General features: G+C 41.1%; 120 protein-coding genes, 12 long non-coding RNA genes and 3 other non-coding genes across 254 annotated transcripts; 64 read left to right on the forward strand and 71 right to left on the reverse strand.

Annotated features, from left to right (window-relative positions):
* Positions 1-8,513: 8,513 nt before the first annotated feature.
* LOC139783849 (uncharacterized) lies at positions 8,514-12,122 on the forward strand. The gene is made up of 5 exons (XM_071723006.1): positions 8,514-8,795; positions 8,875-9,136; positions 9,303-11,090; positions 11,162-11,502; positions 11,646-12,122. The coding sequence occupies exons 1-5, from the start codon at positions 8,514-8,516 to the stop codon at positions 11,880-11,882; spliced, it is 2,910 nt and encodes a 969-aa protein (XP_071579107.1). The 3' UTR covers positions 11,883-12,122.
* A 70-nt stretch (positions 12,123-12,192) lies between these two features.
* On the reverse strand, positions 12,193-35,567 carry Gbeta13f (guanine nucleotide-binding protein subunit beta-1). 3 transcript variants are annotated; one of them, XM_071722985.1, is made up of 7 exons: positions 34,957-35,567; positions 24,024-24,568; positions 22,188-22,333; positions 21,627-21,920; positions 21,004-21,205; positions 20,649-20,865; positions 12,193-20,475 (listed from the first exon to the last, which is right to left on the reverse strand). In XM_071722985.1, exons 2-7 carry the CDS (start codon positions 24,078-24,080, stop codon positions 20,369-20,371), a joined length of 1,023 nt encoding a protein of 340 aa, XP_071579086.1. In that variant the 5' UTR covers positions 24,081-24,568; positions 34,957-35,567; the 3' UTR covers positions 12,193-20,368. The 3 variants fall into 3 exon arrangements, with proteins under 3 accessions (XP_071579086.1, XP_071579092.1, XP_071579097.1); XM_071722991.1 differs by lacking the exon at positions 34,957-35,567 and adding an exon at positions 33,535-33,735; XM_071722996.1 differs by lacking the exon at positions 34,957-35,567 and adding an exon at positions 27,793-28,404.
* Positions 35,568-35,742: 175 nt separating this feature from the next.
* On the forward strand, positions 35,743-134,667 carry Sei (potassium voltage-gated channel seizure). 11 transcript variants are annotated; one of them, XM_071722956.1, is made up of 24 exons: positions 35,743-35,988; positions 52,958-53,188; positions 67,783-67,941; positions 71,731-71,881; positions 83,610-83,808; positions 84,987-85,155; positions 87,110-87,178; positions 89,208-89,332; positions 89,530-89,610; positions 117,377-117,620; positions 118,308-118,489; positions 119,830-119,850; positions 123,310-123,464; positions 123,742-123,862; positions 123,969-124,089; positions 124,402-124,711; positions 124,871-125,207; positions 125,477-125,661; positions 125,848-125,972; positions 126,686-126,781; positions 127,054-127,194; positions 127,430-127,751; positions 129,101-129,340; positions 129,649-134,667. In XM_071722956.1, exons 2-24 carry the CDS (start codon positions 53,059-53,061, stop codon positions 130,001-130,003), a joined length of 4,038 nt encoding a protein of 1,345 aa, XP_071579057.1. In that variant the 5' UTR covers positions 35,743-35,988; positions 52,958-53,058; the 3' UTR covers positions 130,004-134,667. The 11 variants fall into 11 exon arrangements, with proteins under 11 accessions (XP_071579057.1, XP_071579002.1, XP_071579014.1 ...); XM_071722901.1 differs by lacking the exon at positions 35,743-35,988 and adding an exon at positions 39,168-40,523; XM_071722913.1 differs by lacking the exon at positions 35,743-35,988 and adding an exon at positions 39,168-40,523 and having other exon boundaries at positions 129,664-134,667.
* On the reverse strand, positions 55,655-57,196 carry LOC139783861 (uncharacterized). The gene is made up of 2 exons (XR_011721405.1): positions 56,723-57,196; positions 55,655-56,624 (listed from the first exon to the last, which is right to left on the reverse strand). It is a non-coding gene; the product is annotated as an uncharacterized lncRNA (long non-coding RNA).
* Positions 134,668-135,295: 628 nt separating the features above from the next.
* Positions 135,296-144,890, forward strand: LOC139783802 (uncharacterized). Of its 3 annotated transcripts, XM_071722967.1 has the most exons (6): positions 135,296-137,540; positions 139,537-140,076; positions 140,691-140,955; positions 141,535-141,633; positions 142,820-143,701; positions 144,242-144,890. In XM_071722967.1, exons 1-5 carry the CDS (start codon positions 137,535-137,537, stop codon positions 143,692-143,694), a joined length of 1,785 nt encoding a protein of 594 aa, XP_071579068.1. In that variant the 5' UTR covers positions 135,296-137,534; the 3' UTR covers positions 143,695-143,701; positions 144,242-144,890. The 3 variants fall into 3 exon arrangements, with proteins under 3 accessions (XP_071579068.1, XP_071579073.1, XP_071579064.1); XM_071722972.1 differs by having other exon boundaries at positions 135,296-139,234; positions 142,820-144,890; XM_071722963.1 differs by having other exon boundaries at positions 142,820-144,890.
* Positions 144,891-145,526: 636 nt separating this feature from the next.
* Positions 145,527-146,724, reverse strand: LOC139783856 (uncharacterized). The gene is made up of 3 exons (XR_011721403.1): positions 146,563-146,724; positions 146,176-146,287; positions 145,527-145,747 (listed from the first exon to the last, which is right to left on the reverse strand). It is a non-coding gene; the product is annotated as an uncharacterized lncRNA (long non-coding RNA).
* Positions 146,725-146,751: 27 nt separating this feature from the next.
* Positions 146,752-150,744, reverse strand: LOC139783819 (BBSome complex member BBS7-like). Its single transcript, XM_071722977.1, has 11 exons — positions 150,590-150,744; positions 150,161-150,237; positions 149,841-150,093; positions 149,497-149,762; positions 149,229-149,418; positions 149,046-149,126; positions 148,834-148,974; positions 148,636-148,757; positions 148,467-148,576; positions 148,116-148,395; positions 146,752-148,059 (listed from the first exon to the last, which is right to left on the reverse strand). Exons 1-11 carry the CDS (start codon positions 150,668-150,670, stop codon positions 147,945-147,947), a joined length of 1,716 nt encoding a protein of 571 aa, XP_071579078.1. The 5' UTR covers positions 150,671-150,744; the 3' UTR covers positions 146,752-147,944.
* A 650-nt stretch (positions 150,745-151,394) lies between these two features.
* LOC139782665 (probable ATP-dependent RNA helicase DDX49) lies at positions 151,395-155,297 on the reverse strand (the record flags this gene model as incomplete). Its single annotated transcript, XM_071721688.1, has 6 exons — positions 151,395-151,810; positions 151,896-152,251; positions 152,351-152,523; positions 152,597-152,941; positions 153,310-153,503; positions 155,240-155,297. Coding segments are annotated over 6 exons (1,404 nt in total), but the record flags the coding sequence as incomplete, so codon positions are not given.
* Positions 155,298-155,982: 685 nt separating this feature from the next.
* Positions 155,983-157,031, reverse strand: LOC139783853 (uncharacterized). Its single transcript, XR_011721394.1, has 3 exons — positions 156,667-157,031; positions 156,325-156,447; positions 155,983-156,105 (listed from the first exon to the last, which is right to left on the reverse strand). It is a non-coding gene; the product is annotated as an uncharacterized lncRNA (long non-coding RNA).
* A 3,998-nt stretch (positions 157,032-161,029) lies between these two features.
* On the forward strand, positions 161,030-163,853 carry LOC139783868 (pre-mRNA-splicing factor 38-like). Its single transcript, XM_071723026.1, has 3 exons — positions 161,030-161,234; positions 161,573-161,940; positions 162,023-163,853. The coding sequence occupies exons 1-3, from the start codon at positions 161,071-161,073 to the stop codon at positions 162,406-162,408; spliced, it is 918 nt and encodes a 305-aa protein (XP_071579127.1). The 5' UTR covers positions 161,030-161,070; the 3' UTR covers positions 162,409-163,853.
* Positions 163,854-171,632: 7,779 nt separating this feature from the next.
* Positions 171,633-173,500, forward strand: LOC139783889 (coiled-coil domain-containing protein 130 homolog). Of its 2 annotated transcripts, none has more exons than XM_071723048.1 (5): positions 171,633-171,760; positions 171,933-172,248; positions 172,324-172,584; positions 172,687-172,834; positions 172,898-173,500. In XM_071723048.1, the coding sequence occupies exons 2-5, from the start codon at positions 171,937-171,939 to the stop codon at positions 173,107-173,109; spliced, it is 933 nt and encodes a 310-aa protein (XP_071579149.1). In that variant the 5' UTR covers positions 171,633-171,760; positions 171,933-171,936; the 3' UTR covers positions 173,110-173,500. The 2 variants fall into 2 exon arrangements, with proteins under 2 accessions (XP_071579149.1, XP_071579157.1); XM_071723056.1 differs by having other exon boundaries at positions 172,687-172,819.
* On the reverse strand, positions 173,360-174,265 carry Lamtor4 (Late endosomal/lysosomal adaptor, MAPK and MTOR activator 4). Its single transcript, XM_071723061.1, has 3 exons — positions 174,090-174,265; positions 173,830-173,904; positions 173,360-173,758 (listed from the first exon to the last, which is right to left on the reverse strand). Exons 1-3 carry the CDS (start codon positions 174,123-174,125, stop codon positions 173,516-173,518), a joined length of 354 nt encoding a protein of 117 aa, XP_071579162.1. The 5' UTR covers positions 174,126-174,265; the 3' UTR covers positions 173,360-173,515.
* A 126-nt stretch (positions 174,266-174,391) lies between these two features.
* On the forward strand, positions 174,392-247,414 carry L (zinc finger protein Lobe). 2 transcript variants are annotated; one of them, XM_071723032.1, is made up of 10 exons: positions 174,392-176,167; positions 184,274-184,354; positions 184,706-184,768; positions 198,388-198,459; positions 233,804-234,042; positions 236,135-236,277; positions 241,622-243,440; positions 243,692-244,774; positions 245,094-245,318; positions 245,711-247,414. In XM_071723032.1, exons 1-10 carry the CDS (start codon positions 176,128-176,130, stop codon positions 246,071-246,073), a joined length of 4,128 nt encoding a protein of 1,375 aa, XP_071579133.1. In that variant the 5' UTR covers positions 174,392-176,127; the 3' UTR covers positions 246,074-247,414. The 2 variants fall into 2 exon arrangements, with proteins under 2 accessions (XP_071579133.1, XP_071579136.1); XM_071723035.1 differs by lacking the exons at positions 174,392-176,167; positions 184,274-184,354; positions 184,706-184,768; positions 198,388-198,459 and adding an exon at positions 228,716-230,134.
* A 325-nt stretch (positions 247,415-247,739) lies between these two features.
* On the forward strand, positions 247,740-251,758 carry LOC139783905 (regulation of nuclear pre-mRNA domain-containing protein 1B). The gene is made up of 5 exons (XM_071723068.1): positions 247,740-248,058; positions 248,731-249,035; positions 249,283-249,417; positions 249,957-250,232; positions 250,319-251,758. Exons 1-5 carry the CDS (start codon positions 247,908-247,910, stop codon positions 250,466-250,468), a joined length of 1,017 nt encoding a protein of 338 aa, XP_071579169.1. The 5' UTR covers positions 247,740-247,907; the 3' UTR covers positions 250,469-251,758.
* On the reverse strand, positions 250,764-253,342 carry Cnep1r2 (CTD nuclear envelope phosphatase 1 regulatory subunit 2). The gene is made up of 4 exons (XM_071723083.1): positions 253,178-253,342; positions 252,862-252,933; positions 252,487-252,621; positions 250,764-252,409 (listed from the first exon to the last, which is right to left on the reverse strand). Exons 1-4 carry the CDS (start codon positions 253,203-253,205, stop codon positions 252,252-252,254), a joined length of 393 nt encoding a protein of 130 aa, XP_071579184.1. The 5' UTR covers positions 253,206-253,342; the 3' UTR covers positions 250,764-252,251.
* A 1,883-nt stretch (positions 253,343-255,225) lies between these two features.
* LOC139783918 (uncharacterized) lies at positions 255,226-261,760 on the forward strand. Its single transcript, XM_071723093.1, has 12 exons — positions 255,226-255,344; positions 255,735-255,807; positions 256,016-256,295; positions 257,793-257,997; positions 258,263-258,489; positions 258,615-258,907; positions 259,000-259,833; positions 260,294-260,392; positions 260,495-260,596; positions 260,829-261,111; positions 261,364-261,501; positions 261,603-261,760. Exons 1-11 carry the CDS (start codon positions 255,287-255,289, stop codon positions 261,436-261,438), a joined length of 2,529 nt encoding a protein of 842 aa, XP_071579194.1. The 5' UTR covers positions 255,226-255,286; the 3' UTR covers positions 261,439-261,501; positions 261,603-261,760.
* Positions 261,612-262,818, forward strand: LOC139784046 (uncharacterized). Its single transcript, XM_071723215.1, has 3 exons — positions 261,612-261,758; positions 261,930-262,151; positions 262,247-262,818. The coding sequence occupies exons 1-3, from the start codon at positions 261,612-261,614 to the stop codon at positions 262,730-262,732; spliced, it is 855 nt and encodes a 284-aa protein (XP_071579316.1). The 3' UTR covers positions 262,733-262,818.
* A 371-nt stretch (positions 262,819-263,189) lies between these two features.
* LOC139784024 (uncharacterized) lies at positions 263,190-270,346 on the reverse strand. Its single transcript, XM_071723192.1, has 5 exons — positions 269,901-270,346; positions 268,906-269,179; positions 268,542-268,819; positions 268,240-268,474; positions 263,190-268,160 (listed from the first exon to the last, which is right to left on the reverse strand). The coding sequence occupies exons 1-5, from the start codon at positions 270,093-270,095 to the stop codon at positions 268,099-268,101; spliced, it is 1,044 nt and encodes a 347-aa protein (XP_071579293.1). The 5' UTR covers positions 270,096-270,346; the 3' UTR covers positions 263,190-268,098.
* A 386-nt stretch (positions 270,347-270,732) lies between these two features.
* Positions 270,733-272,595, forward strand: Nubp2 (NUBP iron-sulfur cluster assembly factor 2). Its single transcript, XM_071723220.1, has 5 exons — positions 270,733-271,152; positions 271,408-271,496; positions 271,566-271,787; positions 271,899-272,052; positions 272,131-272,595. The coding sequence occupies exons 1-5, from the start codon at positions 271,042-271,044 to the stop codon at positions 272,335-272,337; spliced, it is 783 nt and encodes a 260-aa protein (XP_071579321.1). The 5' UTR covers positions 270,733-271,041; the 3' UTR covers positions 272,338-272,595.
* Positions 272,596-272,597: 2 nt separating this feature from the next.
* Srp68 (signal recognition particle 68) lies at positions 272,598-275,021 on the reverse strand. Its single transcript, XM_071723123.1, has 3 exons — positions 274,827-275,021; positions 274,227-274,564; positions 272,598-274,083 (listed from the first exon to the last, which is right to left on the reverse strand). Exons 1-3 carry the CDS (start codon positions 274,915-274,917, stop codon positions 272,794-272,796), a joined length of 1,719 nt encoding a protein of 572 aa, XP_071579224.1. The 5' UTR covers positions 274,918-275,021; the 3' UTR covers positions 272,598-272,793.
* Positions 275,022-275,712: 691 nt separating this feature from the next.
* Positions 275,713-281,454, reverse strand: Hacl (2-hydroxyacyl-CoA lyase). Its single transcript, XM_071723129.1, has 12 exons — positions 281,057-281,454; positions 279,505-279,646; positions 279,171-279,255; positions 278,413-278,594; positions 278,056-278,232; positions 277,728-277,969; positions 277,280-277,465; positions 277,124-277,199; positions 276,644-276,881; positions 276,459-276,566; positions 276,168-276,291; positions 275,713-276,100 (listed from the first exon to the last, which is right to left on the reverse strand). Exons 1-12 carry the CDS (start codon positions 281,099-281,101, stop codon positions 276,005-276,007), a joined length of 1,701 nt encoding a protein of 566 aa, XP_071579230.1. The 5' UTR covers positions 281,102-281,454; the 3' UTR covers positions 275,713-276,004.
* Positions 280,035-289,508, forward strand: LOC139783972 (sialin). Of its 2 annotated transcripts, none has more exons than XM_071723139.1 (5): positions 280,035-280,175; positions 286,315-287,155; positions 287,227-287,546; positions 287,766-288,010; positions 288,735-289,508. In XM_071723139.1, exons 1-5 carry the CDS (start codon positions 280,124-280,126, stop codon positions 288,927-288,929), a joined length of 1,653 nt encoding a protein of 550 aa, XP_071579240.1. In that variant the 5' UTR covers positions 280,035-280,123; the 3' UTR covers positions 288,930-289,508. The 2 variants fall into 2 exon arrangements, with proteins under 2 accessions (XP_071579240.1, XP_071579249.1); XM_071723148.1 differs by lacking the exon at positions 280,035-280,175 and adding an exon at positions 283,518-283,790.
* A 98-nt stretch (positions 289,509-289,606) lies between these two features.
* Ate1 (arginyltransferase 1) lies at positions 289,607-293,342 on the reverse strand. 3 transcript variants are annotated; one of them, XM_071723177.1, is made up of 9 exons: positions 293,209-293,342; positions 292,907-293,033; positions 292,664-292,794; positions 292,174-292,586; positions 291,577-291,738; positions 291,062-291,217; positions 290,633-290,805; positions 290,268-290,529; positions 289,607-290,102 (listed from the first exon to the last, which is right to left on the reverse strand). In XM_071723177.1, the coding sequence occupies exons 1-9, from the start codon at positions 293,306-293,308 to the stop codon at positions 289,938-289,940; spliced, it is 1,689 nt and encodes a 562-aa protein (XP_071579278.1). In that variant the 5' UTR covers positions 293,309-293,342; the 3' UTR covers positions 289,607-289,937. The 3 variants fall into 3 exon arrangements, with proteins under 3 accessions (XP_071579278.1, XP_071579276.1, XP_071579272.1); XM_071723175.1 differs by lacking the exon at positions 291,577-291,738; XM_071723171.1 differs by lacking the exon at positions 291,062-291,217.
* A 275-nt stretch (positions 293,343-293,617) lies between these two features.
* LOC139784099 (ARL14 effector protein) lies at positions 293,618-294,686 on the forward strand. 2 transcript variants are annotated; one of them, XM_071723264.1, is made up of 4 exons: positions 293,618-293,758; positions 293,840-294,004; positions 294,094-294,356; positions 294,439-294,686. In XM_071723264.1, exons 2-4 carry the CDS (start codon positions 293,948-293,950, stop codon positions 294,530-294,532), a joined length of 414 nt encoding a protein of 137 aa, XP_071579365.1. In that variant the 5' UTR covers positions 293,618-293,758; positions 293,840-293,947; the 3' UTR covers positions 294,533-294,686. The 2 variants fall into 2 exon arrangements, with proteins under 2 accessions (XP_071579365.1, XP_071579373.1); XM_071723272.1 differs by having other exon boundaries at positions 293,624-293,758; positions 293,843-294,004.
* Positions 294,687-295,306: 620 nt separating this feature from the next.
* LOC139784077 (GTP-binding protein Di-Ras2) lies at positions 295,307-310,161 on the forward strand. 2 transcript variants are annotated; one of them, XM_071723242.1, is made up of 4 exons: positions 295,307-295,659; positions 298,101-298,426; positions 300,372-300,590; positions 301,282-310,161. In XM_071723242.1, exons 2-4 carry the CDS (start codon positions 298,289-298,291, stop codon positions 301,513-301,515), a joined length of 591 nt encoding a protein of 196 aa, XP_071579343.1. In that variant the 5' UTR covers positions 295,307-295,659; positions 298,101-298,288; the 3' UTR covers positions 301,516-310,161. The 2 variants fall into 2 exon arrangements, with proteins under 2 accessions (XP_071579343.1, XP_071579350.1); XM_071723249.1 differs by lacking the exon at positions 295,307-295,659 and adding an exon at positions 295,672-297,205.
* Positions 310,162-310,496: 335 nt separating this feature from the next.
* LOC139784009 (doublesex- and mab-3-related transcription factor A2) lies at positions 310,497-315,502 on the forward strand. Of its 2 annotated transcripts, none has more exons than XM_071723185.1 (3): positions 310,497-311,650; positions 314,330-314,593; positions 314,703-315,502. In XM_071723185.1, exons 1-3 carry the CDS (start codon positions 311,441-311,443, stop codon positions 315,381-315,383), a joined length of 1,155 nt encoding a protein of 384 aa, XP_071579286.1. In that variant the 5' UTR covers positions 310,497-311,440; the 3' UTR covers positions 315,384-315,502. The 2 variants fall into 2 exon arrangements, with proteins under 2 accessions (XP_071579286.1, XP_071579289.1); XM_071723188.1 differs by having other exon boundaries at positions 311,423-311,650; positions 314,330-314,584.
* A 781-nt stretch (positions 315,503-316,283) lies between these two features.
* On the reverse strand, positions 316,284-319,578 carry Hyx (cell division cycle 73 hyrax). Its single transcript, XM_071723161.1, has 4 exons — positions 319,387-319,578; positions 317,257-318,527; positions 316,839-316,980; positions 316,284-316,585 (listed from the first exon to the last, which is right to left on the reverse strand). Exons 1-4 carry the CDS (start codon positions 319,515-319,517, stop codon positions 316,549-316,551), a joined length of 1,581 nt encoding a protein of 526 aa, XP_071579262.1. The 5' UTR covers positions 319,518-319,578; the 3' UTR covers positions 316,284-316,548.
* A 181-nt stretch (positions 319,579-319,759) lies between these two features.
* Positions 319,760-322,527, forward strand: Vha26 (V-type proton ATPase subunit Vha26). The gene is made up of 5 exons (XM_071723232.1): positions 319,760-319,948; positions 320,535-320,710; positions 320,875-321,043; positions 321,148-321,331; positions 321,546-322,527. Exons 1-5 carry the CDS (start codon positions 319,916-319,918, stop codon positions 321,662-321,664), a joined length of 681 nt encoding a protein of 226 aa, XP_071579333.1. The 5' UTR covers positions 319,760-319,915; the 3' UTR covers positions 321,665-322,527.
* Positions 322,528-322,776: 249 nt separating this feature from the next.
* On the reverse strand, positions 322,777-324,944 carry Rad60 (DNA repair protein Rad60). 2 transcript variants are annotated; one of them, XM_071723203.1, is made up of 7 exons: positions 324,768-324,944; positions 324,399-324,504; positions 324,205-324,250; positions 323,864-324,095; positions 323,483-323,668; positions 323,228-323,372; positions 322,777-323,166 (listed from the first exon to the last, which is right to left on the reverse strand). In XM_071723203.1, the coding sequence occupies exons 2-7, from the start codon at positions 324,469-324,471 to the stop codon at positions 322,877-322,879; spliced, it is 972 nt and encodes a 323-aa protein (XP_071579304.1). In that variant the 5' UTR covers positions 324,472-324,504; positions 324,768-324,944; the 3' UTR covers positions 322,777-322,876. The 2 variants fall into 2 exon arrangements, with proteins under 2 accessions (XP_071579304.1, XP_071579309.1); XM_071723208.1 differs by having other exon boundaries at positions 323,927-324,095; positions 324,768-324,943.
* Positions 324,945-325,308: 364 nt separating this feature from the next.
* Positions 325,309-328,603, forward strand: Dus3 (Dihydrouridine synthase 3). The gene is made up of 6 exons (XM_071723117.1): positions 325,309-325,394; positions 325,487-325,610; positions 326,070-327,387; positions 327,688-328,055; positions 328,143-328,271; positions 328,351-328,603. The coding sequence occupies exons 2-6, from the start codon at positions 325,528-325,530 to the stop codon at positions 328,421-328,423; spliced, it is 1,971 nt and encodes a 656-aa protein (XP_071579218.1). The 5' UTR covers positions 325,309-325,394; positions 325,487-325,527; the 3' UTR covers positions 328,424-328,603.
* LOC139784092 (uncharacterized) lies at positions 328,547-337,596 on the reverse strand. Its single transcript, XM_071723259.1, has 4 exons — positions 337,103-337,596; positions 329,492-329,716; positions 329,090-329,239; positions 328,547-328,868 (listed from the first exon to the last, which is right to left on the reverse strand). The coding sequence occupies exons 1-4, from the start codon at positions 337,127-337,129 to the stop codon at positions 328,701-328,703; spliced, it is 570 nt and encodes a 189-aa protein (XP_071579360.1). The 5' UTR covers positions 337,130-337,596; the 3' UTR covers positions 328,547-328,700.
* On the forward strand, positions 329,710-345,635 carry LOC139783923 (serine/threonine-protein kinase OSR1). 5 transcript variants are annotated; one of them, XM_071723096.1, is made up of 14 exons: positions 329,710-330,168; positions 330,723-330,942; positions 331,058-331,313; positions 331,564-331,874; positions 336,446-336,583; positions 338,491-338,918; positions 340,311-340,423; positions 340,796-341,046; positions 341,251-341,423; positions 342,280-342,517; positions 342,780-342,894; positions 343,027-343,292; positions 343,435-343,621; positions 343,777-345,635. In XM_071723096.1, exons 4-14 carry the CDS (start codon positions 331,825-331,827, stop codon positions 343,852-343,854), a joined length of 2,037 nt encoding a protein of 678 aa, XP_071579197.1. In that variant the 5' UTR covers positions 329,710-330,168; positions 330,723-330,942; positions 331,058-331,313; positions 331,564-331,824; the 3' UTR covers positions 343,855-345,635. The 5 variants fall into 5 exon arrangements, with proteins under 5 accessions (XP_071579197.1, XP_071579205.1, XP_071579201.1 ...); XM_071723104.1 differs by having other exon boundaries at positions 341,251-341,416; positions 342,282-342,517; XM_071723100.1 differs by having other exon boundaries at positions 331,062-331,313.
* A 1,132-nt stretch (positions 345,636-346,767) lies between these two features.
* Positions 346,768-348,924, forward strand: Beta3galtii (beta-1,3-galactosyltransferase 6). The gene is made up of 3 exons (XM_071723198.1): positions 346,768-346,983; positions 347,089-347,911; positions 348,086-348,924. Exons 2-3 carry the CDS (start codon positions 347,187-347,189, stop codon positions 348,369-348,371), a joined length of 1,011 nt encoding a protein of 336 aa, XP_071579299.1. The 5' UTR covers positions 346,768-346,983; positions 347,089-347,186; the 3' UTR covers positions 348,372-348,924.
* Positions 348,780-351,500, reverse strand: Ing5 (inhibitor of growth protein 5). Its single transcript, XM_071723226.1, has 4 exons — positions 351,287-351,500; positions 350,239-350,688; positions 349,962-350,140; positions 348,780-349,780 (listed from the first exon to the last, which is right to left on the reverse strand). Exons 1-4 carry the CDS (start codon positions 351,321-351,323, stop codon positions 349,679-349,681), a joined length of 768 nt encoding a protein of 255 aa, XP_071579327.1. The 5' UTR covers positions 351,324-351,500; the 3' UTR covers positions 348,780-349,678.
* A 561-nt stretch (positions 351,501-352,061) lies between these two features.
* Marf1 (meiosis regulator and mRNA stability factor 1-like protein) lies at positions 352,062-364,566 on the forward strand. Of its 6 annotated transcripts, none has more exons than XM_071723279.1 (25): positions 352,062-352,325; positions 352,703-353,056; positions 353,131-353,274; positions 353,355-353,639; positions 354,155-354,321; positions 355,247-355,344; positions 355,410-355,623; positions 355,857-356,019; positions 356,158-356,356; positions 356,436-356,518; positions 356,606-356,737; positions 356,838-356,990; positions 357,085-357,483; positions 357,721-357,896; positions 357,978-358,150; positions 358,233-358,444; positions 358,522-358,672; positions 358,753-358,928; positions 359,004-359,387; positions 359,474-359,677; positions 360,483-360,753; positions 360,829-361,208; positions 361,285-361,386; positions 361,467-361,803; positions 361,941-364,566. In XM_071723279.1, the coding sequence occupies exons 2-25, from the start codon at positions 352,742-352,744 to the stop codon at positions 361,991-361,993; spliced, it is 4,971 nt and encodes a 1,656-aa protein (XP_071579380.1). In that variant the 5' UTR covers positions 352,062-352,325; positions 352,703-352,741; the 3' UTR covers positions 361,994-364,566. The 6 variants fall into 6 exon arrangements, with proteins under 6 accessions (XP_071579380.1, XP_071579387.1, XP_071579394.1 ...); XM_071723283.1 differs by lacking the exon at positions 352,062-352,325 and adding an exon at positions 352,337-352,563; XM_071723286.1 differs by lacking the exon at positions 357,085-357,483.
* Nd-pdsw (NADH dehydrogenase (ubiquinone) PDSW subunit) lies at positions 364,545-365,823 on the reverse strand. The gene is made up of 4 exons (XM_071723308.1): positions 365,622-365,823; positions 365,412-365,547; positions 365,144-365,283; positions 364,545-364,803 (listed from the first exon to the last, which is right to left on the reverse strand). Exons 1-4 carry the CDS (start codon positions 365,701-365,703, stop codon positions 364,685-364,687), a joined length of 477 nt encoding a protein of 158 aa, XP_071579409.1. The 5' UTR covers positions 365,704-365,823; the 3' UTR covers positions 364,545-364,684.
* A 371-nt stretch (positions 365,824-366,194) lies between these two features.
* On the reverse strand, positions 366,195-369,982 carry Rpl3 (ribosomal protein L3). The gene is made up of 8 exons (XM_071723315.1): positions 369,854-369,982; positions 369,269-369,461; positions 368,678-368,846; positions 367,858-367,993; positions 367,580-367,766; positions 367,062-367,264; positions 366,635-366,790; positions 366,195-366,451 (listed from the first exon to the last, which is right to left on the reverse strand). Exons 1-8 carry the CDS (start codon positions 369,854-369,856, stop codon positions 366,254-366,256), a joined length of 1,245 nt encoding a protein of 414 aa, XP_071579416.1. The 5' UTR covers positions 369,857-369,982; the 3' UTR covers positions 366,195-366,253.
* Positions 369,534-369,609, reverse strand: LOC139785969 (small nucleolar RNA U43). Its single transcript, XR_011722139.1, has one exon. It is a non-coding gene; the product is annotated as a small nucleolar RNA U43 (small nucleolar RNA).
* A 659-nt stretch (positions 369,983-370,641) lies between the features above and the next one.
* Positions 370,642-377,790, forward strand: Nude (Nuclear distribution protein nudE). 3 transcript variants are annotated; one of them, XR_011721491.1, is made up of 9 exons: positions 370,642-371,028; positions 371,306-371,539; positions 371,837-372,127; positions 372,202-372,338; positions 372,402-372,587; positions 373,083-373,204; positions 373,626-373,834; positions 374,118-374,185; positions 376,038-377,790. XR_011721491.1 is itself a non-coding variant. In XM_071723326.1 (8 exons), exons 2-7 carry the CDS (start codon positions 371,454-371,456, stop codon positions 373,791-373,793), a joined length of 990 nt encoding a protein of 329 aa, XP_071579427.1. In that variant the 5' UTR covers positions 370,642-371,028; positions 371,306-371,453; the 3' UTR covers positions 373,794-373,834; positions 374,118-377,790. The 3 variants fall into 3 exon arrangements, 2 of the variants coding, with proteins under 2 accessions (XP_071579427.1, XP_071579432.1); XM_071723326.1 differs by having other exon boundaries at positions 374,118-377,790; XM_071723331.1 differs by lacking the exon at positions 373,626-373,834 and having other exon boundaries at positions 370,643-371,028.
* A 91-nt stretch (positions 377,791-377,881) lies between these two features.
* Positions 377,882-381,585, reverse strand: LOC139784178 (histone H3.3A). 2 transcript variants are annotated; one of them, XM_071723347.1, is made up of 3 exons: positions 381,387-381,585; positions 378,938-379,073; positions 377,882-378,844 (listed from the first exon to the last, which is right to left on the reverse strand). In XM_071723347.1, the coding sequence occupies exons 2-3, from the start codon at positions 379,063-379,065 to the stop codon at positions 378,562-378,564; spliced, it is 411 nt and encodes a 136-aa protein (XP_071579448.1). In that variant the 5' UTR covers positions 379,066-379,073; positions 381,387-381,585; the 3' UTR covers positions 377,882-378,561. The 2 variants fall into 2 exon arrangements, with proteins under 2 accessions (XP_071579448.1, XP_071579441.1); XM_071723340.1 differs by lacking the exon at positions 381,387-381,585 and adding an exon at positions 380,022-380,179.
* A 444-nt stretch (positions 381,586-382,029) lies between these two features.
* LOC139784193 (histone H3.3A) lies at positions 382,030-384,667 on the reverse strand. The gene is made up of 3 exons (XM_071723359.1): positions 384,509-384,667; positions 383,731-383,913; positions 382,030-383,427 (listed from the first exon to the last, which is right to left on the reverse strand). Exons 2-3 carry the CDS (start codon positions 383,856-383,858, stop codon positions 383,145-383,147), a joined length of 411 nt encoding a protein of 136 aa, XP_071579460.1. The 5' UTR covers positions 383,859-383,913; positions 384,509-384,667; the 3' UTR covers positions 382,030-383,144.
* A 2,974-nt stretch (positions 384,668-387,641) lies between these two features.
* Unk (RING finger protein unk) lies at positions 387,642-403,790 on the reverse strand. Of its 15 annotated transcripts, none has more exons than XM_071723411.1 (12): positions 403,418-403,790; positions 402,456-402,665; positions 399,048-399,470; positions 398,774-398,976; positions 398,336-398,463; positions 398,034-398,237; positions 397,555-397,747; positions 397,147-397,415; positions 396,852-397,064; positions 396,605-396,760; positions 396,365-396,535; positions 387,642-396,239 (listed from the first exon to the last, which is right to left on the reverse strand). In XM_071723411.1, exons 1-12 carry the CDS (start codon positions 403,474-403,476, stop codon positions 396,084-396,086), a joined length of 2,385 nt encoding a protein of 794 aa, XP_071579512.1. In that variant the 5' UTR covers positions 403,477-403,790; the 3' UTR covers positions 387,642-396,083. The 15 variants fall into 15 exon arrangements, with proteins under 15 accessions (XP_071579512.1, XP_071579505.1, XP_071579492.1 ...); XM_071723404.1 differs by having other exon boundaries at positions 398,336-398,466; XM_071723391.1 differs by having other exon boundaries at positions 398,336-398,478.
* Positions 403,791-405,275: 1,485 nt separating this feature from the next.
* Positions 405,276-419,896, reverse strand: LOC139784287 (uncharacterized). Of its 6 annotated transcripts, XM_071723457.1 has the most exons (17): positions 414,312-415,084; positions 413,797-414,157; positions 412,852-413,068; positions 412,235-412,539; positions 411,771-411,842; positions 410,851-411,074; positions 410,619-410,716; positions 410,215-410,526; positions 409,689-410,075; positions 409,380-409,618; positions 409,031-409,311; positions 408,768-408,924; positions 408,483-408,685; positions 408,262-408,410; positions 407,871-408,182; positions 407,347-407,756; positions 405,276-407,275 (listed from the first exon to the last, which is right to left on the reverse strand). In XM_071723457.1, the coding sequence occupies exons 3-17, from the start codon at positions 412,963-412,965 to the stop codon at positions 406,699-406,701; spliced, it is 3,840 nt and encodes a 1,279-aa protein (XP_071579558.1). In that variant the 5' UTR covers positions 412,966-413,068; positions 413,797-414,157; positions 414,312-415,084; the 3' UTR covers positions 405,276-406,698. The 6 variants fall into 6 exon arrangements, with proteins under 6 accessions (XP_071579558.1, XP_071579554.1, XP_071579562.1 ...); XM_071723453.1 differs by lacking the exons at positions 413,797-414,157; positions 414,312-415,084 and adding an exon at positions 419,709-419,896; XM_071723461.1 differs by lacking the exons at positions 413,797-414,157; positions 414,312-415,084 and adding an exon at positions 418,235-418,361.
* LOC139784526 (uncharacterized) lies at positions 418,413-420,738 on the forward strand. Its single transcript, XR_011721598.1, has 2 exons — positions 418,413-418,541; positions 420,609-420,738. It is a non-coding gene; the product is annotated as an uncharacterized lncRNA (long non-coding RNA).
* On the reverse strand, positions 420,462-424,972 carry LOC139784454 (diphthine methyltransferase). The gene is made up of 4 exons (XM_071723640.1): positions 424,674-424,972; positions 421,631-422,263; positions 421,252-421,387; positions 420,462-421,007 (listed from the first exon to the last, which is right to left on the reverse strand). Exons 2-4 carry the CDS (start codon positions 422,244-422,246, stop codon positions 420,626-420,628), a joined length of 1,134 nt encoding a protein of 377 aa, XP_071579741.1. The 5' UTR covers positions 422,247-422,263; positions 424,674-424,972; the 3' UTR covers positions 420,462-420,625.
* Positions 424,973-425,701: 729 nt separating this feature from the next.
* Positions 425,702-428,628, reverse strand: LOC139784432 (uncharacterized). 3 transcript variants are annotated; one of them, XM_071723625.1, is made up of 2 exons: positions 428,432-428,628; positions 425,702-427,758 (listed from the first exon to the last, which is right to left on the reverse strand). In XM_071723625.1, exon 2 carries the CDS (start codon positions 427,472-427,474, stop codon positions 426,275-426,277), a length of 1,200 nt encoding a protein of 399 aa, XP_071579726.1. In that variant the 5' UTR covers positions 427,475-427,758; positions 428,432-428,628; the 3' UTR covers positions 425,702-426,274. The 3 variants fall into 3 exon arrangements, with proteins under 3 accessions (XP_071579726.1, XP_071579732.1, XP_071579727.1); XM_071723631.1 differs by having other exon boundaries at positions 428,550-428,624; XM_071723626.1 differs by lacking the exon at positions 428,432-428,628 and adding an exon at positions 428,081-428,371.
* A 934-nt stretch (positions 428,629-429,562) lies between these two features.
* Clc-b (chloride channel protein 7) lies at positions 429,563-433,911 on the reverse strand. The gene is made up of 12 exons (XM_071723504.1): positions 433,541-433,911; positions 433,271-433,393; positions 432,913-433,111; positions 432,574-432,827; positions 432,324-432,501; positions 431,643-432,167; positions 431,396-431,565; positions 431,133-431,312; positions 430,842-431,051; positions 430,523-430,768; positions 430,371-430,451; positions 429,563-430,297 (listed from the first exon to the last, which is right to left on the reverse strand). Exons 1-12 carry the CDS (start codon positions 433,697-433,699, stop codon positions 430,196-430,198), a joined length of 2,427 nt encoding a protein of 808 aa, XP_071579605.1. The 5' UTR covers positions 433,700-433,911; the 3' UTR covers positions 429,563-430,195.
* A 319-nt stretch (positions 433,912-434,230) lies between these two features.
* Positions 434,231-435,242, forward strand: LOC139784499 (uncharacterized). The gene is made up of 2 exons (XR_011721584.1): positions 434,231-434,360; positions 434,527-435,242. It is a non-coding gene; the product is annotated as an uncharacterized lncRNA (long non-coding RNA).
* Ift46 (intraflagellar transport 46) lies at positions 434,329-440,718 on the reverse strand. Of its 3 annotated transcripts, XM_071723605.1 has the most exons (6): positions 440,577-440,712; positions 438,154-438,365; positions 437,842-438,011; positions 435,611-437,526; positions 435,257-435,451; positions 434,329-435,070 (listed from the first exon to the last, which is right to left on the reverse strand). In XM_071723605.1, exons 4-6 carry the CDS (start codon positions 436,075-436,077, stop codon positions 434,488-434,490), a joined length of 1,245 nt encoding a protein of 414 aa, XP_071579706.1. In that variant the 5' UTR covers positions 436,078-437,526; positions 437,842-438,011; positions 438,154-438,365; positions 440,577-440,712; the 3' UTR covers positions 434,329-434,487. The 3 variants fall into 3 exon arrangements, with proteins under 3 accessions (XP_071579706.1, XP_071579697.1, XP_071579716.1); XM_071723596.1 differs by having other exon boundaries at positions 435,611-438,011; XM_071723615.1 differs by lacking the exons at positions 437,842-438,011; positions 438,154-438,365 and having other exon boundaries at positions 435,611-436,098; positions 440,577-440,718.
* Positions 440,719-441,224: 506 nt separating this feature from the next.
* LOC139784349 (sodium-dependent nutrient amino acid transporter 1-like) lies at positions 441,225-444,766 on the forward strand. The gene is made up of 9 exons (XM_071723527.1): positions 441,225-441,365; positions 441,448-441,570; positions 441,655-441,907; positions 442,312-442,534; positions 442,703-443,077; positions 443,166-443,532; positions 443,918-444,194; positions 444,337-444,431; positions 444,525-444,766. The coding sequence occupies exons 1-9, from the start codon at positions 441,333-441,335 to the stop codon at positions 444,660-444,662; spliced, it is 1,884 nt and encodes a 627-aa protein (XP_071579628.1). The 5' UTR covers positions 441,225-441,332; the 3' UTR covers positions 444,663-444,766.
* LOC139784505 (uncharacterized) lies at positions 443,425-449,253 on the reverse strand. Of its 4 annotated transcripts, none has more exons than XR_011721586.1 (5): positions 448,874-449,253; positions 448,407-448,734; positions 446,900-447,029; positions 443,897-445,736; positions 443,425-443,561 (listed from the first exon to the last, which is right to left on the reverse strand). It is a non-coding gene; the product is annotated as an uncharacterized lncRNA (long non-coding RNA). The 4 variants fall into 4 exon arrangements; XR_011721589.1 differs by having other exon boundaries at positions 446,834-447,029; XR_011721591.1 differs by having other exon boundaries at positions 448,869-449,253.
* On the forward strand, positions 446,058-452,285 carry LOC139784360 (sodium-dependent nutrient amino acid transporter 1). The gene is made up of 10 exons (XM_071723537.1): positions 446,058-446,287; positions 448,240-448,326; positions 448,414-448,693; positions 449,546-449,762; positions 450,227-450,598; positions 450,715-451,081; positions 451,351-451,450; positions 451,513-451,689; positions 451,922-452,016; positions 452,112-452,285. Exons 1-10 carry the CDS (start codon positions 446,267-446,269, stop codon positions 452,250-452,252), a joined length of 1,857 nt encoding a protein of 618 aa, XP_071579638.1. The 5' UTR covers positions 446,058-446,266; the 3' UTR covers positions 452,253-452,285.
* On the reverse strand, positions 452,016-457,416 carry LOC139784340 (sodium-dependent nutrient amino acid transporter 1). The gene is made up of 9 exons (XM_071723518.1): positions 457,275-457,416; positions 456,034-456,409; positions 455,322-455,589; positions 454,594-454,968; positions 454,054-454,243; positions 453,668-453,844; positions 453,487-453,586; positions 453,075-453,346; positions 452,016-452,962 (listed from the first exon to the last, which is right to left on the reverse strand). The coding sequence occupies exons 1-9, from the start codon at positions 457,284-457,286 to the stop codon at positions 452,795-452,797; spliced, it is 1,938 nt and encodes a 645-aa protein (XP_071579619.1). The 5' UTR covers positions 457,287-457,416; the 3' UTR covers positions 452,016-452,794.
* Positions 455,583-456,178, forward strand: LOC139784518 (uncharacterized). The gene is made up of 3 exons (XR_011721594.1): positions 455,583-455,716; positions 455,798-455,882; positions 455,991-456,178. It is a non-coding gene; the product is annotated as an uncharacterized lncRNA (long non-coding RNA).
* Positions 456,879-463,517, reverse strand: LOC139784371 (sodium-dependent nutrient amino acid transporter 1-like). 2 transcript variants are annotated; one of them, XM_071723551.1, is made up of 10 exons: positions 462,864-463,517; positions 462,325-462,429; positions 461,726-461,981; positions 461,346-461,568; positions 460,637-461,011; positions 459,888-460,254; positions 459,713-459,812; positions 459,448-459,624; positions 459,117-459,211; positions 456,879-459,017 (listed from the first exon to the last, which is right to left on the reverse strand). In XM_071723551.1, exons 3-10 carry the CDS (start codon positions 461,916-461,918, stop codon positions 458,910-458,912), a joined length of 1,638 nt encoding a protein of 545 aa, XP_071579652.1. In that variant the 5' UTR covers positions 461,919-461,981; positions 462,325-462,429; positions 462,864-463,517; the 3' UTR covers positions 456,879-458,909. The 2 variants fall into 2 exon arrangements, with proteins under 2 accessions (XP_071579652.1, XP_071579647.1); XM_071723546.1 differs by having other exon boundaries at positions 462,791-463,517.
* An 18-nt stretch (positions 463,518-463,535) lies between these two features.
* LOC139784384 (kinesin-like protein KIF23) lies at positions 463,536-467,349 on the forward strand. Of its 2 annotated transcripts, XM_071723561.1 has the most exons (8): positions 463,536-464,832; positions 464,920-465,050; positions 465,137-465,219; positions 465,318-465,422; positions 465,495-465,641; positions 465,751-466,392; positions 466,507-466,740; positions 466,810-467,349. In XM_071723561.1, the coding sequence occupies exons 1-8, from the start codon at positions 464,825-464,827 to the stop codon at positions 466,918-466,920; spliced, it is 1,461 nt and encodes a 486-aa protein (XP_071579662.1). In that variant the 5' UTR covers positions 463,536-464,824; the 3' UTR covers positions 466,921-467,349. The 2 variants fall into 2 exon arrangements, with proteins under 2 accessions (XP_071579662.1, XP_071579657.1); XM_071723556.1 differs by having other exon boundaries at positions 463,536-465,050.
* A 7-nt stretch (positions 467,350-467,356) lies between these two features.
* Pip4k (phosphatidylinositol 5-phosphate 4-kinase) lies at positions 467,357-473,643 on the reverse strand. Of its 4 annotated transcripts, none has more exons than XM_071723575.1 (10): positions 473,523-473,643; positions 472,834-473,449; positions 472,272-472,369; positions 471,785-471,895; positions 471,380-471,577; positions 470,555-470,693; positions 470,194-470,493; positions 469,861-470,036; positions 469,623-469,777; positions 467,357-469,530 (listed from the first exon to the last, which is right to left on the reverse strand). In XM_071723575.1, exons 2-10 carry the CDS (start codon positions 472,969-472,971, stop codon positions 469,343-469,345), a joined length of 1,503 nt encoding a protein of 500 aa, XP_071579676.1. In that variant the 5' UTR covers positions 472,972-473,449; positions 473,523-473,643; the 3' UTR covers positions 467,357-469,342. The 4 variants fall into 4 exon arrangements, with proteins under 4 accessions (XP_071579676.1, XP_071579672.1, XP_071579689.1 ...); XM_071723571.1 differs by having other exon boundaries at positions 470,555-470,720; XM_071723588.1 differs by lacking the exon at positions 471,380-471,577.
* Positions 473,644-474,306: 663 nt separating this feature from the next.
* Positions 474,307-477,576, forward strand: LOC139784447 (carnosine N-methyltransferase). The gene is made up of 7 exons (XM_071723634.1): positions 474,307-474,981; positions 475,278-475,485; positions 475,675-475,832; positions 476,109-476,249; positions 476,322-476,484; positions 476,563-476,796; positions 476,870-477,576. Exons 1-7 carry the CDS (start codon positions 474,872-474,874, stop codon positions 477,038-477,040), a joined length of 1,185 nt encoding a protein of 394 aa, XP_071579735.1. The 5' UTR covers positions 474,307-474,871; the 3' UTR covers positions 477,041-477,576.
* Positions 477,573-479,413, reverse strand: LOC139784478 (protein KTI12 homolog). The gene is made up of 6 exons (XM_071723664.1): positions 479,288-479,413; positions 478,736-478,922; positions 478,350-478,611; positions 478,131-478,269; positions 477,982-478,044; positions 477,573-477,780 (listed from the first exon to the last, which is right to left on the reverse strand). Exons 2-6 carry the CDS (start codon positions 478,905-478,907, stop codon positions 477,580-477,582), a joined length of 837 nt encoding a protein of 278 aa, XP_071579765.1. The 5' UTR covers positions 478,908-478,922; positions 479,288-479,413; the 3' UTR covers positions 477,573-477,579.
* Positions 479,414-479,477: 64 nt separating this feature from the next.
* Vps8 (vacuolar protein sorting 8) lies at positions 479,478-485,710 on the forward strand. The gene is made up of 13 exons (XM_071723445.1): positions 479,478-479,618; positions 479,835-480,113; positions 480,251-480,544; positions 480,627-480,845; positions 480,917-481,096; positions 481,185-481,430; positions 481,501-481,641; positions 481,704-482,162; positions 482,286-483,031; positions 483,120-484,064; positions 484,343-484,559; positions 484,646-484,791; positions 485,576-485,710. Exons 1-12 carry the CDS (start codon positions 479,544-479,546, stop codon positions 484,745-484,747), a joined length of 3,903 nt encoding a protein of 1,300 aa, XP_071579546.1. The 5' UTR covers positions 479,478-479,543; the 3' UTR covers positions 484,748-484,791; positions 485,576-485,710.
* Positions 485,004-486,161, reverse strand: LOC139784497 (uncharacterized). The gene is made up of 3 exons (XM_071723675.1): positions 486,042-486,161; positions 485,426-485,923; positions 485,004-485,291 (listed from the first exon to the last, which is right to left on the reverse strand). The coding sequence occupies exons 1-3, from the start codon at positions 486,159-486,161 to the stop codon at positions 485,004-485,006; spliced, it is 906 nt and encodes a 301-aa protein (XP_071579776.1).
* Positions 486,162-486,218: 57 nt separating this feature from the next.
* Positions 486,219-492,171, reverse strand: Scny (ubiquitin specific peptidase 36). 3 transcript variants are annotated; one of them, XM_071723492.1, is made up of 7 exons: positions 492,034-492,171; positions 490,398-490,943; positions 490,170-490,283; positions 489,864-490,090; positions 488,462-489,768; positions 488,273-488,382; positions 486,219-488,171 (listed from the first exon to the last, which is right to left on the reverse strand). In XM_071723492.1, the coding sequence occupies exons 2-7, from the start codon at positions 490,888-490,890 to the stop codon at positions 487,846-487,848; spliced, it is 2,577 nt and encodes an 858-aa protein (XP_071579593.1). In that variant the 5' UTR covers positions 490,891-490,943; positions 492,034-492,171; the 3' UTR covers positions 486,219-487,845. The 3 variants fall into 3 exon arrangements, with proteins under 3 accessions (XP_071579593.1, XP_071579598.1, XP_071579589.1); XM_071723497.1 differs by lacking the exon at positions 492,034-492,171 and adding an exon at positions 491,278-491,974 and having other exon boundaries at positions 490,170-490,277; XM_071723488.1 differs by lacking the exon at positions 492,034-492,171 and adding an exon at positions 491,278-491,974.
* LOC139784463 (putative E3 ubiquitin-protein ligase UBR7) lies at positions 491,974-549,686 on the forward strand. Of its 2 annotated transcripts, XM_071723652.1 has the most exons (10): positions 491,974-492,114; positions 492,378-492,584; positions 546,378-546,560; positions 546,950-547,827; positions 547,931-548,119; positions 548,198-548,344; positions 548,412-548,523; positions 548,611-548,789; positions 548,893-549,052; positions 549,166-549,686. In XM_071723652.1, exons 4-10 carry the CDS (start codon positions 547,687-547,689, stop codon positions 549,315-549,317), a joined length of 1,080 nt encoding a protein of 359 aa, XP_071579753.1. In that variant the 5' UTR covers positions 491,974-492,114; positions 492,378-492,584; positions 546,378-546,560; positions 546,950-547,686; the 3' UTR covers positions 549,318-549,686. The 2 variants fall into 2 exon arrangements, with proteins under 2 accessions (XP_071579753.1, XP_071579758.1); XM_071723657.1 differs by lacking the exon at positions 491,974-492,114 and having other exon boundaries at positions 492,257-492,584; positions 548,614-548,789.
* LOC139782532 (uncharacterized) lies at positions 492,803-493,562 on the reverse strand. The gene is made up of 2 exons (XR_011720914.1): positions 493,343-493,562; positions 492,803-493,016 (listed from the first exon to the last, which is right to left on the reverse strand). It is a non-coding gene; the product is annotated as an uncharacterized lncRNA (long non-coding RNA).
* LOC139782536 (odorant receptor 82a-like) lies at positions 493,743-497,467 on the reverse strand. Its single transcript, XM_071721565.1, has 6 exons — positions 497,383-497,467; positions 496,460-496,762; positions 495,141-495,749; positions 494,636-494,743; positions 494,389-494,541; positions 493,743-493,908 (listed from the first exon to the last, which is right to left on the reverse strand). Exons 2-6 carry the CDS (start codon positions 496,709-496,711, stop codon positions 493,846-493,848), a joined length of 1,185 nt encoding a protein of 394 aa, XP_071577666.1. The 5' UTR covers positions 496,712-496,762; positions 497,383-497,467; the 3' UTR covers positions 493,743-493,845.
* On the reverse strand, positions 498,334-501,324 carry LOC139782568 (uncharacterized). The gene is made up of 5 exons (XM_071721589.1): positions 501,041-501,324; positions 499,745-500,353; positions 499,231-499,338; positions 498,985-499,137; positions 498,334-498,499 (listed from the first exon to the last, which is right to left on the reverse strand). The coding sequence occupies exons 1-5, from the start codon at positions 501,290-501,292 to the stop codon at positions 498,437-498,439; spliced, it is 1,185 nt and encodes a 394-aa protein (XP_071577690.1). The 5' UTR covers positions 501,293-501,324; the 3' UTR covers positions 498,334-498,436.
* LOC139782546 (uncharacterized) lies at positions 502,864-503,956 on the reverse strand. The gene is made up of 3 exons (XR_011720919.1): positions 503,760-503,956; positions 503,513-503,665; positions 502,864-503,014 (listed from the first exon to the last, which is right to left on the reverse strand). It is a non-coding gene; the product is annotated as an uncharacterized lncRNA (long non-coding RNA).
* On the reverse strand, positions 507,422-509,986 carry LOC139782552 (odorant receptor 45b-like). Its single transcript, XM_071721574.1, has 5 exons — positions 509,735-509,986; positions 508,574-509,182; positions 508,357-508,464; positions 508,110-508,262; positions 507,422-507,615 (listed from the first exon to the last, which is right to left on the reverse strand). The coding sequence occupies exons 1-5, from the start codon at positions 509,984-509,986 to the stop codon at positions 507,553-507,555; spliced, it is 1,185 nt and encodes a 394-aa protein (XP_071577675.1). The 3' UTR covers positions 507,422-507,552.
* On the reverse strand, positions 511,492-515,376 carry LOC139782561 (uncharacterized). The gene is made up of 5 exons (XM_071721580.1): positions 515,091-515,376; positions 513,399-514,007; positions 512,721-512,828; positions 512,142-512,294; positions 511,492-511,641 (listed from the first exon to the last, which is right to left on the reverse strand). The coding sequence occupies exons 1-5, from the start codon at positions 515,340-515,342 to the stop codon at positions 511,579-511,581; spliced, it is 1,185 nt and encodes a 394-aa protein (XP_071577681.1). The 5' UTR covers positions 515,343-515,376; the 3' UTR covers positions 511,492-511,578.
* On the reverse strand, positions 516,803-520,260 carry LOC139782577 (odorant receptor 49a-like). The gene is made up of 5 exons (XM_071721600.1): positions 519,964-520,260; positions 518,265-518,873; positions 518,048-518,155; positions 517,807-517,959; positions 516,803-517,323 (listed from the first exon to the last, which is right to left on the reverse strand). The coding sequence occupies exons 1-5, from the start codon at positions 520,213-520,215 to the stop codon at positions 517,261-517,263; spliced, it is 1,185 nt and encodes a 394-aa protein (XP_071577701.1). The 5' UTR covers positions 520,216-520,260; the 3' UTR covers positions 516,803-517,260.
* Positions 521,603-525,973, reverse strand: LOC139782584 (odorant receptor 49a-like). Its single transcript, XM_071721607.1, has 7 exons — positions 525,828-525,973; positions 525,494-525,744; positions 524,569-524,877; positions 523,071-523,679; positions 522,559-522,666; positions 522,317-522,469; positions 521,603-521,838 (listed from the first exon to the last, which is right to left on the reverse strand). The coding sequence occupies exons 3-7, from the start codon at positions 524,818-524,820 to the stop codon at positions 521,776-521,778; spliced, it is 1,185 nt and encodes a 394-aa protein (XP_071577708.1). The 5' UTR covers positions 524,821-524,877; positions 525,494-525,744; positions 525,828-525,973; the 3' UTR covers positions 521,603-521,775.
* On the reverse strand, positions 526,431-529,282 carry LOC139782593 (uncharacterized). Its single transcript, XM_071721615.1, has 5 exons — positions 529,031-529,282; positions 527,524-528,132; positions 527,307-527,414; positions 527,066-527,218; positions 526,431-526,577 (listed from the first exon to the last, which is right to left on the reverse strand). Exons 1-5 carry the CDS (start codon positions 529,280-529,282, stop codon positions 526,515-526,517), a joined length of 1,185 nt encoding a protein of 394 aa, XP_071577716.1. The 3' UTR covers positions 526,431-526,514.
* On the reverse strand, positions 531,263-533,534 carry LOC139782601 (uncharacterized). The gene is made up of 5 exons (XM_071721623.1): positions 533,283-533,534; positions 532,397-533,005; positions 531,900-532,007; positions 531,613-531,765; positions 531,263-531,428 (listed from the first exon to the last, which is right to left on the reverse strand). The coding sequence occupies exons 1-5, from the start codon at positions 533,532-533,534 to the stop codon at positions 531,366-531,368; spliced, it is 1,185 nt and encodes a 394-aa protein (XP_071577724.1). The 3' UTR covers positions 531,263-531,365.
* Positions 536,072-538,801, reverse strand: LOC139782611 (odorant receptor 13a-like). Its single transcript, XM_071721629.1, has 5 exons — positions 538,616-538,801; positions 537,343-537,951; positions 536,846-536,953; positions 536,616-536,768; positions 536,072-536,323 (listed from the first exon to the last, which is right to left on the reverse strand). The coding sequence occupies exons 1-5, from the start codon at positions 538,784-538,786 to the stop codon at positions 536,261-536,263; spliced, it is 1,104 nt and encodes a 367-aa protein (XP_071577730.1). The 5' UTR covers positions 538,787-538,801; the 3' UTR covers positions 536,072-536,260.
* On the reverse strand, positions 540,529-543,117 carry LOC139782670 (uncharacterized). Its single transcript, XM_071721702.1, has 5 exons — positions 542,887-543,117; positions 541,611-542,219; positions 541,117-541,224; positions 540,887-541,039; positions 540,529-540,594 (listed from the first exon to the last, which is right to left on the reverse strand). Exons 1-5 carry the CDS (start codon positions 543,055-543,057, stop codon positions 540,529-540,531), a joined length of 1,107 nt encoding a protein of 368 aa, XP_071577803.1. The 5' UTR covers positions 543,058-543,117.
* A 257-nt stretch (positions 549,687-549,943) lies between the features above and the next one.
* LOC139784486 (uncharacterized) lies at positions 549,944-558,501 on the reverse strand. The gene is made up of 4 exons (XM_071723669.1): positions 558,209-558,501; positions 555,038-555,197; positions 554,691-554,950; positions 549,944-554,257 (listed from the first exon to the last, which is right to left on the reverse strand). Exons 2-4 carry the CDS (start codon positions 555,194-555,196, stop codon positions 554,155-554,157), a joined length of 522 nt encoding a protein of 173 aa, XP_071579770.1. The 5' UTR covers position 555,197; positions 558,209-558,501; the 3' UTR covers positions 549,944-554,154.
* Positions 558,502-559,683: 1,182 nt separating this feature from the next.
* On the reverse strand, positions 559,684-578,942 carry LOC139784592 (uncharacterized). 2 transcript variants are annotated; one of them, XM_071723788.1, is made up of 4 exons: positions 578,351-578,927; positions 566,694-566,874; positions 565,859-566,003; positions 559,684-565,295 (listed from the first exon to the last, which is right to left on the reverse strand). In XM_071723788.1, exons 2-4 carry the CDS (start codon positions 566,871-566,873, stop codon positions 565,018-565,020), a joined length of 603 nt encoding a protein of 200 aa, XP_071579889.1. In that variant the 5' UTR covers position 566,874; positions 578,351-578,927; the 3' UTR covers positions 559,684-565,017. The 2 variants fall into 2 exon arrangements, with proteins under 2 accessions (XP_071579889.1, XP_071579883.1); XM_071723782.1 differs by lacking the exons at positions 559,684-565,295; positions 565,859-566,003; positions 566,694-566,874 and adding an exon at positions 568,154-573,360 and having other exon boundaries at positions 578,351-578,942.
* Positions 578,943-579,184: 242 nt separating this feature from the next.
* LOC139784532 (uncharacterized) lies at positions 579,185-582,931 on the reverse strand. The gene is made up of 6 exons (XM_071723716.1): positions 582,534-582,931; positions 580,709-582,454; positions 580,441-580,626; positions 580,157-580,341; positions 579,958-580,067; positions 579,185-579,872 (listed from the first exon to the last, which is right to left on the reverse strand). The coding sequence occupies exons 1-6, from the start codon at positions 582,594-582,596 to the stop codon at positions 579,817-579,819; spliced, it is 2,346 nt and encodes a 781-aa protein (XP_071579817.1). The 5' UTR covers positions 582,597-582,931; the 3' UTR covers positions 579,185-579,816.
* Positions 582,932-583,228: 297 nt separating this feature from the next.
* LOC139784548 (RNA-binding region-containing protein 3) lies at positions 583,229-586,931 on the forward strand. Its single transcript, XM_071723735.1, has 5 exons — positions 583,229-583,382; positions 583,518-583,997; positions 584,082-584,184; positions 584,265-584,880; positions 584,964-586,931. Exons 1-5 carry the CDS (start codon positions 583,374-583,376, stop codon positions 585,121-585,123), a joined length of 1,368 nt encoding a protein of 455 aa, XP_071579836.1. The 5' UTR covers positions 583,229-583,373; the 3' UTR covers positions 585,124-586,931.
* On the reverse strand, positions 585,231-588,163 carry Ak1 (Adenylate kinase 1). 4 transcript variants are annotated; one of them, XM_071723800.1, is made up of 6 exons: positions 587,988-588,163; positions 587,397-587,852; positions 586,246-586,472; positions 585,835-585,960; positions 585,576-585,761; positions 585,231-585,492 (listed from the first exon to the last, which is right to left on the reverse strand). In XM_071723800.1, the coding sequence occupies exons 3-6, from the start codon at positions 586,429-586,431 to the stop codon at positions 585,421-585,423; spliced, it is 570 nt and encodes a 189-aa protein (XP_071579901.1). In that variant the 5' UTR covers positions 586,432-586,472; positions 587,397-587,852; positions 587,988-588,163; the 3' UTR covers positions 585,231-585,420. The 4 variants fall into 4 exon arrangements, with proteins under 4 accessions (XP_071579901.1, XP_071579911.1, XP_071579918.1 ...); XM_071723810.1 differs by having other exon boundaries at positions 586,246-586,496; XM_071723817.1 differs by lacking the exon at positions 587,397-587,852 and having other exon boundaries at positions 586,246-586,496.
* A 560-nt stretch (positions 588,164-588,723) lies between these two features.
* Cct7 (chaperonin containing TCP1 subunit 7) lies at positions 588,724-591,962 on the forward strand. The gene is made up of 6 exons (XM_071723723.1): positions 588,724-588,877; positions 589,438-589,698; positions 589,952-590,281; positions 590,357-590,829; positions 590,926-591,195; positions 591,448-591,962. Exons 1-6 carry the CDS (start codon positions 588,875-588,877, stop codon positions 591,734-591,736), a joined length of 1,626 nt encoding a protein of 541 aa, XP_071579824.1. The 5' UTR covers positions 588,724-588,874; the 3' UTR covers positions 591,737-591,962.
* A 229-nt stretch (positions 591,963-592,191) lies between these two features.
* Positions 592,192-595,360, forward strand: LOC139784557 (dolichyldiphosphatase 1). The gene is made up of 5 exons (XM_071723747.1): positions 592,192-592,573; positions 593,108-593,208; positions 593,279-593,457; positions 593,537-593,758; positions 593,831-595,360. Exons 1-5 carry the CDS (start codon positions 592,465-592,467, stop codon positions 593,961-593,963), a joined length of 744 nt encoding a protein of 247 aa, XP_071579848.1. The 5' UTR covers positions 592,192-592,464; the 3' UTR covers positions 593,964-595,360.
* A 306-nt stretch (positions 595,361-595,666) lies between these two features.
* Endob (SH3 domain containing GRB2 like, endophilin-B) lies at positions 595,667-602,123 on the forward strand. 5 transcript variants are annotated; one of them, XM_071723765.1, is made up of 9 exons: positions 595,667-595,825; positions 596,306-596,447; positions 596,587-596,715; positions 596,790-596,952; positions 597,028-597,091; positions 597,180-597,215; positions 597,604-597,794; positions 599,615-599,771; positions 601,056-602,123. In XM_071723765.1, the coding sequence occupies exons 1-8, from the start codon at positions 595,763-595,765 to the stop codon at positions 599,769-599,771; spliced, it is 945 nt and encodes a 314-aa protein (XP_071579866.1). In that variant the 5' UTR covers positions 595,667-595,762; the 3' UTR covers positions 601,056-602,123. The 5 variants fall into 5 exon arrangements, with proteins under 5 accessions (XP_071579866.1, XP_071579857.1, XP_071579861.1 ...); XM_071723756.1 differs by having other exon boundaries at positions 599,615-599,750; XM_071723760.1 differs by lacking the exon at positions 597,180-597,215 and having other exon boundaries at positions 599,615-599,750.
* On the reverse strand, positions 601,471-603,043 carry Rps18 (ribosomal protein S18). The gene is made up of 4 exons (XM_071723791.1): positions 602,879-603,043; positions 602,319-602,504; positions 602,157-602,258; positions 601,471-601,689 (listed from the first exon to the last, which is right to left on the reverse strand). The coding sequence occupies exons 1-4, from the start codon at positions 603,026-603,028 to the stop codon at positions 601,522-601,524; spliced, it is 606 nt and encodes a 201-aa protein (XP_071579892.1). The 5' UTR covers positions 603,029-603,043; the 3' UTR covers positions 601,471-601,521.
* Positions 603,044-603,744: 701 nt separating this feature from the next.
* LOC139784720 (uncharacterized) lies at positions 603,745-617,027 on the reverse strand. Of its 3 annotated transcripts, XR_011721659.1 has the most exons (6): positions 617,013-617,027; positions 616,690-616,740; positions 609,887-609,992; positions 609,663-609,787; positions 607,489-609,410; positions 603,745-607,196 (listed from the first exon to the last, which is right to left on the reverse strand). It is a non-coding gene; the product is annotated as an uncharacterized lncRNA (long non-coding RNA). The 3 variants fall into 3 exon arrangements; XR_011721656.1 differs by lacking the exons at positions 616,690-616,740; positions 617,013-617,027 and adding an exon at positions 610,134-610,255; XR_011721650.1 differs by lacking the exons at positions 616,690-616,740; positions 617,013-617,027 and having other exon boundaries at positions 609,887-610,252.
* LOC139784674 (cytochrome P450 6k1-like) lies at positions 605,714-609,165 on the forward strand. 3 transcript variants are annotated; one of them, XM_071723875.1, is made up of 6 exons: positions 605,714-606,230; positions 606,476-606,898; positions 607,080-607,273; positions 607,507-607,807; positions 607,924-608,060; positions 608,299-609,165. In XM_071723875.1, the coding sequence occupies exons 1-6, from the start codon at positions 605,714-605,716 to the stop codon at positions 608,335-608,337; spliced, it is 1,611 nt and encodes a 536-aa protein (XP_071579976.1). In that variant the 3' UTR covers positions 608,338-609,165. The 3 variants fall into 3 exon arrangements, with proteins under 3 accessions (XP_071579976.1, XP_071579970.1, XP_071579981.1); XM_071723869.1 differs by having other exon boundaries at positions 607,924-609,165; XM_071723880.1 differs by lacking the exon at positions 608,299-609,165 and having other exon boundaries at positions 607,874-608,136.
* Positions 616,964-678,602, forward strand: LOC139784730 (uncharacterized). 7 transcript variants are annotated; one of them, XR_011721664.1, is made up of 9 exons: positions 616,964-618,512; positions 618,685-618,782; positions 620,608-620,894; positions 623,010-623,246; positions 672,649-672,809; positions 672,920-673,059; positions 673,211-674,458; positions 676,100-676,208; positions 677,699-678,602. It is a non-coding gene; the product is annotated as an uncharacterized lncRNA (long non-coding RNA). The 7 variants fall into 7 exon arrangements; XR_011721663.1 differs by lacking the exon at positions 616,964-618,512 and adding an exon at positions 651,851-651,981 and having other exon boundaries at positions 618,530-618,782; XR_011721670.1 differs by lacking the exon at positions 616,964-618,512 and having other exon boundaries at positions 618,530-618,782; positions 623,007-623,246.
* LOC139784640 (segmentation protein even-skipped) lies at positions 635,893-644,715 on the reverse strand. The gene is made up of 4 exons (XM_071723831.1): positions 644,209-644,715; positions 643,182-643,288; positions 640,730-641,031; positions 635,893-638,659 (listed from the first exon to the last, which is right to left on the reverse strand). The coding sequence occupies exons 2-4, from the start codon at positions 643,279-643,281 to the stop codon at positions 637,772-637,774; spliced, it is 1,290 nt and encodes a 429-aa protein (XP_071579932.1). The 5' UTR covers positions 643,282-643,288; positions 644,209-644,715; the 3' UTR covers positions 635,893-637,771.
* On the reverse strand, positions 662,332-663,700 carry Zetacop (COPI coat complex subunit zeta). Of its 2 annotated transcripts, none has more exons than XM_071723901.1 (5): positions 663,605-663,700; positions 662,954-663,199; positions 662,742-662,875; positions 662,585-662,675; positions 662,332-662,495 (listed from the first exon to the last, which is right to left on the reverse strand). In XM_071723901.1, the coding sequence occupies exons 1-5, from the start codon at positions 663,620-663,622 to the stop codon at positions 662,448-662,450; spliced, it is 537 nt and encodes a 178-aa protein (XP_071580002.1). In that variant the 5' UTR covers positions 663,623-663,700; the 3' UTR covers positions 662,332-662,447. The 2 variants fall into 2 exon arrangements, with proteins under 2 accessions (XP_071580002.1, XP_071580008.1); XM_071723907.1 differs by lacking the exon at positions 663,605-663,700 and adding an exon at positions 663,419-663,569.
* Sqor (Sulfide quinone oxidoreductase) lies at positions 663,815-666,951 on the reverse strand. Of its 2 annotated transcripts, none has more exons than XM_071723892.1 (9): positions 666,681-666,951; positions 665,887-666,025; positions 665,698-665,806; positions 665,403-665,627; positions 665,120-665,320; positions 664,831-665,040; positions 664,542-664,728; positions 664,215-664,461; positions 663,815-664,126 (listed from the first exon to the last, which is right to left on the reverse strand). In XM_071723892.1, exons 2-9 carry the CDS (start codon positions 665,970-665,972, stop codon positions 664,066-664,068), a joined length of 1,326 nt encoding a protein of 441 aa, XP_071579993.1. In that variant the 5' UTR covers positions 665,973-666,025; positions 666,681-666,951; the 3' UTR covers positions 663,815-664,065. The 2 variants fall into 2 exon arrangements, with proteins under 2 accessions (XP_071579993.1, XP_071579988.1); XM_071723887.1 differs by having other exon boundaries at positions 666,658-666,951.
* On the reverse strand, positions 667,759-689,722 carry LOC139784647 (uncharacterized). 5 transcript variants are annotated; one of them, XM_071723862.1, is made up of 8 exons: positions 688,588-689,720; positions 685,502-685,712; positions 685,242-685,371; positions 685,101-685,146; positions 684,577-684,721; positions 684,220-684,417; positions 680,742-683,957; positions 667,759-673,350 (listed from the first exon to the last, which is right to left on the reverse strand). In XM_071723862.1, the coding sequence occupies exons 1-8, from the start codon at positions 688,731-688,733 to the stop codon at positions 673,276-673,278; spliced, it is 4,167 nt and encodes a 1,388-aa protein (XP_071579963.1). In that variant the 5' UTR covers positions 688,734-689,720; the 3' UTR covers positions 667,759-673,275. The 5 variants fall into 5 exon arrangements, with proteins under 5 accessions (XP_071579963.1, XP_071579945.1, XP_071579939.1 ...); XM_071723844.1 differs by lacking the exon at positions 667,759-673,350 and having other exon boundaries at positions 674,464-683,957; positions 685,248-685,371; positions 688,588-689,722; XM_071723838.1 differs by lacking the exon at positions 667,759-673,350 and having other exon boundaries at positions 674,464-683,957; positions 688,588-689,722.
* A 2,081-nt stretch (positions 689,723-691,803) lies between these two features.
* On the forward strand, positions 691,804-694,976 carry Dgt1 (dim gamma-tubulin 1). Of its 2 annotated transcripts, none has more exons than XM_071724062.1 (9): positions 691,804-691,963; positions 692,214-692,475; positions 692,556-692,737; positions 692,979-693,147; positions 693,572-693,750; positions 693,813-693,949; positions 694,034-694,153; positions 694,252-694,392; positions 694,465-694,976. In XM_071724062.1, exons 2-9 carry the CDS (start codon positions 692,225-692,227, stop codon positions 694,714-694,716), a joined length of 1,431 nt encoding a protein of 476 aa, XP_071580163.1. In that variant the 5' UTR covers positions 691,804-691,963; positions 692,214-692,224; the 3' UTR covers positions 694,717-694,976. The 2 variants fall into 2 exon arrangements, with proteins under 2 accessions (XP_071580163.1, XP_071580166.1); XM_071724065.1 differs by having other exon boundaries at positions 693,587-693,750.
* Positions 694,977-695,125: 149 nt separating this feature from the next.
* Positions 695,126-703,520, reverse strand: LOC139784777 (zinc transporter foi). 7 transcript variants are annotated; one of them, XM_071723988.1, is made up of 12 exons: positions 703,386-703,520; positions 701,790-702,285; positions 699,921-700,621; positions 699,768-699,829; positions 699,411-699,654; positions 699,128-699,297; positions 698,820-699,035; positions 698,612-698,741; positions 698,189-698,458; positions 697,935-698,111; positions 697,660-697,847; positions 695,126-697,586 (listed from the first exon to the last, which is right to left on the reverse strand). In XM_071723988.1, exons 3-12 carry the CDS (start codon positions 700,609-700,611, stop codon positions 697,440-697,442), a joined length of 2,295 nt encoding a protein of 764 aa, XP_071580089.1. In that variant the 5' UTR covers positions 700,612-700,621; positions 701,790-702,285; positions 703,386-703,520; the 3' UTR covers positions 695,126-697,439. The 7 variants fall into 7 exon arrangements, with proteins under 7 accessions (XP_071580089.1, XP_071580096.1, XP_071580086.1 ...); XM_071723995.1 differs by lacking the exon at positions 703,386-703,520 and adding an exon at positions 702,350-702,489 and having other exon boundaries at positions 701,852-702,285; XM_071723985.1 differs by lacking the exon at positions 703,386-703,520 and adding an exon at positions 702,350-702,489.
* Positions 703,521-706,304: 2,784 nt separating this feature from the next.
* On the forward strand, positions 706,305-709,008 carry LOC139784943 (metaxin-2). Of its 2 annotated transcripts, none has more exons than XM_071724114.1 (4): positions 706,305-706,475; positions 706,839-707,418; positions 707,906-708,043; positions 708,455-709,008. In XM_071724114.1, the coding sequence occupies exons 1-4, from the start codon at positions 706,430-706,432 to the stop codon at positions 708,513-708,515; spliced, it is 825 nt and encodes a 274-aa protein (XP_071580215.1). In that variant the 5' UTR covers positions 706,305-706,429; the 3' UTR covers positions 708,516-709,008. The 2 variants fall into 2 exon arrangements, with proteins under 2 accessions (XP_071580215.1, XP_071580220.1); XM_071724119.1 differs by lacking the exon at positions 706,305-706,475 and adding an exon at positions 706,532-706,762.
* A 369-nt stretch (positions 709,009-709,377) lies between these two features.
* LOC139784850 (uncharacterized) lies at positions 709,378-714,242 on the reverse strand. 3 transcript variants are annotated; one of them, XM_071724039.1, is made up of 9 exons: positions 713,903-714,242; positions 713,081-713,113; positions 712,726-712,954; positions 712,436-712,576; positions 712,110-712,359; positions 711,432-712,015; positions 710,824-711,180; positions 710,639-710,734; positions 709,378-710,555 (listed from the first exon to the last, which is right to left on the reverse strand). In XM_071724039.1, exons 3-9 carry the CDS (start codon positions 712,930-712,932, stop codon positions 710,490-710,492), a joined length of 1,701 nt encoding a protein of 566 aa, XP_071580140.1. In that variant the 5' UTR covers positions 712,933-712,954; positions 713,081-713,113; positions 713,903-714,242; the 3' UTR covers positions 709,378-710,489. The 3 variants fall into 3 exon arrangements, with proteins under 3 accessions (XP_071580140.1, XP_071580135.1, XP_071580131.1); XM_071724034.1 differs by lacking the exon at positions 713,081-713,113 and having other exon boundaries at positions 712,726-713,004; XM_071724030.1 differs by lacking the exon at positions 713,081-713,113 and having other exon boundaries at positions 713,903-714,241.
* A 2,151-nt stretch (positions 714,243-716,393) lies between these two features.
* On the forward strand, positions 716,394-721,801 carry Uhrf1 (ubiquitin-like with PHD and ring finger domains 1). 2 transcript variants are annotated; one of them, XM_071724008.1, is made up of 10 exons: positions 716,394-716,519; positions 716,897-717,091; positions 717,260-717,453; positions 718,787-719,382; positions 719,603-719,954; positions 720,026-720,178; positions 720,259-720,415; positions 720,538-720,733; positions 720,822-721,238; positions 721,332-721,801. In XM_071724008.1, exons 2-10 carry the CDS (start codon positions 716,962-716,964, stop codon positions 721,546-721,548), a joined length of 2,412 nt encoding a protein of 803 aa, XP_071580109.1. In that variant the 5' UTR covers positions 716,394-716,519; positions 716,897-716,961; the 3' UTR covers positions 721,549-721,801. The 2 variants fall into 2 exon arrangements, with proteins under 2 accessions (XP_071580109.1, XP_071580113.1); XM_071724012.1 differs by lacking the exon at positions 716,394-716,519 and having other exon boundaries at positions 716,994-717,148.
* A 1,536-nt stretch (positions 721,802-723,337) lies between these two features.
* On the reverse strand, positions 723,338-725,541 carry Cuta (cutA divalent cation tolerance homolog). Its single transcript, XM_071724165.1, has 6 exons — positions 724,479-725,541; positions 724,338-724,397; positions 724,203-724,248; positions 724,058-724,107; positions 723,936-723,978; positions 723,338-723,726 (listed from the first exon to the last, which is right to left on the reverse strand). Exons 1-6 carry the CDS (start codon positions 724,637-724,639, stop codon positions 723,655-723,657), a joined length of 432 nt encoding a protein of 143 aa, XP_071580266.1. The 5' UTR covers positions 724,640-725,541; the 3' UTR covers positions 723,338-723,654.
* Positions 725,542-725,700: 159 nt separating this feature from the next.
* Positions 725,701-730,526, forward strand: Miro (mitochondrial Rho GTPase). 2 transcript variants are annotated; one of them, XM_071724020.1, is made up of 13 exons: positions 725,701-726,382; positions 726,572-726,777; positions 726,857-726,907; positions 726,986-727,087; positions 727,162-727,203; positions 727,289-727,454; positions 727,536-727,656; positions 727,732-727,924; positions 728,100-728,366; positions 728,451-728,663; positions 728,750-728,946; positions 729,287-729,325; positions 730,046-730,526. In XM_071724020.1, exons 1-13 carry the CDS (start codon positions 726,184-726,186, stop codon positions 730,170-730,172), a joined length of 1,923 nt encoding a protein of 640 aa, XP_071580121.1. In that variant the 5' UTR covers positions 725,701-726,183; the 3' UTR covers positions 730,173-730,526. The 2 variants fall into 2 exon arrangements, with proteins under 2 accessions (XP_071580121.1, XP_071580126.1); XM_071724025.1 differs by lacking the exon at positions 729,287-729,325.
* Positions 730,527-730,761: 235 nt separating this feature from the next.
* Positions 730,762-731,824, reverse strand: LOC139784988 (coiled-coil-helix-coiled-coil-helix domain-containing protein 2-like). Its single transcript, XM_071724160.1, has 3 exons — positions 731,635-731,824; positions 731,069-731,457; positions 730,762-730,952 (listed from the first exon to the last, which is right to left on the reverse strand). The coding sequence occupies exons 1-3, from the start codon at positions 731,673-731,675 to the stop codon at positions 730,942-730,944; spliced, it is 441 nt and encodes a 146-aa protein (XP_071580261.1). The 5' UTR covers positions 731,676-731,824; the 3' UTR covers positions 730,762-730,941.
* Positions 731,825-731,992: 168 nt separating this feature from the next.
* Lamtor2 (Late endosomal/lysosomal adaptor, MAPK and MTOR activator 2) lies at positions 731,993-733,630 on the forward strand. The gene is made up of 3 exons (XM_071724170.1): positions 731,993-732,441; positions 733,101-733,263; positions 733,337-733,630. Exons 1-3 carry the CDS (start codon positions 732,374-732,376, stop codon positions 733,484-733,486), a joined length of 381 nt encoding a protein of 126 aa, XP_071580271.1. The 5' UTR covers positions 731,993-732,373; the 3' UTR covers positions 733,487-733,630.
* A 132-nt stretch (positions 733,631-733,762) lies between these two features.
* On the reverse strand, positions 733,763-739,043 carry Inc (BTB/POZ domain-containing protein inc). 2 transcript variants are annotated; one of them, XM_071724139.1, is made up of 4 exons: positions 738,813-739,030; positions 738,331-738,627; positions 738,069-738,197; positions 733,763-736,539 (listed from the first exon to the last, which is right to left on the reverse strand). In XM_071724139.1, the coding sequence occupies exons 1-4, from the start codon at positions 739,026-739,028 to the stop codon at positions 736,510-736,512; spliced, it is 672 nt and encodes a 223-aa protein (XP_071580240.1). In that variant the 5' UTR covers positions 739,029-739,030; the 3' UTR covers positions 733,763-736,509. The 2 variants fall into 2 exon arrangements, with proteins under 2 accessions (XP_071580240.1, XP_071580233.1); XM_071724132.1 differs by lacking the exon at positions 733,763-736,539 and having other exon boundaries at positions 736,968-738,197; positions 738,813-739,043.
* A 592-nt stretch (positions 739,044-739,635) lies between these two features.
* On the forward strand, positions 739,636-743,615 carry LOC139784971 (glucose-induced degradation protein 4 homolog). The gene is made up of 4 exons (XM_071724146.1): positions 739,636-740,236; positions 740,583-740,750; positions 740,840-741,072; positions 741,237-743,615. The coding sequence occupies exons 1-4, from the start codon at positions 740,090-740,092 to the stop codon at positions 741,298-741,300; spliced, it is 612 nt and encodes a 203-aa protein (XP_071580247.1). The 5' UTR covers positions 739,636-740,089; the 3' UTR covers positions 741,301-743,615.
* Rab40 (RAS oncogene family member Rab40) lies at positions 743,072-746,987 on the reverse strand. Of its 2 annotated transcripts, none has more exons than XM_071724106.1 (4): positions 746,285-746,987; positions 745,904-746,097; positions 745,607-745,829; positions 743,072-745,404 (listed from the first exon to the last, which is right to left on the reverse strand). In XM_071724106.1, exons 1-4 carry the CDS (start codon positions 746,442-746,444, stop codon positions 745,094-745,096), a joined length of 888 nt encoding a protein of 295 aa, XP_071580207.1. In that variant the 5' UTR covers positions 746,445-746,987; the 3' UTR covers positions 743,072-745,093. The 2 variants fall into 2 exon arrangements, with proteins under 2 accessions (XP_071580207.1, XP_071580198.1); XM_071724097.1 differs by having other exon boundaries at positions 746,240-746,987.
* On the forward strand, positions 746,984-747,916 carry LOC139785017 (uncharacterized). The gene is made up of 3 exons (XR_011721774.1): positions 746,984-747,269; positions 747,374-747,450; positions 747,723-747,916. It is a non-coding gene; the product is annotated as an uncharacterized lncRNA (long non-coding RNA).
* A 404-nt stretch (positions 747,917-748,320) lies between these two features.
* Foxk (forkhead box K) lies at positions 748,321-753,652 on the forward strand. Of its 2 annotated transcripts, none has more exons than XM_071724054.1 (5): positions 748,321-749,435; positions 749,948-750,742; positions 750,826-751,042; positions 751,138-751,268; positions 751,385-753,652. In XM_071724054.1, exons 1-5 carry the CDS (start codon positions 749,077-749,079, stop codon positions 751,560-751,562), a joined length of 1,680 nt encoding a protein of 559 aa, XP_071580155.1. In that variant the 5' UTR covers positions 748,321-749,076; the 3' UTR covers positions 751,563-753,652. The 2 variants fall into 2 exon arrangements, with proteins under 2 accessions (XP_071580155.1, XP_071580150.1); XM_071724049.1 differs by having other exon boundaries at positions 748,323-749,435; positions 750,826-751,082; positions 751,166-751,268.
* A 141-nt stretch (positions 753,653-753,793) lies between these two features.
* Grip163 (uncharacterized) lies at positions 753,794-760,550 on the forward strand. Its single transcript, XM_071723948.1, has 15 exons — positions 753,794-754,216; positions 754,315-754,529; positions 754,611-754,849; positions 754,928-755,027; positions 755,102-755,452; positions 755,513-755,623; positions 755,701-755,871; positions 755,943-756,232; positions 756,319-756,538; positions 756,619-756,850; positions 756,938-757,130; positions 757,222-758,911; positions 758,984-759,193; positions 759,272-759,444; positions 759,514-760,550. Exons 1-15 carry the CDS (start codon positions 754,024-754,026, stop codon positions 759,812-759,814), a joined length of 4,689 nt encoding a protein of 1,562 aa, XP_071580049.1. The 5' UTR covers positions 753,794-754,023; the 3' UTR covers positions 759,815-760,550.
* On the reverse strand, positions 759,942-764,308 carry Ilers-m (Isoleucyl-tRNA synthetase, mitochondrial). The gene is made up of 15 exons (XM_071723955.1): positions 764,000-764,308; positions 763,591-763,713; positions 763,364-763,511; positions 763,092-763,296; positions 762,703-763,010; positions 762,454-762,620; positions 762,125-762,361; positions 761,872-762,044; positions 761,651-761,789; positions 761,416-761,573; positions 761,200-761,343; positions 760,903-761,116; positions 760,584-760,836; positions 760,340-760,521; positions 759,942-760,239 (listed from the first exon to the last, which is right to left on the reverse strand). Exons 1-15 carry the CDS (start codon positions 764,210-764,212, stop codon positions 760,006-760,008), a joined length of 2,898 nt encoding a protein of 965 aa, XP_071580056.1. The 5' UTR covers positions 764,213-764,308; the 3' UTR covers positions 759,942-760,005.
* Positions 764,309-764,596: 288 nt separating this feature from the next.
* Positions 764,597-767,063, forward strand: LOC139784902 (mevalonate kinase-like). Of its 2 annotated transcripts, XM_071724085.1 has the most exons (3): positions 764,600-765,011; positions 765,536-765,826; positions 765,944-767,063. In XM_071724085.1, the coding sequence occupies exons 2-3, from the start codon at positions 765,542-765,544 to the stop codon at positions 766,295-766,297; spliced, it is 639 nt and encodes a 212-aa protein (XP_071580186.1). In that variant the 5' UTR covers positions 764,600-765,011; positions 765,536-765,541; the 3' UTR covers positions 766,298-767,063. The 2 variants fall into 2 exon arrangements, with proteins under 2 accessions (XP_071580179.1, XP_071580186.1); XM_071724078.1 differs by having other exon boundaries at positions 764,597-765,826.
* Positions 767,064-768,336: 1,273 nt separating this feature from the next.
* LOC139784916 (mevalonate kinase-like) lies at positions 768,337-772,211 on the forward strand. Its single transcript, XM_071724090.1, has 3 exons — positions 768,337-769,517; positions 769,654-770,963; positions 771,079-772,211. The coding sequence occupies exons 2-3, from the start codon at positions 770,001-770,003 to the stop codon at positions 771,349-771,351; spliced, it is 1,236 nt and encodes a 411-aa protein (XP_071580191.1). The 5' UTR covers positions 768,337-769,517; positions 769,654-770,000; the 3' UTR covers positions 771,352-772,211.
* Positions 772,212-773,772: 1,561 nt separating this feature from the next.
* On the forward strand, positions 773,773-788,462 carry LOC139784763 (cubilin). 2 transcript variants are annotated; one of them, XM_071723961.1, is made up of 4 exons: positions 773,773-778,165; positions 779,766-779,949; positions 781,464-781,678; positions 783,654-788,462. In XM_071723961.1, the coding sequence occupies exons 1-4, from the start codon at positions 778,157-778,159 to the stop codon at positions 786,060-786,062; spliced, it is 2,817 nt and encodes a 938-aa protein (XP_071580062.1). In that variant the 5' UTR covers positions 773,773-778,156; the 3' UTR covers positions 786,063-788,462. The 2 variants fall into 2 exon arrangements, with proteins under 2 accessions (XP_071580062.1, XP_071580065.1); XM_071723964.1 differs by having other exon boundaries at positions 773,774-778,165; positions 779,762-779,949.
* Positions 788,463-788,534: 72 nt separating this feature from the next.
* Positions 788,535-792,204, forward strand: LOC139785007 (innexin inx2-like). Its single transcript, XM_071724179.1, has 5 exons — positions 788,535-789,161; positions 789,366-789,517; positions 790,657-790,899; positions 791,304-791,599; positions 791,838-792,204. Exons 1-5 carry the CDS (start codon positions 788,981-788,983, stop codon positions 792,058-792,060), a joined length of 1,095 nt encoding a protein of 364 aa, XP_071580280.1. The 5' UTR covers positions 788,535-788,980; the 3' UTR covers positions 792,061-792,204.
* A 187-nt stretch (positions 792,205-792,391) lies between these two features.
* LOC139784893 (tubulin beta-4B chain) lies at positions 792,392-798,348 on the forward strand. The gene is made up of 5 exons (XM_071724071.1): positions 792,392-792,901; positions 793,126-793,590; positions 794,081-794,385; positions 794,659-794,956; positions 795,152-798,348. The coding sequence occupies exons 1-5, from the start codon at positions 792,845-792,847 to the stop codon at positions 795,368-795,370; spliced, it is 1,344 nt and encodes a 447-aa protein (XP_071580172.1). The 5' UTR covers positions 792,392-792,844; the 3' UTR covers positions 795,371-798,348.
* Positions 798,349-799,266: 918 nt separating this feature from the next.
* On the forward strand, positions 799,267-802,146 carry LOC139784978 (uncharacterized). Its single transcript, XM_071724157.1, has 3 exons — positions 799,267-800,087; positions 801,151-801,369; positions 801,725-802,146. Exons 1-3 carry the CDS (start codon positions 800,076-800,078, stop codon positions 801,998-802,000), a joined length of 507 nt encoding a protein of 168 aa, XP_071580258.1. The 5' UTR covers positions 799,267-800,075; the 3' UTR covers positions 802,001-802,146.
* A 5,876-nt stretch (positions 802,147-808,022) lies between these two features.
* LOC139785035 (uncharacterized) lies at positions 808,023-809,218 on the forward strand. Its single transcript, XM_071724215.1, has one exon. The coding sequence runs from the start codon at positions 808,643-808,645 to the stop codon at positions 808,952-808,954; it is 312 nt and encodes a 103-aa protein (XP_071580316.1). The 5' UTR covers positions 808,023-808,642; the 3' UTR covers positions 808,955-809,218.
* Positions 809,219-811,062: 1,844 nt separating this feature from the next.
* Positions 811,063-812,646, forward strand: LOC139785021 (uncharacterized). Its single transcript, XM_071724196.1, has 2 exons — positions 811,063-811,114; positions 811,615-812,646. Exons 1-2 carry the CDS (start codon positions 811,103-811,105, stop codon positions 812,071-812,073), a joined length of 471 nt encoding a protein of 156 aa, XP_071580297.1. The 5' UTR covers positions 811,063-811,102; the 3' UTR covers positions 812,074-812,646.
* A 1,289-nt stretch (positions 812,647-813,935) lies between these two features.
* On the forward strand, positions 813,936-815,151 carry LOC139785028 (uncharacterized). The gene is made up of 3 exons (XM_071724202.1): positions 813,936-814,049; positions 814,406-814,603; positions 814,913-815,151. Exons 1-3 carry the CDS (start codon positions 814,038-814,040, stop codon positions 815,000-815,002), a joined length of 300 nt encoding a protein of 99 aa, XP_071580303.1. The 5' UTR covers positions 813,936-814,037; the 3' UTR covers positions 815,003-815,151.
* A 4,990-nt stretch (positions 815,152-820,141) lies between these two features.
* Positions 820,142-826,212, forward strand: LOC139782618 (uncharacterized). Its single transcript, XM_071721637.1, has 7 exons — positions 820,142-820,417; positions 820,590-820,760; positions 821,065-822,165; positions 822,726-823,508; positions 823,784-823,949; positions 824,436-824,793; positions 825,366-826,212. Exons 1-7 carry the CDS (start codon positions 820,142-820,144, stop codon positions 825,721-825,723), a joined length of 3,213 nt encoding a protein of 1,070 aa, XP_071577738.1. The 3' UTR covers positions 825,724-826,212.
* A 654-nt stretch (positions 826,213-826,866) lies between these two features.
* Mrps34 (mitochondrial ribosomal protein S34) lies at positions 826,867-827,833 on the forward strand. Its single transcript, XM_071724275.1, has 2 exons — positions 826,867-827,298; positions 827,372-827,833. Exons 1-2 carry the CDS (start codon positions 827,113-827,115, stop codon positions 827,774-827,776), a joined length of 591 nt encoding a protein of 196 aa, XP_071580376.1. The 5' UTR covers positions 826,867-827,112; the 3' UTR covers positions 827,777-827,833.
* Positions 827,834-827,892: 59 nt separating this feature from the next.
* On the reverse strand, positions 827,893-828,563 carry LOC139782678 (IQ domain-containing protein K). Its single transcript, XM_071721713.1, has 4 exons — positions 828,434-828,563; positions 828,213-828,349; positions 828,024-828,153; positions 827,893-827,964 (listed from the first exon to the last, which is right to left on the reverse strand). The coding sequence occupies exons 1-4, from the start codon at positions 828,542-828,544 to the stop codon at positions 827,893-827,895; spliced, it is 450 nt and encodes a 149-aa protein (XP_071577814.1). The 5' UTR covers positions 828,545-828,563.
* Positions 827,983-834,417, forward strand: LOC139785068 (uncharacterized). 2 transcript variants are annotated; one of them, XM_071724240.1, is made up of 3 exons: positions 827,983-830,034; positions 830,110-830,484; positions 830,632-834,417. In XM_071724240.1, the coding sequence occupies exons 1-3, from the start codon at positions 828,981-828,983 to the stop codon at positions 830,862-830,864; spliced, it is 1,662 nt and encodes a 553-aa protein (XP_071580341.1). In that variant the 5' UTR covers positions 827,983-828,980; the 3' UTR covers positions 830,865-834,417. The 2 variants fall into 2 exon arrangements, with proteins under 2 accessions (XP_071580341.1, XP_071580339.1); XM_071724238.1 differs by having other exon boundaries at positions 830,110-834,417.
* On the reverse strand, positions 830,925-833,375 carry LOC139782685 (uncharacterized). The gene is made up of 5 exons (XM_071721725.1): positions 833,328-833,375; positions 832,736-833,250; positions 832,167-832,466; positions 831,893-832,074; positions 830,925-831,524 (listed from the first exon to the last, which is right to left on the reverse strand). The coding sequence occupies exons 1-5, from the start codon at positions 833,373-833,375 to the stop codon at positions 831,007-831,009; spliced, it is 1,563 nt and encodes a 520-aa protein (XP_071577826.1). The 3' UTR covers positions 830,925-831,006.
* On the reverse strand, positions 834,418-834,509 carry Trnai-uau (transfer RNA isoleucine (anticodon UAU)). Its single transcript is given in 2 exon segments — positions 834,418-834,453; positions 834,472-834,509. It is a non-coding gene; the product is annotated as a tRNA-Ile (tRNA).
* A 413-nt stretch (positions 834,510-834,922) lies between these two features.
* On the forward strand, positions 834,923-841,234 carry Tmf (uncharacterized). The gene is made up of 11 exons (XM_071724219.1): positions 834,923-835,655; positions 835,830-837,841; positions 837,913-838,014; positions 838,083-838,361; positions 838,436-838,774; positions 838,873-839,085; positions 839,160-839,306; positions 839,386-839,778; positions 839,857-840,097; positions 840,170-840,296; positions 840,383-841,234. The coding sequence occupies exons 2-11, from the start codon at positions 835,839-835,841 to the stop codon at positions 840,667-840,669; spliced, it is 4,131 nt and encodes a 1,376-aa protein (XP_071580320.1). The 5' UTR covers positions 834,923-835,655; positions 835,830-835,838; the 3' UTR covers positions 840,670-841,234.
* A 121-nt stretch (positions 841,235-841,355) lies between these two features.
* LOC139785085 (cytokine receptor-like factor 3) lies at positions 841,356-845,913 on the forward strand. 4 transcript variants are annotated; one of them, XM_071724252.1, is made up of 8 exons: positions 841,356-841,622; positions 842,063-842,339; positions 842,480-843,741; positions 843,852-844,258; positions 844,327-844,616; positions 844,690-845,102; positions 845,284-845,414; positions 845,483-845,913. In XM_071724252.1, the coding sequence occupies exons 4-8, from the start codon at positions 843,854-843,856 to the stop codon at positions 845,816-845,818; spliced, it is 1,575 nt and encodes a 524-aa protein (XP_071580353.1). In that variant the 5' UTR covers positions 841,356-841,622; positions 842,063-842,339; positions 842,480-843,741; positions 843,852-843,853; the 3' UTR covers positions 845,819-845,913. The 4 variants fall into 4 exon arrangements, with proteins under 4 accessions (XP_071580353.1, XP_071580355.1, XP_071580350.1 ...); XM_071724254.1 differs by lacking the exon at positions 842,480-843,741; XM_071724249.1 differs by lacking the exons at positions 842,063-842,339; positions 842,480-843,741.
* Positions 845,226-846,761, reverse strand: L(1)10bb (BUD31-like protein). Its single transcript, XM_071724290.1, has 4 exons — positions 846,532-846,761; positions 846,237-846,359; positions 845,913-846,148; positions 845,226-845,717 (listed from the first exon to the last, which is right to left on the reverse strand). The coding sequence occupies exons 1-3, from the start codon at positions 846,623-846,625 to the stop codon at positions 845,931-845,933; spliced, it is 435 nt and encodes a 144-aa protein (XP_071580391.1). The 5' UTR covers positions 846,626-846,761; the 3' UTR covers positions 845,226-845,717; positions 845,913-845,930.
* Positions 846,762-846,848: 87 nt separating this feature from the next.
* Ifc (delta4-sphingolipid-FADS-like protein ifc) lies at positions 846,849-850,550 on the forward strand. Its single transcript, XM_071724270.1, has 8 exons — positions 846,849-846,989; positions 847,075-847,244; positions 847,365-847,754; positions 848,327-848,503; positions 848,591-848,730; positions 848,823-849,036; positions 849,127-849,338; positions 849,417-850,550. Exons 3-8 carry the CDS (start codon positions 847,673-847,675, stop codon positions 849,555-849,557), a joined length of 966 nt encoding a protein of 321 aa, XP_071580371.1. The 5' UTR covers positions 846,849-846,989; positions 847,075-847,244; positions 847,365-847,672; the 3' UTR covers positions 849,558-850,550.
* Positions 850,551-850,727: 177 nt separating this feature from the next.
* On the forward strand, positions 850,728-854,196 carry Noc1 (Nucleolar complex protein 1). Of its 2 annotated transcripts, none has more exons than XM_071724226.1 (5): positions 850,728-850,962; positions 851,110-852,255; positions 852,332-852,935; positions 853,007-853,429; positions 853,591-854,196. In XM_071724226.1, exons 2-5 carry the CDS (start codon positions 851,128-851,130, stop codon positions 854,166-854,168), a joined length of 2,733 nt encoding a protein of 910 aa, XP_071580327.1. In that variant the 5' UTR covers positions 850,728-850,962; positions 851,110-851,127; the 3' UTR covers positions 854,169-854,196. The 2 variants fall into 2 exon arrangements, with proteins under 2 accessions (XP_071580327.1, XP_071580325.1); XM_071724224.1 differs by having other exon boundaries at positions 850,729-850,962; positions 851,125-852,255.
* LOC139785134 (chromobox protein homolog 5) lies at positions 854,170-856,985 on the reverse strand. The gene is made up of 4 exons (XM_071724281.1): positions 856,830-856,985; positions 856,073-856,190; positions 855,738-855,975; positions 854,170-855,575 (listed from the first exon to the last, which is right to left on the reverse strand). Exons 2-4 carry the CDS (start codon positions 856,166-856,168, stop codon positions 855,352-855,354), a joined length of 558 nt encoding a protein of 185 aa, XP_071580382.1. The 5' UTR covers positions 856,169-856,190; positions 856,830-856,985; the 3' UTR covers positions 854,170-855,351.
* Positions 856,986-857,631: 646 nt separating this feature from the next.
* On the forward strand, positions 857,632-860,364 carry Idh3g (Isocitrate dehydrogenase (NAD(+)) 3 non-catalytic subunit gamma). The gene is made up of 3 exons (XM_071724261.1): positions 857,632-857,782; positions 857,866-858,098; positions 858,746-860,364. Exons 2-3 carry the CDS (start codon positions 857,883-857,885, stop codon positions 859,682-859,684), a joined length of 1,155 nt encoding a protein of 384 aa, XP_071580362.1. The 5' UTR covers positions 857,632-857,782; positions 857,866-857,882; the 3' UTR covers positions 859,685-860,364.
* Positions 860,220-863,929, reverse strand: LOC139785061 (probable ATP-dependent RNA helicase DDX10). The gene is made up of 12 exons (XM_071724232.1): positions 863,709-863,929; positions 863,443-863,634; positions 863,101-863,373; positions 862,891-863,012; positions 862,615-862,816; positions 862,380-862,542; positions 862,043-862,226; positions 861,790-861,966; positions 861,464-861,696; positions 861,165-861,358; positions 860,595-860,989; positions 860,220-860,513 (listed from the first exon to the last, which is right to left on the reverse strand). Exons 1-12 carry the CDS (start codon positions 863,805-863,807, stop codon positions 860,390-860,392), a joined length of 2,358 nt encoding a protein of 785 aa, XP_071580333.1. The 5' UTR covers positions 863,808-863,929; the 3' UTR covers positions 860,220-860,389.
* A 294-nt stretch (positions 863,930-864,223) lies between these two features.
* On the forward strand, positions 864,224-875,553 carry LOC139785153 (uncharacterized). Its single transcript, XM_071724299.1, has 19 exons — positions 864,224-864,423; positions 865,493-866,184; positions 867,196-867,420; positions 867,743-868,050; positions 868,239-868,475; positions 868,821-869,307; positions 869,560-869,801; positions 870,055-870,252; positions 870,331-870,798; positions 870,890-870,934; positions 871,105-871,563; positions 871,664-871,825; positions 872,019-872,180; positions 872,264-872,641; positions 872,713-872,982; positions 873,160-873,788; positions 873,966-874,126; positions 874,471-874,655; positions 874,867-875,553. The coding sequence occupies exons 2-19, from the start codon at positions 866,040-866,042 to the stop codon at positions 875,224-875,226; spliced, it is 5,121 nt and encodes a 1,706-aa protein (XP_071580400.1). The 5' UTR covers positions 864,224-864,423; positions 865,493-866,039; the 3' UTR covers positions 875,227-875,553.
* Positions 875,554-875,854: 301 nt separating this feature from the next.
* Positions 875,855-875,927, forward strand: Trnav-uac (transfer RNA valine (anticodon UAC)). Its single transcript has one exon. It is a non-coding gene; the product is annotated as a tRNA-Val (tRNA).
* A 3,330-nt stretch (positions 875,928-879,257) lies between these two features.
* Positions 879,258-892,368, forward strand: LOC139785183 (nuclear receptor subfamily 2 group E member 1). The gene is made up of 8 exons (XM_071724344.1): positions 879,258-879,599; positions 886,829-886,970; positions 887,150-887,265; positions 888,731-888,916; positions 888,993-889,106; positions 889,248-889,414; positions 889,617-889,863; positions 890,169-892,368. The coding sequence occupies exons 1-8, from the start codon at positions 879,491-879,493 to the stop codon at positions 890,396-890,398; spliced, it is 1,311 nt and encodes a 436-aa protein (XP_071580445.1). The 5' UTR covers positions 879,258-879,490; the 3' UTR covers positions 890,399-892,368.
* Positions 892,369-901,780: 9,412 nt separating this feature from the next.
* Positions 901,781-957,694, reverse strand: Imp (IGF-II mRNA-binding protein). Of its 5 annotated transcripts, none has more exons than XM_071724318.1 (7): positions 956,222-957,694; positions 916,020-916,193; positions 915,236-915,619; positions 914,663-914,915; positions 913,885-914,241; positions 913,058-913,309; positions 901,781-912,766 (listed from the first exon to the last, which is right to left on the reverse strand). In XM_071724318.1, the coding sequence occupies exons 1-7, from the start codon at positions 956,308-956,310 to the stop codon at positions 912,521-912,523; spliced, it is 1,755 nt and encodes a 584-aa protein (XP_071580419.1). In that variant the 5' UTR covers positions 956,311-957,694; the 3' UTR covers positions 901,781-912,520. The 5 variants fall into 5 exon arrangements, with proteins under 5 accessions (XP_071580419.1, XP_071580412.1, XP_071580433.1 ...); XM_071724311.1 differs by having other exon boundaries at positions 916,020-916,196; XM_071724332.1 differs by lacking the exon at positions 956,222-957,694 and adding an exon at positions 929,930-930,254.
* Positions 957,695-973,522: 15,828 nt separating this feature from the next.
* On the reverse strand, positions 973,523-995,340 carry LOC139785190 (insulin-like growth factor 2 mRNA-binding protein 3-A). The gene is made up of 2 exons (XM_071724354.1): positions 994,561-995,340; positions 973,523-973,769 (listed from the first exon to the last, which is right to left on the reverse strand). Exons 1-2 carry the CDS (start codon positions 994,733-994,735, stop codon positions 973,702-973,704), a joined length of 243 nt encoding a protein of 80 aa, XP_071580455.1. The 5' UTR covers positions 994,736-995,340; the 3' UTR covers positions 973,523-973,701.
* Between the last annotated feature and the right edge of the window lie 14,935 nt (positions 995,341-1,010,275).

Raw genomic sequence — 1,010,275 nt, forward strand, 5'->3', positions numbered from 1 at the left:
ATTTTTATAATTTGAATACTTGTTAATAATCTAGAGGAATTTATAACTTTACGTTACCCGTTATAAATTGAAGCGATTTACACATGCGGCTTAAAGCTCGTTCGAGGATACCGTCTAGTCATCATTCCTCGCCTCGGTTTCTTTTTCGTCGGTACCAGCTTCCCTTGTTCCGATACATGATTACAGGATAATAGACGCTTTTCTTGCAGTACAGACACGTTTTTCCGCCACGCATGGAATGTCGACACAACTCTACATCCTATTACAAACTCTCCGAATGGAGCGTAGAATGTTTAAAACGATGTTTCAATAAATCATTTTGATTTGATTTTATGGCCCATACAATGTATTCTTTTAATTATTCGTATTCTTCAGGTGGCAATAAGAAAACACTAATTATTTTTCCAATATCCTCATATCAAGCAGTGTTATATAGATCATTATATATCTTTTAAATATGTATATTATATTATTTTCCATTTTATAGATTACTGTTTGATTTATTTATATCTTTTTATATAACGAATTGTTGTTATAATTATTAAACAAATTTATCTAACTTTATTTCGATTATATCAAAAGGTTTTCTGAAAACCATGAAATACCTTAATCTATGTATTGTACGAATCTCTCGTGAAGAATTTCCTTGGCCCGTAGGTGAAGTTCAGCGAGTCAAGCACATTGTCTTAGGCCATCCTATTCAATTGTACTTGGTAATGCTCTTCACTTCGTCTCTGTAATTTTTCAGAGACCATGAAATTAGAGATCACATTTACAAATCATTTCGTAACGGATTAGGTTGTCTTAGGTTATATACTTTAGACCAAAAAAAGATTATTCGACAAAGAGACGAAGAATTCAAAATTTTTATACATTATATATATATATAATAAAATTTTAAAAATTATTTTTTATATTATTGTCAAAAAGATGTACGTTAAATCGACCACACTTATGAGTTGTATTTTGATTAATATATAATATATATAAAAATGCGGAAACCTTTTTCTAAATATAACTATTTGTAAGAGCTTACTCGAGAATCAATAAAAATATAATATATAAGAATCTAAAAAAACTTATAAAGAAATATTCCATAGAAAATACATATATATAAGAAAATCACGATTTCATCTTTTTGTAACATTTGCTATGATTGTTAATTCGTGACAAAAATGTTATTCTAGTATAAAGTATAGCGTGACAAATTCTTTTTATCAGCGATAATTAAAAAATGTGGAGTATCGATTACGTTGACAGTTGAGCGGTAATCAGCTGATGTGGGCGATTACACTTTATAATTCTTTGACCATAGTCTTCCCGCTTCGGCGGTCTTTAAATCGACGAATTTCCTGCGTGACGTCCAGACACAATCACGGCCGATCATCAATTCAAAGCGTATTCAAATACGATTCCGCCTCCTCCACCCTTTGACGTGTGATCCTGCATTCGTAAGAGGAAGGAGATGGCCACCCACGGCTACTTTGCTTTTTAAAAAGCCGGGAGAAGCTTCCTTACCCAGGATCGCCGTCAATTACATAATACATTCGAATCGCGATCCCGGAGCGTATCACGAGACACACTCATCTCAATATAAGGGGTGTCATATGGACATGTGTAAAATTTATCATTAAACTTCTACTTGATTTCAAATCAAAATTCTCTAAAAAAAACATGATCTCTAGAAGATTTCTTCAGGCTAAGATTTTTTTTAATATTCGTGTATTTCTAATTTCATGAAGAAAGGTTACTGTGCAAAATAATTTTTACTGTATAAAATGTATAAAAATGTATATTATAAGAAAATTTTTAGTAAAATAAAATTAAATTCTCTAAGCTCAATCTTCTCTCATAATCAAAATCGTAATCAAAATCGAATTTAATTTAATAGCTTGTATCAATAACCTGTGAAATTCACTCTCGCAAGCTCAAAGATTTTAGTACACCCCGTACATAATCATACGTCCGCTACCGTACTTGCCGCTGTGAAGGATCCTCGAGGTCACGGTCATGAAGCATCTCGCGAGAAGCAAAATGCTCACTCGATGCCAAAAATTCATATCTGTCCCTACGATCTTCGATCGCGTCACGATTCGATTGCATTACGGGGTGTATTTTTAGCTGACAATGAAAGTCGGAGAAGTAAATCTTCGTAGAGTCGACAGATCGACGATCGGCCGCGTAATTTCGTATATAGGTAAGGTATGTATCGCGCTTTTAAGAATCAAATAAACGGGACGATTTGGCGTAATAATTAAACGCTATAAGAAAAGTTAGTTATTGATATATAATTGTCCGATTATTAATAATGCGTTCTACCGTATTCTTTAAAAAAATCGATATAGTATAAAAATAAAATTACAAGAATAATCAAAGAAGTAGGATCGCGATTAAAATTGCAGATACCGGATTGCTTTCTGCGCACATTACAGCAATTTGCCGTTCAATCGGTTAAATAACATTAACGTTGGAAAATAGTGGTATGCCAAACGTCATTCGCGTGTGGCAATCGTTGAAACCGGCGAGATCGTATTACGCGGTGTCAAGTACACGTGTAACTTCCGTGTAAGCTTCTCGCATTTCTGTATCAACGATTAGAATTATACTGCTTACGTGATGCCACATAACGACCCAACGACTGAACTTACGAAAATCGAAGCTTTCTTCAGGCGCCAGGAATATCGCTTTGGAATTCTATGAGTGACTATTATTATATGGCCTTAAACCTTTATAATTGGAGCAAGGACTGGAATTTTTCATCGTAACTATCTAACGGTTTGAAATATGCGTCTATCTTGACGCAATAATGTGCGAAAGCCTTGCAAGTGAAACCGGACCGTTCACCGTTGCACCGAGTCGACCCGCGAAAAAGTGCCACCGTGACGTAAGACGCGCGTTATTGTACCGATCGCGTGATCGCTCAAGAAACATCGAGAAAGCGTAACTATAGGATCAAAGCAGTGACAACGATTATGCGCGCGACCCAGATTTAAAGACTGTTAATTCTTTCAAAATCTGCGTACACGCTATAAATAAGATTATAATCTAAAAATGATTAATAGTATCAAGTATGATATTGCTACAATCCAGTCCTAAAAGAATTAATTAATCGCGGATATCGATGCAATCGAACCGGTTGCATCAACATCGGCTGCCCGGTTAGTATTGACTAACTACGAAGTCGATTACATTCTCATGCTTTCTTTTTCCTTTCTTATATATATTTGAATTGCACTCTTTATGATTGTACCGTTTAGATACCATTAAGATTATAGAAATTCATAGAGATCAGAGGAAACATCCGCGAACGCTTCCTCGCGAAATACGATCGCACGAGAAAATACAGAATGCTGTGCGAACCAAATTTTCTGTTATTACGACAGTGGGAACGCATGGAGTCGCAGTTACTGCGTAGAGAGACGCGTCTGGCAAAGTAGACGACAGTGCGTCGTGCCTCGAGAAGGAGAAAATAAAAAAAGGAGGATCTATGCACGACGAAGAAGGACTTGCACCATATATGTGGCGCGTCGCGATTTCCTGCTATCATGATCTTCAGAGACCATGAGAGCGCACGGCATTTGCGAATCGCCACCGCGCGTCTTTTCCGCTGGATTATGTTGATAGCATCATTCGCGAACATCATCGTCGACCGCGCGACGTAGAGTCGACGACGACGACGACGACGACGACGACGACGACGACGACGACGACGACGACGACGACGACGACGACGACGACGACGAAGGCAACGGCGACGGACGACGGAGAGTCGTCGAGGGGCGAGCGCGGAATCTGAAATCGAGAGGAAAAACAAGCGGCACTCATATGTGTTGCGCATCCAGACACAACGAAGAAAACAAAGCGAGAGGAGATCGCTGACGAATAGATATCGTGGACGACTGACGAGACAACCCCGTAACCGTTAACGTTATGCATACCGCTTGCGTACCGCCGTGTGCGATCGATCATCTATGCCAATCTGCTCCGTGTTTTCTCGAAGAGAACTGCATTTAAGATGCGATGCAGTTTCCACGGCGAGAAAAGCGCGAGAAAAGCGCGATGACCGGCCTGATGGTAGATTGCACGCGCGAATTGCAGACGCAGATCGGATCGAAGAGTTCGAAGATTCCGCGTTTAGTCTTTGGGAATCCCATTCGCCGTAGACAAAGCGAACTAAACGTAAAATCTAAATCGACTAAAGAATGTCTGACAAATTGAAAAATAATATGTATTCACGCTTCACGATGCGGCGTATGCCTTGAAGAGTGCAGGGATGGCCGACCCTATCGACTAAACAACTTAGAATTGACGGTGACCATGGCGCCGTGCTCTTGTTTTCAATGATCGGTCACGTCAGTTCTATCTGGAGTTCACGATCCGCGTTTTCATATAGATTCTAAGAAAGATTCAATTACAAAAGCGCTCTTAATCATGAGCGCGTTTAAACTCGACGATAATAAAACGCTGAACGACCCACGCGATCTCTCGTTCAGTTCCCTAGCAGAGGACAGCAGTCAAAGTTCTATATCATCTGTTACTCATATGACTACATCTTCTGTATCCGATCACAAGGTAAATTCAACTGCAAAGACATTCTTTTTATCTTATTACATAACGCTTTAATGTAATACTCCATACTTTTCCTCATGTTTTGCACGATATTTGTAACGCTGATTACGTTTCTATGCCTCTTGCCTCGCTTTATTTCGCGAAATTGTGTTTGTAAACGAAATAAATTGATCAATTCGTATTTGCGAAAAGGTTGTCGAGGATAGTCCAGCAGAGCATGGGGTTCTAAACAGTACCGTGAAGGCCCAATCTGAGGTGGAAAAATGTGAAAATTTATGCGGAAGTGAGAAAATAGAAACAACAAACGACGTCGATGAATACGATGCTCCGCCAGTTTCCCTAAATTACGATAAAATATTCGTTTTAAATCACGAAAATCCATCTTACTTTAATTCTAATATAAGCGATTGTGATGTTTCTACGCACGGCGATTGTGATGTTTCTATATACGATAATTTCGATTACGACAAAACAATCCAGGAAGAAGATTCCAAAGATAGTGATAGAACGATTCAAGATGAATTTCTGACGAATGATCAATGCGTGAATTTTTTTAACAGTTTAACAGAATTGCGAGAAAGTTTGGTTAGCATTGATTCGGAGTATGAAAAAATATATCAAAGATATAGTGAAGAAAAATTTGTCGATTCAGGAATTTCCTTGACTAGTGAACTAAACGTAGAAAATGATAGCAAAATTTTGCGACAAGCTATTGATAATTGTGATAATTATGATTTGCAGAATATTTCTGAAAAAAGCAATATCGTCGCTTGTAAAATTGTTGAAGAAGACATAAAAAATAAAAAGATGGAGCTTGCAGAGAATGTTACATATATAAATATCGAAGATTCTCTTCAAGAAAAACTAGATATAAATAACATATCAGTTTCAACGATAGAATCTAGTGATTGTTTTATAAGTAATAATGAGAGTTATTTTAAAGCCGACCTGGATTTACCGAGACATATGGAAGAGAACGCGAAGCATATGTTAAGCACCGAAGAAGACAGTATCGAAAAAACGATTACCAAAATACAAAAAATGGATAAGATAATCAAGAATCTCTGCATCAGTGACGATGAACATCACGATTCGGCGGAAGAACGAATGATAGAAGGCTTATCCGCGAAAATGGAGAATGATTACGATGACGTAATGAGGAAAATTATCGAAAGTTGCTCCGACGTTTCTGCAGATTTTCAGCAACATTCACCGATCCGCGAAATCCCGAGTACAGATCTCATACGATCGAGGAGCGAATGTGTAATTAAGAAGTTTCGAGGAGATGAATTTTTTCCACGTCGTCGCGTCGTTTCCGAGACTGCCATAGCTAAAGAAGATATATTAAGAACTATCAAGGAAGCGGAGAAAATACTAACTGACGGTCCGTGTTGGGACACGTTGGAAACAAATGCTAATCAGACAACAGAGAATTATCGCAAAGACAATTCGTCGGAAAAATCTATGGAAAAGATAAAAGGTAATAAAGGGCATGAGAATGCAAATGAAACAGTAAATCAAAAAGAAATTGATTTCGTTGAGAATGATGATACTAAAATAAATTCAGCAAATACGATAATTGAAGAGATGGCAATCCCGGAGTCTGACATTGTTGAAAGTAATTTGCAAAAATTAGCTGAAATTACATGTCCTGATCGTCCCAGATCGCATATCGAGATTCGGGAAACTTTGGAAAAGATAGCTGAAGAAAAGAGAAAAATAGAAGATCGGAAGAAAGAATCGCTAGAGAAATTATCCAAGAAATTCGAAGAAATCGATAAGCTCGTTGCCGATCACAATTATCCTTTTTATGTATCTGATTCTTGTGAGCTCAAAACTCCAGACGATGTCGCCGTCGAGTCTGACAGTCTCGATGAATTTCAGGTTCGGATTGATCCGGAGAATTTCGAAGTTCCTCTAACAAAATCCGAAATAACTGAGAATTTGAAAATCGAAGAGTTAGAAAAAGAACTCGCGGATGAGATGGAAGAGCACAAGAAACTTATGGATGAATATCAGAAAATTATTACTACGGATTTAGAGAAAATTCAGTTGACTTTGGAGTCAGGATCGACACAAGTTTGTAATGACGTAAATATCGATGAAGAAGCCAAAAATAAATCTAAAGATGACGAAAAAATAAATGAGGAATTTTCAAATGAAACGTATGAAATAATGAATGATACAACGGCGATTAAAATCGATTCGGAATCCGACGATTCTTTCATGGAAGAGTTTAAAGAACCAGAAAAGACGTACATCAAAGGAAAGATTTATGATTTTGACGAGAAAAAGCACGGTGTTAGGTGAGTTCTCGAAATAATTATTTAACGTACTGATTATTAACACCGATTAAAAACGGATAATAATTTCAGAATGACAGAAGAACTAATCAGAAAGCACTGCAAGGAACACAAACTCTATGAGACTCCGTATTTGAACGACGTTTTGTATTTGCACTATAAAGGCATGTACAATGTTCGATTGTATCAATTATATTGATGTAATGATGTATCAACGAAGAATTTACACTTTTTAGGATTTTCCTTCATCGAGAATCTCGAAAAATACACAGGTCTGAAATGTTTGTGGCTAGAAAGTAACGGTATACGCGAGATTGCTAATTTGGAAAATCAGAGCAAACTCAAATGCCTGTATCTGCACCACAACCTTATCAGTAAGATCGAGAATCTCGATTGCCTAACGAACCTCGACACCCTGAACCTCTCGCACAACACGATACAGAGGATCGAGAATCTCGGTAACTCGGAGTCGCGAAGCGGGTATTATCCCAGATGACCTTGACCTTGACGTGCTTCTGCTTTTCAGACAGCCTCAAGTTCCTGAACAACCTGAACCTGTCGCACAACTATCTACGAGAAACCGCTGACATCGAGCATCTCCGTCTACTGCACGCGCTCTCAATCTTGGATATCTCTCACAACAAGATCGACACCTGCGACGTCGTTGACGTAAGTCAGTAATTACGCACAACCGGACTATATTTCCGAAATGACAGGTGATGTTACGGCAAAAACGCGATTAAACGAATATCAAATAATACTTGATTGCAAATCAACATTATCTTCACTACTTACTTAAAATTTTTTTAGTGATAATTATTAATTGCATTATAAATAAAAGCTTAATAGTTTCTACCTTCGAAATGTCTCATTTGCTGAAACTGCTTGCAAGAGTTGAATTGTTTAGATTCTGGGAGATATGAAGTCGCTGCGCGTTGTAACGTTGACCGGCAATCCAGTGCTCAAGCAGATAAAGATGTACCGCAAGACAATGATTCTTAAATGCAAGAATCTTCAGTATCTAGACGATCGACCGGTATTCCCACGCGATCGTGCCTGCGCCGAGGCCTGGTAAATTTAAGAACGACCTGTAAAAAGAAAGTAATTGCTCGTTATTCTTAAAATATCTTTAAATCGCAGGATGCGCGGCGGCATCGACGAGGAGGTGGCCGAGAGGAATCGATGGATCCAGGCGGAGCAGAAGAAAATTAACGACAGTGTCATGGGTAAGTTAAAAGATTCGTTACTTAAAGCGGGCTCGAAATGGCCACCCTTATTCCTTTTGACTCCTTTCACCTGTTCTGTTCCTCGGATGTCGGTCTTTGTTTATCTGTCGAACATCGCGTCCGCCCTCGAAAGCCCTGATAAACAAAAGGAAGCTGTGCAAACCGGTCGGGGCGTCCGAAAAGGAGGCGATGGATAAGAAGAAGAAAGAGAAGGAGGAGAAGGAGGAGGAGAACGAAGAAGTCGCCACGAAATCAAACGTGCGCGCCACAACGAGGAGCAGCGGACTGGTAAGAACTAGTTTCGTCAAGGTCTGGTACAGAATTCGTGCTTTGAATAATATCACCATCATCGGTCCCGTCGGCTATTTGATCATTCACGACGTAAAACCCGCACACCTCCCGATCTCCTGCACCCATGATACCGGCTACGATGAACACGCTAAAGCTCGATTTGGAAAGGAAGAAAAAATCCAAAGACCGATCCTTCCTCGGTTCCTACAACTCTCCATCGTCGTCGTCGTCGTCGTCGTCGTCGTCGTCATCGTCGGAAGACGAACAGCTCGCAAGCGACGAAGAAAACGAACGCAGGCGGCAAAAAGGAGGCGAGGAAAGTGACGGAAGGAGGCCAATGGCGGAGCAAGAGAGAAAAGTTTCCAATGGAAACAACGGGGAACTTCTGCTGCCTTGGAAAGTCGAGGTATACGATCCTTATCTTTTTATAACGAATGAGAATTTAAGGAGAGATAAAAAGTTGTTCACCTATTCCTCGTTGCTAGATTCAAGATAAAATTCAGCCGCCAACACTGATTGAAGAAATATCTGAATCCAATAATCAACAATATATTGCTGACGACGCAGAAAGGAAATCGCACGAGACACAAATTTTGGATAATTATAAAAGTATACATAATCCACTCGGTGATCGTATCATCGATACGGAAACTGCTGCTTATAGGAAAGTAGTATTGGAGTCACATATAGAAAAAGAACAGACAGCAGATCTGCAAAAATCGATCGATGACAATAATGAAGCAAATGGTGAGCGGATTATGTACTAAAAAATTAATTTTTTGGCGACACCTTTAAACAGATAATTTTATCAACAAGAAATTGTGCACTCGTCACATGCCATCATAGAAACATTTCTACATTATCTATAATTATTCTGATCTTAATTAAACTTGGCAATTAAAATTTTTTGCAGGTCGTAAAAACGAGAGAACATCTACCTGTTCAGTATCGTGTGACACATCGGATCTAAAACAGATATTAGAAGAAAATGCAAATGCAGTCACCAATATGAAAGACGATCCATCGAGTAAAAATAACAAGAGCTATCAAAGAAAAAGCAAAGAATATCCGTTCGGTTCTAAACTTAGCAGCATCCGAGAAGAGATAAGAGAATTCTGCGACAGTATGGATAGGTTTGTTGACGAAAACAAGATAGTGTTCAAGAACGGCAAGGTGGAAGGATTCTGGGGCGAGAGAAAGATGGTGGACGAGAATTTGCAGACTGATTTTGTTGATGATAGCAAGATCCAAGAAACTGGGACCAAGGTTTCCGCGAGCGAGGAAGATAAACTGCGATGGTGGAGTACCAAGGAAAGAAAACCGAAGGTCAAGGAGATCCTAAAGAAACGAGAGGACGAAGCAAAGAGAAACAAAGTGGAGGCAGAAGATGCCGAAATAAATGAAAAATTCGATAGCTGTTCGTCCGAGGATAAAAACCAACCGATTGATATTACAAATAATTTTCAGGATATCTACGACTTGATGACACTGAAAACTTGTCCGTCAAGTGCCCTCCCAGATTCGACGGAAATATATTCCATAAAAGACGAGGAAAATTATGACTGCGAGCAATCTGCAAAGATACAGCAAGAAGAATCGCGCGGAGTGTTCAGCAGCCTCTTTGCTGAATTGAGAAATCGGGATTGCGCACAAAAAATACACGAACCGGAAGTTTCAACTGAATTAATGGTTCTAGAGGAAAGATTGGATTGTGAATCAGCCACTAATATGAAGAAAGATCTTGTTGATTACAATGAAAAGTGCGAAAATATTGTAGAGGATAATTCTGTAAAAATCGAAATTTTGGAAGACAAAGTTAACGATCTTTCACTTGAATCTTCGGAAGGGAAGAAAAACATCGATGAATCCGATGACGATTCTTTTAAGACAGCAACATCCGTTCAAGAAGACTCACAAATTTCGGGAGGCAATTATGAATCATCGGGAGTTTTAAGATTGACTAATACGGAAAATAATTTTGGCAAAATTACCGATTCAATTAAAAGTAAAAATATTAATCAGTTGGTAGATAATCATTGGAAGGAAATAATTTCAAATAAAGAACATAACGACGCGATTTGTGAGAATAAGAAAATCAATGATAAATCAGAAAAATCTGATAAAATCGAGATATCAAAGACAGAGCGAGAATTTTCAACGGAAATCGAAAAATCTAATTCTCAAAGGGAATCGCTCGTTCGAACGATAAATCGTTTATCCCTAGAAAGACCGAGTCACTCTTCAAAACTAACGGGTAAAAGAATTCGCGAAGCGGAAGATATCGAGGTCAGCAACAAGAAATCTTTCCTTATTGAGGAAATAAAACCCGGAAGAAAACCGGAGGAACGCAAGTCTCGTAGCCAAATTTCTGAGAGATGCAGACAGCTTCTGATACAAGACACGAAGAAATTCGCGAGAAAAGTATCACCGTTGATCGACAAATGCATAACAAATCTGATAAAAGAAACGGAAGGTACAGACGAAAAATCGCAACGTTATAAATCTAATCGAAGTCTCGGAGAATATCTGTCATCCGGTTGCATCTCGAAAATGGATCTTAATAAACCCGCAGGCGATTTTGGAGAACGAAACAATTGTCGCGATAAGTCTAACGATGTAACAAGTACATGTTCTGAAAAACAAGAATTGATGACGGAACAAACGATCAATTCGCAATCCGGCGCGTCAGCTAATCATTCTGGTAAGATCAGTACATAAATATAAATACTTCAAAATTAAAAAATAATTAACAACTATATTTATCTGTTTTAGATATTCAATCGCTTGCCAATCTTTTACAACAACCCAAAAACTATAAGTCAGAGTCTCTCGCGGTAAATGCATCATTTTACAAAGAATTTTGCGATCATCTGCATGAATTAGAGAGCAGAAAGAAATTGTTGATTAAGCCAGATTTTACAATAGACAATCAAGAATCAAAAGAAATATTATCTGATAATAAATTACAGAAAACAGAATTTTTGATAAAGAAATCAGTTGAACCGCTGATCGAAGAGATTTCTAAATGTCCTACAACGTCTAAAGAACAAACTTTCGAGCAAAAAGAAATTAAACAACAATCACAAACTATTTCCCATTGTCAACAAACAGATGTTAGTATAATATATATTAAAAACTAGTGTGTTTATATATCTACAAAAATTATTTAATACATAAAGCTATTTTTGCATTTAGTTTATATAAATTTTTCATTATAATTAACTAAATGTAATATTAATTTGTACATTACCTTTAGGTTGCCTTCAGAAAGTCCGAAGAGACAGTTGAGATTCCTGATGATTTTCAATACCACATTAATCAAGAAAGCGCAGATAACTTGAAAGAAGAAATAAAAGTTGAAACATTTTCAACATCATGTACAGTAGAAAACGCAGAATGCAAGGAAAAATGTGTATTGCCAAACGAGGAACGCAAAATCGTCACGACAAATATAAAAAAGAGTATAGAAATGCAAGTTGCACAGGAGAATTAGAAGGAATCAAAGTTTTACTATATTATTCTTAAATAAACAATCGCAGTTACTTAATGCACGTTAATGTACTTGATCGAGGGCAAATTGTAAAACTAAGAATGAATTTGACTTTTGAGGGAATAGGTTTTCGCGCGATCGGAGAATTTGTTATAGGTGACATATAACGTTCGTTAGTTTAAGTTCATAGAATGTTCAATATTTTTCTTGCTTTTCTATTTGAAATAAATGTGTTACCTTCAAGACTCGCTTTAAATGCGGGAACTTTGAAACTTTGTTCGAAAGAAACGGCAGGTGATGGAATGGGTCGACCTTCTACTACGTACACTTTATTTTTGTGTCCACACTCACATCAATTATATAATAATAATAATCATAATAATGACGATGGCGGTGATGTCGATGAACCATAATTAATAATAGTAATAATAATTAATCCGTAATTATGTGCAATGATAACCGGTCGCACGCGAAAGAAATGGTAATCTCTGTCACGTTATTAAATATATTATATCTTTACCGTCGCCTCTCTCTCTCTCTCTCTCTCTCTCTCTCTCTCTCTCTCTCTCTCTCTCTCTCTCTCTCTCTCTTGTCAGCCTATGGCTTCCAAACAGATCCCAGATGGGTCTCGGATCGCTTATTCCTGCAGAAGCTATCACCTTGTCACTTGGCAAGAAGCTCTTGATATTATAATATATTCGTATAGAATGATACCGCGTGTAACGAAACTGTTCCCCCTTCGTCGTCAAACTTCTTTCGTTTTTATCACTTCCCGTCTTCACGTACTCCATTTCGTTTTTTATTTATGCAGGGGATATATACGAATGTATAGTATACCCCTCCTTCGTCCCAAACAAACGTAAGGATTACATTTCCGCTAGGATCGTTTATAGTAATAGATTTATAAATATGCACGTATATATCACCTCGCTCCTTCGCACAGGCACGCAAAAATCAAATTTGGTATCTTGTTTGTTTTTTTCTTCTTTTTTTGTATCTTTGTTTTCTTCTCCTCACACTCACCCTTATGCAGTATTATGAGTTCTCGTGCGCTTCTTCTCTCTCGCTCGCACTCTCGTTTGCTCCCTATAATTGTAAATTATTCTTCAGAACGTATCGAGTGTCAACCAAGAGCGGATCAATGATCGAGAATGAGAGAATCGCGACGATTCAAGGATTAGGTTTCTGTTTGTGCGAATGTGTGACTCTTGTCGTCATTCATCGATCGGCTCTTTATCGACACTTGCACGCCTCTTTGGGTTTATCTCCTCGTACTATCGTATCGTTATCGCGATCATATTTATGGTTGTTAACCGTCGTGGTTAATGATTATTTAATGCGTTACAGTTCTTACACCTTACGACTTATGGTTTACATTACAGAGCTTGTTACAGAGAGTATCTTACGTACTAAGTTTCTCTTTCCAAAAATTGGAAAGTTTTTACTGATTTTATTCTTTCTTTTGTCCCTTATTGTAGGGTCGTCGTCAACTTCATCGTCGAATACGTACAGTTTCGTCGATATCAAAATCGAACGGCGCCTTTATGGGAAAACATGCTTCTTATTACCCGCTTTGTTTCTCAAACGAGAATATAAAAGAAGCAATTGTCCTCGATGCAGTACCAGACTTGATGTCGGTTACCCTAATTTGCAATCACGAAGTAAAAGCAACAAAACTTTGTCACACCTGTCGCATTTCCATTTTTTTTATTTTGCAACTTGATTTTTATTACAAGAGATTGCTTATTACTTTGACACTGAAAAACGCGTCAGTCTTTTGCTCTGATGCAATAAAAATAAATCCTCCCTCGCTCTCCTTTCTTCCTTCATACTTTTTTCATACTTGTTCCCGGTTCGGACGAAGCTTCGTCGTAACTTAATAATTAAAAGCGATGCATTTTTATTTCATAAAAGAGCGCGATTTATAAGTTTTCGCGGATAAATTCTGGCAAACTTTGTACTTTGATTTATAATTGTTTTATAAGTAAGATTGTGATTGTAACATCGCGAAAAACTGGAGATGGAAAAAAGGTAAATAAAGCAATAGGGATAAACAGTACAGTTGTTGGCCACTCTACTGAATGATTGGCCACATTTTAAAAAATTAAAGATTATAAAGAAATACAATTAAAATGTTTTTAATTATAAATACAAAAATATTTAAAAAAGAGTATTAAATATTTTTGTATTTATAATTAAAAACATTTTAATAGTATTTCTTTATAATCTTTAATTTTTTAAGATGTGGCCAATCATTCAGTAGAGTGGCCAACAACTGTACTGTTTACCCCTAGTAATTTTATATGAAGAAAAAATGCAGAAACAATATTTTTAGTCCAAGGATATGTTCCGAATATCGTTGATGAATGACATTAACTATCTTGTTAAAATATATCTTTTTTATCTTCAATAGGATTATATACCGTCTCGTCAATATTTAATTACGTTAAAAAAGAAGCGTGAAAAAATTAAAGTGCACAAAAATACAGCAAGTTCGCCAATTCCTCGCTTTTCTCCTTCATGATTGCAGATCGAATGCACCAGACTTTCATAACACTAGATTTACAATAAAATCACGTAAAAATCGTTAGACGATTTAAGGCGTGTCTAAAGGAAACTTTACAAAACCATAACGTCTCAGTGATGAAGCTCATAAAAATTTCATTCTCTCATTAGAATTTCGAATCACGCGAATATGTTAATGAGAAACGCTGTGAAGGGGAATCGAGTTCACGCTATTAATATATGAAGTAACAAAAGCTCATGTTCTCAAATTCGCTTAGAAGAATTTGCGTTTGCACATCCTCTTAGGTATATTTACGTATCTGCGTTTAAAAAAACTCGCCGATAACTATAACGACTTAGGACATTGAAATTGAAATATATTATCGAACACTATGCAAACGTGGCCCTCGTATACTCGTCGTCTTCTTGACACGGGCTTGCGATGATGTTTCTCTGAGCATATTAATCGAGCGCTCGAATGTAATAAATTACTTACAACAAAACGCAAATAACAAATAAATCTTTAAAACATTTATTTACTTGCAACGATATTCTCGTGAAAACAATTTATCGCGGTTTCCTTTTATTATAGAAACGTTGAGACATGTTCGAATTTATACCGTTGTAACCGTGATCTTAAATTGCACAGAGAAAAACGCACAAGAGAGAGGGCCAAGCGATTTTCACGTACTCGTTCATGTATGTACAAATTACGCAATTTTTCGAAATAAAATAATCAATCAAACGCCCCTATTCGTCCGGCGCGATTTTCATTTCATGTCATTTTAGAAGCCGCAAGACAGGAGAAATAGATACAATCACATTCTGAGGTAACTTCTAATGATTCCTAATTGTACGCGAAACTGCATCCTTTCAATCATATTCAATAATAAACGGGTTACATCGCTCCATTTTCTACGTCTGATCTATTTGATGATCAATGAACGTGAGTAGATGACTTCTATATGCTCGAAAAAATCATCTCTAGGTTGTTCCTCGCGTGAGATTGTTTCACTATTGCGGAATGTTATCTTGAATATCATATTACTTTGGTAAATTTTCCGGCGAAAGTTTAAGTAAATAGATGCGATATTGAAAGCCAACGTAGCTTGATTACAGCATAAAAATGTAATTATGTGTATGTGTGTGTGTAAAAAGATACCTTTATTTTATTTTCTATCTGAACGATCTAGCCAATGGCCAATCAAGCGGGCAGATAACTTTTGTGCTCGAAATAATTAGTTCTGGATTAATTTTCGCGCAAGCTTTTCTACTGCAGAGTATTATTGGACAATACGTTACGATGAAAGTTCAAATAAAGATGTAATATCGAAAGACAACATAATTATTCATTACAACAGAAATAAATGTAATTGTATGTATGTGTACAGACACCTCTCTTCATATTTAAAACATTTAGATGGAATGGAATGATTTGATAATAGGGTAAAAAAAAATTTTGAAATTTATCCCTGATTCAAATATAATGATTATCCATCGCTATAACTCGACGAAATTCGTCTTTCCTCAACAGATCTCTTCCGAAACAATTCTTCCTATCATACGAATGATGATGAATTCTGCGACAGGGACATCCACGAGATATAACGTAATTATGTCGTAAACAAGAAGCGATTTATCAACGAAGAAAATCAATACTTCGAATATTCACGTGCCTCGTGGTAATGTCCTCTGTGGCGAAGTGACTATAGGCGAATGACCTAGGCTAACCGTCAATAGTGATTAATTATCATTATTTATATACGTATATATATTTTTTATATATAAAAAAGTGATGAAATATTTGTAACTATCTACCATTTAACAGTAAAGACGTGTCTCGCTCTCAATATTCAGTTGTTGAGTGAATGTACATTCCTATCGAATAATGTTCACCGATATAATCTTCACTCGATCTTCATCGATACACTTTTCACTCCACGTCTTACAATTAGTTGTTTCACACGGCCACGTCCTCTTGCGTATTTCTTTTTTTAAACTTTAACATTGGCTTGCACGTTATTTAATGTGTATTTTATGTATAATACATGGATTATATATCGTAATGTATTCTTTTTTTTTTGTGCAATAACTTGAAAGAGGCAGTATTCCCGACGGCTTCTCGTCGTCCATCGTAAAACAAGTCACGAAAGTGTCGTCGGCACATTCTTCACGTTTCTTCCCTTTCTTTCCTCCTTTCCCCCTTTTTTTAACTACATGTACGCGTATACACTAGTGACGTGGTTATTCTATAATTGAAATAGGACCCAATATCGGACGCCATAATCTTGTAAACCTCGTCTTAGCAGGGCACTGTTTTACGATATTAACGAATACGTAGCGAAAGAAAAGAAGGTTCCTCGTGTTCAAGACCAAAACGCAAAAAAATGTCAGGATAACGAAATCATAAGACACGCGAATGTGTCACTTACGAAGGGAGGAAACAGAAAGCGGGGGAAGCGGTAAAAAAAAAATAACGGAAAAATAACGCCACGTTTGATTCTTTCCAAATATTTTTATTTTCTTTATATTCTTAAAAGCTCGAAAAAGAGAGGAAAAGAAAAAGCTGATTTCATCAGAGCTGTTTTTATGCCGTGATTTTTCCTCCTGCGCCGCAATTTATCTACCATGTGTGCCATATTTTCGAAAAGGAAAAATAAATTAAACAGTTAAAGTCAACATACGCAAGCTTATTTGCGCGAACAAGGACACGTTTAAAAAAACTATTTCTGCTTACAGTTTTACCTGCTGGTCTTCTTTCATTTTTTTACGCGCATATCATTAATATGACTAGAAGCTTGATAATTTGTCAATTTTACGTTACTCGCCGGATAATAAGACTTTTTTCATATTTGTACCAAAAATAAGAAACCATATCGTTTCAGGATTCAAGGTACAAAAAGGAGAAAGAGCCCCCATGGGGAAGCCACGGAATCGCGAAATGCAAAAAGCACAGATCTGTTTCCATTAGTCTGCTCACTAAAGTTTCCTATTCCTTCGTAATTCTCTGCTCTAAGATTATTCCTTCTTTCGTTTCAAAGTTATATTGAAAGTATCGAAGAGCGGGCGCTTTACTCGCGTTTCTATCTCGCATTTTTAAGGTAGCGCCCGATCTCGCATCGAACTTGGGAAGAATTCTTAATAATACAAAGAATCGAAGGAACAAGGATCTTCTCTTTCGAGACGGAGAAAGATCTTTTGCCCGTTTGATATCTAACAAGTATAAAGCACGTAAGCGAGATTAGTTTTTATATATAGGTCTAAAAAAAAACCGATTTCACGAAATTCGAATGTTCAAAGTTTGCAACATCTCTCGAAAATCGTCGGAGATTAATGCTCGCTTGCTCCATAGCCAGATTACATTTTTTTTTATTTCACTGGGAAAGAAATTTTTCGATAGTCGCTTTCCGGAATCCACGTCTTTCTCTCAATTTTCCCGATTTTAGCAACCGACGCATCCCATAATTTTTATCGTGATACACAACTTTTCGTATATACAAATTATATATTTTATTCATAATTAAAACAAAGATTCATGGAACTCCTATCGAATTAAGGTATTCCGTTTACCACAAATAAAAAGCGCATCACGCAATTAACTACATATATTTGTGTGTGTGTGTGTGTGTGTGTGGTGAATGTACAAAATTCTTAAAAAAAGAAAATTTAAAAAAAACACTGCTGGAACGTGGTTGCCGGAAGGCGATTGGACCATATAATCCTGCAATGTTAAGAAAAACCATCGATCTTATGTACTTATATATTAAATATTAATAATTATAAATTACGATCATCGTTAATATTAATATTATAATTATTATCATTAATATTATTATTTTAAATGCATACACAGTTTCAACATTTATTTCTGACAAAAAAAGGACAGAACAGGTAGGAGATGAAAGGAAGGGAAGAGAAGTAGTGACAGCGCGGAAGAGGGATATAGGTGAAAGTTATAAAAAAAGCTATCGAAAAAAATACGTACTTACATGTTTATGAAAAAGACCGTGACAAACAAAATGCGATAAACAAAAAGTATCAAAAAAGATAATAATGACAAGGGGAGGAGAGAAAGCTTAGTCTTGCGGTCCTTTCTATTAGCCTGGGATTCTTTGGGTCCTATTTCAAAGGTACTTTTAGCACGACTCTTTCGATCGAGAGCACGTGCCCGCCTCGTGCACGAGGATTGATTGGCGTTCAATCGACAGTGGGGAAGAGATATCGCCGAGACGACAGCCGGGGATCAATTCTTCTTCACCTTCTCGCCATAATCAGAGATAATTGGATAGAGGACGGGGAGAGAAGGTTCAGGTATAGACGCTATGAACTAAATGATTACACATTACATTAAACGTACTCGACACTTTACGCTGGCCAGTCATTTCATACGATTTTAACGCGTTCGCGCTGCAAAAGCAGACAAAACTATTGTTTTCTCCCGAACTCTAATATATCGCTCCTCGAATTCTCGTACTTCTCTCGTGGACGTCAACGTCCCGATGAATCGAATTATTTATCGAAGGAGCAACTATGTTCTATATTCAGCATTTGTTTCATTTATCCACGCATTTCGTGTCTCGTTTTCTTTTTTTGATTGACAATTGGCCGCGCGTCTCTCGCTCTCACTTTCACGTTCTCACAGCTCTCTCGTTCGATCTCTTTTACAACATGCTCAGTCGCTCTTGCACTCGCAAAAAACGTAGACGCGGAGCGGCCTATGGCAGAGGTCTATACAAAATAAATAACGATATATCTACGAAATCAATCGAGAGGGTTGTGGTGCTAGTAATAGTAATAATAGTAAGTGGTGCGAAGTCGGCGTATTTTATGGTAAGAAAAGTGATCATCTCATCTCATTTCATATATATATGTATATATAGCGCTCTTTTCTGCTCGATCACTCGGTGCTCGTGCACGAGGGCAAAGCTCGCGTGACGAGTATATGCGAATTAAATGTATCTCGAGGCTGCTGAACGATCCGCGCCGTTCCTCCGTTTCCGCGTGCAGGTGTATGCAATTCGCGTCGTGAATCTCCATCGATACACATGTGCGTTCAATGTGCGCCATATAAACTCAAACGCATCATTACGGGACTATTGTGAGCTTGGCTGTGCTCATCTCTCTCATCTTTGAGTCGCGACGCAATATTACGATTACGTATCGTATCATGCTCGATAAAATCTCGTTTCGCGTATGGGAGAAATAATCTGTAGCTAACCGCCGGAGCAACCGTTGACAGCGTTTCCTCGGCAGTGAACGCTTGAACCTTGGTTCGAGATGGAAATCTCTTGACGATCGTCGGCGCGAGAATGTCGTCCTTCGAACTTCGAAATCCTCGACTGGGAGTACCCCCGTGGGAAAAGAACTATCAAGTGAAAAACAGCACGTGCCTCTCGAAGGTTCGCGAAGAAAGTCCTTGAGAAAGGGGAGGATAAAAAGAAAGTGCGCGCCCAATGCCGCAGAGTTCTTAACTGTCGGCCTTGTTGTCGGCGCTCATTCTCCATTCTTACATCTCGTCCTTTGCTGCGCGATCTTTTGCCGCAATGTGTCTTCGTATTCGACCCAACTCGAGCCAATTCTTCCTAGAAGCGTTGATATTCGTGGTCCTTATCGCCGACTTTACCACGTCGCCAAGTCAAGTCAACTACGATGCGCTTGCCGCGGGAATCTTTTTTACCACCACAATCCAAAACGTTCTTGAAATCGCCGCCGTTGCTGTTGTCGCTGCTATCATGGGTCTTCATACGATCGTAATTGTTATTGTTGCTGCTACTGCTGCCATTGCTGCTGCTACTGCTGCTAATCCGGCATCCAAAGTTTCTGATCAGCGTCAACTCCGGTGAACCTGGCGGATTTTTTGCCAGCGTCGTGGCTGCTGGCACGTCAACTTGCTCGGTAGTCAGATGGTGGTACTTGATTCTTATGCTGTAAATTGGTTGACTGTAGTTGGTTCTTTGAAGGAACGTCCTGGGGAGAGCCCCAAGTTAGTTCCAAATGCGTAGGAACGAATCCCAGGAGCCTGTCGCTACCGCCATGCCGTCTTCCGTAACGCCAAGACAAGACACGCGATTGTCATGCCCAGCAAGAATTCCTAGGAAACAATCATGGCAAATATTTTTTAAAAATAGTAAAAACAACATCATCTTTTATTCCAACGGTCAAAATCGTTAGAAAGAGCAAACATGAAAATAATTATTGAGAGAAGGGCCTCGAATAAAATTTCTCTTCTCTCTTGAGGAGACTCGTGAAATACCGTCAACCTACCAGCTCGCTCCGTCTTCATAGAATCCCAAACGTTACAGTTAAAATCGTCGTAGCCCGCCAGCAATAATCTACCGCTCTTGCTGAAAGCTACACTGGTGATACCGCAAATGATATTGTCGTGACTGTACATCGCGAGTTCCTGGTCCGCCCTAATGTCGAAAAGTCTGCAGGTCGCGTCGTCCGATCCCGTCGCGAAAGCGTATCCATTCGGGAAGAACTGTGAATAATACGTCCAAATTAATAAGTTAATCCTTAACTAAAATCTTTAACTAAACTTTTCTCGAAAATGCACTGATACTACCGTTACGAAACGATAGTTCTTCTAGTTTTTTAACGTAATATCTTAACGTCTCACCGTGACGGCGTTTATGTCACTCTCGTGACCCGGGAAGGTCTGCTTACAGGAGCCTTCACGAATGTCCCACAGCTTCGCGCTGGCGTCGCACGCACCAGACACGAAGGTGCGTGTATCGTGTGCCAACGACAGGGACATCACATCGCCAGTGTGCCCGATAAACGAGGTGCACTGCTGGCCTGTTTCGATGTCCCATAAAGCACTGTATCAGAACAATTCAGCGTTCTAGTTCGCTCCATAATCTTCAGGAGTCTTCATCAGGATCAATGATGGAAAAGATTTGGGAGTAGGAAGAGGAGAAGGAAATTAAATTTTTGTCACTTTCAATATATTTTTATTGAATTTTATTAAATTTGCTAAACACAATGATTTGCGTTTCATAAAACGTACTCAAAAGTACGTCGATTACGTAAACGTATTTGTGATACTTTAATTCTTCTGAATTAGAAAATATAAGAGACGAATAAAGCGAGAGAGAGATTAAAATTTTCATATATTTTATATATTTATATTTTATTTCGTCTTGCAAAGACGGTTTAGAATATAGAGGATGTAGGAGTTTTTCTGTTACACATAAAGTAATTTCCCCGGTCGTCTGTCATAAATCTCTAGGTAATACTTACCAAGACATGTCGCCGGAACTGGTGACGATTTGGTTGTCGTCATAGAATCGACAGCAGGACAAGTACCCAGTGTGACCCGGAAGTTCTCTGCTCACTCGCACATTCCCTTCCCTAGTTTTAAGACTATAGATGGAACAGATATTGTCCAATCCACCGCACGCCACATAACTACCCGAGGGAGCGTACGCACAAGTCATTACCCATGATGACCGTAATGGGATCGCGTGAACCTTATTGGTAGTATAACTATCCCAAACGATCAGTTTGCCATCTTGCGATGCGGAGACTAGGTTCCTACGCATAAGAAATAAAATGTACACTGATAAAAACTCAACGCAATGAAAAGAAATTTCCTCCATTTGAATAATTTTGTATGGCTATCATATTTTAGAATATCGTAAAATAAAGATCTATTTCTATCTATAAATATGTACTTTTCTATTTTCTTAAATCCTCCTCCATCTCAAAATTCACTACTACTGTTACTAAAATTTCACGTTAAAATGACCAACAGTTTTGCTAATCGTCATCGAATCATCGTGTTTGCATTTAACGTCATACCTCGAGTCACTTCCCCAGTGCATCGCATAAATTTTAGCTAAGTGACCGCGAAGCGTACGTCTCGTTCGCATTTGTATGCGACCGATAGGTTCCATGCCCGATGTGGCCTGGGCCAAGGACGTGTCGCATGCTGCTTTCCTGGCATCCTGCGGCATGAGATCATAGACAAATTTGTAAATTTGCGTCGGGATCTGTTTTTCGCGTTTAATCCCTAACACACGCGATAAAGCTTACGATAAGAAAGCTCGTGATAAGAAAGAGACCGTCGTATCGCATGTAATTATTCGTTATTGTTAGCTGCGTAAGTAAAGTATGACGAGGAAATCTTATCTGTACACCGCCATGTTATTCAATGATAATTAAAGTTTCGAGATTTCACGTTGAAGCAGCATCTTAATTGGAACACACACATCCGTAGTGAATACACATTGTCGCGAAAATTTAATAAATTCCACGTGAAAACTTCGTTTAATGTCATGCCCGCGTATACACGAGTTCAGCACAAAAGGTCAAACGACGATCACGACCGAACATGTTGTTGAATTAAATAAAATGCTGAAAATTTTCATGAAATTCAAGGAATTAGAAAAAGGAAATACGGGGACGAGGAAGAAAATTTCGTTGAATTGTCAATGGTGCTCGCGTGTCTTTACTCCGATATTATGCCGTACTGCCTTTGGACTGACCTTTAAAATTGGATTATAATACAGTAGTACTTAAAGTGACTTAATACTAGAGTATATTGGATATAACTCTTTGCCTTTAGTGCTAAAGATATACTAAAGATGTATATACAAGACCATTGTTAAATGATTTCTAAAATAAGACCGCGCTACTCCGCAATTCGTTTTATAATAAATTTTTATCGTAACTTACCGTATATTTAATCGATGTTGATATTTATTTCTCGATAAAATAATTTCAAATAAATTAATTGTATGATACTGATAAAAAAATATCAAAAGTATAATTTATTATCAATCAATTGATATCAAAAAATCGTTATACACAAAAAAATATTTTAGATATGCATTCACGGCATACATATCCGTTACGCATATTGGTTATTTTATTTAATAAGCCATGATCCAAAAACAATCGTACGCGTCATAAACAATTAGCAAACAAGGTCGATAGCGTTATTTTCTTTCATCGGTAAGCGCATATTTCCGCGCATACCGTGCGAGCGCGTGCATTTTATACATGTATAAAAGGGGAGGGCAGGAAAAAGGGGGAGCAGAGAAGAAAGAGAGACGAATACATCGAGAGAAGAAACAAGACATGGAGTGAGGGAGAGAGGGATGGTGGCGTATTGATCAGAGAAGCGACGGTTATGCCGCGCCCTACCACCCCACCACACTACTACCACCACTGGCCGGCTCCATATTCTCACAACTATACGGAAAGTCATTCGCCATAGAAAAATATCTCTCTATCGTTAAAATTTACGATAGCCACTTTAACGTCCGGAGCAAAGAAAGCCCGAAAAGAGTTACGTAAAATTGCAAAATCTGGTGTAAAAGAGGAATTAGCCGATTCGATCAAATTTGTTGGAAAAGATCCAATTATGTTGATTTCTCTCTTAAGAAGTCTTTACTTTATTACAGGGTTAAAATGTTTAGCGTGTTGCATTACTAATGGATTATATATTTGACATATAATTGCAAATAATTTAATAAATTTTTATTTCAATAAACGCAAATATATATAGCAATAAAGTAGTTAACAAATTATTCGTAATGTTTTCAAATTAAAAATATTTTTAAAATGTACACACTTTTTAATGGGTTAAAGAGGAAGAAACAATGACCTCGAAGCAAGGAAGCGGGTACTTACCCGAATGGCATTCTTCAGCGTCTCCGCTTCTTGACGAAGGCTTTCGAGCTCGTTCATGATGTCTGGCAGATGACGCGCGTGCCTTATGAGCACCCGTTAACGGGTCCGAGATACTAGACGTCGCGCGTGCGAGAGGAGTTGTCGGGAAGGGCTCAGAACGCAATTTCTACGATGATGACGGATGGCGATAACTCCTGTCTACGATGCCTACTCTCTGTGGGAGGAAGGCTGAATGCGGGGCCGGTGTCACGCCGTCGATAGCGTTTTTGATGGCCGGTGGCGAACGCCCCCGAACTTATCACTCCCGTAAGGCAAGGTGAGAGGTAAAAGAAAAGGAGATAAATGAAAATGGGGACAAGGATAAAATTTGCGTCTCCTAAATAAATCGGGACTACCACCAGCCTCACCCGGCCCCACCTCCTCGCCCCCTGCCTTCGTTACTGCAGCGGCTTCCGCTTCCGCCGCTACCACCAGAGCCAGACCACAGCTGACTTCTCCGCCCCTCGCGCCAACTTCGATACTTCCCGACGAAACCGTTGCCACTTCTGAAACACAAAATATCAAGTCGGTCAGTCACACTCACAACTGATTAACAAACAGAGCCTAAAAAGTATTTCTATTCATATAATATCGCTCGTATCTTTGATTCGCAAAAAAATACTTAAATCCTTTTAATAATGTTGTCAAGTCATATAAAATAATTATAAATGTCATCGTTGCTTCACCACGACGTTAAGATTTATCCCGTGAAGAAGGTAAAGGTGTTGAATTAGCGGCCATGCTATATATATAATCCATATATCATGATACCGCAGATGATGAACGGAACGTTATGTTTCATGCGGATGACGCGCAATTTTAAAGCATTTGATGGTTCAAGTAAAACGAACAGGCGGCATGCCTAAGCCGTCTTCCGCAAACGTCTTCCGAGAATTACAGCGGTTTCTTAATGACAGTAATAGATAATCGCGTTGATTTTGCACGCGGTACAAAATAGGGCCTTATGCATGCGTGTCGCAAAAATCTACGCCTGAAGAAAGTCTAAAGAGTCAGATAACATGAGAATATTACTGAAACTATTAAATATTTATACATATATTATACTTATATATATACTAATAATGATAAATTGGAGTTTCTAACTTAAATATGCTTGCTGTATCATAGTTTGGCTTGTATGGCTCACTAATTGGCACGCGTGCCGCTTTCAAATGTAACACACCAGTAAAAATAAATAGTTATTTCCAGATACGCGTAATGATTCGTATCGCTCACGTATTGAAGAAGGTACTATGTTTACCGCGAGAGAAGCAAAAATATATTAAATCAGAAGCTCTGCTGCATTAATGATTGCAACATTTCATTTTAAAACTTGTACATCGCATAGAAAAGAATTATAATTAGAAAAAATAATATAATTGATAAATTGGAGTATCTTATCATTGAAGGAAAAGATTCATAGATTGTACTATCGATGTACAGATAATACACTGATGAATGATAAATCACGTTAAAATAGATCCAAATCAAGCTAGGACGAACAAATACGAACGAACATTTACGACAAACACGAGTATAACGAGCTTTTCTCTTTCATGTACCAAAAAGAGGTGAAATGTATTCCATCGCACTTCGCACTCATCAAAGCAAGCTTGTTCATTCGCTTGTTCGCTTGGTTGGATCCGGTCTTAGACGACTTTAATTAAAATGATCGGAGAAAAATAATGGAAGAGCGCTTCTCTTATCATGCATACACGCATGTCGAATACATAAAATATATATATATATATATATATATATATATATATATGTATATAATTATCGCCTCGCTAAAAATATTTTGGTTGTATGGCGCACATTGATATTTTTATCGCGACTTCTCTCCCCTTCGAGTTCTCGCGACTCCGGAGATTCGAGTTCTCGTCAGTGCGTATTTTTCCTCGAGAAAAACGTCATCCGTGCGACGTGCATCACCGTCACGGCGACGAGCGATCGGATGACGCTGGTGCGACTAGTTACTGCAACGTAATATCGATAAACTCGGAAAACCGATAATTGACTGAAAAGTACTGACACGTGTGTGTTTGCCACTTTCATTTCAGATAAGTTACACGATTTTCGCCATCCAGTTTCGTTGGAAAAATAAATGTCGAGCTTTTCCATTACTATGGAAAAAATTTATATAACATCGATATTTGGAGAATAATTTTATGCATCGATATTTTTCATTATTTAAAAGAATCTCTGTATTCAGAATTCCATGGAATTCTTTTTCTATTATATTCTAATATTTCATTAATATTCAAAATATTTTATTAATTTTGTTGAGAATAACAAAATAATGGAAAAAATGTCCCTATTAAAAAATATTTTTAAATCAGAATTACAATGCTTATTACGATTTTTGCAAATAGAGAGATGTGAAAATTACATTTAAAAAATGCGGAATATTACATTTACTAACACACGATAGAATAAATGGTAAAATAATAATCGATTACTTTCGCCCCAACCAATTTTTTTTTAGATGCAGATAAACAGATCTTTCGAATTTATCGACGCGACGCCACAAATGTTAAAATTTTTCCCCCGCGAGAGAAAAGCGGACATTTCTCAAATACTACGTAATCCTGGTTGTAAGAGTTCTCTCCCTATCATGCCATTCACAAATTACCGTAACCGATCGTGTTCGAACAATCACGGATACGGAGATCCGCGGCGCGTCCTTCACCTCCGCGAGATCTTGTGACCCGGGGAAACCGAGGGTTGTCGATCTAACGCGAGGTGTTCTCATTTTCCGAATGGAGCTGGCAGCGAATGCGAACTTGGACGCACGCGCAAATGAGACTGGAAAACAAGCACTTTTCTGAAAACTAGGATACACAACGCGAATTAACTTGACCATGCTAATTTTAATGCTTAAGAAAAAATCTGGCAAGCAGCTAAGGAAAGAAGAACAAAATCGTGGGAATTATTTTCGCGCTATATCACAAATTCTTATCACAAGTTATCTCATGTCTTATATTACGAGTTCTCACAGAAAAAACAAATTGGATGATCGCGAGTCAGAAAAATTTAAATTTTTTTATTGAATTCACAGTAAAATAGACTGTCATAAAAACTTGATGAGATTAGCGCTCATCAATAAAAGAAAAGAAATAACAATAGGACAAAAGTCATGTACTGGCTTTCAATAAATCGATGTATAAATCGAAAGAAGGAAAAGGTCAATTGATAAAACTGAGTAGTGAGATCGGCATTTTCATGCAGCTTCACAGATAAAATAATAATTCGGGGAGTTAATTTACGTTTTATTCATTTTTGCTTGAAGATATTTATTCGAAAACGAAGAAATTAGAAACGTGCACGTTAGATAAAGTGCAGTTCTATCGTTTAGATTGTTTAGAACGGTATTGCAACCCGCATAAGAACGTCATCGATGAATAATCGACGGTCGCCTCACGCGACGGAATCCCGGGACCAAAATACAAAGGTCGGCGGAAACCTCGGGGCTTTTGCGCGTTATCGATAACGAGAAAGGGTGCTATTGACAACAGGGTAGAACAACGTCACGTAGTATCGTTCTTCCGCTTTTCTCTGACGACGCGCGCCATTGTCCCGGCTAACTAATAGCGAGCAACAAGAATTCCGCGGCGGCTTCGATCGGGTAGGGAGGAAAAAAAGAGGAGAAAAAAAAGAGACGACGACGTCCTCGCTCACGAGGGCGTCAAGGTGGAAAGAGAGGTTTATACGCATCGATGGAACTCACTCGGTCCGTCCCACCGTCACCGCCACTGCTGTCAGAGGAGCGTCATCGAGGCCGCAGCGACATAACCTCTCGTGAAAAAGTCACCACTACCGCCACCGTCGCTACCACCACCACCACCACCACCAGGTCGAAGCAGACGACGTACAACTCCGTTAGAAGCCTTGTCGCTCGTTACCGCCAGGTTGCGCCCGTCGACACGCGAATCGCGCGAACAAAACTCTTCTCCGACGATGGAGAACCTTGGAGGGGCTGGCGCCGCGGTTTTATTTCCGGTTCCTTTCCCGGTACCAGGTACCACTCGGAATCGCGAATCGCGGGGTTTTGCGGGGCACTGCGGAGGAACACGTACGCACGCACGTACGTCAGCGAGAGGGGCACCCGCTTTTTCCGTCGCGTTTCGCACGCAACCGTGAAAGCGCAACGCGAATCGATGAACGTCGCCGTTGCAGCTCGCCCCACTCGCCGCTGCCGTCAATCTTTCTCTCTTCTATCCGCACACCCTTTGCACTCGTTCGACTCGCCCGCTCTCGTCCTTGTTCCTGCGACGAGCGCGTGATTCACGGACGCGGGAGGACAATCGCGGACCGCGCACCGCGCACCGCGCACCGCGCACCGCCGGCGTTAGGACGAGGGGAACCCGGTTAGCCGCGTGAAAAGCAAGTCCGGCGACTCGTCGACGGAAAGGACGACGTCTCGACGATCTCGAACCACACCCAAGGAAGGACGTGGTTTCAAGAGAAGGCCGGCCGGGAGGACGAGTCGCCGGGAAGTGGGAGAGACGACGCTGGCGCCGTACCGACCGTCCGACCCGGCGCGGCGCGGCGTCAAGAGGACGCCGTCGTCGCTGCCGACGATGACAGGTTGCTGCACGAGCTGCTGCTGTTGCTGTCGTCAGCAACAACAATCAACAATCCAATAATCGAAAACAGTCGCCGGCCAATCATCGCAACGCAAAAGAAGACGACGCACGATTATCGTGACCGGGAAATACTTCTAATCTATTTCATTACACCGCCCAAGTTAATGACAATGACAAGTAAATGAAACAAGATTGAAGATAAAACATAGCCCATCGTTCTAAAGAGATGTTGATATTGGCAGAGATGATTGATATGACGCATGTTGTCGATTAGGGATGCGATAACAATCGGAGTTCAGATCAGAAACGCAGATTAGCCTTGAATCGACGTTGGTCAACCACCGTATCGAAAAGTGAAGCTGGTTCAAATCGATACTACCATTCAAAATAGCTCGTTGTATCGTAGCTGACAGATGGCAACGTGCCAAGCATTAGCCGGCGACAGTCAATGCCGGATCAAACTCGATCTTTGAATGACGAAAGGATTACTTTCACAACAAAAAGGATATAAAATATACCACTTTCTTTCTTTACAAAATGCCTTTGTAATAACTTAATGTACGAATTTCTCGGCGAAAAAATAATTTCTAAAATTTCATTCAAATAGAATTGTAAAAAGTTTTTGAGGCAAAGCAACGTTTCAAGTTTAATACACTCGACATACTTCACGTTTCATTATCGTGTAGCTCGATCTCGAGACTGAACACTTATTAACAACTTTTTACTGTCCTTTTTACTAAATCTACGCACCCGAACCAAGGTTTTGTCCGCTTGAGAGAATCGGAATTCGCTCTTGACATCTCCGATAAAAAGGCAGCGTTGAGCGCGAGAAATGACTCGCAATGCGCCACGAATTTCATTAGTATAGCCCGTTCTCCGGGCTAAGTTCGCGCGACAAACACTCGAGCCCGGCGGAAGAACTCGTCCATTATCAAATCTTCCCTAGGTCGTCTCCCTTCGGCGGACTCCCGGATGCGCGAATGGGAGCAACAGTTGAGCCACGCGGGTCAACGTCCAATGCAACGATCTCGCTCTTTCGCTCTCCGGCCTCTCCTCCGTTGCGTCTCGGCCCGACCGTACACAACCGCGGGGCTGCCAAGTACTCAACCCCACGCCGAATACTCGTCGCCGATGCCTTTGGCAAACGACTGCTCTTTGGAGCACCGGGGTAAAAGGGGAGTTGGGCAGTAACGCGCGCGGAGCGACAGTTGGTCGACAGACCGGCAGGTTCACCGACGTTGCACCTGCCGTCCAATGTTTCTGGTTACTTGGCTAATCGCTTTATGATTTATCATCCTTATGTACGGTAAGCCGACATTGTCGAACCTTTGTGCCGTAATTTTCTACCTGACCCGATACAAGCTACGATCTGATTTACGGTCGCCCGACTTTCATGGTCGCTCGATTGAGTTTCGCCCCCGGACTTCACATCCCGATTCGGTCTGATCAAAGTACGTATATATTTGTCTTGACGGAAGTAAATTAATAATGGAGAGAGAGACTGCCGCTCACCTTTCTCCGAAATTAAATCTTCCAAGTTACAGTTCATTAGTTTGAACTCACGCTAGTCCATAGAGAGCTAATGTCTCACTTTGGCACGGAATCATCGACGTCTTAAAATACGCCGTGACGCAAGTGCATCGATCGATCGATCAAAGCTCGCCCGAGCTGCGACTCGCACTCGTTTGCTTTTTTGAGCGTACATATTTTTTTTTTTTTAGTAACATTCGTCTCGTTATTTCATCGAAGTAGCGAGACAGAAGTAGCAAGTGCGATACACGTTTAGGTCATCGAATCCTAGGTGGGGGAGATGCAGCACATCTCCCGAGACGCGACGCGACGAGGTGAGAGGTAGATACAGGTGAATGACGTCAAGAGGTAGGCGGTGACGTCAGAAAGTAACCTGGAGTAGCAGGCCGCGTGGCGTTGCAGACTGCCCGCTAATTTCTATGATGCCGAGGGAGACGAACGCGTCCTCGTTTCTATATTAGGACCTAATGCAATATCCAACGGGACGTTCCTTTTTTTTCTTTTTTTAAACGTGTCATCGCGTGGGAGCTGCGCGAAAAAAGGCGGACGATAAAGCGTATTTGATTTTATTAAAAAAAAAAAAAAAACACCGTCCGGTCGAAGATAGATAAATGCCCGTCTAAATGCGCATGTGACTCTCGATTGGTCGCATGCGAGGCAACTGGACCGTGTAAATTACATTCAATACGCGGCCTGGTGTACAATATTGATCGTGCAGCATCGACATCAATGAACGGCATTTATACCGCGAACGTGGTTCTGTGCTAGAAAATGAAATCGCCGGTGCTACTTTTATGAATGAAAATAGTGCCACACGAGAAGAAAGTCCGAGCCCGATGACTTTCGCGACGATCCAGATTCCCACCAGGAAAGCTCCGTGAATCGAGTTTACCGAAATTTGCGAGAGACTAAATCCAACGATAATCGCATCCTGGCGATTTTATCGCGACCAAATACGCTGCAGCAGAACTTGCAGCGTTAAACCCTGTCCTAGTTTAATGCAGTCGCATGACGTCATTAGGCGTGCCAAGAAGAATCGTTTAACCGCATAAAACGCATCTGTGAGATTTTTTCCAAGTGTCAGCAGTGTCCCAGTTTTGCTTAAGATAATTCGCGTAACGTAATGACCACTGTATAAAACTTCGAGATAAGCGACAATATTTCGTTCGCAATATAAAATTCCGCGGAAGAACAAAAGCAATTTACACAATTTAAATTGAGTCTCAGTGCACGAGGAAAATTATTATTAAGACAATTATTAAACTAACAAACTATTTCTGTCCTTTTTCACCACTGCTTATTTTTCTCACGTCCAAATAACTGTCTCTCTACAAAAAGGGCCGATATCTCGACGGCTGGCAGGGAGGGAACAGAAGGGCATGATAAAACAGGACGTGAGCCCATAGGAGAGGAGGGCCGGCGACAGAGTGACTAAAGAGGGGTTTAACTACGAGACACATCATCCAGCTCGAATACGTTGACCCTTTCGCATTCGATAAGTAGTGCGACCTACTAACCGTCCTGTAAGCCGCGATCGCTATTAAGGGACCCGTCGGGTGTTTTCTATCGGAGAGAAGCATCTGCACAAAGCTTATCGTCGCCACCGCCGTTCGGCGCACGTGACGTTATCCGCCGCAATGATGATGAAATTATACACGGAACCACACGCGAATAGAGTAACAGCGGCCCTGGATGGGTCTAAGCCTCCTACGCAAACATCGCGCAACCGAGAACAATGTTCGATTTGCAATACAAAGTGAAAGGGATAGCAGCAGAGACGCCTTCGTTAAATAGAAATCCAATGCTACCGGAATTAATCTAATTCGCTGGAATAAATTTTGCGAAACTTCCCGGAAGATACATCTCGAGACTAAAGACTCCAGAACTAAGAATCGATTTACGTCAAGACAGACTTTACGGAATAATTCAGGGTTTCCTATAAATAGTCCTATAAATAGAACTAAAGGAATGTAACTGAATGATACGAGATGCGTTACTAGTTACTATACGCTAATATATACGGAAAAATTCGCGAAACTTGTTTCTTATCGTACGCGCATTGCGGTTCCGATGAAATCTCGTGGAAATTGCGGAAAGATGAGCGATTTATCGCGACACGCAATTGATTCCTAGCTCAGCTCCATCGGGAGTGCCGATAACGCCGATATCATCGCCGACGCGTCTCAAGTGGAACGCTGTCAATTGAACTCAAGACGCCACTTGTCTTCAGCGCTCGCGCGCGCGCGCGCGCGCGACGACGGCTTTATATTCCGAAGCAATTAAAACCGATTAAGACAGCTGCGGCCGGCAATTGGCCGGCCAATTACAAGACGGAATGTGACGCGTCGCGAGAAACTTTTTTCTCCCGTTGCCCCACCAAGATCGGAACGTCGCCGAACATTTCTCCTCGTCTGTCGCGCCAAGCTCGAGTCCCAGCGATCTCAACGTTGATACCTGCTACGACGGGCAACAACGGCTCGCCCGCCTACTATCGATTGTCTATCTTTCCTTATTCTCGACTTATTGCGATCATTAACCCACGACCTGTCGTTTAACCTGTTCGTTTACGCCTTTCTTCGCTGTTGGGCGTCATTTTCCCTGTCAGACGATCGTAAGTGAGATGGTTGAGAATCCGCGATAAACACTTTGGCGATAAATACGGTAAAAAGAAAGAAAGGAGAGAATGAGATCTGTCTGATGATAAAGCTAATTATCGCGTGATGGAATGCTTCCAGGAAATCCCGTGGACGTCAGAATTTTCGCGCTTCTAAAAACGGCGACAAAACAATTTTGCGGTATTTAAAGAAGGTTTATTGAAGTATCGAATAATGGAAGAGAATGCAGAATTGAAATATATTAAACTACTAAGCTGAAGATAAAGTCGATCGTGCCACAAGGCCCGTAAGAAAATATATATTACCTTGTGATAAATGCGAAAAATGCGAATTCAGCAAGGTATACATTTAACGCTAACAGAAGTCGAACATAATCGCCACTTGTTATGTAAGAAAATTCAGAGACCTCGCGTTGCATCACGCTTTCCGTTCTCAGAACGAATATCTCGCAAAAGGTTCAGTGGAAAAACTACCAGTTACCAGTTAAGAGAGTTAATCTTAGCAGGAGCAAGAAATACTCAATCAGTCACGTTATTCAACCACTTTTTATCACTCCTATTTATGATTTCTATATAATAAAACTTGTTCGTGACATTTCCATTAAATTTAGCGGTTCTATTTTTAACAGATGAGCAACGTGTGATTGCCACATCGTTCAATCCATTCTCAAATAAGAAAATGCCATAATTTCATAATTAACGATCGTTTCCTCAATTATTACACCGAGCTTAGTCCTACCTGATTAAATTGAACAGCGTCACAATCGCCAAATCTCACCGCAAAGTTTCGTCGACGGCAGGCACGTTTTCCCTCTTCGTTTCCCACGGAAAACAAGCGGACGGTTTTCCCCGTCGGCCTACGCGTTTCTTACACCGCGAAAATCCAACTCTCGCTAGTTACTCCGCGAAGAGACGAACTTTGTTTTCGCGGGAACATCATATATTATGCAAAGCGACTCGCGTTGTGCGCCGCGAGATAACCCGAGTCGTCGTCAAACAAACGTCATAGGCGTCGCTCCGCCGAAGCAAAACCGGTGTGCCCGAGACGGTGCGACACGCAAACATTCCTCAAGATGAGAACGTCGAAAATTACCGCCGCGTAATTTCACGGCTCATCAAGGCAATCCACCTTCTTTGCGAATATATTACATTACGTTTTTCCTTAACGACAGACTTTTACTCGATGTAAAAAATTTAGAATAATGCTGTGATTCGTTTTAAAAAACTTACAAGGATTATATGAATAAGTACTATAACATAAATAAATCAATAAATAATTATTAATAAATAAAAATAATAAATTAGCTCAATTTTACTAATGATAGCGTCGATACCGATTAAAGGATCCAACAATTTCGCACGAAAGCACGAATTAACAAAGTGACAGATTTCACTGACGTTTCGCGAATGCTCTCACAAATATCCTACGAGCTACGACGAGGAAAGTCACCGGGCACGCAGGAAGAGTCTCGTTATCGCCGACTCGTGACTCATCGCGATTAGAGTACACTTTTTCAAATCTCTAAAACGCATACAACCGCGAGTCTCCGCGCTAATCTCGTGGAAATCCGCTCCAATCAATGATCCCATCGATAATGCATCCAGACCCACGTAATCGCGACGCTCAATCTATTTCCGGACACGGTCGCCGACGGTTTCGCGCAGCCGACAGCCGACGGCGCGGCGGCAAGACCGATCCCCTCGCGGATGAGCGTCGTAAATGTAGCGCTACGACCGCGACGTCGCGCGACAAACGAGGTGAAACCGAAGGAGAGACGTTTAACGGGCGAGAGTCGTGGACCCAGGAACGGCTTTCACAGAGCGTAAAAAGAAAACGGATCTCTCGCAGGCTCGCACGGGGCGCGAAAGGCTTCATTCGGATTCGGAGAGTTTCGTCGGGGAATTCCGCGAGAATTTACGAGGCTGATCTCTGCTGTCGCGATCTCCGGGATCGGCGTCACGTCGTCGTCGGGGCGGACGAGCGATCGAAATAACGGCGAACGGCGAACGGCGAGATTTTGACAGAGAGCGTAGGCCTAGGCGGCCGCCATGATGGCTCGCGGCGGTTATCGAGTCGCGCGAAAGGGCCGGCCGGGAAGAGCGGCGCATCCGGAAGTCCGCGAGGAGCCCGGAACGCCGAGCTAGCAAAAATGTTACATACCTGGAGCTCCCTGACGGAGCCGCGGTCGTCGGAATTCCCGGCTTGCGACGCTTCGGCCTGTCCGCTGTCCCTCTCTCTCGCTCTCTCGCTCTCTCGCTCTCCCCTTTCGCACTCGCTCCCTCTGCTCTTCCTCGTCGTTCTCGGCTGCTCGGCTCTCACATCGATGACTACGCACTTTCCTCGTCGCACCTCCTCGCCTCGAGTATCGGCGACTCGAGTTTACTCGTCGTACCTCCTCGGAGGGGAAACACCACCACTGCACCCGTCGCTCTCTTTAAGGTTAATCGTCGCGGTACACGACGCGACGATGACGGCCACGACGGCGAGAACGACGACGGCGACCGACGGCAGCCGTAACCGCTAACCGCTACGCGTTATCGCGACAGCGCGGGGCCGAGCCGAGGCAGTACGCGATTGCGGGAGACGCGCAGCTTGAAACGTCTCTCGAGAGTCTCGAGTCTCGAGTCTCGAGACGCACGACGGCCGAACGTCGGCGATTGTTTTCATTCGACAACACCGGACACACGGAAACTCAAACTCGAACGAGGCAAGCGGAGCTGCTGCTGCTGCTGCTGCTGCTGCTCCTTCACGGATCTGGCGGGTGGCAGGCGGCAGGCGGCAGGCAGGGCGGGGCTCCGTGCTTCGACTCTCGTGAACCCCGTGCGGCCGCGAGCCGCAGCGCCGGCAACCGACGATTCCCGAGCGCCGCCGAACTCGCCCGACGCCGGCCGGCTTCGCTATTCGCCATTCGCGGATTCATTACTTTTCAAACGCAACCGAACCGGCGTCGCCGCGGCGCGGACGGCCGCGGGCCGCGGGCCGACGCCGACGGCCGACAGGCGTTTCAGTTTGTTTCGCGGTCGCGTTCTTCTTCGAGTTTCGTATTTCGTGTGAATTACGCGGGTGTCGAAACAAGAGAGAGAGACGATCGTCCGTAGAAGCCTGTTCCGCTCCGACACGGCGTGACAGCCGAGAGGCCCGCGCCCGTGGTCATCCGGCGTCGACAGGTGCGACAGTCCGACAGTTCGAAAGGTAAGTGCTCGATTACTGGCACTGGCGATACGTGACCGTCATACCTTGTGATTCGCTCGAACGGCGGATATTTTGTGCGAAACTGAAACCTTCCTTCACGCGAGTTCGACGCAATCTTACCGTTTCTGAAATGTTTCTGTATATCGATATTATACGCATTACGCGATAGTTTTTAATGTGAGATGCTATTCATTTTCGAGCAATGCGACGCGAATACGTCGCACGTACGTTTTTTCGTGAGATACGTGATAATGGCGTACGTTGAAAGGCGAGGAAACGTCATTAAAAAGGAGAAAATTTTACTCCAGTGAAGTGAATCTCTCTCGTCTCGCTACGCTGGTAAAGTCGTGAATTCTCGGTATCTTGGCCGTGATAGCCAATTCCTGTAGGTATCCGCGATTCTCTTTGTCGTACCGACGATTTCACAATGGCTCTAAAGTTCTCCGACAGAGACCGCGATGGCCGCGAAGTAACGCCGGGATCGCCGGGATCGCCGGGATGCACGACATCGATATTCCCTCGTTTCATCAAAATTCCGTTTATTGTAAAAATTTTCTCACGCCGGCAGATATGCGCTTCTGATTTGACAATAGCGTAGATCAATACCAAAGAAAAATGTTTTGAATTATGCATCTAAATATACGAATCGTATTTGCGTCTAATTACTTATAACTTTATAAAAAAAAAGCATTTAAAACTTCTTTATTTACATTCGCATAATGAGAATGTAAACTTTTCTATCGTATCGCGCACAAGTCAGATATTCATTTTATTTTATCTCGAGTATAATATGCCAAGGTAAGTGATCATGTGGAAGGCGAATAGAAGGAACAATTAATCGTTCAGTATATGCCTGTTTATATAACATTTTTTATATAAAAATATATGTATAAATTTATATAAAATATGTCCATATATGTTTTCCCTCTTTCATATAGTCTCTATCAGTATATCGGAAAAATAATAAGATTAATTAAAAAGATAATTTTAAAAATAATTTTTGCATTGTTTTTTTTTACAAAAAGTAGAATTGAAATTGAATTCTACAATATTCTATATACATATAATCAAACTTTATATACGATTGTTACATTTCTATATGATTAATATGGACAATTTGTTCTCATTTCCTCAAACTTCACTTTTTATAAAAAATACAATGCGATTATTTATTCTTTTCATTACTTTTTAATTTTTATTATTTTTCCGGTATGTACGTATGTACTAACAGAAATTATAATTATACAAGAAAAAGAAAACATGTATGAACATATTTTATGTATATATAATTATATATATTTATGGTATAAGTTTTTATATGAAAACTTCTTTACCGAGACATCATGCTCAGTAGTCTCAGTATCTCTCTTTCGCATGTACATATAAGCGAGTATCATAACATCCCCAACAATCTGAAGCCGCTTTTTCTTAAGATGTCGACATTTCTCAAACTACTTATAACTCGCGGGAGTCGCGGGGACCTGCATGGCGTCGAGCGGACGCGGACGGGTCGTCGCGTTACAATGGAATAAACCGAGAAATAGAGCCTGGGAATACAATGCGTGACGTTGTTACGTTCTCGTAGATTACATACGCGGCGACCCCGAAGCTCGTCACCACCGGTGCGAAAGACAGAGGGGCGCCGACGAGGAGGGTGGCCGGCGCGCGGGTTTCGCGGAGCCTTATCAATATTATCAGCGGACGTCGCGCGCGGTATGCAGCGGGGAAGGTGCGAGAGAGAAAAAGCCGTCGAACGGGAGCACAGCGGGACGATCGGGGTGATCGCGGTGGATGATTTCAAGTGGGGATACGCAGGCGCCGTGCACGATCGGACTCCCCCTCCTCCCCCCCGTTACGTACCAACGTCGCCGGCGTCGTCGTCGCCGTCGCCACCGCCGCCGCCGCCGCCGCCGCCGCCACCGCCACCGAGAGAGAAAGAGAGAAAGAGTGAGAGGTCGACCCGTCTCGCGCCTCACGTCCTCCTCTCGCGTTTTCAGTTCTCCGACCGAACACACGACGGCGACTCGCCAAAAACCACGCGAGACTCGGATCGAACCGACGAGGGTATCGTGTCCGCGATATTGCGCGACGCCGTTATCGGCAAAACTCGAAAGGAGCCTACGAAGGGACGTCTCGAGAAAAAACACCTCGTGTGCGTTACGACACAGCGACCCAGGGGTGAGGGAAGCTACGAGCACGCGGCGGAGCAACAGTGTTCGGCGACCTTCCTTTGGAGTGCGTCGGCCGGAGACAGTGCAGGGGGCGAACCGAGTGTCACCACCGACTGATCGAGGACCCCGAGAGGGTCGAGGAGCCAGCGAGAGGTCAGCGAGAGGGCATCGTATCTCCGCGATTCGGTCTACCGAGCCGCGAAAGGCGTGGTGAGTGCGTCGTTCGCGTGCGTTTATCTCATTGCGCGGTGATTGTACAGCTACGAAACCACGTAAAGCACGAGACTGATAGTGAAATGTGAACCAAAGTATCAATAAAATAGCGTGACGATAAAATCGGGAACGGACGAAGGGGAAAGAGTGCACGGAGAGAAACGCAACTTCGTTCCGCGGATTATGCGTTGCCTGAAAACCTTGACCGATCTCTCGAGAGCGTTCTCTGCGGTAACGATCTGATCGTCATGCTCGTTCGTCGGTGACTCGTCGGGAAGCGCGGTCAGAGGATTTTACGTGGCTCGACCTGGCTGCATGAACCGAGGGGTGTCCCGAGAGAAATCGCGACAACGGCGGTAGTCGGGCATGATCGCGGAGGATGAGGAAGAAGTACAAAAATAGCTGTCCCCGTGGTTGACCGGAGATGCACAGCTGACCAGCCACGTCGGAGAGGAAGAGAGAGAGAGAGAGAGAGAGAGAGAGAGAGAGAGTGAGGAAGAAAGGAAAAGAAAGAGTGAGACAAGAGGAGAGGGAGCGAGTGCCGGACGTTCGATTAGCGCTGGCGAGCGCCGCGACTCGCGTCGGGACGCAAGCAGACGAGGAATCGATCCGATCGCGGCATTCCACGTAAACTCGACTGCAAACACACCACGTGCCTTTACCGTCGTTGTAACCGTTGGACGCCTCTCATCCTGGGCCTTTTCCCCTTCGCACGGCCGTCGACTCGTCGAGCGAAATCGAGCCGTCCCGCACGACGAAGGTTCCTCGTTCGCGAGCACGAGCAATTGAACGACGACATCGGTGGAGAGATGTCCGAGCCATGCGCCTCTCCGAGATTACCGCATTCCGCGACCTCGGCTACCGTGAAGCCTGACCTCGATCCCACGAGGTCGAACGAAGTTGGCGAATATTACGTAGGAGTGCCTGTGGTCAGAAACGTCAACTCCCTGAGGATCGAAGCCTCGAGGCTGTTGACCCGCATCGCGACGCCACCGCGTTGGTGTTGTTACCCGACCGTATTAGGGTGCTCGATCGCAAATTAAACGCGCGAAATAAATCGGCGCGCGCGTCGAACGGCTATCGGAGCGATATGAGACGTTGCCGACGAGAGAGAGGACAAGTCGCTTCGAGGACGGACGCTGCCGGCGAGCGACCAAGGCATTGTCGTAGCTTCTTCTAAATCAACGACGACACCGCGGAAAATCCGCGGAGCTGCCCGATCGCCAGCCGCGTCCTGGAAGCCGTAGGAACGCCGCGCCGGTCGATCCGTATCCTCGCTATAAATAGGTGTTTCCTCACGCCACCTGAGAGAGACACACGCACATCGGAAGTGACAACGCGTGCACGTGCTGGCATACGTATGCCGGCCGTTCGACAAGGTGGGACCGACCTTTCCCGCGTCCTTGGCTCGACGGCAGGAGGAATCGTCGCGACGCGACGCCCCGCGCCGACGATCTTAGACGTATATCTAGATAGACGAGAACTCCGGGTCCAAACGAACGTCGGCGAGTAGGAGACACATCGAAGTCATTCGCGTGCGAACGCGCAGAAACGCAGCCGCGCTCTCTGACAATCCATACGGGATATCGATACCGCGAGAGAACGAGCGAGACCAAAAACAACGACTGCATCCCTCGGTATTCCTGTAGCGCGCGAGATAGACACGGAATAGAATCACCTGGACGACGACTCTCTCTCTCTCTCTCTCTCTCTCTCTCTCCTCTTCGCTTAGTCCTGCGTCGCCCTTTCGTATCTACCAAGAAGCAGACGGAGGAAGGAAGTAAACGGATGTACCGCTGATCCGCGTGTTGATCCGACCGCAGCAACGAATCTTTCCTTTTCCTCGCGAGTTAAGTCGCGTTACGTTACTCTATCTTATACGGCTGATCACTATGCTCAACTCGTGCTGTGCTTTTTTCTACCGTGCTCGTGCATTATACGCGAGTGTTTTCCTAGTGCTTTAGTGTTTACTGCGCGATTTATTAATTAAAAAAGAGATCGGGCCCGGTGCGCCCATCGCACGATCGAACGCGGAAGTCTCGGCTGCCCAGGTACCTGGGAATCCTGTTCCTGAGATGCCTGTTAGACGGGGTCACGTGGCGCCCAGAACTACGATCATCGAAACTATCATCAGGAAGTTTGATACGCACGGTGAGTTAGTCGAGAGGAATAGAAATAACGAGGGCGAGAATAATCGACGGAAGAATTAATCGTCATGTTTTTGAGGATAAAATGGCTGCGTAAATAATCGTATTTGCGATAATTGCGTTTCACGTGACCAACTAGTTTGCGGGTGAATAAAACTATAATTCTACTGCGGCGCAAGGTAATCCGCGAATTGTTTTATGCGACAATATCGATGTCATTGCGTAGTATTATGTTAATCAAATAAATTATGATAATGACATTTCTGTTTGCATGCCGATTAATTCAGCAGTTTTACTGACTGCGCTACGTGGTGATAGTTAACCTGACAAAGCAGCTGAAGTTATTAATGAACTACTAGGTAACTAGAGTGAACACAAAATGTTTTATTTGATTATTATTCATAATACATCGACGTTTTATTGTCGTGCTGCGTTAGTATTCAAGATCGTACTGCAATATCTAAGCTAGGAATTAATATGAATATATTTTATATTAATTCGAAAAAATTCGGTATATCCTTGTATAGGTCAACAAGTGACGCGAACATTTACATGTACACGCTCGGTTTGCTCCGTTTGCTCCGTTTCGTTATCCGCGATCGGTTTACTTCGAAGGTCAAGACTAAAAATATATGCTCACTCATCTCGTCTGAGAGACATGGAAAACGTAATCGATGTACTAGGGAATATTGAGGCTGCGATATGCGGAACGTGCAGGCATTGAGCCCGAGGTTCATTTTCAATATTATGTAAAACATCCATTCCGACTGTGGTGCAGAGTGGGTATGGAAGGGTTCGGTTAAATGGAGGAAAGGGGTAGCTCTATGTCACAATATGGGACAATGCATGTCACTGGCAATATCACTCCAGAAATGCTTCGAGTCCTTGCGAGAGGAGAAACGGGGCGCGGAGAAGGCTCGAATTGATTGCGAAAAGGAAGAGAGATAGAGAGGAGAAGGGAACACTGACGATTTCTTTTGCATTGTCGCGATTTACTGACAAGAATTCTCCTTGACGGGATTGCTTGTTTAGATAAGAATTTTGTGCATTTTACTACGCTATAAAGAAGCATACTTTGTATCATAAAGTGAAAGGTATATTTCATGTTTACTGATAGCAAAAAGAAAGAAATACGAGTGGCTATTTTTTATTTATATACATATAAAAATTATAAACAAAATTGATTTATACTACAGCTATAGAAAGATTTTTAAGTATGTTAGCGGTATATGATATCAGTATTTTATAATTTATGTGAATAATTATATTTACTCATATAATACCTACTTATAGAATACTACATTGTAGTTCAAGGTTAACTGATTGAATTAGGTGGTAAGAAAATTATTTCATATTTATGGTACGATATTATCGTATGACTGACGAAAACGCGATACATGGCACAATGAAATTCATTGCCACAACGAGATGCTAATATATGCATTCGCGCGTTGATATCGAATTCTTTTGAATTTGCAAAGAAATTTGCGTTCCCAGTTAATATGGAATATTGCAAATATACGCTAAAGGAAGCAACTTAAAAAAATTGTTTTTACGCGTTTTAATACTTCTAAATATTACACGTTTTGTTTTAATATTACATTTTTTAACCAATATATCTTGATTATACTACTGCGAGATGTACAAGCAGCAGTTTAAATACGATTCTGCAGATTATATCCTCTTACTAGCTTTCTCTCTCTCTCTCTCTCTCTCTCTCTCTCTCTCTCTCTCTCTCTCTCTCTCTCTCTCTCTCTCTCTCTCTCTCTCTCTCTCTTTCTTTCTTTCTCTCTTTTTCCTCGGGGACCAACTGGAATTAAATCCTTCAGAAACACTGCAGAATTCTTTGAATGGAGGATTATAGTTTACACCGAAGGCTGTGTACTGCTTTTGCTTCTATCTCTGTATTTCTTATTTTTTGTCCACATAATCCATTCTCTGGGAAAAATACAGAAATAAATATATCAAATTATATAAATATGTAAATTTAGATAATATGTATTTTAAACAACCAATCTTTAAGAAAATTCCTTATTACTTATTTTTTTAATTATTACAAATGGACCTGTAACGAATCGTGTTTATTAACACGGGGAAAATTCCGCAAAATTAAATACTGCAAATACTACACTGACCACAATACAGTTAAAAGGATAGTAATGTAATTAGATAACCTCAGACTGCAAGTATTTCCGTTTATTTTCGCGACAAGATTTTTCTGTTACGGCCAAAAATTGCAAATCTATTCGTGAAACTGCTCTCACCACAGATTGGAGAAAAATTCTCGGTGCAGTGCTTAATTTAATAAACGACGCCTGTAATAAGTAACGTCGCGGCAATTAAAGCGAATGAAATTAGTCTCTAGTTTAATCGTTAAATGAATGACCGTAATTCAATAAGATTACATTTAACGGAGGTGTCAAGTTTACTGGCACACGATAGAAAAGTCAGGCTCGTAATGTGATTGGATAACGATTCCACGTATTGGATTTCTATCGGTTCAACAACTTTTGCAGGATTGCGACGGCCGATTTCTTCGCGGCAAGACTAACTTTATCCTCAATGCTCACAGTCTTTTTCTAATACAACATATTAAGCTTTTTTCACACTGCACTACAAATTATATTTTTATCTTATTGCAAATCGAGAGTTAGACGTGATACGATTAATTATCGCAATAATTCAGTCGAAACGTTAACTGGCAAATTTTTGCTAAGAAAAGATCGGTTTCCATGTGCTTTCGCGTGCAAAATATTACGGAAATGGTTTGAGAAATTGACGTTTATCGTGGCAGTATGTCTCGTACAATTCTTCGATCTCTTATATTCTTCAGAAAGCACTTTGTGTCAACGCGCCGATAATATCCGATGAGTCTTCAAGCTCATTCATTTTTCAGCCTTTTCCATGCGATTCGCCGACATTCATGGGAAAAGTTTGTGCGACGAAATCACGCTTGACAAGTTCACCTGCGGTAAGCGCGAGGAAGAGTGCGTGGTAATAGGCATTAACGCGATAACTTCTCTCCCGGGGGAAGACCTTCGTGCGCCAATTTATGTAATAAAAAATATGTATGTGTGCCAGTCAAGCCGTGGCTTCTAATCTGACGTCTCCTCTACAGCAACGAATGTCCGTCCCCGGCGCGTTTACCCTTTTCTTTTTCTTTCCTACCTCTCTCGCCGCGTACCACCGCCACGACCTAACGACCCTTATACGACAGATCGCTCCACGTGTACTCGATATTCTTCACCTGTCCTCTTGAACGGTAATCGAATACGACGTCGCCGAACCGATCCATCTCCCGCCGCGATGGGTCATATCGTAATGCTACATCGCAAAAAATTGAACAATATGAAGGATACATAGGAAAATCAACGTGAACTTTTGCCAGTCGTTGACAGATTCTTTTTCCCTCGCAATCTAATCGGTTGATCTTCAAAACGGCCCAACTTGGATCTGTGCTGCCTTTCATCTTACATTCCGTACCGAAATGTATATTTGACACCTTTTTCTTACAATAATAGGATTTTCTACGAACTCCTGTAATTTGTGAAAGTTGAAGATGGAACTGTATCTCTGTAACCTTTATATGTTAAAAAAGGCATCACACTTCACTGTAAATATCTCGACATTGATATAAAAGTCTAACCTGTTTTATTACTGCTAACTATGCGCTATCTTTCATATACAAGGAACGATTAAAATCGAGAAAAACAAGATAGATGATTATTAAGCGTTTTAAAAATATATAATATCGTTAACATTTATTATTAACAAAATACAAGATATAATGTTTATCGATGTCGTACTTCACGTTCGCGAGATTAAATGATATTAAATTGCGATTTTCTCAGGAACCATCTAAATTATAAAATCGATAAAATATTACTTGCAAATGGCAATTAAATTACGGTATTATAGAATGTCGTGTCTATCGCTCGGTGGATACCGATCGCGTTCGAATGCTATGCGTGTCAAGGACACGCTAGGTTCGTTCCGGCAAATATCCCGGAACGCATGCAGGACAAACGGAAGAGAATAGAAAACGAAACCGATAACGTGTGATACCGGGAACCTGGCACGAGTTTCTCTTTTCGTGTACGAAGCTATTAAAAGTCGACAATTGTGACTGCGGCGCTTAGATAGAGTTCTCTTTCCGTTTTGCCGATAGTGAGCTTCACCGCTATTCTTTATCACGAAGCCACTTAATCTCGCGGAACAATAAATGGCAATCTGTCATTCTGATTCATCGACAGAGGCAATAGACACGCTGTCACTCACGAGAATTGCGTTCACGTGTTCATGGTCAATTCGAGCGGTACGTGATTTATTTCAATGCTGTGCGTTGTGCGAATACATTAAGACATATAGATATGTATATTAGCGAAAGTTTATCAAGAATTATATTATATTTGTTAAGTGCTTTAACGAATTTGAATTGATGATAACTTATCTTTCCTTAGATTATAATATTATAAACGTAAACGAAAATTAGATTTTACAGTTGGTTGCTCAAAGGATAGAATAATTGACTTCAAGTGAGATTCTTTATTTAGACACTTGAAAGTCCTCTGATATTTATACGAGTGTGAATGCTTGAAAAATTATCGTTACGACAGATCAATCAGCCATTTACGCTTCATCGTTTTAAATCCCTTTAAACTCTTCAACATTTCGCCTCTCACGACACTTTTTTACACATCAGATGATTACGCTGCACAACGTACAACTCGAAAATTTCTATTACAAATTTTGATATTGATTTAACATGATCGGAAACTTCGAGGACATTTATCCACTTCTTCGCGTAATATGAAAATTGTGACAAACCTCTCGCAATTTGTCGTGTAACATATAAATGATTGCTGACATCGAAATGATGAAAAAGTATATAAAATTAGTGTGCCTAAAATTATGTAACGTATACTGTATATAGCGTTAATATTTTCGGCAATTTATATTTAGAGCATTTCTTACGTAATGCATATGTAATCGCTCATTTTTCTGTACTACTTGTTTTTCGTTACTACTTGCTGTTACAATGGGCATTTGTCTATTTTTTATCTTCGACGACTACAAACAGATATTGTACCACGTTTCGCAAAAGACAGCGGGCTGATTCATCAGAATGAGTGGATCAGGGTCGATTAGAAATCGCGAGACCTCGACAGTCTGACGACTGACCCACTTTTGCATTATGTATCTTAAAAATCACCACGTGCAAGAAGACAACAGCTACGTCACTAAACATACGGAGAGATAGATTTCTACTAGTGACAATGACTTCGGCGAGTTGGCGGAAATCACGATGAATCGTCGGTGAATTCACACGATCTCGTTCACGTCCGTCGCTCGCGTGACGCGACCTACGTACACGATGCACGCGCACGCGTTCACACCCGTGGGTGTAAATTCGTTCACAAAATTTTGGACATCCGCCAGGATGGATATTTAAAATTCTCCACGGTCCTCAAGCATCCGCCAGATTCTTTTTTCTGCAGATAGCGGTGGTTCGCGACGACAAACCTTCCGTGAGTTATATTGCGACGGCTATATTTGTGAGTTAAAAACTGATAGGATATATTCTAACAAGAGTCCACTAGCAATTTTTTGCTAAGAAATCCCACATCATTCTTCATTTAGTTCTCTATGTTAAACAAATTCGTTTATTCGTTAATTTGTTCATATTTAATTTGTTCTCAACGATCTAACTTGACATTAATAAATATCGGCATTAATAATCATGTTGTACCAAATCGAAAAGTACACCGATTCACGATTTCGGAATCAAGGTTGGCAAAAAATAGATCAAACAGCCAATGATCGTCAAGCATACGCGGACCGCAAGTTGACGTCGCGGCGCCAAACGTCGCATTTTTATCGAAAGTATCTTCCAGCGAGAAAAATAAAAGTTATCATCTTACGGGCTGTAAATTGCAAAAATATTATGTCATCATGTGGACCTATTTTTAATCTTGGTTAAGTACTTGTGGGATTATTTCGTCCACGTGACAATCATGCGTGCGTCGCTTCTCGACGACAGACTTTGAACAACAGATAAATCGCCGTCGGAATGGTCCGCATATTTTCGCAAGTGAGACCTTTTCTACTCTAGCAAAATAAGTTCACGTGGACTCACGGACGGCACGCGCGTATTAAAGAATAAAGTTCAGTCAAACACGTCAATTTCCTAGTCTTCAAATACACGTCCGCACGTCAAATCGTTTACTCTGAGTTTGAGAAAAATTCGGAGCGTAGCGAAGGAAGGATATTTCTGCATTAAAAATAAACTTGAAGATAAGTGAGAACTTTCAGATTTGTTAAGTGTTAAAAAGATGTTTCACTAAGATAGTATCCGAAATATTTGCCTTGCATCGCAATATGCTTTTTGTGATCCGTACTATTATCATCGTCTTATGGCATAATTAACCGATGTTTAATTTGGCACTTGATATGCTCGAGATTTTGTCCCAAAATTTTTGTCGTGTCCTCAAGTGTCACGCGCAAGGAGTCAAGCAAAAATATGTCTTGCAGACGGCGCAGCAAATAGATCGTTGGACCTGTGCTGATAATTTTTATTTCTCTTATGCACCGTCTCGCTGCCACCAGATGGATCAGTAGTTTATTTTACTCGATCGTACGAAAGGCTTGGAAGAGATCATTAATTTCGGTATGTTTCCCTTTGCCAGCAGGTTCCAACAGCTTTGAAGATTGCGTTAGTGCAGGACGAATGCGCCTGCAGCGTCCAGCAGCGTAGCAATAATTACATTTCTGCATGCAATTTCCTTTGTAAAAGTTAAAAATCGCGATGTTTATTCTTTAATGCATATTATTATTTATCTTGAAAGATCATCATTTGAGACATATCGTTATATATCAAGTATTTCATCAAAATTGAAAAAATTATTATTCGTCGCTGATGCCGATAAAACTTTATACGTACTTATGTGAAAGGAATGTCGAATATATGAAATTTTTATTTACAAAGAAATTTTGGAAACGTCATCCATATTTCATTCGTACATCTCAGAAATACGTGCAAAGATTTCCGATTTATCTCGTAAATCAGTTTGCGTACGCTGCTGCACTTACCAGAAACGCTGCGATTCGTCTTCACGAGCAGCTTTAATGTCATCGAATCATCTTTGACGAATTCTAATTATTGCACTCTTCTCGATTCGCTCGCAATTTCGAATTCGCATGTAATATTCAAGATTGCACGGTCAGGTTTATTATTTCACACCATGATGTCCTTCGACTCACTTTGTACGAGCCCAGACCTTGGATTGCACTTCGGCAATCGCTAATAAAAATCGTTTCACACGAGACGCGAGACGCATCTGCGTTTTTATCAGAAACGCCAAACGGCCTGCCGGCTTATTTTCCTTCGACGAAAGTCGGCGGTTTAATATCGAGTTATCGTTATGTCTCGATGGTATTCGCGATTCTCCGCGGGATCAAAATAAACCGGTTTCCACGTAAAACGAAATCACACATTCGATACAAATCTTGAATCGATTTCATGCACATGCCTGTGAAATATTGACGATAAAGGCGCCAATTTTCGCGTTAAAATACGGTGATTGACGCACCACCGTTGTTTACAACGAAATCGTTACAATTTTACTGGGCAAAAACGCAAACATAAACATACACAGCATTGATACCTAGTCCCTTCGTTAGGCTTCATGATAATTTTATATTTCTTGCCTAATGACGTAAACGCCCAAAATATTCCAATGCCTGAGTTACATCTCGCGGATCTTAAAGTTGTCGTTCTTTCGCAGAACTTCTATTTTCTTCTGTACCACGAGCATATAACGCAAAATGCGTTCTTGGCACCGTATGCGAACTGCATTCTTCGTCGATGTCCCTCGTTGAACAAAACAATTTGACACAACGTAACGATGAGTAATGTCGTGTAAGAAAAATGAGTGGCAAACAATTGAAAGCATCCATCGACCTTTTGTTCGATTTTTTAAACTTTACGATTGTAGCTTTAGAAATACTTATTTTCATAGTTTTAGTTTTACTTTATCAGTAGAATTAACAATATCTTTCTGGTTAATTCAAATTTTTTTAATTTGAACTTGAATTAGAGCTTGAATTTAAGCAAAAAAAAAAAAAAAAATTATTTTATTATATTTGTTATAATTGCTCTAAATTGCTCTTAATTTGTTAGAATCTTCTTTAATCGCTAATTACATAAAAGAACAATCAACTTTAAGTTAACTAAAGAATCCATTACTAAAAATTTAATGCGATGAGAGAAAGATATAATGCATAAATCGTTCCTGATTAAGTTAGCGATTCAAAGAGACGAGCGGTCAGTATGTCGAAAGAGTGCCGTCTATGAAGCAGCTCTTGCAGCTAAGAGACATCCTTGGCAAAGGGCCACAATAGCCCTGTCGTCGATGCGAAGTCGGCGAATTCTATTTCTAATCTACAGCTGATAAACTTACCACGATGGACCACATAAAAAGATGTCTTACGCCTAGGTGGTCCCCGTTTATGTTACTACTTTTGTATTTCTTCATCGCTCGTTTTTGCTCTGGAATTTCTTTTTAAAATCGAGTCATTCAAAGACGATTCTTGCAAGAATGTTCACGGGGTTATCGCGAGGGTTTCACTACGCCGTGGATTTTCCTCGCAATCCCTTTATAGGCGAGAAACCCCGGTAAAGGTCGAAGGAAAGATATTGTTATTTCAGTTGGAGATAGAATTGCAGTTGCGTGCTCGGAAAAACTAAACGGAGGAACGATACACTAGTGTATCGCATTAATGATAACGTGAAGTTCCGATTACATTTGTAATAGCGAGAACGTAATTTATTCTCGCAAAGTGCTCTTCTAGTTATATCCACGCATATTTGAAAGTGGCTGTCTGTATACTCGGTATTATACGTGTCGAAATATATATGCGCGAATGATAATGAGAAAGACACGATATACTCAACGAAATAAAGCGGATTGCTGCATTCAGATTTTTTTGGAACAAGCCTTGTTAAACGTGACTATATTATCTTGTTTTTTAACATTTTTTTCGCTAACTTAATTCGCGAATGTAAATTATAAAACTAAAAAAAAAGAAGTATAACGATAGGAGTTATATAATAGGAATTACTTTTATTTGTTTTCATCACAAAGGCATAAAAAATGAAAACTAGTAGTACAGTAAGATAATATCTTAAAGCTTAAAAGTTCAGATATCTTTTTTGATAAAATGCCAATTTATGGTCACCTCTGCATGCAGTTTTGCGTTATGTAGGTAAAAAAATACGAGTGATCAATCTCGCTTACATGACAGCGAACAATGCTTCTCCGTTAGTTGCGGATGAAGCACGGGAAATAGTATTAATCACGATTAAAATGCTGCTCGTGTCTCTTGAAATCATGTTCCTGAGCAATGTTTCTCTCGGTAGTCATAAACTCTTTATCCAAATCATTCGGCGGGGACTATTCAGCCGCACCTGGCACTCTCGTTTTAAACTGATTGAGAAAATGAGAAATAGTACTGTTATAAAATTATTCAACATAAAATTAGAGATATATTACAGTGCCGGCGATCATGTTTGCGTAAAATTGACACAATAGTAGAGGATATCGTGACAATATTAAAAATCAATTTGCCTAAATAGATGTTAACTATTAAGAGGTGTTAATAATGTATAATTGTCAAGGAATTTCTTGAGTAGCATGAAATCAAAACTACACGTCGAGTAGCATTGTGATGTAACGTAATACCGTGTCGTATCTCTCAAGCATCGACTAAGAGAGCCTAGTCACGCAATATTCAAAATGATCGCATTCCAAACGCGCTTTGTAATATTAATTAACCTTATCGTGCGCTATACTGCGATCGTTTCTATGGAAGAACCAGACAATCGACGTGAAAGAGAAACGCGACAGCGTGTAATAATTAATCCGTTTGGATATCTTTAATCGCAAACGACCTAGCGAAAACTGCAGCCCTGCAATCGATAAATCGCGTCTGTCGTTAGAAAGTATATCATATTTCGACTTGATTATTAATACTTGATAAGATATTCTATTAAGTTCGCCTTTCCACGTGATGAAAATTGCAAGATAAAAGATAAACGAGAGATTCATATAACGAATTTTAATTCTATATTACACGTGCGATCCTCTCTAGAGTTATTTCATTATTATGAACATATTTTATTAAATGCTATTTCCCCTTGCGATGTACCATGCCTTTTTGGATAATGGAAAATATTACTGTAATGGTACTGTTCTAATGTCATGACGATATAACGAAGCTTACTTAATTAGGATTAAAAATTTAACTGCTTTCGCAGTAATTAATTACTTGGTGTTAACAGCCGCATATCTCCCATGTATATTCGACATTGTTGAAGTAAAAAAGTCGTAAAAGTGTAGAGTTTGACTTTTTGGCTAATTCAATAAGACATAATCCGTAGCCGCAAACCACAATACTGCGAAGGAAGTTCAGTCACGCTGTCACGCAACGCGCAAAGTGACCGTTATTCCAAGCACAAAGCATCGTTGATTAACCTTATGCTGCTCACACCACGTGCGCGTTCCGTTGTATTTTCAATTTCAACTTCATTAAACCCGATTGTCCTTCCCAGAATGCTCAGGTACGTAACGCGGTGGAATACGAGGGCACACCGGTCGGCGCGGCGACGCCTGTGGCATGCAAAGCAGTTCGACGCTCGGCACGACTGACATTTCTGCCGGATTCTGGTGCGCCGTAACGCCCAGAACTTGAGATGCACTTGAAAGTGGTCGCGTGTATTAATATCCCGATATCGCGCCCTAAGCTCGCCGAGATATTCCGAAATATCCGTAAACGCGGTTAGGTTAAATTAATTCACGAAAAAGATACGCGTTTGCGATACTTGGATGATTCCGCGGAATACGCAAGAAATTTCCGCGTGATACAAAAATATGTTTGTCTCGTTAAAAATAGAATTCGCTGAAAGAATTTTGCATCGGGCTTGTGTGTACCTGTGAGTCATTATTTCTCGCGTTCGTAGCTCGACCGTCCTGAAAGCGCCTTTCTATCTAGGACGTTACCATTCATTCTCGTCTCGTTTTAATTAATCTTTCTATTCCCATCCCTTTCAATTAGGACTTATAAGAATTTCTTTTCGTTAGCGAGCTTCACATTAGGAAAGAAATTGATAAAGAAAAATATATATAATTTTTCAACATGCAAGAAAGAAATTTAGAATCTGAAGGACTTATATATACTTTAAGATCACAATCTTTCTTTATTCGAACTTTATCCGTAATCTACGCGATTTCTCGCATTATTGACCAACGAAGCCCGAGAGTCTTGAAAGCGTTATTTCTACATGGAACGTCATTTGCAAAGCTTCGCATAACTGCTTGAATGAGTCACATGCATTCGATATAAATTCTCAGAATGACTGCGACGTCGGCGTCAGCCTCGGTTGCGGCTGCGACGTCGCCAGTTGACGTACAGCACTCCGGTTTGTCAACAGGAAATAAAGTCGATCGTTCCGCCCTCCGAGGAAGGGTTGAAAGATGCGACGGTCTTTAACCACCCTCGGCTGGTGTTGAACGTCAGGTCAACGTCAATTCGACGTCTTTTTCGACGTCTTTTTCGACGAAACACGTAGAAGAGTAGGTGACGGCGACCCGCGCCGTCTCGAAAAGCCGACGCCTTACGGCCCACAGTTGCGCGGTAGACGGCCTTAATGGCTGCGGCACGAGAATATTTTATGGTGTGCACTTTCAGACTGTCGCCGGATTTAGGACGAAGGTCATCGCGCGGACGCTCTTTGAGCGGATCCGGCGATTTCGCCATCCGCACCGTCCGTTGCTATGACGATCGATCTCCGTCGATCGTGAATCTTCGACAAGTGTCTAGATTCTATCGCTGAATTTATATTGTGTTATGATGCGAGCAGCGAGAAATAACGCGTAAATTTTTCGTACGATAGATTTATTATTCACGTTCAATAGAACGGATTCCAAATAAGAGAAGTTACTTGTCAGAAAGATGCGAAGTAACAAAATACGTTTCTCATAATAGTTGGTTGCATATAACTGTAGCAGCTATATATGTATAGGCAGAATAGTCATTTGCGTTAATTTGCACCGAGCGCGAGCGATAAATATAAATGCCAGGGCGCTCCCGGATTATTGTTAACGAGAGAAGCGTCCATCTTGTATAGACTTACGGCGAATGTGTTAAATTTAGATACCCCGAGAATACACTACGTATTTTAATGAGCTATTGAAGTCTCGGTAGATTTAACGAAGCTGCGTGACCATCACTATTATTAGGAATGAAATACTTCATATCTAATTTCACTCACAAGTCAAATCAAAAGAGTCCACTTCGAGTCCATCATTGTCTGTCGAGAATGATGAAGCGTACTTCGTAGAAGGATCGTTTGTTTAACGGTATCTCTGACATCTGTTGCAGATCGAAGCTTTTTAGTGGCCAACGCGCAGCAGGGACTATGCCACATTATCTATTGCTCGGACGGTTTCTGCCGGCTGACGGGCTTCTCAAGGGCCGAAGTGATGCAGCGACCGGCGGTCTGCGACTTCCTTCATGGACCAATGACATCACCGCACGCGGTCGCGGCCCTGCGAGATGCCCTTGCCGCTGGCGTCGAAAAGCACTTCGAGATTCTTTACTACAGGAAGGACGGTGAGTATTATCTTGCTCGCTAATAGATTTTTTGTCCGATTCAATTCATCGTTATGCGCCAAATAACGACGGACATCTCATAGCTACAGTAATATGAAATCTTAAATATTATGTAAAACAACAACAGCGTGGTTCAAAGCAAAAGCGTAGCGCAAGTAAAACAGAGTAAAGTCAATATATGCGTAAAGTTTTACGATATATTGTGTGAAAAAAATAAAATAAGCAATACAATCTATTATGTAACATAAGGTACATGGATATACAGATAAAAATTTCTTGGAGCATTTTTCAATTCTCTAATTGCCTACAATTTAGATACGTGTCATACGTACGATACGAGGTCAAAGTGATATTGTCCTTGTACGTGTCTACACGTATGTAGAAAAAGACGGACGAGAAGTGAGCGTCATTCCAAACTAAAACTTAGTTCTACAGAAAAAATAAATCGTTTCTGTGAAACGAAACTATGAATATTCTCAATTTGTTGTCGTTTTAAGAAAACTTTTAACAACGCAGGAAACATTTTTCCCGTCTACCGAATAACATCGCGAGAACATCTTGCCATTTCCGTCGTAACAGCCGAGATAAACATCTGCACGAAGTGTCGCGCTAACTTTACGGTTATTGCTGGCGGAAATAAATCAATATAACGCGTTGTCGCACCTAAAGATTTATCGGTCGCTATAGCAAGAAAGTCGCAAACCTAGTACGCATCTTTCATCCCGCCATCTTCCGTCCTGAATCCTTCTTCTAAAATAGATATTAGAGATTTATACGGAGATAAAGATAAGATTGAATTAAGCGCAAATTGCTAGTTTGATAAAACAATATATCTCTTTATTTCTAGATTGATATAAGTCTTTATGCGAGTCTCCCAAAATGCTGCAGTTCTTAATTTTATATCAATTGTTCAGTTACATCAAATCGAAGTATTCGTGTGGTTTGTTCCTTCGCAGTAAATTAGCGACCAAGTTTTTTGAGATGCAAGATCAATGTAACAAGAGTCCCTATTTGGAGCAAGAAGATTGAATTTGTTCGCTGACCAGTGGTTACTTCTCGAACTCGATTTTGCCGTAGCGTCTGACCTTAGCCGCGGTGAAATCAATAGTCACCACTGTATAATTTATCATAGTCATAGTGCAGAACCTCCCACCTGGGTGGCTTCATGTAGGTTTAATAGTTAGTTTAACTCCCCCCGGGTTTGAATAACGCTTTCTTTTATAAAAAAGTAAATCTATACTTTAGTCTATAAACCCAACTCACAAACAATACCGACAGCTTTTCATCGTAAAAAATATAAACGGATATGCGACGATTAGTAAAGATAACAATTATAATTGTACATAGATAATACAATTACGTATATATGTAATTGTCAACAATTAGCTAACGAAGCACGTAATCGCTGCTGTTAATCAAGTTAATAGCTGCTACGGCAGCGCAACTTGCACAAATACATTCTCATTCTGTTTTCATCTCCTTTCGTACTCCTCAGAATCGTGCTGATGCTGTAACTGTGTAACAGAACAAAAAAAAGCTCATCTTATACTTTTCCCCGCTTCTCTCATGCATAAGATAGACGGGCGCTCTGCTCCATTGCGAAACGCGTCAATTAAGGAACTTAATTAAACCTTGCTACGCAAGAGCGAATCAATGGAGCGAAAAGCGCGAGAAGCTACTACTAAGAAAACCTGCGGCCACTTTTCGTGGTAAAACACCGCGAATGTTAGCATAGCAGATTCATGGATAGTGCGCCACAGTGATTCTACCCTTTGTTGAAATAACAAACTCACGCTCTTTTCGGAACGCCGCGCATCACGTAATGTTGACGGCCGAAGGAAAGCACACTCGATAGTCTCTTAAGAGCCACTACAAAGGTGAACTGAAGCATACATCATCCATATAGACAATTTTCCACGGATAATTCGATGTCATTGAACCATTTCGATTCACAGTTTTCAATGTTTTTTGTTACTTACATTGCTTTCTATATTACGTTATAGATAACACGAATGCTCGTCTTTCCACTATTTTTTTCTTCTCAAGACTCTTTTACGATTAGATAAAGTTAACTGCATAGTGGATTGATTGTCGTTGAATTGCTATTGCTTGTTGCATCGATCGTTTCGCATTGGCTCGCCGAGAGAATCGATTTATGAAACATAGAAAGCGCGTGTCTTTGTGAGAATTAACGCAACGGGAGCTTTCTAACGCGCGGCCTTGCATAAGGCTCTACCTATGTTGGTACAGTTACAAGCATGGAAAATTAATCAATGGACTGCCAAGTTTCGAACTACGATTGCGACGTGCATTTGATACAGCTGCAATTTGCTAATTACGCGAAACTTTCAACAATCGAAATATAGCGTTGACAATGACGAAATACAAGGCTTTGAAGAATAAATCGGTGGTAATTTTAGAAGAAAAGTAATTTAAAGAAATATAATAAATTAAAATATTAACAAGTTTCATACGCTGGACGTTTGACATAAAACTTTATTATTATAAATAAGAATTATAAATTCATGAAGGCATTGCCATAATATCGTGACATCACTCTATTTTTTCCAACAATAATAAAAAACGAAATGTAAAATAATGACATAGTACGCGAACAGATAAATTGTCATTGTAACAAATCTGTGACGAAAATATAATTGGTAGTTGTCGGCCGACTTGCTTTTACGTGAATAACGTTACAAGCTCTCAGGGGAAAAAAATTATAATCTAAATTGAAAGGACGATTAATGGACTCGGGCTGTGAAAATTGCAGATAGGTAAGAGTGAGCGTGTATCAATTATCCTGTCACAGATATGATAACGCTCGTTCATTAACGCTAACCCTTTCGCGTTTAATGGAACGAACTTGTCAGGAATGAAGAGACACTCCCGACAAATCGATTTTACTTTAGCAAGAGAACTTACTGATAGACAAGTATCGATTATAGAATTGGCTTATAGAATGAAAACTATCAGTTTAATGTATTACGTTTTTTAAAATCATTCTCGTGTATCACTTATAATACGAAACTATCTCAGTATCTCGAAATTTTTCTTAAGAAAGAATTAACTACAAATTAACTGAAGATTTTGTTACAATTTGTCCCATTTGTTCGAACTATATATACAAAAACAGAAAGACAGATTTAAAAACATTTAAATATAATTGGAATCGATTTTCACGCACATCGAAAGCTCGATATTACATTCTTACGGTTTAATTAAGCGTTTTAATTACATGAAATCTATCCGTCGATTTCTCTCCGTTCTCTTTCTCTCCTCTTCTGCGATGGCCATTTCGCGAACGCCTCCTTCAGAAAAGCTCTCCCACGTAGTTACGCAACGCGGTCGCGAGGACAGTGTTTTGAGACGTCCAAGAATAGCCCCGTGCTCATATTCCAACCCCTTCTCTCGTTTCTAAAACACCTGCCCTCTCCTACCCCTTTTCGTGTATCCGTTCTTCTCTTTCTCTCTCTCTCACACATGCACGACATCGTTTAGTCAATGACATCACGGAACGGCACACGAACTCACCCCTTCCACGTGTATTTGGACCACCGGTGGCGTCTACCACGTGTGACGTCATGACACCCACCGCTCCCATCTGTCCTCCTCTCCTCCCACTCTACGCCATCAGCAGCGGCGATGGCTGCAAGCTCGGTACGGGCCACAAAGCTCTCTGTGGCGTCACAGGACAACGACCCGGCGACTGGCGTTCGCGCCATGGCCGGTCGATCGGCTCTGGTCGGACCGAGGCCGCAAACTCACGGCTCGATTTCGAAAGCTCCGCCGTAAGCTCGCCGGGGAAAACGGCCGGCAAGCACGGCAATCCCTGAGATGCGAGCTTGCAGTCTCCGCGGTGGCAGCGAGCCGAGCTTTTGCGTGTGCGTTTGATCGCGAGAGAAGGGGATCTTCGCCGTGGCGCGGTTGGCAAACGAGCTTTTGGCGCGTTAGCAATCCTGTTGATCGAGCTTGCAGCTTTCGGTGCGTCGAGAGAAAAATTCGCGCAGTTTTGTTTGCGTAAAATGGTGGATTTGATGCTAGCGACAAAGCGATAATCGAACGCTGCACCGAACGGTGTACAGAATGATGTTGCGATGACCGAGTTTTATAGTTATAAATGTTAGTTATACTAAAAAAGCAGAATCCATTAGGTTACGTAAGATGCAAATTACAATGGTGAAGAATGACCTAGTTGTCATTGTGGTGCAAGTATATAAGTAATGAATTTTCACAACTTTTCCTTCAACTAATATAACTTGCAGTTTTCAGAAAATGTTAAGAAAACAGTGCCCAAATACGGTAACTTTAACGTCCTCAATTGTCCTTCATAAGTCGTAAAAAGCGATATTATAAAGTTTTATTAAAAAATTAAATTAGTCTGCAACGTAAAATTGAAAATCGAATTATTGCATATAGCGACAACGATATCAGTTACCTAAAATAAGAACAGTGTGAGATTTTATTTATATTGTATTGTACAGTTTTAGTTCTTCACGAAATTTTGCAGACGGTTGAGTAGAGAATTATATTTTTCGCGCTCTAAATTTTATCATCATTTCGAAGAACCACATTTTACCAAAAGGCGTCGATGTTATTGATCATGTGAGTATGCAATTTCACGGGTGCTGCCGTTATCTGTCTTGTTTGATGAATAAATTCCGTTTCACGAACAATTTCCGATATTAGCATCATCGTTGAATAAAATTCGTGCGTCATGTACTGTATGGCCGATCTGTGACGCAAACTGTAAAATTTTAACCTTTGTCTTTTTGTAACTATCGCTGCACTATTGTTGTCTGAGCCATTGTTGATTTTACTACTGCATCTGAAATCTATCGACATATTTAATTACAACTGGAGAGCTATCGCGATGACGAACAGACTGTAATTTTATGATACGAGAAATTAAATAACTCCTATTTAAAACAAAATATGCCTATTATAATTGGGCCACACATCTTTGTATGCAACTGCTACAATAAAGATTCTTCCACAGTGAGGATATTACCTGTTGAATTTTCACGCACGTTGCGTAACCGCAATTCCTATAACATCTCGAGGGAACGACGCGATGCGAATAGCACACGATCCACTTGTGAATCTTTTATATCACGGCGAAAAGAGAGAGAGAGAGAGAGAGAGAGAGAGAGAGAGAGAGAGAGAGAGAGAGAGAGAGAGAGAGAGAGAGAGAGAGAGAGGAGAGAGAGAGAGAGAGAGAGCCGTAAGCTCGATCGCGTTCCCGCGACAAAAGACTCATTCGTTCTTGGACCACTATAGAAATTCCGCCGTTCTCACAAAATCGAATTTTGACTTGTTCATGCGAGACTTCGCTGAATTACGGGTGGGAATTGATGCGAATAAGGGCGAGAGATGAGCTGCAACGCGGAGAATCCGGAAGAAGAACAAGAAGTCATCCCCGCGAAATTATAGGTTTAATTTACTTACTTTTATAATTAAATTTATATCTCCCTACCCATATTCTAGAATTACTATTTCCGTCACGTTTTCTCTCGCGTCGGCTATTACCCTGTGAAAATAAAATACATTCTTTTGTAAGATTTCGCTTATCGAATTCTAACAACGATTCAGAGAAGTAACTTTGTTATTTAATCTCCGTGTTCCTTCTCAATTAGATCAGATTATTTAAATCACTGTAATTCCTTCAAGCACTCTACGTGCGATTATAATAGCAATAAAACGCATATAATATCGCATGGGGAATAGTCAAAATAAACCATTTACATTCTCTCTCACTGATTTTGTAAGCCAATTCCAAATCTATTGGCTTTCTGACATTCTAGGTTTTCTTAGCGCCCACAGACTTTCTGTATTTATACATCAATGTATTTAGTGAGAAGGTCAAGGCTACTTCTCTTTAACGTATATTTTTAACGTTTAGAGAAACGTAATTAATATTCTACATCGAGCGTCTCGAAAATATCGCTCGACCTCGGCGGAAAGTCCCAGTTTCTCAGACCTCGTCATTCGTGGGATTCTCGAAAATACACGCGTTAGAATAAATTTTTCTTAAAATCGAGTTTTTACATCGTCCTTGTGATTTATGGAATCTCTTGACGAAAGCTTTCGAGGAAGCGAGCTTCATGAGATTCGCGCGATCTTTGAGTTGACAGAATTCCGATATTATTCCCTAAATTTTTTCGTACAGAATATCGAAAGAGAACCCTGAAGATCCTATTGACGATTTTTCTCCTCTTAATACCGAATCGACTGCCTGAAAAATTCTACGCGCGTTTCTCTTTAATTCAAATTGATGAAAGGCGCGTGAGAAATAGTTAGCATTTTGCCATTTATAAGAAAATGACAACGAATTTAAAATAGCTTGCTTTCTAATATGACGAATAGCATTTTCGTTCAGCATTTTTATTAGATTTCACTTGAAGTATAATAACTTTGTTATTATCTCATTATATGGATGATGTTCTCTGAAAATACATTAATACCACATTCAAAACTATCGCAGAAAATTCCGCACAATCCATTGATGCATGAGATAGATATATAATAATATCTCATATATTTTTCATCATATACCTATTAATATAATCGATTGGAGGTAATATATATGAAATGTATTTAAAATGTTAAAAGCCTCATTTAATATTACCCGACTTGTAACATTATCCGACCGGGAATCGAACATCCGATAGTGTTTGAATATTTCACGAGCAACTGCTAAAGCTAGCCAGGAAAATATCGAACTCATATTTCCTACTGTGTCACCTTCGTCAGTCCCGAAATGTTGCATTTAGTTCCACCATTGCGCTCGAACTCCACCGTATCTTTCACAAGCGAAAAAAATTACTGTTTCTCGCTGGGTACTGCTAGTTTGTGAGCTAGGAAGAAGCTCATTCGCGCTCTGACAATCACCTAAAGACGTTATTTCTGAGGTGACCGGACGCCTACCTTTCATTCGAGTGAAAAGAGGCCACGCGCGCGCGCCTCCAAAAGCATCAGCAAAATTAGTATCTTACCAATAGCATTCGTCCGCTACTTCCAAGATACTCCTGCAAGTAGCCGACGACGCTGCCGGCAGGACTAATTCTCAATAAGGTCGAAGTTAACGAGAAAATAGAGAACTTGAATGGCGAACCATATTCCTGTTTTGCAGGAATAATCGGTTCGTCAACAAGAGACGGAAGTTTAATAGGAGATTTGTTTGACCACTAGATGATTTAACTCTAGTTCGATCCTCGGGAGACCGACTACGAGTCGCATTAATAATTTTATAGAGCAAACAAACGATCGAATATTGTTCTTTATTTACTTGCAAGTGGACATTTACCTTCGCTCACCAACATAAGACATTAGAAATGACAAAATTGTCGATAGAGACAAATATGTATTTATAAATATATGTGTTCTTATATACATACTAGAGAAATTGCTCAATTGTTGGCATATCCGAACCAATCTAACGCGAGTACATCAAGTCAATGACCGCATTCCATCGTTTACAATGCTATTCTATTACACCAATGTACCCTACATGAGCGTTTCGGCGTGAATGCAGGTCAAGCGGAATCATACTGAACATTCGCGTTATATCCGACCTCTAAGGCTTGTACTCCAAAATTGTTGCATTCCTGGGATATGATTAGATCGTCTAAGTTCTAACCCTGGCCGCAGGTGGGACGGAAATATCTTTCCGGCGAAATGCGCGAGAGGTTCGTAATTACAGCGTGTAATTAGGATCGATTAATGAAAGAGAGAGAAAGAGAGGGAGAGAGCGAGCGAGATAGAGAGCCAGGACTACTGATTACCGAATTTTATTTATCCTATACGATGATCCTGGTAGGGTCGCTGGTCAGGCGGCCATTTCTGGCAAGTGTATTTGATCTTGCGTGAAAGCACAGTGAAAAGGGAACGAACATGAGGAAGAGGGCGGAAGCTAAAATGAGAACAAGATAGTGGGTAAAAAGGGGAGATAAACTGGGGAGGAGAGAGGTAAACCAAGAAATACGAGCTAGACGGGGTAAAATCGAGAAAGAGGGAAAGAGACCACGTGTTATTTCTGTGCACCGCTTGGCCTGCACCGCACGATACCACGTCACAAGGGCATTGCACTCCCCGTGACGTCACGGTGGCAACAGCGTCATCGACCAATTGGAGCTAGCTGTTAACCTATTAACCACTCGCTTGTACTGCGGTATTATGACCCGACTGACTATCCACCAACCAGCACGGTTGTCACGAGACGCATGGTAACTACGCTGGCTAGAATCTTCCTTTTTCTTGCTCATCCAGTAGAAAAAGTTGTCTGTCATTCGTAGTACAACATAACGTTACGTATAAGGACCAGAGAAAAATTTAAAGATTAACTATAAGAGGTTTATGCAACCTGTTTATTCCTGAAATCGTTAATAGAAAGAAATGTGTTTTGCGCTTATCTGTAAATAATTTGAAACACGAATAGATGTAATGCAACAGAGCTTCTTAAAATTCATAGCTGTTTTTTTTTTAAATCGCGAGTTTATATGATGAAATTGGAATGCTCGTGAGAGATTGATAGCGTGTGGTTATAACCGGATAGCATGTCGAGTCACCGAACGATTAAGGAAGGATCGATAGATCAGGGATCACCTGTTCGGCGATTTGGGTGGTCGCAAGGTCAGCGTGCGAGCTCGAGAAACGGCTGGATCAGGAAGGGCCATGTGTAAATTAGTCTTGCGGATTAAGCGTGGACTCGGACTTATTTTTAGAGCGCGGTAGCGGTCCCGATAGAGGAGGGATCGGGGATGCTTATTTATAGCGACCGCGGTCGGTTTTGCCGCGTCGCAAATTTAGAAACTCATTTCGCTATCTTCGCCTCTCGGCGTATTATCAAATTCCGGCTGTTTCTTCCTACACCGCGCACCAGGACCGGCCGAGAACGCCGGAGATACGTTTGGCCGTCAGCCAGGACTATTGTTCCGCAGACTTGTCTATTTTACGCGCTCGCTGATAACCATAAATATCCGTCTCTCCACGCGTTCCTTTGTCACGGCCTCTGTATTTCCTTGTTTTCGCTCAATAGCTGCTTCCTGGATGGGCAACTAATTTAAAGCATATCGGTGCTAGAATCTAGAATAGACCTTTTTTGATGAAATCCGCTTATGTTGTTTCATAATATTACAAATGAAAGAACGGCCAAATTCTAAATTAATTATTAGATCTAGAACAAATTGAATATGATGTAAAGAATTTTGAAGAATATCTGTAAAGTTGAGAATGTAGGTTTTATTTTATTACACTGAACGCAATAGGGAAGTAATCACCAACATATGGCTATTGCAATCTCTCGATCGACGAAAGACGTAATAATTCTACGAAACGAGTATCGCTTATAGCCGATTCGAGTCGAAAGGGGGTCTCCTTTATTAGGCGTCGTAAAATGACAATACTATCTACCGCAACGAGAATGCCGATGAAAACGGTGTACACAAGTATCAACGGGAGTTTATTACTGTCTACATGAGGTGCTCTCGAAATAGGCGCAGACTACTGGACTCTTCTCTTTCTGCTCGAAGCCCGTGGATATCGCGAAACTGTTACAGTCATGCGCGCCCGTACCGTCACTCTAATATTAGTCGCCGTGTGCTTCTCTAGGGCGTGCTGTAAATTATCAGTGGCGCGGGCATGCTGGTAATTTACAGCACGCCCTAGAGAATTAGTCGGCGTTCACGGAAATAAATCGATGCGCATCGCGACAGCTCGACGCTACGCAAGAAATTTGTCCGCTTCTTTGAGATAATGCGCCGCGCGAACTCCGCTCGAACGTTTCGCTACCACCGGCCGGCTATTTCAAACAGCGTGAAACACGAACGCGCGACGCGCATAAATCAATCCGCAATTTCCTTGCCGCGAAGAAGAGAAAACGGCTCGAAATAATCCCTCAACGGCGGTGTGGCTTTGTAAAATTTCGTGTCTGTTAATAAAATCCTTTCTTCGTGTCCTTTCCTGCTTGAATAGAAGGTCGCATCTGTGGTTTCCCGTGGTTTCCCCGTAATTTCGATCGGAGACACCTTTGTGAGATTGAACGCGTAATTCTTTCTTTACCCAACAGGTTCGATGAACGAAAGTTTGAAAATTATTTCGCAGCCAACCGTCGATCCTTCTTGCCGATCGATAGACGACGATGTTTTATCGGGTGGATTAACGGATTTTCGAGGAACAAGTTGAAGACGGGGATCCTCTTTATCTCTTCGCCATTCGATATCACTCCCATCCCCTTTTTCCCCGACGATGCTGAATAGGTCGTGAGTGCGTTCACCTTCGATGGCGCATCCCTCCTTGCGCCTTCCTCTCCGTATTCTCTAAATTCTCTTGCTTAACTGTCGTCGGCGGTTCCACGACGGATTCTTCTTTTTGTCGGCCTGAAAGTTGTACCACAAGGGCTTAACGAGACGCGATTACTCGAACGGAACAAAGCGAGTGTTCTTCGATGTTTATCCATCCCACGACTGCGACGCACGCGGTCTCAGAAATTGCACCCCCGGACTCTTATCCGACAACGAGAAACTACCTTTCTTCATTCTCTCCGTGGGTTGCCTCGCGTATCTCGACGAAAATTCCCTCAAAATCCACGCTACGTCCGCGTCTTTGTTCTCTCGCTTTTCGTTGTCCTCCCACCGACTGCTCCTCTCGCACTTCTCGCACATTTATATCGATTCGAGATAAAACTTTAGATTTCCGCTAAAACTTTATGCAGTATCTCTATATAAGTTGAGATCTTTGTAAGTTCCGATAATATATAATAAAATCGTTACAATCAGATCGAAGAAAATTTTATAAACTGTAAAAACGCATTCTCTGTTTCTCAATATTTAAATCACCGTTTGTCTTGAATGTTTTATTAACACGAGAAGGAAAGCTGTGAGAGCTGTTTTCATAAATGAGGGGGATCGATGCGTAATTGAACTTTGTGATATGCTCGCTATTTTGCAAACAATTATTATACAACCGTCCGTAATTTCCGCTCACGTATCGACACGTTACGTCGTGCCGGAACACACATTAATCCGTCAATGGCAATTTGCTAGGGATGGCTTTTATGATCGCCCCGAGAATTATGTCATGCCATATATTAATCCTGTCGAATTTACGATAGTGACCGATAATGCATATTTCATGTTTAAACGGATACACAGTTACATCTTTAGAGTGTGTCTTATTAGAGTGTTATAATACGCAATCTTATATATCTAAACTTTCATAAACGTAATTATATCTTCGAAGATATTTAAAATTTATCATATACCTCTGCAAATTTATTTATTATTATATTTATAATTTTTATATAAAGATATCCAAATTAGTAACAAATTTTCTCTTATCATTTTTTTACGTCGTGAGAATTATTCTAATAGTCTCAGAGAAACTTTAATGAGTTCTCTGGGAGCATGAAATTTTTCTGTGTCTGGATTAGCAGCTAGAAGTAATGTATAGAAAAATTCACGCGCTCTGTTTTACAAAAATTTACTCCGCATAGGGGACGTGTGCCCGCAATAAAACGGCCGCTTTTACTGCCGGTTTTATGGGCGCGCGTGTTTTCAAAATACCGTCCCTATAAAATGAACTGCTGCAGTATCTCCGCTGTGCTTATAGCGTTTTTCTTTTGTTCTTTTTTCTCTTTTCGCACTTTTGAATCTTTGATGCTCGCCGTAGTGACCATTCGGGCCGGAACCACACGGAGATAGAACATCCGTTTTTGGCCTTATCAGACGCGCTGAAGTGGGAAACGCTGTTCCCAGTGATATCATTTAACCTTTTCGGTGGTATCATTCGGCTGAAAAACTTCACACTTTCCAGCACATTAACTCTTATTCTACTCCCGCATTTTCTTCTAACTAGAAAAACGTAATCCACGCAGGAGTGATCTTCAGCGACAAAAACTTTCGAGTAACAATATCCAAAACTAAACTTAAAGCAAAATGGCGTTAGTAAACGCCCCCTTAGCGACATAACGATGTAAATCCGATAACTTTCCTTTTTTTCTACGAAAAAATTGAATTATTCAGAGCCCCCGGTCGTTCACATAAAGATAAAGCCGCTTTTTAGTATTGTTCGTGGACGAAATAAAAACACAGTACATTGAAACGTTGTCGAAACGGTACGCCTTTGTTATTTCTATGTTAACAAACATGAAATAACAATACTACAAACGGCAGGTGTAATCCTTTGTTAATTGGCTTTGTGTCTTCTAATTGAATGCGCAAGGTCTTTGTTGAGATCACTTCTTTTTAATGAAACAGAATCTACAAATACCATTAGAAAGCAAGGACAAATAACAATAGAACAAAGAAAATACAAACTTTTATTTTAACATTATATTACGGAGAGAATGACATAAAGAGAAAGAAATGGCTTAATCTAGTTTTATAACTTATTTGTAAACTTCATGTGATTGTATTTTCTTTTCTAAGGATATAAAATCATTATCCCTGGAAGAGATATATGGGAGTAGCACGTGCTTCTTCTTGCTTCGTGCTTGGAATTCACGAGTCGCGCGCATTCGGAAACGATTCGCTTGCATTTCAACCGGACTTGAAAAACCAACTATGCGTAACCAGTGGTGACGTGCGTGATTCTACCCAGACAGAGACAAAGAGAAACCGAGAGCAAGAAAGAAACGCCAGCAGATCGATAGAACAGCTTATCGTGACGTTGCTGCTGAAGAAACCACACGTATTGGCTGTTTTAAGCGTTAATAAAGTAAGGCGCGAACTGCGAAATTAACGGCACGACTGGGGCTTGCGAGAAAACTGGGAATGTCTTAGCTAATTTAATTAGAGAGATCCGGATTGGATTATAGAAGTATGGGAGTAAAGATGTGTGTGTTCTTGCGGAAAATAATTGTGTTTTATTATTTACATGATTCTTTCGTCATTCTGCAAAAGTTTAAAAGTAATTTTAGTTCTTCTCACGTTGCTTAAGACAAAATATAATGGTATGCAGAGAGTAAAAATATGTTAGCGCATCAGCCTTGGCCGTGACATCGATCGAGATGTGAGAAACGATCGTTTGATCACGGCGAGAAATATGCGTTCTATTGTGGTACCACAAAGTCAAACCGACGTCTTGTGTAATCCGATAGGACATGTGGATCTTATCAGAGATGTTGATGCTACACGTGGAATGATGTTCATTATGGAATGTCCAGGTGGCAATCTTGGCTCGGTTTCTGGCTGAGCGCATTTTCGCACGGGACATACTTTTCTTTCGTCGATGCCCTCTGAATCTCGTTCAAGGTGCCCCGACACGTTGTCGTTAATTAGTTTGCGAACTACTTTGAATAAATCTCGTTAGCGTTTTATGTGTGAAATTATATTTCTACCGCACTAAGGCTGCCGACTTCTTTAACTGAAACTCAACTCCTAAGAAAAGCTTACATTTTTCTGATATCTTATCTGTCTGATTCTTAACGATTGTCACGGCCACGTTGACTTTTACAATTAGTCAAGGTGAGCGAGCCTGCCTCGTGGAAACGCTGACGGAAAATGGAAATGATAAAATTCCAACCTTGATAATTTTTTGATTTAATTACACAGCAGGAAACCGAGTTGACGCTTGTAGGAAGTCTGTATCGCGTGTTTATATTCCTCATGTGGCTAATGTCAAAGATAAAATATACCATTTTTTTCCCTTTTTTTACGAGACTGCCGCGAGCAGTATTTGCAACATAAGCAGGCCGCGATAAACTCCGCGTTACATCCACATTGGCACGATCTGATGCAACGAAGTTGTTATAGCGGGCTTATATCGGGCAACTTAACACTTTTATGTCACTGTAGCAACAATCTAGGCTTTACGAGGATATTAGCGTTGCTAGGGCGGGACAACTATTTGGGCGCGATCCAGAGACTTTTATGGCAAGTTTCGAAATTTTACTATCGGCTCTTTTGTCTTCTCGCGCGCCTATTCGTAAATGAAATATCGTCAGCGATGCGCGGTTTGCACGTCGGTGTCTAAGAGACATCCAGTAAACGTCAATCTGGAATATTTATTGCGTCGCACAGAGTCGCACGCCGCGCGAATAGGTTGCGGCGCTTTGTACGTGTCCCGGCATGAATTTCCTCGGCGGTCTCTACTTCTGATTCACTACTCAATATTTCCAAATTTTACGGCTGCATCGTGATAGTCCTTGACACGCATCAAAGTGCCTATCAACGTGATTTCGACGTGCCGTCGGGAGCTTGAGTTATCGAGTGCAGATGGAACTTGCGTGTATAGCACTTCAATACTTGAAATTTAAATGAATCTAATTGAAAGATCTAAGAAATAAGTCTAATCTAAGTAAGATGCTTATACGTCAGTTTATGTCAGGAGAATATATATACTAAAAATTTATTTATTTAAAATACTATCGCTTGAACATGTCGATCCTCATATTTTTAAGATTTTCAAGGTTTGTGAGTACCTATTAAAGGTCTTTAAATCAGCTGAAAACCTTGTATTCGCGGATTACTTTACAAGTAAATTAAGCTTTGTACGGCAGATCGCTCGAGTATTCACTCGTATATATACATTTATGATGAGAACTCGAAGGACGCGCGTCGGATACGGATATCTGACTTGCTAATTTCCTGTTTTAGGAACCAAGTTCCTCTGCAGCGAGGTGATAGCGCTAATAAGGAGCGAGGTGGACGACATTTGCCTGCAAATCATAAACTTCGAGGATCTGAGCTCACAGCCGCCACCGCAGCCCGCGATCCCGCCGCCGACTCAGGCCAACAACAGACTCGCGACACGCTGTATGTTCCAATTTTATTCGTTCTACTTCGACTCGTCTCAGTGCACGCGCGTACTCAGATTTTCGCACGAGAGTTTACCGTAAAATCCGCGCGAGTGGACTTCGAAATTCGATAGCACGTCCAAAATTTCACGAAAGTTCCGCTGCACTCAATCGCTGTTAATAAATAATATGGTAGAGATACTCAAGATATACTCAAGAATAACCAAAGAAAGAAAGAATACACATGTTCGATTTTGGGGAAAATTTCAAAAGTTGAACAAAACTGTCTCGAAAAAATGTTTTTAAATCAGCTGCCGTTACAGCATGTGGCTTGTGTCTCGATTAGATCGATTCCAAAAAACCCGACTGTACTTATTGTGCAGCTCAAACGGTATCTCTCCGGCCTAACGTTTACACACGATATCCTGCCAAGACATTTCGTGCTTCCCACACATATAACTTCTTGCGGCTTTTAAACGCGGCTATCATTATTTCCTGCTGCACCGTCCGTTATAAGACATCGTCGCGCTGACATTCGGGGCCGCCTCGTTCACAAGTGGGACGTGGTGTGGCACACGTAGGCTACTCCTCATTGTGACGATCATTATTACGATCATAGATTCAGGTCAGGTGTATCCGCATAATGAGCCGCGTTACAATCCTGCAGAATTTCGGACGCGAGTTCTTTCGTGTGCGTAATTGCATCGCGTATATGCCGTTATTGTCATTCCTGCGCATGATATACATGTATGTTTCTTTCCTTTTATTTTTTTTGTCTCCTGTCAGAACATGTGGATTATCTTTACTCCCATGTGTTAACGTATATACAATATTTTTATGTGAACGCGACATGCGTCTTTGTAATTAGACTTTGCCTTTGCCACTGCGAATGCAGCGTAAAGTACAAACAAAAAAGTTTGCGCTTTCAGTGCTGCTGTTCTGCATAATATCTACCGAAATCTTTACCGATGAAATTTCTACTTTTTTATGTCGACTTATTTATTAATGCAATCCGCTGGCGCAGCCTAAGTTTCGCATAAGCTTCTTGCCGTTTTTCCGAACGAATTTAGAGAACATACGCATATATGCTTTTACGCGTACGCATATTATACGCATATGCATATATGCGTACGAGGGACGGGACACGTGGTCGCGTTTTATATCTGGAGTGCTCGCGAAACTATTTTTAGAGTGACGCTGCAGAGCGCTGGACGTGTGTGGCGCGCCTAACGGTTAACCCTGACCCGATAATAAATGTTATGCCCTCGAATAGCTATAGGTATCTTACCTCCTGGTTGATAATCCGCCCCCTAAGCAGCTCAGCTGATGGTTAGAGACTTGTAACAGAAATCGATCGTAGCGGAAAGTCGCGTAGCGTTAAGAGCGTGCTCGAGGAAATGCCTTTTTCACGAGTGTCACGCATGAAAGTATCAATGGACGCGATTACATTTCCTCCTTTATTCACTCTTATTTTAGACATTATTACGCGTTTTTTTCGATTAAAAAAAAGTTTGCTTATCGAACAAATTGCGATAATGCACATATGATTCATGGAGATAATCATGAATGGAGAGAAATATAATTTTAAAGAAATTCGAGAAATTTTATTATGACAATTTTTTGATACGTTTTGATTTGTAATATATTTGATAAATAGAGAGTAGCTGCTCTAAATATAATTAATTATGAATATAAGATACAAGGAACGTGCCATTGCTATACACATACGAATCTTTGCTACTACTTCAACTTACTTAAGATATAAATAAAGCTGAATGCGTAGGAATTCTGAAAAGCCGATATAATCCGCAATCAATAGTTCATACAAAGTTTGAGATTGTCTCTCTATAAGGAGCTTAGGCTATTCAGCAGCCTTAGCCTCATCAAAATGCAATCAATAACGGATATTTGATGGAGTAATCCATCATCTAAACAAATCGGTCGTCTAGTGCACGATTATTGCAATTAATATATAATCATTAAATAATTACCAAGTATAATTATATCTCGGAACTCTGTACCTTGTCTGCATAATTAAGATAAGCCTTTAAAACTTAATCTTACATAAAGTTATTAATTGTTCGCCTGCAATTATCTCTATTTTTGAAGCCTTTACTTTATCTTTATTTTAGGTAATTTACTTTGATTTGTCATTTTTCAATTTGTGAATCCATATTTGCTTTTATCCATTTTCTTCTTATTATCGAGTCAGCGTGATATTGGCTTAAGTCGATATCACGTAGGCAAACAACTCGGAAACGGTCCAATCAATCCGCATTCTAATGACACATTATTCCGGCGGACATTCGCGGAGAACAGGATTCTTCCCGTTTTATAACAATCGATAAATGCATGTAGTGCACACTCGAGAAGATTGTGGACGTCGTATCTGATCGTCGATGTTCTTTCCCCCAAGCTTCTCTTTATCACTCTTTATCACCACTCATTTTTCTTCGACTGCACTGACGATGAGCGAATGCAGCTGTAATTTTGTCACTCGGCCTGCATCCGAATACGAATATGATTACATTAGAGTTTCTTTGTCCCGTTTTACCGTGGTGCTTTAATCGCGCGCATTTGCATATTGAAATTAAATGTAACGAGCAAATAACGCGCGTATTTTCGCCGATAATCGCGTTTTTTTCAGCGCGCTTCGATGCAAAGAACGTGCGCCAGACACGTCATTTCCCGATTAATAAATGATGAATATTAACGATACTCGTGGAAAATTAGTACCTCGGGTTAGATTTTTAAAGAACTTTAAATCTACACGAAGAGACACATAAAAAATGATTCACGTTTCTTGTTTCGAGCAATTCTTCGTAAAACTTAACGCGATCGATATGTACGCGTCATTTTTCGGTTGGAGACTGACGAATTTTGGCGGCGTTCGGTTCCAAGTGAACGTAGGTTCCAAGACAGACATAATATTTTAACGAAAGTTCAACGGCCACGGCTGGCTCGAAATCAAACAGCGCAGAGCAGAAATGGGGATTGCACATTCTGTCATCTGTGTGCCAGACGTCGCGAACCGCGATGTCGGACGGCGAATTAAAAGTACGACGTTGACTGACTTATCTTTGTAAAGTATCCTTTCCGAGCGGTGTGGCAAATGGATTTTCCAGTCCTTGACAAGTGACAAGTTCGATGGGGCGAGCGCGACGATGCGAAGTCAACCAAGTTAAATCCATCGTTAACTTTTGACGACGCGCGTGTCATTAATATTTCAACGGAGATATTAAACGGCAATTATCGTTTAATATTAAATATGTAAATTACACAATCGTTATTATAAAACAATTCTGAAGTGTCCATATAATTTAAAATTATATTATTTCTTCAAAGAAAGAAGTAGAAGTAGAGGAATCGTTACAAACGAAAACCTCGTGCATTGAGTTGAAAAACAAACAAAATAATAATATTATAATGGATCAGTATCAAATAATACATATTTTTTATCGTGAATTGTTTAGCGGGTTTAACGCGAGCTTACATTGTTTAATTGAGCTTAAGCATATATACGCATGTTATTTTGTGAGACCTGTCGTGCCAGGTATTATGCAACACTTGCATTCTACACGTCCAGCATGCTTATCCTACATGGTTTTGCGTACATTAGCCAAGTGTCGAGGATGTAGATAATAAAAAAGCTGGCCGGTCATCGCGTATCGACCGTCGTAGATACGTAATTGCCGGCTCTTGCGGCGGTAATTTATGCAAAAGCGCTGCGCTCTTTACACGCCGTCGCGCTCTAACACCAACTACTAACAGTATAACTAATGAGACTCAATGACGTTGACTCGAGCAGTCGACAGGGCAAGGGCGTCCTTCCGGGCTGGGCTGTCGAGAACCGGTGTCGTTGGTCCGCCGAGGGTCCGGAATCGACCGCGCACGACGTCTAATTTGCCTCACCGACTTGCTGACGGGACCATCCTCGACGAGGACGCTTCTGAGAACTGGTGAGTCACTTTTGTCAATACTAAGAACCTTTTGAAGCGCGGATTTTGTTGCCTTTAACTTTAACGCGTTTCAATTTTTATAATACGATAGAATTACCTCTCAAACTGTCTAGTATTTACAGGATATCAATTTTTTAATCAATCCTAGTAAAATAAAATTTCTCTTCTTATTTATTGTACGTTAACGATATTTTTTAAACAATTTGAATTTGCTTCGCAAAAATTTCTTTTATATCTAGCTAATTAATAGTTAGAAATAAATGGGGATTTTTTTTTTAGATAAGATATACGCTTATATCTCAGCGATTAATCATATTTACCGTAATGAGTGGAAAAGCTATAATTAAGATGCGTGATTACCCTGTTAGAATTTCTCAAGTAACATTACTCCCGTCTGTCAGCGTGTAGGGAATAACTAGCCATGTTACAGAACGTATACCATCTGGGAATACAGAATCTGATTAAACAGCACTACACGGCAATCAGAGTAACGAAGCGAAGCTCTCGCTTTCTCGCCCTGCTAACGATATTGCGCAGTATCGCGATACGTCAGTGATATCACGACGATGCTATGATTCGAGCAATCAGCGGGCCAACGGATGGCCTTTTCGGTCGCTCGTTACCCAATCGTTTACCGCGCAAAGTACCTAAAAAGACATTAACATTGCGAACAACGACTAACCTACATACTCGGTGCCAATTATTTTAAAACTTTAGTCACGGTTCGGAACTATAACGAGATTGAGGCGTCAAGCGCTAGTCTGTCTAAGTCTTCCTTCGTATTTTGGTCTTTTGTATTCCCAGCGTTCGCGTCCTTAAACGAATTCGATTATCGAATTACCTCATGCGCAGAATACTCCAGACTTCTCATACCTTCTTTTCTTCTCTCTTAGTCGGACGCTTTAAACAGTGCTTCAAAATTTATTTTAACTGTTCGGAAAGAGAAAGAGCACAACTCGAGTGTTGTGCGATCTCGTTGGCGGTACTCGTATTATCCAAATTACATTTTCGGGACAAGATCAGCTTTTGATTATGACTGGACTTTGTCGAACGCTCTTGAGTAAACAGCCATGTATAATAGAGAAATGTCAGATTGACGGGAAGATCGACAAACAACCATCGAGCCGTCGGTCGGCTGCATCGAGTCTCTCCCGTTCGATGTGCTTTTTATGTCCGTATTTATAGCCGCGTTTCTGCTGAAGAACTCAGCTGAAATCAATCTTGAGACACGATACGGTTTAGATAGATCTTATGAATTAATTTGATATTTGTTACATCATATTTGCAATCACGATTCAATTGAGGAAGTTTGTCTTAGGACACAGTCTGAATTTTGTTTCTCACGGTTTAATAATTAATTTTTGAGGTTATTAGTTTTTTAATCTTTTAATGAATTAGTTGAACGAAACTATTCGTTATCTTAGGCAATGCTAATGAGCGCAAGTTTGTTATTGAAATTAACTTAAAATGCAAGATAAAATATTCAATGTACACATTTATATTACGCACGTTGATATTTTATAGTACGTTAATTATTTTGTGGCTTTGGTGTTCTTTATGTTACGTGCACATTGCGAATGTACACAAAAAAGAAACTGCTGAGCGCTGTGTTATCATTCGTGTAACGATAATCAAGCTGGCAGGTAGTGGTGAGAGTGTCTCTTTCCGTTACTCCTTACTTATCAACATACTCAATTGTATGTTGATAATTTATTTTAAACAGAATAAATTTACACTTGCGAGAGTTAATTAATTGCGCAAGCTGATAGTAATTAATTGTTTGTAGGAAATAACTCCACGCGTTGCGTATAATTAACCCTGGGAGTGCAATTATTTTGTTCTAGTGATTAGTAGAAGGGAACGTAATTAATCGTGTTTTTACGAATGTATGTTATCTATATTTCTATATATATTTATCTTAAGGAATTAAACGTTGCTATATATTTAAACCGTTTACCGTATTTTTCATTTATCGCCAAAACCGAGTGATATCGCATTTCAAAGCCATGTTTTACGGAAATTTTGTTCGAAAAAGAGACATACGTATCCCGTACCTCTGGAAAAATATCTCGTGTCGAAAGATCGGAATTGATATCGCGCTGCACCCGTTGGCATTTCCCGATTCGAGTTCACCCGAACACACGGTGCAGTATCTGGTGGCCAGCGCTGCGAAATCTATCTACGATCGCGAACACGCTCGAGTAAACAACCGGGTGTTGCGGAAACGACGACAGCGTACGCAATGCGATGAAAGAATAGGTAAACAGCGATCGTCCTCGTTGTCATCGGAGATCGATTCCGCTTGTTCGACTTACTCTTCGTTGAAGTTCCAATTAAAAAATTGGGATCGATCATTGTCGCCAATTTACGAGCGTCGGAACACTCATTAAGAGAACGAAATTTCTATATAAATCCACTTTCGCGGATTCTTTTTATTCTCGAAGCATGATGCCGCGCTTTTCTGAGCTTATTTCCGTGTCCTGATGGGAGCGGCCGATCGATCGATATATATTCTTCGCCGGGAGCAATTTCGGCCATGGCGATTGTACCATACAATTCTAAATACGAAATACGAATACAACGAATAAAAAATCTTGGAAATCCCAACGGTGCTATTTTCTCGAGTTGCTTTTAATACGCATGGCGTTGCTTATTCTACATCTTTAACTAGTTATTAATAGATTAATTATTTATAGATCTGATTTTAAAACTTCATTATTCTTTTTATAAATACATATAAAAAATAAGCTTAAAAGATACAGGAAGAAATTCGCGTTATTCTTTTCTCACTCGTTTATCAAAATGAGATCGAAATAGTTTTATTATCATCTTTATTTTTAGATTTAGAGAAAAGAATATAGGGCAGTATTGGCGTATATTAATTACGTGATATAGGAAAGATATCATGATCTTACGATATGTATTGGCTTGATAAGACCGAGGAATTTAATTTCATCTTCCATTTGTCTTCCAATGATAACTACGAAATTTTCCACATTGCTGGATTTAGCTCGCTGAAAGTTTCGTATATATTGCAGCTTCTGCCGTAGTAAAAAGACGGAAAAATATGTTTTCGCCAGAAAATTTTCAATAAAAGACACCTGAGGTGACAGACACATTTTTCCTCAAAGCCGTTTATGCTCGAAGACAAATGTGATTTGTGCTTGAAAATATAACTATAGGCGAAGAAATATAACGTAAATAGATCGAAACTAGATACCTATATATATAGATACTCTGTTTCACTACAAATCAGTAAAGAAACTTTGCTTAGTTTTTTCCTTGCCTTTAATGAATAATATAAGTCACCGCGAGTACGATTTAGCAGAGAAATCAAATTTACTCCGAGCTCTCTCGCCGCAATTTCCACGAGTTTTAATAAAGAATGTTGGAAACATCCGCTATAATCTGTTTAAAATATTATATCAACATTACTTCGTTAAACCGGATCTAGACCAAGTAAACGATTGCGAACAAACACGAATAAACAATTCGTGACGCTGTTTGTATTTAATGAAACAAGTTTTTTATTCGTATTTGTTCGCGTTCATTTTCTTGGTCAAGATCCAGTTTTGTCGCTTTTCAGAACATTTTTTAAATGATTTTATCTACTTTTTTATACGCAGATAGAATTTTTTATTTAACAAATTGGAGATTGTTCAAATTATACTTAATATTTACGAATTAACTCTTACTGATCCACTGTACCTTATATTGTAGATTATTAAATTTTGTGGCGTCTCGACATTCGGACTTTGCACTTTTGATTGTCACAGGGATACATATATTTAAGAACAACGGGGTAGTAACTTCGGAGGGCAATCGTGGCAGTTCGGCTTCAGGGTTGCAAGCTCGTGCACGCAACGCGGCTTAGACGCGGTATAAACCACGTTGAGGACCGAGAAGCACGAAAAACGACAGAGAATAATGCGATCGCGCTTGCGACCTTGAGGCAGACAGAAACGAACGGAGAGACAGGGTCGCGTCGGGTGCAGGGTGCAGGGTGCAGGGTGCAGGGCGGTCCTGTCTTCAAGGTGAGCCTGCCACGTCGTCGCGAGCGAGCGTTGCACGCGACGACGTGTTAGAATCGAAAAGTCAGTCCTAATCGAGTCGCGAACACAATGCGCAACGAAGATAAATGCCATGGAAAATGCGAGCTTGTCGAGTTTGTACACGATCGCGATCTACGAGCATAACAAATTCGAAATAAACTGAAACCGAGCAATTTTCCATCGATGTCGTAGTATCAGTGCGATAATATGTATATTTAAATTACGTTTTTCCTTTATTATCGCAAGAATATCACAAGAAATAAGCTAGGAGCGCGTGATTGGCTGTGATTTATGTGATATGATATTGTGATATTTCCCATTACGTAATGTTGCAAAGTCGACGCTAAATGCAAATTAAAACGAACGCCTTGCATATCACTACGTTGGAAACACTCCAAATTATATTTGATTTGAGTTATTTTCTAATCTTATGAATGAATCAGCTTTCTATCGCATAAAAGTAGCTATTGAAGAAATGGCAAAAAAGACTTCTTCAGTTATTTTTACACATCATCAAAGTAAATGATCTTAGTCGCCGCTAATGCAAACAAATGAGTAAGAAAATTTATTGAAAGAGAAAGCCAATCGTGGGAGAGTTAATGCATTCCGCACGACACGCTTTTATATTCAAGCGGTTTGAGAGAACAAACATATCGGATGCAACGAGAGATCTCGCGGTAATGTGAAACGGTATGAAAAATGGTAATCAAATGGCGGATCGTTGCGACAAAGAAGTTTTCTTCTCCAAAAAGTTTGCGGTGAGAAAATCTTTCGAGCGGCGCGGTGTGGTGAAATTCTGTTTTTTCTCATTATAAAACCACACACATGGCGTTTCATTGCTGAATAATCCGAAAGCTCCATTAAAGCGACGGTGACGGTGACAAAGAGGAATATCCCCTCAGTCTCGCTGCGCATTTCAAGGCGAGTCACGCAAGCACGCAATGCCGCGACGTAAAGTTTGAAGAGCCGTTTCTGCGATCACTGTATGGCCATGCGGAACAGAATGGAAACGAGTTTCCGTTTTTTGTACCTGGGCCGCAGCTTTATGTGTTCACCCGAGTCCCTGTGCGTGTCGCTTTCTTTATCCATGATAGACGACAGATAACTTTCACCGCACGCTAAGGCCAGTCTGGATTAATTTTGATTGCTGTGACAAGGATAGTAAAATGCGCGTATATTTACCTTGAGAAGGGATTAGTAGCAAGTACTATAAAAAGATACATTGACTTTCCTATCTTTTATTAAAGATAATATTTGAAAAATCGCATTGTTACTGTTACATCATATTATATTAAATTAGACGAGTGCTTAATGAATGAAGTCGAGCATGCGATTGAATGAATGAACGCGTTTGTTTGCGCTGGAAGATCTTATCTCACATAAAAGAGTGTGCGTGACCATGAAGTGACTTAAGGAGCACGTTAAGGCACGTGGAATGTAGATATGGAGAAAGGCGCTTTATCTACTTCAGGTGGATGATACCAACCCGGAAATAGCGGCTGGTCGTACTGGGTCAATGCACGTTTTAAGAGCAATTCTCGTTAGCACGCAACGCCATGATATAACGAGGGGAATAAATGAGAGTAGTTACGTAGTACACGAAGCTACTATGAGCCAGTTCGACAAATTTTCTAATTTATTTATAATCCGAGATTCAAATAAAGTTTAGAGAGTTTAAATAGATGTTTCATACATAGTTCAAAGATACCCGTTGTACTCTTCGTCAATCGTTAATCTCGCAATTATATCGATAATGCTAGCTCGCGATGTCAAAATTTCAACTTTAAAATCACGGTTATTAACCACTTCGCGTGTTATTCGAAGGTTATTTTAAGAAATGTAATCTGTTTAAAGAGAGAGAAAGTATCGAGGAGGCACTTTTTGGAATGCAATTATAAGCTGATAGCGCGACACAGTTTTCCGGCGCGCAAAGCATGAATATAAAGCGTAGTTTGATAATACCAACTTTGTCGGAGTAAGCTAATTTCAGCCTTCACCCATCCGGGTAAAAGCGAGCCGGATAATCCTCCTCCCTACGACTCAGGCGTCATTTTGTTCCGGAAAGTTTGCGGCTAGAAGGGATTTAGAATGGTCCCAGCTCTATCGACCCGTGTTAAGATTCATTTCGTAGTTTTCCGGTTTAGGTAGGCGAGAAATTAGCAGGTAATCGTGCAGTCCGAGAGAATAATACACCAACTAAAAATTGGCCGATCGAAGATATTCGGGCAAGAAGTTGGAACTTTTAAGTTACATCCTAAGAGACCATGAGGATTTCAAAGCTCGACGATGACGTTGACAAATGTATCAGCTTTGCTATCTTCCGCGATGATTATGAGGTTACACTTCCGCTTGTTTTCCGAGGCGTCGCGTATGATCACCACGAGTGATTTACAGTTGCCATTAAGCTCGATCCTATCCGGGGCACATTGCACAATGTCCGGCATAGTTCTAAAGCTGTTGTTTCCGGAGTCAACATCAAGGTGACTTGTCGATGCATAACAACCTCATCGTCCGCATTGGCTCTTATTGGTAGCAAGTTTCTTCGAAAATTTCATTTAAATCTTTGCGTCGATGACGATATAACTATATGATTCATTTTTTAACTACTGAAACTACTGACGGCCAGTTTGTGCAATTTTCTTATGGTAATTCAGAAAAGTTATCTCGCTCGTAGCAGACTTGAAACAGCATTACGGGATTACGTTGACAGTGAGAAATGTACTCACTCGTAAGGTATGTCTCACCGCCATGCAGCGAGATAGCGAATGTGTGCGAAGATCGGAAGAGGGGCAATACCGCACTCCTCAGCAGTGAATTTCAAGGCGACGCGAGGCGTATTTCAGGGTAAACCGTGGCTTGCACGCAACCGCCATGACGTGCGCAAAGCACTGTCATTTCGGGCACGAATGCCGAATGACAATGGGATTTTTCGACGACCCTTACTCGTCGAAACGCCACGGGAAATGTAAAAAGCGACAGCAAGCAACACAAGAGTTAGTAGGATTGTTAAGAATGGTGATAATTTGTCACTTATTTATTAGTTTAATAGGTACGCCTGTCAGTTTAAACACATTGTTTCATCACACATGTTTCTTAATACAAGAAATATTGCTCTAAAATCTCCGTTTTCTGGTTCCATTATATTATGTGAAAGCTCGCATTTATAATACCAACTATTCGTCATTCTGAAATTAATTGAACAATCACGTAATGTTATTTAAAACATTTCTTCAAGAGAACTGATAGTTAATCTAACTACTTATTATACTTAATTATGTCATTATTATGTAGCTGAATTACATTCATGTAACGTTTTATTAAATCGAAGACAAATTTATGTGTTGCACAAATAGCCACATTCCTCACAAATCTAGTTAGTATAGAATAATATATTACATTGCAGAGCTGAATTCGCAAAAGGGAAATTGCATGCTAACTTGAGATTTAAGATATCCGTAGAATTACCGCGAAGATTTCTCCAAATTAGAGGTCGCCAACGATTTTTGGCCGAGTGAAATATACTAATCTAACGACGAAATATGATGTTATGCACGCTCCCAGAGACCTTCGCGTGAGAATACGCATTAGTTGATTACATGGATGAAGCAAGTTCGCTTTAAAGTTAATTAACGTAAGAAAATCGTAAAAAATAACTGCTTTTGAGGTCACACCGATTTGCAATACTATAATCGGGGATATCATGAGATAATTACACGAAAAAGCTAAACAACTATAATTAATCTTAACAAAATTAATTCCTGGCAAAAGGTCTATTCGTGGAAAAACCGAGTGTTTGATCAAACGACACGATAACATAATGATATGTAGGTTAAACCTTTGGAAGAATTAGAAACTCGAATTGCAATTTAAATATTGCGTAATTCGATTAACAGCACCGTACACGTGCAATTATCAAACATCGTGCTGAAACGTTCAAATCATTTTCAAATCATGATGGTGACTATACCATCATGAATCTGATTTAAACAGTAAACATGCGAATATAATTTCCCGCTCCAATTTCTCGTACGCATTCAGCAGTAGCGTGCACGAGTATGAGAAGGTGAGAGCATAGAAAAACTATGTAATTAATAGATTTGTTATAACGCAATATATTTACGCACTACAATTTAATTGGAATTTTCGTATTGCAGTCAATCAAATAAAAAATTAATGAGGTCGTCGTCAAAGCTCTGTCTGAAAATATATTTTACTTGGCGCTTTGATAAAAAAATGTTAGCATTTTCTTGACATCGAAAAGTTCTTTTCTTTATACGAAATGTGTATAAGATGGCGACGATAGAAGTTACTTTCAAGCAAGCAATCTCCTTGAAAGAGTTCAACTAGAAAAAGAGTATTAGTCTATTTGCGTTTCCATCACAATATACTAGAAAGGTCAATAATTTGGAATAATGTCGACGTGGTTTTATCGAATATATAGATGAGTATCAAGCTTTGGTAATTGCGCGGTTATCTCGTTCAAAAACAAATTATCGTCACTGCAGACGCGTCGTTTCCGCTGAAAATGTCAGCGGCGCGCTAACGACACACCAGCGTGGAAATTATTGACATGCGAACGAATAAATGCATTCTGATATTTTTCTGTCCGAGAAAATTGCACAAATGGCTTTCTTTGTCTGGCTGCCGAGTGTATCAAATTACGAAAGAAATTACGGGTTTCGATTAATTTGAATCGAATTTAATTTGTCAGTTGGCTTTATCTCTTAAAAAGGGATAAAGAAATACCAGAGGGCTGATTCTGTAATTCTTAACGACAGTTTCGTTATCGTTATATTTGCGTTGCACATTGCAGATATTATATGTAGTAAAAAAGCTGCGCAATGACAATATAACGATAACGAAACTGTCGTTAAAAGTTACAGAATAGGGCTACAGAAAACGTAATTTTAAAACAGGGAAATTTAGACACATGCATCATACATGTTAGAAGATAATGCCAGATATTCTTTTATATACGCGTTTTTAACAAAGATCGACCTGAAAACAGTTAAACTTTATTTTATATACATACGAGGAAAGAAACAGCACTATTACGTGCATCTATTTGTATTACGAAATCACTCTGTCAACACACCCGCCGCGGGAATCGATGTCAGGGTTACCTCGATGCTGTAAACGTCGATAAATCCACCGCGCGCGCGAGTCGGCTGATCGCATCCGGCGATAAAATTCAGCCCCTTGCGACACGCGGAACGCGAAATACCTGCGATAAATATCGGTGCAAGATTCATCGATCTTACTGGCGGTAATCAACTGTTTTCGTGGCCCACAATTCTGTTCGCCGCTAATAATTTCGTCTTTGAGAAGCTAACGATCGATCCTTCGAAAATGTCATTACATGCCTACTTTGAATAATTGACGCCCAGTTAAACTGAGATTTTTCTACGCTATGTAGAAACCAAAGGTTATGCATCTGAATTTACATTTTTTTATAACTGCTATTGGTTCAGGATTACTTGTTTTAATCCCTTAAATAAAAAGTTGTTTTATCCGATTGTCTGAAAAATCAGCAACTTTGAAATCTCAAAATCATAGAGATACAGGTATTCATCGTCACGTAATATATCGTATCTTCATTTACTGAATGATGAACTTGACCCATTCGCGTTGCAACTTCGCTCATGCATACAAATCGCGGAGGCCTGGAGGGTAAACGGAGCCTGGGCGGTAAACGGCGAACGTTTTCGAACGAGAGCTCGAGAAAGGGGGTTGGACAAAGGAGAGTCTCTCTTTGTGTATCGACGAGTTGCTCGTTGGCTTATGAGAGTGCCCCGCCAACGATTCCCCACTTTCGAACATCGTTGGACATTTTCCAAACGGATATCATCCACGTTCTCGTCCTTAACACTGTCAGTACGGAAGTCCTGAAAAGATCGGTGGCCATCTCGCCATTATAAGATTCTTGCAGATTCAGCTGGGCGTTTTGGCGACCTATCGACCGCGTAAATTTTTCTGCAAATTAAATGGCCTTCTCTCCTCGACTCTTCCGTATTTGTTACCCTCACCGAGTTTTTACGTCCAATTAGCAGACAGACGGCGGGAATCAATTTTATCGAGCGCCGGACTAATCTCGTGTTATATTCTCAACACATTGAGCGCGGAATTAATTAATTAAATCCGAATGACGGTAATTAAACGCCGCGCTCGCGACGTCTCGGGCAAAACTGCGGGCAAACCGCATCGTGGATAAACACGTCAAGTGAAGCTGTTAAGAGAACGCGACATCCCGTCGTTCTACAACTTCTAATTGTGTCATCCAACGTCCTGTCGTTATTTCTAATGCAAATTTCGTGCGAGTGTCTAGCTAGTCGTTATTACGCAAATGTTTGCATTTGAACCGGCCGTAATTTTATCTAAGGGTTATCAAGTTTTTATAATTAGAACTATACTTGAAAGTTTAACAGGTCATAACGAGCTCTGTAATACTTAAAATTTATATTTATACATATCTAACAATAGAGGAAACAGTTAGTATAATGAAGTGACTGAATAGTTGTTAGTTGTGGACGCGCACGAATGGCTTCTGCGGGTGCCGCGCCGCATAGAAGGCCATTGCATTATGCGGCGCACGGTATCTATATAATTGGCTGTTTGTACATTCGCTTAACCAAACGTACTGCCGTACGTTTTTGTTCCCCTACGTAATTCCCTTCCGATCGAATCTAATCGCGTTACAAATGCACCAACTGCGAATTGAAAGCGATACAAAGGACGATGCGGCTGTCTGTCCGTGGATGCTATAACGCGCATACAGACATGACGGTAAATGATGATTGTTTAACGAAACAACACCAGCGGCGACCAACGCGGACTGCGCCACCGAATGCGGGTCGTAAGTTAACGCGCGACGCATGCACGCATTCGCTCACGCGCACGCACGCATGCATACACGTACGCACAAGCACGCGTCGCGCCGCGGGCTGAGGTTGTTTATCGATTGGCAAGTCTGACCTAACACTGACACACTTCACTCGCGAGGTCTGACCTCCGTTCCGTATCGCGGTATCGACCACCCCCATAGCCTTAGAATTTATACAATAAATTTCTCTCCGCCGGTTCGCCACCCCGCCCCGCGACGTGGCCATTTACGGGCTCGAACTACGCGCGCGAACCATCTTCCGGATTAACGTCATTTCCCGCATAAGGGGAGGGAGGGTTATTAGATACGGTCGGCCATTGCCAGCCACAATTTCCTGGCCGGGTTAATGGAAGGCACCTGTTTCGCTTTTTTTTTTATCACTCGTGCCAGGGGTTTGCGTTCCGGAAATAAATATTGTATCGCGGATTTTCTCGTAATAACCATTGTTTATCTGTATAATCGCTTTTGTTGCTTGAATCTTTCATGAAGATAGGGATAACTTAGGTCCCATTGAGTATCAAAATTCACGAACACAATTTGCTATTAATGAGGTCTTCTGGTACAATTTTAATGCTTTTCAAAAGGAATAAAATTTGTGCGACTATTATGTAGTAAATCTTCAAAGGAAGCAGTCCCTTTAATTATTTTATATAGCTTTACAGGATAAAATAATTTCTGAGCCAATCCAAAAATCATAAATATTTGAAAATTAAAATAGCACGGTAAATATGATTGATCACAATGTGCAACTCTAACGAACTTTGATTGATTAATCAAACTTATGTGATGTGTTTAGCCCGTTAACATGTGGCTCGCCCACAATGATGGAATCTTGGGGCCCTGGGAGGACCGGCACACCCCCGCCGGGTCTACCACCGCCGCCGTCGGGCGGCAGCAACAACAATGGTGGCGCAACAACGTCGGCAACTACTCCGAGTATAATACCACAGCCCGGCACCACTGCTCCCATCGCGAGTCCCGAGGGAGTGAGCGATGTAAGTAGAAAAAGTGCATCCAGCAGCGTGAGCAATTCGTTATGCGAGCACGCGATCCGCCAACATTGCGATCAGTTAACCGGCAGTAATTAAGCAGCGTCATTAGTAATGCATACGTATGAGCGAGACTGCAATAGACAGAGCTTATTTAATTTTCACACGCAAACTGAGTGTGAAAAAATTTACTACGTTCTCAATCATTCGTGGAAAGCGAGTATAAATTTTCAGGCTGTTAATACGGCAGACTGTAAGAGAAGAGAGAATAGAAAGGAAATATAATTATTAAATATTTTATCTGATGGGATTTCGCATTACGCTCTGCACGAAACAATTGACAATGATACAGGTACAAGACACTTGCGAAATAAATAGTATCTCTGCCGGAAAGAGAAAAGAGACGTCGGTGAAATCGTCCGCGTCGAATTTTGATGAAACACCTATTTTAATCGCGTTTTCCAAACGTAACGTCTGTAACGAGCGCTAAACGCGCGTTTAGCATGCACGTGGCGGCGATAGCCCGAAATTCCGGGACAAAGTTTCGCCGTCGGCCACGATACGCGACTGACACGTAGGTAGCTGCAGAACGGGCAAAGGTTATCGCACGACCGTACACGAGTTAATAGCGCATGCATGAGCTGCTACCATACAATCCGAACATATGTTGGAGCTCTCGTACACACGGTGTGTAAGAGCGAAACTATCTCTCGCACCTCCCTATCTACCAAGCCCTTCTATCCGTTTCAATTTCACGAGCATGCCCGACGGCTGGACGTAATAGACGCCGGTCGTGCTATCGAACCGAGCTAATAGGATCAGCCGTACGTGCCCGAAACGTTGCCTCGGCGAGATTCCTCGAATTTTAAGGATTAGAGCTGCCGCATTGCCGACGTGGAAGAATTTTTTTTTTTAGATGCAAGAAAAAACTTTAGGTTCTCGCTGAAATGTCAGTAAGAGAAATTGCGGAAGAAGGCGCAGTCGTGCGTTAATTAATTTTACATTACATCGCAAATTCTTTCGCAAATTGTAGATAACTAGCTATCCATTTCTGAAATGGATAGCTGGTTATCTACAATTATCATATATTATACTTGTCTAATAATTAATAGGAATTACCTTAATAAATATTTCTAAAAATATGAAAAAATTAATCAACCGACGTGATTGCTTTGTGCTTTCAGGTCTCGCAAAAGTCGGGAATCTGGGAGGGCGGAAACTCGTCTTCGGGGGGTGTCGCGGAGGGCCCTTCGCGGAGTGTCTCTCACGCGGCGAGTCTGGATGCTATCTCGAAGCGAGCCGTGAAAGCAGAAACGGCGAGAGCACCTTGTCGCAGTCTCACCTGCAGCGTTTGTAAGTACACGATAACCTCCACTGCGTACATTTATTTCTGTTCCATTCTTCGTGTCCCGCGAGTTGCCTGATCTGGCATTAGCGCTTTCTGTGGAGCGGTGTTTTGTTTTACGACCGACAATATATATGTACGTTCCCCTAGTTGCGTTGCGTTTCAATTCTAGTTAGCGGAACATTTACTTTTCTAAAGGTCACAACTGATAGAAACCTTCGGATTTCATCGATCATTTTGTGAACAATTGAAACGAATAGCTTAGCTATACACAAGTTAAGGAAATATCGTAATTATTCTGTTTGAAAGCTAATATGATTGAATAGCGTTTACTTTATCGTTCCGCCATCCATAACGTCTGCAAAGATTTTATTTGACTCTAATTGAGAAAACGGGGAAATATTTCAAAGTCGTGATTGTAGTTTGGTTGAAAAAGTTTTATTCGCATTTATAATTGCAATATATGATCCGCATGCATGACCATTTATATGTATCGCGGTTAAATAATAATTTGTGGTAACGCGAATAATAATAATATCGTTGCATGCGATGTTTCATGCCGCGAATGTTGACAGATAGTGACCATCTGGCCTTCCATGCCATACATCGCGAGCAAAGAGCACTCTATACTCTATAACGTCGCGAACTGTACATCGATATATGTAGCTTATAGGAGCGGGAGGTCTTGCATGTTTGCAGATAGAAACTGATAGATAAATGTCTCTTCCACTTGCTTTGTCTCTCCCACTTACGTTGATTACAGAGAAAAAAAAATTATGCGGAAAGATATTTTTTGCCGAGCAGAGGGCGATTTATTCTTTATTCTAACAAAGAATTAAGTACATTCTTTCTTATGAGTGTCCATGATCAATTTTTAATATTTAATAGTGTGTCTTTAATATTTATCTTAACGTATGTCAAAGATGACTTGAGTATCAATATTCCGTTACCGTATGTTCTTGATAGACTTTTATTCTCTCAGTAAGTAAAGTTTACGTTGGAAATATATATATATATAAACGGACTTTGAACAAAGCTTGAAGCTAAAAAGATGTCCAGCGGTTTTAAGACGCTTTTTGACAGTCATGACTTCATCGTAACTGCCGTTGGTCACCACTTGAAATGCAATAAGCATCCAACAGTTGCTACGTGATCTGGTAGCAGCTTTGCCAAGAGTATGAAGTTTATCTAGAGCACGGAAACAATGCGAAAGCGTTCGGTTCACCATCTCCGTCTATAAGAGCGTCCGACTGTTCTTAACGTCGTCCGATAATACATAGACGACAGTTCTTGAATGTTGGGGAAAAAGGAGTAGAAGTCACGAGAACGAGTTTTAAGGCACAGAGACGGCAACAAAGGATCGGGGAGAGATGCCAGATCCTGCCAGAGTCCGCGCGTCTATTTTTAATACAGTTAGGTCGCGTAGGAAGGCACCCTCTTTGTGGAGGATATGTATTCCAAAATAACTAACACTACGCTGCGCACGTAAATATGTTCGCACAGCCAATCAGCACTAATCAAGTTTCATAAAAGTATAAATAACTTATGCGCAAGTATAAATAGTTCTTTCGAACTTTATCTTTCTCTCTCGTGAATTTCAATCAAGAATTATGCCACCTCGGCTAAAGGAATTGTCTTGTACCTAAATATATAGCTAAACTTATAATGGACGTCAGGACATGCTTATCTGATTTGATCATAATTTTTTATTTTATTTCATTTTATTTATAGTGAAAGAAAAGATAGTTGTATTTTATATTAAATATCTAGCGAAACGAAGACTGTAACGTCTCTGTGCTTTATATTCTTCTTCTTTAGCAAACAGAAAATTATATGATAGCTTTCCCAATCCTTTCCCCCCTTATTTTATGCATTACGTTATCGCCTTCGTCAGCTTGATGGCGATCCCTTCTCTCTTCACTACCTGTCAATCCAAAGTCAAACCTCAGTAAACTATTTTAGTAGCGGGCCGAGGGAGCGAACACGTCACCCTCGAGCGACGACCAGCGACAGTCGATAATCTGGCCGAAGGTAAAACAGGAGGGAGCAAACCCTGCTCTTTTGGTTTTCCTTTAACCGACCGCGAGTCAACCGGCGAGCTTGCACCCCTTTACAACTTACCAAGCGCTTGCAGCTTTCTTGTTATCATGAGCTTTCGAGATCTGACTTCGTACTACTTGTGTCCGATTGAGCTTTCATAGGCCTGTTTCTACTACTCACCACTTATACTATTGTTACTGTATATTTATACTGTTTTACTACTACTACTTACTACTTGTACCATTTTGACTTATACAATATGCTAACATTTAAATTCCACCGTTTGTAAAAACCGTTTTGAAGAAATATCATCATTTTATACCTCTGCCATACGATTATCAGACCGGCACTCGCTCGATCAGCCATTTTATACTCGCAAATCTGAGGACGTCCAGATGTACGTCTAGATATCTTTAACTGTACTTTATGTGAAGCAATCCGGTTTCTTCAATAATGCTGTAACAATTTGAACTTTATTTATTCATTAAATTTAACCGAGGAAAAACTGTCTGACGAGAGATCTGCATATTTCTAAAAAAAAAAAATCCGGATCACTTTTGAGTCATATGACGTATTTTATTTGCAAAAATTTTAGTTTTACGTTTTGCCTTTTTCTGAAATGTAATATGTTATTTCTCTAGAATAATGAATATTCCGTATTCATTTCGTATCTTGAAAATATCTTTATTCAAGTTATTGATATTGATTTATTCTAATCTTGACTTTCGCTCTCTCAAACCGAATACAAATTGGAAACAAACGAGCGCGAGCAAACACAAATGAACTGCTTCAATGCTGTTAGCACACATCGAAGCAAATTTTTCACTCGTATTTATTCATGCTTGTTTGTTTGATCTGAATCCGACATCTAAACTCTCATCGATCAACTGACTCTTCGAAAGTAGTAAAGATCAAAGATTCCACTCGGGTACATTTGGCTGATTGAAGATCAAATTCCCATGCTTTATTTTACAACGAGACAAGAATGATTAAGCATTCACAGCTTCTTTTACTCAAACACATATGCAAATATCACGGTGCATATTTGGGTATTTGCCATTATGTACGTACTGATCCAGCCATGTGAACCGCGCTTAATCGTGGGGCCGCGATCAACAACAATCGCCATATATCATTGTATAAAAATCATCAGCAAGACGATCCTCCCATTATATACATATATTACATATAGTATCCGATGTATCATCTAATTAACGCATCGTCACGCGATGTATAACGTCTCGCGCGACTTTTACGAACAATAAAACAATCTCTCTTTCACAGGTATGCAGCTTCTAGTGCGGATTAACTAACTTGTTTTATTAACACACTTCTGAACGCTTCTAGAGAGATATAGGCTCGGTTATTTATTCATTCGTCAAGCTATTCGTGGACATCGAAGCGATCACGATCTTCGATCTTCGATTAATATTAGATTGCTTGCAAAATATACAGTTAAAAAGGAATACAATTAAGAAAAGGATAAAAATATTATAGTTTTTAAATACATTTTCTATCAATGCATTCTTCAACAGATATTTTTACATAATGCAACATTTAAATTAGTTATAAAACATTGCCATTTCTTTAAAACAGAAGAATAATGCGGAATTTATATAGATGTAGTATGATCGTTTCGTTGTACTATTGTATTTATATTAGATTAGTGTATGCTGGGAAGGATATTATAAAACCAGAAGAATTATGTTGTATAAGACACGTATTACTATATACACACGTGCCTGTATTCGTACTAGGTTATCACACTATCAGCTTTTTTATAATCGTTTAAATATATCGATTAGCGATGTATATAAACGATTGATTTTGTGACTTAGCTCATTAGACTCGCTGCCGTCAGTTTCAAAAATTCATTGAGATTCGAATAGATTCGATTTGATCGAGCCTGTATTTCACGCCTATAGATTTTGGATTAATGATAATGATAACAATGATACCACTTTGCCTTTCGCGTAGCATAATTATGAAAAGACTTATATCTACTATTCGTTTTTTGTAGCTGCGAAACATTCGAAAATCTTTCCTGGCGTCGCTTCCGAAAGCGATTTGCAGAAATGGCGAACGTCCAGGGACAGGAAGTCGCCGTCTCTGAGTCAGATGGGACCGGACTCCATCAAACACAAAGTAAGTTGCCATGCTCAAAATTACGAAGATCACTCATGCATTTAGTTCCTATTCCTTAACTTAGATTACTTTTTAATTAATTAAACATGGAATTATTAAAGTAATAAATATATTAAAAATGGATGGATATATTTTTTGAAAATATTTTATTATTTTCAACATAATACTTTGTTAATGCGTACTTTTTATCATTATAGTTTTCCTTACAAGACAATGGATCTGCGAAGTATTTTCAAGGAGCAATGCACACACCAAACATGGGAGAAAAAGTTGCTCAGGTAAGTGAAATATCATAATTAATGAACGCGACGTTAGGGTCTGAAAATTGTGAGGAAAACAGGTAGAAAATCTCAAAATTTCGCAACGTTAAAATATATATGTATTTCTATTAATTATTACGTGGGATTATCTACAGAAATAAATTCTTTCTTGTGTGTGTAACATAAAACTCGTTGTATGATCATATAGAAAGAGGAGTTTTCTTGTCATACAGAGAATCGTGATATCTCATTTCGGGAGATGGCAGGAAATTAAAAGCCTCACGGCGACGTATTTATCCGATTAATTGAAATTGGCGTAAAACTGTTTTCCGGAAATGAAAGCATCAGCCATTCCTTGGTGGGTCAAAGATACCTTCGCCCACTTGGAGCAATCTAATTTCGTGAATTAAAGATAGAATTCGTAGAGAAGTTAAATCTCATTTGCTGATACCAACCAAATAAAACGTGCTTTCGTCGCGAAATACTCTCACTAAATTAATTTCTGATGCCTCTAGAACACTTTGGGGCGAATTTTATGTCTTCTTCTACAAGAAACAAATTACGTAATTAACGTAATAAGCAACTGTATTTGATTAATTTTTGCGTAGTTTATTTCCATTGTTTCGATTAATTAAATGTTAAAGAATAGTAAATCTAATAACACTTACGAGAGTAACAATGTTAATAGAATAGCATATATATAATTAATTGTGACGATTTGCTGTCAAATTACTATGCGAAAATTCCCTTTCTTTTTTTAAACAATTGCAGACTTTGCTTATTAAATAAACTTTTATCAGTTCTTGTTAATCAAGTTAATTTGTGTTTTTTTTTATCGCAGATGATAAATAACTCTTGCTTTTTTAAATAAAATAAAATCTCGTTTCACATTTAGCACATGACTGTAGGTGATGTATGAGAAATGCGACGGAACTTGTGAGCTTTCAAATATTTAGTAAAACAGCAATGCATAGGGGAAGAGTAGAGAAAGGAGGTTGTTTGCATATGGGTGTACTTTTAACACACTGCCTTACATTAATACAGCCCTGACTGGCGCCAATCCGACTGCGCCGCAGTCTCGTAGGCGGAAATCTCCCGCAGCATAGGACTCTCGCAAAATGACGTTTTATAACGAATATCAACGCGGTATAAAAAGCCGCGGGGTAAAAAGTCTGGGGTTTGAGAAAGATACGAGGCCGTTGGGATCTATCAAATTAATATTATCGGCGAAGCGTGAAATTAGAAAGCGTCTCGTTTAATGAATCCGTAATAGCCACATGATGAAATAGTAACGTTACAATACCATCTATTTATGTTAACGTCAACATGCGAAAAAGAAAATTAAATTGCATCGCGATATGAATGCGAGGCAAAAAATAGAATGGAGCGAAAAACAATCGTATGACATATTTAAAATTAACTCGATATTTGACTTTACATCGATCAATAAAAATTACTTTATTTCTCAAATACTTGACATACCATACGGTAAATTGTACTCTTTCACATATATTGCTGTTTTGTTACGTATAAGCGTAACACAACGCGACATTTTATGTGCAGAAAACAATTTTCCTAAGTTCGTGATCGATTGTTTCGCATTACTCCAATGTTTTCTGAAGATACTATTGGTCTGTGGTGACAAGTATGCAAAGACTTTCAGGTCAATCAAGTTTCTCAGAATTTTATCGGAACTAGAAGACACTCTGTATACACGTGTATACACGTGTAATCACGAAACCTTACTCTTGCATGCATGAAACAATTAAGATTAGATTAAGCGTTTATTTCCCTTAACGTTGTAACTGTCTCTTGAAACATTCTGCACTTTGTAATATGCAAATCCAATCTGCTCGACAAAGTCGTGCAAAGCTCATGGGCTTCCAAGAAGTCGTAACATATATATTTATGTGTCGCTTTGGTATTGTCGTAACTTTGATCATTACTTCGTGGTCGCGTTATTCCGAACAAACGTCTGAATTATAGATGCTATTCCTCCAAGTTGCAGGCTGCATTTCAGCAAGCGCACCCATCATTTGGCGGTGAGGCTTAACGGGAGAGGAGTTCTCATCGCGCGTGCTCAGTTATTTATATAAACCAGAATAGCCACCGAATTTCCAATATATTGATAACCGATACTGCAACATTGCAGAGATTTTTATCATGTACTCAGGTGTTGTTGCAATAATTATATCAACGCCAATAAATCAATTTCCCTGGTTTATAACAGCGCCGACGTTTTTCATCAGGAGGTTCCTTTTAAAGCTGCGCAGAAACTTTTTCTTTATTTTGCGAAAGCATCCTATAATCCGCTAGCTTTAACATTATGACAAAATATTGTTACATTCATTGACATAGATATCCATAAATTTGTCACAGAAAATTCTCTCGAAATTTCAACGCAATATCTAAGATATTCGTTTTAATATTTAAATCAATCTATTGAGAACTGTGACTAGTAAAACTTTGATGCAGCTGCGTTTATGCCATTTTCGTTGCACATGGCAATGCGTAAAAACGCGCGAGATTCAGTGCCGAAAATAGTATCATGCGAGCTCGTTTAGCGATCATCAAGCTTTCGCAATGTTCCGAGAACCTGCTTTGAAGAAGGAAGCAGCCGCCAGTAAGAGAATAATTAATAGCACGTGAACATCGAATAGCTGACATTCCGTACTTATTTCCTGGCGCGGAAGATCCTCGATATCTTTTACGATTAGGCAACTTGAGTCCCGGTATTTTTCATTTTAACTTACAACTAGTCAGAGTTGCGTAACCAACTGCGAGAGAAATTACCGGGGGAAGACGAGAGGCCACAATTAACGTGAGAATGATTAATTAATAACGGTAACTAATGGATCGTGCAAGACATCGAGGCGATACATGACATCTCTGCAATAAATGCACGTCCTATAAATTTAAATGGATCGTAACGATGAAATAGTATTAGAATAAACAGCACACTCGAATACTCGAATAATTGATTATCTAATTAATTATCTATTTAAACCGTAATGTCAATTAATCCCCTTCTTTTGAAGTTCAGTCCTCAATTAAATGAGAACTAATACCTTTTCTAGGACGATCGATCTTTAAAATTTAAAAACAACAGACTTGCTGTTTTAATACATTTTTTCCATCGATCGAAAAATAAACTCTTTTAGCGATACGACTAATTGAAATCCACTAAAAATCTTTTGTCAGTGGGGAGGTTTTCTAGAAACCTGGGTACTCAGTAAATTCGGTCATCTACGCATTTATCGCGAATTAAAAAAAAACAAGACAAGGGGTAAGATCGCATCCCCAGTCTTCTGCGAGTGGCGGGATAAAGGCGTACCGGAAGTACGGATACACACGTCAATCGCGACGCGGAGGAAGAGGCAAATCCGCTGGCTGGCGGATTGCCCGCCGTGGCAGCAAGAGGAGGAAGGAAGAACGACTTATCGGGGCGCACGCGTGCCGGAATGAGAGGGAAAGAGAGGGCTATGAGAGGGCTCGAGAAATGCATGGGCTTTCCGTTACACGGCGCCCTGATCAGTGTCGCAGTGTCCCCCGTTCTGCCTGGCAGGTAGCTCCGTCACTCGCCACTCCGTCCACGTTCTCGGCGAAGGAAGATCGCACATGCGAACGGTGATAAGACGTCCTTCTTACAGTCGCGGGTTCTGCAAGGGCGAGAACCTGCTGATCAATTCATTCGACGTCGCGCCCAGTCCGTGATCGTCGCCCGTCCTCGAGACCCGCGCGAACCTAATTGGACGGCGGCGCGCGTTCTCCCTTCGCGTCACGTTCTCACGCAAGATCATGACAGAACATCAAGTGGTACCGACCAGTAGTACCCATGTCAACTTAGCCGCGAGTGATCGGGATCGTTTGCCAACGTTCGCGAACCATAGTTTCGAAAATTGAGACTGTCATTCGCGAGAAAACTTTTCGTCTGTCGGTCCGCGGTTGGTCACCAATGATCGCGAGGACCTCGAGGATCGGTGTTTTTGCGATTTCTCGGGACATCCGATACCGAGTCCAGGGCGGGTCTCGTAAGATAGGTCGCGGTTCATGACCGTGCGAATTTGCGAGAGTCAAAAGGCGTGAGATCGCCGATCGATCGTGGCCCTGAAAGAAAAAGGGGAAGAATCGTGCGCCGACAACGACAACGACGAAGGGGTTGGTTGCAACCAATGGCGACAGTGAACGCCGAGCCGCGAACGATGTGAGCGTGTGCTTTAAACGAAGCTTCTCTAATCACAACAAGTTGAAAGTACAAATAAAAATATAAAATAGTCAGGTACATAATGAACGAAGAAGTTGCTGCGTTTCGCATGTCATCGAATAACATACAAAATATCACAGTGATCACGTATTATAAAATGTATTGGAAATACATATAGAAAAAAATATTGTAGATAAATGCAACTCCATCTAGAAACACTATATATTCGAAACATTCAATTTTGTTTGAAATTATTTAGTATGTAATAAATTAAAGCTAAAAAATAATTATGATTGTATAAAATTTATTATCAGTTTATAAATTTCACAATATTATTGTAAATTTTCTTATTTTTCCATATCTGTAATAATTTTTTATATCATTGGGTCATTTTACATAAAATTCCATCTATTGATATACGCAGTTTTGAAACTGCGAATTTCAGTAAACTTAACAGAATTAATTTTTAATAAATGAATGAGTTTAATAAACGAATCCATTGATGATTCTGCTTTACCAAGCGATAAACTGCTCCTCATTTATTAAGATTAATCACGGTCGGTACTTTCATGCAAGCTGTGCCAAATAATTTTGTCCATCTCTTCTTGGCACCATTCATCATCTTTGCAGAGTGTCTCAGATTCGTTGCATCCCTATACAGTTACAGATTATAGACCTAAAGATTGCGTGACAATCAAATCTTTATTAAGAAAAAGTTTGCTCCAAAAATTTATTATTTCAGAAAATAAATTTTTACGTTATGAAAATGAACTTGACACGCCCTGTGTATCATTCTCTAGATATTCTTTAGATTTGCGTAATCATTCTCTAGATTCACATAATTCTTCTATTCGTCGCGGCTTTCTGTTGCACAAATTCACGATATGCAACGGATTCTGTTCGAGACTGGTTACGACATGAACAATCTAGTTTGCAAAAGGAGCGCCACATACGCGCCCATCCACGTGTTCCTCTACACTTTCGCGTTACACGTTGTGTAGTTGCTTTCGTGTTACGTTACGAGCTACGGTACCCTAAGGACCTCCAAAATGGCGACAGCTTTATTGAATCGGTTTCTTACGTACCAAACCGTTGGTGTTTTCTTTCTGCCCCTAAGGAATAATTTTTTGAAAACCGCATAACATACTTTATTCAAGCTTTCCAGCATTTTATTTTAATGCAAGCTTTTTTGAAAATAGAACATATTTTATTCAAGCTTTCCAGCATTTTATTTCAATGCAAGCTTTTTCACTATCATCTATCATATTTTTATGTTTCGTATTCATTAAACTAATTCTTGATATGATATATGATAATTTACATTAAGTGCCACCATCTCATTATTGAAGCTATCGCAAACTTTTGTTTTATTCATATGTTCGAACTTCTCTAATACAATTAAATAGTGCATTATCTAAACTGTTCCCACATTGTTGCTTAAAATTGACATCAATTTCAGATTTTTCTTGTCATTTTCATACGCTTATCATGAGCAATTAAGTTCGTGGAAATTATATCTTTGCAGAAATGCTAAGTTTATAAAATTTATGTTTTGTCGTATTAAATTAATATAAATTTTTTACTCAGCTTTAACGACATAAATTCTCGCAAAGAAAAATTAAGCTGAAAACAAAAGATTCTACAATATAAACATATACGTCTCTTTGATTGCGATTAAAAATGGACGCACCCAAGAGATCTCGCGAATGTAGAAATCCTAAGCTTCCTTGAAAGCCGGGAATTCGTGCTCAATCTGGTTTCAAATTATTATGCTGAATCTCGCTCGTGAGAACACGATAATGGCACGAGGCTCAAAATTAATTCTCTGCAAATTCAGCAGATTCAAGTTAAGGTTAAAGCAGAAGGGTCCATTTTCCCTTTATCGGCAAAATCGATAACGTCCTCTAGAAGGATATGAAGCAGCTACCAAAATATTTATTATTTTCTAACTAGAACGTACACATTGACAAAGCCGCGATAAAAGACTCACTAAAAAAACCTTTGCGAAGTATCCTGGATTTAAATTCTTCCCATCGGCATTACTTAACAGTTTTTTTAAAATATGTATTTTTATAACATTATTCTAAGGGAAAAAATATTATCGATCTTTGAATTACAATAGATTAATCATTGCTTCTTTTATAACGTCTTTGAATTATTTATTTAGAAATATTTAATCACTTGGTACTAAATTTGTAAGAATAACGGAACACACCTACGATAATTTGATTTCCACGAATTCACTTGTCTGCATATAACATTGATTTCCGGAGAAAATCGTTAAGAAAACCTTTACACGGCTCCGGTCATGTAACTTCGACGTCGGAAATCAATCAGCTTTTCTTGTAACTTGAAACAGACGATTCGGGCCATCATTTTCGACGTGAGATTAATTGCTAATCGTATCGAACTGATGTCGGGAGGCAACCGAGAAATATTCTCCCCAGGGGATTAATTTATCTTTTACCCTCACCGAAGGCGGTATTTTCGCGGCAACGACACGCGGCCACGTTACCACAATGCAACTGGCGAAGGTCATAGCCACCAGGTGATCAATGACTGGCGTCCTTGCGTCGCGATGCTAACACCACCCACATTTGTAGGCGCTCACGTATATATGCGCGTGTGTCCTTTGTGTGCAAATGCATATGCAGGTGCCGATAGGCACGAAAACGCACGATCCACTTGCCTCACCGTAGTAATATACCCCACCGCTCCTTCGACTTTTACATTATTTCGCAGCCGACTTAAGTCCCACTTTTATTATCGATGCCGAGAAGGATCGAAGTAGACAATGGCTAGTTGGACACGCGACGATCGTGAATTCGTAAAAAAGATGATTGTGTTGTTCAGTGTCGAATGCATTCGGCTCCAGGAACATCTTGCGCAGACATTTTGTCCATCGCTCATTTTATACTAGTTGCACATTTCGTTCGCGATGTTCATCACAAAGGCACATTTCGTTCGCTACAATAATGGCTTCCGGAAGCTTTTAACTTTGATGTTATCAACAACCGTTTAGCATAAATTATAAAGATCGTAAAATTACAGCGATGTAAATCACATCGTTGCATGATGGACTCTCCGCCATCGTGTGGCCTTTATCAAGAATGCAAAATGACTATTATATCATGCAGAAAGCTGCTTGCATGATGTTTGCTAACGTGCAAGATTCATCTTTATCCTTCATCCTTCATCCTTCATTTCAATGTTACGCATAGCTCGATAGCACAATTTAATTTTTACAAAGTATTAATTATTTTTTTCTTAAAAATGAAAAATATTTTTTAAATATATTATAATATTGTTAATATATATAATATTAACGAAAAATTTAACGAAACTTAATATTTTTATTTCATTTTAGTAACTTAATGTTATGTTAAACATTATGTTTAACTATATAGAACATTGTGATAGTAACATGCAATCATCGTTATCTATAATCGTTTCCAAAAACCACATTTCGAGAAAGAGACTGTTCATTTTCTTAAATGTCAAACGAGCAAACTTCCCTCCACACGTTGCATTACTTTGCAAAAGTCTCAAGTTCCGAACCGGCACTAGGTAAAATTTAACTACGCAACGAACAAGTTGATGCACGCAAACACGATATAACGCGACAACGTTTTCGTTCATAGAAGTTTCCCTTCCGTAATTACTTTGTTGCAAAATATACATGTTAACAAAAAAAGTTATACTTTTAAGTTGGAAACTGGACAAGAAGCTTTTGGTAAATTTCTAGAGAGATAGAAACAATTATTTATCTAAATTTCATGTTTCTATGAAACTTTTGCATATATTATCAAGTTAAAGAATTATAATTTTGTAGAATTTAAAATAAGCAATTAAGAGCATAAATTTCTTATTTTCGTAAATAAAATTTGGAAATTCGAGACCTGATAAAGAAATCGACTTGTTTAGTTTCTCACTTAAGGGATAACTTTTTAATTCTTACGACAATTAATAACAATTGATTAAAAATTTTAAATAGAAACAGAGATACATCGCGTATCAGCAAACGAACGAAAGTATAATACAAATTAAGATGCACATAAGGACTTCTCTGACTCATTCGTGAACCGTGAAACTGCAAACACTGCTTAATTCGACAATAAAGGCATTTCGTGCTACTCGTCAGTTTTAAAAGCAAACACTCGAGAATTGCTGTGTTTTTACATACTACAAGGAAGAATAAGGAACAACGCGCGTCAAGGGAATCATCATACTGTCTTAAGAATAAGAGTTACTAGTTTTTTTCGCTACAGTCAATTAAATCGGCAACTAAATCACTCGGAGTATCAGTTATCACTGTGCCAATGAGCCGAGAAATTGTCCGAGACAAATTGTATTCTGAAGAAAGCAAAAAAGCGTCTCGCGTGTCGGATCATTTATCAAATAAAGAAGAAAAAGCGTCCTTCAGCGAGGTCTTGAATAATTAACCTCCCATCGGCCGGTGTTTCTCCTACATCGGACGAGGGTCAAGAACTCCGCGAAGAACTGGGATCTCTCGGGGGACGCCAAGTCCGAATTTCTCCCGAAGCCGCCTGAATGCTATAAATGAGCGATGACGACAGAAGGGTAACCGACGGTGACTGGGAGTGGACCCTGGTTAAGGGTTGTTGGGACAGCGACAGCGAGAGGAGCGCAGCAGAGGGAGAGAAGGAGGAGGAGGAGGAAGAGGAGGAGGAGGAGGCTGTTGACTCGTGTGAACTGGCGCCCCATAGTGCGATGAGCGTGGGGGCTGGTAGGGTCGATTCCCCCAGCCCCCAGGACATCAGACTGCTCCATGACCTCGTTGAAGATCTCAGCAAGGAGCAGGATGAAAATAAGCCGCGGGCGGAACAGGTGAGCCATATCGTTACCTTCCGGAAGTAGAGCGAATATTACGCGGGATCGCTGCGTACGGGTCGGCAACCTCTGCAACGTTCGCTATCGAAATCCGATAACTCCTTGATTCGTGTTGCGCGGCGGACAATCGCGCATTTACCGCTTCACCCTCGGATCGTTTCCATCGCCGAGATTATATTCTTGGAAGTTCTTACTCGAGTTTCCAATTTCTAACAATAATCCATATACGACGGCGTGAAACTTTTTCGCAAAGTAGGTTGGTATAAGCGGCTTCATGAATCAGACAACGCTAAAAGCGGTGTATAGAGCACTCTATGATATTTCTAATAATGTTATAAAAACTTTGTATGCAATTGTCTATTATTTTTAAACCGATGAGATTTTATATTCTTTTTACACAACGTACATCGGTCGCATAATACTCAGAATTTGATATGTGTTGTTTTAATGAAATGGAAGACACAATTTCTAATACATATTACTGGCTTGCATTACGATCTGTTTGCCGACTTCAAATCTAGAACACATGGCACACATATGTACTCCGAGTTTTACAGAATTTGGGAAACTTTGCGACGAAGCTTTCCAGAAGGAAGAAGAGACTTCGCTTGTTGTGAGGCTATAATTTAATTTCTATAATTTAAAAGCAATCCGAGGTCTTGGATGCTTTACAAACCACGCGCGAAATGAAATGTCGCGTTCTTCGTTTTTTTCCCCGAGTCGCAATGAACAAGCGCGAATGTGAGAACTAGGTTGGCGCTTATCGATGGCTCTAGAGCGCTTTTCAGTGGCGTTAGCTGGCTGATGGACCAGCTGTAGTGACCCAAATCTAGGTGGAATGATTTAGAGATGTTTTAAAAGGAATGGCCACGCGTTATGATCAATGAAGCGTGCCAGCGCGAGGGCGCTTTATCTTAATTTTTTAAATTAATTCTTCTGGCGCTCTTGCAAGTGATAAATCCTCCCCCGTACCTTTTGCGTATAGAAATAGCGACTAAAGTTTCTCACATTATAACTTTAAACTTGTCGACCAGCGGAAAATATTGCCTATTGGGTGTTTCGAGAAAACGAGAGCGCTGGGGATTAGAACTTATCTTCATGAATCTTACATCCTTCCAGCAAGCCAGAACCGGAGAGACAATAAAGCACTGACGGGATTAGCAATATCTTCTTTTAAGAGTATATTAAATTTCTCGTTAGTCCGCTGGAAAAAGTAGGAACATTCTTTTGAAGAGAGGATTTGTATCATATTTGACAAAGGAGGAGATTATTCCCTTTGTGTGACATGTCAGGAATAAAATCCTCATAATATTCCTGTTATGAAGGGATGATAATACAGAGATGATAATACGGTTAATGGAGAATATAAATTCTATATTCTCGCATTATTATTACCTTGTAACGATATTAGTGATAATAGCAAGCCGTTTTGCAAATGTTTAGAAAAAAATGGATACTAAATTAAGATATTCAACTGAACTGAATTAATATAATAACTAATTGAAATGATGAATTAACTTTTATCTGTCTACGTGCGATGTAAAGAATTGCATTTATGATGATACCATTACAAATCTTTTATCTGAAGTTTTTATTAGGAGAAAGTGTATGAGAGGGTAGATCGTTATCTAAGTTGCGGCCAATTTCCGAGGCGGCAAAAAAGCAGTAGTATCGTATGATTACAAGCGCGCCATCAAAAATGATGTAATTCCGTAATAGGTAGCAATGGTATAAAATAAAATGGAATGGCTCGTTACGACAAGAGAGAGAAATTTGATCGCACGACTGCGTCAAGAAAGTTCGTTTTGCGGAAGATGAAGGGCGAAAAATAAAAAGGGGAAAACAAATAGGTCTACAAGTACAAGGTTTTTTTTCATGATTTTAGTTGCGCGCTGTTCCTCCGCTTTGCGCGTTTTTTTTGTTGACGAAAATAAAACTATCGTAGTTGCCACGTTGCACGGAAGAAGCACTGACCGTTCAATACATGGATCGTTCAAAGGCTTACGGTCGGTGGAAAATATCGTTGAAATTTATAGCACGTTCGATGAAGGGAGATCAGGATTCCAATATATCCAATGGGGATGAAATAAATTGCAATCGGAAACGAAGGTACATAACTTTCTCCCCTGTGGCAAGAATGCATTAGCAAATGCGAGATCTGATAACATCGCGCGTTTGCATATATTTGGACCACATTTGCATATGTTTGCACCGTGTTATAAATTGCTAAGAGTGAAACTCATGATATCGTATTATATTATAGATATCGTTTGTACGAAATAAACTCATACACATATTTATTCTAGTACGAGGCCTAATAGATATGTTTAAGTAACACTTTTATTTGAAATAAAGTATACATTATTTCCATTAATAAAATGTATATATAAATTATAAAAGAAGATGGAACATTTTTTCTCAGCCAACATATAATTTCGTATTTACCGACATAAATCTTGAACATATATCACGACAAGGGTGCAGAAAGAAATCTTGCGACATAATCACGGATGCTTTCTTTCCATTTTTATTTCGATATCTTGAGAGGGGAAGCAGAAGCAATGATCAGACCCCGTTATCTACGTGACCCTTTGCACGAGACTACGTGACGTTTTAACAATCGTATCTGGTAAGGAAGCATTCTGTAGTCTCATAATGCTCGGTGTTCCACAATGGTCCGCATGACGTCGACCAGCGTTAGCTGGCGTCCCGCGCTGCTTCGCCTGGCGTTGCGCCGCGCGGCGTCGCGCATTCTCCTCTCGACGGGGGTGATCCTCGCGGACCCGAGTCTGCGTAGAGACACCCGTTGCGCGCGCGAGCGAGGCTCGGCCGCCAATCAATAAGACCGGAGTACAGGTGGGTCGTCGTCAACGGCAGCGAGGACGGCGACGACAACGAAGCCAGCGCAGCGCGCATATCGAAAACGAAGCTAACGTGACGCGACGTGACACTGAGAACGTAGAAAAGTCGACTGCCTCCGACATTGACACGACCGAGGGTGAGAGACGAAGGAGAGAGAAGGGATGGTGCCGCGCGCGAAAGAGTTAGCCGCCAAGGGCGGAAGATTGCTGCGATCCGACTCTCTCTCCTCTCTATCTCTATCTATCTAGCTGTCTAGTTCTCTCCCTCTTTCTCTCCCTCTCCCGGAAACGAGAAGTTGAAATGTCGGCTGGAACAACGATCGCGACCCTCTGAAGCGCGCGACGCGCCTCCACTCGAACGTCCCTCTCACGTTAGTCGCTCGGCCGCAGTGTGCTCGTACGGGGGTCGACCCGGACACGTCGCTGGGATGATGAGGAGACGCGTCGGTTGTAGTCGACAGTGCTCGCGGAACTATCACGACGTGCTACGTATGCTGGAGATCGGTGCGTCATCAGGGCTCGTCGTCGCTGCGCAGCTGTGAGTCAAGTCGGACAATTCAGATAATGTTTTATGTGCGATATATCTCTGGTGATGATTGGACGTCGCGGACGCATATACCTTGCCGGAATTGTATAAGCGTGTTTACGGTTAGAGACATTGTCCTCGATTCTACTACTGGCAACTGGCAGCTGTAGCATGCCGAGTATGGACTCGTCGGTAGTCGACCGTAAGCACTCCGTCCTGTCGATCAGTCAAGCGAATCCGAACGACTGCGAAAGGAAGAGCTGTAACGCAACAGATGCACAATTTTAAGAAGGGGAGAAAAAGACCTTTGCGTATACGATACTCGTGACATGCGTAAATCCAACGAAATGCAAGTGATAGTTATAGAGCTCTGGGCTCACCCCGAAATTAAGGAAACTGTTTTATTTGAAGTTTTGTAAAAACGCGCGAAACAACCACGCTGACAGATCATCCTGCCGTGTTGTGATAAATCTGAGAAGTCAGTCTATCCTAAGTTCATCCTCTCATCGATACATCTCGCCGTTAAATCAGAAGAAAGCACATAGAGCCGTGTTCAGGATAAGATTCCTTCGATATCCGGATCTACGATTTACACGTATCGAATCAAGAAAGAGGATTTTATCACGAGGATCGATCACGCTCGACGACCGGTTTGATATCCCGTCGAGGGTATCCTTCTGTTCGGCTAAACTGATTATTAAGGAAATTCACGAGGTGCTATACATCTTCGTTGACAGGAAATTGGAAAGTTCTTGTCGTTAGACAGTATATCGCCTTGCGCATTCGTGGAGAATTCCCCAGTATTAGCCCGTGCCAAATCCATTAAAGACATCGACGAAAGTGGATCATTTTCGCAAAACTATTGTGTTTCGTCGTTCAAAGGGCTTACACGAACATTTGTATCCGCACTGAATTTCTAATTGCCAATTATTCACTGCGTCCTCGTTACTGCATCTTACTGAGACGCGCTGGATATTTGTTACGTTTTACTATTCGAAACGCAGGAGTATCGAAGTGCTGAGCGAGGAGAATTTCTTTACATTCCGTTGTGATTTCGATTTTGCTGAATAATATTTTCGCGGGCTTTGGGATAAACGAGAGTGAGGAAGAAGAGGAGGTGGAGGAGGACGCTAATTGAGACTGATATAATACTGAGAAAGTTATCTTTTCCGCACTGAGACTGTCGTCACGTTCCATCCATTACTTGTTGCTAATTAATTATTAAACGAAGTTTACTGTGTCGCGATCTCCACGAAGCGCCGACGGGGAAAGTTAAGTTTAAGCCAATCATACACACGCATACTTACATAATCATTCTTTTACATTTTATACCGGTGTTTTGAAGTTAAGAGAAAACAATTTTTTAATTAATTAAAAGAAGAACTGCAGAAGAAAGATTGTCCATCGCGAGAGAGGATGTGAATTGCGATACTTAAGAAGTTTTGTTTCTATGTTGTTACGGACCGTGTAAGAAACTAAGAATAATTATTGATAGTAGTAATTCGTCTACCGATTGCAGAGAGAGGAACGAATTGACTAACAATAAGTGATTTTACGGATGTAACACGTCCTAATAACAATGCACAACATTTAATGTTAATAAGCACAAAGGAAAGTTTGCTTCGTTATTCGACAAATTCGCTTTTTACTTGAAGCATAAGGAGGAAATATATCAGCAAGCATAAAGAGGAAATATATCAGCAAGAAGACATATGAAAAGCGTAACGAAACGTTAACCCAACAGTCTTTCAAAGCGTCGAACTTTTTAATCAATGCTCTTTTTTGCATTGCCTTGTCTTTTGCATTGCGAGAAAATATCAGATAACAGAACATACCGATAATAATTACTTCGATTAAATTTAATTGCCTTACTTATCGTGAACGATTAGTCCACGAATCTTCAAAGATTCGTCGAAATACGACGCCTGAAAGCGCCGTGAATAAATAACGCGAAGGCAATCGACAGCGAGACCGTAATAATCACTTCGCCAAGATTCAGCTATTCAAGGAAAAACTGTCGAAGTCCCAGCCCCCGGGTTCGTCCCAACCGCGGGACGAACGCATAGCGTTGCGCTCGGTGAAGAATCAATCGATCGATCTACCAACGATCGTCAACGTGGCCACTCGGCCGCCACCGGTGGTGATAAGGAGGAAACAGATCCCGCCGATCGAGGCGAAACAGCAGGACTCGAGCGTCGCGGACTCCAGCGTCTCCGACGAGGGGCCTCGATCCAGCCGTGAAGAGCTCAACGACGTCAGGGGGAGGAAGAGGAGAGATCGAGGACACTCCCGTCGCAACGAATCGAGACTCGAGGAGGAGAACGCTTGTGGTGGATTCGAGTTTTCTCCGGAGAACGACGAGACTTGTGCGTGGTCGGGGGTCGGGAGTCACTCACGCAGAAAGCGAAACTTCTTGCCGAGATCCACGTCGACGAACGGCACGGCGAGAAGGCTGGTATCCGCAGAGATCGGTGGCGGTGGTGGTGGTACAACGTCGACGACCAGTTCGTCATCGTACGAGCGCGACCTGCAGAGCTATCTGCACGGTCAGCCGCGCGAAAACATCACCGGCTCCAAGCGCCGCAGGGGGGCTGGAACTTCGGTTGGTACCAGTGGACGCTTCGCCATCAAGATCAGCGGTAGTACCTCCTCGGATCTTCAAGAGGAAAGCGAGCTGTCGTCCGAAGAGAGAGACACTCTGATCGAGAACATTAGAACGACGTCGAGCGTCTACCGTAACAGGATACCCAAGTTCGGCGCCAGAAGGAGGGTCGTAACTGCCTCCGGATCTTCCGTAGTCAAGCATTATTATCCTAGAGCGGCGGAAGATCGACTTCTGGGCTTTAATGAGGATTCCTGTTGCACTGCAACGACGTCACTTACCCTGAGACAGCATAACGTCCACGTGATCAACGAAAACGTCCACGTGATCAACGAGACGGACACCTTCCTCGACGACCTTCCCAGCTCATCTCAGAAACCGAACTCGGCACCGAACACCCTGTCCCTTGGTAGGAAACTCTCGTCTTGGAAGAAGGAAGGCAAGGATTTACTGGTCAAGTCCGTCTCTTCAGCAAACACGCTCGCCCCAACGACGATGACCTGCATAAAGTCCCCACGAGCGATGTCGGAACATCTTTTAGGGCAACTCGAGGTTCCAGTCCCGCCTGCGAGCGCGGTTCTCAGTGCCCTCCGAGTTAAGGGCGGCTCGTTGCGAGAGGGCGATCGCAGCGAGAGAGTGACGGACGTGCCGCGACAGAGATGGAGCAGCGTCAGGGTCAAGGGTGGCAGTACCAAGAGCCTATTGCTGGAGAACGGGGGTCCGCAACAACAGCCGTTGAAGGACGCTCTTAGAAAAGAGGTATTCCATGGCGTTCAAGTAAACGTCAACCGTAATAATTAACTCAATAATTAATTCAATAAATTAGTCACGACCTTGTCGAGTTGCTCTTTGCGAATTCACGATGGCGACACACGAATTATTTAATGTATTTTATTCTATAAAAGGGATACACTGTCATAGATTAATCGATACCACATAGTTAAATTATCGAAATACGATATGATACGAATAAGCAATTTTTTAGACTCGAAACCGTTGAATAAATGCCGATCACACAATAGGTAGCGTCTGACATTTTTGTACGACCCTACGATAGCATTAATACGTTAAAATGGTCACGAGTTATTTTCGGTAACGCATTGATCGTAACACACACCTACACGACGTGGCTCTAACGTGACGGGAGATTTCAACCGCGATTCCAGTTGGTATCGTGTGTCTTATTGACGTAGATAAGCATAATACATACCTTGTTTCGATACTGTACATCTGTTCTCACTTGCGGGCTTTACTCTCAACGACTAATTACGTAATTGCTATCAGTTTGGTGAGGAAGAATGTTATCGTACGAGCTTTGATACCGACAAATTAAAAAAAAAGCATCGGAGAACCACTGATGGACTGATAGATTCACATTAATCATTAAACGTGGATCGATCCATAGATGGACAGAGCTTTTCTAGGTAGTCACTCGGCTATCCCTTAATGCATTATTTGATACATTAATAATAGCTATGCTCTCTTCTCTTCCATATATCATATTTCTCGATTAATAATATCTTCTCCGCATTTTTAGTAGGAAAAAATATTTTACTACTAAGAGAAGATTTTATAAGAATATTTTATATTTTTGCCTGGCAAAACAGGATGTCGAGCTTATTATCTTTGTAATAGAATAGTAGTTTAATTTTAAAAAAGGTTTGCGGGAAGTAAATATACGATATGCGCTGAAAAGGAGAAAGAAATATGTCGAACAGGAAATTGAAGCTGTATATTTGTAGCCAGTTCTCTTGAATCGGTCATTTGGCAAGGTCTGAATGTTGCCCCGTTGAGTTCCATCGATTAACTCGGCCAATACCATTTTCATTAGAGAAGACGCATTGTTTTCAATGAAAACACCGTTGACGACTTCATACTACAGGCTAGTTATGGCGAAGAGGATAAACATCGCATTACCATGCCTATCCCTCAGTGGTAAACGCGTTACTGCTATTTTCAGACTACACATATGTACACATGGTGCATTCTGGTAGGCTACTGTCTCGTTGAAAAACATCGATCGTTCCTTCCCCCCCCCTTTAAACTCACAGTTAAATATCCCAAATAAAATCATATTAATAATTTATAATAATAACAAGGATAATTTATAATAATAGGAGAATAATTTATAATAATAACGAGAATTGTTATGTAAAGATGTCCAACGCAATGGCGAATTGATTGAAGTTTCACATTTTAATGGCTGCTTGTATTATATTATACTTATTTTTATTGATATCATGACATATCATGACATATATCATTAAAAATGAAATTTTATACTGCAAGTATAAAATTTCATTTTTAATGATATATGTCATGATACTTCAAGTATAAAATTTCATTTTTAATGATATATCGAATTGCGCACGTTATAATTTTTGCGTAGCCTTTTTGCCTTGCCTTTAAGGAGGTTCTACAGGTACTCTCTAGTCAGTCGAGAGATGAAGAGAAAATCTTCAAATTCATCAATTCTAAGTATTTATAAAATATTTTCATGAATTTTGATGATGTTAGAGCTTATATCATACCCGTATTAGTCGAAGCGAGGAATAATTAAAAATATCGTGTAAGTGCTCCTTTGACTCCGGCTTCTTATACATGCGAGAAAATGTGATAACGTCACGAACTTGAGTCTCGCTGTTCTGCTCATATGAGCGTGGTCCTTTTCTAGTCAGTGACTGCGTTTACTTTTATAAATTTACAATGACTCCTCCAAGCCCGACCAATTCATGGAGAAATAAGGATAGAGTCTTACGTGGTGTCAAAAGAGGAAAATTCGCTAAAAAGAAAGGTGTTCTTCGAATGGAAAATGCCCAAAAATCATTGACAGATAAAAGGTTATGTGAGGTGCAGTCGCTGCGACGTTGTTAAATCTCCCTTGTTATTCGAAGCACGCTACGTGAACTGTGATATGGCCTGTTTCAATAGCCAATATCACAAAATTTTACACGATAACCCTTGTTTTTCTCGATATTTCTGAAAAGCTTAGATTAAGATCTATAAGAGCTCCGTTTTTTGAATCTCTGGTAGGCCGCCTTCATATAATTAATATCTTGTTTCCTGTCTCCGGGAACCTTTTTGCCATAAGAGTTCATGTTAAAACTGTGATTTCAAAATTCATTTTTGCAAATTTTTACACGATAACCGATGCTAAAATTTTTTGAGCACTTTTCTCGCATCTCACTTTATACGTCCATAAAGTTTTTTTCCAATTTTTAGATACATCCATTATCTGTAGAACCTCCTTAACAAGTTCGTAAGGGCCAGCGCACGAACATTGCCGTAGCGTCTTACGCCTTACGTGAGACTCTTGCGTTACGCGACATGACACGCAAGCCAATCTTACGGCAACGCACGACGAAAAGCGTAATGTAACGTACGTAACATAAGACTAATTACGTTACGTTCTTCTTTGTGCGTTGCCGTAAGATTGGCTTGCGTGTCGCGTAACGCAATATTCTCACGTAAGGCGTAAGACGCTACGGAAATGTTCGTGCGCTGGCCCTTACGCTAGATTATAACTTTATGCTTTATATTCTGCCAAGGTTTTACAAATAAAAGTGGAAATTACGTGGTATAATTTGCTAGAAGGGTCCCTCGGGATGTTATTGAGCAAATGCGCCTTTATGCGACTCATTATGAAATATGTCGATCTGGAAAGCCAATAATTAGTGCATTCCTGCAATTAGACTTGATAATCGGAATATCAGTACATCCCTATCTTATACATATATAAGATTAAATTAATTGATTGGATGTACATTTCGACGCATGAGAATCCTCACGAGAGCAGCGTGCAAATTAATTGCTGCGAGTATGGCACAGGCATGGGTCTTGTATAGTGATAAACTAAAGATAAATTAAACTCCCCGAGGACCGAGGACACAAACACGATTGTAGTAAAAGCGTCTGATAATGTTTCATGTCGCGCGCAACTGTGTGGCCTTTATCAGATCAATACGTAACTGTCTCTTCGCGAACAAAGGAAGATGATACACGTAGGGAAGTGAAAATAGAGAGAATGAGCATTATTTTAGAGATGTATATTTAAGCTCCTTAGAAATATATAAAATATAGTTATAAAGAGAGATTATTTTTAATTTATTATATATATATATATATACAATTGTAAACGTATAGTGAATTAAAAATTTATCAAATTCGTTATAATGTATTCCGATCGAGATTCTACTAATTAAGATCTAGTCAATTAGGACAAGGTCTTATTAATTATTGCAGTTAGATGAAGCTATAGAACACTGTAAAGACATACCGAGTGATTTTTCTTAATTAACGGTAAGGAAGTGGCGGTAATACCTGGCAGTTGCCTTTATAATGATTGCGAGTGGATTACGCTTGTTTATAAGTTAAACCCCCTGCCTTCTGCCCGTAAAACAGCACACGATGTTCGATTTACAATCCGGATGCCTGAAAACACATTCGCGTTTGCTTGGTTATACTTTCAGTAATTACGTTTTACGATGAACGTGCACAATATTGCATCATCTTTGAGGAAATAACAGCAGTTTATTACAGCAGAAATAAGAAATAATTGTTAATATTACTAAAAATCCAAGTTATAAAACATGGAATAGTAATTAATCAGTTAAATTAGGAAATTTAATTAATTTAAAGTAAAAATTTCCATTGAACAATTTATATTCTGCTTAATAGTTTTAATAGTTTCGCATATTATTCAAAAATGCAGATGAAAACAAGCATCTGACACTTTTTGTACAAATTATTAAAATCTTTATCTAGTCGTCCTTCCAAGATATTAAAATTTTTAATTGAAAGGATTTATGAAATTATGACGAGAAAATGCAATTGCCACCATAATTCTGAGTAATGAAAATGATATTATATAACAGCTTTAATAACAACGAAGGGTTCCACTTCGCTTATTAATTACGCTAATTAAACGAGAATTGAAATCCGAAGATAAGCGGATTATAGGAAGAAAAATAAACCGTTCCATTGTTGCTGGGCGGACGATCTCAATTGCAATTGCTGCGAACGTTAATTAGAAATGTTACGCGACTTTTCTGTCCTCCATTGCATCACGTGTTTTTAATATAACGAGGTACCATGCGTTTCTTCTTAGCCGTATCGCCGCGCGGTTAAAATGGTTCATCGAACACGCTCGTAAAATGTCAGTCGCCGCCACTTAACACGACCTTTCCGAGTGCACTTTAGCACATGGTCGATGCATTATTAAATCAATGTCATATAATCACACAAAACGAATTCAAGTGAAAGTTTCGCGCGCTCCTGTCCATATTAACTTATAATGCGTAATACAATTATTGTTGGCATATGGCATTGTCTTGTTGATCTTCAATCTAGATGGTGCGTCTCATAAATGTCGCTCTGTTTATTACATTTATTGTTCCTAATTGAGTTCCAAAATTGTGAGTTGATTTAAATGCAAATTTCTCGCTGTTTAAAGCTCGAGCGAAGACGAGCAATTATGAAAATTTGAATTATGTAAAATTTGAGCTGAACTATATACAATTCTGATATCGTTCAGATGAATCAGCCGCGGCGAATATCGACGAATGCCTTGACACTTTTATTATCCCGTCCTATTTCGGATTTTTACGGTCGCTTTATTACGACTCGCGCCCGATATTGGGACAAAGCTGTTCACGATTTTATTATCTCCGTCGCGGCTGCAATATCGCGTAAACTCGCTCAGTCGGGAATGTTCTCTCCTTTCCGACGTGAAGAAAGAGTTTTCTCGGATTCTTTATTCGAATATATAAAGAATATTTTAAATTGTCGAATTATTTTTTTTTTCTAATAAAATATCTATTTATATTATTCATATTATTTATAAATAAAATAATTAACAAGCACGAGTATAAATGTTGCTGTTATAGGTAACAGTAGTTTATGTTAAAGTATAGCGTTCGAATTTTATATGAAACTCGAACATGTGCGCTTTATCTAGGCAAATTCGAGATTAACTTATCAGTTCTACAGATTATGATTGATCACGCTTCTCGCAGCCAATATTTTAGATATTAATATGACGATATTTACACTTCATATTTTGCGTTATTAACTGTCATTAATTTATGTCTGACATGTGAATCTAGAAACACATAATCCATTGATTAATAAATTTATTTTTCTTTATTGAAGATTGATAGCTTGCACAAAGTTAATCACAATAGGATATAATTATTGACACGACGGAATAACAAATTAACTTTCATGCATTGCAAGTATTATTACAAATACATCGTCGAAAACGGGAGTGTGTTCTTCGATTAACCGAGTCTCACAGACTTCGATTGTGCCTTAACATATCTGCTTCTCCTGATTCTCTATTTTTTAGCCTCATTTCGAATTTTTACGATCCGCTTTTACTACCCCTACGTACCAAAACCTCGGCCTGCCACATTTACCGGGCCATGAAATCAGGCGGGCGAATTCAGGCGAGCCGGAGGCGAATGTTTTCTGAAAGCACTCCTCGGCGCCGTTGCGCTGGCTGGCCGAAACAGATCTCTCCGCTTAGTTTTGCCGCGCGTACGCGACCGTGCGGCCGCGGAATTGTGACGAGAACGCGGAGAGTCGGCCGAAATTAGATCACTTCGCGAAGTCCGCTGGAATTCGTTCGGCGTCCCCGAAAGGCACTTGACTGGAACATGTAGATCTTCCGCAACACGCAACGAAATAGCATCGACAATTGTCGTTATATTACCGTAATTCGATTTTCCTATGGAAAACGAATGGTGGTTCAGCCGAGGAATAGTGCGAGGAGGATTCCGTGAAATTTCTCAAAAATGCCTTAATTGAACTTGACTGAAAGCCGAACTTTCTTTTGATTTTAAAAATTGCAATTAACATCGGCAGTAAAAAATTTTATGTCACAGATCCATAAGAGAATTCAATATAGTCTTAAAAATCTCCCTTGTGAAATTCATCGAAAATCAATGGACTGAAATTTTTAAACTCAAAAGTCTCTTTTAATATTATTTTAATGAACGTCACCGTCGCCCATTTTAAATCGACCTTTCTGCGGGAGCTAAAACCACAAGATGTGAGTACAGGAGACTTTTATGAAATTTTGCTGGATTTCGCTCAACGTCCCTGAAGGCTATTCAACTGGAATCAGCAAACATTCAAGATTTCATTTTAACACTACAGTCGCAAATATTATTGTCGGTACTTCGAGGTATATCGAAAAATTCTCATCCCAAGAGATTTCTCAGAATTACATAGAAACCCCCCGGAGACTCTTCGCTTGCAGTACACAAATAAATCAAGAAATTGAAAACGATTTAAACTTTGATTCTCCTAGCATATTGAATGGATCAATTTTATGTTAAAAAAGATCTCTTGATTATTCACTTGAAATATCGTGACAAAAAATTGAGTAAATGTCAGTGCTTGCTATCTTGATTAAACATTTGGAAATCGGAAATGATAATATAAATTGAGTGTAAAAGTGCTACTACGACGAGTAGTTCTACTGAATAATTCGATGATAATGTTTATGACAGAGTCAACGAGGTGTTAAATTTTTGCGATCAACAGGTCAAGGAGGTTGTTTGAACACTTCAATACTTCTTCAGTTCAATAGTTCTTCAGTTCTGCTATGCCTCAAAAGTTTCAATTTAAAGATTATTTCAACCGGTGATGAGATCTTTTGTACGGAACGCAGAATCCAGACAAAAGCCACAAACTCACTTTGGCGAATCGATCGAGCTTCCTATAAAGACGACGTAAAACTCCCCCTTTGTCCTTGTACATTGAAGAAACACTTAAGAAGCTTTCCAACGTTCAACGGATCGATGTTGTTTGAGCAAGAAATACGATCGTCTACCTCGTATTTGACATATAGAAATACACATGAAAATTTTTACATTTAATTTTGACAGACAGCTCAGACATGTTAAATCTACGGAAGTGTTAAGTTTTTCCCCGAACTTTTCATTCTTGAACGGATACTTTAAATAAACGATCACTGTATCAAAAATGGGAAACTGACGAGAGTTTGTGCTGTATCCTACATGTTTACCCTTTCGAAATATAAACCAGATGTGCGTGAAGGATTACTCATTGAGGATAACATCTAGTTTATCACTAACATTTGTTATCAACCGCAAATACTTTGCAACTTTGAAAATCTCAATCTGCGGGCAAGTTCCACTCATGATATGAATTTTATTTCACGCACTACACATCTCAGAGAAATATTGGAAATCGCTTAGCGAGAAAGTTTGAAAAAACACAGCAGTGGAACAGGTGGTTTTCCCAACGTTGTTTATTTTCATTTTCGCGCGCATGCTAAAAGCGCCAAGATATCGTCAGCAGTGGCAGCGTTTGAACGAGGTTCGCCACGGTTGAGAATGACACTGGAATTTTTCGTGAGAGTGTCAGGAACCATGATGCGCTCGTATTTCATGAAGGGAAAGAAGCAGAAGTTTGGCTCGACCCTGTCGACGGTAATCGATGTTTTTATTACTTGCAATACTATTTTAATAGAATTAGAAAAATACGGTTTATATTACCTTCCACACACATACAAATTTATTATCAAATTATATAAAGCCACAAACGTATTTCAGTTCAATTTTAAGCATTTACTAATTAAAATTTATTATTCCATCAAAATCTGACATTATGATTGTAATTATGTGAATTCTTCGTGCAAATCTGTATATTTAATCATTATTGTTTAAAATATTACAATGACAATCGGATAATTGTTTCAACTACGCAACTCATATTTCGAGTTTACTTTCGCGATATCTGTGCTCCTCTCTTTCTCTTTCTCTCTCTCTCTCTTTCTCTTACATATCATCTTAATCTAGTTACATTGTTTATTCACGTTTATCAGGGCTATCAAGCGGCGAACGTGCTCATCCAATTTGCGATGGAATGGCGCGTACATTCCGCGTGGTATCGATCGTAATATTGCGTAGCCCGATGGAAATCCGCAGACAGACGCATTCATCGAGCTGACCCGTTATGCATTACGAGGCCGTATATCTCAGGAGCGTTAACAGGAGCTTTCTTCCCATTAAAACGGATTATAATTCCGCGTTGTCGCCGACGCGACCTCATTTTCAAGGCAGCGCTTCGAAATGCGCCGCTCACGTTGCGAAAATACGTCCAATTGCGTTTGAATGGAATGGCCATATGGAAAACATTATTGTCTCAGCGGCGCTTGGTCAAATTAGTTTAGGACAAATCTCGTCTAATTTTAGGTGACTTATGACACTTGTCGAACGCCATGTTCACGAAACGCTTAGTATAAAATTAGCACGATGAGTAACTGTCGTTTTATTCTCGTCAATTGCAATGTAAGGCGAGCTTAAATGCGATGCCTAAATTTCCTCCTTTACTACTGACGCTATATTTACTACACGAGGTCGTTATTACATGATTCAAAGAATATTTCCGAGCTTTATGCACGAGGGTTCCAGAAGCTTCTTTAAAAGCGTTCTTATCGCCACAGAAGCTGCAGATACATATTTTACTTGTACATATTTACGAGGGAAATGGTTCCGCTGTGAGTCTGCAAATATTAAATCCGTCTACGGAGAAGTCGGGCGATCGTAAAAGAATGCGTAATCGCGAATTGTAAATGGCTATTGTATGGCTTTCAGTATAAATACTCCAAAGTGTATACTTCATCTTTTTGTTGGCATCGCACAAAGTTTTAAACGCTTCTCTTCAATTTTACATTAAAGTTTATTTTATCTTCACGAATCCCTTTTGCAATGCAACAGTTCGGACGACAGAATTTCTGAAAGAATATAAACTCGTGCCATTACGCTCGTGATATTTTTCGCGCGACTTATTTCCGGGCTATTCTTCTTGGTTCGTTAAGCTGGTTGATTATGATCACGTAATGCGGGAATTATTCGATAATTCCAGGTAACTAGCCAATACTATCCTCTTTCGCGTATTCGATTACTTCATCTCCATTACATCCAGATGGAGCGTCTTACAGTTAGATCGAGGAGAAATTCCACAAAAGCATATCTCCATTAAATGAAAAAATTAATTGACAGTTTATTGCGACAAGCTGCAATTATTACACTATAGAGGTCCCTTTCTGACTCTTTCGCCATTTAATAAATTAATAGGTTGGGGAAAAAGTAATCCATTATTTTTTCGTTTATTTCAAGGCTAAAATAATGGATTACTTTTACCCCAACCTAATATTTGTTAACAAATTATTTATTTAACTTTATACTTGGAACTTATTCCAGTATTTAGAGAAGATAATTGACAGAATTTAAAGAAAGACAAACACAAAGATGAACAAAAAGAAAGTATTAGTTTTGAACAGAAACTTGATACTATTTATGATGCATTTATTAATCCGGATAGCGTGTTTTCGGATGTTTTATCTTAAGGCAAAAAATGTCTCTTGTAGTTAAGGGACGGCACAAACTATTGCAATAACTTCGGGTCATTGGAATGAGGTCGTTCTAGCGATCCTTCTCACCTAACATCGGGCGCATGAATAAAACATGACCTACCTGAATTTACATTCTCGTGGCTGTCTCTGACGAGCCAACCAGCGAGTTTCTTCACCCCCTCTGACCCGCCTGACTATACGCTTTCCACCAGATGGAAGCTGATAATAAAAAATCGATAAAGAAGCTAAGGAAGAAACTAGCGAACTATCCTGAGTCTTTTCCCTTTAAAAACATTTTAGCGAGACGGATTTAGATACTTATTGGATATTCGATAAATCGGATGAGATACAATCGCGCTGCTCCAGATCAAAATTTAATGATAATCGCGTATTAATCAACAAAAATGTCAGATTTAATAATCTAGAAAAATATAATTTTCAAAAAAGATACGACAATATATTAATATTTAAAAGTAAGAAAATTAAAATAATAAATTTAAGAATAAAATTGAAATAGATTATGCAATTTAAAGGTTGATTCAAATATGGAAGTGTAGAATATTAATAAAGTTAGTAAAGTAGTAGTAGTGTAGTAATGTTAGTAAATACTCGGAACCACCATGAGATATGCAACGTGATGGTGAATAATGATGGTGGTATCCGCATCAGCAATATCCCAGTTTCCATTTTTATCCGCTTATCGGTCGCCTTATCGGCGGGGGGTTGATAATAATAAATTGACGGCACAGGGAGACGAAGAAAGAGGGAGCGAACTGCGACTTTACCCGGGATAGGATCGTCAGTTCATATTACGAGTCTCTTGCGCGCGGGTTATCGTTATCGAACTCCGGGCTAATTCTCGTTAGACTTAGACTCTTAGACGACCGAAGACTCTCGGCGGCTCAATGTTGTACCTCCGACACTTCACGGACCGAAATGTGTTGGCTGAGGGTGTGACGATGGTGCTACCCTAACTCGCACACCGCTTCTCGTGAGCGGACAGCTAACCAGCCAACCCCGAGCCAATCGAACGAACGCCTCCCTTCGTCGGGCCGCATTGCATCAGTGTTAAACTAGCGCTCGGACGGCACTCTTCCGGTTCTTCCCACGTTCCCGCGCGCCATAAACAAGCGTCCCCGTTTCCGAGCGCCATATGCGGGATCGATAACTCGAAATATCGCCCGTGTTTCTGGAGAGCTCCAGAGCTCTACCGATCCGTTCTACTTCGCGACGCCGAATCCGCGAAGTTTCGCGCTCGAAACTTTTATCCGGCGATCAATAGTGGTTGCTCCCGAAGGGATATTGATGTTTCCGGCGTTTCTTGGTGCCGCGTGCTAGAGGTGCTAGGTGAATTCCACGCGCGAATCGAAGCCGTTATTTTTACGACCTAGTAACGAGGCGCCGTTTCAACGACGCTCACCGTCGTTCGGTATTATGACGAAATCGAGCACGAAGCTTTGAAGGAATCGCGGATTACGACGACGAACAAGTGGTTAAGCTCTAACTCGACCACGAAGCCAGGTGTTTTAAATCCGTTCGCCAAGCATTTGTGACGGTAATCCCTTGCGCGAACACTCTCAAACATCATCGGATTGCCCGGGAAACGATATAGCGGATAACAGCTCAGGGAAGGAGAGTTTACCAAGTTACTGTTTGAAGGCGATGCTCTCGGAGATGTGGAGCAGCGTGATTCGAAAGATCTACTTTCATCCACCAGCGGGATCGGGTTGACGCAATGGATGTACGGGAAGTTTTGGCGTAAAACTATTCCCTCGGGGAGATCTCGCGGCTCCTGTCATCGATTCACGTTCTCGCCGATCGATTCCCGGTGAACCGCGCGCGTCTTAAATGGCAGAGAGTACAATAAGTAACTCGAAACACTTCTGCGCTAGACAGATCAGCAAATAGTCTTGCTCGCAGTTGCTTCCGCGCTGTCCCTCCCGTGTATCTTGTAAGCGATGTGAAACGCCGCTCGTGTACATCGTGTTTCTCACGCGGCGCCCTACAAGTGTATTTTATTCGCGATGCAATTTAACGCGAACGATGTTAAGCTGGTGTCGCTACATCACGTAATAATGTTTCGACGATGTTACCGGAACGTCACCGCGAAGTATAAACGACGTGCTGATGGAAAACCATTTCGCGTTATCTCTCTGAAACGTGACGTATTTTTTTAAACACACGTAGAACACTCTGCTCGGACCGGCGTTGAATTTATGTAATACGACAGTCGGCAGACCTTTTCGCCGAACAAGAAGTATTTTATTCTACGTGACGATTTGAAGCGAGAAAACGTGAGAAAATAGAAATAAAGCGGACCTCAGTCTCAAAATTTCAATATTGTCTGTCGCAGGTGTTGTCCCTCGGAGCAGACGTTCTCCCAGAGTACAAATTACAGTCCCCCAGAATCCATAAGTGGACCATACTACACTACTCGCCGTTCAAGGCGGTTTGGGATTGGATTATATTGCTGCTCGTGATGTACACCGCCATATTTACGCCGTACGTTGCCGCATTTGTTCTATCGGATCCGGATTACAACAGCAGAAAGAACAAGAAGTACAGTGACGATCCCATCGTTATTATAGACTTTATAGGTGAGCCAAAGTTTATCACTATATTTTATTCTTAGCGCAAAATTGTGCGATTAACAATATACAAAAATAATTAAGATATTGATTAATATTACAAGTGCAATAATAATAATAATAATAGTAATAACAATTTTTATGTCGGTTAATTTTAATAGTTAGATGGTTTAATAGTTGCCATAGTTTAAGTTTCCGAGACTATAATAAAATTCTATAATGGAAATAAATTTTAAGTAAAGTAAGATATTAAACAAAGCTATCTGACAGTGAGAGATAAAACTGGCTCTTAGAGTATTAAATTCTAAATTTGATATCGACGCTCAGAGCAGCACTGTATAACGTTTCAAACAATGTAGGATAACACGTGTCATGACTGTCTGAAACAATAGAACGGATAAAGAGACAATAGTACTCGAATAGAACGAGCGGAAAAGAAATCGGAGAAACGTCCAAATGAACAGTTCTGGAGATGCTATCTCACATTATTTTGCTTTAAAAAGTCGATTTTTGTTGAAACTGAAGGACGCAACTGTATAACTCAATATTGTCGAGATGTAGAAATAAAATAAAGATTAATGCGGTTGATTTTGATATAATGAGAAATTTACTATAATAGACTATACTTGATAATTAAAGAAATATTAGAAAATTATCGATTTTTTTAGAATACAGCAATGTATTTTTATCTTTCAGTCGACGTCACATTCATCGTGGACATCATTATAAATTTTCGCACGACATTCGTCAACAGCAACGATGAAGTGGTCTCCCATCCTGGAAAGATAGCCGTCCATTACCTGAAGGGTTGGTTTATCATCGACCTGGTAGCTGCCATTCCCTTCGACCTCCTACTCGTCGGCTCGGACACTGACGAGGTAAGTTCCGTCGCACGCTTTGCATTACCTTAGGTTATTTTTCTTCCAAGTCGGATCTGGTGTTCAAGCGACCACATTTTATGCCAATGATACTAAAACTGTCGTTTATGAATTTTTTAAAGTTATAAAAATTCGTATTTTTTTTTATGGCTCGCGTTAATTAATGTATTTTTAGATATAAACGAAATAAAACAGAAACAACGGGGATAATTGTAAAAAGTAAGAAAGAGGTTCTTGCGAACGCCAGATCGCCAGACAGAATTTTCTAGAATGTCGGTGTTAGCTGGTAAATATGATTAGGATGACATGCCGAGCCTAAGTTACGTGCCCATAGATGTGACTTTACCGGACTGGTGCTTAGTTCGTTTCTCCCTATTTTCGACCATTTCTCTCGGTGTTGAATGATTTCGTTTTCCTTTGTCGAGAGTTAGTCGAGTCGTCGTGTTAATGTGCACACAATGTATACGTACGGGCGAGCGAGAGCCGCTCTAATGGCTTCTCGCTGTCTGGAACGATTTTACACAACGTTTAACGTGTGCTACACGTGCGTCGAGGATCAATCACACAACGAAGCCCGATTTTCCATTTCCACATCCAGATTCGCGTTTACGTCGAGTTAACAGACAGAATTATAGCTGAACGCACCAACAAGTAACTATACGATGTTCAGTGTCAGTTATGTCAATCACGAAGTTATGTATTACGCGAGGCGACATGTGTAACTTAACGGATATAGATGAACAATCCCTTTGTCTCGAGCTTGACTCGTACCTGTACGCACACGTATGCATACACTCTTCATAAATATGTAAGTAAATATATAGTCTGTCGCTGTAAAAATTTCTGCTCTGATTGTCAAAATATTAGACTATACATATATCAGGTTTTCGTCAAGATTCTCTTCTATTTTTTTTTATTCTATTCTCTCATGAGTTCTTTATGAGATTTCTCTCACGAGATCTTTATTTATCTTTCTCTCTTTCTCCTCCCTCGATTTGTGTGAACGATACCGGTGGCTAATAAAGATAATCTATGTAGGGAAAAAAAACGGATGAACATAAATAACTCTTCCTGTAATTAATTTAATTTATCGCGCTTCTGTAAGAGAAGCCAGAATATCATTTGCATCCCCAATCAACCAGTTTCCGTAGCGAAGTAATTAATGAAGTCATCCATCTCTCGGCAATTTGTTGAAAGTGAACCGAGTCTAGAATGCATACGAATTTTTTATTCCTATTTTAAGCGAACGCTCAATCTGAATTGATCTGGAAAATGAAATTATAAATCATCCTCATAATGTGAAGAGAATAAATTTTAACCTCAGTTTAACGTTTTCGTAGCTCGGCTTGGACAAGGACGAGGTTAGTTAACACATAATATACACAAGAGATCCTCACTGACGTGTCTTTTCTTTCATTATTACTTAATGAGGATTACAATCCACATCGTTTTTACACACCAAACGATTAAAATCACCACCGCAACCACGAGTTTTCTCTACTCTAACTTCTTCTTTCTCTCTCTCTCTCTCTCCCTTCCTCCCCCCTCCCCCTATCCCCTTTTCTTCTTTCTCTCGTGTACAAACCGCTTAAACACATATTACACATCTTAAATACTTTCAGCACCGTCTCTCTTGCAATATGAACCATCCCCTCTCGGCGATACCATCTCGACGACCAAGAGTCTTCACGCGACTCACCACACGTACCAAACACCTCATTCAATCATTGCAACCCCATCGTGCCGAGGAAGTTTGAATAAAGTTGATGGCAAATCGTCGTTGTTCGGGTGTCCTTCGATAAATTCTTACTTTCTTCAGTTTGCAAAGATACAATAAACTGTAATACGAGAAGGCAGAATTTTCATCAACTCTATTCTCACATGTACGATATACCAAATTACCAAAATGCATGCTTCTTTTTTCTTTTTTTTTTTTAATTAGGTATTGTATGAGATCATAACAATTCGCTTCAACCCGTTCGTGCAAGATTTAGAGTAAAGTTTATACCGTTTACAAAGCGCATTGCGGCTTGTACGTTTGCATCGTTGCGCGTCCTCGCAAAATCGGTTCGTTTGCGTGCTACAAGAATAATTATTAGAATTTGGATTTTACTACAGCTGGCAAGTGGACGTACATTTGCGCCAATGCAAATTTTCGAAATTTGCATAATATTGAACATAAAAGAATAAATTAATATTCAGTTATGTAAATTTGGACTTCTGATTTCTCACGTATTGGCACAGATGCGTGTTTAATTTTCAGTTGTAGCGAAAAATTTGAATTCTAACAATCGAAAATTTTTACTGCCGATAGTTCTCTTCAATGATTTATCGTATGTGATAAATGTAATTTATGTTATCAATATCTGGTGAGAATTACAGTTAGCTCTGTTATTTTTGTAATTAGATATTTTCTTACCAGATATCAAACTTCGAATCATATTTATATTGATCGCACGATTAAGAATTCTTCTTGCATCCAGCTTTGTCGAATTGATTTCTAGCAAGTAAATCAACTTTAGGCTCGTCTTATTCCCTCGAGTCTCGCGCGATTCGTTTTTTTTTTTTATAGTTGCAGGACGAATATGACTGCTTATGATTGCCTCGATCATATTTCGCAAAATTGTGCTTTTATCAGATCCACAGGCAAGCACTTGAGCATCACACGATATTTACACTTTCGTTAATTCATCAATCTTGAACCAGTATTCTTTTTATCACGATTTCACAAAATATCGATGGATTTCGAAAGATATAATCGAGAACGTTTTCAGAAGTGGGAAAATAAATCAAACCATTTGGGACTGAAATAAAATTCCATTAAATATGAATTGATCACACATACAGATATAAACACACACACACACACACATACACATGTGTATACACGCACAAACCGAACTGTATACGAGCAGATGTGTATCAATCATGAATAGTAACCAATATCAACATATAACGAGAACACTTCGATTGATAGTATCTCATCGCGATTTTATCAGTAACTGCGCGTACGCTTCAGCTATTTTTTTTCTCGATTCTGTTTCAATACTATGTTGGTCCTACCATTCTGTTCTCGAGCTTCTTTTGTATCTTTTTATTACGTCTCTGTTGCAAGCTATACAAAATCGTGATTGTACTTGATCTAAAAAACGAGAGGTTTCCTGACCGATGGACTTTTCCCGGTTTAACGTGTGTGTATGTGCGTATGTGTCCGTGTGGATGTTTCATTTTTGACAAAAATTTGCTTAACAAAATTTTACGTTCCATATTTGTGACGATTGAAAGAGCAAGCGAATAATGGAAGTTTGATATCTCTTTATGTAAGTATTCGTTTCTCGCGAAAGTCAACTTTCTTCATAAATTGATTTTCCTCCATTTCGAATTTTAATTAAAATTTTTATATTGGATTTTTCTATATAGATTTATGAACATACTTTCATATAACTGATTATCTTCTTCGTACACTTGCTCCTTCAATTGTTATATTGCAAATTGCCTAAGAACTCTTGTATATATGTGATGCGTGTTTTCTATCGCTTATGCGCTTTGTCTCTCTTGTAATAAACGTGCAATGAGTCGCGTGTATATCAAAAAACTTTACGACCGAAAAATAATATTTTTATTCGTCTCAAATTATTATATCGCCTTCAGAGTTTCGCTTCAAACGCACACGCAATATATGACATTGATTCGAATTGTTTCGATTGGAACACAACGCATGATAGTTGTAAAAATATCGAGCTCGATCTCTTTCTCTTTGAAAGCGTTCGATCGAATGTAGACTTGTACTTATTACTGTTTGCATGTTTAGAAGTGATTTTTTTTAACCGCGAATTTTTGAATTCTCGGCAGGTAAGAACAAAGAGGAAGCATGAACAGTCCATTCATGCCCAACAATTTCCTCGAAGCTGATATAATCGCAGATCATATCTTTATTTCGACGATTGTGCTTGTCAGTCAATTTGTATTATGTAATTGTATTATTCTTCATTCAAGTTAAATACGCTCAAGAGTGCTCGCACTACACTTTAATGTATTTTGTGAAAGTCATTTTGAATTTCTGTCTTTCTTAAAATTATGCAAATTTGAAAAGACGTAAGTGACTCGAATCAAAACTCGAGCTTACTTGCGACAGCTAATTCCGCAACAAGGAGGTCGTCACTTTGCTGTTTACTCGAAAGGCACCTCCATCGAATACGGTGCCTTAACGATGTCGAATTAATTCTCGCTGCAAATTATTGAAAGATCGGTCCTTGAACGCAGATTTAGATCGATGCTAAGGAGTGGCACGCCGCGAAGACGATGCTTTCAACTTTGGTATTTGAAATTCAACGAAATGTCGTGTGCATATTATATTGTGATATTCCGTCGAGTGACGTTCTCCGCTTCAGCGATTGATGTGCAACCAGAGTGACGACTTCCGGCGAGAGTGACACTTCCAACACGGAAATGGCCTTTACGTAGACGTCGGATGGTTTGATTTCAGATAAATGTCCGTTTATCAAGTTTAATGGAAATGACAGACCTGTCGCATACCTACCAGCAAATCTTTTTATATAAGAGTAACCATATCTTTAAAAACAAAAAAATTATTACTCGAGAATTCCCGAAATTTTTTATATTTATGCAAATACGTCCTGCTGCAAAGGCACGATTCATCTTTGCATGAGCAACTTCAGATTCACGAAACAATAAAAGACATCGATTATTTAAGTAGTAACAGACGGCGTTGAGTAAGGCCGATTTCTGTACAGCGAGATTAATGTTTCGCGGGCTCGCATATTCGAGAGATATAAAAAAAAATGATCAATCGTTTTCAGACGACGACCTTGATCGGACTTTTGAAGACGGCTCGTCTGCTGCGTCTTGTCAGGGTGGCCAGGAAGATCGACAGATACAGCGAATATGGCGCTGCCGTTTTGTTACTTTTAATGGCCACTTTTGCCCTTATTGCTCATTGGATGGCGTGTATATGGTGAGTGATACAGTCTATATATCTTTGGACATACTCAGAAATATAACGTCTTTAATTTGTATAATGCATTGAGTATTAATAAATCATATCATAACTATTTCTTCAACTGTTACTGCTTTAACCGAGTTGAAGATTTTTCCTTAAAGAAAATCCATCTTTTTCTTATTGCAAATGTTTAATCGGTTAAAGGTTTAAATCATATAACGATTGTTACGTAACATTTTGAGACATTGCTCTGAATGCAATAAATTACTCCGGTATTTCGCTCTTTTTAAAGGTACGCCATAGGAAACGCCGAGAGACCGACGCTGAAAAGCAAGGTTGGTTGGCTCGACATTTTAGCCAACGACACTCATCAGTTTTACTTTCACAATAACACCGGCGGGCCGAGCATAAAAGTAAGCCATCCGCGCGAATACCTCTCGAGTACGCTCTATTTGAAATCGCACTTAATGGCGATACGCGAACCCTTTTGCTCAACGTGTAACGCTGTAATTTTTCCAGAGTCGTTATATCACGGCGCTTTATTTCACCTTCAGCAGCCTCACGTCCGTAGGCTTCGGGAACGTAGCGCCCAATACCGACGCTGAGAAAATCTTTACAATAATCGTCATGCTGATCGGATGTGAGTCGATAAATAATGACGGATCTTATCGCGGCACACGCGTGTTTAGTCTTTTTATTAAAAATAGCAATGCTATCAGAAATATAATAACTACATAATAATTAAATTATAATAAAAGTAAATAAAATATAAATATAACGAATACTTTACTGACAAAAGTATTAGTAATATATCAGACACATTTTTGAATATTCTAGACATTCAGATATTAATAGCATCTTGAATAAACAATGGCGAAATTTGTGCCTGAAACCGCTAAAATATCTTAATCCCTCGGGTTCGCGGTTTGTTTCACGACACGATCAATTTTAGCCCTGATGTACGCCAGTATCTTCGGTAATGTATCGGCGATCATCCAGAGGCTATACAGCGGCACAGCCCGGTATCACACACAGATGCTCCGAGTCAGGGAATTCATAAGATTTCACCAGATCCCGAATCCGCTCCGCCAACGATTAGAGGAGTACTTTCAACACGCGTGGACCTATACGAACGGGATTGATATGAACAGTGTTCTGAAAGGGTTCCCCGAGTGCCTTCAGGCCGACATCTGTCTTCATCTCAATAGGAATCTTTTAAACAATTGCCGAGCCTTCGAGGGAGCCAGTCCAGGCTGTTTAAGGTACTTGCCCCCTAACTTGTTTCGAAAATCTGATTATTTTTAAACTCGTGCAAAACAATATTTTATTTTTATTACTTTTCATAAATAGAGATGTGATTATCTTTTACGCATAATAAGTTCATGATGACAAGAAAGCCCTCGTTTCTTTTTGCAAAACAGGGCATTATCCTTAAAGTTTAAGACCACGCACGCGCCTCCGGGTGATACTTTAGTCCATCGAGGGGACGTGCTGACTTCCCTGTATTTTATATCCCGCGGGAGTATCGAGATCCTGAAGGACGATATCGTAATGGCTATTTTGGGCAAGGACGACATATTTGGCGAGAATCCGTGCATTTATCCGACGGTTGGAAAATCGTCTTGTAACGTTCGCGCCCTTACGTATTGCGACCTTCACAAAATCCACCGGGACGACCTGCTCGACGTCTTGGCACTTTATCCGGAATTCTACAACCACTTCAGCCAGAATCTTGAGATCACTTTTAACATGCGAGATGTGAGTGCTATTTCCGGCTTTCTTTACGCGCAATTTTACGATTTAATATAATTCCGTTCTCTCCCTTGTTCCACATTTTATTATTACTTATGATGAAATTTATAAAGGAACATTTTTATATTTGCATTACATTTTATAATTTTGAAATTTTCATTGTTATTATATTTTTGCTCTATGATTATCACTTAAACTAACTGCGTGTAGCAATTTACATGCTCATCGAATTGATATACGATCCGACTCGCGAGTAACCGCCGTTTCATCTTTAGGAGGAACAGGCTGGGGTCGATCCAATATCAGCAAGGTTTCCTGTCAGTACTCCAACCGACGTCGACGTCGACGCTAGGAGGTTTGCTTTCCGTCCACCAAGATACCGTCGAGGACCCGGTGGTCCTGGCACAAATCTTATTCCTACAGGTCGACAAGACTCCTTGCAAGACGACCAGGATGACTAGTAAGATTATCTCTTCTCATTGTATCAATTTTCTCAATCTATCATTAAAAGAAAGATCAATGTTTGACTAATAAGATTATTGTAATAAACATTTTATAGATATTAGAGAAAACATGAAAGCACAGCGTATTATGTTTGCTGAAGATGATAGATTGATCGATCAGCTTCTTTTTTTATCTGTTGCAGTGACAAAGGTAGCGGTCATGGTATCTTAGAGTTCAGCACGGATAAGGCTGGTCAAGACGTGACACCATTGAATCTGGAATTCGATGAGCCCAAACAGAGAAGCTCGACCTTGAACTCGATAACTGGTGAGCGGTTATTATTTCTTTCGTTCGGCCTCCTCACTTCGGGGAAACAATGTTCCAGTTTTTCTCATGTTTGCTCTTAATATTCTGTTTGAGGAATGTTACTCATTGCACGACGATATAAATCCTCTATACAGCAGGGTACTTCTTTTTAATACGTTTAATTCAAGATACGTTTAATTCAGTTCGGATGTTTTCGATCTTTGTTCAATAACTAATAGCAAGATTCCTTGTATAAAGATTGACTGCGCTTGCATTGACGTCTCGCACTTAGCGCTAAATATATCCGTAAATCCAAACTTTAACGCTAAATCCATTTGATTAAAAATTTTATTTAGGATTTAATAAGAAAATTTTAATGATTAGAAATAGAAAGAAGATTAGAAAGAAAGAAAAAAATGATTAGAAATTTATATAATCACATTTGGCGCTAAATGCGCAACGTAATTTTTTAGAATCAACTACTTAGATCCGCTTACAATTTGTAACAATGTTAAAAGCGTTTTATCTTAAATCTTAAGCTTCCTAAAATGTATTTTGCCTTCAGTTTGGTGTAGCTCGTGTATCAATTATTTCGATTTATTTAGCGTTATTACGGCAGTTTTCCTCTTCTATCCCGTTTAGCTCTTTCTCTCTTTTCTTTCTCTCCTCCTCTAAGCGTATTGCTTTTTGTTTGAGTCCCAAGTTCGATAACACCTTGAAACCTGGTTGTTCAGGCATGCTAACCCATCTCAAGCGCAGCATACCGGATCTACGTCAACACAAGATTCACCTGCAGCCGCTTACCAGTCACGATTACCTCGCGAAACAAAGTAAGTACCCCGTATATTCCGAACACCCCGAAATAGATTGGCCCGACCTCGTTGCACCTAAAAATCATCCCTGACCTGCCGAATTTTGCACCGCTCGCCAGAACCCTGAAGACGTACGACTGTCGTTTCATCTAGATTCTTAATCGCGACGCACGCCGTAGTAGAGAATATCTCGCAGCGCGATTGCATCTATATGCAATATATATAAGTAGCACTCAATTTATATATTCCTCCCGTACTCGTGGTACTCACCGGTGGCGTTTAAAACCTAGTGACCACGCCGCTGACGAAAGCAGCGCGCCGGAGTTCCGCCGCTGGCGAGAGTTGCCTCAGTCAAAACGTCGTTCATCCCACTTCGACAACGTCGAGCCACTACACCACACCATCGCCCCCGCAGCATCCTCATTCCCATGGTAGGGGCCTCATTTCTCTTAATCTTAGTAGTTTCCGCGACTTCCGTCATTTTTCGCTTTCGTTTCACTCACGTCGATATAAAATTCCGTCACCTGTACTATCATCGTATATCCATCATCAAAAATCGCCTAACGTAATCACGCTGATTTCGACGAGATGCGACGTGAACTGTGTTCGAATTTTGATCGCGATCGAGATCGAATTGCCGCGAGATGAAGACGTTTGCCCTTCCAGGCGACTTTCAGAGTGGCCCGGGTCGGCCCGTGGAGGAGATTAATGCCAGGATCGATCAGCTGTCGCGGCAAGTGTCCTCGTTGGAGCACTCGATGGCCAACGACATCAGATTGATCCTGAGCTTGCTCCAGCAGACGCTCAATTCATCGAAGGAGAGCTCCAGCATCGAGATGATGCCGGGAACCGCGCCAACCGGCACGAGGCAGAGCAGCCGTGCGCCCGCGTTGGTCCAGAGATCGGCGAGCGAGCCGCAGCCGCCGACGGCACCGGCGGGCAACGGAAACGGGAAGATTCAACCCAGCACGTCGCACGGTTTGTTCAGGTAAGAACGGAACGAAAATAAACGAGATTCCGCGCGTTAAATTTCCAGCGGTTCTAATTAGTCGGATCGCGTACCTCTCTCGCGCGTCGAGACTTAACGTTAGATCCAGTTTCGCGTGCGAAACTGTTTTGCGTACCAGCAATGCTCGTTCGGATGCGGTAGAGAGGGTTTGCGATTTTCCACGACGCCGTAGACTCCGAAACTGAAACTTGAATCGCAAGAAGTAATCGATATTTTGTTATTCTTGAAAAGCCTTCTTTCGAAATCCCTGGATCAGTTGCATTTGATTTCGGCGTCTTTTATTTTGGAAAAGTTGGACAAGTTCCGAAGGTGATCACCATCACGTATTCTTCTTTGAACTCTTTGCGAGCAGTGTCACGAAGATCGAGTCCAAGCGAACGGCACGTGGCGTTAACATATCCATCACGAAGATTCTAAATTTTCCCTTTGATCATAAGCATAATCATAATCTGCCTAAAAATCATAATTGGATCGCGTTAATAATAACTGCAATTTTGTATAAAGCAATTAGTTTAAAACAGAGGCGATGTGCCACTACTCTGGAATTTTACAGCCTTTAGAACCGTAGTATCGTACTTTTGGTACTCTTTTTCTGTAGATTATCATCTCTAACGTCGCACGCCTCGAAAGCTTTGACACTTGCAAATCACGTAGTCCATCCAGTATTTAGAAAGAGTATATCTAGAAATGCAAGAAAAGTAAGAAGCATTGCGTTAAGATAAAAGTAATCTTTCATTAGAAGATATTCTCTCTAATTTGCACGTACTTCTTTCTTTCTTCTGTTTCGCTGATAAATAATTTTCTTCACATGTCTAATTAGCCTCCAATTAACTCGACTAGTCTTTACTTCCGAATCTATTGAAGAAAATTCCTTGTTCTTTGCAGTTTCGCCAATCTCAGTTGATTTTAATCTTGATTGATTCTTTTATCTTTCTTGGAGTTCAATCAATCGAACTCTGATTGAAGTTGACTGACGTTGATGGAACCGATTTCTTGGTAAGGTAAATCATCCTTCATGCACGTTTAGATAGATCATTCTCATCGTCGTTTTTTATTCGTAATCTTGATCGATTATAGCCGACGCGAATGGTCGATGTCGGTCCCATTGCGCGGCCGGTAGTCCCAAGCGCGCGGGGCCCGTGACACTGCTCGGGATTAAACTTTAGAGGATTAGAGGCCTGTGTTGTCGAATATCCCACTGTACATAATCACGTACGCTTCAAGTATATATCTCGCTCGGCTATCTTTAGCGATTTTCTTATGAAAAAAAAAAGCTGAACATTCGCGCGTCGATTCGCTGATACGAGCTTCGTTCCCCTCTGCAACAGACCCCCCATGAGGGAGCCTACCTCCACGTCGTCGGGAACGTCGCGGTTGACCGTCGCGTCGGATACGTCCGCGCTCGCAACGGCGTTGCAGACGGCGCTAAACGGCCGGACCGGGCCCACGAGGTCGCAAAGTCAACCGGTCGACCTGGCAGTGCCGACTAGCACACAGCAGCAAGTCCATCAGGGTCACGCCTGGCATAGCCAACCCGCTGCTTTCAGGAGGGGCGAATACCGGACTGGGTAGGTAGTTTGATAAAGACATTATAGAGATTCTTAATGCGAAAACCTGGACGATTTTAATCTATCATGTATATCGGAGATTAGACAGCAAAACTACGTTGGCAGTGGCGCGTGTCCGCTATTTCAAATTAACGACTCGGTCTCGTCGCTTGTTCCAACTTTGTTTTAAAATCATGGGCCGAAAAAGTATGCCACTGCTGACGTCGGCTGCTAAACGTGGACGCCGATTCTCGATCTCTCGTCCCGTCCACGTTTAGTGGCCGCGCTCAATCCCGAACAGGATGCCGCTATCACGCCGTTAACAAAAGCGTGCCTTGCGCTAGATACAGCTCGTTCAATAAGCGATCGGAGCCGGAGGGTGAAGATCCCTGGAGCTGCGTGGTGCCAGAGGATCGAGGAGGCGCCCAACGTCCACGTAGCGGGGACTCGCGTAAGGACTCGTCGAATCATCGCGGCGGCAACGGTACGGAATCTACATCGGGACAGCAGGGTCGGTCGGAGAGCAGACATGAGGGTGGTACCAGGGGACAGGCGAGCGGACCTCGGCAACAAGACTCCTCGAGACAGACCAGCGAGGACACGATGTGGGAGTTCACGATAAACGAAGCACCGATCGCGAGGCTCGAATCGCTGGACGAGCTCGATCAGGATCACGGTAGTTAAGGGAAAACACGCACGAGGGAGGTCGTCCTATATTAGTTAGGAGCCATGACATCGCCGTGAGGATCAGCTTGTCCCGATCGACAAAACGTGGAAAGCTGCGACGCGCGAGAGAGACGGGAGAGTGCGACCGAGACTGTTCGATCCCTCCGTAGAAAATCTTATTCTTAATCCGATCGCTATCGGAGCCAAGACTCGAAGTCAAATCTCGCAGCCGAATTACAAGGAATGTAACACGATATTCATAGGACAACTTAGGAGCGCGTACTATTGAAGGAAGCATCGAGGTCCAAAAACGTCAATCTGGTGTAATCAATGTAATCTTGCTAATAACCCATTTATTGAGATTGAAAGAATTAAGGAGCGACACGGTGAGTTGAGTCATAATAAAAGCATACATCAAAATAATTTTTTAAACTATTTATCCGAATTACGAAGAAAAAATGTCAAATACTTGTATTAATAATTTTGGAAATACGAGTTTACGAGGACAATCTAACAAAAAAATTCCGTATAGTTATATGATTAAATATCAACTCGAAAAAATTGGGCATTTTTTTGAAAACTAAATAAAATATGTTTCCTCCAATCGCACATGCTCTGAAAGGCAAACTTATTCTGCTAATTCGGATTAAACAAGTGCTTGTTAAAAATCGCCATGCGATTTAGGCTCTTCAAATGTTCGGCTTCGGATCGAACGCTCGTCTCTTTCGAATTCCCGACATTGCGGTTCAAACAATCTGACATTCGTTCCTTCAGATCGATTTTTTACGCGTCGAAGAGCAGCAAACACGGAAGAAGTATACCGTATCTCGCCAATTAGACGCCAATTATTTTACTCACCGGATCGCAAATAATTATTTATATATATTTACATGTTAAGAGAGACACCTTATGCGCTGTATATCATAAGAGGGACATGATAAAAACAAAAGAAGCGCATTGAAAGTACACAATACGTCGCGCAATAAAATTACAGAAATTTTAATGGACGATGGTCGCGAAAAATCGAGGACAAAATCACGAATAGAATATCTGAGTTGGGGAGAGGGAGTTGCCAAAGAATATTCTTACGGCAAATGACATTATAAGAGTGTTAAGAAAAACATTCGTTTTTGTTGATTTATCGTACGAATATTTGGGCAATCTTTGATTCGCGATTCCCCGCTGGCATCTCGGCGTTAAGTGAGATGGAAATGCGAGATTTTACGATTGATTTGTTCACTACAGAGTTTTTTACTTTAAGAACTTCTCGAGCGTGGACAATTTCGATTTTTGTCGGATTAATTAAGACGACTGTGAAAGCATCTTCTTTTTTATTCTTGCTTATAGACGACGTTAGATCACAGTATTAAGGTAACGGTACTTACAAAAGAAATTTCGCGCTATTATCACGTAGCAATCTAAACAGGAACATGAAGAAAGCGATTTTTCTCGGTTCAGCCACCGTATAAAGTAGTCATGTCCTTTATACAGACAGAATGCAACAGCGAAAGTGTGTCGCGCTGGCGACATTAGACAATTATCAAAGTTCGTATTCTTATGATTGTTATGATTGTAATTATTATTATTACTATTATTAGTATTATTAGTACTCTTATTATGATTATTATTGTTATTGTTATCATCATTACTATCGTATAACAATGGGAGAAACGCAAGCGCGACGAGAAGGAAACGAAGAAAATAACACCGACGACATAATGCCTACGCAATAATATATACTTCTACATATATATACATATACAGAAAAAAGATAGATGTATATATATTCTATAAATTTTTTACGAAGCATTTCAAGTCGCTACTGCTCCTAAACGCGTATAAACGTTGATCTCTCTTTCTCTCTTTTCGTTTCTCCGCGACGTTTCTATTTCCGCCATTAGTGTCGCGAATCGATTAAGAAGGCTGGAAAACAGTGATCGACTACCCTGAAAAGCTTACTCCGGCCACACGAGACTTTACATTGGATTTTTACATTACATACTCGATAGGAAGGAAAAGGAGGAGAGAGAGAGAGAGGGAGAGAGGATTCGAATTCACGGGAATGGCGCTTCGAGATATCATTCATGGATCACTGATCGCTGATGTATTCGTTCTTTGCTCAGTATTCTAGGCTGTAACCGATACCGAATACTTTCGATGTAACGATTAAACACACACGATTTGTAGTTAATTCTCTGCGACGAAACGATAGTGCAGCGGCGCAGCGCTGATACGGGGAAATCGCAGCTTTTCAATTTTGCAGGTAGCGCGGTTTTTTGATCGTTAAATTATCAGTAGTACACACATACACATACAACGCAGCACACGTGGATTCTCGCACTTAGGTACACGGCAGGTGTTGTGCGTACGGTTAGACGATTCTTTTTAGAAAAAAGGAAGAGAGCCCGGCGTGGTCCCGGCCGAGGGCGGCCACGTTCGCCGCGCAAATCTCGTCTCGAATCACTGATATGTGTACTGTGTGACGAAAATACATATCGCCGCCTGGCCTTTCGTCGCCGGCCATATCTCCTCGGAGTTTCGCATTAAAAGAAATTATTCTTAACGTATGTGTGGGCTGGTTCCTCGAATACTTGACGCGCAGTCTTCAGAAAGATATATTGTTCCTTGACTGGTGTGGCATTCTTTTCTCTGGTTTTTTTTCCACTATCAATTGCCGAATGCCGTTGCTAATACCGAAGGGTTTTTACTTATTTATTATACTAGTTGTAGCAATAAATATCCACAGTTTGCCTTGTTTTTTAACTTCAAATGTAAACTGGGACTGTATTAAGTATTCCTGCTGTGCCATTTAAGGATTATCTACTTTTGGCGTTGGTTTAAGTAACTAAATATGGTCACTATTTTTATAGTCGGATAAAAGATGTGCGTAGAAGCAATGTTCGTAATTTTATCTTATTCAGATGTTAAATAATGATACTAAATAATTACGGCAAATCAAGAAAATATTCTTCGTGCATTTTGTTTACGTTTGCTCAAGTTTACGTCTCTCATTCTAACGTATAGGATTATATAGGAAAGATATTGAAGTTTTTTTCTTATTTTTTTAACAAGATGTTTTCGAAAATTAGTATAGTATTGAGGACATGCAAAAGAACTTTATATAAATTTTCTTTGAATATATATAATCTGGAAATAACGTGAGAATGAGAGAACGAAGCTCGTGTGAAAAACTGAAAAACTACGGCTGGCCAAATGTGGCCGCCCTCAATCGCGTAGACAGACGCAGCTGGCGAAGACACTGAGCATACGCGCAAAACGGGAAGGATACGTGATCAAGTTATCTCCCTTGCGCCGAAATTGCGAGTCGCACTCGGGCGACACCGATTGCATCGCGAATTTTATGACAACGACGACTCCGACTTCCCTCGCGAGCAAGCGGTTTACGAGTAGACGCTACATTTAAAAGGTATTTTAAACACGTTACATTTTTCGCGGGAAAAAACGTATGTAGCATTTTATACATAGTGTCTGTGCCCAATTATAAATTCATGCTGTGCAAGACAAGTCCGTCGCTCTTTCAATCCCGAAGCAGGAGGCCAGCGAGAGAGGACGTTCCGAGGGAAATGGATCACGATTAAAAAGTCGCCATAGTAGAACTCTCTCTTTCTCGAGGTTCCACGGGGAAAATTAACGTCCTGGAAATATCATGGATGTCTTGAGAAATATCCCGCTTTCGTTATTAATATTCTGGTAGCTATATAGATAGAAAGAGAAGCTAAAGAGAGCCCGTTGAAATTATTTTGACACCTCGACGAAAGCAAACGCGTCGCCGTTTTCGCATGCCGCTAGTTTTTCCAACGCGACAAATAGTGGACGAATGACGAATGCAATCCAAGAGTTCGGTTCTAATTATGTCGACTTCTTAACCACGTCACTATACCAAACGCGATAATTGGTACGATCCGTTCGCGCGTCTGTGTGTCCCTTTCTACAATTCCGAGGAGCGCAATATCGCGGAGAGTTTCGGCAATCTCGAAATTGTTTAAAAGAGGATACTGAGCACAAGTCCATCGTCGAGAAAGGATCGCCCGAGATCCTTCCATCGGAGCTTCGCGACTTCTTCGCCTGGCGCATACTTTCGTCCTTCGTCTTTCAACTATTGAGTGGCTTACGCACGAGTAATATGTATCATCGAGTACCTTGATCCCTCAGATTTTCAATCTCTATCGCCTGCTCGCCGATGAAAATAAAATCCTGCGATCTCTCATCGAAGCCGCCTCTCGCTTTTTCTCTACCGCGATTGGGGTTGGTTTGGTCATTCGCGTGTGTGGATATAATTCTGAATTTTTCAATTCCAGAGTCGAGACACATTTCCCATGCGAAAAATGGGAGTTTAATGAAATTCGAAGTTGATTTCGTATCGAGAGCTGAATCGAGGCGAAATTGGATCCGAGTTTCAACAATGTTTTCTCGCGCGATCGCGAAAAAAACGTCGGAAATTTGCGTGCAAAATTGAAGAGACGCGGAGTGCGAGAAAAGCGGACGGAAGAAAAAAAGTCCCAATCGCGGTAGACGAATCTAATTACGCGTTCTTTATCCAGATTCAGCGATTTAAGAGATTGTTCTGTATATAATATATGATATAATCTTGGATTGTACGATTGTACGTCGAGCGCACTGATTTGTAACACTTGTAACATGGAGATTAGTTCGAAAGTGAATGCGACAAAGGAGAGACTTTTTGCACCGCCCCCGCCCCGCTCCTGCCCTCCAGCTAACATCCCCGATCGCAGGGCGAGATGGTCCTGAGAGCATCAACATCTCCCCGATCCGCCCTCCCAAGGGCGGGACAGCTCAAGTAGCTGATCTTCAGTAGGAAATCAAAATTAATTTATCATCATTTTAATTTTATTCATTTTGTATTCTCTGTTTTTCATAAAACTGTAAATTATAATCGTAATAATTTAACATTATTTAGGTTTCAAGAAATGACAAAATTGGTCAAAGTACTCTGTCACACTGTTTTAAATATTGAGTTATACTTGCGGATCAAGTGTTATTCTATTAACGTCGTATCTGTATTATTGTGTAAGTTGTGAATTTGCAGATTTGATCAAATGAAAACGATTGTTGATTAGCGGTGGAGCAGGCGCTGGGAGTGGCGGTGATACCGGTGGTGACGAAGCTGTGTTGTGTATCTATAAGTTTTCATATATATTGCATAAAATATGTTTATTACATATTTTCACTATGCCAATATGCATTTTATTTATATTTGCCTCATTATGTCCGGCTTCCCCGTACTGCCCTTACAATTTCTTTTTTCTTTCTTACTATCAGCAATTTGTTTAACGATATCGCTAACAACAGATCATAAAAACTATATACATATAATGTTTAGAACAGAACTCTAGATCAAAAAGATTATTCTTCATTTTTGTTACTTTAATGGTAATTATACATGTTTATTATTTTTGTCATTGTTCTATCATTGATTTTTTTATATTACACTCAAATGATAGAAGAGAGATTCAAGGGATAATAAGATCGAAATTTTATGCACGTTACATTCGAGAGGAAAGTATGATGTAGAGGTAAAGGGAAAATTATGACGGATTGATTGGAGTGTTTGTTCCTCTGATAGCAATTTGCTATTACAGAACTAATTATCGGTTCACGAAGAGCTATCGTTGTCAAGTTTGAACGAAACGACTAGGTAAGTGGCAACACTTCTCGCAATGAATATTACGACAGACCAGAAAAAACCTTTAAATCTAGCATGTTATATGAGTGAATGTCTTATGTTATCAACTTTCGAGTTACTTGATTAAGAATCTCATTTTTATTGTTACTGTTATAATTTACTATTTTCTACGAATTAAAAAGTGTAAACAGAAATTAAAAAATTAAAGAAAGAAGTTGCAATCATCCCAAATCTAATTAACAAAAATTATGATAAATTTATTATTCTATATTATTAATACGAAACTGGTCTTGAAATGAACATTATTTTATGCATTTTCAGATATAAATATCAATTGAAACACGATCGCAACTTATATAATAATTGAGCTTGAGCAGCAAAATTGATTATTCGTGATTGCGAATTCAACGTCTAGAAAGAGTCAGGAAACGCGAGTGAAGCTCCGTCAGTCGTTACAGTTGCACAGATCACAATTGATGGTAATCATCTTGTTATTACGCGGGACATAAAATACAACTCATAAATTATATCTGCGGTTAATCGACTCCTCCCGCGTCCCTCGCGAATTACAATCGAGATATAAATCGACGTACGTTAACGACATACTTTCTACTCGATATCGTCGGAAAGACAATAGAGGCAAAGGGACCATCACGCTGTAATGGTTTTGGTTTCATTCAGTGGACGATATACGACCAAAGGTAAGAGTTATGTATCAAATTTACATGTAATTATTAAATAATTAATTTACAATTGAAATAAATATGAAAAATGTAGATACCATGTCGCCTTGATTATTGCCTATATAGTTTTTAGTTATGTACAACAAATACTTGTATACTCGTTGCTAATTTGTTACAATCTGTATACGTGTCTATGACAAACGCGAAGAAACGAAGACGAGCGTGTTACTTAATGAGCAAGATCGATATTCTAAAGAGACAACGCGGGTTTCATCCGGAGACTTTCGTTCGCGTGATTCGACTCACGAATTTCGTCAAAAACGATATCCCGAATTCTTCCTTTTCCGCCTTTCTACGACGCATCTGATCGCAGTGTGCACCCGACGCGTAATTGCATTCAGCGTCGCGAATTTCGGTCTGCATTCGTGACAGGTTTAAGTTAACGCGATGGAAATCGAAGAAAGTAAATGAGCGGTTCCACGATGCAACACTTGACAATGCGACACGATAAAAAGCTAACGGATATCCGTATCATTTTATCGTATCGTTGCATGTTCAGCTTACGACATATTTTTAAAACGCATGCATTGTTACGTTCAGAGAGTTATGTGATTTTATTTGTCGTTGCTACTTGATCATACTTATTAAAAATACTAACACATTAATATATAAAAATTCTAAAATATATTATAATGATCGAAATCACATATTTTAATGAGACACTCTGCATTTGGTCACCAAACAACAAAAAATTTGAAATGCAGAATACTTTCGCTATTATTCTACAAAATATACTTATAGTTTTAACTTTTTCGAATTCTATTTGTATGACAGTGTGGACAAGCTTGCGATCTAATGAAAAATTAAATTGATAATATAAAAAAAATATTGAGTTAAAATCGGAGCATTATGATTTTATATCAAAATTTCCTTTAATTATTTATTTAATGATGTCGATTATACATACGAAGTGAAATAAAATTCTGCTTCATTGTCATTCGTAAAGCAATCTCACGCGTTGCAACGTAACCGCACGAATTTTGGCAGACGCAACCCGGCAAGGTGAATGCCACTGACGCCACTTTCTTGATCATCGGCAAAGTGGGAGTCAGTATAAAGAGAGGATATATTTCATAGCGATGGTTAGTGGGTTTAGTGAGAGTGCTGTGATCATTTCACCGTTATACTGTGAAAGTCAAGTATGAAGGTACGCGCTTCACAGTTCGCATGCATCGTTCTGTTCGTCTATCTTTATTTGTGTGGACACGTGTGAAGTGTTTTAATACTTAAGCGTCAACTGAAAGGAGCTTCGGCATTCGCAACTTTTAATATTATATTAATTCACGCGATGATAGTTGTTTGCTAATCTTTCGCGATTTACTTTTCTCGTTATAGCAAAGACTGCAAATCTTGCAGCAAGCAACTGAAAAGTGCCATGATCTTTGAATTATTAATGAGATCTTGCACTTCTTCTTCTTTTTCTTCTTCTCTGACCATTAATTGTTTGTTATCAGCGAATTTCACGCCAATTAATAGCAAGGCGCCTTGCTTCTCATCCACGTGAAAGTTCTATAAAGTCTGACCGTAACCTTTCTTCTAGTGCATTCGCGAGTTTCACACTTGTAACAATGAAGAAATTTATGCGGAATGGTTCTATAGCCTTCGGCTACGAAAGTTGCAAACCGTGAAGGAATAATTACTGCAGCGTTAAGATGTTTATTGAAATCCACTTTTTTGTTACTTTCTACAAGATGGCAAACTTTACGCAATATATTACGCAAGTTATTTTGTTTATTATAATTCGCAATGTTGATCCTAAGCACATTGCATATATATCTATTGCTTGTATTCCATCTATCTGATTTCTCTCTGATTGTTCGTTAAACAAATCTCAACATCTCAACATGTGTGCTTAATCTTTCTAGCTCCAAGCCTTTATTTGCGAAGAGAAAGATTAAAATTTTCCACGAAAATTTTTTTATACACTTCGGAAATGCCTTAGAAATTTATAAATACATTACGAAAGTACTGGAAAGTTTTCGCACTTATGGCTGCTTTCATATCTTCTTCTGTGATTTATTTTCTAATTAGATCACTTTCCAGTTGTTATGCATATCCGACACAGGACGGAAGGTAAAAAAGTTGACAAATGAATGATATAATCCAAGCGAGTCGAGTGGCAAAATTTCACACGTGACTACAAAAACTTTGCACCGAAAATTTGTCTTATTTCATCTTTCTATTTTATGAAAATAGCTGTCATTCGAAAGGCTCAATTTTGGCCTACGGAAGTAAGAAATATTTATTAGCGACCGCATTTGCTATACCGTTTTTTTAGAAATCGCCAAGAAATACGCGCAGCAAACGATCGTAGGCGAACTAGGTCAGCGATGATTCTACACATGCAAGATCAAGGTTACGATGGCGATGATCACTCTCGCTCGTTCAAGTGAAACGATTCTCTGCGACGAAACCGCAGATTATTCAATTTCGTCAATTCTATTATGTTTGTCTGCCTTATAATTCGGAATTGTTCTCGTTTTTGTTCCATTTGCTCTAATAGATTAACGATCTCATTCACGAGAGAAACGCGATGCTAAAACCCGGAAGACACAACATTGTTCCGTCAAGAGAGACAGATTGCGCAACTTCAATCTAATCGCTAATTAGCAATAGTTTAGTTTGAGTTGTCTCGCGGTATCTGCGTGAAATCATCGGTATTCGCGAGATAGCTGTTGTTGCCTCAAGTCATGTATGGCGAGCCGCGTGGTGAAGCGCACTTCGAATTGCCGGTAGTCGCGTGACTTTCACCCAACATCGCTCTACTTGTTACGCTCGCGTCGATGCGCTCTACGCTCGAGCAATTCGGAAATCAACACTCGATCCTCAAAATGCACCGTGGTAAAAAGTTAACGACGCTTAACGAATCAGACAGACTTCCCTAAACCACAATATTATATATTTATGAACTCAGCGGAATTCGATCGTTAGTCTGATATCGTCATACTCTGTCAGAATTAATAATAATAAAAAAATGTTCGGTTATTGGCCCTTCTTATCTCAATAATAAAAAAGCTTGTACAAAATAATGGATTTGTTTAACAATTTTTTCTTGTATTTAATATAACAAAAAATCTCGATACCCGAAGAATTTACGGATCGATTGTAATTCCCTGCACTTATCGTTTTATCGTGCGTTTCAGCTATCAGAATTCTTGATGGTAACGTGGTGCTCGATAATCGTGGCTCGATCAGAAATTACGGAGAGCGATCAGGAGACGTTGCTGAAGAGTGCCGCGGAACAGCTAGAGCGATTAGCACCGTATCGAAGAACCGCGGAAGATCGAGAATCCGAATTCTTAAGTTTGTTGGAGACATGGAAGTCTTCCGTGGATCATAATCAGTTAGATGGGACGAAGAGCGATGCAGATCAGAATGTGTCTTGGGAGATATCTGAGGCTCTGCCTGAACAAACGGAACCGGACGCGACAAAGCGGACTGACGACGATAAACTGATAATCGACGTTATTGCCGATCCGAGATACGCCGCGCTGATGCAGGACAGGATAAAGAGAGGTTTCGATCTCGGATCCGCCGGTCTTTTAACCAGCATAGCAGGCGGAGTGTTATCTGGAGTCGCGAGTGCATCAAGTGGATCCGCGGCGAAAGCATCAGCGGGTAGCAGCGAATCGGCGTACAAACCGGTATACGGTGCACCTACGGTGGAACATCACGCTTATTCGGTAATCGATACTTTTATTCACGTACAAGGCGGATGTCGCGTACCTTGCGTTCTCGTTTATTTGAATGGAATTATTTAAATTTTATTGCGAATAGAAACGTTATAAAAAATAGAAAAATAGTAACATAGAGAAATATAGATTTTTACGTTAAATTTAGAAGAAAGAGACAAACTGATTAATTAATATTCTCTGCAGTTGCAAAAAGGAAAAGTTGTTTATGCTGGAAACATGATGTAGGTCATCCACATTGCCGCAAAGGAGCGAAATTCTAACTGGTTCCGTCTACTGTTTACCTTTTCATTATCTGCGCTCTTAATTGCTTTATGATCATCGTTAAGATTTTTCTCTTTATCGCGATATATTCCGCGCAGCAATTAAAGTAAATGACTCTGCGAGATGAAAATCGCGGCATCTCGCGTTAAACAAGCTATTATGCTGAGTAACGAGCAGTTTAATACGACGTTAATTAGAAAATAAGTGGGAAAATGTCGGTGTAGGAAGAAGTGAAAAAGATATATCATTTCCGCTATTTCAAAGTAAAGTTATTTTCTTACGCAATAAATTACAATCTAATTTTGTAATATAATTTAACATTGATCTCGTTATTTCTTCAGTACGAGGAGAAGCCACTCAGCACGTGGGACTTCAAAAAGGCGATTTTTAGCACGTTGTTCCAAGCTCTCAAGGCAATAAGTGGCGGTGTGTTGGCTCTCAAAGGACAACTAGTAAAAGGAGGTGGCTACCTACTATCGGGCAAAGGCAAAGTTGTCGCTAAAGCAGGGGATGCTATCACGTCCTTCGGTAAACACTTGGTGGCCAGCACGCAATCGAAACCTTATCCAGAACCTTACTATGGTCATCCACCGGTTCAACATATAGGTAAAATATAATCTTCACCGAGCAGAATTTGTCAAATTTTTCGATGCTATTATTACGATATGATCGATTAGTCGATTAGAAAGCTATTAAAAAACTGAGTTGCATACACACGCAAATTACAAATGTTACACATGCTACAAACTTGACGCATTTACTTTCTATTGTACGCTCACCTGCGTGTACGCCATATTCAACCGATTAGACGTGGAAATCGATCAAAGATGTAATTTTATATCGAGAAATAGCAGCCTATAGAAAGTCATTTTAGTATTTACGAACCGACTGATTAACCGTGAAGCCGGATATTCACGGTAATCACGCATCCGAGACCTAACCGAGTATTATTCGCTTTTCTCGAATTCGTTCGAGAAGCGATAACAATCTAATGTTATAATATTATAATGTTATAACCGATAAAAGAGATTCGAAATAGATCGGCGTCGTGTACGATGAAGTTTTTCAGCGCGCACACATTACATTTGATTACTGTTGATGTATAGTTATCAGATTAATCTCATTAGAAGTAAGATCTCTATTTCTTCTCAGGGTTTTATCAATTGCTTTCTTTCGAAATTACAGGGCATGAACACAGTTATTCAGGGGCACCGCCAAGTGATTTTTCTGAAGTGTCCGCTGACTTTTCTGCACACGGAACCTACGGATTGCCGCCATCAGACGGTAGGTTTCACATTTATACATGTAATTATAACGTTGCAAAGTACCTTGGGTTATATTCCGTTCCTGTATCTTCGTGCTTTTCTAAGATACCAGCAATTAACTCACAGTAATTATTACGCGTTGATGAAGACTTGATGAGTATAACCGCTTTCATCTAATATTTCCGACATTGCATTAATTAAGCAATTATTTGAGGAAAGAGAACAGCTTCGATATGGAGCAAAAGGAAAATTATTTTAAAAAGTATTTAGTTTCTCTTCGAATTTTCGAAACGATTAAACTACGGAAGGTATTATATTTCTTAATTCATTAAAAGAATGACGCACGAATATCACTTTCACGAATAAATTTTACTGTCGAATGTCGATGTAATCTGACAACAGTTATAATATAAAGGATCTTTTATCGAATACCGACGCTTTCGATTTTTCTTGAAACATGTTGATGTGATTCGCTTAATGACATTAACGCCCGAATTTCCCTTTTCGTATCGCACGTCATCATCGTTAAATGACGCAGTGAATGTGAATGTTCTTCGTTCTCTTCCCGGAAGAACTCGTTTCACGATCCACCAATGTTTTCCCATGAATGTATCAGCATGCGACCTTTCACTTTCCCCGAAAGTTGGCGAGAGGCAGCAGGCTACGGTAAAGCCTGTTTCCTGACATACTTCTTCAGTTTCTGTTAATTTTATACGTATATGTGCCTGCGTAAAATATCGTTGAAAAATATATCGAAATCATCAGCGTATTACTTGGTAAAACAGTGTACGGTGATTATATCGAATATTTGGGATACTTTGTAATAAAAAAATAAAGAGATTGTTCCACGTTGTCACTGTACGACATCCAAAATTCACTTGTCTAGAATTTAGCGTAACACAAACGCACTACACCGTATTGTGAATTGTGACAATTAAACCCTGTGATAGTCCCCTGCAAATATGTGTAAGTGTATCCATCCGTGTATTGAACGTGCGAAACTAGAACTAGGACTTGTCGTGTTGTTCACACTTGGCACTTGCTCAACGGACACGTTACAGTACACTCGGCACATACGCAACACCGTGCTAATCGATCTCGACAGTACCTGCTTTTATGCTCCAACTCGACTAACGAACTTGTACCTAATACTTTAAAGCACCGAATAAATTTGTCGACGAGACTGACTGACGTCACGTTCACAGACAATGGTCAGGGCGGCCTGCTGATCGTGACGAAATCTGACCTGGACAAGCACAACGATCAACATACGAACGTGGCAGTGCAGGAGGGACCGGCGGAGAGTTTCATTGAACCCACTAAGAGCTCCGTCATCAAGAATCTCTTAAATAGCGTGCCGAAAGGTAGCATCGGCTCGAAGGATCAAACCGTGGCTGGCCAGGACAGCCTCAATAACAACCACAACCACGTGGGCTCTCACCCTCCCGCCCAGCATCCGACTTACAATATACCTGGTCACTATCCCGCGAACCACAACAATCCGACGCATAATTACGAGCAGAATTATCCTGCCGCTCAAGACGGCGCTTACCAACGGCCCGAACTACCGCAGACCACGTCGCATCATCACTTCTCAAATCTAGGTCTGGACCAAACCCTGTCGATCCAGCCGAACGTGGAGTACCCGCCGCTGCAGCAGATTCAATATCCGAATCCGCATAGTTCTCTGCTGGACCCGCCCAAGCTGCCACACGACGACGACGGCGGTACGTCGGTATACGCGAGTCTGTCCGTGGATACCGAACCGCAAATCGCGCCCTTGAAAATATCCCTCCTGGGCGATTCAGATGCCTTCAATCTGCCCAAGTTGCAGCCACACTTGGACTTTCGCGGGCAACATCAATTCACGGACCACCTTCACGGCAGCTTGGGCGGCCCGCTGAAAGTGCCGCTTTTGAACCCGATGCCGTCGGCTTACTATTGGCAGAGCCAAGGATCATTGGTACCGACCTCGGCTCTCAACACGTTGGAACATTTCCGTAAGAGGAACGTCCAGAGGCGGGCGTTCGCCAAACGACTCGCGCGATACGCGTCGTTGCAGAGGCTCCATCGGCTATAAGGTCGAGGCAAGTAACGACGTCGGCGATGAATATAATAGGCGTGTGAATACTTTCTAAAAGTTTCTTGTCGAATACAACGAATATTTTTCAAAAGAATACGTCTATCTCCCAAATACTAGAATGGAAAGTGCATAAACCAATGTATTTCAATCCCGAATGTGTAAAAAAATTAAATATCTACTTTCCTGATAATTATACATAATATGGTATATGAAACATGTAATTTCACAGAAAGATAGGCAAACAGAATAAATAGGGTAAATATTGTCACAGGCTTTCTCCGAAATCACATCGCAATTATTCGCAATCAAAAAACAAAAGTTACTTTGAAGCGACACTTGCAGGCTTATAGCTATACTTTAAGACCTAACTTAACTTCTTCATTCTAATAAAATAATTTATTTTTGATAGGTTGAAAAGAATTGGTTTATATTCCCGTGAAAATCTCACGATAGATTAATGTATCTATCACGTGTGTTAATAAAAAAAAGTGTGTCATTGTATATTTTTATATTTTATTGCATGCAACCGTGCTCTCTGTTGCAGTGGTCTACGCGTTCGCGTATTATCCACGTCCGGCCAGATACAGGTACAAATGGTCATATCCTTATCCTTATGGACGATAAGAACTTTCGTCACCGGCGGTCATACGGGAGCCGAGGGAAAGGAATCGGCGAAAGCGGATCTACGGAATACATTTCCGAGCCAATACAAAGGCACACTCACATCCGCTGGAGGATACGTGTACCATTGAAACGCACCGAGTTCACGACACCGAAGTGTGTCGTACGGTTATACTGCGTGTCTCGAAGGATTTCTATTGAACGAAGCGAAGATTAGAAGTTATCTTTTGAGACCCTCCGTATATATCTCGGTCTGTCGACAGAAACGATTTACGCGGTTTCTGTGGGCAAACCAGAAAACCTGAACTCAGATATTAATGAAATAGCTCTCTAATTTTAATATAACAACCATTGCGATTAATCTTATTTAATTTGTGATAAAGACTTTCTAAGTTCCATCCGTTCGCCATTTGCAATTGTGGCGGATTTGGAAATACGTAAGTCCCAAAAGGACACCAGAATAATGGAGCCCATATAGGAGACTTACAGCCATGAAAAAAAATGGTCTTATATTGTTAATATCTTATGTACATGTTAATTTCTTGAAATAAATAAATGTAAAACCTCTTTTATATTAAACGTCTATTTGAATTTTATATAGTGTAAGATGTTTGCGCTAGAAGATCCGATTATAAATTACATTTTTAATAAATAATCAATATATTATGCTTTTCAGGTATAATATACTGAAAATTAACATATCGGGTATATTTGATACAGCTGCGATTTATTTATTTAAATTTTATGTTCACAACTTAATATTAATTTTTCAAAATTACAAATTTTTACAAAAAATTACAAAAAATAAAGATATTCCAAAGTTTCTTATTTTTTGCTTTTATCATGGAATAATACACGCTGTAGTTTAAGGCTGGTCTACAATGAGTTGTATCGTAAGTCGTAAATAAGTGAATCGACCAATCAACGTAGAGTGTAAGTAAGATGACAACTCAGCAGTCGTTCTACTGAACGCGACCGTGGTCACAACCGCGTCGTATCCCTGTCGTAAGTCGGTGTCATAAATATTGGCATTTGGCCTACTGCTGAGTTGTCATCTTACCAACACTCTACGTTGATTGGTCGATTCACTTATGACTTACGACTTACGATACAACTCCTTGTAGACCAGCCTTTATACATATAATACCACTTAATACATATAATATTAAGTTATACATATAATAACTATATTATTAAATTACTCCTTATAAGATTAAATTACTCTTTTTCTTCTAACTATTATTTTCAAATCAAATGGTGAAATAAAGAGGCTCAAGAATAAACAAAAAAAAATACTCTTACACAAAATAAAAAATAAAATTTTATTTACCACAAAGTTGTTCCCCTGGCGTCCGATGCCTCTCCCAGGCCTCCTCCTCCTCTCAGGCTGTCCTCTCGGGTTGTGCGACACTTTGCGCGTCGTTATCTCCTGAAGCATATAAATAAATAATTTGATATTAAATAATTCTTACGCGCATCAAACTTCTTATTCATCATTCAATTTATTTCAATAATTATACATTTTTCGAAAAAAATCTTTAGAAAAATAAACTCTTATAAAATTTTTAATTACTTCTTTCTTTCTAATTATTATTTTAAAATTATGATAAAATAAAACGACTTAGGTATAAGAAAAAAAATAAAAACACTTATTTTATAAACCGACCCCAAGCTATCGATCAAGCCTACTTAGAACTTAATCCGTTCACTCGTTATTGAGATCTCAAAATCTCGGATACTCGTGCGTTCGCGTAAAAGAGTCACGGTGCAGTCTCGCTTCGCGCGTACTTGGCGTGAGACACTACCGTGTCTCTTGAAAATAAAATTACCTTACACAAAATAAAAAATAATATTTACCACAATGTTGTTTCGCTGGCGCCCGATGCCTCTCCCAGGCCTCCTCCTCCTCTCAGGCTGTCCTCTAAGATTATCAGCTCCCTCGATGCGACACTTTCCACGTCGTTATCTCCTGAAGCATTTAAATACATAATTTGATATTAAATAATTTTGACGCGCATCAAACTTTTTATTTGTCACACAATTAGATATTTATTTAAATAATTATGCGTGCTCCGAAAAAGCTCTTTACAAGAATAAATTTTTATAAAATTTTAAGTTACCCTTCTTTCTCTTTAATTCTTCTTTAATTATTATATATCTAAATCATGGTGAAAAATAAAACAATTACTCAAGAACATACAGAAAAGAAGATTACTTTTATATACATTAAAAAATAATATTTACCACATAGTTGTTTCATCGCGCCCGATGCCTCTCCTAGGCCTCCTCCTCCTCTCAGGCTGTCCTCGGGAGTCAGGTTGGATTGACGCTTTCCGCATTATTTTCTGAAACATTTAATTAAGCGATTTGATTAAAAGGAAATAATCGAAGTTTTCGTATGTAACATAATATATAAAAATCAATTATACTCACCACTTTTTCTCAAACTGTTCCGGTTGTTAATTCCGTAGAACTCCTCCGAGAATCGCGTGGTGGTATTTCTAAAAACCTGTCGTCTTCGAATGGCACTCCCGAAAATGCGACGTTTCTTTTCCTTTTCCTCGATCCTCCTTCAATAAACTTCTCTTTCCCTTGTACTTTATTTTCCTTCTTTAGTCTTCGTTCTTCTATCGCTGCATTGTCTCCTCTATCGCGATGTTTCGTCGAGATATTTCCCTTTATTCCTTTTTAACAATATTCTCGGATAATCCTCTTTCTCCGTCGTTATTTCAATTTTTCCTCGATAAACATTTTGTAATGTTTCCACTGCAATTTCCATCGTCGATATTCCTTTCAATTTGGTTCTCCGTTTATCCTTTTCACATTGCCGTTTGTTCTCTTTTTCCTCGATCTTCCTGGGATAAACTTCTCTATCTTCTTATTCCACTCCTTTCTTTGGTCTTCGTTCTTCAATCGTTGCATTGTCCTCTTTATCACGATATCTCCCCGAAAGATTCGTCTTGATTCTTTTTTTAACGTCTTTTCACGATCCTTCTTCTTCCGGATCGTTATATATTCTCTCTGCCATCTTCGATTTTTCCTGGACAAAGTTCTCATAATTTCTTTACCGCAATTTCCATCTTTAATACTTCCTTTATCTTGGTCCTCCGTTTATCCTTTTTATATGACCATTTCTTCTGTTCTTTCTTGATCATCTTTCGATAAAATCGCTCTTTCCTTTTCGCTCCATTTTTTCTTCCGTCCTCGTTTTTCTATCATTACATTGTCCCTTCTATCGCGATGCTTCGTCGAAATATTCCATGTCTTCCTTTTTAACGATGTCCTCCTCCTGTTATCCTCTTTCTCCGCCGTTATCTTTTTAATTCTTCTTCGGGAAATTTTTCGTAAGTCCTCCTTCCTTGATTTTCCTTCGATAAGCTTTTCTTTCTTCTTGTTCTATTCCTTTCTTCGGTCTTCGTTCTTCTATCATTACATTGTCTCTTTTCTATCGCGATATTCCACTTCATTCCTTTTTATTGATATCCTCTTGTAATCCTCTTTCTCCGTCGTTATTTTTCCAATTCTTATTCGGTGTCTTCGGTAAACTTTTCGTAAATCCTCCGCTGCAATTTCTATCTTCAATATCTATAATTCTATCTTCTTTCCACCTTGATTTTTTCGTTTATTCATTTCACATGGCCGTTTACGTCGGCTTTACCGATGAAAATTTGCAAGATGGTAGCCAAATCCCTGGATTCGAGGGCATCTTTTAACTTCGCCGTAGCCTCAATGCTACTAATCCTATTACACGAAACGTATTGTTAGAATTAGGCCACGATAAAAAGTCCCATCTTTACCTTCGAGATCGCTTTGCTCGTTCCCAATCTACGTATAAGTCGGTAATGATAGCGTGCAGTCTGTTCAGGATTTCAGTGTCCTTCGCCATAAGCGATCTAATCTCCGTCTCCTTCTCCAACAGCTCTTGGTACTCGGAACATAAGTTCTCCCTCGGATTGGATTGGAGTTCCCATTCTCCGAGAGCGTCCAGAATTTTTATCTTCTGAATTAAATCGTAGGCCGCGTTCAGTCGCGGGAGAATTAACTCCAAGACTCTAGATACACTTCCCTCTGCTACTTCTGCGGAAAGATTTACGTTTGCGATCGTTTTGCGTCTTCGAAGAGAAATGCAATAATCATCGATAAATTACCGCAGAACACGTCTAGCTTTATCTTTCGTTTCGTCGCTTCCTTAGTCAAGATATCTCTGAGAATTATGATGGTGGATATATTCTCGCCGAGAAAAAGCGCGCTCCCTTTCCTGCAGTTTAGCAAAAGATTAATGACGAATGCAGGTCTGATTTTACGTTATAAACTTACTTGTATTTGCATTTGAGGACCGTTCCGATGAAGGACGAGATATACACTAAAACAGCTTCACCCTCGTGGATATGAGGTCTCTCGGGCACATCGGGTAACGCTAAAGAGAGCCACGCGTTCATCTAGAGAGAAGATCCATGGAAAGAACATGGAAAACCGTTTCTCTCATAACAAGATTAACAGGACAAAGAAACGTACCTCGGCAATAGTGAAATTGCCGTTTAGTTTCAATTCATTAAACGGACCACTGGACGCGGTGTCATCATCATCGTGTTGCCTGACGTGCAGAGATAAGGCGTAAATAGGAACTGAGATTTTACGGCAACGCTTCGGCTGTATCTGAGAATTATTATAGACGTTAACAACGTGAATACACCTACATAGGATGCGAAAAGCGACGTGTAAAATACCTGAGACGTTACGTAGATCTGCAAGGTACCCGCCTGACCCTCGATGGATCTCAGTCGCATTTCCAGACGATTCGTATTGATCTATTTGTAAATTATATTTCGTAAAAAGCTCGTACTCTTAGAGATATTATTAAAATTCAAAAAGATTCTGTATCGTTTCAGAGAATCGCGTATATTGTATACTTGGCATCGATAAGTGGCAAGAACAAAATTGCCCTCTCTAGGATCGCAAGCGGACAAGCTGACCACTGCGCTATTGCTCTCCGTCTCCAACAGGTCGACGGGCGTATCGGATTGTATTAGAATATTGTCGATTGACGCGTCTAGTTCTACGGACAGGCAATACGAAGCGTCTTCTTTGTGCAGCACCATTCTGTGAATTGGTTTCAGTTGCAACTTCAATCCCGATTAATCAGTTTTATATTTGTAGAAATAATTTTGCTACAGTTACTTATGATTCACTGCTAATATCAAAGGTGCCAGAGGGTCCGGCATGAAATTGGACGACTCCTTCTCCTCATTGAGCTTCTCCTGCAGTTGTTGTATCTCCAACTTCAGCCTGGCCAATCCGACGTCGCTCTGTCCCGCTTCTAGCAGACCAGGAGGACTGGTGGTCAATCCGAATACTCGGCCCGAGTAAGTCGTGACGAGAACCTCAGGGTAATTGGCGATGCCGATTATTCCGCCCACGACTGTACTAATGCTTTCACCGGCGTTCTGTAATGATAGATATCTTCTAAACTTATAGCATGATTTAATTCGGTGAAAACTATGAATGCGGCTATCGTTACTCACGTAGTGATAACGCAGAGTGGACGATACGTCCTCGTCGGGAAACATGTACACCTCGACGACTTCGTCTTGTCGACCAATGAGGATATCTATACCGTCTTGTAACTGATGAGTATCCAACGAAGTGATTTCCGAGCCCGTCGAAGTCAGTAGCCAGGTGACTCGGAGGGTCTTGTTGCCCTGGAGGATCAGTAGTCCGACTCTACCGTCCGCGGTACCGACCAAAACGCGGTCCCTCGAGTATATCTCTCCCTCTCTGAATTATGGGATGAATAACACAAAATAATTCACTCGAAATGCAATGGGTAAAAGATTAATAATACCTGTATATGGAAAGCACCGTAGGAGCGCTCGGCAATCTTAGGACTGTTGGACTACTTGTGCCATGCAAAACGCGCACCTGGAAAGCAGAGCTGCATTGAATGAATCAGCTACAAAAAAGACGCATTTCTGAAAAATAACAACTCCATCCTCGAATCTCCGTGAATTTCTGTTCAGAAGTGAAATAAAAGACTTAAATTGCAGACACTTTGCAAGAATGAAAAGATATTCCAGGTAAAATTATGAAAATATTAAAGATACACGTAATTTTTAAGAATAGAAACGGAATCAAGTAATCGACCGTTGTTTTCTCAAAGATACAGCTTCTTCAGCTGAGACTACTGCACTTCTTGACTGGAGTCTGAAAGATGCTTTCCGGACGGATCCTCGAATCCTGCATGCTCTATATAAAATCTATCGCGATGTCTTACCGCACAATCCGCACAGGCTAGAACAGCGTACAGAGTAGAAAAGCGACACAGTATTACATTCGATCCAGTCAGATATTTCATACCACCAGTGTACGCGTGCCAGCATTACTATTCATGAGCAAAACCGATCCTGTTGGAGCTGTAAACAGCAATTTGTCTGTGCGCGATATCTGGGAATCTTTAGGAATAAAGGTAACGCCTCACGTTTGCTGGCTCATGAGAGAATCACGTAAGAGACGTATGCATTTATATGTTGCAGACGTACATGAAGATATTCGAGGAGACGCCGCACGTTGCCCACTTCTACACGTATCCTAAGGAATACGTTGCCGAGCTCTACGCCTTCTTACAAAAATTAAACTTAATACAGAACGAAGAAAAGATTAGAGCGCGCCTCTAAATATCTTAAAAGCGCGTTATTCTCTTCACACGTAGCCGCGTATGATATTTTTTTAAATATAAAGTTGCCTTTTCAATTACATTTTATTCCATACATTTGTAATATCCAGGACTTGTCACACAGACATAATATACATAGATGTAGATGACATCAGTAGATGATTTTATAAATATTTAAATTTACAAGATATTTATATAAAACTTTGCGAGTAGTTAATACCAAGTTTGACGAAACAAAAATAAAACGTTAAAAACGTCTTTAAAAACAATAAAAAAAAAACATCTTAGTCACATATTTTTATACATTTATCTTTGAAGTAATTATGCACTTAGTACAATGTGCATTATTACTTATTATTATTTAAATATAAATTATAATGTGGTGCAATTTGGGTGCGACATAACGTATTTTTACTTTTTTTTTCTTTAATGAATTAATACAACTATGGTAAAAAGATAACAGTAGTATTACTTATCATTGTATCACAAGTTATACGAACAGGCATAATGTATGTTGTACATTTGGTGTTTTTTATTACATATATTATATATTAGGTTGTGTGTGTTTTAACACAAACCGTTGTGTCTCAAGAAACTTAAAATTTTTGTTTCTTCGCTCTTTTCTCTTCCTACGTTCCTCTCTCTCCTCCTTCCAGGTATCTACCTCATCCGGAAGTTGCATTCCTCCTTCGAATTCTTCTAAAATTAACTTTTTTTGTTTATAGATCATTTTCTTTTCGTAAAAATCAGTTTCATCCAATTTGATTTCCGCTTCCCGTTTTGCCACCGATATTTGCGTCAAGATTGTAACGATTTCCTTGTCTAACATCAATTAAGGGATCAGATGTGATTTTGAGCCATCTTTATTGAAAAAAAAAAAGAAACGCAAAATAGGACATGTACTCACCGTCTACTTTGTATTCCGTTAATTTAGTACCTATGGCATCTTCGATCGCGTGCAATAATTTGATATCGTGTGGAGTTATCAAGCTTATCGCCATACCGTTTTTACCTGCGCGAGCTGTTCTACCGACTCTATGAATGTATTCCTTCGGTACATTCGGTATTGTATGATTAATGACTAATTCCACCGTGGGAATATCGAGGCCTCTCGCCGCGACATTGGTAGCAATTAATATCTGTACGTGGTTTGACTTGAACTTGTTTAGCGCTGCTAAAGGTTCCTTTTGCTTAACCATCGCGTGAAGAGCCACGTTCGTAAATCCAACATCATTCAACGTCATTGATAATAATTGACAGTGTCTAAATACAACACAAAATAATAATATATAAATTAGATCTAGATACGTAATCTTTGAAAGATCTTTTATGTTACGTGACAAGAGCAATTGTATTCTTTACTTGCAAGTATCCGTGAATATCATGATGGAACCATTTTTATCGGTGGCGCGAAATGTCCTAATTACTTCTATCAGATACGAATCAAGCACATCCTTAGGACACAACACGTAACGTTGATCCAATTCCTTTACTGTGGCAATACCAGCGTCATCTTCCTCTTGCCACGTAAAAACCTAGAAAAGTTGTCATTTTTATTCCTGCTAGCCGTAATGTAACATAACATACAGTTGTTTTATCGAGATATACCTTATCAGAAGCTATTTGCTGCATTTTGTCAAGAGCGTCTGTCATTGTAGCGCTAAAGAACAATACTTGTTTCTGCTTGGGTAATGCAGCAAACATTTTCTTAAGTTGTTCATCAAAATGGCCACCGAGCAGTCTATCAGCCTCGTCCAACACTAAAAATTTGATCTTCTGCAGGGAGAACGTATCGCAACTGTCCAAATGATCTGCTAGTCGACCAGGTGTAGCTACAACTATATGTGGCTGTTTCGACAATTCCAATCCTTGTGCCACCATATCCATGCCGCCAACAATCACACATTTTTTCAGGTTGATAGCCTTGCCAATAGCAGCAAACTGATCAGCAATCTAAAATAATTCCATTAAATATAATAAGATTTATTATAATTAACCGCAAGCATGGCTGTTTTGTACAAATATCAGATCGTTCCAAGAGTAATACAATTAATTTAAATAAACATAATAGAACTACTAAAAGTTCTGATAAATTAGATATTTGTTATTTCTTTCTCTCTTCCTTTCCATCTTTCTAGTAAATTTTCTATCCTTTGCTTACGATACCATACATGTACAATGCAGTACACAATCAAAATTATTCTCTATTATTTTTAAGTATGTAAAATTACTACGTTACTTATTAGATGATCTGACAAATCTCACAAATATAAAACAATTTATATTGCAAGTAACGACAATAAGAAAGTAAAATTTATCACCTGAAAAGCTAGTTCCCTCGCTGGCGTTAACACAAGAGCAAATATACCATATGGATCCTCGCATAATTTTTGCAAAACAGGCAGGGCAAATGCTAGAGTTTTGCCACTACCGGTCTTGGCGCAGCCTATGCAATCTTTGCCCGTCAGTATTTGAGGAATGCAATTCTGCTGAATCGGCGTTGGCTTTTTTAAACCTATTAGAGAGGGAAACAAACAAATAGCTGTATAGTTTCGTCAATTTCGCAAAGTTTAACGTCCTGAATATTATTCGATATGATCATTCCTTGTAACTCTTTATAACCATTGAACATTTTCTGGAAAAACATGTTTCTTCGTAAATTATTTTTGTAGAAAATTACTGAAAAGTAACGAAAATAATTGTCGAAGTAAACATATAACTAACTACTAGATTTGGCTTCGGATTGGAGCCATGTTGTACTTGATTTAGAATCCGACATTCTGTGAATATTTTAATTTATTAAATTGTTCGTCACCCTAATGAAATGAACTGAAATGTTCACGAAACGTACGATTCTAAACCAAAAAGAACATGGCTCTAATCCGAAAGTCAAACCTAGTGATACAGTATATTCACCGCGATGAAACATCGCAAAAGCCAGAAATATCAGACATAACTAATTTTTGGAAAACAGCAAATAATAAGAAATAATTTATTTTGAACGGATTATTACACGAGAGAAATAAATACATAGCGATACATGAGAAATAAATTGTATTTTAACTCTGTTGTTTTCAGTAAATTACTTATGTATTGTGTATGCTGTGTAATTTTCAAACTATTTTCACTGACAATATCATTTAAAATATTATATTACGTGAAATATGAATGCTTTATTAAATGTAAGTAATCGCGCGCGACACTCTCACTGCGCGCGCATAACTTTTCCTTTTCAATGTATTAGGTATACACTATTAGGAAATATAAACATGCAGTTGTTTGTTTAATATTGTGATAATATTAATACCTACTTGTGTATATTCCTATGCACTATATAATTGCAATATGCTTTACAATTGTGTAAAACGTTATTTTTGAATTATAATTTTTTATTAATTGTCGAATTGTCAAATTAACAAGTGTTTAAATTTTTTTCATAACGGAAGAGATTACCGTTTTTCATTTAGAAAATGAAAAACAGAATTATTATTGTAAAAATAATATTTTTCCTATATAATTTTACTATATTTATTTGCTATTATCAGAGTAAAAAGTAGACAAATATACTCTAAATATACTAATATATATACTAACAGAATATTTTTTAATTTTCTATTTGGGACAAATAATTTAATTTTTAATTCAATTTTTCTTGTATTAATTACAAGTTATTTTTCTTAATTCCTAACGAAACTTCGAAGAAAGAGGTAGACATATGTTGGCAAAGAGTGTATTTCTATTATTCGTTTATCATTTACGCTTCTTCTATTCTTTATTTCTTTAATTATTTTACATCTTTTTATGTATAACAGAATGTATTTCCATTTACAGATTTATTTACAGGTACGAAAAGAAACATACGAGCGGCGAGTACGATTCTCGCGGCTGGCGGCATTAGCTATAGCTATAGCGAGAAAGAAAGAGACAGCAGAATGTATGTCTGCATTCTTCTACCGCCGAAGCTGGTAGAAATCGGTCCGAGTTTCGGTTTAAGCCAATCAACTTGCAGCTCTTACAGAAAAGCAGCAGTTTCATTGGCTTAAACCGAAACTCGGACCGATTTCTAGTATCGTGTACACAAGGCTTTAGTGAGGTACCACAGAGTGAGGTACTTTCGCTCGGACTTCGGAGTTATGCTAAATGCTGCGTTCCCGAGATTATTTACACGCTTAACTTTATAAGCGTGATGTCATTTATAGACAAGATTTTTTACACGCTTATTTCCCCACGCATCCCTACGTTAAAACTCACCGACACCGATGCGCAGAAGCGGAGCTGTATCTGCAACGTTGCTACGATGATTCTGTAACAATCAAACATATAGGTAATCCAGATTAGAGCAGGGAAGAAAAGAGACAGTCTTTATTTCGAAAAATAATTACCGAAGGTAAAACACGGAATTCTGTATTTCTTTTAATTAAATAAATTTAATAAAAAAACACGTTTAATTTCTTGAAAGTATACTCTATTTACTGAACACAAGAATTCAAAATAGAATTTAAAAAATTAAACTCTTTTTTAATTTCTACTCTCTGACTATCTTTACTATTCGATTGAAAAACCGATTGGTTAAACTTTCCGCGAAAGACACAATATGTATAAACCAATTATATTTACCGCATGTTGTTCGGCCGGCGCCTGATGCCTCTTCCAGGCCTCCACCTCCTCTCAGGCTGCTCGGGATGTCACTCGTGTTCCCTCGATGCGAAGATGATGCTCCTTCCCGCGCGGATATTTTCTGTAACATAAAAATAATCGAATCGATTAAATACGTGTCACGCGCATCGAACATCTTATTCGTTATTCAGATTAATATTATATTTTAAATTACTTCTTCGAAAAAGGTTTCTACGTTAGAATCAACTTGAATCAAATTTTTCAAAATATTTTTTTTTATTAATTTAAATTCCGAAACACGGTTTAATGTAGGAACTGAATAAGCACAAAGAGGGATTCTATAATATCTTTAAAAAAAAATGAAAAGTAACACTTACCAGAAGTGTTGGTACGCCGATGCCCGATGCCTATCCTAGGCCTCCACCTCCTCTCAGGCTGCTCGGGATGTCACTCGTGTTCCCTCGATGCGAAGATGATGCTCCTTCCCGCGCGGATATTTTCTGTAACATAAAAATAATCGAATCGATTAAATACGTGTCACGCGCATCGAACATCTTATTCGTTATTCAGATTAATATTATATTTTAAATTACTTCTTCGAAAAAGGTTTCTACGTTAGAATCAACTTGAATCAAATTTTTCAAAATATTTTTTTTTACTAATTTAAATTCCGAAACACGGTTTAATGTAGGAATTAATGTAGTTTATGAGTTTTTTACCAGAAGTGTTGGTACGCCGATGCCCGATGCCTATCCTAGGCCTCCACCTCCTCTCAGGCTGCTCGGGATGTCACTCGTGTTCCCTCGATGCGAAGATGATGCTCCTTCCCGCGCGGATATTTTCTGTAACATAAAAATAATCGAATCGATTAAATACGTGTCACGCGCATCGAACATCTTATTCGTTATTCAGATTAATATTATATTTTAAATTACTTCTTCGAAAAAGGTTTCTACGTTAGAATCAACTTGAATCAAATTTTTCAAAATATTTTTTTTTACTAATTTAAATTCCGAAACACGGTTTAATGTAGGAATTAATGTAGTTTATGAGTTTTTTACCAGAAGTGTTGGTACGCCGATGCCCGATGCCTATCCTAGGCCTCCTCCTCCTCTCAGGCTGCTCGGAATGTCAGCTTCGCAGGATTCCCTCGCTGCTCCGACGTTATCTTCTGCGTCGTTATTTTCTGAAACAAATGAACGATTCGATTAAAGGTGCGTTCGGGGAGACGCTATTAGCGCTGACAACGTCATTCTATCTCTGTTACTTACTGAAAGTTGAACAAAGACAGAGCACGCTTATAGCGCTAAAAGCGCGCTCCCCGTAAGTAACTTTGTAAGCGTGGTGTCGTTCCGCAGACACGACGCGACGCGATTACTTAAACGGCTAACTAACTTTCGCGGCCCGTGGGTGTCGCTAAGCAGACACGACGCGACGCGATTACTTAAACGGCTAACTAACTTTCGCGGCCCGTGGGTGTCGCTAAGCAGACACGACGCGACGCGATTACTTAAACGGCTAACTAACTTTCGCGGCCCGTGGGTGTCGCTAAGCAGACACGACGCGACGCGATTACTTAAACGGCTAACTAACTTTCGCGGCCCGTGGGTGTCGCTAAGCAGACACGACGCGACGCGATTACTTAAACGGCTAACTAACTTTCGCGGCCCGTGGGTGTCGCTAAGCAGACACGACGCGACGCGATTACTTAAACGGCTAACTAACTTTCGCGGCCCGTGGGTGTCGCTAAGCAGACACGACGCGACGCGATTACTTAAACGGCTAACTAACTTTCGCGGCCCGTGGGTGTCGCTAAGCAGACACGACGCGACGCGATTACTTAAACGGCTAACTAACTTTCGCGGCCCGTGGGTGTCGCTAAGCAGACACGACGCGACGCGATTACTTAAACGGCTAACTAACTTTCGCGGCCCGTGGGTGTCGCTAAGCAGACACGACGCGACGCGATTACTTAAACGGCTAACTAACTTTCGCGGCCCGTGGGTGTCGCTAAGCAGACACGACGCGACGCGATTACTTAAACGGCTAACTAACTTTCGCGGCCCGTGGGTGTCGCTAAGCAGACACGACGCGACGCGATTACTTAAACGGCTAACTAACTTTCGCGGCCCGTGGGTGTCGCTAAGCAGACACGACGCGACGCGATTACTTAAACGGCTAACTAACTTTCGCGGCCCGTGGGTGTCGCTAAGCAGACACGACGCGACGCGATTACTTAAACGGCTAACTAACTTTCGCGGCCCGTGGGTGTCGCTAAGCAGACACGACGCGACGCGATTACTTAAACGGCTAACTAACTTTCGCGGCCCGTGGGTGTCGCTAAGCAGACACGACGCGACGCGATTACTTAAACGGCTAACTAACTTTCGCGGCCCGTGGGTGTCGCTAAGCAGACACGACGCGACGCGATTACTTAAACGGCTAACTAACTTTCGCGGCCCGTGGGTGTCGCTAAGCAGACACGACGCGACGCGATTACTTAAACGGCTAACTAACTTTCGCGGCCCGTGGGTGTCGCTAAGCAGACACGACGCGACGCGATTACTTAAACGGCTAACTAACTTTCGCGGCCCGTGGGTGTCGCTAAGCAGACACGACGCGACGCGATTACTTAAACGGCTAACTAACTTTCGCGGCCCGTGGGTGTCGCTAAGCAGACACGACGCGACGCGATTACTTAAACGGCTAACTAACTTTCGCGGCCCGTGGGTGTCGCTAAGCAGACACGACGCGACGCGATTACTTAAACGGCTAACTAACTTTCGCGGCCCGTGGGTGTCGCTAAGCAGACACGACGCGACGCGATTACTTAAACGGCTAACTAACTTTCGCGGCCCGTGGGTGTCGCTAAGCAGACACGACGCGACGCGATTACTTAAACGGCTAACTAACTTTCGCGGCCCGTGGGTGTCGCTAAGCAGACACGACGCGACGCGATTACTTAAACGGCTAACTAACTTTCGCGGCCCGTGGGTGTCGCTAAGCAGACACGACGCGACGCGATTACTTAAACGGCTAACTAACTTTCGCGGCCCGTGGGTGTCGCTAAGCAGACACGACGCGACGCGATTACTTAAACGGCTAACTAACTTTCGCGGCCCGTGGGTGTCGCTAAGCAGACACGACGCGACGCGATTACTTAAACGGCTAACTAACTTTCGCGGCCCGTGGGTGTCGCTAAGCAGACACGACGCGACGCGATTACTTAAACGGCTAACTAACTTTCGCGGCCCGTGGGTGTCGCTAAGCAGACACGACGCGACGCGATTACTTAAACGGCTAACTAACTTTCGCGGCCCGTGGGTGTCGCTAAGCAGACACGACGCGACGCGATTACTTAAACGGCTAACTAACTTTCGCGGCCCGTGGGTGTCGCTAAGCAGACACGACGCGACGCGATTACTTAAACGGCTAACTAACTTTCGCGGCCCGTGGGTGTCGCTAAGCAGACACGACGCGACGCGATTACTTAAACGGCTAACTAACTTTCGCGGCCCGTGGGTGTCGCTAAGCAGACACGACGCGACGCGATTACTTAAACGGCTAACTAACTTTCGCGGCCCGTGGGTGTCGCTAAGCAGACACGACGCGACGCGATTACTTAAACGGCTAACTAACTTTCGCGGCCCGTGGGTGTCGCTAAGCAGACACGACGCGACGCGATTACTTAAACGGCTAACTAACTTTCGCGGCCCGTGGGTGTCGCTAAGCAGACACGACGCGACGCGATTACTTAAACGGCTAACTAACTTTCGCGGCCCGTGGGTGTCGCTAAGCAGACACGACGCGACGCGATTACTTAAACGGCTAACTAACTTTCGCGGCCCGTGGGTGTCGCTAAGCAGACACGACGCGACGCGATTACTTAAACGGCTAACTAACTTTCGCGGCCCGTGGGTGTCGCTAAGCAGACACGACGCGACGCGATTACTTAAACGGCTAACTAACTTTCGCGGCCCGTGGGTGTCGCTAAGCAGACACGACGCGACGCGATTACTTAAACGGCTAACTAACTTTCGCGGCCCGTGGGTGTCGCTAAGCAGACACGACGCGACGCGATTACTTAAACGGCTAACTAACTTTCGCGGCCCGTGGGTGTCGCTAAGCAGACACGACGCGACGCGATTACTTAAACGGCTAACTAACTTTCGCGGCCCGTGGGTGTCGCTAAGCAGACACGACGCGACGCGATTACTTAAACGGCTAACTAACTTTCGCGGCCCGTGGGTGTCGCTAAGCAGACACGACGCGACGCGATTACTTAAACGGCTAACTAACTTTCGCGGCCCGTGGGTGTCGCTAAGCAGACACGACGCGACGCGATTACTTAAACGGCTAACTAACTTTCGCGGCCCGTGGGTGTCGCTAAGCAGACACGACGCGACGCGATTACTTAAACGCCTAACTAACTTTCGCGGCCGGGGGTGTCGCTACGCAGACAACGCGACGGGAGCGCCGGACCCCATTGTACCCTTCACTCCCAGCGAACTGGGAGGAGGGTACGGTGTGCTCTTAGACCCTGTACCTCCCCACCGGACCCTCCCTTCGGTAAAGCCGAAGGTACTGCCCCAGTGGATCGTTGATACAGGGAGCCCTCTCACCACTGCAAAGTGGCACACCACGAGAGGGAGATTTTTTACACGCTTAACTTTATAAGCGTCATGTCATTTATAGACAAGATTTTTTACACGCTTAACTTTATAAGCGTGATGTCTTTTGCAGACAAGATTTTTTACACGCTTAACTTTATAAGCGCTTATAAAGTTAAGCGTGTAAAAAATCTTGTCTGCAAAAGACATCACGCTTATAAAGTTAAGCGTGTAAAAAATCTTGTCTATAAATGACATCACGCTTATAAAGTTAAGCGTGTAATACACGCTTAATGTAAGATATAAAATTAAAATAGTATAAAATTATATATGTATAATTCTATATGTATACATACATAAGGTATTATACATATATAATTTCTTTTTATATTAATAAAAGACTAATATAATATCGATAAAATCAATAAAAAATAAAATAATTATATATATTATTTTTTAATTTGTATATTATAATAATCTTATTAACAGTCTTTTCTAATAGTTTGAAAAAGTTCTCAAAGACATCAATATTATATTTTTTTTAAATAAAAAATCAATATCTTTCTCCTAAAATTCTATGTATAAAATTATATGTAGAATACCTATATATAAAATCTTAATTCTGATTACGTTAGATATTAATAAAAATAAATTTCTTAAATAATTACTGCGAAATGTGCGCGTATTATCAACAAATGAGTTTGAAACAAAGTTTTATCGATCGCGCAAAGTATATTTTCGGCGAATCGGCGTCCTCTGGTGACTACCGATTGAAGATTCGTGACAATCTGGCTGCTGGCAATTCGTAGCAGATGGTAGATGGTAGCAGAACAATAGCGGAATAGAATTCGAAAAATGGCAAACCGCACGGTGAAAGATGCTAGGTCTATTCGCGGGACAAATCAGCAATATTTGGTCGAGAAGATCATCAGATCCCGGATATACGATTCTAAATACTGGAAGGAAGAATGTTTCGCTTTGACCGCCGAACTGTTGGTCGACAAAGCAATGGAGTTAAGGTTAGTAAAAGCAAAATATAACCTCTACAAATACAGGATGAATGTAAAATCTTAGTACAAGCGAGAACAAGGTAATTTCTAGAATAATTTTTTTTGTACGAGGCTTCGTTTTTTAGATAGGCTTCGGTTTTGAAAATCTATCAAGTACACTTGACATCGTCACTGATTATGTCAAGTGTACTTGATAGATTTTCTAAGGCTTAGAATAAAACGTTATTTTACAATTTCGACTTATTTTGGCACGAGGAATCACCTTGTTCTTGCTGGTACTACGATTTTGTACCCATATATATGAGTGAGAAGTTTTTCTCTAGTCTCACTTATATTTATTCTTTCAGATTTATTGGAGGGGTATACGGCGGCAATGTGAAGCCTACGCCATTTCTCTGTCTTATATTGAAAATGCTTCAAATACAGCCTGAGAAAGACATCATAGTCGAATTTATAAAGAACGAGGAGTATAAGTACGTTTGGGCTTTGGGCGCATTGTATATGAGACTGACTGGTTCTTCCCAGGACTGTTACAAATACCTTGAACCATTATTCAACGATAGCAGAAAGCTCAGAATGCAGAACAAGCAAGGCGTATTCGAGCTCATATACATGGACGAATTCATCGACACCCTTCTCAGAGAAGAGAGGTCTTGCGACGTTATTTTACCGAGAATTCAAAAAATACACGTTTTAGAAGAAAATAATGAACTAGGTACGTTATTTGAGTATATTTTCTTGAGTATATTACTTTTATTTAGCCAAACTTCTGTTATATGTTTACTTATGTTACACAGAAGCGAAGATATCGTTATTGGAAGACGATATGGATGATGGCATCGAATCGTCAGAGGAAGAAGAGATTGCACCAATTAAAGAACTGCCACGCAAGAAGCCGGATGATCACGAACGAGACAGAGACCGTCACAGAGACAGGGACAAGAGGCATTCCCGATCCGAGAAGAAATCCGAGAAGGAAAAGCCAAGATCGAGAAGTAGGGAAAGGGATAGAGACAGGAGAGAACGTAAACGCAGCAAATCGCCGAAATCTCACTCGTCGTCGCACAAAGATAAGGACAGGGACAGAGATCGCCATAGAAGAGACGATAGAGAGAGGGAGAGAGAACGAGAGAGAGAAAGGGATCGAGATCGTAGAAGAGAACGCGACAGAGCTAGACATTAATCGCTTCGATTTCGTGTAATCCAGTTTACATAAATTAGATATAGACAATTCAGGTAGATTATACTTATACAATTTTATGCAATTAATTTTATACAACTTTCGCAGACAGAATATATCGTTTTGTACATAAAACACTGCGAAAGAAAATTAGGGTCTTTTCACTTTTTGTCAGTAAAAATTGCCCATTTTTAAACTGTAATTACTCAGTGAATAATTAAAAAAGTTTAAAAAAAGGTCTTACAGAGCAAACTCTCTACTATAAGATGCTTTTGTTCAATTTTCACTCAGGTTAATACTCAAAGGCGTGGTCAGCTTTGAATAAGGACGTATTTGAGATATCCAAAATTTTGAAATCTGTAGTCTTCCACCGCCTAACAAAAAATTGGCGAACATAATCATTAATACCATCTCAAAGTACGAACTTTGCCCTTTCAAATAAAAAAAAAAACTTTGTCCTACGCCGATTATTTAGCAAGATATCGCAATTTAAAGTAATCCCTGTTTTTTTATGATTTCAGCACGATATCGTCAGCATTTGCGTAACCTGATGTGCACCACGGGGAGGTTGCTCGATCGGATTTTGCACATCATGTATGTATGTGTATATGGAGTGTACATGTGTACATGTAGAGGTTCTTTTTTAGTAAGAAGTGTTGTCACTCTTTGCCGTATTACCTCGCGCAATCTTGATCTCATATTGATGCATTTTTTTTACATCAGATTGAAAAATTTTATTCAAAATTTAACGCAGTGCCTCTTTAATCTGATGTAAAAAAATGCATCAATATGAAATCAAGATTGCGCGATGCGCGTGCCTATGGCAAAAAAATGGCAACACTTCTTACTAAAAAAAACCGCTACATGTACACACGTACACATGTACACTCCATATACACATACATACATGATGTGCAAAATTTTACTGAGCAACATGCCCGTGGTGCACATCAGGTTATACGCAAATGCCGGCGGTATCGTGCTAAAATCGTAAAAAAACAGGGGTTATTTTAAATTGCGATATCTCGCTAAATAATCGGCGTAGGACAGTTTTTTTTTTCATTTAAAAGGGCAAAGTCCGTACTTTGAGATGGAATTATTGATTATGTTCGCCAATTATTTTGTTAGGCGGTGGAAGACTGTAAGTTTCAAGAGTTTGAATATCTCAAATATGTCCTTATTTAAAACTGACCACGCCTTTGAGTATGAACCTGAGTGATTGAACAAAAGCACCTTATAATAGAGAGTTTGCCCTGTAAAACCTTTTTTTTAACTTGTTTTTACGTTAATTATTCGCTGAGTAATTACAGTTTATAAATCGGCAAAAATTTACTGACAAAAAGTGATCCCCTAATTTTTTTGAGCAGTGTATTTTTAACCTTTTATTATTAGATATATCTTTATACAAATAAATTTGAATTTTTTTAAATTATAAAGAAAATTATAAATTTCTTTTTATTGTTAAATCACCCCCTTCCCCCCGATTCCTACCTACCCGTATCCCTACCTACTTGTATGCTTACTTATTCATTCCCTACCTAGATTTCTCAAAATTATAATTAACTAAGTTTCCTTCTATTGTTGAAAACCACACCCCTATATACCTACCCGATTTTTATCTAATTTTTATCCGTATTCCTACCTACCCGTATCTTTATCTAGTATACCTTATCTAGTATATTAGTTACCCGAAATTGTGCGCGAATTTAATATTAAATCAGGACCGTTTAGGAGTTTTAGTGTAAGTTTAAATTACGTGGGCTAGGGATTTTTAATTCGAGACGGCATCTTTCCGTCTCTGATTATATGCAATCGCACGTAAGAAAACCTTATAGGTTTACCTTTATATAAGTATTTTTTATACTTTGATTGGTGATGTGCACACCAACCTACCTTGTAAAATCCTCTTCGTTTTCTTTTTTCTGGCCAGAATAGACTCACCTTTTGTAGAACCTGGCCATATCCTGGCTTTATACAGCCAGAAATCGACAAGAAGGAGAAATACTCCTGTTGCCGGCAATAAGCGTAAGATTTTACGCTTTTGTATGTACGATGCGCGAAACATGAACGCGTCGCGAAGGGGCCATCACATTAATTAACTCAATTAAATATGGAATTAACCAATTAACAATAATAATAATAACTCAATTGTATATACAAATTAATTGCGCATTTATTGTTTACACGCGTTATTTATTCGTATTAAAATATATCCAGTAATTAAAATACATATTTGATTGAAAACAAATCTGAATTTGAAAAAAAATTTATATGTCGACAGCGTTTTGATTTAAAGAGATTCGATCGCAATTATGAAATTTATAATATTAACTTTATAATATAAACAATAAAACTAATTTGAAAATAAACAGATCCGCCATTTGATAAAATCTAAAGCCCATAATATACGTATTTTCATCGATTCGAACGATTTAATATTGCTGAATCTCATCAAGAAACATGCAAAGATGAGAAATTCAGATGAATGACGTAAGATCCGAAAAGGATAATAAAAATCCCACACACACGATTAGAATTGATAATAATAATCACTTTGTACTTTGCAAATTATTAAGATTACTTTTTATATAATATATTGTTTCAAAATTATTTTTAAGCGAGATGAAACTGATTGATTCTATTATACATAAGATAATTATTTAAAAAATCTTTTATTTCATAATAAAATAGATATCGGATCTCACGTCACTTTACTACTTTAACTGGTATAAAATCCAGTTATCAATCACTACATATGAATAAGCTACAACAGATTAGGCTAAAGTCAATGCATCAAAAAAGTAATAATAATGAATAACTGAAAGCATGTCTTTTATATGAAAAAAGCGAGATCAATAAATTATATGAAAAGTTACGTGATATATGTATATATGTATATATATATATATATATATATATATGTATACATATATGTATTGCTTCCTTGCACTAACTTATATAAAGTTTAATCTTGGATAAATATTTAATAGGATATAATAGAAAAGAGGTAGATGAGAAAAGGAATAATACAATATTACACTTTTCTAATACAATATTTGTAATAAATATTTTTCAATATTATGATCACCTACAATATTGTTTACTTTAATTATTTTTTATTTTATTTTATTTTTTCATTTTTCTTATTGCATATATAAAACAATATAAATATTTTATTCTTTCTATTTGTTGATCCCGAGATATGAATATCATGAGTAAACTTAAATAAGAGCATTAAATTAAAAAGATTTTAATTGTTAAACTTTTATTTGTCTTCTACTTTGTTTTCTTTATTTTTTATATTTGTAAAAAATTATGTTATGTGCATATACATATAATTAAAAATTATGTTATTTGATTCTAAATATTAACCAAATAACATCATCAATTAATATAATTATCAATAAATAATATTTTGTCCTCATGGTATTCTCAATTTTCCGAAAAATTCTGTTTTTATACACAGTGTGTGCATACGAGTATCTACATTCTCGTATACACACCCTAAATTAATCAATATATAAATATAATAATAAAAAGACATCCAAGATTAAACTTATCCTAATCTGTTTTAACTGATTCATTTTAAGGCAACAGATGTATGGAATGCTATAAACTTATGTCATTATCAAATTGCATACGTTTATCTAGATATGTGGTATACATTTTTCGCGGTATATATTTTATAGGTTGCCACACATCCGTTACCTAAAAAAATATGTTAATTCATTACTCACCAACCCCGATGCGCAACAGCGGAATTATATCTGCCACGTAGCTACGTTGAATCTGTAATATACAAACATAAAATTCACATTAAGATGATGTTCAAAAAACCTAATGTTTTAAAACATAATTCCTATGGCATCAAACCTTTTATTTATCATTCAATTAGATATTTATTTAAATAATTATTTTCCTAAAATGATCTTTACAATAATGAGCTTTTATAAAACTTCAAATTACCACTTTCTTTCTAATTATTATTTCTAAATTATTGTGAAATAAAACGATTCAAGAATAAACAGGAAAAAAGTTGCTTTTACACAAATAAATAATATTTACCGCAAAGTTGTTCCGCTGGCGCCCGATGCCTCTCCCAGGCCTCCTCCTCCTCTCAGGCTGTCCTCTCGGGTTGTTAGCTCCCTCGATGCTCGACACAACTCCACCGGCATCACACGTATACGCGGATAACTATAATCGCGCAATATTTAATACGTTACTCCCGAAAACGTTACGTAACGACCGAGTTTGTTCGTGGAAAAATCGCCCGCGATAACCGCGTTATCTCGACGCGTTCAGAGCCGGACAACTGACTCGATTTGCCCGATTAAGGACTTAGCCCCGCGTGGCCAGTTGAATAGTGTTCGACAGAGAGAAGAGAGATCCTCGAAAAGTAGAAAGCGAGCTCTCTACAATGAGGATCATCTCCCCTCGCCACCGACACGTCTGGTAGCACCCTTCCACGCACAGTGAAGTCAAATGATCTGGGCAGTTCTTGTTATGCGGTCCAGGCCCATACCACACAAGACCACGCACGAGACCAGCCGTCACGTTTGAGAACGTGGAAATTAACGCGGTTATATGCTAATTGTTAAAATCGCGCGACGGAATCCGATGACTTCGAACGGCACTCCCGAAAATGCGACGATTTTAATTGTCTGATTCAAAAATGCAACTATTTCGAGCGGCACTCCCGAAAATGCGACGTAACGAACCGTTTATACAATCGGCGGCAATTGCGTTTAGTTGCCCTATTCTTCGGTGAAAACGGAATAGCCTGTAAAAGATAAGATTACGCGTACGTTTAGGTCGGTACACTAGGTTGAGATAGATAGGAATACAAGTGTGCAAAAATAGAAATATGTAAGAATAATGCTATTGTTAAAAGGATTATAGAAAGAATTTTTTTAGTATATGCGACGTAAAATTATATTATTTTTAGAAAACGAATTGAAAGAAGAAATCAGGGTAGAATTATCACATGTTTTATTTATATAATTTTAAGTATCAAATTTTTTTTCAAAACTACTTTTTTAGGAGCATATTAATGAGTACGGGAGTTAGCCTTTCCAATATACATAAGCCAATGTCTAAAAATGTGATCAAACAAGCTTATTTATATTTTCAGCTCATTAGAATAAGATGGCCTGAAAGTATAAATAAAGAGAAACTTATATTTATATTTTAATATACGTATTTGGTAAATATACTTTAATTTGCGGCAATAATTAGAGAATTTTCTAAGTTTAGAAAAAAATCATAATTGATACATGACTGTTGGGACATCTATGAGTTATCAACGTACAGAAAAACCTCATAGTGAAGAGAACTTATTAAATATGCTCTGTTTCTGTTAGGCTTCGTAAAAGTAATTTATGGAAAGTAATTAAGCGTCCCGTCGAAAGTCGAGAGACCCGCTGCAGGAAGGAACGAATCCCGGATTGCCCCCGATAACAGTAATTTCGGCAATAAATTAATCAACGACTGTCACCGTTTCCACTTATCATTGCATAATTTTTCTGTATAATCTTGGTCGATTGATCGTTATTTGAATCTCATTTCAAACGCATATACAGTGAGAAATTCAGAAATAATAATGTGAGATCTAAAAGTGGTAATAAATTTTAATGGCAGTTAATATAGCTATTAAATTTCATGATAACATTTTCATTTTATCGTACAATATACCTATGCTCTTACGGTTTTGTGTGCCAAGGTATGTATTTTTTTATTACATATTGTTCATGTATTATAAAAGTTATTTATAATTAAATGTCTATATTGACAGGAACATTTTAATATAAACATTGATAATTATATTTAAAAAATCCCTTTGTTCCGTAACAAATAGTTTGTAAGATCTCACATTTCATTATTTTTATTTTACGAAATCAGTTTTTCAATTGATGGATATAAAACATTATGTATAAATTGGCGCTTTACAAAATTGTTTTAATTATACATTGCATGATATTGTTATATATATATATATATATATATATATATATATATATTTACATAATAAAAATGCAATATATTGCGTTACGGAAATATATATTTCTTGTTTTATGAAAAGGATAATACTTTTATTTTATATGCAAATATTTTAAAAGATATTTAGATATACACATTTGCTCCAATTTATAAAATATTTAATCTCGGACGAATATTTAGGGAAGCGATTAAAAGAAACACGTGCCTAATTCATTTAATAACTTATTCCTTTATCTAAAGACAAGTCTTTATTTCTATCTTACATATACATATAAATATCCTATATTAATTCTCTTTGTAAAAAAGAAATCTGTGAAAAAGCTAGCTTTATATTTTAAAAATGTCAATATTTTATTTCCAATACGACTTTATTTTTTCTTATTCCTTCTTTATTTATTTCAACAACTTTAATGTAATCAAGAATGAACTATTTCTCTCCACATACTTTTCTGATATCCACTATTTATCTTTATTAGATACAACTCTAAATATAAGTATTTTTTTCTGATTTTCATTATCTGACAATGAGTTCTATTGTCTAGGAAAAAAACTTTACATTCTTTTAAGTTGAAAGATTCAATATATTTTTTTAAATATATTTGCAACAAGTACAGTTCAATAACTTTAAAACGTATTCGCGAGTTCTCATTCTAATTCTATTAATATTTTTATAGTTAAATAACTATTAATTTTTATTTATTGTATTTCTCTGTGTACCTGTGCGAGTGTAGTCCTAAGCATATTAGCACACTAAATTAATATATAATGCAAAACGAGTCCGAAATTGAATATCTGTCACAATTTTTAAGAGTCCATCCATTTTAAGATAACGGATCCATGAGAGAGAGAGAGAGAGAGAGAAAGAGAGAGAGAGAGGTTCTGTATTTATTTTTAATACAATTATAATGATATCTCATTCAAATATATATCTCATTCAATTTTCAACAAATCCGTTACCTCATTAATAATACACTTTTTGTCACTCACCGATCAACAGTGGAGTTATCAGTCACGTATCAGCTACGATGATTCTGTAATATACAAACATAAGAATCAAATTAAAAACGGCGCTCAAAATAATCAATAATTCAAAAGATAATTCTGAAATATGTGTATTATACTAAGTAAATGAGCTATTGGCAGCAATCTAAATAAATATGTTCTTTGATCTAAATATTTTTTTCTCATCAGTGTGTGATAACATTTCCATTTTATCACACAATATATTTGTGCTTTTACGTGTCGATTATGTATTTCCTTATTACATTGTTCATGATATTATAAGTTATTTACAACAATATATTTATTTAAAAATATATACAGAAATACATATATATTAATTTAAAATTAAATACCTTTATTGACAGGAAAATTAATATAAACACACACAATGATAATTATATTTAATCTAAATAAATAGCAATTTAGATAAATATTTTTTTAGTGCAATATTTATGTGCAATATTCTAAGTATAACTACTTACCAATTAAATAAGTAGCGACGTCACTCGTTCTACAGCCGATCCGTCTATATAGCGCCCGTCGCGATCTAGAAATAAAAAGGGGAGCGTAATTAACATATGGCAAAGGCACTTCGTCTCCCGCGCGCTCAACTTTTCGCACCAAAAACGTCGCGATGTCATTTTCGCGATTATCCACGCGACGCGTCTTTGGCCGAACAAGTATCGCGAAATACATATTTTTTAGAAATATATCTACACCCGAGCGCTGAATCGATACTACTCGATAAATACTGTAGTAAATAATGCATGCATAGATTAATAAAGGTTACACTTACCAATTAAACAACTCTCGCGACGCCACTCGTTCCGCAGCCGATCCGTCTCGTGCGGCTCGTGCCCTGTCGCGATCTGGAAATGAAAGGGTAGCGTAATTAACATGAGCAACATAGCGGAGGTGCTTCGATCGTCTCTCGCGCGATCAACTTCTCGCACCGAAAATCTCGCCGCGGCGTCACTACGCATCCCGCTCTTAACTTCGCGATTATACAATTTCTGTACTTTGAGCAAATACTGCATGCGCTCGCCTTTTAGTGATTGCCACTATTTACATTCTAACGAATAAGCGTATTAATGCTCTTGGTAAATATCCGCGATATTCGCGACAGATGGAAAATACGATCGCCCGCGATTGTCCGCGCGACGCGCCTGCGACCAAACAAGTACCGCGAAATACTTATTTTTGAGAAATATTCGTTACACGTTACATCCGAGCGCTGAAATCGATACTACGCGATAGGTGCTGCGTTAAATAATTCATGCAAGATTAATAATGCTTACTCTTACCAATTAAACAACTCCCGCGACACCACTCGTTCCGGAGCCGGTCCTTTCCGCGTCCGTTGCGATCTGGAAATGAAGGAGAACGTCTGACGTCATCAATATGGCGGAGCGCGTCATCCCCCGAGCGCGAAACTTCTCGCGCCAAACCGAGCGAAGAGTGCAATGGCGTCGCTACTCGCCCCGCTCTCACAACTTCGCGATCACGAATTTTTCGAATTTCGAAAACCGAATACTATACGCTCGCTTATGATCACGATCGTTTTCTTGCATTCTAGCGAATAGGCGTACTAATAATAGTTTTGACAAATATCCGCGATATTCACGACATTGGAAAATACGACGCGATCGTCACTTTCGCGATTGCCAGAGCGACGCGCTTTCGACCGAATAATAGTACCGTACTGAAATGCGTATATTTGCAAATCGTTAATACCCGAGCGCTGACTCTATCCTACGCGACAGGTGCTGCGTTAAATAATGCATGCAAGACAAAATAAAGCTTACTCTTACCAATTAAACAACTCGCGACGCGCCACTCGTTCGGGGACCGATCCGCTCCGTGTCCGCCCGCCGTCGCGACGCGTTTGCGCATTCTGGGAAAATGGAAGGTGACGTCATCAATATGGCGGAGGTGCTTGATCTTCCGCGCGGATAATTTGAAATTTCTCGCGTTCTAACGAATAGGCGTATTAATATTCTGGAATAGATATCCGCGACACACACACATTTGCGGACATTCAAATAGACGATTGTATTCTTATATCTATATTCCGCTCTCAGGTTTCTCTCTGCTTACAATTTATAGCGGAGACTTGCATTCGATTTAGTGGAGACTCGAACCCGATTTAGCGGAGACTCGAACCCTCTTGATGGAGATTTATCAATCGATTGACAACGACCAGCGACTCTGAGTTGTCTGCTATTTATTGTGTTCTAACCTATAAAAAAAACGTCAACGTCAGAGTGTCAGACGAGTCTATACAGTTCACCAGAGAGATCATCTCAAGAAAAAGTTACTTTTTATTTTTCCTTTCAAGCTTTGAAAAAGAATTAAGGTACAATGATAGCTTTATTGTAATAATAATTGTTACAGTGCACACACAAATAGATACGTTCAAACTACAGTGAAAACAAATTTGACAATTGTCATAATATCCGTAATTATTTATAATCAACGTTGCTAAATGTTCCCGTTCCTAATCGATCTTATGTATAAATAAATTACAGCACAATGGGAGAACGAAAGGGAACGAATTTGTACTATCCACCGGATTATGATCCCCGTGCAGGTGGTCTCAACAAGTTCTTGGGCACTCACGCACTGCGTGAACGAGCCCGCAAGCTCCACATGGGCATCTTGATCATACGATTCGAGATGCCCTACAATATATGGTGCGACGGATGCGGGAATCATATCGGCATGGGTGTGAGATATAACGCGGAGAAGAAGAAGATCGGGATGTACTATAGCACCCCACTCTATCAATTTCGCATGAAGTGTCATCTCTGTGACAATCACTTTGAAATAAAAACTGATCCTGCTGTAAGTTATGATTGAAAAAGCATATAAATGGCTGTGTTTGCAATATTTGTTAATTATTTCCTGTTTTCCTTTTAGAATCTGGATTATGTCATAGTGAGTGGTGCGAGACGTCAAGAAAATCGATGGGATCCTACACAGAATGAACAAGTAGTACCAGAAACGAAGGAAGTGTCATGTCGATTATATGACGATGCGATGTACAAGTTAGAGCATGGTGTGGAAGATAAGAAAGTAGCGAAATCTCGAGATTCAGCCCTGGAAGGTGCAATAGCCTTAAAGGAGAGTATCTGGAAAGACGATTACAGCTCAAACTGTGCAGTGAGAGCATTATTTCGGGTATGGCCGTCATTTTTATCATTTGTCTTTGCGAAATATATTTAATTCTGTTAATAATAAATTGGAATTTTTACTGACTGGCTCATGCATTTCATATTGCAGGAAAGGAAAAATGAGCTCAAGAAGAAACAAGCTGGAGATCATGCATTACTAAAAAAGACTGGACTCGATATTGACTTGGTGAACGAACATGAGGATGACATCAAACTGGCCAAATTACTCACTCACAAGAAAGGTGTTTATTCAGCACGTAAGCGAATTAAAATGCACATTTCTTATTATGCTTATACTTTCACGAATGCTTTCTTTTCAGATGCAAAGAAAAAAGGAAGCACTGAATTGAAACGGCTAATTTCGATTGTGCGGTCTAAAAATAGAAAAAAAATATCCTCTTCGAATGACCGACTGAAACTACAAAGCAAGGAATCGCCAAAAGTACAGGAAGTAGCTACCACCTCCAAAGCCAGTAACTTGAGCACGTCTCTGGTCAATTATGACAGTTCCAGTACCGATAGTGATACTTAATACTTCATATATCTATTTCGAGAAACGATATATAATATATTTGTAAATAAAAACTATGAAAATAATTCTTCGATTTGCACAAGATGCACTAATATTAGGAGCGAGATTTAGCACGATTACAAAAATATTTTAATAAAAAATATATTTCGAGATTAATCATAGCTATAATTCTCAGGTTACACATTGTGGAAGAATATTTTACTAGAAAGATCAAAAGAAGCTATCATATAAAGGAGGCTTTTCCTAAAACTACATTGCACTAACTTTATTCTTAGAATACATTATTCTTATAGATACATAACAGTGAATAAAGATCTCTCACAGTTATCGAAGTAATTGAACTTGTGTCAGATATCAAAGTTTACAAAGAATAAATTTATTGTTTTATGAATACGTTTATTTGTATTTAAACATCGACGGTAGGCTGCTGCTCGACTATTGCCGTAGTCGGAGATGGCAGCTTCCTCTTCACCACGTAAATCTTCTTATTGGAGAGACATACGACGTAGCAATGATCCTTATATTTGATCGATATCTTTTCAAAGGGATCGTGCAAGGGAAACGCTTTGGAATCAACTTTACTCGTCAGCGTGACCAAACTGGTGATAATATTTGCCACTCTCTCATCATTTTCCAAATCTCCTCCAGACTGCAATACAAACACAAAAGATTCTATCTGCTGTTACAAAGAAAAGAGCATCGTCAGAAGCTGCTTCTTACTGTTAACACAGCACCGTCCTCGGTTAATACCAAGTATCCGGTTTGATCAGGTATGCGCTCCAAAGCCAGCATTTTCTGCAAACGAGAGATGACTTATTTTATTCGTTACCTACGGTAACCGACATAAAATTAAAGAGGAAATAAACTGAAGAAACAAATGTGAAATAAGAATACGTATCTCTGAACCATATATGTGGAGCTTATCCTAACCTATCCTAACGGAGATAGACAATGAAAAATGAAAGAACTAGCAAGCTTACGTGTGATGACAGCGTCAATGAGCGACGAAATGTCATGCATACGAAAGATTAAGATAAACACGCGTCTTGGCACTGACGAGTGACGAGATAATATATTCAAGACGTCGACGTAGCGAAAATTCGCAGGGTTAGTAGTTAGTAGGGTATCGCCAGAGAGAAGCAGAGAAGTGCTGGTATCGCCGTGCACTAACGCCCTCTCTGGGAGCCTCGATACATCGAGAATCGATAGATTTCAAATGGCGGTCAGTCAGCGAAACGTCATTGTCAGTCAGTCACTTCGGCCGGGAGACGGGACGCATTCGGATCGTATCGCGTTCCTCGTCCGTAAAAGCGAGTTTGTTTACGCGAGATCTTGTCGCGAGTGTCCCGCGAGGTGTCGGATGTTCGCCACAATGCATTCAACGTCGTGCACGATTGCCGGTGGACGTCAGCGTCGCGATGTCGGTTGACTTTTTGGGCGCCCGGAGTGAACCGAAATCCCGTCCGCGTACTTGCACGCCGAAGCAACGGATTCTGGCACTCGGAGATCCTTAGACCTGAAAGTTCCTCGATCCTGGAGCTCTAGAGGCGCATCCAGTGCAGTTAAACAGAAAACCTGATGACTCTCGATATGGTACGCACATCATTTTGATAGCAAAGATGCGACAGTTTTATCAGGTACACTCCGTGCGATCGTAGCGTCACTGGACGTTACATATAGCCGTCAATGGCGCGTATGGATTTTTCAATTGATTACGGTAGCGATCAGCAGCGATCGCTGCATTTTTCATGTTAGTTACGATCGCAAGTTCTCCATACCGATTAGAATATTTGCATATGTATTTTAGAATGTGTCGTCAGTGACGGATTTTTTCGTTCTAAAAATACGAGACGATTTGGGAATTGTTATACGTTACATTTGGAGAATTGAAACAGTAAAACGCGCTCGTCGAGGAGTAATTAGAAGAATTTCATGTATCCTTGTCCCATTCGCTCCGTCGATGCGTTATCATATCCCGTTACCTTTCCAGTCACGATAAAGTAGAAATCTATGCTAGGTCGTATGGCGCGTACGACGCGTAACTTAGCGCGTAGCGACGATAACTTTCGAGTCTCGTATTTTTTTTTTTTTTTTTTTTTTTTTTTTGCGTGGAAGAGGGGAAATACCTCGCGTATCATCCCGGGCCCCGGCCACCCGGGGTATGTGGGGCTTGCACCCACTAAAACCCCTCTCCCTAAACATACAAGACTAAGGACCATAGTCACGACACGCGGGAGACACGAGGTATTACTTCACGTGAGCGAGTCTCGTATTATTCATATACCATTTTTATATTTTGTACAATTATATAAGATACGAAATTGTGTTTTATATAATTATTAACGAGTTAACGAGAGAGACCACGCGTAAAGAATATTCACGTAGGTTTTTGGAGCAGTCTCTTTACAGTAAGTCTATATATGTATAAACAACCCGTTGTACGCGTCTACGAGCGCTATCCATGGAAAAGTCGCACAGAAAGAAAGATCGCGATCGTATGTTTACTTCGTTCCATTGTCGAAAATATCGAATTAAAAAGCGTGGCGAGTGTCGCGCAGGGTCGTGCAGGGCCGCGCAGGGCGGCCGCGCGGATCGCACGCTTGCGCAACGCTCGCGCCAGTGGTTCTCCGTTCTCCGCGGGCGCGACACGACCACGTCATTCGTCGCGCGTCCTCCGAGCGCGGCTGTCCGCCGGTCCGCACGCGAGGCGCGCCCGTTCGTACGCCCTTCGTGGGCCGCAGACCACGTGGTTAACGCGCGCCGTTTCGATTCCCGATCGCGCGGCGCGCGCGAACCTTCGAAAGCCGACCGCGTGCACCCCCTTCAAGTTTCGCGTTCGCGACTACGCCGTTCCTCGCGGGAGTCGCGGGGGTAAAATCGTCGACGGGCGAGGGAAGTAGTAGTAAACCTGGCGAAATTCGAGTTCTCGACGAGCGCGAGTGACATGCCGGCGAGGAGCGGCTATTGATCCCCCGTGTCCCCCCGTCCACGTTCGCAAGTGCGTGCCAGTGCGGTGATATGTCCAGGAGGAAGCAGGCGAAGCCTCGATCTCTCAAACGTAAGTCACCATTATCGTCATTATATTTGTTTAGTACAAATATTCGATATTATTGGTCACTCCGAATATATCATTGATAATACATAGAAAGCGATAGAAGTATTAATGACCGAACATGCGATGTAAACAGATTACTGCACGTAACAGCTATTACTAGTTTTATCTATCGCGTTGCCAGAAAAAACATTATAATAACAAATTCAACATATTTAGAAATTGATCAATGTAAATTTCACGCAGTTTTGAAATATACAGCATTAATTATTATTTTTATCTTTAGAAAATAAGTACTTGCGCGTTTATAAATCTTGACCATAAAACTTACAAATCGAAATGAATTAAAATACGTCGTGTGCGTACTGTAATGCTTTGAAATAACGGATAGTTCTAATTCAATGATAATACTAGAAACCTTTTCGATTCATCGCACGAAGGAAAGGAAAAAAAAGGAAAGAGGGAAGTTTTCGCGCGGTAAATATAAACGGGGGAAAAAAACAAGATAAAACAAACGTGAGGATCTGCCGTCCCTGGGTGACGGCGGCTTTACGAAATTAACGTTCATGAGCTCTCACATTTGTGTCACAAAGATACGCGAATAATAGCAAAGTTCGTCGCAAGGTGCTTGTCCGTGTGAAAGCGTCGTTGTGTGGAGGACGAAAAAGAAGTCTTGGCTAAAAGGGTGCTTGGTGAAACTTCCAGACACGTGCAACTGTGCCCCGACATAAAAGTAACGTACGATACGAGTGCCAAAAGCCACTATTGTTGCAGAAAGTCTACCGTAACGCTGTAGTAATTACAAAAACGGCCGAATTATCCAAGTAGCTTTAGAACTTGAAAATTCTACTGTTTTTAACGAATTATGTACATTTGCATTCCACGACCGTGCACTGTAATATTATATTTTATTTTGGCGCAACACAGGATGAAGCGCGGTTTGTAGTATAATTAAAAAAGACGACGAGTACTTAAACGATCTAGAAAAAAAGATTTTTTTGTACGAGGCATTGATTAATAATCTTAATTAATTTTTTTAATCATGGCTCTTAAAATTAAAAAACATACAATTGCTCGCTTCGCGAAAAGTTTATTTTTGCCAATTGTTCACCTAACAGTATCAATTATCGAGTAACGCGGTATCTGTCAATTCGTCACGGTGAATAGCGAAAAACGGAGACAAATAGAACGGTGAAAACCGCCAAACTTCTGCTCCAGCATCACGCGAGAATGTTGGATTGTTGGAACAGGTCGAGAGCATATGTGCAACCGAATAACTGAAATACAGTTGTCATAAAAAGTGAAAGATAAAGGAGAGAAATTGGTGAGACAAAGAGAACGATGAGAAGGAGGCGAATCATAAATGCAGGATAAAGACCGGGAGAAATGCAAAAAGTGAGATAAATAGATGTGGAAAGAGAAACGACGAGAGGAAGGAAACGTGTGTTCGAGGGGGAAAGAGAGAGAGAGTTGAGGGTTGATCAAACGCGGAGGGTAAAAGGAGGACGGAGCGTCTCACTATAAAGGATAGAAAGAGAAAGGAGTGAGGGTAGAAAGAGAAAGGAAAAAGAGAGGAAGAGACAGAGCAGGACATCAGCAGACGTGAACGGTTGCAGAAGCAGAAAGAGAGGCAATAGGTACACGGGGTAGATAGAGAGGATGATAGAGGGAGAGGAGAGTCAGTAGTCAGCCAGGATGGAATTAGGTGGAAGCCCGCGGGAGACCGGCGCTCGTCCCCGGGGAATCCCCGGCCTCTGTAATCACCAGTTCGCCTATCCTATCCAATTCTGGTCGCACTCCTCTCGTCCTCCTCGTCCTGCATCTCCTTTCGCGCGCTCATCTCGCTCCTCCAGCTTTTCGACCTCTCTCTCTCTCTCTCTCTCTCTCTCTATCTCTCCTCTCTCTCTCTGTCTCTTTCTCCCTCTATCTGTACCATTTCCACTTCCACCAGCGATTTCTCTCCTCTCCTTTGAGCCTGCCGTTTCTTCGAGTCTTTTTCCGTTTCTACTCCGCGCGCAACAGTTCCTCATTCGTCTCATCTTTATTTTACAATTTCTCTCTTCGTATGTAGTCGTCTTTTTTTTTCAAGTCCTTATTGTCAAAAGAAATTGTTCAATTCTTGGACAAGGAATAAGAAAAGTAGAGTACATAAGTTCAGTTGTCGACATGATTTCATATTTAAAGTGGATCTTACGAATTATAGACTCGGTCAGTTCTAGCTGTGAACGCTTCAAAAATGCGATTTACGACCACGAAGATCTCACAGGCTCGCGATGGCTATATGCAGGATCGTGTATATGGTACAGCGCGGCCCTTTTTCCACCGAAATTGCGACCGCGCCGCGATACTCGTATCATTTCTCGTTCGTTGGCAGAATTGACGATTGAGCGGAAACGAAAGTTTTCACATTGCTCGTTTCGAGCCAGCCACCGCTCGGTAGCCACATCCGGATTCCAATAGCGGACGTAAAAGGCACTCAACTCCCGAAATATTGGCGCTGATTGATGAGCAAAGAGTGTCGTTTCACGAATCACGATTTAGATAGGATTAAACAACCGTCTACTAATCTTTATTTCGTTAGATACATTAGCTGCTTCTTACCCGTCAACCGTAATATTTACTATAATTTACTATATTTGAAATTTCCTAAGTTAAACAAAAAAAAATTTTTTTAAGCAATATCAAAACTACATTTATACGCAATAAGATGGATCTTTATTTCTTTTATTTTAATATAAATATCGTAACAATAAAAGCTTTAATTCATTGTGTCAACTACGTTTATCTGAACCTGGTACTGGCATTGTTAGGTTTATGGCTAGACATCCGTTAGTGATAGCGGATTTAAATCGGTAGCAAAAATATCCAACACGTAAAATATTGTACGCCTTTGCTTGTTTGCTGCGGTAAATAAACCGTCGTCTTTTATCGGATCAAGCCGACTGCCATCGCGTGGTCAGGATGTCACGAGCCAGTGGTTAGCCACGAAATAGCAAGCCGGACCGATAGTATTGCCAGTGATATAGGGTGTTGCTAATTAATGCACGATAATGAACCTGCGCGAGACCGAAGCCATATTAATGGATTCCAATGCCCTCGTCATAACGTGGACAACCGGTAGGTAGCAGTTGAACGGAGGATAATTGCGTTAATGGGAATATATCGGCTTGCATCGACAGGCCTCGGGTTATTCCGACTTGCATTTCAAATATTTTTCGAAAATCATAAATAAAGCGGACAGACGCGTTAGCCGAATTTTTCTTTTAGGTTGAGATAAAGTTTTAATAAAATTATATGTTTTTTTTTTTCTAAGAATTTGATCAATGTCGAATATTGTACTAAATAAATATTAAAATTAATTATTTTTGTCACGTGCTATTGTGTTAGCTAGGTGAGAAAAAAGATGCATTGCTTAAAAAAAAATGAAGAGAATCACGCATATGCATTTATAAAGTAAAATTCTTCTTGTTGATACTTTGGTACGTGGACGAACACATTGTGGTAACTGTGAAATACAGCACTGCCCATATTGTTGGAGAAATCTTAATTTATCAATCTGTACAATGCGTTATTAGAGCTACATTATATATCATATGTAAATCCGCTTGCCAGTGTGCATATGCATTTCTAACGGCAAGTATGAAGGAACGCCTAAATATACTTGGTATATAAGCGCATTATAATTGGTGAGTAGGACGCAATGACCTGAATCATGTGCATTATGCCTCAGGAACGTGATTATAATTTGTGCGTACTCGCATAAATGCATAATTATCGTCCCGGAATTAATTTACACGCGCAGAAATGATTAACGATCCGTAGCCGGAGCGGCGCTTGCTTATCGATGATTATTATTTCCCTCCCTTTTCCTACGTTAAACATTAGAGCCAAAACGCGATTGGTTAATGCATTGAAGACAAGTAATTAAAATGAAAATAGTTTATTAAATTGCATTTGCGAACGAAATTGCTTGTAAATAAAATATTATGTAAAAAGCTTACGTCAGAAAAACAATTATGTAGTATAATAATTGCGATAACTATGACAACATAATATAACTAATTGATAACATATAATTAATTGGTAATCGTTTTATATAAATATACTTAAGATAAGTAATGTACGATATATTACTATCGATGTTACATACAAAACACTTGCTTAAGTCTTTATTTTCTTCGGGTCGCGGTAGCGGACTATCAGAACAGACAGGAGGCGGCCTTGCTATACCGGTACAATGTAAATTTCCGGCTTAGCGTTTTAAGCCGTTTAATCGTAGCTCCTCTAAAACTTAAGCCGCTATTAGTTTTTGCAGTGACAGCACTAAGTCCTTACCGGCGGTCATAATCATTATAACGCGTCCGCTAACTCGGATTAAGTTATCGGCCTCTCGTTAAATTATTGTCTATGAAGAGCGCCCAGCTTCTACGTCACGCGACTTCCAATTATATCCATTTCTTGTTTCTCATTACACCTCGATAAATAATTTTCCGTCAAAAATGTATATTAAACACATTACTTTTATTTTTATTATTTATTCACAATTACTCCAAAAGAGATTTTCGCGTATTTTCTCTAATTATTTCTAATTTCTTTGAAATTATTTTGTAATAATAGGAACAACAAAAAACTACGCTTTAGAAAAAGTAATACCTCAGTAAGTCATAACGCATATGTTAAATAAATGATTTTTGCAAGATTTGGAAGAGCATGCGATGTTGCAGCAAACTGCAACGATCGTGACAAAGTTAAATTGTCCGTACGGAATTAGAAGACGGGAGATGAAGTTGGCGAACTTCGGGACGGGCATCCGCGTGTGCGTGCTTCTTAATAGCGGGCGGTATGCGGAAGACTGCGTACCCCGTAGGAAGGAAAGCGCACGTTACAAAAGACATACTCGAGGACGCATTCCCGCGACGCGGCGGTATTCCTTTGAGAAGCGGCCACCCGTTGACAAGTCCGCAAACTTGGCGTCGCTTTTGTGGCGATGCACGTCGCGCAACGGCAACGTCGATTTAAGAGATTCTCTTTCGGTACCTCCTGCAGGGAGTCCCGCTCGCTCCAAACTGCGCTCACTTAGTAAACAATCGAAATTCGCTTACGAATAACTCTGAAAATGATTGTAAGCTTGTCCGAGATTATTATTATCGACATCGACTAAAAATGAATTACAAGAGAAAATAGAATTATTTTACACTTTACAGGATATTGTGACGTGGTCAAATGACGACGATATCTCTTTCTTTTCCCCTCCGGAACTGAAAATTACATTACTTTGAAGTCAGGCTGACAAACGCGCGCAGAATCGGCATGACAGGTACCAAAGGTCCTCCGCAATATTCCCAAGTCCTTCAGGAGGCAGGTGCCTCGCTGACGGCGCCGGAGGGGGCTCGGCGCGGCGGCGCCGTCGGCGTCGCCGGCGGATGCTCGCGTCCCTCGGGAGTCTGAGTCCGCGTCAGAGCTACCCTGGGTACGCGGTCCCTCGGGATCTCCCTCGACTTTCCTTCCGACAACCCTCCCTACTCTCTCGCTACATCTACCCATCGTAGCAGCAGCAGCAGCAGCAGCGGCGGCGACGCAGGCGGCCCTTCCGAATGGCGGCGGCTGTCTGCCTGCCTGCCTGCCTGGCTGCTTACTTGCCTGCCTGTCACGGACTCCAAGACGTACGGCGGTTGCAACGCGGATAGAGATATCGTGCGCGCCCCCGGATATAATCCGCAGGGCGCTCCTTTATTCGCGTCGTATCGATTAATGACTCGCGGACCTTTGCCGACTTCCACGAGGATCGACGCGCCCCGCGGGACGCGCCCCGATGCAACCGGAAGGATTTACCGGAGAGGTCAGCTCGCGGACTTGATGCGGAACGAGAGGCGATGTCATCATAAAATTATCAGAACATTGCGCTAACTTCTAGTCTAGCTTCGGGAAATTGTTTGTCCTAGATCTAGATCATGAAAAGATCGAAGAAATTTCATCTTTTATCTTATTGTTAGACATTGATGTGGATAGATAGAAACTTTCATTTATCGTAATCATCTATTAAATGCCACAAATGTTATCTTGGTTTAAAAGATTAGTAATTTCATCTTTTGCATCTACGTTGTCTGCTAACTTTCCGAAACATCGAGTTTGCATAAAGCTTCTTTTTTCTTTTGTACTCTTAATGTTTAAATACATTTATATAACGCGATACATAACAATCTAAATCAGCAGATTGAGGCATTAGAAAATTCGTATCGACAAAGACGGAGGCAGGGAGATCGCCAGGAAATTCTGGAAATTTTTAGGAATCAAGATAAAGCGTTATTATTTGGAAGATGCGATATACTTCCACCGCGGGAGGCATTATCAAGAGACGGGGGCATCGTGACTCGAATGATCCTCCTAGAAGGGGTTAAGCCGCAATATGCAGTTATCTTGCCCGGCGTGCATGTCGAAGCCATAATAACACATCCGTTTAACGTTAGCCACGGAGCTCGAGCCGAGATTGCAACCTGTATTTTCGTGAGTTTACCTCCCTCCTCTCCCTCGCGCGGCCACCTTCGCCAACCTTCTCCCGGACCATCTTGAGAATAGCGTCATCTAGGCTAGGCCGTATTACATTGGCTTGTTGCGAAACGACGTATGCGCGTTATAGGTACGGTGTACGTGCGGAAAGGGTGCCCTCGAGCCGATACCACCGATCCCACCCTCTACCTTTACGATTATTGTCATAAAGGCTCAGCCCGTCTCGTCAAATTGTTTGCGACGTTTTATGGTAAATTGAATACGTCGACGTGAGTAACGATCGTTTCACTGGAAATAATATTTGTGTGCACTGTTAAATCTCTATTTTATAAAAATGTCAGGAGAAAGTGGGAAGAATTTTTTCCTTGGAAAATATATTTTTCACGATTATAAATGATGGCTTTTGCATCTAAAAGAACTCGGGTGGTAATCTACGGGCGCGCATCTCGCCTTGATCCAGGGACAATTAACGAATCGACCGAAACTCGCCGAAAGTCCTCGGTTACACGATGATGGATGAACCATTAACCACCGTGATATCGCACCGGTAAAGCGAGCCGCGTTTTGGCGCGAGACACGCCTGACAGCTGACAGGGTTCGTAGGGCGCCGAGGTGCACGATCGAAGGACGCAGTACCTTCGCGTCGTGTCTTCTAGAATATTTAAGCCCCACCGCCCCGTCTGTAAATTTGACGTTGCTCCTCGTCTGACGTTTAACTCCGCGGTTAAAGCAACGTTTGGGTCGCGATTAGATCAAAATTAATTTGCGCATGTATTTCTTTTATTACATTCATTCTCTTTGAATTTTTCAAATATTTTGATAGTTTTAGCATACACGCGAGAAACGTTATCATGATGGAGCTTACTTTTATTTAACTTGTCGTTACTTCGATGAATTTGCAATTATTTAGGACGATTGATAAATATCTTTATTCATCTTCATAAACGCAGTTTTCCGCGTAATTTGCATTCGAACAAATCACTCAACAATTAGCAGGGACCATTCGTATAGCTTGTTAGCTTAATCAGTTGTTAACAATGACAAATGTTCGAATGAAAACTCGATAGCGCGACGGTACACTCCGGTTTTGAGGCCTTTCGAAAACTCGACGTAATTGAAGCTCAATTGTCAGAGTGGCAAGTTTATGGCGTAAACACGCTCCCTGCGACGATGAAAAAGCGAATCACCACGAGAGACGGTGACGGTAGGTCGGATACCATGCAAAATAACACACGACCTGTTGGCCATGCGGACGAGGGTGTAATTTTTAAGTTTAATTCTGCTGTCCCACGTGACAAACGGGTGATGGTGCCGCCACCGCCCTGTGTGCCATCGACCGAATATATTTTACGGCGAAAAACAACGGCCCCGTTGTTTCGTTTTTGATGATGTACGGCGAATGATTTTTCCGACCAGATAGCTTTGTTTACCAAGAGCTTAAAAACGATTATTACGCAGCGACAGATTCGAAAACTTTCTGCAACGAAATTTAAAACGGGAATCTTGCGTTTGTGTCGTATGTACTTCGCGGCAGCTGCGGATTTCGCTCTTTACCGGTGATATGCAAATGTAATAGAATTAACGGTGGCTTCTCCCTCTGTGCAGGGGACGAAGAGTGGGACGACGGTAACGAGCAGAATGTCCTGGAGGCGGCCGAACAGGATAACGAAACGACGGCGATTAAGCGTGAGTGTTATTTGTTAGACTGCCAGCTCTCATGGACTTTTCTTTAGTATTTACGTACAACAGGTGGCAACGTTTGCACAAGTGAATCATGCAGGATAAATAGAACATGTTTTCCAGACTTTATAAAATAAAAATTGGGAAAGTCGTGACACAGAAAGCTCGACCTAAATTAAATCATTTGCGGCGGATTGCGGATTGCGATTTATTTATCTTTTATTTGACGAGCGAATATTAATAAACATTGATATTAAACAAAATTTCATTTATCAGATATATGTATATTAATTGATATTAAATAAATTAAAATATATTTCTTCGAACGAAAAATAATCGTACGGTCATATGTTTCAGAGGATGATGAGGAGGAAGAGGAAGAGGAGGAGCTGCAACGAGCGTTTAGTCGTCAGTCAGAAGGTAAGAAATACTTAGAAAGATACAAATAATGAAATATCACTGCTTCTTGCTATTTGAGTCGTAATATCTATTGTTGCAAGAAGTTAGATAGTTTTTCAAGTACCCGATTTCAAGATTTCAAGTTTATAATATTTCCCAAACGTCTCGTGTAACCTACGATCTTTCTCTATCAAAATTCGCAGTAAAATCGATCGCTTTGCGAAATGAGAACCGCCCCGCATGCACAAAACCGGCCTCCTTTGCGTAACAATGCGAAGAAATTGCGAGAGAAAGAGAAGGAGCGAGAGAAAGTCGCTCGGTGCATTCTGGTGCATTACTCGAATTGCCCTACGGGCACGCAACAATGCGTCGCGATGCATTGTCATTGTTGTTCGAAGGTGTTCAAGAAGCGCGATCCCGCCATAAATCTCATGAATATGGGATTCCTTGGTCCCTTGGGGGACGCGCGGCACGTACCTATCCCAAGCATGAGTGCATGTGCATCGAACAATGCCGACATCGCGCATTTTTCGCCTCTTTCCCGCGCGCGGATGATGAGGCGCGCGTCGGCTTTTTGTCGACAGAATGACAGGTTTTTAACCCCCTCGTTGGTCACGCGGTTATACGCGAATATGCATGTTCGATTATTTTATCGTGAAGTATTTTACCGGTATTCGAGATCAATGAAAAATGCGGAAAATATATTTCGCAACAGCATACATTTTTCGCTCTCTTGAATTATTACAAATGTCTTTTTTTAACAGAGTTAAATGTTAGGCGTCCATCATTCGAAATTCCCGCTATTAATCCGCTTCGTAACTTCCGCTTAATTTTATTAAGAATAATAGGCAGGTACCCATATAATTGAATTTTATTTTCCGCGATCATTTAATTTTCTACCGTAAATAAATTTTTCGTTTTCACCTGCAAGATAGCGAAACGGCCAACGAAACGGCCAACAGATTAACCGGACAGTATCTCTCTCGCGACGTCTACTTTTCGTTTCTTCCGCAGTCTCCCGACAGTTTCTATCCGAACTATTTTTGCGCTAAGTAAAATTTCCGCGTCCCCTGTGTGCGCGCGGCGTGTGCCCTACGGTACCGCCCTTGTTACGTAACTAGCGAAACTGTCTCGAAAGATTCGTACCTTTCCCAAGTATCCAGCAGTTTTCCTCCCCGAGGAGGCCAGGAAGATCAAACCTTTATCCGCTCCCCCGTACGTACGGCACGATTATTATTTCAGGTTACCTTTCGCAAAGTGTACTTGCGCGCGCGCTTTATACTCGGAGGTAAAACCGGCTTGGAGGAGCTCGCGGAGAACGAGGTTGCCTCCCGCAGGAGGCGGCCCGCACTCCCACGGGAGATGCCTCGTCCGTCTGCTTACCTGAAAACATCGGGCTTCCTTCGCTTCTTTAATGCCCCGTGTACCCACGCCGCTCATTAAACCATTGGGACATCGTTATTTTCCCTCCTTTTTTCCTTCGTTTTTCAACCCAGCGAACACACTAATGCCTCCGTTCGCAATGATCGGTGAACGTTTTTTGAAGCTAGCTTTTGTGACTTGTTTCTTTAAGCCTTTCGTATTTAGGACTCCATAAACATTTTTAAAATAAGCCTTTCTTATGGATGTCTCTCTATGTTTCTTCGAACTCTTGTCCGTGAATGCCTATCCTTGAACATCCTAGAAAGATAAATGTGTTTGACGGTAAGAATCTCTCTTTCTTTCTCTCTACTTGAAAGAAATTTGAAATCCTTTACGTTTAATTTACGTTATTTTAGTATGACAAAATTATAACGCCGCCTTAAACTAAATACACTATGAGAATACGGGTCAAAGTGACTGCTAAGATATTAGTGCTGGAGTTATGTTTCACTTTCGAATCCTCAAAGTTTGTCGTTCAACTCGGCGGAACGTAACTGACGTGACATACACTTTCGCATCTGCTTTTTCATCAAAAACTGTTACGTTCAAAGTTAGGCGTTTTGATAACATTTGAAGAACAGTATCCATTTGTCTATCTACGAAATAATAGCGCGTATTTGTGTACGAAGCAACGAAGCTCTAGTTTAAAGAGTTCTAAATTATTTTATTCATAGTCCACAACATTTATTTTCGACATTCTCTAGACATGTGTATTATGTATTACTTTATTAGTCCAATAACTGGTTTTGGCAAACCGCGAGACGCAATAACGCATTTACTACCCTAATTTATTTAAGGCAAGGTGATAATTGATGCGCGACACATCATACACCCTGCTACGACAAGAATTTCTAACGCTTGTGACATGCTATCTAACCATGCGATTATTCCGCCGAGACTTACCTTAGAGATGCACAAACGCATCGATTCCTTCGAAATATTGACTTAATCACAAATAATATACATATGTCTATAAACAAAATTACAAGAAAGTGTAAAATATTGGAGAATATTTTAATAAGAAATATGTATAGGGTGCAGAGAGAACTTTTCTTATATTTTACATTTTTGTACATATTTGTTTTAAAGAACTGTTTTTAAACGGCGTAATTTATTACATTACCGTAGGTAATGTAATTATAACTAGCAAGTTATTATACTAGGTTATATATCATCTTGGTGAGAATTGATGATGTCAAAGCGTTACTTTGGGAGCATATCGTCGAACGATATAAGACTGTAATAGGATTTCAGTTATGGGATATATCGACATAATATGCAGTGCTGAATCACCTTTGCCACCTGCGCCACCCTATCGTCTTTTCGGAAAAAATTGACTCGTGTAGCTTTTCATTCTATTAAGGGTGATATGAAGTCCCCTCAGCAATATCTTAAGACAAGACATGTCAAATTAGCCACCACACACATCTCTCTCGATATTCTTTTTCTCTTTGAAACCAAGTTGAGATAATAAATTGAGAAAGAAATTATCTCCGTAATGAACCGCGTTCTTAAATATAATTGTCTACAAAAAAATACAAAGATTCCTACATTATACGATACAAGTGAATAAAACGTAAATGCATATATTATTTGCGAACTGACAAATAATATGCGTTTGCTTCTAAAGGTATAAATGCGAACTTCGTACATGATATCTTGACTCACGCGGGATTGCTAATGACTTCACAACGAGCTCCCGGCAACACAACGAAGACAAATGTTTACACATCATCGCGTCTGTATATTATTATCATCATTCGGGGAATATCCAAGGGCTTGCTTTCTCCATAACGGTACGTTGAGGTACAAGGAAAAGAACAGCGGAAAAGAAAGAATGCGAGAGAAGTGGGCTAACGCCTTATTACAACCACTAGCTGAGGAAAAGAAAAGACGATAGAGACAAAGACGGATAGAAAGACAGAAGGGGGGAGAGAGAAATCGACCTTCGAAAATCTCTTTGAAAAGCCCTTCGAAAAGTCACCCCCCGGCGAGACTCGGTTATTCAACTGATCGAATTATGTGATCTTTCGTTTCCCTCTTTTCTCATTTTCTTGTTATTGCTTGCGAAATCAGTCGATCATCGATATTCTTAATGCTGGAATCCTAAGTTATTTTTTCCTGGTATCAAAATAAATATCAATATAAAAATTTTTCCCCTAAAACCTAACATAACTTCTGCCTTATATTTGACTGATGATCGACTTGCGTATAGGTCTCTTATCTAGAAAATGTTTTCTTTCTCTACCGCACTGACGAATCACCGGCGAAAAGTAATGCGAGCTAAATTGCACGGTGCGCAAAACTTTGGCGGTGCCCGCCGTGGAAATTGTCGGACGGATAAGCGAAAAGTTGCCGAGCCGCTCTCGTGACAGATTGAAATCTCTGACATTAAGAAAATGGGGGATCTCGAATTCCAATGGGGAAAGCCGGCAACTCCTCGAGCCCGATGGTGGGTGACGGCGCGGTGGCCGGGGCCGACGGCGGTCGGCAGGGAAGATTGTAACATCACTCGAAATATCCTTCTCTCTCGTGGATTGTTTCGTAGGGTATTGTAATAATTACCATGACAGAGATTCGAGTAGCTAGAAAAGAGAGGGATATAGGAAGAAAAACATTTTGTTCACTTGTAATTGAAGTAAGTTACATTTATTGCGCAGAAAGTATTTTTAATATAATTATGTATGCATAATTTTATTTATATAAGAGAGAAAGAGAAAATTGCTTATTTTAAGAAGCATATATAGATGCAGTCGAGTTGCTTGATCAAGGAAAGATAAAATACGAAATATAAAAAAAAGAAGCAGTTCAAGTAAAGTGATTCAATGCATTTCGTGCCTCTGCGCGTTTCTGATTTATAATAACAAGGTACACAATGTAAAATAATCAACGTAAAATAATCGCATCGAGCGGTCTTGATCTTGACTCCCCTCTGGGAAGCTGGAAAGTCCTGTAGAGCCGGTCGGTACAGCTGCGACCAAGCGGTGGCTGCGGAGGAGGTAAAGAGGGGCTCGGGAGGATGTACTCCGAGGGTGCGGCGGGGGATTAGGGGAGAAGAGGGTATATTATGGGGAATGCCAGGGGAATCCCGGGGGACCCTAAGAGCAGCCCCGTGCGCATGCGTCGAGCTGATTAGTTCTCCCCTTCCCTCCTCTCTGCTCTCCGCTACCGTCCTCTTCCTCTTTCGCGTTCCCGAGTGCTGGCAGCACCAGAGGAGAGCACGAAGTCCCTCGGGACCTGGCCCCACTGCCTCTTCGCGCCCACCTACCCTCTTCTCCTCATCGCGCTGCGTCTCTTCCTCTGCCTCTGTCGTTCTCTCTCTCTTCCTCCTTATCTCGCCCTCTTGCGATTCCGCCTCCCTCCGTTATATCTTCCAGTTTCTCCTCTCTTCGTGGTACCTCCGCCTTTTTACGTTGTTGCGTCTTATATTCCCGATACCGGCACCCACTAATAAAACTCTCTCACTCTTCCCTCCCCTTCTCCCGTATCTGTCTTCATCTCGCTCCATAGCCTCATCTCTGTCCCGTTTATCTTTTTCCTCGCTTTATCCTCTTTTTCTCTGGCACGTTCCTCCTTCTCTTCATTGGGCTTTCCACGTTTTACGTCTTACGTCTTACGTCTTATATTCCCCCCGATACAGCATCCACTAATAAAGCTGTATTTCGCAAGCTCCTATGGGTTCCCTTGAAACATTTTGAGAAATCGCGGTTCTATCGCGCGATCACATAAGGCCGCAATTGTATGTTTCGTCAGGTCAATGATGAGTAATTCATGAGGCATGAATTAATAAAATACAGAATAATTTCCCGCTTCTTAATACGTTTTCTCGCGAAAAACATCCGTTCAAAAATACTTCGAAGAGAAATCTTTAAAGAGAAAAGAATGACTATGCGTCAAAGTTCATAACTTCTCAATATCTGACACAAAAAAAAATTAGTTGGCGGAATTTACAAAATATAAAAATTTGTATAATTTAATATTATTTGCGATATTTAAATATATAGATATGTAAATACAAATCTCTAGTGAATATTTGGGACACATCAACTTTTATTTTGTCAATATAAGGATAATTACATAGTTGTGTTCAGCTAGTCTAACAACAAGTTCAAAACGGTCGATCACTTGATATATACGGTTCGATCATCGGTTTCTTTCTTATCCTCCGGACATTCACGGCGTAGCGAATCTTCATGACAAGCAGGCAGAAGTCACGAGTCTCAACTGACTCCTGATCCAGAAGCAAGGAGAAGCAAGGAGCAAACTGGCTCTACGTACAATGGCGTTTTCTCGACACGACTGTACTTGGCGATATAAGGGTGTCCCAGGTGACGAGCTGCCTCGGGCCGTGGCGCAGCTCCTACGTATCCCTCGGGACCGACTCCAAGTCCCTCTATCTCTCTCTCTCTCTCCCCCTCCCGCTCCGCTCGTTCCCGTTGTTACCCTTCATCCCCGTCCTCCGCTCATCCTACCCTCCTGCAAACCTATACGATGAATCCTTGGCGTACCTGTATCCTACCTACCTACCTACACTCATACACGCGCCTCTCCTCGTGTGCATCGCTCGAATGCGGCGTATACACGCGCATCGCGAATACGGCCGAAGGTGCTCGAACACACGCGGGTAATCCGTCTTCTTTTCCCGGTTGCATCCTGCGGTATTGTGCGCGTGGAACCGGGAACGTATTTTCGCAGACGCGCCAACTGTACCAGTCGACGCTCGGCGATGCCGGCAAACACGGAAAATATGACACGGTCTCATTATAAACTCGCTCTCTCGGCGCTGCCACTTTCCGCTCCGTACGTAATACGATTGCATCACCGCACAGTAAACCCCTACAGTCGCTCCCGCGATCGCGAGCATTCGGATCGGCCTATACGGCACGTTTATGTGCGATGACTGTATTTTCCTGAATCAACTTGCAGGGAGAAACTCTCGGGAGATTTTGTCAATTAAAGCAAAAATTTTGAAATTACTAAAAATTTTATTGTATTTAGAATTTCGATCTTCCAGATTGAGAAAAAAATCAGCAAAAAAAGTACTTTGTCTTGTTATAATTTATAAATTCAAATTTTAAGACGTCTGTTTTAAGATGTGCAATCCATAATTATGCACTTTCCGCAGTTCTTTCCAGTTCTTTGACAGAACTCGGCTCGACTCGGAAAGGTACACGAACGGATTTTCTTTGCAGAACGTTACTTTTCTGATAAATCGCTTTCACTGCGCAAAGAGGCTTTCCGAGAAGCGTTCCCAAGTGAAACGGTATTACAAAGTGACACTTCGGTCGCGCTTTAAATTGAACAATCCGCAACGCCGCAGTCTAAGCGACCGGAATGACGAACTCTTCTTTCGAGCGCGAGATTAGCGCGACGTCCCGGAGATTAGTTCGGCGACTGCAATCGCGGCTTCTCTCTGGTGATGGATAACCGACAAAGGACCGCGGAAATACTACCTATTATTTCTTTCGCGCGAGAACGAAGGTAGAGTAGGACCGCGGAAAGGAACTCGCCTATTAACTGCTCGACTAATAATTCGTGGCACTCGTCGCGAGGCCACTCTCTTCAGTTCTTCCCCGATAAAACTTAGTAACTCGAGGAGATAAAAGGCATCAGTATTCCGAAACCATACTAACGATCCTTCTCCTACAGCCTTCTCCTGTACATTTATGATATCTTCATGGCGCTCTTTTCTGACCAAAAACTCATCGCAGAATAGTGTTCTCAAAATGTTCTCGTCACTTGTCATTCCACGACTCATCTCGCGATCTAAAATTTAACTTGAAATAGAAATTGTGCATGAAGATAGGAATAATTTCGTTATATTACGAACTTATAATCGGTACTCGGCGTCAATGAATGTTGATGTTCGTAAAAATATCACGGTTAATTGCCATTAGCGAGATCAACCGTCACGCTTAAATTCGCGGAACACCGAGGCGACGAACTTTTCCGCGCGCGGCCGTGGAACGCATCGAGATGCAACGCGCAGGAAGGGATTTTGTTTCCTCTCGGTCGACGATGACACTCCAGGAATACACCGGTGAGCTCTCGCGTCGAAATATGACGGAAGCAGTCGTACCCGGAGTGTCTGGGGACCCGAGGGCCAGCGCGTCGCAACCCAACTTAACTTTTGCGCGAACATACGGTATCGGGTACCGTGCTAACTTTATGCTAATCTTTCCTCCTTAGGCTGTATACCGGTACTTCGCACAATGAAAACCTGCGTCACAGAGAAACTCACTTGCACGGTTATTCGTACTTTTCGCAGCTTCGAATTCCGAATCGAGAATTTTGAGAAGATATGGAATTCTCGCAAACACGAAAATCTGTTATCTTTGCCATCCGCGCAATTGAAATATGTCATTAACTTAAACTCTTTCCGTCAGCTAACGATATCTCGTGTTAGGCGACGCAATAATCTTTTATTAATTTTTTATCTTAAAGCGAATGTACATATAATATGAAAAAACTATAAATTCAATTTATTTTTATATTATACAAAGTTATAATGTCTTAAGCTTGTCTCTTTGACAGACAGCTTAGCGACATAACTTCGAGATAACGTTTTTATAGGTTGAAATTTTGCCACGACACCCCCACGGAGTTCATACCATGGCCCACGGGATGGACCGTAAAGGGGTGCACACACCTGCGTGTCGTAAACGCGAACGTTACGAGGTCGTAAGCTCTCGCAGAACCAGTTAACCGGGGAATTAGCGCCGGTGAACTCGAAATTACGGCGCGTACGCGGCTTTTGACATGGCCCGGAAAGGGTGGACCGTGGCGACCCTTGACAAACGCGGCTGCGTTTGTTGCTGAGGGGGCTGCGTATAAATTTCGCCGGGTGGCACGCTTCATTTAAGTGCGCCGGACAGCGGTCGACATTAAACCTGCTTGAACTTTCAACTTAATTCGAGACGTATACTGAAGTCTCAATGGTAGGTGGGTATATGTACGTGGCGATCAAAGAAAAAGAATAAAGGATTACGCGAAATTAAAGCAAATTTTATAAAACAGAATTCTATATTTTGTATGACTAACGTTTTACTTTTATTATGCATTACTTGTCTTACATTTGTAAGAAATCGCTGTCTCGGTATTTAAATTTTACACAATTTTGGTGTACCTTTCTTCGTACGTTTATAGAAGCAAATACTTTAAATATAAACAAATATTTTTTAATTATACATATTTTTTAATACGAGTCTTTAAATGTACAACAGAATATATTTTTATTAAAACGCATAGTTATTCTTCGAAAAAGGAAGCTACGAATGACGTCGACGAAGAATATACGTAGTAGACGTACCCCAGTATATAGAAATATCGTGCCAAATTAATTCCTACGTAGTTGATGTCACGTATGTACGTACATGCGTACGCACGCGTACATGTGTAGCACATTTGCAATGTGTACGTATATACATATATACACTAGAATATAGGGCTGATAGTCCTGCAACGGCGAAGTACAAGGAACAGCCATCTTTCTCAGAAAGAAATTAAAGTTTTCCCCGAGGTATAGTCTTCTTCTCCGTCCCCCTCCGCCCCCATTCGTCTTTCTCTCTCTCCTCTTCTCGTCGCTATCTTAGCCACCGAGTCCCGGTGTTAGGGCTGGGAAGGTCGAAGGATACTGTCGTAGGGTGGTCGTAGGGTGGCACCGGCTAGCCCATTGCTATTGTTTGTGACGCTCCCCGGGGACGGACCTGCCCTTAACAGTGGCATGTGCCGATGACACTGTACCGGGTGTCCGCGATACCACTTACCTCCGTCGCCCTCAATCATTAGGCGATCCAAACAGGAATTCTACTGATTGTAAGTGATCGATGTATATAATCGTTTGCGTAAAATCTTGCAGCCGATTTGTCTACAACGATCGATTTCACGATTAGAACAGTAATATTCTTTTTTTTAACGCAATCGTATATGTTTACATCTATTTTTTAACGGGGGCACTTTGTGCGTCTTCATCGCGTGTACATTTTGGACCAGGTAGTCACGAATTATGAAAGCTCATTTCACGCGCGGTCATTATACCACACCAATGGTCGAAATTAGCTTACGGATACGAGTACGCCGACGGTGTCTATTATTTCCGGCTGAATTAGCCGATTCAAAAGTCGGCGGCGATGCGGCAACTGCAATTCCATTTTCCAGCGAGAAGGGACCGCACACTCGCGTTTTATTCCGTCGGCGGTTTCGGTGGTGGCGTCGATGATATCGGGCCGAGACGGCCAATTAAAAACGTATCAGCCATCCGGGCGCTTCGAATTTGAGTACCGGCCGAATTGAAGCGCCCCGAAAAATATAGATTTTGATTCGTCGTCTTCCAGTCGCGCCCAGCCAGATAAAGGCCAATTTTAATGACAAACATTCCAAATACGGATATCTGAATCTTGATATTTTTGCCCAAATAAGCCATGTAAAAATTATGTACCTTCTTTTTAAATTATATGTTATATTTTTATATTTTATTTTTATCATATCTCGATTTATAACTTATCATTTTTTAAATAAAAAATTTAGTGACTATAATAATACTTCCATACATTTTTCATAAAGCGGACAGTCTCAAATTTTAAGTTAATCATATCATCGGTTATTTACATTCTCTATTACATTTGTATGATCTATCGTGAAAAGAGATCTTAACGAGGAAAATAGTAACAATATATGATAAGGCGTATTCATGATTCACGCGATGATAGAATTAAGCATATCTCATTAATGAGGCAAATATAAATTATAGGGTCAGCTTACCATAATAATTTGCATTGTCACGTGACGCTTTTGCTCTCCCAATCTAGGGGTCGGCGGCGCTTAATTGGGCTGTCATTATAACGCCTTATGGGACGCGGGGCTCGATTTAAATTACGTAAAACGATAACGCAGCGTTAATGATAAAACGACGACACACCTAACAAATTATTTTTACTTTTATTTTCTATACAATTTGAATCTAGGGTATTACAAAATCGCGAAGCACAGATTCAAAAATAGCTCTCGATGGATATGTTTGCTTTCGAAGCATATACTATCCGAAATCGGAATGTCGAAAACAGAATCACTACTCGAGTAACGATCCATCGCCGTTAGTATCTCTAAGTATTTTTAGTATTTTATTTTTTACGCTAGCTATATGTACAGAATACATTCGAATATACTCCATTCAAGCGTCACAAGCATCTTTTTCCCTCGCTGTCCTCCGAGCGGGATCCAATTCCGATGAAATGAGAACCGCGACCGTGAGAGCCACTGGCGCGATCCCGCGGGACCACTGGGAGCAGTGGGAAGCCTCTGTACCCGTGCTGGGGCTATACCGGGCTACGCCGTGGAGAGGGCGCTCCCCAAGGAGGTAATTACCCTCCCTGCCGCCGCCCGACCACCCACAAGCCATCGCAACTTCAACTCCTGCCGGAGTTACATGCTAATACAAAACCAAAACCGGTTCCCAACAGCTTTGCTCGCCGTCCGTCGAATTCCCAAAATTCATATACATACGCATATATGTGTACGTATGTATGTACACGCTCGTATGTACACAATGACGACAGCCGTGCGCGAGCGCGTGAAAAATGATGCTGGACGTCGCGGTGCACAATCGATCTCCAGTATTTACGCGTAATATCTGACCGACGGCGCGTTTAATGTATGTCGCATCGTACATAGAAATTGCGGTCGCATTTTTTTTTACAAATTAAATTATTGCCTCCCGCGAAGAGAATCACGTTGAAAAGCCCGTTACCCATGTTAAAAGAATTTTTATATTCCGCGCACAGTGTTGGTGTATCACAACACATACGCGCATACGCTTCCGCACAACGGGAATTCGCGAAAAACGCAAAAATGCATACGTTGCTTTAAACATAAAAGCGGTAGGATTAATTTTGCATCTAAGGATAATAAAATAATAAATACGTGACAACTAGAAATTAGCGTGCAACGCAGTTACCCTGCATTTTCACGTTTTCACCCTTTTCCTGAAAAAGAGAATAACGACAATGATTATTTCTCGCTGAAGGAAAATCTCCGTGTATTTTTTTCCCAATTTCCCGTGTCCCGTTTCACGTAGAGCGGAGTCTCGCGAAGAGTTTGTTTTTCCACAAAAAAACTTTTATACCCCACCTGAAATTTTTATTTTATATTTCGTGCCGCGTCGGGCCACGTCGTCGCGCGGCGAATTCGTTTTTTAATTGGCAAATTTATTTGTTGCGTCCTGTACACGCGCCAACTGAAACGTCGCGCGACAATGATACAAGAATATTACGATTTTACGTCCGCAACACGCGTGTCACTCGATAACATTCTCGCCGCGTGGAATGCCGGAGGTAATGGTTCGATTTTAGGTATCGGATGACGGTGATACCAGAACAATTTTGGGAACGGGAGAGCCCAACGCGCGGTTTCCCGTGTGGTTCGCGGTGCGAATTAAATATTCGATGTACAATCTAGGACGCCGCAAAAATTCGCGATTGTATGCCTAAAAGTGAATGGAGAGAGAGAGAGAGAGAGAGAGAGAGAGAGAGAGAGAGAGAGAGAGAGAGAGAGGAGGTGGAGGAGGAGGCTTCTTTTTTCCTCTTTTTCATTTTCTCTCTTTTTCTGACTCGCTCAGTGCATTTCGGTAACAACGACGAACTGATTACCAACGCGGCGTCCCAAGCGTGCAGCCTTGGAACTCCCAAAAGTCATACTCGTAAAAAAAAGGGACTATTGTGCACCGCGGACTTCCGGGTTATTTATACGAGTTATCTCGTCCCCGAAGCGCCGCGAACCGCGCGCGCCGCTGCGCCGCAGTTGCAGCTGCAATGTTCGCGCCGTGACTTACGAGCGATGATAATTCCAGCAGCTTGAGTGCCGCGGCTTTTCGTTCCACTGCGGTCTTAACGTTTTATTCCGCCGCGGTTCCTCGGTATCGTCTTATCAGTGAGGTATTCGCGTTGCCGGAAACAGTGCGAAAGAGGAATTAACTAAGGCTTGCGACTCGCAAGTGTCTTTAGGAGATTCAGCTGTTGAAAGCTGTTGACTCTCAACGCGATATAACTGTGTCTCTCACTGATGAGAAAAATACGTGCGGTTGTTTCTCTCCGCTGTCTACATTTTCTGTAACTATAATTTTTTTCTTTATTCGAATAGTCAAGGAATATAATCTTGAGACCAGGGTCCATGACGCTTAAATTCTCACAACGATTATATACAACATATGATACTCTGAACTAAAATCTCATATTGACATCGGAAAAGTTTTTTGTAGAATTTTTTACAATCTCCCACAATCAGCTTGTGTCAAGCTCACCCAACATTACGGAGTGTAAATAAAAAATGATTTTCCGATATACAAAAAACGTAGAAAAGCCGTGAATACGCGAATATTTTATCTCACGCACGTTAATAAACCATGTCGATTGGCTGGTAAGCCACCTCGCTATCATCGGCGGTATCGTGAAGACACGCGGAGTAATTTTTTTCCATTGTATTGAGGCGGAAGCCGTAAAGTTCGATTATCGATGCGAACCCGCGCGCTTTGACCGCCGCGGTTGTTTCCCCGCAAGTTGTGCTTAAAGTCGCGCGTATCCCGATGGGAAATTTGAATTTTGGCCGGTCTTCCTCCCATGTACCTATGTGTGTTTGTGTGTGCTCGCACGTGTGGATATGTTGGTCCAAGGCGGTTCGGTCTCCTATGCACAGGAATGGGCTGTGGGAGCCAATATCACCGGGGTATGGCTCCCGTGAGATCACCGCGCGCCGCTCTTTTCCACCCTTTCCCGTATTATTCGCGTCCGCGCGCAAGCGGCATCATCTGCGGCGCAGGCATAGGCCGCGCGCGGCGTATCTCCGAGCTCGTTCCGCTCGATCGCCTGAAATCCCATGAAATTTCAATGCGGAATCCCTATTAAGGGCCCGGCGAGTTACTGCCGCGCGGATCTCGGCGCCGCGCCGCGGCCGGGCTAGACGGGACTGGCGATACGCAGCGAGAATGATGTAACCGCCCGCGAAGACACCTACGTCAAATCCGAATCTTAATTCTTAAACGCGAGTTCCCTGGAGATTTGAAACTTCTCAAATCGAGGACGTCGTGGTTTCTCAAAAACAGAATTTGATAGATCTCCAAGGCAATTTTTTTCCATCATATACATAATTTTTTGTAATTTAAATTAATTAAGGTTGGATATAATAATAAAAAAGATCTTGTACTAATCGTAACGTGTTTTTTGTTTCAGATTATCTGCAGGATGGCAGGTCAACTTCCGTCCAAGGTCCAGATCTAGAAAATCAGAACAGTCTCGACAGCGGTGAGTCATATATGTACTCAATGTCTCGAACAGATCACATACGTGTTGTGTCATATTTTGACAAGCAAGACTTTTATAATTCGACACTCATCCTAATTGGAACTTCCAATTTTAATTATCTTTCCGTTTTAAAACGATTGATCGCGTTTTAGGGTCGCCTAGATCCGTATAAAGACGATACTCGGTGATCCGTAGACCCTAATAGGCGTCCTATCATGCGATAAAAAGGGGTTGCTACCCTTCGCGTTAGAGATTGCTCGTTTTGACTGGCAGGAAATTCGTAAAGGTGGATAAGGTTCTCAAACGGCACAGTAGGTTTGAGACGGAAGGATTTAAGGAGACTTTACGAGAAACTTTGAATTACGGTGTTCGAACGATGTCTCGAACGGAGGAGGTTTCCGCTTCGACGTCGAAGGGATAAGTACAAAGTAGAATTGACCTCAGAGGGGAACCATCGCTTTTATGCTCGAAGGGCCCGAGAGTTGCCTCGAAACAACGTCGATGCATTTAGGTCGAAGTGTTTTCAGTATATCCAATTCTCTTTGCGAATATTTCAAGCAAGATTGAAAGCTTCGACGATGGCTTGACCCTATTTTATAACGATTTGAGAAAGTTAATGCGAATTTAGTTTTCTCTCGAATCGTCGGAAATGTTTATTAGACCCTTTGTTTATCGCATGTTTTGTATATATAGTATTTTCAATGCAAAACGTAGATGATGTGCTAATGCGAAATTCTGGATGAGAGAAATCGGGTTTCCTCGCAGCTTAGTGGCGAATAGATAATGCTCTCATACCTTCTCGGCGCGTGAGTCACGGATACAATGGTTCCCATGCATTCGACATATGCTCTCTGTAATTCGATTACCTTGTAACAGCCAAAGCTTTGGTAAGGGACGGAGGGATTGAGCCGACTTAAGTTGACTAATCTCTCGTCGGCTCCATAGCGTAGACTAGTTCTCAGTAGATAAATCCGTGAGGACCACAGACACACTAGGAGATCTTTTGCTAAATTCAAAAGCGATCATCATTGAGTAATTACGATATTTTTTATCAATTACGAAGGAAACGGATTAAGGATAATGCATACATACTTCTCTCTTACAAAATTTACATAAACATAAATTAAAACTTGGAATAATTACAATTAATGCAGGAATAACTTTTTATTCTGTTTTAAATATTTTACTTTGCAAATTCTGATAATAGTGTGAACTCATGCAACAATATGTGATATATTTGTAGAATCATATCGCGTGAAAGTTTCATCATCCTATATATTTTTTATTTTAACTATCAGAGATAGGTGTATCTTCCAAGCTAATATCATCAGGGAACATACGATCTGTCAGCGAGAAAATTTCGCGGAAACGCCGATCATTACTTCGCCGGAAATTCGCGAGACTTCTCGACGTCCGGCTCACCCAACCGTCCAGCTCCCCGATGACTGCACAATAATTGGTGGATTACCGCTTTCCTAATGGTTAACAGAGTTTCCGCGAATTCGACATACGCTTATATACGCGGTGATTCGATTAGCACGGACTAACAGAGGGATCGAGCTTGAGTTTGAGACGAATTGGCGAGGTTGACCGGCCCTGGTTGACGTCGGGCTTGGCGAAAGGGAGGCCGCCGACGGGGGTTGGGGTCGGTTGGTCGGTCGGCCAGCTTGGTCGACGGCTAGCCAGCTAGCTAACGCACTCCTGGGAAGACGTAAATGTGTCCCTTTAGTGCCAGCTTCCGTTCTGCGATACGTCCACCAAAGAGCTTGGCCGCTCCTCTCCCCTCTCTCTCTCTCTCCCTATCTCTATTTCTCTATCTCTCTGTGACATCAAGCATGTTTCAGGATCTATTGATGCACCAACGTTCATTTTGCCACAGAATTCGTGCGATCGTTCGCTTCCTCGAAACTGATTGAAGCGTCGCAGCTTTCATCGGAAAACTTCATCCGATAAAGCTCGTTGACTGTAAACGCTAGTGAAAGGACTCGCGTGTGCTACTGTGCGACACTACTCGAGAATTTGTAAAACATGAACGATTTATACAATGTGTGCCTAATTATTTCTATTATTCTAGTTTAATTAATATGATGACAGATTGATTTGTTTGCAAGAACTGTACAGGTGATACCATACATTCGTTTTCTGAAACGGACCTCGCGTCCGTCTTTTCTCAGCGTTTATCACAGGCAGTGAGGAAGTAATATAAATAATACGCTAATTCGCGAGCCCACCCAAGACTAACGGCAAATTAGATGTAAGCACTACTTACAAAGTAATTCTTGCAAATTGTTGCGGCCGCGTATTACCTTTTTCCTCTTCATGGCGCTTTCTCTTACATTGGAGGTTTAAATCAGGATAAGTTCGCACAGCACACAAAGGGAATGTATAGCAGGCGCTGCTGTATGCAGTATGAAAGGACTAGATTTAATGGCGGTTACCAGACGCTGCCGTTCGTTCGTGTGGCAGTAGTAGTTTGTACTTAGAGATGCGCAAGCCGAGCTTGTCGGACGAGCAAACACTTAATTAACCCTTCAAGTTAGCTCTCTATTCTCTTTCTCCTTCATCTTCCACTACATCTGAAATGAAAATAGTACTTCACCAACGACAGTAACGGCTGCCAAGACTCGTTGAGAACTACTAGCTTACAGCAGTCGCTGAACATGCTTTAAAAAATGCAAAATAGCACAAGAAAATAATTTATCGGCTCACTAGTTTCTGAAAAGTCGCAAGTCGCGCATGAAAGTTTTATATGGTTTATTTAATTATGTCAAAATGAGAGAAATACCGATTTTTGCAATATGCTTAATTTGCTGCTTTAATTCGATTTAGTTACAAGTAATTACAGAAATAAGAACTTCATTATCTTGATATGTTTATCAATATAAAATTATAAAGTTATATATTAAACACTCCAATTTTGATATTATATATATATATATATACGGCAACCCGCGAATTGAAAGCCCAATGGAAGAAGTAATAAAGCTGCTTCGTAAAGAGGATAATCTTACAAAGTCAAAACTCGCGCAGGATCGTCTTGAATTAAAACGAAGTCGTTTCAACCCTTCGCGGCCGCACTTCTAAGGACTGCTTATCACGACGAGAAGAGAAAGAGAGAGAGAGAGAGAGAGAGAGAGAGAGAGAGAGAGAGAGAGAGAGAGAGAGAGAGAGAGAGAGAGAGAGAGAGAGAGAGAGAGAGAGAGAGAGAGAGAGAGAGAGAGAGAGAGAGTCACCCAACATCAGTAAGAGGCCGTCGTGGACAAGTTCGGGCTCTCTGTCCCGACGGGCATTCTCGGATTCACAGAGATCCCAATCTCTTAGGCGGGTCGCATCTCTTTTCGGTTCCAGTCAGTCAGTCACTCGATCCTACTCATCCCACCCTTCTCCTACGCCCATCTCCGTAACCCACCCTCCCACCCTCTATACTCTGGAGACCCATTGCAACTTTAAGCGCCTCGCATTACGGGCGTTCGACTCGTTTCTCTCGTTTCGGGCTTCGCCCGAGGCCACACCTCCCTTCTTTCCTGTGTGCTCTTAATTTAGCCATCTACAACCCTCCCGATCGCCGGCTTGCCACCCCCGCGACCTCCCGAATTCATTTCAGATGTTTATCTCCAGCGGAAGAGAATCGGCTCGAAAACGGATTAAGCTCGGACAATCGCACGAGTTTCGTTTATTGAGATCGAGTATCATCTGCCACCGTCGCTTTATCTGTATGCGATACCAGGATATTCTAAATGAAAAATCTTCAAGAAAATCTTTTTCGGATTTAATGTTGACGAATAACTACATATCTAAAATTTTTACATCAAACTTCCAATAGAAATGAGTAATGGATATATTAAGTAGATAAAGATAATTAGAACAGACATATTTCATCAATAAAGAGAATCTGGTAGATGTACACATGTTTCATTAATGGCAATGATGTCTTTATAATGTATATAATCAACGTTGCTCAAATTAAGCTGGGTATTATTTTAATAACAGCAACCGGACAAATAATTGCGATTTTACTTGTTTTGTTAGCCGATCAATTATTGAAAGTCCGAAATGAGATAAATAATTAATAATTCAATTGAGTAAATGAATTACACAACGAATCGATTAATGGGACTGCATACTTTAAATTGCAATTAGTCAATCGTAATTAATTCGTAATCAGTCAATGGAGCCCTTTTTAATCATGCGGGATTTTGGAACGATAGCACTTGCGTAACGCAAATGAATATCATAATTTCTCTTGCGTTTTCGCATTAATCGAGGTTGCGCCGAGGTTGAGTGCTTTCGCTGGCACTCGCCAACATCAACCTCGGATCGTAACAGCCTCAGTTGACATGTTGAAAATTTAACCCGCGTCCGTCTTTCGACCCCAAGGAAGCTCCAAAGTTCATCATCCATTATTCGGCAGGAGCATAGCCTATCTTTGGCTCGGTATCCTTAAGAAGTCGGAATAAGTGATGAGAGCTGCAATTTCATCATTCTTGTAATTTAACGATTGTAATATATAATTAGTGATCGTAATTACAATATTCCAAGTTACATTTGGCTATTTAGTTTTGACGAATTTAAGAGAGAATTTTAACTTTATGCCTTCACCAAAACTTAATTGAATATTGTTATTTAATTACTTTCGAATTTACAACATTAAATATGTTGACAATTATATCTCTCCCCATCCTCCCGAGACAAAATTTTCTTAAAGTAAAATTCATCTAATTGTAAGATTTACTGATTGGATTGCTAGTCAAATTAAGATATAATTATCGAACACGAATATTTCGGTATTATTATATGAGTGCTCCAAATCCTCCACGACTTTTGTGTCTGGTGTGTGGGGCGACTGTGTGTGAGTGACTTGCTGTCGCTTGAAAATGGTCTCGTACGAAAATGTATGAAAATAACAAATCGGCGACGTCGATGAATCGCGGTGTGCGCCTTGCCGAATCCGTGGTACGGCTCCGCTAATTGACAGCGTCGCAGGACGGAAATTGTGTCAGTCGCGCGGGCGCGAACGGATATAATATCGATCGATGCATATCGCGCGCGGCGATGATCGCGCCGGTTAATTTCGTCCGCTCGTCCAGAGACGAGATTCGCGATTCGCCGCCTGTCCACCGGCGTGATGCCCGGTGCTCGGTGGTCGGTGCGACGGTTAGGTAATTAGCACGGACGGACGTGGACACGGACGGGCACTTTAAATGTCTGCCTCTACGGGCAACGCCGCGTCGGCTTAACTCGCTTATTATTTAATAAACTTTGGAAGTTTCACACGCGCGCGTATACATAGCCGCGCCGGCGATCGGCCGAATCTAAAATGCGACCCAGGTCGTCGCCCCCGACGGGCATATCACATTTAAACGTTCCACTTGAACTTCCGCGAGCATTTTTAACCGAGATACTCACGATCCTTTTAATATCAGCTTTTTTCTTGTCAAGAAATTTTGAACTTTCTAACCAGCTGCTCTTGCATAATTATAAATGCTGCCAGTATCTGCTGTTGGGCATCAGTCTTGACAGTCTTAAATATTTGAGTTAGACGTTGAGAGACGTCGTATTTATTTTTAGGAAAGGATTTAAGAAACAAGCAGGGAAAATATAATTAAATAATATGTTTGTCGTTAATTTAAAATTTTAATGGCAATTGTTTCTATGTGTTCTCCATCTCTACCTGCATTTTGCACGACATATTTTAAATATTATGTTCTTTTCGATGCTTTTCATATACTAATTGTTATTTCATATACAATTATTATTTCTATCATAATTTATAAATAAAATAATAGTTACCCTCAGATTTCTAAAGCTTTATCGACTGATGGTAGAATCGATTTCTCTTCGCAGTGTAAGACATCACCACTGCAGCGTTACCTGTCCGACGAACATGCTTTTGAGAAATACAAAGGAGAAATATTTTATATCTTCTGTTATATAGAAGAATAATTGCTGTAACAAATTTATTTTCTATTTTTAAATAAGATCTACGAACTATTTTTTTTATAATTTTGGTTACAATTTTACTTTCGCTTTACACGCTACACAACTTCCATATAAAACATTACTATTGGCATGAAAAAATTATTTAAATTAAAATGATAGTTAAAAACATAATAATTAACAAATTGCCAATGTTTCTCATCGAACCCTTCGCTCATGCTTCGTCGTTCGAAGAGAAAGGGTCATTAGACACACTCATTGCACCTCTTAGAGAATTAACACTTGTGCTTCACGCCCTCTTCCTTCCGCTCAGGCCTTCGGTCTTTCATAGCTTCCGCGCTCGATGCTAATAAAATAATAAATACACGTTGTTGGGAAGACGAAGAGAGGAGGGAAGCGTTAAGAGGATTCGGGAGGGCGGAAAGAGGCGACGCGTATTTTGCACCTGGAAGACCGACGCCCTCTTCTACTTCTTTTCTTCTTTTTCTTCTTCTTCTTCCTCTTCCTCCTCCTCTTTTGCGTCTCACTTTCCTTCTTTTCCCCACCAGGTCCGCCTTTTACACCCCCTTACAATGCCTCGGCGTGCATTACATACAACTCGGTTATTTCTCCAGGGAGTTTTCTCACCTGAATGCCGCGAGAGCACGCACATTTGCGCGCACGTCGACACCAAGTTCGCGCCTGTGTGCGACCGTGTTCGCGCACACCGATTCACACGGGATCTCGGTGGGTCGCGGGGCGGAAGGGTGCGAGCTGGAAAAGGAAACCTACAGGAATCTCGCGCAGAAATTTCGCTCGCCACCGCGGGATTAGCTTTTGGGAATTATTAATTTTCGAGGGGAGCCGCGACGCATTCTTGTCAGAAATGCGCGATAAAAAAAAGATTAATGGGGTAATGCGAGCACACAGGCGGGCGCAAATTGCTGATATCATCGCAGATTCGCGCCGGTACTTGAAATGCGCTCGCTGAATTATAAGAGCGCGATTCTCGCGGTAATGTAAGTCGAAAATATAGATGCTGCGGGGAAGAATCACCCGATTGCAACGTGATAAATATGAATTTACATTTAATTGAACGGTTAAATGAACCTATTGAAATTATTATGTTTTTTCAGAGGTGATAAGTATATAAATAAAGACTTGTATATAAGAATTTATATAAAAAATTATATAAAAGATCTTAGTTCTTTTAGCAATATAAATTAGGTTTATATCCGTAAACTCTGCCATTGCTTTAATCTCAAAATTAATCTTTTCTTGCGTCTCTTTAAAATATAAGTCTTAAAATTCCTTCTTTATAATTTCAAAGTCTTCAATTATACCCTCCACTGTGTGTGGCACTGTTTAATCTAAATTCCATTATTCTTCGACACCGATGTATCGATATTCCTCATTCGAATTTCGCAGCGGAGGTATCCCCCATGTGCCACGGCGTCCATGTTATCGGGGTGTGTTAGTAGCGACGGTTCCTTACGGAGGAACGGGGATGACAGGGCGGCAAGCGGTGGTTGCAGAACAATGTGGCGATCCCTCCACCTCCCTTTTTGCTCTCTCCTTCGCACAAACACACACACACACACGACACCCGCGGGAATTTAGGCGAAAACTTTTGCCGGGCCGCCCGAAGGTGGCGGAATTCTTACGACGGTGGAAAAGTTTGAGCCGGGCAACTCAGCAACGTACTTTACCGCTCGGCGATTCCGCGTTATCGCCCGGCTTCGACGACGCTTATCGTTCCGTTGCTTCGCCGAGAGAATGCTAGAAACCAGGTGGGTCGAGCAAGCACGACGTTGATGCAGTTTGCTTATTCCCTTTAATTTCGAATCAGTAATATAAAGTATAATGCGACAGAGTGTGACCCAGCTTCTTTGTGGCATTATTCAAATCAGAACAAAAGTAACAGTATTAATCCCCGATATTCTTTGATCTTAACAACAGAATTTTTTTTTTTTTCACAACAAGATATAAAATAATCTTGAACTTTCAATGCAAGCAAACTAAAGCCGATGTTTCTATAAATAACAAGAATACATCAAAGAGATAGATATAATTTGAGAAAATTGACAAACAATTTTGAGAGGACATATTTTTCTAATTATTATTTTATATTGTATATTTGATAGCCTTTAGTTCCGTTTATTCTTATGTATATCCGAAATGTGTCGCGATGATAAGCGATGTCGCATAGTGCACGCGCCGAAAGCAAGCGAAGAGGAACGCTTCGCTCATCGGGTCTCTTAACGCATCGCGGCTCGAATTGGAAAGCGGCACGGAGGCCTAATGAACGGCAGCGTTTCGGACTCGCATGCCGAGCTGCCGTGCGTGGCAGGACAACGAGCACAGCGCTGTTAAATTAATCCGGGCGAAGCTGAGTGCCCAGTAATCATCATTACCCCAACCCGGGCGTCCGGATTATTATGTTTTCCGGCCTCCATTTTCGACAACGTTTCGTTCACTGACACTCGTTACGCCTTCGATGTGTCCATGTAGGACAATCGTAAGAACGCAATACCTACACGCGAAACTAGTCCGTTCGAAAATCAATCTTAATTCTACAATAATGACATTATTCATGTAATATACTTCACGGAATCTTCTTGATAAGACGTATTCGAAGAAACGACGCCTCCATCGTTCAGCGTAACAAATTTAAGCGGAAGATTCCGCCGCGTTGTAAGATCGAGGAGGTAACCGGTTTCGCGACAGAACGTAGATATTTTTCAAGTGTTAGCGACTCTACCGCACGGAATCGCGTCAGTAATCTTGTACTTCTAACTTTCGGCAATCAATCTGACTAATCTATTATTTTATTTTTTGAATTTTTAATTATATTAAAACTGAATAACATGAAATAATGTGCAAATTATTGTATAATAATCATGTCAGCAGATCATGAAAGTTGAAATAAAAATCAGCAATTAAACATCTTAACAACTGTCACTGACCAGATTCTTGGATCGTCTCTACTGCTATTATATGTATAATCATGCAAAGAAATTCCTCGGAGGAAATAGAAATATGGCAAAATTTATCGCACTATAATTAATTAAACATAATTATGACAGAAGAAGAATACGAGTACGAACTCGCATAATCATAGGCGACCTCGCCCTGACAGTCTCGCCGGTGCATACACCGCGGAAAGCGAAATACAAAACGGAGTTAAGGACAGATGGACAGACGGACGTACGGACGTACCGCGCACAAGAATGTCCTGTGCGATAAAATCTGCCGACTTGCACCTCCGGCTCCTTGGCAGAAAAAGGACGCCGACCGCGCCGCGTTCCTGCCGCGGCCAGGCAGCCGCGTTCCTCCGTATTGAAACAAATACACGAGAGAACGATTGCTCTCGATCGCGCGCCGATGGACCGTAGATTAATGCGAGCGATAAGGAGTTAAATCGGAACACTTAGTTCCGGCGCTACCGCGCCGGCTATAATTAAACCCGCACGTCGCTCGATGTCCTCGCGATGAAAACCCGAATGGTGAACGCGAGATGACCATGCCGAATATCTCTGCTAGGCAACATAATTTATATGTTCATCTTTCATGCATGTATAGGGACGACAGACTGCAATAAGGAACCTTAAATCTTTGTAGACTTAGGAACTTTAATCGATGCAGGTTTAATCAATACGTTTAATATCATCAAGTGAATATATAAAATGTATATCCTTAGACTATGATGTTTGATAAGTATCAAAGATTTTCGTTCGGCAAAGAAGATAATTTTTTAACTCTTAGCATCAAGTATTATTGACATGCTGTAGCACAAGTTAAATTTTGTGTAAAAAGTTTTATTACAAATTTGTGAAACGAAAGACAGATATCAAAGGATCAATACGAGTTGATCGTACGAGTTGCCCATCTCGATGGACCCCTGCCGACAGCAGGCTGAGCGGCGAACACACAGACACGCGTTACCTCGCGTGCCCGAAAGCATATGTCCACGCGACCGTACTTTGCACACCGTCTAACGAGCGATCTGTCGCGATCAATCCTCTCGTCTCAATCAGTATTTCCCATCAATTGAAATACATAATATCAAAAGGGTTTTGGATCTTGAAATCAAATCAAAATGAGAAAAAGTTAATAATTATTACAAAATCTGTACGCTATAAAGATACACGTAATTATCTTGAAAAGTTAAAGAAATGTAGAAAAGTTGTGTTCGAAACTTTAGACAAAATGTAATCACGCGTCCACGCGATCAAAACGCCTTCGCGATTAAGATTGCCAAATGTTAACGGATCTCTAATTGTAAGAGACGCGATTTAACGACGGCGGGCGCGCGGAATGTACGTCGGTCAGTCTCGTGGCAAGGATTTCAAATGAAAATTCCACAGAGTTAATGCGCTCGGCGCTTCTCAGCGCGACCGGCGTTTAGGGGCCTAGACCGTATAGGTGCAATATAACTTTCAAGTACTCCGCATAGCGTTAGGTATATCCTTTTACTATTCTCGCGAAACCAACCGCAAATCTCGCCTCGGCGGCAATCCTCCTCTCTTTCTCCTCCGCGAGAACAGAATTGCAAAGTGCAAAGACAACGTCCCCCTTTCTCGCTTCTGTCCCTGGACCGGCCAGCGTGCACTTCCGTGCCATTACACCGCCGTATTATTTTTCCGCCGGTTATTTTGCCTGTTTTTCTAGCTCGCACAAGTCCGCAATGGTACATTTTTTCTTTTTTAACCTTTTATAACTCTTTTTTTAAGCGCTTTACTCACTCGCAATGTTTAAACGCTATGTATCCGAAAGCATACGCACGAACATATACACAATTCAAGTCTGAAATTAATTTAGTTTTCTATTCTTGCCATGTGAAATGAGGGTTATCCACATTTAAAGACCGCGACGCTACATAAACAATACGACTTACAAAAGTCCCCGAAGAAGTCGCATTCAACTCGTAACCGTACTTTGCGCTAAGCTTTTGTATCCTGAACAACAATTTTCACCCAACAATAATGCGAACTTTCAAGGCACGTCCTGAGCATTAATTATGACGAGAGTGTATAAGAGCTTGCACATTCTTATTGTCTTATTATAAAAGTACCTTTGCAATATAAGAAACTTATGTAAATCGACTCTACTATTCTAATTTCTAAATAAATAACTTAATATATATATATGTTTTTTTCAATTAATATTAACTTTAATATTATATGTATATATAGGATATGATAGAAACATAATGCATAATCAAATATAGAAATATTTTTTAAATGAAATGGCTACTTTATAGGTAAAAGACAGTCACCTTAAATAATTTTGCTTCTAAAATTACAAAAATAAAATATCTGTCTGGAATAAGGGCGGGTGGATTAATTTTTCGAAACGATTCTGCGCCTATGGGCGCATACCCAAATGGTTGCGGTTGGCTGAAGGAGGGTCGAGATGGTTGGCGCCCATCCGATCGACTGGCCGGAGTAACCGGAGGATAGCAGAGACGGCGGTAGAATGTCACGTGTAAAGCACGCCACGTGAGCTACTGTGGGAGCTGGCCGCATCGCGGGGTATAAATAAAGCCGTGTCCAATTAGTATTTGGGCGGTGGGCCGACCCAGATAGAATCTACCACGTTCATCGCGTGTTCGATGATCTCATCGGTCGTGATTCTACGCTATGTATTCTCCCCGTAGATCTATTACCCGTGGTTCTCGCCTTCTTCTGCGTGCACCTCGAGAATTCCTCTCAATTTCTAAGCGACGACTGTATTCGCGTTGGCAATATTTTTCAGCGTTTTCTTCATGTTCTTAAGATTTCTGCGAATTCCACATATCTATTTGTAACAAAACATCTTGAATTTTGAACAAAAAGGTTGAGATGCCGGAAGAGTAGAGGCAGATAAAGGCCTGTTCTGCATTTTTCCCGAATTAGATTTACTCGAGAATGAAATTTCTCTTTTCTTCTTTTTTACATGTTAGTTTTGTTAGGTTGAAAGTGCGAGTTCCTATATCCTTATCCGCGTTTGAATGCACGACGCAACTCGGGTGTGAGTCTCGTCCCGTCACGTCTCACCGTGCCGCGCGCCGTTTAATTGTCGGGTCTTGGGCAATTGCGGTTTCAGGGCAGTTGAGACAAGGATCGAAGCAATTTGCCCTTTCGGTCGCGGGGCATGGGGCGAGGAGGATGAGGCCTGAAAAAGAAAGACGATGCCACGGGATCGCGCGTTGCGCAGTAACTGGAGATGCATGCATCCTCCTCGCAATGCACCGCGCGCATGCATGCCGGCGTTATGCGCGCTCGCCCACGTGTCGACCGCAGAGAAACGCTTACGGTTAATTGAATTCGCGTTACCCGACGAGAAAACTTTGGCGGAACGACGCGGCTGCCTCGAAATCGGCAGTAAACCAGTCTCGGAACGCATGCGACCGGATGCGCATAGACCGGATTGCTGATGCGGCGATCCGACGTTAGCATCGACTTGTACAAACGTCTAGCTTGCCGTAATTGCAAGCAATTGTAAATTGTAAATTGAATGTGAAACTTCGCAGGATAGCGCGTTAATCTCTTACAGGGCGGCAAACCAATACAAATTTATTTGGTCGTTCGAAAAGTACATTAAGCATATGTAACGTATCGTGATAGAAATGCAATTTGCAATCTTTGTTGCCAAAGAAGTGACTTGATACTAAAATATTAATAATATTATATACTTTGCATTACTGAACTGTTATAATATATGTCAAAAATATTGTTAAAATTCCGTTATTAATCTTCTCGCATCAGCCACGTGGAATGACAAAATAAGCGCGATGACAAAACCGCATGCTCGACTACAATCTCCTGGGTGATGCTGCACCCTGCCAGCTCGGTATCCTGACGTCGCGACGTCATTAATATTTCCTGATCTTATCGTTCACTCTGTCCGCGTAATTGTCCGCTCCGGAGCATGTCTCGCGTCCCGCGTGTGGCGTTCCATTCCTGTCAGCCGCCTGATCGTTTTCCGCCCTCGTTGCGACGCGAAACGCGGAAAGGGGCGCCCACCGAGAAAGAAATTCTACATGTGCATTAGCGCACGCGGATCGTCCTATAATTATCCGCTCGTAAAGCAGTAACGGACAACTTGTAACGGAGGGAAGAGGAAGCGCGCGTTATTAAAACTTCGCCTCGCATACATATTCTGTACCTTTCTTCCTCCATCTCCCCTCCCTCCCTCCCTGCCTCCTTCTCTTGCTTGATGTTTCTTCCTGAGGGCGGCAACGAATTCGATATAAGAGACCGCGACGACTTGCGAAACACGCGGAGATGGGCGAGCACGAGAGATAATCTCGGCACTGTTGAAACTCGTGAGAAAACTGGGTGCAATGACGTGGTTCATAAGAAGAACGAAAAGAAAATTTATTAATCAAAAATATAATATTTATTTGTCACAGCTACAAGTAACATTTCAATTTTTTTAAATAATATTTTTAGCATCCCAATTAATTAAATAACTCAGATCGATAATCCTGTAACCAAATTTTTACGCTATATTTAATTCGATATAAAGTGTTTCGACGAGACAAATTCTCATTTCAAAAATTTGACGTAGATTCTATCACAATAGAAATGTATTAATTTTGTTTTTAATTCAGAGACTTGTGTTCGTTGACGCGTGACTCTCCGCTTAAAAATGAGAAAGACAAGAAGCGGCGATCGCGATCAACGAGCTAAATATGGCACGGCGTCAGTGTCTTCGTTTAATCACGGTTGACGAAACTACCGTTTCATCTTCTCGATCATCTTCATCTTCGCGACTTCTCCTTTTGCGATGCTTCGCTTACGTCTCCGTCGCTTCGGTGCATCGCTCTTCTTTTCCTCTTCTTCCTTTCTCCTTCTGCCAGTTCTCTCTCTCACTCGCTGCATCGCGTTCCTCGCGCGATGTCCTTAATATTCTGTTCTCCCTTCCTGACTCTCTTTTTTTTTCAGAATCCTCCTGATCTCGTTTCACTTCGTTCTCCGCGCTCAGTACATTCCTTTTTCTCTTCGACGCTGTCTCCTCGCCTCTTCTTCCTCCTTCTGTATCCCCGTCGTCCTCTCCGCTTCACTCGGCTCCCGATCCTTCTTCCTCGGACTCCCTGCCTCATCGTGGTTCTTTTCTTTTGTTATCACACACGGGCAATACGCGAGTACGAAGGCCGCTGCGCGCCGCGCCGGTCTGGACTCAACGTTCCGCATCGTAATTGAAAGAGAACATGATAGATAAGGGCTCGCTTCTCGAACGAGAACACGAAAGAAAGGGGTTACAAAAAGCGTGTATTCTTTAAGTCTCATGCACATCGCGGATTTCACATTTGAAGAGAAAATTGTTAATAAAGGCAATTAAAATCTACTTATATTATATTTGGATTTTCACTATAAAAAGCTAAACGAATAACTTTCTTTATAAATTATATTTGAAAATGTAATAATATATAAACGTGTAAAATTTTTAGTATAACGGTATTAGCGTACACGTAAAGATAAGAATATTATCGTATCTTATTGATAAAGACCAATTATAATGAAATTATTTTCAATTTTCTTTTCCGAAGCGAGTTTCAGAAATTTGTTTTAGTATAATATCCTCTTTTCTACATTTTTATCTATCTGTGAAAACAATTGTGCGTTCCAAAATATAATTGTATCGCTTTTCTTCCTTTCTTAAATCTAATTTTTTTTACTTTAAATCTGCGCTTATTTTGCCACTGTGTGAACACCTTAAAGTGGATTTAATCATGACGACAAGATACGAAGCAGAATGTTGCACAGTTGTCACGCATGCTTGCTACGCTCGAGGATGCGATACGTTTATTTTTTCGTTAACGCGGATTGATCGATCACCGGCCGATACTTTTGTTTGTTACATCGAAACATTTAAGGCTCGGAAAGCCGGCGCGGACTTTGTATCAAACTTCCACACCGTAGGTTCTATATAACAAGAAAATACGTCTCTCGAGACTTATCGCAGTTTTAAATCATTATCGGAATCTGTCTCTGCATCTTGTCGATTCAGAATTACATTTCGATTTTCCCAATTTAATATCTCGTGTGTTTAAAACTGTATCATCAATAAAATTTAAATGGAACACGAAAAGAATTGCACGATAGTTAAGAATAATTCTCTTTACTAGCAAAAAGTGAGTTTTAACTCGAAATTTTTTAATATTCTGTTGCAGAAATTATATTTTCAAAGAAAAGAGAGAATATGGTTTCTCTTTTACCGCGATTCTCACCTATTCTTACTTCTCTCACCTGAATCTATCCCAACCGATTTACCTTCCGGAGTGTATATATTTTTCCCAGGATCCCCTACCATCGCCCGACCATTCCTCACCGTGTAAGAACATCCACAGTAGGTTGCGAAACGTTATGGGAATCACATGGTCCACGGTAGGAGGACCATCGCGTTAGGTGGCGGTATGGCTGGTTGAAGGGGTGGAAAGTAGATTGGGAAGGTCCAGAGGGGTGGGAGGGCAATGGGGTGGTCGGTTACATATAAAGCATAGGTCTCGAAACGAGACCTCGGGGTGCCGTGCCGCGGACCCGAGGGGTCCATGCTGGAAAAACTCAGCTGTTAACTGCTCCAGCCGAGAGGCAACCATCGACCTCCACCCTCACCTTGTCCTCCCTATCTCCACCTTATACGTGTGTAGCTACGTATTTGCGGGCACGCATTCTCAAAATAATGGAACAGAAAGATTTACGGGCGACAATTTAAATTAATGACACATAGGAGCCGGATGGCGGTCCTACGTAAGACTGAAGTTTGAAAAATTTAACACTGAACACTATTTGAATTTTATACTTATGATTTTATAATGTATGTTCCGGTTATATTTCAATAAGTATTCAAAGCTGAAGATGTTACCAAAATTTTTAATGAAATTTAACGACCTATTCTTATGGAGGCGAGATCGTGATTGTCGTTACCTTTGATTTGACGAATTCGCTCACGGATCGGAATTACCATTAGGTCACGGGCGAATTCGTAAGGGGCCGGAAATAAGTAACGAGATCGAGCAGCGAGGAGGAGAGGGGCGAGACGAAAGGCCAGGGGACCAACAATCGGAAAACAGCGTTGTTGGTGGTCGGCTGTAGCCAACTGGCAGCAGCAGGAGCCGGCGACGCGAAAGTGCCGTTCGAGGATTCCTATTTCCCAGGATCCCACGGCTGCCATACGCGTCCGCCCGCAATACTCCGTCTTTCTCTGCACTGCGGTAATCATAATTACACCTGCGGGTGTCTTCTTATCGCCGCTCGCTCTCGTCCGATCCCTCTCTGGCCCACCGCCGCCATCCTTCGAGGATCCTCGTCCTCCTTCCGTGCGACTGTCCGTCGTTCCGACTTTATCCGAGGCAAGAAACCTCGGTCTAAGACAAGAACGATCTTCAACGATTCCGATTAGAGATGTAAAGGATAAATCGTCAAAGTTTTAATCGCATTTGATCGATGTAAGGTTATTATATGTATCAATGAATTATTACATATTATTACACATTATTATACATATGGAAATTTATTTCTGTATGTATATTACACATACCATTTCGTATGAAATAAGCTGAGGCATTTCGCAACAAATTGCAAGCATTTTTACAAGAATTTTAAACTGTACTCTTAGTGGAAACCGCCCGTATCTTATTAATATTCTACTGTTCCCTTAAGCGTTGAAAAAAGGACACACAAAAATAGAAATTTACGCTATATCGTACATACAGAATAATCGGAACCGACTACACAATTCTGCTTCTCTCCGGCTATCGCCGCAATTCTGATTAATCGTGTGCGCACCCTCGCTGGGAAAGAGTCACTTTTCCCGTCGTCCGCAGTCAACCGCCGAGACAGATTTCGCGGATCGGATTCCGGAGGGTCGAGATGAAGTGCGAGATAGAAGAGATCGAAATCCAGCACCGAAGGGAGCGGATCGATGCGCGTTTCGCGGGGAGTGCGGGGAGCGTTTCTCTGGTTAGCCAAACGACGGGTATATCCAGGGATCGAGGGGGCGGAGAAGGGGGCGGGGGTGTAGATATAATGCATTGAATTAGACACAAATGCACCCTGGGCGCCAATTGGCCGGGCTTCCCGCGCTTCGTGCACCATCTCTCCCTCGAGAGGGCCACCGCCTCCTTCCCGAGTATACCGCGGGATGATGCCCGGGCGCGATACCACGGACACAAGAGAAGAGAGCCCTGCTCTCTCTGTCGTGGCGCCGAATAAACGCCGACAAATCTCGGGTATTACGCTAACACGCTCGTCAACAAAGCCGAACGATATAGTCTTTGCATCCTATTTCCGATATCCGCCTCGTTTCTTCAAGGTATTTCTGACAAGCGCAAGTTCCGTGAAAAAGATATTGATACATTTTAACATGCTAAATATTTTTAAAAAATTTTATTTCTATATTTTACAATTCGTATCGTATCATGTCTGTATGTTCCATCGGGTGAATTCTTGTATTTGAAAAGAATAGAGACTCTACTCGGATGAAATCCGTCTGATGTGATTGTACTTGCATGCTCCCGTCCAGACCATGAAATATCATCGCTTCCTTGTCTAGGAACGACGATTGCGGCAGAAAAGAAATCGACATGGTTCGCGATGTTTTTTCGACGTTTAACCCACGGCGCTTATTCACTTGCGGGAGCAGAAACCAGATACTCCAATCATCTTGTCACGGTTTATAGAATTGTGTACAAAGGGTGGACCACAATAAACCGCCCTCGTAAGACACTCGCATCCATAATCCGAGAACTGCGCTCGTGTAGTGGCACACGTAAGTATTCGTTCTCTCACGAAATTTACGATACTTCGTCTTTTCTTACTATAGATCAAAATTATTTTATACGTCGAAATAGAAATCTGCCTTGTTATAGGAAAAGTCGAATTTTAAGTAGTTAGAATATCATACACTTATAGATTCTTCAGAAATGTTTTGATTTCTGCAATTAAATAAGTTTTTTTTCCTTCGGTGACAAGGTGCTATATGAGTTATCATCAATTATAATCCGAGTTCCAATTATAATATCCAAATCGTTCGAATTATAATCGTCGTGATTTAATTCTACATTCTACAATCCGGCAAAGTCATTCGTCGATTTTTTCGAACGCTCGCAGGCATCTCGTGGGAGGACCGCTATACGCGCCCTTAAGGATCCCACCATCGTCGTGAAGGGTTCGCCCTTCACAGCGTTCATACTTTGTTTTAAACCCTCTCGCTAGCGAACATATCGAGTTACACGCGCCACCTAATACCGGGCATATAAAGGGGACAACACAGACCGCGGGCTCCATCGGTTCTCCTTGGACAGGATATCCATTCTATATTATACTAAATCGTCATCTCTCTCTCTCTCTCTCTTTCCCTCTTCCCTTCCTTTCTCCTTCGTTTTTCGTCTTGCTCCTCTGTCAATCCTAACTGCGGTGGTCTCCTCGCAGAGGGGAATCATCCGGCGAAAAGGGGTGGCGGGCCCTAAGAAAGGGCGGCGCTGATTTTCGTCCTCGTGCGTGCCTTTGTGAGCGCCCGCTCGCGGGACATCCGATACCGCCCTGCCGAATGGCAGGCATTAACCGCCGCGAAATGGAGCGAAACGGCCCGATTCGAGGATCCACAGGCGTTCCTTCGTCCCCAGGAAACTTTAGAACATCCGCCGGAATTATCGATTCGCTTGCCGACCCGCGTATCTTGGTCGCGCTTAATTACCTTAATTGCATCCACCGCGCAAGAGCTGCAATTTCGAATTGACGGGTTTCATGATTAACGTCATTTATTACAATCCATCGAAATCAAGATAAATATTCTATTTCTGAATTCGCAAATGCTACACGTGAATTTTAGATGCTAAAAATTATTCTCGAATTAACTCAGGACAGTTTATTGTCGTATGAAACACGCGTTGCTTTCGATTATAAATACTGCTCGCCATAGCAACTCCGGATTAACGATTGTCGTTTCATCGTGATTATAAATTATCACTCGTGTATACGAGTACGATACGGTCCCACGCGGACAGCGGCAGTTTCAGTTTTGGACAGTTCGCGAGCTTCGATCTTCCGAGTCATCGGTCAGTGCTCGATCGTCTGGATTGGTCTGAGATGAATGTTTCTGTGAGGAGCTCGCGTCAGGAGATACCTACGGATAATCCACCGGGAGACGATGAAACGCCGACCGTCGTAGACGAGCCGAGAGAGAGGCGTATGCGGGAGGGTGCAGAACGGCGTATCCCGGGTCCCGCGGGGCCCGCGTCGAGTAAGATTGGCTTCGGGGCTGCGGCCCCGCGGGATCGAGACTCAATTAAACTTTAAGATGATATGCGCCACCCCGCGCTGCCTCCCCTCCGTCCCTCGCCAACGTCGTTTCCGTCGTCGCCGCTCCGCCTCGATCTGTCTCATCGAAATCCTACAACCACGGCTTCGTCGACGACGACGTCGAAAATGGGAATGAAGATCCATGCAGCCGGCATAATTGACGCTGTCAATTTCTTAATTCAACTTTCGCGGCACGACAGTGATAAATATAGATTTGACCGTATCATTCATTGTGTGTGAAAGTTATATCGGAGATCTGACCCAATTTTTAACTATAAACGTTAGAAATAGCAGTCTTTAAAATGTTATCGTTTTGGTAATTAATTTATTAATTACTAATAATTATTTCAATTTTCTACTCCATTTATCTTAATATTTTCTATTGATATTTATAAAGCTAAGTAATCATATATAAGGTTAAGTAAGCCGCAGTTGTTTGAAAATTTATATTACTCTTCTTTCTTCCATATCAGTATAGCATAAGTTACAGCTTTATTCTATTATTATTAATAGAGAATCTGCTGATTAATTATTTCCATAGCATATGTTAAAATTACCAAGATTATTACAAGATGGTCTAGCACCGTAAAATAGTCATTCATACATTAAAACGGTTTCTGGAGACACCGAGGTTGATGACGATTTTTACGATTTAATGCGGTTTCCCGAGCCATAAGTAAAACATGGATAATAAAGTCACTTTTACCGAAGTGTTTTACCTCAATCGGGCTATAAATAAAACGAGCGGCGTTACACTCTCTTCTGTTTCACAAAGAATTGTGAAGAGAGACGCGGCTATCGGTTAAAGAGCGCGGAGCGGAGTCGAGCTTCCCACACTCCAGCCGCGACCGACCTCAGCCCGCGGAACTTTTCTTGTGTTCTTTGTCTTGTCACCTGATTCTCCTCGCTTTGCTCCCACGGAAAACGTGACGTCGTCGTCGGTGCCTCAACACTCGGGACTCGGGACTCGATTCCTCATTCTAGATACCGCTTCTCCCTCTGCAATGCGACGTATTATTCTCGTCTTGGATGATTAATTGTTGCGACAAGACTTACTAATAGGACTCTGTATCAATATTCGTCAAAAACCCGGTTCAAGAAAAATCTCTAAAACTTTATTTCATTTGAATTTACGTAAAACATTTTTGATCGCGTAATATCAAGAGTGAAAGCATGTGAAGACATGTCGCGTAAAAGATGAAAGTACTCGTGATCTCATTTACATTTTACCCTATACGTATTATTCGCATTTTTATATTTTTATCACCTTGTATTATTATATTAGCTCCTCGTTTGTATTTTACTCTATCTAGATTATTATTTTATTTTCGGTCATACACGCAAAGATTCCTGTCAGCGAACGCGTTCGGGATTACGTAACTATAAGTGAAATCTAGTTGGTGCGTGATGCTCGAGCTACATACAGCGATCGTGCGTGACTAAGTACGGAGGAAGTGCGTCTGTTTCTTTGTGCGTGTATACGACGGCCTCCAAATAAATGTCTGCGCGGTGTGGCTCGTGACAATGACACGACAGTTAGCATGGTACCATCGGTCAGCGGGAGACCCCGTAGCTCCTGCGGGGGTCCAGCACGAAGCGGGTCCTAGTGCCGCGCCGTCGACTCTCACGCATACCCATGCCCTTCTCTCCGCTCTCCCTTTATGTCCCTCTCTGTCTTAGGACTCTCTGATAAAGTTCAAGAATCAAGGACCTCCTGTCGAGCGACACGGGAGACGGTGTCGCCCCGTTATTGCTCTTGACACCCACACCGTCTTCTCCTGCCCCCTGCTCGATTAAAATACCTATTTTCTTCTAATTCGGCATAGGCGTAATTCGGCTCCAAATTAACGACCGTCGTAAATTTTTATAACTTGTTTTTTATTTTATTAATTACGTAGCTTTTTATATATATTAATTGTTTTATTTGGTTGCCGAAAAAGTATCATGTTTTATACATAAAAAATGATGTGTACTTTATAACTTTCTTATTTATAAATAATCTGATAAATTGAATTCATTTTACTTTAACAAAACTGTCAAGTGGTATTTCTTAGTCTCAAGGGATATAAACGATAAAATATTCTAGGAATATTTGAGTAAGATCCTGTAAAATATAAAGTACTTAAATATATTTAAACTCAATTTTATAAGATTTTCTTAGTTTTTCAGTTATCTATACTTGACCAATCTAATTTGAAAAATAACCTCGCAGCTGGAGAGATTTCTCGTAGGCACAATGTTAAAGATCAAAGTAAGAGAGAAAGGAGAGGAAAAGGATAGGTATGAAGAGAGTGGTATAAAAGAAAAGAGAGGGCGGAGACACGAAGCGTAAGGAATGGAAAGAGACGCGGTGAGAAAGACGCGAATAGCAGGTCCGGGGAGATTAAGATGTCACGCGTATACCCAGGGACAAATACGCCGAGCCGGGGAATACGTGCTGTGTGCAGGAACCGAGGAACCTGAAGAACCTGCTGCGCTCGTGCCACCTCCGGTTCATGCCGCGAGGCTCCAAGATTCGAGAGGAAAACCCTCCGCAAGGCCCTATTGGGATCTCACATTCCTGCTCGTCGACTCGCGCGTAGATAAGCTCTTAACCGCAGATAAACCATTCCCTTCTTCGCAGCTTCGACAAACCACGATCTCCGACAATCGAAGCGAATTCGTTGAGTCGAGTCCGTGGATGTCAATCGATATCTTTATCCCAGATTTAACGTAGATGTAGTCATCTGATTTTCAAGAATCGTTTGCTTAGTATGAAACCCAAGTTGCGAAGTTTTCATATTCATACTCTGTGACATTTATTTATGTAGAGCGTATAAATTGTTTCGGGCCTAAAAAATCTGGACGTGTTTTCATCTAAAAGTTCCTCGATCAATTTGTAGTCGATCTTTTCTCAATGAAATATGATAGTATATTACACACGGTGTCTTTCTCCTCGACGAAAATCATCTAAAATCCTTTCTAGCTTCCTCTGTTCTTCTCGTTCTGACAACTGTATATTACCTTCTTTTTTTTCTTCCTCGCTTTGCCGCCTTCTTTTCGCCTTCTACCCCTCGCCGCTTCCCCATTTATTTTTACACGGTCTTCCTCGTTCTGCCTACCGCTGCTCTCTTCGTCTCGTCTCCGTTTTGTAAGCGTATGCACGCGCACGCGTTGCTCGAGGACCGAGGGGCTCTTAATCTTGGCACCATTCCCCTGGGGAGATTGTAATCTGAGATCCAGGTACGCGCGACGCCTCGGGCACCCACGAGGAGGCACCTATCTACCCACCATTCTCGCGAGTGTGCCTAACGAGATCCATCTTTATTCTACCACGAATCGCGCGCTCTCCCGACAGCCGATCGTTGCGCAATTGCCTGATTCTAGCCAGACTTAATGGAGTTTATTTGTAAAAGCGAGGGATAATTTATTCGTACATGACGCTTAATTTTTCATATGTTTGGCGTTTACTAAACTCCTCTTGTTCGTTCATTTTTTTCAGTAAGCCGCATTTTATAGAATCTTTATTTTACGTCAATTTTATAGAAAATAGTGTAATTTTCTTTTACGCACATGCATATTATCTCCTACATTACTACGAATATTGATTTTATTTTTATATATATTCTTGTGATTTAAATTAACAATTTTGACACAAATTTAATTATAATAATTGAAAAAATACGATTTATAACCTGAGGTATATGTTGCAAAATTGTTATACTGACCTACGCGATTTCAAATTGTCGCGACGTTTGCAGGAAGGGTGCGAACAGATTTTTTTTCTTTATTCGAGGCAAGGCATCAGCGGTTGTGTTACTCCGTTGCGCTATATGTATCTCGAAGCAACAAGTAGTATCGTTCTAACATACCTACGGCACATTTAAGTCGACATAATCGTCTCATTAACCTTTGACTTTCGCATGTTTCTGTTGAACTCTCATTTCTCTTCAGCAAACGTAAAAATCCAGAAACATAAGGAATAATACGTAATTTTGTGTTCATAAAGGTAATCGATATTATCAGAATTATACAGAATTATCTCAATAAACTCCGTATCGGTTTCACTGGATTTCGAGGACAATTTTTCCAATGCGAATGGGATTTGTGGCTTCTATTTAATTACAAAGCAGAAAAAGAGAGGTGAAATTTACGAAGAAAATTTTTAGGACCGAAGATTCTTAATTAAGTTCCACCGATATTAATTTAGTGGCAAATAACGCGAGAGCAGCGGTTTTATTGTCGGTTTAATCGGTCGCTCGCTCGAATTTTTTTATTATCGTAATCCGTAGAAGAAGTAAAAAGCTAAGGATCTCGCGGTTTAGCACTTTCCCGAGTCAGATGAAAGTCTCCTCGCCGTGGCAGTCTGCCGAAACTTTCTTTGCGAAACTTCGATTTCGATATCACGGCGGATATCGCTTTATGACGTCCAATCAGAAACAGGCGCGAACAATATCGAGTGAAAACAATTGTCTATCCATTTAGTCCCTTGTCTATCCAACGTTCACCTTCATTTCTCCGATCTTGATCTCTTTGATTGATACATCAAGAAAAGAAATCTTCAGATTAAATTTTCTCACGACATGGAATCCGAATTTCTCGTCGTGAAAAATTTTGCTTGATGAAATTATCAAATTATATCGATTAATCAAACGTTAAATTTTCTTTATCAAATTCTTAGAATTTTTTAATTTTATATGATAAAAAATGAATATAGTTTTTTTATTTTCGCGGTGATGCGTGATTCATATATCTGCTACATTCGTTGTGATTTTTATGAACTTCGTTGATAACAAACCACAAAAATTAATGCTAATCTTAATTGCATCAGAAATAAAATTGTCGAGAAGTCGAGAGTGGTGGTACTATTGACGAAAACTTCGGTCCAGCGATCACGAGGACCAGTGGCTGCAGGTGCTACTTACTCGTGAAATAGATCGTGCGGCTTTGTCAGGTGTCTTCTTACCTGCAGTTTCTTTTTTGCTTTTTTTTCTGCTTGCTTATACACGCGCACTCCACTCTCGAGGGGACAGGTGAGTCCCAGCCTTGATGTACTTCGATGATCCCCACAATCGATGCGTGACTGAAGGGCACGCGCCGTGATGGACCTACCCTTTATTTATAGTATACGAGACTAAATAATGTTATGCATCACTGGGTTATACAAATCGATTTCAAATCGATCAGTAATCAAACCTCTTTAGTAGCAAATATTACATGTTTTTAATCATCCAAAGGTGTCTCGCGTGCATATTATATATGTATCAACTTAAATAAAAAGAATACGTAACAACTTAAATGAAAAAGAAATAAACAATTTATAATTATTTTGGACGCAGGTAGATCTAGAAATAATTGTTGAAAGCAAATACCAACTCGAAAGTGACTGATTAATGCTTTAATTTGGCGTTGAGATGTGCCAGGTGTAACCGGTGAAATCAAAATTACGACACGCCCGTGCAGTTCAGGTAATATCGTAGGTGGTTACGGGCGGTGCCAAGCGTTTGTTTTTCAGCGACGCGTCTGCAGGCCCGTTGCTGGAAATAAACGGTCCAGTGGGCCTTAATGACGAACGGTGGTCGCGTCGAATCCCTCGGGACGGATCCTCAAAGCGGTAGGCTTTGATATTGGGTAGGCCCCCAACAACGTATTAAGAGCTCACCTGCCCGACCATCTTCGTGGTCGACAATACCATACGCTTTCGTTCCGTTCGTTCCGTTCGTTCGGCGAAAAAGAAGTTAGGGGTCCCTTAGGGCTGAGATATCGGAAAGATGCGTACATTCGAACGGGGTGCCAGTGAGTCTTAGCAGGAGTAAAGAAACGTTTGGAAAAAATAAATGAGTTTGTATCACGTACCACCGTACGGTCAAATTTATGAACCACGAAGAGGATGCTGAAAGGCTCAATTTTCTAGAAGTAGTGTGGATTAGTTCTGCCACAAAAACGTATAGGTCGGAATTTTTAATGTATAAATAATTTAAAGACGAGTATTCGTCTCGATGAAGTAATATAAAAATTTGGTTAGCGTTTTCGATTCTTTAAAAATTTAGAATGCGCTATCTTAAATTGATGCAAATTATATTATTTTAATTGAAAAATTGTGTAACATTACGAATAGGGACTTGGACCGAACCGGAATCGAAAATGAAAACCGTTCCATAACCCTTTTTTTTTTAGTTGAATCGAAACCGTAATTAGTACCAAATTTTACAAAGTTTATAACACTAAAATCTCATAAACCAAACCAATAAAATTATATGTTTATTACTTTTATTATTTTAAATATTTTATCTATTTACATTATTTCTTCTATTTTTTTTTAAAGAAAGAATACCCATGATTTTTCGTCGTCAAATAATATAATTTTTTAATTTTTATTTCTCTCTCTCCACGTACATACATACACAGTTTAATAGAATAAATGTAGAAAAAAATCGTTTTAAACCCCTTTCCCTCCGTGCAAATAACTATATAATAGGAAAAGACCGTAATTTTTACGATTTCGGTTTTCTTTACTGGTCAAAAAACCGAAACAGTTATTTTTAAGTTTAATTAAACCATAACCGAAACCGAACTGAAATATTTTTTCGGCTCGAGTCCCTGATGTTTATAGAACATTTTGATCCTTTAATACTAATCTTTTATATTACTTTCGTTACTAGCTGTGAGGGACCCAGAACTCAAGGTTCTTTCTTGCAAATCTTCAATGCAGAGAAAGTTCACCCTAGGAGGTAATCAATAAATCATTAGGGAATTTTGCGGTAGGTGCGTTGATAGACAATATGGGCGGTCCATCTGCTCGCTACTGGAGTTTCCCAAGTTGGGACTGAAAATCATTTACTCAACATCGTGTAAATCCTCCATTAGATACGCCACACAGGGGGTTTCCAAAATATACCAGTCATTCTTAAAATATCTTTGAAAAAGCCGTCCCAAAGGACCATGGCGATATTATAGTCCTTGATGAATTCTTGAAGTAAAATCCGTTCTGCCATCTAATACATTTAGCATCATTCTCTAAATATTGTACGTACACTACATACACCTGCTAACGCAAGAAAGAAACATAACTTAATAATAATTTAATATACATATAATAGCTGCGTATATATAACTATATATTAACAATTATTGTGATATTAGATTATCCTAACAATTTAATTGTTACATGTCTACGTTGTGTGGATATTAGGAAATAACACGTTTTTTACATTTGTATAATTATTACTAGTTTTTTATATTTATGCAAAACATTTACGCAAAATTACACTAACGGTATAATACACTTCATTGTTAGTCCTAAGAAGACGTTTTTCCTAAGATAGCACGCCACTTATCTTTTGTTATCGGACTTTCGTTCTCGACACACAATTGTAGATAATTCTAAACTTTCCTCGACGAGTTACCACGTAGTGTCCGGTGTTAATTAGCACACCGGAAGACAAGAGCTTCCCGTCTTCTGCCACTAATCCAAAGTCTTACAGCCCGGCTGGTTAAGACCCGGCGACTTAAGACTTAAGAACGGGGTGTCTCGCCTATTCTCCACCAAGATAAACGGTCAAGGGTGCATCGTCTAACAGAGTAGAGGCACTTCCGGTCAGCTCGCTTCCTGCCAGCCGTGTAACTTACTTCACTGTCGGAAGTTATTTCAATGAAACGGCTCCATTCAGGTTTAATTTATCGTTTCTACCCCAATTACCTTGGCCACCAAGGGAGCGAGGATAGTTAATGAGTCACGCGCGCGCGGGGAAAAAGTCCAAGGACAACTTTCAATAATTATAATGAGAAATAGGGCGAAGAAATAGAAATCTCATTACATATTTATATTTATAATAATTATATTTTTATTTCATTTTTTACATAACTTTATATACACCGTGAAACTAAAAAAAATAAATATTGTATATATATCTTAGCCTGCAAAAACAAAGAGCGCATCTCGCGATATTCGTTTCTGAAATAAATAAATTATTTCGGTATTTCGTTCGACTCGTTCGAGAAAGTCATGAGAACGACGGAAACGATGCGCCACTTCCGCGTCCCGCGGATCTCCTCCGAGATGCTCGCGTGAGAAAGTCTCAATCTAATAAATTCATGAAGGAACGTCGTACGGTCTGGTCGCTCGCGTTCTCACAGGCCTTCGTGAATATCGAGGCGCGATTCCTACGGTTTCCGTGTGATCTGCCGACCGCAAATAGCGAAACGGTAATGCAGCGATGCGGCGGCCTTGCGTCTCCAAGATCAAGCCAAGGAGACGCGCCTTGTTGTGGAATAGCTTATCGCTCGCGCGATCAAAGACGTATCGAATAGATTTCGCATAAGGGATGGCGAAATTACTGGGAGCTGGGGGAGCCTCTCATCAATAAGGGTTCAACCGCAAACCGCAATCTTGAGCGAAACGGAGTCGCACCTCGGGAGAGAGTCTGACTCTTCACCAAAAATACGCTATCCCATAATAATTGAATTCGACATATTTTTTCCATAACTGATCATCCCGCTTGCCCTAAAAAAATTTTCGCATGCACAACGTGATTTTGACACTCATCGCACCAATGATTTCTGTTATTTTGAATTTTTCTACAAATCTACGATCGCACGACGAACTTCTTTGTGAATCGGCCCACGAACGAATCAACGATCACGGCTGATTCATTGACGAGTCTTTCGCGTGTGAGCGTCGCCTAACACGCGCACGGATCGCACCGTGGCTATGAATGAAATCGCGCGTGGCACATCCTCCGGTGGTGGGAGCCGACGAGCGTGCGTTGCGTAACGTGCACGTGTGGGTGGTAGCGCGCGTGTGGGAACGTGGTCGCGGCGGTAAGGAGAAAACGCGTGCATCACGAGTGAGCGAGAGACGCGGACGGAGCCGGGCGTAGGCGGAGTCGCTCGCAACATCGTCTTCGCTCGCACATGCGCCTTATTAAGGTGCCTCCCACAACGACTCGGTCGCTCGAATTACGGAGAATCCACGTCGCAGGTCACGATTACCGGCCGCCCTTATCGCGCATCCTCATTAACGAGTCTAACGATCCTTCTTCTTTTTTTTCTTGCACCGAGGCCGATCCCTTGACAAATTGCGATTCCTCTTTCTCTTCTCTTTCGCGTCGCGAATATTGCTCTTAACGGAACTCGAAGAGCATCGTCGTTAAGGGTAAAATCGTGAGAACACAGATGCAATCGTAGACAAAGGCATTATCGCAGTTTAAAACAACTCGTGCATGCTCGGACGTGCGTACCTAAGACGGCAATCTCTAAGTCCGATCTCTCTCTCTCTCTCTCTCTTTCTCTCTCTCTTTCTTTGCTTTTTTATTATTTCGATTTACAGTTTTGCCTCGGTGGGGCAGATTGCACGGTTTTCGTCTCGATCAGGATCGAGTGAACTCGTTTGCATGATCCGGTCCACTTCGGCGATAAATTGATCGAGCGATGACACCGCAAACTATAAAAGTCATTAGACTGTCGATGACAGATCTATCACGAAAACGTCGCAAAAAAAGATTATGAGTTAGCTAAAATAAATATGGTTAAAACGACTCTTAATTTTTGTGCAAACTGTTCATCATTTTTTAAAGTGGCAAGTGTAAGTAAGTGTATAAACTGTATTAGGAATAGCAAATAAGAATAAAAGACGTATAACAAATGTAAAAGAGGGAATTTCTGGGAAACTCTTATAAAGTATAAATATTAAAAAAAAAACCAAACGTTTTAAAGAATTCTTTAGCAAATCTAAAATCGATTTCAGCGAAAATATCAAGAGAGATTATTCATCGGCATTAAATATTTTTGTAACTGACAAGTCATAAACGGAAATTTCGTTAAAATAAACTTTATCTGGGAAATTGGGTGAAGACTTTCGTGATATTTCGTTATATTTAGAAATCTGAATAATTAGGAGGACTTGTCTGAAGAAATTATTGAATAGTCTCTCAACTTATTCTAATATTTGGCAGCGTGTATATAAATAATGAACACATCGCTGCAGGAATTATAAGCAGCGTATCGATCGAAGCGCTGGAGGTGGCGAAAAATAAAAGGGAAGAAAGGAAGAGAGGAAAGACGTCAGGGACCACCTAATGCCGCGATCGCAATGAGATAAATAATCGCGATGGGTGGGCGCTGGCGCCTTCCTGAGCACGGCTTACGAGTTACGGGCCGCGCACCTTATGGGTCCCCATAGGGTGCCGTGCTCTACGTCGTTGCATACCCCATAAGGTGGTACAGAGCTCCAGCCGCGTGTGAGAATTCATTCCGCGCGATTTCACAGGACTCGCGGGGGGCCCTTCACCACCGAAATTCGCCTTTTTTACCCCCGACTGTCTCCTTTCTTCTGCGTTCTGCTTCTTCGTCTTTTTGAAGTCTTCTTGAGAACCCTGTCGCGTAAACACGGGCCTCCCCGTGACGGCCGAGTGTTGTCAAAGCTATAAAAATTAGGCTGTGCAAAGCGTATCTTTATTCGGCGTCCAATAACACTGGAATTACGTAGAATAATAGTGGATGGAATTATTATATAATAATTATGATTATTTGGTTTTTTTGCAAAACCATTTGTAACAATATTTTAGAAGTCTGTCTATAAAATTGAATGGTTTCAATGCCGCTTTATGTGCTTCATTTTGTCTAACGCCATTCGCAAAACTTGATCAACAACGCGAGCGATTTTCTCTGTACAAAGCGGAGACTCATTTTCTACGGCGCTAACCGAACGGTAACGGCACTCTTTCGTGGTTGAATACCCCGTTGAAAGTTTCCTGATCGGCGCTTTTGTAGCATTAGCCGCGGGTAACGAGTCGCCTTGCGTACGAAATCGCCGTGAATTCGACAAGCGGAGAGTTTAATTGTTCGCGCGAATCGCAACACTGGGTGCGAAGAAGTGGGGTCGGAAAAAGCGATTGCACGCGATTTAGAGGTTCCAATGAGCGAGACGATCATTACACTCGTGATGCCATTTAAATAAATAGGAGACCTAACAATAAATAGGAGAAATTAATTAATAACTATATAATTAATTAATAGAAACATAGTCACACCACGGACGAATCGGCGTGAAGAACGGCACCGTTCATCTTCTTTTTATCCGGTTTTATCTTTTTTTCTTTATTTTTTCCTTTAAACAAACTATCTTCTTCATCAGAATTATTTTATTGAAGCTTCCTCGTGAAAGAGTCGTCGAAGAAGAAGGTCCGCAACCTCGTGGTTGCGCGTACATCGAGTCGGTCCTCTCGGTTCGCGCGCTAAGCGTCCTCTTCGGGGTCCGTGCGCGTGCGAGGTGGAGGATTAGGTGGAGGAGCCGGTTACGAGAAAGGTTAAATAGGTGCCGGGTGGCGGTGGTTCTCCGAAGGTGGGTGTACTCGTTAGTGTGTGAGCCCGCCTACCGTCCAATGCGGTGGCTGGTTTCCCAGAGGACTCCCTGGCCTCTCTCGCGCGGCTTTTCACGGTCCCCTCTCTTTCCTTCTTCCTGCCGTCGTTTTCTGCCGGCACCACTTCGTTGGAGAACTTCGACCGTGTGTACGTGTGCGTGCGTGCGTGCGTGCCTGTGTGCATGTATGTGTGTGCATGTATACGTGCGTCGCTTTGCATCGCGCGTGATAATAGTCAACGGGTGGGACCCCCTTGACGCGCGCTCGCCTCGAGATCGCCCGAGATACCGGGTCGACTACTGACGAGGCCCGCAGTTCTCAGAGCATCGCGATCGACGGTGGATCGATCGCCGACTCGCGCGATCCAGACCAATGGGATCCAACGGAGAAGATCGACGCGGAGACGATGATTATTGAGATACACCAAGTATCTGATTATTCGACGGAAATCACGAAACGGAGAACCGAGAAGTGATCGAGAGGCATTCCGATCTAACGCACGCACGTGGAGAACGAGTTGGATAAAATTGTGGCAATCAAGAATTTGAGAAATAGATTCGCCTGTGTCTTGAGATTTGACGTGTAGTGTGCGGTGAGAATTAAATTATTTAAAGAAAAAAACATTAAGAAACATATAGTGCCTTAAATCGGGATCATCGAAAGCTGTTTGTTAATTGACCTATGAAACGATTTAGTTTCATAACATTTTAATCGATACGCTTTAATGACACTTGGATTGGTATACTCATTATTACCAGCCAGTCTTAATATATTAGCAGAGATGTATTATTGATCTCGTATGTGTGACCTCGACTGATTCTTCAGACCACTGAGCCGCTTTCGTACCGATTTCAACTCGTCTTACTCCGAACAACAGCACCTACAATCTGGATATTGATAATGATTTATGATTTATATACGATATATGATTCTATATCGACACTTCAGTGACGATAGTTCAGTTTTTGATAATTCGTATCGAACACGTGGTAAACACCAGGTAAAGGTAAACACCAGGAAACGAAAAAGACAAGATGCTCTTCAAAGGCAATAGTTCACGGCTAGAATTGCTGATAGGAAAGATCCACGCGCACAAGGAACCGTCACAGGACGAGCAACACAAGTCTAAAGGTCTGGACATAATTGTTTTCTTTCTCTTTTTGTATCTCTCTCTCTCTCTCTCTCTCTCTCTCTTCCTTTTCCATTTTCTCATATCTTCTGTGTCCGTCTCATTTTCATCTACCTGAAATTCTGCTATTACACTTTTCCACGAAGTTTGACATTATACAGTCGCGCTTCTTCATCTGATTCCACAACTCTTCATTCGCCACCTGAACTTCAGCAGACTCATTAGAAATTTTCTACTCTACGAATTTGCAAAAATTTTAAATATTGTGAAAATATAGAAGAATACTATTGAAACTATAACAAGTCCCGATACGAAGGTATTTTCGCCTAAGTTCGAATTTAGAATTCAGTTTATATTGATTCGTGTGATTAGGGACAATTTGAAGCAAGTAACTCGCTATCTGGCTGTATTTACATTCCTTGAATTCTTGTACTTATTTGTTCCGCACAATAGAAGGAATTGCCTGGGTGTTGTCTCAGCCTAGCGCTATCGCTCCGATATGGCGATCAACGACAAACGAATATAATGTATTTATAATCGCGTCTCGTTTCATCACCCTTAGCATCGATACTTCTCGCGGTGGTCACTCTTTCTTCTTTCATTTCTTGTTTCTGGTCCCTCGCCTCGATCAGGAGTTGCTGACTAATCGCACTCAGTTAAAGCAGACACGTGGCGACGTTACACGTGCAGAATCCGAGCCCTTGAAACGCGACATGATACATCATTCTACTTAAGTACTTAATTTTAAATATAATTTAAGTAGTATAAATTATCTAAATTTAGATATAATTAATTTAATCATGCGTCAAGTCTGAGATATGATTCGATATCAGTCAGCGAATCCACGTGCTTGAAGCGAACTGAAAATTACCCTTTCGCTTCCTATTTCCCTTTCATTCCTCTCTGAGGATTTTTGGACTTTCGCTAAAGTCCTCAAATATCGCCCGTTGCGTGTAAATTGAGCCTGGCGAACCAAGTACGTGAAATATTATTATTCGCGCGAATATCCCCGTGATAAATGTTCATCCTTGGGCAATAAATAACCGATCTGTAGTCACATACACGCACACGTACTTACGCCTTTAAGCATGCTGCGATTGATGACGATCGCCAAGAACAAGTTGATACAAAATGGCTTTCTGACGAGCGCGCTATTAAACTCTGTCGCCGGTAACAGCGGCGATAATTTTACTCCATAATTGCGAGTGGACAGCGTGAATATTTACCGCGAGACGCTGCTTGGTGTCAAACACCAATGTCAATGCTTGAAACGATCATACGAAACTTGAGCTTCCTGTTAAATCAGTACAATGACCTCTCATTGATTTTTCAAAATCGTCACGCTTACGATTAGGAAGATATTCCCAAAACGACCTTAAAATCAAATTTGTAACCAAGAAGATATCTCCAATAATCTCGAATCTTATATATAATAAAATCCATTTATTTCGAGTGTATTAATGAAGTGGAATACGATAGAATCGCACGACAGAATCCAGAAAACGGAAATCTTTCGCTTTCTTTAGATTAGTCAAAAAGATGCTCACGGACGAGAATACTAATCTAAAAAAACGAAGGAGACAGTTTTCCCATTTGACGGTTCACGCGTTGCCGCGGATCCGCGCTACGCTACTGGCGCGAAAATCCGCGCGAGGCACGCGCGATCCGGCATAAGTCACAATTAACGAAGGCGTTAAGTCGGGCCCCTATTAATAAGCGTCGTCGAAGCGCTCCTATAAATAGTCCCGGGAACACGAGGCGACAACAGCATCACCGTCAGCGGGACGCGACGCGATGCGGCACAGGTCGCCAACGCGTGCATCGGCAGCTCGTGCCGCTAAATGCGCCTATTTTCGCCTCGATGACACATCGTCGCCGATCGGACACGATCTAAATAAGAGTTCTCTCGTACCAAGAGGTCTCTCTCCCTCGAGTCACCCCCGACATCTCGCGTGTCTTCATGTAGCGCGGACGGTACGTAGAGTGCCCAGCTGGTCAGCTGAGTGTTTTCGTCCTATGTCTAAGAATTCCTGAGAATCGGTCAATGTTAAATATGACGGTAGCACAATGGACAGCAAACACATTTTCTATTTATAGATTGATTTGCCAATATGCTTCTCTAGCTTTTGTTGCACGCGCAACGATCCTTCCTTCGGTCACGTTCCTTCGCACCTAGACAGTCTTTCTCCAACCTCTAGCTCTCGCAGCATTCACTCGAAGCGTCAACGGAACGCGTAAGTCAGTCGTAGTGCCAATTGGGCGAACGCCTCGATAGGTGCCCCGCATGTTGCGCAACGTGAAAAAAATAAGTCTCTTGTCTTTTGGAATATGGACCACAATTGTCTACCTACGCCATATAAATTGTTTCATCTTGAAAATTTTATTAATTTCATTCCCGATATAAAAACGGGTGTTTGAATTGTAAGAATATTCTATCTCGAAATTAAAAATGCGATTTCCAACGTATTCAAACCTCTTGCCTTTTGAGCCTTTTGATCGTCGTGATAATTCACGTGGAATCGAGGGGCCTGGACGACGTCCTTCTAAGAGAGGAAGCGACGAGCCTCACGAGGATGACGCGTGGGTGGAGGATGCGAGCCATTTACGCAGCATCCACGATCGTCGCTCGTATCTGCTGGGTGGCGGTCTTTGTCTTTCTCGCGCGCGTAGACTGGGATTCCGCAAAATCTCTTAAATCGACTCGTGGGTGTCGATCCATCGCCGAGGGCCGACGACAAATGAGGAAACGGCCAACTAGCCGAGTCATTTCCACCATTTACGCGCGGCGCGCCTCGCTTCGCCTCTATCACGGAGCGCTCGGTGATCTCTCTAGTCCTCATTCCCGGCAATTATAAATTATTTGTGATTAGCCGGCGTGACTGCGCCGGAAGTAGCGGCGCGACACGCTCTCCCTCGGCGACGAGGCGGAGGATAAGCCGGATTTTCTGTGACGGAGACGCGGGGGCCCCCACTTGACCCGGTTGCCCCGGAGTCATTTGACGTTTTGCGCCGGGGTCACTACTTCCGAATCGGGTATGAAAGGTGTTATGGTTACGATATGTAATTTCCGTCGAAATACCGAGGAATTATTTTACGTACGCTTTTATATGATACCAATCTTTTAATCAATTTTTTCGCGTGCAATATGCAAAATGATATATTTAATTAATGATATTATATGTCGATCATTAAAAATATTATATATTATTTAAGCAACTACATTGGTTTGTCTTGCAAAAGTTATTTAAAGAAAAGACCGAAACGAGGTGTCAGACCCTGAATTAACGAAGAAGGCGACAATCCCGCCAAGTGTCCCGCCTGTTGAATGTAGCCTAGCGCGATTTAGGATCGCGCGGGACCGCGATCTTTCCCGTGCCAGTCAAGGCTCGGGGGTTAATGGTACGAGTTTTACCGTCTCCGCTCGTTACGAGAACGATATAAAGGGACACGTAACAGGCGAGGTGAGACCGGCCAGATCCGCAATGTTGTTACGCATACATACAACGAGTTCGTAAGTCGTAGGTCGCCTTGAATATAGAAATGTCCTCTTCTTGCGACACTCGCGAAGAGACTTTGACGAGACATTTAGACCTTGATAAAAAAGAAAATTGATGAAAAAAATTTGATAATATATCGAGGCGTCATTGAGGTTCTTTTTTTATTGATTCCAGAGGCCCTAGGAACCGGAAGTTCCTCTTGGCACAGCGAGGATGGCGGGCCCAACTCGCGTCGCGGTGGCGAGACGCCGTCCTCCTGCGCGACACCGACATCGGCCAGCTTCCCGTCGGAGCCCGAGGTCGACGCTGACGTCGGCATCAATCCCGACGGCAACAACCCCGCTGCCCCGTACCCCTGCCAGTTCTGCGACAGGACGTTCCCGCGGCTCAGCTACCTGAAGAAACACGAACAGGTAAGGATGAGAGCAGCTTCTTCGATCACCAGATATTCCCTAGCTGTAATAGCTCGTTATTGTTGAAGACAAAAACGTACGTTTAAATTTAAAGATCTACAGATACGGAAATGAAGAGTCCGTACAGAAGAATCGAATGTTTCATTTCGTTATCACGATAACATAAAGCACAAGACCAATCTTCCATGTCGGTGCATTCTCGTAGATGCGCTTTTAACTTTATTAAAAATTGCTGTAACTTCAAGTATCGTACGCATCGATTTCCGACAGTGTAAGACGCAAGGTCAGTCATATGACAAAAAAAATAAAAAGTACGTAACCAAAAGGATCGACATTCGTCACGGGCATTAGTATGCGCGCCATGCCGCGCATGTCGCGAATAGAGCTCTCCTCTCTTGTCGCGCCGTGTGAGAAAAGGTCCGAGGTGTGATTCCGCGAGGTCGACGAGTCCCGTACGCGGCAGGTTAACGCGTTTCCGCGCGGCGAGTGTGTCCTGCCCGAAGGAGAGACGCGTGGCGAGTCCTCTCCTTTGGATTTTTCTGTTTTGCATGGCGGTGGCATTAGCCCGTTCTTCCGCGTCCGAGGCCGGCCGGCGCGGGTCATCATCGGGTCAGAATCTGTAGCGTTGTGCCCATAACAGGTTGTACCGGTTATCAGGTTATTCGTCCAGGTGGCGGCCGCCCCTTCGGCCTCCTCCTCGCTTCTTCCTTTCGCAACGCGAAAGCCCGCTGCTGAATATATATATATATATATATATATATATATATATCATACGCGAGCTGAATCGCGCGCAGATACAACTCCGATAATCAAGACCCCGAGTACCCGCGTCTAGGCAGATAGCTGTCTATTTATGCTACGCACAATGTTGGCCTTACTCTACCGACAATCGCGGCGAGTAATCTCAATCCTTCGCGAACCTGTCGTATCGCGAAGTTAACGTTGACAGATCCACAAACGTGGAATTTTAAAGATTCACAAGATATCACGGATTCTAAAATTAAACATCCAGAGACGAAAGAAGCAGCTTTGATAAGGTTTACTTAGACATTACATGCGTCAATCGATAACACACGATTTATCGATGACACCCTTTGACATCCTGATTACAATCACAAGGCCCGAATTCTGGCCAAGTGTTCATCCTTTAACATCTCTGGTTGTTGTCCGATTATCGAACTGCGCCGAGCACACGGGGTCTTCTCGTCGCCATCGGGGAGCCGTCCGGTGTCGGTGGTCCTCTCCGGCCGGCCGAGCGAGAGACCAAAGCGGCGATCGCTTCGCCCATCGTCTAGATTGTCTCTTCAAAGGAGCCGACGGCTCGAAAGTCGACCGACGCGGTCTCGTCGTACGTGCCAAGCTTACTTACCTTGTCGCGACCATTTCGTGGCCGGAGCGGTACGAGAAGCGCTTTAGTTCCGCGAGCGGGAGCACGGCACAAAGAAGGTGACCGTATGGGATCATATCGGCCACCGTGATCTGGGTGGGTGACGCGTCCCGCGGCCGACAGAGAGCCGACTTCTTCTTCTTGCTCCATGAAGCCTCCTCTTCCACCGACTCCTCTCCTCTCTCTTTCCTCGCGTGCTTGATAAAGTTTCTCGCGCAGAGTATTGAGACGTTAAGCATGAACCGGTTAAATATCTCTCCCAGATTTGGTTGAGACACGTTTTGTTTCGTAATGTCTGTTTTGAATTCTATATAAATTGAAACTAACAGTATTGGAGTGTATTACTAATGCACGACTCCTGCTTGGCGCGTGGTGTACATATTTAACGTTTCATTATATCATATAACATAACAAAACATCTTTATAAATTGCACGTCAACATATCCTAGAACTACGTGATTCTGTAACGAGGAAAACAATAATAAAGATTGCAACGTTTAAGCGGCGTACAGAATTTTCATGATTTTGGTCAAAGCTTCAAAGATAACGATAATGTTTCGGAAAATTTATTACTTTTCTAATTGTAATATCAATATAACTAGCATTTTTACAGCTACGGTTATTATACTTTTCTTAGTTTCTACGAACAAAATCATATAATCGAAGAGGTGGTGTAATGTAACACGACGACTGTATTGTTTGCAGAGCCACGGTGATCAGATGCCGTATCGATGCAGTTGGTGTAACAGACTATTCAAGCACAAACGCAGCCGAGATCGTCACGTGAAGCTGCACACCGGGGACAGGCGATACCGCTGCTCTAAATGCGAGGCCGCCTTCTCCAGGAGGTAAGCGCGAAATCTCCAAAGTACTTTACCATCAACCACCAAATTTATCAAACGATAATTTATAGGCGTCGTAAACCGCGAAACTCGAACTTCAAACCTTCTTTAAATGTTTCGAATTCTTTCCGACGTGTCAATCTATAAAAGATTCAATTGACACTTATGGATTATGTCATAAAATGCACATACGTACACATATACGTAATCAGTAAAGATCATCAAGGTGTAAAAGAAATAATCGCGCTGGCGCAACGATAAACGCAACAGATGGCTGAACGAGGCGCTGCCTCGACGGGGTGCTGCCGGTTGTCGGTGCGCGACGCGCGGGGCCCAACGGGGTCCCACTGGCCGATTCGAGGGGACCCCGATCCAACGGGTGACAAATGAGTAATGATCACACGACGACTGCGGTCCCGGGTGGCATTAGTCAAGCTTACTCTCTTACGTGGCTGTTTCTTTCTTCCTTCCCTCCCCGCACCCTTCTCATCGTCTAGCTTGTTTGTTTCCCTCTTTCTCACGCGTAGGATATACCCTCTCCCGCACGCACGCACGCACGCACGCACGCTCGGCATTGAATCGTCTTGCGCGCATTGAAATGCTAAGCTGGCTCCGCGCGCGAAGCACCTTTTTCTAACTTGACACATGTGTATGCACGCGTGTGCGCTCGCGTATACGCGAGCCCCCGCGGGGCCCGGGCGAGCGGACAGGTAGGACGCATAGGTGTTACGGGACAACAGGTAGAACATTAGTCAAGAGCCTCGTTGCCGCTCGTCCGCCTTCGCCGGCCGTTAAAGTCGCGCTCGCGACCGTCGAAACTGCGCGAATACCTTCGCAGTTCCGTTCGCCGTCGTCGTTAGTTGCCCTTCGCGAAGAAACGGATTTCAGAAATTTGCGATTGAATTAGCAATGAATTTATACTATAAATTAATTAATTTTAATTAAAATCGCCAACTTTTGAGATTTGACTATCCTACTTTTACATGTTACACATGATTGCGTTATTAATTAAAATACAACGTTGTATGAAACGTTATTGCTTCCTGGATACAGACTTTTAATATCTATTTATAGGCTCTTTTCTTTCATGAAGCTCTCTTGAAGTTCTAACAAGTCTTTGCTCCTCATCTGTCAACCGCTATTATAATCGCACCGCCAGATCTTTACGCCACGTCTCTATTCGTCCTCCCACCTTAGCAGTCGGCTTGGGTGACCCAACAAAAGGGTGAAAATCTCCGTGGTTCTCACGCTGAGAATCCAACGCGAGAGATCTGTCAGCCCTTAACCAAGACTTTCGCTTATGACAGATTGCGGACACGCAACAATGTAACGTTTCAGTTGTATCATCTCCCTACCAAGAGTATACCCTGTTGTCAATCCAAGAAACTAGTAAGACCAAAATATAGAAATCTATTCAACAGCTCATACAACTTATACAACTTGAGAATCAATATATAATCAGCAACATAACGGCAAGAAATTATCTGCCTTTGTTACAAATTTTTAACTTTAAAATTTTCCGAAAACCTCGAAAGAAAATATATGTTTGCGTTAGGATAGTCTTAAATCACGTAGAATGTCTTAACTTGTCAAAGTTAGATCCGGTTTGACCGAAACTAATCAAAGAATCTTACGTATCTTAACGAGCAACACCGTGTCTCTCACGGTAGTGTTTTTATTCTCACGGAATGCGGCAGCGAGATCATTTTATCGGCAGTTTCTCGCAATTCTCATGGTCCATGAACGCTGGAGTCACGATCCGACCTCCCGATGGACGAATGCCCTCCGCTTCTTTTGCCGACGTGTTTTTTCAGTTGACACCGCCTGTGTGTCACCTTTTTACTTCAATCTAATTTCGATAAATGAAGTTAAGACGTGCAATTTTTTTACACAATCGACTTGTCAAGTATCGACGCAGGTATTGCATGCAAATTGCAAATCGTGCATCTAGGCATAAATTAATAATTAATATTTATTTGAAATCAATAAATACGAGTCGAGACTAGATGATTACTTTTTATCGAACAAACAACTTTTCGTACTTGAATCTCTACGGAACAAATGAACGTTTCGAGATTGACGAGAGCACGCACCCACGAATCACCGCGATAGGGTGATTCCTTGGACCGGCGAGGGTGGAGTTTAACGGACCATTTATTTCCATTTCCTTTCAGCATCCCAAACGCGATCTTCTTCTTCTTGTATAATGGCTGCTCGCCATTACGCGCTTGAACTCTACAGTCTTGCAAGGATTAGACAGTTAAATCGTCACAAAAGCTCTAACTGCTTTTCTATTGCTAAATAGCTCTTTTGGCATTCCACCTACAAGTACTTATTTTCAGATTTATTCTTCTAAAGGTCGCGCCTTGAAGATAAAATATTTTTCTCGTGAATTAAACTTTAAAGACACAAGTCTTTATGGAACTTTATTTTTAAAATATAATTCCGATAGATACTGCAGAGTGTGTGTGTGTGTGTGTGTGTGTGTGTCTATTGGAAACGAACACTTGAAGCGCAGTATTAAATAATTCAGTCGCTGAGCTTCTTGATATCTTTCCAATCTTGGACAAGCCAAATGTGATTGTTTCAAATGAAAAAATAAAATCTGTTCGTCTTAGCTCCGCTTTTTGCATTTTCTAAACTGATGTGGATAGACAAAATGTAAAATACGCTGAATCGAAACATTACATTATCTCATACCATCCGCAATAACATTAAAAATATTTTTCATGCTAAGGATATTTTTTAGTATCTTTTATTAAAAGTATCGCGTGATATAATAGAAAAATAGTATGTTGATAGGCTATTGTAACCTCCGAGTATTCGGGCTAGACGAAATCAGTTTAATCCATTGCTGTTATTATCGCGAACGAAATTTTTTCGCTTAAGAATACCGCCAAGCATCGCTAACGGAATAACTCCACCGTCCGAATGTCATCTCTCATCGTCTCTCGTCGAAGGTGACACGTCGGCGAGACGCCGCGTAATAGCGGCGTCAAAACAGGAATACGCAAGTATATTTAATACCGGCTCGACCGGCGCGGACTCGTCGCCGGACCATTCTCTTCGTTAAGCGAGCGCGACGCTTTTGAGTCCGTCCTTTTTCGGCTCTCCTTTTTTTCTTTTTTTTTCCTTCCCATTTTTTTCGCCTCGCATCGTCATCGGTCGCGCTCGGTCGGCCGCGAAAAGATACGCTCGATAATAGGACAGCCGCGGTTCACCCGGGCGATAATCCTGGTGGCGCATGAATAATTCAGGCGCAAAGTGCAGGAGTAAATTCGCCGTCTGTCTTCGTTTCGGCGTGCCGAGACAGCTTCGCTTGACCGTCGCGCCTCGCCTCCTCACTCGGACCTCGTGGACCGATCTCGCCTTAAACGCCCGCGGATTCAGTTTTCCGCCGCGCCGACCTGGACCGACGTGTACACCGGGCGACCGGGCCGATGAATTATTCATCGGCCAGGTCCACCGCGAAAATCGCCGGAGTCGTTACCCGGGTTCGACCTGTCCGAAATCTCTGTATTCTCTCGATGTTATATTCAAACGCTCGTCGCTATAAATGTATCTTCGTATATCGCTCTCCTTGTTACAACAAGTAAAATAATCACGACTGAAATATCATTTTTTTAATCGCAGATTTAAGATGTTACCCCGATCCGCCCAATCCGCGCGAACCTCGAAAATAGTTATCTCGGGCTCGATATATCCAGACTCTTTGTTTATTCATGCCGGTGATCGAAAAACACATCTTTGATGCGCGTATCTTGGACAAAGTGAATCATAAATACGACGCGAAATAAATCCGTAGTTATCGTGAAAATTTCTCTATTTCATATTTGATCGAAACCTGCAAGAAATATGATAAACTCGCGACCGTATCATTAACTTCAGTTATTTGTTCTGCGTTATCGATTGGCGGTCGTCGGGTAAAAGACTGAGGTCGATTATTTAAGAAACAATACGAATATTATTTTTCTCATTTCTTCCACGAGGGATTACAAATGCGGCGATGCTTTCGTTTCATCTTGTTTTCTTGGTATCGAACTTCGTTTAATGTTAGAGAAAAAGTATATACAGAATTATTGGAAATAATTACTATTTAAATGTCGGATATTTAAAAGTTAACGCCATTATTTCATTATTTTAATGCAGAATAACGATTTCCTATGCAGCTCTTGCACATTTAAATACATAGAATCGATGGCGTTTAAAATTTATACTTTAATATAGCTTTTTGTCCGTATGGAAACGGTGATAGTACGGCGAAGAATGATTTTAGCTACATTCTCTTCTTAATAGGAGAAGAATTATTTATTTATTTTTTCAAACGGTCGAAATGTCATCGCGCGCTTAATGCGGTCGCCCTGGCGTCGATATCCCTCCAACCTAAGTAAATACATTCAGCGTTTCATTAGTGAGGTACTTAATTAGCGTCCGAGGAGGGAAAATATTTTCAAGCAAGTTGCGCCGAAGCTCCGTCCGTCCGTCTTCATTAAACATCCCGCGTTGCGCTCTTAATCGAATTGCCATCGTTTAATTCTTTTCCTCGGATTTAGACTTGTCGATCGCATCACCGATAAATCCAACATTAAACGATATTAAACGCGAGTACCTCACTTCGAATTGGCTGATGAAGTTACCGAATCGCCAATAAATTAGCATTATCGATCACATCCCGCGGTATTATTAAAGATCGCTGCGCTATCCGATAGTTCTATGTCCGACTTCCGCGGAAATTGAAATATCTCTACGAGGCGAATCTATTTTCAAGCACTTGATTGACACATGGTACTTTTGATAAGCCTTAATATACATGACTCGCCACGTATTACAGGAAATAGAATTTCCTGAACCAAATCCTCGATCTGTACAACGAAAACCAATTTAGCGTTTTAAAGATAAGTCGATCTTATAGCATCGATCATCTATTCCGAGAATGACGGTGATCGCAAGTGTCAGGGAAAACTCGTATAAAAACGGTCAATTTAAAAAAGAGGGACCGTTTGAAGCTAAATACTAGTTCATTGAGTAGTACATCATCTTTAAGTAAAAATATTATTTTAATCGCTATAATAAATTTTCAATATTCATAAAATTTTTTAAACGTATAAATACATATGGAAAATGTTATTTGAGGTAGTGTGTTATATCGAAAACCATTTCACTTTTTATCTTGTACGATTTGCACGTATCTTTTATTGGTCATTCCATTTAGCGTTTACATATGTGACCGAGTTAATAATTCAATTATTAACTCAATTTTATTGTCTATCACGTATCCCAATTTAAGCGCGACGCTTCGACCACGTTTGCCGCCACGAGCTTTCGACATATGAGTATTTCGTTTTTCCAGCGATCACCTGAAGATTCACTTGAAGACGCACGACACCCAGAGGCCTTATCAATGCACGACTTGCACGAGAGGCTACAGCTCAGCCGCGGCCTTAACGTCGCACATGCAATCCCACAAGAAGCATCCCCAATCATCGTCCTCTCAGTCGACCGGCAAGCTCCAGGACATTGACTACGGTAGAAGAAGCGTCTCCTCCCACAGTACGTCGTCACCGCCGGTGCCGTCGTCGCCGTCGCCGTCGTTGAACCTCACTCTGAACCCGAGGAACGCCCTGAAAACGTCGCAGGGTACCGGCAGCACGTCCACCACGCCGATTCTCAACTCGCCCTTGAAGCTCGCCTGCATGTACTGCACCCGGGACTCGTTCAGCTGCATGCAGCAGCTACAGATGCACGTGCGCACGATGCACCAGGCGATCCTCAGCGGCGCGGAGGGTCTGGCGCGGCCGCCGTCGCCGAGCAGAACATCGAACGAGCAGCAAGCGGTGTTTTGCTCGCGCGATAAGCCACCCGATCGCCAGGACAGCTCGAAGGACTCGCGTTCAGATCGGAAATACCCGCCTGAGGAGAGAGTCGACAGGCCTGCCGGCGAACGAGACCACTACGAGAACGCCTTCACCTGCGACCAATGCACCATGAAATTCTCCACTCTGGCCTGCCTGCGCGAGCATTCGCTGTCGATACATCGAGTGGACAGTGGTTTCAGCGCGACGATGGTGATATGCCCGTTGTGCGGCATTCCGTGCACCTCGACGGCAGCCTACGCCGAGCATTACGTTCTTCAGCACTGCGAGAATCGTCGACTGGCGCCGACAACCAGCATAGATTACAGCGAGACGAAACTGAACGGCGTTTACGACAGTACTCCATCGAGAGACTCCAGGGTACCGAGAAGCAGGGACGCCTCGGAGGCCGCCGATCTCACGAATAAACGTCCGACCAGGCCATCCGCGGACGCCGCTGGCGGCTACACCGCCGATACCCTGTTGTGCGGCCAGTGTAACGCCGCGCTGAAGGATTTCGAGTCCTTTCGCGAACACGTGGCCCGGCACCTGCAGGCCGACCACCACAATCAGGAGATATCCAGCAGGCAGCATCTGTGTCCCAAGTGCGAGACTGTTTTCCCGACCCGCGAGGACATGCTGGCCCACCTGACCAAGCACTATCTGGGCCAGGTCAGCAAGGAATTCGCGTGCGGCGCCTGCAAAAAGTTCTACCCGCATCCGGACCAGCTTCAGAGACACTTGTTGGACTCCCACGCCCATCATCTCTACCGTTGCGCTCTGTGCCGAGACACGTTCGACTCCAAGGTGGCGATACAAGTGCATTTCGCGGTCAAGCACAGCCAGGAGTGCCGGATCTACCGATGTAGCGTGTGCACTCTGTCCAACAACGAGAATTCGCCACCGGGAGGGAACGCGGGTTCCGGTGACGGTAGGAGCTTTTTCAGGAGCGAGGCCGAGATGGCGGCCCACGTGCGCAACGTACACGCCCCTCCTCCCGTCGTCCAGTCTTTAATAAATAACAGTCCTGTCGGAGCTGCAACAAGAAGTCCGGCCTCGACGCCCGGCATCGTCGGAACGCGCTGCGTCTTCTGTGGGACATGCTGCAGTTCGGAGCTCGAGCTTCAGCTTCACCTGGCCAGCCACTCGGCCAGTCTCTACAGGTGTCCCATCTGCAGAGAAGGCTTTGCGGTGGAATTTCTGTTGGATCGACACGTCGCCCAGGTTCACCATCAAGCAGTGCAGAATCATCAGGCGCCGTCAATCAGAAACAGGGAAAACGGACGTGTTCATCGACCTGCCAGAAATCAGGAAGACGTAAGTTTTGTTACAATTTTAAAAAATGAAGAAAAGATTAATTGCTATGCCAATGTAGGATAAACGTAGAAATATTTCAACAAATTTGGTCAAATATATATTCTTAAACATTTAGATTCCGTATTTTGTAGATAATAAAAAGAAATTCTTTCCTTCTCTCTCTCCCCAGTTACACTGTATTATATAGAGATATTCCATATAATATAATTAAGTGCGTGTAAGACTCGCAAAATGACTTTTCTAAATTCCAGGCGAAATCTCTGAAGAGGGGTCGTTCGCCAGCGTCAAGCAACAACAATTCTGTGAACCAGCGCGACAACAACAACAAACGTCCGAATTACGGTACTTCCGGTCAGCAATGCGAGCTCTGCGAGCGCGGTGAATTCGCGAACGAGGCCGAGCTGCAGGCACACAAGAAACTCGCCCACACACCCCCGAAGCTGTCCAAGTCTCTATCTACCTTGAGCATGACATGTGGCTATTGCGGCGAGGTCTGTCGCTCGCGAAGCGAGCTGGAATCTCACACGAGGATTCAGCACGCGTCCAACGAACCGGGTGGTCGTCACAAGTGCAATATCTGCGACGAGGTGTGCCCGTCCGGCGCGAGTCTGGCCGAGCACAAGCTCCAGAAGCACTGCAAGATCCAGCTGAGCGACACGTGCGTGGTGTGTCGCGGTTGTCTCACGTCGGAGAGCCAATTCCTAGACCACGTGCAAAGGCACAGTCTGGGGAACGTGGATCCGCAACAACGACTGGATAGTACGCTGCCTCATCTGCCCGCGCCATGCGTCGTCTGCCGACAGACGCTGATCAGCGATCTGGAATGTCGTCTGCACGCGCGGTATCATCTACGAACGTCCTCGGGATCGCGCAGCGCCGGCTCCAGCCCGACCAGTCCTGGTGGCGGCAAAAGCCAGAATCAAGGCTGCTGCCTATGCTTGCGCGATTTCGCAGCCGAGGACTTCGTCAATCTACCACCCAATCCTGCCAGTACAAGCGGACAGCTACTCAGAGTCTGCAAACCGTGCTACATGCGACACTCTCAGGGACTGCCTATTCTGAACTCGACAACCTACGAGCATCAGGCCAAATACGAGGCGGCCTGGCTCGCGAGCAAGGACGGCCAGTGGGACGAGGCCAAGGATAAGTGGGAACACGAAAGAGGAGTCAAGGTGGAGGATCGATCCAGGAACGAGGGAAACGCGAATAAAAAACGGTGCGAAGAGTGCGGGGTGAAGTTCGAAGATCCCGAAGAGGCTGAGAAGCACAGGATCGCCGAGCATGAAAAGACCGCCAGCGGTAACTTGAATACCTACACCTGCATACAGTGTCAAGTTAGTATGGAATATTTCACGTAATTTTAATAATAATTAGAGTAATGTAGGATAAAATATAAAAGACATTTGCCAATAAAAAAATCCAATTTTTACCTTGTTAAAATAATGATAGTGAAGAAATTAAACGTCGAAAAAATAGAAATTCATGAATATGTTGCGTTAAAAAGATAAAAATGTAGGATATTAAAATTTTGAAGATTTCCATAAAAAATTTATAGGTATTTTTCTTTTTTTCTTTCTTTTGAAAACGATACTATTTATAAATTTATATCGTTAAGTGAATATAGTTTTCAAGATAAAATATTAAAATTTCTAGATGTCGTTTCCAACTGAAGCGAAAATTCAGCAACACGTAAGGAAGGAACACTTGGAGGCATCGGGGAAAGGATCCTTGGAGGCTTTACGGTGCCACTTGTGCTTATTTGAGGCCGCCAGTCCTATGCAGCTGCAAATTCACTTAATAGAGCACACTTTTGCCGGTTGTGCCGCCCTTAGCTGTTACATCTGCCAGTCGCTCTTCACAACTCCCATTGGCCTTCAGGTAATTTAACCGTCTGCTAATATGTCTCAAACGTAAAATAACAGTTATTCACTCACATTTATGGTAACGACCGTAGATTGTCAGAGAAGAAAATGGTCGAATAAACAACTTCAAAAATCCGCGCAAAAATGGCAATTAAAACAAATTAATTCACTACTCTTTTAACGAAAATTTAACTTAATCGCTATTGATTCCCAAATATTTCGCGTGAATTTAAAACCTTTTCTTAGCTACAGACGAGATTGCATATTTTTCATTAGATTCGTCCTTTTCATGCTTTCGTTTAAATTTACGCCTCTTTTTCATATCAAATATATAAATATATTGAAACAAAAGTTTATTATTTCGTTCTTTCTATTTATTCGAATACGAAACAACGCGTTTGTTCGCAGAATCACATGCTACAAGAACACGGACTGGACGCGCGACCGTACGATTGCTCCAAGTGCACGCTCAAGTTCTTCTTCAGTGCGGAATTGGATCATCACGTACTGACCTTCCACCGTCCAGGGGAAGAGATCCACTCTTCGTCGACCGAGAACGCTCGCGAAAAGAATCGCGAGCCTGAGAAGCGCGATAGTGGTGTAACGGTGAAGGAGGAAGTGGTGCAAGGCGGTAAGGAAGAAGAGGAAGAGGAGGAGGAAGTAAATGTGGATGATCAAGTGGGACAGGGACAACACGAAGAAGTTGGACGAGAGGAGCAGAAGCTGAAGACGGAAGTAAACGGCGAGACATCCGGCAGAGTGGAATCGTGATTTTCTTCGGTCAGCATTACGTTTCGTTCCGTTCTAGGATTAATTGATTATTAGGAATTCGTTATTCATTTATTAAGTTTGCTACCGTCATTCTAACAATAAGCGGCGAATATTTTTTACGACGCAAACCGAAGTTTCTTAGATATCGCTTTGCGAACCGAGCAGATGAAGTTCGATACAGTATTAATTAAGAGTATTATCGAGGAAAATTGCCGTTCTTGTAATTATTCCATATGGTTAGTTTTTTACATATAGGTATAATAAAATTTCGAAATAAGGTTGCCTTTTTTACTCTCAGATCCTATCAATTTCAAGTTTATAGATGCCGAATATCCATGTTTTCAAGGAACATATGTTTACTTGTGTTAAGTTTAATGAGAAAGTAGTTGGCATTTATTTTATATCGTTTCAAGCAACCATATTTACTCTTATAGTTACTCCTTATGATTGTAGAAGTACAACGCATAGATTTTAATTGTTTTTCCTTTCTAAGTGCTTCGACGAATGACAGACATCTAGCTGCTTTAGCGAAACTCGACCGACTGCCAAAATTAAAGCAATCACGGTGTACATCTTAAATGTATGCGTATTTGTATACATATGTATATACCACCTGAACGTTGTTAAATTTACATTATACATCAATACCTAAACTTCGAGAACCTAAAGAAAAGAAAAAAAATCCAACGCGTGTGTCAAATCTCAGAAATTGGTGCACAAAATCGATTTTTATTTCTTTTCTTTATAAATGCGAAATATTTCGATTTACCTCGAAATTATTTCCATTTATAATCTTTCAGAAATACTTTCAGAAAGAATGTAATTCTCTTCAGATTCTATAGAAAAATTCTGAGAATTGAAGCTAGAAAAAAAGAAAATTAATTGAATACGTTAAATTCTCTAATTTTTATATAATATTATGTTTGCAATATTGAACGTTTAGTATTTTGTTAATTTCTAATTGCGTTCTATAAGTGCGAAACTACTTATTATAACGATTAATTACAATTTGGTTTGTTACAATCGGGTGCTGAACTCGATGAAATGATAATCTCTATCTTCGCGAATAAAATTTGTAAATATTATGCAAATAGCAAGAGATATGTTATAAATGTTCTAACGATTTATATTACTAATGCATAAGCGACGAAATTATTGATATTTAAGAGAAGACGCAATAACTGTCCATTATCACATAGCGCTAAAATAGTTGTGTACGAAGTAAGTTATTGTTTCGAAAATCGTACGTACTGTATATACAGTAATTTGTCCATTAGGCATATACATATAGCCGTTTCTAATAAGGCAATTATATACGAATAAATTATTGTTCTAAATCGGTTTAATCGTCTATCTCTTCCCGAGCTGTTTCATATCATCGGTTACGCCCATTTGATTGACAAATATTAAGCAGATCGAATAAGCGTAAAAAAAAAAGAAAATGGTGTATGGATTGTATAATTTTATTTTTACAAAAATAGAAGAAACTATTTTTCCTTCTGAAACTGAACGATGGCGCCATCTAGCGCGAAACTCGGGAAGCCACGAGGCATCTCGGTCGGCACAATCGAGTATCGCTTATCGAAAGGGGAGAGAGTTTGTGTAGATTCCGCGATTTGCCGCCGACGGCGTTGGCGGCGAAAGTATCTCGGTGCGCTTGCGCAAAGCGCGCGTCCCTCCGTGCCTCCGTCGTCGTGGTCGTCGTCGTACGTTTGCGCTTGGTTCAGCTGTTGTCTCCGGTCCGCACTCGTGTGTATACGCGTGCGTTCCGTAAACGCGACCTCGTCTCTGATCTGACCGAGAGACCCCGACGAGGACCCTCGCCGACGGCGCGATGACGGGGTTCACGGAGAACGCCCTGATCAAACGGCTGATGGACCTGAACCCGTCGCAGCAGAGCATCCAGACGCTCTCGCTCTGGCTGATACATCACAGAAAGCACCACCCGACCATCGTGAAGATCTGGTTCAAGGAGATGTGCAAAGGTACGGGCTAATTTTCGTCAACGATTGCGCTTGTCCTGTCCGCCGGATCGAAACGTTGTCCTGGGCTCGACGACGCGGAAGGACGTCCCGCGCGACGCTCGCCGTCCCGGGCGAGCGTCATCGAAGTTTCTAAATGACAAACCAATTAATTAAAGGCGATACAATTGCTGTGGAACACGTGGGGGGCCGTAAATCGTCGCAATTGTGGCTCGTTTCTGACACAGGGTTATGTAGTTTGGATAGATATCTGTTTTCGATGAACGTTCCTTGAAACAATTGTTAATCATTGATAAGGTATTTTTAAGGAGGGAGGATATGTTAAGAAAAGATACTTGTTGAATTCCCATTTATTTAAATATCAAATTTAAAACTACTGCTATCTTCTAGTCAAGTGAAGATAATAGCCAGAAGGTGACATGTTAATGCTTATTGGAAGTAAATAGCAATATTGGTGGCGATGATACTTGAATTTACTATGAGACAAATAGAATTTATTTAAGCATGAAAAACATTTTAAGGAATAAATACAGTTGAATAGCCATAATTGAAACGAATGGCCGTACTATAGCAACAGGAATCCTTGTCTGTACAATTGTAACTCTCCTGCGACTCCGATCCTTTATGCGAAAGATATTAGCGCAAGTTTAATATTTTCTACATACGTTTTTACAGTGAAGGACAATCGCAAGTTGATGTTTATGTATCTCGCAAACGACGTCATCCAAAATAGCAAGAAGAAGGGGCCAGAGTTTGGAAAGGAATTCGAGACAGTCTTGCCAAAAGCCTTCGAGCACATGAAGGGTTTTGATGCCAAGACGAGAGACCGGTTGAACAGGTTACTACAAATTTGGGAAGAGAGAGGGGTATATGACAAAGCACAGATAGCTGATTTTAAAGCGGCTTTTGCTCCGTCTGAAAAGGACTCTGCAGCACCACCACCAAAAAAGAAGGCAAAGATCGAAGTAGAAAAAACAAAGGTACTCTTAAATTATGTCGAGAACCCCTAATAATTAAAACTTTTAGTTTGAAAATAACGTAAGTACGTATTGAACGCATAGAGATACATGAAAATAACAGAGTTCATGTAATATCTATAGCACAACATACATATTTCGTAAATAATACAGCTCTTTTATATACCAAACAATTGTTTAATTTCTGAATTGTTTTCTGAATAAATCAATTGCGATAAATGAGATCTACATGCATCTGTTGCGCTTACAGAAGGAAAAGAAGGAGAAAAAGAAGTCGGAGACTGAAGTGGAGGTGGACGGCACCAAAGAGCTTCACGTAACGTTGAGCCCGAGGACCCCCGGCGGCGATCCACCGGAAACCGAGGAACTCATCAAGGCCTTAATGGTTAATATCAATTATACAAGCAACAATCATGATGCGGAATTTGTATCGTTAGCAATAAAATATTTTGTTCATATGAAAATACATGTTGAATCCATGAGGCATATCAGCAGACGCTATAACAACTCTGATATATCCACCCTATCGATTTCATGCTTTGTTTAGCTGTGTTGTCGCTTTCTTTCACTCCAAATAGAATTTACGTTTGCATATTCTCTTTTGGTTCCTCGAAAGCTTCACTTTTTGCGGAGTAAATCGAGCGGATGCTGGTTTTCTTTAGTGATTTATCAGTGCTTTGCTTCAGTACAAGGAATATTACCCTTGCTACTGCTCTCTCAATGCCAGAATCTTTTGATTGATCGATTTTTTTTTTTTTTTACTCATTGCGTTGCAGCAATATGTCATGTGTTTTGCTCTTCCTCGTACGGGCAAAGTACATTGTACTAAAGCGATGGTGAAGAATTCTGCGAGGCACGTGACGAATTTATTGGAAGATCCAGAACATCGTCGTGGATTAACAGAGCCTTCTCTGTGCTTTTCAGGATCTGGAAAACACCGCGTCCTCGGACGCTGGCGTTAGGGAACGTATCGCGTCCTTACCACCGGAGGTCTCGGAAGTTTCGCTGCTCGCGAATCTCGCTGATCGAACGGCTGCGGATCAGTTGAGTGCAGCGGTAAACGAAGCTGCCGCCCTTCTCGCCGACTACAACGGACGGTTGCAGGCTGAGATGGAGGACAGGAGAAGACTGCTGACGATGCTGCGAGATTACACTTTGGCGCAAAGGCAGCTACTTCAACAGGCTCAAAGCACTCTAGAGGTAGGATTGCTTTCTTTTCTTACTATTTAAACGATATCTAACATAAATCTGGTACATTTACTATAAAGAATTATTTTTTTTTTCAGGACTATAAAGAAAAGCTTAAGAAGGTGTGTGCAGTTCGGTCGGAGGTAAAGTCTCACATTTCGAATCTTCCCGATTTGACGCAATTGCCCGACGTGACTGGCGGCCTGGCACCTCTTCCTTCCGCCGGCGATCTGTTTTCCATGCACTAGTGTAAGATTGGGAACGCACTCGGGCAAGTGGCGTTTATATAGTTCATTCACTTCGGTTTACGCGGAAGTAGACGGAAACGCGTTGAGAGATCCATAGTACAAGAGATTTATACGACAAAGTCTGAAAGATTATAGTCGACGAACTTTGTACCGTGGAACATTTGATAAATTCGATATATATATATGTAATGAGAACCCTCGTGTATTACGTGCGTAAAGTACGAAACGGGAAAATACCGACAGACAGGACGAAAGTTGTTGAAGCTGTTGATACTGAAAGATGTTCGCAATCGTCTTCTTGGGGGAGTTTTTTATTTATACATGTACATATATATAAATAAGAAATTCTTACGACTACGTGGATACCATTCTTACGGCGAATACAAATGAATACGAGGGCATGAAGAAAACTATATTGTGTACCGTAATTCTCGGTTTTGTACTTTAAGTGACGAGTTGCCTAACTCATTTTTGAATCCTTTTTCGCGAAACAGCGTACAGTATCTAAGTAGGTTAACATAAATTCATTTTTATGAAATAAATTGTTACAGAAGAGAGGGTATCTTATGTATATCTTATATATATGTATATCCTAACGGCATGAAAGATAACGATGTTCCTGCAATGCAATGCGACGCAAATCTAAAAAACTTGAAATATCCCGTAAGATTTATTTTGTATCCTATCAGAAATCTATCTCGGATTATACAATATATACATGTAAACAGCGCGCATAATCAAATTTGTTGTGCGCTTGTTACGAAAACCGTAAAATGCTTAATCAAGAGTGAAATCCATTTTATAAACTCGGTTTGCAATTTATCTGGCAAAATTATCACGAAATTCAGAATTCATAGAATTGATAGGGGCTAGCCGAGGCTTTCTAAGCCGATAACGAGGTGTAGATGCATGTATACACATATTTTTAAAAAGTGACGGTGTTTACTTTGTGCATTGAACCTCTGTACAATTGTTAGACATCTTCCAAGATATTTTTCAAATACGCAATCACTGTCCATTGATTGGTATGTTGGAGATAGCAGAGATCCGAGGTTGCGTTACCATCACTTGTATATATTACATACTGTAGTCTAGTACGATTTCAGAACTGACAAGACACTCCTCATGAATATCTGACTGTGAACGAACGATAGAGTCCGCATAGATTATAATGTTGTACATGTGACTATTTTAAAAAGACAAATTGCGTGACTGTGCAGATTGAAATCGGAACAGAAGATTGTAATATGCGGAATATTACTGCGGAATAAATGTTTTGATCGTTATATACATTGCGGCTTTGGAATCGATTTTGGGAACTTTAGTTACTACCTCTTTAGTTTACTGTCTCTCGTCTAATTATGGATTTTCTTCGTCAATTTTCAAGTTTCAACTTATGCTCGAATCAAAAGGTAAATTTTCAGGAATTTTCGGAATTGTAACTCGTAGAATTTCAATGTCACCTCTTACTCAATATAGTCGTCCGATACTTTGTTAAGATATTAAGTCGTCAAAGTATTAGAAGAATATAATTTCTCAAGTAAGAGGTAGCATTAATTCAAATTCCGAAAAAGTTGCGATTCCAAGATTTATATACATACTCGGGCATATCCACGTGTGTAAATTTTTATATGCGCTATACAAGAGATCACATATATGCATAATTCACTAGAACTCATAAGGCTAAAAATATACAGTTTTAAATTCTCTGCTCGCCGTAATTTCGGAACAATCTTGTAGCGCACAAAATAATGAACACATAATTATTATCGTCGCAAACACTCTAAGTCTCGTGGGGATGAGGAGGTCTTGTGGGCTTCAGAATTAACTTTCCAGTATCATCACAACTCATGTTGAAATCACCAAGCACGCTCCTGGCTCGCTGGGTTATAATACTAGGTGCTATTACTCGTCTATGCACTCCCATCATAAACAATATCACTGCAAAACGATTTCCATCAAAGCAATTGTAATTTCAACTTAGGTAAAATACACAGGGAATGCTTCTTCATATCTACCTAACATTATACTAGCCATCGTGAAGAATGGATGATTATATAAACTCTGCGTGAAGGATACTGCTGACGTATTAGGATCTGTCAACCAATGCCAGGCACCGATGGCAGTGCAAATGGACATTAAACCCAGCAACACTGCAAGAACATTCAGACACTTATTGTTAGGGTAATCGGCAAGTCGAAGAACCGTAAGAAAGCAGGATGAGCTTCTAACAAGCAAAATAGTTCAGCGTACATAATCAGAATGATAAGATGTCTTAGAAAAATTGTGAGACAACTAGAAAGTTCACAGAATACTTGTTATATCATAGTATTTTATAAATGTATTATGAAAACACTGCAAACACGTGTATAAAAAGAATTTAAAGAACGTACTTCTCCATCGCGTGGTAGCCGGCTGTAGGCTGGCGATAACTTCAGTGAGTCGCCTTTCGAAAGCTTTCAGATCTGAAAGTGCGAGAAGCAGAAGATTCAGGTTGGAGGATAACCTCGAAATCGACGTCGTTTATTTCAGAACCAATCGAGTGTCATCAACGCTCAAGTCGACGAACAGTCTCTCTTGATCTTCGACTCGAGACAACAGTCAAGTTATCGAAGATAACTGATGCACACTGACAACAGATTGTTTACTTCTACACCGGTTTTAAATATAGCATGACATCTGTCACCTTTCTAACGTGCTTTCTTTTACCTTCGCATACTGTCTGATCCAGCGACATAATTTTCTACAGAATCAGGACGCACATCTGCCCCAGATTAGAGGAAATTGGAAGAAATCTATCTACGATGATTTGGACAGTTGCAGGTTGACAGCAGATGACGGATAAACAACACCGCGACCGCATCGCGTGGGAAGATAAAATTCGCGACAGCGCCGTGCGCCGTCATGAGTGAAAAGTGAAATTATGAAATAACTGAAGTAATCTCTCGCGAAATTTTCCGATAGATAATATACCGACGAAATATGTTCTTTTATCATTTGGTAATTATACAGTTCTCTGCAGAGCCACATAGGTATTATGTATACGCAGAATCACAGATAATTTTATGATAAGACGTCTAAAAGACACTTTTTATAGACGTTTTACGAAATGATGACTAAAATATTAAGACGTCTTTAAAACGTCTTATGTCTCGATTTTGGACATGGTGCTGTCTGGGTTGTTAATAGGCGAAAAATATATATATGTATCTCACGGCAAGGTGGCATTATCTCTAAAATTCCAAGAATTTTCCAAAGTTTTCAAAGTCTTTAATACATATCTTTTAGACTCTTAGACTATCATTTTTCGGTTATGCAGAATTGGTCTCCTTAACTTTTTTAAATCCAAGTGGTCCCCTTTTTGATCCTTTTATTTATTTATGAGAAATAGCTTCTCGTAATAGTCTTTATTGTACATCCGATGAATTTTTCTTTAATTCATCTTTCCGGTATCTTTTCTTTTTCATCCACTTGTCTTTCGCGGAAGAGATCCGTCGCGCTTCGACAAGACGGGGGAGGCTCGCCGGCGCGGCGCGAGAATGTGATCTCTGACCGCGAAAGTGGAGGTCATTATCCCTTATCGCGACACGGTCAATATTATCGACCCTGGAGGACACGGTGCAAGGGAGTGCGACTCGCGCGCGACAGTTCCTATGGAAACCCGCGATCGAATCCGCACCCCCGTCGCTCGAACTTCTTCAGCACCCGGAGGGGCTGTTGGGGGCTATCACGAGCGGTCCCCGGCACCCCCGGCAGTAGCACAAATATTGACGCGGCGAGAAGCCGCGGAATCCCGCGAGTCTGGAGAACGGCTGTCTTCCGGAAGACGAGATTTCACCATAGAAAGTCGAGTTCTGAATTATTGTCTTTCCTTCTTCGTTATTAACGGAGAATTCCGTTCTCGCGACTCTATTGGCAAAGCCTCCCTGGACGACGGAACGCTTCGCGTGGGCGGAAATCGGTTGACATCGAAACTAGGTCGCGATTCATCATCGGGATTTCCGACCGACCGGGGGATGCGCAAGAATTTTTCGGTTCGCGAAGTCCCCGATTTTATTCGATTCGGTAGTGACTAAAAAAATTAGTTGACGCGTTCGAAGTGCCGAGAAAGAGTGAAGGCTATCGGAATTTCCGGTGATTAAAGTTTGCATCATCCTAATCTTGAAGAACGATGTCCATAAAGTCCATAAGCTTAAAAAATCATCAGGGGGGTGGAATTAGGAAATTATTTACTAAAATATCGGTCAAATTGTAATTGATTTTAGATATATTCAGTAATAAAATTTCCGACAACGGAGTCCCAATGCCGGTAAATTTAATTAACAAGTGATAATCAATTATCTGACAATGAGGTCTTGATTGAAATTTTTCAAATTGTCACATTTCGACGCGATAAAATATGTTCTCTGGAGAAAAAAACCTATTTAAAAACTTGAGAATTCGCATGATACTTACGCCTTTTTACGGGTAGCTTTGATGTTGAGTTCTTCAGGTACAAAGATGCGCTTCGGAACACAATGTGATTTTGTGCTGAAGTCTCGCGATAAAGAATATCGGTTGCGGAAGTATGCGCGAGCGAATTTATAAAAACAGTTTTGTCGAACGAACGACACGAGGAGTTGGTCCCGAATGGTTTCGAGTATTGCTGATGGAAATTCCCACCGTTGCTGATCCCCGAATAGGTAGGCAGTCGAGATTATCAATGATTGCGGGTTTAGTTGAGGGGATTTAGTTAGGATCCTCTTTCGCCTTTTTCGATTGTCCATCGTCGCTGCCGCGCTTATTCGTTACGTCTTCCCGCGGGAATCGGGTGCGAGGATGACCGGAAGGACGTCACTGGTGGAACAGAAGAGACTCCAGTGGGCGAGGGAAAGGGGTAGGTGAACTAACGACCAGCAATTACTTAAGCAATTTAGTCTTTGCAAAGTTCCATAAAGTTTCCTAAATCGATAGAATTCTAGATAAATTTCCTAGAATTTTATAGTTGCAGCATAAAAAGTACATAAATATTTTGTGTTATGTATTATATTTTTATTTATTACAACAATATAATATTTTACCTTAATTTATTATTTAGTATGAAACAAGTAAAGATATCGATATACGTACAGATATATAGAGTTATTTCTTTTATATAGTAAGTGCTTTTATTGTAATTGAAAAACTTGTTATATTATTTTAATTTATTGCGCAATTACTTGCAATGATTAGACATTACTTAAAATAAAATGGTATCTAAACGAGAAGTATTTTTTTATCTATACAGAAGAAATGGCTCGTCTTGGCGTTAATTGGGGAACCCTGAAGTCTAATAGCAATTACAACCGCACCCATATCCGGTAGGTGCACTAAATCACTACAAAATATTATTATCATCATTAAACAGAACTTTACACGAGAACATTAATTAAATCTTAACTATTTTATTTCAGTTCTACAGCATATTTAGATTATTTACGTATTAATCAAAAGTTCTTAAAAATAATTCATTTTGTTAACATAAAATTGAAATTCTCCTGATAATAAAATGAGAAATCTCTGATACAGTACTTACTCGAACGAAGCCCGATTGTCTTTGGGGGAAATAAAGGATAGGCCTTCGGCGCAACCCTTCCGTACCGCCGGACATTACGGGAGCACCATCAGTCTGAAAAGTCTGGCAACAGAAAGTTCCGGGAATGGCAATAGCAACCTCAAGTGTCTTGACTATAGCGGCGGCAGTTTAATTAATCTTCGGGACCAGGTGGAGACTTCGCCAGTCAGACGCAGGAGCCCCAGTCTACCTCCGATTTTCAACAAGGAGCAACAGCAGTATTTCTGCCAGCTGGTACGTATTTTCTCATTTTATTGAATTATATTTAATAATCATAAATTATCATATAAGCCTAGCTCGAAAAATAAATTTGAAGAGATTTCGTGAAGACGAAAGAGTTTAATATTTGTCTTGTCTTAAATCATTCGAGTTTCCTATTTTCTATCTAAATTCATTTCGATATGAATTCTCAATAAAAATTTTGATTAGTTCGTTAATAACTTTGCTATGTTAGATCACGAATTGGTTTTTCTACAAATGAAAGCTCTGATGGAATATCGCGGGTATTATTATTACTTGAATAATTGATCGCTTACCGCAAACCTACTTGCGTGCGGCAATGTTCCGCGGATGTCACGTAGATAAAAAAAAATAATCGAATAATTAAGTAGCACAGATTTATATTTATAAATCAAGGATATTGAGAAAGATAGAGGATAAATCGAAAATTCTTTTTGTTATACATTAATTTTCATTATATATATAATTTTTATATCAAGATGTCATACTTGTGTGATTCTTTTCCTTTCAAACACTTTCTTCGAAGCAATGCGGCTTCAGTAGAAATAGATAGATAGAAATTATGATCCGGATAAGGGCACAATATATTCATTGTGTGCCTATCTGGGATTGTAGACCGAGCTCTCATTTAAAATTCAACGATCTATCAAATTAACGATTACGTCTAATCATAATTTCATAAACGGCGAATGACCCTCGATAGTACATTGCCCTTTCGAGGGGAAAGCAAAAGTAAGGCAGTCCGGCAAATCGATTCTTATCGCGCGATTGAAGTTCAACGACCTCAAGGCTATACACCTCGCTTTCAAACTTAAGAGCGGCGAGCGGACATTAAGCTCGACCCCGTTAGCCCCGCGATTGCTGGAACCGCTGATAGCACAAACCCGATTTTATCGCAGTCGTTGCTCCAAAAAATATTCTGCGTTTGGAATAACTAAATTACCCTGCGACTGGAAACCTTAACGTAGTAGTCCAACTTGTTTGTTCCTTTTTTTTTTAATTACAAAAATTTATTTAAACAATGAAGAAAACTAAATTTTTGATATCTTGACTTTTTTCTCTTTTTTTTTTTTAAATAAATGTTGGACTATTCGGTTATGCAAAGTTTTAAATGCAGGCATTTCTCAAATCAATCATTAAGCTTCTATATAGAAAGTGCATGTGATATAAGTAATGGATAATACATCAGTTATATAATACGCGTATTTATTCAGTTTTAAAGGAAAATATTGTCATGCAACCGACCGTGTCGGGCGCTCTCATTATATATGTAAGCGGGTAAAAATAAGAACCAGCTCGTGCATGATTTATGTATGCGTCCCGTCTCCGGCAGGTACGATAGTAATATTCAGTCACAATAGGTGCATAGAACGCGACGGAACACAGTTCCTTTCTTCACGAAAGCCGGAACCCTCGCACCCTATCACGCAAGCCCGCGCCTGCCTTTCGCTTCCCGAAGCCGCCTTATCATTATCGTCTCGCCTCGTATAGGAACAACAGCAGCGTGACTTCGGCGTGGAGGGATCGCGATACCAGTCACAGAAATCGCAAAAACTGGAACACCGTCGCCATCGATCCAACGAGCATCGCGAGAGCCAAAAAGAGGCACGACATTACGGCTCGCCGGGCGAGGAGCGCGAAGGCGAGACTTCCGGTTACGCCAGCGATTCCGTGGATGTGCCACAGGCAGGGCAAAGTGAGTCCTCCTGTACTTTAGTCCCTAAATTACGTATATGAATATCAAAAGTGATCCACTATTAACTGACAAAATTGAAGGAAATTTTTTATAATAGAAAACCTTGTTTGAGGAATATTCAGATAAATATAAACAAGAATATTAAATAAAAAGGATGTATAAAAGTTTCTACAGATGACGGTAATAGTTTAAAATACCCCGTATATTTTTTAATCGTTCTCTTTGTCAACAATAATAAAATTTACATTTTTCTTTTCGGTTTAAGGAGCTCTACCTGACAAAGCAGCAAGCAGGATGGAAATGACGGAGAAAACGTGGCAAAATCCTTACTGCACCACCCCTGAAAGTTCACTGCCACCATCGAGGAGGCTCTCGCCGGGCAGAATGGGTGAACTCAACAGGCCAAGGTGGGGCAGTGTTTGGGGTCAAGACGCAGCGAGAGGCGACCCACCGCCGCCCTCTTGGCTATCAAGATTAGGACAGTCGAGCCAAGTAATGATTACTAAGAACTTGTTGAGCATCTTTAAAGTCCTTGGCTTAAAAACTATTCGGGAGCATTTATTTCATCTATTCCACAATTTTCGTTATTTAATCAAAATGTTCATTTCTTGGTCAAGGTTCTGGTAATCAATCACGACAGCGCGAGCAGCCCGGACAGTTCAACGACTGGCTCGACCGGCTCTGACATCAATAAAGTATCTTACCTTCGGGGTCAGAATATTCCAGTGGACGCGCAGATTCTTCAGGAACGGGAAACGAGACGGCAGAAAGCGCTGGAGCTTCAGACCGCCATCAAGCAGCAGCTCGAGGAGAAGGACAGGCAGAGGAAAGAGGAGAAAGAGCGGCAGATGAGGGAGGAGAGGTTGGAAGAGGAACGAATTCGGCGAGAGAGAGAAAGAGACAGAGAAAGGTAAAATAAATATAAAATATTAAAAAAACAAAAACTTAAAGTCTCTGTTAAAGTTACAATAAATCACCTTCAATGGATTCACTCCGCTGTAGATTCGAGGAGGAGCAGCGGATGATACGCGAGAAGGAGGAGGCAAAGCTGAGGAAGGCGCAGGCGATGCGCGAGGTCTTGGAAGCTGCGGAGCGGCTGGCGAAAGAAGAACGAAAGAATCGGCGGAAGCGAGAGGAGACCACCGACGAGGACACCGACGTAGTGACGCGGTCTTCCAACGAATCGCACGCGATCGCGAATGTGAACGACAAACGCGAAGAACAGAATTGCTCGCAGGCACAGAAGCAAAGCGCGAACTTGACCAATTATCCCGAGGAACAGTCCGGCCCGAAGGACGCCAAGGAAGCCGACAATCGAGAAAGCGAGACCGACAAAGATCCGAGGGAAGTTTGTTCACGGATGAATTACGCGGACAAGTCGGAAGATACCACGCTGGACCTGAACCCGAGGTCCCTCCAGGTTCCCGTGAGCAAGGACGTGGCGATCGTGCTGAGCGGCCGACTGGAGGACCCAGAGATCCTGAGCAGGGCGAATCTGCAGCTGGTGAATTTGGTGATGACGCCAAGCCCGCGCAGATTCTCGGAGAACGCCGCGGATTATCTCTCGCTGGGGCTCAACGCGATCATGAGAAATACCGGAAGTCCTAGGAATCCGAGGAGGTCCTCGAGGGACACCTCGTCAGTCGTCGTAGAGAACAGACTGTTGACGCCGAGCAAGTACAGAACGCCGGCCGGCCGGGACTTCGGCACGCAGACAGATGTAGAATCCGATGTCCAGGAGCTGCGGGAGAAGCTGCAGGATCAATCGATCGGAGACCAAGGTACCACGAAGGACCGGAAGGACACGACGAACGCCAACCGAAGAAACGTTGACAAGTGAGTCGCCACCGCGATCTCGATGTCGCATTTTCGGGCTTCTTAGAGCCGAAACGACGACCGTGTCCTCCCCTGCATGCGGTAGTATCTGCCGGTAATTATCGTTTTTTATTTCATAATGTATAGTTCGATAATAAGCTTGATGATCGTAAAGACGCTTTGTCATGAAATGTCTGTCGATCCGCGCGAGGAAAGTACCCAGTAAGTTGAATGTTCTTGTTTCTCTTGAGAGAATGGAAAGCATATTTAGCTACACTTTGTTTTTTCTTCATTTCACACATTATTTGTGATATTATTTTTCTTAAAATTTTGTTCAAGTTTGCTGCTTCAAGTTTGAACGCATCTGCTGAAAACTTTTGGTAAAGCTTAAACCTGCTGTCGTTTTCGCCTGGCAGAAAATGCTTTAAAAAATTCATCAATAAAAATTGCGATACTTCAGTGTGTTTATAATTCTTTGAAGATCGAGTCCCGGTGAAGAAATCCCTATGAAAGCACTTCCGCGATCCAAATCGCAGCCCAGAACTACGATCGATAGCAGACCGCGATGGAACGCCAATCGGTAATCAAAGATACACTGCAGTAACATTTAAACATAGCTGTTCCTAAATCATTTGTTCGGCACAGATATTGCGAATGTGATAATGATTAAAGATACTCTTAGCCCAGGGACACGATATCGAACGCAAAGCGAAAAAGATCCGCACTATCAGAAACGATTGCGATTAAGAAGGCGACAAATCGAATCCAGCGACGAAGGGTCCAGGTATAAAGAAAAAATTTCCAAAACTGTTTAAAAGATGAAAATCGATACACATAGTTGCACATATATTCAGAAGCTAAAAGACATTATATTGTTTAAAGAAATAAGAATGATAAATAAATGAAGATATCCTCGTAACAAGAACTTTGGAACGGAGTTCTTTTAATCAATTATTGTAACGCACGGTTGCGTGCTACTTAATCATTTTAAAACTAAATTAATTTATCTTTACCAGATCTCCGTCCCCCGACCGGCGGAAATCAAGTAACGGAAAATCAAAGAGCCGAAACACCGTCAGGCGTAAAGCAAAACCCGAGAACTACGACGCCGACCTATCGATGGACAGTCTGAATTCCATTGTGCCGCTGCGGATCGATAAAGACGGGAAAATTAACATTGAGCGTGCCGAGAAATTACGGTCGAAAAACGATGCGAATCATGCAAAACGACCGGATGACGATAGCTCTAATGTCTGGTGCGGGCAAGAAATTTTGTCCAAACTATCGTCATTGAGAAGCGTACGTATAACAAGTAGATAAAACAATAATCACGATATTTATAGTCATCACACAGTTGTTAAAAAATAATTACTTTATAAAGATCACACAAAGTGATAGTTACAATTATTACAAAAGTTACATTTAATTTCTACATCGATATTTCGGATCAAAATAAAAGTTTGGATTAACTTTCAAGATTGAATTGTGAATTATTGATGGAAGAATTTCGTAAGAGTTTCAGTCCTCAAGATGCATTCGTTTCTTTTTCAGGGACTTCTGATGAAGCAGATCGAGTGGGATTCCGAGCGATGTCTGGTCTCACCCGCTGCATCCGAAATTTTTTAAGCGCCTGCAGAATTTCCTTGCCATCAGAACACCCTTTTGTTTTTCTTTTCTTTTGCGTAGAAAGTGAGGCCGAGTAGAATGCGAAAGGGATCTTGTCGGGGAATATTGTTTGTTTCTTCGAGCAAAACGACGAGACGAGCTCAAACTTCTTTCTCGCATTGCAGATTTAGATAATGGCCTTCCAATTAGACGATCTACTGAAGGACGACAAGAAAGACGCGAATTTGATACCCGATTTAAGTAAAGCAACTTGCAATTCTTACGAGGAATTCCGGCGACTCAAGGAGAACTGTCCGGAGTTTAAGATCAAACCGGAAAAGGTTCGCAACCATTCTAGTAATAATGCACTACAAATTTGTAGCATATGACAAAATATTACGTCCTATTCACTGCAATTATATTAAAATCTCTATTATACATTCTTATTTCGATTATCATTGCGCGTTCAATCATGAGGATCCTATGATCTAATCAGAAAAAATTGCACAAAGGTAAAAAGAGAGGACACGAAGGTTCGCGACAAAGAGTTTTCTTGGAAAGCGACCAAGAAAGAACTCAAAAATATCGGCAGGGAATGGGCCTACGGAGATCCAGTCCCACCAGATATGAGGGAATTGGATCTGCAGGAGCTGCAACAGGTCGCCATCGATTGGCGGATGCTGACTCCGATAAGACCGAAGCTTCGCCGAGACGAAGAAATGTTCTCGAGATTAGTAAGGATTTATATTAGGCAATAAATTTGTCAATGTTCTTAATGTCTCGATGCGAGAACAAAATGCTCACCTTTTTAATCTCTTTATTTTTCAAGGTGGAGATGGGCAAATTAGAGGCGAAGACCGTAATGAAAGAACGCCGTTCGCCAACGAGTCCTATTAGACGGAGTAAGAATCGCGCGGGGATAATCGAAAGCAGCGCGAAAACTTGCAGAGAATGCGGAGAGGAGTATTGCTTCGGCGAATTTTGTGGGGACGTCCTCTACGATTCCTTCACGAGGGTGACGATCACCACCCAGCAGTCGAAGATAAAAATATCCGCGGACGCCGAAGCCATAATCGCTAATATGGACCGTAAGAAAAAGAAGAGGAAAAAGGGGAAGAAAAGAGTTAAGAGCAAGAGCAGAACGTCCAGGAAGTCCGCCAGACTGTTGGTCAACAGCAAGGCGAGGAGATCGATAACGGATCTTGAAAGCAAAACTGTTAAAGCGAAGAATAGCGGGGGGCAAAGCGAGAAACCTGTGAAACAATTTAAGAGGAAATGTAGCAAATACACGAAGAAAGGCCTTTTACGCAAGTAACAATAATTACGATATTAAAATAAAAATAATTGGGAAAAACCTGTGTAGAAATTGCTTATCCTCTAAATACACATTATATATACACATACATGTGTATTTGTATAATATGTAATCCTTATCGCGTATAACAAATTTCTATGAATATAAAGAAAAATATTAATCTAATACAACTAAATGTATGCGGCATATAAATATTTGTTAATCCATTTATCCAAGTGTACTTGGATAAGATACGAATAAATTAAGTAGAGATAAGGATTGTACAAGTAAAATACCTATCTTTAATAATGTAAATTATCTTCAAGAAACAAATGAAAAATATTAATTCGCTCGACTAATAAAAAAAAAAAAATTAAAAATTCTTATATTATTACCTGTCTATCCGTGGCCTAATTTCTTCGAATTCCAAAATAAATGTGCACAAATCGGACAGGCGCAGTAAATGCTCCCTATTAAATGCTGAAAAAATATAACTTTTATTCAGTTTGTCTCTTCTCTTTCTCTCTCTCTCTCTCCTTCTCCTTCCGTCTTTCTCTAATTTGCCTTGAAACTCTTCCTGCTATTCGTACATTTTTCCATAAATATCACAACCGAAAACCATATTTTCGCGAGAAATGTTCTGTTCGCCGAGCAAGACAAATGCGAAAATATATATTTATATATATATCTTTGTAAACCAAGTCCACGTGGCTGTAGCTGAAGTTAATAAATATATATATCTTTTAGATCTCACACAAATATATATATAGAATATATCTCGATAATGTATATTCTAATTTCCAGAAGAGAGAGAAGCGCATAATCATGTGCGATTCAGAAACAGAATATTTCTCGTCGATATTATATCTCCTCCCATTGGTTTCGTACGCAAATATTTCGTTTGTGTCACATTTCCTTGGTTTTACCTTAGTGCTAACGCTCACATACATAAGCTAACGATAAGATTTAAGTTAATCGAAACACACGTATTTAACATAACGTATGTTTTTTTTTATATTGTATATATAATATTTATTATATATCATGGATTTATTATTAATTTGTCACATGCTGTTGTGGTCGCAGCAACTCCTCGGTGAATAAAATAAATTATATAGGTATGCGTAACTCTATGTCATATATATAATATATATTCGACACTATCGTGTCGCGCTTTTATTTACTCTTTCTCCCTCTTTTTCTCTGCTTATCTTATCTTTATGTTACAGTCGATATTTCGAATGCGATCAGAGTCCTCGTGTGTACCGTAGGCCGTCCAAAGTAGGCCATTGTAATAGCGCTATCGTTAGTTCGATGCACGAATTGGAGAGGTACATTTGCAGAATGCTACGTGGACCATACCGAGAGATCGTTTACCGGCCCTGTGAAAACATGCACGGCACACTATAGGATCTATAATAAGAGCATATTGTGCTGTTCATTTTGACAATGAGACGAGTTAAATCCGAGAATCTTTTTTACAAAATTATACAATTGTGCACCATGATTTTTCCGGCCTGTTCAAATCTATTGTGTGTCGTGAAATTTAACTCGTGCCATTTTCAGAATAAATAGATCATACACAGTATTGTCGGACGCTGATCGATTCTTTGGAAAAATATCCCTAAAATCAAGGATCCCTGCCGCCACAGAGACCGTATCGGTGAACCGTACAACGCAACATTGCACATATACATTTAATAAGAAGAACATTGCTCGTTAATATACACATATGTACAGTGGCAATATAATACTTCCTCGATTTTATAGTCAGTTCACCTCCCCCATCTCGCGCTCTCTCGTTTCTATTTAGTCGATTCTCATGCGAAAATCTTCGTCGTATCCTACCACGTGGGAAAGAGTATCGCTCGAGTCTCTATCGCAGGACCTCGCGATAACAGACGTTCCACACATCTGTCGCGAATACACGTCGAATGTGCACAAACGTGGTATTCGCGGAATACGCGGTACACGTCCGGCGCGTTTCGCCAAACTCGACTGCGACTCGTCGCGAATGCCGTGCGATGTAGACGATGTGGCGATTTGGAACAATACTTAGAAAAATATGCTAATTTCTTCCTCGCAATTCGAAAGCCGTCCCTCCAGACTCCACTTGTTCGGTTTTCTCTCCGCGTGAATGTAAGTACTCAGCTAACTAGCCCATTAAACTAATTGGTTGGATCATTACGAACAGTATTAATTGTAAGTCACTCTTGAAGCTTCACGAATACGCTAATTTTCCACAACTGTTAATTTTATGCTTCTCGTCATAAATTGTAACTTATTTTGTCATAAATTACTTATTTTATTATAAGTAGATGACTGATTGCGATTTACAATTATCGTTAAAGTATCAAATAATTTGATATTTTGGCTTTTTTTTAATACAAATCGATACTGCTCGTAATATCTTTATCTGTCGCTTCAACTCTCTGCGATACACGAAATCACGTGCATATTCAACTTTATTGCACACAAAGACTCGAAAAATAATTGTATAGCGGTTCCACAGAAAAGAACTTGATTTCTATTATGTAAATTATTTAGCTAATCGGTTAACTACTCAGACAATCGCTAATTACCGTTGAATTGACACTCTTCGATGAATTATAATGCCGCAAAGAGTCAAGCGATACACACGATGAGAAGAAGTTTATAAGCAGTCCTGTGACTATCGATCATGAAAGACTGAACGTATAAGGTGGCTATAAATAGCGTCGCTAATTCCTTTGATACCCACGAATTATTGTACGAAATTCAGCCTCGAACATGATCCAGAAGAGAGATAATGCTTACTTTTGGCACAGGACATATACAGTCGATATAAGCGATTTGATGTATGAATGACGATAGTTCTTGTTATAATTCAAGCTCGCTCAACATCTTCTATAAATAATTATAGACCCTTTTACTCCTTTCTATAAATTCCACGCGACGGTCACCACCAATGTGGATTTCTTTTGCCAAAATAACGCTAGAACTTCGTCTTGCACGGTGATCTCGTATGCGTGTACTTATGAGAATATATATTAATGTATGTACAGTATACAAAATATGAATGGCTATTCGATCAGGATAGGTACTTCTCCCCAAGATTCCCTTCCACACATAAAAGCTACGAGTGATTCAGCGTTAGTTTGCAACATTCAAGCAATGCTCAGGTATAATATTCTTATCACAATATTGCCATACATTTCAAATCGTCTCACTCTCTCCCTCTCTCACTCGATCTCTCTTTCTCTCTTTCTTCTTAAAATTATCGATACAATAATTTTACGCAATTTTTAACAGACAGCTCTTAATTCGTAAATTATTTAGAATAAAACGTCACGTACAACAACGATAATAATTTGCTCACTCATATCAAATCTCGTAATCTTTTATACATATACATACACGTACGTACATACATATATGTATATAGATCCTTTCACTGTTTCTGATAAAAGCTAGGACATTCTCTGAGAAAAATCTAGAGAGAATCAATTCTCCGATATCTCCAAGATGCACAACATTCTTGTGTAGCGCTCGCCTTACAAAGCCTAGCACCTAATAACGATAAAGGAATTATTGATAACATACTCTGATAGCAATGTTATTAAAGTATATGTGATAAAATCCTTTTGTAGATTACTTCTAATGTAATTAAGAAATTTCTCTACTATTCTTCCTGCATGGCATGAGAGATGAACGGCTGAGTTTGTTCATAAATGATAAATTGATGTGCATTTCATCGTCTCGGTTACTATTCGATTACACGCGCGACGATAAATGTTTAAAGAAATTGTTTGCAAAATAATATTTGAATACAAGAAAAATTTAGTTGTTATAAAAAATTATACAAAAATATCGTTGTGGTCGTTCTCGTTTTCTTTTCTACCTTCACGCTTTTTTTTATGAAACAGAAGTCGTGAGATTATGAGATCTATTAACTATAAGTAAAATAATTGTAAAATTATTATACTTAGTAATGTTTTGTCTATCTCAATTACAGTGAACTATAAAAACATGGTCAAATGCATGAAAGCACTATGAGCATTCGCCCTGCGATCATGTTTGCAAGTAAAATTATTAACTGTCATGATGTACGATGAAAATAAATTATATACTTTTTCTTTTGAAAGTATTCAACAAGAAATCAATATTTCTTCACAATATTATACCTAACAATACACATATAGATACAAATATATATGTTGTAAAAATATTGGGTCACTTTCCCTTGCTTTCTACCGAATAAATTTTCTTCTACTCGAAGTGTTATTAAATTTTCACTGGCATGAAGTACAACATTAAATAATTAACAAATCATTATCCACGAATTACTACAGGATATATCAACGTAGATTTTGTCTCTCAATTTCAACATGTATATATACGTATTCTGTTGCACAATGTGCATCAAAATATAAATCAAGATCTATTTAAGTTAATCATCATCGTTATCACATTTATATGACTAATTGCCATGAATTTACGTAACGTTATCCTTCCATAAAACTTATATTATTGATGTATCTAAATGGGAATGCATTAATTATTACAAGATAGATTTTCGAGCATTTGAAGCAGAAAATAATCAGTCACTAAGCGCGACTAATCGTGTAGAAAAATATAATTTTATTAAGACCCATTCTACACATCAACAATATAAGTTTGTCGCTTCCAAAGATTGTCCTGCATTATGAATATTACCGTGAGACGTACTTTCTATGTTTTTGCCTTTCAACCGTTCATACACATACAATGTAATGTGAGATGTCAATGAAAACCGGCGTTTAAGTAACAGCGATATACAATACACGCACCGAATTGTTATTCTTAATGTAGGAATAGTATGGAATAGTATACAAAATATTCTTCGTAAGATTATTAATCCATAAAGACACAAAATGTAAATGGCATAAGTACCATTCATAACTCTCTATTACAAAACTTTATGATACAAATCCACTATGCATATTCTAATTATACAAATGAAACAATATCCTATTATAGACATGTGTAAAGGTACCTAAGAAACCTAATGTATGTGTACAAGAATTGCCTGATAAATGTGAAAACTATGACTTATGCCACTCTTATTAAATGCAAAATAGTGGACTATAAGAAATGAAAAACATACGAAAAAAAATCTTCGTTCTACACGTGGCGTTCTCACGCGATCTCAAAGTCATGACAACTAAAAAATCATAATTGAACAACAACCTAAGTTTGATTGGTATTATGTACAAAGGGGAAGGAACGATTTGGTCAGGTGGCAATTAGCAAATCATTTGAAACACACCTGATTTGTCGCAAGCGACAAACGCCCTTTGGACCGAGCAGAAATTCTCACTCTTCCTTTTCGAAAGGAGGAATATCATTAGCGTTACACGTAATTGTCCTCAGTTATCTTTACGAGCCTTCTTTTTACTCTTCTTCTGAGGCTTTGCTTCTGTCCAGACATCTAGAACACAATTACAAATGATATATTGAACAATTCGTAAATAAAAGTATCTCGTAATTTCCTTGTTAATACAACAAACCTCCTAACTCGTCGAACACGGCGGTTTTCTCTTTACTTTCTACCGCTTCATTTTCCTCCACATCGTTGGCTATTTCTTCCGTATTGAACGGCTTTTTCTGCTCCTCTTCCGCAATAGGCTTATTATCTGTCTTTGGTGTAGATGGTACCGAAACGGGTGTACTGTCGCCTTCAACAGTTTTCTTATTCTTTTTCGATTTTCCAGATTTCTTCTCTTCCTTCTCGACCTTCTCAACCTGCGATCAAATATTTCATTTATAAATTGTTAGCTAGATTTTAATGCTATGTGAAATAAAGATATACCTTGCTCTGCTCTTCCTTCTGCGGCTCCTTGGCTTCAGCTATCTCCTCATCAGAGCTAGATGTAAGAATAACTTCTTTCTTCTCCTTCTCTTTGAGCTCCTTATTTTCGGTTTCCTTAGCTATCTTATCCTTGACCTCGGGTTTGTCTTGTTCTTTCTGCTTGGCTTCGTTTATTAAATCAGCCTTCTTAGAAGTCTTCTTATTTTTCTTCGAAGGAGATTCTTCCTCCTTTTTCTTGTTCTTCTTATCCTTGCGAGAATAAGCTTGCTCCCAATCTCCTGTTATCAATTATAGATAATAGCTTGAAACAAATTGTATGAAAAAATTAGTCTTATCTTATGCTAATATATGTAAATCAACTGACCATCGTCAAAGTCCACTGGTTTTTCCTGGAATAAATTCTTCAAATTCTTTTTGTTCTTTGCCTGCTCCACTTTGTTCTCTTTGCCAGCCTTAGTCGACAGCTGCTCCTTTTCTTTCTTAGTAGCGACAATCTTGTTGTCTTCTTGTTTACGCTCTTTTAACTTCCCGTCAACATCATCTCCTTTGGTAGCCTTCTTAGGAGCTTCGGCTTTCGCTGCTAATGTCTTTTTAGCTGGGCTTGTTTTCTCAGATGCAACTTGTCCATTAGCAGCTTTCTATAACATAATATATAAGAACGCTCGATAAATTTCCATATACCGTGTCTGATATTAAAATATAATTTATCTTTTTTCCAAACAATATTGAATGGAATGTATAAATAGTAATTTTTGTCACTTGTCAATAAAATTAAATTTAAATGTAAAATTAAAATTAAATTAAATGGAAATTCTGAATTAAATGGAAAATCTGAAATTTTTTTTCATCACACATGTTATATACCTAAGAATAAATACAATCTAATTATAAATTAATTACTTGATATGCAGATTTGGTATCAACATGAGATTGTACTTGAACCTTAAGAAGCAAGCGATTGGACTTCGAAAAGAGAAAGAGGACAAAAAGCGATTGTAAAAAGCGCCGATAAAAAGAGCAGATTTTCGCGCTGGACACGCGACAAGACTAATATCCCAGGAATGTGACGGGGGATGAGGTGAGCCACCTGGCAAAGAAAACAGACCCGGTCGCGGCGTTACGTCACGACGCGCGGGGAGAAGGAAAACAGCCACCCTCTCGGTCCGGAGGGACCAGCTGATTAGCGAACGTGTGTGCGTGTGTATCGACTCGCGCCCACAAGCGCACCACCATATGGCGGGCGGTCGCGACGTGTCCGCGGGGAAAAAGGACGCGGGAACGTTAAGAGAGATGAGAGGGAGCGGGAGGGAGGGACGCGCGGCCGGGTCGCGCGTAGCCGATGTCGTTTATGTCACTAACCTTCTCGCGGACCTTGCCGCGCTTCTTGCCGAGCTTCCGGTCCACGTCGGAGCTCGCGGAAAGCTGCGCGAACGGCGGCTGCTCCGCCTTCTTGAAGCCGAAGGCGAACACGAGAATGGCGCATACCAGCACGATACCCACGGGGATCGCGTATACATATTGCGAGTGCTGCAGCAGCAGGCCGATGTGATCCATGGCGGCGCGCGACGTTGCTCGCGGGGCGATGAGCGTGGCGACCGGGGCACCCTGTGCGCGTACCCGCGGGAACGATGCACGGACGATGACGGTGACAACGACGACGACGACGATGACGATGACGAATTGACGACAACACGTAGCGGTGAACCACAGACGGCTGACACGACGCGGCGGCGGCGCGCAAACAGATCGCGCTCAGCAACGCGGCATGAGCTACGCGCGCTCTGACGGACGCGCGGACAACTACTGCTCGCCAGGCGGGCGACCACCGAGCGCTGACGCGGCTGTGACGCGTATCGCGGCCGCCTTCAGAGCGCTGCGTGCGGCGACAACTTCACGCGGTTGCCGCGCGCGAGGAAAAAATGCGCGGGATTTTTCAAATACCAAGTTGCACATATCTATTCGACAATAAAACGAATGGATAATGAAATTTAAACACTGAAAGTTAAATGTCAAAATTCGAGCGTTAAATTTTCACCTAATTAAATAATTCAATGACATTTGCAATAAAAAGATAGATAGACAATTTGTTGCTGAATAAGTGCCAAGCAATGAACTTGACATCGAATTTGGCAAAAATCTACTTAAATTTTATATAGTTTCTATATTAAGAATTGTCATTCGATATTAAACTTAGTTTTTCCAAGAATTCTTTAGAATATATTTTATTCGGTAAAGTAGCGCTGCAAGTGCTGTCGCTTGAAACGTCACGTTGGGGTTATGTTTACAGTCCGATATGTGAAATACAATAACGCCGGGATTGTTCGTCATTTGACACTACGCATGGTCGAACATGATTGATTATCGTCGGTCATGTGAAAGCTTGACGTGACCTCATTTACGCTTTTGTGTTGCCGAACAACCGTCGTAACGTCAGTCCGCAATCGCTATATCGCCTGTTTCGAATTCGGCTCTCCGTCGTCCAATTATTAATTTTGCCACGATGTTGGAAGGAGTGAAGCACGTGCTGTTAGTACTTTCAGGAAAAGGTGGTGTCGGCAAATCGACAATCAGCACTCAGCTGGCACTTGCTTTGAAGGAATCAGGCTTTCGAGTGAGTGTCCACAAGCTCCAAAAGTTCTAAAAGATTTACGACGCTTCGTTCAATAATTATCTTCTCAATATACAGTTAAATAATTTTACAACTATCTTCTGATATCGCTAATGCAACAAAGAGCGAACGTTATAACGAACCACTTTACCAATTTTCATTTTTGAGCTAGATACTTTTGCGATACAGTTTAACCTTTATGGAAATTGATTAATTAGTTAATTAAAATTAAATGTAACAAAGTGTAAATTACGACAGGTCGGAATCTTGGATGTCGATCTTTGTGGTCCTAGTGTGCCTTACCTACTAAACTTGGAAGGAGAAGATGTTCACCAGTCCTCCGAGGGGTATGTCCTATTGAGCGATAATTCCTTATTAACAATTATCCACTGCCAACAAGTCACGTAAATCGACAGATGGATACCAGTGTTTGCCGATTCAGAGCAGAAACTGTCTGTCATGTCGATTGGTTTCCTCCTGAAAAGTCAGAACGATAGTGTGGTTTGGCGTGGACCCAAAAAGACTGGTATGATCAAACAGTTTCTAACAGATGTGGTTTGGCAGGACATCGATTATCTGATCATCGACACACCACCTGGCACTTCTGACGAACACATTACAGTCATGGAGAACTTAAGGTTAATTAGTAAATAATATACATATATATCTATATTTAATTATGGGTGAGATAAAATAGAGTTAACACATTTGTATGACTGCATTAAGACATCATCCAACTGAAATTACAGAAATGTAAAATGTGATGGTGCGATTATAGTAACTACTCCGCAAGCAGTTGCGGTGGATGATGTTCTACGAGAGGTGACATTTTGTAGAAAAACTGGCATTCATATAATTGGCATCATTGAAAATATGAGCGGTTTTGTCTGTCCTTCATGTACAGTAAGCACTCTTTCACATTCGCAATTGTAATTTCATATTACTATTCGATATAGTTTTGATAAATCTTACTTTTTACAGGAATGTACCAATATATTCTCCTCAGGCGGCGGGATAGCCCTTTCAGAGATGGTAAAGGTTCCATTTTTAGCTAAGGTACCTATAGACCCACAAGTCGGCCAGTTAGCGGATAAGGGACAAAGTGTTCTGGTAACATTACCTGACAGTCAAGTCGCACAGGTGTTTAGAAAATTAGTCGAAGAACTCACCAAAAGTAAGGAGGCTTGAAGACAGTTGCAGTGCGCGTGATTTTTAGCATTACTTGCACGTGATGCTCTACTGTCATCTTTACCTCAGACCAATTTATTTACAGAAAATTGTATATACAAATATCTTTGTGAGATAATTGTTTTTATACTACAGTATATGAAGTTGCAAAAAGAAAATTAAAAAATATTATTTTATCGTACAATACACTTGCATATATTGTAAGAGAGGAAAGGAGGATTACGAAAGGACAGGAAATAGATCCTGATCTATAACAGACATCCATTAAGTGTTCCATTTTATTTTTTCCCCTCAATAATATTAGTGTAAATTCAATTTGCATTAAAATAAAATGCTTGTTGGACCAATATGGTTGCTCTAGAAACAGTGTAGAAACAATATACAGCATCATAACAATACTGTCTGTACAATGTGTCTAAAATTCTTTCGCATATCAAACTTATGCTGTATATAATTTCATTTGTTTCCCCAACCCCAGAGACCCTTGACAAAGCCGGTGAGACCAGCCTGTCCCCTCTTAGCTTGATCGCCCATTTTATGCGACAGATCAGGAAACTCGACCATGTTAAAAGCCAGATCGAAGAACAAAGGTTTGCAAGGAATGCTACGCATCGGTGGTGGCAGTTTATAGACGTTCGGTTGCTTCGTGAGAAGTGTCGGATCCTCTCTGTACTCGTGCAAACGTTCGTACAGCGGTTTCTTGCTTTTGGCAAGCTTACTGGTTCCACTCTCTTCCTCCTGACCGTCCTCCAGAACGCTGTGGGCATGAGCAGCATACTGTGCAGACTCCACGGAGGTTTCCAAATTGCACAAGGCTTCCTTCAGCGCAGCTGGAAGAATCGCGTTATATTTAAGTGCATCTTTAACATGCTGCAGCGATCTCTGATATAAGGCCATAGCTTCGCGCCAACGATGCAGATTGGCGAGACTCTGGGCCATGTAGAAACATCTGAAGGCTCTGTAACATTTTGTTTTCGCCTCCTGCTCCTCCAAAAATTCTGGGTCGTCTTGCAACTGAGATATCTCCACAAGATTGTGCAACGCTGCCTCATACAAACGCACTATATCCTGTGGCTTGGCTTTCTCTGATTCCTCTGCCGCTTTCACCAACGTCAGATTGCGTTCCAATGTACGAGACAGCCGAATATACTGCAGATAATTGATCAGATGTTGCTGTGGCGACCACTTGTCATTCTCTTTCTTCAACTCGTTCTTGAAGTGGTCACGCACCGCCAATAGAGCATCCTTGCAGTCAATCAGATGCGCCTCCAGCAGATCAATCTTCGCTTGATTGGTGGCGGCTCTCTCCAGAGCTTGATTCAATCTGGAGTCTGCGATGATCAAACCAGCCGCTCGTGGTGGTACCGTACCGCAGGATTTCCCACGCCATGTCACCTCTTCGATATTAGCTTGCTTCTCCCGCGTCTGAGCTATCAGAGAGTCCAGGCTGGCCATCAGTTCACCACTCAATTGCCCGCGCATCTGCATGAGATCGTCCATAGCGCTGGTATCTCCAATGTTATAAGCGCAGTATCTCAGACTGGGTGCCAACTCCTCGACGCGCGCCTTGTACACGATCTGCTCCAGTTCTGGCAGCGCAGATGCCAGATTACCATATACCACCTGCGCCTTCTTCAAATTTTCCATGGCCTGTTTCCACAGTTGCAACTCAAACTGCAGGGAACCGTTCATCCAGGCTACGTATGCCTGAGCCTCGAGTTTCGTACGTGCGTCGCAATTTATATTCTAAACAGAACGTAACAAAACAATAAAATAATGTACAGTCTTCACAATTTTATGGAGCTAATTAATAAAACAAAGTAGTAAAATTAATAGGTATGTATAAAATTATAGACAAATTCAAAAGCGGTTCTTTTATAAAAACATACCTCTATTAAATCTTGCAACTGTAACGAGTATGCAGCTGCTTTCTTGAGCCTCGATATCAGATGAAACTTCTTCCTGGGCTCCGTGTTAGATTCCTGGCGCAGCTGCATCGCGTGGCTCCACGCGCGCTCGGCCATCATCAAGGGCACTTGCAGGAACTTGTCCTCGCTGACCATAGTCGCGGTGACATCTCTCCTCTTGAAATGACGCCTGTCACCCTGCGGCACTTTCAACACCTTCCTCAATCTCCTGAGCCTTCTCGAGCAGTAACCGCGATACCGCTGGTAATCGCCGTGTCTCAACCCATGCTGCTGTTGCGCTTCCTTGATTATCTTCAGGACTACACGTTTGTCAGGAATTGATAAGGGCAACAAAGATTGAAATTACAATAAATCAAACACGAGAGTGACAGAATCAATTTTTACGCCACATGTCAAATTAACAAATTTTACGCTATATTAATTGGCTGCATCGTTAATTTAAAATAAAGCTAGCAAAACGTTTAATAAATTTTCAATAACGCGATAGCGAGAGGTTACGGAAGAACATATGGCATTGACAGTGAACTCTGTCGGAGACCCGAGGATTTCACGAAAGGATACTCTCCAAGGAATACGTTCTCGGCTCCTTCGCCGTCACTCCATTCTGCGTCTGATTCTCCTTCGAAAGGTCCACCTTTTCTTCGACTACCATCCTTCCTCAATCACGTACTTGATCCTCATGAAAAAATGCTAAAATATACGTATTTCTCACGTCAGTCACGTCCCTTCGCAAGTGCCTCACAATTACTCGATTTACTCGCAACTCGCAATAAAGTAGAGCGCTAAGAGCGCGATACGTCGAAGTATCGAAAATCGACAACGAAACATCGATATTTCCTTGCAATTTTACAAATGGCAGCCTCCTATCGTACGCGCGGATCAAGTCAAAGTGGTTACGTTCTTATCGTTTCCGATTTTTGAAACTCTACGACGCCGGTAAATCTTGCCGAATATATTTGCGGAATACGGTTTACAGGTGACTCGCGATATGACTAATTAACGGATTAATAATCTTAATTACAGGTGTATGAATAACTTGTGTAAACACAACAATGAGGTCTGACAGGGATTCGGAAACTGACGTCGGGATAACAATCCAGAGAACATTAATTTCCATCAACGACGTTAGTCTGAAAATGTAAAACTTTTACAGTTACTTTTGTGATGGATTATGATCCGACGGTGATAGTTGGATTGCATTAATTTTGTACTTTCAGAAAGAAAGAGTTGGAGCTGATCAAGGAATTTGTGAAGGAAAATGGACACCTGCACGCGGTAGTCAACACAGCGAATCAAGCGTTGACCAAGCAGGTTCAAGAAATGGGAATGAACATAGAACAGATTATCAATGATAACGAGCGCAATGACAGGTTAGAGCCGAATTTGTTGGGTTCGATCACATCCACAACAGTTACAGAGAAATTGGACCAGATAAATGTCTGAAACATAATTTTTAGGCATGTATTGCACATTGTATATTTTTACACTTGATACCTTTTATCCCTTTGATGATATGTATATTTAATATATTTTTATAAACCATAGATATAAGTAACATATATAAAAAATAAGCTTTAAAAAAAATAATCTTTATCTCTACGACTCGTATTATTTTACTTTGGTGACATTAATTAATAGTCTATAAAACACGATTATATTAATTAAGGACCTGTAAAAAATACAGTTCTGAGAAAAGAACCATTGGGATAACAGCGTTTTGCTGCCTATGGCACATAAATCTATAATTTTGATTCTGTTAGCCAGTTAAATTGTTGCGTCTTTCGATCTGCTTGCGGATTAATCATGATATTTATTAAACTGGGACCATCAACGACCTGAAACATTTTATAATTTATGTATTTTCCATCGATTTTAAAAGAGCTAACTTAATAACGATCTTACCTTGAGAGACAATTTTAATGCCTGCTGAATGTCTGCCACAGTAGTGCAAAAATATCCTTTCTTGTCAAACATTTCCATTAGTTTCTCATAATGAATATTAGCTGTTAAAGAAAACGGAGGTGTCCTGAAAATGTAATTTTAATAACCGATGTAAAAGTTTGGATATGTGGAAGCAGCCAATACATGAGAAAAATTAATAAAGTCAAAAATATCTAATGTTAATATATATTTAATTATCTAAATATTTAAAATATAATTTTTTATGATAAAATTATGTAGAGAGATGCATACACTTGCGTAGGATCTCCAGACGCCTGTATCTGCTTGAAGGTTTCTTGATCGAAACCACCATATATACCGTTATTATTGACGATTATAATAATCACGGGTAGTTTGTAACTGCAGAGAAAGGAAGGTCGGTGTCATTACATTCTTCGTGAAACAGCAGTTTTTCTTGATAATTCTACTGGGATTACCGAAACATAGTTTCAATCTCCATGCCGGAGAATCCGAAGGCACTGTCTCCTTCCACGCAAATCACTCTCTTCTTTGGTGCGTTGTCTTTACAATAAAGGGCAGCTGCGATCGCAAATCCAAGCCCTACGCCCATAGTGCCGAACGTCCCAGCATCTAGTCTGTGGCGAGGCAGATTGTTCAAAAGAATAGTTCGTCCGATGTCCATCGTATTAGCTCCCTCGGAACAAATAATGCAGTCTGCGTGTGTGAAAAGAATGTAGATGTAGTATTATAAAGATATATAATATTCAACATGCCATTTTCCAAACTGATATTGCAAATCAATCAATAGGTAAGGGAGACATTTTTATTACCGATTCTCTTTTCTTAATTATTATTAATTGTTAATATAAAATAAAATGCGATATCTTGTGATGAAAAATAAATATAAATTCTACGAAATCTCTATAGAAGTATGTATCTGAATGATATGGGTTCACCTTTTGGTAAAACATCTTGAATATGCTTGAATACGGTATAATAATTCAGAGGCACACTGGTATCCATCGACATTTGCTGTAAATATACAAGGAAACTGTACAAATTAATCATACGGAAAGAGAATTTTTATTTCAGTCATAATTAAGACAGCTCACGTGAACTGATTGTTTATTCTGCTCGGCTTTCGCTACGAGCTCCTTCCACCACGGATGATTTCGGTTGACGTGCCATTTTCGACTTCTCAATGCATTTGCCAGATATTCCGTCGCGGGCGCAATGTCGGATTGTATAGCGACGGCAGACGGCACGGAATTGTGCAATTCTTCGGCACACAAATCGATCTACAGAGTTTTACATTAATATAAAAAATGCGTGCAGCAGTTTATCCAAAATAATCTTTCTCGATCTTCTCGTATAATAACTTTTAGATTTAAATATATTTTTAACATTGTCGTGCAATCTCGTAAAAAAATACATTTAGTTCAATTCAATTTCTATAAACAAGGAGATCGCGTAGAAATGAAGTTCCGTCAACGCCGCGTTTTTTAAAACGTTTTGACGCAATTCATTCTTAAGGGATTACATTAGGGACCACTGATTTACCTGTATGACTTTAATGTCGTTTTGAAATCTGGGTGGGCGCCCAAAGTGCAACATCCAATTTAATCTCGCGCCTAACAATAAAATGACATCGGAATGTTGCAAAGCATACGTTCGCGCGCTAGAGACGCAACGCTCGTCCGTATCCGGTACAACGCCTTTTCCCATCGGTGTTGGTAAAAAGGGTACATCTGTCGAATAGATAAGCTCTCTCACTTGATCTTCGGCTCGACCATAAGCAGCTCCTGTGTGTACAAAAGGCATAACGCAAAAAGGGAAAGAGAAAGGATGATCGGAATAATGCAAATTTTATGTAAATCCATGGGTTTACCTTTGCCGACTATCACCAAAGGTTTCTTCGCCTTTATCAGTAAATTTGCTGCCCGCTCGATTAATTTCGCATCGGGATATGATAGCGGTGCCGGTGGACAGGGTAAAACCTTAGCAATCTTACTTTCATCCACGTTTTGCTTCAATAATGTAGCAGATAAGTCGAGATATGCAGCGCCTGCAAATAATGTAACTAATAAAGGTGCGAAATAAAATAAAAAAAATTTATTTGGTTTCTTATTAGAATTTCGCTGTCGTGAAGTTTTCTTTCATCTCTTTCAGCCGACATCTAGAATTCATTGAACGTTCATGTTTCCCTAAGTTAATCTGAAAACTGTAGAAGCTTGGCCCTTCTCACCTGGTCTACCATAAGTGGCGAGTCGTACGGCCTTTTCGACATGTAATGGTATGAGTGCAGCTGACGACGGCCTTGCCGCGTATTTGCAGTATGGTCTACTTGCCTCGACCTGTGGCCATTCCTGAAACCCACCGATACCCTCGTGATCCTCCGGACAAGATCCTCCTAGTACGAGCACAGGCCTGCCGAAACAGGTGCTTGATCAAAACACTGATTTTGAATGTGTGTTCGCGGTTATTTCTTAACGCGTTGGAAAATCTAATTGTGAGTTATAAATTTTAGTTACAAAACGAGGTGAGATCAATTTCGTATAATTTTTATAGATAACAAAAAATGTACGTTGCATGTCCGAGCCCGATGTTTTCAGAAGGAAAAATCCACAGACCACAATGACGTAATTGTCTCGATGCATCGTTGTGATTTCAATGTAATCAGATCGTAATCATAAGTCAGACGGCAGTTGGATGAACAATTTCCACGACGATTTCCTAGGCACGCAATAAAAACAAAATTGCGTCGAAAATTGCCGCACGTGTCGATCTTTCCGTAAGATACGAAAAATAATTAATTAATTCACCTCCGTTCCATCGAGAATCTACTGTATATTACGTATTCTCACGTATTATACATATATAAGCTCTGATGTTTCATATTCTGATGCTTTATTTTCACGGTTATATTGCCAATGATATGTACTTCGTTTAACATGATTTCAGCAAGTTATCAAGATACTATGAATCGCATGATTCAATGCTCACCAACAATTTACTTGCGCGTTTGCCATACCGCCAATAACGTGCAGCAATCCCGGACCAGAGACACACAACACCACCGCAGGTTTCCCTAGATGAAAATTCTATATTTTATATAAGTTTATCTTTTTCATTTTATTTATTTTCCCGCTCTTATTTATTTCACTCGTTTCGTTAAACAGCGATCTAATCGCTGTTGTATACGTCTAATCGAGCGACAGAATTATCACGTTTTGTAACGGATTGTGACATTGTCACATAAAATATCCTTTTCCACACTTTCGAGCATACATATTAATATTAAAACGCATATACAATTCATATTAAAAAAACTACTTACTCGTTAAATATCCGTAAGCTTGCGCGGCGTAACAGGCGGCCTGCTCGTTTCTAAAACCCAGGTACTGCATACCAACGGATTGCATAGTTAAAGCCAAATCAATCACAGGGTGCCCCATGATACCGAAGACATAAGTCAAGCCCTGTACGCAATATATAATACAGCGTAAGAAAGCATTATCTCGGAGTAACACGGACAGAAATGAATATTTGTGTATAATTTTACATTATAATGCACATATAGATTTCCTTCTGTCTTTACATATTTCTCACGCTTAAATATGCATTAATAGGATTGATAAAAGCGTAAGTGAACGTATTTTGAAAGAAAATTTAAGCTATATAGGAAGTTTCCGTTTTCGTCTTTGTTTCACATTTACTCTAATCTCTTTTCCCCTTCACCTCATATCTCTTTATTTCCTCCAAAAAGATTAAACAAGAAATCGGTCTATGACCGCAATGTATATAAACGTTATATTTATCAGGGGATAGATAATGCACGGCCCCGATGAACTCGCACGAAATAGAAATGAAACGCAGACTTCGCGTTTGTTGTAGCTTCAGTAGCTCAGAAGCTTCAATGATATACAGTAAATAACAATCAGCGCACAATATTCGGCATGTATCAAGAGTACGACGAGCGTAGGCCGTTAATTGCACCGCCAAGAAAGCGTAAGTGTTAATTATACGATCGCGATAAGAACCGATTCGCATTCGCGTTGCATGAACGAATTTGACTTTGCGATAAGCGCGCGCGTGTCGCAAAATCGCTTATATTGCGCTACGGATACGACTCCAAGTTGCAATAAGTGCTCTGTAAAATTAGTCCTATCCTCGACTTGCACCGACATCCGTTGTCAACAATTGTTACATCAAATCATCATCGTATTATCATTTCGACTTTTCGAGCGTATCAAATCTCTCGTCTCTTGCTCGTGCAAGAAATGTAAATTATTATTCACTGATATGTTACGTATCTGCAGCTGGAAAATCTTATACGAAGTGTTAATTATTGCTTCTACCTCGTGTATTATGTGCCCTGTGGTTTATTTTTGTTACAAGTATAATATTATCAGAGAGGATACTACAGCATTTATTCGAAACAAAACAGTGTGATTTACAAAAATCACGTGACGATAATAATAAAAGATTAAAATCACGTAAATTTATTTAGTATTAAAAGAGCGTAAAAATGTAGTAAAGTCAAAAGTCGGTGGTTCGTTGAAAAACCAATACGATCTCGAGCCTCGCTATAGACTACATACAGAGAGCACAGAGCGAGATCGTGATAAACAAAAATGTAAATTTGATCACGTGACTCATGTGAAATGTGAACACGGTGATCATAACCTTCAAATCAGTTTTTTTCTGCGAAACAGTATTCGAGTCAAGATGCAAAATTGTTTAAACTGACGGTCTCAGGAGAGACCTTATGCAGGAGCTTCCTCAAAAAGTCCGTCACAGGATTCCACAGGAATCAAGGATACGCAGTTCGGAAGCTGATTATTAAATAGCGTCGGGATCCACCGTGCGGAAAAAAATACGGGCCGTACTTGCTCCTTCAGGGCCTCCGCTGTGATTAGATTTCCGTTCTTCATCCTGACACGGCACGTCCGATCCTTAATGGATACGCAATTAACCAGATGTATGTTGTCGTTCGCTGAATACGTAAATGTCAACTCGCTCCTCGTCGTTGGCAAGCCGCGACTAATCGTTGCGACCGTTGTACTCTCGTGCTCCGTAACACTTCGTAATGACAGTCAAGTTTAAACATTGATACGCAGCTGATTACTGTGCTCGACGTCATCGCGTGCTGAAAAACAAATTTATAAATTAATTTCAAAAGTTTTCATAATTATAATTTTAAGAGACACATTTCAAGTCGTCGCTAATCACTGTGTACATGTACAACGTTAATTATTATAATTTTAAGTTACTATCTATGTATAAAATGTGAATAAACCATAAAGAATATGAATAATAATAAATATGAAAAATATGAATTTAAAGTCGTAATGATAAATATATCTAATATTAAGATAAAGTATATTGTATTAAGTAAGATATATTTTGAACGATATATGAGAAATAAAAGAATTTATATAAAATCCTTACATCTCAAATCTATATGCATTACTCAAAAGAGTTTTATTTCTACCTTTTTTAATCCACCAATTAAATGCAGAATCCGAAATTTTACTTCATAATAATTTTAAAGGATATACATCTCTTTCCAAACAGTTACGGAATAAAATTTTGGCGACTAACATAATATGATAATTGATAATAAATTAGTTATGCCGGTCAACGAGTAGAAAGCCGGTAGAAAGTGCAATAGGAAATGGCTCGCAACGCGAATGTCGTTACAACGAAAATTGTGAAATGGCGAGTCATAATAGATTGCAATGTATCCTAAAAAAGTATAATATATTAATAGAATGTGCTCTATAGAAATCTCGTTTCTATTTCCATTTAAATCGATACATTAAATACCGGAAAGAAGAAAGTAAAGAGGAAAAAGGAATTTTGAGAAGTGACAAAATATCTATGAAAATATTAACTGCGCCTTTATACTAAAGACAAGTTACATTTTTACTATCATTGCACCCTATAAACAAAATCTAGATTAAATTGTGATAAGGTTTCTCCTCTGAAAAAATACTGTTGCAGCTGACCTTGTCTTGTTTATCAGTTACGTGTTAGCTGATTTATAGTAGACACGCACACACTTATATGCGTTATTTCCAAAGGTTCCAAAGCTAAAGATTTTCCGCATCTTGGACCTTTTAATCAAGAAAGGAATCTCCCACAAAAGAATCTCCCAGAAAACCTCCATTTATTACTTCCTGAAACAAAATATAAGTAAAAATTTTAGTGCATTATTTTTGTGAGAAAATTATTACTTTGCCAGAATATATAACAGAACATAAAATATAAAATAGAAGTTTGATGAACTCTATTTTTATATTGCCAATAATATTTTTCTAAGCAGAAATATGGAATATATTTCTGCCTTTTTAGAATATAACATTGATTAAAATTTAAATTTATATATTCGTCTACTAAACTAAAAGAATTTTTGCTATTAATAGCTTTTGTCGGAATTAAAAATTCGCTATGTCAGGTCAAGGTCTGCTTGGAATAGATTTAAATACATCACATTATAGTGAAGTTTAATAGAACGCACGTAAAGCGGCCTGCCATCCTCGCAGATAAAAGCTTAATGTTGCACGCACGATTTACGTTTGCATAATGGGTCGATAACATTAAAACGTGCTACGTGTCGTTCTTTGTCCTCGAACCGTTTTTTTATCTACATTATTTATAATAAAAACACAATTTTAGAAACTTTATATACATATAAAACTTATTTGCGTCTATTCATAGAAACTATGTAACAGCTTTTACTTTTTATCGTATAAATTTTTATAATTGTAATTTTATTATTTTGTTCTTCTTTAACATACTGTATTTTCAGTAGAGCAACTGTCGAAGTTTCACATTTAACACTATAAACAAAGCCGTCAGCAACTTTTCACGATACACGCAAATTTGATTTTAATTACATTTGATAGAATTTCTATATTTTAAAAAGATAATTCAATGACAAAGTCGTTACTATTATTTGTTCCGCAAAATGCACCTTCCGAAAGGATTCTTGTTGGAATTTTTAAAATTAAAAGATTTAACCCTAATCCCTCCAACCATGCCCTTTCCGTGTCCCACGCGTTTCTAACGTCGTTTGTTCCGGAAAACCAACGGCCGTGGGATAATCCCCCCACCCCTAAAAACAAGTTGTTACAGTAGGGAACATCAGGTAGAAATTTCAGAGCTAGGGGTCAGAGCCCTAGCTCTGAAATTTCTACCTGATGTTCCCTTTACTCTCGAAACGGCAAACAGTCAAAATCTCGTTGATTAAATGGCGGAAAAAACGTTGGAGGGATTAGGGTTAACGTTAATTTCTATTGCAAAAAAAAGAAGATTTCTAGATCATTTGCCGAACTTTAACAACAATTTTTTTTTCACTTCTCCAATCCTTCCTATACTTCTAAGAGTGGGCTCTCTTGCTCCCTGCGTGGGGGTATAAATAAGCTCCGTGTTCAATGACTGTTTTGCGGAGCTAGACGACGAACGACATTCAAACGGTGATGATCGACGTGCGAGAATCCCGAAAAATCGTTGAAAACATTTGTTTGTGAGAAAGTGTCTTTCTGTGTTTATTCCCGAATTAAAACTATAATATGAAGCTCCAAAGATTTCAACTGCGGCTCTATCAATCACTATCACGTGAGTCAAATTTTTCTCTGCTTATTTTCCTGTAGAATTTGTCCCACATTGCAATATTTTAGAATTAAAAGATTTAGCATTAATTTCCATTGCAAAGAGACTCAAAACTGAAATTCAGAAATCGTTCTGACAACCATTTAAATCTCAAGAATCTTTGCTGTCCCATAAATTGAATTTAAAGATATTACAATAGAGTTTTGCATAAAAACTCGCGGAATTGATATAACTCTAATTTTCTTATTATATTCGTTTGTGTTCAATTTGTTACAATTTATAATCTGTTCATCCTTTTCGAGCTCGAACTTCGCAATTTCCTTCACATATGCGTTTGTAAGTTTTCACTAAATTGTTATCCTAACAGTACAAAGAACACACTATCAAATGTTGACAGACTTCTTAGATATAACGATAATAATTGTTCGTGCAATGTACAATAAGTCTATAGCTATGAGACGTGAAGAAATGAAAAAGAAATAATTACACACGCAAGTAATGATGCGCCAATAAGGCTACTGTTACAATGCTTACTGATAACAAAAAAAAACAATAGTTAGACACACGTGCCAACAATTTCCGAAGTCTAACGACTTTCATTCTCCATATTTTGAAATAGCGATCTTTATGGATCGAGCGGCTTCAAAACTTCCCAGGTAGCACATATTAGTTTCATATACGTTTTTTGAACGTATACATAGTTTCATAACCGTAAAGAACCGTTAAGAAACGTTTGAATAAAAATATTTTTGAAACCATGATTTAAGAAACGTATTTTTTACGTTTCTACAGTTAACAATAATACCTAATATTTGTTAAATTTTTCCTTACAAAATTATAATTTGCTTTATCTATATATATATAATAGCTTTAATAGCCTTTTTTGAAACATTTAAATTTATATTGCACTAATTATTGTACAAAATAAATCATTTTAACCATGCACATATATCCATTTATTTACTTAAATTAATTTTGTCCTACCGGTCTTAATCTATTTGTCATCGGACAAATCTGAGCTTAGAAAACTTCCGACAGTTGCAAAATAAACGTTCTGCTGAACGTGGCCATTGAAAGAACATTATTTATACGTGTGTTCCGTTTTGAAGAACTTCCTGAACTGGTGCACATCAGTAATGCAATTAAGTTAAAGTGAGATAAATATATTTTGTTTCACTTTAACTTATTGCACGAATGTGCACCAGTTCAGGAATTTCTTCGAAAAAGAATAGACGTCATAGGTGGTATATGCATAATAAGCTTCTAGAACATTCTCACGCATGATGTCTCAAAGACGTCATAAACACGTTCAAAAGACGTACAAAGTAGGAATTTTAAATGTCTTTATCATTAAAACAAAACGTTTCTATAATAGTTTTTTAAACGTTATTTTATCGGAAAAGAAACGTTCCATCGAACGTTTTTCGAATGGACATTTTTACTCATGAGAAACGTTTCTAGAAATCGGTTATAAAACGTTTCGGAAAAACGCTTATAAAACATTTCTGAAACGTGTATGTGCTACCTGGGTTTGTATTAATTTGAACATGGATTGTCAACTCGAAACATTTGTAAAATACTTGGAATACTTTGAACAGATGCTTTGCATATTTTCGCGATGTGTGGTAAATATTTGCATAATGTACTTATATATATACCTCGTAGAGAGAACTCGAAATCGCGTAATTACAATTTCCTAAAATCTCTTCTTCACGTGCACGAGAGTGTGCGATGACACGATAACGATTTCACTGAACTGAACACATCGACAGAATTGTAAATGCAAATGATTCAAGATTTACAATGACATGTGAGAGAAACTGAATGCATTCACGAATCTAGTTGGCATGGTAATGCAACGCAATTCTGTCAATCGGCTGCGAATTTTTCCGCTTCTCCGAACATTCCTAAATGCAGGCATTACGCGAAAACGTACTCTCGATTCGCACTCCGACGTTTTTCTGGAAACTTTTACGTAAGTACGGATCGCGTTCGACGGAAGTAATCACGGCGAAACGTCAGGAGAGATATAGGCGATTGTTATTAGACTAGAGCAGGTTATTCTCTATTTTTTGCTCTTTTTTCAAGATAACATTCTCGAAGAACTCTCTCTCTAATATGTTTCTAATCTGAAACACGTTAAAGGGTAAAAGAGTGCCACAATACATATTAAAGGAAAAATAAGAAATATTTTTATTTTTATAATACTTATCTCTATAATCTATCTGCAAACATAGATTTTCTAACATCCTATTTCAGAAGTCGTAACTTTCCTACATCCTGCAAAGCTGAAATAATGTTAATATCATTAGAAACATATCTGCTTTGATTTGTCATCAATTTTTTTCTTTTATTTTAAGTTGATAGTCTTTTGAGAAAATATAAATATATATAAGCAAAAGTTTTTAGTGTTAAAAATATTTTAATTTCTCACACGAATTAAAACTCCTAAAATAAATTCTCCATTAAGGAATTAGACTGATCTTTGCGGAGCGGGAAAAATATCACTGGAGATTACTTTTTTCTGCAGGATGGATTCCGATACGCATTTGGATCTGCGTGATGATGTTCACCGCTTGCTGGACCAGCTACGCGTGCCGCTTGCAAATGCCGATTCTGGTGGTACCGATGATCGAGGAGCCGGCGATCAATCACACGGTCAGCGGTGTGTGCATGTTTGATGAGTCTCGACGACGCCGCGACATTGTCATCAATCCGCTCGACCCTGCCAGCTATCTGGACCAATATGTTCTGGATCTCGTCCAGGAAGAGCGGGATAGGAAACTGCTGCATTCGTTGCAACGTCGCCAAGCGCAACCAGTCGCGACCCGATCACCAGATACACCCCTCGCACTTTTTAGCGGCCTGCCGTTCGATTGGTCCCCGACGGTGCGGGGCCAACTGCTGGCCAGCTACGCTTACGGCAACGTACCCGGCAACTTCATCGGCGGCTGGTTGTCTCTGAGATACGGACCACGTCGGGCAGTTCTCTGGACATCGGTCCTGGCCGCGTTGGTCTCGCTAATCAGCCCGATTCTGGCACAGTATCATTGGGGCTTGTTACTGTTCTCCAGGATCATCATCGGCATCACTGGAGGTGTCACCTTTCCCGCGTGTCATACCATGGTAGCAAAGTGGGCACCACCGCACGAACGGGCGCGCTTCATCTGGTCTTTGCTGGGTGGCACGTTTGGTACGATACTGACCTATCCAATGATAGCTGGTATCGCGGAGACCCTGAACTGGGAATCCGGCTGGTACGTACCATCCCTGTTGATGCTAATGTGGGTCTGCGTGTGGGCACTGGTCGCCTATGACTCGCCAAGGGAACACCCGGGCATCACTGCCGAAGAGAAGGACTACATTTTAACGTGAGTCACGAGAGGGTATTAATTCTTGTTTTGCAATCAAATCGGTTTAATGACTGACGCGATTCTTGTAGCGCTCAAGCGGGAACGGTGCGCCCCGAGAAACCCCGCTGGAAACAGACCCCAATGCGGGAGATATTAACATCGGTGCCGTTTATCAGTTTAATCATATGCCATTTCGGGAATCTCTTCTTATTGTTCTTCTATCAAAACTCGCTCATGCTGTACTTGACGAAAGCGCTGGGATTTCAATTAACGAAAGGCGGCGCCGCGGCCGGCGCGCCGTGGGGCGCCAGGATGTTATTCGGGTTCTTCTTCAGCTGGGCGGGTGATACCATCAAGAGGAAGCAGCTCATCACCGTTACCCTCTTGCGCAAACTTGCGACTATATTCTGTAAGGATACCATGCAAAACGGCACAAATTGCGATAGAAGCCAAACTGTATTTTATTCAAACGCAAATGACACGAGTTCTTTCAATTGTGTGAATTACTAATATTCGCACTCTATTATCCGAATTATTAACATTCGTATCCCGAAATTATCGGACATCCAGATCGAGTATATTGAGAATTCGGATTAACGATTCAGTAATCAGAATTTTATTCTTCTAGCGCATCTTATACCGGGCGTCTTCCTGATATTAGTCGGCTACGTCGGATGTGACTTCGTACTAGCGAATGTCTTTCTGTTCCTGGCATTGGGCTTCAACGGCGCTGCCCTTATCTCCAATCTGTCGAACAATCAAGATCTCGCGCCGAACTTTGCTGGTTTCCTTTATGGTATCATGAATACAATCGGTAGCAGTTCCGGCATGATTATCCCGCCGATAGTCGAAGAAATAGCTGGCAAATACGGGGTAAGTCTGCTTCAAATCGATTTAATAAAAAAATATACTAACTTTTGTCAAAATTAAGTGGAAGTTATGATCCATTGATTCTAATCGATTGTCTTTCAATTTCAAATCTTTCACTTGTTAACTCTCCTTTGCAACTCGTGTCTTAAAAATCATCTACGGTACAATATTACCGTTATATTTATTTTATTATTTCTATCTGTGTAAACTGCTTACCTGCAGTCTAATTGTGTAACTCGCGTAATCACGTGATTAATTGTGATCATCAAGATCGTCTGCATCCCGAGCTGTCATTCCTTGTTTATGTGACGTTGCATAACAGCATGACAATACATGACATGAACAGCCAAATGCGACTGGCTCTCTTATCTACAGCTGAAACAGGTGTAGATAAGAATACCGAAGAATAAACATCGAACATCTCTTTAACAACTTTGACAATCTTGATCGTGCGGCTCGAGCGCGAGCCTCGACAGGATAATTCTCCGAATCCAAGAAGAAAAGAGACAGCGGACACATGCGACATTACGCAAGCGGAAACGCTTAGAGCGGGAAGTCCCCGGTTGTCCTCGCGATAAAAGGATTGCCTTCCTCTTTGATTTTTTTGGGCGCAAATTGTATTTCGGGTCACTTTCTTCTTCAATCTTTAAGCGCTGTTTGTTTCTTGCACTTACAATCCTTCTTGTATGAAGATTTTAACATAAATCAATTTTTTCCTTTGTACTAGAATCCGATCGACAGATGGCAGATACTCTTCTGGATAGGCGCCGCAGTGTGCATTGGGAGTATGGTTGTGTTCCTGTTCGGAGGTAGTGGTAATATACAAAAATGGAATGAACTTCGACCGCTTGAAGGACCAAAGGATAATGTGGAGGCTGGACAAACCAATTTGGAGCCTATCGATAATACTGCGCGAACTTAACCGACGGTTCTAGAGAATTCAAAATCTTTGTCTAGCCATGACGCGTCGTAAACGGCACGATAGAAAAGTTTAATTATTGACAAGGATGTTCCTTATAAGAGTCTAGGAAACATTTGATAAAGACTGAAAAATTAGGACGTTCTTAAGGAAGATTAGAAAAAATTGAACTGAAGATTGTTTGAAGACTTTTAAAAGATGTTTGAGACACTAAGCTATTCAAAGGATGCCCGAAATAGAAATAGAAATATTTAAAAAATGTCTACAAGATCAGAACACTTAAAAAATGTGCACAATATAATTATATCGCATAGTCCTTTGCATAACTTCGTGTTCGTTATTTATCTATCTTCACGTTTGATAATGTCGTTTCATTAAACTTCTTTATATATTTATATCGTAATCACTATAGTTAAATAAAAAATTATCATTTCATTTATTTCATTTTATCTTCGCAATCAACTGATGCACATATCAGATGGCCCGAAACTACTGCACCGAGACCATCTCGTGTATATGCAAGAATCGAATAATATCAAAGTGACAATAGCGTAGTAATAAATATAATAATTTTTACCTGAACTTTTTGTATCTTTATATAATTCAATAATCCGTTATAAAATGCCATGTCAAGGAAAAAAGGAGAAGAATAAGGAACTGTGAAAAAAAAGTTAGATTAATTAAGCAATAAATAATGATTATTAATATTCAAAATAATGATTATTAAGAAACTAAATTAGTTTTTTTTTAATGTTCCTTAACAAAGGACGGTGAGGCGTAATACACATAATCTATTACATATATCTTACATTATCTAATCATAGTATTCAATCGCTTGCATCACAGATTGTTATTCAACAACACATAATTAATAATCTTCTAAGAATAATGAATTCGATCATTTTTTTGTACACAAATATCAGCCAGTAATTTCTGAAGTAGCCACCAAAGTGTCCTTCCACGATGGTCCTTAAAACGTAATATCTTTACTCAGTTTTACACATAAAATAATCACTCTCTAGAATAGCGAAAGAGCAGCATTCCTCGCGCACATGGCATTCCAACAAGTCTGGCATATTCCTCCACCTCGCGTTTTTCCTCACGCGTCTGGTACGTTTTTAGCTGCGTTCTGTATTTTTTATATGGCATCGCAATATTCTCATATAGTACCAATACCTAAAGAGAAAATGTTTCAGTAGAATGACCAAAATTTTTTAATACTACAATAAAACTTAACAAATTTTACAGTTTAAATTTTAGAATGGTGAAAACAACACACACGTGATCGCACTTTTGCGATAAAGGCGTAATAATTGTTTGTAAAATTATCAGAAGGTATACCTCTTCAACGTCGACTACACCATTTTCGTCGATGGCGTTGATTTCGTCGTTCAGACGACTGTACTTTTCGTTGTTCAATTTAGCTAGGCAGGGGTCGATGTCGCACCATACATATGTCTCCGGGCATAGAAGCTTCGACGGCTGCATTCTCGCTTTGTATCGCATCTTCGGACATGTGTGAATGTAAAAACCCATGTAATAGTATTTCAGATTATTTGCGACTTTGTTGAGCTGTCTCGTTAGATAAATCTCTCGAAGAGAACTAGAAACAACACATTTATTCAGAATTGTAGCTAATCTGCGAATTTAATCACATGTATCGTGATTAAATATCTGTAAAAAAGTAAACTTTAAGGACTACAAACCTAAAAGTTCCGAGAGAGAGTTGACTATATGCCGGATCGTAAAAAAAGTATACGCTCGAAATGCACGACGGCAGAATGTCTATCACTCCCACCGCTATCAATTCGTTATCCAACCAATATTGCTCGTGAAAAGAGCCATATCCGTGAGGTGGTCCACTATCGGGTATCCATTGCTTTAAAATATTACATTATTTTAGGTCCTATTTCGCTTTATCTTTATAACGACTATCACAGACTAACAGTCAAAGTCTTGACCCAGTTTAAAGACATTATAGACTCTGCGCTTTCGCAAAGCACAAAATAATATTTACGTAACAATACTATGCATAAATGAGTATTTCTGTTCACGCTTAATGCATGAAAAGAAAGATTCTCAAAATTATTTTCTGTATTATTCATAAACACAAAGAGATTAGATACAAAGTGTACCTGCAAGGGACTCCTTACAAGGAAGCTGAAGAATGATTTTTTATCACATTGATCCGGTGTATCGCCGTGAATCGCCATTTGATATTTTTTATAAAGACTCGCGCTTGTATCGAGAGTGTTCACGAACTCGTCCGACATTACTCTCACCAATTTCATCTGACAAATTTATAAAAAATTTGCAATATCCAACAAATCAAGTAACATCTAATGTAGAAATTACTATTGTCATCGAACGCAATCATGAGTTCCCTGTTTGATTAAGAGGCGAGGTCCACTTTGCTCCAATCATGATATAGCTGTCTCCATACAGCATTCATTTTGTCATCGCGAAATCGCCAGTGTAACTTGCCATTAATGTATCGTGACATGATTGTATGACTTGGAGTAGAATTAATCAATTCCAATAACAGTAGAAAATAAAAAATTGAGTCGAAAGCGCAAAGCTTCTATCTATTACAACTTTTTGCACAGTTATTGTATAACGGGCTTGTCAACAATTAAAATCTAGAAATTACCTGCAGAGGGGACTTCACAAGAAATCTCGTGTACTGTTGCTCTGTGAGCTTCTCAGCCGGTACTCCGTGTATCGTGTTCTGATACTTTTTATAAAGCTCGTAAGACTCTTTTGAAGTCTTTAGATATTCGGAGCTTATCGGCGCAGTTCGAACCAGTCTCAACTTACAAAAGTAAATAACTTAAAAAACACAAATCTCTATCCAAACAAGGAAGCGAATAACGATCGCAATAAAATATATGTAAAGTCGTTGCGATTAGTTTATAATCAAATCGCAAGATCGGAAAGGTGAATGACGGAAAAATGACATGGATCAATGATTTCGTGGTGCAATGTAGCTTAATATGTACATAAATTAAATCTTCGAGATAGAGCCAGCATTAAAGTAGCACTATTAGCAAGTATTTACTGCCATTATTGGATTTTTGATTGTCATCTGTCTTTAATATGACAAAAATTGGAGAAAAGAGGACCATACCGACAAGGACGCGTATAATAAATAAGAAAGAATGCTATTTTTGTAAGTAATAAGTAATAAGAATTAAGATCTGATAAATTAAATAATGGTTTCAGAGTTTAATCGTTGATGTCGTATTACCTCCAACTTCTTCAATCCAGTGTGCACTTCTTCAAATAATTCCTCTATGCTCTTAGCACTATTCTGTCGTTTCTTTTCTTTCATGATGCTCTCGATCTCGCTCTGCGATTTACCTTGAGCCACCAGCTTATTTTTCTTACGTTCTATGCGTAAGAATTTCGCCTTTTTGCAAGGTACTGCATCGGCGATTTCATTTCTAACATGCAGGGTACCTTTGCTGTTGGAATTTGTTAGCTGTGCTTGACCGCTACTCGATACAGAAGTAGAATTTTTCTGAGTTTCTGTTTTTACCGAATTGATAGACAATCTTCCATTAACTTCATCATCGACAGATGAAACATTAATCTGGGACTTATCTTTTTGTGCTTTCATCAAGTGCTTAGGATAATTCAGTGCTTCTTCGTTGCTTATATCTATAAATATTATAAAACTAATAAGCAATCCGTGAATGTTATTACAAACAGATCCTTCAGAATTCTATAAATTTTACCTATATTATCTTGTTGATCCTCATCCATAGCTCCAGCACTGTCGTCCATCAATTCGTTTCTCAGAAACTTGGTCATACGCTTTAAAATCTTTTTCTGAGACTTTGATATTCTAAAATCTAGTACCTCACATCTAAAAATCATCGGTCACACATGTTGTTTAATGCATTGCTTCAATCTGTATCGCTCAAAGTTAAGCAAGACTTACTCCTGCTCGCAAAGCAGGAATCAAGAATGTTACTCACTTAATGGTATACTGTGGACAGCAGGTCTGATTCATCGTGGGTTTATAACAGTAGCAGCCGCTTCGCCTCCATCCCCTGTCTATCAAATTTTGATAATCTTGCACCGTCAACGAGTGCGCCCACATACCTGCGCAACGAACAAACGACTTGTCGATATAAAACTCAAACTTACGCCAGTGTTCCGGCTTGCTCTTTACAGTTTTCAACGAGAGAACGTAGCTTGTATATCAGAGCGATGTGAAAACATCCCGAGGCTCTGCGAGGCAAAGTGCCTCGACGAATGGCAAAATTTTCGCGCTCACCATGACTGAAGTTCGTGTTGGGGTTCTTGCAGTAGCCGCATCGGTAGCCCTCGTGTTCCGCGTAGTACTCCACGATGCTGTACGACTGCCTGCTGGCCATCTCGACGATTTTCCTATATCGTTGCTCGGATTCCTCTGCGAATTGCTAGACGAACGTTGTCGAAGGCCTCGCTCGCGTGAACGCGTCTGAAGTCAGGCACATCCGGATCGAACGGCTTCGTTACTCGTACAACACAGGCTGTAGGTTAATTCAAAGCTTATTTCTCTATCCGTCGATTTAATAATGTATAAATCGTCATTTACCTTCTAAAGTCACGCTTTTATCGCTCGCACCTCGTAAAACTGTCAAACGCAGCTCTGAGTCACGACGCACGATTATCTAGATACGACGCGCCTCGAGCCTCGACACTCGCTCGCCAGTGCCTAACTTCAGTTCAGGTAGAAACGATCCGGAGCGCAACCGAGCCCGACGTCCCTAACCTATCATCTCGGTTGACATCAAAAGAATTTAAAAGTTCATTTGATATTATACGCAAACTCATAAAATCCGGTAACAAAATTATTTAACGAATTAAAGCATTTAAATCCATGTTGTTAATTACTTCAAGTTAAAGATGTTTCTTATTTTTAGAAGACCTCCAGAAGAACAATTATTTGTATCAATGATATCAAGTAGGCATCGCAGAGGACAAGTGCGACGGGGCCTGTTTTCAAGTTCCTTTTAGAAAACTTATGCGGGATGGAGAGTTCCGGCGAAAGTGCGTCGAGCAATCAGGCACCTGCTCGCGGCGAAAGAGTAAGGGCTTCGTTCAATCGTTTACCTGAAAAACAAAATTGATTGCCAAGGAAAAGAGGGACGGTTAATCATTCCGACTTTGTTTGCAGAAGAGTACTCGGGGCTCGAGGCAAAGGGCCGTGGATAACTTGAGCAAGAAATTCTTGAGGAACTTCGATCCAGAGCACAGCGAACGAGAGAAGCGCAAGCTATATCGTCGATTGTATCAGAGCTACAGGAAGCACCTGTACAACGACGTAGGCATTTTCATACGGACGTCGGACGATCTTTGTGACTGCTTGAGCTTGGATTGTTCTGGATGCCATTTTCCGTGCCCTAAATGTTCTTCCCCGAAATGCGCCCACGACTGCAGGTAAAACTCTACTTTCCATATCTGGCAAAACGCCTAGTCCGTTCTGTCGCGAGGTAATCCATTCGAATTGTGACTTTGTCAGAAATAATCGCAAATGGACCTACGATACCATCTATTGCGAAGGAACCGATCTTGCGATAAAGAACCCACTGCTGAAAGAGCCTGAACCGAAGTGAGAGTGTAAAAACATGCAAATGCGTATCTCTGTAAGTACCTGTACATAAAATACCCTCAGGAATTACTGGATTCTTATATTGTTAGTTTTATATAAATTGTATTTGACAAGCGAAACTGAACTTAATAAATTCCTGAAACGCAAAGAAGAAGAAATGTGCTTTTGTACGATATACACGTCTCAGAACGAGTCTTCCAGGGCGTCGCAACGTACAAATTATTTTACGTTATTTAATCGAGCGACCGTAATTTCGCCAGATTCAATTTTCGGGGATAAAATCTCCGCGCGGAAACAGCGATCCCGCTGCAAATCGATTTCGCTGAAATTACGACGTCCCCCGTGATCCGTAATTCGCCCCCAGGGTGCACCCTCGCGCGGTCACGCCACTGACGCCGCATACACCCACTCACCCACACACACGTGGAAGCGCTATTGATTTTCCCGCGGCGCTTTCGGCGACGCGACGGTGCGTACACGTCACGTCGCGCGCGCACACCCGCACCACGTAGCGCGGAGGGCGCGCGCTTCGTTTTCATCCGTGAAATCGTCCAAGTCGCGCGATTTGGGAAAGGAAGGAAAATAAAGAAACGGGCAAGGTTATATACCGTTATGTCGATCGCGAGAGAGTCACGGGGCGCGAGTCCGTCGTCGATCGGGGCATAAAAGGAAAAAGCGACGCGGCCAAGCCCGAACGGATATCGTAGATATCGCACTCGTGCGCGCCCGCCTTTTCCGCGCGAAGGTAGCCGCGGGCCGCGGCCGCCGCGCGACGAGCGGGACGGACTTCAGGGGGGTTGACGTTCGGGAGGCCGCGCCGCGCAGCGCCTAGTTCGCCGCGTCGGTCCGTCGCGATTCCGTAACGGGCGTAACGTAACGTAAAATAACGCGGTGACGAGAGACGAGGAAGCGGCCGTTCTCCGTCCGTGTCATTCGCACGTTTGGCCGCCACGGTGGTGAACGCACGCACGCACGCACGCACGCACGCACGCGTACGCAGCGCGAGTGACACGACCCACGCTCTCCGCCGCGAGGAAGTCGTCGGATCGCCTGGCGAGCGCGGCCGAGCGTGGCCCGCCTGCGGAACCAAAGAGGGAAGCTCCGACGAGGATCCTCCGTTCGACCACAACGGCAGGTTTCCCCATCTTGATATAACTTCGTCCGCCCTTCGCCCTCCAACGAGATCCCTTGAATTCCGTCCTCGCTCCAGGCGACGCGACGTTGTCCGCGAATGCCCCCGTCGAGCGTCGAGCGTCGAGCGTCGAGCGCGACCAACGTCGCCGCTATCGTCATCGTCGATACCGACAACCGACGATCCGGGGGTTAAGTGTCGCCGCCTCGCTGGGTCTGTCTCTCCGGGTCCGTGACCGCGTTTCGCTTCAGCCTTTCCCGCAACTTCCAACGCTCGTGCCTGCTCCGATTTTGAAAGAATAGTGCATGCAAAAAGTGCGTCCCCGGGTACGCGCGCGAGTTCTCCAGTTGTCAGTTTGTCAGTGCCCCGACACCGTTCGCTGTCAATCCGGTAACGGTTATTTCCGCGGGGGGGGGGGGGGGGGGACGAATCCCAACGCGGTGTCGACGCGCGGCGAAACGTCGATCAGGGTCGAGGAACGATCCTCGTGCGGAGATTCGGTCAATCGAGGGCGCCCGGCGAGAGGGGTGCGCGACGACGGCGGCCGCGGCCACGGCGGTCAAATAAGTATTCCCGACCGGTCGGCTCTCCGGCGAAATGCGATTATCGCGTGAATCGCGTCGCGTATTAGCGAGCGACGTCGCGAGCTTGCGTGATTGCGAACGGTGACGAAAACTCCAGGGATAGAATCCGGCGAGGTCGATCGGGGTAATTGTGACACGGAGGACCGGTGGGAGGGGATGGCACGGCAACGATATTTTCCCACGGGTGACTAAGGACACCCTTCCACCTTCGCGCGATCGTTTATTAAAGACGAACAATTCGAGGATAACGATCGCGAGTTTTTCTCAAGTGAATATCTTCGGTGACCCCGATTGTGCTCCCGTAATTTCGGTAAATTCGTTTTCCGATGTCGCGCGACAGCGAACCCTTTAGTTCCTGCAAATACAAATACGAAGATTGGCAAAGTGTATTTAGTTTCCGTGCGGAGCGTCGAAATTGAAATTTTGTCGAAAGTATGCAAAGACCAGGAAAATTTTGATTGTCTCGCAAAAGTTCTTATATTCGAAACAGCGCTTTCTTTTATTTAAAACGATAAAATTTGCAGAATCACGAATTTTCTTCGATTAACGTGCGTTATGATCTCGGTTATGATGTTAGTTATACGCTAGTTCAAATTTTCAACGTCTCATCTACGAAAAAATCGCAAGTCAAATAGTACTCTCTCCTCCTCGTTTCTGCTATCAAAGTCTTGATTTTTTCAGATTAAACTACTCTCGGAGAGAAAAAATCCTGAGGTCAGTTGCATCCGTTGCATCTTCCGCGCTTCGTATCTTTTCTTCCTTTCGTCGTTTAATCTTAAATGCAGAAACCGCAAGAAACGACGACTAAACGATGGACCTGCTTTCGTCCTGCACCTCCAGATCTGTTCTTCTTAATAATTAGCTTTAGAAAAAGTACACTTTAAAACGAAGCAAGCGTATTCGGACCGTGTCGAGCGGAGAGAGGGAAGGAAAAGAGGACTTGCGGCGTGACGTAGATGAGGCAAGTGGAAAAAGCAGACTTTTCGCGGACGGCCGGTCGCGCCGCGCCGGTTGCGGAAGACGATATTTGTCTCTCTCTCTCTTTCTCTCGACATACGTAACGATGTAAACAGTAAGATTTGAAGCGAATCGATCAATCACAGCCGAGAGTTTCAAAATGGCAGTCCTACGTTCTCCAGAATTCTCGATTTCGATTACAACTCACTTTGCTGTTTTTTAACATCAGCATTTTTCTCCGCGGTTATTTTTGGAATAAAACAGATACGTTTGTATGCTCAGGATACACGCAAGCGTGAAATATATAAATCCGATTGTTCGGGTGATTGCGGGGTGGTGCAGGGGGAGGAGGGGCGCGGATAAACAAGACAGACCCGCATGAGGCTGCGCGAAGGGGTCGGGCGGGAACGGGGGACGCATACGGTCGTATCGTCGTATGCGGTTTCGTGGGTGTCGTCATCGGAGGAGTACACGTCACGAGATATGCGCGGACGGATGTAACCTTTCGTGGGTTCGGATTATTAGCCGCGTGGGCGAAGCGCGGCACGGAGACTGTGGCATGCGCGCTTATACATGGGGTGTCCCGTTACCACCGGATGTCCCCTTTCGCCGCGTGGACTGTCTTGGCCGACCTGGAGAGTCGATTCTCCCTCGAGAAAACTGTCAACGTACTCACGATTTCCGAACTGAGGTTCGGAAATTAGTCGCTGGATTTTACTTTCATGACCTTAATTCGAAAATTGCGTCACGAGAGCGCGCGATAAAGACCGGAAGGACGCGAGACTGCCGCTCGATATTTTCAACCGAGGAGAAGAATCGTCTCCGGATCGGCCGGTCACAGAGGGACATCGGGTAGTTTCGGGACATCCGGTATATAACTTGTGTATCGTGTGCGGCAGGTCGGGCGGTGTGATCGGGAGAGTTCGAGGAAGGTGATCGTCTCGTACATCCCCCACGGCACGCACACGCACGCTCTCTCTCTCTCTCTCATTCTCCCTCTCTCGTCTGATCTCAACCCCCGCGTCGTCTCTCTTTACGCGGACCCCGAGCGCCGGGGGTTTACGTCGCCGGGACGGCAGATGTCAGGATGCCGGAGCAGAGCAACGACTATCGCGTGGTCGTGTTCGGGGCGGGCGGCGTCGGCAAGAGTTCCCTCGTGCTGCGCTTCGTGAAGGGGTCCTTCCGCGAGTCCTACATCCCGACCATCGAGGACACCTACAGACAGGTAAGCGTGTGTGCAGTACCAACCCCTTCAAATACGCGATTTTCTTGACCCAATTTTTTTCCTTGAATGGGAATGCATGCTCGTGCACAGAAAAAAGGGAATATTTTTAAAAATATCTTTAGTTTCAACGTGGAAATTTTGAAATAAAGTTGCATATTGCGTTGAACAAAGAAAACTTGCTTGAACGAAGCAAGCATTTTACATAATCCAATAAAGAAAAAGATTGTCAAATTCTTATAAGAAGAAGATTGTTGCGTGTATGAGAAACAATTAACGCGTTATAATTTGAGTATATATACATATAATTGAGTACCTACGTTATAAGTTTTGATTTGACATTTTTTTTTTCTGTGTAGCCGCGAAGACCGCGACCGCGCATTTATCTCGATCCGTAACGCGTGTAATTGATTTCATTAATTGATCAGAGATAACGATCACTTCTCTCAATGAAGAAAGGTTAACTGAAATTTAGCCGATTCTCTCTCTCGCTCTCTCTCTCTCTCTCTCTCTCTTTCTCTTTTTGATGAAGAGAGATGAGACAAAGAATCAGATAATCGATTCGACCAAAGTAATTGCACGTTTTTTCTTCTTTGAACCTTTACGAATTGATTATATTGGACTGTATTAAAATAGAAATAATACAATTACGCTCGCAAAGTTATCGCGCGTTTATAATTGACTCTAGTTGAAGTTTCGTGAAACCGTAGCATCGCGACGCGTTTGACGCGGTCCTGTCTATACTTATCGATTTCGACTCGCGGAAAAATTAGTTAGAAACGCCCTCGCTCGCGCACGTGTAAGTACCGCACGAAATTTGGCAGATTTGACTCCTACGTCGCTAAATTATGGATCGCGCAAAGCGAACTTTAATACACGCGGCACGTCGCGGTCGGACGCAACACGTAGACGGTAATTTCCGCGGGAGCCGAGATTTCGCGATTAATCGGATATGTCCTACAGTATCCTCCCGCGCGCCACCGGGATTACGATAACTCTGCCATTCGCGAATTTAATATTCCCACTCCCGTGCACATCCGGCCGATAATACGGGAACTGACGTATGCGCGAGCAAAAACATTAAATTTGCAAACGACTCGCGCGGCCGCGGCATCGAGAATATCCGCGCAACGCGCGCCGGTAGCGAAGTAGAATTAGCGGTAATAATACACGCTAATCGGGAAAATACATGCCAGAGACACACATTGCGGATCGCGACTGTTTTACGTTTTGCCGTACCGCGCGAAAAAGAAGCATCGCGTGTATGCGCGCCGAGTTAATTACGCGCTACGACACATTGCGTCACAACACGTGGTCAGAGAGAATGACAGGTCGTTTAAATCGTCAAGTCCTGAACGCGGTAACGTTATTTAATTTATACGGAAAACCGAGATCTTCTCCGCGCAATCTATAGCACGGTTTTTACGACACCGATACACGCGTAAATTGCATATCGATTACTCGTCGATCTTGAATTAGGTACTCGTACAAGTGCAGGTCAAAGCAACGACATAATGACTCGATTATATGTCAGCCACCCGCCGCGCGTTGCGCAAAGGTTTTGTGTAACGATTTCGCGTGTGACAATTGATTGATATGACGTATAATAGATACGCGTACGCATACGTATATATCCACAAATTTTAACAGGCATGTATATATTTGTATGACAAAGACCCAATGACGATGCTGGTGGGACTCTCGCTGTGTGCGCGACGAGAAGTGTCACCGACGGTACCGCGCGGGCCGATCTCCGATTTAACTCGACTCGATCCGGTACTCCGCAACCTGCGCGCTGCGGTTCGATTCGACTCGGTGTGAGTCCGAGTCAAGTCGCATCGGAACTCACGGAGTCGCGGAAGTCACGAGTCGAGTCGAGTCGAGTCGGATCGGATCGAGGCCCAAAGTCGCGCGACCAAGTCAACGGATCGCATTAACGGTATTTCAGGTGATAAGTTGCGACAAAAACATATGCACACTTCAAATTACGGACACAACGGGGTCCCATCAGTTTCCCGCTATGCAGCGGCTCTCTATAAGCAAAGGTCACGCCTTCATCTTGGTGTACTCGGTGTGCTCACGGCAAAGCCTCGAGGAGCTACGACCGATCTGGGCCGTGATAAGGGAGCTCAAGGGCCAAGATATCTCGCAGATACCCATTATGTTGGTAAGGACTCGCCGCAACCTCTCCCATTTGTTTCAGCTTTCAGTTTCCGTTCTTTCCTCCCGCGATACGCCGCGAAGCCGGCAGTAAACGAACGAACGCTTCCGCGCTCGTTTATAAATACGTCGTCTGGCTTATCTTATCGAGTTTTCGCACCGTGAATAACCGTAAAAAATATCCCTAAATATCCCTACAGACGATATTTCGCGCGCATGTCGTCAACTCGATAAGAGATGTTCGTCATCAAGTACATAAACGAAAGATGATATGAATTCTCATGATGTCATGATTATCGCGATGTATCTGCATTGAATTTTGCTGTTCGGTCGCTCAGCATCGATATTCCTAGTAAATTTTTTAAAAAAAATCGTCTATTGGTGGCATACCAGTCCTTTCGTCGGTTCGAGGATAAAAAAGGAAGTAATTAAAAAGTTACCATTTCCTCATACCACCTTCGGATAAGATGGAGCGGAATTTGAGGAAGCTCTTAACGCCGTAAATCGACGTGTTCGGTTTCTTTCTTCTTGAAATTTGACTCTTTCGGAGATTGACTTTCGGTTTAACTTGGTTTCCACAAACGAGTGGATTTCCATTCCTGCATGAGACCCCCCCTGTTTCGTTCCGAGTTTCTTTTTCGTGCGTCGTTTTCTGCGCGACTCATTGTCAGCGGTTCCATCGTTGATTCATAACTCAGGTCGGGAACAAGTGCGACGAGAGCCCGTCGGTGCGTGAGGTGTCGATGAGCGAGGGCGCAGCCGAGGCGGCTAACTGGGGCTGCGGCTTCCTGGAGACCTCGGCCAAGACGAATCACAACGTGGACGCCCTGTTCCGGGACCTGCTCACTCTCGAGAAGAACCGCTCGGTCTCGTTACAGCCGGTGCAGAGCAACAACGCGATAAGACTTAAGGAGAAGTGTGCCATTATGTAAAAATTCGCCACGCTCCGACGACGACAACGACGACGACGACGACACGTGCGATCGCCGGTGAGGCCCCTCGCCTCCGGGGCGCAGCATCCCCGGATCCGTCGTCTCTCGAGATGGGGCCTCGCCGCCATATACCCGTCGAATGATATCCCAAGCCGGTTTCGCCAACGACGGACGACTTGTTCGCGACTTGAATCCCTCGCGGCTTCCGTCTCCGTCGAGATCCGTCAAAAGGTTTATAGCGTGTCGTACTTTGTTTCGTTCGTACGAACGCGGGCCTAGAGAATATCCGCGAGACTTCGAATTTTAAAGATAATTTTTTAAGGTTCCTAAGAGAAAGTTTTAGAATTTTCAATTTCGAGAACGAGTCTGGGCCTTGACGGATTAATCGGTGCGACCTGAGGAAGACCAGGAGGCATTTTAAGTCAACGAACACGAAGGAGTTGTACTCGAATTCGTTGTATCTGTTGCTCGTCGATGGCGAAGCCTTTTTAATTTAAGTTACAATACTTTACGCAATAGACCGCTCGACTGCGTATAATTTCTCTGTGCTCGATGATGACAAGTTACTCGAGTTCCCGCTCTTGTTTTTCTTGACTCCGTCATAGAATCGTCCGCGGTAATCTCGATCTGCGACGAGGGTCGGCAAAAGCAACGATACCAGTTTTATCACTGAAAACAGTCGCGCGTTTCTCAGCTGCGGATACGGAAAGTCTGGCGATAATAGTAACGAGTAACGTTACAAACTAATCATTATCTGCACGCAACATATCACGAGATATATGATATCGAAGTATCTGATATTTTTATTTAAAGACACGAGACAATTAATTTTTATAAGGTTTATTCTGCGTTATAAAGATCTGGTCACTTGTGATCACATTTGCAAAAATTTTTCCCATAAATATCATCATACTGTCTTATTTTAATAGTAATGATATAAATAAACGATAATATAATGCTAACGATATATAAAAGTCGTAATTAATTATAATTAATTCCTCGAGATAATAGCGGGACAAATCCGAGTTATCGCGATTGATGCAATCGCTTCTTGTCATAATTAACTCCAAGCTCTCCGTTTAATAATAGCGACGGATAATTAGTAATTTCTATAAAATCTCTTTTTTCGCAGGGCCGAAAAGACCTCCGACGATTATCGTCGTGTAAAACGATTACAAAATTAATCTCGAGCTTAGTTGAGCGATTATCAGGATAATCGTTCTAGCGGGACTGTCACTCTCTTTTTCAGTTTCCGCTGAAACATTTACACGTCAAAATCGTTCCTTTTGCATACGGATAAATAACGAATTGTCATGGAAGATCGACGAATACAAGGCGCGGTTTTGTCACTCGCAATCGAGACGGTCTACGAGGCGAAGGGCAGCCGTAAAAGCAGCCTTTTTTCCGTAGATCGATTTACTGAATCCCGTAACATAAAACGTATATCAATTCAGTAAATTTGTATCGAAAGTGAAAAATGTTGAAGATACGCGGATCCTGTGGAATGTGATCGAGCTCGGCGGGCATTAGAAAGATGTATGTAAATTTCGGAAAGTGACAACGTTAAAAGATCTAGCAAAATGTACCGAACGCGAAGATCGTTTGAAAAAAGAATGAATTATCGCCGAGCGCGTATCTAGACTCGAGGTAAAGTATGTTGAAAAATATGAACCTGAATGATGAGGGCTTTAAAAAGGGCTCGTGGGGCCATTCGGCGTGGCCTTTTTTCGCGGACCACCTCAATTTAGCTAACGTGCTGAATCGATAATAGCCGCGACCGGTGCCCTTCCATGAAAATTCCGCAATGCTCCGCAATCGGAGACTACCGCACGACGACTAGGGACTGGTGTAACGCGCGCGCGTGAAAGTTTTTCGTGAGGATGACAACAGAGAGAGCGAGAGAGAGAGAGAGAGAGAGAGAGAGAGAGAGAGAGAGAGAGAGTGCGAGATTAAATGAGAGAAAGAGAGGGAGAGAGAGAAAGAAATATGAAAGTGCGTGTGCAAACGACGAATAAACAAGTAGATAAAAGTTGTTACGAGATTGGTTTTTGTTGAATAGTTGTAAGAATTTTGTAATGACTACGCTAGCTAATTAGAATTACAAATGGGCAGCAAGACATAACACAAGTCCGCGTACACACAGCAACAAACATACACACGTATGCAGAGAAACATGCAAGTTGTATTAATTTATATCATTGAACGTGCAATACAGCACACACTCACACACAGACACACGCGTAGGCACAGATTTGTTGACAGGCGAATCGCGAGAGATTACGAGATTGTAACTGTACATGTGATTACGGCACACGTTTTCCATATCGATGCAGCGTTTTTAATGGTTTTTTTTTTCCTAGTAGGAAAGAGTTAAACCTGAGGCGTTTTTAGGCGTTCTCACGGGAAACCTCGGACGAACATAGCAGAACATAGACAATTAGTGGAATAATTATATCACGTTCTCTCACCTATTCCTCTCGTCCACCTCCCGCCTACCCCTCTTTTGCGGCACATCGTTGAACGTATCCGTAGCCGTAGTGTTCCTCGTGACGCGCGTTCTCGCGGCATCCCTTGTCATCCCATTTTACGGATATATCAGAGAAGACCGGAGGCCTCTTCTTCCTCCGCGATATATATGTTCCTCGGGCCAACGTCGCGACGCCGTCGCGTCCGCCGGGCGTCGATACGATCGATGTAACACACGTCGCGCTAACGATGATGTTGATAATGACGATGATGGTTCGCCGCCTGCACTTGAACGCGTCTCGACTACTGGGCTCCGTGTGAAGGGCCGTATTTATAGCCGTCGACACTCGAGATGGCTAGTGTCTCGAGAGTGTATCGAGTGATGTGCATACGCTCATCAAGGACCTAAATCGAGTCCTATCGAGCTAACATACATATCGCGTTCTCGCAATAATGTCCCTCGCGGAAAACTCGTCGAGTTACAATATTACAATATTCTAAAGCCGAGTATTGAAAAGTCGGATTTAAAAAAAAAATACTCCTTACATATATCGCGTCTCATCCCTGCCTCTCTGTACAGCTGCTCTCTCGACGCGTTCTCATTTAACTTTGAATAGGAACAAAGATAAGATCCTATTGAATCCTCAGACGCTCCGCTTACATTGCTTTACTTATTGTGTCTGAATAATTTAATTGCAATCCCGCTGTAAATACGTAAATACACGCTGTGAGAGATATCGCGGCAAGGCCGACGGACGCGTACGGCGGCGACACGAGGTAGAGCTGATCGGCAATCTGACTCGAAATTGGAGATCATCCTTTGAACAAGTCGACAATATGTCCCTAGCCAGGCCGGAGCGTCAGTTGCTGGCAACGTGAATGCCATTATAGCGATTATCGAGGCGAGCCGAGGCTAGAAATGGCCATTCGGAGAAGGTCACCAACGACGAATATTATTACAGATATTAAATAATGTCGTTCAGACTGAAAATTAATTAGAAAAATTAAGACTAATGCAGTTATATATATTTTTGACATATAAAAATACGATTTAGTGATCACGGAAGAAAGTTTCGAATTGCTCGGACGGCTTGTCTCGAGAAAGAGAATATCTAGGTTTGTAAGTCACTTTCGAAAGATGACATCGGAGAATAATAAAAACTGTCGACGTCGAAAAGAAGTTCAGAATGTCGATACCAGTAGCTGTCGCTGGCCATTCCTAGTGGCGGCCACGCTGCGCCGCGCCGTTTTCGTTGCTCTACATATCCGTCGAGGAGGTACTCGGGACTCTTATCCAACGAATTACACGTAAAATCATCCGACGATTCACCCCCGCGGCGCTCTCCGTGTCTCTCACTCACACACACGGGGAAGGGAAAAAAAGAGAGAGAGAAGAAGGCCGAATCGAGGGACGGGAATTTGTTCCGCGTGATATTACGAATTTTTCCGCGGGGAATCACTCTCTCGATCGGGCCCTTAAGTTCGAGCCGCTCGATCTCGCGGAAGTGAAATTCCCGCCGTGCTCGTTTTGACTCGTCTGATTTTCATTCCCCCGAACGATATCGCCCCGGCTGCGGCTGCGGCTGCTCGGCATTCCGGACTCCGCGCCGTGCCGCGCCGGTCCGGGTTCTCTCGGTGTTTCCGGCGGAGCAAAAGAAAAAGAAGAAAACGACGAAACAGCTTTAAGGGACGGATCCCATTCCCTTCTGTCGACCGATAGCTTAACGAACCGCGTACCGGATTGTCACGTCTCGTTGATATTACTGCGACGCGCGCTGAAACGAGGTCGGTCCTCGTGTGTATACGTTGTATACCCACTTGTACGTAGCTGTGTATTACTTGCTACACTACGATTGTTAGGCGTGCTTCACACTTCGCTTCATCATAGGTAATTATCGCCATTGTCGTCGTACAGAACGTCGTTTTTGCGCGACGACGTTAAGCCGAGCACGGTAAACGGTATATCCCACGTTCTGACGGTCTCCGCGAATACGCTAATCTCTCATATCTCGGGCTCTCACGTTATCGTTTATCACGCGACGCGTTTGGCGTTCGCCGTGCTCGGTGGGGCGCCATCGCCGAAATTTTCTAATTTTTGCGCGAGCAACGAGGGAAAGGGGAACGTCAGAGCGCTGACCCCCCCCCCCCTTCCCGACGACAGAAAGGAACGACAGTCCCTCGCGCCGACCTTCGGCGCCTTTTTTTACGAGGACCTTGTTTATTAAATCATAATATGCCGTATTTAAACGTAGCGCGTAACGTGTTTAATAATGATCGTTAATAATCCGAGGAAATTCCTAACTAAGTGTAAATTGTATATAAGGTTTTCTATATTCAGAGATATATCCCGATACCAAAGTGTATACATACGTACCTATAATTATTACAATTATTATTAGAGGATTATTAGTCAAAGGTGGTTTTTTGCGAGCGTTTGCTCTCTTGATTCCGACGAGGCACGTGGCGATGAAGAAAGAAAAGAAAGGAGAAGAGAGCATTCGCCGCTACTTTCTAAATCACTTGTTATCAAATTGGTCGATCGATTACGAACCACACGTAGTATTATCCCGTAATTATAGGGAGTACCAGTTAGTAGAATAGGATATATTATATATTAAATAAGGACACACACACACACACACGCAAACACACATGTACACGCGCGCACGAAGAGATACATATTGACATTAATTATGCAAAATGTATATCGCGCAGACTTCGTCATAAAGGTCTACGTACGTACCATCGTCTTTATATAGGGAAAGCGCGAAAAAGTGTCATTTTCTAATTGTTGCGTTTAGCTGTTGGAAATATTTTATTTGCCGGCTAAGGGAAATTAAAAACGTAGGCAAATCGCTAGCTCGAGATAGGAACGCGACGGTTTATCTTATCGATTCCAATACTTTCTTGCAGTTTTCTCGCGGTTTCAATATTGGAGGGAGAGAGAATGGGCCGATGTAGATTTTTGCGACTAATTAGGTAAATGATATGTGTATGCAGAGTGTTTTCTGTCTCGATTTTTGGACTATCGACTAACGTGAGGTCGATTTCTCTTTAACGAAGATGTCGCAGTACCGTACGCAAATTCGCGAGATCAACGAAAGTAAGAAATACGTGAGAAGATCGTGCGTTTGCACTTTCATTGAAAAAAAGAACAGAGGAGAAGGGAGTCGAATGTCGAATAAAATAAACTGCTCGGGCAATTGACTTTCGAATGGAACGTTGCCAGAAGACACAGTTGCCGATAGAATTTCTTTTAAAGACAAATCGACCGATGAACTCTTGCCGAAACATTCGTGGTCCAGCGTAAATCGTCAAGAACATAGTCTGTAGGTACACATAATAGATTCAGATTTAATAGAATCTTATCGAGAGCGAGATAGAGATATTACGAAGTCGAGCTTCGAAGACAGCAAGGAGAAAGGTAGGAAGAAATTCAGAGGGGAAGGGCAAGTTTGTGAGGAGCGGATGAACGTGTATACGTAAACTTATACGGACACGGTATCCTCTTAGTTTCTGGGGCCAATTGGTGTTACGGAGGGAGAGAATATACGTACGTGCGCATTGCCGGTTGTACCCACGTCACAATGGCTCTTCGCATTTTCGCCACACGAAATTATCAATTTGTGCGAGTACATAAAAATGAAATCGGTGATTTTTTTTAAATAATTTATTTTACAACCTATTGGAACTTTTATATTTTCGACGTCTCGCGCGTACGTCTTTTCGCAAATCAAACTGTATAATCGAGCCGAAAGTCAAGTTCTCTCACGCAAGAAGCGATCAAAGATCGAAACATTATAAAATGCCACGTAACGTATATCGAAATTTGAAATTTTGTTACTACGACGAGGATAATGACGAAGTGCGACGAGAGCAAGTTAAGCAAGTATAAACGTACGTATACACAATACACACACGTACACGTACATACGTCAGATGACAAAACGAAACACACAACGCATTGCAGTAGCCGAAATATAAGAGTATAAGGATCTCGAGTGATATTAAAGCGCTTTCGTTGACGCAATGCGATCTCAACGATATCGAATCTGATGCTGCGTTATCGGGGAGTTTTGCGGTACGGTATCTCGAATACGGTAAACGCCGAAGAAAAGCTGCGAGTCTCGTCGCAGCGACTTTTTTTTATCACCCCGTTCACATCATCGTCGTTAATTATATTATTATTATAAATGTCGACATGAGAAAATTATCGTTCTGTAAATAATAATTTCTGATCGTTGTATATACGTTAATTATTAATATTACACGTACATTAATTACCTTACCACTTAATTGGGTCATATTTATAGAAGCGGAGCGATTGCTCTTAGTAACGAGAGAGCAAAAGCAGAAGAGGGTCTTTCAATTTTTTGCTTTTACGAAACATTTGCTTTATGTCTCTTATATGTCAAAGTAAAAGATGATGTTAGCAAATTTATCAAAGAAAAAATTTTCTCCACTTTATTTGTATGATCTGACGTAGCCACCAGCGTTTAGCGTATTCCAAGCACAAATTGCAAAAGGTCTCCATTATCAGCGTGATAGTTAAATACGTACTTCCGAATGGAAAAAAAAAGAAAATCCGGCCCGAAGCGTCGTTCGACAAGTGCGTTGCGCATATTTTGCCGCCGTTTGTAGGCGCGGACTCCCCCTAAATCCTCTTCGCACAAATAACAGAGTAACGACGACAAAGTAGCGTAACTTACGACGGACCATATCAATGAATCATATCAACCAACAAAAAAATAAGAGAGAAAAATAAGAAGGCAAGGAGGATATCGTCGATTGTGAATCCGGGGCGTGCGAGGCGGTAAGTTTTTGACATGTGCTTTTAAATGCAACGAGCTCTCCTGTACAAAAGTATCGCCGATTTTGAGCGGTTCTTGCTGCTAACTTACGTTACGTTCGTCGAGGGAAATTCGTATTATTCGCGGATTTTTATCGACTGTATATTTCATATAAACGCGCCAAAGTTTTCGTGGACGAAGCCGTTTCGTTTTTTTTTTAATACAAATATTTATTCGATCGTACGAAGGCCTTTGAATTAAGATTTGTGTATTTTCGACATTAAACTTCCATCGTATCGCGACGTAGTCTCGCTTGTAAGATACGAATTCGCGCAACAATTTAGAAATATGCGAAATTACGAATTCGCCTCGACGCACATTTGTTTAGGCTTAAGCTTGCTGTAAGTGATTAATGATTTGTTAAAGCAACTTTTCTTGATCTCCGTTAATAGCGCGACGAAACGACATACAACGCTTTATCCGCAAATTGCTTGCCGCGAGCCTGTAAAACCGAGATGTGCGAATAAATGTATACGAAGGAGACACGAACGAGTAAAGAGGAAAGTGGAACGAATCTCGATGATTGTTAAGCAGGGATTACTCAATGAAACCTTTCGCACCTGGAACCTGCTGCTGAGCTGAATGATGCGATCGAGATAAAACTAATTTTAATCATTTCTATTGTATTTTATTTTGTATTCTATTTTGGAAAATCTATTGCCAAATCATCCGGTGCATTCTCAAAAATAAGAACGTGAAAGATAAAAATACTTACATTAGGCTAATACTTTATCGGAATCGCAATCGTGTAATTTTTTTTTGTGCAAGATGAGGAGAGGCCCAGATTTTATTGCATTCTTTCCCGTCAGACATTTATGTGATCCAGACGTATTTAATTATCGATCGAAATGTTTAATTATATATAAGGTTTCGAAGCGTCGGATTTATTTCAACGTTATTCTACTTTTGAGATCGTATTCATGGCGGCTCTTAATATTTTTCGTATCGATCTCCCGACATCATTCAGATCAGAATCTAAAAGTTCGGGAAGGTTTTTAGCTGCTGAACTGGAAACGGGCAGGCGTTCGGCGGGATGAAAAGTTCCTTCACGCGTTAAGGACACGTGAGAATGAGGCGAAGGAGGAAAAAACGCGCGTTCCCACTCTCTGTACACGTTAAATACACACGTTCCACACAATTATTGCGAGAGTGCACGTAGAGAATGGCGCAAAGGGTGTCTAATTATATCTATTTAAATAAGCGACCAATACACGCTGAGATAAATAGGCTTGTTATTGCGACAAATTTGCTCATTCATTATCAACCGAAGAATCGTTAATCAGCTACGAATCTGTACTCGTGAGAATTAAATGATCTTGATTCTTGGCAACCCGCTCGTTTCTCTCGAATTGTCCTCCTCACGTCCTCGTCACTTGACTCCTGCAAAAACGTCAAGTTTAACGTAACTGCAAAACCTTTGATACTTTTGCAATTTTTAGTTTCATCGAATGTAAGAATAAATTTTCGATTTTCAATCTCATCGAAGTTGAAGAGAATATTATTGTTCGAAGAAAATGGAGATGTCTTTTTAATTTTCTTAATGTAAATTTTGCTTGGAGAAATAGAAATTACCTTGACGTAATCAACCTTCGTGTAACAAATTTATCTATTAGTTCTTAGCCTTCGACTTGAAAGCTGCCTCATAAAAATAATTGTTGAGAAATTTAGTAATATAAAACACACATCGAGAAGCGAGAAACTTTTTTGATTTTTTTTTTTTTTCAAAATTGCTTGTATCTGCGTCTGCGACGATAACGTTTACTTGGCTTTTATTCACACGACTCATTAATCTCCCTTTTAAATCGCGGCGTCGCGTATCCTCGGCAATGTAACACGGAAAAATGAGACAAAATCGTATACCAGCGAATATATCCATGATACTCGGAGACTGCGATACCCTGCGACGCGAGATTCCTCGTCTCGCGGTAGGAGTGGCGACAAGAGCAAACACAACGGAACCAATCGCCGAGGAAGGGTGGTCCAGCCGCTGTTTGTCTTCTCGACCCTCCTCCGCTCCGGGGATGCCGCGGAATCGCGTGGAAGAGCCTAAACGTCCCGTACATCCGCACGTCCGCGGCCAATCGAACCGGACCGTCGCCAAAGCCGGAAGAAACGAGATCTCGCCGGCGATTAGATCGCTCCGGCTCTCTTTTCGCGCAGTTCCGAATTAACAATCGCCAAGAAGCCGCGCGCGCGGAAACGCCACGTGCAGCCAATCTTGATCTTCTTCTCCGCGCGATTCTCGAAAGCTTTAAACGTTTCCGCTTGAAAGCTCCATTAGCTTCGTCACACAATATCATAATAATTATACTGCCGATGTAATAAATATACATTTTTATAATTGGCATTCAACTGTCAGCTTTCAATACCGGGTCGCCGAAAGAAAACCCGTATTCGTACATTTCGAAAGGATTAAAAATCGTAAGACGTTCGCCGCTCGAGTTTTCCCCTCGGACGACCAGCAGAGACGTGCGCGCGAGTAAATAAACAAAATAATTGCTGGATCTTTTCTTGACGATTCTATAACGAGATCCGCGCGATGTGGACCGCCGAGTAAATAGAGAAAGGAAAACAATCGACTCTAATTTCGCGCGGCGTGGAACGCTACCATGCTTCGCGGTAAGGGCAGGAGCAGGTCGGAGAACAACGAAAACAACGAGGGAACGGACGGGAAGCAGCGGAGACCGAAGTGCGCCCGTTGCAGGAATCACGGCCTCATCTCGTGGCTGCGGGGCCACAAGCGGGAGTGCCGTTACCGGGAGTGCCTGTGCCCGAAATGTTCCCTGATCGCCGAACGGCAGCGAGTGATGGCCGCGCAGGTAAGCCGCGACACGCGGAGTTCTCCAATTTGGTCACTCTCTCGGCCCCCCTTTTCGGTCTTTCATCATCTTTCGTCCGATAACTCGCGGTACCCCTTACCGCGCGTTCTCCGAATTCTTGCTTTGTTTGTCTTTCCTTTGTAACTTTTACTGCGACGGTGCCGTTGTTATTTGTATCGTTTTACGCGTTTTATCTTTGCGCGCCGTTTAATATTAGAAAGCCACGAACGACGCGATCCAAAATGTCAAATCGTACGGTCATTCGCGAATGTAAATGTCACGGATCTCACCCCCTCCATTTACGCCGTCACTAATTTAGTACGCGCGAGCGTGTTATCGCCGCGGCTTTGAGCGGATGGATCGTGTAAGGGAAAATGTGAAAGAAAAATGTCAATTCGATGCACGCGCAGTTGAGCGTGATTAACGCGCTTCCGATATTTTATTTCGCACGGTTCACCGTTGGGTATTTAAAGAGACGCCCGATCGGAGCTCGTTACCGCGATCGCCCTGCCGCCGATCCTTCAATGAAAAGAGAATCGCGCGCTCAGAGTTTCTCTCCCTTTCGCAAAACGGAACAACGAATATACCATAAAAGTTCAAATCGGCAAGATAATTTACAGTTGAAATTCGATATTTATTCGGAGAAAGCTGATATACAAAATAAATGTGAAGAAAAAGAGATGGAAAAATTTCAAGCTCCGCTTTTAAGGGGATCCTATAGTGGTAGTAGCAGTTACGTTACACTGAGAAAAAAATGTTCTGGATTTTAGTAAATATTAGTTTGCATACAACTGTGACTCCATTTATTAAAATAAAGAAAATTTTCCTTTTTATTAGTATATTTTTTTCTCAGATAGTCAGACAAGGACGGATATAAATATATAACATAGAAAACAGGATTAGAAACGTTGACATCGAGGAAGTTCGGCCTTCGCTATAGGATCCCCTTAACTTATAAATTTGAATTCGTAATATAACAAACGTGGGGATTTCGTGCGTCATCATTTTTATTTACCGCTGACGATTTTAATTGTCTCCTCGCGCTCTTTCGATTATATCAGGAATTTATTTCCCCCTAACATCGCGATTAAACGCGAGCGTGTAATTGTCAGGCCGGACCCCTCGAATTCGGGCGCGATCGACATGCATGAAGCATCTCGCGCGGACGATTCCTCCTCGTCCTCGTCCTCGACCGAGAGGAGGGACAGGAACAGCAGGAGGGCGAGATAAATTAAATCCATTAACGCTCGGGGTATAGCGTTTCATTTCTGTTTGCATAGGCATTATGATACTCGATACTTTGTTTGCAGCGAGACTTTCGATGCGGTAAACGCGCGGGGGCGAGAGCGGACGAGCGACGTTTAAACGCTCGTGTCTACTCTACCCCTGTATCTTCGGAACGGAAATAGTCGGACAGAGCGAGAAACTCATACGGGTGGTTGCGGTCGAACAAAACATGCGTTCGTGACCGTCCATCCGGTAATAATCGCCGGTGCACCGCGTGTAACCGCGCGCGGTTTTATCGCGGGGAACTTTCGCGCCGCGCGCAAACTCGGTTAATCCGCGGTGATTAACGCTACCGGAAGTAATATCACTCGGAGAAATGTTATAGGAATTATTTATATACACATGTACGTACGCGTATGTATAATATGCTGGAATACGGCTTACTAAATTCTACTTAAACGATCGCCGCGAGAATTAAGAAATTGACATTTGAGTTTGTGGAATAAATTCTTTTTTAATTCTTTAATAAAATATCGAGTACGCGTGGCATTATCATTAATATAAATCCTAATATTAATTGCGCGCTGTTGAATTTCGAGTCGTATTTCCCTAAATAAGACTTTGTAGCGAACGCTTTTGTAACAAGCGGAGGAGAGAGGAACACATGGCGATATATTGACCCGCCCGAGTGAAATTGGATAGTTATCCCCTTTCGGACCTCGGTGATCGAACGGAGATCGACGAGAAAATGGGATGAAGAAGGCGACTGGCCTAGTAGATTCTCCCCGGCATCAGCGACGTGAAAGATTATTGCGGGTGGTCCAGCTTGGAATAACAGCGCGGTAAATGCGGCCCGTACATAAGCGACGGGTCCATTTATAAGTCGGGCGTATAGTCATGATCCATCACGATTCAATTGCTATGCGCCATGTATAAGGATCTTTATGCTCGACGTATATTTTGTCATTATTAATTATAGCATGGTACCGCGAATCGATATTACAGACCGTATTTTTACTCGTACTAGTCTCCGAGATTTTATGACTTTAAATTATTTACTTCTCCAACACCTAGAGAGAAATATTTTATATTGGGATATTTTCGGTTAGATTCACGTATTTTTTAAGTTTAGCCTTAGATATATACATTATTGATTATTCACATTAGTATTTAATATTTAATTAACTATTTTAGCATCTAGAAAGAAAGATTTTATATGTTACGATATTTCCTGTCATATTCACATATTTTTAAATTTTATCTATAGATATATATGTATATTCTCTAATATTATAATTTTCTTTTCTACGATTTGCATTCTTTTCTGTTTTTAAACATGCAAAATTCGCGAGATATTTTTCTTCGTTAAAATTTATAAAATTTAAGATAAGTAGGTTGGGAGAATTTAAATTTTTCCTTTGGAACCGAATAAAGACAGTTGTTTTCGGCAAGGTTGCTCTGAAAAGACAACAAGCAGCCGAAGACGCGATCGCTCTTAAAATGGCAAAGGTGGCCACCGGACAGAAACTCGATCGACTTCCGCCGGGCAAGATCTTCGGAATGTCCGTGACGGAGCCGAAAGCGACGGTGGATCCAAACGAGGATACGACCCCCGCTGCAAAGAAGCTCGACGGAGTTTCCGAGGATTCGAAAGATCCTCCACGTATGTCGTCGACCAACGATGCTTCACCCGCTCGTATCCAAAACGTATGTCCTGTACGTATGAAACAAGATCATAAGAAAAAAAGAAACAAAATGTAAAGGAATCAGTTCATTGTTAATTAAAGATCCTTCTACATCTACGTAATTCTCCTTTTGCTCTCAGGATAGTCTGGAGACCTCTTTGAGATCCAGAAGCCTCCTCTTCGACGCGAGTAAGCTGGAGGGCGCCAGAGAATCCACCCTGGTATCTCAGACCTCCGTGGAGACTCTAGCCCGCCTATTCCCGAACACCAAGCTGTCGGTCCTGCAATTGGTGCTGCAACGTTGTGGCCAGGATCTGCTCAAGGCGATCGAGTACTTTGCGAGCGACAGCCTGGGCCTCGCCGAGCCAGCGATGTCGACCAGTATCGGCCACGCGTCCTCGGCCTTCCGGCCCCCGCAGACGATCGTCGACAACAGCGCGGGGGAACAGCAGCAGCAATCGATTCCCGGCGCAATGCTGGCACCAATCTACACCAGCCTGTCCAGAAACGTCTACGGGGATGCGGGTTACTGCCTGCTGAACATCGTGCCGAGCGAGCAATTCGCCAAGGGCACCGATCTGCCGATCGCGAAAACCACGGCCGATCAGGAGACCGTGGCTCTTAATTTTCGCTACAACAATTACTTCACCACCGGCGTGCAACAGCAACTGCGGGACGTGCACATGTGCGCCCAAGTGGCGGCGGATCGGTTGTCGGCCGCCAGATCGGCGGGCATCCTGCATCATCTGCCTCCCGCCGTGCTGCCGAGCATCCCCTGTGTGCAGCCCAATTGCACGCAATGCAACTACAAGTTCACTTGAATATATTTCTCTGGAGGTACAGCGAGCTGTACAAATATTTATCGCGGTAGATCGCTGCAGAATAGTCTCTTAATATTAATTCTCCTAAATAAGAAAGTAATAAAATTGAAGAAAGTATATGTGCGGGTTGAAATATCTCATAATCTTCTTTATCTATATAGGAAATTTGTTTTAATTGAGAAGTATTACATTATTTACATGTCCCAGTTACATTATTACGGTTTTGTTAACTGATCGTCAGCTCATTGTGCAAAAGAAGGAGCGATGTTATTCAATTTTCCGCGCAAGAAAACATGACGGGGTAATTGAAAAGAAACGCGCAACGATTGTCGATCGCCTCTCCCGAGTGACGTTCGCTCAGGGGAGGCAAGGCGGGGCTTACAGCGAAGCTGTCGGGGAGGACGAGGTAAATCCGTCGTATTTGTCGAAGTAATAGGGCGTCGGTAATCTAGTTAGAAATATTCGATCCACCACCGTATAAACAACGCTGGCCGGTCAATCGTACCGCAGTCGAAGTCGCGCCGCAAGCGATTTACTTTGGCTTTGGTTTTAGGAGCAGAGAAAACAGACCGAATCTCCCCCCCCCCTCCGCGAAACCTCACCCCGTCTTTTCTCCCTCGGGAGGATCCGCGGCATCGCGTCTCGAATTACAAAGCACGCGCAAAGAAACTTAACACCGCTATCGATCGTCGAAATGTAATCCTCTTGCTCGTTTGCCTGAAAAATTGGACGAGGCAAACCCTCGTCGCGTTGGCACTTGAAATTTTTTTCTCGCGCTCGTATTCCGTTCGGTCCTCGAATAAAACTCGAAGGCCAAACGGTCACGTTTAAAGCTTTGAAAACGCAGTGTGAATTTGAAACTTAACACAGAATTAACTTTTCAATTGAAGAAGACGTATATAATGCATTGCAATTTTTTTGTGTTTTATTCGTGCAAGCAACAATAAAATGTAAACGCGTCTAACGTAGTGTGACAACGATCCTGTTATCACACACATCACATCGCTTATCATGGGTACTTTTACCCACGCACAATCAGCGTCGCAACACCAACGCCGGAAGGCCCCACGGCCCTGTATCTTCGCGTGAGAATTCCAACCTATGGGGACATAGGACGCCACGACCAGTATATTGCCATTTCTGCAATCTGAATCGCTCTAGAACTTCAGAAACGAAGATGTGGCTTATTCTTGATCATATGTCTGTAAACATACAATTTATCTTGATTATTATTGAAGGTACATACTGTGTGATTAACATATTATCGACTTTAAAAAATATATATATATATATATGTATTATTCATCAAACAATGAAAATTAAAAATTAGAGTCAGAGATTAAATTAAAAAATTAATTGATCAGCTTAAGTTCAGAAATAAGATTGTTATATTAGAAAGATACGTGTGTACGCGCGCGCGTACGTGATAATAAATTAAATTAATAAGATACTCACTTATCAAGATGTTCCCAAAATATCATTAACGCTGCTCTGTCCAAGTGCCTCTTTGTTCGACTCAACTCGATCACTGTGACGGCCCATCGCGCTACGTTCGTGTCCAGTCTCATCTCATCGTATTTCAAATGAAATGCGCATACTATGGAAGAAAGAACAAAATTGCTTACACATTCAAAATATAATACCAAGTCGCAAAACATAAATGAAATAACTGCGAGTTATATTTTCCTCTTTCCATGAGAAAGCTAAAGATTTACAACATTATTTAGTGTAATCACAATAAAATATTTGACTCAAGTTGATTACGACACATTATTTCCACAAAATGAGAAAAATCTGAAAGATTGTACAAAGTGTCAAAAATAATTGTAAGCGCGAAAATTGGTATTTTTATTTTAGAAAGATTTTTTCGTACTTTTCGAAAAGATTTCCACCGGGTTTCCATCAAACGGCCAACCCTTGAATTGCCATGCCGGTCCCATGACGAACACGGCAACGACTCTCTCCCAGTCGGCGTGGGTGAGCTTTTGTGGATTATCGACTACCCGATAAGGTACGGTCAGACCGCCTTCCTTGCGTCGTTGAAGAAGCACCTCATTCTCCCGCTTGCAACCCTGCGCCCGTTTGTCCTCATTGCTGATGTACTTCAAGTCCTGGAGGATGTCCTTGGAGTTATACATAGTGATAAGAGATGTGTTGGCGCTGGGAATGATGATAATGGGCGTTCGGCTGGGTCGCTTATTCTGTGCGGCTTGCTGAGGCGTTAGTTTAGCTGCGGAAGTCGGCAGTAAACCGGAGGTTGGCGTAGCGGACGGATTGGTCGGGGCTTTTCTCACGGCGGGATTCGTGCCCTCAGTCACGGACTTTAACGTCATGCCGTGGTACGTGCCCATAGTGTCGATCTTGAAGCCTTCCGTTTCCTCCTTCTGCCGGATGAAACGCTCCTGATCGTAACGATTGTAGACGGCCGGTTGTGGCAGGGGCCGCATGGGTGTCGACCGCGGTGTTACCATGGGCGTAGGCACAATAGGTCCCTTCTGTCTACCCTCCTCGCGCGCTTTAATGCTTTGCAGAATCGCAAAGATGTTCTTTGCGAAGATCTTGCCGCTGCTCTGCAATATGGTAGCGCGCGTTCGCCATTGGCGCTCGCGGGACACAATGTCCTTCGTATCGTCCACATCCATGTCGAGGATTACGCGTAGATCCGAGCCCATGCCGATGTCGTCGTTCTCCTTGATGGTGGTGCGCTTCTTCGCCAGACGTTTCGCTTTGATCGCGGCAATCTTTTCCACTGACATTGCCTCCGAGAGCGATTTGATATTGTCGACGGTGACCGACGCCTCTTTAGGAGCATCCAAACGCGCGGCGAGTTGCTCCTTCACCTTTTGTACGTGAGTCTCCTCGAAACGGGGTTTCTTCGACGATCCGCTTTCCAAACCATCCTCGGCAGCGCGTTTCACCTGAGTCGGGATCTCCAACGGCGCCGATTTGTCTATGGCGGCTGACGTGGCGGTCTCGCCGTTGAGATAGGCCAGCAAGTCTTTTCTGTCGGGCCGACGCACCACCGGGATATTCTCCGCGGCCGCTTGTCGCACGTACACTGGATGTGTAAGCTGAACATGTTTGAGCAGGAATAAAAGACACTCGAGTGTATAGTATTCCTTAGGTGTTCCCTCTTTTCCAGATCTAAAAACGAAAACAGAAAGAAATATAAGTATCTCTCTCGAAGAAATGTTTTATACTTTGTAGCGCTTATTATTATCAATACTTAATCAATCTTTATCTCTGTACCTCCTTAAATAAAACATATAACACATTTGCTTTGAATATAAATTGTTTCATACAATGTAGCTTTGATTTTGAATTAAACTGAGAAAAAGCAGAAGTAAAAGAAAATAACAATCTTATAATCTAACTCCAGAATAAGCATGGTCCTATAGATTTGCAAGTAAAGGAAAATGTGATATCTGAGACTTTGTCTGTGTGTTATACATTGAGTTTGATTTCCAGGCCACCTAATACCGGTATCAGGTTGCGCAAAACGTCAGAATCAAATAGATAATTCACGTGGCTCCAAACTGGAAACCAAACTAATGATGAAGAAACATGTGATGAAGAACCAGACACTGTGACACTATAGTTTAAGGGTCGATCTAAAGCTCACTGGGAAAGAAAATTAAATTTTGTTTAAGGATACAGAAGAGACACCGTAAAAAGATAAAACTTCTAAAAAGCTCTGGAGTCCCTCGGGGAAAGTCGAAGAACGTTTCGGGGAGGAGAATCACGAGGCACGCGGTGACAACACTTCTAACACGATTTCCAGCACTCTCCAGCTGTCACTCGCCCCGCGAAGGCGTTTAATCACATTTCGAAAACACTTGTTTATCATTTTCATTCCTCGTGCCTCGTAATATATACATCGTATCTCCCTCTCTCTTCCTTCTCTCTCGCCCGGCTCTCCTGCTCTCGCTTTAAACATGGCAGTCGAGCAGATTGCGACCGCGCGGAGCGGTACCGAGACGTGCCGTTCCCGACGTACGCTCACCCATAAGTCAGATAATTGGTCTTGACGTTCTTCGGCCAGGAGAACTCGCCGAATATGATCTGGTTCTCGCGTTCGATTATCTCCTTCTTGTTGACATTGTACTGTCGCAGCAGACTCAACGGGTCCGCCATGATCACGAAACACTACAGCAAAAGTATATACTGTGGGGCACAAAAGCAAACTAATCAGTACTCCCCCTCTGCCCCCCTCTCTCTCTCTCTCTCTCTCTCTGTTTCTCTCTTCTCCGACTTCCACCGGATACGCAAACGACCGCCTTCAGGGACCGACCGATCGTAAAGGCGCGCGCGCACGACGACGGGGCCGTCGCCACGTGCGTTTCAGTGCGTTTCGGGACGCCGCCTTCGGTCACACTTCTCGGGTCATATGACCGACGTTACGCCGAGCATCAGACGTGCTGTCGGCTGTCGTAGGCGTTGACTCGACGACTCCTCCACACCGCGTCTCGTGATCCCGAGCCCTTGCGAGCCCTCCGATTGTCTTCAGGAAAGGGAACGGACCGAACGGCACCATGGCTCTCAGCGACGCGGACGTGCAGAAGCAGGTGAGCGAGGAAAAGGGCATCCGCGCGATGCGTTTCTCCCTGCGAAACAGTCCTCCTGCCCTAGGCTCGCCTCCTCCGAGCAACTCTCGCGCTATTAATATCTTTTACGATTATTTATCGTCGCGCTGGAACGTTTACTAGCTTCGCCCGAGCACCCTCCTCGAGGAGGGTATTGCGCGCCGCGCGAATATCTCGGGTTTCGTTCTCGTAGCTGCTCGAAATCGTACCCTTGTACCAGCAGCCAAACGGAGCGAGAGACGTCCGCGTACGTCCAAATGTTAGGTAAAATCGAATAAATTAATGGTCAGTTGCGAAACTTGAAAATCGGGAAGAATTCTTTGATCGTTCATCTATATTCTATGGATATGTTGTTAATGCCAATGGGATATTTAAACATTTAAAACTTAAAGAGATAGTTGAGGCTCCTGGCTAAGACATGACTAGGAGAACACATATTTTTATGTAATTTATTATGCGTTCTTTAGAGGGAAAGAGATATATTGTTTAAAGGTAGATTTAAGTAGTTGATTGTCAAGTTTTGTCGTTATAAGAGGCTTTTCTGAGAAAAGAAATGGTACAATTATAGATCAAGCATATGATGGCCTTCATAGAACAAGAGGCCAATGAAAAGGCAGAAGAGATAGATGCCAAGGCGGAAGAAGAATTTAATATTGAGAAGGGACGTCTGGTGCAGCAACAGCGTCTCAAGATCATGGAGTATTATGAGAAAAAGGAAAAGCAAGTTGAACTGCAAAAGAAGATGTATGTATGAAAAATTATTATTTTTTTAATTATATACTTATAATATGTAGACTGTTAAAAATTTCCATGATAATCGTACAATTTCAAGATTTAATTTCTCAAATTTTTTAAAATTTAATAAAAAGGTCTAATACATGGTCGCATTTATAATTTTATTACTGTAGACAATCCTCAAACATGCTCAACCAAGCACGATTGAAGGCTCTAAAAGTACGTGAAGATCATGTACGCAACGTCCTTGACGAGGCTAGAAAGAGATTAGGTGAAGTAACTCAGAACTCTGCGCGATATAGAGAAATTCTTCAGCTGTTGATCATCCAAGGGCTTTATCAAGTAATATCTTTATAACTTTAATTACTTTATTATTATTGTATATTACGTGGTTCATCACTTTCTGACCCTATAAATGTTTCTATATGATTTATATTTTTTTACAGCTAACAGAGCCAAACATTACTCTTCGTGTTCGTCAAGTCGACGTACCTCTCGTAGAATCCCTCATTGACAGCATTCAGCAACAGTATAAGCAGAAAACTAAGAAGGATATTATCTTGAAGATCGATACCGATAATTTCTTATCTCCCGAAAGCTGTGGAGGTGTGGAATTATTAGCAGCCAGAGGTAATTATATCGTCGAAATCTTCTTTATTGGGTCAATCATGAAATTATTAATCGCTGCCTTGCAAAAATAATGAAAAGTATTTATAATATATCACACATAAATTTGTAGTGATCCGAATTACAACTTGGTTTGATTTTAGCGAAATAATTATGTGTTTTACATTATATTAATTGCTTAATTAATATTATATACAAAATAATTTTTGTTTCACAGGGCGCATAAAGATTAGCAATACTTTGGAGACCAGGTTAGAGCTGATAGCGCAACAATTGGTCCCCGAGATCCGTTCCGCACTGTTCGGACGCAATACAAATCGCAAATTTAACGATTAAGCTAATTTCCTCGACAATTGATTGACTCTCCAAAACATTCCTTTTAACAGCAAATTACAACCGCATTATCTTGTATTATATAGAATAAAATTAGCATACGACACGCCTTTTGTCGAGCCTAATATTTTCAATGAAAGTATCTGATGAATTGCCGTGCAATATTTATCGTTGAAAGAGTCGCAAGCAAATATGTACATTATTCTTCACGAATGCCCTTTTATTCTGTTGTCTTTTATTCTATCCTCTATCCTTCTGACAGGTGATAAAATCATGAACATAAAGTGTATAGTGATCGCAAATACTTCATATACTATTATACTAATATATTTGATGTCAACTTAAAATTGCCGTTAAAATTGGTGTTCATAAACGAGACAAAGTGTACTTTCTCAGGTTAGGAATGTTAACGCGGATGAAATGTATAATTAATAATTATTGTTCTTGACTGCTTATGTTGAAAAGAATAGCCATTGCAATTGAATGTAGTACAGTCAATATATTGTGCAGAATCGTAATAAACAGAAATATTGAAGTGGGCTTTATATGTATATAATACATTTATATACCTATAGAGCATATCAGTATGTTATGTACATTATGTATAATATAATAATGTATTACAATATATATAAATATATGATTCGTTGTTGTTGTAAAAATACCTTTTTGAGGAATTAAGTTCTAATACCATAATATATAACGTTGTATCGATAAATGTATTTTAAGGCACGCAACAATTATTGCTTGATTTAAACACGTTCTTGTAAGACTAATATATAACTATCAGTAACAAATACCACATTCCTGATTATACATAGAAACAAAGTTGCAGCATGAATAAAATGTTTTAAACTCTGTTTAAATCCATTGTTAATAATTCTATCATATAGTTTGATTTCGAAAGCCGACTTATATTCCTTATATTTATATTTTTCAGATTAAATACTTTTACAAACGATTTATTTATATGTAAATAACCTACTTATTAATTATTAATGATAACGATTTTTCAAAAATATTTAATCAGCAAGTTCTCTTATATATTTAACGATAAATAAGATTTGATAGCCATATACAGTTAATTAAAGATGTAATATATAAGACATGCAAAATAAAGTAAATAATAGTAATAATATATTTATAGTACATACAACAGTGAACACAATGTGTAAAAATGTATTCAAAAAATTCAGGTTATCTTTATATTACATATTACGTAGAGATATGAAGATCGACGCAAGCTTCTCCTTCGAGATCCAAAGATTCTGGAGTATCAGTCGGACTAATCTGTTCTCCATCAAAGTAAAATTTCAGATCTTCCTCCTTTACATTAAGTTGCTCAGCGCAATCAGCGAACAGCCTCTTAAATTGTTCATCCTTTTTAAGTGGAATAGTCAAGGATTGCTTTTTGTTTGCCGTTTGTACTTTAATGGTGCATATGTCCTCATCGTTGCTCTCATCCTGGGACAACGTGTTCATACCTGGATTCACTATCCCACCATCTACAAGTATAAAGTAAGCATTACATTATTGTCGTAAAATCATCGACTCATTTATACTAACCGAGTATATCTATAATGGAAAGTTTGAGCGATGCAGGGGTGTCGGTGGGATTGATAATTTGATCCTTCTTCATGATTAGGACTTCATTCACGGAAACTTTTTCTAAGTCAGCGTAATATTCGAACATTCCTTTGAAACTGTCATGCTATAATAAGGGAGTTATCTTTGCGAATATATATATATATCGAATAGACGATAAAAATAATTATACGAAACTGTGACTTGCCACATTACTAGCTAACCACTGATACATACTCTACGCATACTTAAACGATCGATTCTATTTGATCTCCAGTACACTTTTATATTCATCTCATAGTTGTCATCTTCCTTATCATCATCTGACAGAGCGATTATATTATCTTTACAAGATTCAACAGTTAATTTAGGCACTTCTTCCCTCACGAATTCCACGCCGCACTGTAGATCAATAGGCAAACGCTGAAACATTGGCATAAAAACTATATATTGCCCTCTTGAATTAAACATCGACATATTTTACATATAACATAAGTGATATTTATCTCGAAAAGAATATGAGCTACGTTTTAGAAGCTCCAGCAAAATATCAAAACTCGATATCTGCTTTCAAGATAAATGATAACATCCATGTATATGTATGTAAAAAAAAATTACCCTTCCCCTAGTTCGTCTACCTCTAGTAGTGATTCCATTATTCCTTCTAATATTCCGTCTTACCGTCCTGCTTCGTATTCGTATACCATCATCACTCATTTCTTCCGCGTACATGTCTTCTGCATTTATTTCTTTACCATTTAATTCTTCACCTTTTATTCCTTTTCCATTTATTTCTTTACCATTTAAATGTTCACCATTTACCTCTTCACCATTTGTTTGCTGTTCAATGCTGAAAGTAAAACAAATAATTATAGATATTATTCGTGTAATATTAAAACTTTAATATTTTATAATTAACACAATATATTTTAAATAATCATGATCTGTGTAAGACATACTTTGTAGGAGAAAGTTTCTCTCTTTCGAGACGTTGTCTCTTCAATGCTAAAAACACAAAACATCATATTTAATTGTAAAAACAAATTGTATATCCAATGTATCGAAATACATTGCAGCTGCTTTTATTTCTGTATTTCCATGTACTCAGTTTTCATAATTAAGTCACAATTGTCAAAAATAGAGAAAGTGTTACCTCTTAAGCGAGCAACAGAATTTGTATATGGATCATCTTCATCCGAAGAGCTATCCAGTGCCATTTGACTCATTATGAATATCTGTACGATATAATACGCAGTTTCCTAAAATACATAATATAATCTATTACAAATACAACTTGTCATTATCATGCAAGGCAATAAAACGTTCATTTTCGTAAAAATCCTAAAATAACGTCGCATTATTCAAGTATAACCTTGAAATCAAACGTAAACAATAATCAGCTGCAAAATGACCAAGCAACAAACTTTAAAACTCGCAAGATGTCAATTTTAATGTTTGTTCATTATTCGGCAATCATAATATTAAAATAATTGTTTCAACTTAACGCAAACTCAACACTTACTTTACAGTTTATCGAGTTCTTGCACGAGTTAACTCCTGTGGCTTTACGTGCGACGTGCGTAGTATAAACAGCACAGAGATCCTACAAAACTTTAAGACGTTAACCTAACTTAAACTGGTTAGCTTAAAATGGGGGGTCAGAGGTTTTGTGTCAAAAAACTTGGAGCAACCAATAGGGGAGACACGACGATAGGACCTGGATAGGACCGAGCCTATTTAGCCCATCCCAAATACAATTTAAAAAAAGCGGATTCATTTTGTAGAAGCAACAAAAGTTGGAACATGCATGTTTCGATATCCTCGAAGAATCGTCTAATCAAAGGTTCTAATTGATTCTAATTGTAAGAGGGTATAACCTACGATGTATTTTTGCATGGTATGTGAGTTAGAAAAAAAATCAATTAATCAATTAATTAATTTGCCCATTATATTCTTCTGACACTTCGTCAATTTTTTTTGAAAATTTAAATTTTTGCGGGTATGACAGGTCGCTAATAAATTATTGATAATAGCGAAATCTTGATTATCGGTGTCGCGAATTTACCGATCGTCGCGCGATGTTTCGCGCAAATATAAAAATTCGAATTTCCGAAAACTAATATATCGGGAGAATATAATCGAGTAAGAGGTAACGCACTGATTGATATTTTAAGAAATTATGATTTTGAGAAGTTATCGTTTATGTCAGAATGTTTAAACCGTGAAAATTTCAACTTCCAGAAAATCATGTTTGATCGACACCGAAGGGCACGTGTGAAGAAATGGCGGATTACGAGAAATGTGGAGATTGTTCATTCGATTATGGGGAAGATAGGCAAAAGGGCGTTTGTCTGATAAAAGAGGAGTACGTAGATTGTATCGGATGACTTACTTTAATCTGTAGCAAATGAATTTTGTACGAATGTAATTTGCAAGGGAGCTTATTCATTTCCTAACCTCTAAAGATTGCTCACATGATTTTCACAATTTATCAAACATCTATTTTAATCCCTTAATTGGCTGTTTGAATCTTTATTTATACTAATGAACGTAATTACTTATATCAGAGGACTTAGGTTTTTACAACTTTTATTTTTAAATTGCTTTGTTAATTAATATTTTATCATTATTATATAATAAATAATATAGAAGTTATTGTATTAAATATATGACTATTTGTAAAGATTTTATGTAAAAATTATTTAAAACGTCAATGAATTTTTGCACACAAGTATTAATATATCTGATCAAAGAATATAAATTCGGTTTTATTATCTGATAATCTTCGTTATCTTATAACTAACATATACATTTAACATTGTAGATTTATTATCGAGGACCATGTGAGGCAGTTGAGTGAACAGTGCTTAACAGAGACCGATAAGCAGAAGGTATCTGCGGATGCAGGTACTGAAGATACAGACACATCATCATGGGACGAGGTACCTGTTAAGAAACCCAAATTGGATGACAAGAGAGAGAAGCTCAGAGGTCAAAATAAGGCGAGGCCACCTCCGTTCAAAGCTCCCAGGGAATTGAGTCTGTGCCCATGGATCGCGGATCAAACGGCAAATGAACCTGAGAGGAAATGCTCGAATGAGCGATGCACTTTCCTGCACGATCGAAAGGAATATCTGAAGATTAGGCCGGAAGACATAAGCACGGAATGCCATACTTTCAATTTGACCGGCAAGTGCCCGAGGGGAATCACTTGTAGAATGGGCTCGCGACACTTGACCGAGGATGGTTTCAACATCATCGATGAGAAGAGACTCGAGGAATACAGCAAGTGTTCGCCAACCATAAAAAATCACTTATCTAAAGATGTACAAAGTAAATTGCGTAAGCGCAAATACAATTTTTCCAAGGCGGAGGCAATCGTCAAAGCCAACGGTCCGTCTAGGAAAAAGACGCAACCGCAGAGTTCGAATAGTAAAATGAGGAACGAGAATGATACAAAATTAGACAAGACTAATATTTCCGACAATAGCAACGGCGAGAAGATGGAGAAAAATATTTCTGTCGGCGTGAATGACGAAAAAACGGAAACGGATAGTTCTGATTGCCATGTCTCAGATAAGTCGAAGGAATTGAAAATCGGACCCGTGGACGACAGCGATTTGATCAGATTGCGACAGTCGGAGAAGAAGACGATCGACTGGAGCGACAAGATACTGCTCAGTCCTTTGACTACGGTGGGCAATCTACCGTTTCGAAGGATCTGCAAGGAGTACGGCGCGGACATCACCTGTGGCGAGATGGCATTGGCGCCGAAGATATTGAAGGGCACGCAGGAGGAATGGGCGTTGGTGAAACGGCACGAGAGCGAGGATATCTTCGGCGTGCAGCTCTGCGGCAATAATCCGGGGGTGTTGACGCGATGCGCTCAGCTGCTGAACCGCGAGATCGACGTGGACTACATCGATTTGAATCTCGGGTGTCCAATCGATCTGATTTACAGACAGGGCGGCGGCAGCGGTATGCTCAATCGATTGAACGTACTCGAGACCGTGGTAAAGTCTGTTAGCCAAGTGTTGGACATACCCTTGTCCGTTAAGACCAGAACTGGGGTCTACATAGACAAACCGATCGCGCATAATCTAATGCCGAAGTTTCGAGACTGGGGTGTGTCCATGATTACCGTGAGTAAGTCCGTTGAATTTACGTTTCTTGTGAATCGATCTCTTTCGAAGGGATCGCGAGATTTTCGAAGAATAGAATTTTTCAAGACAGGACGCAATCTTCAAAATATCTTGATAACTTTAAGAATTCAATTTTGTATACGCTACAGCTTTAAACTTGAACAGAAAATTCACGTTATATCAGAAAAAATGTTTTTAAAAAGAGATTATTATCCCTGGGGAACATAAAAGGATATTAAAGAAATATGATCTTCCTGTATTATCTTCCTCGACTCTTATTCGATTCGGTAATTCTTTCAGGTTCACGGCAGGTCGCGTGAGCAAAGATACACGAAACTGGCCGACTGGGAGTATATAGAAAAGTGCGCGGTAGCGGCACAGCCGGTACCCGTGTTCGGGAACGGCGATATCCTGTCCTTCGATGACTATCGTCGTGCAAAAGAGATCTACAGCACAGTGCAGGGGATCACCATCGGACGCGGTGCGCTAATCAAGCCGTGGATCTTTACCGAGATAAAGGAAAAAAAGTTGATCGACATATCGAGCTCGGAGAGATTCGGCATTCTTAGAAAGTACGCAAATTACGGGCTGGAGCATTGGGGATCCGACACCCGCGGCGTCGAAACCACCAGGAGATTCATGCTGGAGTGGATCTCCTTTCTTCACAGGCAAGTTCGCTTCGAGAAAAATATGTTTCCTTCGATTAAAGCATTACATTATTCTTCAATATGCATTTACATTGAGACACATCGCAGGTATATTCCTGTTGGAATTTTGGAGAGACCACCGCAGCGGATCAACGAAAGACCACCGTTCTACCGAGGCCGCGATGATATGGAGACGCTAATGGCCAGTTCCAACTGTGCCGATTGGGTGAAATTATCGTAAGGCTATTAGTTTTTATTGAGTAACGTCATCAGTTTCGGCTACATCTGTGATACTAACAATTTTGTTTATTTTTAGCGAGATGTTACTCGGAAAAGTGCCTGATGGATTCCATTTCTTGCCAAAGCACAAGGCGAACTCGTGGAAATAATCTACTGCGGGAAAAGCAATTTTATAGAAAAATATTTCTCGAGGTGACTAATTTTACATTGTTGATTTTTCGCAATAAACGTAAAAGAGAAGGATTAATCATGGTAAGATGATGTTAACGACATTTGTTGTTTCTCTCATTTGCGTTTATATAATACAATAAATAAATATTTTTATGAAAGATCTTATTTATCGCGAACATACGTACAAAGTTTCGCGATATGTCTGCGCTATATAATGAAACTTCAACTTTGCTAACATACAACTTTACTATTAAATCAATAATGGTGGCTTATCTCGCCAAGATTAGTAACCGGCCACATGCAGTCACAACCGCTGGCGATTTCTTTTGTATATGGTTCCCAACATTCATTTTCCCAACTTCGTCTAACGAAAGTCAAAATTCGACTTCTCTGCACGCAGTGGAATGCCGGATGAGCGCATTTCTGAAAGGAAAGAAATGTTAAATCTGAAATCGAAACTTTGTTGAATAAAAAACAACTTTTCCTCATTCCTTATTGAACTTAAAAGAGGCGGTAATCCGATGGATTCATTATTTCTTAAAACTTGATTATATATTTATTTTCTAATCAATAAAAAGCGCCGCTTTGAATCCATTTCATTGAATCTGTTAATCTATTTCACTGCGTGACATATAAATTATTACTTGTTGCAATTGTTTCACTATTCGTTCATCTTCGCTCAACAATGAGTAGCCCTTACAGTAGACCTCATGATAATGCGGGGGTTGATATTCGTGTTCAGAATCAATAAGGTCCACTCTTTTCGTTACTGTTTCGCATAGATTGCGATATTCCTGCATAAATCGTAAAAGAAGAAATATAGACATTTATCTTAATATACAAATAGTATAAATAATATAAATAGAACTTAAATCAGGAATAAACGTACAGAAAATAGATGAATTAAAAAGAATTGACAGGGATTTATTAAGATTTATCGCATCCAATTTAATTCCTAATTTTTTCATGAAATTTATTTAAAAAATATTTTTTATCCCTTAATGAAGAGAACGATCTTTTTCAGGAATAAAAAATAATTTACTAACGGGCATCAAATTTCTGTTGTCTCTGTTTAGTTGCTGCAATTCCCTTATTGCATTTTCGGCATCATAATATTCCTCCGGCAGATAAGAGACGTCTCTCGCCACCGGTATGTCACGTAAATAGTCCTGGTAATTGAGCTCAGGATTAAAGCTCTTCTTAATTAGCGTGAAATTCAGTTGTCTACTCAACACGTAGGACACGTGGTTGAGGATAAACAATTCGGCGATCTGCAAATGAAATATACATCTTCCTTATAAATGAAGCAAAAAAGTAATGAAGAGAGCTCCAAATTTCTTTAATATGATATCGTTGAACAAGCGTTGCAAGTAAAATTCTATTCCAATCTTATGTAAAGAATAATCGCTATCAGTCTTAAAAAACTTTACAGAGTGATACACCGGATTATCTCCAATTTTGATCAAACTGAAGTTGATTAGATAGAAGAATCCCAAGAATCTCCCAATTGGTATTACAAGTCATCCACGCATGCACGTCTACGTCCGATTATTCCTTTACCAATGACACAGAATCATCAATGCCTCTTAAGTATAATGTTGCGTCACTGATAAAGCCTAAACCTTCGATGGAGGTCTCAGTCAGCAGCCTTTAGCGACCCATCAAACCTGATGATGCGTAAATCGCGCGCGCAGAGGGTCGACGTCGCAAGTGGGAATTGGAGGTAGGATGAATCATTCGTTTAGAGTACTGCAACTGGCGAAATGGTTTCACGCCGTCTGTCACGTCGACGAAATACGATATGCGCATTTCTAATTTCCCTCGTCTGCGAATCCTCGATTCCCAATCTTGATTTTTATCCTCGGAGCCGTTGCTCCAAGTGTTGCTTTTTATTACGTCGCGGAAAGTAATCGTCCAAAGGACGTCTTTGTCAAATTTTCAATATTTTACAGCTACAAAATGTTCCGATGACAAATTTGAAATTTATTTATATAAACACCACTCGCAGAAAACCATTAGAAAGAAGATTTTGTTGTTTAGAATAGGATTAACTTGTTTTTAAAGCAAAAGAGATCTAAATCAAATTTCTATGTGAATTATTTACAAATATGATTTTTATAAAGTTTATGAATAATCATAGATCTATGAATAATCATAAATCTATGAATAATCAAAGATTTTTTTTAAATCGACAAGATATTTATATGAGAATGAAGAAAGAAGTGATTTGTATGATAGAGATGGCATATTAATGAAAACCTTCGATTTTATCTGTAGGTTTTCCCGCGAAGATCGGTATTAGTTGATTCGCAAGGTCGGCGTGATTGAGCTGACGTGCCGTATGATATGGATTATTCTTCCCGCGTCATCGAGTTAATTTATGCTACCGAAGTGACGACAGAGAATATACGCACGAGATAATGCGCTCTTCCAGCTCCGTGGTATTTGCTTCGATTCCAAGTAACGTCAGAAGTAATAAATGCTGATAAATACAACAGTAAGTAATCGGATGATAAATCGACAATCAATTTCTTTGAAAATAAGAAGTAGAAAAAGATAATTGGCAGGGCCTTCAAATCAAGTTTAAATCAGTAATCTTTTCTGTACGTCAGACAGGCTTCCTCGTTCTTTGTATGCGAGAGGAGAACTGGAACGAAAAATGAAATAGGAAAAAGAAAGGTAGCAAGGAGCAAGGAAACGCGATGTGTTATATCTCAAAAGAGACGGGTACCCATGAGAGAAGAAGAATAAGAAGAAGAAGGAGATAAAGTGATCCAGAAGAAGTGGGAGAACATGGACTACGTGTTGGCTTTCAGCATCAACGATACGCTGCATTACATACACGCGACAACACTGTACCAATGTGGGGTAGGTAGTTATCCAATTGACAGTGCCCCGTCTGACATAGTTCAGTCACGAGGCGGGCACAGGATGATCCTACGTCTCCTCCGTTGACAGAGCGACAGTCGTTCCCTCGAAATTGCGCTCGCCACGCGACGTTTCGCTCGCTCTTTTCCCGAAATCGCGTCGACGTCGTCTCTGACGAAATTTTCGCATTACGGTAAATAGACGAGTAATTGACGTAGTAGTGTATATAAGGGCCGTTACATGTCGACAGATCGTGATATTGTGATACGGAAATAATGTCAATACGACGAGCGTGTTTGGACCGAAATGACTGGTGTTTCACTTGCGATGAGGATGAGCCCGGTCAAGGTTGACGATTGTCAGTGACAGCTATCGACAATTCCGAGGAATTTTCGCCGAATAAACGTGATCATCGATTTTTGACGACGAGAAGCGATCGACGAGATCCCAACTCGCCCATTCCTTGGAATATCCACGAAGATCGGGATGCCATTGGGCTGACACCGGTACCATGGCAGCCGATCTCTACGCAAATGGCTCTCTAAAGTCAACGTCCGCCAGGTGAGACCAGTCAAGATTTGTTTACGTGCGTGATTAACTTGCATCTTATCGATCAAGTATCTTGAACCAAATTTCTTCAAATGATAATGAAAATGATTAATAAAAATGAATAGGCTTTAAATTTTTCTTAGGAATATTAAAAAGGCGAGAATCAAATGCACCTAACGATATATCAATAACTTTTGAATCTTACTTTGGACATTTAAAAATGGAAATAGCTAAACTGTGGTTAGTAGCGTATTAGCAGATATTGGTTCAAGGATAGAATTTACAGGCAAAGTTAGTGAAATCGTTCGTAACAAACGATGATTCGTATTCTCAGCATAAATGTGGCCATCCACTTTTGAGTTTTATTTGCCTATCAAGGTAGCATTCAAATGTCAACGTGACATGAAAATCAGATAGCCACGGCCACGCTGAATAGGACCGCATCCGATTCTAAGCTTTATTTGCCTAATATGACGAGTAATGTCACGCAAAAATCAAATTTTCTATCAATATAAGATACAAATACTTATCGTGATATATAAATAAATCAAAATAATAGAAAGAAAAAGAGATAAGTAGAACGTAATAAAATTTAAAAGCGCGTCTCTCTCTCTTATTTTAATAGAAAAAAATTAATTTATATTAATTTTATATTAAAATCAATCTATTTGATACTGCTGCTAAAACTGAATATTTAAAACTGATAAAACGAGAGAATAAATTATTTAAGGATAAATATCTTTCTACAAGAAGAACATTTTTAGAAGAGAAACGGTAGATAAAATGTGTAATTCGTGTATTCTTTGGTAACCATGATTCTGCAATGTACGTGTAATTTTTAGTAATGTATACGATGACGTATCTGATGATACGCCGAATGCAGCTGTACAGCATCGAGTAACTGCTGATGCGGCGTTGTTTAGATAATTTCCAAGCGTGTTTGATCTAATTTCATAAACCGACGTAAATGTGACCGCCAAATTGCCTCATTTCCGGACATTTAAGGCGACTGCAAAAGGGACGCATGGTCAGTGACGAAGTGCGATGTTTGCAAGGCACTTTCCAGAGTACCCAAAGGAAGCGTGAAACGTTTTGTTATTCCTCTGACTCGTGTTCTCACTCCCGCTTAAATTGTAAAAGAAATTCGCTCATAACGACCGCAGAATCAATGGATCCATGGAATATCGGAACAATGGAAGGAATATATTTGTTTCCGGATGAACGCGACCATTTTCATTTTTTACAAACCATTTCAATGACAATGAAATCGTTTAATAGCCGCTACAGTTCTTTGAGTTAATGAGCAATTGACCCTCGGCTTGCGGGCCGAGTAAAGGTTCCATTGATGAAGAGCGTTATTAAGTGGACTCAAACGAGAGCGGAACTCGAAATCTCGACTCTTCGAAAATCCCAGCGCAATTATTTTTAATTATTGTATCGCAAGACTGTCCAATTAATCGTGTTTCCTTAAAATGAAGCAAATATATCGTCGGTCTTAAGGAAAAAAAAATCATTAAATACCGGCTTCTTCATAAATAGAAATAATCAATTCAGACCGAACAAACATCACATAAATGTGAGATACAACTTCCTTAGAAATGTTGACCAAACTGTTAATTCAGTTTCCCTAATTAGTAGATACTAATTAACAAATATTAATTCAATAAACATTAATTGCAGGGTAAAAGGCAAACGTAAATCAGTGTCAGGCAAATAGAAATGTGCAACTAAGCAGAATAAATCTCGTATCGCGCACACACACAAGAGAACGGCACACAGTGAAGTTGAAGGAACTTAAATTAAAGATCGGTATTGAGGAATATAAATCCTTCCAAGAAAAACACGGTCATTTACCGTCCAATCAATTCTGCTCGAACATGTGACCGATTGTAACCGCCATATATTAAAGCCCCCAACACATCTCAATGTAAATAGCAAGTATATTGAATTATGACGTCAGAAATGAAAGATTGTAATTTATTGTTGTAATATATATCAAAATGAATTCTTTAGCTGAGTGAGAGAACCGTTAAGAATTTAAAAAAGATGTAAAAATGCGTATCCTCAAGATTTTTGAGACTCGCATTCGATTTTACATGTCATATTGGGGAATTGTCGTCAAGGCCACGATGATCCATATTATAGTAGCAAATTGAAACGCAACGATACTACAATAGTCACAATTCCGCCTAGCGACGGCGATCGGATAGGCACATTTGTTTGTTCAATTGTAACTGCGGTGACTAAGATCGATGAAAAGTCAATTCAATAAATCTACATGTCGCTAGAAATACCGCAGCAGCGACAGTCTATTAATTCATGCGAATCGGCATGTGACTCTACGTAGAATGTTGCAGAATGCAGTAAAAGCACGTCGAAAACTGTTATTGTCGAATAGATAGAGAACAATTGGTTTCTCGGCGTGGCGAGCAAACGTGGTCATTTACCTCGAGGGATTTTGTCATTGGACACGGTGCTTGGGGTCTAGAAAATATTTGGAGTCTACGAAAAGACGAGAAACAATAGAAATCTCTGTATATGGAATAAAAGATAGAAGATTATAAAGCAGAGAAATAATAGACCTCAAGCTTCAAATTTGAAATTGTATAGAGAAGGTAATTTCATATTAATCATTGTAATTATTCAAAATAGAATAAAATATATTAATTTTGTTTCTCCTTTGGATTCAAGACATGAAAATGGAAAATTATTATAGAGGAATTTATCGAGATCTCGAGGAAAATGCTAAATGCACAGATAAATAAAATAAATGAGCAGAGTACTCGCGTTCGCGTGACACGATATGAGGCGGAGGAAATGATGGAATGATGAAAATTTGAAAAGTGTATCGTGGCGGCGCGTAAACTGAACGTAGGCAGCAGATGACACACGTCTGCTAGTCCGAATTAAATTAAAATCGTAATTTCTAGCCCGGCGGCGAGTTAAACTTTTAACCCAAATATTAGAAGAACCCCGTTATCCGAGGAACAATGAATGAGGCATGGAACGATGGGCAGTTATCTATCTTTTTGACAGAATTGTTTGAAAAAATTTAGAACCTCTACTCTAGAAAGTATTTTTATTGTTAAACCCGTAAACTGTCAAAAAATCCAGGAGAAAATTGTGAGACGAAACAAAAATCAAATGAAATGTTAAAGTAGGTATTTAATAATGGAGAAGATAAAAAACATTCTGTCAGCTATTTAGGGATTCTTTGAAGACGAGATATTTATTTTGACTTAGCTCTTTAAATAAAACGAGGCTAAACGTGAAAAGAAGTGTTAATGACTACGTGCTAAAATAAGGTATCGCGATCCGCTTGGGGTGGTGACTCTACAACGTCATAGGCGTCATTTTCGCGCGAGCCTCTCGTGTTTGAAGAGATAATTAGACCATTACTTTGGAATAAGACCGTTATAGACCTGTTAATCGTAATCAGGTGATGCCTGAAGCTGACAGGAAAGATTTCTTGTTGATGGGGTACAACCGGTGGGTGATGTCACGCGTTGCGTTAAAATTGGATCGAATAATTTCGAAAACTACGCAGATTCGCAAGACTGCGTAAGACTGCGTTCTTTCTAACGTGTATGATCACATGCTACGACTTTCGAGGATCGTGTCTCAAGCTTATCATTGAGACAGCATCTTTTTTCCGCGAAACCTCAAGTAATTCAAAATCAAATCCGATTGATAGATTAACGATAAAGAATTAAATTGGACCGATGTTAACTCTTGCGCGCCGAAAATAAGACTCGCGTCTCAAATTTCTGCAATCATTAATTCGAATTTGTTCTCACGATTTACACAGGTCTTCTCACGCGCCAACCGAGAGCAGGATAAGAATTGTCAGAAGGAAGCAGGATCATTTTAACGCGCCTGCAACAAAGCGTGAACGCCATCGGATTATTTTTAGCCAGCGGAATAGGGTCTACCCCCTTTGCCGTGGCTAAAAATAGCTGGTAAGGCCAATCCAGGCCCAATTATCCCATCTAGATATTTAGGTGACAATCGACTGACCGCCAATTTAGAAATATTCCACTGGGCTCTCGAAGCCCAGGGCCTTCAGCTCGAAGTGCGAATAATCCCGCGTCACGCGCGCATTAAAGTTCAGGCCCCTTTTAAAAGACCCTTTCGTGGTCTCTGCCGACCAACGAGATTATCGAAAAAATAGTTGTTCGAACATCATGTACAAATAGCACGAGATAGATACACGAATGCAACACGACAACAGCAACTCTATAATTATTTAATTTTATTAAACTTAAAGTTGTAAGGCTGAAGGACGAGATGAGCAATGTCGAAGAGTGTCGCATATGCAATCTCAAGACACAATTTCCGAAAATCGTTAACTGTCAATCCACAACTTTTCAGTCGCAAAGAATTGACGAGATTAAAGAAGAAGAAGGCCGTTAGCGTCAAAAGATTTACAACAAGATGTCGAAATAACATATTTGTTTGTAAAGAGCGATCAACAACTTTCTAAACGCATGTAATATGTAATAATGTCTTAGGATGTGACATTTGTAGTTGTTCGTCCCCTTCGGTACGCAACCCGCCTAACACGTGTGCATATTCGTTTGCAGGGCTGTAGGCAGCATGGGACAGCGTAAATCAGGCGCCCCGGGCGCCTTGGGCGCCGCGGCGCCCATATCGGCGGAGGAGGAGCAGCTGAAGTTCCAAGACAGCAGATTTCTGGCGACTTTGGTGCTCGGCAGAAGTAGGTGAGTGACCGAGCGTGACTGACTGGCTGCCCGCCCGTCCGTCCGTCCGTCCTACTACGTCGCTACGTCAGAGATCGAGGCACGTGATCGGTCCTACGCGACCCACATCGAAACCCCGAGGATTCGATCGCGCGCAGGGAGTGTTGCAAATCTCGTCCGATCGATCGCGACGGGAAGTAATTAAGTGGCCGAGCGCCCGCGAGTGATCCGTTTCCGCGATCTCTGCCGTGTACAGAGACCGTAATATCTTTGGCGAACCGCCCCACCGAAGTGAGTAAACGCCTGTTTACATTTGTAAACACTGTGATGTTTGCAGAGATTTGAATTGGGGAAATGTCTCGCTCGGACGATTCAACTGCGGCGCGCAAACAGCAGCTGAAGCTACCGTGTCTTCGCCTATCTAGTTCGGAGTCTAGTTGCACGAGATTTTAAATCCTCGTCTTTTGGCGTCGAGAGTATATCGTTCAAAATCAAGGATAGAGAGAGAGAGAGAGATTACCCGTAGCTACCGAGACTTACTATCAGGATATTCATTTCTCTGAACATGATCGCAGATCCGGCCCGGGATTCCCGAAGGTGGCGGTTTTTAAAAGGATGCCGCAGATAGGGGATGCACAAATCACTGCATCGGAACGCTTAGCGGATGCTCAGTTTTATATATAATATATGTCTGCGGGGGAGGAAGAGCACACCTGTCGCTTTCGCACGTGGAAAAGGTCATCGTGCAAATCCCCGTGCAAATAAAACGCGGCGATAATAAATATTCGTGGGCGTCGTTTAAATTAACTTTCTCATCGTCCGCCACGGCCATTCATTAATTGCGGATTGCGAAAAAAAAGCGAGAGATACGATCGTATCGATAGGAACGCGGAATCCCTCCGACTTGTCGCGTCTGCCGATTAGAGATAATGACGGTTTTAGGTACACAAAGATTAGCGCGTTTCAGAAAGAGACGTTCACGAAACGGGGATAAATCGCAGAACTCGCGTTTGAATTGATACCAAGAAACTGTCCTCTTTACACTTAAATTAAACGTTACGACGCACACAGGTCTTGATTTTAATAATTACTGTTATCATACGTCGTTACCGTAAACTATTCTAACATGAGTAATATTTTAGTAAAGACCGGACTCTCTCTGGTAATTCATTCGATATCACCCCATGGATATTTACGACCGATGGGAGCGGCTTTTATCTTTCGGGCCAATTAAAACGATCGGCGTCACTGATTGCCGCTCACACTACTTAATAATTAGAAGCGCCGCCTTGAAACGATTGCGGCGAGAATGTGATGGATGGGCCTACGATTAATTTGTTGTGCATACGGGCCGACCGCGTCTCGTCATCGCTCTGTTACTCTGAGAAATGTCAATCGTTTTGATGAATCGAGACGTGAGTTGGCTATCGGTGGACGCGCTCTTTTTTACGGGACCGAGTCTTACAATTAATAGGAAACTCGGATAAGTACGTCTTCATTAAATACCATCCTTAAAAGTACTCGAGGATTGATTTAATTTTGAGTGAATCTCCTTTTTTTAATATTTTAGAGAAAAATATGAAAGAAGCCAGTCTCCACGTATCTTATATCCTTCAAGTCCAGAAGTTTTTCTATCCTTGACATTAAGGATTGGCATTATAAGGCGTCAATCAATCTTCCAATGTTCTATCTCTCTCCTTGTATAAGTGCTTAGGAATTGAACTTCTCGAAAGCCAAACTGATCAGCTTCGTGAAATAAAAAGTAGATAAAAAATTGACGAAGGATTACAAAATAATCCCGATACTAAAATTAAGAAAACGAGTTTATGTGAAACGAAGTCGATCAGTTCGCTTCCGAGAGGCTCAGTTGATAGTCAAATTCGCAAAGTTGCTGGTCGCAAATATTTCAATCGCACGTTCCCTTTCAGGAGGATCTCGCCAGACGTGCTGCCGTCGTGCTCGCCAGGCGTATTTCGCCAGAAGTCATTTCACTCATCGACGCCGCCGCCGAGGGTGCCAGCGACAGCAGCAACATCGGCGTCCTTGCTGTCCTCCCGGAACAGTCGGGGCGCGCCCGCGTCCACGACGAACGATCGCTGCGCCCCTCGAACAGCCACCCCAGTCGTCGCCGCCACCCCCAACCCAGCCGCCGCTCCACGTGACGGCAGCGTTGGCAGCGTCGGCAGCTCGCGGTCCGCCAGCACCGTCTCGCTGTCGTCGCGGGGCGCCCGGGCAGCCAGCAAGCACACGCGCCTCGTCACGGCACTGGCCAGCAAAATGGCGTCCGCGAGCACCTCCACGGTCGTGCAGGGCTGGCCGAATACCAAGGACGATTACGAGCTGAAGGAGGTTATCGGTGAGTACCGATCGCCGTGCGGGACTCGTCCGGTCGAGGCGACGATCGTGCGATGCGAACGCGCGGAAGGTCCGCGCGCGCACCTCGCTCGAACGGCGTCCGCGGCCACGGGGACGCGCGCCACCGGCGGCGGCAGGACGTCGATTCCGCGCTAGCGAACGGCTGGTGGCCGCTTATTTCCTCGTTGACGGGGCACGGACGGTAACGAGCGTGATAATGACGGTGACGTCAATGTCACGAGGACTCGCCGTCGCGTCCTGCCGGGCTGCCGCTCGTCGGTCGAGCGCAACTCGGTCGTTCCGTCGCCCTATTTTCCCCGTTCAGGACGGCACGACGACGGCTCGCCGATCGCCGTCTCGCTTCTACCGTCGCGCGTCCTTCTCGCACTCGCGCCGTCACGCAGCTGCCGGTGCTGCTGCACGAGAGAGCCGCCGAACGTTCTACCCTAACCTAGTTAACCTGCCGCCGGAGAACGGGATGATACGCGCGTGCCAGTGCCGTATGCGCGCCGAGGTCGGGGGAATAAGAGGCACCGGCGCCACACGAGCCGGGGTTGTAAGCGAGGCAATTGAGGCAACACAAAATTAATTTAAAATTGCGAAAAAAAATACGTGCAACGAGTGTTATTTTGGCGAAACAAGTCTGTCTTTCGAGTCACGCTAAAATTCTGACAATCAATTGATCTTGTTAATATTGGGAAATGTACTTGAGAAATGGCGTGTTTGTTTTATTTATTTAGGACGAGTTCCGGCAGCCTCGTGATAGAACTATGTACTTATTTTACTAAATAATATTTTCATATATTATTATTATACTTTATATGGTTTATATATTATATATTATAACTGGATTATATATATATATATATACTTGCATGCTTATTACTAACGTTACATACATTAGATATTTAAAAAAACGCTCTGTTATCAAATGATTTAAAACTCAGGAAAGTACGCGCTTCTTTTTGCATTTGTTTCGCCGGTTGTGTATTATTTATATTTGCAAGAAGACCAGCCGCAAGTTAGCGGAGCTAAATTATTTAGCGGCTTGCCGGCACCGGCGCGACGTCGGTCGCTCCGTTTTTAGCCGCATTTTGCGATGACTCGTGGCGTGCGAGAAAATTTGCCGATAGCTCCGATTAAAATGTCGAATTTCCTACGTAACGAGTAAAAATATCGGCGGCCCTTGAGGCGTCTCTCTCTCTCTCGCCGCTCCCGGCCACTCCGAGAGAAATGTATTCGCTGCACATTTATAAATAGATCTCTCGTCGCGAGTTTCCAAGATTTAATTAGGCAAGTCTGGCGATTACGATCTGCGCGCCGATAAACACCGATACGACACGAAATTTCCCCTGATAATTCCTCGTGTTAATTCCTTCCTGTTAAATTCAAGGGGTTGGAGCGACCGCCGTGGTGCACGCAGCGTTTTGCATCCCGCGGCAGGAGAAATGCGCGATCAAACGAATAAATCTGGAAAAATGGAACACGAACATGGACGAGCTGCTGGTGAGTTTTATTCTAATCTTGACATTGGACTTCACGCGGCGACGGATTAATGCGACACACATACGCGGCCTTTTGATAAGGCTTTTATACATTGTATGATTCATTGGATTAATGATCTTATCGATTATAACGTATGCTGCATCCAGAGCATGATGCAAACATTGCGGATTAAGCACGATGCTACTGCTAATTTATTCTTGTCTCAACGAGATGTTATTTCAAAAGTATAGTCCTTTCAGTTCAAAAGGTAGAGAGAGAGTTGATTCTTCGAATAAATCTTTTTTCGCAAATAAGTTAAACTGGTAAATTTAGTTTTAATATACAGACAAGAAGTTATTATTAATCGAGACTTTTTATGTGGCGAAACATTAGAAAGAGATACAGGCGATGTCTTCTTGCAACCACGAAAACGTCGTGACGTATTACACGTCGTTCGTGGTGAAAGAGGAGCTCTGGCTGGTCTTGAGATTACTGGAGGGTGGATCTCTGCTGGATATCATCAAGCACAAAACCAGAACCACCAATTGCAAGCACGGAGTATTCGACGAGGCCACCATAGCCACGGTACTGCGAGAAGTACTCAAGGGACTTGAATATTTCCACAGCAACGGACAGATTCACAGGTATCGTGAAATATCGTCTGTCCCTTATAGATTGTTCTATTTTTACTGAAGATACAGTTTTAAAACGTGCGTTTATTTCTCCTTGATCTATTCTATTGTTTGATCATTAAAGTGAAACTGTATCGTTAAAAAGCTGACGATTAGCTATATAGCTATTTTATTATCTACGCATCTAGACGAATTTTAACGGCAGAATAATATTAGGGACATAAAAGCGGGTAATATCCTACTAGGCGAGGATGGCACGGTGCAGATCGCCGACTTCGGTGTCAGCGCATGGCTCGCGACTGGACGCGACCTGAGCCGGCAGAAGGTCCGGCATACCTTCGTCGGTACGCCGTGTTGGATGGCGCCCGAGGTCATGGAGCAGGTGAGAGAGGAAAGTAACACTACAGACTTCTTAGCCTGCGTGTTCTCTGTGTCTACATTTTGTGTATGCGTTTGTTAAATGTACACGACACTTTATCGGGACGGGAGATGTGTACGTTGGCGACCCCGTACGTTTGCGACTGGCAAAATACGCTTTTGCTATCGTTGAGGCGACACACGAACCTTGCGTGCGTCAGTATCGGTTTTGCCATTGCGTGCGACATGAGGAAATGCTTTTATCGTCTCGTTTTAATCGAAAATTAATTTGAATTAGCAATGTTATCTTGTTGAGCGCATGATTTGCGTTAAGCATGTTATGCAAGTAGCCACATAAAATATTGCACTGAGGAAATATTACGCTATACGCAGATTCTCACAGTTTTTCAATAATACTCAATTAATCATGCCATTACTTGGATCTATATTTCTGTATCGTGTTTGTATTACATTGTTGTTCGTTTTGTTTTGTCAAAACATCAGTTTTCGTATTTTTATTTATGTTCGGACAATTGTGCACAGCTCTACATATTAATCGTACATTGTTTTATTTGACTTTAATCAAATGTGAGTGTATATTGATTGATAAAACGACTTTTTGAAAATTTTGATGATCTTTGCAGAATAAAGTTTGATAACTGCTGTGTCAGGAGAAATCGATGTCAAATTCGTTAAGAAATCTATCAAAAACATATTTTCCGATAATTGCGGGCCATCCTGTGTATGAGACTGCAGTTATAAACCACATTTCGAAGATTTTTGGCAAGCATGCGATTTCTGCAAGCACGATTTCATGAGATATTGGCAATCTTTCCGTCGCATACCGTCCACTGTAAAATCAATTATGATATGCGTGTCTGTTTGTGCAGGACCATGGCTACGATTTTAAGGCCGATATATGGTCACTTGGCATCACGGCGATCGAGATGGCCAGCGGCACGGCGCCGTACCACAAATATCCCCCGATGAAGGTCTTGATGCTGACGCTGCAGAACGATCCGCCGACTCTGGATACCGCCGCGGACGACAAGGACCAATACAAAGCGTACGGGAAAACATTCCGAAAAATGATCGTCGACTGTTTACAAAAAGATCCTACCAAGAGGTAAGCCAGATCGCGCTATTTTGTGTACATTGCTACTTCTACTAAACGTTTGCCAAAGCAGTTAGAATAGTTGGAGTAAATAGATAACATGCTAGAGGGGGGGCATAGTTTAACTTGCTTGAAGGCCTTTGGTATCATCGTATGATTTATCGTATGGATTTTTCGGTAGCAAAAATAAGAATAGAAGGAAATTAGTATACCTATAAGATTGTAAAATAAGTATTATATTTAGTATTGTAAATAATGATTTGTATTGTTTCAGACCAACAGCTACCGAGTTGCTGAAACATCCCTTTTTCAAAAAAGCCAAAGATAAGAAATATTTACAACAAACGTTAGTGGCGATTGGACCCAGTTTAGAAACACGCGTACAAAAAGTATGTATTTATATTATTTGTGCAATATATGCAAATTTGTATGTAATTATTTATTATTGAGGTTCTACAGAGTTAAAATTTTAAAAAAATTATATTTTAAGCAATATTAAAAGAAATTTTTTGCTTTTACAGGCATCAAAAAGACAACCAGGCACGTCGGGCCGTTTGCACCGAACGGTGACCGGCGAATGGGTCTGGTCAGAAGAAGAGAACAACGGTGACTCGAGCAGCGACGAAGGCAAAGAAACGTTACCGGTCAACACAATCGAAAAAGCCAGCAGCGATGAAGAAGCCGGCGAGCCCGACGAATACTACGGTCAAATCAAGGTAGCACCGAGTCAAATCGCGATACCAGCTACCGGACAAAATGTTCCTATAAACTTGGTGCTTAGATTACGGTACGTAATCTTCATCGTAGAATCCGAATGAGAATTATTCTCTCGATATATGATGTTTATAGATTATCCCGGTTATTACCTAATTACCCGATTTATCTTTTAAAGAAAATAAGAGATAATCATCTCAAGACATTTATTTCAGGAACGAAAGACGGGAGCTTAATGACATTAGGTTCGAATTTACGGTTGGAGTTGATTCTGCGCAAGGAATCGCGGCAGAACTGGTCGCTGCGGGCTTGGTCGACGGCAAGGACGTTGTGGTAATAGAAACAAATCTGAAAAAGTTGATAGAGAGTGGAGGACAATTGCGAACAGTGACATTTTCCTTGGTAAATATTAATTTCCATATTACATTTAATTATCGAATATAAATATATATTATATTTTAATGTTTAACATAAAAATATACATTAAAAATATGTGTATTTTTATAAGTTAATTTGATTATATTTATGTATAATTATTTCTCCTTTTATTGTTACAGAACTCTGGTTATGCAGTGAATGAAATACCAGATGACAAGGCGTTAATAGGATTTGCTCAGATCTCCATCACTGATTAAACAACCTCGAGTGCGTTCTCAATTTTCGGGATAAAGTTCTTAATTGATACATTCGTCAAGATCCAGAGAGTACCAAAAGCTAACGAATCGGCTAAATGCTATTTCTCAAAATAGACTAGTAGATGGTAAAAACAAAAGGCTCGCGGCACACAACACACGTAAATCAGTCTGATCACTGAATGCTTGCCAGCATGTCTTAGCTTTTGATACTTTCGTTTCTTTCAGATTCTAATAGTCGATTGCAGGGCGTAGGTATTCGAAAAAAAAAAAAACACATTTGTTACAACACATCGGTAGTAACGAACTGCTCAAGTGTGTGTCTGATAACATTGTCAATGTTCATGAGGACAATCGAATGGGGCGGATACATAAAAAACACTATCATCCACGTACTGGCTTAAGGACATACACTTACTTGTATAATCAATAATGGCTGTAGTTTTACATAACCGAATTATATCGTTCGTATTATGTCAGTTATGTAAATATTAGTATTCGACCGTTATTTTATTTCTTCTTCTTTGTGGTTGATATATATGAAATGGGATAAAATACCGCGAAATGCGATATTTCGTATAAGTAAGAGCAAACTTAGAGGTTTGAAAGAGAGAGAGAGAGAGAGAGAGAAAATGCTTTATAGTCTAACTTATTTGTTCAAAATATAAGCAGTTTCTCTTGAATATAGCAAGGTTTTAGTTATATAAAAAAACCAATTGAATATTCTACACACAGAGTCATCATGTTTATGTATCATATACAGATTAATTGCATATATATATATATACATATATACATTATATATTTATATATAATATGCTTCATGTTAGGAAAAAAAGATAGACAATGTTGAAATAAAACTCTTTTGTACTTAATTAAATAGACTTACGATAGAGCAAATTAATATTTTCACAGTTTTTAGACGTAGCCAGAAAGAGAGAAGGTTAAATCGAAAAATTTTTACCTTGTACGTCTCGAAAATTTTTAAATAAAATCTTTTTGTAAGGTACATCATAAAATGGGTAAAATCAGAATCATATGAGAATGTAAACATGACAAAATGGCAATGAAAAAAGCGATATTACGATTTCACGGATTAAGTGTGCAATTTACAACACTTTTGCATCTCTTAGGAATTGCAAAAAAATATTTTTTTGCGACGTTATTGTCTTTTGTTATGTTTACAAATCATTAAAGTTTATAAAAGGTTTTATAACAAAAAAAGAAACGATGTATAATTTTATGAAACTTTTAATAATATTTTTAAAATTAAGTTTTTAAATAACTCTCTTGATGAGAGTTACAATATTTTTATTTCGTTATATTTTCTACAGAGATGAATTTCTAATTGTGATGTATACGTATGTTACAGTTAGAAATACAATCAAAGTATAAACAAGAATACGAAAGATTTATCGAAAAACGATTTATCACCGCAAGGGCACGGTTGTAATCGGTGTGATTCTGTATTTTATCGATTTTTATACAAACTGCAGCGGGTCGCATTATGATATGGTAAAGGATGCACATATTTCGCGATCGATATTCTGCAAATATAATATACATATGTGCTATTTTCGTGAATTTTCGCTATTTAATTATTCTTAACGAGTAAGGTCTTTAACCAAGGTGTGAAATTGGCACGCGACTCCACATTTCCTTTGCCATATTGCAACAACTACACGCATACGCAAACACAACACGCAAAATGCTAAATTCGCGACACAAGATTTGCCGAATGAAATCAGTTGTAGCAATGATCGAAATACAAATCTGTTGATATACGTGTGTGATGATTATATGCATATACTCCGTACTAAGAGCCAGCTGTGTGGTTTAATTAGGCGACACGCTCTTTTTATGCTTAATACGCGAGGAGTAAATATAATTATTTTTAAGCCGCAGATGATAATCGCACGTTAGCTTAAGTAGTACCTTTACAGATAAGTGTATCCGATGGCACTATATCCCGATTAGCACTCGTAGACTTCTCGTGCAACGCGTTTCGCCGGCAGTGAGTTTCGATTGATTCGACATGTAGCTTGCGCACCTCACTACGTGCCTTATCCGGAGAATGCATTTGGTCATATCGAAATCTGTGTTTCCATCCGTGATTGGGAGTTTATTTGGGACTGAACTTACGATTCGGGATTTTACGTCGGGAACGGGATTCTTTTCGCAACACGACTAAAACAGTGCCAAATCGAGTGTGTTGTACGTAGCGATTATAAATGTGTATCAAGAGGGGAAAAAAAAACAATAATTTATTTGTATCAATATCAAACGTCGTTTTGCCAATGAGAACCATTGTATTTTATTTCATCGCGAGTCTATACGACGACTGTGTAAGAGAGAGAGAGAGAGAGCTGTGGACTGCGGCAGCCGAGAATGGACAATGGTACTTAACGCCGATTAAAAAAAGAAAAGATTCCTCCGTGTAGCCTCGGCAGCGGAGTTTGTCTTATGTTCCCCGAGCGAACATTTCCGTTATTGGATTTCCAGCAATAAATTATTCTTCACAAACGAATTCCTCGAACGCTAAATCTTCAGATAGAACTTTGTGGAGCTTGTTCCTGATTTCGAAATCCGTATTATTGTAAAAACGATTCGCGACTCTTCACGTTCATAACAACTGTTTTATCGCTGCGAGATCTCGCAAAGTGCATAAAATTATTCCCTCTTACATCTCGCAGAAAAGGATGTTACTCGAGGAAACGCAAGAGACAAAATTAAGGAACTTAAGAGTTCTCGAAATGTTGATATATTTTATATTTCAAATTTGCTGTATCCTACAAATATAATCGCTTCTCCAGTTTGCGCGCTTGCCATCGCATGTCGCACGTGTCATGTTAATATCCTAACCTGACCCTAACCTAACCTACCGTCTCGGAGCCGTGCCGATTGGTGCCGATCAGCTGATCGCCGAGTACAGCTCGTATACAGCTGATCGTTGACGTTTGCGGCAGTTTGCGGTGCGAACGCTGCACGAATCGAGAATATAGATTCCGGAATTATCCCAGCATCGTCGAACGAGACAGCCGACATTTCGCAATCGCATTTTCCTCGCAGACTCACAGCGGACATCGTCGAGGAGAGAATTGAGAGAATGCGAGCGGAGGCCGAGCGCGGAAGGTGCAACTGAAGTCAGCAGACACAATTTTATTTTTTGATATTTATATCACATTTCTGAATTATATCTATGTGCATGTAATTTATGACGCAACTCGGAGATCGCAGGCGTTCTAGCTACGGCACCGGTCGCGCGAATTTACGAGCAGGAATCTGGCAGGCGCGCGAGCGCGCTTTCCTCCCGCAGCGTTCCCGAAATTGATTTCATGACGCACCTGCGACTCGACCGTCTCATGTCCAAGCTCCAGTCGATCGCTCGGCGACGGTACCTCGCCCGGGCGAACGTCCTCGCCCTCCTGGTCGGGGCGCTCCTCGTCCTCCTGTGCGTGCGTTACCTGCCGGCGCGGGGATGCTCAGCAGATCGGCAGATTCCGGAAGGCAAGCCCAAGTACAGGCTGATCGTCCTGGTCCTGAGCGGACCGGACAACCTGGAACGTCGCGACACCATCAGGAAGACCTGGCTGGCCGATCACAGCCACGGCGCCACGGTGAGGCACCTCTTCGTCATCGGCACCCAGGACATCCTGCCGGAGCAGAGGAACACCCTGCAGTCGGAGAAGGAGAAGTTCGACGATCTGCTGCTGCTACCCAGGCTGCAGGACTCCTACGGCACGCTGACGAAGAAGGTCCTCCACGCCCTGAAAGCCGTCCACGAGCACTACGACTTTGACTACCTGCTGAAGTGCGACGACGACTCTTACGCGCTGGTGCACAAGATCCTGAAGGAGCTCGACAGGTGGCAGAGCAAGGGGACCAGGCGGGAGCTCTACTGGGGCTTCTTCAACGGGCGGGCGCAGGTGAAGCGGAGCGGTCCCTGGAAGGATGCCGATTGGATCCTGTGCGATTATTACCTTCCTTACGCCCTGGGCGGCGGGTACGTCCTGTCCTACAATCTCGTCAAGTTCATCGCCAGCAACGCGGACATCCTCAAGTGAGTACAGCTGCGAATCACGTACAAAATACTTTGTACTTAACGTATACTTGTGTTTTGTTGTATATATAAAGATCCTGTAATGGAGAATGGATAATTCTCTATATATGTTTATTCCAGTTCTTAATTCTTCCTTTACCATTTTCTTTATAAATTTGCGCACCATTGTCCTAGGCTGCATAATTCCGAGGACGTCTCCGTCGGTCTTTGGCTGGCGCCGCTGGCGAACATCGAGAGGAAGCACGACGTGCGCTTCGACACGGAATACAGATCGCGCGGCTGCTCCAATCAGTACATAATCACGCACAAGCAAACGATCCCGAACATGAGAAGCATGCACGAGTACTATCAGGCCTCCGGCGCGTTGTGCCCCAAGGAAGTGAGGAATCGCATGAGCTATCAGTACAATTGGACCGCACCACCTAGTCAGTGCTGCAATAGACAATCCGGGATCCCTTAACGCGACGGGGGGGACAAGATTTCTGCAACGTTCTAGTCTGGTTTTTTGATACTTGCTCAAAAAACATTCTCATGTTTATCGCGTACATTTGCAATGGTTCCAAGCATTATATTTATATTCTGACTTGTATCTTCATTAGGATACATTGATATCAAATATCGTAAAAATGTAGCCGTAACTCCCAAAAGCAATTTAAGCAGTATTATTGAGGAAAGTCGCGAAAGATTATTCGTGACGTTTCTTCGAAAGAATTAAAGCGAAACTATAAATTTGGATTTTATTCGTGTAATATTTTACTCGTATAATTTAATTATACGACAGCGCTATTAAGTAATTAATTAAAAATGCTTGTAAATATATTTTGTAAATATTCAGAGACGTAGGACAGGTTGACATAGACGAGATAAGTTTCGATGAACTAAATATATTTTTTTTAATCGTATTGCTATATTCGTTTATAATACACTTTTCACATCTTCAACAGGAGTTTACTTCATGTATATATAAAGCGATGTACATTCATAACATATAAAAACAGTAATAACGTTAATAATTTAATATTCTAATTAATCTAATTAAAACTATGAGTCGATCCTTAGCGAGCGAAATCACAGATATATTCGAGAAACGGCCGTGTAAAAGTGATAAAAAAAAAAATGTGAAGTGATTCTTGTGCGACGCGGTTGGCATTACTAATAAATTACTATTTTGATATATAAAAAGAATGTAAAGCGATAGTGAAACAATGGCCGATTCTCAAAACGTTTTCCGTCTGTGATGGATTTATGTCCGAACTGTGCTTTCATTACATCTAAAATTGATGATAAGAATTCATTTATCAATAATAAAATTTCACTCATGTATCTATTTCATACATTTGGAAATGAGAGATCAAGTTTATTATATATATATATATTAATCATAATCATTTCAATATCTAAGCCTTTTCTAATATAGAAAAAGCCCGCGATGCAGTTCTATATATCGCGATAAAAAAATTCAATTTCTACATATTACAATAAAACGTATCATATCTGGAGAAATTGTTTACGGACTAGTTATTTGGCGATAACAATCCGCGCTTGCATATCATTTATTGTTATATACGTCATGTAAAAATGAAAAAATTGTCTCGTTACCAGTATTAGATGCAATGGAAATGCAGTTCTATTCTCTCTCTGTACATGTCTTTCATAAATTTTCTCCTATCGTCCTTTTATATAAAAATCGGTTTACTTTCAATATGAAAAAGTTATGACCTCTTCTTCAAACCGACGGTGATTAGCAGATTCAAACGTTTCTAGGAGTTACTTCTTTTTGCGATCTTGCGTACATTTGGGACAATACCACTTTCCTTTAGGTTTCGTTGTCAAACCTACGCAGGCGAAGTGGAACCATTCTATAGGGCACTGAAATGTGAAAAAAATAAGGAATTAATTATCTCGCAATCCTGTGATATCTATGATCTTTAAGTTATAACGAAAATTGAAGAAAAATGCATCTTGAAAAACATAAATAGGCAACAAAGCTTCATTCGAAATGTAATTTCTAGTGGATATTGCTTTAAAAGTCTTTTTAAACAAAACTTACATCTGGATTGTCACAACCGATCATTTCTCCATATGATACTTGGTGACAAAGACAGTAAGTCGGTTCGTTAGGGTCGACAGGCATGTCTAGAACATCAGCTGGATGACCGAGTGCCGTCGCATCTACCTGGGCGCCGCTTCCCACAGCGCCAGTGGATGACGCTGAAGCTACAGAGCCACCTGGATGTGAATATATGCGTTTATAATCAAATAATGGACTTAATATTTAAGGATTGACACAAGCGAGATGCGATTGTAAGAGCTTGATTTGAATGTACCTTTCTTCTGCTTCTTTCTCGCATTCTTAGCTTCATCTTCACTGCTCGCCGCAGTACCCTTCTTTCTCTTCTCCTTCTCCTTGAGTTTCTTTCTACCCTTCTTGCTGGCATTGCTCTCCTCCTTTGCTCTATTGCTATTCAACGTTTTGTCCTGTATCTCTGCCTCAAATCTCGCCAGATCTGAATCCAGTCGTCTGATGTGTTTATCAACCAATTCATAGGTTTGAATGGCTAATTGGACCTTGTCATCGCCGTATTCCTTAGCCTTGTTAAAGAGGCTCTGTATATGAGCGAGCTGCTCCTTTCTCTTCTCCGGCGATTCCTTCTTTACATTCCTCAAGTAATCATCCGCCAATTTATCGATGTCCTTCATCAAACCCTGCGCTCTCGCATCCAAATCGCGCATCAATGTAAAATTCCTCTGTAATTCAATTGGCAAATGCTCGAGGCCTGTAACACATATGTGTCGACAGAGTCATATTAACTAGTCGAGACTGTCACACATGTTTACCATTAAAATAAAAATAAAGACAAGAAGCAGAAAGTATGATTTTAAATGCAAAATTTTAATTAAGGAGAAGATTCAATATTAACAAGAATTGCATACAAATTAGAGTTCTATAAACGTGGTATTTCTCATGAAAAGTCCAAAAAAGAAATAAAGGGTCTTCTTTCTCTTCCCTTTCCATAAAAAAAGTTAGGTTAGGTATCTAACAAAACCATTATTGGATTTTCCAGACACATCTGCACTTAACAGAAAATACATTTATATTTTGACACTTCCGTTGAAAGGTAAATATATCTCGCAACTCAAACGAGCAGGCGAAATCAAATTTTACAAGATACCGAAAAATTCAGATGGGGGAAGAGTATAGAACGAAACAAATAAAAAATCAGAGAACACGAAAGAACGACGTTCGCGCGTCGATAAAGTTCCCACTTTTTTAAGATCTTTTTCTTTCGCCTTTCCCTCGCATCGTGAGTGGAAAGATAGGAGTAGAATTTAAAGAAATAGACTGTCCCCCAAATATACAACGCCAGTACTCACTGTCGAGATAGTGTTCCAGATACAGTGCGGTCGTCATGACGGTTGCGTCGTATCTTCATGTAAACAATTGGAATTATCCGTACAAATTAATTTTCTTAACGAGACGCTCGACAACGGCAAGTTAAAAACTCAATCAGTGACAACCGACAACGATCCTCGAGATAACGGACACCGATAAAAGCGCGACAGCCATGACTGCCAGCAACGGCTGCCAACCACCGCTAATCGGGATCTTTTCCTTTCTATCTTTCCACCACCGTTGCCGCTTCTAGGGGAAAAGATCGCGGAATCACGCTGTCCGTGGAAATAAAAAAAAAGAATGAAAAGAGAAAGACGAAGAAAAGAAAGGGGAAAAAGATGAAAAGTTAAATCGAGATTTTACTTTTTTACCTTTTTCCAATTTCGAAAATTGGAAAAAGATAAAAAGTAAGCTATATGAACCGAGATCGATAATCAAAATTCGACCAATCAGAACGAAACAGATTAAAATTAAACTTATTTGATTGGTCGAATTAATTTTCAGTTCACAATCTTCGATCTCCAAATGCGTACTATGCGTAGTCTGATATTACAGTCACAAAAAATTCTACAATTTAATGACGAATAATGATTCTAGTGTCATCGAAGATGACCGTCATCGACATAATGCGCAATAAACAAAACAGATGAATGGACCCCGTTTCTTTGTGCACCCATGCGATTATGCAACTCCGTCCGAATGGACCTTTACCAATCGCGCGATGTAAACGTAGCTTTATGTTTTTCATCGCGCAGGAAGACGGATAGAGGGGAAGAGAGATAGAGAAAGAGAGAATTGAAAGAGAATAAAATAGAAGAAGTCACAGAGGAGACGCACGTTTTGCAGATTCAAGCTCGATTCCAGTGGACGCATCCGGACGTGAAATTTCCCGAACCATGTGCTCCCCCGTGATCTCCCTCCGTAATGTTTTACCTGCTCGGTATCCCGTCGCGCTGGTTGCCGCGTTTTTGCTCGATGCTGCATAGGAAGCGACGTGGGAACGATGGCTGAATTTCTCAGGTAAACGCGCCAAACGTCACCGCGTGCTGCATTTCGGCCAAGTTAAGCTTGGCGACGCGCGTTCCCGCGTGGCGTTTTGAACGTGGACGGAAGAATGCGCCTAGTGAACGTAATGTCTCAAATCGGGAGACAAAACGTTCTTTAAAGACGTCTTATCTCCCGATTTGAGATCACGCGTGTTGTCTGAGCTACCTCTGCTATCAGAAAAAGCTCTAGCTCTTCATAATTATGAATCTTTGTAAGTATCGGTATTTATTTGCATATAAATTATTTACGCGATATTACAATGTCCAATATATATTGTTTAATTAAAGAAATATACAATTTTGTCAATTTTATCATACATTTTGTTTAATCTTCATTTTATTCAATTTCAGCCCATACATTGGTGTCCTATCAGATAACTTGTGAAACACATGGCTGACGACAAATCATCCGATTACCGTGCGTTCTGTGCGGAAGATAACGACGAGATCGAGGGCCTTAATGAGAAGCTGATACAATTGTTATCTGTACAAAAGTTATTGCTTCCAGTATCCAACAGTTCGCCGTGCGACAGTAAACTAGAAAACAATAGCGATTCTAAAGTAATCGCCAAGGCATCTGAGTCTCTGTCGTTTAGCCATTGCAGGCATGACTGCTCCGTTCTGTGTCATGATAGCCCATCTAAGATGCCGATTACATCAAATCTTCCACCTATTGGCGTATTTTGGGACATTGAAAATTGTCAGGTTGGTTCGATATAATCTTCAGATTCTCCCTTTCTGTTATTAAAATAATATCCCGTCGTGCAATTGTATTATAGGTTCCTAAAGGTAGATCCGCCATAGCGATTACCCAATTAATTAGAGATAAATTTTTTAATGGCTATAGAGAGGCAGAATTTATTGTAGTTTGTGACGTTCAGAAGGAGAATAGCCAAATTATACAGGAACTGAATGACGCTCAGGTAAAACCAACTACTTGGCATGATCTCGGTTAATTTGCAACGATATTTGTTACCAAATCCATTTATTCTGCATTTGTTAGGTTAATTTAATACACGTAGCTGCTACATGTAAGAACGCTGCAGATGAGAAGCTTAAACAGACCATTAGAAGGTTCGCCGACATCCACGGCAGCCCAGCAGCCATAATCTTAATATCCGGCGACATTAATTTTGCCGCTGATCTCAGTGATCTACGTCATAGGAAGAAGATTCATGTGATACTGCTGCATAAGAAAAATACCTCAGAAGCGTTAATATTATGCGCCAATGAACATTATGATTTTATGGAGCTCACGGAGCCACTGCCGTCCAGACCTCCACCAAAGGTATGAAGACTGGTATGTGACGACTATAATATTGACAAGGGAATTTCCATTCAAAACTGTTAATATAAATTACGTTGCACTCTTCTCAGATGTATTTATTTAATAAACAATATTTAGCGTACACGTAGTATACTTTTTCTTACTCTTTATTTCCGAATATACTTTGTTTTATCTTATGTGTATCTGTGTGTAGCATACTTTGTACTTCCCAATTCACATGTGGTTCAGACTCATTTCCGGTAATATACAGTAAAGATATATGTACTTTAGTGATTTGTCTGGTGATTATGTATAGAGACACATATATCAAGGGAATGCACTTTTGAATTTCAAATTTTTATTACGTTTATCAACGTACATAGTGATTTCATCATCATGGAATTACGAGCAATTTTTCCAAATTAACCACTTTTAAGAAACACGTATAATGTTAGAATTTACTGGTATTACACAATCTGTCCTTTGCATGTATACATATATGTCTTTACCTATGAATATAATTTAACCTTTTTCAGGGTAATGAATCCTATGACCTCCTAATTAATAATCTTCCCGATGAAATAGATGTTAATATCATTAAGCGTCGTCTTAAGCAATTATCCGAAAATTGTGGTGGTCGTGTGGTAGATGTCCAGTCCAATACTGCCATAGTACGGTTTACGTCGCATAGTTCTGCAGAAAGGTATATATTTTAATGATTTTGATTACACAGGTATATAGAAATAGAAATTGGATCAGATATATGTAGAACAATTGGGCTTTTTTTTTTCTTAAATTAATTTAATGAAAATATGTATCTTTTATTCATATTTCATATACTCGTTAATGGAAGTAGATGGAGCGAATCTCAAAGTTAATTTGAGTCTTCAGGCAATAATCGGAAAAATTTAAATTAATATTTACGTTCCTTTTTCTTCTTCGTTATCCATATATTAATTCTTATTTAAATGACCCGCTCGTACGTCGTGCAAATCAGCCTTTCACATTCTCTGTTCTGTCATTGGATCAGTATGTGTACATATAAGAAAAGGAGGAAAAACAATCTTGTATACCTTCTGTATTACATACAGATTTAGCAGGGATGAAAACATAAATAGGAAAGATTCGAAATAACAGACAGTAATGTAACGAACGTAGTGGTATCAAAGAACATCATATAATAAGTTTACTTACTGTTATATATTTATTAGCACATATTAGGATTTATTATAGTGAAGTTATTTCTGCAGAGTAATATATATCTTATTTAGTATTTATTGTTTTTTATAATTTAAATGTTTAATTGTAATGTTGAGTGATGGTTTTGCTGATGGTAAGTTACAATGTCTATTGTGTCGCCATTGTCAAAGAAGTTTTGTGCCGTTTAATATCGAGAAACGTTTATTTTACACGCGATACAATTTATGTTATACATGTATTCCCATTTAGAATGAAATTTTATAACAATTAAAATTAATAATTATTAATTACTGTTGAAATCGATCTATGTCTAGGTACTTGTACATTCTTGCGATCTACAAGGTCATTTATAAGTGGAATTAGTTGTTAAGGGGGCTATAGAATAACAATGTAATTTTGTTTTTTCTCACTTTTTTTATTTTTGTTAGGGCTCAGAAGCGTATGGATGGAGAATATGTTTATGGGTCGAAAATACTTGTAAGATATCTCGGAAAGGAGAAAGGAAATATAATCGTTAAAAATCTAGGTACGTTTGTAGTGAAGTAACGCGATAAATTGTCAAGCTCATTGTAATTAATAATACTATTTCAGGAAGTGTTATAACTCGAAGTAGGGCAGTCAGTGAATCGGAAGTTGTTGCTGACTCTAAGCAAAGTAGCTCCAAGCAAATGTATGCTGCGAGTGCCTCTGTACTTGGGACAAGAACCCTCCAATTTCCGCATTATCAATCCTCGTCATCCGTAGTGGGTGCCTATGGTCCTGCTTTCAATCCCCATTGTGCGCCCATCAATGGCCCACCATCAGGGTCAGTTTGTAAAATTTGTTAAACCTATTTATCTGGTGAACTAACGCGACATATATTTTCTTTTAAATGATGGATTATCCGAGAAAGAGCTCTAGAGTCGCGAGTAGATTTTTATCCTTGCTGATTCGGGCTATGAACTTGTAATTTGATCTTATCTGATATACAATATTAAACAAATTTTATATTTGCTGCAAAATCGTAACGGATTTTAATATCTTTATTTTATATTTCAGGATGATACAACCTCCGTTATATTTCGGAAGGGCGTATCCGAATAGTGGCGATGTAGCTTTTAATAGGACATACAATGATCTTACTAGGGTGCAGTCACCAAATTTAATTTGGCCAATTCCGGGACCTCAACAATATGGCCATATATGGGAAGAACAATACAAAGTTAGTTTTGTTTAGAGGAATATTTAAATTTATCTCTAAACATCTCTGTTTTCTTTACTCTCATCCTTGTTTGTAATTTGCTGTAATTGGTTTTAATGTTCACGTGTATAACATACTAAACGACTAATTTTGTTTAAGGCGGAAAAGTCGAAGGTATTAAGCAAACGAGTTCACATCCCGCAGGTTCGGGACAATAATGGTGCTGTTACCACACTTTCTCGTACACCTGAAGGTCTTAGGCGCATCAGAGGTACACACGGTACATTTCTTCATGCTTCCGAATGGCTTGGAGGGCGGCAATCGTACAATTCATTAGCTGTTCCACTTAGTTATAATGGTAACGAACTGAAATCAATTTTGTATTATGTTACGTCAATTACGTATATGACAATTAATAATATATATTGTTGAAACAGCCCAATCCAATTCTTTCAAACGGCGTAGCCCATCTCCGCTGTACGATGCACCGACTAGAGAAAAGAGCTCATGGCACGGTCAGGTACAAACACAATTGTATTCTTATTGTTCATCTTACATTATATTCAGAGAAACGAAAAAATAGATGTCTTATCTTTTTCTTTTTTAGAATCAACAGCAGATTCCTACACGAAACAATAAGACACCATCACCTTATGAAAATAGTATGTTACAAGGGACAGGACAACACAATCAAACATCACGGTCGCATCTAAGTGATGCAGAAAACGAAGAAGTAGAGGTACATTTATATATCGTTACGTGTTAATTTACTTGTAATCTATACTCTTTATTTAATTTATTTAATTTATGATTTCTTAATCTTTTCTCTTTCTCTCTAGCAATTTTTAAATCCTATAAACAATCGCGTCGGATCTAGCATCAATAATGGTACTAATATACCAATCGAATTGCAAGTAACAAATTTAGATCAAAACATCGATATGAAAGACATGAAGCGAATTCTTACGTCTGTGTTTACGGAACACGTCTCGGTACGTGGCCATGTATTTATTGAAAACTTATAATTTATGTACAATCTTATTGTAGAGACACTTGTTGCAGAGATACGTTTCTTTTCTATTCTAGAACTGTCATATTACTGTATTTACGCAATCGGACGGTAATTACGCCGCTAGTGTCAAATTACTCTCGTTATCGGATGCACAATATGCGATCTCGCAGTTACACCGTCGTAAAATAGGCTACAAGCGCATTTTGATATCTTACGCTCATAACGGTGGACCAAATCTGCAACTTATCCGAGCACAAATCGTAATGCTCTTGCAAGAGGTCCCGGGACACAAACTGCCGCTATTCAAATTCCGCGAGATGTACGAGAGCCGGTTTATGATCTCTATAAGCGTGTCGGAACTCTACAAGATGAGAGACGTATGCATAATCACCGAAGATCCGAGCGGCAGAATGGTCTCGCTCAATCCGGATCATAGAAACACACCATCGCCGTGCTTTAGTAATACGATGCAGGTGCGCGATATACTCCGTGTTACACGTGTATTGTTTGTAGCATTCGCAAAATGATGAATAAGTAGCCGAGTCTGAGCTTTTCCGGTAACGGTCGAACTTACATTATAGTTCCTTTTACTGTCGAGAAGCTTTGATCATACTGTAAAGCGAATTATCCTGAATTAATATATTCTCTTTTATGTGTGATGAAAGATTTATAATTTTATACATATAAAAGACACTGAATAATGTTTACAGGATGGACAAGTCAAGTTACCGTATTGCACAATGCATACCGCGAAACCGTTGTTGGACAAAGGCTGGGCGGAACAAGAAATGGCATCCTTACCCAACGTAAAGATCTCTTTGAAGCTTCTCGAGTCTCGTGTGCAACAATTATTAGTGTCGCACAATGGCATTCTACCTTTGCCAAGGTGTGTTTCTTATTTATATTACATTTTGTATACAGTACGAAAGAATTATGATACATATTGCAATCTGTTGAATAATTTCAGTCTACCGACTTGTTACGAGGCTGAATTCAAAGAACAATTGGAAATCATAGAAAATGGTGTACCTTTAGAACATTTGGTATCGTGCTTATCATGCGTCGAATTAAAACAAGATACCGGCAGCGTGAAATATATTATGTGGATAGGGAAGAAAGACCATGAAAATAATCACGATGGTAGTTATTCTATAATTCGATAACAATTAGTTAGAATACAAGGTTGATCAAAGTTTATTACAAGAGTCGTTGCCCTTTTCAGAAACCAAGTGCGTGAGTCCACCGCTCGCGACTCAATTGGCCCTTTTTAGCCGCGAACTGGTCGATCTTCTGAAAACCGCTCCGCACTGCCAATTGCCATTTAATCGATTTATACCGGCGTACCACCATCACTTCGGACGGCAGTGCAGAGTCGCCGATTATGGGTTCACTAAACTAATAGATCTGCTAGAGGCGCTTACGCCCACTGTTCAAGTATGTAAATTAAACGACACGTCCCGCGAATAGGTGTTAAATCAGAATGATCTGCGAATCGTCGCGTATCTTTTCAGGTGATGGGAGAGGGGAATAAGCGCGTGGTTACGCTATCGCATCGTGCTCAAGTACGCAGATTCACCTCGGATTTACTACGAGTGCTGAAATCGAAAGCGAGCAAGCAAGTGGCACTTTCGGAATTTCCAAGCGTTTATATTCGAGTAATAGGTACAACAAGCAACTCCGTAACATTGATTTACTCGCGTTTAATTTTTTGAAGGTGAATAATCGGTAAATTTTTTTTCCAGCAAAACCATGGGACATCGTGGATTATGGTGTATGCGATATCGAAGATATTCTGGGCGAAGTGTCCGAGAACACGGTTGTCGTAACTCCTATGGAAGGTGGCGATAAGATGATAGCCATCCCTAAACGCGAACAGACTGTCGAAGAAATCGAACGAACGAAACTGTTCGCTAAAGAGGTGCGCGATTGGAAGGATTTTTAATTACGCGTAAATTTCGTACATTTCCTCGAAACTGTACTTGTAATTTAACAGGTGGTCGAGTTACTGCAACACGCGCCGCAATGTAAGATGCTGTTCAACAAGTTTGTACCTTCCTATCATCATCACTTCGGTCATCAATGCCGCGTGTCGGATTACGGATTCACCAAGTTGATCGAATTGTTCGAAGCGATCCCGGACGTAGTCAAGATCGAGGAGGTAAACGGAGGCGAGAGACAGATATCCTTGACCGAGAAAGAGGGTCTTAAGGTCCTCTCCGAGCAAATATCGAAGTTGGTGATGCGCGCCAGAAGCGGCCTAAGTGTTTCGAGCATCGCGCAAGTGTTCCAACATCATTTCGGCTGCGCGCTACGTCCCGAATCGTACGGTTGCAGTTCGATGTTGCAGCTTATGCGAAAGCTTGGAGACACCATTCAGGTAACACAACATCGTACAATCGATCTAGTGATCGGCAACGCCTCAACTGATATTTGTGTGACTATTTGGATTTTCTTGTGTCACAGATCATAGATTTGGCTACAGGACCAGCTGTCATCTTAATAGACAAATCGCACTTGCAGCAAACAACCCTCCAATGCCGGCGTGTGTTAATGGACCAACCCCAAAATAGAATGCCAGTCAGAGAATTTGTACAGCATTACTCTCAGTATTATATGAAGCAGTGTAATCTAGATGAGTTTAGAAAAGATCTGGCAAATGTTGTTCGGGTATGTATGAATTTAACGCGACCCATTATTATCACTAATCCCTCCAACGTTTTTTCCGCCACTTAATTCCTCCAAAAACGCACGTTACGACTTGTTTTATTTTAAAAATCATAACTCACGAACAAATTGACGAAATTTAATGTTTCAGCACGCAAATTAAAGCTAAAAGCAGTGCAAATGAAAAAAAAATAAGATAATTGTTAATTAAATAAGAATACTTAATTTCGTTGCCAAAATGTTGGTAATTTTTAAGTGGTACAGAAAGACTTTAAGGATGCCAGAAAAAGAATTTCTGAATAAGAAAAGACGAATTTAGACTATTTGGAGTGTCAAATATATTTTTTATGTAAAAAAATTATATTTTTTATAATTGCATGCTCCTCCCCACCTCTTCCGCCTGCCTCTGAGCCATAATAGTCCTCTGTGGAATGTCAAATTGTACACAAAAAAACATTTTTATCGAAAAAAAATTCTCACTTACCTTCACACAACACTGACGTAATCCTCCAACCATGCACTTTCGTGTCCCAACGCGATTTTGATTGTTTGTCGTTTCGAGAACAAATGGGCTGTGGCTCTGAAATTTCTGCCTGATGTTCCCTACTACAACAACTTTTTTCAAGGATGGGGGGGATTATTCCACGATCGTTGGTTTCCCGGAACGAACGACCGTTAGAAACGAAAGTGCATGGTTGGAGGGATTAGTGTTATTTACACTGTTATTAAAATGCCTCAAAGCATTAAAACAGACTGATTAAATGTTCTGAATTATGCGTTTATCACATCTTAAAAATATATCTTCCAGTTCACAGTGATAAATGGCGAACAATTCATCGAGCTGACACCATTGCATCGTTTCGCCTGCGATCTTTATCGCGTAATGATGAATTATGGTGGTACATTAAACTTGTCGCAGTTTGATGTGTCATACTTGAATATCATGGGCGCACCTTGTAAACCTGCACACTACGGTTTTCCAACAATAACTGCACTTTTACAAGCCTTGCCTTGCACTGTAACGATAAAGGAGACACGGAAGAAAGAAGCGATTATCTATTTGAAAAAAAAGTTAGCCGGTAAGTAAATAGTTGAAGTATGACTTCTCTCTCTTGTGTATCTCGCTGTTTAATTTCAATTTTTTATTCTTTAAGCTTCCGCCGGTATACGTTTGCCATCAGTGTACAAATCGATGTCGTCCTATCACGATACGGATTCCAGTAACGATTCGTTTGAAAGTGATTCTTCCTGCCGGGTGAATGCCTCCAATACTCTGAGCGCGATGGATCATGATCACGAGAAGTGGATCGATCAATTGACAAACATTAATTCTTGGAAAGCGAAGGACGATAAAAGTCTATGGCCGGAAGCTCGTGATAAGCATTGGAAGAACTTGCCGAATTCGGAGGAACGCTCGATTAGCTGGTCGGTCCCGGCCGAAAGCGGCGGTGAAAGCTTCCTGAACAGTTTGATACGCACACCGATGCAACGTAATTTTCCTCCGCCGCCGCCCAAGCCCGACTCCCCGCCCGAGGTATTATTTCAATCAACATTAAAATTTATCTCGATATATTCTTAATTGACACTATTGATTTATCGTTTTCTTGCAGGATGTTATGTGGGAGGAAGAAGCACAACACTTGATATCATCGCTGTGGAAGTCCCCGACAAAATTTACGTACCCGCAAGATGAACATTCCACGAACGTACAGGTACGCATCTCTATCGGATGATTACACGTTAATAAAATGTTAATTTCTACATAGTTTGTTAATCCGTTGTTTCTTTTCAGGTTCCCTCGTTGGCCTTACCAAGCTGGAATCAGATTCTGGCCTGCGCCGATATATCGAACTTGTTGTCGCCAACGAAAAATCTGTTGCCCGCTGCTGCTAATCCCTTGTATCCGCCTACCTCTCCTTACTATCACAAGTCTGTCGTTGCACCACACCCGTCGGAATTGCCGCTTCCTTCTCTATCGCTAACACCCAAGAAGAAGATATTGGCGGATAATCAGAAAAAGACCGCCGCCAACGCGAGGATGCATCTCAATCTTGCAAGTTCCGAAAGCGAGGATAATATTGTCGAGGATGACGAGAGCAGCGACACTCATAGCACTTCTGGTAAACCCAGTGAGTAGCATTATTTATAAAAAAAATAATAATAAATCATCTTCCGTGTGTCAACTAATATTTTATAAAATGATCTCTTACTGTACGTGTGTGCTCATTCGCTTAAAAACATCGGGAAACTATGTTTATCTCGCTAGTTAAAGGCAAGAGACGTCTGGCGGCCCAATTCGATCAGCGGATCAAGCCATAAACAGGGAAGCACGCAAAGAAAGAGAGACGTTAAAAAAAGTGATAAGCTCAGGATCAAAACCAGATTGTGTTTAATCGATTTCTTCACGGAGACAACAAGAAACTATGGACTTGAACGGACTTCGGTAGATCGCCACCTAAACTGGATTAAATTACCTATGTACTGTTCCATGGGTGGTAGGTACCATACTTTAATTACACTCGAAACTTGCAACAGATCTGTGTATAAATTAAATGTATATGCAAACCGGAAGGAAGCGATTATAGCACAAAAATTATTTTCAAAAAGTATGAAAATATACATCGAGTAGAATATGATTGATATAATTTGGATTGTAATAGGAAATGCGTGAGCGACGTTTATATCGAATGACATGTGCTGATGGTTAGGAAACGTGTAGCATTTTTTCGTACTGTGATATAGGGTATAAAAAGAAGCGAGACGATAGTAAATACTACACTAAGAAGGGAGCTTGGGATGGCAATAATTAATCTTTCCATAAAATCACACAACAAGAAGCGTGGCTGGTGCATTTGTGAATTATGTAATTACATTCAGACCTTTTTTATATCGCATCTAATATTTTCTTTTATTAACAATCTATCTATTTTATATTATTTTAATCTTATTTATGTTTGTATCAAATTTACAATCAATTTTTACTTGATTGTTTCGACTAGTTAACAATACATATCGTGAGAAAAAAATATATAATTTTTATACCTATTCCTATTTTGTTTTATACTTGTTAAACGAAAGCGAATATTAGACTAGATTCCATAGTCAAGTATACTATAACTACTTTCTTTTTGTAAATAAATTATTTGTTGAAACGCTTCTTTCGATTTGCCTACGTTCACGTTGCCAGAGACAATGTGAGTTGCATTCATATAACATACTATATGTCCGAGAAAGATATTACGTATACTTGTTGCCAATTAGAAGATAAGCGAAAATTCCCTTGTCTACCATGCACCTTCAGTTATTCATCTTGTTAATCGTCTTACCAAATTTCTCCATTCACCATTGATACATTTTTTTACTGCTCAATGTATAATTTTACGAATGTGTCATGTGAATGAGTGCGATCACGAATACAGTAATGACAGATGTGTAAAATTGGAGTGCATAATATGCTGTAATATGTTGCCACGCGATTTTCACAATACGTAAGAGAAGAGAATAATTTTATCGATGAAAAATCTTCGATGTTTTGAGATTAGTGCTTACTGTATGGCAGAAGGATATAACGTAATGGTGCGACGAGAGATAAAATTTTAACAAGGGTCGTTAAGACAAATTCGTCCAGTAATTAAATAAATGGCGATAAATATCATGTATTTTTATTCAAAAGGAGACGAGACAAAAGTTCGCATCGAATATCTCTGTAGCAGCCATTGCGCGATATCGGTCCTCTTTTTTTTTTCGTATAAAGACCGATGATGGGAATACATGAGTCTGCGACTCTGCCTGATATAGAAATCTTTTTTTTATACCGTTCTGCTGATGAGATATATATATATTAAGTGCGTAATATAAGATGTATGATGAGAATGTAAGTCTTTTCGAATTGTACACAAGGGAATGAATGCGTGATGATCTCACTTTTAATCTCGTATATTTCATGCTCATTGTAAATATGACATGGATGTGTAAAATTTGCAGCGTAGAGAGAGATTGATTAGATTGTACTGTAGGATTAGGGCTACAATGGATTCCTTTATGCGATAGTTTGCCAATTTATTGTAATAAGTTATTTAAAAAAAAAAATTGAAGAATTTGAGAGATACGTTAGTGCTCGCGCTATCTCCGCTTGGACCGTCAGAAGATTCGCGATAAGTTGAATGACAGCCAGGTATCCGGTATTATATATAATAGTTACAAGGATCGTGTAGTATTCGTGTAGTGACTTTTTAAACTATTTTGTTAATTTATTCCTATTAAGAGAAATCGTTTCGTTACGTGTTGTATATTTATGCATAATAATGAATCCTATTGTATTTTATATTTGCGTGAAAAATTTCCATGCGTGTAACGTGTCCTATGGCAGGGAACTTTTAATTCGCGTTCAGTCAGAGATATTTTACGTTCGTGCGGTACACGCCGTCGCGTAAGACACACCATGCGAGGTTGTCTTACATTCTAAATGCCTAATAAGTTTTATGCGCACTCAATTTGCTTTGGCATTCGAAATGGATGGATGAATAATCTGGTTGAAACATTATGTCAAAACAGCAGGAAAACTGTAAATGAGAATTTATATATATAAGATGATTTTATCGTAATAACAAACGAGTGAAATTGTAATGTATAAATCATCGATGGAATCGTGTCTAAATGAGTATTTCATAAATTAATTTGATATACATGTACAATAGGTATAATCTTTTTATATATTGTACAATGAGAGAAGGAATAAAAGGAAAGATTGATTCATGCAATATTCAGAGATTTGCTGTCGATGCGTGCGCGCGCGCGCACGTGCGCTACGTGATTTTTATGCCATTGTAAGATGCGGATTGTTACAAAAATTGCGAATGAGAGATTAAAATTCTGATAAATTACTTTTATTATCCCGCCGTTTTTAAATCACAACACATCTGTACACATTAAGCAAACCTGCGATTCAGGACCCATAATATGCGAATGCGTTTGCCATTAAATTATCATCTACGATGCCGGTGCAAATTGCTACGCCTTATCTCCTTTCATACCGGTACCTACTGGACCGTGACGGCGTTCCCAGATCATACGATGTTTCTGCTTCATGTACGCATGTTTCACGTCTAAAGCCACTCCCATTTCGCCATCTGTATCATTCAAAGGAATTGATTTCAACAGAGAAATCAAACGCGCGTTGCGGTTTTATATCGAGGTGGATTTAACAAAATGCTCTGCAATAGTTTTTCACACTTCTGAGAATTTGAATTGGATGTATAATTATGTATAATCGTCAAACTATATATTCTTGGAATCTATAAATTTCTCCAGATAGTAAAAATTCTTTGATTCATATTAAATCTATTCAATTGGATTAAAGTGAAGATGAGGCACGATTTTCGCTCATTTTTCTAGAAACAACTTGGACCGCGGAGAGTCGGGATCCAAATTTGTTCTTATTATTCTTACAATCTCCAATCACGGACTCACATTTTATAAACCAATTGACGGCTGCGTCCTCGTAAGTTTGCCTCAAAGGTTCACACACATGTTCGTCGGCCTCGCCGTGATAGAAGGAGCACTGTTCAAAACGACTTCTCAGAATCATCAAGATTTCCTCCTCCACCGATCTGAAATAGAAATGAGGAATAAAAAGGGAGGAATCAATCGGTCGTGACGACGCCGTCGATATCGCCGGTGTCGAGGATGCTATTCTTCGCCTTCTACTTCTAATATTTCATAAAAAACTTTAATTTACTTATCGCGTAAGAATTGGCAATTTGCCTCGGTATAACAAACCACGTCGTCCGTATAACACTCGTCGATCGTCGGCACGCGACGGTATTGCTGATGATACCACGGATATTTCTTTTGGTTCGGCACTACGAATTTCTCTGCAACGAAATAAGGACGTTCAGGAGTCGCCCGCGAGGCAACAACATAACCAATACGGACGATTAGATAATACCTCGGACGTAGGTGACCGGTGCGTCTATCACGTAGAATAAGGTGTTCATGAATTTGTACATGATATTGTCCTTCTCCGCCATCGTTATATATTTAATTTAAAAAAATCGACAGCAATAATTAATATTTTTCTCGTCAAATTATCCTTCCGTGATGGTCGATGGTAAGTAATCACATCCAATCACATCGCTGCAGAATCGCTGCGCGATGCACGGACGTCATACGTAACTAATAACTGAGCGGGACGTAAGGGGAAAAGGGAAGGAGAACTAAAGAATCCGATTGGCTGTTGCAATAGGTCCAAAGAATCTGAATATTAATAATAAAATAAATAATAAAATAAATTAAGTTTAAAATTCAAAAATAGTTAGAGTGAAAAGAGAAATTGATTTAACATAACTCTTGAGAACGTCTAATTTTCTTTTCTCAAAAGAAGCAATATTCTTGCGTCAATAATCCCAAAATGTATTTTAAATAATTAAAACTGAAACAATGATTCGTTATTTAGAGCTTCGAATCCGTCTCTTCAAAGGATATACAGGAGAAATATGTGAGAAAATGATTAAAATTAGTCTAAGATTTTTAAACATTTATTTTTTTTTCTCTGCAAATCGTGCACAGTAGAATATGGTTTTACTGCGCTGGCGGGGCGGTCGGCACGCCGACGGTTCGCGCTTCTTCCTCGCGCAGACGGTCCTTCTTGAGTTGTCCCATGAAGGACATCTTGTCGACGGCGGTCTGGAAGCGACCGTGTCCGAATTTGGAGCTGGTGTCGATGAACTTGAGGTTGATCTTCTCCAGCGCCGACCTCTTGGTGTGTACCAACAAGGACTGTAAAACACGTTTCCACGTTATGTAACTTCGCTCATATAAATATTGATTGATATAATGTCAAATATTTAATCAGTCCTATCATAAAACTATCATGGTTATCAAATTTGTATAAGGCTCTTTAGAAATGCATCATGAGAAAGTAGAACGATGTATCGTTTGTCCATTAATGTCACTCCTTACCTTCCTGAGCGTGATCACGCGCTTTTTCGGGCCCATGCAGCATCCCTTGATCATGATGAAGTCATTGTTCACTTCGCCATAATGCGGGAAGCCACCCATTGGCGTGATGCTCTTGTCTGTAAGATCATACTCCGTCGAAGCGTTGTTCTTCACGATCTACAAATGTAAAAAGACATTACGATCAATATCAATCCCGATCAATAATTTCGGATAAAAGAATTCATGAAGTTAATAATAGTGACTTTGTAACTTGTCTTGGAGGCCTAAAGCACTAATGTGAATTATGCATTAGGTACTATGAGCAAGTAACGATTATCTCGCCTCTTTGAAAGTTAAGAATCAATCTTTTTCTCGTGTACCAAAGATCGACATAGGGAAAGAGGCACGCCGGATAACTCGGATCCAATGGATCCAAAGCGATAATTACCTTGCCGTCCTTTGTATGGATGCCCTGTCCGATCCTGTAGATCTTCTTGTTCATCTCGGTACGATGGTGGTAGCCTTTCTGACCAGCGCGTGCGACAGTGAAGGACACGCGGCTGGGATGCCACGCGCCGATACAGGCGACCTTTCTCAGACCCTTGTGGGTCTTGCGCGGCAATTTCTTCGTATGCCACCTAGACGTGACACCTGCAAGAAGCGGGAAAAACGTTAATTTTTTAAGAATCACCCACGCTCGTCGGACAAGAGAGCCAGATTCGATTCACAGTTAGTATTCTCTTCTTCGGTAAAGGACTTCAGTAGGAAGGCAGCATGGTATTATCCTCAAGATAATCAGATAAGTGCACGTCATGCTTTTTTCATCATATAGTCCTAAGTGCTTTCTTGAAAGCATGCTTCTCAGGATGTGTGTGCCGGGGGCAGGGCGCGGGGGGTGCCAAAAAGTGACAACTCCGGGGGGCAAACAGCACACACACAAACACATACATATGTGTAGAAACGTACCTTTGTAGCCTTTTCCCTTGGTAACTCCAATTACGTCGATCATCTCATCGGCAGCAAACACGGTACTAATAGGCACAGGTTTCTCCAGATGATCGCGCGCCCACTGCACCTTGTCCTCGATAGTGCCGCCGTTCAATTGGATCTCCATGATATGAGCTTTTTTCTGACGCTGCCTCAACAGCTTCATCTAAGAAGCAATAAAAAGATCAAGTTAATTCTTGATTATCGAGTATATCTTTATTTCACAATCTTAATACTTTAATATCGTCGCATCGTACCTGAGTATGCGTGATGATACGAACGACGCTGCAGTACTTCTTGATCTTCTTGAGATCCGCCTCGATGGACTTGCGGCCGAGGTCGTCTTGCCATTTCTTCGACGCTTTCGTAAATGCCTTCTTCTTACTCTTGTACCTGTCAGAAAATCAATTGCAATGCCCGTCTGTGCACGTGTCCTACGCCACACTTGGGTATCTCTGTAACGTGCCAGTCTCATCGTAATGAGCGGAGACTGGGCACATTTCTTGGACCAACCATGTTAAAAACTTTAACGGCCATATCCAAGTGATTACTCTCATCGTGCGAGCGGAGAGCTGTTGCGATAATTTTAGTATCCGTGTACGTAAAATAAATAGTTTGATGTGAATAGAAATGAATAGTCTTTTAAAGAGAAGAACTGTACCAGGCATGGTTTGTCTCAATGGTCACTGCCCAATGGGCTCCAAAAAGTCTATGGAATATACCTCGCTTCCATGCATTCTGCGTAAACAGAGCACAGTGTTTCTCTTCGACGTGGCAGTCTCGAGAACTTACTGCATTAAAGACAGCTCTCGCACTGCAACCCAGACGGATCAACGTGTTTCCACGTTGATCAACGTCCAAGTTAACACGTCGTAAATTCTAACATCAATATAAACATGCCTACTTGTTCTCGACCATCTTAAGACCTCTTTTTTTTAGCTAAACTTTTCGCACGGTTCATCTTTCCTCTTTTTTTCACGTTGGAGATAAAAAGAGAAAAGATGAACCATGCAAAAAGTTCAGCAAAAAGAACAGACCTTTAGATACATATAGCAAATGCGGATGGTCTCTACTAACCAGTTCTTGTAGAAACGCCTGCGGCAATCCTCCGACAGATGCTCCGCCCAGACAGTGGCGAGCGCACGAAGTCCATGCGGCGTTTCAATGTATCCGACAAGACCAACAACGATCATCGGCGGCGTCTCGAGGATAGTAACTGCCTCTACGATCTCCTTCTTATTTACCTCTGTAAAAGAACAGTTGATATTTAGAAGAGGTATAAAGTAATAAAGAAACAAAGCTTATTTTAAAAAGGGACTGTACTAGGTATGGTTTGTCTCAGTGGTTACGGCCCAATGGGCTCCAAAGAGTTTATGGAATATACCTTGCTTCTATGCGTTCTGCGCGAGCAGCGCACAGGGTTGCTTTTCGACATGGCAGTATTGAGAACGTACTGCATTGAGGGCAGCTCTCGCACCGCAACCCAGGTGGATCAACGCATTTCTGCATCGATCAACACCCAGGTTAACACGTCGCAAGTTTATATGCGTTGTTAATGAAGCATTAAATGCAAGGAATGTTTAATACACTTAAATCCCTATTGGTTAAGTCTTTAATAACTTTATCATAACATCAATTACATTTTTTTTTCCTGTAATAAATACTTACTTGAGCCAGGACGATCAGCTTCTCTCACGACGTGAGTCATACCGGCTTTGTAGCCGATAAAAGCAGTCAAGTGCACAGGCTTGCTAGGATCATCCTTCGGGAAAGCCTTCACCTTTCCGCGATGCCTTTGGGATCTCTTCTTCGGATAGAACCCCATCGACCCATGTCGAGGGGCGCTAAACTTCCGGTGCGACTGCAACACGAGATGCAGAAATTTCAGCCGCGTGGCCCAAGAACGCGATCAAGTTTTTTTGCCAAAAAAAAGAAAATCAGACCGCCCTAGAGTATTTCGTCAAGGTAATTCAGACGAAAACCATAAACTTTGTAATCTAAATCATCATTTAGTGATATAAATCGCTTCGAGGCGTCGCACGAGAAGAGCCACGTGCTCGTAAAATCGTCTCTCGGTTGTTATCGCAAAACGCAAACGATATCGTCGATATTAGCTGTAATATTTGTTTTAAAATTCGAAGAAAATATTCAAGAATACGATTGCGTAGCTTTAAGACGCCGATGCCGAAGGAAATTGCAAATATCGTTGGATTCGGTAAACCTAACTTCTCACGCCGCACGCGTTCGACTTACCATGGTGTCGTTGACGAAGAAAATGGAGGAAGCGAGCCTCAACGACCGGCTTTTATAGCCGGCTAAACACTGATTCAAACCTTAGAAACTTGAATTCTCTATCCCGCTAGTTCTTTACCGTTCGAGTTATAAGTTATTCCCTGGCCCGTACGCGCCAATCACCGTCCCCCTCGACCGACGTATAGTTGGCAAACAAATTAAAAATTATTGAAAATTATCTAATCCAATCGTTTGGAAATCATTTGGAGATATTTGGAAAAAACTTTTCAGAGTTTGGAAAACCATATAATAATCACAATTAATTAAAATCAATTAAGCGTATAATTAGCAGAAAGTGTCTAAAAAATATTTTTTTTAAATCCAATCGCTCCAGAATCATTTGGATAAAGTGTCGATATAATTGGGAATTGGGATTTGGGAATTGGAATTTGGGATTTGGGAATTGGGATTTGGGAATTGGGATTTGGGAATTGGAATTTGGAAATTGGGAATTGGGATTTGGGAATTGGGATTTGGGATTTGGAAATTGGAAATCCCAAATCCCAATTGGTGGTTCCCCCTCGTCGAGGTGAGATCGGAAATGCGTGTAGCGTGTACTAGTCTAGATTATCCTCGTAGTCACGGGCCGCCTGTTCATTTGGCGTCTTTAAATGCCATATTGTCCTCGGAATAGAGGCAGGAGCCAAATAAACAAAGAAGAAAAAAAGGCGTCTTTAAATTGCTCCAAACTTCAGACCGGACGAGAATTCTCGAATTTCTCCTTGAAGCCGAACGTTTATCCGGTTCATCTCACGCTCACGTATTCCTTTGTATACTCACGCACGCTCTCGCATTCCTTTGCATTCTCTTTAACCTATCCGCCCACCATATTGCGCGATCTTTGAGCCCGAGTCAGCGACCGAGCACTCGCCATCGGTGCCCGCGACAGTCCGCGATCAAATGTGAAAGTCCGTAATCGCCGCGATTGGCCGCGATATTGGCGAGTGCGAGGCGCACCAGGGGATCGAGTGCGCGTGCTCCACGCGAGATACGAATCGACGACATCCGTTGAAAGGCGCCCGTCTCGCTATCTCTCTCTCTCTCCCTCTCTCTTTTTCTCACCGTCAGTGCACCACCGATTTTTCTACGCGCCTGCCTGCACCTCCTCGCCAGCCAGTGTGACTCATAATAACACGGTAATGACATTAGCGTTACACGCGACTACGTCTCGCCCGCAGAGTGATTGCCCAAGTTCCGTTCGTCCGCGGGACGTCGAGAACGCGTTCGAGAGGTATCCCGGATACCTGTCGGCCGATCCCCTACGACTCCGAAAACTCTCTACCGTGAGCGGGATTCCGAGGGAGAATCGCAGAATGCGCTTTCGACACGCTCGAGACTAACGGCTCCCAACTGTAATGCTGAAGGAAAATTTCACGCTTAAATGTTTAGACCTCTCCTTGATTTGTATCTTAGATCGAGAGATTTCGTCACCCCTGCCTTCTTGCGGGATGTCAGCGTGCAGCACGTGAGAGAACGATTACATCTGTAGCATCTCGGAGACGTTAGAAGATCGGGAGTACAACGGGATTGCACACAGCCCTTTGTTCATCCACAAGGAGCAATGATGGATTTAGATCCACCAGAATTTCTGTCAAAGGACGATGAGATCCAATATTGGATGGATCTTGCGAACCAACTGCTTCAAAGGTATATTGTTTTTGTATCGAGCTTCAGCGATGTAAAATGTAATCTTTTGGAGTCAAAGCAACATCGGTGTTATCAAGATTATTATTTGAATCTTAAATAACTTAACAAAATCAAATGAAAAATGCTGTTATTTTGCAGCCCTACACAATGTTGTTCTATTCTAAGATTTTTTTCTATGTGATTAGAATGCAAAATTTTATTGCAGCATTCTTTGTACATATTAAACATAATAAAATCTACTATAGTGATTTCTTTTCAAAGTAAAAGACTTAAAAATATTGTTTATTAATATCACAGGAAAGATGATGTCGAGCGAGAACTGGAAGAATTCCAAGAGAATTCACAGATGCTGGAGAAAGAGCTGGAGACCTCCTTAGAGCAAGCGGAAAAGACGAATAGGGAATTGAGACAGAGAAATACAAGACTCGCCACAGAAGTCGAGCAGTTAAGAACGCGACTAGATCAACAGTCTACGGATTGCGCCATGTTCCAGGGAAAGGCGCAGGATTTACAGCAACAACATGAGCATCTACTGAAGTACATCAGAGAACTCGAACAAAAGAATGACGACTTGGAAAGAGCACATAGGTATTTCATATTTTCTTATTGTAAACTAATTGTTAATAATTTTACGGTTAATAAAAGCTATATTTCTCTTATAGGATAAATAGGGTTACGGAAGAAGAAATAGAAGCTAAGTTTAATTTAGCTATAGAAAAGAATGCCTTGCTCGAATCGGAACTCGATGAAAAAGAAAGCCTGAAAGTCATAGTGCAAAGACTGATGGACGAAGTTAGAGGTAATTGATAATCCTTTTACTTACATTTAACACAACGACAGCTAATACTCGGCGATATTTTAGACCTGAAGCAGGAGATACAAGTACACGAAAGACATCACGCCGATAATAACAAGTCTGCTGAAAGAGTTCGTAATAGCATCGTCGATAGTAACAAGCTACAGGCCGAATTGGAGTCGAATTCACCCGCGAGCCAAATAGTCCCACCAACCATACCTCAGAATAATACGACGACTTCACCGATAAAAAGTAGGTTATGCAAAATTATTGTTAAGGCAAAGTGTGTTTTTCATTTTGCTTCGAGAAGGCAATCGTCAAAATTGAAAAATGTGACAAATCATGCAGATGTCAAAAAGTGCTTGAATGGTTAAGAAGATAAAAGTATGATAACCGTGTACTGCAAAAAATGAAAATTTCTAGAATGATTATAGATTAATCTCTCTTTCTATAATCTTTACTTCATTATTTATCTTGAAATATTTAACCATTTAACAACTTGTGAAATTAAGAAGAGATCAAAACAATGTGCAGTATGCATTGATGTAACTAAATAAATATTTTTGACAGTATTTTCTTTTCCTTTGTTTTGGCTTCTCCAAAAATTCTTTTGATATAATAAAATTATATAAATCTAATGATAGACATCAAATTTATAACTTTAACAACTTTAACAAATTTATCATTTTATTTGGCTACAAATGATAATTATAAGTCATTCATTTTTATTCTTGTGTTTTCCGCTAGTTGGACACGGGATGGTAGGGGGTGTTATTGGGAACAACAATAACAATGTGAGCCAACCATTGCCACCCTGCACTAGAATACTGGCAATGAATATGATCGGTGACCTCATGCGAAAAGTCGGGGTAAGCATATGCAATACTTTGATAATATTTCCTTTACTATACTCATAGTTTTCTAAGCTTGAAGCATGGCTTGTATGTTTTTCTGTATCTTTACGCATAACGTAAATGAATCTGTTTTCTATTGCTGAACTAGTGCAGCCAATTCAGCAATAGAAAACAGACCCCATTATACCCTTTATAGTTGCTGTATATGAATTTAATGGTACAAAGCAATTATTTGTGTTGAAATGGATTCAGTTTTTATATATACAGTCAAGTACTTGTTTAAAGATATTATATCGTAATTAAGTTGATAAAATGTATAATTGTGTATATATGTAATATACAACAAACGTAAATATTTCCTACACGTTGTAAATAAGTCGGACTTGATTTGCACTTGGAGTTGGGAGGTAGTGTGATGTAGCTGGCATTTTGGTAGCTTGACAGGTGGGTCTGTATGAGCTGTAGGAGAATAAAATGCACTTGTCCGGGCGGAAAAATATCGAATACCACTTCGTCTACTGGCCCATCGGCGGCCCAGACTCACGCGTCTCCTCAGTGTATAAGGCAACAACCTAGACCGACCGCGTGCAGATCTTCGTCGTGATTTCTCATCATTAAATTATTTTGCATCTCCTTAAAGAGCAGGTCTCAATATTTTATTTTTTCGTTTATTACAAACGCTTTTGGTCATCTACGTTTCATTATCCTGGTTTACGCATTGCCGAATATTCCATACCCATATTTAAGTATTAAAACAGTGACTCCATGTGCACCTAATATTCCTGTTAATCTAACATTTGTCACAGCCTTGTTAATCCAACATTTGTCGCAATCTTGTCAATATAACATTTGTCGTACTGTCCATCGTAGCTCTGAAGATATCATTGAAAAGTAGCATATTTCTAATCACAATTATTCTTCTCTACAGGCGTTGGAGAATAAGCTGAACACATGCAGAAACGCGTTTCGAGAAGATCAAGTTCGCGATCTCTACAGGTAACACAACAGTCACGTTTTAATCATGTTAAATTGTGTTGTTATATTCCTGTTTTATCATACTCACTGCACTCACAAGTAAATATGATGTATTTATCTTACTTTTTTTTTTATCGTGCCGTATACAATCAGTCTCGAAAGCACATTCTACGATAAATTTCAAAATTCCGAACAAAATCACATGAAATCATATGGTACACGATATACTCACTGACTTAATCGTACTTATTGTTAGTGTAACATGTTGGTTGTGTTTCGATTATTCTTGTTACGGTCAACGCCAAGACCTGCAATTTATATGTATAAATATATATTTTTAAGGCTTTTTACGCAATATTACGTAGTACTGATCTTCCTAGAATATTGAGACGTTTTTTTGATAGAAATAGATGTCTCTAATTGATAGATGACTGCCCTTATTACATATAGCAAAGATTCTTTATTTTTAATTAAATTTACGCAATTAAAAATTTCTTTACATTGTGTTATATTTATCTTAATTTGCTCACTTATGACTATTTATAATATGTTGCTTCTATATTATATATATATGTGTAGGAAGTTTATAGCTTGCTTATGCTTCTTAGATCACTGTTAAAATTAAGTCTACAAGCAATTAATGACAATGACGTAGTATTTTAATTACTTGTATATTTCCTAAACGTGTTGTGCCACGTTGAGTATGTTCAAAAATAAACATTTTATTATTTCCTGGATTAGAAGCTACATGAAGAATCTAAATTTTATTTCATCAAGTTTAATAATTTCTTCGAAATTTAAAATTTATTTGTGTACATATTTATTTCCCGAGATAAATATGTACAATGATTCTTTATACTTGTGTTGCATGCACAAGAAAGATCTTAATGCAAAGTGCAATAGATAACATCTCCCTCAGTGTTTGAATTTTTACATACAAGTATAAATTTGAACATAAAGTAGTTACAGTTAAAATATATATATATATAATATACACACAAGAATACACGTGCGTATATAGTCTGTTTCTCTCAATCACAATTCGTATCGTTCCATTGGAGTGATAGATATGGCTGCGTATTTTATTGCAATGTTCAGCTTGCTAACGGATAAATATTACATAAGTCCTCTAGAAAGACTCGTTGCAGGAAATAGAGCAGGTCATTATCATTTTTATAATTAGTGCAACAGCTAAATCTCGCGCGCGTGTAGACGAGGATACATACAGCCAAGTACAAAAAGTTTTAAAATTGTGAAAAACTGTGGTAATAAGCTATACATAAATTTAGCGATAAAATGCGTGTACATAATGTATATAGACGATAAGCACCACGGCACGTGCAATTACATTAAGAATTTGTTTCGGTCCTAAAATAAAAATTGTAAAATAAAAATGCGCAGATGCGTGTGATGTTTAGACAGCTTTGAAGCAGTGTTCACGTACGTTGTAAAGAATGCTTCTTTTTATTTATTTACTGCCATATTGAGTCTATCAGTCTATGCTGACGAGAGATTATTTGTGGCTCAATCTATATAATTCTGTAAAGAAGTATTGACGGAGACAATGTACATACCGCACAAAATACGAAACGCTACACTTGTGAGTCCCTCCTTGCATGAATTAGCTACCGTTATTTTTATTGCATCCTTACGTACAGTATGACAAAGACGTCATTATTAATGTTACGTTTTCTTTTAACACATATATGTCAAATTAATTTCAAAATTGTGCATTCAGAGAATCTATGCACGGATGTTAAATCACAAAATGTTAATTTTCGCAAATACTCGTTCGGTATATTCTTTTTTTTTTAAGCACTAGATAAACGTAAAAATAATATAACGAAAGATATTGTTGCGTCTGTTCAATTAGAGCTAGACGACAGGTCCGAAGCCCAGCCACAGGAAACAACAATCACATTCGATTGTAAGCGAATGTAATGGAAAGGACATAATCGCAGCGATCATATGTCCGTACGTCACGTTGCAATCCCGATGTTAACGTTAATCGGAAATTTTCTTAAGTGGATTCGAGTTTCGTTAAGTTAGTCACCGAGAGCTCACGCAAGATTTGGAAGGCGTCGTTGTGTCTCGGCGTGAAAAATTTGTTTTCTGGTATATAGGGACACAAGATAAATAGATCTTCATGTATTCCTCGGACGTATGAGTCTCCCGGTAGCGGTACTTCAGGCCGCGTCAACGATACTTGTCGCGATAGCTTATTAGAAAACATTGTATAGAATAATTATAACGGCACGTCGATGAATCATCGCTATCATCGCATAATATCCGATTGTTCCAAGTGTGAAGTGGATGTCGAGTGACGACTGTAATTATTGCGGGCGATAGTTTTTCAGCGATACCGACAAACGTCGTTAACAGGGAATGTAGTACCGCTACGGTATACCGTGTCTCCGTTCAACATTTTTGTCACAATAAATGAAGAATATATTTTATTATAAGAAAAGGAAACTTGTCGCTGTGTAATAACTGAAAATATATTAGTACTGACGACTTCAATCGACCTCTCCACTATGCTAATGTTCAAGCCTACACTACGCTACATTAATATAATAAATATATGTGATTGCCACGCGCGGCAACGTATAGCCGTGTAGCAAACGATAATTAATTGTCATGTAAATATAATAGAAAATAACAAAGATAAAAGTAACAAAGTATCGTTACTTGTATATCCGAAGAATATTTATATATCTGAATCAGGTACTCTTTTTCTCTTTGCATCAATCGCCGTCGAGACGTTTCGTGATTTCCTTCTTCGACATCGCGCGACACTAAAAAAGTCGCTTAAAAAAGGAAATTTGTAAATATACGGATACAAGAGAAGGGTTTGAGGCAATAGGATATTAAGCCACACGAAAATCTTAGTGCTCGTGCTCTTTTACGAAATCGATGACCTCAATAAAATCTTGCATTCCCACCGGGGTTGATGTTAAGGGATAGGCACAGATGTTGCAAAATAAAATAGCTTACGATTCGTAGAATTCTTTAAATTGTTCCTTCATTAAATTTGTGACTTGCTGTATTATTGCCTCGAACACTTCCTGTGTATCAAGTATAAGTAGCAGTGATGGAAAAATCATTATTTATTAAAAGCGAAATATTTGTGACGTTTGTAGGTAATTACACAAGTAATAAATAATTTTTGAACTTAATAATTAACGCGTAGGGTATAGTATAATTTGTATTTACCATTGTCTATATAAATAATTAGTGCGTATACTTTGTAAAAATGTGTACTTTTTAGCGCTTTAAACGTATTTCTAAACATACATAATTCTTCTATTTTTTTAATATTCTGTAAAAATAAAATTCTTCAATTGGAAAAGTAATTATTTTTTCGCGACGAACGATTGGATCGACTCCAATAATTATATATAGGTACACAAACATGCGTTTATTATAATATATACAAAGGCTAGCAAAATGCAATTGTGCCGAGTTTACATCTAAAGTTTAGTTCTTTAAACTGCATTACAAGAAAAAAAAAGAATTGTCGGCAAAATCTATAAAAAAAATTGTTATCCTGAATAGAAAATCATAGTCTCGAATTGTATTATGAGAGAATGTGTGAATTTCGATCAATAAAACCCCTATTAATTTAATGACGTACATGTTCGTGATTCAAATGTAAATCCACACTTAACTTTCACAGGCGACTCGGTTGGAGTAGTTCGGACAAAGCAAAGGTAAAAATCGTGCGAATTCAGATTTATTTACGAAATGCGTTTATTTTTACACAAATTTTTACACAATGCTTAGGTGATTCAAAATGATTCATGTAACTCGAGTACAATCAGAGATCTAATATGTTAAGCACTACATCGGGTCGCTATGAGGGTGTCTTACTCTAATGCACACTTTTTTTCCGAGTACTGATAACGATATAATGACATTGTTATAACATTAATGACGGTAAAAGGGGTAAATAATGAAGGGAAAGAAAACGCCAACTAACGATGTCTAATCAAAAACTATTATTTAACAAAACTCAGCGTAAATCAAATCGCGTAAATCCGTGAATATCCACCCGGTATACATATATGTGAAAACTGAAAAGCCAAGTGCGTTGAGGTTCCAAAAGAGAAAAAGAAGAAAAAAAAGAAATAAAAGAAAATAAAATGTGCCTGTACGACTGCGATATCGCGAGGTCGAATTCTGTGTAATTTTAAAATGGGGGCGGGAAGGGGGGGGATAATCATCGGAGGGCGATTAATGCTACAGCGCGTGTCTCTATGTGAATAAAACAAAAAAAATATATAGAGCTTGGAATGAAAGTGCTTCATCCACGACGATTGCGAACGGTAATTAATAATAATAATAATTAATAATAATGATCGCAGTGAACGGTATGTATGCGAGTTACATAGCGTCTCTTAAGCACGCTCGCCGCGGATTCGCCGGGCCAGCTGGATGTCTTTAGGCATGATCGTGACACGTTTGGCGTGGATGGCGCACAAATTCGTGTCCTCGAACAGGCCGACCAGGTAAGCTTCCGACGCTTCCTGAAGGGCGCCTATAGCGGCGCTCTGGAAGCGCAGATCGGTCTTGAAGTCCTGGGCGATCTCACGAACCAGACGCTGGAACGGCAACTTCCTGATCAGCAGCTCAGTCGACTTCTGGTATCTTCGAATTTCTCGAAGCGCCACGGTACCGGGCCTGTCGCGGAAATCGCAGAAACGCTATAGTCGTGGCAACTATTCGTCCGGGACACAGTTTGGCGATATTTTTTTTTTTTTTTTTTTTTAATACCTGTAGCGATGCGGCTTCTTCACGCCACCGGTGGACGGCGCGCTCTTCCTCGCGGCCTTGGTCGCGAGCTGCTTACGGGGGGCTTTACCTCCCGTTGACTTACGGGCTGTCTGCTTGGTACGCGCCATGATTCAACCTGCGACAATAATTGTCGACTAAGTACTAATCCCGGGGATCGAAGGGGGGAGGGTTTCGCAAAACGTAAAGAAGTAGAGATCTTTAATCTCAGGGGCGGAGAAGGGGGGGAATTTGGACTCGCACGACCGCATTCAACGCTATCGTATTTCCCCCTCCGTCGTCAGATTCAGTTTTCGAAGCTAATTGCATGTAATTAGAGACGAGCTGCAGTCGTTGACAATTTCTAATCGGCAAACGCGTACAGCGACGCCGAGCGACGAGCGACGCTTGTTAGAGCGGACAAGTTCGGAGGAACGGGAAAAGCGGTGGTGGGAGGGAAGATGGTGGGGCGCGGTAATTGTAAGTTAGGGGGGGTGCATAACTCGTCGCGGTACGCGCGGAGGAACCGCGCACCGAGAAAACGCTGCACGCGTTGCGCAATGCACGAACTTTCGTTCCCCCGTGGCGTCGGTGACGGGCGGGGGGCGTGAGGGGGGGCGCGAGAAAGGTGGTGGGAACGAGGGAGAAAGAGAGGGAGAGGAAGAGACGGCGAGAAGCGAGAAGAGGAAAAAAAACCACGCGCTGTCAGCCGAGGAATTCGCGTCCGTGGCGATCGGCGTCGTCTCGAGACGTGCCCGAATTCTCGATCGGGAAGGGAACAGGTCGATCGGCGACGTCGCGGTCGACGATAAAACCGGGAACGGCGGTCGCGGTCGTCATCGCCACGCGCCACGCGCCGCCGTCGTCGTTCCCGCGACGCGTTCCCCGCAACGCCGAACGTCAATCGCAAAATGGTGGCGAACGTGCGGCGGCGTGAAAATTCGGGGAGACTTTTCCCCGAAATCTCGACGGTCCACACGGGCTCCCTGATCACTTTTGCACGTCCGTGCGCGCGCGCGCGCGCGCGAACGCAAAAGTGACCGCTCGGCGACGGGTCGGAAACCCGCGGGTTCGGGGTTTTACCTACCTGAGACGGGTTTTCTCGGGTACGAGCGGGGACGCGAAGCGAACTAGATACACTATCCGTTTCCTCGCACACTCCGATGGCAGTGGACGCTCTCCCGAGTCCACGGCTCTCTCGCGCGTCCCTACCGTCCCCCTCGCTGTCCCTGCTCTGCCTACCCCCCTGTCCCTCCGTCTCTCCTCACCGCCGCCACCGCCGCCGCCGCCGCGGGAAATTAAATCGTGCGAGAGGCACGTAGGAGCCCGCGGTGCGCCGCCGGCCAATCCGGCGGCGGGCCGTCGGCCGGCCGGCGCGTCTTATTGGTCGCCGCGGCATCGAGTGCGGCGCGAGTGCCCTGTCAATCGCTCGAAATCGTCCTACGATACGCTCTCCCGACCTCGCCGGGTACCCCCCTCGCCGGCCCCCGCGCCATGGTTTCCGCCGTCCCGCCCGCCCCCCGCGGTTGCGCTCGTGCCGATGATTCTCCGAATCGCGCACTCCTCTCTCGCGCGCGCGGAAGAACGCGGACAATGTCGCGCACCGCGTATACGGAGTACGGAGAGACGGGAGCTCTGTCATCTCGCGCGCCGGGGGGGCAGAGGGGGCGGGTAGGGGGCGAGTTCGATGGATCGATGGACGGCGCGGAAATCTAATGAGTTTTCAGGGATGTAAATGCCGCGGCGCGCCGCGTCGCGCGCGCCAAGAGAGCGGACGATTTCCCGACGGGCGCGAGCGAGATCAATAACGACGTGTTCCCGCCGCGCGCGACGACGACGAGGACGCTGGGCTTTTACGCTCGCGCGTAACCGCGGTCACGTGACCGCCGCTACGTACACGCTTTGTTCGGACAGCGCTAATCGTCCGCGCGTTGCCCGCGTTCCACGTTTGTTTCTCGTCGCGAGGGGTGGAGGAGGCGGAGGGGGGCCGATATCATCATCTGCGCAAAAGTAAATAGGAAATCGCGAGCGCGCGCGATCGACCGAATTGAGAACCAATCGGCCCGCGCACTTGGCGCTATAAATATAGGATATGTCATATGGCCGCGGAGGCGGGGCGAAGGGGGGCGGGAGGCGAGGAGCTTTGTCTCCGCGAGCGCGACCCCGCTCGTTGGGCAACCGCTACGCGGACGTTTAGCCTGGATTTTCGCTCGTTAACCTAGGACGCCGAGAAAAACCCTCGTTCTTGGGAATCAAAGACGGTTGAGGGGCCAGGCGGGAGGGACTCCCGTTTCCCTTGCTTCGGGGTAGGAGGGGTAGAACCGAGGTGAAAATCGAGCACGCGTCGCGGTTACTCCGCGCGCGTCCTCGCGACGATTATCCGCGCGAAATAGTCCCACATTCAGCTTCCTCCTCTCGAGGAGGGGGGAGGGGGGAGGAGATGTATACTCACAGCTTAATTACCGCGCGTAATTTCTCGATTCTCTTCGTCGTATCGTCCGGTCGACTGATCTCCGAGCTCGGGCTGTCCCGTCGTCGGCGTCGTCCACGGATCGCGAAAAAAAACAAAAAAAAAGAGGGAGACAGGTAGACACGGGCGAGGATGCGTGTGTCGAAAAGCGATGACGCGACGCTACTGTTTACACGCGGGAGAAAGGAGACTATCGCGCGATAATAGCGTGGGGCTGGCTGTGACGTAGGGCAAGACAATTTCGTTCCGCTTATCGACCCGCGAAATAGCGAGAGATCGATGCCCGGTCTAGAGTTTTGAGAGAGAGAGAGAGAGAGACCAAGAGCCCGTGCGCAAGTGCGCGCGCGTGCACGTACGCACGTTCTTGCGCTAGATTTTTGCGCACGCAATGCATATAGAGCGTCGCGCGTCACACGCATCGTCCTCGTCTCACGGCGGCGGCTCACGCGAATCGATAGCGATGTGCAGCTCCGTGCAAATGCCTGCACAGACGCGCGCGCGCGATCCTAGGCTTTAGAGCCCCGGACAGAGTACAAATAGTACAATGTACATATATGAAATATAAAACAAAATCACACACATATATACAACACACACATGTAAAGACGGGATATAAAAAAGGCAATTTACGTTACATCCATTAGAAAATGTATTTTGCTATAATGTTGTTATAATCATTCGGTTAGTACTATAATTATTAAGATAATTACAACCTATAATTGCGAATTCGCCATCGAGGGCTGCATTTGGAACGAAACGAAAGGAGCTGCCTTTGTTAAACAATATCGATTTGTACGAAATAGACGATAGAAAGTCAGAAACAAAACGTTAATTTTTTTACTTTATAGTGTACCTTCCAAGATTCCTGCGAATCGAAAAAATGACTGCAACGCCAATTGCAGCCCTCTTGCCGTATCTTCAATAATACGTGTCTAGATGTATGTATTTATTAATGATTTTCTTAGGGTTACATAAAACACTTACTTATTCTCTAAGCTTACAATATAATTTAATTATATACGTATATGCGCAATACATGCACTGATCTTTTTTGCAGGTCTAAAGTGTGAGGAGACTAAATGCAAATCGAACTATGTGTCGTGTAATAATATTATTACCAATAAACAATCAACTATCTGGTCTGTATTCTATCGCTCTTCGATACTTGTAGACATATCCCTTTATAATGAAAAGTGTGCATATATATAGCTGTACTAGCAGAAATAATAAATTTTGTTTGTACCTAAGGTTTTTTTAATGTTGTAAACGTGGATTTACTGCCTGTGCGAAGTAAGTCATCTTCCTCGATTAATATTCTAAAATAAAGCGCTAATACCAAGTGTTCTATGAAAAAGATGCGCGAAATCTATGAGATACATTTGCGTGTTACATATTTTCACTACACATTGAAATATTAAAAAAAAAGTGACTTCTCTTCGGACAATTTCTTTCAACTAATGACTCGAGCAATTTTTGTATATTAAAAGTAAATTACATCACTTTTTTAATTTGTCGATTTTTTTATCATTGGTATGAATCACTACGTCTCATTGCATTAGAAAGTCTAATGAAGACTCACTCGTTATTCTTCGTGTCTTTCCCTTCTATTACAGCGGTTGGCAGTGTGTTAACTATGATAAATATACACAGAAGAGAGTCAAGAAAAATTTTAGATGGTTCAGAAACGTCGAGTGTCCAAATAAAAGTAAAATGGGAACGCTCTGCGTATCCGCAAACGGTTTAAGCGCGTTCACCGCGAATTCGCCGCGCGAGCTGTATATCTTTTGGCATGATCGTGACACGTTTGGCGTGAATGGCGCACAAATTCGTGTCTTCGAACAGGCCGACCAGGTAAGCTTCCGACGCTTCCTGGAGGGCACCTATAGCGGCGCTCTGGAAGCGCAGATCGGTCTTGAAATCCTGGGCGATTTCACGAACCAAACGCTGGAACGGCAACTTCCTGATGAGCAACTCGGTAGATTTCTGGTATCTTCGGATTTCTCGAAGTGCCACAGTACCGGGCCTAAAGACAAAAGATAAATCCAAGATAAGACAAAAAATTCTTCAGAAAAAAAAAACATACTCGATCACTTTTTCTCAAAGACGATTTAAAATCTTGCTAAAGTAATTGTATTTAATTACTTCAACATTTTTAATTTAATTTTAATTTAATTCGCAGATTACAATTATCGTCGGTATTATCCAGAATTTTTTAAAATTGTCAAGTCGATAAGCACTTTTTTGTATTCTTTAAATAAATAATTTTGTTGTCGGGAGAAAGTTCATACTCGTAGATATTTTGTATGTAGTACACACGTATATATACCTGTAACGATGAGGTTTCTTGACGCCTCCAGTGGACGGCGCGCTCTTACGCGCAGCTTTGGTGGCGAGCTGCTTCCTGGGCGCCTTTCCACCCGTCGACTTACGAGCCGTCTGCTTGGTACGTGCCATAACTGCGAGCAAGCTTCCGTAGCTTTTCTCTTCTGTCTGTCACGGACTTCCGTCCCTAGTAGGACAAAGCACCAAGTATATACGTTAAGATGCTTACTTGGCAGGAGGGAGGAGAAAAAGAGAGAGAGAGAGAGAGCAGACTGTAATCTAGTCCCCCGCCGCGCGTGTACGTACTGGTACGTACACCAACGCGCACACACTGCAAAGGGTGGGGGAACAGAGGAAGAGAAAGGGCGGAACACACGAGAGAGAAGAAAAAAAAGCCGGAATGATCACCGGATATTCGATCGCGAGATCCTCGCCGGAAGTCGAAACACGCGAGATTTTCAGGACGGGCGTGGACGAATTCGGCGCGAGCGAGTCGCCGGGATGCCGTACGCGGGTGTCTCGCGACTCGCGACGTCGATTTCCCTCCAAAAGTGAGCGACACACAATAAACAAGATGGCGGCAGGGCCTAATGCACTTTTCCCGAACGAGTCACGCGCGGTCGCGGTAAACCGTTCTCCTCGCGGTTTTCCCACCGACGACGCGACGTCCCTTCGCGGTATCCTCGAGCGAGATCGACGAGTTATGCGTGAGATGCGCGAGGATACGCGCCGCGTCGTTCGACTGACAATCGCGATCGTCCGCGGGACACAACTCAACTCACCTGAATTTATTCCTGCTTTAAACGCAGCGACGCCTCTCACAAAGTCACTTCGATCGAGCACGAACCTCACGACTGGACTGAGGGACTGACGCGAACGTACTAAAACAACAGAGTTGCGTTGCCGTCTCGCGAGTCGCGCGCCGCTAAATTCTATGTACATGCGAAACGAGCAAGATACGCGTACCGTCGCGAGAGGCGAAACTTATCGATCCTCTTCGCGCGATTGGCCGGCGCGGCGCCCCGCGGGGCGCCGCTGCGATTGGCCGGGGGGGCTCCACGAATGGTGTTGCCACAGTTTTGTAATACGTTGTGTGATCGCCGTACGAACGTTATTCAAATGACATGATCCAGCTTTTTTAAAATATAATAAATATATAAAATCATAATAGTATATGATTTACCTCTATATTAAAGGCCTCCGCGCAATGAAAAGTATAAGGAACAAGGAACAGATATTAGCGATTAGGACTAAAGAATCAAGAATAAAGTTGGATGCACGATGAAAATAATACAGGCAACGGAAACGGGGAACACAACACAGACAATAGATTTTTAACCAATCGGATGCCGTGTATTAATGTTACACCAGCTTTATTCCTTTGATTTCTTATTTCTAATCGCTAATATCTGTTCCTTGTTCCTTATATTTTTCATTGTGCGGAGGCCCTTACTGCACAATTCTAATTATTGTCTATCTCAATATCAGCTAATATTACTTTTCGCGTTCGCTGTTTCGGTCTTCGTTCGTTAAATGTGTACGTAGCTTAACATGTGCGCGCCATTTTGTGGAAATCTATTGCACAGATTATTGTGTCTGTTGCAGGAAGTATCTTTTCCGAGATCAGCGTACCGTCACGTTTTACAACCATCTCGAATAAAAAACAATCCTCTTTTATTATTAATTGATCGACAAAATGAACCTCGAATTGCAGAAAAACTACGGGAGATTTTGTTCCCGTCCCCGTTCGCGATTTTTGCCCATTTCTAGAGACTCTTGGAGAAAACGTGTCCGGCCACGTGTGAGAATTTTGTCCATCTAATTGTCGTTATTAACGTTAATAACGCGTTAGAATGAATGAAGAATACCGGGAGAAAACTCGTCAGCGAGAAATCCCGAGGACGAAATCGATTGACGATCAATCCCCAGTACAGTGGTTGCACGTTGCACCTTACTGAAGTCTTTCCAAATTGAAATTCCCGAACATTCTCTCGCGTAAGCGTTGGTTAAATTCTTTTTTTTTTCTCGATTATTACTATTACTATTTATGGATTTATCAAAAAAATTGTGATATTACGATATCTATATTTAGAATGCAATACCCGCATATAAATTGCTCACTCTAAAGATGTCCAAATGCGTTTTGCGTTTTTCTAACAGAGATCTAAGAATGGAATGACTATTTACCTGATTTACTCTGTTCCACTGTCCGCAGGAGACTGAACGACGAGTACTTGAAGTTGAAATGGTCACGAATGGAAAGTGCTAAAGGCGTACCATTGGGAAAAACTCACTGGCATTCGGTGTCTCAGTTTTTGAGTTTTTCAGAAACACGCTCGCTAATTCTACCAATGAAATACGCTTCAAGCACTCAGTGCTGCCAGTGCCAGTGACTTTTTCCCAATGGAAAACGTTATAAGAAAAGGAGATGTAATAAAAAGAGACATGAAGCGTCAAATCGAAATTGAAAGTCGCTCTGTAAGGTAAATGTCTGGACACTCTGGACAGTCAATGGACATGTACCTATGTCTGGACACCTTTATCATTTTAGTCCTTAAATAATTATAACGCAAATTAAAATCAAAGATACAAATATTTGTCTTGTATTTTAAAACTTTAGTTATAATATCCAAAGTTAATTCGCGTTATACTTATTTAAGAACTAAAATGATAAAGGTGTCCAGACATAGGTACGTGTCCGCTGACTGTCCAGGCATTGGTACATTTATCTTAATTAGAAATAAATATCAATACGTAACTATTTTTGAGTTTAGTTAATTAATTCGATAATAAGTCCGGTTTAAAATAGCAAAATTCCAAAGGTTGCGTCAGAACACCGGAAAAACTCGAGAGATTTCTAAACGTTTCTTTTAGACGATTTCTTATTCACTATGCAAATATCGAATCCGTATAAGGATTGTGCCGCTGTCAATAAATATTATAAATTAATAAGTAACACTGTTTGATAAATACAATATTTATAATTTTTTTTTTCTGAAAAAATTGAAAGAGGAGAGATCGTCCGATTTTCCGATCCCTCAGAATCTGCGCGTTTGCTAAGAAAAGCTTGCGCAATATTTTGCAACCGAGCACAACGCGCGATGATTATCGCGCAATTATTGGTATTCCCGGTATTGCACGTTTGAATTGAACGCGAGCGCGGATATTAGGCTTGTTCGTTTTCGCTGCACATCTAAACTAGTACAAGCTAGAATAAAAAAATATATATTTGTTTTATTCTAACTTATTGCACTAGTTCAGATGTGCAGCGAAACCGAATAGGCCTATTATTTAAGATCTGTGTAAATTTTTCGTAGTTATCGAGCGAGCGACCGAAAGTAATTGAAAAGTATTTACATTATCAACTGTTCGACTAATCATCGATATATAAATATTTTCACGAATATCTCGACTAATTCTCGGTTATTATAAATATCTTGCAATTTTACCTTTAGAATTTTTAATAAGCGGATGTTTAATTATAAATTAACTAAATTAGGAGATATTTGTATATTCCTTTTGACATAAAGAGAACATATTATATTTATATATCGATAATTAGTCGAAAAAATATCATTTAGATACAAATAGGGCCCATCAGGACCCTCGGGCCTGGTCAACTTCGAGCTTCGGTGCCATGACATTGCACTTTTTCCTCTCCCCCATTTTCCGTAAATGGGGAAGAGGAAAAAGTGACACCCTGAAATTCTTGCGTGCCATCTCATTTCAAGATGGCACGCAAGAATTTCAGGGTGTCATTCACGGAGATTAGAGAAATCTTCATTTCAGTCATTTCTCGCCTCTGACGCCACGCTCTAACATGGCCGCGGCGAGTACCTCAAGAAGCCTTAAATCTTTTTCAAATATAGTAGAACCGACATATAATAGAACGCAATAACCGCACGACACACCAAATAAAATTGATTCAATTTTTATTGATTTACAATGTTTATTCTTATAAGACACAACTTATGGTAAAATAGCATAAGAAGCGATAACGAACGATCTGTCCTACGAATTAACGTACACAATCGTCACTATATCCTTATCGTTATCGTATTATCGTTATTAATCCTTTTAGCGTATAAACTTTCAGTCGTCAAAAATAATGCATTCGAACGAAATTCACCTCTTCCTTGGTTCTCTCTACCTACTACGCGCTACTTGGTAAAATCTTTTAAATCTGTGTATTGCCAAAAATACGTGTCTCGTCGATATCGTAATTTCTTTTTGTCCATCCGAGCGATGTGTATCCCTCGTTTTTATTTCTTACTCAGGTTGTATAGATTTGTACTGGTATCCATTAGAATATGCTACACCGAAGAAGAGACAGAGAAAGAGAGAGGGAGACAAACATTCAAAATGGGATCAAAATGAGTCGTGTGATTTAAGGTAGATCTTCCGATAATTTCTTCAGATATCCAGACACGAAACTCCGAAGCTCTCGATCAATGTGCGGGAAGAAGATATCCCTCAATAGAAACAGGTGAGTCGAGAGAAGCCGAATATATTCTCACGAAAGACTAAAGAAATTCAATTTTGTAGGTGCCCCCACACCGATTTCTCTCGATCCACCTGTTTCCAGTGGAGAACACGAAAGATTAATGTTCATTTCTACCAACTTTAATCTCGATTTTACTTATCTTTTTTAGTTCTAAGAATTAGAAGAAGGTAAAAAGTAAGTTAAAACCGAGATCGAAGTTAATTTGCACTGGTAAAGATGGACCTAAGGGCGACTTCGACTAAACTCCGATTAAGTTAGCCGGCGATCCAGCTATAACATGATTTCATCGTCTCGATCTTTTCTTCCACATTAGGCAACAAATAATTAATAATTCTAATCACATTAATAAAATAGTACGGATGTTAGTTAATTACCGACTAATCGAACCGATCGCTTGAAGCAAAATCTTCAACTGTACAATTCATCGTTTTTTATCCTTTTTTCTCGTATCTTGGACAACAAATAATTAATACTATCGGTGTTAACAAAATAGTACAAATGTCGCTCGCTAAGTTAATCGCTAATCGGAATTTGGCCGAGGTCAGCCCAAGAGCGCCGCGAAACTTTCCGTCTGACGACGATGTTATGCAAAACGATCCCATCGTCGATTAAATATCGTTCCGTCGATTAAAATTGTTCTCCCCGAGTTGCTCGTTCGCCAACGTGTAGCCCTCGAGAGATCGCGCGAGAGAACCCCGCGGAATCGCAACCTCCGTGACGAAAAGCGGCGGCGGCGGCGCACTCCCCCGACTGAGGATTTTAGAAGTTACAAAATTACAAAAACCCGCATCGCGCAGAAAGTCGTGCGGAAGAGATATGAGTCGGGTGGGGAACAAAGGGACGTATATAAATATACGCATATGTAGAGAAGCAGCCTGATCGGAACGACAGCCATCGTGGAGATCCTTAATTGTCCTTTGCGTGGTACGTTATTGTAACAATTCTCTATATACCTCAGTTCGGGTAATTGCGCGACTAAATTGTATCTATTGTTTCCTTTACACAGGACGAACGCGCGCGCCCTACGAACAATCGTGTCGCGACAGCTTGCAAGCCTTGCGTCTTCGTTTCGTCGACTCACCACGGCGAGATCTCTTATTCGCTAAGAAACGACGTCTCGCGCGAGAAACTCGGCACGCCTCTCGTCGTAGATTCAAAAAACAAAGAACATCTCAATATATTAAATTATATATATATTAAGAAAATGGTACACATAATTTTCAATTTATAAGCGCTACCTAATCGCCTTAGAAACTACGGGACGTAAAAATAATCGCTAAAAAGAACTCTCTCTCGGCTCCTGCGAAATGCCAGATAAGAAAACGTTTTGTTCTGCGCACGTCTAGAAGCAGACAGCAACAATAAGTAATAAACAATTTCTTTTTCTTTCTTTCCTTGCGCCAACGTAATTTTGCGACCTGACTTTAATTAAGCTTATGACAATAAATTACAGCAGTCTTGATATCGTTTTATCGTCAACACTTTGTACGACCTTCTCGAGAATGCGGTTCTTGTTTCGATCCACGCAATTTGTTACTCTCCCTTTATTCTTTCGCGCGAGGGCCCTTTGCGCACGCCACGTGTGTGCATTGAAAGAAATTTATAAATGATACATTATCAGTGGTTCATCCTGTGAAAGCAACGAATGCGACTGCACGAACGAAAGGTTTCTCCTTATTCTCTTTGCTTTCGCGACTCTCGTTTCTCAACTCGGATATTCCGGACGTTCCTGAATCGATTGTTACAAACACACCGTGCGAGCATGAGTAAAATAGATACGATTCGTTCACGCAATAGCCCGCAAAGTATACAATACTTAGTACCTTAACCGCTTAATGTATAAGTACATTGCTTTTTTAAACACCAGAAGTTACACAATATACGAATATATCGATTCTGCTTTCCTACGCCGAGCGTATCCAAAGTCGAGCTGTGTGAGAGAGCAATGCCTATTGTTTCTCTTTATATATATATATTATGTACATATATCAAGCTTACAAATATAAGATTTGTTTAAACGCGTTTGTTTTATTTTGCGCTGCCTCCTGACTTTTAATGGCCTCAAAAAGCACTACGCCTAAACATTATACACTGTATCGGAAGACGGCGTTTACCGTAATATTGCAAAAATAGTAAAAAATTTAAAAGGGGGCACATTTCTATACACAATTCCACATTATCGAGAGCTACGGAGAGCGCTCCTCGACGCTCCTCTCGCGAATCTCCAATCAGAAAGTTGATGATAATTTACGTCTTTGCTGCGTGTAATCACACATGTTGGTTCGACGAATTTTTGCGAAATGCGGTTTTCCCCCATGAACGGCCTGAGAATGCGGAATTAGCTATAGAAATTAGAAACATCAACAGATCACATTCACTTCTCGCAGAACGCAACTTTATTACTTTCATAAGTCTGTCGAAAAATGGCACTGCTTGCACATCGTTCTCTTCATGCAAATTATTATTACGTTTCCCTCGCTTAACGTAAAGAGCTTGTTAAATAATATGCGAGACCACTGCGGGCTATGTAGGTGGCCAATTTACGTTCGCTTTCCTCTCGAGCGTGCTCCACGAACTTGCGACTCGATCGTTTCCTTTTTTTCCTTTCCAACTTTTATAGAAAATTTTGGCGATGAAATATGAGGGTGCAAATGACTGTTGCGCGGCTTTCTCGTTGATTCTGTTCTTACAACCGCTAAGACACGTACCTTGCAACGCAATTACAACTGCTGAAATACTTTGTTTCTCTAGCAAGTAAATGTAGCGCGAGTAGTTACCAGTGCAAGCGTTACTTTACGCATTCCAGAATTATAAAAAAGGTGGAAAGTGTCCATTGAAAAATACGAATATATTATTGAAATGTATAATTGAAATCTATTAATTAGAAATGACGATGAATTAAAATTCCATCGATGAAATTTAAATATACATTCGACATATATCGAAGAATGATCGTAGAGACAATATGAAAATTTTTCATTGCAGTATATCAATCGTGACTGAAGTTATGATTCTAAAGGAGAATATATAAGTGGCATACCGAGCGATTTGGTCTAACTGTAGGCGTGATCACAGTCGTACAGCCATTTGTTACCTCGTATTTTTCACAAACAAGCCTAAACTCGGATCACGTAGGTTTGCATCGACCGTCACTGCGCTCCGATGAATCAACGGATAATTAAAAATATAATTATATCGTGATGTCATAATGTTCCATAATTGACTAAGCGACCATTCGGTTGAAAGATAACGGAGAATTAATCTATGAATCTAGGCAATTTTTGAGATATCTCAAAGAGTTCGTAACATAAATATTTCGAAGATTATAAATCGTATAACGATCGTAATAATGCGAGTCGCAGTAGATAACGTTCTTACTGATAACGCGAGTCGGTTCTTCCGGAACAACAAGGAATGTCCGAAAAGTCTTCGCGGACATTGAGCAAACGTTTTCCTCTTTTTTTTATTCTTTCGCAAACAAGAACACACATTTCGCTACACAAATAAACGAAAATGGATTTTCGTGATATCTAATATCAAGGATAAGCCATGCCATGAAAATAACAAATGCAGTAATCGTTATATCAAAATTACGAGTGATTAAAGGACGACACAGGTCTATAGCAAGTACTTTTAGTTATAAATCGTGATATAAATGTTCAGCAAATTTCCCTTTATAGATATTACAATTTTTACGCAATTATTATACAATATTCTAGTGATTATGTGTATGCTTTTTTTTCGTCTGAACCGTGCCGATAATTCCTCCCCGATGTTGTCAAAATACCCGTCCACCTCCCCCCGCGCCAGCCGTCTTGCGCGAATTACGCAAAGTGCGACGGGCGATCACGTAATATTTTCAACTAGTGCACAAACAAACGCAATTACAATGTGGCCCGACCCCGTTTACAACGCAGAGGAAGAGTTATTCGCACAGGACAGAGCGTATAACGTTTGTAATTGGTATTATTGTAACTTGTCAAAAATATAGTGTTCAATTTTAATTCGCCCTATTGTTGGTTTTCTTTGTGCAATCGAAGTAAACGTGTTGAACGCGTCCTAAATTCAAGAGTCACATTCGTATAAGCATTTCAGCAGGATTTTGAGATTTAATTTCAAACACGGATTAGTCGGGCATTGCCTGAAATATTGGCGATACTCGGAACAAACTTGGAATTTTGCTGCTCGACATATACATTCATTATCGACATCTCTATATATATATTTCTTTCTTCATTTCTATAATGGTGAGAACCAATTATTATTAAAATTGATCCGATCAAACGTTTGATTTTTAGATACGATAGATAATGATCGAGCGTACACAACGATAGTATGTCATCAAAATGCTCCAAAATGCGCGAGATAATTGATGAAACCAACAACGGGGGACAGTAGTATATAAATATTCAACTGTATGTTTTCTTTGTTACACGATAATATTAGCTAATCATCCACTTTGTTACTCTCCTATTACTCTATTTTGTAGCTAAATTTGTTGCTTTCACAATAATTTATATTCTAAATATATTTTATATTTTTAATTGTGTTATTTAATTGTTATAGAAGTAAAATAGTACAATATATTGTAATTGTTTGTAATATTCATATAACCCTATTATTCAGAAATATCATTTCTAAACGTTCCGTTAAACGTAACGCGATCGTAACTTTCCTCCGATTATTCAAAACATGAAAAAGATTCTCTCGCATTTTTTCCGTATACAAAGAACTGTTATGACTTGGATATGATCCCATTATTTGTAACATTGTTGCCTTAGATACAAATACTGTGGAAGGAAGTTCGATCGCGGAATATTATTAAAAAAAAAAAAAATCGCATTCTTTATAAGTACCTTTTTTTTTTAACAATTTCAACGATTTGGTAAACGCGATATTTCTTTTGTCGATTATTGTAGACTCGTAGATCTCAATATCAATTGGGAATTTACTTTCTCTATCACGTGGTGCACACTAGCCATATAAAAACTGAGACATCGAAAATAGTGCACTAATTGCTTGATATTTTATCTTTTATTTTAAATAGTTAAATCTAATATATTATATTTATACACACGTAAATAGTGCCAAAATGTGCCAAGTGGACACGTGAGGAAAAATACAAAGAAATGAATATATTTCAATATTATAACATTCCTGTACTTATAAAGAATGCATTCGAATAAACGCAAGAAAAAAATGCATTATTATAATGTTTCTCTCTTAAATCCTAAATAGTTCTTTGAAAATGGTGTTATGGTATATGCGGCCTCTAAGAAAATTAAAATATGCCGTCTACTTATCAGGTGAGATCTCTCATGAGACCACGTAATGTTATATCGACCGGAAGAGTCGGAAAGAAGAAATGAAAGGAGAAAACCTTGGATATTATCTAGATATTAAAAATGTCAATAATCAAAAGAGAATGGACTTTCTATCTCTCTAAAATTGCTTCTTATATCCTCAATCTAATTAAGAATGTAAAGCACATCAAAGAAAAGTTTATTTCAATAATTCTTATTTATTCCTACATTATTCCGTATTGTAGTATAATTTTTAAAAAACAGTAATCTTTAGACCATATATACCATAATAGAGAAAATTGTAATTTTCATTTTTAAATAACATCTATTATATTTTAATATTAATAATATGCAATAAAAAACTGACGTAATAAAAACATTCATTTATTTTTTGGCCTCACTTTTTGACACTAAACTATGAAGGTAATTGAAAAGGGTGGAGAAAAATAAACGAGAAAGAAAAAAAAACCAGTAACAACTAGCGCTGTTGCGAATGTCAGAGAATTCCACAATTAAGTAAATGTCTGCTACAACAATACCCCTTTGTGTTACAGATAATTAAAAAAAAGAAATTCTCGATTATATCTCTCGGAAGATTAATCCTGTGTAAACTAGTCAACGTCTTACAAGTCGCGTAAAAGTGTCGTTAGATGTTTTGTGCGGGGTATTAAACTTGAGTTTAATAATTTCATAATTCTCGAAATTGTAATAATACATATGTATATTAAATAAAAGTAGTCTTTAAAATTGATTATTGTAACATTTCATGTCTATATGAGGAAAAAATTTGATAATGCTGTCCTATCTATCCTATAATCGTTTATATCTTAGGCAATTATATATATATATATTTTTTTTTTTCTCATCATGAGTGTATAGTCATTTTTTTAATCATAGAGTTTAACAACTACATCTTTAAAATGAATATACGCATAGAGCCGGGTACATAGACGTACTTCACACGTCCTAATTAGCATACTTGTAGCATGCCACTGAACTGTAACACGTATGTCACGTTTGACTTGTGTATGCATTATATTTTTATATATATATATATTTATGAGTTAATTTTTTTTTTGATTAAATTGAAAAATCCTAAGTATCTCTAACATCCTTACATCTACAATTGTAAAAGCCTACAACACGAAATGAGGGTAATTGGTTCAATAATCTAATTGAATAATTGATTGAATATTAAACTTCTTCGTTACTATCACACACTATTTAATTTAAATGTCCTCTAATAACTCCATCGCAAATACTAGTACACAATTAAGCATATTTAAGACCTAAAAAGTGGATTGTTACAAAAAGTACGAAACATATACAAGCCACATTACAGAAAGAAAGAAAGCAAGTGTATTTTACGTAAAATTGTTAAAAATATTGATCATCGTAAACTTCGATGTGCCCGAAGTGTAACTGTTTTCCAACTGCCGATATACTTAATGAACGTAACGAAAGGCAGAACAAATTGAAAAAAGAAAAGAAGAAAAGGAATAAGCGGTAATAACACCGATCGATAGAAAATAAACGAGAAACAAATGAGATATATATATGTATAATACCTTTTATATAATAAAATTGTTTTAGCGCTATCTATATTTCGGTTGTTTTGTAAACTCCCATACTCTTTATAACTATATGAGAAATCTTTGTTATTAGATATATAAAAACCTAGAAATTATATAATATATTCATATACCTCTTATATAATATTTATATCTTCAATATTAGGTTTTCAACGAAAAATATAAAATTTGTTAATACTTATATTATTACATTCAGTACGAATCAATTGGAAAATCCTATTAAATATATAGATTTAAATATAATAGAAATATCATTTTTTCTGTGACATACGTTTCACAGCTCAACCATCGAGAAAAAAATCCTCCCATTTTTTTTAATGCAAGTGGGAGGAGACTTTTGTTGCGTTTATTAATATTATTAATTTTTCTTTAAACAATTATATAGTTTTCGAGGTCCCGAAACTTTGTCCACAACTGCGATTATATTGTTCTCGTGCTAAATGTTCTGTAACCCGCATATATTTGCGTTGTAAACGCTGAATGTGTATAGTTAACACCCTGCTAGATATTTATTTTGAATTATGTATAAAATAAAACATCTTTGTTTTTTCTTTTTTAGGATCCATGACGCTTACATTTGAGCGTTACATTTAAAAAAATGTGATATTCACTGAATATACATACATATGTATGTATGTATATATTTACTGAGAGAGAAATGTATTTTATTTTTAAGATTACACCAGTAAAGATTCTATCATATTCGCGTACTCACTTTAGCGATAAATCAATTGTATTCTTAAAGTCAATTGGATTCTTGCGGGTACATGCTTACCGCGATAAGAAACGTGTTTTTCAGTGTTGTCACTGTACCAGAGTAAAAATACGAGTCCTTGCAAAATCGTGATACTACTCACATGATATTCTTTCAGAGTCTGCGGCTGCCAACGCCTCTTCGTTTTCTTTCTAACGGAGAGGCGGAAATTGTAACAACAGGATTCTAAGGAAAGGTTCGGGTCTAACTTGTTGAGACTACTGGAGTCTGACAGTACGGGCACTCGCGCTGACTCGGAGCGCACGTCGAACAGACCACGTAATGATTGCAAGATAGGGTGACCGTACGATTCTGCTCCTCGCAAACCATGCACTTTGTTGCCGTTTCTCTGTACAGCACCTGGCAATACAGCAATGTCAATAAGCTACATAGCATATAGAACATATGTATTCTAGTATCTCTAGCCATATCCACTCATTTGAAAGACACCGATTGTTTCGGCGATTTGTGACAAAAGTTCTTACCTTTTCCACCTCTTCCAGATCCGAGCGCAATTGCGATTGAATCGATTTCAAGGTGGCTATCGATAGTGATCTAAGCTCGCTTGTTTTCCTCAGTGTATGAAGATACGGGCCGCCGTTGGACGCCTTGTTCTCGACCCTAAGCGCTTTCAGAGCCTGCAAAAAATCCATTCTCTGGAGCACGGCAAATTGGGGCTTCGATATCGTGAGATGATCGCGCGCTAAGTTAGGGGAGATATTCACCTCGTCCCTTTGCTGTTCGGCAATAGTCGCCTTCCTTTTCGCCTCCTCGCTTTCCAATTGCCACGCCGCGCAAGCCGCGCGCGCTTGATTAATACGCTCGTCCCATGTCGCCAATTGAGCACGGCTCGATGACAGTTCGTCTCTGAGCCTTTGTACCTGCAATAAGCGTGGATATATACGACCGATATCGTCACTGTCTTCGAGATATATCCGGGAGACACTCTTCAACATATCGTGCAATTCTAACCTCGGACAACGATCCTGTGTTACTTGGACTAATGGAAAATGCACTGACCAATGGAGATGCTGGTAGAGTGGGTTGCGTACGCGATGGTGACATTCCTTGGTTCGCAAAATCGAATAAACTACTATTGAATCCACTAAGCTTAGAAGCCGAGCTACTAAGTTGCGAAATATGATTGCTAAATGGATCTGATATCTGATTTATAAAGGGCAATGTCTGAAATTAACCGAAGAAAAACAAGTTAGTAAAACCATTTAATATTTATCATAATACGGCCGGATAAGAAAGGTCAGCTTACGGATTCCATGGAATCTTGATGAGAGAATCTCGATCCGGTAAGAAAACCAGTTTGTAATTGCTGAAGCGGGCTCGACGTTGATGGCGAGAAATTGGTAAGAACTGAACGTTCAGCCATGCCCGGTATATTGACCGGGGCCGAGCTACCGAGTAGACCGGAGCTAGCTAGGCCTGCCGATATTGAATTGCCAATCGGTGAATTTGTATCCCTATGAATTGAGTCGACTAAATTTAATGGGTCGTCTAAATGTAGCTCGTCTAATGCATTTCCTGGAAAAAGATCAAACATCCGCCTTAAGATATTGCATAATACGTAAACATGGTACACACATATATATATATATATATATAACTGTTACACACATATATATATATATATATATAACTGTTGGATACCGTCTACACTTACCTAGTACAGATTCCACAGTGTCGTTTGAGTAGTACGAATTCGAAAGTGGTGAAACAGTGGTTGCTAATGAGTGACTGCCTAATGTCCCGTTCAAATTGTACGCGATGTAGAGGCTCTGTTTCTGTTGGGCCTTTTCAGCTTTAGTTAACAAAGGATCGCTGTCGATGGCGACCATTTGCTTGCGAATTTCATTCTGTCGAAATCAACATCAATCATGTGATATATAAGAGAGATCCTAAATTATACGATTCTAAATTATATATCAATACTCCACGGAGTAAATCTAAAATCCAGAACAAGAACAAAGTGATGTAAATATGATTATTTTATCTATATTCTAATTTATAATTTATTAAATTGGCTCTACGCTCATGCGAAACTTGGTTCTTCCCCACTCAGGTTCTAAATTCATTCCCGAAAGTACAATGTGATATTGCCCGAAACACTACAGCGCGTTACATTGAAAAAACAAAACTTACAACTTGTATGAGAGAACTGGGGTTGTAAAGTATGTTCGTAAGTTTCTGCTGCGCAACCGCATTCATGGCGGAATTGGTATTATTGGAATTGTGCAGTTGAGCGCCAGGCGCCTTGCTGTGCGAACTGTTGCTACCCAAACTGCTGGTGCTGGCGGATTCCGAGACCTCGCCGCTTCCATTCTGCAAGTCGATCAAGCGGTAACGCTAGGTTTTCAACATGGCATAAAAATACCGTATTAAAATCGCTGATAAGTAATATAAATTAAAGCAGTCTGTGCGAAATATGAAGGATCGAGACTCACGCTGCTGTCACTGAGTGGCTTGTCCTTGTCGTGCGAGCGCTTGTCAGGTGGAAGAGCGTTGCTGAGTATGTCTGCCAGATTCGCTCCGCAATCTATAGGTACCGCCATATCCCTCGCCAGGCTCATTTCTTCTGTTGGCAACACTGCTTCCATCAACACACCATACCAACGTCCCAATATATCAATTTTGAGAAACAATTTTGACGGCTATAGAATTTAGCATTTATCAAACCGGCTCTCTACGTGTAATTCGCGAAAGGGACTCGCGAGTCGCGCGACCCACTTTGCGACTACGTCGCGAACAATCGCGACAGTCAAGACAACTAGGTAAACGCGTAATAAATTCTAGATTTCTCTCGTCGTACATGCACGGTATCATTGAACTCACAAAGCATATAATAAGACTGTTTTACGTACGATTGATGAGTGTACACTCACGGTCAACATGCGCGAAGGCGCAGAAGACGCCGCGCGGGCAGTAGCCAGCTTGTTGCACGTCGTTGCATTTGGTGGACTTGTAGATCTCCGGGTGGAACTGCTGCTCCGTGCGAGTATGACAGTACGTGCACGCATCTCCTTGCTCGCAGTTGCCCGGCTCGCCCCATTCTTCGCCGTGTTTCACATTCGGGCATGGCGTCGAGCTGCAATCATTGTTAAACATTTAGAAATTATTTCCCGGGGTCCGACTGGGCGATCGGTCGACGATACTTACCGATACTTATATTTCCGCGGGCTGCGCCGCTTGTCCTTGCTGTTATGATACTGCGGACAGGCGTATCCCTGCCGGCAGAGCCGCGGCGGTCTCTTGCACGGCTCGGTCTTGTAGTTGCTTAGCACATAATTCGTGTCCTGCCACTTCGGGTCCTCATTCATCAGATTACGCTCCTTGTCCAGTATGTTAGGCCCGTTTGACGAGGAGTTCGGATCCGAGTCCGGATTCTCCAACGCCTGGATCTCCTTGATGTCGTACACGGGCGGGCGCAAGTCATGATTGCCGTGCGCGAAAGCGCAGTGCGGACCATTCTTCACGCAAAATCCACGGGTGTCAGTGTCGTGCACGCACATGCACGTCTTGTAGTAGCGCAGATGATAACGCCTCTCCGTGTCGCCCGCGGTACGATGTAGGAACGGACACCTGTTCGACAAGATAATGTTTCACGACCTCGAGCTGACAAAACATGATGCTTTTTCTGTGCGTTCTTCTCCTTTTTTCTCTGCAATCATTAATAGTCACCCTCGCATTCCTCAGATGATGCCGATGTTAATATGCGCCCTAGGCTCATAATCCATTTTCTCTTGTTCTTATCGATTTTACGATTTACTTTATACTTCTTACAAGAATTGTTTTCATCAATAAATATGATAGACAATTAAACATTACACGATACTCTAAAATTAAACATTTCTATCCGGGAACGTTGTCTGCAATTCTTTTTTTATTACAATTACATTATATGACAAAAGAAAATAATGCAAATAATTTTCTAATTTATTGTTAATAATAAAAATAAAAAATGTAATTATTTCCAAATTAGAAGACAGAAACAAAACGGCTAAAAGTAATAAAAAAATGTATTATGTATTAGCGATGATATTGAGATACTTAGAAATTTATTGTTAGATACATTCTTTTTATGTTTTGAACAAACTATGAGACATTGAACTAGTATTTTACCGTATTATACAGTAGTATTTCACGGTTCAATCAATATACGTTTAGTTGAACGGCGAGGAAAACTTTAGTGACTCGATTACGACGCACCTAACACCACGAATAAGGTTTAGATACATAGTGATTCTTTGTTGTGCCATCGTGCCAAGTACGCGCGGGAAAATCGATAAGAGTGGGCTTCCTTTGTTCGGCAACTCATAACATTGGAAATTTCGGGGAAGAAATTCACGATGTGCCTTACGATCGCTCGATGAAAATCACTTTACGCCGAGCGGAATAAAAATTTATAGCCATAAAAATAATTTATGGCCCATTTAATGTCGCTGGGCTGCCGTTTAAACCCCACGCGACGATTTTTCCTGCGTAAAACCGAACTACCTTTCACAGAAAAAGACAGGACGATTAGACGCAATTTTTCCGTGATACTCTTGCAGAATTGTCATTGTAATATTTATTTAATAAAAAAAGTCTAAAGAAATTAATTGTTGTATACACGCTGCAAAGTTTGTTCGATTTCAGTAAACAAAAATCGAGCCATTCTGTTTCTTGCAATTTAAACAAAATGACTTGTAATTTGTTGAATGTTTTTGATTATGAAATGGCCACCTGTTTATGCAAATCAAATGCGTATTTCGAGGCACGCGTGCGTGCATACGTGTTTACGTTACTGTCGTGGAAATGAAATTACAAAATGTTAAAGCGAGGCGCCGTTAAATATGGTATGTTAATTTATGCGCAAAGTGTGGAGAACTTTAACTTTGTGATGTTACAGTGTCACTGCTTCCGGCAAAAGGTATGCCGGAATGTATAATCGATATCGCGAATTACCGGGAGATATTGCGTTTTCCATTCGGAAATCGAGAAAAAAACGGAGAACCTTAATAAATATTATTAATATAATTCTCGCAAAAAATCATACAATTAATTAGAAAAGATGCTTTTTCTCGATCAGGCTGGATCTTGATAGTCTAATAACAGTAGGTATTTCTGTGCACAGAAAAAAAAGAAGCGTCAAATCAAAACTTATACTCATATATACGCAACAATCTATAATCTTGGAAATGAGATTATATTGCGTCAAGTTAAACGAAGAAAACTTGCTTGAACGAAGTCATTTATAATTCAACCAAGAAAAAAAAGTTGAAATTCTTATAAGATTATAGATTGTTGCATATATACAAGTAAAGTATATAAATTTTGATTTGATTCTTCTTCTTTTCCTTATGTGTGTGAATTTTGTATACTTTTTCCAAATCAGTAAACTGCGCGTCGATTATTTGTCGGTCTTGAAAAAAAAAAATCACTATGAGAACGATCTAGGTCATAATTGAGAACACGGAATCGCGCTTCCTCCGAAGAGTTATCATCGCGGGATCATCGGGTATCGTCATTTATCAGGAGAGAATATTTACGTCGGAAGTGCGTTGTATCGGCTAAAAATGTCGCGGTGTCACGCCGCATTTCTCACCGGGGCAGATGTTACGTGTGCGTTACGTGTCAACGACCAACAAAGCGAGGACGGAGCACGAGTCTCCGCTTCATTCTCTCCTCTTTTTTTTCTCTCCCTCCCTCTCTCTCTCTTCCTTCTCTCAAGCCTCCGATTACCGAACTTTCGCAAACGAGCCGCCGTGAATCGTGGCAGCGGCGAGCTTCCCCGAGGAGGAGGAACGTCCTTCCGAGTCGCATTCCGAGAAGGTTTCGCATGCGTTTCCGCGGCAAGGATCTGCCCGCAAGGTCCTCCGAGAGAAAGGTGTAACCGCGTCAGGCTGTGTGGCACCTAAGGTGCTCCCGTGCGCGCGCGCTATACAACAGAATATACTTTAATTCATGTATACGACGTAGCACGCGGCCACTGGTCGATGGGAGGAGGCGGGCACACGCGGACGCCTTAAAAAAAAAAAACGCGATGCGCAATTCCGCGCCGACGACGGTGCGCGCGGTATTTTACGTTTCCCTCCCTCGCTCCTAATCCTCGGAGTTCCGCGCAACAATTGTCTCCGTGGGGAACGAAAGAGCCGCGGAAACGCGCGCGAACGCGACGACGGAACGTAAACACGTACGTGCGCGCGCGAGGGACACGTACGCGGCACGATAGCAACGCTACGTGTACATATATCGCGTTACGTTATATATACACACCTATGTGTATATATATATGTATAAACACATACGTATCACACGTATTCTTATCGTTACGAGAGAGCCGGTTGTTCGGCGATACCACGATACGAGAAAAACAGCGGTCCTCCCGTTCTCGTCGACGAAGATTTCGAGGTGGAAACATCGTCGCGAATGCCGTAACCGCTCTCTGCCATGATACCCGTACACGAATACACGTACACAACGCACACGTTCTATTCTCACTGACGAAGAAGAACGCACCGTGTGCATCACGTAACTCGCCTCGCGATGCGCAATAGAAGAATAGAAAAGGGGGAAAAAACTTACTCGTCCCCATCGGGGCAAATGCCAGTCGTCTCGTCGTACTTGGTGCAATAATTGTCGGCGCTGTAGTTGAAGGTGCGGTCCCTCTTTCTCACCGGTCTGCGCCTCCGCTGGTTCATGAAGTGCCAGTTGAAGCACGTGAACGGTCTGTGCTGCGTGCATTTGCGCTGGATGAAGAGGGGACACTGGTCGACGCGGAACTCCTTCAAGTATCTGGAATGCGAATCCACCGTGCTAGACATTATTTTTCGCCCATGGGTTGCCGCGCTCTGCCTCCACGCTGCCGCCGCGTCTCTATCTCTATCTCACTCTATTTCTCTCTCTCGCTCGCTCTCTCTCGTCACCGCCGCTCATACATGTATTTTTGCGGATCGTAGGACGCGCGCGTCGCGTATAGGCCGCGTTCGTTGCTCGCGGCTCTCCCGTTCTTCCCTCTCCGTCTCTCACTCACTCGCTCGCTCGCTCCCTCTCTCTCTCCCTCTCACTCTTCCGTTCGCACGGTCCCTCTCTCTCCCCCTCTCACTCTATCTCACTCTGCTCCCTCTCTAGCCGCACCGTTACCTTCTACTTTTATTCTATCTCTCTCACTCTCGCTATCTCTTTCCCTCCCACTCCCTCTCTCTCTCTCTCTATCTCTTTATCTCTCTCTCACACATATGTTTAATCTTTCTTCGTTCGCACTGCACTTTCGGGATGTGTGGCGGTCCGCGCACTTTCCGGCGCACAAACGGCCAACTCGTCAAGTCAAGTCGTCACATCACACGTCTCCCTCGCTCTCGCCCTTCTCTCCCTCCCCTCGCGCCTACGTGCCTTTTCTCTCGCGGGGTATCGGCGGACAGATATACGATGCGCGCGACATGCACCGCGGACCGCGGACCGCGGGCCGCGGGCTCCACCGCCGCGAAGCTAATCGCACTGGTCGTTCACTCGGGCACGCGGCCCGGCCCCGGCCGGCCGCTACTTACGTGTAATGATTCGCCTTCTCCGCCTGAGCTGTCAACAAAGGTTTCGAGTCGGACTTCATCTTGGATACAACAACGCGAGCCACCGACCAACCGCGCTCGCGCACGAACACACGCACTAACACGTACGGCGTACGCCACCGACCAGCACGGCGAACCGTCTCGATCACAGTCTTCTTCGTCTTCGCCGTCGTCACCGCCACGACCACCGCTATCGCCGCCACCGTCACCCGGTCACCGTTCGCTACCGTCGCTACTCGCTACCAATCGCTACCGTCGTCGTCCCCGTCGCCGATCCGTGATCCGTGATCCGTCGTCGTGTCGTCGTCGTCCTCTCGCCTCTCGGCCGCTCGCGCTCGCTGGCTGCTGGCGCTGGCTCGCTCTTGTCCACCCGCCCCACCCCGCGGCCACCCGCCCGGCCAGACGCGCGCGAATCCTATTGGACGGGGAATGCGGGCCGCGCAGCGCGCGCCGCGCACCGCGCAGTACGCGTTCTACGCGCCTCCGCGGGCCAATCGCCGAGTCCCTTCTCCCCCCGGGTCACGTGACGCGCGATAGCTTTCAAGGTCATTGATGTTTTGGTTCACGCGTAAACAGCAGGATCGACGACGCTAGACAACGCGGGACATGACGCGCGACGAGAACGACACGTAGCCGAATGCCCGATGCCCGACGCCCGACGCCGCCGTCGTCGGCCCTCGTTTACGCGCCGTCCCACGTCCCACCTTCTCTTGGAAACCCGCCTTCCGCTCGAGCGAATGGATCTCCTTGGACCTCCTCTCGTTCGCCCGTCGAGAGGGTGAGAAGAACTCCGAGGAGTGACGCGTCATCGTGTCTCAAAAGGACTACGTTTTGATAAGCGATAACATTGGAAACGGCCTTCCTCGCGCGGTGGCCCCGCCGGTGTTGCTTCGTTGCTTCCCCTTTCGACGCCATCGACGGGTGTGATTTATCGAACCACGCGCCGACTTATCGAAATACGAGAGCGAGAGATAAGGAAGCGAAGAGCTCGCGACGTTCTCGCTTCTTTATCTCGCTTTATCTCCGAGATAGACTCCCGGCTCGCGATTAGTCAGGTAGACGAGACCACTTGTTGCCGCCGGCTCCCCGTAGACGCTCCAGGAAGTCCCGCTCTCGCTCTCGTCGAGAATCGATAGCTCGCAAGCGGCGGCGCGCTGTCGGAAAAAAGATCGCAGCATTATCTGCAACGTTATCACTCGTGCCGGCTTATTATCACCGAGAGAAGAGTAATTCTCGCGAAGAGAGAATAAAGGGCACTTACTCCTCCGAGAATCCTCGTCGAGATCGCGCTGCGAGATCTCGAACGGAGCGACGTCCAGGTTACACCCTCGATCCTCGATCGCTGTCGCTTTCGCCGAATCTCGCGCGATGCTTCGCGCTCTTGATTTATCTCCTGCTCTCGCTCCTCCCATCGATAACTTTCGATCTCATCGTTATCCTCGTCCGAATTTCGCGCGTTCCTCGCACGCTGAATCCTGAAATCCTGCAGAGTCTTATTTATCTTAAATCTATTACCTCGAGATTTGCGTCTTTCCGCTTGAAAGCGCATCCGAACGCTCCAAGTAACGGTCGCCTGACTTCACTCCGCTGCTCCGCAGGGAGAAAGTCTCGCGGAGTGAAGTAGGGCGACTGTCGCGATGAGAAATGAACAAGGACTCGAATATCATTTGAAATATCGCGCGAATCGATCGAACGGCTCGATCGTCGCCTCTTTGATCTCGAGACGTACAACTTATTCCCGCGTCGTCATGCGTCGTCATCGACGCATCCGAATCGCGACTAACTTTACGACGACCGGGGGGGGGGGGGGGGGGCGAAATCGAGGGCTGGGCAAACGCACTTTGTATTACAGTAAACTTTTATTGAGTCTGAATAGCGTTGGTGTTTATAGTCAGCGTCGCGTCGCCGTATCCTCCCTATCCTCCAGTTTTTATCCGCACAGAAATGTCTCGACGATAATATTGTACAATTCGATTGCGACTGTAATTCCTCCCTTCCCGTCGCGCGGCATACCGCCGCGCCGTATCGGAGTCGACCTCCGGTGCTAACATCTATTGCGGTTTTATTTTAGTAAAATAAAATGTACACACTGAGATAGAGAGACGCTGGAAGGACGCATCAAGGTTTCTTCCCGGGGGTGCTCGGGCGCGCATTCGTCAAATAAGTTACGCTCCGGGGGCGTCACTTTACTTGTCAACTTTACGCTGTACATCGTCGAATATGGATCGATAACGCTCGGACTCCAAACGCTTCGCGACGGAAGTTTTTTTTTTTACGATTCCCGCGATCTACTCGCAGGTGACATAATCGCCGGCAAGCGCGCGCTTATAATATCTGTATACGTTGCGTTAAATGTTAAATGATTAAACGATCGCAAGCATGTATATCCTCTTTGTCGCGGCCAGTCGCCGCTTTAGCCCTCGTCGTAGTCGTAAATAACGGAAAGTGTGTAATCCGGAGTAATATTACGTTAACAAGTTTTATTTTTATACAATTAGCTATCTATGTACAGTATATCAATATGAATGTCGCATTTGTTTAATTAACGTAATATTAAAGAGAGAGATCTCGTCTAATTCTGCCTGCTGCGCTAAGATCTGGAATATCCTCTCTGATTTCTCTTTTCTCTCTATATATACCTATATATATATATAATCCTCTCTTATAATACTCTTAAAAATCTCATAATGTAATTTCGGAATTTCGCAACGATCGCGCGATATTCCTCGTTAAACCGGTATTCGTCCGATAATCAAAGTCCCGAACTTCTCAATATCGCAGGGATAACTTCGGCGAGTAATATCTGCCTAACGGACTCTCTCAGATAAAATTTAAATATAATAAGAGATTCGCGCGATTAAATTTCGTGACGATATAAATAATTGTAATTCACTGGGAATTATTTCGATTACACGTACATACTTATACGGTAATTGAATCCGTAAATGCGCTTTCCTCCCTATCCTCTTTGAATTTACACTTTTGATCAGGATCGTGAATTCGTCGGCAAACGGCTTAATCTGTATACTGATTGATCTCCGCGATTACTTCTATAGCTGAGAGCGAATAATGCGAATATTTAATATTGCATCGCGTCATCTTGGATGGCAAAGGCTGTTCTCTAAGATCGGGTTCGCTAAAGTTGCGGAGCTCTTCATTTTTTTTTCCTCTCATTTTCATTACCTTTTCTTTTTTAACGTCATCTATAAAACGCGAAGACGAGATAACTGTTTTTATTCGGCGCGTGTAACGGCGGTCTTAATTTAGACGGTTGTTCCGTACGTGCTGAACATCACTCTGGTGGTATCTGTGTCGAGGGTGACGTCCTCCGGTGACGCTAGGTCGACCTTTATAGATCCGGAATTGTTCCGCCTTCGCGTCATGCCACCGCCCCAATTCGACAGCGTCCAGTGGTAGGTCTCGCCGTTTTTCTCGGCGTTCGCCGCGGCGGTCTCCTGCGTCGTCTCGTTCTCCTTGTCCAGGCCGGTGTCGATCGAGACCGACGATTGCGACGCGACGGAGTCGAAGCTGGAGTCGCCGCCGCCGCCGCCTCTGTACCGGCTCACGTATTCCGTCGCCATCTCGCCGGGCGACTCCTCGATGGCTCGCAGGATGTTCTGACACAGTTCCGAGTCGAGCGGTATCGGGTCCTCCGAGTCGCGATTGTGTATCGTCACCGCTATGTGAGCAGGATGCGGAATCGGCAGAGGGATCACCAGTTTCTCCGCGCTGTACGGATGAATCTGGCGTTTCCATGGCTGCCACCGTCCCTCCGAGTTGTTCTCGCTCGTCATCGTGCGCCTCCGGATTTTCGTCGACGTCAACAGGCCGCTGGTGTCGCTGTGGAGAATCACGTTTTACATATTTTCTTTTTCTTTCAAAAAATTATAACACGATTAGGAGATAATTACCATCGCTTGTCGGACTTTCTGCTGTTGCTGGCTTGCTTGGCTCTCGGATTAAAGGCGGACACCTCGAGATACGGGCTATGCACTTGGATATTCCCGCGTGGCGCGTAAACGGCACCGAGTAAATCGGGCCCGTTAATACCACCGAGCTCGATGCTATGCACCATGTCCATATAGCGTGATAGATCAACTCCTGGATGCGGCTCCAATCTAAATTTCGTGTCGGAATCGTCGAGCGGTTGTAGGAAATCCAGACTGAAGATATCGGCATACATAAGCCCTGCCAGTCCCACCCAGTCGCATACCCCTAAACCTTTGTTCTCCCAGAAGTCCTCCTCATTCCCAGGCAATCTCGCGAAAACATGAGTGGGATAGAGACGTTCCAGCATTAGTGCGCCTTGCTGTATGACTACCTGTAATGTTATTTTAACTCTATTGTAACCGGATTACTGGATTATACGCGCATACGAATTCGTAGAGTATTAATAGAACGCGGAGTCACATAGAATATTACGGAGAATAATTACCTTTAAGTCGAAAGTGGTTAATTTTATCTTACTCCTCACCGCGACGCCGAGACCCGTCTGCAAATTCTTTCTTCGTCGGTCCAGCTTCTCGTGCAGCACGGCGATTAGATCTTTGGCTTCTTTCTCGAGCGATTTGTACGGATCCTTTGTCTTGGCGAGACTAGCGGCGAACGGGCCGAAACAGGCCTCGACAAACTGAGTAAAATCTCTCTGCGGTTGAGTGATTAGTCTCTCGGTCTCTTGCTGGAAAGCCAGTAATTCGTCCAGCTCTAATTTCGCTTCAAACGCAGCCAATGCTTGCTCTGCTCTTATCTGACGAAGATAATTTGAGTTTCTTAAATGTTATTCCTCAGGCATTACAGATATCCATGGGTAAAAATATAATACTCACTTGATAATAGTAATCCGAAGCTAGTCCTGGTCCAGCTATTCTCTTTACGACGAAACTGTCACTTGCTGGTATTCGACCTCTATTTTTGATCACTAGATGGAACATAACCGTATCCCAGAACACCCTGACCCAGTAACGTATCACAGCAACTGCGAAATAGAATTATTTGGTGTATACTTTTTCGTAAGTGCCATTTTCCTCGTGAAACTCATTTTATTTACTTGTAAGTATCACGAATGAGATGACCGGGCACAGGGCAAGGGCTACGAATAACGCTGCTATCGGTTGCAGACAGCCCTGAACACCGATGTTCCAGACCAACGCTTCCATCACCACGAAGTATCGATTGCGGCTCGGCTCAGGACTATCCAGATCCATTATGAGCGCCATGAACGCATGTAGCGTCAACGTGACCAGAGGCATCCTGAAACAGCCAATGAGTTAAATTCAATTACGTTCTACTTTAAAAAAGAAAAAAAAGGAGATCCATCGCACGAGGAACTAACCATAAGACCGCAGTGAGAGCGACAATCAGCGAACTGACGCTCGCCAGAACGCACACTACGGGAAATATGAACAGGATGATGAGTGTGCCTAATAGGCCCTTGGCACCGTAGTTCCATAGCCTATTTAAATGTCTGGTCATGCCTTTGCCGATGAATCCTAAAAAGATATTGTTAACGTATTGGTATTACATTACTAATATTCAGAGTCTGATACTCTAATTATATTTCTGTTAAAATATAAACATGATAAAAAGAGATCTTACCTGTGTCTGGTTCAGTTTCAAAGTGCGTCCGACTTTTACTGATATGCCTCCAGAGTGCTATTAGTCGGGAACAGAGAGTAGGCATTTGCGAAGACTTTCTCGGGAACAATGTCCCATTTAGTTGACTCAATTCCAAGTCGGGGGTAAACGGTTGCACCAGCAGTAAAGCGCGGAAAGACACTGGACTACACCACGGGACGGCTACACCCAACAGGAACATCGCATTCCAAGTCCAACACCACGTTCTGGCGATGTAATTTATCCAGCGCCACATCGGCCACCTTTATCACAAAATCATTAAAGTACCGAACATGAGAATGCATAATAATAGTTTGATCGATTGAGGTACCTTGTCGTAGTTGTGTGTACAATCTCTCTTTCAACCAAAAAGACAGGCTGGCTAGGATCAGCGCGAGGCGTCGTGATAGAAGTCGGAGTATTGCTCAGTACGGTTGGAATGATTTCGGATTGGCCTTGGAAATTACGTCTTATTATCCAGTTCTTCGGTAGCCAGATTTGCGTCGGCCATTGGAAAGTCCTCGTCGGGGTTTTCACCTTCCGCAGTTCTTTCAGGAGAACAGGCTCTCTCTGAAACAGACAAATCCAGGTTTCTAACAAGTTCCAAGATGATAGAATTCAAAGATCGGGCGGTAGATACCTCTTTCATGAAAGTTAAATCACGATTGAGGAAGTACACAGTCTGGGTGAGATTTTGATGGCTGCAGAGCGCGAGAGCTTCTTCATGCGCGCTCCATTCGCACTCCTCGATGAAGTTCTCTTCGGCCTCGCGCATGCGATCGCGCATCCACGGCTGTATCCGCGACAGGATCGGATGCTCGCTCTCGATACGATGTCGCAGAGATTCTTTGGTTTGCGATAGCTTCCGTTGCACGTTCTCCACCGCTCGGTGCATCAACACGACCGACTGCGCCTGTTGAACCAGCAGCTGAGCGATACCTTCGCCTAGCGCAAGTATGTCGGGATGCGACAGGATATTCGAGTATACTCTTTGTAAATATTCACGCATCACCGCTTCATTGACTTCCTAAAAATTTCGGTAAATACATTTTAATTTATTTTGCATATATATTAATTAAATAAATGTATATCTCTTTTATGAATGTATATTAAACATATTTGTTTAAAATGTAATTGTAAATTTTTTAATTAAAAGTATTCCTCACTCGTTCTATTTCCTCGTCCGGTTTCTTTTGTGCTCTCAATTCAGATATCAGTCTTTCTCTAAAGTGAAGGAACCAGCCTCTTGTCTCTCTCTCCAGAATCGCAACGAGCGTCGGCAGAGCTTTCCTGATTATGTCCCGGCTGAACAGTCTGAGATCAACCGCAGCCCCACCAGGTGTTCCAAATACGAAAGGAACTGAAACGGGCAACAGCTGGGACGATTCTCTTTCGACCTCGAATTTCTCCGTGGTCGCCCGACGAAGCTGCTTCCGTATAAATCCACAGAGTAGCTCCAGAGAATCCTCATATTCCGACTACGGCGACGTATGGAGCAAAAACGACGACTTAGGTTTACGCATTGGAGATTTGTATCTCACGCCGGGAAATAATGAAAATAATGTCTTACCCTACAGACCAATTCCGCCACCAGGTACCGGCAGCGCTCCTCCCTAATTTTAGCATCTAGATTGTGTGCCTGGAGCGACGGTACGCCGATTATAATGTCTGCAAGATGCATATAAATGTAACATGCAACGTATATGTTTGTACAGCATATATAGATATAATGCGGTGTCGGTAATGCGGATGTGCGGCTTAAGACGTCACATACAAGCGCGCGGAGGACGCAAACTGCTCACCGAGAAGTCGCAACAGCCCCGTTAACAATGCTTTAAAGGATTGCGAGACACTGAAGCAATGGGAAACTAATCTAGCCTTTGCCGTTACAACGAGAAACCTAGTCGCCAGGGCGAGATCTGTGAGCAACGCGTCCCGCCGTCTATCTCGGCCGCGCTGCAGGAGACCGCTCAATCGCCATCGGTGAGTCTGCCCGGCAAAGTTGATCGAGTCCACTTCGAACTCCCTGCAAGAAGAATCGTCGGTCAACCGCGCGGTAAAAATCTCCCGATTTTGTGACGGCCAAAATCATACAAAGCGCCATGTCCTATAGATAAACAATTTGGGATAGTAGGAATGTAACAAATAAAGATGAAAAATAGTGCCTCCCCTTCCGTTATGAAACAATTTACACAGCGACGTGTAGTGTCTACTCGTATTCTAATTTCACCAGGAATACTTGTTTCGATAGCGTTGATAATCCGTGCTGAATTAATCGACTAGTCCTATAGTGACTCGCTAAAGCCCGTGGATTTTTTCTTTAATAGCGATTATGTACAAGCCAAACTTAAAGACTAATAACAAACAATAGCTGGGGATATACGGTTTATACAAATCGAGTGCCATGCGATAATGAATACACACGTTACAAAAGATGTTACACCAATCTCCAATTCCAGTGGCGCAAAAGAGTTATACGGTAATATGCGTTTATCTCATCAACGCTCCGCATATGATTCATCGGGCATTTAAAGTAAGTTAATGGCGGTGCGGAATGAAAGATCATGCTGTGAACGCGACACCGTTCTCGCGCGAGGGAAGCTAGCCGGGTTAGTCAATCCCGAGGTCGCTGTACAAGTTTACCTATCGACCTATTTGCACAAACGTTTAACACATTGTCTTTACTGTTTTAAGCACTGTCGCTTAGGTGTGTCACACGTACCCGCATCTTCGAATGCTCTCCAACTGAGTGGCATTCAGCTTCTTCGGCTTTCCATATTTATCCTTGTGTAAGCTTTACAGAAATCGTTAGAGCATATCAGACACACACGCACTTGAAGCAAGAAATCGCTTTATTTACTCCGCGTAGAGAGACTCCGCGCGTCTAATGCATCGAAAATGCAAGCTAGGTATCGATTCAACACTCGCGCCCGATCGCGCGATATCATCGCTTTTCGCTTATATATTTCGACAGATTCGATGGGTGACCCGACGTGGATATATGCATATTCATCCATTACAGCTACGTTACATTGCTCTCTTCTTTTCTATTATTTTTCTTTCTCTCTACTGCCTAACTACTGCCGCTACGTATAATTACACAAAATGACTAGCTATCACGATCGTCAAACGAGTAGAGAGGAAATCATTGAGACATCCGCTACGCTCCATGTAGAGAACACCTACCCCCGCTCCCTGATACTCTCCAGTTGCTTGTTGGTCAGTCTCCTGGGCTCGCCCTTGCTATCCACGGCGACAGCGTCCAGTTCATCGAAACTGGGCGCCACGAAGAGATCCCTCAGGTGGTATTTCTTTCGCGCCAACGTATCCTCGCCCTCCGTACACGAGGACAACGGTGGGGGCAGAACGATGGGGAACGTTCGCCAGTGATAGAGGAATTGCTGGGCAACCTCCTTGATGTTGTGCACCAACGCCTCGACCTCCGCTGGAGCACCTCGCAAATGCGACGTGTCGAACTCCACCGGTTCTTTCTGAAGAACGGTGCCATTATTTTAGAGTTTACTTTGTATTTTATATTCTTTGAATATTTTATTCGTATTTCAATTTTTTTATAACGAGATAAGATTGATTAAGAATATTTTTTGTTGGTCTGGGACAACGAGTTGTCGTTTAAGGCAGTCAACATATGAAATATTTCTCCAAAATGAACGATAAAAGAGCTGCAGTTCAATAAGGCTGACTCATAAAACGCATCGGAAGTTCCGTTATCAGACTCCGTTCGCTACATACAAAATGTTCGACGTAGGCCAGACCTACGGTACGATCGATCGATTTCACGTTACCTCGGGCTGAAGTCCATCTGCATTCTCCCGGTGGTACGGCTGCTGGGGATAAGCTTGATGATTCGGTCCCGTGTTGGCGGAGTTGGTGGAAGCTGAGTTTAGATTGTGGGGCATCTCGCGCGTGAAAAGCGTGCGCGGTGGCTGGGGTCAGCTGCCCCGTATACCGACTATCTCCTCATATACCATGCTGCTGGTGGCCACCATTTATCATTCCAGGCTGCAAATCAAAGACGAGAGATCGATCGTATATAGAGCTTTCCTCTTAAGGAACATACGCGGAATGATTACACGCTGATATTACAACTAAAGCTAAGAGTTCAACGAGAGAGATATGCCGACAAATGTCGTTTTCCTCGAGTTATGGAAAATTAGGGAATGTACAAACATATTCACGTAAATGCGAGTGTACGAAATAACCAGAGGAGATTCTATCGGTGCAGCGATCCAAGCTGCAACGAGAAAAAGAGAAAAGGAGAGAAGGTTCGAAAGAAAATAGAATTTTATAGGGACGATAAAAATATCCGGAGTGCGAGGGCAACGACGCGCGTTGCCATTCGTTGCGTGAGGTGGTGCTGACCGGCTTTGGCTGAATGCGCGAGACCTATTAACCGATTATGTCCCATTAAACGTTTAAGATTCTGAACATTCCACTCTTCTTGCCGTCGCACCAACGCATATGCTTCGAATTACGTCCGCTCTCTCCCTCACGCCAGTTTACGTCGCCGCGTCGTGTTTTTCTCCTACTTATGAACGACGATACACCGCGACTCCCGTATATGAATCGCTCGCGAGACGCGACAAAATTCTTTCGGAAACATTTCCCAAGGCGCGATAGATCCTGCAAAAATATAAATAAGCGAATGAAAAATTTCGCGTCGTCCCACTGACGAAGGGCAATCCGCCGAAATGTCACGAGCGCAATTTATTTTCGCGCGATACACTTACGGGCACTTCGATCGAAATTATTTCCACCAGCGTTTGACCCGACACATTTTCAGCGGCCGCGTGGATCACAGTGGACGTTTTCGAAGAGTCGAGTAAAACCGGCCGCCAAACTAGTTTCGCCGCCGCGGTTTGCGTGACAAAAGTGAAAACTCGTGATAGACGCATAGCATAGTTATCGGTTCGCGTCGTTCCGGTTCGGAGGAAATTACGTCGCGATGGGTATACAACCGGGACTTCGCAGAGAATAATAACGCACTTTCGTTTCGCGATCGTTCTCTTTTCGCCTCGACAAAGGAGCGAATCTGATTTTGTTTGTCTTCGACAATAATCTCCGTTCTATTCTGCTCATCCGGAAGTGTTACTTTTCTCGGAACAGATTGGAGAATATCGCGATGGAGCAAGCGTTGATAAGAATCAATATCGATTAGCTTTGCTATCTAACAATTATTGGTTGCAACTATAAATCTAAACGTTTTCATTATGTGTAAGTACATTAAAAAAATTATTTTACGTACCTGTATATAATAATAAAAACATTTAGATTTATGGTTCAGCAATTTTGTTGGAAAATTACGTTCTGATTATAAATGTGAAGTATCGGAGCGCATGCAAGAATGTAAAATAATGTTTCACGCAAGAACAAAACCGGCCCTCGAACAGATCGATGTTCTCCAAGCTGGTCCCGGAACGCGAGGAGCGCGACGCGCAAAAGAATATTCGCGATTCCGTTCGGGTGTGTTCCAAGTAGGTTGGCGGGCAGTCGCGGACGGTCGCAAGCTCTCTGCCTTTTGACCCAGTTCGAGGCTCTCGGCAACTTTAAAACGAGAACTGCCGGGCTATCGCAAGTCGATCCGATCGCTCCGATGCAGCGCCGCAGCGTCACGCGTGATCGCGTGCGATTTCGGAGCCGCACGCACAATTTCCGGTCCCATTCGCGACCTTTTCACGCTGAAAGCGGCCGACCGTACTGCGTAGTAACGATGCTCGCCGACGCTGATGTGGGAAAACAATTACTCCGATCCTACTCCTATCCAAACGCATCAGTCCGAGTGGTATACCGTTCGAGAGGAACATGTATAAAGGATGCGTTCCTGAAAAAGAGACGAGAGAAAATAAAATTTTCGGAAGGCGCGCGGTAGCAGCGAGCCAGGAAACGAGCCTGTCGTTGCTGCATCGGCTTTTATCGAATGATAAGAACATAAATAGAGATGAATGGCATCCATTCATAGATCAGAGACGAATAGCGCGTGGATATGTCTCTCAGAGGAATGTCGCACATGATTGCCGCGATGACGATTCCGCTTAAACAGAACTGGCATTTATTCGCCCCCCCCCCGCCCCCGGGACAATTATCGTTTTAAAACGTTATAACAAATAAGCTATCCCACACGCTATTCGCCTACGTCATCCTAGTCTATTTGATTAGCCGTTTTTCTTTCTTTTCACGAGAAGTACGGCGCTCTCATCTCCCTCTTTCTCTCTCGAGTAGAGGAACGTGTTCGAGCGTGGGTGTCTAACATGAAGTATCATTGAAACAGAGCTTATACAGTTGTTGGTTTGCAACGCGATGATATCGTACCACCGGGGATCCTCAGCTCGTGACAATCCCATTCAGCTTGTCTGTAACTCACGTATCAAAGCTTGTACGGTAAATTGCAAAAAGAGAGATGGTCTCGCGCGGAGAAGAAGTGCAGTGTTTCTATGCGCTTCGGAGCGAATCGTCGGCCGGAATAATCAGGTTCTCGCGAGGCAGGATACGCGAGGAACAAAGACGATCCGAGAATCTTGTCCGTAACGTTGAAATCCAAAGCTCGTGTCTCGCCAGAGGCGCCGACGCGCGAAAGATTTCGCAGGGGTAAAATATGCACGTAAAATATATATATATATTGCCTCGCGCATCTCGCGCGAACGACGAGGAACAGCGTGAGATAAATGCGATACACAATATGATTCATCCCGCACGGCTGATTGGGGTGATTCACGAAGCTTGATCCCTTAGGTCAGGTTGCGAATAAATAAGTTCGCGAGTGAGATTGCGTCCGGCTACGAGCGAAGAGGTTGCATAATGCACATTTCTCAGAAACGTAGAGTTGCGAATCGATATACTATCACTCGGTTTACTATCTGATTATCGTCACGATTGCGCGCTACAAAGTACAACACACGTACAATACACATTACGATGATTATAATTATTATACACGTGCTCTTAAAAAATAAACAAGTAAATATAGTCAAATAATGACATAAGAGTGAATCGCGATCAATAATGCGGGATTTAAAGAACAACAGAAATAAACGCAATTATCGAGGGAAGAAGTAGAACTCCCCATATCGACCTATATGTATTTTTTGTATTTTTCTCTCCCCAGAAGAATGTCCGGGAGTTATTCTCGTTACGAGTCGGCGCTTATGCTCGCCCATGGTCTAACGAACGAGATCCGGCAACACAGAGACAACGATACTCGAATCCAGCCAGCCTGCCCTTTCAACGTGCACGACACTCAGCGGCATCATCCTCCCCACCGCTTTCGCGTTCGCGCCCTTCGCAACACGATATACATATGTACACCTGCAACACCCTATCTCCCTCTCCATCTTCCAGCGTGTGTATAATTTTCAGAACGTAATTTCGCCGCGTGAAGTAACAATGGGGCAATCGGAGATCGTCAATTAACCGCGGTTATGCCGCTACATCAGTCGCAACTTTGTTCTAAACGTTTTACTAGATGGCTCATTGTCAGTTAACACTTTCGTATCTTTAAAAACTGCAGCTTTACCGATATTTCAGACTTTTAATCCTAATAATTAATACTGTGGTATTTCAATTTAATCTTTTAATCATCTTATTATTTTAGCGAAATTACGTAGGAGAGAGGGTGAGAGGAGATAAGCTCAACGGCGGCTCTCAACGCTCGAAATAATCCGTTCTTAAAGCCGTTCCTCGCAGCCTGCATTCGTATTTCCGTTCAAAGTGCTCGATAACATCGTTCGCCAATGAAACAGTTTCAAGTATACCCAGGCAAATGATCCTCTCGCTCGTCAAGCATAAGTCCGTACAACGATCCCCGGGGAACGCCGATCTCTTCTTTTAATCGTCGAAAGCCGGGTGGCGAGCGATCGGGTCCGGTGAGCTCGATTATCGCACGTCGTAGAAAGCGTTTCGTGCCACGAGGCCGCGAAGCGACTCGAAGAAGCCGCCTCAATCCGAAAACTTACAAGCGCCCGTCTTCCCGCTCCTAGAATAGCAGTAATAGTAATTGCAGTAATTGTACAAGAGGTCGTTAATCCGCGCGAGTTTGATCTCGATTACCGTCACTCACGAAAAGTCTAGCACGCACGTCGGATCTTTCTCTCCGGGAGAGACGACAACGGTACACGTGTCGTGTGCCTGTCGGCGCACACGTGGCGTGCATCAACTCGTCGCCGAGAACGAGAGGCAGAACAAAAAAGAATAGAATGGCAGAAAAGTGCAACAACGCGGGAGAAGGATGCGAAAGAAACGAGATATACTTGGCCGTGCCAGACGTTCGCCTTCCTCCTTGGCGCCTAGCCGAAGAGTTTTGTTTCCAAACTAAACACCCTCTTGAATTTACATTTCTTTCTTTATAAATGGAAATTATCGTATACGCAACCACGAGAAAAGTTTTCTCACGCTGAACTTTGTGACGCGTAAAGCACGTTCTTTGCAGCGCGACTTGAAAGACCTATATAATTTGCATCTCTTACAGGCGCGAGTTCTCCAGACGGTTTGGAAATAAGCTCTTCGATTTGAGGTCGACCCAATCGGGCATCGCGTGACTACTTGCCAAACATTCCACGAGTATATACACATATATTGTTATATACATATCGGCAAATTCCGTCGCGTCATAGCTGGGGAACAAGTCGGGCGAGTGAAGCGGCTTTTCCTGCTTGTCGCTGGAACGGCGAGACGAGCGATAATGAGAAAAGGATATATTCGGGTACTCTCTCACGTGTGCGGCCGCAAACTCAGGCTTCTGCCTGCAGCGACAGATTCCCATCGGTTTCTCCTCGCGCGTTCGTTACCGCGCGGCGTGCATAGATACACATCGTGTGACGCTCCGATTCCCGTGACGGGCAGACCGATATCACGTATGCGTGACGGCGATAATCATCTGAAATTAATTTTTCGGTACACAGTTAGAAACGGAGCGCTGCCCGTGCTAACAGCAAAACGTGAATGTGCGTTATACACGTTTGTTTGTTCGCTCGGAACGGAGCTGAAGACGAATCCGTCTACGATTTTAAAACGTTAGACGCGGCGTATCCTCCCACAACTGCACCGCTATGATGAACTACTTCTGGCGGACGGTTCCCGCAAACGGCGGTACTCGAAACTCCGGATCCGCTGTGCGCGCGGATTCATCCGTTTTTCTCGCAGGCAAAGGGGGGATCCTACGTCGTATGTACATACACGCATCGCCGTTGTTTTCATGCGTGGACAAGAAAGAGAGAGAGAGAGAAGAAGAGATCGATCAGCCGGGCCGCCGATGACCGCAACGCACGCGTTCACATCCCCGACTCCCCGAGTCGGATTTAGTTCCTCCTCTTCCTTTTCCGTTTCGTGTCTCTCTCCCTTTCGAGGACGGGCGAAGTGAAGGACGTGCAACCGGGATATGACGGGAGAGGACAACGCCCCTGCGACTGGATTCTCTCTATCGACGATCGACGGGGAGGCTGATATTCGCTCGTCTCGTCGTCGGGGCTCGCGCTGTAACGAGGTAATCGAGAATAAGTTCTGCGTTCCGTTCTGTCAGGCGGAAATCAATCCCGGAGCACCATCCGGACGGGGGGGGAGGGCGCCCGGGGGACCCTAGGCGAGTACGCACGCACATATGCGCGTTTAAATAAATTACATTCACATGCATGTTTCACGAGTGGAATATAGGTTCTCCGACCATCGCTGGACGACGGCAGGAACCTCCCGCTTGTTTCTCCAGCCGCGAGAGAGAATAGAAAACGTAATTCAGCGGCGAGCCGAATTGAACGATCGTGAAGCCCGCGGGGGGTTCCGCTCGGCCCTCGAAGGGGCGCCTTGCGACGCCGCCAGAAATTCCCGGAGCGGCGCGAATTCGTGTCAATTAAGGCCGTGCTTCCGCACCCCCGGGGGGAGAGCGCGGAAAGCGCGCATACGCGTGTCCTGGAACCTTTGCCTTGGCGCCTCCATGTCGCGCGCGAATCACTCGCTCGAGGCCCTTTATCGCGCGGTTAAAGGGACGGTCTTCACGGCCAGGCGCTTCTTTTTCACCTCGTTTTATCGTTCGCCCTTAAAAAGACAATTTATATAATACGCTTGACCAATTTTTTTTAACATGAAACAATTATTGTTTTCCTGTAATATACCCGTCATCTTTGCAAAGGCATATTAAGGGAAATAAGAATAAGGAAATATAAGAGAGAAATAATGCAAAAAGAAAAAAAAATGACTCGACCAACCGAAGCACCGGGCGGAAGAGCCTGGTTACCGATAACGTCACGGCGCGTTAAAATCCAGGACCCTTCCGGTGCCTGCACGAGAAAGGCGAAACATGCGAATGAATCCTGTGCTCCAGGTGGTTTCGACGAACAGTCTTGTTTCGTTGCAGTCGGCGCGCCGCCCCGGATCGAGGGGGAGGGAAGGGGGCGACGCGACGCGAATAAGCGTCATATCCGCGGCCTAACCTTGGCTCGACCGGTCGGCTGGCTCTTCCGGATTCCGCGGCAGGTGGGACCGCCGCGCGAGGACGCTACTCCACGGCGACGGGACCAGCTGATCCCGCGTGTGCCTCTCCCGCGGGAGGGAAACTTCGACTTCCGAGGGAAGCCGCCCGCGCGAGGAAACCGCCGTTTACCCGCGGGACTCCACTTTGCCCCCTTTAGACTCGGTTCGGTTTACTCCATTTACTCACCGTCTCGCTCCGGACTCCGGGGACCGCGGTGACGCGCCGGGATCGTGAAGATCGCGACGCAGGGGAACCGCGCTGTCCGCGAATACGCCGCGATACGTCGTCGAGGTGGGGAAAAGAGGAAAACCCACGGAACCGCGGAACGGCTCCAGATCGTACGAAGCCAGCCACCGAGCGACGACTGATTTTTATCGAACCGTCCGCGGCGAAATGCGGCTCGCGCCGCGCCCGACCCGCCATCTCGGTGCGCGCTGGCGCGCGCGCGGCGCACGCGACGACGCGGCCACAGTGTAACGATAATGAAGGAAGACAAGCGAGTTGGAATTTTCGCCCTAAAAATCTCTATCGGTCTCTATACTTGCTCTAATTTCTAATAAAAGGCTCCACATCTTCGACCGCGAAAAATTAAAATCGAATCAACTCAAAACAGAATGCTGGATAATTAGAACAGACGCCTAAAAAGACTAAAATTCAATTTCTAATCCTGCAACCCCACAAATTTAAGCAAAACAATATTATTTCACTATTATTGTCCCAATAAGGGAAGATCGGAAATTATAAATTTTATAAAAACATAGATAAATTCAGATTTTATAATTATAATAATTATAATTTGCGTGAAAGACGAGACTTGTTACTCTTGACGTGAAAGCCGACTGGATTAATAAGTTCTCCTTATAAAGAAATTACAGAATCATTGACGTCTGTTAAAAAGAAACCTATAGAGAGAGGTATCTTAAAATTATCGTTCTTCCATTTGCCACTCTAATTCCTTTATTATTTTAATATAAATATCGAAATCGCTCAAGTTTCTGTAACGTATAAATAAGCGTATTATACAAATTGTGAATCATACCTGTTTCATTTTTCTAATGATCGCCGTAACGACACATTAATTCGCAGGAATATACCTATTCGGGTTAACAATCTTCGTCGGCGGTGTGTTTATCCGGCCAAAAGTCAATCACAGATATCTTGAGGGTCCCCGTAAACTCTTCGAAGGAGCAAGTGCTGATCAAGGTGTCCCCATCAGGTATGTTTAAACGTGAGAGATCCGGCTGCTTCAAGAATGACCAGTCACAGCCATACGATAAACCTTCGTGCTCTTTATAATTGACAACGACAGACGATATTATTTCGGTATGATTAATGATCTTGAAACCATTGCGCATACACGCGGCGAACAGGTATTGGCGAGTAAACGAGTCCCATTTCAAACGCCAGATTCCACCGTCGAGACAAATCTTCGATATCGGTTTCTTGAAATTCCTCTTGTCCCACAATCTTACGCTCTGATCGTAACTGAAATATTGAAGCACACGTTGGTCATTTAAAAGGAAAACAATTGTCGACTCTAAAAATAAATTCTGCAACCGTAGAAGACCAAATGTATGAAAAATGTAGATTAATAATTGTTTTCACTTTCACTGTGTTATATTCGCAAACACAGAAATAAATCTATTATAAAATTCGCAAGTTTCAACTTCAAACTTTTATCAATCGCTCTTTGAAAAACGCAGAGTTGTACCGAAGATTTTTCTTTTACCTTCCGGTTGCGAGCAAAAACGTTTCGTTGACGTTACTGTGGATGCTGGTAACGCCGGTAGTATGCTCCTTGCTTTCAACTACGGGACGAGATCCTGTCCTGCAATCGAAACACAGAAACCTATCATCGTCGCCTCCTGAAATTTATGATACGTTAGCTCCAAATCTATCCACACTATTCTTATTTGTTCTTAATTATAACTATTATAAGTGAATTTATATTGGATTTTGCTTAATTCGTAAATAACGATTTTTCTTTTAGAATATTAATATTTTAAATAATAATATTAATATATTCTAAAAGAAAAATTCTTTACAAATTAGGCAAGACCCAATATAAATTCACTCTCATATGAACCATATTGTATATTGCTGTATACCAGAATAAAACATGAATGGGTCGCAATAATCGTAGGCGACGATCCACGCTTGGAACATATGTGCGGGCCACGTGAAGTCCTTCGTCAGGTCACCCGACTCACGCCACGTGAAACGAGAGATTTGCCCTGCGCTATCGCTCACGAGGATACTTGTATCGTGGATGGGAAAAGAAGCGGTGTACTTTTCACGGGACCAATCTAGAGACAACGCCAGGACGTTCTCGTCATCGTTGACTTTTAATTTAGTGACAAGTACCAGTTCTATTTTTTCCCCGTCGTTTTCTAGCTGATGGATTTGTAAGTATCCGGTGGAATCGACGACGGCGAGTAATACACGAGTTTCCACGGCGTCTACGACGTGCAGCCATTTCATATCCAACACCGCCGAGGTACATACTTCTTGCAACAGTTCTAACTCTCCGCCATTTGTTACACGGAGCAACAAGATTTGTCCCCGTCTAGACGTAGATGTGCCAGGTTCACTTTTAACTAAACCATATGTTCCGCATGCTAATATATGTCGATATGGTTCTACAGGGCACCACTCGACGGTGTCTGCTGGTAATGTTGTTTCGAATGTGGTCAAAGTACGCACGTTTATCTCGTCTTCTGCCATTTGTTCCTCTCAATTATCTGGAACAAAAGAAATTTCGGCATAATTTAGAGTTACGTCATCAAATATTTAATAAATAATGAATTCGAGTTCTAATATAATGAACTTACGAAATAGCGATCCTGCTTTTGTTACAATTAATAGATGATCATATACGCACGTGAAAGAATTGATAACGGATACTGATTGTAAAATAATGTATGGCAAAAAGTTACACAAGGGAAAGAAACGAGAATATATCCAATATGAATTAGAACGGACAGAAAGAAAGATGCGAGTCGCAATGGGTGCTGAAACACAACTCTATTCTTTTTTTAATAAAAAATTTTTTATTTAGTTATAGGTAATTATACAATATTTAATCGTAGGAACACATTTTGTTGTACCATTCTCATTTGGTATTTATCTTACTGTCTCATGCAAGTCATGCAATATTATATAGTAAGTTATTAATTTAAGCAACGTGACATATAATTACATATATATGGCAGATTATATAAAAATTCTTTTATAAAATTATTATTGTTTGTATAATTAGAAATAGTGACTATTTTATATCTATATTTGTACTATTTGTATTATAATTTGTACTATAATTGTGTATATATATTTATATATACGTGTGTGTATGTGTTTGTGTGTATTAAGGCTTTAAATATATCACTATTTCCGCAAATTGGATTATTTTAAGTCAATAAATAAGAGAAAAATCAAAAAAGAGAAAACCTAAATTCCTTATACAAGTTCTCTATAAAAAAATATCACCACAAAGTTTAAAATAGATAGTAAAAACGTATTACTATTGTAGCGTTGCTTTTTGGCAGTATTTAAATATCTGTTTTACATAAAAGAGATCGTTGAGTCTTCCATGATATTCATCCATACATATATGTATACATATATATTCGTCTATTAATAATAAGAATGGTCATTTAATACTTTGGCTAAATTGAGACATTTGATAAAAATATTCTCTTACAGTTCTGTTAGATTTCATTAGAATCTATTATCGTCATTGTAGTTATTATCCTAGCTATTCGTTATCTTATCAATAACATGTTACAAAGTCACTTTTAATTTGTTTTCGTCTGACTCTTGTTTCTATCACAATGGGATATCTTCCCAATCAAAATTCCTCGTAATATGCAAGAGGTAACAAAACGATCTTTCCTTTCATTGCCGACTGCTCTACTGCTGAGCTATACAATTTCTTCCAAATGTAGATTTATGTGAAAAATATTTGAAATATTTGCTAAAATATATATGAACACAATGTTATTTGGATTTCTTGAATTCTTGGTATTTAGGAACGTTGGATAGCTCAGCTCGGACATGGTCAATTTTGGGCTCTAGAGCTCGGGTTCTCACTTTTCATCTATGGAGAGTAGAAAGAATTTTTTCCGCTGCCTGTTAAACTTCATTCAGTGGAGGAATTCCCTTCCCTCTCTCCACAGATAGAAAGATTGAAGTATTGTATCTCCGGTGCTCGATGTTGACCATGCTTAGTTTAGCTAATAGAGGTCCCATGTGGTTCTGCATAATACAATGGTTAAAACTACCTGTCTCGGCAGGTTCAAAGTTTATAAACGTCCTAAGAACTTATTTCCACACAAAAAACAAGAGACATAAAAATATTCAAAGCTGAACAGTTTAGAAAAGAGCACTGAAGCTCGGTGCTCAGTCTTAGCATCGCACACACATCACCAGGAATTTTGAATGGGTCTAAAATACGGATCAATTTTCGAGGTAGAATGAAAATACTGTTGACGATACAATCTTCCTACGATCTTTGATGCAATAAATATTATCTTGTGTAAGTATATTTGCATTGTGGCACGAGGTGTTTCCTACGCGAACGACGTTGCGCAATTATCGCGGAAGTACGTTACTTGCACGCTTTCCTGGCACTTTTTTCAGCCTCGGCACGGCACTGCTGGACTAGCGAACACGCCCTCGCGAGGTCGCGTTCAACCCTAGGCAACGTCTTGTCAATGTTGTCACCGGTATAACAGATTTTAAGGTCGCGACCAAGCAGCTCTATGATTCGCAGCAGCTTGATGTACTTTGACTGAGCAGGAACGGAAGGTATTGGCGCCATGCGCTGAGTGATCCCCGGCTTCGGCACTGTCAGCAGGGGTTCTGTGATTTTCCCAGTGATCCCTACGTTTTTGCGTTGCTTAGTCATCTCGGAGAATGGACGCGTTTCCCTTTATCTTTACAACCTTGAGAAACAATCGATAATCAGGCCCTGTGGTGGATCGTCGGCGAGCGCAGCGAGAAATTGAAATCGCAGAACGCTAACCTTTATGGACAATGCGAAAGGAATTCTGTACCGTATTCACGTCGGCGCGTAGTACGAATACCGCTTCGCCGAGGCACGACGTGCCGTAAATATCAATAAAAATATCAATAAGTATATGTTATAAATACCTAATTGATCTGCTTTTCTCTCTCCCAAATCTCATATTCCTAATGCGCGTCGCAAGTCGCAACCGTCGCAAGTAGCGTCTCTCGAGCGTGGAGCCACGTGGAGCGTGGAGTAGGCCGCGCCGATCGATCGATCGTCCTCATTCACCCCAACCCCCAACCAGTAACCACCAACTGTCACTAGTGCCACTAACCGCCTTCCCGCGCAAGTGGCGTCTGTCGGCGAGGCGCGAGGGTGGCGCGAGAAATAAAGCAAATCAAATAATGAATTGCGTTCTGATATTCACAGCTGGCACTGAAATTCTATAGTTCACGTCACGTACACTATAGATTTTTTTTTTTTTTGCATTGGCGGTGAATATCGAAGTGCAACCATCCTTTATTATTAACGGTAAATATCGGAATGCCAGCCGTAGTACACATGCAGAGCAGTGCTGGAAGATTCCAGATTTTGAAGCTGAAGCTGGACCATTTTCTGCCGCTTTCTCTTATTGAGAAAGAGAATGATACTACGACCAATATATAGCTTTCTTTTTAATATCGCTCGGATTTCGCGCTTCACGCTCGATCTACTCAAATTTCCGCGATCACGATTGCCCGCGTGACGTAACTTCAATTATTTTTATTTACTACAGCTGATCGGCAGTAGGTAGATATGGGAGTTTTCCAGCAAGCGACACTGGTCGACACAAACATCGTTCCATCTTCCTTTTTTGGCAATGAGTAACAAAGACAAAACGACACTTGTGTCGCTTGCTGGAAAGCTCCCTATATTTCTTTAAAGCACGCTGAGATTTTTTTTCTTACCTGTTAATCAATTTGGCGCGCAAGATGAATTAGAATGGATTGGAACAAGTGGGTCAATAATTTGATACTTAATGATATTTGATAAAAACTTTTAACTTGAGTAAAAACTGCTTTTCAGTCGCTTGCACAGGAAAAAATCGCACTCGACAAGACCTATGCGTTTCATGAACGCGAATTCTGAAGCACCCTATACGGAAGGGAGAAAAAAGAACGAGATGTCCGCGTTGTATACAAAATTTTTATTTATTTAACGATATATTACGGGATATATTTACGGGATTATACTTTCCATTAGGTACATATTCGAAAAGCTTTTACCTGGCGTAATCTTTTTTTATCTTTTCCCTCACTCACTCGAGACGTATACTAAAAGTTCGGAGCGTATGCGAGTCTTAACAAAAACCATAGTATAACCGTCCTCTTTTTCCTGTTCTCCTTTTTATAAAATATAAACTAAGACTCTCTAATATTCTCTAGGTAGTAGTGTGTATACAAAGTGGTACCTTCCCTCCCATTTCTATATAGTTCTAAATTGCAACTTAAAAGTAGGAAAATTGTTCTGCCGCTGTTCGAACGACACAGGGACCGAGCAGAAGAAGACCGAGTAAAGGAAACCGCATGTGGAGTGAAAAAGATAGCGGTCAAGGCTTTGTTCCAATAACGAAACGCTCGATCGACGTATGCCCGTATGTGTCAATACCACAGTCCGAATTGAAGCGACTCGTACGAAGCAACATCTCGCGAAATGACAGAAGGCTATAAAGTAGTCTAATCGCTAGCTAGCTCGCGTCGGCAGATCATTGTTGCGCGTTGTGCTGCGTCTCGTGCAGGCAGTCCCGCACGGCGACCCTGGCCTGCTGAATGCCGTTCTTCAGCCTCTCGGCGGCGCTGCGGCTGCCCGCGTACGACAGACGGATGTCCCTACCGAGCTCCTCGATGATCATCAGCAGCTTGCCGTAGTTGTTCTGGCCGGGCACGCTCTGGTAGTTGATCATGCTGGACGGGCTGGCCTGTGCCACCTGCACGGTCTGCACGTTCTGCAGATTCCTCGGATTTGGCACGGTGATGACAGGTTCGGGGATACGCGGGGGCGGTGGTAGCGGCGAGATATCCGGGATCTTGGGCGGGTCGTTCAGCTTCGTGATCGTTATCTCGTTCATCTTGGCCAGCTCGTTCAGCTTCACCATCTCGTTCGTCATTTTGACCGGGTACTCCGGTCTGTCCATCTTGACGATGTCGTTCTGCATGTTCGCCATCTTCATCATCTCGTTCATCTTGGTCTTCTCGTTCATCTTCGCGATCTCCTTCGCCATCTCGTTGATCTGCGCGAACTCGGTCAGCTTCGTGATATCGTTATTGTACTTTGCCATCTCCGTCATCTTCACCATCTCGTTCAGCTTCGCTATCTCGTTCATCCTCTGCGCCTCGTTGATCTTGGCCATCTGCGATATCTTTATCATCTCGTTCATCTTCGCCATCTCGTTGATCTTATCGTTATACTTGGCCATCTCGGAAAACTTGACCATCTCGTTCATCTTGGCGATCTCCTGCATCTTCATGTATTCGGTGGTCTTGGCGTATTCCGCCATCTTCTCCATCTCGTATCTCTTCATGTCCTGCGACATCTTGTTCAACTCAGAATTCATTTTACTAAACTCCGCCAGTTGAGCCATTTGAACTATATGCTCAGGTACTTTTCCCCTCTCCATCATTTGCTTCAATTCCGCGGATATCTTGTTCATATTCATCTCCGACATCTGGGCTATCGTATTGGAATCCGGAACGGGCATCTTGGACAGCTCGGCGATCTTGGAGATCTCCCTCGCGAGATTCTCGTCCAGGCAGCGCTTCTTCTTGGCGCGATGCCTGGCCATCCGCTGAGCCTCCTGCATCCTCCTCATCGCCGCCTGCTCCTCGCTTTCCTTGGCTCTGGCGTTTTTCATTATCTCCGCAGCCGTATACAGTCTAACAGCACGTTCCTCCCCTGTCTCTGACATCTATAATCTCGCATTTCCCCTCACTGTCTGAAGGCAAGATCCTTTCTCGGCGTTGAGCTTAATACACTAACACAACTGGCATGCAATCTGTCCTTTGTGCGTCGGATCATTTTCAGAGTCAAATTATATAAAATCTAAAATAATCTGGAATACAATAAATGGAATAGAATAAATGTTCCAATCAGATTCAGCTTATTTCTCCGACACTCTCGCCTCTTCAGCAACCACAATGCTGTCCGTTTACTTTATGCATGCCACAGCTCGAAAAATAGTCTACCAGGCACCTGAAACAGACGGATAGTCGTGTTACAAGAACGGCAACGAAAGATAAGGCGATAAAATACGATTGTCCAGATACTCGCGAGGTAATCAACGTTCGTACGGAACCTAACCTCCTAACGAAAGACACGTCACGCGCGAATCGCGTCACGATAAAACTAGACCGAGACAACTCGTGAAACGCTTATTACCGAAAGCCGTTAAAACATCCATCGTCCCGATTTTCGGCAAGTTGTACGGATAATCGAGGACGCGAACCGATTTCCCTTTAGAAAAACGCAAAAACGACGTCGAACGGCGAGTCTTCCTCGACGACGACAAACTTACTACGTTCGGAACTGCCGCGCGCACATCTCGGGAATCTTTTCGTCGCTGTCTCGGTCTGCTGCGTCTCCTCGTCGTCGCCGCGAGCTGCATCGCCCGGTGTGCGTGCCAGTGCGTACGCGCGCGTCGCCGCCAGAACCCCCGGAACGGGGGAAAAGTTCGAAAAGAAACGGAGCGTCGGCGTCGGAGTCGTCGGACATGCGGGCGGGCGGTCGGGCGCGCGCATGCGCGCGCCGAGCTAAGAACGTCGTCTTCACGCGCCTTTAGTTTCCCCGCCCCCCGCGTCGTCGCGACCGATCGACAACAATGGCGGACACGTTTCGGCCGATCCGCCGAGACGCGTCGTCGACTCACCCTGGCGAGAAATCGGCCCGAATCTGCCGGCCGCGGCACCGCGACGCCCATCCGCGGCTTCCTCGACGCGCGCCGCGTCCGCCGGTCCGCGTCCCACGTCGATCCGCGCGGCCCTTACCCGGTTTGTCCGGCGAAACAGGCGCGCGCGAAGGCGGTATCGGCCGTCACGTAAGATTTTCACCGGACGGGGACGGGGGGGGGGGGGCACTTTAAGGGGCCAAGCGGGTGAAGCGGGGTCGTCGTCGTCGTCGCCGCCGCCGATAGGCTGCGTGTGACGTGGTTGCGTTTATTGACCATAACCCCTTCCTACTGTCGTCCGCAACCTCCGCGACAGACAGGTGTAGGACGACCCGCGAAACTATTGACCGGCCTCTCTGCCCGTTGTTCCGCGTCTTAAAGGCCGCGCCGTGCGCGTATATATCGCGCGCCAAGACGCCGACGAAGGGAAATCGAGAGAGGGAGGAACGAGACGCTGCGAGACGCTCCTCGGACGGAATTGAAGCGGCTCCGCCGTCCCCCGCTGGAAAACGACACGCATTTTTCTCGACGACGAGACTCTCTCTCGAATCGGAGGACTCACGTTTTCAAGAAAGAAAGACACGCCGGGCACATCCTCGTCGCACGATGTGACGTTTTGCTGAAACTTGCGTGAATCTGATGCCAAATAATACATGCCTTTAGAAATATTCAAACGTAAGCATTTGAGAAAAGCATGCGCGTTTAAGTCGTACAATTGTCGTGGAGAATTTATGGATTATGCAGGGTGATTTATAAATCGAGTCGATAAAGAATCGATACTTCAAAGAATAAATTTGTTCGAAACGAGAAATTTATACGAATATAGTTTTTGAGTTGTAGAAAATTAACAGAAATTCAAGAATGTGTTGCAGTCGTGTGTTATAAACATTAAATTGAATGAAAATAGTATTAATATCTCCTCTTGGAAGCAAGAAACATTACTTTTAATCTTCTAATAATTTAGAAAGATTGTGGTGTATGTATAATCATTTTTGCTTGTTTGATATAAATTTACTCCTTCAAGTATTGATATATGGTTTTCGAATGATTCCGTATGGTTTCTGAAAGGTCAACACTATAATTGACATAGGGTTCAACGGAAACTAGATAAGATTGTAAAAATAAATAAATGTATTTTTCATTGTACAACAGAATACTTCGTTTTTTGTTTCAGGATACATATATAAAAATTTGTAGTATATTAAGTGTAAATATCTCATCAGGGAGAATCAATCTCGAAGGATAAAATATCAGCTAAAGCTGTTCGACATGTATATATCGTCGTATGAATACTATTTTCTGTTACTGTTAGTCATTCTACCTGTATACCTTTTCTTTAAGCTTTGGTCATGGCTTGGGTGGGAATTATTTGTAAATAATTAAAACTTCATTATTAAAATATGAGCTAAATGATACCTCAAGTTGCCTTATATGTACACACACATATACAAACATGTATAGAAAGATCTTGACGTACTTCTCTTAATGCAATTATGCATTTCTATTCAAGTCGACTCAAACGTCCTTCTATCTTTCTTTATTGGCAATGAGTAACAAAGACAAAACGACACTTGTGTCGACTTGTCGCTCGCTGGAAAGCTCCCATAATCTGTCAAATTATTTTCGAGCCTCATTAGCGATATATGTGTGTATACATACATGTCTATCATGTAAAAATACATTGTTACAATAGACTAGAAATTTTAAACGCGTAAAATTCGAGGAAAGTGGAGTTCTATAAGAAAATTAAATCTTGTTACTAATTAAAAGTTCGTCTAATCCCATTCTCCCACGATGCTTCCATATCCTGAATCTGGCAACATCTTTTCGAGTGATAATACCAATTACCTAGACGGAATACATGTATAAATTAAGTATGCAGTTCTCATGATAGATTGTAAAATTTATATCGGATTCTTACTTCATTGGTATCGTTTACTACTGGTACGTGACGTAATCCCAGTGCTCTAAAGAGCCTGAATGCTCTTGGCAGTGTGGCAGACTATAAGAAAAAAATTATATAAGTCTAAAATGCTTCTACATATAAAAAAGATTTTAACGTAGACTACTAACGTGTTGTATTGTATAGGGAGAAGGATTTATAAAGTGTCTCAGGTCAATCGTGTAAGTTTTCTCTTCGTCGGTGATGGCGACTTGCTCGATGGTTGGATACCTAGGGTACTCGTTTCTGAACATTTTTATGCTTAAAGCTTTCTCCCAAAATTCCGCGTACTCATTAAATACTTTGTTTTTTAAAAGTACTATTAATTGGGAACGCAATATCAGACCTCGTAGTCGGCCGTACGAATTTATCTCGGCCTGAAAGAGCAATACAGTTAAAGTAAATGTACAAAATAATTTGAGACAATCAATGCTCGCGCATGCTTATTACCTGATCGCTACTTGGTGGGTCAACTACTGGAAATCCATTAAATGTAACGCATTTCAGTAGCTCGACAATGTGCCCGACATTTTCGACAGTCTTCAATGTCACGACAGGATGACTCATTATCTCAGTTGCGTAAATATTATTTGAGAGCGGAGGCGACTCCCACGGAAGTAATGGAATCCCTGCCATTTGTATGTGAATCTCGTAAATTCCCTGACAGATAGATATTTTATTATTAGGAAACGCATATGTATTATGTATGATATTTATAAATGTGGCGTGCAGGATACTTACCTCATTAAAGAAATCGCCAACCCACTTAGCCATTATAAGGACTATTATGACAGGCAAACCAAAGTATATTCCCTGAGTTGCTTCTATTAAGATCGCAGTTAAACTTATCGTCATTCTAACTACTCCTCCTAATTGCGCGGCAGCACCTAATAAAGCATATTTGCCAGGATCTAATACTTCCTGCAATACGAAAGTGTATGTGTGACATAGCAATTGATATTTTACTCTGCACGTTGTGTTAACTTTAAATTCACGTCTCTTACGCAAGTTGGGCACAGCTTCGCGAGACCCGATCCAATTAATCTACCCCATGCGGATCCGATCAATAGAGAGGGAATAAAAAGGCCACTCGACATTGATAGGCCGAAAGTCGCGGCAGCGAGAAAGAAATACAATACGACAAAAATGGCTAGCGTCAGATCATCGTGAGCTCCTGCAAATACATAATTTATATATTGCGTTTGTTTTTCGATTATTATTATTATCATTGTCTGTTGCGTGTCGTATTACCTTTAGGATCATGAAACAAGGATCGTACGCTGCTTTCCGGGGTTTGGAACCACAGAGAGGCGACCGCATTGTACTGCCCTTCTTCGCAATACATTTGAACCGGGAACTTAGTGGGATCATTGCCTAATGGTTTGCAGTCATTGACAAAGTATATCATCAGGGATCCCATTGTCGCGCTTAAGATCGCCACCAGAAGAGCCTCGATCACTTTCTGCCACTTTTGCGTCACGAATCGCAAACGGAAGCAGGTGATCTTGTAATTGACGTGGTTCCAAAGAGCGCCGAGTAATCCGCCGAACGTGCCCATCATCATGAACAGAGGTATCTCGTAGATTTGATACGGAATCGAGTCGAATTTTCCTAGATTCAGCAAGCCAGGATACGAAAGATCTCCGAGGTGTCCGTGGTACGCGCTCAAGATCACGTTCAAAGTGAACGTAGTGATCATGCTGGCAAAGAATGTTCTCCATGTGAGGCTTTGATTGAAAAAACTAGTACCCTCTTCTATACTAAATAAAACTCCACCTAAAAAGTCCAAGTTTATTTTAACTTTGCATGTATAATAATTTATGGAAAAGAAAAATCGACTCCAAATTGATAAAAAATCTATCGTTAAAAGAAAATAATATGGGGAGTAATGAGACACTCAATATATATCTGTTAATATTTAATAGTATTTACCGATGGGTGCTCCGAAAGCCGCCGACACACCACACGCGGCGCCCCCGGATACGAAATCTCGTTTCTCGTGATCCTCCCTAAAATATTCGAATATTTTCAAATCTTTCTTAAAAGTGGTACTTTTGCCCTGAGAGATTCCCGCGGCTACGACGGCACCGGAATGGATCATAGGACCTTCCTAGGAAAAAAAAAAAAATGCGAGATGCCGAATAATCCTGACAATTGGAGAAAACGACGATCAACAGCTTACCTTGCCTCCTGCTAGGCCGCCGACTACGGTGCATATAACACCGATAGTTTTCACAGCCAGAGTTTTAATGCGCACTACTCGCGGTATTTTGACTCCGTTCAAGTAACACTTTACTTGCGGAATACCACTCCCTGCGGCAACGGGCTCAACATAGGACACTAAGATAGCACCTATTAAAACTGGTACTACATTTAGCACTATCCACATCGTGCATGGTAACCATAGACAGCCTTCTATCACACATTGGTCCACATCTATCGACACAAGGTATGCATATTATTTTATATACTATAAGGCACCATACATGTTTACGCGAATTGAATGTAGTAGGAAACATACATTTCTTAAGCCAGCCATATTTTAAGCTACATAATTCCTCTATCAATATATCTACAAAGCACGCTATGAGAGCGGTGCAAATTCCAATCAGGAGAAAGATAAACCATCTGGCAAAGTTCTTCCTAACGATAAACTTGTATCCTCTCTTTCTCTCTTCATCTTGTAGAAGGTAATTTTCGCACGGGTCATAATCTAGACTCTGGAAAAAAGATTGTCATTAATTTATCTTACCAAGAGAAGATAAGACGGTGCATAATATAACAAGTATCAAAACATAAACAGATGTTATTTATATAAACGAGGTGATAAGATGGTTGCAATGGGTGCAACGATTAAAGATTAATTATTAAACAATTACCTCGTAATTGGTTGATATGAAATTAGTCGCCCCTGGAGTTATATCTCTGATATACAGCCTTCTGGACTGACCTGTCGAGATAGCCTCTATGTCGCTGCACGCTGTGTTAACGTTGGCGGTGTGCTGTGTCGACACAATAAAAAGTTACTCTATAGATATCTACTTCTAGAAACGACACACTTGCCAGAATCATTTTAAAATATTCATCTGACAAGCCCAAAAACATGTCACAGAAAGATTAATGAAAGATAACCAGAAAATTCGACGTACCCGAAATCGCACGGAATCGATATCCTCGTTGGAGTACGATGCAAAATTGTTTCTAGGCTTGATCAGCCTTTCTCCGTCGTCCTCGTTGCAGTTATAAACATCGATGCTGTCATTGTCTCCTCTATTGTTCTCGGCACTAGTTTGCGTCGACGGATTCATTGTTTGTGAGCGATAAAATTTAGGAATCGGCTCTTGGCCACATCCCTTCTCTCATTCACGCTGTGGTCGCTGCGGATCACACCATGCCATAACGCTGACGTACGCAGGAGTGCACGAGAGACATGTGACACGTATAAGCACGAGGAGAATAATATTAATAATATATGGTGCACGACTGAATCGGCGGTGGGTATGCGCATCAGTGACTCATCGCTACGCAATTGCGGAAGCACAGCGGTGGCGGCGACGATGACGGCGACCGACCGACCGACCGATAAAACGGGCGAGCATGACGCACGCGTGTCGTTGTCCGATTTCAGGCTGGACTGAGGGAGAAAGTGAGGAAAGGAAGAATACGCTGACAATGCTTGGCAGTCCAAGGGTCGAGGTCATTCGAGGCCGCGTGCGTCTCGGGGAAACTGAGAAACGCGATAAGCTAGGATCGAACGTTTTAGAGCTCGGATACTCCAGAAATGCCACACTTTAGCGAGCTATCCATGCATTCATAAATTATTTGACTGCAACTTGTGGTCTTGGTTGGGCGAGAAGAATCGAAAGGATACAAGGAAACGAGTACTGCAATGAGCATATATCAGACAAGGATGTTTGAGATATTGAGACACGATTGCGACTGTTTACAATCAGATCTTGCATCTATCAAGTCTGTATAATTTATATAGATACCAATATGAATTCATATCGAGTTATAAACATAAATACACCAGACGTGACTCTTAGAGCACTCAAGCTGTCTCTTAACTACTTATATACAGTCTGATTTACTAATGCTAACTAAAGTTCCGGCTCTCGACATTTCTGATTTCCAGATACAGGGTGAACAGCGTGTGGAGGGCCTCCAGTCGGGCGTTCTCCCGCGTAGGAATGTCCAGAAGGTTGCAGACCACGTCGGCCAGTTGCGGCAGGTCGCAGTCAAGCTCCGATAAATCCAGCTGCAATTCGTTGAGCTTGTCCTCCACCTGCGGCGGCCACTGCTGCATCAATCCATCTATATCCGGCATCGCGCGGTTTAGCTGCACGCCTGGCAAATGTTTACTTCTGTGCAGCTGATTCATATCGTCGATCCATTTATCGATCGATTTGCTGTTCTTCTCGGCGTCTTCTATCCTCTTGACGACCGCCTGTCTCGCAGCAGCGCCGGCGCTCCTGGAGTGATTGCGCAGCTGCAGGTGCAGCACCGCCGGATCCGACTGATCGGTGCAGGGCTCATCTAGCACGGTCAAACCGACCTTATCTTCGACTCCGTCAGGCCTCGGCACCTTTATGAAGGCGTCTATGTCGCCGACCGCTGGTATGTAATCAGGAATGAACGGCATCAGCTTGTAGTTGAGCTCGATTCTCTGTGGCGCGTACCTGGATAGATCGACGATCGAGATCAATCGTTTGGTTGCGAGAACGATAAATCAAATCTTTGAAAATTCGATAATTTTTTTATTATATCTAATTAATTTTATTAATACTTTTTTTCTATTTAATTATTGTTGCTCCGACTTGGCAAATAAATCTGTATGTTTTAACAAAGGAACGCCAAATGCTTGCCTTATTATGTTTTGGAACAGTTCCTTGACCTCCGTCGAGGCCTCCAGGTTCTCGAATTCCTTAGGATCGTACAGGTCAATCGGCTTCGCGACGCTGCTACCCTGTATATCGTCGTCGTCGCTCTCCTCGCTGTCCGAAGGATCGCTGCCGATCCCCCCCATTGATTTCTCAAAGCCGACATCGTTGTTCGAGTATCTGCCGGATTAAAACATATTATTCGATCTGTGTACATCTCGCATCTATAAATACAACAATCGCGCGACGAAGAAATGTGTTACAGGAAAATTCTACGAAGCCGACGTCACTGGATGCGCATTATTGTCAATTAGCGTATCGGTAATAAGCCGTGATTACCTCCTGAATTCGTGCTTGTTGCCACGCGGCGAGTTGGACGCCAACGTGTTCGTGCTGTCGCTCGTCACGCTCCTCCTGGTCCTCCTGGAACTCGCGGGCCTGCGGCTCACCGGGCTCTTGATCTCCTCGGCGTTACGTACCACGATCGCCTCGTCGAATTTACCGAACGTCGGGATGTCGCGCGTTCTCTCGTCCTCCTCGTCGCTGCTGTCCTTGATATCCATGGTCGGCGCCGAGGAGGGTCCATCGGCGCGTCCTTCGACGATTGCTCTTAGAGTCTGTATGACGGCGAGCGTGAATAAACCAGGGAGCGAATTGTCCGATGGCTCTTGTCGCGATCTAGATTTATAGCTAGTAGATTTATGACCGTTAAATGTGACAGAGGAAGGAAAAAGGAATACTCCCCGATTCGATCCGTCACCCTCACGTTGGACAATGACAGCGGTTTGTTTCCTTAACGTTGCCATAGTTTCATCGATTGGGATCAGCTGTTCAAAGAATAAGCATATGACGAATTATTTAACAATAAGGATTAATATGTCAAAATATGTATCAAATAATAATGTAATTTAATTCCGCTATAGTTATTAGTAATATATAATTTAGTTCGTATATCATTAATATTAAATTAATAATACAAACGTAAAAATTCGAAAAGCGTATCCTAATTTTTAAGTCGTCTGTAACGTGTCTTAACTATAGTTATACATTTATGCAATGACTTTCCTACAAAATAACTCTCTAACGGGTAATTCCTTTCCGGACGGCATGTTTATCTTATCAATAGAAATTCCCAGACTCGTGGCAGAGTTTAAGATGAATCAGATTGTACCTCGTAACCACATATTAATCGGATTCAACCGCGACAATTTATTGCTTATATATCTTGCAATAATATATTAATATTATTCGTAAATATATTTACAAAAGTTGCAGCATGAAATCTGACTACGTATTTTTCACCTTTTTATTTCTATTCACATTTTACAGCAATATTACACCTCGAGCGATTTATATATTTTTGACCTTTGTATTCGTCTATTTCCATTCTATATATTTTTAGTTGTGTTTCAGAGACAACTATAATGCCAATTATAAAAAAATTATAAGATTTGATGGAATTTTTCTACCGCGTGTTCTTTATCGTAAATGCGAGTTATTAAATATGGCTCTTCGATCGTTTTATCGAACTTAATCTTTATATACGTAATCCACATAATCCAAACGCGAAAGACACTGGCAGAAGAGATAGAGACGTCTTTCGTTTTTATGGCAGGTAATACAGACAAGTGCAATAAATCGCTGGTGCAGCTCATATGTCTCGTTATCTATATACCGATAACGTATATGCCAAATGGGGTGATCGCCGTTAAAAATGCCGAACCAATCGGTAAGAAGTCACAAGCTGTCATAAAACGTTTATTAATGCACGTTATAAGTCGATTATAAACATGTGTAATCCCATTTACAGGGATTATATCCGGTAATATCGCCGGCGCAACGTGTATAAACATTGATAAAAATATGTAACCAGTATAAAAACCAGTCTCGGGAGAATTGCCTGGTAAAAGACCGATACAAATAATAACAAGGAAAACGGTTATATAATCGTCGAAAATAGTTATAATTATCAAAAATCGCCGAGAAATGCTCGAGGAAGCCATCGCAATCATTTTCAGACGAAGAAGATGCTTTCATCTTGAATTAAGCGACGAATTGTCTCAAGTTGTTACGAATAAATCCCTTCGACGTCGATTACTTCATCTAAATCGGATATTTTCCATAGACGTGACCGCTTCTAGTGCGTCTTATCAACCATTCCCGGGGTGTCATTTGAGAAACCAGACGACCCACCTGCGTCTTCTGAGAATGCTTAACGCAGCTAGAACGCGCTTTGTAATTTGAGATTCTAGATTCTAAAGCAAAGAGAGAGGAAAAGGATTACTTAACTTCGCGAAATAGGATCCTATCAAATCAAGTCTATCAAACACTTGCGTTATCTCACACATCGCGTATTTCGCGATATCGCGCGACATAATGTTGAAAATACAATTTGTGTTATTGCAGAAAATTTAGGAACTTTAAAAAATGTCAAGAGCAAAGAGCACAATTTGTCTCGTCTCGACTAAAAAACGAATTGTGTAGGGGATAATCGCAGTCGTCTCTTTTCAAGGACAGTGTTACAGAGGACTTGATGTTAATTGATCTATTTCTTCCGTAGAGATCTTTACGTGGTGACACCCTGGTATTTGAGATAGCCGAACGCGAGATATTCTGCATCTTGGAAACGACATCGTGCGATAGACCAATCGAGTCGCCGCAAGCGTTGAAGCAGCTCGTAAATCCCACGGTTTTCGAGTACCAGAAGGACGACGGATCCTCTTCAAGAGCCATAGAAATCCTATTAGAGAGTCGCCGAAGCACGGAAAGAGATCTCGGTTAAATCTCTAACTTTTGATTAATTGATTATCAAGTAAAATAATTTCAATTGAATTAAATTCATCCTTCCCTTCTCAAGTGATTATCGGGCGATTAAAACTTACGTCTCGATGTTGCTCGTATCGTAGCTCGACACTCCGCTCTTGGGAGAATTCGCGGATAGTATCATGAACGCGAAGAGGAGCCCGCAAATAACCAGAAACACGAAAAGGTCGGCGACGGGATGCTGTGACGCGACGGCTCGTATTTTCGAGCCCGCATTATCTAAATTCTCCTCCGCAGGGGCGAACCACGTATACTCGCGGAAGACAAAGTCCTGCGACACATAGAATTACGAGTGTAAATCGAGCCCACATTGCATACAACGAGAGATAAAAATTCGCATAATTCGTCGAAACGACCTAGTCGTTGTCGGTCAAGGTAACAAGCATACAATAACGTCGACATAATAATGCAATAGGAATATTATTGTCAGTTTTCTTTTTATTGTAAGCGGGTTAGATGTAAAGAACGTACTCTCAAAAATATCAAAATTTGGATAATCAGCCGGATAATCAACTGGACCAGGTAATACATGCCGCTCAAATTGTCCATAATCGACTGTCATTCACTGATCGTCCTCGAACCGATTTAAGTATTGCTCTCCGAAAATATATACGATTTTCCGTCGTGTCATTCTCGTCAGGAAAAAAAAATCGCTCGATCTATTAATTAAAAGTCTGACAAAGGCATCGCGACATCGAATCGATAGTCATTTTCATACGTATGCGGATAATGAATCGTGTCCTTAAATATCCTAGTTTGATCTTCACCAGATACACTATACGCGTATTATATGGAATATTGAAGCGAAATCTTTAAATAATTATGGCAAAGATAGTCGTATGCGTTTATGTTTCTGATTGTTCCAATTGGAATTAATTATATCCTTTTATCTATTTATATCTTGTAAATGAAATACTGTTATTATTACATTTACATAAAGGTGCAGCTTGAATAATGTACGATGGTACAAAAAAAATGCATTCTATACAAGTTAATACAGATATGCAATCGATAATCACACGACAGAGATGGACTATTTTCATCATTTTGCCGATAAATTAATACATATAAATATCAATATAACTGTTTACTATGACTTATCATAAGTGCTGTTCAGCAAAAAGTCAATAGAGAGATACGAAGCATGACTTCGACAAATTCCTTCGAGCTTCGTCTCGTTAATCAACGTGTCAATTTACTTATCCAATTTATTCGTGGCGGATAATATGTGTCTAATGAGAAACGCACCTTATGGATGAGCTCATTGTGAGTTTCGCAAATTTTATAAACCACTACGCTGTTTCGTTTACGTGAAAAAGATTGCAACGACATTTTCCTGGACGATTTTCAACATGAAGGCGGTACGATACGTGATGAAGAAAACACTGAATATTCAAGAGAATGACCGTTGGCTAATTTTAGCGATCTCGTTCTGTATCGGTGACATTAATCAACCGATGCATGATTTCCCGGTGATGGACACGTGTCTCGTTTTATTCTTTTCCTTTTATCAGAAAGAGATTCGTAAATGTAATCATACGATTGTAGTCTTTATGTCTTTACGATCTTGACCTAGTCTCGTTTCTGTTTAGATAAAGCAATCCATATTCCTCCCCTTCCCTTCTTAAAGTATTTATACGAATACACACTGTGTAAATGTTTATCCATTCTACAATGCGATTGACCAAGATAATTCAATTGCGTAATTAATTTTTACAATGGCGATCAAAAGCCCACCTCGGTATTTTTCGGGAAACTAATTAAGAAATAAAGCAAATCAAACAATGACAATAAACTAGTTCTGAAATTATACTGGCTTGAATTTCTACGCATTCTCTTAGGTCTTAGATGACTAATTATTAGTTTGAGATTATCTTCACTTGTTAGTTTCAATAAACGTACTGGTAGAGACAATTCATTATATTCTGGGAAAAATGTATAAATTATATTACTTTAAACAATGCCTTAAAATATCTATGTCAAGTATCAAGTATATATTTATGTCAAGTGTTTCTTTTGAAGACAATTAGATAAGAAATTCAACAAAAATTGGAATACGCGTAAAATTTTCCATACTCGAAAAATCTTCAGATTAGCTTCGAAATCCAACTCTAGTTTCGCATTTTTTAATTTTTCACTTCTTATCTAATTATCTTGGAAAGTAAGATCACTTTAGAAACGCAATTCAAAATTAAATAGAGTAAAAATTAAATAATATAATCGTAAAACACATATATATATATATGCATATATTATACTATAATTATGAGTATATCATTATATATCTAAAGATATCAGGACTTTCATTCACGAGTTCCAGAAGTAGGAGAATTTAACTAAACAACACTTTCGGCGAATTGCAGTTCGATTAACAGGAATCACTTTCGAGCACGGAAAGATCCTATTGATATCTACGTATTACCGAGTATGCTACGGGAGATTCTAGAAGATATATCTAAGAACTTAAAAAATGCTGGTTTACCGCACTTGTCAGGAGGAGGAGATGAAAGACGCAGTACGTGATGCACGTGAAATAGCGTGTGTGCGGCACGGAGAACTGGTATCTAATCGAAGGACAGCTTTATCCGACTTTATGCGGATTTCTTGACCAATCGATGTCTAACGAGCGGCACAGATCTCGGAGCTGCGTCCTCGAGCAGTGCGGATGCAAGGAGCGCACCGGTATCTTTGTTATCCGTCGGATTCGCAGACGTAACAGTGTCTTCGGCACATGAAATTATCCCGAGCGCTTCCGGATGAGTCGTTATCTTTGTCGCGGGGCAAGGAAAATTTCAGTCATTAATTGCATCTTCGCAGACTCCGTTGCGTTTCCTTTAAAAATTGGCAATATTCTGAAAGAGAAATCTGTGTGCCAGATAAGAATTCGCAAATAATCGCTACGCGTGAAGTGTTAACACTTATTGCACCAATAGAACACCTAATTTGCTAGAAAATCTCACGGAAATACTGCAAATTGTGAACGTAAGTGCAAAAAAAGATCTTGATCTCGTTCGGAATATCACGGGAGTGCTACTTTGATTCAGTATCTTATCGCAAAGTATCCGTGAGTGAAGATAGGATAAAGATTGCTCCCTTGCAAGAGTGACTGCCACGGGATCCTGACTTCGATATTCATCGGTGAAAAAGTCCGGGGCGCAGTTTTTCACGCGCGGCAATTAACCTTCCGTTGTCGGAGATAAAAATTTTGAAGACCGATCCTTAGTTTCTGTGCAACATAATGGCTAAAATGGAAAAAATAGAAGGCGTTTATGTAAGACCTAAAATTACATATAAAACGAAGTCTGGGCAACGCAATTTCCTGTTAAATTCATTCGCGAATCGCCTTTTTTCAGAAACAAGATGGATATACTAACCAGGCCTTTCAGCTGGACGGTTTCGATTCTCACGAAAATGTTCCACCCGATTACGCGACAGCGACGCATCTCGATAAACGGCAGGAACATGTTGAAAGTTCAGTGCGTATTACATAATTCGTCGCGTCAAATTAATGGAAATAACACCGTCAATTACAGAAAATTAATTTTTGATTGTTTGATCAGGCGGTCACTAAGGGGACGGAATGGGGAGGTAGACTAGAATTTCTAATGGCCTGTATAGCCACTTCCGTTGGACTCGGGAACGTATGGAGGTTTCCGTTCACCGCGTACGAGAACGGCGGTGGCGCCTTCCTGATACCCTATATCATAGTCCTAATCCTGGTTGGGAAACCGTTTTACCTCCTGGAGGGCCTCTTGGGACAGTTTACCAGCAGATCCTGCGCGAAAACGTGGTACATGACGTCGGCCATGAAGGGTGAGCTGATTTGAAAAATATAGAAACGGTCTACTTTTTTACAACAGAATTAATTTAACTCTTGTACGCGAATAATTTATTTTACGAAGATCTATAAAAATGAAGATAATGATTTCGATGAATTTAAACTGTGAATACTTGGAAAATACTCTTCTGAATCTTTTGAAAAATCACTTAAGATTTGCTCGAAGGTACTAAACGCATCATAAAAATGTTAAACAAAAAATCTCTCAAAAACTTATCAAGTATTTAGTATTACTTATCAAGTAACTCAAGTAATTCAAGTTTTAATTTTATAATAAACTTTCTTATAAATGTGAAGTGGAGCTTATTTTCCTAATATTGCTTCCCTTGATCCCGCGCTATCGAGATTATCTGTGTCACTCCTCGAGATCCCCTTTCAGGATTGGGATACTCACAGGCCTTCGTCGCGTTCTGCGTCGTTTCGTACTACTGCGCTTTAATGGCACTGACCCTGTACTACTTGGTGTCGAGTTTCCAATCTGAATTACCATGGTCGATCTGTCGTCCGGAATGGCAGGACTATTGTATCGACGGCTCGACGAACGGAAGCATCTCCGAGGACCGTAACGTCACCGTTCGAAGTTCCGCGGAACTATATTTCAGGTTCGAGACTGAAACAGCATTAATAGTTTTTTTTAGAGCTTTAGTAATATCTGAAAGTCGTTATTAATATTAAATGTATTTAATAGATTTAATACATATATCAAATGTTTTCTATTGAACAGCTATTTTAGGAATGACTAATACAATTTTTTTTTACATGATTTTTAGGAAGATAGTATTACAGGAATATGAGTCCATCGAGTACGGTATCGGCGCGCCGTCCTGGAAGTTGTCGATAGGCCTGTTCCTCAGTTGGGCCTGTGTCTTCGGGGTGCTCTTCCGCGGCGTGAAGAGCACGGGCAAAGCCGCTTACTTCCTCGCTATATTTCCTTACGTCATGATGACAGCTCTGCTGATCAGAGCCGTTACTCTCGACGGTGCCGTAGACGGCATCCTCTTCTTTGTAACACCGAATTGGAACGCCCTATGGAAGCCCACCGTCTGGTACGCCGCTATCACACAATGCTTCTTCTCGTTATCAGTCTGCGCCGGACCGATTATCAACTATTCGTCCTATAACAATTTCGAACACAGGGTAGATAGGTAACGTATGAAGAAAGACTTGCTTTTAAAAGGTTTATTCCAAGATAAAAAATAAATGTTTCCTATTTTATTCTGCTTATCTCCTCAGGGATGTGATGATAGTGACCACGCTGGACACATTCACCAGCCTGATGGCCGGTTGCACGATCTTTGGTATTCTAGGCAATTTGGCTTACGAGATGAAAACGAAAGACATCTCGAAGGTGGTCCGCGGCGGCACCGGTTTGGCCTTCATCTCTTATCCGGATGCGCTGTCGCGCTTCACTTTCGTACCGCAGCTGTTCTCCGTTCTGTTCTTCGTAATGATGTTCGTTCTTGGTATTGGAAGCGCCGTCGCGTTGTGCGGCGCGGTACTTAACGTCGTCCGCGATCATCTGCCCAATGTGAAGCAGTGGTTGTTGGTGCTCTGCGTCACCAGCTGCGGTTTCATCGTCAGTCTCGTCTATATTACCCCGGTGCGTTAAACAGGTCACCCAAGCTTGCTCTAAAATTCAAACAGTTGACAGAAGCATTAGTCATAAGTGTTACGCGTCTAACCGATACCTGATAACTAATCGTGTTTGAGCGATATAGAAATGCACGCAAAGTTCTACGCGAAACATTACCACTGAATTCATTCAGAATATTAAATGTCAGGTAAATAAAGATTAGAGTTTAGAGATGAAAAAGAAAAGTACAAGACAAAATTATTATTCTAGTAAGTCGTCGTTCATTACTTTTCGTAATGTAAATAAAATTTTTACAATTTTTCAAATAATTAAAAATTTTTAAAATCTTAAGAGACAGAAATACTTTCGATAGAATGTCGATTTCACGTACAATAATAAATGTCGATTATAGGGTGGTCAATGGTTCACAACGTTGATCGATTATTACGGCGGTACTTTTGTGGCGATAATCGTCGGCGTTCTTGAGATGATAACCATCTTCTGGGTGTATGGCCTTTCGAATTTTCTCAACGATATGGAATTCATGCTGGGCAGGAGATTAGGTTTCTACTGGCGATCTTGTTGGCTCGTAATCACGCCTTTGCTCATGATCGTCATACTGATTTACACGTGCGCCACTTATGAGCCAGTCACGTACGACGGTGCACCGTTTCCCGATTATGCCTACGGTCAGTGAAATTTTTTTCTATTTTATAATCCGACTTTTTAAATATTGCATTTCTATTACATAGTACGCAAATCGCAAATTTTATCGCAAACTACAAGTCACTTAAAGATCATCATTGTAGAGCGATATTTTTCCACTTTTAGGAATAGGATGGTTCGTGCTGATTCTAGGAGTATCTCCCATTGTGTGGTGGGCCGGCCAGAGAATAATTACGAATAGAATGTCGACTTTTACCGAAGTAGGTATCTCAAGATGTATAGTAATTAATCAAATTCTTATAATTAAAATCGAAGCCGCAGATTAATCGTTGAAATTCCGAAACGCATTACAGTCCATCAAAGCGGCGTTTCGGCCTGAGGAAGGCAAATGGGGACCTAAGAACCCGAAGATACACAGAGAATGGGAAGCGTTTGTGACGGAGAAGAAGTTCAGTGCTCAAGGCGGTCTAATGAAGATATTTTTCAAATAGATTTTATTTATTGCTTCCCTGTCCATCTAAATCAATTATGCACTCCTGTTCAATCTCTATTAGCTAGTTAATGTAGTTGAAAAAATAAAAATAATTTTACTATATTCCGTAACAATGTATCTTTAGTCAGCGGGTTTTTAAAGATATTTTCAAAGTTTCTCAGTACCGAATTAGACAACGAGTACTTAGGAAATTTACCTGAAATGTCGAAGTATACAATGGATCGTGCCTTTTGATTTATGTCTTCAATTTGCGAGTGCGTCTTACGAAATAGTGTTATTTAATTACACGCAGATAATTACAAATCACCAATCGCATTATATAATAACAGGATGATCAAATTTATGTGGCTCAACGTAATCTTTCAGTTCAATTCTCTCGTCTTTAGAATTGTGACGATTTATTATTACGTGAATCAGGAACCAGTCAGACGAAACGTATCATTATAGAAATCCACTCGACTGTGCTCTCGCCTATCCGTACCATTGCTCGCGCGCACTCGGTAATTGAAATTTACTCGCGGTCCCGATAAGCTTTCCTCGTTCGCTCGTACTTGATGAAGGAAGTTACATTGACATTACGCAACTGACGCGTGCAACAGAATGCGTTACTTGAAGCTACAGACGATCAATCGAATTGAATTTGATTAACGCCAAAGACTCGGCGGACTTGTTTCAAATAAAGAGTTATTTCGTAAATTAAACAAGTTATCCACAACTTATCCGTTTACGCAATTATACTCGTATAATTTAGCGCGAAGCGAAATATCCTCCGACGACATTGGCATTAATCACTTTGGTTTCACTTCGAAACACTGAATCAACGGTATAATAATGAAAACAATTATAGAAATTAATCGTCGCATACATTCAATTCGTCTCGTTATAAAATGTCATTCGAATTACTCATTGGCAGGTGCGAATCTTTAAACAGCGTGCAGCATAGCATAATCAAAACGTCTGCAAGAAAGTCATCTTCCTCTCGCTCATAACGCAGAAGCATTTCCCGATGTATCGTTACATTTGTTTTGTTATACCTTCTCGATGTAAATTTTGCACACGGTACGCCTTTTACCTGAAAGATAAAAGAAAAGAACAAGATTTAATATAAAGATTTTCTGTCTGAGATCTGAGATAAGTCTCGATTGTTGATCTTTCTCTTCCGCGAATGAAGAGAAATCCTACCAAGAAATATGTTCTTGTTGGTGAATTTAAATGTAAGTGGAAATCCAAAAAGGAACAAAGATTCCTTGCTACGCAATCACCTGCTATTGCATATGCATGTACGTCTGAAGATTTATGTGTAGAACAAATGGGATGATATAAAATGTGACAAAATAGGAGGGAATGAGGAAGAGGAGGAGGGGAAAGAAAAAGAAGGAAGTTTGATCGAGCGATATTACCGCGACTACTCGTGCGCGCGCTTTAATCTGACGGAAACAATTGCGTGTACAGATCTGTATGCACCGATACACCAAACGTCGCGCGAATTCTTTAAGCAGTCCGTTAAAGACTGCCGGCTGGCTAAGACGCGCGCAGAATTCCAGAAAAAAAAAAGAGCCAAGCGGTGGACAGTAGCACGCCTCGTGCCGGAACGAAGTCAGCATGGGTCACATGAAGATTCGCGTATGTTATAATATAAAGAAATAATTTCGTGCTGTGAAATTGTCGATCGTAACTAATTTAACATTCGTGAAAAGATGTGTGAGTAGAAAAAAAAATTTGTCACGAAAAAGGAAGAGATCTTTCCAGCAATGCCTCTATCCTTATTGTAGACTGACGACAAAAAGTGGCAGGTGAAATGTTAATTAGGAAGCTTTTAATATATAATTTTAGTAAATGTCTTTCCACATCTTTAATTTTGATTTTATACTATCAAAATTTTGATTTCATACTATCATGTGCATCTCTCTCTCTCTCTCTCTCTCTCTCTCTCTCTCTCTCTCTCTCTCTCTCTCTCTCTCTCTCTCTCTCTCTCTCTCTCTCTCTCTCTCTCTCTCTCTCTCTCTCTCTCTCTCTCTCTCTCTCTCCAAGCTGTAATATTTTAACTTGCAAATTTGAAACTTACAACGAGCGAAATAATATATCTCGAAGATGCAAATCTAAAGTCCTTTGCGAATTGTTATCGCATTATACGAATAATCTCTGTATAAAATGACGGCGCGATCTTACTTGCGAATAAATAAACGAAGTGTTTGCGAAGATATTGCATTCGTCGTTTACGCTGCTTCGTTTTACCTTCATTTCTTCAAACAGCCGTTAATCATTATCGCTCAACTACCATTGTGTATCGTAGATGTTTGTCCAAAGAATGTCGAAATCAACTTGTAGGCTGCCACTTTAAGTGATGTCCGTCGTCTATGTAACACTAGAAATTACAAAAATGTAGTGGAATTAATTTTACATTAGAATTAATTAAAAGATGATGTTACATTAAAAATTTCATATTTTTATTTTATTAGAAATTACTTAAATTATTAGATATGTAACACTAGAAATAACAAAAGTATAATAAAATTAATCTTACATTAGAATTAATTAAAAGATAATGTTATCTTCTCATTTTTATTTAATTAGAAAATATTAGGCAATATCATTTCCTTGTTGTTTTCTTGATGGAAAAATGGCTCAGAATTTTTCATATTATTAATCAAATTTCTCTATACAAATTTTCAGATTTTCTCAGAATGCTCAGAATTTTTCAGATTTTTTTTATATGAATTGGAACGTTTTTCAGAAAAACTCAGACAAAATATAATAACTTTTTTTAATTTTTCCCGCCAACACCTCTTTGTAGAAATCTGAATAAATATGAGAAAATCTGTACAATTTATTAGAAATTTTCATACAGATATTGAAATTTTCAAATCTTCTCTAATTATTTCTGAAAGTGTGAAAAATTCTTACAAAATTTCTGAGAAAATATGAGGAATTTTTTCACTAGGATTGTTATTATCGTAAGTACCTTGTTGTTATCGTAAATTGGTCAATTTGTTGTAAAGAAAACTGTGCTATCGTTGTAAGCATTTTTAAACATTTTTACGATAAGATAAAGCAAGGATAATGTCCGTTAGGCATGAGCAATTCGTTCAACGGCAATAAAAACACAATATTCCCATAAATGATGCATCGTATCCAGATAATCACTGAAGATTTGGAATCTTTCCGATATTAATCCTCAATTAAATTGTCACTGACAAAAGCTGCAAAATACAATCGGTTAATCGATCTATGCTATTATTTTTCCATTGTTACGTAAGGTGGATGTAACGCGATGACGTGTTAAGTTCAAGTTATGTATCTTCCGTTCAAAATCAGCCAACTGTAAACACAAACGTATTATACGTAGTAAAATAAATTTAATTAGGAAGTGCGCTTGTTGGAATAGTTTGTGACATGTTAAATTGAGGCATTCCTGGGATATTGTGTCACACGTTGTAAGCAGTCTTTCATTTTTGGAGGACAGATTAGAGAATGTGTATATAATTCATACACTTTTTACGACCATACGCGGCAGTCCACCTCCTATTCTGCTATAGAAAAAAAAATCATCAGATAACAAATAATTGATTTCGCAGAATAATGTCACCGACACTGGTGGAACTCCTGGTATATTCAAGCTGTCTGTCCCGTCATCACCTGGCGGAAATGAGCTCGAAAGCAAAGTAAGTTCAGCGGGAAGCGGTACGCAAAGCTAATTAGGATCCCTTTTGCGAGCTTCCTTCCGAAACTCTCCGCAACTTACTTCGCAGATCCCGACGTCGGTCAAGGTAGAGGAGGAGAAGCAGGCGAGGGCGCAATGGGGAAACGGAGTGGAGTTCCTCATGTCCTGCGTGGCGTTCTCGGTCGGCCTCGGGAACGTCTGGCGTTTCCCGTATACGGCGTACGAGAACGGCGGCGGCGCCTTCCTGATCCCCTACATAGTGGTACTCTTCGTGATCGGCAAACCCTTCTATTATATGGAGATGATCCTCGGGCAGTTCACCAGCAGATCCTGCGTGCAGATCTGGTCGGTGTCGCCCGCGTTCCAAGGTACACCACACTTTGCAGGATACTTTTTATGAGCCTCAGCCCTATGGAAGAGATGCCGAAAATCGTCACTTAAAACGCAGAAATACTCAAACAGCGCTAGACAAATTCAGAATATATTAGTATGCATATTACGTATATTAATTATATTAATTGCATATCATAATGACATAATTACATTACTTCATTTCAACTTTAAAGTTCGCAGATTCGCTACCGCGGCGATTCAACATAGGGTTAGGATTAAATTAATGTAAATATAACTGAAGTAAGTCGCGGTCCCGAAATTCGCGACCATTTCTTGAAATCTGACGTTGGTCACGTGCCAGCGATAAAACAGCTCACTTCATGCGGAAATTGATACCGATTGATCCTTCGAAGGGCGCGAAATTTGAATTGGATTATAACCTCTTATCTCTTCGCAAGACATGTTCTCCTGATAACTTTTGACGATTCTTCGAGCGTGGAAAGATGCCTTTTCTCTTTCGCCTAACCTCCCGTCTAATTGTCTTGGTGATAATGGTGATGGATTGTCGTAATTACGGCTATTCCAAAGCATTAAATGAAATTATAGACAATTATATTATGTCCCTTTCCATCAGTATATGTATACATAATAATAAGACAATGAATAACGTATGAGTATACATAATATAAAATGAAGATTTATATAATACATGTATATGGAATAATGCAAAAGGTATGTTTAATGATAATAAAATACAAATAATATATCGAATACGTATATTACGTGATGTATGAATAATAATTTGTATGTAGAGATGTACACTTAATTTATATAAGTGGATGCAATCAATGGATTTAATTATAATCAATTAATTCATGGACCATCAGGTATCGGCTACGGCGTAGCGGTATCAGTGTTCTCCGTCATCACTTATTATTGCTCTCTTATGGCCCTGACGCTCTACTACATGGTGGCCAGCTGCCAGTCGGTGCTCCCGTGGTCCTATTGTTGGGAGGAATGGGGCAGCGCGTGTTTCAACAGCTCGTCGACCGGCGAACAAAGCACGAGGAACGGAAGCAGAAGTTCCGCCGATCTCTATTTCAGGTGCATTAATCTTCCTCTTGCTTTTTACGATGTCATTAGAAGGCTCCCTGGGATATCCCTCCATCTAAATATAACGCTATTATCGCATCCGTTTACGTCGCACGTGCTACGTCGCACGATACCAGTCGTAAATCATTAGAAGCCTTTTACAGCTATTTCGTAGTTACCATCACTATGTTTTCGTATTTGTTGTTCCGCGACGATATTCAGGATAAAAATCCGCCCATATCTCTTGGAGCTAGGCAATAATAATAATGCACTAAGTTTTGCATGTGTGTAATATAGGTAATTACCTACTGGCATTGTCTCTCATCTATCTCTCGTTCCTTATTTTAGAATATTCTGTTATTAAGTTTCTAGCATTATCTTAAGTCTATTTATCTAGCAGGAAACACTTGAAGAATCGGGATTTTAATTTCCCAAGTGAACTAAACTAACTAAACATTCTTGTCTGGTATATTCAGAAAATACATCCTTAATGAAACGGGGATCGAGGATGGGCTCGGGCTACCCTCGTGGAAGCTGGTCCTCACGTTGTTAGTCAGCTGGATATTCGTCTACGCGGTAATCTGCAAGGGTGTGAAGAGCACCGGTAAAGCGGCCTACTTCTTGGCTCTTTTTCCATACGTCATCATGATCAGCCTTCTGGTGAGGGCGGTAACGCTGGACGGAGCGGTGGACGGCATCGTCTTTCTCTTCAAGCCCACGTGGCACAAGATCCTGGAGCCTTCGGTTTGGTACGCCGCCGTCACGCAATCGTTCTTCTCCCTCGGCGTGTGCTTCGGCGCGGTCACCATGTATTCCTCCTACAATAGCTTCGAACACAACGTATCAAGGTGCGTGTATACTTCCCGGATCATTTTAGTATTGGAATTATAGTCGAGCTAGGAGATCCTGCGAAATTCAAGCGCGTAAAAGTGTTCGTTAGAGAATCAGCAGAAGACTCTTGCAGGGACTGCATGATCGTGACGAGTCTGGATCTCTGCACCAGCTTGATGGCGGGCGCGACCATCTTCGGAATCCTGGGCAATCTCGCCCACGAGATCGGCAGCGACGATATCGGCAGCGTCGTACGCGCCGGGACAGGCCTGGCCTTCGTATCCTACCCGGAAGCCTTGGCGAAATTCACGGTGGTACCGCAGCTCTTCGCCGTGCTCTTCTTCCTGATGCTCTTCGTGCTGGGTATAGGCACTACCGTTGCCTTCTGCAACGTGATCATCAGCATCATCAAGGATCAATTCCCACAGCTTCATCAATGGAAGGTTGCCGCTGGCGTTGTGATTCTCGGCTTCTCGATCGGGATTGTTTATTGCACGCCCGTAAGTTTTATAAAATAACTTCATACTATTGATTAAAAATTTTTTGTCAGTAGAAGAGTCTTCGTCAACTCGTCTATTATCAATGATAATGAAATCAAACGTAATAAAACTAATAAATGAGCAACATTATGTAATAATCTTTTTTTCTTTGAAAAAACAAAGAATTTTCAAGATCAATACTTCTGCTATTAAGAAAGATAATAAGTTACTTTAAACTAGTATTATTATACTATTTTATGTGATAATAATAATGTTTATCTTATCGATAGGGTGGCCAGTACATTCTCAACTTGGTAGATTACTTCGGCGGGACCTTCATTATCGTGTTTTTAGCTTCTTTCGAAATGATCGCCATTTCCTGGGTGTACGGTAATAATCTAATATATTTTATTCTCGTATGAAATTAGGGGAATAATTCGCCGATTTTTTAGGCGTCGACAATTTTATGGATGATGTCGAGTTCATGGTAGGACGACGGCCGTTCTTTTACTGGAGATTCTGTTGGTGTTATTTAACGCCCTTGTTTCTGTTCACTATCTTAATTTATTTCCTGATCGATATGACACCGCTCACGTATAATGACGAGTACTATCCAACATCCGCATACGGTATTAATGTTATTTGTAAACTTTTATAATCATAAAAATTATTATTACATTCCAAAATTATAATATCATATAATTAGATTTTATGTTAATTAGAGATAAAGGCCAATCGAAGTGAATTAAATGAAATATCATTTACAATTATTAAAGCCATAGTATACAAATTAAAATTTTAATTATAATTCAGAGATAATTTCACAAGATAATATCACGAAATATCTTTTCAATTTTGCAGCTGCGGGTTGGACGCTTTTGGCTTTAGGAATTCTCCCGTTTCCTTTAGGCATAATCATTGTTGGATTTCGGAATAGGGACAAGCCGTGGTCGAATGTAATACACATTTGCATTTTATTTAAATATAGTTTCGACATATAATCTATGTGTCGTCTAAAATTATGAAACTATTTCTTATCGTTTTTTTTTAGATGTTCGAGCCGAGCGCCGATTGGGGTCCGAAAGACCTGAAGAAATACAATGAATGGAGGGATTTTAAGCACTCGAAAAGGATATCGCGAGCGTGCGCGAAGAAATCAAAACTTATAGCAGCGCTGTTTGGCAAAGATTGACAATGACAATTATTAAAATAGTATGAAAATCAATTAATATGTTTGTTCGTTATTCGGCGATATTGTTTATGTGACGATGATCGCATAGCGATCGAGTAAAAGGGTTCTTAACATTGGCAGCTCTTTGTCACATGTCATATTACACATAGTGCAACATTAGACATAAGAATGAATGAGACGGAACCTAGCAAGAGCTAAGCTTTAAGCACAACTATAAATGCCTTAACTGCGGTATTACGTAAGTGCACAACTATATGCGAATTGATAATTTCTCCATATCATTAATTTGATTTTCTTTAAATATAATTATGGCCATATCTGGCTATTATTTTTCTCAAGTCACACATTATTTGGTTACGTTAGATAATAAAGGAACAAAATGGCTTTCTGAAATTTCGCATGCAGTTAAGGGATTAAAGAACAAATAATTTTTTTTATATTCAACTTATCTCGTTGTTTTGCCACGGATCCCGCCGCGGCAGAAACGACTGTGAAGATTCAAGCAACTTTAAAGTATCTTGAGCCGTACAACGTTGTACGCTCTATATTGGTTCCATGTTTAAGAGAACGTAAAGTATTTGCTTCCAGATCGGTTGGATCCTCTTCTCCCGCTCTCTCGCTCTCTCATCCTTGAAGATCTTCCAATCTTTGCGTTGCTGTACCTCTCGTGGACCCCATCCGTTCGCCGGTGCGAAAGCTCTCCTTATCATCTTAAATAACGCAACGAATCGTGAATTCTTTAAGTTTTCATAAAATTCTTCGCGTAAAACTTGCTTGTAACGCGTCTTGTAATGTAGCTTGACTTTTTTTTCGCGTCAATACCTGTGCGAATGGCAATTTCCAATTCTTCAACGTTGCGACCAACATCCATAGCGGTATCTGAAGAACACCGATGCAGAGTATCGTCACTCCGATGACGTGCGCGTATCCCGGCAATGATATTCCACCGTAGGTCAAAGGCGACAAGGTGGTCACGGTATAAATGAAGATCGTTATTAGTATCAACGGCGTTACTATAAACCAGCATATCCTCCAGTAGACGCTCGGCTTTCGGTCCAGCATAAATTCAAAGTCCTCTAAAAAGTTCTCAAGGCCTGCCGGAAGATATAAATTCTTTCAATGAATTGCGACACATTATTTGCGTGCGTAATCAATGATCATTAGAATTTAATAATGATAATTAAAAGCATGAAGAGAACTAAAGAAAATGTGATACAATTAAAATAATTTTTACCGTAAAACCATACCACTCCAGTCATCTCGAACGACGCTAAGATGAAAACGACGAATGACGTGCCGTAATAGTCTACTAAAGTTAAAATAAATTGCCCGCCCTGCAAAATTTTCGTATTACTATGACTATATTGAGATTATTAATTCTTTTTTATGGGACAGCATAATAATTTTATGCTAACCGGTGTTACGTAGACCGTGCCGATTGAGAAACCCAGCAAACAGGTCGGAACTACGATCTGCCAAGTTTTCAGCCGGGGGAACTGCTCGTTTATTACCGTGATGATGCCTGTGGTCATTCCCACCGCGCTACCGACACCAAGGACGAACATCATAACGAAAAAGAGCACAGCAAATAACTGCAAAGAAACATTAGACATTTTACTCAACAGTATTAAATAATATTTTTTAAAATGACAAGAGGGGTCCGTTCCGTTTCACGCATATGCGCGCATATGCGTGAAACGGAACGGACCCAAGGTAAACGTACAGTAAGATAAGAAACGTGGATGGCATTTCAACTAATGACGGTATTAGATAATATCTATACATGATAAAATAGCAGTACCTGCGGTAGAAAGTTAAGTTTTGCTATCGCGTCGGGATAAGACACGAATGCCAAACCAGCTCCGCCTTTGACCACTTTGGATATATCTTCCACACCTAACTCGTATGCCAAATTTCCGAGAATCCCGAATATCGTGCAGCCGGCCAACATGCTCGTAGCCGTGTCCAACGATGTAATTATCATGACGTCTCTAAGTTCGTATACGATTACTATAAGTCACGAATATCATAAGCGAAACAGAAACCAAACAATTTATAAAATTATGATTAAATATTTTAAAAAATTTGAAAAAAAAACTAAAATCATTATCTTGTTCAAATATTATTAATATTGAGTATATATATATATATATATATATATATATATATATATATATGTATATATGTATATAAGTTGCAAAAACTTGCTTTTTTTATATACCTCTTCTTTACTTTTTTTCTTTCTTTTTATTGTGTTGAACAGTTTTGAAAAACTTTAAAAATATTTAATCATACACATATAAACGTATGCACAATTTTATAAGTAATATACATTTCTTACCTGTAAATATTGTGCTTGAAGCCATTATGCGAGGAGTACGTGATAATGCTGCCGAAACAGACAGAAAGTGAGAAGAAGCATTGGGTCACGGCGGCATACCAGACGTTCGGCTCCAGGAGTTTTGACCATTTCGGAGTGATAAAGTACAAGATCCCGTCGACTGAGCCGTCCAGAGTAACCGCGCGGATCAGTAGCGAGATCAGTACGATGTACGGAAAAATGGCCAGGAAATAAGAGAATCTTCCGGAGCTCTTTACACCTTGGAAGAGTACCGCGCAGACCGCCGCCCAGCTGCCAAGAAGGCATAGCGTTAGCTTCCAGTCCGGCAACCCGATCCCGTCGTCGATGTTCTCCTTCTCGTGCAACACCACTCGTCTGCAAATCGTTTGATCTTAAGCGATAAGTACTTCTTTACATTTATTCCAATGTATATAATTGCTGTTATACCGAATGTCTCACGATTCGCGATCCTGATTTTAACGAAAGATTTTCCGATCACGTTACTCTGCTCTTCCTTAGCCAAGATATCAAATGGGATCATCGTTCATTGCAAATTTCTAATTTCTAATATTAGGTCCGATTGAGGTCATTTCCGACATGAGACTCGTTTATTTGAGAAATATTACTGTTCATGAAAATTACGAGCACGAGTTGTAGAATGCATTTTGTGCAGGTACCATCATCTTCTTGGCCCAAAAATCTTGGGAATGCGATAAGATTATACTTACGAAAAGTACAGTTCGGCCGAGCTTTGAAGTTTACTGCTGCCGTTTAAGAAATTATCAAGAACGTTAATGTTTCCCTTTGCTGTGCTATTTGCACTGTGATTTCTTTTGGTGCTCGAATCAACACACGTGTCACCCCATTCCTGCAGACAAGTAGCCCAAGGCAATTCGGCGGAGAAGGATGCGATCAGATAATAAAGTGTCAATGCCATCAGCGAGCTGTAGTAGGTCGCCAGCGCGATGGTTGAGCAAAATTGCGCCCATCCGACTCCTGTCAATGCAAGAAGGATCTTTAAACGAGGAGATGTGCCGTAAATTTATCGTTGTCGACCTCTAACGCAACACAACAACACGCGTCAAGACGTAGGAAGTTACTCAATCGAGAAAAACCGGTTAAAGTTAATCAATATTTATAAGAATTTATCGAAATTATATCTTCACATTAGTGATTTTTACAAGAATTCATTTATGACTTGCAGGAACTTGTATTTTACATAAAATTTGAAGATCCAGAATTATTTTTATTTTAATTTGCATGATGGTAAGCATCCGGTTCACACATGTGTACGTATACAATACACACATATATAAAATCTACGGCCATTAATTGAAATGCCAAACGTTTCTTATGACGACAAAATAATAATCGCCAATGTGTTTCTCCGCCAGCAGTTCGCCTGTCTCTCGCGAGAAAGTTACCGGATCGAGAAATTACCGACGAAACCCGGCGACATGCTCCAGACTTTGACGGATGAGCTGCCGGAGAACTGTCCGATGATCATCTCCAAAAAGTAGAACGGCTTTCCCACCAGGAAGAGCAGGATCACGTACGGGATGAGAAAGGCGCCGCCGCCGTTCTCGTAAGCTGTAAACGGGAACCGCCAGATATTGCCAAAACCGACCGACACGGCGATACACGACATGAGGAATTCCACGCTGTTGTTCCATGTCGCGCGTTCTTTTCCCGGTTCAATGCCCTGCTCCAAGACGCTCGTCGAGTTTTCAGGGTAATATCTCGTCCCGCCATTCCCGACGTGGGGCTCGTCTATTTGAAAGACGACGTTATCGAAACCCAGTTCCTTCTCGTCCCTCTGCAATTATGCGTAAACGCCTGTTTGATTCGGCAATCCAATTTAGTTGTTTTACTCATTTTATACGAACGCATTCGATGTGGACGTATAACGAAAATGAGAGTTTGATATCTAGTTTTTACGCATGCGATAAAAATATAGGTCATTGCTAACGAGTATGAGTTTGAAAGGAAACGTTTATCGGCGAAACATGTTTTTCTCGCTTAGATCAAACTAGCGCAGGATTAAAGTATCTCTACGCGACAATAATAGCATTCTGCGAGATATCCGGCAAAAGGATTTCAAAGAAACCTTTTCAAATAAAGATATCGAACGATGCCTTTATCACCCGCAAATATATACCCTTGGATGAAAATCCTTCGAAGATTACTTGGCAAACATCAAAGTTATTGCGAAATTATATGAGCTGCGCTTGTTCTTAAGCGATTATTTTATCTCGTTTCTTGATTGTCGTTCAATTACACAGATGTTATCATATATATTCCTTTTTATTTCAATTCCAGCCAATTCCTGACGTTGCGAGACTACGATACTTATATTTAGGGTAACTTTCACTTATCGTTCGCGAGCCGTGAGATACATGACGATAGAAAAGAAACGAAAGGTGCCCGACGCGGCGAGCAGATTCAGGATGGAAGAAGTTAGAGACACCGATTCCACGCGCGCTCTTACATTCACCTCGCGGCGGATAACTATTATTCTCACGCTGTCATTACAGTTTGATTATATCGCTCTATCACATTAACATTTATATTATACACTTTTACCAAAGTAAACTCGCAAACTCGACGCTTCCCTATTTTTTAGTCGACCCCTCGATGCTTAAATCGCCATTTGGCGTTTCGAACAAATCATTCACACTTACTGTCTCATACATAGCGGACGACGGCCACGTTGAGAAACACGAATGAGAATTGGGAACGGTCTCCGCTCAAGGCAGGAAACTGGGACGCGATTGCCACCGGGTTCCGAAGGGATACCTCGAACGTTAACGCTACCGACGTAAACTGGTCGTCGGATCGGGCGTCGAGGTGTGCTCTTTCTCCCGCACGACTGTCTCGGAAACTCATTTGATAAAACGATAACCATTACTATATATCCCCGCGGCGGTAGGTGACAGAATACTGCGCCTCGCGAGCGGAACACGCCGAGCCGATCGTCTAGGTGTACGGTCAGGTGGTAGCTAGGTAGGAGCGACAGTGAATCATGTGTCATCACGCGAAGGGATAATTACATGAACTCTGAATCGCGAACGGTTCTTGGAGTGGTCAGAAGTAAGATAAGCGGACTAATGGACTTGCGCTCCGGTAAGATGAGGAAACAGGATAAACGAGACGAAGGAGGCAAGAGAATTCCCTCCACGAAAGACGATAAAAATGGTATAAGACTTGCCCGGTAGGGAAGAGAAAGTGGCAAGGAAGGGAGACGGAAATTTCCACCCCACAAATGACTAGAAACGTGGCAGGTAGGTACAATCCGGTGCAATCAGATAGGAAGGGATAAAACTTCTGGAAGAAAAATGAAGCGACGGAAGGTAGGAGACATAAGAATTCCCGGTTGGTTGGTCGACGCAGAAGAAGCTGCACGTGAAACAATTTAGGAAGGGATAGAATTTAAGATTCCGAGATTGCGCTACGGCGAAGGCATTTTTTTTGTATTTTATATATTCGCAATAATCCCGTACGTCACAGTTGCGTGATGTCACCGTACGTTACGCTCCGCGTGCGCAATGATGCAGGACTTTTCCAAGCGAAAGGAGAACCGGTAGGTTCTCTCAGCGTCGAGAGAAGGGGACGAAGATAGACGCAGCACTTATCTCGCTCATATTCTTGCATAATGAAACATCTGAAATTGTCTATGCAAATTGTCTGTGCAAATCATCTGCGCAAAGTTAAAATGCAAATTTATAGACACTTTCCGTCTTTTCTTATCAGTTTAAACCGCGGTACAAATATAATTTGTCAATTATCGATAATTATATATATTAAGAAACAATGCTGTCGCAATTACTCTGTATTCCTCTCGCAGAAGACCAAGCTTGTAAAATATATTCCACAATATACTTTAATCTTTCTTCTTAAAATGTTTCTTTTAAGGAACAATGTTGCTCAGTGCTTTAATGTTACACTGGTAATTACGGTACGCTATACTCGCCAGGTCACGGCGACATCGTCAGATTCACACGTTTCCATTTTCTACGGAGCTTAGAAACGTACAGTTACGTAGCAAAGACGAGTGAGTTGCGTTTTGCACGAAACACAGAGGACGAAAACTTATTATCATCATTACGTAGTTCCGTGACATCGTAATGACATATATGCCACTAAATAATTGTAACACTAAGTTTCGTTCATTGCAAAACAGTAAATGTGAGCATGCGGTTCTACTACGAAGTCTACTTTGTTGTAGACCTCATAGTTGAATCATCGAAATGTCATCTCTCGGGGAAAAAACCCGGAACAGACCTTGAAGTGAACTGCCACGATTTACATTCCCGATATTATTTCTCTTCTGTGTTACACTGATCTCGGAAGGCCAGCCACCTTCTACGATCTTCCGCGTTGCTCGGACCCCATGATTTCGACGGCCGGAAGGCTTCTCTGATCATCTAAAAGAGATAAACGCTATTGTAGTAGATGGATGGGTGTAGTAGTATTAGAGTGGAGTGTAAATATAAAATTTCACGAGAGTATTAACTCTCGCTTACTTTTTGGAAAGGAAGATGTTTCTTCTTGAATATCGCAATGGCGATCCATAAAGGTATTTGGAGAACAGCGATAGAGAAGAGGATCCAACCTACAACTGTTGGAAAAAATATATAAATATGTAATTGGTAGAATTGTTATTATTATAACGGTATGTATTATTCTTTAAGATAAATTTTTCTCGAGTAATTAAAGAGATAAATGTATCTAATATACAAATGATGTTATAATAAAGAAATATGAAATTTACAAAGTAATGGTCGAGTTTTTATAAAAAGAAAAGATCGAAAAATTTTCTAAACACAGAGATTTTATCCAATTTAAATAACTTACCGTAAACCGAATAAGGATAGAAATTCTTGTTGTATTTCAGCAGTTCGAGATTGGCGAATGTATAAATGAAGATTACAAGGATAATTCCAGGAGTAAGGACGCCCCAGCAGACTCGCCAAAACATCGACAGTCGTTTCTTCAGCATAAATTCGACGTCGTTCAGGAAGTTACCCAGTCCTAAAATTACTTGTTTCAATCTCGTCCGGTACGATCGGATAATTGGCAGCGTATATTTGAAGGTAATACGGACGGAAGAAAAACTTACCGTACGACCAAGCGACGGCGATCATTTCGAAAGCAGCCGGTAGAAAAGCGATAAATGAGGTCACGTAATAATCGACGAAGGTTATCATGAACTGACCGCCCTGCGAACAACCATACAATTAAGATAACGGCGCCGGTTTACGAAAAGGATCGTAAATCGCATGTAATTAGCATACCGGCGTGACATATATGAGACCGATCAAGAACTCGCAGAAGCAAGTACCGACTGCTACGTGCCAGTACTTGACCTTCGGGAACTGATCGTGCACGATGGAAATTATGGCGGAGGTGAGGCCGACTTCGCTACCGATACCCAGGACGAATAACATCGCGAAGAACACGATGCCGAAAAACTGCGGTGCGATCGTAAACTTGGCGATCGTCTCCGGGTAGGAAATGAACGCTAATCCGGTGCCACCTCGAACCACTGCGCCGACATCCTCGATCCCCAATTCGCGGCTGAGATTGCCCAGAATGGCGAAGATCGTGCAACCGGCCAGCAGACTGGTAAAGGTGTCCAGAGTAGTCACGATCATCGCGTCTCTGAGGAACGTGAAATCCATTTAAAATTATCAGACAACAGTCAGACACGCGCCTCGTGCTTAATTAATATATCGCTTATAAATATTTACTTAGCCATATTTTTTTTGTATCAGTGGAAAACGCGCGATGATAACGATTAGCAAAGAATCTTTTCAATTAAAAGGAAATGTCAATAGAGCGTCATCGCAAAATACTGAAGTAGATCCAGAATAAAGATGACTGTAAATTTATGGGTAGGCTAAATACTCATGAACAACAGTACGGATATAGCCAAATGATTCATATCAAATTCCGATCAATGAAAACAAATAAGGTTGAAAATTCTTTAAAGACAACAAATATTTATAAGATAGTAATGGCAAACAACATGTTTTTAACTAACCGATACACGTCATGGTGGAACTTGTTGTGCGAGGCGAACATGACGACGGCGCCGAAACAAACGGTCAACGAGAAGAAGCATTGGGCGACTGCGTAGTACCAGATCATCGGCGTCAGCAACTTCTCCCACGTTGGGGTGATGAAGTACAGGATACCTGTGACGGATCCGTCCAGCGTGACCGCCCTTACAAGCAGCACGACGAGGACCACGTAGGGAAATATCGCCAGAAAGTACGCTGCCTTGCCGGAACTCCGCACACCGCGTATCACCACGAGGAAGACTGTCAGCCAGCTGATGAAGAGTGTGATCGACAGACGCCAGTCCGGTACACCGATGCCGTCGTCGATGTTATCCTTTTCCTGCAGTACCTCTTTGCTGGACGAACGCAATCACTTCGTTATTTCATTATTATCTTCGTTTCTTATCAGGCAAATATATTTGAGATGTCCCGAAACCATCGAATGTTTTTTTTAGAAAATATCGAGGGAGTCATGATTCATTGCAACTTTTTAATTATTTGCATTATATATCTTTATGACTAATTTAAGTTTTGATTTAAAATTTGATTAAGGTAAACTACCTTCAAAGTGAGTATAGTTTTGTTATTTAATTAGTTCTCTAAAGTTTTATTCGTGGAAAGTCATTTGATGAATTTCGGGACACCTTACATAAATGGAGCTAATTTGACTATTGTTTCTGAGTAATTTACTAGAAATACAGCTCAGCAGAGCTGGAGTAGCTAATGTTCTCGATTCTAACACTGTGGTTGCCGGGTAAAGAGTCCACACAGAACTCGCCCCATTCCTCCCAGCATCTTCCCCATGGTAATTCCGTCTGGAAGCTGGCGACGAGGTAGAACAAGGTCAACGCCATCAGCGAGCAGTAATAGGATGCCAGTGCCAGCAGCGTTATACATTGTGCGATACCAACGCCTACGGATTTAATTTTATTCTTGTACTGTAATGTTACATTCTTAAAAATTTTGGATATATTTGCGAATAATGTAACAAAATAAATTCTCAAATTTTCAAATTGAGAACCAAGAGGGACACGCGCCGGGATAAGCGTGGATAGCGAGTACACGCGCACCTCTGAATGCCGGCGCAAGGTCCCAGATCTTCACGGCTGACCGACTGGAGAATTGCCCTAGGATCATCTCCAGCAGGTAGAACGGCTTCCCCACGACGATCAGGACGATGATGTACGGTATCAGGAAGGCACCGCCGCCGTTCTCGTACGCCGTGAACGGGAATCGCCATATATTACCAAGGCCGACCGACATGGCGATGCAGGATAGTAGAAATTCTCTGTCGTTTCCCCATTGCTGGCGCTCCGCTGGCTTCCGCTGCACGAAAAGCACGGGTGCAGTGAGCAGGAAAAAAAAGAGTGTTTGCACAGCCGATCCTCTATCGGGACAATTTCAAAAAAAGAATCAATCATTCAATGCAAATAAAAACGATTGTCCTGAGATACGAATATTGTCTTTATCTTTCCGCAAAATTATCCCACAGCAGATGGGCTGTGCAAATCTCACTTTTCGTCGAATCGTCGTGCATATATCGCTTATCAGAAACAAAGATTTAATTGGGAGCAACGTTCTCGTATTGTTTGAGATTATCTGAAAATTAAAGCTTTTTCTCGCTTGGTTCTTAGTTGAATTGCTGATTTTTCGCATGAAGGATAATTACCGCGCTAGTTTCATGAGTGGGCCCATTAACTTCGATGCCATTCGGATTTATCGGCTCGTCTATGATAAAAGCGCGATTTGTCACGCCGCTCGAGACCGTGTACGCCTGAAACAATCGTTGCAGTAGCTGTAGTCCCCGTTCTCTTTTCTAGCGAAGAATATAAAGCTGGCGAAAGCTCTTATTCATCCGCGGACGATTCACGAGAATATCACTCTGTAGAAACGCTATTAATACTTCAAATTAAAAGTCAATTATAAAGAGTTGACTAACGCGCTATATTATTAGCACATTATTCAGCGCTTATTTCAAGAATTCTCACAGTCGATGATTGTTACGAGGAAAATTAACATTAACTTAACTTTCAATATTAGGAAGAAACTTTATGAAGAAATTAGATTCGTGCCGCTTTCATTATATTCTTTTCCTTGTCCTTACGTTTATTCTCCTCTAATCTCCTCTCGCATACCTTTCGCCCCATTTAATCCCGCGATGATCCGTTTTCCACAGTCACTCAAAATTTCCATCAACTCGTTACGTACCTACGTACGATCTGCATGCCGTTCTCTCCTCCTCACGCGGTACACGTCTTGTCAGGAGGTAGTGCGACTAAACGTAGGTCCGCTCTGTAAGAACCAAGCGTTATCAGTTCGATCAATCACTCGCGGACTGTGCGCGGATGAAACGCCCGGTGCAGGCTTCGAGGATGAAAAACGCGCTCCGTCGGAGCGTGAGCAGACGGAAAAGAACTGACGTGTAAATTTTATGTCATGGAAATTCAGAGCGGTCGCTGTGAGATAATGACAGGCGCGACAAGGAGTTATTAAGTGAACGGTGACGGGAATGCGAGGGGTATCTCAAAAGCGTAACCGTTTTCAAAACGCGCATTCCCTCCACAATTCCGCAATTTAAGGAGCAAACAAATAGAAGAAGAATCTGCCTTGCTGTAAAGTAAGATTTCGCCGTGCTGACTTAATTTGCGCCGATGATAATGATTCATTGCCTGGGAATTCGCACGTCGGGCCGAATCAGGATCTACGATAGTCCAGCTGCAAAAATAACGAATGGCGAGATTAATTTAACTATAATTATCATAATTGCCAGGGGATCGAACAACGAGATTGTAAGTGCGCGCATTAATACGCGACGCTGAAATTATTTCTCGATTGTAAAATCGGTGCTCTGGCGGCCGGGTGGCTGGGCAGAGCCCGCAGAGTGGAATTCTATTTATATTTTATATATGCCGATATAAAAAATATTTCGGAAATCAAGATATCGCACGTTAAAATGCTAATACACTGAAATTATAAATGGAGTTCTATCTTAAAATCGGACGCGGTTCCGACGATCTGCAAGTTGCGTTTAGAATTCGAGATAGAAATCCATTTGTGACTTTGTCATATAGATTGAAGAATCAGAATAGAGAATCGAAATATATTATACATATTAATCCTCCGAGGCCACACAGCTCCTTTTTTAATACGCCCCGGCCACACATTTCCCCTATTTTCTACAATCAGTATGTAGCGCACGTACTAACGAGCAGAGTCTAATTAAGAGAAGAAAGAGAGAACCCCGGCTCGATCCGTCATAAACGGCGTTGTACGGAATAAAGGGGATTTATGTAAAATAGCGATGCAATATAAATAAGATAACAGAGAGACAATTGAGGCGCAGATGCCGGCGAGGGTCTGCAAACAAAACAAAAAATATGTTTTATGACGCGATCGCGGAAGACGATTATTACAGGGATTATGCAATCTGGTGCGGAGAGAGGGGAAAAAAAGAATCTAGCGCGATAGCGCGATAGACAAACGCGGGGCTTACCGGATTGTACCGAGACGACTCGATTCGATCATCGGAATTTAATAAATGACCCTGAGTCGATCTAGATATAATGAAGTTAAAATAGACACACCTATACCTGCGTGAGATTATACAGAATGATGGAATTCCCCGCATAATTCTCTCATATTTTTTTAGCCTAGGCTTGCAAAATGGTGACCGTTCAAACGTCTCGACGCGCCTGACGGAATCGCGAGCGGCGAGCGGCATGTATCGCCATCTTGGATTTCGAGCGAGGTGGGCGACCGGGTCGGTCGGTAACGCGCGGCGCGACCTTACCGACGGTCGGTAATGTAGGGCGCGCGCGCGCGCGCGCGCGTTGCTCTGGTTGCGCTCGAACGGCGCGACGTGCGGTAGATTTTAAATGCTTCGCCGCGCGACAGTGCCTGACACGTCGTTGTAATGTGACACGTGTGTTTTTCTTGTATTGTTGTGTGTGAACTGTTGTGAACCGACGAGCTGAGAGTTGTCGCGATTGTTGCGGTGAATTTCACTCCGACTGTCGACTCTCGCGTCGACACAATTATAAATACACACCTAGTTTCAAAATTAAACCTGTTTATGGCTTTATGGGCGAAGTACTGCCCGGTGCCAGCAACTTGAAAGAAGAAGAAAAAGAAGAAGTAGACTCTCGTGTCTCTCATCATGTATTAATATTATGTCCGCGTTAGTTGACCCGGGAACGGATATCGCATGGACTTCTTTATTTACGCGACCACGCGTCCACCTATATCGCGATTTTCTCGTTTGCAGCCTGTGCGAGCCCTTTCCCAAGGCGAGCGTGGCGGATCCGCAGGACGAGCGGGCGAACGCGAGGCTGATGCGATTTCTGGAGACGCGTATTCGAAAGAGAGACCTGCTGCAGGAGGACCTGCACGAGAAACGTAAGAATGATCCTCCGTGTATCTTTCAGCGTTTTGACCTTGGTTCACTGTTGTGTAATTGCTCAAGGTTGACGTTTTCGTTTCAGAGAATCATTTCAGAAATATATTAGTGGAACTGGAACGTGAAAACGCGTTCTTAAGACGTGAAAACAGCGAACAGAAGGAGATGGTAAGTTACATATGCAATAAGATGCAATGGATACCATTACGTCTCATAATGCATATCTTTCTTAATTTCTTTCTTTTAATGTGTGACAAATTCTTCAGATATCTACGTTGGAAGGTCGTGTGTATAAGTTACAGAACAATATCGATGGCTTGCTTTACAAATTGAATGATGCTTGCGACGCTATAAGAAATATACAGCAAGAAGTAAGCATATTTTTCCTGACGACATTTTGCACACTGTGTTATTTTTTCTTATACAATACAATTTCTGTATAGTTGAGGAATAAGGACAGGCAACTCAAAGAACACATTCTAGAGAAACAAAAAATAATACAGAGATGCAACATTAAAATACAAGCGGAGAGAGATAGAATGACCAAGGAAATGGAGATTAAATTGAAGGAACAACGTGAGCGGTTGACGGTATATACTTTTGATTTTATTTTACAAACTAATCTTTTTTCGATATATGTCGGGATCATCTTTCCTGAGATAATCTTCGTTGACTCATGCATTGAAATCCTGCTTTTAGAGCTACATTAAGAAGAAGGATGACAAAATGAGATTGGTCAGGCAAATATTGACTTCGGCTCGTAAAGATACGTCCGATAATGTCGCCCCGACATCACCGATAGCCTCGAGTTCGAGAGTAGAGGCGGCGGAAAAAGCAAATGTGACGATATTCCAGGAAGAACCTTCCACGGTGACGCCAATCAATCTTCAAGCTTCCAGAAGCCCTCGTGGACAAATCCGCCAGACGTCTTGTCGTGCAAGAATCACTTCCAATGGTACCAATGGAAAAGCCACAGAAGGACCAAGCTCGTCGTTAGCCAAAGAAAAACCTTCCACAGTGGCGTTCATCGATTCTCAAATTCCCGGCCCTCATGGCCAAATCTGCCAGACATCAAGAGACGCGGTAGCGTCTCGCGGCAAGCTCACGTGCAGCGATCGCTTAAAACGACGGTTATCCTTATGCGCGAGAACCAATTCTGACGATGTCCAAAGAAATGCCACGAAGGAACCAATCCTGATGACGGAATCTTCCATGCCTCCGGACTCGAAAACCGAGATCTCGGAGGAACCAAATCCAACGACGCCCCTTGATTCTCCATCGTCATTCACGATTGCGTCGATCGATACCACGATTGAAACCAAAACAAAAATGAACACAAAGGTAACGAGGAGAATTGCGTAATTTTGAGTAGATCAATTTGTATTTTTCGACAATGCTACGCTTCTTCGGTTAACGCGTATATGTAAACTGATCTTTACGTGTATATTAATTCAGATTCCAGTAGTAAACCCCAGATACCAGCGAGTGCAAAGCGTAGGTAAATGGATAGATCATCGTCCTACCGGGATAGTTCCGACCGGTACGATTTTACAACCGCGAACGCAGTCTCATAAACGAACCATCCGAAAGTTGATGAATCCGAAAGATTTTATGGCCAGATCTTCCAGGTACTGCCTCCTCTCGCAGGAACAAGACGCGGACGGCGAACTTGAGACCAAATTGTACAAGGTAAGGCTCCGTTTAGAGTTACTTCGGAGAATTGTATTTCGTGTTATTGTATCTCCTTGCACGTTGCAGGCCAATGTATTGCCGACTTGTGGAGGAGGGGTGCAGATAGTATTTAACGATATAGAATGCTTGAAGCAGATATCTCCACCCAGTGCAAAAAAAAACGTAATGGGCAGATAACTGGAAAATAATCCGGTAAACACATAAGTCTCGTTTAAATTGACAGAAATCTTTGTAAGCTCCGAGATATAGTTTACGAGACAGTTGCAGAGTTGATATTGTTTTCTTATTTATTTCTTGTTATCTATTTAACAGATATATTTGAGAGTGCCATTTTAGTTTCTCGTTTTCCATATAGATACCTTGGAATTCGCGCGGTTGACATCGTTTTGTAGAAGGCTAAATGTCCCAATGTCAGAAATAATAACAATTTATTTTTCTCTCGCTTTCAAGTGTCGTAAAGCGATATCTGACGCTTCAATTCCAAAGTATCCATATATCGTAATTTATAAGCTGGAAGACGGATTCTCTGTAAACGTCGAGATGATGAACTAGAAAGAAAGACTGCAACGTTATCTTACACATGTAATAAAGCTGCACAAAAAATGACTTTGCGTATCGATGAATCTCAATTTATTTGAATGTGAACAAAAAGATTTGTCGTTGCCACACACGAGGACGCATGCTAACGGATGGATGCAATTCTTCATTTATCAGAGAACGCTGCCGCGTCTGCAAGATTCCGCTGGTCGAAGGAGGTTTTTAACCGTATTCCTGTACGATTGACAATCGCACGGAAACCGGTCGTACTTTCGAGATCTAAAGTATCCTGCAACAAATATGCAGCGACGGACACCCCCTCCTCCTCTGGACTATCGCACCCGTTAATCCCGGTACGCGCGATTAAACGGTAAAATATATAAAATTAAGAAGTATCAAGACTAGATGAATATATTAATCGTTAGATTAATTAGTTATATTATGATCGGTTCTCTAACAAATTATACATATATATATGTATATAAAAGTGTATTAGATATTATTTAAAGATATTGTCTTACGCAACGCGGTGCATATTCTCCTTTCTCGTAATACGATACAAGTTGCTCAACAATTACGTTCGACTCTCGTTCAAATATTTTCTCATTGAATGAACGAATTTACGAACGATACGGAATGAAGTTGGAGATCCACGTCGTAACTTTTGACAAACGATACTATTGTGCAGAGGTCTGCGGGTGCCTATCTTCGGAAGAACGACGCGTCGTTCTTCTGAGTATTCTCTTGCGAAATGAAAGCCGTGATAGCAAGTTGCCGACTCGAGTGTCGTGACGAGTCATCAAAGAGAGATATGTGTCGTGTAGATAATATCGTTCATACGAATCGCGTCGTTTGTCGTTTCTCCACGGTTGTATTCTGCGAAGTGACCGAAGTATCGTCGATCGGCGATAAATCGAAACGTACTTAATCGAACCGAACTAAGCATAACATTTACAAAGTGTATTTTATTTCGCAATGGTTTGTATATGCATATGTACATGTATGTGTGCGTGTATGTGTACATTGTCCTCGACACTGCGAAGTATACACCGCTATCGATAACCTCAGCGAAAGAATGGACATTCGTAGTTTCGTCGAGCTACTAAAATTACATCTTATATGATAAAACGATTAGGCGCGTACCCAGACAGTTCTACACTTGGCAAGCGCCACCAATGCTTGGTTGAGATTTACTGCAACGGTAACACATCAAGTTACATATCTTTCTGTAGAGTGTAGCATATAACATGACTCACGCCCGTTAATCAGTCCGCTACTAAAAAAAAAAAAAAAAAAAAAAAAAAAAATTGCTAATATATTTTCAGATATTACGGCTACCGATATCAGTAGATAAGAATTTGTACGACTTCGTAAGCTTTTTATCTCAATCCGTAGATAATACTGCCTGCTCAATTGCTGTACACTCCAATGGCGTTATTTTTCTGCCGCGAATGATTCATCTAACGATACAAGATCGTTGGGTGTATTATCGCTTACATTTTTTTCGAGACGTGTGCGATGAGAAGAAAGAACGGGCGACAGAGAAAAGAGGAGGCGTCGTTTTTTCTATTTGTGTAACGCTATGTGCGACTGAACTTTCTATCACGGAGAAGGAGAAATTTCAAGTGACAGATTCGAGAAACCGATCACACTTCTTCACGACTGACGTGAGGACTGACTTAAACGAAGCAACGTAAACACGATATAAGTAATAATCGAGGATAAAAATCTCTTGCCAGCCGTAAAATATAATAAAACAATATCGACGTATAGAAATATCGGCGAAGGACGCGTTCGCTTAAAAAGCTCGCGAAACAAGCGATTCGTTTCGATCGCGTGCGAACCGCAAGTGAAAGCGCTATTAAGAAGATAACCAGTGCCGAAAAGCAAACTGAGCGCAGACTGCAACGATTCAATCTCCAGGACTCTCTCCCTCTCTCTCTCTCTCTCGTGCGGGTTGCGATCAATTCGATTTCACTCCGACAGTACACAGTAAGCGGTAATATCGTCGTAAATTCATCATGCACAACAAATTTTATGCACAACGATTAATTAATACTCTTTACTCTATTGCTTTACTCATGAACTCTATGAATCGTTTGCCGTATTGTTCGGGATCACAGGTGGATATACCGTCGACGTTAGCACCGTATTTGACGGTCTTAGCCGCTTTCGCCGCTTGCTTACGTACGCCATAATGCGTCAGCACGTCTATTATGGCCAAAAAATAAATCTCCTTCGTGGGAGCACCTAGGAAAATAAAATATACGTGGTGAGCGTTTTTTTTTTACATTCGCATTTCTCGTAAAGTGCACGATTATCAGTTTACTTGGGGAAAGTACCTTCTTTACTAGGAATAGCGTAAATATCTAGCTCAGGTATTATCGCATCTTCGTATTGTAGACTGGTTTCGCGCATTAACGCGGCATGCGGCGACTCGGGGGGCGTTGCCATGTTGGTAACCGCGTGGCCGACGCCGCTCCAACTCCACAAGCGGCTGCAAACAAACGAGTTACCGATAAATCAAAGTGAAAACCCAGCTTTTGTTCCAACAAGAAAGGGAGAAATCCTGCCGCTTACTCTGCCATTGGACCTCGAGATTCCAATCCGCTACCGGACTCGCTATCGTCCTCCTCATCGTGATTGTCCTCGTCGTCCTCCCTTTCCGCACGCTCTCTGCTCTCTTGCTCGGCACGCGCGCAATCGTGCACGCCGAGGAGCAAGGAATAATCCATCAAGTGTAATCTCGTCAAGAACTACGGAGACAAACACACATTATCTCGAGTACTTGAAAATCCTTCACAAATTCGAAGTCAATTTTTATCTCGATAAATAATTCAAGGTAATTCTTGATACAACTCTCAGTACAAAACTTCGCGCGATCAAAGTTTATACGTTTATAGAAATACTTACATCTACGTCGGCGGTTAATGTTTCTATTAGCTTAGCTTTGGCATCTTCCCCGATGTATATCTTCATGCCTTCCTTAACAAAATCGTTATCCTTATAGGTAGGGAGATCCTTCTCCTTCTCCTTATCCGACGCTTCCCGGTCCACCGTCGAGCCTTTCAGGTCGAACTTCTTGTGCGTTGTCAAGTGATTCGAGAATACATTCCTTATGGCAACCACGTAGTGCTCGACGCCGTCAACGGTTAGCCGATACATTCCCAGATATTGCGGTAACAGGGTCTTTCCATGTCGCTCGACGATATACTGCAACGCAATGTCCGTGTAATCTCGAATATTCATGGCATTCACTTTCGATTGTACTTACGGGATGATAATGCTTCAAGAACGAATGCATCCTCTCCACCTCCTCGCTCGTGAGGGTTTTAATTATGAACAGCTTGTCGTAAGATTGATAAAACTTTGCGCCACTCTTCCCAGATGAATCGTCGAGCACTGGTTGCGACCTGGAAGAAGAAATGCGCAAACCGCATCTTGGGTATGCGTGTGGATGTGCATTTTTAAAGGGAGATCAAACAATGATTCAATTCGAATGACCGCTAACACGGGGCAATATGGGATCATGATCTTGGCAAGTCTGAATCATTGTTAAGAGCGGTATATTAGATAATCGGTGGGTATTTTGATGTAGCCGAGAATACCTGGCGTGCGAAGCGACTTGATCGATATTAGAGTCCACCATAAATAAATAATTACGTTAATGCAGGGATATTAATTGAAAATTACAAATAATCAATATCAGAATATTATTATTTCCTCACATTGCCTTTAATGTTCCCTTTACTCTTATTATGATCAATAGGATGATTATCGTTATCGTTACTGCCGTCATCGCCGTCGATATAAAGCATTTGACTTGTTAATTATCTTGGTTATCTCAGTGAGCGATATTTTAATGATAATGATTCGATTGAAATATTCTCTCTCACCATGCTTTAAATCGAACAAGCTTTCAGTGGTAGCTTACACTCGCAAAGTGTTTTAAACTTTGCCGCGTTTGAATAAAGCAATAATTAAGATATTAATGAAATGTTATGCTTAGTCACGCCGATTTTCGCTCCTCCGGGTAGGCCTTTAACTTTGTTAGAAAACGACGAAAACGCACAGCATGGCAAAATCAAGTTTTGCTAACCTCAGGCGTTTCGGTTTAAGACTGCAGGTACGCAGCGGTTTGTTTAGAACAGAATTGTGCGAGGAGGCAGAAGAAGGAGAGGAAAAGGTAATCGACGGAACGGTAGCGGCGCGCTGAACCATTTGACGAGTTCTTCTGCCTATTCCTTCGACCAAATCCGTACGCTGCTTTGCTCGCGAAGGATTAAACACCCGACATCTACCACATCAAAATTCCTTACATTACAAAGCCATCGCAGTAGCCGTTCCCTAATTTACTCGCGACGAACGATGTCGTCGCGCAACCGCGAAAGCAAGTTTATCCTCAACTTTATGCAAAGTAACAGTGCATTTGCTGCGTACTATACATAGTGTTATACCAGATACATCAAGATTACAGCGAGGATAATCAACGCGCAGGTATTACCTTGTCATCGACTCCTTGTAATCCAAATCATCAATTCCAAACCTTTCTCGCAAATTCCTAAAGACTAACGGACAATATTCTTTGATTTTGAAGTGGGAGGGCATGTTCTCTCTGGAAAAAAAGAAGAACAGATTGTGCGTAAGGAAATATCTCTGCGATATTAAAGGTAAAATCTTAGATTTACTCATTAGCACATAAACAAATCTAAAATTAAGTGCAGTTGCCAATTGGCTCAGTACCGAGCATTATATATATATATATATATAATAGGCAGTATATTGTCTAAATATTTCTAAGATTATCTCATTACACCTGCACAGTTGCTCAAGTCTATTTAGAAACAGTATGGACGTATGTACGTTCACAATTAGCAAAATATGATCTGAGATACGTATGATCAAGAGATATATATCTGATCGGAGTCAATATTATACGTGATCGTATGACACATATACACACACACAAAAAATGATGAAGGCAAACTTACTTATTGAAGAGATGATTATCCACTTTCAACTTGCTGTAAGCTCTAAAATCGTCTGGCAAGAGCATTACTGGAATGTTAACGTGACTAAGTTCGTTTATCTGCAAGGCAGCACAAACACAACAGTCATAGATTTATCTCACTCAGAGGTCAGGCTTAATTAATTAAAGTTCAAGTTAATTAAAGTCAAGTTCGCCCGATTTATTCTCACGCGAGCATTCTCACCGGAAAAATACCGATCCAACACATTCGAAGGAACGTCATGTCGCAGGGAGGACGCATCGCCGTGCACCTTGCAAAGTGTCCACGTACACGCGATGGAATTAAAGAGCAATTGACATAATTACGCGGTGCTATCAGTGTTTCCGACGTGTATTACGTGTATTACGTCGTTCCGTTTTGACGGATAATGACGCAACCAGTCCGCGACGGACGGGAGGACGCGCAAAATGAAAATAGAAACGTGGCGATGACGAGACGACGACCGCTCGCCGTCGCCGCGGACGGCGAGAAACGTCAAAACGCGCGGGGCGCGGAGCAGAGGGAAGACGGAGGGATCGCTTACCGTGTGATTGACACCCCACATAAACACGCTGAGAAGTGGCTCGTTCGCGCGGAACAGCTTAACCTTCTGATGCTTCACCCGGAAGTGCTTCTTCTTCAGCTTGCTCAGCCCGCTGGACATCAGCGGCACGCCCGACATGCTTGCGACTGTCAGACCCGCGCGCGACTGTAGACGACGACGTTCACCGTGTCGGGGCGAGAGGGACTCCCTGGCTCCGAAGGAAGAGGGTTTTCTCGCGCGCTTCTCACCCTCGTCCTGGACACCGCGGTCCACCCTCCTCGACTCGCTCCGGGGGGGGGGGGGGGGGGGGCGGAGAGGGATGGGACAAAACGCGAGAGAGACTTTCTCCTGCCTCTCCGTCGCCTCCGTTTACATGGTAATTCACCCTCGTCGCGGCGAACGGGACGGGCGCGCGAAACACACAGCTCCTCACCGAGGCACCAGGGGGACGGGGCGGGGCGGAGTGGAGAGAGAGAGAGAGAGAGAGAGAGAGATCGTCGGCGCCTTCCTCACGAGCTGACGGCGGCACGCTGGCACACGCCCATGGACCCACGAATACCCGCGGATTCTCGGCGGACAACACCTCTCCTCGTCGACCCTGCACGACGACGAATCACTGAAATCACGACGGACGGATGAGCGAGCGAATGTCGCACGCACGCACCCACCACCTCTTTCTCGCGCGTTACCTCGCCGCGCTGCCGCGCACTTTGGCCCCCCTCCTTCACCCTCCTGCCCCCTCGGCCGCGTCGCACCTCACCTCGCGCGCTCCTCGGTCCTCACCTCCTCGGCCGCCCACTGGGCGCCCACGGGTGCCCGGCTCAGTGGCGTAGTCTCGCGGCTGGTTGCGGGGAACCAGGGGAACCGGTGCCGATCGTCGAGCGTCGAGCTCCTTTTAAAAATGGCGAACGCCGGAGGGAAAGAGAGAGAGGGAAGACAGCAGTCGATGCGCTTTTCGACGCGATCTCCCGCCTCGCCATCCCGCCAAATCGACTAATCTTCTCCGCGCGAGCTGTCGAATGCCGATTTTTGGTTAGCTCGGAGCGTCGGGAAGCGCTCTAGGCTTCGAAGATCGAAAAATCGCACAACTCGAGCGACAGATGATAAAAGGAACGATAAAAACCTCTCTCCATCCGTTTCGTTCTCTCCCCGTTCGAACGAACGCGACTTCACGGTCTTCGCGTTGCCGAGGCGCGTGAAGTTGGGCGGCGAAAAAAAAAAGTCCCTAGATTACGCGCGATTTTCATGAATCCGACAGATTCGCGCAGCGGGGATATTCGCGATCGATCCCCGCTTTTCCGAGGTCAGTGGGTCAAATCGGGACCAAGCGCGCGGTTCCTTCATACGAAAATCTCCCCTCGGGGCCCCCGCCTGCACCCGCCCGCGCGAGATTCGCTCGCGTTTGAACGACACACGCGCAGAACGGTGGCGTCGCACGACTCGCACGTCGCACTTCCGTCCTTCGCTCGCTTTCTCGGTCACGTGGCAAGCGCGAACACGCGAACACGCCGCACGCGGCGCGGGATCGCGAGACGACGGTGCGGGGTCGAGAGGGGAAAGATCCCAGCTCGCGGAGAACAGCTGACTCGGAGTAGGGGGAAGCTACGATAGTTTGGAGTTGGCGAAACGGAGAGAATCGACCGCGATCTCCCGGGATCTGTTTGTCTCGGGCGAGCGTGCCGCACCCTCCGTGCCCCCTTCACCCCCTCGATCGACGTTTATTTCATTATAACCGCGGAAGATGTGAAAGGGGACACCGACCGCGCGATCCCGGTCATCTGTACCCACCGCATCGCGTTTCCCTTCCGCTCCTACGCGCGACGCGTACGTCTCTCTCGTTTCGAGTGCAGAAGGTGCGGGCCGCTCGAGAGCGGCTCCTCCGAGAGTCCTCGAGTCCCGTTCGTGCGAACGGGCTGTATAACGCTCCTCTCGCGGCACGGCACGGCGTGCGAGAGAGCGCGGCGCAGAGAAGCGAGAGGTGGGATTTCATTACAAAATAAGGCCCGCGCCGCGCGCTTCACGAGGCGGAGCGTTAAAGATGGAAGCGATGAACGTGAGCTCGCATCCCAGGAGAATGCACAACAGTTACGAGGACGAGGAGGAGCGGAAGCACTTCCAGAGGATCGTTTCCGCGTTCAGATATTACAAGTGAGTGCCCGGTGAATTCGGTCGACGCCGACCCCCCGCTGTTCCCTTCCCCTTTCGTCCGTTCTTGTTCCTCGAGCCGACCCCGACGTCGTCGACGAGAACCGGCAACGGACTCTCGGTCGCTCTTTTTGTGTCAAATGCCGATGAGCCACGAGAAGAACGTGTCGCGTTACTCGTTCGTCGCGAGGACTCGATTTGTCAACGATTGCCATTTAGAAGTCACCTCTCTCGTGATGTGTTTATTATGTAAATAACGCCACTGGGGCCTGACAATCTCTCCTCTGTTTGTTGCACAGGACGCACTCTCTGCTGAGAGTAAGAAAAACGGAGTCCTATTTCCTTAGTCTGCCACAACATCACCAGAAGCTTCTGTCGAAATACAGGGAACACCTGCAAGAGGTCAAACGGTGTATTGAATACAATGATCAGATCATAAAGCTCGTGATAAAAGATGTGGCCCATATATTCGAAAATGTCTGTCCAAACACCGCACAGGTTGACAACGTAAGGAACATCTAATATCTTGCTTGTTAAATATAGTTAATAATTAATTTAGTAAAGTTTTGTTACTTGTACGACGAAATCGATATTTGGATATTATTGTCATATTTTTTGCCGAAATTACGTTTAACTGTTTAAACATACTCTCACAGATATTGTTCTATTGTGTGAAATAGATGGGTTTCGTTGCAGACGGTAAATCTAAGGCCTGTAATGTCAGATCAGGAGAAAGTGCAAGCTACCATTAAGCAATTGGTACGAGACTGGAGTGTGGAAGGTGCTGAGGAACGAAAAGCGTGCTATCAGCCAATCGTTGACGAAATATTATGTCAATTTCCATCGGAGTTTTGGTACGATAATCTGTAATTACTGCGTGAGCAGTTACTATTAATATACCGAGAAAACGAGAAAGCAAAAACAAGAGAAACTTGCAAAATGTCTTAGAGGTTTCAAGTGACTTTTCTTATTGGAGGCCTAAGCCGCGCGGTAGACTGGACGAACTTTCAAAGAACCTATATAACTGTAATTAAAGTTGCTTTAAGATGCTCCGAAAGCTTCTCTTGTAAGTCACGCTGAGATGCGAGAAGTAGACTGAGAGAAGTATCAAATGATAGTTGAATTTCCAGTACGCCGTCGGACATACATATTTTAGTACCTGGTGCCGGATTGGGTCGTCTCGCCTTCGAGATAGCGAAGCGCGGATATACCTGTCAAGGGAATGAATTTTCCCTGTTCATGCTGTTTGCGTCAAACTTTGTATTAAATAAGTAAGTAAATATGATATGTGCGGGCAATAATCGCCCTCGAATCTTTTACCACAATTCTCTCTTTTGAAACAGATGTAGAGATATAAACTTGTATCATGTACATCCGTGGGTGCATCAGTATATGAACAACTTGAAACCCGAGCATCAAACGCAAGCGGTTTCCTTTCCCGACGTGAGCCCGAGCGATCTTCCAGGAACCGCGCAATTTTCTATGACCGCGGGTGACTTCTTAGAGGTACAACGAGAATATATAATATGTATGTGATCATAATGGTGTTTGTTTAATAAAATCGGCACACACGATTTATTTCAGGTTTATACGGAAAGCGAGCATTGGGATTGCGTTGCGACATGTTTCTTTATAGATTGTGCTAATAATGTTGTGCAATTTATTGAGACAATTTATAAGATCCTGAAGCCAGGTGGCGTCTGGATAAATCTCGGACCGTTGCTCTATCATTTCAGCGATTTACCGAATGAAGAGTCAATCGAGCCGAGTTACGAGGCCATCCGCGACGTTATTCTGGGCTTCGGCTTCCAATTGGAGGTAATAAACTTATTTTTGCATACGATATTTTCGGGACGTATTCACAAACGTATCGTTCATTTTTTTTTTCCAGAAGGAGCAGACAAAAGTGAAAACACGTTATGCTCAGAACGTTAACAGTATGTTACAGTGCGAATACAATAGCGTGTACTTTGTTTGTCGAAAACCTAACGGACATGCAGACGGTGTAAATCACAATCAGAATGGGGACGAAATTAACAGTGCGCAAGAACAAGAGAACTGATTAAAGCGTGGCGCTTTTTCTTCGGGAAGAGTTGAACGCTAAAAAGTTATTTTTTAAGTGCACCCGTGTTTCACGAACTATTGCTGGAAATGGTTCTGTAAGATTACGTAACATCCAAGACTTATACTTTTTCTTTCTTTTTTTACATCTTTACCTGTCTCAAATATGTATGAGTTCAAAGACTCATTTCGTACGAGCGAGTTTTCAATGGTACTACGAGAAATTGTCTTCATAACTTCAGTAATGATTTGAAGATAATAGAAAAATTATTTTTTTAAATTCATTAGTGTTCCATAACTCTAGTTGTATCTCCTGTTCATTGTATCGTGAGTCATTCGATTGAAACTCGATAATGATATATTTGACAAAGGTTTATAAAATTATTTACAAGCTAATGTTACAACCTAAATGATTTTCATTATATTGTACAATTGTGCGAGTGACATTATTGTGCATAATGTGATTATATATATATATACATATATACATACGTACAAAGTCATGTTAAAATTAAAAAAAAAAAAGATACAAATTCAGTTTTACAGTATGTTGTTATTGAGATATTGTATAAATAATGTGGCAATTTGATCAACTTTATTTTGTTGCATTTTACTAAAGTTTATAAACTGTCTTCGTAACATCGCGAGTCTCGACGGTGCGGCCGCGCGTTTTAAATTCACGCTAGAACCCGGTATTTTTATATCGTGGATCACTCCCAGTTGTTGCATCGATAATACCGCCTTTGATATGAAAGAAAAATATTTCTGATTAACGTTTAAATTATATAGTTTGATAAAGCACGTGTATATACAGTAGATTACTTTATATAGATTATATAAAGAACAAAAGTGTGGCTATTGCATACGAATTCTGGAATTTAACGCTCAATCACTTCCTCCATCGATATGGAGTACACTCTCGAATTATTGCACATAACTTACGTTTATTACATCTTTCGTTATATTATCCAATTCGTACAGGTAATTCGTGGACGCTAACGGCGCCTGAAAGGATAAATGTCTGCATAAAATACCTGATCATCGGTCGCACCAAATGATCATCAAAAGAAAGGAGGAAAAAAGATACCAACGTTCTGGGTACTCAAATTTGGCTTCGGCAATTTGCCTTTGTAGAGGTAGCAGTAAATTTCGTCACACGTTAGATTGTCCTCCGGCATAACCGTGAAAAGTGGTGAGTCCCATCGATTTGTAGCTTCTGGTACTTCGTACCTGTTATATTCAATGTCTAAATATTACAGAGATCGTCAATGGGTTTCATATGATTATTGTCATTATCGTTGTGCAATCACCTGGATACAAGCGAGTCGAAGATCTCTTCGTTGTACCGATCCGACTCGAGTCGTTTGTTGTTCCACAGCCAGGCTTGTTCGATCGGCAAGTTGCAGTGCAGCGTGCACTGAGGAGTCTTGTACAATTTGGTCGTGCAGTAGATCTCGTATCGATACCCCTTGATGTAATTGCTGCCGTCGAATATCAACAAGCTGTTGGAGTCCAGTTTACGTTGAATGTTCGACTTCATTGAGCTCCTAACAGCCTTCTCCTGTTTCGAATCTGAAAAATACAAGACAGATTGGCACGAATATTTGACGCAGCGTCTAAAATATCTACAGATATGAGATTATATTTATGGGAACGTTTGTCTTCGTGGAAATATCCACTTAACTCCTCGACTTACCCGCAAAATATACATTTTTATCGTAGCCCGCCTGGATTATCGCGTCGCTCTCGCTGATTATCTCCACGGTCTGCCCGCTGCCCTTCAACTTCTCCTCGAAGTAACTCTTCAGCTCGACGCTCCTCGTCGTTTTGCCGCTGCACGGTATGCCAGTTACCACTATCAGCGGCATTTTAACGTGATGCAGCTGACGAGAGAGAGTTTAATCTTCGCACACACACACACACACACACGCGTCTTAACCTAACCTCAACGGATCAACAACGCGAAATTGTAAACTTGCGGGGAGGAACTCGCTCCGAAGTGCGCTGGCGGTACTGAAGATCTACAGTATGCGTGACGTGAACTGTAGATTTTTCAGTGCTGTCAGTACATACATTTTCTTACGCTTTGAGCAGAAAGTACAGCGTCTATCCTAAATTATAAGACTTTTGGGAAAAATATAACAAGAAAAGAGAATCCTACAAATTATATGAAGCTGGCCGTATTGTCTTTGTCGAGAGACAAGTGCCATTAATTTAAAAGGAAGAAAAAGATGAGTGCAGAAAGTACCTTTTTGACGTTTCCTCGAGAACATGTGCTCCGACTTTTATTGGCAATCCGCCGGGCATGGGAGAGCCAATCGCGGGCGGCGGGACGTCGTGGCAGGAATTCCACACCACCATATCTATAGGCTACGTGCGCTCTCGCTCTCGCACTCTCGCGAATATGTAGAACGAAAACAAAAGTGTCAAACAATTGTCAAATACACATGCATGTAGATCAGCCGTTCTGACCGGGGCCGCGATAACGTAACTCAACCCGTAAGATGGCCGAGAATGAATTTGTATCCGACAGTGACGAGTGTCTCGTTACGGAGGCTATTAATTTGGATATCGAGGAGGTATCTATCTATGCAACCGCGATCGCCTGTGCGACAATATATTGTATAAAACATACCTGACGCAACGTGATCTCGTTATCTCGTTGAGCAAATCGCGTTATGTCACTTGCCGCTTGTACTCCTAATTAATATCTTTTTCGCCTGTCATGATTTATCATTGCAATTTAATTCACCGGAATTGTTCTGATAACAGCATTAATGCCGCATTCCTTCTAGTTAGATAACACGGAATATGCCATCCCAATCGTGGAAGAATTACCCACCTTAGAGAGTATCCTGATGGAGCCCGATTACGAGTCACTGTCAGAGACGGAGGACGATGTCGGTGTGCCATTGGTAGAGAAACTCGGCAGCAGCGAGACAACCAGTATCGGCAGTCACCTGTCGCTGAATTCGTTAAATAAATCCTCCAAGACCGCTCAGAGACCATCCTCGGGTGTTATCTTAAGGCATGTCATACTCAAAGGAATAACATCACAAATTGTATCGGCCAATGTGAGCAATTACTCCATTCATTATGCGAAAGATATCGGGAGACGTCCTGATCTTCCTTAGATTTTTGAGCATCAGTTACGTGCCGCGTGCATGGTAACCGAGCCTGAAATAGTCATTGTTAAATATGATTTATGCAGGAGAGAGTCAACGCTGGTCTGGCCAGCGCAGTCGCAGCCGGTGGGAACATGCTGGTAATCGGTACCAGCCACGGTTTAATACTGGGCTTTGATTCTTCGCAAACATTGCGATGGTGCGATCAGGAGGCGAGACACCAAGGTTCCGTTTCTGCTCTTTGCTTTAACTACGACGGTAGTAGAGTACTAGCTGGTTTTGTCAGGGGACACATCTTGATGTTAGATAGCAGTAATGGAAAAGTTTTAAGAATCCTCACCGATGTACACCCGCTCGACACTGCTGTGTTACACGTTAAGGTATAATCTGCCATCGATTCCCTTGCACATGCGTGAAATTAGTTTATCTGTTCGATTGACAGTTTTGAACCAGCCACTTCAGTTTACAGATTCGCCAAAAATAGCTTTGTGCAGCGACAGCGGTGGCTCGGTGTTCGAACTGAATTTCACTAGAGTGATGGGCGTGCGAGGTTGCGACAGTAGATGTTTGTTTAGCGGCTCCAAGGGAGAGGTGTGCACTCTGGAGCCTCTGCTGTTGAATCACTTGCCGTCGCATCCACTGAAAAATTATACATTAGTAGCAATGGCGACGTTATCGAAGGTTGTGCTTCGTAACAGACTCGAAAATATAATATTCGGCTAAATGTATATAACATTTATCTTATTTCGTAGGTAATTGTAGTCAGCATAAGACCGCGAATGCGCGTTGTATTAAGTCATCCGTTGACCGGTGCCGCGATAGCACCACCGCAACTGTCCTGGCAACTAGTTGTCATACAAACGGCTGACGGCTCTCGCGTGATCGATCCGGTATTGGCGCTTGCGAGGGACAACGTGGTGTATTTTTATCAAGTATGATTAAGTGCATTATATTCTATCAGTCTATATTCTGTCTGATTTTCTTTTAAAAATACTAACAAAAATATTGTCTGTTGACAAGGTATATACTGAAATTGGTACGCGGGTAAAACTATCTCCCCTTCGAAGAATTACGCTACCGTATATGATAAGCAATTTGAGGTGGTTAAATCCGAGATCTCTCGTGATACTGGATGCTCAAGAGAAATTGCATTTGTTAGACGTAAGAGCGCAGGATAATTTGGAGACGTTAGACATGAGTCGCGTTGGTATTTCTTACGCTTCTAGTCATTTTAAGGGATTATCTACCGGCGGAAATGTTTCCAAGGTATGAGGAATGGTGTGCGAGGACAAACAGAAATGTATTTGGTACTACATTTACATTACGTTTTGCACAGGCGATGGCGCTAGCCGGTGAGCGGGCGTGCTACAACACCGTTGTAGTCTTCGGTACGCAGCTGTTGTTATTAGGTATAAAGAGTTTACATGTGATATGTATGAGAACATGGACTGAAAGGTTGCAACATCTAATCATGCAGGTCAGTTCAAAGCGATAAAAATTATCCGACTATGGGAATAAAAATATTTTATCGTATTTTAGAAACGTTTCCCCGAGGCGTTAGCATTGGGCCTTTCCTTTTATCAAGACAAAGGCAAGGCGGTCATCGGCCTGCGAGGTTCTAAGCAACGTCGCAAGCAAATAGCGCGTGATAAAGTTTGCGAGGTATTGGTGCAGTATATGGACGAATTAAATCAGTGTTTGGTGGACGAAAATATAGACTACGATACGATAGTACTCACCTGCGTCGATTACTGCATACAATTGGAAAATCTAGATTTGCTATACGGAAAGTTGTGGGACATAGTCTTCGAGTCGGAAGGACTGAAAACTAGTTACTTGCACGCCCTCGAAGCTCCTCTGCTAGATGGTAGTCTTCAACCAAGATTGCCGCCGCTGATCGCCCAGCAATTAGTCTCTCTTTATGATCAAGAAGACAAAGTAGATTCGCTGGAAGCGATCGTGGTTCTGCTCAATGTGGATTGCTTAGATATTCATCAAGTAAGTCTCACCATTCGCGAGCGTTGTGACAGTGAAAAATAGACGTTTACGTTTTAAAATTAAAAAAAAAAAAATGATGTTTATGAACGTCTACGATTTCAGAACGTACATTTTTGTCTGTAGGTAACGACAATCTGTCGTCAGCGCGGACTTTGGGAAGCGCTGATTTATCTCCAGACAACAGCGTTGGGCGATTTCACAGCGCCCATTCATCAATTGGTACCGGTACTACAGAATTTATTACAGGACTCAACAGCCGCGCTTTCTCGAGACTGTATAAAACTCGGCAACGCCATTCTAGTTTATACCAGCTGCTGTCTCGCTGGTCGCGGATTTCCCAAAAACGAGCTCCCCGAGGGCATGCCGCAGAAAGCGAAAGCGGACATATTGAGAGCCTTGTTATCTCAGCATTCGAGTTTGGCGACTGACATGGAGAGGCAGTATCCGTACCTGAGAACGTTACTGAAATTCGATGCGAAGGGCTTCCTCGATGTTATAGCCATCGCTTTTCAGGAGCCAGAATTTACCTCCGAAATGGGCCTCCGGCACAGACAGAGGCTCATAGACATCTTGTTGAGCATTGTTATGCCGAGTACGCCGCTTACTCCGAAAAATAACGATTACATCACGATGGAGCAACAGTTTATGGTTCTCATATTTGTCGCGAATGAAGTATCCGAAAGCACGGTTACTTTGGAGTCTAGTACGTTGAATAGAATGATAGATATATTGTGCATCGACTCGCACGTAGAATTGCCGAAGGACTTTAAGACTGAGAGAGAAAGCGCTGTGTTGGGATTGCTGCATTCGAAAAAGTTGTGCAATATTTCAGATAACACTTTATTAAATTTAGCGAATAGAGCGAGTTTGTAAGTACCTCTAATTGACCTATAAGTTTCTCTATGCTTCGTTAGTATATACGTCGCGATGTATTATCATTACGACTTTATATTACAGCATAAGAGTCGCGGAATTACTGTACAGTGCGCGAGAAGATTGGGTGGCGGTATGTAAATGCATGATCTTAGAGCCATCGAGGCATCATGACATATGGCCCTGGTTCGAGCATCTGTCGACCGCCTGGTTAGATCAAGTCATATCGGTTCACACCACAACTCTCGTTACGATCAACGCTCTTCAGTTTGCCACGATTATCGCGGCACGATTGCAAAACAAGATCGATGCAATACTGCAGGATTTTATCGATAATGTGAGCTTGGAATACAAGCTGCTAGAAGCATTATATCAGGTCGCGCAATACAAGGAGGAGGACGTTTCTCTAGAATTAACGACTGAACACTTGGAGAGATATCTAGCGCTAATGTGCGAGTTGGAGCCGGCGCGCGTAGTTCGTCATTTGCACGGGCCGCACGGATGTAGATTGGACGAAGCGTTAAAAATCGTCCGGAAATGGAAATGTAAGGATGCAGAGGCGGTAATGCTGGAGAAGCTTGGTAATTACCAGGACGCGTTCGATCTTCTGCTGAAAGAGTTTGAGGATCGGCTGGAGATGTACCGGCAAGATAAGGCTCCGGAAAGTGAGACGGTACACGCCGCCATTCAGCTCGCGGGGATATGTCGGAGATCGGCGGGAAATCTCGACTGGATGCCCCTCGTGGAAGTTATGTTTCGATCGCATTCGGAGAACAATAGGCAGAAGGCAGACGTATTGAACGGCAAATTGTTGAGATTAATTCTAGAATCTTTGAGTGGTACGTCGATACTGTCGAACATACTGGAGCAAATTCTGAGAAATCCATCGGCAACGAGCGGAACGATGGGTGACATACGGCAACTGCTGTCCGGAGTTCTCACTCAGTCGCGATACGAGCAAACCCTAGTCGAAACTACCGCACGATTAGTGAGCTTAGAACTTCACAAGGCTCTGGAAAAATCCTTGAGGTACCCTGGGAGTTCTAATGACATATGAAATAAATTAGTTTTTAATAGAGTGCGAAAGTTCGCTGAGCTTCACGATGAATTTCCTCGACTAATTTTCAAAATGCAACATTTTCTTGAATGCCAATAGAGCGGAAGGGAAGGAGATTTCATGAAAATGAAGCAGGAAAGAGGTTTCATCGTGACGAAATTCACAAACTTTCGCACCCTGAATCTTACATGCATATATGCAACAAATTTTCTAGCGTCAGCTTATATGCAACAATTTTTCTATCATTCAGGGACGCCGGTAGAGCATGCGGCAACGTTTCCGTAACTTGCCCCGTGTGCAGACAGCCGTTGTCGCATTGTTCCGATCACGTAGTGGTGTTCGGCTGCGGTCATGGGTATCATTCTACGTGTCTCGGCGAGTCTAAGTCCTGTTACAAATGCTTGAACACGAAAGGATGGGCGCCCGTCGCTACCAACGTCATGCACACCGTTCCGCAGCCTCCGCCGGTTAGTTGTAACAGCGATGTGTCCTCGTTGTCTTACATTTCGTACACTACCACGGATGGTATTCTGCTTACCTCTCTGTTTTACAGAGAAAGAAACAGATTCTTCCGCCAGAATTCCTACGTCACAAAGACCTTGCGCTAAGATTGGCACCGTCCTGCTCTATCCCCGACCTCGAGGGCATCTTTTAAATCTAGTCTCCGACTATCGAGAACGACGATCGCGTCTGTGAGCGGTATGTAGTATTTTTAAGATACCAAAATAAACGTGTATAATGTACACATATTATGGATAATCCATACGTTGCATACCGATAAGAGATAAGCTCCATTCCTTGAGATTTGTTCGACGCGCGTTGATGTTTATGACACGTTGTCAAATACAAATTATTACTGAAATACAATTATTTATATAACATTATCTTCTGTAATGCATAATTTTGCGCTTTTACGTTTCCACGGCCGTCATCGATGGAACGTCCGTTCTGCGTTTTATTTTAATAATGCATACTGGCTTCCTGGGCGCATTATCCGCTAGAACGCGATGCGGATCCATAGGTTCGTCGCCCAATAACTCACCGGTGAGAAGTTTGGCGACAATTGGGAAAACATCCAGTTTTGGACACTTGGATGTGTCGATCGGCGTTATCTCAATATTCGAGACATATGCGTCTACAGCAGAATTTAGCTTAACAAGGAATGGATTCAACTTCAATATAGCTATGCATTGCTGTAACTGCAAATAAAAAAAAAAGATCAATTATATAATTTTGTTTAGGGAAAGATCCTATAGGCGTGTACATATTTTGCAAACTTTTCTTATAACATGCAATGATGTATTAAACGTTAACGGTACTCATAGATACGTGCCTTATCATCGGATCTTTTGAGATTATGTAATAGACCTTCAATTTCATTTAACAAAACGTAACATTTCGCGAGATATTCACGACTGTATTTAGCCTCTTGAACGTGCAAACATTCCTTTATTAAAGATCTCTTTTTCTTTATATTTTCAAGGAGCGACGATAACGGTACTCCAGATTGCGTATGACTGTCCACTTGAATCTTGGAACATTTTTCACAGACCTGTATAATTGATACGCCAATCCTGTAAATACTTATACAAGAAATGCATAAATATGTAAAGTACAAGTGTCTTACCTGCTTTTTAATATAGTTCCACGTTCTGACAATCCCGCTCATAAATTGTTTAGGATCGTTCGTGGAGATGTAATTCTCGGATAAATATAACAACGACTCGAATTTACATGTCAGGTCGCACAACAGTTGACCAAACAATTCGAACTTGTCGCGGAATTCAAGAGTGACGTCCGGACCGTGACTTTCCGACTTGAGAATACTCACCTGTACGAAATACATGTCAGTCGGATGCGAATTTGCTTCATTGTAAACAATTTCCAAACAGTTGAAAAATGAAACATGTCCGTTCCGACGTTTGTGTATACATTAACTATTAACTCACATTTTTTCCCAGAATTTGTACGATGTCCTGAGTCGATACGTCGTCGGTTGTCATGATATTGCTTATAAAAATTATTTTCAGGTATGCCTCAAACTGGCCGTTAAACAAACGTACTTCCATAGCCAACTTGATATTGTCCGAAATGCGATAGTGTCCTTTCTTCAGTAGATAGACATATTCAGTTGGTTTCTTTTTATTGATTGTTATGGCTTATATAAACGACACTGTTGTTGTCCTTTCGTACATGTACATAAATCTGGCGTCGATTTGCTTGTATAGCGTATAAGTCACTTTATAACATCGCGTATTAATTTCATTGATATACGACATCTCCCTTACGTTCGGCTAACATTTGTTTTTTTTTTATCAGATGATGTAATGAGGTATCGTATAAGGGGTGAGATAATTGAGAATTGACTCACGGGTCGCTTAAAAAATTAACTTATGGCTTTGTAATTTTAACCATTAATAGTGATTTCTTAACGTTATAAGCGCTCCTGGGCTCATTATATCATAAGTAATGTACATATCATTACATTACATGTTCGGTATTATTAATATTATTATTAACTGTTATAACTGTATATGTTACTTATTTAGTTATACACAGTTACCTTAATAATCGCAGTAGAAACACTTAAAAACATATTTAAATTCGCACTTACTGACAAGGTATGTGCCATTTATAGTAAAAGAAAATAGCGCGATACTGCCATCAAACGTGCTGATTTGCAATCTGCACAATTTGATTCAAAACGCCACAACAAACCCAATTATCATATCTAGTCGTTTCCTAGAATGGCTGTTTCCTTTAACATTGTTTCCTAACATGGGGAAGAGTACCTCTACTAAAAAGAGGACGGATCATTACATATAATTACATATATGCAATTTAATTTATTATAAATATTTTATCCTCTTAGAAGGATATAGAATTGCTTCCTTGCTACTTAAATTTTACGTATTCAGAACTTTAACACAAAAGCATTTTTCCTTAAAATTTCCTTTTTATATTGCCAATAAAAATTTCTTGTATTATTTTATCATTGCTTGTAAAAGGAATAAAGTACAATAGACGAGAACTTTATTCAATATTTTAGATAAATAATCTAGCAACGAATTATTTTTGTACTTACTAAATGTAATTTGGAATTATTCATTTAAGTTAGTTAAAATTTTGATAATATTGTTTATTTTTAAATAATTTTATTTTTTCCCTAAAAATGAACTGTTCACGTTCTAATATTAACAATTATTATATTCAATTTAATTTATACTCGTCGGCATACATGAGATTGTTTCGCAAATGTCTCATGAGAATTTAATGGTGAACATGTATCTTAAAACTACAGCTAGTTGTTCATAAATCATGATCAGAAAAAAAAAAATTATAATTTTCTATAATTAATAATCCACGTTGAACACAAAATGGTACAGTTGGTGATACTCATCCCCCATGGATCGATCCGTACGATATACATGTGTACCAAACTTATGCAACATAGGGGCAAAAAATGCCACAAGTTTATCAGGAACATGCATTATGTTTCTTGAATGAACCACCATAAATGAGTCATCATTCGAATGAACATACAAACTGTCGAAATTCAACAGTTCATTATTTCCAAATTCACTTTCATATTGAAAAATGATAACTATTCTACAAAATCGATCAGTGTATAATAGCACAGTCTATTGAAACTGGTCGCTTTCTGAACTGTCGATATAGTTTCTAAAATCTTTCCGTGTTCACCTTTGCCGATCGCTCACGCTGCTGGTGACAGCGAGAGTGAGCATTCGATATCTATAGATATCTACGGTGAAATCTATAATGTGGCGGTCTATAATTGTTCCCGTGCGACCGCGACCGCGGATAGGAAGTATTGTAATGTTGTTGTCTTCGAGGTGGATGATAAACGTTAAATCGATTCCAGGTTTTGTTTTGGTGTCCTTGGAATGAATTGTAGCTGGACCTATCCTCGTACCGACGATTCGTGTAGTCCTTGACCTTCTTTGTCCGACCCTTATCTATCTCATCGTCGTCCGCGTTAAAATGACGTTTACGTTCCTCTCGTCTGTCGTTATCGACGTCGCGGTCGAGCTGCGTTCTATTGCCATTCCAATTCGTTACTATAAAAGTTGAAGACATGAAATTATAATAGACTTTTTGATCTCTTTACAACTGGATTGACTTACGATTGAATTTTCATGATTAAATCAGACGTACTAACCTGAGGAACTGCCGTATCCGCGATGCGACATTTTCAGTAAGTGTGAAACGGTATCCGAGCGATTGGTACCGTTAAAATCTCGCACAGCCGCGGCACTCGGCGTCGAATTACTAGAACAGATATAATAGATTATTTTTCGTTTATTGTCTTATACAAAATTGCATTATTTAGATATGTAAAAGAATTTACCTCGTCTCAGAATGCGACCATCCATTGGACGACGAGCCACTGGGGGTAAAGTCCCCTCTGTCCTTAGCTTGCCAGCTTTTAACATTGTTAGTTGTAGCCTTCGTAGATACAGTCTCCTCTTGTCCATTTTTAATTCTGACAGTCTGGCGCCACTCTTTATCGCGTTGCTCCGACTGACTATTCGTGTCCGTTTTCCCATTTTGATGCTTCAGCACGCTTATCCGGCCGTTACTGTTAGATCCATTTTTTGTACAGTCTACAATCGTAACTTGCATCGTTGTTGTCGACACGCCGTTGGTATTGCTCTTGGAATTAGTTTTCTGTAACTCTTTCGAATTGGAGATTGTTTTCGTTACATCTTTCGCGAGAAGGCATTTTGGCACACCGTTCGTGACATTAATTCGGGACGCGGTATTCGACGTTTGATTTTTCGAAGTCCCCGACTCGGAGGAACAATTATCCTCTTCCTCACTGGACCCGGCATCATAGGGCACCAAACTGTTTCCATTCAGAACCTTTCCGTTTTTATGCATGACTAACCTTGGCTGCGACTTTTCCTGCGTTTTCTGTGATAATTGCGTACTAATAGTGTCATTGGATTTTTGTACAGGAAGATTTAATTCTATACTTCTTTGCGGCGGGAGCTGCGGACCGATTAACGTCGTTTTACTCGAATTACTGAGGTTGTTTAACAATCCGCTTGACGATCCGTTCGAGCATCCAGCGGACGTCGAGGCTCTGGATACGGGAGATTTATTCGTAGAATTGGACAGCGAAGTCGGCACAGTCTTCGCGACTGTCGTGCCGTTCATTTTCGCGATCTGTTGATTTTGGCTATAGTTTTCCATTTCGAAAATCATAATGTACGCGTTTGTACTTAATACATTATTAAGGCTTATTGGACGAACGCAAGAGTCGTCGAAGGAATAATATTGACCGCTCGACACTTGCGCAACCGCCGTATAGTGGCCGCAATTTACGGAAGGGCCCATGTGCGTCACCATCGACATAAGTTTATAAGTTAGCTGTTTGGGAGATTCGCCCGGTTCTCTCCACAAATACTGGCCCATATCTATAGTCTGTTTGAAACCGATGTGTCTAGATATTTTTCCCCCTAAAAAGCTAAATCGTTTCAACTGTACACACAACACTTTTGGCGGGCGCTCCAGCGTGAACTGCTTGGTGGCAGGAACTCTTCTCTTACAGGCTTCACATTTATAGTCATTGTTGTCCAACTGTTCTCTACTGAAGTAACTATTTAATGCTTCGTCCAGTGTATTCGCCTTGCGTATATCCACAAGCAAATCCTGTTAAAATTCACACAGACGTTTAATAATAATAATAATAAAAAACGTCACATGAAACACAATTGTGTAACTGTTATATGCGATAAATCACTTACTTGAAAGTGTTGAAACGTGGTAGATACATGTTGACATTGCAGGCACTTTACTTCAGTACGTATATAGCCACCGAATATTTGATTAATAGGTGTCGTTTCCTTAGAGTAGTTATCCAACTTAGTCGCTTTATGCCTAGTCAAATACGCGCGTTCCATCCCCTCCAATAAATAGCGTAAAAATTCGTGAGCATCTTCTTGTTGTCCAGGCACCATAGTTCGGCAAATGACTGCAGGAATACGCGCCCATTACAATATTTGCATTACGATGCGCTAGTGATAAACTTATCATCGGAAGTAAGTACGTACGCTTTAATTTATTATATATGTAAAACGGTTTTATCGCACCGCCAGACTTCTGATGACTGAACTGTAGAGTCTTGGCCACTGCACACGTAAGGCATTCCCCACCGCCATCTAAAACTATCCTATTATCAAAACACCATACAAAACTATGCTATTATAACTTTTTATACCATATTTTTCAGAGACGCGTGCGCGACAAGCAAAAATGTACAATAGAACACGGGAACTTACTGTTTAGTTCGCACTTGGAATTATGATGCGGATCAGACAGCAACCAGTTGACGAGAGCCGGAACGTGAAACAACGCTTGAAGAGTGCTGTTCAGATAACAAGTATTCCCAACGTTATACATGCCAGCTCCGACCGGACACGTGCCTTTCCATCCGAGATGGACCTTCTTGGGGGAGTACAGGGTGACAGCCGGTTCCGGCAAAACCAGCCCTTTGTTTGCGTCATTTTTCTTCTTGTAGCCTGCACCATCCTTCGCTTTGCTCCCGTCTAAGTTCTCGGAAGGGGACAGGTTGAGGAAGATGTTGCAGTTGGCCTGCACCTGACTCGTCGCCTGGAAATCCTTCAATTCCTCGTAACGGATCTCCGTTTGCATGATCCGCGAGGCATTGCTCACCAGCTCCAGCGACAGATCGTCCGTGGTCTTGGACGGACTGCCGTTCAGAGCGCAGTGGAGCCGGGCCGCGATAGGATCGCAGACACTGACCGCAGGCATTTTTGTCTCACCGTACAAAATTCCCTCTCTTGGTCTCCGTTAAGCAGATACACCTGCAATGAAACGTGAAACATAAATTTCCACCTTCGTGCGCACCATATTGACTACAATAACGAGACAGACTCGAAGAGAATATCGTATGGAACATCACCTACGCGTGTGAAATGAGATAAACACGCAATTGCTCACGCAGATAAGAATTTTGCGAGCGCGGAAGGCTCCAGCGCGAGGGTCAATCCCGATCGAGGCTCCGATAATCGTTCAATCGCTCGCAAAACAACAAAGTGCTTCGAGATACAGACCGATATTACTCATGCAATCGCGGAAGGCTCCGGCGGGAAGGCAGAAGGCACACGGCGGGAGATAACGCCTCCGGTGATTGTTTACCTGCTCGCCGACGTACAGCGGTCCCCGGTCGATTTACTGGCGAGACGAGCGCGGTGACCATCTGGCGTGGAGCTGTGGAGCTCCTTCAGTTTCTTGGCGCGCGGAATCGCGCGGCTCGCCGTCGCCGATGTCGCCGCGGTGTTCCCCCCCCCCCCTGGCCCCGGTTCTTCACTCCCGACACGCGGCTACCGGACGGGAGTCGCTCGCCGCCGCGGAGGTCGCGCACACACACGTGCGTGCGTGCGCGAGCGCGAGCGCGGGTCCGTCTCTCTCTCTCTCTCTCCCTCTCTTTCTCTTTAGCTCTCTCACCCGTCACGAGCGAATTTCCCGCGTGTCACACGCACGTTAACGCGTTAATGCCCGGACGCGACGACGAGGCACGATTCAAGCCGCAAGCAGCACCAGCAGCACGATGTCCGACCGACCGCCGACGCCGGTCATCACATATCGATCGCGCGCGACGATCTCGCGAGTCTCGCGACACGCTCGTGCGTCGGACACGCGGCAACCGTAAGCGGGCACGCGCGCACGGCCGTGACAGCCATTTGCATTCGCTGTTATCTCCGCGGGACCGCTTCCTGCGAGCGATTCGCCAGCACGCGGGAAAATCGCGACGTCGCGTCACGGCGCAAGATGGTTCCGGCCGGCTAAAGAGGAGTGGACACGGCAGGGGCAGGGGGGGGTGGCGGAGGGGACGGGGTGACGTGCCGAGTCGACCGTGCGGGCGAACGCCGCTGCGCCGTCTCTCGTACGTACCGTCCGACCGACGACCGATCGACGAGCCTGACGTTCGATCTTCCCTCCCGCGAGACGTTCGACGGCCGCACAAGCCCGACCGTGAGTTTTTAACGGAGCACTTTCGATCAGAAGCGCGGTCACTTAACCTAGTGAGAGCGAGTGCGTTCGGAAAACAATCGCGCCGGTCGCGGCGATCGCGCGCGGCCACGGAGTACGGAGGATGCCGTCGCACGTAATTGGTGCCTGGCCTGCGTTCGCGCCTCTGATAGGCTGTGATAGACTGTCCAAGAAGGGCTACGTTCGGATTCCCAATTCCCACCCGAGTGCTAAAAATCCTATAGTATATGTCACATGCACTATAGATTTTCAGAACCCAGGTGGGGAATCGGAACGCACCCTAGGCTGTGTCGAGGTAGGGGACAGCAACTCTTTTCGATGGGTTCGGGAATGCGATCGGTATACCGGCAGTCAATTACCAACAATTACCAAACGGAATCTGTCTTCCGGCGGCCGAGGTCTGAGCTGGTCTGAGCGTCTGAGCGGTCTGAGGTCTATAAACGTTATTCTGGGTATGTACGTATTATAAATCGTATTTTCAATCTTTCCTAGGAAACGTAATAACAATTCCGATCGGAGTTCATTCAGAATTAGAACAGCTCGGTTTAATAATTATCATTCAATAGTGATGTTAATAACGCACCGAGAAAAGATCTTTTATCACGATGAAATCATAAACTTACGCGCCTGCAATTACTAAACTAAATCACATTACTAAAATAACGAAGAATTGATTAGTGCGCGCATATATTGATGCACGATATACATGTCTACTCGTAAGAATTTTGCAATGAGTTTGAATTAAAATTAAATTTTTAATTTATATTATAATAAGATTTGATTTAAATGAAAAGTATTTTGATGGTCTTTTAAAAGCAAAAGGAATTGAGGGAAGTATCCTAGCGGTACGCCCACGCCGGTAATTCCTGATTTCAAACTGTGTACTGGAGCAAAGAGAAAAGATGATTTTAATGCAATAAAAAGAAAAATCACTGATGCCTTAATTGCACTTTCTTAATAATAAACATTTTTCTCATATTGTAACGATTCTACGTGTTTACTGTGCTAAACATGCGTAGTGGCCAGCTTTACTCGTCTTTATGAGCTTTCGAGGACTCTGTCATTCTGTCATACTCCATGTGAACATCGATTATGAGAAAATATTATATACCGATAAATCCTGTTTTAGCCGAAATCTTAATGCTTATTAAAATGACTATTAAAAAGAAATAAATGTTTATTAGAAGACTCTGCACTCTGAAAAACCTACCAACGTTTCCGACGTGTCCGATATGATGGATTTACATTCAATGTCGCCGAGGTAGAAACAGAAATTTTACCTTTTACCTGAAAAATCAGAACTGATATTGAAAGATGACAATCTGTATTGGCGCTGCTTTGAAGTATCTCTTTTTGTGGCTATTTGCATGATACGTGTCGTCTATCGAGACTTTGGAAAGTAAACGTTTAATTTAAAATGTCATTTAATAACTTATAGCATATTAACTAAAAGTTTACCTGCTAAACTTCCGCTGGCTATTAATCTCGCAAAATGACTGTCATTTGAGATAAATAAAAGGTGAAATGCAATAACCAGTGAAGTTATAATATGTTATTCTTTCAGTATAAATTGAGCGTTAATAGTGGAATGGAATAATAAAAGCTGTTAATACTGATAGCAATAAATTGATTGTACTTTCTTAATTATAATAATTTGTTAACAGTGTAATAATTTTACAAGTTTGCCATACAAAACATACGTAACATCTATCATTATTCGCCTTTATCACTGAGAGATTGCAACAGGAAGAAATAGGACACTGTAGTATTAACGAACTACAAATAAAAATAAAACGATTGAGATTAGTTTAATATGTGAAAAGTACATAATAGTAAATGTTATTAATTGATGTAGAGACTTTTCCAAACTTTGTAAAAAATGAAGTCGAAAGAAATTCAAAGAAATCAACTTCAATGATAAAAAGAAGTTTTTAATTGACATATTCGGAACAGTAATTAAAATCTCTTAATTGTTTATATTTTTATATGTTCTGTATAAATTCTACAATATAGATTTAATTTAAAGTAATTAAAAAAATAGAATTAATGCAAAATATTTTAATTTATTTGCTCAAGAGTGTCATATTCACATTTTGTGCGTTCTCAGTCTCTAAAGTTTTGAATCTTCAATTTTCGAAAAATGAAATATGAATATAACTTTAAAGCGATGGCGCGCTATAAAGCTCGAAACAATTCCGTCGAAAATCATAAGGTTCCACAAAGATTTACTCAATCAATTAGGATTTCAATACTTACATTGGTGAACATGTTCATGTCAACGAGAGAGAAAACTGCGTTTATCGTCATTGGTTTTTGAATCATCATTATAATGACGTTCGATCTCACGTGATGATCCAGATTAGAATTAGGCCATTTGCCAAAATATATTCCTTCACGAAAGTCCTCGCTCTAAACATATAGATATATAGTTAATATAGTATATACATATATGGGAAATTATTTTGAGTTATTATTATTGTTTTAGTAAATTATTAAAACTTACGGCATTTGTCAGGAGTGTGCCATACCATGCATATATAAACGTTTGGAGCAATTTTATTGTACCCCAAGTCACAGATACGCCTACGTTGAAACTATTAGAGTCCGAGATCTGTTGCAAACGTTTAACAATTAGTATTATATTATGAAACATTTGCGCAATGTGATAATATTGGACATGGGTCCAATAAAAAAATTTTACACGCGTAGCGTAATTTTTGTTCCTATTCTTTAAAAAAAGAGCAAAAATTATTATAAATTATTAGATTATTTTACTTTACTGAAGTTATATTAGGCTCCGCAAAAAAATTATGACCTTTTTTTATTCAATATTCGCAAATGTTCTCCAAATGTATAGAACTTAAACACGTTTAAATTTATTCTGACGTTACATTAGCGATCCGACGGTAGCAATTGTACAACCGTAACATTTATTATCTCACGGCCGATTGCAACCACGCGCATAAGCGACATCGAACATCAAATTTTGCATTAATGTATCCACGTACTGACATCGCCTCGTGTATCAATGCGCAAAGAAGCACGGCGTTGGTGACAATGTGCCAAAAGGCAATGGGTCCGTAGATGTGCTCCAACGTATTGCGGCATGGCATTAGTTTCTGATGCTTTGCCACGCATGACTTTAGGACGTCTGAGAAGCTCTCGGTGGGCAAAGGATTCGTGAGCCTAAAGGTCATGGCGTGCATTACTGAGGCAAATTGATAGATATAAAAGCCAAAGGCGTTATCCATGCCGCATGCCGTGACGCCGCTGATCCATACTCCGCCCGTCTCGAAGAGCAGATGAAAATGATACAGATAGTTGTGCGGAACGGTCCAAAAGTATCCGTATCCCCTAGTGATTGGTAGGCTGTAATTTGTAGTTAAATGGAAACGACAAAGACCATGGATTATGGATAAATAAGAAGGCGCAAAAAACGCCAACGTCAATGTTAGCAGAAATGCAGCATATGTGTATGTCAGGGTGTATATCGTGGGCAGGGATGAAAACATTATCGTCCGGATTTTTTTATCCCGTAGAAGTTCCTCCTCGAATAGATCATTTAGCGTCCGGTGATAATTTATCAGAGACCCCCGATTGTGCAGGAAAGTTGAAATCTTAAAGAAAATCAGAAACGTATATTTTTTCTCCACGCGAGACAAAGAAGTTGCACAGAGACTGACGTGGCACGTTTGATACAATTTTTAAACTGTCATATTTTAGTTTCAAATGGAAAATCTTTTTCGTTAGAGATGGAACGTTGCAAAGAAGTAACGCTTATTAAAAGATCAACTGATATATTAGCGCATTAACATTTCCGTCGCATCCATATGGGGCTTAAAGCTCCAAGCGAAATTTTTCTCTTGCAGTTCTTCGTCGAGAGAAGGAGGCGATGTTTGGTACCTCCCATCCCTAAAAAATATCCAACATTACGTCTTTCTTTCCACGAAGAACTGCAAGAAAGAAATTTCGCTTGAGGCTTTAAAACCCCATATGAATGACGGAGGATTAAATATATTTTTTTAACTTATTTACTAAAAAATCTTGTATAAATCGTGTATTATTTCTGTTGCGAATCTTTAGTTCGACGACATATCCGGTTGATCTTTTAACGAATGTCATTATACATATATTAAAATACATGTATAGAGAAGAATTTATCTTCAGAATTAATTGAAGTACGTAATGTAATCCATTTCGAAATTTTGCGAGCAAATATATTAATATATCAATGTATTAATATGTATAAAACGTGTAAAATATTATTCTTATACATTTATATCTTGCTCTCCTACTTAATAAAATGCAAGATCCTCCTGGTTCGTACCTTGAGAATGGCGCTAAATGAAGATATTGCTACGCCGGCACATTTCATCATAATTGTCAAATTATGTCTGTGGATATAGCACATATGCAAGTTCACAATTGCGTAAGAGATTACCACCAAGAGCACACCAGCTGCCAAGAAATTCATGCACCTGCCGGATTTTGTGGGCATGTACCAACAGCCACACATAGTAAGCAGAGTGTGAAAGTAACGCTGATATGCACGATACGCTCGCAACTCTTTATCAATCATCTTATAGCATCGAATAACTCAAAGAGAGACGTCGACAGAAAATCTTCTGAACTAGAAAAATTCAATTTTTTAAAGTGCACGGCAAGTTTGGATTTTCTTTTTAGATTGGTGGATTTAGAACTGTCGAAGAGAAGAAATTGCAACTTTCTTAATGAGACTACATGTCACTGATTTTCATCTTTTCCAATATTTTCCATAAATTCTGAATTCAAAAGCTGAAGTTTTTCGTAACATTAATGATGCCAAAATGATAATAATTATTCACAAACTAATTTCTTTAATATAATAATGTAAAGTGTCAATGGCTTAGAGTCAGTCAGTAAATAATGTTAACATTTATAACATTTATAACTATTGAGATAGAAACTACAATCGACAAGTTATCCAATCTCAAGAGGCTATCAGTCACATACTAATATTATAATAATTTTATTAGGATTTTTATCTTACGGGAATTTTAAGTAGTGCATCTTAACCGTTTTTAGAAAAATTTTCAAAGATTTGCAATCCAAGGATTTACCATATTCCATTGTTGTGAGAAAATAAATATTTTATACTGATAATTTCTTCTACCACTTTTACTAGTTCTATCAAAAACCTTAACTCTTATTAAGATGACTAATAAAAAGAGAAAAAATCTCTGTTAGAAGACTGCACTCTGAAAAACCTACCAACGTTTCCGATGTGTTCGCTACGATGGATTTACGTTCAACTGCAGAGGTAGAGACAGCGATTTTACCTTCTACCTAAAAAATCGGAACCTATATTGAAAGATAGCAATCTGTATTGGCGTTGATTTGAAGTATCTTTTTTTGTGGCTATTTGCATAATACGTGTCGTCTATCGAGACTTTGGAAAGTTAATAGTTAATTTAAAATGTTATTTAATAGTTTGGTCGAAATGGGCTGTAATACAAGTTTTTTGTGCTTGTAGGTAAATTAGAGACATAAGAAAAATTGCATTTCAAAGAGAATGGTAAAACTTTTCGGAGAATTATAAATAGCGAGTCACATTTGATGTAGCATCTAGATTAGCGATATATTTTTTTTTTACTTAATTATAGCCTGAGGGGTATAAGCAGACGTCTGGAGCGTTTGCTTATATCTCTCAGGCTATCAAAGCTCCAAGTATAAACACCGCTAAAGTGCTTATAGCTATCAATAAAGTGCTTATACCAATGTTTCAACGGACAAAACAGATAGTTCTTTGTGTGACAAGTAAAGAGAATCATAAATCTGGGGGGTGTAAGCAAACGCTCCAAACGTCTGCTTATACCCCTCAGGCTATTAAAGCAAACACCGAGGTCCCGTTCAGTCACCTACGCTCGATACTTTTCTCGCTTGCATGTCTACGATATATTGACATATTTCCTTTTACGTCTTTAGTAGGTCAGTGTGCGACTCGAGGACTATATTAAACACACGCGTACATGAAGAATTCGGGTTGCTCCATACATTTCTAAAAGCTTTACCTGCTAAACTTCCGCTGACTACTATTTCTCAAAGTGATTGTCATTAGAGATAATCAAAAGGTGAAATACAACAACTAGTGAAATTATAATATGTTATTGTTTCAATATAAATTGAGCGTTAATAGTGGAATGGAATAATAAAAGCTGTTAATACTGATAGCAATAAATTGATTGTACTTTCTTAATTATAATAATTTGTTAACAGTGTAATAATTTTACAAGTTTGCCATACAAAACATACGTAGCATCCATCATTATTTGCCTTTATCACTGATAGATTGCAACAGGAAGAAATAGGACACTGTAGTATTAACGAACTACAAATAAAAATAAAACGATTAAAATTAGTTTAATATGTGAAAAGTACATAATAGTAAATGTTATGAATTGATGTAGAGACTTTTCTAAACTCTGTAAAAAATGAAGTCGAAAGAAATTCAAAGAAATCAACTTCAATGATAAAAAGAAGTTTTTAATTGACATATTCGGAACAGTAATTAAAATCTCTTACTTGTTTATATTTTTATATGTTCTGTATAAATTCTACAATACAGGTTTAATTTAAAGTAATTAAAAAAATAGAATTAATGCAAAATATTTTAATTTATTTGCTCAAGAGTTTCGTAATCACATTTTGTGCGTTCTCAGTCTCTCAAGTTTTGAATCTTTAGCTTTTGTAAAGATGAAATATAAATATAACTTTAAAGCGATGGCGCTATAAAGCTCGAAACAATTCCGTCGAAAATCATAATCATAAGGTTCCACAAAGATTTACTCAATCGATTAGGATTTCAATACTTACACTAGTGAACATGTTCATGTCAACAAGAGAGAAAAATGCGTTTATCGTCATTGGTTTTTGCATCATCATTAGAATGATATTCGTTTTCACGTGATGATCTAGATCAGAATTAGGCCATTCGCCAAAATATACTCCTTTACGAAAATCCTCGCTCTAAACATGTATAGTATATATATGTATATACATATAAAGGAAATGATTAGTTTTGAATTGTTATAATTGTTTAAGCAAATTATTAAAACTCACCGCATTTATGAGGAGTGTGCCATACCATGCATATGTAAACGTTTGGAACAATTTCATTGTAGCGTAAGTCAAAGATACGCTTATGTTGAAATTATTAGAGTCCGAGATCTGTTGCAAATGTTTAACAATTAGTATTATATTATGAAACATTTGCGCAATGTTATAATATTGGACGTGGGTCCAATAAAAAAATATTACACGCGTATAATAGCGTAATCTTTGTTTCTATTTTTTAAAAAAAGAGCAAAAATTATTAGAAATTATTAGATTATTTTACTCTACTGAAGTTATATTAGGTTCCGCAAAAAAAATTATAACCTTTTTGTATTCAATATTCGCAAATGTTCTCCAAATCTGTAGAACTTAAACACGTTTAAATTTATTCTGACGTTACATTAGCGTAATCCGATGGTAGCAATTGTACAACCGTAACATTTTATATCATCACGGCCGATTGCAACCACGCGCATAAGCGACATCGAACATCAAATTTTGCATTAATGTATCGACGTACTGACATCGCGTCGTGTATCAATGCGCAAAGAAGCACGGCATTGGTGACAATGTGCCAAAAGGCAATGGGTCCGTAGATGTGTTCCAATGTATTGCGGCATGGCAGTAGTTTCTGATGCCTTGCCACGCATGACTTTAGGACGTCTGAGAAGCTCTCGGTGGGCAAAGGATTCGTGAGCCTAAAGGTCATGGCGTGCATTACTGAGGCAAATTGATAGATATAAAAGCCAAAGGCGTTATCCATGCTGCATGTCGTGATGCAGTTGAGCGACATTTCGCCCGTCTCGAAGAGCAGATGAAAATGATACAAATAGTTGTGCGGAACGGTCCAAAAGTATCCGTATCCCCTAGTGATTGGTAGGCTGTAATTTGTAGTTAAATGGAAACGACAGAGACCGTGGATTATGGATAAATAAGGAGGCGCAATAAACGCAAACGTCAATGTTAGCAGAATGGCAGCATATGTGTATGTTAGGGTGTATATTGTGGGCAGGGATGAAAACATTATCGTCCGGATTTTTTCATCCCGTAGAAGTTCCTCCTCGAAAAGATCATTTAGCGTCCGGTGATAATTTATCAGAGACTCCCGATTGTGCAGGAAAGATGAAATCTTAAAGAAAACCAGAAACGCATATTTTTTCTCCACGCGAGACAGAGAAGTTGCACAGAGACTGACGTGGCACGTTTGATACCACAATTTTTAAACTGTCGTATTTTAGTTTCAAATGGAAAATCTTTTTCGTTAGAGATGGAACGTTGCAAAGAAAAAAAAAATTACGTTTATTAAAAGATCAACCGATATAGTAGCGTATTAAATATATTTTTTTCAATTTATTTATCAAGGAATCTTGTATAACTCGTATATTATTTCTGTTACGAATCTGTAGTTCGACGAAATATCCGATTGATCTTTTAACGAATGTTAATGTACATATATCAGAATACATGTAGAGAAGAATTTATCTTCAGAATTAATTACTATTTTTAAAAATCTAAAAAAAATTCATGAAACATCTGTCTACATTGTAGTTGACGATTTTATAGTCATATTGATAAATATTGTTTATTTAATATCTTCTAACAGGCTTGTAAGTTTTACATGTCGAGCACAAGTTTTACGAGCAGATATCACTCTGGCTCGGACGGCGTAGACCCACGTATACACGTTAAGGGTTAATGTCTTAAAGCATTAATAAATTTTTCTTATTGTAAAATATTAATATGCATAAAACGTGTAAAATATTATTCTGATCTTGCTCTTCCACTTAATAAAATGCAAGATCTTCCTGGTTCGTACCTTGAGAATGGCGCCAAATGAAGATATTGTTAATCCAACACATTTCATCATAATTGCCAAATTATGTCTGTAGATATAGCACATATGCAACTTCAGAATCGCGAAAGAGATTATCATCAAGAGCACAACAACTACCCAGAAATGCATGCACTTGCCGGATTTTGTGGGCATGTACCAACAGCCACACATAGTGAGCAACATCCGAATGTAACGCTGATACGCACGATACGCTTGCAACCCTTTATCAATCATCTTATAACATCGAATAACTCAAAGAGAGCCGTCGACAGAAAGTCTTCTGAACTGGAAAAATTTAATTTTTTAAAGTGCACGGCAAGTTTGTATTTTGTTTTTAGATTAGTGGATTTAGAACTGTCGAAGAGAAGAAGTTGCAACATTCTTAATGAAACAACATGTCGCTGATTTTCATGTTTTGCAACTTTTTCGACAATTTCTTAATTTAAGAGCTGAGGTTTTGACAAAATGATAATAATTAGGTATATTATAAACTAATTTTTTTAATACAATAATACACAAGATGTCAATGTCTTAAAGCTAGTCAGTAAATAATGATAACATTTAAAACTATGATTAAAATAAAAACTACAATCGATAAGTTATCAAGTCCTAAGACTGTCAGTGACATTCTAATATTATAATCATTTTATTGTGATTTTAATGTTACGAGAATTGAAAACAGTGTGTCTTAACCATCTTTAGAAAAATTATCAAGGATTGCAAGGCTCCATGTGATTTGTCATACTCCGCCGTAGCGAGAAAATAAATATTTTTTACCGATAAATACTTTTGCAACTTTTATGAGTTCTATCCGAAATCTTTACTGTTATTAAGATGACTATTAAAAAGGAACAATATCTTTGTTAGACACCTTTGCACTCTGAAAAACTTACCAACGTTTCCGATGTGTTCGATACAACGGATTTACATTCAACTGCAGAGGTAGATACAGATATTTTACCTTCTACCTCAAAAATCGGAACCGATATTGTAAGGCAGCAATTTGTACTGGCGTTGCTTTGAAGTATCTCTTTTTGTGGCTATTTGCAAGATACGTGTCTTTTATCGAGACTGGAAAGTTAATAGTTAATTTAAAACGTCATTTAATAGCTTGGTCGAAATGGGCTGTAATACAAGTTTTTTGTGCTTGTAGGTAAATTTAGAGACATAAGAAAAATTGCATTTCAAAGAGAATGATAAAACTTTTCGGGGAATTATAAGTAGCGAGTCACATTTGATGTAGCATCAAGATTAGCGATATATTTTTTTTACTTAATTGAGGCAGACAGGTTTATGATTCTCTTTACTTGTGACACAAAGAACTGTCTTTATTGTCCGTCGAAACATTGGTGTGTTGATAGCTATAAGCACGTCAGCGGTGTTCGTACTTAGAGCTTTGAGCTTAATAGCCTAAGGGGTATAAGCAAACGCTCCAGTCTGCTTATACCCCTCAGGCTATCAAAGCAAACGCCGAGGTCCCGTTCAGTCACCTACGCTCGATACTTTTCTCGCTTGCATGTCTAGGATATATTGACATATTTCCTTTTACGTCTTTAGTAGGTCAGTGTGCGACTTGAGGACTATATTAAACACACGCGTACATGAAGAATTCGGGTCGCTCTGTACATTTCTAAAAGCTTACCTGCCAAACTTCCGCTGACTACTATTTCGCAAAGTGATTGTCATTTGAGATAAGTAAAAGGTGAAATACAACAACTAGTGAAGTTATAATATGTTATTGTTTCAATATAAATTGAGCGTTAATAGTGGAATAAAAAAAAGCTGTTAATACTGATAGCAATAAATTGATTGCACTTTTTTTAATTATAATAATTTGTTAACAGCGTAACAATTTTACAAGTTTGCCATACAAAACATACGTAGCATCCATCATTATTCGCCTTCATCACTGATAGATTGCAATAGGAAGAAATAGGACCCTGTAGTATTAACGAACTACAAATAAAAGCAAAACAAAATTAAAATTCGTTTAATATGCGAAAAGTACATAATAGTAAAAGTTATTAATTGATGTGGAGACTTTTCCAAACTCTGTAAAAAATGAAGTCGAAAGGAATTTTAAGAAGTCAACGTCAATGATAAAAAGAAGTTTTTAATTGACATATTCGGAACAGTAATTAAAATCTCTTAATTCTTTATATATATATATATATATATATATATATGTTCTGTATAAATTCTACAATATAGATTTAATTTAAAGTAATTAAAAAAATAGAATCAATGTAAAATATTTTAATTTATTGCTCAAGATTGTCATATTCACATTTTGTGCGTTCTCAGTCTCTAAAGTTTTGAATCTTCAATTTTCGAAAAATGAAATATGAATATAACTTTAAAGCGATGGCGCTATAAAGCTCGAAACAATTCCGTCGAAATTCATAAGGTTCCACAAAGATTTACTCAATCGATTAGAATCAAGTCAATACTTACATTGGTGAACATGTTCATGTCAACGAGAGAGAAAACTGCGTTTATCGTCATTGGTTTTTGAATCATCATTAGAATGACGTTCGTTTTCACTTGATGATCCAGATTAGAATTAGGCCATTCGCTAAAATATATTCCTTTACGAAAGTCCTCGCTCTAAACATATAGATCTATAGTTAATATAGTGTATACATATATGGGAAATTATTTTGAGTTATTATAATTGTTTTAGTAAATTATTAAAACTTACCGCATTTGTGAGGAGTGTGCCATACCATGCATACGTAAACGTTTGGAGCAATTTTGTTGTAACGTAAGACACCGATACGCCTATGTTGAAACTACTAGAGTCCGACATCTGTTGCAAATGTTTAACAATTAGTATTATATTATGAAATATTTGCGCAATGTTATAATATTGGACGTGGGTCCAATAAAAAAATTTTACACGCGTATAATAGCGTAATCTTTGTTCCTATTCTTAAAAAAAAAGAGCAAAAATTATTATAAATTATTAGATTATTTTATTAGATAACTTTACTAAAGTTATATTAGGCTACGTTACATTAGCGTAATCCGACGGTAGCAATTGTACAACCGTAACATTTATTATCTCACGGCCGATTGCAACCACGCGCATAAGCGACATCGAACATCAAATTTTGCATTAATGTATCCACGTACTGACATCGCCTCGTGTATCAATGCGCAAAGAAGCACGGCGTTGGTGACAATGTGCCAAAAGGCAATGGGTCCGTAGATGTGCTCCAACGTATTGCGGCATGGCATTAGTTTCTGATGCTTTGCCACGCATGACTTTAGGACGTCTGAGAAGCTCTCGGTGGGCAAAGGATTCGTGAGCCTAAAAGTCATGGCGTGCATTACTGAGGCAAATTGATAGATATAAGAGCCAAAGGCGTTATCCATGCCGCATGTCGTGATGCAGGTGATCGATACTGCGCCCGTCTCGAAGAGCAGATGAAAATGATACAAATAGTTGTGCGGAACGGTCCAGAAGTATCCGTATTCTTTAGTGATTGGTAGGCTGTAATTCGTAGTTGATTGGGAACGACAGAGGCCATGGATTATGGCTAAATAAGCAGGTGTAAAAAACGCCAACATCATTGTTATCACAATGGCAGAATATGTGTATGTCAGGGTGTATATTGTGGGCAGGGATGAAAACATTATCGTCCGGATTTTTTTATCCCGTAGAAGTTCCTCCTCGAAAAGATCATTTAGCGTCCGGTGATAATTTATCAGAGACCCCCGATTGTGCAGGAAAGTTGAAATCTTAAAGAAAACCAGAAACGCATATTTTTTCTCCACGCGAGACATAGAAGTTGCACAGAGATTGACGTGGCACGTTTGATACCACAATTTTTAAACTGTCATCTTTTAGTTTCAAATGGAAAATCTTTTTCGTTAGAGATGGAACGTTGCAAAGAAGTAACGCTTATTAAAAGATCAACCGATATATTAGCGCATTAGCACCTCCGTCATCCATACAGGGCTTAAAGCTCCAAGCGAAATTTTTCTCTTGCAGTTCTTCGTCGAGAGAAGGAGGCGATGTTCGGTACCTCCCATCCCTAAAAAAATATCCGACATTACGTTCTTCTTTCCACGAAGAACTGCAAGAAAGAAATTTTGCTTGGAGCTTTAAAACCCCATATGGATGACGGAGGATTAAATATATTTTTTCAATATATTTACTAAAAAATCGTGTATTATTTCTGTTGCGAATCTTTAATTCGACGACATATCCGGTTGATCTTTTAACGAATGTCATTATACATGTATTAAAATACATGTAGAGAAGAATTTATCTTCAGAATTAATTGAAGTACGTAATGTAATCCATTTCGAAATTTTGCGAGCAAATATATTAATATATCAAATGTATTAATATGTTTCTCATTGTAAAATATTAATATGTATAAAACGTGTAAAATATTATTCTTATACATTTATATTTTGCTCTCTTACTTAATAAAATGCAAGCTGCTCCTGGTTCATACCTTGAGAATGGCGCTAAATGTAGATATTGCTACGCCGACACATTTCATCATAATTGTCAAATTATGTCTGTGGATATAGCACATATGCAAATTCAGAATCGCGTAAGAGATTGACACCAAGAGCACACCAACTCCCCAGAAATGCATGCACTTGCCGAATTTTGTGGGCATGTACCAACAGCCACACATAGTTAGCAAAATCCGAAGGTAACGCTGATACGCACGAAACGCTTGCAACTTTTTATCAATCATCTTATAACATTGAATAACTCAAGGAGAGCTGTCGACAGAAAGTCTTTTGAACTGGAAAAATTTAATTTTTTAAAGTACACGGCAATTTTGGATTTTGTTTTTTATAGATTATTAGTGGAAAACTGTCGAAGAGAAGAAATTACAACTTTCTGAATAAGACATGTCACTGATTTTCATCTTTTCCAATATTTTCCATAATTTCTGAATTCAAAAGCTGAAGTTTCTTGTAACATTAATGATGACAAAATGATAATATTTATTTACACACTAATTTCTTTAATATAATAATGCAAGGTGTCAATGGCCTAGAGTCAGTCAGTAAATAATGTTAACATTTAAAACCATGATTAAAATAAAAACTATAATCAATAAGTTATCCAGTCCTAAGACTATCAATCACATACTAATATTATAATCATTTTATTCAAGGATTGCAATGCTCTATATGATTTGTCATACTCCGCCGTAGCGAGCAAATAAATATTTTTTACCGATAAATACTTTTGCAATTTTTACGAGTTCTGTCCGAAATCTTTACTCTTATTAAGATTACTATTAAAAAGGAAAAATATCTTTGTTAGACACCTTTGCACTCTGAAAAACTTACCAACGTTTCCGATGTGTTCGATACAACGGATTTACATTCAACTGCAGAGGTAGATACAGATATTTTACCTTCTACCTCAAAAATCGGAACCGATATTGTAAGACATCAATTTGTACTGGCGTTGCTTTGAAGTATCTCTTTTATTGACTATCATTTCCATGATACGTATCGTCTATCGAGGCTTTGAAAAGTTAATGGCGAATTTAAGATGTCATTTGGTAGAACTTTGTCGATAGCTGGGCTATAATAAAAATTTGTTGAGGTTCTAGATAAATTAGAGATATATAAGAAAAATTGCACTTCAAAGAGAGCACTAAAACTTACGGGAAGATGTAGATTGGAAAGTTCATAGTTAATTTAAAATGTCATTTAATAGCTTGGTCGAAATGGGTTATAATACAAGTTTGTTGTGGTTGTAGGTAAATTAGAGACATAAGAAAAATTGCATTTCAAAGAGAAAAATAAGAAAATGGGAAAAGAAAACTTTTCGAGGAACTATAAGTAGCGAGTCACATTTGATGTAGCATCTAGATTAGCGATATATTTCTTTTACTTAAATGAGGCAGACAGATTTATGATTCTCTTTACTTGTGACACAAAGAACTGTCTGTTTTGTCCGTCGAAACATTGGTGTATTGATAGCTATAAGCACGTCAGCGGTGTTTGTCCTTAGAGCTTTGATAGCCTGAGGGGTATAAGCAAACGCTCCAGTCTGTCTATACCCCTCAGGCTATCAAAGCAAACGCCGAGGTCCCGTTCAGTCACCTACGCTCGATACTTTTCTCGCTTGCATGTCTACGATATATTGACATATTTCCTTTTACGTCTTTAGTAGGTCAGTGTGCGACTTGAGGACTATATTAAACACACACGTACATGAAGGATTCGGGTCGCTCCATACATTTCTAGAAGTTTACCTTCTAAACTTCCGCTGACTACTATTTCGCAAAGTGATTGTCATTAGAGATAAATAAAAGGTGAAATACAACAACTAGTGAAGTTACAATATGTTATTGTTTCAATATAAATTGGGCGTTAATAGTGGAATAATAAAAGCTGTTAATACTGATAGCAATAAATTGATTGCACTTTCTTAATTATAATAATTTGTTAACAGCGTAATAATTTTACAAGTTTGCCATTCAAAACATACGTAGCATCCATTATTATTTGCCTTCATCACTGATAGATTGCAATAGGAAGAAATAGGACCCTGTAGTATTAACAAACTACAAATAAAAGAAAAACAAAATTAAAATTAGTTTAATATGCGAAAAGTACATAATAGTAAATGTTATTAATTGATGTGGAGACTTTTCCAAACTCTGTAAAAAATGAAGTCGAAAGGAATTCTAAGAAGTCAACGTCATTGCAATGATAAAAAGAAGTTTTTAATTGACATATTCGGAACAGTAATTAAAATCTCTCTTAATTGTTTATATTTTATATCTATATATGTTCTGTATAAATTCTACAATATAAGTTTAATTTAAAGTAGTTAAAAAAACAGTATTAATGCAAAATATTTTAATTTATTTGCTTAAGAGTGTCGTAATCACATTTCGTGCATTCTCAGTCTCTCAAGTTTTGAATCTTCGGTTTTCGTAAAAATGAAATATAAATATAACTTTAAAGCGATAGCGCTATAAAGCTCGAAATAATTCCGTCGAAATCATAAGGTTCCACAAAGATTCACTTAATCGATTAGGATTTCAATACTTACATTAGTGAACATGTTCATGTCAACGAGAGAGAAAAATGCGTTTATCGTCATTGGTTTTTGCATCATCATTATAATGATATTCGTTCTCACGTGATGATCCAGATCAGAATCAGGCCATTCGCCAAAATATATTCCTCTACGAAAGTCCTCGCTCTAAACATATAGATATATTGTTAATATAGTGTATACATATATGGGAAATTATTTTGAGTTATTATAATTGTTTTAGTAAATCATTAAAACTTACCGCATTTGTGAGGAGTGTGCCATACCATGCATACGTAAACGTTTGGAGCAATTTTATTGTAGCGTAAGTCACAGATACGCCTATGTTGAAAATATTGAAGTCCGAAAACTGTTGCAAATGTTTAACAATTAGTATTATATCATGATACATTTGCGCAATGTAATAATATTGGACATGTGTAAAAAATATTACACGCGTAATGAATGTATCCACGTACTGACATCGCTTCGTATATCAATGCGCAAAGAAGCACGGCGTTGGTGACAATGTGCCAAAAGACAATGGGTCCGTAGATGTGCTGCAACGTATGGCGGCATGGCAGTAGTTTCTGATGCTTTGCCACGCATAACTTTAGGACGTCTGAGAAGCTTTCGGTGGGCAAAGGATTCGTGAGCCTAAAGGTCATGGCGTGCATTATTGAAGCGAACTGATAGATATAAAAGCCAAAAGCGCTGTCCATGCCGCATGCCGTGACGCCGCTGATCGATGCTCCGCCCGTCTCGAAGAGCAGATGAAAATGATACAAATAATTGTGCGGAACGGTCCAGAAGTATCCGTATCCTTTAGTGATTGGTAGGCTGTAATTCGTAGTTGATTGGGAACGACAGAGGCCATGGATTATGGCTAAATAAGCAGGAGTAAAAAATGCCAACATCATTGTTATCACAATGGCAGAATATGTGTATGTCAGGGTGTATATTGTGGGCAAGGATGAAAACATTATCTTCCGGATTTTCTCATCCCGTAGAAGTTCCTCCTCGAAAAGATTATTCAGCGTCCGGTGATAATTTATCAGAGACTCCCGATTGTGTAGGAAAGTTCCAATCTTAAAGAAAACCAGAAACACATATTTTTTCTCCACGCGAGACAAAGAAGTTGCGCAGTGACTGACGTGGCACGTTCGATACCACAACTTTTAATCTGTCGATTTGAATTTCAAATGAAAAATTTTTTTTCCTAGAGATGGAACGTTTCAAAGAAGTAACGTTTATTAAAAGATCAACCGATATATTAGCGCATTAAATATATTTTTTCAATTTATTTACTAAAGAATCTTGTATAAATCAATATTATTTTTGTTGCGAAGTTTAAGTTGTTAAGTTTGCTTTAGTTCGACGACATATCCGGTTGATCTTTTAACGAATGTTAATATACATATATTAAAATACATGTAGAGAAGAATTTATCTTCAGAATTAATTGAAGCACGTAATGCAATCCATTTGGCCATCGAAGTTTAGCGAGCAAATATATAAATAAATGTATATCAGTGTATTAATATGTTTCTTATTGTAAAATATTAATATGCATAAAACGTAAAATATTATTCTGATCTTGCTGTTCTACTTAATAAAATGCAAGATCCTCCTGGTTCGTACCTTGAGAATGGCGCTAAATGAAGATATTGCTATGCCAACACATTTCATCATAATTACCAAATTATGTCTGTGGATATAGCACATATGCAAATTCAGAATCGCATAAGAGATTATCACCAAGAGCACACCATATACCCAGAAATGCATGCACTTGCCGGATTTTGTGGGCATGTACCAACAGCCACACATAGTGAGCAGTGTCCGAAGGTAACGCTGATACGCACGATACGCTTGCAACTCTTTATTATTCATCTTATAACATTGAATAACTCAAAGATTGACGTCGACAAAAAATCTTCTCTGAACTAAAAAAAATTTAATTATTTAATGTGCACGGCAAGTTTGGATTTTGTATTTAGATTAGTGGATTTAAAACTGTCGAAGAGAAGAAATTGCAACTTTCTGAATGAGACAACATGTCACTGATTTTCATCTTTTCTAATATTTTCCATAATTTCTGAATTCAAAAGTTGAAGTTTCTTGTAACGTTAATGATGACAAAATAATAATATTTATTTACAAACTAATTTCTTTAATCTAATATAATGCAAGGTGTCAATGGCCTAGAGTCAGACAGTAAATAATGTTAACATTTAAAACCATGATTAAAATAAAAACTATAATCAATAAGTTATCCAGTCCCAAGACTGTCAATCACATACTAATATTATAATCATTTTATTCAAGGATTTCAATGTTCTATATGATTTGTCATACTCCACTGTTGTGAGAAAATAAATATTTTATAATATTTATTATAAAATATTATATTATTACTTACGATAATTATTTCTGCCACTTTTACGAGTTCTATCCAAAATTTTAATTTTTATTAAGGTGACTATTAAAAAGAGAAAAATATCTTTGTTAGAAGACTTTGCACTCTGAAAAACCTACTCACGTTTTCGATGTGTTCAATACGACGGATTTACATTCAACTGCAGAGGCAGAGACTGAGATTTTACCTTCTACCCCAAAATTCGGAACTGATATTAAAAGATAGTAATCTGCAGTATTGGCGTTGCTTTGAAGTATCTTCTTTTGTGGCTATTTGCATGATACGTCTATCAAGGCTTTGGAAAGTTAATAGCTAATTTAAAATGTCATCTAATGGTTTGGTCGAAATGGGCTATAATACAAGTTTGTTGTGGCTGTAGGTAAATTAGAGACATAAGAGAAATTGCATTTCAAAGAGAACGGTAAAACTTTTCGGGGAATTATAAGTTGCGAGTCACATTTGATGTAGCATCTAGATTAGCGATATATTTTTTTTACTTAATTGAGGCAGGCAGATTTATGATTCTCTTTACTTGTGACACAAAAAACCGTCTGTTTTGTCTGTCGAAACATTGATAGCTATAAGCACGTCAGCGGTGTTTATACTTGGAGCTTTGATAACCTGAGGGGTATAAGCAGACGTCTGGAGGGTCCCGTTCAGTCACCTACGTTCGATACTTCTCTCGCTTGCATGTCTACGATATATTGACATATTTTCCTTGTACGTTTTTGGTAGGTCAGTGCGCGACTTGAGGACCATATCAAACACACGCGTTTGTGAAGAATTCGGGTCGTTCCATACATTTCTAAAAGTTTACCTGCTAAACTTCCGCTGAGTACCATCTCGCATAGTGACTGTCATTTGAGATAAATAAAAAGTGAAATGCAATAACCAGTGAAGTTATAATGTGTTATTGTTTCAATACAAATTGAGTATTTTTAGTGTAATTATAAAAGGTGTTAATAATGTTAGCAATGAATTGATTGCACTTTCTTAATTTTAATAATTTGTTAACAGTGTACTAATTTTACATGTTTGCCATACAAAACATACGTAGCATCCATCATTATTCGCCTTTATCACTGATAGATTGCAACAGGAAGAAATAGGACCCTGTAGTATTAACGAACTACAAATAAAAGTAAAACAAAATTAAAATTAGTTTAATATGCGAAAAGTACATAATTGTAAATATTATTAATTGATGTAGAGACTTTTCCAAACTCTGTAAAAAATGAAGTCGAAAGGAATTCTAAGAAGTCAACTTCAATGATAAAAAGAAGTTTTTAATTGACATATTCGGAACAGTAATTAAAATCTCTCTTAATTGTTTATATTTTATATCTTTATATGTTCTGTATAAATTCTATACAATATAGGTTTAATTTAAAGTAGTTAAAAAATAGAATCAATGCAAAATATTTTAATTTATTTGCTCAAGAGTGACGTAATCACATTTTGTGCGTTCTCAGTCTCTCAAGTTTTGAATCTTCAGTTTTCGTAAAAATGAAATATAAATATAACTTTAAAGCGATGGCGCGCGCGCGCGCTATAAAGCTCGAAATAATTCCGTCGAAATAATAAGGTTCCACAAAAATTTACTCAGTCGATTAGGATTTCAATACTTACATTGGTGAACATGTTCATGTCAACGAGAGAGAAAAATGCGTTTATCGTCATTGGTTTTTGCATCATCATTATAATGACGTTCGTTCTCACATGATGATCCAGATTAGAATTAGGCCACTCACCAAAATATATTCCTTTACGAAAGTCCTCGCTCTAAACATATATAGTGCATATACGAGGGTGGTTTGATAAGTTTGATAAATTTGTATGAGATGACTTTACAATCCATTTGGTGACGTGATGCCTGGAAAGTTCTACTCTTCAAACCTCTCCAGACCAAATTTCAGCCAGAAGTGACGCGATGTTCACGTTCGGTAGTCGTTTGAAGCGAGCGGTTTAGCAGTTGCCACAAAAAATGGAAAAATCGATTTTTTTCCATTTCTGTTACTTCTGACTGAAATTTGGCCTGGAGGGATTTAAAGAGTGAAACTTTCCAGACATCACGTCAATACATGGATTGTAATGCTATCTCATACAAATTTACCAAACTTATCAAACCACCTTCGTACATAAATACATATATCGTAAGTGATTAGTTTTGAGTTGTTATAGTTGTTTAAACAAATCATTAAAACTCACCGCATTTGTGAGGAGTGTGCCATACCATGCATATATAAACGTTTGGAGCAATTTTATTGTACCCCAAGTCACAGATACGCCTATGTTGAAAATATTAAAGTCCGAAAACTGTTGCAAATGTTTAACAATTAGTATTATAAATATATCATTAGACTCGTGAAAATGTCAACAAATTGATAGACGGCGATACGAGTCAGGCGCGGTACGTGGTGCGCAAGTAAAGAAATTATTAGTTACAGAAGTAACGAATTACAATGTATATATATATATATATATATATATATATATATATATACATATATTCCAACTTAATAAACTGCGCGCCGATTATTTGTCGGACTTGAAACACAGCTATCGTTGGAAAATTAATACCCTTCCCTCCCCTGAATTAAATCTACACGATTTAATTATTTAAAAAACTGTAAAGAAATTATTGCGAAAAATATTACCTCATATTACCCCTATTAAGTTGGAATATATGTATATATATATATATATATATATACATTGTAATTCGTTTCTTCTGTAACTATTAATTTCTTTACTTGCGCACCACGTACCGCGCCTGACTCGTATCGCCGTCTATTAATTAGTATTATATTATGAAACATTTGCGCAATGTAATAATATTGGACATGTGTAAAAAATATTACACTCGTAGTGAATGTATTCACGTACTGACATCGCTTCGTGTATCAATGCGCAAAGAAGCACGGCATTGGTGACAATGTGCCAAAAGGCAATGGGTCCGTAGAGGTGCTCTAACGTATTGCGGCATGGCATTAGTTTCTGATGCTTTGCCACGCATGACTTTAGGACGTCTGAGAAGCTCTCGGTGGGTAAAGGATTCGTGAGCCTAAAGGTCATGGCGTCCATTACCGAGGCAATTTGATAGATATAAAAGCCATAGGTGTTATCCATGCCGCATGGTGTGATGCTGTTGATCGACACTCCGCTCGTCTCGAAGAGCAGATGAAAATGATACAAATAGTTGTGCGGAACGGTCCAGAAGTATCCGTATCCTTTAGTGATTGGTAGGCTGTAATTCGTAGTTAAATGGAGATGACAGAGATCGCGGATTATGAATAAATAAGCAGGCAAATTGAACGCCAACATCATTGTCATAAAAATGGCACAATATATGTATGTCAGGGTGTATATTGTGGGCAGGGATGAAAACATTATCGTCCGGATTTTCTTATCTTGTAGAAGTTCCTCCTCGAAAAGATCATTTAGCGTCCGGTGATTATTTATCAGAGACTCCCGATTGTGTAGGAAAGTTCCAATCTTAAAGAAAACCAGAAACATATTTTTTCTCCACGCGAGACAAAGAAGTTGCACAGAGACTGACGTGGCACGTTTGATACCACAAGTTTTAATCTGTCAATTTGAATTTTAAGTGAAAAATTTTCTTTCCTAGAGATGGAACGTTTCAAAGAAGTAACGTTTATTAAAAAATCAACCGATATATTAACGCATTAAATATATTTTTTGATTTATTTACTAAAGAATATCTTCTCTATAAATCGTATATTACTTTTGTTGCGAAGTTTAAATTGTTAAGTTTGCTTTTAACGAATGTTAATATATATCCATATATTAAAATACATGTAGAGAAGAATTTATCTTCAGAATTAATTGAAGCACGTAAAGGTCGTTCTACATTATTCGCAAGCAATCCATATTGTCACAAGTCGCAAGAGGCTTGCAATTTGAGTTTTTACACTGCAGTCGTAAGTCACAGCCAATCAAAGAAGAGATTTGTTGTAAAAATGTTATCAACATGTTCTAAGCAAGCAGAACTGCTAGTAGTACAAGTAAGAAGTATTGCTTGCGAAGAAAGGTCGTAACGTAGTCGCAAATAGCAATCACAAGGTTTGATCAAATTCAAAATTTGCGTTTCTGCGATATGTGACAGGCAATATGAGCATCGAGCTCCTTTGTCTATTTGGCTTGCTCATTTGTTTCGTGTTTTATTGTGATTCGTAAAGATATTGATAAGTTAGAAAATTTTATTTTAATAATAAGTGATTTAAAATGGAATAAAGATGAATCTCTGGACGCGAACATTCATGAAGATGATGGCAGAGATGCAAATTTTGGACTTGATCAAATCTTGCAATTGCTATATGGGACCGGAAGTGGTACTACTTGCGGTCATGCGATTGGGTGCTTGCGTCTAATGTAGAACGACCTTAATGCAATCCATTTGGTCATCGAAATTTAGCGAGCAAATATATTAATTATACACGTATATCAGTGTACTAATATGTTTCTTATTCTAAAATATTAATATGCATAAAACGTGTAAAATATTATTCTGATCTTGCTTTTCTACTTAATAAAATGCAAGATCCTCCTGGTTCGTACCTTGAGAATGGCGCCAAATGAAGATATTGCTAATCCAACACATTTCATCATAATTGCCAAATTATGTCTGTAGATATAGCACATATGCAAATTCAGAATCGCGTAAGAGATTATCACCAAGAGCACACCAACTCCCCAGAAATGCATGCACTTGCCGAATTTTGTGGGCATGTACCAACAGCCACATATAGTGAGCAAAATCCGAAGGAAACGCTGATACGTACGATACGCTCGCAACTCTTTATCAATCATTTTATTATATCCACATCGAATAACTCAATGAGAGACGTCGACGGAAAGTCTTCTGAACTGGAAAAATTTAATTTTTTAAAGTACACGGCAAATTTGGATTTTGTTTTTTATAGATTAGTGGAAATCTGTCGAAGAGAAGAAATTGCAACTTTCTGAATAAGACAACATGTCACTGATTTTCATCTTTTCCAATATTTTCCATAATTTCTGAATTCAAAAGCTGAAGTTTCTTGTAACATTAATGATGACAAAATGATAATATTTATTTACACACTAATTTCTTTAATATAATAATGCAAGGTGTCAATGGCCTAGAATCAGTCAGTAAATAATGTTAACATTTAAAACCATGATTAAAATAAAAACTATAATCAATAAGTTATCCAGTCCTAAGACCATCAATCACATACTAATATTATAATCATTTTATTCAAGGATTGCAATGCTCTATATGATTTGTCATACTCCGCCGTAGCGAGCAAATAAATATTTTATACCGATAATTACTTCTACCACTTTCACGAGTTCTATCCAAAATCTTAACTCTTATTAAAGTGACTATTAAAAAGAGAAAAATATTTTTCTTAGAAGACTTTGCACTCTGAAAAACCTACCAACGTTTTCGATGTGTTCAATACGACGGATTTACATTCAACTGCAGACGTAGAGACTGAGATTTTACCTTCTATCCCAAAATTCGGAACCGATATTGTAAGACAGCAATTTGTATTGGCGTTGCTTTGAAGTATCTCTTTTTGTGGCTATTTGCATGATACGTGTCGTCTATCGAGGCTTTGGAAAGTTAATAGATAATTTAAAATGTCATTTAATGGTTTGGTCGAAATGGGCTATAATACAAGTTTGTTGTGGCTGTAGGTAAATTAGAGACATAAGAGAAATTGCATTTCAAAGAGAACGGTAAAACTTTTCGGGGAATTATAAGTTGCGAGTCACATTTGATGTAGCATCTAGATTAGCGATATATTTTTTTTACTTAATTGAGGCAGACAGATTTATGATTCTCTTTACTTGTGACACAAAGAATTGTCTGTTTTGTCTGTCGAAACATTGATAGCTATAAGCACGTCAGCGGTGTTTATACTTGGAGCTTTGATAACCTGAGGGGTATAAGCAGACGTCTGGAGGGTCCCGTTCAGTCACCTACGTTCGATACTTCTCTCGCTTGCATGTCTACGATATATTGACATATTTTCCTTGTACGTTTTTGGTAGGTCAGTGCGCGACTTGAGGACCATATCAAACACACGCGTTTGTGAAGAATTCGGGTCGTTCCATACATTTCTAAAAGTTTACCTGCTAAACTTCTGCTTAGTACCATCTCGGGTAGTGACTGTCATTTGAGATAAATACAAGGTGAAATACAACAACTAGTGAAGTTATAATATGTTATTGTTTCAATATAAATTGAGCGTTAATAGTGGAATAATAAGAGCTGTTAATAATATTAGCAATGAATTGATTGTACTTTCTTAATTATAATAATTTGTTAACCCTTAAATGCCACCCGGGGTCCAGCGGACCCCAGACCCTTTAGAATGATATATTTTCAAATGTTCCTGCCAAATATGGAGCTCATATTTATTTATTTATTATTTTTTATTTTTTTGATTTTGGAGCCAACATTTTAACTGTTGGCGATCTTAATTTTTTATACTATGTTGAAATTGAAATTTTAACAATATAAGCATTTTATTCTCTTTTCTAAGCCTTGAACAACATTGAAAATAATTTTCATAACTAAATATCAAAAAATCAATAAGTAAGGAGACATTTTTCATGCTGGGGTCTTTTAGACCCCATGTGTCATTTACGAGATTCTTGAGAGGTGTGGCATTTAAGGGTTAACAGCGTAATAATTTTACAAGTTTGCCATACAAAACATACGTAGCATCCATCATTATTTGCCTTTATCACTGATAGATTGCAACAGGAAGAAATAGGACACTGTAGTATTGACGAACTACAAATAAAAATAAAACGATTAAAATTAGTTTAATATGTGAAAAGTACATAATAGTAATTGTTATTAATTGATGTAGAGACTTTTCCAAACTCTGTCAAAAATGAAGTCGAAAGAAATTCAAAGAAATCAACTTCAATAATAAAAAGAAGTTTTTAATTGACATATTCGGAACAGTAACTAAAATCTCTTAATTGTTTATTTTTATCTCTTATCTTTATTTGTCCTGTATATATTCTACAAGGTTTAGAGCAATTAGAAAAATAATAGAATCAATGCAAAATATTTTAATTTATTTGCTCAAAAGTGTCGTAATCACATTTTGTGCGTACTCAGTCTCTCAAGTTTTGAACCTTCGGTTTTCGTAAAAATGAAATATAAATATAACTTTAAAGCGATGGCGCTATAAAGCTCGAAATAATTTCGTCGAAATCATAAGGTTCCACAAAGATTTACTCAATCGATTAGGATTTCAGTACTTACATTGGTGAACATGTTCATGTCAACGAGAGAGAAAAATGCGTTTATCGTCATTGGTTTTTGCATCATCATCATAATGACGTTCGTCCTCACATGATGATCCAGATTAGAATTAGGCCATTCGCCAAAATATATTCCTTTACGAAAGTCTTCGCTCTAAACATATAGATATAGTTAGTATAGTATATACATGGGAAATTATTTTGAGTTATTATAATTGTTTTAGTAAATCATTAAAACTTACTGCATTTGTGAGGAGTGTTCCATACCATGCATACGTAAACGTTTGGAGCAATTTTATTGTAGCGTAAGTCACAGATACGCCTATGTTGAAAATATTAAAGTCCGAGATCTGTTGCAAATGTTTAACAATTAGTATTATATTATGAAACATTTGCGCAATGTAATAATATTGGACATGTGTAAAAATTATTACACGCGTAGTGAATGTGTCCACGTACTGACATCGCCTCGTATATCAATGCGCAAAGTAGTACAGCGTTGGTGACAATGTGCCAAAAGACAAAGGGTCCGTAGATGTGCTCCAACGTATGGCGGCATGGCATTAGTTTCTGATGCTTTGCCACGCATAACTTTAGGACGTCTGAAAAGCTCTCGGTGGGCAAAGGATTCGTGAGCCTAAAGGTCATGGCGCGCATCGTCGAGGCAAACTGGTAGACATAGAAGCCAAAGATGCTGTCAATGCCGCAAGCCGTGATGCTGTTGATCGACACTCCGCCCGTCTCGAAGAGCAGATGAAAATGATACAAATAATTGTGCGGAACGGTCCAGAAGTATCCGTATCCTTTAGTGATTGGTAGGCTGTATTTCGTAGTTGATTGGGAACGACAGAGGCCATGGATTATGGCTAAATAAGGAGGTATAAAATACGCCAACAGCACTGTTATCACAATGGCAGAATATGTGTATGTCAGGGTGTATATTGTGGGCAGGGATGAAAACATTATCGTCCGGATTTTCTCATCCCGTAGAATTTCCTCCTCGAAAAGATCATTCAGCGTCCGGTGATAATTTATCAGAGACTCTCGATTGTGTAGAAATGTTCCAATCTTAAAGAGTACCAGAAACATATTTTTTTACCACGCGAGACAAAGAAGTTGCACAGAGACTGACGTGGCACGTTTGATATTACAACTTTTAATCTGTCGATTTGAATTTTAAATGAAAAATTTTCTTTCCTAGGGATGGAACGTTTCAAAGAATTAACGTTTATTAAAAGATCAGCCGATATATTAACGCATTAAATATATTTTTTCAATTTATTTACTAAAGAATATCTTGTATAAATCGTATATTATTTTTGTTGCGAAGTTTAAGTTGTTAAGTTTGCTTTAGTTCGACGACACATCCGGTTGATCTTTTAACGAATGTTGATATACATATATTAAAATACATGTAGAGAAGAATTTATCTTCAGAATTAATTGAAGCACGTAAAGGTCGTTCTACATTAGTCGCAAGCAATCCATATCGTCGCAAGTGGCTTGCAATTTGAGTTTTTACACTGCAGTCGTAAGTCACAGCTAATCAAAGAAGAGATTTATTGTAAAAGTGTTGTTATCAACATGGTCTAAGCGAGCAGAACTGCTAGTAGTACAAGTAAGTAGTACTACTTCCGGTCATAACGTAGTCGCAAATAGCAATCACAAGGTTTGATCAAATTAAAAATTTGCGTCTCTGCGATATTTGACAGGCAATATGAGCATCGAGCTCTGTTGTCATGGCATCGAGCTTCATTGTCTATTTGGCTTGCTCATTTGTTTCGTGTTTTATTGTGATTCGTAAAGATATTGATAAGTTAGAAAATTTTATTTTAATAATAAGTGATTTAAAATGGAATAAAGATGAATCTCTGGACGCGAACATTCATGAAGATGATGGCAGAGATGCAAATTTTGGACTTGATCAAATCTTGCAATTGCTATATGGGACCGGAAGTGGTACTACTTGCGGTCATGCGATTGGGTGCTTGCGTCTAATGTAGAACGACCTTAATGCAATTCATTTAGTCATCGAAATTTAGCGTACAGTGTACTAATATGTTTCTTATTCTAAAATATTAATATGCATAAAACGTGTAAAATATTATTCTGATCTTGCTTTTCTACTTAATAAAATGCAAGATCCTCCTGGTTCGTACCTTGAGAATGGCGCCAAATGAAGATATTGCTAATCCAACACATTTCATCATAATTGCCAAATTATGTCTGTAGATATAGCACATATGCAAATTCAGAATCGCGTAAGAGATTATCACCAAGAGCACACCAGCTGCCAAGAAATTCATGCACTTGCCGGATTTTGTGGGCATGTACCAACAGCCACATATAGTGAGCAGAGTCCGAAGGTAACGCTGATACGCACGATATGCTTGCAACTCTTTATCAACCATCTTATAACATCGAATAACTCAAAGAGAGACGTCGACAGAAAGTTTTCTGAACTGGAAAAATTTAATTTTTTAAAGTACACGGCAAGTTTGGATTTTGTTTTTAGATTAGTGGATTTAAAACTGTCGAATAGAAGAAATTGCAACTTTCTGAATGAGACAACATGTCACTGATTTTCATCTTTTTCAATATTTTCCATAATTTCTGAATTCAAAAGTTGAAGTTTTTTATAACATTAATGATGACAAAATGATAATATTTATTTACAAACTAATTTCTTTAATCTAATAATGCAAGGTGTCAATGGCCTAGAGTCAATCAGTAAATAATGTTAACATTTAAAACCGTGATTACAATAAAAACTATAATCAATAAGTTATCCAGTCCTAAGACTATCAATCACATACTAATATTATAATCATTTTTTTCAAGGATTGCAATGCTTTATATGATTTGTCATACTCCACTGTTGTGAGAAAATAAATATTTTATACCGATAATTACTTCTATCACTTTTACGAGTTTTATCCAAAATCTTAACTTTTATTAAGGTGACTGTTAAAAAGAGAAAAATATCTTTGTTAGGAGACTTTGCACTCTGAAAAACCTACTCACGTTTTCGATGTGTTCAATACGACGGATTTACATTCAACTGCAGAGGCAGAGGCTGAGATTTTACCTTCTACCCCAAAATTCGGAACTGATATTAAAAGATAATAATCTGTATTGGCGTTGCTTTGAAGTATCTTCTTTTGTGTCTATTTGCATGATACGTGTCGTCTATCGAGGCTTTGGAAAGTTAATAGATAATTTAAAATGTCATTTAATGGTTTGGTCGAAATGGGCTATAATACAAGTTTGTTGTGGCTGTAGGTAAATTAGAGACATAAGAGAAATTGCATTTCAAAGAGAACGGTAAAACTTTTCGGGGAATTATAAGTTGCGAGTCACATTTGATGTAGCATCTAGATTAGCGATATATTTTTTTTACTTAATTGAGGCAGGCAGATTTATGATTCTCTTTACTTGTGACACAAGGAACTGTCTGTTTTGTCCGTCGAAACATCGATAGCTATAAGCACGTCAGCGGTGTTTGTACTTGGAGCTTTGATAGCCTGAGGGCTATAAGCAGACGTCTGGGGGGTTCCGTTCAGTCACCTACGTTCGATACTTCTCTCGTTTGCATGTCTACGATATATTCACATATTTTCCTTATACGTTTTTGGTAGGTCAGTGACCGACTTGAGGACCATATCAAACACACGCGTTCGTGAAGAATTCGGTTCGTTCCATACATTTCTAAAAGTTTACCTGCTAAACTTCTGCTTAGTACCATTTCGGATAGTGACTGTCATTTGAGATAAATACAAGGTGAAATGCAACAACCAGTGAAGTTATAATATATATTATTGTTTCGATGTAAATTGAGCGTTAATAGTGTAATAACAAGAGCTGTTAATAATATTAGCAATGAATTGATTGCACTTTCTTAATTATAATAATTTGTTAATAGCGTAATAATTTCACAAGTTTGCCATACAAAACATACGTAGCATCCATCATTATTCGCCTTTGTCATTGATAGATTGCAACAGGAAGAAATAGGACCCTGTAGTATTAACGAACTAAAAACAAAAGCGAAACGATTAAAATTAGTTTAATATGCGAAAAGTACATAATAGTAAATGTTATTAATCGATGTAGAGACGTTTCCAAACTCTGTAAAAAATGAAGTCGACAGGACTTCTAAGAAATTAACATCAATGATAAAGAGAAGTTTTTAATTGACATATTCGGAACAGTAATTAAAATCTCTCTTAATTTTTTATATCTTTATTTGTTCTGTATATATTCTACAATATAGGTTTAAAGCAATTAGAAAAATAGTAGAATCAATGCAAAATATTTTAATTTATTTGCTCAAGAGTTTCGTAATCACATTTTGTGCGTTCTCAGTCTCTCAAGTTTTGAATCTTTAGCTTTCGTAAAGATGAAATATAAATATAACTTTAAAGCGATGGCGCTATAAAGCTCGAAATAATTCCGTCGAAATCATAAGGTTCCACAAAGATTTACTCAATCGATTAGGATTTCAATACTTACATTGGTGAACATGTTCATGTCGACGAGAGAGAAAAATGCGTTTATCGTCATTGGTTTTTGCATCATCATTAAAATGATATTCGTTCTCACGTGATGATCCAGATCAGAATCAGGCCATTCGCCAAAATATATTCCTTTACGAAAGTCCTCGCTCTAAATATATAGATATAGTTAAAATAGCATATACATATATGGGAAATTATTTTGAGTTATAATTGTTTTAGTAAATCATTAAAACTTACCGCATTTGTGAGGAGTGTGCCATACCATGCATACGTAAACGTTTGGAGCAATTTTATTGTAGCGTAAGTCACAGATACGCCTATGTTGAAAATATTGAAGTTCGAAAACTGTTGCAAATGTTTAACAATTAGTATTATATCATGAAACACTTGCGCAACGTGATAACATTGGACATGGGTAAATAGTTTTGCACTCGCAGCGTAATCTTTTTTTTTTCTTAGTAGAAGAGCAAAAATTATTAGATTAAGAAATTATTAAAAATTATTAGATTATTTTACTCTACTGAAGTTATATTGGGCTCCGCGAAGAAATTATGATCTTTTTTCATTTAATATTCGCAAATGTTCTCCAAATGTATAGAACTTAAACACGTTTAAATTTATTCTGACGTTACATTAGCGCAATCCGACGGTACCAATTGTACTACCATAACATTTATTATCATCATGGCCGATTGCAACCACGCATAGCGACATCGAACATCTAATTTTGCATTAATGTATCCACGTACTGACATCGCCTCGTATATCAATGCGCAAAGGAGCACGGCGTTGGTGACAATGTGCCAAAAGACAATGGGTCCATAGATGTGCTCCAACATATCACGACATGGCAGTAGTCTCTGATGCTTTGCCATGCACGATCTTAAAACGTCTGAGAATTTCTCAGTGGGTAGAGGATTCGTGAGCCTGAAGGTCATGGCGCGCATCGTCGAGGCAAACTGGTAGACATAGAAGCCAAAGATGCTGTCAATGCCGCAAGCCGTGATGCTGTTGATCGACAGTCCACCCGTCTCGAAGAGCAGATGAAAATGATACAGATAATTGCGCGGAACGGTCCAGAAGTATCCGTGTCCCCTAGTGATTGGTAGGCTGTAATTCGTAGTTGACTGGGAACGACAAAGACCGACGATTATGGATAAATAAGCAGGCATAGAAAATGCCAACATCATTGCTATCAAAATGGCAGAATATGTGTACGCTAAGGTGTATACTGTTGGCAGGGACGAAAGTATTATCGTCCGGATTTTTTCGTTCCGTAGAAGTTCCTTCTCGAAAAGATCATTTAGCGTCCGGTGATAATTTATCAGAGACGCTCGATTGTGCAGGAACGTCCCAATCTTAAAGAAAACCAGAAACGCATATTTTTTTTCTCCATGCGGGACGAAGAAGATGCACAGAGTGTGACGTAGTACATTTGATATCACGATTTTAAATCTGTTATATTTGTATTTAAAATAAATAATTTTTTGCAATTAAGATTTTATTCTTAATTGACTGCAATTGGCTATCGTCATGACAAGTCGACCATTAGTTTTGGTCAAGTTATTGTCAAGACATTTCGACCATGGTTTTTGCTTTTTCTAAATTTTCAAGCTTATATGTAAGCATCATAATTTAATTTATTGCGATAAATAATATCGTCGATTTGTTATGACGATAGCCAATTGCAGTTGATTAAAAATAAAGTCTTAATTGTTAATTAATTATATTATTGGTGTAATAAAGATATACTTAAGAATTTTTTTTCTTCATGAAAGATGTAAAGAAGTAGTAACGGTTAGTACGAGATCAACCGATATATAAGTGCACTAAATATAATTGTTTAATATATTTACTAAGGAATCTTATATAAATCGTTTCTGTTGCGAATTTTTAGGTCGACGACATATCCGGTTGATCTTTTAACGAATGTCAATATACATACAGGCTGTTTTTCGATATTTACTCCCAGTAATGAAAATCTATAGTATACGTGACGTAAGATTAGATAGATTAGATAGATAGATTTTTAGTACTGCCAGTGATTATCGGAGTGCAGCTCTATTAAAATTCATGTAGAGAAGAATTTATCTTTAGAAATAATTAGAACACGTAATGTCCATTTATTTATCAATATATCAATGTATTAATATGTTTCTTATTGTAAAATATTAATATACCTATATAAAATATTATTCTGATCTTGCTGTTCTACTTAATAAAATGCAAGATCCTCCTGGTTCGTACCTTGAGAATGGCGCTAAATGAAGATATTGCTATGCCAACACATTTCATCATAATTGCCAAATTATGTCTGGTGATATAGCACAAATTCAAGCTCACAGTCGCATAAGGGATTATCACCAAGAGCACACCAACTACCCAGAAGTTCATACACTTGCCAGATTTTGTGGGCATATACCAACAGCCACACATAGTGAGCAAAATCCGAAGGAAACGCTGATACGTACGATACGCTCGCAACTCTTTATCAATCATTTTATTATATCCACATCGAATAACTCAATGAGAGACGTCGACGGAAATTTTTCTGAACTAGAAGGTGGAAAAGTTTAATTTTTTTAAGTGCACGGCAAGAGTTTGGATTTTGTTATTAGATTAGACTTAGAATTGTCGCAGAGAAGAACTTTCTTAATGAGACAACATGTCACTGATTTTCATCTTTTCCAATATTTTCTATAATTTCTTAGTTTAAAAGCTGAAGTTTTTTTTAACATTAATGATGATAAAATGATAATAATTATTTACAAACTAATTTCTTTAGTATAATAATGCAAGATGTCAATGGCTTAGAGTCAGTCAGTAAATAATGTTAACATTTAAAACCATGATTAAAATAAAAACTACAATCGATAAGTTATCCAATCTCAAGACTATCAGTCACATACCAATATTATAATAATTTTATTATGATTTTTATCTTACGGGAATTTAAAATAGTGTGTCTTAACTGTCTTTAGAAAAATTTTCAAGAACTGCAATGAACCATATAACTATTCATACTTCACTGTTGCGAGAAAATAAATTTTGTATACCGATTATTACTGTTACAACTTTTACGAGTTCTGTCCGAAATCTTAACTCTTATTAAGATGAACATTAAAAAGTGAAAATATTTTTGTTAGAAGACTGTGCACTCTGAAGTACCTACCAACGTTTCGGATGCGTTTGATACGATAGATTTACATTCAACTGCGCCGAGGTAGAGAGAGAGATATTTTACATTCTGCCTTAAAAATTGGAACTGATGTTGAGAGATTATTGAAAGAGAATCCATACTGGCGATGCTTTGAAGTATCTCTTTTATTGACTATCATTTCCATGATACGTATCGTTTATCGAGGCTTTGAAAAGTTAATGGCGAATTTAAGATGTCATTTGGTAGAGTTTTGTCGAACTGGGCTATAATAAAAATTGGTTGAGGTTCTAGATAAATTAGAGACATATAAGAAAAATTGCACTTCAAAGAGAGCACTAAAACTTACGAGAAGCTGTAGATTGTGAGTCACATAGGATATGGCAACAAGATTAGCGCTGTCCTTTTTTACTCAATTGAGACAGACAGTTTTACGATTCTCTTTACTTATGAGATATGGTAAGAAAGCTTCTGTATCGATCGAAGCATTGTCAATGTGCCGTTGATAGCTTGGAGCACGTGAACGAAACAGTATCGATTACACTTAGAACTTTGATTGGTCTGAGGATATAAGCAGACGTCTATACAAAAGAGTCCCGTTCAGTCACCTACGCTCGATACTTCTTTTGCTAGCGTGTCTACGCGATATATTGACATATTACATATTTCCTCTGACATTTAGTAGGTCAGTGTATGACTCGAGAATCTCAATAAATATACGCGTAAATGAAGAATTAATCATTTCTCACCTTTCAGTAAGTTTACCTGCTAAATTTTTGTTGATTACTATTGATATGATACTCCGTAAAGTTACTGTCATTTGAGATAAATAAAGATAAAACGCAATAATCAGTGATAATATGGTATGTTATTGTTTTAATATATAATAGTTTACGCATTTATTAAGCATTAATAACGTAATAATAAATGGTGTCAATAATACAAATTTTTACTTTCTAAATTAAAATAATTTATTAATGACGTAACAATTTTACAAGTTTTGCCAGAGTTTACAAAACATATGTAGCATTCATCATTATTTGCCTTTATCACTGATAGATTGCAACAGGAAGAAATAGGACACTGTAGTATTAACGAACTACAAATAAAAATAAAACGATTAAAATTAGTTTAATATGTGAAAAGTACATAATAGTAAATGTTATTAATTGATGTAGAGACTTTTCCAAACTCTGTAAAAAATGAAGTTGAAAGAAATTCAAAGAAATCAACTTCAATGAGAAAAAGAAGTTTTTAATTGACATATTCGGAACAGTAATTAAAATCTCTCTTAATTGTTTATATTTTTATATTTTTTGTATAAATTCTACATTATAGGTTTAATTTAAAGTAATTAAAAAAATAGAATCAGTGCAAAATATTTTAATTTATTTGCTCAAGATAATGTGTCGTAATCACATTTTGTGCGTTCTCAGTCTCTCAAGTTTTGAATTTTCAGCTTTCGTAAAAATGAGATATAAATATAATTTTAAAGCGATGGCGCTATAAAGTTCGAAACAATTCCGTCGAAAATCATAAGGTTCCACAAAGATTTACTCAATCGATTAGAATCAAGTCAATACTTACATTGGTGAACATGTTCATGTCAACGAGAGAGAAAACTGCGTTTATCGTCATTGGTTTTTGCATCATCATTATAATGATATTTGTTCTCACGTGATGATCCAGATCAGAATTAGGCCATTCGCTAAAATATATTCCTTTACGGAAGTCCTCGCTCTAAACATATAGATATAGTTAAGTATATACATATATGGGAAATTATTTTGAGTTATTATAATTGTTTTAGTAAATTATTAAAACTTACCGCATTTGTGAGGAGTGTGCCATACCATGCATACGTAAACGTTTGGAGAAATTTTATTGCAGCGTAAGTCACAAATGCGCCTATGTTGAAAATATTAAAGTCCGAGATCTGTTGCAAATGTTTAACAATTAGTATTATATCATGAAACATTTGCGCCATGTAATAATATTGGACATGTGTAAAAAATATTACACGCGTAATGAATGTATCCACGTACTGACATCGCATCATATATCAATGCGCAAAGAAGCACGGCGTTGGTGACAATGTGCCAAAAGACAATGGGTCCGTAGATGTGCTCCAACGTATGGCGGCATGGCAGTAGTTTCTGATGCTTTGCCACGCATAACTTTAGGACGTCTGAAAAGCTCTCGGTGGGCAAAGGATTCGTGAGCCTAAAGGTCATGGCGTGCATTATTGAAGCGAACTGATAGATATAAAAGCCAAAAGCGCTCTCCAAGCCGCATGCCATGATGCCGATGATCGATATGTTGCCCGTCTCGAAGAGCAGATGAAAATGATACAAATAGTTGTGCGGAACGGTCCAGAAGTATCCGTGTCCCCTAGTGAATGGTAGGCTGTAATTCGTAGTTGACTGGGAACGACAAAGACCGACGATTATGGATAAATAAGCAGGCATAGAAAATGTCAACATCATTGCTATCACAAAGGCAGAATATGTGTATGCTAGGGTGTATATTGTGGGCAGGGACGAAAGTATTATCGTCCGGATTTTTTTGTTCCGTAGAAGTTCCTCCTCGAAAAGATCATTTAGCGTCCGGTGATAATTTATCAAAGACGCTCGATTGTGCAGGAACGTTCCAATCTTAAAGAAAACCAGAAACGCATTTTTTTTTCTTCACGCGGGACGAAATAGTTGCACAGAGTGTGACGTGGCACGTTTGATATCACGAATTTAAATCTGTTATATTTGTATTTCAAATAAACAATTTTTTTTAATTAAGACTTTATTTTTAATTGCCTGCAGTTGGCTATCGTCATGACAAGTCGACCATTAGTTTTGGTCAAATTAATTGTCAAGACATTTCGACCATGGGGCATGGGTTTTGGTCTTTCTAAATTTTCAAGCTTATATGTAAGCATCATAATTTAATTTATTGCGATAAATAATATCGTCAATTTGTCATGACGATAGCCAATTGCAGTCGATTAAAAATAAAGTCTTAATTGTTAATTAATTATTGGTGTAATAAAGATATACTTAAGAATTTTTTTCTTCATGAAAGATGTAAAAAAGTAACGGTTAGTACGAGATCAACCGATATATAAGTGCACTAAATATATTTCGTCAATTTATTTACTAAGGAATCTTGTATAAATTGTTTTTGTTGCGAATCTTTAGTTTGACGACATATCCGGTTGATCTTTTAACGAATGTCAATATATATTACAATATATATAATATACATACAGGCTGCTTTCCGATATTCACTCCCAGTACTGAAAATCTATAATATACGTGAAGTAAACAATAGATTTTCAGTACTGCTAGTGATTATCGGAGTGCAGCTCTATTAAAATACATAATGTAGAGAAGAATTTATCTTTAGAAATAATTGAAGCACGTAATGCAGTTTATTTATTTATTAATATATCAATATATTAATATGTTTCCTATTGTGAAATATTAATATACTTATATAAAATATTATTCTGATCTTGCTCTCCTTCTTAATAAAATGCAAGATCTTTCTGATTTGTACCTTGAGAATGGTGCTAAATGAAGATATTGCTAATCCAACACATTTCATCACAATTGCCAAATTATGTCTGTAGATATAGCACATATTCAAGCTCACAGTCGCATAAGGGATTATCACCAAGAGCACACCAACTACCCAGAAATTCATACACTTGCCAGATTTTGTGGGCATATACCAACAGCCACACATAGTGAGCAAAATCCGAAGAAAACGCTGATACGTACGATACGCTCGCAACTCTTTATCAATCATTTTATTATATCCACATCGAATAACTCAATGAGAGACGTCGACGGAAAATCTTCTGAACTGGAAAGTGGAAAAGTTTAATTTTTTAAAGGGGTAACGCCACTCTAGCGCAGCCTAATTTTGACAATTTTTTATGAGAATATAGTGAATGGAATACAAAATCTGTTTAAAGGCCTTTATTGTACATATTTTAAAGTGTGTTACCTACTACCCACTATATTCCCATAAAAAATTGTCAAAATTAGGCTGCGCTAGAGTGGCGTTACCCCTTAAGTGCACGGCAAGAGTTTAGATTTTGTTATTAGATTAGTGGATTTAGAACTGTCGAAGAGAAGAATTTTCTTAATGAGACAACATGTCACTGATTTTCATCTTTTCCAATATTTTCTATAATTTCTTAATTTAAAAGCTGAAGTTCTTTTTAACATTAATGATGATAAAATGATAATAGTTATTTATACAAACTAATTTCTTTAGTATAATAATGCAAGATGTCGATGGCTTAGTCAGTCAGTAAATAATGTTAACATTTAAAGTTGTGATTAAAATAAAAACTATAATCGATAAGTTATCCAATCTCAAGACTATCAGTCACATACCAATATAATAATAATTTTATTATTTAAAATAGTGCGTCTCAACCGTCTTTAGAAAAATATTCAAGAACTGCAATGAACCATATGACTATTCATACTTCACTGTCGTGAGAAAATAAATTTTGTATACCGATTATTACTGTTACAACTTTTACGAGTTCTGTCCGAAATCTTACTTTTTATTAAGATGAACATTAAAAAGTGAAAATATTTTTGTTAGAAGACTGTGCACTCTGAAGTACCTACCAACGTTTCGGATGCGTTTGATACGATGGATTTACATTCAACTGCGCCGAGGTAGAGAAAGAAATTTTACATTCTGCCTTAAAAATTGGAACTGATATTGAGAGATTATTGAAAGAGAATCCATACTGGCGATGCTTTGAAGTATCTCTTTTATTGACTATCATTTCCATGATACGTATCGTCTATCTATCGAGGCTTTGAAAAGTTAATGGCGAATTTAAGATGCCATTTGGTAGAACTTTGTCGAACTGAATATAATAAAAATTGGTTGAGGTTCTAGATAAATTAGAGACATATAAGAAAAATTGCACTTCAAAGAGAGCACTAAAACTTACGGGAAACTGTAGATTGTGAGTCACATACGATATGGCATCAAGATTAGCGCTGTCCTTTTTTACTCAATTGAGACAGACAGTTTTACGATTCTCTTTACTTATGAGATAAGGTAAGAAAGCTCCTGTATCGATCGAAGCGTTGTCGGTGTGCCGTTGATAGCTTGGAGCACGTGAACGAAACAGTATCGATGACACTTAGAACTTTGATTGGTCTGAGGATATAAGCAGACGTCTATACAAAAGAGTCCCGTTCAGTCACCTACGCTCGATACTTCTTTTGCTAGCGTGTCTACGATATATTGACACATTACATATTTCCTCTGACATTTAGTAGGTCAGTGTGTGACTCGAGAATCTCAATAAATATACGCGTAAATGAAGAATTAAGCATTCCTCACCTTTCAGTAAGTTTACCTGCTAAATTTTTGTTGATTATTATTGATATGATATTCCGTAAAGTTACTGTCATTTGAGATAAATAAAGATAAAACGCAATAACCGGTTGTAACATGTTATTGTTTAAATTTATCCCTCATTTGCTGCATCAACGATAAAACTTGAAAATTGTCATTGAATTGTCTGCAATAGAATGGTGAGAATCCAATACACTTAATAAATGAGCTATATATAGCTAGATACTTTTGTTCCTCTACAATCAGTTTTTACATCAAAATCACATTTACAAAGAATATTACAAAATTTTAATGATTCAAAACATTCAAACTTGTTTTCTGAGTTATGTCATTGTTGCAGCAAATGAGCGATATAATAGCGATTAAACGTTAATAACGTAATGATAAAAGGTGTCAATAATGCAAGATTTTATATTCTAAATTAAAACAATCTACTAACGACGTAACAATTCTACAAGTTTTGTCAGAGTTTACAAAACATACGTAGCATTCATCGTTATTCGTTTTTATCACCAACAGATCGCAACAGGAAGAAATAGGACATTGTAGTATTTATGAACTACGAATAAAAGCAAAACGATTAATATTAGTTTAATACGCGAAAAATACACAATTGTAAATATTATTAGAATCTTAATTTTTTATATCATTTCAGTGCTATATAATTTCTACAATTTCAGTTGGAAGTCATAAGCTTTTACACAGATTTACTCAGCGAATTGCAACTTAACTGTAATACTTACGTTAGTGAACATGACCATCTCAACGGGAGTGACAAATGCGTTTATAGTCATCGGCTTTTGCATCATCATCAGAATAATGTTTGTTCTCACGTGACGATTGAGTTCAGAATTAGGCCATTCGCCAAAATATATTCCTTTACGAAAGTCCTCGCTCTAAACGTATAGAGTATACATACATACATATATATACATATAGAGTATGCATACATATATATATATATATACATATGTGGGAAAGGATTAATTTTGAGTTATTATAATTGTTTTAGCAAATCATTAAAACTCACCGCATTTGTGAGGACAGTGCCGTACCATGTGTATATAAACGGTTGAAGCAGTTTTACTAAAGCGAATGTCATAAACTCGGTTAAGTTCCTAACGTTAAAGCTCGAGAACTATTCCAAAGGTTTAACAATTAATATTACATTATAAAATATTTAAGCAATGCTATACCATTGCACACGGAAAAATCTTGCAAGCGCTGCGCAATTTTTATTTCCAATTCTTTTAAAAAATATTAGATGACATTTTACTTTATACTTTTAGTTATATTAGAGTAACACGGTCACGAGAAAATTATGACATTTCTTTATTTGTTACTCGCAAATGTTCTCCAAATAAATCGAGACACGTTCAAATTCTGGTATTATATTAACGTAACACGGCGGTATTAATTGTACTACCGTAACATTTATTATCTCATGCGGATTTCAACTACGCATAATACAATGGATTAAGCATTGCGACATTGAACGTCAAATTTTACATTAATGTATCTACGTACTGTCATCGCCTCGTATATCAACGAGCAAAGAAGCACGGCGTTGGAGACAACGTGGTAAAGGACAAAATGCCCATAGTTATGCTCCAGCGTGTCACGGCATTGCAGTAGCTTCTGATGCTTCTCCACGCACGTCTTTAAAACGTCTGAAAACTTCTCGGTGGGCAAAGGATTCGTGAGCCTGAAAGTCATGGCGTGCATCGTCGAGGCAAACTGATAGACATAGAAGCCAAAGGCACTATCAACGCTGGCCGCCGTTGTGCTACTGAGCGACACTAGACTCGTCTCGAAGAGCAGATGAAAATGATACAAAAAATTGTCGGGAACGGGCCAGAAGTGCCCGTATCTTCTACTGAGTGGTAGGGTGTAATTCGTAGTTAAATGGAGATGACGGAGATCGCGGATTATGAATAAATATGGAGGCACAAAATACGCCAAGACTAATGCCATCATAATGGCGGAATATGTGTACGCCAAGATGTACATTGTGGGCAGGAACGAAAGCATTATCGTCCGCGTTTTCTCGTTCCGCGCAAGCTCCTCCTCGAAAAGATCATTCAGTGTCCGGTGATAATTTATCAGAGATCGGCGATTGAAGAGGAAGGTTCCCACCTTAAAAAAGATCAGACATGCATACCTCTTCTCTACACGAGACAAAAATGTTGCACAGAAACTGTTTAATACTGTTTTTTCGCGAAATATGAAGCGTTGCAAAGAAGTGACGTTTATTAGAATATATATATCAACGCATTTTACGTGTTTCATTAATAAATGTGCTCAATTTGTTTTCTAAAGAAACCTTAAATAAATCGTTGTCGTTGTAAGATTTTAGTTTGACTACAAATCCTGTTGATTATTTACGGAAATGTAAGTCCTTCTTGGTTCGTACCTTGAGAATGGCTCCAACTGCAGATGTTCCTATGCCTATGTATCTCATCATAAGTACCAAGTTATGTCTGTGGATATAGCTCATATGCATGTTTATCATTAGGAACATGAACATGCCCAAGAGCATACAAACGGACCAACAGTAACGGATTTTGCCAGATTTTGTGGGCATGTACCAACAGCCACAGATAATGAGTACAATCCGTTGGAAACGCTGGTATGTACGATACGCTTCCAACCGGTTATTAATCATTTTGTGATACCTACATGGAATGACTCAAATAGATGTCGACAGAAAAGATTTTCAACTGAAAAGTTTAATCTCTTAAAATGCCAGAGAAGTTTAAATTTTTGTAATTGATTTAAAATTTTCGAAGAGAAGAGATTGCAGCTTTTTTAATAAAATAAAATATTACTGATTTTCATCTTTCCCAATATTGTAATTTCTTAATTCAAACGTTGAAATTTTTTGTAGCATTAATGATGACAAAAAATAAATTGACATTTAATAATTAATTTCTCTAATATAATAATGTGCAAGATGTCAACGTCTAATTAGGTCCATATTCTGAGTTGGTTTAAAAGTTGGTTTAAAAGACACGATGATTGCGACGATATTCTGTTCTCACTTTTATCGCAACTTTAAGAGAGAGGGCTCTTAACAGACGTCTTTTAAGCAAAAATACTATTCTGAATCCACATTTATAGCACTTTTAAGCATTTCTCGCACCTGAACCGCTAAATGTGCTTCAGATCAATGTTTCTTTTCCATTGCCAAATCGAAGTATTTTATCAACTTAGTATCAATGTAGATTTCATGTGTATATTTCCATTGCGCTACTGACATATATATATATGATTTATCAATCAGGAGACATTGTTGTCAATCGCAATATAGCTAAATGGGACGCATTTAATGGATAATCAATGAAAATTACAGTGATGCATTAAAATGGAAAAATTTATATTGTGTTACAAAAAGTGGGTGTGCGTGTGGAGAATGCTATTATATTTAAATACACAAAATTGTGAAGTTTTAGCCAAAGCGGTGAAGAAGCCCCTCTACTTCACAATTACCAAAAATAAATTAAATAATAAAAATAAAAAAATAAAATAAATTAAAACTTCATGTTATATTACTATTTTTATGAGAATATATTGCGTATTTCAATACTTACTTTGCAGTTTAATATTGTAATGGCAGAAAAATGTTTCGAAAGACAGCATACAATGTCAAGTTCGTATTTGTTACTTAATAGTGCGTTGGCCTCTTAGCGACTATAAATATGCAGTAGTCATTATAGGTGACATGATAGTCAAAAAGTACATCAAAGCTAAAAGCGCTATAATTGTGATTTGAGAATATGGCCAACTTGAGTGACGCGATTTTAGCAGCCATTGCCACTTTTGTGATCAGGTCGCTAAAAGCGCTGCTAAAAGAGAATTCAGAATATGGGCCTAAGTAAATTGCGATAACATTTAAAAACTATGATTACAAAAAAACTGGAATTGATAAATTATCTAATTTCAAAACTGTCAGTCATATAGTAGTAATAATACAATAATTTTATTGTGACTCTTATCTTATGCAAATTTCAAATAATATTGATTAAATGAGATGCTTATATAGAAGTATCAAAGATTACTTCAATTTAAAAAGACCAAAACCCATGGTCGAAAAAGTCTTGACGATTAATCTGACCAAAACCAATGGTGGAACTGTCACGACATTAGCCAAACGTTGTCGAATATAAAAATAGAGTCTTTCTCGTAAAATAATATGATTTAACCTTTAGGGAATAATAATGAATTTTGAAAGATTGCTATACCTACTCCATACGAACACTAAGAAAATATAATATTCTATACCAATAATTCCTATTTTAACAGCTTTATCCGAAACCTTAGTGCTTATTAATATGACTATAGAAAAGAGCGAAAACGTTAGTTAGAAAGCTTTACGCTCTACGAAATACCTACCAACGTTTCCGATGCGCTCGATGGATTCACATTAATCCCCGCTGAGGTAGATGAAGAGATTTTACCCTCTACCTCAAAAATCGGAACTGATATTGAGAGGTTATTGAAAGAGAATCCTGTATTGACGTTGCTTTGAAGTATCTCTTTTATTGACCATCATTTCCATGATACGTATCGTCTATCGAGGCTTTGAAAAGTTAATGGCAAATTTAAGATGTTATTTGATAGAACTTAGTCGAACAGGACTATAATACAAATTTGTTGAGGTTGTAGATAAATTAGAGACACATAAGAAAAATTGCGCTTCAAAGAGAACGGTAAAACTTAAAGGAAGCTTTAGGTTGCGAGTCACATAAGATATGGCATCAGGATTAGCGTCGTCTTTTCTTATTTAATTCGGACAGATTTACGATTCCCTTTACTTATGACATTAAGAAGCCCATATATTGTCGATCGAAACATTGTCGATGTACCGTTGATAGCTTGGAGCACGTGAAAGAAACAGTATCGCTTATATCTATAACTTTGATTAGCCTGAGGGTATAAGCAGACGTCTGTAGAAAAGAGAGTCCTGTTCAATCCCCTATGCTGGATACTTCTCTTGCTATCATGTCTATATACGATATATTGACAAATTTTCTCTGACATTTAGTAGGTCGGTGTGTGATTCGAGAAACTCAATAAATACACGCGTAAATGAAGAATTAATCATTCCTCACCTTTCTGTAAGTTTACCTGCTAAATTTTTGTTGATTACTATTCCGTAAAGTTACTATCATTTAAGATAAATAAAAATAAAACGCATGGCAATAATCAGTGATAATATAGTATGTTATTGTTTTAATATATAATAGTTTACGCATTTATTAAGCACATTAATAACGTAATAATAAAAGGTGTCAATAATGCAAGATTTTACATTCTAAATTAAAATAATTTACTAACGACGTAACAATTCTACAAGTTTTGTCAGAGTTTACAAAGCATATGTAGCATTCATCATTCGTGTTTATCACCAACAGATCGTAACAGGAAGAAATAGGACATTGTAGTATTTATGAACTACGAATAAAAGCAAAACGATTAATATTAGTTTAATACGCGAAAAATACATAATTGTAAATATTATTAGAAGTTGTAGAGACATTTCCAAAGTTTGCAGAAAATAAATTTAATATGAATTTGAAGAAATAAACTTCACGAATAAAGTAATGTTCTAATTTACATTTTTCGGACAGTAATTAAAATCTCTTAATTTTTTATAACTTTTTAGTGCTACATAATTTTTACAATTTTAGTTGGAAGTCATAAGCTTCCAGACATTTACTCAGCGAATTGCAACTTAACTACTTACATTAGTGAACATGACCATCTCAACGGGTGCGAAAAATGCGTTTATAGTCATCGGCTTTTGCATCATCATCAGAATAACGCTCGTTCTCACGTGATGATTGAGATCGGAATTAGGCCATTCGCCAAAATATATTCCTTTACGAAAATCATCGCCCTAAACATATAGAATATATATAGGAAAGGATAAATTTTAAGTTATTATAATTGTTTTAGCAAATTATTAAAACTCACCGCATTTGTCAGGACAGTACCGTACCATGAGTACATAAACGATTGAAACAGTTTTACTGAAGCGAATGTTAAAAACGCGGATATGTTGGTAACGTTCAAGCTTGAGTACTATTCCAAAGGTTTAAAAATTAATATTACATTATAAAATATTTGGGCAATGCTACACCATTGCACACGGAAAAATCTTGCAAGCGCAGCGCAATTTTTATTTCCTTTCTTTTAAAAATGGAACAAAAAATATTAGATGACATTTTACTTTACTTTTAGTTATATTTGGCGCCACGAGAAATCTATGACATTTATTTGTTACTCGCAAATGTTCTCCAAATAAATCAAGACACGTTCAAATTTATTCTGACATTAGCGTAACACGGCGGTACGAATTGTACAACCGTAACATTTATTTATATCATGGCCGATTTTAATTACGCATAATATACAATGGATTAAGCATTGCGACATCGAACGTCAAATTTTGCATTAATGTATCTACGTACTGACATCGCCTCGTATATCAATGAGCAAAGAAGCACGGCGTTGGAGACAATGTGCCAAAATACAATAGGCCCATAATTGTGCTCCAGCGTGTCACGGCATTGCAGTAGCTTCTGATGCTTCTCCACGCACGTCCTTAGAACATCTGAAAACTTCTCGTTGGGCAAAGGATTCGTGAGCCTGAAAGTCATGGCGTGCATCGTCGAGGCAAACTGGTAGACATAGAAGCCAAAGGCACATTCAACGCTGGCCGCCGTTGTGCTAACGAGCGAAAATAGAATCGTCTCGAAGAGCAGATGAAAATGATACAAAAAATTGTCGGGAACGGGCCAGAAGTGCCCGTATCTTCTACTGACTGGTAGAGTGTAATTCGTAGTTAAACGGAGATGACAGAGATCGCGGATTATGACTAAATATGGAGGCACACAATACGCCAAGACTAATCCCAACATAATGGCGGAATATGTGTACGCCAAGATGCACATTGTGGGCAGGAACGAAAGCATTATCGTCCGTGTTTTCTCGTTCCGCGCAAGCTCCTCCTCGAAAAGATCATTCAGCGTCCGGTGATAATTTATCAGAGATCGGCGATTGAAGAGAAAGGTTCCCACCTTAAAAAATATCAGACATGCATACCTCTTCTCTACACGAGACAAAAATGTAGCACAGAAACTGTTTAATACTACGATTTTTAATCTGTCATATTTTAATTTCAAATAAAAAAATTTTTTTCTCGCGAAATATGGAGCGTTGCAAAGAAGTGACATTTATTAGAAGATACATTTGCGCAATTTACGGGTTCCACTAATAAATGTGCTCAATTTGTTTTCTAAAGAAAACAGAAAGTTGGAATATAAAGTTTTCTTTCGCGCCGCACTTGGGGTATGAATTTTTATTTTCGCCGCACTTGAGATATAAATTTGTATCCTCGTCGCACTTCGGGTATGAATTTTTCTTTGCGTTAGAGTTTAGTTAGAGTATGTTTTTTAATCAATCGCCGTTAGCGTATAAAATTTTTTTCGCGCCACCGTTGGAGTATAAAGTTTCTTTTCGCGCCGCACTTGGAGTATGCATTTTTATTTTCGCCGCACTTGGCCTATTATTTTTCCTACGTATTCATACAGGCAGAAATTATATAAGAGAAAGGAAACATATGGACATATTTTATATTAATACATTAATATATTAATGTATTAATGTGTCTCTTATTGTATAAAATATTTATCTAATCTTGTTTTTCTACGTGATGAAATGTAAATCCCTCCTGATTCTTACCTTGAGAATGGCACCAAATGTACTTATTGCAATGCCTATGCCTTTCATCATAATCACCAAGTTACGTCTGTGGATGTAGCTCAAATGCAATGCTATCATCATGTACATGAACATGCCCAAGAGCACACAAACGGACCAAGAGTAACGAATCTTGCCAGATTTTGTGGGCATGTACCAACAGCCACCGATGATGAGTAGAATCCGTTGGAAAAGCTGGTATTTACGATACGCCTCCAACCCGTTATAAGTCATCTTGTGATACCTACGTCGAATAATTCGAATAGATGTCGACAGAAAAGGAATAGAATTTTCAACTCGAAAATTCTAATCTCTTAAAATGCCAGAGAAGTTTAGATTTTTGTAATTAATTTAAAACTCTCGAAGAGAAGAAATTACAGCTTTCTTAATAAAATGAAATATTACGATTTTTATCCTTCCTAATATTGTAGTTTCTTAGTTCAAACGTTGAAATTTGTTGTAGCATTAGTAATGACAAAGAATAATAATTATTTAATAATTAATTTCTCTAACACAATAATATGCAAGAAGTCAATGTCTGTGTAAATAGCGTTAACATTTAAAAACTATGATTTAAAAAAAATTAAAATTGATAAATTATCTAATATTAAAACTGTCAATCACATAGTAGTAACGATACAGTAATTTTATTGTGACTTATCTTACGGGAATTTAAAATAATATGATTTAACCTTATTTAGGGAATAATAATGAATTTTGAATGATTGCCATACTCCGTATGAACACTGAGAAAATATATATTATATACCGATAATTCCTATTTTAAAAGCTTTATCCGAAACCTTAGTGCTTATTAATATGACTATTAAAAAGAGCGAAAATGTTAGTTAGAAACCTATACGCTCTGCGAAATACTTAACAACGTTTCCGATGTGTTCGATACGATGGATTTACATTAAACTGCAGAAGTAGAGTCAAAGATTTTACCTTCTACCTAAAAAATCGGAACCGATATTGTGAGATTATTGAAAGAGAATCTATATTGAGACGTTGCTTTGAAGTATCTCTTTTATTGAGATCTATCATTTCCATGATACGTATCGTCTATCGAGGCTTTGAAAAGTTAATGGCAAATTTAAGATGTTATTTGATAGAACTTAGGCGAACAGGACTATAATACAAAATTGTTGAGGTTGTAGATAAATTAGAGACACATAAGAATAATTGCGCTTCAAAGAGAACGGTAAAACTTACAGGAAAACTGTAGGTTGCAAGTCACATCAGATATGGCATCAAGATTAGCATCGTCTTTTCTTATTTAATTCAGACAGATTTACGATTCCCTTTATTTATGATATTAAGAAGCCCATATATTGTCGATAGAAACATTGTCGATGTACCGTTGATAGCTTGGAGCACGTGAAAGAAACGGTATCGATTATATCTTAACTTTGATTAGCCTGAGGGTATAAGCAGACGTCTGTAGAAAAGAGAGTCCCGTTCAATCCCCTATGCTGGATACTTCTCTTGCTATCATGTCTATATACGATATATTGACAAATTTTCTCTGACATTTAGTAGGTCGGTGTGTCATTCGAGAAACTCAATAAATACACGCGTAAATGAAGAATTAATCATTCCTCACCTTTCTGTAAGTTTACCTGCTAAATTTTTGTTGATTACTATTCCGTAAAGTTACTGTCATTTAAGATAAATAAAGATAAAACGCAATAATCAGTGACAATATAGTATGTTATTGTTTTAATATATAATAGTTTACACATTTATTAAGCATTAATAACGTAATAATAAAAAATGTCAATAATGCAAGATTTTACATTCTAAAATAAAATAATCTACTAATGACGTAACAATTCTATACAAGTTTTGTCAGAGTTTACAAAACATATGTAGCATTCATCATTACTCATTCATCATTGTTCGTGTTTATCACCAACAGATCGCAACAGGAAGAAATAGGACATTGTAGTATTTATGAACTACGAATAAAAGCAAAACGATTAATATTAGATTAATACGCGAAAAATACATAATTGTAAATATTATTAGAAGTTGTAGAGACATTTCCAAAGTTTGCAGAAAATAAATTGAATATGAATTTGAAGAAAAAAACTTCACGAATAAAGTAATGTTCTAATTTACATTTTTCGGACAGTAATTAAAATCTCTTAATTTTTTATAACTTTTTAGTGCTACATAATTTTTACAATTTTAGTTGGAAGTCATAAGCTTCCAGACATTTACTCAGCGAATTGCAACTTAACTACTTACATTAGTGAACATGACCATCTCAACGGGAGCGAAAAATGCGTTTATAGTCATCGGCTTTTGCATCATCATCAGAATAACGCTCGTTCTCACATGATGATTAAGATCAGAATTAGGCCATTCGCCAAAATATATTCCTTTACGAAAATCCTCGCCCTAAACATATAGAATATATATAGGAAAGGATAAATGTTAAGTTATTATAATTGTTTTAGCAAATTATTAAAACTCACCGCATTTGTCAGGACAGTACCGTACCATGAGTACATAAACGATTGAAACAGTTTTACTACAGCGTATGTCAAAAACATGGATATGTTGGTAACGTTCAAGCTTGAGTACTATTCCAAAAGTTTAAAAATTAATATTACATTATAAAATATTTAGGCAATGCTATACCATTGCACACGGAAAAATCTTGCAAGCGCAGCGCAATTTTTATTTCCATTCTTTTAAAAATGGAACAAAAAATATTAGATGACATTTTACTTTACTTTTAGTTATATTTGGCGCCACGAGAAATCTATGACATTTATTTGTTACTCGCAAATGTTCTCCAAATAAATCAAGACACGTTCAAATTTATTCTGACATTAGCGTAACACGGCGGTACGAATTGTATAACCGTAACATTTATTATCTCATGGCCGATTTTAACTACGCATAATACAATGGATTAAGCATTGCGACATCAAACGTCAAATTTTGCATTAATGTATCTACGTACTGACATCGCCTCGTACATCAATGAGCAAAGAAGCACGGCGTTGGAGACAATGTGCCAAAATACAAGAGGCCCATAATTGTGCTCCAGCGTGTCACGGCATTGCAGAAGCTTCTGATGCTTTTCTACGCACGTTTTTAGAACGTCTGAAAACTTCTCGTTGGGCAAAGGATTCGTGAGCCTGAAAGTCATAGCGTGCATCGTCGAGACAAACTGGTAGACATAGAAGCTAAAGGCACATTCAACGCTGGCCGCCGTTGTGCTACTGAGCGACACTAGACTCGTCTCGAAGAGCAGATGAAAATGATACAAAAAATTGTCGGGAACGGGCCATAAGTGCCCGTATCTTCTACTGATTGGTAGGGTGTAATTCGTAGTTAAATGGAGATGACAGAGATCGCGGATTATGACTAAATATGGAGGCACAAAATACGCCAAGACTAATGCCAACAGAATGGCGGAGTATGTGTACGCCAAGATGCACATTGTGGGCAGGAACGAAAGCATTATCGTCCGTGTTTTCTCGTTCCGCGCAAGTTCCTCCTCGAAAAGATCATTCAGCGTCCGGTGATACTTTATCAGAGATCGGCGATTGAAGAGGAAGGTTCCCACCTTAAAAAAGATCAGACATGCATATCTCTTCTCTACACGAGACAAAAATGTTCCACAAAGGCTGTTTAATATTACGATTTTAAATCTGTCATATAGTTAAATTTTAAATAAAAATTTTTTTCTCTCGAAAATATGGAGCGTGGCAAAGAAGTGACATTTATAAGAAGTTACATTAGCGCAATTTACGTGTTCCACTAATAAATGTGCTCAATTTGTTTTCTAAAGAAACCGCGTAAGTAAATCGTGTCCGTTGTGAGTTTTTAATTTGACTATTAATCCGGTTGATTATTTGCATAATGTCGATATATACATATATTTTTATCCTCGCCGCACTTGGGATATTTTTTGTCCTCGTTGAATTTGGAGTATGAATTTTTTAATCAACCGTCGTTAGTGCATACATTTTTTTTCGCGCCACCGTTGGAGTATAAAGTTTCTTTTCGCGCCGCACTTGGAGTATGCATTTTTATTTTCGCCGCACATGGCCTATTATTTTTCCTACGTATTTATACAGGCAGAAATTATATAAGAGAAGGAAACATACGGACATAATTTATATTAATACATTAATATATTAATGTATTAATGATGTGTCTCCTATTGTATAAAATATTTATCTAATCGTGTTTTTCTACGTGATGAAATGTAAATCCCTCCTGATTCTTACCTTGAGAATGGCACCAAATGTACTTATTGCAATGCCTATGCCTTTCATCATAATCACCAAGTTACGTCTGTGGATGTAGCTCAAATGCAATGCTATCATCATGTACATGAACATGCCCAAGAGCACACAAACGGACCAATAGTAACGGATCTTGCCAGATTTTGTGGGCATGTACCAACAGCCACCGATGATGAGTAGAATCCGTTGGAAACGCTGGTATTTACGATACGCCTCCAACCCGTTATAAGTCATCTTGTGATACCTACGTCGTATAATTCGAATAGATGTCGACAGAAAAGGAATAGAATTTTCGAGTTGAAAATTCTAATCTCTTAAAATGCCAGAGAAGTTTAGATTTTTGTAATTAATTTAAAACTCTCGAAGAGAAGAGATTACAGCTTTCTTAATAAAATGAAATATTACGATTTTTATCTTTCCCAATATTGTAGTTTCTTAATTCAAACATTGAAATTTGTTGTAGCATTAGTAATGACAAAGAATAATAATTATTTAATAATTAATTTCTCTAACACAATAATATGCAAGATGTCAATGTCTGTGTAAATAGCGTTAACATTTAAAAACTATGATTACAAAAAAATTAGAATTGATAAATTATCTAATATTAAAACTGTCAATCACATAGTAGTAACGATACAGTAATTTTATTGTGACTTATCTTACGGGAATTTAAAATAATATGATTTAACCTTTAAGGAATAATAATGAATTTTGAATGATTGCCATACTCCGTACGCGAACACTGAGAAAATATATATTATATACCGATAATTCCTATTTTAAAAGCTTTATCCGAAACGTGAGTGCTTATTAATATGACTATTAAAAAGAGCGAAAATGTTAGTTAGAAAGCTATACGCTCTGCGAAATACTTAACAACGTTTCCGATGTGTTCGATACGATGGATTTACATTCAACTGCAGAGGTAGAGACAGAAATTTTACCTTCTATCTCAAAAATCGGAACCGATATTGTGAGATTATTGAAAGAGAATTTGTATTGACGTTGCTTTGAAGTATCTCTTTTATTGACTATCATTTCCATGATACGTATCGTCTATCGAGGCTTTGAAAAGTTAATAGCAAATTTAAGATGTTATTTGATAGAACTTTGTGGAACAGGACTATAATACACATTTGTTGAGGTTGTAGATAAATTAGAGACACATAAGAAAAATTGCGCTTCAAAGAGAACGGTAAAACTTACAGGAAGCTTTAGGTTGCGAGTCACATAAGATATGGCATCAGGATTAGCGTCGTCTTTTCTTATTTAATTCAGACAGATTTACAATTCTCTTTTCTTATGATATAAGGAAGCCCCTTTATTGTCGATCGAAACATTGTCGGTGTGTCGTTGATAGCTTAAAGACTCTTAGACGGTTTAGAGCACGCGAACGAAACAGTATCGATACTTCGAACTTTGATTATGTTAAATACATTTGTTAAATACGAAGAATTAGTCATTTTTCACCATTCTGTAAGTTTACCTACTATACTTTGATTACACAGGCACACAAAAAAAAAAGTGTCTTGGCCGAGACACTACACTAGTGTATTCCCATGTACTTTTTCCCGCTGAATCCGAATCCGAAGTCAGAATTGTCAGATTGGCTAAAATTTATGAGATAACCACAATAAAACAATTTTTTTTTGCCTTTAATTCGTGTTTTTGAGCATTTTTTTGTGGTTATCTCATAAATTTTAGCCAATCTGACTTCGGATTCGGATTCAGCGGGAAAAAGTACATGGGAATACACTAGTGTAGTGTCTCGGCCAAAACACTTTTTTTTTTGTGTGCCTCTGTTATTATTTCATAGAGCTACTGTCATTTGAGATACTTAGGCTAAAATATAAATCGCTATAACCAGTGATATTATAACATGTTAATGTTTCAATATTATTTAATCACTAAAAATCTTACAAGTGTAACGCTATCTTTATGTTGATGCTTTTATACTTTTTCAAGTGGAACAAAAATTATTAGTAAATGTGTTATTTTACTTTAATTATATTATATTAAACGAGAAAACTATATGACATATCTTTATAAAATATTCACAAAAGTTCTCCGATATGCAAGATCGAAAGACTTTCTTTATTCTGGCGTTACATTAGCGTAACGCGACAGTACCAATTATACACAACCAATTATAACGGTATACCAATTATACGGGACATTTATTATCTCGCGACCGCGCATTGCGCATTAGGTACATTAAGCATCGCGAAAATGAACATCGATTTCTGCATTAATGCACGCTGGAAAATTAAAAATATTATCGATAACTGCACGTGATAGCGTTACTTTGAAGTAACGCTATCACGTGCTACATAAATTTTTAAATTTTATTACTCGTGCGATCCGTGGCTCTGAAAAATTAATTACCAATCCTCTCGAGTTTAATGTATCGTTCGGTCAAAGCCAAGTCGAAACGGGCTGTAATTGAAATCAGTCGAGCGAGATTACAGGTAAGCTATCAGCATATGAATAAAAAGGGGTTGCGTTTGAAGCAGAACGGCACCGTGTGGGATGCGAGTCGTATCAAAGTACACGCAATTTTCGACGTGTGTTCGATATTTTCGATGAAAAGTGACGCAAATCTACGACTTTTCTTTCTTACGATAAAAAAAATTCTGTCTGTACGCCGTTGATTGTAATGTCGTCGGTGAACGTCGCTGTAAGGCACGCGCACGCGAGGGAAGAGTTTTAGGGTAATTTTAGAGGTATAAGCAATTGTCGAGACGACAAAGGGTTATCGGATTCGACTTCCCGCGTTCAGTCACCCGCGCTCGATATTTTTTTCTCATTCGTACGTTTACGCTACCGTTCAGTTTAAATTTTGCCGGATCGATGTGGATTGTGAAGATACCTTGGACATACGCGCGCGCGCGCGCGCGCGCACACGAAAGTCCTGTGTCATTGATTTCTTATATTTCTACCATTATTTGTTCTGTTATTAATTGTCAGTAATTTTCTTTGTTAATTTCGCGTTATATTGCATTTAGCGATTATAATTCTATATTCCCGTAGCAATGGGTTTAACATGCTAATGAATAATTATTGATACATCGAGATAATTAAAACAGTGTCTTCATCGCACAACGACGTATTTAAAAAAGAATCACAGCTTGTTTCAATGTTTGTTATTGTATTTCCGAAGCATTAATAAAATATGTCCATGTATTTCTTTCTCTTGTATAATCTCTGTTCACATAAAATAATAAGAATAATTGAAAAATAATTAGAACAATACCTTTTACATTGTTCTTTTACAAAAAGCAAAATTGCGATTAGACTATACAATATTCTCTATATAATAATATTTTATATAATATATAAGTGATAAGATTTGTGGTAGTAATAACGGTAGTAATACACGTATATCATTACTTGCAATAATTCTCAAAATTCTTTGCGTCATATTTCTTGATCTTTTTATCAATCCAAAAATGTATTTTTATTTTTTACAGATTGATTTGGCATATACATTCATCGATCGGATCACCATTTGGCCTTTTAGTACTATTCAGTCGCCTACGATATTTCAGGGGACGCCACAATACTGGGTTGCCGACGTACAGATCGAAGGAATTTCCAATCTTTTTTGTCAAGAGAGCTATACATTAAAATCTTTGTAATGACCGCGGAGCCGGGTAAGTTTTATTTTTGAAAATTATCGAAATATCTTGGCGGGCCCCTATTTAAAAGTCGGCAAAACTGCCGATCGAATGCGTCGAACGACATATAAAAAAATTGCTCGTAGCCCAGCTGCGTAGCAGATTTTATCTTCTATAGTCAGTAGTCAATTTTAAAATGGATTATGTTCATTTGTTTTTTTTTTAAACAAGTGGTTAAACAAATAAGTACTCAAACTCAAACTAAACGCGCGCACGCATTCCCCTCGGATGCGTTTTGGAACGCGATATTCGTAATCGATAATATTCCATTGGAGTTTAATTACGACACAGTTTTTTTTCTTATATATATATCTCTCTCTTTTTCGATGATTTAATTCGAATTTGATTTTTATTTCTTTCTTCAGATTACAATCTCCTGGATGAACGCAAATTTTGAATCGGATTTGCTCTCGAGGTACATTCCCTGGACAATTCCGAGTCGGGAGACGCCCGTTCCGACCAATCTGACTATAATCTCGATAAAGGAGCGACAAATTTCGCGCAAGTACGGAGTCAAAAAGGATTTGGAATCTAAATCCCGTTCGTATACTTAAAATGTATAAACTCATCTGTCCCCTGAGAAATAAGCGAGCATTGTCATCTTTCATTTGGACGCGAATGCGCGCACGCGCGCGCGCAGGCAGTCCGTCGCGTTTGGAGGGAAACGCCGCGCACTTTTTGTCCATGAGTGTACGCGCGTTTTGACGAGACCGCGTTTGGTGACCCTGGGGTTTGAATCGCGATTGCGTCTCTCTCCGGCATGCCGCGACGTGACGAGGATCGCCGTTGACGTCCCGATGCGACGCGGTTGAAGGGAAGAGCCCGGGAAGCACGCGCGGTTCCTTCGTCGGAAAAGGACGAAAGTTTGGCAAGGTCGATAAGATGCGTCGCGCCGAACGCGTCGCCGTCAGCCCGTGAGTCGTACGACGCTCGCAGTTTCGATCTTAACCTTCCGCGCCCTCGGCGGCCCGTGGCGAGCCGTTCAAAGCCCCGATTTCGAATTCCCTTGTCCCGCGATCTACCCGCGGAGTGGACCTTCGTCGTCGTCGTCGTCGTCGTCTTCGTCTTCCTCCTTCCACGTTTCGCAACGGAGATCGGAGCCATGTCCGACAAGCTGGCCGAGTCCGTGGAGGACGATAGCTCCGTCACGATGCTCGACGTTCTCCAGGTGGAAAACCAGCTCGAGGAGGACGCGTACGCCGTTCTGGGCGCGTCCGACGACCAGATATGTACTTACAGCAAGGTACGCAGCTTTTGACCTTCTTGCCCGCGACAGGATTCACCGTTCCGTTCTCCATCCGTTGACTTGGCTAACGCGTTTGCTCCTCTTGGACGACTGTTCGCAGGGATACATAAGACAGGCGTTGTACGCGTGCAAGACGTGCTGCTCAAACAAGGTCCGAGCTGCCGTGTGCTTGGCGTGCAGCTTTCACTGTCACGAGGGTCACGAGCTGGTGGAGCTGTATACAAAGCGGCACTTCAGGTGCGACTGTGGAAATACCAAGTTCGATGGCAAGCAGTGCAATCTGGAGAAGGTAATGGGTTTTCTGTGAAATTTATGTTTCATATAAAGTTATACTGCCTCGATTGACCTTGCTCGTTGTGCTTTTTAGCTCAAGTCCGCTACCAATACTGAGAATAAATACAATCAGAACTTTGATGGGGTTTATTGTACCTGTGCGAGACCTTATCCCGATCCGGAAGGTGATGAAGATGATATGCTGCAGTGTGTAATATGCGAGGATTGGTATCACTTGAAGGTAAATAATGCAGGGTGATCCTTCTGTGACGTTGAAAATTTTTATGTCTAATGCAATTTTCCCTCAGCATCTAGATTGCGGCAACAACGCGCCAGCAGATAACGCGTACGATGAAATGATCTGCACAGGCTGTATGAGAGAGCACAACTTTCTGTGGAAATATGCGACGAAATATGCAGGTTACTAAAACTTTTATCACACCCGAAAGTTGCTTTAATTGTAAACGCTTTAATTGTAAACTTATTGGTATGTTATTTTGCTGCTAGCAGTCCCAAAGAAAGCCGATGCGAAAGCGGATGTAGCTGAGAAAAACGAGGAGGTAGATGTCAGTGAGTTGCCAAAAGGATGTCAAATGCCAAAACATAGCTGTGCCGATGCTAAGGGAAGCTGTTTTTGGATAGAGGGTTGGAGAACCGCGTTGTGTACTTGCGACGAGTGCAAATCGGTGAGATATCGACTTTTCACATACCTTTATTATTATATTAAAAACTCAGATAGATTTCTTTGTATGTGACAGTCTTTTATCGTACTTTTTACCATTATTACAGTTGTATAGTGCAAAAGACATTGCATTTCTACTCGATCCAAAAGACAGCGTACAAGCGTATGAGGAAGCAGGCAAAATGAACAAACAGGAATCTCAATATGAGAAAGGCATGAAGGCTCTTGCCAGCATGGGGCACGTACAAAAGTTAACAGCGATTGAAGGTAAAATTACAGAGATTGTAGTTATTCTAATGAAATGTTTTCGAAAACGTTAAATCTTCCAAAAAATAAATCTCTTTCCATTAGCGTTAAACTGTTGTTTATATCGTTCGCAGAATACAACAATATGAAGGAACGGCTCATGCAATATTTACAGAAGTTTGCTGAAAACAAGAAGGTCGTACGTGAAGAAGATATTAAAGAATTCTTTTCAGAAATGGAATCCAAGAAACGTCCTAAAGTGACAGTGCCAACATATTGTCGTTGAAAACCTGTACTTTACCCCCATCTCGCCCATAGCCAATAATGATCTAAATAAAAATAAGCGTTTTATTATGTTTTTACCGCAAGTTATCGTATATCATGATTTTTAACGTTTGTATGTTTAGCGTTTAGAAAATTGAACGGTACATGTCACTGTATCGGAGAGCCTTTTAATAACAATTTTCGTATATAGTTACAGGAGAAGGTGAAAAGAAATGTAAAGAGAGCGTAAAATTTGCAGAGTATATATATATATAAATATGTCAAGGAAGAGTATTAGAGAAAAGAAAGATTCGCGATTTCTTTGCATGTATATCATTTAATCTCTCTAATTCGATTTAATTACGAATAAATTTTTTATTGAAAAATATAACGAACAGAGTCAGGCTCTCGTGTTATTTACTGTGTTTCCCTGTCGTTCGCCATTTCTCCTGCCTTCCTATTGCTTCCGCGTTTCCACGCGACTTTTCATAGAGCGACAAATCTTGCCTTTTCTTATAGACCTATAGATTAATTTCATAGATTTTCATACGGACTAATTTTATTAATATATATTTAATATTTTTTTCTAGTGTTGCTGAGATTGAAGGAGGAGATTCGAGGTATAATTAATGATCGCGGCGACATGGGTATCGTAGTAGTAATATTTATTATATATAACTGCTATTGATAATCTTCGCTTACAAAATATACGGATCAACGCAACTTTTTAAGCAAGTCAGAATGTTTCCGATAAAATATCTGTAATGTATAATATATCGTATATTTCATAGCTGTTCTATACGCAGAATGTCTTCGACATGTTCACAATGGCGGAACATATTGTTGAGGTTTCGATTGACGCAGCCGCGGTTTTACTGTTTTTAGCCGACGTTCTTCGTGATTGCCTTGACGTCCGCATTTCTTGCTTTACGATGAATCTTTGGCAGTGATAGAAGGGGTTCGGTGCCCCTCACGTCGAAAACCCCGTGTGACTCGAATACATTATGACGTATGACACCGCATCACCGATATATATAATATTATAATATATAATATAACATAATATTATATAATATATATTATATACATATAATCGTTATCGTATAAAATATAAATAGCAATTTCGCAGTAAAACTATGCGTTACTGCAGCAGCAATACGGAATAAAATAACGAAAGATCGCGCATCCCCTTTTCATCTCGCCCCAAGACGGCCAGCCTCAACAATGATGACCGCGTCATCGCGAACGCTTCACGATATAACATTCCTCTTACACTTACGCGCTACCATATTAAAGTCTAAGTCTTATCCGGTAAAACTTTCTCGATACGATATTATACTGTTACGTCATAAGATTAAGCGATGCATTTATATGCAGCACGGATACGGAGATATTTTCTTCGTGCGACGCGAGACAGCGACGCGATTGCAGCGTCTCGGCTAGTCTCGTAGGCGTTTTAGAGTCCACGTGTTGGAACTCGATAAAATTAAATTGACACGTGGCTGAATCCTCTTTCGAGCGCCAACGTAAGAAATTCCATTAAAAATTTCCTCGATTAATCATCAATTTACGTCAATCGAACGGACGATCGTGTTTCCTGGAAATAATGGACTTGTTTTAGTTGGAACGAACATCCCGAAGATCGACCATTATATCTTCATGGTCAAACAAATCCGGCGATATATTTATGAGATGCGTTGATTCTAGAGAAACGCCGCAATCGCGGCTGACGGATGTTTCCGCGAAAGATCTTCGCACGATCTGCTTTAAACGTTAATTAAAAATCGGCAAATCTCGTCTCAAGATCTGTTGCACCACCGATCCCGGTTTGTCTTCTTTTCTGTTTTGTTCTCGCGTTACAAACGTTCGTATATGTACAAGGCTAGGCGCGTGTTTACTATTCAGTCCTAGGGATGATGATTTCAACATGTACGAAGAACACTTCCGCCGACCGATTCGCGGCCGGATCACAATCGGGCTGTGTTTCTGTGTGTGTGTGTGTGTGTGTGTGTGTGTGTGTGTGTGTGTGTGTGTGTGTGTGTGTGTGTGTTTGTGTGAGTGTGACGAGTAACAGTATTAGCAATAGTATTAATATACATAGAACACCATTATAAAAATGCTTACGGCTAATTCTGTGCGTTGAATCTCTTAAAATTACGTCCGATCTTTTCGTGCAACTGGTAACCGCGGTGTTAACTCTTTCAGACGCGGAATCGCCCGGTGGAATGATTTCCGAGCTTCTCTTCCAATTGTAACATTTTATTGTTGTTAACTGATGATATATCCGCGGGTTCATCTCTTCCTGTTGCACCTCGCCTGAAAAGGTCGCGTTCAAGTCCTACCGCAACAAATGATATCCTGGCGAGGGTTTCTCCCTCGGTCGCGCGACGAACGGTGTTCGAATACACCGAATTTAAGGGTTGAACTTTAAAATATGATTAAATCGCGCTTTTACCTCGCCCGCGACTAGAATTTCTCAAATAGAATTTATTGTTAATGTTTAATGGCGATCTCTATAGTCTTCAGAAATTAAGGCAAACATTCAATAGGAATCTTACGGCGAATGCGAACCTTTTTTTTAAATCGATAAACAGTGGACAGTTTTTTTTTTAAATCTCTTAATCGCTCTCTTCCTCCTTCGCGCGTACCCGCTAGAATGATATGATAAAAATATATCTCTACTCGTAGCCGACTCGGTAGATATGTTTCCTCTTCGAAGCTGCATTTCGCTCGCTCGAAATTAATACCCTTACACAAGAAGCTCGAGACTTAGACAATATCGTTACTTTCAACCGAAGTTTCAACCGAAGTTTCAACCGATTTTATAAATTCTATAACAGACACGTATCGAGTGTATTTTGTTGGGTGTCAATTTGTCAATTCCCAATTAAACAGTGAACCTGACGAGATTGCGTTTGCAGGTCAAACGCATGAATATGTTAGAACCTGCCTGTTTTACGATAATAATCTTACGGAATATTTTTAAGAATAAACCTAAACGATACCCTCTTTTAGCGTACAAAGTGAATAAATGCGGATCGGAATCACTTATCATTAGTCTCCTATGTGTTTTGATTTATATTTCTACGTTAGGCGTCATTTACGCGTACTTTCTCATTCTCGGCCACGAAATAACAACTTCCGCCCCCTAAAGAATCGAAACCCCCGAGCCGGAGACGCTCTATCAAAGATGGGATCGATAAACTCGCCGCGGCCAGGATAAATATCAGATTTCTCGTTTCCCTAACGAGAGAGAAAGAGACCGTTGTCGATTCGATATCCGATATCCATCCTGAATAACGTCCGCGTCTATAATGGTTTCGCGCAAAAGGTAGAGATCAGCATACCCGGGCATTCTCGCGGCCTCGCGTCGACCTCGTTTTCGACGGAGAATTTATAAATCAAGGTCCCGTATCCCGGACGAGCAATTAGAAGCTCAGAAGTTTCGAAGGTGAGAGAGCTAATTGCGCCTGGCGCACAAATTTTTCCCGAGGACTTTGAAACTCGCTCTCAATGGGTCAGGCACACACAATACATGCATGCACACACACACAATACATGCATGCACACACACACACGCATACGAACGTGCACACCCGCTCTGCTGATTCCCACTTTTTGCACGCCACTTTGTATAAACGTGTTATATCGATCTCGGTATGTTTCATTGCTCGTGAGGTTCGTCGTTACTCATCCAATCCCGATTTATTGTGTCGTTTTACCCTTTCCTCCCGCAAATGATCTTGACATTATACGTGGCCTGTCGACACGGGGCTATACATATCGCGCATACGTCCGTAAGACGGCATTTTTAAATATTTAACGAACAAGTATTCGCGAGACTTGCGAGAAGATCCTCTTTACGCGCGCGATCTCGTCTGTCTCCTCTTTATCGCCCTATAACAAATCGCGAAAATTTCCAAATCCTATCGTAAGTGTATCTTATACAACGCTATATATATGTATATATTTATTTATGTATGTATCTATACTTAAATCGAGATGAAGATTCGCGACGAAGTTACTCGGTATCGTACTTCATTCATTCGTGAATTGAACACAATTTAGTCTTTGAGAAAATAACATACCCGTCATTACAGATTTACTAAACACTTTTTTAGAGATATTAAAGATTAAAGTATATATTTTTCTGCAGCGTGAAAATATCATTGTTAAAATTTCAGTAATCAAACCGCAAAGCGTTTGCAATTTAAAGTATCCTTTGACGGTCACATTTCGGAGAACAGAAAAAGAGCGTGTTCCGCGGGAGATTTAATTTTTACGCTCGAGAGAATGCAAATACGTGCAAGCGATACCGCGGCCGTACGTAAAATACAAAGCATATGTTTCTCAAAGTCGCTTATGAGATTTCGAATTCGTATACACACGCATCTGTAAAAACCGTTTCGCACACGTGATTCGGCTCGACGGCGGGATGAATCAACGAAGCCTCTCTGAATCGTCGTCGGAATATTTTTGGTGAAACGATGAAATCTCTACGTGTCGTGCATCGGCTAGTCTCCTCGCTCGCGGCGACGAGTTTTACGTTTCTTTAAGCCTACCTCCCCCCCGAAAAGACCCTTGTCCCGGTCGCGGGACCCTCGGCTGCGCGGTGCACGCGTTAGAAAAGTTGCGTGAGGAGGCCCTTGCGGCCCTAAACGCTAATGACGGCGGCGGGTGTGATGTGCACATCGATTTTAAACCAAACTATGCTCGCGCGTATCGTAACGATGCGTGTACAGAATGGAGGAGCTTGGTCCTGGCGGCGACGCGGCGGACGACGGCGGCGTGGTGGTGCTCGAGCACGGCGGGGACGATGACGACGCGGAAGGCGGTGCCTTCCTCGAGGCGATCGGTACCTAGGTGTTGTGGCCCTGCCGGTGCGGCTTGTTCTCCAGATTGTTGGACGCCGGCCGGCCCACGAGGTCCTCGAGCTCGTCGGGCGTCAGGACCGTGAAGTCCCTGCCGATACAACGGAGATCATGTTGATGAAACGCGTGAATAAGAGAACAAGACGCCCTCGCGAAACAGGACTTTGAAACGGATCTCTCAAAGGTAACCGTATATCTTTCTCGAGCAAGGAATGACTCGACTGCCAACTTTGATTTTGACGTAATGTCTACGAGGATTGTGTTACAAAGATCACAAAACGCTTTAACACATTTTTATACTCTAACGTTTTATCCCACCAATATAGATTAACTTTAATCTCGATTTAACTTATCTTTTTCTAGTTCTAAGAATTAGAAAAAGATAAAAAGTAAATTAAACTGAGATTAACGTTAATCTGCATTGGTAGAAATAGACATAAGAGATAATTCCGAATGTTTCTTTTTCTCTCTTTTGTTTACACCTCAATTAGAAGAGGCTGACGAACACCGATGGATCGGTTTACCTGTGCTGGGCCAGCAGCATGTCTATGCTGGTGACGCTGCGCTGATGGGTGCCGTCCTTCTGGGCCGCGCTCTGCTTCCTGATGCAGACGGCTCGCAGGGGCGCGAGGAACACCCCTATCACGAGGAGGCCGCTTCCGGTGGCGATCAGGGCCGCCGAATTCCGGGCTGCCTCCGCGCCCGGCGCGAGTTGAACCAGACCGACGACCAGCACCACCGCTCCCAGCAACAACGAGCCGACGACGACGTACAGCGAATTGACCTGGAGTAATAATACCGCTATTGGTACCGCGATTTCCTCACGATCAGTAGCGAGCAACGTACAAGACAATGGTGTTCTTATATATACCTTTCCGCAGAAATAGTACTCCGGAGGTTCCTTATCTAGCACCGCCTCGCTCTCCGCCAGCGGGCTACCCGGCTGGCTGTTCCCTATCCGCGAGCTCTTCTCCTGGTAGTAGGTCTTGTGAAAGACCTTCACCGAAGGTACCGGTAACGCGGTGATCATTCTGAAACGAGATCACGAGGGGAAGCGTCAGAAGCTGGGAAGAAACGTGCTCGGCCACGCAACGATCGAATTAAGTTTATCCATGTTATCGTACATTGTTTAATTCGTAGTGTCAAATTATACTCAATTGAGTCATTTTTAACCATTCCTACAGATCGCCACTGCTCCTACTCGCTGCTCCTACAATATGTCGTTAATTTAACTAAATCAATGGAGTTAAAATAAGTCTGTTTTATGTTAAAATAATAAATTACGACATATATGGTAGTTATAAATAACATTTTGTTATTTAACTCAAGCTATTGGTTTAAATTTCATTCTTTAATATTTTACAGCGTAAATTCGTAGTGTCAAATTATACTCAATTGAGTTATTTTTAATAATTCCTATAGATTGCCACTGTTCCTACTCAATATTAATTTAACTAAAACGATGTTAATTAAACTAAATTTAACCAACGGAATTAAAATAATATTGTTTTGTGTTAAAAATAAATTTTGACAGACACATGACAGTTATATAAATAATATTTTGTTATTTAACTCTCAAGGCACTGGTTTAAATTTCATTCTTTAATATTTAATATAACAATGTAATGATGTGTTTGCGCACGATCGTGGTAAAGTTTATTAAATTTTAGGGGACACGCGACTCTCTCCCGTATCGAAAGATTGATGTTCGAAATATTACGTGGTCGTTTCCACCGCGAGGGACTGCTTTGGTAGTCGAATGTGCGACGGTGATGGCGATTACTGGCAAACGTTGGTGGTGTCGGTGGCCTAGATATGTTCTCGGGGGGGCGATGACCTTTGTACCTCGATTATCGAACAACCGAAGGCAGCACGGGGTGTGCAGGTGCACACACCGCTGAAAAAACACACGGCAAATTCCTTCTCCCTCTTTCCCTTGTAATCCGAGAGATTCAACCCCCCCCCCCCCCCCTATTGACGCGCTAACGATAAGTACGATCTCGCGTGACCGCCGTTCACGAGGAAACGCGAGAAAATAAACAGAAAAACATGTTTCCTACGTCTCCCCGCCTCTTCGTCCGATTTACGACGGCTGAAGTGCGATTTTTTGTATGTGATTTAACGCGATTGAAATCGGGGGACAGCCTCGAGGTCACGAGGTGTCGAGGACCGAACGGGAGATCCTCGATTTCAGAATTACGGAATTACGCGGAATTACGCGGCGCGGGGTATACGCGCATAAAACAGTCGGATATACGGCCGTTATCGCTTTAGAAGGGCGTAAAGTGGAACGCTGGCCTGATTCCCCGATGTCATGGTTGCAGCTCCACGTGCATCGTATATAATAGCGTAGGCCGAGTTATAGGCGCGCGCGAATGTGCAACTAGTATCGCCGCTATCTCGCTACCCTGGATTTCTGCCAGAATCTTCAGGGACTACAGAGGGAGCGAGGGGGGGGGGAGGACGGAGGGGGCGGGGGGGAGAAAAGGATATCCGGCGTCTTTGTAAATCCGCGCGATTCCGCATATCGCTCGATTTCACGCATGAGTCGTGCGCGTGCTTCGTTCCTCTTTTTTTTTTCTTTTTAATGGACGCACGCGATTCGGCTCGCGATCGAGGCAGGGCTCGACGGCACGTCGAGGTGGTTCACCCTGATGGAAGGTACCAATTCGCGGGCTGTTCTACGTTGTGCAACGGCCGAGGCGCGGGTTGGATTTTATTTCAAATAAAAATTCGAGGGAAAACGATCGTCTTTCCGTCCCCGGCGACGATGATTCTCGCGATCGCGATAACGATTTCGTGGTAAAACATCCTAATCGAGAGACCGAAGCGAGCTTCCCCGAAAAAAAAAACGGACGGGGGGGAGAGGGGGATTAATTTACGGCAACGACCTATACTTGTCGTGCATTGACTCGCCGCCCGCTCGCCTTGGGCCGCGCTCAGCTCGAGCCGTTGATATTCCGTTTGGCTGCGCTCCAGAAAAATAGCTATAACAGTTTCCGATAATCGAGGTTACTGCACGCCATATGGACGCCCCGCGCCGTACCGCGATTTCAATAGCCTCGGCTGGAACGGAACGCTTTAAGGGAATATACGAAAACGCAGCCGGCCGCAGCGGCGGGCGTTAATATTTGTCGACTGTCGCGGCCGTGACAGGTGACAAATATGTATTCCACTCGGGCGCATCCCCCGTGCATGCGTCTCGTTGATGTATTACCCGAGAGCTAGCTGTACGCGACAGCTACGGCAGGAGATGCACTAAATCTCGCGCAGAAGGGGATTCTCGATGACTTTCCCCATTTTTGTTTTCATCGGTATTTTTGTTCCTTCTATCTCTCGTTTTCTGCCTTAAAGCAACGTATAAGCGCGTCGTGGATATACGTTCCACTAAAATCTCGGAAAATCGATAAATGGGTCACCATTGCACATTTAACATCCAAGGGGAAATTTCACGCTTCGCCGATAAGCGTTCCAGCCGCCGAACCAGGTGTTCTATATCGAGACTCCGTCTAAGCTTAAAGGGAGGCATTCTCCCTAAACGAAATATAATCCCACGCTGACCCTGATTTTATAAATAGTAAAAGTAGATTAATTCTACGTCGCATACGAATTAAAGATAAACGTTAAACGTTAAAAGAGAACGGGAAGGCAGACGTGTCAGATCTATATGATAACTCCGATTGCCCCATATTTGTTCATCCCGAAGAAATGACGGACGAAGTCTCGCGAGCCGCGTGCACGCGAATGTTTTCTCGAGCGTGAACGTTTCCTTCCATTAACTGTTTTCTCTCGCAGCTCAAATTAATACGAAATCAAAAGAAGAGTCGCGTAATGCGTCATTAGCGATAGACTCGTAAATCTGTTGCGTATTTACCTTTTGATACCGCGTTGCAGGAGGCTCGGAGAGAGTCAACGAATAAGCGACGTTCTATCGAATGAGCGACACGTTAAACGCGAGAAAGACCCGAGACACATTTTGCAAATATTTACCCGCGGGGGGATGAAACCCCCCCGCTTCTCCGCACTCCCGTGTTTCACTTACTTCGTGCAGCTGAATCCAGGATCGCTCGTATGCAGGAATATGGCACCTCCTCCTCGGTTTCACGTCGCGTTTTCGTCGCGAGATATCTTGCGCGAGGGATCGAAAGATAAGGGGCGAAGCTGAAGAACGAAGAAAGAAAGAGAGAAAGAGAAAGAGAGGGAGACCGGGGGGAGAGAGAAAGAAGTAACGGGAGCACCGTAGAAGCGTCCAGCGTGTGAGGCGTTTTAGCGAAAAGCCGTTTCCGACGGGGTGGTGGTCCCGCGACTACTGAACCTCTTGGAGATTCTGGCGTACCCTGGTCGATAAAACCACCCCTCAACCAGCCGCCCACCGGGCTAAAAGTATCGTCGCCCACCGACGACCATCTGGTGCGCGTTGCGCGGGCGCACGTGCATATACGTCGGTCCGTTTTGCGACGACGTGACCGACGTTTCCAAAACAAACCTTCCTCCCCCCGAGCTCCAGCCCTCCTGCTCCCTGTAACCCGCGGGAGAAAGTCCCGATTCGCGAAACCGCGACTTGTGGATCCTTCCACGTTGCAATCGAAAACGTCTTTCGTCCCAAATAACCGGGATCCTTTACTGTTAAATATATAGCCGTATTATACTCAATTTCAATCACTTTAACCATTCCTGTAGGTCGTCACTGCTCCTACTCAAATTACGTCGTAAATTTGATTAAAACAATTCAACTAAACCAATAGAGTTAAAATAATATTGTTTTGCGTTAAAACAATCGATATATGTACATGGTAATTAAAAATAACAAAATGTTATCTAACTGAAGGTATTGATTCAAATTTCATCCCTCAATATTTAACAGTGTAAATTCGTTGTGTCAAATTATACTCAATTTCAGTCAATTTTAACCATTCCTATAGCTCGTCACTGCTTCCTCTACTCAAAATATGTCGTTAATTTAATTAAAACAATGTTAACCCTCCGTCTGTATACGTGGGCCTACGGCGTGGGTCTGAGCCAAAATGATAACTGCTTGTAACTGTAAAACTTGCAAGCCTGCCAGAAAATGTTAAATAAACGATGTTTATCAAAATGACTATAAAATCGTCAACTATATAATGTAGACGTTTTGTAAATTTTTTATAGATTTTTGAAATACTTTAAAGTAAGGAAAAATAGCGTCAAATGTGACAAATCCACGTATACACTCCCGAGGGTACAAAAAAAAAACGTATACAGACGGAGGGTTAATTTCGCTAAACCAATGGAGTTAAAATAAAAAATTTCGACACACATGGTAATTAAAAATAACAAAATGTTATCTATAACTCACAATCAATTGGCTTAAATTTCATCCCTTAATATTTAACAGTGGATCATGTTTCAAGCGATGGATTGTGGATCGCAGGGGGCAAGGATCGCGATATCGTGTCGACATCGCGTTTTATACCAGTTAAACAGCGCAAAGATTAGCGTAGAGATATACGCGACGCCGGTGATTCACAACGAGACCGCTTGCTGTTAGTGAAAACGTTTTATTAAACTCTGAAAGTTAAAATAGCGATAGAGTTGACTTCTGCTTACAGTTTTCTGTTTAATTGTAGAATCACATACATGGTTAATATCGCCCGTTTCTCGCCGCGCGGCGTGAACGACGGCCTGGCCGATCTCGTTTGTTCGAAGCGATCGCTTCACGGCCGGATCGACGGGCGAGAAACGAGATCGCGATCGCCGTCGATCGCGCCGAGATCACTCTCGCCGTTATACGAGAGATTCGGGCAGAGTGTGGTGACGAAACTTTCATAATCGCCGTTCGGCCGCGCGAACGAAACGTTCATAGAGTTGCAGATATGGCTCTGCGCGTGTGTAACAGTATATAATTATAATTATAATTATAATTATATTATTTTATATATATAGGTATATATATATATATAGGAAGATAGAGTGTATACATATAATATTGTATAATAAGTTTATACAAAATCTGAAAGATCGTCTTCTGAAAAAAGCACTTTTTTTGCACCTCCGCCCTTTGCGCGCACTCGCCTCTCTCATTCGTAATAATTGGTCGTCGATATAATGCGCGAATATATGCATACCACAAGTGTAGAAGAGACAGAGGGTTGTCGCTATCGTAGATTTACAAGAAGCCGCATACTTCTCCTCTAAGCTAGCGCTATTATTCTCTCGCGCGCGATGAGATGAGACAAATAAGAGGACGACGCCAAATATATACGCATATAAAAAATAATACAATTACGAATACATGTAAAAGAATGATGTACACGGCCCTATGTATGTGTGTATTTATGTTTGTTCGTTTTGGAATTACGTTGTGTGTTGCAAGACTTCAAGCGACTTCGTTCCTCGACTCCCTTTGAAGAAGTCGGGGACAACTGCCGAAACGACGCTCGCCGTTTAGCAAAATTAGCAAAAAGGAAAAAAGAAAGCATATATTATTATACGCAGACGCGACGCAGGAAACAAGACGCAGGCGCGCTGGACCATCGCCGGATGATTTGTCTATCGCGAGCTTAATAGCACAATAATAATCTCGTTGTTCGTTCACTGACAACCGAACGATGAACTTTCGGGTTGGATTCGTTTTCCCTCGTGTCACGAATACGCACTTGATACGTATCTCGTATATGTGAGCGCGCGCTTAAATTAATTAATAATCCCCGAGCAACGATAGTACCGTTTTTCTTCGTCTTCTTTTTGTCTTAGTACACATTCGCTACGATTGGCACCTATCATTCGGGCTCTTTAACGGAAAAGAGTTACGGAAACGTCAACGACCGGAACAACCAACAACGAGGACTTAGGTACTATATGTATATATATATATATATATATATATATATATATATGTATATATGTATATATGTATATATGTATATATATTATATGTTTACGTGTGAGGAGAGAACTTTTCTAAATGAATAATATGAACCTGTGTTCTACGCGCTCTAAATATACAGCTACTTTCGAGATACGGTTATCGCCAGTTTGCACGAAGCGCTATGTACACGCTAACGTTCTTAAGTATTTCGTCTAATAGGGGACATGTTACACAACACGCGCCAACGTATAGGAAAAGAAAAGAGGAACGATACTTAATAATATGCTTAATAGTGCGATGATCAATGCGTGAAAGCGTGTTAGGTGACAGGCTTATGTCCATTTTTACTAATGCGGATTCACTTTTTAATCTCGGTATGACTTACTTTTTGTCTTTTTTTCTCATTCCTGAAACTGGAAAGAGATAAAAAGTAAGTTAAACCGAGATTTAAAGTTAATCTGCATTGGTAAAAATAAACATTAGTGATTGCGATCCGCAAATTGTTGGCGGAGTGATCTTTCTCTTTCTATATACTCCGTTTCCTCAAATAAACCCTGACAACGTTTATACGCCACGTGTCCCGTAAAATTCTTCGAAATGCGCCAACATTTTTTCTTTCTCTCTCGTATAATGCAAGCAGACTTTCGTTACGAGGGCAATTACTGCAGCGATCTCATGAGCGTCGAGTGTAAATTAGGCAGTGTGCTGACCGATGAAAATTTTGTGTGTATGTGTGTGTGTAATTTGTAATAAAATAACTGTACCCTATATGATCCAAAATATGGTACATAGTCTAATGGTTTGTTATTTTTCATTTTTCAGTAGTGAATTATTACATAAATTCAATAATTAAGTATTATCGATTTGAAACAATTTTTATTTAGCTCCACGAAAAGCTCTTTCGATAATAAGAACTACTTGTGTCCAATTTGAGACGTTTCTCTTGTAACGTTTTAACGTTTCTCTTGTAACAATTAATAAAATTTTAAATTCGAGCGCTGTTAATCAATAAGTCCAGTAGCCTATTTTTAAACTGTGCGTGAACGCGCATTTTACGTCAAAATTGCTTGAAATTCTTATCTCGCATCCCCATAATTGTCGTTTCTTCTATCTCGACGAAGTAAAAAAAATTCGATTGTTTCGAAAAGATATGAAAACTTTCTGAATCTTCAGTAAGCCACATATTGTGGGTACAGTTATCTTATTATTTCACTGCTAAATAAAACGTGTGGAGGTCAGGTTGTCACGAAAGCTAAATGTTGCGTGGCTTACGCGACGTTACCTCGCGTAACTGATTAATGATTACCGCAAACTTTCGCAAGTTTACACTTTACAGCTCGTCTCACTATATTTACATCCGTCGCTAGACAGATGCGCTATTTTATTTTAGGACTGATTGCACCAACGACGGTTACTGCTCCATATAACGGTGGCTAATTAAACTCTCTATTTTCGGTTATATATTACAGATGGAATCTGGATATCTAAAGAAGGGGCCTCTAACATCCAGCTAGAGATAGTCAACTAAAATCGCAACGCGTTAGTGCAACAGACCGACCGCTAATGCTAGATTTATATATAATGCGTATATATATCGTACTCGTGTGTGCGTGCGTGTTTGCCACATGCGTATGTATATAATGTGCATATCTATGATATTCTCGTCTACTTCTATATTACTGATGACTAAATGACTGCCAGTGAATGAGAGAACATAGGAAGTGCAATGCGATCGCGAGATCCCGCGATATCTCGCTGCGCGTGGACATCGGGATCGTCCTAATATTGTACGCCAGTTTTGTAAAACATTCTCGTAATTGTTAGTACAACAGCGTTTTTTTTTTAATTTCAAACGCGATAACTTTAAGTGGACCCCAATAGACGAACGTGTATCCGCGCGCCGAGAATTATTCCCGTGTGAGAAACGTACGTTTAATAAATATAATGCATCGAACCCTGATCACGTCCCGTGTGAAATCGGCGTGACAAATAATCGCGCGTAAGAGGAGCGGGCGATCGGCACCGGCGATACCGATTTCCGCGTCTCCGGATGAATTTGTACCGAGTGTCGAACGAACACAAACGATCTGGATCAATTCGACGATCGAACGAGGCTTTCTCCGCGCGCAGGCACAGACTCTCGTTAAATGTCTCGCTTATAGGTATAAATATATATCGAGTGTAAAAAGACAATGTACATGTACTCTTTGTTTTTATGCAAAAGACGCGCCTTCCTGTGTCGCGCGCTTCGTGGACGCGCGAATCTGCGAAGATCGTTAGGTAACAGTCGTGACTATTTCGTTCCCGATATTCGCTAAGACCTTTCTGGAAGAAGTAACATCGAGGTTTTTGCTAATTAGTGCGCGAGGGTGCTGGAAAAACCTTATCGCTAATTAAGTTATTATAATTAAGTATCGACATCGACGTGTTTCCTTCTCTACGATCGCGCCTCCCCCCATGTCATTTCCGTCGCCCCCCCCTTACCCCTTTCGACTATCCTCCCTCTAAATCGAATTCTATATAAATTGTGTTATCTCTACGAGGTTCTTCGTCGGGAATATCGAAGATAAAACGACGCGCGTACGAGATCAATCGCGTAGATTCCCACAACGTTTTCTCCCATACACCGATTTCCCGCGCGTATTTTTCCGAGTGAAATAAATACGACTTGTATATAGAGTGGTGCGTTATCGGCAATAAAACCCGGAAAGGGATCTACATGAAAAAGATACGTAAAGAACACAAAATCATATCATATATGAAGCTTCTGTTTTCTGAAGAAAACAAAACTGAAAGATAAGAAAGTCAATAACGTCCGTTTGTAAGTTAACTTCCGATTCAACGCAGCTATTCAAGCGTAAATATAAATATATTTAAGAGAATAACATTTTTCTCTAATTTTTATCAATTTTAAGCAAGATTATTAAATTATTTTATTCTGTATCTTGATAGCGTTGAATAATTTGTGTCGAAAGTTGTTCGAGTTTCGAAGTGACAAGAGATATCAGTAATTATCTGATCAACAGGAATCTTTTATGGAAGTTTTTTTTACGTTTTTCAACTATTGTTTCTTTTTACAAAATTTTTATAAAATTGCCACTCCGTCTCGGTTTCTCGGCCAGTAACGAACCACTCTGTACCAATCGATAGATTGAACGTCTCTTCTACGAAGTTTCTCTACTAGAAGTCTTGTGATAAAAGAATGTCGTTAGATTTATCGAATTCTCGGTACATCAGGTAGAAAAGTGCACTTGCCTCGGCATATACATTTGCAACGTAAATTAGTTATGTTGTTATATATTATATGTATATAGATACCAATGTACGTAACTAGGATTTCGCCGATATTTCGCCAAAACCTGATTAGCAGTTTTCCTTGTTACAAAAAGAATGTCAAAAGTCAAAATCTCATAGACTCGTCCCGATAATATAAACCTCTCGCTCTATACCTCCGATAAAGAAAATGTTGTTTCTGTTTTTCTTACGAGAAGAAACATATCCCGCGGGTCCTTTTCTCTCTCTCTTTCTCTCTCTCTCTCTTTATTTTTTTAGTCGCGATAGAAAACCACTCTGTACTCTCATATCTATACACATTGGCATATGTACAGGATATATACAGGATATCCTAGACGTCGGCGCTTTCTCTCGGGGGCTAAATAATCGCTACCTACGATCGTTCGTTCTTGTCATTAATAATTTATCGCTCCTATCCTCCTATTTCGACGTCAAGCCGATTATCATCTCTCTTACGTTTAATAGTTGCACCCCCATTCGCGGAGAACGCGCCGCGTTCTGGAAAATTCCGCATATACTTCAAGATGTTACGAAAGAATGGCGATGTTCTCCCTTCCGAAGAAATTCAGCCCAGCCTCAACGTCCCTGCCTTCCCCCTTTGTCTCTCGCTCGAGAGTGACTCTCTTATCGGATTCGACTTTCGCGCGAACGAGATCCCTAAACCCCCCATTTCTCCATTCCGCCCTATTCTCTTATCGTTCGTTTGTATTTTAGGCCTCTTCGGAATGCGAGCCCTGAGAACTACGTTTCTTCTTGTGGTTGTTGTGATGATGATAATGCTGATGATGGTGATGGAACTCCCGATGCTGCTGCATGAGAGCATCGGTCTCCGGCTGGCTCTGATGGCCCACGAGGAGGTCCAGGGTGCCCTTAGGTACGGCGGGTGCCTGCTCGCTCACCGGCGGTGGAATCGGCGTCGCGACCGGCGACTCGACCGGAAGCGGCATGCAGTGTAACACGTAACATCTCACGCCCGCCAGGATGAAGCCTGAAAACAATAACGACGACAATTAGAGGCGTATATCTTTGGTCGACCCGTCGAGGTCCCACCAAGCGCAAACGAATCGAGTGCTGACGAGCACGCGCGCGTCACCGATGCGCCGATCGATCGAGCGGCGCTTATAATCCGTTATTTCAGTTATTTGACGTCCCACAATCGGTTATTAACGAGCCTCTCGGTAGCTCTCTAAAGGAGAAATCAATTCACTGGTCGAAAAATCTGCGTTTATTTAAGAACCTCCTGATGTTCTCCCCCTAAACAAACATATTTCGCTTAATCGAAATCGATTTAATCTCAATTTATTATTGCAGGCCTGCGCGCGTAAATAAATAAACAATTTAGTAAGTTTGTTCACGAAACAAGCAATGTTTGTACGGCTCGAGAGAATCAACGCGACGTTTAATTCTCTCGCCAATACACGACGATGGAAAACGGCGTTTGTAACGCCGTTAAGCCTTTTCGTTCCGTAAGAGCGTGCCTTATGAAGCACGACGTCAAGATAGAAGCTAAAGATAAAAGAAGGTTTTTTTTCCATATATAAGAAGACTCACCCATTATAATTAGGGCAGCGCCTGCTATGAGTAACGCCAACCTGTGGTTGGTGGTCGTTGCACCCGGGACGAGTTGGACGAGACCGACCACTAGCACCACCGCGCCCAACAACAGGCACACCACCACGGCGTGTAGCCCGGATATCTGCGGGCAACGATCTTCGTTTCCTTTCGACATCCACGTTTACTCTCGCCGCCGTTTCCGGCCCTTATATCATACATATATATATATATACTCTACTCTCGGAAAACTAATATCAAACCCGAACACGTAGCGGAAAGCACTTTCCACCCCGCGCATCTCGACCTCCACACATGCAGCGACATCCACACATATCATGGACAGTAATATATGTAAAGATTTAAATTGAGACCCTTGATTAACACGTATCGCAAGCTAATGATCATTTTTAAAACAAAGTTACAATATTAAATCTTATTGTCATTGTAAAAAAGAAAAAAACCGATATGAAACTGATTCTAAGCTTCTCTTATTGAACATGTAAATTAAGAAACTCTAATTGTTAAATTCATAGTCAAATTATATTCAATTTGAGTCATTTCTAACTATTTTCATAGGTCGCCACTGCTCCTACTCAACTTGTCGTTGATTTAACTAAACCACTGAAGTATAATAATATTGTTTTGCGTTAAAATAATAAACTTCGGTATACATGATAGTTAAGAATAACAAAATGTTATCTAACTCAAGGTATTAGCTTAAATTTCGTCCTTCAATATTTAACAATGTAATTGTTAAACGTCAAGCACATATAGTTTCTTGAACGGTGACTTTATTTATGTCAAACGGCGTATTGTTACAATTAACTGTTACCTTGCCACATAAATAGAGCTCGGGCAAGGGGTCCAGATTGTGCGGACTAGGGGTGGGCGGCGAGCCCGTAAGGGGTGGCAACCACTGCCCTCCCAAATAGAGCTGACTCGGCCGCTTCAGCCTTTTTTCTTGCCTCCTACGCTCGTGGCGGACGGCCACCGCTGGCATAGCACCAATCATCCTGATCAAACAAAAAGCCAACACTCTTTATGTATACCGTTCTCGCGGGGAAGGAAATATCGTGGCAATTACATTATCGAGTTCCGTAAACATGACTTACCGGAATTAACTGACAGGACGCGGTATCTAATAGATACTGTCTATTAACGAAGTAACGTTTTAATCGAATTTAATATCGGTTTTTCGGTTATTACTAAAATTGCACGCGCGAATACATTTATTAATTATCTATCTCGTACGTATTATTTAAGATTCCTCTCTCTCTCTCTCTCTCTCTCTCTCTCTCGTGAACGGAATATACGGTGGCTAAAAGAAGATATTTGCGCATTTCATCCTTTCGAGATAATTTAATTCGCGCGAGGTAGAAACACGTATGCGGTATTCAATAAGTGCTAGTAATGCGAATAAAAATATAAGATAAGAACACCTTGAAGTATCTTTCTGCTTCAGAAAAATTATTCCAACAAGATCTGCAAATAATTCGACATCGAAATGTCCTTAAACGGCGAAATTTGGAGACACTACAAATTTACGTTTCATTTCTCTTTCGCGAGAACGTGGTCTGGAGAAATAATCAAATTAATTTCACTCTTACTAATTTTTGCCAATTTCATCGTTGTCTCGGAGCTATTTCGAGAACACAGTTTTTGCGCGAATTACCAAAATATCCCCGAACCTCGCTATCGGCGGCATCGAGTTATTTCTTGCGCGCCGACGGCGAGGTTTTCAATAATAAAAAAAAACCACACAACAACAAGCGTTATGAGAATAAACGCTTTTTGGTGGCGTCCTGCAGCCTGACACCGGTTACTTTTGTGCCAAACGCGCTATGAACTTTGGTGACCCCGGTTGACCTCGGGCCGGTCGATACGTCATTGCATCCGCCCTCCGGCCCGCAGTCGATGCAGCGAGGTTCCAGGAGGCCGTTCCGGGTAGAAAAAGAAAGAAAAAGAACAACGACTATTCAAGTTACGAAGTCTCGACGACGACGACGACGACGACGACGACGACGACGACTCTGCAGCGTTCCGCTTAACGAGACGAAACGGCAACTTCGACGCGCGTCCTCGCCCGGGGTAAAACTAATCAGCGAGATTTCTTTCTCCACCCCGATTCGGAAACATCAATATGCACGAGATAATTCGAACGTACGACTGGGGTCCGGAGCGAATAAAACCTCATAATAAATGGATAAAGTACGGTTGATAATGAATACGTAATTCGATTCGTTGGATGGAATGGCGGGGAGATTTTCTGTAACGTAGAAGAACAATCATTCGTTAAGAATGGAGCGTTTCATAAATATTTATTCTCGAAAAATTCGTGCATCAAGTTGTATATAAGTGGTACAATAGAGAAATCGCAATAAGAAAGGTTTCTTTTTAAACTTCTATGGTAAAATTAACTACTGTAATAGTCGCAAAAAACAGCAGCGATGTAATAATAATTTTTACAATAAGTATAGTAATTACAACGGTTTTCCCTCTGTCGTATAACGACGGTCTTCGTGGCTTGGCTTCCTCCTTTCCGCGGGGCGGACCGAACGGGGATGGGAGATAGCGGCATCGATTCGGTAACGAGATATACGATATATAAACCGTATCCCTCCTGTCCGTCCCCCTATAATTCCAATCCCTTTCCGAGCAAATGTATCCTCGCGCGTCGTAGTAAATCTCGCGATAAATATAGTAATATCGCTAAATCGCTCCGCAAACAGATATACGCCCGTCGTTTTTCGCTTTACACCGTAACACCACCGTATACACCGCGTTTTCCGTTCGCGTGTCAATTACTATCGTGTCGGTTGAACGTTCAACGTCAAAACCCGAATGAATAGAAGCGGAATGTCGCTTCTTCCCTCTCGATCCGCTCTCTCCACAATTCGTATATTCAAGTTTTCGGCAGGAGTTTAGAGGTGCGGGGAAAGGATTCGTCGGGATATATATATCCAGGAACAGGAAATTTGTTCGCCAAGTGAGCATTTCGGTTTTCGTTTTGTGCCATTGTATAAGCACCGGCACAATACTTTCATCGTCGGAACTCCCGTTTCCGATATCGTCCACGCTCCTCTCGCGAAGCGGGGAAACGGCGGTCCTTCGTTATCCTTAGCTACGGCAGGATCATTCGCGGCGACGCGACGCGTGCGTGCGCGAGATGGATGTTTTTCCTATCGTCGTTTAAAGACGCTCCGAGAGGGTCGCTTTGCAAAACTGATAATCAACGCGACGGCAATTAAAATCCATTTGCGTCTACACGCACAGTGTCCCATTCTCAATTCGAAGTTTTTTCTCCGGCAGAAATGTCGGAGCGATAATTCTCGAGTTATTTTTAGTTATAATTAGCGACCGAAAAAAAGAAGAAAGATTCTCTTCAGCAAGTCCAAAGTTCAGAAAGCGAAATTTTTAATTTACGAGGAAGAGAGGGCTACATTTTTAACTTGGAGGAAGTTTAATAGAATCCTAAATCGATACGCTTAGGTGCGTAACGCTGAAGATTGAAAAGCTAAATGATCTTTCGCGACGCTTTTCGAGAAAATGTCGAGGAGAGGTCGACTCCTTCGACCAATCGAGGAATTTGTCGTTGAAAAATAACACGCGGCACACAAGTGGGACACCCTGTGCAAGTCAAGACCTAGCTCTAAAAGTGTTTCTCTCTAAAAAAAACTCTGAGAAGTATGCGGACGCGAAACGAACGCGGCAATCAGATAATTCTATAGGCGGACTTGTCTTTTCCAAAGATGACCTCCCCTACGTGTCGGAATCGATACGCGGCTCATGCACTTGTTTAAATATTAAAAGTTTTGCAACCGATAAGCACGCGCGCGACGCTATATACGTAGAGTAATAAATTGTACCACTTATTTTGAGGACGTTCGTGTATCTGTATCGTTCAAGCGGGACGTATCCGCCTGGAGAAGCAGACGTTCCTCCAGGCGGATAGGTTCCGCTTGAAAGGGGGATTCGTGTGCTCTGTAAATCTATCATGGTAAACAACGAAATTACAATCGAGATAGTACACGAGGAAATATAGTCTTTAGTTTTCAAGAAGACGTATATACTCTTAGACTTTAATTTTGCGAGAGAGACTTACACGCTATATATATATATGTATATATTTGTATGTATATTGTAAGATTAGTTCGCAATTTCAGCCTTTTAGTCGAGAAAAAACGAACGGACGCGGAGAACCCATCAGGGACCGAAAACAAAAAGCTATATACTTTTCCGACGTAACGGAGAAAGCACACGCGATCACAGAGATTCGGGGGAAACAATTAAATCGATCATCTATACATTCGCACGCGCGGTCCAGTCGTTCGCACACAGGTACGAGGGGTGTGTGGGGGGGGGTGAAGAAGGGGACGAGGAATCGTAGACGGGTGCTCGTACTCGAGGCGAGATTATCGCCAAAGGAATACCGGAGTGCACATTACCAAAGGCACTTTTGCACGACGTTTAACTCGGAGCCGATTTAAGGGCGAATCCTGGGACTCGGGACACCGAGCGATCTGGTCTGATCTGAGAACACGGTCTCTTATCCGGACTCGATCTCTCTCTTCCAGCGAGTCTTTTTTTCATGACTCTTGATGGAGCAATTTCCCAATGTGCCCCAATTTATCCCAATTTACTCCCAATGTTAATTACGCGCGCCAACCGGCCCCGATTTAATCGTAATGAATTTCGCCCTTTCTATTTCGCGCCTGTTACCCCTTCACGGTCTGTCTATTTCTCTCTATATATCCCTTTCGCCACAATCTTCCACGCATGTGCTCTCTCTCTCTCTCTCTCTTGCATTCTTAAATTTGCAAAAGGCGTAAAAAATTGTAATTACGTACAATTAAATACACAGGGGGAACGTTCCGTTAATTAAGAAATAATCGGAGCGCCACGCGATGGCGATAAAAACAGCACGCATAATTACGCGGCATGCATGCATGGGTCGTATATAGTGATATACTGTAATGTATACGGAGCACACCCACACACGCGCGCACAATACCGCTCGAAAGAAGCTTTTCGCTTTTCAATAAATTCATCTGACATGTAAGACGTGTATAAGACGATTAACTTCTCTTCTTAGGATCACAGAACAGTAGCGCCCGAGCATAGCGATATTTCATTTTGAAGAGAGATTTCCGGGAACACGAACGAATAGCGACCGCGGCGCGGTTCTCCATCGTGCGATTATTGCCTTCGCCGATTCAAGTCGAGTGGTATGGATTCACACACGTAACACGCGCGCACACACGCGCGGACACATCCCTAAGAGAGAATTGCGCGCGCGCGCGACCTCGTTCACCGCCCCCGGGGGATCTCGCCGACTAAAGCTAGTACGATGTGTTTTACGTGTAAATAAATGCTTAATATGCTTAATATATTATAAAAAGGAATATAGCATATTACAAATTATCGGCTAGCTTAACAATACTGCTGCGCCAACAGTCGCTGGACGAATAGTTGCAATTCTTCCTGGCGTACACGCTGAAATTCGCCGTGCATATACGCGTATGCACATCAATCGTATTTTTCGAAGTTAGAGAGAGTATATTAGCGCTAAGATATAATCGAAATCAAATTTCGGAATGTCGTCGTACGCTATTCTTCCTCTAGAGACCTTATTTTCGATTCGCATCGCACGTTAATGCATAAACTCTTTCAGCCTCCGACGTACAGCTGTATGCGCGATATTAAATGTAACGATATGAGTAAATAACTTTCTCGATCTTTTTAATGAAATCAACCGCGTCGAACGGTATTCAATTAATGATTAAAGTAAAGAAATACTCTGATTGCACTTTTATGAAAAATAAATGTTATTTAAATCGACATGTATATCTCTCTTTAAATGGCTCGATATTCAGAAACGAGGGGATGAGAGAATCGAACTTAAAACAAGTAAAAAGTGCATAGAGGATTACCGTAATACACGCCGTCGCTTGTATGCCTAATAGATTTTCTTTTTAAGTAGAAACGATTATTTTTAACGGGTTATTTATATCGAGTACTTCCCAATATATATATATAGAATAACACCAAAGTCGTTTCGCAAAGTTGTGCCTCATTCTACGATATAATCTCCACGGCTAGTCTTCTTGGTCCTTGAATTCGATTCTTCGGTTCCCTATCTTGTCCGTCGAGCGTGTTGTACGAATGTACGTTTAGTGTTTGTGATTATGTGTGTATGATTATCGAAAGTTTCGCTTCTCAAGCTTCCTTCGAGTTTCCCCCCCTCGCCTTGGAAGAAACGACCGGATATCGCGGCGCGCGTTTCGGCTCGCAAATACCGAGGATCGTCGCGGAAAAGTCGCTGCTTGATTTGCGCGGAAATTTCGTCTTTCCGAAGTCCGTGCTGGTTTTGACTATCTTGCAGCTTCGCCTCGCTACGCTCTTCTTCGCGTTGCGTTTCCTCGCAATTTCGTTGCCCGTTGTGCGATCCAGGGGACCCGGGAATGTATACGTCGACAGTGGAAATTCACTCCCAAGAATACCGCGGTCGGAAGACGCCATAGATAAAATTGCTGGATGAAAAAGCGGGCTTTGTCGCACCGTCGCGTTATCCGCTTGTCGCGTCGCTCCCTTCCTTCTCTCTCGAGCCTATCGTCTAGATCTTCGAGACGTAAGGCCGGTGAACCTGCTGCGGGTTCCCGTTCTGCTTCGAGTATCGCGCGTTCTGCAGCAGCTCCCGGGTCTCGCTGGGCGAGCCCGGGCTGAGGCTGTTGGTGGTCGAGGTTTCGACGCGGTCGCTGATGATCTCCTCCTCGGTGATCTGCTCGAGATAGAGCGCCGATTGGACCGCCGACTGATTGTCACCGTTGATCGCTGCCTGCGGCGTGTACGCCGGCGGCGGGCTCCGTCGCGGCGAGCCGCCGCCTCCGTTGACCTTGTCGTCGTCCTTAATCTCGAGGGAGGTGTCCGACGACTCCTGCTTCATCTGCTTCGCCCGTCTGGCGTGGCGGGTGGTCAGCCCGCCGGTCTCCACGTCCCGCTCCAATCGGTGGCCGGATCGCGATCTGGTGAGCTGCCGTTGAACGTACTCCTCGAGATCGTCCTCCTCCTTCTTGGCGATGACGCGATTCAGGACGATGAGAAAGACGCCGACGATGATCGCGAACAGGCCGACGGCGACCAGCTCGTTCCACCAGCCGCCGGATGACTTGGTGCCCCAGTGGGCGAGGTCGCCCGGCAGCAGGCCGCTCACCAACAGAAAACCCCCGAGCACCAGGAACACCACGCCGATGTGCAGCATCCCGATCGAGGTGACCACCTTCGTGTCCAGCATAGCCTGGCCGGACGCACGCCCGCCGGCATGCGCGCCCTTGTGATGCCTGCCATGGTGGTCCAGCGATCCGGTCGAGGCCCTAGGCGACGTCAGGCCGCTTTCGCCCGATTGCGCGCTATAACGACGTTCGCGCGCGCGACGCTGCTCGTCCCGGCGCATTCGCTGACGCTTGATGGCCAGCGCCGAGTGTAATCCAACCGCGTGCATCCTGCAACACCGCAAAGACAACCCTTTGGCTCAGTCAATCCCGCTAGTCAGTCTCTCCCCCGCGGCGAATTTCAACCCCCGTTTCGCGTCGTCGCGTCGTCGCGAGATCGTTTCTTTCTCTTTCTTTCTTTTTTTTCTCTCCGACGATTCGTTATCAACGAGAAGCACACGCCACCCCGGCCGGCCGGCCCGGCCGGTGGCGCGGGACGATCTCGCGACGTCGCGATCTAATCGATCGAAAAAGCCGAGGGGGAAAGAAAAATGCCAGAATCAGTCCCATCGTGAAATTACGTTATTGTGAAGCACGCGAGGTGTCGATAAAGCGGTCTACGTGCCTGCTCGCTCGCGAGCAATGTGGCCGAACAACTGAATACGCACAATCGCGTATATACATATACTATGGCAATTAATCAATCAATCGACATCACTACTTCGCAGCCAACGCGAGCGAAGGAAAATTCGCGGTTGGGGGGTGAATTGAAGATGCGTTTCTAATTGCCTCTAATTGCATTCTCATTTAGCTCCCGACATTTAGCCCCCTCCCCGCGTACCGCTCTGGCAAACTCGTCTCAGCACTGACTAATTGGCTACCTCTAAATTCATCTAAAGGCCTACAGGATCTATTTACAGGGTTTTACAGGATGCACTGCGATGGAATCACGCGTGTCAAAGCGATCGGCGATGGCTTGCGGACGCGCGCGCGCGCGCATTTTCGGTCTTCTGCGAAATAATATCTTCTCTCGTCGACGCGCGTATCTTGTCTCTTTAAAGGCTGCCGACCGGCCCTCCTCTCGTTTTGCGTTATCCGCCCTCTCCGTTCGGTCGGAAAGAGCAGTTCGTACGTATATCGCAAGCTCGTCAATATATGTACATATATCCAATGATACGTGATATGAGCTTGTAAACAAATAGCTCGCCGTTTCTTCTACCTTTCGCCAGATATTTCATAACTACTTCTCTCCGTGTTCCCTATATCCTTTCGTTTTTCCAGGTTGTCGGCGAGAGTTAAGCCCTCCTATTTTAACGAACTATTTTGAGAAAGAATGGTTTTGTCGCCACCAGAGACGTAGGTGCATACATAATTCATATGCGAAACGAACCATTCAGCGGAGAAAATGCAATTTTCTAGTTGTTCCTATTTCAGGAACGAAGTGTAGGATAATAGTTTGATAGATCGTCGCATCGAAGCCACGGATATTCGCGCGATCCATAAAATGAGGCACTCCGTTTAATGAAGCGAACGGAGGCAACTTTGCGAAATTATGTTCCTTCCCTGCTGTGCACATGTCCTTAAAAAAAAAATTTAAAAAAAGACGTATTTTTTGTACCTGACGCGATACGACTCGGTCGCTTACTCGTTTCCCTTCGAGTTTTCACGATCACCGGCAAAAGTACAACGGCGGAAAGTCGAGCGTTTCTCGCGGGATTCAGCGGCGAAAAGCGAAAAAGTCGACGAGAGGAGACGCGTAAGTATACGTGATCGGCATCCAGACGATGGAAAACTTTTACGTCGCACGGGACAAAACTTGGCACCGTGTCGAAGGGTACTCGGAGTCGATCCGAAGGGTACTTCGTACGTTCGATACTTCGAGCTGCATTTCGTGTTACTTCTCTCTTTTTATTATTTTCTCCTCCTCCGAGCCGCTCCCTCACGCGTAAAAATGCACGCGAGAGGCATCACGAAATGCCTACGTCTCATGTCGTATGCGTTACTTTATTTATACGCGTAATGAGACACGTTCCTCGTAAAAGGGCATGTCGCGCGGTAATCGGATACTCTTTGTGGGACGCGATGCCCCCCCGCTGTGCCCTTTGGCACCGACATCCGGCTCGCAAGACTGAGGATACGAGGCGGGAAGGAATCACCGGGATAAGAGCGGTCTTTCCGGCCGAGAAGCCGAGAAGCCCCCCCGTTATTTCGCGTCGCTTTACGAGACGCTCGTTCGCCGTTTCGTTGTCGGCGAAATCTAACTCCTCGTCTTCGCCTCTCTCGCGACGCGCGCGGCAACTTAGACGCAGCTCCCGTTTATTGAAACGGGGAATCGATATCGACGAGGAGCGGTGGGATCGATGCGGGGTCGGGCCGCGGGATCCCGCGTCCCCTCGTGTATCACGGGGAAAAATCTCAAGGATGACTCCGCGGATGCTCCTTCGTTTTACGATCACAATGCGCGGCGCCGCGAAAGCGTTTCCTGCCCCACGATCAATAAAACCATCCCCCATACCCCTTGCAGAACGCAAACGCGAAGTACACACGAGGACACGAGATAGTGGCGGTGTGCACTATGTACACCGTGTGAGCCACGCATGTGTGCTGCGAGAAAGCCCACGCCACGAGAAACAACGCTTCGCAACCCTACCTGTCCCCTACCTGCCCCCCCCCCCCTCCCACCACCACCCGCTTCACAAAAAAAGGTGAAAATTAAGGCGAGGTTAATTTCCCGCGACGAATCGACCGGGTTTTTTTTGGGCGACACGCAAAAGTGGGATGGAGGAACGCCGCAGGAGAAAAGAATAGCGAAGAAGGAGGAGAAGGAGGAGCAGGAGGAGGAGGAGGAGGAAAGGGGAGAAAATGTATTTATCGTTCCGCAAGAAAGGCTGACGGAACAACGAGAGTCGCGCAAAGTGCTGGGCAAATATATCGATACAAAGTTAAGAGTAAAGTAAACCGAGGGGGAAGGGGGACTGGCCGACGGGGCGCCAGTTAAGTAGCGAATTAAGCACCCTGCTCTCGAATTGTCGCGGAAAGTTTCGCGGGAACGAGGTGGTGCCCCCCGCGCGTATCTGATTCACAGCCACGCTGATGAAACCGGAATATTACATTAATGGGAAGGCGACACTTTTCCCCATCGATCCCTCGGAGACCCTCGCGTAAAAACGCTTCGTGACTAACACTCCCCGGCGTTCTAATTACGCACGCTTTCGCATCGCGTTCGCCATCCATTAGCGCCCCTCATCTAACGTTTCGCAATTTCGTAACTCTTTCGAGGGAAAGAGGTAAAATCGTGCGAGAGAGAAAGAGAAAGAGAGAGAATTGTCAGCTGGTCGTTTTCCTTTTTTCATCACGCGACTCAACGCTGATGACGGCTCGCCCATTTCGGGGCCTGCCATTTCGGGCGAAATTATCGCGGACGCCCATATTTCGCCCGTTCCGCTTTATTGTCGTCGCGTCTGGCGCCCCGCCAAACGCGCGGAGCAGTTGGCTGCCGCCGTTTTGCGAGCGAGCCGCGGTCTAGACTTGTCGAAACTCGGCGGGATTTATAACGCAAACATTAGGCACGCGAGACAGCGGGCACGCGGAGAACGCGTTCCCGTTTGTTTGTTTCGTTTACATCCGCAGGACCGCGATTTATAATTCGCGAGCCAGCGGGTCGCGCGTCCTTGCCAAAACGGATATACGACTCTCGAACGTGACGCATATTCGCGGAACGCGTATCCGGGACGCCGAGACGTCGGGGCGAGGATGATTCGACGTACCCCTCGTTCGATCGCGAATAAATGTCGCCGAGTCACGCTTCGCGGCGCACCACGACAGCCTATTCCGCAGTCATCGACCGATACGTGTTTACGTTTCGCACAAAAAGAGGCTGGAGCGTCGCGTGCTCATCGGAAAATCCGCCGGGCTCTCTCAACCCACCCGCGGGGGTTATTTTTCTTGGCAAAATAAAAAAAAACAGGCTGTCTGCCAGAAGCCATCAGAAGACCGGCCGCTTCCTCCTCCAACGTAAAAAAGGCGAGAGACCGCGTCTCTCCGATAACGATGCGAAAATAAATGACCGAGATCCGCGACGAGAAAGAATAATTCCAACATTTATATATATAATCGACACGATCGATTATAAGACCGCTAGTTCGATCGGTTCTCCAAACGATCCCGCTCCCTCGCGTAACCCAGACAAAATCGGGACGAGACGTCTTAAAGACATCTTTAAGACATCTTTAAGACGTCTTATGACACGATGATGTAAAAGATTTTGGATATGGTGCTATCTGGGGGGAGGGGGAGGGGGAGGGGGAGGGGAAGGGGGAGGGCCGCGCAAAGTCGGTCATCGGATCGTTTCCGTTCCTACGGTGTCGAACAGGTAACCTGTTGCCAGACACGAACACATCTACGTGTAATAACGCCGGGCGAAACGGTGTGCGGCCGTCCGTGCGCGATCGATGATAAACTGTACGAGCTCAACGAGCTGCTGCTGCTGCAGGCTGCTGCTGTTGCTGCTGCTGCTCGGCAGAGCGGAGCCGCTAAATGACGATTAGGGGGCTCGTCGGACGCGAATTCGCGCGGAAAATTCTCCTCGAACGGCGAAACGGACGGCGGACGTCGGGCTCGCGTTCAGGGGGGGGGGGCGAGAGGAAGACCCCCGTCGCGGCACACCGCTATAAATACGCGTAACGCGGGGGAAGAAAAGAAAAAGGGGAGAACGGATGGGGAAGGTCGGACGGCGGTGGATGGAGCGCGAAAGGGAATTGCGTATACCGCTGAAACGCGGCCGTCTACGCCATAAGGGGATTAAAATACCGCCGCGCCGCGGCTGCGGCACCCACCGCGTGCGCGAATCGTCCCGCCCGATTCCATCATCCTCTGCTCCGTCTCTCGGAATAGACTTTTCGCGAGATCGACGTGACGCGCGAGAGCGATTCGCGAAATTTATGTGACGCGCGCGCGGTTCTCCTGTATGTTTTGGGAACGGAATGGAACCGCGTATATACCCTCGACGGACGCGAGCGTTTATTTATTTTGCGCGCTTGCTTTCAGCCCCGTCGATCGCGAGGGAGAGAAGGACGCGCGTGACGCGTCTCTCCTCGCGCGTACGCGCGCGCTGCGCCTTTCGGAGCGAAACTGAATAATGAAAATAAAGAGAGAGAGAGAGAGAGAGAGAGAGAGAGAGAGAGAGAGAGAGAGAGAGAGAGAGAAAAAAAAGAAAAGAAGCTTCGGCGAGAGAGAGAAGTCTCTGCGAGATCGAAGCGAGTTGCGGAAAAGCGGAGTTTACCTGACTGTCGGCGGAGCTCTGGCTCTCCTCCTGCGAAGAAAAACGGGCGAGTCCCCGTCCGCGCCGCCGATGACGCCTCACGCCATGAAACTTCCCTCCCGCCTGCCGATGGCGAAGCGTCCCTCCCCCTCGAATTAGAAAATCGCTGCGGGACTGCCGCTCCGCTTCTCCGCCTCCTCCCCCGCCGTCGTTACATCTTCCACGGGGAGCCGCGCTCTTCCCTCAACGTCGCCAGGGTTGTCGGCAACGCGCGGCGACTACCCTCGCGCTCTTCCGTTCCTTTTCCTTCCACCCTTCGCGTCGTCGCCACCCTTCTCTCTGCGAGGTATGAATTTTCGCGCGCGCACCCGCCGTTGCCGCCGCGAGAGACCGTGGACGAGTGAAGCGGGCCTCCAATGTTGTACTAAATACGAGCGTGCGAGCCGGAGGACACGCCTCTGCCCGGCATGGCGCAGACTCGGGTCTCGGGTTCCGCGCTCTGCGGAACGGCGAACGGAAACACCCGCAGGGGGCCCTCGACACTCGACTCCGCCGAGAATACTCGATAGGTACGCGCTGATACGCGCAAGTCATCCGCGGCGGCGGCGGCGGCGACGGCGGCTCGGCTCGAGACGTAATCCTCCGAAGTGTGTCATCGTGAAGCGGGATCGCGGATACTCGTAATGAGGACAAACGGCCGGAGCGATCGAGAGATTTTTCTCCCTTTAAATCGCAACAGCCGAACAATGATAGACGGTCTACGAACGGTGGACCGGATACCTCGTACGTGACAATTCGAACGACGCGGCGCGTGGGATGACGCAAGGGGGGGCAACTATTCGTACAGCACCACGATTCAACATAAAAAGAGCAGCATTCTTTATTAGAGAGAGGATTATCCTCATAATTAAAATCTCCCGACAATAAAATCAATTTATCGTCTGTATATTTTGCTTTGGCGTAATAAATCTTCGTTTTTGGCTTCAATAAATCGAAAATAGGAAGCGATATATATATATATTGGATATAAACGTATCACAGATAAGTGTCATGTATCAGTCAAGAGAAATGCGATAGTAAGGTAAAATGTATCAATGCCGGGACGCTTATGACCTATGTCCGGACACCTTTATCATTTTAGTTTTTAAATAAGTATAACGCGAGTTAAAATCAAAGACAAAAATATAATGCGAGAAAAATATTTTTATCTTGGATTCTTTGATTTTAATTCGCGTTATAACTTATTTAAGGACTAAAACGATAAAAATGTCCAGACATAGGTACGTGTCCAGGCATTGGTACATTTACCTTGATATAAAATAAATTGATCAGAAGAACCAGGCACTAGTGCGCTTCTTGAAGGCAGGAATAGCTAACGCGAGCCGCTTCAAACGATATAATCCGTCATACTCCGCGCGTGTAGATTCCGTTTTCTCGCAGTGAAATTGACGTGTCGCTTAATCAACGTCGTAAGGCACTCTGTCTCGTCATCGCCACGGCTTCCGTACGGCTCCCGTGCTCGTGCTTCTCCTGATACCCTGATCTGCAATACAAAAATATATCTGCCTTTAAATTCACCCGTTTACAGGAAATTAAGCACGTAACCAAAGTATATGCAGAAAGCTTACGCAATGGATTTGGCGACATAAGTCTGTCTCTCATATCCGAGGCCCACGTTTGACACCTAGACCTAACGGGGTTCCTTTTGACGACCAACGGTCGGTGGTACTTCGCCATTCTAAACAATAATAACGGCATAATTGTCAATATAATATATACAATATAAAATAGACGGAATGCAACAATGAGAAAAGGAGCTACGCTTACGTGGACTCGAATTCCTTCAGATTCTTTCTGGCTAAAGTCTTCTGAGTGGCGAACGAGTACGATCGAGCGGAAGTCGGGCGTTCCGCTCGAGACTCCTTGATTTCGCGATCCTGCGCGATTACTTTCATCCTTTTCGTCGGCGACTGGGCGAATAATTCCACTATATTCATGGACGCCGCGTCACACTTGAAAATGATAAATCGTTTAATTGTTATGCGACCGAAAATCTCTAAATACAAGCAGTGAAATGATTTTATAAGTGATTTAACAAGTGTGTAATTTACCTGCAACTGGAGACGATGAAGGAAGTCCACCTCCGCCGAGTTTAAGGGCGCGTCAACGTGTAACTTAAGCATACATTGCAACGCCTCCTTATATATCTTTTTCAACGTGATAACGCGCTCGGTTCGCATTAATCTACGCACTAAGTAACCACGTGTGTAAGCGTTGATGATATTCACCGCCCGTACCTACACAGTAACATAATTTTAATGAGTTTCTCAACAACGAAACATTGAAATACGTTAGAAAAATCATAATGTTAGTACTCACGTGTTTATCGAGATATGCCGTGGTGTCTAGCACCGGTACATGCGTGGTATTGCTATCTAAGGGAAATAACTGCCGGCTCACGTTGGAATTCCTACATACAATAAGATCGCGCGACTCGCAACTGCTGCTATCGTCATTACCGTTATTATTGATATTGTTGTTGTTATTATTATTATTATACGCGGTATCGCATAAACTCACTTTTCTCGTAAAGTCAAAATCGAGAGCCGGAGAATTGTCCGCGGTAAAGGACTGATGTTTAAGCAGGTATAAATTTCTCGGAGAGAGGTAATCCAACGGACATACGATCACTCGATTCGCCAACGGTAATTTAACATTACGATGCGCTTCCATCGGTATATTGCCGGGAGAATTTATGTTCGACTGCTGCCTTGCCTCGTTGCTCGACAACGATCGATTCGACGTAGCGTTCGATGCGTTCGCTTGACGCGGACTTCCAGAGGCACACTTTCGTATCTCGGCCAACAAGAGCATCTGTTGCTTCTGGAATTCCGCTTGCAGCAGCGATTGCTCTTTCCGCTGACGATATATCAGCTCCATCATCTGCTTCTTGTGCATCTCCTCGATCTCTTTGTAGACCATCAAGAGCTTATCCGGCGTGGAAGACTTCATTTTGACATTTGAATCGCGATATTCTGTGATACTTTCTTTTTTACTACGCTGCTTCTCATCTATGCGAGACAACTGAATTTTAGGACTATTCGTATCTTCTGCATACTCTCTACTCGACAAATTTGATACGCTAGTGTCACTGTCCCTCTCTGACTTGTCTAAGGAACTTTGCTTCTTAAAATCTGCATTAGATCTACGATTATGTTTAGTTGGCGTGGCGTCCGATCTACACGCATCTTCAACGATTACCGCTTTAGTACTAGTAGATTTGATTTCTTGACGTGATTCTGTCGAACTATCGGATTCTCTATGCTGAAGAGTTGATTTTTTTGCTGTACCTTCTGATTTACTTAAAGCTTCAACATCTTCATCCATAAATTGTTTATTTTCCCACTCCACCTTAGGCTGCGCAATGTTCCACTGTTTTCGTTGCGATACATCAGTGGTACGTGTGGGAACGTAGTTTTCGTCAGTTAATTCTGTATGCATGTGAGCGAGCAACATAGGACTGGGTGTATCCAATACGTAAGAACCTTGACGTGACAATTTAGGCGGATCTTCAGTTTCTTTGGAAACCCCTATGGAAGAAGAGGTATCTTCCTCATCGTTACTTAACGTTATTGGAACTATATCCAGCGTTCTGGGCACCTCGGGCTTCCAACTCTCTGCTAACGTCACATCTTCGTCTGGCGTCGCCACCTCTATTGCATCGATACATTTATTATGATCAGGCGCAGCGGCTATAGGTTTTGAATCGTTAACAGTGTTGTTCGTTAAACAAACTTGAAATTGCGAATGCTGTACATCTGATATGGGGGAGTGGATATCGTGATCATCTCCAGTTTCGCCAGCATCTTGCGGCTTGATAATGGTCATTTTGGAATGCGAGTCGCTGTTGTTGGTGTCGATGCTGGTAGCGATGTCACGGCTGGACACGTCGCTGTCCGAACTGTATCTGATACTCCTTATTTCATCTACTGGCTCCATTATGTCAGCCTGCACGTATTTATCTCGAATGACGCGTTTAACGAGCCGTCTATCCCTCAAGTTCTCTTCCACTTTGACTGCCAGAGACTTGTAACGTCTCATTTCCTCCTCGAGGGTGTCAGTCATCTGAAAACGGCGTAACATTAATATAAAGCGATTCTGTACAACAGAAATAATAAAGCAGCGTTGGTTAACGTGTACTTACTAGCGGTGGGAGAACAGGTATCCCGTTTATTTTGATACAAGAGGTATAAAATTCCGACTGCATGTCTCACGTGCGATCTCGAGAGGATACACTTCGCCGCAATCCACTACCGTCCCTGTAAGAATGCGATCCAATTGTCGCTGTTTTTCACTTCCTCTCTTCAAGACTGCTCTCTTTTCAAACTTTCACGCGAAACTTTCCTGTCATTTAAATACTCAAAATGCGATGGCGATTACCAAGGAGATGAAATGCACGGAATATTATACGTTCCAAGACTTGGCGTCGAGGACGCTTTCGCGATTAGAAATGGCTACTTCCGGTTAGAACGCGTCTAGACATCTCGTATCCCTTGGCTGTCAGTTAAAGAAAAATCCGCTAATATCGACACCACATTATTATAAATCATCTTATGTGGGCCAGAAGATAATTAAAATGCACAAGCATTACTAATTGGCAAATAAAATTTTGTCTATCGTAAAAATAATTGTACCTGATAAAATAAGTGTTTAGCAAATATGCTAAATATAAAATTGTCATTACGAAATATTACCGATTTATCAAACAATTAGCTCTTATTTCTATTTGTATATTAATATAAAAAAATATATAATATATCTAAATCTACAGTCAGGGTGTATGAATATCTAGACGTGACACATTCGAACCGGAAGTAGCCGGTTTGAAACGTGACAGCATCCATGGTGGAGTGTGTTATTCCACCATGACAGCATCCATGCCGCACTTCCAGTTTGTTTACATTTCGTCGGAGTTGTTTGATAACATCTCGAGTGAAGACTACTTCTGTTTTTATTGGAAGTGCAACAGAAAATATCATCGAAAATGATTCCAGTAAATATAATATTTTACATGGCATTATTAAATCGATTGAAAGCTCAAGCTTTGATTTTCATAAATCAAAATTACGTTCCTAACCTCGCATAGATACATTTAATTCTATATCGAGTTTCCCGATGTATTTTCTAGGCGTGCGACACGCTGAGGATTCTTCATTTGCCCCCGCAACTCTCTGACGAGCGGCGCGACGAATTATTGCAGAAATATGGGGCGACCAAGACCAGAACGGTACGACCGTTCGGCAGGTACACCGTCACCTACGCCAAATTCCCGTCCCAACAATTGGCGTCGGAAGCACTGCTGCGCCTGCATCAGTTAAATGTCAGAGGGCAATATCTAACGGTCGAGTATGCCAAGAGATCTGTACCCGCTGAGCTCTCGGAGCAAGACATCGAACGCAAAGCACCAACGAGTAGCGACGTGAAACCAGAGGCCGTCAGCAAGTCACACGTCCAGGCATTCCTGCGAAAATTGAACAATTGGACGATGAGTCACGAGTTCAGTCAGTCGCCTCCGCCAAACATAAGATACAAATACCTGACGCCGACGAGAAGTACATTGATAAGGATAGCCGTACAGTTGTTGACTCAGCCAGCTTTCTACACGCAGGTAAAACCGTTGGGTTTTCGTTACGACATTCTGTTTTAATAGAATTTTAATTGGCAACATTACAGCTGTTGCATGTATGCGTAGGTGTTGCATTTGATGAATAAGATGAATCTACCTCCTCCCTTTGAAGAATTGGATGCGGAATTTCCTATGCTCAGGGAAGTGTACGATATGGAGAAGTACAAAGGTATGTAATAACATGAATTTATGAATAACGATCGACAGTGATTAAGTGAATATACTGAATATAGCGTTCTTCCTTTTTAGATATATTCCACGAGGGCGTGGACGAAAAAGAAATGGAGGAAGAGGAGTCCGAGTTGGAATCAGATGGGGAAGATAATGTCCGACCTCTAGAAGTTATCCCTGTTAAGAGAAAACGGCCGCAATCTACAAAGCGTTTGAAAATTCCAAAGTTCGTGAATCCTGCCAAAAATATCGTGACTCCCTCGTCCTCGCAAAAAGTGCTCAAACCGGAAGATATGTTCGAATCCGTTCAACGCGGGGAGACTAAAAATCTCAAGATCGAATTGAAAACTCTGGACAAGTCGCTGGAGGCAACAGCTGCTAATCAAGATAGCACTGTGGCCGTAGACGGCGGATTCGGTTTAATATTCCCGGCTAATAAAGCTCCCGAGGACGCCAAAGATAGTGAGGAGGATGCAGAAACGCAGAAAAATAAGTTTATAACTTCCGAAGAATTGGCGGCTAATAAGATCTCCGTTAACGATCAGAGATTGCTTCCCGTGTTCAAGAATTATCACCCGGGCAAGCCTTCCAATCGCCTCTACATAAAGAATCTCGCGAAGCAAGTGGAAGCGAAGGATCTACATTACATTTATCAAAGATACGTTATCGCCGGATTGAAAGATTCCGAGAACGAGTGAGTACTTTGCTGGCATTTTACTATTGCAATTTGCGATTTATATATGCTATCTCGTAATGTATATTTATTAATATCTGCAGGTACGACGTACGTCTCATGCAAGAAGGAAGAATGAAGGGGCAAGCCTTTATCACTTTACAAAATGATGTACAGGCAAAAATGGCTCTCGAAGAAACGAATGGATACATATTAAAAGATAAGCCTATAGTTGTGCAATTTGCCAAAAGTATTAAAAGTTGAACTCCCGCTTTAATTTAATCTTAATTTATTTTGTGAGATCACGATTAAACTGTCAACTAAAAAAATTTAGCTTAAAAAATAGATTGTTGGAATAGACAATGCAAATGTTGTTGCGACTTAAAGCAGTTCTATGTTTTATTCAACAATTAACAATCAAAAGTACCTAATTTGTACGCGTATATTTCATTCGAGTGAGTCTCCAACGTCATCTAGAATGTAATAACTTTGGTAACGATTTGTTTTTAAAGAGCAACTAATCTCCCTTGCAGCTCTTTGAAAGTTTCCGGTGCAACGTATCTAAGCTAATAAAGCGTCCAACGCTTTCGTTACCTCGGCGAATATTTCGTCCACTGTTCCTTCCGCATTAATCTGAAAAGGAACGATTAATTTGTACAAGTTTGTGAGATATGCGACGGTCGCGGAATAGATAAAAAAATATATTCTAAACTCACTCTGACAACTTTGTCTTTGTAATGTTCGACGATCTCGCTGTTCTTCGCATTAAATATTTCGATTCTCTTTTTGATCGACTCCTCGTTGTCGTCCGCCCTTTGAGACACAGCGGCGCGTCCGAAGAGTCTCTTTTTCAGAGTGTCATTCGCTACATCGAAGAAGAGAATTAAATCGACGGGGCACACCTGCACAGCAACATGTCGACAGTTCAAAACGAAAGAGACAGACAGTAAAGAGAGAAGGTTGTCAGCTTCTTACGTTTTCTTCAAAGAGAATACCCTGATCTTTCTCACGAGGGTAGCCGTCGATGAGAAATCCGGTCTTCGTAGTTCCTTCCGCGCGAGCTTTGTCCATCTGTTCCTTTATTAGCGCCAGCACAATGTCCTAGCGAAACCACATGATCTTCACACTGAGAAAAACCGGGTTCGTTCGCGTAAGACGCGCGAATATATATATATATATATATATCTTTTTCTATTTTTATTTATTTATATCTTTGGCACGCGCGCAGTTTCCTGAATCTTATTTTCTTGCAACAAAATCTTATTTTATATTATATTTATATTCCTTTTATATCTACATTTTTGTTTAAATTAACAAGCGCAAGGCAATTAGCTGGTGATTCGAATGGTCGGATCAATAAATGGAAATTCGAATAACATTATGTACCGTTGGCACGAACAGTCCCTTGGACATGAGATCCTGGAGCGACGCGCCTCTCTTGCTGCCACTGGCGACTTCCGCCCTTAACAAATCGCCGCTGCTCAAGTGAAGAAATCCGTACTTCTCGATCATACGGTCGCACTGCGTCCCCTTGCCGCATCCCGGCCCGCCGATTACCCAGATCGTCTTCATCTTCCCCGCGTGACTTCCCTCTCCTCGCAACGCACGCTAGACTAAAAACGACGGCCGTTTAAATCCTTGAAAAATCCAAGGGAAAAAGACTCGGTAAAGTTTTCAATTCGAAAAATTGCAGCAGAATTTTAAATGTTCTTTTTTTTTGTATAATACGAGTCTGCGGATTTTTCAACAAATTTAAGGGACTTGCACAATGTATGTACACAAATCTATTTTTTACATTTTTATGCGTTGTATATATAAATTTCTTATTGGGAAGAATATGGAATAATGAAGTGGATAGTGTAAAATAGAATGTGTTAAGAAAGTGTTGAGCTGTGGCGAGAGAAAGAGACTATTAAAGCAAGAAAGGACATATATAGGTAGTAATAAGCTAGGTTTGCATGGATGGTATACTTAACAATAAGTGTGTTAAGGAAAAATTGTAAATCAAGTTCACTTCTCAGCATGTAAGCTAAAGTTAATAAATTATATATGTACGTATATATACATATAAATTTCTCTTTTTGTATTCTACTTGTTTGCACTAAAATAAAGTTTTCAGATTCTTGCATTGAACATCCAAAAGATCCTAAACAAATAATTTAAGTCTTGAAGCGAGTACAAAATTTTAAACGTATCGATCTCTCGCACGTTTGTCCTCCACGAGAGACGCGCCTGCGGCCTCGGAAGAACCCCGTTGACATTTCCGGCAGCTCATCACCTTGAACTTTCTCCAAATGCCTCGCGGAGTCAAGTACAAAAGCAAGAAATGAGAAAACGACGGTTCCCAAGTCAATTGATTTGGTGTTGCCGAATACAACGGACGCGTTAAATCGCAGACTCTCCGAAGGCTCTCGTTCTCGCAGGCTTTCCTTCTTAACTTAAATGGAAAGAGATAAATGGAGAACAGGTTAAATTACAAAAGCGCTGATAAGTGACGCTCATGGAAAATGTCCTGATATGAGTGACAATAACTTTACCAAGGATCGGCTGATCTCGAGTGCGATTTCCTCGTCTCCGTTTGACTCTCCGGCGGGGGGAGAAGAAAAGTTAACTGGCGACGAGAGTCCTCGAGCCTCGGTAAACCCGTTAACCCGTCCGCGTATCGATCGTCGGGGATGTAGGGCTCGATGCGGAAACGCAGCGGGCGCGATGCGGAAGCGCGGGAACGACTGAGGAACGCCCGGATCCCCGATCAAGTCGTTTCCCCGGGATCAGGTGATGACAGAGCGGCGTATTACACAACAATATCACAAGAGACAGATCTACACGAATATAGCGACGTTTAAAAATAAACCCGTGGCGAGCGCATGGGGGTCTCCTGTCCCGCGTCGCGGAGATATACGATAATTCATACACGTAACACGCTCCGGATCCGCACGTTTTACGTAATCGAAACGTGAGAGCGCGAGCCCTCGGATTCCGCACGCGGATTCCTAAAATCGTGCAAACAAAAATTGGTTAATCGGCGTTAATTGACGATAAGCGTCAAAGGAGTTAATTAACTCGCTTGCTCGTGCGAGAGATCGTAAAATTATGAGTTTTACGAAGAAAATCGTTCGTTTAAATACCTCACTTTCCGGGCACGGCTCGTTCTCGTCGCATATCGCGATGGTGTGAATAACGCGCCCTTTAGACCCGCAATCCGCAATCACGCGCCGCGCGCCGCGCAGCGCGATCGAGCGCCCGGCGGAAGCGTCCTTGAGAGGATAATAGATAATTGTCAGCTGGGTATGTGTCAAGGATCACGAGACCTTCCTCAAACAAATCACTTCCTGAAAACATCGCGCCCATCGCGGCCGCGGACGGCTGCACTAGGGGCGACGTTCATCGCGCGATCTTGTTTTTAAGGGTGGTATTCATAATCCAATTTTATATGCTCCGTTCCGAAACATATTGTTTCGTTTTTTAAAAAAAGATGTAAACATAAAAAAAATAATTACAAAAAAATAAATTAAACCGAGATTAATGTTACATCCATTTCTACCAATACATTGCAGATTAATTTTAATTTCTGTAATAATTCACAGAACTATAAAAAAAGAAAAAATAAGTTTTCTTTTTTGTCTTATTCTTTTGTTCTTTTTCTTTTACTTTTTATCTTTTTCTAATTCTAAGAATTAAAAAAAATAAAAAGTAAGTTAAATCGAGATAAAAATTAATCTGCATTGATAGAAATAGACATTACAATAGAGATACTTAGCTCTCTTTCTTACTACGTTTATTATCTCTCTCACGCTTGACAGGTGCGTCTCACGATCTGATTGGCCAGCCGAGATGAAAACCGGACAAATCCAGCAGCGAGGAGGCATTTTACACAATACTTCTCGAGAACGCGTGCTTTCACTGCTTTCTGCTCGTCACCGCTCGCGTTGATCTATCGGCGATCGCGAAGAAAATTAAATTCGCGAATTCGCGCGCGTGATAGAAACCACCTCGTGAAAGAAGAGACTCCAAGATGGTAAGCTTCAATAGAGAGGACGAGAAAACGTCTCTAATCACACCTTCGACGATATATCCCACGTCGATCTCGCCTCGGAGCCGGTTCTCAAAATGACGCACTCGTGCAGTACCTCGTGCCTCATTTTCACCCTCGACTCTCGCGCCTCGCCCTTATTATCACCCTTATTAACTCTTATTTAACGTCACGTCCCCTCGAAGAGAAATACCTCGTGACAGACGAGTCGGCTTCGCAGCTTTCGCAACCCGTCGGTTCCTCGTCGGCTCTCCAGTCCGATTTTATAACCTTATAAGGAAACCCATTTCACGCCGCACCCTCCGTTCTTGTTTATCGACTCCGGCGATGTAGATCTTCAAATGAATCGCGGATCCCGATCTTCGTTTTTCTCATCTTCAACGACCTCGCTTCAATCGCGCTATTGTGCTCCGCGATTTACCTAAAAAACAGAATTATTGTCGGTGTCGGAATGGGGAAATATGCGACGGTACCTTTCCTGCATTTACTTAGGGTTAAATGTCTCTGAATATGTCTATCGTTCTAATATTTCTCCTTAATTGCAGCAACCTCAAATAATCTTGCTGAAAGAGGGCACGGACGCGTCCCAGGGAAAGCAACAAGTGATATCCAATATAAATGCATGCCAGATTGTCGTGGACGCCGTCAGGACCACCCTGGGCCCTCGCGGCATGGACAAGCTTATAGTTGATCAAAATGGGAAGAGCACCATCTCCAACGATGGCGCTACCATCCTGAATCTGTTGGATATCATTCATCCCGCCGCAAAGACTCTGGTGGATATTGCAAAGTCGCAGGACGCAGAGGTGAGAACTATATTATTGCGCTTGTCCACATTCTCTGAAAACGAGTTTAGGCTCGGCAATAACGTAACGAGGATAACGTTATGCTAGTGGATATTCAGAGGATATTAAATATGGAACGCATAGACTGGCAATATCCTGAAGATATGCGATTGTCTCATAAGCGTTCAAACATTTTCCTTACAATTTTATATTAAAATAAAATAGCGAGTAAAGAGACGAGGAACGATTAATTGAATATGTCACTGTTCAACAGGTTGGAGATGGCACGACCAGCGTGGTTATGCTAGCGGGGGAGTTCTTGAAACAGATGAAATCGTTTATAGAGGAGGGCGTACACCCGCGCATAATCATCAAGGCCCTCCGTCGCGCGCTTCAGATAGCCGTAGATAAAATTAACGAGCTAAGCGTCAAGATAGACAAGAGCGACTTGAGCAAACAGATTGAGCTCCTGGAGAAATGCGCGGCCACATCCATGAGCTCCAAGTTGATACATCAACAGAAGAAACATTTCAGCCAACTGGTCGTCAAGGCTGTTATGATGCTAGACGACTTACTTCCTCTTAACATGATCGGTATTAAAAAGGTGTGCGATTACGCCATTTTTATTTTACGAAAGGTTTCAGTGCGCTAGAATAATTAATATTTGAATGATATTCAGATTTCTGGAGGCGCGCTGGAAGAGTCGGAGCTGATCCAAGGAGTGGCCTTTAAAAAGACCTTCTCGTACGCCGGATTCGAAATGCAACCGAAAAAATACGAGCAGTGCAAGATCGCATTGCTGAATATCGAACTGGAATTGAAGGCGGAACGGGACAACGCGGAAGTGCGCGTGGACAATGTAGCGGAGTATCAGAAGATCGTCGACGCGGAATGGCAGATTCTCTACGATAAGCTCGATCAGATTCACAAGAGCGGCGCGAAAGTGGTGCTGTCCACGTTGCCGATCGGCGACGTCGCAACGCAGTATTTCGCGGACAGGGACATGTTCTGCGCGGGTAGGGTGCCCGACGAGGATCTCAAGAGGACGATGAAGGCGTGCGGCGGTGGAATTTTAACGACGGTGCACGGCATCAAGGACTCCGATCTCGGAAGGTGCCAGATTTTCGAGGAGAAGCAGATTGGTGGCGAGAGGTGATCAAATGACGATCGAGCATTCATATTGTTTAACTCTATATCGATTATAGAACGATCAGGCGTAACGATTTCTAATTGTATATGTGTCTTCAGGTTCAACATCTTCTACGAGTGTTCGCGAGCGAAGACGTGCACGTTTATTCTGCGCGGAGGCGCGGAACAGTTTCTAGAAGAGACGGAGAGGTCCCTTCACGACGCAATCATGGTCGTCAGACGCATGGTGAAGAACGACGCGGTGGTCGCCGGCGGGGGTGCCATCGAGATGGAGATCTCCAAGACTTTGCGCGATCACTCACGCACTATCGCCGGAAAGGAGCAGCTTTTGATAGGAGCGATAGCGAGAGCTCTCGAAGTTATTCCGAGGTATATTTCGCGTGCACGGTATTCGTGTTCTTTGGATTTTCCAAGGAACGCATAATTTATTTGTTCAATTCACATTTTCAATTCTTTCTATCAAGGTGGAAAAATATTTTCCTACATGAATCTTTTTGTATTTTGACATGCCGAGCGGCGGGGATCAAATCTGGGTCTCTCGCTTGATAGGCGACTGCTAAATTATTTTGTACTTAAACAATAACGAGATGTGGTAATTAACGATAAATATCACGGTTACAGGCAACTGTGCGATAACGCCGGCTTCGACGCGACGAATATCTTGAATAAATTGCGCCAGAAGCATCACAAAGGCATGCAGTGGTACGGCGTCGATATAAATTCAGAGGATATCGCGGACAACATGCAGTGCTGCGTCTGGGAGCCGGCGATAGTGAAGATCAACGCGTTGACCGCCGCCACGGAGGCCGCCTGCCTCATTCTCTCCGTCGACGAGACTATCAGGAATCCCAAGAGCAGTCAGGACGGCCCGCAGCAGCCGATGGGACGTGGCATGGGCAGACCGATGTAATCCGTCTATCCCTGTCGCGCTTAATTAATTTCATCAGGACTAACATATAAGAGAATTATGTAAACGTAACACGAAACAAAAGTGCATTAGCTTATAAACGCAAGCGCAGTGTCGCGCCTTCGCAGCCTTGTCTCTCGTCATCTTTTGTACATGCTAATATTTATAATGAATCACAATGAGATAACGGATGATTTCCTGTTTAAAAATAAAAGCTTATTGTTCCTTAGTTATGCAAAAGCATGTGTATCTGCGAAAGTTACATGAACGTGCGTACGCCCTTCATTTCTCCGGCCCATTTTTACGTCCTCCCGACTGAACTGAACCTTCCTGAATTTTTCTTCAATTTATCTTCGCGAGCGATCGAAATTCTAATTTCTCCGATCTCGATACGCGAGCACCAGAAATTCGCGGTGGCATCGCTAACCGATCGAGCTCAGAGAGGGGGAGGAGACATCCAGGCTTCTTCCGGCTTTCGCCGACTTCCACGGCGTTTCGTTTGGCGCCTCTCGTCGACATCGTGCTGCATCGCTGGATCTATAGCGAGGGTCAATGCCAGCGACGGGACAGGCGGACATGGACAGCGACGCGGCGGCCGCGATCTCGTAGTTGCGGGTGTAAATACGAGACCCCTTTCCCCTCCCGCCGATCAGCGACCAGCCGGCTGCGCGTCCGTGAGTCTGTCCGCTGTCCGCGTGAGACATGCTACATCCTCGAGGACCGCGATAACGATGGCATCGCCCGACGAGCCGTTGGACGGGATCGCGTCGCGTTTCGTACGCGCCGCTGACGAGACCGAGTGGGTCCCGTTGTCTCTGACACTGGTGGAGTATCCGCAAGGTACGAGGTTTCATTCATGGCCGAGCTTTCACCTTGTTTCACCTCGCCTCGCCGAGGCAAGAAGACGGGTCGCCGATTGTTTCGCGCGCGTCGGCCACATGGACAGAACAGAGCTGTAGCCGGGCATTTGTTGACATCGTGACGCTTAATTGTATTCAGATTTGTGCGGAAAGCGATGTTGGTGCGGTAAAATGCAACGAGGAATCTCTGAATTTTGGATAGAAAGTTCTGTGTCAACATATGCTTGCCGAGCTATGCTGGGCTGCAGATACTTGGTCTTTCCTTTGATGACATTTAAGGGCCATAGCACACAAAAAAAACTTGAGCAGTAAAAAAATCAACAATTTGGATTTGCTACCACTTACGTCTTACGCTTATGCCTCAAGTTGTTGACTGTGATTGACCGATTTGTTTACTGCTTAAGTTTTACTGCTCAAGTTTCTTTTGTGTGCCACAGCCCTAAGACTTGTACTTGAAATTGTAAAGGATATGAAAAGAATGTGTTACTGATGATGTACGTTTTCAAATTTTCAGGAGATGTCTTCGGGCAGCTTTTGGCTGTAATAAGTCAAATACCCTTTGCCATCGTAGCGGGCTTTATCACATTAATACTTTTTAGGAGAGATTTACATACTGTAAGTCATTGTTATGATACACGTAGAGCCGATTTACGACTCACAAGTGTGACTCATTCTTTGATTGCAGATCGTATTTTTTATCGGAGTCGCTGTCAATGAGTGTATAAATTATGTATTGAAACACACGATTCGCCAGGCGAGGCCGCTAAAGAGAGATGGCCTGTACGCCGAGTATGGCATGCCGTCTACACATGCACAATTTATGTGGTTCTTCGCTGCATACGCAACACTTTTTATATATTTTAGGTAATCAAGCATCATAAATTACCTATCATATTACTCGCTCTTATCAGCTCATTCACTTTATGTTTTTTTTTCCCCTCAGATTAAATTACAATTGTACGATAGCTGAGAGATTTTGGCGGACAATAGTAGCGATAGGATGCATCGTCACAGCCATGTTGGTGACTTACAGCAGAGTGTATCTGCTGTACCACTCCAACACTCAAGTATTCTGCGGTGCGTTAATTGGGATTGCGCTGGGAACAGCGTGGTTCGTAATAATGCACACGGTCCTGACGCCGCTCTTTCCTATAGTAGTCTCGTGGTGAGTAATTGGAAAGTAATATGACAATATTCCTTCTATTCGTTCTATTCTAATTTCCTGCTATTCCCTCAGGCGAATATCGGAGTTCTTGTTGCTGCGTGACACGACGCTGATCCCCAACGTTCTATGGTTCGAGTACACGAATATTCGTACGGAGGCCCGGGCGCGAGCGCGAAAGCTATCGGCGATCGGCAGGTCGCATTGACAACAAATCACGGTCGGCCAGTAGGCCGATTATCGTGAAATAAATGCCTTGCTAACGAACGACTCGAGACGTTAAACATTCCCGCGGTTGACCGCGTTCGAGGATTAACGCGGAAAAACCGCGTTCGAACTATTCGATCCCGTTATATCAGAAACGGTTTCACGAATTCCAGTACAAACATGGAACCGACTAACGAAACGATCGTCACTGCGTCATGATCGTTAGCATCATTCAGCATTATTATGATAATTATCGTCTATTATAACGGTCATATTAAATTGTTATCGAGAAACAACGGAGGTAACGGCGTCATCGAGCGTGGCGCAAGTTCGTATCGATTTGCGACTGCTGGAAGGACAATCCCGGGAAGAAGATAACAGATACGACTGTTATGCGTGTTGTAACGAGAGGGATCACTGGCATTGCCAAGATCCAAGTCACCAAATGCGTTTACATGTTCAAGCACGATTGTATTCTCAGCGAGTTACATTTTTTTTTTAAGGTCTCGCAACCTGTTCAGCGATTTTGTACCAACTCCCAAGGGGAACGTATCGCTAGATCCTGCCTGTGTGTTTCCGACACGCGCGGCTGTTCGGTCAAACGAGATTTGGAACTCACGGAAACAATTAGTCAACAGCGAGCAGCCGTGAGAAGAATCGAGTCGACGAATACGTTTCTGAACGAACATGCAGGAGCTCGATCAGGATAGCGTTACGTGATTCACTCGCAGCGATTCATTCCGGCGTGTTTACCACGAAAATCGAGACATTCATCCGACACACGTTCACGAATCGTACATCGTACAAGATGTTCATTTTCTGAGGGACGTAAGGGAAGGATTAGCGTAAAATGCGTTAAATTAGATGACCACTCGACTGGAGTACAACGGGATATTATAGGAACTACTGAGTTAATAAAAACTTATTGTTTACATTAGAGATAATTGCAATACATCCGACGATGTACTCCAGGCGCGAGTTTTTCGCCTGTCGTCGTCATTCGCGAAGATTACTGCCTCCTGACGAGCGTCTGAACGTCATATCAGTCTTTTTCTATTTCTTCTTTTTTTCAGAGTTAATGCGTTTTAGGCGCGGTAGAAGGGTTCTCGGGAATCCTGATCTCGAGCGAGGACGTGCGAGGACAGTGTTAATCGTTAGTCGGATAGGATAGAGGTTTCGAGCGGGCGAGTAGCAACGTTACATACGGTATAGCTTATCTTTTTCTTTTTTTTCGAAAGGAAAAGAAGAAGAGAAGAGGTTTGCGTTTTGTCAATGAAACTCTATGATGAAGCGGCGCAGTCGGACGCTTAAGGCGTTTTGTGAGAACCCTGTATAGAAAACGAGTCGTTTACTCGCTTTACGACTCGGGGTGCATTTAATAAAATACGTATTGTCAAACGATAGTAATTTTATTTAGCGAAATCAATCGAAAGTAGCGCACGATGTCGTATCGAATGTAAATACATTTCAAAAATTTTATATAATAGTATAGATTACGTGGTATCGTGCGATACTTTTGACGGAAGGATAAATAATGACTTGAATTTAAATCGATCGATAAGAAAAAAATGATTTTGCAGCTTCAGCCGTCGGTCATGAGGCATGAAGAATATCTAGATACGTCCGATCGAAAATTCCTAGTAACCCTAGATTCCGGAAGTGCTGAGAGGCATTTAATGAACCCTACACACGATAAAACCGCAGAGAGCGTGGGAGACACAGAGAAAGGGGGGAGGAGTTAGGAGAGAGGGTTTGGGTGTTTGCTTGGAAGAGCGCTCGTGAGAGAACCAATTCGCGAGGATGGACTTCAACATGAAGAAGCTGGTGAAGGATGCGGGAGCCGCCCTCAGCAGGGTCGTGCAGGTGGGAAATCTCTCCTTTTTCCTCTCCTCTACCTGGAGTCGTGGGAGCCCGCGCCGAGAAAACGCGCACGCGACGTCGAGCCCGTCTCGGCGTCTGTCAACCGTTGACACTTCGACGTTCGAAGGCGACAATCGTACGCGTTCGCGCGTCGTTGGACGGCTTCCCCACGGCCGCTCCTCGGTCTTGTCGAAATTCTCTGGATCCCACGTCCCCCGTTTAACCTAGATCCCTGACCTCGTCCTGACGCGCAACGACGTCGTCGACGCTCCGCGATCGAACGAGGACGCGTCATCCTCCTATGACGCTATATCAGCGTTGCAACAATGTCGCGGACTTTGTACTTGACCGTAAAATCGCATTTGTTTGTTGGCGACTATATTACAATGACGTTAGGGATACTATACGTTGAGAGTGTTGCTATATGTCAGAGATCGGCCAAGAAAAATTAAAGAGTGTCACGTTCGTTCTCATGCCTCTCAGATGACGGAGGAGACGCTGGGCACTTCGGAAAAGACCGAGTTAGACGCGCATTTGGAACACCTAGCGGAGAGAGGAAACGCCACCAAAACGTGGACGGAGAAGATACTGCGGAACATGGAAGCGGTGCTTACTCCGAATCCTGGTATATCCAATACCACTCTCGAATTAATTAGATTTTAACTTGATAAAGTATCAACTAACTTGATATTCTGTCGTTGGGTATTTAACAGTACAAAATCTTATCTGTATTTCATCATTAATTCTAAGATAACGTCTTGCAGGTAACAGGATTGAAGATTTCTTTTTTGAAAAGATTGATAAGAGGAGACCTAACAGGTTGAGCAATTTGGAGTATGTAGGCGGCGATATGATAGAAGCTGGGAATGATTTCGGCCCGGGGATAGCTTACGGTTAGTGTTAAAAGGATTCCGATATACATATATAACGCGAAAGAGAACTTGGTGTAGGAAGATTTCGATTTTAGGTAGCGCATTAATAAAGGTCGGCCTGTGCCAGCAGAGATTGGGGCAGATCGAAAGGGATTTCATAGGAACTGCCGCTAATTGTTACATACAGCCTCTGAGGAAGTTCTTGGACGGAGAAATGAAGACTGTCAGCAAGGAAATGGCGATATTGGAAAATAAAAGGTGACGAAAGCTCCACTTATCTCTATCACGCACTAAAAAAAGTATCATCACTAATGTTATATGGTTTTAACGTAGATTGGATCTGGACGCGTGTAAAAATAGAGTAAGGAAAGCGAGGAGCATGCTGGGCCAACAGAGTGTAAGTACCATTAATTGTCGATTTCGTTTAAAAATGTGTTCTATACGTTTACGATGTGTTCTGTCCTCCATACTGCTGCGATTTATAGGAGTCTGGCATATCACCCGAAGTGTTGCTGGATCAGGTATTGACGCAATAGTTTCGCTCGCTCTCTTGATTCAGAAAGATCCAAGCCCAATACGATCATGATAAAAAGATTTTCATTATCCATATCTACTAAGTTTTATAGATATACAATTAGCTCCTTGTCACATACCCATTACATTGTTTGCATATTGCGTTATCATATAATATTCCTCATTATTTATACAAATATATATAATAGATAAGTAAAGAATGGTAATAACATTGCTAAGTCGCGAAGCTACGAATTGTTTTTCTCACAATACGGATTCAATAGCGGTACCTGCGTCTCATGGCTACAGTCACTTTAGCTTCCTGACTTCATTTTAGATAGCAAATATACTAAAATACAGAAAGCAATAAATAAAATGTATACATTGCTCACTCAGGCAGAGAGGGAGCTGAGGGTAGCGCAATCGGAGTTCGATCGACAAGCGGAGATCGTGAAACTGCTGCTGGAGGGTGTCTCGAGCTCGCAGGCCGGACACTTGCGATGCCTGCACGAATTCGTGGAGGCGCAAGCACGCCATTACGCGCAGTGCCATGCCGTCATGCAGGATCTGCAGCGCGAGCTTGCCGGGTAAGTTCGCTGCCCACACTTTTTATAATTTTTTTTCGTTTTTTTTTTTAAATTATTCTGTCTATTCTACTTTTCGTATTCGGCACACCATCGTCCTCGTACAGCATATTATTATCGCAACATTTCTGTACAGCTATCCCACTTTATGGTGATCCGAGTGAGTAATGTTTGACAAACCTTGAATAGTAATATGACTGTTTAGGTATTCGATTCGCGAGCTCCGCTTCTCCTTGTAGTAACCGCGGCGGGCATAGATTTGGACAAAAAGACGCGACAAAATTTTTCACGACACAAATGTCTCGCCGTACAGAAGATGCAGCCGATGCAGCGTTTGTGGTTTGACGAACATTACCTGTTACGGCTGGTTTCAACGAGTGCCCAGTTAACTTTGAACTTTAATCGACAGACAGCCAGAATTAAAGTTTCAAGATAGCTTGACCTCGGTGAAGCCGGCCAGTGATCAATTATACCAGATCTAATGCCGACACGATCGCCGATTAATCGCTTTCCATATCAGCACCCTGTCCCGAGCTTTGTAACATCTAATGAGTAGTGATAGAATGCAGATTGTGTATTTCGTTATCTTAATTACTCCCTGCTTCCTCGGCCTTCCGCGCTATCCGTTGACGCGCGTTCTCTCCCGCTACGCTCTCTATCTCTTGCTTGCATGATTGGTAAATTGCAGGGCACGTCAACCGAGCCCTATGCTGAGAGTCAACAGCGAGGAAGTGATCGAGCTAAACCCCTCGCCCACTCTCCCCCAAAACTCGTCCGTAACCGCCGAATCTGCCGCTTACGTTACCGCCACATTCGACACTGATCTGAGTAAAGTTTAGTTTCCGACCCCTCGAATATGAGCGTTGAGTACGGATTGTTATGAATTTCGAATCCAGTTGGTAATTAACGAATCTACGTTAGCTATCACGCAATATTCCCTTTCTAGCGACGTCCGTTGAAGTTACTTCACGTACGCGTTAAAAATCTTGGTCCCGAGCTTAATCGTTGCAGACTTGTTATCGAATAAATACTCCATAACGTTATATAATTGTATATTTAGGCGAAATAGAACGGACGGAGCATCCTAAACTTCTTTGTGAACGATTTACGGCGATCAGTGCGGTTTACTCTTATCTTTATCTTCTTCTTCTACCACTATTACTACCCTCTTATTGCTCTCTTATTGTTCTTATATTGTCTTTGAGAACAATTGCTTTGGATCGCCGTAACTCGGCCGAGAATGGCCATAATGGCAAGAGAAACTAATCCTCGGTGCTATAACAACGCCATGTAACTAAACAACGACATAATTGTAGATACATATCACGCTTTTCTTGTTTTTATACTAGGATGTTGATAATCTGTTGATAATCTGTTATATACTGCAGGGGAGAGATTAAATTTTCGTTTTTCCCATAATATCAGGAGATATCGAGATGAACCGTGTAACAATAATGCATGTAACTAAATCGGTAAAATTGAAGACACACACACATGCTCGCAAGAGAACTAATTTGCCAAATAAAGTATCTCTAATGCAAAATTCGATCTGTTTGAATTGCATGCATATCGACCCAATTTACCACTTATCTCGCTCGCTGTTAAGTAACGATTATGTAGAATCCGGCGGTGAGGGTGTGCCTAATTAAACGTGAAACGAATGTTACAATATATTCGCGTTGTATGGCAGTGTACACGATCCTCGTAAAAAGTCGCTTACAAGTTTGGTTGTCTTCCTACCCTTACGTTTTTCTCTCGTACACGAGTTTATTACAGAATATAAGATCATAGCACTATAATTCACTTGTCGTTTACCTACCCAGACTATCTGGGGGTCCCTATTACACCACCCCACCAGCCACCACCAACGCACTAGCCGAGAACGGTCAGGACAGAGCGAGAGTGTTGTGCAATTACGACGCGAGGGATCCTAGCGAGCTAAGCGTCATGCAGGACGAGGTAACGAAGTTTGTGATTTAGGTAGGCGAACAGCATGTTTGGCGCGATATTTCGAGCGAAGGGCATGAATCTGTAGTCGGATTAAGTCACAATACTGTAAGGTCACTTACTTATAGTCTTTTCTTTTTAATCACTCTGTATAAATATGTATTGTAGAGAGATTTTCTTTTGTATCTCCCTCGGACCGTGTAAGACTCGTTTTAAGGCTTAAATCTTTCGGGACTGTCGTCGACCTTTCGATTCTCGATTTAGGCTCTGAGAAGAAAAATTCGGACCCGACGCGTCCGTCCGAGAGAGATCCGTCCCGAAAGGATTAAGATACTGCCCCGAGATGTTGAACTTCTTTTAGTACGCGTTATAGAGTTAAGTATTCGTTATTATAAGTACACGTTTCAAATCGAGACGCTCGTATATATTTGCATAACTTTAAGAGCTCTCTGTTAATACTAACAACCCTGTTACTGGTGCATTTATTTTCAAGCAGCTAATACGTTGTTAACTTGCAAGATATTACATGTTGTTCTCGAAAGAAAGCCTGAAAAATCCATAATTCTTACGTATTGTCAGATAGAAAAAAAAGAGAATGTTGAAACTCGCGATACTCTTGCAATGCATTAATATCAATAATATTATATGATTAATGATACATAAATCGTTCTGCAGAGAATCAATGAATATTGTACGCGATCCTTTAAAGAAATTAGTTCCTGTCTTACAAATTACAAAACGTGATACAAAATATCGATTAATCGAATAATTAGCCCAGGAAAGTCTTTGCCTACAAGATTCGCAGTTACAGCCACATCCTGATTGTACACACTGAGTTGTATTACATTGTGCATGATAGATATTGTTGTATCGTAATTTTCAATCTGTTTGAACTTTTACATTTGCTGTTTTACATTTCCTTTCTTAATCGATGTATCGTTAGTATCACGTATTCCCCATGTCTACAGATTTGTAAAATAACGCGGATACAGGGCATATCGCGAGCGGATCGGACCGTACTTGTGCGTGGACGAGTTATTGTATATTTATTCAAATTGTGCATGTATTATCAAATAAACGCCTACCGTTTTACTTTGTTATGAGCATTTTATTTATTGTGTCACGACTACCATATCTTTCATGTATTGTTTTGTACGCTTATCTCGATGTGTATCTATGGTGACGCTATACATAACGCGTGCCTGTGTATTATAATCAATACGATGTACTAATTAGACTGTGTACAAAGTTATACTTTAATAAATTGAATATATCTTGAAAAAAGAAAGACGGGAGACATGTGTGTGTTTTTTCTAGGTAATCGGTTTTTATGAAATTCCCGACGACGACGATTACTTCATGGGAGTCAGAGGCAATCAACGAGGAAAGGTGCCCAAAGTATACCTGGAGACGCTTATTATACGTCGTTAATGCACTTAGAAGCTATCGTCTATTGTCAATTGCATTTCTAGAGTCAATTTAGCGCAATACTCTCTCGCCAAGTTTTTTTTTCCTTCAGCTTATATTAATCAATATAATGACTGTCTTACTTGGCTTGAAAGATTCGTTACTTCAGGACCAAGAGGTTAATATCCCGATTTAAATAAATCACTAGTCTACGATTAAAAGCACACAAACACGATGAAATTATTCTTGTATTCAACATTGTGCCTCGCGACCGCGAGTCGGTTTTTTCTTCTCACGATTGACACCGTGTGGTCGAATAAACACATTTACCGTTTAAAGATTTATTATTAATAGTACATAATATATGTATATAAAATTACTTCTTTTTCGACACACCGACCGTGCGTCCGCGACGACCGGTAGTCTTGGTGTGCTGACCACGTACACGGAGACCCCAGTAGTGACGCAGACCTCTGTGAGCGCGGATCTTCTTCATCCTCTCCAAGTCCTCACGCAGCTTAGAATCCAAGTTGGCACTCGTAAGCTGCAAATTGATACATACACATTAAGTTTTAAAAATACCTCGTGACTTTATTGACAATAGCATAAAATTATATGTAAATAACTGGGTTTTTGTTGCACTCGTACCTCTTACTTTAGAGAATAAGGAATTCTATTAAGCGGTAAAAATGTACAGCAGTGCAGTCGCTATTGCACAAGCTACCAGCTGAACATACAATGAATATTTGCACGATCAGTCGTGAATTTGTGCGATGGAATTTGTACGGTATATCACAAAGATAGACAAACGACTATTGTAAATCACCGCTGTAACTTTATAACATATCTTTACGTCTCAGTTGATTCTCAATAAACACTATTACTCAGTTCTGCATATGTGAGAAATATATTTCTCTAAGTGTATGATTTTACATTTTACATTTTTCGACAATAAAGTCTACGTGTTTCAGAACCTGATCTCTCTTTTTTTTTAATTAATAGTTAACGTACCTGCGAGTACTTTCCATCGACGATGTCTTTCTGCCTGTTGAGGAACCAATCGGGAATTTTGTACTGCCTGGGGTTGGCCATGATAGTGACGATTTTCTCGACCTGAAATTATTTTCAGTACATCAGCAACGGTTCGCACAAACGTAAAATGGCAAGACTCACCTCCTCCTCCGAGCACTCTCCGGCTCGCTTGTCCAGATCGATGTCTGCCTTCTTCAAGACGATGTTGGCGTAACGACGACCGACACCCTTGATCGCGGTCATGGCGAACATGACCTTCCTGTTACCGTCGATGTTCGTGCCCATGACACGAAGAATGTGCTGGAACTTCTCAGGAATTACGAGCGACTGGAAAACAGGAATCCAACGTGGTTATGTGTACACTAACCTCAAACGCGACGCGCGACAATCCGCGAGCCGTTCAACGAATTTTCGCCCGTCGCGTGGAACACCAAATAGTTGGATCTTCGCGATCATCGCGAAAGTGTGCTCGACTGAGAAAATTAAAGTCGCGAAATATGCAACGTCGGGAGGTTAGAGGCCTGGACGCGTCTAACCTCCAAATGTCGCCACGTCAATTTTCCTCGCGACGTTCATCAAAATATTTCCTGAGACGAATTCAAAATCGACAGATTTATCATCCCGCTCGAGCGTTTGGCGCATATCGTGCAAGATTCCGTGGAAAAGCTTGGATTTTGAGAGGGATTCGCGCGGACACTCACCATCTTGCCGTGATGCTTGACACAAAAGGACGGAGAGAGGTGAGGGTGAGAGGTAAGAGAGAGGAATGGAGAATGGAGATGGAGATTCGTGAAACCGGAAGAGACTCTCGTCACTCGTGCTTTGTATCGATTATCGAAAATGGCGCGCATTGCGACTTTTTTTAAGTTACAAACGTGACATTTTATTTTACTGGATATCACAATCACAGACGCTCGCGCGCGCTATTTACCTTGATTATTATACAGTTATTATTACACTATTAACTCCTTAAATCGTACATATATATAAATTAAAATTTAAAATTTAAAATATTTAAATATCCTCTAATATATATATGTGACCTGTTTTTATCTGATGTGATTACATCCGATAGAAACAGATCAACCTAATAGAGGCCCACCACCACCCCCGCCAATTCCCCCGCCAATCGGCGGTCCTCTTTTATTTACAATACGTTTTTTTTACATTTTTATCATTTATTTTATTTCGCTATATATTTTTTTAAATACATACAACGTTATAAAAGAGTTACATTATGAAATTAAAAATATAAAGTGTAGAGAAAAATTTTATTACAAAACTTTACCATATACATATACAACATTAGAAAAGTTACATTATACAATTAAAAATATAATATGCAATAAAATTATATACAATATTTCTTTTCGACGTGTAATTACATATGCAACATTCGGTATGCGTACAATAATGCGAAATTCTCATAATGTAAAACATGTGATTATTATATGACACTTCTTATTAATTTTATTGAATAACAATTTCAAAGTTTATTTTACTTTATTTAATTTTTATGAGCAACTATATACGATCAAGAAGATTGTTAATAAATTTACTACTAATATTTCCCAAAGGAGACTGTTAATTATTGGCATGCTATACAGAATTTACAGTTTTGCGAAGTTCCCTTGTTTGCCAAAATATTAGAGACTACCCTCTAGCTTTAAAAGTTTAAAACATAGATGAAATGGGCAAAAGTATCTCTGAAATGTTTTACATTAAAGGGCAAAATAATGGCATTAACCTACAAGAGGATACATTAGATCTTTGTAATGATTATTCACCGAGAGACTTCCACATAACTGACACCTTCTATTTGTCTTTATTTATTGTCTTTTATTTATTGACCAGTTCCTTTCCTTTATACATATAATGCTTCATCATATTAGATTAGTATCCTTTTCACCTTGTAACCGAAGCTAAATCTTCAGTCGGTGCGCCAATCTTACACAGAAAGCATTGTCTCGTATCGAATTCGAACACTATTGCGAAGTAACTATTGCGAAGTCGACTGTTTGGTAAGTAGATTACACATTATCATATAACACTTACGAGTTACTATATTTATTAGATAATTTCTTTGGTCTTTTTTCTCTGATTTATAAGTCAGCAGTCAATGCCACGGGTGATTTTGTTCACAAATTTCGCGTCCTGACCACCGATTTAAAGTACATGTCTACATTTCCACTTTATATGCGTTATTATTGACGACTCGTTTTAAGATCATAACCGAATTTTAAAACGTTACAAAGTTTGCATAATTGAAAATTATATAAGACGATAGAGCCAGTGAACAAAGCTAAGTATAAGTGCTTAAAATATGTATTATAAATTAGTAAACTGAAAAAACAAACGTTTCGACTTTCAATACGATCATCTTCAGTACGCAATATACGGATAAGAATTATCTAAAGAAAAATAGACAATCGTTGAATTCCAACGGAAAAAACTTAAGTTAAAATCTTACATTATAATTAAGAATTGAGTCGATAAATTACATATGTAGTATCTGATCTTATTGAGAACCTCTTAATGTCTCTCAATAAAGTCAAATACACATGTAATTTATCGGCTCAATTCTTAATTATAAAAAAAAACTTAATTAAAAACCGATATACTAATTCAAGTTTTTCCGTTGGAATAATTCTTATCGGTATATTGCGCACTGAAGATGATCGTATTGAAGGTCGAACATGTGTTCTTTCAGTTTACTGAAATACATATAATACATATTTTAAGCACGTATACCCAGCTTTGTTCGCTAGCCCTATCCTCTTATATTGTTTCAAATTTTAATTGTTACATTGAATAGAGTCTAAAGCTTGAGACCAAAACGTCTGTAATTTGTATTTATGTTTGTATTAAAGTTAATTTTTGTATTTTATATCTCTCGCTTTAACAACGGCATTTTGCTCTTATTTTCCTTAAGCTTGAAATATGATATATATAAAGAGCGTATTTCTTATTTTTGTTCAATTTTTATATATTTATTTTATGCTCGTCGGGAAGCTTAAGATTATTTAATTTACCCATCACCGCGTCGCCTGAAGATGGCTCAAAATTGAGCCGAAACGTACACAATTTGTATTGAATTATTAATTAAATATTACATAACGTTAACTCATGCACAACTAATCGCGCTAGACTTTCAAGGCCTATACTTTTTTCGTTACCGGTTAATATTCTTAGAATCAGATACGTAGCTGAAACGCATATAAGATATAAGAAACTAAATCGAATTCCGCGGGAAGTTAAATTACAAACATCGCGTTAACAAAACAGTTTGGAAATAAATAGAATCAAATAATCATGTTACAACTGCAGATATCCAGAAAAAATGATTTGTGTCTTTGTTAAATAGCAATTGCCCATATTTTTAGAGTTCCCAAAAGCATTTTTTTTTAAATATCAATTAACCATTATTTTCTTTTAATGATATACTAATATCTCCTCAATCTCGCAAATTATTAAAATATTACATTCTCTTTAACTATACAAGTGTAAGAAACATATTTTTATAGAGAAACTACGAAATGGCGCTCATAACGGAGTACTGGATCCTGGATGGCATAATTCTCATAACTCTCATTGTAATCGCTTACAATGCTTACCTTTACATAACTCGCAATTTCAAGTACTGGGAAAAACGAGGTGTTCTGCAAATACCGCCAACGCCATTCTTTGGCAATTTCAAAGAGTGTCTATTCCTGAAGAAATCCCCATCATACTTTTTAAAAGAACTCTACGAGCGAAAGAAGGATGTGCCTTATATAGGTCTCTACATTTTTAACAAGCCCTTCTTGTTGCTTCGCGATCGCAAAGTCATTCGGCACGTCCTCACAGCAGATTCTAATTTTGACAATCGATACTCCTCGGCCGATCCAAAGGATCGTATTGGTTACGCCAATCTCTTCTTCACGAGAGAAGATCACTTTAAATGGAAAGACAAAATAATGCAATTTTTTTTTAACGATGATGTACAGATGTATGCATTTGACCCGAAATGCGGAAAGCATTTAGTTGAATATCTTGACTCATTGGAATTAAATGGTAAGTTGGAGGGTATATTAAGTAATCCTTGAAATTAAGAAATGTAAAAAGACGAGAAAACAGGATAAAGACTGTGACTATAATTACAATCATCTGTAAAATTTTTGTAGTATTAAGATATTTTATGTTACTCTAATGCACACGTAGATGTTTGCTTGTCCTCTTCTAATATAGTAAAAAATGCGAAAATCAGTATAATATCTGCAGGCTAAACAGATTTAATCAACTGATAACATTGCCGGCAGGTAATGGACAAATAATAGACGTAATGGACGTAAGTACAAAATTTACCATGGATGTGATATGGAGCATTGTTTTTGGACGCGATGACGTGAACACGTTTCAAAATCCAGACTCCGATTATAGCAGACATGCCAAAACGATGTTAGAAAATAATTATAGGCGCACCTGGAAGATGCTCGCAATATTCTTCCTACCAAATCTAACTCGTTTTCTTAAACTAAAAGTGTTTGGTAAGAAGACAACCGATTTTATGCGCAAAATTTTCTGGGAGACAATGCTGGATCGCCGTAGTTATATATCGGAATGGGACGAATCTGAGTATCCTCCGTATCCTCACCCGCGCCATTATAAGAGATACGACCTCATCGATATTCTAGTCGACATCAAGTGGAATGATCCTGGATGGAGATACATTGAAAATTTCAGTAAGCCAAATAATTACGTTGACATAATTTATATAAAAGAATAAATAAAGATGTGTAACATAACGGCTTGCGATAACAAAATCAGAGTAACCGTCATGTTTGATCAATAATCATGAGAAACGAATTTATTCACGGCAAGTATCAAAAGCTTTTAGAACTTTATAGATAAATTAAATTTCAGGACTTGAACATGTCGAAGAAGATGATCTTTTGGCACAAGCATCTAGTTTCTTCTTATTTGGTTTTGAAACCATCTCAACGACTGTGGCCTTCGCGTTGTATGAACTCGCATTGCAACCTAAAATTCAGAACACTCTAAGAAATGAAATACTCGAGGTACTGAAGAAATCCAATGGAAGAGTTACACATAGCATGGTATGCGACTATCATCCGCTGAGTCTCTTTCGTAATTTTTTTATTTTTGTAAATTATTTTTAGTGATATATATTTTTAAATTTAATTGTATATACATTTATGGCTTATAATGCAAAGAAAATATATTTTAAGTCACAGAAAATGAACTAAAAATCAAGATAAAGTCTTATTTGACTATTTGTAATTATAATTTGAATGAAAAATTATTTTTATACCTTGTTTATTATTACCAGATGGAGCCAAACTCACTGTCATTACCGTATCTCGATATGGTGGTCTCAGAAACTTTGAGAATGTACCCGCCATTGGGATTCCTAAATTACATGGCTAAGAAAAATTATGAAGTGCCGGAGCACAATCTCGTAATTGAGGAGGGTACGCCGGTTTACGTTTCGTTACTTGGCCTACACTATGATTCAAAATATTTCCGCAATCCTAATATATTTGATCCGGAGCGATTTAACGAGAGGAACAAACGTAACATACCGGAAGACGTCTATATCCCATTCGGAAGAGGCGAACGTTTTTGTATGGGTAAGAAAATCGATTTTAATATAATCTCTATATCCTACATTAAGATATTAATACATATTTCTTCAGTTCTTCTTCATCAACATAATATAGACTACATACACTTATATATTTTGTAGCCGAGAAATTCGGACTTGTTCAAACGAGGTTAGTCCTGCTTATAATATTGAGTAAATACAAGGTGACACGGTGCGAGAAAACTTCGATACCAGTAAAAATTGATCCAAGAGGACCCATGACAGTGCCATTAAACAATGTATTATATCTCAAGGTCCAGAAAATTAACCCTTTAGCGGGCTGTGTACATAATTATGTACAGTCAAAAAAGAAAACTAAAAAAACTAAAAAAAATAAAAAAACTAAAAGAAAGTAAAAAACTTTCATCAGGGACGAACGGGATCGATGTGTGGCCCCTAAAGGGTTAATACTAATGTTATTTAGAACAAAATACGTTTTTAGTTAAAATAAATATACAATTATCCTTTTACTTTAAGGACGCAATCAGTGTTTTGATAAGAAATCTGTATGATTAAATATAAAAATTAATAGAAGAGTGCCCAGAAGATGATGAAGCAAGACAAAGAAATGCTAATCCTAAACCTTTGCCAGTTTCGCCAAGAAGGGGAATGATGATAGAAGAACCAGAGCCGGTAGTTACAGGAATGCAAACACGTAATGCAGAGAAATCGGAAGGAGAAAGCATACCTTTTACTAAGAAAAAATTAGAAGAACCGCCGTTTATTGAACACATAGTCCATGCAGAAATACACAATAATTCAATAAATCAGATAAATAATAATGAATCTTTAGAAATGCACAATGATCCAATAAATCAGATAAATAATACTGAATCTTCACCTTTAGAATCGTCAAACATTATAAATAACACTCAAAACGAAACACTTGAAATAGAAACATCCTTAGAAAACATTAACAACAATGACATGAATTCTTTAATTAGCGACAATGAAAATATAAATACTTTAAATTCACAAATAACTGTACCATCTAATCTTTTAGAAATACTAAATAGTTTAACAGGAGATTGTGAAAATTATGAGATTTATCAAAATAAGCCTACGCATGTAAATTATTGCGAGGACCACACGAAAATTACAGAGGAAAGAACCAACGACGACAAACCGAAAGACGACCAGGAAGATCAAGTTACTGACGATGGCGACTCCGAGGAAGAAGAGGAGGTAGAACGAAGTGAGGAAGAAGGAGACAGCGACAGTGAAGAAGATATAGACACAACATTCAATGAACTTACGATTACAGACGAGACCTTGGACAGAACTGAAAAACAAATAATAACGCGAGGACAAAAATACAGTATAATAAATAGTCGTGATCAAATATTTATGAGAAGAGAACATTATTTATATTTCCTAACCGCAAATGGTAAACCTACTATTCGATTGAAAAACCGATTAATTAAACTTTCCGCGAAACACAATATATATAAACCAATTATATTTACCGCATGTTGTTCCGCCGGCGCCTGATGCCTCTCCCTGGCCTCCACCTCCTCTCAGGCTGCTCGGGATGTCCCTCGTGTTCCCTCGATGCGAAGCAACGTTGCTCCTTCCCGCGTGGACATTTTCTGTAACATAAAAATAATCGAATCGATTAAATACGTGTCACGCGAATCGAACATCTTATTCGTTATTCAGAGTAATATTATATTTTAAATTACTTCTTCGAAAAAGGTTTCTACGTTAGAATCAACTTGAATCAAATTTTTCAAAATATTTCTTTTTACTAATTTAAATTCCGAAACACGGTTTAATGTAAGAACTGAATAAGCACAAAGAGGGATTCTATATCTTAAAAAAAAATAAAAAGTAACACTTACCAGAAGTGTTGGTACGCCGATGCCCGATGCCTATCCTAGGCCTCCTCCTCCTCTCAGAGTGCTCGGAATGTCAGCTACGCAGGATTCCCTCGCTGCTCCGATGTCACCTTCTGCGTCGTTATTTTCTGAAACATTCAAATGAACGATTCGATTAAGTAAAGACAGAAGAGATAGAAAATTTTTGGACATAAGTGACATAGTACGTGAAAATCAATTACACTCACCACTTTCTTTCATGCTGTTCCGGCCGCAAAATCCACCTCCACCTCCGGGTCAGATAGGAGTCTCGAGCCACATTGAGACTCGTGGCAATGCAGTGTGACTTCATCCCTTAAGCAAGAAAAATCAAGAAGCATTTCAGCTATATTGCATTAATTTTACAACGTTTTTGCAATATAGTCAAAATGTTTCTTGACTTTTCTCGCTTAATGGAAATGTAATTGCTGAAAGGAATTAAAAATTATTCCCTACCTACGTTTTAACTAGGTCCCTTTTTTTTTTTTTTTGTTTTACGTGGTGGAAATCTTCCATCACTGGAATCCCCACGACGTCCTGGAGGCAACCCGTCAGCAGTGGCAACCAGTCACGGTGGCTGTGCCACCGATCGGGGAGCACCACTGGTCGGGGAGTGCCTCCATTCTTCCGGGGTTTGAGTGACCAGTGACCCCCCTTTCGGGAGGAAGACTCCCCCTTCCCCGGGGCGGGGCGGGGGGAGTGCCGGATTCTGCGGAGAGCAGAACATTAAAGTTCCGCCATTTCCCCGCAGCCTACCGGCTAAAACCACCACGAGTGACCCTAACAGAGGATTTATTTATTACACGCTCACTGCTGAGAAAAGCGTGATGTCGCCGAAGGCAGACAGGGGGAGGATTTATTTGTTACACGCTCACTGCTGAGAAAAGCGTGATGTCGCCGAAGGCAGACAGGGGGAGGATTTATTTGTTACACGCTCACTGCTGAGAAAAGCGTGATGTCGCCGAAGGCAGACAGGAGGAGGATTTATTTGTTACACGCTCACTACTGGAGAAAAGCGTGATGTCGCCGAAGGCAGACAGGAGGAGGATTTATTTTTACACGCTCACTACTGGAGAAAAGCGTGATGTCGCCGAAGGCAGACAGGAGGAGGATTTATTTTTTACACGCTCACTACTGGAGAAAAGCGTGATGTCGCCGAAGGCAGACAGGAGGAGGATTTACTTTTTACACGCTCACTACTGGAGAAAAGCGTGATGTCGCCGAAGGCAGACAGGAGGAGGATTTACTTTTTACACGCTCACTACTGGAGAAAAGCGTGATGTCGCCGAAGGCAGACAGGAGGAGGATTTACTTTTTACACGCTCACTACTGGAGAAAAGCGTGATGTCGCCGAAGGCAGACAGGAGGAGGATTTACTTTTTACACGCTCACTACTGGAGAAAAGCGTGATGTCGCCGAAGGCAGACAGGAGGAGGATTTACTTTTTACACGCTCACTACTGGAGAAAAGCGTGATGTCGCCGAAGGCAGACAGGAGGAGGATTTACTTTTTACACGCTCACTACTGGAGAAAAGCGTGATGTCGCCGAAGGCAGACAGGAGGAGGATTTACTTTTTACACGCTCACTACTGGAGAAAAGCGTGATGTCGCCGAAGGCAGACAGGAGGAGGATTTACTTTTTACACGCTCACTACTGGAGAAAAGCGTGATGTCGCCGAAGGCAGACAGGAGGAGGATTTACTTTTTACACGCTCACTACTGGAGAAAAGCGTGATGTCGCCGAAGGCAGACAGGAGGAGGATTTACTTTTTACACGCTCACTACTGGAGAAAAGCGTGATGTCGCCGAAGGCAGACAGGAGGAGGATTTACTTTTTACACGCTCACTACTGGAGAAAAGCGTGATGTCGCCGAAGGCAGACAGGAGGAGGATTTACTTTTTACACGCTCACTACTGGAGAAAAGCGTGATGTCGCCGAAGGCAGACAGGAGGAGGATTTACTTTTTACACGCTCACTACTGGAGAAAAGCGTGATGTCGCCGAAGGCAGACAGGAGGAGGATTTACTTTTTACACGCTCACTACTGGAGAAAAGCGTGATGTCGCCGAAGGCAGACAGGAGGAGGATTTACTTTTTACACGCTCACTACTGGAGAAAAGCGTGATGTCGCCGAAGGCAGACAGGAGGAGGATTTACTTTTTACACGCTCACTACTGGAGAAAAGCGTGATGTCGCCGAAGGCAGACAGGAGGAGGATTTACTTTTTACACGCTCACTACTGGAGAAAAGCGTGATGTCGCCGAAGGCAGACAGGAGGAGGATTTACTTTTTACACGCTCACTACTGGAGAAAAGCGTGATGTCGCCGAAGGCAGACAGGAGGAGGATTTACTTTTTACACGCTCACTACTGGAGAAAAGCGTGATGTCGCCGAAGGCAGACAGGAGGAGGATTTACTTTTTACACGCTCACTACTGGAGAAAAGCGTGATGTCGCCGAAGGCAGACAGGAGGAGGATTTACTTTTTACACGCTCACTACTGGAGAAAAGCGTGATGTCGCCGAAGGCAGACAGGAGGAGGATTTACTTTTTACACGCTCACTACTGGAGAAAAGCGTGATGTCGCCGAAGGCAGACAGGAGGAGGATTTACTTTTTACACGCTCACTACTGGAGAAAAGCGTGATGTCGCCGAAGGCAGACAGGAGGAGGATTTACTTTTTACACGCTCACTACTGGAGAAAAGCGTGATGTCGCCGAAGGCAGACAGGAGGAGGATTTACTTTTTACACGCTCACTACTGGAGAAAAGCGTGATGTCGCCGAAGGCAGACAGGAGGAGGATTTACTTTTTACACGCTCACTACTGGAGAAAAGCGTGATGTCGCCGAAGGCAGACAGGAGGAGGATTTACTTTTTACACGCTCACTACTGGAGAAAAGCGTGATGTCGCCGAAGGCAGACAGGAGGAGGATTTACTTTTTACACGCTCACTACTGGAGAAAAGCGTGATGTCGCCGAAGGCAGACAGGAGGAGGATTTACTTTTTACACGCTCACTACTGGAGAAAAGCGTGATGTCGCCGAAGGCAGACAGGAGGAGGATTTACTTTTTACACGCTCACTACTGGAGAAAAGCGTGATGTCGCCGAAGGCAGACAGGAGGAGGATTTACTTTTTACACGCTCACTACTGGAGAAAAGCGTGATGTCGCCGAAGGCAGACAGGAGGAGGATTTACTTTTTACACGCTCACTACTGGAGAAAAGCGTGATGTCGCCGAAGGCAGACAGGAGGAGGATTTACTTTTTACACGCTCACTACTGGAGAAAAGCGTGATGTCGCCGAAGGCAGACAGGAGGAGGATTTACTTTTTACACGCTCACTACTGGAGAAAAGCGTGATGTCGCCGAAGGCAGACAGGAGGAGGATTTACTTTTTACACGCTCACTACTGGAGAAAAGCGTGATGTCGCCGAAGGCAGACAGGAGGAGGATTTACTTTTTACACGCTCACTACTGGAGAAAAGCGTGATGTCGCCGAAGGCAGACAGGAGGAGGATTTACTTTTTACACGCTCACTACTGGAGAAAAGCGTGATGTCGCCGAAGGCAGACAGGAGGAGGATTTACTTTTTACACGCTCACTACTGGAGAAAAGCGTGATGTCGCCGAAGGCAGACAGGAGGAGGATTTACTTTTTACACGCTCACTACTGGAGAAAAGCGTGATGTCGCCGAAGGCAGACAGGAGGAGGATTTACTTTTTACACGCTCACTACTGGAGAAAAGCGTGATGTCGCCGAAGGCAGACAGGAGGAGGATTTACTTTTTACACGCTCACTACTGGAGAAAAGCGTGATGTCGCCGAAGGCAGACAGGAGGAGGATTTACTTTTTACACGCTCACTACTGGAGAAAAGCGTGATGTCGCCGAAGGCAGACAGGAGGAGGATTTACTTTTTACACGCTCACTACTGGAGAAAAGCGTGATGTCGCCGAAGGCAGACAGGAGGAGGATTTACTTTTTACACGCTCACTACTGGAGAAAAGCGTGATGTCGCCGAAGGCAGACAGGAGGAGGATTTACTTTTTACACGCTCACTACTGGAGAAAAGCGTGATGTCGCCGAAGGCAGACAGGAGGAGGATTTACTTTTTACACGCTCACTACTGGAGAAAAGCGTGATGTCGCCGAAGGCAGACAGGAGGAGGATTTACTTTTTACACGCTCACTACTGGAGAAAAGCGTGATGTCGCCGAAGGCAGACAGGAGGAGGATTTACTTTTTACACGCTCACTACTGGAGAAAAGCGTGATGTCGCCGAAGGCAGACAGGAGGAGGATTTACTTTTTACACGCTCACTACTGGAGAAAAGCGTGATGTCGCCGAAGGCAGACAGGAGGAGGATTTACTTTTTACACGCTCACTACTGGAGAAAAGCGTGATGTCGCCGAAGGCAGACAGGAGGAGGATTTACTTTTTACACGCTCACTACTGGAGAAAAGCGTGATGTCGCCGAAGGCAGACCGGAGGAGGATTTACTTGTTACACGCTCACTACTGGAGAAAAGCGTGATGTCGCCGAAGGCAGACCCTTAGGAGGTTTTCTGTCAGGGTTTTCCTTCCCTTAGGTCGGTTAGGAGAGCCTAAGCTCCTCTCTCACGGCTCCGACCAGCCGAGCGGACTTTTTATAGAGGCCGCTTACCTCGCGAGTCCTTAAAAGGACTCCCCGGTCCACGACAGACCCGTAGGGCTGCCGTAGATTGCGGTACTTGTGTGCTCGGGTACTCCGGGTGCGCAAAACCCGTAGTGGAGGGCTCCCCCGTGCCCCTAAAGGGTCCGGGAGGACTCCCCCCACCCCCTGGAGGGAAGATTTATTACACGCTTAACTTTATCAGCGTGATGTCTTTAGCAGACAAAATTTTTTACACGCTTAATTTTTTTCAAGCGTGATGTCTTTTGCAGACTCGAGCCACATTGAGACTCGTGGCAATGCAGTGTGACTTCATCCCTTAAGCAAGAAAAATCAAGAAGCATTTCAGCTATATTGCATCAATTTTACAACGTTTTTGCAATATAGTCAAAATGTTTCTTGACTCTTCTCGCTTAATGGAAATGTAATTGCTGAAAGGAATTAAAAATTATTCCCTACGTTTTAACTAAGTAGCTTTTTTTTTTCTTTTTACGTGGTGGAAATCTTCCATCACTGGAATCCCCACGACGTCCTGGAGGCAACCCGTCAGCAGTGGCAACCAGTCACGGTGGCTGTGCCACCGATCGGGGAGCACCACTGGTCGGGGAGTGCCTCCATTCTTCCGGGGTTTGAGTGACCAGTGACCCCCCTTTCGGGAGGAAGACCCCCCCTTCCCCGGGGCGGGGCGGGGGGAGTGCCGGATTCTGCGGAGAGCAGAACATTAAAGTTCCGCCATTTCCCCGCAGCCTACCGGCTAAAACCACCACGAGTGACCCTAACACCGCGTCGAGCGAGCAAGGGGGGAAGTCGCGCCGCGTGTCACTGCCGCCGGTAGACAACGCGCGTATTTATACGGTCGAGCGAGCAAGGGGGGAAGTCGCGCCGCGTGTCACTGCCGCCGGTAGACAACGCGCCGATTTATACGGTCGAGCGAGCAAGGGGGGAAGTCGCGCCGCGTGTCACTGCCGCCGGTAGACAACGCGCCGATTTATACGGTCGAGCGAGCAGGGGGGGAGGTCGCGCCGCGTGTCACTGCCGCCGGTAGACAACGCGCCGATTTATACGGTCGAGCGAGCAGGGGGGGAGGTCGCGCCGCGTGTCACTGCCGCCTGTAGACAACGCGCCGATTTATACGGTCGAGCGAGCAGGGGGGGAGGTCGCGCCGCGTGTCACTGCCGCCTGTAGACAACGCGCCGATTTATACGGTCGAGCGAGCAGGGGGGGAGGTCGCGCCGCGTGTCACTGCCGCCGGTAGACAACGCGCCGATTTATACGGTCGAGCGAGCAGGGGGGGAGGTCGCGCCGCGTGTCACTGCCGCCGGTAGACAACGCGCCGATTTATACGGTCGAGCGAGCAGGGGGGGAGGTCGCGCCGCGTGTCACTGCCGCCGGTAGACAACGCGCCGATTTATACGGTCGAGCGAGCAGGGGGGGAGGTCGCGCCGCGTGTCACAGCGCCGGTAGATGATTATAATGTTGCGGTTGATTACGAATCGTTGCGATCGTTAATAAGCGCGCGTTAATCATATCGGAAAAAAATAAACAACTACGTTGGATCGTTAATAAAATCTTAATTAAGTGACTTAATTTTGCTTTTAATTTTACAATGATACGCGTAATTAATGTATTCGTCCAAGAATTAATACACAGCAGCAATGGAAAGTAAAACAGAATTATATTATCAAGAAATGAAAGAATTTTATGTTAATCGCGTTCTAATAAAAATCGTCGTGATTATATCTTCCCGGAAGAGGAGAACGAGCGAATATAATTTTTCTAGCTCTACCGGGAATCGAACCCGGGACCTTTGGCTCAATAGACCAGTGCGCTGTCTACTAGGCCATGCTCGTCCTCAATAAAATATACACAGAGAAAAAATAATGTTGTATCAACAGCATTAGTCTAATTGGAAATAATCTTGTTTTATTTCATTAAAACAAAAGCATAATGTATTGAATTAACAAGATTATTTCCAATTAGACTCAGGCTGTTGATACAACATTATTTTTTTCTCCGTGTATATTTGCCAAATTTAAATAATTGCCTATAAATTTCAGGCGACTGGTATACTTCGCATGTTCTGCGATACAAATAACATTAGATGCATTAATAAATAATGCATCGACATAACGTATGTGCTTATGGATGCATTCTCCCGTAAGCACAATAAATCGATAAATAATGATGATGCTCCAGGATTAATTATTTAGCCTAGTCTGATCTAGTCTATCCATTTTAGAGCAACGAATTTGTAAGAAGTCGCATTTATCTATAGTACTATTATGTGGATACAATACATAAATATATCTAATATAGGTCTCACAAATTCGTTACCCCATATTATTGTAAAAAATTCGTCACTCACCGATCCGATGCGCAACGGGCGGAGTAATTCGGCCACGTAACTACGATGATACTGTAACAAAAACGAAAGATATAAATTAAAGAGGCGCTGAAAATGATAAATGTTTCAAAAAATACACATAATTTTACGCGCATCTAAATTCGTCTTTCAATTAGATTCACTGATATAATTATCTATTTTCCGGAAAAAATATTTACAAAAATAAATTTTTATAAAATTTTAAATAATTTCTTTTTTTCTAATTAGTTTTAGCTTATCGAAATAAAACTCCGAATAAATGAGGAAAAACTATTAATTTTATGCAGATAAAAGATGATACTTACCCCAAGGTTGCTCCGCCGGGGCCCGATGTCTCTCTCAGACCTCCTCCTCCTCCTCTCAGGACGTCAGGCTTCCTCCTCTCATCGCGCACAGGACACTCGCGAGAAACACTCGCGGATAATAAACTACAATCGCGCGCGGACTAATTTCATTAAAAGTCTTTCTCGCGCGATACTGTACGGCACTCCCGTTTAAAAAAGTCCTTTAGTCCGATTATACTTGAACGGCACTCCCGAAGCAAACGCGACGAACCGGCTGCGGTTCGTTTATTCAATTAAATCGGCGGACGAGGGTACGTTAGCTTCCCCGTCTTTGAATTTTTATCCAAGCAGAACAAGAGTTTTGCTTGGGTAAAATCCTCGTACTGGGTACTGGGCCTTCCCACCTCGCCAAGGTCGTACCCATGGGAAGGAAGTACTTTACTCTGTAGTAATATAAAAACAGGTAACATAGATTGATTAAACAAAACCACAATTAAGATTGAATATCGTATGCACATTACGCCGCGGTATCGAGCACGTAAATCTCGCGAAGGTAAGTACTATTAATGCATGCTTTGCACGATAAGGAGTCGCGATTATACGCGGCACGAAATACACGAGTCACAAAAATAAGAAATATTCACGAACGAGCGTTGTATCGTTGTATCACAGCGTGCTATTTACTTGAATCATTTACTTGAATCACGATACGATTTCACGTTGTCACTCGGCCCTCTTTCCGCTCTTCGAAAAGAATCGGGGATAATCGCACGACAATTCCGGCACAGCACACAGCACGTTCAAAGCACGACACGATTCGAGATATGCCGCGTAAATGAATGCCACGCACATTCGATGGTCCAGCGACATATGGCGGCCCGGGCCGGGACGAGCGATTATCGCCCGCGAATATCACGACGAAACTACAAATCACTCACGACACGTCACGACTCGCAATTGCCGTACGAGGTACCTTCGCCTCGACGCCCTCGACATCTCCGTCTCGAGCGAGCGACACATTAATTCATTCACGACACTTGATACACACTTGATGCAAATTATTGAGCGCCTCGTCGATTATTCCCGCGAAACGAGGAGCAGGAATGCCAATCGCACGAACGAGCGCGCGTTCCGAATCAGCACCCACGGCACGGAGCACAAACACTTGACACCTGTTCGAAATTTATCGGGAGAATGACTGATTGTGAGTAATATCCGCAGGTGAGGGTACTCCGAGCGTCGGCAAAACAAGTATCAAGGCTGTCTCGCCGATGGAAATGATCGTCCGCGCGCCGACTTTGCACGTACGTTGCTGCGAAATCGGCGGACTCATTCAACGGTCGCGATCGCGGTATTGCGACTGCCAAGGCCGAGGCCGAGGTGCCGACTGCCGAGTGCCGCGTGCCGCGTGCCTCGCCGACGCGCGGCGGCGGGCGGCGAGAGCGGCCGAACGTGATTCGGCATTCGGCCGGATTCGAAGGCTCCCGGCTCGACTCGCCGCGCGGCGCGGCGCGAACGCAAGTAATTAATACGTTAACGCGGCGAGACGTTGTTGCTCGTGTAATTTCTTTTTCGTGAACGAAAAGAAATCCTCACAGGTTACAGAGTGTGTGTGTGTGTGTGCGTGTTGCAAGCTGAATGTACGCCGAATATTCCGTATTCTGTTTCTTCTCGTGTCGACTGCAACGAGTAGGATGGCCGAAATGAACGTATTATCACCCTCCCCGCCTCCCGTTTCTCCCGGTTGTGATTTGACGGGTCTCCTGCAATGTGCCGTGAATGCCGTGATCGGTAAGTGGATTGTGCATGAGAGACAAATGATTCGAAGCGCGATACATCCGAATATTTAATAGAATCGTCCCGCGTGTCGCAGTGAGGGACGATAACCTCGGAATTCGCGTCTCTTGCCTTATTCGTTGATCGATTTCTACTTCGAGTGAGTGATCGCGCGGGAAAACGCTTCGGTGAATGGCTCGAACCTCTCGTTAAGTGCGGGAATTAATAATTAATTGAGTAATTCTAAGAGAACGATCGCGCGTTTGGCATTCTCACTTTGCTTGTCACGATCGCGAACGATGGCGAACGAGAGAACGAGCTTATTTCAAACTGCGTGTGAACGTGGTGAGTGCAAATTAACAAGCTCAAAATTAGAAAACATTCTCTGTTGCTTGTTCCCCAAATATTATTCGTTTTGCTTACCAAATTTTCCATAAACGAGCCTATTGCTTTGCATTTCGTGCTCTTATCTTGCAGATTTATTAGCAAGAAAGAGAAAGAACGTTTTGTCAATTCGATCGCAGCGCTTTAAAATGGAATTATCGCTACGAAATTTTTTTTCTAATAGTTAATACACTCTACAGTACGTTACAAACTCATATATATATATAGCTGATAGAATTTAACATTAACAATAGTCTCTCCAAAGCGCGTTGCATTTATTCTCGACTATTATACATTTTTAATAACATGTATCAAATTTAATTTTTACATTTATTTGGCATCACGCATCAAGATAGCTTGAATAAAATCAATCATAATAACCCGTCATTTGTGAGTTGTCAAAACATGATTTTCGCGCTTACACCTTATTTTTTTTACACCATGAATTCAATCTGTTACATGCCTTCTTTAAGAGTGGATTATCTGTCACATGCGATATATTTAATTTAATCTACATATATTCACCAACAATGAGATTAACCGATAATCTTTTGCAAGTTTGGCTGTCAAAATCTATAGACGATTAATTCGCAATGTAATATCAATTTTACCATTTTAATTATGTTCTGCAGGTGTATTGTATACATCCATAGTTTGATTTTTATTTAAAACTGCACTTATTAATTGCTATCATTCGTCCTTAATTGATTGCCTATGGGAAAATACTAATCGTGACAAAAATACAGATTCGGCGATATATATACGATATTACTGCTTCATAAATGCACGCTTATTTGCGTAGCGTAAAAATAAATCGTAAATTTTTATTTTAATCATACTACTATTAACTATACTAATAATATAATAAGCCAATCGTTCAAATATTTGTGTCGAAAATTTTATGTCAATAGTCGGTAATGTCAATAATCTTTGATAATGCCAATTTATATACCTTCGAGTCTTCGAGACCCCGTCGATAATCACACAAATTTACTCAGGGTCGATAATTTTTAATGGTAAAGTCGCTCTGTTATTACGGATTTAACCAAAGATGTCGCTACCCATTGAAGTAGGCACGAACAGGTTGCGTTTTCTTCAGGACAGTGCGTAAATATGTCGCGTCTTTTTACTTCGTATAATAATTCGTATAATCATAAAAAGAAGTTGTGAATTGCGATTTGATTTGGACATTTCGACTCCTTAGCTTTAGGTAATATATTCTACTTGGTTTTATCATTACGTAAAATATCACGTATAGGAAAACCGAATACTTTCACAGTTTTAATGTAATACAATTTTATAGGATATTTAATATCGAGCATAACCTAAGACGAAAGATCGATCCCAAACTCGAGCGTCATTATTAACTTTTCTATAACTGTACTATATTATTCTGTTCGAGTTTGAGAGGCATACGACATGTAGAAAATTCACGGAATTTTGTATTCCCGTACAGGAGAAATAAACAACTACCCTCGTAGAGGGAAAGTAGGAGGAGACAGGAAAGAAGGACGTCCCAGCTTCTCGCCGCGGGGTCGTAAAGCGAGGAGAATGTCGTCTTTAAAATGGCGTGGCTATTATAGAAGGCCTTCCTAAGGCGTCCCTACAAAGCTTGTGATGTGCCTCGCTGTCGGGTGGTGCAAAAGAACGAAAAATATAGAAGATTAGAGAAAAAGCGCCACCGTACTTTCTAAATAATGAAGCGCATCATGGGTCCGGTTGGGTAGCCACCCAAGTAGAGCAGTAAGTCACAATTGTGATTAATGACGACTTTTAAGCCATTGAAAAGAAATATATACTGTTGTAAATTCGTAATGTTAAATTATCCTCAATATGAGTCATTTAACCATTTATATAGATCGGCATTGCTCATATTATACTCAATATGTCGTGAATTTAACTAAAGCAATGGAGCATGGCTGCGTTCGGAAACGTCACCCAGGTACACACGGGTATACTCTCTTCTCCTTCTAACTCGCCGAGATAGAAAGAGAAGGGAGTATACTCGTGTGCACTCGGGTGACGTATCCGAACGCAGCCCATATGGAGTTAAAGTCATACTGTTTTGTGTTAAAATAATAAATTTCGATACACATGGTAGTTAAAAATAACAAGATCTTATTTAACACAAAGTATTGGTTTAAATTTCATGCTTTAATAACGCCGCAGTGAGCGTCGATATTTTGATAAATCAATAATATTTTCTTTCCTTTGTTTCAAGATTACATTGTGTCGGCGCGTGATTCAAGCGCGCAAAGAAATCAATAAAATTCACAAAAAATTATTAGGCATAAGATTCTATACGAAAAATGTGAATATGTATTTGTTCTATGTTATGCAAGTGTTGGCCCCTATTTATCTGTTGTTTATTTCTTTTTCGATCGGATGCCAATTTGCCGTTTCAAATCGCTTGAGATCGGTGTATAAAGGCAAACATTTCTCTGTTCATTTCGTGCAGATTCTTTTGCGAGCAGAAATGCGAAAAGAAAAACTGAAGCTGAAACAAACGGGCCTGATGATCGTCATCGCCGTCGGCATCGTTTTCTAGCCAGTCGTCGAAAAAGCAAAAGACGTGCTCATGTCCTGTACGTCGTAGACGTGGAGCAAAAATCCCACTCAGGGATCTAATATTAACGGCTAGCTCGATTCTATACGGATGCGCCAACGAGGTTGCCGGCGCGAAATGAAATTTGTCTCGGTGTGTCGATGGAGTTTCGATAACTCGATAAAAATCCGGCGAGCGGAAAAGCAATCGTTTCGCCACGCAAAACTCTCCCTCTCCCTCTCGCTCTCTCTCCCTTTGTTTCTCTTTCTCCTTTTCTCCCTTCCTCCCTTTCCTTCATCTCTTCCTCCCTCTCTCGTTTCCCCTTGTAATCTTGACTGCGAGGGTCAAAGGTTAGTCGGCCGAAGGTAGCGGCAAGGTGGCGAAACGAGTCGAAACAAGCGTTCGGCGAGTGAGTCGGGGGGGCGGGGGGACAGGGAATGCTCGCCGAGTTTCCGTGCATGATCCCCCTTTGATCCGTTTTACTACGGTCGTTCCCCCGGATTAAGCCGGAATAAGAAAGAATTCGCGAGTTCCGCTTCCAACATAATTTATCCGGTCATCCGCACGTCTCGTGTCGATTTTAAAGCAGAATAGGGAATCCCGCAATTCTCTGACTCGAGAAATACGACTCGGATATACGAAAGAGAGTCAATCTCTTCTATTCCCACTAGCTAGTATGATAGATTCATTATATTTTTCCTTACAGTGTTAAATATTGTAGGTCTGTAGGATGAAATTTATTTTATTTATTATAATTATGGTATAAACCGATACTTTAAATAACATCTTGTTATTTTTAGCTATCATCATGTATGCCGAAATTTATTATTTTAAAATAGTATTATCACAAAATAGTATTATTTTAACTTTAATGTTTTAATTAACTTAACGATATATTGAGTAGGAGCAATAGCGATTTATAAGAATCGACGATCTGAGAGCCGGTGCGATCGAATATTCATGTACATTTCTACCAATTTAAATTACTTTGTATTTTTTTTCTAGTTCTAAGAATTAGGCAAAGATGAAAAGTAAGTTAAACCGAGATTAAAGTTCATCCACATTGGTAGAAATGGACATTAGTCATTCAAGAATTCAGTTCTCGCTCCGTGGCGGCCCCGTCCGGGCGCCGTTCGCGCGGTCGTAGCGAAGACAATCCGCGTTGATTAAAACGGGAGGTTGCACCTCGCGATAAATTTGCCGCGGAATTCATAAAGCATCGTTACGTCTGCTTCCGGCGGACGCGCGAATTGCGCGACGGGAGAACGGTTTTTACATTCTTCTTTCTTTCCTTTTTTTTTTTCGAAAAGCAGTATCCTTTCGGGACCGCGAAAAAAAGGGAGAGAACGAGGCGTCGGAGGGATTAGGCGACGCGCACGAGAGGCTTACAGCACCGAAACGATTAATCATTCGACGACGGACTCTGCATTACGTGGGACGGGTACATCGTCTCATCGACGGTCCCCGATGTCGCTTACTATCGGATTATGATAGAGGATTTGCAGCCTCGACTGACATATGCTCTGATCTTTTTTTGCGCTCGGCGGAAGGTGAGTAATTTATATGTTCCGCTGACAGCAATAATTATTTAAAAAATATATTTTTAATCTTCTATTTAATGGATTAAGAAACATCTTAATTTGAGATTATACGTCTCATCTATTAGATAAATTAATTTACATAATGAAAAAATATATAATTAAAGAAGATCTTTTTATTAAATAAATTAAGAGACATCTTAATTGGAGATTAGATGTCTAACTTATTAAATACATTAATTTAAATTATAATAAAAGAAGATATATCTTAAGGGGATCCTGCAGTGACAAGCGAACTTCCTCGATGTCGATAATGTCAACCTTTCTAATTTTGTTTTCCCTATATCTCTCTTTGTCTAACGAAATGACATCTGTCCTTTTTTCGATTGCTCGCCATCTCTCGCAAGATCCGGCAACTACTGTTGCTGCTCTTCTTGTCATTCTGCATCCGTATTTGCAGTACTAAAATAAAATTCACATTTTTCTTTTATTGTACGCATTGAATCTTACTTCTACTTGCACGATATTATTCCTACATGATTTCCTAAGGATAGGAGACAAACATTATGTATGTATAAACTGCAGAATTTTTGTTTTAACCAAATATTGTCGTCAGGTGACAGCTGTATGTGCCCAAATAAGTAACATTTTTAATTTTTTGGTGTTTTTTATATAAAATCGCGTTTGCTAGCCTAGATTTTGTGCGTACTTTAATTCTGTAAAAGATTTTTGCAATTCTATAAAGCCAATTAAAAGATTTATGTGAAAACGATAATGTCGGTAAATCATACGGCTGCAGGATCCCCTTAACTTAATAAATTAAAAAATATCTTGATTTATTTCCGAGACCTATCTTTTCACGAGGAATCATCCCCTTTCTAGTAAACTAGGTGAATAATACACGACGTTTCTCCCCGAAACGATCGTGCGACTGGAAAGGGGATGAATCCTGGAAAGATAACTCTGCGAAAGGTTTGGAATATACTAACAATAAGATATCTCTGAAATATTCTTTTGCGGATTTTTACGTTGTTGGATATTTTTCTTGCGAGTCGCACTGATGTCTAATTATTAAGCACGTGTTCGGAGAGACACGAGGAGTGTCCATGAAACGTAACTTTCAAAGTGACAAATTTGCCCCCCTAGAGCGATAAATTAGGCACTTGGTAGCTGCTCGCATGCAGGGATCATCGCGATTGTCATCGTAACATCGTATACGCGACGCAACGGTGCTTATTATTTTGCGGGGCGCGGTGTCCCCCTACGGGATTGAATCACTGAAAGAAAAAGGGTAATCTCCACCTGCTGTCATTCAGTAAATAAGAGAGTGCGAATCGACGAGGGGTTGAAAATCCTCGCGTCATTAAAGCGATATGATAGTCAGTTTAGCTGCCGGACAGACGTTTCGGCAGTCTCTTTTCCGATCTTTATTTTAATCGTGGATTTAGCGCCGAGTAACTCGCAGATAAGAGTCATCACGCGACTGTGCAAATCAATTTACGCGGATTACATCTCAAGCAAATTAATGACACGACTCTATTCCTTGAAATGGATAATATTTCGCTAAAATTTTATTTTGTGGAGGGAAATCGGATGTAAAAATGTCTAAATTCAATACTGTCGTACCTCAGGTAGATCTTGGTAAGAGAAAGTTGACTCCAAGTCGGACAATCCGCGGCTGAAGGGGTGGAAACTCGCGCTCGTCCGTACGAATGAACGGGGGAAGGGGAGGGAAATCATCGTCGGGGAATCGGAGAGGCCAACACTGTTAAAACGCAGATCATAAAGTTGTGCCGAGTGGCCGAGAGATTCGTGTACGACTCCGCGTAATAAAACGAAAGGGTGAGGAAAGGGAGGGTAGTTAGAACTAGGGGCGGCGAGAGAAGGCAAGTGGATCGGCGGCGGGATTTACCGCGCAAATATTTATGTAGCGGGGCCCCACGGGGACGTAGGATCATCAAATTCCAATAACAAAACGGTCTGCACGAGATATCCGGCTGGACCCGTGATCCGCGGGTGGCGACATCGTGGCGGGGGGCAACGTTCACATATGCTCCCTGTGCGAGAGCACAGAGCAGCGTGAAATTCTCTGCACTTTGTCGCTGCACGTACGGACGGTACGGATAGGCTAATGGCAAAGAACGAAACGTTAAACGCTTACGTTTGTCGTAGTCGTGAGCATAATAGAAAAAGGCAAGTCGTAAAAAGCTATTTTATTACAAAATAGGTTCACTAAATAAGACAGGCAAACAGAAATAACCACATTTAATTTACCAGAAGCTACGCATCGACGCAGTAAAATATAAAATCGCACAATAGGAACAAAATTTCCAACGTGTTGGACTTCTGTTCTCTATTGTGTACCTGACCAATCACAGTGATTTAGTATTTATAAGTATAGAAATTTTTGTTGTCTAATGTCTGACTATTCCCTGTATTGTCTTGTGCTTGTCTGTTGCATCTTTCTATATTCATACAGAGTCATGAGGACAACACATTTCACAGAGATGCAACAGTAAAAGCAATCCTACACTGTTAAATTTCTAGTGGTAGATTATACTCAATTTGAGTAATTTTTAATCATTGCTACAAGTCGCCACTGCTCCTACTCAAAATATATTTAACTAAATGTTAATTTAATTAAAACAACGTTAATTTAACTAAACTATTGGATTAAAATAATATTGTTTTATGTTTAAATAATAAATTTCGACACACGTGACAGTTAAAAATAATAAAATATTATTTAACTCAAGGTATTGATTAAAATTTCATCCTTTAATATTTAACAGTGTAATGTGTTAATAATTTCTATGAATTAAACTTACAATTAGTTCAATCATTGAAATAATATGAATTAAGGTTAACATTTTTTATTTTTTTCTGAAAAGTTTAATTTCTCATTAGAGAAACTTTTCGGAATTACATAAATATGGAGAACGTCAAAATTTTTTGTAACGTATATGTATATAACATATATGTTTAAAAACAGATTTATTCGTTAAAAAATCTTCCATCAAAATACCTTTTACCATTATTTGAATTGAAAAATTCTTTTTTTATTGTTAACATGCCTTTTTTTAGAAAGGATTATGGATAACTATTGAAGATTAAAGATTAAGGCCGATAACTCTGTAACGAATCGGCCTCTTTTCACACTTTTCTTGAAATTAAAAGGAAATGCAAATTGCAAATGCAATTTTTGTTTAAAATTACATATTATCAATCGTTTTTGTGCGAATTTTCGAAGTTTTAGCCTCTTAATCCACGTGAAACAGAGTGCTAAGTATGTCTGGAGAGAGGATAGCGTTTTAAAGCAATCTCAGCGAATCGAATGATCCGTCTTTCGCCCCACCTCCGTTCAACTTCGACTTTGGGACGCAGGTGCCGACGTTCAAAGCCAATTATGCGAACGCGCCCCGACGTCGACGTCGGTCTCGCAAATCCCTATTTCTCGTAAAGCCGCCGTGAGCGTGCGCGCGGGAGAATTGGCGGCGAGAGGAGAAGTTTAACTTGTCCGCGCTATAACGGATTAACGGCGGCGATTTATTCGCGAGTAATTGTTTCCTCCCTTTAATTAACTCGCATTTATTTCGCGTAATGGGAACGGTTCGCGCCGGCTCTCGTCGGTGAGTTTTCCAGCCGCGCGTGTATGCGTATACGTGAGAAGAAAACTGAAGAAAGCGTCTCCTTGTCTCTTTTAAATAAATCCTTTTTTTGTTGCCCACTTTCGATTCACCAGTTTTCTAAGAAACGAACGCATTTTAGATACTGACACATAACTGTACAATATAATTTAGTTTTTCTCAGTCTAATATTCCTGACAAAGAGAAAACGAATTATACGCACTAATTCTCCTTTTTTTCATTTTTTTCATTTTTTTCATCTTTGTTTTATTGCCATAAATTTAAAGCGAATAGAATATAACTAAACAAAAAGTCGCTTCTTTCTAATTTTAAAGATTTATCCCTGAAAAAATTACACTTTTGAAGATGGAGCATAAATATCGAAAATGCTAAAAGCTTTAAATATATTTGCAAAGATAATATCACTTTCGTGTGAAAACTATGTATGTATGGTTCTTGCACAAAAGCAATATTATCTTTACCAAATATTTAAGGCCCTAAATATATATGTACATAAATACAAGCGAGGGTGCACACAAACGGGGATGGGGTGCGGTGAGGACAATTAACTCTACGAGTGATTCAGCCCTGAGAGGGGGAGAGGGGGACTCCGGCTCGTTTACCGGTTTCCCGTCGATGGCCTCGATGAAACGAGATAATTTCGTATGAACGCCGTCGGCTTAACGACCCATCAAGGTGCGATGAGACAAATGCAAACGGTCGTCGATTCTCTCCCACGTTCCGACACACACGTGAATGCCCAATGCGACTGTTGGACATTTGCATCTTAAAAGACGGTCAAATTCGAAGGTCAGTTAACAGATTAGAACGATGTAGGATCCTACGATCCATGGTTCAATTTCTGTTGTATCAGAAAGAATTCTTATGCTTCGAAGAGGAAGAATATACTGTCGAAGAAGAATTGTGAAACGAAACGTGTGAGCAAAAAACTAAATTCTGGAATTTCGCCTCGCCGCACGACCGATCCTGTTAATGAGCACAAAAAGTTCGTTCGATGATTTTGACGAAAATTTACATCCTCTAAATGTACACGGTAAAAACATTTTGTATTTGAGTGAATTTCTATCCGTGTAGAAATTTTTGTGTTAAATTTTGAACATATACTTGTGTTAATATAATATATTGTCGCTATGTTATTTTGACTTTTCCGCGTTAAGTTAATATTCACGGTTTTTAAGAGTTAAAATAATACAATTTATATTTAAATGCACAAATTCTTGACGACATATTTTATATGTTAAAATGAACACCTAAGTGGTGTTATTACTTTCCTCTCTATATATGTATAAGAGTTTCCATCTGTTAAATCGACATGTTTATTATGTTATATAAAGAGATATCGCTGTTTTCTCTTCTATTTAAAAAAAAAGGAAGAAAGAACATTTAATGTAAGAATCAAATTTTATTTTAATTAAATTTAACATTATAAATATGTTAATTTAACATAAACTTTGCTTTCAAATAGTGTTCATGTGTTACAATTTTGTATTAATTTTTTACATATTACTTATGTTACTTATTCGCCTTCTGTTAAATTAACATAAAAATTAGAGTGGATAAATTAAGGCATGTGAAATGTGTTAACACAAAATTTTTTACCGTGTACGCGGAGAAACATTTATTAGTATTCATTATTCCTAGCAACATTATTGTTAAAAATCTCATACGAAAATGGAATCGTTAATCAAATCGTAAAAAATTAAATTTGTTTAAGGAAAAAACCTGCGAGTAATAAATATATTAAATAGATAATTCGACGGGTCAATAATATAGAGGTGAGTATTTTCAGAGTTTTGTAGACACGTGATTATATAACTCCCGTAGTTATAAGGGAGAGTTAGGACGAAACATCGTAAAGTTCCAACTCGACAACATGGTAAAAAAAGAGGGGCGAAAGGGAAAGAAAATCGTTATGATTTACCATCATAAAGGGTAAAAACGTAGACGTTATGTCATCGTATAAGCGAGAAAGGGTAAAATAAGTTGCCGACGAACAAAAAGCCCTACCGAGGCAGATTTAGGGCTTTGTATGAAAAAATACGTTAGCGACTTACATTATGTCTAGTCAAATTCCGATCATAAAATCATTGTAAACCGGGGGCAGTTAGGTAGTTATTAGCAGGAAATACGCATTAAAATCCTACGTTCTTTCAGGACTTCCAAGACCTAACTTGACAACCGCACAATTACTAGAACGCTTTCACCCGGATATTTATACCGTATTGAACAGATTCCAGACAACTGACCAGACAGACAAAAAAAATAGATTTCACTGATGACAATAAGTAGAAAAAAATATTGGTCCTGTATATGATAAATAGTAACCCTTTCGGACGTCTCACGGTTTGCGTTCGTTTTAGAAACCGAAATCATCGTTCTCTAAAGCGGAATTTTCCGAGAACTCTTTGCGGTTGATCTTTTCCAAACAACAATCAGACCCCTAAATTAATTATTAATTACTAATTGTACGCTGCATATTATCGGCCTATAATGAGTAATAAAAATTATTAAATGGATTATTAAACGCTGGATAAACATGATGCTCGAGAAAGTCGGGAAAGCAAAGCTGGAAAAGATCGAAATTAACGAAATGACGATTGAATCTGTTTTTGATCGAAACTTTTTATATCACGTCTCGGAAAAATTTCTAAAGATCTTTTAAAGACTGTAATAGGCTACATTCTCGTCGACGAGATAGATTTTCACCCTGTCCCAATTCCGACCTTCCCAGGGACAATCTACTGATCAAGGTTGGCACAGTACGTCGCGCTATCTTATCTGCGAAACCATTGAGTCTCGTTCGTACAACGGGGCGCACTCTTAACGATCTATTTGGAATATTGTCTGCCCAATTAATAAGGTTGCACATGCCTCGTGGCTCTATTGCGATAGACGATAGAATTCAGATTGTCGCAACGCAAAAGAATACGGAAGTTCATACCCTGCTAATTAATATTAATAATAGATATCTTTATATTTATAACCGATATTAATATAACTCGTAAACTGTTTATCTTAATTAACTGTAATTAATGTTAACATCGATAGATATTACTATTATAACTACAACTATAACTTAAAACCTTAGAGCTGTTCGGATCGAGCGAACGATCATTGAAATCCAACATTAGTGAAACTACCGATTCAGACACGGTTATTGAAAAAGTATCATGCGTGTCTAATGCGAAATTTCTGCACCTTCTTCAGAAAAGATAATAAGGCAGGTCGGGCTGAAGAAGCAAGAAAATGGAAAATGGTAGAGCGTGAAATAAATCTGAGAAACATCTTCTCATCTTTTCAAAGAAAAGATGTTGATGCAATATTTTGAATAACGGTCTGTGTAGATGCCATCAATAATTCTCGTTAAAAGGAAGTATTACTATTGCTCCATCAATGGTCTGGTGCTATAATATATATTTCCAAGCAAGCTACAAAACAGTTCATTCCTTTTCTTTTTAACTAATCAATCCAGCACAATTAGACTCTACGTTCTTTGTTAAATTTACTGATATCTTCTTATTGATACCTAGAAAAATTGTAAGTATAACCTGATTATTCACTAAAGTTTTTTGCGAGCTCTTGGGGTTCATTTATTTCTTCTTGTTTTGCAACTGGAAAGTCAAGAGATCTTCTTTATACACAGGCAGTACTACGATGTCGTAGGACGTGAGAGCCACTACACATGCATGCATGATATATCGGTGTAGCAGAAGCCGAACCTTCGAGCTACACCGATATGTCAGGCATGTGGTAGTGGGGCATCCTAGCATGTCAAGTGATGGGGAGCTTTCACATCCAATGAAATCTCCGCACTGCACAGGTAAGCTTATGATTCAAAAGAAAGGAGAGAAGAAAAAAGGACTGTGTAAGTCACTCGGACACCGGAAACTCTGAAGTCTAGATACTAGCATTTACTTGCTTGCTCGGCTATTTCTCGGTGATTCTCAAACGATCACGAACGCAACGGATCGGTTCACCATCGACAATTCTTGAATTAATTTCCCACAGTTGTTAGGCGCGTCCGCGATAATCGTTCGGCCGGATCAACAATGCCGATCGACGTATGTACCGTCCGCTCTCGATACGCGATCTATTGAGGGGTACGGATCGAGCGACGGCGATTGGCCACGGTTCCCCTGTCCTGTCCTGCTACCCCGTTACAGCCGCCACCGCGTTATTTATTGGCCCTCGCTTTATTGCGGGCCCTACCCGGATTCGCCATGCTTGCCGTTTATGAGGGAAATATTGCCCGGTCGGAGATCAAACGGCCGATTAAAAGTTCGAAAGCTTCGATCGCGTGAAAATTGATTCTGCCCAAACGATTCTGCAGGTCCCGCGTCCTCGTGCTCTTGCGGAAACGAGGGCACAACATCGTTACGTGGTGAGATCCTCTAATCGTTTTCGTCACCGATGGGGAAATCGAAGACCCGAAATGCGAACCATGCGGTTCTAGGAGATTATAATAGGTCTTTAAAACAGCATGCGTAACAAGCTCTTAAAGCATAAAGCGTAAGCGCTTAAAAATCTTTTCAACGAGTGTAATGGCAACAGAAAGGATCCGTTCGAATGTAACATCTTGAAGCTATAAAGTTTGCACCGATAAATTTTATCCGGTACCCAAAATAGATTTTTGCGTTTGTGTCAGTAACTTACACGCAACGTGTAACTAACGTGCGCTTTAACACTCATGATTTTTTGCTCTCTAAGCTTCTGTTAGGGTTGCTAAGAGTTTTATACAGAAAAAAAGAAGTGTCAAATCAAGACTTATATACTCATATATACGCAAGAATCTGTAATCTGAAATATACATCCATGAACAACGATTCGTCCCATACCTGACTAATGAAGCAAGTCTGAAAGATGCTTTCCCTCAGATTCATATACATATGTATGCATCACGTATGTGTTATAAGCATCTTTCAGACTTGCTTCACTAGTCAGGTATGGAAAGAATCGTCCATAGGTGTATGTTGCGTTAAACGAAGAAAACTTGCTTGAATAAAGTCTTTTATTGTATAGTTCGATAAAGAAAGTTGAAATTCTTATAAGAAGATTATAGATTGTTGCGTATATACGAGTATATGTATAAGTTTTGATTTGACACTTCTTTTTTCTGCGTAGCTATCTCAAATTCCGAATGTCTTATTTTTTGAGATTTTTAAACGATTTCTTCGCCTCTAAGATTGTCGGATGGAAGATGTTTCATATTTAATCGGCTCAGTTTCGGTCATTTCGCAGACACGCGAAAACATTATGTCAAAGTGTTTAAAAGATTTAAATTAAAATGCGACGCGTATTGAGTGAGAATCGATATGGAAGGCCTTCAAAATGGAGAAAAAAGTTTCCACGATTAACCGAGGGATTATACTTCGTATCAGGGTTTTCGCGCGCCGGGAAATTATCCGCGAATGAAGACTGGAAGCCGTGGAATAAAGCCGCGACTACGGACTCCCATAAAGATGTAACACATCGCCCGTAAAACAAACCGACGAGCTTCGCGCGCACACCGTTTCCTTCCTTCCTCCTAATAAAGGTCACACAGGGGGGTACGGGCACATGCTGTAAGGAGAAAGGGCCGAGCTATAGGTGAGTTAATTCCATCAAGGGAGACCTGATTCATTATCCAATATCGGATGTCGTAAATTCTCGGTGAAATAAATTATCGTACTGAACGCGTCACGCTGACACCGCTCGCATTTTGAGAATTTCAAGAGACCACCTCGTACTCTTTCTATTCTTTAACGGTTTAACCGATTCTTTTTCTTGAGCAATTTTTACGCAACCTTCCTTAAAAGTACAAGAGAATGTCTTCAAAACTGAGAGAGGCTTTAATCTTTCTTTTGTATTTCGTTCCTCTACTTTCGCGAAAAGTATTTTTACGACAAAAACAAGTTTTCTTTCGACCAAAGATCATGATGTAGGTCATTTGCATGAATGATTGATTTATAAGACAGATTTTTCAGAGGCAACCTTTGGTCGAAAGAAATTATTTTTGTCGTAAAAATACTTTTCGCGAAAGTAGAGGAACGACATACAAAAGAAAGATTAAAGCCTCTCTCACTTTTGAAGACATTTTCTTGTACTTTTAAGAAAGGTTGCGCAAAAATTGCTCAATTGCCGTTTTAAACATATGTTAGTTGCATCTCCAATATCGTTTTCTCATGTAACAAGAATTTCAAAATTTTTATTACACGCTCGATTAATTTTTTTGAAAAGGGTGAGACACGCGCGAAATTCCGCGTTTGGCTCGCATGATACTTCAATAACGATATCGAGAGCGATTTTTCAACTTTAAATCTGCAATTTTTTGTTGTTTATTTTTTTTCGTTTATTATATAATTTAGTAGTTATATAAGTGTCGCGCCAACGAGATGGAAAATGGCGGAATGACGAGAAACGACTCTGAGAAATCTCGTCTGATTTAGGTTACCCATCGGTGAAATTGAAAAAAAAAATTACCGGTATTGTTACGTTTCTTTTTACCTGGAAAGAAAAATAAAAAGAAAAATCAATCACAATGGTGATCGAACAATGATGAGATGCTTTCGAAATGTCAAAGACCGTACATCATTACTTCCATTATAATACACTTCACCTTCACTACGAATTTCTACGAATCCCAAAATAAATATTAGTTTGTAATAGCAGCAGTTAAGAGCTGCCAAAAGAAGAATTATAGTTCCATTCGCTTTCTCTCACACTATACAATAATAGGATGTTCTTAAAAATTATAATGGCGCAAGAACACGGGTCGACAGGACTCCTTTCTCGATTTCTGTAATAAGATACGCGTCAAGCGATCATCATTTGTCTACTTCGGGTATTAATCTACCTCGTCAGAGGAGATGCCATTATCCCTGCATGCCAAAATATTGTGTCAAGGACGCAAGGGGAGGTTTGATCACCGCGATGGTCGGGTGGTTCGCAAGATGCATCGATTCGACGTGGCGCGGCGAGCCACGTGCGAGCGTTACGACGCTGCGTCTCCTTATCTCCCTTGTATTGTATCTCGAATGAATCCACCGGCCACCCGGCTCGAAGGGGCTGTCCTTCGAGCGTATGCTCGCGACTGTACAACAGAGAAGGAGAAAGAGAGAGCCTAAAGCGAGAGAGAGAGAGATAGAGAGAGAGAGAGAGAGAGAGAGAAGGGTCGCGGGCTTATCGTTCGTCGACCGACCGAATTGCTTGCGTTGGGTGGCAGCCAATACGGCGACTCTCGTCAGCGATATCATCGCTTCTCGGTCCTTCCATCCACGAGCGCTGGGTTCTTGCCATTGAACGGCCATTTGCCATTCGCCGCCCATGAGAACATTCATTTATTTCGCATTCGCTAACCGTACTAACTTGCTTTCGCACCGACTACAAAAGAATCGCGCCGCGTGCCCTATATAATGTCGCATCACGCTCTTTTCGTTTCGTTATTTAACGCGCACACGACGCATATTGCGTTCTCATCGTGTTTTAAGTTCACGCTTTCGTGCTGATCAATGCGAGTCGCTTCTCTCGAGACGTAAAGACGTAAAGCGTATAGAAATAATTCCACCGAAATAAAAACGTTTTTACTCTTGAAAATGCGGCGATCAACGTTCGCTCAGCTTGAAATAACTGTGTGATATCGTGCGGGCGCGAGACGGAATCGTCTCGCCAGCTCCCTCACAGTCGCGAGAGAGAAGGAGACAGAGAGTGGCGTGCTCCGAAATCGTTTCTCCGGAGATGAGGGAGAGTATACCTCCTCCTTATTTACGGCGAAGCGCGATAATAGCGCGGATGATGGGGCCCCCGTCCCGAAGCGAGATACCGAACGTAGCCATGGCAACCGCTGCCGTGGCCATATTGGTCCATGGCCAGCTATCGATAATAGGAAAGATAAGAGGCAGCCCCCGGGCATCCGGGATATTTTATTGTCGGCAAAATGGCGTCCCGGAGTCTCCCGCTTTACGCGAACTGTCCCGTACGCGGTGAATCCGTCGTTTTTGCGCAAACTGCCCGCTGACGTGGTATTAACGGAAGGAATACGGAGAATTTAATTATCTCCCGACACTAATATCCTTTGACTGTATATCGCTGTGTGCCACGAAGGGAGGGTAAAGACGAATTAGAAATGTTATTTCGATAGCAAGTGTCTTAACACATTGCGGATGGATGACGAGAATATCGCATCTTTTATTTATCATCAAGAGCAGTTATTACTCACAGTCAGTAACTGTGAACAAACTATAAGTAAAATATTTTAAAAATATTTAACGCAAGAAATAGTTACTGGATGCAATAATTAGTAATAAAATGTCTACTCAGCAATGTGTTAATACGCTTGGCATGTAAACTAAGTAAACTTTGAGATGTCTTGTATAAAAAATTTTTCTATATATACACACACATATGTCATGAAATATTCACCGTACATTAACGATATTAAAATCCATATTACATTTAAAACTTACATTCAATTGCCGAACAATAACAATAATAATGTTAATTATAATCAGTGAAGGATTTTGACGAGTCATAATATAAATGGAATAAATGCAACACTATGTAGCTTATAAAAATCAAAATACAGAAAATAATTATAAATGTTTATTAATTCAGTGTATATTGCGATTTACGATTTATATAAATGAGATATTTCGTTGTTCACTGAAAATATGTCGCGCGGATATTTAGTCACTCGAAGGAAATAGCTCGAAATGATAGAGAGAACAAAACTGTAAATTATATTAATAATTTGTAAAAGCGACGGCTGTTTATCAAAATAAATATTTTTGCGCGAATTATCTGAAATCAAAGATAGTAGAATAAAAGATATAAGTTATACTTACGTGTATGATTATGGAGCCGTTTCATGATGCCTCTTTTATTCAGCTTTTATTTAGACCTTATTCGTTGTGTCAAGCTACTACGTAAAATAGTGGAATACAGTTAACGTCATTTTCAGGATTTTTAATTAATGGGATCTCGCGAATGCGGAACGGATCGATCTGAGGTGTCGCGCGTTCAATTAAGAAATATACATATATTATTTTCGTGTATTTTAATTTTTATTCGATTTTCAACTACATAACGTTTCTTACATCAATAATTCGTTAAAAACTCTTCGCCGATCATAATAACGATATTTTACACGAACATATAAAGTACTTCTAGTCGCGTATAAAAGTAAACAATTAAAATTAAGTCAAGAAATTAATAGAATCGCTTTCCATCGTTTCGTGTCCAATCGCTTCACTTTGCCACATTCCGAAAGTTTCAACTTGGGTTATTCATTCCCTCGGGGGAGGATTACTTGCGCAGTAATAAGATATCGGTGACAACACCGTTACGTATTTCGTGGCAAAGTGCAGAAGTTGTGAAACAACAGAAGATTGTTCAGCATGTTGCTGAACAGGGTGCTCGTCGGAAGCTCGTCACTCTTACCGTTTCTCGGAAAGGATAAGTGCCAGATCAGCAATCTTTGATATAATTGTTTGGTATAATTAATTTCATATAATAATGGAATAATATAATAAAATCTAAAGCATAAAGTAAAATTGTATTAAAAGATAATAATAATAAGGCAATATTTTTGCGCATTTGTGTCTCGATGTCGGACGAGATTTACGATATTACGTATTTACAACTTACAATATTACTCAACGCATAAAAAAATGATTGAGAAACGAAACTATATACATAAATATACGTATGAAAAATACAAATTCTACTTATAATCTACTTTCGTACTATTATAATAGTGCTAATAACAAAAAAAAATGGAAGAAAAGGGAAATGAATATTATATATAGGTATATGTACAAATACATAGAATAATATTAAGCGTATGTTCAATGAAATTAGTTATCATGGAAATTTATGATGAGAAGCTTTATATTATACATATTTACTTACGATATACTCACGTCCGCGCATGTACGTATATACTGTAAGTAAATACAAGAAAATGTATAAAGGCATACTTTATAAACATGCACTTATTTAAACATATGTTCAACTGAGCAAGAAATATCTAATGAAATTTTGCTCGATGTTGCCCTATTATATCATAAATATATTAAAATACATATTTATATACAATATTCATTTGTTCTCTTTTCTTCATTTCTCTTCTCGCGACTTCTCTTTCTTTAAATTTTTTTTGTATTTTTTTAAGTCGAAATTTTTCTCGTACTATCTACTTGTCCCAACAATGTTCTGAAAAATTTCTGATCTGGCACATGTTTTTTATACACACACATAACATTCATTCCATTATATTATAATAAATTTACAAATGTATATCTTCAGATAGGGATCGATCTGTCTTTGCAAAAGATAAATTAATGGATGTATCGTGTACGTACACCCTGTATTACATCATATCACGGTACCTTAAGGAGTGACGTGAGGACTCGATTGTGCAGGCGTGCAAATCCGGAATCGTGAAAATGTACGCGCAGTCAGAGGTCCAAGACACGAGCTATTTGAAGCTCACGACGGTGTGAATCTCAGAACAAAACCCACTGTGAACCGCCACATTGTCTATACCTAGCGCAACGCGCTCTCCCCAATTATCCAAATTCCTAATTATCCCCAATTATCAAGAAACATTAAACCGTCATTAAGAAAGCTGAATGTATTCGCGTGAATAAAAAAATAATCTTGAACGTGTGTTGTATGTACAAGTGTACATCCCCACGTGCGTAATATATGCACAAAGAATAGCTGTGCAATGTATAACGTAACATTAGGGGATGGATATTTGGGGGGAGCGCGTATTTTGCATATCTACATATATACAAATACATGTACATATGTATACATATATATATGTATACATATGTATACATATATTAATTATGTGCAGTTATCGCTAATCGTGGTCGTCGCAAAATGTTTTATATTTTTTCAATTATTTTATATCGTACCGTTTCGATCCCTTTTGTCTTCCGTGTCGTTCTTGTACGGCTGAAACAACTTGGGCTGCGGTGCCTGCGATGCTTGCGATTGCTGCGGCTGTTGCTGCTCCTGCTCAAGCTTGTTCAGTGACGACGAGGGCGGCGACGAGGACGTCCCCGACGTCGAGGGAATAGCCACGGGATTGTACGAGGTGCTCGTATTGTTCTCGAAGGGAATTACCGTCATCGGTACACTCATACCGTTCACTCTCAGCTGCTGCGGCTGCTCGCTGCTGCTGATCGTGGGTCTGTTTGCCTGCGGCATCAGGGGCGACGTCACGGTCACGGGCACGTTCATGCGGTGATGCGAGTGGTGCGGATACGTAGGCGACTGCAGACGCGTCGTGGCGTAATCGCACTCGCCGGAGGAGTCAGAGTTGACCGGGCTGATTGCAAGTTCCTCCAGCAATGGCTGCCGGCATGGCGGCAAAGAGCTATAAGGAGACGTCGGAGGATTACTCATCGTGGAGACGGGCATATTCAGCATGTGCAGGGACGACATCGGCTGGTGCGGATGCAGCAGGGGCGGATACGGGTTCGTGCGTGGGTGCGGCCGATGGAGCGAGGCGACCGGGCCCGTCTGTTCGTGGTACGCCTGCAAGCGGGCGTAATAGGCCCTGGCGGCCGAGAATGGCGTCGGCGAGGGGGCCAAGTGTGCCGTCGCCGATATATTCCCCGGTATATTCGCCGGTATATTCGTTAGATTCGGTAGATTCGTCGCGCAGACGGGCTGATAGAACGGAGCGAATATCGCCGCTATGTTTGGGTCCGCATACGCTACGTGAAAGGGCCAGGTCAGGGACATCCGCTGCCTCTTATCCTTCATGCGTCGGTTTTGAAACCACACCTGCAACAAAGACGATTCGACATGATAATTACGATTAATTGCTTTTTTTTAATTAGAACTCGCAATTAGAATATCAAGACGAAACTTTTTATAAAAATATACGTATGCGATATTAGAATATGTATACCTAAACAAGTTTTTAATGTAGAATGCGACAAGTACAGAAATAAAGGTAGAATCTTCGTCTGGCGGATTAGTTCGATAATTTCGGAGTGAATTCAACGAACGATGGATCTCGGCCGTTAAAAGTTCCTCTCGATAACTCGCAAGAAAATAATCGACGGCCTCCGCTGTCCGTTTACCTTTACCTCTCTATTCGACGTTTATATGGGAACCGATCGTTCTCCTTCCGCTCGATAACGAATATCAGAGCATAAAAACTGCTGCTGGTTTTACCGAACGAGAGTTGGCGCTTGTATTTCTATAGATAAGCGCTCGGACACACGTAGATTCACGAATGTAGGGAATTCTCGGAGGCGGCGAACGATTATACCGGTAATTCGTGCGGGACGTTTACCGTCGTTTAACACCTCTCCGCCGTTCCCTCCTCACCCCGTTGCCCCGTTGCCGTTTTACGACCCGCCAACCGAGGCGAGTGCGAGCGCTGCCGCGAGACGAGAAATTAAGAGATCCATTAAAGTCCGAGGTGGGCCGCGAGGCAGTCGCTAATTGAGCCGTTTAACACTTTCGCCCGACCGGTCACCCCTCAATCAGGGCCGTGACTAAACCGACGGTCCCCGTTGAAACGTTAATACGTGGCCACGGTACCTACATTTACGTAAAGAGAAAAGTCCTCGTTTCCGATCCGCCACGACGAGATCTCCGTGGGATCTGACGTTACGGCACTGCCGCGGGACACGCGAGAAGAAGGATCAAAGGCCGTGAATCGCGACTGTTGAATCGCTCTCGAGGCTATAATCGCCGATCAAATATGGCCGCAGCTGGCCGCGGCAAGAAACAACCACCGGGAGCTCTCCGGCGGGCCCGCGCGAACAAAAACACCACTAATTGCATCTATTAAAGCCGGCCGGCTTTAGAGGCCCCCTGTCTTCGCGGACGCGACGGACGCGACGGCCGTGAGAAATCAAATCGAGATACACGCGGAATAATATTATTCAAATAACTCCTGTAAAGGAGACGAAGCTGAAAAGGAGAAAGTGATACTGCAATTAGAAGATAGATAACTGCAAGGAAAAAAATGTATAAAGTGCGTCTTTTAGCCGCATAAGCGTACTTGCTATTAATAATCGTTAAATGATCGAAGGATTTTCTTAATAATCCGTCGCGAATTCAAACGCGAAAGCGCTAATGGAAAATGTTATTGCACCGGCCACGGATGAAGTCACTGTTTATCGAATCTCGTGCGAGTAAACGTTTGCTCATCCCCGATTAGCTCACGCCGATCGATCACAATGTTCAATCTAAAGTTTATTTAATAAACGAGATTTTAATAGAAGGCTGAAAGCTGGCTCACAAACGCAAACATTCAGCAAGATTGTCACCAATTTTGCACGAACAAAGCACAATTTTTTAAAATGTTTCTGATAAATTAATTTTAATTATTTTAAAACAGACATTTAAAAACTAAAGTCGTTGGTTAGAAAAACAGTTATCAACGCAGTTCCCTCTTACACATTTCTTCATTCGCTTATGATATTTTTTTAAATATTCTAATATATATTACAGATATAATATAAAAAAATATATTACAACGTTAACAATTCCGTCATTTGTAACAATCTATCGTTATTATTTGCAATTTTTTTATCGAAAGTGGAAAAACTGTTACGTGGATGCAGGTCTTGTAAAAATCAACAACTGCTTGAATATCTATACTTTTACTAATTATTACAAAACTACTGAACTCAACAGAATGTAAGATGACTTATTCTCTGGTTATCTACGTTAATCGTTGCCTGAACCACCAATTCTAGAGTATTAGAAGAAAAAATATTATAACTGCGAAATCTTTAATGCGTGACTTATTAAGAGAACTTTCCAGGGGAGTATATTTCTTTAGGGGAACTTGTACAAAAATATTTGTATATTTTTCTTGTCAAAGAAACCTACCTTAATTGTAGACTCCGGCAAATTAAGTTGCGCAGCCAACTCGCATCTTCTCGGTCGAGAGACATAATTTTCACGGGCAAATTCTCTCTCTAACCGATTCAGTTGATCTCTCGTAAAAGCGGTTCTGTATCTCCTGACGTTAGGATCTATGGGGGGAATTGGCAGTTGTTGTTGAGACTGTTGAGGTTGTTGAGATTGTTGAGACTGTTGAGGCTGTTGAGGCTGTTGCTGCTGTTGTTGCTGAGATTGTTGAGGTTGTTGCCGGTGCGTAATGCCACGCGAGGTCGACGGCTGCTGCGAATCTGCATGAAATAATGATGAACATTATCTTTCCCACCCTATCGAATCACTTCGAAAGGAATATGTTAAAAAAAAAGATTAAATTTGAAGGGCTCAGAACATCTTTTTGCATTATAAAATTATTTCACGCGGTTAATTCGTGCACCGGCGGACGATTTTGTACCCTTCGGCGATAAACACGGAATGTGAGCGCGCGAATTTATTCTTGACTCCCGTCTCAGCTTCCAATCTAAATATTTTTAATTTTCAAGTGGGCAGGATTTCGAGAAAATTCTATACAATTCAAAGTTAGCCGAAGTTGTATAAAGCCGCGAGTTAACGATATTGCATTCTATTTTTCTTTGCGGGAGCTTTGACATGGGCTTTGTATTTCCAAGTGCCGCACTACTGTTTATCTGCATGGGTGACAAAATAAGGATCGGTTGGCTGCACGGTGTTATATTAATAGATTATCTCATTGTTAGAAACTGTGTAAATGCTCGTAAACTAGTCACTAAAGAACAAAGAAAGTCGCCTGGGGTGACGAACGCTGTCTTGTTACGTCACTTACTCCTTAAAGAAGCGAAGCTTCGTTTCTTTAAGGAGTAAGCGACGTAACAAGCGGACAGTTTGCACCGACAAGGGTCTTAGATTCTATCAAAAGCTCTGCAGGTAAGCATAGAAACGGACGACGAAAAGACTAGAGAACTATGTGGATCCATACTTCCGATCGATTTCTCTTTGATTTTTTGGCGATTATGTAACCTCTTCGCACGATTTTCCTCTATTATTGGTTGGCGAAATACGATATATTACGTGACGGTAATAATGCAAATCACATAAAACCCATCAGTTATATCTCGAATATGTGATATAGGACAACATGATAATAAAGGGAAATGAGAATACCATCATTTCTCGGCGTCAATTCTCACGTTTTCAGTTCCGAACACAAAGGAAGGTCACTTTCACGCGGTTGCGGTGATAATTAATCGAATTAGTTACGTTTTCGAACCGACACTTGTTACAGCTGCCGCCCGTCCCTCTACTTCTCACAGGTATAAAGATACATCAAGCCTCACTAGGCGTCATGAATGCCTTCTGAATTAAACGTTGCACGAGACTCCACATTATTCATTTAAAAATGTCTACAGTAACGTATCGTGAAGCGAAACTTGGATTCTTCAAACATTTTCCGAAATTGAATTTTCTATACAACTGTTATATATATTATTACACATGTGTTTTATAAATTGAAAAAGAGACAAGAGTGTGTAAAAATAAAATTAATTAAGTTACGATTATACCAAATAATCGATCAATTATATAACAAAAATCACTTTTATCGCAGTCTTTCGCTCGTAATATTGCAGGACTACAAATGGAAATGATTTTTTATTTAGATATATTTGAAGCACAAAGAAAACGCTTAAGACAAATAACTTGATGTTTCGGTTCCACTGAGGGTTCCAGGTATTTTCAGGTAGTCCAATTATCTAGCCCTCCATAAATTTTTTCAAGTTGTTGCAAACTTTCGAAGATTTCACTTACCGGTTAAGGTTTCAAGTATAACTAACTTTATGTCGACTCAGGTAGTAATATTTATAGCGTGTTTTGTGTGTAAAAGATCAGAGCTTCGCTACGTCTTTCCGGTCCAAATGACCCTCCGGTCATAAATACATCTTTACTTCCAGCAAAAACAATCACTGTACGATTCATTAGTATCGTGATATATATAGGCTGCCATAAATTTTCTTTTCAAATCCTGGTGCCATATCGAGCACGTTAACGTTTAACGATGACCTAAAGACCGAAAACTAGTTCCTCGACATTTACGTGAATATGCACCGCGAATTACTGCTAGTAATAGGATAGACACTAATCGAAAGAATAGATATTAATATTTCGTGCATTAATGTTAACTATCTCTTTCTCTCTCATACATACGGAATGTCTCGTAAGTCCAGCATAGAGAAACAATAATAAGGGCAAAACTTTTCACTTACACAACTGATATATCTATTACTCAATACACAGCAATTAACTTAATTTCTTTCTGTCAAGAAGCGGTCGATTAATGATGCTAACGGTAATGGCATTACACACGTCAATAATGCCTTATAACGATGGACTTGCGAGACATTCAGTAGAAACGTAAACGTGTGAAACTTACCGATATCGGCGCGCGAGCTACGTGACGTGTTCATCTGGTCGACGACAATATTCTCTTCCTCCGAATTCTCGTCCGGGTCCTCGTCGTAGTGATTCCTCATCTCGTCGCTTTACAACAATCGAAACACGTGCGTATATTAATCACTTTGCCATGTCATACCGCACACATGCACGCGTGTAACACACGTGGTCGCGGAAGTATTCGAACGTCCGCGTGCTTGGTATCGCTATCAGACCGAAACCTTCGAGTGTAAAATCGATGCCGGCGCGACGATATAAAATTTCAATGTCACAACTGACGAGATTGATCGGTTTCTAATTCCAAACATTTTCGTTTAACGACTTAACGCGCGGATCTTGGAAACGTTGTGGACGCGAAGAGAAACGCGTGAAACGCGCTTATATAAATATATATATAAACTGTAATATATTATTGTATCGGCAAAGTATGTGTTAAAAGATTTAGTACGATATTTAGCTAGCAGACACGAGCGTTCTGATGCTCTCGCGATCATGTATCTACACATTCCCGGAGGAAAAAAAGTAGCGCACACGTATGTGATTTAATATTTTTAATTACTTTTTTAAGTTTCAAGATTTTCCGAATTTGACAAATCACGTCAAAATGATATAACGCATACATCAACGGCGATTTAGTTTTATTTTCTCGTCCCAAAATAAATTTCTGTATAAACCGACGGCGCTTAAGCCTCTTGTCGAAAATTGCAGCAGCTGCGAAGAAGGAGCCACAAAGTCACGTGCAATCCGTTGAAAAATATTGACAATTGTAACGAAAGGGAAAGACGCGATATCGTCGGCATGTGAGCACTTGTCATTTCGAACTCATATCTCGCGACGGGAGACGGGACAAGTTACTCGCAAAGTGTAAACACATCGGAAATCATTCCAAGATAAATTTCGTGTGTAATCGCGAGACTTAAGAAAGAAACCTCGGTTAAACGATTCGCGATCTCGTCGACGCGAAAATTAAAACGCGAATGTCACGGGGATCAAAGATGGTAACTTACACGTGCTTTGTCTTCTCTTATCTGGTAGTTCTGATACCGCGTCACTTGGAACGTAATCGCACCTCGCGGTTTTTCTCCGAGAAACGTGTAAAGAAAAAAAAAAGAAAAAAACAGACGTTTACTGATCACAACATGTGCGACGAGTCTTCTCTCTATTTTCGCGCGAGCTCCGTTCAGCACCGCGAAACCACGTGAAGTGTTTGAACTATGATCGTAGAGTGTTGAATAGTAGTCGCTCTGTATACGTATATACCCATCCACCTCCAGCCACCAGTGTGGGGAGCTCTGCGAATGGAGGGGACGATTCCGCCTCTTGAACTGAGAGGTGGAGTCGGTAGCTCAACATCATAGGCGCATAGTGAAGCTGTCTTCTGGTCTCTGGTGGGGAAAGCAGGATCGGCTTTACCTTCCTCGCAGACTTGGAGGCGTCGATTTTGGCAATGTAGTGGCAAACATTTCTTTGAAAATCTCAGAGATCAGCGTGTAAAGTGGCAAACACGATTTTACACACCAAAGCTGATCTCTACGATTATACCGTACTTAACGTTTGCTTTTACAATTAAACGATATATTGTACGCAACGTGTTAGTGTATGTAAAACAATTTTGCGAGAATAACAATATATTCACAAAAAAGAATTTGTTATAGAGGATTCATTTGCCGCATCAGCGGAAGAAATACGTAGATACGAGTTAATTTAAGATTTAGAATCGTCGGGTTTTTTACGAGATTGAATTTGTCACGTTACAGCACAAAATAAGTAAATTTTGACATTTTTTTATCATCAAGAGAAATCTCATACCTAATAATAATTTTTGTGAGTTATATTTTTGTTATTTCGCTTTTACATTTTTGAACCACGATTATTCGGCCTTGAAATGAAAAGCTGCAAATAACTTATAATATCTACTAATAAATAATATTAATTTATAATATTATTACATTAATACATGATTTAATATTACTTGTTCAAATGTCGCGCTGTACCTTCATTGCATGTGAAAGCGATTATTATAATGTGGACATAGTCAATTAAATAATATTATAAATATTAAGTAATAACGATAAAATTGGCGCGATGATAAAAAATAGCGAAACTTACGAAATCATGAAAAAGTTATTTAAAAAATGAATTACTTGTATATTGTTTGAATCGGTAAAGATATTTACATCCATCATGGCATTTCCTGTAATAATGCGACATATTTTCGGTTCGGGAAAATAAAATCTTTTCAGTTAACGCCTAAAGCCCCTGTCAGGGCTATTGCGTAATCTTGAACACCATTAAGTTAAAAGGTGACATGATGATATATATTATTACCAACCATTAGACCTCAATCACATTTTAGAAGAGAAGAGAAAAGAGAGAAAGTTTTACAGAAGTTCCCAGGTTTTAGGTGAAATTAAAATTATTTACCTAATATAATAAGAATTACAGAAAATTGTAGGAGTGTTATTTATACATTATTAGCATTTTCTACTGGAAAAATTAATACAACATTGATACACACTGAGTACGTTTAGTTTTGTCTAAATTAAATATTCAATAATTGAATTCTAAATTACTGTAATTACTTTTTGTCAATACTGCATCTTCAATTTTTATTTAATAGTTAATGTTTATTTAATAGAGTTTAGCCCACGATATAATAGCATCTTTTTTGTATACGTTTCAATAATCTCTATAGGGATGATTTTTTTTAATTAGAAAAAAGTGATTTATCTTTTATTTAGTTTTGTTTTACTAAATTTAAATTTATAGCAATTAAACAAAGAAGAGAGAACAAAAAATACTATGGTGAGTTTTCCAGTGTCGGCAATATTAAAAGTATAAAGTGTCCTTCTTGAACAATGTCCCATGTCGACGTCCTTTTGTTTAATATTAGTATGTTTATAACGCAGTGATATTATACAAAACGTTAACGTTATAAACGCACTAATATTAAACAAAAATATTAAATCTTATTTCAAATGTTTCGTAATACTTAGGTAATCTCTATCATCAGTCATCTCAATAGTATATCTACAATAGCACGTTTTGCGATTGACCGTTTAACGGGATTATATTGTTTAAATTTAAAAGAAAAACTGAAAAAAAAACGGCTCGGTGAAAGAGATTGGCATTCATACCAATGACGTAAATGCGGTTCAAGCATTGAAAAGCTTCCTCTTCAGATCCTTTTCTCTGAACAGTATCGTAAAAGTATCACAATAAATTTGAAAGTTTCAAGGTTGCTGCCAGCGATAATTCTTCATTATGAAAATACGATGTATAACTTCAAGATGTTCCGCAAAAAGATTCCATGAAAATCACGTTTTCGCTTTTGTGTCAATCACTATATATATATCGCTTATTTGTTACAACGACATAACTAAAAAATTGTCATTTTGTAACTGTTTACAAAAGAAGGGTGAAAATTCAATACACTGAATAAAGAGCTAATATATAGCTAAATATTTTTGTTCCTCTCAGTTCCTCTCAATCAGTTATTGCACCAAAATCGCATTTAAAAGTAATATTAACGAATTTTAATGATTCGAAACATTCAAACTTATTTTTGGGGAAATTTTGTTTTCTGAGTCATGTCATTGTTGTACACGGAAAGAACGGTTTTGCTGAAGTATCTAAAAATTTAGCTAGATCTAAAAATAATTTTGTTACACCATCAAAATAATCATAGCAGGTCGCTGAAGTATATGATGATAATGCTGTAAAAAAATTTGACTTAGGTAGCAATCAGTTTGAGGGTGCTACATAATTATTTTGATGATCCAACAAAATTATTTTTAGATCTGTATCTAGCTAAATTTTTAGATACTTCAGCAAAACCGTTCTTTCCGTGTATATAGCAAATGAGCGATATATATAACGATTTTCTTTAGCGTATAAAAAGCTAAACTTTTCAACGAACGATCTAACATCGCAATTATTACGTTGTAATATTTTTTCAATAATTTTTCGAAACTTTACTGCAGTGTGACGCAAATGCTGTTAGCGTTATTACAATTTGTTGGGATTTTTATCGGAAATTTCATAATTCCACGTCACAGCAATATCGCATTACTATTTATCACGTTACAGCGTTGCTAGAAGATTTTGTGTGTAAAATTTTGCATGCCAGCGTGGTTTTACAATGATAGTCATTGGCACGGAATAAGTACGTGATTGGATGTATTTAATTAATTCCGTATCTACATCTATCTAGCTGCCAGCGTAGTAAAAAGTTTAACGAAAAAATTCCAACTGTGCGCTATTTGTGTGCAGGCACAATAAAATAAAATCAAGGAAACTTTTCTTTTATATATTTAATCAAACGGATTTTCTTTTATTTTAGAAGCCCATCAATAGCGGATCATATAAAATGATCTTTCTGTTACATGTCTATTTTTTTAAATTACTTTTAAATGGCTTTTGTCATCATTATCTGGGCCATTGCCGTTCCGCTTTGCCATTGCCATTGCCATTGCCTCCCATGCTTTTTCCTCTCAAAAGCGCGAACAATGGTATCGTAAAAAATTGCTCTATTTAAAAAGTGTCTACGAATTCGACTCTCATGACATTTTCTTCTTTATGGATCGCGATACCGACTGTTTATTTCTCTCTTCGATTGTTCTTTTTTCCTCCTGAGTACCGTTTCATGCGTCTGTGTCGTAAAGTATCCGGTCTTCAATGAAACAATTTTTGAACCGAAATTGGAGCATTTTTTTCGAGAGAGAGAGAGAATTACGACTAACAGTAACTTAAAAAATCTGCCATGCTCATTCGCCGTGCATACGCAAGCTTGACACATCAAAGGCAAAACTTTAAAAAATTATCTAATTAATCTTTCTTTCGCTGCATTTCTTTTACGCTCATATATTTTGAATTTTAACATTTTTTTTCTGTAAAAGAGAAAGTTTCAGCCAAGGTCGTCTCCTCGCTCGATCACCGATATCGATAGATATTTAATCAATTCCGCAACATTCCGCCCCAGATCTCGCGCTCGGACCTACCCCTATCTAGTTACGTCAGTGCACGCGGTTGCGCGTAGGAAGGGCGGCAGAGGGATGAAGAGGGTTGGAGGGACAAGAGATAATTGGCGCGAACAGCTCGGCCAGATGCGGTCGCGATCATGCCGCTGATTAAACGGTTTGATTAAGCGACTAATTTACTCGCATGCGCGCGATGTAACGTTACTTTATGCGAAATCTATAGCCCGTCCACGATCTGCCGTACGTTTCGCGCTGGCCCGCAAATCACAGCGACGGCGAAATCACGACGAGATATCAAACGGGATATCAACGGGCGTCCTCCGTTCTCCGGAAAACGAAGAGAATATATAACGAGAAGTAACGAGAATGAAGCGGGAACGAAATGTTTTGTTATCTACATTTGTTATAGAATTATTTCTTTATTATTTAACTAATTTATCTGTTTAATTAATTTGTTTATTATTAATTCTTTTAATTTTCTACGATTATCACTTCTTCATTATTATGGCGTATTTAGGTTTTAGTTTTTAAGGGTTACCGTCAATCAATGCAATTTGAATTTTCTTTCGTAACGTTTGTCGCAACACTAGTCGAAGAGCGCTATTGTTTGTTACGACCGAAATATACCTATTTGTTATTTATGTTAGACAGGAAAGAAAAACCTTTAACTTCCAGAAAATATTACGGCTAATTGGATAATTGGGAAAGAATTCACGCAAGACGTTACATCAGCAGATGTTTCCTTTAGGTAAACTCGGAAACATCGGAAAAACTCGGAATTTGGTCTTTTATTCCGTGGTTTTTAGAAAATGAATGAATGGCTATCCAGTTTTATTGCCTTGAACATTATGATGCTCGTGATGAATGGTTATAGGTATTGCCGTGACGGGAATGATTAGTGAGGAAAATAATTACGGACTCTCGCAAAAGCACCATATATAGTTATGCGTTCAAAAATGTCCTTATTAGGTATTATTGAGTCCGAAGTTGTAAACGCCGCGTCTGCATGAAAATCTTCCAGGCAGCACTCTCCGATCGGCTGACTCGTTCGCGCTAATTTCCATGAGCGAATTTACGGTTTCGAGATACAGCCGCAATACGGGATGTGCGATTAATTCGACACGCGCGACGTGGCGCGCGATTAAGCCAATTATCGGCGAATATCCGGAAATTAGCGTATCGATACGCGGCGTGCGACGGGGAGGAGTTTATTGGAACGCGGTTTTATGGATATATTCTGACGGCAGTCGCACCGGGGCTGCGAATCGTGTAAATAGCGTGCGAATCGATGTGACCAGTTATACAGAGCCTTTTAACGATAAATATTCTCGAATTAGGGGCATTATTGGCGTTCAGCGCGGCTTTGTCGCGCCCCAGAATCGGCCGCTACGCGTTTTTCAGTCCGAATTAAAAATGTTCACCGAGATTGTAGCAGAACGAGATGAAATTTAACAAAATTTCTCCGGAAGCGAAAGGATGATTCTCGCCGGTCTAAGATCATCGTAGGGCCGACAAGAGGAGAAAATTGGTAAATACGGTCGTCATGTGGATATACTTGAAAGGAGACTCGTTGAGAAGACGCTGTTCTCTTATCTCGGTCTCTTACGACTCGACAGATACTCGAGAGGGTCTTCCCCGTCGAGTTGCGTTGGCTCGACGAGTTCACGGGTCCGGTGTGCGCGGGAATCGCTTCCCACCCGCACGGGATGTAAATTCGTGCGAGACCCGTGCGTGTCGTAAAGCTATACGTACTTATATAGCCGGCCATTGTTGTCGCGTCGATATTTTTAGGGCCGCATTAGCGTGCGTGCCACCGTGCGTCGAGCCGGTCCGCACCGTTCGCTCATCGCACCGTCGTCGTCGAGAGCGGCGAGATGAAAGGCCCCGTCGTCCTCTATTGCCGTCTTCCCGTTCCGAGGGATGGCCTCGAGTCGACTCTCGTTCACGAACGCCGCGGTGGTTCCGGTCCCGAACATCGCGAATTACGATATTATATCTTTGAAAAAGGTGACAATGCATCATTCTATGCTGTAGCGTGACATCATCGAAAGAATCTTATTTTCTGCATCGAGATATTCGAGTGCACTCAAATGCAGTCGAATCTTCATAATTTTCATTCTCTGCGATTTTGACCTGCTTCTTCACGATTTGAATCAAGTCAATTATGAAAAATATTCGAGGGAAAAATCTTTGTCTCAAGATTTTATTAATTATTAATAATGCTATTTTAATTATTGGTTGAAGAAGGACTCAGTGAAGTCCGAAACATTTCGAATAATGTGTCTATAGTTGACAATAAATTATAATTTAAGTTATTAATTTTGCAAACACGAGCCTGACCTCAGTTTACTATTTTAATTATTATCAAGACTAGGCAAAATTTTTTTACGATATTATTCTCGTGACGTGACTTCAATCGCATGATACGGGAAAGTCCGAAGATAAATTAAACTCTTTCGAATGAGGATTTAACCGTCTCGTCGCGGGTACCTAATTTAATTTACTGTCCGACGATCGGGTGCGAATCCATTGCCATATGTTAGCTTATTACGAGGATGCTGCTCGCGCAGGGTTTCATTCCATCCCTATCCCCCACAGCTACGGCTCGTGACCCGTGACGCGTGCACGACAGGATATTATTGCCGCTCACATTTCGTGAGATCGCGCTAATTGGGAGAACAAAAGGTCCATCGCCTTCTCCGCGGCAAACGCGCGACGGACACCGGGCGGAATAGGTGTAACGATCATCATCGCCTCGTTCCTCCGTCTCGCCGAGATTTTCATGTATCGTCGGCCTCGCTCGACGCGTCGCGCGATTTATAATTTCTTATTCTTTCTTCGGTCAAGTAGACGCATCTGGCTGCCAGCAATGACGAGCACCCTTCCCACTCGCGTCGCGCGATGATATTTCTCCGGACGAGATACTCGAAGAGGCCGCCGTCGGTTTTTCTGCAACGGAACATCATCGGCAGAAAAACCAGATCGGAATCTCGGAGTAGAAAATAAATAATACGAAGATCCAACTGTATGCTTGGATGTATCTCGATGTAGAAAGTCAGATTCTCGACCGAGATAAATCTTGATGACTCGATGATTATACAACACGGAACACAATAATTGTCGTATTATTTACTTATAATTGATAGCTCAGTGATAATTCAGTGTTACTTGTAATCACTACACCCTGTTAAATATCAAAGGATGAAATTTAAACCAATACCTTGAGTTAAATAATATTAGAGTTAAATAATAATACGTTATTTTTAACTACCATGTGTGTAGAAATTTATTATTTTAACACAAAACAGTATTATTTTAACTCCATTGGTTTATTGAATAAACATTGTTTTAATTAAATTAACGACATATTGAGTAGGGACAGTGACGACTTATAGAAATAGTTAAATATTATTCAAATTGAGTATAATTTAACACTACAAATTTAACAGCGCATAATTATAAAAATTGTAATTGCCGTTTAACTACATTGGCAATATCATTAATCAGAGTTATATAACATGCGACGTTCATTTAATTAATTAATTAATTATATGATAATATTACATGCACACACTCACCCAACTAACGATATACTTAAATACTGTATTCTATTATAGGATAAAATACAGCGATTCCCGATCGCTTGCAATCGCTGATCATATGTTTTCAGGTTTCTTACAATCTTGACCACGCTCGTGCTAAGCTTTCTCCAGGAGAGCTCTTTAAATTCCCGGAGCGCCAGGAACAGCATTGTTCCGTTCTAGGGTCGATGCGGTGAGGAAGAGATTTACGCGTGAAATCGTAAGTTTCCTGAGGTTGCGTCCTTTGCGCTCTCTCTCCCGCGCTCCTAATTATAATATAATTCCCGCGTTAATGGCGTACCTGCTCATAGCCGCTATCATAACCCGCCGGGGTTTTGCGAAGCGGAAGGAGAAGAAGGAGGACGGAGGATGTGGGATGGAAGAGGATGGATCGGGGCATGTATCCTCCGTGCGTAATACGGCGTCGAGTTCATAACCGAGTTAGCGAAATCGGCTGCTCCGTTTATTTCGCAGGCGGGGGAATAACGACGCTAACCGTCGGGGTGAGCGAGGGGTACGGGGCTGGGTCGGGTGGTTCCGCGTGTTTTGATTAAATTAGGGGATGATCGCGCGAAATTAGAGACATTAAATTTCATTCCCGGTTCGTCCCGGATGGGCACGATTTGCTACGGCGAGTTTCGAGATTTCAAGAAGTGAAAAGAGAAGCTATGTAGCTTTGAAACACAAGTCCAGCTACTTCAGGTAGACGAATTTCATCGTTGTTCTGTCTTTGTTATACTCATTGGATGCAAAGAAAGATAGAACGATGTTTGTATCGACTTGCGTCAATAAATGGGAAGCACTCTGTGTAACTCCAAAAACTCGTAACTCTAAACGAAAATATATGATTGTGAGATCATAGAAGAAAAATTGTTTATTGTAAGAAAAATAATTTTAAAAGATTTGATTAAGTTGTTAAATTATTATATTATTATATTTAATTGAAACGTGATATTCAATTAAAACTTTGTATCTTATAAATATAGGTGATATTATTAGAAATGTATGATTATTAGAAATGTGACACACATCATTTCTAATATAATTTCCAAAGCTGATTCTTTCTCCGAGATCGCGTTGAGTGATTTTTAATGGCGATATTTGTGCCTTGATCGCGTCGTAAGTGAAGTATCGTGTAAGTAGAACAACGGAAGAGAGGGAAAGAGTCTCATCCGCATCTGCTCGTCGCGGTAAGCGATGCGGGAACTTTTTTTTTCACGGAAGCGTTCAACGAAGCGACACAACGTGTCGTTTTCTTTTTTATCTTGGCGAGAACTTGAAAAAATTAAAGGAGCAGGAAGCAGGAAGAGCTCGGCTGCTGCCGGTCCTCGAAGTGCTTCTCGAAGTGAAGCTCGATCGGTGAGAGAATCCTAGACAAGCGTCTCGAGTGGCACGCCTAATTTCGTTCTAATTCCGGCACTTGTCACTCGTTTTAATTGCCGCTCAAGCACGAGGAAAGCCGAAGTGTCGCCTTTTTCCTTCCGCGTGAGGCAAACCCGACGGAAGAGACGAAGGATGGTGAATGCGCTATTCGGTGATCACTAGCATCGTAAACGATCGCTTTAATTTAGTATCATGCGCTTATTAAAATTTAACGACGAATTACCCTATTATTCTTGAAAAATACGTATTATTTTTCTATCCCGCAGTACATAATTCTATTATTTTGTACGAATATTGTGCGCACGGAGATAAGTGTAAGATCAGATTTTACCGATGCGATAAAAAGGAATAAGGCGGAATTTCAAAATCGTGGCAACGACGACGATAGATATAGACGGTTACTTAGAGGGCTCGCAAGGGTGAATATTTCAATCCGTTATACTCTTCCGCGCATGTATACCACCGAGGAGAAACGGGGTAAGAGATCGTTAAGGCGTTAAGGGAAGATCGAGGAGCTCTGGCGGCAAAATTACATTTTTTAATTATGGCCGAAGCAAGTTCATAATTGGTGCTCACTACGCGGAGGATGAAACTTATTAGTCGGCAGGGCTTTACCGCTCCAGGGAATCTAACATGGCCACCTAGTGGAAGGATATCGCCGAGGTCGGTGGGCAGGGACGCAGCTTTTGAGTGAACTTTTTGTTATGTACCGCCAGCTACACTGAGAAAATAAATTGTTAATCCGAAAAAATATTTAGTCCGATACGTTTTCAACTAAACATTTTAGTTAATTAACTAAACATTAGTTGTTTCAACAATTTATTTAAGTTTCTTTAATCAAGAATTAATTAATTCAACTAATGTTTAGTTAACTAATGTTTAGTTAACTAAAATGTTTAGTTGAACGTATCGGACTAAATATTTTTTGGGATTAACACATTTTTTTTCTCAGTATAGCAAAAGCTTCCAAAGACGTCTCAAAAACGTTTAAAAGACGCCGAAAGGACTTCAAACGTCATTTAGACGACTTTCAAATCAACGCGTCCCTTAGCAACTTTTGCTAACTGGATATCATAAATTTAGCTTTGTTTCCTGCTTTTATTGTTCCCTGCTTTTACCCAAAATTATTTCGCTTCGTAAATTATTCACTGTCCATTTTACTTTTATCTCTTATAGTTTTAGCGTTTTTATTGTTCTCTACATTCACCTCTAAATAATTTATTTATCCATTTATACAGTTCATTGTTGTTTGCACGTGTTTTTAATTATCCCGAAGACAAAGATAACATGCAGATGTTCGTTATAGCTTCCGAATGAAAATATTTTAAACACCTGTAATAAGATTATTTATACAGATTGCAAAACGCATCATTTTAACATATAAAGCAATCAGTATAAATAATGTTATTACAGGATCCGTATAAATAAATAATCTTATTACATATATTTGATTATTTATTTGTTGCTTATGTATGTGCTAATTTTTACGTGATAATTTTTATAATCCGCGTATAAAACGTCGTATAATCGCCGGATATAGTTAGGGAACGTCTTCGCTTTTTCACGTTAACTGACAGAAGATTGCTCGTCCTCACCCACGCCACTAACGCCAAGATTATTCCTGCGGATTCAGGATGATCGACAAGCCGGAGGAAGTTCGCGTCGGGAGTAGGAGCGTCCCTGACGCTAATCTCGAGTTAGATGGCAACATTTTCTTGTAGACGCCGAATATACGAAGCGGCCCGCGCCGCCTCGCTGTTACAGCACCCCGAGTAAGTGTACGTAAGTGTATATACCTGCTTTGTGTGCCGTTGTCCTACAGCAACATTCAAGAAAGATCTCGAAGTCTTTCGAGAGCCGCTGCGACGTGACGATTATGTCATGGCCATTATTGTCTCTCTGGTTAATTAAGCGATCCAACGTTAAGCAGATATAATGGTACATGTCGCGAATGGTACATATCGAGCGCGATATATAGCGAGCCGACTTGACGGGCATCCCTCTGTGACCTGTCCTGTATAAATGGATATATTATGTACATATGTACTTGCGTATGTACGCTTGCGCGCGCACGAATGCACACGTACGTCCTCGTGTAGATTCTCCTATCCTGGCGTGTCTACCGCGCGAAGGGATATCGCCGGGGAAGGATCGAGAATTGGAAGGGCGGGAGGAGACTCTCTCTCTCTCTTTCTCCTTGGCGTAAGGTGGTAGGTGGCAATAAGGCACTGGGCACCGCGCTGTTACGACCTCTGATCTGGCGAGCACGTTGGTGTGTATGTGTGGGGGGTTTATGTGTACACGTGATCCCCCCCGGCAACACGGAATATACCCCGTTGAACTCGCGATCGCCGAGCGTAGGTGCATCCATAACGATGCGTTCTCCTCATCGCGCAATTACGAATAAAGGACGGCGACTTTCTCGCGGAAACGATCTCGTAATGACCTCTTGTAAACCATTTCCGAGAAAGGAAGTCTTCGAAAGCTATAAATAACTCTCGTGACGAGACGGAAAGAGAAAGAGAGGAATTGAAAGAATTATATTAGATCGCTGAGGTAATATATTATCCATTGTCCGTCGGGGAGAATGCCGAATAATGCGAGCATGAACGAGAAAGAAAATAAGAGATAATGAAGAAATATCCGGCCGAATGATTCAGCTTGTTATTTCGACATGTAATTTTTTCGTTGTGAATCGCTTCTCCGACTCTTCTTCGAAACGTCTCGTTCGAGATATTTAAGAGCTTAATTGATAGGAGCGGAAGAATTAATTTTGAATCCGATCCGCGGTGCGCCGCTCCGAAGATCGGCCCCGCGCCCGAGAGGCTATACGCGCGAGGCCGATCATACATATCGTACATAACGCGTATATAGCGCCGAAACATCCAGCGGCCATGATGGCTCTGGTCTCGCTCGCTTATCGGCGCGGAGAGAGAGGCGAGAGAGAGAGAGAGAGAGAGATATGTTCGGGTCGATACTTCGGAGTTGAAGCGAGGAAGTCCGTAAGCGTATACCCCTCCGGACGGCTCCGGCTGAGCGGGGAGGAGGGAACTTCACCACTCCTCGTTTCGGTGCTCGCCGACGATTGGCCGTGGCACCGTGATTGGGCGGCGCGTCATTGGACGAAAAAGGACGACACCCTGGACCTAAGGATATACCTGTCGCGTATCTCGCATACGCTATTAGGGCGGAGGTAGGGGTCGGAGGGGCGGAGGGGCGGAGGGGTTGGAGGGGAGAAGCGGCAGGGAGATTAAGGGCGAGCAGGGACTATAAGCGGACAAATCGGACCCTTTCGCCGCGACTTCGGTATCATTCGGCCGGCACATACATACCTGCGACCTGTTCCGCCGTCGGTGTTAAGCTCGATGGACTTGGACAGATCGCCGGGCATCCTTCAATGTCCGCGGCGTCGTTAGATGAAGGTATAACAATCAAGGCGTGTTATTATAGTCTACTTCGCGATAAGTTGTTTTCCGTGCGTGTTTGGCTGGCAGCTTTCGCAGCGGGCGACGCGATCGAGAAAGCTGGCGGAATGCTGGAAAAAATCTTGGAAAAAATACATTCAATAATTTAAAATAATAAATATCAACAACCTTTTTTAATAAATCACATTTATTCGTAATTATTCTGTATTCTTTTATATATGTATCGTAGGCACATTTTTGTAGTAGAAGAGTAAAGTTCAATAATTAAAAAAGATGAGAGATATGTACGTGTATCGAAATGTTAACGAAATTGAATTAAATCGATTAACTGATTTACAAACTAATTGATATAATAATATATTCCTTTTTGAATATTGTTTCAAATATTGCTCTTTCACAAAATTATTTATATAATCTCATTTCGCTGTGTGAATTTCTGTAACATTTATAATCTTATATACGTATACGATAAATATTTTATAACGTCGTTCACAACCAATCCTGAATTAATCGCGACTGGTTATTTTAGAAAATTCTATCTCGCTCGAGATAAACTGTACGATAGCTCTTTCGTAAATATATATTTAGTGCGGAAGAATACCGTATTGTCTTGATGCAGTAGCTGAGTACAGCAAGTCGGGCGACAAAGAGAGGGTTCCGCTCCACCATCCCTCGCTTCGTTTCTCGTCGATGATTGGCGGTAGCGGAGGGAAGGATCGCGGATCGCAGCGGCGACGACGACAACGAAGACGAAGGGGGTGGAAGGAGAGTAACGTAGTGGGGGATATGCTCGCGCTGGGATCCGTGCCTCCTCAGATAAGAATCGGGGGATCTCCCCGTCGACCCCGGCAACCCCTTTTCCACGAACTCCACGTGAGTCGTGAAACGCCATCATCAAGCATTCATAACGTGTAGCGGTGTGTTTATCAGAGGGGCTCCCTTCAGCCACCTTCTTTTTCTCGGAGCACCTTCTCTGGCGAAAGAAATGCGCTCGCAGCAAAGACGTTAGAGATCGGATGTATGGTAAAGAAATATTCAAATGGAACAATATGTACATAATATATATGTATAATATTTATATAATTTAATATAATATAAAAATATCTATGTCTCTTACAATTAGAGGTAGAGAATCGCATCTCCATTTTTTTCAAGTCAAGCGTTATTGAGAGTTGTACTATTAAGCATGTCAGTTAAATTAAATTACTTTATTAAAAACTCAACATTCTCATAAACTTTGTAATACTTTCATAAACTTTGAATCCCATCTCATTTGAGACAACTTATACCCTGAACGGTCATTTTGAACAAAGAAGATTATATTTATAAACTATGTTGCAATAACGGTTAACTAAAAATACAGGAAAAATTATCTAAAACTAATATTTCTTATGACTAAAAAGAAATTACGACTAGTAATTCTAAAAACGGAACAATGAAAATAGAGAAAGTAAGAAAAATGTACTCACGACCTCCAATTTTTAAAAAGTGCTCGTAATATCATCCGACTAACACGATAGGAGCAACCTATACTATAAAGAATATTCCACTAAATCTATTATAAGTGAGATATAAGTGACAACTGTGACTCGTGTGACTCCCTATTATAAATCTATATACTTGAAATAAAAGCGAAAAGATCAATAGGTAGAAATCGCCGAACCATACAATATAAAAAAAATTTGGAAAGTGAAAACTTGCGAACCCCGGGAAGTTTTTCGAGAAATACGTAATGAAACACTAATACCTGTTTAAGCCGGTATTAGTGTTCCATAACTTCACGTAAAATCTTTGTTGGCATCCCTAGATAATATATGAAGAGAGAGAGACAAACAGTCGAGAAATAGAGAAAAGGGAAATATCTGCACTGTAAAATGTTAAGTACCTATACATATATTAAAAGATGAAATTTAAACCAATATGTCTTCAATTAAATAACAAAATATTATTTATAATTACCATGTGTGTCGAAATTTATTATTTTAATAAAACGGCGTTATTTTAACTCCATTAATTTAGTTAAATTAACATTGTTTTAGTAAAATTAATTGACATATTAAGTAGGAGCAGTGGCGACTTGTATAGGAATGATTAAAAATGACCCATATTGAGTATAATTTGACACTATAAATTTAACGTTAGTGCGTTATAAAAATAGTGACGTGGGACGACGGGGACAATTAAAATACATATTTTAAATAGATTCCTACCCGCAAGTAGTCACTCGCTGCTCGTACCAACGCGCGAATCCCTGCAGGAATCACGGGGGTGTGGTGATAAAAGGGGGACAGGGGGGAGAAGCTAAACGACATTAATCGCGAGAGAAATCGCTTTATCCCTGCGAATATAACTTTCCAAAACCAGACGACGATTACGGCGTCTGGTGTCCGGGGGGTGGCCCCGCGTATATACATCCGTGAAAGAGAGATCGGCGCGGCACGTGCTGACATATGGGTTTTCGGGGCTTTGCTTGTCTGGTCTAGTCGCGGCCCCGGGGTCTTTGTGCGGGGGTGGTATAAATGGGATGTCATCGTGTTAAATGGCCCCTGATGCCCCGAGCGCGGACCATTGAAAAGCCGCCGGACCGGGCCAATTCTTGCGGCTAATTCACGCCGTTTATACGTTTAATTGCCTTTGCCGAGCCACCTGGACCACCGTGCGCGAGAACATTAGGAGCGGGATTCGATCCGAGCCCGTTTAACGGGCGCATTTAGCATCTCGGGCATGTGCCGTTCGCGACGAGGCTTGTCTCTCTCTCTCTCCCCCCTTTCTCTCTCACTTTCTCTCGCCGGGGTTATTGATTTACGAGAGTGCCTCTTTTCGGATACGTGCACGAAACGCACTCGGACGTGTTTAAGATTGCCGGGCGGGCCACCCCGATGATGAATGAATCAACACTTTAGCTCTCGGCCACGAGGTAACAATAACGACGACGCCGAAACGATATCACAGCCGATTCGGCTCTATTAATAGCGTGCTTATATGTGATTGTCTTTTTTTTTGAAGACTTTTCTAAGCGATAATTCGATTGAGGGGTTCGAGTCGTCCTTAGTGCAATCGTAGCGAGCTCTGAATTTATTGACTATCGGCGATTCGCTCAAAACTGTCATGTCGTTCCGATCTATTATCTGCTTCATTAAAATCGGGAGAGGCAAAAACGCGTTATTAATATCGCGCGTAACCCTCATCTTATTATTTCAAAGATAGCACAACGAGAAAAAAGCGCGCGCGTCCGGAATTAATCCCCGTTGCTAGTAGGAGAAAACGATGCGCGCTTCTCTCGTCAAAGTGTCGTCGTTATCAACGTCCTGCTCGTTTCCTCGCTTGACGGGTCGTAAATCGCGGTATCGACGGCTCGCGCGAGAGCGAGAGGAAAAAAAAAGGGCGACGCGACCGAGCGTCGACGGGAAAAGGAGAGAAATTGATGGAGCGCCGAAACATCTCCCGTGCGGGGATGTTCCCGGGGAAGGAAATAGGCGGCTGTGTACTGAAAATCGTGCACGAGCGAGAGAGCTATAAGGACCGCCGTGAAATGCCTCCCTTTGAAGAAGGAATTGCCGATCATTAGGGGAAAAGTAGGAATAGACGTCGTCGATAAATCTGACGGCGACTCTATTGAGATCGACAGACGTTTTATTTCGACTCATTTCGATCTTATCACGGAATAATTTGCATATATATATTATATATACACTGTTGAATATTATAGGATGAAATTTAAACCAATACCTTGAGTTAAATAACATTTTGTTATTTTTAATTACCATGTGTATTAAAATTTATTATTGAACACAAAAATATGATTTTAACTCCATTGGTTTATTGCAGTTAAATTGACAATGTTTTAATTAAATTAACGACATATTGAGTAGGAGCAATTGCGATCTACAGGAATGGTTAAAAATGACTCAAATTGAGTTTGACATTATGAATTTAACAGTGTATATTTTTTTATATACATATTTGATTTACAAAATAATTTGTTTTAATAGTTTCCAGATTTTTGTAGTCTTAATTTGTTTTTTTTTTTTTTTTTCAGAAGGTAAAAACATTTTCCCGAAAAGTATTATTCTACGAAGAATCTGATGTATAATACATAGTTACTCGAGAAATCAAGTGAAAGGATTGAATTAATTATCAATTTAAATTTATTATTTATTCTGCGACTGGAAGTAAGTTGACTTCCAGAATACAACGTAATGGAAAAGAAGATATGAAGAATGAGAGATAATTATCCAATAGTGAAATATCTGTTTGTACAGTGCAAGAATAATTAAAAAGTAATTATTTATTTACAAAAGTAGAAACACAGCGGCGTTGATTAATTAGGCATCGAGGACAGGCAATATTGATAACATTGGTGAAATCAGGCGCGGAATAAGCAAGTAATTAGCGAGATGAGGAAGAAGCGTGGAAAGAAACGAGCGTGAGAGGGAAGGGGGAAAAATGGCGGACGGGGCTGTGCCCCGGCCGCGATCTCCATGAAAATGAACGCCATAAATAAAGTCGGCCGGCCAATAATTCCGTCGCGATCGAGCGACGAGAGTTTTTCATCGGGGCCGCGCACGAGAAAGAGTGGCACAGGGGCGACGAGCAGGAGGAGCAGGAGGAGGCCGGCGGTGGAGGAGGAGGAGGAAAAGGGGGAACGGAGGAAAAGCGGAAACGCGCGGCGCAGGAGGGTGGACCCGGGGTGGCGTACGGGCAGTTTGTAATCAAATTGAAAATTCCCAGCGCGGAGGAGGCCGATGAAAGAGTAACCAACGGACGCGATCGAAACGGGTCGTCCACGGGTCGCCGTCACGTGACGACGGATAAACGGAGAACCCGGGGTAGGTATATCCCGTGGCCGCTCTTCTCCGTATTGCCGCGCGTTACCTAACATCCACCCTCTCTCTTTCTCTCTCTCTCTCTCTCTCCCTCTCTCTCTCTGTCTTCTTCTTCTCTTCCCCTCTCGTCCACGACCACCCTCGCTCGCTGGATTTCCCTGGGGGGCGGTGGGCGCCGATGGGGGGCCGCGCCGTGTAAAAAGTTCGTGCGAGCAATTCAGCATCACCGAGGCTCCATTAGAGACACGCGCGCGGGGATTGAAGCCGGGATAATTTCGATAAACTCGCCGATCTCGACGCTATAATCGCGCGAAGATGATCCCCAGATTTATTCCCGTTAACAAGGGGAATACGTTTCCGTATGTCTCGTGACATCAGAGATCGCACGTGGAATGAGCATTGCATTTGATAAGATATGTAGTGCGTGTGTACATAAGCATAATAATATAATTAGAAGATAATAATATTTCAAAATCATATGCAGTATGCAGTATGATATATTAAAATATATTCTGCATCAAATATCAAATGAATAAAAGGAGGCATCGTCTCCAATAATCGAGCAGCTATATTTAATTAAAAGTTAGATCAGTGGCGTCACCTATCGAAAAAAATATTTATTATTTTCTTGTTGGTAATTACGAGTAATATCGACATAATCGTAGACCGAGTAGCCGAATAGTTTCTTTATCGACTGCAGTATTCAGCAAGAATGGTAAGAATTGTGATTTCAAGAATTCAGGACTTCAAATCGCGAAAATAAAAGAAATCTCAAAAATTGATAAAGTATCATTATGGAGAATATAATCGGAAAGGAGGTCGCACTATCTAAAATTTCAAGAATTTTCAAAAGTTCCAAAAATTGTCTTTCTAAGAATTTCCTACATTTTTTAAGAATTGCCATTTCGAGAATGAAAAAGATAAACTAGAACACAATTTAAATTCCTTATAGACATTTTCATTAAATTCTTATATTATACAATAATAATAATATTTTATGGTATGTATTGCGGACATGTGTCTCTACACGGGAAAGAATCATATGAAAACACTTATTTTAATAATGACCACTTAAGCTGTTCCTTGGCTGATTGCAATACCTAGAATAAGGAGATCAATTTTCATATGACTCAAAGTTTTAACTTACAACTCAAGATGAAAATAAGATTGTATTGAAATAAAGTATCACCTGCGCTACTGTTTGTTCCCCAAGTGGAATGTCATCCGTTCGCAGGGCTACTCTCTGCACCACGCTTGTCGCGTCCGCATCCAAAATTATACTAAAAAAAATAATCCTGTTACCTCGCCATTGCGTTTAACATCGGCTAAATAAATATTTTATTTACCCGCCATCGCAAATTTCATCCATAGCTAGCATTACTATGTCCAAGCTGTCCAATACCGCTCTCTTCTCCACGTTCTTCCTGAGGATCTGACTTACTGAATCGTACAGGCAGTTCAGGACACTCATCAAGATCAACTGAAACAAGTTCAATAAATTAATATACGTACTCCGTGATAGTATTGAACTACTTAACAGTTTCATAATCTTACATACTTCATTTTCGTGTGAGCTGCCCATGACGTAGAAGAACAAATCTACGTTACTTCTGTAGACACAAGTCAAACCATCCAACATAATGATCTCCGCGTTTGCTCGGTGCGTTTTGCTAAACAGATTCTTCTCAAACGTTTTCTGCTCCTTCGACGTTGGAAACACATTTTTGTCGTAGTACTTTGCCAGTATCCTGTTGCCATCGTTGTCAAGGATGGCCATTCCCTTGACTGTGTACAGCGTAGGCTCCTAGAATAATTGTCTACGTTCAATTTCGTAATTAATAAAACCACACATGTCTACATAATCGAACACACAGCAGAATACATAATAAAACATGTATACAGTGCAAGATTTAGGTTAGGTAATATTAACAAGCCGTTTGAATCATTTTTTCCCTTCCTTTTCTCAAGAATGACGCAAGGAGTAAAATTGAGAGAACAAATTAAAAATAAAAATCGATTATACCATATGATTCATTAAAAATTGAGTTAGACTCAAGGTGGTGTCACGTTTAGGTTATGGCACGTAATATTCACTGAGGCGCTCTGATATAGATATATTATATTCGGTATTCTTATCACGAACGAATGTTATAAGGTTTCTTAATTGGTGTTTATCGCAAAATAACTGATATTTATCTTAAAAACCTACCAATGGTTGACCATCCATGTTTACGTCAAGTTTACCTGATTTTGACGTGTCCACCAGCCAGGGCTGCCAAGTGCCTAAGTATAACCATAAACCTTCCTACAATCAATAGTGTTTCTAGATAAAAAAAAGTGCGCCAATTTTCATATATTTTCTCGTAATAAAAATGTTCATGAATCATTAATTGAAATTTTCTTGTATATCCCAACAACATTATATTATTCTAATTTATTACAATAGCTCATAACATACATATGTAAAAAATATTTTTCCATTCGGCCACATATACATTATAAATATATTAAATTTCATTGTACATCTAACTTTGTATAAGAAGAGGATTATATTTATATATGTACATACGTGTGTAACGATACTAGAAACACACGAGTTATTCTTTACTAGTTAATTACAGGAAAAGGCATAAGAGCATATTTCCTTTCGGATTTTTTTTTCTACGATCACTAATCCTTCTTCAGAACTTTCGTGAGTTTGCGGAAGAATTCTGGTCCATTCCAGTACCCTCTGTGTGTAAAAAAAATAGATTATATAGCAATACAAAGGTTTAACATAAAATTCCACACATGTTTACGATATCCATTTAAATTCTTACCTCAACATCAAGTGCCAGTATATGAACGGGAACATATATTTCTTCAGCAAAAACATAGCGTAGAATTCTTTTCCTTGGTCCACCGGGAAGGTCTCCTTTGGTTGCATATTATAGTCGAACTCGGCTAGAATGCATTTGTCGTAACCGGTAACTAACGGGCATGACGCGTAACCATCGTAGGCCATTGTCATTGGTTTGCCGGCCAAATCATCCAATATATTCCGGTACAACACTTTTCCCTGCGCGGCTGCATAATGAATGTTGTGGTAGATATATAAGTCATCACATTTTACCGTCTATTAAATTTAAAGAATACTCTCTCTTTACCTATTGCGGCCATTGTCTTAGAATTCGGTGTGTTTGTGCAATCGCCTATGCCAAACACATTCGAATATTTCGTGTGTTGGAGCGTCTTCGGATCGACGCAGAGAAATCCGGCTTCGTTAGTCAGCGCTGGATGTTCCTTCAAAACTGCAGGCGGTCCCATCGGAGGCGTCACGTGGAGAAGAGAGTACTAACAGAACAGCGAAAGTATTAACGATTTTAATTTATCGGTAATATTTAAATATATTTAAATTATTATTTATTTTTATTTTTTATCTCACATGAAACATACCTCCTGTACCAATGTCTCTCCCGGTGAGCTTAGTTTCTCAAACGTGGCTTGCCTTTTGCTCGGGTCTATCTTCACCAGATTCGTCTGTAGATTAACGGTAATGTCTCTCTGCTTACAAACGCCCCAGAGAGAATCGGCGTATTTCTTAACTCCGAATATAACCGGCAATGCTGTGTTGTACACGACGTCGATGCCATTTCTTAATTTGCGCTTTAGGTGAAATAAACATTATCGATTAATTGAAGATTCTTGTTACAAGTTGACGCATGATAACTGTAGAGAAATATACTTTGCGAAAGTAGTCCTCGGCAATGTAGGCGATCTTCTGAGGTGCGCCCGGGCACTTGATTGGAGTATTCGGAAACGTGAATATCGCGGTTCCCTGTCCGGTGTTTTTTATCTTGTGGTAAACTTGAGGCACAGTGTCGGGCCCGTAGATAGAGCAGACTTGTGCGTCAGGATCGTGTATGCTGTCCGTCAGACCTGGAATCTGTGAAAAGTATTTTAGCACTATACTATTGTAAGAATTCAGTTTAGATATACTTGTTGTTAGACACTATATAATATCTCACTTTGTCCCAGTACAACTGCAAGCCAAGCGCAACGATCATAATGTCATATTCTATAGTATCTCCATGATGTGTTGATACTTTATTAACGTCTGGCTGAAACCCGACGACGGAAGTTTTCAGCCACTTTGCTTCTTTCGGCAGAACCTCTTTCGTATACCTTCTCGATGACGCGTAAGGACTGATACCACCTCCAACTAAAGTGAACAAGGGTTGATAATAATGCACCTAGAAAAATTGAAAGAATTCATTGTCAAAGAAGGTACCGTATATATCGCAATTTCTGTTTGTTACTCACATCGCTGGGTTCCAGCACGATCACTTGCTCCGGATCATTCAGCTTTCTTGACAGCTTTGCGGCCATCGAACAGCCAGCGGTGCCACCTCCCACCACCAGGATTTTGCAGCTAACGCAACAAATTGCAAATACATTATAGATACATATAACAAGCGACGTGACTTTTTCTCACCTAAACACTGTACTTACGAATGATGGATCTGCCTGCATTCGTTTCTAAGCAACATACACTTTGACAGCGACGCTTGATTGCGAGACAACAGTACACGAGACATCCTGATTGTCAAATGCGACTCTGCGTAGAAGGTGTTAAATGCAGTTTGAGTGCCTGTAAAGAAATCGTCAAAATATATTGTTAGTAAATGATTCGAAAATCGTGGCAGCACGTGGCAGTTAAATGATAGGTAGGAATATTCACTGTCAGCAACTTTCAATACTGAAAATCTATAGTATAATATACGTGACGTAAAATATAGATGTTCACTAATGAGTACTGACAGTGAATATCGGAATGCAGCCTATATATATATATATATATATATAGGCTGCATTTATGTTCAGCACACGCTCTCTCTCTCGAATAAATTTCCTTTGACAATGAGTACGGTTCACGATATATTGTCCGTCCCTTTATTGAATCCTCGTATCACTGCGCCATCATATATATCAATAGTTGCTTTCCATTTACATCAAAACTCAGATAAATCTCACTTCTGTCTTTCTTCAACATGAATGTTGAAGAAAGACAGAAGTGAGATTTATCTGAGTTTTGATGTAAATGAAAAGCAACTAATCTGTCATTGCAATGTCAACAATATAGCACCGGCGGCTGTCCAGTTGGAATAAAGACGATTGTAAGCTCCGGGTAGGTGCAAAATACCGCGCAACGCGATAAAAAAAAATGTAGTCGTTAACAACCGCGGACCGATATCGCGTATCGACGAAACGAGACATCTGTACCTTGTTTACATATACGGTCGGACCTTGGAAAATCTCCTGGCTCTAGGTTAATCCCTCATATCAGGCCGAGGTTCGTCACCCGCCTCCATCTCGCGATATCGCGAGCCACTCGAGGGAAAAAAGAGGTTGATCGAAAATTACGATCTCGAAGGTGCGCCGTCCCCGTTGTGGTCCCTCACACGTATACAACGTCCGGTACATGATGACGATGAGCGAAAAAGTTCCTGCCTGAGCAGCCTGAGGCAGCTCCCGCATAGAGAGGAATTCACACATTCACAGCTGTTCACAGCTGGATACAGAACGCTGAGGGATCTGCGGGGGGCCTTCGAGGGCTTCTTAAATCGATGAAAAATGGGATACACGCATTCAATTGTGTCAACTTTTCCTGGCTGATGGAAGTTAAATGATTGAATAGCTCCAGCATGATGTTGCTTTTCGGATATTCTTACTTTCTTTGTTACTATAAATGTTTTATTTGTGAAGAATGTTTGTGCTACTTAATTATGGGTCGCAGATATATGTAGTGCTTTTGTTTCTTTAAATTCATTTGTAATAGAGAATGCTTCTCTGTCAACTTATAAATATACCGCAGAAATCCTCGATACCCGAATTAGTTGTTTAAGAAGCATATGAAATAATTCTAACGTAGCGATATTATGTTATACTTATAAATCTTATAATATTTTATATTTATAGAGATCTTAAAAAGAAGTTGTAGTCTTTTGTGCCGGCAGATCCGGCACTGCCCGTAGCATCCTCGAAATTCTAATCTCTATCGAGATATATCGCGATTAATTGGCATACAGATGAAAAAGCATAAGTAATTGCGTACTTAAAAGAAAACTTTTGGCTGTTCTTTGGTTTTAACATTCGTTCTGTCTCTCTCTTTATTGAGACTAGCTTTCGAGTACCGCCTTAAAGCTGAAGAAACGCGACGCGGTTCAGCCAGGATTCTGGACAGGCGCCGAACTTCAGGTCGAATCAAACTCGTGCGCGTACCGGCCTGAACATTCCGCGCCTAGTTAGAAACAAGGCATAAGAAATAAAGTACGCGGGTACGGGGCGGGAAAGGGAGGGATTGGGTAAAGAAAAACGCCTCGGTTTGCGACCAAGAGTGGTCTTTATTAAATCTCTCCTCACTAAATCTACATCTTACAACTACACAGAAACAAACAGCATGCTAGCTTAATTAAACGGCTGTACAAACGGCGTGAAACGATTGCGTTGCTCCATTCAATCGCGAGCAACTTCACGCAGCGCGGAAACGCGAAATGAAGTTGCGCGCGAACCCTCTTCCCCCTCCCTCGCGGTTATCAAGCGCGGTTATCACGCGCGCGCGTCTCCGAAATCTGAACTAAAATTTGAAATCTGACAATAAAACGACTGATGTCCAATTCTATCAATGAGAGATTACTTTTAATTTACTTGTTTAACTTACTTGTTATTTTTTCTAGCTCTGAAGAACTGTATAAGATAAAAAATAAGTCAAACCGAAATTAAAGTTAATCTCCATTGATAGAAATAAACACGAGTGGCGTGAAATTAAACGTCTACGGAGGGACAGGGTAAAGAAAGTCTTTGGCAGTTGGTTTTAATGATCGTTCGTTTCTCTCCTTTATTAAGGATAACTTTTTTGTTGAACGCCGCCTTTAAGCTAGGCAAAACTCGGCTCGGTTCAGCCGGGTCCCCGGTCGCGCCGTCAGCTTCAGCCCGCGTCCGATTCGCGCGGGCAACTTCAAGGGAACGACTTCGGCGAGGCACGGCACGACGCGCGTTTTCGCGCGTAAAGACGTAACGCAAGCTCAAGAATAAATAAAAAAAAGGGGGGGAAAGAAAAGAGATGCGAACCGGAACGGCGAGCCCGTCGGCTGGCAGGTGAGTCTCGCGGCGCTCCATTTAATCACTCCAGGAATTGCGCGAACCCTCCTCCCGCCCCACTAAGACACGATTTGTCTTCCGCCCGGAATAATTATATTCTCTATGCGCCCCGCATCTCACTCGACGTCGCAGGGAAAATACCGGAGGTATCACCCCACGGGGAAACGCCGAGACAACCCCACGAAACCACTCGAAGGAGGCTTCAACACCCACGCAGGGGCAGCCTTAACGTTTCTCATGTTTTTCGTCGAGCTTCGCGAAATAACGGTTTGCGAGCGGTGTGGAACGTGATCCGAAAGTCCACGGTCCTCCGGAGTGTAGAAAACGGCGACCTCGAGGGACAGCACCGTGCCGAGCGCGAGGGAGAAGCTTCTCCGGGCCGCGACCGGGGGACAAGATCACGCGAGAGCGGTAATTTACATTCCTCCCTCCTTCCTTCCTTCCTTCCTCCCTACCTCGCTCTCTTTGTCTCTCGTCGCGCAAATGTCGGCTGTTATTTCTCTAAGTCCTTACAGCTAAAGTAACTATGTACAGCATTGTGGGCACAATTCCCATCGACTTTCACTAGTCGCCCGTTCCTCCTTGGAGCACGATCAGCACACGGGCCTCGTCTCATCGGCGCATCGCACACCCGTGATAATCGCGACAACGACGAAGGCTACTTCCCTCCCTCCCTTCCACCCTGACGACGATCGTTCGGACGTTACTTTAAGATTTCGGACGAGAGCCGTTGAGAGGAGCAACGTAAATGCCGATTGATTTCTATCTTCATTAAGAAAAAGGGCAGTAGGCGCGAACGCCGACAGACCTCAAATCCAATGCCCGGAATTACAAATCTTGGACAGCACTCAGCAAACACCAAGTAATACATTGCATTTACATTGTTAAGTAGGAAATTATAATTAGCATATAAGTTGCATGTTATTTGATGTTTGCTGAGCACTGATCCAGGCCTAGTCAACTTGAAGCTCCAGAGACACGACACACTTCTTCCTTTCTATTCACGGACAGAGGGAAAGGTAGAAGTGTCGTAGCTAGGAAGCTCGAAGTTGATCAGACCTACGCATTAATTAACATTGAAGATATGTCCAAAAGGCATTTTCCTTTCCGTTAACTTTGAAACAAAGAAAGAAGAAGCGGGAATGCTTGACGCAAGATAGACAGTTGCGACTCGTTTACGATTCCCGTAACGAACAGAATCTATAAAAGTTTCCATCAGGATAATCACTTGATTACGCGCTGCCTCTTGCACGCAGTAGCGCGAGATTGTAAATACGTAAAAAAGAAGGATATTAGTTTTTAGCTGCGACGTTGCTCCGCTCAACGGCTCTCATTTTGTCCCTCGTTAATATAATTGCGCTAATTACATGGCGAAACGAATTAGCAATAAACGCCTACGCCGCGCAGCCGAGAGATGAGCTTTTGAAAAAGTGCTTTTAACGAAAGAGGACTGCTGAACGAAATATATTTTTATCTCTTTTTTCACTATTTTCTCTTACACTTTCTTTTCTCCTTCCGTTCTCTTTCTTTCTCGGCTACGAGGCTCGACAATTACGCCAAAATGCACATCGGCGCGATAAAATTGACTCGCTCCACTCTCTCTTTTTCTCTTTTCCTTTCTTTTTCTCCTACAATAAGAATTAAAAATATTTACTACCATGAGAGACATTCGGCATCGCAATTTTATCGCGTCGGATAACTCGATCGCAGCTCAATAGAACGAAAAACATTGCAACGCGTAATTTCGGCACTACATTGTACGATCGCCGTTAGATTTGTTATGCGCACTCCGCGTATACGTTGTGCAATACATGCACGTTACGAAAAAAAAAAAGAAACGGAGGAACAAGACGTGCTATTGCGATTCACGTAAAGGGAATCTCACTTTTCACGATAGATCGAACATTCTAATAACAAGACCGCTAATCAATCCAACGTCCCTCTACGTCTCTCGCAGTACAAATTTCGTTAATTAAATGCTGGCGTATAGCCAGTGATCTCTAAATCTCTTTTTCGACCTTCTCTTATTCTCAGACAACTCCCAATTCTTAACTCCATAAGCATAATTGACACTTAACTTAGGCTTAACTTAAGTTGATCGTTATTTATATATAAAAAAAGAAGAAATAAAGTATGATTAGACGATCGTCGACCGAGCGAACACACTTTGATCCTACGCGGCGTCATGTACCGCCGAACAAAGTACAACTATAATTGGCGCGTATCGTCGAACGAAACGTTGTACAGATGTTAATTTCGCGTGGGTGATTGGGCGCGATCATACTTCTTACAACTAGGGTGGGTATCCGATGCGCGCACGCGTGTGTATGCGTGTACATGTGTTTTGTTGTATCTGTATGTTTTCTGTCTGTGTATACGTGCGTTATACGCGTGTCTCTCTCGTACGCATTCAACTATATGCGCAACACCGTGCGTCGAAGTAGCTTACTCTCATTTGGTTTCTTTTGGCATTACAAAATAATTTTATGTACAGTCTGTTGATATAATATCAATATTACCTCATAGTCCTTTATACTAAATTACGCGATAGAGCATGTTTATTTGCTTTATTATGCAGGTAGGGAAACTATTTACACAGTAATAAGACGATAATATAAATACCATTCGGTTATCGTCGAGCAGGTATTTTACTGTACGTGTGTCTGTATGCGTGTGAATGTGTGTCGCGTATATGAGTCAATTTGCTTCCTTCTTAAATTTGAATCGATCGTTTCGTTGTAGAGACATTCGGTCGTGGATTTATCTCGCGGAACAATCGGTAACAAGATAGAGCAACGGTGACACTGACTTTCGATGGGGGTGAATCATCGGAACCGGAAGATTTCAGAATCATCGAGTCATCGTGAGAAAAATGTGAATGGGGGTATTCTCTATGGGCCGGCGCATCGCTATCGTGATGCGCGTGAAAAGAAACGAAAGGGGACAAATATCAATTAAAACACAGCCGGAAATAAGGCATTGTTAAATGCATAACGTATTCGAAGTCCGTGGACCAGGCCTGGTCAACTTTGAACTTCGGAGCCACGACGTTTCTCCCTTTCTATCTATGGAGAGAGTAGGAGGAACATCTTTCCCCTACTTTCCGTGGGTGGAAAAGGAGAAGTGTCGTGACTCCGGAGCTCGAAGTTGACCAGGCCTGTCGTAGACGATCCTTAGTTATAGTAACATAATAGCCCTACTTTACTTAAAAAATCTAGAGTAGCTTGCACGCTCAGAATAGCCCTACTTAAAAAATCTAGAGTATCTTTTACGCTACGGCAAATCCAATATGTTACAAGAACGCAATTTTTTTTTTTTTTTCGTCTAACTAATATCCCGAAAGAGCGACCCGAAAATCAAATCGCACAGTCGGGCAGTTAATAATAGTCTACTTAAGAATTTCATTGGATGCAGCTACTTAAATTAAAATCCCAAATTTGCAAAATTTTCCTCTGCAACGAACCAACCAGTCGATGGTCAATTTACAGGCCAAGAATATATTCGGCAATGAATATTCACGTTCTTCCGAGCGAAGAACGCCGGGATAATTGTGAAATATCTAAGGCTGCGAAATAGTGTAAAGAAAGAATTCTTTCTTTTTTGTCAGAATTCTATCTTTGCAAAGCTTCCTCGCAGAGTTACTCTTCTCTTTTTACTTTTTCTCTCTCTCTCTCTATCTCTCTTTCCTTTCCTCTGAAACAACGAAGATCTCATTCTCGCGTTGTTCGCAAAGCAGCACGTTAACCGCTTAACTTTTCTCCGATTTAACGCCTCGTTACTCGCGCGAGTAAATTATTACAGGAACACTTCTTCTATATTTTCTTCAATCTAACAGATACAATCAATTTAGTTGTCTCTCTCATAGGAAATTATCAACTGTAAGAGGCTATCAATTATCAATCACTTGGAATATAAAGGGGGATGTAGATAAGCTAAAATAAAATGAAATAAAAATAACTTCGAGACATGAGATTCAGTTGTAACAAACAAGTTGGGAGGGAACTCGCGTAGAAAATAGCGGAGCGTTAGATCGTATCAGCGTCGTTATTAAGTCGTTATAATCGCATTAAATGCGCCAGTACATTATGCATTTCGTCGTTAATTTTCACTTAGGATACAGACGGCGGAACGTCGTCCGCATTCGTCTCACGAGTCAACAAGGATCATCTCTACTTAAGGATTATCACTCAATTGCATGTATGCTGAATGAATAGAAGAAACGCGAATGAAAATTTCGCAAGCAACCAGGAATGAGTCACATCCAATTCACCTGAGTAAGATCATGTTTTCCTCTCTCTCATTTGCATTTCCTACTCTACAGTATTTCACTGAAACAACGGCCTTCGTCAAAAGCTAATGCGTAACACCTTATTATGCAACGTAGGAAACTTTTGCTCATCCCTAAAAAAAAGACAATTAGAGAGAGGGAGAGAGAACGACAAGACGAGAATGAGGAAGAAAACCAAGCGGATAAAGAGATGATCCTTATCAAGGCAATCAATATACGAGGTAAACGGCATACAGGTAAATCAAATATGTCCTGATATATTTCACAGATATTTCTCAGAATATATCTCAGAACATATTCGAATTGTTATGTATCTCGGACGATATCTTAAGACATATAACAACATATATACAGCGGTATCTCTCCATTTGACCTTTCCTCTTCCAGAATGGACCGATCGAGAAAAGGATCCTTTAAGAGTACTTCCACCAATCATTTTCCAAATAGCCATACTACGTCGCATGGAACTGTTGAGACTGCGGCAGCTGCTTGCTGGAGCTTTTGTGATGGCTGGACGCGTGTCTTTCCTGAAAACGACAAATAGAAATGTGACGTCTTGCTCCGTGAAGTAATGCAAACATGAAACGAAACATCCGCTAGTAAAAATAGTTAACACGTCACGCAAATAAATGTACGCCGTGTACATGTCTAATGTATCTTTTGACATAATTGAGTCTATTATTTTGAGGATGATGCGCTGTTTAGAATCCAGACTTTAAATCTTATGAACGGTAACGAGACGTGAATCTAAAGCGGATCTGACGTGGCGTTCTTTTTCGTGCGTGTTTCCAGCAGAATTGTCAAAATAAATAACTCAATTTTCACATTTTCGTAGCTAAATGTAGCGTGAATTCTTTCTTCATTCCTGTGAATCTTTTAATATCCTTTTCCGTAAGAATTCAATCTCAGATTGATGGGAACGGATAGATAGTGAAAAGTTAATTATCTCAGATTAATTTCAATGTATGAGATCTTCCAGGCGAAAAGCGTGATACACGTAATGATATATAACAAATAATTATAATTCGCAGTGCGAGCGAAAGGAGAATGGAGTATCGTATTAGCATCTTTGCGGTGAACTTGCCCCTTATTTCCGGTTTCTCTTCGATTATGCGCAACAAAGTGGGATCGAGTTAAGCTACGCAAACTAGCAGAAGCGTCTATTTGCAAATTCTACGCATGCAGATGTATATACGGATGCAAAGAAAAGCATAAAGCGTGCGAGCGCATGCTCGTACTCACATTCATCATCCACGCACGCACGCACGCATACATTAACAATGCCATTACAACAACAGCGATAGTCCGATAATCCAGCGATAACGATAATATTTTGCTCCTAACAATAGTAGCAATAGTGGTCGTGGTGTACCCTTCACCAAGCAACGGGAACAAATGACACTGGCAACGTCAATTAATCTTGTTTTGTTGGTTTTTGGTGAGCTTCGTTTCGTGCGTGACTTATGTAGCAATCATCGCAATATGGTACTCGTACAATATACTGAGCTGTGATGTTAGTACATACATATATGTATTTAAAAAAAAAAAAAAAAGAGAGATGCGGCGGTACGGTGTGCGATACTGCATATATACATATAACATGTGTGGTATTAAGAAGACAAAATAATCACTAAGGTACGTTTCGTTTGCACAGTACGTTTATTTGCGTTGTTTAATTTTTTTTTCTTTTTTATCGACCATGCGACGCGTACGATCCCTGTTATATGATTGCGTGTAGTTCCTCGTCTGTAACCGTCTATCTCTCGCCCGAATTTCCATGAACAATCGAGGATGAATATTTGCTATTGATTAAAACGTTTGAAACGTTTCAATGACTGTGTATTAATTGATCATTTCTGCGTTTCTTTCTTTTTCTCTCTCTTTTTCTTTTTTCTCAAGACAGGTAGCGTACGCGACGAGTGGTGAATATACATCGTGTACAGAATTTACGCAGTGTTCACGTTACACATATATATATTCTTCATTTTTTTTGCGAGTTAATTGTACCCTAAGATTTATGTTTCTCAATTCATTCGTATACTATTCGCTGCTCACGCGCACGTGAGCTTGCAGCGTGTGATGTCTTCGTAACGATTATTCGTTTTAGATCGATGTAGCATTCGTTGGCTAACAACAGCTTGAAAGCATTGCCGATATACACCGATTTTTCGACGATTCCATTAATCCGAAATCTAAATCATTTTACTACGACGAAATACAATAGACAGTCCCGCTACTCCGGATCGAGATAAAGAAAAATATCTCGAGAACTACTAAGAAAAATTGTGAATTTCTAAAATTATCAAAAATATCTTTGCGAAAAACGCTGGACTTATATACATCTTTAATATATACATATATATGTGTATCATCTCTCTCGCTTTCTCTCGCTCTCTCGCACGCTCGCTCACTCCCTCCCTTTTCATCTCTCCCTTTCTCCCTATTGTGTCACTTATCAATCACAGATCCTTTGTCAAATTTCAAGGTGCTATAATTTTTAAGAAAATTTGTCATCTCAATTACTTTCAAACAAAATTTTAATATCATTAATTCGATAGAATTTTTATCAAGAAAAAAATCAGCTCTAAACTAATTAAAAAATGCGTTATATCAACGAGAAAGATATATGATATTGAATAAAGTGCTATATAAATATATATATAATATACTCTTCTGTTTTCTCTTAAATTTCTTACGATCACAGAATATAAAAACTAGATTTACCTTAGCAATTATTTTGTCTTTCTATCACTGGTTTTCAATTACTGTCGTAATCGCACAATTTGACTACTTGCAGTTTCATTTCTTTCACTTGCTTTTCTATTACCGTGCATGATTTCGTTCACGTATATTGTCGTATTGGTCAATAAATCGGGTTACAATCGGCGGAGGTCAAGTCGCTTAGTACATTAATCTTCAGTTTATACGATAAGTAAGAGAAAAGACACGCGCGAGTTTCCTGAGAATAGCATCCCATGCAGCATTTATGAGAGATTTCTTCCTAAAAAATCCTCAGCACAGCGATTATAAAGTATCACATTCCGGAAACGGAATTTTTCATAATATATCGAATATATACATGCTAATGGTCTTCGATAAATTTGACACATATCTGGCTACATATACACGGTGAGAAAAACCGCGTTTAAAAGTACATATGCCTAGAAGTAATCTCATCCCGTGTAAGCTCCGATATAGTTACCGAAAGCCAAATGTGATGTAGACGTGAGAGAAAAATATTTAACATACATATTCTTGTATATATATGTATTATAGCTCACATACGAGGAAAAGGATGACGAGCAGTGATAACGAAACAAGTTTGTATAGAGAGGAGGAGCAGAAAAGAGGAAAGAGAGAGATGTGTATAGAAGAAAACACAAAAGTACGTAGATTGTAAGTGGCAAAATTTAGAATAAGTGTTAAGATACAGACAGAAACATAATTATGTATGTATATAAGTTAATTTAAGATATTAGCTGAATTAAGTAGGAATGGCCAAAAATGTTGAGAACATATCCATAAGAGAATACAAAAGGACTTCTTTTCTAACTAGTCTTTTCGATCGAACTAACAATAAGAATTAAACCCTTCACTAATGACTGATCATAAATTTTAGCTCTTTTTCTTCGAAGATACAAAAATATAAAACTATTCACTATTTTTCCGTTTTACGCGCGCGTTTGTGTCTTTTGTAATGTTTTTATTTTAAATTATATTTCTTTGCTATTATCTGGAGACCCACCTCCGGTGTAATTTAGACACTATACAAAAATTAGGATAAGGGTTTAGATTAAATTAAAATGTGAATGTAAATTCTTATAAGCTCGCGGGATTATTAAGTCTTTATATATACATATATATGTATATACCTACGTACATACATACATACATATATATACACATATAATACATATATATCAATATTAATAAAGTTCAAAGCAGTAGCGGTAATATATTATACTATTATCAAAGCGTGTTTCGAGTTCACACGGAAAGAAAAAACTATATACAACTATAGACAGAGCATCTTAAATCATTAAATGAGATTATTAACTATGCTCTTAATCATAGATCCTCTGCATTTCGCAAATCAGTCGCGTATATTAAAACATCGATGGTAATCGTGACAATATAACAATTAACAATGACACATTCACGATTCCGATATATAATACCACTTCTCTGCACGTTATATACTATACATTTCTTAAACGACGTTGTATACATGTGCACATACGTATACATAGCATAACACTCTTAGAAAATATATATTCCGACCGTAATATACCGTTCGCATTATAATTTAATCCGATACGACGTTCCTGAGTTAATATTTGTTCTATAAAAAGTTCACAATTGTCGTGCTCGAGTGTAATATACACAAAATTTAATTAAATCGAAATTATTAGTAATTTCGGATAAGTTGAAATCTATGTTTATGCAATCAAAAACGATTAACAAATCGCTTGCCTCCCTGGCTAGCAAAAGCATTACACGTATTCCTCGTTATTCGCTAATAGCGGAGGCTTCTATCCACGCGAGTAATAGTCCTTCGGGAATAACTGACGCCGATAGAAAATCGCTTTCTCCGCTACATCTTCGTCTAATATATTTCGTCTATCACACGTGGCAGTGTCCCACCTCTCGAACTTTTACAACGTGGTTTTCCTCTTCTACGAAGTTACGGTGTTTTCCCTAAGGCTCTTATATATTCAGCAATTAATTATACTTAACTATTAAGCGATATACTATGTGCAGAGAAAAAAAGATGCCTGCAAGAATGTCTCGCATGTGGAAACTTTTAAGAAAGTTACAATTTTCAAAAAATTTCCTATTTTTTGACTAATATTCCTATTTCTCGGTTCCTTTCAGAGCAACAAAAAGAGTACGAATCACGGAGATAACCGGGGATGCTGATTAGAGAGTCACAACGAAGATATGATTTTTAAAATGACCATCAAGAACTTTGCAGGAAATTTTTTGAAGACCCTGAAAAATTATATGTACATTTTAAAGATAGGTCAAGTAATTATAGTATTTCCAAAATATATTTCAGTTTGCACGGTAAGAAAATGCTATATAATTTATCTCAGAGGATCTAATATCATCGACAAAAAATATTATCTGTGCTAATTAAGCACAGATTTTTTTCTCTAAATTTCATTGATTATCCATTATAACATACTATTTTTTTTTAAGTTTATATAATTTAATTATTTTTTTAATTTATATAATTAAATTTTTTTTTCTTATTTTTCAGGCACTGGGTATAAAAAGAAAAGTAGTAACAAGCAAGAACAGGTGTAGTTCTATAACAAACTTACAGTAGGTAGATCATGCTGGCTACAAGTGGGAAACTAATTTTTGAAAAGGGAAATTAAAAGGAAATAAACAACGATATTTCCAAACAATATCGTCGACACATTGCATTGCTATAGTACCAATAGCTGCTATCATTGTGGTACAGCTCGATCTCACAAACACTTGAATTTAACTTCAATTAAGGTTTATGAGATCGGCTGTATGAGACTAATCGAAAATTGCACAAATTCTGCAATATTGGTATTATGCATTTGCACACGTTTTCATGCGAATGTCTAGGCACTCGGATTACATTATCGGATCAATATCCGTTTCACTACGAATCAAAAAGCATCGATACGAGATACCATTTTCGATTAAGATTTTCTACAGTGGGTATTATACATGTACGGAAAAAAGATACGATCGAAGCAGTCAGGTGATAAAGAATAAACGGCACGACGTCATGCTACTACTTCTACCAAATTATTTCGCAGAATCGAAGGGAAAGAAGAAAAATTAGCAGCGTTTCTGCGCATTTAATTAGCTCGGAGAACGATTATGGGGGTTTTAGATTTCAACACCTAACCCAAGTATAAGAGAAAGATGTATGTATATATACATACACATTTAAAAAAGTGTATATATATTTTTATATAAATATATACCAATTTAAAAAGTAACAAAGATAATTTATCATGTCCACAATCTGAGTTTACACGACAGAAAAGTACTATATATTTACATAGAGAATTTTATATTGTTGGAGGATTATATTTATATATACTGTCTCATTTTCATCATAAATTCTCTAATAATTTTGATGAATTATTTATGTATGATTTTTTAGCCGTTACATATGAAAGAAATTATATACATCTATGTATATACAAATTTTCGAACAAATTCATAAAAATTAATCGCTTCCAGAGCACTTTACTTTCATCAAAAATATTACTGGAGAGAAAAAAATAAGAAAACAGAGAAAAAAGAAGAGAAAGAAAATATCATTCAGACGATGTAAACTATTATAAATTACGTATTCATTGATCTTAGAGAAGAAATAGAAAGAAAAATATAAATATCCAAAACGAAGCAGAATTTCACATCGTTGAAATCGTAATGGGAAACTTGATTTTAAGAGAAATAGTCTGTCTAGCGAATAATTAATACAAAATATATACATATAAAGAAAACAATCTTAAAGATTGAAATTTAAAAAATACGTATATATATAATTATATAAAATTATATAATTATATATAATTTATATATCTGTTTAGCAAATAACTGGGTTTAGTTGCAAATTCTATAGTGCAAGTGAACTTTTTACATATGTATAATTGTTCGGAAAGTTCATAATTTTTGGTATGTATCGGTATTAACAATTTTATTTTTTTTTTGTAAAGTGATAGTACCTATTTATGTATAATCTGAAAGGTAAAAACCTAAGCATCATTCAAAGCAAAAAGATTAAAATTTGTTGAGTTATGTTCAACAACTCTCAGAAGATGTAAGATAAAAAGTGCATTTTCAGCATTTAACATTCTTTTACTATCGCAAAAGTAAAAATGCTGCAATAGACTTAAAAAAAAAGATACGTGCTGTTTATGGATTGAATGGTTGAATGTCGTTGAAAGCACTGTGCATAAGTATTTATCCCATTTTTAACCGATAATTTTTCTCTGGAAGATGTAGAACGTTCTGGCACATCATCGGCTATTGATGACATAAAATCATAACATCAAATAAACGTTAATCAAGAATAATCCATTGGGTTACTCTAGAGACTATTGAGATGAAAATATTAAATAAAATACTATTTCTATATATAATATAAGCACTTTGATTTTTTCTCAAATTTCACTACGAACTTTCCGAACAATCCAATATTTTATATGTAAAATATACATATATATATACACACACATAATATATGCATACATGTATACATATATATACAATATATACATATATATGTATATGTATAAAGTGAGGCGTCTTATCACTCCGACATTGACGGAGGTGGTGGAGGCGGCGGTGGTGGCGGCCCACTCGGCAGGGGAGGAAGTGATGGGGGCGGTTGAAGAGGCGGTGGGGGCAACAATTGCGTATCTTCCTGCCGGGTGGACACAGCCGACTGAGACTGAATTATATTTTGATTCTGAAAGAGCTGATTTGAGAGTAACGACGGCGGTGGTACCGACGTGTTGATGGTGCCGTCCGACGTCATTATCAGATTACCTCCCGCCGGGTACATTGGATATTGCTGAAATTGTTGATAATATTGCTGATAGGCGGGTTCATACACGTATCCGGCGGATGTACTAAACAGCGATGCTGGATAATTAGCATAAAAATAAGAATCTGTGCCCTGCTCGGTATGGCCAGTCCCTCTCGCATACCCGCCGACATCGCCGCGAACAGTCGGGGGATGGTGGGACTGATGGGACTGATGGGAATGATACTGTTGATGACCGCGGTTACCGCGACCGTTACCGTAAATCTCCCGCTGGTAGTGACCACCAGCGTTACCACCGCGCTGACCGGCAACTGCGTGATGTGGTGGTGGACCGCGACCGCCGTGATGCTGACGGACGCCTCTACCACGTACCTTATTATTGCTGCCGGAGTTATAGTGCCTGCCGTTCTGCCGTTCTCCAGGTCGGTGGCCCTGGCCGTAGCCACCCGTCGTAGGTAACATCAGCGCTTGCTTCTTTGTGAGCGGGACGCCACTGCTGTTCGAGCTGTCGCCGATCAGCTCGGCTCGCTCGCGCTTCCGACTTGTCATTTCGTTCGCGGATAATTCAGAGGAGAGCTGCATGTGCAAAGATCCGCTCGAGCCGTTCGACGACGATGACGTCGACGATGGCAGCGGCGCCGCCGCGGAACTCCTTGAGATACCAAGATCGGTGCGGATCTTGATCTTTAGCGGACCCTGGATCATTGGTGGCTGCGCGGGTGATGAACTGGGCACGCTATCGGTGCCCTTGAGCCTTTCCTTGGGTATCTTGATCTTGAGGCCCGTGCTCTGCGGCGATATATTTTTGTCCAACGGACCTCCGCCGACCACGGTCGATGACGCTTCCGTGCTCAGGTTCAGTTTGTCCTTGGGGATCGTAATTTTGATGGGCGCCGCCGTTGGCGTCTCCTCGCTTTTTTCCTTGCCTTTTTTCTCACGATGTTTCTCCTTAACTTTATCCTTGTGTTTATGTTTATGCTTATCTTTGCTCTTCTCCTTATCTTTGTGCTTGTGCTTCTCCTTCTTTTTCTTCTTTTCGCTCTTATGATGCTCCGACCGCTTTTCCTCGATCGGAGGAACCGTCGTTACCGTGGAGGCTGCTGGCGCTGTCAATTCTATCATGTTGCTGTTGCTTGGCAGCATCATCGACACATTGTCGGAGAGAACACTGATGTCGACGGTCGAAGCTATCGGTGTGAAATTATCGCTCGCTATCGACAAACACTGAGTCGTCACTGGTAATTGGTGATCCATCAACGAATGCTGAATGGACTGTAGCTGATGCTGCTGTTGCTGGTGCTGCAAGTGGTCTTGGTGCACCTGCTGAAGAGGTAATTGGCTAGGTTGTTGCAGTCCCTGCAACAGCGATGGCATCGGCGGCAGTGTCTCCTGGAGCAACGCGCTTATACTCTGCGCGGATTTCATCGGGGACGTGTATTCAAGTTTCGTCTGCGATTGGGAATGCGTTGGTTCCGGGGCTCTGTGTCCCGACGGTTCCTTCTTTACGTAATGCTCTAGAGGTTCTCTTCTCACACGATGTTCCGGGAGTTCTTGTTTCACCACGTTGAGGTCCATGCCGTTAGTCAGTGCGTTCACGTTCATCGATAAGACTTTGTGCTGCGACATCGCGTTGAAACGAAACTGATCCGATTCGAACGGTTTGATAAGCTCCGGTGGCTTCAAGTCATTAATAACGGATGATGTGCTGTTCCTGCTGTTCGACAACGACAGATTGTCGCGTATCGGTTGGATCAGATCAGGCACGCGGCCGAGCATCTTCATCGCCTCCAAACTGGTTGTATCTTCCGTCTTGATTTCCGTCTTGATTTCCGTCTTGATCTTCACCGGCTGCTCGCTCTCACCGATACTCGATGCACGCGTCCTCTTATGCGCGGATCCTTCGTTGGACGGTCGTTTCATTGTTAACGAGTCTTGCAGTGTTGGAGAACTCGCGAACGGCGATACGCGTTCCTTCATCTTCGTGGCTGCGGAGGGTGGAGTTTTCTGTTTCGATTTAGGCCTTGCGCTTTGAGCGTGCGATTCTCTGGGCACAATCGGCGTCTCCGGGCTGAACAGCGATCTGTGCTTGCCAGGTGGTGTATGCAGATTGCCCTGTTGGACATCGACGGAATTCCTCTCGGCAAATTCCTCGTGCGTGGTCGATCGCGATCGCTTCTCCGACTTCGTATCATCGTTGTTCAATGTGCTCAGGCAAGACTGGGAATTGCCATTTTTTATGGCAATGTCTTTCAGGATCTGGGATACACCCTGCGCAGTATGCTGACAGTACATCTGTGTCTTAACGGGTGCGGTCTTCTGCGACAACAACGCGCTTGGAGACGTGCCCTGCGGCAGCGCGTTCTGGCTGGCAGTTGCTGGGTGCTTCATATCACCGGTGAATGAACTGCCCTTGTCCTGCTGTTGCTGATTGTACTTGGCATGATGCGCCTGCTGCTTCTGCTGCGCGTTCATCAGATACGGTATGTCCGCCTGCTTCGGCGGCGGCAACGGCTTCTCGATCAGCTTCCGCACCTCCTCACTTCTCTGCTCCAGCGCCTCCGCTTTTCGTCTCAATTGAGCCTCCATTCTGTTAACGTCTGCGTATTTCGCAGATTTGAGCCTCGGGTCCTCTCCTCGGTACAACCTCTTATCGTGCCCCTGATGCTTGCTATCGAGCGCGTTCAGTCTATGTCCGCTGTGATTATTACTCATCTTTTCATGCAAACTACCATGCACCGAGGATGCGGTATCTTGCACAGCACCACTGTCCGACCTATGAGCTATAGATTCGGACGAGGAACTATCTAAATTGGCGTGGTGCGAGGAATGTGCTATACCAGCACTTGTGCCGGCCATACCGGCACTGTGTTCTCTCGACAATCGTTGTCTATTAGGATCGCGATTAGGTTGACTGCTACCGGAGTGTCTCTGCGGCACTGGTTGACCGACTTTCATGTCCGGCCGATGATGATGATTATGATGAAGGCCAGTACCCTTTTGCACAGATGGCATCTGGTGCTTGTTCGACATACTCGCGTTAGATACTTGTTTATGGTGATGCGAATGATGAGGCTTGTTAGGATCAGCGACATGGCATCCGATAGCGGCGACTGCCTTCTCTCGTTCCAGACGCTCTCGCTCCTTCTTCTCGCGATATTCTCGGTAATCTATCGCAGTTGCTCTCGTCGATGGTCCTGCGATGGTTTTCTTCTCATCCTGTTTCTCCTGCTGTCCATGATGAGACCGACTCGAATGAGCAACGGCGCCGTCCGTCGTATGATGAGACCGACTCGAATGGGCAGTAACACCGGTAGAGGAGGTAGAGGAGGTAGAAGAGGTACCATCGGCCGCGTGATGAGTGCGGCTCGAATGGGCAGCGGCGGCAGCGGGAGCACCAGCAGTGCCTTCCGCTGCGTGATGAGAGCGGCTCGAATGGGCAGCGGCGACACCGTCCACCGCGTGATGAGAGCGGCTCGAATGGGCGGCAGCGGCACTTTCCACTGCATGATGAGCGCGATTCAAATGAGCAACAATGGCAGCCGCACCATCCAATGTTGCTGGAGATTGTATTCTACGCGGCTCGGTATCCTAAAGAGAAGAAGATGCGAGTTAGAGCTCGTGCACGGAATAGACAAAAAAAAAATGTGAAAACAGAGAGTCTGCTTTCTATTGCTGCCCTGGCTCCACTAGTTCGAGAAGTGTGTGTATATATATATATATATACATTGAAGCGTGAGAAACGTACATACGACTCTCACGCTTTAGTGTATGTACAGTTCTTGAACTAGTGCAGCCACTACAGCAACAGAAAATAGACCCAGAATCATATTCGTACGTGGGAGTTACTTACGAATGGCGAGTTCGGGAGGCTCGGAGGATGAATATTTGGACTCTGATTAGCGGAAATGCTCATAATTTTCCTTTTTAATCTCGATGGACATTTATCGAATATATGAAGAAATTCATTTGTAAGTTCTTGAAGTAGCTCCGCAGTTACGCTTCTGTCTACGTACCAGAACCATTCTTTTCCTTCGGTACTCTGCGGTATCTGTGCACAGAAAAGAATAAACAATTAATAAAAGCGTACCATGTGTATACATGTTAATGCAGTTTCAGAGAATTGAAATAGATATAAATCGATCCGAAGACGAACGCGACACATGCATGAATAATTTTACAAGTTTTTATATTATGATTGTTATCGCACATCAGTAGTCTGCAGCAACTTGCGCGCTTGTTCAGGGGATATAAGTTTTCTCACCTCCCAGTTGGACCATTTACATGCGAGGTGTATGCAAAAACAGGCTACAACTGTCGGCTTATATTGTAGACACATTGTAGTTAAATGTAGGCTGCAAAAGAAAAGAAATCGTATAAAAACCTGCTAGATAGAACTCATCGAGCCTGTCATAATCGAGAACATCGTTATTTAACGATTTTAAAGTTTTGCATGTCAAAACCGTACAAATATGGATAAGTAAGTGGTAAAAAGTAAAAAACTATTTTCGTAACCACTTGTATTATTCTAAAAAAGATAAAACTCTTATATCTTTGCACGATAGTCTGTGTATAGTTTCGCTTTTATCCTATATTTTGGAGATATCTGTTGAATTTCTCTGAACCGACTACCATTTACGTATTGGCACATTTCTGTTTTTGCAAAAAAATAAAATGTCTAAAAGATACTGTTACTGATCGAGCAAAAGTAGTACAGGAGCAGTAAACAATTACCTGTTAGATGCCATAAAGTATGAGGTTTGAGCTAAATCTTTGCTCGCTAAAACATAAACAATCAATTTCAATTAGTTTCTATCGGAGTCTAGCAATCCCACATAGAGATTGATATACAGTAATAGTATACTACGACCTAACCTGTACCTTTTACTAGTTGACAACATCTAACAACGTGAGTGTGTGGATGATCAATGGCAACATCGAATCCTAATGTTTGTAGGAGAACATTCTCGTTGAATACCAAATCTTGCGCTTGCTCGAGAAATTGCTGCAAATAATAATATTAGATATTTATGTTGAATAGATAAAAAACATAATTTTTTTTTTTTACATAAACTGATGTGAACTTTAGACATGATCAAAGTGACATATGTGTCTCCACAGGATGAACAACCTACCTCAGACCGACTGTCAGGTGGTGGTTGGTCTCTGTGGAGACACATATATGCCATTTTGATAACATGTTCTAATTTCCTTGGTTGTTCTTCCACTTTTGCAGCTAGAAAGAGCGCTGCTACTGCAATAGCATTCCTGTGAAACTGCGTCAGCGAATGGAACACGTAGAATCTGTGCATGTACACTATGGCAGTGTTGATGCACAATTGTGACCTGATTTTTGTTCATTAAGGAAAATCATTTTCCAAGATATTCACAGAAAGGACCTCATACAATTTATATGGGGAAAAAAAAACATTTTTGATCAATTTGCTTGAACTTGTGATATATTGTAATTTTTGTGTCCCTAATAAAGTCTCAAATTTCATCAACTTTCCACGATTAGTTTCTGAATTATAGGCATTTGAAAATCTCCTACACAAGAACCGTTTGTACGTTTGCATACATGAGCTTGCACTTGTGTGCCTGCCCGCATCTGTGTGTACTTGCTTCGCAAAGGCAAAACATTCACGGACATTTATACACACAGATGCGGGCAGGCACACAAGTACAAGCTCGTGTATGCAAACGTACAAACGGTTCTTGTGTAGGAGATTTTCAAATGTCTATAAGGTAAATGTACCAATGCCTGGACACGTACCTATGTCTGGACATTTTTATCATTTTAATCTTTAAATTATGACGCGAATTAAAATCAAAGAATCAAAGATAAAAACATGCTTCTTGTATTATATTTTTATCTTTGATTTTAATTCGCGTTATACTTATTTAAAAACTAAAATAAAGGTGTCCAGACGTAAGTCTTAAGTGTCCCGGCATTGGTACATTTACTTTAATTCAGAAACTAATCATAGAAAGTTGATGAAAATTGAGTCCTATCATTAGGGACACAAAAACTACAATATATCACAAATTCAAGCAAATTGACCGAAAACTTTTCTTTCTCGTATAAATCACGGAGAGGAGGGCCTTTCTTTACATAGTAAAATTATATTACTCATATGCAGGATGGAAATTCAGGATATTCAGGATTAAGAATAAGGAGTACATTTTTACACGTATCCTTCAATTATATGGATCCTATGGATACTCACAGTAAAGATATATCTAATATTTATGTCAATATCTTCTGCAACAAAAAAAAACATTCTTAAAGATTAATATGATCTTTATCTATGACTTTAAGCATTATCCCTTACAAACTTTATATAATAGATTAAAAAGAGATACCTATAAGCCCCATCTATTTTACAATAATTTAAAAAAAAGAGATATTGCAAATTCCGTACAGTATAGATGGACAATGTACGGGAAGCAAAGGATTCACTATATTGGAATCCTTAACATCACATGTACCATAAACGATTCTATTTCTATCAGCATACATGTGTGTGTGAATTCATTTCTAAATATAATTAAAAAGTACTTGACAAAATATTTTCAATTCGAGTATTCAATTTCGAGTACACAGAGCAGAATACTATCTAGTAACGTATTTCTTCTTTGCGTAAAATTATATATATGTAATTTACACATATGTATGATTGTTGAGCAATGATAAAATATTTTGAAAGTAATGGTTGAAATATTCTGCTTTATATACGTTCTGCGTTACGTGATACCGACAAGGGATCATCCGAGTCTATAAAGTCGCAAGAAAAGTACGCATAATCCTCCATTCGCAGTACTATCTCTGTAGTGTAGACATAATTAATAAAGAAAAAAATGTCTCGCCAAATCACAAAGTTGATTGATTGAATACCAAATATAAAAAAAATTGTTTTTTTGAATTTTTTTTAAAGGGAAAAAAATAAAATAAAATAATTTAGGCTTCATCAATATCACTCTAAAACTTCATAGAATTAGATTAAATGGTAAGATTAGAAAATAGAGAGAAGGTACAATAGTTTTTTATATATAAAATAATTTATTTATAGATTTTCAGTTTACAGCCATGTGGGAAAGTTGATTTAATGAACTCAGACAACTCAATCAGTTCTTCTTACAGCTTCCTAATAACAGTTTAGTTTAATGGTACAAGTACTGAAATTTAATGAAATGCATACATTATTCGCATACTGAAATTTAATGAAATGCACTCTTATTCGTTGTCAAGAAGAAAAATTGAGAGAATTAACAAAAACATTGATAAACTATTACAAATTTTCTAGCCAAAATATAACAAAAAAGCAGAATCTTTATAATATGTAAAGGACTTGACGTAGAATTTTCTGGAAGTTGCAAAAGTTCCAAGTAACACTAAAAACTAGAAGCGTAAGGCAAACTTTCCACACATTTCTAAAGTGTCCACATACGACTGCCGCGCAGCAGTCTACAAAGATAGCGCTGCATTAAAACTTAAATACGGTAGACGGTGGTAGTGCCTAGAACAAACATGTTTAGAACGCCCCCGAGTTATCACGTTTGCGTGCACCTCACGTGCGACAGGCGAAATGCAAACAGGGTGAAACTCGCGAACTCAATCAAGAATGCCAAGAGGCATCACGTTCGATCTGTAGGGTGGAGATGTGGTTCAGGGCGATATTTAATCTCTTTTTAAGTCTTTCTCATTCTCTCCCGTGTCAAGCACGTCCCGTTAACTCGATGGTCCCCGTCCAAGCAACACAAACGCATATACACACGCGCGCGCATATATATATACACACACACACACACATGTGTGCGTTCCGAGCAACACTTACATGTCGCTCCAGGTACCGTATCCCTTATCAGCCGAGCCTTCCTATGCACTTGGCGGCACGGTCCTCTCGCTGTTGGGAATTGGCAAGAAATGTACATGTGATGCACGGGACTCCAATATGGTTGAATCTTCCATTTCATCCATCCGTGTCGCGGATGGAGGGACGCGGGGTCAATCGCGACCGCTGTCGCGCGTCTCTCATTGGCATGGACCCCCGTGAACAGTATATCCTCGGCACCTGCCACTGATTACGAGCGCCCGACATAGTCGAGACGGATAAAACCGCGAAATCGGGGAAATGCATGGGAGATGAGGGGGGCGGAAGGGGACACGATCTAGAAGCGTGGAGACCGTGACTGTGAACGTCGCGCGTAATAAAAAGGATACACCACGAGACGTTGTCCCATGTCCTGGATGAAGTTCGCCGCCTGTTGACGGTAGCTCAGCTCCTTGTCCGCGTCGATGCCGGCCCGCCTGCTCGGCGTGTTTGCTAGCTGCTCTCTGGAGAAGTACCATCGCTCGTCCGCCGCCATTTATATGTACACACAATCCGCCTCCGTAAGATCGTAAACGATGCGCACTCTTGACGGGCGAACTCTTGACGCGTGGCCGCCGGACGACCCGGAGAGGTCGGGGGGCGAGGAGGGACGAAATACGAACGGCACTCCGGTGCACGCGCTCAAGTCACGTCTTGCCGCCGCCAGCCGCCACCAGCTACCGTCACGTCGCTCGTTCTTGGCCGATGGAAAATGGCGCCGTGGGCGCGAGGGCGCGAGTGACGCAACACGGATGCGATGCGATGCGACACGACGACCGCGACGTCGCGCGAGGACACGCGCGTCCAACGGGTGCCCCGTCGAGGGGCCTCGAGAGTCTCCCCCCCGTCGATTCCGTTTGGTTGATAACACGCCGGAACGGGGAGTAGAACCTGGAATAGTACCAGAGCGGTTGGGACGAATCGCGCGACGACTCGCCGCAAACTTCTCGCCGCAGCCACACCACTCTCGACGATCCGCTCTCCGCGCACCACGCTCGCGAGGAGGGAACGCGCGTCGAAGCAGCGCCGAATCGCGACGTTACGTTAACGTCGGTCGGGCACCGTCGTCGAACGAACATGTATGGGGGGCGTCGTACGTTCTCGACCGACAATCATTTGTGTTCCCGCGCGGAACGATCGTCTCCACGAGATCACGCCGTCACGGCCGTCATAACCTCCGTCGCATCACGCGGGGGCGATGCATCGTCATCGCGGTCGGTCGGGCGGGCGTCCCCGTAAAGATCTCTGCCACGCGACGATTAAAAAGACGCTAAGACGACCGACGGTGCATCGGTCGCGTCACACGTTGCGTAACATGCGTGGCGAACCGCGTCGTCGTTACCGCGTCGACCACATCGACCACCTTCACCTGCTCTTCCTTCGAGAAATTCACGTCCCCGCGAACGTGTACCTCCTCTCCGATGTTACGTCGCCTCGCCTCCGGAGGCCAGCGCGGCCGCGTCGCGTCGCGTAAGCGCGCTTTAACGGCGTGACGGTAGACCGTCCGGCACACGCACCACGGAACCGGAAGGCGCTCGTAAAGTGAGAGAATTCACTAGAGTATCTACGATTTCATTGGTCGAAATCTAGTACATCTGGGCACTTTTCGGATTTTCACCTTTTTCACATCAATTTCCTCACTTTACATGATCGACCCCCTGGCAGTGGATATCGGAACGCAAATCTCGCAAGGTCGCAAGTTGATTGGCTCTCGTATGACTTTTAAGTGGAAGCGTTTGACCACGTTGCGATTGACCACAGCCAATCACAGCCCGCGGTGCCGGTGCCTGGAGTTTTTCCACCAGCCAATTAGAAATTTCTATTTTAAATCAGCCAATTGGCGACGTGGTCAATTTGAGCTAAATAGCTATCTTAAGTTTTGAGAATAATTGACTGTGATGGTCAATTTGCTTATGGCTTCTGCACACAGGACGCGGAAACGCTTGCCGCGCGGCAGGAAGCGACGCGGTAGCCAATCAACGTGTTGCTTTTCCGTAAGAACCAAAAGTTTATTGGCTACCGCGTCGCTTCTTGCCGCACGACAAGCGTTTCCGCGTCCTGTGTGCAGAAGCCATTACTGCTTAAGTTTCTCTATTGCCATGGCCCTTACAGTATGGGCCGGTTTCACCATCTCCGATTAACTGTAACCTTCGATTAAACTCACTCTTCGTCTCTTTCTTAAGGGGGACAGTTAGAAAGAGATGAAGAGTGAGTTTAATTGAAGGTTACAGTTAATCGACGTTGGTGAAACTGGTCCTATGTGGAGGGGATGTGGTGGCAAAGCACAAAGTGAAAATCACGTCCACGTGCTGTTGAGCATCTCGAATATTTTCAAGTTTAACCGAAATTGTCGAGTTTGCTTGTTCATTCCCCTCGCGTCTAATAGCCCTCACCCCTTGTCTACAGTAACAGCTTACAAATACGTTTGCATTATAGTTTGCATTATATTTTTGCACTTAAAAGTAAAAGAATTTAATTAAAATAATATATTACAAAGAACACGTGGCGCGACAACACATTTGGATTTTAGTTTGTATATTCTCACGTGCAAAAGTAAAAGTTAAATTTAAACAATATGTATAATAAACTTCTTTGTATAAACATGGTTTTTTTATCGTTGATATCAAACACAAAATTTTAAACATTAATATTTTATAAACTATTGTGCATTGGACAGAATTACTGTACCTTATTGTATTAGTGAATGTAGTGAAGTGTAACATATTAAAAATTTAACAAAATTCAAGGGACTAAGTTGATTGTCTTCTTGTAAAATTTAAAAAATGTATATAATATAATAATATAATAATATGTTATATAATATAATAATTTGTTTTAAAAAATCATTGCACACGCGCGATCACTGAATGCATTTTTCTCTATTCATTTTCCTAAATGTTACGTTTAAAATATACACAACGAACTAAACAATAAAAACACTTCAATTCTCTTACCTCTAGAAGATGATTGTTTAATTTTTCGTAAAAATTGATATCGAATGATATCGTTATATTTTCACTACTCCACTCCAGCCCTTGTTGCACACGTGTTGCACTAGTTCAGAAGTGCAGCAAAAACGAACAGATCTAGAAGTTGGCTACCGCGTCGTAGAGTAGGAGAGAAGCGCGACCGGTGTATGCCCGGTCTACAATGGGTGTTGTAAAGCCTTGTGTACACGATACTAGAAATCGGTCCGAGTTTCGGTTTAAGCCAATCAACTTGCAGCTCTTACAGAAAAGCAGCAGTTTCATTGGCTTAAACCGAAACTCGGACCGATTTCTAGTATCGTGTACACAAGGCTTTACGCATTATGCGTTGTGCAGAAGTGTGTGCTCCCCGCTTTAGCAGACACAACTGTTGCACAACTGTTGAGTTCGTCTTATCAACACTCTGCGTTGATTGGTTGGTTCTAAAAGTAAGAGCCAATCACGTTCGACTGCTACTGAGCGGCTTGGTCTGCTGAACGCGACCAATCAAATTTTGGCCATTTTGGCCGCACTAGGTTATATCGGTGCACTTCTCTTTATAACTTTACATATATATATAGGACTTTTAAATTAATGTTAGGTGACCGATCTATCGACGATTATTCCTCGTTTTAACCATTCCGTATTCTGTGTTTTTCCGATACTGCAAGTAGAGCTGCTTCGATATAAACGGTCGAAGCGAACATCTTTCATTATCAGGACGAAAATCGTCATCGTCCAAAGATTATTGTCCTATGCAGTAAGTTATTTTTTGTTCTATTGTCTTGGATTATTTATGACAAGGGAGGAGGGAAGAGTGACCCCCTTTAATATAATAAATGAACTAACATTACAAAATATATAAATTATTAAAAGTTATAATTCAGTTTAACCATCTATTTTAAGACATCCTGCATAAAAGCAAATTTGAAATATGAAGATACTTTTATACCTACTTTCTTAAATCAGATTTTATTCTTCATTGACACTATGTATTTATATTTTATTAGAAGCACAAGGCATGTTTCGGATACCAAAGCCTACGATGCCTACGCCCACTGCAACGACAATTACAAAACGTCCCAAGCAGACCCAAAGTTGCCACTACGCATCCTATGAATGCACGCAATCCTGTCTGGAGGGATATTTGTATTGCGCTAAGCACATCCTCGAGGATTCTACCGCACCTTACAAACCGTGTGCTTTTGTATACAATAGCAATGGAAGAAAGTGTCAGAATCCAGCCCCAAAATTAGACAGAAGAGATGTCTCGTAAGTATATCTTCTTGTGGTATCCAACAAGATTTCCAAAACTCTTTTTTCAGAAAAATTAATGCATTTATCTTTTGCAGGTACTGCAGTGAACATTCTAGGAGAGCGCAAATTGCTCGGATCAAATCGACATCGAGGCGTTCTCTGCCAGAAACGCCTGAAATGCTGCTGCTTAATTTAAGTCATTATGTCAAGCCCACCGATTCTAGCGCTGAAGATACAGAAGAGGAAAGAGGAAAAGTGAAAGCTTTAGATCCTTTCAGTGAGTATTACCAAATTCTAATGTAACATGGTGCTCAATTTCACGTTTTCTATATTTCTATAAATATTATTTCACTAGAGATTGCATTTTCTTTTGTTCTTAGCAGAGTACTTCTACTATGTAAATATTCGATGTAAGCTTAATATATAGAATTTAGAATCTACATTTTTATCCGTCTATCTATAATTGTGCATGTCGACAAAAGTTACTGCAAATAGGAACATTAAGTTATTGTTTTCAGCCGAAGTTGATGCTTACAGAGTAAATGCGAGTGGAAGTGACATCTTAGATTACGCCAGTTCTTCAGAGAGTGACGTTGAACCTACAGTTGTCACTGACACCCTGAGGGGAGTTTATCTCGACGATAGCGATAATGAGAGTTTACACAGTCCGCAAGAGGATCCCCTGAAGTAAGTGTGCTCCATAACTCCATTGTGTATGTGTGTTAATTATTTTGAGAATTATGCTATATAGAATATCCGCTAGCATGCTTTAGCTTGTGCAACCCTTTACTTGAGGAAAATATTTTATTCATTTTTCTTTTACTTGCATCTAACACTGGAATTTATTAGTATAGGCTGCAAATTTTAACGGTTACTGTGATTTTTAATTAAAAGTTTGTAACTAATGCAATAATCGATCTTTTTCTCTTTTAACTCTCAAAAATCATACAAACCTTTAAGGGTAATACACCTTATATAACAGAATGTTTTGCATTTGCAATTTTGGTTTTATTATTTTGACTGCAACATTGCGCTAATGTTGTCTAGACCTTTATTCTCTTGTAGTTGCTTTGCGCAAGGATAAGATACTACATACTCCCCGAATTATTAGTATTAATTTTTTAAGGCATGCCGGCATCTTTACCGCAGAAGAGGTAATTTATATCGCGCGAGAAAAATTGATTAGACTGCAGTCTCTTTACATTGATCAATTTAGAAGACTTCAGTATGTGCTAAAGGAGAAAAGACGAAAATATTTGCTCGCTCTAAAGAAAGAAAAGGAAACATTATGTAAGTATATTTAAAATAACCTTGGATTTTTTTCCGATAGATAAATTACACGCAATCTATAGGTAGCATACATAGTCAGAAAAAGGAAACTGCGAAAGAGAAAAAGCTTTACGAGAAACTGAAGGCTTTAAATCGCTATCACAGACGGAGTGGTGTCGAAGCGATACTTTACAGAAAGTCACTAGAACGTCGCGCACAGGTAATATCGTGAATACCATTTATATATCATTAACGTTCGAATAATATATATCAGTTACATTACACAAAAAAAAATATGCTTCAGGTAACCGAGCCTCTTCAAAAACCACCCAATGTATCCAAATGCGTGTTCACCGAAGGTGGCGTGAAATGTGGTGAAAGAACGCTTCCGTCGGCTAAGCATTGTCGTAAACATATCTTGAAGGTATGTTTATTTATATTACTTTTTGTATAAAAAAAAGAGATGTAATTAATAATATCGCGGATCTGCGAGTTCTCATTCTGTCGATTGACTGTTCACAGGACCAACATCAAGTTCTATTCAAAGCGTGCGGAGCGGTGCGAGCGGACATCGAATGTCACGAACCTGTGCCGGTGATTTTCGACTCTAACTGTGTATTTCACATGAACTTGCCATTGCCGTGCAAACTGGAACCTATGAAGGTATGGTAGCGCTCTCCGATAATTAGTTGAAACCAATTATGAATGTTCCGTAACTTATATTTATCTCTGCAGTTCGAAGAGGAGAAACCCGCAAAGCAAGAAACATCGTTGACCGACAATCAATCGATGGAGATAGACGTGGTGGGTGAGGCGCAAGAAATTGATCCCGACGACGATATGGCGGGGCTGATGAGGGAAATGAACGATTCCGCTAATTTAAAACCTTCATTTGCGAATGAAAGTTTAAACAGTGAGACCAGCACGGACACGGCATTCAGTTTGTCTGCGCAGATGAGTGATCGGGATGATTTCGCTAATGTATGACCGAATATCTTCATATGATTTCCAAAATGGAGTATCTTTGCTGTTATGTTGTCGTTGCGATTAAGTGTCACGGGTATGCTCTCCGATATTCCGGAATCAGAATCGCAATTATCTAGTTTGGCTGCTGTATGTGCGTGTGTGTATACGATTACATAAATGCACACGTACAGCGAACTTATCTTCATGTGTAATAGAACTATTTAAACTGAATTGTTAATATATTTGTATATAATTGCAGAAATAGACCACATACAATTATATTAAGTCGCAAAATTTTGTTACCTAATTACTAATTTAGTATTATTTTCTTTGAACTAATAATAAGTATTGAGTCTTGAAGTTCCAACGCTCCCCTTGCATAACGCTGGAGATAGGTCTTTAATTCAGGGAATATATTACAGGAAACAAGACTGTTTCTACAATTTTATTATGAATATTTATTTAAATTAAAAAACTACGAATTTTATATTTTCTATTGGTGGGTTGTTTTAATCATTTTCATCACGCGAAACGCCCTTTTTAGTGCTATGAATATTTGAAAATCCGAATATTTGAGATGTTATCTCGGATATTATTTAGGTACCCAGTAAAATTATCACATCTGAATATCAATTAAAAAAATCAATATCCAGATTTTTTAAATAAAAAAAATGCAACTTATTTCATCCACATCTTAATAGCGTGATTCAAATATCAGCTGTGCATGAACAAAAATTGATTTTACAAAAACATAACGCTCTTTACATTTTTACATTTTCTATAAAAATAAAGTTGCACGTATGCGTTATTGGTTATATAAAGTCTGTTTTTTATAACTAAATTATTGTATTAAAATGAAATAAATGTATCTGAAATTTAGTGAAAGCGAAAAGGAAAATTTCGTGTGTACTGTGTGTAGCAATAAAAATATACCTATGATATTAATATTAATTACAAACATTCTTAAAAGAGGAACTTATACACATTGACGTATGGATGGAATTAAATTTTCGACAGAATAGCAATAATTTTTGAAAAGTCAATGTATCTTAGCAACATACAATTTCTTACATAGCTACAATTTTTCGCTACATTTAAATGCATTCCAATATGCACACATCATCATAACGATCATCATGAAATAAAAGTGGCGACGTGAGAAAAATTAAAGTTCTTAGTATTTCAATACAGTGTATATAAAATCCTAAAATTATTACTATCATTATCGTTATCATTATAATTAATTATTAATATTATCGTTATTATTAATATTTGGCGAAAATAAACACTCGTGTATTATAAACATAAATACAAGTTTCAAATATTGTCATGTATGTATGATGCTTCTAAGCCGTGCTGGTTCATTAGACAAATCTTTTTTGAGCACACCTTTTTCTTATTAAAAAAATATAACAAAACTTAAAAAAAAATAACTCACATTCTTACCGTGATAGATCTATTTAAATCGTGAGAACATTACGACAATATTAACCCTTAAATGCCACCCGGGGTCCAGCGGACCCCAGACCCTTTAGAATGATATATTTTCAAATGTTCCCGCCAAAAATGGAGCTCATATTTATTTATTTTTTTTTTATTTTTTTTATTTTGGAGCCAATATTTTAACTGTTGGCGATCTTAATTTTTTATACTATGTTGAAATTGAAATTTTAACAATATAAGCATTTTATTCTCTTTTCTAAGCCTTGAACAACATTGAAAATAATTTTCATAACTAAATATCAAAAAATCAATAAGTAAGGAGACATTTTTCATGCTGGGGTCTTTTAGACCCCATGTGTCATTTACGAGATTCTTGAGAGGTGTGGCATTTAAGGGTTAAAAATCTCGTGATAATATAATTGTATATCTATAATAAAATATACATTGATTCGTAAGTAACTCTGTTATGCAAAATTATCACAAATTTTCTGCAAACTAACAATACTTAGATATACTCTTGTACCATTTCCAGCCAGTTGATAATCGGAAATATCGGATTAACCACCATGGTCATATTTATCATATCAATCTGTGTAGTGTGTAGAGCTTAGTACAAAATTAATCTTTCTTTCATAAAACAATACTGTACACGACACTGTTAATATCGTACATTTAACAGTAATGAATGTGAATTAATGGTAATATCGTTGACATGCGATTATTAACTTCGTGAAAGAAGAAAATTTGCTATTTGTTTCAAGATCGTTCAGTCTCTTAACGATTATTTACATAGCTACTAGACAATTCAACGCTCATTCATTAACTATGACGAAAAAATTAATTTGCTCATTCGATACGAGTATTTCTAAACTGATCTTAGAAAAGGCATGGAAATATCTTTAGTATAATTGGTTCGAAAATAATTAACACAGTTTGCAATTCGATTGCTTGACAATTCGATTATTGGTACTCTGTCTAATAGAAATCCTATTCCTTCGGAATTCAACGCTATCGTTCCTCTAAAGTACTTTTACCGGCAATCCTTTGGATATTGTCGCTTTATCTAAATTGCGATCTAACTTGCATTCCCATTACGTTCTTCCTTTTTCCAAATGTACAAAATAATTGCTTCCGAGAAAGGAAGAGAGAGAGAGCGCGCAAATTGCTTTCACTGCAATGTTAAGTGCTAAAAGAACTGCTAAGGATTGAGATTAAATATTAAAAAAAGAGATACGACAATTTGAACGTAATAGGAAGCGGTTTCGTTTGTAACATCAATACAAGAGTAGTTTTTTATAAATCTAGTTATCGAAAATATGTTTAAGATCGTGCTCGTAGGCGGCGATAAGTAACATAATCCCGAGGCCTGTTGATAAACCTAAAGTTTGCCAAATGCACTGTAATCGTGAACCACTTTCTGCGGAATGACTCGATGTCAATTCTGGTACCTACGAAGAAAGAGGTAATTAGCGTTTCATTGATTTTCTCGAGTTACTATAGATCTCTTGTAGATATACCCACCATGTCTACTAATGCTATATATATAAATATTCCAGCGGCAACTGCGAATATCCAGCTGGTAGCGTCGGGAGCACTTCCTAACAATATTCCGCCTATCATACCCAACACACAGAGGACTGAAGATAATAAATTGTAAAAAACAGCCTGCTTGGTACTCATGCCCGCTTTTAACAGCACCGCAAAATCACCTGTATAAGAACATTTATATTATTGCATTACTAACTATGCATACATATATGTTTATAGATATGCCATCATTGATCGAGAGACAATACCGAGTTCGTGAGGTAACTCATGACAGAGGACAGCGATAGCCGTGGAGAATCCACCTGCGATATTTGCCGAAAAAGCTGCCCCGATAGCCATACCGTCCGTAAAATTGTGCAGACCATCCCCCATTACAACCATCCAAGCTACGTTGGACATTGATTCGGGGGCCGAGTGTACGTGACCTGGAATCGAAACGTTCATGCTATTATACGTGCACATTGCGTAAGATTGTAGTATTTATGTCTTATTTAAAACGCACCATGGGAATGACTATGGCCGTGATGTTTGGTCTCGTGTTCGCGCAGGATGACGGTATAGCTCTCAGATTCGTTTAACGATACGTCGGCGCCATCGGTACTTTTCTTAGCGTTTACGATCGGGTCGTCCATTCTCCAATCATCCTTCGGTTTTTTCTCCATGTCGTTGGTTACGATTTTCGTGACGGAATTACAATTGGATGTCAATGGTTTCTCCTCCTCGATGATAGGTGGTCTCTCGTGATGGTTCAGTCGACGACTGTGATGATTATCTACATATATTTCGACATTCATTATTTTTACTCTTCAATACGCCGTCAGGATGAATACAATGACGTGATAAGCTATTCTCTTTTGATCAAAACACAATGGTAACTCTGATATATGTAACACCTATTTCATTTGATTTAAAAAAAGTCTGTTACCTTGAGTTTCGCTGGCGATCTCGCCGTAACAATACGGGTACGAAGAGTATTTATGTTTACACAGCTTTTCACCGACAACATTGCTGTTTGGCCCATCGCTCTCCCTCATCACTCTCACGCGCGTAGGCAACTAACAATTTTTACTTCATCAGTTTATATAACAGTATAGAATAACGCGTTCACAACAAAGCGCTCTTCTTTTAATTACCTTCTTCCTATGCTGCCAGTGCTTCCGCCATTCGGATATCACATTTAACGCCTTCTCAGTGAAGAAGAACGACACGAAGCCCATCATAGCGACTAATCCTTTCCACATGTTCATGCTATGTAAATTCACATGATCAATTGATAACGCGCTACTGTCGTCGTGATGATCATGTCCCTGATGTTCGTCGTGTTCATGATGATGAGGCGGCATCATCGCCTAAAGACGCGAGAGAGATTATTGTGATATTAAAATATTATTCTGCTATGGACGCATATAGTATATCTTGGTAAAATAAAAAAAAGACTTGCGTGTGGTAATAGATGGATAAAGGCATCACCGGTTAAAGTACCTACGGCCAGCGCAACTAGAAACTGTAGCACGTGATGGTAATAATTTTTTCCCATGATCGGAATTACTGCTACGCCGAGCAAACCGCTAAGACTAATTACGAAAATACTAATTGTTGAATATACCCAGACTGGAATAAGTAAAAGTAACAATTTTTTTATTATCTTTCTTCAACGTGGCTTGACGTATTTTTAAAACAAGAGATTGATCAATGCGTTCTGTTCGTTTACATTCGTGTAATACCTTTCACAATATTGCGTGCCGAATCCTCCGAGGTATAAAACTGATCGACTGGCACGACGGGCTTGTAATTCTCGGGCACTCGTATACAGCCGTTTCTCTCCGAACTGGACTCGGCCACTAATTGGTACACAAGAACTGGACACACACGTTCGAAAAGCCAACTGGGCAATGTCGTCGCGTTACCGCTGGTAGCGTAATGCGTATCTTGGGCGACAGTGCTCAGTAACTCTAGGCTGTTTAAGCACTGAAATAAAAGTATACCAACGCGTTTATAGACTACAACTATTTCAAGGCAAAAGTCTACACTCGAGAATTGCACTATTTTGATAAACAATGTGTATTACGTATTTATCTTACCCTTTCCTTGTTACTCTTAGTATCTGTATCATGTGGGCCTTCACTTGGAAAATTCCTACTATCTGTAACATATAAAAAATTGGGCTTTCTCAATAAGCTCACCAATCCTTTAACGTCCTGGCGATTGTTACACGTATTTATTTTTGTACATACTTCTATCAGTGCCTTCCGCATTTGATACATCAGTCAATAATCTTAGTAGACCCAATTTTCGAACAAGTTTCTCGAAACCCTCCATAGTTATACTCGTTCCATCACCGTAGGCCGAAAATAGCTTCTGCATGAAGTATCTCTCGTTCACATCTCTTTTTAATCTAGATTTACTAACAGTATGTGAATCTTTGCTAGATTGTGCAGACTTCCGCTTGACATCTGGCGCCAATTCCGTTTGAGCAAGACGCTCCAAAAGCTCCGCATCCCTCGAATTTACAGACACATCCGCGCCTCTAACTGACGGCTGCGTATCCTGCGGGCTCCCGCCGCCCTTGAAGCTTTCCGTCATCTCCTTCTTATGATAAATATCAGTCGATGTCGCATCAGCAGTTGCCGAGATATTATTGTTATTACTATCAATGTGTCGCATACGAGATCTTGCAGCGTCGTGCTTATTGCTAGTGAAGTCATGCGGGCTGTATCTCTGTTGGTTCTTCGGATATGGATCTGTATCCTTAGATCTTGTTATCGGCGACCAAAACGGTTGTCCCTGCGTGTCTGGACCCGTGTGATTTTTCGCGCTTGTCGAATTGTCCGATGTCACCGCCGACAAATTCGTATGCGCCGAGCAGGGTACGTGTGCGGCGCACAGGACGCACACCACGCATACGGTAACGATATGATGCGACATGGTGAGCCTCCTGAAAGCAGAGAGACATACGCTCATCAGAATGTACACCACGAACATTTTGTTTACCGATCTATATAGGTACTGAAGGTTCGAACGCGCGCGTATCAACTGCATGAACTTGCTGGGAAACTAATTTTATATATTTGTTAATCGTACAGCGTAGCGCAGGAAGCAATTATCTGTACAAGTTCCATGATAATGTCGAGTATAACCAGATAGATAGTGCGACTCGAGCTCAAATAATAATAGTGATAACAGCATTCTAGTATTTCTAATGCCTCATAGAGTATCTCCTGGCACTCTTATCACAAGTGACATCGTTTATTTTTTTTCCGCAATTACCGGTAAATTATTGTAAAAGTAAGGCATGATTAATTATCACGATTAACAGAGGCTCCAAGCTATTTTGCGCCGCATGACTTGTCTACTCACATGATGATCCTACTCAAGACCCGCGATAGCTTCATCGCGAACTAGATGCTCTCGTGTGACAGCGTCTCGCAAACGTTAAAGTGTAACAAAGCATGTCTTTATAAACGACAACATTTATAAGACAGCACTCAAAACAAATTATTTAGAAAATTTAGCTTGACCTTCGCTTTCGATACGTCTGGGTGATTCGCACCGATAATAATAATCGGTGCAATAAAAATAAATTATTACAAGGCCGGTAAGAAGAAAAACGCAAGGAACATGTACAAGAATGGCGTGTGAAAAACATTTGAAAAAACTTTTTTTTTCCAAGTGTTACTGTTTCTTTAAAATCACCGTGTGATCAGCAAGTGAACGAGCGCGCTACTTGTTGAACAGATATCTGTCCATTTATTGATACAAGTAATCTGCAGCTAAGTCTGGACATAGGCCCATCCAGCCAGCCTCGCGACATCTTATGCAATGTGTGCCGCCTGACTCACTCCTCTGCTACGTGTATATATATACATAACTCTAATCTATATTAAAAGCGTGCTCTCGTGCGCGCATCACAATAAAACTATGCAGCTGAACCCAGCTAAATATAAAATAACGATTAACTTTCCCATGAGATGACGAGCCGTTCGGCATTCAAGAGCGCGAAAGAGATTAAAATAAAGCTGATACGCGCGCACGTAATCGCGCGGGCGCCACGTACGTCCGGACGTGGCGTTTCTCGCACTACGTGTATCTGTAAAAGGACCGACCGACGACGTGGATTGTTCCGTCGGAACACATCCGAAAACGGCACGGCCTGCCAGTTAATTACGTCGTCCTACGCGCGAAGAGAATTTCATTCGGTCTCTCCGAGCCGCTGCTCTCGTTCCAACGTGACAAATGAGCTGATTTATTTGCGGCAATTGTTTCCTCCTCCGTGTATACGCCAACGTTATCTCGGGAGTCCCGATTAAGAGAAGCGGCTCGAGAAGCTCCGCGCTCGAATCCATATGAGAAACGCGAGAGAGATCCGTCGGCTTATCTATGCGACCAGCGTTTACTCCTCGCGTGCATTTCCGACGTTATCTTGAGCTTCTCGATTAGGAGGCGGCGTGAAAAGTCCTGCGACCGAATCCACCTGAAAACGCGAGAGAGATCCGTCGGCTTATCTATGCGACTAGCGTTTACTCCTCGCGTGCATTCCGACGTTATCTTGGGCTTCTCGACTAGGAGGCGGCGTGAAAAGCCCTGCGACCGCGAATCCACCTGAAAACGCGGGAGATTTCCAAGTATCAATCAGCATTGTGCGAACGAGAAATACAAGACTTACTCTATAGTCGAGCTATAACGATTCCGACGGAGGAATAATCGGTTCCCACAAACTGCGGGCGATATCGCGCCGATAACGCGCGGCGAAAAGTGAACCGACACCCGATCTCCCGGTATGTGCGCTTGTTCATTCATGTCTACGAGCGATTCGACACCGGCTGACTGGCATGCGGTGTCCGCTCTCGCGCCCTTTTTTTTTTCCCCTCCCTCGTCGAGCGATGCTACGCATATGCAATATTCGACGGACACGCGTGCAAAGCGCGGGGCTGCCGCGTCATCGCGATCCTCGCGCGTTGGCGACGCACGAGGCGGTCGAGGCACGCGTGCGATCGGTAAACAATGAAGCTAGACGCGGATCGACGCGAGATCTCGATCGGAGCGCCGGGCGTCGCGCCGTTCCTCCTCGCCGCGCGGCTCCTTTTTTTTTTGCTTCGCCAGGAGAGGAAAAAAGGGAGGACATATCGAAGGATTTCCTCGCAAGGAAGGGACCTTCGCGAACGCGGAAAAGCACGGCCGAGAATCACGGCCGGCGCCGAAATAGTCGCGGCGTAGCCTCCGTCGCAAAAACTGTATTTTTAGCTGTCAAAAAACCGGAGGTGGGAGACGGGGAGAAGAGAGAGAGAGAGAGAGAGAGAGAGAGAGGGAGAGAAGAGGACGAGGAATCAGCGTGGCACGGGATACCACCTCGTCGCCGTCCCCCTTCGCCTTCTCCTCCTCCTTCCCTTCCTCGACGTACCCGTTCGACGCGGCGTCGACTGACAGAATTTAGAATTTAGGTTAGGAAGGCCAGGGCTTCCAGGCTCTCGCGGCGGGGTCGCCGGGGCGAGCAGGCCGACCGGTACGCCGTCGCCAGCCGTCGCTCGATCGAGGCTGCCCGGCGGCCCCGCCGTTTGACGTTTGTCGACGTACGTCGGTGACGATCGCGAACGGCGACGGCGAGCAGCAGCCAGCAGCCAGCAGCAGCCGTCGTCGTGAATCGCCACCGAGGCACTCGCACTCTTTCTCTCTCTCTCTCTCTCTCTCTCTCGCTCTCTCACCCGGCTTGCGTGGTCCGCGCGTGCGACACGGAGGTGTCGCGTGGAGAGCCGTGCGTGGCCGGTGCGTGTGGCCTTCCCTTTCTTTCCCGCTTCCTTCCCTTCTCTTCCCTTCTCGTCTCGTCTCGTCTCTTCTCGTCTCTTCTCTTCTCTTCTCTTCTCCTCGCGCGACCGGCCGCCGTGCTTCTTCGCACCCTCCTTCTCTCGCTCTCTCCCTCTCCTTCCCCCCGTCTCCGTCCGTGCTCCGCAACGAACTGCGTCGCGCGCTCGCGAGCAACAAGTACGGCTCCCTACGCTCCGAACAGTCTGAACGTAGCGCAGGAAGATGACGGCGCGGCGCGAACGATGGACTTAGGTAGACTGGCGGCCCGCCGATCGCCCGACGGCGCGCCGTTCCGTTCGCGCAACGCCGATGCTCCATGCTCCTCTGTCGCACGCACATGCACACGCACATGCACACGCACATTCGCGCGCGTAAGTATACATGTGTCACATGCGTGTGTCACGCGTATATGGGTGAAGAGGACCGAAGAGGACGAGGAAGAGGAGGACCCCGACGGCGACTCCAGACTCCAGTCTCGCCGCAACCCAGGAATACGCTTTTCTCCCGATTTTAATTTAATAATGAATATATATATATATACTTATATATTTTTTGATACAGAAAATATTTTAGAACGAAGCTGATTAATCAATTGACCCGCCTGCATTCTTAAACTTGTATCCCAACTTCCATCCGTTTCGTAAATTCTTAATTCTCTGTCTCGAGTGGAACTTTTGTTGATCACCTCGTGGAATCTCGAGAGCCCTTGTATATTTAATGCAAGTAAGTATCATAAAAACCTCCTACAAAAGAAGGTAAGGAACCTGTTGTCAAAATACGAATGTGCGTTCCCTCGGAATCACGGAGCCACGTCGCGGTTCGACTTTTTTTCTCTAACTTTCCAATGTTTGTACAATAAAAAAAATTAAATCAACAGCTTTCTCTCTCTCTCTCTCTGTCTCTCTCACACGATTCTCTTTAATCGAGCGTGAAATCGGGTTCCAGTATCGGCAACTGTCGTCTCGATGTAGGATTTAATTCGATTTTCGGCGAAGTCTCGCGGGCCAATGGGATCGCGTGACGGCGGCGAGGCCGACAAACGTCACGGCTCGCATGCCAATCGTACTCCGCAATTAATCGCGATCAATCACAAACATATGCTCCGACGTTCAGACCGAGCTCCTCTCCCCAGTCCCCCCTTCCGCGCGGGCCACCCGGAAGACTGATCGATCTTGACATCGTGCACGAGTTCGTCGGCGGTAAACGAGTACGCAATTTGCAACACGCGATTTGTTGCTCCGAATTACTTATTGTTAGACTGAGGGAGAATCAATTTTTCCCCCCTCGCTCATACAGATATTTCTAATATCCTAAAATGACCTAAAACAATACGGAGACGAACGCTAAAGAACGTTAAATTTTATCTGATAAGCTTGTCACATATATAATTTGAACGCCGAAGTTTATCTCCAGTAAACTTTGATGTACTATCTGAATACATATAATTTAAATACAGTAGACCACCGTAACACGAGGGATGCGTGTTATACGAATCACATTGTATAGATTATAAACACATGGATTATGTATGCATACGGAAAATACATATTCATATAAAAAATGTTAAAGTAACAGTAAAATATTTTTTATTCTATTTCGAAACGAAATGTTAAAATTTTTCCGTCGTGTTGTATAAACCCGTTATAGGGGTCTATCGTATAAATCTGACGTATAATTCAAACGATCTTTTTAAATTGAATGCTCTCGTGCCGAGAAACGACGTTAAATCTCTCGTGGTTAAAAGCCGCCGACGAAATTAATCTGGTAGATTAATTGACTGGACGTTCTATTGACCACGTTGGTGTATACGATGCTGTTACCGAGTCGCGTGGTAACGAAAGTCCGAAATTATTGTCTGGAAAATTAGGTTTGGCCTTTTTTGGTCTAAACCCCCTTATTTTCGTCTCTCCCAACGTCTAATCGCTCGTCGTTTTATTTCCAGGCGCGGAAAGAAACGTAAATTGCAGCTGCAAACGCCAATCCGGGCCGAATGTAAACCGCGATGTCTGCGGTGGAAAATTGCAGGTCTTATCAGGAAGAAAAAGTCGGCGAGCTCCCTCGTCTAATCATGCACTCTTATCTCACTCGGAATGAGTTTCAAGATATCGAGAAGAAAAATGACCCGTCGCTGCACACGCGTGTCCTGCACGCATTCCTGTCCGGCCTCAAGTTCTCGAAGGTTACTTTTCGACAGATAATACATGATGTAATGTAATAATTTCATAAATAACTGTCAGACAAAGATGTAACCATTGTTTGTCATTGATTCAGGACAAATCTCGAGTCGACACGGAAGAGGCGAGGAAGTATTTCGATCGGTGCCTTGATTTACGCGGTAAATGTGACCCCGATTAAATTCTGATTAATTAATTTGGCGATCGATTTAATGGAATTGCAAACATTCCAAATGTACAATTCGTTGTCCTTAATCTAATCTCGTTTTCCATATATTAAAACATTAATAATTGATCTATCCATGTAATGTATTAAATTAATATGGATATCACTTGATGAATTCGTCGCCAATTAAATTAATCAGAATCATCCTTAAGCGATTAATTCATTAATTCAACCGGCGGAACAGCAGGCTTCATAACTTATATATAATTTATCGCTGTTAATCTAAGCTTCTATAATTTTTCCCATAACAAACAATAATTCCACGTTAGCAAGTATCATTTGATAATTAAGTTAATCGCTGATTAATTGAAGTATACAGTCGAAGTCCCTCTGAATTCTGTCAAGTTTATCTTGCGTAAGTTACGTTGTTAGTTACGTATGTGAAATCGTAAAGGGAGAAGGCGCGTGTATGTACGAGCCGTACGATTCGCTTCTCGCTCGTGGCGCTTTTACGCGAGCGATCGGCCGCAGATTTTGAGGCAGAGCGTGGCGAGAGGCGCAGCGTCGTCGTCGTCGTCGTCGTACGGGCACGATTGTCGCAGACATGCCGCACGTACTGCTGGGCGATTCGATCGCGGTGGAGCTGGAAGGTAACGTCTGGAAGTCGCGCTTTCCAAATCGCCGTGCCGTTCCCGCGAGTCCCGCGCGCGAGGGGATCTTAACCTTGCGTCACCGTAAACAAAACGGCGCGTGGCCGTGGCCTCGCGCGGCCACCACTCACCAGTCGAATTTCGTAAATGTCGTAAGAACGAGTCGCTCTCGTCCTTCGGGGCATCCCGCGTTACCTCGTCCCGTTTTCTCCCTCGCGCGTCGTAGCTTCTCATTTGTTAGTTTTTCACGTACGCGTACGCGTACGCGAGTAACTTACCGCGATTACGTAAGTGTTACGTTAGAGATGCGAGTGAGCCACGCTTGTGTGCGCGACGCTGACGATTGTATTTCTCTTGCCGCAGCTCAGGAGCCATGGCCGCAACCGATTACCTTGTACCAGCCGTACGAGGTGGAGCAGATTCTGCTTCCCGACAACGCGAACTGCCTGGCGGTGCAGGCCTTCCTCAAGATGTGCCAGCTCGACTTTCAGATAGAGCCGAGGAAGAATGCGGAGTTCATGTCGCCGTCCGGTCGCGTGCCCTTCATCAAATGCGGCACGAAATTGATATCCGAGTTCGACGGTATAGTCGCGCACATTGGAAGCAAAGGAATAAGCCTGTCCGATCATCTGGACCCCGACGGCAAGGTGGACATGAGGGCATACCAGTCTCTCGTTAACAATGTATTTGTCAATGCGGAACTGTACATCTGCTGGGTGGATCCAGCGATTTTGAATGGGGTCACGAAGCAGAGGCACGGAAGCGTGTACCCTTGGCCGCTTAATCATTATTTGAACTGGCAGAAGAGACGAGAGGTCATAAAAAGGCTCAGCGTACTCGGCTGGTACAACAAGAGCTTAGACGAGGTCTTTGACGACGTGAAGAAGTGTTGCATAGCGTTATCTGAGAGGCTAGCGGACGAGGAATTTTTCTTTGGAAAAGAGTGAGTAGTTTTTGCAGTTATTTTCACCGATTTTTTTGCTCACGATTCAATTGTAACACTTACAAATTACAATCCTGTTCCATAAGCCCCACCGAAGTCGATGCCCTGGTGTATGGTCACGTTCGCATCCTCACGTCACCCTCCTTTCCCTCCAATGAAAAAGTTGCCGCCACGATCTATCAGTTTCCCAAGCTTATCGAGCACATGTTCAGAGTTGAACACCGCTACTTTAGTTCCGGAGCACGAAACGAGATTGCGGAAGAGTTTGAAATAATCGAGTCATCCTCCAAGGATACTTTGTGGGACGGCTTTCGATCGCAGCCCGAATCGCTCCCTCCCCTTTCCGAACATTCCTTTACATTGTCGTTTTAAATTAACGAAATATGTGTAGCTTATTAAGTAAATGTGTAACGATTTTATAAATATATGCACATCGCGAAATGTGGTGACATTAACATGAGTCTTTTCGCATGACTTTCGTACGTAGCAAACCCAACGAGTTGGACGCCTTGGTTTTTGGTCACATATTCACGATAATCACGACACCGCTGCTCGACAACAAGCTGGCTATGATCGTGCGGGGCCATCCGAAGCTCGTGAATCTCTGTAAACGCATCGAGATTAGGTATTTCCAGCGTACGGAGGATTAGATAGAACTCTACTCGGACTTCAGATACATCGAGTTGCGGTACACCGATTACGTTCATCGTAAATTGAAGTTCCTGTGCTTTGCCACCGACGCGACTAAGGACGACCATATAAAGGAAAATCTTTGCAACATCCAATAAATGACTCCCCGAATCAACGACGATCCGTCATTGATAAAGGCAGTCGTATTTTATTTTCCCTCGCCGCAGGATGGATATATCTGAAGTGCGAGTAACGTTGAAGCATGACATGTAGTACACTTTAATGTTTTAGACTGTTGTTATAAACATGAGATATATATATATATATATATATTAAAGTTGATCATTCCATGATACTTACAGATAGTCTCTTTTAAATGCGTAATACTGCACATAACATTTTTCAGCTTTTTTTCTCCTCAAGCTATAGACAGTCAGACTAATGAAACGCTGGAGTTCAAGAATTAAGCCAATGATCCAACCGTGCAGAGGATATCGAATTAAAAGAGAACACGGCGATCTTTGTTTTAAATAAATTCAAACGTGATATCCCAATGTCGGGCGATAAAAACGTGCCGAGGCATATCGAAGCACGGTTTCGGAAGCTATCGATTAGGTACAAAATCTCTCGTTTTCATCCAATGTACTGCCGATTGTCATATCAAATGTTCACAGTGATATTTATATATGATCATTTTTACATATTTATAATTATTTTATTGAAGTGTGTAGTTAATAGTATAATGTATATTGTTAAGCGCGCCGTTAGATTAAAGTATGTCATCGATGTTGTACAGTAATGTAGATCAGGGAGAAACAATTTTCTAGTCAATACACCATTCTCCATTTTTGTCTGTTGCATGCAGATACGAGAGAGGTAATTTTCGATGTATACATCGTGTATATATGTAATGACTGCATGTAAAAATTTGAATACAATTTTTCTCTGAGTCTATCTTAATATCCAATAGGTTTCTTGTCTCCAGCGTTTCAGTTATCGTACCGTTGAAACGCAAATCAAGAAAAATCTGTCTATTTATGTTACATCCCTCATCATTTTATTAATATTATGTCTCTCGGGAGCTTTCCAGCAAGCGACACAAGTATCGTTTTATCTTTGTTACTCATTATCAAAAAAGAAAGATAGAACGATGCTTGTGTCGACTTGTGTCGCTTGCTGGAAAGCTCCCTCGTTCAGTTTAGTCTTTTATAACAAACATTACAAAGCTGATTTATTGTACACGAAAAATAAAAAGCGCTTCATAATCGCGACGTAGAAAGAAAACGTTTCAGGGTGATTGGCTATACGTGATCCAAATAATTTCACGAGTAACAATCGATTTGCTTTATTATTATAATGTGTTTGTGCATAATGTGAGTATAATCTTAAACTATGATAAACACTACGAGATGCAAGATTTCTGCGATGCCTTCTGTTACATTATGCTGCTAACTCTGATACTTTTGATACTGAATTCGGTCTATGCTCCTTATACTAAGAATTATACACAGATTTATAATTAGCACATTAATCGTGTAATTATATAATTATATGATACGTATAATTATATAATTATTGACAGATATTCTTAACATTTTCGTGTATATATATCTATATATACATATATATATATATATATATATATATATGTGTATATATATATATATATATCTTTTCAAGAACTTTCAAGAATTGCAATCTTGATGTAGAGGTTTAAAAAATGCTTTAATAATAATAAGCAGTAATTTACAATTAGAGCGTGACAGAATGTAATGTCAGGGAGCAAAAAATAATAGAAAGATTTTAAAATTTCAAAAAAAATTAAAAAATCTTATAATAATGTGATAAACAAATTGAGATCATATATTTCACGTACTGGTGAGACAGGAAAAAAATGATAAATCACCAATCACATAGATATTGCTCTTAAGCATTGTGTTACGATAATAAATTGTGAAATATTTTGTACGTAAGATACGAGTCTATTATATACAGAGGTCATATAATCACGTCATGGAGAGACTTGGTATTCACTTGGAAGTATTAATAGAAACTATAAATCACAAGACTATTATGTTCACTGATATTCTCGACATTTGATTTTTTTTAACTTGAGACTTCAAGCCTAAACGAATGCACCAACAAAATCGCACATGTGTGATGTATGCAGCATCTTTGTTCATATATACTTCTTTTTGCGAACAATGGATCAGAACAGTAATTCCAAAGATCTAGAAGTATTTAATTTCATCTCTATATACCAACAGGCATATTCATTTGTGAAACATTGTAAAGTATTATATTATATAGCGGCTTATGCTACGCATCGTGGAATAACTATTATTTATCTATTTAGTATCTTTAAGATATTTTGTATTTTCTTTTTTTTTGTCGGTTGCATGGTACTTTAGCAACCTTAAATTTTGTGTACGCTATTTAAATTAATCCGGCGGTAGAAAGCTGAATAGTCGGAACTGTTCTCTAATGCGCGGCCTTACGTCACCTCCCTGCGACAATTAAAAAATTAATGAATAACTGTATTCTTTATAACAGTCAATATATAGTGTATTACAGAGTGACAGGAACTTACCCAGTTTACCAGATTTTCCAAAAACGGTAATAACTTCATTAGCTCGTTATCTGAACGATCGGCAAACCAACTTTCTATAGGTATACCATTTTCTAACTGTAACACAAAACACACATGATTTCTTAAGTATATTATTGATCGTGCCGGGTATACATATATATATAAATAATGAGCTACCAAGTTACCTGATATCCGAATGCTTGTGGACTGTTGTCGATAATCACGGTTTTAGATAAATCCCTGCCTAAGATGGACAAGTCTTTTATGTAATTTCCGTTAACGCAGACGCAGTGTTCCCTGAACAGGCGATACTTTATCAGCTTCCGCGTTGGATCCAGCAGATTCATCAGCTTGTTGGCGTACACCCGCTTGCTCGCCGTGAACAGGATCACCTCGTAGAGCGACGAGACGTGTTCGAGGAATTCGCGGAAGTACGGTCGTGTTCTAACGAATACCGTGTACGTTACGTCTTGAAAGACTACCGGGAAGCGGAAAGCCGCGTCAGATAGCTCTTGCAAGCTGCAGTGAACCAATGTCTCATCCTGCGAAAGAGCCATAGATAAACGTGGCGATTAACTACTGCGCTCTTACGAGGATAGAAATGCCATAATTCTATCACCTAGAAAATCAATATAATATAGTATGACATAACACAACGTAACGTAGCATAACGTAATATAATGGGGAGGATACAATATATTATACCAATTATGATGGTACTGTACATTTAAGATTATATTTTATTAATCTTCTAGATGATAGAATCTGAGTTATATATGTTGATCGAGCATACCAAGTCCAGGACCAGACTGAATTCCGGACTGCTCCGTGTTTTGAGTGGTAGGGCCGGGCATCTTGCTCTCATCGCCGGGGTGAGGGGCGGCAAGTGCTTGATAAAGACGTAAGGATCGAACGGCTCCCAATCCTCCTGAACTTGAGTAACCATGTTCTCTACATCGCAAGATTCTACTATCTCCTCGCTACCCACCTCCATGTATTCAACCTCGTGATAACGACCGTCGACGTCCTCGGAATCATATTTGTCACTAAGATTGCCGTTCGTATCGGATGGATGATGAGGATTTATATTGTACATACTTGCTGGTATACTGTATTTTGTACTGGGATATCCAGCAGTTGTTTCATATTTTGTTGGGTCTGTTTCAATAGCATATTGATCTTTTGGGAGATCACTGCGGTTTTCATTGTTATCGATTAGCGAATACCTTCCTCCGTTCGGGAAGTATTTGTCGGACGAGTTGTACGCGTTACGGACGTTGTATATTGACATTGAGTGCATCAGACTGTAGTATTCCGCAGACGTTTCGGCATGCGTGTATAAGGAGGAGTAGTGTAACGATGATGGTAGTGTAGTATCTACAAGAAAAAAAAAAAGAGAGGAAAGGTAAAACATGGAAGTATAATTTGAAATTAGTTTGACTACTACAGGCGTATGTGATTGCACGGGTACCGTTGTTCTTGCTTCCTTCATCATCGAGCAAGCACGTGAGATCTGACTGTGATCCTAAGGATACCGGAGGCATTAGACACGTCAGCGAAGATACACTGGGTGTGGAAGATTTCAAGTCATGTACCGGCGGTATCATCGAACTACGCGAATCCGTATTCGTTACTGACGAGCAGAGAGGCAGAGTGGATCCACTATTCCAGTTTTCCTTGGACTCCTCCGCGACTTTAGACGGCGACGCGTTTTTAGTGGACTGCAAAATGCACGCGTTACATTGCACACACGATAATTTGGATATAACATGTTGTCTTTATCTTAGAGCAACTTACGATAACTGCGTCTATTGGGGGAGTACGATGCAAGGGAGTCGACGTAACCATCGAACGTTTTATGCATTTTCTTCTGCGAGGTCCTCTTTCCCGTCTAATAGGCGCGGATTTGGCAAAGTGTAAAACATTTTCTTTACAAGCCTATGAAAAAGTTGGAACTTGTTTAATAGATTCTAAATCCAGTTCATCATTCGAGCAAACATTTCTTATACATTTTGTTGATAAGGAAATGCAATGCAAAAGAAATGTTGCCTTAAACGTTATTTTCATAAATTAAACATTTAGCTTACTTCTTTTAGAAAACTGGATGATCTGCGTCGCCACTGGCTTAATCGGCTGCATTTACTTGACGTTATTACTCGACTATTACTAATGTGTTGTACTTTTCTCGCTGTTGCGACCTGCGCTCGATGACCGGTTGCTTTTGACGCCGTTACACCGCTTAAACTTAAACGGCCACGCAATCTCCTGCTAATCCTCTCGCTTCTCAGCCACATTTCAACGAGGTTGTTAAGTGTCCTGGAACGGCACAATACCAATCTTGACGAAAATATCTTTCACAGTCTCTGCTAGAGAAAAGTAACAAAAGTAAATAAAGCATATTAAGTGAATTTCTGTTTAATATTAAACATCAATTAAAATTACCTCACTTCTAAAAATCACCTCTTTTCTATGGAACTAAAATTACTTGTAAAAATACCTTCTTGAAATGTTAATTAATTTTTATCGCGACGCTCTCTCGAAATGACGGAACGGCGATGCGTGCACATGTCAGAAATCGTTATTTATTGACCCGGAGCGATTTCGGAGCTGTCCAAGTGCCGCGGTACGCGGTAACTGGGGGGAGCAACCGGAGCAAAACGGCGGAGTCGCGGGCCGCGAGGTGGTTTCAAGGGTTGATGAGATCTTACGTGACGTTTCGCGCCGGGTGAAGATCGCGCGGGAAAGAAGTTCGATCGTTTCATAAAAAGGGGCGTTCCGGAGGCGTGCCTGTGTGCGTGAATGCACCCGCGCGCGCGCGCGCCCACACACACGTAAACCTACGCTGCTGCGTGTAGACGCACGTCCGTGTACAAACGCGCGCGAACACATGTATACGCACACATATACACACACAAGCAGCGAGCCATATATCGATTTACGGCCCACCGCCCGCACGTCGCGTCGCGGCGGTTTCGCCGGGGGGGACGTCTCACGCCGGTTGACGCATTCTCAAAATCGAGCGAGGGGGGTTGCTGGCCGTCACCCTTGGCGACTTTTTTTCAAAAGTGCGACGTGACGTTACGTCGCACGACGCGATGACGGCGGCGGCGGGATGAAATGGGAGGGGGAGCGGGGTCGAGGAGGCATTACGGAGCACGGAGCGGAGGCGGTTCGTGGGACACCTGAAAATCCGCGCGAAAATCTCGGCAGCCGGGCCGTGACGCGGGCCGGCCGGAGGCCGGAGGGCGACCCGTGGTTGCTTACCATACTCCGCGGCGAGTCGTCGGCGGCCGGCGCGCTCGCACGCCGGCACGGAACGGACGTAACGCGGCCGCGGCTCACACACGCGTCTCATTCAAAATCCCCCGAGCGCGGCCCCGTTCGCGTGCGCTCATCATCCCTCCGAAACTACACAACAAACATGGCGGACGGCGTCACCGTCGGCGTTAGCACTCGCGGCGTCAAGCGCGGCGCCGCGGGTATCGGGACTATGGGCGCCGTGATCCGCGCGGCTATTATTCCGCGCGCATTTATCCCCGTCGGCGCGATCACGGGACGGACGGCGTACGGCGCGATCCATCCGCCGGGAGGACGTCCCCGCGAGACGGCGTCGGGTTGCTGATTCGACCCGCGACGTACATCCGCCGAGCGCGGTACGCGCGAAGCGTCATCTGCCGTTCAGTCATGTGAATCCGGCCCGGTTTTTCGCGCATGCGCGGCCCCTCCACTACGCACACAGAGTGACGCTCGGCGCCGGGCGCGCCGCGCGGGCGGTCGGTCACGGACCACGGTGTAACCAGTAGCGTCACTTAACCCTTTTTTGCGGTTTGCGCCGATCCGTACTGCGCATCGCCATTTTTGTAGGGGCCACCAATCGGAGGATTTTTCCGATTTTTGAATATGCGGTGGGGTGTGCAAAGTCGGTGTGACGCCACAGACGCTAAAGTGATTTTCGTACGTTTGAGGTGAAATATTGGAAAATCAGGGGGTGACGCGCAGAGACGCTTTGTATATTGGGGAAATTTTTGGATAATTTTGATGAGATTTTCCAAGCTGAATAAAAGCAGAGGTTATGATTCTCTGAGAACCGGGGCCCTTTAACCCGTTGATACGCCGATGGTTTGCCTAAAAACATGGCGGGAAATCGGAAACCAATAGATCAAAGGTGCCGACAGAGAGTGAAACTACTGGTTATATACTGTGCTATAGATTTTCAGTACTAGTGAATATCGGAATGCAGCCATTGAATTACGTAGAAATGCCCACGAATCTTTTTCAGTGGGTATCGGGCTATGTCCGCGAAACTTTTCACTGGGTAACCCACGCTAAAGAAATTCTACTTAATTTGAATTGAAGGTGAAGAATAGCTGAAAAGAGCCCCTTATTGTCTCTGAAATATAATAATTGTTATTTTTATATTTATTATATATATTTTACTTAAATTATGAAAACTTGGTCTTTCTTCGCAACAGAACAATATGGAGCATGTTCACTCTATAAAATTCTTTAAATGCAATTGGAAAATGATTAGAAATAAATAAAGCCTAGAGCACACGATGCTTTTTTACCTGCTGGATTGCTTGCTCGTACCTGTGCTACGCGTCCTGATTGGTTTTTATTGGTTCTTACAATCATAAGAGCCAATCAGGACGCGTAGCACAGGCGCGAGCAAGCAATCCAGCAGGTAAAAAAGCATCGTGTGCTCTAGGCTTTATTCTGTGTTTTGAATAGTTAAAACAGAGAGTATAGTTTCTCATGTGACATATGAGATTTCTTTGAAAGTATTAGCACCGCTGTTTTGTTTTTCTTAAAGTAATGGGCGCGTTCAGCAGACCAAGCCGCTCAATAGCAGTCGAACGTGATTGGCTCTTACTTTTAGAACCAACCAATCAACGCAGAGTGTTGATAAGACGAACTCAACAGTTGTGTCTGCTGAACGCGGCCATTGCTTCCAAATTTTTGAACGGTAGGGTGTATGTACAAAAATTATATTTTAAAAATTCAAATAGTTGCTACATGGACGGTAATTATACAATTATTATGAAATTTTAGAAAAAGTTGTAAGAAGAGTTGCATATATTACAATAGTAAATAGAATACTCTTCCGTGTTACTTTTCGAATTGAATTTCCGCCACTTTTTTAGGCTTGCCATGGCTGCGTTGAGGGAGCGCGCCACTTGCTTATTCTATCCTCGTTTTACACCTGATGAGCGATAAAGGTAGAAATGATATGCAATAGCGCTAATTGCGCGCTCTCCGAACCGGACCCTCTAATAAAGAGTCGCGACATCTTGAGTTTCGGCAAAATAAGAGAGAAAGAGAAAGCGATATGAATGTATATTACTTGTATATCGCTTTCTCTTTCTCTCTTATATCTCTTTCTCTTTCTGTTTCTCGTGCTTTTGCCGATAAATGCGAACCAATCAAAAGTTGCTGCTACGTGTGTCGCGACTCTTATTAGAGGGACTCTATATATTCAGTCAGAAATCAAAGTTGCCTACTTATATATTTCTTCGCAGATATGGTTATTACGTAAATATATGATAATTGATAGATGACCACTTGACTAGAAAAGTTCTATCATACAACTTTAATAGGTTTTTATACATACATCAATAGTTTATATGTATAATTTTTTTGCTATAAGTAATTTGGTAAAAAAGTAATAGTAAGATATAAATTTCGTCGTAGTTAGCCTGAAACATATGGATTGATCAAAAATTGCCTAATCAGGGTGCGATAAAGCAAATTCGAGGCGTGCGTGTATGATTACACGAGCGGCATGATCGCGAACTATAGCAAAATGACGAAGGGGAGCATCTCGGCGCCCTGCAGTAATTCTCTGCGCCTCTGTTTTTACTACGAATCACGCTCGTAAAACGTACGTTAAACGTTATGTAATTATAAAAATTTCTAGGCTTTATCGCGTCGAAGCGTTAACATACAACAAACACGTAGCCGCAATTGAGCGTTCTGTTACATATATATGAGCGCTTCTTTCCTAATCTATGGGCCGATATCACGGTCTCCGATTAACGTGATCCTCCGATTAAACTCACTCTGCATCTCTTTCTAACTGTCCCCCTAGAAAGAGACGAAGAGTGAGTTTAATCGGAGACTGTGATATCGGCCCTATACCTACGATTAATCTCTCTATATTATTCGTTTATTAATTTTATCTCTATTAACGGAATGCCGAGCACGTCAATTTTACTATTCCTAACGTTTTCTTCACCCGACACTTGTTGCCTCTTTTAGGCGGAGTGCCAGCGAGTGCCGAGGGACGAGGGCACCTTTACAAAGTGAGATACGTTAGACACATAATGGATTTTACAAATCGACGAATGGGAGGAGAGACCTCCCTCCCATGGTTCCTATCATGGTGGGACGGTGGTTTTCCGTGCATATTCCCGCCAAAGTTGTCCGGACTGCGGACCGTCGAGGACGTTACAGGTGGGCGCAACCGACACACAACGAATAACAGTGTAACGGTCAACTGGTGTTGAACTGGTATGTTGTTATGCACTGAGTGCGTCCAACCGAATTCGCTATTAAACGCACCAGTTCGATCCTCCCGTCTGCTTTAATCCTTCTGACTTCTTCCTCCGCTGCCTGTTCTAGCTTGCTCGATACTGTTCATCAGAATTAGTCGAGACGTCGCTGAGTTGTTATTACCTTCATCTTTCATCCAGCCCGGACAGAATAACGAAAACTTCACTTCGTTGGACATGTCGTCTATCAAAGTGAGGAACGCATACACGAAGAAGGAAATTTCGGTGACGTTTTCCCATCTGATCACTGTGGAGGATGTAAAGGTATGTCGTTTCCTGCTATTTCCTCGTCACCTAACGCCGTATGTATCTTATGGAAAAAAAGAAGAAATGTATACGATTATCTGCATGTAAATTTGCAAAACGAGAATGCCATGGGTCGCACTGCAGCATTATGCAAGTCTTATTGTCGTTCACATTTGCTAGATACAATAATGGGGAGTTACAGATGACATAAATAGTAACTTATCATACTGATTATTCATCACTGATTATTTTTATTGCATTTTTGTTATCAACTATTATCTATCCGTGTGTATCTCAAGACATCTTTTCAGCATGTATGTGCATCACGTAGTTTGCCACGCAATGTATGCTGTCACACATATGCTAATGCTATGCGACAAAAACTCAATGTAGTAAATTGTTTCATTACTTTTATTACAATCTGAAAATTAAAACACATAAGAAGCACAGTAGCATAAGAACAGTAGGTGCACTTCGTCAAGAAGTTGGAAATGAATACGACAATTTGCACAACCTAATAACATGGTGGTTGTCATGGTAACTGCATGACAACTGAAGCTGGATGCGTAATGAAAAACACAGGCAACAGGACCAGGGAATGTTATTCTGTTCCTGTTGCCTGTGTCATTGTGCATGCAGCTTCGCGGAATCAACAACATGGCGGATGGTTTGCCGCAAAGATTAAAGGTCAAAGATCAAAGATCGAAAACTCAATGTAGTAAATTGTTTCGTTACTTTTATTACAATTTGAAAATTAGAGCACATTGGAAACCATCTCGAGCTTGTTTTGAAATTGCCGGATTATGGCTGCGCGTGGTATTCCAGCGCAGCCTGCGTAGCCATAATCCAGAAATTTCAAAACAAGCTCGAGATGGTTTCCAATGGCTTGTTATGTGCTCTAATTTTCAAACTGTAATAAAAGTAACGAAACAATTTACTACATTGAGTTTTTGTCGCATAGTATTAGCATACGTGTGATAACTGATGTGATAGCATACATTGCGTGGCAAACCACGTGACACATACATGCTGAAAAGATGTCTCATAGATAGAAAATAATTGATAGCAATGGTTATTGGGACTCTGGGTATTTCCCAGACAGCACCATGTCTAAAATCGGGACATAAGACGCCTTTTAGTAAAACGTCTAAAAGATGTCTAAAAGATCTTATGTCCCGCTTTTGGACAAGTGTGCTGTATGGGTTATTTTTATGTCATAGTGAAATTTTGTCCAGTCTTGTATACCTATTTAATAATGTGAGATTATATTTCTAATAAAAAATATTCGCTGAGATATAAGATTCGACTGAGTATCACGTAATGAAATATATGATGTTTTATTGTTTTCCAGCATGAGGTTGAAAAACAGCTGCATGTTAAAAAGGACTTGCAACGATTAATCTATTGTGGGAAAGAATTAGAGGATGGCTATCACCTTTATGATTACAATGCACGTTTTGATCATGTTATATTGCTTATAGAAAAACCAGAGGTAGATAATGTTGAGAATAAAGTAACTTCTGCCAATGAAGAAAGTACAAAGAGGGAAGAAAATAGCGAACAAGAGAAACAAGAGGAAGAATCGGAAGGATTGGAAAAGGCTGAGAGTTTGTATTACAAAATTGAAGATGCGGTTGATTGCAAAGAGGAAAAAACTGGTGCCTGGTTCGAAGCCATTATAAAATATATTTATAAAAAGGGAGATGAACTATTTTATAAAATATTATGGGAGTCTACTAATTCTTATGATAATGTATCTGAGGCGCATATACGACCACGCGCGCGACGTTCTGTACCAGTCGACGAATTGTCTGTCGGTCAAAAAGTCATGATTAATTATAACACCGATGACGACAAGACAATAGGGTGGTGGTATGACTACACGATAGCCGACATAGTAAAGAAAAGAAGATGGTGTGAGCTGGTTGGGCAATTGCATTACGAGAAGTATGTTTTTGTTCTGCCAATCATTATCCAATCATTATCCTGTTAGTATATAAGGCAAAATGATAAAATGCAAAATTTAGAATCTATATAAGATTATAGAATTAGATTATTTGTAACCTCAAGGGGAATAATAAATATGATATAGAAATTTTTCTACAATCGTACATATGATTGATATAGAAAAAAAATAATTTGTATCAACAATTTTTTCTTTAAACAGTGACAGTGAGCTTTGCATTCGAAAGACAGTCAGCGAAGAAATATACGCGATAGAAGCACCCAAATTATTAACAGAGAGAACTGCAGAAGACGAACGGTTCATGATAAGTAACGGCAAATGCAGACCTGTTCCCGCTAATTGTGATGAGTGCAGGGACAACCCTGACAGGGAATGTCGATCGTGCGGCTGTAATATTTGTGCAGGCAAAGAAAATGAGGAGTCGCTTCTAATTTGCGATGAATGCGAAAATATGTTTCATCTACAATGTCTGACTCCACCGCTCCTGGAAGTGCCGCAGGAAACTTATTGGTATTGTCCTGATTGCAAAATCGACGAAAATGAAATCGTCAAGGTACGTGTATCTTTATTAATATTTTGCCGCAATCTTTATTATCATTGTCATCGCCATTCTATTGATTATAGGTAGGAGACAAACTGAAAGGAAGGAAAAAGAAATACGTCAAAAGCGGGATGGCTAATGTTCGGAGACAAGAAATTTGCTACATGGTGTCCCAAACTCATTCCGGACCAATTCCGGGTGTGGACGTTGGTACGACTTGGAAGTTTAGAATTCAGGTAAAAGGCAAATTCTAAATCCTGCATAATCCCTCGATAATTTACCAAATGGATATGAAAAAAGAGATTGGTTTGCGTAGGTTTCGGAAGCAGGAGTGCATAGACCGCCCGTAGGCGGCATTCATGGACGAGAGGAAGACTGTGCGTATTCTATCGTTTTTTCGGGTGGATATAAGGATGATTACGACATTGGTGATGAGTTTATATACAGCGGCTCGGGTGGTAGAGATTTGTCAGGTATATCAAATTAAAAAGTTACCAATTATTTACCTTAATTTAATCACAAAATTATTCTATATCTGCTCAATGCACGTGGATGTGTGTGCGTATATTCGTTTGTGTTTTTTATGGATACACAGGTAACAAAAGAACCAACAAGGAGCAAAGCAAGGACCAGGAGCTAACCAGGATGAATTTAGCATTGGCTAGGAGTTGTAACGCTCCTGTAAATGACGAGGAGGGTGCGACAGCCTTTAACTGGAAACAAGGGAAAGAAATTCGAGTCGTACGCAATTATAAGTTAAAGAGTAAATATGCACCGCAGGAAGGTAACAGGTACATTGACTGCATTGTTCGTACTTTCATAAATAACATATAAAACCTAACAATTCTCCTTCTTCAACAATTCTTGGTCTTGTCACAGATATGATGGTATATATAAAGTGGTACGATACTACCCAGTCGAAGAATCCGGCTTCCGCGTATGGAAATATGTACTAAGGAGAGATGATCCTATTCCTGCACCGTGGACTGAAGAAGGAAAAAAGAGAATCGCTAGTCTTAATTTGAAGATGCTGTATCCTAAGGGATATCTCAAAGACGAGAAGATAATAAACACATTCGATGAGACCGGAGCTAAGACTAAGAAACGACTCGCTAAAGGAGATGAAAAAGACGACGTGGACATTAAGAAATATAAGAAGATTAAACATGGCTATGATTTGGATAATGAACTGAAAACTTTAATAAAAAAAGATAAAATAAATACTGAATTGTGGAATGAATGTTTGGCGACTTTGAGTGGTGGAAAACCCGCCTTCTTGAATAGCGTTTCAGCGAGGTAATGTTCTTTATAGAAAATGTTAGGTCCTTTTTAAATGACTTAAAGTAATCAACCTGACACTTGACACAATACAATTTTATAATTTTGCAGATTCAAGTGCGCTTGCTGTCAAGGAATCCTGTACAACCCTGTAACGACTCCTTGTGGACATAACTTCTGCCTAAAATGCCTGAAACAGGCCTTCAAGTCTAAAATACATTTCTGCCCTTTGTGCAAACATAACTTAAGTGAGATTGACTTTAAGATCAATAATCGTCTGTCATCTGCGTTACTACTAATTTATCCTGGCTACAAGGGCGAACAATAATGTCACTTTCGCAGTAACTTACGAGTTGTTGATTTTCTATGCTCGAATTTATTAAACTTTTTTAACATTAAATTATTATCAGTTTTAAAAAATGTTTTTTTTTCTTTTTTTTTGACAACTGTATTGTGTACTGTATACAGTTATATAATTTAAAGTTGAAACTTAAAAGCATGTCACATATCAAATAAAATAGAATACTTTATGTTATGTAAAATAAAGCGAAATCGAAATTAATAAAATATTTTTTCTTTCAGTTTGTCTTTCCCTTATAATTTCTCTGTCAACATAATTCTAAAATAGATATATCAGTCATGTTTAACACACTTGACATATTTCGTTAGAGCGTTTACTTTTTCTCCTATACAGTTCTACAGTCGCGAGACAAGCTCGCGTCGCGTACATTCGTTTACCGCCGGAAAGCCGGTAAACGAAACCTTGCCGGATCTCGTCCGGATGAACGGTGACGTAGACAGGGAACGCAAGGCAGTACTGAGAATGTCCACGTGCTTAGGTTTGCATGACGCGTATGTAAGTAAAATTTGAAAACAGATTTGTCGCGGAAGCGTAAGCCTCGAGGACTCGCGTTCCATCGGAAATTACGATTTATGTCAAGCAAATTGAATCTTTCCGAGATCCTCCAGGATTCACGTTTTAACAGATGATTTAAATAAGAAAGTGTGCGTAAGTACGCTTGTTTTTAGGGCGACTGATAATCCTTCCATAGGATGGCTTCGACCGAATTCCCCGATCAATTCAGCCGGCAGAATTGCTTAAATTTTTTACATAATTAACATCGTATATAGTTCGTCGTTCTTGATCTAATCCTCTTTCCCCGTATGTTAAATCAGATGAAATTAATAATATTAAATAATTTTACCCTTATTTATAAAAATAGTACAAGTATTACTTTACCCAGTGGCGTAGCAGGAAGTGACGACTCCCGGGACGATTTCTCCTCCCCTCATAGCTCTCGTGTCTTCTTTACTACACTATTAATGACAACCATCAAGACTAATTAACAGATAGCTTTTGCAATTAATTAAGAAATATCTTTATTTTGCACGTTGCTTCTCTCTTACATACAACATATATCAATTTCATAAAAAATAAGGTCGCCTGTACATCGTGTCGTTTGAGAAATGTTATTTTTATTGTATTCTTGTTCCTTTAGAAATAACGAGCGTTTTAAGTACTTACTGGTATAACCCTTTAGTAAACGTAGATGTAGAACTTAAAACGATAGAACCGCCAGTACGCTAGCACAGAAGTGTGAGCAGCGGAGCAAGCGGAGTAGGCCACGTCGAACGGTCGAAAAGACTGGGAAAGACCAACTCAATAGCTGAAGATCGAGACAATCGAGTCGCGCGGAGAAAGAAAAGAGCGCAGTGTAAGCGTTCTAAGCGCTTAATAAATAAGAGAGAAAAACAGTCTTTCTATCCTACGTCGAAAACTATGGCGGCAAAAGAAACGCCGACTAAATTTAACACTGAGAATTAAAAATGCGTTTATATACTTTCCCGTTACGTATTACAAATATTATAAATTGTGCCTTAGGGCAGTTCTAGTGCAGCCCAGATACTTTGCACGCATGTAACATAATAGTTTGAAATCAAAATTTAAATTGCTTATACGATACGAATTATTTTTATGTGAGTATAACTGTGAGCAGAATAGCAAATAAATTAGCAAACGTTTTATATAAAAGTAAAAAGGTATTTATATCATTATTGTAAGACTTACTTATTATCATGTAGAAAGTTTCGATGTGTTTTACTTCAAAAATACTGTGTTAAAAATTAAACCTTTACGTTTTATTGCATAAACAAATGTGATAGTTTAAGAATATAAATATATGTGCGAATAACACCGTAAGACTGATTGATCGATATCACCTTAGCATGTCTTAGTGTGTTCTAATAATGTAAGTGAAGAATTTGAACTTTCAATGCAAATCTCACACCTTACAAAGATTGTGTCTAAATTATTATATACTTACAAGTAATCTTTTTTTATTCTAACGTAACATAGCTTCATGAGGATATAAGCGAAGTAATGATTTTTCCGACGAATCATTGAGATAATCTTACTTATGTATCTTAAATTATTTTAAGCGCTTTTATCAAGCGGTGGCACCACCTCGCTGATCCACTTTAGGTAATCGTCGTTTCCATTTTGTATCTGAAACGTAAAGGTTTGAAAAGTTTTAGTGTTTTTAATCATAAAGTTCATGTATTTTGTATTCACCCAATGTCACATTATTATGTCAGATTATTAATATATACTATATACTAGTATATGGTATAATTATGTTTTGTCTTTCCCAGGTTGTTTTAAAAATATCACGTAGAGAGCTCTTCTATCGGAATAAGATACGCAAGTTAACTTACAGGCAGGGAAATCACTTCGCAAACCGTATACGGATGATTCTCTCTGCAAAAGAAGATCAAGAGAGAGTTACATAAAGTCGACATAATTCCAAAACAGATATATCCAGCCATGTTTAACTCACTTGACGTATTTCGTTAGAGCATCTACTCTTTCCGTCCTGGTTTTTATCATCTGCAATTTACGTATATAGACAGACGGTCAATAACAATTCCATTTCTAATGCATGTAATTCAACGTGTATAAAGCTCGACAGATCGTTTTCCTACCAGCAGAAGTTCGGGTTCCTCCTGTATCTTCCCTTCCCATTCGTATCTGCGAAAAAAAAAAAAAAAAAACTTGTTCTTCAATCAAAAAGTACTTCACAGATTGATAAATATCTGAGTACAGCGATAGAAACTTACACGGAGGTAAGTTGCGGGATGATGTTGACGCAGGCGGCGAGCTTGTTCTCGACCAGACCACTTCATGGAATAGGAGAGAGAAAGCGTTAACGATAATTCGTCTTAATGAGCGCGTTTTTATCCAGCTAGTTAACTCTTTACCGTGCTAATCTCTTCGCGACTGCGTCGTCCGGCACCGTGACGTACGCCACGGAATGCATTCCGGCGAAACTCGACATGTTCTGATAAACCTGGGCGCGGATACTCCTCGCTATGCAAAGCAGCATCAACACGGTCACGAGAGAGGTTCGCGTCGCGCACATTTGCCAATAAATGCCAATTGCCAGTCGTTCGCTGTCGGAAACTCAGCGGAAAGCCGGTTGACACCTCGTCGTCCTCGTCGGATCTCGGATCTCGTATGTACGAACGATCGATAACGTAGACGGGAAACGCGAGTAGGCAGTGTATTTTGAGAGTGTCCACGTGCGTAGCTGTTTACACGGCGCCTGCTGTACGTAAATAAAATTTGAAAACAGCTTTATGTCGAGCAAGTTGAATCTTTCCGAGATCCTCCAAGATTCACGTTGTAACAGATGAATTAGATAAACAAATAGCAAAGACCGTGCTTCAGGGTGACTTCGATCAATTCCCCGATCGATTCAGCCGGCAGAATTGCTTAAATTTTTTATAATTAATATATAGTTCGACGTTCTAATCCTTTTTTTTTAAGTTCGGAATATACCTGGAACTTATCGCCGTGTCTCCAACTGGAAACTCCAGTTTTTCTATCCAGATCAACTATACTCTTCTTATCTTTGTTTTATTTTGTTTCTTATCTTTTTCAGCACTTTTCCAATCATTGCAATAAACTTGTACTGGCTGTTCTTAAAAGGCTAGCTGGCTTTCATATTGATTTCTTTCATTCATTTCCATATCTCTCTTCGATCTCCTTTCCTATCTGCATGCATCGTCACCGATCAAATTAATCAGAGTTTAGTCGAAGTCGCCCGAAAGGATTGTCGAAAACTAATCACCTGTTACTTTCTTAATCAAACGTTACATAATCAACGAAATAAAGTGACGAGCTCGTTCGGGCGTCCGCGTAACTGGCTTCGAAATTGCAATTTCCAGAAGTTTCTCTCATCTCCGATTGACTTCTCGAAATTCTTAGGAAGACGAAAAGCATTTCCCTTCTCCGGAAAATGCTTTTCTGCCGACGATCTCTCGAACGTTTCGAATTCCGCAGAATGTGACGTATGGAAATACCTTCCTTACCCGCCGTACGTTAGAGAGAAACGATCCGAAGCGCAACGTGCGCAAACGAACGGATTTTTTACACACACAACACACACACACACACACACACACACACACACCGCGCTCACGTACTACTACGTGCGCACGGCACGCTCGTGTGTATACGCGGGCACCATTCATTGCGGTGGCATAGGTAACCTTGAAAAGGCCACCCTCGGAGCGCTACTACTTTAGTCCGCCGAGTCCGCCGGGGTTTACTTGGTCTCCAGCGGCGACGATCGGAGCCCGGCCTTTCTCGATGGAGCGTTAAGTCGCAAAGTGCGGGACGATTCCTTTTACGGCACGATACACGCGCCGCAAAATTCCACAGGCAGAGAAAGAGGAGCAGAGAGTGTGGTGCGCATCGTTGACCGTCGTCTCCGTCGTTAAATTAAAAAAATGTCATCGTGAAACAGTGCCGCGCGTTGTTGGTGCGTTTACCCGGCGGGCGGCGGCGGTTGCAGGTTATACCTCCCGGGAGGTGCGGCGCGAGGATGCCGTCCGCGAGGGATTGAGCGATTGACGTCGTTGAAGTCGACAGCGAGCGACGGTATCGCGGGTGGGTGTCAGCATGGTGCAGCGCCCGGTCGCGCCTCGGCGCAACGTCAGGATACTGTTAATCGGCGAGCGCGGCGTCGGCAAGACCTCCCTGATACTGTCCTTGGTGAGCGAGGAGTACGCGGAGGAGGTGCCGAGTAAGGCCGAGGAGATCACGATACCGGCGGACGTCACGCCGGAGCAAGTGCCGACGCACATAGTCGATTACTCAGGTATTTATGACTTGTGACAGCATCCCCGTGCGTCTCTATCTTTTCGCCAAGCTTATTCGGTCCTCCAAAGATAATTAAGACACCTGACACGGTTGAATAAGTTGTCGGAGAATTTGTTGTTTGACTTATATCTCCTCCTGACTGTCTCACATTGGAGAGAAATGATAACTTGGCGTCGGGTGTTTGCAGCTGTGGAACAAACGGAGGATCAACTGGCGGAGGAGATCCAGAAGGCGCACGTGATATGCGTCGTTTACTCCGTGGACGACGAGGATACTTTGGATAGAGCTGCCAGCTACTGGCTACCGTTAATCAGAAGATGCTCACCCGACAATCGGTGTCCGGTTGTGCTTGTAGGCAACAAGATTGATCTCGTGGATTATTCCACCATAGAGGTTTGCAGTTCTCTTAAGGCGGTTTAAGTAGCGTCCTCGTTTTACGCTGTATTAATGACTTGCATTTTGCAATTTGCAGGCTGTATATCCCATCATGAAAGAATTCACGGAGATTGAAAGCTGCATAGAGGTGAGATACCGTTTGGTCGATAGACAAGAAAAATGGGAGAAACGTTATATTAAAAAAATTTGACGTATCTCTTTTCAGTGCTCGGCGAAAACACTTCAGAATGTCTCGGAAACGTTTTATTATGCACAAAAGGCAGTTCTGCATCCGACTACACCTTTGTACAATTATGACACCCAGGAGGTGAGATATCTGCCGTGTTTCCCTTTAATTTGATGTCCCAGCTTTTTTTTTTAATTCGTTCATTTTTATTCCAGCTCACAGAGGAGTGCAAAACTGCCCTACAGCGAATTTTTAAAGTGAGTATGTACTGACTATGTAAAATATACAACGAGAATCAATGTTACAATATAAACTATATTGCTTTTTTTTTCCCCAATGCAGATATGCGATGTAGATAACGACGGACTTTTAAACGATATGGAGCTGAACGCGTTTCAGCAGTGGTGCTTCAACACTCCGTTACAACCGCAAGTGCTGGAGGATGTGAAAGCTGTGCTGTCAAAAAACATTTGCGACGGCATATGTAACGGGTGTGTCACGATGAAAGGTGGGTATTTCCAGTTATTCCGGTATCAAACCCGTAGAAATACAAGAACGCGAACTTTATTAATTGCAATTACACGTGCAGGCTTTATGTACTTACAATGTTTATTCATACAACGCGGGAGGAACGAGACAACTTGGGCTGTGCTAAGGAAATTCGGATACGACAACGAGCTGCAAATGTCAAAAGAATATATCCATCCTTCGTACGTATAAAGGTCACGAGGCTACTTAGAGTTCTTTCAATATGTCACTGATTACGGACTAACTCCGGCTTTTAGATTGAAGGTCCCGCTTGGCTGTAGCACGGAATTATCGCACAAGGGACAGGAATTCCTAACGTTACTGTTTATGCAGCACGATCGCGATCGCGACGGAGCTCTCTCGCCCTTGGAAATGGAGTCGTTGTTCTCGCGATGTCTCTTCCCGCCGTGGGGCGACGAATACAAGTACACTGTACCCACGAATGAGAAGGTTAACGCTTGCAATTGTTATTTTTAGAACTTTGAACTATAGAATAAATTGATATAGAATATTGAACGACAAGAAACCTATGTGTATTGAGAAACAGGAAAATATCATGTATAAGCAATATATATTTGAAAGTAACTTAATCTGGCATAATATGTAGCGTGGAATATTTCCACAGGGATGGATTACGTTTCAAGGATACATGTGTCAGTGGGCACTGCTCGCATTGACGAACGTGCGCAAAACCTTGGAATACATGGCGTATCTGGGATACAACATGTACCACAACGAGTGTCAGACGAGCTCCATTGTCGTTACTCGCGAGAAGAAGGTGGATCTGGCGAAGAAGCAGTCCAGCAGGAATGTTTACACTTGTCACGTCATAGGACCGAAGAGTAGCGGGAAGACTACGTTGTGTAGGACTCTGATCGACCCCAAACTCGAGGTAAACTCGCTGATTACAATTGTTATTCGGGATTACCACAGCCAAACTGTGTCCGCGGTTATATCTACTTGTACGAAATTGCAGAAACTGAACGACAAAGTGGTACCGTCGAACGCCCACGTCACTGTGAATACGTTGCACGTGTACGGGCAGGAGAAGACGATAGTGTTGAAGGATATAAACGTGCTGAACGTTCAGGACGCTTTAACGCCGGCGGAAATACAATGCGACGCGGCTGCTCTCGTCTACGACGCCAGTAATCCGAAGTCGTTCGAGTATATAGCGCGTATTTACATCGTAAGCGCACCGTATCTTTTCTTCGCGTGCATCATAACGATCTTAATGTATTCGCAACGACGAACGATATACGTATGTCTTTGCAGAAATACTTCGCCGACAGTAAGATTCCTGTTCTGATAGTAGCGAATAAAAGTGACCTTTCCGAGGTGAAGCAGAGCTATCTGTTGCAACCGGCCGCCTTCTGCAGCAAGTACAAACTGATGCCTCCGCAGCCGTACAGCATCTCACGGACGATCCGGCGTGAGATCTTCGTCAAGCTAGCTACGATGGCAGCCTTCCCGTAAGTTCAGTCATCACAGTTTAAGAACGGTATTAAACGGAAACCGCCGGACGGGGATCTCGGGCTTCCTCGATTTACAGGCAGTAGATGATATTTTCCTTTGTAGCTGAAAGTATAGATTACGCGTCGAGGCTCTTAAAGCTTTTTCGCTTATTTCTTCCTTCGTACGATATTTTCCATCGTAAAGTTACTTTCAGACAATAGATTTTTTACGTTTCACGCCTTCTCCTCATTCTTTTCCTATAATTTAATTTAAGGAAAGATAGCGTAATATTAAAAAAAAAAAAAAGAAAGGAAAAGGAGATAATTCGGTATTAACGATAAGATATTTCGTGTTTAGCCGCTTTCAAGGAGCGTGGGTATTATTTTACCGAGACAGGTTGGTCCGAATTTCAATTTCACACTGTAAAAATCTAGAAGCTTGAACAAATCGTGAAAACTGCATTCAATCATCGTCATCGTACATTTACATTCCTCCCGATGCATGTGCTCACGGGGTTTAACTCCATTCTTCTCATGTTAAATGTGCCGGGCGATTTGCTCATATTAAAATATGTCATCGCACGGAAAAAAAAAAAAACGTGTACGTTACAGTGTAATTGGCTCTTTTCAGCCATATGAGGCGCACAATCCACATGTTGCTTGTCGATTCCTTACCTTCTCCGTGGTGGAGTTCTTTCACAAGGTTTTATTTCACATTACTGCTTGCGTTTCCTCCCACGTGAAGCCCACAGTGTCATTAAGTCAATGTCATTAAGCTTAATAGCGTATATACCGCTTTTTTTTTTGTTTCGTTCAAGCATGAGCATGCGACACGCAACGAATCTCTCACGATTTTTCTGTCGATTCAGTCACCGCTTTTCTATGCGTAGACACCCTAACAGGAAAGATTTCCCTTCCAATTTAATGTCACTTGTATGATAAGACCTCATTGTCAGTTTGACCGAGATTTCATTTCGGTGTTTGTGCCTCTGTATCGCTCGCTGTATATAATCAAGCCGTTTTCGAGAGTACGACATTGAGGTTTTATCATGCTAGAATATTTGGAGTTTCTCACGCAGCGAGAATAACAGCGAATCTTGTGAAATCGACATTTCAGGCACATAAATCAATTCGGCCTAATGCAAGGGGACTCCCTGGTCTGGTGGAAAGCAGGGATAGGAATCGCGATCGCCACGATCGCCGGCTACGTGATGATGCGCGTGTTGAATACGGAGAAAAGATAGTCTACCATATTCGTGCTACTTGTGCGTGTTTTAACTGCCTCTCCTCGTCGAATAAAGAAAGAGAAAGATAACCGCGTATTATAGATAACCGCGTTACATAGGATGAATATATATTATATATTCATAAATCACACACTAATTTTCGAGATACACAATAGCTAAGTATTAGAGAAAACTATATGATAAAGTGCAAATACTGTCGTGTAGAGGCGCGCTTACTTGGTTCTGGTCAAAATATCAAAGTTTTTATTTGCTGAATCCCCTTCCCAATGTATCATCATGTAAAAGCTATTTTCATCTTCTGTAATAAATTATTTGTTTAATGTATTGTAATATAAAGTGAAAGAAATGTGAGGCACCGTCTATCTCTTACTCATCTCAATCTGTCATCTCGTTTAATCTTTAAGGAATTTTAATGTTTGCGAATTCACGGAAATCGATGTGATTAGTAATAATTGTTTCGTTAACACGAAGATAAATTGCAATTTTATGCATGTTTTAATTTATTGAAATCCACGCTATATCGTATAACATACATTTTCACACGGAAATTCGGGAAAAAGATTAAGGGCAGCTGCCAACTACAGGATTTAAACAAACAAATTTATTCTTCTAAAACATGTGTGGATCTATCCGGGACTATTTTACCTCACAATATCAGTGTGTAACAACAGTAAAAATAAACCAAAATTTCGTTAAACGGTCTACAGGATCATACAGCACGTACTTCAGTTTTGCCTAGACATTTCTAGATCTGCCCCATCTCAATTTACATAATATCTGAAAGCAGGAAATACACGAGACAGTTAGAAGGCAGTCCTTTTACACGGTCTATGACTAGAATATTCAAAGATAAGATAAGCGACAACGCGACAAAGGGAGCAAGGTCTACTGACTGTTGGCCATCTTGCATTGACGGAGCGCCTCGTTGAAGCCTTCGCAGAGGCTCAGGTCGGACTGGTTCTGAGCGCATTCCAGGAACTGCTTCATCTCCCAGGAGCAGGTGCCGGTGGCCGGTGCCGCAGGGGTACTCTGGACAAGTGCCTGCGGCGCCTCTGCGGGAGCAGCAACAGCAGTCTCGCTGCCTCCGCTGAAGAGTCCAGTCATGGCATGACCGAGGGTGTGTCCCACGGCGGATCCTATAGCAACACCGCCGGCGGTGGCGGCCATCTGGCCCATGAGGGACGGCTGCTGCGGCTGGGCGACCATGGGTGACGCCGGCGGGGCCTGGGCTGGCAATCGAGACGGTGCTGGAGCAGGCGCGGGGGCAGGAGCCCTTCTGACCCTGGAAACGAGGGTTTTTTTTTTTTTAGAGGATTCGTTCGACATCACGTTTTCGAGTGGGAAAGGGCGACGTTTGAGGTTCTACGCCGAAGATGGTGAACTTTGCAACCGTGATGTAACGGGGAGAGCGTCGACGACAATTCTCGTCGTGACTTTTCGTCGAGAATTAATTACTCACATTCTCGGCGGAGGGGCGGCGGCTCGTCCACGTCGCGGCATTTTTCTCAATTCTTCTCTTTCTTCTTTATAACGTTACGAAAATACAAGGAAGACTTGGCGAAACTTCGCTCTGCAGCTGATTGCACCTGATCGCTCGGCCACGGCGGACTTAACTAGAGTAGACGCTGCGCAATCTGTCGCGATTCATGAGTCAGATTGCGCAATCGGAGACGAGGAGCGCCACGAGGGGACGTTTCTCGAAATTTCCGCCCTCGTCGACGGCGGACCCGTGACCCGTGACTTTCTTTCTCTAAAAATATATCGCGCTATTAATAAATCGATCCACGAGACTTTCTGGGATTCTCACGAGCTTGGAGATTCACGTGGCATCGCGGTTCACGGATCGAGCGTCACGATTGGTCGCGCTCCATATTGATCGCTCCGCGAAGAACCAGACTTCACGTGACACACGTCACGAGGAAGACGAAGATCGCGCATCTCGAGAAATGCCAATTGTATGACTGTATTCCCTCCTTCTCGTCCTCCTCTAACCTCTTTCGCCGCGCGGTTCGTTCGGCCGCCCCCTCCCTCTCGTTCGCCATCAGTTTGTTGATTCGGCGATAACAGCTGATCGTGGAGCGCAGGAAGTCGAAATCGAAATATAAACTTGAATAAACTCCACGCACGTCGCAATAATATACACTTGCGCGTGCATATGTATGTATAATAATTAAGTGGAATCCGTTAAAAGGGAAATTATGCTGAAGCCGAAGGCGCTCACGCAGGTTCTCAGTCAGGCGAACACCGGGGGCGTGGAGAATACCCTGTGAGTAAGAATCTCGCGGTGAGGTGTCACCCGAGCGATTTCTTTTCAATATAAATTTACCTGCAGTATTTCGGGTTTTATCCTAATACACGTTCCCATCGTTCGTACAGGAGTAACTTTGCACAAAGTGGGAATCTATATACTTATCTTTCTTTTTTATTTACCTTCATGCGTGATATTTAAGAATCTGAAGGCTAATAATATAAACAATAGCACTGTGAATTGCTGGAGATACGAGTTATTGTTAACACTGCGTGGACACTGTTTTTGGAGCATTCATATACCTCGACACCCTGGGACTTTTAAGTTCAAAGGGTTCTTGAAAGCGTTTCTTTATTAGAAAAAAATCTACAAAAATTCATGTATTATCTTTAAGATTTCAAAAAGTGATTTCTGTACTTACATAGGCCTCAGAATTGTTGCAATTTTTATCCCATTCCTGTGGGAATCATAAATGAAAAGTAGACTGTGCCTTAAAAGGCCCATGGTGTCCGCGCAGTGTTGAGAATCTGAAGATTAATCATATAAACTATAGCACTGTGAATTGTTAGAGATATGAGTTATTGGAAGATTCTAAGATCTCATATTTCATTACGCTACAATTGTTTTATGTTGTTATATTGATTATATCTCCTTACACCTTTACTTACATATTTCAGATTGCTCAACAGAGACGGTGGATTGTTAGCGTACAGTGGTTACGGGGATAAGGACGCCAGGGTGACGGCCGCAATCACGAGCAACATTTGGACAGCTTACGAGAAGAATGGACGAAACGCCTTTAAGGAAGACGAGCTGCAGTTCGTTCTCATGGATTGCATGGTAGTAACAGATTAAGCAAAATTTCTCCAATTGTCTCACACGAGCCAAGAATTTGTTATACTCTTATCTCCAGGAAGGAAAGGTCGTTATCACAGAGGTAGCCAATTTGCTCTTGTGTCTATACGCGAAGGAGAGCGTGGGATTTGGATTGCTGCGCGAGAAGGCGCAGGCATTGGCCAAGTATCTCGATCAACCCTTAAAAACGATAGCGAACATGCCTTGAACGGTCAGGAATCATGATCGATCTGTTTTCAAGAAGTCTGTCGTACTCGAGAAAGATTGAATTTACCTTATGATACTTATTTATTGTTTATAAGAATTTGTAAGTTGCCCCGTATATGTATAAATATATTTTTTATTAATTCTAGATGCGTCGACATGCGTGTTTCCATTTTTATATAATACGTGTATTTATATACAATTCTAAATGAATATATATATATATATAGAGAGTTATAAATATAATTGATACAATAATATATAAATAGATGAGCTACTCTTTAATGTATATAATAAATCTTTTATTTCACATAAGTTACAGTTAATACAAACAATTTGCATTTTATCTCACTTTACAAATCACACGCTATGATAATAAGGACTACTTAATGTAAGCTCACCTATCGGTAATGTAATGTCAGTAGTTGCCGCATGTGTGAATCGCTACTATTCAACGCATAAAAGTTGCCTCAAATTCATAATTCGTCGGGAAATAAGAGACTACGACTGCGCGACTGCAGACTGGCGAAAAAAAAAAATAATCAACAGCGTTAAATATCTACGTTCCCGTTCGTCACTTACCGCGAATTGCACTACTAGAGATAAAGAGTTATTGCATAGAAAGTTTCTAAAATTCTATACCTTTATTGTACCAGAGTACTTATACGTTAAACCGTTAAAGTCACCGTTAAATAAATTTTGATTACGTTTTCGCGTTACACATCCGTGTACATACAATGACGCGACGGATGTTTGTATGTACACACATGCGGGATCTATACCACTAAAATATCTTCAGCACTCGGAGAAAACATATATCTCTTCCCGCAGTTTAATGTACATCCTTGGTTTCTGCAAACAAGTCAGCGCAGCTTGTTTCAGAAGCCCGAGACGCTAGTCGAGTTTGCGGTAAAAGCAATGCAAAATCATTAGAAGCGCACTTCTGTCGTAATTACTTGACGTATCTTACAGCGGCAAATTTCCGAATTGATGAAACTTGATGAAAAATGAAATTCATGTAAAGTAATAGCCGTACGTGCAAATGGTGTAAATACTTCCATACACGACAACCTTCTTTACGTCGCCTGCCTCGATATATCTTCTAACATTGTAACTTTAGTCTTCAATGAATATAAACGCTACCTCGTCTCTTAACGGCAAACACTGAATAAGTTTATCTATCGTTAAAAATCCCTACCTATGAAAGTACAAATTTTACACGAGTAAAGAGGAGGACGTGTATATCCGCGTGTGTAATATGACAGTAATGAACGTTAACGCCGAGTAAATTAATGAATAGTATACATGGGCTTGAGCTAGAAAATAATGTCTTATATTAGCCTAAACAACACTGTACATAGCACGTGGGATTAACAATATTGGTCCTAAAGTTTTCTCAAATTTCGCAGTACCAAATGAATTGTTGCCAGCCGAAATTGTACATCATGTTTGCATATCCCTTACTGCTTGCGTAAATATCTGATATCCTCGATATAGTTACAATGTATGTGTATATTTCCTTTCGATGACGAGTGTCTCTTGGCTGTGTCGAAATAGCAAACACTAATGGCGCAAAATTCAATTATTTGTATTGTTGAACCATGTTTTCTCGACAAAGAAAAATATCGTTTAAATATCGTGAGATTAATAATTACGCATGTGTACAATAGTCCTAATGGCGTCTATAACAAGCCAATATTACATATGCTTCCATTTAACATTTTACATATATTGTCTAGAACACTCTTCTCTTTTTTTTCCCCCTTTTAATAGGCCGACAATTGACAACCTACATCTGTTGCAAGTAACACTTATCACCACGGATGTAGGGGATCATATTGCAATTGCAAATAATTCGCGAAAAGAAAGTGTAATTCAATTTTTTTTCCCCCCCCGATAATACATATCTCACTGATTCGCGATAATGTAATCGTATTATTCCGCGTCTTTTCTTAAACTTTCACATTGCGCGTGAGATATGCGATGAACGCTTTTAAATTGTGCACGCTTGTCTCGTTCTCTGAAAATGTCTTTTGCAAATTTTTCGAGAATTTAAACCCTTACTTCTCTTATATATCTCAGATCTGTATCCTTAATTAGTAATACAATTGCTTCGTTTAGAAAAAAATTCTTTTCCCGTATTAACAATATATGTATAAATTCAGCTTTACATATTCATAGTTATTTAGTATGCGCGTCTCCTGGGTTTTCAAAATTATCACGTTAGGTATACAAATATCTCTTTATGTTTTTATAGCGGCAGTGCGAAGGTAAGTAATTTAGACATCTTACGATAAGGATACGGATAGGAAAAAGAACTTTTGTACAATTTAGTACAAAATGGCAATCTCTACTACGTATCACTACCGGAGATAAAAACTACCGTTTATCATTAAAAATTTGTATGAAACCGATTGCCTCCACAAATGCCATTCATTCATTAAAAGTATTCGATAAAGCTAAAATATAACTGCAGCCATTATGGAACAACGTCATTTATTAATAATATAACTATTGTTATCTATATATATATTTATATATATATATATATATATATATATATAACATACCTGCTTTTAAAGCAGACAAATGTGCTTATAGAAAAAGGAAGGTTTTTTTTTTACTTTGTGTCTGTATAGCGATTATCTGTATAAACTGTATGAAATTATTAAACTATTCCATTCGTGAGATCGACATTATTCTTTTCACCTTTTGGGCACTGTTAATAAAGGAGGAATAAATTAATAATAACGTGTTACTTTCGGTCTTTAAAGCTTCATGTACAATCTCGCTATGTAATAAATACATATCTATAAAATTTTCTTTATCCTTTGCACTGTAATGTCCCTGTAGATTAACATTATCTAGGAATAGAGGCGGAGAGAATATAATGGAAAAAAGAGAGTACGGGTTTTTTTACAATTTAATATAATACTTTAAATGTAAAAACGAAAACAGTCTTCATCTTGTAGCAGCGCAGCTGATCAAACTAAGGGAGGCAAGGGAAAACAAGGACGGATCTAGACATTACATGCGTGAACCCTTCTGCTGCAAAACCTAGAATGTAATCCAATAATCTAAGCTTAATAAAAACATATTAGTCTCACTTTACTTATAATTATAATACTTAACACTAATTAATAACAGGTTCTATAACGGCAATTAAAGTTGTACTTTATTATTAGAAAAAAAAAAGTTGTTCCGCCTCTGTTACATTGTTGCCAATAAAATAAGAAATACCAATTACGCAAATCTAATTACAGCTACTCTGCTCCCCAAAAGCAAACCCATACGGTATTAGTACACATAAATTTAAAGACTATATTTTCTATACTCGTATAAATAAATCGTACATAAGCTACTGGTGGTAAAATATACACTGTGGACAACTTCACTTTTATGTCGTAATGTATGATGAATAATTTGGCATGCAATAATGATTCATGCAGGTCACTGGGCATAAAGTATATATAACCACAAACCAATGAAAGAAAAAATTCTTTATTCAACGAACGGCATGCGGTACAATAATAATAATAATATGGTACATACAACAAATATCAGAGGCAGAACATGCTCATGCGAACAGGCCTCTGAGCTTTACAGATTATTAGGTGGTTTTCTTTTTTTAAACTTTTTTTTTTTATTTTAAAATATAATGAGTAAATGTGTATATTTAAAGCCTATACTTATAGAAATATATATTTAAAAAATGCATACATGTATATATGACAAAATAAAAATCCGATTGACAGATTTTTATCTACAAGTTTGACTTGAAGAAACAATTTAGCCACCTGATAAAATCTGTTGCTGAACATTTCACGTCTACAACAAGATTCTTTTCCTTTTCGTATTTTGTTCCCTCGGGGAAAAACAAATTAAGCAAAATAATTCTAAGCAACCGTCAAGAATATTGCAGAAAAAATGTATAGAGGAATGTATTGCTGAATTAAGCGTAAGTGATAAGACGTGAGATAAAATTCAATCTCGCAATAAATGTGTATGTATAAATCATATTTATCACGTATATAGTGATAAAGCTCATCTTTGGTTTTCTACCCAACCCAAGTCCAACCGTCAGTATATAGGAGAATTGTTAATACCAAAAATAATACTGCTCTTTCTTTTTTTAATTTCATCTCATTAGAACTGATAAAAGTGTGTTATTTGATTTCACAATAGTGTTAGAAATTAAGAAAACTCAATGTTGGATTGCAAGAGCAGATTTCAGGATTCTCTTGGAAATTTGTAATCGTAAACCTAAACCTTCTTTTTCTTTTTCCAAACAGGACCGTGCCCGCGTTTCCAGCTGAAGAAGCAGCTGGACGTTTGTTGCCTCAACAAATATCTCATGCGATCCAACATGGAAAACAATAATACTAACACAGATTACTTAGGGATACATGGTTTTACTTAAAAGTGGTGAAGGTACTTGGTAAAAACGTGATTGAATCTTGGCTAATAAACCTGCGTCTATTATGTATCAACTTGGATACGACAAAAACATAAAAATGATCGCATTAGCCGTGGCTACTTTGGCTACTCAAATAAGGATGGGAAACAGTCGAATAGGATAGCGGTACCTTGACGCGATCCGTAGATTCCTCTTCTTTACTGCTGAGCTGACTAGGTCCGTATTCTCGGCTTACCACACATAAAAATTCCGCGTGATCGTCATTACCGTAGTTATATTGAGAACCTATGTTGATTAGCTATAAAAACAGACGGAAAAGAGCGTATATATTTAGAGAGAGGAAACGCCACGAGTCGCCAACGCAAGAAGGAACCGCGCAAATAACATTAATGAGGTATAAATTAGACGGATACGTAAATCCTCACAAATACCTGTTCAAATCTCCAGCCGTCCGACATCGTGGACACCATCTGCGTCAGCTCGTCCTCGTGACACTGGAGAACCCTGTAGACATGCTTCTTGGAGTCCCTCTGTGGCCGGGTGTCCCTCAGGATGATCCTTTCTTTGACTAGCCGTATGAGCTCGGTGATATTATAAAACTCCGCCTCCTCTAGCACACCCTCTTCCGTCAGATCCTTGTTGATGACCAGCTTGCCGTGGCGCAGGTAATTGAGGACCGGACTGAAGTACGTGGGGTCGCGGTCTATCAGGTACGCTCCCGTCTCGTCCTTAGGAAAGCAAAACAAAACGGAGGGAGGTCATTCACCGCGCACGGTGGGGGAGGCGCGAGGGGTCCCAGCCACGGGGGCAGGGGGAGCGGGGCTCGTCGTCGTCCTCGACCTGGACGACGAGACGCGACGGGCGCACGGTCGGGCCCGTTTGAAATTCCCGGTAGGAAACAGTGTCAACTAACCCTGTCCGAAATGAGGTCCGAGTCCTCCTGGCACAGCCGATACAGAAACGAGTTCGGGTCTCTCGCCAGGGTGGTCTTCGCCGTCAGGAAATACGTCCCGCCCACGTTCAGTCGCACCCACTGATTATTGCACCGCTTGCCGACATGATTCTCTGTCATCTCGTGCGAGTTCGTGTCGCTGAAGTCCGCCATACTTGCATTGGCATCAATTGACATTAAAAGGAGGCCCGGGTCAGGTTGGGTCGCGTCGGGGCTCGGGGCCACCGCGGGGGGTCGACTAGTCAGTGCAGCGTCTTAAATCCGCCGCGAAGTTGTCCGCGAGAAGCAGGGGGATTATTAACGGCTGTAAAACAAATAAAACAATGCCCGATTTACGTTTCGCCCGACAATTTTAGAATAATCGTACAATTTTGAAGCACGCGAGAAATAAAATAAATTATTACTGATTTTATTCTTATTTTGTTAACTGTTATTAATATTAGTTTGGCAATTGTTATAATTGAAATATGAATTAATTATCCTATCGCTTTACTGCTCATTGACACGTCAAATTGCAAGATGTATTCGTGATCGCTTTATTTAATAAAATACAATAAGATAAATTAATAATAAAATACAAAATACAATTAAATATAATATAAAATACAAAATACAATTAAATGGATACAATAAAATAAATTGACAATAAAGTACAAAATAACGAAGCTTGTTCAGATTTTATTATTTATTGCTTATTCGTACACGTTCATTCGGATTCGAACCGTCGCCATGTTGCCGAGCGGAGCTTCCGGCGTGAAGTTTCCGGCGCTCGTCGCCTCGGAGCGGGCACCTTCGGACGCTCGACCCTCTCGCTCGAGTTCCTCTCGTTCTCGTCCCGCGCGAAGGAAAGAAAGGGCGAGGGGTGAACCGCCGCGGCCCCGGGCCCTTCGTAGTCGCGGTACCCTAGAAAACCCCCGAGAGAATCCCCCGCGTGGGGGGGAACCGTCGTCGGAGCGCGCTCTGGGTCCGCTCGGCGGTCTGGCGGTCCGGGACAGTCTGGGTTCGAGGCTCGGTACATAAAAACGTCCGTACCCCCGCGGATTACCGGCAGTCATTGCGACACGGTCACCCTATCGTGATATGCGGGGCGCCGCGTCGCGCGTCGTCACCGTCGCCGTCGCCGTCGCCGCCGCCGCCGTCATCGTCGTCGTCGCCCTCGCCCTCGTCATCGTCCCCGCCGTCGTGGACAACGATTGAACGTCGCGCTGCACGCAAGCTCGGGGCAACGCCGCGCGAAGATGCCGGTGAAGGTCGACGTGGTGCCGCCGCCGCCCGCCAACTCGAAACAGCCGGGTGTCACCAAGTCCCTGCTGTACAACGGCTCGCGCTTCCAGGGCTCGCAGAAGTCCAAGGGCAACAGCTACGACGTGGAGGTGGTTTTGCAGGTTAGTCGGGTCGTCGGGTGCCCTCTCCCTCGCCGCGGCCTTCTTCCCTCTCCCCGCCGTTGTGTCGTCACTTTTCGGAAATTGCGCCACAAATTGGCGAACGCCGCGTCCCGCCGGGACGTACGCGGCTGAAGGGGAGGACGTCCTCGTCTCGACGGCGAGGATGCGCGAGACGATCGGTTTCCTCCCTCGCCCGTTTCTCTCTCCCTTCCTCTTTGCAGCGGACGGTTCTCCGCGTGCGACCTAAGTTGATGTAAGCTGGCACGGGGTTGTTGACGGTACGCCGGAACGTGTGGGGGATCGGTTCCTGGGTAGGATTCCTCACCTTGCGTTTGTCCCATTGCAGCACGTGGATGAGGAAAACAGTTACCTGTGTGGATACCTGAAGATCAAGGGTCTCACGGAGGAGTTTCCGACGCTGACGACGTTCTTCGACGGCGAGATCATCTCCAAGAAGTATCCCTTTTTGACTCGCAAGTGGGACGCCGACGAGGATGTTGATAAGAAACATTGGGTTCGTATCGATGCTTTATCGCTCGAGCTATCGTCATCCACATCATTATCGGTATTTTGTCTGTATCTTGTCCTTCATTCTTATTGTAGAGTAAATTCGCGTCGTTCTGCCAATACGCCAAAACGTTCAATTCCGACACGTTCGATTACGAGGCACTGAAGGGAACGGACTTTGTATTTATGAGGTGGAAGGAGCACTTCCTGGTACCCGATCATACAATCAAAGATATCAACGGTGCCTCCTTTGCAGGATTTTACTATATTTGCTTCCAGAAATCCGCCGCCACGATAGAAGGCTTTTATTATCATCGTAGTTCTGAATGGTAAAACGCTAACTATAAGTTAGAGACCTAATTATAACACTAGAGACCTAACTGGTGATATTTGATTTCTGAATGCACCGGTTGTGTTTAAAAAAATTTGCGTATCACGAATATATACGATACGATATGGAATAATTAAAACGACAATATGAACGTTGTTTCAGGTATCAATCCTTGAATCTGAGACATGTCCCAGAGCACAGTATACAGATATACGAGTTCAGGTGAAGTCGATACCTTTGCTGAAAAGTTTCACGATATTCGCGTCTCTTCTTTTCTAGCATACAGATCTCATAAAGATTCGTCCTGTAAATTTTATTAGAAGTAATGAGTCTGTTTCGTGACACACTCCGCAGTTCTGAGGGAGATTTGCAGTAAAAAGAACTCAGGATTTCACACGATATCCTTCTCTTGACTAGTTGACTGTATTAAGAATCTAAGATCACGAGAATTGGAGTGCCTATTTAGTAAGTGATCGACTGCGGAATAATTACTTCAACATGATTGATTGTATAACGATTTTTGATCGAAATAAATTACCTGATGCATATCATTTTAAATTATTGGTGTTTCGTTATTCAGTAATCTGATAAAGGCTTCAGGATTCTTGTTTGTGTACATTGTCATTGTGTGTGCGATCCAAGTGTATTTAATATTTCGATATTTGGTTTATTGACTGAAGCAAAGTAAATATATTTGTATGCATGACGTGGTAAGATCTATTGAATTACGGTTTTAGAAATTTACTAACCATGATAAAAATAATATTTACGAGCAAGATTTTTTTTCGTTTCACATTATGATGTTTATGAGATCTGTTTGCTACATTGGAAAAGATCAAGTGTAATTGTTGTTTGAATGAAGCTGTACGTATGTCGCAAAAGAAAGAACAAACGGTAAATGGTAATTGCGAAAGAGTTATATCGAGGTTTGATCTGTAGCTTATATTGCAAAAAAACATTTATTTATTTATTTTATGCGCGAACGAACTTTATCCGACTCTAATGTTTTATACATACATATATGAAATATATGTATACCTGATTTTAAGAATAGGCATTAGACACATGTTGGCTGTTCGTAAAACTTGTCTTCATGTTTTTAATCGAGTTGAATATATCGATTCTCTTAGGGAAAAAAAATAGTACACTGTTGTGATAAGCATTACCATAATATATGCATATATATGTATATATATATATATATATATATATATATATACGAATGTATATAAGTTAACAAGCTGTAATAGGTAATCGCGTAGCTTATCCGAGATTTATATTGGCATACTACAGCTTTCATTTGCGCGTGTGACGTTTATGGAACCCAGTTCTCGATCACCCAGTGATATTGATGTTTCAAATGGCATACCACATGGTATATTATTTTCGATATTACTTTTATTTAGTGTTGTTAAATACTAATAATTTTTGTTTTTCTTTTTATATTTGTGCTAATAATCTACCTAAATACTCAAACCGATAAAACAGTACATATGCTGTTTGCAATAAAAAACGCGTACCGAATCGACAAGTGTAACAGTCACTTTGGATATTGGAAAACGTAGCTGCGTACGTATGAGATACATATTTAATATAATATATCAGATACCTTAAGAGTACACTGATATTGTTAATTATGTTAAGCCGACCTTTATTATAAAAAAAAAAAAAACGAAACAATCTACTGTTGTCACATCCTTATTTGTAAGTTATATGTTGTTGTGTTTCTTTAAGAAGAGTATCTTTATATTATCAGTTATTGGTACCAATTTTATACATGACCATGCCGCGCACAGTGTCACATATCAATCCGTAGTTTTTTTTTTTTTTTTTAAGCCAGTATATCTTTCTTTGCAAGCTGCGAAATTTGTCAATCCCGAGCGCTAACGGAATTCTTGCTTAAACAATACACAACAGGAAATATAACATTTATTTACGATAATCGGCGCATTTACCGCACAGTTGACAAAAGGAAGGTTTGCTTTACAAGACGTCCATAGGTTCATAAATATTCGATTTATTTTCACTATACAACCGCATGTGCTTTAAACTGGAACACATAATTATAATTTAATATAAATTGGAATCGCTATTATACAAATAGAACCACTGTGTAGATGGAATACATCGATGAAAGTTACAGTGCTCAAATTAACAAGAAAGTAGTATTACAAGTTGCCAGGGAGAAAATTTTGCCAATTCCAGCGATTGAATCCAGTGAGGAACTCGATTAAACCGATTAATTAGTTGTAACTAAAACAGTAGTTAAAAAAAAATTAGAATGTGTTTATTATGTACAGCAAGTGTATGAAAAACAGGCTCTCTATCCTCCGTCATCCATCGAAATTAGCGTTTCGCTATTAAATGAGAAGCATTTTGGCAAACGGGACGGCATTTTCCATTCTTCCCTTAACACGTGTGTGTGTTGGCCCCCTTTAAGTGGATACTCCTTCGTATATGAAAGATGTTATTCTCTTGTAACAAAATATGTATATATAATTAACGTGTGGACTATTTATTAAAGAAAATTTGGTATTCGAAGTAGGAAGTTCTTTACCGATTACATGCACTGCATAATGCGTTAATGTGAAGTTAAGTTTATTTAGTACATCTCACAGACAAGTAAGCACATCGTGTTATATTCATATAAAACAATATTATAATATAATATAGTTCTTTCTTTATATACACAGAATATAATTTAGTTAAGTCTAACGTAATATAAATATACATCTCATGTGCTTTCCTGGCATCGAGTGATTTGTTACAGACATATCGTTAGAGATCGAGTGTGTTTCTATCTATTCTATCTATATTACACACAAACGCATCTCCTGCAATCTTACACTGTACATTGTGGATTTAGTAACGTACATTTAGGTAACGTGAAATAAGACGATACTCTTAACGTATTCGGGGAAGGGAGATTTTCCAGATTTCGTTAAATACGAAGGGGAATAAAGATCGTATCGCCTTGCGTGATTCGTACGGGGGAGAGAAAGAGAAAACATCGAGGAGATCATCATGCGATCTCGATCGATCAACGTAATGAAATGTAAAAACTCGTGCCGTAGAAAGAGTCAATTTTATTGCTCTTTATAAAACCGTCTCCTTAAAAAATATATAGCTCTTTCGCGCTCGGTAACCGGTAGTTTCCGATAAAACGGCTTTCGCGTCGCAAGCAATTGAAAATATATATATGTATATACGCATATATGTATATATATATATACATATATGTCGCTAATATATATCTCGAGTTAGCTGCTCTAAACTTTCTACACTTACCCTATATCATCATTAGTCTACACCACAACCACCGTAGACTTAGCGAACTTGTACTTTTCAGTTCATTACTCGCTGCTCTCGTAAGCTTACGATCGAAGAAAGAACATTCCGCACAGAGAGATACGTTTGTGGGAAGTGGGATGCTTTTCCAACAACGGCCAAAAGAAACGAAGCGGCTTACAAGGGCTTTAAAAGTATGGGCACACTCGAGTCGCGTAATGTAATGTCGGTCGATATATATCATGTGGCGATATACCTTATAAACCTCCGTTAATCCTGACGCGTTCCCTTCTCGCGATGGAAAATCCACGCGAGCTTTACAATCGATGATAACACTCTGTAATGTTCAAGCACTTTCCCTGCTTACGTGACATTGCGCCGCTTTCCTTTTTAAATCTCGTACAACGGATGGCACGGGTACGCGACAGCTCGTCTCCCTTAATCGTGGAACTGTACGTGCAAACGTGAAAATATATACGAATATGTATCTCGTGATATAAAGAAGTATATCCGTCAACGTTGGCAAGTGGCAAATCGGAATTTCATATTATTTATACCATCTCGTAGCGGTCTAAACGGTAATCACTATGAATCGTGGAAACAACACCGTAAACGCGTTTGCATCCTCGACAGAACGGGGAGGGGAGGGGAAGGGAAGGAAGAACGCTGATTGCTGCGCGACGCTTTTGTAAGTAAATCGCTACCCTGAACTTCTCTGTCCGCCGTCGCTCTCAAGACACCGTGCAGGAATTGCGACCGACGCAACTTGTGCGGGAGTCGGTGATGCTGCCGGGCGAGCTGCCGGGCGTCGACAGTCCGCCGTTGTTATGGCCCACCCCGACGAAGCGTAGCTTCCGGTGATGCGAGCCGAGGCTCTTGCTGGAGCTCAACGAGCGGTTGCCGCAACGCAATTGGGACGTGGTCGTCATCGCGTACGACTTGAGATGCGACTTGATCGACTTGGGCAGCGGCAGCTGGTCGATCCCGTAAACCGTCGTTCGGGCCACTATCGCGCGGCACGCCAGTTCCTGCAGGCTGAGCACTGCAAAGCGAATTACATTTCATCGTTCTGATCTTCAATTTAGAGTATCTAGAGGTCTCTGTTCCTTTTAGCTGAACTTCTTGTACAGGTCATCTTTTCTCTTTTTCTCTCCAACGTGAAAAAAAAAAGAAAGAAAAGATAAAGCGTGCAAGTAGTTGAGCTAAGAAGAACAGGTTTTAAAGAATTTTCGATAGATCGATACCTTTATTGGATCGCCACAATCTCTCCATGCCGTTCCTGTGTAGCGCCATCCGAGAGAGTTCCGAGAAGCTCTCGCGGATATTGAAATCGCAGAGAGGCGAGACTTCGAAGTACGCCATTCGATTCTTAGCCGCGTAAGCCTCGGCATCTCGTTCGCCCACTTGCCTCTTGAAAGCCAAGTGCAGGCGATTGCCGACCAGGACCTTCGGCACGCCCGGAGCGTGCTGCAAAGTTACACATTGAGCTAAGATGGATAAAATGGATCAATAATTGGATAAAATCTTAGATCGACCCTGACCTCTTCGACTTCTTTCAGCCACCTGTCGATGCCGTCAAAGGACCACTTATTGGTGATGTCGTACACCAGGAGTATACCTTGCGCACCCCTGGAGTAAGACCGTATGATGGTGCAGAATCTACCCTGGCCTGACGTGTCCCACAATTGTAGCTTCACTCGTTTCCCATCTAGCAGGATAGTGGTAGTCTTGTAAGCTGAAGAGAGAGGTAACAAACAGTCAGCTTTAAACCTCAAGTAAACAGGGGAAAAAAAAAGAACTATTTCAAGGAAAAGAGAATCATGGAGAGCCATATAGTTGCTCGATTACAAATAATTCAACTTATAATGTCTCGTTACACGTGATCGAGGAGATGTTTGATGAACATTCCGAAAAGTCCTCACCGCTGCCGCTGCAGAACGGCGACTCCGCGGCGCCGTCCTCGAGGCCGCTCAAGATCTCTTGCTTGCCGACGTCGCTGTCGCCCACCAGCAGGAACTTGAGCAGGTAGTCGTACTGCTTCTCTTGACGAGGCCTCGCCGTGCTGGCCTCACCCGCAGCCATAATATCCTACTGTCGCAGACCCTGAGCATACTGCGGGCGACCGACGGGGCGAGCACGCACGCCCTGCCGCTGTCGCGCTTCCCCCCGTGTTCGCGGCGCGCGGCGGACGCCTCCTCCGCCACCTCGACGGCGACCTCCTCGTCGGGCACCCCGTCGGTGAAAGCTATCGCATCGTACCGCGGTGCGCTGGCACGTCGCGTCGACTCTCTCATGGATCCTCTCGGCCGCGTCGATCGAGATCGCCTGCCTGTCCGTTCGCGGCCACCGTCTCTACGCGACCGGGAAACGGACCCCGACACCGCGGACGCGTATCATAACAAAGAGAACGGTGTCGCGCGGCTCGTTCTCTCGTTCTCCCTCGACGCGCGCTTTCTTCCCCGCTGTTGTCGTCGCACTCGTCGGTTGTCGTCGCGCTAATCCTTCCCCGCACCGCGCCGGATAGAGACCCCCTCGCGTGACACCGCGCATCGAGACTGCGCGCTGTCGCGACGTCGCGAGTCGCGCGAGAGATACGCGAAGGTCGGGTGCGTTCGTGATATCGCGCCCCGCCGGCCACGGGCCACCGTCCACCATCCGCGAGCCTCGGGCGCGTTTCCATTGGCTGGGAGCCTCGTAATCGAATGAAACAATTGGCGGCCGCGTTTCGTACGTCGCGACCGTCGCGTTTCTGTTGGATTAGTTGGATAACGCGCCACGACTTCGATCGAAGTGAATCGAAGATTGAAGTTATCACTTGTACCTGTACCTTCCTCTCCGCCCCCATCGACGTGATCGACGATAACAGAACTGGGGAACGTTAACTTAAGGAAGTAAAGCTTCTCCGAGGTAAATTTTTTGTTTCAAGAGAATGGGGAAACAAGTAGTGGATACTGATAATGGGAGTGTTTCGGCAAAATTGTATGGTTTGATAATTTTGATACTTTTTTCAGGACTACGCTTAGTTTTTACTGCGGGATCAACGACGAGGACGTGGTGAAACTTCTGATCCTCCTTTAACGTTTTAAAGGTTTTTTTTCAACAGATCCGGCAAAATGGATTTTTTTTAATTTGGAAAGGGAATGTTTTAACACCGTCCCATACTAGGGTCCGATTCAATTCTAGCAAACACCAGCTAGCAGTGACATTTACATCAATATTATAATTTCCTATTCAACAATATAAATGTCATATAATATAATATTGCATAAGTTTCATTGTTGTAAAAGTTTCATTCAGCAGGAAATTTATAATATTGATATAACGTTGGTGTTTGCTGGGATTGAATCGGGTGCCCCACAGTTATTTTACGTCGAGGAAGAGGATGAAGAGGCAACCGCGACCAGTGACGTAAACCTTGGGGGGGGGGGGTCCCTCCCTTCCCTCCGCGTTCCGGCGCGCTCGTGGCCGCGTTCGAACCGGGCGGCCGATTCGCGCGGTTGCCGCGTCACGTGGTGGCACCGTCCACGTTTCGGATTGTCGGTAAACAAGAGGAAGAGAAGAAAATATTAGCGCGCGCGTGGTGCAATTGTCATCGTGTGATCACGTGTGATCGTGTCGCCGGGAGCGAGCGCGCGCTCGCGCGCAGGGGCCGCCTGTCATCGTCATCGTGTGTCAATTGCCAATCGCTGCCAGTGCCGCCGTCGTCCGCCGTTCTGTTTTCGCAGTGCCGAGGCGGCACAGGGAGGACAGGATCGCCGACACGAGGAGGCGAGGTGAGAGCGCGGTAACGAGGCGGCTCGGCGCAGTCGCCCGTCGGCGACCACGACCGCGGAGACAGGAGCGAACTTAGAAGGCGCTTGACTACGCCGCTCGCGAGCGCGCATGAGCGAAAGAGAAAGGAGAAAAAGAAAGAGAGAGAGAGAGAGAGAACGCGGCATCGTGCGGATCGTGCCCCGCACTCGCGCCCGCACGCACGAATAACGAACGAACGCACTCGGCGCGGAGAAAGGAGCGTTTCGAGACGGAGAGCCGAGCCGGCCATTATTTCGCGCGGGTACACGCGCGTTCGTACGCATCGCGTCGGTGCAGTGCCGTGTCGTGTCTCGTCATACGTGTCCCCCTCCCGTTTCTCTCTCTTTCTCTCTTTTTCCCCCCCGCGTTCGTTACACGCGCGTGCCCGAGTTCCGACTCTCGTCTCCCGGGCGCTCCGATTTTCTTGCCCTCTCGTTTTTCTTCATCCCCCTCCTCCCGCGTGCCAGCCCCTGCCCCCCCGACTCCCCTCCCCGCTCCCGGCCGTCACGGCGCGCACGCACACCCGCCGCTCCGTCTCCGTCTCGCGTCTAATTTTTGTCATCTATACTCGTACCCCCGAGACGCCCGTGCTTCTCCACCTTCGCCGGTCTATCTCGCGTCCGTTCGCTCCGCCGCCGCGCCGTCGCGTTATCTATTTATCTAGCGTATCTGAATCGCGCGTACGTCCGTGAATTTATCTCCATCTCTGTCCGTCGATCCAGCGACCGTCTATATCTCCGTTTCGCTCCTTCTCTCTTTCTCTCGCGCGCGCCGTCTCCGTCCCCCTGGTGCCCCCTCCGCACGCGCGTTTCTTCTCTCTCTCTCTCTCCGCCCGACTGTCTTCCTCTCCTCTCCTCACCTTTCCTTTCCTTTCCCGTGCCTGCTCTCTCGGCTACACGACGGCTCATTCGCTCTCGGTGCTATGTCTACGTACTCTCGTACCCAGGAGAGCGACGCGTGGGCCCTCCTGGCACTCAAGTCGGCGCCGGCGAGCCCGTCGAAGATGCAGTGGAACCCAGAGTCGAGCGGGGCGCCGATCGCGCGGCTCGAGGCCCGCGAGTTCGAGTACATGGTTAGGCAACGGCGCATCACGATCGGCCGCAACAGCAGCAAGGGTGAGGTCGACGTCAACATGGGCCACTCCAGCTTCATCTCGCGCCGGCACCTCGAGATCTTCTACGAGCACCCGTTCTTCTTCATGGTCTGCAACGGCAAGAACGGCGTGTTCGTCGACGGGGTGTTTCAGCGCAAGGGCGCCCCGGTCTTTCAACTGCCAAAGACGTGAGTCCCGCGAGCGTTTATTTATTTATTATTGTTTTCGCCGGGTGGCCGGTATTTTGGCTGCGACGCGACGCGACGCGACGTCGCGTTGTTATGGGCTTAGGATCGCTAGAAAAGATGCTTGGATTGTCTGTCTTTTACTTTGGAATTTTCCTTGCTCGTCAATGGAGTGAGAAAGGGACAGACCCTAGTAACTGCACAGGTAGCCATGACCCTGATGATTATGTAAAAATGGACGGGCGACGAGCGTGACGATTGTTCCTGTAACGCAAATAATTAGTCTTTACAAAAGCATGAATAGAGATTCTGGATTCCGATACTAATGAGCACGCCATAAACATAAATAATAATTTGCAGCGCTACAGTAAGATACAAATCCATGCTTTTTCAGGCAGGAAACTTGTTTCGCAATTTCTTATTAATGTAATTACAATTGAGTTGATATAAATTAATGATAATACTTATTCTCGAGATATTTTGTGACGACGATTGGCTTTTTGATGGTGTTGCAGATGTACATTCAGATTTCCAAGTACAACGATAAAGCTGATGTTCCAGTCGCTCGTCGACGAGCAGGAACAAAGTAACATTCGCGTGCCGTCGCCGCCGAAGCAGCGGGCACCGCTGCCTCCTCTGCGAATAAACATCCCGGACGCCGGATATAGCAGCCCGTTCCCGTCGCCCACGGGCACGATAAGCGCCGCTAATTCGTGTCCAGCGAGTCCGCGTGCCGGTCAGGGCAGGAGAAACATCTCGGCGGACTTGCAGATGGCCGCGGTGTACGCCGCCGCTGCCGTGGCGAACGACTCGCAGAGCTCCGCCTTGGATAGGCACAGCTTGGAGAGGCACGACGGCGGGCAGAGCTCTAGCAGGCAGATAAGCCCGGAGCCCGGTGCCGACGCGCGTTATCGAGGTGGTAACGGTTCCGGACCGAACGGCACAGCGCCGCGCTACAGTCCGCCGAAGGATGACTCGAAACCGCCGTATTCCTACGCGCAATTAATCGTCCAGGCGATCGCCTCGGCGCCCGATAAACAGCTTACCTTGTCGGGCATCTATTCTTATATCACCAAGCACTATCCCTACTACAGAACCGCTGATAAGGGCTGGCAAAATTCTATACGGCACAACTTGTCGTTGAATCGATATTTCATCAAAGTACCCAGAAGTCAGGAAGAGCCGGGGAAAGGGTCCTTCTGGAAAATAGATCCCCAATCGGAAACCAAACTCATCGAGCAGGCATTCAGACGAAGACGGCAACGTGGTGTACCTTGTTTCCGCGCGCCCTTCGGGACGCTGTCATCAAGGTAATGTTGAAAAAAAAGTCCCATATTGTGAATTGTCTGTATCGATTGATAAATCGTTTAATATTATCACCTGTTTTCAGCAGAAGTGCCCCGGCTTCGCCGTCCCATGTAGGAATTAGTGGATTAATCACGCCCGAGTGTCTAAGCAGAGAGGCTTCCCCAGGACCCGAATCTTATCCGGACAGCTCGGTATCCTCTCCGGCTGGGCAACTCGCGACGAGTCAATCGGCGCCTGGCTCTCCTGGACATCCGTATACATCGTCTCAGACAACTCACAAGGGACGCCTGATGCAAACAGTGGTAACAAATGGTGTCAGTGGCGATGCCACAGGAAGAGAAGGTGAATTTCTTTCCGTCGTTTAATCTAAAAGATTTCTTTTTTTTTTATCGCTAAGATACCTTACGGTTCGTTTCTTGGAACAGAAAAATATTTGGTGCCTGGGAACGCTGTAGAGGACCATTCTTTATCTCCAGCTGGCCAATACAGTCCAGCTCCTGTTATTGTACAAACAACATATAATTACAGGTACGATTTGCGCTAGAAAGGCGTTACGTTACGAATTATTTAATTTGCACCGATACTCGCGGCTTTATCGACGTACGTCATTTACAATTTCGTGTGAATTTTCTGTTTCGCAACAGTGGAAATTTTATCAGCCCCGATGCTGGCATTGGGGGGGTTAGCAAACGCACTCATGAAGAATCGGACAGCTCGCCAGGCTCACCGGCCCCGCTCGCGATCGTCGAGAGCCCCGAGCCTCCTGAACACCAGCCATCGCAATCGAAACGTCAACGTATCCACGAAATGGATGATCATTGAACTGATATATCTAGCATCCTGTTACGTAGAACATTACATTTACATTATTTGCCTGTCGTCGAACACACACTGCAAACTTCATTTTATTTTAACCGCATAACCCGCTTTAGACTGCACATAATCGAGATCGAGCGTCAGTTCTATGTTCTCGCGAGAATTACGAGAAAACTATTGTGTGTACGAGTCCGTAAAAGAAAATCAACCACTGAGAGAAAGAACGACGAGCAGAAGACACTTTTCCTGTCCTAGGCTTCATGTTCTCGACATGATTTCCTCAACAACAGTCAATGTACATAAGATATATATACTTTATTAAATGCTTTCTCTTTATGACTTGTTAACTTCGGCAGAAGATATAGTATATATGTATATGGAGCTTATTTGATCGAAGGTCATCCAAAATAGTAACAGCAGCTGTTGCGCTGACACATCAAATTGCAATAATGTGATGCGGTAACGTGTGCCATTCAGCGTTTAGCCGATATATAAAATAGACAGAGAGGAGAGGAAGAAACGAGAGTGTTATTCAGTGTAATCCAACCGAATGGAGCGAGAAAAAAAATGTTTTATCCATAGCTGAATCCGCTGACCGACATCCATTTCACTCGCGCGATTTCTGTTTTTCGTATTATTGCTTGCACCGGCTTGGCGTCGCATCGCGACTAGACGGCAGATTAACGATAGGCAAAGTGATAAGAAGAGCGAGAAAAAAATAATAGATTATTATTATTATTACAATTAGCGCTCTTTAAGACGCTCAATCGTTTTATCTGAGGGCAAGATAAGACACGAAATACTATCAGTGCGACAACGAGAAGACCGATAAAGAAACGGGCGGACAAATCGACGAGCTTCTGTAGCGTTGACGCGATGGTCTCTGTTAGAGATTGTTACCAGAGCCAGAGAAAACAAAAATAGAGCCTTGTAATATTTTACATTGTGTAATTAAGTAAGGACGCGATTTTATGATGTAACCTAATTCTAGCTGATCGTGCGGCTGAACACAGGAACACTTATTTTATAAACGCTACCTCCCTCACGTGCGCGTTCACAAGTCAGGCGAATGAGAGGGCGAGAGATATCTTCCGTCGAGGATTTTTTCAATTTTCCAAAGTTATCGCGGCCCTTCGAGTGGGCGATTGTCGCAACAGGACGGTTCACCTAAATCGATCATCTATAATAGTCTTTTCGTTTTTAATATTGGAAGAAATTGTTTGTGAAGAAATTAAAAGAAAAAGACAAGATATATGTATATGTATATACCTATATAATAATATATATATATATATATATATATATATATATATATAAAATGGAGAAGGAAGATTGGATTGAAAATTCAAGTGAGATAGTCGCGGAGCGATGTCAGAGGGGATGTAGCTGCGGTCGACGATAATGATGCCAAACTCGATTACTGATTTCTCCAGCGATCGGTTTACTTTTTCTCGTGCAATCGTAGTTAATCGTAAACTCGCCGATCCCCCTAGAACATCGGCGTTAGACAAGATAAAAATAAACACAAAAAAAAACAGGAAAAACGACGCATAAAGTAGCGTTAGACTTACGGCGGGGCGGCAAGGAGGGGCGAGCAGGATTGAGAGTAGTTGTTATATAAACGGAGGATCGGAAAGGAGCGTGGTGCAATAAAGAGGCAAGAAAAAAGAAATGAAAGAAAGGGAAGGAAAAACGAAAATTTATTTTTCGCACCTTTCGCGAGAGCGAGGCGTACGAGGCGTTCTTATCTGAAGCGTTTATTTTTCTATTAGTCGGACGTACACGAGGCACAACAAAAGCGGTGGCTTTCGGACGATTACTGGTAGACGGATTACACGCTGTACGGTGTTGATACATACGTATCGCGAGCGACGTATGTCAACTATTATTATACATATACGTACATACGTGTGCGCGAGATACGTGTGCGCGCGCGCGCACGTGTACACGTGGTCGCGAACAATCGATATATGTGTAACAAGCAAACGTGCGCGACACACACATATATATACACACACCTCTCGATGTCACGATGTGCATGTATGTGTGCATATGTATAATAACGCAATAAAATTAATACTAATTACAAGTCGTCATTCCGTCGTGTTTGTTTATTTATTTAGTTTTTTGTATCTCCACGTGCTCCGTCTTTTCCTAAATCAGTTTTTGAATTTGATTGCCTCGAGGGATTAGAGTGTCTCGCTCGATCGAGATTTCGGTTCTCAACTTTTTGTTCGACCCGTATCTCGCCAGTGATTAATTAATTAACTGATTACATCTTTACCCTCTCCCTTCCTCTCTCTTTTTTTTTACGAGCCGTTATCACGCTCGCCGCCAGATGTCTTCTCTATTCCGCTCCGCGCGAGTCGCGTTGTTATGGCTGACTATGGCACTATGGAAATAAACGCCGTCTCCCGCGACTCGTCGCAACGGTTAATCAACAATCGGCTGACGGAGTACTTCGATCATGGATCCAGAACGGGGCAACGCTAGTATCTACGAGCTCGTGACGGAGCTGGTCAGGCACACGTTGCGGAGGAATCGCGCCGAGAATGGGAGCTCCTACGTGCCGCCCACGAGCGATGTCAAAATAGTGAGGAGCTTTCGCTCGAAGGCTTACGAGATATTGTTAAACAAGAGTGGCAGGACGTATGATCAAGGTACACTTATGTGCCTCAGGTCGATGGCACAAGTTTCAATGAAAAGACAAAACAACGTAGGTATTTAAATGATAGCGCTTTGTCGAACACAATTGCAGAGAACGCGGCAGATTCTGAGATTGATCCCCTGGTGGAGATACTGAAGCATGCCTTCGTGCTCAGGCTGTCCCTGAGACGTGTGTCAGAGGCGAAAGAGTTAGAAGGTCTGATAAGCAAGTTGTATACGCAGGAGGGTAACACCGATGCTGTAATTTCCACCTTACAGCTGCTGATCGAGCTTAAGAACTTTCAGACCGACACAGGGGCTGCATTGGTATCTATTTTGCTCTAATTTGGTCAGGTAATCAGTTTTCAGGATTTATACCAAAGCTAACGCGAATCGAATTTCGCTTAGGACGTATTTCACTATGGAAAAACCAATCCCTTCTTACCTGAGGATGTTATATCTACAAATGGCGTACCAATGTTTCAAACATATCCTATGGAATCCTTTATCTTGCCAGAGAAGTTTGAGGCGATGCTGGGCATACGCAGAACCTGTACCAGGCAGGACACGGCAACCAATTTTGTTAGCAGAATATCTTTTGAAGATCAGTGTGTATCAAAATCCATCCTAGGGATCCAAACAATTAGGTACGATCACACAGTCTTAGCGTTTCTTATTTTCTATATACATGTATCTTTTAAGGATTCTTCGATATATTATTTTAGGTATAATAATGCTATTGAAATGACTCCCTGCATATCGAGCTGTACTGAGAATACAGCAAAACAATGTAGCATGGTTACTCCCTTCTTAGCACATATTACGGTAGGATATATCTTGCATTTTTCGATACATGTGTGTTTTTTTTTACGATATGTGAATTGTATCTTTTTCACCAGGTTGAACAAACAAATAAGATATATTTGTCTACACAAAGATTTATGTCAAATATGACTTTACCTTGCGAATGGATAAAGCCTGTAGATAATCAAAATCGTTTCCGTGCTGTGCCGTCGGACAATTCCGACCGTAGTTTTACGAACGAATCAAAAAGCATCGGAAGTATCCCCGATCTAATATGGAAAGAGGTATTATTTTCTGGTGATCGTATTTCCAAGTTACGAACGTGGGAATCTCTCGGATCGCCGGAGCTTTCCAAGCAGTCGCTATTTGTCACAGATCTGCCGGAGACCGCGCTGCACCTAGCAAGGATAAGACAAACAAGTATTTTATCACTGCTGCCAAAGAAGGTAAAGACGACGATGCTTGTGCAAATATATCATGCAAAAATTGTTCCCTTTGTGTTATAGGCAATGCGTTCCGTATCCCTGATGCGGGAGGTTTCGTCCGAGAAATTTTTGTCGGACGTCAAATTGTTGTTATTCGGTATAGATTCGGATACCTTTAGATACGATACCGTGGTACGTGGATTTGATGAATCACGCTAGCGCAACCGCGCGCTTTATATGCCTGTAAGTCATGACGAGTCCTGTTTCAGACGGGATTTAAATTGGAGGAGAACATCACCGTGCACGGAATAAGCTCCGAGGCGCTGGGGATTACTTGCCAAGAGGCGGTTTGTTGGGGCAACAGTTTCAGGTCCTTGTCACGCCTTGTCGTGCCCGATCCACAAACGGGTAAATTGCAGCAAAATGGTCTCATATTCAAGGTGCGTACAATTTTTTCGCGCTACGACGTGTGTCTGTTCATCTTTTTAAATTACATATGATACAATTGCAGGCAATGTGCGCCAGCGTTAAAGAGCTACTCCTTTACTATCGCTCGGCGTTGCAGAGGATTCTCAACCGATGCGAATTTCATGGATTGTTGAGCCTGTTTAAACAGATTCGTCCGTTGGCGCATTTAATTGTGGAAGTCGCAAAGCTATGTAACGCGAATACGCAGTGCACCTTGGGCGGTGGTAGTGGGATTTTGACGCACATTTACAAAGAAGTGGCCAAAGTCACCAATCCTAAGGTCGCGTTGGTGCTTTACTCCATATTAAAGTCGTGCTGCGAAGTCTACTTTCGGTGAGAAAACGTCACATCTTTTTTTTGTTGGATTCGTCACAAAAAGAATATTAAATCAGACGAATATTTACTAATTATTCTTGTAGGTTGTTGCAAAATTGGTTGTTCGAGGGAACGTGCGATGACGTTTACGGAGAATTTATGATTCAAGCACGGTCTCATTATCTGCGAAAGAGAGGACGTAAATTTTGGACGGAGAGCTTCGCGATCGATACCGAATCGGTACCCGGCTTTTTATCCGAATTGTCGGAGTCGATACTGCAATGCGGGAAAACGTTGCGACTCTTAAAAATTTGCAGTCCAAAGGTAATTTTTTATGACCCCGAGGCTTGTTAATTTTCATCGATTTCAATCAATAAAAAGATCTCTCGATGTTTGCATTTTAGAATCCCGTGTGCAACGCGTCTCTCAATGCTCAACCGGAAGTGAGGGTCTGCTTGAGTGTATCCATGCTACGAGAGCAGTTGTTGAGGTGTCAGGAATACGAGCGTAAAGGCGAGGCGGCATTGGGACCAATCGTATCTCTTTTGTCCGCGATTCAGGATGAGAAGAAAGCCGAGAGGGAAACGGCTGAGCTCGTCATACGTGCGCAACAGGAAACGTTGTCGAGGCTGGACAGTAATATTCTTACATTTTCAGTTTTTATCGCGTTCTAAATTAAAGGATGTACGTATTTAACTACCGTGATAATTGTTTCCTTTTTAGAGCAACGCAAAGAACTTATCATGAAGGCCGCGCAAAGTAAACGGGAGTTGCTGCAAGAATTGAAGCAACAGGCGGAAGCGAGCGCCTTGAGTAAAGAAAGAGAGAAGGTGAACGAAATGCTAGCTGATAAATTGTTGCTCGAAAAGATTAATCGAGAACAGGAAGAAATACGGGAGCAACAACGGGCCGAGCGGTGAGATTTAATATCTTAAATAAAAGTCACTGGAAAATGATCGCTGGTTTTAGTTTCAAATATTTATGGCATTGATTGTTGCTTGTTTCAGGGAAAATCTTATGAACTACTATGACAAGTTAACTGCCGATATAGAGAGCAAGCGTGCACGATCCATCTGGCGAAAGGCGAGAATGAGTCATTTCGAAAGACGAGTGGAATATTTGAAATCTGTAAAGAGACTCGATAGAGAAATATCGGAAAATGCCGCCACACTAAGTTCCAATGAAAATACGGTCGTCGACGAACAAAATAAAAATACCACGTCCGAGGTGTCCAGCCAAGATGAAAATAGCAACTTTGCGGAAAACGGACTGTTGGATGTAGCTGCGACAGACGTTTCCGATCAGAGCAATTCTAAAGAAAATCTTTTGGCCGCCGAATGCGTGGGCACGGATGTCCCGCCTGTCTCGCCCGTCGAAGATCGTGAGCTCGATAAAGATGTTGTATCGGACAAGGAAATTACAAGTGAAGAAATTACAAATAACGATTTCCTCGTGACAGCGGATACGCAGAACGCACATCTACCGCAAGAATCTCTACCATTAAAGTACAAGATCTACAAGAAGAATAACGAGAGGAGTAACCTACAGGATTTTCTGCGTGACGAGGCAATGAAAAGTATCCATACTATAATGAACGGCGATGATAAAAAAACGAGTGCGCTCAATACTCGTTTAAACGATATCTTAGAAACCGACGAGATGACGGAGAGAATTATCGGTGCTATTAAGAGGCCTAAGTCTTTAGCTATCGGGAGGATAGATAATATGACGACTGCACAAACCAACAAACTTAAAGTCTTGATGCAAGAGTACGGTATGACTACTTTGAATAACAATGAGCTCAGTACGATACTCACGGACAATCAAGGAATTATTGATCGCGCAAATACAAACGGCAATAACCAGGTATCAATTGATATCAGTAGCGAATCAAGTTCGGATAATACGAAGGAAAACGCGAACAATAATGTTCTTTCGACAACCAATATCGAATTGCCGAGAGAAACGGCGAACGTGCCTACGAATGACGAAGAGTGTTCAAGTAAGACTAATGCAAATAATGAAGCACACGAGCCGATATTGAATAATACGCAGCAGCAGAATAATATAGACACCCCGATGTCGTGTACGACCGACAATTTCACCACGGCATCGATGCATACTCCTTTGTCGCAGATACCGAATAGCGACGATATATTCGCTTTAAACGCCGGCCAGGAAGTCTCGTCTTTATCCGACGACATGACAAAGTCGATCACGGAAGAAACGTGCTTCGAATCTCCGATGAGCACTAATTTCAAGCTGCCGAATCTATTCGGCGGTAGTTTCGACGCGAAATCGTCGGTCGCACCCTCGTCTCTGACCATAGCAGATGTCGAGATGATCGATCATACATCTCTCAAAGTGTATTTGGAAAAATCCATCATCATTCCCTTACAGATACAAAGCCGGCTGGTTAACAACGCGATTATTAAATACCTGGTGAACGAACACAACATGCTATCGCACTTGCACAGTCTACGCAGTTATTTCTTCCTGTTGAACGGCGAATTCGCGAAGAGTCTGTCGGACTCGCTTTATTCGCGGCTTTATGCGATATCCGCGCCGATTGAGCTCTTCAATTCCGCCACCCTCGCGAATCTCTTAGAAAAAGCGCTGATGAATTCGCTCAGCAATAATTACGCCAATTCGGAACTTTTGAGCCTTTCCGCCGTCGACAAACCGTGTCAGTTATACGTAAGCGCAATCATTTGTTTAAAACTGTTATGATGATACTTGCTCCGATATTAATAATAGTGTTTCTCGCAGATTTCAGATCCGAATGTCTTAGAATGCCTTTGCCTCAACTATAAGATATCATGGCCGTTGAATATTATCTTGGATGACACTGTGATGCTGCAATACAGTAAGGTGTTCAAGTTTTTAATAATGATTGGCAGAATGTCGTGGGTACTACAGGAAGACTTTAATATAATGAAGGTGGACCGTAACGCAGTTAATTCAGAGCAGTATCACAAGGTAGACCGTTTATCGTGGATATTGTGGAGATAACGTTAAGAAATTGTTCTTACTGAGTTCGTTCGTTTTTGGATGCAGTTGCAGTTATACAGGCACTCGATGACACAATTCACGAATGCTCTTCACAATTATTTGACGTGTAGCGTCCTGAACTCGAGTTGGAATGAGTTCGAGAAAGATCTGCAGAATTCCCGGACAATAGATCAGATCTATCTTTCGCACATGAGCTACATTAAAAGGATACTTTCAAGGTAGTCTCTGTCATTCGATCGATTTTCCTCGAGACCGAATACACATAACTTACAGCGTTCCGATTTCAGGTGCATGCTCAACACGCGCGGAGAAAAGATGCGCGTCTGCTTGATTACCATCTTTAAAATCATACTGAAGTTTCACAATCGCTTGAGATCGCAAGCTTGGACCGTCGGCAGCGCGGGTCGGTACAGCCATCCGAATTACAAGAGCTTGGAGCAAATGTACCAGTCGTTCTGCGAGTGGCGGACATATATGGCACACGTCGCGCACAAGTTGGCCACCAGCGGGTACCAGCCGCATCTAACGCATTTTCTCAATGCTTTGAATATAAATCACATGTACGATTTAACGACAAAGCAACAATAGCACTGTGATTAAATTCCGTCGTGTCTTCTTTTATTATCGTTGTATTGAATGTAAAAGAATGTCAGTAATCTCTCTCGTAGGTATCGGGATTCATTAAAATTAATTTAATTTTCGAAAAAAAAAGACATGCGCTTTTATATTTGTTTATTTAGCAAAATGGGTGGTAGTTAAGAAATAGCCAACCACTACGCTTACACTGATATCGATGATACATTCGCCACGTCGAGTACCTTAACGCAACGTCCACAGAGACCGTTTTTATCTAATTCAGGATGTCTCCTGCACCTTTGACAGAGCATTTTTTCAATATTATGTAACTCAACCTGCGTCTCGGTTTCCGTGGGTGATTCTATCAATGTAATTGACGACAGTTGCAAAATGTCGCATAATTCTGACGTAGAGGATTCTCGATCTTTTTGAAGTATCTGCAAGAATAAGCAGATACGATTTATAGTAGTCACGTTTGATCATTATTATTGCGACTTGGAGACCAATATAATTTATGATTTATAGAAAGTTCCTAACCGAGAGCGATTCATAGTCATCCTTTGAAGCTGTTAAGGTGGCCGACAATTCCCACGTGTTACGATCAGCCAATGTGTTCACCTTGCTTCTCAAGTTTAAAGCTGTTTCTACGTGTCTAGCAATTTCTGGTCGATGCCAAGTTTCCGATACTTTATATTCAGTATGATACAATGGCACTGATGCTGTAAATAATATGTGGACGGTAATACAATGTGGAAAACGCTTTTCTTATTAAGTCGCTTACCCAAGTTTTCAGGGTGGTACAGCCACACTTCTTCCGCTAAATGCGGAACGATCGGCGCAATGGACCTCGCAAATACGGTCAGGGTTGCGCGCGTTACCTCTACCGCGGCCAGACGCGTCGGGGATGCTGCTTCGTCGCAGTAAAGTCTGTCTTTAATCAAGTGACAGTATACCGGCGACACGGTGTTCGCCAGAAAATTCGTTACCAATTTACACGCGTGATGATATAAATAATTGTCATACAAGTTTTGAATCTGTAAGACAGAGGATCGATATCGTGAATAACGTGAATACTTCTTAAATATAGCTTACAATCTTACCTTTTTATTATATTCATGCAGAGCGTGTAGCATATACTTGTCAAGAAAGAGATATTCCGGTTCGACTGTGATTCCTTCGCTGTACGAATGTAAAACGCCTAACAGGAATCGTAAGACTAAACGCAATTTTTGTACAGTTTCATGACTATCGCGCAACAACGCAGTCGTGACCGGAACCTGACTGTGTTGGCATCCGTGACTAGCCACCCACCATCTATCAAAAAAAATTTTTTTTATTAACTCAACATATTTTATTTTTGATGATCGCTGTCAAATCAGCGAATATTTTTAACTGACCTTAGAGTATCGATGCCATACGCCGGATCTTTACTCAAATTTTCTCCACCTTTGATAATTATCTCTGGATTTACGACGTTTCCAACTGATTTCGACATTTTCGAGGCTTTATCGTCCACAGCAAATCCGTGCACGAATAGCGCGCTTTGAAAAGAACAATATGAATATATAAATATATATGAGAGCCGATATTTAATTTCACGTTGCATGAGCTACCTGTAGGGAGAACGTTCTTGAAGAGCAATGGATGTTAGTAATGATGACTGAAACCAACCGCGAAATTGATCCATTCCTTCTAAATACAAATCTGCTTTATGTTCCGGCAAAACGGCCGACCACGAGAGACCGCTATCCAACCAGATATCCATGATATCCTTCAAGAAATGTAGTGCAGTCATGCATTACTGACATTCGAAATTCCATTAAAAGAGATCATTAGTTTTGTACATACGGTTCCCCTCTCCAAATCATGTATATCGTCATTCAATTCCTGCCGAAGCTCGCGACCAATTAATTTTTCGGTCGATAGCTCCCACCAGTAGTCGGTACCGTGTCGCTCCATCAGTCTGCCAAGTCTCTCGACCCATTTTCTACAAAACGAAAGTATTCTGTAAGTAATCCTGTTCCTATATCGCGAAACTTCAATCAATTGTATTGCCAATCAGCAGTCACCTGCTCGTATACGTATCACCGGTTCGTTTATTGTGCAACACCGGTATCGGCGTTCCCCAGGACCGTTGTCGAGAAATACACCAATAGGGTCGTTGCTTAACTTGTGCGATCAACGTGTTCAAATACGACGTCTGATTTTGCTTCGGGTATATCCTTATATTCGCGATGCTGTCCTTGCGTAAAAAAGACATAAGCACACGAGTGATGAATTCGTAGTAGCATGCTTGTTTTCAGAAAAACCCGGCAAACTTACAATCGCCTTCTCCTTGATAGACCTTATGTCTATGAACCATTGGTGACTCGCGCGGATAATCACGGGCTTCTTGGTTCGCCAATCGTACGGATAGCTGTGCGTAATCGTGTCAGCATGCAACACGTCTTCACCGATATGCTGCAAGACCTTATTAGCGCCATCGTTTAGGACATCTAAGCCGGAGAACTCGTCGCCCGCTTCTTTGGTGAAACATCCTTCTTCGTCTATCAACGATAACTAAAACAGCGACGCGGATTGACCCGTTAAAATCATTATAATACGACTGATTAGAATATAAATTACATTGTCACCGATGAAAGATGCCTTACCACGGGTATATTATTCTCAATTGCAATGAGAAAGTCCTCGGGACCGTGTGCGGGTGCTGTGTGAACTAATCCAGTACCGACACTGGTTGTAACGTGTTGTCCAGGTAAGAATGGCAAACGTTGTTTTGTAATGGGATGAAGATATTTGGCTTCGCCTAATTCCTGCCCTGTTAATAAATCATCTTTCATTTATTACACAGTCGCTACACATTTATGAACATAAAGTGTTCGAATGCAGCCAAGTATTACCCGTAATAGTTGTAATTAATTTTAATGGACCAAGCTTCTGCTCAATATTTGCTAAGCACTCTTGTGCAAGAATATACAGATTTTTCGAATTGTCTTCCACAATGCAGTATACAATGTCACTGGAGAAAGCTATAGCTTGATTAGCCATCAATGACCATGGAGTAGTAGTCCAAATAAGAGCGTAAAGTGGTTTATTTTCAAAGTTCTTTAATCTCGAGGCTAATGCATGTGTGTCAAGTCGCATGCGAACAATAACGCTCTTGCTCACGTGAGACTCGTATTCCAATTCTGATTCTGCTAATGCTGTTCTACGATTATCAGAAAGAAACAAAATTTAAAGACTGAAGAAATCTTTTTAGAATAAATCTATGGATATTCCTAGTTTGTACCTGGAGGACGGTGACCAGTGCACTGGCTTGAAGGCTCTGAACACGAGCCCCTTGTCGTATAGATTTATAAACTGTTGCATCTGGTTCTTCACGTACGAGGTATGATTCGTGAAATAACATCCCGATTCGTTCCAGTCAGCCATAACGCCCCACGACGTAAAAGCTTGTCGTTGCTTTGCTATAGCGTCGCTTGCATATCTTCTAGCTGCGATATAGCAAATTTTAAGGCAACAGGAGATACCACGTCTTGCGACGTTTATGTTTCGACATACCTCTGCGGCGAATCTCTAAGGGACTGTCGTCTTTTAGGTCACTAAGCACTTTCTGTTCAATTGGTAAGCCATGACAATCCCAACCTGGGACGTAATGCACCCTTCTGCCTGTTATAATCTTGCTTCTCAGTGTAATATCCTTAAGGACCTAAGTGAACGAAAATAATTTCTAAATATCGGTGTAACAAAAGAATGTGTATCACCTAAAATTCTTTATTAATAAAAACCTTGTTAATAACATGACCCATGTGCGGCTCTCCGTTTGCATACGGCGGTCCGTCATGCAAAATAAAGTCCGGCCCCTCAAGATTCTTCCTCTGCCAGTTGTACAATTCCAAGAAGCCACATTTCTATCATAAAAATGCCAAAAGATTATAGGATGAAAATTATGCTACAAAAAGCTTAAATTATTCTTAACGCAAAATGCAAAATTATGCTCGAATTGCTTTGTACAGTTAAATTATAACGAGCCGAATTTACACGGTGACATTATTTAAATTGCGAGCAACGCTAGATACAAAATTCTATTTAAAAACACAGGGAGCCACTGCAGACACGCAAACATTTAGCGATCTTGTCGGAGGACAGACGTTTCAATTTGGAGTGGAAAAAAAGGTAGACAGACGAAGAATCCACCTCTAGCAAATAACTGTCCATCTCCACCCGTTTGCTGCCGCTGAGTCGCGCCGGGAAATTGGTCTGCGGTAGCAGCACGGTTTTCGTATAGCTCTGCTTCGCGGCGCTCTTCATGCCCCTCAGCCACATCGCGCGGCAGAATTCTGCGTAAGTCCGCAGGGTGAACCCGCTCGTCTTGAACAATCGCCTCATTCTCGCGCAAAGTACGGACATAATTCAAATACAAAAAGACACTTCGTTTTATTATCTTCTAACCTCAGCTTTCTCAGCCGGATCTGTTACGCCATTTTTAAATGCCACAATCCCGTCGACGTCGCACGCATGTGCGACACGAGGTTTTGCTTTTAAATACGGCGAGCTATCGATGTTACGAGCTATCGATATTTCTTTCGTGAGATTTTCAAATCCTTCTTGGTATACTTTAATTATTTATACCTTGTATGTTTTTGCTGCTCTTAATGAAGTACAGAAAACCTCTTGTTTTATAAATAATACATCGATGTCTCGTAAGTTATGTGCTTATAATTATCTTTATGAATGTTGCCGCGAAGTATCACAGATAGGCTCACGCATACACCAACACATACATATATATTGAGTTAGTGTTGGTGACGCCGCCATGACAGGATAAAGGGTTGAAGGCGCTAACGCTCCTAACCTAAAAGGAGCAAAACAAAAAAAAAACGTTTACCGTGGTTTTCGTTTATGTACCACGAAAGAGTGATAAATATTATTTGTGGGCGATATCCTCATCCTCTTATCATCTGCGAGAGTGACGCGCAATCTGACGCGAGATCTATATTTCCATAATTCATCACGTTCGGACAATTTTCTGGATACTAGAAAGTTTTTTTTTTCGCGAGAAGCATGTACAAGTTTACGATGTCCGCACCGGGCAGGGTGTTCTTAAGCGGAGATCCTACGAGATATAACGAACTGTGCATAGCAGCCAGTTTAGACCAGCGTACCACGCTCAAATTCTCTTCAACTCGATCTTCACCTCAATTTTCAGGTTACATAGAAATAAATTTCATCAGTATCGGGTTATATACGCTGATACCTTTAACAGTATTGCGGGGACTTCTTGTTCAGGGGTATTTAAATTCTCAACTCACTGAGGCTGACTTGCATGACCTAGTAAGAAATTTTGTCAACTCATCATCATTAATGGACGTATTCGGCAATAATTACGACCGCAACAATCGCGCGCACCAGTTAAGCTTACAAGCGTTCTTTTTACTTCTCATTCTCATCTCCCGTGATGGAAAAACAATCATTAGTACACAATCATCCTTTAGCGTGGAAATATCGACGGAATTGGCGATTGGAGAGGGCCTGGGTAGCTCCGCATCATTCGCGACATGCCTCGCGGCGTGCTTTTATCGTTGGTTGTTTCAGAAAGGGGATGTCTTTGACGAAAACGATCTTGTAGATATTTTCTCATACGTTCATAAGTGTGAACGCATTATATACAATTCCCCGACTGGACTGATCGACTCCGTCATATCCGTGTACGGTTCGATATATGTATTCCAGAACAAAATGCCGACGAATGAGTTTGGTAATATTCCGGGCATGAAGATCCTGCTGGTTTCCTCGAATGTTAGCCAGAAAACTATATCCGAGCAAAACGAACAAATGGAGGGTATGAGGCTATCATATCCGTTCATCGAGTCCGTCCAGCGTAACATCGACAATGTAGTGGACAAGTTTAAAGATACATTAGACGACACGGAGAAAAAGATATGTCAAATGGAGATTGATATGATCGGTCTGAGAGAAGAGCAAAAACTAGATTACCTGAAGGACTGCTGCATACAATTAGTGGTAAGCTTTATTCTGAAAACTTCGATATTATCTATATATTGTGCTACCTCTTTTAGACATTGCCGTACATAATTATCAGCTGAAAACTTTATTCATCTCTTAACGTATACTTTGCAGACGCTTATCAGCATGAACCAAGGATTGCTACGTGCATTAGGCATGTCACATCCAAACCTAGACGTTATTTGTGCAATTGCGTGGCAATTGTCAATTTCATTTGCGGGGAAGCTCACAAATAATGGTGGAGGTGGATACGCGTTCATTTTACTGTCCCCGGACAGCCCAGCCACACACATCAATTGCATCTTGAATGAACTTAAATCGCATAATTTCTCCGCCCAGATAACCAATTTAAATTGCAACGGAGTGAGAAATGAACCAACTCTAGCAAATCAACAATATGAGCAAGTGAATATCAACATTATAAAGATAACTTTATTACAACAAAAATGCGAGTCATGGAAAAAATAGGCTTTTGTATAATATTTTCGGTATAATTAATATATTGCATACGTTAATAGATTTTAGTTATAAAAATACGCATTTGTTAAGTCAAAAATAATAATATTAGCCGTTAATATTAATATTATACATTAAAATATTTTAATAGTTGCATTATTTAATTGATAATATTAATTTTTATTATTAATAATTAATAATATCAGTTAACATTAATAGCAATTAATTAACATTAGTTTTATTAATAGGTCAGAGATAATTAAAATTAAACATAAGAAAACAGTAATGAAATGTTGGTCGAAGAATATGTAACGTTATTATGTCTCTTATTAAATTATATTTACGTAAAGGATGAAATATGCTTCTTTTATATTAGACGCGTGATTGATATCTTTACACTACAATCTCATTAGAAATCTATCAAAGCTCATGAAAATTCTGCGAGAAATCCACTCACATTGCTCTTTGAAAATTTTTATTCAAAATTTAATTACAATTTAACGCTAGATATAAATGTTTTCCTTCATGTATAAAGCTTTGATACGCCCGGTTGATATCTACTTTATTGTAATAACAAGTCACTTTTCGTCTGTATACTCATTGGAGAACGCAATTTTCGTTGTAGTAACGACGATGTTTCTTAGACATTTTTCAACGCTGAATAAAAAACCGCGCTTGTTTTTGTATTTATAGATTTTGTATTGTGCTTTGTATTTATATATATTTCATAATGTTGTATGCGCTAAGTATGTAATATATGGCAAGCAGAAGGTACAAACTTTATTATTTCTCTTCCCCTGAAATTTTGTTCTTAAATTACATCCGAGTTATACATCGCGTTCGAGTTGTACATGCATTCTTAGTAAAAAGCTTCGACAATATAGTTTAGAGCTAACGAGATTCGATGAAAGAACGCATTCGGGGGACGATATTCAAACAATTTTTCTTGTGTTTCTTCCTGTATATATCAGGCCACCAGGACCCAGGTGAATTCGGGGCGCGAGAAATCTCTCTACGGTAGCAGCACGATTTTCGTATAGCTCTGCTTCGCGACGCTCTTCATGCCCCTCAGCCACATCGCGCGGCAGAATTCTGCGTAAGCCCGCAGGGTGAACCCGCTCGTCTTGAACAATCGCCTCATTCTCGCGCTAAGTACGGACATAATTCAAATACAAAAAGACACTTTGTTTCCACGTTTTATTATCCTTCTAACCTCAGCTTTCTCAGCCGGATCTGTTATGCCATTTTTTAATGCCACAATCCCGTCGACGTCGCACGCATGTGCGACACGAGGTTTGTTTTTAAATACGGCGAGCTATCGATGTTACGGGCTATCGATATTTCTTTCATGAGATTTTCAAATCCTTCTTGGTATACTTTAATTATTTATACTTTGTATATTTTTGCTACTCTTAATGAAGTACAGAAAAGTTCTTGTTTTATAAATCACTTGTTTTATAATACATCGATGTCTCGTAAGTTAAGAGCTTATAATTATCTTTATGAATGTTTTGAGTGTGTCATCTTAATATCGTTTGCTAAGTTTTGATACGATGAAAAAAGATCATTATTTTCCACGTTCCTTTAAACTCTGGCAAGATATTAGCAGTACGTCGTATTTTACAGAAGGTGACAGATTAATCTGACTGTTGCTGAATCTCTAATTGCTAAATTAGAATTGCTAAATTAGTCGTCGTCTCCGATCTGTTTCAAGCCCTTGCTATTACAAGTAATATGTCGCTCTCAGATGTATATACATTAATATAGATTTCAATAAAGAGCTTCAATAATAAAAAATATATAATTCAAGCATAAAAAAATAAAAAAAACTCACGCTGTCTCGCTAAAAGAACCAGAAAAGTCGGAGAAGTCGAGAAACTATCGAATCTCACTAGATCTCCTTCACATATAAATAGAAGATTGATAACAAGTTGGTGACGAGTTATTTTTGTCGGCAGTCGGCATTATTTATCAGCGTTTTTTATTTCTTTAACGTGATAAATATAATCCGCGGGCTATCCGTTCCGTACATTCACAAAGTGACACGTAATCTGACACAAAATCCGATTTCCTACAACCTATCCTCGTCATTACCCTAGTTTTCTAAATACTAGAAATTTTTTTGTGAAAAGCAAGTATAAATTTAACATATCGGCACCAGTGTTCTTACACGGAGAATTCATGTTGATGTTTAACAAAACTTGCAGCCAGCTTATAGATGTGCGCACCACACTTGCATTCACTTCGCTACTTGAAACAGCAGAAATTTTATCGAGATTAGTTTTCTCCACTATCAACTTATACATGAAGATACCTTTACGCACATTTTCCATGCACTTCTATGACGATAATACCAATCACGCGTACATTGGTATTGAATTGTGTGAGACAATAAAGAGATTATACCTATCAACTCGTTAAAGGAATACAGCGGTATATACGAACCCAGCAATCGCGCACACCAATTGAGCTAACAAGTCTCCTTTTCGCTCCTCATTCTTATCGCGTGATAGAAACATTAGTATAAAATTATTTTTTAACATGAAAATGTCGACGGAATTGGCGATCGGCGAAGATTTGGATAGCTCGCGGTATGCCTCGCGGCATGTTGTTGTTATTAGTTGCTTCTACGGGAAGGGACTGTCTGTTACAAATTCGACAATCGAAAACTCCTGAAGATCTCGAATTACGCTCAGTGTTGTCCCGATCGTGATCGCTACCATGATATCCATATACGGCTCGATATAGTAGTAGTATTCAAAGACAAAATACCGGTGGATATGTTTTATACATTTTATATAGTAACAAAAGTAAAACAAGATATTCTTTAATGTTAATAGAACAAAATGTCATATGTGTTTAATATCACTATATTACATTGTAAATTATTTAGTGTATTATTATATTTATTATAAATTATTTAGTATATTGTTATATTTATTCAATGACATTTAACTTAACTGTCGCTTCTTGATAGACAAGCCTAACAATGTCAGAAATTGTGTTTACGTTTATGTTTATGTACGTTCTGCGCGTGTCATTTTCATAGTCCGTTAAACTGATGCTGAGAAAGAAGTCATTATTATCCACGTTCCTTTAGCCATCACTCTGAAAAATATTGTCTGCAGCACATTAAAGGTGACAAATAAATTTGGCAGTTACTAAATTTCTAATTGCTGAAGTTTAATCATTATCGTGGATTTGGTTTAAGGAAAGCCTTTGTTGTTACATCGTAAGTAATATATCACTCTCGAATTATATATAAAATAGTGTAAGATTTAAATTATATGTATACGTCCTAATGTCTTCTCACGACGACATTAACGAAAACTTCGTGAGTTTCAATAACTACAAAATATGTAATCTAGGTTCGTGCGTATAGAAAGAAGTGAAGAAAATTTACGCTGTCTCGCTAACATCGACAGGAAAATGGGAAAAGTTGAGAAACCAACTGTTGAATCTTATTAAATTTCCTTTGTGGATAGAGGAGCGCGATAACGAATTGGTGACAAGTTACCTCTGTCACAGTCAACGTTATTTACTGTATTTTTCGTTTGTGTACGACGAAAGAGTGATAAATATTATTTGTGGGCGATATCCTCATCCTGATCATCTGCGAGAGTGACGCGCAATCTGACACGCGATCCAATTTTCCATAATCTATCACATTCGGACAATTTTCTGGATACTAGAAAGTTTCTTTTTCGCGAGAAGCATGTACAAGTTTACCATATCCGCACCGGGCAGGGTGTTCTTAAGCGGAGATCCTACGAGATATAACGAACTGTGCATAGCAGCCAGCTTAGACCAGCGTACCACGCTCAAATTCGCTTCAACTCAATCTTCACCTCAATTTTCAGGTTACATAGAAATAAATTTCATCAGTATCAGGTTATATACGCTGATACCTTTAACAGTATTGCGGGGACTTTTTGCTCAGGGGAATTTAAATTCTCAACTCACTGAGGCTGACTTGTATGAGCTAGTAAGAAATTTTGTCAACTCATCATCATTAATGGACGTATTCGGCAATAATTACGACCGCAACAATCGCGCGCACCAGTTAAGCTTACAAGCGTTCTTTTTACTTCTCATTCTTATCTCCCGTGATGGAAAAACAATCATTAGTACACAATCATCCTTTAGCGTGGAAATATCGACGGAATTGGCGATTGGAGAGGGCCTGGGTAGCTCCGCATCATTCGCGACATGCCTCGCGGCGTGCTTTTATCGTTGGTTGTTTCGGAGAGAGGATGTCTTTGACGAAATCGATCTTATAGATATTTTCTCATACGTTTATGAGTGTGAACGCATTATATACAATTCCCCGACTGGACTGATCGACTCCGTCATATCCGTGTACGGTTCGATGGTTCGTTTCCAGAACAAAATGTCGACGAATCGACATTTACAGTTTGATGATATCGGTAATATTCCGGGCATGAAGATCCTGCTGGTTTCCTCGAATGTTAGCCAGAAAACTATATCCGAGCAAAACGAACAAATGGAGGGTATGAGGCAATCATATCCGTTCATCGAGTCCGTCCAGCGTAACATCGACAATGTAGTGAACGAGTTTAAAGATACATTAGAGGACACGGAGAAAAAGATAGATCAGATAGGTCTCACAGAAGAGCAAAAACTAGATTACCTGAAAGACTGCTGCGTACAATTAGCGGTAAGCTTTATTCTGCAAACTTCGATATTATCTATATATTGTGCTATCTCTTAGACATTGCCGTACATAATTATCAGCTGAAAACTTTATTCATCTCTTAACGTACACTTTGCAGACTCTTATCCGCATGAACCAAGGATTGCTATGTGTATTAGGCATGTCGCATCCAAACCTAGACGTTATTTGTGCAATTGCACGGCAATTTTCAATTTCATTTGCGGGGAAGCTCGCAAATAATGGTGGAGGTGGATACGCGTTCATTTTACTGTCCCCGGACAGCCCAGCCACACACATCAATTGCATCTTGAATAAACTTAAGTCGCTTAATTTCTCCGCCCAGATAACCAATTTAAATTGCAACGGAGTGAGAAATGAACCAACCCTCTAGTAAATCAACAATATGAGCAAGTGAATATCAACATTATAAAGATAACTTTATTGCAACAAAAATGCGAGTCATGGAAAAAATAGGCTTTTGTATAATATTTTCTGTATAATTAATATATTAGCATACGTTAATAGATTTTAGTTATAAAAATACGTATTTGTTAAGTAAAAAATAATAATATGAACCGTTAATATTAATATTATACATTAAAATATTTTAATAGTTGCATTATTTAATTGATAATATTAATTTTTATTATTAATAATTAATAATATCAATTAACATTAATAGCAATTAATTAACATTAGTTTTATTAATAGGTCAGAGATAATTAAAATTAAACATAAGAAAACAGTAACAAAATGTTGGTTGAAGAATATGTAACGTTATTATGTCTCTTATTAAATTATATTTACGTAAAGGATGAAATATGCTTCTTTTATATTAGACGCGTGATTGATATCTTTACACTACAATCTCATTAGAAATCTATCAAAGCTCATGAAAATTCTGCGAGAAATCTACTCACATTGTTCTTTAAAAATTTTTATTCAAAATTTAATTACAATTTAACGCTATAGATATAAATGTTTTCCTTCATGTATAAAGCTGTGATACGCCCAGTTGATATCTACTTTATTGTAATAACAAGTCACTTATTTTCGTCTGTATACTCATTGGAGAACGCAATTTTCGTTGTAGTAACGACGATGATGTTTCTCAGACATTTTTCAACGCTGAATAAAAAGCTGCGCTTGTTGTTTTTATATTTATAGATTTTGTATTGTGCTTTGTATTTATTATATTTTATATTGTTGTATGCGCTATGTATGTAATATATTGCAAGCAGAAGGTACAAACTTTATTATTTCTCTTCCCCTGAAATTTTGTTCTTAAATTACATCCGAGTTATACATCGCGTTCGAGTTGTACATGCATTCTTATTAAAAAGCTTCGACAATATAATTTAGAGCTAACGATATTCGACGAAAGAACGCATATTCGGGGGACGAGATTCAAACAATTTTTCTTGTGTTTCTTCCTGTATATATCAGGCCACCAGGCCCCAGGTGAATTCGGGGCGCGAGAAATTTCTCTTGATTTTCAGCGGGGGTAATTAAGCGCGCGCGCGCGCCACGCCGAGCTGACGCGACACGGACAATAGATGAGCCGGGCGGGTAGCCTTAATTAAATGGTAAAGGCGGCCGATTAGTTGGCAAACTCGCGATAGTGGAAATTTATTATATCCAATGCAGCCCGCGGGGTCTCACGCGCGCGCTCCGCCACCGTCTTTCGTGCCGGCGCTACCGCACCCCCCGTCGCCCTTCTTCCGCGCAACCAGACCGGGCGAGCCGAGGGGGTTGGTTTGGTTTGTCGTGCATAAATCCTGCCGCTCTCCAGATGGGATACACGCCGCCGCGCGGCGATCAGATAGATGCTTAATGCAATTATACGGCTCGGAAGGAGCACCGAGTCCGATGTACCAGTTTTCACGAGATTACGCGCGGCCAAGCTCGGTCGCGTCGTCGCGCGGATCAGCGAAGCGTAATTTTCCGTGTTCCTGATGTCGCCCCGAAGGACGACGGGTACCCTTGGATTTTCTGGAAGCGCGCGGTAACGCTATCGCGATTATAGAAATTAAACTGTCTTTATCTTTTTTTTTTGTTTGAAAGAAAGGCAACGAGGAGAGAATGGAGGCAATGCGATAATATTGATATATGCAAAATGGGCTGCAATTAACGAGATTGATCGAAGCCGCTACGTTATATTTTCCGTCGGATGTTGAAAAAAGGATGTTATAGACCGGCGCGTCGGCCGGGGGAAGAACGAAGATCAATTCGCGCACTTCTCGCGCAGACGGCTGATTACCCGCATCCTGATTATCGAACCTAACCAGGGAACACAAGCCTGCCCGCCGCCGCAAACAAGCCCGTCCGTGTTCGCGCTGCGTCGGCCGAAACTGTGGTCAGGATGGAACACAGAAAGTGCCTCGTCCGATGTCCACCACCGTCAAGTGGCATAGATACGCGCGTCCCGGTCGACGAGCTCTATCTCATTTAATTCGTTTAATAGAGCTGCAGTGATCTTTTTAACATCCCGATTAGACCGACTCTCGCTCTCTCTCTGGGGATCGATGAATCTGATGAATCGGTCAGCGCTCCTCGGTTCCATTATCGTGCTCCCCGTTTAGCCGCCAAGTGCTCGACAAAGATATACCGCCGCGTATACGGGATCGCGTCGCGCACATAAGTATTTGCAGATTAATCTGAATCCAATTCTCTCGGATTTTCGCGAAGGAGCGGCCCCCGACCACGCTGTTGCCTCCGAACTTCACGATTATGCGCGATCGATAAGGGGGAGGGGGGAGGGAGGAGGAGGGGGGTGATATATTCGCATATTTCGGCGTATATCCCGGCGCACCTCGACGAATTCTGCTGTTCTACTCCGACGTGCTTGGCGCGCCCCGCGTTACTCTGGTTTACTCCGACATATTCTCCTTCTCTCTCGCTCTCTCGTTCTCTTTCCCTACGGTGTAATCAATATATCGCGTTGCTGAGACCTTCTCAGCGTCGTCGGCGGGTAGGTTTAGGCATGGTTTAGGCATGGCTTTTCAGATGTAGCCAGACAGAGACGCGCCAGAGCCCCTGGGGTAGATATGTATCGCCCGCCCGTGTGCATACATCCGGTATCTCCGTGCTAATTAATATCTCGGACACGGCATCTCCCGCCGCGCGAGATGCTGCTGTTGCCGCCGTCGCCGTCGCCGCTGCCGCGCTGCTGCTTACAATTAGCATCGTCGGCGAGGTCGAACGGAATCGATCGGATCGCTGGTTTTTAATAGAAGCTCGAGGCTGGTCTATTCTAATAAAAACATCCTTTTTATATCTCCCTCTCCCTCGCCCCCTCCGTGTAAACTCGACGTCCTGTTAACCGTAGTTGCTTTAGTCAATTTGGAGTAGATTTTTTTCTTCTCGGTAAAAATATCGACGAGAGAGGTAATCGTGTCCCCGTATAATTAAATCTCAAACTTTCTGATTCAATTGAAGTAACAATTTTCCCCCGTCGGAGCTAAGTTCATCATCGCTGGTTAACTTTTGACATTCAAGGAAAATCGATTTAGTATCGACCAAAGATTCTATAATGAAAAAGAAAGGAAAGGGCGAGCGAGAGAGACTAAAGAGAAATTTATCTGGTATGCTCCGCGTCTTATATAGGCCGATATATATTGGTAACAAAGGGGGGCCGTGTTTACGTGGTTCGGTGTATGTTCGCAAATTATTGATCTTACTCCGGAGCATATCTCGGGCAGATTCATTATCGGGCTTTATATACCGATAAGCTCGTTAAGTTTAATAAACGCAAAATAGAAGGGAATGATGAGAGAGATAGCCGACAAAAATTATGTCTCTGTCTAGCAAAAAGGTTTGAATTATCCAGTGATAGTCCTCTTAACCGGCCATTTACCGGTGCGTTCGCTGCATTCATAATTACTCGTTAGCTTTAATTAAATTTCACGAGAGAAATTTCCTATAGAGAGAGAGAGAAGCTTCGCTCGTCGAAACTCGATGGATTCCCGTGGTGAGATATCCGAGTCCGATTTCACGCGAGATTCTCCTGATTTTGATTCTTTATTTCCTTAGTCCGCGGACCTGGAGAACCGTCACGGGTTATCGGGACTCCCCGGGATCCTGGGATCATTCCGTTTCACGCCCGCGCCGTCTCAGCTCAATTCGCTTTCTTCCCGGCAGACAGCTCCCACTGATTGCGGCTGGATGCGATCGCGGCGGGCTGGTACGCAATTAATCAACCCGTAAATGACGCCCGCCTTGCCCCCGCTCGTGTTGTCGGACGGAGACGACGCTGCGCCGAGGCATCGGGCCTTAATTATACAGCCGGTTTGCGGCGAGCACAACGACGAGGCGTCTCTGTTTCCCCGCCGCAAACAAATTGCCCCGTAATTATTTCGCGGCTGTCGGAAAAGTCGGGCCGCGTTTCGGTAAAAGTATACCGACGGTAAACGAAGCTGGAATATCGTTAGACAGCTTAGATTAACGAGAACGCGTGTCTTTCTCCAGCGACGTGAGAGGCAAGACGATTCTCTCTCCGGCGAGATGTATCTCATTCTTTTAACAATGCTTCATGCTTGCTCATTTTTTCTTATGCATTTCAGCTAAGTATCCGATTATAAACTATGCAAGAAATATTGTCATATATTTAAATGAACGCGAAACTACATTGGAAAATCGAAAATCCGTTCGCTTCGCAACTCGCGCGAGCGAGTCCTTCTCCGATGGCGATATTCTCCGTCAATAATTCGGAGCACTGACGATTGAGTCGGACCATTATCCGTTACGCTGTTGTAACAGACAGATCTATAACGCTGCGCGAGACCTCGAATCTTTGAGTGACGTGAATGTGCCACTCGATACTAGTCTTTAAAGCTTACTTTAAACGCCCATCCGTGGAGTGCCACATAACGAGCTGGAATAAATATAATCAGTATGGTACATCTACTGATTTTATTTCACAAATTAATGATGGAGATATTCGTACAAGTGGGGAAAGTGAGGACACCGCGTAAATGGCACGTCGTAATAAATTTCCAATATATAATCGAATAAATAATTGCCATAAAATTATATATTACATTAACGAGCGTTCATTTAATAGTCATCAGGAAACCACGAAGAGACAAATGATTACTCTTTTATCATCGGAAAAGTATTCCATATAATTTCATTTATCCGAGGGTATCAATTATTAACGGACTTTATCAGACTGTAACAATCTACGGATGTCTTTGTAAGGGGAGGAGGGGAATGGCCTCTCCGATTTTCGGACAGATTATCGTGGGGCTTATTGTTCCGTTTTAGCTTCATCCGCGAGACCGGAGGCGCTCCATGCTCCATTATCAGTTTTTCGTGCGTTATGCCCGGACGCGGCCTTAATTACCTTCCTTTATACCCGCGGCTTATTACGTTCCCCGAGTACAATATAATGCGGCTCGATAATCCCCCGCTCGCCGCTAGACTTAGCAGTATCGGCCGAATTACGGTGCGTGAAGCACGTTAGCGCGCGGCCACGGGATCGCGTCCGTGTTCCTCCCGGACCACAACGGCGGGCCATAAATACGGTTTAAGTTATGGCAGCTACCCCGTGCTATATCTTAAGTTTATTTCGACGCTGATTAATGTAGGATTGCCGGCGCACGCGGTATTCGTGGCTCTCCCGAGAACGACCTTGCCGGAGCGAGATAAAAGGGTCTCGAAGACGGAGAGGTAACTTCGCCGTTGGGGGCTTGCCGAATTTCAACGTATCGGAGGGAAGGACGAAGTTGCGATTTATTCGCACGGGGGAGGACACGCGCAGCCTGCGAATTCGTCGAGGTCGCACGTGGATTCGGACAGTCGGGTAAACGCGAGCTAAACGGAGAAACGGCCTCCCATCCCCCTTAACGTTCGGCTGAACTCGCGCGCGCACCAGGATAACCGGCGCGCTCGTCGTAAATCGATACGTCAGGTGTGAATTGCGACGCGTCGCAGCGTCGTGGCAGCGGCGGCGGCGGCGATGCGACGGCTTTTATTTTTAATAGCGGCTCTCGTGTGCTTTCGCGTGCGCGTTCACGGAGCGGAAGCGCTAAATTCGCGCGATAAGCACGCTACGCGCGTTAATATGCCTATCGATTGCCCCGGCCCGCGTGAGAGGGCAAGAAGACGGCCGTAGGCGGTAAGATGAGAAAAAACGGGGCGACAAACAGAAGCCTCGAGAGGTAGAAGAAGGGTCGGGGATAAGCGCGACAGGACGGAGGGCCAACGGCAATAGGTGCAATAGGTCATCGCAGGGCGGCTCGAGGGGATGCGAGAAAGGAGGGGGGCCAAGCGCGGAGGGACAGCGTGGAGGAATAGCGAGGGGGGACAGCGAGCAGTTCAATGAAAGTCATCGTAAACGGAAGGGGAGCGGAACTGCGAAACGGGGCACACAGAGGGAACGGAGAGAGAGAGAGAACGGGTGGAGGGTAGAGAACGGGAGAGAGCGTTCCGCCATGCCGACGTCGTGGGAGAAAGACAGCGGGAAAGAGAACGCCAGAGAGCTTGCGCAAGCTTCGACCCGCCGCAGCTCCGATCGGCGGACGGCGGTTAAGCCAGCCGCACGTTCCGAGTTTTCGTGCCAGCAGTCGACTCGCAGCCTGGCTTTCCAACTGGCACGTTGGAGTGCTTTCTCGTACTGTGCCCTCTCGTTCCCTCGTCTCGTCCCTCTCCTCTTCTCCCCCGCGGTCTCTCCTGTCCCCTCGTAATTTCTCTTTATCTCTCTTTATATATATATATCTCTCTCCTTCTCTTTTTTCTCTTTATCTCTCTCCATTCTTTATCCACGAGTCTCAATTCCACTCTCCGCGACATGACGCGTTGATGATCTACGCGCTGCTGGAAGCAGCGGAAGCAGTGCTCGTTCGGGACTGAAAACCACCACCGCTGTGCCGGTGGTGGTCCATCACGAGATTCAATTCCGAGCAGCATCCTCGGAGCGTCCTTCGGAGCTTTATGTGCGTCAGTGCGCGGTTAAAAATCGCGGGAGAAACTGTGCCAGGCGACGTCGTGGTCGATACGTCAAGGACGACGATGATGTAAATCCCGGTACGCAAACGGTTCGCTCGAAAAGTCGCCTGTCCTGATGAGAGAGAAGATGGCATACTCGAGGGGACCCGCGTGGAGGATGTCGCGTCGGTGATTCCGATCGGCAGCGAGAACTAGGCTCTCCGAGGATCGTCGGAGAAATTGGAGTAATCAGGGAGCATGAGAGTGTTATGGTAAAGGTGCGTGGATGAACGTGCATGCCCCAGTGTCAACGATAATAGTTCAATTACCCCAATAAGTTCTCCACTAAAAAATAATTTCTATTATTTCTCAATTCTAGATTTTTATAGTTAAAATTATCTCAATTATATCAAAGGATTGCATTGTCTTCCTATTTGGATCCTGAGATTCTTTCGTTTTGATAAAATAAATGTATTTCGATTAAGCAAAATTTTCCTCTCCTTCGTCCCCTACAATTGTGATGTAGAAAAGAGCGATCGCTGAATCCGAACTGTCGGTGCAGTCGCGATCATATCGTCGCGTCGTTATCGGAAATCGCGTCCTTATCGCGTATGCATCTCGCGCATGGAAATGCGCGTTTTCGGTAATGCGAAATAATCACGGTCGTTGACGAAAATGTCGGTAAATCGGCAAAAAACGATCGCTCAACGATTCCCGCGAAATCGTCGATCCAGTCCTCCTACCCCGTGTCTCTTTGCTTGTTTTGCAAAATGCGCGCCCGCGAATCTGCATCCTCTATGCACGCACGTAATCAACGAGCGATCTAAATTGCTGATGCGCTAACCGCTCCGAGCTCAGTTCATTCGACATTTTCGGCACGCGTCTGCCTTTATTCCATTCGCGCACGCCGACAGAATCTGAAAATCCGCGAGTGCATCGATCCTACGGACGATCCGTCGGAGAGTTGGCCGGAAAAAAAAACATTTTCGCGACCTTGGCCGTTCGCGATTTTGAAATCTCGGACTTCCGCGGTCCGAAGTTCCGGAGGTCTCCTGAATCTTTAAATACCTTTAAGTCCTCGTGTGTCGAACGGACTGAATTGTTGGCTGGAGGTCGCGTGTCCCGGGGGGAAAAAAAATTGAATTCTCGAGAGAACGACGAAACAATGAATGCGACGCGAGAATGCGAGGAGCGGGGGAGGAAAGCGACGGTGAATGAAGAGGGAGGGAACGGAGGGAGAAAATTCCGGAGGTGAAGTACTGTTGTCGATAGCCAAGTCAACGCGGATTTAACCAATTATCACCCCCGCTCTCTCGACGTGGATGTACGAACGAGGCCCTTCCGGTATATGCTCGACCCATCTGGCAAACCATACGGCGTCCCTTATTGTCCTTTGGGGAAATGATAACGCGATACCCGCACTTGCGCCTGCATCCCATCAAGTAGATCACGTTGTAGAGATATTGCGCTCTCGGATAGCGGAACAACGTAATCGCGGGCAAGACAAAATTGGACATTTTTTCGGCACGAGCCAGCGATTTTTCCGGCTATTCTCTTCAGCGACTGAATCACAAATTTTTGTGGTAGATTAATCATTATTGGAATAGGAAAAAAAAGCTCGAATTAAATTATACGTTTCTCGCTTCGATGATCCTCGGTATTTCGCGACGTGAAAAAGGGCACGATATATTCTCGGCGCGCAAAATTATACGTACTATTTTTCGGAGGACTTTGCGGATGCACGGTGTTCAATATTTTTTTCAATTTTTCGATGCACACACGGCAGGACGGATCAGTGAGCGATATTATATATGTACGAGCACACGCATACGTGTGTTGTTACGTGTATTTTTTTTATATGCGCGTGTGCACAGGTAGTTCTCGACGGGAGAGGCAAATGGAGATAAGAGGAGAGAAAGCGGAGGTATTTTGACAGCCTCGGCACTTGTCCCGGGAATGCCTCGAATGCCTGTGCCGGTACTCCTCGGTAGCTGGGGCTGGGGATTTTTCGCCATATTCCTCCTGCTTCTGGCCACCCCCAGTCCCGCTGCCATTCGCAGAGGTAAGTCTAATCCGAGGGGGGGGGGGGCCGCGGGGGACCGAGGGGGTGGGTATAATTCCGGCGAGAGAGTTCAAATTTCCAGGCCAGCGCGACACGCGAGAACGATCTCTGTATTTATTCGCCGGCGGATGCAATCCGACACCGCGATCGTTTCCCGAGCGCTCTTCCGCAAACTTACGACATCTAGCTAATCAGTAATTATAATATTATGTTTTAGCGATCTGACAAGAATCGTGCGACTCATCTTTCGAGACATTCGAGCCGGATAATGAAAGAAAAGAAAGCGGTGATAAAATGAGAAAAGCCTTTTCTCAATGTCGTGTTTATCCTCGTATCGCGAATATATCGTATCCCGACTCCACGTTCTCTGTATCTGAAACGTCAAACCGTGCGAAATATGCCGCAACTTTCAATTTCTAATTTAATCTAGCAGATAAAATTTCGTTGCGATCGGCGGATAAATCTCGTTTACGACGGATGCGGTATCAATCCCTCTTCCCTCTCTCTTTCTCTCTCGAAAGACTTCGACCCTGGCAGTCTGCACCCGATGAATCCGATGATGTGCGGTTTAATGAAGACTCATCCCGGGAGCTACTTATCCCCGGGAGCTGCTAGCAATTATCGCAACCCCGTTACGCGGCTAATAGGCCGAATTATCGGTGTAAACAGCCGAGACGCGCGGCAGCCTCGAATCTTAACCGTCGCATTAGAGAGATTTACTTATCCCGGGTATATCGGTGGGCGCGAATCCCGCCGAGGGAGGTTTTGATACCCCGTGGAAAAGGTGATTTACGAACGAGAGGCGGCCCGGCCATAACACGAGGCTGCCGCTTTATAAGAGGTATCTGGCAAGCGGGTCGAATATCGATTACACGGCCGAAACTTGTGTCGCGTGTTGTCGCGCGCGCGTTTCCTTACCCTCCGCCATTCTCCTCCGTACCCCATCGGTTTCCGCGTGTCCCGTTCCTTCATCCCGTTCCCTCCATTACCCAACCGGGTCAACGAAAAATACCGTTGTTCTAATACAACGTGCACGGAACGTCCCGTATTTTCGCGATTTAATAATAGATTTAATAATAGATTCTCCGGGGCCAACTCGGTTTTTCGAAATCGATATTTTCTTAGCGAGGACATCGCGATGGTCGGTCATTTAACTTTATCTTCTCCATTTTTCGTTGAACCGAAGCTACGTGAAATTAATTAAAACGCCTATTCTCTTCTGGGGAGTTGAGTTTTACTCATTCCGGGAATATTTGCGGATATCCTGCCCGCTTTAATTACGTATATTTTACTACCAATAAATTTCCCATTGCTAATTAATAAGGTTATTAATTCTTATTAACATAACTAATAACATTTACTTATAACTATAATATTGGTTATTTACCATGGACTAGTAGCATAATTAATAATTACTAACTGAGATATATAAAGAATGCGAACGAGATGAAGAAGAGGGCACTCCGGACTGGTCCCCCTTTGCTTCTTCCTCGTCCTAACCGTCTCTATTTCAGCGGACCGAGGCCACTGCAACAAGACAGTGGACATTTACGAAGATGTGTCGAGCCCGGCGGTGACCCCAGCGAACTGGGGTAAGCCCCTCTCGTGCTGGTACCGTTTCCGTGCCTTTCGCGGAACGCCCCGGGACTGGATTCTACGGGTGCGCTTCAAGAAGTTTAAGGTCGGGGTGCTGGAGAACGCCACCACCTGCAGCGGCGGTTATCTGCAGGTGAGCGCTTTGTGTGCCTGTGTGTGCCGTCGTTCCGGGAGGAAGAGGAAGAGGAAGGGGAAGGGGGAGGGAAAGGGGGTGAGAGACACAGCGGTCCTAATTCCGGGATCGCGCGTCCAAACGGCACTGCCGAATCCATCTCGCCGAGTCTCCACCCCCCCCCCCCCTCGCTTCGCGCTCTCCTATTAATTGAATAGGGAGAATCCCGGCCAATTAATCGGGCGCTGGAATTTAATTTCGGTTCGACAATAGCGTTCCTCGATTATTCTTTCGATTCGAGTTGGATATCGGCGCCGGGCCGGCGCGGCGGGACGAGGGAGGGAAACGGACAGAGGGATGCCGCTGATACTCGCGTATCTCTTTGAATCGCGTCGCGGACCAATGCATACGCGGCACAGTCGAACCCGCATTGTACACGATGGGAATGCGCGTATTTCATATTCGTAAAGCTGCGCGTTTTTGCGGGGAAAAAAAAAACCACGCAGTTGCGCCCGGATGTATAAACCGCCTCTGATATATCATTATCGGATTCGCCTCGCCTCGCGCGCAACGATGCATTCAGAGTCTATTTTACGCCTAGGCGAACCAGACTCGCCGTACTTTCGAGAAATCCCCTACGGCGAGGTGGAAAAATAGGATCTATATTAAACACAACGATAGCTTTTATCTCCATATCAGGACTATCGAGCTTTTATCGTAATTTATTAGATTAACTTGAGCTAATTTAAATTAATCGAGTCAAATCTACATTTGATCGAAATCTGCGATCGAATATAGTTTCAAATGGGAATTCTCGGATAAGGTACTGGCTCAGAACCCCTCATTCCGATAAGCCCCATAACGCTCCGTGACGAATCGAGCGCACGTTTGCGGCGTATCGATGAGGTAATAATTCGCGGGCCTGTTTGCGCCGTGACCGTTGGAAGAATAGAATGGTTCGTTATCGCGTTAATCAACAGCGCATTTCTAGTTTCTAAATCTAGTTTCGTCCATCGGGACGCGGGATTACACGAGGGGCAAGCGCAGCCGTATCAATGTCGCGAATTAGAGCGTTCCCGTATAAGAGACGAATGCGATAAGTGATTCCCTCACTTTCCTCTCCGTTTCCCGCCGCTTGCTCCTCTTTTGAGCGAGCGAGCGCACGAGTGAGCGAGCGAGTGAGCGCGCGCGGGCGCACTCGTCCTGCTGCCACCTCTCTCAGTTACTTCGGTATCAGGTATTGATCTTTGTGACGCTGTAAACCTCTCTCTTCTCCTCTCCTTTCTCTCTCTCTCTCTTTCTGCTCTCCGTTCATCGTGCTCTCTACTATATCCCCTGTATTTTCCCTCGGTTTCCCTCGCGACTTTCAAATTTACACCGGTAAAAAAGATGTAAAGTCAATAGTAGTCACTTTGGGTACATTTCCCTCTGCACGAGATCGTAAGATTCGAGAAGCGGGACGCGTGTGGCGAGACTATTGTATCTTTTCCGAACTATTATTTTCCGTTTGAATAACTATTTCCCCCCGTACGTAAGTTCTTATCTTTGTGTAAACTTGCAGATCAGTTACTTCCTAAGAGACGGATTACTAATAATCCTGTACATCATTATAGAATTATCGTATCTCTTATATAAATGACTATTAATTATTTTCAGTACACTTAATTTTTATATAGGCTTACATTACTTCAGACGTGCGTAAACTCATAAATATAGAAGACCGTAAAAGATTGTTTTGCATTCAACCCGATTATACGATATAAAGAATTTTAATTATAGATTAAATATAATTAAGTTTCACTGATTACATTTTTTGGAGACGTAAATGATTTATTACTCATAATCTCATTTTTTTTCGCATGACAAAATTTTGTCATAAGAGATTGGATATATTGGCCGTTAAACTGGATTAACGATTCCCGACGCGACGTCCTCACGTTCATCGATCGTCCCAAACGTTATACATCCAACGCGCGTTTCCCGGCCGCTGTTCCAGATCATAGACGGCAACACGAAGACCGAGGTGAGCAATCGCAAGGACCCGGGCGTCTACTGCGGCGAGTCCGAGCAGCCGCAGACCTTCATCAGCGAGACCAGCTTCGTGCGGGTGATCTTCCACGCGGACAACTTCACCGATCAGACGTACTTCAGCTTCGACTCGCGCGCCGAACCGCAGTTCGAGGTGTATCTTAGATACGGCCAGCACCCGGAGCTCTATCCGAATCGTCGCGGCGAGGTCGTGCCGGGCAGCTATTGCGAGCGCGTCTTCAAGGACTGTCGGCTGCAGACGTGCTACGTGCAGAGCCCGGCTTATCCCGGCATCTATCCGCGCGCGTTGCACTGCAAGTATCGCCTGAACACCCGGCTGCCCTTCATCAAGCTCTACATCGAGAACGAGGAGTTCAACATCGACGGACAGCGATGCGAGAACATCATGACGTGCCCGATGCGGCCGATCAGTTCCGGCTCGGAGCACTGCCCGTACGATTACATACGCGTGTACGACGGTAAGAACGAGAGCAGCCCGGTGATCGGCACCTTCTGCGGCATGGGCAAATTCCCGTACAGCATCATCGGCACCAGCGAGGATCTTTACGTGGAGTTCGTGTCGTCGCCAGCCGGCCCGTTGCTCAACACCGGATTCCACTTCAACGTGGGCAACTGGCCCGGTCACGTGGAAACCGCGGGCGTGAAAAACGGTAGCTGCGACTGGCTGCTGAATAGTGAGTCTCTCGTGAGCGGTAACGAGGGCATTTTTCTCTCGGTCGCGCACTGGTACCCGCCGCACACCAGCTGCACGTATCTGCTACGCGGTCGACCCGGCGAAATCGCACGTCTCTATTTCCCTAGCTTCCGAGTGAATCGTATCGAGTCGCCGATCCAGCCTTACGACGGCGACTGCGGCGAGAGTCTGACGCTCTACGACGCCGACTGGCCGGACGACGCCCGGATCATCAAGACCTTCTGCGACACATTCAGCAAACCGATGGAGAAGCACGATTTCGTCTCGACGTCAAACGCGCTGTTCGTGCGATTCGAAAGCAAGACCGGCAGTTATTCCGGCAGCTCGCTCTATTACTGGGCCCACTACGATTTCTTCAACGCGACGAGATTCGGCGAGCCGACGCCCGGTACCGAGTGCGACGAGGTCTTCGCCTCGTGGAAGACGCGCTCGGGTCGTCTACGATCGCCGTTGAATACCTTGGTTTACAAACGACCGGGAGACCCGCCCGCCGATCTGTCCTGCACCTATAGCTTCATCACGGACAAACGGTTGTTCGCGCGCGTGATTCTGGTGATAGAATCGATCAACTTTAAGGAGCACCCGTACGCTCAGTGCGGCCACTGTTGGGACAGTCGGGTGGACCGGGTGATAATCCGGGAGCCTAATCCGGATGGGATCAAGGGACACTGCCTTTGTCGGACCAACAACAACGGCACTCCGGCGCCCACGACCTCGACGCCAGTATCGCGACCGCCCGTTCTCAGGATCGTCTCTCGAGGCGAAAGATTGGATCTGAAGCTTCACGTGGACGGCGCGCACGCAGCAGCGAGCTACTTCAAGTGGCCCGCGCCGCTCTTCGAGGCGAGATACGAGTTCGCGCACAGTCCCCTGTGCGGACCCGCGCTTCTGCCGCCTGCCACCGACGGCGAGATCGAGTTTCCGCATTACGAGGCGCTGGGATACGTCACGCCGCCCAGATCCATCAAGTGTATCTGGGAATTACGGGTGAACCGCGAGCGCGATCTCTGGCTGCACTTCGACAAGATCAAGTTCGCGTCGCGCTCCTGCGAGGACGGCAAGCTCGAGATCTTCCTGCCGGGGAACGCCGAGCCGTATCTCGGTATCTGCGGCGAGAATGTCAGCTACGTGAGAGAGATGCCAATTATCTCGGCGGCGCTCATAGCACCGCCGATGGATCATCAGGCGCCGAACGGTGACGTCGTCGAGGAATCGCCTGCCGTGATTATACAGTTTACGGGGTCCATGGCGCCGGCCCGGGCGGCCTTCAAGATTGCCTGGACCGAGCTCTTTCATTTACCAAGAGACGGATCCGGGGCCCTCAACACCGGCAAATTGGAGGACTGTGGCTTCCAGTGTCCCGGCGATGCAGGCTGTATCCCGTTGAGATTGATGTGCAATGGCGTGGTGAACTGTCCCAGTCGCATCTTGCCCTTGCCGGGCATTCTGAATGGCACCTTCTACGAGCCGGATGACGAGTCAGTGGAGACGTGCGGCGGTCCTGTCAGCGGTAACGGCGGCGGTTTCGCCGGACCTGCCGGCTGGGCTGGCGCCGGCTTAGGCGCCGGTCTCGCCATTCTCTTGGGTCTGGCGTGCTTCATCGCCATGTGCAGACTTTGTAGAAGACGATCGCGCTCCAGGGACATACACGTGCCCTATTAGGAGGCGCGATCGTGCCTCTGCGAGTATATGCACGATCTCGGAGAATGCAGAGGTCCAAGAGCTGAATTTATAATCGTTTCTCGAGGAATTAAGATTGTTTCTTTATACCCGTATGCATATTCGTGTACATGCATAGGTGTATGAACAAGAAATCTTTATTTTTGGAGAGAGGCGTCTACGCGGCGTTTTAATTTTTTAAACGTCGCTTGGACGTCTTTAAGCCGGCTGCATCAACGTTGCTCGACGTTGTTAATTTCGGTTAAATAAATTTTCTTTCTCCGACTATATCATAGGTAAGATTATAATCTAGAGATGAGTAGAGCGAATCCCTGAGGCAAGGGATTATTTAACCCGTCGAGAGATCGTTGGTGCATTCGCGTTTCAGACCTCTGTGTTATTTGAGAAAATGATAGGAAATGATCGAGAAGCATGCTCTTTCTTGAGATTCGTCGAAGGTGAAAGAGGTGTTATTCCGTGCTGCTCCAAACGACGGGCCCGACGTTACAAATAATACTCTCAATATGATGCTTCCGGGTCTAATAAATGTCGAGTTTGCTCATTGATTGCGAGAGGTTGACTCCCGGATCTTTACTACTCTATCGCGGTGTTCAAGTATTACTATACTGTCTGTCAATGCCGATCCCATGTTCTGTCGGTCTTCTATTTACACTCTTTGCGGAACACTAATAGTCCATACATTATCCTCCTCTTACAGCAACGACGAAGTTCTAACCGAAGCTGTATTTACCACTGCCGCGTTATACTCGTCGTATTGTCATCGCGTCTTCTCTACACACACTGCCATAGACATATAGAACTTCATACATAGCCCTCGTCTCGATCGTTCTCATAATGTCGTTCGCGAGAAAGATCGTAGATTCGTGGTGATCGGGTTATTTCCGTCGCTGATTGTACGAGCGGCGATAGCTTCGTTTCTAGCGATAGCAAGACACCTGCGAGATGTGGGTAGCTTCAGCGACACGCGGAAGCATTTTTATATTTTTATTATCTCGTTCCTCTAATCTAATTATAGAATCTTGTCAATAATCAGCATCGAAGTCCGACAATAATGAGTTCGAAACGTTAGAAGGAAAGAAGAGATAGATTAGATTAAGTTAGATTAAGTTTTAAATGATTACTATTGTTTTTTGAAAATATATTAAGATAATTAATAATTAAATATTTCTATATTATGATATATTAAATATTTTGTAATTAATTAATTATGTCGTATTGTATCATATATATTTTATACTGTATTTATTGTGGTTTATTTGTCAGGCGGCAATATTGCTATCGCTAGAAAAACCGTGGAGGGTAGGCATGGATCCTCATTTCCTTTGTCGCTCGTACAGATGCAAATCAGCGAGCCGATCGTCGTAGATTCCGACTTCGGGATATAGTCCTTAGCGGTTGCTCAAAGTTGTCCTGCTTCGTGAACTCTCGAGAGAAACTCGTCGCGAGCAAGATACAATTAAATTGACTAAAAATACAACAGAAATGGCGGGAACGACGGAAATCGATAGTACATCTAGTAATTGTGGCTTCTGACGGGTCGTGACACGCCTTGTCGATTTAACATCTTGGGGTTCGGCGACGGTATCGAATATAATATATACACGTACACATATATATGTATATTACATTCGATATATATATATATAGGTATATAATCGCTCTAGTGTGCACGTTGTGGAGAAAGAAAAAGAGAGGAGAAATAGGAAGTGAGAAGAGTTATGATTCGCCGATTCGCAAGATGTCTGGACTCTATGACACCGAATGAGCGTGCCTACTAAAATATGCAGCTATTATGATGCATGTGATCGTCGACAGTGCAAACAGTTTGTATATAATAAGGCAAAGGTTAGAAGGAGGTTTGTAAAACCGATCGCTTTTTAGAAATAAACCGGTACGCTAGGTGACAGAGAAATAATTAAATAAAATAAAACAAGAGTAAATAAAGAACGTCGGCGAGACCGTGCCGGCTATCGCAGCGATAAGGGATCCCGTTAATTCGATACTCGTTGGTTGGCCCTTCTCCACAGGGGGGAGGGGGGCTATTATAATTAGGACAAGAAACAGACTCGGAAACTTGGCCCGCCCGCGCCGCCCCCGGGCTGCCGCGCTCTAGGAACGATGTTTGTTTGTATATAGGGAAACATTTATGTAGGTTTAGCGACAATCTCAATAGCGGATACACACATCCACACGGATGTCCACATTCACACGACACGCACACTGACCGAGCGATGCGGTATTAAGCGCATTATTAACGAGCGCAGTTATCTTTAATCGACGGTATAACGATTATCTTACTACGACATGTAATTGCGATAATAATTATTATCATGATTACTATATTTTTTACTAATAAAGAGCATCCTTGGAGTCGAGGAAAAAGGGTTTCTTTACATACCGGACCTCTTCTGACAAATCTCAGCTTCAGTGCGGCGATAAGTTATAAAAGCGAGGACTGTGCTGCCGAGAGAGCAAAAATTGCAGAGCGAGAGAGATCGTTACGTTCAAGATTTACGAGTCTGCTCGCCTGGTTAAGTGCGGACCAATTAGGCGGATGCAGTTTTGGGCATCGCCATTCTCTCGTCGATGATTTACACGACAGTAATTTCTCGCCCGTCGTTTTAGCGTCGTTCGTAATTTCGACTCTTCCGTCTTGCGAAATTTCGCCGTGACGCGTAATCCAATTTAGATTTCGTTTCATTTACGGCGCGTTTCCTCGCGTCCATCGATTTTAAACGTTACTTGCGCGCGAAGCCTGTCCTTCGCGATAAATTCCTTGACGAATTTAGAGCGGACGCGCGGATGGCGGACGGTACGAAGGCTTTCTTTCGCAATGCGCACTGGAATTTTCTCTATTGTGCTTTGTTTCGGTGCTCGAGACAAAAGAACACGCGATAACCATGCTGGACCTCTTCGCACCTATTAAATGCCTCCTGCAGGAAGAATCCGTTCGTGTCGACAATGTCGTCTTCAGGCTGCACTCGCGCGTCACCGTTCTCCTGCTGCTCGTTTGCACGATCCTCGTAACTGCCAAGCAGTACATCGGCGAACCGATTTCTTGCATGACCGATACTTCCGTCGGTACGAATTGTTGTTAACCTTTCAGCCTCAAGTGTGCGAGCATTTGCATGACTTTACAGAAGTCGTGCAAAGAACGAATCGCAATAATAAATTTGCATTTAAAATTCCGTCCTAAATATCTTTCCGCGTTTAATTATTCAATTATTGCGCGGACAAGAGTTGCTCATCATTAATGTTTGACCGTAATTGGTATCTTGCTGGCAGACAAAGATCCCGTAAACGCGTATTGCTGGATCTACAGCACGTTCACGGTATCACGACATCTGAAAGGTATTCCTGGACGGGGTGTAGCGAGTGCTGGCGTAGGACAGGCCCTTCCGGATGATGAAGCCCGTCATCATCGATATTATCAATGGGTCAGCTGAATTTAGAACGTTCACGATACGGATGAGGAGATAACCGATACGGACAAATGTTCGATGAAATAGTCCGTTGACAGGACACGGAAACAAATTTATTAACCTATATACGGAATATATATATATATATACTTCGATAAATTATCGATATCAAAGTCGTCGTGCATTCGCCGCGATTTAAATATTTGCCTTCGTTATGAAATTTTTTATAAATTACATTTCCCCGCGAGCCTCAAATCAAATCTTTGCTGAAATCAAGTTATGAACTCAACCGAGACAAGTTTCTTTATTGACTCACACCCCTCAAGGCCAAAAGCTCAAGAATTTTTATGCTCGATATAAAAGTTCTCCGAGAGACTCCTACTTCCGTTAGACTTCTCCGGGAAATACTCGTCGGGGAAAGATCGACTCGGAATTCGTCAAAGGTATCTCTAAATTGTTTTTCGATGGGGCACTCTGAAAAATTGAAAGCGAGCGGGAGAGAGAGAGAGAGATATGCGGGGGACGCGCGAGAGAACGCATTCGCGCGCGCGCGCGTGTGTGTGCAACGGAATTGGTCGATCGCGTAAGTTCCGTATAGAATGCACACACATACTCGCGCGTTCACGTACGCGAGATGCATGATAACGGCTGCACTTCGTTCCGATGCGATGGTCAGGTTGCTCTCGGCTCACCCGCGCATGCAGACGTATTGCGCGAGCGTGAATGAAATCTGAAACGTGAACGCGTGAATGTAAAGGAAAACGTCCGGAAAAGACGGAAGACGGCGCGAAGAAATGGAAATAGAGATCGCAGATCCGACTGTTATCCTGCGTTGCTCTATATCGCGCGATTCGCATCGCGAATATCGCGGAGGGAAACGCATCAGGGAAAAAAGCTCTTCCTGTAAAGAGAATTTTAGGTCCTCGAATAGAAAAATATTAAGTCAAATATAAATATCTTCTTGCAGAAAATAAAAAAATTTCGGCGATATTTGTCCGCGTATTTATATGCGTTTAAATTTAAAACATTTTTATCTTCTTTATTTTATTCACGATATTTTTTGTCTCCGTTGAAAGTTTATTTCTGTTCAAGATGAGTAGAGAGATAGAGTTCAATTTAAGGAAAATCGGAAATAAGGATGCAATGTTCGTTAGGTCTGCTTCGTTCTCGGCTTACAAGCCATCTCTTTTTACGTGCCGCGCGGGTTATGGGGCATCTGGGAGAGAGACACCGTAGGCCTCCTTTCGCGGGATCTCGCGTCTCCCTTCCTGAAAGACGTTTGGACCGTGGGGAGGAAGCAGCAGCTCGTCGAGTATTTCACCAGGACGAATCTGCACGGTCACAACTTCTACGCCATGCGTTTCTTCGTGTGCGAGCTCTTGAACTTCCTAAATTCGGTAAGTATAATTCCCTGCCAGTTTTAGAAACGGAAGAGTTTCTACGGAGGTACTTAAGGGATCTCGATCGGCCAACCGGGGATTATGACGTCAGAAGCGAGGAAATTGCGCGGAAATAACCGTGAATAATTGATTTCTGGATTCGATAATGAGCCCGAAACACGGTCGAAACTTTGCTTCGAAAACGAGTCCGATATATCGCACGGAAATACAACTCGAGGGCCCTTAACGTATAAAAATATTTTATACCACTTTACATTTTTTATAATTCCGTAAGTGTAAAAATCGACAAATTTACACAATCATCTTAAGGTTCAATATTCGCTGAGTTACGATTATTTAAAAAACTGTCACAGAGAGCGCGAAGTTAACGAAAACCCCTCGATAAAACCTTTCATCGATAGATAGGACAGATATATCTGTTGGATGTATTTCTGGAGGGACAGTTTAGACGATACGGGCCCTTGGTGACCGCATTCATCGCGGAGACAAATCCTCACGACAGGATCGACCCTATGGCGCGACTGTTTCCGAAGGTGACCAAGTGTACGTTTCACACTTTCGGGCCCGCGGGTTCCGTGCAAACGCACGACGCCTTGTGCGTGCTCCCGCTGAACGTGGTGAACGAGAAGATTTTCGTCGTGCTTTGGTTCTGGCTAGTATTTCTCGCGGGCGTCGGTTGTCTGGCGGTAATTTATAGGTAAGTTTGTGCCCGACGGATATTACGGCAATTCTGATTACGATGTCAGAAATATACGCGAATAATTCGTAAAACTTATTCTACGCGAGCATTAGTTTTTTGACTTTTCAATTTCCCAGCGCTTCATGTTACAATTTTTTTATTATATACATATTAAAAAAAAACTTTACGTCATAGATCTATCAAAAATCATAAGTATCGTTAAATCCACGCGATTGATATAATCCTTCATACGCAGGATCGTAGTTTTCTCTCAAGCATGGGCGAGAGTGTATCTCCTGCGAGGCGCAGTTCGCAGACTCGAGAAATCTAAAGCCGAGCGTGTCGTACAAGTATTCCATTTCGGCGATTGGTTCCTCTTGCACCAACTCGCACAGAACGTCAATCCTATCGTGTACATGGAGCTGGTTAACGAGATAGCGAAAGCCTTCACGACCAAGAGTTTCGCGGACTTCGTCTAGATCCCCTCGACTCACCTAAGTAGCATTACGCGGAATTCAATTTACGAAGCTCAAAATGTTCTTATAAGACATAAACGGTCGATGGGTATTCCGTTATAAATGTCCGTCGTAAAAGTGTATTAAATATCTTATGATAAAAGAAAGATAAATATTTAAAAACGATGTACTGTGCGATTTTAATAAAGACGATTAAAATCTTCTTAAAAAAATTCTAAAAAGATTTATTAAGATATTCGAATTATATTTGAATGATTAAATATATTATAATTACAAAATATATTTAAATTATTAAAATGTGCGTATTCTCTGTTTGAATTGTTAAAATTTAAAATCTACCGAGGGGCGTACGAATTCCTTTTCGACAACCCGTGAAGCCGACGAACAATGCGAGCAGATACGCCGGCGGGAGTCTTTTGTTCATCAACGTTACATTCAATTGTCCCGAAACAGAAGCGGAGATACTCTCTTCTCGCCCGTGTATCCATGGGAACGTGAGTTTGACTCAGCCAAATTACCCGAGTTACGGTTCTTAGGGTTAGGGATTTCGCCGGAATTATTACGAGTCTCGTCGCGTCGGAGATCTTTCGTGTTCTCGACTTTATCTCCCGGTGCATCCTCGCGTCGTCCCGTACCCCGGAATACCCGTGCGCGTTACGCATTTCCAAGGTAACGAAAACAGACGACGACGACGAGGAGTTTTGATTTCGTCGTTTCGCTGCACTCACGGGTTTGCGTATCGTGACGAAGAGGAAGGATTTGCAAAGTCGAAGTTGAACTAGCGAACATGCGCGAAATTGTGCATCTTCAGGCCGGCCAATGCGGCAATCAGATTGGAGCCAAGGTATGTTTCACTTAACATGAATGTCACTTGAGCGTTTTCAAGTAAGTATACATGTACTGCTTATCCAATAGACGATAAAAAAATCGATCAGAGATCGAAATTCACATATAATCTCGAAATTTTTATATACATACGAAAATATCGTTTTGTCTGTAATCAGAACGACTGTGTCCAAGTATCGACTTCCTTGAGAAATTTCCATTTCAATGTTACAACAATTGTAGTTTTGGGAGGTCATCTCGGACGAGCACGGGATTGATCCTACGGGCACGTATCACGGCGACTCGGATCTGCAGTTGGAGCGAATAAATGTCTACTACAACGAGGCAACAGGCGGTAAATACGTGCCGCGTGCGATCCTGGTCGACTTGGAGCCCGGGACGATGGACGCGGTCCGCTCGGGACCGTTCGGTCAAATATTTCGGCCGGACAACTTCGTGTTCGGACAGAGCGGCGCCGGCAACAACTGGGCCAAGGGCCACTACACCGAGGGCGCCGAGCTCGTCGACTCCGTCCTGGACGTCGTTCGGAAAGAGGCCGAGAGCTGCGATTGCCTACAGGGATTCCAGCTCACGCACTCGCTTGGCGGCGGCACCGGTGCCGGCATGGGCACTCTGCTCATCTCCAAAATACGCGAGGAATACCCCGACAGGATCATGATGACTTTCAGCGTGGTACCTTCGCCGAAGGTATATCCGCTCTTTGAACTTCGCTCATTTTTCAATCGCTTCGTTTCACTTCAAATCAGAAAAATCTCGACTTCTCTCTCGATTCTACGGACTCGCGTCTAGCATGATTTTCGAAGAAATAATTTGAACGCGTTCTCTATATTCACGGGCGAGATCTCCATTGATTTTCGGAAACAATGCGAGATCGGATCTCACGTCAAGAGTTACGTTTCGAATTTTCATCGGAAATCATCCGCGTAGTGTATTTCGCCGCAACGCGAAAGTCTTTCCGATGCGCGCGGGATAAGGTACAATGGATGCGAGACAAAGCGGCCGCCAGGAACCGACCTTTTGTCCTTAATAGGACAATACCGCGCGCATTGCCGGCGTACAATGCTTGTACTTTCTCGCTTGTGTGTACACGGTTACGCGATACGCGAGCGCGCCCGATACTCGCGGCCGCGGATGCCATACGTTGCACGTCAGCGTCTATTCTCGCCTTCTTCCGAAGGTATCGGACACCGTGGTCGAGCCCTACAACTGCACTCTCTCGGTGCATCAGCTGGTGGAGAACACGGACGAGTCGTATTGCATAGACAACGAGGCGCTCTACGATATCTGCTTTCGGACCCTCAAGCTGACCACGCCGACCTACGGCGACCTCAATCATCTCGTCAGCGCGACCCTGAGCGGCGTCACCACTTGCCTTAGATTCCCCGGCCAGCTTAACGCCGACCTGAGGAAGCTCGCCGTTAACATGGTCCCCTTCCCGCGACTGCACTTCTTCATTCCCGGCTTCGCTCCCCTGACCTCTAGGTCTCAAATTTTTCGCAAGGAAAACTAATTAAATTGAAAAAAGCTAATTAATTAGAGCGTCAGTCCTCAACGAGAGTTGACGTTATATCGCTGCTTTATCCAAATGAAATATCCTAAATTGCAGTAAAATCAATATAATTAATTAACTAATTAGAAGCAATTATTCGCGTACATAATTTTCTGTCTTTCTTGCTTTCGATGTAATTCTAAAATGATATTTTAGAGGTTCGCAACAGTACCGGGCATTCACGTAATTCTAAAATGATATTTTAGAGGCTCGCAACAGTACCGGGCACTCACGGTACCGGAGCTCACCCAGCAAATGTTCGACGCGAAGAATATGATGGCCGCGTGCGACCCGCGACACGGTAGATACTTGACGGTGGCCGCGGTATTCCGCGGCAGAATGTCGATGAAGGAGGTGGACGAGCAGATGCTCAACATCCAGAACAAGAACAGCAGCTACTTCGTCGAGTGGATACCGAGCAACGTGAAGACCGCCGTTTGCGACATACCTCCGCGGGGCCTAAAAATGTCCGCGACTTTCATTGGCAATTCTACGGCTATTCAGGTTCGTTCGTCATTTACTTCAACCAAAAAACTTCAACCGTGAATCAATCAAGCTTTTAGTTCAGTCGATTTCTAAAAATTGCAAATTTTTCCAAAACAAGTTACCCAACATTCGGTTTCGTCGAACGTCAGGTAACTTGTTCTCTTACTTAAAAAACAAAAGTAGTTACATCGAGAACTTAATCTTTTTGTGTAGGAGTTGTTCAAGAGAGTGTCGGAGCAATTCACCGCGATGTTCCGGCGCAAGGCGTTCCTGCACTGGTACACCGGCGAGGGTATGGACGATATGGAGTTTACCGAGGCCGAGAGCAACATGAACGATCTCGTGTCCGAGTATCAGCAGTACCAGGAAGCCACCGCCGAGGAGGAGGGCGAATTTGACGAGGAGGAAGAGGGCGAGGGCGAGGACAAGTGAAGATCGTCCCCATCTACGGAAGATGTTTATCGAGTGCTCGCTACACCTGCTGCTTCCTTTCCGCTCTCGTCGCTTCTTTACGTAGTTATATCGTCCCACCCTCGTATCCTCTTAGAATGTAAAATAATATGTAGCCGAGCCAACGTCGGCCGACAGCTTGTTGTTCCTCGTCTTCCGCGTGTCCCCCATCGTCGAAAGTACATTACGTGCACGAAATAAAGGGAAAAAAAATGAGAGAAGAAAAAAGAAACGAAAAAAGAAGCTCCTGCTCCATTTTCCCGCGTAAAAAGCACTCATTTCTCTAGCATCCTCTTAACCGCGTCTACAACACGACGAAACGGAACACTCTCTCGCACTCTGGGATTTGCGCCTGGTTTCCGGGTAACCTCCGGTCGCTACGGAGATAATGCGAAATGTACGTATCGGGGAAACGTTTCCTGCTTCCTCTCCTTCAAGTAAAACTGCTACGCGCAAGCACCACCGAGAGCGTTTGCTTACCTTCGGTTGCGCACTTTAGTCAAGGAACGAGAAAGAAAGGACACTTAAAACCTTAATTAAAAATTGAAATCGACCCCCCCCCCCCTTCACGTTCTATATGTTTCAAGCGGCGCGATATTCGCGGTATTCCTTGTTACTCACCGGCGTGTTCATTAAATGCTTCACAATTAAATTTATCACGTTTTATTCCCGCTGTATTTCAATTTTAATACACGCTTAATTTCGCGATTCGTTTTATTAATTTTATTAAATGCCATTTATTTCGTCCGCGGAGCAACGGTCCGTTTAGCGGGCTAAAAATCACTCGGCGATTTATTTCGGGACACACTCCATTCTACGCCCGGGAGGGATTCTTTTACAATTCCCAACTCCGCGATAACGCGCCGTAATAAATCGCGGCGGGGCGCGTATCGGAGGCTCGTACATCACGCCGGCATCACTGCCGATTGCCGGTGCCGACGTCGCGCGGTCGGCCGTATTCTCGCGCTCTCGGTCCTCGCGTTTTACGACGATCGAGAACATTATTGGCAATAATTGCACAATTGCCGGCTCGAGGACTCGTTGTTAAGCGACGTGATGTCACGCATGCCTGAATGTATCGTGAAAAATGAAACGTAACGCCCGTCTCGCGCAGCGCGCGAGAAATATCAGCTGTCCTCGGTCAATATTACATCGGAGATCCGCGAAATCCCGAGACGGACTCGAGAATCCGGTGGGCTTATCTCGCCAAAGCGTCTTAAGAAAAGAATATATTGAAAGGGAATGTGTAAGAAAATGTGTGTGCAGATTAGACGACATCTCCTCTCCTTTTTGCACCACTCAACCTTCAGCAACTTTATGATACGTCGCTTTTACTATAAAAAAAAAAAAATGTTTTAAAAGTATATTTTCGAGATTTGGAGATAAGCTCTGCGGGATCACACGTCCGCATTTACCTACCTACCGCGAGGGCGTTTACGTAACCGCGACAGAGAGAGACGCGGATGGACGGGGAGGTCGGACACTCCTGCCGAGCACACGTGGGGTCCACACACGGAATGCTAATGCTAATAATGCAGACGTATAAACTTGGGGATTTAGATCACGGTGTTCCAGTTTCCGTCACCGCGCGTGTTGTTCCCGCCGCGGTTTCCCGCGATTTTACATCTTCGCTCGGCTCTCGCTAACGATCTCGGTCTCGCGAGCAAACCTTACATAATTACGTTACGGGAAAAAAGAGAGAAAATAAAATGGGCGCGATATCCTATCGTTCTACAAGAGAGAACGTATTTTACGTATTTACAAGCGTTTGCTGTCACTTGTCATCGACGTCGATATATAGAATAAGCAAGAGGACTTATTCGACGGAGGCGGAGCTGACGTTGTCCGATAAGCAAAATAGAACGATAAATAAAAAATGCCATGTATCACATAAAACTCGCAGGATTCACGGGTTAACGGATTTAATCCCTTTCGGCTTAAATGCAAGGTGTCCAACTTCTAGCGCGTTATTTTTTAACGACGGAATCCTTCAATTTGGACTCGAGTTTTTAGCGTGACTATCGCGGAAGGTCATCGTTTATCTTAGCTTTCCAATCTTTAGCATCGCGTATTTCTATATAAGTAAGTCAAGATTTTATAAAATAAATTCCGTCTCTAAAATTAAAAGAACGTATCATATAAAATAAACCATATATGGCCTCTGAGATTTCATTGGCGAGCAGACTTTCTTTTTTTTTTAATTACTCGTAACTTGAAAGTTATCGGCGTCTCGATGTTTTCGCCAAGGAAAAGCCGATTCCCGAACGATTAAGCAATCCCGTCGTAAAACAAAATTAACGCTCGTCAAGCGGGACACCCTGTATACGTACCTTCGTAGGTATTGCATTGTGCATCGTCACCCGACTATGCATTGCTCTCTCTTCGGTAGCTGGCCGTCTTTTAAAAATCGATCGCCCGCGGGCCCGGAGGCAGGAGACAGCGGACCGTTTGTCTTGCAGCGACATTTTGCGTTTCACGTAAAGAGAGAATTCGCGTATATATACACAATACACCCAGCACGTCGCAACGTATCTCACTCGCGATATACGCGTATCGCTCCGATATTTATCTTCGTTAGCCCCAATTCGCGATCGGTCTAGGCGTGCCTCGCGGGCACACGTAAGGGCAGATGCCGAGGCGCGCAGCCGAGTTAATCGCATCGTAAACCATTAGGGCTGGTTACAAATGGCCGCGTTACGCGAAAAAAAGGCCAGCGAAAACCGGTGGAGGATATATATCGAATCGCCCGTTTAATTCCGTTGTACAAATGCTAGCTCGTTAAAATCAACGGAGAATTATTTGCAGTGATAAAAAAATTAGCAGCAATTATCTCTGTAAAATTTCTTCAGATTTTCGCAAACTGCAAGTACGATATTAATATTGAAGAAATAATAGGAATTTTCATTGACGAAAGCCTTCAAAGTGGTCAGAAGAATTTATAAATAAAATGTAGAACTACATTCTTGGAAAATAATATGTATAATTAATGTTTCATTTCCAAGAACAAAGTTGTTGTTTTCTAGCTTTCTAAGTCAGCCTACGTCGAAGGTGGAAGCGGAAATAAGTGATTTAATAAAAATTTCTTAAGGGCGAGAAGTATATGCATGTTATGCATATGTATGATGCAGCTATGATGCAGCGCGTGCACTTTATTAAGAAGGCGACAGTGAATAGTAAACCGTTTATTATGAGGAAACTTTTCACGCTCGCGTTATTACTGTTTACCGGCGTTGTATACGAGGTGACGTGTAAGCACGAGTCGCAATAAGGACGAAGATAATCCGCCGCGACCAGCAAGGCTGCAGGTATACGACATTGAGCGAGGCGAGCAAGGAAAGAGTACGCAAAAATATTTGTTCCGCGGTTAATGAAGTACGCCGCCTCTCTTTCCTACGTTCCTTCTTTTTTTTTTGCGCTCGAGATCCGCATTATTCCGCGAGAGCTCTCTGAGCGAGTGAATTCCATGAATAATCGAGTTGTACAATGTATTGTTACGCTAGTTATGTACAGAGGACGCATTTCCACGAGCTCGTTGCATACGCGAGATGATTCATTTTTCGCTCCGATGATGACCGGAAGCGACACTCGCGTTGACACACCCACTCCATCGAGGATCGACGCGTAGCGGTGCATTTATCGGAAAAAGCGAAGAGAATATAGAAACGCGCGATATATATATATATATATGGAGATATAAAGATATAAAAATATAAAACAATAATAAAATCCGATAATAATAACGTAACGTGCAATAAAAAATATCTAAACTAAATTTTCCTTTAATATATAAAAGAGGTAGGTAGGTATATAAAGATAAGGTAGATAAAATTTATAACAACGCGCGCGGCAAAAAAAAAAAGATAGATAATAATTCACCAGGTAAATTTGCGATAATACGAGAAGCTAGTATAAATGCTAATGTAAAAAATTGTAATAAGAGAAAATTGTGGTAAAACGTAAGAGAAATATGAGAGAGAATTCCCTGTGTGTCGCACCGGTATCATCTCCGCACCACCGCGTGCCACATTCGATCGGTCGAGGTCCCCGTGTTGCTCTGTTCACGCTTCGCGGAGCACAGACAAGATCATAGACGCGCGAATAATTACAGAAAGCGATTGAGAGTGACCGGGGGCCGGCGGTAAAGAGAGACGAAGGAGAGACGAGGGGCAACCTCTCTCCTTTCCTCCCTCGCGATCGCGCGCACGTTCGCGCGCGCGCGCGCGTGTGCGCTCAAGGTGCGCACGGACGCACTTTTTCTCACGATGCGAATCGAACGACCGATACTTCTTTTTTTTTCTCCTTTTCTCCCGCCTGGGCCGATAATGGCTTCGTCCTTCGCGCGAACGGTCGCGCGGTGAGACCGCGCGGCGAGTCATCCACGGCACCGCAAAGGATCTAGGATCTAGGTGAGCGCGTAACGAGTCGCCGGGGTCCGACCCACCCCACTATCATCGACAGCAACGGCGGGAAACAAACGCGGGGACCCCACGCCGTTTACCTCACCTACGAATTCGCCTCGCCCGCGATTGGCAGGGAAAACTTTTTTCCGCATCTCTCCCCCTTGGATCTTTGACGCGTGAGCGCGAGCAAAAACAATCCGCCGGGGGATATATAAGTGATCTGACGGGGTACGTGAGATGTAGTCAGTCCACAGTACCGACAACAGATCGCAAGCACTTGGAGCAACATGTTCAAGCTGGTGAGTGAAGCACTCGGGGCGGACGAGCGCCGCGGCGAAACTTTTATATCGTGAAGAGTGTATAGATATCCATCGCGGTTTTTCCCCGACGCAGAGTCTAAAAGATATCTCTCATACATACATAACTTTATATAATTTTTCGGGATATATAATTTTTAAAATGGATCATTTAAATTTCTTAAAAGAGAAAACACAGTTGTCGAGCGCAGAATACATATCGCAAGATGTAAAAAAGTTCGTATTTTCGAAAATGACATTTATCCTCTTATAACTTTGCTTTTATGTGGAGATTAGACTTATCTCTAACTACAGAGAGAAAGAGAGAGAGAGAGAGAGGAGAGAGAGAGAGAGAGAGAGAGAGAGAGAGAGAGAGAGAGAGAGAGAGAGAGAGAGAGAGAGAGAGAGAAAGAGACAGAGTCGACTTGCAATACCGTGAGAAATGCTTGGACGTAACATTTGCTATGAACTTTACTTGCCGCCGCGGGCATGATTTTATCGTGCTGGAATACGTTTGTTTCATTCATATCGTATGATACGCGCTTGAAGTTATCCTGGATATGCGTAAATAAAGCCGAAGGCTATGCGCGACGACGCAGACCGCTCGCTTAGAAGCTTCATGTTGTCATTTAGGATAATCTCACGTAGAAGTCCATTGTCGCATAAGACCACTTAAACAAATTGGCGGCAAAATGTTCTCACGCTAAGGAAACACGCTGTTTTAATTTCTCTCATATTTATCATATTTTTGCCTTTTCTATGTTTATATATCTATTTTTAGTATAATCAGTTTTTTCTTTTTTGAGGAACAAAGAGAGAAAATTGTTAACAAATCCATCGCTTTGCCCACCCGCGTCAGACACGCACTTTCTGTTCATAAAAATAAAAATAGAACACGTTCCAATTATTTCATAACTATGATTCTGATTCCGTAAATGTTTCCTGAGTTGCACAACGTATCAAGTTTTGCATCAAGTTTCGTCCCGAATTCCGTCGCGATTTTTACGTATAGAAGCAGTTATGAATCTGAGGAACATTCTTGACGCATATCTACATTTTATCGCAGATCGTCCTTCTCGCCACTGTCGCCTACGCGTCCGCCGGCGGCCTCTACTCCGGATACGGAGGGCTTGGATACGGAGGGCTTGGCTACGGCAGCGGTTACGGCTACGGCAGCGGTTACGGCTACGGTGGCTACGGCTTAGGTCATGGAGTAGCGGCGATCGCACCTTCGGTCGCATACGCGCACGCTCCAGTTGCGACCAGCTACGCCAATACGTACAAGGTAAGTAAAGTAAGCTCTCAAACGGTCGGGCGTGTAACCGATACGAGAAGGGAAGGATTATCAGCGCACCGGAGTAGCTTCGCCAATGACCGGGGTAAATTCCGGATGAAAATTCCGGTTTTACTCGCTGTAATCCATAAACGAGCTCTCCGCGCAAAATGAATTCAGTAGAAATAAAGTTTTGTATTATTATTTCGGCTAAATAACGCTCCCGGACGAGGGGGAAAAAACTGGAATAATTACCGAGCACATTTTAAGGGAGAATTAAAATTTTTAATGAAATTTTAATTTATCTGTAGCTATATAAAATAAAATAACGGACGAGGTATATAATTCTCTCTCGTTTTGTCCTCAGGTCGCGGTAGCTCCACCCATCGCTAAGCTCGCCGTTGCACCTGCTATCACGAAAGTGGCGTACGCCGCGCCTATCACAAAAGTCGCCTACGCTCCGACTTACGCTGCACCAGCGTACAGCTACGGCCACTACGGATACACGGTTCCACCATCGGTCACCTATCTGAACAGCGGTCTTGGATACGGTCACGGTCTTGGATATGGTCTCGGCTATAATAATGGATACGGAATCGGCCACGGTTATGGATACGGCAGCTATGGTGGCTACTACCACTGAGTGGGACCACTGAGCCCAAAGTCTCGGGGCATAAACGCCTTCTTCGACAAGTTTGATTGTAAATGGTTGGCGACGCAGCCGTACTGCCACAAAACATTGTCATCGGCTATGTACATGACGTTTATAATACACATTTTCATCTTTTACGTCGCCTCTATTTCTTGTAGCGCATTCGACGGCGATTTGAGTCGCCGTGAATACCTAAAGACGCAGCGAAGACGTCCAGAAATCATCCTCAGATCATCCTTTAGTAGCGTAAAGAACCGCACAAAAAAATTAGGGCATTTTTTAAATACCTTTCAGGCAGTTACATCATCCGGCTAATTATTCGAATCAACTTTGGTATTACGCGTACATAAAATTCCTTAGCGTTACGTATTATCTGATCGTATCGTCATTAATTTTCGTTTTCGCGGTTGCTGGAACTTCAACAGCTCGTTCCACCAGCATCTCGAGACATGCCAGCGTCGATCGGTATCGGTCCGTATCGCGATCTTACGCCCGCAAAGATCCGTCACGTCTGACCGACGGGGACGCGATTGTTAGAGGCTTTTATACATTCAGTCTTAGACCATCCATCCATCCATCCATCCGTGCATCCAGCGAAGCGTAAGAGCGTTGCGCAAGGTGAAAAAGAGGTGTTGAGCTGCGTGTGTACGAGCGCGAGGAAGAAGCGAGGCTTAAGAGTGGATCAAGGCTAAGGCGAGGCACCCGCAAACTTTGTTTATCCCGATCAGGTCGTTTTGGTCCTTTTACTTTGGCGTAACTTCAATCTCTCGATTTTATATAATAACGCGCGCTTTATGTAACATGCACTCGAGCGTTTCGTTAAAGTCGCAGTCTTATCGCCTCAATGTTTGATCGCGCGTCTTGATGAGCGCCGTCATATTACTCGAATATTCTAAGACACATGGCTAAAAAGGTTTCCTAATTGATCCTTTAAATTCATACAAATCGACGAAATTATTAGATATAAATTATTGATATAAATAATAAATAACGAATATTATCAGAATCGAGTCCATCTAGGACGATAATTTTATAAGCTAAATCAGATGCTATAATTGAGACAACGTTCAGCTTATTTCAATTTATTTAGACACAAAGGACGTTATCGATTTCAATGTGTCAAAGATAACATTCTCCGTCTTAATAAAAGCAAGGACGGATGATTAAATTGATGTAGGTACATTGTACAATATACGCACGCAATCTGATTGCGAAGCGATTCGAGTTCTTTAAAGTCAACATCACTGTTCAAGGTAGATCGATAAAGGAGATACTCAATGAATTATGCGTTCTCATTTCACATGAATTTAATTTGTTATACATCACGAATGTACGTCCCAGAACCACCGGTCAGTCTGTCAACGGTGATTGATACCATTTCTTTGTGTTCAATTTACAGAAATAATTTTCCTTCTTGAATCTTATATATTTTCGTAACCCGAACCTTGAGCCTCGAATTAAAATTCCATCACAGTAATCTCCGACTCGAAATTAATCGAGAAACGTGATTTTGTCTGTTAGGCCTCTCGAAGCGTAATTTGCGAGAAACGTTTCACTCTTCACGTGCCAATTATTCGCAAATTATTAGCATTTCAATATTCTCGAGAGTGGAAAATGGACTTCAAATTAGTTTGCGGTAAAAAGGGCAATTCGGTGGTTGCGTGCGCAACCTGTATATTAATTGACGTGCGCTGCCTGCGCTTCTCGTTTACTCTTCGTCATGCTCGAAAGCGCGGTGGCGAAACTTGTAAAATATTATAACGTCACGAGTCCGGGCCGCGGACAGTCGCTCATTCATTTATTTACTTTCCCACTTATCGTTGCACGCGATCGTGCTCCAGATTTATTGGAGCAGGGTCGTCGCCTCGCGACGAATTCCGCCCATGCCCATGCACGGACTCGTTTTTCGTGCGTCGCGTCGGCGTCGGCGTCGGCGTCGGCGAGGAGCCGAGAGAGAACTCGAGAAATGCACGCGTATGCGAACGACGCGTCGTCCTCCAAGGTGAAACGCTACGGAAAACGAAAATGGATTTCCCACCCGTGGCGACCGTGGAAAAAGCCAATGCGTATATGCGCTCGCGACCGTGCTCCATTTTCCGGAGTCGGCGGTGATGAAGCCGGTCGGAAGTGGCTGGGCTTCCCTATACTTGTCGCGATACTAATCAACCTTAATTAAACGCAAATACATCGGGTGAGACATTATTATCGCGAATAACGCGAGAATAGGATCGTTTAATTAAAGAAGAAAGAGATCAAATCCGAGATGCTTCTCGGTTACATTTCTGCAATGCGAAAGATTATATAAAAGCGGTATCTCACATTCGCGCGTATCGTCACGACAAATAAATAAATATAATTTAGATATCACGAGTGTTTTCCGTCTAATATTTCAAATACGTTTCAAAACGTGCTAACGCAGACCTGTCCATTGCAAGGTACGTCAAGCGCAATCTTTCCATCAACGTCGCACGGATGCGTTGTAATTAATGCCTCGCGCGTCTCCCATTGTAAAGCGAATATAAACGCAACATCATAACACCGCGTAGCCGTATCAATCCCATCGCGCGAGCGTGATGTAGACGTACTGTCAATTACCACGTCGCCCGGAGTCTGTATACGGGCGTGTAATAAGAGCGCGCGCTGTCGGTCGGGTGCGTTGCGTAATAATAAAGTGCCGGGGCCGGGTTTATTTCGGGATCGCGAAGCAGGCGACTTTGAGAGACGTCCCTACGATGAATGATGGGCGTTGTTGCGTATAGGAGAATTACTTATGCGATTCGTTCGGGAAGGTCGTCGCGACTTTCTACACCGGTGTCGTGGCCCCGTCGACCTTGCGAACTCGATACGCGTGATCTACGAGCGCGAAACTATCTTTCGCCAGGTAACCGTACAAATGCCTATTTGCTAACTTCGTTTTTTTTTTTTACTAAATAAAGCATCTAGCTGCGTCGCAGGTACATTTGGAAACACGGTACGACAAATAAAAATATTTGCATAACTCATCTCTCTTTCTCTCTCACGACATAATTTTATGTGAGAAAAAATGCATTTCTGCAAAGTGCTTCTGTTAAAATGTGTTGTATTTATACTGATATATTAAACAAAGAATTTTGTTGGCAGCGTTTGTCTCTCGTGAAAATACTGAAAATATGTACTGAGAAAAATTGTGAATACTTTGCCCATGCTGTATATATTATGGTCGATTAATAATATATATATCAAGAATGGATACTTATATATATAGATAGACTTGTCGCTTGATGCGATTTTCCGGGAATATTTCGAAAATCTTTAGATTCGTCGTTGGATCGGCGCCGTCTGCCGAAATTACGATATTAATTTACGTAAAACGGCTGAGAGGCCTCGTGACTTATTTACGAACGCATTTGGCTTTGCGCATAATGCGAGCGTTTCGACGCAAGCCGGCATTAAAATTCTCTTTGAAGCCTAAGTACTCGAAGAGGATTATTTTCCGCTCGACGAAATATATACCTCGTTTCGAGCGCGTCAACGCTCGCTATCGTCGCGGTGGATCGGCGATATGACACGCGGATATAACGCGCAATAAACGGACAGCGATTGGGTGAAATATTAATTTATTTTTATCTCTGCACGTGTTGAATTATATAACAAAAATCATACACGTGTAAGTCTCTTTTCGAGTAAAAAGAACATCCGGGCGACATTGTCGCTCGGGAAAATCGGCCTCGTCGTGCTTCCAAGGAAAGTGCGGCCCGCAGGTCCACCCTAGTGGATGTAGCTGACAGCGGGTGCGGCGTAGGCGAACGGAGCCGCGTGAGCGGCGTAGGCGAGCGGAGCCGCGTGTGCGGCATAGGCGACCGGGGCTGCGTGCGCGGCGTAGGCGAGCGAGGCTGGGTGCGCGCTGTAGGCGATCGGGGCGGCCGCGTGGACGATGGGTGCGGGATGCGCCGAGTACGCGATGGGTGCAGCGGCGATCGCCCCGGATGCCAGGTAGCCGGGGGCCGGTGCTGCAGCGACGCAGGCGACGAGAAGGGCGAGAAGAGCGGCGCACTTGTACATGATGACGAGGTTTCGGAAGAAGTCGCTGAGACGAGGAGCTTGGTTCTCTTGCGAGGATTGTCCGAGTTTTGGCACTACTCGACTATTGATACCGAGATCCGTTCCACGGCACCTATTTTATAGGGCCGAAACCCCTCTTATACGCGGGAGAGAACTGGTTCCCCATCGCTCCCATCCTCGTCGCGATCTATAGAAGCGGAGCGGGACCCCGCACGCCCGTGGGCCAAGGTCTTCCGGATTCGGCGAGATTTCGCCGTACGAAAGATTTGGACGGCTTTGGGCGGATAAGACGGACGAGGGAGCTCGACGGCGGGGCCAGACGCGCCGATCTTACCGCTCTCGGATGATGGATGGTTCGGATAATCGTATAATCATCGTTATGATTGTTAATCGTTATGACTTTTAACGATATTTGCAGTCGGAACAATATGCGCCAATTTCTCTCCCTCCTGGGGGGGAAATAATCCACCGTATATAAAATTTATGACTGTTACAATGGTCCGCCGCATGTAAATAATTACATAGCGCCTATCGCGGGAACGAATTTGCGGTGACGCAAATTATCAATTCATCAATTTAATAATATATTAAATGTTCGTGTATAAATCTATAAACCTATGCATTATAAATTTCAGTCACGGGAGCGTGGCTCGTGAAATTTTGATATGCTACAGCGATACTCGTTGTAATTTGCCAATTAACAACGAGGACAGAAAGAGGACGGCGGATGCATCTTGCGTAAAGACGCATAATATTTTATTCCACACGCACACACGCCGTTGCGTAGAGAAGCGCGGCGGTCGGTAGTCGACGTTACGCACGTCTAACCGGTTGCTGCGATTTTCGTCAGTGCGAGCTGTCACGCATTGTCATTGTCGATGCGTGATTGCGCAAGGAACGGAGGGAACGGGGCAGAGAAAAGGACACGCACACACACACACACACACACACGCACGCACACGCGCCTCGTTCGCTAATATTACACGTCGTCGTATGCGGAGCGCGTCGTGCGAAATTGTGTAAGTCGAGCATCTACTTTCGCGACTCGTGTCACAATGTCTCTCCCCCGAACCTGTCTCCCACTGATCCTGGTTTGCGACTACTCATCGGCTTTAGACATCGTGGGCGTAACCATCATTCAATTTTCGCGTTACTCGATAATTAATTCGATTTATTGAATCGAATATAAATATATAGAAGTTAAAAGAGAAAAATCTAAAAATAAAGAAAAGAAATTTTCTAACGAAAAGAGAGCTTCTGAAAGAGAATATTTTGTAGCGAGATAAAGCTTAATCTATAAGCTTAATAGAAATGTAGATTTAATTTACAAATTTAATTAAAAATTATTAGAGAAAAACTTTCTTCTCAATTATCTAATTGAGAAAAAAGTTAATTTTTCGCGGATTATTCCTAAATAACTACAGACACCGAAGTTGAAAATTTTTAAAAACTTTCTAGACGGACGAGTTTTGAAAAAACTTTGTGAAAAAAAGTTATGCATACAAGTTGTTGTGCATATAAGTTTGTTAGAACAACGTATGCGTGTTTTGTGAAATAAAACCGCCTGACCGTCGAGAGAAAGACCCGCGAGCAAGGCGACCCGGCTCGTAAATTGTTGCAATTCATAAGCATTAAAATGGAGTAAAGTACAAAGAGGAAGAGAAGCGTTGCCTTCTAAACGACCAAAGTCAGGGCAAACAACCTGGAAGCATACTTTGCGCGAACAATTTTAACTCAGACCCCGTCGGTCTAACGCTTGACACATATTTTAATTGTTTAAATATTGTTAACAAGGCGCATCTCGAATAAAATAAATTACAATGACAAGAAAGCAAAATTCGATAACAAAATTGTCCGTGCGTTCTCTAACTGACGTCATCAATTAAGCGACTGTTATTGTCACGTCTCCCTGTGCGTCAAGAATTAATCGAGGAAGTGACAAGCCGCCTTTAAACGTCGTTGTTGCCCGAGGCAATTCGAGCTCGTATTTTGGGTCCGTCGGCCCGAAAGCTAATATGTGTACATAAATCGCTTGATAATTACGTGTGATTGTTCCGGACGCGGCTATACTGTCGAGAGTTTGATGATCGATAGTCGAGGCTATGTCATTGAACCTCTCCATCCAGGCATCCGTGTATGCGCAAACAAAGAGAGCCCGGAGATAAGGCCATCGACAATCACGGTCGCCCTTTCGAGTATTTCCCGTGTCCTTCTCGGAGAAACAAAACGATGATCGACAATTGCGTCCCCGTCGAGGCTACATCGCACACGAGGGTACGAAATACGACGCGGTGAAGGGCCCGCGCGTTAAGGCCACGAGCGATCAGGCAGTCCTTGGCAGTGCTCCTCCAACAAGTGGCCGGCGCAAAAAAAAAAAAAAAAAAAAAAGAACGAGTAATCGCGATACGAGCCGACGAGCGACGCGACGTGAGGAAGGCAACAGGAATCTGTGGCCGGGACCGGGGACCGGGTGGCCAGTGAGAGGTGGGAGAGGTCAGTCCCGACGAATATAAGGGGTCCTAGACGCCGCGTTCAGACACCACTCGCTCTTCAGTGCTCCGCCGAAGTACGAAGCAACGAACCTCAGCTACCATGTACAAGATCGTCGCTCTCCTCGCCATGCTGGCTTGCGTCTCAGCTGCGCCCGGCTACCTGGCGGCGCCCGCCCTTCACGCGGCGCCGATTGTCGCGGCGGCACCCGCGGTCGCGGTCGCCCACACCCTCCCGGTCGCCACCAGCTACGCCAACACCTACAAGGTGTCCGTGAAGAGCCCGCTCGTGGCCGCTCCGGTCGCCTACAGCGCCCCGGTTGCCTACAGCGCGCCGATCCTGAAGGCCGCGCCGGTCGTCGCCCATGCACCACTCGCCTACGCCGCCCATGCCCCCATCCTCGCTCTTCATTAAGGAAGAACCACTCAACACAATTAACCACCTCTCGCCCGTCTCAGACTATCAACACGCCACGACAATGAAGAAAAATGTCCTTTGTCATCCATCCGGACGCGTGACGATTCATCAGAACGATCGACCGAATCGACTGAACCATCGATCAACCAGGCACCCTGACTGAACTTGTACCGGCCTGTCCGCACGGTCGAACGACCGATCGCTACGATTAATCAATAAAGTTGTCATTTCTGCCTTTAAATAAATGTGCTGTGTGTTCAATTCTTATTGATACCTTCAATTATACTCGAGACTTGCTATTTCGCAGCTTAACTTTATATTTCAGGTTTAATATCGTAGTCTCTGAGTTCTCTTTTACTGCTCGTACGTATTAGAACCTTAGAATAGTTTCAGCGAATAATATAACATGTTATTGTCGAACTGATTGTGAGCGGTTATCGAGAATTCTACCTCATTGGGTCCTCACGGCGCTGTACCTAAAGGGCTAATTCTTCCGTATCACGTACCACCGGAAGCTTATCGAGGATCGCAGATTTTTCCTCGCACGATGCTAGAGAATTCGAGCTTTCTTCTCGCACGGGCGATCGGCAAACAACGTCGTGATCACGGAGTGATCTCGCCTTATAATTTTATTTTTTATTTCAGCACGTAACGCGGGCGCCACGCCCGCATCGAGTACGTCCACCTACCTATCGGTTTACGTAAGGATTTTCGCAAAATAGGATTTGGAACGACTCGATGAAAACTGTTTACCGACTTGGCGATCAACGGTTGTTTGAGTTTCGGCTTTGGCCCCCGCCGTTCACCGTCTAGGTCTAGGCATTCGCGAAGCGAAACTTTGCCGCGCGCCGTCGGGTCACGTATTGAATATATTTACAGGGAACATACAAACCCGCACTCGTGCACTTTTCACGAACCTAACTTGCTAAATTCTTTATGGGAGCTTTAAAAAAGTCCCCGTGAGAAGGAGAGGGGAGTTTGGCGAATTATTCAATATCGCACCTACGGTTTCGCGGAGGAAAACTGCAGACAGCGTACGGGTGTTGCTGTATACGTATCGAACGTGTTGAATTAAAAAAAAAACTGAAGCATTCTATGTCAGAAAATATAAGATATAATTTTGTCTTGAAAACAGTATCTTTATATATGAATGTAGGTCTGGATTGAGGAGAAGAGAGGCAAATATTTAAAAATTACTTTACAAAAAGGCTTATTTTATCTTAATATGTAGAATCTTAAGTTTTTTTTTTTTAAGTAATTCACTGATGACTTAAGAAAAGTTGATTAATCTTACTTCGATTACTTTCATTTTTCAACTGCGACATTGCCTTTTGTTGAAATCGCCGTCCTTAATGCCATACACTCAAATAAAAATTGATAAATGAGATCGTCAAGATTAAGCGCGTTTTCGGCCGTAATTTTACGCTCGAGTGCTTTTTGTTACGTCCCTCCGAGGAGTACCGCTCCTCCTTGCTTTCATGGCGTAATGTGCTTATTGTTACCACGAGGCGAGGAGTAAAAGTATAGTCTCAAGATCGCGCGAAGCCTCTTTGTTCGATCGTCAAGTGTACCCCACAAGTTCACGGCGGTGACAAAAAGCTTAACGCCTTCAGAACCAACAGCCGACAAAAACGTAATCCATATATGTTTCATCACCCTCGATTTTTGTAACACCGCTAATCTGTTTCACAATTTTGATCTCGTGACCGATAATATTCATGTCTTAACCTTCGAGTTATTTCTGTTTTAATACATATTCAACTTTTAATTTATATTTATAAGTTCTACTTGTTGAACAAGAAAGTCCTTCAAAATGAAAGACGTTCTCCTAAAACAAAATTTTCAGAGTTCAAGGGAATACCTGTCGGCCCCTCCCGATAATCCTTAATATTTTACGCCAACAAGAAATACGTTCACAGGAATGTATTTTACACACGTACATATTTTCAAACAAGAACGTGCCTTCGGCGCATTGAATATTTCTCGACACATCCTATAGACTGGCAGGGCGTTGAATTCTTATTGCACGGACCTTGAAGGTCTCTCGAAGATCACGGAAACGCTCTCCTATATAAGCACGCGTAGATCCGCGTGCGTGCAGATCAGTCCCAGGTTCTGATCCAAAAGTACTGAAAACCTATCGTCATGTTTAGGCTGGTAAGATCGACGTTTCTTAACTTAGCACTATTTAGCAACTAAAACGAAAAATCTATTCCCTCTGAATATCAAAATATCAAACAATTGGCAATTGTCGAGGCAATTAATTGAAAATAATGAAACATATATGTACATATGTATATGTTTATATATATTAATTTATATACATATTTGTTTAATTATTTTTAATTAATTGGCCCAACGATTTCCAAATATAAATCGGATAGCAAGTGCCAATTCGGATTGGATTTAACCCGTTAATGCTCATTTTATTCATTATTATATATATAATAATGAATTTATATGAGCATTAACGGATTAAATCCAATCGAGCTGGCAATCATTATTCCGAGCACACTTTGACAACAGAACATCCAATTTCCCGATCTACTGAGAATGTAAAGACGGTTAGAGAGAGAAAATATCGACGCCGCCGGCGTCCTATTCTTCCCGAGATCATCCGGAGGTTTCATATCCGCGACAAACGTTCTCTTTCGCAGGTGGTTATTTCCGTCTTGGCGAGCATCGCCGCGGTGCAATGTGGAACCATTCTCACGCCCGTTGTCGGCAAGCTCGTTTCTGAGAAGGTGGTCGAGGCGCACGGCAGCAACGTGGTGCACCCGTCGTCGCAGCTGGTGGCCGCGATTTCACCTGGTCTGAGTTACGCGGACGTCGCGCTGCTGCAGCAACCGGTCGCCGAGATCGTGCAGCCGGTGGCGAAGGCTTCCCTGGTCGCCGAGAAAACGATCGAGGCCCACGGACACCAAGTGATCCATGACGCGCGTCCGTTAATCGCGCTGGCGAAACCCCTGGCCGTCGAATCGCACGTCGCGATACCTGCGATCACTGCTCGCGATGTAATACCGTACGCGACGCCGATCTATTATTCGGCGTACCCTCATCAGCTAGTCGCCGAAAAGACCGTGTCCAGTTACGGGCATACCGTTCATCACGTTTAGTAATCACCGGGCGAAGTATCAAACATAGGTGGTAACTTTAAGGAGCACGCGTGGATTTTTACAGAACAAAATCTACGAGTTTTCTCACGTGGAATATTACGCGATTGTATTGATATTAAAATCAAATCACGAAATCAAACGCGATCTCATTTGAGAATATTTTATTAAAACAAAATTAAATCTTTGAATGGAAAATATAAATTCTTCTATTTCGTAGCTTTATAAATTTAAAGAGATCTACTGTCAATCTACATTGTGCTCGTTAGGGTTAAAGGATCATCTTTTATATCAGCTGTTGCTCGCAGTCGGGAAACCACTATCGCTCACTCGAAATCATTCTCACAATCAGTCATTTTCGCGGCGACATTGTTCTCATAGATCACTCTAAGAATTATCCCAAGTTCAAGAACCATGTCGTTCGCGTGACTCGACAAACGGGTCGAAACTGGCAGTCTTTGGCCTGGGAAAGAGGCCGGTCAATCACGTTTGTCAACATTTGTATGTAAAAAAAACATTGTATTGGACGTACTCGATTCGATGTAAAAATTTCTCAATAAATTTCCATCACGCATTTTCATGTCTAGACGCATATACATATATTTTAACATACTCGAAAAAGTGAGGTGGCATTCAAGTCATCCTGCAAAAGTTATTCCCTCCTGTATCCAAACTATTTGTTACCTATACAATTGTTCCGCATTTTATCCAATATATTTTTATTTCTAATATTTCCTTGAGATTCGCATTCGCAAATTATGCAGCCCTGCATCGTCCTGTCAACAAGTTTGCAGCTCGATCAGTGATACGATATCTGCACCTCGATATAAATTGCCCGATGCGCGATTGCCTTCGAAGGTATATGCATGCTTGGATCTTCAAGGTCTCGGGTGAACGAACTGCGAGTATTGCTAATGGCTTCGGTATCCCTGGTTTATACGGTGCGTCGTATGGCGTTGTAAAGCATCGTCTCGGATCGCGCTTGTATCCGAAGAGATGCGACGTAGCCGAGTCGCGCTGGTCTATCGAACCTTCTCGCGTCTCCCTTTCTTAAATCACGCCCGTCCCACACGGACACCGGGAATGTATACGTGCACATTCGCCGAAGAAAATACCGACAGGAGAATTGCAGCGAAAACGTACGTGCTGCGTCCAAGGGACGCGGATCGATAATTGAAAAATGTGAAGTCGAAGGGCTCTTGCGCCAGGATTGTTTCTCGAAATAGAAAGAAATAGAAATGGGAGGTAATGGAAGAAACGACGTTCCTCGGGACGAGGCATTATTCTTATCGATGTAGTGTTCTGTCGTGCGCGTTTTACCGGCTGTATATTTAACGAAACGTAATGCGAACGGAAAGAAATCTGTACTTTAATTTTCGTTAAGAGGATATTGATATTATACCTGTAAGATTTAGATTATTAAGTATCTTCCTGAATAATATAAACAGTATTCTTTCTGCCGTTGCAACTGACTCGTCGCGATATATATTTCTTTTATCCAAAAAGATTCACATTAATCTTCCCTTATATCTTCTGCTTCAAAGCAATCACTTGAAAATGTAAAAAATCAGGTAGAAAGATCTTGCAAAAAATTTTGCCTCGGGTATATTAATTATTTCTGAGTCCCATTAATTTAGTTCTCGTTTTCCATCTGTTATAAATGTGTTATAAATGTAACCATAAATTATAGTTAATATAGGAGTAGAATGTAATGTAGACGTTAGTGCATCCCGATGCTAGGATGCACCGTCGTCGCAACTACAGGCTTTGCCCGTCCCTGCCCGTCCCTGAGACCAGGGAGGAATGCGGTGGTACGGCAGTTAGGAACTTTTGTAGTGCCGGACGGGTCTACTTTTTACGGTATCCCTCGAGACTTCTATAAGTACGAGGAGACCAGGCTGGCGCGGGCACTTACACGAAGTATCGTACCCGAGTGCATCCGCGCAGAATCCTTGCCCGAAGCCGTCATGCTGCGATTCGTAAGTACATAAATCCGGCATTTCGCGGGGAGCGCAAAGTGCTGCATCCGCGATTAATTTCAAACGGATTAAAAATCGTAGCAAACATTCGCAATCGTAATTTTCGCGCGATTATGCTCCATCGCGGTTTCCATTGTCTCCGAATTGTCGCAATTTCGCGTTTGCTCGCCCGGAAGTTGAACGCTCTCGTTCACCACCGCGAGGTAGTGCCTTCCCACGACGATATTTGCCTCACGTAGACTCATTTACTTCGCGCGGTTCAACGGTTACTTATATTCGCCGACGTGCCCCCGCACCGAAGTTTTCCAATTTAAATAAGAGAAGCGAGCTTTTCCCTTCACGACGATTACTTGCAGATCTTGCTCGCCACTCTCGTCGGTCTGGCGTGGTCCGCGCCAGCGCCGGCACCCAAACCGCTCACCCTCATCTCCGAGCTGAAGACCCCGGCGTCAACCGCCAAGCTCACGCCGCTGGTCGCACCGATCGCGCCGATCGCCACCCCGGTGATCGCGCCGATTTCCCGTATCGCCTATGCCGCGCCTGTTCTCCCGCAGGTAAGAAAATCCAAGTGCAATGCCAGATCTTGGCGTTCGGAATTCGAAAATCGACTCACGCGTCGCAAAGACGTTCGATTTCTGAAAGTAGCTGAACTATCCACCCAACAAGGGGCGGGTCGCCGATAGCTTCAATTCAAGAATCGAGCGTTTGCGAGCTTACATTTAAAGAATCTTAGATTTTGCGGAATCTACGAAACTCTTTTTCTTCTTTTCTTTTTTATATTTCAAGGCTTATCGTTTTCCGTGATCAAATTGTGTTGAAAAATCGAGATACGATTTTTTAATTTTGTTTCTGGTTATTGCTAGGTATCACCGTACGCTTATTATTCTGCACCGATCGCGGAGATCCCGTCGAGTTACTCGATCGAGCAACATGGGTACCATATTACCTACTGACCGCAAAAATCATCAGACCGGTAGCCGTCGACCTCAGTAAAGCCCGTGTGGAAGTATATGCGTAGCAGCGCGCAGCTTGTCTCCTCATCGATAATAATCATCATCTGTCGTGTAACCTCATCCACGAAAAAAAAAAAAACTTGGTGAAAGTCGACGAGTTTTATTTTCTAAACCTTTATCCTCCGCCTCCGCCTTTTATTCCTCGACAACTTCAAAGAAATTACGTAATCATAGCTGATCCTCTTTATCGTTCCTCCTTCGCACAGAATAGATTATCAAGAGCTTCCTTCTCTCTTTTAAAAAATTCATATAATTTTGCGTTATAATATTAGATGCATTTTGGAGCGAATCTTAATACGCTCGAGCGCGAAATTATTGTCCGCACGTGAAGTTATTGTCCGCGTTATTCGCCGCATCTCATCTACTTATTTGCATTCTGGCGCAGAAAACGTAGAAGGATATCTGAATTGGGTCAAGACAATTCACGCGCGGTTTATTAACGCGGCGCGATCCGCGACACGCGAAATTCCCAGTGTTACGAAAGGCCGCGGAAAATCCCTGTTACGTAATGACGCAGTGCGTGGCCTGTGAAAGGAAATCGACAGCGTTGTGATCACCGTTGTGATCACCGATACGTGACATGAAAGAAAAAGCAGAACGCTTTGAGGATCCCGGTAGTTCGCGGTCTGAATTTGAGTAATTCACCCTCTGGCAGCCGAAACGGTGAAAATTGAGAATTTTCACGCGAAAATTCTTCCAAAATTGCGGAATCGCATAACTTCCTCGCGGTGAGAAACTACGGGATTCAATCGGACGAAAAAACTCCCGCGAGACCCGAAATGGTAAAAAACGGAAAAGGTTCATTGACACGATGGCCCTTAGGATATACCCGCGAGTACTTTCTCCCGGATCTTGACCCGAGAGCCTAATTATTTACGGAATACAGCTGACTCTTGGTGATGCGTTTAAGCAATCTAATAACAGCTTCTTTTTCTAATGCTACCTATAATAGTCGCGTTCTGATTGATGGGCGTAATACGATGATTGTTTTCTCGCAGCTAGACGGAGGCGTCGCTCGTCGAAGCACGTCTCTTCACTTTCTATCCTGATCGAGAGTGAAAATCACTATTTTATATCGAGCCCGATGATCCAAGAAGTCAAGGTCGATGCACCTCGTGACCGTGAGAAGAAAGTACCCGTATCGGTACATTTTCTCGGTTGTAACGGTTTTATTTCGGGAGATGGCGGCATGAGAGACTGGGCGAAGACTCTTCTTGCACAATTGCGGACAACATGATTCTATTACTACGAATTCGACTAGAGGAATCGATATTTAAATTAATGTCATGACGCGGATCACCGTGAAAACAATTTAGGCTAAGGACTGTGAATTTATAGATCGTCTTCGGAGTATACGGTTGCAACACCAACATCAAAGTTTCCTCTAATCGAATCCTAGATAAATTTATTATTTACCTGCGAGGTAACCTCGGCGAGACGACCCGTTAATTTTTACGCAATCTTATTGACGAAAACCCCAAAATGACGTAAAGCATAATTATGTAAAGCATAATTCATTCATCAAATATAAATTAAATGACAGACAACGATTCTACATTTGTATTTGTACATGTTCCTGTTCTCTTGCATAACGTCAGATATACCAGAAAAACCCATTCGGTGTTCTCCAGGAACTGTGTGGCAAACTAATTTCACGAAAGACCATGCGAGTCGACCTCTTCGTGCTTGATGGCATTTTACACTCGCGGTCGCTTCTTTGTTTTCGAAGAAAGCAACTTAAATTAAATTCGTATATAGAGAATATTGGAACTTTAATGCTTTTAATTGTTTTATTTTTAATTATAGCGCGAAGGCAGCGCGCTATATAATGATTAAAAATATCCTCACTCGATTCTTGTTATATATTTTGCCATTATAAACATTTTAAAAGGTTTTTAATACAATGAATCGTCGTAATCAGCCGTGAAGCAATCAAGTATTAATTTGTCTAACAATAAGTCTAAATAATTTAGTGCGCCAGACCTTGTTACCAAGAATTAATGAAAATTTTTAATCGAATATACTGCAAATGTTGAATTAAGATATATGTTTAACAGAAATCATATTAAATATACCATTGTTATTCTTTCACAGTGCAGGATTAATGGATTATTCAGTGTAAATTTCTCCCGAAGGCGCTATTTAAATTTCAATTGTACCGCATTGAAGTTCATTGTATTCTTTGTTTTCGATAAAATAAATATTCCGAATGTTATCGAGAGAAAACAGCAAGTATAATGTAAAGTATAATTTTCTATGTGTATATCCGATATACCGTTTCCCAATGTACGTGAAACGAAAAACAGGACGTCACTTACTAAGTCCTGTAGTAAGAGCGTAAGAACGGCGTAGAGATGTGACTTTTCATATTCATGCGACGAAGATGAGTCTGACACACTCGAGGTACGTTGTTCCAGTTACACACCTTTTTCAGATTAGCTTTGTTTTTACGGTCTGCCAGAAGAAGCGTCACGAAGACGGATATCCGCCTGTCGTCGAATGACTCACGGTTCTACCCCACCGGTGGTTCACGCGACGGGCCCAGCATCCCCGAAAGGGACGGCTTGTATATAAGATTCGTGACGACTTCGGTAAAAGCACTAGACTGCGGCGTCGTGCAGGGAGAAAGTGTTCGGTTAGAGAGCGAGAGTCCGAGTATAAGACGCGGTCGCAGACCGAGAAAATCAGTTTATCGCGGGTGCATCTGGAGACAACGGTCAGGTATGTATTTTTAAACAACTAACAATCAACAATTTTTTTATATTTTATCAAAAATATAAGAGATTATTTTGTTGCTACAGTGGTGTAATTTTATTTTAAAAACATTTTAAATCTGTACGAAAATATACTTAACAATTGCAAAAGTATCTATATGTAATATTAGAGAAAAGATATTAATAAATAATAGAATTCACCGTGTGCGCCGAGATCGAATTCTAAATTTGAACTTTTGTTAGCTACAAAATGAATGAATTAATTAATTAACAGAGGCAAAATCGGGATATAACAGTGGAAGTAATTATGCAGATGATCCTTTCAGTAAATAGTCAAATATTTTCGAAATAGCGATGACGTGCTTTTAATTATAAACCGAATGTAAATCGCTAAAAATGGATATGGAATCTCATGTTTAATCACAGAGCAACTTGTTGTCTAATTCAGAAGAGATTCTATTTTTCAGAAAAAAAAATATTTTTCGCCGACGCGCAGCGATCGTGGCAAGGAATGTTTTTATCGATTACCGATTGACCGAGACAATATAACATTTGCATACGCTCATCGCTATTTGTTTAATAATTGGAGAATTGAGATTTTTCCAATATATTTTTTAAACGCGCACAGATATTTCATAAAATGCAAAATACTTTATCGAAATTAGGAGTGAAAAGCGTTCGCCTACGTGTGTCGCTATATATCACGGAATATATATCTATAAAAACTTTCTCCTCTTTAAATACCGCCTCCGCATCGTCCCTATTCAGATTCGCGGATTTGTCAAGCATATCTGACCCACTATTGTATGCTAAGGACGAGTTACCCTACATTCTGCTACGAAGAGGGAGCTATCGTTGATCAACTTTTATTTGACTTGGTTTTTTAAAGCAGGACTAATACGGAACTTTCAGACATTTTACTTGAAAATTTAAGTATTTCTTCTTCTTGCACTTTGTAGATTTTGTTTATATTTTTAAATGAGAGCCCCGAAATATAAAAGAAGCGAATTCGACGATTTAACTTAGAGTAATAAAAATGCTAGATTTAGAATAGCCATAAAATTTTTAATGAGTCGAATGATGTAGGACGACTTAGTTGTTTTTCTATTGCCGGCCTACTTCGAGATAATTGATTTATCGTGAGAAGCGCGAGTCATTGGAGGATGGTTAAAGGGAATATATAAAGCCGGTCGCGTTACTCGCAACTTGGACATCATAAAGGAAGCCACGATACATGAATGTCATAGAGTGCCAATACGAATTCGCGGTATAATGAGATGTCAAGGCAAGTGGAAAGTAAAATATTGAAATTATTTGCACGTTCGCAACACGTAACCACTTTCACTGTCGTAGGCGGTAAATGAAATACGCGCTGTGACGTGTTATGTAGACTTTTGCCAAATGTAGCAACTCTAGTCTGAAGCTCGCATATTAAATTAATATTATTAATCACTTTAAAAAATGCTCCATCGCAAACGTTAGATCGTATGTGAAAACACTTCACCGAATTTGAAATTTAAATCATCCCGCCCGAGTGGACGTCATACCGCATTCGTTACGTAATTGCTTTCCCCCTGTTGACAAAGTGATTTCGGAAAGTGTAAAGTAAAATAATACGAGAAGATGTACTCGGCAAGAGACGTCACGTTATATGAACCGGCCAAACGACTTTCACCCAACTTCCTCTCGCTTTCGTTGGTCCCTTCTCAGTTTAATTACACGCCTGTATGCGTCTTCGTGCAAGACAGCCTTAGTCCGGTACCGTTACCGGAAACCGGTATCTACACGTGGATGAGTAAGAATGTTACTCCGGTAAGCAATAAAGACTTTTTGCTTTCTCGAGCAATCAAAGATACCGAGAGACTTTAGAGTAGAATTGAATGTATAATTATACTGACACTGAGGTCAAATACGTATCCACGATTTTGACCCGATTTCGGTTTGAAGTAGCTGTTCCGCAGTCGTCGCGAACAATGAAACGAACGGAGAAAGGCGAGATGCACTTTCACGTGGATCTACGCTCGGTACTCACGGAGAAATTGTCGAGAGATACTCGCGAGAGATCGATTGAAAAGAAAATCATCAGGCGCTTTGCGTCAAGGATTAAATTAAAATAATAAAGTGAAAACAGTAGAAAAAAAAGTAACGAAATAAAATAATTACATTACATTAAATTGAAATACATAATAGATAATGATATGATCGTGTATCAAAAAATAAATTCTAATAATATATTAAATAGCAATTTGTTCAAAATTATAAATTATAATAAAATCATTAAAAGTAAAGTGTAATAAAAAAAAACAAGTTATTTCTTGGTTAAGAAGATAGACATAAAACTAAGCCTTTTGTTTTCTGTTACAGGATGAAGACGCAATTCATCCTGATAGCTTGCTTGGCAATAGCGAGGCAAATATTTGGTACTCAAGTGTACGAGACGCCGAGTGACTCTTCGCAACAACAATGGCAGCCGTGGAAAACCCAAGACTCGATCCAAGCGTCGAACGGAGAAGAAGACAAGTATCGTCCCGTCACGTTCGATGCCCCTGCATCGCAACAGAAAGAGTCGCAACAATCGTTTTATAACGCGAATATTCAATCGGGCGCCAGCGGAGTGGCCGATGTCGTTGGCAAGCAACCGGTACGGATTTTGTCGTCATCACAAAATATTTAAACATTATAAATATAATTAAAATCAGAAATATATAAATTTTGAGAAAGTAATATCCTACATCGAGTTAAAGAACGAGAACTTTAAAGAGAATATAATAATTTATAGAGATTTATGAATATGTTTGTATATTCAATTATAGATTGATTCTGTGATCGACAATATTCTCGTGTCTAATCGGCAAGGTCGCAATCTCGAGGGGTACGATGAAGTATATTCCGATCCTAACGTACAAAATGCTTTGCAGCTTGGTAATGATACGATCGCACGTACTTACATCAGGGACAAACTCTGCTCCCTCGGTTTGATGAACGTGAGTATAGTTTTATAGGCCAATTAATTTTCTTAATCAGTAGGGATATAATTAGCATTCTTTAATTCAATTTCTTTTCTGCTTTAGAAGTTTCAAAGTTATTTAGCTAACGTTCGCCAACTAATATTAAAAATATAATATTAAAATATGAGTATAATTATAATGTTCCAAATTTCTTTCATTCTTCATTCAATTTACAAATATCATATTTATAAATTTTTGAAAGCTCAAAACCTATGTTTCACGTATTAAATATTAACGAGACTCACGTTTATAAAGACGATGCATTAATTATCTTATACAGTGCGAAGACATGGAAGGACGACGTCCTTACTATTCTCCTCACCGCGACATTCATCCGCTCGACGTTATCTACGCTCAACCGGTGACCATCAAGCCTGTTGGCCGTCCACTTCCGGCCATACCTGTAAAGCGGCCCTACGGTCCGGCGAAACCCGTGCCATTACCTCCGAGTTTCGGAGGTTCCCCGTTGGGGCCCAACATTTATCCTGGACTCGGACCGACGTTCGGTAGACCTCCGCCTAGCTTCGTCGGGCCTTATCCCGGATATAAGAAACCCGGCCTCCCTCCCCCGTTCGTGTCCAAACCCGTATACGACCCAGGCGTCATCGAACCCGATTTCGAGGACAAGTTTATCGACAAGAAGCAGGTGATTTTGCATCAACCGAGTGCCTCGGGCGTTCAACAACACGTTCATCATCATTACCATCACGGAGAGGGTGCCGGCATCGCGCCCAACCCCGTAGTCGGGTCATCTCCCACGTTCGGTGGTCTCGGCAGTTATGGTTACGGAAACGGCGGTACTTACGGCGCCACGATCAACGATTTCGAGGATTACAAAAAAGCGTTCAAGATCAAAACACCCGCGAGCAACAGCGGCCCGTCGATTTCCTCCTCGAAAGGCTACGCCAATCGTTATCCCACTTACGAGAAGCCGAACAGCAAACAGTTCGCTTCCGGTGGACAACTCGGCGGCAATAATCAGTTCCTGGGGAACGGTGGTTACGACGGCGATTATCCGTTCAATAACGGCGCTGACAGTAGTTTCGGTTCCACGTCTTACGAGGATTGCGTATGCGTGCCGTACGATCAATGCGCGACGATCAACCACGTGGGCCGCAAGGACGATCTCTACTTGGCTATCGATCCGCGCAATCTCGACAAGGACATCGAGGCTGAAACTGTCGATGTGGTGATCACCGACGGAAACGGCACAATGAGCGTCGTGAGGGTGCCCAAGGGAGTGAACGAGACCGAGCAGATCGAGCAGACGAAAAACGAACGAACGAAGGAAGAAGAGGCTGGGAAAGCGGAAGTTACGAAGCGAAACCGCAGGGATGTCAAGCACGTTACCAAGAAGGACGACAAGCAGGAGATACAAGAAGTAAGTTGACACGGACTGTTTCTCTCGCTTTTCTTGCGAGTTTCGAGCGGACGATGTGACAATCGATGTATAAATTACCAAACTTTGATATTTAGAATTTAGAATTAAGTAATTTAAATTTAAATTGAAAATTAATCAATCAATTTATATTATTCGACGCATCGGAAGCTCAACTCGTATATCGATTAAGTTATTGGACGTGCAGTGCCAGAAAATGCATGCCACTTGCAGCACATATATATAACGCTATTGTTTTAACGTATCGCTCAGTTTGACACGTTCATTCAGTCGGTTCGTCCTAGACCACGCAACCACGCAATTAAACGTCCGTACTAGAAAACGATAGATTAGAAGCCGTCGTAGCGGAGGACATCGGGACTCGTGCGATCTGGGTCGAACGAACGCCTCTAATAAAGCGCGAGCGAATACGAGGAAAAGCGACGGAAAAGTCTCGGCTATAATCAACGTGCTAATCCTCCCGGAAAAAAAGTAATCGGGATGAAAAAGAGAGAGAAACAGACCTCGGTTCCACGTGAATTTGTTCGACTCTCTCGTTGCAGAGACTGACGGTAGGAACCGGCAATCTGGACACCTCGAAACTGAACGTGAGGCCGACTTGGGGCGTCAGTTTCGGCCTACCGCAGACCGGTGGTGTCGGTCCGATCGCGCCCCACCCTGGTAATCCCCTGGGGACCCCGGGGTACACGCCGGGCTACGGGCTAGTCGGCGGACAGGGCATAAATCTCGGCCCGGTCGCCGTGAATCCGCTCGTAGCGGTGCAGGTCACCAAAGACGAGTACGGCGAGAAGATTGTCAAACCTTACGTGAACCTTCACGTGACGCCCAATCCAGGACTTATTCAAAAACTAGGCCACCTCCTGGCTTACAAGAAATACGGACTGTACGGCGGTCATTACGGCGGCGGTCATTATGGCGGTCATCACGGCGGAAATTACGGCACTTACGCTCCTCATTATCATACGCATCACGAGAGACCGATCTATCATTACCCGTCGAGACCGCCGTTTTATCCGTCGCACGATGTTCACCATCACGAACCGATCTACCATAAGCCTCACGGCGGATACTATCCCTCCTACTACAAGGACGATAACGACGATTACGATGACTACGATTATTCGGATGATTATCGGGATGATTACTATAGAAACGTTCGCGCGAGAAACGCGTCGACGACGAAAGGTAGACAGTTCTCGTCGAAGGATTTACCGGAGGCTTCGCCGCAAGGACTGGCCGGCGACGAGCGACAGGGGAGCGGGAAGATTACCTTCTCGGACAGAAGGAGACGCGACACGACGACGTTTAGCGAAACGGCGTCGGAGGTAAGGACACGGTCGGTTGGTCTGCTCGTTCCGCTGAACAGACTTAACCGTTGTAATAACGAGGTTGTAGAGCCGCTGTAAAGCGGCTGAGGCCGCCGGCGGATGACTCAGGACGACGATCACGGCGATACCGACTCCGCGAACTTACGAAACGCGGGACTGTCAAACTGAGCGGCGGTGTATAGCACAGATAGAAGTCGAGAACACGATAAGTAGAGAACTTGTCACGGGTGCGTCGAGACGAGATCAACTGACCGGTCTCTTTTTATCCGCAGAGACGATACGGACGTCCGCCGACTTGCGGTGCTCATCACGTCTGCTGCCAGAGATCGCACATAATAGGGGCACGCCCGCGACCCGGTCAATGCGGAGTTAGGAACACGCAGGGCATCAATGGCCGTATCAAGACCCCGGTCTACGTCGACGGTGACTCTGAATTCGGTACGCGACTTCTAATGTAATTTACTGAATGGATAGCATTTGTAGAAAAGGAGCCAACTGTCAATAGTTTGAGTTAGAGACATTTTAGAGAAAAATACCCGCGTCGAAAGATACAAAGAAGATATATCTCTCTCTTTTGTTATAATTTCAAGAATAGCAAACGTTTAACTGATCGCAATTTTATAGAGTTGATATATGTTTAATGAAAACATTTAATGAAAACGAGAATTAACGTGCAATGAAACGTTTCCGAATGTAGACCAGTCGTTGTTATCGTGAATTTAACATTACTATAATATTAAATTTCAAACATTAATTTTTCATATGTTTTAAATACTTAACTTCATATATTGTAATTTTATTGCAGTTTGATATTATTTGAGATATTTTTCACACATACGTAATAATAAATATCAAATTTTTAGTATTTTATTATATATAAATGTTAAATCATATTATTATTCCATTAAATCTTTCCTAATTCAGGTGAATACCCGTGGCAAGTGGCTATTCTGAAGAAGGACACCACGGAAAGCGTCTACGTTTGCGGAGGTACCTTGATCTCGCCCCGACACATCATCACCGCCGCTCATTGCGTCAAGACCCACGCCGGTCGTGATCTTCGCGCACGATTAGGCGAATGGGACGTGAATCACGACGTCGAGTTCTATCCCTACATCGAGCGCGACATTGTGAGCGTCTTCGTGCACCCCGAGTTCTATGCCGGCACTCTTGCCAACGACATTGCTATTCTGAAGCTGGATCACGACGTCGATTTCGAAAAGAACCCTCACATCAGCGCCGCCTGTTTGCCGGATAAACACGATGACTTCACCGGAACAAGGTGCGTTTTCCATTTACAAAACGCGACAGACCGTCGCGAAGAAAATTATTTAAAAAATGTTTTAATATTAGGAGAATTTCTTCTAAATTCAAAGTTAGTATATTTTGAGTCTGAGTCTTATATAATTCTCTAGATTTGTTAGAGAAAAAATTGATTTTAATACAGTTGCAGTGACGGAAAATTTTCGTGGAAATTTCTAAAATGTTTCTCGATCCTGTATCTTTAGGATTATAATTATTAATAAACGTTATAACATTATAACGTTTTTTTTTAAATATAATAATATCTCAAAAATTTTGTAAATTTTAAAATTTGTATAAACCTAGAGAGTATCACCAAACGTGGCAATACCATTAAATCAATTATCTCTTATTCTCCGTAAATTCACGGAGACGAGCAGCAGATAATATTTCAAAGAAAATTGATATACATAACAAGTTACACGATTCTAATAAACTTTTAAAAAATTCCTATTATTAAAAGTCAAATAATTGTGTGACCGAAAACTCTTCCGGACTCTCGCTCGTAAACGCGGCTTTAATCGAAATCTGATGAATCGTAATGTATGGCAGATGCTGGACCACCGGATGGGGCAAGGATGCCTTCGGCGATTACGGCAAGTATCAGAACATCCTAAAGGAAGTGGACGTACCTGTCGTCAGCAACCACGTTTGCGAGCAGCAGATGAGGCGGACGCGGCTGGGACCCAGCTTCAATCTCCATCCGGGCTTCATCTGCGCCGGCGGCGAGGAGGGCAAGGACGCCTGCAAGGGTGACGGCGGCGGCCCGATGGTCTGCGAGCGTCACGGCAACTGGCAGTTGACCGGTATCGTCTCCTGGGGCATCGGGTGCGGTCAGCCGAACGTGCCCGGCGTCTACGCCCGCGTCTCTTACTACCTCGACTGGATCCGCCAGATTGTGGATTACTAAAAGAGAAAATTCAGTTCTAAATCTTAATACGAAAAAAGGACTTGGCAAGGTCTCGTTTTTCGAAATCAACCGTTGTTTAAACAAACAAAAAATTGATAACGACGGCTCGCGATATTTAATTTCGTATAGATGTAGAAAGAGGCATATATATTTATGTGTATTATTGTTATACACTAAAATGGTTAATTTTTATTTGTATACGATATATTCTGTTAAGTGAGGCGGAGAGATATTCGTTTGATCATTCGTGTCTTGTCTAGGTTTTCCTTTTTTTATTTTTTAATTTAAAAATGCCTAACTTGTTGTACATATTATATGTCTCTAGATCGTGCGATCTCGGCGCTATTTGCGCACCGAGGCTGACAATTTAATATACGGCAATACGCAATTCGCGAAGTGTGATTCGAGCGTTCGGATCGTCGAGTAATGCATTTTCTTTGCAACAGCTTATATATTATATTTATCGATTTAATAAATAACTTACACGTATACCTCCTGTGTGTTCCACGACTGGTTCTCTGCCCCGTCGACGCATCCCGCGTAATTACGATCGACCGAGAACTCTCTCTCTCTTGCGCGCGCGCGACCTGCAATCGAATATGTCGCAAAAATGAAATGTTTAAATACTGGGCGAAAGGAAAACGGAGCGACAAGAGCGCTTTAAACGCGACAAGCAACGTCTCGACGTTTTCTCAAAGCCGCTTTACATCCCGCGAGAAAGAGATTCTGCTCGAGAAAAGACGCCAACGCGAACTTCCGCCATTTTGCAACGGCTGGCGTCTCGAAGGATCGTACGCTTCCAAGCGGATTCTTGAAATTTTCGAGCACGAGTGGAGATCGCGATGATATACTATATACTTGTGCCTTTGCGGGACACCCGAGGGATCATATCGCCTCTCGGATGTCTCTGATACCGTTCGGGACATCTTTATCGCTCGGAAAATCATTCAACTTACCTCTCGCGAGCGGAATCGCGTGCATCGTTCGCGACATCGTCGCATTTGAATCGGCGAGAACCGCGAGCGAGAACGTCGCTCCGAGGCCGAGGCATGCCGACCGCGTCCGAGAACGTCCGAACTCCGAAGACGATTACGATATGAGTGCCGCCATCTCTCACCGAAATCAAAAAGTAACTGATCTGTCTATAACCTCTCGTGTGATTTTCAAAACACTTGTCTCGCTTGTCTGTTGTCGTTCGTTCGAAATATACGTGGTTTTTGTAAAATAGACGTTGATCTCGATGTCGCGTCTCAGGAATAATTGAGGACGACGTTAACAAGGAGTTGAGCGGTGATCCGGTGCGCAGAATCATTCGGTGGACGAGGAAATCCGCGGGGAGTCCGAGGTGGTGATCCAGGTCGACGATCGTTCGCCGGTCAGCCACGCACGATGCCTATAAAGTTAATCGGTCGCACGACGGATTTCAAGGGAAAGCCCTTGTGGGAGATCCTGGGAAACCTGAAGAACTTCGGCGTCGGCAGACTCGTGATAAGGAATCGCTTTCAGAGGTATCCCGAGCCCTGTTACATGAAGATACTGAAGGTCGCCGGGATGCCCATGCCCGAGGAAGCCTATGTGAGTACTGGAGACGATGCGTGTGTCTAATTCCGTTTGTATCGCTCTCTCTAACGCAGCTGCATTGTTTTAGACGGATCGCAAGGTCATGGTGCTGGTCGAGAGAGTCTTCCGCGGCCAGAAGAACCCGAAGCCAGTGCAGTTGGACAGCGCGACTTACAAGGCGGACTATATGCTGATACCTAAGGATCAGGAGCACCTGTACCTCGATAACACGAAGGTGCCGGAGACGAGAATCCTCCCTAAGATGACAGACCTTCCGCCGCTATTCTCGCAGCTGGTAATACGCCAGATGAAGGCGAAAGGCGTCGTGGCACCCGCGGAGCCGAAATTAAACCTACGATATAACTTTCACGGAGGGAACGTTAAGAATTACAGACTAGTCGAGGAGGGTGAAACCCCGACGGTGGAACTGAACTTTAGGGTGGACGAGTCTAGCGTTCTTTTTCCAAAGCCAGAGAAGACAGCAGCCTCGTGAGGTTTTACATATTTAATGTCCGTATGTAGTTGTTAAGAATAAACACTTTATAAATTATTCCCGAGGAGTGATGCAATAAATTACTTTAGAAACGTAAAAAGAAAACAGTCCGACTTTCAAAGCTCCGCTCCGTTGGACGCGCGATCAAGTTCAGGAGCGTAAACATCCGCTTTCTCCGCGCGGATGACCTACAATTTATACGAGAGACCGTTATTCGTATATTTTAATTCCTTGATTATACCAATACCTTCCAAAACTGACGCATCTCCTGAACGTCTGTCCTTTTTCTAACGAGCCACCCGCGAACGTGTCTCTGTATGCGTGAGGCGGCCTCCTCTTTGGTCCACAGCCACGATTTCGGATAAATTGGCCTGGGACTAGAAGAGAATGTAATAAAATGATTTCTGAGAGAAACTGGGATACGTTTTCTTCTTACTGTGACTTTAGCCATAGCTTAAACTGTGGTATATTAAACACGTCCCGCCAGGTGCACAATCTACTCGGATACCGTGAGTTTCGGTTCCAAAGGATCTCCGCGAGATAATCCAATCCATTGAAGGAGCACTTATGTGTCTATAAGGCATAGTAATTTTTCCCCAAGATTTTTTTTGTATTTATTGACTTTGAAAACATGCGGTGTCTGATGTAACATTATACTTCTAACGCATTTCGACGATCAGCTTCGAATAACATTTCCTTCATCGCATTTAATAAAGTCGGGAATATATTTTTATCTAAGTAATCCGTGACGCTTTCAGACGAATTCATCGTTCTGTTTGCATGTCAAGAGTCAAGAGTTCTATGAATTTACAAAGCGAATACAGATACGAATCGGCGCAAGTTATTATATCGCGAGCTTTAAAACATATATATATGAAATTTGCACGAAATTTGCTTGTCAACCTCAACAAAAAATAGATATTGATAATGTTAAAGTATAAGTAATAAAAATTTAGATCACATTTCGCTAATTTTTGCGAAATCGTGAAATAATGAATATGTCTCGTATATAAATATGTAATCTACAGAAGCACGAAGTGTTATATATAGATTCTAAATGTCCTGTAATTCTAAATGTCCTGTAAAGAACCCATGTCCTATAACTTGTCCCAAAGTCAGAGAACAGCTCCGCGCCGCAAGTATGTCACTTTATAAAATGTCCTTGAATAGATTTTAATGTTATTTAAATTAATATTTTGCATAAATGTTTCAATCTTCACAAATTAAAACAGTCAAGGAATGGCCTAATGTGACGGACGGGATTTTCCCGCGGAAGAAGAACGATGCAGAAGCGCGACTTCCGTTGGGTGTTATTCCGAGAGACATACAAGATGAACCGGAACGGGTAATCGAGGCAGCATATGTTCATAAAGTACCTGTCAATCATGATGTGCGACCTGAAGTAAAAGTCATCAAAACAGAACCCATAGTTCCCCAGGAATTTCCAATCATTCAAGAACCAGCTGTCATTTCAACAGAAAAGATAGCTGATGACATTGAAGAGAAAATTGATTTAATTGAAAAAGATAAATTAATCCAAGAACCCATAATCATCCAGGAAGAAAAGATAATAGATCGTGATGAAAAGAAAATTGATTTTGTTGAAGAAAAAGAATTGGTCCAAGACCTCGCAATCATCCCGGAAGAAATTGTCACTCCAACAGAAAAGGTAGTAGATCGCAATGAAAAGAAAATAGATTTTGTTGAAGAGGATTTAGTCCAAGAACCCACAATTATCCCGGAAGGAGCTGTCACTCCAACAGAAAAAATAATAGATGGCAATGAAAAGGAAATTGATGTTGTTGAAGAAAAGGAACTAGACCAAGAACTCGTAATTGTCCAGGAAGAAGCTGTCACTCCGACAGCAAAGGTAGTAGATCGGGATGAAAAGAAAATTGATTTTGTTGAAGAAAAAGAATTAGATCAGGAACCTATAATTGTCGAGGAAGAAGCTGTCACTCCGACAGCAAAGGTAGTAGATCGGGATGAAGAGAAAATCGATTTAATTACAGAAGAAAAATTAGACGAAGAACCTGTCGAGAAAGAAATTGTCATTCCGGCAGAAAAGATAGCAGATCGCAATGATGAGAAAGTCGATTTTGTTGAAGAGGAGGACTCGGTTCTTGAAAAAATTGCAGCGAAACCCGTACAGGAAGTTCCGCTTGCGATTGAGGAACCTGAGATTATCGAAGACGAAATTAAGCGGGCGCCAACAACAAAGATTGAATTGGAACCGTCGCGGGAACTGGAAGAGCATTGTAATTAAGAATAATTATTGGCAGATATAATTTACAGAGAATTTCGTCTGATGTAATTTTGAACGATAATTTTAGTCGAGCCAGAGGAGCGCATGGAATATGGCGAGGAGGAGGAGAGCATCACTGACTACGAGAAATTTATCGACGAGGAATTGCAGGAGTCTCTGCCCGCCGTAATAGCGAGGGAAATTCCGGAGGAGCCAAAGGCGGTGCGTCGTGAAATTTCCAGGAATGCGGCCACCTTGTACGAGAGAATCGATCGCGAAAGACCTGTCAGACCAGCGGAGGAGCGAGAAGCGGTGACCGCAATGCCTGAAGAACGACCGGCTGAAGAAGAGATATCTGCAAGACGAGCTCTCGAGAACTCGACAATAACAGAGCAGATCATCTCGCGTGAGCCTGCAGAGGATGCTTGCGAGGAAACATGCCCTGTAGTAAAGGAGCAGAAAGGCAAGCAGTTAGCTTATTTTCAAGGGAAAACTCAGTGCTGTCATTTCCCGTATTGTATTGATCTTTCCTTCTCTACCTATATGTCTACACCGTATATATATGTATATCAGTTTGCATTCCACAAATCGAGATTCGTTCCTATTGCAGAACGCATTATGCGCAAATTGAAGGCACGGCAGAGGGTCATAGATCATTATTATCTGACGAAAGGCTTCAGCTACTTCGAGGACGTATGCACGTGCTCTCTGGCTTGCATGGTTTATACTTTGAGCAGAGATCCGTTCGTGAAGAGCATATTCGCGTCTCTCGCATTGTTCGCAGTCGGACTGAAGCTGTGCTCCGAACTGGATGCATGGGAGATGCCCAGCCGCGTTTCATAAGATCAAGATATCGATATCAGTCGACACGTAATCTTCACCTAAGTCTCTCATAGAACTACATGATTTATAATAACTTGTTTATTCGATATACAACTATATACAATTTGAGATTCTTATATACAATCATAGGGGCATAAATAAATTAAGCGTTTAAGATTATTCGGGATTTCGCTAGCCTCTGGCGAAGCGAGGCCCTGACGATCCACAGCGACGCGATTAGCGCGAGTAACGCGATCGCCGATATCAGAATCGCTAAATAATAATTCTGCGAGGCGCGTGACTCGTATTTTGGAAGAATCACTCGAAGGACTATGTCATCCTGCCACTCGACGGTGTTGTTTCGTTCTGAAACACTTCTGGCACGTCTAGCATGACTGCCAGGACAATCCAGAACACAATCCACAGATTCCAGACATGCCGTAGTCTTCACGGTGAGGAAAATCTCGTCGGTCTCTTTCATGCCTTCGAACATGAACGCCTGGAAAATCAGATAGTTCTCCAACGGTGACACAGCGTATTGCTCCCGAGGACAAATTTCGTGCACGTCCGGATTCAAGCAGCCGTCTTTGTCGAGAATCCACAGACTGTTAACGATTTTCTGCCGCTGACGCTCCTCCACGTAGTGCACCGTCACTTGGCCGATCTTCGAGTGTCGCCAGCCTTGAAACATGCGGAGGAATAAATGAAAATTAAGATAATTGAAATCGCGTATAATTGGGACAATTTTCGCCATACAGGTCTATTCTAATATTTAATTGATTACACGATTAATATAATTATAAATAATTATATAGTTAACGATCTAATTTTGCAATCTCAATTTTTCACTTGGGATTAATTTTATATTATTAATTTAATAGAATTATATAATTGATTTCTTATAAATATATCTCTTGTTCTTCTCTTAGGGTGAAATTATCGGAGATCATATGTTACATGAAGTCGCGCTCTGTCAGAGTTTCAGACACACCATTCGTCTTACTAAAGGAATAAAAGTGCACGGTACTACTCGGCGCTAATGCGCTTACTGTCGTCGCCGTTGACTAACACGCGCAGCAGAATCTCCTCGCCGAGAACGACCGTGCCGCCGGATTTTATCCTCGCGTCGAAAATGTTTCTCGAGCCGTAAGTCTTCCTGAAGAGCCCGACGTCCACATTCAGGGCATTCTCGGCGCCGCCGTTCAGCACGCCCGGTACGTTCCTCGCTTTCCTGAAGGGAGCATAATATCTGAATAGCCCGGCGTCTGCCGCCAGATGCTTATTTTTTGCTACCTTTGCCGGGAGACAAATGACACGTCTTACGCTTCCAATGTTTTCACGCTGATCTGCCTCGTGTGATACGCGATCCTCTGCTGGGTCTTACATCGCAACGTCACCCTGTGGTCCTCCCTCACTCGTAGACCGGGGATCACGGGGAATCTCAGATCGAGGCAGTACGATTGGTTGCCGTCCGCGGAACAATCAACGACCCCGCAATCCCAGACCTGGTCCCTTTCGAAACTAATGCGATAAGAGTCCCTGACCGCTATCGCTCGACAAACATCGCCCGTCGCGTTGTCTATCACCGGTGGGGCTGAGTTTCTCGGCGCTTTGATGGATGCTCTATGATTATGGATTGTGTGACACATAATATAAAATTATTCGTATTATACGTATATAGACATACTATAGATTGTCAAGCTTGAATAAGTAACATGATCTTATTAAAATTAAATGATCGATAGAATTGTTTAGATATGCTAAGTATATCAATCTTCTTTCTTTTGTCTTATTGCAAAGTGTGATAATGTTTATCATTTTAGATTTGAAAAGTTTGGAAAAGATTAGCGTAGGTGCGGTAAAGGATCGAGAGTTGAAGCGAATTTCATTACCTGAAGAACAATTCGTCTCCCGTGTTCTGACAGGACATCTCCTCAACACTGACGTGGTTCGCTAAGGACAATGGTGGTGTTTCACTGAAAGGAGGAGAAGGAGAAGGAGGAGGCTGCGTTGTAGTCTGTTGAGGGTGTTTGCCTTGCGGGAAAGTGGGTCGACGATGATGCTGAGGTATTTGCGACCCGTCGCTCCCCGGATACCTGTCGTGCGGGCCCTTGCGCGTGAGGACTCGCAAGGCATCCCGTCCGGGCAGATGATACAGCGCGTTCGGATAGTTTCTGGCCTCATCCGTCACCGCAACCGGCACGTTCCGCGCTCTGTTATCGATCACTTCCGGCAGGGAGAAATCCGGAATCGTAGCTGGAGGTAAATAACCGTTGTCGTGGAGTATCGCCACCCTCGAGACGTTGTATCGGCGATGGAAATTCACGAAGACCGCATCCTGAGGCTCGAATCCGCCCGCGAGGTTTCCCGAGGATATCGCGCCGACGAAGAGCAGCCACCGATATATCTGCAATGATCGCCAATTAGCTAAATAAATTATTTAACGTAACGTTTGAATTAAGCGTAAATTTTCGAGATCGTTACGTGCGTCGACCACATTTTGTATTGCGGATCATAACACGGTTGAGACATATTGAGTAGCGAGGTGTGACTGACAATCGGCGAAGTCGCGGGTGGGCTTTTAAAGCGCTTTTAAAGCGCACGCCTTCACGAAACCGGATCCTGGTAGTCATTGTTCCGCCCGGCGAACAAACATCGGTGAACACCGACCACCGCGCGATTTAATAGGTACCGCATTTCGTGATTTGGCTGACGATCAAGTACTTAGCATAAAACATCGTTCGTATCCTCGATTTTAACGCGACTGCCATTAATAACGATAACGGCGAGATCTGTCGTCGTCCCTCTCATGCTGTCCATTATATCTCGATCAATTTGGGTCAGGAGGCTTCTCTGTGACTCGCATACAGTCGCACGATGTCCATTTCCAGATTTCCAGCCCGACATCGCTGATATTATGTATGCATATGCATGTTAATTCTTTATGCGCCGCTGTATTCTTTTTTTTTTTTTTTTTTTTTTTTTTTTCAAGGAAAAACATTAGCGTGCTTTATGGGTGCTATATCCTACATCGATAATAATATATGGAATATGTATATGCATACACCATTTATATGTATATATTTTAAGATCAATAAGATATATGTTATATATTCTACATCTACATCTATTTTTTATTATAATGTTATATATTTTTAGATACAATATATTGTATTTAAAAAATTTATTACATTAAAAAAATATATATATATTTATTACACTATACGACTATATTTCTTTTATATGTCGCAAAGTCATTGGAAATCTTTTAACGATGGATTCTTGACGATATAATTTTTCAACAAATTTTTATTGAAAATGTACATGTTAATATAATTAATATATCACATTAATTTTTAATATTAAAATAGAGTATTGAGAGTATATAGTATAATTAATTACATTGTAATATTATCCTTATTACGTGCCAAAATTAATGTAAAATGTACAGCGTCGGTCACATTTAATAATTAATTTAATTGATTGCATAGAAGTAATGTTAAACGCGAGAAATTACAAAACAATCAGATTGATTAGCGTATGTGTCGACGGACAAAGGAAAAAAAAAAAATAATGCTCCAGGTGAGGCTCGAACTCACAACCCCGGCATTGCTCACGTGAACTGCTTTATAAGTACCGTGCGCTAACCAATTGCGCCACTGGAGCACTTGCAAGTGAACCCGGTAAACGGGACTCTTCAGCGGTGGTAGCGATAACGCCGGAAGCTCCTCGCTTTTATTTCACGTATCGTCAATCTGCGCATCGCGAATAAATTCAAATATAATTTCGGCAATTTTTGCAAAAATCGAGCTCAAGTGGAAACGAGCTTTCAGCTCTATTATCGAAATAATTATCAAATGTATCCGACGTACTCATACCTATTCGCGCATATTGCAAGTATTCGTTTATTTTGTCACACGATTCACTCTTCCTAATTCAATTGATAAGCAAATTAGTGGCGTCTATATGCCTTTTTTTTTTTAACAATTCATGGCTAGCATTTTTTGCTCGATTTTCGTCTGTATCCTGTATCTGCAGCTGTACCTTTCTGGTTCAAAATAAAACCGTGCGTATCTCGGCTTTTAAAGAGAACAAAAGCGCAGAATTTGTAAAAAGATGTATTTAAACAGCGAAATAAAAGAAGACACTTTTTTTTATCGGTCACGTGCCTTCGAGCTGCAAATAAAGTTGTATGACGAGTTAAAAATAAAACGGATGCAGGTTAGGACGGAAAAAGAGAGAGCGAGAAGGAAGGTGAAAAAAGTGCAGAGAGCGCAGTTGAAACAAGTCTGATTACTCTCTTAAATTCCGATGTTTTCGCGTCGTGAAGTTTAGGTTGTGCGTGTTTGTACGATCGATCGCACGTTGCATTTCACGCTCTCGTTCTCGATCGAGGAAACGTGATCGGCGGAGGTGATCGAGGACGAGGATCGAAGGGAACGTGGGGAGAAACGCGTCGGTGCTGGCGGAGGCCGCGAGGAATGGAGGTTGACAGCACTGGCCGCGACGACACACGACACGACACACGACACGAACATGTCGGCTGCTAAATGCATTTTGACAGTCGACACGCAGGTCAATCAACAGTGAGAAAAGGAGGATCCGTCGCCGATCCCGAAACCGCCTCGCCGTCACGATCGTCGCCCCGGAGGATGTCATGTACGTCAATCGCGGTAACGCGAGCGGAGAATGGAAGGAAGAAGTGCCACGTAACGGCGCGGTAGCGACGCACGTTTTTCAGAGTCAACAGTCTAAATAACCGCGAGGTTGCGACGTTAATTTCCTGTCCGAGGATTTATATCGACTTAAGGAGTACGCGCGACTTTATTTAATACTTAACTTTGCCGTATACGTCTCGCAAGGAGACTGTCATTTACTTGTCATGCAGAGCATCCTGAATGTTGATCCTTCCTGACATTGTATTTATCCGTATCTAGCAAAGTGAAGCCCAGTATGAAGTAATTCACACTGTTTCTCTTGTCTTAGGCATAAAACATGAGCTGGTTTGACGCCACGGGATTTGCCAATCTGGCAAAGTCCGCTCTGAAGGGAGCGCAGAAGACCATAGACAAGGCCTTGGATATCAAGGAGGAGGAACCGAAGATTCAGCCGCGTACGGATGAGACTTCGGATTTTTTCGCGAGCTGGGGACTGCAGAATGAACAGGAGGCCAACAAACGCGACAGCAATCCGCAGAAACAGCAGCAAAACTCGAGCAGTATTTGGGGTAGCTTTACAGGCTCGTTTTTCGAGCCACCGAAGATCGTAGACGGGAATGGATGGAAAACTGTCAAGCATTCCAAGTCCTTGCAAAGTGCCACCAGTCAAGATGAGCAGCAACGCAGCATGGTGTCTTCTACTTCCGCCCCCGAAAAATTGGCGACGAAGGACTCAAAATCCACGATAGCAAAGAGTGAATCTGTACATAAGGAAGATGAGAGGGAGTCCAGTGCTATCAGTGAGTCTGTAAATACGAATCTTAGCGTGTCTAAAGAATCTGATGATAAAACTGTGTCAGAATCCTGTGTATTGTCAGAACAGTCGTCTTTGGACAATGTTGTTTCTATCAGTACCGATAAGATTGTAACTAAAAGTGCCAGTCTAGACTTGGAACAAATATACTATGCACCAACGGCGGATGATACCGACAGTGATTCCACGACGAGCACCGATGAAAAGGAAGAAGGACAATGCGACAACGAGGTAGCATCGGAAAGCAATGATATCAATCGTACATCGAGTCCCACTAATGTGTTCCATAAAGTACCTAATGTTTCCTCCGAGAGCGATAAGAAGAGTCTGGAGAGCTTGGAGATACTTGGTTCGCAATCCGACACCGATTGCACCACCACACCGGAGTCAGATCTCAATTCCGTTACTAATTCGTTAAGTACCTCCGTCGTCGGTATCAAGGTGAATTCCGAATCGGTCGAGATCCTGCCGGACAGTCTTGTAACGTCGCCGAGCTCCGTGGAGATCCTGGGAGACTGGAAGAGCGACAGCAGCCCTTATCTATCTCCAATAGATCCAAAGAATTTAGAGTCATTGCCTGTCCTGGGTGGAGACGAATGCACCACTCCATGCATAGACTGCACCGGCACGTTACAACCACCGAGCAGAGATCAATTTGAAACTTCGTCATCCGACATTTCTCCGTACGAATCTCCGATGGAGGAAGTAAAAACGTTGAACGTCAGTCCGTATCCTTACAGCGTTGATAGTACACCGTCACCCAGCGCGTTATCCAGCTTGGACACGAATAAAAGTTCGTCGCACGCGGCGGACAGCTCGAAAACTTCCCCCGAAAGCGTCGAGGTAATACCAGACGTGGACGAACCGGACGAGAGCTTGGCCGAGGATTCTTACACTTCGGCTTCCGAGGGCACGGTCATGACGGTGCTTGAGCCGTTGCAACAATTGGACACGGTTAAAAATAAGATGGAATTGACTGATATGAACGTGAAGATGCCTATAAAGATGCACGATTCGTATCCGGACGATAGGCAAACGTCGGCAAAGGTTTGCACGGAGAGCAAGTTAAACTTGAGTCTTGACTCGCTGAAGGAAAAACACAATTTGCATCTGACGCTCGAGCCAATTACCACACAACCGATTCGCAAATTGGACCATCTGGAAGGAGTAAATGAGAAACCGGACGTTTCTACCTTTTCTCAATTAATGAGCACCACTATAGAGCCACCGGATCTAGATAGTCAAATCGAAAGCATGGATGAGACAAAGATGATCGAGAGTAGTAATGATCAATATTTAATATCTACCGATTCGAGCAGGGAAGGTACCTTGATAGAGAGCAGTTCGGAGGATAATGCGACGTTAATGTGCACGAGCGATTCCAAAGTCCTCGAGACACCTTTGACTACTAGTTCTTATGTGAAGACCATGCTGGCTGATGCTATGGTCGAAAAAAGTGAAATAATTGATATGGAGAGCCATTGCACGGAAGTGCCGCGAGAAAATTCACCAATATCGTCAGAAAGGTATTATTTAATTCACACATACTGTTCAAATATATGACGGTTCTCCTGTTAAAAGTCTGCTTCTTTCACAGCCGTTCCGATCTGGTGAAAATCGGGTCTGATCAAGCCAGTGGACATACGAGCGGAGACGAATTAGAAACTACAACGTCGAGCGATATTGAGATAATATCTAGGTACGAGTATAATAAAATGTTTCTGCTTAACGTTCAATGTCAATAATTAATGTATTGTTTGTCAACAGTCCTAACGGAGATTCGAGTTCGACCCAATCGCGACAGAGTCCGGCGAAATTACAGTTGAGTAAAGGCGGTGATTTGCTAACGAAAACTTTGAAGACCCGGGGCCATTCTCGAGAATTGAGCGAAATCAGCATAGGTTCGGACGAAACGAATATGGAGATTGAAAAGCTATTGAAACGCGTGCAGGAGATGACAGAGATTTTAGAAGCGAGAGAATCAAAGTTAATCGACGTGAGCAGGATAAATATGGAATTACATGAGCAAAATGCAAATTTAATAAAGTAAGATTGTCGTGATTGTATCAATATCATTCTATCTTCACATAATAGATATCATAAATAGATATGTTTTACAGGCAGCTTGAGAATTTTGAAAAACACGCGGAGCAAAATCAAAATATTAATCAAATCACAGATGAATATACGCAGCGTCTGTCGGCACTGGAGAGGAAATTTCAGCAAGCGATAAGGGAACGTGATCAACTGAGGAAAAATTTAGATCAATTAAAGTTAGAAGCAGCATCGCGTTTATCGTCGCAGGAGATGTCGAATATAAACGCTGAGAAGGACGAAATTATAAAGGAGCTTCGTGAAGAGGGCGAGAAACTCAGCAAACAACAACTTCAACACAGCAACATCATAAAAAAGCTGCGCGTAAAAGAGAAAGAGACTGATGCAACGATAAAGAGTCAAAAGTAATTCAGTTATATTTTTTTTGTTGTCTTAATTGTATCAAAAGTAAATGACAGCAAATAACAATTAAATTCATCGCAATTTTCACTTTTATTTTTAGAGAGCAAATAGAGGAACAAAATACGGAATTGGAGAGATTAAAACGATCGCTGCACGCGAAGGAGGAGGTCGAGCGCAGTCAAATAGAAGCTGTTCATACGCTGACAGCGAAAACGAAGAAGCAAGAGAAAGAGATACTAACGTTACAAGAAAAATTGGATAATGCAGTGCATAAGATGGAGGCCTATAAGAAGAGCTTGGATGCTGCAAAAGTGTGAGTGTAGAATCATTAACTAATTCTAAAGTAAAATGAGCTTTATGTACTTAATAAAAAATTCTATATAATAGGGACTTAGCAGAAACGAAGAAAAAGCTGCTAACCACTGAAGAGGAATTAAAAGAAGCCGTGGATAACGCGGCTGAATCGTGCCAATTGTTTGCACAAGTGGAGGATTTGAAATTGAAATACCGTCAAGCCGAGGAAGCTCACGTCAAGTGAATATTGCACATTAAATACGCTATTAATCATATAACTGATTTTGATTCTAATAGTATCTATTTTTTTATGATATAGAAGGGAAGAGTTTTTCAAGCATGAAAACAACGAATTACTTAAGCGATTAGAAGCTTCAGACGCCAGAAGTGAAGAGTTATCCGAATCTGTCTCGATAGCAACAAAACCTCTGTTAAGGCAGATAGAACAACTGCAAGCAAATTTACAACATAAATCCAATAGCTTCATGAAGCAGGAGAAGGTTTTATCGGAGAAAATTATCAAATTGCAGTCCAAAATTGAGAATTTAGCCGAGATGGGTCGTCTTCTGAGAGAAGAGAATATTAATCTGAAAACCAAAGAATCGCATTTAGAATCGAAGCTCAACTTAAAAGAGAAAGAAAGGTCGAAATTGCAGGAATTGCACGATACATTAAAAGAAGAAAATGAGAGATTATTAAAGCAGAATAAAGAGTAAGTGTTTAGAATATATAGACACGTTTTTTCGCGAGGCACGGTAATATTCAATCTATAATAAAATTCAAATTGCAGACACCAAGATGCGATAAACACTCTCGAGCAGACACATTCCAGTCATGTGCAGGAATTAAAAAGAGAGATAAACGCGCTAGAGAATAAATTAGCCGTCGAAAAGGCAGCGACTGATGCAGAAAGGAGAAGAAATAACGCAATATTGGAACAGCAGCAAAATACCGATGAGGAATCACGATTTAGCCCTACTCTCAGCATAGGACAAGAATCTGTTAGCAGTGCAAATAGTGCCTGGCCAGGGGTATGTATAAAAATGTTACGAGATCACAGTCGACAATTATTTTGTATATAATGTAAAATTTGCTTTTTTCAGTTCAGCGATTCAGTATTTGATAATAACTCTGGCAGATTTCCTCCAATACCATACGAAAGTATTATAACGGGCTCGAGTAGTACGTCGATCTTCGAGAACTTGCAAGCGCAATTGAAACAGAGAGACGGTAAGCTTATGTGTTATCGCGTTTATCGGTATTGCTAATCTTGTTTGTTGCTGTTCAATGTCACTAATTCTTACATGCTATCACAGGTGAGATACAGCAACTTCAGTGGGAATTGTCCCGACGAAACACAGAGAGGGATGCACTGAATACGGAATTGGCGACGTTAACTTTGAAGGTCGAGGAATTGAGTGCCAGCGTCGCGGAAACGCAGGCACTCAACGAGAGTCTTAACGAGACGCAAACCAGATACGACGCGTTGCTGCAAATGTATGGCGAAAAGGTCGAGGAGAATCAGGAACTGCGACTGGACCTCGAGGACATTAAGGAGATGTACAAAATGCAAATTGATCAGCTTCTAAAGCGGCAGAATTAACTGCGTTAAAACGCAAAATTATCAGAAACGAAGACTTGCGCGCAGCCTATAATTCTCTATGAAACTTCAGTTACACACATGCACTTCGGCACGTTTTACTACATAATCACTTCATCGATTTCTAGCAAGATCTGGCGTATAACAAAGTTTTATAGCGGACGACTTTAATAATATAGTCTGGCGTAGGCGATGTATATTTATATTATCTAACGCGAACATATGCGGAAATTTGTGATAAAGGATTTGGATGCCGATAAGATTTTAAAAGTTCTTTCTATCAAGTTACATATAAATATATTTATTGAGGGTTGGATGAGAGCGATCTAAAAAGTATCGGAGGTATCAAACTAACACGTCTTTTCTCTTCCGTATTGTCGTTACAGTTATTATTATTTCGTTTGTAGGTATAGTTATTGTTTCACTCATTTTAATTTTAATTTAATAATACCAGGGAGGATCATGTGATATTGGACTGTATTATATAATGTTTAAATATGATGTAATATGTATATAATATAATCAGAAAATGTACTTTATCATTTAAATATAGTGACATAAACTGAAACACTAATGATTTCTCCGTTGCAGTAAACCACATGAGTATCGGGGTCTACATTTTTTTGTACTTATGTAAGCGTGGACGAAAATGCGAGGCATTTCGTTAAATATATAATTTCTAGTAAATCTGTAGCATGTTTAAATATTACGCGGCTGGGATTTACGGTTGCGTGGTAATTGTCTGTTTCATGCCTATGCATGATATCACGCCTGGCTTGGTTATATTTAGACTCAGCGCGACAAGATGCACCGCCCGTAGAGATCCGCGATTAACCCGTGCGTTTCAAATGTCATAATCTTTTCGGCAAAATCATCGCTCTCCAAATTTCTCCCGTGTATCGCCCATTCTTGCCAGATTTCTGGTTTTAATTATTTCGGTTAATTTCCAACGTTCTGTGAGTATATCAAGATTGTATATATGCGTACTGACATATATTTTTTTCCTTGATCTCTTTCTTATCTCCGATGAATCATTTACACATTTTTCAGAGATATATACTTCATAAAATTCCGTTATCATAATTAATCGTCGTTTAACACGATATATTGTGTATTTTATAATATAATTTGGGTGTAATAAAGTTCGTCGTTAAATAAATTTCAAATTGGATATTTTGTATATATATATAGATGTGCTTTATTTTGTATTGTACATATGAATTCACGTTTGCAGATACATATTGTAAATAGTAAAAGTAATCTGCTTCGATTCTATATTTAATCCGTCAACACTAAAATGAATTTATAGGTTATAACTGTGAAAGATACATGTATTGAAACAGTATTTATGTATTTAAGAGACACGCTCTTTGATGTATGATATATTTTACTGTAGAAGCCCTAACATGGGAGACTCAGCTCCGATAAAAGGCAGACGCCTAAAAAATCCACAGAAGAGAAGGATGCCAGATGTAATATTGCATACCAGGAATGTAATGATTCCCGTTGTGAAACCTGTGCCCTTTAAGCAGAGCTGCGACGCTACCTTCTCAGAGAACAGGACTTTTCAGCGACAGATTCTGAGAGCAAAAAACTGCATAAATAATCCGGCATTGTTGTTCTCAGAGGCACCCTTGCGTACATTATACGATCCCTTGGGAAACTCACTCGAGGTCAATCAAAATCTCTGTATTCCAAAAGATACTTTCCCTTTTCTTTTTCATATTATATACTTTTGAACACGATCTCGAAAAATTATTAAAAATCTTGTTTAAAGTGTTAGTTTTGCTACATCTGAAGCTTGGAACTGTAGGTAAAAAGAACTGACCGCTGGAAAGCCAAGGATCAAAGTGCAAAGTATACTACTTTTGGAAAGAGCGAGTTTCCAAGCATCGGGAAAATTAGTGTTTCGCAAAATTCGTACCCATCGAAGAGATTATCCCGCAAGGAGAGAAATGATACATTACAATTTCCCAATACAGTGCTTGCGCAATCCGAACCGTCCGCGGGTGAAAAGAATTTGCACAAAACAAGTTCAAGATCTATAAAATTATCAAGGAAGTGCGATCTGTCGCAGATGAAGGACAGCCAGACAAGACACGAGGATATATTTGCACTCTTGCCAAAGATAGAAACGCCAATTAGTAGTATCATGAGCAAACCGGTTGTGTCACTATCAAGTCAATCATTCTACGATATTGCAGACACCGTCTCCACGGTGTCAACATCGTCAAGCTTCAAGATCGAAAATAAGAAAACGTTTGCAAATATTGCAAACAGGGCGAAGTCGATATCTAGTAAAGCGTCAAATCATTTGCATCCCAGTAACAGCGAATATGAAATAAATGTTTTACATTATGACGTTCTGCCAGGAAATAACTTCCCACAGTTTGCACAATCTCATTTAAAATCCACTAACACAAACTGGTCTTCTGCCTACAACTGCAGCAGTTTAGCCAAAATTCAGGATGACAATAACAATCTTGTTGAAGAGAGAAATGCAATAGAGAGTCATACGTGGGATGAAGGCAAGACTGCGGGTAACATCAAATATTCATGGCAAATAGATAATTGGATGCCACCTTCTCAAAGAAAAGAACCTGACAACGCTGAAATGAAAATTGCTGATGGCAGAAGACCTTATGACTGTAAAATAAAATATTCCTGGCAAGTTATTGGAACAGGCACACAGACATCACACACCTTATTGCAAGATTTGTTAAATAATATGGAGGATAATAAGTCTGCGTACAAAATGTGCAGCGTTAAATATTCCTGGCAAATTATAGGGATTAGTACGCAAGCGTCTTTGCACGATTATAACGATCCAGATTATTGGAGCGGCATGTTGGTGACGCCGAGTAAGAATTATAACGGGAATGAAGCTGAAATCGGCAGTAATGAAACAGATCACGCTAAACTGCATGATTATGTGAGATATCCAGAAGGAAAATCGAGGAAATACCTGATATTGAACAATCAGCAGACCCAAACGTTTGCTGAGAAAGAAATTCAAGCTGACCCTAATGATTGCTATGCAAAATATTCCTGGCACAATTTAATTAAACAATATCTGTAATTAATAAACAAAATTTAATCTGTAAAATATTAAAATTTATATATATCTATATATTTGAATATTATCAATAATTATTTATATTAATCCAAATCTATTATCTTTTCAGATATGGAAGAAATTTTAGAAGCGCTGACCAAACAAAAACCGTCCGATAAATTGGAGTTGGAGCAAATCGACAATTATGACGAATTATTGCACAAATACGTGACAAAACCATTAACGCCAAATACTTCTAGTAAGAGTTCCGATAACGGTAATGAAAAAACGAAGAGAGAAGAACTTCTGATGCGATTAATGTATGCATTAAAGAAATTAAACCAATATGAACGAAATGTGGACAAAAATCGGGGCACAAACGTATCACATCCTGATGCAGAAGATACTTTCGCACAAAAAGAAGAAATATTGCCACAGAACGTGACAGACAATATCAAGAGCATTGTAGAATCTACACAGGAATATATAGCAAAACTGGATTGTCAATTGAAAGATCTCGACAATGCTGATCAGCAGGTAAATTAAAATTGCTGCTTATTTTTATACTTGGTGATTACATTAACACGAGAAAATTGTTTTGTCAGATAGAAAATAGTATGATGAGAACGTTAAAAGATATAGACGGGACGTTTCAATCTTTGTTAGATGATGTGTGCCACGAGATCAATAAGAGACGCGAACAGCTGATACTGGAGACAGAAATTCATAAACACGAGAGTCTTATACCGTTGAGGGCTTGTAGAAGAGAACTAGAGGCACAGGTACAAAATGCGCAGAATATCATATCGATGAGCGAGGATATTCTACGGCATCCGCATCGATATAGCGCGAATGGATTTGGAAAGATAATTTCTGCGAGTAATGATATAGGCAGGTGAGAGCGATAATAATATAAAGATTACAGAGATTGTCTTAGAGACTAAAAGTTTTAAATTATAACTTTTAAGAATCCCGGCAGTGCCGTATTCAGAGGAGCTTCCGAATATAAATTTCGATCGTCCATTGAACTCGTACAAGGAAGAGATTATGGAGCAGATATCGAAACTTGGCTGCATCTCTCGCACGGTACCCGTTCAGATAATAAACATTGAGGAGAGACCGGCGGGATTATACGTTAAATGGCACGTAACTAATCCGGAGTACTTCGCCGAAGAACAGACGTTTGTCGTGGAGAAAGCTAACGGGGAGATTCTCGACCCGGCGTCAAGCAAGTTCGAGAGGGTGTACAGAGGACCTGAGACTTCTTGCTTTATCAGAAATATACCTGTTGATCGACAAGTTACGCTCAGAGTTAGAATACAAGCGGACAACGTCGCAAGGAGTGTACATCACATCACACGGACTTTTATACCGCCTTATAGTACGTATAGGGAAAGCGACCAATCTTTGTATTAAGAATAAAGCTTTTCTAAATCTGATATCTTAATAAATTAGGCCTAACACGGTGGATCTTTGGACGGGAAAAAGAATACTTTAAAAACGCTTTATATTTCGTGTGAGATATTAATGTAGCAGTCATAAAAAAATCACAATGATTACAGGCTGGGAACTTGATAACAAGGATTACATGATCACTAATAACGGTAAAGTTGCTGCAAAAGTTACGGATACTATAAGTACGTTGTTCTCGCAAGGTCCTCAATTCGATGCGAATTACATAATTGAATTCAAGGTAATTATATGCAATATGGATTTTATTTACACTTTTTCGTCTACGCTTTAATTTTACCTATCGTACAGTTTTTAGAAGTTTCACCAGAAGGAAACGATGACGAGGGTATTGGGTTAGTTTACGATCCGCAAGGTAGTCACGACACTTTGAAAAGAGCAGCCTCGCTGCTGATCACGCCGCAAGGCAAAATCTTCATGGACGGTGACGAGAAACTGATGCGCCTGCCGAGAATGCGTCTCGGTGCGGTCATTATGATCTCTGCCCTCCGGAAAAATGCTCACGTGTTGCGAGTGAACATCGAGTCTGAAAACAAATGCGTCACGTACGACTGGCGGGTGCAAACGCCGCTTTATCTTGCCGCTAGATTTACTGGGCGTGAAAAGTGGCGCCTGACGATCGAGTAAAGATGCGAGATACGCGCAAATTAATTTTTTTTTTTTTTATTACAAAACAAGATGCACAATGTAATTTTGCGGCAATAAAGAGTAAGTGCCTTACACTAGGGGAGCGTCGCACTCAACCCGAGCATCCTCGGCAACCGCAATGTATGCACTCCACTATCCGGCCTTCCTCGAGCTTGCCCTTCGGCACTCTGCAGATGCAGTTCGTGCCGAAATTTGTATCCCTCGTCTGTATGCAACGCAGGCAGCACAAGTTCTCGTAGCCGACCTTCTTCCACTTGGCGATCAAGTTTTTGTCAGCGATATTTTCATTCAGGCAGTAATCGTACAATTCTGCAACAAGTGAAAAACGCAAGGAAATCAGACGTAATCTCTTAAAATCTTTTTAAGAGCGTCTTTTTTTAACGGTACGTCGACTTACCGCGACTGATCGCCTTTCTTCTGTAGAACAAGTCGTATATGTATCGAGATTTATGATGGTGGATTTTAAATATCGGCCACAAGGACTCCTGTTTTCTTTTGCCTTCGTGAGGCTCCGTCTCGGCTGTAACAAAAAAAAAACAAACTTTAATGTCCATTTCTACCAACGTAGATATAACTTTAATCTCGATTTGATGTACTTTTTATCTTTTTCTAGTTTTGAGAATTAAAGAGAGATAAAATGTATAAGTTAAACCGAAGCAGCTAATCTAACCTCGCGAGGAGCAAACACTCACCTTCGCGCATCTTTTGCTCCAATTCCTCCAGAGTCGGCTCGATCAGTTCCCAACCATCGGGCGGCGGTTTCTTGCTTCGTCGTACTTTCGGCATGATTTACTTTTGTTGAATAAATACTATTACACTTCAAAGAGTTTCGTCAAAAACAATTGCGGTATGCTATCCAAAATACGTCTGTTCGTTCGGTCTGTTCCTTGTAGCAGATTGTAGCTACACTGACTACACTTAATTGTCTTACACTTTAAAATCTCTGCTTCTCTGCTGGCTCTCTTGTTCTCGATTATCTCGAAAGGAGAGAATGGGAAGAGAGAGACAACGCTTTCCCGGGATTGCGGGTGGAGTTGTTTACTGTTTACGGGAATTATTTATCGCGCAATTTTTTTCCTTTATCTGTGCGCGCGATTTGAAGAAGTGGATGTATCTGCGCAACTACTGTGTGGCAATAAGTGTTTTATTAGTATTTATCTCCACGTTGTACATATGTACGATGATGTCACGATTGTCACATATGCCGAATTAGATTACATCTTTATCCGTTGTAGCATAAGTCAGTTCCACATACCGAATGCTCCAAAATCGCCGAACGATATTTCGAGCTTGGACTTGTTGAAGCAAATCGAGAAAAAGGGAAAACATCACAAAACTCATTGACGATCGAGTACTTGATTAGCTTTGGCTGTTTGACGGTCTTTCCGACTCCAAATTTATTTCGGTAAAAAATTAATTTAAAACTACAAATGTTTAGTTGAACAATTAAGTTGAATGCGAGTTGAATTTTTAAATAAATTTTCCAAAAATCCGCAAATTTATTTATTCGCAACTTATTTCGTAGCTTGATTCAAGGCACGACTCCATATTTACTCAACGCAAAACGCGTGACCGGCGTGACCAGAACGTGATATCCGGTGATATCAGGACACCCTGTATAACGGCAAGTGAGAAAAAAAGGCAAAGGCCGGCATCATCAGGTAATGTGACGAAATCGTAAGTTCAAGGGTGTGTATATAGTGTACATGCGTGCGTACTGCGTATCGCACTTCTACTTCTTGCCTTGATCGTCACTGACGATTCCATTCGGCTCTGGGCCATCGCCGGGATTAATATCATCTGCCTTTTGTACGGAAATCGGAAACGGAAAAGATGGGCCAGCGGGTCTCGAGGACGGACTTCGAGTGGGTCTACACGGAAGAGCCGCACGCCACGCGCCGTAAAATAATTTTGGGTATGATAATCGTCGGAAAAATATTTAATGATTATATTTCCGGTGTAAAAATTTGGTTACTCCGCTCTCTCGGGATACGAGGCTCGTTAATTGCTAAAGCCAAATTAGGAGCTAAATGGAGCATACGCGTAACCACGCCTATACCGAGAAAATTCTGGTCGAATCTTTGTGGCCGAGTAATATTTTGGATGTGGTATGAAAGCAGTACTGCGAAATATTAATTGGAGTAATTGGAGTAGATGCAGTATCTTCAATCTCTATTGTTGCCCAAAATGTCATTTTTAAGATTGTACTCCGATTTAGTGTCTAATGAGTCTATGCTATATGTACCGAGAATTGATATACAAATTTGTATTAAAATATATGACAAGAAAAGCTCAACAAATATATTTAATTAAAGCGAGATTATTTCAGACGTAAATGTATTTTGCTGCATTGTTTTTCGTGTAGTTATCAAATTTTATAAATTCTACAGTAAAGTTATGTAATATTAAGATGATATTTTAATGAAGTAGCTTGTTTATACTTATTATTTTTGAAATGTTTGTTACAAATAATATTTTCTATTCCAGAGAAGTATCCACAAATCAAACGGTTGTTTGGGTACGATCCAAATTTCAAATGGGTTGTCACTGGGATGGTATTGGTACAGTTCCTGTCGTTCTTTATCGTCAAAGATTTGAGTTATCCGAAACTCTTGCTATTAGCATATTGCTTTGGAGGCGTGATAAACCACTCTCTTATGCTTGGTATGCATACATTTATTAATACAGTAAAGCCACAGTTTGTCAAACATTATGCGCATACGCTAATTTATGTTACTTCTTGCTTTGCAGCGATACACGAGATAGCTCATAATCTTGCCTTTGGACATGCCAGGCCTATGGCTAATCGACTATTTGGCTTTTTTGCAAATCTGCCAATAGGACTACCAGTGTCTATTAGTTTTAAAAAATATCATCTCGAGCACCATCGGGTGAGAGAAATGATGAAAAATTGACTTGCGTTATCTAGCGATGTAATATATTTTCAATCAATATTTATGAGGTATATTTGTTGCGTTTTCAGTATCAAGGGGATGAAAAATTAGATACGGATTTACCGACATTATTAGAGGCTAAACTGTTTTGTACAACTTTTGGGAAGTTCTGTTGGGTAATGCTACAACCGTTCTTTTATGCATTCCGCCCGCTTGTAACGTACCCAAAAGTACCAACTCTTCTAGAATACATAAATTTAGTTATACAATTGACGTTTGACGCCTGCGTATGGTACTTTTTCGGTAAGTTTCAGAATTTGTAAAGAATTCAAAGTTTATGTTAATAATATAAATTGTGAATCTCGATTACTGATAAAAAAATGTGATTTTCAGGTGGTAAAGTACTGTTTTATTTGCTTATTGGCTCTTTAATGGCAATGGGACTGCATCCAGTGGCAGGACATTTTATATCGGAACATTATATGTACAGTAAAGGATTTGAAACATATAGTTATTACGGTCCTCTAAATTTCATTACTTTCAATGTTGGATATCACAACGAACACCATGACTTTCCTGCGGTGCCTGGTTCGAGATTACCAGAAGTATGTAAAAAATCACTACGTCCATCCGATTATTATACCATGTAACTTATTACTTATCATTTCAACTATCTTATGTAGGTAAAACGTATAGCCGCAGAATTTTACGATAATTTACCGCAGCATGATTCATGGGTTTCTGTTCTGTACGATTTCGTGATGGATCCTGAAATCGGGCCGTATGCAAGGACGAAGAGAAGGCATCGAGGATTAGATCAATAGACTGTTTAAACTTCTTAGAAACCTTTCTAAGAATACCACATAACATTTATACGTCACTAAGTGTCTGCACATGGCAGAATTACATGTTTATAGCAATTAAAAAGTTTGCTATGTTTGGGGTCAAACGGAATGTGTCACATGCTGATAGGCACGTAAGCATATTTGCCTGTAATGTAATGTAAATTCAGGGAAAATTTAGACGTAGTATTAATCTATGGGCAAGCAATTTTTCAATGTTTCTATTAAGCTGTTTTTATAAAAGCTCTTTTTTTAAATCTAGTCATACTGCATACAACAACTTTTGATTAAGTACTGATGTCACGTAGTAATACGAGTTATTGTGTTAACACTGCTCAATCAAGTAGAAAAGGTGAAACAAAACATAATTTATTTATCATAATTTATAGAAAACATAAATTATCTTCAGTTCTGTATCGATCTTGACTTCTGATTCAAATCGATTACTGTTTTTGTCTTCTATTTAATTGTGATCGTTCACTTTATAATTATCAGCTTTTTCGACGAAATTGGGTTTTTAATCGGATTTTCGAGAGCGATTAGTACTGGTTACAGTCCTATTGCTGTGTGATTGTACCTCATTCCCAAATAAACTTCCAAGTAAACGTGTGTCATAAAAATTGGTTTTAGTCGCTCCTGGAACGATTTAACCCGCGTTAGTAAAAAACGCTGCGTGTCTTGCAAAATAAAATATATCTGTGATGCAAGAGTATATACCTACTCTATTACTCTATACTTTTATGTATAATAAAGCGACTCTGGTAGATAACATTGTTATCGAAAACTCAAAATCTACTAGGAAATGCGTGATGGTATACGCCACATAATAGATAATAGAAAATTGTATATATCGCTTTAATGAGATGCAAATTAATATGACTGCACAGACTGTTCGTCAAATGACTGTATATTTTCCAATAAATTTAAGAACATTGAAATAAAATGTATAGCACTCCTAAGAATCATGCCAAATAATTTTCATGTTTTTATTTCAATTTATGCCAAAAGTTTGTATGCTTGTTTTACAATAAATATGCACAGCATAAAAGTGCAAGATTGTATAAAAATATGGGTTGAAACTTGGCGCGGTTCTGTCCACGCCTGTAATTATACATCTGACTACTTCCGGTATTTTAGTCCATAATTCCATTAAAAGATGTTAGATGGCGTTAAAATTCGCCCACGTTTTCGCATGATTTTTAAAGAGCACGTTGCAAGGTTAGAATTTGAGGAAAATACAAATAAAAAATTAGATATTTAAATACGTGCATAAACAGACTGTGATTTGTGTGCAGAATATATTTACATTAAACATGTTTAAGTAAGTGATCTGAACAAAAAGAGTCTTTATCATAAGAGATTTACCAATGATTTTGAGGTTAATAACGTAAGTATTGGTCTCCACGTTATTTTATATTTTATATCAGTTCTAATAATTGCAAGTGTGTTATTTTACAACGAATATTAGAACACTGCGTCACGTTACTTAAATGCACATATTTATTATTGTTCTGAAAATCATTTTAGAGTGTAGTGCATTTTTTTTTAGAAGATGAAGAGAGGATTCAATGATAATTTTGCCACTGGCGAAGCCGCCACTAGTATTAAACAGAAGTGGTACGAGGAATATCAGAAGACAGAAGGACCTTGCAAGCACTCCAAGTCCGAAGCCGACGTTTTGCATCTGAGAGATGAGGGAAAGAAGTATCTGGATGCAGAAACCGCCGCCTTTCAGCTGAAACAATCCAGATCGCACGACTCGGAGACCAAGTGGTTGAAAACGGCATTGCAACAGGGCACCACCTCGGATAAGGTAGCAGCCAGTATAGTGCTGGTGCAAGATAATCCAAAGTATAATCTCGGCCGTCTGGTATCCTTGGTGTCCCAAGTGCGAGGCGCCAAGCACAATCAATGCGGTATGATCATTGTGTCGTTGAAAGAGCTCTTCCTGGCCGATCTGTTGCACCCTAAGTCCAGATTATTGAAATTAGAAGAACAGAATTTGGACAGGCTCAACGTGGGGAATGGATCAGATTCCGTCGTCAAGACGAACGCCGCTAGAAATAGATTGTTGGCGCACTGGTACTTCGAGGACCAGCTACGCGAGCAATACGAGCGTTTTGTTCTGAATTTGTCCGCGGTGGCCTCCGATACGGTAGATACAAATCGTGAGAAGGCCATATCCGCGATGGCGGATCTGTTGATAGGCAACGCCGAGCAGGAACACAAGTTGCTGGAGTTACTTGTGAATAAAATTGGAGATCCGAGCAGTAAGGTCGGATCCAAAGCTGTATTTTGCATCAATAAATTATTGCACGAGCACCCGAACATGAAGCTTGTAATCTTGCGCGAAGTCGAGAAACTGCTATTTAGAAAAAACGTGGGCCAGCGTACTCAGTATTACGCTATATGCCTGCTGGCGCAATATGTCCTGGATAGAAATGACGAGGAGATAGCCGCTACACTGATAGAAGTGTACTTTGCGTTTTTCAAAGCGTGCTTGAAGAAAGGCGAACCCGACACTAGAATGATGGCAGCGATTCTAATGGGCGTTAATAGAGCGTATCCTTTCGCCAAAGTGGACTCGAAGATATTAAATGAACACGTCGATTCTATCTACAAAGTGGTACACCTTGGATCGTTTAATGTCTCTCTCAATGCACTTAGCTTGTTGCATCAAGTAAGTATGCTGCTGCACTGAAGATTTATTCGTTTCTAGTTTGTACTAAAAAGCAATTGTGTTTCATGGTTTTTAGATAACGGGCAAAGACGAGTCTCAGGCGAGCCGATTTTATTCAGCCTTTTACAGAAAGCTATTCGATCGGCAAATAGGAGTGGCGAATAAACACGCAGTGTTCCTCAATTTATTGTATCGAGTTCTTCAGAAAGATCAAAGCGTGCTACGTTCATATGCTTTTATCAAAAGAATCTTGCAAATTGCGTTCTACTTTCCTGCGAATATGGCGTGCGCCATGTTGTACATTGTCTCCAAAATTCTTCAAAGCCGCCAAGATCTAAAACATATGTTGCTCAAGTCACATAAGGCTATTAAAGTCGAAAATGATGTATGCGAAGTAGACGATAGCTCATCGGATACAGAGGACGTTCGTGTAATAGAAAATGAAAGCTCCATCATGTTATCGAACGTCACCGTTGGCGAGGATACCGCGTCAGAAACGAAGCCTGATGTGAAGAAAGAGACCGACGTAAAAATCGAGGCACAAAATATAAAGTCGTATGATCCCTTTTGTCGAAATCCCCTGTATGCGGGGGCAATGAAAGGGCTCAACACCGAACTTGAAGCGTTATCCAGGCATTTCCATCCGAGTGTCGCTTTATTTGCGAATCAGATCATTCAAGGTAGTAAAACTTTAAACTTATCATATATCCTTCACTATTATTCGGTATAATATTTATAAATTTATTCGTAGGGAAATCGATTGAGTACACAGGCGATCCTTTGGAAGATCTGACGTTGATTCGATTCTTGGACCGGTACGTCTTTAAGAATCCGAAGAAGCTGGAAGACAAGAAGGTGCAAAAAAAGAACGATCCTTTGGCGCAACGCGCCGGATACACGCCTAAGGGGATACGAGCCCTTCCGGTCGATAGCGCGGCGTATCTCGACGAGAGGGAGGAACGAATACCGGTAGACGAGTTATTTTTATACCGATATTTGAAGCAGAAGGACGAAATCAAGAAACGTGTCAAGAAAGAAGACGATGACGAAGATGATGACGATTTAGACAGCGTTAATAGCGAAGAGTTCAACGATATGTTGGATCGTATGGGCGGCAGCCAAGATTTTGGCGATTTGGATATCGCGGCGAACATCCTACCTAGGAAAAAGAAAGGTAATGTGTTATCTTTCCATTTGATTTATGTAAAATGTGTTTTGTTGGCTCATTTATAAAAGGAAACAACGAAATAATCTTTGCTCAAGCTTTGTTTAGTGTTTCATATATCTATAAAAACTATGAACGATATATCTTATCAATAATTACATTTGTAACAGTTAAAACAGATGAGGATTCTGATGACGAGGATGAGGATGAGGATGATGCAGATAACGATGATCAATCTGAAGATGACGATATCACCGATGATGTATCTGAAGATCTTGATGAAGATGTCGGGGATGACAACGACTTGCAAGATCTAAGCGATATTGATCTTGCAGACGTAGATGATGGCGAAAATCTAAGCGATATCGATCTTGCAGACGTAGATGAAGATCTGAGCGACATGGAGTTTAATGGTTCCGAGAACGAAGAGGATGTAGACGACGAGTTAATTTCGAGTTTGAATAAAAAGCTAAACGCGAAGGGTCCAAAAAGTAAAGGGAAGAAAAAAGGGATCGATAGCAACATATTCGTATCGGCAGAAAAGTTCGCCGAGATGTTGGAGGAGCAAAATAAAACGAGGGGAAAGCACGGCGGTAGTAATGTTTTCAGCAGCAGCGACGGTGCTAGCGCTAAGCAAATAGATTGGGAAGTGAAACGACATCAACGAATGAAAGGATCATTTGGCAAGAAGAAGCGAAAGTCTGTTCAATCGCTTGATAATAATCGGGTTAAAAAATTCAAACGATAAATATGTAATAAACGCATTTCATAGACAATTTTATATTTTTGTTTACAATAAACCTCTTTCCAATGTCTTATTTCCGTTTAATTCGAAGGCAATGCTATAAACAAATGTGAAGTAGTTTAAAACGGACAACGTTTAATCATCAGCATTTATATAAAAAGCACTTGTCTTCTCGTGCGATTTTTATGCAAGAATGTGTTAATCATTACAATACGCAAGAATGTGTTAATCATTATAATTCGCTCATACATCGTCATTGTACACAACAGTTTGTGTCTAATATAAACATTTTTCGATAATTCTCTTTTTGGTACAAAGTGTGATTCAGCTAACAATATATACCTTAATGTGAACCAGAAAGATATCAAATTATATTTTTAACTTTTTAATACATAAAATTAGTGAAATAACGATGTCAAACAGATAATTGTGATTCCTCCATGACTTATTTTTATCAGTTTACAGATATACTGTATTTAGCGGCACGCACGTGTGAAAAAAGAAATAACTAATTCGCGAGAACTTATCTACATTATTATTGCAAATTATAAATTCAATATTCTGTTTTACAAGCTTAGAGGCAATTGCAATCGAACTAGCAGTCTCGTATTAATTGACTGGAACAACCAATCCAGCATTTATAAAAAAGAAAAAAAAATAATTTTTCTCTGCGTTCTTTTAATTTCTTCCCTGCCAATAAACTGATTTAATTACATGTTATATAATTTTATGCTTTATACATTCATTTGAACTTTTGAGGTTCGTAAATTGCGCATCTTTTGAATAGTTGATCGCTGTTAAAGGAACAGGTAGTTCGTATAGGTGCAACAATTTTTAACTTTTTGTATGACCATTTAGTATACACAAAAAAACCAAAGTAGCTATTTGAAAACATAAAAATATCGTTAATTAATATACAAGTTTATATACTATTACTATTAAAAGTAACATTTTGAAACGCACATCAGTGAATTGTCTAATTATTATTCGAAAATAGATATATATCATTGATCAGTGGTGACAAGTGTACGAGTAGTGTAGTAATGTGGCTTTCTTCTTTCTTTTAAACTTTCGAAAAATCTTACGTTTATTTTTCCTCTACAAAAGTTAGAAAACTCGTAAATAACTAAGATAATTATGGAATAATTTGTAATAATAAAAATAAATCACGAAGGAACGCTGTGCGCTACTCCGGGTCAGGTTTCGTATTTTCTTCGTCGTGGGCCGGGCTGTGCCACGTGAGTCGCTCCTCGTAAAATTTGATCACGATCTGTGGGCACTTCTCGTTGGCGATGCGCGCGGGTACCAGATCCGCGTCATCCGTTCCTTTCCATTTCATTAGGAACATCAGTTCGCCGCTGGAATCCGTCGCGCCGATAATACGTTCGGGATCCAGATTTCTGTCAAATCCTGTAAAGTGAAAGGCGTATTCGCAAATAGATAAAAATCCTATATTTGCTCGCTTCATTAGAGCGAGAGTGCTTATTCTTTTTTGAAAAATAAAGAATATTGGAAAAAAAATTTGTAAGAGAAAAATATGTAAGGGAAAAAATTTTCGATGCTTCCCTTTACCTTCCAACTTCTTTTCTTCCACTGCTGCCTTTTTCTTAGCTTGAGTGGGCGTCGGAGTGTTATTACTTTTTCGTTTCTTCTGTTCCTTCTCCTCGTGGCGTTTGCCAGATGCAGCTGCCTCCTTCTTCTTTCGCTGCTCTTCGAACTGAGCGATCAGATCCGGGCAGTCTAAATTCTCTTCTGGTTCCCACGTATTCTCGTCGTTTGAGTAGCCTTTCCATTTTAAGAAATATTCCACCTGGAATCCAAAACAAATTTTTTTTTTCAAATTAAGGTAATGTACCTTTTAACAATCAAAACGCTTATGAGATAACGTGCGGTAGGATCTCACGTACTTTTCCTTTTACAACTCTTCTGTCCAAGACCTTCTCCACACTGAACTCCTCTTCCGCTTCATTGTCGGTCGCGGTAGACTCCTTAACTTTGCTCATTGTTGTGCACACAAAGGAAATACTGCAAAGGTGAAAACCAAATATATAAGTCCCCCCTGTAAATACTCATAAAAAACTAGAAGAACGTTTATATAATGACAGAGATACATGAAAAACAGAGGAAAATCAAAAGCTTAAATTCGTGTCAGCGTAAAATGAGGTGAATCGAGTAGGAAACGTCAGAGCAAGGAACCATCGTTCACCTGGTTCTCGCACAAGAATATGACTTTCATCAAATCACACACGCTCGGAGTCGTAAATAAAACAGTGAGGAGGAATTGCGCGGGGGGCGCAGACCAGCTCCGGCGCGGCGCGGCGCGGCGCGGCGTGGCTTGGCGCGGCGCGGCGCGGTACGGTGCGACGCGGCGCGCGGACGCGATCGCGCAACGTGACGCGAGCCGGGACAATCGACGGACGAGAAAGACCCGGGCGTGGAGTCGTCGAGGACGAGTCGCGGCGTGATCGCGTGAAAATTGTCGCGAAATCGCTCGCAACTCGGCGGTTCGGTCTAAGATGGCGGCGTCGGCGACGACGCGCTCGCCGGTGTACCTCCACCTTCACTTCCTCTCTTTTTTAGGCGTCGCGCCGTTGCCCGGGACTCGCGTCCGACGACGCCGACGTTCGCGAGCTCGAGAGCAGGTTCTGGAGTGCGAGTACTCACCAGTCGTGGTTTCAACGTCCAAGAGCACAGCGACCACCTTCGCCTGTACGCCACGTTTCTCTCTCGCTGTGTGAAGTTCTCCGAATGACTGCGAGCCGCCGCACGCCGCACACGATGCTTGCCGCGAAAAATGTCAGGCTGGCCAACCTACCTACTTGGCGTGAAATTTTCTGCGTAGGCGGAAACGGTTGTTCCTCATCGTTGTTCCTATCAAAATATTCAAAATGCAAATTTAATTTCGTTTTCTAATGTCCATTTCTATCAATGTAGATTATTAACTTATCTCGTTTCAAGATATATGCAATTTAATGTAAAAATTTCTTCAGTTTCATCGTTATTTACTTTTTTTAACCGACTTCAAAAAAAGGCTCGGTTCTATATTCGGCCTATGTATGTCCCACATATGTATGTCCGATTTTCTCTAAACTACTGGACGGATTTAAATGCGGTTTTTTTTTATTATATATTAGTCATGACCTAATCTCTTTTTATATTATTATTTAATTTATTATTTTTGGTTGATAACTCCTGTGTGTTCAAGATGTTCCGTTAACTTATTCTTTTAATTAGATAATATTAAATCATATTATTTGTGATACGGAACATCCTTATTTGCTGCTCGTTTATTGTACGATCTTTCCACGTTTGTTTGACAAAAATTACAAATACGAGCCTGATTTTAGTTTATTATTTTTATAACAATTTCTGATTGGTGATTCAATGGAAAAACCCCAAGCACCGGCCATTATGAGTGGCTGTGGTCAATCGAGACGCTCCCATGAAAATAGCACCTTGAATTGCGTGCGTCGTGCTCCGACTGTTCCGTAGGTAGTGCGGTGTGGGGTGGGGGTGAGTCTAGCGTGGTGCTGGGCGCTGGCAAGGTCTCTCGAGTGCGTCGTTGTTGGTCGTGGTGCGTCGAGGGTGTCGTTAAAATAGCACTCGCGAGAATAACGGTACGTATTGGGTAATGATGCGTGTTGAGCGATCACTCGAGACTCGACAGCGATCGAGGGACTGATTTTCGTCATGTTTACAGCGAAATAATACGGCGAGATGGCTGCCCGCTCGGTCCTTAGGTACCTGAAACCCAAGCCCATAATATTCCAGAGCCATCGATGCGCCTCTCTGTCCGGCTTCGACATCCAGCACAAGACTCCCACTATAAGGAAGGTTATGCCCATACCAAAGGCCCATTATGGTGGAAGGCACACCGTCACTATGCTGCCCGGAGCTGGCATCGGACCCGAGTTGATGGGTTATGTAAAGGAGGTACATAGACGTTGTCCTTGGATTTATGGTTTTTACCAATACAAGAATCATTAGATAAAAGATGTGCAATTTCTCGTCGACCTTCTATCTAAAGCTATTGGAGCCTAAACCCTCTATCTAAAGCTATTGGAACTCAAACCTTCTACCTTAAGCTATTAGAGCTTAAACCTTCTATCTAAAACTATTGGAACTTAAACCTTCTACCTTAAGCTATTGGATCCTAAACCCTCTATCTAAAGCTATTGGAACTCAAACCTTCTACCTTAAGCTATTAGAGCTTAAACCTTCTATCTAAAACTATTGAAGCCTAAACCTTCTACCTTAAGCTATTGGAGCTTAAACCTTCTATCTAAAACTATTGAAGTCTAAACCTTCTACCTTAAGCTACTGGAGCTTAAACCTTCTACCTTAAGCTACTGGACCTTAAACCTTCTATCTAAAGCTATTGCAGTCCTAAAGCCCCTTACACAATGCTAGGCAATAGCGATAGCGATAGCGACAAAATTATCGACAAAGCTACAGCATTGATACACTGCTTCCGATAGACTGAAAATTTTGTTGCTATCGCTATCGCCTAGCATTGTGCAAGGGGCTTGAACCTTCTACCTAAAGATATTGGAGTAAAATTTATGATTTACTTGCTTTAGGTTTTTAAATACGCTGGCGTACCGGTGGACTTTGAGGATGTCGAGATTGACCCCAACGCGGACGACAACGTCGATCTGGACTATGCAATTACATCGATACGCAGGAACGGTGTGGCCCTGAAGGGAAACATAGAAACGCGCAGTACGGAGACTGACGTCCGCTCTCGAAATGTCGCTCTGCGAAATGAGCTTGACCTTTACGTGAACGTGCTGCACTGCGTCTCTTATCCAGGCGTGAACTCGCGCCAGAAGAATATCGATATCGTTATCGTGAGGCAGAACACCGAGGGCGAGTACTCCATGTTGGAGCACGAGAGCGTCAGCGGCGTGATCGAGAGCATGAAGGTTATCACGAATTCCAACTCGGAACGCGTCGCTCGCTACGCGTTCGAGTACGCCAAGAGGAACGGCCGCAAGAAAGTCACGACGGTCCACAAGGCGAACATCATGAAGCTGTCGGATGGGCTTTTCTTGGAGATCTCGCGGAGGGTCGCCAAGGATTACCCGGATATCATCCACAACGATATGATTATCGACAATTGTTGCATGCAACTCGTATCGAATCCGCACCAGTTCGACGTCGTGTTGACGACCAATCTTTACGGTGCCATCGTGTCGAACGTGGTGTGCGGCTTGTTGGGCGGCGCCGGTCTGTTAGCCGGCAAGAACTACGGCGATCATTACACGATCTTCGAGCCGGGCACTCGTAACACCGGCACCAGCATCGCCGGCAAGAATATCGCGAATCCCATCGCGATGCTGAACGCCGCGGTCGACATGTTGCGTCATCTGGGCAACAAGCATCACGCCACCGTCATTCAGAACGCAATTAACAAGACCATTAATGAAGGGGTGCATACTCGCGATCTCGGCGGCACCGCGACGAGCAGAGAGGTCGTCGACAAGATCCTCAAGCACATCAAAATCGCGACCGCTTAAGAAGACTGAAAATTATTATCTTAGCCGAAATCTCTTGTAGCAGCTGTCCGTGGAAAGTGGCGAGTTTGAAGTACATATACCAAGAATCTTGTGTGATTTTTAGTGAGATAACGTATTACTAAAGAATATATATACGATAAGCTAGTTAGTCAATTGTCAATTGCAAGATAAGGAACGTTCCGACAATATGCGGTAACGAGATTTCGTCTATTGGCTCGAAAACTGCGAAATATTTCTCTCAAATCATTGTTCTTGGATAATTCGGCGGTTTTTGGCTTTGCTACAGATCACAAACATTGAAACATGCGTTCTATAATATACTACTTGTTCAATAATCGGAATTTTATAAAATATTTGCTGTACATTGTAAGTAATAGCAGTTCCTATAGATGAATTTACCAAATATTATCACTGTGAGAGTAACTTGTATGAAATGTGAAGTACTCGTTACAACCTTACCATTGAAAGAATACTCACTGGTATTTGTGTGCGTAAGAAAGGTACGATCATAATTTATTAAGCTGACAAATATTCGTATGCCGCCTTAGTACAATTTTATTTAGTTGAACTAATATCATGACACAAGATGTAAAATTACACTTTACTTTTAAGAAAAAAAAAAATCGTTATATTGTAAAGTGTACATACCGCCGCGTTCATAAATAAAATGTATAAATTTACATTTCTCTAAATATGCACTTGGTGCTAACTCTGTATTAATTGTAACGCTAATTCCTCGTCGGCCTGTAGATCGTCGACATCGGATACCTTTTGTTTCTTCTTGAGCCCCTTGTACTCCTCTTGCGTTATCAACTTTCTTTTGGACGGCCTATAACAAAGACGTTAAAGTTTTCAATTGAGTTTTCCATAATCAGTCATTATTCATAGATACAAATTACATGATTTTTACCTGTGAACTATGCTTTCCTCCTCAGATTCTTCACCTTCTTCAGATTCGTTGGCAGTTGATATTTCTTCGTCTTCATCTTGTTGCTTGCCATATATCTTATCTGGATCAGGTAACCATGAGAGATCTGGACCTTCACCAGCTTCACTTTCGCTACCGTAATCATCGCCAGCATCTTCGTCTTCTTTGTCATTCGTTTCTCCCTTTTTAGCAACCTTCAGTTTCCTCTTCTCCTCTCTGTGTCTTTCTTTAATTTTTTCTCTGAATCTCTGTTTATCGTACTGGTCCTCCTCGCGCAAAATTTGCTTGGCCATTTCGATATTAATACCAGAATCGACTTCATTCTCGTACTGCCGTGCTAATTCTGACATTTTTGTTTTGGCAGAATCGACTAATTCCTGAAACATGGGTATTTTGTATAAGCAAGCAGGTAAATAATCGAATAACTGTTAAACTCGAGAAGAAACGCTTAGGTTAGATAAATATATGTTCTGAATTTTACTAATCTCTTAAAACTGTATAAGATTACATAAATCGTAAGTAGTTTATGTTGATGCGTAATATAATTCTTACTTGTCCCTCATCATCAAATATAATCTTCTTATTAGGTATAATCTTCTTTTTGAGAATCTTTTTGGCCAATGCGATCTTTGTAACAGATTTCTTTTCCTTCGAAATCTTTTTGTCCTCATTCTCTGTTATTGGAATATCATCAATATCTATATTTTCTCTCTTTATAGTTAATATATCTTCGTCGTCACTATCATCTAAAAAAGGCATGATTACACATAGTTAAACGAGATCTTTTTATAAGGAATAAGTAATAAGGAACCCATGATTGAATATAAAAACGATTCTTTTGATTTTCTTACCAAACTGAAGAGCAGCAGTATTTTCCTTTTTAACTATTCTTCTTTCATTATTTTTATTATCGAGAATTTCATTTTTGTCAGAGTTATCCTCGCTATCTTCTTGTTCGCTGTTGTCTGCCGAATTAGTTGAAATTTGATCTATTTCTTTTTCAGTCTTAACGTTATTATTCGACATTTTCTTCTGCATTCTTTGTAAGAATCGGATTCTCGGAGGTATGGCTAAACCTAACGATCTGTAAAAAAAATTCTACTATGAAAAAATATTCAATACATTATACATACATATAATAATTTACGTTCGACGATGAATGACTTCTTGTGCTTACTTGGCATATGCGTCCGTGTTCAAAGCATGCACATTGAAGATCTCTTTATCCTTCATTAGGAAAACCGATTTGACGTACGATACAAACGCTCTCTGAGCTGTTTCTTTCAATGCCACATCTCGCGCCAATAAAGCTTCGAGTTTACGATGTGGCGACTGCAGCTTGTTTGGATTGATCCTACATACAGAGATAGATGAGTAACGAATGTAAATACATTAGAGCAAAACTTACATATATATACAGAAGACCTTACTTTATCATATTTATTGGGATTTTACGTTGCTGAAGTCTCTCAATTATCGCTTCTTCAGACGGTAACAAAACTAAGAGAGATTCACCACCACTTTTAAACCTGGCGGTTCTGCCTGCTCTGTGTATGTAGGCATTGACGTCTTCCGGACAGTCCATTTGAATCACCCAATTTACAGCAGGAAAGTCTATAAAATTATAGTTATTATAGTTTATAGTTAATAAAATTATAAAATAAAACGAGGAAATTTTATATAGTTTTCAACGCGACAAGAAATTCTTTGGTACAGAAATTTAAATAATAAATCTTTTAAACAATATTTCGTAGAGTAGGACTTCACCTAATCCGCGAGCGGCAATATCAGTCGCGAATAAAACAGCGTGCTGCTTCTTGCAAAATGACTCGTAGATACTCATTCTTCTCAGTTGATGAAGAGTGCCGTAAAGAGCTAATAAACTGACCCCCGGCCGCAATCGACAAAACGCTTCATACACGTATTTCACCTAAAATCAATTCGACAAGATTACATCAGTCTATGACAATTAGTTGCTGATATATAAAAAAAAAACAATTACTTGTTTGCAGCTGGAAAAGAACACGATAATCTTCTGCTTTGTATGATTTCTTATGAAGGACCACAGCATTGCCAATTTATCTTCCAAGGAACATACAATGTAACTTTGTTGCAGGTTCTCCGGCGTGGTGTGTGCAGAATGCTCGTGCACAGACACGTACAGCGGGTCTTTGAGACTTAACCTCGCCAGATCTTTCACAGATCTAACAAAAATATATGAAATACACTCAATAACATCACAAGATAAAATTCTGCACAATCATCTTTCAGTACGTACTTTGTCTGAGTCGCTGAAAAGAGTAAAGTCTGCCTTTCAAGGGGCAAGTTTTCAATAATGGAATTCATGGTCTTCTCGAAACCCATATCTAAGCAACGATCCGCTTCATCCAACACTAATATCTATAATCACATCTCAATTAACCTTTTTCTCTTCAAAATACATGTAATTTACTTAATTAGGAGTAAGAAAATGTTATTTAACAATTACCTGCATATTTACACAACTGAATAATGGATTCTCGTCCATATGCTGGAGCAAACGTCCCGGTGTACATATAACTACATTGCACTGGTCCATACGTTTCTTCTCGAATTTCAAATCCTTCCCCCCTATGATCAAGCCCGCTGAAATACCGTGGTACTGACCCACTTTCCGCAACGTCTCGTATATCTGATACGCCAGCTCTCTCGTTGGCGTAATAATTAATGCGCCTAGGCCATCCAATCTTGTCCATTGTTTGCAATACAAAATTTCCAATACCTGAAACAACGATTTTATCAATCATACATCATGGTCAGCTAGGGATGCAAGGTTCATAAAGGTTCACACCGGAATGAGAAATGCCAGGGTCTTGCCGCTGCCGGTTTTCGCAGCCCCCAAGATATCGTTGCCCTGCAAAGCCAAGCCGATGCTCTGCCTCTGAATATCCGTCATCTCAACGTAGTCGTTCTCCGTTAAACCCTTCAGAGTAGGTCCCGACAGAGGGAGGTCGTTGAACTTGGTTGCTTTCATAACGTCTATCTACAATTTCGCATTGTAATTAGTTTCATGTCCCTTTGCATTGTTATACGACATTATCGAGATTATATATTTACAGTGTTGTACTTGGACCGTAACCCCTCGATTATTTTACTCTCCGGCGTGCGTTTCTTCTTCACATAAGCCTTTACTTTCTTTTTGTTAGCCATAGTCATTTATTTTTCTTCACTCACTGTGAACTATAAATGTTATTTTATTCCGTCCGAAACTGATCTGTGTTCTCGGCAACTCCACGTGTTTATCTCACTCAACAGTTTCAACACGCGTTTCCAGAGAGAAGCACACTACCGCCAGTACGTCCATTTTAGAAATTGGTATAGCCACGTTCTTTTTCCGACACTGCCGATAAAATATCATTCTGGTGCGCGTCCGCGTTACATTTACGGATGTATGGTAAAATCACTTACTACTTTATCGATGTTGTAATAACCCCGGCTGCAATGCCTGCAATTACCGACGTTCAGAAAGGGCCGAAAACCGGCCTTGCAGAATAACCAGCAGAAACGTCTGTCGTGGGCTGCGGTCAGCTGCGGTCGATTTGACGCTACAAATGCTTTGAAGCGTACTTCCTCTCCTTCCTTCTTCATTGAAAGAAAGGAGAAGAGGAATGCTTCGGAGTATTTGTAGCGTCAAGTGGACCGCAGCCGTAATAGTCGTAAAGTAAGGCAGAGAAAAACGTAAGTCGTAAAAGGCTGTACATACATAATACATACAATAGCCTACGTCACGTTCTCTGTCATCAGCCTTCGGGACCTTCCTTCTTTACGAATGGTATTTTATTTTATCTACAATATATAAATTTATCTAGACAACTCAAAATCTATAAAAATCGTCTAAGTAAATATCTTAAAACTTTCGAAAACAACTTATCGAATTATCAGAAAAAGAAACGAAAACTGATGAAATATCAGAGCTAGGGGAACAGAATAAGTAAGAGGAAATCGCGTTGTCTAAAGTTCCAAGAGTTTTTTAATGATCGAGGAATTGCGATACCGAGATTTAATATACCGGATATAATATACATTTATAGAAGAATATTTTTACGCTAATTATTTGATTAAAAATAGATATAGAAACTTTCGAGATCCTTTAAAAATAAAATAAATTTTCTATTAACAAAAAAAATTTACTATTGGAAATAGAGACATGGAAATAAGACATTAATTTCTAAACGTAAATTAAAATTCTAATTATCGTTGATTACGATTAAAAGAATTTTACGTCAGACTTTTATATCGTGCTTGAGAGAAAGAAAGCTGTCGAGGATGTTAATCAGAACGCACACGCAATCAATGAGGATATGAGATGTCAAAGTTCATAATAACTAGTGCTTCGGTCACTGACCACTATGCTTCTTGGTATACCGAGTGTTCCTTTCTAAACATTCGTACACAATTTTATACATTTAGAATTTAGAATATATAATTGCAAAATAAGGAAAATTGAAACAAAATAATGTTTCGTGTGAAATTAAATTTTTAACTTTTACGTTCGAAATCCGTAAGTAATTTGAAAGGCGTTTGAATTTCTTTTTTTTTCCACTCTTGTGTTTCCAACATGTTGGAATTATTTTATATACTTTTCATAAAAGTAATTAGGTAATGTTTCTTAATCTTTTGTAAATTAAGTGCAATGAAGTCACACTTCAAAGAAACAATGTGAGATGTATTATGTAAGAATTTCTAAAAGAATAAAGTTATTTTAGCTGTTTAAAAGGGAAAAAGAAAAACAAATTGAAAACTATTTGAAAGCTGTCAAATTAAATTCTTATGTTAAAGATTAGAAAGCCGTAGTTTTGTAAGATGAATTTCTATCGATTCCCTCTAATTTATTTTTACAGCCCAGTGACGTTCCCGATTATATCATGGTTGTAAAGGGAAGGAGGGACTAACCCGGTGACACTGCACCCTGCGGTCTATCTGCCATGCCTTATGCGAATCAGCGTTAATAGAGGAGACGTGGAACCATAACTAAAAAGCACATGTGTGCATGGAATGCGCAAGTAGTCATCTAGACGACAGTTGCACGCATGCATCGCAGTAGAGGAAAACCAGGCCGAAAGAGGAATGCATTTCGAATAAAGGGGTAGTCCAGCAAAGGGAAAAGAGGAGATAGTACGCATTCTATTACATTCGTTAACGTGTTACGTTAATCTGGAGGATGAGGGATGTTGAGTATTGAAGAAAGAGAAATAAAAATAGTGAGAAAGGAGGAAAGAAGTACGTAGAGAGGGGCTCCGACGATCCCGATGACCGGAAATACATCGTCACGAAGATTCTGTAACCGTGGACTCGGCGTATCGTATCTTTGGCGAGTCTAAGCCCACGTGGGGTGTCCTGTACGAGTACCGGAAAATTGGCGGAAGCATGTTCTGACGACGAGAGAAGATGCGGCCACGGGACCACGCCAGGGGGCAATGGAGAACGCTGCGATCCACGTGGATTGTGCTCCTCGCGCGTTCGCTGCTTCTGCCGGTACTCATCGCATCCGGTTTGCAGTCAAATGCAGCGGACGCCGCGCTGCAAGACGCAGGTAAGTTTCAAAAATTTCAACGCAGTGGTATTTAGCTTTTAAATTCGCTTTTAAATGGTTATCTTTTTTTTTTCATATGCGTTATTTTAATGTAGTTAAAAATATCTCCATTGCCATCGAAATTATTCGGAATGTTTCTAATTTTAAATTTTGGAGCATATAGAAAGACTCCCAAAATAAGAAGAAGCTCTATAAACGTATATTGAAATTTACTTCGTTTTAAGATATAATCTAGCGTTAAATTACTTACGATTATTATTAGACAGCTGTAGAGACTTTTCGGCAAAAAAAAAATTTAGAAATAAATTTTATTGAGGAAATATGAACAATATATGTGGTCTTTACTTTATAGTATTAATTACAATAAACTCGCGTGTTTAAATAACAAGGCAAACAAGTTGAACGATAATCATTTCGATAAGTTTTCGAAGTAAAAATTCTTTTCTTATGGCCATAACTCATAAAGGTCTATTACTGAACCGGTTGCTATATTTAAGAGAGAGAAATTTAGAAGAAAGCTCGTTTTTTCTGGTATGAGCTATATTGTCGATAGATGCGTTTCTAACTGATCTCTATTGCGCTAATTGACACGCGTATGTATTGCATGCAAAGTTGCGTGTCACAGCGGCATCCTCTTAAATTGGTCCAGACATACGTTCCAACGACTTGAATTATGACTTGCAGGTTCACGGGTTACTGGGTTTCTAGTCGTTCGTTGTGCCTATTATATCTGTGCATTCCCATTTTTAGCCTCGTCTTCCCATTTTAGCCATGTTACGTAATCGCTCTATTAAAAACGAAAACCATCAAATACGATTTCTCTTGCAATTAGAAAAACAATAATACGTGTCTCAAATGAAGAATAAGAGAAGCTAAGGCTCTTTCTTTTCTTTCCTATTATTTTGTATTTTTCTCTTATTCTTTCTTTTTTAACAACTGCTACATTATATCCACGTTACTCTTAATGCGATGCTGCTTCTTTAGCTTAGCTGAAAATTTTTTTAATTTCAGCGAAGAACGTGACTGATCTAATTGAAGCCACGGGGATGCAAGAGCAACTCTTTGGAATGAGAAGGACGGAAAGTCGGTGCAGAGATGGCACGGTCGCGTATGACATCATGGAAGCCGCGATCCTGATGACTCCTACCAATACGCTATTTCCGACCGGTGTACCACAGGATTTCTCTATCTTAGTTGTTGCAAAGCCGATGCAAGCTAACGAGTCAACGACCAAAGGTAATTTATAATTGTTCGCAGGTAGCTATAATTAGACGCGCTTACATTTGTATATCCATTAAAGCGTTTATAATGTCATTCAATAAAAAATCGAGGCTCTTTTCTAAAAGATAATACAAAATAATTTGAAAACTTTAAAAGCGATCTTTGATACTTAAAAATTCTGTTGAGTGATAAATTTCTATTGATTTGTTCATTTTGCACAATTTCTTAAATCTCGAAGTTATTTAAATGTCGAATTTTATTAACTTGAAAATTGCAAAAAAGTTATCACTTTCATCTTACAAACTAAAGTCTTTGTTTAATTGATATTCGGCTGTAGATTACTCCACGTCAGTACTCTTTACTATCTATGGTGACAGAGGTGAGGAACAGTTGATTCTTTCGTTGGGACGCGACATTAAACTCTTCTATGACACAAATTCGGACGATAGGAGTGAACCGATTTCCTTTGGTGTCGATGTTTCCGACGGGCGGTGGCATCGATTGGGAGTTAGCATCAAGGGCGATGCCGTTACGATTATTCTCGATTGTAACAGGCACATCACGAAAAAGTTGCGGAGGAACCTCGAGAAACCGATTGCCGGCATCGTAATGATTGGACAGCAACTTAAGGGCGATTTATATCTGGTGGGCGAAAAATTCAGAATAATAATAACAACAAAAAAGTTAAATAAGAGTTGATAGAGAATTTAAATGGTCTTCTTCGTGAAGAGATTGTATCATCTTTATAATTAAATGTGAAAAGTTAAATTTACATTTGTAAAATCTTAAGATTTTACAAATGTTTTAAACAAGATTGGTTTATATTTATCCAGGGAAGTCTCGAGATGCTGAAGATTGCTGTAAATCCGGACGCTGCTTACGAAATCTGCACACTGTTTGCCCCAGATTGTGAGCACCAATCAAGGCATACATTGAATTATAATTCATCTTTTAATGAAGATGATTACAAAGAGGAGACTGAGAAAGATTCGGATGAAGATGATAACGGAGACTTTCCACTTCATGAGACGATCAATACAATTAATGTATTTCGATCAACAGAGAATCCTGTAAGAATGAATAAAATTAAATGAATGTGAAGTAAATTAACATAAAAGAGACTAATAGATAGAAATTATATCTTATAAAAATTTAAACTGTTATTTTTCTATAATGTACATATTATTAATTTATATTTATTTATAGCTATAAAATTGCTTTTTAATGAAATTGATCTAGGAATGAATGCACAGTGTTAAAGATAAAGTAAACTTGATGAAGTTAAATTAAAAATCTTATTATTTAAGATTAAATCACATTGTAATATTATATATTATTATTACAAAAATTATACATACCTAGAAGATTCATGATAGAACTCTAATCTTATAGACATTGATGTCCAATTATTTCAGATATTTTACGAAATGGAAACGACGACGACGACGACGACGACTGCGAATGTGTACAATACGGAATCAAATTATCAGCAAAATTACGGGGAATTAGCAAATAACCCTTATGATGGAGAATATGTAAAGCGTTATAATACCCGAGGTCCATCTGGACCCCGTGGGTTTCCCGGGCCGCCAGGAGTACCCGGTTCTCCCGGCAAGAAGGGCGAATCCGGTCGAGATGGACTGTCTGGATTGCCCGGTGTATCGGGTCCACCAGGCAACGTCTTCGTGATACCTACAGTAAATCAACAGGATAACGAAAAGGGGCCGGATTCTCAAGCGGAAATGTTGCGGCAGTTGATATCTCAACATATGCATGCGATAAGAGGCGTAGAAGGCCCGATGGGTCTTACGGGCGTTCCGGGTCCAGATGGACCGCCTGGACCTCAGGGTCAGAAAGGAGAACCTGGTGAAATTGGCGAATCTGGACCTAGAGGGGACCAAGGTATAGAACAACAACTTTTGGTACTTGTAAAAGATTATAATGACGATTTGTTTCGTAAAGTTATCGATTCTTAATTTTTTTATGTATTAAGAGATTAATTAAAAGATTTTTTAAAAATTCTTTTGTATTTTGCTTTCAGTTTACTTAAATTCCTGTTTCTTAAGATTAAAATTCGAACTTTGTGGAATGATTTTCTTATAATTTCTGTAAATCCGCTTCTCACAGGAATTAAAGAAAGCAGATTTTTTACAGGAAGTCCCGGAAATCCTGGTAGGGAGGGTAGAAGAGGTCATCCCGGCAGAGACGGTGAACGCGGCCTCAGTGGACCACCAGGGATAAAAGGCGAACAAGGGCCAATAGGATTACCAGGTCTACCGGGTGATAAAGGTGAACGGGGACCCTCAGGAAAATCTGGAGAACTAGGTTTACCAGGTCACGAAGGAATGCAGGGTGAAGACGGCCCTCCGGGTTTACCAGGCCTACCTGGTGAATTGGTAAAAATGTTATTACGATTTTATTTCTAAAAAAGAATATTAAATGACGAAGAATATAAAATAAGTTTTTCTAAAACAGTATATTAAATAATACATATTTTTAAGTAGATTTATTTATTTAGAGTTAAAATATCAAATTAAGAAAAAAGATATATGTTAAAAAAATGTATGTAGCAATGTGATTTAAAGATAATTTTTTTAAAATGAATCTAAAGAATGGAAAGTAAAATTTGGATGCGATTTACTTACGTAGGGTCCGAGAGGGTTTATTGGACCAAGAGGTTTCCCCGGATTACCGGGTAATCCTGGTATTCCTGGAAGCGAAGGGCCACCCGGTATTAAAGGTAATGCTGGTCCACTCGGTCCACCTGGGGCACCGGGACAATCAGGACCTGCAGGCTCAATAGGATCGCCAGGACCTCAAGGTCCACCAGGGCCGATCGGTTTAGTTGTAAGTTATGGATACGATTTTTTTTTCGGTTGTGCCATGATTTTGGCTACATTCAATATAATTCAATTTTATTAAAAGGGTCCACAAGGAAAGCCCGGAATTCCCGGTCTTCCGGGTGCTGACGGATCTCCTGGACTTCCGGGGAATTCTGGAATTCCAGGAATGAAGGGCGAGCAAGGTCCACCGGGCTCACAGGGACCGGTGGGATTTCCGGGTGTCCGAGGTGTGAAGGGTGACGAAGGGCAACGTGGTCCACTGGGTGAACGCGGCGAGAAAGGTGAGAGAGGTTTGGAGGGTGAAAAAGGCGACGCAGGAATGAAGGGAGAGCCCGGAGCGACAGGCCCGCAGGGAATTCCTGGCCTCGAAGGTTTGGATGGGCCGAAAGGTTTCGAGGGACCTCGTGGTGAAACTGGGTCCGCAGGCTCGCCTGGAGAAAAGGGAAAGATAGGCATACCGGGATATGCTGGCTATCCCGGAAATCCTGGAGAAAAGGGGGACAAAGGGCAACTAGGAATTCAAGGGTCAAGCGGCGATAAAGGAGAAAGAGTAATGTTGATGAATAAATGCAAAGTTTTAAATAATGATCTTAATGTCTTGTAAAAAAATATTGTTTGTTTTTTCTCTTTCTTTCTTTTAGGGAAACAGCGGATTACAAGGAGAACGTGGTACAACAGGCCCACGGGTAAATTTTTATTGTATATAACGTTTCACAATTATAGACTTCTCACACGCAAATAAATGCGTATAAAATTATTTTATTAATTAAGTAATGTAAAATATTAAATAATGTAAAATAAATATATCAAACGATAATTTTAGTCAGTTAAATAATTTACTACAAATATCATATAGGGCTTTAGAGGAACTCGTGGTAGAAGAGGAGCGGAAGGATTACCAGGACCAAAGGGCGACACTGGTCAACCAGGACCCTCTGGATCGTCAGGCGATGTTGGTCCTCCCGGTGTTGAAGGTTCACGTGGATTCGTGGGACCATCGGGTCCACCAGGTCTCGATGGAAAGGACGGTATACCAGGTCCGCCCGGCGAGCGTGGTCCAGCTGGCGAATCGGGACCTACAGGACCTCCGGGAATTCCCGGTGTTATTGGTCCTCCAGGACCACCTGGAGAACCTGGTCAACCAGGCGAACTTGGAGCACCTGGCAATCCGGGAGCTCCGGGTGAGATTGGTCTACCGGGTGAACAAGGGAAAGAAGGACCGCTGGGTCCAGTCGGCCTGATGGGAATCAAAGGATTGCCGGGTCCTGGCGGATTACCAGGATTTCCAGGTGAAAGAGGTCTGAGCGGTCTGCCGGTTAGTTATATTCAGAATAAGGCTTGTAAGATGTAAACTTAATAATTTTTAATATTTAATTATAACAAGACGCATGTTTAATTTCAATTGTAAATTCTAGGGATTGCCTGGCTTGAAAGGTGAGATGGGACCTGTCGGAGCTCAGGGACCGCCTGGCGATAAGGGTGCTCAAGGTGATCCCGGTAAAGATGGACCACCAGGCCCAGAAGGGAAACAAGGACACAAAGGATACAAGGGTTCTACCGGACTCAAAGGCGAAAAAGTAACTATAAGCAGAGATAATTATATAATTTAAATTCTGTTTAAAGCTTTTTGATGTCTTTAATATTTTTTTAGACGTGCGATATATACTTATGATCACAAGAATAAAAAGTATAATGTTCAATAATAATGCAATTAAACAATATGATTAAATATGATTAAAATATTTTTTATTTAATATTTTTATTTAACAGGGCGATCCTGGATCAGCTGGACCTATAGGTCGTGATGGTCTACCAGGACAACGAGGTTTACCTGGGTCACCCGGACCAGTTGGTTCCCCGGGCGAAGACGGCGATAAAGGAAATGTAGGTCCACCCGGCGAAAAAGGATTTAAAGGATCTCAGGGGAATATAGTATGTATATTTGATTGATTGATATAAATAAGATAAGTTTAAGCGATAAATAATTATTTTAATCTTGCTACCATAATATACAGGGCCTTCTGGGTCCACAAGGAGTACAAGGACCACGTGGTGAACCTGGTGCGGTAGGTCTTCCTGGAGAGAAAGGACTACCAGGAGAGATTGGACCGCGAGGGTCAAAAGGCGAGGTCGGTCCGGTCGGAGCAACTGGGCCAGCTGGGCCTGTAGGACCGAATGGTTTACCGGGTCAACCAGGGCCAAAAGGCGAAGTCGGAGATCCTGGAGCGATTGGTCCTGTAGGGCTACCGGGAACTCCCGGAGAACGAGGTCCGAGAGGATCAAAGGGCCTTAAGGGTGCAGAAGGCCTGCCGGGTCCAGAGGGTCGTCAAGGCGAAAAAGGAGACAGTGGAACGCCAGGACCTCCCGGAAAACCAGGAGTGGAGGGCAAACAGGTAAGATATACGTATTCTCGAAATTTTGTTATAGTGTCACACATTGTTATTTATCTACTAATGCACTTAAGGGAGAAAGAGGTCCATCTGGAACGAAAGGGGAAGAAGGCAAGATAGGATTTCTTGGACTTCCTGGACTACGAGGATTAACCGGTCCCGAGGGACCAAAAGGTGACGTTGGATTACCTGGCCTTCCTGGTCCATCCGGAGAACCCGGTCTCATAGGCGTGAAAGGCGAGACTGGAAAGGACGGCGAGGATGGACGCGCAGGCGATCCTGGCGTACCAGGCGAAGCTGGCTTACCTGGCAAGGAAGGATTACCGGGTCCTCCCGGGAAACCGGTATGAAAATTTTAATTTATTTATTAAAAGATAATGCTATCTACTCTTAAAAAATGATAATAATGAATTAAATAAGTAATTACATATTTTAAAATGTACTTTTAAATATATGTAAGAGAATTCTTAAATATATAAAACATTAAAAAATTTTATTATATAAATATTGTTAATTTCTAGGGTCCAGAAGGGCCGGCGGGTCAGCAAGGTAATACAGGTTTGCCAGGAGAGAAAGGAGACATTGGTCTTCCTGGAGCGCCGGGTCTTGAAGGGCCTATCGGACCTCAAGGTCCTCCTGGTTTGCCTGGTTTTCCAGGAGAAAGAGGTTTGCCAGGCGCTGCCGGGGAAAACGGTCTCTTAGGCATGCCGGGAACTACTGGCGCTCCTGGGATTATCGGGCCGATCGGTCCGAAAGGTCAGAAAGGTGAGAAAGGTCGCAGAGGTATTAAAGGACATCGAGGCGAACTGGGGCTCGTTGGAATCAAAGGCGACCACGGAAAGCGGGGAGAAAAAGGTGATCGCGGACTGCCTGGGATGGAAGGGCCCAAAGGAAATCCTGGACGCGCAGGTCACGATGGACCCAGAGGAGAACTAGGATTTGTCGGTTTACCTGGACCACCAGGACCATCCGGGCCGAAAGGTTATGCCGGGAATGACGGGATGCGAGGTGACGCAGGTCCGTCGGGTCCGCCAGGACCACCAGGACCGCCTGGCCTATCAACGGGACAATTCGATTTCGAAGGGATAATACCGCCGACGATATTTCGTGATCAATCGGCTAGAAGAAAACGCGACGCTTCCGAAAATATGTAAGAATCTTTCTATGATTCGATCTAGAAAGAAAATTCGCAAATATTATATCAAAAGTTATATCGCTTTTATAACATTCTTTACTCTGTTTTACGTATTTGATTAAATTGTAAGCTTTCGTTTAGCGGATTTGAATTTTAGAATTGTAGAGAGATTAATTTTCTTGATGTATTTAGCGAGGAAGAGGAGATATTTGACAAGAAGCTCTTAGACATAAACAAGTCTTTTTTAAACATACAACAGCAATTGCATTTAATGCGTAAGCCAATTGGTACCAGAGAAATTCCGGCGAGAACGTGCAGAGATCTGTATTACGGACACCCCGATTTGAAGGATGGTAAAGTCACTCTTCTGCTACAGTTTTCAATCACATGTCGCATTAAATTTTTATAAGTAAATTTTAATATTGTGCAAACAAAACAATACCAATAACTCTCTTCTTGAAAGAAAGTACTCATTGTTGATAATAAATACTTTTAATAGATATCATACATTTTGATAAATTTTTGATATTTATATTTTGATAGTTTCGCTTAAAACTTTTTCTAAGGCTTTATTCTATCACTTTGTGTAAAGCTCGGTTCTTTTATTGATAACATTTTTTACGGTAGAATATAATAAAAAAACTGAGTATATCTCCACTGAGAGTTAGAAGATTTTATTACGCTTTGTGTCAAACAGGTTGGTACTGGATCGATCCAAACCTGGGCATGCCCGACGACGCTATCAGCGTGTTCTGCAACATCACGAACATGGGCGAGACTTGCGTCTTTCCGGATATCCACAGTAGTCTCATGCCGAACATACCGTGGAGGAAAGAAGACAATAAAACCGACTGGTACTCACATTTACGCGGAGGATTTAGAGTAAGATTAATGAAATTTTCATTCCTTTTAATACGCTTAATTATTCTTGCAATTAACTTTATTATCATCATTATATTAATGCTAATTAAATATCAGGTCTGAGACGTTTCTTGCAACATTATCAAAAGACTGTTGGCTAAACAAATAAATAAATGAATAAAATTACGAAGTCTAGAGGTATAAATCTTAGAGAATCAATTATGTTTTCCAGATAAGTTACGAGACGATCGGAGTGGTGCAGATGAACTTCCTGCGTCTGCTCAGTCAAGAAGCTTACCAGAACTTTACGTACACGTGCATGAACAGCGTCGCCTGGTACGACGGTGAAGATCGGGGTTACAATCTCTCGGTGCGATTACTCGGCGACAACGAGGATGAATTCTCGTTTAACGGTATTATGCCTCACGTCATCGCGGACGGGTGCAAGAGCCGGAGTGGCAAGGAGGAGACCGTGTTCTTAATTCGCACCAGGAAGCTGCAGCAGCTGCCGCTGGTCGATTTTTACCCGGTCGATTACGGATCGCCGCAGCAAGCTTTCGGCTTCGAAGTCGGCCCGGTTTGCTTCAAATAGGTCAGTGAACTGATCACACTGTTCTCTCGCGATTATTATCTTTATGCGATTCTTACGTGATTACGTATTATACGAGAGGTACAGTTTAAGGCAAAGTTCGATTTACGCATAATTCAGGAAACGAGAGGTTATCATGTATTTATAGCATAATTATGGCCTTTATATGTAACATGTTTTAACTTTTTTTTTTTGTATGTACAGTATAGGCCGATGTTTTAAAATATGTTTATAGATATGATAATTTATATAAATAATACGCTTAATATGTCTATAAATAAAACGGCCTGTTAATTATTGACTGTCTCTCAATTTACTCTCAAACACATGTTCCAGCTGTTAATAATTCTTAATTAATTATTTTAAACGTATACTAATTAATATCATTGATTGTTAAAATTAATTAAATTCGGATTATTCTAAAGTAGATTTTACATTTTAATTTTCGATTATGTATTTAATTATTTATTAATATATACGGATTTTTGCTTATCTCTAAGTACATATACAATAATGCTATAAATTATCAACTCATTATTTCATTATTTATCTTTAATGTATATTAATATTTTGTACATGTATAGTGACATAATGAACAGTTTAGCCTTATTTAAGAATAGTATTGCCGTCAGGTTCCGTGGTGTAGCGGTTATCACGTCTGCTTTACACGCAGAAGGTCGCCAGTTCGATCCCGGCCGGAACCACTTTTTTTTTTCCTATACTTTTGTTGCTTTGGTATGAAATATTCTAGAAAGCATGCCATTTAATATTTTTATAAATGATAAAACAAGGAATGAGAATGTACAATTCACTTTTACAACTGCATAGTGTTACGGATATTGATAGAAAAAAATTGAGATATTACATTTTTTCATAATTTTCTTCTATCAAAGCATAAAATGTATTACGAAGTGTTTGGTGATATATTCCAAAGGTATCTTATATTGTTTAATAATTATGATTGTCAAAATAATAGACTAGATTGCAGAAATAATTGTCATATTCGTCGAGGACTGAGCATTTATTAATACATTTACTCTATATTTACATTTCAAGCATACATCTGTGGAACTGAGTTCAACCAGAAAAATAAGAAGAAATCAATTCGGTAATTTCTTTGAGTAATTAGTCTCTAGGAAATGAATGAAGCTAAACTTATCTGCGAGAAAACTGTCGAGCGCTTCATCGAGTGCTGCTAGCCGACGTCACACTTATCGACTCCCGGGCGAGGGGGCGAAAGTATGAAAAGATTCGAGTGAGAGATAGGGTGGATCGAAAGGAATCCGCGAGAATGGCGAGATATGCGTGGGCGAACCGTGAGAAACCGCAGGTGACACCTTGTCATGGCGGTCGGCGGTTCACACTTCGGTTTCTTTCGTCCTTTTTCTGGTGACAAGACAACCGAAGTAACGGTGCAGGGCCGCTTTCAGCGTGAAATTGAGAAAGTGGAAAGCACTCAGTCGTGCTAAATCTAGCGAAGTTAAGGAAGTGAACTTTAAATCGTATTGTAAGGAAATAAACAATAGAGAAGAATTTTATACATATATTTTAAAAAATATATTGAGATATATCATAGCAAATATATATTACTTGTAAAAGCATGAAAATATATCGTAAAAACACAAGATTAATTAACGAAGATCTGTAGATCTTAGAATCGACAAGCAAGTTCAAAAATTTTCCTTCTCTTCTAATATAACTCTTCGAAGATACACTGTAAAGTGTCTAAATATTGTTGGTTTGCTATCTCAAGAATATTTTTAAAGTATTCTGTATTTCGTAGTAAATACAATGAGTCAACGAATTGTCACGATAAAACGGCGGCGATAGTCCTATTGTAGGAGACGGCGTCCCTGCAGGCGTCGAGCGTCTTTTTCAGCGAAGCGCGGTAGGAGGGATAAAAGGTTTCCTTGTTTAACAAAATATCGTCTCCGAGCCATTAGCCCGACCGTTACCACTTCAGCGCGATTTTCTGCTCCCGCTATCGCGTCGAGGAGGCACTCGAGGATCTTGCGGATCCTACGAGCTATCAAACGCAGACCTGCCTTTCTCCACCCTCCAAGGATAACTTCGATATGTTGAAATTAACGGGAGAGCTCGGTGGCTCGGTACCCTCGAGACTGTCGCCGTTAACTCGACCTTTAATTTCCGTCAAAGTGATCATGATGCCTTTCCTTCGTTTCTTTATTTATTTTACGTTTTTAGGAGGCATCCGGAGATGATGAATGGCTTATAAAAAATTAAGGCGCAATCCTGTCATTCCCGCATTAAAATTTTTAAAAAATTATATAGATTATAGAATGTTTTTTTCTAGAAGAAATGAATTTCAAGTTTGTCAAGATATCAAATTTTAATTTATATATGTTATACATTTCAAAATAAATTCCTGTCTCTTGTTAATCTTTAAAAATATTTTTGAACAAACAAACTTTTTTTTCTTCAGGCTTACTTCTGTGCTGATCAATCTCGCGAGTTCCATACGTCGTACATAAAATATCTAATGGATAAAACGATGGCCTGATCGTATACACGTATACTCTCGAGATGGCGATCATTGATTTCCAGGGAAATAATAAATGAAATATTCATAATAGTGTATACCATTACGCCTGTCTTGCGTAACCGTAACGTCGCAGCGCCGTGAGAAACTACCAGATGTCACAGTCACTCCCAGAGTACGGTAACAGGAATGTATTCCAACGAGGCCTGTCAGATCTTTATTTAAGGATCAATCATTGCCGAAGTCGATCTATGTAAATCGATCTAGAAACTACGCAGCGTGATCGTAGGGTAAGATTCGAATAATGTTTGAAATGAAAATCTATTTAAAAATATGCAGAATGCTTCAGGATTGTCATTCGAAGGTGATGCTTTCTTAACAAAAATTTAATTTCATTTTTGAAGTTCAATTTTAAATGTTTTTATAATTCACAAAAATAGATTTGTTATACCTAAAAATTCTATAAAAATAAAATTTACGGTTCTAAATTTTATTTCTAGAGTTTAATGCACAATATTTTTTAAACCTTGGATCTACAATATTTTATTAATGAAAAATCTTCAAATCTTTAATTCGTTTATACAATACAACACAATTGTTCATTAATTTATCAATATTAAGTTTACACATGTTTTAGTCTTTCTTACATTCTCACTCATTTTTGCTTCTTTTTTCCTCTTTTTCATTACGTTTTATCATTGAATGCTGAAAAGGGTTTGACCAAGTATAAAATAAATTTCCTTTCCACACAATCAAAGAGGGGGTCTCTCTCTCTCGCTTTCCCTCACACCCCTCTCGCGGTTCGCTCGATAACGCCGCCGGTGGTTCTTCGCGATTAGCCGGAGGGAGAGGCGGTAAGAGCCGCGCGCGGGAATTGACTTTCGCGCTCCGACTCACTCACCGCCGTTTACAACAGGGTGGAAGAGAGGATATTCCTCGCTGCTTAGTCGAGGGGTTGTGCTCGTTCAACCCCTACGAGGATCGCGAGATCTGGGGCTCCGCCTGTCGGCCAATCGTCGTCGCCGGTCGACGTCTCGCGCACGTGTTCTCGCGTCGACGGACAGCTCGTCCGCCCAGCCGCGCGAGCCCCCGGGGGATGATAATTCACGCTGGCTGACACCCTTCTCTGCGCCACCGCCGCGAGCCGCGGCCAGATCGCGACGGGCAAAAATTACGAGTTATACAAATCGCACGTGCGTACGCGAGTTCGACGCGTTTTACTTGCCGACAAGAAGCGATCATCGCGAAGAGAGATCGACAAGGTTTTCCACGATTCTGATCGGGACAGTCGGCAACAATCGACATGGAATTCGGAGGGGTACATCTCGCGGCTGTATTGTGCGCGGCTTTATTCCGCGTCTTGTGAATTGTTACGCGAATTCTGGGGGGATATCTGCTGTTATCATGGCGCGAGTCTGACCACGTGCCGGTGCAAACTCCGATTTAGATAATAGAAAGTTCTAAGGCGATTGACTCGGATCCTAAGATTGCTGGAAACTTTTAAGTATTATAATAACTACTTCGGTAAGGGATTTTAAAAAATTAAAAGTATTTAAAAAATTATTTCTTAAATATTAAAATAGAATTAAATATATTATATAAAATAAGAGATACTTTGTATTTTCTGGAGAACACACGTTAATGAAGTTTGACGCGAATTTTTCGAGATATCTTGCTGCTAACCTTATACGAAATGTCACATATCAAACAAACTAAAAAACTGGATAAGTACGATACACTAATCTAAATTGGGGCTTTAGAATATCTATGTATCATTTGCGACGATCGCCAAATTCGGCTGAAGATTTAACAGATCGCAGTGAACAGAGAGGAAACAGAGAGAGTTTGTTGCAGAACTTGCAGGGATCCAATACAAGTAAGTAATTACTTTGATAATAATGTTATTGATAATACATATAAGATAATACATAAGAAAACGGTATTCCTTGCCAACAATACGCACTATAATACAGCAATATAATGCGATGTATTTCTTTTGCATTGCGACATACTATTCAAGTCATGGATATGTATAATAATACCGTTTCATAAATATCGCCTTTTTTCTATTTGTCAAATTCTATTCGTGATTGACTGGCATTAAACCAAAGATCTTTGTCTTTGCAAATTCAGCTCAGAAAGTCAGTAAATTCGCGATTTGCATAACATTGGAAACTCATTAAAATGGAGCATATTGTTTGTTTTCAATTATACATTATTTTCTTTATTTATTTGTGTTGTTTGTTATTTTGTACAAAATCCGATACTTTTTAAAATTTCGTTCTGCGTCACCTAAGTTCTTTCGCGAACGGTATTATTCTTAAACATACAATTTTAAAACATTTATTATATATTTATAACATTTATTAGCATTATTAGCTCTGTTATCGAGATACCCATCCTTCTAAAATAAAATTCTCAAAACTCGTAACTGCTTTTATCTTCACTACACTAATGGCTATTAAATTTTCTGCAGATTATCGTATTGTTAAGTATTACATTTACCGATTTTATTATATTTTTTCGATGTAAATGCGCGAGTATCATGCATGCAGCATGCTTAAAGTCGAGTTAAAAACAAGCGCTATGGTCATGACTATAAGGGTGCTTTTATACACGGACTTCTCGCTTCGGAGAAGGAAAACACGCGTGAAAGGAAAAAAGAAAGAAAGAAAGGAAGAAACGTGACGAAATAACTGGTCCGCGCGAACATCGCTGATTTAATCGTCATCGAGCTCCCTTGGACTCCCTCGGCGGAATCAGCGCGTTCTCGTCGGCGCGGCGGTGCGATTAACGGGCGACACGTGGCACGTCGCTTACCGCCGGTCACCCGTGAGTACACGCACCTGTAAACCCGCTTTTCCGGTGGTCGCGCGTGCAATTATCGTGCCGCAATGCCCGTCATTACGTCGAGGCCGACGCATATGTCAAGAGAAGGCAAACGTTAATACGCGAGGAGGAGAGAGAAAGAGAGGGCGAAACTCTCGTCCGGTCTTCGATATCTGGATGCGGTATAGCGCACGGATACTGTTAATAAACTGTTACATAAAACATGTACCGGTCTCGCACGCGATATCAATTCACACCTTCCCATGTCCGTTATACGCGCAAATTGTTGGAGTTTTTAATACGCGTATCCGGGAGCAGCCGTGCGCGTGAATGTTATTAATATATGTAATAAATACATATCGATTCCGCACGCGATATTATTTCACAGGTTATTTCTTTCGACGCGGCTGTACGTCGTCGCGAATGGGTGCGTTCCATTGTTGGCTTCACAGGTACATACTTTGTACGCATATGCTCTATTAAAATATAATATGAATAGTATACACCCCCTCTAAGCCCGTACATTGCGTTGCTTCGCACGATCGTTACGTAACTGCAAGCGGATGCAACGTTCTAGATGCTGTTATTCTTTTCCATCGATTTTTTAGCTTTAAATATCAGCGGAGACAAAAAGGCTATTTAATTTCTCTCTACGAAATTTATTAAAAAAGAAATTGTATCACGATGCCTTATAGATCTGCCATTACTGGACAGCCACGACGCGGGTGTCGTGTACAATGTATAAGTCGAGCGTGTCACGCAATCACTGTCAAGCCGTGCGAAGCGTGCACGTGCGCGTGGCTGGAACCGATCGTGCCGCGGCTAATCGAAAATTAGGATCGGGTAAAAAAAAAGGCACGCAGCTCCCGTCATTAACTTCGGTAATCGCCGGAAACCTCGTGGTTCCGGTACTCGACTGTCCAAACATTTCGTAAATCCAGACGATGTTATTCGAAACGGCGTGCTTGTCGATATACGCTAAGTGTTATAAATAATTGGATAACGATGCATTTTGCTATACACTTAATTCACTGCAAAAGTCATAGAGAATGTTATAAAAGGAAACTTTTTGAGTGCAATAGAAAGAACGAAGCTTTTTAAATTATTTATTATATTATATTAAACAGTTTACTTCGCATTTAACAAAATACATGTCAAAAGGATAAATATAATCTATTTCAAATAATAAACTATGTTAGAAAGGTTAGATGTTGTGATTTAAATAAGGTGTTAGAAAATTTGTAAAGTATACTTAACATATACTTAACATATAAGTATACTTTACGTACTTTCCAACATCTTATTTAAACATCGCAACTTCAAACCTTTATAATATAGCTGAGAATAAATTATAAATTAATATAACACCTTTTTTTGCTCGTATTTGTTGATCCATCAATCTCCTTACATTGCATTGCATACAACGAGATTAATTTTATATTATTTTGTTTAAATTTTTGGTTTAAATTTAGATAAATAAGAGCGAAACAATCTGGTATTGTATCTTTATCAAAAACTTTTAATTACACATCTCGTTTTCAACATAATTTCAGTGCAGACATTTACACGATTCGCTTACAAGTAATCGATACTCGCTAATTATTATAATTAATTGTCTCTAATGGGAGGTTTACCTGTTACGATCTATTATGCCACATATGCCATTCTTCTGTAGGATCAATTATTACTCACGTATCGTTAATTGTACTGCGACCCTCAGGTACAACAAAGTCACGTCAGGTGACTCGACGTAACGACCATGCTTACGTAGAAGCGGATCATCAAAAATTAATCGCCGCGTAGTTCTCGTGGGCGTACGAAAAAGGGAAAACCTTGAACAGCCGGTTCAAGCCTTTATTCGTGCGATGTTCGATGTTCGACAATGTATATGTATGAACCGCAAGTTATATAACTTTTCAAAGATTGTAGAACTTCTCTTTACAATTACGCGAATGTGTAGTAATTGGATTAAAGTCTAGACTTGTGGTTCTAATATGGGAAATAAATCGTAGAGATGCTAAATGAGAATGCTATCACTCTGATGAGAAATAAATAGGGATTGGGGGCTAATTAAAAATCTTTCACTGTCTGAAAGAAAGTCACGTCATAGAAGGGAGTTAGAAAAAAAGATCCAGGTGAAACTTACTCAGCAATCTCGCGATACGCGTCACGGTGGCGGAACGGAGGACTCCTGACACCACGTGCTTTTTTTCTCAATGAACCCTCTTTGTTCCGATAATATACGTGAATAACGTGACGTGCATTCGTAACGGAGCTAATCAAATTAGGAAGTTAATCGAGGGGGAGCGACACCAGTTAATTCTGATTTCTCGACGGCGGAAACTTATGACAAATAAAGAGTTAAAGTAAAGACGAAAATTCTTATCCGTCCGTACTTACGTGCACGCGATGTTAAATATAGCTTCGGTATATTAAAGAATAATATATGGAAAAGAGAGGAAAGATATTTCCATGCGCGTATTCGCGAGTTGCAGATCTCGGGTAGAAACTAAACCCTTTGAGGTAACTTCATTATTGCTTCATTATTATATCAATGGCGAGTATTACGTATCTCTGGACATCTTTTTTGTACATCAAAAAAATTCTCGATGGATTTGAATAACATGACAAATTGCTGAAATAAAATATCAAGAAGCTTCTTATTAAATTATTATTTATAGACGCAATAAATTCGTAAAAATAATTAATTATTTTATTTATTTCAGATTATTATTATCAGATATATTATTGTCTTCCATTATTTCGTAAAAATTATTGTTCATTCTAATTGTTTTAGAGATCTATCACATTATTTAAATCGCAACTCGATGTATGAAGCTATTTTGCGAGTATCGTTCGCAGCTGCGCCCAAAAATGACACGAGACTATTTTCGCTACAGATTGCGCGGTTGGCGATCGATCAGCATTTTTTATGCGAAAGGACGCATGTGACGTGACGCGGAAAAAAATTTGCATGCCGTCGACACCTTGCAGCGCGTCGCGCCGTCGAGAACTATCGAAAAGTCATCGGATCGACATTAGACGAGTGTTTGCAAGCGCAAACTGCGCCGCGCTTGTCGAACTTTGCGTGATCGATGGGCGTGCGCTAAATTGTCTCCCCGGGTGCAACACACCGTTGATACATACGAGAAAACGTTCTTCATCACGGCTTTTCAACAGTCGCTTGAAGTTCCCTCAAGTATCTCTGTGACACTTGCAATTCTAAAAGTTTAAGATTTTGTTAAAGCAAAATTCTTGTTTTCGAATTAAATGGAGGAGCGAGATCTCTTTAATTTTTTGTATTCAAGAAGCTACATGTATTCATTTATTATTATTTTCCAAAAGAACTCTCAGCGAGATTTTTAATTCATGCTTAATTGTCGAGAGATGAAAGTTATGAAATAAAATATGATATTTGTATGTAGAAGATTTAAAATGTCAATATTGAAATAAAGATTTTTAAATTCTCTTTAAAGTATAATAAGCTACTTTCATGGTATCAAAATTATAAAAAAAAGGTACTGAAATACTCCATATTTCTTGTTTAAACCTTTTCGCGACTTCGCAATCTCCCTTTCGTTCGGCGCGGTCTGCGCGTTTTTAGAAAGGGCGGAAAATCTGACTGTGTCCGATTCACCCCCGTTGCGACTCTTGGCGCAACGTGACATATGTTACGTGCGTGCACGAGCGACGCGACACGCGTTCGTGCAAACAGGGTTAAATAATACGCCCCGTGTAATTGCACACCGACATACTGTGCGTGGCTACAATATGCCGAGGCGACATCACGGGGGTGGGCGAAGAAAAAAGAAAACAATGACTTTTGTTCCTCCGTAGTCGTTTCTCTTTTTTGGCATGGTTGATTGTCGCATTACTCTAGCTTTAATTATCTTTTTCCGATTTAGCGACTTTTTGTCCCATTTTAAATGCTGCAGGAGATATAATGCAGAGAAAGGAATCTCTCCCTCAGATCGAATTAATTAATTCTTTAGTATATAGCTTGTGTATAATTCTCTGTAAGGTTGCTTCTCATACGAAACTGTTCGAAAATCCAACCACCCGTTCGTAACAAAATTTTCCCCAACTGAGAGAGAGTCAGATTGACCGTCATGGGTTGCTGTCGCGGAAGACGGCGGTCATCGGACAATAAAAATGTTATGACAGGCTAAAGCGCTCGCGTGAGAGGGTTCTGTTTGGCGCGGCGAAGGGCAGGCTATCAAGAAGTCAGCCCTACAACCCGAGCCGAGAAAAAAGAGAGGGAAAAGGAGCGAGCGAGAGCTGGTGGTTACGTGTAAGACCTGGTCTCGTGGGCGTGAGGGTGCGGTGAAATTGTAGCATCATCCCGCCAAGGACTCCTCCAGCCGGCGGCGGTAGCGGCGGCGGCGGCAGCGACCGACCGGGGGCCGATGGTGGTTCACCGCCGCCTGGGCGATGCTCTCCACGTCGGGCGCGCTGCATTATTGAGCCTGGGAAACGGCCAGGTGGCCCGGGCGCCTATCGGGTCCGTGACGGGCGGCGCGGCGGAGGGCGATTGTGGGAGGGCAGGCGAGAGGCGGTAGCCCTGAGGGCCTGCGAGGGGACGCAAAGTCACGGGAGAAAGAGGGTTCGCCGCCCGTCGATGGATCGCTCGGAAGACACGCGACCTCCTGGCTCCTCGACTTTGTGACCGGAGACACATGCGACTCGCTCGGTTGTCGATTTCGTCCCGGCCATTACGCCGCGTTCCGCGAAGGTGGCCATCGCGCATAAACGGAAATCTCGTCCTGTCGCGTCGCTCCATTTTGCATTCCAGTCTCTCGCGTCTTTCTTTCACGAGTTTAATGTACAACTGGAAGCAGATTCAAATTAATGAAAAGCACATCCAACTCGTTCGTTAACATCCAGAAAAATCTTTTCATCGACTGCAATTTCTAATACTTAAATCACGCAACATCGTGCTTGTCGAACTCGCGTACGTTTGTTTAAATAAAATATTAGAAATTTCGTGCTTGCAGCACGTTGCGTTTTCGATCGTGCTTATGCCATTAAATCGGGGTTGTCGATTTTACACGGAACGGAGATTGCACGACTCGTTAAAATAGCGTCGAGACAACCCGCGCGATGATCGATCGCGCGAAAAATCGTCGGTTCTTCTCCGCGATGTTATTCGCATCGAGGTGGCCGCAATCGGAGAGCGATGCGGAATCGACGATGTCGCGAGCGATGTTTAGCGATCTTCGCTGTCGCATTACATCGTGTGGTATGCAAAGTGGCGTGTACACAGTAAAAAATTTTGTGTCAATGGAAGTCCACTCTCAATTTTGTGTTAAAATAACTCATTTATCGTGTTATTTTTGACATTTAGAAATGTTATATCGACATTTATAACATTTCTAAATGTAAAAAATAACACGATAAATGAGTTATTTTAACACAAAATTGAGAGTGGACTTCCATTGACACAAAATTTTTTACTGTGTATCTCCCCTCCCCCCTCGGAGAAGCCCGAAGTTAGGGCCACCGCACACAAGAAAATTTAAGCAGTAAAACTTGAGCAGTAAGCAAATCACAGTCAAGAACTTGAGGCATAACGTAAGCGGTAGCATATCCAAACTATTGATTTTCTTACTGCTAACGTTTTACTGCTTAAATTTTTCTGTATACCAAGGCCCTTGGTAAATAACAGCGTATTTACAGCGAAGGAAATCGCGCAAGGAAATCTCATGGCGGATAATGAACAGAAGCGCTGGCCCTCCTTCGCGTATGCATTTCTCCTTGTATAGCGCATGCATAATGCAGAGACGCTCGTAGTTGCGTCAGTGACTCATAGCGACATTGCCTGCGACGTATTACCGTTCGTCACTTTAAAGCCCGGCACTCTTGAGGGGGAAATATCTCGTGCCCTTGTAGGTTTCTCGCGGCGGCATTTTAGCGCGAGATATTATGACTCTCCAACGACTCTTGGCGTTCCGCTTTCGCATTTCAGCAACCTTGTTCGATCCTCCCTGAACTATACATCTCGAGCCACAAGATATGACGGACGCGTCTTGCGGACTTGTCTTTGTTTTTCTTTAATTTTTCTCTCGGCTGCTAAAACATATTGTACTCATTTAATGTTATACCTGATGTTCTTCTACTTCGTTGATCCTTTCTAAAAACTAGATTAACTATATACAGCGAGTCGTCTTTGATTCCTGTAAAGTGTAAAATATATGTGAAATGTTCTACTTCATAATTTAGAATTAAGCGTCAAACGTATCTATGTCTTCCAAGAAGTCGACTTTTTATTGCAAACAGGTTCGTCGGACATGGAGGAAAACGGACGCGGGGAAACGCTGTGTAAAGTCTGCGGGGACAAGGCCTCTGGGAAGCATTACGGCGTGCCGAGTTGCGACGGGTGTCGGGGTTTCTTCAAGCGGTCTATCCGCAGGTACGCGAGGTAATTGACTTCTCGCCTGATTATAAACAATACCCTGCAAGTGATCTCATCCTACAGATTTGTTAATTGCTCTGCCGTTTATTTTTGTTGTAATTGTGCGCCGCGCTGTCTTTCTTTCCCCCGGGGAGATTTCTCTTAGCGGCTGGTAAAAGGAAGCCTTTGAAATTGCGTGTGCGCAGGAATCTGGATTACGTGTGTAAGGAGAACGGGCGCTGCATCGTGGATGTATCGCGGCGCAACCAGTGCCAGGCCTGCCGTTTCACGAAGTGTCTTCAGGTCAACATGAAGCGAGACGGTACGTTCTGTCGGCGATTAATAGAGTTCCGAAGTTATCGGTCATTTATGTTCGCGGGGCAATTGCAGAGATCATCCCCGTGCGTCAACATATATCTAACACTATCATCTCATTGTCAGCTCTGTAATATCGCGACGGATTCTAAAATATTCCAGTCCCGAGCGCTTGACCGTTGTGCCTAAATCCGCTTCTAATAACAATGCGCGTTTCGTTTGTCCATCGACACCTCGTTTGTTAAAGAAACGAAAGAAATGTACATTGTGATATATCTCCCGATTGTTAAGGCCACCGAGCGGCACTCGACATGTTTGCACGGAAATATCCAGCTATAGGAGTGTGGCTAAGCGAGAGATGTATATTCTATTTTCTGACAGTCGCAGAACTTCCTGGCACCTGACAGATCGAGTTTTAACTTCTCAAAGTGTTTCAGCGTTTGATTGCAGCGCGAAATCACCGCGTATTTTCTCATGTTATTTTCGAAACGACTTACAAGTCTTCGCGGGTAAATCACAATTTCTAAGTTGCTAATATCGGAAATATGCTAAATAAGATACTCGTCAATTTGATATTGCGTATAAGAAAAACGACGAAGGAATCTCCGTCGAAGATGAAGAAATAAAACATTTATTAATTATCTCCTTAAAAACGACGTTCTTCAATCTGTTCAACAAGACAAGACAATTGAAATAAATTTTATTATTCGTGTAGATATTAGGAATGCTCTATTCCGCTCTACGTGCAGGATAAGCCTCATATTCCGTATTGATACGCAAAAGCTGCGTTCCAACACAACGCGGAGCTTTTAGATGCGCTCCGTAGAATAGAATATATCCGCAAAGTGCTGCGAGTTGAATATTACAATGCACGGTGACGCGCTCGGCCCGGCGCGGCGCGGGCGGCGCGGCGGAAGGGAGACTGCCTGGAAAAAGCGAAGTGTCCACACTTTGCCATCTCACATCCCACACATCCACATGAAACTCTATACCTCTGCTTACCGAATGGTAGGATCCGGTGGCGAGCGGTGTCAGAAGCAGCCTGGCGTTCACAGCTTTTGTAAACACCTCCGGCCCCCTTATGCGTCGAGCGATAATCCAAACACTTGATTGCTGAGATATCAATTAGCGAGGAGAGAGGCGGGAGGGTGCCATTAAAGGGCCGCTGCACTCCTCGCGCCTCTTTCTTCCTCCCTCGTGATGCGAAAACGAACACGCAATTGTATGGAGTCGTAATTATTATCTATTTTAATTCTACCGAGTTATAATTATTATCTATTAATCTTAAATTAATATAATAATAATTATTACTTTATTAAATATTTAAAAGAGAACTTAATGAGCATATACTGTTCATTAAACTGAATTAAAAATAATTTAACTAATATAACGCGATTATAAAATATCCAAATATATGATGGTACAGAAATTTCCGATTAGAGACGGAATTTTAACGACGTCGTCGTTTTTAGCTGTACAACACGAGAGAGCACCGAGGAGCACGTCTTCTCTTGTTGCAGCGGCGAGGAGAACTTCTTCGGGGCTTTACACGGGCATCCCTAACGTCTATCATCCTGCAAGCAGCACCTACCATCCACTTCTATATCCCGCATTGTTCCCCTTCAAACCCACGGTACCAACATTCACCCCGTCCATCGGTAAGCAATAGATATAAAGATCAATGAGTCGATATTTATTCTTTCCGCGATAAAATATTGTATGTTGTCTTGGCAGCGCATTTTCTGCCACGACCGTCTCCGGAATCTTTGTCTATGACCACCGCCAAGGAAGACGAAGTTACCAGCTCCGAGGAAGCGGCAACTGTCGATGTCAGAATCGAATCGAAAGGTATAAATTAGTTGTGATAAATAATTTAGAGGTTCGCTGTTGATTTGTGGCTCTCAAGTCGCGATCTCGGAACGTAAAATTAGTATTTCTTTTTACCGCGCATGTAGTAGGAGATTCAAGCAGATTGTCTATTTGTTGTAGAGGAACTAATGAGCACTCGCTTAGCGCCGCCGGTTATCACTTCCGTCTCATCGGAATACGCCATGCACAGCTTATCTCTCCTGCCGACCGAAAATATCTACGAGTTCGCGGCGAAGTTACTTTTCTTCGCCGTGCGATGGGCGAGAAGTATACATTCCTTTCTGCAAGTAAGCTCTAATCAAGTCTTCCGTTAAACCAACTTAACGATATTCCTATCGTAAAGGTAAAATAGAACAGATATAATTAAAATAACACGTACAATGAAAATTTGTACAAAATTAAATAGAATTTGAGTTGAGATCGCAAAATAGCCCTTCGTACTCGCAAAAGTTAAAAAAAGATAATCATGCTGTTGTCCTTTCTTGCAAGCTTCCTTACAGAGACCAAACTATCCTTCTGGAGGAGTCTTGGAGCGAGTTGTTCGTGCTGACAGCCGCGCAGTGGAACTTTCCCGTGGATGAGACCACCCTGGTGCCCGTGGATCTGCCGATAGAGCGGAGGGAAGTTCTCCTTGATAAAGCGAGGAGGCTGAGGGAACTCTTAGCAAAGTGCGCCGCGTTGAGGGTGGATCATTCGGAGTACGCCTGCTTGAAGGCCATAGTCCTCTTTAAGGCGGGTGAGCAAGTTAGATCAAAGCTTTCGATCTCTTCCTTTTAAACGATTCCTTCCTTTCTTTTTTCCTTGCTTTATTCATCTGAATTTTCAGGCATAACTCTACGTATATTGCAACGTCATATTTGTATCACTAATGTTCTCGAATTTTATAATTCTCATCGATCGCGTAGTTGTTCAGTTGCTTGTCGTTTTTCATATAAATTCTGCTTGCTTTCATGAAAAGCTTGGCAAAAAGCGACTTTTGCTTCATCTATTTCACAATTTTTTTGACGTTTTAACTTTCTTTGACATATTTTCCGATCATAGAGTCGCGAAATCTCTGTGAGCCGGGACGAGTGGCGGCCTTGCAGGAGCAAACGGTAGCGGTGTTCTGCGAGAGGGATGCGCGTAGGGTGGGTCGATTGCTGCTGCTTTTACCACCGGCGCGTGCACTCTGCCGTGCTACCCTGCACGAGCTGCTGTTCAAGCCGACGGTCGGCGATGTCAGCGTGGAGCGACTGTTGGGCGACATGGTCGGCGCCCTCAGGCCCACCTAACTGCTGGCACGAATGCACCCCTTGCTCTTGGGATATCTGTGCCGTGTACGTTTTACCGACACCCCTTTATCGGCGATGGCGAAATTCAGGCCGAGGGATGATCATGCCGAGATAAAATTGAAATATACTTTTGCGTCGTAAAAGATTTGTCTATGGAAGAAATGCGCGTCTACGTGAAAAATCGATTTATTTTCGACATCGACCTCTAAATAATTTACTTTCCTTAAAAATAATTAACGTCAAAGCGCAGAAATATCGTGATCGATATTTTGACGTCGTGTAAGTCACGTAATGGGGTTGATTGTTTTAGATATTGAAGATTGTTAGAGTGTAAACGTAATGGCGTATGTAATTATTATCGTTGATATGATTATTGGAACAGTCTATGGTGTTGACACGGAGATAGAAGGACAGAAGTGTCCTATATCTACGATTCTGTCACCGATATCGATCACTTAAAAAGTCTTAAGGATATTGAATCTAGTCCAGTAGATTTTTTGCTCCCTTCTAAGATAACTTTATTTAACTTTAGTTAACTACGATTGACTAAATAGTCCCTTGTGTTACTTTACATATAGTGAAAATTCCGGAAAGGCCAATTAAAGCTGATTAGTGACGTTCAGAATATTCTAAATAAACTATTCTAGTAGACTAATAATTGTGAATGGGACAGATAAGCAATAAGCGATAAAGATAATTCTTGTTGCCAGCTAGCTTATCGAATTATGATACGACCGCGTTGGCCGTGCCGATAAAATGCGCAAAACGGCGATAAAATGACAGCAGAAGGGAAACGTATATACGAGATTTCGTGACGCAGCGACAGTTTCGCTTGTCGGAATATCGATTCGCGATGGACAGAATTATGGCGCTATTCAATGGCATCAATTCTTTCCGTGTGTGTATGTGGTATTATACTTATATACATAAATGGGCTTTGCGCAATGTAATATTTATGCACCTTAAGTGGATCATATGTACATACCTGTCCTAAATATAAGTAACTTTACCGACGACCGTAGCGCATCGTAAATTAGATGATGTTAATGCATATTAAAGCAAACAGGGAATAGTGAGAGAGGCAATCGGAGCCACGCGCGGTAATTATTGCGCAATCAATATATAGTCAATAAAATAAAATAAAACTTATACTTACTAGTAAGTAAGAAATTGGAATTGTAATCCCGTAGATTTTAATACCGATACATTACGTTTTTTAATAATATATTGCGACTCCGATTTACGCTTTAGAAAGGACAATTTCATCGAATTTGAATCTCTCCTTTCTTCCTGGTCTTCCAACCTGGGAGAGCGTCGAAGATGTGATCGATTCGGAGCAATTGCACACTGGCATATCCACAGCCTGACAGACTACCGAACATTCGTATGGTTTTTATTATTTTATTGATTTGACTGCGCTTGTCGACCGATCGAGTATATCATTTTATCGCCTTTGACCGTTAATCTTATATCGTTTGTAATTTTCATGTATATTAATTTTGTTTACACGCTGAAGGTGACACCAAGAAAGTGTCGAAACGTCCGAATATGTATTGACTAATATATTTTATCTTATTGACTATATATTGATTGCGCAATAATTACCGCGCGTGGCTCCGATTGCCTCTCTCACTATTCCCTATTTGATTTATTCAGGAGAGCCTATACTTAGTTTATTAGCATATTGAAGCGGCACAAACGCGTATTCGTGTAATTACTTAATTAATCGATTAATGGTCTCGTTCATTCCGTTCCTCGTGCCACTAGTCGGATATATCTGAAGCGAAAAGCGATTGTCGTCATTGCCAGCGTTACTCTCGCTAATGTTATCTCTGTATAGTATTAATTCTTTGCGCCAGAGCGACCGAAGATTATCTAATCGCGAGTTGGTCGCTATTGATGCCTGTCGCATCATTTTCAAAAATTGTTCTCCGTAGTAATTGAACTGGAATAAATCCCTTTAGAAAAGACACATTCACTTTTCTTTCCCTCAAAATGATTTTTCTTTATATAAAAAGCGCTTGGCTAATGCAATTTCTCTATGTAATTCAAATCATGTTACGATGAAAAACTTATGATGAAATATACTATAAAAATTCTTAGTTCATGTTGCAAGTTCTAGGTTCTTAGAGAAAGAAATGATTTTTTAAACAGTAAGAAGAGATACATGAAACACAAATAAAATAACAGAGTTATTGTATCATAAAACAGTATTCTGTGCAGAGAATGTTTTACCAGCGTACTTTTTCACGACTCATTTGATATTTCAGCTGAAAGATCTTATACATTTTCTTTACGTAAAAATAATTAACATGCTGGAAAGATATTATAATTAATATGGAAAGATGATGGCGAGGGGACGACATACACGCACTATTTTTTTTTATTAACTAGAATAATTTATTTTTCTCTCATGGTAGAAAAAGGAGAATGTATCTTAACTCACGAACTGCATTGTACTTATATATATACAATTACATACAATCCTCAATTGAACGTTACACATAAACTCATTACACATCGATTTCTCATTACTTCCTTGTCCTCGTGAATGCATTCCCGAAAGAAAGAACTGCTCGCTATATTATCTGAAAATACGATCGGCCGGTTGTTCAGCGGAGTGGGAAAAGTCGTTTCGATTGTATAAGTGTAGTTGCGTGTGAATTCTCTTCTCATTCTTGCGCGTGGACTGAAAGAAAGGAGACAGGGAGACAGTGGAACAGAGTTCGAGAGAGGAAAAAAAGGTGGAAAAGTGGAGAAGTTTTCATACGAAGAAGCTGCGCGCGCGTGTGTGTGTACATGTGTGTCCGTACATGCGTTGTATCTAGCGTGTGTATGCGTTTACAGATGGAAGGATTTTCGGATGGACGTTAATTTATCGATGGGAGCATTTCGTGACGGAAAGATTTTCGAGGCTCAAATTCGCATTATCTCGTCAGCACGGTTATCTCCGTCTGCCGAATCGCGCGTCGCGATTCTCGTTCGTGTGTAACCATTCTCGGACAGTTAAGATTACTGATAGCAAGCGGTAGCTGGAAGAAAACGAAAACGCCCGACCGAGCGATGGCTCGAGAAATTCTCGACCACGATTTCCAACACGAGGGAAGTACACTTGAACTGGCGGTGTGCTCAAACAGTTTCTTAAATATCTCAAATATGTCTCGTATTCATTGGATTATAAAATTTTGTTAAGATTTTTAGAAAATTTTAAAGTAATTCTTGCTCGAAAATTGAAATTTCTTCTCTTTAGAAATGTTCGACATTATCGTAAACCGTTCAAAGTTTCAAATGTATCTCTCCCTCATTTTTGCTCTGCCTCGACTCGCTCGGCCGTTTTGCTCGAATATTTTTTTCCATCGTTTTTAGTATCTAAACGGATATTACTTAATGAACAAACGAACAAACAATAAAAAAAGAAGAGAAAGAAGAGATCTCTCTTCGAAATCTACTCGTGAGTTACCTGCTCTCTTCCGTGATCTGCCGGTCGCTCTTTATCATATACGTGTTACATATTTTATATACTGTTCTCCTTAATAGCATTTTTTTAACGCGCTTACATTCAAAATTGATGTTTATTAGAGTTACACAGTTGATTTCCAATTAAACCTGATTCACCTGCGTGTGCCCTTTATTTTCTCGTTCATCCATTACACTCTCACTCTTTCTCTCACACTCTCTCTCTCTCTCTCTCTCTCTCTTGCTTTCTCTATTTTTTTTATGATAATTGCAATTTTCTTTCTTTTTTCTTTTCGCTTATGTGAGGAATTGTTCTCGTTCTCGTTTGCCAATGCTCGCTTACGCGCGTGCTTCACCTCGATCCTCGCTTCACCTCGCTTCCCTCCGATCGTTATCGACCGGAATAATCAAAACAATAAGAGAAATGTGACGTTATGTCTCCTAATGGTAAAATCAACGGTAACTAGCGAAGTCATTAATTAATGACTCGTTCAATTATTGGTACATCAATTATTTTCCGTTATTGATCTCCTCATTAAAACATATCGTATCTCTTATTGTTAGTTACAAACCAACGTTCGTTTGTGCAATTTCGACAAGAGACGAATAGTACAATACATCTCGAGCGCATCTGAATTTTTAAAGAAGCGGAAAATTGCCGTGCCGGATCGCGCACACTTCATATTCTGGATCGATCGAGGACCGAAGCTCGCAGGCGCGTTAACGTTACATAAAGAAAAAGACGCGCGTACATTCGTGCATGTGTTCGCTGAATCTCTCCTCTTCCTGATTTCCCGTCGCTTGAATGCGCGACGAAATATCGCCGACGCTTTACTTCTACCTTGGCTTTTTCTCGTGTTTTTCCTTTCTTTTCTCTTAAAAGATAAAAAAAAAATGAATCAAACACAACGGCATTTCTACTATTTTCCTCCATTTCAACACTAATATGTAAGGACAAAAAATTAACAGATTTCGGCGTAATAACAAGTCGCTGTGAGCCGAAGGCCCGAAGGGAGTTCCGAGAATCTGAACAAGTCCGGATTTTCGGGACGTTCACTTCTTCTTGCGCGACTCTGCCTTCTACGCGCTTTCTTCGCAAACTCGGAATTTTCAGACGAATCGGCAAACAGCGAAATATAACAGATTGTCGGCTCTGACGATCGTCGTTACGGATTCTCGATGACGCCCTTTATTCGCAATCGCGAATGATCGATGTAATTACGATTATCATGCTCTATCTCATAATCCTCTTTTTTCTAGAGAAGAAAAAAGATATTCCAATATCCGTCTTTTTCTGAAGAAAAAAAGAGTTTTTACTGTAGAAAAATTGAAATTCTACGAAATTTCCAGAGAATCGATGCGACCCCCGAAAGTATTTGGCAGTGATGTGTCTCACCTTATTAATTAACATTAATATTAATTAAGGATGTTTATATTCCTTCTTAATTCGGGGCACATTATTCGCCAGAATTCCGCGCTAATATTGTCACACAAATCTGGTTTTTAACGAATCTTTACGGAAATTTGTACAACAATAAAATTAAGAAAGAGCAGAGAAAAATTCTGCGATCGGGAATATTGGAAATTCTCGAGAAAAGTCCGCAACTTCGGCGACCCTATACTATATACATTCGCGAGGGGAAGCACCCGCAGGATGTCGATGCCCGATAAAAAGAGGGATTGTATCGAGTTCCTGGGAGTGCTCCATCCCCCCCGACAGAGCACGCAAACGCAATAATCTATTATCTCGTAATTGTTTATCGTCGTCGTTACGCACGCACGTTGCAACTATTTTCTATTGTATGAGGGGGTGGCGGGTTGTGGGGGTGGGGTTCTTTTGCCTGTGTTATTAACATAATTGTCGCGCTATGACCGTTCGTCTCGTACCGGTGCGTTCTCGCATCGGCATTCGAATTTGTTAAATCCGCCGGCGATGACGAGCGCAGAATCTGCTTATTCCCATCTCGAGGATAATTAACGTTACAGCGAGTCGATAATTATTACAGGCTTGCCTCGCCCGGCTTCCTCTGTGCACGCAACTTTTTTCCGCCTCGCGGAGGAAAAAGGATGGATTTCTTGCGGACAGCGTTATATATCGATTAGTGACGAAGATACTCGTTTGCGAAGCCATTTTAATCTTCAGCGATGTCGTGATTTCAATTGATGCTTTCTCTCTCTCTCTCTCTCTCTCTGACAAACTTCAACGCAATGAACGAAGGTATATTATTTGCATCAATTGCAACTCTCCTTTCACGATTGTTTCTTAGGAGAGAATTTTTTCAACGAGAGAGATTCTGTAGAACTCATCCTTGAAATCACAATGTTACATACCGAGCGATATGAATAATTGATTTTATTATCACTCGGCCAATTTTTAAATTAAATTTTTCTCTAAAGAAAATTCTTAGTGAAATATTATCATAGAGAAAATTTAGATTTGCACGGAATCGGGAGAGGCAAACAATGGTTTATGAAACTACATTAATTAATTGCATCGGTTCCAGTAAATTATGGATCGTGTATTGATCGCTGTAACATTATTCATCTCATGTTTCTCTAGGTTTCGTTAAATTAAAATCTTCCGTCAAGCAAAATTACGCGCTACATCATGCCGGGTGACTTACGCTTACGTTTATAGCTTGAGAATCTGCGAGGTAGTTTGCATGTAGGCGCGTCGCGACGCCAGGCGTCTCGACGCCGGTGCTTTCAAATCCCCATTGGTCTATTGTAACAACTATTGCACATATATGATCTGATATATAATGTGTGTATAGATAAATCGCGTGACACTCGATCGTGATAAAAACAAAGGGTGCGTAGAAAGACATGGTTATTTTTGCAAACTGCAAATATTAATCGTAGTTAATTAATTAACATGTAATAGGTACGTTTAAATGCCATTCGGTTTCCATAACTCCCCGTCGTTTCTCTCTTTCTCTCATTCTCACGCTCTTGCCCTCCCTTTCTCCCATTCTCTCTTGTTCTCTTTCACCCTCACACTGTTTCGCACACATTCGAAATCTCTCACGCATTCCGTTATCTCTGTTAAGTATTGTATTAAAGCAAAAGACAGAACTGCAAAATATATATGGCGTATGTGGTGTATACATATATATCGATGTATATAATATAAATTTCTATAGTAAATCTGGGTCATCAATAAACTCTTAAACATTTATTACAGGCGGAGAGAATCGATCGTTTCTTTTTCTTCCTTCCCTATAGCGTGTGTACAGCGTAATACGCACTATAAAGAACCTCCCGTGCGTCCAAACTGGAAGAAAGCAGAGATCTATCGAAAGTATATTAAAAGAAGTCTTTGGATACTAAAGGCCATTGCACGTAACAAAGTTTTAATCATAATCGTAAGGCCGTAAGAAAATAGACCAATCACAGTCGATTAGTCTCCTTAAGCTCGAAGAATAATCGAGTGTGATTGGTCTATTTTCTTACGGCCTTACGATTACGACTAAAACTTTGTTACGTGCGATGGCCTTAAGACGTTTTAAAAATATAGCGTTTCTCTATCATCTTGCCCGTTTTCTTCCTCCAGTCCAGACGCACGATAAGCTCAGTTAAGCGTGAAACACGTATGTATCTTCGTGGAAAGAAACACGCGTGCTGAAGAAATACAGCACGCGCGATACACTGAAAGATAACGCGGCTGTGAAACGTAACGAATTCTGCTTCACCCTGCGTCCTGCGTACGCATGTCTGTTTTTTGTGTCTGTCGGTGTCTGGCTCGCTTTCAACGTCTTTCTCTTCGCTCATCAAAATGATACACGGCAATTCCTCACTTGTGTGTGCCTACTAAATTTATGATCCGAAAAAAAAAAAAACACCTTAGCGGTTGCTCTCCCTCCAGAAGTGGTATCCTTAAATTTTCCGAAAACGATTTTTCGCTTATTTGCATGCTTTTTGAGCACCGAAAAGAAATTCCTAAAAGACGTTTTTTTTCCCATGACCAAAAGATCTCCAATTGAAAAGTTTGACGTCAGTCGTTTCGAAAAAACCGTATCCCTCCTAAGATTTATCCGCTTCTAGATTTTCAGAATGGGAAAATAACAGAAGACGAGAAGTGATATGATTTCTTCGAAATAGCTGGCGAGCAGCTGGTATCTCGATAATAATTTAGAGAAGCGATAGACGGAACTTGAATTTCGCATCTGGAGGAAAGCCGTCCGCTATTTTCTTTTTCTGCCTTATTATACGCCTACGAATGTTTTATTTCCTATGCTTTCGTGTACTTAATAAGGATTATTCATATAGAGTATGTAGTATGTAGTAAACATTACCCACTAAAAACACCGTAGCTTTCTTTTTCCTCTCGATCGAAAAGTTTTATGCGCCACGTGTGATACTGCATTTCTACCGCGTGTGTGTCGATGTACGTTTGCTTTCGTGAGTGATGAGATCTGCGTAAATTTAGCGATTCGGAATGGCGCAATTGGATGGGTGAAGGGGGCTGAGAAAAGAAAAAAAACAATGAATGAAGAAGAAACTATTCTACTGTAATGTAAAAGGAGAAAAGTCAACGGAACAAATGCCAAAAAGCAAACGAAAAAGAACCGTAACGCGACGACGCACAAAATTTTGCGAATTCACGCGGAAAGGATAGCTCGCGAAAAGGATGATCTTTGAAGGAAGAAACGCGCGTTCCTCATTCGGAAAGTGAATGTTTTCTCCATTTCTTTCCCTTTATCTCTTATTCATACATGTTTAAGAATGCCCCACGTGTTTTTTTTTTAAGTTATCTTAAAGCAAGAGAATTAGCAATAAAAAAACAACTACGTTGTTCTAAATTATTCAACATGCTGCAAGTTTCATAATCTAAGATTTCACATGCAATCATTGCAAGGATTTCAGTTAATTATTAGTCATCTCTTCGGCATAGAAAAGCACTAACGATCTGGAAAAGGGAGTGCCGCTAAATGAATCTTTTGGGAAACAACGAGGAACGTTTCGCGTTTCTTTAGGCGTTCGCAAAGATCAAGAAAAAAAATGTCGAACACACAAAAATATATAGTGGCTAGTAGCACTAGTAGTAATAGGAGTAATGGTAGTAGTAGTAGTAAGTAGCAGCAATTATATAGAACTTTTTCCTCTACAGATAGAAATAGTAGCGATTAAAGTAAACTAAAGTAGACAAAAATGAATCAATTACGGCGAAATTGTCTTAACCGCGGGGAACCTCGATTCCCTCGATGCTGATCGCTCGACTTGACGAGACGATCGCATCCTCTCGGTCGCTAACGTTCCCTCAAGCGTGGTGATTCACGTCGCAAGGAATCCCGCCGAAATTAAAATTAAAAAAAAAAAGAAAAACCAAAGGACTCATTACACTTAACGTAGCGAGTGTGAAGCGAATGCAAGCGCGGAGGTTGTCCCCGTCGGCAATGCACAATCTTTATATCTATATATGCGTACATATGCGTATCAACACCTCGGGGCGAGAACGAGCGAAAGCGAAATCAAACGAGCTGTACTTTTGTTCGCCCTTCCACGAGGAAAAGGGGTGAAGATTTAAACGGGATTTACTTTTGTCCGTTCCGTGTCTACGAGGCTCCGGCCGTCCTGGCCACGAGGCATCGATATTTCGATTGAGAAAATGGGTGGATCCCCCAATGCTATCCTCCATCTCCCTCTTCTTTCGCTTATGATTAACATTATCTCCCTTGAGATGCATTGTATCATCGTCCTGTGACTGTAGTCCCGCACTCCTTTTCCGTCACCTCTCTTTCCTTCTCCCTCACTCATTCCCCCTATGAATACAGTGTTCCTCTTGCTATTGTGATAGTGTTCCTCCCATTTCTCTTTTTTTTTCCACCCGTACTTACTATAGTAACGGCGAGACGGCGCGGCGTCGCCGCGTTCGCTATGATTATCGATTAATTATTATTATTACTTCGTTTATGCATGCAACCATCATTATACGTGGGTGTGTGCTTCCTTTCTTCCTCTCCTCGATTATCCTCTCCCACACTGCGCATATCTCGGTGTGTGTATATTATAATTAATAATAATATGTACGTATATTATATAATAGAGATACATATAAAAGTATATATATATATGTATATATTTATATAGTATGCGCGTGTGTATTGTTGGCATAGACATGGTGTCCATGTAGCGTAATCGCTGTCATTCGTTATGTTACTTCGAAATTCTTTTCTAATGCGCTAATGAGGTTTGGCCCTTCGGTCGCCCTGGCGTCGTGCTGGGTCGGACCGATTCTTCTGCTCTGCCGCTCTGCTTCTTCTTCCTCTTCTAATTTTTCAGGTATGTAATATGCCGTGGCTATTTGCCTTGTCTTTTGCTCTGCTGCGCGAAAGCCATGCGTTCTTAGCTTGCTGGCGTTTCGCCTCCGTTTCTGCAACTGCTTCTTTCTCTCGTTTATTTTGCTTTCAGTTCCTTTTGCTATGCTTCCCCCCTACTCCTCTTTCTCTATTATAGCGCTTGAAAACCTACTTGCGGTTAATTTAGCAATCCTTTCTCGTCGTGGCAGTTTTTTTTTTGTGAATTTGTGCGGTCGTCATCGAAGCACCTCGCTTTGCATCTCGATTTCTTTTTTTAGTTTGATTATATATTAGAATTCTTAATCTAATCCCTGATAGATTTCCTTTTCCGAATTTGAGATGTTCGAAGATTCACGCATTGGCTGCATCTTTCGTTTTATTTCACTTTGATTATCTTGAAATTATTAATTCAAAATTCGTGGTCGATGCGATCTTCATTTTCGAACCAAAATGTTTGAGGGTCCAAAATCTCTTCCTTGATGAAGATTGATGCTGTTTTGATTCCAAAAGTTTTTAATTTTAATCCTTATTCGACATTTTTCCTCTAATTGCAATACTTGAAAATCCTTCACCTTTTAGGATGGAGATTAACGCTTTGATTATTTTCTGAACACTATAATATTTAAAAATCTGAATTTCCTTTTTTCTTCTTCAGGATCGATATATGCCTTATATCTCTCGTTGTTTTCTATTTCAATAAGCTGTGCTATCGCTGCTTGCATGTTGCTGAAAAATGTTGCGCGTTCTGTTGTATCTTCTGCTGCTGTCCTTTTTCCCCGATTCGCTTTCTCTATATCTAATTTATTCTCGCCGTTGCGTTTGACACGGACGAGAAATCACGAAGCGAATTAGCGCCGCGAGTCGAGAGAATCCTGGGAAAGATCTCGCATCGATAATTACGGCAGTCGCGTCGCAAACGCGATGAGCAATTAATTATTGTATATTACTTCATTCGAGTAATTTTTTAAATACTATCAAATATGACAAGCAAGATTTGTAAAATTACAAATAATTTTGAAAAATTATGGATGATGCCAGATAGTTTCAACCCCCATTTGTCTCGTGAAATCAACGAGCAAAAGATTATCTATGTGATTTTTGTACCGCGAGTTTATTTTCCGGCAAGGACAATGGTGTTTAAGACGATCCAATAGATATGTTCGAGTTTGGTCGGACGTGGTCGTTATATATAGATGATAAATCGAGCACGAAGAGTTGATTAAGAGGGTGCGATGGAATTTCACGACAAGCGTTTAATTTCGTCATGAGTAATGAGATGGTCCCGTTTCACCATGCGTACGCTGACGTGACTGGTTTTGATCGAATATTCTCGTCCGTTATTGGATAATACGAGGTCGGAAGTGAAAGATCGCAGTCGTTGGAGAGGTGCTTCGCCAGGATCCGCTCGACTCACGGCAACGTATGTACAGAGCGTTATATTTTATGTACACATGTACATATGTACAACGTGCGTTTCGACTTGCTGTACGTGGACATTGTGGTCGGAGGATAATGTTGAAAAGCAGGTCGGCTAACCCGGCAGTGGTACGGCCCAGGATTATCACCGGGCCGACGGGAGTGAGTTCCCCCGCGGAGACTTTTTTTTTCCCTCAAGAGAGTCATCGAGTCAATTTCCGAATTCGTATATTATTATTGGATTACAGTACAACTCGTGTTTATTTGTTATTTTTATTACCAAGTAACATTTCCGCATATCTTATAACTATGTGATTTTTGTAACTTTGTATCTTTCCAATTATAAGATGCGTGCTCCAATCCGGGCACGGTTCACGCATCATTTACGCCAGACGGAGTTAAATGATCGGAAGAAAATCGATGGTGCATTACGTGTATACATATATTTTGCATTACTATTTATTTAAAATAATCGGAACATGATCGATATGCACTAATATATAGTCGCCGATATATGTATATATATCGATTAACGTAAAGAGCACCTGAAGACAAATGATTACCACTGCCGGGCTAAAAGCGGCGTCTGAGCGATTATCGGCGGTAGTATAACGCTGTTTTATGTGCCGGTGTAAAACATAGTTTCTTCCCGGGAGTGTGTGCGTCGTTTCGAAAAATCGGTATCGCCGCAAGCAGGGAAAATCGCACGCGCGTGATCTACGGACGCTGACAGCTGTTATCCGCGTGTATACGGACCGACAGCGCGACACTTTCGCGAGCCGTAGGAAGAATGAACAAGCGCATCGCGCACGAATATGAAACTAGAAACTGGCAGGGGGGAAAAAAAGGAAAATTAACAACGGAACGTAACGCGTGAGCGAAGAACAAGAGCTCTGTTCCCGAATAGTGGTTCCGAAGGAATCTTTCCGCCGATCGCTCGAGCGTTCTGCCTGGAGCTGATTCTATCTTCTTTTTCTCGCTCGGTGCAACAAGTGAATAAACAAAGACAAAAAAATAAGAAATAAAGAAAAAACCAAGATTAAAAATACGGAAGGAAAACGCGAACAACTATTCTTTTCTCTTTTTTTTTTGTGCGCCTGGCAGCATTTTTTTCCACTTTTCGCTTCTTTTAATTTCATAGAATTCTTGTAAAACTTATGAGGTAGCGATGGTATTACGTAAATTCCCTGTTTATTCATTCCTCTCGCGCAAGCACGGAGTGAAAGGAAAGAAAAATAAAAAAGAATTTGCTTCCTTCTTTTGTATGCGGGATGTTCCCACTCCGTGTGCGGAGCTTACTCGCTTTCTCCCGGAAACGGCTATTTTGGGTTTTAGTATTATTAATCTCGTCTCTCGACATTGTTTCCAGCATCCGGTCGGTCGCCTCATCTCAGTATTGGCAGTGTGTGGACAGCCTTATATGTGAGATATAGTTACTATCGAGAGGAACGATCGGTAGATCGTACGTTGAATAGAGTCTGATCGCACGGTGAAAATTCATCGTCCATTTTTTCATCAGGAAATCCGCGGTTTCTACCGTTTTTTAATCTCCAATTTTATATTTCACTTATGAAATATTTTCGAATGACAAGAAACAATGTTTTAATATGTATCTCGATGGAACGGGTGATTTCCTACCGTGCGATCGCTTTCTTGCGGGTGTGATCGTTCCTTAGCGTATATAATCAGTCGCAAAAGTTCGGTAGCAAAGTGAGACGAGGCACACCTGTGCGGAAAACTGCGTACAAAAATGTCGCTCAATTTTTCTGCTCTCCCATCTTCTCTCTCACGCACTCGCTCATTCTCTCACACACTCACACACACGTATGCACAATACTCTTGCTCTGACTTCCTCTCCGTCTCATTCACTCGCTTCATTCGCTCCGTTCGACGAACGGCTATTTACGGGTTGCACATAATCTGGCACGTCGACTAATCATCCGCCTCACGTTAATTAAGTTTAAGCTTTACATATAATATATATCTATGTACAACAGATGTATAGTGTATATGCGCTGCGTAACTATGTATACATAGGTATATTTCTCGGGGATCATCGGGGGAAGGGTAAATGCAGTGTAGAGAATAAGTTACATATCCGCGCGGCTCTCCGTCATAATGCCCATTATTGGCAACAATAGGATAATAATAGATAATACACCGGGAAGTCCCTTCAACGGGCTCCCACACCGTCGTCATTACCTCTCTCATTTTTACTTCCCTGTCACACTCTACTTCTCTAGCTTCGCTTAGATCTTACGAATTACATTACATCTTCCACACACGTTTCTTCACTCTCTTAGCATTAATAAGCGCCATTCTTCTCACCCCTCTCACTGTCCCTATTATCTGGAGGCGCGATATCACGCGCCCAAGGAGCTTATCTGATATACTATCTGTTTAGCGATATCAACCTGTCACAGTAATAACAATGCCCAAGTGTGTATAATAAGGCCTTCGATTGCCGCCACGTGCCCGGTCCCAGAATTGTTTCCTGCGCCGAAAGTATCGGATCATCCCCCATTTGATTTTCCCACGGACGTCCGATCGCGCCCGAAGTATCTGGATTAAAAAATCGAGAGAAAGGTAAGACACGTAGCTCTTTCATGATCCTTAATATTTCATTATGCGTGATGATGATTCGATTCTCGTGGCTATTTCCGACAACTATTGGATTTCCGAGAATATTCGATTATTATCGTAAATAGGTATTGATCCCATTTTATCCAGATGGCTTCGAAGCTAATCGCGACGTCCGGCCGCTGCGCATATTTTCGGAAAATATTCGTCAGCCCGTCGAGGAAGGAGAGCGTGACGAAACGATCTCCGTTCTCGAGCGAAACTCGCGAGCAAATCCGAAAAGAGAGCGACTGTTTTTCCCCTTGAAATTTTTCCGGCGGCCTTATCACCGTTTCCTGCACCCGAATCGCACTTACTCCAAATCTCTATCGAAACCCTAATACTAAAGCCCAAAATAATCTACCTCTCCTGGCCGTAATCTGCCATCTCTGTTTTACTTTTGCTTTTGTCAATCACCCCCCAAACTTAGACGCGAACGCGATCCTCGAGCGAGGAGCGCGTGACGCTTATTTAATATTTAAAAATCAGTTTAAATCACCTCTTATCGCTATTATTATTATTAGCCACTATTATTAATTAAAGACAAGTATCCTGCAATCTGTTTGTTTTCCAAACGGGCCGCGGTCGCGCGGCCCTGGACGCGAGTTTGTCTTTCTCTAAGCGTTGCTCGCGAACGCGATCGCGGTGATGCGGGATCGATCGTTCGGATTCTGCATGCCGGAATACATGTATGTACCTATATGTAAATATATATATATATTTTTTTTTATATATCAATATATCTTGTCGGTGAATCGTGAATAATGTCGGTGAGAGAGTAATGCGGGATAATGTTGAGAGAAACGCGTGTTTCTTCATTTCTCTCCCCTTTCTATTTCCGGATGTGCTACGCGCCACTTGTATGTACTATACAGGATGTTCCTCCTACGGCGATCCCGCGAAATCGAGGGATATCGACCAAGTCGATCGAAATTCCAACCGTCTCCACCTTTCCTTGAAAGGCCTACGTAAGAGGCTCGGTCGTTAGTTGATTTCTATCGGATCGGCTTCGTCGCTTTTCGAGGTTTCGCCATCGGTGATAAGAGAAGAACTCTAACTCCTGTTGTGTATGCGTTGGCATTCGGTTTTGAAGATCGGATGCATCTGGATGCCGTCCGCAGAGAGCTGTGCTGCGTTCACGACTGGTCCTGGATTGCAATTGATCGATCAATGAAAACGAGAGCATCCTGGCTCGAGAGCATCTCGTTCGTCTGACTCTTTCTTCCTGTCTCTCTCTTGTCTGAGTGTATCCTCGTGGAAAGTCCGATATATACTGCGAATCGCGTAGCTGTTACGCGTTAGACGCTCTCTTTATTTATTTTCTTTTTTTAAATACCTTTTCTCGCTCACAGGCGTGTCGGCCTGAGATTCTGCCGTCTGTGCACTTTTTTTTCCTCTTGCGATTTCACTCTCGTAAGTGTTACGATGCGCGTGTTAATTATCGTTCACCGTCACGCGTTTGTGCGAGTTCTATTCAACTTGCTGAAGAATGTTCGGCGATGTCCTGCGGAAAACGTCGATTCTTTATCGGTGTGGCGATATATAAAACTGCTTCTAATGAAAGAACGTGACGGAAGATCGGATAAAACTGTGTTGCGCGAGAGTCCTTGGAGACACGTTGATAATGTTAGAACGCGCGTTCGTACAAAGAAAAATTGAGTACTTATTATATCTCGAGGCTTGTACAATAGTTGAAGTGGTTTTTTTTTGTTTACGGATTAATTCTTCCGATTGTTTTTTTTTTATGACGATGATATTCTTGTTTTCTTCTTCGGCGGAATGATTTATTTAAATTTTACCTTGTTTCGCTCGAAATTCCTATTTTTAGCTTAATCTGCCGGGATAGTACAATCTTAGCCGAGCTTAGTATAATCTTCACTTTTTACGCGATCTTCGACAGTAAAATACTCTAGAATACTAACATTTAGCAATAAATCGATTTTGTACATTTGTTTGTCGATATCTCTACCAGTAGATTAAGTTATATTCCTCGCCTCTAACTTTTCGCGCGCCTCGCGGGCGCGCGCAATAATTTATAACGTTAAAAATTTTCTTTCTTCTTTAAGTTATTATTATTATATTAATAATTTCATCTATTCAATCATCGTTTGTTATTTTGTTTGATTTGTACATTCTCTTTCTTTCTCTCTCGAGCGTGCGAGCGGGTTGTCTCTCTCTCTCTCCTTTTGTCTTTCTTTTTCTATCTGTTATTAGTGTTTTCTGAATGCTTGAGGAATCGGCTGAATAATGTTCCCTTCTTCCGTCTTCCTTTCCTGATCAAAGAGGCTGCTTCTATCTGCTGTCTTCTGAGTAAAAAGTGTGTAACTTCCGTCTTTTTTCTTATTTTCATTCTTTTCTCTTAATTTTTTGATTCCGAAACTTTTTCTAAAAAAATTCGTCGCAACAAAAATATCAAAACTGAAAGACCCGATGAACGAGCGAAAGGTGTGAGTTTTCGTATGCGGGGGCACATCGATCTGTCCGCGGGAAGAACGCAGCGATTAACGTTTTCGCGCGATTTGACATTTATATACATTCGTGACCATTATGTATCTATACCTAAACTTTGGAAAAATTTTGAAGCAATATTCCAAATTTGTCTTTGCGCGCCAGTTATCGGCGATACAACGTTCTAAGAAAAAAAAAAAAAAAAAAATAGATAGATCTCCTGTTCCTCTTGCCGAGATATCGGACGCCGCGTTTTTTCCCGGAGCAAAAGCTTTGTTCGCTCAATTTAGAAAGAGATACTCCGAAAGAGGGCGGGTGGGCGATGGTACCCGCCGAAAGCCGGCTCGACGAGGTCCCGATGGAGTATATACCGCACCCCGTGGACCTCTCCTCGGCGACGACGGGTCTTTTGTGATAGGGGCGATTCGCGTGTCTCGCTTCGCGTGTCGTGCTTCTTCTCTCAAGTGTCCGGACTGTTCTTCCTTCATCGACTTAAAATTTTGAAAGTACGGGCCAAAAAGGAAATCAAAAAGATGACGCGTGATATGACATTGGTCTTGAAGTAGCGTAAATGATTCGTCGACCGTGAGAATAAACGAGGGCTTGATTCCGTATTTTGCTATCTCCCATTCTGTATCCTTCCCTTTGCTCATTTATCTGCGCATCACTGTAATTGTTCTCTGCATTTTTTTGCCTCTGTTATCGTTGCATCCTGTTCTATATTCGGCAATCTATTGCTGTGGTAGTACTAGTTTTGCATGCTGTGCGAACGTGTGTGTTTCTCTTGTCCCTTGGCACTTCCTTCCGTTTCGCAACTTCTTTCTTCTTTACAAGCTTTAATACAAATCTCTCCCTCTCTCTCTCACTACTTCTCTTCTCCATCTTTCATCATTTAAATATTTACGCTTGATAAATAACCGGGCGGCACGGGTCTGGGCGAGGGTACACCTCTACGGTGGTACGACGCGCGAACAGGGTCCCTTGCATAAAACTGCGAGGTTCCTGGACCGGGCCCCGTCTCGCCGACGGCTTCGCCGAGCAGACCCGCGGCCGCCGCTTCTTCGAAATATATTATTAAATATAATATACAAATTTATATCCCACTAAAAAATCTCCTTCACGTCGTAATCTTTTTCCCCCCTCCTAAAAGCGAGCGAGCACAGCGCAAAAAGCTGCGCGCCTCATCCCCCCGATTAACTCTTATAATCCTCTCTCTCTCTCTATAACGTTAATTTATCCGTTTTCCCGCGAAAATCATTTCATTTTGCCACTCCTCTCTCTCCTTATCTTACATTAAAAAAAAACTCTCTCTTTATCTCTCTCTCTCTTTGTTTTCTCACCTTAATATCGTAAAAATTCATTAAGTTATTAAAAACATCTAACAAAAAAAATGAAAAAGAAAGATTCACTTGGAGTCTCCCCAACAATGTATCAAAAATAAATCTACGTTCTCAGACTCGTTTTCCTCTTTTATTCTATTTTCGATTTTTTTAAATCCTTTTCTTTGTTCTCCTTTACTCGTGTGCTAGTTCGGCGCTTCATCCTTGCGCGATGCAGCGAAAAAGAAGAAGACTCGCATTATCGTCGCGCATTCGACATTAGATATGTGACAACCTGATCCTCACTTTTCTTTCGAGCCGTTAGTTTCGTTCTCACAATCACAAATATGTCGGTTATAATCTTCATTTATACAAGATTCTTGTTTCATTTAAGCTTTAGATCTAAAAACAGAAATAAACATTTAATCGAGTCTACGAGCTTCTATATCCACTTTCATAAACACGAGTTAAAGTTGACCGAGGTTATAAGACAGAATTAAGACCTCAGGATTTTAAAGAGGCAGAATGAAAAGGTGTTTAATCAATCTTTAGTTTTTATTTTTCGGAAAAGCCGAGAATTAAATTAGTTTTTTATGTGCAAGTAAATTTTATTTTGCGGTTAAACATCAAGTTTAAGTCCTGAGGTCTTAACTCTGACTTTTATCTTCTTGATGTATTTAGATCTATTATAAACTATGATCAGCGTTAACCAATGTTTATGGAAATCGCAAACTTGATTAATAATCAAGGATGAATGGATAATCAACGATGAAATTAGATTAATTTAAAAGCTCACATCGGTGTTCACATCTTTCTTTAAATCCAAAGCTTAGAAGAAACAAAAATTGTAAATTAAAGTTAACAACACTTTTTTGTGGCTCTAAGAATGAATGTTATCGAAAAAGACGCGGATCGATTAGTCACATATTTAATAATTAAAATCGAAGATGCGCGATAAGGTAATGTGCGTTTTCATTTCTCGCTGCAAAAAGTTCTTATCGATTAACACTCGCGAAATACTATTCGCACACTCCAAAAATTCAATTTTTGGCCTTTTCCGAAAGAAATAAAAAAAAAGGAATAAAGATCGATTAAGCACACGATGTTAAATTTTCTTTCACCTCTCATTTTTTTCATGTCACTTTTAAATCTTGATTATCTTATTTATCCTTAACCTCATGTATCTTTGTACTAAACGCATACCGAACGCCGAGAGTGTAAATCGGCGGGCCCCCGTGGGGCCCGTCGTGTCACCAGACGTGGGCGCCCCGATGGGGTTCCACGTGCCGATACCGGTGCCGCATCGGTTGCGCGCCGACAAGCTCGATAATCGCCGATCGATCGTAAAAAGTGAGTCCCGCATTTCTGCCGGACAATAAACTCGAGTGGTAATCACTTGATGGCCCAAATAATTACGAGAGAGAATGAGATCGGCATTCGCGTTTTAGAGTTCTCTCAATTTTTTTAGAATTTGTTCGAATCTTGGAGAACGATCGAGCTTCAATCGGCGCGAGACCGTGCGCCGTGATTGATTAGTCCGTTGTATTTGTTGAATTTCCTTGGTCATGCTTAACGACCGCTTTGTAGGGTCGGTTTTCTCGACTCCGAATCTAATTTGATTCATCGCGTTCCCCGTCTCGCTGCCTCCGCCTCATCTACCTGCCGCGCGATCGATCGTCTGAAATTTCTCTCTCTTCCTCTCTTTTTCTCTCTCTCTCTCTTTCTTTCTTTCTTCCCCTATCGCTCTAAAAGCGTCACTTCGGAATGTCTTCAGAACTCGACGCAGCGACTGTGACGCGTATTCGGTCACTAGTATACCAGCTGGAGCAAGGTCGCCTTCGACATCACTGTTAGAGAACGACTTCGACGCGAAATCGCGTCCTGTTTTCTTTCCTCTTTCTTTCGTTTTGCCTCGCCAAACGTCTCCGCGTTATCCTCGGATCATCCTCGATCACGAAAGGAATCTCTTGGCTCTGTGCAGCGGGATAATAATGGCCGATTATACGCGCTGCCAGTCGCGATATCGATGCGAGATCGAGATCGTTGCGCTCCGCGGTTATCCCCGCCCGGCTGATTCTGCGCGCCCCTATAACAGCTATAATTTGCAAAAATTACGGGGTTCGCAGGCTCGTCGGAGGGACGCCTCGCGGAGGCTCCGTCTCGACGCTCGTCTCGGCGACACACCATCCGCGGTGAGAGTAAATGTCGCGATTAAACGTCACGACACTTCGCTCTCCCGTCGTCCCTCTACTCTCCCTCTCACCACCCTTCCATCTCTTTGCTTATCTTGAGTTAAGCCTGATTCACCCTTACTCTTTCCTTCGCCTTTCCTCGCCGTTTAACTTCTAATCAGTAATCAAATTACTTATCAATTAATAATTATTATTCAACACACGCACACTCACACATTATTACATTCATGGTAAAAGTAAAAATCCCTGAAAAGTTTTATCGGTTCACTTTTGTCCCTTATGTCCCCTCCTTCGCTCGCCGTCCGTCTCTCTTTTACTTCCTTTGTGTCTAGCTTTCTTTCTTTCTCTCTCTTTCTCGCTTTCTCTTTTCCTCGCTGTTCTTCGTTGCGTACCGACAGTCGCTTTTTCATTCTCTCCGTGTGTTCGAGAAACGTCCTTTAATAACGCTCTTTGAAAACGTGGCACAAAACGGCATCCGCGTATCGTACCGATATGGTATTACACAATCGGACTTTCGTCTCCTGTTTCAGTTTCCTCCCTCTTTCTTCTTCTTCTTTATCATCATCAATCACTCGTGCCAAGCGACTTGATGTCTCGTCGGTGTTGTCTTCGACATCTTGATGACTGCTTGTCGATTTCCCCTCCCACATTCACGTATCTGATCCCTTTCTCTCCTTTTCTCTTTCTTTCTTTCCCTCTTTCACTTTCGTGGCTCTTGATGAGGAACTTGAGGCGAATAGAGCGTACACGACGCATTTCACTTCACTAATACGAAATAACTCATAGTCGCTTCTTTGGTATTACGTGCGAGGAGGGGCGGGTGGGGGCGCGGGGGTCGCTTCTATTCTCTTCTCCTCCTGAGGCATCCTGGCTTATGTCTACGACCGGCAACGGGTCGCCGTTCCGCGGTACACGGTCTCGGTATTAATTAAGTCTCGTATTATCGTTCAACGTCTCTGAATTGTGTGTATAAAAAAAACTGCACCTAATCTGTATTTTTTGCTTTCTTCTTTTTTTTTTTTAAGAAAAACCGCTTTCCTCCTGTAGTACTAGTAAGAAGTAAGTAAATAGTATATAGCGATAATAGTAGTAGGTAGGTAGTAGGTAGTAATAATAGTATAATAGTTGCAGTAGTAGTAACAGATATAACATAATATGTAATTGTCACTTAACTTCTCTGTATATTATTAATAACTTTAATATTAGATAGACTTTTTCTTTTTTTTTTTTAGATTAATCGGTTTATCGCTTCTCCCGCGCGTTTCACTTTCCTTTATCGTATTAAATCTTTAACCGTAATGCAATGAGGTAATAAGGTTGTGTGTGTTTTTCTTCTTTTTCTATTTTTTTTTCTTAAATCAGTTTGTTTCTCGTCGAAGAGTCCTGTTTCATCGGCGGCGGTGGTTTCGTTAGCGCTGCGAAATTGGATCGTGCGCGGCTGTGTGTTGTCGCTTCGTCGCCATCGCGGGGGGGGGGGGGGGGGCGCGCGCGAGCGGGACGCAGACGCGACGCGTAGAGCAAAGGGGGAAAACGCCACAGTCCTCGTCAATGAGAACGGGAGTTCGTCGTGAGAGTCAGCGATTGCGTATGGGCAGTGTCTGCCTGGACAAAGCCAGATTCGATAATATACACTCGGTGCCTCTCCGATCGGTCGCGGCTTCTCGCCTTTTACTTCGCCTACCATTCCGTGCTTTGCGTTCAAGTCGCGACTCGCGAGAATCGCAATCGTTTCAACCAAATGCCAATGCGATTGATCACTCACAACATGCGCGTCCCCATTGTCGACAAGAACGCTTTACCTAAGATAAATTAACCATTCGCACGTGATTAACATCGATCGCGATAAACGCGCCCGTGTCGAACCGAACGGAGGGCCCGAGGCCTCGTTGACTCTTCAGATTGACTTACAACAGTCAAGTCTTGGAATTAGAATCTTTGGGATTACGAATTCTTCGTTCGAATTCTCAGAATTAACTCTCCGAATTGTGGACTCGCCGAGCGCTCCTAGAATTCCTATTGATTCGTCGAGTTCGGACTTGTGGATCGTTCCTGATCCACGGAGCCCGAGGTTCGACGGGAACTGTTACTATCAAGAATTATCTCACAGTGTCGACGAGTCCGCGAACCTTGCTGGATCTCGGTCGAGTTAATTCTCAGAACGTTGCCGCACGTCTTCCCGTCGCGATCTGCGCGTCGCGCACCCTCGTTCGAAGCCCTCCCCCGACGGGGAGGGTCGCGCGCGCCCCGCGAGAAAAGGTCGCGATAAGCTCAGCCTCTCGACGAGAGAGAATGTCAAAGCGACGACGAGGCCACTCCGGCGAATGAAGCGGATGGGCGTCGGTCCGCGTCAGGTCGGTGTCATCGATGTTAATGTTACTGCGGCGATGATGGCGACTGCGGCTGCGGCTGTTGCTGCTGTTGGCTCGATGGCGAGCCGGCAGATTGCTGTTGGGAGCTGGACTGCGACGTCGTGCCGCCCTGGGAAGTGGCGCTGCCATCTCTTTTAGAACGGGAGGCACCTTCCTGGCTGCTACCGCGACCGGCGCGTGAGCCAGCACCACCGGTTCCACCAGGCGTGCCTGATTGCAGTACCATCGCGCGGATTCTTCTTTGTGCCGACTGCAAGAAAACCGGAAATTTGTCACTATTTTAATTATTATGCTAAACGAATTATATTCATAAAGAACACACTTCACTCCTAATTTAATAAGAGAAAATTGCCTGTCTATCGATTAGTAATCTTTTTAGTGTGTCAGTGACTTGTTATTTCTTTCGGTAGATTTAAGTAAAAAAATTAATCATATGTAATAACATAATTTACATATTTCATAATAGATCTGATATATATAAATAAAATTTAAGTATCAAGTATCTACTCATAAAAATTATTTGAAAAGCCAGCCTCCTTACCTGAACGGAGAAGAAGGGACCGAGTATATGGACAGTTGTTTCCTCTTCGGCTGAAGGAGGAGTCGCTTGCTGTTCTGACAATTTTATAACGCTACCGGTCACGCGCTGTAACTCCCTCACATTTTGACCACCTTTGCCGATGATTCGGCCAACCTGAGTACTGGGCACGAGGATCTCGATGGTCAGTCTAACGTCTTCAGTGCCGGAGACGTATCCCTCCTCCCGCATCTTTTCAAAGATCAAGTACTGGGCCTGAAATCGCAGTTTTTGATATTGTACAAAATTAAATCCTTCAGTTGTCTCAGAAATGAATTAATATAAAACGAAAGTTAAAAAAAAAAGGATGTCGAAGGGTCAAACGGGGCCGATTCTCGTATGCTTGGTTCGACGAGATCGGTACGGGGCCCTTTCTTTAATATTCCTGCTGATTCAAGTTGATGCATAGATGACAACATCCACCCAAAATACGCAGGATAACCGCGAACATTTTTACGGACTTGAGTGTACTACACAATCTTTCCCGTAGACGACCGGATTTGAACCCGCGACCTCAACATTGGTAGACCGAAGCGATACCCTATCTGCCAATATGGCATCGACATTATGTGGATATTAAAACCCTTCAGACATTACTTTAGCGTTATCATTAACGAAACAAGCTTTATATTTTACGTATTTAAGTGTGCTTATTTGAATCATAATACGTAAAGCAAAGAAAGGCGCCGATCTAACATTCGTGGGCAAAATTGAAGAAATTGTGAGATAAAAAGTCAGGAATCTTATTCTTGACCGAGAGATCACGGAACAACGAGGACGATTGCGCTTACCTTCCACTGAGATTCCGGGGAGCCGACGATGGTGACCTTCCTCTCAGTCTGTTGCTCAGCTGGCTTATCTTGTTCAAGGGGAGCGATCTTTACGCTCGCGCCAGAGAACCTGATTATGTTACGGATGTGGGAGCCCTTGGTACCGATGATGGCGCCGACGCTGTTATTGGGAATGTAGAGGAAAGTCGTCTCCTGGGTATCGCTTGCGGGGACGCCCTGTTGAGTAGGCAGGCTGCTCTGGTAGGGATACGGGGCGGGTCCCGAGCCGTAGAGGCCGGGTCCACGGGAGCTGTAGCCCATGCCGGCGGTGGACATCATGGCCATCGGATGCAGGCCGGGGAACATCATGCTTTGGGGCTGGTGAGGATAATGATTATATCGATTAGAAGCCTCGTCGCGTTGCGCAACGGCGTCTTTGACGCGATCGACGCGCTTTACCTGCGCCAGACCTTGACGAGGTCGACACTCGAATCTTTCTAGATTAATTAAAAGCTTGACGAAAGAGTTTGCTTTACATTCCAATTTTTGATAGCAAATATTTAATCTAAAATTTTTAATAGAAACCCTCCGAGATTTGATCCTCGTATAACAGTGTCACTTGCAAGTCATTGAAATGCGTGTGAGTATTTATACTTGTTTGCATTTGCATTTTTTAAATTATTTATATTTTTCCTATATATATTTTTTTTTATCTACGGGAGAATTCCAAGAAAATTCTCCCGAAAATAATATGCTTTATTATATTGAGAATAGGTGGGCAATATGCGATGGGACTTACAGCCATAGCTTGCAAATCGTTTTCGTAGCTCTGGCGCAGCTTGCTGGAAATCATGGACTCGGCTTTGCTCATGTTATCGATCGTGCCCTTAACCGTGATGATGCGTTCGAGGTTGAAGCTATTGATGTCGTTGATACTGCTGACGGTGATCTTTGTATCGGTGTCCTGCATGATTCTCTTGATTGTGTTACCGCCCTTACCGATAATCCGACCGATGAGATTGTTGTGCGCGAGGATCTTCAAAGTTATCTCACTGTCGACAAGCAACGTAATAATATAATTATCATCAAAATTCAATTATCGGCGAAATAGCGATTCGATCGAGCAACGTAAATTAAAAACTGTATTTATAATATATTGAAATCGGGATGATCGTGAGAGTTAGCATGCTAAAACCGAATTAACAGTTATTTTTGGATAAAAATAACGAAAAGTTTTTAATATATTAATATTTAATATGTTATAGTTAACAAAATATTTGATATAAATATATTTATATCTAATATATATTCGACCGATGTACGATTTAATTTCGGAAGGATCGAAGGGAACTCGCGGGACGCCGACTCTTACCCCTTGTTCGTATTGTTGGCCTCTTGTTGCATGACCTCCAGGATCTTCTTACATGCGTTGGTACAGTTCTCGGGATTGCCGTAGATAGTGATGGCTTTCTCCAGAGATCCGACATTGTCCTTGCGGTGAACATCGACGCGGGCGCGCGTCATCTGCGTGATCTGCCGTATGGTGGAACCCTGTCGGCCGATTATCGCGCCTACCATGTCAGACTGGACGAGGATACGTAGCGGAAAATCGGTCTGGCGACCGGATCCCGGCAGCCCGGAGAAGACCGCGCCACTGCCGCGCTGGCTCCGGCCCCTGCGCCGGCTCTCCGCCGAGGACATCTCCACTTTCAGCGGATTGCCGTCGAGGTCGTAGCCATTTAACTGGTTCACAGCCCTGCGAATAGCGAGATCATTGAGTATCTCTCCCGGCCGGGTAAGGTCGGTTCTACAATCAGTTGTATGTCGTAGTCAATGAGAGAATTTCTTTTTCGAAAACAAATTTTCCTCATTAAACTATCGGCTACGTTCCGACATACGACTGATAGTAGACTCGGCTTAAGCCGTGATGCCGTCATCAACTTTCGTGCGCATCATCTGCGAATGCCTAAAGTTCTAACGTGAATTCCGAATATGAATGTATACATATGGCGAGAAAGAACCTTCGCGATTCTTCGGAACAAAATGTGAACAAAAGCAAGAGAAAGCAACGTTTTTGCCTTATTCATCTACGCCACGAATTTCCTAGATTTTTCGCGAAATCACAGGAGATAAAAGAGTTGTGTCGATTAACGTACTGCTGTACTTGTTCTTGCGTCTCATAGCTAATGAGTACGCTCTGTGTATTTGGGTCCCGCGACGGCACTTTTTCGATGCTCTGAACCTGGCCGTAGTTGGAAAACAGCTGGTCCAGCTCCTCTGGTCGTATTTGGATCGGTAGATTGCTCACGAGGACTTTAGCGACTCCGCTGCTGCTGTAAATAAAATAATAACAAGATTAGGCGATACGTTTCGGCTGCGAATATGTAGAAGTAACACGAAGCTGGGAAAATGATACTTTATATCAACGTAATACACACATACACATATACACGCACTTGTGTTCTTAATTAATATCTAATAACGCGATATTAATATCGTTAGGAGCATATAGCGAATGTAAAAGATATTTTCAATACTACCGCATGATTTCTTCTATCTTGGTTAGGTTTTTGTATTTGTCTTGACTGAGCAGAGACTGTAAGCGAAGGAAGAGAGAGGCCATGTAAGTGAACTCGAACGCGACTGTGATAGAATTATACGGCAGCAAGCAAGATTCCAACGGTAATCGCTAATAAACTTTGAAAGCCGAGCTGTAACCTAGCGGGGAGTCGTCGGCTGTTTACATTACATCGCGACACATTGTTGCCTTACTATATATGTATAACGAGATATATCTGTTGACGCCTGTCGTCAGCGGACAATATTAATTTTAAACTTTATATATTTATCAAGATAACTATCTTTATTACTACAAGTTAATTTATAATTATAAAACTAATTATATATATGCGAATATTATAGTTTGACAAAAGATGAGAACAAACTGCGTGCAAAATAAGATGAACGAAATTTCACGTGTTAAATAATAGTTGTACAGAGCTGAGAATATTTTTTCCCAGAAATGCTTTATGGGAAATCGATTGGATATCATCTCTTTAAGGACGTTCTCCGGTCCTTATGCTAGAGAAAATCGATTTTCTTTAGATTTTCTTGAAACTGTGAATATACGTTAATTTAGGTGTGCTTTATGCGTGGTATAAATTTCAGTACCTCTTCCGGTATAAAAAATCAAGATACTGAGCCTCAAAGTTTCAATTTTTACCAAAAAAAATTTTTTAATTTAATTTTTTTTTAATTTTGGCATTTTTTCCTTATAGAACTCGACGAGAGGAGCAACTTTGGTACTTTTGACCAACTTCGTATCTCTTACCGTTTGGCCTGGAAAACCTTTTCATTAGTAAAAGTTGAAACTTTGAGGCTCAGTATCTTGATTTTTTATACCGGAAGAGGTACTGAAATTTATACCACGCATAAAGCACACCTAAATTAACGTATATTCACAGTTTCAAGAAAATCGATTTTCTCTAGTATAAGGACCGGAGAACGTCCTTAATGCCTGAATGTGTATCAAGCAACAAGGATGCTTGGTTTAGCAGAAAATTTTATATTTGTGAGATCTTTTCGCTTCTTTTCCATTTATGAAATCTTTCTTAATGATTGTTCCTAGAATAGTATAGAAAAATATTCAATATTATATTATCTTTTAACATAATATATAATGTTCAATGTTATATTAAATACATACATATTTTAATATTATCTTATAATATATAGATATATTATATTGTATTATATTATAATATTATGTATTATACCTACATATTATAATTTTTAATGTTAAAAACTCGATAAGATTTGTAAAAGTTAAATTTTTAATTCGATTGAAATTATAATTCGATGAAAATTATAATTTTTTTTTAAATTAGCGAAATAAAATATATTGTTAAACGTAAAATTTTAGTTGTATCACCTTATTTGAAAGCCTTCGTATGAAATCTTCTTATTTATAATCACAAACATCTTAAAATTTGGTTAAAAAAGAATTTATCACTAAGGATCTCGTTACTCCAATACATTGTACGTTATGTCTGATAATTAGGAATTAATGTGGAAAGGGCAATTACTGTTATAAAAGTCTTTTGAAGATCTTGGATCAGGCATTGAAACAAATATTTCTGCGCGAGATGCCGGTTAACGCGGTGAGGTTAAATTTCATTTTAGCCGGCTTTGCGTACTTTGTTCGGGCTTGCACGAGCGTGAACCGTGCTTGCGCGTTTAGGTGCATCGGCGCGGCCGCCAACGACATGAATGAACCAAACGGCAAGTAAGAAGAGCACGCGGAGTGTGAAGAACAAAAAGGAGGGTGGAACGACCGAGGGAGCGACTCTCACTTTCGTACGTATCGATTTTTCAGCGGTCCGACCCACTCATCGACGGTGCCGCGGCGAGCTTTCGAGCAACCTTGAAGAAGACGCGGCGAACGGACTCTCTCTAGCATCTACTCGGGTCCGAGGATAAGCTCCGTCGTACTTTCATGAGATAGGACGATTGCGTGATCGATCTTGCGTAACTTAGATTAGCTATGAGTATGTTTCTGGCCAATTAAATAACGAATCGGCCATCCGGAAATATCGTCAGGTCAAAATTAAAATTCCGCACGAATTGGTCGATAAACTGCGCGCTTCTAAATGTCATCGAGAATGTTTCCTCTCATGGAAAAATTTCTACATAAATTTCGACATACTTTTTAACTGTTTGTTGAAATAATTGGACACGTCTATCAAAAATAAATGTACGTTGATTTTCCGATATTAATATGCAGAGAATTTGTATTTTCGTTTCTGCATGCATAATTAATTAAAAACTATGTGATGCCAATAATGTTTGCTGCCTTCTTGAAATATATCAAACTAAAAAATTGAAGACCTCTCTCTTCGTGCATTGTAAAAATAATTCATGGAGAAAGCGAAATGTGCTCGATGCACGCAAGATGCATTGTCCGGTCGCGATGCACTTACATGCAACGAGGGATAATTCCGTATTAATATTACAATTCACGTTGAATTCATGAGCAACTGTGGTATCATAAATTTATTTAATCGAGGATCGATAGTGTTGCAATGTTGATTTCTATTCGCGTAATAATGCTCGGAAATAAAGTGCATACAACCTTGTTAGATAAAAATACAGCGATAAGAAAACTAGTGCAGCATATTAAAGTTTATTCATATCTTTCACGATTAAATGTATAAATAAATGAAGATACTCTTTCTCTCTCTCTCTCTCTCTCTCTCTCTCTCTCTCTCTCTCTCTCTCTCTCTCTCTCTCTCTCTCTCTCTCTCTGAGGAAAAGATATATGAAAACTAACGACAAATTAGGCGTGCGTTCGCAACATTATGAAATAAAAAAGGGTAAAAAGGGGGGGGGGGTAGAAGAGACAAGGATGCATTAAATGCGCGGGCGCTCGTACACGCGAGGAGAGAGAGGAGAACGGGAGAGATACGATGGACGGCGAGCAATGTGGGGGTGGGAAGGGGTGGAGCCTTTGTTTCGCGTACTTCCCTTTAGGGGATTTTCGGCGGTATCCGTAATATAGCGCGAAGAGTGCGTGCACCGTCTGCCTCGTGGTTCCCGCAGCCCACCACCCACCAGAGGACTCCCTCCTCCCGTCCTCTCCCTCTCTTCAACCCTTTTGCACGCACGTGTGACTCGTCGGCGATTTCGTCGGGTCACCTTTAACGAAAGGCGGGTTTTCGCGAGGCAAGGGAAACGAAAGGAGGACGAGCAGGAACATAGAGAGGGCGTCGGGAGGGAGGAGGGACGAGGGAGGAGAGAGAACGAGAGAACGAGAGGGAGAAGGAAAGAGAGCCTTTGCGGACAGGGATGGATCGCGGCGGGATCACCCCCGTGGAAGAGCTTTTGATGTCCCGGCCTAAGACACCTTTTTTTCGGCCACTCTTTTTCTTCCATCCGCCCCACTCTCTGGCCGCCCTCGTATTTTTTTTTGGCGTTTAACGAGTCGATGGAGCGAGCATGGTGACCGAGGTGCTGAAGGGAAAGGGGAATGGGAATGAAGAATGGATAGAAAGCGCGGGAGAATCGACCGAAAATTTTGAAGGTGTCGTTAGCGCGATACGGATCATTTCGCGAAAGGAATTGAGGGATTTCTGTCTTTGAACAATTATATCGGTCTGCTCGTGACACCGCAAGCCTCTAGATCTAATTTGCTCCTGAGGGCAATCTTTCAAGATTCTTAGAATTGAAATAGGACAATGTGCACATCGATTTCTTAAAAGTAAAACAGGAGAAAATAAATTGGGCGGTCGCGTATATAAATACAGCCCTGCCTGAAGAACCATCGACGTCGTCGACTTGCGCCGTTCGGACGCACGGCGCCAAAATCGATCTTGAAAAGGGAAAGTGCTAGCGACGTGACTTCACATACACGCATCACACACGAGAAAAATCGCTGTATGAAAGCCGCTGGCCAAGGGCGTTCACATATTAAAATCCAGGAAGTCCCTGCAGGCTCCCCATCTGTTTGTCATTCTCAGAATGAGATCGATGTAACGACGAATCGAGAGATAAAATATCTCTATTTTCCTTGATATCTTCACGGCCGGAATTAGAAATTTCATATCCGCCGACACATTGGATTACCATATCAAAGTAAATAGAGAGAAGGTACATTCTGTCAGTTGCTCGATTTTGGCATCGATCATATTTAAGATAAAGCACTTCGGAATGCTGTTATCAGTCGTCCCTTTTCTAATGTATAGAATTCACGGATAAACTGTAAATGTTTTTATCTGTTCGAAAAATTTGAATGGTGAATTATAGCTCTTACAGCATTAGAATTGTTTTTCGGAGTGATAGATTCAGTTGCTGACTGATATTTATTAAAGAATGACGTGTTTTAGGTGATCTGTCCGATAAGGTTCTATACTATTTTTATTTCAAATTATCGAATTTTGTTTGTAGAAATAGAAAAAAAACGTCGGTCTAATGTGATGTCGCGCGTTCGAGATTTGTTCCATCTAAACGCATCTTACAATTAAAGGTTCCACGTATCGGAGGTATTCGGAGGGCGGGAGGGCATGTCGTTGCGCGATTCGACATGAGGATCGCGTGTAGGTAGGGTACCTGCGCGACCGCGTGGCACGTGCGTCGCTTTCCATTTACGCCTGCGTGTGCGTGACGCACGCACGTGCGCACGGCGCCGGCCGAGACGCCACACACGACGATGTCTAAGTGCGATTTTAGGGAGAAAACCTCCTTCATTATCATTATTCAACGATGGAAAATATATTAATAAAAAGCTTTATTATAAGAACTATAAGTTAATTTTAAAAAATTTAAGAGAAATTTAAAACACAGAATTGATTTTCTGTATTTGGCATGATTCATGAGTTGTATTCGGGATAGAGGGATGATCTAAAACTAAAATTTTAAATTGTTCAGATATCGAAGTGTGCTGACATAAGCATTCCAAGGGAGGATCTATGCATTTTAATCGCAATGATAGCGTCATATCGGTATGTGGAAAAGACCGATGTCTCGTCGCCGTGCTATTTATGGATACGGTAGATAGATAAGATAAACACATGCAACAGGGGGTTGTTAATATTGACACGGGCGGCTCTAGCTAGAGCCGCCACCCTATTTCCACAGTGTCGACGGTGTGTATCTGCGGCAAACCGCCGTGCGTCAGCCAACTTCCAAGTAATTTTTCCGCGATAAGCTCGCGTATGGAAAAAGAATTAGTACCCCGGTACAGGAAACCGACATACGTCACCGGATATCGAATTAAGGGTATCGCGAAATGTACAATACGGCGAGGGAAGTAATATGCCAACAATTGGCCGACGAAATGAGCGATAACTTTCGCATAACCAAACTATTTTCCGTGAAGTTGCAAAAACTTGCTATTTTTGCCACCAACCTAGAAGTGAACCTTTAACATTCAAAGAGAGATCAATGAACGAACGTCCTCGTCCGAAGCGGATGTTTTTGCGATTTAACTCAAAGTTATGAGGAAGCTCACGAATACAAAGGCAGAAATTAAGCGAGGGTTTTGAAAAGCAAATGATGGAAATTAAATTGCGCAACGCGATATGTCATAGGAAGGAAAGGTTACAGACGAACCATTAAAAAATTAAATTTTAATACAATCAGTTTTGAACATAATATTCTTTCATATATTATCATTAAAAGAGAAACGCGAATTTTTTGTTCAAATTAAAATTTATGCGTTTCAATTTGGTTAAAATACGTCCTTGCTAATTGTTAGCTTTTGTGTCAAAGGAGTCAGATGGTAGCTTTAGTAACTAATTAGCTGAAAGTCTGACTTTTAGTGTCAAAACAACGATAAGAATTAATCCGTTTCATTTTTGCATTTGAGCATGATGACGCAATATTGCGAAACTGACTGTCGCACAAAAATATCTAACAATAAGGCGCTACACAAAGCGTACAATGTCGTATAAAAAATATCTCTCTTCTATGCTTTTTCAGGTGTAATATTTCATTACTTTCATAACTACGTATTACGCAGCGACATTAATGTCAAAGGAAGAAAAAGAGTACTCCCTCGTTCTACAGAGTCGATCTAGTCAAGAATTTTAACAGCATTACCGTAGTTATAGACTGCGAAATTTCATGAATGCAAATCAGATAAACAACTTTCACTCCTTGAGTGGAGAAATAGTTTAGAAGTTATGGTGTCGCGCGATTTATATCGAGCCATGTATGCGTATTTAAAAAAATTTTAAAAACCGGATCTGAAATATTATTTCTAATATTCTTTAATTATTTTCAGTAATGTCGCGATTGAGAAGTTTAATTTAACAGCATTCTTTAATCAATTCCAATTATTTTTTTAAACACATTTAATTGTGAAAATATCGTCTTGATAAAAATATTAATTTAAGATATTCTATATAAGATTCTATATTTTTTGGAAAAATTTGCGCAAGTAACAAAATTTCTATAGCTCTAAGTTATAATATAACTTTCGTTAAGTTGATTTGCCGTTTATCAGAAATAATTTGCTTTTTTCGTAAAGGAGAATAGCTCTCAAATGTAGAATAGCGAAAGCAATAATAAAATCAGGAAAGCGGCAGGAATTTACGGCAATAAATCGTTTACGTTGTCGAGGGCATAAATGTACCGCGAGATGCACGACGAGTGCATCGACACGATTGCGGCAAATTGTCGGAGGAGGGAGACGATAACGACGTCACGGCATTACTTGGAGATAAAAAAGAGGAGATAGAGGAAGAACGCAATTAAGAGAAGAGCGCGCGGTAAGAATGTAGGAGATAACGAGTAGCGGCGGTGATATCAGAAACAGGAATTGCATAACGTTTGCGAGTAATTGCGAGCATCTGAGAGTCAGCGTGTCACATGTCGCGAGCATTAGTTGCATAGACATTGTTCTTATAATTTATTATTGCTTTATAATTACGATATATTAGCGCGACGCGATAATTTAATTTAACCCTCACCTCAGCGCGGTGAGAAAATTGCACGTTGCATATAGCCAGAACTTATACGCTATCCAATGCATTTTGTATGGAAAAACACCAGGTTAGATATACACAGCTAAGTTGTTTATACATAGACTCACTTGCGCTATAGATAAAGTATAACGACTCGCTGTCTGGAAAGACGTGAGTTCGCACATTTACACCGTCATATAAAAAGTTGAAAAGATGAAAGATGTAAGTGAAAAAGAAATGAGAAAATACACACACATTGCTTTGCGAAATAATAATAGAAACAGTATTTTGTGCCAAGGTATAATAATTACTAATGCAGAATACTATAATGAAAGTCGATCGCTGGCCTTTCATTATCAATAGCTATTATCAAACTGCCAATACATCTACATTTATACACAAAAAAGGCAGCGAGTGATATAGTTATTCGTCCACTGTCTCGTCGTTTCTTCATGGCGGACAATCGTTGGCGAGTTATCCATCGTACACGCCCGTTGCGTATCAGGTTTTCTACGAAATAGTAGTCTCCGACTCGAAATAGTCCGAAACCCGCGTCATTATGTTTACCGAAATGACTTGACATTTCGGCCGGCCCAGAGTCATGCGCGACTCCGATCGCGATTTCCGATCGCTCGGGGGACAACGCGGGATCCCCGGAGGGAGGCGGACGTCACGCGAACGCGGTGTCAGCGACCGACGTCATTCGGAATGCACCAAGCGATGACAGTGGGCGTATTGGAAACGGTGACTCAGCGTAGGAATTATTAACGGATAGCTCGTAGTACCCTACGTTCATTCAGCGACACCGGAGAGCGAGGCTCCTCGCGGACGTCGGCGAGGGTTCCTCGACCGTCTCGCGGCGCGCCGGCGAAGATCTAACGCCGTTCCATCTGTTCTTGTTCTCGTATGAAAAAAAAAATCAATGGAGTGAGGTCCTCTCCCTTGTGCGCAAGAAAGATCAGAGCGTGAACGTTTGACCGCAATTTTTAACATTAATTTTCTCCGTTCTCGATTCACCCAATAGTGAACTTTTTTATGGAGGATTCTGTCCTACGCGCTTGATTTCGAGGAGGAAAGGTATCGAATGCGACTGTTTGTGCTCGATATCGTACGTTATAGTTGCTTCGGCGGACGGCAAGGAAACGATCGATAAGTACACATGGATAAATGCAGACACACGTACGTCTTTAGATATACATATGTTAAACGGTTAGGTATAACGACCCGGCCCCGTGTTCAATCGCGCGAAACGCCGTTTCGATGCCGATAAACCCCGCTCTTTTTCCTTCTCTCTTTCTCTCTCTCTCTCTCTCTCTCTCTCTCTCTCTCTCTCTCTCTCTCTCTCTCTCTCTCTTCGTCCTTTTTCGCCGCGGCGCCTTCTTCCTTTTTGAGAGCTTCCGTGAGAAAGCGGCGGATGGCCACGGCGATTCAGGCGTGTAATAGAGAGCGATTTTCTGTACGAGATGCACGGACTCCGGTCGATCGAGCTCATCGATGGTACCCGCGTCTCGCCTTGTCGAACCATCCTATTTCACGAAGCGGAAGTTAATTCTACGTTTATATGCGAATTGCAGCGTTCTGCAATCACGTTAACTGCTGTCGTCGCTACCCTCTTTGTCGATAAACGCCACCGGCGAGAAACATATTCATATTAAATGTGATTTTGTATCCTCCGATTGTCAAAGCTGAATTAAATCGCACTGACTCGTCGTTTTCCATTTAGATACTAAGAACTAAGCGCTATAAATCTTAAAATATGAGTGGAAACTGACAATTAAAAGTTAAAGATTATGATGAATGCCCGTAAAGTTGCTCTCAGACTGAATTTTATCGAAATCAGATTATAAAAGTAATACCATTGAATTTATATTAATTAACTTTTAATTTATTTTTCCTAGAATTGTCGTCGCTTTAATTCGAAACGGACATCTCATGTACACGTGGAGAAATCGATTTTCGAGTAACGATGAAGGACGTGAATTTCCCTGCAGAGATTCATGACTGATTAAAAGGCAGCCGGTTCAAAATGAAATGGTTCTGGTATTAACTCCGGGGGATCCCAGTTTCGTATTATGCCGCGACCGGCCTCGATGAAGGCAGAGACCGCTAAACGGTTGCCTTTATTTTTAACTTCACATCTAGAGTTCCCCGCGTCGGCAGTTGGCCGACGCCATGGACAAAAGCGCGCGTTTATTTGAGCTCAATACTATCGAGCTCTCTCTCTCTGTCGCGTCGTGAACGACCGGACACGAATCGAATCGGACCCGATCGTTCGGTTTTTGCCGGAAGGCTTGACCTGGTTGCGTTAAAACTTCGAATACACCCTCCTCGCGTCCAACCCTTTCAATTCCCTTGTCTTTTTCTTCGTTCGTAAGGTGCAAACGTGTATTTTTAGTCGTATCAGCTCATCGACATATCCTGAGCTGCGACTTGTGTATCGCTTATCGATATCTAAAGTGAATCAGTAAACAGAGAAAGAGACCGAGTTATTGTATTCGATTTTATCGAAACATCGAAACAGATGCATTATCTCGCGTTTTATATTTATTTTCAAAATCCGATGATTATGGAAACAAAAAAAGGAATTTGTTTTTTAAATAAAGATTAAAGAGGGAAAATGACATACAGTTTAAATATGAAATGTAATCATTTTGTACAATACACACAATAGAGATTTATAATTTTGGAAATATTTGATAAAGTGAAAATAAATTTGCGCGAGACATTTTTCTCTTAACGAGTAAAGATCCCGTACTGAAAGGATGCAATTCGTGCACATCGCGCATGACGCTCGACAAGACCATCGATTGAGAAGTATATTACAAAGTCCTTATTAAGGGTGCTCGGCGATCTGCCTTTTTTCACGTGACATGCGAGAAAAATAATTCTTTGATGGATCACCCGACAGATCGTGCATGTGTGTGTGTGTGTGTGTGTGTGTGTGTGTGTGTGTGTGTGTGTGTGTGTGTGTGTGTGTGTGTGCTTTTACGTTAACGAGCCGCGTGGCTTCCGAACAAAAGGGGCATCGATTATATTACAAGATCACGTCATGCTCCGCGCCCGGCAGTACGGCGATTATGTCACGGCGATTAGGCGCGTATCAAAAACACGCGCGCATACCGCCGCGGTATATCTTCCCTTCCTCCCACCACCCGGCGCCCGCCTTTCCTTCTCGGATGTTTATTATGCTGCAGTTATTTTGTGATAGCGGCCGCTTCTAATTTATGTGACCGCCGTGCTTACGGCCGCCGAGCGGCATAAAGTACTCTCGAAAGTTCATCGATAAATTTTCTTTCGACACAATAAAATGCACTTTATAAAATTCCTTATCTCTCCGCTTACGAAACGAAGAAGAAATATTAAGGGAAAATTAATTAGCGTCAAAAGCGTTGTCGAAGTCGTTTTCAAGTCACCGTAACAAGATTTATATTCGTTTTTGTTATTTCTTTTTTATCGCAATGTGAATTATTAATTTATTCCATTACGTTATATCGAGATACGAGAAGCAATTTTAAAAACACGTATAATGTTTCAAGGCTACTCGTTGGCACCATTCTTCTTATCTTTATTCATATGTAACATGAAGACTTACGTATATTTATTTCATAAATTAATAAACAACACAAAATATTAAAACTAAAAATTAGCAATCGTTAATTTTATTATCTTATAATTTTGTGCTCGATTAGACGAATAACGCGAAGCTATCTCTTGCGAATACCTTTGCAGATTTACTGGATTGACGACATGTTGTGATATTATTTAGATACTTGGAAAGATACACCTTACGTTTCAAGATAATGTATGTGAAATCGTCATCACATTGGCGGCAATGTGATGACGGTTTCCGGCCGATTCGTGGAAGACAATGATAAAAAAAAAAGAAGAAGGCGCACGATGAATCGATGCCGAGGAAATGTATCCTTGTCGCCAATTTGTTCACGGAGCTATGCGGATCACGTCGTCGTGGTGACGCAATCGTCACGAAAGACTCGCTGTGGTCTTATCAAAAGGATGCACCTCGCCGCCACGAAGAGCGAAGCAGAGCCGGGGCGAGTTTAATGATTTCCGAGCGACGTAGCATTATAAGAACTTGGATGTTGATATTTAATAAAGCGCTAATAAACAAACTGCCGTTTTGTTTCACATTTCTAATTCGTTTTCCGATATGACCACGTGATAAGCTCATCATCCCACGCCGGCTTATTCTAGAACGCTGAAAATTCAACAATGATGACGTGGTTCCACATGCGCGACGTTGTTGGCCCGAGCTCAGGATATTTCTGTCTGCGACGAATTACCGTTGCGACCGTAAACCTTATTATACATTACTCGTATGTCTATGCGTGTATTGTATGACGAGCGTAGCCCAGATGCATCTTCGTCTTCGAGCGTTGCGTCGAGCACGCATATAGATATACAAGGTAACGATCTCTCGCGGGACAAAATTAACATCACGTGTTCTTAAAAAGATTATGTAAAAACTCATATTGTTAAAAGGATTATAATTAAATTATTAAGTTAAAATATTAAAATTGTAAAAAAGGTTAATTCTAAGAGTCATTGAATTTTGAAAAACATAATCACGCATGTTCATGACTGTAACGGCGTTTATTAACGCGACCACCTACGCTAAATGCATTTGTATATTGCAGATGTAATTTGCATCAGTCGACTAAATATCGAACGGCGCGATTATACCGTTTCTTACAACCTGAGTTGCGCTGAATCATTCGATATGATGGAGATGACGTCAAGACCGTCAATGACTCGTGCAAAAACTTTCGTCGGTTTTCCTTGTGTCCGTTAATTATCCCAACGTGGACAATAACGATAATCACAATCGGCATCTCTGAATTAAGAGGTGCTATAGTCCGCGCGCAAACGCAATGAATGCTCCGCAATTTATGCACGGCAATTTATAATTTATGATCGATCATGAGTGCGTGGAAGATATCGCGCGTAAAATATGAAGACATAACATGCTACAGGATCCGGGTCTTTCGAAATATCGTCGATTTCGTCGGAGTTTTATCGTTGCGATAAAAAAGAGGAGCAAATTAATTTCGAGAAAACGAATTCATTTCTTCTTCGCTAATGATTTCAACGCGAGTGTCTGGGCTCGCGATTCTCATTCGTAGATCTCGAATCCACTGCACCAACACCTCGATAAAAGCAACAAGTGTCCCGCGAAATCATTTGTCAACGGAAAAGCCGACGGTGTGGCCAGTTGATCGCTCGATGTGAATCATCGAGATCGTTACGCGTTGCGCGCAACGCGTCCGCTTTGCAACCTGCGTCTCTTACTTATTTCTTCCACGAAATATATGAGGCGTCGCTCACATCAGTATCGTTTTTAGTAGTATGATTTTTAATAGCCTGAAAAAATAACAATTTCGGGACCAGTACGAAACGCTTTTCTATTCTTTCTCTGCTCAAGATATTCGTAAAAAATGATGATTATGCTAAATAATATATATTATGTATGTGTAATGTTTCATTGTTCCTATGAAAATTTCTTTGTTAGATAAACGTGATGTTATACAAATCGTATAAAATTTTTTCAAGTCACGCGGGAAATGCGATAGTAACCGCTCGCTGGACTAACTTTTGTTGATGATTTAACTTTTCTGCGAGAGAAAGAGAGAAGAAGGAGAGAAACGGGGAGCTGCAAATCAAAGTCGAGCGAGAAAACTGAGCGAACACCGCATGCGGGACTCCGGTCTCGTCCGCCACGTGAATGGACGGTTTATTTACGCGTGTTCTCGTACGAGTCGCGATTACGAGACGCGGTAGCGGACGGCGGTGACCTGAATCCCGAATACGCCGAACGTCGATATCTTCGGTGTTTCGCTCACGCCGGGGAAGATAGCGATGTGTGTACATTGGCGATCGACGACCGGCGTTTTTGCATAACTCTTTGCATAACATTATCGCGGCGCGGTCTACGCGGTTTCCGGTCAGACGTGATTACGAACGGGGCCGCGAGAAAGTGCGGACGCAAGCGGGAATCAACGCGGAAAATCTATTGAATCGAATGCAAAGGAATGCGTCAGAGATAGTACGCGAGAGATCGATATAAATAAATATATTGTTTGCGAAATTTATACAGATAACTCGTTATGTAGCGGTGTACATGCTTATTTATTATGCGTATGCACGCGTATGCAAAATTTGTATGCACTAACGATTTCACTATCAGCCAATGAGGCTTAACATACTCGTAAATAGTACTCATCGAGTTTCTACCATCTACCGGATTCTTATAGCTTTGAAGTTTGCATCACGATATGCGCAAATATTTCTAAAATATATTCAACTTTCATTGCAACGTGTTTAAAGTCCTGTATTTATTCGTATTTCGAGCAACGTGGGAAGTGATGACTGTTATTAATTACATAATTGATTACTATATATAACGATAAATATATAATTTATATAGATTTATTTACATAATTGATTACTATAATAATAAATCTATAATTTATACATCTGATTTACAACTTTGGCATCACAAAATAGACAGACGAAACCTTCGATTTTTCCCACGATACTAATCTAGGGTCAAGAACTTTTTGTACACACTTTTAAACATCGTAACTTACGGTTCCGCTCGCAACAGGAAGACGCGTCGAGATGTTAATGAGAGGTTCTCGTCATCGTCGTCGGCTTCTAATGGTTGGCCTTCCGTTCGTCTTCGTGTTCATTAGCGAAACGCGCGCACCGAAAAATGACTCTCCCCTCGCGAATTGTCTTTCTCTTTCTTTTTCCTTCCTTTCCTCGTTCACACACTGGTATACTTCGTGAGTCAATTCACAAACAAAAAAGCTACGCGCCACGTGTTCCGCGCCGCAGTGACGCGCTCTCGAGCATCGGAGAGGAGACTCGGGATCGATCCGTGAGAACGAAAAATCTGGACGTGGCGTCGTGCAGTTCTGTCGCAAATGATAACGTATGTAAAACGGCGCGCAAACGAACGTGGTAACGAAAAAAACAACTCGCGCCACAAGCGCCTCGTATTTAGCGCAAACTGTTATATTGAATTAGTAAATACTGTGCCCAAATATTTTTCTAACAGTTCTCGAGAAAAGTGCACTAGAGGATCGTGTATTGAATGTGTGCGTATGTATCAAGAAATGTAGAGATAAGATGAAAATTTACTTGCGCAAAACAAAATTCACGCAAATTAAGACTGCCGCTTATACATAGAATATATTTTAAAATAAAGTTACAGACAAAGTAAACTACTTCCAAGGTTAGACAAGTCCATCATTTTCAGTAATTTACGCGAACCTTGCTTTGTATTTAAATATTTCATGTCTAAAACAGATTGTATCATGCAATCGATAATTCCTTTGCTTTTCAAAAATTTCAAGTTAAAATAAGAAATTAGATTAATATGAGATAAATGAGATAAAGGTGCAAGTAAATGAGGCGTGAAACACAGAGGAAAATAGTCTCTTTTCTCAGGGAGAAATAATTTTTGATCCTTCGAATGAGAGGCGCTCATGGCGCGAACCCACCCGCGGGTTAACGAGGCGCGCGCGTTAACGACGTCGGCAAGCTGCGAGGCTCGTGTGTGTCGAAGAAACGGTGAGTCAGAGAAATCGCTCTTTCTCTTCTCCTTCGGTCCCTCTCTCTCTTTCTTTTTTTCTCTCGTTCCTCGGCTATAAAATTGAATGTAAGTCTCGAACGAAATCACGCGAGAAAGAGAGAGGAGAGAGAAGGAGTTGGAGGAATCTCGTCGAATTGTAATGCATAGTGGCCGATCATAGCCGATCACTTTTCGGAACACGTAAGACTGTCTTCGGGCAGGGCGATCGGATTGCTACACGTGTGAGCGTTGTCAATTTAAAGCCGCGCGGCAAATTGATTCAACCCTTGTTCCGAATTCTGTAACGCGCGGGAATCGAACGGCGAACATCAAAGAAACTGACACCGAGATCAGTTCGCACTCCGATTACGATTAGTTGCACAACGCCTGTAATTCGAGTCTCTTTGACGTTCTGGAGCAAAGAAAGAAAATTGGCCCCCGCCGCTTATTGTGACAATTTTGCGCAAAATAACGGGAAACGAAACCGGTTTAATCGTTTCCCGCTTGATAAGCCGCGCTTAATTAACGTAACTAAATGCTGCCACAACGCTGCGCTATACCGTCCCACATTTCGCGCTATTATTCTTCCGTGACGCGTACAGTTTTTATGTAAAAAGAAAGTAAAAGAGTATTTCATCGTGTAACGCAAACCACAGTGGTGTTTCCGTGCAACAATCCCGCGGGTGTCGGAGTTCGCTGCTCCGGGGGCTTTTCCGCAAATTGATGTTCGCGGAAAGCCACGAACGAACGCACGCACGCACGCACGCACACGTGTGTCACGCGGCCGATCGACCCGCGATCGCGAGGGAAACGCGCGGGGAAATTGCGTCGGCGCCACGTCGCGAGTCGACGCGGAAAAGCTCATCGGTCAGATTAATTTTCTTTCCTCCCTCCTTTCCCGCCTGCCGGCTTCGCTACGCCTCGCCTCGCCGCGCCGCGTGTACGTACGTGCGCGCGCGCGTGCACGCACGCTCTTATCATCGTCGAGCGTTTACCACGTGTCCGTGAGTCGCACTTCCGGCTTCGGCTACTACTTGAGAGGATCCAGCCGATCGCTTCTACCGCGACGCGGTATCCTCGAATCCACGGCGTTTGCGGCTCTCGCCACTCGACTCGAGGAGGCACCGCGACGGAGGCGCGTCGTGGGTCGCGAGTAGAGAGATCGAATGCGCGCGGCACCGGGTTCTCGGGCGCGATGCCGTTTAACGTTGGGAAAAAAAGCTACGGCACACTGGTTCGCGTCTCGCCGCGTACTGCGGCCGTCGGAGCAACCGGTCGACCGGAGCGCCTCGGCTCGGACACCCGCGCACGGAAACGCCCGAGTCCGCGGTAGCGGCGGCGGTGGTAGGTTCCGACGAGAAAAGATAACAGCCGCGTGCATTCCTCGCAGTGCACTTGGTGCATTCGATACTAGACATTGTATATATTGAAATATATATAAACGTATAAAATATATTAAAATACGTAAAATGTTACGTATTGGAATATATTAAATACGTAATTATATATAAACGTATTGAAATATATTAAATATAAGTAATATGTACTCGCCTCGTAAAATTTTCATCTATGATGTGTATACTCTTTTTAATTTAAAAACCAGAATGCATTTCGAATCGCGAAATTGTAATTCAGACCTAACTGATTTGACGTTTTTTTAACGATTGCATGTTGCGTTTTATTTTACGCTGATTAAAAATTGATTGAGCTTGATTAATAGATTAGCTCTTCGAGTTTTGTTCGCTCTTGCAATACCGTGTTTTTTAACGGAAATTTTTTCCCTCTCTTTAAAATCCCTCTCTTAAAAATTATTCATTAAACAATTATGCATTAAATTCTCGAAGATATTCGAGTTTATCTCTTATGGAATTAATGCAAAAATTTATTATACATAAATTATATTATGCAAAAATCGGATTTAACTGAGAATATCAGAACTAGGACATCAGGACGAATAATGGGTTAATCTCCCGTTTTCATTTGGTACCAAGAATCGACAGTCGCTATTTGTCTTTGGTTTAAAGATGGAGAAGCTGTCATTATGTGCTCACATTTTTACTCCCGTAAAAGCACTCGAGCAATCTCGGCGTTTCTGAATGACAGTGAGGGACTCTCGAGGACCTGAGAGGTTTTTAAATTGCTGCCGAAAAGATGCCGCCGTATTTGTTGCAAACATTCTCCCCCTTTTTTTTGCAGAAACCTTCCCTGACAAACACTTTGCCTGCCTACATTCGATTTTACGACAATTCTCTATCGCTGATTTTTATGACTGGTTTAGCTTATGTGAAAAATTTCTCAATTTTTTACGGTATTAACGGTAGCGATTATTTCTCGATAAAACAAATGCAATTGAGTGTCTCGTATAAACTTGACATTGTAGAAGTTTCAACTATAAGCGTTCAGCTGACTATATAAAATAGATATAATAAAATCTACACAAATAAACTCAAAATTCTCAAATATTAATGACATTACATATTTGTGATTCAAACGTGTAATTTTTCTCTTAATCATTTGAACTCTGAAGATTCTAAGCTGAAAATTGTTTAATAATATTAAGAAATATTATTTTGTTATTCCTCGCCCAAAAATGTGTAATGAAAGACAAACTCGCGACGTCAAGGAACGCGGTCGCGGACGACGATTTCGCCATCGGGTATAATTGAAAGCGTTCGCGTGCCGATATCGCCAAGATCGGCGTGGCGATGCATCGCCGATAAGAGACGCGCTCTGTTTTCGCGGACCGGAATATTTCCTTCTTGCGGACACGCGAGCATTAAAAATCGGCAACGAGCGGCGAAAAAGCGACGCGCCTCTCGACGCATCCGAGCGGTAACAGCTGTTGGAGGCAGCTGCCACGTGGCCGGCACGCACCGCCTATGATCACGAAAATCCTCCGCTATTTACGATCGATACCGTCGTCATCTTCACATGCGGAAGAATACCTCGGTACTTTTCACTCGCGCGCTCTTCCGCGTACTTAAAATTCGAAATTGAAGGAACCCTGGCGAATTATAAGCTTGAAGACTGTAAACGAGTGACCCAAACACTTTGCTTCTCACTCAATCAGTTTTCATAGAAGGTACGGATTAGTAAAGACTTAAAAGTAAAATTTAATATTAAGCGTATCGCGAAAGGAAGCCACGGAAGAAGATAAACCGGATCGTATTTCTGTCATACTCCGAAGACTCGACGGCGTTAATTAAAGCGTTTCGCGTCACGGGATTTCGCAGCACGGCGTGTAACATTTACGACCAATTAGGGATCATAAAATGTTATCAGCTTGACAATCATCGGACCATTGGGTATACTATCCAGAGTATTATTTTAACAAATCACAGATTTGCGGGTCACTCGCCGCGCTACGAAATCAATCGTTTCGAACGTCGAATCGAACGTCGATCGACGTGCATATTATGTAACGCGCACGCATACACACGCACACATACGTTGGCACGCAAGTGTAACCGGTATATCGCAACATACTTGCGTGCGTTCGAAGAAACGACGCGACGGTTCGATTTGCTTTTCGGTGAACAAATCCAGATCATAAATATTCATAAGTCCACGCAGCTGTGGCACACGGCTTTATTAGCGGGCCGCGGAGTCGCGATGCTAATTTGCGCGCGCGTACTCCGCCGGCGAGGAGGATTAATGCTCGTGCGCGAGATACAGAGGAGCGCAAGATAACGCGTCGCATAACCGCGCGCATCGCCGTAGCACATCCGGGTGCCAGCAGGTGGAACCACGAAATCGTCCGACGAAACCATGATACCTAATTTCTTCGGCGGTCGCCTTATCGCCGACAGGATGCGGCTCCTGAAGCGTTAAGTATGCAATTTCGACCCGATATCGTCGCTAGCATTAATTATTGTCTCGTGGTCGCGATATTGAGACAGACGAGTTCAAAGATACATACAATATTTATCGAAGATATTAATCGTTCCCCAATGTAACGCAAAGCATTGCTACATTGCACTGCTGAATTTATATTTTAATATCTCCCATCGCTTACTCGCCATGTCCTACCAGCTGTATTTTATGTCTATATCGATATTGAATGCAATGTAAACGATGATTAACGATTCTCAAGCATAACGTGCGCAGGAAAACAAGCGCAGTTATACGGCAATCAACAAAATCCACTTTATTTTATTCCTCTGGTGGCTGCGAAAGTAATCACTTTCATGCTACGCTCAATCATCGTATTTTCTTCGGAGTTGAACGATATGTCATAATATCGTGAATGTTCTGCTTCAAAGGAACAAAAGCCGCATCGATCCTGCTAAATTTTTGGAGGAGCGCGAGTACAATGGAGACTCCCCTTCTCACTCTCTCCTCTCTTTCTCTCTTCTTCTCTTCCTCCCCCCCTCTCTCTCTCTCTCTTTCTGAATTTGTCGGAGAAGGAGGGAGATCAAGAGCTATGTTAATCTCTTTTTTTACATCAATATTTCCTTCCTATAGGATATTTTACTGGCTGGAATTAAACTCTCACGTGTATATTTTAGCAATCGGGAAATGGTTTACATAATATTATTATACGGATTACTATAATTTATATTCGAATTAAATTTAAAATTCCACTCAGGATTTATAATTAGACTAGAATTAATTCATGATTAATCTTCGATGTTAGCAAACGTAAATTATACCGCTGCTTAATTCACCCCAGGAAAAAAGTCGACATCGAATTCCTCGCGGAGTGCACCGCTGAAATTCCATTGGAACGTTATGCAACAGCCAGGCGCACCCTCTTCGTTTCCCCGATTGGGGACGACGGTCTGGCGTCGTCGACAATAGGCATCGAGGAAGTTGAAGCCGGGTAGATGTAGAGGAGGCAGATACGGAAACTGAGAGGGAAAGTAGACGATAGATTCGGGAGAGAGAGACACAGAGAGAAAGAGAAAAACACAGAGGGACGAGGGGAGAAAGACTGCATAACGTGGAAAGGCAGTGTCGCTCCTGAGCCCAATTAGCAATTTAAGGCAATAAGCGGGCGCACTCCCTCGCTTACATTCCCGCTGGCATCGGGCGACGTTATTTCCAGAAGGGAGAGACCGGTGGCTTCTCCGCGCGCATAAACTTCGCGCGGAATAACGCTACATTCGAGATGAGATCGCGCATCCTTCCGCCCCTTTCTTTCCGTCTCTCTTTCTTTGTCCTCTTGTCGGCGACGCGACGTTCTTCGTTCCTCTCTGCCACCGAATATCTCGCGGGCTCTCGAAATCTAAATGTGGAAGCCGCGATCGGGTTCGTCCGAAGGGGAAAAATATGTGGAAATATGGAAAATGTGGAGCTATTTTTTCTTTTTCACTTTTCAGATTTTTCCTTACGTTTTAATTAGATTATTTTTTATTCTCACATTTTTGCCTTTACTTTTTATGTTTAATTAATCTAATTTCTTTTGAGGACTTTTTACGAAATTAGTTAGGCTTTATGTTATAATCAAGGCACAATATTCATATTAACATTCGACATGAATTTAATTTTTTAAATGTATTCTGGATAATTTTTTTTGTGATGTACTCGTCGCAGTTTATGATACGTTATACTTCACATTATGTATATTCAACAATGAATTATTTAGCTCATTGTATTCTTTAACACGTGCAGCATTTATATTTTTTTTCTGTTTTAATACCGTTTATTTTAATTTTCACACACGATGAGCAAGTAGAAAATCGTGTATAGTTAACGAAAAAGTACCTCGTATCTTTAAGCGCTCCGGATTCTGCGGATGCGGACAAACGCAAAGTGCATGTATTCTTAACTATCTCCGGAACGAGGGAGAAACGTCGGTATAGACGAGGGCGATAAATAAGGGAGAAGGGCGAGTTTACGGCAACGCCGCGCCACGAAGGGCTCTTCCTTTCTTCCCCGAGATTTACGAATTATGCATCATGCCGAAGGGAATACACTCGAATTGACGTGAGCACGGCAAGAAAGACGGCAATGCGACAAAGGGTTGGAATGTCGTTAAAATAACGCAGCCCAAACATAATCCTTTTATGATTGAAACATCGACTTAATTTATGTTAATTTTCTTTTCTGCAAAATATCAATCCTATTTGAAGTGCAATTATAATTGAAATGCTTATAATTGATATTGGAATAAAGTGTTATACAAAAATACATATATAAGAAAAAAGTTTTATGACGCTAGGCGCGGATTCTTTTTCTGACTAACAGTAAAATCTACTATTTTCCGTTACATTAGTGACCTTCTTTTCTGAGAGAAAATTGAATTCGCGGCGCCAGAACGTGGGCCGCGGGATTTTACGATAATACGATGCCAGGAGCATTCTTTTTTTTATTGTCCAGAAATGGAACAATAATCGTTTTCGAACTGACCCGCGTTTTGTAACGAGAAATTTCGCGACCGGCTTATCGGACGTTGTCACCGCGACTCTTGGGAGGTCCGTTGACCCGATGCCGGTGTTTCGTCGTCCAGGCACGTGTTACGGGAACGTCTCGGGTGGTCGCCCGCCACGCATTGATTTCACTATGCGAATCGTCTCGACACCGGACACGCTTAGTGTCACGTAACGGTGAGAAAAAGGAGAATTGAAGAAAAGAACATTGATAAGAATCTTGCAAACTTACGAATGTTTAACTTGCAAAGATGGGGGATTGAGCTGAGACTCGTTGCATCTCTCGGTGTTTTTATTCACCTTTCGCTCAGACAAGTAGATTAACCGAAAATTGTAAAGTTTAATCTCTCATAATTAATGATTTATTATAATTAATTCTTGCAAAGTGAGAAAACGCAGTATTAGCAAAAATATTATGCGAATCTCCTAATGTATATGTATAATATTCTAATAACTGAATCATGATAGACATAGCGTGACGGAGATTATTATGCACGTTAACTCGAAAAATCCACAATCCCGGGGATTAGCGTGACACTCGAGTCCGACTCAATTCCCGCGCTAAAGAAACACACGCACTCGAGTTGCCTTCGAGGATTTACGAGGGGCGAGCCCGGAAGCGATCCTCGCGAAGGTGCCACGAAGGAGAAGGGAATAAGGATCGATGGTGCTTGCAGCAGCAGTAGCAATAGCGGCACAAGGTAGGTAAAATAAGGGGGTTCGGCGACGGTGGAGAAGGATAAAGAGATGAGAGGATAGAGGACGAGGAGGAGAAGAGGGTCGGTCGAAGCCAGTGGTAAATGGCACGTTGCCGGGCCGCGAGAGGGTGAGACCTGCGGAGGAGGTGGGTAACCTTGACCCGGGGATGAACGACCCTCCACCCCTGGGCGCGCGTGTCGTACCTCGCTCTCGTCGCCCTTCACCCCCTTCTGCGACCCTCGCGCGCGCCCCTTCCACCCTCTATTCCAGCCGAAGCGGCGACGACTCCGCCGGGATCCGTTCCTCTCTCTCTCTCTCCCTCTCCCGTTCCACCCCTTTCCACTCCCTCTTTGCTGGGCTCACCACCACCCACTCCTACCTCCGTTCCTCGCCCTTTGACCATCGTCATCCCCTTGCCGTTCTCCTTCTCCTCCTCTTCCTCCTCCGCTCGAAGTAGCGCCCTTTCTCTTTCGAATTCTCGTCGTCGCTCACCCTCCCTCCCACGCTGCCACTCTCGACGCACTCTCGCTCTCCACGCAAACTTATCACGGGGAGGGTGACCCTGGTTGCCAGCCTTCTCACTCGCTCGCGCCCTTTCGCGACTCTTTCCTCCCTCGTCCTTCGACGGGAGCGTCGAAGGGGACGATAGGGCAGCCGGGATGATAGCGAGAGCGAAATTTCAAGGCCAGTGTACGAGCCCGGGGATCGAGCGTGCTGGATTCGTTATCCCGGCCGGGTCACGTCCTGATCTTTTTCTCCTCTCTGAGCCACATGTGTTGGATCTCGTTTTTCATGAAAATTTTACATTTCATACGTTTTAACTTTCGTTTTCCTCGGTTTACTTCCAATCGACTAATCGAATTTTCACGGAAAGTAATTTTCCGAGTTGTTTCGTACATATCTTATGTGACATAAACGGCAAATATCATATAAATCAGATTTTTTTATTGCAGAAATCTAAAAATTTCCATTTATAACGAAATACTAAAAAAAAACTAATAAAAAGCCACAATGCAATTACAGTTGTGAAATTTCAATCCTCCTGACAGATATGAGTCTATATATATTATAGTTCATGATGTATAAATATCTGTGCGGGGCAGGAATACCTACTTCTCTGAAATGTCACGGATCAAAAGTAGATAAAACGAGGCTTGGTCCTTCCATTTTTTAAAAACTGTCTGATCGATAGTAACGATATTTGTGTCGCGTATTATAACAAAAACCTAACAATCTCTAATCGGTTTCGAAGTCTGTGAGGATTCGACAATCGTGTATGAATAGGATCGTCATCGCGTATAATATGCATAGAATACACGTTCCTCGTTCCAATTTAGAACCGCAGGATTAATCTAGGAATCGATTTCCGCTAGTATTGAACTCGATAGATAATTTCGTCGCCGAGGACAACCGCGAGGACCTTTGTCCCCTGATCGGCGACCCAAACAGTCCTAACATTTGCCTAGCGGTGCGCTAGACAGCCTCGCACGCTCTTAGAAATTCGCTGCTCGAAATTCGCGATCGTCCTGGTCGGCTGGCCAGCAGGGTTACATCCTGGAGAAGCGAGCACGCGTGCGACAGGTGGGAAGCGGCGGCGGCGCCGTCGTCCTAGGACGCGGCTAGTCGAAAACGCGACCGAGACGTCTCGCAATCGATTAACGAATTCGCGTCCCGCTTCTACGCTCACTCCTGAAATAGAGTCCTTCGCAGCTGGCGGTCTCGCATCGTTCGCCATAACGAGCGAGCACGCGGAAAGAGCCGGAGAGGGGTCGAAGGGCGCGGGGACTCGGAAATGACGGAGAGGAATAGTTATGCACGGATGGTGTCTGTGCGCTTCACCTCCGTGAAGCTGGCCTTTCATTTTCAGAATTTTGACGTAACTAATGGAGTTTTAATAAGGTTGTATTTTATCGTGTATGTGCGTGTGTGTATAGGTATGTAATTTGAAAATGTAAAATCGACGATATAGCTGATATCTTTTAGGACACTAAATTCTACTTAAATTCGAGAAGTATTAAGTAGGCGCGGAATAATTCTTAAGATGAAAATCTTGTCGAATTCTATACAATTTATCTCGAGTTACCATCGCCTCTGTTTCAATCATATTATTTCTAGATACTTATCGTGATTAAACAAAGAAACTTGTACCGTCATTTCTATTAGATATTTAATTACCTGATGTTCATCATTCATGTCTCATTACATAGATTGTGGTCATCAAAGTATGCTTACCTGTAACAGAAAAGAATACAAATCATAAGTTTCTCTAGCCATTATAGCATTTAATTTATAAATAATAATGTGAGGAAAATTTTATCGAAAAAGAAAAATAAAATATAAGTTGTATCCATAATTATTGAAGTTATGTCTATTCACGAGGTAATATATCGTTATTTAACATCAGAGCTTTTAATTAATATATCGAACCATTATAATTTGACAGATGCAAACTTACTGTTAAGCTAGATTTGTTATTTACCATTTGACATTTCCATTTAATATCTCTCTCTCAGTATAATACAATATCTGAATTATTTTGATATTTGTTTTATCATTTGCTATCAAATGAAAATTTTATGCAATAAATATCAGACATAAACTTAACGTTATTTTCGAAATCTTGGATCTTGAAAGTATAATAGTTGAATAATAGTTGCATGAAAACATTAATTTTTTTGGATAAAGATTTCAAGAAATAGTAGAAAAAATAATAACATATTATTTAAAGAATGTGATTATAAAATTATGTTCCCTTTAAAGTTTCACATTGCAATTTATCAATTTATTATCGTGCAAAATTAATAAATAAAATATATGCAATTGAAGGTAGAAATTTATAAAGGTGAAGGTAAAAATGTTTATAATCGAATGCAGAAAGGTAATTGAAATAATTTTCTAATAGTTTAAAATCATGACTTTAGAATTTGGATCTGATTTGAGTCTTCTTACATACAAAAATGCAGACTATACGAGGAGCATATTTGTAAATGCAAAATTAGAAATCGACATTGTCACAACTGACACGATTGCGAGCAACTTCTTTCCTTAACAGGAGTATCGAATAGGCTTTCCGGAATGCAATCCGCACGAAAGCGTGGAGCATCGTCTTCGGTCTCATCGCGCTTTAAGATGCGCCGGTTCGAAGGCACGCGCGTGCATTGGCCGTCACGAATCCGCCAGGGTGGTTCGCCGGGGAAACGACCGAACGAACGCGGATCGATTCGGCGAGACTCCGAAAGTTCTCCTACCGCGTAAAGTGATTACACACACCGATTCCGCCGGCCGATTCGCGCCTACGAAAATTGACGGCGCGCGCGCTGATAACGAAGATGGGCCCGTCATTTCGCGTGCCATTCCGCGTCCGTCTGGCTTTCGCGGCTATTTTGGGGAACGATCCAACCACCACCATCACCTGCGATCGATGAGGCAATCCGCCCCCATCCCCCTGCTGCCAAGCTCATTAATCGGTTTCGATCTAAAGTTATGTTAAATATGATTAGGTCGATAGACAGAGCCAGTTGTTCACTCAATTTGATTGAAGTTGTTCTTTTCGCTTCTTGAGATACTTGTTTATATAAAAAAAAAAAAAACATATATAATGTATCTGCAAATTATTGCGGTAACAACTTTTAATTTCATTGTACACATTCTTGAATATTTATTTAATCAGGCAGTGCAATCTCTCTAATATATATAATATTTACGGGAAATTATTATTTTTCAGAAATTGTACAAACAAATGGAAATATGAATATGATTCATTCACATGAATATCTGTCAAAAGTGATGAGAAAAGTGATTTGTTCGTTTTGACCCGTAAAGAGCGTATCAGAGGGTTAATTTGCACATGTCCAGAATTAAAAAGGGGTGGACATTTGCCGATAATCGATACGGTTTAGTCGAAACTGACCGGGTCACGAGTTTCGAGGTTCTCAAAGAACGCCGATTCTTTTTCTGTCATTCAATCGGAAATTAGTCAATTAATTAAAATCTTCAATCTTCTCGAATAATTAATCTTCTTGTAATCAGTTTTACAATAAAATTACCAGATTTTTGCGATTGACGAAATGAAATTTTCGTTTGCCGATAAATTCCTGTTTACATTCGAACTTCACAATTTAACGTAAATTTAAACGTTCGATCTGATGGACCAGTTCTAAGGATCTGGGTCAGAATTTCAGAAGTGAACGTCGATCGACCGTCTCGAGAATCCTTTTATATTGCGAGGTCGAGCGATGTCGCTAAAGATATCGGCGAGTATATTTGGTGGTTTCGCGGGTCAGAATTCGACATTTCCCGATTTTGCACCGTCTAAATGATGAATGGTTGATGGCACAGATACGGAATCTAGCACGGTCGGGTTAATAATGAGCCGAGATCGTTATCGGAAATATCGCAGACGTATTTTATACAGATTTCTTCGGCCGAGGAAAAACTCCACGCCGATGAAGATTCATCGCAATCTGATCTCGAAAATATAAGTTAAATATAAGTATAATTTAAATAAATATATAAGTATATTATATACATATAGATTATGTAAAACAAGCATAATTCTTGAAATTTTTTATGAAGAATTTAAAGCATTTAAAGCTGGTATCAATATCAATATATAATCTCGAATTTATGTTTCGATGTCACAGATATTTATATATTATAGAGAAGAAGAATATTGTTGCTGTGTTCTAATTCAAAATAACTTTCAAAATACATAAAAATATTTCTGTCGTCAAAGAAAGCTCTGTTTATCAAAGGGGATCTTCTCGAGATAATTAGCGTGATTGTCTCTTATAAAAAATGTCATCTCTACTGGAAGAGCAAGTCCGCAGCTTCCTCCTCATCTAAATAGCGGACTTCATCTAACTGATATAATAATTCTCCCCGGAATATTTAACGACATCGAGGAGCCAGGAGGATCATCGAATTTCCCAGCAGGACTTAACAAATTGAGATACGAGGGTCACGTTTCGCAGTAGATGACCGGCGATATCGATGGTGGCTTTAGGCGAGATGGAAAGGGCAAAGGCGAAGACGAAGGCGAAGGCGAAGGAGTAAGGATGAATGTATATATGTTACAGCGTTAGTCACGTAGAAAAAGCAAGAGAGCGAAAGAAAACACATGTGTGTAAGAGAGAAATGGGGGTACACGAATTTGTGCTTCTACTTTCCTACGAATTCCGTTAATAAGAATTTACTGATGTTATTACCAAAATGAGCAGGATTGTGTGAAAACATAGAAACCAGAATAAAAGGAAGTGAAACAAAATGAGAAAACGGTTAAAAAAAGTGAGAGTATATAGTAACATAGCACTCAATAGATAAAATAGAAAATATTAAATGTGATAGTAATACCGCTTTGTACACCGTGATTAATAAAGAACGATTTTATGCGAATAAACATTAAATGTGAATCAATTTAAGACTTCTGAATTCACGATTATTATATTTTCGATGCATACAGTACCAACGTTATAAATAATAAACTGACTGTACTGCAATATGTGTATTAATTATTAATAATTAAATCATAAAATATCTCTCCACATATTTTATTCGGTTGCATTTTCTACAACAGTAATATATTCAGAAAGAGTAATATAAATTAAAAAAGAACACGCATTTTTGTGTGTGCGTGTACGAAGAAAAGACCGAAAGAGAAAGATGTCACAATAGAGCCAGAAAAGAGAGCGCGAGAAAGAGAAAGTATACGAGGCTTCCCTTCCATCCTTTCCATCTCCTCGTCCTCCTGCTCCTGTTATCCCGCCCTACCCTTCATCCGCGTCCCTTCCTTCCCACAGGCGGAAAGTAATCAATACTTCGGGAAGGTGCGTGGGTGAAGCACACACGCCTGTGGGTCGCGGCATCGCCGGTAACTTTGCGCGAATTTAACTTGCGAGGCCCTCCTCCCTCGGTACACACGCACGAAGGAGAGGCCTACGCAGCACCTCGTAGGGCGGCGAGAGGAGAGACGTACCCTCGAGATTCGTCCTCCTCGCTCTCGGTGAAGAGGCATGTGGCAGAATCGGCTGGAGGATCTCGGTCGAAATTCACTCAATTCCGAAGCAAAATTTTATTTGTGTAAAACAATCTCTTAAGATACCCTTAATTAGGGAAATTCGACAATACACCGTTCTGAAATTGTTGAGATTCGCGTTTCGATTAAACAGTTTCCTAATTTCTTCATAATTTAAGACTTATATTCTGCTTATATTTTTGCCTTACCGTAACATCTGCCGCAACAAAATTATCTTGACATTGCTATATAATTTTTATAATGCGAAAACGCTACTTGCTAAAAACTCGGGGTTTAATTAACGTCAGGAGCGTTTAAATAAAAAATTCATTCGCTCATGCACTCACTCACTTGTTCACTCTTTTTCTCCTTCAACTGAAGCTATACGCTGTTCCCGGTGTTTATCGTAATCCCGACTGCGATGCGTGCCTTAAGGACGCAGGAAGCGGCTGTCCCGCGCGGTTCGGTACACGGCGCCAGGCGTCGATTCTAGTTTTAATCGAATTTAGGCACCAGGCGGCTGTTTAATCGTCCGTGACAAAAAAAAGAAGCGAATAAAATACACGGACATCGAGACGTCGCGGCGGCGGGGGGGAATCGGCGAGGAATTAATTAAATGCAACGGCGATGTATTCATGTCGCGATGGCGAGTAAGCGAAAAAGAGAGAAAGAAAGAGAGGGGGGGGGAGGATGCAACCACCCACCCTCGCTCGCGTATCCCGCGGGATACGAAAACGAGTCGTCGCTGCCGCCGCTCGCGTGACAAAGGCTTAAGTTCCAGCCGCCCGTACAATGCCCGAGACAACGTCGTCTCCAGATTATAAAATTTAATTAAAATTTTGTTAGGGCCCCGCGCCGAGTTCTCTTCCCTTCTCTCCTGTATCTCCGACACCATTCTCGTTTTCTTTCTTCCTCCCTTGCCGCTTCGATTCGTCGTGTTTCGCGTCTCTCTTGTTTCTCGCTGTTCCGTTTAGATCATTTCCGCCCGTGTTTTTGCGATACATATAGCGACGATGCATCTCGAGAACGTAAACAGCGGTGACTACAATAGAGCGCGCCAAAAATCACCCCGAATTTAATTATCACGTTGCGGTCTCATCAGAATTTGCGTGACGCTAAATACCATACCTTGGGAAAATTCGATAATGTCTGTTAAAAATGTTTTTTTCAGCAAAAATTGCATGGGAACCAGTATGCTCATTTCCGCGTGGCTTTCGTGTGATGAAATTTCAAGTATTGGTACATATAAGCTTTTAAAATTGTTGATTGTAACATCAAAATTGAATATAAAAAAATTATGCAAATAAATAACGATCGTTCAAACTTGCGCTACAGAAAGTTGAATTCATAAATGAAATATATTGTCAGTAAGCAAAAACATTTTGGATATCAATTAAAATTATTAAGTCGATAAATTAGAATAGGATGGGTACAGTATATAAAATGAGGTGTAAAGTCTTAACGAGCAAACACTTTAAAGGAGCATAAAAGCGATTATAAAAAAAATACAATAAATCTTAGGGAGCACCCCGAACTCTCTTCCTCTCCGCCCCTGGTTCTCACCCTCGTTTTATTTTTTTTTAGCCCTCCTTCAGCCTGACGTCGCGGACTTGCACGGGCTCGGCGAAAAGCTCAAAGTAGGACGAGGCTGTTGAATAAATAATGGCCCACGGTCTGACTCGATCGCGAAAGCCAGATACGTGCCTTTTTACGTAAGCTCGCGTGACCTCGGTTAGTTGACGACCGACCGGAAAGAGGCAGCCATGAAGACCCCTGTACGTTTACAAACCGTTACACGTGGTCGGTAAGAGAAAGGAAGGATAAGCCCAACGCGATAATCAGCGATAGTCTAATTAACCTGTTAAATTGTCACGGCAGGGGACGAGAGATAGGAGCCACCTAATAAATATTTTTTTGGATTAAAATATTTTTTTCTCAGTGTAGAGAACTGACTTGTATCACGTTACAACTTCCTTTTTAAATTAATTTCTCTCTACCAATTATTTTCCATTTCCCTAAACATTTCTCAGCTTGTACGAACAAGCTGAAATTACGGTTAAACAAGATTAACGAGATAAAGAAATATATTCTTAAAGAGAACAATGTACGGAGGGTATACATTTCCCGTCGGCAAATAATGCCGTGTTCAGCGAATACAAATTTCTTTTATGCAAACGATTGTTTTGACAGGGCAATAAATGTATTTTACATTGAGCACAATCGTATTGTATATTCGCTTATATTTTATGTGCCATTCGGTCCGCATGACTTATTTGTTATATTTACACCGTAACGTTTGCAGAGTGAAAGCACATGTTTGCACATAAATTTACTAACATTCTAATTTAAACAATTAAAGTGCGAATCGCGGAATCTCTAATTAGATCTCGTATCTTTAATTAAAAATGCTGAAAATAATTAAACTAACATTTATAATTTTTGTATATGCAGTACCTATACAAGTTGTGCTGGACAGAACTAGGCAAGTCACGTACATAAACCAAAAAACAAATTATAATCGCGGGCTAGATTTTATCCCACAAAAGGTCGTGACAAAGTTTCGCGAGAGGAGCGAAAAGGCGAGGTAGATGTTCGTTGCTTACGAGACTCTGATAAGACACACTAATCAATGTTACGGAGAAACTGCTGGCCACGTATGGAGACGTGCGGCTCCGTTGCACTTCCAGGAACGCATCCGATGACGAGAGGAAAGACTACGCGGCCAGCGACACGGGGCACGGCGTCGTCTGTCTTCTTCGGCCATAAGGTGGAAACGGAATCGTTCGCGGGTGCGTTGATCGACGGGAGAGACAAAGAGAGTGCAAGGAACTCCCGCGCGAGCTGACTAGAGAAAATACCGCGACTATCGCGCGAGCATAATGTCACGCTGATGCGTCCCGACTATTCGATATGCACTTCGCGATTCGCAGCCTGCGAGGAATTTTCCAGTCATCGATTATACGAAGGAACGAAAGAAATATCGAGGAGAAGAACTAAGAATAATAGAGAGACACTCGAGACGACTCGATAACTTCATGCTTAAGGACGTTCTCCGGTCCTTATACTAGAGAAAATAGATTTTTTTTAGATTTTCTTGAAACTGTGAATATACGTTAATTTAGGTGTGCTTTATGCGTGGTATAAATTTAAGTACCTCTTCCGGTATAAAAAATCAAGATACTGAGCCTCAAAGTTTCAATTTTTACCAAAAAAATTTTTTAATTTAATTTTTTTTTATTTTGGCATTTTTTCCTTATAGAACTCGACGAGAGGAGCAACTTTGGTCCTTTTGACCAACCTCGTATCTCTTACCGTTTGGCCTGGAAAACCTTTTCATTAGTAAAAGTTGAAACTTTGAGGCTCAGTATCTTTATTTTTTATACCGGAAGAGGTACTGAAATTTATACCACGCATAAAGCACACCTAAATTAACGTATATTCACAGTTTCAAGAAAATCTAAAGAAAATCGATTTTCTCTAGTATAAGGACCGGAGAACGTCCTTAAGTTATCATAACGTAATCTATTATCCAAAGTATAATTGTATATTTTAACGTGTTATGTATAATATATTGTTATATAAATTAATATATATTTCCGATACAATTAATTATAGTACAATCTCGATGTGACAAAATTCTCATTGTAATAAAAGTTGATGAAATAAATTATGTAATGTTTATAACTTTTATTTTCTTCAAACTATTCGCGTTGCTTATTAAAGCGCACTAAAAAAAAAACTGATAAGTGTACAAATAATCCAAATATCTATTAAAAATTTGGACGGAAAAGCTGCTATTATTTTCTTATGTTGATTTATCAAATATTCGCAGATATAAGAGCAAATCCTTGTTAGCGCTACAGCTTGATAATGATTGACTAGTATGCAACTTGTATGCTAATCAGTGAGGGACATCGCAAGCCGGTTTGCAAATGGCGGCTGTCATCTTGAGCGCCGACGCCATTTTTACGCTCTTAAGTTGTTTCGCTAAAAGAGGTACACTACGTTTAAATTTTGCGTGTAAAAAGGCTCTTCTTTAAAGCTTTTCTGCGTTATTTATATTGTAAAATTCGAAAAAACTTGAACGTCTTAAAATTACTTATGATTTAAAAAAAAAGATGTTCGTTTTCAGAAGAATTTTTGGCAGTTTCTTTTGTTGTTATCCGCGTGTGTCTTCCATTGCCACGAAAAGATTTCTAATAGCGAAATGCTATCGGATATGGTTGAGATCACCCTTGAAAATCTTGACAGAAAATGAAAACTGAGATTTAGGGAAAGTAAGGAAAAGATACAATGGAATAAAAGATCAAAAAAGGCAAAGGAATATTATTTTTTAAGTTACCAGGGTTCGTTAAGGATCCATCATAAAAGAAGATTATTTTTTTTAAAGAAATTCCAGAAGAAAAACTTCCAAAAGGAATTTATAAATTAAACAATATATTCCGAAGACCATCAGAAAAGTTTTAGAAAGAGAACGCAGTTCTTTGTAGAAACGCTCATAAAAGATACCCTTCTGTTATTTCCCGTGTCTCTTTCGAAATTTTCAGGTCTGCTCGATCCCGTGTTCAGGTAAAAGGAAATATTGAGAAATCGACAGAGGGACCTTCCTGGAAGTTTACCCGTCGAGCCCGAAGGACCGTTAAAACGCGCCAAAAATTTACCTGGCTTCTTTGTTCGGAAGATTTCCCAAGAGGAACCTTAACGCTGAGATTGACAGGGAGGCGAGAATGATGCAGGCGATAACGGAAAACTTTGTGTGAGACGAAAACGTTTGGAGAGATATTTTCTTGCAAATATTAAACGCAGGCTGCATACTGCATTCAGCGGAGTTTCCTTTCTTAAATATTTCCGTAACGAAGCGATAAAATAAAGAGCATAGAGAAAATACAACTTCTTCAGTTGTAACCATTCCTCAACTTTTTAAATAAAAATTCAGCAAATCGGAGGAAATTTTATATTGGTCACAAGATGTTTTCTCCCTTAATTTTGTTCACAGATTCTTTTATTAATTTATTATTTGCTTTTTAACTATTATATAAAAGTGATGGAAGACATCTTCATTATGGCAAGTTCAAACGTTTCAAAAGTCAAGCAGATAATAAAATCTCATTCTTTGTTTAATTAAAAGCTTAGTTTGGCTAATTGTAAGATATTTAGTATTGAAAATTGAAAATTGGCTATTATATTTTCGTAATAATCGCTATAACAGTTTGCATTGTCACGCAGTAACTTAATACCTTGTCTGACAATGAAATGTATTCATTGACTGATTCGTTTCGATTTTGATACTAAAAGAAAAGAGTCAATCGAACGTCTCCGCCGAGTGCTCGAGGTAGCTATAATTTATACTAATCTCGAAATTATAGTCGAAAAGAACGTTTTCGACGGGAAGAATTTTCCGCGACGACAGTGTCATAGATGCCTGCGTTACCGACGCGAAAAAAGGCGCGATGCGCGTTTTCACTGGAAGATAGAGCCACGAACAACGTAGAGAACGCTCTATCCGGAGCCTGGCTGATGCGACACGTGACGTGGTATTTCGCCGTTGCTACTCGCTTCGACGAATCGATGATAAGGCCGCTCATCGCGGCATCTCCTTTCGATCCGCTCGCGCAAATCAAACGTTATTTATATTATGCACTAACGTGTTATATTACACGTTCTCTCTCTCGCTCTCTCCCTCTATTTAAGATAGCGCATCCGCTATATCTGCTTAGACCGCCATGCCAGCAGAAAATGGCGGCTCGGCCGCGACGTAACTCGAACACGCGTCTCCATGACGTTCGCCGGCCTCTCGTCGTGAAAGTACGAGCAGACCGTTTCCATTTCTCGGAATCGCCCGTTCGCCATTTACATTTCTATTACTCGCGATCTCGGCAGGGAGAGGACGCATCGCCGAGATCGCCGTATCCGGACTGTCCGCTCTTAAATTAAAGTCACGCACGTTGTTCCGCCACGTAGCCGCCTCCGCCGTAATTCGTCCCTCCCCCCCCCCCTCCGCGCCTTCTTGCCCACTTAACTTTATTATGGTTATCCGTCATTATTTGTCGTTATAGAACGATAGAGAGTGGCGGCGCGATTGTCCGGGATCGCCGCGCGATTTTTGCACGCGATCTTCTTCGCGTAACCGCTTTTTGCGCGTGCGATAATACCCCTTTCGGAGACGATTATCATGTAAAAAAACTGCAAGTGATACTTTGACTCGAATCCTAGTCGTTTCATGTGTTTTTCACGAACTTTTCCCTTCGTATACATTTAAAAGTCGTAAAAACGACTTGCAGTTTCACAAATTTTTTTCCTTTGTATTTTTGGAGGTCGCGAGAACGATCTGCACTCCTCGACGGAAGCGTAAAAATACTACTATATTTATTGGAGCGGTTTTTTTAACGAGTCGTCGCGTGAGAGAACCGTGCGATCGCGTGCGATCATCTCTTCATCAAATTTCAACACCGCGCGCGTCTCGCGTTACTTTGAGGTTGTCCTGCGGTTTCCTTATTCATTTATTCGCTTCAAATTTCGGCAGGATGCTTGTTGGCGCACCTCTTGCTTTACATTGTAATAAAGCTTATGAGAATGTTCATCATACGCAATATTACGCTTTAATTTATTATTTAGTTTCTAATTAAAAGAATTTAATTCAACGAAGGTGTATTTCTTCGGGCACGAAGGAAGCTCTGTCAAAGAATTCCGAGGAATCCCAGTGATTGTCAATGCGCATTTAGCGCTGATTGCGATCCGTCTGGAGCGGTTTTGTTTGTTTGGTATGAAGAGCGCGGTAATGTGGACGCGGCAGTGCGTGTATGCGTGCGAGGCGACGAGTGTGATGATGACGATCGCTATTAGGAGATTTAGAAGCGGGGAGGGGACAAGGCGAGCGGGGCCTCGCGTGGAAAGTTTCGGCTGGAACCGCATCACGTGTCCGCCCCGCGGCTTTAATTGGCGGGGAAAATGAAATAAGTAATATTACAAGAGCAGATAGAGCATTTTCTCATCGCGTGTTTAAGCACAGAACGTTTCTAAATTCCGTTTTCTCTTTTCTAAGCGCAGCTCGCACGACGACCGACGAGATAAAAGAAATGAGCGAAATAAATTCTTTCAAGAGAGGACGGAAGCAAGAACGCTTTTGCCGTGAAGCAGAAGGGAAAGTTTGTCTGACATTTCGTACAATGGTAATTTCTATTTTAATCATATAACAATCTCCGTTACGAAATATTTGATTTATATTTTAAAGTATTAATTTGTAAATATTGCTATATAATGTCCACTATCTCTAAAGCGAGAGATTGTACGCGCGTACACGGAGTTGTAATGATTTGTACTGTTCATTCTGCTATTTCATTGTATTATATTTTTGGACCCGTGTCGCGACTTAAAGAATCGGATTCGCTTGCGTCTCTACGCGCGCGATCCTTTGCGAAGTGAAAGAAGAATTCACGACGTAATTGTGCGTGTCGTCACGCGTTTACGTAATGGAAAATTACGTAAGCAGGCAAAGAAAAATATCACTGGTGACACGTCGTAAGTTTCGCGCACGCGTGTTCGCTAGGTAAACGTTCGCAGCGCCGATCTTTTTCACGCATCGACGAAATTCGCGATTTCCCTTTCGATCGCGACACCTATATGTGCGTGGTACTCTGAAGAAGAATCTTTTGATTTCTTAATTCCCCTTGTTTCAATTATCAGAATTAGTATGCTTTTCCTTCTTGACTCCCGAGCTTTTGACTGATTTCCGGAATTTTCCATTTCGTTGCTTCCCTAAATGTCTGGAGTTCGCGATTTTCTCCACATTTTCCTTCCTAAGCAAATATATTTTCATCAAAACCAGCTAGGTTTTATATTCTTTTTCAATTTTTCGAGCCGTTTTTCACTTTTCGTTGTTAACACCATCTTAATTGAGCTTTATTTTTTCACCATTTCTTTTTTTCGATTCTTCAAGCGCACGTTCTTTTCCAAGCCGACATTTTCGAATACAGAACGCCAAGCGAGACGTTTTCTTTCTACCTTTGCCCTCGCTTCTTCCGCCTATTTATTTACCGCCGGTTTCCGGTGCGGACTTCGCCATAATAAACCGTACGCGTACATATATGGTCTATTTCCCCGCGTTATTTTTAAGCCGCGTCGCAGTTCGTGCGCGATATGGTGCACTATTTCTGGCCCTAATTCGTGCGTGTCACGCGGACGCGCACGCACGGCGTGTACCTGATGCGAGTTCTCCACGTGGGTGCACATGGGCGCCGCTAGGAATTACACGTGCGGCCCCATTTTTGTTAGACTTCATCAGAAATTCAAGCTACTTTTTTTATGTTATATCACGCGTTATCTTCGAGTGATTTACGAAAAAACTTACATTTGCTATGAATAAAGAGCTGTGCGATAAAATTTTAGCGAACGAAATATACTCTGTGATTGTAGTAAAATTAAAAATATCTTGGAAAATGCTCCGAATGTTCTCCATTATCACCTTAAAAATTAGAGCCAAATCTTAATTCTTACGTTGCAAATCGTTCACAACTCGAGAGTTATATCTCAAAATTTAGAAATGCTCCGATATTTTTATAAAGAAAAACTGACTTTTAATTAGCCAGACGAGGCGCGATTGAAAATTAAAGCTGTTAATATGATCTGTACATAAATGCGCGCGTATACTCCGTTTATGGGCGGTAGAGAAAGTCTTGCTTGATCCCTGTTCTTTATTATTCCACCTTCTCGAATGAGTCACGCTGCGTTTTCGTTTTACGGGGTGTCATTCTTGAAGTCACGTACGCGATACCGTCCCCCTCGCTCTATCGCCGCCATTTTCGGCAAAATCTTATATCGCAAACACAATGAAGCCGTTGTGCGAGTTATAAATTTCAATGTGCCTTTCGATACGATTTCGACGCTTCCCGTCTGTGAAAAGTGTATGAAAATCTATCTATTTCATATTTATATTTCTAAAATTTATTGTAAGATATTTCAAATAATTCAAACATGTACCGTTTATATTATATGTATATTATATAGTCTTAATCGAATGATTTTTCAATTCACGTGACATTTGAAATTTTTCTACAACACTGACAGTTTTATATAAGAGCTCGAAGATTACAAAGTTAAAATCTAACGACGGCCTACTAAATTCTTCTTAGAACTCTTCTTATTTCGAACAATTACACGTGAACACCGTAAACCTTTCTCAATTTATTTTTATGCTTCTTGGTCAGCCTCTGTTAAAATTTTTCCGATAAAAAAAATTCCGATCGGGCGATAAACGCGATAAGTAAACATTATGCGTACGTGATAAACTCTTCGCCCAAAAGAATTTCCCGTCCGTGTGACGTCCATCATGTTGATGGCGACGCCGTTCAGGGACGAAATCACGCCACGTGTAACGCCAAGACCAGAGTCGGCTTTAGCTGAGAAGGAAACTGGCTGATTATTGATTGCATCGATCTTTTAAATATTACTTTCTATCAATCTTAATATATGTAAATTTCCCACGATAAAATCTTTTACACGAGAAATCAATAATAACAACAACATTAATAGACCTACTATATACAACAATAATTGATGTATTTAGATTTATTATTAAATATTTCGATGACAAAATTTTAATTCGATAAAATTCGTTAATCTTCCCTAAATATATCAGATTATAATTCAAGTACCTACTGAATTTTTAAACACTACAATTTGTGGTCTTGTAATTTTTGGTACTGTATCGATTTTTTAATAATTCATTTTAATATGTATATGCACTGTTAAAGGTTAGAGGATGAAATTTAAACCAATACCATGAGTTAGATTTATTTTGTTATTTTTAACTACCATGTGCGTCAAAATTTATTAGTTCGAAACAAAATAGGATTATTTTAACTCCATTGGTTTAGTCAAATTAACATTGTTTTAGTTAAATTAACTACATATTGAGTAGGAGCAGTGGCGACCTATGGAATAGTTAAAAATTACTCAAAATTGAGTTTAATTTAACCCTATGAATTTAACAGTGTGGATGATATATATGCGAAATATACAATGTATACGCAACAACCAATCTCTCTCTGCGACTGTGAAGAAAAGAGAACGTTATGAGATATTCAATATTTTATCTTCAAGTCACGGAACGACATTGGCTGCTCTCATTCGGAGTTGTTAACCTTCTCGCCACGATGGAAGCGAACAAAACTACCATAGAAAAAATAACTACCTCTAACTTTACTATTTAAAAAGTTTTTCTTCCCTGGAAATCGAAAGGAAAGTTGAATGACGTGTCTTTATCATAAGACATATTTATACAAATTATCGTAAATAGACAGAGAGACTACTTTTAACGAGTTTGTTTAGTGACTTAATGTGAACTAGGTGAGTCATTGTAATGTCTTCACAAACACAGAGAAGATTTTCGGCGTGCCACTACAGTGGCCCTTCGAACGGTGTATGTTTCCGGTAACTATAACGGCTTTAATATACATATATATATCAGATAAATACATACATATATTATATACATATATGTATATATAATGTACAACGAAAGCCGCTATGATGGTTCTCCGTGATGCGAGAAAGTTAAAACAATTTCATTAAATAGTAATTCCTGTCCGGACGTATTTGTCTAATGGCTTTACAGCTCTCGTCACTTCTGACATCAATTCATTTATGAGTTTAAATGATATTTAACCTTTTTTTTTTAAATTATAACTACATAAATCACTACGTGAATTCGCGCGATATTATTGCGAATCTGATTGCGTATCACGTTCAGTAATATGGAAACGGCTTTTATTTCCCGTCACTCGAAGTCGATCGCGACCATTCAGCGGCACGAAAGCGCGAATGCCGCCGAGGAGGCATGGTGTAAATGACGAGATACGCCCGCGCACGGAGTGCGTGCGTGCGTAATTTGATTTACGTTATCGGCGATATTTATCGAGGAGGTTGTTGACTCTGCGAGCGTAATTCTTGGCCGGCCGTGAGATTAGACGACACTCGACTTCGTCGAGACGGAATCGCGATACAATTTCGCCGTCTGCGTGCCATTATATTTGTCTCGCGGCGTGTAAATCGGCAGGCAGGTATATTTGAAACGCTCCGCAGACGAAAGCTTGCCGTGAGCGACAACATCGAAGAAACAACTTTCGTTCTTGGTGTTCAATCAATCAGTATTCTTTTTAATAAACGATCTCTCTCTAAGTATAGATACCGAAGTGGGAGCATTCAATATGTGAATATTAAAAAATATATAATATCGGCTATTTATCAAAAAAAGATAATTTTTATAGCTTGACTAATACGAAATGTTAACCGTTCTTGTTTCTCACACTGTGTGCGTATTTATTTAATAATTAATTTATTAAATTAAATGTGTCCCCGATTTCTCCCTATGTCATTCTATATTCTTCGCAAATAAACCTAAAGAACCTATACCTTAGTCGTGAAAGAGCTATAAGGATGAGAACTTAATTGACGACGGCGGAAGCGACCGATATCCGGAATTTACCTCATCATATTACATAATCGCCACGCATCTTAAAAAGTGAATTCGCAAACAATCGCGGCCTGACGTAATCGACCAATTGGAAATGTATGGTCTTGACTTCGCGTTGATTTGCGTACCAGTATCTCCGACAATCGCGAATTGTGAATATAGTCCTCTCGCAAAATCTCGCATTGAACAGCGTTGGGTTAACCGGAGTTTTCCACCGGAGTTAAGTGTATTCGAAACTTTCGTGTATTTCTGTCGAAATCACATTGAAATTTCGTGTGCCATGTACTCATAACGGACGACAATAATACATTACGTCTGTTGTCGACGAAATTATCGACTACTCCTAATCGAAATGACAAACCATTCTTGAACGACCTCCAATATTCGTTCATGTTTGTGTTATTGCCCTCACAAGCCCTCTCGCAAGCTTGTAAAGTTGTTGATATGTACGCGAGAAATGCCTGAATCGTACGATCGAAAGCAGATCGTAAAATGTTTCGAAAATATTCAGTGTTTCGTCTCAAGATAATATTCCATCAAAATTTAATTTTAATTTGTAACGCGCATTCCGTTTCTTTTTTCTCTTTCAAGAATGAAATTCTTCTCAGAACATACAGAACAGATAATAATTTTAAATTATATCTCAATAAACGTATGTAATCTACTAATGAAATATTAAGATCGCAAATTAACACCTGTTGGTTAATTGGCGACCAACAGGAAATAACGCTACGTGGTTCTTAGTTTTACCTCGGACTATCACCGTTCTTCTCCTCGATCTCCAGACGCTCCATCTCCTTCTGCAGCATACCGCCTTCCGCGAACTTATCCAAAGACATGTTTACGATAATAACTTTGCTCTCTCTGTCGCAAAACTCGCGCACAAAATGAAGCGACGATTACGCGCTTATACACTTGTCTCCTTCTATATATATATACACGTATTAATTTTCTTTCTCTCTCTGTTAAATATGCTTTTGTTAAACTGCTTTATCGGCCGCAAGCCGCCGACTGAGGTAGACTTTAAACACTGGCACTAAAACACTGGCTGATCTCCCGCGCCACCGAGGTGCGGAGAGAGAGGGAGGGAAGACAAGCGTAGAAAAAAAGGTACTGGTGCACTTTCGCCCTTAACGCCCTCCTCGACAGATCCGCTCCGGAATGAGGAGCGGCACGGCGTACGTGTCGTGGCGACACACACGATATATCTCGGCGAATGATTTCGGGTTGCTGTAATCTCTCCTCGCCGATTACGACGCACGCACTTCCTCACTCTCTCTCCCTCTTCCTTTCCTCTTTGGCTCTCTTCCGACTTCCGTCCCGCGTTTTACTCCCTCCTTCGAGCACGCCGTTCCCTCCTTCTTAGGAGACTCTTTGACGACGCGATTTACGTCACGGATAAATGACGATTGTATCAAGTCGACGACGACGACGACGGCGACGGACGACGACGACGACGACGACAGCGGCGGCGGCGACGGCGACGGCGGCGACGGCGATGATGATAATGACGATGGCGGTAACGACGATAACGACCGGCAACGACGAGGAGGATAACTGATGACGACGGGCACCGTCCAACCGTAGTTCACTCGCACTCGGAGAGGGAAGAAAACACGCCGCGAATTGCTTCGGACGAATGTCCAAGGGAAACTCGTGCGGGTGGTGAAGCACTAGCTTTCCCCGTCGTCTCCCGATACCTAGCCTTCTAAGCGAGCCGTCCCCTTCCCTTCCCTACGCTCTATCTGCGTTCTCTCTATCTCTCTTCCCCGCAACGCGCCGCGCGCGTCCGCTTCCTGCGTCTTTCTCTCTTCAGGCGCTACCCTCTCTCCCTCGGAACGGGCCGCTCCGGTGTCTCACTCCGTTTTTCTCCCTCGCTCTCTCTTCCTCGCTCGCTCTCCCTTTCTCCCTCCCCCTCGTTCTGGGCCGACGTAGAATTCCCTCGACGTATCGGAGCCGCTCGTGCTTTTTTACCAACCGAGTGTAGTAGACCGGCCCGAATGCGATTGGCCGTCCGTCGAGGACGATTCCGGGACGATCCCGGGCTGCGCGGCTGCCGTCCGATCGCCGGACTCGACAATGACGGGCGGCGTTAGCGGCGTATCGGATGCACACACGTAGCACGCGCGTACTTTTGTCACTGTCTTCGCACGTGGATCAATCGGTGGTCGCGTGGGGTGCGCAGGATCGTGACCGCCAAATTCTCTCTCTCGGCGCCGCGCCGCGCCGGTTCACGCCGATTACGTGCGCCTCGGGATCCGGTATCGGTGGTATCTGCTATTCGGCTCGCGGCTCCACGCAGTACCGCGCTGTCAATGGCGCTGCTCGATACGTGGGGGTGTCCCCTCCCTCCCTCTCTTCTGCTCTCCTCTCTCTCCCTCTCTCTCCTTCCCACTCCCTGGGACGTCTCCACTCTTTTCTCCGTTCGCCGGAGCAAGATTCGATCGCGGCGATCAATGAATACCGGAGTAGAACGCTACGCCGTTCGCCGGTGCGCGTGTTACACGCGTGCAACGATACGCGGAGGGACCGGAGAACACGCACACGTATTCGGCGCGGCCAAATACCGGACGGGATATCTAGTGAGAAAGAGCGCTAGGTAACACTGATATTATATTTTTATAACACGCGCGGCGCGGTCCCATCATAGGCCGCGCCCAATCTGTCCCCACCAGGTCTAGCTTCCCCTTTACGCGCCGGGTGTACCCCACCACCGGAGGCGCACCGTTCGTTGAGGAGGCGGTTTACGACGCCTGCGTGAGGGAAGTATATACACACTATCGCCTCCACGCCGATGGTTCTCTCTCTCTCTCTCTCCCTCTCTCTTTTTTTCTCTTTCTGTCGCTCCTCTCTCGGAAAAGCGCGGGGATTCGCGCGCGTCGTCTCTCCCCTTTATATTCGTACGAGTTTTCCGATCGTACGCAATTAGCAAACGAGAAAGATGTAATTTGTTGTTAAATTAATTATCGAATTATCTTAAGTCTCTCAGGACTGGTTCAGTTTGTGCGCACGACGGTCCAACGTACTTCTCGTGTATTCCTTTTGTACGAACGAGTGGAATGAGTCGGTCGTGTTCGACGACGACAATTCGAGGTGGCTTGTCGGAGTAATCGGGGTCGATACGCGCCATGCCGAATAGTGCGTAGATAGCAGAAGACGCGCGTCATTGACCGCGAGTGAAGGCGCCGCTCGGTGAACACTGATGAATACTAGGATTTGAATACACGGTGTGCTGCGTTCAAGAATGAAATATTAACTCTCGACTGCAACTGTAATAAAATATTAACAATATGTTCTGAATTCTTACACACTGTTAAATGTTATAGGATGAAATTAAACCAATACCTTGAGTTAAATAATATCTTGTTATTTTTAACTACCATGTATGTCGAAATTTATTATTTTAACATAAAACATCAAAATCCAACCTCATACTCTAAAAGCAGATATTGTTGATAACATTCTTTGCTAAATATAAAATCGCAAATGACAGTCGATGGATATGGGCTTTGAAGTTTATTTCTTCAAGAATAACTTTCCCAAAACTTCAGCAAAACTTGAGTATGTACTTAGTTTTGACGTACTTGTGGGATTTTGATACCTAAGAGTTTCAAGCAAATCGATGTAAGCTGCGTCGTTATCGTTATAAATGTTGGAATCACTTTCAAGAGTTTCGCTAGTGCCCGAAGCCACATCGAAAGTCGAGAAGTTTCTCAGCGCTGGTTGAAACCTTCGAGGATCGAGTCGTCTCTACGTCTTTTCCTACTGTTTTGTCTAACTCGTTTTTACGTGTTACTCCAAACTCTTCCCTCTCTGTCGCACAATGGCAATCTGAATTTCGACTTGCCGAATCTCGCGGGGAACGCAATAACGCGCTCTTTGATCGTCGACTGCTGAAGGGCCCTTCGCCGATCGACCCCCTGCCGGGGATTGCGTCGCATAGCTCTACCGGGTGACTTGAAGTACTGTCATCCATTGTTTCGCGAAATGGATGTTCGATTCATTAACGCTGGAATTGCTGTTGGCGGCAACTACAGTCAAAGTCCGTAGGTTCGTAGGTTGGCACCGAGTTTGCGAAAAATCGGCCCAACATATATGCCTGTCGGGATTATCGGTTCGCCAAGGGTTGATTCCGTTACGGGGTCTCTTTGTTCGTTCCAGGTAGAGAAAAGGAAGGACTCGTCCTCTCTTTTGTGAGCGCCCGCAGGTATATGGGTGCAGGTCGACGGGTACTTCTGTCGTTCCTGCGATCCGCCGGTCATTATCTTCGTCAATGACGAGGGTGTTATCCTTGAAGTAAAATTTATCATTCACGGTGCGGCGCATCTGGAGACGATCGGCGAGTGGAGTTTTTGTAACTTCCGCTTAAACTTACGGCAACGATAGTTGCCGCGGGAAAAAATGCGCGATGGATTACATCATCACTTTCTCTTCAAGAAGCTTCTCAACGAGAGACGGCGAGAAACGAGGCCTGTGACGGCAACATCGATCGCAACTTTTGATAGCGTTTCTCTCTTAATGATCTCTCATCTTCCAAATTGCGTTTACTTGTTCGAGCGATATGATAAACCCGACAAATAACGGCTAATGATACGCGACATCGATTATGTGTTTCTCGGCGAGAAATGAATCAACTCGACTTGAAGCGAGTTTAAAGAAGGAAAAGGGAGAGACAAAGGAGGAGAGAAACGGAGAAGACACTTTTTTTTTATATCCTTTGTGTCTCCCTTGTCTATAAGTCTCTGTACCACGTGTTGACGCGCGTTTCTGTACCGTGAGCCAGAACATATAGGTATCGACCACCTTGTCCCGATCAACTAATTCCGCTGAATGGTCAATCGATTATCCCCTCGGTCGAGCGTGAATCCACGATAGCTCCCCAGAAAACAAGCGTCTTTCGCCGTTTGCGATTTCTTTCTGTTTTAGCTTCACTTCAGAAATATGCAGCCACGTGCCGCGAAATCTTTCACCGCGGTTCAGAATCGTCTCGATCTTATACAATATGCAACATGTTATACGTAACGATAACTGTAGTTACACTTGCAATACAAATCATATCGTTAATTACGCGTAAACGTTAAGTAAAGAGTGGTTGACTGCGCGTGCGAACGTGAGTGACAAATAAAATTCCCGACTATCGTTACCGAGAACTGCATATCGGCTTCTTTGTTCCTGACGGTAATTGGAACGGGGTTGGGATAGGTTCAGGTAACGTTTAAAGATAATTAATAGTTGCATGGCTCGTAAATACCGCTATCAGTGGAGCGTGCGGCCCAAGTGCGCGTGGGATCGGCAAATGGTTTCCGGGCGCATAAAAATTAATGGATTTCGGGCTGGCCTTCACCAGGACTCTTCGATTTCGACAGGTCTGCTCAAGGTCGATCGTCCGGCGGATGTAAATGAAAGGGAAGCATTCTGTTTGCGCGCGCACAGTCTCTAACATAACGCTCCGTTCAACTGTCTTCTTCGAATTTTTCGAAGAGAAACTTCTCAAAGCACGCGATTACCCGAAATTTCTCAAAAAACGCATTGCAATCGTAGATATTAGTTTTTTTAAACGTAAGTGCCGAGTTTCGAATTCATGTATGTTCGATGACTAAATATTCCTGCCTGAAAATCTAAGAAAATACACATGTCTATTTCACACAAATTTTCTGAGTATGTTTAATTGCTGCGTAAATTTTAACTGACTTTATAAGCTCTAGTTAAGAAATGTAGCTCAATATTATGTTATGTTAAATATTAAATATTTTCAATATTATATTTTATAGATATTAGAGAAATTTATTTTTCGCAATTACATCGTTCTTTTATTTTTTACTTAATTTTTTTACCGATATTATAGATAATAATTTTTTAAATATGTAAAGATCAAGAAAGTTTTAGATTTTTAAAACTTTCTTATATTTTATGATGTCTACTCCTCTTTTCACCAATTTATTTCACGTTTATTCCTTTCAAGAAGTAAAGATTATTTGTTATAAAAATATCAACTTTTTTAAACTATGTTTATGATAAAGATATGATCTAAAAAGTATTAAAATATTAAATATGTAAGATATATTTGTTTATATATCGCATAACAAATATATTGTGATTCTAGAAATAATTTCGCTTTCATCCCTGAAAGAGTTAATCTACTCGATATCGGCGATTAAATTTCCGGTGATTAGATGCGGTCTTCGCGTGATTTCACGATAGCGAACGAGGCTTCATCATTCGAACGAACGCGGAAGCAGCTGGAAGCTAGGGATAGTTTTAACCCCTTCAGCGTGGATCGGTGTAAGCACGGCAAGGAGAAGCGACCGGGATATTTCGGAGATGAGGCTGCTCCGGGGAAGACAAGCAGCGCGGGTGGATGGAAGAAGATACTGATAGTAGGAACAAGGGAGAAATATCCCGAGGGAGGAGCTGAGGAAAAGGCAACGAGCGACGTGCTTGGAGCAGGGAAGAGAAAGACCGCGAGGGTGCGTAAGGGCGGCACAGTCTCCGGAATCAATAGCGACTACGCATCCTTGGAGAATTTTCGCACCGGGAGGTCGAAGGTTATAGCTTTGGAAAGTATCTTTTCATGTGGCCTACTCCAGCAAATCTTAAGGATCAATCTTGCATTCTTCGAGATTTTCTGATAGTTTTCATCACGACTCAAGTCGGTTCAAAATTTTCTCGAGAATGTTAAATACATCGGTTAAAAATTTCTTCGAAAAGTGTTAAATATTATTACTTTACTCTCAGTAAAAATTTTCAAATGAATGCTATTTGAGATGTTCTTTCATAATTTTCTGACCTCCAACTAAAAATATTTTTCTAGATAATTTTCGAATTAAAATCTGATGCTAATACTATGTAAAGTGTCTATTTCAAATTAAATGAAAAATATGATTCTCCTTCTCTATTTGTATTCCTAAGGTTGTGAAATTACAACAATTTTGCAAATCAATTCCTCTCACTTTTCTCAAAAGTTATTAATTTCTCGAAATGTTATCAACAAATGACGTTTATTTTTATTTTGGCATTTGTGTGTGTGTGTATGTGTGTGTGATATCTTTGACCAAGAGAGAAAGCGCTGTACATTAATTACCGCTTCAAGCTATATATAATCGTTATTGTCACTTATACTGATTTATTTTAGCGTTCATTCCGTACACGCGGTCGAGAGGATAGGAAAGGCAAAGAGATGGAGTAAGGAACGTAAGTCGAGCGGGAGAGAGGGCAGAAAAATCACTCACCTCCATCCGTTGCCGACCTGGCCGACCGGAGATTCTGGTAGGGCGGTGCCGCTACCCCTGCAAGCAGGAAAAGACATTCTATAGGATACGCAGGGATGTAAGGACCTGAGGGATTAGGAGTGGGGCTGGAAAGGATCAGGATAATCGTGTTTCCCGCGCTACGTTTATTTTCCTTATTGCTTGTACACCCACGGATAAACGTTGAGACGCATGGATACTACAAGATAAATATATCATGTACAAATATTGCATTCTTAATTAAAGAACGTGTACGAAATTATCAAATTAATTACTTCAGACAAATAATAATTATCAAAATAATTAATTGGTGTGTCTATACCAGGCCACAGGCTATTTTTCTTCCTCCCTCGACGTCGCGAGATACGCGCCAGAAAGTGCATAGCCGATATAATTTACCTAAATAAACATCAAGCTGGTGAGTCGCGAGGACAGAGCTCGCCGAGTCACGCTGAGTTTCGCGGTAAGGAAAAAAAGCCTCGCTCGCTTCTCCAATTAACCGTCTCTCGCGACGTGCATATTAATTGCGATGTATTTGATGGCGGCGGCGGTGGCGGTATGCGACGAAAGGGGAAGGGATAGAAAAAGCAAAAAAACAGGGAGAATTAATAATAACTGCATCGTTCGAGATACGCATCTGGCCTGGTCGTTCGGCCAGGTGCAACGTCGTCGTCGTCGTCTTCCGTGATCCGTGCATATTCTACGGGCCCGGGATCCTCCACGGCGGTCTTCTTTTACGCCGGTCACGGTAATTAAGAGGCATCGCCGTTAAAAATCGCCCTCGTCGCGCGCGCGAGTATTACGAGCCGCGGCGGTGCGAAATTTCAATTCGCCGAGAAACCTGTTCGCGGCCCGCTCGCGTTTTCACTTTTCGTCGCATGAGTACCGAGGTACGAGTACTAATGAACTACAGAGCACTGCGGGATACGCGTTTTTTTTTTTTTTTTGCGGATACAGTTGTGTTTATATTAAGATTTACCTTGATTGTAAGCGTGAAAAGTGTGCGCGCGTTCTTTGATCTTTAATTTCTTAATGCCACTTTAAATAAGGCTTAAAGGCCAAGATAAAGACTAGATGATTCTTTTAAATATATAAATGAGAAGTGTGCGAGAAGTAAATAAGTTTTCCTTTCATTTGCAACTTATTATGCTCGTAAAATGATATAATAATTTGCAAATTTACTTCTTCGTTGACCGAATTACTTCTGTAGATATAATAATTATAATTTTAACCTTAATTAGAAAGCAATTAGAAAGTAGATTAGAAACTTCTTACAACCAGGAATACTATAAATCTATGATGCGATATAGATTTGAGGAATCTAATTGTAAGATCTTTTAAACTGACAATAAGTGTTTCAAGATGATATTGTTTTAAACGAACAAATATTCTGTCATACTTAAACGTATAATAAACTTGTCAAAAGAAGTGTACGATGCAATCTTTGTAATAATGTCGAACCATGTCACAAACAAAATTTCGTCCCGCGCGCGGTGCGACGATCTCGAATTCGAACAGAGCCACTCGTGGGCAGCTGGGCTCGAGAAATCGCAGATCGCTTCTTCGGCGATTTTACGATCGCGTTAAGGCGGAACGATCGGAGTCCACAAAAGTGCTCGACCGGTTACAAAGGGCAGCATAAATCCGGGGAATAAAGAGGAAGAGAGGAGAGAGGCGCATGACAATTATTGCACGTCAGCGTGCCTTCATTTCGGAATAATTAAGCGGGGCCCTTTTACACCTGCGGGTCGCGCGTACCATGCGTATCCATGAAATCCGACGTCCACCCGTGACCGGACACGGGTCCCGATCCGGGGTCCTGATAAGAGATCGATAAGCGGGGTAACCGCCTCCGCTTCTTCTCAGCGGGACAAGAAGAGAGAAAAAAACGGCCGACGTCACGACGGAGCATTATGCAACGCGAATCTGTAATTAAGATTTTTCGCCGTTATCTCCGGCCTTCTCCCCCCTTCACGGGACGCACACTCGCGCTGTTATTAATTATTAATGAAGAGGATACGCGCGGTCATCATCGCATTTCCAAACAAAAAGGATTTATCGCGTAAGACGGCCGTCGAGCCCGAGGCGTGTGCAGCTTTTACTTATATTAAATTTGCGAAAGATATAAAAGATTGAAAAAAGGTATATAAAATATATTTGACTGTCCTAATACCGTTGTTAGATCAAGGGATCCTAATTTCTGTGTTCGAAAATAATGCTTATCTTTAAAATTATTTTCATGTTTTAGCTTGAAAAATATCAAGCTTTATTTTAATGATATACACATAGAATTTTTATATGATTTAATTTAATAAAACTGTGAAATTTGTTTTTATGCAATTTCAATTCGCCAGAAATATTTAATTAGATTTGATGGAAAAATGATATATTTTCCCGTTCTTTTCACAATGATTTGCATTGGATTCGACGGATTCACGACCGCGACGGTGTACATCGTTCACACTTTAATCCGGCTATTAATGGAGAGTTTCAAACTCATCTGCCAGGTTCGTTATCGTGAGGGCGAAAGAATCATTAAGCGACGAGATCTCGGAGAAGCGAATCTTCAGACCTCGCACCTCGCTTCACGCCTTCTTGGGGTCTCGGCGACGATAATCGCGTTTTCGTCGATCGCGCCTTACTTAAGAGCGCAAATTACATTGCACCCCGGAGCATCCGATCGATAATTCGGATCGAAACTGCCGGTGTTACGTTTAAAGTTTAAAGGTGCTTCCACGATGCACACATCTCATCTTACATTTTACGATTTCGCGTTTCTGTTATTGCGAGTATATGTATAATAAAAAGTTTATATAATTTTTTAAAATATTTTTTCAATAAAAACAGATCGTTTAGCCAGTAATATATTTAGATATTGTTCTTAATCGTATAACTAAAGTAGACATTAATAAATTTAAGTAAATAAAATTTCACAATTAAACAAGGTTCCACATATTTAAAAATTTTAAAATATTAATTTAGGCACACTTGAATTATGTGATAGATTGTAAAATCTATTACTGAAAGAGGCACATAACGTGACAGTATTTGGTACAAACATGACGCTCGATTCGAGATTTACCTTCGATAAATCGAGCGTCGCGTTTGCATTATGTATATTTTTCACGAGTCGTCGGTCTAAATCACGATCCTGATTAATTACGCGCGTAATTGGCGATTCGTTAAGCGTCGCGGACGATGCCTCGCTTATGAGAGCGCAACGAGATAAGCGCGTGCTGACGGCGTGCGTGTGGACGCAGCTGCATGTACAGGGCCTTCTCGCGTATCGGGAGAGCTCCTCCTCTCATCGGGACGTCGTCCCTCGAGGCTCGTAGGAAGATATACCTTGAGCAAACACGTTGGAAGAAGAGATCCTACCGGGCGGAACCGCGCGTATCGTTTTACTTTCGCTTTATCGTGACATGGCCCCGCCATTGCTCCTCGCATGCTGAGAGAGGAGGCAAGACAAAGAAAAAAAGAAATAATTTTCTTCTTTTATTATGGAAAAAGAAAGATAAATCTCTGAATGTAAATTTCGATGGTGTAGTGTTGTTATTTCTAAATCTTGATTTATTTCAATCTCTACAGAAATGTTATACTAAGAGATCACGTCGATTAATTAAAAATATAATAATAGCAAGTCTTTCTCTCACTTTTCTTTCTTACATTGAAAATTAAATGGAATATGTTTATAATATTCTGATTAGTCGCAAAACTCTCTCTCTCTCCTTTTTGATTTTATAACTCTGGATAATAAATAATGAAAAATATAGTTAACGCATAAAATACATCATAACGCATAATAATACACATTTCATTAATTAAAATCTCTTTTCTAATTAAACTTGCTCGATATAATAGATGATACAAAAGAGAGAATAATTTTGCAATTTATGATGTCCTAAAACACAAAGGGAAGATAAATGCTGAATTGATGAAATAATTAAAAATATAGTACAAACAAAAATAATAAAGAGCGATGGTGAAATTAGAAACAACAAAGCAGGTCGAGGAACTTGCACTCGGTAAAAAAAAAGAGAGATTAGTAACAGAGCCGGCTGTGTGCATCGGCGCAACAAGTGCATGCAGGATGCACTTTGGTCGCTCGAAGCCGGCTGGTGAGGAGTTGGGGTGGGTCGAAGAAAGGGGTGGAGAAGGATGAGAGAAGCGATGGAATTAAATGCATGGCGAAGGAGGGGATACATCAGGCGGAGAGGGCACGAGATCGGCACGCGCCGAGTGCAACGATTCACGTGAGGAAGAGGGAGAGAGAAAGAGAGAGAGACAGAAAAGGGTGGAAGGATGAAAAGAACAAGAGAAATCGACCGAGATGCACCGTAAAGAGGGCGAGAGATGCGCCTCAGGACGACGTGCTCCCTCCCCCCGTCTCCCTTTTTATTTCGCGAACATGTTCGCGATCGAATTTATGGCAGGAGGTGGAGAGTCGCCTGGCCGACCGACGTGCATTGCGCAAGAGAGTGCCCGGGGTGCATCGTGCAAAGTGCATTCGGGCTGCTTACCGGACTGCACCGGCCGCAGGGGGGCCCGGTACCCCTTTTCTCCCCCCCCCCTGGTGTATGTATACATATCGTGCAACCTGCGTCGACCTCATACGCCGCGAGGTGCAGCGGCCTTGTCATGTAAATGAGAAAAGTGCAGTCGACCTCGTACGCGCGCGCGAAGTTATGCGGAAATGCAAGCGGTGTACACGTGCTTTCGGTCATCATGTTGACGACCGGTATGCTTGAATGACTCTTTTAAAAGCGTTAGATATGTCTCCTGGGGTCAACGAGTGGTACATTTGTCCGAGGTGAATTGTCGACACACACAGAATTAATTAATATTATAAGCCAAGATATACCACACAAAAACATGTCGTTGTGCAAATTAAATTTCTTTTTTGTATTTCGTTATTAATCAGTCCGATTTGCGAGGAGAACGGTGCATCATCATCCTCAGAAATTTCGGAAATTGCTTAGGCTAATTTTAAGACATGCTAAAGATATTTTTTTTACATTTAAAAATAATAACTTTAAAATATATTTAAGTATACAACACACTAAGTAACATGTCATATGTAGTTGGAGTAAAAAACATCTCACTTCTTTCAGGATAATTTTTATAAAAACTAGCACCACAGACGCGCGCTTCGCGCGCGCTATTTAGCTTTAACATTATGCTATTACTATTACACTATTAATTTCTTGATACACACAACTGTCAAAATATACGATGACAGCTGCAAATGAAGTAAGCGCAGCGAGAAAACCAATCAGCATCGCGGAAAAGCGGCAACAATAAATTCGACTATCGACTTAACATGCCTTTTTTTAGAAAGGATAGGATCGATATACTCTGATAAGAAGATTTTGTAATAATATCTTTCTACTTCGTATACAATTATTTTGAGCAAAAGAAGGAGATGTTCAGCTTTTTTTATTTATATTGTATATAATTTTATCATTAGGAGATCCACACACAACGTGATCTATTTTCTTCTAAAGTTATAAGAGGATGGGATAAAAAAATTAGTATGATTACGATGAGAGAGGAATAACTAGAGAAGAACAGAATAAGCCCGTCCGGTGTTGGCTAATAGTTTCGTTACATGTTTTCAAGCTGTCGACCACTCGTACGTAATTCAGGCCGGCTTCTGTCTGGCGCGATGAATGAGTATCGCACGCAAGGACACAATAATGCGCATTGCACGTGCACGGATGCACCGCAAAGTGGAACGTGCTTTCTCGCGGCCGGTGCACGGGGGCGAGTTCTGCGGTCGCACTTTCGTCTGGCATATGCAGCAAATGATAGCACCGAACGATTCCACGCGCCGAGTTGGAGAATCGTAACGTGCGGTTGTCAACGACAATGTATACGTCAACAGGCCACAAATGTGTCCAGCGGACACGGTTCTGAGGACTTTCTTGAGTGGACACGCGAATTTTGGAGTACTTTGAGGCTCAGGAGAAAAGGAAACCTGCGATATCCCGCTGTTTTCAAATTATATCGCAGGCAGGTATATAGTGAATCGAAAGGATCATTTTTTAAATAGATTACCACGTTCGATATACACCTATTACGGAAGGAGAAACCAGCAATAAAATTTCTCTAATTTTATTACGACTGTCTAACAAACTTTCTCATCAATCTTCCAACACGTAATATTCTTGTAAATATAAGATATTTAACTCTAAAGCTCTCTCTTTCGCTCTCTCAAAGCTAAAATAATGGAAAAAAAACCGGGATTAGAGGTATAATTTCTCATGTTCGATATATGTATAAGCGTAATATGTACAAAACAGCTGAAGCATCCCTCAAGTAAACACGATCGCATTTTTATTAGGACAAATCATTTCTTATATTACAACTTATCATATATATATATATTTTTTTAATGTGAGTAATTTTTTAAAATTCTCTCAATCGCTTTCAGTAAAATTTACGCGCAAAGGGATTGAAGGGGTAAACCAAAGTTCGAGGTTTACACGCGTTTATCACAAGGTTAGGCATTTTCCGGTCGGTTCTCACACTCGCGGGGGCTACTTACGGGCGTAAAGGAAAGAAAGAGAGAGAGGGAATCGACGACGGGGCAGAGGCAGTTAAAGTGGACGGAATTGGGAGCACGGTAGATCCCATGGAGGGCATTGTCGAGGGCTCGACCGAGGGTTGAGAGACAACCCGCGGGCTTAAACTAGTTTCCGCTCGTACCAGTTCGCCGCTCTTCCACGCGGTCTTCCTCCTCTCTCTCTCTTTTTCACCCCCTCTAACCCTCCCTCCGTCCCTCGTTCATCCACCTCGTCCTTTCTTTCTCCACCTCTCCGGTGTGCGCGGACGTCGCTTTACATTTGAAACATATCGGCTTATATGGAAATGAATGTTTAGCCATGCATCGGCTCCTAAACATCAAAAAACGGCGAGCGAGCTCGCCGCTGGAAGCCGCGTCTTCGACCTATTGCAGAAGACAACTCGGAAGTGATACCCGTTTCCCTGTCTCCGTCCCTTTCTATAGAGTGTATAATAAACTTCTACTCTTCCCTCGCCGGGCATCCGCTCGTCCATCCTTGAATAACGATCTCCCACGGCGCGTAGTAATAACGATCGCGAAACGATCGTGCGAAGATCGTTGTGTTATCTGTGCTTTTCATATTAAAATTCGGGCAGTATTACAATGGCAATGCTAGAATTTAATTCACACTCATATATATATTTATAATTGTTACTCGGAAGGATCGTTCAAACAGGTAAGTATGTGAAGAAGATAGAGTAAAACATGTTTCGAGATAACAAACAGGTAAGCATATGAAGAAGATAGAATAAAATCATGTTTCAAGATAATCGAGTTTTAATCGAGTTTTAATGTTTATTTACGCGAATTTTTAATTTTTGATTAATTAAAGACAAAAAACGCTACACTTTCCTTTTCTAATTGCAAAAATGTCACGTTGAGAGCTTAATTAAAAATCTCTTATTATTATTAATTAAAAAATTCTATGTTGGAATCTAATACATTTCAAAGTTTTTTCATCTGATTTAATTAGATCTTCTAAAATTGCAGTAAATTAATCATATATGTTCTCTATTTTTTTTTTCAAATAAAAAAACAAAAAAAAATAAAAAGCAATGCCTCGTAGAATTTATCAGTTGTATATTAGTACGTTCTTAAGACGGAATATCAGAAAATATCGCTCCGTGAGTGTACGTTATATTCATCGTATTCGACAAAATAATCCATCATACGTTCTTTAATTGGCGTTATCTCTTCGGCTGAGTATTGATTTGGCCGAGCGACAAATTCTCGGTTTATGCGGCGGCACGTCCCCGAGGCCCATCGATAAGGTTGCTCCAAGCTGCTTACGTGGCGAAGAAGGAGAAAGAGGAGGCGGCCGGTATCGGTGCGTAAGGGATGAACGGATGGAATAAGAAACGAAAAGCGAGCGCGCGAGTCCGTGGGATGGTGAAATAACAGATTGCAGTTGTGGCACGAGCGAGCGAGCGAACAGCCTGAGCTCTCTCGGTTCGTAGCTCGCGAGCAGAAGTGGCAGGTGCCACATTTTTTTTCGAATTGCTCGCCTCATCGTCGGGAAAGAGGCTGCCTCTGCGGCGCGGCGTTGTGTAGAGACTCCCAAACTGCGCCTCGCAAAAACGCGTCGCGTCGAGTATTTAGGTTAATCCTTCCGGCACCGAATCATTGTTTATTGAGAAAAGAAAGACCTGGATTTTTTTGTGTGCTGTTTCTTCTACGTGACTCTGGCGGAAACTTTGGAAATTTTTTGAGAAACTCGGTATTGTGCATTACTTTACTTGGGCAGTACGTTAACAGCAGACGGGAAAAGTATTTACACAAATAGCTTCGTCGACATTTCTTCGATACTTAATAGAGCAGAAGTAAATTACGACGATATCGATTGTTAGATATTAATAAAAGATATTACCATAATAATTAAGAGTTTCATGTTAATGTCGATATTTCAGATTCATCGATATTGTATCGAAGGGATCTTAAAATATGAATTTCGTACCTTAATGCAAACTTATTAGAGGACATTTATTATGTCATTTACGTTAATAATGATGCAGGTTACGTGCACGCTACGTGCACGAAATATTCAGTGATAAACAGCGAGTTATATCTGATTATCGCTATTATATTGGCTTGTCAAACAAGTAATCTATACCGTGCGAGGCATGAAAACTCACGATTTATGGCAGACGAAAGTGCCGACCGCTTTATGATATCGGATTGATGTGATGGTATCACGATTCTTGGCGCTTCGTTATCGGCGACGTACATGAAGCCGTGCTGCTATTTATAATGTAGATACGTACCATCGATCCGTGTACACGTGAGCATGTGAAGAGAATAGTGAAGAATGTAAATAGCGGTCTAAGTATATTACATGCACGATAACACGAACACACAGTGCTATCTAAGGGCTAGAGCAACACTACGCTAGCGCTAGCGTAACTATCAGCACAATTAAATCCGTTAAAATATTTTTGGATTATCTTTTTTGCGTTGAGAATTTCGCGCGAATTAATTTTTGCAAACCGCTGCAGAGGATTGCAGAAAATTCGCAATACGCATGCTGACGCGTTAAATTGTATCTGCTGTCTCTACTCGAAGTGGTATCATTCGCGCGTTTAATACGATCCAATTTGAACGAATTCGGTGAGGCATTCTGATATATCTCGATGATTTATGACAATCTGCAATAAATTTAACGTCTTATCCGCATTTGACACGACAAGAATTGTAAATTTAAAGTAAAGCATTAATCGGATACGAGGATTCGTATAATTTTACAGAAAATTTTCGAAATGTAGTATGTAGCGTAATAAAAAATCGTTAACTGTGCGTATATTCGATACAGATATTTTCAAATTATATTTTAATAAAGAATATGGTTTTTTACACGTTATAAAAAAACCTGAGAATAAATTTTCCTAAGCATTATACAATTGTGTCAGTGAATTTTAATGCATGATATTTTCTTCAAAGTCTTCAAGACTTGTCTTTTCTTTCAATTATATCGTTAATTGACGATAAATTTACACGGCTACTAAAAGAGCACACTTTAAAGGAAACAATGTTAGAAGATTAATCTTGTATAGCAAACGAGATAAATGTTTCCCTTTTTACTAATTAGTTCCAACAAACTCCAGATAAAGAATAGGGGGTACACGAGTCCCTTTTTAAATCTCGCAATGAGTGAGCTCGGAAGACGAGCGCGGCGGGAATGAGTTCCACTGCGACGATGCGATTTAATCCCGGCGATTTTTGCCCGGGCACGTTCGGGCACGAGTTCAAACTCTTGTGCATGCGCACACGCGCGCATTTACTCGCGTGCGGCCAATTACGCACCTTGTTACGCGCGGTATTACGCGCGGCCCGATCTCTCCTGCGATCTCGCCTGCGTGCAACCGGGCGCGGGTTAACGAACCTTTTGAAGTTCCGCTTGCGTTCGCGAACGCAGTGTAGAACGAGAGAGAGAGAGAGAGAGAGAGAGAGAGAGAGAGAGAGAGAGAGAGAGAGAGAGAGAGAGAGAAAGAAAGAGAGATAAAAAGCGAGGGAAAGAGAAAAATTAAATGTGAAATATGTGTGAGAGGAGACGCGCGATCGGCACGCGTATTAGCGAGAACGCTCGGTAATCGCCAAAAATAATGACTGAATAATTTGCTCGATGTCCGATCGCGGCTTTAATAAATAAAAAATCGCGGTGGGACGGTCAATGCCGCTTCCTGCATTGCGCGAATTTACGGCGATCAGTTAAGGAATGGTCAGCGGCAGCAGTTTTAACGGCTTTATTAATACGGCCGAGCGAGGGTCTGCAACGCGAGCACGACACGAGATCGGTTTATTTTACCAAGCCTCTCTAAATGGCGACAGGTTAAGCCGTGCGACACACGCAATCAGAATTTTTCATTATCACACACCACCGGCCAGGTGTCCGCGACATGAAATACTTGACTCTCTCTCTCTCTCTCTCTCTCTCTCTCTCTCTCTCTCTCTCTCTCTCTCTCTCTCTCTCTCTCTCTCTCTCTCTCTCTCTCTCTCTCTCTCTCTCTCTCTCTCTCTCTCTCTCTCTCTCTCTCTCTCTCTCTCTTCAACAGATCAAATAAAATAAAATAAAATAAAATAATATTAATTCAATAAAATCCATCTTAGTGACATGTGAAGAAATTGAACAAGATTTTAATTCCTATTATAATTAATCATAATTGTTGCAAACGTAAAAGCTTGTTAACCATGACAATTCGATCGTATAAAACTATCAGAATGTTCCATATTTTTTCTTTTCTTTTTAATAAATAGTTCCCAAGACTGATGCTGGCGTTTGGTTCTTTTTTGTAAAGATTACATATTTGGAATTTTTTTCTTCTCTCTCTCTCTCTCTCTCTCTCTCTCTCTCTCTCTCTCTTTCTCTCTCAACGTATCTAAAAGCCATGCTTTCGTCGCACTTTTAATGGCGAAATTTTCGTAACTTACCGTTTCTTTGCTGCGCTGGCTACAGACGGCTCTACAACGAGCGAGGATCCGAGATAGGTATATCCTGTAACGAAAACGAAGGAGCTGGTTTTTAGGTGTGTCTTTAAAGAGGCGCACGAAATTCATGGACACGTAACAACACAACGGCGCGGCCAGTAAATAGAGCGATTACCAATCTCGCGGTCCAGGCCTTGTTATTGTAAAGGGTGTCCTTTCATCTATTCACATATACTATAGAAACCGAACCGACGAAAGTTAACGGTTGTTTCATTGTCGTGGCGTAAACAATCCGTAGTTATCCAACAGTGAAAATTAATATTATACACACTTGTAATTGTACTAACACTTTTCCCTTTAGTGTAAATAATTTAGCTTTTCCGAATCGATATCTTTGTCGTAAACATTTATTAATTTGCAAATATTAATATTAAACGTACTTTTACTTATTGAAATATATTTTATATCTATATTTCATTAATAACGTAGTGTATATTATAAAAAATATTTAGAATATTAGAATAATTTACTTCACTTTGTTGATTTAATTTAGCGATTAATCTATGATAAAAAAATTTTAGGATTGTCGAAAAAAATTGTTAATAAGATTGTTTTATAATAAGAGCACGATTGAATTTTTGAACCCCAACATCGCGTATCTGCAGCTTCACTATATCGTATTAAGAAGAATTTCGTCGATATTGAACAAACTTTCACTGTTATTATTTTGGTATTCTGTTTCCAATTAAGTTTTAATTCTCTATCACCATAAAGTTTGACGAGATCACAAGTAGATATTTTCATCGCGATTTTCTCATGCGTCTCAAGTCGAACGGCAGAATTGGATCAATGGGTCAGCGTACAACCTGTTTGAGCCTCGACCTCTGACCCCAGGGATGAAACGAGGAGAGATGGGAGACTTTTCCCATGGAAAAACACATGCGGCCGGACACCGCACCGGTTCCGCGCGGTCGCTTCCGGGTTCCGGTGTGCACGTGTGCGGTAACGGCGCAAAAATCGCGGCCGGCATTAACCCGACCGAAAGCTATCACCACAGCTACACCTCACTCATATTCTAATCAGGATCAAAAGGTTATGTGAACTGACATTTCGTAGCTCGCGACAAAAGAGAATGGGAGAGATAGTTAGAAAAGAGAGAGAGAGAGAGAGAGAGAGAGAGAGAGAGAGAGAGAGAGAGAGAGAGAGAGAGAGAGAGAGAGAGAGAGAGAGAGAGAGAGAGAGAGAGCGAGAAGGTGGCAGGGGGGAGGGAAAGAAAGAGAAGTGAAAAAGAGAAAGAAAAAGAGAAAAAGAGAAGGCAGATAATAGAGAAACGTGTATATATGGCACACCAAGTATTTCCTTTCGTTTTCTACGTGCCAGGTGTCGTTTACCGGTCAAGCCCATCTAATTTCCCATGACCGGTTCCTCGCCGCGCGAATCGCGAGAAGAATAGATTCGCGAATCATTCTCGCGCCGAACGGTCATTCGGCATAGCGCTCGTTAAGCGGATCCGTTGAGGTACGAGTGCTGTGCCTTCGGTGTCAGCTCTTGTGATTGTGCCCATTTAAATTTTAATCGAGCGCGAGCGAGGCTTTGTTAGAATCGAACTACCGCTTCGTTCGTCATATTCTCAATACTCGTTGTCATCTCGTCAATTATATATACCTACATAATTAATTATAATATGACATCATTTAATTACTATTAAAATTATAAATATTCGAGATTTTTATATGATTACGAATTGTCTTCTAATCAAGAGCAATTTCTCGCGACTTATGTAAATAAATAGGCATGTTTCCTCGATTTTAAACGAAGATTTTCAAGACTAGATTTTCTTGTGGTAGAACGGCGTGGGTCAAGTGGTAAACTCGTTCACGTAGATTCTATTAGATGCTACGCTCAATACAATAAGGGTATGCATACATCGTGGCTGGACGAGCCGGCTTGGGAATGCGAATGAATTAGAAGTACGAATATGAAACGAAATAAGGAGAATGCGCAAGGCAGCAGAAAAATGGCGTGCTCGCGTGTCTCTCTCCTTCACAGTCATTCGTTCGACAGCGGGATAGAACGGAATAAAGAGCGGTAGATGGACGAGAGGAAAGGAGTGGCCATCTAAATGGCTACTTAGTATGTCTCGTGTCAGGTCTCTCCCCTCGCGAGCTCTGCCCCGTCAGTAATAATATTCGTAAGTGTACCTATATAGACGAGTGTGCTCGACCGCGTAGCCAACAGGTTTCATGCGAAAGCCAATTCGGTGGCGAGAGAATGAGAGAGGTACAGAGCCCGGGGTACGTCCTGACGAGGCTTTAATTCGATTCTTATGCCGCGTTAAATACGCCGCGCATTTTACGCCCGATTTCACGAGCCGTAAAGATGGGACGAGATTGCACCAGCGGGGTTAACTTTGCCATTACACTCGCTAAAGTGGGGCTTGAGAAGCGCCTCGGTACAACAAAACGCGACGGCACTGACGACAATGCAGGTATAACAACAGCGGTAACAATGGCTAACAGATAGATGCTAAAATGAAGCAAGGTAGAAATTTTCAGTACTGTTTGACAAGAAGCAGATGACGTACTTCAGTACTATAATTAGTAGAGCGATGCAATTAAAGATTTTACATGATTGTCGATATTGGAGTATCTGTCAACAGTGATGTAATGTTAGATATAAACAATCTTCTTTTATATTAGTTTATTATATGCGTGGAGAATATCATATAATATATAAAAAAAAGATATGATTTAATAAAATATATGTAGTTATTATTAATAAACTTTCTTAGTGAAGATTTGCAAAGCATTTTGATGTTTTTTCAAATAAAATTATGTAATATTAACTTATTGTCCATCTCAACTCTAATTATATAGTTACAATATTAAATTACAATATATACGTGCAGTATATTCTACCTGACCCTAAAATTATGTAATTCTTAGATGCAATAAATTTTTTCCATTTATCTCGTTCATTAATGTGCTGCATCAAAAAGACTTTAATATAAAAAATTATTCCTTGGTTTGTATATACATTTAGGCCAGTTAAATTGGGTCATGTAATAAATATGAGAGTTTCCTTCGACGACGATAAAAATCATTACGGGAGCCGAACTGGTTTGTAAACGTCCGCGAGCTTCCGGGAAAGCTCTGGCGCTTCGTTTCGGCGATGGGACACCCGTTATACGCTTAAAATATACCGGCATCTCGCATGGGGCGCGCTGCGAAGAAATGCAGAAACAGCAGTTGCTATGCTAGATGGTACTACTCCCTCCAAAACGTACACACCCTCTCTCTCTCTCTCTCTCTCTCTCTCTCTCTCTCTCTCTCTCTCTCTCTCTCTCTCTCTCTCTCTCTTCTTCCCTCTTTCCTCGACGCACGTGTTGTGTTAGAGTAGATGAAAAAGAGCGACAGAAAAGGGAGAGAAAGCGAGGAAAAGAGATGAAGAAAGAGAGCATCGGCGTTGAAGCGAAAGAGAGAAAGAAAGAGAGTGAGGAGAGAGTAAAAGAAGAACTAAGAAGAAACACTACACAGAAGGGGCGAGTTACACGTGGTAGTGACGACGTGAAGAGAGCAGACGGGTATTCGGAGAAGGGCCACGGGGAGATGAAACGAAGAAGGATTGTACGGGGGGAGAAAGAAAGAGAGAGAGAGTGAGAGAGAAGAGAGGGGGCGGGGGCTAAAAAGAGGGAGTGAAAACGAGATCGTGAAGGTAGCGAGCGGGCGCAGGGGATCACGGAGTACGAGACGACGAGTGAAAGAAGGAACGAGGAAGGGCCAGAAAGATGGAAGCGAGATGGAGCGCGGGGCCCTCGTTTCAGAGAGCTTCTAAACTCTCGTGGTCCGGGTCTGGAAGCGAGTTTCGTAGTCGAGTCGAGCCGCCGGAGCCGAGCCGGTGTATGTATATGCGGTGAACGAAGCGAGAGCGCGGGCAGGAGAGTAGTAGGTTAGCAGGCGCTCTCTCCCGAGGGAGAGGGTGCTAGGCGGCGGTCCTGACGTTTGAGCAGGACGGCAAGTGCCTTTATAGTGGGTCAGCACTAGACCTGGGCACCCGGCCAGCAGCCTTCAAGGTCTCCTTAGTACACGCTGTCTCTCCCTTCTACCCTACCCTACCTCATCCCTCTCTCTTTCGCCCCGCACTGCCTGTTCGCCTGCCCTTCTTTTCCCTACAACGCGTAGCGGAGCCGTCAGGTAGGCGAGCTCGCTTCTTCTTCTTCTTCGTCTTCTTCTTTGCCAGTTAGGGTTAGGCTAAAGCGAGCTAGCAGCGAATTTGGGCGCGTTATCCGGACGTAGTAGAATCGCCGTGCAACCTACTTAATATATATTCATTCATTTTCTCTCTCTTTTTTTTAAATCTTCCTTGTCGCCTTCGTATCTTGAACGAGCAAACCTTCTCAAGTACTTCTGAAGAACGGAACACGCGATGCTTCAGGTTTTTTATGCGGTATAAAAAAAAGACCTACGAAGATGGAGTATGGAATAAACCTCACTCGAATTAAAACTTTTGGAACTTATTAGATTTTGCAGAATTTATAATTAGGAAAATATAAATATATAAAATTTTAATATAAATATATAAAAAATAGTATTACATAAAAATGTATACATACATAAATATCTTTTTATAAAATTAAATACCAAATTAACATTTGAGATATATGTAACGTTCGATTTTTACTATATGCGAATAAACCTATTTGTCGAATCTATCAATTATAAAAAGCCACATACCGTCCCGGAATTATCGCTAAAAGATAATATTATGGCTGCAGCCGAATGTAAACGCAAGTGTAGAGTGACAAACAGGATCACCGTATCCACGATATTAAATATCAGCTATTATGCACCGTTCCTTACCCGCAGTATATCGGTTATTCGTAAGGGACACGATTCTAAGAGATGAAGATCAGTCGGCCGACGAAGGTAGATCCCGAAAGTGCATCCGAAGTGCAGCGTTAGCGGTTTCCTATCTCGTTGACTGATATGGCGAGAAGCTTCTCCTGTATTCATTCATCTCTACGCCTAACTATCCACTTTTGAATTTCATTCAAAAATTATTTCTACGTTTCTTAAAAAAGAAGACACTTAGATGATTATTTTTTTCTCAAAATATATTTTTGGTAAAATCGCAATGATTGTTTAATTTTGTGGAAATTATTTCCGTATCGCTAAGATTTTTGTTGATATGGTTTACATTAAGTTTTATTATTCACTTATACATTCCTTTATTACTACTAATTAATTTTCACACGTTAATATCTCATATACTCGTATTTCAGAATTTATTATCGATACATTAAAGGAGACGATTATTGAATGACATAACATTGACAATGTTCTTACTGGGGAAAGGCAAGGAGGTGTCACAGACGAAGGGAGATAGGGGCGAAGAGGGCCCAGAGTACATCGGCTCCACGGGGAAGTAATGAAATATTTGGGTAGCGCTGCGTCGGGAACGAGAATGGGAATGGGAATGAGAACAGGTTCCTGTTGCGCATTCCAGGCCGATGCTGAATACCGATGCCGTGGACACGGCGGTTGGCACGGTTAGGTACATAAATTACTATTGGGTTACCGCTCGACTTGTCTCCTCAGTCCCACGGAGCCGTGACTCACGCGACGTACCACGTAACACGAGCTGATAAGAGCAGCATATCGAGAAAACGGTGGAAACTGACGCAATTAAGTCAATAATTGAATCTATCGGATTCCAATCTAATTTCAACTTATTGGAAATAAACGGAAGAATTGTTGCATCTCGAAGCAACTGCTTTGGATGCGCGACTTTCATGTTCCATTACTTTGAACCGAGGCGTATCCGGACGTATTATGGTTTTATTATTATGGTTTTATCATAACGTATTTGAAAATAATTAATGCATTACGTAATTGTTTGACTGGTGCAGGACTGTTCCGGGGCAGGCGAGAAAAATGCGAGAAAAATGACAAAGTAATAATCGTTATAAAAAGCGACGGTGTGTGGAAAGGGTGGAGTAATTAACTCGAAGGTTGTCTTTAAGATCAGCGCGGAAACGTTGTGCGATCTGAATGAGGTTTATTCGAGGATAAAGTTGTACAACCGGTCGCGTGATTCCAGGTAATATATCTTTCCGAGGTCGTGTCGTATCGTGACGAATATCAGTGGAGCCTCTCGCGCAACGAGAATCATCAGAGACATAATCAAACGCGGTGGAAAACGTCGAAAGGCAACAGGCAACAGGAACAAATACGAGAGCGTTGCCTGCATTTATCGCCGTCTGCATGTATCATATATATGTGTTCCCCGGTGTTTTCAGTAAAATCGTGAATAATTTTGCATTAATTGTAAGCTTTTTAGAGACAATGCAATGTACGTGCACATGTTTATTTAATTTTAAAATGTATATACCTGCAGTCATTCCTATCTCATGTTGCTAAAAGATTACAATTTCCCTTACGTGCATGAAAAATCAGCCACTCTTGTCATGCTCCAAAAGAATGAATTAGAACTTCCGTATTTGAAAAAAATATTGCGCGTTTTTACCGACAATTTCTCGGTAAATAAAACTGGACCAGTTAGTCAATCTCCATGGCGCGGCAGAAGCGTAAGGCAACAAGGAATCGTTTAGAACTCGGTTGGCCTTGTGGCTCCTCTTTCTCGTTCCTTCGTCTTCGATCCCGCCTCTTTGCTCTATCTCCCGCATCCTCACACCCTCTCACTCACTCTTTTTCTCTCTCTCCCTCTGTCCATCTTTTCCTGCCTCTCTCTCTTTCCATCGTTCTGTCCCTCTAACCCTCACGCCGATCCCTCACCGTGAGAGCGGCCACACAAAGAGAACACGAAGAGCACAATGGATTACTTAGACGGGTAGGTTAGTTTGCCGAATGAAGCGAGCGGGCCCACGCACGTTAAGATAGGTCCTGACTGAGAATCCGTGCAGAAAAGCGCGCCAAAGCGCGAGATGCCCAACTTCGTCCTCGACCAACTACCGTAGCCAGAATGATCCTTATAGTGTGATTTTGCCGTACCATTGTACAAACTTTATAGTCACATTATTTATATATATTAATTCATTTGTAATACTGCTATAGAATTTTACAGTGTTAAATCTATAATTTGTTCGTGCCAATATACATACATTGGAACGGTACTTTTGCTCACTTTCGATATTTGTAACTCATAAATTACACAGTTATTGCACCTGGCAGTTTTTTTACTACATTATTCATGTACTCTAAGGGAATTTATTCTATAGGTTAAAACGCAAGAATTATCCAAATAACTGTAACACTGTATATTCATATCCTACTTTTAGTGTTTAATGTGGAATATGAATACGCGCCATGGTCTACTAAGCCAAGTCTACATTCTCTCTGCTTTAGTGGACTAATTACTTCCTCTTTCGTGACTGATTATGTATGCGGGGTTGCACGTTAACCCTTCCAGGCTCTTCAATTCTTTTATCTCGTTTAAAATTATAATAATATGTAAACATAATATAATCCATAATATATAAATTTTTATATATTTTAATTCATTGACTGTAAAATAATTGATTTTTTAATAGTTTGTTTAAATTTTGTCTTAAATGAGATAAAGCTCCATAAAAATGGAATTTTTGAATTAAATCTAACACTGAAGGGGTTGTATATGAACGGGGATCCCTGGTGCAAAGCAAATTTAGGATGTTCTAAACGTGCGAGCCTGACGGGTCGTCCTTGGTTCTATCGATCAAAAACGAGCTGCACACACATCCGGCTCTTAAACAGCACGCATTATCGAACGTAGTTTCGATATTCCGCTAGAAACGACGGTTTAATATTTTTCTACACCGTAATATATTAATTATAGAAAACTTAAATTTATAGAGTAAAAGTTTAGTTCAATTATTTAATTAATAAAACGTATTCAATTTATAAAAAGCAATCTAGAATTGACAATAATGTAATATTAATATTGGTTCTCTTTATTTCTCTGTAAAAAAATTGTTATTAAAGATAATTTTCCATATATTATCTATTAATATTAATTATATTTTATAATTTCTTTCCTCAAAATGGGATAATGCAGGGCTAAGGACAATCATACTCTAATTTACGATTGCATACTCTCTGAGAAAGTTGCTGTGTTAGAGGCGCAGAAGGAGAGATCGATGGATATGCAAACGCATTTATATACGATGCGCTTTCCTAATTGAACGTTATTGTATTGAAACGCCGACAACCGCGCGAGAGATGTTTTTGTCGGCGATTAATTTCGATGAAATTAAGAGAAATGTTGCGTCATGCGATAAATAATACGCGTGGTAATACGAAGGACATTGCATCGTTAACTGATTACGCTATTCCGGATTGCACGAGTCATCGTTCGAAAATATGTTACTGCGAGTGCATCGCGCACTCGAAAAAGGTCTCGTTGAATGCAATCTAACCATTTTCTTGCGCCAGACTCTTTCGTTATTTTCAGCGAATAAAAGAAGCTTTATTACTGTCAATGCAAAATTGTCAATTGACGACTGAAGTTCCGGGTTCTAAATAAGAATTAATCGAATTTTTCTATCTTATTAAACGGGCAATTTTTAATGTTTAATTTTTGATATATTTTTCCATCATAATAATCTGAATAAATTTCGACATACATAAAACGCTAAAAAAATAAAATAAAATAAAAAATTCTTTTCCTCGAGCGTTTTACTGTTTACCTGCCTCTTACAACGTCGGAACATAATACGCATTTTTAGATTCTTCGCGCGCTCGTGGCATCTAAAGTACGTTCGTCAATGAAAGTTGTGCGCGGAGGCGCAGATAACGGCCATTATCTGGCGGTGTACAAAGTTCAGAGTTTCGAGCTGTTACGAATGCCGGGCCGTATGCGTTTCACGGTCGCGCTGCGGAGAATGAAGGGAAGACAAGCACGCACACGCGTACGCACATGAGCGCTTATCTCTCAACAATCAGTGGTATCGCTCTCGGTTTTTGAATCCATTATCTGAATATAGTAAGACGGCGACTTTTTGGCGCAAAAGTTGCGGTCTTATCTGTCCGGCCGATGACATTTTACGACTATCGAAAATGGAAAGGGCATACGCATGAACAACACCGTAAACGTGCGTAAACAACACCGTTTCCTACATTTGATTGAACAAATCAGAAATCCGGAGATTATTTCGGTTTCCTTCTCTCTGAAGACATTTCTGATTAATAGCTTCTCTTTCAATGGCATGAAAATAAATGGTTGCCTTTCTATAATTTTGAGATAATTTGATAATTATAGTCTTTGTGAATTGAGTTTTAGAAAATATATAATAAAATAAAGCATCTTATTGCTTAGGTTTAGGTGGATTTAATCTAGCAGATATTTTATGTAATATTATGTAATAATAAAATTTTATTTTACAATAGTAAGTTTACGCGTTTTTGCTCGAAGCAACGTTTCATTATCCAGAAAGTTTTGAAAAATGTCAGTTTACCTATCTAATAGCTGAATTATTGAATGGGATTACAGCAGGTTCAATGTTCCACGCTCCTTGACATTAAGTGCAATGTCGCGAATACCGAGAGACTCTTAATAACCGGAGGAAGTTCGTCGCGACTTTTCCCGAGAAACGGTCCCGAGTTCGAGCTTCGAGCACGCAGTCGCCGCCGTCGCAAATTCGGCGAGCAAAAACGAATCTCGCCGATGGCGGGCGGACGAGAGGAGAGGAGAGGAGAGGATAGGAGAGGAGGAAACAGCGAGCACGAGCATCAGAAGAGGAGTCCAGGGTCGCGCTATTCGTTCGTTCGTAGATTAAATCACTCGGTCACTTTTCTTTCTGGGCAGCCGGCTGGGACAAAGGCCGGCGTTTCTCGGAAGAGACTGGGCTCGAGACTTGAGAATTAAAATAATATCCGCTCGTTCGGAGATTAATGGCGGTGTGCCGATGTAATTTTTCTCGACGTGCGGACTGCCGTCCTCCTCTCGCATCGGGGAACGAAGCTTTCTGCTCAGCATCGGGCATCACCGTATCGCCCACGTCACGACAGTTTAATAGTTCGGGTGCGCCATACGCGATTTTCACCGGCGGATAAATCGATTTCTTAACTTCTATCTTGAATCAGCGACGCGTAACATACGAAATGTCTGAGTTATATCTTTAATCTAATTAGACAAATAATGAGTTCCGCGTAATTCTTTATCACTTATCTACTAAGATTACGTGATGATCTTTTATGCCTGATTATCAGCTGATACGTTTCCGATTCAATATATTTTAATTTCAGATTAGCCATACCTAAGTTTATTTTACTATTGTCAATTATTATATTCTGTATTTATATGATATTAAGTTCCTAATAAACTATCATAGGATACTTAAATTTTGCAGATATTTTATTTGTGATTTCTTTTTCACATATGAGTTGCATGATATTTTACTGAAATTTAATGTAATGTAAGAAGGGTCTTTTCGCAGAAAGAACTATACATAGAGCGAATGCAAAGACACATGTGTGGCTTATTAGATTTTTGCTGGTTTCCTCCTTGTTCTCTTCCCATAAACTTCCATAATTTTTATTCTCGTATGTTCTCAAGGCAGTCAACTTGTTTTCTTATCGTTAACCGAGGATTAAATTACGATAAAGTCCTTGTGATTTACTTTCGATTTTGAACGGAAAAAAACCTCGTCGCTTTTTAAAACAATCGTTAAGAGTGTCGTGATGCAAATCGTTTTTCTACAACTTTTTTTATATTGTTATTCTATTCCTTGTAAATAAATTTAAAAAATTGTCCCGGTCGATTCTTCCGTCACTAGAATCTGATGCTGTAGAATTAATAAAATACGCGTAAAATAAAATTCCACGATTAATGTAAACAAGGGCAAAACAGCATGTATATATAAATATGGAATAAGCACACACAAATTAATTAAAAAAACATAAAATAAATAGCAAAGAATAATAATTAAGTATTTATAAAATATAATTGTTATCACTCTCATTTACAACTAGAATGACTTGTAATCAAATATAATAAAACAACTACCAAGAGAGATTGAAATTTGCGCTTGAAAATAAATGAAATACAGTCTTGGGATAGGCATATCTAATTGTTACAATTCTTTGGTTGAAGGTAGATAGGTCCATTTTACGTTTGAGAAACGTAAAATTCCACGAAATCATAATTTTCCCGAATATATCAGTCACGGAAGATAATTCTTTCGTCTCGTCTCCCTCTTCCCGTGAAATCGCAAAATACGCATGAAGAAAGAGCGCTGCTTCCTAAAATGAGCGGCAGATTCCATTGTAAGCGTAAGTGTCTACATTATGAATGAATGTCTGTCAAGAACAACATTTTCTCCTGCACACCTAGAACATATTTCTTCACTTCACATATTACATTTATCTCCTTTTTAGTTTAAATAATTATTCTATATTATTAATTACTAATTAATGGTAATTAGTGGTGAATGCTTTGTATTTATTTTCACCAGAGAATTAAAAACATAATTTAATTTTATTTAATTTATAATTTAATTTTCTCGCCCCTTTAAAAAGCTTTAGGTTTGTTAACCCCGTAATGTTCTCATTTCCCTCCCTATTCCTGTCAAACTGCGGTACCAAGCTTTCAACCGCCCCTTCTCGTGTGTGGAAAATCGGTTTTCGTGCCGCATTCGGAGGCACGTCTGCCTCGCGAACCACGAAATGTGAAATCACCGTGAGCTCGGCTCGCACGACCGAGGCAGGTGCGAACGAGCCTCGCTCGTATTTTTTTCCCGCCCGTTCTCCCTTCGCCGGGGCTATCGCCTTCTCTTCGTCGCTTATCCTCCGACGGATACGTCGTTGACCGGTTCATTGACACCTGTCGAAAGAGACCCGAGTTTCTCTCCGCGTGTACCTAACAATTATGCGCACGTGGGCCAGACATTGTGCGCTCCACCTCTCTTTCGCCCTTAACCCCGTAACCGTTATCATTTATCGCGAGCTTTCATCCCTCCGCATTCAATGCCGTGATCATTAAGTCTTAAATGAAATTTCTGTCAAACCGATGTCCAGTTAAAATTGACCGAGAAACGAGATTTCATTGTCCACTTACGTTCTCCATACACGCCACGCACAAGGGCCACACTTAATCTTTCATATTAACACCTTAAAGAAACCGACGATGAGGTTTCTTTTAACATTTTCAACAAAGTTCTCTCTCTCTCTCTCTCTCTCTCTCTCTCTCTCTCTCTCTCTCTCTCTCTCTCTCTCTCTCTCTCTCTCTCTCTAAATTTTGGTTAAGAAAAAAAACTTTTTTAGAGAATTTATCAATGCACTCTGATGAGATAAAGAAAATACAAAAGATATGAAAGAGTCTCATTATAACGTCTGAGGTCACACAAATCTGTTAGAATTCATTGACGCTATTCTGGATGCTAATTGACAGATCTCATCGACGATGAGCGCCGTTGCGGCGATTAGGAATTAACGGGACACACGTAACAGCCGTGTCGATTCGTGTGATGCCGAAATTCCATTTCGATTTCTCGATAAGCTCTAAAATCTCAACATTTGCGAAAAACATTGAAATGAATTCTTTTTGTCGACACGTGTCTCTCCGTTAATTCTTTTGTAGTGACACAATTATTTCTGTGTTATCATAAATTTTTAATATTTATATGTATATAATTTCAAAATAAGAAATACTGCAATTAAGATAATGGAAAGAACTGCGTAAATGATAATTAGATAATGATGCTGCAATAATAAAATTAATAGCCGATATTTTGCATATATGTGAAATTCAAAGCGATAACGTGGTAGAGCCGGGTCGACCAGGGTTAATAGAATTCAATGGAACTCGCTTCATTGAGGAGACGTTCGCGGTCTCTCGTTTAACCGAAACTCAGAATTGGCTGGCTATATTTAACGTTAAATGTGGGCCGTGAGGACGACGAGTAGAAACGTAGGACAGGAAGCGGCTTCGATCGCGACGCGAGGTGCTTTCGTTCCGCCAAAAACTCCGACAGTGACGCTGCGCGCTTGGGAAGTCAATGGCCGAGTATCTAAAACAAACACGTGTCTCCGAGCAGTCGAGCAGAGGTCACGTAGACAAAGACAGTAAAATTTCGAGAGAAAGACCGCGACAGTGTGAGAGAGTGTGTGCGTACGAAAGAAAAAGAAAGGAACGAGAAATGTATTTTGGAAAAAACCCCTGAAAAGATAAGGGAAAAAATACAATTTATGAAAATATAAAAGTTGATTATAAGAGTTGTAAGAAATTAAGAATGATATGAAATTAAGAAATAATTATTTCTGCCGAAGATAATGAGAGAAAGAAAAAGAGAAAGAGAGACTTTTTAGACCTCTCGACCTTAGTCGATTAAATCACGTACAAACGGTCAGAAATCATGTAAACTAACATATCATATGACTTAATATAAGTGCGATTTTGAGTTAAAATTGTATTTGCAGCCATGAAGTTCTTAAAATAAATGTGATAAGAGAAAAAAAAAGGCAAAAGAGCGGGAGACCAAGAAGCAAATAGAGAATGAGCGTTGACGAGTAAGAGATCGGACATCTGGAGCATGAATCTCTGGAAAGAAACATTTCTAAGAAAGTCCTTTAACGTCTCAAAATATTTCCTTATCAAATTTTCTTTTAAGCAAACTTAAAGCGATGGATATCGTCGATAAATATCGTTTAGAATTTTTATCAGGCTTCTCCATAATACCATGAAGTGAAGTCACTTTGTGACAGAGGAATGATGGAAAGAAAGACAAGTAAAGAAAGATATACTATCGCAGTCTTTGTACATGGGGCTAAAGATAGCGCTTTGTTTCTCTTTTCAAATACGCTGAGGTTTCTCCTACGAAAACTCTATATTGAAATTAAATACAGTTCTTTATTTCCTGAAATAATATCTGCAACTCTGCTCCAATTCTGATTAGGTATAAAATCTGTGGTAACTTTCCACTTGCGATTAAGTAAAGAAATAAAATGTTTTCTAAGTATCTCGACATATTCTTCTCAAGAAATAAGTTATCGCAAACACCTGAGATATCACATAATGGTCTCTTAGATTTTGTGTTAGGTATATTTGTGCGAATAAGAAAAATCCGATATAAAGGCGCGTATTATGTCGATGCAATAAAAAAGCTCGGTTCAATTGCGGGAATGTCTTTAGACATATCGCAGGAGAGCGACAAGTTAGCAGACTTTCGGCTGCTCTATTCAGATTTCGAAGTGATGCCGCAGCTGGTTGATACCAGTTTATACTAGTCGATATCGCGTGCCCGGGCGGCTCTGTCTCGGTGACACATTGTACAAGCCTCGTGGACAAACGCGCGGCCGGTCACGGTTGCACCTTGCCCGCACCAATTCCTATGCACCGCCGAGATAACGACACGTGGCAAAGTCACCGTCGAGAAGCGCGTTGCACCGCAATGCAAGCACAAGTTTTCACGAGCATGAGAGAAAAAATTTAAAAAAGGAGAGAAAGAGAGAGCTATCCGAGAAGATAAGTTCCTGGCGTATTTAATATCGCTAATCGATCTGAATCTGCCATTTTTCTAGATGAGATTAAAAGGCGCTCTTAAAGAGAAGACTTTATTTTCCAAGATATAATAATTGATATCTGCATCGATCAGGTGCAGCAGATTAAAACGGTAAATAATAATGATCGCGCCCGTCACCGTTGGAAAAACCCTTATTATAATAATTGGCACTCTCCTTTCTGCCTCCGTCGTGTTTTCGGCTCACGACGGTCGCGGCTACTCCGCTGTATGAGTTGCGATCGGTGGAATCAGTCGCCCGTAGGCTGCCCGGGCTTGTGCGAGGAGGAGAGGCGAATCGTAAGGCCCCATCAGTGTCGGTTACCGGTGCACTGTTAACAGGTAACTTTTTTCGGGGGCAGGTGGTCCCGAGCAGGCACGCGACAAATCAAGCCGGCCGGGCCGCGGGCAGCGATTACAAAAAAAGGAAGAGATTGCGCGGACATGTTTATTCGGCCGCATAAACATACGCACGTACGCGGAGGTGCGCGGTACGCTTGGGAGAAAAGGTGCGAGAAATAATACGGAGTCACTGCACTTTTTTTCTCATTCGAGAGATCCTCGCTTCCACGAAGAGGCGAGGCGAGGAGACGTTTAAGCGACTTATTTTCGAAGCGAGGTGCGTCGAATTACGGTATGCGTATATGATGGGCTTTTTGCGTGACGCCGGAATCAAGCAGGACACGGATACGAATTGATGTGATGTATCTTAATAACAATTTTAAAAACGTGACTCAAAATGCAAATAACTTCCAGAAAAAATAGCTCGTATATTTTATATATTTCATAAATTTCTCATAGATTTCTCTTATTTATGAAGTGTATTTTATTTTTTTATTTTAAGTTTTTATCAAACATATTTCAGATTTTTATCAACTTGTATATTTGGGAACGGCATAAAGTATAGTACAAATTATAGTACAAATATTGAAATGACAATCCTGTTTAAGATACGGTCTCGATAGAAGGAAGAGAAATGCGAAACATCTCGAGCAAATGGGACGTCTCCTACAGACGTTTGAAAAGGGAGCGTATTAAGTACAGGCAGTTTTGGATGCGAATAATGTATTCCTAGGAGCATCTGCTCGTTCTAGCTGTCGAGAATTGCACTGGTGGGTGTAAACCCTCGCACTCGGCGGCCGTTTGCACCCCATCCTAGCAACTGCGGCGTATTCTCGTTTAAACATACCTATACAAACTTTATCAAATTCAACAAATTAAATTTTCTCAAATTATCCTATACTTTTTTCTTTTTATGAAATTAAGATATACTGCGGTGAGATGTTCAGCGTGAATATAGTAAGCAAAGTACGTACAGAAATAAATACAGAATAAAATATTTAGTTCATAAGATGATTTCGAGTGTGGCTTTTGGATCTTCTTAATAAATAATAAATCTCGTGGCAAGGGTTAGAAGATATAATGGATAACGGCTGATCAATTCGGTACAAGCCGGCGTGTTACGAAGAAAGAAGAAAGCGATAGGAGGCAGCCAGAATGGAAGAATGTGGCAGCTTCCTGTTGGCGTCTCGGCACCGACTTTTAGGCTTCGTATCTTCGAGATCGTGCTGAAGAGAATGGCGTGCACGAACGCCGGCTGTGAAAGAGGAAGACGCATGCTGTGCACGCACAAACAGGCATGGCACGTTACTGCGTCGTCTGTGGAATTTAAGGAAAATGCGACCTTTTTGAGAAAATTTTCGATAAGATTTTCGTGTTTGCCAGAAGACTATTGCATAAGAGAAACTAAACGAGATAATATTCGTAGATTATGGCAAATAATTGAATATATATTAATGTTAGAAAAAATTAATTTGTCATGTTATAATACTGCATGTATTTTTGCGTTTAATATAAAAATACACTGTGGATAATAATTTTGAGATAATTATAATTTCCAAAAAACGGCCGAATAAATGTAAAAAGTGAATTTGTTTAATTTATTAATTAATTTGTATTAATTTCACATTATTTATAATTATATAATTATTATAACAACATCTCTTGTTCTTCTGATTATTGCATATGTATGTAATCAGACTGAAAATCAAATTTTATAACGTATATTCATATATCTGATATAATAATGGCCGTGCTGACACTTCGAAACATGGATTCCAAATATCTATAATTCGCGTTTCGATATATACTAGCAACTCTGAAACGACGCGAATGAGCACACAGCTCAATCGTTCGCTAGACAGAGCGGCGTGCGAGCCTCCTAAAGCCCGATTAGACCGCGGCTTTGGTAGAGTTCTCTCTAAAACCTAACTCAACCCACCAAACTAGTTCTGGCCTCGGCTCGTCGGTAACGTTCTTCGCGCGGCATTGTATCCGAGGATCGGCCCTTACGTTGCAGAAGCAACGACCGTATTGCTAACGAAATATAGAGGGAGAGAGAAAGCGTTCGCCATGAATCGCTCCAAGAGGCTCTCCCGACTCTCCTTCCTGTAGCTCACTTCTAAGTAGCTCTTGCACGCTTTATACGGCTAAGAGTACGATTATATGCACCAAGAAAAACGCTCTTCTTCCCCCAACAAGAATAAAATCTATACAAACAACTTGTTGCAGAAATTTTCTACATTTCTTAAAGATTTTCTTCCCCCCCCCCCCCCAAACAGTTCCAGCTAATAATACCATAAAAATTCTATTTGGCAATAATAATCGTCTTCCCAATATCTTATTCTTCCAATAGATATTTGATCAGGATCGAATATGTTAACTTCGCAAGACTGTTTCGAAAAAAAAAAAAAAACGTAATTTTAAGTTTTTTTCCAACGTATTCGAAGCTCTCTCGTGTCGACGAGAATTAGTTTCGATTGTTTCCTCATCAGAGAAGTTCAAGGATGAAACGTGGCCTCAAACGGCGCTTCGGTGCGATGCGTGCACGTGCGTGCATTAACACGCTCTAACGAGGTAGCTGAGATGGGCGCGAGAGCGCACGAGAACTACAGAGTTGTCAATGGAATTTATGATCTGGATACCAGGCATGGCTGCCGGAACGTGACGAGTGTGACTAACCGATTTTTCGGCGGGCGAGGCGGAGGAGAGCCGAGAAGATGAGATCGGCGGCTATTCGCGATGTAAATTTCAACCTCGGAGGAGACGACGGCGGCGGTCGCGATGGCGGCGGAGGCGGCGGGGGCGATCGAGGCAGCTCCATACGTCACACGTGCTCGCGCGCGCGCGTGCGCGCGACCATTCGCGACCTTGACCACATTTCTTCTCTTCGGCAGCGGGAGAACCCGCCAACTGACTACTACTCGTACGGGCGTGACTCGGAGCCTCGAAGTCAAGTGCCGGTCCAAATTCTCACGATCGACGGGATAAGTCGGGAACGTTAGGTCAGGACCATACCGAGATGACGAGAAGAGGTCGATGCAAAAATACGAAACGTATACAATGTCTACTTTTCATTTATAATTTTTCAGGATAATTCTCAGAGAAACGTTTCTCTCTTGGACCACGTCAACACGTATACCTTTTGTATATCCAGTAAGAAATCTTCTGAAATTTTAATCCTTTAAACTGGTTGTCCACAAAATATCACTATATTATTAATTTATTTCTTTGTCAATAAATTCTTGCATGGAAAAGTGATGTTTTTCAATAAGAAATACTAAAAATACCTGTTACGAGTTACATTTTTTAAAATGATTTTTGATGGGGAATATTTTTGTACGAAGTTATACCATACTGAAATATACCATTTAGAGGTCTGAACGAATGCGAGGGTGTAGAATAGTCGTTTTGGCTAGTATAGTCGCCGACAATCTAACGATTAACGGACGCGTTCAGCCGCCTGACGTTTCGTCATGCATAGTTAACTTCCACTCGGCAGACAATTTTTGCGCGTCGTATGTCTCGAAAAGTAACATCGATGGACAGAAGCCAAGGCATTAGAGTCTTATTTCAAGAACAAGTTTTAACGGAGTTCTCAATTTTTGTTTCTATAATATTCTACATATTTTATTAGATTTCTTTATAGAAATTTGCTATGATAAAGAGCAAGCGACAAGCGCGTCGAAACAAGCTATTCTCAGTGTTTAAAATTTAAATAAATATTTTTTTCAACGTGGCATACGAAAGAAATTTTACGGAATTTCTTTCAGGTATAGATTCGAGTTGTGGTTCCCTGGAGACAATTGTTCTAGACAAAAGTTTTAGATAAAAAGTAAAAAGCGTTTTTCTATGATTGTCAAGCGTTGTGCAGCCCGAGAATGATTGTCTTGCCGGCGATAGATTCCTCGAGTGTGCACGTAGCCTCCGTTTTGGCGGGAAGAGCCAGTCCCGTAATCGGAGCGATCGACGACGGTTGGTCGACGCAGGCGATTATCAGCGACTTATCGCGAAGGCGAGCACACAAACGTGACCTTGTCGTAACTGGCGCCATTTTGCGATGCGATATCTACCACGTGGATAAGTTTTCCACGAAAGTGGAGCAGACGAAATTGTCCCGCTCTACTTTGAGAAAAATTAAGATAACTGACAAATTATCTCAATTCGACGAGTCTCTCCGATTTGATTCAGAAGCAGAATTAAATAAATATCAAAATATAATCACTGTGTATTACATTACATATACTCTCTAAAAGTAATTTTTATGTAATTCAATGAGATTATTTTGTGTAACTTTGCTGTTTTGATTCTCGAGCTTCTCGAGATTATATTTGATATTAATACATATTTTATATATATAGAGAGAGAGAACGTTCGTAGCGATGTTTTCAGAGAGTTGACTTTTGGAATGCTATCACTAGTCCTAATCGTAGGCAGCTGGATTTCGGAATAAGCTTTAACGAGATAAGGTACATCACGTTTTCTATATCTGACACTACTCTCATGGGATTTTTTAGCGCGAGCCGGAGCACATGACGTGATTTGAAATTAAAAGGAATTTGAGTGCCGCATATTGAGGAGCTCAAATTTCATGGTTGTGACAGAACTGTCTTTTTTTGGCGGAAACCGAAATCGGTGACACAGCGACTCTCGAGCCTAATCTCGCGTTCGTCATACGTGAATGGAGCAATCTTTGAGCCACGGAGGAAATGAGTGGCCGTGCGAGATATAACGTCAATTTCGCGCGTGTCCGCGGCGATATCCTGATTCTGCACGACCATAAATTTGCTCGTCGCACGAGCTTCAATCTCCTCCGGTCGACGACTGAAGCTGAAGAGGTTTAAATATGTCCAGTGTCATCGAAGAACATTTTTCTCGTTTACACATCACTGTTTATCCATTTTATCACCAGCACGACTTAGGTAGTCGTTTAGATTAAATCTTTTCTCACTAATCACGAAATTTATATTTTTATGTATTTTTAAATATTAATGATTAAATGATGATCCCGCCCCTTAATTTTTTTTACATACAAGAGGTTATTTCTACAAACAGCCGTCAATTGTCGATCACTCTAGTGTCGTGCTAATTATTTTGCGAATTTAATATATGTCTGATGTTTCCTAAGTAAGTGGAATTTTACAATTTGCACATAAGAAATTTTATCTTTAAATAATTATATAATGGTAATATCGACAGTTTTATTTGTCACATCGATAGTCATTACTTTGTTATATACACCGGAAAGACATTCGATATTCTCCAATTTCACATCAAAGTGCGTCGGCGGAAAAAAAGGAAACAATTGACGATCAACTGTCGATGTGACAGAGTAACCTGACAGATAATTTCACAAAAAAATCTCTCGAGGGATTTGTCAAGATATATTGGCTATTCTGTCGAAACGCTTAACGAAACACTCGCTCTAGCATTTAGAAAATCTGTTGGAAGCATGCTACGCAGATTCTTACATCTACTCGGCGTTCTTATGATCTAGCAAAAAGCGTCTAAACGAAGCATAGCGTGTTACATACCATTGTAAAAACAAAGCTTTATTTTCAGCAGTACAAGTATTAAGCAAACAGGAAGATATGGATGTTTAGGATCAGGATAGCTTGATTAATAAAGCGGAGGAGATTCAACATTAATTCGATCATCCAGACGACTCCTGAAGATCTCACTAAAACCTTCATCTTTGCGCTGAGATTTTTATATAAACCCAGTATTGTAAATATTAGTTGATTAATCAGTCGACTAATATTTATGAGAAAGGTTTATAAGCTCATAAGTTGCATAAGCTTGGGAAAAAAGCAGTAGCATAGATGGCAAAGCGTAAAAGAGTTTTATTATTTTACAAATAATTGGCAAAGCGGCATGAAGCGGATGGATATTCCTCTTCGATCTCTTCTTTTCTCCTCTCCCGGTCGTCGCCGTCGTCGTCATCGTTGTGATGGGAAGCGATGTATAAAGCATTATCAAAAGCATTAAAGGCAGCGTTAGCATAATTCATTTTATGTTGGCAACTCACCGTTTAGCTTGTCGATCGCCCGATCGGCCGTGGATTGATCGGCGCAGTCGACGAAGGCATAACCGCCGCGTTTCACCAGGATCGTGGTGCATGCCAGGCTATGCTCCTGGAAGAGTTGCCTGAGAGCGCTCTCGTTGCAATCTGATGGCAGATTGCCCACGTAGAGCTTTGACATGGTGGCTGGCTGCTCGCTTCTCGACGCTATGATGCCGGCTTTCACCGAGTACGCGGCTCGGTCACGTGTAGCAGGCTCGACGAAAACGACGTTTCGGTGCGCGTGCGCGCGGACTCGCGTACCCGATTCTCCGAGTACTGACCTCGTCGTAGACTCGGGGTCTACGTGGACCCGGTGGAAAGTTTGGTTTGAACGCGGACACGACACGACGGGATCACGACGGAGATCGCGACGATCACAGAGCGGTTGAACGATGTGGACGAGTGGGAGGGAAAAAGGTATGTGGTACCGGCGATAAGTGGAGAAAATCGCGCGGGTTAGATCGGTTTTGGATGGGACCTGGAGGCGTCCGATGGTATATCCTTGGTAGGACGGCACGCGGGTGTAACTCTTGGCTGGATCCCGGACACGACGTGGATCAGAATCGCGTGTGGGTCACGGGCTGCACACGCGAGAGACAAAATGCACGGGGTGAGAGAGCACGGGGTCCTTGGACGACTTCTGCGACGAGATCGGTCCTCGACGGGCTTGGCACCTTCTTTTGTTTTCCGCTGCTGGCTTCCTCGCGCCTCAACTGGCCGACTGCGAGCCGCTCGATCCGCGGATAGGCGACGACTGTGTGTGCGGTCTCTCTTTCTTTCTCTCTCTCTCTCTCTCTCTCTCTCTCTCTCTCTCTCTCTCTCTCTCTCTCTCTCTCTCTCTCTCTCTCTCTCTCTCTCTCTCTCTCTCTCTCTCTCTCTCTCTCTCTCTCTCTCTCTCTCTCTCTCTCTCTCTCTCTCTCTCTCTCTCTCTCTCTCTCTCTCTCTACTTTTCTCCGTCTGTCTCTCCGACGACTCAAACGCGGCGCTGTTGCGCGAATCTGACGCGCTTCCGGTGGCTGTCCGTCAGCAGCTCGATCGCAGAAACCGACGACGATGGAGACCGGCCGGCGTGTCCTCGCAGAAATGGCTCTCCCTGATTGCTCCAAGTTTAAGGGACGCGCGCGTTCGCCAAGTCTGTCTCTCTCCCTCGCGTCGACTCGCGGCGTGTCCAAGGAATTCCCCCCTCCTCTCTCTCTCTCTCTCTCTCTCTCTCTCTCTCTCTCTCTCTCTCTCTCTCTCTCTCTCTCTCTCTCTTTCTCCTTGCGACGCACCTTCCTTCCAGGCTCTCCTCTCTTCGGCTAGACCACAACGCAACGTCCAAGGGGCTCTCTCGTTCGGCATGTTGTGCCCCTCTTTCTGTCTTTCTCCTTCACCCCTTTGCCTCTCAGGGTAGGGGGGAGGCAGTTGAGACGCGATGCAAACTCGTCTCTCTTCTTCTTTTTTTCTTCTGCCATCGCTAGCCTTTCTCTCTCCTTCTTTCGCGAATTCGTAGCTCTTTCTTTGCTCGCGCGTGCACTCTCCTGCTTTTTTTTCCTCTCTCTCTCTTTCCCTCGTTCGTCTCTCTCGTGCGTGAGCGTGAACGCAAACGCCGGCGTACCGAGCGGGAAACCAACTCGAAATCCGCCGGTGATGGAGCGCGGATTGGCCGTTCGTTAACCACGTGGGTGACCCCACCGATTCCCGCCTCTGCTCGCTATTGGCTACTTTTCGCACGCCGGTTTCGCAGCCGAGTACGCGCTCCGTCTGCGTGCATGCATATACCTACCATGCGTGCATATACCTACCATGCGTGCACGCGAGCGCGTGAACGTGCATGCGTGCTCGTTCGCTCGTTTCCTCTCGCGGCTTTCCTCTTCCTTTCTCTCTCATTCCCTCTCGCCTCGCGCCAATCGCGCACACACCGCGAACGCGCGTTTATACTGATGCGTTACGCATGTGTGTACTCACTCGTGCCTCCACGCTAAGCCTGCAGAAATCTACCGGGTGTTTTTGGAAAACTGTGAGATCCTTGACAGATTTTACGCAGGTCTTTCGCATCCAAAATCGTCGCTTGAAAAACTGTGAGAAATAGTGCAGGCACATCTAATATTTTTCCAAATACTAGAACGCATATTTCGTTAAGCATTTCAAAAGAAATATTCAAAATATATTAGTAAGTCTCACGAAAGATTTTTCTCTATAAATACTTTTCACGACATTCTTCACTTCAATGCCGCATAAATTAATTTTAATATATAAGTGTTACAATATTTCGAAAACCTTCTAATCAGTAACGTAAAATCGTAAACGAAATTAATGTTTCACGCAAGGGATTTTCGTCAAAGTTTCTTCAGGGTGTTCGGATTTACTCGAGCAGTAGTGTACATGATACACCACGATACTCTTCAACGTGTGTAAGGATTTCTCTGGAGGAAACGCGGTAGATAATAATATTCAAGACCGTGCGAGCGTGCTACAATGTAGGACGAATTACAATATGAAACGCCGTATGTCGGTGTTCCATTAAAATTAGGCTGCCGAGGAGAGCATGCTAATTATTCCGCGGGCTCCACAAAAGTTCCTTCGCCCTGGTTCTCTCGCCCGACGATCCCGCCGTCCTTGCGCACCATACAGCTTTCTCTCTCTTTCTCTCTCTCTCTCTCTCTCTCTCTCTCTCTCTCTCTCTCTCTCCTTTTCTCTCTTTGTCTCTTTCTTTCTCCTTCTTTGCCTGAGCAGGGATAGACAAATCCCACTCTTAGAGTAGTGTGTGCCTCTCACAAAAGGGGTGGAGTGAGACAGCTGGCCGTGTACCCAGGGTCAGGGTGCTGTGCTCGAAGCCATGGAAGAGGACGAAAAAAGGAAGAAACCGCGCCCATGTTGTTTCTATTCACCTGCCCGTGCTCGAGCGCCGAGCAAAGACGTCGTTAATAAATTACGATTAATTAGCGAGAAGCGAGAACGCGAAGCCGCTAGCGACCGCGGTTTAATTACTGCGATGTCAACGACACGTCCGTATTGTACAATTTACATTCGCACGCGTCATAATGTCATGTGCTCGCAGTAAGGTAAATGTACATACCAATGCCTGGACACGTACCAATGTCTGGACATTTTTATTATTTTAGTCTTTAAATCAGTTATGACGCGAATTAAAATCAAAGAATCAAAGATAAAAACATTTTTCTTGTATTATTTTTATCTTTGATTTTAATTCGCGTTATACTTATTTAAAAACTAAAATAATAAAGGTGTCCAGACGTAGGTCTTAAGTGTCTCGGTATTGGTACATTTACCTTACTATCAGAGTTAGGTTAGGTAATAGTAATGAGCCCTTTTTTTCGGGAAAAATCCCTTCAACTCCAACGTCAACGGAATAACATTACATGGCACATGTTCTCTCGACGTTTTTTCCTGCAATCTTTATTCTCGTTCTCAGGTTATATTTTATCTTTACTTTTTCCCATGTGTTATTATGCTGTATCATTCGCAAAAGTATATGTGTATAAGTGTGCGTGAAGTAGAGATATTTGTGAGTGTCCACATGTTGAGCTCAGGTCTATGGGTTTGCTAATTGTAAGCCAGATGACTGTGCAGATCAGTTATCCCTGCGGTTACTATTGAATTCTTTTTCATCTCTATTTAGTTAATATAAAGTAATTATTATTAATAAACACATGAGAGAATCGAAAAATAATATTATTTGTAAACTATCGTTCTCTCTCTTTCTCTTTTTGTGTAATAAACGTTTTACCTATATTATAAATTTTCATATACATTTTATATTCTATATTCTATTTATATTCTTTCTCTTTATTTGTATATTTTTTATGTTGTAAATTTATAAACCAAAAAATAAATGTTAAATATTTTAATTATCTACTGAAGTATTTTATTAAAAAAATACTTTCTCTATCTTGACAAATATGCGCTGTAAGGAACCTTTTTGTATATTACTAAATTTTGAAATAATTTATTTTGTCTGTAATGATTTTCGATAGAAATTGTTTCATTAACTTTATCCAATAAACTTTCTTAATGGTCTTAGCTCTTCATGCAAGATTCAAAATTCAATTTTCTTCCGTTCACTGAATTTTAACACAAGATCTCAATTTATCGTTCCATCTTTCTTTATTTAATTCTGTAATTTTTATCGAAACTAATGATCGAAACAACATATAGTAAATTTTAAAGATTTAATAGTGACTTTGTAAAATCTACATTTGTAAAATTTACATACAAATTGGATATTGTAAATAAATCATTTAAATAAATATTATATTCTATATCTATTAAAAATTACTATGATGTTTTAGAAATATTTAGTAATTTTTACCGTGACTAGTTTTCTCAATTTTCTCTTTGTTTCTCCGGATTTGCAACGGTTATATACAACTTACAGAGGCGACTTGACGAATTTGATCGATTCCTTATACGCACGAGGGTGGTTCAGTAAGTAAATATGAGTAGAGGGCGAACAACTATATGTAATATATCTACAGGCTGCGCGTGTGCTGTCATTATACAGTAATATCAGTTGACTGTTAAACACCGTTTATTTCAAGATTTATTGTTGCACATATTTCTGGTAGTTTATTTGTAAAAATGGACGCTTTATTGGAAGATTTTGCATAGTAGAATAGCGTGCTATCATTAGTATCTTTTTTTCTAATGATACGAAACTCGTTGAAATTTTTTGAAGAATATGTGCTGAATATAATGTAAATTATATGAATTGTACGAATTTTTATGTATGAGTAGAAAAATTAAAAAGTATAGTTGCACCGTCGATAAACCGTGTAGAGGGAGATTTATCGAGATATCAGATTTGGAGAAACGTGTTGAAGAGATAATTTTTGTATCGCAGCATCATTATTGATATTTTCGGATCCTGTAAGTATGATGTTGGAACAGTGCACAAAAATATCTACGAAATATTTAAATCTTCAAAAAATTGTGCGCGTTAGTCCCAAAAATGGTATCCAAAACGTAATGACGAGATGAAACAAATTTCGAGAATGTACAAGAGGAATGTTAAAAAATAGCTGTAATTTCTTCTTTCCAAATAAATTTCTTTAACAAATTATACTCATTTATCTGTATTTACTTGTTGGTCCATCTATTTTGCTTTTCGAAGGCCGCAGCATATATTCGTCCTCTGTCTTTGATCGATCAAATGAAAGAGACGAGGGAAAAACCAACGGAAAATGAATTGAAAACCGGCAATGCGGTCTCGTGGGTCGTGCAGCTGCGCCATGTGGCAAATGTTTCCAGCCGAGTCTTCCGAAGAGTGCAATCTGCCCCCACGATAGGCCGGCTGCTCTCGACAAAATGCACCTAGGGAGTAGCTATTTCCCGAAAGATTCGGAAAAGAAAGAAAATTCGGGAAATGATCCTTTGAAAAACCGTTCAAACAGTATTGAAAAGCAGTACTGATTCCTGATGGCGATTTCTATTTGCTGATACATTGATTTTTGAAGGCGGCTTACTAGTTCGCGTTTTCTAGTGGAATAGAACTTCTAAATGCAGGTTGTATCAAATTAGTATATTTCTTAAAACATAACAAATAATGTTTTAAAGGCTGAATTATTAATTATTTTGTTATTTTTATATTGTGAGAATAATTTGAAAGTATAATTTGTGTATAATCTTGTTGCATTCAAATTTTTTGAATAAAGTAACTTTATACACTTATGGCGATATTATACACATGCAATAATATTTTTGTTAAGTGTTGCTTAACAAGTAAGTATTATATGTATATTTGTAAACAAAGAATTATTAATTATTAATTTTTCATATCGTAACTTTTAATGTACCGATCGGTAAAATGTCTTTTTAATTGAATTAACTTCCAAATATCTCGTATTTTTTCGCAATCATGAAGATGACATTTATTAACTGACATCGAAACTTTAATTATAAATAGATAACTATTTTATGTTTATATATAAATAAGTCCATTTTGTCTTGTAATGCAAATTTCGATGGATTGAATGAACGATTGTTAACTATCATGGCATCGCGCCATGACAAACTAAACTTGTAACTGAAATAATTTTCTGAAATATCGATTTTTTCATTTTTTGCATTCTTTAATTTTTAATTTTTAAACTTTAAAATAAATTATTGAAGTACGCTGTAGCAATCGGTAAGACAGGGTTTAGGAGATTTCTAACTTGCCAGCGAAGCAGCTGCCGTTTCTATAGCAGTTTCCAGCGAACGCAATTTCGTCTCGCATCTGTCGCTAGAGGCTTTTTTAGCACAAGTTCGCATCCGCATTGTCGCGCTAATAACGTTTTTCGTTCCGGCTACAGCGGAGAAAGAGAGAGAGAAATCAGTCCATTAAACTTCTACTTCACATTTAGATCGCCATTTCTTGACTTTTGCTTGATCGCAGCAAAACATTAAATACGATATCGAGAGAATTAAATCCGACTCGAAAACGAAGAAATTTCGCGTTCGTCATAATTATCATCGCTGATGCAATTTGCTCATATCGAATATTTATGATTACAGCAATGATAATTGATATTAGTATATTTTTTACCTTCTTGTCTACGACGATATCATTAATGAATTAACGAGTTAATATTTCGCTGTTAAACTTGTCGTTTTGAAAACATTGAGAATAAATCTATACATTTTACTTGCAATTACACAACAAGAGTCAAAATTGTTCAAATGTCTTAAAATTGCTTTACCATGATAAACAAACAAATTTTTTTATCTTGCAGATTTTAACGATTTTAGTTTTTGCGCGCGAATTATCCAAATCAGTTTTTATTCGAACGCAATATTTATTCATAATGAACGAATGTGCCCTTTAAATAAGAAAATTATTTTCTCTTTATAAACAAGGCTTTATTTTTCTTATTTCTTTTTCAACTCCGAGTTAAATCACTTATCTATCTATCAATTGAAAGCAAATCTCATTTTTCATTGACCATTGAAAAATTCTTGTGCATTTCTTTTAGAATATATTTAAGACCGTCGCTTTAAAAGCGAGCACTAAAAATTTACCAACGTTCAACGAGACATAAGTCGTCCTAGCACGACGCTACCGATGATGAACTTTAATCGTTTTCGAGGACAATTTGTATAGTGGCGTGCAGCGTGACCACAAATGTATTAAGGGACTAGCATCTTTACGTCACCTCGGAACTCGGTTTCACCGCAAAATTGTCGGTACGCGGGCGTTTCTACGATTTTTAAACGTAGCATGACTTAAGCACACCCTCGCAGGCTCAACGACGGGGACAATTTGGAACAGCCTGTACCAACAGACTAATGAACAGTTGGCTCCTATTGGTAGTAGGTTCCTGTGCTTAGGCCTTTCGCTATGTTATGGTAGCGCAGCTGGCATTGCCTCGGTTTCCTTCCTTCTCCCTCTCTCTCTCTCTCTCTGTCTCTTTCTCTCCTACACCCCTTTTTCCTAAACGACCATCGTGTCCCTGCCTATTTCTCTAGCGGATCTAGCCCTAGCAAAATATGCCGTAGCACGCGTATGTCGATGCGTTTTTCTCTTTCCGTACGCAGAAACCGTCCTACATTATTTATGGAAGCCACCCCTACCTTGGACTTCATCATTTTGCTTCACGAAGTTCATGTCAAACTGAACTTATCGATTTTTGCAACATTCACTTAATGATTGTAATTTTTGAAATCTTTATGAATAAAGCAGTGCGAGTTGGATATCGCAGAAGTAATTGTAGCAGACTCGTTTGTGCATATATTGCACGATTCACAAATTAAATTATAACTTGTACGTTACGAGTGTACACAATACGATTTGTACATAAGAAAACAATTAGTATAATAAGATTATTGATTTAACTATTGTAATGAAAGAAAAATGTCGCGAGTAGGATGACGTTATTGATTTTCGTTTTGAATTAAAAAAATAAATTATGTGAAATAGAAATTTCCATGTTTAACTTATATTAAAGTACAAATATCTCTGCATTTTATTGTACAATCTATATGTCTTTGAAGTTTCGAAATATTCGTTTCAACAAAATTGAGTGATTAAACAGAAAATTTATCGATTAAATATGGACTAATTCGATTTGTCGATTAATTTTGTTAAAATGGAAAAGATCGTAACATTTATGCATTCCTTGTAAAATATTTGATTGATTTCGTCTTTGAAATGGATTTTATCGCGATGAGATTACGAACCTATAAAATTTGAAAAACAAATATAAAATTCTCTTTGGCAAACGAAAACGATAGAATTTCAATAGAATTGATTCTCCTTATTACAGCAGCATTTAATTTTCTCGCAATGAAGATGAACACGCAATCGTCAATCCGAAACTTCATGAACGGCAAAGTAATAGATACATGACCAAAGATCTATGTATTTATATATACATATTGCGCTATCGCGTTCTAGCCAGGCAGCTGCGGCCGTTACGAATGCCGTGGTAACGAGCGCATCCAAAGGATCGGGGAATCCATTATGCCGCCGTGAAATCGGAAGAAAAAAGTTGGCGGTGCACAAAAGAAGCGGATCTCACGGATGGATCCCGCGATGACAATATTCAGAGAGGCTGCCGGGAGTTCCCTTTTTGAAGGACCTACTCCTATCTCCTTCTCTCTCCTTCTCACTTTTATTCTCTATTTCTCTTTTTCTCTCTTGCTCGCTCCTTTATACTTCGCTTCGCCTCTGCGTCCTTTTTTTACTTCGCCCTTTTTCTACGAGCGAAGGTACCGCCACCTTGTCTTCGACTACCGTGAAGGCACTCGTCCAAGGATGAGGAAGGACTCGCGAAAACAAGCTACCTACTAAGTTTTATTAGAGTTTTATTGGACGGTCGTTGCACTTGGCGAAGAAGTTTCTTTTTTTGATTTCTTCAATGTACTCTCTCTACTGCAGTATTATACAATGTTTTCATAGCATTTAATAAATATAAATGTCTGAATCCGAAAAAACATTTCAGAAGATTTACAAGAATATAAGAATATACTAATAAACGGTTAAATATGTAATAAATGTTTTTAATTCACTTCTATAGCCTCTAACTGTAATTATTGCATCTTTTTATGATTGTAATAAAATGTATTTTATATTAAAATAAATATTTGTACTAATAATACAAATATTGATTTTAATATAGTAAAATTTGTAATAATAGTAATAAATTCAAATAAAAATTTTATAGAATAATTTACGTATATAAATATAGGTATATATATTAATATTTTTAATTGCATTTTTATAATTAATATTTTAGTTATTATGTTATCATCACTGTTTAGATGTTAAATATATTACATTTACATATTTCCGTCATTTTTACTGGTATTCTGTAATAATAACAGTTAACTACTTATTATAACTGTCGATATAAATTAGATAACATAAATGTAATAAAAGAACAATTGTAATGTAAATTTTAAATAAGTTACATTCTGAGCGTGTTTAAATTTAATCATTGTCCTCTCCTTCAGAAACAGTGACATCTCTTTTTTTCTTTATTTCACTCTGAAGGGGCATCTTTATTAGCAAAAATCTTAACCCTTGTCCAAAGGTTTTGTTACTCATACGTGCGGAAGGGACGTTTCAATTTAATGACGACGCTTTTGCGACGATGCTTCTGTCTCTCGACAGTTAATCTTTCCTTGCGTGCGACTCGCGTTGCTAATGCCTCTTAATCCGAACTTTTATTGCATCCATTTGAATTCTTTTTGCCCGACCGTTGCATCCCATAGCCGTTGCTCCTAGCCACCTTTCCTGAATGTCCTATACCAGATGGAGAATGGCTAGACTTTTGTAATCTATTCTGTGGTCGCGCTGTGTTAAAACGACATAATCACGTGATTGGGGCAATTTGCGATTCCGACGGTTAACGTTTCTTGATTTTGCGTGTGGAGCAAAAGATTGAATTCACATTTGAAATAAATATCTATGCGACACCCATATCCGCGATATAGGATATTAAAAGAAAAATATTTGTTAAGATTTTTCTAGGTACGTATATTAAAATATATTATTATTTAAATAATAATATAATTATCTGGGAAAATATCTCTTTTTTTGCAAATTCTTTTTTTTGTTGCTCCTCTTTTTTTCTTTCCTTTGAAATAAGAGATATCGAATAAAAATAGATTTGCATTAAATAACATACATGACTGATTGCAAAAATTAAATCGACTATTTGGATCGCATGTCTTACTAATCCTGTATTAATTTTAATACCTCTATTATTTTATTATTTATAATACTTTTTTCCTGTATAATTGTTGCATATTAATTGTTGGGACTTGGGCGGAAAAGCTTAAACCTATTATTCTTAATCATATATTAAAATTAATGCGTCATGTACAATTGATACAAAGAATAGAAAGTGATATAAGATTTAGTTGATAAAGAAAGCGATTTTAAAATGACATGTACTGTCGTTATGGCGTTATATTCGGCGATTTCATGTGTGAGTATATGCACGTACATGCGCTTCTGTGCATATGTTAAGCAAAGGGGCAGATTGGAGCGCCAGTTATGGATGCAGCGTACGAATGGCGGCTTAAAATTCGCGATCGCGAATGTTACTTTACCAAGATCTTATTAAAAACTTGCTGTATTACTGATTTATCAAAGCTGAGAAATAAAAAAAATGCAAATTGAAAATTTAAAGATTACTACAATTAAATATATTCAACGAATTTATTTCTCAGTTATATTTATTTATACTTTTAATGTATAAACTGTCCATGCTTCAGAAAGACTGATGCTTTGGAGAGAAAAAAAGCAAGGTAATAACTGCAGAAAGTGCAGGAATAAAGAACATGAACACAAGGAAATTGCGTAGAAATACTTGCATGATTCATACAAATCGTTATATATAATTTTTTACTAACAAAGTCATTGTGATCCAATAAAGATTGTTTGTAAAAAAGTTCGATTTTCTATTCAGCTATAAAGGCTGGTAATTTTCACGTAGAAATATAATATAATTTTCAAAAGCATCTTGATTTTTCCAAGTTTATTAATGATTAAAATTATTCTCTTATAGAATACTATAAATTTTTATAAAACACTAGAAGTAAAACTGTACTGTTGTACTGAAAGTGAAATATGATTTTGTTATGTGTGATTTTTTTCAGAATGCTACAAGTATTTTTTTATATGGACATAAATTATGCATTGTATCTTGTATTATTAAAAGGGATCAATGTCAAAAGGAATAGATTGTTTATTCTTTCGTTATTTTTTAATCACAAATGTTAACTTTATATTCAAAAATTATAAGATGTGAGTTTCTATTGTGTGTGATATACATATATCTTTTCAGAAATATCTATCATTAAATATAATTTTTTTACTTTTTTTTAAATAAAATTAAATTTACAAAAAGTGTGTGATTTTTTTTAATGTATAAATATTTTTCTCATTTATTATAATTATTATAAATAAAAAGTGAAAGAGAATATAGTGTCATAGCCTTGTCTTTGTATACAATATTTTCTTATTGTTATGTGGAAAAGTCTGATAAAAAATATCATTTCCCTCTTCATAATTCACAATGTAAATTGTAACCGATTTTGATCAAGACTAATAGCGCCAATCCGCAAAATGCACCCGATGCCGGGTGATGCAACGTGATGCACGCGCACACACGTCGAATTATCGTTACATATCGCGTTGTTTGATTGGTGGAAATCGCGGCGAAGAGACGGACATAATCCTCCATCTCCCCGGAAGTTGTTCGACGGTGCGCTTTAAAAAGAGGGAGTGAGTAGGGGAGGCGCCCTCGCGGCGGTCCCCTCTTTTGTCCTCGAATCGACGGCGTGCATCGGTAAATTGCATGTCGCATGCAACTCGTCGTTGCCGGCACCGCGAGGGGAGCCAACAAGCGCCGTGCAACGATAGCGATGGTGGTGGTTTCATGGTCATTGGAGGGGCTGCATCGGGAGAGGGAGATGGTGTGCACGAGTGGGGATAGAAGAGGGATAATGCACTTTATAGCAGTGCCGGGCATCAGTGCATCAGTGCACGTGTAGGCTATATTCGTCCCTATCGGATTATCTATACATTATTTACGCAGAGATAAATAGTAATAGGCTTCAGTTATTTTATGTTTTATTGTTTTATTATGTCTTTCATTGCTTTATTATTGCGCGAAAGTTGTTCTGCTTTCTAGGAGATGAGAACTAATGTAATCGGGGCGTTAATTGCCTATAGAATATTTACGTGAAGTTCTATCATTTCACGTGCTATCAATGTAGATTTGCAGATGAATAAAAAGTGATATCTTTATTTTGTAATTCGAGATTATGTATAAAATTGTAACATAAAATTGTTTATACGCGTATAATTTTGATCTCACTCTTTTCTTTTTATATTTTAGATATTTAGATAACTATTCTCTCAAATATTTAATTAAAAATTATATACGTGATTCCTTTTTTACGTTAATTAAATTGTAACAAAAATCTAACTTTAAGCTCGATCTCGTATAATTTAAATATACGTAATACAGTAAATTCATTTAACTATAAATAAATTAAATCAAGCGTTTCTTTATAAATACTCCCTGATAAAACCGTGGAAATGTAATAAGACATTTCCCGTTTACAAGAATTAATCTATCTATTCGTATTTATGCATAAAATAAAAAATTACGTTGCGCTAAATCGGTCATGCAATATTCCGAGACGCGGTGGACATCCTGAACCTGTATTATGCATCGCTCATTTGCTGCCTCCATCCATTGGCGGATGCACTCGTGGTGGGAAAGAGGGGAGGGCAATGCACATTCATGTATTCTGCACACGTATACTGAGCATCGTGTGCGGCGTACATGCTTGATACCGTATTGGTGAGAACTGCCTCGTGGTGGAGCGATACCGCCTCACTTAGGGATAATGCAGTTCACGCATGGTGCATTCGGAGTGCAATCGACATTCGTACGTTCCATAAATACATGCATAAGAGAAGCACGATTAAATAACGTTTCTTTAATGTTACGCATTGCGTTAGTATGTGCGAGACGAATATAAATAATAAATACGATATCGAAATAATACTAAATATTATTAGAAGATATTTTTTTGTATTTCTTCTATTGTTGTTCTATTTTATTTCTTGTATTCTATTTGATATATAGCATATTATTCGCAAAGGTGGTTATTAATTAACGAATGGAAATGGCATACGAAACGAGCAAACCGTAACTTCACCGACTAATGTCGTTAAAACAAATTAAAACAAGATTTGTGTATCCCTCCCGAAATTTCAATCCCGGAAAAGATTTATCCGAAAATGAGGGAAAGCAAATACGGCGTAACTATAGAAAAACTCAGATCGTAGTCGACAGTCGCGAGAATCGGTGGCGTTGTAAGCCAGTCCTACGTTCCCATCCCTATCCACATGCTGAAAATCGGCGAGGGAAAGTTGTTCTGGGTACGCGACCCTCCCTCCATCCTTCCCGCGCGTCGATCACGGTCGTGTAGATGTTTCAAGGGTGGTGGCGACCGTGAAAGTCTCAGGGAGTGAGCACAGCGTGAGCGCCGAAGGAGGGTAGCAGGAGATAGCAGGAGACGGAAGGCAATGAGTCGAGTGAGACAGATGAAGAACGGGGACAACAAAGGAGACATCGAAGCAGAAAGGGAAAAGCGCTGAATCATAGGCGAAAGTGTCGAAATATCCGATGGAAAGTCGGGCAGTACAGCGCGGTTAAAGAACAATTAAGGAAAATTAGGTGAAATGGGGAAGTAAAAAAAGAAATAAAAATGAGAATAAAATATAAAGAAGAGAGATAATAAATGGAAAAGAAGTTTGGAAAAGAGTATTTGCGAGTACGAAACAATATTAATATATCTATACATCCGATATAGATAAAAATAAAATCTCGAAGTAACAGAATACTATTAAAAAAATCTTAATGCTAGTAAATTTGCTTGTCATTTGAATTTTCTGATAATATAATGTAATGAGAAAAAAATAAAAACGGAGTAAAAGTATTTTTCAGTAAAACTATAAAATAGATAATAAATTAAAAACTTTAACAATTAAATATTTCTAAAATAATATGAATAAATAAAGACGTATATCTGTGTACAGTGAAAAGGAATTACTTTTATTTTCGGAAACTACTTCGTGAAAACTTAATCGTGGACGATAAGAAAGAGAGGAGATTAATATTAACTAAAATTGAAATACGAAATGTAATTCAATTGAAAATAGATCGGTGTTTTGAGATAAATAAAGATAAATAAAGAGATAAACATCAGTCAGATTGGACAGAGATCGAAACGTTAACAAAATCAAGAGGGACAGGAAGAGAAAGACAAGCGTGGAAAAGGAGGAGGCGTTATTTGCGGGAAAGGTTTAGATAGAGAGACAAATAGACGGAGCGAGAGGGGGTTGTTGGTCGAGAGGCATAGGCACTTTTCGGTGTGCAGGGTGAATCACCCCGCATTAACCGTCGGCTACGCCCATTTGGAAGATGGCTGCCTACCTATCGACCAATTAGAACCTGCGAGGTAGCTCGTGCCGAAAAAGCGCGGGCTAACGCACCCTCCATCTGACCACCCCTCGAGGAACGTCACCTAGGAGGGGTTTTATTTATTTCTCCTTTTTTCCCTAAACTTCAACCCCTCTGTCTCTCCCAGCTTCTCACTCGTCTACCTTCTCTCTCGGCTTCTGCTCTGCCACACAACGTCCAAATCGTGAACAAATTTTTCCCCGCTTCCCCCCACCCTTGCACGTCACCTCTTTCTGACTCTTCTTTTTCCTTCCATCAGCTCCCCACATTTTTTCCTCGTCATGAAAACTCGACGCGGGAAACGCAGACTTCATTCCCGGCGATAATATAATCCTAGTCACGACGCAATAATAGATGCAAAATTAATAGAAACCAAAAGTTTCCTGTCTAACCCTGATTTATTGAAGAAATTTTTTTTATAAACTTTTATAAATCTCCTAATCGTATATATAATATGTAATGTGTGTATATAATATTTTTAATAGGTATAATAATATTTACGTAGGTCGTAGAGTGTCAGCTTTTTGCGATAAAAGGAATTTAATAAAAAATTATATTTATGCGATGCCAGCAAAACGCAAAGAGCATTATAGCTTTTATGTATAGAATTACAATTTACAATGCAATAAATTTTTAGAACTGTAAATTAATTAATATAAATTAAGATAGATTTTTTTACTGCAAGTCGGATTTAAATATTATATAATAATAAATAATATATATACAAATTAAGATGAGATAAAGAAAATCATATCATACATAAAAATTGCTTTTTAAATGACACAAAGAACACTAAAAATTTTCCAACTCTTTGTAATTGTTATAATAGATTTTGTGAAAACAAAAAGATTCCCATTTGTTATAATTTCTCAATAAAAAAAATTGCACTTGAATTTTAAATTAAAAATTAATATACAATCTAATGATACTTTTTAAATATAAATTTTTATATTTATTTTATTCGCATACTTCGAAATTTATATACTGTGATACTTTCTTTTTACAATATATAAAGAAATTTAAAAAGATAAAAAAAAGAAAGTTCCTTTTAATATATAAAATTCTATTGAAATTTTCAATCGTATTGCAGTTTTTCTATAACAATATGGAAATTTTTAGTAATTTCTAAAATTATTTATTGTTGATAGATTGGATGAACATTTACCTTACCAGAAACTTTATAAAATTTAAAATAATTTTAGAAAAGATAT

This window comes from Temnothorax nylanderi, unplaced genomic scaffold (genome assembly GCF_030848795.1).
Source record: "Temnothorax nylanderi isolate EJ_2023f unplaced genomic scaffold, tnyl_v1.0 TNYL_tig0008_pilon, whole genome shotgun sequence".
In the NCBI taxonomy this organism is placed as follows: Eukaryota; Metazoa; Arthropoda; class Insecta; order Hymenoptera; family Formicidae; genus Temnothorax; species Temnothorax nylanderi.

Coding starts and splice junctions, on each gene's coding strand:
- LOC139783849 (XM_071723006.1), top strand. CDS start 8,514: ATGATACCGGCTACGATGAACACGCTAAAGCTCGATTTGGAAAGGAAG. Junction 8,796..8,874: donor TGCTGCCTTGGAAAGTCGAG/GTATACGATCCT, acceptor CCTCGTTGCTAG/ATTCAAGATAAAATTCAGCC. Junction 11,091..11,161: donor CGCGTCAGCTAATCATTCTG/GTAAGATCAGTA, acceptor TATCTGTTTTAG/ATATTCAATCGCTTGCCAAT.
- Gbeta13f (XM_071722985.1), bottom strand. CDS start 24,080: ATGAACGAGCTCGAAAGCCTTCGTCAAGAAGCGGAGACGCTGAAGAAT. Junction 22,334..24,023: donor CGCTGAAGAATGCCATTCGG/GTAAGTACCCGC, acceptor CTCATGCCGCAG/GATGCCAGGAAAGCAGCATG. Junction 21,206..21,626: donor AGTTCCGGCGACATGTCTTG/GTAAGTATTACC, acceptor GTTCTGATACAG/TGCTTTATGGGACATCGAAA.
- Sei (XM_071722901.1), top strand. CDS start 40,448: ATGCCTGTTAGACGGGGTCACGTGGCGCCCAGAACTACGATCATCGAA. Junction 53,189..67,782: donor TCTTTACTACAGGAAGGACG/GTGAGTATTATC, acceptor TTCCTGTTTTAG/GAACCAAGTTCCTCTGCAGC. Junction 89,333..89,529: donor CGGACTCCATCAAACACAAA/GTAAGTTGCCAT, acceptor TTATCATTATAG/TTTTCCTTACAAGACAATGG.
- LOC139783802 (XM_071722963.1), top strand. Junction 140,956..141,534: donor TCCACCGGTTCAACATATAG/GTAAAATATAAT, acceptor TCGAAATTACAG/GGCATGAACACAGTTATTCA. Junction 141,634..142,819: donor CGGATTGCCGCCATCAGACG/GTAGGTTTCACA, acceptor TCACGTTCACAG/ACAATGGTCAGGGCGGCCTG.
- LOC139783819 (XM_071722977.1), bottom strand. CDS start 150,670: ATGAAATATCTGACTGGATCGAATGTAATACTGTGTCGCTTTTCTACT. Junction 149,419..149,496: donor ATATTAGCAGTGAATCATAA/GTAACTGTAGCA, acceptor ACCAATTCACAG/AATGGTGCTGCACAAAGAAG. Junction 149,127..149,228: donor TTGCCACTTATCGATGCCAA/GTATACAATATA, acceptor ATTTACAAATAG/ATCAATACGAATCGTCTGGA.
- LOC139783868 (XM_071723026.1), top strand. CDS start 161,071: ATGGCAAACCGCACGGTGAAAGATGCTAGGTCTATTCGCGGGACAAAT. Junction 161,235..161,572: donor GACAAAGCAATGGAGTTAAG/GTTAGTAAAAGC, acceptor TTATTCTTTCAG/ATTTATTGGAGGGGTATACG. Junction 161,941..162,022: donor AGAAGAAAATAATGAACTAG/GTACGTTATTTG, acceptor TATGTTACACAG/AAGCGAAGATATCGTTATTG.
- LOC139783889 (XM_071723048.1), top strand. CDS start 171,937: ATGGGAGAACGAAAGGGAACGAATTTGTACTATCCACCGGATTATGAT. Junction 172,249..172,323: donor AAATAAAAACTGATCCTGCT/GTAAGTTATGAT, acceptor TTTTCCTTTTAG/AATCTGGATTATGTCATAGT. Junction 172,585..172,686: donor CAGTGAGAGCATTATTTCGG/GTATGGCCGTCA, acceptor TTCATATTGCAG/GAAAGGAAAAATGAGCTCAA.
- Lamtor4 (XM_071723061.1), bottom strand. CDS start 174,125: ATGACATTTCGTCGCTCATTGACGCTGTCATCACAC. Junction 173,905..174,089: donor CATTGACGCTGTCATCACAC/GTAAGCTTGCTA, acceptor TCTCGTTTGCAG/AAAATGCTGGCTTTGGAGCG. Junction 173,759..173,829: donor AGGACGGTGCTGTGTTAACA/GTAAGAAGCAGC, acceptor TTTGTATTGCAG/TCTGGAGGAGATTTGGAAAA.
- L (XM_071723032.1), top strand. CDS start 176,128: ATGTCCAGGAGGAAGCAGGCGAAGCCTCGATCTCTCAAAC. Junction 198,460..233,803: donor TCAGAACAGTCTCGACAGCG/GTGAGTCATATA, acceptor TATTGATTCCAG/AGGCCCTAGGAACCGGAAGT. Junction 243,441..243,691: donor CTGCCAGAAATCAGGAAGAC/GTAAGTTTTGTT, acceptor TCTAAATTCCAG/GCGAAATCTCTGAAGAGGGG.
- LOC139783905 (XM_071723068.1), top strand. CDS start 247,908: ATGACGGGGTTCACGGAGAACGCCCTGATCAAACGGCTGATGGACCTG. Junction 248,059..248,730: donor GTTCAAGGAGATGTGCAAAG/GTACGGGCTAAT, acceptor ACGTTTTTACAG/TGAAGGACAATCGCAAGTTG. Junction 250,233..250,318: donor AGGCTCAAAGCACTCTAGAG/GTAGGATTGCTT, acceptor TTTTTTTTTCAG/GACTATAAAGAAAAGCTTAA.
- Cnep1r2 (XM_071723083.1), bottom strand. CDS start 253,205: ATGTCGCTGGATCAGACAGTATGCGAAG. Junction 252,622..252,861: donor GGCTACCACGCGATGGAGAA/GTACGTTCTTTA, acceptor ATGTTCTTGCAG/TGTTGCTGGGTTTAATGTCC. Junction 252,410..252,486: donor GATGGCTAGTATAATGTTAG/GTAGATATGAAG, acceptor ATCGTTTTGCAG/TGATATTGTTTATGATGGGA.
- LOC139783918 (XM_071723093.1), top strand. CDS start 255,287: ATGACCGGAAGGACGTCACTGGTGGAACAGAAGAGACTCCAGTGGGCG. Junction 255,345..255,734: donor CCAGTGGGCGAGGGAAAGGG/GTAGGTGAACTA, acceptor TTATCTATACAG/AAGAAATGGCTCGTCTTGGC. Junction 259,834..260,293: donor AACCGAAGAAACGTTGACAA/GTGAGTCGCCAC, acceptor AATTCTTTGAAG/ATCGAGTCCCGGTGAAGAAA.
- LOC139784046 (XM_071723215.1), top strand. CDS start 261,612: ATGGCCTTCCAATTAGACGATCTACTGAAGGACGACAAGAAAGACGCG. Junction 261,759..261,929: donor TTAAGATCAAACCGGAAAAG/GTTCGCAACCAT, acceptor AATTGCACAAAG/GTAAAAAGAGAGGACACGAA. Junction 262,152..262,246: donor AAGAAATGTTCTCGAGATTA/GTAAGGATTTAT, acceptor TTATTTTTCAAG/GTGGAGATGGGCAAATTAGA.
- LOC139784024 (XM_071723192.1), bottom strand. CDS start 270,095: ATGGATCACATCGGCCTGCTGCTGCAGCACTCGCAATATGTATACGCG. Junction 268,820..268,905: donor ACCAGTGGACTTTGACGATG/GTCAGTTGATTT, acceptor AATTGATAACAG/GAGATTGGGAGCAAGCTTAT. Junction 268,475..268,541: donor AGAAGGAAGAGCAGAGCAAG/GTATATCTTTAT, acceptor ATTTGATCGCAG/GTTGAGAAGGTCGAGAAGGA.
- Nubp2 (XM_071723220.1), top strand. CDS start 271,042: ATGTTGGAAGGAGTGAAGCACGTGCTGTTAGTACTTTCAGGAAAAGGT. Junction 271,153..271,407: donor TGAAGGAATCAGGCTTTCGA/GTGAGTGTCCAC, acceptor AAATTACGACAG/GTCGGAATCTTGGATGTCGA. Junction 271,788..271,898: donor ACAGTCATGGAGAACTTAAG/GTTAATTAGTAA, acceptor CTGAAATTACAG/AAATGTAAAATGTGATGGTG.
- Srp68 (XM_071723123.1), bottom strand. CDS start 274,917: ATGGTAGTCGAAGAAAAGGTGGACCTTTCGAAGGAGAATCAGACGCAG. Junction 274,565..274,826: donor GAGAACGTATTCCTTGGAGA/GTATCCTTTCGT, acceptor ACAAACGTGTAG/TCCTGAAGATAATCAAGGAA. Junction 274,084..274,226: donor AGTTGCAAGATTTAATAGAG/GTATGTTTTTAT, acceptor CGTTCTGTTTAG/AATATAAATTGCGACGCACG.
- LOC139783972 (XM_071723139.1), top strand. CDS start 280,124: ATGTATCAAGAGTACGACGAGCGTAGGCCGTTAATTGCACCGCCAAGA. Junction 287,156..287,226: donor GAGAAGGACTACATTTTAAC/GTGAGTCACGAG, acceptor CGATTCTTGTAG/CGCTCAAGCGGGAACGGTGC. Junction 288,011..288,734: donor AAATAGCTGGCAAATACGGG/GTAAGTCTGCTT, acceptor CCTTTGTACTAG/AATCCGATCGACAGATGGCA.
- Hacl (XM_071723129.1), bottom strand. CDS start 281,101: ATGAAGAACGGAAATCTAATCACAGCGGAGGCCCTGAAGGAGCAA. Junction 277,200..277,279: donor AGAATAAACAATCAGTTCAC/GTGAGCTGTCTT, acceptor GTATATTTACAG/CAAATGTCGATGGATACCAG. Junction 276,567..276,643: donor GAGATTGAAACTATGTTTCG/GTAATCCCAGTA, acceptor CTTTCTCTGCAG/TTACAAACTACCCGTGATTA.
- Ate1 (XM_071723177.1), bottom strand. CDS start 293,308: ATGGCCAGCAGGCAGTCGTACAGCATCGTGGAGTACTACGCGGAACAC. Junction 292,587..292,663: donor GGATCAACAAGATAATATAG/GTAAAATTTATA, acceptor TAATATTTATAG/ATATAAGCAACGAAGAAGCA. Junction 290,103..290,267: donor GTGTAGTCGACGTTGAAGAG/GTATACCTTCTG, acceptor TTTTCTCTTTAG/GTATTGGTACTATATGAGAA.
- LOC139784099 (XM_071723264.1), top strand. CDS start 293,948: ATGGAGAGTTCCGGCGAAAGTGCGTCGAGCAATCAGGCACCTGCTCGC. Junction 294,005..294,093: donor CACCTGCTCGCGGCGAAAGA/GTAAGGGCTTCG, acceptor CTTTGTTTGCAG/AAGAGTACTCGGGGCTCGAG. Junction 294,357..294,438: donor AAATGCGCCCACGACTGCAG/GTAAAACTCTAC, acceptor TGACTTTGTCAG/AAATAATCGCAAATGGACCT.
- LOC139784077 (XM_071723242.1), top strand. CDS start 298,289: ATGCCGGAGCAGAGCAACGACTATCGCGTGGTCGTGTTCGGGGCGGGC. Junction 298,427..300,371: donor TCGAGGACACCTACAGACAG/GTAAGCGTGTGT, acceptor ACGGTATTTCAG/GTGATAAGTTGCGACAAAAA. Junction 300,591..301,281: donor CGCAGATACCCATTATGTTG/GTAAGGACTCGC, acceptor TTCATAACTCAG/GTCGGGAACAAGTGCGACGA.
- LOC139784009 (XM_071723185.1), top strand. CDS start 311,441: ATGCTTCGCGGTAAGGGCAGGAGCAGGTCGGAGAACAACGAAAACAAC. Junction 311,651..314,329: donor AGCGAGTGATGGCCGCGCAG/GTAAGCCGCGAC, acceptor GTTTTCGGCAAG/GTTGCTCTGAAAAGACAACA. Junction 314,594..314,702: donor GTATCCAAAACGTATGTCCT/GTACGTATGAAA, acceptor TTTTGCTCTCAG/GATAGTCTGGAGACCTCTTT.
- Hyx (XM_071723161.1), bottom strand. CDS start 319,517: ATGGCGGACCCGTTGAGTCTGCTGCGACAGTACAATGTCAACAAGAAG. Junction 316,981..317,256: donor GGTGGAAATCTTTTCGAAAA/GTACGAAAAAAT, acceptor TTTCTTCCATAG/TATGCGCATTTCATTTGAAA. Junction 316,586..316,838: donor TTTTGGGAACATCTTGATAA/GTGAGTATCTTA, acceptor GTATGTTTACAG/ACATATGATCAAGAATAAGC.
- Vha26 (XM_071723232.1), top strand. CDS start 319,916: ATGGCTCTCAGCGACGCGGACGTGCAGAAGCAG. Junction 321,044..321,147: donor TCATCCAAGGGCTTTATCAA/GTAATATCTTTA, acceptor ATTTTTTTACAG/CTAACAGAGCCAAACATTAC. Junction 321,332..321,545: donor GGAATTATTAGCAGCCAGAG/GTAATTATATCG, acceptor TTTGTTTCACAG/GGCGCATAAAGATTAGCAAT.
- Rad60 (XM_071723203.1), bottom strand. CDS start 324,471: ATGAGTCAAATGGCACTGGATAGCTCTTCGGATGAAGATGATCCATAT. Junction 324,251..324,398: donor TTCTGTTGCTCGCTTAAGAG/GTAACACTTTCT, acceptor TTGTGTTTTTAG/CATTGAAGAGACAACGTCTC. Junction 323,669..323,863: donor GTAGACGAACTAGGGGAAGG/GTAATTTTTTTT, acceptor CCAATGTTTCAG/CGTTTGCCTATTGATCTACA.
- Dus3 (XM_071723117.1), top strand. CDS start 325,528: ATGGCGGATTACGAGAAATGTGGAGATTGTTCATTCGATTATGGGGAA. Junction 325,611..326,069: donor GTTTGTCTGATAAAAGAGGA/GTACGTAGATTG, acceptor TTAACATTGTAG/ATTTATTATCGAGGACCATG. Junction 327,388..327,687: donor GGGGTGTGTCCATGATTACC/GTGAGTAAGTCC, acceptor TAATTCTTTCAG/GTTCACGGCAGGTCGCGTGA.
- LOC139783923 (XM_071723096.1), top strand. CDS start 331,825: ATGGCAGCCGATCTCTACGCAAATGGCTCTCTAAAGTCAACGTCCGCC. Junction 340,424..340,795: donor CGAACATGGACGAGCTGCTG/GTGAGTTTTATT, acceptor GCGAAACATTAG/AAAGAGATACAGGCGATGTC. Junction 341,047..341,250: donor AGCAACGGACAGATTCACAG/GTATCGTGAAAT, acceptor GAATAATATTAG/GGACATAAAAGCGGGTAATA.
- LOC139784092 (XM_071723259.1), bottom strand. CDS start 337,129: ATGTTCAGAGAAATGAATATCCTGATA. Junction 329,717..337,102: donor GAGAAATGAATATCCTGATA/GTAAGTCTCGGT, acceptor TTTCATTTGCAG/ATCGCCGAATTGTTTATCCT. Junction 329,240..329,491: donor ACAACAGAAATTTGATGCCC/GTTAGTAAATTA, acceptor CGATTTATGCAG/GAATATCGCAATCTATGCGA.
- Beta3galtii (XM_071723198.1), top strand. CDS start 347,187: ATGACGCACCTGCGACTCGACCGTCTCATGTCCAAGCTCCAGTCGATC. Junction 347,912..348,085: donor AGCAACGCGGACATCCTCAA/GTGAGTACAGCT, acceptor CCATTGTCCTAG/GCTGCATAATTCCGAGGACG.
- Ing5 (XM_071723226.1), bottom strand. CDS start 351,323: ATGACGACCGCACTGTATCTGGAACACTATCTCGACA. Junction 350,689..351,286: donor TCTGGAACACTATCTCGACA/GTGAGTACTGGC, acceptor TATGTGTTACAG/GCCTCGAGCATTTGCCAATT. Junction 350,141..350,238: donor GAGAAAGAAGCAGAAGAAAG/GTACATTCAAAT, acceptor ATTCACATCCAG/GTGGCTCTGTAGCTTCAGCG.
- Marf1 (XM_071723279.1), top strand. CDS start 352,742: ATGGCTGACGACAAATCATCCGATTACCGTGCGTTCTGTGCGGAAGAT. Junction 357,484..357,720: donor GCTTTAGTAATACGATGCAG/GTGCGCGATATA, acceptor TAATGTTTACAG/GATGGACAAGTCAAGTTACC. Junction 360,754..360,828: donor TTTGAAAAAAAAGTTAGCCG/GTAAGTAAATAG, acceptor TTATTCTTTAAG/CTTCCGCCGGTATACGTTTG.
- Nd-pdsw (XM_071723308.1), bottom strand. CDS start 365,703: ATGGCGGAGAAGGACAATATCATGTACAAATTCATGAACACCTTATTC. Junction 365,548..365,621: donor ACCGGTCACCTACGTCCGAG/GTATTATCTAAT, acceptor ATTTCGTTGCAG/AGAAATTCGTAGTGCCGAAC. Junction 364,804..365,143: donor CGTCAATTGGTTTATAAAAT/GTGAGTCCGTGA, acceptor TGAATGATACAG/ATGGCGAAATGGGAGTGGCT.
- Rpl3 (XM_071723315.1), bottom strand. Junction 367,265..367,579: donor CAAGGGAAAAGGCTACAAAG/GTACGTTTCTAC, acceptor CGCTTCTTGCAG/GTGTCACGTCTAGGTGGCAT. Junction 366,452..366,634: donor GCGTGATCACGCTCAGGAAG/GTAAGGAGTGAC, acceptor CGTGTTTTACAG/TCCTTGTTGGTACACACCAA.
- Nude (XM_071723326.1), top strand. CDS start 371,454: ATGATGGATTTAGATCCACCAGAATTTCTGTCAAAGGACGATGAGATC. Junction 372,128..372,201: donor GACTTGGAAAGAGCACATAG/GTATTTCATATT, acceptor TTTCTCTTATAG/GATAAATAGGGTTACGGAAG. Junction 372,339..372,401: donor ACTGATGGACGAAGTTAGAG/GTAATTGATAAT, acceptor GCGATATTTTAG/ACCTGAAGCAGGAGATACAA.
- LOC139784178 (XM_071723347.1), bottom strand. CDS start 379,065: ATGGCGCGTACCAAGCAGACAGCCCGTAAGTCAACGGGAGGTAAAGCC. Junction 378,845..378,937: donor AAGAAGCCGCATCGCTACAG/GTATTAAAAAAA, acceptor TTTCCGCGACAG/GCCCGGTACCGTGGCGCTTC.
- LOC139784193 (XM_071723359.1), bottom strand. CDS start 383,858: ATGGCACGTACCAAGCAGACGGCTCGTAAGTCGACGGGTGGAAAGGCG. Junction 383,428..383,730: donor AAGAAACCTCATCGTTACAG/GTATATATACGT, acceptor TTTTGTCTTTAG/GCCCGGTACTGTGGCACTTC.
- Unk (XM_071723371.1), bottom strand. CDS start 403,476: ATGAAGTCCGACTCGAAACCTTTGTTGACAGCTCAGGCGGAGAAGGCG. Junction 397,416..397,554: donor CACTGTGGAATCTGTACTAG/GTAAGTGTAGAC, acceptor ATCTTTTTCCAG/GAAATGCATTAGACGAGCTA. Junction 396,536..396,604: donor CCGAACAGCAAAGGGACGAG/GTGAATATCTCC, acceptor GCCGTGCTCCAG/AGAATGGATTTTTTGCAGGC.
- LOC139784287 (XM_071723453.1), bottom strand. CDS start 412,965: ATGCCCCACAATCTAAACTCAGCTTCCACCAACTCCGCCAACACGGGA. Junction 408,686..408,767: donor GCTCTCACTGCGGTCTTATG/GTTAGTTCCTCG, acceptor TGGCTGTTTCAG/GATGCCTCTGGTCACGTTGA. Junction 408,183..408,261: donor CTTCGGATTACTATTATCAA/GTGAGTATTATA, acceptor TATCTTCGTCAG/ATAAGAGCAGAGCAAGCATT.
- LOC139784454 (XM_071723640.1), bottom strand. CDS start 422,246: ATGGCAGAAGACGAGATAAACGTGCGTACTTTGACCACATTCGAAACA. Junction 421,388..421,630: donor CCCATTCATGTTTTATTCTG/GTATACAGCAAT, acceptor CATAAATTTCAG/GAGGCGACGATGATAGGTTT. Junction 421,008..421,251: donor TTTTTGCTCGCAACCGGAAG/GTAAAAGAAAAA, acceptor TCAATATTTCAG/TTACGATCAGAGCGTAAGAT.
- LOC139784432 (XM_071723625.1), bottom strand. CDS start 427,474: ATGTCAGAGACAGGGGAGGAACGTGCTGTTAGACTGTATACGGCTGCG.
- Clc-b (XM_071723504.1), bottom strand. CDS start 433,699: ATGAATCCGTCGACGCAAACTAGTGCCGAGAACAATAGAGGAGACAAT. Junction 431,052..431,132: donor TTGGCGATTTCTTTAATGAG/GTAAGTATCCTG, acceptor TCTATCTGTCAG/GGAATTTACGAGATTCACAT. Junction 430,298..430,370: donor TAGTAAACGATACCAATGAA/GTAAGAATCCGA, acceptor TATTCCGTCTAG/GTAATTGGTATTATCACTCG.
- Ift46 (XM_071723615.1), bottom strand. CDS start 436,077: ATGGCAACGTTAAGGAAACAAACCGCTGTCATTGTCCAACGTGAGGGT. Junction 435,452..435,610: donor AACAAGCACGAATTCAGGAG/GTAATCACGGCT, acceptor TTAATCCGGCAG/ATACTCGAACAACGATGTCG. Junction 435,071..435,256: donor CTGTTCCAAAACATAATAAG/GCAAGCATTTGG, acceptor CGATCTATCCAG/GTACGCGCCACAGAGAATCG.
- LOC139784349 (XM_071723527.1), top strand. CDS start 441,333: ATGGCTAAAATGGAAAAAATAGAAGGCGTTTAT. Junction 441,366..441,447: donor AAAAAATAGAAGGCGTTTAT/GTAAGACCTAAA, acceptor GCCTTTTTTCAG/AAACAAGATGGATATACTAA. Junction 442,535..442,702: donor TCCGCGGAACTATATTTCAG/GTTCGAGACTGA, acceptor CATGATTTTTAG/GAAGATAGTATTACAGGAAT.
- LOC139784360 (XM_071723537.1), top strand. CDS start 446,267: ATGGGTCACATGAAGATTCGC. Junction 448,327..448,413: donor GAAATGAGCTCGAAAGCAAA/GTAAGTTCAGCG, acceptor CTTACTTCGCAG/ATCCCGACGTCGGTCAAGGT. Junction 451,082..451,350: donor GGATTGTTTATTGCACGCCC/GTAAGTTTTATA, acceptor TCTTATCGATAG/GGTGGCCAGTACATTCTCAA.
- LOC139784340 (XM_071723518.1), bottom strand. Junction 455,590..456,033: donor CATGTCGCCGGGTTTCGTCG/GTAATTTCTCGA, acceptor TTGCATTGACAG/GAGTCGGATGGGCGCAATTT. Junction 454,244..454,593: donor TTCAAGCACAATATTTACAG/GTAAGAAATGTA, acceptor ATACGAACTTAG/AGACGTCATGATAATTACAT.
- LOC139784371 (XM_071723546.1), bottom strand. Junction 459,625..459,712: donor CGCCGTCGCTTGGTCGTACG/GTAAGTTTTTCT, acceptor AAGTAATTTTAG/GACTGGGTAACTTCCTGAAC. Junction 459,212..459,447: donor CTATCCTTATTCGGTTTACG/GTAAGTTATTTA, acceptor TTTTTCCAACAG/TTGTAGGTTGGATCCTCTTC.
- LOC139784384 (XM_071723556.1), top strand. CDS start 464,825: ATGTCCGCGTTAGTTGACCCGGGAACGGATATCGCATGGACTTCTTTA. Junction 465,423..465,494: donor TAAGAAATATACAGCAAGAA/GTAAGCATATTT, acceptor ATTTCTGTATAG/TTGAGGAATAAGGACAGGCA. Junction 465,642..465,750: donor AACAACGTGAGCGGTTGACG/GTATATACTTTT, acceptor TCCTGCTTTTAG/AGCTACATTAAGAAGAAGGA.
- Pip4k (XM_071723571.1), bottom strand. CDS start 472,971: ATGTCGGGCGTGCCGCTGATGTCCAGCGGGCTGAGCAAGCTGAAGAAG. Junction 469,778..469,860: donor TCTCGAGGTCCAATGGCAGA/GTAAGCGGCAGG, acceptor GTTTGTTTGCAG/CCGCTTGTGGAGTTGGAGCG. Junction 469,531..469,622: donor CGCTATTCCTAGTAAAGAAG/GTACTTTCCCCA, acceptor TTATTTTCCTAG/GTGCTCCCACGAAGGAGATT.
- LOC139784447 (XM_071723634.1), top strand. CDS start 474,872: ATGGAAGCGATGAACGTGAGCTCGCATCCCAGGAGAATGCACAACAGT. Junction 476,485..476,562: donor CCGCGGGTGACTTCTTAGAG/GTACAACGAGAA, acceptor GATTTATTTCAG/GTTTATACGGAAAGCGAGCA. Junction 476,797..476,869: donor GCTTCGGCTTCCAATTGGAG/GTAATAAACTTA, acceptor TTTTTTTTCCAG/AAGGAGCAGACAAAAGTGAA.
- LOC139784478 (XM_071723664.1), bottom strand. CDS start 478,907: ATGCCGCTGATAGTGGTAACTGGCATACCGTGCAGCGGCAAAACGACG. Junction 478,612..478,735: donor TAAAAATGTATATTTTGCGG/GTAAGTCGAGGA, acceptor TGTATTTTTCAG/ATTCGAAACAGGAGAAGGCT. Junction 478,270..478,349: donor TTCGACTCGCTTGTATCCAG/GTGATTGCACAA, acceptor TGAATATAACAG/GTACGAAGTACCAGAAGCTA.
- Vps8 (XM_071723445.1), top strand. CDS start 479,544: ATGGCCGAGAATGAATTTGTATCCGACAGTGACGAGTGTCTCGTTACG. Junction 479,619..479,834: donor TTAATTTGGATATCGAGGAG/GTATCTATCTAT, acceptor CATTCCTTCTAG/TTAGATAACACGGAATATGC. Junction 480,846..480,916: donor CAATGGCGACGTTATCGAAG/GTTGTGCTTCGT, acceptor CTTATTTCGTAG/GTAATTGTAGTCAGCATAAG.
- LOC139784497 (XM_071723675.1), bottom strand. CDS start 486,161: ATGGAAGTACGTTTGTTTAACGGCCAGTTTGAGGCATACCTGAAAATA. Junction 485,924..486,041: donor TACAAATTCTGGGAAAAAAT/GTGAGTTAATAG, acceptor TATTTCGTACAG/GTGAGTATTCTCAAGTCGGA. Junction 485,292..485,425: donor TCAAAAGATCCGATGATAAG/GCACGTATCTAT, acceptor TTTTATTTGCAG/TTACAGCAATGCATAGCTAT.
- Scny (XM_071723492.1), bottom strand. CDS start 490,890: ATGCCTGCGGTCAGTGTCTGCGATCCTATCGCGGCCCGGCTCCACTGC. Junction 489,769..489,863: donor CCACGTTTCAACACTTTCAA/GTAAGTGATTTA, acceptor GAATTTTAACAG/GATTTGCTTGTGGATATACG. Junction 488,172..488,272: donor CGGATACGGCAGTTCCTCAG/GTTAGTACGTCT, acceptor CAACTTTTATAG/TAACGAATTGGAATGGCAAT.
- LOC139782536 (XM_071721565.1), bottom strand. CDS start 496,711: ATGATTGATAAAGAGTTGCGAGCGTATCGTGCATATCAGCGTTACTTT. Junction 494,744..495,140: donor TGATACACGAGGCGATGTCA/GTACGTGGATAC, acceptor CGTTTGCAACAG/ATCTCGGACTCTAATAGTTT. Junction 493,909..494,388: donor ACATGAACATGTTCACCAAT/GTAAGTATTGAA, acceptor TTTTATTTGTAG/TTCGTTAATACTACAGTGTC.
- LOC139782568 (XM_071721589.1), bottom strand. CDS start 501,292: ATGATTGATAAAGGGTTGCAAGCGTATCGTGCGTATCAGCGTTACATT. Junction 500,354..501,040: donor CATTTGGCGCCATTCTCAAG/GTACGAACCAGG, acceptor GTTTTCTTTAAG/ATTTCATCTTTCCTGCACAA. Junction 498,500..498,984: donor ACATGAACATGTTCACTAGT/GTAAGTATTGAA, acceptor TTTTATTTGTAG/TTCGTTAATACTACAGTGTC.
- LOC139782552 (XM_071721574.1), bottom strand. CDS start 509,986: ATGAATAATAAAGAGTTGCAAGCGTATCGTGCGTATCAGCGTTACCTT. Junction 508,465..508,573: donor TGATATACGAAGCGATGTCA/GTACGTGGATAC, acceptor CATTTGCAACAG/TTTTCGGACTTCAATATTTT. Junction 507,616..508,109: donor ACATGAACATGTTCACTAAT/GTAAGTATTGAA, acceptor TTTTATTTGTAG/TTTGTTAATACTACAGGGTC.
- LOC139782561 (XM_071721580.1), bottom strand. CDS start 515,342: ATGATTGATAAAGAGTTGCGAGCGTATCGTACGTATCAGCGTTTCCTT. Junction 512,829..513,398: donor TGATACACGAAGCGATGTCA/GTACGTGAATAC, acceptor CATTTGCAACAG/TTTTCGGACTTTAATATTTT. Junction 511,642..512,141: donor ACATGAACATGTTCACCAAT/GTAAGTATTGAA, acceptor TTTTATTTGTAG/TTCGTTAATACTACAGGGTC.
- LOC139782577 (XM_071721600.1), bottom strand. CDS start 520,215: ATGGTTGATAAAGAGTTGCAAGCATATCGTGCGTATCAGCGTTACCTT. Junction 517,960..518,047: donor GAACACTCCTCACAAATGCA/GTAAGTTTTAAT, acceptor CTATATGTTTAG/AGCGAAGACTTTCGTAAAGG. Junction 517,324..517,806: donor ACATGAACATGTTCACCAAT/GTAAGTACTGAA, acceptor TTTTATTTGTAG/TTCGTCAATACTACAGTGTC.
- LOC139782584 (XM_071721607.1), bottom strand. CDS start 524,820: ATGATTGATAAAGAGTTGCGAGCGTATCGTACGTATCAGCGTTTCCTT. Junction 523,680..524,568: donor CATTTAGCGCCATTCTCAAG/GTACGAACCAGG, acceptor GTTTTCTTTAAG/ATTGGGACGTTCCTGCACAA. Junction 522,470..522,558: donor GCACACTCCTCACAAATGCG/GTAAGTTTTAAT, acceptor CTATATATTTAG/AGCGAGGACTTTCGTAAAGG.
- LOC139782593 (XM_071721615.1), bottom strand. CDS start 529,282: ATGATTGATAAAGAGTTGCGAGCGTATCGTACGTATCAGCGTTTTCTT. Junction 528,133..529,030: donor CATTTAGCACCATTCTCAAG/GTACAAATCAGA, acceptor GTTTTCTTTAAG/ATTGGAACGTTCCTGCACAA. Junction 526,578..527,065: donor ACATGAACATGTTCACCAAT/GTAAGTATTGAC, acceptor TTTTATTTGTAG/TTCGTTAATACTACAGTGTC.
- LOC139782601 (XM_071721623.1), bottom strand. CDS start 533,534: ATGATTAATAACCGGTTGGAAGCGTATCGTACATACCAGCGTTTCCAA. Junction 531,766..531,899: donor GCACTGTCCTCACAAATGCG/GTGAGTTTTAAT, acceptor CTATACGTTTAG/AGCGAGGACTTTCGTAAAGG. Junction 531,429..531,612: donor AGATGGTCATGTTCACTAAC/GTAAGTATTACA, acceptor TTTTATTCGTAG/TTCATAAATACTACAATGTC.
- LOC139782611 (XM_071721629.1), bottom strand. CDS start 538,786: ATGCCCACAAAATCTGGCAAGATTCGTTACTCTTGGTCCGTTTGTGTG. Junction 537,952..538,615: donor CATTTGGTGCCATTCTCAAG/GTAAGAATCAGG, acceptor ATATTTTTTAAG/GTGGGAACCTTTCTCTTCAA. Junction 536,324..536,615: donor AGATGGTCATGTTCACTAAT/GTAAGTAGTTAA, acceptor TTTTATTCGTAG/TTCATAAATACTACAATGTC.
- LOC139782670 (XM_071721702.1), bottom strand. CDS start 543,057: ATGCCCACAAAATCTGGCAAGATCCGTTACTATTGGTCCGTTTGTGTG. Junction 542,220..542,886: donor CATTTGGTGCCATTCTCAAG/GTAAGAATCAGG, acceptor ATCTTTTTTAAG/GTGGGAACCTTCCTCTTCAA. Junction 540,595..540,886: donor AGATGGTCATGTTCACTAAT/GTAAGTAGTTAA, acceptor TTTTATTCGTAG/TTCATAAATACTACAATGTC.
- LOC139784463 (XM_071723652.1), top strand. CDS start 547,687: ATGTCCGACAAGCTGGCCGAGTCCGTGGAGGACGATAGCTCCGTCACG. Junction 547,828..547,930: donor AGATATGTACTTACAGCAAG/GTACGCAGCTTT, acceptor GACTGTTCGCAG/GGATACATAAGACAGGCGTT. Junction 548,120..548,197: donor AGCAGTGCAATCTGGAGAAG/GTAATGGGTTTT, acceptor TGTGCTTTTTAG/CTCAAGTCCGCTACCAATAC.
- LOC139784486 (XM_071723669.1), bottom strand. CDS start 555,196: ATGATCACCGCGTTACCGGTACCTTCGGTGAAGGTCTTTCACAAGACC. Junction 554,951..555,037: donor AGTACTATTTCTGCGGAAAG/GTATATATAAGA, acceptor TTATTACTCCAG/GTCAATTCGCTGTACGTCGT. Junction 554,258..554,690: donor ATGCTGCTGGCCCAGCACAG/GTAAACCGATCC, acceptor TTGTATCGGCAG/GGACTTCACGGTCCTGACGC.
- LOC139784592 (XM_071723782.1), bottom strand. CDS start 573,359: ATGCACGCGGTTGGATTACACTCGGCGCTGGCCATCAAGCGTCAGCGA.
- LOC139784532 (XM_071723716.1), bottom strand. CDS start 582,596: ATGCAGTCGGAATTTTATACCTCTTGTATCAAAATAAACGGGATACCT. Junction 580,068..580,156: donor CTGAAGGAATTCGAGTCCAC/GTAAGCGTAGCT, acceptor ATTATTGTTTAG/AATGGCGAAGTACCACCGAC. Junction 579,873..579,957: donor TATGTCGCCAAATCCATTGC/GTAAGCTTTCTG, acceptor TTTGTATTGCAG/ATCAGGGTATCAGGAGAAGC.
- LOC139784548 (XM_071723735.1), top strand. Junction 584,185..584,264: donor CGATATGGAGAAGTACAAAG/GTATGTAATAAC, acceptor CTTCCTTTTTAG/ATATATTCCACGAGGGCGTG. Junction 584,881..584,963: donor TTGAAAGATTCCGAGAACGA/GTGAGTACTTTG, acceptor TAATATCTGCAG/GTACGACGTACGTCTCATGC.
- Ak1 (XM_071723817.1), bottom strand. CDS start 586,431: ATGAAGACGATCTGGGTAATCGGCGGGCCGGGATGCGGCAAGGGGACG. Junction 585,961..586,245: donor AGGGACTGTTCGTGCCAACG/GTACATAATGTT, acceptor TGGTTTCGCTAG/GACATTGTGCTGGCGCTAAT. Junction 585,762..585,834: donor GTATTCTCTTTGAAGAAAAC/GTAAGAAGCTGA, acceptor GTTGCTGTGCAG/GTGTGCCCCGTCGATTTAAT.
- Cct7 (XM_071723723.1), top strand. Junction 589,699..589,951: donor CAAAGTCGCAGGACGCAGAG/GTGAGAACTATA, acceptor ACTGTTCAACAG/GTTGGAGATGGCACGACCAG. Junction 590,282..590,356: donor ACATGATCGGTATTAAAAAG/GTGTGCGATTAC, acceptor AATGATATTCAG/ATTTCTGGAGGCGCGCTGGA.
- LOC139784557 (XM_071723747.1), top strand. CDS start 592,465: ATGGCATCGCCCGACGAGCCGTTGGACGGGATCGCGTCGCGTTTCGTA. Junction 592,574..593,107: donor ACTGGTGGAGTATCCGCAAG/GTACGAGGTTTC, acceptor TCAAATTTTCAG/GAGATGTCTTCGGGCAGCTT. Junction 593,759..593,830: donor TTTCCTATAGTAGTCTCGTG/GTGAGTAATTGG, acceptor CTATTCCCTCAG/GCGAATATCGGAGTTCTTGT.
- Endob (XM_071723756.1), top strand. CDS start 595,763: ATGGACTTCAACATGAAGAAGCTGGTGAAGGATGCGGGAGCCGCCCTC. Junction 597,216..597,603: donor CCGAAGTGTTGCTGGATCAG/GTATTGACGCAA, acceptor TTGCTCACTCAG/GCAGAGAGGGAGCTGAGGGT. Junction 597,795..599,614: donor CTGCAGCGCGAGCTTGCCGG/GTAAGTTCGCTG, acceptor TTACCTACCCAG/ACTATCTGGGGGTCCCTATT.
- Rps18 (XM_071723791.1), bottom strand. CDS start 603,028: ATGCGCGCCATTTTCGATAATCGATACAAAGCACGAGTGACGAGAGTC. Junction 602,505..602,878: donor TCAAGCATCACGGCAAGATG/GTGAGTGTCCGC, acceptor CCTGTTTTCCAG/TCGCTCGTAATTCCTGAGAA. Junction 602,259..602,318: donor GAGAGTGCTCGGAGGAGGAG/GTGAGTCTTGCC, acceptor AAATAATTTCAG/GTCGAGAAAATCGTCACTAT.
- LOC139784674 (XM_071723869.1), top strand. CDS start 605,714: ATGGCGCTCATAACGGAGTACTGGATCCTGGATGGCATAATTCTCATA. Junction 606,231..606,475: donor TGACTCATTGGAATTAAATG/GTAAGTTGGAGG, acceptor CATTGCCGGCAG/GTAATGGACAAATAATAGAC. Junction 606,899..607,079: donor GAGATACATTGAAAATTTCA/GTAAGCCAAATA, acceptor ATTAAATTTCAG/GACTTGAACATGTCGAAGAA.
- LOC139784640 (XM_071723831.1), bottom strand. CDS start 643,281: ATGAGGAATCACTACGACGAGGACCCGGACGAGAATTCGGAGGAAGAG. Junction 641,032..643,181: donor TAGCTCGCGCGCCGATATCG/GTAAGTTTCACA, acceptor TATTTCATGCAG/ATTCGCAGCAGCCGTCGACC. Junction 638,660..640,729: donor TGCCGGAGTCTACAATTAAG/GTAGGTTTCTTT, acceptor TCTTTGTTGCAG/GTGTGGTTTCAAAACCGACG.
- Zetacop (XM_071723901.1), bottom strand. Junction 662,876..662,953: donor GCAGCTCACACGAAAATGAA/GTATGTAAGATT, acceptor AACTTGTTTCAG/TTGATCTTGATGAGTGTCCT. Junction 662,676..662,741: donor GATGAAATTTGCGATGGCGG/GTAAATAAAATA, acceptor TATTTTTTTTAG/TATAATTTTGGATGCGGACG.
- Sqor (XM_071723892.1), bottom strand. CDS start 665,972: ATGTCTCGTGTACTGTTGTCTCGCAATCAAGCGTCGCTGTCAAAGTGT. Junction 665,628..665,697: donor TCGTGCTGGAACCCAGCGAT/GTGAGTAACAAA, acceptor CAATTTTTCTAG/GTGCATTATTATCAACCCTT. Junction 665,041..665,119: donor CCGAGGACTACTTTCGCAAA/GTATATTTCTCT, acceptor TTTCACCTAAAG/CGCAAATTAAGAAATGGCAT.
- LOC139784647 (XM_071723838.1), bottom strand. CDS start 688,733: ATGGCGGCGGACGAGCGATGGTACTTCTCCAGAGAGCAGCTAGCAAAC. Junction 685,713..688,587: donor ATGGGACAACGTCTCGTGGT/GTATCCTTTTTA, acceptor AACAAAAATCAG/GTCACAATTGTGCATCAACA. Junction 685,372..685,501: donor CACCTGACAGTCGGTCTGAG/GTAGGTTGTTCA, acceptor TATTATTTGCAG/CAATTTCTCGAGCAAGCGCA.
- Dgt1 (XM_071724062.1), top strand. CDS start 692,225: ATGTTTCGGATACCAAAGCCTACGATGCCTACGCCCACTGCAACGACA. Junction 692,738..692,978: donor GAAAGCTTTAGATCCTTTCA/GTGAGTATTACC, acceptor TATTGTTTTCAG/CCGAAGTTGATGCTTACAGA. Junction 693,148..693,571: donor CCGCAAGAGGATCCCCTGAA/GTAAGTGTGCTC, acceptor CCGAATTATTAG/TATTAATTTTTTAAGGCATG.
- LOC139784777 (XM_071723970.1), bottom strand. CDS start 702,483: ATGAATGAACAAGCGCACATACCGGGAGATCGGGTGTCGGTTCACTTT. Junction 700,622..702,349: donor CGTTATAGCTCGACTATAGA/GTAAGTCTTGTA, acceptor CTCTGCTTTCAG/GAGGCTCACCATGTCGCATC. Junction 699,655..699,767: donor CTAAGAGTAACAAGGAAAGG/GTAAGATAAATA, acceptor CTTTTATTTCAG/TGCTTAAACAGCCTAGAGTT.
- LOC139784943 (XM_071724114.1), top strand. CDS start 706,430: ATGCCGCACGTACTGCTGGGCGATTCGATCGCGGTGGAGCTGGAAG. Junction 706,476..706,838: donor GATCGCGGTGGAGCTGGAAG/GTAACGTCTGGA, acceptor CTCTTGCCGCAG/CTCAGGAGCCATGGCCGCAA. Junction 708,044..708,454: donor TGTAAACGCATCGAGATTAG/GTATTTCCAGCG, acceptor AACATTTTTCAG/CTTTTTTTCTCCTCAAGCTA.
- LOC139784850 (XM_071724034.1), bottom strand. CDS start 712,932: ATGTGGCTGAGAAGCGAGAGGATTAGCAGGAGATTGCGTGGCCGTTTA. Junction 711,181..711,431: donor TCAGTCTGGTCCTGGACTTG/GTATGCTCGATC, acceptor GCTCTTTCGCAG/GATGAGACATTGGTTCACTG. Junction 710,735..710,823: donor CACAAGCATTCGGATATCAG/GTAACTTGGTAG, acceptor TTTGTGTTACAG/TTAGAAAATGGTATACCTAT.
- Uhrf1 (XM_071724008.1), top strand. CDS start 716,962: ATGGATTTTACAAATCGACGAATGGGAGGAGAGACCTCCCTCCCATGG. Junction 719,383..719,602: donor GGGCAATTGCATTACGAGAA/GTATGTTTTTGT, acceptor TTCTTTAAACAG/TGACAGTGAGCTTTGCATTC. Junction 719,955..720,025: donor ACGAAAATGAAATCGTCAAG/GTACGTGTATCT, acceptor TATTGATTATAG/GTAGGAGACAAACTGAAAGG.
- Cuta (XM_071724165.1), bottom strand. CDS start 724,639: ATGTGCGCGACGCGAACCTCTCTCGTGACCGTGTTGATGCTGCTTTGC. Junction 724,398..724,478: donor GTCGCGAAGAGATTAGCACG/GTAAAGAGTTAA, acceptor TATTCCATGAAG/TGGTCTGGTCGAGAACAAGC. Junction 723,727..723,935: donor GCGAAGTGATTTCCCTGCCT/GTAAGTTAACTT, acceptor TTTACGTTTCAG/ATACAAAATGGAAACGACGA.
- Miro (XM_071724020.1), top strand. CDS start 726,184: ATGGTGCAGCGCCCGGTCGCGCCTCGGCGCAACGTCAGGATACTGTTA. Junction 727,925..728,099: donor CTGTACCCACGAATGAGAAG/GTTAACGCTTGC, acceptor ATATTTCCACAG/GGATGGATTACGTTTCAAGG. Junction 728,664..728,749: donor ATATAGCGCGTATTTACATC/GTAAGCGCACCG, acceptor ATGTCTTTGCAG/AAATACTTCGCCGACAGTAA.
- LOC139784988 (XM_071724160.1), bottom strand. CDS start 731,675: ATGCCGCGACGTGGACGAGCCGCCGCCCCTCCGCCGAGAAT. Junction 731,458..731,634: donor GCCGCCCCTCCGCCGAGAAT/GTGAGTAATTAA, acceptor CCTCGTTTCCAG/GGTCAGAAGGGCTCCTGCCC.
- Lamtor2 (XM_071724170.1), top strand. CDS start 732,374: ATGCTGAAGCCGAAGGCGCTCACGCAGGTTCTCAGTCAGGCGAACACC. Junction 732,442..733,100: donor GGGGGCGTGGAGAATACCCT/GTGAGTAAGAAT, acceptor TACATATTTCAG/ATTGCTCAACAGAGACGGTG. Junction 733,264..733,336: donor TCGTTCTCATGGATTGCATG/GTAGTAACAGAT, acceptor TCTTATCTCCAG/GAAGGAAAGGTCGTTATCAC.
- Inc (XM_071724132.1), bottom strand. CDS start 739,028: ATGTCAATTGATGCCAATGCAAGTATGGCGGACTTCAGCGACACGAAC. Junction 738,628..738,812: donor CGGACCTCATTTCGGACAGG/GTTAGTTGACAC, acceptor TGCTTTCCTAAG/GACGAGACGGGAGCGTACCT. Junction 738,198..738,330: donor ACGGCTGGAGATTTGAACAG/GTATTTGTGAGG, acceptor CTGTTTTTATAG/CTAATCAACATAGGTTCTCA.
- LOC139784971 (XM_071724146.1), top strand. CDS start 740,090: ATGCCGGTGAAGGTCGACGTGGTGCCGCCGCCGCCCGCCAACTCGAAA. Junction 740,237..740,582: donor ACGTGGAGGTGGTTTTGCAG/GTTAGTCGGGTC, acceptor GTCCCATTGCAG/CACGTGGATGAGGAAAACAG. Junction 740,751..740,839: donor ATGTTGATAAGAAACATTGG/GTTCGTATCGAT, acceptor TTCTTATTGTAG/AGTAAATTCGCGTCGTTCTG.
- Rab40 (XM_071724097.1), bottom strand. CDS start 746,444: ATGGCTGCGGGTGAGGCCAGCACGGCGAGGCCTCGTCAAGAGAAGCAG. Junction 745,830..745,903: donor GGCTGAAAGAAGTCGAAGAG/GTCAGGGTCGAT, acceptor GTAACTTTGCAG/CACGCTCCGGGCGTGCCGAA. Junction 745,405..745,606: donor ATTGTGGCGATCCAATAAAG/GTATCGATCTAT, acceptor TTCGCTTTGCAG/TGCTCAGCCTGCAGGAACTG.
- Foxk (XM_071724049.1), top strand. CDS start 749,077: ATGTCTACGTACTCTCGTACCCAGGAGAGCGACGCGTGGGCCCTCCTG. Junction 751,083..751,165: donor CGATGCCACAGGAAGAGAAG/GTGAATTTCTTT, acceptor TTCTTGGAACAG/AAAAATATTTGGTGCCTGGG. Junction 751,269..751,384: donor CAAACAACATATAATTACAG/GTACGATTTGCG, acceptor GTTTCGCAACAG/TGGAAATTTTATCAGCCCCG.
- Grip163 (XM_071723948.1), top strand. CDS start 754,024: ATGGATCCAGAACGGGGCAACGCTAGTATCTACGAGCTCGTGACGGAG. Junction 755,453..755,512: donor TATCACTGCTGCCAAAGAAG/GTAAAGACGACG, acceptor TTTGTGTTATAG/GCAATGCGTTCCGTATCCCT. Junction 756,233..756,318: donor TGCTGCGAAGTCTACTTTCG/GTGAGAAAACGT, acceptor TTATTCTTGTAG/GTTGTTGCAAAATTGGTTGT.
- Ilers-m (XM_071723955.1), bottom strand. CDS start 764,212: ATGTCCGTACTTTGCGCGAGAATGAGGCGATTGTTCAAGACGAGCGGG. Junction 763,011..763,091: donor CACTGGTCACCGTCCTCCAG/GTACAAACTAGG, acceptor TGATAATCGTAG/AACAGCATTAGCAGAATCAG. Junction 760,837..760,902: donor TGCATGAATATAATAAAAAG/GTAAGATTGTAA, acceptor TCTGTCTTACAG/ATTCAAAACTTGTATGACAA.
- LOC139784902 (XM_071724078.1), top strand. CDS start 764,867: ATGTACAAGTTTACGATGTCCGCACCGGGCAGGGTGTTCTTAAGCGGA. Junction 765,827..765,943: donor ACTGCTGCATACAATTAGTG/GTAAGCTTTATT, acceptor TATACTTTGCAG/ACGCTTATCAGCATGAACCA.
- LOC139784916 (XM_071724090.1), top strand. CDS start 770,001: ATGTACAAGTTTACCATATCCGCACCGGGCAGGGTGTTCTTAAGCGGA. Junction 770,964..771,078: donor ACTGCTGCGTACAATTAGCG/GTAAGCTTTATT, acceptor TACACTTTGCAG/ACTCTTATCCGCATGAACCA.
- LOC139784763 (XM_071723961.1), top strand. Junction 779,950..781,463: donor TCCCGCTGCCATTCGCAGAG/GTAAGTCTAATC, acceptor TCTCTATTTCAG/CGGACCGAGGCCACTGCAAC. Junction 781,679..783,653: donor GCAGCGGCGGTTATCTGCAG/GTGAGCGCTTTG, acceptor CCGCTGTTCCAG/ATCATAGACGGCAACACGAA.
- LOC139785007 (XM_071724179.1), top strand. CDS start 788,981: ATGCTGGACCTCTTCGCACCTATTAAATGCCTCCTGCAGGAAGAATCC. Junction 789,518..790,656: donor ATCATCGATATTATCAATGG/GTCAGCTGAATT, acceptor AATGTTCGTTAG/GTCTGCTTCGTTCTCGGCTT. Junction 791,600..791,837: donor TGTCTGGCGGTAATTTATAG/GTAAGTTTGTGC, acceptor CTTCATACGCAG/GATCGTAGTTTTCTCTCAAG.
- LOC139784893 (XM_071724071.1), top strand. CDS start 792,845: ATGCGCGAAATTGTGCATCTTCAGGCCGGCCAATGCGGCAATCAGATT. Junction 793,591..794,080: donor GCGTGGTACCTTCGCCGAAG/GTATATCCGCTC, acceptor CTTCTTCCGAAG/GTATCGGACACCGTGGTCGA. Junction 794,386..794,658: donor TTCGCTCCCCTGACCTCTAG/GTCTCAAATTTT, acceptor ATGATATTTTAG/AGGCTCGCAACAGTACCGGG.
- LOC139784978 (XM_071724157.1), top strand. Junction 801,370..801,724: donor GCTACGCCAATACGTACAAG/GTAAGTAAAGTA, acceptor TTTTGTCCTCAG/GTCGCGGTAGCTCCACCCAT.
- LOC139785035 (XM_071724215.1), top strand. CDS start 808,643: ATGTACAAGATCGTCGCTCTCCTCGCCATGCTGGCTTGCGTCTCAGCT.
- LOC139785028 (XM_071724202.1), top strand. Junction 814,604..814,912: donor CCGCGCCTGTTCTCCCGCAG/GTAAGAAAATCC, acceptor GGTTATTGCTAG/GTATCACCGTACGCTTATTA.
- LOC139782618 (XM_071721637.1), top strand. CDS start 820,142: ATGAAGACGCAATTCATCCTGATAGCTTGCTTGGCAATAGCGAGGCAA. Junction 823,509..823,783: donor TTAGCGAAACGGCGTCGGAG/GTAAGGACACGG, acceptor TTTTATCCGCAG/AGACGATACGGACGTCCGCC. Junction 823,950..824,435: donor CGACGGTGACTCTGAATTCG/GTACGCGACTTC, acceptor TTCCTAATTCAG/GTGAATACCCGTGGCAAGTG.
- Mrps34 (XM_071724275.1), top strand. CDS start 827,113: ATGCCTATAAAGTTAATCGGTCGCACGACGGATTTCAAGGGAAAGCCC. Junction 827,299..827,371: donor CCATGCCCGAGGAAGCCTAT/GTGAGTACTGGA, acceptor GCATTGTTTTAG/ACGGATCGCAAGGTCATGGT.
- LOC139782678 (XM_071721713.1), bottom strand. CDS start 828,544: ATGAATTCGTCTGAAAGCGTCACGGATTACTTAGATAAAAATATATTC. Junction 828,350..828,433: donor ATCGTCGAAATGCGTTAGAA/GTATAATGTTAC, acceptor TATGCCTTATAG/ACACATAAGTGCTCCTTCAA. Junction 828,154..828,212: donor AAGCTATGGCTAAAGTCACA/GTAAGAAGAAAA, acceptor ATTCTCTTCTAG/TCCCAGGCCAATTTATCCGA.
- LOC139785068 (XM_071724238.1), top strand. CDS start 828,981: ATGTTTCAATCTTCACAAATTAAAACAGTCAAGGAATGGCCTAATGTG. Junction 830,035..830,109: donor GCGGGAACTGGAAGAGCATT/GTAATTAAGAAT, acceptor CGATAATTTTAG/TCGAGCCAGAGGAGCGCATG.
- LOC139782685 (XM_071721725.1), bottom strand. CDS start 833,375: ATGTCTCAACCGTGTTATGATCCGCAATACAAAATGTGGTCGACGCAC. Junction 833,251..833,327: donor ACAAAATGTGGTCGACGCAC/GTAACGATCTCG, acceptor CGATCATTGCAG/ATATATCGGTGGCTGCTCTT. Junction 832,467..832,735: donor GGAGACGAATTGTTCTTCAG/GTAATGAAATTC, acceptor CCATAATCATAG/AGCATCCATCAAAGCGCCGA.
- Tmf (XM_071724219.1), top strand. CDS start 835,839: ATGAGCTGGTTTGACGCCACGGGATTTGCCAATCTGGCAAAGTCCGCT. Junction 837,842..837,912: donor TCACCAATATCGTCAGAAAG/GTATTATTTAAT, acceptor CTTCTTTCACAG/CCGTTCCGATCTGGTGAAAA. Junction 840,297..840,382: donor GCAATTGAAACAGAGAGACG/GTAAGCTTATGT, acceptor ATGCTATCACAG/GTGAGATACAGCAACTTCAG.
- LOC139785085 (XM_071724245.1), top strand. CDS start 841,858: ATGTGCTTTATTTTGTATTGTACATATGAATTCACGTTTGCAGATACA. Junction 844,259..844,326: donor TCGACAATGCTGATCAGCAG/GTAAATTAAAAT, acceptor TTGTTTTGTCAG/ATAGAAAATAGTATGATGAG. Junction 845,415..845,482: donor ATTACATAATTGAATTCAAG/GTAATTATATGC, acceptor CCTATCGTACAG/TTTTTAGAAGTTTCACCAGA.
- Ifc (XM_071724270.1), top strand. CDS start 847,673: ATGGGCCAGCGGGTCTCGAGGACGGACTTCGAGTGGGTCTACACGGAA. Junction 847,755..848,326: donor GCGCCGTAAAATAATTTTGG/GTATGATAATCG, acceptor TTTCTATTCCAG/AGAAGTATCCACAAATCAAA. Junction 848,504..848,590: donor AAACCACTCTCTTATGCTTG/GTATGCATACAT, acceptor CTTGCTTTGCAG/CGATACACGAGATAGCTCAT.
- Noc1 (XM_071724226.1), top strand. CDS start 851,128: ATGAAGAGAGGATTCAATGATAATTTTGCCACTGGCGAAGCCGCCACT. Junction 852,256..852,331: donor CACTTAGCTTGTTGCATCAA/GTAAGTATGCTG, acceptor CATGGTTTTTAG/ATAACGGGCAAAGACGAGTC. Junction 852,936..853,006: donor TGCGAATCAGATCATTCAAG/GTAGTAAAACTT, acceptor ATTTATTCGTAG/GGAAATCGATTGAGTACACA.
- LOC139785134 (XM_071724281.1), bottom strand. CDS start 856,168: ATGAGCAAAGTTAAGGAGTCTACCGCGACCGACAATGAAGCGGAAGAG. Junction 855,976..856,072: donor GAAGAGTTGTAAAAGGAAAA/GTACGTGAGATC, acceptor TTTGGATTCCAG/GTGGAATATTTCTTAAAATG. Junction 855,576..855,737: donor GGAAGAAAAGAAGTTGGAAG/GTAAAGGGAAGC, acceptor TTCACTTTACAG/GATTTGACAGAAATCTGGAT.
- Idh3g (XM_071724261.1), top strand. CDS start 857,883: ATGGCTGCCCGCTCGGTCCTTAGGTACCTGAAACCCAAGCCCATAATA. Junction 858,099..858,745: donor TGATGGGTTATGTAAAGGAG/GTACATAGACGT, acceptor TACTTGCTTTAG/GTTTTTAAATACGCTGGCGT.
- LOC139785061 (XM_071724232.1), bottom strand. CDS start 863,807: ATGACTATGGCTAACAAAAAGAAAGTAAAGGCTTATGTGAAGAAGAAA. Junction 863,374..863,442: donor CCCTGGCATTTCTCATTCCG/GTGTGAACCTTT, acceptor TCGTTGTTTCAG/GTATTGGAAATTTTGTATTG. Junction 860,990..861,164: donor TATTTGATGATGAGGGACAA/GTAAGAATTATA, acceptor CCCATGTTTCAG/GAATTAGTCGATTCTGCCAA.
- LOC139785153 (XM_071724299.1), top strand. CDS start 866,040: ATGCGGCCACGGGACCACGCCAGGGGGCAATGGAGAACGCTGCGATCC. Junction 868,476..868,820: donor TTCGATCAACAGAGAATCCT/GTAAGAATGAAT, acceptor CAATTATTTCAG/ATATTTTACGAAATGGAAAC. Junction 873,789..873,965: donor CGCGACGCTTCCGAAAATAT/GTAAGAATCTTT, acceptor TGATGTATTTAG/CGAGGAAGAGGAGATATTTG.
- LOC139785183 (XM_071724344.1), top strand. CDS start 879,491: ATGTATCATTTGCGACGATCGCCAAATTCGGCTGAAGATTTAACAGAT. Junction 879,600..886,828: donor CTTGCAGGGATCCAATACAA/GTAAGTAATTAC, acceptor TATTGCAAACAG/GTTCGTCGGACATGGAGGAA. Junction 889,864..890,168: donor CATAGTCCTCTTTAAGGCGG/GTGAGCAAGTTA, acceptor TTCCGATCATAG/AGTCGCGAAATCTCTGTGAG.
- Imp (XM_071724311.1), bottom strand. CDS start 956,310: ATGTCTTTGGATAAGTTCGCGGAAGGCGGTATGCTGCAGAAGGAGATG. Junction 914,916..915,235: donor GCCAACAATACGAACAAGGG/GTAAGAGTCGGC, acceptor GCTTGTCGACAG/TGAGATAACTTTGAAGATCC. Junction 912,767..913,057: donor GTCCCTTCTTCTCCGTTCAG/GTAAGGAGGCTG, acceptor GTTTTCTTGCAG/TCGGCACAAAGAAGAATCCG.
- LOC139785190 (XM_071724354.1), bottom strand. CDS start 994,735: ATGTCAAAGCTCTACGTGGGCAATCTGCCATCAGATTGCAACGAGAGC. Junction 973,770..994,560: donor GGCGATCGACAAGCTAAACG/GTGAGTTGCCAA, acceptor TTTTCGTTACAG/GATATACCTATCTCGGATCC.